General features: G+C 47.2%; 22 protein-coding genes, 4 long non-coding RNA genes, 1 other non-coding gene and 3 pseudogenes across 59 annotated transcripts; 19 read left to right on the top strand and 11 right to left on the bottom strand.

The window, feature by feature from the left end:
* The first annotated feature begins 58,665 nt into the window (after positions 1-58,665).
* SRSF10 (serine and arginine rich splicing factor 10) lies at positions 58,666-69,588 on the top strand. Of its 8 annotated transcripts, XM_012750672.3 has the most exons (7): positions 58,666-58,886; positions 60,258-60,362; positions 64,029-64,132; positions 65,328-65,490; positions 65,711-65,764; positions 65,903-66,004; positions 69,326-69,588. In XM_012750672.3, the coding sequence occupies exons 1-7, from the start codon at positions 58,822-58,824 to the stop codon at positions 69,384-69,386; spliced, it is 654 nt and encodes a 217-aa protein (XP_012606126.1). In that variant the 5' UTR covers positions 58,666-58,821; the 3' UTR covers positions 69,387-69,588. The 8 variants fall into 8 exon arrangements, with proteins under 8 accessions (XP_012606126.1, XP_012606123.1, XP_075851162.1 ...); XM_012750669.3 differs by lacking the exon at positions 65,903-66,004 and having other exon boundaries at positions 65,714-65,764; XM_075995047.1 differs by lacking the exon at positions 65,903-66,004 and having other exon boundaries at positions 65,714-65,764; positions 69,093-69,588.
* Positions 69,589-75,224: 5,636 nt separating this feature from the next.
* Positions 75,225-76,499, bottom strand: PNRC2 (proline rich nuclear receptor coactivator 2). Its single transcript, XM_012750674.3, has 2 exons — positions 76,368-76,499; positions 75,225-76,048 (listed from the first exon to the last, which is right to left on the bottom strand). Exon 2 carries the CDS (start codon positions 76,028-76,030, stop codon positions 75,611-75,613), a length of 420 nt encoding a protein of 139 aa, XP_012606128.1. The 5' UTR covers positions 76,031-76,048; positions 76,368-76,499; the 3' UTR covers positions 75,225-75,610.
* A 31,368-nt stretch (positions 76,500-107,867) lies between these two features.
* Positions 107,868-144,968, top strand: CNR2 (cannabinoid receptor 2). The gene is made up of 2 exons (XM_076010600.1): positions 107,868-107,998; positions 142,692-144,968. The coding sequence occupies exon 2, from the start codon at positions 142,737-142,739 to the stop codon at positions 143,808-143,810; it is 1,074 nt and encodes a 357-aa protein (XP_075866715.1). The 5' UTR covers positions 107,868-107,998; positions 142,692-142,736; the 3' UTR covers positions 143,811-144,968.
* Positions 112,329-112,550, bottom strand: LOC109729463 (small nuclear ribonucleoprotein G pseudogene; annotated as a pseudogene).
* On the bottom strand, positions 131,914-133,493 carry LOC105863494 (group XIIA secretory phospholipase A2 pseudogene; annotated as a pseudogene).
* Positions 144,969-158,182: 13,214 nt separating the features above from the next.
* Positions 158,183-172,346, top strand: FUCA1 (alpha-L-fucosidase 1). Its single transcript, XM_012750608.3, has 8 exons — positions 158,183-158,688; positions 161,191-161,325; positions 163,617-163,754; positions 166,313-166,418; positions 168,925-169,125; positions 170,225-170,412; positions 171,742-171,841; positions 172,065-172,346. Exons 1-8 carry the CDS (start codon positions 158,291-158,293, stop codon positions 172,203-172,205), a joined length of 1,407 nt encoding a protein of 468 aa, XP_012606062.2. The 5' UTR covers positions 158,183-158,290; the 3' UTR covers positions 172,206-172,346.
* LOC142869668 (U4 spliceosomal RNA) lies at positions 172,308-172,448 on the bottom strand. The gene has a single exon (XR_012918247.1). It is a non-coding gene; the product is annotated as a U4 spliceosomal RNA (small nuclear RNA).
* Positions 172,449-186,603: 14,155 nt separating this feature from the next.
* HMGCL (3-hydroxy-3-methylglutaryl-CoA lyase) lies at positions 186,604-211,716 on the top strand. The gene is made up of 9 exons (XM_012750499.3): positions 186,604-186,721; positions 193,927-194,010; positions 197,130-197,237; positions 197,954-198,049; positions 200,725-200,873; positions 203,242-203,305; positions 204,691-204,879; positions 209,755-209,880; positions 210,879-211,716. The coding sequence occupies exons 1-9, from the start codon at positions 186,662-186,664 to the stop codon at positions 210,978-210,980; spliced, it is 978 nt and encodes a 325-aa protein (XP_012605953.2). The 5' UTR covers positions 186,604-186,661; the 3' UTR covers positions 210,981-211,716.
* A 1,291-nt stretch (positions 211,717-213,007) lies between these two features.
* Positions 213,008-217,566, top strand: GALE (UDP-galactose-4-epimerase). 3 transcript variants are annotated; one of them, XM_012750503.2, is made up of 11 exons: positions 213,008-213,115; positions 214,758-214,883; positions 215,039-215,154; positions 215,240-215,353; positions 215,601-215,777; positions 216,067-216,180; positions 216,273-216,339; positions 216,432-216,517; positions 216,605-216,682; positions 216,917-217,031; positions 217,163-217,566. In XM_012750503.2, the coding sequence occupies exons 2-11, from the start codon at positions 214,763-214,765 to the stop codon at positions 217,219-217,221; spliced, it is 1,047 nt and encodes a 348-aa protein (XP_012605957.1). In that variant the 5' UTR covers positions 213,008-213,115; positions 214,758-214,762; the 3' UTR covers positions 217,222-217,566. The 3 variants fall into 3 exon arrangements, with proteins under 3 accessions (XP_012605957.1, XP_012605959.1, XP_012605961.1); XM_012750505.2 differs by having other exon boundaries at positions 213,018-213,096; XM_012750507.3 differs by lacking the exon at positions 213,008-213,115 and adding an exon at positions 213,370-213,388.
* Positions 217,567-217,632: 66 nt separating this feature from the next.
* Positions 217,633-535,389, bottom strand: LYPLA2 (lysophospholipase 2). 5 transcript variants are annotated; one of them, XM_075994973.1, is made up of 11 exons: positions 535,386-535,389; positions 221,905-222,000; positions 220,405-220,508; positions 220,131-220,162; positions 219,944-220,009; positions 219,410-219,457; positions 219,242-219,312; positions 219,040-219,113; positions 218,864-218,965; positions 218,588-218,761; positions 217,633-218,496 (listed from the first exon to the last, which is right to left on the bottom strand). In XM_075994973.1, the coding sequence occupies exons 3-11, from the start codon at positions 220,480-220,482 to the stop codon at positions 218,446-218,448; spliced, it is 696 nt and encodes a 231-aa protein (XP_075851088.1). In that variant the 5' UTR covers positions 220,483-220,508; positions 221,905-222,000; positions 535,386-535,389; the 3' UTR covers positions 217,633-218,445. The 5 variants fall into 5 exon arrangements, with proteins under 5 accessions (XP_075851088.1, XP_012605962.2, XP_075851072.1 ...); XM_012750508.3 differs by lacking the exon at positions 535,386-535,389; XM_075994957.1 differs by lacking the exons at positions 221,905-222,000; positions 535,386-535,389 and adding an exon at positions 221,621-221,642.
* Positions 224,248-232,328, bottom strand: PITHD1 (PITH domain containing 1). Its single transcript, XM_012750510.2, has 6 exons — positions 232,046-232,328; positions 231,255-231,298; positions 230,790-230,867; positions 226,860-226,964; positions 225,691-225,799; positions 224,248-225,189 (listed from the first exon to the last, which is right to left on the bottom strand). The coding sequence occupies exons 1-6, from the start codon at positions 232,241-232,243 to the stop codon at positions 225,088-225,090; spliced, it is 636 nt and encodes a 211-aa protein (XP_012605964.1). The 5' UTR covers positions 232,244-232,328; the 3' UTR covers positions 224,248-225,087.
* On the top strand, positions 232,409-252,819 carry LOC105863448 (uncharacterized). Its single transcript, XR_001150482.3, has 3 exons — positions 232,409-232,867; positions 237,653-237,708; positions 252,455-252,819. It is a non-coding gene; the product is annotated as an uncharacterized LOC105863448 (long non-coding RNA).
* On the bottom strand, positions 247,211-263,788 carry ELOA (elongin A). Of its 2 annotated transcripts, none has more exons than XM_075994933.1 (11): positions 263,604-263,788; positions 258,348-258,404; positions 257,135-257,241; positions 254,656-255,850; positions 253,907-254,012; positions 252,313-252,471; positions 252,108-252,205; positions 251,040-251,220; positions 250,485-250,596; positions 249,735-249,916; positions 247,211-247,595 (listed from the first exon to the last, which is right to left on the bottom strand). In XM_075994933.1, the coding sequence occupies exons 1-11, from the start codon at positions 263,676-263,678 to the stop codon at positions 247,534-247,536; spliced, it is 2,334 nt and encodes a 777-aa protein (XP_075851048.1). In that variant the 5' UTR covers positions 263,679-263,788; the 3' UTR covers positions 247,211-247,533. The 2 variants fall into 2 exon arrangements, with proteins under 2 accessions (XP_075851048.1, XP_020136517.2); XM_020280928.2 differs by having other exon boundaries at positions 252,313-252,468; positions 263,604-263,710.
* RPL11 (ribosomal protein L11) lies at positions 299,111-783,507 on the bottom strand. 4 transcript variants are annotated; one of them, XM_075994982.1, is made up of 7 exons: positions 783,503-783,507; positions 304,101-304,124; positions 303,175-303,325; positions 301,897-302,003; positions 301,407-301,538; positions 299,587-299,697; positions 299,111-299,191 (listed from the first exon to the last, which is right to left on the bottom strand). In XM_075994982.1, exons 2-7 carry the CDS (start codon positions 304,104-304,106, stop codon positions 299,162-299,164), a joined length of 537 nt encoding a protein of 178 aa, XP_075851097.1. In that variant the 5' UTR covers positions 304,107-304,124; positions 783,503-783,507; the 3' UTR covers positions 299,111-299,161. The 4 variants fall into 4 exon arrangements, with proteins under 4 accessions (XP_075851097.1, XP_075851117.1, XP_075851101.1 ...); XM_075995002.1 differs by having other exon boundaries at positions 303,175-303,322; XM_075994986.1 differs by lacking the exon at positions 783,503-783,507 and adding an exon at positions 535,386-535,390 and having other exon boundaries at positions 304,101-304,126.
* On the top strand, positions 403,468-405,071 carry ID3 (inhibitor of DNA binding 3). Its single transcript, XM_012750784.2, has 3 exons — positions 403,468-403,864; positions 403,974-404,056; positions 404,581-405,071. The coding sequence occupies exons 1-2, from the start codon at positions 403,565-403,567 to the stop codon at positions 404,031-404,033; spliced, it is 360 nt and encodes a 119-aa protein (XP_012606238.1). The 5' UTR covers positions 403,468-403,564; the 3' UTR covers positions 404,034-404,056; positions 404,581-405,071.
* E2F2 (E2F transcription factor 2) lies at positions 422,795-445,183 on the top strand. The gene is made up of 7 exons (XM_075994893.1): positions 422,795-423,478; positions 428,878-428,983; positions 430,750-430,969; positions 431,751-431,909; positions 433,053-433,167; positions 434,947-435,139; positions 441,807-445,183. Exons 1-7 carry the CDS (start codon positions 423,233-423,235, stop codon positions 442,097-442,099), a joined length of 1,332 nt encoding a protein of 443 aa, XP_075851008.1. The 5' UTR covers positions 422,795-423,232; the 3' UTR covers positions 442,100-445,183.
* Positions 429,316-430,910, bottom strand: LOC142862404 (uncharacterized). Its single transcript, XR_012913460.1, has 2 exons — positions 430,821-430,910; positions 429,316-429,780 (listed from the first exon to the last, which is right to left on the bottom strand). It is a non-coding gene; the product is annotated as an uncharacterized LOC142862404 (long non-coding RNA).
* On the top strand, positions 460,717-508,372 carry ASAP3 (ArfGAP with SH3 domain, ankyrin repeat and PH domain 3). 4 transcript variants are annotated; one of them, XM_012750798.2, is made up of 25 exons: positions 460,717-461,004; positions 486,152-486,224; positions 486,317-486,462; positions 488,701-488,775; positions 489,729-489,778; positions 496,703-496,814; positions 497,049-497,134; positions 497,600-497,675; positions 497,855-497,941; positions 498,123-498,232; positions 499,124-499,193; positions 499,502-499,589; positions 500,773-500,821; positions 500,914-501,104; positions 501,192-501,325; positions 501,532-501,626; positions 501,861-502,038; positions 502,959-503,044; positions 503,209-503,324; positions 503,829-503,896; positions 503,993-504,100; positions 504,231-504,426; positions 505,237-505,462; positions 506,034-506,124; positions 507,104-508,372. In XM_012750798.2, the coding sequence occupies exons 1-25, from the start codon at positions 460,876-460,878 to the stop codon at positions 507,176-507,178; spliced, it is 2,715 nt and encodes a 904-aa protein (XP_012606252.2). In that variant the 5' UTR covers positions 460,717-460,875; the 3' UTR covers positions 507,179-508,372. The 4 variants fall into 4 exon arrangements, with proteins under 4 accessions (XP_012606252.2, XP_075851003.1, XP_075851000.1 ...); XM_075994888.1 differs by having other exon boundaries at positions 504,228-504,426; XM_075994885.1 differs by having other exon boundaries at positions 498,117-498,232.
* TCEA3 (transcription elongation factor A3) lies at positions 511,051-545,421 on the top strand. Its single transcript, XM_075994955.1, has 11 exons — positions 511,051-511,256; positions 516,536-516,598; positions 517,369-517,474; positions 517,937-518,078; positions 523,677-523,739; positions 532,253-532,416; positions 532,600-532,661; positions 535,567-535,716; positions 539,321-539,467; positions 541,133-541,204; positions 543,743-545,421. The coding sequence occupies exons 1-11, from the start codon at positions 511,188-511,190 to the stop codon at positions 543,749-543,751; spliced, it is 1,047 nt and encodes a 348-aa protein (XP_075851070.1). The 5' UTR covers positions 511,051-511,187; the 3' UTR covers positions 543,752-545,421.
* ZNF436 (zinc finger protein 436) lies at positions 552,986-562,363 on the top strand. 4 transcript variants are annotated; one of them, XM_012750827.3, is made up of 4 exons: positions 552,987-553,529; positions 554,815-554,907; positions 555,709-555,835; positions 559,118-562,363. In XM_012750827.3, the coding sequence occupies exons 2-4, from the start codon at positions 554,875-554,877 to the stop codon at positions 560,368-560,370; spliced, it is 1,413 nt and encodes a 470-aa protein (XP_012606281.1). In that variant the 5' UTR covers positions 552,987-553,529; positions 554,815-554,874; the 3' UTR covers positions 560,371-562,363. The 4 variants fall into 4 exon arrangements, with proteins under 4 accessions (XP_012606283.1, XP_012606281.1, XP_075850998.1 ...); XM_012750829.3 differs by lacking the exon at positions 554,815-554,907 and having other exon boundaries at positions 552,986-553,529; XM_075994883.1 differs by lacking the exon at positions 552,987-553,529 and having other exon boundaries at positions 554,439-554,907.
* On the top strand, positions 575,761-611,483 carry HNRNPR (heterogeneous nuclear ribonucleoprotein R). 2 transcript variants are annotated; one of them, XM_012750631.2, is made up of 11 exons: positions 575,774-575,928; positions 579,126-579,291; positions 581,892-582,010; positions 582,653-582,760; positions 585,372-585,485; positions 597,100-597,276; positions 598,859-598,994; positions 602,227-602,432; positions 606,697-606,846; positions 609,947-610,068; positions 610,194-611,483. In XM_012750631.2, the coding sequence occupies exons 2-11, from the start codon at positions 579,135-579,137 to the stop codon at positions 610,804-610,806; spliced, it is 1,902 nt and encodes a 633-aa protein (XP_012606085.1). In that variant the 5' UTR covers positions 575,774-575,928; positions 579,126-579,134; the 3' UTR covers positions 610,807-611,483. The 2 variants fall into 2 exon arrangements, with proteins under 2 accessions (XP_012606088.1, XP_012606085.1); XM_012750634.2 differs by lacking the exon at positions 579,126-579,291 and having other exon boundaries at positions 575,761-575,928.
* Positions 707,931-710,874, top strand: HTR1D (5-hydroxytryptamine receptor 1D). Its single transcript, XM_012750866.3, has one exon. The coding sequence runs from the start codon at positions 708,498-708,500 to the stop codon at positions 709,743-709,745; it is 1,248 nt and encodes a 415-aa protein (XP_012606320.1). The 5' UTR covers positions 707,931-708,497; the 3' UTR covers positions 709,746-710,874.
* On the top strand, positions 725,921-817,531 carry LUZP1 (leucine zipper protein 1). 6 transcript variants are annotated; one of them, XM_075994908.1, is made up of 6 exons: positions 732,964-733,102; positions 772,868-772,935; positions 792,835-792,953; positions 794,876-794,980; positions 808,126-811,304; positions 813,105-817,531. In XM_075994908.1, exons 5-6 carry the CDS (start codon positions 808,245-808,247, stop codon positions 813,258-813,260), a joined length of 3,216 nt encoding a protein of 1,071 aa, XP_075851023.1. In that variant the 5' UTR covers positions 732,964-733,102; positions 772,868-772,935; positions 792,835-792,953; positions 794,876-794,980; positions 808,126-808,244; the 3' UTR covers positions 813,261-817,531. The 6 variants fall into 6 exon arrangements, with proteins under 6 accessions (XP_012606170.2, XP_075851027.1, XP_075851019.1 ...); XM_075994912.1 differs by lacking the exons at positions 732,964-733,102; positions 772,868-772,935; positions 792,835-792,953 and adding exons at positions 731,996-732,084; positions 803,843-803,960; XM_075994904.1 differs by lacking the exons at positions 732,964-733,102; positions 772,868-772,935 and adding an exon at positions 731,996-732,084.
* LOC105863422 (large ribosomal subunit protein uL30m pseudogene) lies at positions 733,240-781,459 on the top strand (annotated as a pseudogene).
* A 1,831-nt stretch (positions 817,532-819,362) lies between the features above and the next one.
* On the bottom strand, positions 819,363-880,711 carry KDM1A (lysine demethylase 1A). 2 transcript variants are annotated; one of them, XM_075994921.1, is made up of 20 exons: positions 880,235-880,709; positions 872,113-872,278; positions 858,665-858,724; positions 851,071-851,204; positions 847,336-847,414; positions 846,423-846,515; positions 845,472-845,578; positions 843,528-843,609; positions 842,102-842,196; positions 833,296-833,438; positions 832,823-832,913; positions 831,454-831,588; positions 830,810-830,883; positions 829,949-830,060; positions 825,926-826,058; positions 823,855-824,042; positions 823,326-823,440; positions 821,415-821,542; positions 820,606-820,752; positions 819,363-819,862 (listed from the first exon to the last, which is right to left on the bottom strand). In XM_075994921.1, the coding sequence occupies exons 1-20, from the start codon at positions 880,574-880,576 to the stop codon at positions 819,677-819,679; spliced, it is 2,610 nt and encodes an 869-aa protein (XP_075851036.1). In that variant the 5' UTR covers positions 880,577-880,709; the 3' UTR covers positions 819,363-819,676. The 2 variants fall into 2 exon arrangements, with proteins under 2 accessions (XP_075851036.1, XP_075851041.1); XM_075994926.1 differs by lacking the exon at positions 858,665-858,724 and having other exon boundaries at positions 880,235-880,711.
* Positions 880,712-884,863: 4,152 nt separating this feature from the next.
* Positions 884,864-887,621, top strand: TEX46 (testis expressed 46). The gene is made up of 2 exons (XM_012750616.2): positions 884,864-885,150; positions 887,255-887,621. The coding sequence occupies exons 1-2, from the start codon at positions 884,872-884,874 to the stop codon at positions 887,552-887,554; spliced, it is 579 nt and encodes a 192-aa protein (XP_012606070.2). The 5' UTR covers positions 884,864-884,871; the 3' UTR covers positions 887,555-887,621.
* Positions 887,622-900,717: 13,096 nt separating this feature from the next.
* On the top strand, positions 900,718-921,759 carry LACTBL1 (lactamase beta like 1). The gene is made up of 7 exons (XM_012750615.2): positions 900,718-900,858; positions 909,569-909,704; positions 911,841-911,950; positions 913,737-913,894; positions 914,898-915,136; positions 919,337-919,442; positions 920,778-921,759. Exons 1-7 carry the CDS (start codon positions 900,847-900,849, stop codon positions 921,757-921,759), a joined length of 1,743 nt encoding a protein of 580 aa, XP_012606069.2. The 5' UTR covers positions 900,718-900,846.
* Positions 921,760-946,858: 25,099 nt separating this feature from the next.
* Positions 946,859-1,123,264, bottom strand: EPHB2 (EPH receptor B2). 3 transcript variants are annotated; one of them, XM_075994870.1, is made up of 16 exons: positions 1,123,165-1,123,264; positions 1,061,927-1,061,991; positions 1,058,439-1,059,123; positions 987,353-987,508; positions 985,964-986,299; positions 972,952-973,076; positions 964,211-964,376; positions 962,015-962,123; positions 961,149-961,213; positions 954,085-954,207; positions 953,259-953,506; positions 952,088-952,303; positions 950,914-951,063; positions 949,513-949,706; positions 947,685-947,840; positions 946,859-947,186 (listed from the first exon to the last, which is right to left on the bottom strand). In XM_075994870.1, exons 1-16 carry the CDS (start codon positions 1,123,223-1,123,225, stop codon positions 947,078-947,080), a joined length of 2,964 nt encoding a protein of 987 aa, XP_075850985.1. In that variant the 5' UTR covers positions 1,123,226-1,123,264; the 3' UTR covers positions 946,859-947,077. The 3 variants fall into 3 exon arrangements, with proteins under 3 accessions (XP_075850985.1, XP_020136589.2, XP_075850983.1); XM_020281000.2 differs by having other exon boundaries at positions 961,149-961,216; positions 1,123,165-1,123,244; XM_075994868.1 differs by having other exon boundaries at positions 961,149-961,216; positions 964,211-964,280; positions 1,123,165-1,123,244.
* LOC105863537 (uncharacterized) lies at positions 950,042-951,230 on the top strand. The gene is made up of 3 exons (XR_012913436.1): positions 950,042-950,134; positions 950,939-951,004; positions 951,154-951,230. It is a non-coding gene; the product is annotated as an uncharacterized LOC105863537 (long non-coding RNA).
* LOC105863536 (uncharacterized) lies at positions 965,780-971,961 on the top strand. Its single transcript, XR_012913433.1, has 4 exons — positions 965,780-965,823; positions 966,333-966,403; positions 971,360-971,441; positions 971,660-971,961. It is a non-coding gene; the product is annotated as an uncharacterized LOC105863536 (long non-coding RNA).
* Positions 1,123,265-1,125,034: the final 1,770 nt, after the last annotated feature.

Here is a 1,125,034-nt window from a genome sequence, read left to right as displayed (position 1 = left end):
GTCTCACCATAAAGTAAAAAAGCAAAAAGCTACTGAGAAAAATATTTGTGATCTATACGTAAAATATAAGGTTGATACGCTTAATAATGAATTACAACCCAGTCATATTGTGACTGGTACCAGCCATCAAAAATAACATCGCAAAAAAAAATATTTAGACGCATGGAAAAACATTCGGGATAGGTTTTAAAAATCAGAAGACAGATTTCAAACAGTATATACTGTGTGATCTTATTTCAGTAAGACAAAAATGGTATACATTGTAGAAGACCAAAACAATGCACATCAAAATCTTAACAGTGCATTCTCTGTGTGACAGGATTACAGGTGATGTTTATTTTCTTCTCTTGTATTTTCAAAATCTCTAAAACAAACGCATTATATTTTAAAGAGAAATGAGACTCTTGAATGTTTTCAAAGCTACCACAGTCATTGGCTCCATCACTGCCAAATTAGCCTCTCTTTGTTGTGTTCTGGGGAGGGGAGGGGAGGGGAGGGGAGGGGAGGGGAGGGGAGGGGAGGGGAGGGGAGGGGAGGGGAGGGGAGGGGAGGGGAGAGGAGAAAGGAGGGGGGAAAGGAAAGGAAAAGAAAATTACAAAAGCATGTAGCTGGCCAGCCAAGGAGCTTGGGTCTCCCGGGCAGTGGTAACCCATGTGCCAGCGGTCGCTGGGGTTGAGCCAAATGGGCAGACGCTCCAGTGGCTCAGACTTTTCCTGACTGTGACCAGATGAGCCAGCTTTCCCACTCTGACCTCTTCAGTGGCTTCCCACTCGCTGTTGTCACTGATTTCACAGTTACAGATGTGTAATAAACTTGTTTTATTATCTACCCTGTGCTCAACACATGACAATTTTTCGGAAGTATTTGTTTATTTCTAGGGAAATAAAATAACACTTTGAGTACCAGATGCTGCACTAGCAAATCACTTTCATATATATATATATATATATATATATATATATATATATATATGTTCATATATGCCACCTCATCTGATCTTTACCAGATGGTACTATACCAATCAGGGAAAGGAAGATCAAGATGGTTAAGTGATTTGCTAGAACCTGCATATCTGGTAAATGGATGAACCTAGATCCAAACCCCAGGCTGACTCCCAGACCCTGGCCTCTACCACGACATCTTTCACACTCTTCATATTCCCCCCTGAAAGTCTGGTACGTTATTCAATAAATTCAAATAGCTGGCTGGCCTGGCCAGTATACAGCCACGTGTGACTACTGAACACTGGAAATATGACTGGTCCAAATTGAGATGTGCTGAAGTTTAAAATACACACTGATTTGGTACAATGAAAATGGGTTTTTTTTAAATATCTCATTAATAAGCTTTATATTGATTACACGATGATATTTCGGGTATATTGGGTTAAATAAAATGTTATTAAAATGAATTTCATCTGTTTCTTTTTGTGTTTTTTGATGCGGCTACTAGAAAATTTTAAATTGTATATATGGTTCACGTTATATTTCTACTAGATAGAACCAAGCTAAATTATTCAATCAACGGAGATATCTGTGGTTCGGTAGAAAAAAAATGCTAGTGGACAGGTTCGGGGACCCTAATTCAAGTCCTAGCTTTGACCTAGCTTTGACATTATCTAGCTGTGTGGCCTTAAGCAAACCACTTACCCTCTCTGAACCTCAGTTTCCTCCCACTAAAATGAGGGACTGGATCAGATGATTTCAATGAGCCCCTCCACCCTGACAGTCTAAGTTTGCACAAGCAACTGCTTGGTCTTGGAGGCAGTTCGCAGCTGGGAGTCCTAACTGCCCTGTCCTGATCACAACTCCTTGAGCAGGCATCCTCAAACTACAGCCCGTGGGCCACATGCGGGCCGCCTAGCAAATTTATCTGGCCCTCTGGGTGTTTTCGCCGCCGCTGCCTGTCCTGCTTAGCAGCCGACTTGTCCTGGGCCCACAGTGTGCACTCTCCAAAGGTCTGAGGGACAGTGAACTGGCCCCCTGTTTAAAAAGTTTGAGGACGCCTGTCCTTGAGGATAGAATGGTACTAAATTATTGCCTCCAGTCTCGCTGAACAGTACTAAGCACATAGTTGGCACCTAATGATAACTTTGCTGGTGGTTTGCTACTTGTTTGAAGTCCTGCTTTCTTTTCCCTCACCCCTCCATTCCTCCACCGAGATTTTCCCCAGGGATTCATATGTAGGGAACTGACATATATTTTCCCAGTTTAAGAATTAAATTTAGTGAGTAATGTCTGTGTTCTGCCCAGAGCGTTTGAAAGTAATGTGTTCCGGACAAGGCCCTTGTGACAAACATGGTTGCTGCCTAGAGGCATAACAATAGACCTGAGTTTCTTCATTGAGGCAAAGCTGCCCAGCCCCAGGATAAGTGGAGGCCCAAAGGCCACACAATAAGCACATTGTTCTTTTGATTATTGCTTAATTCCATAAGATGGCTTATTAGTCAATGATGGGTAAGACCCCTCAAGGGAGGGGCAACTTAAGCCAGGCAAAGCTGCAGGGGATCGGCCTAAGAGGAACTGGGGTCAAAAAATGACCCCGGTGGCGGCCTTGCCCAACCTTGCTAATCTCGGTCTGTGATCTATGCCTGGTGCCTAGAGCAACTGCCTGCAGTCTTGTAAACTGTCTTTGTGTGTGTGTGTGTGTGTGTGTGTGTGTGTGTCTTTTTGTGTTCAGTGTTCATCCTCCATCCTGCAAAGAGGCCACGACATTCATATGTTACAGTTCCAAGGAATATGAAATGAGAATGTGGTTTGACAAAATTTAAACAACTTCTTGCCACCAGATGTGCAACAGGTGACATGAAAAGCTGCAGGGCAGGTGCCATCTTCCAGCCCAGGACCTCGGGTCCTGTGTGCTCATCAGAAGGAGCAGAAGAATAGAAATAAGTGGAGGCGTTTTGTTCTGGGTCTCTTTTCTCCCATTTTCAACAGGCATCCCAGGTCCCACTGTTGATTATGAAACTCATTTGATCAAAAGTAAAACACAAGGGAATTCACTCCATGAATAGTTCCTTCAATTTCTGCTTTTAAGACCATGTTCTGGATTTAATTTCATTATGAATCGCCTAAGGCCAGTTGCAGGGTCCCAGTCTTTTGATGTCTGGTGCCTTCTCAGCATGGGGCAAATTACAGAATGTCAAAAAAATATTTGCTGGCAGCACATAACAAAAACAGTTATCAAATTGAGGAACTTAGGCTAGATGGAGTGTTCATTTAGAGAGAACAGAAACTGAACTCTTACTTAGTGCTAGGGGGCTGTGCTGGGACGTGAGTGATTGCATTGAATCCTCTTAACAGCTCCATGAGGTAGGTTACTATTATAATGGCCCATGCAGTTTATCTGAGAGATGCATTCATTGCAAAACTCATATGTTATGAGCTCCTACTGTGAGTCACGCACTCTTCCAGGCTTTGGGAGTCTATATTCTGTGGGAAGGAGATACTAAACAAGTGAACAAATAAACACAATAATATCAGCAATTTCACTCCTAGCTATATGCCCAAAAGAATTGAAAACAGGGACTCAGACAGATACTTGTACACCAATGTTCACAATAGCATCATTCTCATAATAGCCAAAAGGTGGAAAACCCAAGTGTCCATCAACAGATGAATGAATAAACCAAGTGTGGTAAACCACATAATAGAATATCATTCAGCCTTTAAAAGGAATGAAATTCTAATATATGCTACAACATGGATGAATCTTCTTTTGTAGCCTTTTAAATTTTTTATTAAAGTGAAATATGCATATATAATTTACCATCTTTATCATTTTTAGTGTACAGTTTAGTGGAAATAAATACATTTATATTCTTTTTTTTCCCCTTCATCCCTTGAGGATGAATCTTGAAAACCTTTCAAAGGAATGAAATGTTGACACATGCTCAGACATGGATGAACCCTGACAGTCAGACAGGAACGGACAAATACTGATTCCACTGATAGGAGGTACTTAAAATATACAAGTTCACAGACAGAAAATAGAATAGTTCTTAAATGTGGTGGCATGAGGGAAAAAATAAAAGGAAAATAGAATAGAGGTTACCAGATGCTAGGGGAAGGGAGGAATAGGGATACTATTTTATGGGAAATAGGAATACTATATCCTATTCCTAGGAATAGGAATACTATTTTATGGGTATAGAGTTTCTCTTTGGGATGATGAAAAAGTTCTGGAAATAGTGGAGATGATTACACAACATTGTGAATGTACTCAATGCCCCTGAATTACACACTTAAAAATAGTTAATATGGTTTAAGGTTTATGTTGTGTATATTTTACTCCAACAAAAAATAATCAATAAAAAGAAATAATAATTTCAGATAGTAGCATGTGCTATAAAGTAAATAAAACTGTGTGAATGGGGTGAGCAAGAGAGACTAAGCATGAGTTACTTTAGGTTGCATTATCAAGGAAAGTCTCTTTGAGAAGGTGACATCTGAACAGAGGCTTGAAACGTGAGAGGGGACCAACCAACCATGCAGAGAATGTTCCAGGGCAAGGATGCTGCAGGCAGAGACCACCGCCAGAGTGAGGCCCTCAGGCAGCCGCAGGAGCCCCAGGTAGCAGGGGCTTTGGCGAACAAGGAGAGACTACAAGGAGTTGAGCACAGGGGGTCACATGGAGCCCACTCGTGTAGAACCTTGTGGGCCATGATGAAGACTTTGTGTTTTATTCTGAATGTGATGGCAAGCCACTGGAAAGTTCCAGACAGTGTTATCATGCTGTCTGGATGGTGGGTTGTGGAGAGGTCAAGAACTAGAGCCAGGAGACCAGTTAGGAGGCCACTGCAGTGGTTGAAGCCCTTCTCTTTTCTGTCCATGCTCTCTCCCCAGCTTATATCTCTCAAGTTCCATGGCTATACTGTACATTTATACACTGATGTCATCTGACTTATGTCTCCCAATTTGTCAAGTCAGATTCACACCAATCATAGATCTTACCCAGCACCAAACTCTACTATTTCAAAGGGTACAAGCAATCCCAAGACATGGGCAAAACATCCCTCCCTTGAAGTCCAATACCATCAACACCGCTCCCCATACAGCATTCCTGTGCTACTCGAGACAGGTACTTAACATGTGAGGTTAAATCATACATGCTGTCACTTATCGACATACTGGAGCCATATTGGGAACCATATTGGCTATGGAGCACCTTCGTTTCATATCCCATCAGTTACACAGCTTATGTGACATTTTCCAGCAAACTATGCACCATAAATCCATAAATTCCAAGTTTATTGACAATAAGCAATCTAGGCAGACCAAGTATGTATTGCTAAATGCATTACACAGATAAAGACTTGCCATTATCTTTCTACTAGTAAATACCATGGGTTTGCTTACCAGAAGCTCTGCCTACTAGTGTGCGCAAGGGGAAGTGAGTGGGAATCCCTCTTGTTCCCCAAGGATCCTTGGTAAAGAGATGGAATAGGTTTCCGGCCTACTGCTAAACTTTTCCTTTCCAGTGACTATGTTCTTGCTGTAAAAATTCAAACAGTACAAAAATGTATAGAAGACCAAAAGGTCCCCCTCCCCTGGTTCTGTGTGTCACACACATGCACTGACCCCTCTTCCCAGAGGTAACCACTGTTAACAATGCAGAGCGTAGCCTTCCAGTCCTTTTTTATGCATTTATATACATGTATCTGTGTATATAAAAATATACCTGTGTGTACATTTGGCGTTTTTTTCAATTTTTTTGTTGTGGCAAAATACACATAATATTTGTCTTCTTAACCATTAACAGTTTGGTGTTATTAAATACATTCATAATGTTGTGCAACTATCACACCATCCATCTCCATAACTCTTCTCATGTTGCAAAACTGAAACTCTGCACCCATTAAACAATAACTCCCCATTTCTCTGTCCCACCAGCCCCGGTAACCAGCACTCTACTTTCTGTTTCTATGGATCTGACGATTTTAAGTACTACATATAAATGGAATCACACAGTATTTTTGTCTTTTTTGTGACTGGCTTATTTCATTTATCATAACATCTTTAAGCTTCACCCATGTTGCAGCGTGTGTCAGACTCTCCTTCCTTCTTCAGCCTGAATAATATCCCACTACACAGATAGGCCACATTTTGCTTGCTCATTTGTCCATCAGTGGACATGGGGTTGCGTCCACCTGTTGGCTGTTGTGCGTCACGCTGCTGTGAAAGTGGTTTCAGGTGCAAACACCTGAAACCTGCGTTCAATTCTACTGGGGATATACCCAGAAGTGGAATTGCTGGATAGTATGGTAATTCTATCTGTAAATTTTTAAGGAATTCCCACATTATTTTCCACAACAGTTGTGATCAATTTACATTCCCACCAACAGTGCACAAGAGTTGCAATTTTTCCACATCATTGATGATACTTGTTATTTTCTTTTCTTTCTCTTTTCTTTTCTTTTTTCTTACAGTCCACAGGACTTTTTTTTTTTTTTTTTTTTTTTTACACCTATAATGCCATGAATTCATAAGGAACAGCTTCCAGCAGCTCCAGCTCCTTTCCGTTGGTTCTCGCCAAGTGTGCTTCTCTGGGTAGAACAGGCTGGCGGCTCAGGTGAACCCAGGTACCTTTCTCCTTGGCTTCCTTCTTTATCTGATCATTTTCTTCTCGTGATTCAGGAAGCCATCTTGGCTCTTAGAGAGCTTAATATGCTCAATAGGCACATTAATTCTCCTGGCAAGACTCTTGCCCTTAACTTATTTGTTTACATCAATGTAGACATGCTGGGTCACACTGTAGACAATAGTTGTCCCACAGTAACATTTGCAGGGCCTTCCTTTTTGAACAGTACCCATTCCCTCATGTCTACAGCATCACCTTTCTTGTAGATTCACATGCATATGGCTAAGTGAGTAACTCTGTTTTCTAAAAGGCCTAGTGGATATTCATAGGGTCCCTCTCCTCTTTCCCTTCCCGTTCGTCATTTTGGGGAATTACTGGAAGATGGCAGTTCCGGTGGAAAGGCTACTTGTTATTTTCTGGGTTTGGTTTTTGACAGTAGCACCCTAATGGGTGTAAGGTGGTTTTTGATTGACATTTGTGGTTTTGACATTTCCCTAGTGATTAGTGATGTTGAGCATCTTTTCATGTGCTTATTGGTCATTTGCATATCTTCTTTGGAGAAATGTCTATTTAAGTCTTTTGCCTATTTTTGAATTGGATTGTTTGGTTTTTTTATTGTTGAGTTTTAGGAGTTCTCTTTATATTCTGGATACTAATCCCTTATCAGATATATAAGGGATTAATTTCTGCCATTCTTTGGGTTGCCTTTTTTCTTTGTTGATAGCATGTTTTGACACACAAAATCTTCTCATTTTAATGCAGTCCAATTTTTCTATATTTTCTTTGTTGCCTATGCCATCATATCCAAGAAATCATTGTCAAATTCAATGCCATGAAGATTTGCCATGTGTTTTCTTTTGTTTTTTTGAGACAGAGTCTCACTTTGTTGCCTTTATTGCCCCAGTTAGAGTGAGTGCGGTGGCGTCAGCTTAGCTCATAGCAACCTCAAACTCCCAGGCTCAAGCAATCCTACTGGGATCAGCCTCCCAAGTAGCTGGGACTACAGGTATGCACCACCATGCCCGGCTAATTTTTTCTATATATATTAGTTGGCCAATTAATTTATTTCTATTTATAGTAGAGATGGGGTCTCACTCTTGCTCAGGCTGGTTTCAAACTCCTTGAGCAATCCACCCGCGTCGGCCTCCCAGAGTGCTAGGATTACAGGCGTGAGCCATGGCACCAGCCCATGTGTTTTCTTTTGAGAGTTGTATTATTTGAGGTCTTACACTTAGGTCTTTGATCCATTTTGTGTTATCCTTTGTATATGGTGTTAGGTAAGGGTCCCACTTCATTCTTTTGCAGAGTATATTTGTTTTTATATAAATAGAGTAGTGGTGTGCATATTATTATTCTACTTGCTTTTTGAACATAGTAATACTGAAGATTTTTAATGAATACTCCCTATCCTTTATAACTCATGTATCGTATTTAATACCATGTGCTAGATAGTGTTTAACCATTCCTCTAGCAATGGACATACAGGCAGTTTCCTATTTTACATCATTACAAACAATGATGGGCATTGTATAAGTTCTTTGTTCATATATACTTTTGGGCTCAAGTGGAATGTTTTCAAGGAATAGAGTATTTCTATGGGATAAAGAAATAGAACTGCTGTGTTGAAAGAGAGGCTCTTTAAAAATTTTGGTAGATCCTCCCTCCAAGAGAGACTGCTCTAATTTATGCCCCCACTGCAGTGTATTAAGTACCTACGTCCCTATACCAATAACCAACTTTGATGGTCAGAATGTTTGTGTCCCCCTCAAAATTCATATGTTGAAATCCCAAAAGTGGTGATATTAGGAGGAGGAGCCTTTGGGAAGTGATTAGGTCACTGGGGTAGAACCCTCATGAATGGGATTAGTGCCCTTATAAATGAAGCTGGAGAGAGACCCTCACCCCCCATCCTAAGGATACAGCCCCTATTTTGCATGTACAGTAATGGCACCCCTAGGGACAGGTTTAAGGGTTATTGTACCTGTTCCAAAGGTCAGCGATATGATTTTTCATTAAAAAAAAAAAAAGAGTTCAAAATACTCTTTTAAATTTGAACTCCTGAACTTAATTTTTTAGAGTAATGAGATTTAACACTAATGTAACAATGGCCCCAGCCAAGGTGCCCTCAAGGCAGCTCCTGTACTGCCAGAACTGTCCAGGGCCAACAAAATTCATTCCTTCAGACTCTTCTACCCACGTTTTTATTTAAGGGACAGGACTATTCAAAGGCCTCGCCTTTTCCTTCCCAGCCCTGTGTAAACAGGCTGTTTGCGGACTCTCTGGGACTTGGGTTTACAAAGTCCTTTCCTGAAACTAGAAAGATACCTAATCCGAGGGGTTTATTACAGATGGCGTCACCTGGCGTGACTCCATATACCAAGAACAAAAAAGCTTCTTCTCTGAAACAGAAACCTACCAGGTATAAACACTTTAAAAATGCATTCTTAATGCCGTGAGAATACTGATGCCAAGGCTGGAGATAGACACATTGGTAGAAGTTGTCCGGTCATCTCAGAAACCATTTTAAACACTGGCATGTTTCACTACACAAAATATGAGGGCTTTTCAGACAAAAGGTAAAAAGTCTGGGTAGAGTGGCCCACAAAATCAAATAGCCTTGAAATCCAAATTGAAACTGTAAGGAAATACCACAACACACCCATCAGAAGGGCTAAATTTAATAGTCTGACAATGACAAGTGTCCACAAGGCCCTGGGAGCAACTGGAACACTCATATCTTGCTGGTAGGAGTCTAAAATTGTTCAATCTCTTGGGGAATATGTTTAGCAGATTTTTCTAATGCTGAATATATGTCTATCTTCCCACCCAACAATTCCAATCCTAAGTGTATAACCAAGAGAAATGATACATAAAAGGACATGTACAAGAATGTTCCTAGGCCAGGCGCGGTGGCTCATGCCTGTAATCCTAGCTCTCTGGGAGGCCGAGGCAGGTGGATCGCTTAAGGTCAAGAATTCGAGACCAGCCTGAGCAACAGCAAGACCCCATCTCTACTATAAATAGAAATAAATTAATTGGCCAACTATAAATATATAGAAAAAATTAGCCGGGCATGGTGGTGCATGCCTGTAGTCCCAGTTACTTGGGAGGCTGAGGCAGGAAGATGGCTTGAGCCCAGGAGTTTGAGGTTGCTGTGAGCTAGGCTGGTGCCACGGCACTCTAGTCAGGGCAACAGAGTGAGACTCTGTCTCAAAAAAAAAAAAAAGAATGTTCCTAGCAGCTTTATTTATTTATTTATTTCCAATGACTGGAAACGATTCAAATTAGTCAACAGGTGAATGGATAAGTAAATGGTGGCATAGTCATACAATGAAATATTACCATGTTTCCCTGAAAATAAGACAGGGTCTTATATTTATTTTTCCTCAAGAAGACACCCTAGGGCTTATTTTCAGGGGATGTGTTATTTGCCCCTCAAAGCCTCAGCTTGCAGCACGCACAGGATGACCGGGACCTGACAGGAGGAGCTGACCTTGTTAGTGGGGCTGCCCGCACCTTTCCAGTCACCTCTGGGATAGTACCTGTCATAATGGAGTAGATGAGAAGGGCTGCTCTCTTCTTTACCACTCCATGACGAAATGCATGGGTTGTGCAGGTATGCTGCATAGCCACGCCCATCGCTAGGTCTTATTTTCAGGGTAGGGCTTATGTTTCACAAATGCTTAGAAATCCTGCTAGGGCTTATGTTATGAGTAGGTCTTATTTTCGGGGAAACACAGTACACAACAGCAACAATGACAAAACAGCTGTTTGTACACTCGTCAACATGAATGAATCTCAAAAACAGAATTTTGGGGGGGGGGGAAAGAACATGTTATATGTATAAGAATAGGCAAAACTGGCCAAGCACAGTGCCTCACACCTGTAAGCACAGCACTTTGGGAGACCAAGGAAGGAGGATCACTTGAGGCCAGGCGTTCGAGACCAGACTAGGCAACCTAGCTAGACCCTGTCTCTACAAAAAATTAAAAAATAAAAATTAGCTGGGTGTGGTAGCATGTGCCTGTAGTCCTAGCTAGGGAGGCTTAGGTGGGAGAATAGTTTGAGCTCAAGAGTTCCATCAAGGCTCCAGTGAGCTATGAGCACACCACTGTGTTCCAGCCTGGGTAACAGAGTGAGACCCCATCTCTAAATAAATCAGAACAGGAAAAACCAAGGATAGAAGTCAGAATTGTAGTTACCTTCAGCAAGGAACGGTATAGATGGGAGAAGGGCACAATGACGCTCACTCGCTTACTGAAAATGCTCTACTTCTTCTTTTTATTATTATTATTATTTTATTTATTTATTTACTTATTTTTTGAGAGAGTCTCACTTTGTTGCCCAGGCTAGAGTGAGTGCCATGGCATCAGCCTAGCTCACAGCAACCTCAATCTCCTGGGCTCAAGCAATCCTTCTGCCTCAGCCTCCCAAGTAGCTGGGACTACAGGCATGCACCACCATGCCTGGCTAATTGTTTCTATATATATTAGTTGGCCAATTAATTTCTTTCTATTTATAGTAGAGACGGGGTCGCACTCAGGCTGGTTTTGAACTCCTGACCTCGAGCAATCCGCCCACCTCGGCCTCCCAGAGTGCTAGGATTACAGGCGTGAGCCACCGCGCCCGGCCTCTACTTCTTTATTTAGGTGGTGCTCATGTGCATGTGTACATATGCGAAAAGCCAGCAAGCACTTAAGATTAGTACAGGCTGTGAACTTTGTAATGCCTACACTATCCCTCAATAGGAGAAGGAAAGAAGGGGAAGGGAGGCAGGGAGGGAGGCATCCTCCCTTAGGAAGGATCATAAGAAATCACATAGTCTATAATTATCTGCTGACTGTTCGAAGAGAAGTATTTGCTTAAATCTATCAGATATGATGCATCTTCATAAATCAAGATAAACACATCAGAACCAACTATAAGCAAAATTCAAGCTGCTGTAAAATCTCTGAAGTTTATTCTTTTCAGCTCTGCAGACTGGACAACACTATCTGGACATAATCCCTTGACAGACACTAAAATGAAAAATCCTTAAAGTATTAAAAAGTTTGTCCTGTTGGTTTCATGCCTGTATTACCTCTTTCTTACAAATAGGAATGACCTAAATCTTCCTACAGAGAAATAAAACATTCCTGATCAAAAAGGCAGTTATCCAAATATACACATAAGTCAAAAAAAGGAAACAGAATAGTTCTAATATAATGCTTATCCAATTATAATTTGATAATTATATTATCAAATTAGTCCCCCCTTATTCTCAGGGAATACGTTCTAAGACCCCCAGGGGATACCTGAGACTGTGGATAATACTGAACCCTATATATACTATGTTCTGTCTTGTACATGCAAACCTATGATAAAGGTTTGATTAAATTAATCAGGCACAATACATCGCTGTCAATCAGAACACGCTTCCATTCATGTCTTACACTGACAAATTTAATTCCTGTTCCATCTTAACCAAGCACTTATCACACACTATGGCCATAACTTTTGCAGTTTAAGGAGAGAGCAAAACTAGCATGAATTTCTTTTTCCTTCTTCACAATTCACAGTTGGAAATGTAGAAGTTAAATGAAATGTAGAGATAAATCTCTAAATTCAAAATGTTTTGTTTGGGAAGCAGGAATTGCAATTCGGGGCACATACACAGACCGGGTGGTCTTTGGTATGTCTAAAGAACAAAGTTTAGAGGTTTTAAAAGAGAGGTTTTAAAAAAGAGAGAGAGAGGGAAATGTCACATATTGCTCTATGAGAAAGTTCATTGGCTCTAGTAAGGTTTTGAAGAGCTAGCAAATTCTAATTGGTAAGTGAGCGCAGGGGATAAAATTATTCTTAGAGTCTCAGCAGGTAGTTTCAGGTTACAACAGGCAGTTTCAGCAACCAGGCTTGCAGAGAATTATATTCTTGGAGCAATGTTAGGTACCCTGAGTTCCTTTTTTTCCCCCCAACTCTGTTTTAGTTGGCTATGACAAGAATGACTCAGGTTGTGCAATCAACTTTCACAGAAGATTCATTCTTACAGTAGATCTTAGCAACCTTCCGCATATGATTTTTTCTTTCCTTATTAAGTTGAAACTTTCATCTTTTCACTCAAAGGAAACACTTTACGACTTCTCTTTGGCATATCCAAATTGCCAACATCACTACTCTTGCACTTTGGAGCTGTTACTAAGTAAAATAAGGGTCCCTTGAACACAAGCACTGCAACACTGAGACAGTCGATCTGACAGCCGAGATGGCTCCTAAAAGTGACTAACAGGGGGACATGGATACGCTGCACAAAGGGATGATTCATGTCCTGGGCAGGATGGAGTGGGATGGCGTGAGATTTCATTACACTATTCTGAATGGCATGAAATTTAAAACTCATGAATTGTTTATTTCTAGAATTTTCCATATAATATTTTTAGTCCACAGTTGACCACGGGTAACTGAAACCATGGAAGGTGACACTGTGGATAAGGAGGGACTACTGTATTCTTTTGTTTGTTTGTTTGTTTGTTTGTTTTTAGCGTATTATGGGGGTACAAGTGTTAAGGTTATGTATATTGCCCATGCCCCCCCACCCCCCTCGAGTCAGAGCCTCAAGCGTGACCATCCCCCAAACGTTGCAGAACTACTGTATTCTTCAGAATAATAGAAGGGAGAGTGGAAGTTTGCCTGCCACTCAGTATTTGGGCAAATGTTTCAAAAATTATGCATCTCCACAATAAAATATAAATATCTGAAACTGCTTAACCAAGCCAGCTCATTAACTCTAAGATATTTTTCAAACAGCTGGTCAGCCAGACAAGTTTCCCCACCTTAATTTAACCAGAGGAAAAGGCCTTATGTCACAAATCTTGAAGCTATTCTGATCAGGGCTGTTACAAAACCAGGAGTGGCGGTGATTATATAAAACTGCACACTGCCAAGACTCAAGACAGGCTCATCACCTCAGGTCTATTCTGATGATTGACTCACTCTTGCAACTTTGCTGCAATAAAGCCCACACTGACAGTCAATTCAGGAGACATACAGAGCATTTGATTGTGCCACTACAGAAACAACACAAATGTCCAACATTAGAGGTTGCCTGGGTAAGTTAGGATACCGCCATCTCTTGTGATATTGTATAGTACTAAAAAATCATGAACCAGAAATCTATTTATTGACATGGGCGATAAATATATAAAAAGATACTTAGCTTCATTAAAAATCAAATGAACATACATTTAAGCCCAAAGACATGTCACTTATGAGATTATCTGTAGTACAAAACAAAAAATCTAGGAGTAACCTAAATGTCCATTAGTTGGGGAATGGTTCAATAAATTATGATGTACCCATACTATAGAATAGCACAAAGATATAAAAAGAATGAAATAGGTCTATATGTATTGACAAAGAAAAGTATTAACTATATGTAATGAATTATTTTTAAAGCCACAGAATAATATGTGTAGACAAGCTTTTCCCCTTAAATTTCAATGTCTACAGATTCACAGAAAAAAAGAGAATGTCAACTCTTCCCTCCACCAACAGATGGCATTAACTATAGAGAATGGTCACTGTGAACTATACACAGTTCAACACTCTTGTATGTGGCTATCCCCATGACCAAGTAATTTTTCAACCCCATAATAGCCAAGCAGCATAAAGCCAGAGTGAATTCTGAACATGCTAATAAGAGGCAAACAACCCTATAAGAAACAAACATAGAAGTAATATTTTCTCTGAAAGCGTAAATGAGAAAATGAGGACTGTAACGTTGCATGTGCCTATGAAATAGACTGTCACGGTGGGAACAGTTTTAAAGGACAAAAAATAAAACATGCAATGCAAGAAAACTCTGCCTATCCAGTCAAAAATAAGCAGAAAAGAAAAAACAAACAGAAAATAAGGGGAAGAAGGAAATGGAAGGCTGATAAAATGGAAAAAAATTTTCAGTCCGTGGCTAAAGAATTAGAATCAAATCAGATATATCCGTAAGCTAATTTGTCTAGAATTATTAGGGAAGAGTCAAAATTTAGACCCAAATTTAGGTCAGCTCTCTTGCGCTTAAGGGAGGGAAGGGGATGAGCCCCAGGGCCCAAATCCTCTAACCCCGGTAACTCCAGGTAACCCCAGGTACCCACAGGTAACCCCAAGTCACTGGTGAACTGTGGCTGGTTCCCTTTGCCTGCCACCCCTCCAAGAACCTCCACTGCCTAAGGTTCCACCTCAACCCCTTAGGGAGAAGAGAGCTGGGAGGAGGAGGAATGGGCTCCCTAAATTGATTCCACAGCCCTGGGGGCTGGAGGAGGAGGGAAGAGTACTATACGTTCCTGCTTGTGTAACCCTCATAGGACTTTCATGTTGCCAACATCACCCCACAGATAGCTGCCCCTGGGGAAGGAAAAGATTTGTCCTAAGATGACCCCGGCATAAAGCAAGGCAGCCCCAACCCAAACCAAACACGTCCTGATCAAACAGGCAGTGATCCAAGTGCATCCCCCCAAATTAAAATATATCAATAAATAAATTTTAAAAAGGAAAATCACTTTCCTCCAGCGTTCCCACCATCCCCACCACAGCCCTCTGCCCCAGGCTGCAGAGAGAGGCTCAAGACAGCCCCAGCCGGGAGCAGGTGGACACAGAGAGAAGAAGGGTGGCCTCGTTATTAATTTTTGTTAGCTCTGGAATCCATGTTTCCCTCTGGCTTCTGTAGTTCCTCCGGGGTTGATTTTAAGGAAAGGAGCTAGCAATCCAAGCTAGTCCATCATCTAAAATTTGGAGGCTCCCCTGCTTCTTTAAAATTTATTGTCGAAGTATAATTTACGTGCAGAACAATGCACAGGTCTTAAGTGTCTGCTTTGATGAGTTTTGACAAATATATACAACAATAAAACCAATATCCCAAACAAGACTTGAGACATTTTAATCAACCCAGAAGTTTCCATCATGCCACTTGCCAGTCAGTCTCCTTTAGAGCTGACCACCATTCTGATGTTTACAACCACGCGTTAGTTTCTACCTGTTCTTGAACTTCATGTCAAGGGAATCATACTGTTTTATTCTTTTGTATCTTGCTTCTTTCACTCAATATTAAATGCATTTTAAAATCGAAAAAAAAAAAAAAAGTTTACTTTTAAAGAAAGGTTGAGGCCAGGCGTGGTGGCTCACGCCTATAATCCTAGCACTCCGGGAGGCTGAGGCGGGCGGGAGTTCGAAACCAGCCTGAGCAAGAGCAAGACCCTGTCTCTACTATAAATAGAAATAAATTAATTGGCCAACTAATATATATAGAAAAATAAATTAGCCGGGCATGGTGGCGCATGCCTGTAGTCCCAGCTACTTGGGAGGCTGAGGCAGGAGGATTGCTTGAGTCCAGGAGATTGAGGTTGCTGTGAGCTAGGCTGATGCCACGGCACTCACTCTAGCCTGGGCAACAAAGTGAGACTCTGTTTCAGAAGAATAAATAAATAAATAAATAAATAATAAAAATAAAAAAGAAAGGTTGAGGTGGCTAAACACATCTAGCTGAAGCCCTTGTGTCACCTAAGCACCGTTTGCTTTTAGGGTACCCACTTTAGCATGTGCCCCATTCCACTTATCTGGAAAAAATCTGGAGCAACAATGCTTCACCTTAACACAAAGTTATAGAAGGAAACACAACTGACAGCAAATAAAAGAGCAAACATTAAGTCCACACACAAGCATTGGAAGTCCAGGTTTGAAAGCATCACTCTTGGTCGCCAAAGGGGCAGGCAGGAAGCCTTCCTGCCCTGGGCTCCCAGCTCCCTGCCCTGTGTCCGGCTCTCCTCCCCCTGGGACAGAACTACCTGCTGCCAGATGTGCTTCCTCAGTTTCCCAAAAATCTGAGGTCGTCCAGGGACTCCCCCACTTACTTATAAAGTACATGGGGAGACTTCTGAATCATTTTTCATTTCCTAGAATTTTCTTCTCACCATTTCTTTCTCCTCGAAAGAAACCTTTGCCTCCTGCAGGAAGAAGAACATATTTCTTTCATTCAAGAGGCTGGTGACCATGACTGCAATCCATGGACCCCAATAAAGAGATTCATGAGGGCCGGGCGCGGTGGCTCACGTCTGTAATCCTAGCACTCAGAGAGGCTGAGGCAGGCGGATTGCTTGAGCTAAGGAGTTCGAGACCAGCCTGAACAAGAGCGAGAACCCGTCTCTACTATAAATAGAAAGAAATTAATTGGCCAACTAATATATATAGAAAAAATTAGCTGGGCATGGTGGCACATGCCTGTAGTCCCAGCTACTTGGGAGGCTGAGGCAGGAGGATCACTTGAGCCCAGGAGTTTGAGGTTGCTGTGAGCTAGGCTGATGCCACGGCACTCACTCTAGCCTGGGCAACAAAGCGAGACTCTGTCTCAAAAAAAAAAAAAAAAAACGAGACTCATGGGTGAACAGGAATCCCCAAGAATTGCCACAATAGAACACAGGGGTTTGCTTTTGTGGTTTATATATTTATAACTTATTTGCACAAATAAGTTCTGGTCACAGGAAGACTGTAAAGGGACAGGGGACACCAGCTGCTGCTTCCTGGGTCTGGATCCCCAGCCCCGCCTTGGAGGGGCTGCGGGAGAGTGGGGGGTTGTGACTCCCATGCTCTCTGCCACATTAGTTTGCTGCAGGCTGCACACCTTGCTGCGCCTCTCGGACAAAAGCCACCTTGTGTGGCCCTCTGTGTGGTCGTTAATGTGTCCTCAAACGCTGCCCAGACCCAGAGGCATCAGTCCCACTGGTCAGCCCTCCGTGCTGTCATCACCACATGATTGGACACCAGCTCTCCTCTGACATGTCCCTCACCTCCGCTGCCACTCGGAGTTCCCAGGGGCCACCGCCAACACATGAGCAACTGTCAAAGGTAAACAAAGCCCAACAGTAGTTAAAACACTGGGAACAGTGTGTATTCAGTCACTTCAGACAGCAGGGATAAGAGCTGAGCTCCACTCCGGTTTGCACAAAGGTGACAATATTTGAAAGGGAGAATGCGGGTAGGGGTGGGGGTGGTGAGCAAGGACTAGTGTGAAAAATCACAAAGTGTGAATTTGGCAGGCAGCCGTGCCTGCTGGCTGGCAGTCATCAAGGTTAGGCTTCTCCTCCCACAGGGACAGGGAGACAGAGGCCCTATTTTTCCCAATGATCACATTTCAAAGAAATGGCTTTCAGGTCCTTGAGAAAGATAAGTTGTAGGAGATGCACATATATCTCAACAAAGGGGTATATGGAGTCTCCATTGTAAGCCCCTTTTCACAAATACTCTAAGAATGGGAGGTTGGGGGCCTGTGTTGGGTGCTGGCTGCAACAATTAGTGAATTCCTTTGACAGTCCTGAGATCTTCCAGACAGGAGCTCAAGAGGGGACTGAGGGCCGGCATGGCAGCTCACACCTGTAATCCTAACACTCTGGGAGGCTGAGGAGGGAGGATGCTTGAGCCTAGGAGTTTGAGGTTGCAACAAGCTGTGATGACGCCATTGCACTCTAGCCAGGAAGACAGAGCAAGACCCTGTCTCAAAAAAGATAAATAAATGGGGGGGCTGGATTGTCCCCATGCCACCTGAGGCTGCTAGAAGACATGCTAGGGTTGGTCGATTCTCTTAGCAAGGGTTTGAATGGAGTCATTAAGTGTTAAGGGTCCTTGCAGTACTGCCATCATCCCAGACCCCGCCCCGGGCCACTGACCTTACCCTTGTTACTTGCCCGTGTGCCACCAACCTCTCTTCTTCCCCATGAGCTGCCAACAGCATATCTGACACTGCTGCCAGCAGGAGAAGGTCTCACTTTTCTCTGCTGCTTGGGCTTGTGGTGCTACAGTTCCATCACGTCTAGACCCAGAGCATTCTCCTTCCCTGGTGTAACCATGAGCCACCACCAAGGGGTCCCAGTTCCAGCCACACCCTGTGCAGAGAGCCTCTGCCCACATCCCATCCAAGGCCCTGCATCCGAGCCTCGCATGGCAAATTCCTTCTCCCCCGTTGCTGCCTCTCCCCCTGGGACACAGTCCCACCTGCAGGTGAGCTTGTACGGATCCTCCCCCACCGATCACGCCCAGGTAAATGTGAACCCCAGATGAAGGCAACGTTCACTGCTTCACATGGTGCTCCCAGACCTGTGTAAAGAAACAGTTCTAACCACAGAGCAGGAGGCTATTTCACTGTGTTCTCCAACATGGGTTTTGTTCCTGAATCTTTCCACCCACTCGAGAAGCAGCGAGGGCATTTGAAGTTCGTTCCCTCGGGAAGCAACGGAGGATACAGCAGAACAAAGAGTCCATTCTTAGCTTGGGAGTTTCAAATAGACCTTTGAAATTTATAGCAGAGGCCATATTTGGGAGGAAAAAAGAAAACACCAGGGCGGGAGTTGAGTTTTCAAATCCAAAGCCTGAAATTTCAGGGCATGAAATTTATGTCTCAATAAGTTCAGCGTGATGAAGTAAGAGCAGTGTTTGCCGTCCCAGGGTTGAGAGCAGAGAGGCGAGCTGGGCAGGGGCGTGGGGGCACTTAGGTGTTGGTGTGTCCCTGAGAAGGGCCCTGCTCCCTGCCGTGCTAGTCCCCTGGCCCATTCCCAGGGGTGAGAATGAACACAGACCCGTCAAGGCTCGCTGGGAATCCGGGAGCAGAGACCAGAGGCGATGTTCCAGCTCCGGCAGCTCCAGCTTTGGGGATGCCACCCGCACAGGCCTCTTCCAAGGCCCTGCACCTAATTTTAGATTCGTAGTTTTTATTTCCTTTAGAGAAGGCCGCAGAACTGCATAAGCTTCAGGATCTGCCCACGACAAGGCCCTGCCCCAGTTCAGACGCTGACCTGCGCGTGGAGAGGCCCACGGCCTGCTGGATGTAAGACCACGAGGAGGAAAAACCCACCCGAGCTGAGGCCCCAAACGGACCAGCGCCCAGCCAGACCGCGGCTGACTGCAGCTGTGAGCGACCCGGGCAGGGCCACCTCAAATAGGTGACCCACAGAGCCCTGAGCAAACAAAACGGTGGTCGTCACGAGCCACTAAGTTCAAGGGTGCGTTATCACACAGAAACTGACAACTGATGCGGTGAATTTAGACATGCCACTTTATTCACTCAAAATATTATTTACTGGGAAAAAGAAACAAAGGGTTACAGAATATGCCATCTCCCAAATATGCCTTTTGGCATAATTTAGAATTAATTTGAATTAAAGACACTTGAGGCAGGGCACAGTGGCTCACGCCTGTAATCCTAGCACTCTGGGAGGCTGAGACGGGTGGATCACTCAAGGTCAGGAGTTCAAGACCCGCCTGAGCAAGAGCGAGACCTAGTCTCTACTAAAAATAGAAAGAAATTAATTGGACAACTAAAAATATATAGAAAAAATTAGCCAGGCATGGTGGCATATGCCTGTAGTCCCAGCTACTCGGGAGGCTGAGGCAAGAGGATTGCTTCAGCCCAGGAGTTTGAGGTTGCTGTGAGCTAGGCTGACGCCACTTAATTCTAGCCCAGGCAACACAGTGATACTCTGTCTCAAAAAAATAAAAATAAAATAAAGACACTTGAAAAACAGCAGACACAAGGAGGACACTCTGACCCCTTTTCTTCCTGAAAGCAGATGAAACTCCCAGGTGAAAACTGTCCTCCCTACACCAAGAGGAAAGAGAGATTCTTATCACCAGAGGCAGGAGTCGAGGCCAGGAAAAATCTGTACGAACAAACCTCACCAAACTAAGCCTAATCTTCCTAGTCACTTATCCACGGTTAACTCCCCTAGCCCCTGTGTCTTGCCACGTTTTCACAATTTACTACTGGTTGTCTGAATTAGTACAGAAGCGTTTGGCTCTAACCCCCTTTGATCTTCTTCTTCCTGTGCGGACTCCCACGTACAGGTAAAACTCGGTGTGCTTTTCTCCCATAATCTGCCTTTCGTCAATGTAATTTCAGGCCCAGCTGGAGAACCTGCAGGGGCGGAGGCAAAGTTTCGCCTCCCCTCCAGGGGCAAACAACAGAGTCATCCCTGTAGCATGAGCCTATGGTTTCAAAGATGGCTCTAGCACTGTGTGCTTCCTGTACGCAGAGAAAATGTCGGGAAGGCACACGAGAGCCCGAATGGCAGTTGGAAAGGGAACTGTGGAGAGGGAAGCTTAACACTTTTCATTTGTTTGAATGTTCACAAATGTGCATTCCAGTTGTGATGCAATGCACTGAGCACTTGGCTATGCGCCAGGCACTGTGCTAGGCATCAGGATAAAAATATGTGTTAGACATTGTCCCTACCCTCAGAAAGCTACGGTCTAACAGAGTGGCGGGCATGCAGACAGACCATCCAAGCAAGGCGCATGCTGGGGTAGCAATCCAAGCAGAGGAGGAGGAAGGAAGAAGTAGACAATTCTCGGGGCAGGGCGGGGAATTGTAACCTCCTCTGTGAACAAATTTTAATGATCCTTATATATTTTTTTAATTGGGAGGGGTGGTTGTGAGGAGGGTTGTTCAGTTTCCTTGGTTTTGTTGTTGTTGTTAAGACAGAGTCTCACTCTGTCGCTCTGCAGTGCTGTCATTGTAGCTCCCAGCATCCTCCAACTCCTGGGCTCAAGCGATCCTCCTGCCTCGGCCTCCAAAGTAGCTGGGACAGCAGATGCACACCACAATGCCCACTGGTTACTTTCTATTTTTGGTAGAGACTGAGTCTCGCTCTTGCTCAGGCTGGTCTTGAACCCCTGAGCTCAAGCCATCCTCCTGCCTCGGCCTCCCAGAGTGCTAAGATTATAGGCATGAGCCACCATTCCTGGCCCCTATAGGTTTCTTATAATCCTCTCCCTTTCATGTTTTGGATTCTCAGGGCAGTAGGGCTTAATGACCAGAACCCTGTAATTTTTAATGAATTACTTGCCTTTCTGAGTTATTTCCCAGAAATGGCAGAATTTCTGCAAGACAAAGGAGCAGAGATTCTGAATGCTCACCTGCCCCCATGCACCGACCCTAATTATAATAAAAGCCCCTCCCCTCTATTAGAGATGGAGTTGAAGCTGCTTCCCTGTACTCCCAGCTGACATCATTCTCATTAAGAAGTCCTTTCTTCCTTGGCAATCCTCATCTCAGCAATTAGCTTTCTGTGCCCTGAGCAGCCAGACCCAGGCCAGGACCCCTTTGCTGTTTCTGCTACAAAATGCGCATGCGGAGGACCCATAGAGAAAGTTCACAGAGGGAGAATTGAAAAATAAGCAAATGGGCCTGACGTGGTGGCTCACACCTGTCATCCTAGCACTCTGGGAAGCCGAGGCAGGAAGATCGCTCAAGGTTAGGAGTTCGAGACCAGCCTGAGCAAGAACAAGACCCCGTCTCTACTAAAGATAGAGAGAAATTAGTGAAACAACTAAAAATATAAAAAATTAGCCAGGCATGGTGGTGCATGCCTATAGTCCCAGCTACTTTGTAGGCTGAGGCAGGACGATGGCTTGAGCCCAGGAGTTTGAGGTTGCTGTGAGCTAGGCTGATGCCACGGCACTCTAGCCCGGGCAACAGAGTGAGACTCTGTGTTAAAAAAAAAAAAAAAAGAAAAGAAAAGAAAAGAAAAGAAAAGAAAAAAGAAAAAGAAGCAAATGCCAGTTGAGCAAAATGGGGGTGCCCCTGAGAGTGGGAGCAGAGGGGCTGGCCCTTCCTCTCTTTGGGCCTCATTTCTTCATCTCTAAAATGAGGGCATTGACCTAATTATCCCAGGGACCACTCTGTTCGGAAGCACTAAAACTGTGCTCACTTTCTCCCTGTGCAAGTGGCATTTTTGTCACACAGTAAAAATTAACAAAACTAACACCATATCCAGGGGGAGCTCAATATATGGACAGAGCTGTAAGGGAATCAGGGGTGTGACTTTGTTAAGCAAACTTCTCCGGGCAAATACCATTTTGTGCTTCCACGATTTAAATGTCCCACGTGTGGATTTCAGATGTCGGGGTATGTGGACCAGCCATCCATTCACAGATTGAAACGCTAAAAAAAAAATTGGGGGATTACAGAGCAGAGGGACAGTGTCTTCCCCTGGCACCCAAGGCCAGCTCCTAGACTCCCAGCAGTAAGATGGGAGAGGACACTGGAAACTAAGTCAGGAGACTGAGTTCAAGTCTAGATCCAGCTGTACGATCTCAGGCAGATCTTCATTCCCTCTCTCCCCCTCATCTCTCTTCTCTCATCTTCCAGCCCCTTCACCCTCTCACTTGCTGACACTCTCCTGGAACCTCCCCCTCCAGGCCCTTCTGTCCCTGTCTCGTGATCATCTGTAACTACTCGTTAAAATACTCTGGTCTCAAAAACTGAGCTATTGATACCAGCAACCAAACAGACACATCTCAAAAACATCATGCCAAGCAAAAGAAGCCGGCCATAAAAACGTACAAACTGGATGGTTCCATTTACATGAACTTATAGAAAAGGACAAAACAAATCTCTGGTGACCTGTGGCAGATCAAGGGTTGCCTGGGGTTGGGCCTGGGGGAGGGGAGGATAATTGGAAAAAGCAGCAGGAAGAATTTGGGGGATGGAAAAGTTACACATCCCAACAGTGGTGGTCCTTGTCCCCCAGGATTCAGTGTACGCAAATTCAAAGGCCGAGAGAATGAGTAGGTTTCCTTACTCAATTCACTGTGACAAAGTTCATCCTCCTACAGGCTGACAGCAGGCTAGAACTATTTCAGGCCCAACGTCAACATCCTGGAGAAGTTCTTATCTGGAAAGAGTGGGGAGATCTCCATGGCAACCTGTCCCGGGCCCAGCCCTGGCAGGAATCCAAGGCACACAAATAAAGCCATTGGAATGTGGTGCAGGGCCCAGGGCGGGGTGACCAAAAGTTGCCAAGTTTTCATGAAAACCAACAATATGAGGCCTCAGCCCCTGGAAGGTGTCAGTAGAGAAGCCAGGGTCCTCACAGGGTCCACCAGGGAAACAGACCACATTTACAAACAACACATATGCACGCACACACGGGGCCACACGCGCGTACTGTGCTTGGAGGACGGGAGCACCGCTTCTTGCAAAACAGGCCTGTTGAAACGAGAGCGCTGGCCTCGGAGCCAAACGACAATCCCAGTGCCTGCCCTGTCAATTCCCAGCGACCCCAGGCAAGTTTCTGAAGAGTCACCTATAGGAGAACCTCCCTGATCACCTTAAATCAAACTGCAGGCTCCCCCACCCCTAAGCTCCTGTTCAGCTTTTTTTTTTTAAATGCTTTAATTCTTTACTTTTATTTTTCTTTTCTTTTGGCCTTCGCGATGCTTTGTTTTAATTATCAGCTTTATTTTTATCCCTGCACTCGGCACCTCCTGACTTACTCTGTATTTCACTTCCTTATCTTGTTTATTGCCTTGTTAATGTCAGCTCCAGGGAGGCAGGGATTTTTGTCTGTTTTGCCCATGCTCTGTCTCCAGCACCCAGAACAGTGCCTGGCACACAGTGGGTGCACAAAGAACATTGTTGAGTGAAGGCATGGACTTCTCTGAACATCAGTTTTCTCATCAGCAAAATGGGAATCATCCTATCCCCGTGGGGTTAACGTGAGGGCTGATGGAGACGCTGTGGCTCTGGGGAAATGAACCCTGGAGTTTGAAAAGTTAAAGCAAAGAAGCGAGGGGCACTCGTGTCATTTTCAGTTATATCTTTAATTTGGTGGGGCTTCATCACAAGCAGTTCCCCTTATCACAGTCCTGTAGCATGCCGGTCCACATTTAAGAATGACTTTCATGGGATCTTACCTTCTACCTGGGTAGGGGGTCTACCTGACCCCTGAGCCCAAGAACCCACCTGTGTCCTGGTTCTAGAAAACCACTAGACATTAAAGACAATGGAACTGGGCACCGTGCTCATCTCTGTAATCCCAGCACTTTGGGAGGCTGAGGCAGGAGGAGCACTTTCTTGAGGCCAGGAGTTCGAGACCAGCCTGGGAGCAACATAGTGAGACCTTGTCTTTACACATAATAAATAAATACATAAAGACAATGGAATCACTGATTCAGTCCACAGAGGATTTTCCTGTCTCTATGGAAATATTTGAACCAGCAGGAAATGTTTAACCTGTAAAAGGAGAGAACAAGGATTTCCTTAACATGCAACAGGTGGCGTGTTAGGCACCTGGCTTGCCTTCTGTCATTTCATTCCGTGTCAGCCTTGTAAGGAAGGTATTTAAGAATGAAGAAAGGCAAAGAGGTAGGTTGAACCCAGAATTAATCAAGCCCCCAAGCCTGTGTTCTTCCTGTTGTCCCATCCCACCTCCTGTGAAAACCCTTTGGGTAAAAGGCCTCTCTGCCAAGGTGGGGAGTTTGGATGTATTCTGTAATTCAGTAAAATACATTCTGCATGCAACGCAATTCTAAAAATAAAAAAGCAACCGAGTATATGCATCTACTAAGGAAGGAGGAATTATTTCTGCCTGAGATAAATCAGAAAAGCTACAGAGAGGTGACACTTCTGCTGGGCCCACTAAATGCTTTAGGGACTTGTATTTCATCAACTCATTTTTGCAGAGGTTGTCACGGGCTTTTGGTTCCAACACATGACGATGAACAGAACTTTCTATTCATATGACCTTTCCATCTTGTCATATTTTCAGCAGGTCATTCCTGTGGGATCCTTTATTTTTATTTATAGCATTTTGCATCATCTCATTGCCAGCGTTTAGCATGTTCTGGCAACGGTCACTTTCCGAGGGGCAGGAGCCTCCAGCCCTGCAAACCTCCGAGAAAGATAGTATGGAAATTTCCTCAGAGCATGGCCTGCAGAGTCTAAATGCAGGGGCTGCATCTAGCGGTGTGCTGGAGTCAGCCTGAACCAACCCTCATGCTCAGTGACTTCACACAGGTAGCTTGACATTAGCCAAGGTAGAATTCTTTGCACCACAGAAACAAGTGCTACAATGCTACAAATCAAGGCTTTTTTTCCTCCTAGAGAGCCAGTCATTAAACATTCACCAGCGCACAACTGGCCCTACCAGGCTGCTGGAAGCCTGGGCTATTATTATGAAAAAGCATAAAGAATCCTGGCTTAGCGGTCAGAAAACACGAGTTTCAGCCATTACTAACTTCCCGTAAGCCTTAGACAAGTCATTTCACTCTCTGGGCCTCAGTTTCCTTATCTAGTAAATGTGGAGATTGACTAGATTCAAAGCCCAGGACCACCAGGTCCTAAATTATTTTCCAAAAAGAAAACAGCTTGGATAGTCCTCAAGCTATTTTAAATATTAAAAAAAAAAAAGATCAAACTTGGCTGCATCAGAAAAAAAAAAAAAATAAAAAAAAAATAAAAAAAAAAAGAAAAGAAAATCATATATTAATCCTCTGATATGTCCACACAGTTTAACTTAATAAATATATCGTGTTTGGTGGTTAACATCCATCAACATATGAGACTCATGGAGGAGAAGACAATAAAAGGAGTTGGCCCTCTGTCCCCTCAATCCAATGGACTCAGCACCTGGAATGGGACAGTCACCGATGTCACGGTGCTGAGGAAGACATGGTCCTGCCCTTGGGAGCTTGCAGCCCAGGGAGGCAGACGGACGAGCAAGCGTGCCCGGTCATCAGTGGGAGCCGTGCTCTGATGGGGTGGGCCCAGGCCGCGAGGGAGGGGCACGAACAGAGCTAGGAGGCTTCCTGGGAGAAGGGACGTCTGATGAAAACTGAAGCCCAGAGGCCAGATGGGTAGGAATATCCGGGGGAACTACAGTCATTGAGAGGGACAGAAAAGTCTGGTCCCAGTTGACGCTGGGAGGGCACGTAGGGCCTGGAGGTCAGGTGAGGGCGTTCAGAATTCATCTGCAGAGTTCTGGGAAGCCATTGAAACGTGTGTCAACAGGGCGTGACCTGAGCTTCAGAAAGCTCAGCCAGGCTGTTGCATGGAGAGCAGCCAGGCCGTCAGGCTGTTGGCTGGAAAGGAGACGACCCCGGAAGCTGGGAGACCACCTTAGAGGCTCTTGCAACAAAATGAGAGCCTGGTGACCTGGGGTAGAGTGAGTGGACCAGAGGGTAGACAGTCTCCTGGGGCCCTGGGAACAAACTGCCACAAACGGGGTGGCTTAAAAAAAACAGAAGTGTATTCTCTCACAGTTCTGGAGGCCAGAAGTCCAAAGTCACGGCGTCGGGAGGGCCATGCTCCCTCAAGACTCCAGACAGAATCCTCCCTTCCCTCCTCTCAGTTTCCGGTGGTGGCCGTCAATCGTGGCATTCCTTGGTTTTCAGCCGTCTAGCCCCCACGTTCGCCTGTGTCACCACATATGGCTTTCCCCTGTGTGTCTGTCTCTTCACGTGGCATTCTCTGCGTCTTCACAGTGTCCTCCACTGGGGCACCAACTGTAGCCAGACCCCTTGAGCGTTTTTTAATGACTGAAGTAATGTAAAATGTGACTGGGCCTTTGCTTGCACGTGTTGAGCGACTGCTTCCCGCCCAAACCCCCTTGTTCTCGCAGTAATTATCAACTAGCAGTGTACTGTTTTTTGTCAAGCAGGAGGCGAAAACTCCAGGATCCTGAGGAAATGTATGAGTTTGTTTTGCAGAAGGAATGACTGCCCTTGAAAAAGTCGTAACTAGGCCGGGCGCGGTGGCTCACGCCTGTAAGCCTAGCACTCTGGGAGGCCGAGGCAGACGGATTGCTCGAGATCAGGAGTTCTCAGGAGTTCAAAACCAGCCTGAGCAAGAGTGCGACCCCATCTCTACTATAAATAGAAAGAAATTAATTGGCCAACTAATATATATAAAAAAAATTAGCTGGCCATGGCGGCACATGCCTGTAGTCCCAGCTACTCGGGAGGCTGAGGCAGGAGGATTGCTTGAGCCCAGGAGTGTGAGGTTGCTGTGAGCTAGGCTGACGCCACGGCACTCACTCTAGCCTGGGCAACAAAGTGAGACTCTGTCTCAAAAAAAAGAAAAGAAAAAGTCATAACCAGCTGCGGATGCCCAGAAGTCTGGTTAGTGAAGGTGTCACCTGAGACTAAACAACACAGACCTCTCCCTTCTACTCTCCGAAATTCCCCTTCCCTCACCTCTAGCTGCATAGAAACTCCCAGCTTCATCTCTTTGTTCAGATGGATCTGAGAGACCTTGCTCTCTGTCTTCTCGCTTTGGCCAAATCAGATAAACCTTTGTCTATGTCCAAGCACGAGTGTCACAGTGTTTGGTGTTAGCTGTGCCTGGGGCACACAGGCCTGAATTCAGTGTTGGACCACACAGTCATATTGGATTAATGGCCCACCCTGTTCCATTATTACTTAGACCATTTGTGCAGCCATAACAAAATGCCACAGACTGGCTGGCTTATAAACGGTAGGGACCTATTTTTCACAGTTCTGGAGACTGACAAGTCCAATATCAAGGTCCCAGCACATTTGGTGTCTGGTGGGGGTCCAATTTCCCACAGACAGAGCCTCCTCGCTAAGTCCCGGCATGGTGGAAGGGGCCTCTTACATAAGAGCACTAATCTCACCCATGAGGGTTCCACCCTCATGACCTAATCACCTCCCAAAGGCCTCACCTCCTAGCACCATCACCTTATGGCTTAGGATCTCAATGTAGGAATTGGAGGAGGGAGAATATAAACTATCTCATCTTAACTGATTACATCTGCAACAATCCTATTTCCAAATAAAATCACATAGCGGGGTACTGGGGGGTAACACTCTAACAATGTTCTGGGGGACACATGCCCCCCATACCAGGGACAGAGTTAAGAAATTGAGTTAACAAGACTTGGAGATTGATTATGTATTTGGGAAGGGGCAAAAAAAGGAAGGACGTCAACATTCCCTGAAACCCCAATTCATGTGTCACATGGCCGCCTCTGGCTGCAAGGTAGGCTGAGGAAGGCGGTACTTTTAGCCTTTTAGACAGATACACTCTGATTTCTGAGTATCTACTGGTGGCCAAACAAACTGACCAGAGAACACAGGAAGAGAAGCACAAGCCAGGGAGAACGTGATGTGTTCCATTTTGGATACCTACCAATTTAGGAATGTGTTCAGCTGGGAAAACCAAAAACCTAAGGCTAGCTTAAACAGATGAGGGTTTATTTTTGCCATGTAACAAGAAGTCCAGAGGTAGGCAATCCACAGCTGGTACAGTTGTACCCCCAAGGCCATCAGAGAGCCCCACTCTTTCTGTCCTTCCAGTTGCCAGATGTTATGGACTGAATTGTTTGCCCCCGCCAAATTCCTATGTTCAAGTCATAAACCCCAGTACCTTAGAATGTGACTGAAGGGTGCCAGAATATGCCACCCCAAAATATGCCACTTTGGCATAAGGATTGCTTTGAACTAAAAGCACTTGAAAAGCAGCAGGTGCATGAAGGACACTCTGACCTCCCCCTTTCTTCCTGAAAGCAAGAGATAAACTCCCTTGTGGAAGATGCCCTCCCTATACTAGGAGGAAATACAGCATTCTGGTCACCAGAGGTGGGGAGTGGAGGCTGAGAGAATTCTGTACAGACCTTACTAAAATATTCCTATCTTCCTTTAGTCTCTCCATATAGTAAATTACTTTTCACAAAATGCCTCTCTGTTTAATCCAGAATATGAGCACTTAGGTTTTCCTACTTCTTCGGGTACTTATTTTCCTATGGGGGCTCCCACATGCACATACAAATCTGTGTGCTTTTCTCCTGTCAACCCGTCTATGTCAATTTAATCCTCAGGCCCAACAGCAAACCCTAAGAGGCAGAGGTAAGGTTGTACCTTCTCCATATGACTGTATTTGGAGATAGGGCCCCTGAAGAGATAATTAAGGTTCGATGAAGTCACGTGGGTGGGCCTAATCCAATATGGCTGGTGTCCTCCTAAGAAGAGGAAGAGCCACTAAGGATGTGCATTCACAGAAAAACGAGCATGTGAGGACCGAGTGAGAAAACAGCCACCTATGAGCCAAGGAGAGAGGCCTCAGGAGAAACCAAACCTGCCAACACCTTGATCTTGGACTTCTAACCTCTACTCTAGAACTGTAAAAAAAGTAAATACATTTCTGTTGTTTAAGCCACCCAGACTGTGATGTCTTGTTACAGCGGCCCCAGGAAACTAACTCGCCTACCTTAGCACGTGGGGCCGTGCTTGCTGCACGGGATGTTCACGGCTCCAGTGCCACAGCTGAGCTCCAGGCGGAAAGAAGGAGGGGGAAGTGAGAAGGGATTCTCCTCTGTCAGAAAAGCAAAAACTGTCCCCCAAACCCTAAGCTTATGTGTCACATGGCCACCTCTGGCTACAAAGGAAGCTGAGGAGGACAGTACTTCTAGCCCTCGCATTGCCGCCCTGAACAAAGTCAGGGCTCTCTAATAAAAAGGAATAGAGGCCAGGCACGGTGGCTCATCCTAGCACTCTGGGAGGCCGAGGCGGGCGGATTGCTCGAGGTCAGGAGTTCAAAACCAGCCTGAGCAAGAGCGAGCGAGACCCCATCTCTACTATAAATAGAAAGAAATTAATTGGCCAACTAATATATATAGAAAAAATTAGCCGGGTATGGTGGCACATGCCTGTAGCCCCAGTTACTCGGGAGGCTGAGGCAGAAGGATCGCTTGAGCCCAGGAGTTTGAGGTTGCTGTGAGCTAGGCTAACACCACCACACTCTAGCAGGGGCAACAGAGTGATGAAAGAAAAGAAAAGAAAAGAAAAGAAAAGAAAAGAAAAGAGAAGAGAAGAGAAGAGAAGAGAAGAGAAGAGAAGAGAAGAGAAGAGAAAAGAAAAGAAAAGAAAAGAAAAGAAAAGAAAAGAAAAGAAAAGAAAAGAAAAGAAAAGAAAAGAAAAGAAAAGAAAAGAAAAGAAAAGAAATAGAGCTGGGAATGTAGCTCACACCTGTATCCTAGCACTGGGAGGTCGAGGCAGGAGGCTTGCTTGAGCCCAGGAGTTTGACTCCATCTCTACAAAAATTACTAGGCATGGTGTAGTCCCAGCTACTCAGGAGACTGAGGCAAGAGGATCACTTGAGTCCAGGAGTTGGAAATTGCAGTGAGCTATGATGATGCCACTGCACTCTAGCCTGGGCGACAGAGTGAGACCTTGTCTCCAAACCACAAAAACAAAAAGAAAAGCAAAAATGAAGAAATATAGAGAAAGTAGATTTGAGAGAAGACACCAGCAGTTTCTGCCACAGTCTGCCCCTTCGGCTAGCCAACATTCAAACACATCCTAGTCCCAGGAATAAAACGCACTTACGCCTCCCCAAGGGGCACACCTACAAAGTCACATCCAGTTATTAAATCCAGCTCAAAGTCCAGGATCTCTGGAGGATCAGGGATCCATGAGCCTGAAGACAAGTTATCTCTCCCCAGCAGAGTGCACCAAAACCTGCCTTTGGGAAGAGGCACAGGGCAACCCCCCAGCTGTCTGTCACTGGCCCATGGCACTCACTGGGCACTCACTCCTACAATCCTGCCAGACAGGAGTAGGGAGGACGCGCTGTCCTGGCAGGAGAGTTCCTTGGTTAGCCACTCTGCAGCTGCTAGTTCTGTTCTCTGGATGGATTCCCCTTGCTTGCTGTTCTTTCTGGCTGCATCTGAGGTGGCCCCTGGGGGGACGGTGGCTCCTGGCGGCTGCAGAGCTGCGGCAGACCTCTCCTGCCCACGTGGATCAGGCTCCTCCGCCAACTGCCTTTGGGGTGGAACAGTCACAGGCTGTGCTGAGCAGCCCTGGCGTTCTTTGACAATCCGACCCTTCAAGATCTCAGTAGGCTTCCCCTGTGTGCTTTAGTGCCATGAATAACCTACATCAAAAGGCCTTATCCGGATACAGCCTTTAAGTCTGAAGACCTACTTTTTACCTCTGCATTCTACCAGTCCTCTTTTCACATAATTTAAAGGTCTTATTCTTGAGACAATTCAAAATAACAGGTGTGGAGGGCTGAAGTTTGCAAGAAAACGCCCTGAATACCTCCTCTACTGGTAGACTCACTCCCTTTAGCTGGCAGATAATTCTAATGGAAAATCCTTTCAAAAGGCCTGGCCCTGTTTTGGAGAACTTTGATAAAAGGGGCAAGAAATCCCCAGTATACAGCAACCGTCTAGATTTTTTTCTCCCATTTTCTCTAACCTTGATTTGCGTGACTGCGTCCCAATGTGTGGTGGGAAATAGTTTAACTAAATGCCCTGCATAACAAGGGTCACCGGCTTTCCTGCCAGCAGTGGTTGGGACCTCATTAACTACCACTCTGCCTCCTCCACTCAGCCAATTCCACAATTCGGGGTCAGTTATTCCCAGAAATGACCTCTAAATACTAAAATCTACATCCTTCAGTGTTCTTCATTATAAGCAACAGAAGCTGATTCTGATTAAACAGAAAACAGATTTATTAAAATGATATCAATAACCTGCAGAATCTGTGTGAAACTGAAGAACTCAGCTCAAGATAAAGCTTCCAAGAAAAGATATTTAAAAAAGAAAAACTGACCTGAAAAAGAAAATACTGCTTCTGCTGCTGCTGCTGCTGCTACTGCCACCAAATACTAATGCCACCATTTGCACTTGGCCCAGAATCTCCAACTGACACAACCTCTGCTACACCAGGAATGCTGTCACTTCTGCATGAACTGAGCCTGCAACTCCTGCCTCCCTGAAAGCCATTCACCTCTGCCACCAGCCATACCAGGACAAGGGTTTCCACCCCAAGCCTCCTTCCTCAGATTGTTTCCTCCTGAATCAAAGTCTTACGTAGGTGAGTCTCATTGGTAGACAGTAGCTCATAGGCCTGAAGTTCGTGAGAGAAACTGGGAACACTTTTCTGGGCTCCACGTTGGGGAAATGGGACTCTTGAGGCTGGAAATTTCTCAGAGCAAAAGGTGCTGAGAAGCAGGGACACACGAATGATTCACAACAAGGTTTATATGGGTGGTCAGGGGGGAGTTATCTAGTAGAGGATGGATATTTATATCTATAGTTCAGGAATGGTATCTGGGCTAGGGAGCATATACGTGGTGTCATAGGTTAAATTGTGTCCCCCTAAATACATGGGTGTCGGCTGGGCGCGGTGGCTCACACCTGTAATCCTAGCACTCTGGGAGGCCGAGGCGGGCGGATTGCTCAAGGTCAGGAGTTCAAAACCAGCCTGAGTGAGACCCCATCTCTACCATAAAAATAGAAAGAAATTAATTGGCCAACTAATATATATAATATAAAAATCAGCTGGGCATGGTAGCTCATGCCTGTAGTCCCAGCTACTCGGGAGGCTGAGGCAGGAGGATCGCTTGAGCCCAGGAGTTTGAGATTGCTGTGAATTAGGCTGACACCACGGCACTCACTCTAGCCTAGGCAAGAAAGCGAGACTCTGTCTCAAAAAAAATAAATAAATAAATAAATAAATACATGGGTGTCCAAATCTTCATACCTCAGAATGTGACCTTGTATGGAAATAGGGTCTTTACAGAGGTAAACACCTTAAAATGAGGTCATTAGGGTGGGCTCTCATGCAGTTCTCCTACAAAGAGGAAGTTTGGGTACAGACACACACAGGAAGAATATCACATGAAGATGAAGACAAGAGATCTACTAGTCAAGAAACTCCAAAGGTCACCAGAAACCACCAGAAGCTAATAGAGGGAACTGCCTGGAACAGATTTTCTTTCAGAGCCTCAGAAGGAACCAACACTGCTGACACCTTGGTCTTGGACGTCCAGCCTCCAGGGCTGTGAGACGATACATTTCTGCTTAAGCCACCCCGGTCTGTGGCATTTTGTCACAGCAGCCCCGGAAACAAATACGGGGTGTACATTTAGCCTTGGGATTAGGTACATCTGCTTAGGAAGACTGTGTTGATGCAAAGAGAAGGGAAGAAGAGGGGGAGGGCTAACATCTGGAGCCCACATTGAAGGAAAGCGCCTCTTCCATTGTGAAGGAAGAAGAGAAAGCTGCCATCGAGACTGAGATTCGGCTCCTCTGAAGCCACCCGGAGGAGAGGATTCCTGCGCAGTGAGTCCTGAGGATGTATTCCCAGGAAAAATCTGCAGGGAAGTGGGAAGAGAGGCCAGGAAAGGAAAGGGCCAAGCAAGCAGTGACGACCGCGTGCACATGGCCTGGGGCATGTGGATTTCTAGCCACGTTGGTGATTCAGGTACCCTGATGGCAGTTCCCAGACACAGACAGGCGCTGCAGGGAGGGAGGGCACACAGGGAGCTGGTGTGCCCCAAACTATGAAGGAGTCCAGGGGGCCCTGGGCGGAGCTCTGACAGCCTCTACCACACAGATGCAGGTAGCTGCGGGTTGGCAGGACGTTAGGTCAACACATGGCGAAAGTTTCTATATCCTCTTCTGGGAGCTGAGCTATAATCCCAAGAGACACGATCCCATAATTGTGAACACCATAATCCCACATATTGAAATCCAATATAATTCTGGAAAAAAAAATAATGAAAAGTATTGAAGACATTTATTTACATTTTTAAAAGGGGATTATTTAAGAAATATACAAAAATGTAACAGAATAATTCACAGGCCTCTTTACACAATGGAACAGGCAATAATAATGTACATATTTTTGGAAGCATAAACATTCAGGTATGCTAATGATTCTTGCATGGGTGTAACAGTATAAGTGGATGAACTGTATTCACAAAGAAATAGGTCAAAAGGGAGATGTGTGAATGTGCATCACTATGCTTGGTAATTGTGTGTACCCAGCTTTATAGCTGTGTCATCTGAAATAATGTGATGAACAACCTAAGTCTTTTGACAAAACCAATCAAAAACTTAGATGGGTCACCACTGCATGTATAGTTACACAAAGAGCCAAGATCAAGAGATTTTTATCTTTCACAAATGCAGATGTACAAAACGGACATCTCTTCACTTATTGAGGAAGTTTCAACATTGTACGTACACATACGATGCTTACACACAAAGTCAATTGTGATGATGTACTTCTCTGGAGTCAAATTTGCAAAAACTGCATAAAACAAATTAGAACTCTTTAAAATTCTCTACATAATTTATACCTCCAGTATTGGAAATGAGGCAAAGGTGAGATACATAGTACAGCAAATTGTAAAAAAAATAATGCTGACTATTGCAAGGATAGAAGATTCAATCTCACACCTAGGAAAGTCACTAACCTCCCTATCCAAGGTAGTGCTCCAGAACCGGAGGGGGTTAGATCTAGTATTCCTCCAGCAAGGAGGACTGTGTGCTGCCCTCAAAGAAGAATGTCATTTCTATGCAGACCATACGGGAGTTGTTAGAGAATCTATAGCTAAGGTCAGGGAAGGGCTTGCTCGCCGCAAACGGGAATATGTACAGCAAGCAGGTTGGGTTTGAGTCTTGGTTAAACAGTTTCCCCTGGTTAACAACGCTACTATCCACCCTACTAGGCCCACTCATTATGCTAATCTTAGTCCTTACTTTCGCGCCATGTGTAATTAATAGACTAGTAGCTTTTGTGAAGGAACGGATAAACACTGTCCAGCTACTAGTATTGCAACAATATCAGCAGCTACGGTCAAGTGCTATAGAACTAGAGCACCTAAGAGACCTTGAGGACGAGCAAGAGTGCTCATCTGCTACCTAGAGAAAGGGGGGAATGTAGGGCAGAGGAAGGGCAGAGGAATTTGTAGGACAGAGGAAGGGCAGAAGAATTCTTCCAATTGTCGGGAATTTACTTGGGTGGGGCAATGAGCTAACTGCAAACTTTTGCTTCTGGTCATTGCTTGCTTGCTGCACCGCTGTAGGGGGAATTATGGGATGAGGTCATTGAAGCACGGGTGACTGGCCCATCAGGCAATAGAGGGCAACCAACCCGCCAATTATTTCAAAAGGCAATAGTGGGCAACCAATCATTTTAAAGGTCAACGCATGATCCATGCGTAGTCAGCTTGTGCGCAGCTTGTGCACCATGGGGATAAAAGGCATGCCGTTGTTCCGGTTTGGGTCCTTGCCTGCGAGAGTGGCCACTATGTTGGTGCTCTGGGGCTTGGACCCTGGCTAGCCAGAAAATAAACCTCCTCTTGTGTGATTGCAAAAAAAAAATAATAATAATAATGCTGACAATTTAAAATAGTTGGGGGGGGGAGCTAAAAGAAAATTTTTAAAAACTAAAAACAAAATTTGACATATGAACAGGTGTATTACAAGGATAGATTATGGGCCATTGCACAGAGATAGTCCCTAACAGCTGGCCGACTTTCACAGTCATTAACTATATTTTGAAGTCTTGCATGATGGTGAATAGCCACTTTTTTTCTTTTAGGGCATAGCTCTCCTTGGAGAATATGTTCACATCTGTTTTTCACATGGTGCTGCTCTTTTTGAAATTCTTTTACAATTCCATATACACCATCATGAGCATCCCCTATTAAATTTTCCCATCTTCCGTGCCATGCTCCCATGTTGTTTTGGGTACATGAAACTCCATTCCACACGCTCTCATATACATTCCACAAATTTGGCGGGAATAATACTTGTGATCAAACAGCAATACCGTTGCATCAGTAACTTCTCTGCTTTCTTCAGGAAAATGTGGCTTTAATTTATTAAAAGCTCCTGGAATGTCATCAGCTGGAAGGCATGCTAATGCAGGCAAATGACACCCTTTTAAAATGACATTTTCATTGTTGCTGTATCACATGGCCAATCCACTCATCTCAATTTTCTACCAAGTGCATTGGGCTGAATGGAAAAAACAAACTTTATTGATAGCACCCTGAAATTCACTTTTTAGAAGCCTTGATCACACCCAATTCCAAATCTGTCATTATGGTTTAAGGATGCTATTGAAATCCGTTTTCTCCTGCAAAGTCCACCAAATCTTCAAGTAAGTGTTTATAAAGTGCTTCACTTCTTCCAGTTAATACATAAATGAGTGCATAAGTTCTAGAATTTTCAGATCCAACAGGGGCATTAATTGTACATATTATACATAGTTGATTAAAAAAAAAAAAAACAAAAACAGTGTGGGCTAGGTACAGTGGCTCACGCCTATAATCCTAGCACTCTGGGAGGCCGAGGCAGGAGGCTCACTTGAGCTCAGGAGTTCGAGACTAGTCTGAGCATGAGCAAGACCCTGTCTTTACAAAACAAAACACACAAAAAAATGGCCGTTTGTGGTGGTACATGCCTGTAGTCCCAGCTACTCAGGATGTTGAGGCAGGAGGATCACTTGAGCCCAGGAATTTGAGGTTGCTATGAGCTACGATGAAGCCACTGCACTCTATTCTGGGCCACAGAGTAAGACACTGCCTCGAAAAAAAAGAAAACAGTGGGTACAGTTTTGAAAGTGCTATCCATTAGCCAAGGTGAAGCATGTGCTAGTCTTTCTATGTTAGATTTAGTGGTAAATACAAGACGATCAAATCCCTAATCAAGAATAGTTTATTTAACGTGTTTTGTAACACTGGAGCAACCTCAGTATCAGCAAGCATCTTTGTTTCAGAAGGTTGCTGAGCTTGTTGAATTCTTTTTATTCTCTGATGAAGGGTGTTTTTTGAAGGCAAGCATGGTGCTGTGCGTGAAGGTGCAGAAGTCATACACAATTGAATATTTTGGCACGGTTTCTTGTATTTATCTCTTGCATTTTCACTCCTTTCATGTGACCTTCGAAACACTCACTGCAGACTCATACACTAATCTCCTCTGGAAACACTCTGACAGACACACCCCAGATAAGGCTTTGCCGGATTTCAATTCCTTAATCCAATCAAGCTGACAACTAAAATTAAGTCCATAAATCCACCCCTTGTCAACTTGGTGCATATATACATATCTTTAAACCATACTGAATTCCCAAATAAAGACAATAGCAAGGTAATAGTTCCACCTAACATGATGCAACAATCCTACGATTAAGATTTTCAGGATTTTAGACGTTAGGGATTTAGACTTTAGGGATTTTGATATTTCAACATTCAGAATGATGGCATTTGTGATTATGATTTTTTAAAAAGTCTTTTTTTTTTAAAGATTCTAAAAGATTCTAAAAAAATCTACCTTTTATTCTATAGATAGGACATTTGAGGAGGCTGAAGAAGGTTTAAAATATGAAAGAGATCTTACCCAATAAATCGGTAAGAAAAATATATATACATATGAAATATGTATATACATATGAAAGAGAGAGCTGACTGGAAAAATATAGAAAGGTCTCTAGACAGACCCAGCTGAGAGACAGACCATGACCTGTGATGACACCAGACACCAGTAGCATCCACGTAAAACAGGATAGTGGAGCAAAAGAGGGGTGATCCACAAAGAAGTGGGAAAGGCATTCAGTCTTTGATAGGTAGGAAAAGAATTTACAACAGAGGTGGTGACAAGAAAGGGAGACAATATTCTGTGAAATCTATCTCCCAAAAAAAAAAAAAAAGAAAGAAAGGGAGACAATAGTGGGGCCAAGGGGCTTGGTGGTTTTAACAAGTTTGAGGAAAAGGTGTAGTGGGAGCAAGGAGGTGAAAAACATGAAAGGATGAGAGGGTGTGGTCCAAGTGAGATGTCTGAATTTAAGATTTAAGAAATGAAGGCGTTCTAGGTGAAGACAAAGTCCAAGGTGTCATCATGATGGTGGGTACCTTAGATGGAACAAAGGTAAAGGTCACTGGCATTGAAGAGTTCAAAGAACTAACAGGCTAGAGGTGGAAAGGTCACCTGCATAGATACTGAAGACTCACAGGAAGGCTCAGAGCCAGGTGCCAAGTATAGCCACTATGATGACAATAATTATAATCACTAATACTCGGTGTTCACTATGGGCCAGTACTGTGCTGAGTAGTTCCATATGCTTTATCTCATTTAATCCTCCTCTTTTTCCAGGTCTCAGCTTAAATGGCACCTCCTCTCTGAACACAGTGAAGTCCCAGCATCCCCACCCCCATATTCTATATCCCAATCCCTTCACAGAATGTGTATCAATTTATAATTATTTCATTCCATTTGCTTTTTAGTTGAATGAGTGTTAAATGCCAGTTAACCACTCTCCAAGGTGGTTACCATCATTATCTCACTTTTCATCTAAGAAATTTTAAGCTCAGAGATTAAGTATACAAGGAAAACTATAAAGCACTGATGAAAGAAAATGAGGAAGACACACAAAATATGTGAAGATATGCCACACTTGTGGATTAGAAGAACAAATATTGTTAAAATGACAACTCAACCCAACACAATTTACAGATTCAATGCAATCCCTATCAAAACACCAATAGGAATATCATTCTTCACAAAAATAGAAACAACAATTCTAAAATTTGTAAGAAACTACAAAATACCTCAAATAGCCAAAGCAATCCTGGGCAAAAGGAACAAAGCTGTAGGCATCAGACTAACTGACTTCAAAATGTACTGCAAAGCTACAGTAACCAAATCAGCATAGTATTGTCATAAAAACAAACACATAAACCAATGGAACAGAATAGAGAAGCCAGATATGCATTCAGATGGAGAGTCTGAAAATATTTTCTCTCATTCTGTGAATTGTCTCTTCACTTTTTTTCCCTTGCTATTTGACTTTGCAATGTCTTCATTTTGTTGATTTTTTTTCTTTGCTATGGAGAAGTTACTAGCTTAATGTACTCCCGTCTATTTTTGCTTTGGTTGTCTGTGCTTTTGAGGGTCTTACCCAAAAATTCTTTGCCCAAACCAATGACCTAGACCATTTCCCCAAGGTTTTCCTTGGGGGAAAAATTTACAATCAAATCATTCTCAACCAAGGTGCCAAGAACATACAATGGGGAAAAAACAATCTCTTTAATAAATGGTGCTGGGAAAATTGGATAACCATATGCAAAAGAGTGAAACTAGGCCCCTACCTCTCACCACATAAAAAAAATCTAATCAAAATGGATTAAAGACTTAAATAGGCCAGGCATGGTGGCTCATATCTGTAATCCTAGCACTCTGGGAGGCTGAAGCGGGAGGATCGCTTGAGATCAGGAGTTCCAGATCAGCCTCAGCAAGAGTAAGACCCCCATCTCTACTAAAAATAGAAAGAAATTAGCTGGGCAACTAAAAATAGAAAAAATTAGCCAGGTGTGGTGGTGTATAACCAAAGTCCCAGCTACTAGGGAGGCTGAAGCAGGAGGATCGCTTGAGCCCAGGAGTTTGAGGTTGCTGTGAGCTAGGCTGATGCCATGGGACTCTAGCCCAGGCAAGAGTGAGACTCTGTCTTTAAAAAAAGACAAATATAAGACCTGAAATCTATGAAACTACTAGAAGAAAAGATAAGGGGAGGGAGGAGATGAAAAGCGGTTGATTAATGGGTACCAACATACTATATGATGGAAGAAATTAGACCCAGTGTTTGATCGAACTATAAAACTATAGATGACTATAGTTTATAATAATCTGCTGTATACTTCAAAATAGCTAGAATAATTTGAATGTTTCCAGCATAAAGAAAAGACAAAATTTTAAGGTGATGGATATTCCAATTACACTTAGATCTTTATAAATTATATGAATATATTAAATTATCATATGCACATTGAAAATATGTATCTATTATGTACCAATAAAAAATTAAAATATAAATATACATAAAGAGAGTAGCTAAGAAATTACAACAAATATATTTAATGTTGGGAAGATTAATGAAGATTGCTTACATGGTTAGGAAAATAGTCAAAGTAAACTGACATTTTCACTAAAAACCCTCTTTATTTGGAGTGCTGTGTTTGGAACGGAGCCTGAAATTACTCCAGACTACATTCCCCAAGGGGCTTGGTGCAACACTAGACCTTCTGTTTAACACAGAAAAGCTAATGCTATAAGACACAGTGCAGACATCATCATTAAGGAAAAGTATTAAGAAAACCAGTAATGGCTGGGCACAGTGGCTCACGCCTGTAATCCTAGCACTCTGGGAGGCCAAAGTGGGAGAATCACTTGAGGTCAGGAGTTCAAGACCAGCCTCAGCAAGAGCAAGATCCCGTCTCTACTAAAAATAGAAAGAACTTAGCTAGACAACTAAAAATGGGGAAAAAAAAAATTAGCCAGGTGTGGTGGTGCACACCTGTAGACCCAGCTGCTTGGGAGGTTGAGACAGGAAGATTGCTTGAGTCCAGGAGTTTGAGGTTTCTATGAGCTAGGCTGATGCCATGGCACTGAGCAACAGAGGGAGACTGTCTCAAAAAATAAAAATTAAAAAAAAATTAAAAATAGGAGGAAGAACCAGCAAGAGAGACCAAAAAGAAATATCCAGTAGGGGTTGGGTACAGTGGCCCATGCCTGTAATCCTAGCACTCTAGGAGGCTGAGGGGGGAGAATCACTTGAGACCAGGAGTTTGAGATCAGCCTGAGCAACTTAGTGAGAACCCCATCTCTACAAAAAATAGAATAACTAAGCAGGCCTGGTGGTGCACACCTGTAGTCTCAGCTACTCAGGAGGCTGAGGCAGAAGGATCACTTGACCTGGGAGTTTGATATTACAGTGAGCTATGGTGACACCATTGCACTCTAGCCCGAGCAACAGAAAGAGATCATGTTGCAAGATAATAATAATGATGATGATGATGATGGAACTGGCTACAAGAGTATTAGAAGTATGGAAGATCAAAAGAAGGGAGATGAGATTACCCAAAGATTAATTGTTACCATTACCTCCTTGGGACACAGAAGCAAAAATGTTTCCCAATCTCAGAGGCACAGTGTCCTGTTGGCTATTGGATCCCAGTTGGCTGAGAAGGAACCTAGGAGTCTACATTTCTAAGTCATTGCTCCTTTCCCGACAGGCACCAGCCCGATCCATTGCCAATGTTGTCTCTAGAGCCAACACTGTCACCATCAGTCACCTCTACAGCCAAAGATGTCACCATAATCCAAAAGCAAGAAAAGAGTCAATTCTCTCCTCCTTCCATCGTCTAGTACCACACCAATGTCTTTCATCAGCATAACCTAAACAGAAACCAGCTAGCAAGGAAGCCTGGAAAACATAGTTTATTTCTCTCTGATACATACAGCAGAGTGCAGGAGGGCAGATGCAGGCTGAGAGCAACTAGCACAATACCCCTTTGGTTGCCCAGAGTCCTTTGTCATTCTTTTACCTATATTTAACTTCCATACAACAATAACTACTTCATGGTTTCATCCCTAAGAATATGCAATAACCCTTCCCACAAAGATCCATTCTCTCCCTCCAAAAAAGTGAGATATAAAATCCAACTCAGGATTTATCTCTGGCTGATGTCAAATCCTCTTTTAGCCCAATCACAATCCCATCTGGATATTCTATAATTCAAAGACTAAATTGAAATTGGTTAATGAACACTGCCTCAGCTTATAATGTTCTTGTTCATAAACCTTTCAGGGTTCCCCATTATTCTCTGATTAAAGTCAAAACCCCATACCTTGAGAGTCTAAGGAGCTACCAACCTAGACCAAACTTCCTGAAAGGACGGCCTTGGTAAAAAACTACCGAACAGAGAAAAATAAACTATCTAACAGAAAAAGGGAGAAAAAGGTAACTGCCCTGTGTTTGAAATACTCACTGTCTTTAAAGTTAGCCACCTGCTGCGATTGTTTTACAGCATTTGAAAAGAGCTGAGCAGACAGAAAGGGAGTGTAAATCGTCCTCCTTGACATCCGCCAGACCAGATCAGCCTGACCACATTCCAGAAGAGACTGATAAGAAGGCCTCAAGGAGAGACCCTAACATCTCACAGCTGTCCCCTGCTACTCAGTCTCGGCAATAAATTTTTCTTTACCTCTTTACAACCCCAGATAAAAACCCCAAGCCACTTCTTCTCAGGGTCAGCCCTCCCTCTTTCTTCCTTTCTTGTGTTCAGCCCTTTCTCCTTCTCTTTAGGGGAAAGTAAAATAAACTTTTTACTTCTTTCTATCCTAATTTTTGTGTTGAGAATTCTTTCTCCACCCATGTCATGAACCCCTACTGTAACACTTCCTTTCTTAACTTCTCACTACTGCAATGAGATTGACCCATATTTCATTTCCCAAACACACTTTGTATATTCCTCCCACTAAGCCTTTGAGCATGTCATTTCTCCTACCCAAAATGCATTCCCCATCTCCTTCTTTTCCATTTCCTCTGCTCCAAACCTATCCATTTTTCAGGGCATGGCTCAGGTTCGATTCCTCCACACAGCCCTCTCCCAAAGGCACCAGCCCTCAGGGACAAACTGGCCTGCCTTGGGTTTGATTAGATTTTATTCTCTCTGGCTTCTCCACAGCACCTAGTGGCATAATGCCTCCACATATCCATTTACTGACTGACTCCTGGCTGTTGAGGACCAGGAAACTGAATCAGCAATGCATAGCCCGCTATTAATTCGAAGCCCAAGGCATTTAATGCCCAGCTTCATCTTTCTGTAGCCTCCCATAGTCCCCACACAGGCTCTGTTTGATTCTGAATTATAATCTGAAGCAGTATATCAATTCACCATAGTGAACTTCAAAGGAGTTCAGCTGGCCTCCAGAGACGCTGTTCTCAGATGTCTACCAAGCTAGCAACCTGGTTGAAGTTAGTAGTAAACCACACAGCTTGCCAGCTAACATCAAGTCGAAGACAAAAGCACACAAAACACTTTCAAAGGGCCTGGCTCAATGGGAATTGTTTACCCTGAGAAAACTTGCAAGACACTGAAGGGCAAAGACCCAGAACCAAACAAATTTCTGCTCAGCCATCCTGGGTTTGTTTCTGACAAACATTTGAACAAGCATAGTTGTAAATCTTCCATTTTAAGGTGTGGTTTGGAATGCTAACTCCTACCAACAATGAAATTGTTCACAAGCACAAAGGGCAATTAGCAAAGAGCCTAGAGACATGGTTCTTGTCCCAGTTCTGGCCCAGATGAACCATGTCCCTTTCCCTCACTGGATCTCAGTTTCCTTAACTGAAAATGAAGAAATTGAACTAGATAATCTCCAAGAACCCTTCCAGTTATAAAATCCCCAAACATCTTTAATTGCTTTCTGTTCTCTTTGTTACAAGACATCCAATTATTCATTGGAGCCCATTAACTATCTATTATCTTAGGGTCTAATATACGACTGTTAGAGTTGTGCACTGAACAAATCCAGAGGGCACCATTCATATTATAGTCTATGTAAACTATACCCTTATGCTGAGCGTTGCACAACCTGAATATCCATACATAACAGCCCTGATTATGCTCTTCGATTTTGGAAATATTTAAGGTTTCACCTTTTATCTTTTTAATATCCATTATTTCTTGGATTCCTACTAGCGGAGATGAAACTATATTAATGTGTGATACTGACTGACCAAAGTATTCGTTTATTAACTCTTTTTTTCTTCTTTTTTTTTATTTCAGCATATCATGGGGGTACAAATGTTAAGGTTACATATATTGCCCATGCCCCCTCTTCCCCCTCAAGTCAGAGTTTTCTTTTATTAACTCTTAACCATGCACATGAAATGAAGATAACATTAGTATTAATTGATCTTTATATTTTTGTGTGTGACAACCCAGGAATGATCTTTATAAATATGGTAATCACCTACCATGTGCAAGACACTTGACATATATTACTATATTTGTTCCTTATGAAATCCTACTAAGCATAAATTATTATTCTTATCTTTGGATGAGAAAGTTGAGGCTCAGAGAGGCTAAGTAAACTGCCCAAGTATCTGTAACTACAGCTAGAAAGTGGCTGAGATGAAAACCCAAACCCACCTCTGACTCCAAAGCTCATCCTCTTTCCACCCCAGGGTCCACTGGAACACCTTCTATATGCTCTATGATCTCTCTACAAGCCTCACACTCTTGTGACATCAGTAAACAAGTTCAAATAATTAGGTTATTCAATTAACTGGAAAAAACAGTAATGTGGTATAAACTCACTGAAAAGAAAGTCGGAACTCTCCAATTTTTGTTCTGATGCTGTAACTAACTAGATATGTGTTTACTTCTCTGTGGGTCTCAGTGTTCTCAGCTGTCAAATAGGTCTGATGTCTTGGAACCATTTAGGATATTTAAATGCCAGTAATTCCTATAGCAATGAGCATTTAATTATTTGTATTGAGGCCGGGCGCTGTGGCTCACGCCTGTAATCCTAGCTCTTGGGAGGCCGAGGCGGGCGGATTGCTCAAGGTCAGGAGTTCAAAACCAGCCTGAGCGAGACCCCGTCTCTACTATAAATAGAAACAAATTAATTGGCCAACTGATATATATATATAAAAAAAATTAGCCGGGCATGGTGGCGCATGCCTGTAGTCCCAGCTACTCGGGAGGCTGAGGCAGAAGGATCACTCGAGCCCAGGAGTTTGAGGTTGCTGTGAGCTAGGCTGACGCCACGGCACTCACTCTAGCCCGGGCAACAAAGCGAGACTCTGTCTCAAAAAAAAAATATAAAAAAATAAAAAATAAAAAATAATAATTATTTGTATTGTCTGACTTTTTCCTTTACTAGTCTCTTTTTTTGCTCCAACTGCAGAACAGAACAGACTGATAAGAGAGTTCTTATGCCACCAATTCAAGAGAGTTCCCTGTGGTCCTTGCTTCTTTGTGGCTCTGGTTCTGCTAAGTTAGGAAAAGGGGTGCGTGATTGGTGATGCCTAGATCGGGCCCACACCATAGCTGCAAGGGAGGCTGGGAATACAAGTGTCTGCTCTATAGCAGCTATGCATAAAGTGGGGGATTCCCCAAACAGGTATGGGGTTTAGTTGGGCAAGAAAAAGAACTACAAATGGCTGTACACCTATAACCTGTGGATAGTGGGGAAACCCCTTACCCTCTATTAACTTCAGCTGGCTCAGCTGAAAATAAAGGCAATAACACATACTTCACCTGGCGAGAGCCCAAGCAGACCTAGGCGATCCAGCCTCCCTGTCTCCAGGGTTGTGGCAGGATGGCACACATTCATGAAGCAGACACTTGTCTCCCAGGGGAGGAATGAGATGGCTGTCAGGAGCATGACTGGACGTGATAGCATTTTGATCATTGAGGCAAGGACCTAAGCTAAAATGCCCGTTAGCGAGAATGATACACAAGCCATTCCTTTCCAACAGCTATCACTGAGCAAAGAGGAAGAAAGAGTCAGACTTCAAGAAAGAGAAAGATCCTCTAACACGTGACACTCTGTGTACACAGAGCCAGGAGAGGGAAGAAAGTCAAAACCTAGCATGCCCATAATATGCTGAAAAAAATAAACAAAAATAAAATTAAAAAGAATGAAAAAAAAAAGAAAAAAAAAAAACCTAGCACGGTCCTAAAACAGAGGTCACCTTGCCCTGAACCAGGGTTGGGTAACAGCTTTGTCTTCTCACCAAAGGCTCCAAGTCACCTGATTGTCCCACATGCCTACAGGCTGCTCGTTAATCAAGTCACTTGATTAGTAGTAGGGGAATAACACCCGTGAAATTAAATAATTAAATCTCCATGTCTTTGCTTTTCATGCCTAAGGTCTCTCCATGTGAAAAACACCTAATGTGATTTTATTTCTCCATAACCCTGTGCCTCCTCTTACTTTTCCAGATATGAAAATAAATAATAATTGATTATGGAATATGGTTCTAAAAAGAATATTAATAAACTTGCTTACTGGTATGTTTGATCTCTACAATACTTTGAGCTTAAAAATAATGATTAAAAAATGACTGCATACAATGAAATGGTTATATATATTTTTAAAACACCCTGCACAATTCTAAAACTTTATTATATATTTATATGACTTGTATATATCTATCCATACAAACTCTATAAATTTTACTCAAAAGAATTGAATTGTACACTTTCAGTGGTTATATTTCATGGATTGTAAATTATACCTCAATAAGACAGTTTTCGAATCACCATACACAAGATTCAAAAGCAAACCTACAAGCCAGTAGAATATATTTGCCATGAACATAACTGGAATATAGTTATCCTTACCATATAAAGACATCTTCAAAATCCTGAAAAAAACATTGACAGCCCAATGGATAATGGGCAAAAGAAGAAATAGAAATGATCAATAAACATGAGAAAAATCTTCATCTCCACTAGCAGTCCAATAAACATGGTTTTAAGACACAAAATTTTAACATATGAAAAATGCTTATTTCTTTTTTAAGGTAATCTCCAGACCTGGTGAGGGTGGCTGACACTGGCTGAGAATGCTCCTAAGTCTCCTTAGATATCACTTCCCTTCCTAAACAAGACTGAATCAGGTCCTCCTCCCTTGGGTTCCCAGTGTCACCCTAAATTTACACCTATTATATCTTTTTGCTACTGGCTATTTACATAATCATATCACTCAGTTAAATTTCAAACCCCTGAGAACTGTGGCTTATTCTTCCATACATCCCAATACATCCCAGTGCCTAACATGGTACCAAGCACAGAGTAGAAACTTTACATGTTTATCGAGTGTTTATTGAATGAGCAACAAGAGCAAAATTGGTACAACCTTTCCAAAGGGCATTTTGATCTTGTATATCAAGTTCTTAACATTGTTCATATTCTTTGACCCAGCCATTCAACACTTAGGAATTTGTCCTTAAAATGTGGTATATCTGAGATGAACAAAAAGTTACATGTGCAATGATGTTTATCTCAAGATTAGTTTTAATCACGAAAAATCAGAAACAATGCGAATGTCTGACATTCATCAATAGATTAAAATTGTTTTTCTATTTTTAGAGCCTGTTTTTAAAATCATGGTTAAAATACACATAAAATATACAGTTTACCATTTTAACCATTCTAAAGTGACTTTTAGTACATTCACAATGTTGTGCAACCATCGCCACTTATCTAGTTCCAGAACTTTTTCATCACCCTGGAAGGAAAATTCATATCTATTGAGTAGTTACTGCCTTTATTCCCCTCTCCCTAGACCCTGGCAACCACTAATCTGCTTTCTGTCTCTGTGGACTGTCCTCTTCTGGATGTTTCATATAAATGAAATCATACAATATGTGGCTATTGTGTCTGGCTTTTTTCACTTAGCATAATGTTTTCAAGCTTCGTTCATGTCATAGCATGTAACAGTGCTTCATTTCTTTTTATGGCTGAATAATATTCCATTGTATGACTATACCATATTTTATTTATCCATTCATCTGTTGATAGGCATTTGGCCTATCTCCATCTTTTGGCAATTGTAGATAGTGCTGTTACAAACATTCGTGTACAAGTTTTTGTCCAGACACCTGTTTTCAATCCTTTTGTGCACATAACCAGGAGTAGAATTGCTATGTCATATGGTAATTCTGTGTTTAATTTATTGAGAAACTGCCAAACAGTTTTCCACCAGCATTTTGCATTCCCACCAGCAATCCAGAAGGGTTCTAAAGATTCAAATGTTTTACACATTTTTGCAGTGCCAGACTATCTTGTCATGAATAAAACAAAATCCCTGCTTTTTTAAGAAACTTACATTCAGCAGAGGAAGTCAGGTGATAAACAACAAGTACTCTAAATAAATATTAATCTTCTTTCAATTTTTTCAACCATTTAAAAAATGTAAAAATCATTCTTAGTACAAAGGCTATACAAAAACAGGCTGCAAGCCAGATTTGGCCTGAGGGCTAGAGTTTTCTGACCCTTGTTATCCACTTAACAAGACATATCTGGCTGCTGCTAATGTTCCAGGTACAAAAATCAACACTGAGCCTCTGGTACCATTCCAGGTACAAAATCAACACTGTACCTTCCAGGTACAAAAATCAGCACTGAGCCTCTGGTACCATTCCTCACAACCGGTCACAAGCGACCCTCATCAGCAGAAACAGATAGAGTCATTGTTCTAGAATGGGGGTGGGGAGGAATAGAACCCAGGTGATCTATGTTGCCCTCCTCACATCCTTTGCCAGGTGTGGAGTGACTAGACAAGTGCTGCCACCCTGGACAGAGAAGGGTGTAGGGGGTGCAAAACTTGCAAAACTTTTCTCTTAGGGTCTCCAGGTAGGTCTGGAGACATAAGACAGATTAACAGGAGAAAAGCATACAGATGTTTACAAGATTGAGCCCCCAGAGGAAAATAAAGGCCCAAAGAATGGATAGGCCCAAGTGCTTATACATTAGGTTGGTTGAACAAAGAATAGCAACTGTAGGAAAGTAACTAAAATACATAGGGAGACTAAAGGAGGATGAGAGTTATTTTTTTTTTTTTTTTTTTTTTTGAGACAGAGTCTCGCTTTGTTGCCCAGGCTAGAGTGAGTGCCGTGGCGTCAGCCTAGCTCACAGCAACCTCAAAGTCCTGGGCTCGAGTGATCCTTCTGCCTCAGCCTCCCGGGTAGCTGGGACTACAGGCATGCACCACCATGCCCAGCTAATTTTTATATATATATATATATATATCAGTTGGCCAATTAATTTCTTTCTATTTATAGTAGAGACGGGGTCTCGCTCTTGCTCAGGCTGGTTTTGAACTCCTGACCTTGAGCAATCCGCCCGCCTCGGCCTCCCAAGAGCTAGGATTACAGGCGTGAGCCACAGCGCCCGGCCGAGAGTTATTTTAATAAGGTCTGTTTAGACAGATTTCTCTCTGCCTCAACTCCCCATCTCTGGTGACAGGAATGTTTCTTTCCTCCTGCTGTAGGGGGGGGCATCTTTCACATGGGAGTTTATCTCCTGCTTTCAGGAAGAAAGGAGGAGGTCAGAGTGTCCTTCTCCACCTGCTATTTTTCAAGTACCTTTAGCTCAAAATAATCCTTATGCAAAAGGGGCATATTTGGAGGTAGCATATTCTGGCTCCCTTCAAGGGCATGGTGACCAGGGGCTCAGACCACCACCAGGTAAGCCACCAATAGTCACAGAAGTGGCAGCCAATGGCGAGGACAATGGAGGTGGGAGAGGATGAGTACCAGTTGTGGCCCAAGACCAACTGCAGCTGCAGGGGCTGCAGTTCATCCCACTGACCTCTCTCTTCTAAGAGAGAAACATGAGACCCTGAAGCAGCTACTACCAATCGTATAAGGAGAAGGGGATCTGGGTGGAGCAAGGCGTGGACCATGGAAATGTGTCGCTTAGATCTCCCTTCAACAGTGACGCTACAGCAAGGTGTGTTGAGCTGCCAGCCCCTGCTGCAATGCCTACAGAATTCATTGCAGCATTTGAACTGAGGCCATGCTCTTTCCAGGCAGCCCCACCCAAAGACTGGATGTGGAGAGAGTACTGGGGCCCAGTGACTTCTGTCCAACAACGACTCCTCCATGGGCCATCTTGTGTCTGGCCGCCCTATTGAGCTGGTAAAAATTTCTCAGAGCTGTACCAAAGCATGACGTTCTTCCTATGCAGTCTTCCTTCCTTCCTTTCTCCTTCCTTCTCCTTTCACAGGGTCACATCTGGTCTGCAGATCCTCCCTGCTTTCTCCTCTTTCCTTTCCCCTTTATATTTCACAAGAATTACCCTCAATAAATTCTCCCACTCCCCGCTCCATCTTGGCATCTGCTTCCCAGAGGACTCCCCATATGACCTAGTAATTGCACTTCTAGATGTTTAAGCATATGTCCTCAGAGAGACTGGTGCACAGATGTTCATAGAAGCTTCCTTCATAAGGACTCAAAACTGGAAACAACCCATATGTCTAACAACAGGTAAATGGATAAATAAATTGTAGGGTAGCCATATGTATTAGTCAGGGTTCTCCAGAGAAACAGAACCAATAGGATGTGTATAATCTATATTTATATCTTTACAGAGAAAGAGATTTGTTACAAAGAATTGGCTGACATGATTATGGAGGCTGAGAAGTTCCAAGATCTGCAGTCACTAAGCTGGAAACCCAGGAAAGCTGATGGTGTAGTTTCAGTCTGAGGGCAGAAGACTGATGTCCTAGCTCAAGCAGTCAGGCAGGCAAAGTCCCCCTTTTCCCAGACTTTTTATTCTATTCAGATCTTCAATTGACTGGCTCACCCAGACAAAGGAGAGCAGTCTGCTTTACTAGGTCCACCAACTCACATGTTAATCTCATCCAAAAATAGCCTCACAGACACACCCAGAAAAATGTCTAACCAAATGCCTGGGTACCCCATGCCACAATCAAGTTGATACATACAATTAACCATCACACTATACAATGGGATACTTACTACTTGGCAATGAAAAGGAATGAATGACAGATACATGTAAAAACATGGATGAATCCTACAAACATGCTGAGCAAAAGAAGCCATACACAAAGGAGTAAACATAGTGCATAATTCCATATATATGAAATGCTAGAAAATATAAATATAAGATATAGTAAAATAAAGCAGATTGATGGTTGCCAGGGGCCACAGGTTAGAAGGGAAATCAAGTGGGATGGGGTACAAGGGAAACTTTCAGGGTGATAGAAATGTTCTGTATTTTTTATTGTGATGGCTCTTATCAGACACATAAATCTGTTAAAACTGATGGAAAGCTACACTTTAAATGTGCCTGTGTTATCACATGTAAACTATAGCTCAATAAATTTAATTTAATAATAGTATCTAACTTCAGCTAAGCTCATCTTCACAAGATGGTTAAGTGGCTTTACAAATTTCCTTCAGAGAAGCTATAGTTTGAAGTTAATATTAATATGCCAGCACAGTAATTGGCTGACAGTTCTGCTAGAACAAACTCTCCCACACACTTGCCGTCTGGGCCGGGGTGCATCCCTCCCCTTCCTGGGACTCAGTTTCCTTGCCTATTAAGTGAGGATGTTAAACCACATCAGTGGTCTTTTGAATTACTGGAGATCCCAAGCAGGTGGGGGCTGAGAGCCCTCCAAGGCATGGTTATATATATTGGGTTTCTGGTAAGAATTTGTTTGAACAAGTTCTGTCGTTTTTAAAAATGACTGAAATCTATTAACAGGATGACCTCTAAAGCTACAACATTCTAGCACAGTTACGCATTGCTTAAAGATAGGATACCTTCTAAGAAATGCATCAGTAAGCAATTTCATCATTGTGCAAACATCATACAATGCTGTCACACAAGCCTAGGCGGTGTGGCCTGCTGCACACCTCTGCTGTGTGGTGTAGCCTATTGCTCCCAGCTACAAACCCATACGGTATGGAATACTGCAGGCAATTGGAGCCCAATGGTAAGTGTCTGTGTATCTAAACATAGAAAAATTATACTAAACATATAGTATAAAAGATTTAAAAAATGGTATATTTGTGTAGGGAACTTTCCATGAATGGAGAATGTGGGACTGGAAGTTGCTCTGGGTGAATCGGTGAGTGAATGGTGAATGAATGTAAAGGCCTAGGACATTCCTGTACACTACTATAGATTTATAAACACTGTACACTTGGGCTACACTAAATTTATTTAAAATTTTTTTCTTTCTTCAATAATAATCGTAGCTTACTGTAACTTTACTTTATAAACTTTAAACATTTTTTAAACTTTCTGACTCTTTTTTAATAACACTTAGCTTAAAACACAAACACATTGCACGGCTGTACAAAAATATTTTCTTTCTTTATATCCTTATTCTACAAGCTTTTTTCTATTTTTAACATTTTTTTGGTTTTGTTAACTTTTTAAACTTTTTAGTTAAAAGCTAAGCCACAAACACACACATTAGCCTTTGTCTACACAGAATCAGTATTACCAACTTCACTGTCTTCTGCCTCCACATTTTGTCCCACTGGAAGGTCGCAGGGGCAATAATATCATGCATGGGGCTGTCATCTCCTATAAGTACAGCGCTTTGTTCTGGAATACCTCCTAAAGAACCTGCCTGAGGATGTTTTACAGTTAACTTTTTTTTTAGTTGGTTGTTGACCAAAACATGGTTATGACCCACGTGATTGTCCTTCTTCAGTTCTTTCCCATGACCTTTTGTTACATTATACCAGTTGTTACATGTTAGCCTGGACAAGCAGCCAGCAACCAGTCAGCCTCGGCAATTGTGTAAAGTTTTTAGGGCAAAGGTTCTTAACCTTTTTCAGCCTCTACACACACTCTGTAAACCATGGATGGCTCCCTGATCCACTTTTCTAGGGAGATGTGTGGCATTTAAGAGTCAGGCTCAGAAGTCAGACTATCTGGCTCAATTTCACTTCCAAGATCTGGCGTTATTAAAGGTGGGAGCTATTACTGCATGTTTTTTGTATTCATGGAAATGATCCAGAAGAGGAGGGGACATGACCGTGTAGGAAAAAGAGGGGTAACTAAAGGAATGCAGTGCCCCAGGGCAGGAGTTGGCCTCAGATAGAAGGAGGGGCAGCCACCCACTGCAGGAAAAGGAGAGGCAGAGGAAACAGGGTTCCCTGCTCCCCTGGAGTAATTGACAGGAAGATGAGCAAGTCTCTTCTTTCGTTTCTATTTTCTTGATAAAATTAGCTGAGAGTAAGGAGGAGCAGAGGGTATTGGAGGTTTGAGGGCAGAAAGAAACCAAAAACAATCCCTGGGAAAAGAGAGGAGTAACTCAACTTAAGAAAATGCCAGAATTGCCAGGCAGCGCTGAATGCTCAGTTGCTGTTTGTGGCCATAAATGTAAAGTGAGAGGCCAGTGTGCGCAGTGCAGGTTTGTTCCCAGCTCATGCGTGGTTGCACGGGTACAGGGGGGAAGATGACTGTGTGCCAGGGATGGAGGCTTTGCCAGGGTAGCATTTCCACTCCACAGCCCAGTGGAGTGGAAGCCATGGAATTGAGGGTACATGTAAGGAAATGGTGATGGACCTCAGAGTCTGACCCGGATGAGGAGCAAGTGAGCAATGGAGTTTGACTTTCTAATAATTCCCGGTCATGTTGCAGGTGAAGTGAGAAACTAATGACACTTAGGTTTTGGTGTTTACTTGTGTGTTTCGCTTCAAGCAGTCCCTGACTATAGACCTAGTGACATTCATAAAACAAGTAGATGCCTTTAGGCAAGCTGACAACAGTCTTTGTACTTCACCTGTTGTTACTGTCTGAGATTGGATAGCAATTGATGGGCCTTTTGGCTGTTATAAAATTAATCTGATTAAAATTCAGACAAATGAATTATTAACAATGTAAAACTAACCTAGAATTCAATATTACAAACGCTGTGTAGTTTTCTATTTAGGAATGTCTTTAAAAACACCAGAACTGTCTTATTTATCTTTTATCCCCTAAATCTGATATATTTCCAGAAAGCTTTATAATGTCCTGAAGTCTCATTTCTTCATCTGTATAATGGAGAGATTTATAGTACTTACCTTATAGCAATCAAGATTAAATGAGGCTGGGTGTGGTGGCTCAGGCCTGTAATCCTGGCACTCTAGGAGTCTGAGGTGGGTGGATCGTTTGACCTCAGGAGTTCGAGACCAGCCTGAGTAAGAGCGAGACCCCATCTCTACTAAAAAAATAGAAGGAAATTAGCTGGACAACTAAAAATTAGCCAGGCATGGTGGCACATGCCTGTAGGACCAGCTACTTGGGAGGCTGAGGCAGTAGGATTGCTTGAGCCCAGGAGTTTGAGGTTGCTGTGAGCTAGGCTGACGCCATGGCACTCTAGCCTGGGCAACAGAGTGAGACTCGGTCTCAAAACACACACACACACACACACACCAAAAAAAAAACAAAAAACTGAAAATCATGAACAGGATGACTTCTAAAACTATAAAGTCCTACTACTGCTTCAGTTGTTTGCCTTGTTCTTTTGTGAGAAAAGTGCCTGGCATATAGTAGTGTTCAGTAAGTGTTAGCTACATAATCAAGGTTATTATTATTTCAGGTCTTTGTTGCTGGTAATTGTACCCAACTTATAACTGATACAGCAACTACCAAAAATTATGTTTATTACAACTCTTTAATGGTCAGGAAAGATAGCCTTAATAAAATGTTTGGTGGGAAAAAACACATTACGAAACTGTATATATATGTATGATTTCAGTCTTAACGATTACATAAATGTGTAGAAACACATCAAAGTTTTAATAGTAATTAGTTCTGAGTGGTAGGATCACAGGTGATTTTTATTTTAAGTGTTTCATTTCCAAAGTTTTAACAGTAAACGAATAACATTTACAACTAGGAAAAATGTTCTAGAATAGATTATCTAAGGAATATGGTGAACAACTGTGTGCATAAGCCATGAATTCTCCCACAGAACATAAGCAGCAGGAGCCAGGGTTCGAAGTAGAGCCTTGTCAATGGAAAAGAAGTCAAACTCTGTAAAATAATTTAAAGAGGTTTATTCTGAGCCAAGTTTGAGGACCATGGCCCAGAGTAATGCCCAAGAAGTTTTGAGTAAGTGGACTCACTGTGGTTGGGTTACAGTTTGGTTTTACACATTTTAGGGAGACAGAAATTACATGTAAATTATAAATCACAACATGTAAGTGTATATTGGTTTGGTCCAAAAAGGCGGAAGATTGCAAAGTGGGGGCTTATAGGTTATAGGTGGGTTTAAACAATTGTGATTTGTCATTGGTTAAAGAAATGAAACTTTGTCTAAAAGCTTGGACGCTTTTAAGGAAGTCTGTTAATCAGAGACAAGTCACTGGACATATACCCAGACTCAAATGATCTGTTAAGTAAATTGAGGACCTGCAGGTTTGTTTCATGTTGTAGAGCAGCCGTTCCCAATCTTTTTGGCACCAGGGACTGGTTTCATGGAAGACAATTTTTCCACGGACAAGGGGGAATGTGGCGGGGGCAGGGGGAGATGGCCAGCGATGGGGAACAGCTGTAAATACAGAGAAGCTTCAGTCACTCACCCATCACTTCCCTCCCACTGCCTCACCTGGCTCCTAACAGGCTGCAGACTGGTACTGGTCTGCCGCTTGGAGGTCGGGGGTCAGCAGTTGCATAACATTAGGCCTGTTAGTGAGTTACAAAAGATATCTACAAGAAAGGAAGGGGAGCATGATGAGGCATGTCTGATCTCCCTTCTCATAGCCAGCAACTCAGCTTTAGGGTATTTCTGGGGTCCCCTTGGCCAAGAGGACCTCCATTCAGTCAGCTGGGGGGGGGGCTTAAGATTTTATTTTAGTTCACAGCCTGTACATAGGTAAATTGACAAATGTATATACATACAGGTGCCCAAAAGTTTTCAACTTACAGCTAAGAAATGTCTAAATGAGAACAGAGTCCTCCTCAGTCTGAGGAACTTAGCTTGGCAGGGGTCCTCAAACTTTTTAAACAGAGGGCCAGTTCACTGTCCCTCAGACCATTGGAGGGCCAGACTATAGTTTTAAAAAAACTACGTACAAATTCCTATGCACACTGCACACATCTTATTTTGAAGTAAAAAAACAAATGGGTATGGCCGGGCACGGTGGCTCACGCCTGTAATCCTAGCACTCTGTGAGGCCAAGGCAGGTGGATTGATCAAGGTCAGGTGTTGGAAACCACCCTGAGCAAGAGCGAGACCCCGTCTCTACTATAAATAGAAAGAAATTAATTGGCTAACTAAAAATATATAGAAAAAATTAACCAGGCATGGTGGTGCATGCCTGTAGTCCCAGCTACTCGGGAGGCTGAGGCAGGAGGATTGCTTGAGCCCAGGAGTTTGAGGTTGCTGTGAGCTAGGCTGACGCCATGGCACTCACTCTAGCCTGAGCAACAAAGTGAGACTCTGTCTCAAAAAAACAAAACAAAACAAAAAACGGGTAAAAACACCTGCACGTGGCCCCGTCCCATAGTTTGAGGATACCTGCTCTAGAGTGAGAAGACCTATAAGAAACACCAGGCATGTCTTATTAAACAAATTAAGTATATATGCTTCTAATTGATTGCCCATGGAGACAGAGACACAGCCCCGGGCACTGTCCGTGGCAATTGTCTGAATTAAACAATCGTACCAATAAGACTAATGTTGCATTGACTTAAAGCTTTGGTTCCCCATGTGGAGCCAGGCTCATAATTCCACCAACTTAACACAGAATTTGTCCCTGTGCATTTCCTTCCAGCAAACAGCATGGCTTATTGAGTGTGGTATCTGTGCCACTGCCCACAAATCAAGGAAGAACTCTTTCAGGATCAAGGAAGTTCAATTATATATTTTACATTTGGGTCTTACTTGGACAGTTCTGAGAACCACCCAAGGAAAGTGGTTTTATGACATAAACCCCAATAAAACATAATTTCTTCAAGAAGAGGTGCAGTACCAACAGACCATTTTCAGAAATTAACATTTGGGTCTTCATACATCTTCAGTTAGGTCACCAAAAAAAAAAAGAAAAGAAAAGAAAGAAAAGAAAAGAAGCAAAAAGAAAAATATGTGAGTCTTCAAAAAAAATTGCTAGTCCTGGTATTGTACTCAGAATTAAATATAGGGCTCTTACCAGACTAGTCAGCACTTTTGTGAAGGAATGTTATACTTCCAGATCCTTAGTGTGTCTTCCCATGTCCTTCTTCCCCCAAACCCCCAGCATATTTATAATTTGGTAAATTGCTCAGCTCAAGCTCTAGCTGACAGAAAGGAGTTCACTTTCTCTTCACTTTTCCCAACATCATCTTTTTCAAGCTTCTGGGATCCAAAAGCACAAAAAAAGTCAAAGGGACATTTAATGTTCGAGGCAGAAAGAAATTCCTGTGAGTAAATATTTACTTGCTCCTGTTACTTCTCAAGGCATTATGAGTAATAATAATTGCTGGCATTCGGGGCCAACCTGATGGGCAGACTGCCTGTGCAGTGGAATCTGCCGCATCCTCAGAAGGACCAATCCTGTACTTGGCTTAGTGCTATACTGTTGTCATGTTGAAATTCGTAATAAATTCTGAACAAGGGGTCTTGCATTTCCATTTTGCACTGGGCCCCACAAATTATGGAGCCAGTCCTATGAACATTCATAGGGCTCTGTTCTAAAACTTCACCCTATTAAACTTGAATGGCTGGAGTACCACTAGATTGCGTGAATTTCCTCTGTTACTTAGGGTAATGTGCAAGAGTCTGTTTTCTTGCTACTAAAAAGTACTTCCCTGAGAAAAGGGAAACACTTGCTCTGCAAGGCCTTCTGTTTTAAAAATTAAAAACAAACACCCTATCTTGTTACTGTTTCTTTCACATCACAAATCTGCAATTACTTTAGTTGTTTGTTATTTTCTGCACTGCCCCCTCTAGAAACATAAGCTCCCTGTTTTTTATTACTGAATTTCAAGCATGTAGTATAATGTCTGACACATAATAGGTAATCAATAAAGGTTTTAAGAAACTAAGTATCCAAAGCTTCTTGAGAAGCTTTCTACATGTAAGTGTAGAAACAATAGCTCTGCTACAAAGTGCTACAGAGTATCACCACCTGTATTAAATCACTCGATTGCCTTGGATGCTGAATGATGCAAAAATAATGCTTTTATGGCCTTTTATAAAATAAAAGCTCATTTAATTAAACAATACATGAGTCCCAGCTATCTGCTTGGCACTTTGTGACATGCCAGAGGCATTCTATTATAACAGGAAGTCCCTCATTTCCAGAAGTCGACACTGACTGAGCAGGGAATGGTTCTCAAGGGGGGTCCAATATCAAAACTATACTAAACAGTATTTCCCTTTTTCATGCTCATTCTCTCACAAATGTGGAGTTTTCCAAATGGTACATGATATGATGTGTAATGAATAGGAGTGGAATCTGTGCTTGTGTGTTATGGTGTCTTAAAATTTTCTCCATTTTAAGGTCTAATTCAGTAAATTTAAATAGGTATAATCCACATTTAAAAAAAAAAAAAAAAGCTCTTTGGGGTCTTCCAGAATCTGTACGAATATAAAGGGTTTTGAGACCAACTTTGAGAACCACAGCGAAACAGAACCGATGCATCCCTTTAGCAACAAAGAATACACAATAAATGACAACGGAGATTACAGTGTGAGGTTTGGTCCCAACCAGAACGTTGGGAACCCACTGTTGTGTGTAAAAGGAGATGTCCAGGACAGGGTGAGGGGCCAAGGTGCGCAGGGAGTCTCCGCAAGGGTACACACCTCCTTCGCACTCCATACAAGAAGCTGTACATTTTTCTCTTGCTGATCAGGGATCTTATCAAAACCAGGGCATGGCTTGGACAAGACAGGAAATTTTAGGGCGGCCTCTCTGAATTATGTTAAAAGTCTGTCCATCATTTAGTAATAACTGTAAAGTCTGACCTAGGAGCTAAAGTATCAGCTTCCTCACTTTGGGGTGGGAGCTAGGGAGGTGGGGGGCGTGCAAGGCAGAAATGGGCGGGAAAATTACGAATTAAAGAAAGAAGGGCAGGCTGTAGGGGGAGGGGAAGAGGCAGCGCAGGGAGCCAATGAATGAGACCGAGGCTGCAGCGCGTGCGCCAGCCCTCCACATGCGCAGGCGCACGCCTGGCGATCTCGCGGGAAAACAACCGTTGCCTGTCTCGGCGTTGTTTGGAGGTGGGGGGAGCGGTGGAGGCGGGAGTGAACTCTCGCGAGAAGAGGCGGCAGCCGTAGCGGAGCAGTGTGGTTGTGTGTGTCTGCGGATCCGCCGCTCTAACTGCGGACGGTTTGCTAAGCCCGTTAGTGCCCTCGGCCGAGACTCACGCCGCCGTCATGTCCCGCTACCTGCGGCCCCCCAACACGTCTCTGTTTGTCAGGAACGTGGCGGACGACACCAGGTAGGTACAGGCAGGTGCCGCGGGCCTGCGCCGGGAGGCCGCGGGCGCACGGAGAGGACCCTGGCGGCGGCGGCGCCCAGCCGGGGGAGGGGAAGGGGTGAAGATGGCGGGTCCCGCGCCCGGACCAGGCCGCGCCGCCGGCCTCCGCCGCCGCCCGGCAGTGAGGGCGGCGCCCCTGCGCTGGCTGCGGAGCGCGGGCCGCGTGGCGGGGATTTCGTTGCCCCTCCCCCGCCGCACTTCGGGGCGCCCTCCTCCCGCTTCCTCTCGGCGCGGCCAGCCCCCGCCGCTGGCTGCCGCGACCCGACATCCGCTCCCCATTGATTGGAAGTTCGCGTTCTTCGGGGTGCACGCCCCCTCGGCCCGCACTTTTTTTTTTTTTTTTCTGTTAAAGATTGCGGTGCAATAACGGGATCGAGGGAGAGACATGTGGCGAACCATTTGCTATCTTTTTTTCTTATTTTTGGTTGTGGTTATGTTTGTGGTTTTTAGTCTGTTGGAGACGTTTGGGGGAAAGAAATGTTGAAATTAATGGAGTTAAATTTTTTGAGTTAAATATTGCGAGTAGTTTTCCCCGTTACATGGAAATTCTGGTCACCCTTTGATAGGTTTAGGAAGCCTTTATCTTTAGGACGTTGACATCTAAATTAGATTAATCCGTACCTACCTTAAATAGGCTGTGTTCTCACCAGTTCCCTTAATTGTTTCGAGTTGCCTTCATATTTCACAAGTAATGTACAAACAAAAAAGAAGATGTTGGTTTTTGTTTTTTGCTAGCTTTGTGATTTTCTTTTGTCTTAACTTTAAAGAGTTAGGTATGTTTGTGACTTGTTTTTCAGACCTTATCTACCTACTATTAAGTGTCTGATCCTGTCACTAAAATTTTGTAGTAAAAATAAGTGCTTGGTATTTTTCAGAGTAGGGGAGTTGATTTGATACTGTTAAAGGAAAACATTAGCAATGCTTATATACAATCTAATGGTGGTGTACCTTTTATGAAAAGTGCAGACTGAATACAAACAAATGGTTATCATTTGTTTATACTATATATCCGTTTTCTTGTTGATATAAAATAATACATCTAATTATAAATTGGCATTTTTATCCTTCAAATTCTTGCATCCTAGCTTTCCTTTATCAAAAAGATGTATTGCCTGTACATCTTTGTATGTTATTAGTTGGCTTTTGATGTTGAGATTTAGAAAGCTTGTTTGTTTCAGGTCACCCAGGGATACAGCTGTGATCTGTGGGTCGTGGTATTAACCACAGTCCCTTTCATTGATTGAAATATTACAGAAATATAACTATTGCTTACAAAGAAGCTCTTTTAAGGGCGTGAACATAAAAATTTGAGGTCTTTTTATGATGTTTTAGGTCTGAAGATTTACGGCGTGAATTTGGTCGTTATGGTCCTATAGTTGATGTGTATGTTCCACTTGATTTCTACACTCGCCGTCCAAGAGGATTTGCTTATGTTCAATATCCTTTCTTCAGATGGCTGATTAGTGAGGGGTGTTGAAGTTTGAAATTCAAGTTTATGTAAGTGGTAACATCTAAAAAGTAGTTTTTTTTTGTCCTCTAATAAATGTCTTATGTCTTCAAATTTTTGAAAATTGATTCTGACTCACACATTGCTCTTACTATTTCTTAAAGTTAATCCAAAAATAGTAATATTTAAATTCCCATTCATGCTGCTAAAACTCAAATCAATGATTATATGTGATTTAAATTTGAATACACTCTGGTTGCTACCACTTTTAATGTAAGTCAATTAAAAGTTAATATGTTCTTGTGCTTAGCAATTAAAGTTTGGTATTCTTGTTTGTTAATTTGAATCACTTGATCAAAAACAAATTGTATAACAATGAGGTAAACTTCTTTAATATTGTCCCCTAATTTGCTGTCCTCTGTTGTTACCTCAGAGAATGTAAAGCTGTACAGTTATGGCGACCCCAAAGAGAAAGCATGAAAGAACCTTTAGAGTAGAGTTCAACACTTAAGGCAAGTAGACAAGCCAAAGACCTCTTAAGGATCAGGCTTGAAGAGAAGGGAGAGTTTGGGAAAAGAAAAAATAAAGAAAAGCTGGAAGAAGGACAAGCCTAATGGGAGACAAAGCCTCGCTTTATCTACAAAAGGGGGAAAAGGTTGTTTTTCAAAGTTAAAGATAAAGCCATCTGTCATATTTGGCCAAGCATCTCATGACAAGTCCTTCTGACAAGCACTTAAAGAGTTAAAGGTCAAGATGAAGTTGAATGATGGCCAAGATTAAAGGAGTCATACCTGATGTATCCTACAGAATAACTATTTTCTTTTTTTTTTTTTTTTTTTAATGTTTTGTAAGCAGTTAATTTTCACAATTATTCTGGTTTGGTCTAGTGACAAAACCTGTAACTTGATTTGTGTGGGCCTTTGATGTTGTGATTGTGGTCTTGTATAAATGCACTCTCTCTTAGCTTATCAAGTTAAAGTGTAATAGGCTGTAAAAAATTGTTAAGAATCAATTCAGCATATTTTGGTTTTGAACCAGGTGGTCAGATACCACAGAGTAGCAGACAGTGCTCTTTGGGGTAGCATGAGGTTCTGGGGTCAAGCCACAAAGCCCTGCTTAAAGGAGAGACAGGTGCATGCACTGGGGACTGCTTAGAAACAGCTCTGGTGATCTTGTAGGGTCAGATCTACTAGAAATACTGTTTATTTGTAGATTTCAAAGTGGCTCCTGGGGAGACACACAAACCCTTAACTTCTGGAACTTAGCTCTTTGTGAAGCCTATTGGCCCTACACTGCTTTAGTACACATGATCAGTTGGCCCTGAATGGGTTGCACAAGGCCTTCTCCCTGGGTACCTAATCAGGATCTATGGGAAGTTGGTCCCTGACCTAGAGTTTCAGGTGACCTTACTTCCTCCCTTTAGTGAGATCATCTCCCTGCAACAACAAAAGTTTGGGCTGTGGACCTCAAGCTAGAAGAACTTCTCACTGCTAAAATTCAGTGAATCTCTCGAAACTTAAGTTAGCAGAGTCCTAGTGAGACTTATGTGGAAAGGCCGAAAGCTACCCCTGCCGGGCCAGTGATCAAGGACAGTTGTGGGAATTGGTTGCAAAGCTCTGTTACAGAGAGGATAATAATTATATCTGGTTTGGTAAATAAAGATGGACGTGCATTCTGGCATATAATGTTGACCTGATTTTACCTGGTTTGGGATGGCCTGGGAACCAAAGTCAGCAGTAATTAGACTTAAGAATGTGTTATACTTGAGCCAGAAAAAGTGGGTCATACAAAGGAAGGTACAGGAGAGTGATAATTTTTATATATACGTATTTAGTACATCTTTATAATCTTTAAAATAAGTAAAAGGAAATAGCAGGCTTATAAGTTTCATTTTTGGAAAGACCATGAAATACACATTTCTCTATGACTGGCATCAGAGTGATACTTGGCTGCCACTACTGCTGCTTTCTCTTCTATCTCACTCCATTCGCAATTAGCCTTCTGTTCCTATTCCTGGCTTACCAGGTAAAGTAGAACCTTGCCATCCAGCCCAGGATTCTATTTTTAAGGATAGCTCCAGAGAGTATGCTCTGCTCTCACTAATAATTTTTATAACTCTCTATGTAAATCCTTTTTAAAATTGTTATGTTCTTTGTCTCAGGTTAATAAATAAAGTATTATACCCATTAAGCGAGCTTACTCCTTTTTAGTTTAGAGCCAGCCTGGATACCGTGAGGGATGTTCAGTTATAGTATTCAAGATTCTAAACTCCCCATCAGCCTTTGCCTTTTCATGTTGAAAGCCCAATCATTCGTGACTTGTGAAAACCTCTCCTTCCATTTAACCTACACATAATGGCCTCAAGAAGAGAGAGCTGGAAACCTGCTGCAGTTTTTTAATTCCTTTCAGAACAAAAAGTGGGAAGTCTAGTGAGGCAGACCATTTAGTCTCTGGAATAAAAGAATACTAGTATCAGTGAGTGTGTCACTTTTGGGATGTTTTTTAATCAGCTCTCCAAATCTGCACTGTTGTATTCTGTTTCAAATTTAAGCAATAGAAATGTGCAATATAAAATAGCCATTTAAGGATAGAATGAAAATATGTGCCTGAACCTAACCTAGCTCCCTTTTCAAACCTTTTGTATCAAATGCTACCTTGAATGTATACTTGGCTTCTGTCAGAATGGTAGTTTTAGGAAAGGAGCTAGGTTTGGACAGAGTAACTATATAAAGCCAGGGGTTCTTAGGGTTACTGCTGACATGAGTGGGGAGGACAAGACAGTGTAGCTTCTCAGATCAAAAATGAGTACCAGCAGTTCCTGCTTACAGCTAGTAAATACTATCTTGAAATTCTCAAGTCAGAAACTAGTCCTAAACCAATTTCTTTGCTGGAAGCTGTATATTTAGTATCGTGGTTAGGGCTTTCTAGTCTAGAAGTCCTTAATAGCGATTTGTTATTTCGCAATAGCATGCTTTTACAGTCTGTGCATGGATGTAATATGCTTGTGGTATGTTGATTGTCTTCAGTATTGCCTGACTCTGTCTTGATACCCACAAGTGGCTAGCGTGCCAGTCTTCCCTGTGCAGTGCATGGAAGACAACTACATGAATTAATAGTGTTAGATATATCTGGAAAAAACGCAAAGTATGGAGTTAATGCTTCATCTCTTGTAAGGTAAGGCATATTCTGCTTGCTTACACAAGAACTATTGGCATTTTCTTTTTTTCATTTGAAACATGAAAAACAGTATTTTGGTTTTATTTTAAGAAATTTTTGTTTTAGCATACAACACAGAACTGACATATGTTGTTTTTTTTCTTTTTCTTTTTTTTTTCTTTTTGGTCTTGTTTTGTAAAGTTCTTAAAACTCAGGAAAACTTTTTGCTAGGAAAACTTGGTGATTCAGCTATAACATGTTATTTCAATAATAACTTTACAATATATATTCACATGTGTTTTCAAAACCGTGCTTTAGGAAATCTTACAAGTGCTTTATACTGTGAAATGTTAATGGCTGAATCGACCAACTAGTGAGTGGGATCTGATTGATTTTCTAAAACAATATTGGGAGATTATTATTTGTTCCAGACTTACCAACTGAACTTTCATTCATTATCAAAGTTTGCAAAACTTCCCAAGCCCCTTAACATTTAGCACATTTGAGGATGTTCGTGATGCTGAAGATGCTTTGCATAATTTGGACAGAAAATGGATTTGTGGACGTCAAATTGAAATACAGTTTGCACAGGGGGATCGGAAGAGTAAGTACCCTTATGCCTAACATATAATATATTATTTTTAGCCAGTGTTCTTGAGATTTTAAGTATTTAAGCAATTTGTGTATCTATTCAAAACACTGTTTTTAAGAAGATAGAATATCTTGAATATTTTATACTTTTCAGATGGATTACAAAGTTTAAGTGTAGTTGTAGCTAGGTTGTGGAGATCAGAATGCCTGCAATATGTTTGAACTTTTCAGAAAATTGATCATGCAAGGCTTAAACCAGATGCTAGCTGCATATTGATAAAGTAGGAGTATGATAAAATAGAATCAAATAAACCTGGGTTTGAATTTTGGCTCAGCCTTTATGTTGTCTTGGTCAAGATACTAAAAGAGATTAAAATAGCTGCTGAAGAGGAGGAGCACTCAAGTAGACACAAGGTATTGGTAATTCTCCAGTTCTTGAGTTGGGTAATAGGTTCCTGGCTATTCATGGTATTACTTATATATACTTATACCCATACAGAAAGTATCTGCTTCATAGAATTGAATGAGATAATACAAGAACTGAGGATTGCCCAGGGGTGTGGGTGTGTATGAGGCAATTAGTGTTAGCTCTCTTCCACTTTTCTTTGTCATGATCTCAGAACTGTAATTATATATTACTGAATTTTAATACTACACATTGTTCATAGCCACCAATAAGTATTTTGTTGTTGTTAATTGTGTTCCTAAGGAATGGAAGCCATGGCAGGGATAATTACAAATCAGTTATCATTCAAAAGCCATTTGTATTTTAATTTGGAATTTTAAAAATTGTTTTATGGTGTGGATTCCTAAAGTCAAAGAGTTGGCATGTCTTGGGGGGTGGGGGAGTGGAGGTGCATTCTCTCTGTTGCCCAGGCTAGTGTGCAGTGGATCAGTCATAGCTCACTGCAGCCTTAAACTCCTGGGTTGAAACAGTCTTCTGATAGACTTCTTAAAAATAAATACATACCTTTTCCAAGATTAATATTCACAAATTAACTTGACCTAGCCCAAGAAAGAAATGAAGACTAAATCACGTCCTGGGTCTGTGTCTAGCACCAAATATAGAGACATCTCTAAGACGGATTCCAAAACACATGCATTTCCCTTGGTTTAAGAGAAAGGATGCAGGAATCTTTTTATTTCTTGCAGACTTCAATGCTAAGTTTTTAATATTTCTAAATATTTCTGTTCTATGTATTTCCTAGCACCAAATCAGATGAAAGCCAAGGAAGGAAGGAATGTGTACAGTTCTTCCCGTTATGATGATTATGATAGATACAGACGGTCTAGAAGCCGAAGTTATGAAAGAAGGAGATCAAGAAGTCGGTCTTTTGATTACAACTATAGAAGATCTTATAGTCCTAGAAAGTAAGTGTGATGTGTAACACAGTGATTTGTTTTAAAAAGATTGTTAATTTTTTTACCTTTTTGTGTATACTTTTAATTATATCCATTGAATGCTTCATTGAGACTAAAAATATTTTAGTGTTTCATTTTAAAAGTTTTATGGTTTCACATGTAATTTGAAATTTTGGCTCTTTATAAATAGACATGTGTCACTGTTTGCTTTTTCTGATATGCTTTTTAGCAGTAGACCGACTGGAAGACCACGGCGTAGCAGAAGCCATTCCGACAATGATAGGTAAATAACTTTGCTTTGAAAAAACTCATACATTTTTCAATTTCAGAGTGAACTTTTGCTCTAAAAATATTAATAACAAATTTGATTAATATAGAATCTAATTTTTACTCTAATTATATCTCTCCTCTGTTTTGAAAGATTCAAACACCGAAATCGATCTTTTTCAAGATCTAAATCCAATTCAAGATCACGGTCCAAGTCCCAGCCCAAGAAAGAAATGAAGGCTAAATCACGTTCTAGGTCTGCATCTCACACCAAAACTAGAGGCACCTCTAAAACAGATTCCAAAACACATTATAAGTCTGGCTCAAGATATGAAAAGGAATCAAGGAAAAAAGAACCACCTAGATCCAAATCTCAGTCAAGATCACAGTCTAGGTCTAGGTCAAAATCTAGATCAAGGTCTTGGACTAGTCCTAAGTCCAGTGGCCACTGATAGTATAAACTATGATAATTTTTAGGCATGTATCATTCATTTACTCATAGTTTGGTTTACTTAAATTATCAGGAATACAATGTTGCAATGATGCTTAAAAACACTTGTTAGTTTTCCCTGTACCAGGCAATGGTTATAATTAAAATATGCTGTTGAGAAGCCACTCTTAAGAGTCCAGTTTGTTTAATGTTATGGGCAGCTACCAATTTGTGGTGTCTCTGTATATTTTTGTAAAGATTCTCATTTTTTATGCTTGAAGTATTTGGTGAAAAGATGTTGGTTGACCATAATTTGCAACATTGTCTTATTAAAAATAAACTTTCATATTCATATTTGGTAGAACTGTTAACCTAGAATGTAGCTTGATAATAAGATAGAATAATACAAAAGTGAAGTTGTAGCCACAGTACAACACTGACTGCTCAGACACATTTAGGTTCAGGGTGGACCTTTATGTCTTGGCAAGATGTCTAGGCCCCTGATAATAGTTTATTTATGATGCAGTGTGGAATAGTTCTTTTGTTAACCTCACTGTCTTGGGGAATGATGCCAACTGGGTTATGTAGTATTTTGAGGGAGGTGGAGTTTTTGACTGAAACATGGAGCCTTCACTGCTTTTTTCTGGTTTCTATGAAGATTTGGAACACAGAAAACATCAGAAAAACTCACCTTAAAATTCGAGCAGGCCAATGATGGCAAAAATAATTTTAAGAGGAAAAGGGTGTTCTTATGTAGTTACGCTAAAATTTAAGGAATATTGTTGACCATAATATTGCTTAGTTTTTTTACTGCTGTTAGAGGCAAGTAAATTGTTTCATAGTAGGTTTTGTGTGTGTGTATGTATGTGCATAGTGTAAAAGAACTGAATTTTGATGCTTAAAGCACTTGGCTTGTGCATTTGTATCAAAATTTGCCTGCCTCTTCATGAGGGAGATTTGCTCTTCACATTTCAGTTTATTTAATATAAGGCAAGTTGAAAGACAACACTCTCATTCTAGGTGATTCTGTGGTGCCATGAAATTTAAAGTAGTTTTCAAAAAGGATTAGTCAGTTTTAAGCAAGAGTCACATCTCTTGAGATTTTGATTATCAATGTATAGTACCCAACTAAAATGAAGAAGTAATATCCTTATCCATTTATAATTTCTAGTATTTCTCTGAAAGATCGTTTTGGGGACAAAGTGACTTGACATGTCCAGTCTCATTTCAGAATTAAAAGCTGGCATCTTTAAAAATCTCAGATTGCTTGCTTGCAGATATAAGTAAGAAATTACAGGGAAACGATTCCTTTTAGAGGATTACTTTTTCAATTTTGGTTTTAGTAATCTAGGCTTTGCCTGTAAAGAACAAAAAGATGGTTTTTAAATACTGTTTGTGGAATGTGTTTAAAGGATTGATTCTAGAACCTTTGTATATTTGATAGCATTTCTAGCTTTCATTTCTTTACTGTTTGCAGTTAATGTTCATGTTCTGCTATGCAATCATTTATATGCACGTTTCTTTAATTTTTTTAGATTTTCCTGGATGTATAGTTTAAACAACAAAAAGTCTATTTAAAACTGTAGCAGTAGTTTGCAGTTCTAGCAAAGAGGAAAGTTGTGGGGTTAAACTTTGTATTTTCTTTCTTATAGAAGCTTCTAAAAAGGTATTTTTATATGTTCTTTTTAACAAATATTGTGTACAACCTTTAAAACATCAATGTTTGGATCAAAACAAGACCCAGCTTATTTTCTGCTTGCTGTAAATTAAGCAAACATGCTATAATAAAAACAAAATGAAGGAAATAATGATTAACTGGAATTATTATAGTATTGAATATGATTCTAAAATAACAGTGGAAACAGTCCTTTGTAGATTCAGGAATATTTTTAATCAGTGTCGCACTAGGCACAACTAACTTTTACTTAGGAAATGATAGCACTTGCCAGATAGCTACATCTTTTATGTAGTACTTAAGAATTCATTATGTAATGTCAAAGTTGTTTTATGATTTGCTCATTAAGCCTCTTGGGTTAAATAACTATTAAGAGGTTATTTGGTAGTATTAAGATATATATATTAAAGTGAAATTTGGGTTAGCTAAATATAAGTTTATACTTTATTGGGTGGATCAGTAATTCCCACTTCCTAAACAAGATGCATCAGGTCTTCTGTTTATGGCATGATTTTAAATTCTTGTTCATTGAATGTTGGTGAGTAGTAATTAATGTGTAACAACCACTTGGGGGAAGTAGGTGAGGTGTTTTGTGATTTGAATTTGCTACTTCATGACAATTATAGTATTTATGATTTGCCAGACACTTCAAAAAGCGTTCTGGTAACTCATTTACTCTTCATAAAACCCTATGAGAAAGATAATTTTATTTCCCTCATATTGCTGGTAAAGAAACTGAGGCGCAAAGAAAAGACTGTTAAAGGCAGAGGCAAGATTTGAGCCAGGCCTGGTCCTTAGATTTGTTTGTTTGCAAACTATAATTTGAGAGAAGTAGATTGAGGAGATAGCCCACTGAAATTGTTCTTAGTCTCTGTGTAGAACTAGAAGGTCTGATGTTTTCATTTTATTTTCTACTCGTGTCACCTTATTTTTAATCTCAGACTATTTTCTTGAGAACCTTATATGTTGTTTCTAAAGTCATATACCTAACAGCTTCAAAAGGTTTATAATTGAACCCATGATGGTTAAGATCCTACAGAAAATTGGTGACGATCTTTACATAGTGTTTTAAGTTAATTTTGGGTTACGTAGTTGAGTCCCACACTTACTGAGTACCTACTGTATGTCTGGCACTGGGCTCAATATTAAATAGATTGGTCATATCAACACTCAAGTGAGGGCTGAGACTTCATCTCTCCTTTTACTTAAGATCTCTGCATTTTTTTTTTTTTTTTGAAGCCAAGTAAGCAAGAAGAAAAATGAGAGATAATGCTTCAGTGAGAGAGGAAAGGTGCTACATAGAGTATGCGCTATTAAGTTACAACCCAGGGAAAAGACCTGGGAACTATTGTATTATTCTCTTGAAAATTTGGCCCAGTAAGCTGCTACATCCAGTTCAACTAACAAAATCCTGTATACCACAGAGAAGAATAAAGAAAACCAAACTGACAAACATCCTTCTTTTATTTAAGACCAAACTGCAGCTGGAATACCCAGTACAGTTCTGCTTACTACACTTCAAGAAAGATCTGAAAGCGGAAAAAGAACCAAAGAAGGGCAGTTCAAGCGACCAAAGGGTGGGTGGAAGGTGCTGCAGTATGAATACTGTACGAATATTTTGACTCTGGTCTGAAAAGATAAAAGAATGTTATCGAAAACTACATGGAATAATTGAAGTCCCTTCAAGTTTGAAAGTAAGCATTTTAGGACAAATAAAAGGAAATTCAACTTTGTACTTGTGGAAACTAATCCCTAAATATGAATAGGTTTATATTGATTCATGGGTAACAGGTCCAAAATAAATTATTGGAAACTAGGATGTCTGGATATCAAGGAAGACAGCCATAGTCTCTTACAGTGCCTCTATTGGTCTGTCTCAAACTGAATTGGGTGGGGAAAGGTGTGGTCCAATATAAACTTCCTTGGTTATCTCTTAAAAGTCAGTTCCATTTTCACCATTATTGGCAAATCTTGCCTTTATATTGGTGCCAGTGTTTTTGCTTAATCGTTTGCTTTGTTGGCATCTGAGTTTACTTGTACGCCACATGCAGTTTACATCTTCTTTTACTCTTTCCCAGGTAAATTCCAATTATACTTGACATCCAGCTAAGAGGGCCCATCTCTTCTCAGTTCTTTCCTAGTCAGTATGTTTAGCAAATATTTATTGAGCCCTTACTGTGGGCAAAACATTGTACTGGATAATTGGGGAGAAAAATAGATAATTCCCTTATTCAATAAATGTCTACTGAGCACAATCTAGTGAATCATTACAGTATGGCCTCATTGTTTTGTTTGAGGTGTATTCGTAACAATATTTTACACCATTCGTATCTGTAATTATAAAACCCAATATACTATCAAAAATAATTTTGTGGTTATCTGCCATTTAAAAGTATCCAGTATTTTCTGTTTGCATCCATTAATACGAATAATGAAAAGATGATGTTTTAATCTGTAATAAACTGGTTTATTGTGCAGTGACTGTAATATACTAGAATTATATTAAATTGTTAGCTCTGCCTCATCAATCACATATTAGGAAATAGTCCCCAAAATAAGTATTTAACTTTGCATTAGATATCAAGGAGACTCTGGGTGCTATAATTAGATTATTTTGAGGCAGACAGAGAGCTGTTGTCCCAGCTGATTTAGTATGTTCTGTAATTGAGAAAATGTTCACCAAATTATACTTTTTAGTGATTTACATGTACATTTTATAGGGGACATGTTCTGTGTATAGTGAATAAATAACTTTTATAGTATCACAAAATGTTTTGGATTCCTTAGTTCCTTACTAGGATATGAATGAAGTCTGTTTACTTATATATTGACTCCATCACATATTTGATTTTTGTCATATTTTTTCCATGTATTTAAAACTGTTCATATAAAATTATTCATCTAAAAGTATGGAAATGGAGTTTAAGCCTTTATAATAATTTTGAAAATATAGCATAAATTAACATAACTTAAGGGAGGTGTAAAATGGAGGTATTTTAATTCCTATTTTATTTAAAAAAATGTTTTTCTTTGGAGACAGGGTCTCACTCTTGCCCGGGCTAGATTGCAAGGAAGTCATCATAGCTCACTGCAGCTTCCAGCTCCTGGGCTCAGGCGATCCTCCTGCCTCAGCCTCCCAAGTAGCTGGGACTACAGGCACACACCACAACACCCAGCTATTTTTTTTTCCCTCCTCTTGGTAGAGACAGGATCTCTTTATTGCCCAGACTGGTCTTAAACTCCTTGGCTCAGTTGATCATCCTACATTGGCCTCCCAAAGTGCTAGGATTACAGGTGTGCGCCACTGTCCCTAGCCCTGTTAAAAAATTTTTTTTGAAACTTGCTGAAGATCACACAAGTGACAGATCCTAGGTTAGGGTCCATAATTTTTCACCTGGTTCATCTTTATTGCTGTTTTTTTGTTTTGTTTTTTTAATCAAATGAGAAAATGTTTTTATAGCTTTATTTTCATGGAGATAATAAAATTGATACAGAATCTAGAGTTTACTTAGAGCAAAGATGACTATAGATTTAATTGCAAAAGGTATTTTTGTTTCATGCCTTTACATAATCATTAACATTGAGGTGGTGGTTCTTATAGTTTGAGGTTCTTTGTATTTTTAAAAATAATATGTAGAGTTCATAAATGTTTTGCCCTCTACCTCCTTCCTCCATTTCCTTTTGAATTAAGGTTAGACGTTCAAGGAGGAAGAAATAAGTTGCATGTTCAATTGAGATTTTGTTCAAAAAATATTGGTGAATACATATAAGGACAATAACAATACTTGATAGTTCTCTAAAGTCTTAATAATATAAATCAGAAAAGGCCCATGTAGTTTTGGCAGCTGTTAAATTAGAATGAACTGCTTTAGGGTGTTTTCTGTGTTTGTTTCCATTTATATTCATTGCTGTTAATATTGACCATTTAATGCCTAAAAACACTCCTGGGAAATGGGTACTATTCTTCCCATTTTACAGATGAGAATATGTCTTTTGTGTAATACCTACCATATGATAGGCTTCCAGATTACATTGTTCATTTCTCACGTTACACGATAATGGTTAACTTTTCTGGGTGAGAAAGAGTAAATGCAACCCAAGGTCTCACAGCTGTTGTGGCTCAGAGACTTTCCAGCCTGGTTTTCTAAATTTTAAATCTCTGGTAGAGATTTTTCCATAGTATTACATTTTAACCATGTTCGTGTTTACAAAGCCTGAGATTGGCATTCTACTAAGAGGAGCATCAAAGGTTTTAGAAATCCCAGGAGTGAAGTGTTCTCATTTTAGATGGTGATGACTTGATAAATAAGGTGAAGTAACCTGTTTGTCTTCAATTACTGACATTTACAAGGCAGTCTGCTAGTCACTGTGGAAAAGTTCCTTTTCAGTTTTTTCCCTTGCCCTTTCCTCTCACAGTATTGGTTACTTTTCTTATGTTTGTATTTGTAACAGCTGTTCACCCTTGTATTAAATGATGAGGATTTTTCTTTTTTGGAATAAAAAGCAAGGCATGTAAATTCATTTCATTGAGAATTGACAGTAGTTTGTAAAGAAGTAAAAGGCCTTTGTATCTAGCTCTTTGCAGATCACATTTTTTTGAATGCTGGAGTGTGAAATAAACTCGTCTAGGAGCAAACATATCTTGGGTTTTTTTAGGTTTTGCTCTCTTAGATTTGTGACTACCTGGGCCTATGAGAATGCAACTAAAACACTACGAAGTGTGTGAAACTTATCCAAAACTCTTCAATTTTTTCCCACCTTGTGCTTGTTTAGGGGAAGACAACTTATCAGAATTAAGTTTGAGGATAGGTTATGATCTGGATTCCATTATCCTATACACTGCCATCAAAAAGATAAGACAAATTGAAGTTGCAGCATTTATTGAAGGCTCACAGTATGGCTGATTTGAGCAGCCCTACATGATAGGTTCTCTGTACCAGCTACTTAAACTCCTGTTACCATACTTTTCTGTAGGCTAACCACAACCCTACTGGTATCTTTCTATTATGAGATGTTCATATCCTGAACCCTTTATTCAGGTTACCCTTAAGCTATTATCATTTTTATAAGTAATCAAGAGCCTTGGCCAGGTGTGGTAGCTCACACCTGCAATCCTAGCCCTCTGGGAGGCTGAGGCAGAATTGCTTGAGCTCAGGAGTTTGGAGACCAGCCTGTGTAAGAACAAGACCTCATCTCCACTAAAATTAGAAAATTAGGAGGTTGCCTGTAGTCCCAGCTACTCAGGAGGCTGAGGCAGGAGTATGTCTTGAGCCCAGGAGTTTGAGGTTGCTGTGAGAGATGATCATGCTACCTGGGGTTGAGAGTGAGACTGTCTCAAAAAAAAAAAGCCTTTTCCATTCCCACCCTCCATTCTGTGATCACTTTTACCCATCGAGTCAATCCCAAACCAAAAATTTCAGTGTACAGATCAAAAACTAACAATGCCTAAATTGGGAACTGTTCAATCCAGTGAAATTCCAGTGCAAATTAAAGAATTTGGCAATCCTTGGTATTGTTGTTCATAGAAATATCACTGGAAACCTAACAGGAAAAAAATGAAGACCTAAATGTTGGTTGTACCCTACCTTCAAATCAATCGTGTCCTACAGTTTGCATGAAAAAAAAATACAGCCTTGCAATGGGATTACTAATGTAGAATTTAAGGAATTATTCTTGAACTAGTTTAAGCTGCCCTTATTTGGAACCTATTAGAAAGTGTGCGGTGGTTGTGATGCTTTTCTTCCAAAGGTCCCCTTGTGTAGAGTATACTTTCATTTATCAAATATTTAAAACACAGGGTTCTTGAGGACTTTTTCTGTGATTTTCCTAGTACCTAAGTCATTTTAGAATGTAGAAAAAATAATAATTAAAACCCTGCTTTACTCGACTTTCAAAAGCTTTGTGAAATTTTGCGAGTGTGGTCTTTTTTTTAAACTGTTGGTACTACTGGGAGGGGAGCCCCAGGTAGTTGCCTAATTGTATAGCTGTCAAACTAATCCAAATACCTTCTTTACCAGCAAATTATTTGCCTCTTTTCAAACCAACAGTCTTAATCACATTTTAAATTATGAGTATTGTAAGAATATTAGGCAATTATAACAATCTTTTAAATAAAAACAAGCCACTGGGGAGAAAAAACAATTTTTATTTTTAAATTTCATGATTCAAATTTGTGTTATGTACATTAAGTACTTAATATAAACTTTAAGATACCAATATTTGACTTGGGCGATATTCCTATGAATTTAGTTGGAGAACTACAAAAGCTACTCTGCTTATAAACATCAAAAAAAGTGCCAAATTAGAAAATAGGACATTAATAATCCAAGCTTTTTAACTGATACTCATACTTTTTAAACTTGCGATTAGGTTAAGCTGTTACATTTAGCATTTACCCTTACAGTTGGTAAAACATGTTATCAAAGTATTATGCAAGAAATTACATCTTCTGCATAAAGTAGTCCCCTGGGTTGCACTTATTCTTGACAAAAAACCAATGGTACCACCTTACACTAAGCAGTCTTTGTATCACAGGTTGTAAGAATTGGTGAAACAAAATGAATCTTTAAGGGACCCTTTAATAGTTCATCTTTGGGCTTAAAGAAGGGGGGGAAATAGTCCCATACTGCATTTTACCTCTTAAAAATAAGAAGTGTTTTAGCAGCTTAAGTCTGTTTACTTGTAATATAAAACTTATACTAGGCTTTACTTTGAAATATAGTTTACAACCAATACAATTATACACACTGGCACTTTAGCACAAGGGCAAACTTTAAAAACAAATTATTTTTGGACCTTTAAAATTAGGCCATAGTATAAAAAACAGTCCATGGTCTTATATTCAGCAAATTTATACTAAAATAATTCTATTTTTGTAGGATAAAGGCCAAGAAAACTTCACATATGCTATAAGTTTATTACATGTATTTACATGGCTCTTTCTTCCATAGGTACTTAAAACTTTCACATTATACAACTCCCCACTTAAGCAAGCTTTGCAGGGATGATGAGGCCAGATCACTGTCAGAATAGCTTATGCAGTGCTATAATACAAAAATGTATTTTGAAAGCTATTCAGTGACCATTAAATACTGTTTCTATAAAAAATGGTTTTGGTGCATTTGTTAGCAGACACCTATCCATGCATTAAAAAATAGGGCCATCAGGGTATTTTGTGCCTCGTTCTAGTAAACCCCAAGTACCCTTTCCACATCCACCACTGCACAATTTACTAAAATGCAACTACTAAGAAAAATTCACATTTTCTTTTGGCAGTGCATCAAGTTGTTGGCGTATTACTGGTGTGGCTGTTTCTAGTATACTGAACTTTGAAATGTTCAACTAGTTTTCCATCTCTGCACTTCTTAGCTAGATGCTTATAATCTGATTCACTAACTCAAGTAAATCTACTGAGATCCATGAATGATAAATCTTAATTATTATGTTTCCCCCCAACAAACAATAGAAAAAGTTTATTCCTTTACCATTTCCCCAAATCTAAACTTGAATAGTTTCACTTACAAGATACTCGATTGAGAATACTTATTACCAAATACAATTATTAATTTAGTTACCTTAAGCTGCACTGATACTACTATTACATCACAGTGCACACAACACATAAAGCAAATGAGATGAAATCTAATTATATTTTTTACATTAATTAGTTCTACACAAAAGGATTCCCTAGTGAATCTGTTTCAGACCAATTGACTATCCATAAACCACCTAAGTTTTAAAAATGCTACTTTGTTATTTTATATCTGTACTTTAAGTAAGGTTTTAAGTTGAAATGTCATTATTTCCTTGTCTGAAGGATTAAAGGAAACAGGAACCCAGTGGCTTGGTGGTTTAGGAAGAACACTTGGTGATGGCGGCTCACTAAATTTGGCTCCAGCATAGTTTTGATTAGCTTGAGATTTAAAAAGCAAGCTGGGACTTGATAAGCTAGAGTTCCAGTTTTGATTATTTGGAAAATTTTTGTTCTTCCCCCCATTTTGCATGGCCTGCCATGCAGCTGCTGATGAGTTATAACCATGTCCTCTTTCTTTTTTCTTATGAACAATCTTCATTTGGGAATTCTGATCCTTGGTCTTCTGTCTATTAAGCGGTTGTTGGTTCTTACTAACATTTCTAGACTGAGGGGCTGGAATGTTATACCTCTCTGCGCCACCCATCTTCAGCTTCTTTGTCACCTGTAAGTGAATGGAAACAAATACTGAATTAAAAAATTCCAATAAGAAAAGTTATAAATCATCTTCAAGAAGCTTCTATAACCCCAATTTGTAACTCCGTAAGTCTTGGAAAAACCTCAAAAATAGGCTATTCAGCTGCTTTAACTCAAAAATTAAAGCAAGCTGTTCATACCTCATTGTATGCAGTTGATTTCCTTCCCTAAGAAAAATGAGCTTACCCCACATACCTGAAAATAATCCTCTATTTAAAAATAAAATCTGTTTTAGGATGGGTCCATCAAAAAATGTTTCCCCCATTGTAATGTGAATTTTTAAATACCTTTCAGTCTGCTTTTCAGATTGTAGGATTTCCACTACCTGTCCTCTTCCTTGTTGCCAAGCCCAGGATAATAGGTGTTGCTTTCTGAAGGATCCTTTCCTTTGTGTCAATACAGAAGTTTTCATGGGCCGATCTGCTGAGTTCAGCCTAGGAGCTGAGGCCAACATCTGAGTCTCCTCAGCACACAGGTTTGAGAGAAGCCCTAGCTAGAAAAATAAGGATTATTTCGTTACTTCAATTCAAAAACACAGAGAAAGCGATCGTTTAGATTTACTAAACTGAAATAGCTGACTGTAAAGAATGGCTGCTTCCTGAACTAACAGGTAGAAAATAAAGTCTCTGAAGATAGCTTTCTTTGACTTCAGGACCCCCATCACTTAAAACTTTTTTTCATCCTTGAGCCCCAGGAACTCTGGGCAAGTTTTGGAAGGATGTCTGCAAGTCCTACAAAAAACTTTTCCTAGGAAAGACCTTTCAGATTTTCTCACGTAATTTGTGACCAAAATGTTAAGTCAAACTAGAGAAGCGTTAATGTCATACAAAGAAACTGGCTGAAAATTGATTTTTCTAAAGAGACCATGTTTTTCAAAATACCACCAGAATTTTCCAATCTTTCGACAACACGTACCCGTTTTCAGTCTCCTCTCCCAATAAGACATCATCATGCAGTGCTTCCTTTGGTTATGTACACCCTCGACTCCTTCCCGTTTTAAAATAAGTTTTCACAATCCTTAACAACCTACGCCATTGACCCATCTTAAATACATTGGAAATGCCTCCCTACGATGAACAAGATTAACGTTCGAGGTTTCGCTTTCGTTTGATGTTCCAAGAAACCAAGTTACCAAATAGTTAAACCACCTTCCTTTCCAAAGGGTAAGAAAGAGGGCCTTCCAGTTTTAGTAACCCTAAGTAAATTACGAGTTCCGGACCTTGAGTCATTCACAACTCGAACCCGAAAAACTCGCCTCCTCCGACGCGGGTTTGGCTTCCGAGTGGCTCCTTCGGCCTCGCGCCCAGCCCGGAGTCCCGGTGCTCCCGGCCGCCCGCCCGCGTTTCCGCATCTCCCTGCTCGCCGCCTTCCCCCAACAATGGGAGCGCGGCCGCCAACATGGCCGCACCCGCGGCGCCGCCACCACTCACCGACTTCGAGCTCGGAACTGCGACGGCGACCCCCTCTCGACAGCGAAGCCTCCCTCCCTTTCCAGGGAGAGACGAGGCACGGATCGAACAAAGCCCACGAGCACCGATGCGCTAGTTGCTCACCACCTAGCGTCTCCTGCCCAATCTCCTCCTTCTGCCTCTACTGACAAAATGGAGGCAGTGGCGAGCGCAGAAGCAGGCTCCGCGGCCAATCAAAACACGACGGCGCGGAACCTGGCCAATGAGAAGCGGGCCACCGCCTGTTGCTGGGGCCGGCCGGGGGCGAAGGCGGGGAGTTGGTTGTTGCCCAGGGTTTGAAATCCCCCCTTGGGAGGAGCATGTCGGGAATAACTGCCCGGTCCGGAGCGGCCGCCCCTGCCCTGCCCTGGGCCGCGGCTCGGGCCCACCCCGACGGCTTCCCGGCGTTAGGGTGACCCGAGCCCCTGGCCCACCCAGGCTGCCTCCGCCAGCTCTTGACGCTGGCCGAGGCGCGGCGCTGTACGCTCGGCACCCGGGCCCGCCGGGCCGTGGTCTGCCGCCCGCTCCGTTCGCCGGCCTTGGAACTCCCCGGGCGTGAGCGGAGGGCGCTGGGTGCGCCGAGGCGCGTGACCTGTTTTTATAGATGGAAGAAACTAAAACAAGTTGCTTTCCCTGCCCAACCCTCTGCACACCTGTCTCGTGCTGTTCCTCAGTTACTGCGCGTCCCCAAAGCTGCGGACCCACCGGCTCCCTCCGGTCCTCCCACCCTCCAGCCTCGCACTCAGTCCAAAGTGGCCTCCCTGCAAAGGCGATTCTGACACACCCGGGTCGAGTTAATCACTTCCCCCTTTGTGCCCCCAGTGGTCTTTAAATTAGAGCCCTTTATCACACCGTATTATAGTCACTTGTGTCTGTGTCTACCTCCACCTGTCCCTCCGCCACACTTCCGCGAGGGGCAAAGCCAGGTTTCATTCTTCTGAGCACCGCACCTCGCTAAGTGTACAATAAGTTTGTTGGAGATGAGGACTGCTGCTTTTATTCCCCTTTCTGCCCCATTTGTAAGTGGAAAAAAGGGGGAGAAAGAGTATATTCAGTTGATTTTGCCAGCAAGGTGCAGGAAAGGGTCTTGTTGACATGTCTAAGCTAAAAAAAGAATTAAAAAAAAATTAAATAAGGTGCAGGAAAGGGGAAAAGGACAACATCTTTGGAGTCAATGTATAAGCAACCCAAAGTGAATGTTTTAAAAGAGAAGAGACTAATTGCTGTGAACATGAATAATTCTAGGGTAAATGGACCCAAATCAATCTCTTTACTTTACATTCACAATATATGCACGCATATACATAAACTGACATCACAGGATTTATGTATACTCACTTTTTACAAATCTCACATAATTTGTTTTCTAAACTTTAAAATTTTTGCCATCACCTCCCAATCCAACCCAAAACCTCGTGTTCTTCTAGTCATGGATCTTAAGAAAAGTTACTGCATCTTAAAAGATGTACTTTGTTAATCTAATTTGGTAAAATGGAGAGATATTTTTGAGATGAGGACTTTCTGATGCCAATCATAGTAAAGTAAGATGTGAGTCATAAGCCATCAGCTATCTTAGGGAAATGTAACATTTTCCAAACATTCAAGAAACTTGCTTAGACATCTGGCCAGATAATCACCAGGCTGTATTTAATGGGTTCTTAAAGATGTTACTCTTTCAAAAATCACTTTAGTGGCTCCAAATTATAATATAGAATAAAATCTAAACTCAAACATTTCGCAAATTATTCAAAGCTATTGCCATCTAGAATTAGTATTTTTTTTTTAGTCAAGTGAAGCTGTGGGAGTGGAGAAGGAACAAAGGAATCTGTGACTGAATGTGATCAATTAGTTGTAAACACCACTGCACGCAGACCAACCTAGAATCAGTCTCTCACTCTTCAGCCACCCTCTGAATCTTATCTGCATGGACACACCCGTAATGTATTGGAAACTTACAAACATACACTGTAAGGTATACACTTACACTGCCCCCTACCTACCCTGTGCTAAGTTGTTTTGCTTACATAATTTCATTCAATCCTCACAACAATTTTATGGGGTAGGTGCCATTTTGATCTTCACTGTACAGGTGAAGAATCTGAAACTCAGTTTAAAGCTGAAAGCCACACACTAAGACTACAGAGTCCAGGCTCTCTATGCCCTCCAGCAACTGTGTCTGAGTCATTTCTGTGTCCTCCCCAGCACTTAAAAGGTACTTTGCCCAGGGCAGACACTGTTTCCTGGGCTGCCAGGGCTGCTTGGGCAGCATGAAGCCTCCCATCCTACCATCTGGCTGAACCAGTTTCTCTGCCAGAGGTCAGAGTCAGACTACCTTCAGGAGAGCACTGTTAAAGGTTTAACCATGTCCCAGGCTCCCCGTACCCTCTCAATATAGCTCCAACCTCATCGTTCATTAATATTTACCAAGTGCCCACAACGGTTCAGAGCTGGAGAACGAAAGTTAAAATGATACCCTCTTTGGGACATCTGATCCAGCCTCTCTGCCTGTCCCCATGTGGTCTTTAAATCAGTTCCACCAACACAATCCAATTAGTGGTTCTCAATTCAAATAAGGAGAATGTTGATACAAACAAACAGCTCTCAGGATATGGATCACCCATCCTGGGAGCCAAATGCATAATAAATACATGAGTGTTCAATATAAAACATTTAGCAAAGATTTATCTTGTACCTATTTTGTACCAGGCACTCTGCCAAGCCCTGGGGATACAACAGTGAACAAGGCTCCATCCAGGCTCTAAAGGAAACCAAAAGCCGTTCCCTTTACTGTTTATCCGAGAAGGAAACTGGTGTCTGGGGAGATTTATTTCTAATGTTCTTTCCCTGGGAGTCAAGGACAGGCAATGCCAAAATCGACCTGTCAATCTCACTAAAGAGGTGCAGGTTACAGACATTGTGCCCAGACCCTGCAAAAAAGAGTAGAAAAGGAGGGGTGAATTATGTAGCAGAGGGAGCCAAAATCAATGCAATTGTTAAGTAAACATTATCTACTAATCTGTAAAAAGTGGAGCTAAAAGAAGGTTTCTGAAAGCTCAGCGTTAGAGAATGGGCAGGTTGTAGGCTGAAGGGTATGGTACTTTAGCCCCCACACGGTGGGGTGCCAGGGTGGGCGGGGTGATCATACCTTTAGAACAAAGCTCCAGTGAAACTGAGTGGCTGCTTTCAAACAAAAGCTGGTTTGGTTCTTTTTCACCCTGAAGCTCCTCTGTGAATTCAGATAGTCAACTTTGAATGCGTGGAGGTCTGTCAGCTGAGGGCTTATTTTAGTTAGAAGCAGCAAGCAAATTCTTGGAACCTGCCAGAGAGTAAAATGGAACACCTGCCCAATGTTTTGATGTGCCTCAGGGCTCTGATCTTGTTGCCAAACTGGTATCAAAACACACAGTCCTCCCCACACCATGAATTTGTTTCCTGGGGAAGCATCTGCTGCCGGCCCCTGCTCGCTCACTGGTTCCTGAGAAGTTGCAAATCTGTTCTCAGCCATTGTAGCCATTTCGGTGTAATTACTAAATGGGGCACAGGAAGTCAATGCTAAACTCCCACGCCTCCTGTGACTCTGATCCAGGGGTTCAACCTTCAAGACCTTTCAAGGGTTCTGATACCCAGACCCCATCCTAGAATCACAATCTCTGAAGATGGATGCGTGGGATTCCAACCCAGTTGATTCCAATGTCTCACTCCAGTTGAGAACTGCTCTCGGTTTTTCAAAGGGTAATCCCCGAGTGTGGAGGTGTATGTATAAAGGAGACCTTCTTTTTCCTGTGTAATTCTCAAAGCTAGTGATCACACCAAACAACCCCCCAAAAATGAAAAACTAGCTCCGGAACACCCAGGGTTATTTAGATTACCGTTTTAAAGTGTTTTTCACACAGCTGGACTCCCAGGCTCAGCCACCAGGTTCCCCTGCTAGTCTGTTGATCCCAACCGTCCAGTTCTTGGCCCACTCCAGGGTCTGAACATCAGTCCTCAGGCCAGAGGCTACTGGACGGGGAAAGAATGAGCAAAACAGGTAGAGACGGGCAGCTGAATTGGTAGAAGAAATCTGAAACACCCAATACTCAGCCTCCCAAAAATAATGGCATCTGGGAGTCATCTACTTATGTATAAGACCATGACAATACCCATCTCCCAACGTTCACACCCATGGCATGAAGAAGAGACATGCCATCCCCATCTCAGATGTAATGGGAGGCCCTAAAGAGAATTAGATGAGACATGAAACCACTAAAGCTCCCACACAGTGTTTGCTCAGCGACAGTCTCTAAATTCCTATAAACATGTTTGCTTTGTGGCTTTCTACTTTTCATTGTAATAGCACCTAGCATTTTTATTTAACATATTCCAAATCTACACCATCAAAGTGTTTTCAGTGTATTGTTTCATTCAATCCTGCCATGCACTGTTCAAGATAGGCAGGGTGGCCATTCTACAGATGAGAAAGCTGAGGCTCAGGGAGACACATTCAAGTCTGCAACAGAGATCTTGTATGTTAAATATTTTCATTGGCCTTTTATTTTTTTTTTTATTTTTTTTTTTGAGACAGAGTCTCACTTTGTTGCCCTGGCTAGAGTGCCTTGGCGTCAGCCTAGCTCACTGCAACCTCAAACTCCTGGGCTCAAGCGATCCTCCTGCCTCAGCCTCTCGATTCGCTGGACCTACAGGCACGTGCCACCATGCCCGGCTAATTTTTTCTATATATATTTTTAGTTGGCCAATTAATTTCTTTCTATTTAGTAGAGACAGGGTCTTGCTCTTGCTTAGGCTGGTTTCGAACTCCTGACCTTGAGCGATCCGCCCGCCTCAGCCTCCCAAAGTGCTAGGATTACAGGTGTGAGCCACCACGCCCCGGCCTTCATTGGCCTTTTAGCTTGTTACACAAGTAACATATTAACTATAGAAAAAGCCGATATAAAAATAAAATAAAAATTACTCAACATCTCATCTCCCAGAGCTAGCAATTGTTAATGTTTTGGAGGCACGTCTATCCAATCTTTTTTCTATACTGAGAGGCCGTGTGAGTGGTGGTAGGAACACAGTTCCAAAGCCTGCCCAGAGTCAGAGCTTAGCTCTGTGGCTTTCTAGCATGAGACGAACCTTGGCAAGCTATTTAAATTCTGTGTGCTTCAGTTTGCCAATCTGTGAAATGGGGATAATAACAATACCTAACATTTAGTGTAAGGATTAAGTAAGTCAACACCTTTGACGTAATTAGAACAGTGCCTAGCACATAGAAAGCCCTCAATTTCTGAGCTTTTTTTATTATTATTAGAAACATGGTCATAAATGATATGTATTCTTTTGTTCTTTTTTTTTTTTTTTTTTTTGAAACAGAGTCTCATTCTGTTGCCTGGGCTAGAGTGCTATGGTGTCAGCCTAGTTCACAGCAACCTCAAACTCTTGGGCTCAAGAGATCCTCCTGCCTTAGCCTCCTGAGTAGCTGGGACTACAGGCATGCACTATCATGCCCAGCTAATTTTTCTATATATTTTTAGTTAGCCAATTAATTTATTTCTATTTTTAGTAGAGACGGGGTCTGGCTCTGGCTCAGGCTGGTTTTGAACTCCTGACCTTGAGCAATCCACCCGCCTCAGATTCCCAGAGTGCTAGGATTACAGGCGTGAGCCACCGCGCCCAGCCTGTTCCTTTTTTTTTTTTTTTTTTTTTTTAATGAGACAGAGTCTCACTTTGTTGCCCAGGTTAGAGTGAGTGCCGTGGGGTCAGCCTAGCTCACAGCAACCTCAAACTCCTGTGCTCAAGCGATCCTGCTGCCTCAGCCTCCCAAGTAGCTGGGACTACAGGCATGCGCCACCATGCCCGGCTAATTTTTTCTATATGTATTAGTTGGCCAATTAATTTCTTTCTATTTATAGTAGAGACAGGGTCTCGCTCTTGCTCAGGCTGGTTTCGAACTCCTGACCTCCAGCGATCCGCCTGCCTCGGCCTCTTTTTTTTTTTTTTTTTTTTTACTTTTTAAACTCAATATATCATGAGCATGTTTCCATGTATATAAATATGTACCTACATTGTTGTTGACAACATTTTATGTTCTGATCACCTGTCATTAATTTTACTATTCTCCATTGTGGTTTCTAATTTTTTGCTATTATATGCTGAGCTGAATATCCTTAAGAAAAATCTTCAAATAAATTCCCTTTAGGTAAATTCCTAGGGTTGAAATTACTAGGTTACAAAGTAAATATATAGGTAAGACTTTGGATACACATTATCAAATACCTTCCAGAAATTATGTGTCCATACACGCTCCCACAATCAGGCTAAAAGCAGGCTAAACCCATGCTTCTGGTTTTGAAGATACTATTCTTGCTCATCCTTATTTATGGCAGTTTCTCCAACACTGTATCTGTAAGAGGAGTTGGGAAATTTATGTAGAAGGGAATAGTCGAAAGAATTTTAGGTTTTTTCAACAACACGTGTTACAGCCAGGCCCAGTGGCTCAGGCCTGTAATCCTAGCACTCTGGGAGGCCTAGACGGAAAGATCACTTGAGGTGAGGAGTTCGAGACCAGCTTGAGCAAGGGCAAGACTCCATCTCTACTAAAAATAGAGACAATTAGCCAGGTGTGGTGTGTGCGTCTGTAGTCCCAGCAACTCGGGAGGCTGAGGCAGGAGGATCGTTTGAGCCCAGGAGTTTGAGGTTGCTGTGAGCTATGATGATGCTACCGCACACGAGCCTGGACGACAGAGTTAGACTCTGTCTCAAAAAATAAAATAAAGTGACACATGTTATACATGGCCCTTTTACAAAATATGCCTGTGGGACAGCTCTTTCTTCAGAGGAACATGGAGTTAATAAGGTCTAGTTATTCATCACAGTTGACAGTCTCCATAGCTGTCAATTTGGCAGTTAATGAGCTACAAAGATCTGGAATTTGTCCACTGACTCAGACAAGCCAATGTTTGTCCTCTGGATGATTGCATGGGCTTGGAAAGAGACTATGAGTCAAGCTTCCATGGCCCAAGAACCTGTATTTTGCCACAGCAGAAAAAAATAGATTGACATAGTTTTAATAGATGATTTAAACTGCTTGGCCTAGTTGACAGCCTGGTGTGACTTCCACTCTTGGGAACAGCAGGCAACCAGGGAGTTTCCATTAGCCCACAGCTTCTAAGGCATGAGGAAGTGAAGTGATTTGCCCAAGGATCTGCCTGATCTCTTTATTCCGGTTCACCATGATTAAATTTTTACACCATCTTCTCGCCTGCAACTGGTATATCTTGTTCTGTTATAACTGTTACTTATGCAATTCAAAGGTATGATCTTTTGCATATTACAAATGTACTGCTCGTTAGATGATAATAGTAAGAACTGAGCATGTTACTATGAACAAGACACTGAACTAAGCAATTTATATGCATTATCTTTTTTAATTCTTACTACAGCCCTATTGAGGTCAGTGGCAGTATTGAGGTCAGTGGCAGTATCCCCATTTAACAGAAGAGAAAACTGAGGTTCAGAGAGGTAAATTAAGTGATTTGGCCAAAGTCACACACACATGGAACTCGAACCTGGGTCAGTCTGATACCAAAGCCTCTGCTCTAGCCCCTCTGGTACACTGACTGAGTCTTCATGGTCCATACTTCTAGGAACTTTTCAGAAGACAGCTTCCTCTGGGGTAGGCAGTACCACTCTTCTGGATCCAGGCTATCACCAGCCCAGTAAATCTGCACATATATTCTTATATACTCATTGCCTATTAGAAAGGAAGAAAAGAACCCTAAAAAACTAAGAGTATGTATGGTTTCCTGCATGTAGAGTTATTTTCAAAGAGAAAAACTGCCCACAAGGGTGGCCCCTGCAATGACAGTCTTATTGCAAGGTGTACTGCTGAGACTCGGAAGCTGAGGGAGCTTCCAGAGGGGGCAGCCTAGGGGGAGCATTGCTCACTGAAGGAATTTCAGCCAAGGGAGCTCACGAGGAGGATTTGCTGAAGAACCTGCCAAAGTGCCCATGAGAGAAAGAGGAAACTTTTATGTGTCTGTCGGGCCAGGGAAACGCAAAGCCATCTGGCAAGACTTCTGGTCAAGTAGGAACTTTCTTGCCTTGTTTTACCCTCTTCCTCTCTTTGTAGCCCTGGAAGTGTCAAAAGCTACAGTTAGCTACAAGAGAAGGAATAAGGAAGGACAGAACATTCCATTCTCAATCAAGCCCAGAGTTTTCTTTATTACCTGGACTGGCCGATTTTAATTACTGAATTGGAATTGAGTTTAAAATTTAAAAGTGACCACAGAATTCCATTACCTGAAAGAAAAAAAATGATAGTGAAAGTAACAACTGGTCTACCACAAACATCAGCCAACCAAACTCTTAACTAATCAAAATTTACAAACCAAGAGGGCCATATGGGACACGCTGGCTAAATGCCAGCCCTGCCTAGGAGCGAGCAAAAGGGCCCTTCCCTTCCCCCATTCTCATCCAGTGGCTGAGCAAGAACTATCAACATTAAGCAGATTGAAAAGAAGAATAAGTTTACATACTTAATAACAGGCCATCAACATATGAAGCAAATGGAACTGTAAACTCTGTGGAAAGTAATATGGAGACGCCTCAAATAGCTACAAGCAGAACTATCATTTGATCCAGCAATCCCATTACTGGGCATCTACCCAAAGGAACAAAAGACATTCTATTAAAAAAAGACATCTGCAGTAGAATGTTTATTGCAGCTCAGTTCACAATTGCAAATATGTGGAAACAACCCAAGTGTCCATCAATACATGAGTGGATCAATAAAATGTGGTATATGTATATCATGGAGTACTATTCAGCTATAAGAAACAATGGTGATCTAGCACCTCTTGTATTATCCTGGATAGAGCTGGAGCCCATTCTACTAAGTGAAGTATCACAAGAATGGAAAAACAAACACCACCTGTACTCACCATCAAATTGGTATTAACTGATCGACACTTAAGTGCACATATATGTAATAATATTTATCGGGTGTTGGGCAGATGGGAGGGGGGAGTAGGGGATGGGTAATATGTACACCTAATGGGTGCAGTGCACACCATCTGGGGATGGACACACTTGAAGCTCTGACTCAGATGGGGCAAAGGCAATATATGTAACCCAAACATTTGTACCCCCATAATATGCTGAAATAAAAATAAATAAATAAATTAATTAATTAAAAATATATGAAGCAAAAATTGACAGAATTGAAGGAAAGAAATGCACATTTCTACAATAATAGTTGTAAACTTCAATATCCCACTGTCAATAATGGACAGAACAATCAGACAGAAAATAAGTAAGGAAACAGAATTTTTTCTAGAGTCAGGGTCTCACTATGTTGTCCAGGCTGGCCTCAAGCTCCTGGGCTCATGCAATCTTCCTATTTCAGCCTCCTAAGCAGCTGAGATTATAGGCACATGCCATTGTACTCAGCTGAAATTGGGTGAGAATTTGAAGAACACAATAAAACCACTAGATCTAACAGACATTCAGGACACTGTACCTGACAACAGAATACACATTCTTCTCAAGTGCACATGGGACATTCCCCAGGATAAGACCATATGTTACATCACAAATTAAGTCTCAATAGATTTTAAAAGGTAGATATCATACAAAGTGTCTTCTCTTACCAAAACAGGACAAAGTAAGAAATCATAACAGAAGGAAAACTGCAAAATTCACAAATTTGTGAAATTACCACATAAACAACCAATGAATCAAGGAAGAAGTCACAAGGGAAATTAAAAAGTATTTAGAGACAAATGAAAATTAAAGCACAACATACCAAAACTTTTGGGATGCATCTAAAGCAGTGCTAACAGGGAAATTTATAGCTATAAACACTTATATTAAAAAACAGGAAATACAGAGATAGCCAAGTCTGAAAAGAAAAGAAAAAAATACAACAGGAAAGATCTCAAATCAACAACTTAAAGTTACAGCTTAAAGAACTAGATAAAGAACAAACTAAACCCAAAGGTAACAGAAGAAAGGAAATAATAAAGATTAAAGCAGAGATCTATGAAAAACAGAATACAAAAATAATAGATAAAATTTTAAAACCCAAAGATGGTTCTTCAAAAAAAAATCATCCAGCTAAATGCTTCGAGTTAAAAAAAAAAAAAAAAAAAATCAACAGGCCAGGCATGGTGGCTCATGTCTGTAATCCTAGCACTCTGAGAGGCCAAGGCGGGATGATAGCTTAAGGTCAAGAGTTTGAAACCAGCCTGAGCAAGAGTGAGACCTGTCTCTACTATAAATAGAAAGAAATTAATTGGCCCACTAAAAATATATAGAAAAAATGAGCTGGGCATGGTGGCACATGCCTGTAGTCCCAGCTACTTGGGAGGCTGAGGCAGGAGGATTGCTTGAGCCCAGGAGTTTGAGGTTGCTGTGAGCTAGGCTGACACCATGGTACTGTAGCTTAGGCAAAAGAGTAAGACTCTGTCCCCCCCCCAAAAAAAAATCAACAAAATTGATGACGCTTTAGCTAGATTGACTAAGAAAAAAAGAAAGAAAACTCAAATTGCTAAAATCAGAAGTGAAAGTGGAGACAATACTACTGATTCTACAGAAATAAAAAGAATTCTGAAGAGTACTCTGAATAATTATACCCCAACCAATTGGATAATATAGATGAATTGGATGAATTCCTAGAAATACAAATCTAAGACTGAACCAAAAAGCATTAGAATATCTAAATAGACCTGTAACTAATTAGTAATGAGATTGAATCAGTAATCAAAAATCTTCTGACCAAAATACAAAAACAAAAAATCTCCTGAAAAAAAAAGTCACTGGACTAATGGCTTCTCTGATGACTTTTATCAAACTTTTTTTTCTTTTGAGACAGAGTCTCACTCTTTTACCCAAGCTAGAGTACCATGGTGTCAGCCTAGCTCACGGCAACCTCAAACTCCTGGGCTCAAGCAATCCTCCTGCCTCAGCCTTGAAAGTAGCTGGGACTACAGGCATGCACCACCATGCCCGGCTAATTTTTTCTATATATTTTTAGTTGGCCAATTAATTTCTTTCTATTTTTAGTAGAGACGGGGTCTCGCTCTTGCTAAGGCTGGTTTCAAACTCCTGACCTTGAGCTATCCACCCACCTCAGCCTCCCAGACTGCTACAATTACAGACATGAGCCACCACGCCCGACCTTTATCAAACTTTTAAGGAACTAACAACAATCCCTCCCAAACTTTTCCAAAATGGAAGAAGGAGGGAATACTTTCTAAATCTTTCTATGAGGCCAGCATTTCTCGGATACCAAAACCAGACAAAGACACTACAAGAAAAGAAAGACCAATATCCATTATGAACATTGATGCAAAAGCCCTATCAAACTGAATTCAACAGTATATTAAAAGAATTATACACATGATCAAGTGGTATTTATTCCTGGAATGCAAGGATGGGTCAACATATGAAAATCAATGACTGTAATACACCACATTAAAAGAAGGGAAAAACTCATTGTGATGATCTCAATTGATGCTGAAAAAGCATTTGACAAAATTTGACACATTTTTATCATAAATACACTCAACAAACTAGGAATAGAAGGAAACTACCTCAACATAAGAAAAGCCATATATGGAAAAACCCACAGCAAACATCATACTCAATGATGAAAGACTGAAAACTTTTCCTTGAGACTAGGAACAAGGCAAGGATGTCTGCTTTCACCACTTCTACTTAACATATCACTGGAAGTCCTAGATAGAGCAATCAGGAAAGAAAAAGAAATAAAATGCATCCAAATTAGAAAAGAAGAAGTAAAATTGTCTACATTCGTAGATGGTAGGATCTTATATGAAGAAAATCCTGAAGAAACACAAATAAACCTGTTACAATTAATAACAAATTCAGCAATGTTGCAGGATACAAAACCAACACATAAAAATCAGTTTCGGTTGGCCCGATGGTAGTGGATTATCAGAAATTATTAACATTAGTGTCACCAAAATTCAACTCCCCACTGCTAAATTTGACTAGCTTTAAAAAAAAATCAGTTGCATTCCTATATACTAATGAAAAACAATCTGAAAAGGAAATTAAGAAAACAAATCCATTTATAATAGCATCAAAAAGAATAAAATACTTAGAAGTTAACTCGACTCAGGTGAAAGAATTATACAATGAAAAAATAAAAAACATTGCTAAAAGAAATTAAAGAAGACATAAATAAGTGGAAAGACATCATAGATTGAAAGACTTAATATTGTTAAGATGTCAATACTACTCAAAACGTTCTACAGATTCAATGCAATCCCTATCAAAATCCCAAGTTTTTTTTCTTTTTCTTTCTTTCTTTTTTAATTTACTCAGTTTCGGGTACCAAACAACATGTTTTTGCAGAAATGGAAAAAAATCCATCCTAAAATTCATATGGAATTTCAAAAGACCTCAAATAACCTAAACAATCTTGAAAAAGAAGACCAGAGTTGGACATCCCACAGTTTCTGATTTCAAAACTTCCTACAAGGCTCCAGTAATCAAAACAGTACGGTACTAGCACAAAGACAGATATATAGACCAGTGGCATAGAATAGAGAGCTCAAAAATAAGCCTTCATATATATATGTGGTCAAATGATTTTTGACAAAGGTGCCAAGACCACTCAATGGAGAAATGACAGTCTTTTCAACAAATAGGGTGGAGAAAACTAAATGCTCACATGCCAAAGAATGAGGGTAGACCCTTACTTAACACTGTATGCAAAAATTAACTAAGAATGGATCAAAACCTAAAGATAAGAGAGAAAATTATAAAACTCTTAAAAGAAAATGTAGGAAAGCTTCATGACATTGGATTTGGCAATAATTTCTTGGATTATAACACCAAAGGCACAGGCCACAAAAGAAAAATTAGACAAATTGGCATAAAAATTAAAAACTTTTTTTTTTTTTTTTGAGACAGAGTCTCGCTTTGTTGTCCAGGCTAGAGTGAGTGCCGTGGCGTCAGCCTCGCTCACAGCAACCTCAAACTCCTGGGCTCGAGCAATCCTTCTGCCTCAGCCTCCCAAGTAGCTGGGACTACAGGCATGCGCCACCATGCCCGGCTAATTTTTTTTTATATACATATCAGTTGGCCAATTAATTTCTTTCTATTTATAGTAGAGACGGGGTCTCACTCTTGCTCAGGCTGGTTTTGAACTCCTGACCTTGAGCAATCCGCCCGCCTCGGCCTCCCAGAGAGCTGGGATTACAGGCATGAGCCACCGCGCCCGGCTACAAATTGGCATAAAAATTAAAAACGTTTGTGCATGAAAGGACACTGTCAACAGAGTGAAAAGGCAAACTACAGAATGGGATAAAATATTTAAAAATCATATATCTGATAAGGGATTCATATCCAGAATTTATGAAAGACTCCTAAAAACTCAGCAATAAAAGAAAAAACACAATTAAAAAATGGGGCCAAATGCAGTGGCTCACACCTATAATCCCAGTACTTTGGGAGGTGAAGGCAGGAGGATTGCTTGAGGCCAGAGTTTAAGATCAGCCTAGGCAACATAGTGAGACCCCATCTCTATAACAAATTTTTTTTAAAAATTAGCTGGTCATGGTGGCACATGCCTGTAGTCCCAGCTACTTGGGAGGCTGAGGCAGGAGGATCACTTGAGTTCAGGAGTTTGAGCTTGCAGTAAGCTATGATGACACCACTGTACTGTAGCCCAGGTGATAGAGTGAGACCCTATCTCAAAAACAAACAAACAAACAAAAGTACAATCATTACCACCATCCATCTCCAGAACTCCTTTCATCTTGCAAAACGGAAACTCTATACCCATGGAACAATAACTCCTCATTGCCCTTTGCCTCCCAGCTTCTGGCATCCACCATTCTATTTTCTGTCTATGAATCTGACTGCTTCAGGTACCATATATAAGTGGAATCATACAATATTTGTCCTCTTGTGTCTAGCTTATTTCACTTAGCATAGTATTTTAAAGGTTCATCCATGTTGTAGCATGTGTCAGAATTTTCTTCCTTTTTCAGACAGAATAATATTCCGTGGTATACATATTCTACATTTTGTTTATTCATTCATTTCTTGATGGACATTTGGGTTATGGCTACCTTTTAGCTATTGTAAATAATGCTGTTGTGAACATTGGTGGACAAATATCTGTGCAAATTTCTACTTTCAATTCTTTTGGGTACATACCCAGAAGTGGGCTTTCTGAATCATATGATAATTCTGTGTTTAATTTTTTTCAAGAACTTCAATATTATTTTCCACAATGGCTGCACCATTTCACATTCCCACCAGCACTGCACAAATGTTCTCCACATGCTTGCCAACATTTATTATTTTCTGATATTTCTGTTTTTATAATAGCTCTCCTAATGGTTGTGAAGTAGTATATCATTGAGGTTTTGACTTGCATTTGTTAAGCATCTTTTCACATGCATACATCTTCTTTGGAGAAACGGCTATTCAAATCCTTTGCTCCTTTTGGAATCAGGTTGTTTTGTTGTTGAGTTTTAGGAATTCTCCATATATTACGAATATTAATCCCTTATCAGATAAATGATTTGCAAATATTTTCTCCCATTTTGTAGGTTCTTTTCAGAAGCTCTGTTGAAGGCCCACGTGGTGGCTCACGCCTGTAATCCTAGCATTCTGGGAGGCCGAGGCTGGCGGATTGCTCGAGGTCAGGAGTTGGAAACCAGCCTGAGCAAGAGCAGAGACCCCGTCTCTACTATAAATAGAAAGAAATTAATTGGCCAACTAATATATATAGGAAAAAATTAGCCGGGCATGGTGGCGCATGCCTGTAGTCCCAGTTACTCGGGAGGCTGAGGCAGTAGGATTACTTGAGCCCAGGAGTTTGAGGTTGCTGTGTGCTAGGCTGACACCACGGCACTCACTCTAGCCTGGGCAACAAAGTGAGACTCTGTCTCAAAAAAAAAAAAAAAAAAAAGAAGCTCTGTTGATGGTATCCTTTGATACAAAAAAGATTTAAAATTTGATGGAGTCTAATTTGTCTATTGTGCTCTTTTGTTGCCTGTGCTCTTGGTGTTATAGCCAAGAAATTATTGCCAAATCCAATGTCACAAAGTTTTTACTCTATTCTTCTTATAAATTTTATAGTTTTACCCCTTGCATTTTAGGTCTTTGATCCACTTTTAGTTAATTTTTTATATAGTGTTAGGCAAGGGTTCAACTTCATTCTTTGGCATGTGGACATCCAGTTTTCCCAACCTCATTTGTTGAAAAGACTGTCCCATTGAATGACCTTGGCACCCTTGTTGAAAACTCTTTGACCACATGTGCGAAGGTTTATTTCTGGGCTCCCTGCTCTGTTCCATTGATCTGAATGTCTGTCTTTATGCCAGTACCACACTGTAGTTTGTAGTAAGTTTTTTTTTTTGTTTTTTTTTTTGAGACAGAGTCTTGCTTTGTTGCCCAGGCTAGAGTGAGTGCCGTGGCGTCAGCCTAGCTCACAGCAACCTCAAACTCCTGGGCTCGAGCGATCCTTCTGCCTCAGCCTCCCGAGTAGCTGGGACTACAGGCATGCGCCACCATGCCCGGCTAAGTTTTATATATATATATCAGTTGGCCAATTAATTTCTTTCTATTTATAGTAGAGACGGGGTCTCTGCTCTTGCTCAGGCTGGTTTTGAACTCCTGACCTTGAGCAATCTGCCCGCCTGGGCCTCCCAGAGAGCTAGGATTACAGGCGTGAGCCACCGCGCTCGGCCTGTAGTAAGTTTTGAAATCAGCAAGTGTGAGACCTCCAGCTTTGGTCTTCTTTTTCAAGATTGCTTTGGCTATTCAGGGTCCCTCATATCCCATCACTTCTGCTAGATTCTGTTTGTTAGAAGCTAGTTACTAAGCCCACCCTGCACTCAGGGGGAGAAGACTGCACAGAGGATGTGAACACAGAGAGGCAAGTGTTACTGTGAGACACTCAGGGGCTGCCGACCACAGTAGCTAGCACTTATGCGGACTTAATATACTGAGTCGTATGTATACATAGTCATTTAATCCTCACAACAACCCTGGGAATCTGGAACTATGATTATGCCTAATTCCTAATGGAAGAATTGAGCTTTAAAGGGAGGAAACAATTTACCTGTGGCCCCACAGCTACAAAATGATGGAGGTAGGATTCAAACCCAGCCTGCCCACCCACACACACATGGCTGCTTCACTGTCTTAGAAGAATGGGAAATGCTATCAGTTAGAACTTAGCTTTATGATTTGCAAAAGTCTCAAATGACTGCCCACGAGTAGAAGAATGCGCTCCCTCAGCCGTCCCATTAGTCAAATGAATTTGAGAAAATCCTTCTATTTTGGTTCAAGCTCAACTTGCAATGGGAGTTTGCTACCCACCGTGGAAAAGGAAGAACAAAAAGCTACTGACACAAATACATTGAAGAATTTCCCTTCCTGCTGCACTGGAAACTATTTAGGTTCTCCAGGCTTCTAGACCTAATTTCATGGGCCTTGTAACATCAAAATCTCTCTCAAACTGTTCCAGAGCTTCTTGGCCACGTCACACACAAGAGAACTTGGTGAAAGCAAGTTTCCACAGAGCCCCTTGTCCTAAGAGAGTTCTGCTTTCAAATCACTCTCCCCCTACCTGCTCCCCAGCCAGAGTCTGACACTTGTGCACTGGCAGCCTCCTTGGCACCTGAGGAATGTGTCAGAGAGTGTCCAGTGGAGTCACAAGAGCTCTTTGCTTCTCTTTTCCACCCTTCTTTTGAGACCACATCTGCAAACTCTCAAGAAAGAAAATGTTGGGTTGGGTTTAAAGCCCAGAAGAGAAAGCTGGTATTAGATGTGTCTCAGGAATGTTGAGGATTTTTTAAATCTGTTTTTAGAGGTGTTCTTGTTTTCATCATGTTTCTAGGAGCCGATATCATTGTCTTAGTGCTTCAGTTTAAAAGAGGAACCCAATCTATTCAAATTTTTTTCTGAACCCCAATCCAGTCCTTGGCACCAGCTTAGATACTCTGCCAGGGGCAGAGATGAATTAAGCCATGGGTCCAGAAACAGGATTAACTATGTACACTATAAGGCACAACAGGATAAATGCTATCAGGGAGTTTTAAAATGTTTCCTGACCTTTGCACATGGCACTACTTTGGTTTATAGAAATCCTTTCCAAATTCAAGGAGTCAGCATCTGAAAAAAAAAAAAGTAAACAAAAACAAAACAAAACAAAAAATATAGAAACCCTTTCCTATTGGTTGAAATGGTCTTGTGATAATGGCCAATTTCAAGGGAAGCGGAACACAGACCTCACCGCTCCATGGGAGAATTTTCAAAGAAATATGGATAGGAGATATTGTTGAGACTGTTTGAAAAATACAGTCTGCCAGGCTTGCTTTTGTGTTTGCCTTCCCTGCTAGAACACTCATTCATGCAATCAGGTATTCATTTGTTCACTCACGCAATGTTTGCTGAGTGTCTATTATGTGCCAAACACTAAGCCAGGCCTTTATATAGATTATTTCACCTAATCCTCATGTCAGCCCTTTGAAGTAAATGCATAACCCCCATATTTAACAAGTGACTTCCCCAAAGTCCTATAAATGAACAGAAAAGTCATGATTTAAACCCATAACTGCCCATTCCGGGGCCTATGCCCATTCCCCAGGCTACACCTCCAGGATCAACATGACCTGGGTGCCACTAGGGCCTTTGAGTCTGTACCTTGGCTAACTTTGCCCTTCATTCCCCCAGGGCAGGTCAGTGGCTGGAGAAAGGAATGAGGGAGTGACTGTCTAGGGCCAGTGGAAAGGAACCCCAAGTCTTGTACCAGCATGGGACTTCCATTTCTGGTCCCAGAGGTTCTGGCTGCACAGTGCAGGCTTGGGATTCATGCCCTTACTGGCATTCACACCTATTCACGCATGGCGGATCACGTTTATTTTGGTGCCAGCTCCAGTGGTTGACAGTATCAGCCTGTAATGCTGTGCTAAGGAGGATCATGAGCAGCATCTGGGCTCAGCAGGAATGAGGGCCTTGATCAACTAGTTATGTCTGCCATGGACACCTAATAGCATGTGACCTTGCCTCCCAATCTTACATCTCTTTTCATATAGGAGGATACTAAGATGGAAGCACCACAAGGGCAAGGATTTGTGTCTGTTGTAACCACTGCTATATATCCCTAAAACCTAGAATAGTGCCCGGCGGGGATTAGGCTCTCAGTAAATATTTGTTGAATGACTGAGACAATTATGGTTTAGTGGTTAAACGGGTGGACTCTAAGGCTGCCCCAGTTCTAGGTATGAATTTCAGCTCTACCACCTGCTGGCTGGGTAATATTTGGGTACGTTGGTTTGTTTAACTTCTCTGAGGCTCACACACTTCATTCATTCATCCATTCATTTATTCATTTAACAAATATTAGTAGAGCACTTTGTATGTACCAAACTCTGTTCTGTGCACGGGGATGTAGAAATGACCAAGATAGACCTAAATCTCTGCTCTCATGGAGTTTGTATTTTAAGAAGGAGAAACAGAAAAATGAACAAATAAGTGAAATATATACCGGATGTCATGTGATGGTAAGTGCTTTGAGGCCGAGCAGGAAATTCTAGGGTGAAATGGGAGATTTGCCTCCAGGCCTGTAGGACCATGTGAAGATTAGAGTCCAGTGTACAAAGTATGGTGGACCTGGTCTTGCCCAAAGGCCCTGGAGCTCCTTTTACCTCCTTCCTGGGGAATACTGAGTACATTTCCTTATGTAATATAATAAGGACATATAATCCTTACTGCTTGCTAAGTGTAGTGAGGGTTAGATGAGAAAACATTTGTAAAAAGTTTAACTCTAAGTCTGGGACACAGTGAGGCTTCAATACATGCAGGCTTATTATGATTTTCCTTTCGTGTATTCAGCAGACATTTACTAAGTCCCGACTATACAGTGAGAACCAGCCACTGGGGCCAGAGTGCTGAATGACGTCAGGCCCAGCGCAGACAAGGCTCCACCTTTCCCACTGGACCCCAAACACGTTGGGGCCAGGGGTTACATCTAACACGGTCTCTGCCCGGACAGAAAGTTGGGCAGCATGGTCTCTCCCATCCTCTCATTGGTAGAAGAATCTGAGGCTCAGACTGGGTCAGGATCCCAGGACCAGAGCAAGGCAGAGCCGGACCGAGAGCTCTGTCCCTGCTCGGGTCTTTTCTCCATGCTACTGTCTTATCCACCCGATATTCCCCAGCCCCCTTGTTTGTTGACCGTTTCCTATGCCCTGTGTCCTTTCACGGGTCCTGCGAGCTATTGTTAAAAGACAAAATTATTCATGACACCTGTAAAAGATGAAGAATTTATTCAAGGGAGGCCATTGTGACAGGTGTAGGGACCACAGCAGTGGGGTTTTGCAGTGGGAGACAGATTGGGCTCAACTGCAAATACAGCACCAGCAAGCGGGAATTTACAGCCAAGGAGCAGGGTGGGGACCAGTGGATAAATAATTACTAAGAGGACGCACAGGGGTTGAGGAGGGGGATTCTGGCTAAGCCAACATAACAGGATTCACATTGTGATCAGACATCACCTGGGGACGGAGGATGAAGAACCGATCAGACATTGAGGGTGATCAGTTATAGAGGACGGGGGATTCTAGCTAAACCAACTTAGCAGGATTCTTGATGACATTGACCAATGCAGAGACAAACACAGACATCTAAGAGTCAAGGCCTGGTTGAAAAGTTCAAGGTACCCTGAGTACAGTTGGGTCAGGGAGAGAATCTTTGGCACTACACAGCCTATGACATAAAACCATGAAATGGTTCAGTCACCACTTCCTGGATGTTTGAGATAAACCAATCCATAGCTGCCCGAGCCAGCTCTGAGTCAACTGCGCCCAGCCAGTGGCACGCTTTGGAGTCTGCTCAGAGCAGAAACTGCAGCTGCTGGGCACGGCCAAGGTTGCTTAATCCCTGGTGACTCGGCCAGTCCCATGGCAGGAAGTGCCTCCCCTGACCCATTTGTTTTAGCCCCAGCCCTGGACTCTGGCTTCTCTTTGTTCAGAGATGGTTCTTCCTGCCACCCCCTTCCCTCTGGGCTCTGATTTTATCCTCAGCCCTAACTCTCTTTGCCTTCCGGACACTCACATCTCTGAATTCTTATAGAGGTGGGGGTGGGGAGTGGAAGGAGAGTTCTCTCTCTCCACCACCACCACCCCAGGAGGTTCTCACCCCCTAATAGGCTACCTTCTCCTGTCCCCTGTTCTCTGGGTCATGCCAATTACTCCAATGCAGCATGAGTCTTATGCCTTGTGACTCCTCCATAGGCCAAGCACAGTTCTAGACGTATAGGAGACAAATAAACACCTGCCAGCTAGCTGACAGATATGGCAATTTAAGGAAACAAAACAAAACAAAAAGAAGTGGGGCTTGTGACAAGCAGGGAAGACTTCCTGTAGGAGGAAGGCTTTGTGTTAGGCCTGGAAGAAGGAGTCAAGACCAAACAGATGAGCAGGAAGCAGAGGGCAAGGCAGGCTGGGAGAATCAAGGGAGTGGAGGCAGACTAGAATTCCAGACCTAGAGTGGAGGCGCTCTAACAAGTATTTCTCAAATTTCAGTTTGCACCCTGTTGGTGAGTAATGATTTCTTGGGAGGAAGGGAGATAAAATAAAATGATTCCTTTGGCTACAAATAGCATTTTTTAATGAAATCGAATAAATTAGAAGAGAATAGAATAAAAACGAAAATATCAGTGTACCCCATGTAGTAAGGATTACGGTTTCATAAGGCTGGCGTTGCAATATTATATACAGTGTATAAGTGTTATATGTATATTCAGTCATAATATAAAATGAATCTTTCATGGATTGTAGTAAAAGGGGAAAAAAATTTTTAAACCTCTTGAGTCCAGGTGGGGCTGGGATTGGACTTGACTGTCTGTCCCCTCCCGGTGCTCTGTCTCTCCATGTCAGCCCACCTCCTTGTGCTAAGAGAACACACCAGACTCAGCTCCCAGATACTGTGGCTCCTGTTATATTTACTGTCCCCAAGACACTCAGCAATTTTCCACCCACAAATACTTTCTGAGGACCTACCAAAGGTCGGATATTCCTGCCAGGTACTGGGATTGTATGGAATTTATAATGGGAGCGTAGGATTTACTGCCTGACATGGGTTTTCTCCTGGGTTAACTTCTAAATTTTTGTTCAGGTTGGAGATATTAAAGAGAAATTACTCTGATACTTGTTAAAATGGTAAGGAAGACTTTATTCAAGACTATCACAATAAGGGTATTGCAATAGGGGAGAGAGATCAAACTCAACTCCAAATACAAGGACCAATGGGGATTTATAGCCAAGGAACAGAGTGAGAAGGCGGGTGGGAAAGTACTGGAAAATTACTGTTGAAAGACAAAATTACAAGGCCAACTGCAGTGGCTCACACTTGTAATCCCAGCACTTTGGGAGGCCTGGATGGGAGGATTGCTTAAGGCCAGGAGTTCAAGACCAGCCTAGGCAACATAGTGAGACCCCATTTCTACAAAAATAAAAATATAAAATACTAACATATCTTTTAAGTAAAAAAAAAAAAAAAAAAAAAAAAAAAGACAAAATTACAAGAAACTTAATTGGATAATCTTAATTGGCTTTTGGGAATTCTAGAATCGCATTACACCTCATTCTATAAAGTAGAATGAGTGTTCTGATGGGCCGAGCAGAAGAGGTTGGCTGTATAGACAGAGAAGGGCTGAGGAAAGCAGAAACAGAACACAAAGGCAAAATTGGTCATTTCAAAGTTACTTTCCTTGTTAAGGTTAAAGCAGAGGGGACTTCCTTATCACGCTGGCTAAAACTGGCCTGTTTGGGGATTTGGCTTTAACCTATCTCTCTCTCTCTCTCTCCTGCTCTTTCAGAAGGGCAGATAACCAGCTGAGTTTCCTCAGTGGTGTGGAGCTTGGCGGGAGCACCCCCATTTTGGTTCTGTCTGTTGGGCCTAAGGCAGAGCTCAGCCCCAGCCAATTGCTTCCTGTAAATTTTATCTGACATTTCTAAGAAGAGACACCCCAGGGTAGAGGGATTCTTGCTAAACTAACCTAACAGGATTCTTGCTAAAGGCAGGCCATCTTATATATCCCATCAGATACCAAGGGGGACCAGGGATGACTTGGCAGAATTCTTTGCTAAGACTAGGCTGGGCAGGCCAAGGACAGGGTGGAGCCAAGGTCAAAGCCTATCCTCCGGGGGAGCCTAACTAAAGTTTGGTCTAACAGAGAGTCTTTGTCAGTGACAGCATCGGTATCTATCTTATTTATCTTGTGTTTGCACTAATTCCTGGTGTTTATACGGTGTCTTCCATTTAACTGCTAGGGAGTATTAGTAGATGGAAAAAAATTGAAATTCAACGAAATCAAATGACTGGACCGAGGTCACAGAGCTGTTCGGTGGCAGAACTAGGAACAGAAGGCCAGGTGTATCTGGCTTCAGAGCCCAGACTTAACGCTATGTTGCTTCTCCAAATCCAATCTGCTACCAAAGACGCCTGCCACAGGCCTCTTTCTGGGCGTTCTCAGCCTGCGCTTGTACCTGCTAACTGCTGGGTCCCGGAGCCTGGCAGGCTCAGATCTGCCCTTAGCTGCTGCCCACACGGTTATTTATAGCGTTGATTGTTTGCCACCGGCGCTGTGAGGGCAAAGGGCAGCTCTGAATACCCACGTGCTTGGCCCCAGCTGTTTTCAGATACTGGAAGCCCAAAGTTTGGCTCCAAACTCCAGTTCTAATCAGCCGTCTGATTCATCTCTTCAACTGTCTTCTCCCTCTGTCCCTACGGCCCCCACAGGCAGGCCGAGTCCCTCAACACCTCCAGCTTGGATTTGTGGCAGCCCAGAGAGAAACGCATCTGAAAGTTATCCCACCACTACCTCCCTGTGGTGGGATCAGGAGGCAGTTTTCTTTTCTTTTCTTTTCTTTCTTTTTTTTTTTTTGAGACAGAGTCTCACTTTGTTGCCCGGGCTACAGTGAGTGCTGTGGTGTCAGCCTGGCTCACAGCAACCTCAAACTCCTGGGCTCAAGCAATCCTGCTGCCTCAGCCTCCTGAGTAGCTGGGACTACAGTGCCCAGCTAATTTTTTTTCTATTTTCAGTTGTTTGGCTAATTTCTTTCTATTTATAGAGACGGGGGTCTCACTCTTGCTCAGGCTGATCTCGAACTCCTGAGCTCAAGCAATCCTCCCACCTCGGCCTCCCAGAGTGGCATTTTTATTTTCTTCCTTATATTTTTTAAAAAATTCCAAAATGTCTGAAATGAGAATTGTTGCTTTTTCAGGAGGACTCTTGGGTGAGTTTGTCTTAAGCAGACCCCCTCAGTCCATGGTCATTATTGGGTACTCTGTGCAAGGCCCATCAAGTGGGATTGAGGCATTGATGAGTTTTCTTTTCTTTTATTTGTTTCTTTTTGAGACATAGTCTCACTTTGTTGCCCAGTCTAGAGTGAGTGTCCTGGCATCAGCCTAGCTCATAGCAACCTCAAATATCTGGGCTCATGTGATCCTCCTGCCTCAGCCTCCCAAGTAGCCAGGACTACAGGTGTGAGCCACCGCCCGACTAATTTTTTGTGTCTATTTTTAGTTGACTGGCTCATTTTTTCTATTTTTAATAGAGACAGGGTCTCACTCTTGCTCAAGCTGGTCTCAAACTCCTGACCTCAAGCAATCCTCACATCTCGGCCTCCAGGAGTGCTGGGATTACAGGTGTGAGCCGCCTCACCCAGCCTGGATTTTCTTTTATCTCCTTTCTTCCCATCCCTCCTACCACCACCAAAGGTAACCCCCCTCTGGGGTTCCTCTGCGTTGATGAGTATCCTGGACTTTGAATGTGTCCTTGTAAAATATGCTGTTCTGTTCTGTATGTATAGAAGCTTTATAATCTACAAAAATGGTTAGGTGTTACACATTCTGCTTCTTTTTTAACTTGGCACATGATTGCTTCTGTTTACATTCATAATCAGAAAACAAAGCCTAACAAATGGCAATGGTTGTGTCTCATGGATTTCAGGGGTAACTGAATGTATGCAAAGTCAGACACTCCCTTCTTCTGAAATACAAAGGCGACGCCTTGGGAAAGGGAGAGTAGGTACCGTTGGCTTCTGTTCATCCAGAGAAACCTCCAGCTGTGCTCACTGGGAGGAGCTGGGGGCGCCATGGGGCAACACGGCGGGCCAGAGGGGAAAGGGTCTCAGGCAAAGGTTTCAAACCGGAGGCTCTGAGCACAGATCCAGCCCACAGGCTTGTGTTTGTCCTCATTAAAAATCAAAGCATTTCACATAAAAATGCAGGTTTTTGACTTTTGTTAAAAAATCACAGGTTTGGCCACTTGAGCCCCATTCCCCCAAGGAACAATCAGCAGAGTTGATTGGCACTGCCTGGCACTGCCTCCTTGAGGCAAGAGCCAGGCTCTCCAGCTTGCCACAGGCCTCTCCACTCCCTAATGTCACACCCGGCTGTCTACCTGCCCCTGCAGAGGGTTGCAAACCGGCCTGCAAACTCCCACTGCTGCTCTTACTCCATTGTGACCTCACTGATTAGCAAGTCATTTTTTCCTATTGAGCTAAGAGTCAGCTTCAGAATCTTTCTCAACACCATGTTCCAGGCAGCAACCACCAAATTATCAGATGTGGCATTCAACGTAAAATCTACTGGCCTTTCCTGGAAACCCAATCATCTCATTTTCCAGGGGAGGAGACTAACGCATAGAGAGGAGAATTGACTACCCAAGGTCTGCCCAGCTTGGTGACAGTATTCCCTAAGGATTAATATTGTGCTCACAATGTCCCCTTCTGATTCTGATTTGTTTCCCAAAAAAACCTGAGTGACCTCACTGAGGCCTTGTACTTGTTCATTCACAACTATTTACTGCGCACCTGCTATGTACCAGGCCCTGCTGCCAGGTGCAGAGGCTGCAGCAGTGAATGCGATAGCACAGGCTGTGCTATTGTGGGATTTACAGTCACCCATAGGGAAGGACAAGTAATCGTAAGTGTAACAAGTGCCATGAAGAAAGAGTACTGGGTGCCCCAGAAGCTTATGCCAGTGGGGCTTAACCTTGCCTGGGTAGTCAGGGAGGGCTTCCCAGGGGAGGCAATCACATTACAGCTGACACCTGAAGAATGAATTAGGGGGTTAGAGCATTTTAGGTCTGGAGAATAGCTTTGAAGGCCCTCAGGTTGGAGAGAATGTGGCATATTTGAGAAACTGAAATAAAGCCCCATGGCCTCAGTGGCTCAAATACAGAGGAGAGATAGGGAGCAGCTTTGTGAGAAGAGTCAGCCTGGACTAGATGGTCTCCCTGCACCCCCAAATCCCCACCTCCCACCCCTCCCCTGTCGAGTACCCTTGTGTATATTTAATAGTCCTTTAGATATCTTTTTGTGATGTATGTCTTTTGCCGACTTTTCTAATGTTGTTTTTTTTTTTTTCTTTTTTGAGACAGAGTCTCACTCTGTTGCCCAGGCTAGAGTGAGTGCCGTGGCATCAGCCTAGCTCACAGCAACCTCAATCTCCTGGGCTCAAGCAATCCTCCTGCCTCAGCCTCCCAAGTAGCTGGGACTACAGGCATGCGCCACCATGCCTGGCTAATTTTTTGTATATATATTTTTAGTTGGTCGATTAATTTCTTTCTATTTTTGATAGAGATGGGGTCTTGCTCAGGCTGGTTTCAAACTCCTGACCTTCAGCAATCTGCCCACCTCGGCCTCCCAGAGTGCTAGGATTACAGGCGTGAGCCACCGCGCCCGGCCTCTAATGTTGTTTTTAATCTTAAAAACAATTTTGAATTTGCTCTTTTAACATCATATTGTCAGCATTCTCCAAAGTCATTCCAATTGTTTTGTTTGTTTGTTTGTTGGGGTTTTTTTTTGAAGCAGAGTCTCACTTTGTTGCCCGGGCCAGAGTGCCGTGGTGTCAGCCTAGCTCACAGCAACCTCAAACTCCTGGGCTCAAGCAATCCTCCTGCCTCAGCCTCCCCAGTAGCTGGGACTACAGGCAAGCACCACCATGCCCGGCTAATTTTTTTTTCTATATATTTTTAGCTGTCCAATTCTTTCTATTTTTAGTAGAGACAGGGTCTTGCTCTTGCTCAGGCTGGTCTCGAACTCCTGAGCTCAAACAATCTGCCTGCCTCAGCCTCCCAGAGTACTAGGATTATAGGCTTGAGCTACCACGCCCGGACCATTACAATTGTTTTAAACTCCATTTTCAATAGCCACATACATTCTAACACATAGATGTGCCATAATTTATTAAATGATTCCTATCTTACTGGATGTTTAGAATGTTTCCTGGTTCTCATTGTCATAAATAATACCACTATGAACATCTTTGATCACATGAGTAATTCCTTAAAATAGATTTCTACAAGTATATTACTGATTGAATGCTATGAACATGTTTAAGATTCTGAGACTGACGGTACCTTTATACACATTATCTCACATGATACCCACAGTCACCCTTTGAGGATTCCAGATGCCAAAGCTGGGGCTCAGAGTGGTGCAGTGGCCAAAGCCACATATGTCACATATGGGACATGAAGCTGTTTCAAAATGTCAACTGTCAGGCCCACATCAGACCTGCTCAGTCTGCAAGCTCTGCAGGTGATTCTGATGACGTTAGAGCTTAAGATGCAGTGACAGTCTCCAACTTCCTCTCTGAGGTGGAAGAAATAAAGACCAGAAAAAGAAAGTGCCCTTGCAGAAGGAATGCAGATTTTCCCTGAGCCCGTTTTTAAACCCACATCTAGCCCAATTCCAGACTGTGCTCAAATCACAGCATCTCACTGGAAAACCTACTGCTGAGTGTCTTCCCACGAAATTGCATCCCATCAGCAAGCGCACAAGAGTGCCTCTCTTCCCTCGTGCTTGCCAACGTTGTCGTTGGTTTTCTTTTTCCTTTTTGCCTACTTTGGTAAGTGTACTGCCACATTTTAAACATGCCTTATGGAACTATCTGAAGGGGACCTGCAATACAAATGAGTATAGATGCACATGTCCTTTTCCATACAAATGTCACCACCGACATCTGTGTTTAGCACGTTAAAGTAACTAGAGGGTGGGGGGATTGGGGAGATGTTGGTCAAAGGACATAAAATTCCTGTTAAGTAGGAGGAATAAATTCAAGAGATCTATTGTACAGCATGGTGACTATAGTTAACAACTTGTTATATTCTTGACAATCACCGAGAGTGGATGTTGTGTTCCCACCACAAAAATTAAGTATGCGAGGCAGTGCACATGTTAATGGGCTCGATTTAGCCATTCTACAGTGTGTAGGTACAGTTGTCCCTTGGTGTGTGCCAGGAGTTGGCTCCAGTATCCCCCGTGGATACCAAGGAAGCAATGAGATGAAAAGTTGGTCTTCTGTGTCTCCCTCAAATACTGCATTCTCCTGTAGAATTGGACCCACTCAAGCCTGTGTTGCTCGAGGGTCAACTGTAGTTCTAAGCATCACGTGTACATGATAAATATATCTAATTTTTTGTCAATTATATCTTTAAAAATTTTTTTCTTTTAAAGATAACTGTCTGCCAGGCTTTTAAAGGAAAAATACAGTGACGGTGGTGAGATTCTGTTATCCCACACGCTTGCAGACGCCTCTCGTTTCTATTTTCCCAAGTCAACTCAGACACCAACAGCCGGCCGGAAACGGAAGCCCCAGAAGGGCCCATTGGCCCAGACAGTACACAGGCTGCTTCCCTGGGGCCTGACGGGAAAAACACTCCTCCCAGGAATGTCCTTCCTTCCAGCAGACCCTAAATTCGGCCGCGCTCTGGGCCTGGCACCGAGCAGAGGCATCCAGTAGATGGCAGCGTGTCGCAGGACGAGGCTGGCTCCGCTCAAGGGGCCGGGGAAACCCAGTGCTGGCCCCTCACGGCAAGTGCCCCCGGCGCTGCCGGGGAAAGAGAGAACAGAAGTCCCATGTGGGCGCTTCCCGGGCTACTCAGGGGACTGGGAGATCCTGGAGCATCCTTCCGGGCCATCTCGTCCAGTGCTGCCCAGGCTGGCTCCAAAGACCAGCAGCATCAGCCAACCCTGAGAACTTGCTAGAAATGCAGATTCTTGAGCCCCACCCCAGAATACTGACTCAGAATCCCTAAGGGTGGGGCCCAGCAATCTGTGTTTTTGTTTTTGCTTTGAGACAGAGTCTTTTTTTTTGAGACAGAGTCTTACTTTGTTGCCCAGGCTAGAGTGAGTGCCGTGGCATCAGCCTAGCTCACAGCAACCTCAAACTCCTGGGCTCAAGCGATCCTCCTGCCTCAGCCTCCCGAGTAGCTGGGACTACAGGCATGCGCCACCATGCCCAGTTGGACAATTAATTTCTTTCTATTTTTAGTAGAGATGGGGGTCTCACTCTTGCTCAGGCTGGTCTAGAACTCCTGACCTTGAGTGATCCGTCCACCTTGGCCTCCCAGAGTGCTAGGATCACAGGCGTGAGCCACCACGCCCAGCGAGCAATCTGTGTTTTAACAGGCCCTCACGTGGATGTCTTAGGCGCCCCTATCATCTCCAACTTCCTCATTTCAGGAAAGGAGAAATTGAGACCAGACACAGGAAGTTAACTTGTCACGTAGCCTGGCAGAGCCAGAGACAAGAGAACTCAGCTTCCCAGTGTTTCTTCCACCTTGGCCTTTAAGTATCTTCCTTTTCTTCTTCATTCATTCATTCCTTCACTCATTCATTCATGCCTTCAGCCTGCCCTTGCACACTTTGGTTGCAGTGGAGAGCCAGGCGTTTGGGGACAGCCTCATCCGTCTTCACCAAGGAGTGGCTTCCTCAGGGCCGGAAGCATCTGCTAGATCTCTTCCAGCTCACCCTGGGCCAGCTCTGGCCAGACAGAGGCCCGACGACGTGGCTGCAGGGCCCCTGCGCCCCAGCTCCCTCTGGTTTTCTCTCTCCTCTTTCTCGGCACCCCAGGGCTCTCTGTCCTCTTCCTTATCGTCAATTTCTTGCTCTTGGGAGAGGCACAAGAGCTGAAAGCTGTCACTGTGCCCTCTCCCAAAGGGACCGATTATCAAATTAAAGACGTGCCCAGCGTTGGGCTCGCACTGAAGGGCCCAGGGCTGAGTCTAGACCAGGGTTTCTCAACCCTGGTCACGGGCACACGTTGCGCTGGACGAGTCCCTGTGGTGGGCGTGTCCTGTGCATCGCGGGACGTGCAGCAGCATTCTTGGCCTCTACCCGCTAGAGGTCAGTAGAATCCCCCAACCAGGTTGCAAAACCAAAAAAAAAAACCAAAAAAACGTCTCTGGACATTGCCAAGTGCCCCCTCTAGCAGGGTTGCCAGATAAAATAGAAGATGCCCAGTTAAATTCTAATCTCAGATAAACAACAAATAATTCTTAGTATATTTATGCCTCAAATATTGCCACCTTGTATTTTTACTTGCGGAATCTGGCAACTCTACCCTGAGGGCAAAGTGGCCCTGCTGGAGAACCACCGGCCCAGAGCAGGGGCTGGGGTGTGGGGAGCAGTTCGGAGATCTAATGACGTAATCACAGGGCATGAGCCTACACGGGCAAGAACTTCATCACGTTCATCTTTGTATTCCTAGAACATAGTAGACCCTCATTCAATATTTTACCTGATGCCAGGTGTGAGCACTCTGAGCCACAGCAGGTACAATGCCTGAGCCTTTGCTGATCTCAGGAGCAGACATGAGGACACTCTCCCTAACAAACATAAACCGAAGATGGGGTTTTCTGTTTGACTCACAAAGCATTGTTTAAAGATTTGACTTTGTGCTCTTTGTGCTTCTAAAATTGGAAACTGTTGCATAAGTCAGCATTTCTAATATCTCTTGGAAAATGTGGCACATCTTCCAAGTGCTTGGAACATCTGGCCGTGAGCTGGGCTGTACTCCCAAGTGGAAACATTTGGCTGGAGCTGAGAGGTGGCTGCCCCCTAAATTTATCTGCGTCCTGTGTTCCCCTGTTCCCCCCAGCCCCCACCACTCTGCATTGCCCCACACCAGTACCCCTCACCCATTTATGTTATCTGCTGGTAACTGTAGGCAATCGCATGTCAAAGCTCTGGTCTAGCGATAAAGAGACATTGGAATGGAATATTCTTTTAGGTGATCTATTTATTGCAAGGTTGGTGCATTGTCTCCATTTTACAGGTAAAGAAACTAAGCTTTAGGAAGGTCAAGTGAATTGCTCAACATCATGACATCTAGGCTGGATTAGCACCCAAGTCCCTTGACTCTAGAGCCTGGGCCCATGCCCCGCCCCTGCCCAGAGGTCCTCATGAGAAAGAACTCAACTGCAGGGGCAAGAACACTATGGCACCGGAGACCTGGAGGGGAAGTGGTGACAGGGACGGAAGGCCAGACCTCTCACACTCACTCATCTGTGAGAAAGTGAGAGAAAGCTGGCGTGGGGGCAGAGGCTTGGCAGGAACTCCTCGTGGGACCCAGGGCCAGGCCTTCAGAGCAGACACAGGACAACTGGCAGTCCTCAAGCCCCCCGTGCCCAGCCACGGCCAACCGTGAGTAGCTTTTTTAGTTGTTTTATTTTAGGCTTCTTCCTCCTTCCAGAAAATCTGTGTTCTTCCCTTGTCCCTTCCCTCAAAGGACATAAGAAGCTAAATGGGCCAGTCTGGAGCAGGGGATTGATGTCATTTCAGGACACCTGAGGTTTGGGAGGATCAGTCACAGGAATAACAGGGGCTGGTGGGATCCTCCTCCTTAGACAGGACCAAGAATCAGGTCTCGGCTTTCATTTCATCACAGAGACAATAATCACAAACACATGGTAGCCTTACTGAGTGCTAGGCACCGCGCTAAGGGCCTTTTGTGGTTTGATTTATCTAATCCTCACGACAACTGTACACAGCAAGTGCTATCACTATTGCCCGATTTACAGATGGAGGCCGGGTGACTTACCTGAGGTCATGCAGGCACGGAATGAGAGCGTTGGCTGGAGCCTAGACCCACCACCCTCCACCCACCAGACTGTCCTGCTTGCAAGGTGCAGGCTGCAACAGCAGATGGGGGCCAGGAAATGACCCCAAAAGACTAGGGCTGGCAGAAGCCTTAGAGATCACCTGGTGAATCCAGCGCCCTCGTTTTCTAGAAGGGGACTCTGGTAGGTAGTGTTAGGGGCACACTAGACTCAGGAGGCCAGGGGTCTACTTCTGCGGAGGTTCCCCAGGTGGAAGAGCAGTGTTTGTTCACAAGTGCACCCTGGGTTGGTGCCCGGGTTGGAATCCCAGCTCTGCCACCAGGAACTCCATGGCCTAAGGCAAGGCACTCTACTCTCCTGCTCAGCACCCTCCACTGAGATGTAGGGTCCTGAGCTTGCCATGAGGGTCAACTGAATGATGTAGCACAGGGACAGGTACCGGCTCTGGGTCCAATGAATGGCTGTGAAAGAGCTTGACCCGCACCCCATCTGCCCTTGCCATGCACAGAACTGTGGATCAAACAGGGCTGTGGGCTGTTCTCCCCTAGAGTGAGTGGCATATGGACACTTTGGGGGGGTAAAGGCCAGGACTGAGGCCGAGGAGGGGCTGGGGAGACATCCGGGGAGGTGGTACCCCAGTGACCCTGGCCCCAGCTCTGTAACCACCTGTGGCTCGCAGGAGGTGGCCCCCAACCTGCCCTGGGCCCAGTGAAGCGCATCCTGTACGCGTTGGCCTCTCTCGGCCAGGCTAAGGCAGTGGCGGTGGGCGCACAGCTGGGCCCAGCCGAGCAGAGCCCTCCAGCACCAGCCTCTCGTCCTCCCTCCTCCTGTCGCCGCGCCTGCTCCTCTTACTGCACACCCTCGCCTGTGCACAGTGTTCTTCTGTGTATTCTGATTTAGTCACCTTCAGCAGGACTCTGAGTCCTCATCCTACTGGGCTCGTAGGAAATTGAATCTCTTCTTGATGTGCTCTGAGCTTCCCTCAATTCCACCCCCTCCTCCCAGCACCCTACATCGCCCCTGGGGTCACACACGGATCGTGAGTGTGAGGGAGGCTCCTGGCCCTGGGGCCACCCTGGTCCTGCTACGATGGATGACCATTGTCCAAACAGGCTTGATCCCCCAAAGGCCAGCCTTGTCCCCTTCCCTGGCATGCCTGGAGCCCAGATTCTTTGCCACGACTTGAAACCACCGTGCCTTGCAGGCCACCCGGAGACTTCCCCTAGAGCTCCTGCCACCTCCCCAAGGAGCACAGCCCGGGCCCCCGTGATCTCTGGTCCCCTCCCAGTCTGGGGCAATCTCTCCTCTGTCCTCAGCTGTGGATGGCAGGCGCACGCTGTCCTCCTCCTACCCACCTGGGCTAACCTCACTCGCTGAGCTCAGGTTCTCACAAAGGACAGGAAGAAGGGGTGTCTCCAACTAGCTCTGCCTCCTACCTGCACCCCTGCAAAAAGTCCCCGAGCCAGGAGACACAAAAGGCCCCCTTTGAAGGGAGACAGGCAGCTCTATCTCACAGATAAGGAAAAGCGAGGCTCAGCAGCAATACTGACTTGCTCAGCGTCATGTGGCCAAGGAGCAGTGGAGCCCACATGAGCTGAGCTTGGAGCTGGTGCCCCAATCCCAATCATGTGGAGTCACGTGGGAGCCCCGGGTCTCCCTCACCAATTAGTCAGGTGACCTTGGGCGAGTCACATCACTTTTCCAAACCTCAGTTTCTTCAACTCTAAAAATGAAGCTATAATCGCATCTCCAACCTGCCTCAAAGGGGTGCTTGTTTTTCTCTTAAGTTAACACTGATGGAGCATTTGCTATGCACTCAAGCTCTGTGAACTTCCCTCCTTCAATCCCCACAACAGCCTGCAGGGAGATGCTATCTGCCCACATTTGTGAGGTGAGAAACTGCAGCTCACACAGGCTTAACACCTTGCCCAAGGCCACAAGACTGGTGGCCTGTGGCAAAGCCCCCAACCCCAGGTCGGTCTGTGTCTAACCCCATGCTGTAGGGCTGAGAATCCAATAGGAGAAGGGGCGTGCAGAGTGCCTCGCAGGCCCCACCATGCAGCCCAGGCTCCAGGAACTGTCACTGTTGTTGCTGTTTTTACTGTGTCACCGCAGTGCTGTGTTTCAGATGCCACAGCATGGACAGCCTGAGAACCTGTGCTGGGGCTGAGAAGGGGGCACAGAAGATGAATATGGCAGGCTTCGCTCCCCTCCCCAAACTGGACCGTCCAATCCAACAGTCCTTCCATTGTCTCCCCTGTGCCAAGCCCCGAGTCCCCAACCCTTGGCCCAGGCGACTCCCTCTTTCCACCGTTATCTCTGGCAGATCTTCCAGGCCTGTGCTCAGGGCTGTCACCGGTATAATCCTATTTAATCCTGGCCTCGGTCCTGGAAAGGCATTTCTCTTCTCTGCTCAAGCTGTAAACAAGGCAGCTGAGGTCTAGGGAGAGTAACCTCCGTGCGGAGGCTGGGGAACACGGGGACAGAGTGGGAACCAGGCACTGCCGGGGCGCTCAGCTCCCAGCGAAGCTGCGGGATCACCCAGAGGAGCAAGGCGGCTAGGATCAGGTGTCAGCCTTCTTCCAGCAGAGCCCAGCAGAGGACAAAACTGATCCCTCTTCCTTCCATCTCCTGGGGGAGCCCAGTGGGGTGGCTCATGCCTGTAATCCTAGCACTCTGGGAGGCCGAGGCAGGTGGATCACTCGAGGTCAGGAGTTCGAAACCAGCCTGAACAAGAGTGAGGCCCCATCTCTACTATAAATAGAAAGAAATTAATTGGCCAGCTAATATATATAGAAAAAATTAGCCGGGCATGGTGGCGCATGCCTGTAGTCCCAGCTACTTGGGAGGCTGAGGCAGCAGGATCGCTTGAGCCCAGGAGTTTGAGGTTGCTGTGAGCTAGGCTGACGCCACAGCATTCACTCTAGCCTGGGCAACAAAGCGAGACTCTGTCTCAAAAAAAAAAAAAAAAAAGAAAGAAAGAAAAGAAAAAATCACCATCTCCTGGGGGAAAAAAGAGTCTATCCTGACTCTGCCCCATGCAGCAAAGACCCCAAATACCAAGGAGAGAAAATGACAGACAAGGGGAGACAGTGGGCAGATTATAGGGGAGGAACCGCAGGGCAGGACTGGGGCCAGGCAGGGAGGGAGGATGCCCAGCAGCCGGGGGATCCCATCCAAACAGGGAGCATGTGTTGTCTTTACTGTGTCACCAAGGCAGAAGTGACTTTGTGGGTGGACATCCGGTGAGCTTTGTGGCTTCTTCTTTCCTTCCCACCTGCTCCCCCTGCCTGGAGGGGAGGCCTCCGATCTTCTCCTCACACAGTGAGTCAGAGGCAGGCCCTCCCAGCATCCCCCTTCAGGGGCTCCCCTGCCTCCCTGGGGGTTGAGGCCGCCCCTGAGTTCCTCTTTGAGAACCACAGCTGCATTCATGTTCATGGTGTTGCCTCTGCCAAAATGCAGAGTCCTGCTGTGCCTGTGTCCTGGGAAATCGGATGGAGCTGGAAGCAGAGGGGTGGAGCCTGCTGAGAACGAGGGAGGCCAGGAGGGAGCTTCATCCCCATTCTCTAGTCCTCCTTCCTTCCAGGGGGCCAACCTTAATATACCCATTTGACAGATGAGGCCACTGAGGCTCAGACACAACAGATAAATAAAATGGTAGAGACAGGAGTCAGACCCAAGTCTGTCTCCACTATTTTCTACCAGCTTTTCCCACCAGGGAGGGAGATATTCCAGAAGGTTTGCATCATTAGAAGGTCATGGCACCTGTTTCCATTTTTTAATTAGTGAATAATTATTTATTTTTTATTTAACAGAAAGTTTAATATGAAAATGTACATGACCTGATTTTGACATCATAGTAAAACAGGCCCTTTGGAGAGGGGATGGGGATCTTCCTGCTGAACAGCCGTTATTTACACTCCTTCCAACGCTTCTAACACGATGATACTATTTCCTCGTATTAGCACCATGCCAGTATTGTTCTGTTGCCCACTAGTTGCCATCTCCATACATTCAACTATCACAAGCTTCATAAAGGGATCAAGTCCCCGCAATATTCCCTGGGCATGTCTGCCGCATTTTAATTTCAATGATCACTTCTTGTCCATAAATTTTTTTAACTCAGCAGGGTGAACTTCACTAGTGGTATCTATACCACAGAATCAGGAATGAGTAGAGTGAATCATTATTTTATTTTATTTTATTTTGGGACAAAGTCTCACTCTGTTGCCCCGGCTAAAGTGCCACGGCGTCAGCCTAGCTCACAGCAACCTCAAACTCCTGGGCTCAAGCCATCCTTCTGCCTCAGCCTCCCGAGTAGCTGGGACTACAGGCATGTGCCACCATGCCCGGCTAATTTTTTCTATATATTTTTAGTTGTCCAGTTAATTTCTTTCTATTTTTAGTAGAGATGGGGTCACGCTCCTGCTCAGGCTGGTTTCGAACTCCTGACTTTTAGTGATCCTCCCTCCTCGGCCTCTCAGAGTGCTAGTATTACAGGCGTGAGCCACCACACCCAGCCTGAATCATTATTTTAATATTTAAAAGATATTTTTCTCAATGTGAGAGCTTCCTAGGATAAATGGAAGACTTGAAAGCAGCAGTTGGCGGTAATCAAACAATTATCTCATGACTGACAACCAGGCTATTTATTAATCATTTGGCCACTGGAGTGGCTTAGGCTGGATACAGCTTCATGTGGTTTTTATTCCTCACCTAACACTGTTTAATTTACATGCTTTATGAACTAATGATCAAAGACAGGAAGCATAAAGAACTCTGATTTCAAACATACAAGGAAATAAGGAGAATGAAAATGATAACTCCTGGCAGGACACAGTGGCTCACGCCTGTAATCTTAGCATTCTGGGAGGCCAATGCAGGAGAATCACTAAAAGTCAGGAGTTCGAAACCAGCCTGAGCAACAGCGAGACCCCCGTCTCCACTAAAAATAGAAAGAAATTAATTGGCCAATTAAAAATATATATAAAAAATTAGCCAGGCATGGTGGCGCATGCCTGTAGATCCAGCTACTCGGGAGGCTGAGGCACAAGGATCGCCTCAGCCCAGGAGTTGGAAGTTGCTGTGAGCTAGGCTGACGCCACGGCAATCTAGTCTGGGCAACACAGTGGAACTCTGTCTCAAAAAAAAAAAAGACCAGCCTGAGCAAGAGCAAGATCCCATCTCTACTAAAAATAAAAATAAATTAGATGGGCAAATAAAAATAGAAAAAATAATGCCAAGCTTGGTGGCATGTGCCTGTAGTCCCAGCTACTCCGGAGGCTGAGGCAGGAGGATCGCTTGAGCCCAAGAGTTTGAGGTTGCTGTGTGCTAGGCTGACACCAGGGCACTCTAGCCTGGGCAACAGAGAGAGGAGACTCTATCTCAAAAAAAAAAAAAAAAAAAAAAACTTTAAAATTTTTTGATCAACCTTGCATTTTCTTCTGTCAAGAATTTAAAGTAATCAAGCCCATAGACCATGTGTCAAGTGGGGAGAAGCCAAAATTTGTTTTCATATATCATGCATATAATCTAAAGGTTTAAAATAAATGTTAGAGCAATTTTTTAAATGACACACCTATTGAAAATAGTGCATTTGACTTAAAATCACTTCCTTTTTTATAGACTGTAGAAGATTATGAAATGGCTCAAGTAATTCCCACTGGGGTTTGTAAAATTACATATTACTGTGAAACGTGTTCCTGGGTCAAAAGAGATTGGAGATGGTCTAGTCCAACCCCTGCATTCTATTTTATTTTACTGTTTAAATTTTGGGTATGATAAGTTAGTGGCCTGACAGAGAAGGGCACACAGACGATTAGCAGAGCAGCACAGCATTTATTGACCAGTAAGCACCAGCCAGGCACTGTGCTGGGCATGTCCTAAGTGCCACACATTCCATTTAGTCCTCAAAACAACCTGAGTGCACGTACTTTGGTTATTCCCATTTCACAGGTGAGGGCACTGAGGCTCTAGGAGACAGGATAATTTCCCCAAGAGACCACAATTTTAATAAGGGGCAGAATCAGAACTCACAACTGTGACCCGGGCTGCCTTTTAAACCTCTGTGTACGTATTTCCGTCTTAATCTCAGTTGGTTCTGAGAATAAGTTCAGAATAATAGAAATAAAGTGCAGGTTTTTTTGTTGGTTTGAGAATAAGTTCAGAACCAACGGAGAATCTGTGTGTTCTGCACAGAACAGGAGCAGGAAATGGACATCCAGTCACATTGCAAGTTAGTGGTACAGTTGCGCCTCATCCCAAATCCTGGGCCAGAGATCGTCACACACTTTCTTCTTCATGGTCCCAGGGACCAAGAGCCAAACGGACCCACAAATACACATTAATTAATGCTATTATAAAGAAGTAGATGGAACAGGAGGATCAACTCCCCAGATATCTGGCCCATCCTGGCCTTTCTCCTCATCTCTCCACAGCCTGAGTGTCCATACCAGGTTTAATTCATCCATCAGCCTCTGCCTGGTCATCCCTGTGTCCCCTCCAGCCGCTCTGCCACCACTCACAGATCTCAGCAGCCCAAAGTCCCCTGAGTCAGCCTCTCTGCTCATGCCAGTTTCCTCAGTTATAAAAAGGGGGTGATACTTGTCTGTCCCGGCCCGCGGGACCTTCTGTTACTCGCGGGGTCGAGGGGGACCGTGCCTGAAAGAGATGGGCGAGAGAAAGAAACGAGACCAAGCAAATGGTTGTCAAGGTCTACTTTAATTGGATTTTTAGTAGGTTTTATATACAGAAACAAGGAAGTAGAAACAGAAAAATAGAGTGGGGCGACGATGAGGCTTGGGTCTGGGTTAATTAGCCCCAATCAGCGTCTTATCGGTATCCTGTTTTTGACTGGTTACTCATCTCCAACCTGGCAGGTGGTCGGGAACAATTGCAGGTAGCATGCCCTGGAGCAAGCACGTCAGGGAATGCATTATTCTCGGAGCTATAGCTGGAATTTTCCAGGGTGAAGTCCGTGCGTAGGACGAGTCATAGGGGAGTTGAGGGTCATTGAGGGTCCTTGCCTCTAACATCTCCCCCTCTCTTTATTAATATGAGGGAGGTTTATATAAGTTGGTGGAGAGCCTGTCTTAGGCTACGAGATGTGCTTCCGCGACCAGCACCCCAAATATAAGATCTGGCGATTAATGTGAAGGTGAGGCCTCTGTCTTAGGCTATGTAGGTGGCATCCAGCTCTGGCACTTCTGATTATGAAGTGTGCCCCCGGGCATGGACCTACAATATTCCCGTCATGGAGTTACCTCACTGCTGGTGGGGTGTGCACCTGGTACACGGCATCGCGATAATCCCGTCATGGGCGTCTCCACAGCCTTTGGAACCAACTGCGTTCCATGTCTGAGGCAAGGTCTGAGAAATTTAGACCCTCAGTGGGTGTATTGGGAGACTCTCCACGGAGGTCTTTTCTGGAGCCTCTTTGTTCTAGCCGTTGGTAAAACACAGAGACCGATTTTTGTGTGGCTGCGTCTACCTGTGACTTGACAAAATTAGTTAGTTTTTTGAAAGCCCAAGGCCCACAGGTGAGGAGCAACAGAAAGCCTACAAGCGGCCCTAAGACACTGGGAAGCAAGGTGGATAGCCAGGGGGATGTGGAAAACCAACCTTGATACCATGCTTCACTCTGTTCTCTCCGCTTTTTTCTATCTTCTAGGCTTTGTCTAACTCTTTCAATGCTATCTTCTACCAGGCCTGTTTTGTCTGCGTAGAAGCAACGTTCTTCTTTAAGTGCTGCGCACAAACCTCCCTCTTGGAGGAACACTAAGTCTAGGCCCCTTCTATTTTGCAACACTACCTCAGAAAGCGAAGCAAGGGACTCTTTAAGATACTTTAGGCCCTGCTGTAGCTCTCGGAGATCATTATCAATGGCAGCAGAGAGCTGCAGGTACTGCTGGTTGGAGGTGACCAGAGAGGCTATATGCCTGTTCCAGCCCCTGTGGCACCAAGGCCTAGGACAACTGCGAGTGTTATGGTCGAGATGGGTTCTCGCTTTACCGCGCTCCCAAAATCTGAGCAATTCGTCAGCAGGATGTACAGTGAGCCTGGGGAAGAGCATGACTAACACACAGTATTCTCTATGCTCCAGAAACGTTGCAGTGACTACATACGGGGTAAGGCCGGAAGAACAAGCAAAATAAGAGGTGTTAGATGCTTGAATATACTGAAAGGTGGAGTCGACAGTAATTGACTGATTACATATTTTCTCTAAGGGTGCGGGGAGAAGCATTCTTGGGCTAAGAAGGCAAAGGCCTAGGCCTGTGACTTGGCTGAGTGTTAGGCCATCATGGGTCTCTAGGCCCCATCTGAGTTTGCTGGTGTCATTAGTAAATAATGGCTGACCAAATGTAGCGACGCCTTCATAAAAGGGAGGCCGGGGGAGTAGCATACCCAACACTCCTGATATTCTGAATTGTTGGCCTCTCGGATGGTCCTGACAGAGGCGTTGACTAAAGTGAGAATTAGTTCTGCAGAGGAGGGGGGCTCCTCGGGCAGGGTAGGTTGGTATAGGGGGGTGCTAAACGGAAAAGGGGACACAGCTGGGGAGGAGGGTAGGCCCCTGGAGGGACCGTGAGGTCGAGGTGGGTGTAGGTCGTGGTTAGGACCTATTGCGACCGTAGGACCTCTGGGGAGGCTTTTAATTAATTTGATTTTAAATGTGAGACCAATGTTTTTTCTAGATGTGTAAAGTCTAAGTCCCCACTCAAATCCCCTGGACTGATCCCAGGAAACCTTTTTTCCAGCTTTGGTGAATGAAATTAGCAGGGGGTTGCACCACTGGTTTTTACACTGAGGGTCAGTGGGGGGTTGTGGGGCGTAAGGGGACGTTGGAGCTCGACGGGGAATCTGCTTTTTGACGATGATATAATCCCAGGAAGAGGAGGGATTCCAGTAGGCATCACCGGTGGTCTCACAGCCCCAGGAGGCACAGAAGAAGTCAGGGGCGTAGCCACACTGGTAGTTGTTGGTGCGAGGCCGATGGGCCCCTGGGCAAACATAAAAGTCTATATACCTTGTTGCGGAGCGTCTGGCTCCCGAGGAACAAAGGCCTGGGGAGGAGTCAGCTGTCGGAGGAGCTGGCTGAGGGGCGAAAAGTGCGGGAAGGCCCCACGCAGGGTCTTTAGCCCTAAGAGCTAATACGCATAGGTCAATTTCTAATGGATCCCATGGTATAACGGCGGAGAGACGTGAGGAGGAATTAACAACGTCTCCTGCCTCATTAATTACCTGCCATGTATAGTTGTAGATCTGATGGATGTTGGTTGCGATGGTGCTCTTGATCACGACTAGAATCAGGCATAGGAGAGGCAGCGCCTTTTCTCGGGGAGTCATTGTATTTCTGGAAGAGAACAGAATTAAGAATTCTTCTCAGGGGATTCCCTGGGTGGGTTATATAACTTAATCGCTCTCTCTGGTAGCCATCTGGCGTTTCCTGCCTGGGTATCGTAGATGCAGGCATGTCCTTTTCCCCATATGAGGACAGGGTCAGGCCCCAGCCATTTGCCTGTAAGCGGCTCCTTCCATAAGGCCTGTGCATAAGTATCTGTGGTGGATGGGTGCCAAAGGCGGTCGGCGGCCGTTTTACCGGCAGTGTCAAAGCTGAGAAAATTTAAAATGAACAGGGCATGATTAAGCAGGGTTTGGGAATTACCTGTCAAGGGATATAAAATTCCTCCTTCCGATTGTAGTTTGGAGAGCGTATTTTTTAACGTCTGATGAGCTCTCTCTACAATACCTTGGCCTTGAGGGTTATATGGGATGCCTGTAACATGCTTAATGCCTAACTGAGCACAAAAACTTTTGAAATTGGAGCTGACATATCCCGGGCCATTGTCAGTCTTAATAACTTTAGGCTGAGGGAGGGAGGTGAGACAGGCTATAATATGGTTGATAACGTGGCAGGTGGCCTCGCCTGTTTGTAGGGAAGCAAAGATAAATCCACTGCAAGTATCTATAGAGACATGTACATATTTAAGCTTTCCGAAAGGGGGGTAATGAGTGACATCCATCTGCCAGAGCTCCCCAGGGATCAGGCCGCGAGGGTTGACTCCTAGGTGTGGCTCAGGGAGAAGGGTAAAACAAGCCCTGCATTGGCGGACGATTTCTCTGGCCTGTTGTCTAGTAATGGAGAATTTAAGCCTGAGGGTATGGGCGTTGAGATGGTGTAGATCATGAGCCTGGCGTGCAGCGCAGACAGGATCAACAGTGATATTGTGAACAGCGCCTGCAACGCGAGTCGCCTGATCAACAAGATTATTTCCAGCTACTAGAGGCCCAGGAAGGCCAGTGTGGGCGCGAATATGGCCTATAAAAAAGGGCGCGGAACGGGAGTGAATGAGTCCTTGTAGTTGCTGGAACATTTGAGTGGTACTGTTGGAGGGCCGAATATGAGGCACAGTTTCTAAAGTGGCGACAGCATGAGCAACATAAGAACTATCAGTATACAAGTTAAATGGTGACTGATCTACGTATTTGAAGACTGCGACTAAGGCTGCTAACTCAACCAGTTGAGCAGAGGAGAATCTGGTGGGAAAACTGCGGACCTGGCCATTAATGCTATAGGCCGTGGTGCCTGAGGAGGAGCCGTCGGTAAAGAATAAGACGGCTCCTGGAATGGGGGAGACTCTTGTTTTTTTGGGAAATATTACAGGTGTCCGATAGAGGAAGTGAATTAGTTTATCAGGGGGGTAATGATTATCTAGTTTGCCCTGGAAAGACGTACAGTTAACCGCTCAATCATCATCATTTTGTATTAGCCACTGAATTTGGGAAGCATTGTAAGGGAGTATTATGATATCTGGATCTTTTCCAAAGAGCTTAAGGGAGTTTTCTCGCCCCAAGCGAATAATCTTAGCTACTAAGTAAGGGTAGGTGGGAAGGACTTTAGGGGAGGAAGCCGATAGGTGAACCCAAAAAAGAGGCTTGCCCTGCCAAAAGAGTCCCGTGGGCGAGAAGGGGGTGGGAGGACAATGAAGTACAAGGGGGAATCAGAGAAGTAGCCAATAATGGCCTGGGCATTTATGGCCTGCTCGACCAAATTAAGCGCTTGCTGCCCTTCTTTAGTTAGGGAGCGGGGAGAGGTTGGATCAGTATCTCCCTGCAGGATGTCAAATAGGGGTTTTAACTGTCCTGTGGTGAGTTTTAAATATGGGCGAAGCCAATTAATGTCGCCTAGAAGACGCTGAAAATCATTAAGGCATTGAAGAGAGTCTTTCCTGATCTGTACTTTTTGGGAGAGGACCTTATTGGGGAATAATTCAAAACCTAGGAACAGGTGAGGGGGACAGACCTGAATCTTTTCCGGGGACAAGTGGAGGCCTCGAGCTTGTAAGGCCGAGACAACCTGCATGGTAACTTGATGTAAGGTTGCCTCGTCGGCTCCGGCAAAAAGAATGTCATCCATATAATGAATTATATATATTTGAGGATGTTGAATTCTAAAAGAATCAATTGTCTGAGCTACATATTTTTGGCAAAGGGTAGGGCTGTTGGCCATGCCTTGAGACAATACTCGCCACTGGAAACGCGGGGAGGGTCCTATACAATTTACTACCGGAAGACTGAACACGAAGCGCTTACAGTCATCTGGGTGCAATGGTATGGAGAAAAAGCAGTCTTTCAGGTCAATGACTATCTTATAGTAGCCTCTGGGGGTAGCTACGGGCGAAGGCAAACCAGGCTGGAGTGCCCCCATGGGAACCATTGTTGGATTAACAGCCCACAAGTCTTGTAGCAGCCGCCACTTGCCAGTCCTTTTTTGAATGACAAAAATGGGGGTGTTCCATGGTGAAGTAGAGGGCTCTATGTGTCCGGCAGCTAATTGTTCCTGCACTAATGCTGTAGCTGCGGCTAGCTTGTTAGATGGGAGGGGCCACTGATCGATCCAGACAGGTGAGTCACTTTTCCAAGTGATTTTATCTGCCTGAAGTGCAGGGGGATTAATGGCCCTTACAAAAAATGTTCTTTGAACCCTAGTCCTGATCTGTCTGACTTAGGGAGGGTGGTCAGGGGTGCTCTTAGTCCCTGATCCTCCTTGCCTAAGCCCTGTCCTGGGAGGAATCCCTGTTTAAGCATTTGGCTGGCTACAACTTCATTGGGGCTGCACATAATGACATTCATTTGTGCAAGGATATCACGCCCCCATAAGTTAACAGGCAGGTTTGGGACTACAAAGGGTTGAGTGGTGCCTTTGTTTCCCTCAGGGTCTTCCCATGTTAAAATTTTTGAGCTCTGGAGAGTATTATTAGACTGTCCTATACCTTGTAAGTGCATAAGGGAAGGCTGCAGTGGCCATGATTGGGGCCAGGTGTCCTGGGCAATAACTGTGGAATCGGCGCCAGAATCAAGAAAGCCTTCAAAAAGTTTACCATCTAACTTTAACCGCAGGGTAGGTCGTTTTTTGGTGATAGCTTGGACCCAATAGAGATCAGAAGAGCCAGGGCAGGAAGCACCTCGGTTAGAGGCGATGGCTGGGAAGGATGTATTAAGGGGCAAGGGCAATGCCTGAGCTAAGCGCTGTCTCTTAGAGACACACACAGGGCTGGTAAGCGCGCTGGCTAAGATGTTAATTTCCCCGGTAAAGTCACTATCTACTATGGAGGGGTGGACTATGAGCCCTGCAAGAGTAGAGGAGGCTCGGCCCAGAATAAAAAAGAACATATTAGCCGGTGGGGATCCAAATGAGCCAGTAGGCAAAATTTGAACACCATCCTCAGGTCTTAATATTGTGTCGGAGGAGGCACACAAGTCCACTCCTGCGCTCCCTGTGGTCGCTCGGAGGAGTCTAGGGGCTGGGGATCCTCTTGTCGGCTGTTCCCCGAGGCTGACTGAAATTGAATAGGGTGAGGGGCCCGGGGCTGGCCCCTCAGGCCGTTTCCCGAAAGGGGTGGCAAGGGATTTCCAAGGGCATCGGTCTTAGAGCGGCACTCATTAGCCCAATGGTATCCCCTCTTGCAGCGAGGACAGAGGGAGGGGGGCCGAGTTGGCCTGCCTGGTGGTCCACTGAGGTTAGGGGCAGCAGAGGAGGTGGCTAAGGGGCATTGCCTCGCAAAGTGCCCTGGCTGACCGCACTTAAAACAGCCTTTCTGTGCCGCAGTGCCTTGAATGGCAGCCCCGACCGCAAGCTGCACAGCCTGCGACACCTTATGGGCGAAGGGGTCAGCATCATTACACATTCTAATCATGTCATTAAGGTCTTTATTTTTAAGTTTGCCCCTGAGGATGGCCCTGCAAGCGCTGTTGGCATTTTCATAGGCCAATTGTTTAATGAGTTTATTATCACCATCCTCCTGTCCGAGGGTCCTCTCAGCAGATTCTAAAAGCCTACCTACAAATTTACTAAAGCCCTCTTGAGCTCCCTGGGTGATTTTTGTCAGGGGAGTGAGAACAGATCCCGTAGAGGGAAGTGTTCGCCAGGCGCCGAAAGTGGCTGCGGCGGTCTGAGACAAAAGCCCAATCAGGAGCCCCCTTTGGCGCTGTTTAGTGGCAAACTTTCCTTGTCCACTAAGTTTTTTAAGGGTCTAAGATGCAGAATTCTGCTACTGAGAGCAGCTGCTTTTTATTGGGGTCTGAATCTGCCCCTTCAACAATATCTCTGATTAGTCCCCAGTACGAAAAAACAGATCTGGGGACGGCGTCTGGGCCTTGATTTAGAAGTAAATCGTTTAAATCTCTACCTACTTTTTGCCATTTGTGTGGGTGAATCTCAGGTCCACCAATAATAAACCAAGGACAAGCACAATCAATGAACACAAAAAACTTTACTAAGTCTTTTTTCTTAACTCTAATTCCTCTCTCTCTGAGTGAGGCCTTGAGATCCTTAATAAAAACGGCCTCTTTAGACAATGAATGGCCCATCTCGATGGGGTGACAAAGTAAAAATTTACTCACCAGACCGTCGACTCTGCGAGCGGCAGAACAAGGGTCTCTGTAGGGTTTCCTTCGGCCGAAGAGCGCTCCGCGGCGTCACCCGACAAAGGTTCATACCTCGGGCCCCACGTTGGGCGCCACTTGTCCCGGCCCTCGGGACCTTCTGTTACTCGCGGGGGCGAGGGGGACCGTGCCTGAAAGAGATGGGCGAGAGAAAGAAACGAGACCAAGCAAATGGTTGTCAAGGTCTACTTTACTTGGATTTTTAGTAGGTTTTATATACAGAAACAAGGAAGTAGAAACAGAAAAATAGAGTGGGGCGACGATGGGGCTTGGGTCTGGGTTAATTAGCCCCAATCAGCGTCTTATCGGTATCCTGTTTTTGACTGGTTACTCATCTCCAACCTGGCAGGTGGTCGGGAACAATTGCAGGTAGCATGCCCTGGAGCAAGCACGTCAAGGAATGCATTCTTCTCGGAGCTATAGCTGGAATTTTCCAGGGCGAAGTCCGTGCGTAGGACGAGTCATAGGGGAGTTGAGGGTCTTTGAGGGTCCTTGCCTCTATCACTTGTCCTCCTCGTTGGCCCGTTGTGTAGACTACATGACTTAGTGTGTAACGTGCACAGCGTACTGCCTGGCACACGGTATACAGTAGACACTCATTCAGTGTCAGTTGCTGTTGTTATTGTCACAATCACCAGGGTATTTCACGAGCTGAGCCTCCAGGGCTCTCCATGTCGGCTCACCACTTCCCCTCTCTGTTTCAGGAACAAGCCTGAATGGCAGGCCCCCTCCCCACTGCCGCAACCCTCTAAACAAACCAGAATGAGACTGGGGCAGGGAGCCCACACTGGGGCCCTCGCCAAGCCACAGAGAGGTAGCGCAGCGAGGAGGGAAACGCGAGTGACTCAGAATGCCCGCCACGTGGTTAGCCCAGCCCTACTCCTGCTGTTCAGAGAAGCCACTTGGTTGCCTTGCTTTGTGTCCACGAGATCACTGCATGGACCAAAGGGGTAGCCAGCCACTTCCAGGTGTGATCTTAACAGTTCCCCCCAGCCCTCCTGCACCCCAACACCCCCACACACACACTCTTCCCAACAGCAGATGGAGATTTCACCAGCAGCCAGCTACCCCCGGGGTGAGGGAGACCCACACATGGTTGTCAGCCACCTACACTTTAATAGCACTGAGTATCACATAATTCTCAGTAGCTGGCTTCCTTTGAAAGAAGGAAATATATAAAGATGAAGGGCAGGGATCCGAGCGACATTTCCTGGATCACAGAGTTAATGTGTGTGTCTTCAAACAAGGCATCAAGGTGCCCTCAGAGACCCTGACCCCTGGGATCTGGTGAAGCAGGAAATGGGGAGACTATGCTATTTTTTAACATGTCAAAAGGCCCCCTAGAAAGCAGAGAGAAGCTTCAGGAGCCCCCTGAGCAGCCAGGAGGCAGGACCTGGGCTCTGTCCTTTTGGATGACCTCAGGCAAGTCATTGCTTCTCTTCATGCCTCGGTCTCCTTGTCTGTTAACAGAAATGATGATACTAGTGCCACCCTCCCTGACTTGCTGGGACGATCAATTGAGTTTACACAACAAGCTGGTGTTGTTGAGGCGTAGACCCCCACAATCCTGCTCTTACCATGCATTTAGGGCCCTGCAGGTTAGGTTCTGTGAGGCTGTTCCTAAGTCCTCTTGCCACAGATCCTTTGAGGGGCACTTTTGAAATGTTAAACCAGGCACGCCCTTCTTGCTGATGCATGTTCTATCAGCCAGCTTCCACCTCCCCCAAATAGGTCAGCGGTATCCACTTTGAAAATCTTTTTTTTTTTTTTTTCGCCCATGAGTTGAGAGAAGGCAGACTTTGAAAATCTTGAAGAAGGTAAGCCTCACACGTGTCCGAGAGAACGCCTTCACCCAGTTCATTCAATAAACATTTATTGAGCAGCTACAATGTGCCGGGCAGCTGCACTTAAGTTACAGCAGTGAACAAAACTGTGAGCCACTGCTCTCCTGGAGTGGACACTCTAATGCCCCAGCAGCTAATGGCGGTATTGCAGGCACTGGTTAGACTAAATGGCCCAAGAAAGGAAGAATGAAAAGGAGAGACCAGGAAAGAGACCCCCCGCCCCTCCATCTAAGCCGGCCTGCCTTCCGTGGATAGGGTCTGGCACCAGGTATACCCTAGCAGCCTGGGTTTGAATTCTGACTCTGCCGCTTATACACCGTGTGTCCCTGGGCAAACCTGTTCTAGCTGAGCCTCAGGTTCCTCATCGATAAGATGATGAGAATAAGACCATCCACTTCCAAGGGTAGATTGCGCATTTCTTTGTGGTGAGAACATTTAAAATCTACTTGTTCAGCGATTGCGATACATGTATCATAACATCATATTGTACCCCATAAATACTAACATATACAATTATTATTTATCAATTAAAAATAACATTAAAAAAATGTTAAAGCCAGGCCTGGTGGTGCACCTGTAGTCCCAGCTGCTCCTGAGCCCAGGAGTTCGAAGCTGCAATGAGCTGTGATCACGTCTGTGAACAACACAGTGAGACGGTGCCTTAAAAAAAAACAACAACAACTATACAATATGGCTTTGAACCCCCCAAGAAAGAGACAGCGCTTGTAAAAAGCCCCTCATAGTGCCTGCCGCAAAGGAAGCACTAGGGAGAGTGGCGAAGTCATTTTCTTTGCGTCCTTTTACCACAGCAGCACGTGGCTGCAGGCTGAACGCAGAAGCGGATGTGAGAATCCAGCCGCCTCCTCCTAACGCAGACAATGAAGAGATTTGCCACGAGAAAAAGTTCTTTTCATTTAAAAATGTTATTTTTATTAACATGTAATAGGCTTATTAATACTTTTAAGTTCTCAGTTTTATTTTCTAAAGCAGTGAAGTGTTGATAGGTGTAACCTATAGCAACAGAAGCTCTTCAGGGTCCAGGTGACTTTTAAGACGGTAAAGGGGTCGCTGAGACCACAAAGCTTGAGAACCACTGCTCAGGGATGTCCCGAACGACCTTTCTCACGCCAGCTCATTTACAGCCTGATGGCACACTCATCTCCTGCCGCGTGTGGTTGATTGCACAACTCCCAGGTTGGAAGGAAATTTTTTTTTTTTTTGAGATAGAGTCTCACTCTGTTGCCCTGGCTAGAGTGTCATGGCATCAGCCTAGCTCACAGCAACCTCAAACTCCTGGGCTCAAGCGATCCTCCTGCCTCAGCCTCCCGAGTAACTGGGACTACAGGCATGTGCCACTATGCCCGGCTAATTTTTTACATATATATTTTTAGTTGGCCAATTAATTTCTTTCTATTTTTAGTAGAGACGGGGACTCGCTCTTGCTCAGGCTGGCCTTCTGACCTGGTTCCAGTTCAGGCTGGAACTCCTGACCTTGAGCGATCTGCCCGCCTTGGCCTCCCAGAGTGCTAGGATTACAGGCGTGAGCCACTGTGCCAGGCCTGGAAGGAACTTTCGAAATCTCATCACAAAACCTTTCTTGAGAAGGGGACCATTGTGACCTCGAAGGGGACCGTTGTGCCTGAGGTCACATAACCATCAGTTCCATTCAGGACTAGAACCAGCATCCAGATGTCTGTCTCCTTGGTCCAGGGCTCTTGCCATGACGGCGAGCCGCCAGGGGCTACTTCTCTACCCCCAGCCTGGTAGTCATCACGCAGGCCCCCTGGCACATTCTCGGCTTCCTGTTCCCCCAACTCCAAAAGAGCCTCGGGACAGGCTCTTCTCCCTCTGTTCTTGTGCCACCTGCCCTCCTGCCTCTCACCTCCCACTTTGGCTCTCCCTCTAGCAGCCCAAAGGCACCACAGAGATGACACTTAATGCAGTTAATGAAGGGCTTAGCATGTGGCAGGGACTGTATTAGGCATGATGCTATCTCAATGAATGCCCACAGCTCACCACCACTGATGAGACAACGACTATAATATTTGTTATTCCCATTTTACAGATGGGGAAGCTGAGGGAAAGTGATGAATAAAGTGAATGACTTTACTCAAGGGCACAAAACCAATAATACTTGGCCGAGCCAAGACTGGAGCTCACGTCTGTCTGACTCTAAAGCCCAATAGCCTGACTGGCAAGGTTCTGGGGGCCGAGAAGGTCAGGACTCCACCAGGCTGGTGGGAACGAGACCAAAATCTAGTGCCAGCTAATTGTAGTTAAAAAGAGAGAGAAAAGAGATGCGATCTGCCCCTGGGAAGGAAGAGAAAAGATTGTGTCCCTTGTCACAGTCCCTTGCCCTGGGCGGGGGCAGGCGTTCCATCCTCCCCTTTACCAACCCTGCCTTGTCATAGCACAAGGACACAAGTCCCAGTTTTGCCTGCCACTGGCTGTGGATGTGGGGGCAAGTGACTTGCGCCCTGTGGATCAGTGTGTTCGGGGAATGCCACCTGCCTCACACAACAGCCGTGAGCCTTCCCTGGGTGCGTGAGTGCTCAGGCATGTTGTGAATGTGGGCACCACCAGTCCACTCTCTAAAAGGGAAGTTGCTAAAGTATGAGATACTTTTAGGAGGAAGAAGATATTTGAAGAAGACTCAACCAAACTGTCCTGTGAGCAGATTTCAAATTAATTTCAGTTCATTTACCAGGTTTGTTTTTGGAGGGGGGAAGGGAGAATGCAGAGCCATAGGATGCAATACTGTGTCTTCAGATGGCTGGGCAAGGGCTCAGATTCCAATATCCTCGGCAAGTTTATTAATAGCTCTGGGCCCCAATTTCCCTATGTACAAAATATGGAAAATAATAATACCAGTCTTGGCGGGTTGTTTTGAGGTTTAAATGAGATAACATGTAGAACATGCTAGTACTAATGCCAAGCACTCATCATCATCATCCTCCAGCCTTCTTTTCAGATGGCAGTATTAGGGCAAGAGAAAGTAAGTGGCTTCTCCATGGAGCCGGCTGGGGCCAGAGCTGGGGCTCAAACCCTGAGCACCTGACTCCTAACTTGGGACCCTTTTCTTTCCTCCACATCACACACTCCCTGGGGACTGAGTTTCTTTGATAACCAATAGCTGTTTGAGAAAGGAAATATGGAGGGTACGTTGCAAATGATCCTTTGCTCTTAAGCTATATAAATCACAAATTCTTTCCTAAAAGGACTGGAGGCGGCTATATTATAAATTGGGGCCAGTTAAAACAAAAGCAAAGCATTAGAAAACTCTAGAAGTAGCAGTAAATGAACCAGAAACCAATCTCGACGGGCCCTGGGACTGTGGTTTCACATTGCACTCAGCTCTGGGCTTGCCGGCAGCTGAGGGAGAAGGAAGCACAAAAGTTGGTCTGAACAGGAAGCTTTTTTTTCCTAATAGGCATTAGTTTGTTCTTTCATTCAATAAATTAACTTAAAAACATTGAAGTGCTTACTCTGTGCCAACTCAGGTGCTAGGCATCCCAGGAGGGATGTGTTAAAGGAGTTGATTCAGGAAACAACCCCTTTGGCAGCCCTTTTCGCCTCTCCCCTGGGAGAGAGTCCTGCTCGTCCTGCATCAGTAAACTTCTCCTGGGACTTACATCACTGGAGAGATTTTAAGTTCCTTCTCCCCACAGTGCTGTCCCAACTCCCCTGCCAAGCCCATTTTAGGAGTGACTATCCTGGTCCGTCCACAAGGTCAAGAGTGTGGACAGGTGCCAACCTTCCAGTTCACCTTGTGCTTTGGACTGTTGCTTGTGGTTCCTGTGTTTCTGCAAGTCTGGTTCCCAGGTCGGGAGCACTGCAGGGAGAGCCACAGTGAGGCTTGAGGTGCACAAGGACTGGGATTGGTGAGCAGTGTTGGCCACGGGCTTGGGATAGCGGAAAGGGAGTTGGGGGCCGCCAGTTTGCCTGGCCTGGCTGGGCTGAGTTCCATCCCTATGACACTGTTCTGCTTACCTCTGGCCCCTCAGCAAAAGACCCCACCAAGGGTCTACTGCAGGCCTGACATTGTGCTAGGAGACACCTTTTTGGGGTGAGGGGTAGTAGAATACAAAGATAACTCTGCTCCCAGACCGGGATCTGACTCCAGAGATTAGAAGTTCACAGTCCAGGGCCGGGCGCGGTGGCTCACGCCTGTAATCCTAGCACTCTGGGAGGCCCAGGCAGGCGGATTGCTCAAGGTCAGGAGTTTGAGACCAGCCTGAGCAAGAGCGAGACCCCGTCTCTACTATAAATATAAATAAATTAATTGGACAATATATATAGAAAAAGTTAGCCGGGCATGGTGGCGCATGCCTGTAGTCCCAGCTACTCGGGAGGCTGAGGCAGCAGGATTGCTTGAGCCCAGGAGTTTGAGGTTGCTGTGAGCTAGGCTGACGCCACGGCACTCACTGTAGCCTGGGCAACAAAGTGAGACTCTGTCTCAAAAAAAAAGAAGTTCATAGTCCAGGAAGCAAGATGCAGAATGGACACAAATGATACAACATGGACAGTGATTATAGGACTCAATGACTTTTATCCAACAGGAGGGGAGATCAGAGAATGCTCCCAGAGGAGATAACTTTTGATATAGAAATAGATATAACAATAAATACAATTTGGGCACAGGAACACAGTTTACGGCCCCAAACTCCAGAAAACTTTATTGCAACTGCAATCAAGGGCTTCCAAGAACAGAAGAGGACTAGGTGAAGAAATGTGGTAGGAAGGCCCCTTGACATCCTTTTTACAGCTGGACACAGGGCCCAGCTGGCTGGGGACCAGGTCCAGAGGGTCACCTTTTCTATTTCTGATGTTATTCTTGCAGGTCCACCAGCTTTTCAAAAATGTGATGCCTTGGCCTCAATGGTGGTAAAGTGTCAGCTGTGAGTAAATGGGGATCTTTCTATCTGCACTGGCTGTCAGACAAAGGTCAGGCACGACTTGAACTCAGAATCCTGCAAGAATCCTATAAACTAACTCTATGGAGCATTTTCTGCCTTTGATTAGGCACCTACTGTAAACTGGGCACAGCACCATGAATTTAGGAAATAACTATCATAAATCTCCACAACAATGTGCCACGGGTAGTATTTCTCCCACTTTACAAGATGAATGAAACAGAGACTCAGAGAGGTGCAGTAACTTGCCCGAGGTCACACAGCCCATAAGTTGCAGAGTTGGATTTGAATCCAGGGAGGTCTGGTTCCAAAACCTGTGAAATCGGGATCCAATGTGCTAAGTTTCTTGGAGGAGACCATGGGAATCTCCCCATCAACCCACCCACTTTGAAGATGAGGAGAGAAAGTCCGAGGGGAGAAGGCACCTGCCCAAAGTCACTCCGTGGCAGGACAGGGACTCGAACCTAGGCCTCCCACTCCCAGTCAGGTATCAAATCTCAGCTTCCCACTGCAGGTGCCCCGGCTCTGAGGACGACTTGAAACGCAGTGGCCCTGGGGAGGCCAGCTGCGACTGTGGCATTCTTTCACTTCACGTTTTCACTTCGGGTCAGAAAAACCCCAGGCACACCTTTTCCTGAGCAGTTTCCCAGGCCTCAGGTTCCCCTCCCAGACGCTCAGCATGAGTTCGGTTCCCAGCTGCGGCCCCCGACACCAACCCCCGCGTGGACACCAGCCCCCGCATGGACACGTCCCTGTGGAAAGCATGTCAGGTGGTTTCTGGGCCCTGGCATTTTTGTTAGGAGGAGAAAGCACAAGGTTGGTTGGTTCTCTTTTTATCTTAAATTTGCACAGCGTCGGATCACAAAATGTTTTTGTATGCATGAGTGGTTTTTAATATCTGAAACTCTATTGACACCCTGATAATAAAAAAAAAGTATGAATCCTTTTCCCTAAAAAACGCACAGACATAAAGTCGTATATACACGATGAAAGGACTGATACTCCATCAGAGCCCAGCCATGACCCCGGTTGAAAAGCTATGATGGAAGTCATCAGCCCATTTGCGATACCTGTTTTGTATCACAATCAGAGTGGGACAGGTATTGTTATTGTCATTTCACAGATGAGAAAAGGGACTCAGAAAGTCGAAGGGACTTGCCCAAAGTCACATGACAGAGGTGGAACTAGAGTAACTGCTCAGTGTGGCAAGCACCAGGTCTCTCCATGCTGGGCATTCAGACATAGCCTGGAAGAAGGCCCCGTCCAGAAGCCAGATGTTCTAACTCCGAAAGGGGTTTCTGTCTGCCCAGAGAGAAGACAGAGCTGGGCTTCCTGCTGCTCTGTGCCTCCTGTTGTCGGGTGTCGTGTTGTTGGGATCTCTATCCTAATGCCTGCATTTCCTGCCCTTGCTTACTTTGGACAATAACCGCATTTTGGTGGCCACGCCAGGCTTTAGTGAGGCACAAATGCCAACTGCCACCACCCCCAGCATCTCTCTTCTGGGCTGGAGTCTACACGGGGTAAGCCATTCCCTGTCTGGAGGGAGCCGTCTTCCAAGAGCAACAAGGGAAGAGAGTTCCTGGAGGGGACTAGGGCAGCCTGGGTGCAGGGAGCCTCTTATCTCAGCCCCCTGAGGTAGAAGCTTCCAGAAGAGGTAGGATGGGGACATGGGAGCTGAGAAAAGCTTGTACTGTCACTTGTGACCAAGGTGGAGAGGTGGGCTGGCACCGCTTTCTGTCTCAGCTCAGATGGGACCTTGACAACACTCAGCAAAGGGCGTCTGTCTTGGGAGACACCCCTGCCCAGCTTCTCGGGCTAGGGCCACCTCTACGCCTGCCGCACAAAGTCTTTGCCTTGTCACTCGGGGGATGTGGAATCTAGTGTCAGCTCTGTCACTAATATGTTGGGTGATTTTAGGCAAATTACATCCCTATCCTTGGTCTGTTTTCTTGATGGTAAAAATGATGAAATTAGATGAGAGGTTTTCAATCTGGTCCTGGAGGAACTTGGACTGCCTTGAAGAGAGGATATAGATGACATGAACTCAGATTTTACCTATTTTATAAGTGAATTCATTGATGTAAAACACATTTGCTCTCTTAAAATTTTTGAAACTGCTAGATTATAACAATAAGGACTGCTACTTATTAAGCTCTCATGATGGGCCATGTATGTTATTCTTAACAACCTCATGGGACAAGTAGACTATCCCCCATTTGAAGCTACGCATTACTAATTACAACACCTCCAATGACAACACCTCCATGTATTGTATTCATTTACTTAAATCCATTTTACAGAGGAGAAATAAGAAGACTGAAGCATTAGGTATTTTGAATGAGGCCACCCAGCTGGGATTTAAACCTACATGGTCTGCTCCCATCTCCCTCACACTGTTACTTGGGGTCTACTCCATCCGAGATAGACCCTTTCCATCCAAGATAGCCCCTTTCCATCCAAGTGGGTTTCATTCATTCATTAATTTATGTTATTTTTGAGGGGAATGAGGGCCTCACTGTATTGCCCAGGCTGGCCTAGAACTCCTGGACTCAAGCGATCCTTCTGCCTTAGCCTACCCAGTAGCTGGGACTGCATGTGTACTCCACTGTGCTCAGTTTGGTTTTTATTAATTGAATAGTTTTCGAGCACCTGCTACATAGCAGGCATTGTGCTGAGGTCCTGAAGATCCAGAAATAACAAAGGCTCAGTCCCCAACCTTTACAAGCTAAGTGGTGTAACCTCACTGAGCTTCCATTATCTATGGAATAGTAACAGCCACAACCTTTTTTTTTTATCAAGAATAATCTTTATCAACACCACAATTAGTAAAAGTTATAGTATTTAAAAAATATCCCAGAATCTACCATGGGGAACAAGCACTAGGGAATAAACATAAAAGCATAAGAGCAAATAGTGCCCTAATGTGTTGTGTTAAACTTTCCATTTGTTTCATTAAATCCATCTTTTCTCCAAGTAAGGCAAAGGTTATATAGCAAAAGATGACATTTGTCACATGAGTGGTTCATAAAACGGAAGTGGCTGTGCTTCCGAATCTTGTTCACAGCGTCTTCCACGCATACTACGTAACACTTAGATATCCTGGGTTTGCTCCCTGCAAGGAAACCAGATGATTGTTCCAACTTTACAAGAGAAACAGACACGGAAACCTAGTCCTTGTAACTAGTTCTCATAGATGTGAGACTCATCTATATGCTCCATGGGCTAAAGAGAAACAAATTATGTGTAATTAAAATAGAGAAAAAATAAATTCAGTTCTTTTCAGGTATAAATGTACATTTAAAATTTCCTAGTAAACAAATAATACTTCTATTAATATAAAGAATCTCCCATATTTCCAAATAATGTTGAACAGACCTTATAATGAATTTTATATTTGATCACTTTTTTGTAAATATAGTTGTGAAAATTGAGTAATATATTCTTCTTTTTAAAAGTTCTCCCCTTAACACACCCTTGCCTGGACAGCGTGGCGCAGCAGGCACCACCGCCAGGAAGAGCAGGCGGACGTCCCTCCTCACTGCTTCCCCTGTCGTTTCCCTTTGGGGTTTTAACATCAAAATATAAACTCTTGTAAGGGCTTAGTCTTCTCACAAAGTAAGATAGCTTTATCCTGTAAAAACATTAGTTCTTTGTCAAAGGTTATGTTCTTCCATCCTCCTCCGTCAGCTGTCAGTACCCTAAAGATCAGTCTTTTCTTCGTGATGACACCTGCATGCGGCTCGCCAACCGTCCAGGTGCGGTTTGCAGCCTAAATGCATGACGCTGTCGAACAGCAGCTCCACCGTTTTCTCACATGCCTGGACGTGCTGAGCTAGTCCCAGCGTTTTCTGCACGTCCCAGCAGATCTTGGACAGGCAGTACTGGAACTCCTCATCACAGTCATTCTTGCTTTTGCCACAGGTCTCATAGCACCTGTCGTGTTGGTTGCAGCACTTTGTCAGGGAAGGGATACCGACGTTCAGACGAACACCAAACAGTGGAGAGCCACATCCATTCGGCGGGGAGGGCTTATAACCATAACGTGGGGAAGGCTTAGATCCGTCGCTGCACTTGTACTGGCAGAGCCCGTCCTCGCCTGCCAGGAGGTCCAGGGCGGCGTTCAGGCACGTGTCTATCGTGTGCACGGCCGTTGCGGATGTCTTCAGCGTGGCCCTCCAGTCGGGGGTCTGGGCCTGCTCCTGGCACCCCACGGCGGCGGCCAGCAGCGCCAGCAGGAGCGGGAGCGGGAGCGCGGGCCGCGGGAGCCGGGCCATACGCGCAGCGCCGGGCCGCGCCGGGCTCCTCGGCCCCGGGCCCTAGGCAGCTGCGCGGTCCCGGGCTGAGCGGCCGGTGCGGGCTCCACGCCCACGCCTCCGGCCCGGCCCGGCCCGTCGCCCTCACAGGCCCGCCTCCCGGCGGCCGAGACCCACAGCCACAACTTTTATATCACAGAGTTATGTGGATTCAATTAGATGGTGGCTGCGAGAAATATTTGGTAGAATTAAAATTCCACACCAATGTTGGTTCGCGCGGTTATTGATCTGGTGGAGCAGAAAGATTAGCGCAGAACCGGTTACCATCCCCACAGAGTAGGGCTGGGCACCTCAGGTGTGACCATGGGCTGTGGTTGGCTTCACTGGCCGGGAGACCAGCTCAGAAGGAAGGTCAGGAAGGAAGAGGAGCCAGGGAAAGGGACCCGGGGCAAAGGAGCAGAGGCCAGGAAGCGGGACGACCTGGGGAACAGTGAGGCAGCCAGGTGCCCAAGGTCTCCTTGGGCAAATTCCAAATTAGTGTGTAGTTACCTCCTGTGTCAAGCTCTCTTCTAAATGCATTTTACGTATGAATTCACTCAATCCTCATAACAGGAATTATCTATACAGGTGGGTGACCATCATCATCCCCATTTTACAGAGAAGGAAACTGAGGCACAGAGAGGCCAGGGCACTGATCATTCCTAAGCCTCTGCTTCTTCCTCTGCAAATGAGCACACATAAGGGAGATTTGAAAATGCTGCAAAGATCCAAGAAGCCACTTTGCTCAGGAAGCCACAGACCTCTCTTTGTCTCAACTCCCAATCCCTAAGAACCTCTAGCAGGGTCAGGAGTAAGGAGAGTGAGGAACTCACTGTGGGCACAAAATTTAAACAAGTGCCAAAAAATTATAATAATTTCTGTTTCGAGTATAAATAAAATATTTAAACTTTATAAAATGATAGTGTGGGCCGGGCGAGATGGCTCACGCCTGTAATCCCAGCACTCTTTGAGGCCAAGGCAGGCAGATTGCTCGAGGTCAGGAGTTCGAAACCAGCCTGAGCAAGAGTGAGACCCTGTCTCTACTAAAAATACAAATAAATTAATTGGCCAACTAAGAATATATAGAAAAATTAGCTGGGCATAGTGGCATATGCCTGTAGTCCCATCTACTCAGGAGGCTGAGACAGGAGGATCGCTTGAGCGAGGCTGTGAGCGAGGCTGACACCACGGCACTCACTCTAGCCTGGGCAACAGAGTGAGACTCTGTCTCAAAAAATAAATAAATAAATAAATAAAATGATAGTGTGAGTTTTAATATACCTACCTTTTGACTTTTCAATAGTAATTACTTTATGCTGGGAATTAGCTATGCTCCCAGCAAAATCGGGTCCTTTGGCTGGTTCGTTGCAAGGGATATGGAAATAATAGAAATAGAGAATAGAGAAATAATAAAGAGACACAGAGACAAAAGCATAGTTTAAAAGATGGGGGAGTGAGGAGGTCCTCCAGCATTCCTGTGAGCTGTGAGGCCACAAGCGAAGTCCCACATCAGTATTTATTGCTACATCGATTAGTTGCCAGTGACAACAGATTTACATAATAACAGACAGTTTGTTTAGGTTTTAAGTCTCCCCCAAATCTTCTAGAGACCCCTTAATTAACTCTATCTCTGTGGGCATACGATTACAAAACTTTTCTAAGATTAATTTCTAAGTCCTAAGATAAAATTATCATTTAGCACCTCAATTTTCTCATTCTGTAAAAGAAATAAAAGAAATTGAAAAAAGAAAAAAACTTATCACTTAGCAGAAAGGCTAAACAGAAATATAGAGCCTCTATATTCCTTTATCTAGTTTCTTGTCAATCAAGACAAGTGATCAGGAGTGAAGCAAGAACTGCCCCTTAGGCCAATTGTCTCTAGCTGCAAGTGACTGCGGAGTGGGGTAGGGTCCGCATTCTTTCATCAATTCTCAACCTGTGACCACATACTGAGCCTTGTCTTACAGAGGCATCAGGCACAAGCCTTCAGGTCTGAGAGATGGGCATCGCCAGAGCGCCAATGCTCCCGATCAGTGAGGAGAGGCAGCTTTTGATCTGTGCACTAACACATTCACATATTCCTGCAAGGCAAAGCCCTGCGCAACTCCTGAAATCTTTTATGCCTCTTTATAGGCCAACAACTTTAGTGTTTTAATGTTTAAAGAATATGTAAGATGTCCATAGAGAGGCACATATGTTCCGCCTGGCCTCGGGCAAGGCACTGCCTTCCGGTCTAGTCTGGGGAAAGGCTGCTGTCCCTCCTTCTTCTCTAAGATGTTCTACAGCAGCCTGCAAGTTCTCTTCCATTACATCTACTCATAAGTCTTCTAAACTCTCCTAAGGGATGAAGCCTTTTGCTCAATGTTTTGTTTTTAAGATTTATCGTTGTTGGTACATATCGTTCTAGTTCATGCTCCCTGCTTCACAGTATTCCTTTGTATGGATAGACTACAACGTATTTATCCATTTTCCAGTTGACGGACATTTAGATTATTTCCTTTTGTTTTTCTTTGCTATTTCAAAAATGCTGAAGCCCACACAGTGGCATGTGCCTGAAGCTCCAGCTACTTAGGTAGCTGAGAAAGGAGAATTGCTTGAGGTCAGGAGTTCAAAACCAGCCTACTGGGCAACATAGCAAGATTCTATCTCTAAAAAAAAAAAAAAAGCAAAAAATCCCAAACATGCCAAAACAGACATTCTTGCACATGTCCCCTTGGGCAATTGTGCAACTTGTGCAGTGGCATTGGAGCATATTCCCAGGAGCGCAACCAATGCACGCAAGGGAAGCTGGTACATCTTCAACTATCTTCAACATCACTGGATTTTGCAAAACTGCTCTCCAATGTAGTTGTGTCAAATTATACCCTCACCTCAGTGAGAGTTCTTGTTCCACATCTGCTCCAACACTCAGGATTGTCAGACTTATTTTTTATTTTTGCCAATCTCAGGGGAAACTTGTATTTCTCTGTCTGCTACTGAGGATAAGCAACTTTTCAAAGGATTATTGGCCACTTCTCTTTCATGCCCACTATTTTTCTGCATTGCAGTTTCTCTCCTTTTTCTTAAGCAACCTTGCCTGTGATCATCTGTTTTATCATCTTTTCAAAGAACTAGCTTTGGTCTTTGTCAGCTCTTTCTAGTCTCTGTTGCTTTGCCATGTCATTAGTTTCTGTTCGTATTATTTCTAGCTTCTGCTTTCTTTGGATTTATGCTGTGGCCCTTCTTATAATTTCATGGATTGAATGTTAGCTTATGGTCTTTTTTCTTTTGTAATATGAGCATTTAGGGCTATAAATTTCCCTTTCCCTACCACTGAGTTGCATTCTACACATTTTCATGTGTCACAATTTTATAATCATTCAATTCTAAGAATTTTCTATGTCCTTTATGACTTTTTGACCCAGGTATAATTCAGACATGTGATTTTATTTTATTTATTTATTTGAGACAGAGTCTCATTCTGTCGCCTGGGCTAGAGTGCTGTAGCCTCATCATAGCTCACTGCAAACTCAAACTCCTGGGCTCAAGAAATCCTCCTGCCTCAGCCTCCCGAACAGCTGGGACTACAGGTGCACACCACTCTGCCCAGCCAATTTTTCTATTTTCAGTAGAGACGAGGTCTCGCTCTTGCTCAGGCTGGTCTCGAACTCCTGAGCTCAAATGATTTTCCCTCCTCAGCCTCTCAGAGTTCTAGGATTACATGCCTGAGCCATACATGTGATTTTATTTTATTTATTTATTTTTTTTTTTGAGACAGAGTCTCGCTTTGTTGCCCAGGCTAGAGTGAGTGCCATGGCGTCAGCCTACCTCACAGCAACCTCAAACTCCTGGCTCAAGCAATCCTCCTGCCTCAGCCTCCCAAGTAGCTGGGACTACAGGCATGTGCCACCATGCCCGGCTAATTTTTTGTATATATTAGTTGGCCAATTAATTTCTTTCTGTTTATAGTAGAGACGGGGTCTCACTCTTGCTCAGGTTGGTTTCGAACTCCTGACCTCGAGCAATCCTTCTGCCTCGGCCTCCCAGAGAGCTAGGATTACAAGCGTGAGCCACCGCGCCCAGCCCATACATGTGATTTTAAAGCTCCATACCTATGAACTTCATTAGTCATATTTTCTAAATAAATTGCATGTGGTCAGAACATGATTCATATATTACAAATAATTTTAAGTTTTTTGAAATTTACTTTCACCTAGGACTTAATCAATTTTGGTAAATGTCCATATTTCCTTCAAAATAATGTGTATTCCTCAATTATTGGGTGCTAAGTTCCACATATGACTATTATTAGATCAAGCTTGTTAATCATATGTTCAAATATTATATATCCTTAATTGTAATATGTTGTCTGTTAATCTATCAATTCCTAAGAAGAAATGTTAAAAAAAATTCTCACTATTCAATTTGAATTAAATTCAATTGCACAAATATTTATTGAATACCTATTATATACCAAGACACTATTCTAAGCCCTCATGATATATCAGTGAACAAAACAGTCAAAGGTCAGCCGGGCATGGTGGCTCTCACCTGTAATCCTAGCACTCTGGGAGGAAGATAACTCAAGATCAGGAGTTAGAGACTAGCCAGAGCAAGAGTAAGATCCCCGTCCTTACTGAAAATAGAAAAAAAGTTAGTCAGGCATAGTGGCACATGCCTGTAGTCCCACCTACTTGGGTGGCTGAGGAAGGAGGATCACTGGAGCCCAGGAGTTTGAGGTTGCAGTGAGCTATGATGATACCACTGTACTCTAGCTGGGACAACAGCATGAGACTCTATCTCAAAAATAAAAAATGAAAAAAACAGTCAAAGGTCCTGGACCTCATAGAGCTTATATTCTATTGGAACAGATAATAAATGATGAAACATAATAAATAGGTAAATTATGTACAATAAATTAAATGTTAGGAGGTGATAAGGGATATGGAAAAAACGAAGAATAGGTCAGTGCAAAGGGAAACAAAAGGGCTGAAGGTTGGGGTGAGTTATGGTGTGAGATGGAAAGGTCAAGGTAGGTATCTCTGAAAAAGTAAAATCTGAGCAAAGACTTGCAAAAGGTAAGGAAGCAAGCCAAGCAGATCTCTGGAGAAAGGGTGTTCCGGCAGAGGGAACAGCCAGTGCACAGGCCCTGAGGCAGGAGGGAAGACTGATCAAGAAGCCGACTTGGCTAAGGCTGGGTGACAGGGGAAGCATGGTAGAAGGGAGGTCTGGGAGGTGATGGGACCAGGACACATAGGCCTTTTAGGCCATTGGGAGGTTTTGGCTTTTACAGTGAATGAAATGAGGAGCTACACACGGTTTAGGTCTGAGCAGTGACGTGATTTGACTTGTATTTTAAGAGGATCACCCTGGCTGCTATGTTGAAATTAGACTAGAAATGGGCCTTGATAAAAGCAGGGAGCCCAGTTAGGAAGCTATTGCAGTAAACCAGGTAAGAGATGATGCCTGGGTTTTTTTAAAAACCTAAAGTTAATCAATGTCTTTCCCTACTTCCTAAATATAGTTTTACCTCTATTCAACTCTTGTCTTGAATTATTATCATTCACAATTTTATTTCAACTTTGTTTTATACTCTCTAAATTACTCACTATTATTGTCTTATAAAGACATTTGCTTTTATTTACTTGTATATATTCATCAACTTACTTGCTCACTATTTCTTCTTCCCTTTCTTTCTCCCCTCTAGGTTGAATTTCCTTTAAAAAAAACTACATCCTTTTGATGTTCCTTCAGTAAAAGTCTGGTAATGAATAATTTTCTTTGTATTTTTTTTACCTCATTCTTGAGTGATAGTTTAGGTAGGTATAAAACTCTAGGTTGACGTTTTCTTTATCTTATGGCTTCCACTGTTGCTACTGGAAAATCTGCTTTAAAAATTAGTTATGGCCGGGCGCGGTGGCTCACGCCTGTAATCCTAGCTCTCTGGGAGGCCAAGGCGGAAGGATTGCTTGAGGTCAGGAGTTCGAAACCAGCCTGAGGAAGAGCGAGACCCCGTCTCTACTATAAATAGAAAGAAATTAATTGGCCAACTAATATATATACAAAAAATTAGCCGGGCATGGTGGCGAATGCCTGTAGTCCCAGCTACTCGGGAGGCTGAGGCAGCAGGATTGCTTGAGCCAGGAGTTTGAGGTTGCTGTGAGGTAGGCTGACGCCATGGCACTCACTCTAGCCTGGGCAACAAAGCAAGACTCTGTCTCAAAAAAAAAAAAATTAGTTATGATTCTCTTGCTGCTAATTTGTCTTTTCACTCTTATTGTCTTAAATTTTTCTGTGTCTTTGGCATTGTGGTATGTATGATATATGATGTATGTGAAAGTGGAATATGTTTTTTTAAATGCTTCTTGGGGTTCACCATGATTTCTAAATCTGAATAGTAATGTTTCTCATGAATTTTTTTTTTTTTTTGAGACAGAGTCTCACTTTGTTGCCCAGGCTAGAGTGAGTGCCGTGGCGTCAGCCTGGCTCACAGCAACCTCAATCTCCGGGGCTCAGCGATCCTACTGCCTCAGCCTCCCGAGTAGCTGGGACTACAGGCATGCACCACCATGCCTGGCTAATTTTTTGTATATATATTTTTAGTTGGTCAATTAATTTATTTCTATTTTTGGTAGAGACGGGGTCTCGCTCAGGCTGGTTTCGAACTCCTGACCTTGAGCAATCCGCCCGCCTCGGCCTCCCAAAGTGCTAGGATTACAGGCGTGAGCCACCACGCCTGACCTCTCATGAATTTTTGACAATTCTTTACTATTATCTCTATGACTGTTGCCTCCCCAATGCTCACCACTAATTTTCTCTATTTGTCAGTTCTAATATTCCACTTGGATACAAACTTGTTCATTCAGTCATGTCTCTTAACCTCTCTTTCATATTTTTAATCTTTTCCTCTCCTTTGTTGTGAGAAATTTCTTCAGATCTGTTTTCTTTTTATTTCTTTTTTTTTTTAATTTTTTTTCTTTTATTTTTATTTTATAAATTAATTTACTTTTTCCTTTTCATAGATATTTGGTACATCTGTACAGATCTGTTTTCAAGATCAATGCTTTTCAACTGGTCTATTCTGCTCTTTAGCCCATCCTTTAAGGGCATCTTTTTTCAATGACTTTATTTTTTATTTCCAGAAATTCTACTTGATTCTTTATCAAATCTACCCAGACAATCTCTCATTCTGTACTCTCGTGTTTTTTTATTCTTTATTGTTTAATCAGACTAAACATTTTTATAAGATAGACCCAATAATTATATGAAGTTCTTGGAAATATAATTCTATTTTCTGACATTTCTATGAACTCTTGCTCATGTTTACTTAGATATTTTGTAATTTTCGCATTGTGAGCTCAAATTTTACTGGCCTTTATATGTGGTGATACTGTGCAACCTCTTTAGAAAGTGGATCCTTCTAGAAAAATGTTTAATTTCCTTTCTAATAATGTCTAACAATGAACTATACCATATTTAGTTTCCTGAGATTTTTCTTCAATATTTGGGACATACTTATACTAAAAACTTATTTAGTATCTGACATTCAAATTTAAATGGACTCCTATATTTTATCTAGCACAAAAAATTTATCTTCTATATTTATATTCACACCACTTGATATAAAGCCAAAATCTTTTTTTTTTTTTATTTGAGACAGTGTCTCACTCTGTTGCCCAGACTAGAGTGCTGTGGCGCCAGCCTAGCTCACAGCAACCTCAAACTCCTGGGCTCAGGTGATCCTCCAGCCTCAGCCTCCCAAGTAGCTGGGACTATAGGCATGTGCCACCATGCCTGGCTAATTTTTTCTATATATTTTTAGTTGGCCAATTAATTTCTTTCTATTTTTAGTAGAGATGGGGTCTCGCACTTGCTCGGGCTGGTTTCAAACTCCTGACCTTGAATGATCCACGCGTCTTGGCCTCCCAGAGTGCTAGGATTACAGGCATGAGCCACCACGCCCGGCCAAAGCCAAAATCTTATCTCCTATCCCCAAATAGTTGTTAAAACTTCAGTACTATGGATAAAGAAAATGTGGTGTATATATATATATATATATATATATATATATATATATATATATATATACTGTGGAGTACCATTCATCCATAAGAAAGAATAAAATAATGTCTTTTGCAGCAACCTGGATGGAACTAGAGGCTATTATCCTAAGTGAAGTAACTCAGGAACAGAAAAATAAATGCTACATGTTCTCACTTATAAGTGGGAGCTAAACTATGGCTACACAAGGTCACACAGAGTAGTATGATGGACATTTGAGACTCACAAGGGGAGAGGATGGGAGGGGTGAGATATAAAAATTATCTATAGGGGCTGGGCATTATGGCTCCAATTGTAATCCCAGCACTTTGGGAAGCTGAGGACAGAGAATTGTTTAAGGCCAGGAGTTCAAGACTAGCAGCAACAGAGTGAGATCTCATCGCTACAAAAAATTTAAAAATTAGCCAAGTATGTTGGTATGCACCTGTAGTCCTAGCTACTAGGGAGGCTGAGGCAGGAGGATTGCTTGAGCCCAGGAATTGGAGGTTGCAGTGAGCTGTGATGATGCCACTGCACTCTAGCCTGGGTGACAGAGCATGATCCTGTCTCAAAAAAAATTTTTAAAGTAATTACCTATGGGGTACAATGTACACTGTTTGTTTGACAGGTGCACCAAAAGCCCAGACTCGACCACTATATAATATATACATGTAATAGAATTTAAAATTTTTAAAAAGAGGACAAACAAATCATTTCATGATTAAAAAAAAAAAAAGGAAATTCAGCACTTTACTTACCAAAACTAGCAAACAAACAAACAAAAAACTATCAACCTTATCACTCCAGATTCCATTTCTTCCTGATTTTTATTTTCAATTTGTTTTTTGACCTTTGGGGATTTCCCTTGCTTTCAAAGCAAAGTTTTAGGATTAGCCTTCTGGAAAACAAAAGGCCAAAAGTCACACAGATCATTTCTGCCTGTTGCATTCCCACCTACCTTCCCTGAAGCAGACACGTGGATGGAACAAGGGTAAAATACATGGGAATAAAATATAAATTGATGTATACCTTGTTATACCAATTTCTGTGAATTTGGAAGTATTGCATGGGTAAAATACTATAAAGTCATGTAATCACTATTAAAAACTTTTTATATGAAAAAATAAAAACAAGCAAAAAATATATAAATTGACTTTCCAACATGTGCTCCATCCACAGGTAAAGGTTGTGGCGAGAGTCAGCTATCAGGTGAGATCATCAATGTGCTGACTTCAAAAGACTCTTTTCTTCTCATTGTACTGCAGCAAAACCTTCTTGGCAAGCCCAGTGGAAGCCAAAGGACCCACCTCATGGAGGGATGCTGGCTGATGGAGACAGCCAATGGCTCCAAGGATGACTTGGATTTCAACCCCATGAAGGATTACATGGTCCTGAGTGATTCCCAGAAGATAGCCATTGCGGTGTTGTGCACCCTTTTAGGCCTGCTAAGTGCCCTGGAGAACCTGGCCGTGCTCTATCTGATTCTGTCCTCCCGCCGGCTCTGCAAGAAGCCCTCATACCTGTTCATTGGCAGCTTGGCTGGAGCTGACTTCCTGGCCAGTGTGGTCTTTGCATGCAGCTTTGTAAATTTCCATGTCTTCAATGGCGTGGATTCCAAGGCCATCTTCCTGCTGAAGATTGGCAGCGTGAGCATGACCTTCACAGCCTCTGTGGGCAGCCTCCTGCTGACTGCCATCGACCGCTACCTCTGTCTGCGCTACCCATCTGCATATAAAGCTCTCCTCACCCGTGGGAGGGCACTGGTGACCCTGGGCATCGCCTGGGCCATCTCGGCACTGGTCTCCTACCTGCCGCTCATGGGATGGACTTGCTGTCCCAGTCCCTGCTCCGAGCTTTTCCCGCTGATCCCCAATGACTACCTGCTGGGCTGGCTCCTGTTCATTGCCCTCCTCTTCTCTGGCATCTTCTACACCTACGGGCACGTCCTCTGGAAGGCGCATCAGCACGTAGCCAGCCTGGCTGAGCACCAGCACCGGCAGGCGCCAGGCATGGCCCGGATGAGGCTGGATGTGAGGTTGGCCAAGACCCTGGTGCTGGTGCTGGCTGTGCTGCTCACGTGCTGGCTCCCGGTGCTGGCGCTCATGGCCCACAGCCTGACCGCCCCGCTCAGCGACCAGTTCAAGAAGGTCTTTGCCTTCTGCTCCATGCTGTGTCTTGTCAACTCCATGGTCAACCCTGTCATCTATGCCCTGCGGAGTTGGGAGATCCGCTCCTCTGCCCATCGATGCCTGGCCCGCTGGAGGAAGTGTCTGAGGGACATTGGGTCTGAGGGGATAAATGAAGCCCCAAGGTCCTCAGCCACCGAGACAGAGGTTGACATGAAAACCAGCCCGTGGGCGGATTCCGGAGACCCGTACTGCTGACTGCTGGTGCAGCTTCCTTCACAGTTTTAAACGGCCCAAGTCAGAAATCATTTCACTCCCTGGAGGAGAGAGAAGGGTCTCGGCCCTCTCATCCCACTCAAACCAGGACACTTCCCTATTTTTGCTGATGGAGTGTTGGGACGACCCCTGGTGAGTGGCCTGGCCATGCCCACCTGCGCACAGCTGCGGGGTAGCTAGGCTTGCAGATGGCAAGGTGGGCAGCGGGCAAAGGCCTGGCACAGGCTCAGTTCGTGGGACCGTCCCAGCAAGATGACTCAGTGCCCGCATCCTCCAGAGACCACAGGAGCCAGAGGGAGCCTTCAGGCCCAGCGGGGAAAAACTTGGAGGACATCTGAGAAGAAGAATGGATTTTTCTCCTGGGAACTCAGGGTATCCGATGGGATGGCTGGCCAGCCCTTGCTCCTGCTCAACTGCTGGAGCCTCCTGGGTTCTGGAGCTATGAAAGACCCCACCTTCAGGTCACCTTTGCTGCTGAGGACCAGGAACTATGATGGGATGAGGGCCAACGGTGCCAACCTGGCTGTTTCAGAGATAAATAACAAGACTACAGTTCAGGGCCTCTTGGTGTTAGGGCAAGGGCCCTTCCTGACATCCTGAAAATCCCCATGCACAGCAGCCACTGTGACCTCTTAAGTCCCTGGGGAATGCAGAGGAGGCTGGGATCGCCTGAGACACAGACTCTTCGGAGAATTTTGTTGACCCCGTGAGGTCCTGCCTGGTGGTGCTGCTGGAAGCAGACGGTGTCCCAGTCTAACCTGACTCTGAGAAGAAGGGCAATATTCATGAAGATTTTATCAACCCCAAATTGTTCCCCATCCCCCTCAATCCATCCCCTTTGTCTTTTCCATGCCCCAACAGCACACAGCAAGCAGAGCAGGTGGGAGGAGGGGCAGTTCCCCTCCCATCTGCCAGGCACAGGCTGACATTCCACAGTCCATGTCCCCAGCCAGAGAACAGCTGTGTGCTTTTGAAGGTCCCAGAGTGTCTGTATTTTACATGTCAGGGAGGCTGGATGCCCCCTGCAGAGGCTTGAAACAGCAGACAAGAGAAATTGTTGGTGGCAAGGAGGATCGCAGAGGAATTACAATGTAATTATTTGATTACGCAGATGGAATAAAAGGGATGATATTGATTAAACATGTCTCCTTTTAATACTCTCAAGACAAAGTATCCACTATCCATTCACTTATCCATCCATCTCATAAATACATGCCGGGCTCTGTGCTAGGTCCTGAATATTCAACCACAAATGAGACTCTGCCCCCTTCCTCTGGGGTCTACAATCTACAATCCGGTAGGAAGAGAGCTCATAAGTAAATAAAGAAGATAATCACAAGTGGTACAATGAAGGAAATCGGCAGGGTCATATGACAGGGATGAACTAAGGCAACTTCAGGTGGGGTAGACCTACTTTGTGCTCTGGTCATACATGCTTGCTGGCTTTTATCAAGCCTTTCTATGTGCCGGGCACTGGACTAAATACTTTATTTATTTATTTATTTAGAGACAGAGTCTCACTCTGTTGCCCGGGCTAGAGTGCTGTGGCGTCAGCCTAGCTCACGGCAACCTCAAACTCCTGGGCTCAAGCTATCCTCCTGCCTCAGCCTCCCGAGTAGCTGGGACTACAGGCGTATGCCACCATGCTCGGCTAATGTTTTCTATATATTTTTAGTTGGCCACTTACTTTCATTCTATTTTTAGTAGAGATGGGGTCTCGCTCTTGCTCAGGCTGGTTTCAAACTCCTGACCTTGAGCAATCCTCCTGCCTCGGCCTCCCAGAGTGCTAGGATAACAGGCGTGAGCCACCGCACCAGGCCTGGACTAAATACTTTTAAATGCCTTATTTCACTTAGTCTGCACAATAACCCGATGAAGAGGGTCTTGGTTATGTCCATTTTATGGATGAAGAAACCTCAAAGAGGCAAAGTCACTTGCCTGAGGTCACACTGCAAATGAGCACCCGAGCTGTAGTTTCCAAACTAGTTCTTGTTGGACCCCAAAGCCTGCCCTCTCAGCCACTAACCTCCTGGCCTAGTTCAGTCAGATTCTGCTTGACTCTCTCTCATTAGAGATATTAGTTTTCTGCAACATCAGATCACTGCAACCTTAACTCATCACTGAATTCTCAACGTATTTCATTTCATGCCCCTGTATTAATTTCCTCTAACAAATTCCCACAAACAGGATGACTTTAACAACAGAGATTTATTCCCTCACAATTCTGGAGGCTAGAAGCCCCAAATCAAGGTGTCAGTAGGGCCATGCTCCCCTAAAAGTTCAAGAGGAGGATCCTTGACTCTTTTTTTTTTTGGATCCTTGACTCTTTCCACTTCTGTGGTCCCTGGTGTTCCTTGGCTCGTGGCAACATAACTGCCATCTCTGCCTCTGTCTTCACGTGGACTTTAAACCCCTGTGTCTCTTGGTGTCTTCTCTTTTTTTTGAGACAGAGTCTTGCTCTGTTGCCCAGGCTAGAGTGAGTGCCATGGCATCAGCCTAGCTCACAGCAACCTCAAATTCCTGGGCTCAAGCGATCCTTCTGCCTCAGCCTCCCAAGTAGCTGGGACTACAGGCACGTGCCACCATGCCTGACTAATTTTTTCTATATATCTTTTTTAGTTGGCCAATTAATTTCTTTCTATTTTTAGAAGAGACGGGGGTCTCGCTCTTGCTTAGGCTGGTCTCGAACTCCTGAGCTCAAATGATCCTCCTGCCTCACGCCCAGCCTTGTGTCTTCTTTTAAGGACACTATTCACTGGATTTGGGCCCACCCTAATCTAGTATGACCTCATTTAAATTTATCTAATTACATTGACAAAGACCCTATTTCCAAATAAGGCCACATTTACAAGTTCCAAGTGAACGAGTGAAGTTTTGGGGGCGCAGTATTCAACTCAGTACAGATCCCAAAGACAAAGTCTGCTAGGCTTAAAGAATTCTGCCTCCCCAAACTTCCATCCAAACCTCCTATAAAACCCACACCTCTCCCCTTCCTAGGGGTGTATTAAACATGTAACCTTTGCCAGACTGCTAGGGAGATAAGGGCATGAAAAGCAAGAGGGACACTTACTTTCCTTATCCCTCCTGGTTGTTTGAAAAGAATTTATTTACTCCTCCCAGAAAAACTCTCTATAAAACCCAAGACTCTCCCCCTTTTCTTTTATGGACGCCTTTTTCAGCCTCCACCTGTCTGCACCCAGATGCTCAAAATAAACAGCATTTTGCTACACATGGGGCTTCGTGTGTGTCTCTCTCTCAGCTCTGGACCTCACATTTGGTGCCAAAACCCAGGAGGGCACGCCGGGTGGACATGACCTCCAGGACTCTAGCAGGCAAGGCTTGCAACTTGGGAAGCAGTAGGCAGTGGCAGCTCTCTCCGGGTTTACTCCTAAATCCTGCCTCCCTCTGAGTCCCTGGGTCCTCGTAAGGTTCCCACAGATCTTTCCTGAGCCGTGCAGGGGCCTCTCTCTAACTTGTCTCTGATCCTGGAGTGTAGGCAGCACTCTAGCTCGGCCGAGGTAAGGTAACTGTCCACCTGGGCCCTCCTGAACCAAGCTGAGAGGCAGATATTGGACCATGACTGGAATCTTCTTTGCTGACCTCCAAAGTCTACACCCTGAAATGTAGTCTTCCTGGTGAGTAGGGAGCTCACAAGCTCATTTCCCAATTCCCTCTTTCTAATGTCTCATTTACTTGTCTCGCCTTGAAAAGTCCTGCCAGTTAGCCGGGGGACCCTCAGCCCCTAGGGCCCTGGTTGTACGCAGGGACGCCTGTTCCTACTCGTCTAGTGCTAATCGCTTGCTCCTTCCTCCCATGCCATTCCTTTGTTCTAGGGCCCCCTAGAATTGCGTAGATTCAGCCCCAGGGCTGCTACTCTTTCCAGGAACATGGGAAACTCTCAGCCTACTCCTCCTAAACCTTCTCTGAAGTCTCAAAGCACTAGGTCTCACTGATGAAATTAAGCCAAAAGGACTTATCTTTTACTGTCATACAGCTTGGCCACAGTATAAGTTAGACAGTAACTCTCAGTGGCCTGAAAATGGAACTTTGACTTTAACATGCTCCAAGATCTGGATAATTTTTGTCACTGCAATAGCAAATGCTCCGAAATCCCTTCTGTCCAAGCCTTCTTTGCTCTCCACTCACAACCGTCTCTCTGGCAGAATTGCAATCTGGCACAAATCTTTCTACTACACACTAGACCCCTTCCCAGCTTCCTCCCTCAGCCCCTGAACCACCGGAAATGCCAGATCCTGATCCCTCAGATCTCAGCCCTGCCCCACATAGAACTCCTCCACCGCCACCTGAACCCACCCCACGCCCTCTCCCTAGTCCTCCTACTACGCGCTCCCATTCTGCCCAAATCTTGGGGCCTGCGGATTCCACCGCACGAGGCTTATACCCATGCAGGGGCACGGCTGGGGCGGAAGGCATCGTGTGGGTGCATGTTCCCTTCTCCCGCTCCCATCTCTCCCAGGTAAAGAAAAGACTAGGTTCCTTCTCAACCGATCCTCATGCTTTTATCAAATAATTTGGATATCTGACTCTATCATATGTCCTTACCTGGCATAATCTCTACATAATTCTTTCCTCTGCTTCATCTCCCGAGGAGAGAGTCTGGCTCAATGCCCAGGCACATGGCGACGAAATCCATAGCCGCACCCCCACCCAACCAGTGGGGACCTGCCGTTCCCAGGACAGACCCGTTATGGGATTATCAAATAGGAACCCAAGAGGGGACAGAAGGACGGGCTAAGAGAGATCATAGGATCACATGTCCGTTAGCGGGCCTGGAAAAGGCAGTCAATTATGAAAAACTAAAAGAAATCACACAGGGACGGGATGAAAATGCAGCTCTCTTCCTGTCCGTGCTTACCGATGCCTTACAAAAATAGACAACCCTACCCCTGCTATCCCCAAGAGAATTTTACTTCTCAATATGCATTTTATCTCGCACCCGACATTAGATGCAAACTTAAAAAATTAGGGGATGGTCTTCAAACCCCACAAAGAGATCTGCTAGGAACCACCTTTAAGGTATTTAATAATAGGGATGAGGAGCAACAACTTCAGAAACAAAAGAGGGACCGGGCTAAGTATCAAATGCTAGCAGCCACCATCAACAGACCCCCAGAATGTCCTCAGTCAGACTGAGGAAAGGGGAAAGTGACGCCACCAGGCCCGTGTTTTAAACATAAACAAAACAGGCCACTGGGCAAGACAATGTCCTAATCCTCAGCTACCCCCAGGACCTTGTCCCCTCTGTGGAATGAGGGACCACTGGAAGGTGATAGCAGCTTAGTCCCTCACGACAGAGCCATATCCCTTCCTCACAACAACCGAACAGTCCTGGTCTCGCACTACCGAACCTCCTAGGCCAGCTGCAGGAGACCCATGGTGCCCGGGACCGACAGCCCCCAAGCCGATCACCACATTGGATCCCCAGGTAACTCTGTGAGTGGCAGGTAAACCAGTTTCTTTTCTCATAGACATGGGGACAACATTCTCAGCCCGGCCAGAATTCCACGGACCTACACGACTCTCCTCACTCTCTGTTTGGGGAGTTGACGGTCTTGTCACCCATCCTCTAATAAACCTGCCTGTGACCTGCCATCTAGGCACAAACATCTTCACTCATTCATTTCCAGTTCTCCCTCAATGCCCAACCCCACTACGAGGAATATATATTCTCTCAAAATTACATGTTACTATTTATCTACCTGTCGATCATGGGCCATAGAAAAACACTGCCCTTCTTCTCACAAATTCTCCTCCATCTCCTATACCTTTTTCTGAATCTAAAGTCAACCCCAAAGTCTGGGATATTTCAACTCCCTCAATAGCCACTCACCACTCCCCCATCCAGATACATTTAAAAGACCCTTCCCAGTTTCCTTGCCAAGCCCAATACCCAATTCCTTTACAAGGCCTTCAAGGATTGAAACTTACCAGTACTCGTCTTTCCTCCCAAGGCTTACCTCACCCTACTAACTCCCCAAATAGCACCCCTATTCTGCCAGTATAAAAGCCAGATAGGGCCAGGCATGGTGGCTCACACCTGTAATCCTAGCACTCTGGGAGGCCAAGGCGGGAGGATTGCTCAAGGCAGGAGTTCGAAACCAGCCTGAGCAAGAGCGAGATCCCGTCTCTACTATAAATAAAAAGAAATTAATTGGCCAACTAATATATATAGAAAAAATGAGGCAGGCATGGTGGCGCATGCCTGTAGTCCCAGCTACTTGGGAGGCTGAGCCAAGAGGATTGCTTGAGCCCAGGAGTTTGAGGTTGCTGTGAGCTAGGCTGATAGCTCAGAAAAGAGCCAGATAGATTATATTGCCTAGTCCAAGATCTAAGACTCATTAACCAGGTGGTGAGACCCATCCACCCAGTAGTCCCTAACCCTTACAGTATCCGACCTCTTACTTTTTTTTAATTTTTTTTTTTTGAGACAGAGTCTCGCTTTGTTGCCCAGGCTAGAGTGAGTGCCCTGGCATCAGCCTAGCTCACAGCAACCTCAAACTCCTGGCTCAAGCAATCCTCCTGCCTCAGCCTCCCGAGTAGCTGGGACTACAGACATGCACCACCATGCCCAGTTAATTTTTTTCTATATATATTAGTTGGCCAATTAATTTCTTTCTATTTTTAGTAGAGACAGGGTCTCGCTCTTGCTCAGGCTGGTTTCGAACTCCTGACCTCGAGCAATCCGCCCGCCTCGGCCTCCCAGAGTGCTAGGATTACAGGCGTGAGGACCGCGCCCGGCCAGTATCTGGTCTCTTATCCCCACCCTCCACAGCCCACCATACAGTGCTAGATTTAGAAGATGCCCTTTTCACAATCCCATGACATCCTAACTCTCAAGACATCTTCACTTTCACATGGATAGACAGAGACTCCAGTCACAACAATTTATTTGGACAGTCCTTCCCCAAGGATTTAGGGACAGCCCCCACCTCTTTGGACAGGCACTAGCCTCCGACCCAATCCAACTAAATCTTTCCCCATCTGTCATCTTACAATACATAGATGATTTTTTATAATGCAGTTCCTCTGAGACTATTTCTTGCCAACATACTATACAACTCCTCAGTTTCTTGGTGGAGAAAGGCTATAGGGTAGCTCCCAAAAAAGCACAAATTTCCTTACCTCAAGTAACCTACCTAGGACTAGCCCATCCACCCAGAGAGAGAGAAATTATGGTAGATAGAAAAAATCTTATTACTTCCCCACCTCTTTCCACCAATAAGAGAGATCTCCTCTCTTTTCTGAGATTAGCTGGATATTTCTATATTTGGGTCCCTAATTTCAACATCTTAGCTTGACCTGTATATCAAGCAACCAAAAGGGATCTCAATGAGCCATTAGATCCTACTATAAATATTCGGACCTCTTTTTAAGCCTTAAAAAAATGCCCTGGCTGGCCAGGTGCGGTGACTCACTCCTGTAATCCTAACACTCTATGAGGCCGAGGCGGGAGGATCACTTGAGGTCAGGAGTTTGAAACCAGCCTGAGCAAGAGCGAGACCCCGCCTCTACTAAAAATAGAAATAAATTAATTGGACAACTAAAAATATATAGAATAAATTAGCCACCAATGGTGACTCATGCCTGTAGTCCCAGCTATTTGGGAGGCTGAGGCAGAAGGATTGCTTGAGCCCAGGAGTTTGCGGTTGCTGTGAGCTAGGCTGACGCCATAGCACTCTAGCCTGGGCAACAGAGTGAGACTTTGTCTCAAAAAAATAAAAAAATAAATGCCCTGACCTCTGCTCTGACACTCACACTTCCCAACCTTACCCAACCTTTCCAAGTATATACTGATGAAAGACAGGGTGTAGTGGTGGGAATTTTAACACAATGGCCGAGACACTCAGACAATGGCATACTTGTCCAAGCAGCTGGATTTCACTATCAGGGACTGGCCAGTCTGCCTGACAGCCTTAGCTGCGGCTGCTCTTGTCACAGAGGAAAGTCAGAAACTCCCTTTTGGACAGCCCATCCCTGTCTACTCCTCTCACTCCCTTGCCAATCTTTCTCACCGGGCCCTACAAACTCTGACATCTCGTGTTCAACAGTTTTATCTACTTTTCATAGAAAGTCCACGTATATCCCTGGCCAAAAGCCCTCCTTTAAACCCGGCCACTCTCTTACCTATCTGATCATTCCATGTGTTCTTGCACAGACATGCTGGATTATAAAATTCCCACTTCCCCAGCATTTCTCAACAGCCCATAGCTAGTTCCACTCTCACCTGGTTCGTGGATGGCAGCTCCTATCTGCATGAGAAACAGAGGAGAGCCAGGCGTGCCATGGCATCCCGAGAGAACATTATTGAAAGTAGGCCACTGCCATAGGGACATCTTCTCAAAAGGCTGAATTGGTGAAACTAATCAGGGCACTGACACTCTCAGAGAATGCAACAATTAACATTTATACAGTCTCCAAATACGTCTTTCACATCCTACACTCACTCGCCTCTGCGTGGGAGGAGGGAGGCTTGCTCATTACTAAGTGCTCCCTGATAGTCAACGCGAGCCGCCTACCAAAGGCAGCAGCAGTAGAAAGGGCACCAACTGGGCCATGGCCCCATTACAATCAGCAATAACTTGGTAGATCAAGAGGCAAAAAGAGCAGCCTTGCGAAATCCTCCCGCTCCTGCCAGCCAAATGATAGCTAACTCTCCTGACTCCATTAACTATTCCCCGGAAGAAAAACATTCCCCACTAGAAGCTGGGGCCACTCAATTTGGCCCCTGGCTGCTAAACCAAGGAAAATGCATCCTCCCACGGGAGCAAACATACACTATACTGAGAGAGATACGTAATTCACTACATGGAGGATTTAAACCTCTACTCCGACTCCTAAAACCTCTCATCCACTGTCCAAACCTATCTTCTCTTCTACAAGACATAACCCACAAATGCTCTATTTGTCACTCGGTCTCCCCTCAGGGAGTAGCTAGGCCACACTCCTTTCTTACTCATCAGACACGGGATTGTGTTCCTGCCAAGACTGGCAGATCGACTTTACTTATCTGCCCCCTATCAAAAGAACCAGATATCCCTTCAGGTTCTCATTATGGTTAAAAAAAAGAAGAAGAAAGAAAGAAAGAAAAGAAAAAAACACAAAAAAGAACCAGATATCTTCTCACCATAGCTGACACATTGTCTGGATGGGTAGAGGCATTCCCCGCAGCCTCAGAGAAGGCCTCAGAGGTCTCACATGCGTGTTTGGAACATATTATTCCCCAATTGGGACTCCTCACCTCAACTCAGTCAGACAACTGGCCGGCCTTTATCTCCCAGGTCAGACAGCAGGTCATACAAACCCTGGGCATAGGCTGGGTCCCTCATCGCACACAGACCCCAGTCCTCAGGAAAGGTAGGAAAAATGAACTCCATCCTCAAGGCTCACTTAACGAAACTCACCTCAGAAGCGAAGGAACTGTGGACTTCCCTGTTACCAGTAGCCCTCATGGGAAACCGGGGAGCGCCAAGGGCCCCCACTTTCCTCAGCCCCTTTACACTAACTCTGTTCTCACACTCAGACCTCCCGTCCCTGGAAACCACCCTGGGGTTGGTGAGACAGCTACTCAGAGACTTTGCTAACGAAACTTTCCTGCAATCACAGAGCTCTACTGCACACAATCTGACCGCACAGCCTGGAGACTGGGCTTCATTAAGAACCCCACATCCCAAACCACTCCAACCCAAATGGGGGGCACACCTTGTTCTGTTGACTACACCAACAGCAGCAAAACTCCAAGGTCTCCCAACCTGGATCCACATTTCCCGCCTTAAACCCTACAACAAGGGAGTTATTACCTCTACCCTCTCTTTCTACAGGTTGTTAGGTCCAGAGCAGAGGGAGAGAGAGACACACACAGACACAAAGCCTCATGTGTAGCAAAATGCTGTTTAGTTTGAGCATCTGGGTACAGATGGGTGGAGGCCGAAAAATGTGTCCACAAGAGAAAAGGGGAGCCTTGGGTTTTATATAAGCATCATCCTGGCTGGGTGCGGTGTCTCACGCCTGTAATCCTAGCACTCTGGGAGGCCAAGGCGGAAGGATTGCTTGAGGTCAGGAGTTGGAAACCAGCCTGAGCAAGAGCGAGACCCCATCTCTACTATAAATAGAAAGAAATTAATTGGCCAACTAATATATATAGAAAAAAAATTAGCTGGGCATGGTGATACATGCCTGTAGTCCCAGCTACTCGGGAGGCTGAGGCAGGAGGATTGCTTGAGTCCAGGAGATTTAGGTTGCTGTGAGCTAGGCTGACGCCATGGCACTCACTCTAGCCTGGACAACAAAGTGAGACTCTGTCTCAAAAAAAAAAAAAAGGAAAAAAGAAAGCATCATTCTTATCAGGAGGGATAAGAAAAGTAAGTTCCCCTTTTGCATTTCATTCCCTTATCTCCCTAGGGGTCTGACAACAGCCACATGCCTAATACACCCCTAGGAAGGGGAGAGTGGTGGATTTTGTAGGAGGTTTGGATGGACTTTTGGGGAGGGTGAATTCTTTAAGCCTAACACAGGTCTACTGTAACAGGACCCACCTCCATCCAGCTCACCTGCAGACCAGAAGAACCTGTTTCAAATCTCCAAGTAGATAAATAGAATTCAATCCATCACCCACAAATCAATCTCTTCGTGATGGAACAAGCCCTTTCATACCTCCAACTCAATACCCAATCCTGACAAAGTCCTTTACCAGCAGGAAGTAGTCAGAAAGACAATGCCCACCTCCCAGGCTTTTAATTTTTTTAATTTTTTACCCATGCCTTGCCCTTCCTTTTCTTATATGTATATAATAAAAAGGGTGGAATGTTAGGCTTAAAGAATTCACCCTCCCCAAACTTCCATCCAAACTTCCTATAAAACCCACCCCTCTCCCCTTCCTAAGAGTGTATCAGGCATCTAGCTTTTGCAAGATCCTAGGGAGATAAGGGAATGAAATGCAAGAGGGGAACTTACTTTCCTTACCCCTCCTGGTTGTTTGAAAATAATTTATTTGCTTCTCCCAGAAAAACCTTGTATAAAACTCTTCCCTTTTCTCTCATGGACACTTTTTTCTGGCTTCACCCACCTGCAACCAGTTGCTCAAAATAAACACCATTTTGCTACACATGAGACTTCATGTGTCTCTCTCTCTTGGCTCCGGACCTAACGAATTCCACCCTCTGGGCTGTGTTAAGCAACAGTCACTAGGTTATCCTCCCCCACAAGATGAGCTGCGGGTTTGCCTCTGTGTCCCCAGTGCTCAGTGGGGACACAGCAGAGTCTGAAGGGATCTGGTCAGTGTCTGTGGACATGAACTGTCTGAAAAGCTCTTTAGTGTGCTTTTGAAAATCAAATTATATTTTAACCCACATACCTATCTTTTTGTCAAGCTAAGAAATGGCATAAATTGTTGCTGTTTTGTTTTACTTTGGGGGGATTTTTTTTCTTTTGTTTTGTCTTAAGACAAGGTGTCATTGTCTTGCCCAGGCTGGGCTTGAATTTCTGGGCCGAAGCAATCCTCCTGCCTCATCCTCCCAAGTAGCTGGGACTACAGGAACACACCAGGCATACATTTTTAAAGGTGATTTTGCATGTTCACATATTTGTGATTCTTTAAATTTGGAGCATGCCTTTCTTTATTCACTAGTGGTCTCCTTTCTTATTTTAGCAAAGAAAATATCCCACTGCTTAGCACAAATTGGCAGTAAATATTTGTTGAATGAATAGAATTAGATTCTAAAAATCCTTTAATTCAATGCACTCCTACACTTTCTACTTTTACAGTTAAATTACACTCTGTTAGAGTGATTAAATTTTGTACCCTATTTCTGATTTAAGTAGAGAAGCAGAGTTTATGGAGGGGAAGAGCAAGGGAGCAAAAGGAACCCTGGATATCACTGGGAACTGCTCTCATTTACATGAAGGAAGAGGCCCAGACAGTGGACAAGACTTGTCCAAGGAGACCAACGAGGTAGTGACCAGTGCAAGAAATCCAGGTTCCTAACTTCCAGTTCTGCCCACTGTAACACAATGCCTCTCACCTGCCGCTGCAGGTTTATGTGTTGATTATGTGGCTAAGGAAAGATAAAGGGCATTTACTTTCCCAAGACAAGTCCTATAACATCATTATGCACTCTGATCACTACATACATGTGGATGAGTGATTGTGGTTTTTTTAAGGTGTTCATGCTTACTGTTTGGGACGATATTTCAACATAATCATGCATAAAGGTCAATGCATGATCCACGCGTGATCAGCCACTGCATAGCACATGCACCATAGAGATGAAAGGCATGCTGCAACCCTGGTCGGGGTCCTTGCCTGCAAGAGTGGCCACTGCGTTGGTGCTCTAGGGCTTGGACCCTGGCTAGCCAGAAAATAAACCTCCTCTTGTGTGATTGCATCCTCGATGTCTCTGCTTTTCTGTCCGGTGGGGCTGTGGAAGGTCGGTCCCTAACACTTCCAGGGTGCAAGAGAGAAGTGAGGGGGAGATCCAAGCTCTGACTCCTCCCAGGGTGCAAGAGAGAAGTGGGGGGGGGCGGGTCCGTGAGGAGAAACAGAGAGAAGTGGTATGGACAAAGGCATAGATTTCACATCAGAAGACCTGGGTTCTAGTCCCACCTCTGACCCAAACTAGCTGTGTGATCTCGAACAACTCCTTTCCCCTCTCTGGTCCTCAGCTTCCTCCTTTGCAGAAGTGTCAGGGATGGTGCCACGCATCTCCAAGTCCCTTCTAACTCTGATATGCTGCCATTTTGTAACCGGTATGTGGGGACTGATTGTGCCATGTGGCATCATGAGACTTCTGACTTGCAAGCTTCCTGCACTGATGGCCTCACCTCCTGTTTGAGCATGTACAACACGTACAAATTGTAGAGGGACTGAGCTACCTCCCTGCCAGGCAAGGTTCACACAGACACTCTTTCAGCCTGGGGTCTCTTGACTCAAAATTTTCTGACTCTGATGTCTAAAAATGTTCCTCTGTGGCGACCTGTGCTTGGGGGTCTCATTTTTCTAGTTAGATGCTAACTAAGTTCTTTGAAATGTCTCAGAATTCCCAAACCAAGCTTGATGCATAGTAGACAGACAGAATGAGCACACTGGCTCTTCCTCTTTCAGTGTCCTCTTTTTTTGTCTTCTCTCCCCTCATAGTGCTTCCCCATCCTCCCTCTAGTTTGTTATTTCTGCCAGAGCTGTTAACAATATCCTTCCAATCCGGTGGGGATACCAGATTGCTCTTCTACACAACAGCTCAAAAGCCCCCTGTGGCTACCAATTGCCCACTAAATGAAACCCGTGATCTGACTTCAGCCCTGCAAGATTGCTGCAGCAAAAACAACTACTCCCGGCTGGGCATAGTGTCTCACGCCTGTAATCCTAACACTCTGGGCAGCGGAAGTGGGAGGATCGCTCAAGGTTAGGAGTTCAAGAACAGCCTGAGCAAGAGCAAGACCCTGTCTCTACTAAAAATAGAAATAAATTAATTGGCCAACTAAAAATATATAGAAAAATTAGCCAGGCCTGGTGGCACATGCCTGTAGTCCCAGCTACTGGGGAGGCTGAGGCAGCAAGATTGCTTGAGCCCAGGAGTTTGAGGTTGCTGTGAGCTAGGTTGATGCCACAGCACTCTAGCCAGGGCAACAGAGTGAGACTGTGTCTCAAAACAACAAACAACAACAACAACAAACGACTACTCCCAATGGACTGCTTAAATGTGAGCTCTCCGCACACACTAGGGCCTAGTGGCTGTTAGGTCTCGAGCTGAGAGACAAACACACGAAGCCTCATGTGTGGCAAAATGATGTTTATTTTGAGCATCTGGGTGCAAATGGGTGGAAGCCGAAAAAGGAGTCCATGAGAGAAAAGGGGAGCCTTGGGTTTTATAGAGAGTTTTTCTGGGAGAAGTAAATTCTTTTCAAACAACCGGGAGGGATAAAGAAAGTAAGTTTCCCTCTTGCATTCCATTCCTTCATCTCCCTAGGGAACAACCAGGAGGGATAAGGGTAGCAGTTACCAGGGGGGATAAGGAAAGTGAGTGTCCTTCTTGCCTTTCATGCCCTTATCTCCCTAGCAGTCTGGCAAAGGTTACATGCCTAATACACCCCTAGGAAGGGGACAGCGGCGGGTTTTATAGGAGGTTTGGATGGAAGCTTGATGGGGGAATTCTTTAAACCTAACAGTGACTAGGCCTTCCTCACCTGCGTGATTTAACCCCAGAGTTAAGTCCCTTCTCAAGTTTTCGTTAGTCCAACAGCGGAGCGCTGTCAACGCCTCCTTGCGTCTTTCCCCGCTAGAGCGCCAGGGGGCGCTCCAGGGAAGCCGACCCGCAGAGGAAGCGGCTCGGCGGCCAGTCCAGGTTGACCCACCCCCTTTTCCTTCCGAGCCAATCGTTAGCCGCAGTGGGCGGAGCCGCGCGCCCGGCGGCTGCGTGTTAAGGGGCAGCGGCGGCGCCCAGGCGGCAGAGATGCGGGCTCCGGAGGCGAGGCCGTGGCCGAGGCCATGGGCGGTGGGCTATCTGATGCTGCTGCTGCTGCTCTTCCGAGCGGCCGAGCTGGTTCCTCGGGTCCGCCGTCAGAGCGGCTACACCCCCGACTGGCCGAGCCTGGACTCCCGGCCGCTGCCCTCTTGGTTCGACGAGGCCAAGTTCGGGTTGTTCGTGCACTGGGGCGTGTTCTCGGTGCCGGCCTGGGGCAGCGAGTGGTTCTGGTGGCACTGGAAGGGCGAGGCGCGGCCCGACTTCCAGCGCTTCATGAGAGACCACTACCCGCCCGGCTTCAGCTACGCCGACTTCGGGCCGCAGTTCACGGCGCGCTTCTTCCAGCCGGAGGAGTGGGCCAACCTCTTCCAGGCGGCGGGGGCCAAGTGAGTGTCGCGGCGGGGCTGGCGGGGCTGGCGGGGCTGGCGGGGCGAGCGGCGGGGCTGGCGGGGCTGGCGGGGCGAGCGGCGGGGCGGGGCTGGGGGCTCCCCCGGGGCCACTCGGCTGCCCGCCGGACCTCAGAGTGCCCCCGGGTGCTGTGTTTTGCCTCCCGGAGGACGCAGGATTGAAGGTGGCACACCTGGCCGTGAGGAGGAGGTGCGTCTGCCTGGGGATTGAGAAATGAAGGTTTCTGGGAGGTGGTGGGCCCGAAAGCCCTCGCTGCGTGTCGAGAGGCTTGAGCGAGGCGGTCCCTTCTCGATCGACAAGACAGTCAGGATTTTAAATCAGTGGTATGGCGTCTGGTCCTAGTTCAACTGTGAACTTGTCACTTCAGCCTCCTGTGGTGGTAGAAAGGGATCGTAGTAGTTCCTCTCCACTCTAGTGAGTCTAAGATGGAGAGGAAGGGAGCTCTGGTGTGCGGCGTTGTTTGGGCAACTGTACAGATTCTCATTCATCTGCTCTACTCGGTGTCGGAGAAAGTGTGAATCGTTCTGAGGCCAGTTGGAGCTTGTGGGTGGTTGGTCAGAGGACTGAGAGAGTGCAGAGTGCTGGGGTAGGGACGAGGGCAGGCAGTGGAAGGCAGGGGCCTGTCCCAAACGAGTGGGCCTTAAGCCTTGCCAGTGGTTAAATTGGGGAAATGGTTACTCTCAGCTTCTAGAAGAATTGGTTTGGCTGCTGGGAGGGAAGTGGGTTGGAGAAGGGTAAGAATGGAAGCAGGGCGGTCTCCTCGTCCGCTTAGAGCAGTCTTCCAGCCTTACCTGGTTTCCGCAATCATCTGCCAGGTTTTAGTTTCTCTTGGACTTTAGATTCTTTTGTACTAAAGAGAAATTGCAGCTGGCATTTAGTGTTTGTCATTAAATGTATGGGAACATAAGGCTTAAATGAACAGAGGAAGTGTTACCTGCATTTTAGGGGCTTTAGAAATCCATAATTCATAAATGAAAAAAATAAAACCTGGGAGACAGCCTCTTTACATACCCTTTATTTTATGGATGAGGTGACTGGCCCAGAGAGAGGAAGGGACATAATGTCCTAGATTCCAAACCTTACAACTCCAAGGTAAAGGTTCTTTCCACTATACCAGGGGTCTTCCTGCTGACTAGGGGGATTGGTCTTCTGCCTGTTTATTTAAGGCCCAGGAGGCAAGAATGGTTTTACTTTTTGGGTTTTTGAGGTTTTTTTGTATTTTTCTTTTTTGAGACAGTCTTGCTCTGTCGCCCCAGCTACATAAGTGCAGTGGTGTCACGATAGCTCACTGCAGCCTCTTAACTCCTGGATTCAAGGGATCCTCCTGCCTCAGCCTCCTGAGTTGCTGGTACTACAAGCACTTGCCACTGTGCCCAGCTAAATTTTCTATTTTTAGTAGAGACGAGGTCTCCTCTTGCTTAGGCTGGTCTCAAACTCCTGAGCTCAAGCAATCCTCCTGCCTTGGCCTCCCAAAGTGTTGGGATTGTAGATGTCAGCCACCTTGCTGAGTGGTTTTTACATTTTTAAAGGATTGTAAAATTTTTTAAAAGAATACTAATATGCTACAGAGAAGAATGTGACCCATAGCCTAAAACACTATCTGCCCCTTAAAGTTCTGAAGTTTCCCACACCAGCCAGTGATTAAAACAACATGTGTAGGCCGGGCGCGGTGGCTCACGCCTGTAATCCTAGCTCTCTGGGAGGCCGAGGCGGGCGGATTGCTCGAGGTCAGGAGTTCGAAACCAGCCTGAGCAAGAGTGAGACCCCGTCTCTATTATAAATAGAAAGTGGCGCATGCCTGTAGTCCCAGCTACTTGGGAGGCTGAGGCAGGAGGATTGCTTGAGCCAGGAGTTTGAGGTTGCTGTGAGCTAGACTGATGCCACGGCATTCACTCTAGCCTGGGCAATAAAGTGAGACTCTGTCTCAAAAAAAAAAACATGTGTTGGCATTGTCTGTTTTCCTGCCATAAAAACAAATTAAATGTTGGATGATTCGGTTATTTCAACACTTGCTTTTTCTCCCAGTTCTTTGGATCTTTTGTCACCTCTGTAAATGAGTGGCAATTCATATAGGCTTGGCAAAACAAACATCTTAACTTTTCTGCCATCTGCTGTTTCCAGTAGAGATCTTTCTCCTTCAGGAAAAACGCCTAAAGAAAGTTAATCATTTATACCAGAAGGGTTGAAGAATCAGAGCTAAGGTGCACTTATTTTCCTTTACCTACTCCCTCCATCCCTCTGGGCCTCCTCCTGGGCCAGGATTTAAGGACTATGACTTGCTAAAGTTTGCTTCCATTCTTGGAGCAGTGCTCAAAGGGAGTCGTGATGGTAGCAACTTCCTGGGTATCACTAATAGAGCCCCTCGCACAAGTACATCCCGTGTAGTCAGGTTCTTCCAGATATTTTAAAAGCCTCAGACATGCTGAACAAGTTCCTGCCCCCTACCTACTCCTTTGCTCATGTGGTTTTGATGTCCACAGGTATGTAGTCCTGACGTCAAAGCATCACGAAGGCTTCACAAACTGGCCGAGTCCTGTGTCTTGGAACTGGAACTCTCAGGACGTGGGACCCCATCGGGATTTGGTTGGTGAATTGGGAACAGCTCTCCGGAACAGGTGTGTGTCTATGGACAGTTACCCTGTCTTCTCTTTTAATCTAGCTGGCCAGAGTTCCATACTTTTCTCTAGGCATGTGTTTTTTAAATTTGCAGTAAGCAAGTAACCTGAAGGGCTTCTGGCCTTTGAATTAGTAGTGTTTGATGCTTAGTTTTCATGTGACCAAAGGTGATTCCATCAGAGAAGTCCATGGCCATGTCTGATTAGGCAAAGGATAGCTAGCATGGACCACGATGTTCCATCCGCAACCTGTGAAGGATTCCTTCTGGGATGGCTTACAACCCAGGGCCTTTTCCAGTGTCTGGTGGGGGCCAGGGACCAGGTCTCTCACCTTTCTGTTCTCCTTAGCCATCAGCACGAAGCTTTACATGCCTGCAGGGAAGGTTTGGATGAGTAGTAGATCACACTGGGAACTGAAACTGGCAATTAAAGCACCACAAAGTGAGGTAGGGAGGTACACAGTTGATGCTAATTAATGCTCCCTAATATTTGCCACTTAATAGGAAGTAACTTCCAGTGATGAAAGAGGTAGGATGTGGCAGAGAGGGAATTTGAACCCAGGTATTCTGGCTTTGGAGCCTACAGTCCAGGTATGTTTACCTGTAAGAAGGAAAAGTGTGGTATTTGTGCCATCCCCAACTTCAGATCTGCTGTGATTTGGTAAACCTGATGTCCTGTTTGCGGGGTAGGCTGGCTGCCTGTTTGTGTAAATCATAGAGTTTGATTGGAACATAGCCATGCCTATTTATGTATTGCTTATGACTGCATTCGGGCTACAGTTTGAGAGCTGAGATAGAGACCACATGGCCTGCAAAGCCGAAATACTATCTGGACCTTTAGGAGTGTGATGACTCTCCTGTTCAATATTCAGTTTCTCAGTGCTGTGTTTTGTTCATAGTCCTGCTGTAAAACTCAGGGATGCTGACTAGATTTGGACTTTATGACCTACAATTTTGACCTTTTTATCTATTTATCGCTCATAGATCGCTCATAGTAAGTCATAGATGAAATACTTCCAATTCCTTCTTATCTATACCATTGCTTTTTACTTGCATTATAGTGTTTTTGTAACACTCCCCATTATTAACCCAAAACAAGCGTTATTATATATGAAAATAGATCACTTTAACCATATTTCATTTGGGGTATGTTAAGAACTCTTAGTAAATCTTAGGTAAATAAAACAATAAACCTATATTCATTCATTTCAGCTATGTAGAAAATATCACTAATGATTATTTCTGAGTAATAGTATTTTGGATATTTTATTTGTTATACTTTTCTCTATTTTCCAATATCTCTACAATATGAAATTTTATGATTAACAGGGTAACATTTTTTAAAAATAGGATTATATGGCCAGGTGTGGTGGCTCATGCCTGTAATCCCAGCACTTTGGGAGGCTGAATCAAGAGCATCGCTTGCGGCCAGGAGTTCAAGACCAGCCTGAGCAACATAGTGAGACCCTATGTCTACAAAAAAATAGAAAAATTGGGGTGGGCATGGTGGCTCACCCCTGTAATCTTAACACTCTGGGAGGCCAAGACAAGTGGATCATTTGAGCTCAGGAGTTCAAGACCAGGCTGAGCAAGAGTGAGATCCTGTCTCTACTAAAAATATAGAGAGAAATTAGCTGGACAACTAAAATACATAGAAAAATTAGGCAGGCATGGTGGCGCATGCCTGTAGTCCCAGCTACTTGGAAGGCTGAGGCAGAAGGATTACTTGAGCCCAGGACTTTGAGGTTGCTGTGAGCTAGGCTGATGCCCCGGCACTTTAGCCTGGGCAAGAGAGTGAGACTCTGTCTCAAAAAAAAAAGAAAAAAGAAAAATTAGTTAGGCATGGTGGTGCTGCATGCTTGTAGTCCCAACTACTCGGGAGACTGAGGCAGGAGGATCACTTGAGCCCAGGAGCTTGAGGTTACAGTGAGTTATGGTGACACCACTGCACTGTAGCCTGAGTGACAGAGTAAGACCCGGTCTCCAAAAAAAAAAAAAGGGACTATATGTTATTGAGATAATTGACTTAAGAGATAAAAGATATCTTAAATGATATTTTGGTGTTAAGGTATTTGTGTATAATCAGTAGCTATATGTATTATTGAAAACACAATAAACCCAATCTTTTTGGTTAAGTGAACGATTCATAATTTAAGGAAATGGTTTTGGATCCCACCACTTGCATGCCTTTATTGGTGAGTTTCACTAAGATGTAAACAATGCTAGAACTGATTTTTTTTTTTAATTATTTGTTGTTTGCTTAATAACAGTTTCTATGTTTTTCTGTTTAAGGAGCATACGCTATGGCCTCTACCACTCACTCTTCGAGTGGTTCCATCCACTCTACCTACTTGATAAGAAAAATGGCTTCAAAACACAGTATTTTGTCAGAGCAAAAACATTGCCAGAGCTGTACGACCTTGTTCTCAGGTAATAAACAAATGTTTTTAATCTTATGACTTTTATCAATGAAATCAGAGCTTCCTGTAGGGTACTTGTAAAAGTTGGGATGAGGGAGGTGTGAAAAAATCTAGAAGACATCAAAACAATAAAAGTGGTAGTTGTATTGTTTTTTCCTCCTATTTTCAAAACTGCTATAACATCGTCATATTGCCTTTATAAATTGAAACAACATTACAAAACCCAGGAGGGTAGAAAGTCAAAACTTCATTTCTAGCCAGGTGCGGTGGCTCATGCCTGTAATCCTAGCACTCTGGGAGGCTGAGGCGGGTGGATTGCTCGAGGTCAGGAGTTCGAAACCAGCCTGAGCAAGAGCAAAGACCCTGTCTCTACTATAAATAGAAAGAAAACTAATTGGCCAACTAATATGTATAGAAAAAATTAGCCAGGCATGGTGGCGCATGCCTGTAGTCCCAGCTACTCGGGAGGCTGAGGCAGAAGGATTGCTTGAGCCCAGGAGTTTGAGGTTGCTGTGAGCTAGGCTGACGCCACGGCACTCACTCTAGCCTGGGCAACGAAGTGAGACTCTGTCTCAAAAAAAAACAAAAAAACTTTATTTCCCCCCTTGCATGCTGTTTTCCTTATGTCAGGACCGTGGGGAGGGGGCAGTATGGTCTAACTGTAGCAGACCCCGGGTAGGAGTTGGCATCCGACAGATTTGTGTTTTGAATTCTGACTTGTATTACTTACAAACCTTAAACAGAACACACTTCTGAGCCTCAACCTCAGATTCACTCTCTGTAAAGTGGGCATAATAATCCCTTCCATATTGAATAACATGTGAAGCATGTCTGTCAAAGTGTCAGGTATAGAGAGTAAGGGTGTTGTTATTATTCATTGTTCTTTTTTTTTTTTTTTTGAGACAGAATCTCAATGGTGTCATCATAGCTCACTGCAACCTCAATCTCCTGGGCTCAAATGATCCTGCTAGGTCAGCCTCCTTGAGTAGCTGGGACTACAGGGACACTCTACCACACCCAGTTAATTTTTTCTATTTTTTGTGGAGATAGGGTCTCACTGTGTTGCCCAGGCTGGTCTTAAACTCCTGACATCAAGCAATCCTCCCACCTCAGCCCCCCAAAGTGCTGGGATTACAGGTGTGAGCCACCTTGCCCAGCTTATTATCATTATTCTTGAAATGATCACTCTGATTTTGGGATTTGTCATTAGTCTTCATTATGTTTTATCCCTAGTTTGCCCTTGTCCCTGGGAACTCATAGAGGATGGTAGACCCTTAAAACTTAAGAGCCAGGTGCTTGGATTCTCATTTTAGAAAGAAAAAAAACAAAACTACTTGTATCCAGATTCTATCCAAATGACTTCTCTAAGGAAACAGTACACAGTTGTAAGAGACTAGCAGAGGCTTGAACAGAGCTAGACATTCCTGGATCTGAAGTCCCAGTTCTTTTTTCTTATTGGCCGTATGGCCTTGAACAAACTTCGTAACCCTTCAAAATCTCAGTTTCTCTATCGTTGAAATGGGGATAATAATACACCACAGAATTGTGAGAACTAATCAGCATAAAGTGCCGAGTACAATTCCTCATGCACAGTAAAACACAGACTGTGTTATAATATATCTTGCCACTTAGACAGAAGATCTTCTTCCTAGAGTTTACTTGCTGGCCTGATTATGGGGTACAGCATGCAATTTGGCATCAGGCAGATTTGCATTTGAATTCCAGCTCTGGTTACCTATAAGCTTTGTCACCTAAAACACATTGCCCTGCTGAGCATCAAATTCTTGCTACTAAAATTGGATTAGTTGGGAGACTGAGACAGAAGGATCGCTTGAACTCAGGAGTTTGAGGTTGCTGTGAGCTGGGCTGACGCCACTGCACTCTAGCCCAGACAACAGAGTGAGACTGTCCCAAAAAATAAAAATAAAATAAAATTGGGCTAGTGATGCTTACCATGTAGGTATATACACATGTATTTATACACACACACCCCACTTATAGGGCTCAGAGTAAGAACATGGAAAAGGTACAACTGGAGTTCTGGGTACCACTTTTTTTTTTTCTTCCACAAAAATTAGTTGTTAAGGGAAGCCAAATTATGGATATACTGATGACCACTCTCATTTTCTAAAAAGGCATGAAGAAAAAGATCAGGAGGAAGTATACCAAAATGCTAGATTTATTTTAAGCACTGTAGTTACATTAGCAAAGTGATTTGTTGTAATTGTTGTTTCTTTAGTTTTCCACATTCTCTGCATTGTGGTAATTTTTATGGTTGATATATGCTTTCAAAATGGAGGAAAATTAATTTTTTAATATTGCAAAGCTTGTTCCACAAGCTGAACACAGTGGCACACACCTGTAGTCCCCGCTACTCAGGAAATTGAGGCAGGGGGATCGCTTGAGCCCAAGAGTTTGAGGTTACAGTGAGCTATGATGACGCCACTGCACTCCAGCCTGGGTGACATAGTGAGACCTACTCTTTATTAAAAGATAAAATTGGTCCTGCAAGACTTTATTGTAAATGTCTTCAGATACTAAACTCTGACCTCATTGCATGTCTTCCAGCTACAAGCCTGATCTGATCTGGTCTGATGGGGAGTGGGAATGCCCTGATACTTACTGGAACTCCACAGAATTCCTTGCTTGGCTCTACAATGATAGCCCCGTCAAGGTATGCAATTATGTAACTAATTTCTTATTTGTCTATTAGGATTAAAGGAAGTACAAGGAGCCAAGATCTTAAGAACCAACAACCACCACAGCAGCAATAACAAACAGTAATATCATCGTGAGGATGGCAGGGACTGGGGCACTTAATGCATGTTAAAGGTTTCTCCTTTAATCCTTCCCCACACCCTTTGGAGTATAAGCTTTTTTTTTCTCTTTTAATTCTTGATTTTGACAATATAGGTTTAAACTGTGTTAAATTTATGTAGTAGAATAAATAGTATATAGAATTCCCAGACCACTACAGAGAAAATAGTATTAAGTATTAAGTAAAATAAAACTCTGTTAAGCAAGCAAATAATATAAATGGGAAAACCACCCAAAAGATTAAAACACATAACAAGGCCGGGCACGGTGGCTCATGCCTGTAATCCTAGCACTCTGGGAGGCCAAGGCAGGCGGATTGCTCGAGGTCAGGAGTTTGAAACCAGCCTGAGCAAGAGTGAGACCCCATCTCTACTATAAATAGAAACAAATTAATTGGCCAACTAATATATATAGAAAAAATTAGCTGGGCATGGTGGTGCATGTCTGTAGTCCCAGTTACTTGGGAGGCTGAGTCAGCAGGATTGCTTGAGCCCAGGAGTTTGAGGTTGCTGTGAGCTAGGCTGACGCCATGGCACTCACTCTAGCCTGGGCAACAAAATGAGACTCTGTCTCAAAAAAAAAAAACACATAACAAAAGAGAAACCAGGCTGGGTGCGGTAGCTCATGCCTATAATCCTAGCACTCTGGGAGGCTGAGGCAGGTAGATCACTCAAAGTCAGGAGTTCGAAACCAGCCTGAGCAAGAGTGAGACCCCATCTCTACTAAAAATAGAAAGAAATTAATTGGCCAACTAAAAATATGTAGAAAAAATTAGCCGGGCATGGTGCACATGCCTGTAGTCCCAGCTATTCTGGAGCCTGAGGCAGGAAGATTGCTTGAACCCAGAAGTTTGAGGTTGCTGTGAGCTAGGCTGATGTCACAGCACTGTAGCCAGGGCAACAGAGTGAGACTCTGCCTCAAAAAAAAAAAAAAAAAAGAGAAACAAAATGTATAATGTAAAAGATATATAAAACGTATCAAATTAAATCCTAGGAATAAAATGCAAATATCTGTGATATCTCACCTATTCTATATTGATTATATAGTTTAACTCTCAAAGGGCAAGTTCATTTGCCTTAAATCTAGATTCTTGGGGGAACCTTGGCTACCCCATTCCCCTCCCCATAATCAACACTATTGGCCAGTGGGTTTTGGCTGCCCATTTACAGTTTCCATTTCAGCACACTTACAAGTAGCTTAAGTCTTAATCTTCACTATAGGAAGTTTCAAAAATCTTACATATTGTAGATTTGTTGTGGATTTCAAAGCAAAACCTAAGTATAAAACCAGTTTGAACTGTGGTGCCTTGGTAGATTAATAAGCCTCTAAGGATGTTATTGGGTAGCTCATACTAAAGTCAGAAAATGAGAAGAAGGAAAAAAGGAAAAGAGATCCTATGTAACAGGTTAAGAGTGGTTTCCTGGGACTTGCTGAACATGTGAGGACTCCAAAATACACAGTTCATCCCTGGGTAATAAATTCTGATATGATGTCAGGTTATAATTGCCCACATATCTGTCTCTGCTAGTCTCTGCCAAATCTTTGAGGGCAAGAACTATATTTTATTCATCTTGGATACTCTAGTACCTGCCACAGTATGAGTCTCATAGTAGTTGCTGAGTTGTTACTGAATAAATGAGTATATACTGAACCAAGATTGTTAACACCCCCATTTTTCTCTTAAGTGGGTTTTACATACCTGTCCAGGGTGTATACCCATAGAGCCAGGTCATTTGCCATTGGGGGGGGTGGGGGGTAACAGTCAAGTGTTCTTAATTAAGGATCATCATGAAAAAGAAAAAAAGATTAGGCAAAGATACACTGTTGGAAAAGGGAAGAAAATACCAACCCCAATCACCATTTAAAAAACACAGCTAGGGCAGGTGAGGTGGCTCAAGCTTATAATCTCAACAATTTGGCCTTTTCTTTTTTTTTTTTTACAAAAAAGAAAGAGGCCAACTCACAAGTCCTCTCCTGTCCATTTGTCCTCTACAAAGTAGTTTACTAGATGATCTTTAAAACACCCCTTCAGCTCTGATACCATGTGTCTCTACACCAGGGTTTCTCAGCCTCAGCTCTATTGACATCCAGGTCCGGGTACTTCTTTGCGGTGGGCTATGGATATTTAACATCCCTGGCCTCTACCTACTAGATGGCAGTAGGACTACCCCACTTGTGACAAGAAAAAGGTCTCTAGACTTTGCCAAATGTCCCCTCCAGGGAAAAATTGCCCCTAGTTGGGAACTGCTGCTCTAGACTAATTGTTCTTTGCCTCCAAACAGACTCTTAAGTTATCAAACTGCATTACATAAAGCAGCCAAGTGGTTTTACTCCTGACAACCGAATACTCTTTCCTCCTTTAGGATGAGGTGGTAGTAAATGACCGATGGGGTCAAAACTGTTCCTGTCACCATGGAGGGTACTATAACTGTCAAGATAAATACAAGCCACAAGGCTTGCCAGATCACAAGTGGGAGATGTGCACCAGCATGGACAAGCTCTCCTGGGGCTATCGTCGGGACATGGCGATGTCTGATATTGCAGAAGAATCTGAAATCATTGCGGTAAGAGCACCTCTGAGTGAGTTTTTAACTACTGATCTCAAAGCAGCCTTCAAAGAGTGAGAGACGCACTCTGGCTGGAAGTATAGGTCCATAGGACCCATGAGGGTTGAACATACTAACAGAAGCCTATCCTAAGGAATATCAGATAGTTACAATTATAGAGGAAAGTTGTACAGACAGAGATTCTTCCCAGGATTATTTTCAACTGGACACATGAGTTGTTTCAATTTCTTATAAGCATAAAGAGATAATTAGGTAGATTTGGGGATTTTCCTTAATGATAAAAATGTTGATGAATGTCATTATAGGTTAGTTATTGAGTGAAAAAATAAGTTACATATTATTGCAACTATGTAAAATTAACTAGATAGGAAAAAGACTGGAAGACATCAAAAGTTAATGGTGTGGTATCATTTAGAGTACTGTAATGAATTCTCCTTTTTAACATTTTCTGTATATAATCTTAGTTCTTCTGGGCCGCCTGGATGTTCACTTGTTCGAGGTCACAGTAAACACAGACACACCCACAATTCCCACTCCAGAGGCCTTAAAGAATAAATCTCTAAATCAGTTTTCCCAAAGGGGCAGCATGTGCATTTATTACAGCCCAACGCAGAGAGTGCTCTGAAATTCTTCACATCTCTTCCAGCTTCCGGAATCTCCTCCCTCATCAACTGTTGAAGGTCTCTCCTCTCTGGTCCCCAGATTCTCTGCATCACTCCATGTGATCCCTTCATGGCCAACTGCTTCTTTTCTCAGCTTCCCTGCTCACACCCTGTGTTTCTGAGACATGACGCTTCCCGCTGCGTCCAGCCCCTTGGGAAGTGCAGTCTCCCAGGAAGTGCCCTGTGACCGCTTCCCAGAATATGAATTAATGTATTTCTCCATCTTACAGCAGGATTTTTCAGTTTTCTCATATGAGCCTCTCCTGCTTTTATAATGACAAAAAAAAGAGATAAAATCTTTCAAATGGAAAGGATATTCACAAAGCAGAGAATTTACCCTAGATTATTTCTCTTCTCTTAGTATCTGTGTGTTCCAAGCACAGTGCCAGGCTTGACATTCATAGCTAAGCTATCATTGTTTTTGCTTTCTTCAGGAACTGGTTCAGACAGTTAGTCTGGGAGGCAACTATCTTCTGAACATTGGACCAACTAAAGATGGACTGATAGTTCCCATCTTCCAAGAAAGGCTTCTTGCTGTTGGCAAGTGGCTGAGCATCAATGGGGAAGCTATCTATGCCTCCACGCCATGGCGGGTGCAATTTGAGAAGAACACATCTGTGTGGTGAGTCTTGTCTTCCATTACAAGCAGGAACATGACTGTGGCCCATCCTGAACCGGCATCTCCTTGAGTCCACAGTGTAACAAGTTAGGCTGGAAGTTGCCTTGAAGAAACCCAAAACTGTTCTTTTCCTATAAAATTTGTGCCCCAGTTGAGTTATACCTGGGCTACCAGGATATCTTTGACTAGTGAAGGAGGTGGTAGACTTAGTGAAAGGGAAGGAGCTAGAAAGCATCAGTCCGTGTAGTTGAGATTGTTATCCTGCCTCCTAAAAATAGTAATAGCTAACGCGTATATTATACCTACCATGTATGGGGCTTCATTCTAAATTCTTTCCATTCATATTTGGACTTCTGGATCTAGTTATTTGATCTTGGGCCCCAGTTTTTTTACTGCAAAATAGAGTGATGATATTTAACATCATAGAGTTGTGAGGATTAAATGAGATAATATATATAAAGCACCCAGGAAAGTGCCAGGCACAAACTAAGTGTTCAATAAAAGGTAACTGCTGGTGTTATACCAAAGAGCTTGGTCTTTGGACCAAGGGAAGCACATTAATCCTACTGTTTGGGATGAATTTCTATTTAGTGATTGTCTTAGTTTGTTTTCTGTTGCTATAGCTGAATACCACAGACTGAGTAATTTCTAAAGAATAGAGGTTTATTTAGCTCTGGAGGCTGAGAAGTCCAAGAACATGGTACTGGCATCTGATGAGGGCCTTCCTGTTTTGTCATGGTGTGGTCTTATAAGTCACCAGTCCAATCATGGGGGCCCCACCCTGATTACCTCATCCAATCCTAATTGCCTCCCACACGCCCCACCTCCAAGTACTGTACCATCAACATATGAATTTGGAGGTTATGTTTCCTGCACATGAAATTGGGGGTGGGGGGACATTCAAACAGTAGCAGTGGTTTTCATCCTCTTCTCCAAACATAGTGAAATCTCAGAACAACAAATTTGTCTTCATTGAATATCTCACCTTTGTGTTATCCTCACTGCTATTTTCACATAGATTTGGAGTTGAAAAAAGATTTGAATAATAAGGTAAATGGCTTCAGTGTGAAATAACTAATGTAAGAGTTAATTTTTAAAGAAAACTTAATCTAATAGGTAGGGAAAATAGAAGATATCACCAGAAAGAGTTTTATAGACTGCTTCCATCCTGCAGGCCTTAATTGGTATCGAGTTATTGGTGCTTCCTTTTAATAGTAGCAGTGACAGAGTCAAGGTCTTGGATTTGGTGGCAAATTATAAGGGGAATATATAAGGTTATGTATCATGGTAACAAGCCTCATATCTTAGACAGCGATGTTTCTTTTTTCCCAGGTATACGTCAAAAGGAGGAGATGTTTATGCCATTTTTCTGCAGTGGCCAGGAAATGGAGTCTTGAACCTTAAATCTCCCGTACCTACCCCAACTACAACGGTAAGGAGCGTTGGTCAGTCCTAAGGTGTAACTTTTTCTAAAGGAATTGGCAGGCCTTCTCCACAGCTTCTTTCCCTGCCCAGGTTTCTTCCTTTTTTGCTTCCTTGACTATCTTTCCAGCCCTGGCCCAGCATAGCTGTTTCCCACCATGTTCAGGCTATATCCTGTACTCATTAATGCATTGTTGTTGGTTTTTTTCCCCATTTCTTTTTGTTTTCTGCAGATAATGATGCTGGGAATCCAAGAAGATCTGAAGTGGTCCCCAGATCCAGATAAAGGGGTCATCATCATTCTGCCCCAGTTGCCACCGTCTGCTATGCCAGTGGAGTATGCTTGGACTATAAAGCTGACAGGCGTGAAGTGATCCTTTGAGTTCAAGAGGAAAGGGATAATACCACCTGCTGTTTGCTGCTTCAGTTTTCCTCTTATAGTACCATCATTGTAATAAACTAACTTTTCTTCCCCACCCAGAGATGGCTTTTCTAATACATTTTAATCAAAGGAACTGAGTACATTTCACTGATATCTTTTTTGTTTTGTTTTCAATGAGCAATAATCGCACCTCGGATTAACCTCATTGGCTACAGTACTGCCACTGTGCAAAGCTACACTGACATCTTTTTGTTTTTGAGACAGAGTCTCATTCTGTTGCCCAGGCTAGAGTGAGTGCCGTGGCATCAGCCTAGCTCACAGCAACCTCAGACTCCTGGGCTCAAGCAATTCTCCTGCCTCAGCCTCCCGAGTAGCTGGGACTACAGGCATGCGCCACCATGCCCAGCTAATTTTTTCTATATATTTTTAGTTGGCCAATTAATTTCTTTCTATTTTTAGTAGAGATGGGGTCTCGCACTTGCTCAGGCTGGTCTCGAACTCCTGACCTTGAGCCATCCACCCACCTTAGCCTCCCAGAGTGCTAGGATTACAGGTGTGAGCCACTGTGCCCAGCCAATACTGACATCTTAACCAAAAATTTGAGATCCTTTGGTGGTATATCTATACAGTCTGCAAAAGAAGGGATTGAACAGCTAAAGTCTTGAATTCATCCATTCTTTTATTTGGGAATTGTCTACAATGGAACCTTCCCTCCATTCTCTGTGTTTGATAACCTACCTGCTTATTCAGTGATTTTAGTAAAAGAATAAGCCAAGTCACCCTGTTGCCTATGGGAGGAGGTAGAAAGGATTTGGCGAGCTATTTAGTATCAGTTGTCACAAACACTCCTCCCCCGAAGGGCAGAAGAGCCCAGAGGGGAAGGAAAAGGCTTGCCAGGCTGCTAATGGTCAACTCTTTACTGATTTCTAGAGCAAACTAAGAGCTCTAAAATCCAGTATGTTTACAGTGATTATTAAGGAAATGGATGTGATTCTGTTCTTTTTTAAAATGATCAAATAAATTTGTATTTCAAATCATTTCTACCAAAAACCATATATATAGTAGCTTTCTTTTCCTACTTTCAGTTTGTTTATGGCTTTATGATCAGTTTCTGGTTTGTTGTATTTTTTTTCTTTAAAGCTTATCAAGTCTCAGTGCTAAACAAAGAATAGAATTCCTTTGGTTTTTCTGCTCCTCACTTCTAGTACCATTCTGATTTGATACCAGTTCAGCCTCTTTAATTGTTATAGATCTAATCAAGTTCTCTTTTTTTAATGGATATATTTAGAAATCTTTACCTACCATTTAATGAATATGTTTTTCTCAAGCATATATGGAACATTTGCAAATCTCAAATACTGAAGAAGCAGTGCCATAAACTATGTAGTATGTCTACAACATGATTAAACAACAAAAACAAAACTTGGAGGAAACAACGAAAACTTGGAGGAAAAAAATCCTATGTTTAGAAATTTAAAAACACTTCTAAATAACTCATTGATTAAAGAAGTTACCATATGGGGAATTAGAAAATACTTAGAATGATAAAGAAAACACATATGCATTGAAACTTGTGAAATGTAGCTTTAAAAAAAGTACCCTTAGGAAAATGTATACCCTTAAAGGGGTTTTTGGGGTTTTGTTGTTTTTTTGTAGTGATAGGGTCTTGCTGTGTTTCCCAGGCTGGTCTGGAACTGGCTTCAAGCAATCCTCCAGCCTCTCAAAGCTCTGGGATTACGGGGTGAACCACTGCATAATGCTGAAATGAAGGCTGGAAAGAAGTAATGAAAAGCAAAAACTGAACACAATAATCAACAGGGCCAAAAATTGATTCTTCGAAATACAAAATAGACAAATGAAAGAGAATGCACAAATAAGCAATTTTTAAAATGAAAAAAGTACACACAGACATTAAAAACAGATAAAATGAACACATTTCCTAGAAAATAACACAAAGCAAAATGGCTTCAGGTGAAATACACAATGTGAAAGTCCTCTAACAATAAAAGAAACTGAATCAGTAGTGTACAATCTTCCCGCAAAGAAAACAGCAGACTTGGGTTTTTACAGGTTAGCCCCACAAAACCAATGAGGTTGGAAGACTTAATAGAAAAAAGGACACTCTCCAACTCATTAATAAAACTAATAACTTTGATACCACAATTTTTTTTTTTGAGACAGTCTTGCTTTGTTGCCCAGGCTAGAGTGAGTGCCGTGGAGTCAGCCTAGCTCACAGCAACCTCAAACTCCTGGGCTCAAGCAATCCTGCTGCCTCAGCCTCCCGAATAGCTGGGACTACAGGCATGCACCACTATGCCGGGCTAATTTTTTCTGTATATATTAGTTGGCCAATTAACTTCTTTATAGTAGAGACGGGGGTCTCACTCTTGCTCAGGCTGGTTTTGAACTCCTGACCTTGAGCAATCCACCCACCTCGCCTGCCCAGAGTGCTAGAATTACAAGCATGAGCCCACAATTAGATAGGAGTAAAATACAGGGGTTGCCCTACCCACTCATGAACAAAAAGTCTTTCATCCTAAAATAACCAAAAGAGTCAGAATACAATTTAAAGTTTAAGGCCGGGCATGGTGGCTTATGCCTATTACCCTAGCACTCTGGGAGGCTGAGGCGGGCAGATTGCTCGAGATCAGGAGTTCAAAACCAGCCTGAGCAAGAGGGAGACCCCCATCTCTACTATAAATAGAAAGAAATTAATCGGCCAACATATATATATATATATATATATATATATATATATATATGTATGTATATATATATTTATATATATATAAAATTAGCCGGGCATGGTGCCTGTAGTCCCAGCTACTCGGGAGGCTCAAGCAGCAGGATTGCTTGAGCCCAGGAGATTGAGGTTGCTGTGAGCTAGGCTAATGCCACGGCACTCACTCTAAGCCTGGGCAACAAAGTGAGACTCTGTCTCAAAAATAAAAAATAAAGTTTATCCAAGTATAAAGTGTTGCTGACACCAACTCCAAAGGAGTGGTGTCAGTGTTCCAAAGCAGGGAAGGTAAGATTTCTTTTATATAGGCAGACACAGAGGAGTTTTTAGCAGGATTATAATATTCATAAAAGGTTAGCACATAGTTTTACAATTAGCTTATAAGCAGTGTTTTGGGGAAGAATACATTAAACATTTTGTTTTTACAGAGTGTGTTATAACTGGGTTTTCTGTCATCTGGTCTATAAAGAATGACAAAGAGGAAAATAATAAGGCAAGAGGTTTTTGTTCCTGACATTAATTCTCTCTAGTCATCGTACAGAACAAGAAAAATAAGAAAGTGAGTTAATCTGTAATCTTAGAACAGATTGTAACTATATGTGACTCACATCATAGTCACATCTCTCTTAAGGCTTAAAGTGTTTTTGGGGGTTCCAACAGCTTTTAAATTTTATATAGTTTTGTAAGTTCTAAGTGAGAAATCAGCAAACTATATCCAAGTAATATAAAAACAACAAATCATGTCAAAATTGGTTATATTTCGGGAATTCAAGGTTGCTTTCACATCAGAAAAATGTATCCATGAATTCACTGTATTATCAAAGAAAACCCAGGTGATATTCTCAATAATTTCAGGAAAAATCTTTTGATAAAATTCAAAACATTTGTAACTTTTTAAAAATCTTTACTAAGCAGGACAAGTGGATACATACTAACAATTTCCAGCAAACATCATACTTAAAGGCGAGATGTATAGAAGCAAGCCTTTCTGTGAATGAGGTGGGGTGCCCAGTAACCTTTTGTATTCAGTGTTTTTTGGGAGGTCCTAATGGACACAGTAAAACAAGTAAAAGAAACGAGGGATGTAAGGAACAGTAAGGATGAAACCAAACTGTCATTGTTCTCAGATGATGGAACTGTCCACAGATAACTTCAAAGAATATTCAAATGAATCACCAGAATTAATAAGATACTTTAGCAAGTTGTTGGATCAATAAACAAAAATCAATTGCATTTCTACAGTACAGAAACCGGAAAACAGTAAAAAAAAACAAAAAAAAACCATTTACCACAAAAACAAAAGATATAAGGTAACAAACAAAATTAGCAAAAGTGCAACAAACTCCCAACTATCGCAGGTCCAACGGCCCTAAAGTCTCTAACTCCAGTTTCCCACCGGAAGGAGATGCAGGGGCCACAAGATGGCGCAAGGCCGGCGGACATTTTGGAGGTTTCTCGCCTCAGCGTCGCTCGCTGGCTTTATGGAACGTCTCCAGCAAATCCCGTTGAGTGAATCTGCTAGTAGAACCAATTGCTGGCAAATCGTGGCCCCAGATGTGTCCCCAGCTCTTAATTCTTCCCGAAGATAATGAATGTCTAGAGTGGTTTGGGGCATGAGTCCAGGATGGTTTGCATGGAGAAGAGTAGAACCAGTTCCATGAAAATTTAATAATCCCCACTTGTGGCCCCAACCCTGAGTCTTCTTTCAGTATTGCATCCAGTGTCTCAAGTAAATCAGTGCTCTTGGGTATTATTCGAGAATAGCTGCTATGAAAACTATTTTGCACAACAACTGTATCACTTTACATTCCCACTAGCAATGTATTTTTCTTTTTAAATTTTTTTTAATAGAGACCGGCGTGTCTCTCTCTTGCTCAGGCTGGTCTTGAACTCCTGAGCTCAAGCGATCCTCTTGCCTCGGCCTTCCAGAGTGCTAGGATTACAGGCATGATTAGCAATGTATATAATATGAAGGTTCCAGTTTCTCCACATCTTTGCCAATACTTAATCTGTCTTTTTGATGATAGCCATCCTAGTGAATGTGAAGATTCTTTTATTTTTTGAGCCACTTTTTTAGAGTTATGATTTCCTAGGAAATTATCCATTTTGACAAAATGTTTATTGTCCACAAATTTGTACATTAAATATTTCAGTGCATTATTTTAGGGCATTGAACATTATGCCTTTTTTGTGATTCATCTGTTGGGAGGATTGTGAATTTTATTAGTCTCAAATAATGAACTTTTTTGTTTTTTAAGACAGGCTCTTCTTATGTCATTTGGGCTAGAGTGCAGTGGCACCATCATGGCTTGCTGCAAATTCAAATTCCTGGGCTCCAGCAATCCTCCTGCCTCAGTCTCCTATGTGGCTGGGACTATAGGCACATGCCACCAGGCCCAGGGTCTTGCGTTTGCTCAGGCTGGTCTCAAACTCCTGGCCTCAAGCAATCCGTCTGCCTCAGCCTCCGAAAGCGCTAGGATTACAGCCACCAAGCCTGGGCCCCACTTTTTTTTTTTTTTAAGTCAGATGATCCTCTCTATTGTAATTGTTTTCTCATTTGATTCAAATTTCTACCTTTCGTTTCTTCCTTTATTTTATTTACTATGAGTTTTTTCTGTTGTTCTTTTTCTTGTATCTTGAGTTCGCATATTCATTCACTAATTTTCAACTGCCTTTTCTAATGTAAGTATTTACGGCTTTGATATGTTACATTTTCATTGTCATTCAATTCTAAGAAGTATATTGTAATTTTCATTATGATTTTTTCTTTGATTCATGAGTTAGGTTTTTTCCCTGTAATTTCTAATCACCAGGTTTTGTTATTTCTAACTTAATTGCATTATGGTTAATTAATAAGGATATATATGTCACCAATTCTTTGAAATTTGCATTATGGCCCAGAATATCATAAACTTTCACAAAAGTTCAGACTGTCAAAATTACACTAGTAGGCCAGGCACAGTGGTGCGCAGCTATAATCCCAGCACTTTGGGAGGCCCAGGCTGAAGGATCACCTGAGACCAAGAATTCGAGACCAGCTTGAGCAACATAGAGAGACCGTGTCTCTACAAAAAGTACAAAAATTAGCTAGCCATGGTGACAAGTGCCTGTAGTTCCAGCTACTCAAGAGGCTGAGCCAGGAGGATTGCTCGAGCCCAGGAGTTTGAGGTTGCAGTAAGCTGTGATGATGCCACTGCATCATAGCCCAGGCAACACAGCAAAACTCTGTCTCACACACACAAAAAATTCACTAGTTTAAAAAAGTCTGCTACCACTCTCACAGCTTCTTGCAGAAAAGTAGGTGTTATATGTAAACATTCCAACTTGCAGAAGGGAAGTCATCTGCTTTTAAGGAAGAGCTGTAAATAGAAATGTGCTGTTGTGCATTAGAAATACAATCTTAGTACAAAAAAGTCTTTCTCCTGAAAACAACTAGCTTTAGAATTATGGTCACCTTTGAAGTTACTTACACTTTTTTTTTTTTTTTTTTTTTGGAGACAGAGTTGGCTGGGTACAGTGGCACATGCCTGTAATTCTAGCACTCTGGAAGGCTGAGGCAGGCAGGAAGATCACTTGAGCCCAGCAGTTTGAGGTTGCAGTGAGCTATAATGACACCACTGTAACCTAGCCTAGGCAACACAGTGAGACACTATCTCAAAAAAATTAAAGTAAAAATAAAAAAATTTAATAAAATGAAAAAAATGACCGGGTCTTGCTCATCTAAGCTATAGTGCAGTGGCACAATCATAGCTCTCTGTAACCTTGAACTCCTGGGCTCAAGTGATCTTCCCCCCACCTCAGTCTCCCAAGTAGGTAGGACTACAGGTGCACACTACCCCGCTCAGCTTATTATTTTTCTTTTTCTTTTTTTAGAGATGAGCTCTTACTATGTTGCCCTGGCTGGTCTCAAACTCCTGGACTCAAACAATCCTCCCACCTCAGCCTCACAAAGTGCAAAACAAAATTTTTTAAAAGCCCTATGAGAAAACCTATTACATAGAATCCGAAGGTCTGAAGAAGTTACATGGAATTGTGGCAAATCTTATTACCATATACAGTAGTATTCCCAGCACCTAGCACCAAGTTGTGCCTTAGCTATAGCAGCCCAATCTCTTTTGGTAGTGTTTGCAGGAAAAAAAAAAAGAAGAAAGAGTGTTAGCAGCAATTCTCTATAGGTAGACTTGGTTCTGAACTTACCTACCATACATGATCTTAAGAAAGTTATTGAATGTCCCCCAAGGCTCCGCTTCCTCTCTCTAAAATGGAGAGAGTAATGTCTCTCTTGCAGAGTTTATGATAAATAAATCCAAAACTACTATGTATAGCAACTGATATGGAAAAAGTGGTTATTAAATGTTAGCTAGTATTATTATTATTGTAAGCTTTGTATTGAGGGCAGGTTACAATGCAAAAAAAGAAAGCATCTTGGTCAAAATAAGATTCCAACTGAGGGTGACCCTGAGCGGTGTCTCATGGGGTTGCTAGTATTACTCTTTCAGTAAATATTTACTTAATGCCAGGCATGTCCCTGGTATTGGGGACACAACAGTGAACAACCAGTTAAAGCCTCTGCCTTTTAAGCATTCACCTTAGAGCTGGGATTGTAAGTTATTTACTCTTGCAGAATTTGTCATCAAGTGCTTTTAGGGGGCAGACAGGACGGAGTGAAGGAATTAGGAATGGCAGGGACTGGGGAACTGGCAGAAGTATGCCTTGCCTAAGTCATTTTTTTCATGTGCATATACTTAATTTATTATAGTTAAAATATATATGAGGTCTGTCTGGATAGCATCCAGCCATGTAACAGGAAAAATAGAGACATTTATTGAGGACGATACAAAATACAAGAAATATTGTACATAGGACGATGATGTCTCAGTCTGTCCCCTTCAAAGTAGACACCTTGGGACCTCACACAGTCTTCTTGGTGTCTCTTAACCTAACCTGTTACACATTCAACATTCTCAGGTGCTCTGCTGGTTGCAGGCCTTCCAGAACGTGGCTCACTTTCAAGAGATTCTCAACAATCTTTGAAGCATTTGTGACACACTTTTATTTGCGCTACGCTCATTGCATTGTCCCAGAAAGCCTTTTGAATCATCTGAATGGTTTCTGTTCAGGAATGTTCAAGCTTAAGGCACAACCTGATACAGATTGGTTGCTCTACTTGCTCAGTCATGTTGAATGCGATGGCCACACAGTACACACGCTCACTCAATAGCATTTAACACCCCGTGACTAGTACAGTGAAGGCGTCACGCATGCGCATTACAGTCCACTCATTTTGGCTGACAAGTTAACATCAATGTCACACTAACCACTCTCGTTATATTAACAATGGCTGGATGCTTTTTGGAGAGACCTCATAAAACTCTTTCTCTGCTGCAACCCCTGCTGTCTAGGTATATTGGCCTTAGCTGGGTGGTGGGCAAGGGACCAGGCTGGGCTGTAACAGTCAAATATATGATCTGCAAATATTTTCTCTCATTCTGTGAGTTTCTTTTCATTCTGTTGATGGTGTCCTTTGATGCACAAAAGTGTTTAATTTTCGTGAATTCCAATTTATCTATTTTTGTCTTTTGTTGCCTGTGTTTTCTGGTGTCATAGCCAAGAAATTATTGCCAGATCAAATATCAGGAAGTTTTACCCCTATGTTTTCTTCTAAGGATTTCATAGTTTTAGCTCTTACATTTAGGCATTTGCTCCATTTTGAGCCAATTTTTGTATATATGTTGGGTAAAGGTCCAACTGTATTCTTTTCCATATGGATATTCAGTTTTCCCAGCATCATTTCTTTTTTTTTTTTTTCCTGTGTCAAATATTTTATTCAACTTTTTAAAGAAAGCATCATAATGACTGGACCACCATTTCTTTAAAAAGACCGTATTTGTTGTCAAATGGTTTTGTTGTCAAAACCACAAGCTGGTTTCAGTTTAGGTCCAGTTGCTCATCACACAGAGATCCAGTTATTGAGACAATGAGGATTGGCAAGGAAGAAAGGAATTTTTAATAAGACAGACTTCTTGTTGGGAGAACAAGAGGAGCTCCCTGAAATCAGTCTCTCGGACTAACAGAGATCACAGGCTTTTAAAGCAGGAGCCATGTGCTTTGGGGCAGGTGGTGGTGTAACTAACAAGGAGCAGTGGGCAGGTTGTGGAGGATGGTGAGTCAGGAAGTCTAAAAGGGGCAGCCTTGCAAATATAACAGGAAAATACCTAATCCCACAATTTCCCCAGTAATGGTTAGAGATCAGTCCTACAAGTTCTCTTACTAACAGGTACACTGAAGGAGTTCTGTTTTGCACAACTTCTGAAAAGAACTGAATGAATGGAAAAGAGATGTAAATTTCTCTTTTTCAAAATTGTTTTTTGAGAATCTGCTTTTACAGAGTTCCTGAGTAAACGTAGAACGAGCTACAGCCTCAACCGTATCTTTTTTTTTTTTTTTTTTGAGACAGAGTCTCACTCTCTTGCCCAGGCTAGAGTGCCATGGCGTCAGCCTAGCTCACAGCAACCGCAAACTCCTGGGCTCAAGCGATCCTTCTGCCTCAGCCTCCCAAGTAGCTGGGACTACAGGCATGCGCCACCATGCCCAGCTAACTTTTTCTATATATTTTTAGTTGGCCAATTAATTTCTTTCTATTTTTAGTAGAGACGGGGTCTCCCTCTTGTTCAGGCTGGTTTCGAACTCCTGACCTTGAGCAATCTGCCCACCTCGGCCTCCCAGAGTGCTAGGATTACAGGCGTGAGCCACCACGCCCAGCCTAGCTGAAGGTTTGAGAATTCTGTGAGTAATGCTCTAAGTGTTATGATGGAGAAGATTTTCAGTGCTAATAACGCCTAACAGAATGCTTATCATGTCTTGTTCTCTCTCTATATATATAGCCTGAGCCCCCTGAAGTTAGAGATAGTACCTTCTCTGCCTCTCCTATGAATACCAACGACAGTAGGCACACCAGTACACCAATTAGACGTCCACCCAGTAGCCATCGTGACTATTTACAGAAGGCAAATCTAGTCAGATCTCCTTGCTTTAAACCTTTCAAAAGCATTGCTAGCAGGATAGCTGTTATTAACATGTTCTTCGTGGCCCTGTGATGTGGTTCCTGCCAACTATGCCAATCTTTGTAGGACGCTCCTGTTAGGGACAGAAAAACAAGTGAGAGTAATGGAAATCAAAAAAACAGAAAGGAGAATAGTTATAGAAAAACAATAAGGGGGGGAATGGTTGCAGAAAAATAAGAAGAGGGAACAGAGGGAACAATTATTTCAGTCTTAAAGAATGGGATAATTAGGCCATGGAACACTGACCACCAGTCAGAGAATGAAAGTGGTGTTTTTCCCACAATATGTACAACATAACCTTTAAGTCATGTCCATATCTGGAAAGAATTCAGTCCCCAAAGCAATGATGTATAGTTATGAATAATTATAACTAATCTTTACCTAAACATAAAGCATATAAAAAGAAAAACACTCAAATAGATAGTTTTCTCCACTGGAGGAGACAGACCCATTTCCCATTATGAAACGTCATTCACTTTGCACCCTTAAAATTTACTTACAATAGAGGAGTTCGATACTGGCCTGAGCAAGAGCGAGACCCCATCTCTACTAAAAAAAATAGAAATAAATTAGTTGACAACTAAAATATATATATATAAAATTAGCTGGGCATGGTGGCACATGCCTATGGTCCCGACTACTCTGGAGGCTGAAGCAGCAGGATTGCTTGAGCCCAGGAGTTTGTGGTTGCTGTGAGCTAGGCTGATGCCTTGGCACTCTAGCCCAGGCAACACAGTGAGACTCTGCCTCAAAAAAAAAGCTGTCTTTTTTTTTTGTTGAGACAGAGTCTTGCTCTGCTGTCTGGGCTAGAGGGCCATGGTGTCAGCCCAGCTCAAGCAACCTCAAACTCCTGGGCTCAAGCGATCCTTCTGCCTCAGCCTCCCAAGTAGCTGGGACTACAGGCATGCGCCACCACACTCAGCTAAGTTTTTCTAATTTTAGTAGACAAGAGATCTTGCTCTTGCTCAAGCTGATCTCCAACTCCTGAACTCAGCGATCCTCCCGCCTCGGCCTCACAGAGTGCTAGGATTACAGGTGTGAGCCACTGCATCTAGCCCTAAAAACTCTCTTTGTCCATACTACCCAAAGCAATCTACAGATTCAATGATTTGATGCAATCCTCATCAAAATACCAATGACATTCTTTATAGAAATAGAGAAAATAATCCTAAAATTTATATGGGGAAAAAAATTTATATACAAACACAAAAGACCCAAAATAGCCAGAGCTGTCCTAAGCAAAAAGAACAAAACGGAGGAATTACATTACCTGACTTCAAATTATGCTACACAGGTGTAGACAATAAATTCTTCATGCATACTTGCTGAGTGTCTGTCATCTGGGAGCCCAAGAACTACAACACTTCAAAGTCCAGCCGTGACCTGAACTGTGACACTCCCTTCCTATTTCTTTCTTTCTCTCCAGTCATTCCAGCGTTATTTTCATCTTTCTAAACAAGTGTTTTTCAATCATTTCTGATTATAGCCCAAGGTAAGAAATTTATGTTACATTGTAACCTTGTTGATGTATATAATAAACAAAAGTTTTGCAAAACAGTACTTAGCTTTACTATTAATAGGTTTATACTGTAGGGCAGAGGAATTTGTAGGACAGAGGAAGGGCAGAGGAATTCTTCCAATTGTCGGGAATTTACTTGGGTGGGGCAATGAGCTAACCGCAAACCTTTGCTTCTGGTCATTGCTTGCTTGCTACACCGCTGTAAGGGGAATTATGGGATGAGGTCATTGAAGCACGGGCAACTGGCCCATCAGGCAATAGAGGGCAACCAACCCGCCAATTATTTCAAAAGGCAATAGTGGGCAACCAATCATTTTAAAGGTCAACGCATGATCCATGCGTAGTCAGCTTGTGCGCAGCTTGTGCACCATGGGGATAAAAGGCATGCCATTGTTCCAGTTGGGGTCCTTGCCTGCGAGAGTGGCCACTGCGTTGGTGCTCTGGGGCTTGGACCCTGGCTAGCCAGAAAATAAACCTCCTCTTGTGTGATTGCATCCTCGATGTCTCTGCTTTTCTGTCCGGTGGGGCTGTGGAAGGTCGGTCCCTAACATATACAGTGTACTCTAATACTTTCTATTCTATTTATTTTTTAAAAGCTGGGACCCACTGTTTGAAAAAGGTATCTCAAGAGCAACCTGATTCCATTTAGAAGAATTCACTAACTGTCCTTCCTCCAGACAGTCTGCTGGCCCCACCTGCTGCACTGACGCTGCAATGTCAGCTCTGACCTGGGTTTTCTTGGTTTCTACCCTACCAGCTCACCCCACAGACTTCCAGGCAGTCAGTGTGCTGGTGTGCTGGTAGTTCCAGCTACTGGGGAGGCTGAAGCAGGAGGATGGCTGAGCCCAGGAGGCCACCCTGGACAAAACAGTGAGACCCTATCTTAAATATTTTTAAAAATAGGCCGGGCGAGGTGGCTCACGCCTGTAATCCTAGCACTCTGGGAGGCCGAGGCGGGCAGATTGCTCAAGGTCAGGAGTTCAAAACCAGCCTGAGCAAGAGTGAGACCCCGTCTCTACTATAAAAAAGAAATTAATTGGCCAACTAATATATACAGAAAAAATGAGCCGGGCATGGCAGCACATGCCTGTAGTCCCAGCTACTCAGAAGGCTGAGGCAGTAGGATTGCTTGAGCCCAGGAGTTTGAGGTTGCTGTGAGCTAGGCTGACGCCACAGCATTCACTCTAGCCTGGGCAACAAAGCGAGACTCTGTCTCAAAAAAAAAAAAAAAAAATATATATATATATATTTTTTTTTTTTTTTAAATAAAACAAGTTGTGTGAGCTAACACTTTGTTATTTCAGAAATCAGACAAGCATATTCTGGAGTGAAATTGAGGGAAGGGGACCAGGTGCAATGGCTCATTCTTGTAATCCCAGCGGTTTGGGAGGTGGAGGCAGGAGGATTGCTTTGAGCCCAGGAGTTCAAGACCAGCCCATGCAACACAGCAAGACCCTGCCTCTACAAAAAAATAACTGAGGGAAGGAGAGAAACAAGCAGGATCCTGGGACTGAGTCTGCCCGTGCCTGAGTAGAAAAGAAAACACTTGATGGTGTGAGTGGTATTTTGTTTTCCCTAAAGGGAATTATTTTGGGAACCGTCTCCTGAACTGGTGGACTAACATACAGAGCTAACTTGGGATTGGCACCCTCAGCTTTGGGGATGATGCCATATTCTCTATTTTTCACGTCCTGGTATGGTGCTTAGTATCCCAGGCTATGGACATTTATGTCCCATATTGGCAAATTGGCATCCCCACCCCAAAGCTGTAATACAAAGGGAATTCTAGGTTTCTGCCAAGTTATAAATGCTCCCAAGGTTCCAATGAATATCCCAGTGGATGCTATAGAACTACTAAGGGTGAATAGACTCAAACCAAGAGGATCAGCCATCAAGATTTACATTTGAAAAAGGGTCAGATTCTAAAAGAGGGAGGGGCACACACACCACTTGTAATAGCCCAGCAACATAGGTTGGACTAGGGAACAGGAAATCAGTGGGCTCACATCTGCCAGATGTCTTTTGTAAAAATTTTTCAAAAATCTCTCAAGTATCAGACATTAGATTATTAGCAGTATTTTTTTTTTTTTTTTTTTTTTTGAGACAGAGTCTCACTCTGTTGCCCAGGCTAGACTGAGTGCCATGGCAGCAGCCTAGCTCACAGCAACCTCAAACTCCTGGGCTCAAGCGATCCTCCTGCCTCAGCCTCCCGAGTAGCTGGGACTACAGGCATGCGCCATCATCCCCGGCTAATTTTTTGTATATATATTTTTAGTTGGGCAATTAATTTCTTTCTATTTTTAGTAGAGACGAGTCTGGTTCTTGCTCAGGCTGGTTTCGAACTCCTGACCTCGGGCAATCCGCCCGGCCAGAGTGCCAGGATTACAGGTGTGAGCCACCACGTCTGGCCAATTAGCAGTATTTTGTGTTTTTCATCCACTTTAGGTAATTTCCTCTTACATTTTCATTAACGTCCCTTTTAATATATTTATGTTTTAGTTAAAAAAAAAGCTGGCTCCCACTAAATTGATATCATGACCAGTTAATGGGGCACAACCTAAAGTCTGACAAACATTGCTCTAAGCATTCAATTTATTTGCCTCAGGGCCATTGCATATGCTATTCGCTCTGCCTGGAAAGCTTTTCTTGTATCCTTTTCACCTGGATAGATCTTACTCATTTTTCAAGGTATGAATCAAAGGATGCTTCCCTCCGTGGAGCTGAATGCCTGCATTTGCATCCTGAATGTCGTGATAAATAAGTTCATACGTGCAAAGTACTCAGAACAGTGAGTGTTAAACAGGAATGCTGCTTCTTATTGTGAGTTAGAAATTATACAACTCTTTGTGTGATTATTAATATCTGTTTCCTCACACTTCCCAGACTCTAAATTTCATCTTTATATTCCCAGCGCCTCACTTGGCCTGGGACACAAGTGGCTCACAAAAGCACTAAACGATGAGAAGGAACTGGCAAGAAGGAATAAAACGGAGAGGCTGGGGGTGGAGCCAGCTCAGAGCGACACGCGTCACTCCTGGGGCCCCGCCTTTGGGCGGGGCCGCGTCTGCTTGCAGAGCGGCGGTCACGTGGGCCCAGGTGGTGGCTGCGTGGGAAGCTGGGCCAAGATGGCGGCGATGAGGAAGGTGCTGCCGCAGCGACTGGTCGGCTTGGCGTCCCTACGGGCTGTAAGTGCCCCGGGCCGCTGAGGGGGCTGTCCTGCAGGCACCTTGACGGTCAGGGTCAAGGGCTTGGCCCGTGGCAGCTTCTCTCTGAGAGGCGAAGCCGGACAGCTCTTCAAGCCGTAGTTGGGAGATTGTTGGAGTCTTGGACCCTCCCTGTCCCGCCCAAATCCTTTGAAGGGTAGGAGAAAGCCGAGACAGGAGAGGTGGGGCGGCTTGCTTGGGTCTTAGAGACCTGGAAAGCCATTCCGGGCATCCTGATTCCCTGTCTACGGAATCAGGTGACCTGGCCCCTTTGTTCAGTTGAGCTTCAGACCTCTCCAACTCTTAATTAGTGAAAATCACGAACACTCCTCAAGTTCTGCGTGGGAAAAGCAAGGTCACCCCTTCCTCCGCCTCCATCTCCAACTCTTGTTACTTGTAGAGACGCTTGGTTTATATCCCACCGAACCCAGCAGGACTTGGGTCGCGCGGAGCCAGGCTGTCATTCCTTGGAATTGTACTTTGGGCTTGTTGGATCCTGCTGTTTTCCCCTCTCTGTCATGCTCAGCGAGTGGAGGAAAAGTGTGGGATACCTAGCTGTATAAAGGGTTAAGTTGTGCTGGTCAGTGCTCAAGCTACTGTGTCCCAATGGTTCTGCCACTGTCTAGACTGAGTGACATATTTACTCTCTTTGAACTCAGTTTTCTCGTCTGTAAAATGTATAACATTACGTTGGGTTTGTTTTGGAAATTAGCAAAAATGTAGGTAAAGTATTTGGCATTGTTCTGGCTCTTAACAAGTGATCAGTCAGTGGTGGTAAAAACATAACCGTGTGTGGGGGGTGAAATTACACTCTTCTGGCACTGGGTCCCTCTCAGAAAGCCATTTTAATGTTTTTACTAGGCGACTCGCCTCCACCAGTTGCTCATGTGTAAAATGCGGATGGTAATTCCAACTTGGAAAGTTAAGAAAATTGAATTAGATGGTGGATATTAACGTGCTCTTTAAAAAAAAAATCCCTGGTTGAAATATATATATATATATATAAAAAATTTTAAAGTAAAATAATAAATTTTTTAATGAAATAAAAAAAATTTAATCTTGGTGTAACGAGATGGCCCTCCATTGGGTTACTGTTAGAGCCAGACCCGGGTTCAGGTCCAGGCTCCGTCACTTTCTAGCTGTGTGATTTTGGGTGATATTTCTGAGACTCAGTTACTTCCTTCATGGAGTTGGAATAATGACTGTCCCTGCCTTTAGGTACTGATGCCTGTACTTTAGCGCTGGATTTTAGTCAATATTAGACTGACTGTTATTGTTGATACTGATGTAGATACACCATACCTTGGGATGCTGTGGCATAGTAATTGTGTGGTTGGGGGGGATCCTCCTTGAGCACAACTTTAAATAAGAAGAAAGTGGGTCTGTGTTTGTTTAAGACAGTGTCTCTGTTCCCTGGGCTAGAATGCAGTGGAGTCATCATAGCTTAACTCCTGCAGTCTCAAATTCCTGGGCTCAAGTGATACTCCTGCCTCAGCACCCAAGTATGCCACCTTGCCTAGCTACTTTTGTTGTTTTGTAGAAACACTAGTGCCCAGGCTGGTCTTGAACTGCTGGCCTCCAGTGACCCTCCCACCTCGGCTTACCAAAGTTTTAGGATTACTGGCATGAGCCACCATACCCAACCAGAACTGAGTGTTTACCAGGAAAGGAGAATGTGGACCAAAGGGCAGTAATGAGGCAACAATTGCTAGAGGTTAGGACAGGGGTGAGGAACCTTTTCCTGTTGGAAGGCCACGTTAATTTAGCTGTAATCAAATAAGGCTGAATTCAAGAAACTTCAATTAGATATACTTAAAAATATACATTATTTTGTAAAAAATCTAGTTAATAATTTCAAAAAATGAAAACTGTTAAAGTTAACTAACCTTTCAATGACTTTGTGTCTGCTTTTTTGTTGGAAAGCATTTGAATATTTGGTTGCAGCATGGAGGTCCACAGTTTCAATTGATCCTCTAGATGGATATATTGATATGAATTAGGTAGGAGAAAGTAGATTCACAGGAATAAGCAGTTGAAAAGCAAGAAGGCATTTATCAGGCATGTTGCCAAAGGCGTGGGTATTCTGCATTTTTTCGTATTTCAGTTGGATCTTTCTTAACATCAGACAATGACTCTAAGATGTCATCTACTGAAAGCTCAATCATTTCCAGTTCCATCTGTAGTTCTTAATGTTTAAGCTTCCTTCCTTCCTTCTTTTTTCTTTCTTTCTTTTTTTTTTTTTTTTTTTTTTTGAGACAGAGTCTAACTCTGTTGTCCTGGGTAGAGTGCAGTGGTGTCATCATAGCTCACTGCAGCCTCAAACTCCTGGGCTCAAGCGCTCTTCCTGACTGAGCCTTCCAAGTAGCTGGAACTACAGGTTCACAACACGTGGCTTATTTTTCTGTTTTTAGTAGAGACGAGGTCCCTTGCTCAGGCTGATCTCAAACTCCTGAACTCAAGCAATCCTCCCATCTCAGCCTCCCAGAGTGCTAGGATTACAGGCCTGAGCAGCCCCATCTGTAATTCTCTAGGTTGCCTTGGCGATATCAACTAGTTGAGGCTGAAATGCTAATTTCAGTGTGATGTAATGATTCTCAAAAGTCAGTGAACCTTTCATTTTACTCTGCAATTAATAGTTCTATAACAGCTGTGTATTTTTCAAATGATTTGCATATATCCTGTTCATCAATGACCTTTGCTAACTGAGGAAAATGTTCATTTCAAAATTTCCTTTTGAAGAAGAAATGTTTTGAAAAAAAGATAGTTTTTTTTGAAATGCTTGGATTTTTGCCGCATACCATTTATAGACTTAGTTTTACCTTGCAAAGAAATATTCAAGTCATTTTGATTTAACATATCACACAGAAATGCTGCATTCCTATAGAAATCTTCTTTCAATAATTCATGGCTGGGTGTGATGGCTCACGCCTGTAACCCTAGCACTCTGGGAGGCCAAGGTGGGTGGATTGCTCAAGGTCAGGAGTTCAAAACCAACCTGAGCCAGACCCTGTCTCTACTAAAAATAGAAAGAAATTAATTGACCAACTAAAAATAGATAGAAAATATTAGCCGGGCATGGTGGCGCATGCCTGTAGTCCCAGCTACTCGGGAGGCTGAGGCAGTAGGATTGCTTGAGCCCAGGAGATTGAGGTTGCTGTGAGCTAGGCTGATGCCATGGCATTCACTCTAGCCTTGGCAACAAAGTGAGACTCTGTCTCAAAAATAAATAAATAAATAAAATAATTCACATTGCTGATTCTGTTCTTCATGCAATTTAACTATCTGTTCTCACAGAGATAAAATTTTGGCTAACACCTGTCCTTGTGATAGCCAATACACTTTAGAATGATATGGCATCACCAGCAAATTGGTATTAACTGATCAACACCTAAGTGGACATATAGAAATAACATTTATCTGGTGTCGGGCAGGTGGGAGGGAGGGGATGGGTATATACATACATAATGAGTGCGATGCGCACCAACTGGGGGATGGACAGGCTTGAAGCTCTGACTTAAGGGGGAAGGGCCAGCAAGGGCAATATATGTAACCTTAACATTTGTACCCCCATACTATGCTGAAAAAAATTTTAAAAAATAGAATGATATGGCAGATCCACACTGAATAACTTTTAGCATGTTATGAAACTGACACAGATGCCATGTTGCATTTGCAGGAATATAGTTATAAAATAATACTTATAACTTGTTGCAAAGTATATCATTTAAAATAGTTTTAGCACTATTTAGCACAGAGATTTTGCTTATGCAAAATACAGTGAGAAGAAATGAGAGCATCTGGATCTGTTAATATTTTTAATCTGTGCAACAAACCCTTCATGTTTTCCTGTCATGGAAGGTACGCCTTCTATACATGCACTCACTAAATTTACCAAATTCAGTCCAACTTCACAACATTTATTTGAAAGTCATTTAAGATATCTATTCCCTGTGTTCTGTTCACAAGAGTGCCCAAAGCAAGTAACTCTTCGTAGCAAAGAAAATCTTGTTATGACACAAAAGAAGTATAAAATCTGCACCAAGTCAGTATCAGCTGATTCATCCAAAGCGATTAAATAATATATATTTTCCTTTTGAAGTATTTCATGAAGTTCTGTTAAGTTGAAAGCTAATTTACGCTTCCTATCAGTTGTGGTTCTCCTTAAAGGAGGCAGTTGTTTGTACTTTGAAACATTATCAGGCTCTAAGCATCCTACAACTTTGACAATGCGTTCTTTCACAATTTCTACATCACTGAATGGCTTCCCTTTTTTCCTGAGTATATAAGCTACTTTATAAGTTGCTTCTGTGGCATTATTTCTAGGTTTTATCAATGCTTGAAAGAATTGTCTTTGCTTTTGCTTTTCATCTTTTTTTTTTTTTTTTGAGACAGAGTCTCGCTTTGTTGCCCAGGCTAGAGTGAGTGCCATGGCGGCAGCCTAGCTCACAGCAACCTCAAACTCCTGGGCTCAAGCAATCCTCCTGTCTCAGCCTCCCGAGTAGCTGGGACTACAGGCATGCGCCACCATGCCCGGATAATTTTATTTATATATATATACATACATACATATATATATATATATATATATATATATATATATATATATATATATGTTAGTTGGCCAATTAATTTCTTTCAATTTTTTTTATAGTAGAGACGGGGTCTTGCTCAGGTTGGTTTTGAACTCCTGACCTTGAGCAATCCACCCACCTCGGCCTCCCAGAGTGCTAGGATTACAGGCGTGAGCCACCTTACCTGGCCGCTTTTCATCTTTTAATTTCTGCAATACAACCTTTTGTGCCACTCCCTTTAATTTAAAATATTTGTGGTCCTTATGAGTGTTATAATGCTGATGAGCATGGAATTTCTTTAATGTTGATACTGCAGTATCACAAGCAAATCATCTTATCTTTAGCAGAAACAAGATAATATTGCAATTCCCAATCTTCATTAAAAAATCTGTTTTCTTCCTTCAGCATTCTCTTGGTCCTCTTTGACATGATGGGCTGTTAAGCAGACAGAATTTTAAAATACTGTTGAGCTGTGCAATTATTCACAAATTCCACTTCAAACAGAAACACAGTGCACCACTGTCAAAAGCTGACAACAGACTGGTGTACTCGACCCCCATAAACTCTCACCAACCAGCTTGTAGTAGTGGCACCTGTCAGGCAGGGAAGTTAGAACTAAATCATGAGCATAGCAGCTGTCAATTTAGCCCTATGGCTTACTAATATTCTTATTGTGCCAGTCAATCTTGGAGGATTATTTCATTGAAGCTTATTCTATTCTTTGGTGTTTTAAATACATTACCATTTCAAAGATAAAAACATAAAAGACAAGCAAAATAAATAGGATTTGTTCTGTAAAATTTAGATTCAGTCAAAAGGCCACACTTAAGAATGTGGAAGGCCCCATGTGGCCTTATGGCTGCAGATTCCCCAACCCTGGGTTAGGAGCATGTGCTCTAGAGCCACAATGCCAGATTCAGATATTCCCTCATTGACTAGCCATGTGACTTTAGGAAGGTTACTTAATCCCCTTGGGCCTCAGAATTTCACAGTTAAATTGGGATTATGATAATTCCTACCTAATAAGGTTGTTGACAGCATGACATGGTTTAATATGTAAAAATCCTCTTATATGTGCATGGCAAATACTTTTACATCCTTTCAACATTCAACAGTTATTTTTTGGGCACCTACTATGTCCCAGGGCCTTGAAAATACAGCAGTGAATAAAACAAAGTCCTTGCCTATGAAACTTACATTCCGGGGAGATAATTTTAGGGTTGTGCACTAGCCGAGGCTGTATATCCCTTTTGGAGGGAGATTCGAGCTTCAGGGACCTTCCAGTAGAGGCTGTTGACTTTGTGAAATGCAGTGGCTAGTCTCATTAGTCTCTGGGAAACATTGCTGCCTAAAACCAAGGCCAGTTCAGGTAAGTCATTCAAATTCCAGCTGGTTCCAAGCAGGGAATCCCTTAAGAGTTTCAAGGGGCTGGGATCCTTATTAGATTACACAGTATACCTCTCCCCTTGCCCCACTGCAGTATGTTTATCCAGATTAAATCTGATAAATGAAAGTTAATTTGAAGAGTTACAATATCAAGAAGGGTACAGGAATGAGGGCACAGAAATCTTAACATCAGTTGGTGGGAAGAAGGGTGAGATTTGGGGGAGACTTTATGTAGGGGAGACTCAAGGCTTTTTTATTTAAGTGCCTTAAGCTACTGGGGGTGTCATGTCCCCTCAGATTCATTCTCCTTGTCATCACCCAGCCTATGATTGTTATAGACCAGAGTCCTACATCCCACCCCCTGCAAAGTCCAGGAGGACTTCCCACAGTCAGTAATTACCCTCCTCTGGGACAGCTATGCCTTCATGCATTTATTTGTTATTTCAGTAACTTTAATCAGTGACAACTTTGTGCCAAGCACAGTGCCAAAAACTGGTGATCAAGTGGAGGTCAAGACAGACAAGGTCCCTCATGGAGCTTGTGTTCTACTGGCAAAAACATTTGCAGTGCTTTGAGGAAATGATTCTAGTCATTTCCTCAATGATTAGAGGGGGTGGGGTGAGTGCCAGCTTTGCCAAGGGTGGTCAGAGGAGGCCTCTGCAAGATGAGATGGAGGAGTGAGAAGAGCTAGGTGAAGAGCCTTTGGGCAGAGGGAGGCCCTGCTGAGGGAGAGAAGGCCAGGGGGCTGGAGCTTGGTCCTGGGGTGGGGAATTGGAACTGGGACAGTAGGGACAAGTGAGTTCAGCAGGAGCCAGATCGCAGAGTCTTGTGGGCCATGGCAAATAGGGGAAGAGGATCAGTCAAGTTCTGGCTTAAGCAACAGGGTGCATGTGATGCCTTTTATAGAGCTGGACAAGCTTTAGGAGAAATTAAAGAGTTCTGTTTTGGGACTGCTAAATTGGAGAGGTGCACATAGAGCTGTCTGGCCATTGGAAATGAGTCTGGACTTTAGGGGAGAACCTATACCGGGAGCATGAATCTCTTGCTCATTCCTATTCTAAGTGAAATATTCTTTTTGTTCTTAATTCTAAAATAAACCAAATGTGAGCTAAATGGTGAGAAACATGCATTTTGTCTCCATTCTTCAGATCCATTCTTTCAGATTGGTCCCGCCTAGGAAATTGTGACAATCTCTTCCTGTTAATTTTTGTTTTCTCTTTTAAACCAAAGGTCAGTACTTCATCTATGGGCACTTTCCCAAAGCAGGTGAAAATCGTGGAAGTTGGGCCCCGAGATGGACTACAAAATGAAAAGGTAAATGAAAATTAACCCAAATATGTTATTCAGGCATCTGCTTTGATATTCTGTGTGGTGGTGGGGGGGGGGGGGGGGACAGAGCTGTGCAAGACATGATCACTCTGCCTGACTTAGGGCTGAGCTGAGGAGGCCGGGCAGGCACCTGCGACAGTTAAATCGTCTAAACTGGTGGTGCAACAGGTGTGATGCGCCCTTGTGACAGCCTGGTGGGATGGGTGGATGGTGTAGAGGGAAGGCAGGAGCACACCTTTTGATCCGCCAGTCCACATAAGGAGGTTTATCCAAAGGAAGTTGTGAAGACCAAGTGCAGATATGTAGCACTGAATGTTCCTTACGAACCTGTTGGTAATAGCAGAACAGTTGGAAACAACCTAATGTTCAGTATGGGGAAAGTTGGGTCAAATATATTATGGACTTTTCATAAAATGATATATGAAGCTATTAATAATAAAAGTATATGTTAAGTGATTCAATCAGGTTATAAAATGTGTGTATACATATTTTTTTAATGTTACACTTTTATGTAAGAAACAAAAGGTAGATACGTGGGAGCATCTACCTAGAATAGGGTCTTTTTTTTTTTTTTTTGAGGCAGAATCTCACTCTGTTGCCCGGGCTAGAGTGCCATGGCACCAGCCTAGCTCACAGCAACCTCAAACTCCTGGGCTCAGGCGATCCTCCTGCCTCAGCCTCCCAAGTAGCTGGGACTACAGGCATGCGCCACCATGCCCGGCTAATTTTTTCTATATATTTTAAGTTGTCCAGATAATTTCTTTCTATTTTTTTTAGTAGAGATGAGGTCTTGCTCTTGCTCAGGCTGGTCTCAAACTCCTAAGCTCAAACGATCCGCCTGCCTCGGCCTCCCAGAGTGGTAGGGTTACAGGGGTGAGCCACTGCGCCCAGCCTGGATGCTTATTCGTGAGCCCTTGAAATATGGCTGGTGTGGCCATGGAATTGCATTTTTATTTTTACATAATTTAAGTAAATTTAACCACATGTGGCTAGTGGCTAACATGTTAGACTATATGGATGTAAAAAGTCACAAAAAGGGTGTTAATGGTGTCATTGCTAGGAGGTTTTAAGGGTAGTTTTCTTTTGTTTTTGGCATGTTTTTCTGAAATAATCATGTATCAATTATTTTTTCAATAAGAAAAGTTTTTTCTTTTCCTTTTTTTTTTGAAAGCATGACCATCCTAGCTTTTTTTTTTTTTTTTTTTTGAGACAGAGTCTCACTTTGTTGCCCAGGCTAGAGTGAGTGCCGTGGCGTCAGCCTAGCTCACAGCAACCTCAAACTCCTGGGCTCGAGTGATCCTTCTGCCTCAGCCTCCCGGGTAGCTGGGACTACAGGCATGCGTCACCATGCCCGGCTAATTTTTTATATATATATATCAGTTGGCCAATTAATTTGTTTCTATTTATAGTAGAGACGGGGTCTTGCTATTGCTCAGGCTGGTTTAGAACTCCTGACCTCGAGCAATCCGCCTGCCTTGGCCTCCCAGAGTGCTAGGATTAAAGGCGTGAGCCACCACGCCTGGCCCATCCTAGCTTTAATAGTGCTTGTTAGAAACGAGTCCATAAGCTCCATGAGGGCAGAATCCTGCCTCTTCTGCTTATACTACATCACAGCACCTGACACAATGCCTGGAATATGAAAGGTTTTCCAAAATAACTGGTGGAGTAGACTAAGTTAAAGCAGTGGGAGAGAAATTTGAGAAGAGGGGTGGGATGGGACGGCATATTGAAAAGGAGCTGGGCTAGGCACTGTGGCTCACGCCTGTAATCCTAGCTCTCTGGGAGGCCAGGCAGGCAGATCGCTCAAGGTCAGGAATTCGAAACCTGCCTGAGCAAGATCAAGACCCCGTCTCTAATAAAATAGAAAGAAATTAATTGGCCAGCTAGGCTGGGCGCGGTGGCTCACGCCTGTAATCCCAGCACTCTGGGAGGCCGAGGCGGGCAGATTGCTCAAGGTCAGGAGTTCAAAACCAGCCTGAGCAAGAGTGAGACCCCATCTCTACTATAAATAGAAAGAAATTAATTGGCCAACTAATATATATATAGAAAAAAATAGCCGGGCATGGTGGCGCATGCCTGTAGTCTCAGCTACTCGGGAGGCTGAGGCAGGAGGATTGCTTGAGCCCAGGAGTTTGAGGTTGCTGTGAGCTAGGCTAATGCCACGACACTCACTCTAGCCTGGGCAACAAAGTGAGACTCTGTCTCAAAAAAAAAAAAAAAAATTGGCCAGCTAAAACTATATAGAAAAAATTAGCCGAGCATGGTGGCACATGCCTGTAATCCCAGCTACTTGGGAGGCTGAGGCAGAAGGATCACTTGAGCCCAGGAGTTTGAGGTTGCTGTGAGCTAAGGCTGACACCATGGCACTCTAGCCCAGGCAACACAGTGAGATTCTGTCTCAAAATAAATAAATTAATAAAAATAAAAGGAGCTGGAGTTTGTAGAATTTTTCTTACTTAATCCTATAGGTATTAGGGAGCCATAGAAGGGTTTTGGGAAAGAAAGTGAGAGGAAGCTGCGTTTTAGGAGGATTCCTACGTAGGATGGATTGGTTGAGTGAGACTTTGCCATAATGACGGTAGATTTAGAAAGAGGAATCCATACAATCTGGTGAGTGACTAGACATGGTGAGGGAGGGAGAGAAGCTATAAGCTGAGCACATGAGGATGAAGTCCTGCGCAAGTGGGGAGGGGGAAAAGAGGAGGGTATGATACTTGGGGGCCCTAGCCCAGGACCCAGAGGGTTAGCAGCCTCTGCCCTTTCAGGCCACTACACAGTGTTCTCCACTGGTTTGTGATAGTGTCATAAGCTAACACACATTTAGTTAAGGAAAAGTCTGTGTGGCAGAAAAATGTTTCCATGTAAATATTAACTCTTTTTCAGGTGAGAAGCTGCATCTATTGCAAAACACTATCTGTAGAACTCAAAGACAAGCCTTGTACCCCACCTATAGATGGGGATCACACGTGAATCCATGTCAGTATGTGGAAGTTAGGGCAGTGAATGCTTGCTCTGGCAAAAGCTTTGAACTCACAGGCACTGCTTTCTGAAGCCATTTTATTACCAACTTTGCTGACCCGTCTCCTGGTTTTTCTCCTCTACAGAATGTTGTACCTACTCCAGTGAAGATCAAGCTCATAGACATGCTTTCTGAGGCAGGACTCCCTGTTATAGAAGCCACCAGCTTTGTGTCTCCCAAGTGGGTTCCCCAGGTGAGACCCAGCCCTCAATGAGAGAGGCCTTCCTCAGTGATGGAAAGTTTTGCATTTTCCCCTGCAGCAAATAGAAGTAGGAAACTTAGGTTTCCGGGTCCCTAACTTTGAGAAGTCTCAGGTGATTCATAGCTCTCTGTTGCTGCAAAAGTATGTGACCTGGGATTCAGGGGTCGTGGACTCGGTCTCGGCCCTGCCCCACGTGCTGGGTGACCTTGCTAGGACCTTCCCCTCTGCAGGTTTCAGAGATGACCTCTCAGGTCTCTCCTGGCTCTAAAAGTCCCAAATTTCTGTGCCTGTCTGTGGCTTCTGTGTTTGAAAAAGGGGAAGAGGGATGACTCCTGCTTTACAGAGATGATCAAGTAGGGAAGAAAGATACAAAATGAGTGTCAGAGAGCACAGAGAGAGCTGAGCATAGCGCCTGGCTCAGCGTGAGTCCTAAGTAAGTGGCTGGTACCAGATTACTGTTTTTTCTGCTTCTGTAAAGCTGGCAGTGTGGGCCACGTAGAAAAACTGGGTATCACCCAAACCTAGGACCTTTCTGGCCCATGAGCAGTCAAACAAATAGTAAATGCATTGGGGATACCTGGCTTGGCCGGAGGCATCATTCTCCTAGGGCTCTGGAGAACAGAGATTTTGTGATAAAAAGGATTTCTCTGAGTGCTCTGCCTGCTACTGGTGATAACTTGGCAATGTCTCTCTCCTTTGGCTCCTAGATGGCTGACCACACTGAAGTCTTGAAGGGCATTCAGAAGTTTCCCAGCATCAGCTACCCAGTCCTGGTCCCAAATTTGAAAGGCTTCGAGGCAGCGGTAAGAGAATAGCTTGCTGGCGGGGGCCTTAGAAGAGATTGATGGCATGGGTGAAGTGTCTCGGGGCTTCACTTCCCTATCCTGGGAAGTCTACCTGACCATCTTGTCTTTCATTCAGACCCTGGGACAGACTGGCCCTGACACTCACCATTCTCTGATCTTGACAAATTGCTTAATCTCTCTGAGCCTCATGTTCTGCCTGTAAAATTGGGCTGCTGGTAGTGCCTAATGTTGTGGGGATGTCAGAGAGAGAATGTGCACACACTGCCGGGCGTAGCTACGGCCTGGTGTAACACAAGTGCCTAATGAACGTTAGTCCTTGTTACTACCCACTGCTTCAGAGAAAGGTGACCAAGCTGTCCACACGAGTTTCAAGCATCTACCAACTTTCTTCGAATTTTGTATATTGGTTTTCCTTCTTTTATTTCTAACTTTATTCTTCGGTGTTCAGAGAAAAATCCATTGCATGATATCCATCTCTTAAAACCTACTGAGACTTAATTTGTAGTCTAACATATGGTTAGGAAAATGTTCAAAGTGCTCTTAGAACAATGTATATTTTGTGATTGTGTAGAATGTTCTGTATGTCTGTTGGATCTAGTTGGTTTATTGTGTTGTTCAAATCTTCTGTTTTCTTCTGTTTGGTGGTTCTAGCTATTATTTTTAATGAGGTATTAAAGTCTTCATCTGTGATTGTGGAGCTGTCGATTTCTCCCTTCTATTCTGTCAATTTTTGGTTCAATTTTGATGGCCTGTCACTAGGTGTGTAAATGTTTATCATTGTTATATCTTCTTGCTGTTTTTAATCTTACATTAATATATCATTTTGTCACTTAGAACCTTTTCTTTAATTACTATTGTCTTAGAGACAAGGTCTCACTGTGTTGCCCAGGCTGGAACTTCTGGGCTCAAGTGATCCTCCCACCTCAGTTTCCCGAGCAGCTGGGACTGCAGGTGTGTACCACCATGCCTGGTTAACTTTATAAATTTTTTGTAGAGATAAGGTCTTGCTGTGTTACCCAGGCTGCTCTTAGACTTCTGGCCTCAAACAGTCCTCCTGCCTCAGCCTCGAGTAGCTGGGACTGAGGGACATGAGCAACTGCACCTCTCTCTCTTAGAACCTTTTTGGTTTAATGTCTGTTTGTCTGAGATAAATACAGTGACCCCTGCTGTCTTTCATTTACTATTTATGTGGAACAACTTTTTCTGTCCATTCACTTTTGACCTGTTTGTGTCTTTGAATCTTCTTATAATTTTAGACAAGAAACTCATTGAAGGCCGGGCGCGGTGGCTCACGCCTGTAATCCTAGCACTCTGGGAGGCCGAGGCTGGCGGATTGCTCGAGGTCAGGAGTTGGAAACCAGCCTGAGCAAGAGCGAGACCCCATCTCTACTATAGATAGAAAGAAATTAATTGGCCAACTAATACATATATAGAAAAAATTAGCCAGGCATGGTGGCACATGCCTGTAGTCCCAGCTACTCGGGAGGCTGAGGCAGGAGGATTGCTTGAGCCCAGGAGTTTGAGGTTGCTGTGAGTTAGGCTGACGCCATGGCACTCACTCTAGCCTGGGCAACAAAGTGAGACTCTGTCTCAAAAAAAAAAAAAAAAAGAAACTCATTGAAGGTGTTGGTTCTGCATTTAGGCAAAAAGCTTCTTTTAAGAGTGACTGGTGTCTCCATCTCAGCCTGCTAAATAGAAAAAAAAAAAAAAAAGTGGTAATGACAGTGGCAGTTCCCTTGGGGGAAGTCAAAAATGGTTTTTTCATTGAGATATAACTCACTCTATTTGTTTCCTCATGCCACTGTAAGAAAGTATGATACGCCTATAATCCTAGCACTCTGGGAGGCCACGGCGGGTGGATTGCTCAAGGTCAGGAGTTCAAAACCAGCCTGAGCGAGACCCCATCTCTACTAAAAATAGAAAGAAATTAATTGACCAACTAAAAATATATATATATATACAAAAATTAGCCAGGCATGGTGGCACATGCCTATAGTCCCAGCTACTCAGGAGGCTGAGGCAGTGGGATCACTTGAGCCCAAGAGATTGAGGTTGCTGTGAGCTAGGCTGACATCACGGTACTCACTCTAGCCTGGGCAACAAAGTGAGACACTGTCTCAAAAAAAAAAAAAGTATGATACTATAAGCTGAGTGACCTAAAACAACAGGAATTTATTCTCTGACAGTTCTGGAGGCTAGAAGTTCTAAATCAAAGTGTCAGCAGGATTGGTTCCTTCTGAGGGTTCTGAGAGAGAGTCTGTTCCATGCCTGTCTGCCGGTTGCTGGCGTGGCCCGCTCCTCGGCCTTGCTTGGCTCGTGGATGTGTCATTCCAGTCTCCACTTCCATCTGCACTTGGTCTTCCTTCCTGTGTCTCTGTGTTTTCACATGGCTGTCCTCGTTGAACAAGACCAGTCACACTGGGTTAGGGGCCCACTCTATTCCTGTATGGCTTCATCTTAACTAATTACATCTGCGATGACCCTGTTTCCCAATAAGGTCACATTCTGAGGTCCTGGGAGTTAGCACTTCTACGTATCTTCTTAGGGGACACAGTTCAACCCATAACATTCACATACCACAAAATTTACCGTAAGACAATTTTTTTTTGCCATTCTGGTCAGTGTTCCTTGAAGAGAAAAATGCTGAAAGGAGTTTGCCTGGATGTTGGCAGGTTGCTGCTGGGGCCAAGGAAGTGACTGTCTTCGGAGCTGCCTCAGAGCTCTTCACCCAGAAGAACATCAACAGTTCCATCGAGGAGAGTTTCCAGCGATTCGACGTGATCTTTAAGGGAGCGCAGGCAGCTGGTATTCCTGTGCGGGGGTGAGTTAGACCACACTGGTATCTTCTCCTCAGTGCCGTTCTGGAATAGTGCTGACCATTCTGGAACGGTTCTGACTCAGGCAGCCCTCCCCACCTCAAGCCCCTTACCCTAGGTGGGGCAGCCCGGGCTCCACACCTAGGCATCTTTTCCCGAGTAAATGTGGTCAGAAGAAATCCTAGCAAGTGCTTCCTTTCAAACCTGAATTTTGGGTCAGTTCACCCGAGGATGGGACACTAATTGGGTTTTGTGGAGGTCAGTTTAGTCCTGGCTTTGCCAACAACGCTTCATGCATCCCTGAAGAATCCCCTAGGCCTCTTCAGTCTCCAGCATTGCGTCTCTGATAGCAGTAGTTCCAGGCATCGTGTGTGTCGTATCTAATCGAAGCCTCACACTAGCCCAGCAAGGAGGGAGTTGTCCCTACTTTGCCAATGGCACAACTGAGGCTCAGGAAGGGTAAATAGTCTCCTGCAAGGTCACACAGCTGGCCATATTGCAACTGGAGTGATCTTTCAAAAGTGCACATCTGATCACATCACTTCTGGCTGAAAACCTTTCAGTGACTGACCAAGTGGAAACTTTGTAACATGGTTTGCAAGACCCTGCATGTTTTGGTCCCTGCCACTCTCTGCAGCCTTATTGCGCACTGTTCCCTTCTGGCTGCTCTTCCTCTGCGTGGTTCACTCCAGCCCAACTGGAACTTCTCTCCATTTGTCACACGCCCTGCTCTCTCTTGCTTCTGGGCTTTTGCACATGCTTTGTGAGGACTGAGAACACTCTTTCCCCACATCCTACTTCTCGGGGCTGACTTCTGCTCACCCGTCAGGTCCTCTTGTGGATGTCAGTTCTTCCAAGAAGCTTTCACTGTCCTTTAGCTGGAGTCAGTGCCCTTCTCCGGGACCCCATAGGCCCCTGGACATCCTCTGACATAGCACTTCGGCAGCTTGTTGTATTCCCACCCACTAGACCCCAGGTTCCCACTGCCCTCTCCATGAAGGCAAAGCCCACATCTGTCTCAGTCCCTGCTCTGCTCGCCAGTGCGGGGCCTAGCGTGCAGTAGGCGCTCAGTAACCGACAGGCAGATGGATGAACGGGGAAGCAGTAGCTCAAGTCCTGTCTGCCCAACTCCCAGCCTGTGCTCATTTCTCAGTGTCTGTCTCTCACCTTTCCTTGCTCAGCAGTGTTTGAAGAACAAGTGAGAGAATTAAAATGGAAAAGTGCCCTGAGATCTGTGAGTCTGAAATTACTCATCCTGCAAACATTTATTTTGCCTCTTAATATGGAGAATACTTTGCTTGACTCTAAAAGGCTTTTAAGACTCCTCAGCCCCAACAGGGCAGGTAGCAATAGAAGCTATTGCATTCAAAATCCACACTCCTCCCCATAGCCCACAAGAGCCACGGTTGGGCCTGTGCCCACCTCACGGCCTCCTCTCAGACGTCTCTGCCCCGTGCTGTCTGTGAATCAGCTGTCTGGCCTCTGTCCTGTCTCGGCCATGCCTAGCTCTTCCATCTCAGGGCTTTGCCTGGCCTCTGCTCTTGGCCTGGAATATGCTTTCCACAGACCTTCCCCTTTGTCAGCTCCAGCGTCCTGCCCTCGGGTCTTTCCTGGACCCCCGTCGGTACAGTTGGCCTCCTCTAGTTGCTCCTGTCTCATTTCCCTTTTCTTGCCTTTGTAGCACATCACTCTCCGGGATTCCTCATCCGATTATCTGGTTGTGTTTTCACTGGCTGGCTCCCTAGCTTCAAATAAGCTGCAAGAGGGCAGGGACTGCATCAGCCTTGCTCTCTGCTCGATTCCCTGTGCCTGGCACATAGCAGGCACCTCAGTAAACATCAGATGAATAAATGAATGAAGGACTCCTCTGGCAGCTCAGTGCAGTGGCCAGTCCCTTGGCCCTCAGGCCAGCCCAGCCTATCCCTGACTCGTGGCCAGCTCAGCACTTACTCGGTCTTCTGTTTCATCCAGTCCTTGTTCTCCCATGAGCACCGGCCTGGCTCCCCAGCACATAGCTCTGCTGTGCCTCATCTCATTCTACCCAGCCGCCTGCGCACGATGTCTGCTCTAGCTTCTCCCCTCCTCTTGCTCTCTTCTCGTCAATCCTCGGCTGCTCCTCCTGAGGCCTGCACGACCCCTGCTTCCCGATCCGCAGGCCCATCCGTGCCCTCCCCTCCCCGGTTTCTCCACGGCCGCCTCCTGGCACTAAGCTGTGCCACCTCTGCTCTCATTCCGCCTCGCTGAATTCGCTGCCCAGCTACCGGTGCCGGCCACACACCGACCAGGAATGCATGTCCGTCAGCCACCCTGCCGCAGCCCTGCTGGCCAAGAGCTCTGGAGCACTGACCTCCTTCCTCCCCTGTCTCCCCACAGGTACGTCTCCTGTGTGCTTGGCTGCCCCTATGAAGGGAAGATCTCCCCGGCTAAAGTAGCTGAGGTGTGTGTGTGCGCAGGCAGCGTTCTGTGAGGGTCAGCCGCCCTGTCTGCCCCTGAGCGCACAGCTCCTCCCCCCACCCTCTCCTGGAGGTTACTGATGCAGTCAGTCACCCAGCTCCGTCACTACGCCCCCTGCGAGCACAGCCTGGCGTGCTTCCTGTGGGCCACCTCCTCACCGGGCGTGTAGTCTTTGAAGCCCCTGGCCTCTACCCTAGCCCGAAAGCCTCCGATTCAGTTTCCAATCTGGTCATTCGACTGGTGATAACTGAGGCGATGATCCTCTGGGGAGGGGCCGCTCACCCAGGAGTTCCCACGGTTCCTTGCAGTGGGCAAGAGGCCCCACCCTTGACGTCTTGTGAATAGTGGCCACGTCAAGACTGAGAAGAACACAGAGTGGGAACCAAGTTGGAGCAACCCAGGAGCTTATGTCATTTGGCCCTCAGAGCCACTCTGCCAATTTGGTATTATTGCTCCATTTCACAGTTGAGGAAGCTAAGTCTAAATAACGTGCCACGCAGGTTGCAGATGGTGAAACCAGGTCTCAGACCCCAGATTGTCTCCCTCCAAAGCCCAATTGTTCTTCCCACCACACCATGCAGCAAGGACGGATGGCAACAGTAGCAGCTGCTCGTTGAGGTCTTAGCCTCATGTTGCCACCAGTCCTCACCATAGCCCCACAAAGGGTCATCACCATTTTTCAGGAGCAAAAATGGAAGCTCAGGAAAGGTAAGTCCCTTGCTGAGGCCCACAGTTATGGAGTCTTGGAACTAGCACCAAATCCAGCGTCAGGAGACTGAGGCCTGCCCCTCTTGCTGCGCCTGCCACCCTACAGCTGAGCCCCTGCCGGGCTGCTTTCTGTGTGCAGGGGCGCTGAGGGGAGGGGATGTCACCGTTTCATTCACTAGCAGATCACTGGTGAGTGTCGTCTGTGTCCCCTGCCATATCCTTCCTCACTTTGTCCAGCAGCCCGGTGAGGGCAGCATCTCCTAGGGTGAGGCGTGCGCCGCTCCTGTTTTGCAGTGCTCGCAGGGGCATGCAAATGGGCTTTTTCAAAATGTAAATAGTTATGTTCCTCTATTATTATAAAAACTAGAACTAGTCTCTCAGATCCATGATCTTACTGCTGAGGATAAAACTGTGTGGAAGGAATCGGTTTTCTTGGCGACACACCTGGGTCTGACACCATGCATGGAGGGGGCAGGAGCGTGAGGGACGTAGGTGGTAAAAACACAGTGCTGTCTGACCCCTGCGTCGCAGTGGGGACATCTCTCCCGCTCGAGTGTTTCAGACGCGGAGCTGTGCAGCCTCAGCAAGATCCCTACCTCTGAGCACTCGCGCCCCTGGCTGCCGAGTCTCATGTCTCCAAGTGCCTGCTTGCTTCCCCAGGTCAGCAAGAGGATGTACTCAATGGGCTGCTATGAGATCTCCCTGGGGGACACCATTGGCGTGGGCACCCCAGGGGCCATGAGAGACATGCTGTCTGCCGTCATGCACGAGGTGCCGCTGGCAGCCCTGGCTGTCCACTGCCACGACACCTATGGCCAAGCCCTGGCCAACACCTTGATGGCCCTGCAGGTAGGTAATAAAAGGCACATGGCCATTCTTCCAAAGGGCATGGTGGCAGGACAGCTTGGTTTCATTTATTCTTTCAGCAACATTTACTGATGCCAGTGTCCCAGGTCTCGGGCTGGCAGTGCTAGACACAGACATGCTGAGTCTGTCCTGAAGGTGCCCACATCTGTCTGTTGGCGAGATAGTCAAGGGAGTAACATGATAATCCTACTGCATCATGACAGATGCCACAAAGGGAGGAAGCCTCGAGAGGGGCCCCATCCCAGCTGAGGAGGTCAGGGAGGATTTGCCAAAGAGGCCTGAGTGGGGCTTGACGGACATGAAGTTAAGCTGTTTGAAAAAGGAAAGAGGAGAGGTGACTAGGCAGAACTGTACCGGAGGACTGAGGTGAGGTTTAGGGTGGGCCCCACCCCAGCCCCACAACCACACACAGGGTTGTGAGTGTGTGTGCGGGTGTGCACTGGGCCGTTTGGTGTTGCTCCCCAGACTGGGCTGAGACCGCAGATTTGGTTTCCCTTGAGGTTTGCTTCTCATGGGCTGGCCCAGAATGGGGATCCAGTTGGCTGGCAGCCCCATAGAAGGAACATTCTTAGTGTCTGACCACAGGCCACCTTGCTGTAGCATCAGTCTAACCTGCCATCTTCAGGATGGTGACGGCAATACGCAGCCCTCTTTTGTTTCCTTAGTGACCCCCTAGAGGTTCGGGCCTCTGAGCCAGATGATTCTATTATTAATACTTTCCGGGCCTGTTTCCTCAGAGTTGTGGTTGTCAAGGTTAAAGTTTATAGCTCTGTGGTCTCCGTTTCTTGACTTGCTGTGACACCCTGGCCTGGGCCCCTGCGCTTTCTTGCAGCTCATAGGGTTTTGACGTGGCAGGCAGAGGGGAGTAGACTTCCCCTTGCTCGCCTTGCCCGGCAGGTGAAAGGATTTCTGCACAGCCATGTATGTCTGCGGCCAAGCTTCACCCTGACCGTGCTCGGGACACTCCTGCTTCTTTGTGCTTCTCTGTTTCTTGGCACCTGATGTCCTCATTATCTCCTTTTTGAAAATTTCTCAGGGAACAGGATCAGCCATGTAATGACTGGCAGTAGCTTCCTGTGACCTCCCTCTTCTGTCGGTTATCTCAGAAATATGTATCATGTGACTTCTCTGTGCTGGGTACCCTGTTAAGTGCTGAGTAGACAATAGGAGCAAGAGAAGCCCAGTTCTAGCCCTCTGGGAGCTCATGTCGTAGTGGAGAAGACAGATGAAGACCACAGATGTGTAAGCACAAATTGTAAGGTCACTTATGCAGCTATTAAAGCTGACCTCTTTCTGTGTGTGCCAGCCTCTTCTCTCGGTGTTAGAGATTCTGCTGTGACCAAAACAAAATCTCTGACCTCATGAGGCTGGCACCCTAGAAAGACAGGACAGTTAGTTAATAAACAAGTAAACCTAGGATAGGCCAGGTGCTCATAAGGGCCATGGAGAAAGATAAAGCTGGTTAAGGGAGCGCCAATCTTTATACAGAGTGGCCTCACTCACAAGATAGCATTTGAAAGAGACTGAGGGGAGCCAGGGAGTGAGCCATGGGGGAGGGTCAGGAAGGGGAGTCCAGTCCAGGACCTGCAGGTAGAGTATGCTTGCTGTGCTCCAGGGACATGAGGAGGCATTAGGCAGGAGCAGTGTAACCAAGGGGAGGAGCAGAGGTACTGGAGGTAGAGGAAGGCAGATCAGGTAGGACTGGGACTGAGCTGGGAAGCTGATGAGAGTCTTGGGCAGGGCTGGGGATAAGATCTGAAACTTTCCCTTTAAAAGGATCCCTCTGGCTGCTGGTGGAGAATTGACTATAGAGGGACAGTAGTAGGAGCAGAAGAACCAGTTTGGAGCTTCCCGTGATCCTGGAAGGAGCAGGCAGTGGGCAGATTGTCAGGAGTTTGCTTTCTGGCCTGTGAAGCTGGAGACATCTGTCAGGTGTCCCAGTGGAGCTGCTGACTGTGTGACTGTACACTTCAGGGAGTGTCTGGGCTGGGTGTAAACATTATAGAGTCTTCAGCACGTAGATGGGTATTTATTTAAAGACAGCACGGTCACCTGAGAGCGAGTGTAGATCAAGAAGCTGTCTGGCCAGGCCGGGCACGGTGGCTCACGCCTGTAATCCTAGCACTCTGGGAGGCCGAGGCGGGCGGATTGCTTGAGGTCAGGAGTTCGAAACCAGCCTGAGCAAGAGCGAGACCCCGTCTCTACTATAAATAGAAAGAAATTAATTGGCCAACTAATATATATAGAAAAAATTAGCCGGACATGATGGCACATGCCTGTAGTCCCAGCTACTCGGGAGGCTGAGGCAGCAGGATTGCTTGAGCCCAGGAGTTTGAGGTTGCTGTGAGCTAGGCTGACGCCATGGCACTCACTCTAGCCTGGGCAACAAAGCGAGACTCTGTCTCAAAAAAATAAATAAATAAATAAAAAGCTGTCTGGCCAGTCACAGTGGCTCACACCTGTAATCCTACCACTCTACAAGGCCCAGGCGGGCGGATCGTTTGAGCTCAGGAGTTTGAGACCAGCCTGAGCAAGAGTGAGACCCCATCTCTACTAAAAATAGAAAGAAATTAATTGGCCAACTAAAAATATATAGAAAAAATTAGCCAGGCATGGTGGCACATGCCTGTAGTCCCAGCTACTCGGGAGGCTGAGGCAGGAGGATTGTTTGAGCCCAGGAGTTTGAGGTTGCTGTGAGCAAGTTGAAACCACAGCACTCTAGCCTGGGCAAGAGAGTGAGGCTCTGTCTCAAAAAAAAAAAAGGAAGCTGTCTGAGGATCAAGTAGTAAGGGCTCCAAGCGTCAGAGGTCAGGGAGGGAGGAAGAGCCAGCGAAGACTGGATGGAGGCCTCAGGAGAGCAGGGAGGTTAGGAGGAAAGCAGAGGGAGGTAGAGCCCTGGAAGCTACGTGAAGAAAGTGTTGAGGACAGTGATGCTCACAGTCCAGCACAAAGACGATGAGAGTTGGCCTTTGCATTTAGCTACATAGAGGTCACCAGTGACCTTGACTAGAGCTTTGAAGTGGAGGAGTTGTGGGGACACAGCGCTGTTTAGTATGGGTTCAGGCGAGAATGGTAGCAGATAAGAAGTGGGGATAGCTCTTTTGAGGAGTTTTGCTTTACATTTTGTTTTCAGAGATGGGGTCTCACTTTGTTCCCCAGAGCTGAAGTGCAGTGGTGCTATCATAGCTCACAGCAGTCTTGATCTCCTGGGCTCAAGTGATCCTCCTGCCTCAGCCTCCCTCATAGCTGGGGCTACCATGCCTGGCTAATTTTTAATATTTTTTTTTCCTGCCTCTAAAGGGATATAGTTGTGAAAAATTATTATTATTATTATTTTTGAGACAGAGTCTCACTTTGTTGCCCAGGCTAGAGTGCCGTGGCATCAGCCTAGTTCACAGCAACCTCAAACTCCTGGGCTGAAGCAATCCTCCTGCCTCAGCCTCCCTCATAGCTGGGGCTACCATGCCTGGCTAATTTTTAAAAATTATTTTTTTTCCTGCCTCTAAAGGGATATAGTTGTGAAAAATTATTATTATTATTATTATTATTATTGAGACAGAGTCTCACTTTGTTGCCCAGGCTAGAGTGAGTGCCGTGGCATCAGCCTAGTTCATAGCAACCTCAAACTCCTGGGCTGAAGCAATCCTGCTGCCTCAGCCTCCTGAGTAGCTGGGACTACAGGCATGCGCCACCATGCCCGGCTAATTTTTTTTGTATATATATTTTTAGTTGGTCAATTAATTTTTTTCTATTTTTAGTAGAGACGGGGTCTCCCTCAGGTTGGTTTTGAACTCCTGAGCTCGAGCAATCCGTCCACCTCGGCCTCTTAGAGAGCTAGGATTACAGTCGTGAGCCACCACGCCTGGCCTGAAAAATTATTTTTTATAGACATGGAGTCTTACTATGTTGCTCAGGCTGGTTTCAAACTCCTGGCCTCCAGCAATCCTCCTGCCTTGGTCTCCCAAAGTGCTGGGATTACAAGCGAGCCACCACGCCCAGCCCAGGCACAGGGCAAAGAATGGGGGCAAAGAAATGGGAGGTTGGAGGATTCCAAAAAGAGTTTGTAAAAGGTGGAAGAGATCGCAGGCTGCTTGTGTGAGAATGACCAAGTAGAAGGACTAACAGGTTGCAGGAGAAAGGGAGGCTCTGCTGGAGCAGCACATCCTTGAGCAGCTAGCAACAGCCCCATGCAGAGCTAGAGTCACTGGCCTTGGCTCAGAGCTCAGACTCCATCCCAGATAGCATGAGGAATGGTGGGTCTTGGGCCCAGATGCAGGCAGGTGGGAGCTAATGGAGACATCTGTTCCGATTGCATCTGTTTTGTCTTTGAATGAAGCAACTGAGAATGAGGAGGGGAAGAGGGTGATAGAGTTTTAAGGAGCGAGAAGAAAGCAAGCAAAACATTCATCTAGGAGAGTGGGAAGCAGCTGACCTGGGGAGATGGGATATGGCCCTCATGCAATTAGAGGCCCTGACTTGGAGTGAGAGCAGCCCTTGAGTGGGGAGGTGTAAATGAGCCAGAGTAAACCACAGGCGTCTGAAATCTCAGCAGGTCGGTGATCAGGAAGAGACTCTCTGAGCAAGCGGCTTGTAGACTGGGACCTAAATGGTGAGAAGGAGTCAACCATGAGAGGAATGGGGAAATACACTCCCAGCAGAGGAAACTGTTCCAGGAACTAGAAGAGAAGCGCCGTCTCTTTCAGTGTGGTTTTCATGTCAGCAGAATCATAAGGCAAAAGACAGAATGACTCTCACGGTAGAATTTCAGGCAACAGCCGATCGGGAGGTTTGCAAGCACCGGCTTTGTGGGCTCTGGTCCCCAGCGACAGCCATGTTTCACCATACTTATGTTTCCAGATGGGAGTGACTGTCGTGGACGCTTCTGTGGCAGGACTTGGAGGCTGTCCCTATGCACAGGGGGCATCAGGAAACTTGGCCACGGAAGACCTCGTCTACATGCTAGCGGGCCTGGGCATTCACACGGTAGGCCTGCCTGCCCCCTGGTGGTCACAGCCTTGAACTGACCAGGGCTTGGCCTGAAGCCGGAGGACAGAAGCTTGGGTTGTTGGGGTGGTAGAGGGGAGGGTTGCAGGGAGATTATGGATATTTATCTAATGTTTTTGAGGTAGCATAGTATGGTTGAATGGGGCCACGAGCACGGGCACAAGAAGGCAGTGTGACTTTGGCAGTATGACTCTGGCAGTTCAGTTCTAGTAAGCACCAGAGAGCCCTGGCGGGTCAGGTTCATGACCTGAAATGTGTCAGTCCCTTCTGGGCCTTTGTTTTGTTCTCTGTAAAATGAGGGCAGCAGACTTAGCCCACCAGGGCTGTCCCAGAATCCATAAGGCCCTCAGTGGCGGGGTGGAAGCAGTGTTGCATCTGTGCCTGGGATCAGATAGAACTGAGTTTAATACCTAGTCTTGCCACTAGGCTGTGTGATCTCAGAAAAATTATTTCACCTCCCTGGGAATTATAATAGCACCTATCTCATAGGACTGTCGTTCGGATTAAGTAAGAAAACGTACAATGATTAGCACAGAGCTGAGCACACAGTACACATTGGCAAATCTGAGCCATTGTTACAAACAGAGGTTTCCTGCCTGCCCTTTCAGTCAGAATTTTTCTTCCTGTCTCGCTGCTTCACAGTCACTTGAATATGTAGTTTTCGACCTCTGTAGGACAGGCCCGTGCTAGACCCTGGAGGTGCAGTCCTGAACAAGACTCATGAGATCCCTGTCCTGGAGGTGGCACTGCAAACCATCACACAGATTGAGGCATCTTATACGGGGGGAGTCAGAGGGTAGCCCTAGATGTCAGAGGGACACGAGCTCACAGGCAGCTGGTGGGCCGCTGTCAGGGGAAAGAGCCTGTTTGTCTTCACTTTTCTTTGTTCAGTATCACAGCTGTCTGTTCTGTGTGTTGTTCTCCTGGTGTTGAGGGCATGTCATGACTTTGTGCATCCTCTAACTTGTTTCCTGAAGGGTGTGAACATCCAGAAGCTCCTGGAAGCTGGGGACTTCATCTGTCAAGCCCTGAACAGAAAAAGCAGCTCCAAAGTGGCCCAGGCTAGCTGTAAACTCTGAGCCCCTTGCCCCCCTGAAGCCCTGGGGACTAGGAGCACACACACATGATTCTTGGAGGATGGGGACTGGGAAATTAGAAAGATTAAAAGAAGCAGGCACCCCGCAGCCAGCTCTGCCCAGAGGTCTCTGCTGGCAGAAGGGAGGCAAGGGGTCAGAGGAGTCAGTATAATGAGAGGCCTTGGGGGCTGAACCCTCCCTTCACCGTGGATCTGACAGCCCAGCAGTTGAATGCTTGCGGGCACTTGGGAACCCCGTTCCCAGCAGGGCATGATCCTCAAGGCTCCTCTCTAGATGAAATCTGCCAGCTGGCTACCCTATATGAGGGGCCTCCAACCTATGGTGAGTTGTATAATTATTTCATTATGTATTACAATGTAATAATAGGAATAAAATTCACAATAAATGTAATGCTCTGGAATCATCCCCAAACCATCGTCCCCCTCCCTGGTCAGTGGAAGAATTGTCTCCCATGAAAATGGTCCCTGGTGCCAAAAAGATTGGGGACTGCTGCTCTATACCACTTACCCTGCCATGGCCTTGAGGCCATTGCTCTCTGACCTCTTAGGGTAAATGACACGAAAGAGATTTTCCCCAAGCTGACAGAGGCCATGTGCAGAAAGAGGGAAGGGCTGGGTTTCTGTGGTGGCCATCTGCCAACCCCAGCATCTCTGCAAAATCTGAACTCAATGTGATTTTTGAAAACAGCTTGTGTAAATAAAGGTTTTATGACACAGAACCATTCTGGTATTCTGTTGTGCAGATGTGTGCATATGTGGCAGTGGAGGAATAAATATCTTTACAGCGTTGCACACCGAGAAGACAAACTTTGAACTAGTTTGTTACTCACTGAATTTCCTCCATTTGCCCACCAGAGCCCCAAATCCACAGTGATTGCAAATCAATGGCTTTGGGCTAACTCAGAAGGCTGCCTGCAGTGGTTGCTGGCCAGCACACCCGAGGGCTTGTTTCTGTGGCTTTGCCTCTGTGACCAGGGCTGCTGCACAGGCTCCCCTGAGGGCAGCAGCACTACTTGCTCCTCCAGGCTTCTCCAGCTCAGTGACCCAGGCCCGCAGGGCAGGCTCAGGACACCACACCCCCCGGCGGTGGGGAACACCTGTGCACTTATGCATTTATGGTTGCTTTGTTCAGATTTCATCACTCAGCATGTCATGGCTTCCTGGGCATCATGCCTTAGCCCTGTCTTTTATTGTAAACAGAAGCAAAATCATTTTCTAACCGCTGTTATGGCAGGCTGGGTGCAAACCATTCCCAGCAGGTGAGGGCCACAGTTTGGGAGGGCTGAGAGCAGTTGGCACTGGGATGGCTATTGTGACTTCAGAGGTTCCTGGTCCAGCTCCGTGGTTTATTTTCACACTAGACTTGCTAGAACCACAGTCCCCTGGCGGCCTCTACCAATTCCCTTCACTCAGCGCAGCCCTCTGGGCTTTAGATCCGTGGGGTCGGATTTTTTTTTTTTTTTTTGAGACAGTCTTGCTCTGTCGCTTGGGCTAGAGGAACTCCTGGGCTCAAGCAATCCTCCTGCCTCAGCCTCCAGAATAGCTGGGACTACAGGCATGCGCCACCATGCTCCGCTAATTTTTTTCTATTTTCAGTAGAGACAGGGTCTCCCTCTTGCTCAGGCTGGTCTCAAACTCGCTCAAGCGATCGTCCTGCCTTGGCCTCCCAGAATGCTAGAATTACAGGCGTGAGCCACCGCGCCCGGCAGGAGTCGGATATTTCATGCAAGAGTTTGAATTAAGGGTTTGGGAGATACCGGAAAGTTTGAAAACCTGGGGGTTAGAACCGACCCGGTGCGCCCAGCTCCCAGCACCCAGCACGTGGGCGGGGCCCGCAGCTTTCCTCAGTTCCCCGCCTCTTCGTGGTGGCACCGCCCACTTCCGCCCTCTATGGGAGAACTCGGCGCAATGGTATCAACACCGCAGAGGTCTTTTGTCCTCCCGGCGTCACCGTAGTGGCCGCAATCCAAGTGACACGTTTCCTTGGGGGCGGGGAGGGGGCGGGATCAGGTTGGGCCGTCTGCTCTTAAAGGGACCGCCTCTCGGGGCGCGGGAGGCGGCGCCGCTGGAGCCAGCGCGGGGCGCGGGAGCCTGAGCAGGTTCGGGACGAGTGGCCAGGTGGGCTCGGGAGGAGCCGGGTGGTCCGCGGGGAGCGGGGGAGTTTAAGGAGGGCCCAGCTGCCCTGCGGGCAGAGTCGCGCCGGGCGGGCCCGCCCCCTCTCCCCAGTTCCCCGCTGCCGTGGCTGGGGCCGCCCGAGTTCATTCATTCCCGGTCTGCAGACTCCGCGCTCGGCGCCCTTCGGCGCGACGGCCCAAAGCCCAGCCCAGGGCCAAGCTGCCCTCTCCTCTGTCACACAGACTGGGGAAACTGAGGAAGCGACAGCTGAGCAAGGTCACTCCGCGGGTCCGGAGCGAAGCAGCCTTCCTGCCCCCCACGGCCTGTCCGCGACCACCTTCCCGGGTCCGCACAGTGCGCGGGCTCTGCGGCCGGCCGGGGTGGGGGCGGTGTCGGGGCAGAGTCCAGCAGGGAGCGGTGGGGGGAAGGGCGAAGTGCCCGGAGGCAGGCCGGGCTGCCAGGCGGGAGATCCGGATTCCACCAGGCTATCGCTAGCTGTGTGCCCGCAAGCAAATGCTTCACCGCGGACCCTAGTATCTTTCTCTGTAAAGTGCCAGTAATGACACCTGCCTCGAGATGCTGGGGAATTCTGGAAAATAAGGCAGGGGTGCCTGGTACAGAGCCTGGCACGCAGCGGGCGCTCAGTCGAGTGGGTTGGAGCTGGAGGGGCCCAGAGGGGATGGAGGCAGCCCGGAGGAAGCGGCAGCGGGCCAGGTCTCCGGGAATGAAAGGCCTCAGTGTCTGCGGCGTCCGCCCCGCCCCCTCTGCCCGCGGAGTTGTTTAGGGCGGACGTGCACACCTGGCCAAGTCCACGTCTACACCGGCCGACCAGGGTGGTGTAAAGTTGGGTGGAATCCCTAGCTCTGAGCCAGGAGTGGCCAGGAGTGACCAGCTGGTGCTGGCATGGGCTGAGGCTCAGCCGGGGGCGGGATGGGGTGGGGCCCACTTCAGGACTGTGGTGCTGGAGCCCGGGAGCTGAGCTTGGCCGCCTGGCAAAGGACCCCACCCTTGGGGCCATCTGGATATTTCCTGCTTCCTCCTAGCTGACCCTTGAGGGAAGTGGGGGGCTGTGTAGAGCAAAGAGGTGTTAGTCACTGAGGGCAGGAGCTGGTTTACACCTAGTGGTGCTGGAGGCACTGGGGAGGCCTGAGTTTGAGCCGGCAAAGCCCCTTCTGGGGCCCTCGAGCCCAGTCCTGCTGCCCTGTTTCCTTCTGCCCAGGACTCTCCCGTCCCCAGTCACCTTGGGGAAGGGAGTGTGGATCCTAAGATTCCACCTTCCCAACTCTGGGTCAATAGGAACTAGAAAATATGTTGCCTGTGCCCCAATCTCCCCACCTGTACATGTGGCAGCCCTTAAAGTCACCTCATTTAACCCTCACACTACCACATGATGTTTGGACAATTATTAGCTCCATTTTAGAGATGGAAACTGAGACCAAGAGGGGGTAGTAGGGTGGTGATGTCAGTAGCCTAAGGCCAGAAAGTGATGGTACCCAGACTTGACCCAGTGCTAACTCCAGAGCTACCTGTTGCTTAGAGCACACTGCCACCTCCAAGGTGAGCTCAGGGGGCCAGATTCCGGAAGGGAAGGGGACCCTGAGCAGGCAGCCTCAACTACGTCTGAGAATCTGTGTCCTGGGCACAGGGGCCATGGCAGAGAAGGTGCTGGTAACGGGCGGGGCTGGCTACATCGGCAGCCACACAGTGCTCGAGCTGCTGGAGGCTGGCTATGCACCTGTGGTCATCGACAATTTCCACAATGCCTTCCGTGGTGAGCAGTGGCAGTGGGGGTGGGGCTTCTGGAGGGGGTGGCAGAAGGAACACCCTGGGTTCTACCTCCACACTGAGGGTGTGTGTGCCTGGCTAGTCCCTGGGGACCCAGCACCCCATCTTCCTGACTTTGGTGGCCCCCGTGTGCACCACCAGGAGGGGGCTCTATGCCTGAGAGCCTTCGCCGGGTACAGGAGCTGACAGGCCGTTCTGTGGAGTTTAAGGAGATGGACATCTTGGACCAGACAGCCCTACAGTGTCTCTTCAGAGAGGTGGGTGCCTGGCAGGCAGAGAGGCAGGGGGCACTGCCAAGGGCTAAGGCCAGTAAAGCCTCTGACCCCAGCTTTGTCACTGCAGCACAGCTTTATGGCAGTCATCCACTTTGCGGGGCTCAAGGCTGTGGGCGAATCGGTGCAAAAGCCTCTGGATTATTACAGAGTTAACCTGACCGGGACCATCCAGCTTCTGGAGGTGAGAGGCATGGGGCAGGGACACAGATACTGGGAAGGTGCCTAGTTGGCCCCAGTCTGGCAGGCAGTGTGAAACAGAGCCCAAGCTGTATCATCTTGGACACAGGGCTCTACCTCCCAGCCTCAGTTTCCCCATCTGTAAAGGAGGGTGCTCTTTAGCTCAGCCCCACCCTCCTGTGAAGGAGTAACGGTGTGACAGGTGGGAACCTGTGAGGCAGAGGCCACTGACACCTCCCCTCCACGGCCAGACCATGAGAGCCTGTGGGGTGAAGAACCTCGTGTTCAGCAGCTCTGCTACTGTGTACGGGAACCCCCAGTACCTGCCCCTGGATGAGGCCCACCCTACGGGGGGCTGTACCAACCCTTACGGCAAGTCCAAGTTCTTCATTGAGGAAATGATCCGGGACCTGTGCCAGGCAGACAAGGTGAGTGCCCCCTTGACCCAGCCCCCACTCTGCTCATTGACTGGTCGACTGACTCCTCACAGCCTCCCTCCCCCGTGAGCCTGAGGAGGGCATTCTGAACACCCCCTCCAAGGAGGAAACTAAGCCTCAGGAAGTTGCAGTGACTTGCCCAAGGTCTCAACACTGGCAGCAAGGGCCCCAGCCCCTTCTCATTTCTAGAGAGAGAGAACAGGCATGGGGGTGAGGTAGAGGGCTCTGCATTCAGCTGCCTGCGTCCCTGCCCCCCCACCATCTGATCTGCACCCCACAGGCCTGGAATGCAGTGCTGCTGCGCTATTTCAACCCCACGGGCGCCCACGCCTCTGGCTGCATCGGTGAGGACCCCCAGGGCATCCCCAACAACCTCATGCCTTATGTCTCCCAGGTAAGGGAAAAGGGTAGGGACAGAGGGGGTGGCCCTAGGGTTACAGCTGGTGTCGGGGACCTGGGAGGAGCTGACCTCACCTCCACCTCTAGGTGGCGATTGGGCGGCGGGAGGCCCTGAATGTCTTTGGCAATGACTATGACACAGAGGATGGCACAGGTGAGCCTAGGACCAGGAGGACCCAGGAGTGGGAGCCAGGAGGGAGACAGAGGTGGAACAAACTTCCCACCCAACCCCACCCTGTCCTGCAGGCGTCCGGGATTACATCCACGTGGTGGATCTGGCCAAAGGCCACATCGCAGCTTTGAGGAAGCTGAAGGAGCAGTGTGGCTGCCGGGTAGGCAGAGAAGGGAGAAGCGAGGGTGGGGAGGGGCTGCACCTGACAGATGGGCCCCTTCCACAAAGCCTGTTCTCTCCTGGGCAGATCTACAACCTGGGCACTGGCACAGGCTACTCAGTGCTGCAGATGGTCCGAGCCATGGAGAAGGCCTCTGGGAAGAAGGTAGGCCGGCCACCCACCCCACCTGACGCTCAGCAGCAGTAGAGCCCTGGCCCTTCCCCCTCACCTGCCCAATGGTCACCCCAGCATTGCCCAGTCTCCTCGGCCCAGCTAGCATCCCGGTGCCGGGTGCCCGTGAGCAAGACTTCTGCACTTCTGCTGCTTGAGGACTGGCTTGCAGCTGGACAGGTGGGGCTCAGGGCCAGCTCAGCTGAGCCACACAACCTCCCCTTGCAGATCCCGTACAAGGTGGTGGCACGGCGGGAAGGTGATGTGGCTGCCTGTTACGCCAACCCCAGCCTGGCCCACGAGGAGCTGGGCTGGACAGCGGCCTTAGGGCTGGACAGGATGTGTGAGTGCCGCCTGACCCCAAGGAGAGAGGGGCTGATCAGATCTGGGCCTGCCCACCCAGGGCTGCCTGAGAGGTCGGGGGAGGCCCTGCATTCCAGTGTGGACCTGACCACACACCTTGCTCTGTCACAGGTGAAGATCTATGGCGCTGGCAGAAGCAGAATCCTTCAGGCTTTAGCACACAGGCCTGAAGACCTGTCCCAACCATGGACCAGAAAAGGAAAAGAGAAGCAGCTGCCTGCTCTCCAGCCTCCAGCAGGACCCAGCATCCAGAGCTTCTGGGCCAAGTCAAGGCCTCCCCTACCTCAAACCCTGGCTGGGCCCACGCAGCCCACCAGGCATGAGGCCAAGGGCTCCACTGACCAGGAGTCAGGGGTCTCTAACTCACCTTCCACAGGGTCTGGGAACTCATCGGGACCACCAAGAGCGAGTGTGAGGGGTCAGGGCTCTTCCACAAAAGCCCCCTCCTCTCAGGCACTAATTTATACTACTCTGAAGAAGCTTTCCAAAGTATTTAAAATAAAAAAGTTTTCTTACATTGGGGAAGATTCTTGAAGATGGTAGCTCTCTACCCTCTGGATATAATCAGCCAGGCCTGAGAGTTGAGGAAGCAATTAATTTCTTTAATTTTATCGGAATCCCGGATACAACAAGAAAAACACCCAAAACCACATGGAGACAGAAGACGAGACACAACTCCTCCCCCACCACCTCCCTGCCCTAGAGTGGGGATGAAGTGGGGGTGAGACAGCTGGGGGAGACGTTGAGCCTCAGTCCAGCCCTGCAGGCTCCAGGCCTGCAGGGAGGAGGGTAATGGGGAGGCAGGGCCCAGCCCCCAAGTGGGGGGAACAGCTGAGGGAAGGCCCCCTCGAAAGACTCCACCTCCTCGCCAGCACTCCTGCCCAGGGCAGGGAGCCCGCAGCAGCAAGGGGGCCCCAGGGCCATGGCCACATTCATGATTGAGAAGCAGCTAGAGTGGAGGCAGAGAGACACACGATTATCTGGGCAGAATCCGTTGGGGTGGGGGCCTGGGAGGGCCCCATGGGCCAAACCCTGAGGTCACAGGAGGGGGCCCAAAGTGGGGCTCGTGAGTGAGGTCCTGAGTGAGTGGGTCAGTGGCTGGGCCCCTTTCTCCAGCTGCCTACAGCCCCTTCAGTACTGCTGCCAGGGGCGCCTGCCTCCAGGGAAATGGGATAAGCAAGCAGCCCACCCCTGCTGCAGACAGGGCCAGGAGGCTGAGGCCAGGAAGAAAGGCCTGGCAGGTCTGGCCATCTGCCCCAGAGGCCTGTGGGATGAGGGCGGAGTGAGGAAGGGTGGGGACAGGGGCTCGACCGGCTCAGATCCAAGATGGTGCCACGCTTGCTTGCTGGGTCCCCCATGAGCTGGGGGACTGTGCTGGAGGCCAGCAACTCTGGTTAGACAGGAGGTAGCAGCTTCTCAAGAAATTCCTTCACAGCTGCCATCTCCTGTGGGGAGCAAAGGGGGATCGTGAGAGGCCCCTGGCTGGAGAGAGGACGGAGAAAGGACATGGGTGGGTGTGGCCCCCCCCCCACTGACCTGAGGACAGGAGCTGTGCATGACACCTGGATACGTCTTGAACTGGACCCTGGCAGGTGTGACAACGGACCGGAGCTTCTCAGCTGTCAGGGCCCCAAACCGTACAGGCACCATGGGGTCCAGCTCCCCATGGCACTGAAGGATGGCCAGGTCCTTGGCACTACCATTGGCTGCCTGTGGGCCAGACAGGACCCGGAGGGCAAAGCCAGTGTTGCAGTTCAATCTCCAAGCCACAGGAGACCCAAAGGGCAGGAAGGGTTCTGTGGGGACACGAACCTGAGGGAAGGCCCGGTGCAGAGGCAGCCAACAGCTCAATGCCACAATGCCAGCCAGAGGGTGGGGGCAGGTGAGGGCTGTGTAGAGGGACAACGCCCCACCCTGGAGCAAGGAGAGAATGAGAGGTCATCAGGGCACAGCTCACCTTCCCAGCCCCACCCCCTCTCTCCCCTCACCTGTGAAAAGCCTCCCAGGACGATGCGATTGGCAGGGATCCCATTCTTCATCTCGTGCTCAATCAAGGCCTTGACTGGGGGAGGGGGTCAGTGGGTGGGGAGAAGCTGCTGAGGGGCCCAGAAAGGAAGCCTGGCAGAGGCACTGCCAGTGCTTTCCTGGGGGGCGGGACAGGGAGGATGCTGAGGGGAGCTGGGGCCTTACTGTTCTCTGCTGCCTTCTTGATGCCAGCCTCATCCTCTGGGGCATCTGGACTCAGCCCCATCAGGTCAAACCTAGGGAAGCAGAGGTGTTGGCAGCTACTGGAAGACCTCGACCAGCCCCCTGCAGCTCCCTCGGTTCCAATCCCATCAGCACCACCCCCAAACTCACCAGGAGGGCATCACCATCTTCATGTTGAGTGTGACAGGGATCCTAGGCCTGGGGAGGGACAGCCAGAGGGCCATGATGCTCAGGAGGGATGAGAAAGCCACAGCAGAGAGCCCAGCACAAGCAAAGACAGCCCCTGGGGGGCCCCTCCCAGCAGGCAGGGCCTGTGTTTAAGGTGTTGCCAGGCAACCTGCCACGTGGGGCTGGAGCCTGTGGTTGAGGCACTAGGAAGGAGAAGCAGAGCCCAGCACTCGGCGTGACGGGGTCCCAGCAGCCGGTGAGTGCTTGGGGAAGGGGCACAGGGAGGTGCTGGTTTTAGGAGACCTCAGGTCTAGGAAGCCCTAGGGCTGGGGGCTGGTGCTGGGCCCCATGCCTGGGGGTGCCGTAGGAGCTGAGGCTGAAAATGGCACTTCTGTCTGCCCTAAGCCCCAGCCCCAGGATGCAGCTGACAGGGGAGAACAGGCTCAGTCAGGGCCACAGGACCACCCGCTGGCTGATCTCCAGCCTCAGCCCCTCCCTTGCTGGGGTGACACTCACGCATGGGGACAGATGTACTTGACGTGAGGGAGCCGGATGGTGGAGAGGGCGTCAGCCCAGCTGTGCCTGTAGGAGGGAAGGGAGAAAGGGACGGATGTAGGAAGAGAAAGGGAGGGCGGCAGCCTCTCCAGCCCTGCCTGCTGGGCTCGGCGCCCTCCCCGAGGAGCAGCCCTCCCGGCTCACTCACCCTGTGTCTCCAAGTCCATGTAAAAAAATAACCTGGAAAAGGACGAGAAATGGGGAGATGGGGAGGTTCCCCCAGGTCCTGAACTTCTGCCCACCCCTTCCCAATGCTCAAAGACCTGGCAGGACCAAAGCAGCAGCCAAACAGGTTATGAACCCCCGAGGGAGCTTCCTGGCCTCCGGCTACTCCCTTCTCATCACTGCCACCTCCATTTTCCCACACCCCCTCCACACCAGGTGAGCCCTGGTGGCTGCCACGGGTAAAAGGGGATCCTTACCGCAGCCGTTTCCCGCTCAGCTCCAGACACAGTGGCAGCATCGGTGAGCAGGGGCACAGACATGGTGTTACCACACATACACCGCAGGGCTCCACGGCGGGGGCCTGCACCATGGGGGAAGCGGTCAAGAGCAAGGCTAGGCAGAGGATAGACTCCTGGCTCAAAGACCCCTCCCACACCATCAGCCCCAACACAGCACCCAGATTCCGTCCCGGGCACAAAGAGAAGTAGGCAAGAAGTCTCCGGGCAGAGGGGTAGGAAGTTTGCCTCCACACCAGGGCTGAAAGGCAGAGGCAGCCACCCTAGTGGCCCACAACTCATGTCCCTGAGCTTGCTGGAGATAGGCAGAGGCAGGACTTGGGGGCTTGGAGCTGTGGGGTGTCCCTGTGGCCTGCCTGCTGTCTCCTCAACAGCTACCTGCCTCCTCCCTGCTCTCCAATCAGCCCTTCTCTAGAGTCCTTGGGTCCTGTCCTCCCCAACTTCTGGCGCTACTGGGAAATGAAGGGGAGAAAAATGACAAGGAAATATGCTTCTAGTCCCTACTCCCCCCCATATCCCCAAATCTCCAACCTCCCTCCTCCCATCCAACCCCCATCCAACCTGCACAGCAGTATCTGGCTCGGCCATTCTCACAGCCCCTGGGGGCTGCCCATGTCCCCAGGAAGCATAACAACTCCTGTCCACCACCTACTCCAACCTGGTGCCCCTCCCAAAGAGCTACCTGCTGCTGCCACCACTGACTCCAAATGGGCCCCCAGCTGACCACACTCTGGGACTCCCAAACACAAAAGAATGTCAGGCTGGCTGGCCCCTCCCTTTCCTTAGCATCCTCCAAACTCCCCGGAAGCTTCCACTACCTGCCTCTAAGTGCCTGCCCTTCCCACCGGCGCCCACTCCTCCCAACTGGCTTCCACCTTCTATCTCAGGTGTCCCTGAGGCACCTCCCACGGTGGGATCTTTCACCCCTGACTCTGGGGTCCCTCTTCCCACTGGGGAATGCGCCTCCCGCCCTCAGCTGGGATTCCCTTCCTTCTCCACTGTGTGGACTTCCACCTCTCAGCGGGGTGCCTTCCCCCTTGGCCTAGTGTCTCCCTCCCCACACTTAGAACTTCCACCCTGACCCAGGGTCTCCCACTCCCCACAATGGGAACTTCTGTTCTGACCAAGGGTCATCCCCTCCCCACAGTGACATTTTCTACCCTGACCCAGTACTCACACCTGCCCACAAAGGGGCTCTCTACCTCTGACCCTGGGGAAGCTCCTGCCCCACAGTGGGATCTTCCACTTCTGACCCCAAAGTCCCTCTCATCATACCCGGGCACTCCTTTGCCTAGCCCCGCCCCACTCCCAAAGTCCCCAAGACTGGACAGCGCCTTCGCACCTCACTCCCCGCCCCCATTCTTCACAATCGCGTCTCCCCTCCCCACTTCCCAGACCCTCCCAGCGCTCCGGCCTGCCCCACATCCCCTCTGTCCGCCGCCTGGCCCTAGCCCAGGGTACCTCCACTTCCTGGGGCTCTCGACACCGCTCGGGCGAGTCTCCTCTTTCTCCCGCACAGAGACACACTCTTCCCCCTCGGCCGCCCCCGCCGGAACTTCCGTTCGAGTCCCGGGAACCCAGCCATCGCGCTGCCGGAAGTAGCCTGGCCAGCGATACGGAACCCGGAAGTGGGGACACGGCTTCGCTGAATGGAAGCTGCCATGTTGGACACGGTGGGGCCACTCCCTGTCATTCAGCCGCGGAATCGGAGAGTTCTTACCCACTCCCACCTGCAGAATCTAGACTGCCACTTGCTACCACCACCCGTGCGCCTCCTGGAGGAAAGCTGTCTGGAAGGAGAGGCATCCCTCATACTATTATTGGCATAAAGTTTACCACCTTCTCATCCCCGTGGGACACACTTCCTATGGCCTTGGATATCCGTCGCTGGTTTTAATGCCCTATTCCAGGATCATGAATGGAATCATACACCCTAAACTGAAAAGACTGAAAAGAGATCATCTAGTCCTCCAGTCTTCTTAAAGATGAGGAAACTGAGGCTCGGATAAGGGAAGTATAAATAAACAGCAACCTCAGATTACACTGTAATGCTGCCCCTCTGGACCTGCTTCCTTAAGCTATAAAACGGTAATAACCACTACCCTGCCTACTTCACAGCTTTGCTGGTAGCGTCAAATGAGGTCGTGTGAACATGCCTTATACACTGTAAAATCACAGCGTGAGGCCTTAATCACTTTGAAAATGACCCTGAGAATATATGCAGGCCCTATCAGGATAGCTGGACAGATACTGGCTGGGTTGTTAGCACTGCCCTCCAAGGCAATGCCATGCAGACAGTGCACAAAATGCCACCATCAAATGAGCTCCATCACATAAGAACAAAAAGGGCTTCATTTGGTCATCATTGAGTCACCTTTGCTCCTTGCTGCACTGGTAAACTGGAACTAGGGCTTAGGGACCACAGAAAGGCTGGAAGGGAGGCTAACTTGAGTTGAAGGAGCAAGTCCCTGAGAGAACATGTGGGGATCTGCACACAGGAAATGCACACATTTGTCTCTCAAGCTTAGGATTCATTCTCTCAGTTTAACGCATACTAGTTTTTTTCTAAACCCATTTCACTGTACTACATATTTCTTTAAACTGAAGGAACACAGTACAAACTTGGTAGCAACAAAGCACTTTTCCCTAGGCCTAAAATATCAGGATTCTGGGCAGGAAAACTTTGGGCCCAGGGTGCCACAGCAAGCCAAGAACTCAGGACTGGATGTCAAAAGAGAAAGGAGATAAAAGTGTAAAACAATACATCTGCCCCCACTCCCAACAGAATCCCTGCTGAATCTGCTTATAGAAGAATGGGCAGTTCCTCCTGCATCCCAATCACCCAAGACTCTGCAGCACTTTCAGCAAATTCTTCAGAGTGAAGCTTCAAATTCAGAGGCTCGGTCCTGCCAGCTACCTGTGATTAGTGGAATTAATAAAAAGTCTACTCTAAGATTTCTAACTTTATTTTCCCTCCTACTCCAAATTAAAACATAGCCCTTTTTTTTTCCCCCAGCATATTATGAGGGTACAAATGTTAAGGTTACATTTATTGCCCTTGCCCCCATCACAGCCCTTCTTACATCTCCAAAATGATCCAACAGAAATAAAATAGGTTGTGGCTGAGTGAGTAGGACTCTTAGTGCGTCAAAAACTGTTTGCATTCTTGTTGACTTTTGATTTTTAGAAACTTTGAGCCCTGACAAGGTTTGGTAGTGGCAGATTTTTCCCAGGACAGGCTGGAGAAAGAGTGATTATATCCTTCTAACAGTAGTGTGGGCCAATCCCTCAGAGGAATTCTCTCAGAAGATCAGATTCAACACTAATTTCCTTTATCACTTATTCCTATTTTCTGCAAGGTAGAGGATACTGACCATCTCAAATCCTCTTTTTTGATACTTAAGTTATCTTCAATTGCTGCACTGACTTTCAAAATTTAAGTTGAGAGTCTTTGGTCCACCTTCAGACAGCATGTGCTGCTCACTTACTTTCCTCACCTTCATTTCTTCTGATGAACTCCAGAATCTGTCCTCCCTTATTTTTGCAAATGTCACTCCACAAATTACTTCCCTTTGTGAGAAATGGAAAGGTTTTTATATGTGGGTGTAGGAGTGTTTTTAACCTACTGTACAGAATTAAGCTTGGCCTTTCCAGGAGAAACTAACCTAATCTTGATTTAACTGTGGCATTTCTTAAGATCTACCTAGTCCAAAACAATTATAAAAAATTTCGAAGTTCAATACAATTCCCAGTAAAATGAAATTTTCATCAACACTATCAAGAACTCAAGAGAAAATATAAACATTAAGTCTGGCAAGGATTTATTAGGAAGCTTATTAGTCACAGTGAATAAAAGCCATGAAAAGAAGAACTCAGAGATCTCCAAATTCTGGCACTGGGCTCACAAAACTAGTTAGAAGCTAATAAACATTATGGAGGTTCCAAGGGGAATCTTAACTAAGCCTCAATCTTACCCCAACCAAGCTACCCACAAACACAGAAATGATTCCCATGCTCTCCCTAGATTGCTCAGCTAGGCAGACAGAAAGGAGACCTCCCCAAGCTATCACACATCAGAGCAAGAGACTCCTGCCCTTCTAGCTGTAACCATGGGACACCTATGTGTGACAGACAACTCCAAGCTAGGCAACTTGACAAGAATGCTGAATGATGACAGGGAAAAGGAGCAAGCAGGAACAAGTGTTTCTAGTTGGAGACCCTCCTGATGGCTAATACAAACACGATCCTGTGGCTTCAGAAAGTTCCTGCAGCCCAGAAATAGTTTCCATTTTGTTAAAAAACAAGTCACACAAAAATCCTGCCACAAAGCAACAAGACACTTGGAAGTCCATGGCCACATCGACTGGAAAAGCAAGCATTATCCATGACTGCCAGATGCCACCCGGCCCAAGCCCCGATTTCTGCAGTGCCCTAGAGAACCACGATTGTCCCTCAGTACCCACACAACCCTCCCAGTGGTGTGGTATCTTCCATAGGCCAGGTTTCTGCAGCAAGCCCCAAAGACAAAGCTTGACAGAGGTGGTGGCAGCCGACTCTCTCTGGAGCCTCGTCCCTTTGTTCTTCCCAACAGGTAGTTGTACATCTTCACTGACACAGCACCTCTGTGGGAGCCTTGGCCAGCACTTAGGAAATGAAGTGTGTCTGTGGGGTCACCTGATGGACCCTGTGGTCTGCTGGGTTGGCCGATGCTTCATAATTGCAGATGGTCACCTCATGTCGACGAAGCTGCAAGAAAATCAAGAGGCTGGGTCAGCTAGCCAATCAAAGAACTATCCTGTCCCAGACTACACACATTGCAGTAGTGCTCATTCAGGTTCATTTCTAGAAATCATCATCTAATATCACCCCTCTTCTGGTATTTTTATCTTGAGAAGCCTACAAAGATCATTATCTACAATTCACCCTGCAAATCTAAAGATTCATTCCCCCTGTAATGGGGGAACCATGAGAACAGGAAAGAATGTCAAAAGTGTTGAATGAAGGAAAGAATTTGAAAGTGAAAAACTGAATTAATATAAACTACATAATTTCAATCTCCTTAAAAATACCTATAGTCTGTCAAATGAGACAGTTTACAGTGATGAAACCAAGAAAAATTATAAACAGACTGGGACCAACTTATATCTCACTTGCTCTTTTCCCTACCCTGAAAGCTGAGAGAGAGAGAGAGAGAGAGAGAGAGAGAAAGAGAGAAATGAGGGGACAGCCTTTCCAAACCCATCTTACCTCAGTCCATTCTCCTCTCAGGCCAATATAAAAGACCTTTGTGGTATCTGCTCCAAAGTTTTTTGAAATATGAATGGAGAGATGATACACATTTGAAAAACGAGAAATTCTAGAGGGTGAAAGCAATAGGGAGAGGAGACATAGGTTACATTTCAGTGAGTGTCCCACCACCATGAATTGTTTATTCAGCTCCAACTTGTGGTAAAACCCAGACAAATGTCAGAGAACACTCTTGGGTTCTTCCTTCTCACTCTTCTCCTTTGGACAAGCAATTAAGTCAATGAACATTTACTGAGCACCTGCCAGATTCTGTCAAGAAGTAGGGACGGACAGACAGATAAATAAACACTGCTCTTGCCCTCAAGGAACAGGAATGAGAAATGCTGCATAACCCAGCAGGGATTCCAAAGCACATTTAGTGTTGACTTTTTTCCCTTAGGAAAAAAGGAAAACTAGTGAAGAGATGAGGTGGTCCCATATAACTCAGCCTGCTGTAAGCTCACTATGCAAAGAGGAATTCTTTTTTTTTTTTTTTTTTTTTTTGAGACAGAGTCTCGCTTATTGATCAGGCTAGAGTGAGTGCCGTGGCGTCAGCCTAGCTCACAGCAACCTCAAACTCCTGGGCTCAAGCAATCCTTCTGCCTCAGCCTCCCTAGTAGCTGGGACTACAGGCATGCGCCACCATGCCCGGCTAATTTTATATATATATTAGTTGGCCAATTAATTTCTTTCTATTTATAGTAGAGACGGGGTCTCGCTCTTGCTCAGGCTGGTTTCGAACTCCTGACCTCGAGCAATCCGCCCGCCTCAGCCTCCCAGAGTGCTAGGATTACAGGCGTGAGCCACCGCGCCCGGCTTGCAAAGAGGAATTCTGAAAACATCTTTCCTAAGATCACCCTAGGAGCTCATTCAAATCTGCCAATTGCTTACAAGTTAACAAGTCTGTGTCTTCCACTGAATCTCTGCCAAAAATTGACCAAGCCAAGGATCAAACCTCCTCCACTGTTTAAAGTTGTTTCCAATACTAAAAGAAGACAGTAGGAGGGAGACTGGCCAAAAATAAATGGCAAGCCCTGTAAGCACCGATGCATACATGCTCTGTGCAAATGAGGGAGCATCTATGTTCCTCAGAAGCAGCCACAGAGACTGGAAGACAGGCCCCTGCTTACTTTGTGGCATACTCTAATTCTCCTGTAAGATCCCGATTCAGACTAAACGTCTGATCTGGCTCCCTTTCTGTATCATCAAAGGACATCTGTGGAATGTTCTTGTACCTGAGAAAGGAAAAGGAAAAACAGTTTTAAAAAATGTACACTATCATGCTTTTCAGCTTTTCAAAACTTCCTACTCACTGCTCAATTGCCTTTGGTTCTATCAAAAGGAGATTAAATTTGAGGGTCAAACTTTGGAAATGGCATTTTATTGGCATTTATATACAAATGTCTTTAATTACAACAAGAAAAGAGCTGAGATCTGCAACATAACGCCATGGCATCTTTGAGTGGGTTAAGATCACATGAGAAGCAATACACAAAGAGATGGCTCAAACTAGGTCACGTGCAGCAAATGCATGGAGAAAACAAGCAACTCAGCACATTCAGACCAAGCTGAGGATGTTATTAAATAAAACAGCTTACTCATGGTAAAAGAAATACATACTTTGGCAGAAACATGTTACACACGGATAAGAGTTAAGATCAGGTAACTCAGTGCTCAAGCATTTTTTGTGACCAAAAATTACCCCATAAACTCAGTACTTTTAAAGTTCTTAAAAAAAAAAAAAAACAAGGCCGAGCATGGTGGCTCACGCCTATAATCCTAGCACTTTGGGAGGCCGAGGCGGGCGGATTGCTCAAGGTCAGGAGTTCAAAACCAGCCTGAGCGAGACCCCGTCTCTACCAAAAATAGAAATAAATTAATTGACCAACTAAAAATATATATACAAAAAATTAGCCGGGCATGGTGGCGCATGCCTGTAGTCCCAGCTACTCGGGAAGCTGAGGCAGAAGGATCACTGAGCCACGGAGATTGAGGTTGCTGTGAGCCAGGCTGACACCACGGCACTCACTCTAGCCTGGGCAACAAAGTGAGACTCTGTCTCAAAAAACAAAAAAAAAAAAAACAAAAAAAAAAACAATTTGGGAATTTACCTTTTGAAAGAGTACAAAAGGCTACAACCTCAAAACAGGCTTTAGAAAGTCAAAGTAAAACTGCCAGTGAAGAAAATATTTTTAAAAAATCTAAAAAAAACAGCTGTCTATAACCAACAAATTCTCAAGGACTAGCCAGGCGAGGTGGCTCACGCCTGTAATCCTAGAACTCTGGGAGGCCAAGGCGGCCTGATCGCTCAAGGTCAGGAGTTCAAAACCAGCCTGAGCAAAAGCGAGACCCTGTCTCTACTAAAAAGAGAAAGAAATTAATTGGCCAACTAAAAATATATAGAAAAAATTAGCCGGGCATGGTGGTGCATGCCTATAATCCCAGCTACTTGGGAGGCTGAGGCAGGATTGCTTAAGCTCAGGAGTTTGAGGTTGCTGTGAGCTAGGCTGATGCCACAGCACTCTAGCCCAGGCAACAGAGTGAGACTCTGTCTCAAAAAAATAAAAAAATTCTCAAGGACTAAGCAGCATATCCCCACCAACTCCAAGGTGTTTTATTAACACACCCACATAGAAGGGGACTAGATATTAGCTGCAGCAAAATGCATATAATTTAAGAAAGCAAATATTTGCTTCAAAGGGTTTCTAAGAATGATGCACAGCAGATTAATAATAAGAGTGAACATTTATGGGCAGCATTATGAGAGGCAATATAGCACTGAGGTTAAAGGCAGTGTCTGGAGCTAGACTTCCTGGGTTTCAAGCCTGGCTCTCTGTCACTTACTTACTAGCTGTGTAAATTTGGGCAACTGATTTAACCTGTTTCCTCACCTGCAAAATGGGGTAGTGATAGTACATTCCATATAGTAGATGTGGAGATTAAATTGAATCAATTCTAAATGATGAACATATTTTGGAAAAGTTTTTACTATGGGAAATTTCACACATGAAAGCAGAGAGAATATAATGAATCTCCACATACTTATCATTCATCTTCAATTAACAATATTAAGAGTAATTCTTTAATACCAAGTCTGTTGAAACTTCCCTGACTCTCAATTTAACTTTTCTGGAGGTGTCTATGGCATGTTATACTTGAGTAGATAGCATTTTTTTCTTTATTAATTGTACAGAAAATAATGGTATATTTTACAATCAATGACATCTTAGATTCAATAATGTATAACAAATGTAGTATGCTTAGAACTGAGGGCTATGTAAATATTTGTATCTGCTCATCCAAAATTGGGCACTTAACTATGTTCTAGACCTATTCTAATGTCTTTAACATGTTATATCTCATTTAAGTCTCTCTACAATCTTGTACATACCATAACCACCTTCCTTTCCTCTTTTCTTCCCTTCGTCTGGCTCTGTTGCCCAGGCTAGAGTGCCGTGGCATCAGCCTAGCTTGTAGCAACCTCAAACTCTTGGGCCTAAGCAATAATCCTGCCTTAGCCTCCTGGGTAGCTGGGACTATAGGTGCACACAACACCTGGCTAATTTTTCTCTTTTTAGTAGAGATGGGGTTTCGCTGTTGCTCAGGCTGGTCTCGAACTCCTGAGCTCAAGTGATCCTCCCACATTGGCCTCCCAGAGTGCTAGGATTACAGGCGTGAGCCACCATGCCCAGCCCTATTCCCATTTTAGATGGGAGAAAATTGAAGTGTAGAGAAGATAAGGTAATGTCCCAAAGTCATGGAGTTAGCAAGTGGTACAGCCAAAATTTGAACCTTGTTTACTCCAGAGCTCATACTCTTAACCACAATGGAACATAGATGTCTAGTCTTCGGAAGTCAATCCATCATCTTCCAAGTAAATGAGTTTCCAAAAACATCAGATCAAAAGTACTATTTCCTTAAAATTAGTAAATATGTGGAATTGCTTTCAAATTCATGTTTCTAACATTCAAAAACAGTATCAATATTTTAAATATCTCTCAAAAATCCATTTAACTTTGCACTCGGATGTTGAGTGTGGATAATGTCAAGTGGATAATGAGAAAAAAGCAAGTGAGTGCAAAGGATTAAATCTATGTTTTAGAGGAGATTTTTTAATGTAGTTCTGATATTTGTTTCTGCAGCACTAAAAAAGCAGTTTTCCCCTCCTTTTAGGAAGGCTATCCTGGAATAAGTCATCAAAAAGAGAGTGCTAGCTCTCGTGGCAAAAGATCCAGTGTTGCAAGAGATATACAGAACTTTGCTAAAGGTTAAGCTCAAATGGAGTAATTCCATGTCAACAAAACACACGCAAAGATTATGAGTGTATGAAATAGCAAGGGGAAATTTTAGAAATTTTGAGGCTAACCCCAAGAGCATAATCCATAAAGATCATTTGAGATCTGCAGTTTTTTTTTTTTTTTTTTGAAACAGGGTCCTCACTTTGTTGCCCAGGCTAGAGAGAGTGAGTGCCGTGGTGTCAGCCTAGCTCACAGCAACCTCAAACTCCTGGGCTCAAGCAATCCTCCTGCCTCAGCCTCCCAAGTAGCTGGGACTACAGGCATGCGCCACCATGCCCGGCTAATTTTTTCTACATATATTAGTTGGCCAACTAATTTCTTTCTATTTATAGTAGAGATGGGGGTCTCGCTCTTGCTCAGGCTGGTTTCGAACTCCTGACCTTGAGCAATCTGCCCGCCTCAGCCTCCCAGAGAGCTAGGATTACAGGCGTGAGCCACCACGCCAGGCCTGCAGTTGGTTTTAAACAAAACTGCAAAGTCACCAACAAATGGCATTTACAAAATGCTCTCTGAATAAATGGTGCCCTAGTAAGCACTTTGAAAAAGAGACAAGCTGTTGATCCCCAAAATACTTAACCTAATGAAGTTATCAATTCAGGAAGAGATACATATATTCCGGTGCAGAAAGCGAACAAAACCAAAATACTTTAAAAGGGAAAATATTAAACCCAGTAAAAGGAAAAATAGCATTATTCTAGATTAAAGTGTAACTAGAAAAAGAGAATTAGGAGCTTTTTGAGGGCCCAAGCCCTTGCCACTTACAGTCTCATCTCAGAGGGGTGTGAGTCATCATCCTCTCCCATTATAATGATGCCTTTGAGCTTGACATTGCCCGTAAATCTGCCAGAATGTAAAAGAGAAGGTTGTCAAGCTGGGTTTAAATACCTGCTTAGCTGTGTCACCCTGGGCAAGACTCTTCCCTTTCCTGGCTTCAGTTTACTCGTCTGTCATACTTGTACTAGATAATTTCTAAGATCCTGTCTACCTCTGGCATTCTGCAATTCTAAGAAATTTGCCTCAATTTCTCAGTTACTGTTCAACAAATACATCTCTTTCCAGTCTGCACCAAGAAAGCTATGATGCTTTCCTCCTCAAACCCACCAAAGTAATTTACCCCATCTCTAGAAACAGATGTGTGCTCTTGACACAACCAATGAATGAATCCATCTGAGTAGGCAACTGGGTACAGCCTATTTAGCCTGAGACAGGCACCACGGAGATACTTACGGAATATTAAACAGAAGCTCTTCATCTGCATCACTTTCAACAAACTGGAGGGGATGGGGAGTGGGGAGGAGAAAGCAACAAATATTTGCTGAGAGCCTACAATTTCAGGCATCTCCCACCCTGTTCTACAATTGGTGTGCAATGCAAAAAGTAAATCTTCCTCGGTTCTCCAGGACTTATTAACTTGAAGATAATCAGTCTTATCCACAGTGTCCTAAGAGCCACAGATCATCCAATTAGAAGGTTCTTAATGAGGAGCCCATGGATGGATTTCCAGGGTGGAAGAGCCTCTTGAATTGTGAATTGAAAGACAGGTGCTTAAGTGGATTTTTCTGGGGAGAGGGTCCAGAACTTTCAAATGGTTAACATAAGGGCCTGTCGCCCCACAATGGTAAAGAACCTGCGCTCTAGATAGGAAATACCCTTTACCCCCTATGCTGGTCTTCACCCGGTGCTATGTATGATGAGGCAGCCATCGGAACCAATGGTCAAGTGGAAAGGAAAACGCCCTCACGACCATCCTCCCTCACTAACCCACATGGCACTAGAATAGAGCGTTAGGCTGTGTGAAGACAAATCGCCCCCTTTCCCTTTCTTGGCCTCAGTTTCCCCATATGCAAAATGGGGAGACTCAACCCTGCTCGCCTCCCAAAGGGCTGGCAGGAGACCGACACGGGAAAGTACATGGCGACTGAGCTGTCATTATTTTTAGCACCAGGAATGAGGCTGACTGAGCAGACGGACGGCCTGAGGGCCCAGGCAGATCCCTCCCTGCCCCCCGGGCGGCCCACCTTGGAGCGGTCGGCTCGCTCTTCCCACGGCTTGAAGACGCCGCGGCCGCTGCCCTCGCGGCTCTCGTTAAGGCATTGCAGCCGCTCCAGGTCGATGCGCAGGTACAGGCCGTAGGCCAGGCCGCGCTGCTCGGGCGGCTCCTCCCGTTCGGCGGCACAGCGGCAGCCGCCCCCGCCGTGGCTGTGGCCGTGCGACATGGCGACGCCACCGCCCGCGCTTCCCCTCGGCCCCGCCGCCGCCGCGCTCCCGCCGCTCCGCTCAGGCCGCCAAGCGCGCCGCGCCCGCCGCGTCGTAAAAGGCGCCCCTGTGCGGCGCATGCGCCTGGGGAGGAGGAGGGCGTGGCAGAAAGGATTGACGTCTGACGCGCGCCTTCCGGGTGTCAGAGTTAGTGTCGGCTGCCTCAGTCCTGGAGGTGGGTTCTCTCGCCGTCCCAGCTCCACAGATGTGGGAACCGAAGGGCAGAGAGGTTAAACTAGTGTCCCGAGTGAGCGGTCGACCTGGGGTTCGAATCCTCTTTCCCTGAGGTTCAAGCCTGTGCTGTCTTCCTGGACCAGCGCGTTTCTTTAGGAGCTGATGGAGGAAAGCGCGCGGAACAATAAGGCCTTGGAGGCTGGAGAACACAGCCTTATCACCGCCTCACACGCCTAGGCGCGAGAGCTCACAAGCTCACTTTTATAACAACTTTCTTGGTAGCGGGCTTAGAGCTTGAAAGCACAGGCTTTGTGGACGGCCAGACCTGGAGACAAGTCCTGGGTCTGCTACTGACCATGTGACACTCTAAGTTAATTTCCCTGAGACTCCAGCTCCTCATCTGTAAAGTGGTAAGAATAATATGTTTCCTAGGATCACAGTGAGTAGTAAATGAAATAATGCAGTTGAAGAACTCAAGATACATGGTAGGCATTCAATAGCTGTTGGTTATTACAGTCAAATCCAAGCACTGCCACTTACTAACTGCGTGGCCGCGGGCAAGTAACTTCACATCCCTGAGGCTCAGTTTGACCCCTGTAAGGTGAAGGATTAGACTAGATGATCTTATGTTCTCTCCCCCATGTGATATTTCAGAGCAGCTTTTTCAAGTGGCTGGTTGTGACCCATTAAAATGTCTTAAAATCCACTTAGAGGATTGTGACCAACATTTTTAAAAAACAGGCTGAATGTGGTGGCTCACACCTGTAATCCCAGCACTTTATGAGGCTGAGGCAGGAGATCACTTGAAACCAGGAGTTGGAGACCAACCTGGGCAACATAGTGAGACCCCATGATCTCACCACTGCACTCCAGCCTGGGTGATAGAGCAAGACCCTGTCTCAAAAAAAAAAAAAAAAAATTCAGGGTGTATCACACATTTTCAGTCTCAATCAATGGGACTTTTGTTTCAGTTTTGGGTTTGTGTACTCAGGCACAATGTAAAGTGTTTTTCATATTGTGGGTTGAGGTAAAAGAATTGAAACCCACAGTTTAGAGTTGAAATGATTTTGTTTTTAGAGTGGAATACTTTCTTACTCCCTGGTGGGGAGGAGGAAAGACAGGATGCAGAAAGAGTTTTGGGATACCCTGGATACCTCCTGCCCTTCACATCTGGCTGTGGAGTACCCAGATAAGAATGGGTGCTGGTGAAATACAAACCAAAGTATCCATCTGTTCAAGTTCCATTCAAAAATATTTTGATGCCTACTTCAGTTACTTGTGAAATAGGCAAGCTTCTGGTTCAGAATAGCTCAATGTCATGGATTATTCCTCTTCTCACATCACAGTTTCAGGTAAGGGGCTTTGCATGTGGTGCATGCATAGTAAATGTTTGTTTAATTGAATGATACACTCACTAGCCTTTCTTTGGAAAGAGTATGTCGCATTGAAGGACCGGGCCTTACCCAGGACATCAACTCACTTTGACTTCCTTCCTGTCATCTGCCTCAGTGGCATCCTTTAATGATTTATTGAGTTCTCTGTGCCAGACATTGTGCTAAGCACATTATGTAGTTCATCTCAATTATTTGTTACATGTACTTTAAGAGGTAGGTACTGTTACCTAATGTTACCTCCATTTTGAAGATGAGGGAAACTGAGGCTAAAAGAGGTGAATTAACTTGCCCAGGACCAGATAAGGTTAGGAAGTAACCAGGCATTGAACATCCCCTGCAGTGTTCCTGAAACACATCCTCCCATAGTTTCCTGGGAGGAAAAAGGTACACCTGAAGTAAGTATGTTGTATCGATTAGCTTATGCTGTGTAACAAATCACCCCAAAACTCAAAAGCTTTATACAAACATTGGTTATTTCTCATGAGTCTGTGGATTAGCTGGGCAATTCTTTTCTGGGCTAGTTCAGCTTGAGCTAGAAAGTTTGGTATGGCCTCACTCATATGTCTGGTTGATATTGGCTGCCAGCTGGGGTGCTGGGGCCACATGTCTCCAGCAGACTATCTGAGCTAAGTTACATGGTGACAGTCACAGAGTTTCCAAGAGCAAGAGAGGGCAAAGACTTGCATAAGCACTTTTTTTTTTTTTGAGACAGAGTCTCACTGTGTTGTCCAGGCTAGAGTGCCATGGCATTAGCCTGGCTCACAGCAACCTCAAACTCCTGAGCTCAAGCGATCCTCCTGCCTGAGCCTCCCCAGTAGCTGGGACTATAGGCACGCACCACCATGCCCGGCTAATTTTTTCTATATATTTTTAGTTGTCCAATTATTTCTATTTTTAGTAGAGACGGGGTCTCGCTCTTGCTCAGGCTGGTCTCGAACTCCTGAGCTCAAATGATCTGCCCCCCTGGGCTTCCTAGAGTGCTAGGATTACAGGCATGAGCCACTATGCCCTGCCAGGAGTTATCATTTTCATTCTCCTTATTTCCAATATGCCTATATTAGTTATCTTTTGTTATATAATAAATTGCTCCTAAACTTAATGACTTAAAACGATAATTAACATGTATAATCTCACAGGTTTTGTGAGTCAGGAATTTGGGAGCAACTTAGCTGAGTGGTTCTGGCTTTCAGTCTCTCATGAGCCTGAGGTCACCTGAAGGCTTGCCTCAGGCTGGAGGATCCACTTCCAAGATGGCACACTCACACGGCTGGCAAGTTTGTACAGGCTGTTTGCCATGTGGACCTCTCCATAGGACTGTTTGAGTGTCCACATGATATGGCAACTGGCTTTCACCAGACCAAGTGATCCAAGAGAGAGCAAGGTAGAAACCACAATGTCTTTTCTGACCTGGCCTTAGAAGTCACATACTGTCCATTCTATAACACCCCATGGTTCCATAGGTCAGCCACATTCAAGGTGTGAGGGAACACGTAAGGGTACAGATACCGGGAAGTAGAAATCATTGGAGGCCAGCCGGGTGTTGTGGCTCACACCTGTAATCCTAGCACTCTGGGAGGCCGAGGCAGGTGGATCATTTGAGCTCAGGAGTTCGAGATCAGCCTGAGCAAGAGCTAGACCCCCATCTCTACCAAAAATAGAAAAAATTAGCCGGGCATGGTGGCACATACCTATAGTCCCAGCTACTCGGGAGGCTAAGGCAGGAGGATTGCTTGAGCCCAGGAGTTTGAGGTTTCTGTGAGCTAGGCTGATGCCACGGCACTCTAGCCCGGGCAACAGAGTGAGACTCTGTCTCAAAAAAAAAAAAAAAAAAAAGAAATAATTGGAGGCCACCTCAGTGGCTGGCTACTAAACTACCATTAAGTGGCACTGAAAATGTCTTTATTCTACTCTTTATATTTAATTGGTAATTTGTAGATCAAAACTCTTTCCTAATTTTGAACATACTGCTCTGATTTTTTCTAGCTTTGAGAAATACAATGCCGTTTTGATTCCTGATTCTTTGTATGAGTTCCGCCTTTGCTTTTCTGGAAGCTTTTAAGATCTTCTGGTGGCCCCTGGTACTCTGGGATGTGATGACGTTGTACTTTGGTACCACTCTTTTGTCATTCGTTATGCTGCATACCTGATGGATCTTTTGCATTTAGAAACTCTACAGCAGTGTGAGCAGGCAGGTTAGGACATCTGAATGCATGTGCACAAGGCCCCCTGCCAGGTAAATTTAGGAATATGAAGTGGAGGGGGGAGCATTGGGGTCCTGCTCTCTTCTTTCTATCACCTTCTAGTGCAGAGTTCTGAGAGGCCCCAAAATTTGAATGTGGTCTTCCAGGTCATTGTGAAGGTTTATTTATCAAAGTAGCAGAGTAGGCTGTATTTTATTTAATAGTTCATTAGCTTTACTTATAAATTTTTAAGTATGCCTCAATCTTGTACTCCTGCCTCAGTCCCACAAATATTAGGTATGGCCTGTGGGGCAAGTTGCTTAACCTCTCTAGGCCTCAGATTTTTCTTATATAAAATGGGAATAATAGGAGTGCCTACTTTGTGGAGCTTTATTATGACAGTAATGTGAGATAACATATGAAAAGTGTTTGGTGCAACATCTGATACTTAGGAAAAGGCTATTACAGTAGTCCCTCCACACCCCTCCATCCTTGGTTTCACTTTCCATGGTTTCAGTCACCCTCAGTCAAGCATGGTCCAAAAATATAAAATGGAAAATTCCAGAAATAACCCATTTATAAGTTTTAAATTACACGCCGATCTGAGTAGCGTGATGAAATCTCATGCCATCCCATTCCATCTCACCTGGGTCATGAATGCCTTTGTCCAGCGTCCCCACGCTGTAGACACTCCCTGCCCGTTAGTCACTTAGTAGCCTTCTCAGTTATTGGATCGACTGTCATGGTATTGCAGTACTTGTGTTTAAGTCACCCTTATTTAACTTAGTAATGGCCCCAAAGCCCAAGAGGAGTGATGCTGGCCATTCGGAGATGCCAAAGAGAAGCCTAACGTGCTTCCTTTAAGTGAAAAGGTGAAAGTTCTTGACTTAATAAGAATAAAAATAAGGTATGCTGAAGTTGCTAAGATTTATGGTAAGAATGAATCTTCTATCTGTGGAATTGTAAGGAAGGAAAAAGAAATTCCTGCTAGCCAGTTTTGCTGCTGCACCTCAAACTGTAAAAGTTACGATCACAATGCATGATAACTTCTATTACAGTATATTGTTGTAGTTCTATTTTATTATTAGTTGTTAATTGCTTACTGTGCCTAATTTATAAATTAAACTTTATCGTAGGTATGCATGTATAGGAAAAAACATAATACTCTCTCTATATATATGGTTCAGTACTAGCTGCAGTTTCAGGCATCCCCTGGGGGTCTTGGAACGCCTCCCTGGCAGATGAAGGGGGGACTACAGACAATCCCCAGCTTATGGTGGTTCGACTTGGGATTCTTCGACTTTACCATCGTGCGAAGGTGATATGAATTCACCATGCTCCTCAACTTAAAATGGGGTTACCTCGGGATAAACCCATTGTAAGTTGGAACTGCCCTAAACAGAGGAGCATCTGTGCTGTGCTTCTACGGTGGCTGTCACTATTGCCAAGAACGAGGCTGTCGGCTGAGCGCCCCTGTCTGGGAGGACAGAAAACTGCACCTGCTAAGGGAGCTGGATTTGGAAGGAGCTGGCTGGGGGTTGCAGGGTGGTTTAGCTGGGATTGAGGAATAATGCCTTGTGACTCTACTCACTGTCCCTTCTCTTGCATGCCTATGTTGCAGGAGTGCCTGAGGACAAATAGGAATTCTCACTGGTTTCCAGGACTACCTTGGGGCAGGTAAGAAAAGCTAAGTTTTTTCTTTCTTCTACCACCATGCTCCATTTCCAAGCTGCTAAATTTGTATCCATTTTCCTTTTCCTCTTCCTCTCAATTAGGCTGGGAGAAAGTGTTTTTTTGTTACTTTTGACTGCTTCCTTGTAGCAAACTGTGGCATACAATGTAACAGCTAACAACCCTATGGCTCTAATAATGTGCCAAAGACTGTCATAGGGCCTTTTCTTTTTTTGAGACAGAGTCTTGCTCTGTCACCCAGGCAAGAGTGCAGTGGCATCATCATAGTTCACTGCTACCTCCAACTCCTGGGGTCAAGCGATCCTCCTGCCTCAGCCTCCCAAGTAGCTGGGACTACAGGCACATGCCACCATGCCCAGCTAATTTTTCTATTTTTTTGTAGAGGCTCTTGCTCAGGCTGGTCTTGAACTCCTGACCTCAAGCAGGAGTTCCCTCCTCCTCAGTCTCCCAAAGTGCTACGATTATAGGTGTGAGCCGCCATGCCTGGCCTAGATTATTTTCTAATCTTCATAATTGCTGGTGTCCTATTATCTTCATTTTATAGATGAGAAAACTGGGGCACAGACAGGCTAAGTAAATTGCCCAAGGTCACACAGGTGGTTAGTAGTGGAATTAGAATTTGAACTCAGGAATTAGAATTTGTTCTTCACCATACTGAACCTCCTCCAAATATTAATGAATTAACATGTATTGAGTACTTACTATGTGAAAGGCTGAGACCCCAGAGCTTAGGAGCTTAACCTCCATGCTGCACCTACCAGCTGTGTTACCTTGGACAGGTCATTTTCCTCAGAGTGTAGGTTATAACAATACCCCTCTCCTAAATGCCTACTCCATGCTTGGTGTCTAGCCTAATTCTTCATCATCATCATCATCATCATCCTGCCAACATGTCCTGAGCCTTTTCTTGTGCCAGGCACTGTTCTAAACACTTTACAAGTTTTAACTCACCAAATCATTACACGATAGCTTTGCAAGGTTAACATATTTTCCTCATTTTTGGAGGAAGAAACGGAGACATAGAGAGGTTAAATAACTTCCTCAAGGGCACACAGCTGGGAAATGTGGGATTCTAAGCCGGGTCTGACCACAGCCTGTACCCTTTGCCACCCTGCTCCTGGCCCTGTGGATTCCCTACAGCCCAGGCTGCCACTGTTACCTTTGGAGTCTTTGGTACTGTTAGCAAATATTTCCAGTTCTCTGTATCCAGGCACATGATGGATTATGCTTCCTTTCCCCCTTGAATTTAGGGGTGGCTAATGAAATATGGTGGACATAACTTATAGGCCAGTGCAGTATTCTCCACTTGCCTTGAAAATCTCACAAGCATGGAGATGGGACCTCCCTTAACCTGGACCCCCAAGTGAGGATGACATAGAACAGATCCCCACTAGCCCCACATGGACGTGTAGTGAAACCCTTGCTCTTGCAAGCCTTTGAGATTTGGAGGTTGTTACTGCAATATAGCCAAGCCTATGGTTTCTCAACCTTGGCACTATTTATATTTGGGGCCAGATAATTATTGTGGGGAGGGGCTGTCCCGTGCATTGTAGAACATTTAACAGCATTCCTGGCCTCTACGCGCTAGATGCCCATAGCACCCTGATAGCAGTTAACAACTAAAACATCTCCAGACATTGCCTAGTGTCTTACTGGGGGTAAAGTCACCTCCAGTAGAAAATACTGCCTGAGCCTATTCTAATAGTCTGATTGTCCCGGTAGTCCTAAATAAACCCCATTGGGCCATGGTGTTGGGGGGGGTTGTTTTTGTTTTTTGCTTATTTTAATGTGCTATTGATTCTGCTAGTATTTAGAAGTCACATCAATATTCATAAATTGGGCTGGGCACGGTGGCTCATGCCTGTAATCCTAGCTCCCTGGGAGGCTGAGGCGAGAGGATTGCTCAAGGTCAGGAGTTCAAAACCAGCCTGAGCAAGAGCGAGACCCCGTCTCTGCTATAAATAGAAAGAAATTAATTGGCCAACTAATTTATATAGAAAAAATTAGCTAGGCATGGTGGTGCATGCCTGTAGTCCCAGCTACTTGGGAGGCTGAGGCAGTAGGATTGCTTGAGCCCAGGAGTTTGAGGTTGCTGTGAGCTAGGCTGACGCCACAGCACTCACTGTAGCCTGGACAACAAAGCGAGACTCTGTCTCAAAAAAAAAAAATTCATAAATTGATCTGTTATTTTCCTTTTTGATGCAATCTTTTTTTTTTTTTTTTAAATATTTTTTTCTATTTTTTTTTTTTTTTTTTGAGACAGAGTCTCACTTTGTTGTCCAGGCTAGAGTGCCGTGGCGTCAGCCTAGCTCACAGCAACCTCAAACTCCTGGGCTTGAGTGATCCTTCTGCCTCAGCCTCCCGAGTAGCTGGGACTACAGGCATGCGCCACCATGCCCGGCTAATTTTTTATATATATATCAGTTGGCCAATTAATTTCTTTCTATTTATAGTAGAGACGGGGTCTCGCTCTTGCTCAGGCTGGTTTTGAACTCCTGACCTTGAGCAATCCGCCCGCCTCGGCCTCCCAAGAGCTAGGATTACAGGCGTGAGCCACAGCGCCCGGCCTTGATGCAATCTTTATCTAATTTTAATATCAATGTTACTATGCTAGCTTCAAGAGCATTTTCCTTCTTTTTTGTGCTTTGGAATAGTAAGTGGCATTGGTATTATCTGATCTTTAAAGGTTGAAAGAGGCTGGGCATGGTGGCTGACATCTGTAATCCTAGCACTCTGGGAGACCAAGGTGGGTGGATGGCTCAAGGTCAGGAGTTCCAGACCAGCCTGAGCAAGAGCAAGACACTGTCTCTACTAAAAATAGAAATAAATTATCTGGACAACTAAATACATATATATATATACACACACACACACACACATATATATATATATATGTGTATATATATATATATATATAAATTAGCCAGGCATGGTGGCGCACGCCTGTAGTCCCAGCTACTCGGGAGGCTGAGTTAGGAGGCTTGCTTGAGCTCAGGAATTTGAGGTTGCTGTGAGCTAGGCTGACGCCATGGCACTCTAACCCAGGGCAACAAAGTAAGACTCTGTTTCTTTTGTTTCTTTTTTTGAGACAGGGTCTCGCTTTGTTGCCCAGGCTAGAGTGAGTGCCGTGGCATCAGCCTAGCTCACAGCAACCTCAAACTCCTGGGCTCAAGCAATCCTCCTGCCTCAGCCTCCCGAGTAGCTGGGACTACAGGCATGCACCACCATGCCTGGCTAATTTTTTCTATATATTTTTAGTTGGCCAATTAATTTCTTTCTATTTTTAGTAGAGATGGGGTCTCACTCTTGCTCAGGCTGGTCTCAAACTCCTGAGCTCAAACGATCCGCCCGCCTGGGCCTTGTAGAGTGGTAGGATTACAGGTGTGAGCCACTGTGACTGGCCAGACAGCTTTTTTTTTTTTTTTTTTTTTTTTGGATACAGAGTCTCGCTTTGTTGCCCAGGCTACAGTGAGTGCCATGGTGTCAGCCTAGCTCACAGCAACCTCAAACTCCTGGGCTCAAGCAATCCTGCTGCCCCAGCCTCCCGAGTAGCTGGGACTACAGGCATGTGCCACCATGCCTGGCTAATTTTTTCTATATATATTAGTTGGTCAATTAATTTCTTTCTATTTATAGTAGAGATGGGGTCTTGCTCTTGCTCAGGCTGGTTTCAAACTCCTGACCTCAAGCAATCCGCCCGCCTCGGCCTCCCAGAGTGCTAGGATTACAGGCGTGAGCCAGCACGCCCAGCTGAGACTCTGTTTCTAATAAATAAATAAAGGTTGAAAGAGTTCCCCTATGAAACCATCTTGGGCTTTACAACTACTTTGTTGTTTCTATGGTAGTCTGTTTAGACTGCCAACTCTACGGGGGTCAATTTTGATAAGTTGTCTTTTTCTAGAAAATTGTCTACTTGCCTACTTCATGTAGGTTTTCCATTATATTGCATATAGTTGTGGTAGCACAGGGTTTTAAAAAGTGGGAAAATTTACATGGAAGTCTAGACTTCTGCCATTTTTCTTTTTAGAGATTGGGTCATGCCCAGGCTGGTCTCAAACTCCTGGCCTTCAAGTAAGCCTCCCCAGTAGCGAGGATTACAGGTGTGAGCTGCCCCCCCCAGCTCTCTGCCTTCTCTTTAAAACCCAGAAGATGTGGCCACACCAGGCCCTGCATTCCACCTGGAAACAGTCAGGTGGAGCTGTGTCAATGGCTCTCATTTTCTTTCTGCTCCCATCACTGCCTGTTGTCTTATAGCAAACCTCTTTGTGACCCTGAGATAAGATAGAAGTTAGATAGAGTCTGCTTTTCTTGGTGGTTGTTAGGGGCTATAGTTTAAGCAGCCTGAAAAAATAAGATAAGAGTCCAAAAACAGAAAAGTTGAACTCTGTCTGGGGCGGCAGGGACTAAGATTTCAGTTATCAGGAAGGACTCACTGACCTCAAGACAGCTCTTAGCTTGTGACCCTAAATCTTCTATTCCCATCAATAAGAAACAAAACTTCATTCCACATTTAGAGGGAATGAAGGAAAGAGACCAAGATTTACTTAGCTCCCCTTCTGTCACTAAATCATCACAAGAATTCCTGTGAGGCGTCACTATTCCCATTTTGCAGATGAAGGAGGATCAGCGAGGTATGGGGGAGTAGTGGAGTCAGGATTTGAACCCGAGTCTCAGTCCACATGTTATGCATGGTTTTTCTGCTGCACTGGCATTTCCAAACCGGGCTGCTCATCAAACTCACTGGGGGAGGCCTATAAAAGAGTACCTATTTGCAGATCCTACCTCTGACCTATTCAACCAGGTTTCTTCAGTGAGGCTGAGAAATCTGTATTTTAAACAACTATGTATGCAGTTATTTGATTACTGTCTTCCTACTAGATGAAAGCTTCATGAGGGCAAAAGGCATATCTGTCTTATTCAGTGATATAGAGGCGAGGGCAAAACAAATATTTGCTGAGTGATTAAACGTACAAACTTCATATCCCTGACCAGCTGATGGACCAGCTGTGAAGAGCTATTTATGACAAATTCTCTGGCATAGTTCTCTCATACTTCAGTGCACATTTAAAGAATCGCTTGGTATCTTAGTTTGGGCTGCTGTAACAAATTACCGTAGACCGGGTGGCTTAAATAACAAACATTTGTTTCTCACGGTTCAAGAGGCTGGAAGTCCAAGATCAAGGTGTAAGCAGATCCTGTGTCTAGTGAGGGCCCTCTTCCTGGTTTGCAGACTGAGGTCTTCATCGTATCTTCACACGGTAGAGAGAGCAAACTCTCATTTTTCTTATGAGGGAGAATCCTATTCATGAAGCCTCCACCCTCAGGACCTAATTACCTCCAAAGGTCCCACCTCCTAATACTATCACTCTGGGGCACAGGATTTCAACATAGGAATTTGCGGGGATGGGGGGAACCATAAACATTCAGTCCGTGGCACTTGGGTTGCTTATTTTTTAAAAAGTGCATATTCTGGAGATTCTATGTTTGAGAAACACAGGTTAGCTACATAAAATTTTGATGGCTGGAATTTTCCTTGGTCTTTGAAAAGGGTTAAGACAGTAGGCATCATAGAAGTCCAGGGGCCTCTGAAGACAGCCTGTCACCATTTAGCGAAATACCCAGGGAGAGACTCAAGTGGATGAGAAACCCTGTGACAGGGACACCTGTCTAGGTGATAAGCCACGTAGAGGATTCTACTGGGACCAGTTACACACAGCAGACAGAAGAAATCACTCTTAGAAGTGACTATGGCTTGGCCCTAGCATCTTTTGCGCTGGAGGTCAGCTTTGCTTCAGAATCCTAACTGGGTTTGTGTATGTGATAAATTTGACTTTGGAGCCAGGCCAGTGCACAGCACCACTGCTCACTGATTGTGTGACCTTGGGCAAGTTGTAAATCTCCTGTGCTTTAGTTTTGTCATGTTTAAGGTAGGGCGATGGGCCAGGCGCAGTGGTTCACGCCTGTAATCCTAGCACTCTGGGAGGCCAAGGTGGGTGGATTGCTTGAGGTCAGGAGTTCAAGACCAGCCTGAGCAAGAGCGAGACCTCGTCTCTGCTATAAATAGAAAGAAATTAATTGGTCAACTAATATATATAGAAAAAATTAGCCAGGCATGGTGGCATGATGCCTGTAGTTCCAGCTACTTGGGAGGCTGAGGCAGAATGATCGCTTGAGCCCAGGAGTTTGAGGTTGCTGTGAGCTAGGCTGACGCCACGGGACTCACTCTAGCCTGGGCAATAAAGCGAGACTCTGTCTCAAAAAAAATAATAAAGTAGGGCCATCACTACTTACCCCACAGGATGATTGTGGTAACCAAGACAGCGTACACAAGACAGAATGATGCCTGGCACCCAGCAGGTACACAATCACGAAAGTCAATTACTCCTCCTAGACTGTGAGTGCCAGAGTGTTACTCTGTATCCCAGAGTCTAATACAGGCCCTGGCTCAGCAAATGTTGAATTAATGAATAAAGGACAAAGGACTAACTTACAAACTATTGATAAAATCATCCATCATATGATGTTTTATAATTAACTTCAATGTGTAGTAATGTCTAACAGTGAGACTATATCCAGTAAAGAATTGGGAAATAAGGCCATACCATAAGCCAAGAATGCCTTGTTTAGGAGAGGAGGGATAACAAAGCTGGTTGCTGTGAGATGCTGTGGGTTTTGACATACAAACCCACTTGATGCATGCAGGGCTAAAGCAAGCCCTTGGCTCGTTAGCAAATGCTAACACTCCCACAGCTCAGCCAGAGCCAGCAGAGCAGGTTCTTAAGTCCTTGCCAACATGACCTTTCCACATCAGTGTTCTTATGCTGTCATCAGGATGCCAGTGTAAGACTGAATAGGCCTACCTGGGCCCTCTTACCCCCAGAGACTGAAAGGTGGGGTGGCATAAACCTTACAGATAATCTGGGTGTCAAATCCTTCCTTTGCCACTGAATAGCTATCCGACCTGGCCATGTTATTTCATCGCTTTGAGCTGTAGTTTCTAACCGTAAAGTGGGGTTGCCAGCTCAGTCCCAGGGTTCCGAGTATAACAAGGGGCAGTGCCTATCCCCAGCAAGTGCTCGTACATCTGAGTCCCCTCCCTTTGCTCGTGGGGTTCTTTCCCCCTGAAATTCCCTTCTTCTAGTCCTGCTAAGCTACCAACACAAGTCCAACATCCTTTAAGGCCCAGCCCAAGGATTAAGACCTCTGGCTTCACAGCCCAGGAATCAGATGTTTTGTGACCAACTTCTTTTCCCTGACACAGTAAGGAAGAAAGACACAGTATGTGGAGTTTTTTGTTTTTTATTTAGACATGGAATTTTCCTTTTCATATAACTTATCTAATTAAAATATTCATCTTGGTAGTTACCACAAAAAAGTAACATAGAAAATTGTATTTACATTTTGGGACCAAAATACAAATAAAGAGCAGGATGACACCTTGCTCCTTTCCCTCCCACTACCCAGAAAGAAAGAGAAAGCCCCAAAGAAACTGCTCATTACTCCAAGGATCACAAAGGGGTAATCTGTAATTTGTGATTTGTATGTAGTGTAGCACAGAAAAAAATTGCACACGTTTTCACAAATGAGACCAAAGGTTCAACATTATCCCGTGTCTGCTCTGCAGCCATTTTAATAAGCCGGGTGAGGAAGTTGTTTAGAAATTTGGTTTTTCCTCTCCCCCCTTACTGTTCATACCAAGTCACATCCCTGATGCAGACACTCTTGAGGGGTTGGGGAAGATCTGGCTCTATGCAATCAGAGTTCATCAAAAATCTTTATGTGCCCCAAATGGATACTGATGTTGGGATGAATAAATATGTGTCTTTTCTTCCCTCCCTGCCTAAAGACTCCTAATAAGTGAAATTAAATCATACACAACTGAATCTAAAATATGAAAAACTGCTTTTAATGACAAAGACTTAGCTAAGAGACAAATTCAAGGTGGTGGACACCTAGAAAAAGCTATTCTAGGCAACAGATGTCTGGCATCTGACTCAAATGTTCACTTGGTTTCAGGTAAGAGGTTTCCTAATAGTAGGTTTGGGGAGCAGACTAAGGGATGGAGTGGAATGGTGGTATAAGGAACCAAGAAAAATAATGCTTTATCCAATTAAAAAATACAGCAAATTAAAACACAGCAATCTTTGTGTCCTGTCACAACAGGCACCCTGCACAGCAACACACACTGACCACCGCAGAGCTTTTGCTGTACAGATTTCCTGCGTTGCTCTGGAAGCCAAAGGGGGCCTGGGGTCTCCAGGATGGTTAAAAGCAGGGGGCTCTGTATTCTGGCCTTTGAGAAAACTTGTCGAGGGGACTGACTGCCAAAGTTGTTAGGCTGTCACATTAATGATCCCCTCTGTCTGCTGCTCAGGTTTCTTAAGGATGCATATCTCAAATTCATAGCATCCGCCTCCACCTGGGTCACAACCAAGAAGGTTCCTACTAGATCTGTGTTCTTCACAACAGGAAGAGGAATAGCCAGGAAGAGGGCTGACGCTGCCCTCCTAGTTCTGATCTTGTTCCTATGTCAACAGGAAAGTGAGAGCTGGCTTTCCCGACCTTGATGGATGCCGATGTGGTTTCCCCCATCCTGATGCTGCAGCTCAAACACTTTCCCTATGCTGGTCCTTCCCACGGAATCCTGGCTTACACACTTAAAAGGCAGAGAGCTTCAGCTGCAAAACTCTCTAGCAAACACAGCCAACTGTTGTGCTCTTCCAGTCACATGATCTTACCTTTTAAAGAAAAGGTAAAAAAAAAAAGCCAATTTCCAACATAGCATTGCAACTTTTAAAACCATTCACCTCTCATAGCAATTCACAGGGCAAGAGATTAAAGTGCTGGCTTTTAAAACTCTAAAGTTGTATTCAGGGCTATGAAAAGCCCTGCCATGTGTGTGTTTTTCCCCCATGCTGGTGAGAAGAAGGAAAAATAGGAAAAGGAGTAAAAAAAAAAAAAAAAAAAAAAAAAGAAAATGTAAAATTTTGGATCAGAAACTGGAAATTATAAAAATGCTGGGGTTCTGTGCAAATTAATCTCTCAAGGTTCTGTGGCCTCAAAGAAAAAAAAGGTGGGAATTGGCCAAAAGGATGAGAGAAAGACTCTAGACCTTTACAAAGAACTTCCCTTAATAAATATCATTTCATGAGTAAGAAAGCGATGCACCTGCATGGAACGCAGCAATACTGAAAAGGGTCTGAGGCAGAGCCCACGTGAATGCTCCTGTTTCAGATTGCACCTCCCTACAGGACAGGCAGTCTGGCACTCACTTCTCACCCCAGAAGCAGACACCCTGCAGGATTTGGGGACGCTCAGTCCTCTGTCTGGACCAGAGTCCGCTCAGGAGAGCCGAGCTGGGACAGGGGAATGGCTTTCACTAGGTTTTCATCTAACTTTAATAAAGGACCAGAAAATAAAAGGCTAAGTGTGTGGTAGTGGACAAAAAACAGAAACAAACAAAAAAAATGGGGGTAATATAAATACAATCTGGGGGCAATATTTATTAATTAAAACTATGTCTTATAGTTTACAAAGATGCTAATGAACAACAAAAGTATAATTGACCTTAAAATCCTCAGTGAGCCTGAGGCTTCACATCTTCTCCAGAATTCTGAAGTGTGCTCCGAGCAACGAGGCAGGGCCTGCAGCACGCAGGCTCCCGGGGCAGCGCCTGCAGCCTGCAGGACGCGGAGACCAAGAGGTTCCTCAAAGCAAAAGATTCCGGTCTCCCTTGGAAGTTCCATTCCCCAATCCCCATTTGTCCTTGTATTCCTGCCCCCTAGATTCCATCCAAGGCAAGTCCTCAGTTTATCGTCGGGAGAATCTGTTCTTGAAAGCTTTAATCGTCTTGGCCATCATCGGGGCAATTTCTGTGAAATGAGGCAGTTGTTTGAGATCCATGGCAGCTCAGACACACCCCTGGTGGTTTATAGTCAAAGCCAAGCCTACGCTGGCTGTGCACCACCAGAAAACAGACAAAAGGAGTAACGATCTGCTCACTCTGCAGTACAAGCAACAGCTCATCATCACAAACACTTTCTGAGGATCTGCCAGGTGCGAAACAATCACTCTCCGATTCTAGTGACCTGTACCAAAGCTCAGAGAGACTGGCCAACTTGCACATAGTGGTACAGGAAGTGGCAGAACTGGAATTTGATCTCTGCCAGACTCTAAAGGCCATACTCAACCACAGTTCAAGTCTGCCTCACAAACAGCCAAACCAGTAAACAGCCCCCAGGCCCCCAATCTGTCTGGTGTGGCAACAGGTCTAAGATGAGCTCTACAAATACCACCCAAGGAGGGCTAGCCTGCGTCTTGACTGGCTAACCTAAGCACAGCTAAAGCCCAAGCCAGGACCACCACCCTCCCATGGGCCCCACAATGAATGCATGAATACAATGAATACCATGTTTTCCCAAAAATAAGACCTACCCATAAAATAAACCCTAGCAGGATTTCTAAGCATTTTCGCAATATAAGCCCTACCCCGAAAATAAGACCCAGTGATGGGCGTGGCTATGCAGCATATCTGCACAACCCACGCATTTCGTTGCAGAGCAGTAAAGACGAGGAGCAGCCCTTCTCATCTGCCCCATAAGAGCTCTACTGCTCGACATGAGATTGGGGCCAATGGTTCTAAAGGAAATAGAGTCGCAAGAAATTCAGGATGGAATTTGGGGTTTGGAGAGTTATGATGATGCTCCAGAAGACGACGACTTAACTCTATTTGAATAAATGTAGATTGTTGTACTGTACTTAAAAAAAATAACACATCCCCTGAAAATAAGCCCTACAGTGTCTTCTTGAGGAAAAATAAATATAAGACCCTGTCTTATTTTCGGGGAAACACAGTAATACTTTTCTTAAGTTAGGACACACCCTTAAGATACTAAGGATAGTCTATGGCAGGGCACATTGATCATGCCTGTAATCCTAGCACCCTGGGAAGCTTAGGTGGGAAGACTGCTTGACCTCAGGAGTTTGAGACCAGACTCGGCAAGAGTGAGACCCCATCTCTACTAAAAATAGGAAAATTAGCTGGGCGTTATGGTGTGTGCCTATACTCCCAGATACCCAGGAAGCTGAGGCAGGAGGATTGCTTGAGCCCAGGAGGTTGAGGCTGCAGTGAACTGTAATGATGCCACTGCATTCTAGCCTGGGTGACAAAGTGAGACTCTTGTCTCAAAAAAAATAAATAAAGTTAATAAAATACAAAATAGACCCAACTAGAAACAAAGAATAAATATTTGGAAGCTAGGGTTATAAGGTTAAAAAAACTGCAGTAAGATGGACTATCATTTAGCTGTTAGTGATTATGAACTGTGTGTTATCACCCAGAGAAACAGGTTTACATTTAGGTGAAAAAAGCAGAATGCCAAAATTAAACATTTACTATGATCATTATTTAAAAGATACACGTCAGCCTGGGGAACATGGCAAGACCCCATCATCTCTACAAAAAATTAAAAAATTAGCCTGAGCAAGAGCGAGACTCTGTCTCTACAAAAAAAAAAAAAAAAGAAAAAGAAAAGAAAAATTAGCCTGGCATGGTGGTATACACCTCAGCTACTCAGGAGGCTGAGCCAGGAGGATCACTTGAGCCCAGGAGTTTGAGGTTGCAGTGAGCTATGATGACACCACTCTAGCTTGAGTGACAGAGTAACACCTGTCTCAAAAAAAAAACATCAAGTAGGCTGGTAGCATGTGCCTATAGTCCCAGCTACTCAAGAGGCTGACGCAGGAGTTCCAAGCTGCAGTGAGGTATGATCACGCCACTACACTCCAGAGCAAGACCCTGTCTCAAAAAAACAAAACAAAATGAAACAAAAAACGATGTGTGCTATGTATGGACAAAGCAGGAAAAAGGAGAGACTAACATTTAGGTCAGCTATGTACCTATGTGCAGGGCACATACACATGCTACAGCCAACACAGTGATAATGACATTAAAGGGGCTAAAAAAACCCCCTAGTTTTGAAATATATAAGCAGAAACTCCAAGTTACTTACTCTTCACAGTGGGTTTCCTGGGATCATAGGAAACAGTGCTGCTGACCACCGGCGCCAAGTGGGCGCTGCTGGTGCTCGGGCCGTCGTAGGCTGGCTCCTCGGGGCTGGGGTTAAAGCTGTTGCTGCTGCCAGTGCTGGCTAGAGCATGGCTGTTTCCTGTGGGGTACGGGGCTGGCTTAATCCTGCAACACAGAACAAAGCTGGCTAGTCATGAGTACGAGAAATCTGCCCTCAGCTTGAATAGCCTGGAGCTGGCCTGTGTGAGGACGACTCACTCTGCAGTTTAGACAGTGCAGCCCAGCACTCGGATTCTGGTGGAGGCGCAGGGATGTCTGCCTCAGCCTTTCAGAATAAATGATCATCTCCATTAACCTTCCACTATTTAGATGTAAGATCTATATTTTGGAAATGCTAATGTGGCTCACACAAAAAATAACTTCATGGTCACAGAAATATGTTTTTTGTTAAAGTGGGGAAATGGGAAGCATAAGGGAACATTTCTCATAAGCCAGGCCCAGTTCTCCATATACTCTGGACTCCCTCAGAGGCACGAATAATTATGTGGCTCACACTGCAGTCCAGGAAACTGAGGCTCTGGGAGGTAAAGTGCTGAGCTGGTCAAGGTCGGCCTCCAGAACCTACACTCCCTTACTTTTGCCCCCCAAAATAAATCCCTTCCTGCTCCTATGGCAACCTCTTGAGGCTCTCTTCCCTGAGCAGGCAAAAACCAAGTAGGAACAGAGCTCTTACTTGACTCTCTCCGGGACAGCCGCTCCTCCTGTTCCAAACTTCTCCTGCCTTCTCCGGACATCACGGGGCGGCTTGGCCACAGAGTTGACAAAGGCCATCTTTGCTTGTCGGCCTATGGAGAAATAATGGAGATTAACATCTGCCTTCTTGAGCTTAAATAACAACAGATGCTTCTGCTATTTAAATAACCTATAGGATTTTTTCTTAGAAACGCAGAGAGATTTATGTTAAGGAATTGGCTCAAGAAATTATGGGGGATGACAAGTCCAAAATCTGCATGGCAGGCTGGAGACCCAGGAAAAAGTTGATATTGCAGCCTTGAGTCGGAAAGACAGTCTGGAGGCAGAATTCCTAATCTATAGGATTTTTAAGTGCCCTGAAACCTCACTATTGAGTAGCATGGGCTATGGCACAAGAAACACCCATCTGCCTGCCTACTGCAAATGCACAAGATTTAGGGGCTGGCAGTACTACATCAGCAGGGCCCACCAACACCCTGTGCCAACCAGAGCAACCATCTTGCCAGTTCTTCCCTGGCCACCCCCTCTCCTTTACCTTTGGGCTTATTGGCATGTGCAGATTGGATGTTCTTTGTTAGCAGTCGTAGCCGCTGCTCTCGGGCATCCTGAAGCCGCAGGTACATCTCCCGCCAGGACTCATACTCTTCTGGTCTTTCTTCCTTAAAGTCTCGGTGACAATGAATTTTCCATAATTGATCTGTTTCTTCAATTAACACCTGAAATCAGAGCCAGGACACTGCTTATATACATGTGTTCTTATATATCTTTTCTCCATTCTCTAATCATCTAGGAATAAACACTTTCCTAATGATTTTTTGGTCTTCATGGTCACTTTATATTAAAATACTACAATTCTACAAAAAACCAAATCACTAAATTTAAAAAATTTTAAGTGTGAGGCACTACGCTAGTTGCTTTCAGGTGATTGTGACAGAAGATAACACAAAAAATTAGTTTAAGATTAGTCTTTTCCTTTAGAAAAATCAGAAGAGTTGTACCCCCATAATACGCTAAAATAAAAAAGAAATATCAGAAGAGGGTAGAGCTGGGATGAAGATGAATTAGATACTACCCAGTGTGACACTGAACTGTGATGGCAAGGAGGCCACCTGAGAAGGATGTTGAGCTATAGAGCTCTCAGAATGAGAGAGACACAGCTAATTCTCTCTCTAATATGACCAAATGAGCAGCGTATCCACACCACAAGAAGGATTTCTGGATAGATCTCATGCCTCTAGGAGATACTGAGACACCCAGCCATACTGTTTTGTATTTACCTGAGTGTCTATACAAAGAACTGTCCCTGTCCTGCATCCCAGGTGCTCCGCTGTCAGAATTCTCCCTTGACCTTTACGACTAGGCTCAAGGGAGGTGTTGGAACGGCCCCCCGGCCCCAATTTGAATGCCCAAGATGTCCACTTATGATGCCAGGAGCAGGTGCTAATAACACACTTCTTTAAAGGCCCAGAGGCAACCAAACATGCCCAGAACAATGCTCTGACCACTGCTCCGTCCTTCAACCATAGCAGAGTCATGGGGCTGAAGCTATTTCTGGAGACACAGCCAGAAAACTGCTCTCTTCTCACCCAAACAGGATACTCACATGATTGTATTCCTCTATACGATATAGCTGATCAGGTGTACACCTTTCCAAAACAGGTTCAAGAACAGAATATGGGACTCCTCCCACTTCAAAGATTGCTGCAGAGAAATCAAAGGTGAAAGCATTGAATAGCGGCCAAACCACCCAGTGATAAGGTCTCAGTGCTACAATGTGCTTGAGAGCTAGAGAGAAGCATGTGACTTACAATCGATGTTGTTTTTAAGTACCCGGATGCACTGCTGGTGCAAGGTCATCATTTTGGGGAGATAGGCACACTTGGAACCAGAATACACCTGCATTTTGGAATTCATTCTGCGTCCAGTGAATCCAGCTTCTTCTTCTTCCAGGGGTGAAGAGAATGCTACTGCGCAAGAAAAACCCAAAAGGAAATTACAGAAGGCTCTAAGTGATACGGTAAAAATTCTCCTTCCACCCCAGTCCTCAGCCTCCAACTTCTTTCAAAGGCAACCCATGCTACCAGTTTCCTGTGGATCCTGCCAGAGACTTCAACCAATTAATAACATACTACACACAGCACTGTTTTTATTTATCACATTTTCGAGATTGTTCCATGTCCATATATAAAGACTTTCCAACTTGTACTCCCCTAATTCTATTCTAAAAAAAAAAAAATTTTTTTTTTCGAGACAGTCTCACTCTGTTGCCCAGGCTAGAGTGCCATGGCATCAGCCTAGCTCACAGCAACCTCAATCTCCTGGGCTCAAGCAATCCTTCTGCCTCAGCCTCCCGAATAGCTGGGACTACAGGCATGCGCCACTACACCTGGCTTATTTTTTCAATATATTTTTAGTTGACCAATTAATTTCTTTCTATTTATAGTAGAGACGAAGTCTCACTCTTGCTCAGGCTGGTCTCAAACTCCTGACCTTGAGCAATCAGCTCGCCTTGGCCTCCCAGAGTGCTAGAGTTACAGGCGTGAGCCACCACGCCCAGCCCTAAAAAATTTTTAAAGAGGAAAAATAAATTAAAAAAAGAATTTCCACATTTTTTTTACAGAGGCACAGGATGCCACTGTGTGGATGAACCATGATTTATGTTAGTCTCTTGCTGATGGACACTTATGTGGCTTCTAATTCTTTTGCCATTAAAATTAGATATTTTTTTCTTTAAGATGAATATGATAGTTAACACTTATAGAATTAAAGGGCTGCTAATAACAGCAGTAGCTAAGATTTATTGAACAATTACTATGAAAAACCCAGAGCTAAAAGCTTTACTGGCATTACTATCACTTTTTTTTTTAGACAGGTTCTCACTCTATCACCCAGGCTGGAGTGCAGTGGCATCATCACAGCTCACTGCAACTTCAAATTCCTGGGCTCAAGTGCTCCTCCTACCTCAAGCCTCCCCAGTAGCTGGGACTACAGGCATGAACCACCATGCCCAGCTAATTTTTCTATTTTTTGTAGAAATAGGGTCTCAACCTTGCTCAGGCTGGTCTCGATCTCCTGGCCTCAAGCGATCCTCCTGCCTCAGCCTCCCACCCAGAGTGCTAAGATTATAAGTGTGAGCCACTACACTTTTGAATCCACTAAACTGAACACTATAAGGCAGATACCATTATACTCCCATTTACAGAATATGAAACTGAGAGATCCAAAAGAAATAAAGATATTACTAAGGGTCATATAACTTATAGAAACCAGAGTCTGGGATTCAAACCCAAGCCATCAATCTCCAGGGCCTATGCTTTTAGAAATGTATCAAAAATATGATAGTATGTGATAGATCATGAATGAATTTTTAAATCCTTTTACCATTTAAAATAAGAAAATTACCTTTTCGCTTTGGTTGGAAGGAGGACATCAACTCAAGGGAAGGCAGTGGACGGTAATTGGCCATGGGTAGCGGGAGGTCTGGCAACACTGGCAACACATCAGGGACCTGCAGAGGACAGGCTCGTGAGTGGAGAGCCAGTGAGTAGGAGCACAGTTTTCCTTCCTACAGTCAATTCCTAGGAGTGTCACCCAGGCACGCTTCCCAGCAGATCCAGGCTGGAGGGGGGCACAGTAATGTCTGACAGATGGGCCCATCACAATAGGATACCTTGGAACGTTTTTTTGGACTTTTTTTGTTTTGTTTTGTTTTTTGAGACAGGGTCTCACTCTGTCTCCCAGGCTGGAGTGCACTGGTGTGATCACAGCTTACTATAACCTTGAACTCCTAGACTCAAGTGATCCTCCTGCCTCAGCCTCCCGAGTAGCTGGGACTATAGGCTCACGCCACCACACATGGCTAGTTTTTTTACTTTTTGAACAGATGGAGTCTCACTATGTTGCCCAGGCTGGTCTCAAACTCCAGGCCTTGAGCAATCTTCCCATCTTGGCCTCCCAAAGTGCTGGGATTACAGGTGTGAGCTACCACACTCAGCCCAGAAAATTCTTATCTGGGGTACCATCTGCCCTGACAGCTAGCAAGGCCCAGAGGAAATTACTACAACTTGAAATTCAATAGGCCATGTAAAAGCAAGCCTCCCTGTTTAGTGCCAGGGAGGACCCAGGAAGCCACCTGGGGATGAAGGGGTTACCTTTTTCAGCTTGGCTGAATCGGCTCCAGCCAGCTGCAGCTTCTCGGACTTGTTCTCGTTCACCTTAGGTAATTTCTGAACTGAGTCCAACTTTTTACTAGTGCTTTTAGAATCACTTTTTTTAAGTCCTTTTGCTCCAAGTGCTGAGGCTGAAGTTTTCACCACTTTTTTCTTTTTCTTCCGGGGCTGGTCATAGCTGAGGTAGGATTCAAAAGACATGGTGGGCTGCTCGAACTCGTCCTCCATATCTGCATCCTCACCTTTGGGGAAGGAGCCCAGTGACTTTCTATCCAAATTAGAAGTTTTTACTTTCCCCTCTTGAGTCTTTACGTTGTTAGAGACCTTCTCTTTTACCTTGGGCAACAGGTCTCCTTTTCCTATGTCTAAGCTGTCCAGACTTTGCTTGTTTTTGTCTGATTTGGTTTTCTCCGAGTCTCTGTGCTTTGGCTTTTTAAGGTGGTTGTCTGAAGCAGTCTCCAAAGGAGGCAAACACTTCTTCTTGATGCTGCTGCCCTCTCTTTCCTTCTCTTTCTTCACACCACCTGAGGGCAGCTTCTCCTTTGTGCTATCCCCTGAGGGCGGCCTTCGGTTTTCCTCTTTGGAGAGGGCCTTGTGTGATTTCTCTCTGCTCAAAGCAGAAGACCTCTCATCACCCTTGGCATCCATGAGGCGCTTTTCCTTGTGGGAAGATTTGTGCTCCTTGTTTTGATTCATAACCCCTTTTCCCTGGGGTTCACCCAGGTGTCGTTCTTGACTGACTCCCAGTCTGTCCTGAAAGGCATTACTGTGGCCTTTTCCAGGCTTCTGGTGTGAAACAATGGGCTCAGGATCCTCCTCTGGGAACCTGTAATGGTCCACATACATCTGGCGAGGACTGGTATGAGATGGAGGGGACTGAACGTGACCGTAATCAGAAGATTCATGGTCTGAGGAATAAGCTGGTGACACCCTGTGACACCTCTTTCGCTCGTCTCTCCTCTCATGACTCTGAGACACTTTGTGAGGTCTCTCGAGCTCTGAGACTTTTCTGTGTTTTTTCTGTCTGTGCTCAGGGCTAGGGCTATAGGATCGGCTACCAGAGGCTTTCCAGTTCTCTTGGTAGTCCACCTCCATCTCTTCCTCCTTCTGAAGAGCATCCCGACGGCGCTTTCGCGAGTTGTTCTTCTCAAAGTCTTGTTCATCAGGCTCAGTGTTTCTAAAATGAAAGAGAAAGATAAAAAAGATACAAATCTCAGTGTAATCCTTGTTCAGAGGACAAGTCATAGAACCTGCATTCACAAAAGAGATGAAGAAGATGCAGAGTTAGGGCCAGACACAGTGGCTCACGCCTATAATCCTGACACTCTGGGAGGCCGAGGAGGGAGGACTGCTTGAGCTCAGGAGTCTGAGACCAGCCTGAGCAAGAGTGATAGCCCCCATCTATACTAAAAATAGAAAAATTAGCCAAGCTTCATGGTGCAGGCCTGTAATCCCAGCTACTTGGGAGGCTGAGGCAAGAAGATTGCTTGAGCCCACGAGTTTGAGGTTGCTGTGAGTTAGGCTGACACCACTACCCAGGGTGACAGAGTAAGAGTCTGTCTCAAAAAAGAAAAAAAAAAAGATTCAGAGTTAGAAACAACAAGGTCTTAGAAAGAAGGTAAGTGGGTTATACTTCATGTCCAGCTAATTGTTTTCTATATATTTTAAGTTGTCCAGATAATTTCCTTCTATTTATAGTAGAGACGGGTCTCGATCTTGCTCAGGCTTGTTCTGAACTCCTGACCTTGAGCAATCCACCCACCTCTGCTTTCTAGAGTGCTAGGATTACAGGCATCAGCCACTGTACCCGCCCTATGCTTTTTTTTTCCTTTTTTAAACACCCGTGCTGTTATAAGGGTTATGCTTAAAGATACTCAAGTATATTTTAAAAAATTTTTTTCTTCCTTCTCTAGTCACAAAGGAAGTTACTCAAGTTTTAAAACTGGGAAAACACAAATGGGAAATGACAAGTTTAACTGCAACATACAAAGAAGATCAAATTTCTTATAGGCATGAATATTTGAAGATGTTTTTAAACACAGGGACATGATTAACTTGTTATATAAAAAAGGGCTGCCAATTATTTACCTAGTTCACAACTATATAAAAATGCCTTTTAAGAGGTTAGAAAGAAACATACCAAATTGTTAATAATGTTTATCTTTAGATGATAGAAATAAGAGATTTTTTTTTCTTATTTCCCAAAATCATGGCTTGTTGAGAAATAAGAGATTTTGATTTATATTTTTTAATGTTTTCTAATATTCTACAATGATCATGGATTATTTTTATAATTGAGGCAAAAGAAATTTTTTTTTCCTCTATACCAAGGCATCCTGAACAAGAGTTTCAATAAGAAGGCAGAAAAGGAATAATAAAGAAAAAGTTTTCAATCTGTAAATACTTTGAGTACTGGATTTAACCATGAAGTTGAACAAATCTAAAGAAAAATGATTCTTACCGTTCCACTGGAACCAGCTTCTTCCACTGAGCCACTAGGTCTCTGGCAAAGTTTCCCACATGCTCATGTTTCCGCAAGCTATTTACTGTTTTCCCAACCCCAGTCTCCTACAAATTTGACAAAGAAATTGTTAGAGGGTTATGGAACTAGGCTGACATTCTCCTAAAGAAATAAGGCCTCCTGCTTTGAGAAACGCAACAAGCAATAACATTTCCTTCCTAAAACATACAAGTCTCGACACTAAATTACTCTGTGCCTATGTCCCAAATCCCTAATGACACATAGTAGCGAAGCACACCAAGTTCAGAACAGGAAAACCACTTCTAGAACTTTAACAGTAACAACAAGAGTGATTATGGCAGATGTTAGGTACTATTAAGAGCTTTGCTTACAGTATCTGAATCAGTCTTTGTAGTAACTCTGTGAGGCAGGAATCAGCCCAATTTCACACAGAAACAGACAAAATTCAGATAACTGGGATTTGAATCCCGGGCAAGTTGATGCCAAAGTCAATGTTAATTCTTTCAAATTTTTTGAAATAAAAGTCACATAACAACTCACCATTTTAACTAAAGTGTATAATTCAACGGATTCCAGAACACTCACAATATTGTGCAACCATTACCACTACCTAATTCCAGAACATTTCCATCACCTTAAAAAGAAATCCTGTTCCTCCCAATCCCTCAGGCCCCGGCAACCATTAATCTACTTTCTGCCTATGGATTTGCCTATTCTGGACATTTCACATAGCCTTTTGTGTCTAGTTTCTTTTGCTCCAAAGCCCATGCTCTTTTTTTTTTTTTTTTTTTTGAGACAAAGTCTCGCTTTGTTGCCCAGGCTAGAGTGAGTGCCGTGGCGTCAGCCTAGCTCACAGCAACCTCAAACTCCTGGGCTCGAGTGATCCTTCTGCCTCAGCCTCCCGGGTAGCTGGGACTACAGGCATGCGCCACCATGCCCGGCTAATTTTTTTTTTTATATATATATCAGTTGCCCAATTAATTTCTTTCTATTTATAGTAGAGACGGGGTCTCGCTCTTGCTCAGGCTGGTTTTGAACTCCTGACCTTGAGCAATCCGCCCGCCTCGGCCTCCCAAGAGCTAGGATTACAGGCGTGAGCCACAGCGCCCGGCCAAAAGCCTATGCTCTTAACCTTACCTCTACACTCTCTCCGGTGGGAAGGGGATAGGATATAAAGTTACACAACTCTTACCGCAAGAATGTCTACTGTAATCGGCAAGGTGGAGAGCTTCTTCAAATATTTCAAAAGCTGCGGAGAGAATAAAACAAACATTAATTCCAATAGTCATAATAATACCCACTGGAATAAGAATAGTATCTGACGATTAAGTGCTTACTCAGTGCTAATCATTTTATAATAATAAGCATTATCCCTATTTTACAAGTGTGATAACAGGCTCAGAAAAGTTATTTTACTCTCCCCAGGATGCAAGCAGGGCAGGATTCACTCAGGTCCATGGCTTTACATTCCCTGCTTTCAACCAGTAGGCCACACCAAGGGGAAGTAAGACAGAGAAGAGGATCAAAACCTACCAACTTAGATAAAAGTCATCAACAACTGTCACTCTGTCCCAGTGTTGACAGAGTTTATGAGAAGGATACCAATTTTAGGAAAATTCCCCATGGACCTGGCACAGAGGAAAGTGAAGAGAGAAGAGGCCTCTGCAGGGAAAGAACACCATGTTTCCAGAGGCCCACAGTGTTGAATTGGTTTTTTGATGCATAAGTGGGAAGCCAAGAGCAATTTCAAGTTGCAAGAATCAGAGCTTTGCTGTTATTGGCGAATACAAAATGCCTAGGTAGATTAAAAAAGCGATCTGGGTTTGGCCACATTTCCTTTCTATAGCCCCTAAAACTAGGTCAAAATCAGTAGAGCAGAGCTGTTAAGATGGAGTTCCAGGCTGGGCGCGGTGGCTCACGCTTGTAATCCTAGCACTCTGGGAGGCCGAGGCGGGCGGATTGCTCAAGGTCAGGAGTTCAAACCCAGCCTGAGCGAGACCCCGTCTCTACTATAAAAATAGAAAGAAATCAATTGGCCAACTAATATATATATAGAAAAAATTAGCCGGGCATGGTGGCTCGTGCCTGTAGTCCCAGCAACTCGGGAGGCTGAGGCAGGAGGATTGCTTGAGCCCAGGAGTTTGAGGTTGCTGTGAGCTAGGCTGACGCCACGGCACTCACTCTAGCCTAGGCAAGAAAGCGAGACTCTGTCTCAAAAAAAAAAAAAAAAAAAAGATGGAGTTCCAGAGTCAGAGACAGGCTTCACGGTCTAGCTCTGTCACCTCCTTGCCAGGTGATCTTGTACAAGTCAGAAACCTCTCCAAACTTCAGGAACTGGATATTGTCTCTACTTCACAAACGGTGAGAACTCACTAAGAGAAACCATGGACAGTCCTTAGTCATAGTGCCTGCAATAGTCTGAAAGCTCAATAAATGATTATTAATCATGTCATTCATCAATTGACAGCTCTTGAAATATTCTACCCTTGATCTTCAGCCAGATATTCTTTAGCCAATCCCTACCTGCTCTGTTTCTACCAGAAGTCATGACTGGCTATGCCTTTCTCTAGGAAATGTTTATGTGTATATAAACATACCTACCATACAAGGAGTGCTGCAAAGTACAAATAATTAAAAATAGATAACTGGGGCTCCGTTTGCATTTAAATATTAGACAACAAGATCTGTTCTTTTTCATGTGTGGCCTAGGCTATAATTAGTATGCCATATTGCTATTAGGTGGAGTAACAAGTATGTTTCACTGGTCATTCTACTTCAATCATTACTTAACATGGTTACTAGGCAGAGCAATTGGATCACAAGTGATAATCTTTTTTTTTTTTTGAGACGGAGTCTCACTTCTGTTGCCTGGGCTAGAGTGCTGTGGTGTAAGCTTGGCTCACAGCAACCTCAAACTCCTGGGCTCAAGCAATCCTCCTGCCTCAGCCTCCCGAGTAGCTGGGACTACAGACACACACCACCATGCCCAGCTAATTTTTTCTATATATATATTTTAGTTGGCCAATTAATTTCTTTCTATTTTTTGTAGAGATGGGATTTCGCTTTTGCTCAGGCTGGTTTCAAACTCCTGACCTTGAGTGATCCTCCTGCCTCAGCCTCCCAGAGTGCTAGGATTATATGCATGAGCCAACACACCTGGCCACAAGTGATAATCTTGTTTGACAGGGAAGGAGTAAGAGGCCAACTGGTGTATCTAGGGAGTTTCATTGTCATAGTTGAGTGAAAATTATCTTCCACTTCAAATTCAATCACCACTATATCTAACTCAGGAAAAAATTTGTGTTTCTTGTAGCCCAAGCTATAGGTGCAAAGATTAATGCCAATTCATTTTCTTAAAGAAAAATTTAAAAATCACCAAAAAGGTTAAAAACAAGTTGTTCTCCCACAATGCCATTCCCTGAAAGGGGCAGGTTGGAAACATTTATATACCGTTTACTGCATGTCAGTTGCTATGCTAAGCACACACGCGTTACCTCATTTCATCCCCACCAACCAACTCTAAAAAGTGAATATAATTCTCCCCATTTTACAGATATTATAACTGAACCCAGTGAGGTTAGGTAACTTGCCTAATGAGCTAATAAATCAAATGTGTCTACCATCGGATGGACTACAAAGCCAGGAGAAGCATCCAACATAATAACACTGTCCTTAGGAAAAGAAAATAGAGCAGTAACTCATATACCTCTTGGCACACTCGGAATAAAGAAGGGCTCCTCCTCAGTATTATGCTGTTAGACAGTTTAGAGTCCACATAGTAAAGGAAGTCACCAGGGGGACAGAGTCCCAGGACTTCTACAAGGCCAGTATATAAGGATGAGGCTAGAAGTCACTGTGGGTGTGTTTATCTCAAAGCCTAGTACTAAGTGGAAGCATAAATGCTGCCTTTCTGTTTCTCTTTGAGTTAGTAGGGGTGACTTAAAAGCAGACAAAACTAAAACTCTCAAGATTTTCAAACAATTTAGCCCAACAAAAGAGAAAAGAGGCTTCACAACACCTCTATTTTCTATAAATTTCAAGAAAGAACAAAGCAATAACATGGCAAAAGCACATTGGACATCCTTAGGTGGATGAAAATTTGCTGTTATCAAAGCAGGGTACCAACTGTAGAGCTTGCAATAACTGAAAACAGACAATTGAGAAGTATCAAACATTTGCACAGTACATGCTTAGGAATCTAAGTTGTCCCTTGCACATTGCTTTTGCAAAGAGAAAAAGTGTTCTTAATGTTGACCTCCTAGTTCTCTCCCTGCCATCAAACTGTGTTCTTGGTAGTTTTCACAGTTAAAATGTAACATGGGACAGGTAACTGTTATTAGCCATGAAAATCGGAAACATGAAAACAGAAACCAAATGGCCTGGTCTGCCTGATACCTTCTCCCCCAAGTAAGCCTAGATCATAGAGGAACTCAAAGGTGAAAACAGTTACAGCACGTTTAATACCAGAAGATCCATGAACATAGGTGTGGAATCAACCCTTTGGCTAAAAATGGTTTGAAAGCAAGAAATGGTTGCAAATTCAATACTGCTATATAATCATCTTGCAATTTCACAAACAACCTGTGGGAGCTTGTTGGGTTAACAGAAGGTTGAGAGGAGCAAGGCCAGTGTGCCAGCTTGCAATTTTCTCTCTGCAGTTAACTCATTTCTGAATGCCAACTCTTATGCCCTCTGCAAAAATGATCTCTCAACATTTTCTCATCTTCATAATGCTCACTTCACAATGCAAAGCCAGAAGTTCAGGGCGGTTTTCTATCTGGGAAGAGAGAGCCCAAATACTCAAAGTATCAAATTGTTCAAGTAGGCTGAGATGCAAAATCAGCCTTTTCCTGATTTGATATTTCATGCACAAGGCTAATTTAAATTCTAGTGGAGAAATGACTATCAATACTACAGACCACTTTTCTTATCTGATAGAAATAAAGACCAAAGCGGTTAGGAAAACAAACTAGTACTCAGAAATAATAACCATTTATTAGATGTCCACAAAGGGTTATTGTAAAAAGAAACTTGTAAAATATGCCTGGCTATTAGGTACTGCAGACTCAACAGAAAACACAGCACAATTTAAAGCATTTAAGTGTTCACAGATTTAGAACTAAAATGGCTTCCTGAAGAAGTGGATCTTGTAGCCAGGAATGAGTGGGGAGAGTCAGAAAGTGACTTGATGGTGAGAAGCTGTGTGCCGCCCTTCGAAAGCGAGAAACGTCACCTAGACTAGAACAAGGTAAAGAGAAGGGGGCTCTCAAGAAAAAAGACCTGAAGCATGGCAACCTGCACCTACTGGGCACATACATTGAGCGTGGCACCTTGGCCCTTCAGTTTAGTTTTAGTAAGAGGCAGGTGAGTAAACACGCTCGCAAAGAACCGCCCCCAAGTCCACGGCCGAAGCCTCCTCCACGACTTCCTCCTCCGCCGGGACGCCCGGCCGACTCGCAGCTCCGGGAACCGCGCGCCCCAGCTGGAGCGCGGACCGCGAATGTCAAACGCCCGAGTGTTTTCACCCATGTATTTCGATTCAAAAAAATTTGGAACAGCCACCAGACACTCTCCTGGAGGCAACGGAGAAGCTGGATAACAAAGCTGGGCAGGGAGAAGAACGCATTAAACTTAACGTTCAGTTTTAAGAACTCAACAACAAAAACTAGTTAAGTACAATTGAAAATGGTTGCCCATCACTCGAACGACGAGCAATGGAAGCTCCTACTTTTCCATTCACGCCAGAAGGCGATCTAGCTGCAACTTCTACCCCACCCCTCCTTTCTCAATTCCGACCGAAGTTTTAGGAGCAGGCGAGGTGACGGCGGCTTTACCCTGCGTGGAGAGCGAAAGGTCCTGCTCTAACGTCCAGCCAGAAGCAATAAAGACGTGAGTGGGAGACGCAGGACCGCACGCCGGGCCGAGGCTCCTTCGCCACAGGCGGCACCTCCTGCTCCTCCTCGCGACCAACGTCCCGGGACCCAGACGGACCTCGGAGCCGAGTCGCGGGGACCGACCGGAGCCGGCGCCGCAGGACCCGCGGGCGGGCAGGGCAGCTCCGGGCCGGCGCTTCCCGCGCCCGCGGCGCGCCCCGCCGACGGGAACCAGCTGGCGCGGAGCGAGGGAGCGGCTCGGAGCCGCGGGGCACGCGGTGTCCGCACCGGAGCGCGCCCGGCCGCCCGGAGCCCGCGGGCGCCCCGTCCCGGGCCCGGGCGGGAGGCGGGCCGGGCCGCCGAGTCCCGCCGCCCGCCGTGCGGTCCCGCCGCGTGGGAGCAGCCGGCGCCGCGAACCTGGCGACCCAGCGCCGCGAGCCCGGCGGGGCCTGGCTCCGGGTCCGAGCCCCCGCGGCCCCGGTGGGTCGGGAACCGGCCGCGCCCGGGCCCGCGACCGTTACGGGGCCCGCGCCGCGCCCAACGCCCGCCGCGCTCCGCGCCGCCCGCCCGCTCACCTTCTTAGGGTCCGGGTTCGCGGCCAGGCGCGCCTGCAGCTTCTCCACAACTTGGAGCGCCGACTCCGCCGCCATCGCTGTCACTGGCCGGCCTCCTCGCCGGAACTGGGCTCGCGTCGCGTCCGCGGGCCGCAGCTCCGCCCTCCGTGCATCCCCGGCGGAGACGGAAGCGCGACTGGCCCCTTCCGGGCCTCGGCTGGGGGGCGCGGGCGAGGGGGGCCGGCCGGCCGCAGGCCCCGCCCCCAGGCCGGGGGCCGGGTCCCCTGTGCCCACCCGCGCCCACCCGCGCCCGCGCCCGCCTCGCGCCCCGGGCCCAGGTGCGCGCCGGGAGCCTGGGGCCCCGCGGGCCGAACGCGCTGGCCGCAGCGGGGCGACCCGCTTCTGGTCCTCGCTGTGCGGAGCTGAAGCCTCTGGAAGACCTCAGTGTAGAGTCCAAGACGGAATGAGGCCACAGCGCTAGAGCCCGGGCTTATAAAACCTACCCAGGCCCCCACGGGGCTGCGAGCCACGCCCTAAGTAACACCTGTCAGTGGTCCCTGGCTGGTGTCTGGCTCAGGGAATCAGTCGCGGTACCAACGACAGCAGCCACCCTGGGTTGAGCGCACTGCGCACCAGCAGTTGGTCTATCTTTTTAAGTTCGATACAAACTGATGAGACGAGTTATATTATCCCCATTTTACAGACGAGAAAACTGAGGCTCAGGGAGATGAAATTAACTTGCAAGTGGTCACATAACAGGAAAGAAGTGAAAATGGAATCTGAATCTTAGAAATTTAGGTCCACTATAAGCGCACATTTCTCGATAGGTTGAGAAATTGAAGCCCAGAGAAGGAAAGGTGAGTCAAAAGTCAAAAACAGCTTAGTTCTGTGAGGCAGTAATAGCCTGTGTGTATCGTTTTCCCCCAAACAACACCTGGCACATAGGCACCAAATAAATACTTCTTGAATGAATGGATGGATGGATGGATGGATGGATGGATGGATGGATGGATGGATGGATGGATGGATGGATGGATGGATGGATAGGTGGGTGGGTGGGTGGATGTTTAAAACCTCTGATAGGCTGGGCGTGGTGGCTCACGCCTGTAATCCTAGCACTCTGGGAGGCTGAGGCGGGCGGATTGCTCGAGGTCAGGAGTTCGAAACCAGCCTGAGCGAGACCCCGTCTCTACTAAAAATAGAAAGAAATTAATTGGCCAACTAAAAATATATATACAAAAAAAAAAATTAGCCAGGCATGGTGGCACATGCCTGTAGTCCCAGCTACTCGGGAGGCTGAGGCAGGAGGATCGCTTGACCCCAGGAGTTTGAGGTTGCTGTGAGCTAGGCTGACACCACTGCATTCACTCTAGCCTGGGCAACAAAGTGAGACTCTGTCTCAAAAAAAAAACCTCTGATGATCTGCCCATGAGCAGGAGGGCCTAAATCAGAACAGCCCAAGACACTGTTCTTGAGGCCACTTACCCTCATCCTAGAAGCACTAAATTTTACGATTATTAGTATTACTACTAAAAAGAGCAACTAAACAGTGGAAAATTGACTTAGAATACCAGCATGTATCTCATTTTGATTAGATCAGAGTAGATCCTAATTAGATCTTCAGCTGTTGGGCAGGACTAGGCAGCTCACACCTGTAATTCTAGCACTCTGAGAGGCCAAGTTGGGAGGAGGACTTGAGATTAGGGGTATGAGACCAGCCTGAGCAAGAGTGAGATCCCATCTCTACCAAAAATAGAAAAATTAGCTGGTCGTTGTGGCATGTGCCTGTTGCCTCAGCTATTTGGGAGGCTGAGGAAGGAGGATTGCTTGAGCCCAGGAGTTTGAGGTTGCTGTGTGCTAGGCTGATGACCCAGCACTCTAGCCCAGGTGACAGAGGGTGACCCTGACTCAATAAAAAAATTTTTTAAACAAACAATCAAAAAACAGATCTTCAGCTGCAAACTGACAATGCACCTAGCCTGACCTCTTCCCCAAAGCAGGAAAGCCCAAAGAATCTTCCAGGTCCCAGCTCTGGAAGAAAAAACAAAAACAAAACAAAAAAAACCCCAAAAAAACTCATGAAAACAAAACACAACAAAAACCCTTAAATATAAGTTGTCTCTTCCAATGAACATTCATTCACTGACTGTGCTAAGAAGCCCTCCCCACCATGTCCCACTCCTGCATCTGGTGCCCCTCCCCAAGTTACTTAAGCAACTGACCCTTTTCAGGATGTAAATTGTCTATCTGTCTTGCCACTGGGCTTTGTATTTATCAAGTACAGTAACCGACCTGTCCAGATTTTAATCTCTGTCAGCAAGCATAATACAGACAATATAATCAGCAGTGGATATAAAGTCTATACAAGATTAATGACCACCCACTTGGGTGGTTAGTCGGGTGTAATGAAAAAGGGATTGAACTGTGTGTGAGGAGACTTGGATTCCAGTCCCAGCAGTAGAGTCTCCCTTCTCTGCACGGCAAATGCTTTTCCATTTTAAAGTCCTTCCATTTTGAAAATGTAGCACTGATATAATGGAATACAGGCCGATTCTTGAAGCAGAATTGCTGACTAACTGACCTGGCACATGCTTGGGATACATGGGACATTTTGCAAATGTTAAACAGGGAGATCTCAACAACCAAAATGAAAAGAAACAATGAATGCTGCTGGGGGCTCCTGGAGAGGGTGTATCACCCCCTGCCCCATCTATGTCAGCCTGAGTCAGGCTTACCTGCAAAGTACTCTTACATTTGAATATATGACTTCTCAGATGAGCAGTTAATTATATATGAGTCATACTCTAATTTTTTTTTTAAAAGTTTTTAACCAGTTCTAAAAATGGTACTCTGTATGAATTCACCGGGGAATTACCATTGTAATCCTTGGTTTACACAAGGGCGTTGAACACAGGAATGAGTTCCCCTAAGGTTGGAGGCTGTTTTGTCCACCTTGAATCAGCAGTATTTAGCACAGGGCTGACATTCAATAAAAGTCTGTTGAAAACTGAACTAATTATTATTACATTTACAGCTAGCCCAGAGAATTACCTGAAAACCTGAGAGAGGCTCCTGAGCTCTCTTATCAGCACTATAGAGCCCCCTGAGAGTAATTAAAAGACCTATTGGTTCTGCCCAGAAGACATGTTTAAAGCTATACTGGGAGAGAAAGCCAGGCAGGGAGGCTCTTATCTTCTGCTTTGTACACTTTTTGAGTTTTTACAGCAAGTGTGATGTACTTTTATCATGAAAGTAACTTAAGGGTATTTTAATTTTGAAAAAAGAGTAATTCCAGGCTGGCTAGTATATGGGTGATTTAAAACACTGAAAGACAAGTAAAAATAAAAATCAGCCATCTTGTCCTCTATGGCAGAAAGGAACCCTTTAATGGAATGGTCGAGTGAGATTCTACAGGCTGGACAGTGTGCTGAGGGATACTGCTTTGAGCAGGTGTCCCCCTTGGACCTCTCCTGCCGGGCTCTGCCGCTGTATCTCAGCAAGTGGGCAGCATCTGAGGTTGCTTGGATGGTGGGTGCATGAACAGAGTCAGAGCTGAGTTCCAAGCCCAACTCAACCAATGCTAACCATGGCTCCTGAGCAAGTTACTTAAACTTGCTGAAATTGTTTCCTCCCACTTTATAGATTTCTTGTGAGGGTTATGAATATGTTAAGTAATTGGCATATAGTAGGTATTTTTGAAAAAGCAGCAATTATTAGGGAAAATGCATTGCCTTGGTAAAGAGAATATTGTGTTCTGCTGTAAAGCAGGATATAAAATCCTCCATCTGGGCAGTTTTATTCTGCCCAGCTGTAGCCACTGTTCTCTTCCCCACGGGCTCATGTTTCTGAATTGACTACATTCATCTTTGTTTCACATCCTTCAAATATGTTCAGTTGGTTATTTACTTAGGGATGGCATCTTTCTGGGCTTCTCACATTGGATTCACTCACCCTCCTCAAAGATATTAATAGTAATGCCAGTGGAGACTGCCAGCTCTAGGAAATAGTGTTGAGATTCAAAATCCACACATTTTGCAGGATGCCTTTAAATTGGATTAAACGTTCCACTAACAATTTAAGGATGTCAGACCTAGATACCCTCTTAGGCCCTTTGTGGAAAGAGGGTAGAATGTAGCATTCTGCTCTCAGGAGAGCAGTGGATTGAGAATAGTGTTTACCAGGTTAAAAAATAACAAGTATACTTTGACACTTTTAAACTTTATGTATTTATATAAATTGTATCCAGGTAGTAACCTACATGCCTTCCCTTAGCTCTTTGTTTTGTTACAGCACTTAGCACAACTTGAAATTACCTTATTTAGTGGTGCATGTTTTTATAGTCTCTTTCCATTATGTAAGCTCCACGAGGCATTACTGTGGCTAAAACAGTGCCTGGTACCTAGCAGGCACTCAATAAATATTGACTGAGTTGCAAGAAAACTCCACTTCCCAGCATTGTTGAATGGATTAAATGAGATTATGTGTAAAAACACCTGGTAAAGCGCTCCCCAGCAATAATGTTATCTTGGTTAATCTTCACTATCCATTTTACTGATGAGAAAATTGATGCTTAGGAAATTTACATGACACCAGGCCCTCAGCCCCAGATTCTGGTCTTTGCTGAGAATGCCCCTGGAACAACGTTGTTAGGAAAAATGTGAACTAAAGGCAACTAGCCTAGAAATGATAGAACAGGAAAAAGAACAAACGGGTGTGGGGAGGCAGAGGAAGAAGGAGCAACTGACTGATTTCATGGACTGTTATGTTTTCATCCCCAATCTTGGCTGAGGTCTGTGAACTCTCTGAGTTTGGGTGTCCACAGATGACAAATTCTAAAAGGGGTCTGTGTCTCCCTCCTCCCTTAAAAACAAGAATGAAAGATTGAAACCCACTGAATTAAGTAGGGAAGAGGAAAGGGGCACACAGAGGGGGCTGTTGGTTTAGTGCCTTTTCAGAGGCCCAGCTCTGTGCTGTCACCTCTCTACCTTCCAATAATCTCCTCAGGCATTTTAAGGAGCACTCAAGGCTCAGAAAGGCTAAGCGACTAACTTATACATGGTAAATGACAAATCCAAAATGTGATTCAAGGTCTGCTCAGCAACAAAGCCCACTCTGGCCTGCATTCCACGTCTGAACACCTGGGGCCTGGGCAGCCCTCCCCATCCCTAACACACTATATGACTCTGGCCAGTGCCCAGGGCTGGTTCCCTGCCTGGTAACAGTAACAATGACAACGATGATGATACTACTACCAATTCTTGAGTGCTTACAAGGTGCCAGGCATTGTGCTAAGCAATTTGCATTAACTCTAAAACAATCCTGCAACATACATATGCAATCACCATTTCACAGATGAGGAAACTGAGGCTCATTGAGGATTTGTGACCTACCCAAGGTCACAGAGCTTGTTTAAGTAGCACAGCCAGGACTCAGAGCTAAGTTTGTCTGGCACTAAAAATCGAGCTCTTTCATTTTAAGCTGTTTTGCTTACTGTCCTAAGAAGACACCTGGGAAAATACTATCCAACCCCTTGTTCATTCATTTGGTCCAGCTTTGGTGCATGTGGCTGAAGTGGAATGAGAAAGGGGAAGGGTAGTATAAGATGAATTTGGCAAGGAAGGCAGAAGCAGATTATGCAGGGCCTTAGAACTTTATGTAGGGCCCAGGATAAGGAATTTGTATTTTATTGTAAAGTTTTGTGGATTCTAGGTAGGAGAGAGACAAAACTTATAATTATTGGAACACTGTAGATAGTACACCAAGAATTAAGAGCTACAATTAATCTGATACTGTACCCTGTACCCTAAAACAAACTCAACAATCCCTTATACCAGTCACCTGACCACAGAGAACTTACCTAATCACCCTATCTAAAACAGCACACACATCTCTGTCACTTTATTTCTTCAAAGCATTTATCTCCACCTGCCACAGTTCATGTACTGTCTCCCTCACCAGCCCTAGAATGTAAGCTCTGTGAAAACAAGAACTTAGCTTTGCTCATCGTGCCCTAGAACAGTGCTGGGAACACAGTAGGTTGTCAATACATATTTAATGAATGAATAAATAACAAAGGATACCTCCCCCCAAAGAACAGTCTACGCTTACTGTCCATGCTTGTCTCCCAGCCACCCCTCAGTCCAATCTGAATTTTGGTTTCCATTCTCACCACTTTACTGAAAACAGTTTTTCTAAGGTCACTGGTGAAATCCCAATGACAACATCTGAAAGTAGTTTTTTTGTTTTTGTTTTTTTGCTTGTTTGTTTTTGAGACAAGGTCTCCTTCTGCCAGCCAGGCTGGGCTGGAGTGCAGTCGTGTGATCACAATTCATGGCAGTCTCGAACTCCTGGGCTCAAGGGATCCTTCTGCTTCAGCCTCCCAAGTAGCTAACTACAGGCAAGCATCACCGTGCCCAGCTAATTTTTTGTAGAGATGGGGTCTCACTATGTTGCCCAGGTTGGTCTTGAACTCCTGGTCTCAAGTGATCCTCCTACCTCAGCCTCCCAAAGTGCTGGGTTTCAGGTGCAAGCCACTGTGACCAGCTCCCCTCTGTCACCCTACGGTCTCCTTTTTCACCACTTTTCTCCCCTTAAATGCTGTAGTTCCTCAGAGTTTAGACCTGTGCCTATTACTTTTAGGATGCTACATACTCTCTTTGGCTATTCTCATCCACTCTTGTGCTTTCCACCACCATCTATAGCCTGGTGCTTCCCACATCTATAGGTCTAGTCCCAAGCTTGTGATTCCTGCGTGGAGTTCAAAATCTACCTGGATGGACATTTCCCTCTGGTTCCTTCCCCTACCCCGTGTCCTGTGACTCAGCAGGTTCAAGATGGAATTTGTCATCTTTTCCTCAAACCTCTCCTCTGGTGAGGTAGAAGCTGTGGAGACCGAGAAGACTAAGAACACTGCTGCCCCTGGAAGCCCCAGCTGCTCCTCCATAGGGGAGGGCAAAGATCAAGCTTTAGGCTGCGAGGATTTGCAGCAAAGCACACCCACCCGAACAGCTGCCTCCCCAGCCTTGAGGACTCTCTGTACCCTCACCCTGGGCATCTCCACCTGGAGGCCGCCAGAGGCACCTCAAATGCAAGATGTGCAAGATCGCTTCATCATCTTCCTGCCTAAATCATCACTTCCCACGTCTGTGGCTACTGCCATCATCTTCCCCCAGCTCTCCAGGATTTCCGCCCTCCTGAAAGCCATTTTTTTTTTGGAGACAAGAGTCTCACTCTGTTGCCCTGGCTAGAGTGCACTGGTGTCATCATTAGCTCACTGCAGCTTCAAACTCCTGGGCTCAAGCAGTCATCCTGCCTCAGTCTCCCAATTAGCTGGGACTACAGGCATGCGCCACTGCACCTGGCCATTTTTAAATCAATCCCAGTAGCCTCTGCCTGGTACATAGCAGATGCTTGATTAAATGGCAGCTAACCGAGTGAGGAATGAATGTCTACAAAAAGGGAGGCCTAACTCTGCCTGGAGGGCCAGAGACGGTTTCAGAGAGAGACCATTTGACCTAGATCTTGAAGGAGGATAAGAAGGAAGGAATTTTCCAGATGAGGAGTGAGTGGAGGGATATTCCAGGAGAGGCCACAGCAGGTGGAAAGGGCCTGGCGGCCTGATGGTCTGTAGTGCTGGAGCAGATGGAAATGTGGCCTGAGTGGAGGGTACATGAAGGAGAGCAGAGAGAGAAAGGCAGTGCTCACAGCGTATCCCCTCCCCCCGAATCTTGGTCAGAATGCCCTGGAACTGATAAACACAGCCACAGATACTCCCAGTGGGTACTGATTAAAGGGAGTTGTGGGGCTGGAGTGTTCTTCTACCTTGAAGACAAAAAGCAGGTCAGCTGAGCGCAGATGCAAAACCAACCATATGGAACCACTATGTTCAAACGAGCGTGACCTCTTGTAGCCCTCAAAGAACTTACTCTCTAGAGAAGTCACTGTGTAACCAAGAAACAGAGAATGCCACCACAAAGACCAGGCCTGACAGGCAGATCCAGGGGAAGAGCATTGTAGGTAGCAGGGTTGCCTAAGACGGGAAGGTTGACTCGGAGACAACTATGGTATTAGATCCTTCTCACCAGATAGGAAGCCCCTATAAAAGAAGGCTAGTTATGATAACAACAAAAAATAATCAAATGGGGCCAGGCACGGTGGCTCACGCCTGTAATCCTAGCACTCTGGGAGGCCAAGGCGGGCAGATTGCTCGAGGTCAGGAGTTCGAAACCAGTCTGAGCAAGAGCGAGACCCCATCTCTACTATAAATAGAAAGAAATTAATTGGACAACTAATATATATAGAAAAAATCAGCCGAGCATGGTGGCGCATGCCTGTAGTCCCAGCTACTCGGGAGGCTGAGGCAGTAGGATCGCTTGAGCCCAGGAGTTTGAGGTTGCTGTGAGCTAGGCTGACGCCACGGCACTCACTCTAGCCTGGGCAACAAAGCGTGACTGTCTCAAAAATTAATAATAATAATAATGATCAAATGGGAGGCTTAGTACTATTGGTAGAAGTGGGTGCCTTAAATGTTTTCTCACTTAAAGAATGGCCTTATAAGGTAGATATGATTGCCCTCATTTTATAGAAAAAGAAACTGAGGCTTGGTAAGGTGGGAACAACTTGGTGGGAACCACTGGAGCTGGAATTCAGCACTCCAGCTGTGAAAATGATACTCTTTGGCTGAGAGTGGTGGCTCATGCCTATAATCTTAGCACTCTGGGAGGCCAAGGTGGGAGGATCCCTTGAGGTCAGGAGTTTGAGACCAGCCCAAGCAAAAGTGAGACCCTCATCTTTACCAAAAGTAGAAAAATAAGCGGGGTGTGGTGGCGTGAGCCTGTAGTCCCAGCTACTCCAGAGGCTGAGGCAGGAGAATCGCTTGAGCCCAGGAGTGTGAGGTTGCTGTGAGCTATGATGACACCACTGCACTCTACCTATAGCAATGGAGTAAGACTCTGTCTCAAAATAAAAAAAGAAAAAGAAAAAGAAAACGATGTTCTTCCCACTCCATGAAAAAGCTTCAGATTGTGGCCAATGAGGGAGGGAGAGAGGGCCCTCTGTGTCATGGGGCTCTCACGTCTCAGGCTTATCAGCATCAGCCTCACAGTAGAATAATTTCTGTGCAGTTGGTTATCAGAGTCCCAATCTTGTACTCTCTCAAGCTCCAATGCCCCTTTTAGTAGACATTTCCCTATCACCTAAAAGAATCATTGTTCCCTTAAGGCCAGCCAGTTCCCCTTTTCACTTCCTGGTTTTAATGGGGCAAGACACAGACAAACCTTTCACAATGTGTTTTCTCATCAAAGTGGGGAGTTGTGATTGTTGAATAAGCTGATAGCTAAATCAATAATACCTGTGCCAAGACTGCAGCATAAAGAAGAAATAACATGCTCGTGAAACAGGACTTGATTCACTCTAGCATTTATGGAGCCCCTACTCTGTGGCAGTACTGGGTTTGATGCTTGACTTCCTGAAATGTGCAGACAGCCCCAAACCTAAACAAAGAATCCAGTCTAGTGGATGTGATGTTATTCGAAAGAAAAATTCCATTAAGGAAGCCCTAACTCTATCAGTACCTAGAGAATGGTTTAAAGACTTGTAACAAAAATTCTACTGAGGAAGAAGAAACTCCTATAGATGTGTATATATATATATATATATATAAGATTCGATCTCGTTAGTAATCAGGAAAATGCATATTAAAACCACAATGAAACACCATTTTAAACCCACCAAATTGATTTAGCACCTGATAGGAATACTGAGCCAGCAGGCCTGCAGTTGCAGAACAATAAACGCAGACCAGGTTCTAAGGAGCTACAGGTACAGCAGGCACTTAGTAAATATTTTGCTAAATCAAGCACAGAAAGGCTAGAGCAGGCCGGGCGCGGTGGCTCACGCCTGTAATCCTAGCTCTTGGGAGGCCGAGGCGGGCGGATTGCTCAAGGTCAGGAGTTCAAAACCAGCCTGAGCAAGAGCGAGACCCCGTCTCTACTATAAATAGAAAGAAATTAATTGGCCAACTGATATATATATAAAAAATTAGCCGGGCATGGTGGCGCATGCCTGTAGTCCCAGCTACTCGGGAGGCTGAGGCAGAAGGATCACTCAAGCCCAGGAGTTTGAGGTTGCTGTGAGCTAGGCTGACGCCATGGCACTCACTCTAGCCTGGACAACAAAGTGAGACTCTGTCTCAAAAAAAAAAAAAAAAAGAAAGGCTAGAGCAGAGATAGCAAACTGGCAGCCTGTGGGCTAAATACAGCCTGCTGACATGCTTTGTTTGCCCTCACAGTGTTTACATAATTGAAATAATTGCCAAGAGTTTCAAATCAGATTTCACAACTTCTCCAGAAAACAGAAAGACCTAGCAGCTCTTGGCCCAATCTCCATGGGGCAATAGGTGGCTGAGCTGAGCAGCAGCCAAGCCCCACCTTTCACCACATCCCCAGGCTCCCCCACTGGGCTGCTTCACCGTGACCGTGACCGGCAGTTAGCGCTGGCCCTGGAAGCCTGCACGTGTGCTGCTCCCAGACCGGAGATTTAGTGGGATCCACTCTCAGGGATGAAATCCAGAGACTGGTATTACCAACTCTGCAGTGGGGCCAGGAACTACAGCCAGGGACAATTTCTTCAGTGAGATATTTTTATTTTATATATATATATATATATATATATTTATTTTTTTTTTTTAGAGACCGGGCCTTGCTATATTGCTCAGGCTGGATTCAAACTCCTGGGCTCAAGCCATCCTTCCACTTCAGCTTCCTGAGTAGCTGGTATTACAGGCATGTGCCACCATGCCCAGCTCCTTTAGTGAGATATTGACATCCTATTATCCTAAATCCTTAAAACCCCACAGGGTTGATGCTATAATCAAGATTGTTCCCATGAAGAAACCAAACTCAAAGAAGTTAAGAAATTTGTCCTTTGGGTAGCAAAACTGTAGTGCAAGCTCAGGAATCTGATTTAGCTAATATTGATTAAGCATATTCATATGCTAAGCACTGAAATGTGTCACATGAGCTAAATAATTTGATTCTCACTTCAACCCTATGAGATAGAAGCAATTACTATCCCCATTTTACTTGTAAGGAAACTAAGGCACAGAACATTAATGACTTGTCAAAGGGCACACAGCTAGTCACAGGTGGAACTGGGATCTGAACCCAGTGATCTCACAGCAGAGCCTGAATCTCAGCAGGACATTGGCCTGCCTGCCTCTGGAAGCTTCTAGAGGGCAAGTCCCCACCTCCCCAATTCCTTCTTTTTACTCACCACTGTTAACAGTTCAGTGCCTTTTTTTTTTTTTCCTTCCTTCCTTCCTTCCTTCCTTCCTTCCTTCCTTCCTTCCTTCCTTCCTTCCTTCCTTCCTTCCTTCTTTCCTCCCTCCCTCCCTCCCTCCTTCCTTCTTTTCTTTCTTGTTTTTTTTTGAGACAGAGTCTTGCTCTGTCACCCTGGGTAGAGTGCTGTGGTGTCATCCTAGCTCACTGCAACCTCAAACTCCTAAGCTCAAATGATCCTCCTGTCTTGGCCTTCCAGAGTGCCAGGATTACGGGCAGGAACCACCACACCAGGCCCAGTACCCTTCTTTCAAGACAGAAGCATTTTCTGTGTTTGCTTTTAATACCCAAATGGGATATCACATACCATCTTGCAATGTGTTTGCTCCTCTCTTAACAATACACCATGGGCCACCTTCCATATCAGCATGCTATTGGACATTGTAATTTATTTAACTTATATAAATATTTAGGTTGTCTCTAGTTTTTCCTTATTTAAAAAAATTGATGCATCAGACTTTCTCATTCATCTAAGTGTGAGCACTTGAACATTTATTTCTGTAGGATAATCCTAAATTGAATTCTGGGTTCAAAGTCATGCATGTATAAGATTTTGATAGATATTGTCAAATTGCCCTCCAGTAAGGCCCTGCCAGCCAATGGACATTTCCACCAGCACGGTGTGAAAGGGCCTATTTTCCACGCCCTTGCCTTCACTGGGTGTATTTTCCTATTGCTGTCTATGAACCATGCTCAAACTGCCTCTCTTAAACTGCCTTCTTATTTTTATAATCAGTTCAGTTTCACCAATATAAGTATAAAAGGAACAAAACAAAATAATCCATGTCCAGGAAACACGCCCAAACGATGGCAGTGATTGGATTTATGTGGGCATAATATTAATATCAGTGACTGAAGTGCTTTTTTAGTATTTTCCAAATGTTCTTAAATGAGTGTTCCTTTCATAAACATTCTCCCTGCTGCTCCTCTTCCCCAACCCACTCTTTTATTTTTTATTAAGAAAACAAAAACAAAACGCAGGCTCAGGGTGTTAATCTCGGGGCAGTGCGGAGGAGGGTGTCTGAGAGGCCAACCCTGGTCGGTCGTCGCAGCCAGGTTTTGTGGGAGAAGTGACGGCCCCGCACACAAGTGGACAGAATGAAGAGTGAGGGCGGCACAGAAGAAATGAAAATCCCTAGAACACTCAGGGCCTGAGGCAAGGTGAAGAAGATTAGGGAAACCCTGGGATTAACAGTAAGAAGCCCCATAAGAGATCAGACGGCTGTTTATAGAGGCCGGTGAGAGGTTTACTGGGCAAGGAAACCCTCCCTAAACCCATCTCTGCCCATATTTCCCATTCCAGGGAAGAGTGTTGTTATTACCAAGTTGCTCAAGTCTGAAGCCAGGGGCCATCCTAGATTCTCACACACTCACCTCTAGTCACCACACCCTGTCGGTGGCACCTTCCTAAATTCTCTCAAAATCCATTTGCTTCTCCCATCTCTTTGGTCAGGACTCATTCTCTCACCTGAACTGCTGCAGCCACCTCTCAGTAACTGCCACCACTGCGCCCAGCCCCACTGTGTCTGGAGCTGTCAATCCAGAGCGATTCTGACATGCAAATCTGATCTCCAGTAAAACCTTTCAATGCTCCCCTGTGGCCTGCAGCCCTGACTCAACCCGCACATTAGGATCACCTGGGAGCTTTTAGACTGATCCCAACACCAAGTCCCCATACCTGGAGCTTCAGACTAAAGAGTTTTAGTTCTCACGTGCAGCCGGGGCCGAGACCTGCTGGTCCAGGATACCGGGTGCAGGTTCCCCCCCCATGGTGCTCAGGAACCCCGTGTCGTGCATTCTTCCAGCACCTGCCGTGTCTGTGGCATCTCGCCGGCACTGAGGCTCCGCGAACAGTCACATCCAGGCCCCTCGTGAGGCCTGGCTCTGTCAGGGCCAGTGGGCTCTGAGAGTTTGCAGCCTTCCGCCTCCTCTCACGTCTTATTCCTTGTTCTAGTCATCATGACAGATTCGGCATTCCCCAATCTTGCCCTGTTGCAGCTTCCAGGTCTATAAATACGCCACTCTCTCAACCCAGAATTCCAGCCCTCAGTCTCCTGTCTAGTTGCGACTCACTTGAGCATCACTTCCTCTGAGCAGCCGCCACCTAACCTCTCCCAGACCTGGCCAGATTTTCACCACGCCCATCGCTGGAACACAGTCTCTCGTCGCCGTCACTGTCCATTTCATTGTCTGGTGCCCTCACTAGACTGTGGGCCCCTGAAGGCACGACTGTGACTAAACCTCCCCGTGGAGGTGCTAAATAACAGGTGAACCCCTAAATAAATGAACTCAAATGGCCCAGAGGAGGGTCTGTTTAAGAGGAATCCACACAGGACGATACATGGTGTGAGAGAAGAACTAACTGCAGCTTCGGGAGGGCCGGGAAGCCTGGTTCTCAAAGCAGGCTCAGAAGCCACGGCCTGGAGCCACCGGGGGACACAGGCAGCCTGGAGGCAGGCGGGGACACAGGCATCAAAGCTGAGCCAGGGGGAGCTGCCTGTGCCTTACTTCCCCTTGAAGAGTGGCCTTGTCTGGTGGAAATAACAGAAGATCTGTGTTCTAACTTGAACACTCACTTGTTGTGTGACTTTGGGTTAGGCCTAACATTTGCAGGGCTGATGGCAAAAGTGCAAATGGAGGTCCACACACTGTTTATCTACATATTTAAAGGTTATGAGCCAACAAACCATTAATATCATTTTTGTCCTATCCTATTAGCGACCTGGAAGCTAGGTTTGAATTTAGAATTCTGTGATTCCCAAGAATCCCCAATTCTTTTGGGGAACTGGTGGGACAATTCCCTAAAATAAGATACTAGACCTTCACAGAATCCAAATAATCATGTAACTGGTTTTGCCAGTATCAGTAACCCATTGCCAACACCCAAGATATATAAGGTAAAGTAAAGGAGCTTTCAGGAAATTATAGTGAATTGTAACAAAGATTTCTGCAGACAGAGCATGCAGAGGACCGTGGCTGGGAGAGGATGCTTGCCTACACCAAGCCTTATGAGGGAATATGGTGGCACGAGGAGAAGGAGCCTTGACCAACTCTTTCTCCTCCGGCCTGCAGCAGGTAATGATCCCCCTCAGCCCACCCAGCCATCCGCACTCTAGTCCCAGGAACCTGTGACTATGTTTTTTTTTTTTTTTTTTTTTTTTTTGAGACAGAGTCTCACTTTGTTGCCCGGGCTAGAGTGAGTGCCGTGGCATCAGCGTAGCTCACAGCAACCTCAAACTCTGGGGCTCAGCGATCCTCCTGCCTCAGCCTCCCGAGTAGCTGGGACTACAGGCATGCGCCACCATGCCCGGCTAATTTTTTGTATATATATATATTTTTTTAGTTGGTCAATTAATTTATTTCTATTTTTGGTAGAGACGGGGTCTCGCTCAGGCTGGTTTCGAACTCCTGACCTTGAGCAATCCGCCCGCCTCGGCCTCCCAGAGAGCTAGGATTACAGGCGTGAGCCACCGCGCCCGGCCTGTGACTATGTTATCTTACATTTTACATGGCAAGGGGCTGACTGCTAATTGCTAATCAGCTGACTGTGAGATAGGGAGATTATCTGGATTATCGGGGTGGACCCAGGGTAATCACAAGGGTCCTTTAAGTGAAAGAGGAAGGCACGAGTCAGAGTCGGAGGAAGTGATGACACAGCCAGAGGTTGGAGTGATACAACTACTGGCTTTGACCATGGAGGAAGGGGGCCACCAGCCAAGGAACATGGGTGGCCTCTAGAAGCTGGAATAGGCACGTAGATGGATTCTCCCCAAGAGCCTCCAGGAAGGATAACAATCCTGCCAATACCTAGATTATAGCCCATTTCTGACTTCCAGAAATATGAGATAATAAGTCTGTGGTAATTTTTTAGAGCAGCAACAGGAAACTGATACACTGCCCTCGTCTCTGGCCTGCGCCACAGGGCCTCACGTCCACCCGTGGGGTCACATCAGCTCCTATGTGCAAAGCTGCCCTCACAAATAGCTGCCCCTTGGTGCCCCTTGGCCAAGGGGTACACACACCAGTGTACTTGGGAGGAGGGACCCAGGGAACAGGCTCTGGAAGAGAGCAGGGAAATCTGGGGCTTTGGTACTCTCGGCATGGGCTAGAGCGGGGTTTGGGCTCGGAGTTGGCACAGCACCTAGGCCACGTGGCCTCCTTGCCTGCTTACTTGGGTCAAATGGCTTCGCCTCCTGGAGCCTCATCAACCACGTGAGGTTTACAACCACATAAAATCGACCATGTGGATCATTGCTGAGCACCTCATCTGTGCCAGGTGTTTCACTTAGTGACAGAGATTTGAGAACACTGGGGCCCTGTCCTCAAGGAACTCACCTCCTAGTAATTCTGACCTCACAGGGCTTCTACCCAAGAAGGGAATGGTGGCTAAAGCAGGCGGCACATAGTAAGCCCTCAATAATTTCCTTCCTTTTTCACTCAATCTCAACCAAGTCACTGGGCTTGTAAAATAAAATTAAAAATCCCTTGCTCAAACTCTTTGATGGATTCCATTTTCTTCTGGTGGGAGCCTAAAATCCTTTGCAAGCCCAACCTCCCCTCCGCACTGTCCGCCTCCTCTGTGCTCTACACACAAACCTGTCGCTCCTCAACTGCACCAAGGGCTTCTGCTTCTGGCATTCGCCTTGCCTGGAATGTTCTGGCTCCCACAAACACCCGCCTCTGATCAGGGCTTAGTTGAAATGCCATTCTCTGAGGAAGCCCTTCTCGGTTTCTGAACCCTACTAACCAGGGCAGGGTCCCTTGCCATCCTCTCTTGCAATGCCAGGCAGGACTCCCCGTAGCACTGACCATGATGGCTGTTATATGACTACTGTTTGTATTGCCTTTTTTTTGTTGTTAAATATAAAATAAATTTCTTTCCATAATTCTTTATTTCATGTTATTCAAGTCCCAAATGTATTGCCTTTTTGTATTATGGTAAAATACACACAACATGGACCATTTTCAGGTGTACAGTTCAGTGGCATCATGTACACGTTGTCACGCAGCTATCACCACTGTCCATCTCCAGAACTTCCCCATCATCCCATACTCAAAGTCTGCATCTATTGAACAATAGCTCCCTATTCCTTCTTGCCCCAGCCGCTGGCAACCACAGTTCTATTTTCTGTCTCTATGACTTTGACTACTCTAGGTACCTCATAAAGTGGAATCACAAAATATTCATCCTGTTGTGACTGGTGTATTTTACTTAGTGTAATGTCTTCAAGGTTCATCCATATGGTAGCATGGATCAGAATTTCATCCCTTTTAAAGGCTGAGTAGGCCGGGCGTGGTGGCTCATGCCTGTAATCCTAGCACTCTGGGAGGCCAAGGGGGGCGATCCCTCAAGGTCAGGAGTTCAAAACCAGCCTGAGCAAGAGCGAGACCCCATCTCTACTATAAATAGAAAGAAATTAATTGGCCAACTAATATATACAGAAAAAATCAGCCGGGCATGGTGGCGCATGCCTGTAGTCCCAGCTACTCGGGAGGCTGAGGCAGCAGGATTGCTTGAGCCCAGGAGATTGAGGTTGCTGTGAGCTAGGCTGACGCCACAGCACTCGCTCTAGCATGGGCAACAAAGTGAGACTCTGTCTCAAAAATAAATAAATAAATAAATAAAGGCTGAGTAATATTTGTTGTATGTATTTACCACATTTTGTTTATCCACTCATTTTATGATGAACATGTGGGTTGTTTCCACCTTTGGCTATTATAAATAATGCTGCTATGAACATTGGAAATATCTGTTCCTCTGCTTTCAATTCTTTTGGGTATAGACCCAGAAGTGGAATTATTGTATCAAATGGTAATTCTATGCTTAATAAGTATTACTTTTTGTCTACTCTTTATTGTTTGTTTATGCCTTTCCTTCTCGCTTCTTCCACTGCAGACTTTAGCACCAAGAGGGTGGGAGCCATGTCTGTCTACTCACTTCTGGGTCCAACTCTGGCCTGCCTGGCACTTCAACCAGTGTTTGCTAAATGAACAAATGAATGGCCATTTAGCTGTCTTGGGTGAAGGGTGGAAGCCTGAAGCAGATGTAAGCAGTTCCTGATGGGGATTTTTACTCCGGGGGGTCCCAAAGAGACTGCCCATAGGTGTGTCTGTTTTTCTCCAGTTTTTATTTTCTTTCTTTCCTTTTTTCTTTCTTCTTTCTTTCTTTCTCTCTCTCTTTCTTTTTTCTTTTTTTAAGAGGTGGGGTTTTGTTCTTTTGCTCAGGCTAGAGTACACTGGCAAGATCATACCTCACTGCAGCCTTGAACTCCTGGGCTCAAGTGATCCTCCTGCCTCAGCCTCCTGATTAGCTGGAGTAGCTGGAACTTCAGGCACACACCACTGTACCCAGCTATTCAGCTTTCTTTCTTTCTTTCTTCTTTTGTTTTCTACTTAAAAAAATTTTTTTTACCAATTTTTAGTTTCCACACACAGCATTGATTTTTTTTTTTTTTTTAAGAGATAAGGTCTTGCTATGTTGCCCAGGCCAGAGTGCAGTGGCTATTCACAAGCATAGATCCTAGATCACTACAGCCTAGGACTCCTGGGCTCAAGCTATCCACCCACCTCAGCCTCTTGAGTAGCTGGGACTATAGGTGCCTGTCATGTTTTTTGGTATTTTTTTTTTAAGTTTTCTGACTTTCATGCCTTTACATAGAGCTCATCCTCCTTATGTTCTTATATATGAAGCTATTAGGTAGAATCATATAAAACTGAACTGGGCACTGTGGTGCATGCCTGTAATCCCAGCTACTCAGAAGGCTAAGGCAGGAGGATTGCTTGAGCCCAGGAGTTTCAGACCAGCCTGAGCAGCATAGTGAGATCCCCTCTCAAAACAACAATAACAACAAAAACCTGAGCCCAAGTATCTATGCTTCACACCTCCTCTTGGGGCAACAGAGCACAATGTGAAGAGTCACTCTGAGTTAGAAGAAACAGGGTTAGTATTCAAGCTCCCCCCACTTCCTGGCAGTGGCTCTGAGCCTCTCTTTTTCTTCTATAAAATGGGAATATTATATAATTCATAGAGTAACCATAAAGATTATCTCAAATATGTATAAGGCCTGGAACAAAGAGATACTGTACTGTCTGTGAATGTTAGTTCTCTCTTATCTTCTATCTTTCCCCATTGCTCCAACCCCCCTGTGTGAGAGCTCAGCTAGCAGGCATGACAATCTGTTCTCTCTCTTTTTTTTTTTTTGAGACAGAGTCTCGCTCTGTTGCACAGGCTAGAGTGCTGTGGCATCAGCCTAGCTCACAGTAACCTCAAATTCCTGGGCTCAAGTGATCCTCCTGCCTCAGCCTCCCGAGTAGCTGGGACTACAGGCTGTGCCACCATGCCTGGCTAATTTTTTCTATTTTTAGTAGAGACGGAGTCTCAGTCTTGCTCAGGCTGGTCTCAAACTGCTGAGCGCAGGTGATCCTCCTACCTCAGCCTCCCAAAGTGCTAGGATTACAGGGTCTCGGCCACAATGTGTTAATTCTCATCCCCACCTTAGTTCTACTGATCAGAATCCCTAGGAGGCCCAGGAATCTATGTTTTGATAAGCTCTCTAGGAGATCTGAGAGGCTGCTAAAGTTTAAGAAGCACTTTGCTACACACAATGCATAAACTGATCCTGTAACCTGGTAAATGCCCCAGTTTATATCTGTTTTCCCTGCTTATCCAACTGCTTATGTGACATCTACATTGAGATGACTAAAAGGCATCTCAAGTATAATGTGTCTCAAACCTTTTCAAACCTCTGCAGTGATGTCCCAGCATACAACAAAGCCAAAGTCTTCATTGCCATGGCCTTCAAGGCCCTAAGTGGTCTGCCCTGCACCACTCCAGCCTCTTTTCTTTGCATCCTCCCACTCCCTTGCTGTGTTCCACTCACACTGGCCTCCCTGCTGTTTCCCAAAGGGGCCTTGTCTCATGTCAAGGCAAGCTCCATCTGTCTAGAATACTCTTCCCCCACATCTTCACAAGGCTGCTCCCTCACTTCCTTCATGTCTGCTCATGTAACCTTGCAGAGGTCTCCCCAACTACCCTTTGCAACATCATTCTCTGCATATAGTTACTCTTCATACCACTTGATCAATGCTTGACATATTTTTGTTTGTTTACTAAATGTAAGCTCCATGAGAGTAAGTATACCTGGAGCTTAAACAGTACCTGAAATATAACAGCCTTCAAAAAATATTTGTTATTCCATAGAGGCAGTACTAAAAAAAATAAAAATAAAAAAATAAAAAAATAAAAAAAAAATATTTGTTAGATGAATAACTAGGTAGATAGATAGATAGATGGATGAAAAGGCTGTTTAGAAATTACGTGTAAGTATGTTGGAGCCAATGTTCGTTGTGGACCTACTAAATGGCAGACACTCCACAGATCTCACTTAGTTCTCAACAATCCTGTGCAGGAGTATTATCTATTTTGCAAATAAGGAAACTGAAGCTCAGAGAGGTTAATACACAAACCAAAGTTCAACAGTAGATGGCAAGTCTGAATTTAGGAGCCTTTTATTTCAGCTCTAACAGGCTGTTACGCCTCAATGGGAGTCAGTCTAGGTTGAACCCACCAGTCTGGACAATTATATGCTTCTAGCTTGGAAGAATGAGATGTGTTTGTACAGAAGATCGAAGACAGTCCAGACACTTTACATACTTTATACTTGGTGGTTCTCCTTGGACCTTACTTTAATATGTCAACTTCCTTCTAAAAATATAACCCCCCAAATTGATCCTCTAGATATGTTCTAATCAGTGGCAGATACTTTGAAAGACTGGACCAGGATTCTAGATTAACGTATCTCAAGCCAAGTTCTCTATTCTGTAATTCCTTTTCAGAACCTACACTAGATGACTTCATGTGTTATTACCATCTTTGAAAACATTAGAAAAGTATAGCCTCCAAAATATGGACTGAAGCTTGTCAATTCTACTGAAAACATCTGATATCCTGGAGGGATAAAAGACTTTTGAGAATTCCCCAAATGTATCCCTGTATGTAATTGCTTTTGTAAGATGAAATAAAGTATTACTGGAAAAAGATGACTTTTAGATACCCACTGATCATATAAATCCAGGAATACAGTGCTTTGCAGTTACTAAATCCTCTTTTGAACTTTTGCCTGATCTTTTTCTTCTCCTTTGATAAGTAATTTTTATACTAGATGAAAATGATGAGAACAAATGGCTTTTTCTCTTTGCTGCAGCATAAATAGTACTCTGTCTATAAAGAGGCTGCCTCACATCGACGAGGATCCAAGTCTCTGCTGAATCTGACCTCCACTCTATCTCCAGCTGGTTTCTATCTCAGAAACCATTTTCCTTAGACTGCACCATTTTCTCTTCACCTCCATCACCCTCACTAGCAGCTGGCATCCATAATAGACACCTTTTAGGGTATCTCAGCAAAATTATAATTAAAATCTGCTATGGACTTTCAGGGTTGCCTGCAAACAGCAGTAATTAACACCAGATATCACTCAACTATCTCTACCTACCGTCCCCTCTCCAACTGCCTGTTAGGCCACCTGATCTCTCATCAGGAGTATGGCAAAGCATTCCTGCTGCTTCTGCCTCTGCCTAGCCTTGTCCCCTGTATACTGCTGCCAGGATGAGCTTCTACACACAAAGTAACTGATAATAATTATGATCAGTCATGTCATAATTATATGCCAGGTACTTCACTTGCATCATTTTTGCTCCTTATAATAACCAAGTCAGACAGAGATATGTACCCCTATTTACCAAAGAAACTGAATTCAGATAACTTAAGAAACCCACCAAGATCACAAGGTTTTTAAAAGCCATATCTGGGATTCCACCCCAGATCTCTGAGGCTAAAGAGCCCGTGCCTCCTCATTACAGCTGACTGGGCTTCAGGATCAGGTTTGGGCTGGATTGACATTCAAGGCCCTTCGGAAATCTAGTCCATTCAGCCACATTTCCTGTACTGAGCCCAACACCTCTCTCATTTCTAGACACACCAAATAATTTAACATCCTTCCTCTTGCATCCATACCCGAGTGATCACTATTGCTTTATGTGAAGTGACTTTTCCCCCAAACCCCTTTCTTTGTCTGGTTCACTCATGATACTGAGATGTAAATCAAATGGGTTTTTTGATCATCCCCCTATTAGCCCCACACACAGTACTCACAGAATAACCTAAGCAAACCTGGTACACCATACGTCACACTGTCTTCTAACCTATTGTATCCTAAAGTTGAGGTAAGTATTACCAGCGACACAAATGACTTTAGATGGCACATGGATGCAACATTAATCAATTAACATTGAGTCACAAAGTGAGAGAATTATTCCCTTTCCAACTACAAGGAGAAAGGTTCAGTGTAGTGCTGGTGCGTTAAGGTGGTGAGTACCAGCATGGCCTCTGGAGCAAAACTGCCTGGGTTCAATCCCTGTATGCCACTTATTAGCTGACTTCTCTGTACCTCAGTTTCTTCACTGCACTATACAGATAATAGTATAGATGGGGTTGTGCTAAGGATCAAATGAGTTAATAATATATTGTCTTGCACATGGTAAATGCTCAGGAACAGATAGTTATTACAGTTCCCTTTAGCATCTCTCTAATCATTGCTAATTCTTCTTGAATGGAACAAGCTTCAGGCCCACAGCCTTTAGGCAACAGAATCTAACCAGCTAGTGAGACTGATGTTCCATTTATATTAGAATATAAAGGGATATAAATTTGACAGATAAATCCATTAGAAGTAAATATTAGATAATAATACAAGTGGTACCTGGTTATGGCAAAAAATAAAATAAAAGCAGCTGGGTGCAGTGGCTCACACCTGTAATTCTAGTACTTTGGGAGGCCAAGGCAGGGGGATTATTTGAGGGCAACAGTTCAAGACTAGCCTGAGCAACATATCAAAACCCTGTCTCTACAAAAAAATAAAAAACAAGCCGGGTGTGGTGGCATGCACCTGTAGTCCCAGCTACTGGGGAGGCTGAGGCAGAAGGATCACAGGAGCCCAGGAGTTTGAGGTTGCATTGAGCTGTGATGACACCACTGCACTCTAGCCTGGGCAACAAAGCAAGACCCTGTCATTCATTCATCAATAAATACGTAGATGGATAGATAAGATAGATAGATAATAAAAGCAGTACTAGAATGAATGAAATTGGGGAAGCATTCGCTGACTTATTCATTTGTCTCCCCTACTAAATTTCAAGTTATGCAAAGGTAGGGACTCTCTCCCATAGTTGTGCCCCCAGATCCCAACACATATCCAGGCACACAATAAAAATTTGCTGAATAAATGAGTTCAGCAAACATTCTTAGAACACAGCCAATGGGAGGTACTCCTAAGGCATGATAGAGGACAGATGCCTGCCGAGTTCATGAACTTGAATCCAAGAAAGATGTGTACGCTACATTGCCATGGTTTCAAAGCATGGTTGCCAGATCAGCAGCCTCAGCATCACCTGGGAACTTGTTAGAAATGCAGAGTCTCAGGAACCAGCCCAGATTTACTGAATCAGAAATTTGGGGAGGGGCAGCAATCTAGTTTTTACAAGCCTTACAGGAGACTGTAAAGCACTCAAGTTGGAATGTCACTGATCCAGCAGGACGCAGATACAGAGCAGGGCTGGAGGGCGGCCAGGACAGAACCCAGAGCACATGGGCTGCTCACAGGACAGCTCTGTATCAGCACAGACCTGCAGCATGTGACACCACCAGGAAGAGTCAGGAGGATTCTATTGTCAGGATGGTGAAATGATTGGTGTTCTTGTGGACCTGTCAAGTGCCAGGCCAGGAAACCAGGCCGTCTGGGTTAGGCTTGGCTCTGCCACTAACTCTTTGTGTGTGATCTTTGGCATGGCCCTTTACCCCTCAAACCTATTTCTTCACCCATGGGAGCTCTACTGAGACGGTCCTGTCCCCTGGCAGTGTTCCCCCACACTCCCAGATGACTCTTTCCTATCCTTATCCTACTTCACTGAGAAAACGGAAGCAATCCAAAGAGAGCGTCCACAGGTCTCTGTCACGTATCCATCTCCATCACCTACCAACATCGGCACTCACACGCTCAGCCTCCCAACCTCGCCACGCTTCTATCCTAGTCTAACCCCTCCATCTGTGTGCTCAAAGCTGACCCCCCACCCACTCAAGGATATTGCTACAGCAAGTCCCCTTCCTCACATCAATTCTTTTCTCTGCCGGATTCTTCCAATCACAGTAAGAAGTTGTATTTCCCACCTTTACTCCCCTTGGCTGCAGAACTCCTGGGGAGAGTTGTCTATACCAGCTGTCTCCACTTACTCTCCTCTACTGCTCCCTGAGTACTCAGGCTTTCCCACCATCCCCCCAGCAGCACTGCTCCAGAGAGAGCCACCAGGGACCCCCATGGTTTCACCTGATCTTCAGCAGCACTCACCCAGTTCATCATCCCTTCCTCACACACGCTCCCTCTGCCTCCGGGAGACCACGCTCTGGGCTCTTCTTCTACTTTACTGGTCCCTCCTTCTCAGACTCCTCCTCAGATTCCTATTCTTTTCCCTTTATTTTTTTATTTTATTTATTTATTTATTTTGAGACAGAGTCTCACTTTGTTGCCTGGGCTAGAGTGCTGTGGCATCAGCCTAGCTCACAGCAACCTCAAACTCCTGGGCTCAAGGGATCCTCCTGCCTCAGCCTCCCGAGTAGCTGGGACTACAGGCATGCGCCACCATGCCCGGCTAATTTTTTCTATATATTTTTAGTTGTCCAGCTAATTTCTTTCTATTTTTAGTAGAGACGGGGTCTCACTCTTGCTCAGACTGGTCTCGGACTCCTGAGCTCAAACGATCCACCCACCTCGGCCTCCCAGAGTGAGTGCTAGGATTACAGGCGTGAGCCACCGCGCCTGGCCTTCCCAGGCCTTTAAATGCTGAGGTACCCCAAAGTTCAGTCCCAGGTCCTCTCCTCTTGTCACAACCACTCCCTTACAACTTCACCCAGTCTCAGGACTTTAGATTTGGACATCTGTGTGCTGAGGACCTCCAAACACACATCTGCAGCCTTGACACCAGGGTGTCTACTCAACATCTTCCCTCAGATCATTGGCATCTTAAACTGAACAGGACTCCTAGTTTCCTGTCAAATCAGCCCCATACCACCTTCCCCATCTAAATTAACAGTAACTCCACACTTCTTGCTGCTTAGGCCTGAAATTTTAGACTTTTATTTGTTTTGTTTTTTTGAGACAGTCTCACTCTGTTGCTGGGACTAGAGTGCTGTGGTGTCATCATAGCTCACTGCAGCCTCAATCTCCTGGGCTCAAGCGATCCTCCTGCCTCAGCCTCCCAAGTATTACCAGCTGGGGCCACAGGCAGGTACCACCACACCTGGTTAATTTTTCTATTTTTGTGTAGAGATGGGGTCTTGCTTTTGCTCATGCTGGTCTCAAACTCATGGCCTCAAGCAATCCTCCCACCTCAGCCTTTTTAGTCATTCTTGACTTCTTTCTCTCATATCCCTTATCCAATTGTCCAAGGAAACTCTGCTGGTTCACTTTCAAGAAATATCTATTATTTGACCACGTCTCACCACCTCCAATGCTGCCCCCACATCCAGGCCAGCATGACTTCCTGGTTCCACCCTTGCCCCCTCCCCCATATTCTATTCTTAACACAGCCGTCATGGTTTTTTAAATGGATGTCAGATCATGGCAAGCCTCTGCTCATATCTCTGCATCGGATGATTCATCTTGCTCACAGTAAAGGCCAAAGTCTTACTAATGGCCTGCAAAGCCCACACAGCCGGTCCCTCACACTTCTCTGACCTCATCTCCTCCTTTTCCCGCTGACTCCACCTGGCCATAAGGGGCTCTGTGCTACATCCTCTGAGACCTTTGCTCTAGCTGTCCCCTCCGTCTCTCCAGAAAGCTCTTCCTCATAGATCCCCCTGGCCAATTCTTATGCCCTTCAAATGTCATCCCTCCCTCATCCCCTCACCTGCCCTGTTTTTTTCATTTCTCCACAACACATACCTACCATCTTATAACATTCTCCAGATTTCCTTGTGTATTGTCCATCTCCCTCCACTAGAAAGTAAGCTCCACGAAGGCAGGGTGTTTGTCTTTGTTCACTGATGTTCCTAAGCCCCTTAAACAACACCTAGTACATAGTAGGCACTCAAAAAAGTTATTTAGGCTGGGCACGGTGGCTCACGCCTGTAATCCTAGCACTCTGGAAGGCTGAGGCAGGTGGACCCTATGAGCTCAGGAGTTCAAGACCAGCCTAAGCAAGAGCAAGACCCTGTCTCTACTGAAAAAAAAATAGAAAGAAATGAGCTGGTCAACTGAAAATATATAGAAAAAATTAGCTGGTTGCTGGTTGCTGTGAGCTAGGCTGATGCCACGGCACTCTAGCCCAGGCAACACAGTGAGACTCAGTCTCAAAAAAAAAAAAGTATTGCTTGTTTGGGCACACTGCAGCCTCGGAACTCCTGGGCTCAAGTGATCCTCCAACCTCAGCCTCATGAGTACCTGGGACTACAGGCTTGTGTCACTGTCACCAGTTTGAGACACAATTTTCTCAACAGTTAAATATTTAATCTATTGGAAAATAATAAAATAAACATGTTAAACCTGTAAATTCAGTAGTGACAGGGTTCTTTTGCGAATTTTAAGGAAATATCAGGTAAATAGTATTTCATAAGTAATCTGAAGGCGATAAACAAGGTGTTGTACAGAGCTGCTCTCTACCACAGAGGCAAACCCAAACCCTCTGCCATTGCAGAGGGCCTTCGCAGGCAAGGGTTGCATCCTGGAATTCCCAAACCTGGCTGTGCATACAATTCACCTAGGAAGCTTTTTAAACATTAGATTCCTATGTTCCATATTAAGTGCTCTAGGGTTGGGGCCTGGAATCTATATATTTGTTATTTAAAACATTTTCTAAAGACAGGGTTTTATTCTGTCACCCAGGCCGGAGTGCCATGGTCCAATCATAGCTCACTGTAACTGAACTCCTAGCTCAAGCAATCCTCCTGCCTCAGCCTCCGGAGTAGCTAGGACTACAGGCATTGCAGCACCATACCCAGCTAATACATATATATATGCATGTGTGTGTGTGTGCGTATATATATATATATGTAATATATATATTTATAATTTTTTTTTGAGACAGGGTCTTGCGATGTTGCCTGGGCTAGAGTGCAGTGGTGTCATCATAGCTCACTGCAGTCTCTAACTCCTAGGCTCAAGCAAGCCTCCTGCCTGTCTCCTAAGGAGCTAGGACTATAGGCACATGCCACCGCACCTGGCTGATTTTTTTATTTATTTTTTGTAGACAGGCTGGTCTTGAACTCCTGGGCTCAAGTGATCTTCCCACTTGGCCTCCCAAAATCCTTGAATTATAAGTGTGAGCCATGGTGCCCAGTCCCAGCTAATATTTTAAAATTTTTTGTAGAGATGGGGTCTTGCTATGTTGCTCAGGCTGGTCTTAATTCCTGGCCTCAAGTGACCCCCCCACCTTAACCTCCCAAAGTGCTGGGATTACAGGTGTAAGCCACTGTGCTCAGTCTGAACTCTATATTGTAAATAAATATCTCAGGTAATCCTCCTGTAACCAGCCCAGTACTGTATAAGGCTTAGCAAGTAGGAATTGCTAAATTAGCAGACCTCTGAGGGCTCTTCTAGCTCCATTCTGCCTTTGTGATTGAAACTTGATCACCTACAGTCCTACACCATAGAGCAGGAGTTTTCAAACTGCAGATTAAAATCCATTAAATGAGTTAGAACCAGCATTAGGGGAAAAAATTAAACAGACATAAAATGAGAACGCATTGCCTATAAGTGTATTATTCCATACTTTTTGAATACATGTATTTTTTGATACATATGTATATATTTATATATTAATAAGTAGTGATATAAAAATATATATATATTTTTTACTGTGGGTTTATATTAAAAAAACTTTGAAAGCCACTGCTGTTGACAGGAATCTCAACCTTTCAGAGTTATAAAAATGTGAATTCCCGAGCCCTACAAAATTCAGATCTCTGGGAATAGTACAGGCATCTGTATTTTTAACAGGCAGGTGATTGATGCAGGTGGTCCTCAGACCACACTTAAAGAAACACTATTGTGCTCTTCGAATTCAAACCTGTCCCCAGGACTCATTCATCCAGTGTTTTTCCATCCTAAGGGAGAAAGGGGAGGAAATGGACTCAGGGGGAGCAAGTATTTCTTTTTCTTTCTTTTTTTTTTTTTTTTTTTTTGAGACAGGGTCTCACTTTGTTGCCCAGGCTAGAGTGAGTGCCGTGGCGTCAGCCTAGCTCACAGCAACCTCACACTCCTGGGCTCAAGCAATCCTGCTGCCTCAGCCTCCCGAGTAGCTGGGACTACAGGCATGTCCCACCATGCTCGGCTAATTTTTTCTATATATATATTAGTTGCCCAATTAATTTCTTTCTATTTATAGTAGAGATGGGGTCTCGCTCTTGCTCAGGCTGGTTTCAAACTCCTGACCTCGAGCAATCCGCCCGCCTTGGCCTCCCAGAGTGCTAGGATTACAGTCTTTTTCTTTCTTGATAGTGGTTAAGAAATGATTTGAGGCCAGTTGCGGTGGCTCATGCATGTAGGCCAAGGCAGGAGGATCACTTGAGGCCAGGACTTCAAGATCAGCCTGGGTGATACAGCAAGATTCCGTCTCTACAAAAAAATCTCTAAAAAATTAGCCGGGCATGGTGGTGTGCACCTGTAGTCCTAGCTACTTGGAAGCTGAGGTGGGAGGACTGCTTGAGCCCAGGAGTTTGAGGCTGCAGTGAGCTATGATCATGTCACTGCACTCCAGCCTGGGTGACCTTGTCTCTTTTAAATAACATTAAAATAACAAGTGATAAAATAACAAGTGAGGCCTTGTCTCTATTTTAAATAACATTAAAGAGGGACACTAGATTTTTTTCCCACCGGAGAAGTGGACAGAGGGACACATGTACTTATTTTTGCCAACATAGCAGCAGGGACTATATATATCTGTTTGATTCAATGCCATGTTTGATGTAGGTAAGCACTCAAATATTAGATGAATTAAAGATCACCCAGGCGTGCTGGCTCAGACCTGTAATTCCAGCACTTTGGGAGGCCAAGGCAGGAGGCTTGCTTGAGACCAGGAGTTCCAGACCAGGCTGGGCAACATACAACCAGTCTCTACAAAAAATAAAAAAATTAGACAGGCACTGTGGTGCCTGCCTGTAGTCCCAGTTACTCAGGAAGCTGAGGTGGGAGGATTGCTTGAGCTAGGAGGTCAAGGTTACAGTGACCTATGATCAGGCCACTGTACTCCAGCCTGGGCAACAGAGAAAGACTGTCTCTAAAAAAATAGAGTAATACTGAAATGAGAATAGAAAGCTATACCTGGTACTTCTCCAAATTGTTGTCCTTCTCAAAGCCTAGTTCTTTTTTCTTTTGAGACAGAGTCTCACTTTGTTGCCCGGGCTAGAGTGCCGTGGCATCACCCTAGCTCACAGCAACCTCAAACTCCTGAACTCTTGCCTCAGTCTCCCAAGTAGCTGGGACTACAGGAATGTGCCACCATGCCTGGCTAATTGTTTTTTCTATGTATTTTTAGTTGGCCAATTAATTTCTTTCTATTTTTGGTAGAGACGGGGTCTCACTTTTGCTCAGGATGGTTTCAAACTCCTGATCTTGAGCGATCCTCCTGCCTTGGCCTCCCAGAGTGCTAGTATTAAAGGCGTGAGCCACTGCACCCAGTCTTGAGGCCTAGTTCTTCATACATTTTAGGGATGCTTTGAAAAAAAGAAGAGAAACCTGACAAACCCCTGAATCGAGTTTACTCAGTACCTTTAAAGTCAATAATTTCCACATTCCCCTTTTTTCTCCAGGAAAAAAATGTTCAAGCCACAGAATGAAACCTCTTGAATTTAGGCCTATCACAGAACACCAAAAATATACTCAATTAACATATATTTACAATACTTAAAGTAGTTCCTACTATGTGCCGAGTGATTTACATATATACTCCCTTTAATTCTTGAAAACAACCCGGTAGGTAAAGTAGGTGAACCTATTTTACACAAGACCCAAGGCCAGGGAGGTTGGCTGACTTGTCCAAGGTCTCACCCAGTAGGTAAGTGGCAGTGTTGCTGTCTGTGCCCAATCTGGGCAACAAGCTGGTCTCAAGGGTTAGACACTATGAACGTCAGAGTGAGACACGGCCCTGTGACTGAGCTTACAGAATGTCTGCTACAAAGTATACACACCTCTCATTTCAAACAACATTCTTTTAATTATATAATTCAGGGGCTACCTGGGTGTTTGTCCCTATAAATTCAATTGTTGACAAATTAAGGCCAGCTCCATTTCTATGATCCCTGGCCCTCCTGGGGGATTTGTGAGAATGTAGGCTAGAAGGATAAACAGTACTTTGTGGGTAGTAACTTAATTTTGGAAAAAGCTGATGCAAGTGTGTTTTAAAGGGCAGAAATGTCATGTAGCCTTGGTTTGAAGGTGGTTCCACGACCACTTTTGACTTTGGGCAATTTGTTTCCTTCTATATACACCACATTCTCCTCATTCTAACACTAAGAGGGTTGTGACAACTGAATGAAATATATGCACATCAGGAAAGAATACCAATCAGCATCAATGAAAGTACACCCTCCCCTGGAGTCAGCCTGAATGAGACGTCCGGGACAGTAACAATTACTGCAAATACTTCCTAACAGGGAGGGGGGCCTCGTAACCGCTAGTGGGTTCTTCACAGAAAACAAGCCCATACCACCAGCCAGGGACCGTTCTGAGCATTTTATCTCACACTCCTATAAGGGATTTAAGAGGCTTACATTCCCATTTTAATTGACAGAAAATAAACACATTTTGGGGCACATGTGATATTAATATTTTGATACATTCATATAATTAGGATATTCATATTAAACATTTTTTCCTTATGCTGGGAACATTTGTTCTCTTCTGTTTTGAAATATACAACATATTACTAACTGTAATCACCCTACTGATGTATTGAACACTAGATCTTATTTATTCTAACTGTATTTTTGTACCCACTAATAAACCTCTCTTCACCCACCCCTTAAATTCCAAATTTTGTGTTCTTAACCACTATCATATGCCATGTCATGCTTAAGCAGAACCAATATTCTGCAAAAAATAGAAAAAATAAATAAAAAACACCAGCCAGGCATAGTGGCTCATGGCTATTAATCCTAGCACTACTCTGAGGCTGAGGTGGGGGGATCTCTTGAGCCCAGGAGTTTGAGGTTGCATTGAGTTATGTTGACGCCACTGCACTCTAGCCCAGGTGACAGAGCAAGACCCTATCTCAAAAAAACCCACCACACCTTGTTCCAGAGGTATAGCTGAATACTATAGTATTCAAAGTGGTAAGTCATGTCATCAAAGCAACACATTCAGTTGGGTACTGAGGAGGTCTAGAACTTCATTTGTGTTTATGCTGTAAACACCTTTGCCTTTCAAGCTCCTTTCAGGCTCCAGGTAACAAGTGACTTTATTTATCACATAAAAAATTATATCAGTAGTGATGAATATAATTACGTAACATTCTAAAATCAAGTTACATAAAGGTCCTCAATTGGTACAATCACAATTCATCATTTTTGTTCACTGATTTGTGGAAACACAAACCATCTGTACCTGGAAGAGTCACGTTCAGGCCTCCAGGCGCCCCTAGGAGCTTCAAGCTGGATTCCCCTCTGACAACCACACTGTGGTTTCCATAACAAGCTGCTCTCAAAGTGGTTCTGCACCCCCAGGCACTAGCTTGGTCCCCAGTGGCTGGCAGGTTAAACTATTTGTGGATGGTTTCTGGGCCCTGACCTAGCCACTCACCTAGAAGGCCTGGGCTTTAACCCTTTTGACTCAGCCCCCTTTGGCAGCCAACCATTCTGGTCTTCACCCACCAGCTGGCTGGAGTACCTCAGCAGTCCCATTAAGTTTAACAGGTTAGGACCAGCGGGTGGTTAAGCTGCAAGTCAAAGCAGCTTAAGGCAAAAAAGCATAAAATTCAAAAGATAAAGGGTTACACACAAAGTCCAACAGGCTCTTTTAGAGGGCCAGAAAGGCCGCAACTTGCCATGTTACTTACCCATGGTCATAACACTAGCAGGGGAAGCAGAAAAATTAGAACATGGATAACTTTTCTCCTGCTGTGTGTTCCTTCTACTATACCCCATCATCTAACAGTTGTAAGATACCTCGCAAGGACCTTCCAGGTACTCCCTGGACAGTGTGCCAAAACAGGGTAAGAGCCTCTACTGGAACAGTAGACAGTTAGCACCTACTGCATAGATAAGGCAATGGGTTCTATACATTCTCCAAATGGAATACTATGTAGCCACTGTAATGACATGAGAACATAATTAAAATGAAAAGCACAAAACTACAGCTGATTTCTTCTCAACTACATTAAAAAGAAAAATGCTTAGAAGATACATTGGCTGCATCTGCTATTTAGCATTTCCAATGTGGAAAGAGAAACTACTGTCCTTAGTGCTATGGTCATGTATGATTTTTTATTAGTTATTTAGCATCCAAACAATCCTTGTGGACTATTTTCCAACAGCTCAAAAGAGCAACATACATGTAGGTACACACACACACTTAAAAGTTTTGATCATACCTTTAAAAAGATCTCTAGATTGGCCGGGCGCTGTGGCTCACGCCTGTAATCCTAGCTCTTGGGAGGCCGAGGCGGGCGGATTGCTCAAGGTCAGGAGTTCGAAACCAGCCTGAGCAAGAGCGAGACCCCGTCTCTACTATAAATAGAAAGAAATTAATTGGCCAACTAATATATACAAAAAATTAGCCGGGCATGGTGGCGCATGCCTGTAGTCCCAGCTACTCGGGAGGCTGAGGCAGAAGGATCACTCAAGCCCAGGAGTTTGAGGTTGCTGTGAGCTAGGCTGACGCCACGGCACTCACTCTAGCCTGGACAACAAAGCGAGACTCTGTCTCAAAAAAAAAAAAAAAAAAAAAAAGATCTCTAGATTGCTCTTACCTGAATTTTGACCTTCCCCCTTTGGTCCTTTGGCCATCTTACATGGATGAAAATACTCCAGCACAGTGGTGTAATAACCTAATCGGTTTCCCAGCTTCTGCTCCAATCCCCCTTTCCACAGCAGCCAGTGCCTCCAAAGGTTAAGCTGCTCGTGCACTCACTGTGATCTGGCCCCAAGAGCTTGATCTGATCTCCTACTTCAGTTATATGGTGATCAATCCCCTTAGCACTTAAGGTTATCTATTGATTTGTGTGGGAACATCCCTGACCTCCACGCACTAATGCCAACAGCAGTCACTGTGATAATAAAAAACCCACCCCTACAAATTTTGAAATACTCCAGGGATGGGGGTTGGACAATATTGCCCCAGCTAGAGAACTCTGCCCTAGAGGTTTGCTGCAGGAATAGAACGTTCATTCAGCAAAGTAAGGCAGTATTTCTGGGATACAGATAGATGCTTGCTAGGGATACTACCTCATTCCAAAGGCAACTAAAATTGTGACACTGGGACAGAGGGTCACCTAACAATGACCCACTCCCAAATTTTCATGGGTAGCAGCTGAAGAAATGAGGAAATAACCACACAGTTAAGAACTTCATACAACTAAATTTATTAAACAAATCTTGTTGGATATCATGTCCTCCCCCTTGTTTTGACATTAGGCTGTGGGCAGTGCCTCTACACTTTAGTGTGCATACAAACCACCTGTAGCTCTCATTAAGTCAGATTCCAATTCAGTAGGTTGGGGGTCCCCCAAGAGTTCTAACAAACTCCCAGGTGATCCTATCTACCCACTTGCTACAAGCTCAACCACAAACACCAAGGCTTAAAACCCCAAGTGGGATATCTACTTGGAAGTCAAGTTTCTAGCCAGAATAGGAACAAGCTATTCTGAACCAGTTAGGAAATGTCCCCAATTGCTTCAGTCCCATAGTCGTTTCATGACTTACCCAAAATCTCAATGCTAGTTAGAGCCAGGGCTCAAATCCAGTTAGTTCTCTCAACTCCCAACAGAACTTTTTCTACTGGGCCAAGAGACCAGGCAGTTCTATTTTTTTAAGATGGAAGTCAACTCAACTGAGTACACAAATACAGAACCAAGTTCAGCAGGATTATATTATTAAAAATTAAAGAGCAACACAAACAAAAAAACCCAGATATACAGCAAAAGGCCTTAACAATAGTGTTAAGGTTGGTAGAGTAGCATCAGAGGGACTTTCTACATTTTGTATTTCTGAAATGCTTTATTCAGATGAAAATAACATAAATGTTCCATCTCTGTAAAATGCAATACCCGCTTCCCACTGCAGTTAGCACCCGGCACTAGACTAGTTAGCTATCTATTCATCCAGAGTTTGTTCTCAAACGTGTTTAATTCAGAAGTTAAAAAACAAGTTTCCCCCCATAAAATCGAAGCTGAATCAAACTCCTTCACTCTGTTTATGAGATGGTGCCCTAGCCCTACATTACAAGACTGAGAAGTCAATACATGTAATATTTTAAGTGAAATAAAAGTATACAGCAACATACTCCATGATTCTCCCGTTTAACCAACTAGGTCTGACCTCACTGATTAAGAGGACTTATAATCTCCAGGTTTTAAAACACCCAAAGCAAACAAATTAGAGAACCCGATAATAGCAATGAAAAGGTAGCCCAAGGACAACCGAACTGTCACAATGAGTAAATTATTTTATTCATTTTGAGACAGAGTCTCACTTTGTTGCCCTGGGTAGAGTGAGTGCCGTGGCGTCAGCCTAGCTCACAGCAACCTCAAACTCCAGGGCTCAAGCAATCCTACTGCCTCAGCCTCCTCAGTAGCTGGGACTACAGGCATGTGCCACCATGCCTGGCTAATTTTTTTAATATATATTTTTAGTTGGTCAATTAATTTCTTTCTATTTTTAGTAGAGACGGGGTTTTGCTCTTGGTCAGGCTGATTTCGAACTCCTGACCTCAAGCAATCCACCCGCCTTGGCCTCCCAGAGTGCTAGGATTATAGGTGTGAGCCACTGTGCCCAGCCCACAATGAGTAAATTAAACTGAATTAACATGCGTTCAATATTAAAAATAAACAATGGCCAAGTTTTTTGTCTGATGGTCACAGAAATGACTGAATTAACATGTGCTCAATATTAAAAATGAACAATGGCCAAGTTTTTTGTCTGATGGTCACAGAAATGATGTCATCTAAATGTCAGCTTCAGTGAGATCTAGAAAATCACTACAGGCAATAAATTTAATTTTCACATGAAAGGGAAGCAAACCTGTAAAAGTTAACATTTCTTATACCCAAACAGAAACCCTCTTGGCACGGTGGCTCATGCCTATAAATCCTACCACTCTGGGAGGCCAAGGCAGTATTGCTGGAGCTCAGGAGTTCAAGACCAGCCTGAACAAGACTGAGACCTTGTTTCTACTAAATATAGAAAAATTAGCCAGGTGTGGTAGCATGCGCCTGTAGTCCCAGCTACTTTGGAGGCCGAGGCAGGAGGATTACTTGAGCTCAGAAGTTTGAGTTTGCAGTGAGCTCCGAAAATGCCACTTGCACTCTACCCAGGGCAACAGTGAGACAGTATCAAAAAAATAAATAAATAAATAAATAAATAAAAGAAAGAAACTGAACCATCCTCCACATGCCCCTCTTCAAAAAATAATTACTTTGTAACTCACACTCACTCAATGTAACATAGCTAATAAAGGGCAGGGCTGGGAATTAAATCCAGATAATTTGCCTCAAAGACTGCCCTGAAACCTGAGTCTGAACAGTCAAGTCAAAATTTAATCTCAAGTATCAAACTAAAGCCTGCGTTTCCTTCACTACACATCAGTGCTAATAAAATTTCTAGTACAGAACAGAATTACGAATAGAGGGGATCATCCTGGAACACAGGAGCACTGCAATCTGCCTTTAATCAAGGCTCTAAATTCAAACCCCTAACCCAACCACACCCTCCCCTCTAAAATCAGTTTAAATGGTGCTACCACGCCACAGAACACCAACAAGGGTACATCAGGCAATGCTACAAAGCTCAAACTTGGATCTGCCAGGAAACACTGCATCCAATCAGAGGATGCCAGGGGTGTTACCAGCTATTCCCACCGAAGCTTTAAGAGGCTCGAGGTCCAAGGACTTGAATATGGCCAGGATCCTTTCACAGAACACACAACGGTAATGTACATTTCATTGAAAACTTATTTTATTGGCCTTCTGAATACAAACGGGGATTTATTTGCCAGGAAGGATGATCCCATCATACTGAAAGAGAAGAGATTTTATTTTTTTCAGAACACGAGGCAACAACAAAGATTGCAGCAATGGCTAACATTTGAGAATTCAAATCTGATACATGAACTTGAACTCTGAATCCCATATCCTTTCTGGAATAAACAGGAAGCTGGCTGGTTTTAACAACTGTAACACTGTGCTCAACTCCACTATAACCTGAGAAAAGGGAAGTCCGTTTAAAGCCCTAGTTCTGGACATTCTTTTAAACCACCAACCCTGGAAGCCCCCACTTGCCAGGTTGCCCATTATTCTATCTTTAAAGAAGCTACTCATCAAACAGTACTGTATTTTGCATCCCCAAACCCCAACTCTATTCACAACACTGCACACCACCACCTCACTTGAGATAAATCAATCAGCGTTACCTTCTGCTGGAACCAGCGCATGGCCTCCTCTTTGCTGATTCTGTGTTTGGCCCCAATGCAGCCTGTCCTGCGCTTCTTGTCTGCGATGCTGAAACCTGGCCTACCCAGCACCTGTCCCAGGAATAACCAACAGTCACCTAGCCAGCTCAGAGTCAGGAGCAGATGGACAAACTCATACATTAGAAATTGATCAAGAGTCACCTGGTAGCCCATGGAATCTGGAGCAAGACCAATGGTCTCAGCCTCTGACAAAACTGTCATCAGCATTCTAGTCACATGGCCATACTATAGATTTGCTCTGGAGGCCGGAAAGTTCAGCATCTTCCTCCCTCCTTCCCATTGGTGCTGAGGATCCTCCACTACCGCTCCCCAATCTCCAAAGCACATTTTTTTTTTTTCCAGACAGAGTCTCACTCTGTTGCCCTGGCTAGAGTGCCATGGCATCAGCCTAGCTCACAGCAACCTCAAACTCCTGGGCTCGAGCCTTCTGCCTCAGTCTCCCAAGTAGCTGAGACTACAGGCACGCACCACCATGCCCGACTAATTTTTTCTATATACTTTTAGATGTCCAGCTAATGTCTTTCTATTTTTTAGTAGAGATGGGGTCTCACTCTTGCTCAGGCTGGTCTTGAACTCCTGAGCTCAAACAATCCTCCTGTGTTGGCCTCCCAGAGTGCTAGGATTATAGGTGTGAGCTACTGTGCCCAGCCCAAGGCACATTTGTTTTTAAAACTAACATTTAAAAATCGAAAGAATATTGATGAGGCATAGTGGCTCATGTCTATATTCCTAGCACTCAGGGAGGCTGAGGCAGGAGGTGGCTAGGAGTTCGACACCAGCCTGGGCAATAATAGCAAGACCCCCATCTCTACTAAAAATAGAAAAATCAGCCAGGCCTCATGGCACTCGCCTTTCGCCCCAGCTACTCAGAAGGCTAAGGCAGGAGGTTCCCCTGAGCCCTGGAGTTTAAGAGTGTAGTGATAAGGACACTGCACTCTACCCAGGGCAACAAAGTGAGATTCTATCTCTTAAAAAAAAAAAGGAAATTGAAAGGAAAAAGGAAATTGAACCATCTCCTTGCCACCCCCATACTTCATATTAAAAATAAATAAAACACAAATCTATTGCAACATGTGCATATGTGTATTATACAAAACTTAAAACTGAGAAACATACACACAAATATGCCCCCAAATGCCCTGTGAGTAACCAGTTCTCATTACGGCTTGGACATTCAAATCTAATGAGGATGCCACTGTCTTTCAGGTTCCATACTAGTCAGGACTTCTGGTTTTGGCTATTTAGCTTTATGGTTGGACCAAAATGCTGCAGTAACACAAATGGTCACTTCTACATTAAAAATCCCCATCCTGAGCAAACCACCATACCACCCAAACCTGTTTCTATGTCCTCTGGCTAAATGCCACACCTCTAGGGTCTAAGGGAAGGAGGTTTGAAGGAAGAGCAGCCTTAGTGCAGCCAACCCACGGGCCAAACAGAGCACCAATACTACTTCTCCAAAAATTTTCAAATCACCAGCTGGATGAACAGTTTCCTTCATCCACCTTTAAGCCATGCTGGTGGCTTTACAGATACGGGACCATTAGCGTCACAGTAACAAGCCCTGTCCATCTTGTTCAGTGCTATACCCCTACACTTCCCACATATAAGGCACATCTTCCCAAGGAGGAGAACACACAGCACACAATACTTAAAGCTTCAATCCAACATTAAACATCAAGATAGCACATACAAAACAAAGGAATAGAGATTCCCCTCTCCTCATAAAGCAGGAGTGGGAAAAGACTAAATATCCATACCACATAGAAGTCCAGGCCGTAGATACCAATGCTTGGATCATATTTGATTCCCAGATCGATGTGTTCCTGGATCCCAAATCCAAAGTTTCCAGTATCTGAGAAGTTATTTTTTCTTAATTCATATTCTCGCACCTGGGAAGAAAAATGCAGCAGTAACATTCCTTGTCATCTTTACTTCTCCCCCAAATAACTACCTCAACTGGCAACATTCAGCACCCCAGAGCAAAAATACAATTCAGTGTAGCTTGGCTGGGTTCTGATTTCCTCATTACACCAAACTGCATCCCAACTACGGATTTCCAGGAACGTTCCCAATTTCCAAAGGGCAAAAAACAAAAAAACCCAGAGAAAGCAAAGGCTTTAAAATGACTCTCAGACATCTTTCAAACCACCAAAGAAAGAATATAGTTTCACCTTGAGTACTGAAAAGCCTTTTAAAAGCTTAAATACACAGAGCACCAATATCACCCCAGGCAGGGATGAGCCTCACCTTTAGACCTTTCTCCAGGATTTCTTCTGCCTTGGCCCCTCTGACTGTGCAGTGGACTGCAATCTTCTCATTTCTCCTGATGCCAAAGGATCTGACAGTGTATCTAGCTGCAGACAGGGGAGTACAAGGAGTCAGGGTTGTCATACTCCCACTGTACTCACCTCTTCCCCAGAATACCATCTCCAGACTTAAAGTGACATTAAGTATCCACCCACACTCATAGTCAAAGCAGTGATGTTCTAACCAGTGTCATCTATGCTGATTAATCAACTTCACCTACAGATGCACTCCCCAACCCCTAGTACCAGTCCATGGCCTGTTAGAAACTTAGGAAAGGGGGTGCACACAGGTGTTGAGTGAAGCTTCATCTGTATTTACAGCCGCTCCCCATCATTACCTGAGCTTTGCTTGTTCTCCCAGCCCCCCACCACAGCTGTGGAAAAATTGTCTTCCATGAAACCAGTCCCTGGTGCCCAAAAGGTTGGGGACTGCTGATCTACAGCACAGAAAACACTTCCTAATACCCAGTCACCCAACCATACTTCAGCAATTAAGAACTCTTAAGTCATAGTGCTAAGTCTCAGGAAGGGCAACTTCACAATCAGAGTAGGCCAAAGAGGCAACTAAGATCACTGTGTTCTAAAGAAAACAAAACACTGATAACAGCTAACATCTGCTAAAACCTTATGCATCCTGCTATCTCTCTCTCTGTGTATATGTATTTGCAGTACATATATATTTGGAGACAGTCTCACTCTGTAGCCCTGAGTAGAGTGCCATGGTATCAACCTAGCTCACAGCAACCTCAAAATCCTGGGTTCAAGCAATCCTCCCGCCTCCCAAGTAGCTGGAACCACAGGCACATGCCATGATGCCCGGCTAATTTTTCTATTTTTAGGAGACGGGGTCTCCATTCTGCTCAGGCTGGTGTCAAACTCCTGAGCTCAAGTAACCCTCCCGCCTCAGCCTCCCAGAGTGCTAGAATTACAGACCTGAGCCACCACACCTGGCCTGCTACTCCTATTTTACAGGTTAGGCCCTGAGAGATTAATTTCCACGCCAAGGTCACAGCTGTTAATATCCTAGTTGAAAAAATCTTTACTTGGGCCAGTCTTAAAGACTGCTCACATACAATCTGGTATTCCAACTCCACATTCCAATCTCAAAAGGTTGGCTCATGAGTTTAAAGGGATGCCAATTATCACTTACACAGGCTTGACTGCTGGTTAATTAAGAAACGATCGTGCAAACAAAGTGGCCATCTCTGCCACTACTCACCTTTGGAAAACACAGGAGTCTGGCCTGTGAGCTGCTCCAACACCTTAGCTGCCCGGGTCAGTCTGTCTCCACTCTCCCCAACACAGATGTTGAGGCAGAGCTTGCGGATGCGAAGTTCCCGCATGGGGTTCTCCTTTTCACCTTGATCCTGCTGCAACAAGGAAGCGCAATCAACACACTCAAGAACCCGTCACAGTTGAGAATCCAGCGTTCTTATTATTTTTCATTTCCACAGCATATTTACTTCTGCTCATTTCAAATCGTAAAGGAAGACCTAAGGATGAAGTACGTATCACCGTATTTACCTGGGAGGGATCAAGGAAAAAGTGAGCTCGGGCTCTTCTTGCGCGCACAGGTGAAGTGAAATGCAGGACAAATAGTGAGTGTTAAAGTTACGGACACTGAGGATGAACCCCAGGGGCTCAATGTGTAGGTAACGAAGAGCGCCCCCATTATAACTCAGATTAAGGAGGAAAGGGGGAGAACAGAATTGAACTGCTGAGGACACACGTGGTTAGGCGACGTCCTGCACCCGGTTCGGAAGCTGTCCGCGGGCTGGCGCCTTCCTTAAGCAGAGTAAGCGGCTGCGATTCCCTAGCACCGGGCAAGCCTAAGTTCGAGGGACCGGGGAAAGGCCTTGAGACGGTGTCCCAAACCTTCCGTTCGTTCCATTTGCCCACGCTGCGGCCCCGCGGGCCAAGCCGCTAAACCCTCTGGGCAGCTGACCCGAGCCCGCTCCTAGGAGGACGGGAGGAGACGACAGCGTCCAGCCCCGCGCCCTCGACCCGCACGGCTCTGCCAGTTTCGGTCCGGCTGGCATCACGGGCTCCATCCTCTCGGCCCGCGGGCGAGGTAGCCACCTCAGGTTCGGCAGGCCGTGGATGGCGACGGATGAAAGAAAGCAAACCTAAGCCCTAGTTACTCACCGCCATGATGGGAAACAGGAAGAGAGAGTGAAACTTCCGACCCAGAGCCTTATGGGTCAGGAGGCGGGATCTTTTCCCAGGCTCACCAGCGACGTGAGAGAGAGAGAGGCGCGTCTGGCCCGGAGCAGTGCGTTGGCTTCCCCCTTGTGGATCTTGCTAGCAACTGCAGGCCACGCGGCTGACGACCCGGACTTAGGTTTCCAAAAATAGTTTTCGACAGACAGCTCGCTGAACTGGCACGTCTGAGTTTCCCGACCCCATTGACATTCTCCTTTCCTACACAGTATCAGGACCTAGTGGTTCTCGCGTGATGAGACTGCCAAAACGACACAATTAAATCAATTATGCAGGTTATCGTGCAAATTTATTCTGTAACAATGTAAACAAATAGAATGTATATAAATCCAACAGAGTGGTGGCTTGAGTGCTGAGCTGTGAAGACAGGTGGATGTGGTCTTGTCTTGGCCAGCTAATAGCTAAATGACCTTGAGCAAGTTACTACAGGTTCAGTATCCCTAATCTGAAATGCCTGGGACCAGGGGTGTTTTGGATTTTGGAATATTTGCATATACATAATGAGGTGTCTTGGGGATGGGACGCAAGTCTAAACACAAAATTCATTTATGTTTCATATACTCCTATACACATGGCCTCAAGGTAATTGTATACAACATTTTTAATAATTTTGTGCATGAAGGAAAGCCTGTGTACATTGAACCAAAGCAAACATGCCGCTGTCTCAGCCACCCATGTGGACAGTCTGTGGATGTTTTGCATCACCATCATTCCTGAGTCTAAATTTATATGCTACTGATACACAATCATTTTCTTACACTTATTCACACTTAAGTACTTAATAGTAAAACATATGGTGTACCATTAATATGGTGAAAAAATGTGTGTTCAGGGTAACTAAGAAACACACAGTAGCATCACCAGAATACCTGCATCAGCTGTTAAACAACAGCAATAGCCAACAACAGCGGGCTTTCAGTCTCCACCTACAATATTGTTTTGATTAAAAGGTTACTGGACACTGTATTTTATCTTTTTATGTAAGAAGAAACATCAGGAGTAGTTGAGTGACCAGGAGGAGGGCCCCTTTAGGGATGAAGATGCATTCTGCTAGTGGCTTTTAAAAATGTTTCCTCCTGGGCAGGTGCAGTGGCTCACACCTGTAATCCCTGCACTCTTGGAGGCCAAGGCGGGAAGATCGCTCGAGGTCAGGAGTTCAAGACCAGCCTGAGCAAGAGTGAGACCCCCAACTCTACTAAAAATAGAAACAAATTAGCTGGACAATTAAAAATATATAGAAAAAATTAGCTGCACATGGTGGCACATGCCTATAGTCCCAACTACTCAGGAGGCTGAGGCAGGAGGATTGATTGAGCCCAGAAGTTTGAGGCTGCTGTGAGCTAGGCTGATGCCACAGCACGCCAGCCCAGGCAACAGAGTGAGACTCTGTCTCCAAAATGAAAAAACAAAGATCAGCAGATGCTTTATCACAAGTCTTTAAAAATTTAATGCCATGTCTTTTCTTAAATTTCTGCAATTGGCTTGTTGAATATTCACAGTTCCTTTCAATTTTCAGTTCACAGTGATAGGTCTTGTTTCATGACTGACATAGCATTAAGAGGCATGTGATCATTGCTATGCCAATGGATCCACTCTTTCAGTATGCAATTGAGATCTTCATTTTTAGCTTTATGCATTTTCTGTTTTTCATTAACTTCCGTTCAGCACTTACAGCATAGAACTTCAACACTTTACCCTTCTGTTTCCTCAGGTCACCGCACTCTTCTGTGAGACATTTCACATGCTGCTGCCCACTTTCTCCAACGGCTTGACTTTCGGTGCGATAAACATAAATGCTGAGATGCTGAGATTTGGGAATAATAATAATAAGATAAATGCTTCCTCCTTTTCTTATCGCTGTTACCCACAGGGTTATCAACAGGCCTTTTTTTTTTTTTGAGACAGAGTCTTGCTCTGTCACTCCTGCTGGAGTGCCATGGTGTGATCATAGCTCACTGCAACCTCAAACTCCTGGGCTCAAGGGATCCTCCTGGGGTGCCCCACGTGGAGCCAAGGCAGGATCCTCCTGCCTCCACCTCCTCAGTAGCTGGGACTACAGGTGTGCACCAGCACACCTGGCTAATTTTTCTAGTTTTAGTAGAGACGGGGTCTCGCTCTTGTTCAGGCTGGTCTCGATCTCCTGACCTCAAGCAGTCCTCCCAGAGTGCTAGGATTAGAGGTGTTAGCACCTGGCCTTGCAGGCCTTTTTGACATTTTCAACAATATCTTTACAGCATAGCAGAGAATAAGCAAAAAAACCCACAGCGAGTAATGCACATAGGTCTTGGCCCCATGTGGGGCACCCCAGGGAACTTGCCATTGGTGCATCTGGCCTGCACACGTGCCATTTTGTTACCTTCATGGGCGGGCTTTTGTGGCTTAATCTCAGTATGATTGGAAAAGTTATACCACAGCTGAAGGGGGATTGGAGGGTCTTTTTTCCCTTGGGGATGTTGAATAAACTGTAGCGTGCCTGCGTTTGGACTGTGACCTGTCACATGAGGTCAAGTGTGGAATGTTCCACTTGTGGCTTCATGTTGGTGCTCAAAAAAATCTGACTTTGGAGGATTTCAGATTTTGGATTTTTGGGTTAGGGATGCTCGACCTATAATTAGAACTCTTTCAGCCTCAGTTTTCCTTATCTGTAAAATGGGTACCTATATCTCATAAGATTGTGAGAATTAAATGAGGTCATTGTGTTAAGCACATGGTAAGCCTGAAATAAACTGTTACTCTTGTTACTAATATAAATATACCATATCCAAGCAACACCCCCCTTCAAAGTGTTAGAGATGGCGTATAATCAAGAGAGGGCCATCCTGCAGGAACAAAGATGGCTTGCAGATTAGTCTGAGAAAAAAGGACTTCAACAACCCCAGACAATCACAGGGCCTCCTGGTTTACACTGAGTCCTCAGCAGCAGGACCCAAGAATGGGGGACAAGGACCCACATGCTGCAGTAGCTGGCCTTGAGTCAGCCAGTTTCTGTAACAGAAACAAAGGGAAAAAGGAGACCATATCAGGCTTTGGCAGAGAAGTAGCCAAGCCCCTCCTGCTGCCGTAATTCCCTTCTCTAATCCCCACAAGGGAGGTAGAAGCCCCAGCACTTCTGGTTTCATGCAGAGGGCCAAGAGGGCCCTTCTGGGAAGCTGGGCTGATGGAGCGAAAGGAATAGGCCCCTCCTTTGAGCATCCTCATCAAGCAGCCATTGGCCAGCACATTGCTGCTTCAAATCCTGGATAAAGAGGCAACCGAATGCAACACATGGTGCTGGGTTTTCTTTTGCTATAAAGCATGTTATTGGGACAATTGACAAAATTTGACTAAGGTTCATTGGTTCCAGGAATGTATGTTAACACCCTTATTCTTTTTTTTTTTTTTTAAGGCTGGTCAAGTGGAGAACACCCTTATTCTGCTTACTGGATCTTGGTTATATAAGAGAATGTCCTAGTGTTTAAGAAATACACATATAGGCCGGGCGTGGTGGCTCTCGCCTATAATCCCAGCACTCTGGGAGGCCGAGGTGGCAGGATTACTTGAGGTCAGGAGTTCAGGATCAGATTAAGCAAGAGCAAGACCCCATCTCTACTAAAAATAAAAAAATTAGCCAGGTGTATTGGCATGTGCCTATAGTCCCAGCTACTCAGGAGTCTGAAGAGGGAGGAAGACTTGAGCCCAGGAGTCTGAGGTTGCTGTGAGCTAGGCTGACGCCACGGCACTCTGGCCCAGGTGACAGAACAGGACTCTGTCTCAAAAAAAAAAAAAAAGAAAGAAAGAAAAGAAAAGAAAGAAAAGAAAAGAAAAGAAAAGAAAAGAAAAGAAGGGAAAAAAACAAATACACATTCATTCAGTGTTTGGGGTCAAGGGACATCACATCTGCAGCTCACTCTCAAATGGTCCAGAACAAAACAGATTTAGAGGGGAAAGGATAAAACAAAAGTGGTAAATTTAACATTTGGGGACTCTGGGCGAAGGACATGTGGGACTTCTTGCAACTTTTCTGTAACTCTGAAATTGTCACAGTAATGTTAAAATAACTTGGGGAAACAGGTACCTCAAAGATATAAAACTGAGCACATCTTCCAAAGCTCAGGCTCATTCCCCACCCCAGCTTTTCTTCAGACAGATTTCCCCATAATAGCTCTTCCTTGGCTCCCATACCCACACCATGTTAATGACAGCAGCTAATTAACAGCTAATTTCCTGTGCCCACCAGGTACCAACTCACTCAACCTTCAACATCTCTGCACAGCCATCTGCAATATACTATTGCTTTCCCATTTTACAGATGGGCAGACAGGCAGACAGACAGAAGTTTAGAAGCTTTTTTTTTTTTAAGGCTGGTCAAGTGGAGCAGTGGGAGTGGAGAAGGAACAAAGGAATCTGTAACTGGTTGTGTAGAAGCTTTTTTTATTTGTTTGAGACAGAGTCTCGCTCCATTGCACAGGCTAGAGTGCCATGGCATCAGCCTAGCTCACAGCAACCTCAAACTCCTGGGCTCAAGTGATCCTCCTGCCTCAACTTCTTGAGTAGCTGGGACTACGGGTGCTCACCACCACACCTGGCTAATTTCTTCTATTTTTAGCTGCCCAGCTAATTTTTTTTTTTTCTATTTCTAGTAGAGACAGTGTCTTGCTCTTGCTCAGGCTGGTCTTGAACTCCTGAGCTCAAGTGATCCTCCCACGCAAGGCTCCCGGAGTGCTAGGATTACAGGCGTGAGCCACCACGCCCAGCCAGAAGTTTAGTAACTTTTAAGACTATTTAAGTCAGGCAGTGTAACCTGAGTCCAGTCCTGTTCTAGGAGCTGATCAACCAGGCCAGGGCCCAGACCCGCCCCAGGGTTCCCCTCCACACCTTCTCCTCCTCATGCCCCAGCTGTCTGGTTCTTGCACCTGCACTCCCAGTATCCCTCCTGCCTCCTGCTTGCTTGAGACAGAGGGCAGGAGAGGCAGAGGCAGAGAGACTTGCTGTGCTTTATTCTGTTGCCTCCAAAGAAAACCATGTCGGTGGGAGCAGGTTTAGGATAGTTCAGGCAAGAGAAGAACAGTTCTAGGCTTCTCCTCAAGCTCCTCTTCCCAGGGGTGGCTCTACCTGAGTGGCCACCACTCACTTCTTGGCCACTTTCATGGCCACCTTGGTGACTCTGCCACCAGTAGCTGCTGTTTTCTCCATGGTCTTGATGATCCCAACAGCCACTGTTTGCCTTATGTCACCCACAGCAAAGCAACCTGGGACACGCAATGTGGAGAAATAGGGGGACGATTTTTCAGGGCAGGAACTATGTGACATTTGCCAAAGAGGTCAAGCAAGCCAAGAGAGTGACAATTTGAGCTGAACATGCAATCCATGTTAATTCTCCCAACAATTCACAGTAGATCCCAAGGGTACCCATTTTACAGGTGAGAATAGTGAGGCAGAGAAGTTGAAGGCCACTTGGCTGCAATGGTTGAAAACCTAGAAGACTCACACCACCACTTATTTTCTTAGCTGCCTGACCATCCTGCTGCCATCAGTAATGGTCACAGGGAAAGCTTGCCTTTCAGTGCACTGCCACTCTGCCAAAGGAAGGGTGTCCAGACAACTGGCACCTCCCCAGGCCCATCACAACCTGCCTAGTGGATTTCACTTACAGTCAACTGGGAATAATCTTGCTTCTCCTGAGGGTTCTTGAATGCACCCCCGACTTCAAGTTGCCAAGGGAAAGGCTTTGGCACCTGGCTCTGTGTCTCATAATATTTTTGGCAGGGGTAGGAAGATCTAACCCAACATTGCAAGATTAATGAGGCAGCCTCTTTAGCCCACCTCTAAAATTGGCCTTTGTAGATTCAACCTTTCCCCATTAACTGGGAGACCCAGAAGGACTTGTTCTCTTTATTTATTCATAAATATCTGACATCCAGTACAGAGCCAGGCACAGGAGCGTTTCATAAAGTGCCTGCTCCCTATACATTTGAGTTCAGAATATTCTAGGTTAGTGTTTCAAGCCCATAAGATGCTTAGGAAGTCTAAGAAACAGATTCCTAGGCTGCAGCCTTAACCACGTACATCTACCAGGATCTGAGCCTCTGAGTTTGAGAGGCTCTATCAGTGGTTCTGATAATCCAACAGGTTGAAAAGCCGCTGTCCTAGAGAGCAGATGGGAAAACAAGTCCCATCTTGTTAAAATGTAGTTTTGAATTCAGCAGGTCTAGTGGAGGCTGAGAGTCCGCATTTCCGCCCAACACCCAGGGGATGCCCCTGCTGCAGGTCCACGGGCCACACTTTGAATGGCAGCTCTACAGTGGCCGTGCCTTGCTGTGTGACCTTAGGCAAGTCCTTTTCCTTATCTGGGCTCTTCTAACCTGGCACTCAGATCCTTGTGACCAGGTCCTGCTGCCTGGCTCAGGTGTGACACACTGGCCAAATGATTCTCTGGACCCAGGAGGAGGCAGGAGCATGCCCAGTGGCCAGTGCTGTTGGCCTCACCAGGGGGTGGGTGGTCTGAGAAGCTCTCCATGCACGTGGACTTGCCTGGGATCATCTGTGTGACGACTAAGTCCCCAGACTTCAGGGCTTTGGGGTTCTCTTCCACCTTCTTGCCTGAGCACAAGTCGATCTTCTCCCTCAGCTCTGCAAACGTGCAGGCGACGTGGGCTGTGTGATAGTCCAGAACTGGCGAGTAGCCTCAGTGATGCAGGCAGGCTGTCTGAGAACGATCACCTGGATACCAGGGAGGGGGAGAAGAGAAAGAGGGGCATTAGCCAGGCTTCCTCCAAAGGAGTTGGTCCCAACTAACCAAGGAATCAGACCCTTCGACACACTTTAAATTTTAGTGACTGTTTGAATGTTTATAGGGAATGCCAAGTTCTGTGCAAGTGAGTCTCATGCATTCCCATTTAATTTTCAGAGCAGCCCTATATAGCACACATGATGATTATCCCCACTAAGAAAACAAAACACAAACAAACAGGCAGACTGAGGAGCAAGGAGACTGAGTAACTTACCCAGGATTTCACAGCCAGGACGGGGCAGAGCGGGCATGAGCGATGACCAACACCAACACATGGATGTTATTTTGCATACCTCTCCCCGCTTACAGAAAGGGATTATGACAACAGCAGCTGCCTAGCTTGGTAGGTGGCCCCAGGCCAGTTTTCCACATCATCACATTATTGAATGCTCCCAAGATTGCTGCAGGGGACACTGGCATCCCCCGGGATGTTAAGCACGTGCCAGATGCTGCCTTGGGAAAGGCCTTCTTACGCTGACTCGGTGGGCCAAGGAAGTGCCTGAGAGCTTCAAACATGCAGATTCCCAGGTTCTACCCAGACCTGCTGAACCAGAGCTCCTGGGGAGAGTCCTAGGAATCTGCATATTTGAAACACTTTCCAGGCGATTGTAAATCACCTGGTTTGAGAACTGCTCTGAGGTATAAAGACTGCACTGCGGAAACTCACAGATTCAGTGAAGCACGTTGTCTTGCTGGAGGGCACACAGCCAACAAGTGGCAGAGCGCAATTCTCCCCAGGCAGCCTGGCTCCACCCCCAGCCCCCACCTACCCCGACCCCCCATGTAGAGAGCCCGACATGAAACACGTGCTCAGTGACCACTCTGAGTGACCCCATGGCTCTGCAAGCACAGTGATGGTGTCCTCTGTGGGCCACCTCTGAGGACAGGTCATTCTTGCTGTCCCCGACGACGTTGCCTTGTCTGATGTCTTTTATTTTATTATTTATTTATTTATTTTTTGAGACAGCGTCTCACTTTGTTGCCCAGGCTAGAGTGAGTGCCATGGCGTCAGCCTAGCTGACAGCAACCTCAAACTCCTGGGCTCAAGCAATTCTGCTGCCTCAGCCTCCTGAGTAACTGGGACTACAGGCATGCGCCACCATGCCCAGCTCATTTTTTCTATATATATTAGTTAGCCAATTAATTTCTTTCTATTTATAGTAGAGACGGGGTCTCACTCTTGCTCAGGCTGGTTTCGAACTCCTGACTTCGAGCAATCCGCCCGCCTCGGCCTCCCAGAGTGCTAGGATTACAGGCGTGAGCCACCGCGCCCGGCCTGATGTCTTTTATTAACACGTTCTTCACGTTGAAGCCCACGTTGTCACCAGGCAGGACCTCAGACAGGGCCTTGTGGTGCATCTCCTGGACTTGACCTCTGTGATGATATTGCATGGAGCAAAGGTCACCGCCATGCCTGGCTTGAGGAAACCTGTTTCCACCCAGCCCATGGGCATAGTGTCGATGCCTACAGGGACAGAGCACCCAGGACTATTGGCAACCAGACTCCAGCATGTCCTCAACCCCAAGCACCCCCATATGGCCTGGACTCACCCCCAATCTTGCACATATCTTGCAGGGCCTTGTCTGTAGGGCAGGTGGGTGGAATGATTGAGTCCAGTGCTTCTAGCAGCATCGTACCTGTCACACTCCCTTCCTTCCTGGTGACCTTCCAGCCTCTGAACCAGGGGATCTGCAGAAGCCACCAGACATGCAGCTCGCTCAGCCCAGAGAGGGCCTGGTTCTGTTCCAGGTGCCAGCCTGCACTTAACACAGGGCCTCCGGGGATTTACACACACTAAGGCCTCGGCTTCCTCATCTACGAAACAGCTATATCACCATCTACCTTACAGGCCATCATAAAGACAAATTCCACACACAAGCCATCTCATGACACCTACTGTGCACCCACTGATGGTGACAATTACTTTAAATTTCATAGGCATTGCAAGATTGGCTCCCCATGTTGAGCCAATACATTTCAGGAAGCAGAGAATCCTAAAACCTGAATAGCTCTTAGATCACATCCTATTTGTTCATTACACAGAAAAACTGAGGTCCAGAGAAGGGAAGGACTTGTTAACACACAGCAAGTATGTTGACATACTTAATATAACAAAATAAAAACATGACTCATTGTGTATCGTGGCATTCCAATCCTAGCACTGTGGGAGAGCATCAAGTGCTGAGTGTTTGAAGACCATGGCCCAAAACATTGTGCATTTAGGATCTGAGTTTGAATAACCTCATCAAGGCTTAGATCATCTTCAAAAGCTTCAAGTCTCATCTGCTTTATAACTCTCCAATGAACTCCCTCACAAAAGCAAGAGCTTAAACGGACTAACAGCCATTACTACATTCCATTTTATATCCCTTCCTCTGTTCTTTTCAATTTCCTTGACCACTGGAGTCTTTCTTATTGCTTATGTTACTTTAGACTAGAGCCAAAGACACAGTGCTTTCCAAAAAAATATACATTCCGTGGCCATCAGTTTTCATTCGTAGAAAAGCACAGACTTGGCATGAAAAATTTAGAATTATGTCTTCTGTTATACTCTATAAAATGTGAAACTAACAATAAGAAAATGAGGATGAAGTAGTAAAAATATCTGAGGTTAGATTATAGTATCAGACCCCATGTGGTGTAGAGAAAAGAGCCCCCAACCTTAAAATTTAATGATTCTCATTCCATATGCCTCTTACTAGCTGATGACTTACTTACTAGGCGATGACTGGGAAAGTCACTTAACCTCTCTGAACCTTAACTTCATTATCTATTAAGTGACTCTGATAATATTTTTCCCCACCGACCTCACAGGGTTGTTGTGAGGATCAGATGAAATAATGTACATACAAAATACTTTTATATAAAATGTATAATGCAGGCATAGGATCCAGTTGCATAGTTGCAAGTCATTCCCTCAGATCTTGGGCCTGGGAGGGTGGATGATTTAAGCATACTGAAAGCTGTAACACGTCAACGCTGGATACATGGTAACAAGGCTATGTTAAATTTTTTTCTCTCTAAGTACTCAGAATACTACCATGAGCTAATTGTAAGGAGCAAGACTATAAATTTCCCTAAAATTATCACTTAGATTGATAATGCTCTAGAGAGCAGTTATGGTTATAACATACTAGTGGTTTGCAAAATTGGTCTACTAAGTTGTGATTGGCATTTTTTAAAAATAAAAAAACACAGAGCAGAATATTTTACAATGTATCCCATATGGTTAAGAGTAAATCTGGTTTTAGTTATATATAATATAAAGTATACATATATGTATGTATATGTACTTGGTCGTTAAACAAAATGCATTTTTTCCTGTGGGGGGAAAAAAGAGTGTGCTTCAGGGTCTCAAGACTGTTCTCAGGGAAGCCAACCTGTAAGCAAGGGCAGCACTGTCGAGTGTAAGACCTTCCAGGGGTCAACCTTCAGTTCAGCAACACATCATATGCACGCTTTTAAGTAGATAAAATATCTACTTCTCTAAAAATCCTGCCCAAAGCTCAGAGATGTCATCTTTGCCCTCAAAGACTTATCAGTGAACTGGAAATACGGGACAGAAAAGGTACAGGAAGAACCACAGTGGTTGATGTTAAGGGCTAAGTGGGCAAGCAGACCATCCCACCAACAGAGCGGGTCAGACACACTGCCAGAATCCCAATACAAAGCTTCTCCCTCCCAGCCAGAGGGCCTTGAGTAAATCTCTAGGCTTTAAATCTTTAGTATCCCATTGGCATCAAGGAAGGTGCCAGCACTGTGGATGAAAGCCTCTCTGTCCTTGGTAGGACTCTAGACGTGGGAGGATGCAGCAACCGCACTGGGGAAGGCTTTGGCAGGTTGGGGAAGAGGGCGCCAGACATGGGAAACCTTCCATGGAAGAGAACAAGAGCTACGCAGGAGAGAAGCTACACAGAGCACATCTTGCCTCGTGAACTCAAAAACTGGTGGCCCAAGGAAGAAAGTTACTGTGTCTGTCAATACTCAACTCTTGTTGGAGTGGAAGGGTGGCAGGTAGATGGCTTTGAAAAATTGAGTAAGCAATTTTATATAAAGAATTCTCACTTATAAGAGAAAGAATAACCCCTCTTTTTCAGAAGGGCTAATTGAGGGTCTGAAATAGGTTGCCCAAGGCCCAATGATGGGCAAATGACCAGGTCAGCAGTTGATAATGAGACCACTGACCACAGGCTTTATTTTTCTTTTAGCATTTAGGACATAGTAGGTGCCTGATACATGCTCAGAAGGATGTGGGAATGAAACCCTCTTATCTCACTAGCTGAAATGGGTGATAATATTCAGGTCATAGGGAAACGGGCACCAAAACTCCAGGTTTCTGCTCTGATATCATCTTAGAAGACCCTCCCCCAGCTACCTGAGGTAAAGTAACTCTCCCACACTGTTCCTTCACCCTTTTTAAGAATGTTCTTCTCAGGGCCAGGCGCGGTGGCTCACGCCTGTAATCCTAGCACTCTGGGAGGCTGAGGTGGGTGGATTGCTCGAGGTCAGGAGTTCGAAACCAACCTGAGCAAGAGCAAGACCTCGTCTCTACTATAAATAGAAAGAAATTAATTGGCCAACTAATATATATAGAAAAAATTAGCCGGGCATGGTGGCACATGCCTGTAGTCCCAGCCACTCGGGAGGCTGAGGAAGGAGGATTGCTTGAGCCCAGGAGTTTGAGGAGTTTGAGGTTGCTGTGAACTAGGCTGACGCCACGGGGCACTCACTCTAGCCTGTCTAGCCTGGGCAACAAAGTGAGACTCTGTCTCAAAAAAAAAAAAAAAAAGAATTTTCTTCTCAGCACTTGTCACCAACGGCGATGTTCTCCCTCCCTACGGGACCGTAAGCTCCAGGAGCAGACTCGCTTCTCGTTGCCCGCAGCACCCTCAGCACCAAGGACAGCGCCGCCACCCGCGCTCCTTCACCGCGGCGCGAACACCCCGCCCGGTGGGTTTCCTTTTTCCCCGAGGGTGTTTGGGTGGTGTGCATCAGAAGAGTCCAAAATGATGCCTGCCCTTTGTTTCATTAGGAATTTGTTCCAATTAAAGTATTGAGGATATAGGCAAAGATTGATTTATCAAGATGTTTATGGCAGGCATCTGCCATAAAATTGGAAACAACATACTTAGAAGCTAGAGACCTTAGGCTGTCCCTTAACTGCACTGGGTCCCCGTCTTCTCATTTTGTATGGGAATAAAATGCCTCCTTCATGGGGTTGCGTAGATGGAAAGCACTCAGTCCAGTGTCTGGCGTATAGACATTTCTCAAGTCATTAATCGCCGTTTTCAGTGAATAATGGATATGTCTAAACTAACTACCGTACCTCCATGAGATATGATATGAAACAGTCATTATCTATTCGACATGTTTAAATAGCAAGGAAAGTTTAAAAATGTGTTATAGACCATTATGTATAGTTTGAATCCAGCTGTGAACAGAAAGAACTACATGACGACTAAGTTATCTATAAGTTAGGGGATTGCAATTTATGCTTCATGTCTGCATGAATGCTCATTTGTAAAGATGTTACAGGCATCACTTTTCTAATCAGAAAAAGATAATTGTCTACACAGAAGGAAAAGGCTAAGAATTCTTAAGTCAGTTATAGAAAAGGTAGGCTTTAGGCAAATGCAATAAGTAATAGCAGTTAGCATTTGAGCACCACTGTATGCATGAACAGCTGCCCGTGTGAAGTCTTTAATTCTCAAAACCCCATAAAGTGAGTCCTAAGGCCCAGAGTGTTAATACCTCACTCACCCCTTTACTGTGGACAAAGGATGGAGTTGGGGCTTGAATCCCAGTCTGAGAACTAGACTCCTCTGCTAGGAAGACACTTGCCTAAGAATGTAAACTTTCCAGATTGTGGGATCCCTGATCACAGTGACTATATCTTAGACACATTTATCTTGTCCCCACACTGCCTCAGGTGGGATAGCTTAGATGCTATAAGCAGGGGCTAGAATTCTAGACCCTGCCAGCACTGCCCTATAGAACTTTCTACAATGATGTAAATATTCTCTTGCTGCACTCACTGTCCAATAGGATAGCCACATGCGGTTGCTGGACACTTGAAATGCAGCTAATACAACTAAGGAATTGGATGTATTTCATTTGATTTCACTTTAATAATTTAAATAGCCACACTTAACTAGTGACTACGACATTGGTCAGCACAGTTCTATGCTTACCAGTTGTACAGTGTTAAGTAACCTCTGTTTGCTCATCTGGTTTTTTTTGTTGTTGTTGTTTGTTTGTTTGTTTTTATTGAGACAATCTCACTCTGTTGCCCTGGCTAGAGTGCCGTGGCGTCAGCCTAGCTCACAGCAACCTCAGACTTCTGGGCTCAAGCGATCCTCCTGCCTCAGCCTTCTAAGTAGCTGGGACTACAGGCATGCGCCACCATGCCTGGCTAATATTTTCTATGTATTTCCAGTTGGCCAGCTAATTTATTTCTATTTTTAGTAGAGATGGGGTCTCGCTTTTGCTCAGGTTGGTCTCGAACTCCTGAACTCAAACCATCCACCCACCTCGGCCTCCCAGAGTGCTAGGATTACAGGTGTGCTCATCTGTTAAATGGAGATCAAAGCATGTATCACAAGGAGAGGGAGACCATTCACACTGACTGGCCTGTGAGCATGCTGTAAATCCCAGGTATTATATTCTAGAAGAAGCTCAAATATTTGAGTGGGAAAGTCTCATTTAGTTGGCCCTGCCCAGTCAGCCCTCACCTTGCTGCTGGGTTCCTGCATGTTGTCCCCATGCCAGCCCAAGATGGGCACACAGGGCACAGTCTCAGAGTTGTAACCAATCTTCTTGACATGGGCCTTCGCCTCCCTGCTGGTCTCCTCAAAGCGCGCACTACAGCAAGGTGGCGCCGTGATGTCCATCTTGTTGACAGCCAGGACGAGCTGCCTCACGCCCAGCAGATATAGGTCAGCAGTGTGTGTCACGGGTCTGTCCGTTCTTGGAGAAGCCAGCCTCGAACTCGCCTACCCCACTTGTGATGATCCGTGCAGCACAGTCTGCCTGGCCCTGGGGAGGAAGGCCCAGCTCAGACCTGGCCTGGGACCCCCTGCCCAGCCCCACAGCAGGGCAGGGCCACCCTGGTGGTACCCACAAGGTGCCTGTGATCATGTTCTTGATGAAGTCATGGTGACCTGGGGTGCTTGATGGTGACACAGTATTTCTTGGTCTTGAACTTCCACAGAGGGACATTGATGGAGATGCCACATTTCCACTCTGCCTTCAGCTTGTCCAGCACTTGGACGAATTCCAAGGAGCCTTTGCTCATCTAGATCGGAAGTGGGAGGGAAAAGTAGGTTCACCCCTACTTCCAGAGCTGCCCATCAACCGACAATAGAGTTCCCAACTAAGTAACAGGGCAGTGTAAGAAGAAGTCTCTGAATTTTTAAAATAGAATGTATTACTTGTATAAGTTTTTCTTTAAGAGCAAGGTCTAGAGTCAAAGTGACCCAGAGCCATTCCTAAAGTGTCTGGTTCATGGGACTGGCACACAGTCAGCCAGTCCTTGATTAGTATTAATAGCAGCAGCAAACACTCAATAATGCTGACCACGTACCTGGTGCTGTTTACTCGGGTCATCTCTTTTAATCCTCACAATCCTCAGTGAGGTTTCATCTGTTTTACAGGTGAAGAAACAGGAATGAACTAATGCAAGATCATACAGTTAATAAGCAGCAGAGCCAGGACTTAAACCCAGGGTGTTAGACTCTTTCATTGAGCTCTTGACCATTGCCCCATGGTAAAGGGTAGCTATGACTCATAATTAGCCTGGGACCCTGGTAAAAATGAGACCACTAAAAGAGTCAATAGGCTACCATATTGGTCCAGGGTACATTCTACGCCGCACCAGCCGAGAGATCCTGGGGTTTGTTCATTTCAGCTGTGATTAGCACACTGTGCCGGGCCTTTAGGGCACAATGGAGGACAAGAAAGGACAGAGACCAGGTGGCTTCTTCAGAAAAGACTAATTAGGTCATTCAGAGGTGGGACTAGAACCCAGGTGTCCTGACTTTTGCTACTATAGGCACTTTTATAAAGTCCACCCTGGCTTAGAACATACGTTAGATAACCAGTTCTCAAAGGGTAGTCCAGGGACCCCTGGGGACCCTAGAGTCGAGGTCAAAAGTATTTTCATAACGACACTAAGACGTTATTTTTCCTCTCACTCTCTCTTGAGTGTACAGCGGTGTTTTCTAGGGAAGACACGACATGTGAAATTGCAACAGATTGAAGGCAGAAGCAGATGAGAGTCCAGCTGCCTTCTGTGAAGTTAGACGTTAAAGAGATCTGCAAAAATCTAAAACAATGCCACCCTCTCACTATGATTTTTTGTTTTGGAAATAGTTGTTTTTCCACATGTTAAATATATGATATTTATGTTAATATGTCAGGGGGATATTATTGTTATTTTAAGATGAAATATTTTTAAAACTTCATTTTAATTTTGAATATGGTAAATCTTTAAATTTTAACTTGTCACTGATTCGAAGCTCATGAATATGGTAATACAGATAGCTCTAACTCATAAACAAAATCCTCTCAGGGGCCCTTTAAGAGTGTGAAGTGTATTACAGATACAGGCTGCTGTCAAAGAAAAAAAAAAAAAAAAGAGTGTGAAGTGTGGGCCAGATGCCGTGGCTCACACCTGTGATCCTAGCACTTTAGGAGGCTGAGGAGGGAGGATCACTTGAGGCTAGGAGTTGGAGACCAGCCTGAACAACATAGTGAGACCACATCTCTACAAAAAATAGAAAAATTAGCCGGGCATGGTGGCACATGCCTGTAGTTCCAGCTACTCGGGAGGCTGAGGCAGGAGGATTGCTTGAGATCAGGAGTTTGAGGTTGCCCTGAGCTATGATCATGTCACTGTGCTCTAGCTTGGGTGACAGAGCCAGACCTTATCTCAAAAAAAAAAAAAAAAAAAAGTGTGTGAAGGGTTCCTAAGACCAGAAAATTTGAGAATCACTACATCAGATCATTCATTTTTCCATAACATTCTTGGTTATGAGTCTACCAAACTGGCTATGGACCAGTCTTTCCTCAGGGTTCTAACACTTTCCTTAACAGCCCCTAACACGTCAGCAGCCCCACAGCAATTCAGACGACACTCCAGGAAGCCAAGACTAGATAAACTAAACTGGGATCCATGTAGCCAGTGACACTGACTACAACCTGTCGCATCTCTGGTCAATCCTCCCCACTTTTCCCTCCGCAGCAGCCCAGCCTGGTCTCCATGGTGTCCCCCCCCTTTCCCTGGCTCTCTCTTCTCCACCCATCCCAGGGCTTTGCCCTCACACCCTTCCCCACGGCGTGCGCTCCACTCCCCCCCAAGGCCTGGTCTCCAACCTGGCTCCTGTCCTGACCTCCAGACTTCAAGTTCACCTGTCCCTGGGACATCAGCACAGAAGGCTCAGCTTCCCCACACCTAGAGCAGATTCGTTCAGTGCCCAGGCCAGCTCGCTTCTGGTATCAAGTGTCCGATTTCCCAAGACAGAGCCTCAAGAGGTCACCTTCAACTCTTCTTCCTCCTTCCCCTCTTCCCTAGAGCGGGCTCCTAACGTCTACAGATTCCCCACCTTCACGTCCCTGGCTCTGTCTGCTATTCTCCATCTCCACTGCTGCTGCCTGGGCACACGCCACCAGCCTTCTCACCTGGTGAGCTGCGGCCACCTCTAACTGGCCTCCCAGCCCCAGCGCTGGGCCCCCTGGGCCCTTCTCCCTACGCTGCAGTCAGAGTGCTCGTTCTAAAAAACAGGCCGGGCGAGGTGCCTCACGCCTGTAATCCTAGCACTCTGGGAAGCCGAGGCAGGCGGATCACTCGAGGTCAGGAGTTTGAAACCAACCTGAGCAAGAGCGAGACCCCGTCTCTACTAAAAACAGAAAGAAATTAATTGGTCAACTAAAAATATATAGAAAAGGCCGGGCGCGGTGGCTCACGCCTGTAATCCTAGCTCTCTGGGAGGCCGAGGCGGGCGGATTGCTCAAGGTCAGGAGTTCGAAACCAGCCTGAGCAAGAGCAAGACCCCGTCTCTACTATAAATAGAAAGAAATTAATTGGCCAACTAATATATATATAGAAAAAACTAGCCGGGCATGGTGGCGCATGCCTGTAGTCCCAGCTACTCGGGAGGCTGAGGCAGTAGGATCACTTGAACCCAGGAGTTTGAGGTTGCTGTGAGCTAGGCTGATGCCATGGCACTCATTCTAGCCTGGGCAAAGTGAGACACTGTCTCAAAAAAAAAAAAAAAAAAAAAAAATATATAGAAAAAAATTAGCCGGGCATGGTGGCGCATGCCTATAGTCCCAGCTACTCAGGAGGCTGAGGCAGAAGGATCACTTGAGCCAGGAGATTGAGGTTGCTGTGAGCTAGGCTGATGCCACGGCACTTTAGCCCAGGCAACAGAGTGAGACTCTGTCTCAAAAAAAAAGAAAGTCTGATCCCATCACGGCTTCGCCTGAGGTCCTTCAGTGCCTGCTGGGACAGTGGCGAGGCTTAGCAGGCCACTGGACACCCACTGTCCATCTCAGGAGCTCTGCACCTGTTGTTCCACCCCCGTCAGAGGGGTCCCTTCAGCTGGGAAAGCTTCAGGGCCTCCCAAGCCGCCCCACTGTCCCTGCCCTGGGCTCCTACAGCACCCACACTGTTGCCGAGCTTGTTGTGACATGAGGCCGTGTGACCACGAGTTCCTGGGGGACAAGCCCTGTTACATTCACAACTGTGTCCCCAGGGGCTACCCCAAGATATGTGGCAGATGCAAATAAACCCTTTTAACTGGGGTTGTTGGCAGCTATACCTCCTGAGACACAGTGTGGCATCTGTGTCACTCTAGAATTTAAATCTTGCTGCCACCTTCTTTATGCTCCTCAGGCAAGCTTCTGCACCTTCTGAGCCTCATTTGCCCCACCTGGGAAGTGGTGGCCACAACCACCTGTCACGATGGAGGTGGAAAGACCCTCCCAGCCCAGCTGGTGCTCACCAGGGGCGTGCCAGCCCCTCCCCCGCCACAAGGGCTCCCTCATGGTTGGAAGTGTCCCTGGGGGATTGGGGGACTCAGGCAGAGCAGCCTCACCTCCCCTGCCTCCTTCTCAAACCTACCCATGGGCCCCTCGGGTGGCTCACGCCTGTAATCCTAGCACTCTGGGAGGATCACTTGAGCCCAGAAGTTTGGGGTTGCTGTGAGCTATGATGACGCCACTGCACTCTACCCAGGGCAACAGAGTGTGACTTTGTTTCAAAAAAATAAAAAAACAACAACAAACCTACCCATGGCCCTCTTGTCGATGACCCCACATTTGAAGATGAAAAGATGAGGTGCCCCGTTGTTGTGGACTTCCCGAGTCCATGTGGCCAACCACCACAATGTGGATGTGGTCTTCTCTTTGCCTGTGGTGGGGGCTGCTCAGAGAGAGGAGGGTGGGCATCGATGACCCCCTACCCCCAGCTCATCCTCCCTGGGACGGGGCCAGCTCAGCCAACGGAGGGTGGGACAGGAGAGGAAAAGAGTTTGCTAGGAAGGCAGGGGAGGGGCTGCCCTCCTGCCTCACACTTGGGGATGCTCTAGACCCTGCCCCACCCAGCTCCAAGGACGACGTGCCCACCTCTGGAGCCAGGAGGCTCGCCAAGCACTTAGACACAGACAGCGGTTTCCTGGTCCCATTTTTGCAGCTGACATCCAGGCCCACCCCTCCCATCCCGGGGTCTTCATCGGCTCCTGCTGCCCCCCAGGACCTGTGTGGGAAAAATCCAGCATCTGGAAGGACTCAGGGGGTGGCTGTCATATTTCAGGTTGGGAGCCGGCAGCCAGCCAGGAAACATCTCTGCGTTTTGAGTTGCAGATTGATGACCCTCTCCCCACCACTCCCAGCCTGGGCACTAGGCGGTGGCCCAAGGGTCAAAGGCAGGCCTAGGGATGGGGGTGAAAGTAGAAACCTGGGATTAGGAGGATGTCCCCAGACTTACTGTCCCTGTGTATTTGCAGCTGCTCAAGAGTACGTACACAGGGTGGGGAGGAGGAGGGAGGGATGGGAAGTCTAGCTGCTCATGTAGCCACCTCCTGGGTAGCCCTGGCCACCACCATCCAGATGGATCCATCTGTCTCCAGCAGCCAGCGCAGAGCCTGGCCCGTGGGGACCCGTGTTGATCTGCTGCGTGAATGCATGGTGGCCAACAGGAGGACAGCTCACCACCTTCCAGGCCTGAGCGCACAGCACTGTATTCTTCCATTCCTCTGTGCTACTACTAACTCCATCTGAAAAAGGAGAAACTGAGGCTCAGGAGTGGGACCGCCTGTTACAAAGCAGCAGAACTGGGATGCAAACTCCAGCTGACCCCAGAATTTGAGTCAGAGCCTCACTGTGCCTCTTCAAGGAATCAAAGTCCAAAGAAATGAAGGAAGGAATGGGAATGGACAGGACTCTAGCCCCAGCCCAGTGTGTTCATCTCTGTGGTCCCTGCATCCAGCACTGGGTTGTGGAGTGAATATGTAGGGTAGGACATGGGGAAAGGTAAGAATAAGATAAGCTTGAGGGTCTGTCTCCCCTCTCTGGAGGAAGGTGTCAACAGAAAAAAGCCAAACTCTGTAAAATAATTTTAAAGAGATTTATTCTGAGCCAAATTTGAGGACCATGACCTGGAGCCACTGCCAAGAGGCCTTGAGCAAGTGGCTCACTGTGGCTGGGTTACAGTTCAGTTTTATACATTTTCAGAGAGACAGGGGTTACAGGCAAAGTCACAAATCAATACATGAGAGGCATACATTGGTTTGCCCCAAAAAGGTAGGACATCTCCAAGCGTGGGCTTACAGGTTATAGGTGGGTTTAAAGATTCTTTGGCTGGCAATTGGCTGAGAGAGTTAGACTTCATCTAGAAGGCCAGAAGGATATGCTTATTTTAAGATAAGGGTGTGAGCACTCTGGGAGGTCCAGAGAGGAGGACGTTTTAAATTTACAATAGGCGCCTGCTAGGATGCTTTAAGATGCTTTAAATTTCTGAATAGGCATCTGCTAGGATGCTTGAGTTAAGACAAGGGCTTCTTATCTTTTAGGTGATGTTAATGCCATACCAGAATCAGGTTGGGAAGTAAACCACTGCTTTATTTGGTTAACAAAAGCCGCTTAGTGGGAATTTAGCGTTTGTCAGCCTGACCCAGCTGGCCTCCTTAGCAAGGAGTTTTTAGCAAAAGAAAAAGATCAGAGTTCAGTCCTCAAAGGGTTGCCACCAGGATTAAGGGTCAGAACCACTGCACTGGCGCCTGAAGTTGTTCTCTGCAGTTCTGGAACAATCCACACTCAGTTCCTGAGCAGCAGGTTATGTGCCTGCAAACCAGCCCAATGCTGGGGAAAGTGGCAGAAAGTACAGGCTTCTGAGACAAGCAGGACAGGGTTAGAATCCTGCCCTGCCACTTTCCTTCTGTGAGTCCCTTAACCCTTCTGAGCCTGGGTTTCTACCTGCCTCTCAGTGTTGCCGAGGTTGGAGGAGATAACCACCCCCATTACAGAGCCTGATGCTGCTGATAAATGGGTCTGAGAGCAGTGGCACAATTGTAGCTCACTGCAGCCTCAAACTCCTGGGCTAGCTCCTGGGCTCAAGCGATCCTCCCAGCTCAGCCTCTCGAGTAGCTGTGACTGCAGGCACCCGCCACCACGCCCGGCTAATTTTTTGTAGATATGGGGTCTCTATGTTGCCTAGGCTGGCCTTGAACTCCTGGCCTCAAAAGATGCTCCTACCTCAGCTTCCCGAAGTGCTAGGATTATATACAGGCGGGAGCCTCTGCCCCCCCCCCCCATAATAACGACTTAAAAAAACTCAAGACAAAGTAGAAACACACGGGGGCGCTCTCACCACAAACCGCGGAGAAAAATGTTCTTACAACCAAGGAATTTGGAGGGGCGGGAGGACAGTGGGGGAGCTCTTACTAGGACACTTTGCTTATCACACTGGCCAGTTCTGGTCTTTCCCGTATAGGAGGTGGTAGAGAAATGATTTGTGAGTGGGTGGCTGAATAATGTAGCTAATTTCACCTTTGCATAAGCTTTGTTTTTCACTAATTATTTTTCATCATGTGTGTTTACAGAGTGTCTTGGCTGTCACTCCCACAAGCTCACAAAGGGTAAAGTGAGGCCCTTTTGACACCCATCCCTGGCCTTTCAGCTGATGCTTCTGAGAGCAGCTGTGGAGTGCTGGGGTGGAAACTGGCTTGGGCATCCAAAGACCAGGCAACAAGTCCCAGCTTCCCCACCTCCTGGCTGTGTGGCCTTGGGCAGCTTACTTCACCTCTCTGAGCCTCGTGATCTCACCATTCAGAGAAAGATGATGATAGCTGCCCTCACAGTGAGGTCAGATGAGCTGTTCAAGGGCTTTGTAAACTGTAAAGTGCTGCAGCAATATCTGCAGTTATTGGAAATAACTATGTAAATATGTAAATATGTAAATAATGTAAATAAATATGCCTATGGAAATATGTAAATAAATAAGTGCCTAATATGTAGTTTTCAAAGATGCTGATTATTTGCTGCCCTACCTCCTTACTGGGTCAGAAATTTCCTTTTGCCTCTCAAGAGGTTTTTTTTTTTTTTTTTTTTTTTTTTTTTTTTTGAGACAGAGTCTCGCTTTGTTGCCCAGGCTAGAGTGAGTGCCGTGGCGTCAGCCTCGCTCACAGCAACCTCAAACTCCTGGGCTCGAGTGATCCTTCTGCCTCAGCCTCCCGGGTAGCTGGGACTACAGGCATGCGCCACCATGCCCGGCTAATTTTTTATATATATATCAGTTGGCCAATTAATTTCTTTCTATTTATAGTAGAGACGGGGTCTCGCTCTTGCTCAGGCTGGTTTTGAACTCCTGACCTTGAGCAATCCGCCCGCCTCGGCCTCCCAAGAGCTAGGATTACAGGCGTGAGCCACAGCGCCCGGCCCTCTCAAGAGGTTTTTCTGGTATCTGGGATTTTTAAAACACTGGGCCGAGCTTTTCGCCAGGGTGAAGTGGGCAGTGACCTAACTGGAAAGGCCTGCGTACCAGCCCGTCCTCGTGCCAGAAACCCCACCATTAGCAATTTGCTACTTTGGATTCCGCGAATAGAACATAACCAACGCCCCCACTTTTCTTCCTTCCCTCCTTCCAAAGGGCTTTTTCCACTAGCTTGCTGATTCCTTAAATTCCACCTCGGGACACTTCGATTTGGAAAAGTCCTCAGGCCCTAGCTAAAACTGCTTCCAGCCCTCAGAAGAGCCAATATGGACACTTCATTAGATTAGGGGTCTTACAAGGCAAGGACTGTGGCCCAGGTACCTCTGCGTTGCTCAGGGCCTAGCAAAAGGCCTGGCGCACAGTAGGTCTTCAGTGAATGTTCATGGAATTGTTGAATTTTGTCCAGAACCAGACTAAAGCATCTTTCCATCTTCCTTGCAGCTGGGAATGAGGTAAGAGTGTATAAAACAGTAAGCTGAGCTCATTCTTTTCATTGAAGTTGACTCAGTATTGGATTTTCATAGATCTGTCTTTTTTTTCCCCAACAATAAAATTTGAGTTTCAAAAAATTAATTATTAAAGTAAAACATGCTAAATATGGAGGTTACATAAAGAAGAAAACCAAATTATTAATGATCCTATAGACACTGCAGACTATCACAGTTAAGGTGGTATATTCTCTTCAGACTGTTTTTCTTTCTTTAAAGAAAATCTTACTTCCTCTCATGATTATAAAAGTAATACATGTGGGATTGTGACATGGTACAGCCACTCTGGAAATAGTTTGGCAGTTTCTTATAAGACTAAACATGCATTTATTACACAATCCAGCAATTGTGCTCTTAGGTATTTATCCAAAGAAATTAAAATTTAAGTTCACACACACAAAAAACCCTGCACACAAAAGTTCATACCAGCTTTATTTGCAACAACAAAATACTGGAGACAACCCTTCAATGGGTGAATGGTTGGACAAATTCTGGTCCATCCATACCATGGAATATTCCTCAGCAATAACAAGGAATGAACTGTCGATGCATGCAACACGCTGGGCATTATACTTAGCAGAAAAAGTCGATGTTAAAAGATTGCAGATTGTGTGACTCTGTTTATATTATGTTCTCAAAATGACAGAAATATAGAGATGGAGAACAGATTGGTGGTTGGGTGGGGGCAGGGGGAGGGTGGCTGAGGATACAAAGAGGCAGCATGTGCCGTGCTTTTGTGGTGATGGGATGGTTCTGGATCTTGACTGTGGTGGGGATTACAGACATCTGTACATAGGATAAAACTAGAACCACACACACACACACAAATGAATGTAGTTTTTAGGTGAAAACTGAATAAGGTCCATAAACTAGTTAATAGTAATGCACCGGCCGAGTGTGGTGGCTCAGGCTTGTAATCCTAGCACTCTGGGAGGCCGAGGCGGGAGGATCGCTCAAGGTCAGGAGTTCAAAACCAGCCTGTGCAAGAGCGAGACCCTGTCTCTACTAAAAATAGAAAGAAAATTAATTGGCCAACTAAAAATATATAGAAAAAATTAGCCAGGCATGGTGGTGCATGCCTGTAGTCCCAGCTGCTTGGAAGGCTGAGACAGAAGGATTGCTTGAGCCCAGGAGTTTGAGGATGCTGTGAGCTAGGCTGATGCCTTGGCACTCTAGCCCAGGCAGTAGAGTGATACCCTGTCTCAAAAAAAAAAATAGTAATGCACCAAGAACAATGTCAATTTTCTGGTTTTGATATTATACTATGGCTATATGTCACCATTGGGGAAAGCTGGGTGACAGGTACATGAATCTCTATGTGCAATTTTTACACCTTCCTTTGAAGGTATTATTTCAAAATAAAAAGCTTAAACATGGTTTGGGGAGAAAAAGTGACTATGAAAGACCTCTCCACCATCTCCCAATGTGTTTATTGCAAGGATTCTCCTTTCCAGGGGAATGCCAAGTTTCCAACATCTCACCAGCTATGGCTCGGAGGAAGGGGCTGGTGTACGTGTGGATTGCTCAGGTGCCTATGGAGGGGGAGGGGGCAGGAACACCTTATGAGTGGATGGAAGGAGGGAGGAAAGATGCAGCAATTGTAGGCAGATGAGTCAGGGATGATAGCAAGGACCAGCCTGAACTCCCCTGAAAACCAACTCCTATGCCAACCTGAACAGGAAAGACATGGTTCTCTGATTCCTAGGACAAAAAAGAACTTTCCTTTTATTGAATAATGCCATCTTCCAAGCCTTTCTGTGATTATTCTTAGAGAATATTTTTTTAAACTGCTTAGTTCAAGGACTCTTCCCCTTAGTTGATCCTTGCTATGCACTGAATGTTTGTGTCCACCTTAAAATTCACAAGCTGAAATCCTTGGCCCCCCAGGTGATGGTGTTAGGATGTGTGGTCTTTGAGAGGTGATTAGGTCATGCGGTAGAGCCCTCATGAATGGGATTAGTGCTCTTATAAAAGCCCCTTCCACTACGATGAGAACACAGTGAGAAGGAGCAATCAATGAACCAGGAACAGGACTCCCACCAGATATTGAATCTGCTGGCTCCTTGATCTTGGACTTCCCAGCCTCCAGAACTGTGAGAAATAAATCCCTGTTGTTTATAAGCCACTCAGTTGATAGTATTTTGTTGTAGCAGCCCAAACAGACTAAGACAGTCCTAAAAACAAAATTTAAAATAGTCCATTAAAAAATCCAGGCCAGGTGCAGTGGCTCATGCCTGTAATCCCAGCACTTTGTGAGGCTGAGGTGGGAGGATCGCTTGAGGCCAGTTCCAGACCAGCACCAGCCTGAACTGTCCCGGCCCGCGGGACCTTTTGTTACTTGCGGGGGGCGAGGGGGACCGTGCCTGAAAGAGATGAGCGAGAGAAAGAAACGAGACCAAGCAAATGGTTGTCAAGGTCTACTTTACTTAGATTTTTAGTAGGTTTTATAAGCATATAAAAACAAGGAAGTAGAAACAAAAAAATAGAGTGTTGACGATGAGGCTTGGGTCTGGGTTAATTAGCCCCAATCAGCGTCTTATCAGTATTTTGTTTTTGACTGGTTACTCATTTTTAACCTGGCAGGTGGTTGGGAACAATTGCAGTTAGCATATCTTGGAGCATTTTGTGGTCAGCACGTCATGGACTGTATTCTTCTCGGAGCTATAGCTGGAATTTTCCAGGGCGAAGTCTGTGCGTAGGACGAGTCATAGGGGAGTTGAGGGTCTTTGAGGGTCTTTGCCTTTAACATCTCCCCCTCTCTTTATTAATATGAGGGAGGTTTATATAAGTTGGTGGAGAGCCTGTCTTAGGCTATGCGATGTGCTTCTGCGACCAGCACCCCAAATATAAGATCTGGCGACTAATGTGAAGGTGAGGCCTCTGTCTTAGGCTATGTAGGTGGCATTTAGCTCTGGCACTTTTGATTATGAAGTGTGCCGCCAGGCATGGACCTACAATATTTTTGTCATGGAGTTACCTCACTGCTGGTGGGGTGTGCACCTGGTACACGGCATTGCGATAATTTTGTCATGGGCGTCTCCACAGCCTTTGGAACCAACTGCGTTTTATGTCTGAGGCAAGGTCTGAGAAATTTAGACCCTCTGTAGCTGAATGGGGAGACTCTGTATGGAGGTCTTTTCTGGAGCCTCTTTGTTCTAGCCGTTGGTAAAACACGGAGACCGATTTTTGTGTGGCTGCGTCTACCTGTGACTTGACAAAGTTGGTTAGTTTTTTGAATGCCTAAGGCCTAAAAGTGAGAAGCAACAAAAAACCTATAAACGGCCCCAAGACACTGAACAACATAGCAAAACCTGTCTCTACAAAAAATAGAAAAATTAGCCAGGTGTGGTGGTGTGCGCCTATAGTCCCAGCTACTTAGGAGGCTAAGGCAGGAGGATCGCTTGAGCCCAGGTGTTGGAAGTTGCAGTGAGCTATGACGATGCCACTGCATTCTGCCCCAGGCAACAGAGTGAGACTCTGTCTTAAAAAAAAATTCATAACACTTCTGCTTCTGGACAAGATGGGGTAAACAGAGACTGGATATACTCTCTCTACTAAAACAACTAAAAAAACTGGACAAAATAGATGAAACAATGGTTTTCCGATATTGGACCTCAAGTAGTGCAGGGCAGTGATTCCTGAGAGAGGGGAAACAAACAAGGTGAGCCCTATGATTGCCCCCACCTTGCTGCGTGGGGAGAGTTTCCAAGCTGCAGCATGTGGGGGCAGAGTCGCAGGGCAGAGAGCTGGAGGGCAGAGAGCCGCCGAGAGCTGTGCTGAGGGCTCCCTCTTCAGCTGGGCACCGATCAGCACATGTGTGTAAGGAAACTGCCTAAGGCTGGGGAAAGAACCATCTGAATGAAGCAGAGAGAATAACACTGGAATTCACAGGGCACCAGGAATACTTTTGTACCCACCAGCCAGAGTGGAAAACCTCCTAATTCCAGAGGGATTGGGCAAAGTACTCAGAAGTGTATTGTCTCAGTAGTGGGACAAAATCAGCCCTAGAATAAAGGCTGCTCTGGTCCCTCTAGCAAAGCCTCAAAGCAAACCTCAAAAGGATCAAACTGTGTCCAAGTAACTTAAATGTCCCAGAATAAACTTCAAAAATGTTCATAGGAATACAAAAATATCCATCACCCAAAAAGGTAAAATTCACAGTGTCTGGCATCCAACAAAAAATGACTAGACATGCAAAGAGGAAAGTAAGACTCAAAATGAAGAGAAAAATCAATAGAAACAGACCAAGAAAGGACACTGATGACAGAATGGAAAAAAGAATTAAAAGTTACTATAATTATATAGTTTTCCACATGTTTGAGCAGATAGAAGAAAGATTAAGCATGATAAGTAGAGACCTGAAAAAATTTTAAAAGACCTAAATCAACCTTCTAGAGTAAGCTACAATATCTAAAAATGAAAAATATCCCAGATAGGACTAACAACAGATTAGACACCACCAATGAAAAGACTGATGAACTTGAAGACATAGCAATAGATAGTACCTAAAATGAAACAGAGATGCTTTTAAAATACTTAAACACAGTTACAGAGCATCAGTGAGCTTTGGAACAATTTCAAGTAGCCTGATACAATAGTAAATGGAGTCCCCAAAGGAGCATGGTAGGGGAAGGGGCACAGAAAAATATTTAAAGAAGTATGGCCAAAACGTTTTCAAGTTTGATGAAAACTATACACCCTCAAATCCAAAAAGAATTCAACAGACCCCGAGCACTAAAATCCATTAATTTAACTTTGAAATCACACTTGGAAAAAAAAAAAAGACACAGTCTATCCCAGGGCTGTAGCATGTGTGGACAACTTTCCTCTACAAAAAGTTGTCTGTGTTGGTGTCTAGAACCACCCAGAAGAAAACGGGTGATGAAGCTGCATGGTCCAATGGAAAGAGCTCCAGGGAGCTGCATTTTAGTTCCAACTCTACGCCTCAGTTAGCACTTGAGGAATATTAAGAGGGTTGGAATAGTCAGAGATTTTCAAACTATTTTTAGGCACAGATCCATTCTTCAAATAAGACTATGTACAAAGTCTAATATATAAAAAGGCTGCTGGGCACAGGCTTATGCCTGTAAACCCAGCACTTTGGGAGGCCAAGGCAGAAGGATCATCTTAGGCAAGGAGTTTAAGACCAGACTGGGCAACATAGTGAGACCCCATCTCTATAGAAAATTTTAAAAATTAGCTGGGCAAGCCGGGCGCGGTGGCTCACGCCTGTAATCCTAGCTCTTGGGAGGCTGAGGCGGGCGGATTGCTCAAGGTCAGGAGTTCAAAACCAGCCTGAGCAAGAGCGAGACCCCGTCTCTACTATAAATAGAAACAAATTAATTGGCCAACTGATATATATAAAAACAAAAAAAATTAGCCGGGCATGGTGGCGCATGCCTGTAGTCCCAGCTACTCGGGAGGCTGAGGCAGAAGGATCGCTCGAGCCCAGGAGTTTGAGGTTGCTGTGAGCTAGGCTGACGCCACGGCACTCACTCTAGCCTGGGCAACAAAGTGAGACTCTGTCTCAAAAAAAAAAAAAAAAAAAAAAAAAAATTAGCTGGGCATAGTGGTGCACACCTGTAGTCCCAAATACTGGGGAGGCTGAGGCAGGACGATCACTTGAACTTGGGAGTTTGAGGTTGCAATGAGCTATGACTGTGCCACTGTACTGTAGCCCCAGCAACTGAGCAAGACCCTGTCTTAAAACAAGAAGTGTGTGTGTGTGTGTGTGTGTGTGTGTGTGTGTGTATACATATAAAGGCAAAAGAAAGATTAAGCAAGCTGGAATGGGTGTGGGAATCCCAGATCCCAGTATTCCTCTCCTGCCTTCCCACATCATCGGCCTCCGAGGAGTCCTGAAACTTGGAGTAGCACAGTTTGAAAACAAGGAGTTAATATTCTCATTTTCAAAGAGCTCCTACAAAGACAAACCACCTAGTAGAAAAATGCATAAAGGATACAAATAGGTCATTGATAGGTGAGGAATTGCAAATTACCAGTAAGCACACAGAAGAATGAACATCCTCACTACCATCTAGGAAAACATAAAACCAAAACATTTTCACTCAGATTGGAAAAATTTCAAAAGACGGGTACCATTCAGCACCGGCTTAGATGTGGGGAAGATGCACTCACGTACTGCTGGTGTGGGTGTCGATTGCTAAAACCTTTTAGGAAAGTTGTCCGATGGTCTGTGACCATCAGCAAAGCAATCCAGTTTGGGAAACCTAGCTCACATTAATTGAAAACACAGTATGTAAAAGTGTCTGTCAAGGATATTTATTGCATCAGTTTTTGTAGTGGCAAAAATTACCTGAATGTAGTCAGGGAAACGGTTGAATAAATTAGGATTCTTCTAAGGTAAGGTATTCCGCCATTATTGAACAAAATCTCTATACACTGAGTTGAATGGTGGATGGTAAGATATTGTTATGTGAAAAAAAAGTTGTAAAGTAAATTGTATCATGTCATCTTTGTAAGAAAACCGTAAAAACAATATATACATATACGGAGAATAGTACAGATAAGTGAACCCCCAAATCAACATTGGGTACCTTGGGGATGGAGATTGGAGGAAACTGCAGAGAGACTGACTTTTCCTATTTCCATGTCTACCTAGTTTCCTTTGTTACAAAGAATGTGTATTATTTTGTAACAAAAAAACTTATAAAATTCAAAACAAAACAAAACCCAAACTCAAGCTGCCAAAGGCCCCTCTAAGTTTTCCACAGCCCAAGATCCTCCCAGCGCCTAGAGCACCCTGGGAAACAGAGGCACCTTCGGCTCCTGGGCAGGGGTGCTGTCCACTTGGGCCAAGCCTGGAGTTTGGTAGAAGGCTGACCACTGGGGGACAGCACTACTGTCCCGGGACAGGAAGAACACATGACTCCAGGATGCCAGGGTGTCACGTGGATGGGAAATCCAGCCAGGTCCAGTCCTGACAGGTGTTGCCAGGGCGACACTTGCCCCGGAGCTGCCTGGTGCCGGCGCCAGGTGCAAGGGGTGATGGGAGTGAGAAGTGGGAGTCAACCCGAATTCCGGGAGATAAGTTGATCCGGGCACACCTGATTGCGTTATTGTAATAAAGTGGATTCCTTTATGGAAACCAAATGCTAAACCCACCAAAGCTAATTTGTTCAATGCTTAGTCCTATTACTCCCGATATTGACAAGCGCGTACTATACGCCAGGCGCTGTGTTTTACCTATCAATATACTAGCCTTTAATCCTCCCGCAGCCTGTGGGAGGTTAGTTTTTATCATCTCCATTTCACAGGTGGGGAAACAGAGACTCGGAGAAGTGAAGTGACTTGTTTGGGGCACACAGCCAGCAAGGGCCAGGCTGGGATGCCAGCCTTGCCAGGCTCTCGCCACCATGCTGTCCTGCCTCCCAAGCTGCTAGGCGCGGGGACAGGGACCGAGCTCAGGCCTCAGTCTGGACGTGCAGGTCTGGACTGATGACCCCTGCCTGTGGTCACACGAAGCCCACTGGACTTGGGAGCACACAAATGGGGCCTCTCGGCTGAAAAGACCTTCAGGTGGGACCTGAGGAGTGTGCAAGCCCTTACCCGACCCCTCTGGCCTCTCAATTGTCCCCGAGGCCAGCGCTCCACCTGCCTCTAGGGGTTTGTGGCTCTCCCTCTGAAATGCTGGCCAAATCCCTCACCGACGTCCCTCTTGGCCCAGTGGCTCTTCTAAAAGACAATAAAGTACTGTGGCTGTAGGCCACATAGGTGCGCAGACCTGAGTTTACACTCCAGCTCTGCCGTTCACTGGCTGTGTCACCTGTGGGGCCTTTGGCAAGTGGCTTAACCTTTCTGAGCGTCAGTTTCCTCCTCCTGTAATGGGAGTATTAGTGTGCGTCCCATGGGACTACGGAAAAGATATGCTGAGGCCACACAGGTGAATATACCTGGCTCATATTGGGTGTTCAATAACCCAATTATTGTGATAGTTATACCCCAATTATAGTGATAGTTCCCCCCACACTCTGAACTTCAGTTCCCTTGTTTGCTAAAATGAGGAAGTTGGATAAAAATGTAGGGCTTCTCAACTTTTCTATTTAAGAATACCTATGGGCCTCGCTCTAGATTGGTTTTGAAATTCTGGCTCATCTACGCAGTGAATGCAATGCAGCTGTAATAGAGAAGGCTTTTCAGAATCAGGTAAGTGAAAAGTGTAAGCTTAGGATACTAAGCTAGTATCTAAGCTAGAAATACTAGTGTATTTCGTACACTAAAATCTGTATTAAAAAGAAAACAATATAAATAGGCACTCTAGGTTTTCCTTTTCCTCTTGCAACCACAGCACTTCACAGTTTGTAAGCATTTTGGCCCCACTCGGAGGAAGCCCTAAGTCTCCCCCACAGCATGGGGCCATGCTCCCCAGGGTAAGGGACAGGATTTGGGGCTCACAGGTCTAGAAGGTCTGTCAATGCCTTTGTGCTGATATTCTGGGATTCTCTAGATCCACCAGCGGCAGAAATGCACAAGTTGGCAGAACAGGGAAGTCGGCCTGGAGGGACCACTTCAGGCCAGCTTTGGGAAAGGGAGAGAGATCGATGCTAGCTGTCTGACCCCTTACACTGACTTAGGCGGGTCCCAGCGAGTGGGCACAGAATCCCTGGTGCAGTGGGCAAGGCTGGCATCCCTCCCCCCTCAACTGGGTCCTTCCCCTGGAGGGGCAGGAACCCCACAGTCCTGGGAGACAAGACGCCTCCTATGTTGCCACTCCGTTTGTGGTCCCCGATGAGAAGTCTGTGCACCTGGAGGAGGAGGAGAGAAAGAGAGGAAATGCCGTTCAATGATGTGTGCCAGGACTCAGCCTCCCAGCTCCGCCCGGCCTCCCTCCCTCGGGCCTGGTCACGTGTGCACGCGCCGACCTCCCCCATCAGACTGTGAGTTCTGGAAGGCAGGGATGGGCCTCACTCAGCGCTGACTCTCTAACTCCTGGCCGGAGCCTGGCACAGAGTGGACACTCGTGACCATTGAGTGACTTACTGATGACCTGAAACCATTCTCAGTTTCTTCCCCTCCGTCATTCATGCAATCACCCATTCCTGTCACCTCTTCCTCTGAAATGCCTCACTGGTCACCACCTGGGAAGTGGTCGCAGGGCTGGTTAAGAGTCTGGGCTCTGAAGTCAGGTCTTCTAGGTTCGATCTCGGCTCTTCCACCTACTAAGCTGCAAGGAGGCTGCAGCAGAGGCGTCCTCTCGCCATACCTGCAGGCCTTTGCTGACACGTTGCCCTCTGCCAAGAGTGCCCCTCCTCATCCTCCTCACCGACACATGGCACCCTCTCCCGTCCTCCGAAGCCCAATCCATCGGTCACTCTTTCTGAAGGCTGCCCCGAGTCCCTGGGCAGGAAGCATCTCTCTTCTCTCCTGGTTCTAACAGAGCTTGGTTCAGACTCCCTAACCAGCAGTGATGATGTGCTAATAAACTATGTCACATGCATCTACGCAAGTATTACTGAGCACTTACTATGTGCCAGGCACTGTACTAGGCACTGGCAAATGCCAGCAATGAAGCCCCTGCCCACAGGCAGCTGGCTTTCTAGCTTCCCCCGTGGTCCAAGAGGCAGCTGTGGTGTAGTGCAAACCACTCGCCTTGGAGTCAGGAGAGCTGACGTCAGACATCGGCCCTGATCTTGCAGCTGTGAGATCCTAGGCACATTTCTTACCCTCTTGGAGCCTCAGTGTTTTTATCTCTAAAATGGGCTTTGCAATATGGACGTCAGTGGAATGAGGACAGAATTAGATGCTGTCGTGGATGTGAAGTGGCTTGATGGTGCTGGCGCACAGTAGGTCCTCAGTAAAGGACTGTCTGGAATGGAAGGAACAAGGGCGCGCCGAGCACCAAGCCTGTGGCGGGCCCTGGGCTGGGTGCCACGGCTACAGAATCGGATGCTGGCCTGGCTCCCAAGGAGCTTCGGGGTCAAAATCCACACCATGGCCTCTGAGTGGTTTAGGGGCGCCACCGACATTTACTGGGTGCTGGGCGGGCAGGGAATCTGAATGTCTTCAATGCACGGATTTTCCCACCCGACAGAGGGAGCGCTGCCCAACCAAACACCTGCCTTTGCAAAACACCTGTTAGAATTGTCCTCCAAACTCAGTGCCCCCAGGGGCCATGCGGGTGAAGGTCACCTGTCATCTTCCTGGGACACAGACACTTATTTAAAATTAAACATGTAGAAACGAGTCTCACTTTCACAAAGACACTTCTATTTTTCTTGAATCATCCATCCTGTTGGTTTTTGTTCTCCTACTTTTGATAGAAACAGGGGTATGGAGAAATATTTCTGTGCTCTGAAGATGGTGTGAATAGGGCGGAGGGCAGGATAAAAGGTGACTGCCCGGCTTCAGCAGCCGAGAGAGCCCATAGAGAGCATAAACATACCCTAGTGTTGTCTGACCCGATTCTTTGACGGGGTTTCAAATTTCATAAAAGCATTATTTGGGTTAAACCCAGACCTTCTGCATATTGAATTCAGCCTGTAGGTCCAGTTTTGGCCTCTGTTTGGGCTGTTGTCCTCTGACCTCCTATTTCCAGCCAGAGCCAAGCCTTCAGCAGGGCGGGAAGGGTGGAGGGGCAGGGAAGATGGGGAGGGGAAGGAGAGGCCCCACCTGGCAGCTGGGCCCTCAGCTCCACGGGAAGCCTGCTCCTGACTGCTGGTCAAGGTCGTGGCAGCAAAGAACAAGATGACAGAGGTGCTTCTCTCAGTCATTACCCACAGCCCACACTCCTGTCCCTGCCTCTGTCCCCCTCTCTGTTTCCCTGCTCGCCTTCCCCTCTCTAGAAGGGCTCATGAGGAGAACCCGGACATGGGGGCCAGCTAGCCAGGCTCAGGCTCGGGCTGGGGCACCGTCCAGTAGAAAGAACTTGGGCGAGCCATCTGGCCTTTCTCTGCCTCAGTTTACTCATTAAGAGAATGGGGATCGTGACAGCCCCTACCTATGTTTTCAGGTGAGGAAAACAAGAGGAGGCAGGGACAGCACCCAGCACGCCATGGATGTCATCCGCCTTCTCCCTCCCGTGCTCCCTACCCCTCCCCCATTTGCCCTTTTGTCCATTCCCTGCTTTGCTCCTGTCTTCTCCCCGCCTCATTTCTCCTCTCTCTTCCCTCCTCGCCATTAGCGTCCTCCTTGCTCCCCAGATGCTCCCTCTTAGTTTTTCTGGCCCAGCCTCACTCCCTCGCCTCCTGCCGGGCCTGGGTGCCGGTCTCGCCTGGAGAGCTTCCCGGGCGCCCAGCCAGAGGAAGGTCCTGCACGTCAGCCTCAGCAGCCCCACCTCCTGATGGAGGGCACGCAGGAGCCCCTCCAAGGAAAAGCCAGAGCCCAGAGAGCACACAGGCTCACCAGGGTGCTAGAGGCAGGGTGTAGAGAAGGGCGGGTGGGAGGAGGTGTGACTCTGAGCCAGGCGGGGAGGCAGCTTGGGAGAAGGCTTTGGATCCAGTGAGGCCTAAGCACGAGTCCTGGCTCCAATATTTAACAGCTGAGCCATTTGGAACAACTTAGTTACCCTCTCTGAGCCTCCTGTAAAATGGAGATAATCTAGCTCAGGCCAGGCGTGGTGGCTCACGCCTATAATCCTAGCACTCTGGGAGGCCGAGGCAGGAGGATGGTATGAGCTCAGGAGTTTGAGACCAGCCTGAGTAAGCGTGAGACCCCGTCTGTACTAAAAATAGAAAAATTAGCCAGGCGTGGTGGTGCACACCTATAGTCCCAGCTACTCAGGAGGCTGAGGCAGGAGGATCACTCGAGCCCAGGAGTTTGAGGTTGCTGTGAGCTAGGCTGACACACCATGGCACTCCAGCCTGGGTGACAGAATGAGGCTCTGTCTCAAAGAAAAAAAAGAAAATCCTAGCTAACATATATTCACTACTACCACATGCCAAGCACCGTGCTAAGCCATTTACAACTATTAACGCATTCGCCCCTCAGACACAGCCTATGAGGGGGATAGAAATATTAGTCTCACTTAACAGATAAAGAAACTGAGGCACATAGAATTTATCTGTCCAGGCACATACAGATCATAAGGGGTAGAGCCAGGATTTAGACCCAGACAGTCTGAGAACATGCCAAATGATCTATTTCACAAGTTCATTGGGAGATTAAAAGGATGATTTAATCACAGAACTAGGTATCGGTTTAAAAAATAAAGTAAAAAAGTAATAAAGATTATTTAAAATTTAATTTTAAAATAATAATGATAATAAAAGAAAGTATGATTTAGGCTGGGAGTGGTGGCTCACGCCTGTAATCCTAGCACTCTGGGAGGATGAGGCCAGAGAATTGCTTGAGCTCAGGAGTTCTAGACCAGCCTGAGCAAGAGTGAGACCCCGTCTCTACTATAAATAGAAGGAAAATTAGCCAAACAACTGAAAATAGAAAAAATTAGCCGGATATGGTGGCACATGCCTGTAGTCCCAGCTACCTGGGAGGCTGAGGCAGGATGATCACATGAGCCCAGGAGTTTGAGGTTGCTGTGAGCTAGGCTGATGCCACGGCACTCACTCTAGCCTGGGAAACAGAGCGAGACTCCATCTCAAAAAAAAAAGTGTGATTTACATCTTTTAGTTATTTTCACCAATTTAACAGGCAAAAGAAGAGAGCTTAAAGTCATTTTGTTTTACATTTTCATAATTATCATCAATACTGAGTGTTTTTACAAAGCAGTAATTTTCTATATCCGTCCTCTTGCACAAACCACCTGTTCTTTTAGTGTTTTACCTGGTAGGAATTCCATGTCTGCTCCTTTTCTAAGAGAACCGAAGGTTTCAAGCCCTAGGGCTGTCCTGCCCAATATGATAGCTACTGAACACATGTGGCTACTTAATTAAAATAAAATAAAATAAAATAAAAAATTTAGTCTGTCAGCTACAACAGCTACATTCCAATGCTCAAGAGCCGTATGTGGCTATGCCCACCACATTGGACAGCAAAGATATAGAACATCTCTGTCATCACAGAAAGTTCTACGGGGCAGGGCTGCTCTTGGAGAAGCCAAGTCTGACTGTTGGTCAGAAAACTTGAGAACAGGGTGCTCGGAGCCCCGAGTTCCGGTCCAGCCCCGTCACTGGTTGGCTAGCGGCCTTGGACAAACCACGCACCTCTGGCCTTCTTTCCTCTCTGTGAAATGTGGACAGAGGTTGGGCCAGGCACTATGCGAGTCTCCTTCAAGCTCTGGCCTTCTGGGGTCAGTTCTGTGAGCTCTGAGTGACTTCAGTGTCCAGTCACCTCCACCCTAATCCCTCAGGAGAACTCAAGCTTCTCAGCTGTCCAGGCTTTCCCTGCCTGCGAGAAGGAGACTGCGATGAACTCATTTGCCCTCGGGCAGTGACGTACGGTGTGTTTCTCAAGGGATGACATCTGACTGGAGCTGGCCCAGTCCGAGCCGATCCAAATCCCTCTAACTGGACCCGGGTTTGGGATTTAGGGTCAGTTAGGGAGTCTCCGCCGGTCACTGAGACTGCTGCCGGGAGAAGCAGGAACTGCAGGTGGCTACATCCACGAGGCCTCGTGGACTGAACGTGGGAGATAGGCAGCGTGGAGGGAGGGAAGGAGGGAGAGAGAGAGACAGAGAAAGAAAATAGACCTAAAGGGAGACACAGAGAGAAGAACCCCATTTAGGCTCTTGCAATCCGTGAGACAACTGGGAGTCTTTGTCATCAATTCTCCCCACTGCCTTTTTTTCTATAAACTCCAGTTTGTTTCTGTTTCTTGACACCGAAAATTCCTAACCTGCATGGGCTGAAGTGAAGGGGTTCCGTTGGTTATTTTTCAGAGAAGTTGAGTAAGTGTTCAGTTGGGAAAAAAAATAAAAGCTAATTGAAGGCTGGGGGTGATGGCTCACGCCTATAATCCTAGCACTCTGGGAGGCTGAGGCGGGAGGATCGCTCAAGGTCAGGAGTTCGAAACCAGCCTGAGCAAGAGTGAGACCCCTGTCTCTACTAAAAATAGAAAGAAATTAGCCAAACAACTAAAAATAGAAAAAATTAGCCGGGCATGGTGGTGCATGCCTGTAGTCCCAGCTACTCAGGAGGCTAAGGCAGGAGGATTGCTTGAACCCAGGCATTTGAGGTTGCTGTGAGCCAGGCTGACGCCACAGCACTCTAGTCCAGGCAACAGAGTGAGACTCTGTCACAAAAAAAAAAAAAAAGCTAATTGAGGACACACACACGTGTGCACTTAAAAGCAACAAGATCGAATTGGAAGGAGAACCACCCTCAGTTACTAATCTGGCAAAGTTCCTTGAGCGCCTACACCATGTCGGGCGCTGTGTCTGGTGCCTCATGCACGTTACCTTGTTCGGAGTTCACAGCAAGCTCTGAGAGGTAGGGCTGTTTTCCCCATTTCAGACACGAGGGAGTTGAGGCACCGAGAGGTTAAAGGCCCCGAGCAAGCACAGGCAGCTAGCTGGTGGGCGGCAGGGACAGCTTGAGTCAGGGCTCGGCGGGATGATAAGAAGCGGGTCTTACTGGCATCAGCACAGCTCCTGAGGGAGGAGATGTCTTGGGTGGAGACCCACTTGGCCCAGGGAGGGTAGCAAGCCAGAAAGATGTCATGAGGGCGTGACCTGGTTACTCTGGCGACAAGAACACAGCAATCTCTCCACGGTTTGCAGCAGGAAGAGGAGATTGAAGACAAAAATCTTCCAAAATAAAATGCACTTGGAATAGCTCAACATCTCTCGTTTGCCATCTTCTCTAGATTTTTCCTATAAAAAGCCTTTCTGGAATGAGTAAAAGTCGTTCCTCCTAGTCATCTTCTCCTAGCTCATGGAGGAGGGAGAAGAGGAAATACTCAAACTGCTTCTGGAATCAAGAGCTTGCTTTGTCGTTACTCATCTTAATATACAAAGATCTCTTTCAAATCAACAAGAGGCCCTGCCAATACACAAATAGGCAAAGAGCCAATAAACCAAGAGAAAATATTTAACATTTCTAGGAATCAATGAAATACAAATTAAAAGAGCATGCCATTTTTTTTAATCTTCTAGGTTTTCAAGCAATAGAAAAATTATAAAAACCATTGTTGATGGAGATGTGGGAAAAGGGACACTCTCATACTTTGTTGGTAGAAGTTTCAAATGACATAAACTCTCAGCAAGGCATTTGGAAACATGGTTCTTTTTTTTTTTTTTAATTTAGACTTATTTCTCTCTTTCTTTTAAAAAAATTTTTCTGCATGTATCCTTGGTAGGAAACATGGTTCTAAAGCCTAAAATGTGCATCCTTTTGACTCAGGTACTTAGCAAAAGGACTTCTAGGTACTTAGCAAAAGGAAATATAATTACAGGGGTATTCTTTCTAGAATTGTTTACAACAATGTAAGGGTTTCTGAGGTGTGCTGCTCTGAACAACTCCAGGAGGCGCCATCACATAGGTGACCACATATGGCCTGCTGGCTCCCTGCCACTGCCCCATGCCAGCCCTGCGTGGGTCCCTTCCCCTCCCCACCTCACTCACAAACCTGCCCATCCCAACCCAGCACCCAAACCCACACTTCATCCATTCATTCTTTCCTTCAAGGCGTGTTTGTTAAGTGCCAAAACAAAGTGCGCAGCTTTGTGTTAAGTTCTGGGGACACAATCATCTCAGCCTTTGCCATCTGGTAGGCAGGGCGGAAAGATGGATATTAGTCAGACACAGTGACAGCTGGCTTTATACAACTCAAGTTAACCCCCTTGGGGATTAACTGTCACTCTCCATTCCTCAGCAAGACCCTCGGCCTAGAGCTTAGGAGACACTGACTGCTCACGTCCGGTGGGTCCCTCTGCAATCTGCCCCTGCACGTCTGGTTTCATCTAGTGTCCTGGTACCTGCCTACTACCAGCTCCAGTTGGGTCAGAACACAGGGCTTCTACTGAGCACATATAAATATTTAACCATGGGGGCCAGGTGTGGTGGCTCACACCTGTAAACCCAGTACTTTTGAGAGGCCAAGGCAGCAATATTGCTTGAGGCCAGGAGTTCAAGACCAGCCTGGGTAACATAGTACATCCTCATTTCTACAAAAAAATAGAAAAAAAAAAATTAGCCAGGAGTGGTGCATGCACCTGTAGTCCCAGCTACTTGGAAAGCTGAGGCTGGAGGATCACTTGAGCCCAGGAGTTCGATGCTGCAGTGAGCTATGATTGTACCAGTCCACTACAGCCTGGGTGACAGAGTGAGATCCTGTATCAAAAAAAAAAAAAAAATTTAACCATTTACACGTAGGATGAGTACTTGACAGGAGGAAGGACTACAAGTATGTAACATGGAAATTTGACCCCATTTTAGCAATCCAGGAGGACTTCCCAGGGGAGGTAAGTTTTATGCTGAGTAGGGAAGGATGACTAGGAGTCGACCCAGACTCCTTGTGGGAGACAAGAAGCCTTCCAGGCGCCTCACCAACCCCAGCTTGCTCAGCTGCAGTCAGACAGCTCATGCCACAAGCTATCACCAAGACGTGGGAACTGAGATGGTCACTCTCCCCCCTGCCACACAAACACGCTCACGGCCACAGTGACAGACACAGGACTGCCCAGTAGCTGGACCCCTTTGCTCCCGCCACCCCCAGCCTGGTGTCAGCCCCGACAGCCCTTTGCTCCTCTGCCTTCCGTCAAGCCCTTTCTCTGGGAGTCACACTTCCTGGGCTCGGATCCCAGCTTCCTACTCACTCACTGTGTGACCTTGGGCAGGTCAGGCAACCTCCTGTTCCCCAGCTGTAAGTGAGGGTCCTAATCCTCCTGCCTGTTGGGGTCATGGAGAAGGTTGAGGGCGACAATCCCTGTAGAGCACCTTTTCAGCACCTGTGTAGGGTTGTTGCTGTGGTCACTGGTCACCTTGGCCTTGCTCTGGCCCACTGTCATGAGCCACTCCTTCTCCTAGCCCACTGTCCCCGTGTCTGCCTGGGCCTCCTTTCTCACCCCCCCCCCAAGCCCCAGAAGCTTGAGGGGTTGGGGAGAGGGAAGGAGCAGCCATCTCCCCAAACAGAAGTGTCACTTGCTGGGATTCAGGAGTTGAGAGTCCGGGCCTCAACTCAGCCTCCTGCTCAGCCTTGAGAACCCAGCCCAACCCCCACAGCTCCTGCAGTTTCCCCAGCCGGGGACCGGCCTCGACACCCTCAGCGTCCCCTTCAGCGCCCACACTCTGAGGTCCAAGTCCACAGCGGGGGCAGGAGGGATGTGGAGAGCTCCTCACAGAGGTGGTTTCGAACCCAGGGTCCTCCTCTGCTTCTCTGGGTCATCTTCGAGAAGTCGCTTCTCCCTCCGTGCTTTGGTCTCTGAATCGGTAGGCTGAAGCTGGACAATTCCTGCCTGTTGGCCTCTCAGGGCTGCTGGGAGGAAGCTGTTGAGAAGAGGGCAGAAGAAGGGAATTGTGCCAAGCGGGGGACCGAGCACCTCCCGGGCGCGGGCCGAGTTCCACGTTTGGGCCAGCAGATGGCGCCATCGCAGCGCCAGTGCCTCGGCTCCAGGCCTGCACCCACTGGCAGCCTCAGCTTGGACCACATTTGCCACATGTGGCAAAACTCAGTCTAGAGTGTTGCTTAAGAGCCCAAACTTTGGAGCCAGCAGACCCAGGCTGGACCTCAGATTCTATCCCCGTAATGGCAATACTGACTGGGTAACCTGCCTAACCTCTTCAAACCTCAGTTTCCCACCTGTAAAATGAAGTGCAGAGGCCCCTACAGCACCTGGCACGGCGGGGCCAACACTCAGAGATGTGACCTCGCACAACCGGCCAGAGACCGAGGTCCCCACTCCAGCCACACCAAGTTACCCACATCCACTCATGCCCTCTGCCCTCTGCCCTCTGCCTGCAGTGTTCTCTCCCTCCTTGTTTCATGCTCTCCTAGAAAATTTGAGACTTGGGGTGTTTTCCTAATTGTATTTTTTAAACCTTACCAAGATATACTTTATAGATCACAAAATTCACTCACTTTAAGTGCACAATTCAATGATTGTCAGCAAGTTTACCAAGTTGTTGTGCTCAAGATTTTATTTTAAAAATTCTGCACCTTCGATTCTACCTCTCTTGAGTCCCAGACCGTGCGTTGAGCCACCCCCAGGCTGTTCCAGCCCCTAAACTCAGTACCCCCCAACCAGACTCCTCAGTGTCCTCCCTTCCCTTCTCCTCTCCCAGGGTCCCCTCTTGGCTTCTCCAGGCCAGCGATCCTATCCTTTTTCTCTATGCTCTTAGCACCTCGCTGAGAACCTGATGCATAGATGTTTGATAGAGGTTTGCTGAATGAATGAATAAAAACCCAGTGTCATCTTGTTATCCAAGTTCGATTGCTCACCCCTCCCAGCCCACCTGTCACCAGCCCATTGGATCTACCTAGGGACCATCTTCTGGAGCCCACCCTGCCCAGAGCCCCGAGCGAGACTCAGAAGCCGATGCAGTGGCCTCTCCCCAAATCTGAGGACCTGTCCTTAGGATCTGGTCCCAGCCCACCTCTCAGCCACAGCCTCGACCCTCCCCCTCCCCTCTCCAGCTCTCCCAGGCTCTCCTCAGCACAGACGCCAAGAGCAGGATGACACCATGGTTAAAAGGCAGGTCTGGAGTCAGGCTGGCTGGAGTTCACATCCCAGTGGCAGTGCCTCTGGGAGCCTCAGTTTCCTCATCTGTAAAACGGCAGTGATAATAGCACCAACCTTGTAGGGTTGTCGCGACGATTAAATGAGACGAAGGTAAAGGACTTAGAAAGGGCCTGGCATACGGGCAGGACTCAACAAATGGTAGTTTCATTTTCTGACAGCTCCCAGTTGAACTTTTGCTCCCCAGGGTTCTTCCGGCAGACTGTCTTTCCCTGTCCCTCCAGCAGGGGCGCTGCAGCCCACAGCGCTCTGGGAGTCCTTCCCCAGGCTGCTCAAGTCAGCTCTGCTCAGACTTCCCTGCTCTGCAGAGCTTACCCACCAGAACCCCTCCTGCCGTCTCTCCGGGGCCAGTCCAGCACCGAGACCTACCCCAGACGGCTCTCACATCTCTCCTTCTCTGCCCCACTGCTGCCTCCCTGATGCCGGTTGCTCCTGCGCCCACTCTGCCCTCCCAGCATTCTATGCACCATGAACAGCTGTTCTCACTGCCCCTGCCCTGCACCCCTCGCTGTCCCCCAAATATGGTCCACTAGGGCCCGCGGGCTGGCCCCTCCTCAGCTACCCAGTGTACTCATCCCTCCTGCCACCTGGGTTCCAGCCACACTGGCCTCACCAGCACCCTGTCCCTCCCCCCTGGGGCCTTCACACATGTGGCCTCTGCCACCTGGACCCTCCTTCCCCAACCTGGTGCTCCTTATGAAACTCCTTCCGGGGTCCTGACCTCCTTGGACCCTCCCACCACCACTAAATCAAGATCCCCATGATAAGCCTTCCTAGCACTCTGTTCTTCCTCATCTCATCCCCTATCACAGTTTATAATTATATGTTTGAGTGGCTATTTGATCACTATCTGCCCCCACTGCCTTTGAAAGCTTCCCGGGAGTGAGGCTGTGGGTGAATTGCTGCATTACATCCCCGCAGGCCTGGCATGTGCCAGGGGAGTGGCTGGGTGGAGTCTGGCTATTTCCTTCAGTGTCTTTCTCACCCTTCTTCTCCCTTGTCAGGTCCCCAAGGGCAAGGCCATGATCCAGGTCTGCATTCCCAGACTGATCTCTGACCCCACCTTGGCCTGGAACGTCACAGTGACCAACAAATGTTATATAGATGAATGATGACATGTTTTTCCTGGTCTGCCTAAGGTTGATATTCTAACTATTCTTAAAGAAACTGTGATGTGTTGTGATAAAAGATTAATAATAATAATATCCATGGCAGGCATTGAAGCTGGCTGTTACTACCCAATTATTTCCCCAGGAGAGCATGTTCTTTGACCACAAACATCTCTGTAGTCCTTTGTCATTCACTTCCTCAGCCCTGATCAACCCTGATGGATCAGCAAGGCAGTGTCACTGTATTCCCACTTTTACAGAAAATGAAACCCTGACCCGAGGGTTTCCATTTCCCAAAGAAAACTACAGCTAACATTCTGGCATGGATCTTTCCAGTTTTTTCTATGGGTGGGCAATATATATTGTTTTTTTTGAAAACGGGTTAATACTGTACAATTTGTTTTAGGGCCTTTTTTTTTCAGGTTTAGGAACAGTAGGGTTAGGAACATTAGGTGGCATGTCCACCAGCAGCTGAGCTGGGCTCAAACCCAGGCTTTATGTGTCCTGGCCCTGTGGCTCACCATTCCACATCTCCTGAGCCTGGATTTTAAGTTCCACAAAGGCAAAATCCACACATGCCGCTCTACTGTACCTGGTACCTAGTGCAGTGCCTGGTGAGGAGGCAAGGGTTAGTGATACCTGTTGAATGAGTGCATGAGTGAATAAATGCCTCTTGGAAAGTCTTTTCAAGAGTGGGCTTTAGCTTCAGGGGCCAGAACCTAGGATGCCGTCTTCCCACTTGAAGAGACCACCCGAAGATGCTCTCGGGTCAGGACTCTACCTTAGCGGGGATCCCACAAGGAGAGGAGGGAAGAGGCCTCAGGAGGAAAAAGAGGCACATACAGCAGCACTTCCTCAGCAAAGCACTTTACAGTTTGCAGACTCCTCACATTCACTGCCTCTCACTGGGCTCTCAAAGGAGCTCTGCAAACAGGCAGGGCAGAACAAATAAACAAAAAAGAAAAAAAGGAAGAAAAGCTCTTTTGCCCTCTTTGCAAAACCAATATGTATGATATTGTAAACAGTTTAGAACTGTGCTGTCCAATGTAGTAGCCACTAGCTACATATGGCTACTTATATTTAAATAATTAGAATTAAATAAAATAAAAACTTCAATGCCCCAGTCTCAATAGCCACATTTAAAGTGCCCCACAGCCACACGCAGTCGGTGACTATCATGTTGGACAGGCAGGGAGAGAGCATTTCCATCATCAGAGAACGTTCTGTTGGACACAACTGATTTATGACATGCAAATAAGCAACAGGAAAGGGGGGAAAACACCTGTAATTCCACTTCCCAAAGAAAACTACAGCTAACATTCTGGCGTGGATCTTTCCAGTTTTTTCTATGGGTGGGCAATATATATTGTTTCTTTTTGAAAATGAGTTAATACTGTACAATCTGTTTTAGGGCCTGTTTTTTCACTTATCAAAGTACTATAAATATCTTTTCTATAACATCTTTTAAAACAGTAACATAGTGAATATCATAATTTATTTGCCCAATTCTCTATTCACAGGTATTTGTGGACTCTTCTCTTTTTTTGAGACAGAGTCTCACTCTGTTGCCCGGGCTAGAGTGCCGTGGCGTCAGCCTAGCTCACAGCATCTTCAAACTCCTGGGCTCAAGCGATCCTTCTGCCTCAGCCTCCTGAGTAGCTGGGACTACAGGCATGTGCCACCATGCCCGGCTAATTTTTTCTACATATTTTTAGTTGCCCAATTAATTTCTTTCTATTTTTAGTAGAGACGGGGTCTCACTCTTCCTCAGGCTGGTCTTGAACTCCTGACCTTGAGTGATCCTCCCGCCTCGGCCTCCCAGAGTGCTAGGATTACAGGCGTGAGCCACCGTGCCCAGCCTGGACTCTTCATTTTTAAAAAATTTATCAGGGCACCTAGCCATTTCTCTTTTTTATTTAAACATTTTGTGCGACAAGTGCTATATTTTATTTCAAAATCACTTTATTATTTTTGTAAAGGTAGATGTTCACTATAGGAAAGTAAATAAAATACATGAAATATAAAGAAGAAGAAAAAAAACTCCCCAAATCCCTCTACTTGAAAATAAGCACATTTCCTATCAACTTTTTATTGTAAGATTTTTTTCAGACATACATAAAGTTTGAAAAACTAGCACAATGAACACCCATACACCCACCATCTCTGTTCAACAATGGAAACAACCAGATTTTAAACAATTTGGTACCCTCTTTCTAAACATCTTCCTAGGTTGGGGCGCGGTGGCTCACACCTGTAATCCCAGCACTTTGTGGGGCCAAGGTGGGAGGATCCTTTGAGGCCAGGAGTTCGAGGTTGCAGTGAGCTATGATGATGCCACTGCACTCTAGCCCAGGCAACAGAGCAAGACCCTGTTTCCAAAAAAAAAAAAAATTTTCCTAGGTCTAAACACATACAAATATGCATATACAAGAATGACATAACACTTCATATGTTGTTCTGCAATCTGTTGGTTTCTTTTTAAATTTTCACTTAATAATATAAATATCTTCTCAAGTTTCACTAAATGTTCTTCTACAACATCACGTTTGATGACCCCTTAGTATCTGTTGTATAGATCTATCATAATTTTAACAACCAACCCTGTATGGTTGGACATTGGTGTTATTTCCAATTTTTCACTATTATGGAAAAAAAGGTTCAACAAACATCCCTTTGTCTTCTTGCCTTTGGACAAAATCTCTGGAGGGTAAATTCCTAGACTAGGGGTTGAGGACTCAAAGGACATGTCTCCCACCAAGGTTGTACCAGTCACACTTCCACTGGTAACACATGAGACTCCAGTCACTCACATCCTCACCAACATTTTTATTTTATTTATTTATTCATTTATTTTTTTTGAGACAGAGTCTCACTCTGTTGCCAGGGCTAGAGTGCCGTGGCGTCAGCCTAGCTCACAGCAACCTCACATTCCTGGGCTCAAGCAATCCTCCTGCCTCAGCTTCCTGAGTAGCTGGGACTACAGGCATGCACCACCATGCCTGGCTAATTTTTTCTCTATATATTTTTAGTTGGCCAATTAATTTCTTTCTACTTATAGTAGAGACAGGGTCTCGTTCTTGCTTAGGCTGGTCTTGAACTCCTGACCTCGAGCAATCCTCCCACCTCAGCCTTCCAGAGTGCTAGGATTATAGGCGTGAGCCACCGCGCCCGCCCCCCCACCAACATTTTTAATCTCAGGGCAATTGTGTTTTGAGATTATTTGTTTTCATCTCTGCCTCTCTCACCAGAGATAATGTTCTGATCTTGACTGCTCCTTTTTAAACATCAGACCCTGGCTCGGTATTGCCTGTGGTTGATGTTCAACAAGCATATGTTGAGTGCACAGTTGCTCCATCTCCCAGACCGAGCCCAGGGAGGAGGGTGACACAGAGAAAACCATGGAAATTCATCCTCCGAGGGGGTTAGGTTTTAGAGTTGGCACATAATGAAATACCTCATAAAATATTGGATGAATTAGCAAATCCTTGACAGTCCTTTAGGAAGATGCCACAGTGCATACCAACAAATAGCTCCTCGGTTACTCGAACACTTTCATCCATTTAATGAATGTCTACCAGCACACACCGCTCTGGGTAAAACAGCAGAGGATGAAACAAAGTCTCTGCCCTTGTGGAGCTAACATTCTAGCGGGGGAGACATGTGACACACAAATGAACAAGAAAATGAGCCAGTCTGTTTGTTCCATGGTGATGAGTGCTATGAAGAAAAGTGCAGCAAGGGGAGGGGGCTGGAAAGTGGCGGAGGTGAGGAAGGTGGGGTGCTGTTCTATATAGCATGGCCAGGGAAAGCTTCTCTGAGCACTGTGGGTTGGGTAAGCGGGCAGGTGTAGTCATGTACTCTAGACAGAGGAACAGCAAGTGCAAAGGGCCTGTGGTGCGATTGTGCTTGTCTGCTCACAGAACGTCAGGGAGACCAGTGTGGCTGGGGCCTGAGGGGGAGAAGCAAGAGGAGATGGGTGGTGAGGGGTGCACACAGCTCATGCAGGACCTTCGGCCATGGAACGGTGTTAGGATTTTCTCCAAGTGAGAAGGGAGCCACTGGGGGGTTTGAAAGGAGGAATGAAGTGACTTGACTCTTGTTTTTAAAGGCTCAAACTGGCTACTATAGGGACAATAAACGTGGCCCCACTGGGAGGCTTTTACATAACCCCAGGCAAGAAATGACAAGTGCCTGGGACACAGGCAGGGGCAGTGGGGACGGGGAGGGTCAGGGTGTGGGCAGCTCTGGAAGGAGCTCATGTCGTGGTGTTTGTGACGGGTCATATGTGGCGTAGGAGAGAGGAGTCAAGGGCACCCCACGCTGTGGCCTGAGCAATGGGAAGCATGGAGTTGCCTCTTGCTGAGAGGGGAAGACCAGAGAGGATCAGGTGTGGGGGTAAAAATTAAGAGTCCAGTTGTGGATCTGTGCAGTTTGGTTTCCGTTGGATAGCCCCGTGGAGACGGGTGAGGCTGGAGTTGGGTGGGAAGGTCTAGGCTGGAGAGACGAACCTGCAGCCATCAGTAGATAGAATGCATGTAAAGCCGCGGGCTGGAGGTGAGCTGGAGAGGAGCCAGGGCTGACTTCCGGGGCACTGCAGCATGTGGGAGTTGGGACGACGGGGGAGAACCAGCGAAGGGGTCTGACGGGGGTTCTGTGAGGAGGGAGGACGGAGAGAGTGGGGCCCCGGGAGCGTGGGGCAGGATGTGCAGCAGGAAAGGGGCACAGTCTCCGGCCAAATGCTGACAAGGGCAGTTTCACTGGAGTTAAGAGCCCCCCAGAGTGAGCTGGAGAGAGAAAGGGAAGGAGGAGTGAAGACAGTCAATCCAGAAAACCTTGTGAGTTGTCCTGGGAAGTGGAGCTAAGAAAAGTGGCTGCGTGTGTGCACGTGTGAGTGCGTTTAAGACGGACAACTGCGGCACGATTGTGTGCCGACGCGAATGAACCTGTAGAAGGCAGGGACACCCCACCCCACTGGCCCCTGGTGCTGCGGGAGAGCCTGCTCGAGAACTTGCTCGACGGCGCCCTGGAGGAGGCAAGAGGGGGGAAGGGCAGTGGCCAGTTGCGGGGTCTTGCAACACGAATGACACACAAACGGCATGCGCGCAGCAGGGCGCAGGTGACAGGCGAGCGGAGGGGGAGAGGGATTCTGGGGATTCTGATTGCTTCTGTTTTCCCAGTGGAACAGGAAGCAGAATTATCCATCATCTGACAGCTACAACAGCAGGTTCTTTTGTCCCAGGTGTCGTTACAGATGGCTGTGGCTTCTGCTGACCACCAGATGAAATGGCTGACTGGTATCCAGGGCTGCACCATATAAAAACTCTCTGGACACCAAGATCCCACTTGGCATGGCGAGAGCCTGCAGGCTGCTAGGTGAGCAGGGACGTGGATTGGCCGGAGGACCTCGGCAGGTCACGCCCGCCACCACCACGGGGTGGGTGCTCACGGAGTGGGATGAGAGTGTAGCTCCGGGGCAGTGATTTGTGCATAGCATGCTCTCTCCTCCTCCCACTACGCATGCGTTTAAACGTACCTAAGTTCAACGCTCAGCGGCAAGGACTCCACTGTAAGTGGTGCAGCTGGAACCTCAGGCCTCCTGACTGCGAGTCAGTCTTCTCTCCACTGTGATACTCCATCTCTCATCACATGTCAGGAGGGAGCGACGAAATCGCAGGGAAGAAAGTAACCCAGACTGAAAGGAAGGAGAGCATTCTAGGACATCAGACCTGGGTGGGCCCCACAGATCATCTGGTCCAACACCCTTGTTTTACAGACATGTAAAGTGTGGTTCACTGGCTCACGCAGTGTCACCCAGCAGAATCCCTGCTGTCACCCTCCTCGCCGTCACCACCCTCACCCTCTGCATGGCAGCCAGCCTACACTGGTCATCCCTGCTGCCGCGCTGTGTCCCATCTCATCCTCACAGCCTCTCTGAGGTGGCCACGCTCCTTATTTTCATTTTACAAGCGGGGAAGCGTCCCAGAGCAGGCGAGGTGCACCTGGGAGACCCCCCTCTCGCCCCACTGCAAACGCCCTGACGGAGAGCTCACACCGGGCTGCTAAGCCTCAGATTCGAGGCAGAAGGGGGCTTCCCTTGCAACCCGAAAGCAGTAAATTTAAGACCAATAAAGGGAAGTTTTGCTTCACACAGAGGGGGTACTGGCTAAAAATACTAGTGGCTTCAAGAAGTATTTAGATGAATTCATAGATAGTTGATCTTCACACAGCGGTCAGGGTGATCTTTTAAAGACATAAATCAGATCATGACACTGCTGTCCAAAACCGCCCACTGCACTTGGCATGAAAACCAAAGCCTTTAGCCAGGCACTTCCCCACCCTCCTCCTGCTCTTGCCTCCTTGCTCACTTTGCCGTGGCTGTGCTGCTCTCCTTGCAGTTCCTTGGAATGCCCAGCTCTTCCTGCCTCAGGGCCTTTGCACAGGCCTGCTGCTGGGCCACTCCCTTCTGCTCTTGGCTTAGGGGCTCTTTCTCATCCCCCATGCTTCAGCCTAAATGTCACCTCCTCCAGGGGGCTTTCCCTGCATGACCAGTCAGCTGAGTCAGTGCCTTGGGGGTTTCTTCCTTGGCCTTTCCACAGGCCCCGTTATTTTATGTATTTACTGGTTTTGTGTTTGTCTCCTTCCATCACACAGCAAGCTGCATGAGCTCAGTGTCCTTGTCTGTCTTTTCATCTCTGTGTCCTCAGAACGGTGTGCTGCTGGCCCAGGGTCCAGCACGTGCTAGTTAGTCCTTCAGCGCTGACTATACACCGGATACCATCCTCTGTGAACTTGGATCTCAGATTCTAATTCTATTAAAAAATAAAACAAAAAACTTCTCTGAGAATGCCTCACACCAATAAGAAAAAGCTAAACAACCTAATAGAAAGTGGGCAACAGGATTGAACAGGCAATTCACAGGAGAAGAAACCAGGGTGCAAAATAAACATATGGAAGGGTGCTTCATCTTATTGAGGAGCTACAAATGAAGCCCAGCATGTGAGGAGCAATGAAGTCTGATACTACTAAGTGTTGAGGAGTGGAGCAACTGGAACTCTCATCTACTGCAGAAGAGGAAGGGGAGAATGTTAATTGATACCAGTACTTCAGAAAACAGCATCTTCTAGAGCTAAGTATGTGCATACCCAAAGACCCACAATTCTAGCCGTAGGTATGTAGCTCCTACACGTGTGCACTGAGGCACGTGTATGAGAATGATCATGGCAGCCTTATTAGCGATAGCAAAAAACTGGAAACAACCTCCATGCTCAGTGACTAGCAGAAGGATAAAGTCACCAACGTCTACTTAGACAATGGAGTACTAGATATCATGGAAAATGAATGCCAGCTAGAAATGCAAAATCATATAAGTATTTTAGAAACAGTGATGCACACACACAAAAAAATCAAGCCAAAGAAAAATGCATATGCATTGTGTGTATTTACATAAAGGCCAAAAATCAAACAAAACAGTATGTTGCATAGGATCCATCCCCATATGGTGAAACTATTTTTTTCCAAAGCAAGAGAATAATGATCACAAAGTTGAGTATAGTGTTTACTTCTGGAGGAAGGCAGGGACTAGGACAGGAGAGGCACACACAGGTGTCTTCAACGGTGCTGGTGAAGGTCCAGTTCCTAAATTGGGGCTGTGGGTACACAGGTGTTTGTCTTCATAAACCAGCTACTCATTATACTTTTTTTTAGTCATCACACATTGCATAATACAATTTTTAAAAAAACTGTTATAGTTCTCAGGGTCATTGTAAGAATCAGACAGGAGTGCAGATAGATTTGTTCATTCATTCAACAAACATCTGTCAGATGACAGGCACCCTCTTAGACACCAGGGAAGATACAAAAAAACAACACGACCTAATTGGGAGGAGGTGGCTAAGAATTTCAGTTTTGGATTCAGAGAGACATGGATGGGTACAAATCCCAACTCTGCTACTTACTGGCTGTGTGATCTTGGGCAAGTCCCCCAATCTCCCTCTTCCTCAGTTTCTTCAAGTCAGGAATAATGATCGTGGGAATGCTATGAGGCTGAGACAGAGCTACAAAAATAACTGGCTAGCCGGAGCACTGAGTAGTGAGTAGAAGCTCAGTAAATGTTGTCGCTGTTTGTGCCAAGTGCTGCGGGGGCAGGGTGGAGTCTCACTCTGTCCAGGTGAGATCTGAAGGGGAGGAGAAAGAGTTGGGATTGTACAGAGGGGCCACTGATGGTTTGAAGCAAGGTGGGGATGCCCTGAGACTGAGAACCCAGAAGGAGGTGCCTGTTGGCGGGGAGAAGCGAGATGGTGAGTTTGGAGCTGGTCAAGTCGGGTTGAGTGGTTGGGGGTCTCCAGGAAGAGATGTGTAGAAGGTGCTACATTTATGCATGGGGAGCTCGGAGTAGAGCTCAGGGTAGAGGAAACTGGGAGCAGGTGAGGTTGTCCAGGGAAGATATAGAGGGTGCTCAGTAGGCCAAGATGCTTGTGATCACAGAGGCCAGAGGAGGAAGGGCAGGGGCCTTGCAAGGAGCTGCTGGGGAGGGAGGAGGGAAACAGGGGCGGGAAGCCACCCTGCAGCCAAAGGAGGTGAGAGGTTAGAGAAGAAAGGTGTTGCCTGTCCCAGAGTCAGATGTCACAGAAGGGCTGAGAAGAGGCCACTAGAACTGGCCATCATGGTTATCGATGCCCTGGGCTGGAATATTTTCCTGGTGTGGTAAGGACTGAACTTTGGAGAAGCTCCAAGGTGAAAGGTCGTTCTCAGTGCACCCAGGGTGAATTATGGCCCTGCCACAGGCGCGGTTCATGCTGCCCAGCCCTTTGGTCCAGCCCATCATACTCCATGTGTGACGTTCCATGTCTAGTCCTGGTTGGTCTATAAACTCCAGGAGCAACCACCAGGAATCATGCTAGGTGTATTATCTCATTTGAGCCTGTTTTAGTCCTAAGAAGTCTGTATTATTTTCATTCCCATTTTACAAATGAGCAAACTGAGGCTCTGAGGTCAGGGACTTGCCTAGGACTGGAGATAGGCTCCATCTCTAACTTGCAGGCCACAGTCAGGACAAACAAACCCCCATGGTTCTCAAACGTTAGCCTGCACACAAAGCACCTGAGATTCCTATGAATCCGTGCTCTTGGGTCGCAAACTGCAGACATTCCAGTCCGGCAGGTGTGAAGCCTGTCTGGGGCTCTGGATTGTCAACCAGCACCCCAGGTGACTGACTCCCGTGCAGGTGAGAGAAGGCAACAGCCCTGGGGCAACATTCACCCAACCTTGTGCTGCACAGATGGGGGAATTCGGGCATTGGAGGGGTCTGGACCCCTGAGCAACTGGTTTCTGGCGATCAGTTAGGGCTCTGGCTGCAGCTGGGAGCGGACTGGGGCTGGGGGAGGCAGAGGGTGGTAATAAAGAAACAACAGGAAGCTCTGCTTTTATTAGCCCTGGGTACTCACAGCTGCAGGTGAGTAATCTGATTTCTGCGGCGTCCTGTTTTCTCTGCTGCCTGGCGGTTCCTCGACACCCACTCACCTGCCACCAGCCACGGGAGAAAGGGCAGGCGGGAGGATGGGCGTGGGGCCCCGCCCGCCTGGGTCCCTCGCCCACGCTGGCACGCCTGCCGCCGTGCCACCGGCTGTGCACCTGCCTGTGCTCCTGCGCTCCTGCGGGGAAGCCGGGCTGGTGCTGCGGCGGGCTGGCGACAGGGAGATGAGACGACAGGGACGCCCACTCGTGGCCCTGCTGCCCCCACCCAGGCTGGGCCCCCAGGCTCCAAGCGCGCCTCTCCAGATCAGGAGGCGGAGTGCCATCTCCCACCTCTACCCTAGACTTTTGAGCCTCAGTTGCTGCCGCTGTAAATGGGAGAATGTCCACCTGCCAGTGACAGGCTGGTGAGATGGGAGGGATGCTAAAGTTGCAAACTATACAGTGCTGTACCAATAAGCAAGGCGTCAGGAGGAGCCTGGCCAAGAGAGGCAAGTCCTTTAACTGTGCTGTGCCTCAGTTGCCTCATTTGTACAATGGGAATGAGTAACCCCTCTGCATAAGCACACGATGTTCATGAAATCAGTGAAACGAGGGACACCATAGGCCAGTGGCTACCCGGGTGGTTATTATATGTTGCTGTTAGCCCAACCCAGAACGAGCGCTCCCTCTTCTCATCCCCGTAGGCTGGTGCTGCTTGGTTCTCAGCTCATGTCTAGGAAATGGAGAGCTTGGATCAGCAAAGGTCTGAGGGTCAGGGGTTGGCCCAAGACTGGGAATTGGTTGCCTCCCTAACTTTCTGATCCAAGTTTTCCATTAGTGAAAAGGGGTTGATAACACCTTCCCTGACAATCCACGGAGATGCAGAGACCAGGCAAGAAAATGAACCCGGACACACTTTGTGAACTATGAAGTACTGCCGACATGCAAAGAACTGTAGTTATTCCTCCCAGGTGCCTCTTTGTCCTACAGGCTCAAGCATTAGTCAAGAACCAAACTATCCACTGAGCCAGAGAACTTCTGAGGATCCTGGAAGACAGGCCACTTACTTTCACTTCACCCATGGGGCACGCCACGCTATGCGACAATGGCCCAAGGTGGAGAGGGAGATCAGGCCGGGTCCTGTCCTTGGGGGTTCGTGTCCCAGTTAGCCCAAGAGGACAAGGCCCAGGTGAGGTGGGAGCACAGAGAAGGGAGGAGACTGACTCTCAGCGGGTAGCAGGGCTGGGTTAAAGGAAGGACTTCTCAGAGGAGCCAGCCTCGACGGGACTCTCTGAAGAGCGGTTGGAGTTCCAGCGGGCAGAGGGCAGAGGCAAATTCCAGCAGGAAAGTTTAGGGACAAGAAGGGGTGTAGCCTGTCCAGGGAAAGGGCACGGGTGTGACTGAACACAGGGTGGGAAGGAGAAACGGGTTCGAGATGAAGCCAGATGGACCAGGGCCTCCAGTGCCACCCTAGGAGCTCAGAATCTGTCCTGAGGGTGATGGGGAGTCACGCGGGGTTCAAAGCAGAGGAGTGACGTGGTCAGGCGTGGGTTCTAGAAAGACAGCGGCTGCAATAGGAGGATGGATAATGGGAAGGAAGAGGAAAGGGAGGACAGATTGAAGTGGTTGCAGCGAGTTGAAGGAGGCCTGAACCAAAGTAATGGCGAATCGGGGAGGGAGAAGGGAACGGCTGGGGGAGAACTTTCTGAAACAGAGCAACAGCTGGTACAGGAGAACAACTGGAGGGAGAGAAGATAAAGATGACCGAATTTCCTGTCTCCGGAGCCTGAGGGTGGTGGTGACAGCATTAACCCAGGAAGGGAGCAGAGTGAAGTCACCTTTGAGGTACCTGTCACACCTCCATTTCTTCAAGAACTGACTGCACTGGATACCCAGATGTGGTAGTAGTTAAGACCCAAAATCATCCCAGGAGAGGCTAGGGAGAGAAGAGAGAATATTAGTCAGGAATCTTTTGGTTATAAGTGACAGAAAGTCAATTCCAACTAGATTAAGGAAAACAAAAAGAAGATGAAGAAAGATGAAAATTTTAATGGCTCCTTTATCTTGGAGTTTCAAGGTGAGTCACCCTTCAGGAACTGCTGGATCCAGGTTTTCCAATGATGTCACTGGGTTCTCTTCCCAGCACCCCCCTCAGTCAGTTCCCTTTGTCTCTGCCTTTCTTTAAGAGTGGGCCTTCTCTCCCATGGCAGACAGGCCCTCTCAAGTCTGAAGAAAGATGCTCACATGTTCACATCCTACCAGCTCCCACTTTGGAAGGAGAGAGCCAATCTTCCCCACTAGTGCCATCAAAAGTCCCAGAGAAGGGTCTGATTGGCTCAGCTTGTATCACATGCCCAGGTCCAAACCAATCATTGTATCAATAAAAATGGGGCACTGTGATTGGCCTACTTGCCCACCAGTGGGCGGGGCCCTGTGAGGGACACCCCACCAGCCCACGTGGCAAGAAATAAAAGGGATGAAAAAGTATGGCAGGCAGACAAAGTGAAATACATCCTGCCTCCATTCACTTGGACACTTGAGGGCAGAACCCTGGGAAACACCAACATTTAAAGGTTGGATGGAACTTGGGAAGGAAACTGAGGAGTATGAGAGTTTCTAGAAGAAGCAGAGTCTTCAAAGGGGGAGAGAAGTTCTATAAGGAGAGAGCTGCCAGAGGTAAATTCTGGGAGGGGTCACTCATTCCCACTGTTCTGGGCTCCACCCACCCACCCACCCTCACCTGGCATAAGGGCTTTGGTGCCTGGTGTTGCCAATATAGATTCTACCACCTCTCCCTGCAGAGCCTGCTTACCTGTGAAATGAGGGTAATAACAGAACACCCACTGCCGGGAGTGGCTGAGAGGTCAAGTGAGATGCCACTGGGAAAGGCTTACTCCAATGCCTGGCACGTAGTAAACGCTCAGTAAATGGGAGCTACCGACAGTGCTGGCGGAAGACACAGTAGTGGAGGTGGTCGTGGCACCCAGATCCCAGCCATGTGATGAGGCAGAAAGGGTAACTATCAATTTAGCACCACCGAGGCATCACACATTCACTCCTTCACTCACCCAGCAGTCTTTATGGAGTGCCTTCTGTGTACCGGCCCCTCCGCCAGCCCCAGCAGATGTGAAGACTGGAACACAGGCGTCTGAGGCCGTGTGGGGTACAGACCTGACGGCGGGTGGTTGGGACACAGGGCGGTAAGTGGCATAGGGGCTGGGCTGGGGGAACCCGGACAAACCTGGTCCACACGGAGGCACCAGGGCAGCCCCCCAAGGAGACAACATTTGAGGAGGGTTCAAAGGGCTCTGGTGGGACAAAAGCAGCTGACATGTCGTGTGCACGCGCAATGGTTAGAGTGGAGGTGCCAAGTATCTGCACAAGGTGCGGTGACACAGATGAGGGAAGGCGGCCCGGGGAGGGTGGGCAGCTTACTCAGGATCACCGTGCTTGTGAGTGGGGACAGCAGGGCTGGCCCGGGGGCCCATCCCCACTGGATGAGTGTGCCTGATAGAGAAGAGAGGGGAGACAGGATGCCAGGCAGAGGGCAAAGGACAATGCGATCTGATCCTGTGGGAGGGGCAGAGAGAGCCAGGATTCCCACAGGGAAAGCCCACACCTGTGGGAAGGTGGTGCAGGGACAGTGAGACAAGGGCAAGGTGGGAGCCATGACCTTCAGCAAGTCCTGTGCCTCCTGGAACCTCAGTCTCCTCATCTGTAAAATGGGGCTAAGGACATCTACTACCTTCAATCCCATTTTACAGACTAGGAAACAGATTAGATCATCTGGCTGCAGAGCCCTCGAGCTGAGCCATGCACTGTGGTTCTGCTGGAGTGAACAAGATGTGAGAGTTCACTGCAAGCCCTCCACTCTGTCTCAAGTTGGGGCCATGAAAAGCACCCCAAGGAAAGTGGGGAGGCCCTATCTAGAAATTCAGTCTCTTAAGGACCTTAGAGACAACTTCACCATGCATTGGTAGAGGACAATGCATGCAACTTGCAAATGGAGAAACTGAGCCCGGAAAGGGGGGAGTAACTTGTCCAAGGTCACACCACAAACTGGTACTAGACATCCATCTAGAATGCAGGCCACCTGACACCTGGCTCTGTTTCTCCATTCCAAACATCTGCTCCTCACAAACGACCTGTTCTTTTGCCTACAAGATAGCAATTTGCAATTTCTCCCTGTCCTGAGCATTTACTATGGGCCAGGCGTGTGGGGACAGCAGGGCTGGCCCGGGGGCCCATCCCCACTGGATGAATGTGCCTCCAAACCACACTATGAAGTGTTACCCAGGGCAGCCGTAAGGTCTAGAAACAGACTATATAGACAATATGTATACAAAGGTCTAGAAACAAACTATATAGACAATAATAACTGACGTCTCTAGAGTCTATGACCACCCTATAAATTATACAAACCCTATTTTACAAATGAGAACATTGAGGTTCAGAAATGTGAAAAGACTGTCTTGGAGGCACATAGCTAGGGAGCAGCAGGCTGAGCATTAGTGTGTAGGCATCTGACCCCAAAGCAGGGGTGTCTTGTCCCCACCCCAAGCTGCTGTCAGGAAAGAGATGGGAGGGCCTGCAAGGGGAGGGGAGGGGTGATGGTAGAAGGGGTGACACTGAGTCCCAGTCCTGAGGGAGATGACAGTTATTGTAGTGGCTAAACATATGGCCCCTGGGGTCAGGCTGCCTGGGCTGGAATCCTGCTCTGCCACTTCTTAGCTCTGTGCCCTTAGGCAAGTCACTGGTCCTCTCTGGGCCTCAACTTCCACATCTGTAAAATGGGAATAGTAATAACATGCCCCCCTCGCTGGATGGTTAGGGGGCTAAATGAGCGTGTGGCCCACAATAAGTGCCATGGGAATGCCTTTTACTTGTGGGACATTTTGCAGCGTGTCCTTTGGTACTGCTTACAACTCTTGTGGGTTCTGGAGCTCCGCCACTTGCCAGCAAGGTGGTCTAGAGTTTAGAGGGGCTTTAAGATGAGGGTTGTGAAGTTCAAGCTTTAGGTCCTTTGCTTGTATCACCTTATAGCTCATTTTGTGTTCATAATTTTGAATTTTTGAAGAGGCCTCCCAATATCACATAAATGCTCCTGACGTCCTGCCACGCCTGGACCTGCCCCTGTGTGAGCAACTCACTCGGTGTCCCCATGTGCCTCAGTTTCCCCATATGTTAAGTGAGGGGAGAGTGTTAATTTTGCCGATCAAATGAATTAATATGCGTAGAATGCTTTAAAAATGCCTGGCACAGAGTAAATGCCCAGTAACTGTTGCCTTCTTAAGTAAATCTCCAGCTAGGAAATGTGCTCGGTGCTTGACACTTGTCATGTTGATTATGTTTTATCTTCACAATGATTATGTTCTCATTTCACAAGTGGAGAAAACAGAGGCTCAGCGAGGTAAAGTAACTGGCGCAAGGTGACAGACCTTGGAAGGCAAATGGTCTGGCTCCAGAGCCAAGCCCCTAACCGCTGCCCCGCCTGCTTCCTTGTGTGTGAGGGCCCCGCCGGCCCCGGCAGCTGAACCTGGAGGACTCAGGCCACACCTCAGGCAGGTACTGTCTGCCCGGCTCTGGTCACCTGAGGGTGGCCCAGGCGGCCCCTGCCAGGAAGGAAGCCCCAGCCCAGCTGGGCCCGGGCCTGCCACACCTAGTGCCCTCATCCCTCCTGCCCACTAGAGCTTCCTCTCGAGCCCCTGTCACCAGAGGCCTGGCCCAGGTGGGGCGGGGGCCAACGGGTGACAATGACCGATTTAGAAAGTAAAGTTGCTTCTCAAACAAATAAGAAAGAAGAGGAAAGAAAGAAATGGCCTGCCCGCTTCCTGCCCCACTCTCTCTCCCAGCACCTGGGCCCAGCTGCGAGGTTTTCACTGCTTGTTTGTTCTTCCTGCCTCGAGGAGCCTCTTCTCGAAGCCCCAGGCCCCCTCCCCATGGGCGCTGGGATGATTGCGGAGCCAGTGGGAATCAGCACCCCCCATAATTGTTGTATTGCTATTGTCTCCAGTATTGTTTTGGACAACAATACCAATAATCATAACAGTCTGAGTTCCCTGCCGTTGGGGGAGGGGGGATTACCAGCGTCCGACTTGGGAGTAGTGTGTGTCCCACCCCCCTCGCTCTGCAGTGTCTAAGGCGTGGAGGCTGGGCGGGTCATTACTGCTCTCTGGGCCTCAGTTTCCTCTGCTGCAAAATGGGGATGGGGCAAGAATGAGGGCGATGAGCAGGCGTGGCATGTAAAGCGCAGTGAGCGGCCCTGGTGGCAGCTACTAATCCGTGAAAGCCAGGGCCACAGCGGAACACAGTCGGTTACGGTGGAAGCCGCGGCCGCGCGGCCACAGCGGAACACAGCTCTAAGGGCCTCCTCGGATGTGGTTGACAGCTCAGTGGACCTGGGGTAGAAGGATCGTGAAGCCCTTAGTGTGTTTCTAATTGCTGTTTTAAGTGCTTTATGTACAATAATGACTCATTTCATCCTTATCACAACCAAATAAAGTAGATGCCGTTGTCATCCCTATTTTATAGACGAGGAAACCAAGGTGCAGAAAAGTGACTTGTCCAAGGTCAGCGCAGCTGGCAGGTGCGAGGTAGGATGTGGATCCAGCCTTCTGTGTCCGGATTCACCATGCTGCAGCCACCGCCCTGCGGTCCGGCTCTGGCTCTGCAAGCCTGACGTGCTTTGTGATCACGGACATGTCATTTGCCTTCTGAGCCTCAGTTCTTCCTCTACAAAATGAGCAGCCCATAATACCTGCCTGCAGACATCGCACCATCCTAAGGGAGAGTTGTGGTCAGATTGGTGACAATACAGAGAAAGACGATGAATGACTATACCAGGGGCTCAGGAAGCCATGGCTGACTGCCGGAATTATTATTAAAGTCGCAGAGAGAACCAGCCTAGAGGGTGCTGAGGGCCCTGCCCAGCTCTGAAGATCTAAATCCTGTGGTTGCAGCTGGGCAGTGACTCCAGGAGGCACCTGGTGAGAGGTGGCTCCACCCATTGGGGCTAAAAAAATCCCTGAGGCTGCCACCGTGCAATCTGCCAGTCAGTTGCCTGCTCCAACTAATGGCAGACTCTCCGGCCCTGCTTCCCCTCCCCCACCCTCCCCGTCCCCCATGAGCTCTGTGTCCCTGGAGAAATCACTTGACCTCTCTGAGACTCAGGAAAAGGGCACCGACCTTGTGGACTTTTGTCACATTAGAAAGAGTGCCTAGCAACAGGTAAATTGCTAAGAGGTTTGGGGCCCACCTTCGTTCCAGTCCTGGCTGTGCTATTTCCTGTTGTGTGACCTTGGGCAGGTTACTTAGACTCTCTGAGCATCAATTGGAAAATGGATTAGCCCGGCACCTGACACACAGTGGGTGCTTCAGGACTAATGACTGTGGCTGGCTGTGGCCATGCATTGTGTTTTATGAGGGTATCACGAGGTCCTCAGAGATCCTGGGGGAACTGTGTTCTCTCTCCTGCTGGATCTCCATCCGCCGCTCCAGATCGCCTCTCTGCCCCTCTCCACCCTGCTCTGAGCCCCGATGAGTGAACTTTGTGGGCAACATCCACGGCCCCCTGTGTCCTCTGGCTTCTGGCTGGGTGGGGCAGGAGGGCAGAGGACAGGTGGCGAGAGGGGACTGGTGTTTATTCCCCCAGCCCCTGCCCGCCGGGTTGCCACGGGCTGCCTGCGTCCCTCACCCGGAGGCTGCAGCTCCCAGCAGGCGCCTCTGTGCGCTCAGCTCTGGCCAGGGGGCCAGGTGACCTCGCCCTCCCCACCCCTCAGGCCGCAGGTGGTAACAGCTCCCCATGTTGCCGCCCTGGGGTTCGGCCCCACCCCTCCATTAAACTCTCTCCTAATAACCCCATGTGCGTGTGCGTGCGCCATCAGCTGTGCGTGCGCCAGGACTCCTTCCTCCCAGGGCGCTGACTGGGGTTCTAGTGTGAAATGGATCCTTGTGTGTTCACCTAGAACTCCAGGTATGGCGGAATAATAAAATTCACACTCTTGCACATACATGTATCTGTCCACTTGATTGACTTCGCTGAGTATCTGCTGTGTGCCGGGCTCTGTGCAGGGGGCCAGGTGTGGCGATCACCGACATGTAGGCCCTGCCCTGGGGGAGCTCCTGGGCTAGTCCGGGAGACAGACAGCTACACAGACAACTCCAGCAGGACTTGTAAAAGCCACTGTAGAGGCGGGTGCAAGCCCTGCTGCAAGGCCAGAGAGAAACCACCAAACTCTGGGAGAGGCCAGAATGTTGCACAGCGAAAAGACTTCTGAACAGCATCTTTTTTTCCTACTTTGATAATATTTTATTTAACCCAATGTTTCAAAATAGTATCAATCTATAATATTATCAATTATAATCCATATAAAAATCCTTGGCTGGGCATGGTAGCTCATGCCCCTAATCCCAGCACTTTAGGAGGATCGCTGGAAGCCAAGAGTTCGAGACCAGCCTGAGCAACATAGGGAGATCTTGTCTCTGCAAAAAAAAAATTTAAAAATTAGCTGGTCATGGTAGCACGTGCCTGTAGTCCTAACCGCTCGGGAGCTGAGGCAAGAGGACCACCTGAGCCCACGTGTTGGAGGCTGCAGCGAGCTATGATGACGCCACTGCACTGCAGCCTGGGCAGCAGAGCAAGACCCTGTCTCAAAAAAACCAAAACAACAGCAGCAAAGAACCAAAATTCTCCAGATTTTGAGGACTTAGGAAAAATGTCCAGGAAGCCTCCTCTGGCTATCTCGGGCAGAATGAGGCATTTCTGTGGTCACATGCAGCTAATGGGTGAACAGGACCTTATTTGCTCCTCACAATGGCTCTCATCTCCCGTCTCTCAGATGAGGAAGCGGAGACCCAGAGATGCTAAGTCACTCGCCTGAGGTCACAGTAACCCCCTGGTGGGGCAGGACTGGAACCTGCATCTTTGTCACTCCAGGGCCTGTCTCTTCCTGCTGCCCTGCCCATCTCTGGGCCAGCCCCTCCTCCCAGAGTGAACCTGTTGACAAGGGCTGAAAAGTCGAAACTTGAACTGAGATCCTCTGACCCCAGATCCTATGACGTTCCCACTATCCACTGACTGTATGGGACAAACTGGGGGAAGACAACAACCCTCCAAACTGGGTTCTGACCACTGTTCATCCAGGGCCCCCGAGACGGCATGGAGTGGGGTGGCAGAGTGGGGGCGGGGCTGCTAATGTGTGGAAGGCACAGGCTGCCCCAGATGGGGAGGGTGATCGTGGCAACCGGAGCGGGCACAGGAAAGGCAGCCGGCAGGGCATCTTGGCATCTTTGCCAACATCATAATCAGCCATTAGTTCCTGGCCAGAACATCCGGGAATGCCCACTCCCCGAGCCTCGTGGCACACACAGAGCTCAGGTGGATTAGTCACGCTCACTTGCACACGGATGCTTGGGAAAGGTGCGACATTCCCACGGGCAGCTCACCCCTGGCACTCATGTGGGTCACAGGAGGATTCTCAGACCGGCATCCGTGCTTTGGAGAGGACACCAGAGCCGTGGAGCTACGGGGGCCAGGGGAAGTCCTTGGCAAGTCCAGCTGTGTGTGTGGTGGCTCCAGTGATGTTGTGTGGTGCTCAAAATAATGACCAGTAGCTGATCACTCCCTGACCTATTCACTATTCATCAGTTATCCATCCACCCTGCAAAGTCACCCATCCATACCCCGCATGCCCATCCATTTCCCAATTCCTTCATTCCTTACGAGCATCATTCACTTTCCCTGTGTCCGTCCGCCCACCTAACGCCATCACCGCTGGGCATGGTCCTGTGCCAGACGCCCGACGTGCAGCAGTGAGGGAGGCTCAGCTCTTGCCTCCCAACCCCGGGGACCTATTCACTTAGTCTAAGCAAGGGAGTAAGTGTGGTGATGGAAGGTTCTAGGGGCTGCAGTGGGAGCTCCAAGGAGGGAGTGGCTGATTCTGCCTGAGAGAGTCAGAGAAGGCTTCCCGGAGGAAGGAACACTGGAGCTGCTCTTGAACAAGGAGCAGAAGAAGCCAGAAGAAGGAGGCCTGGCTGGTGAGACAGGCAGTGGTTCAGGCTGGCCGGGGACATGAGCTGACAGGAGGAAACCAAGAAGGACTGGCCTCCAGCCAAATTGCACCCCAGGTTCCCAGGAGTCTGCACCTGCCTCACCTGGCCATGCCTTTGCTTAGCACAGCTCAGAGTCTAGGATATCACACCCGGAGAGCATTGGGTTAGTCCCCTTATTGTATGCCAGGGAAACTGAGGCCTAGAGAGGAGAAGGAACATGCCAAAGTCACACCGAGGGTTCAGGGGCCCAAGCTCAGCGCACTAACTGCCGGGCTGGTGTTCTTTCCACTGGAGTCTCCCCTTGTCTCCCCCACACGTAACACACAGTGGAGTCCAAACTGTGCCTGGCACGGAGCCAGGCCAGAGGAGGGGACCTTCCCTACCCCCTCTGGGCTCCTGCCCCCTCCCAGAAATGATCCAAGGGACTCATGCATGCTCCCTCCATTGTCCCACTTAATCCCCACAGCAATCCCAGGGGACTGGAATCACTGCCCCTTTTTGCAGGTGGGGAAAGGGAGGAGAAGGGGCCTGTCCAGAGTCACACGGCCCAAATGCAGCAGACCCAGATGCATCCTGTACCTGCCCCGAAACACTGGGTGACACCTCACATAGCCTAGAATGTTCTGGCCCCCAGCTGACCCTGTACCATTGAAGTCAGGGGCTGTGGACAAGTGTGTTCTGCAGGGACAGGAACCCAACCACGGTGGGGGCTGGGAGGTAGGAAAAGGACCCTGGAAAGGAAACCTCGGAGATTGTTTTCACCTGTAACCTGCTCTGTCCCGCCCAGCAGTGGAAAATGTGTGTCAGAGGAAGCTGCTGGCTGGGGACAGGGCAGGTGTGCGTGGGTGACAGTGTGTGGAGGGGCGCCACGGGAGGGCAGGATGTGCCGGGGCTGGGGGCAAGGTGAGCGGCGCTGGCGCAGGGTTCGGGGTTCTGCCGCCTGCACACGGCCTGTTCTCTGGTTCTCACTTTCCTTCTCACGCTCTCAGAACCTACAGTGAGACTTTCACTTCCAGAAGGATGGGCAGACTGTCCTACAAAAGCCACCCTCCACCTCCACGTCCCAGACCCCTCAGCCACTGCCAATTCTCTGCTCAACGTTTCATGCAACAAGCATGTACTGAGCACCTGCTGTGTGCTGGGACAGGAGGAGGCAGGATAGCCCCTTTCCTACCCAGAGAGGTGCACAGTCTGGTGGGGACAGACGGAGACATGGCGAGACAGGTACAATACCGTGTGGGTGGCACCGTCTGGGGGCGGGGACGGCGGTCATGGACACATTCTGGAGGCCAGCACACCATGCAGAAGGGAGGTAATAACCACTGCTCTTTTGTGTGCTTACTGCAAGCTGGATTAAAGGGTTCAGCCCTTGCAAGGCTTTCTTACACCTTTTCATCTGCAAACAACCCTATGATACAGGAACATCTGGTGTTCCCATTTTACAGGTGAGGAAACTGAGGCATTGAGGGGGTAAGAACTTGCCCAAGTTCTCACTGCTAGATGTTAGGAAACGGTAGAGCCAGGGTTTGATGCCAGGCAGTCTGCTTTTAAGTACTGCACCGAGGAAGGAGAAGTGGGAGCAGGTGTTGGGGGCAAGAGGGGACAGGTGGAGAGAGTGACAAGAGAAAAGGCCCAAACAGGAATGGCATGTTGGAGCTGAGAGGGGAAGGGAAGGACTCCGTGGTGAGGCCAGGGAGCAGTAGGGGCCTGGGGAGCTATAGGCACGTTTGTCCTGGAGAGGTGCCCTCGCTCAGAAGTGGTGACCTGTGGGGGCTTAAGTGGACTAAAGTTAAATGGGACTTAATTCTAACGCTATGTTAGTTGCCTAGGGCTGCTGTAGCAAAGGGCCACAAACTAGGTGGCCTAAAACAACAGGAATTTATTCCCTTGCAGTTCTGAAGGCCGGAAGATTGACACTAGGCCATGCTCTCCCTCTCTGAGAAGCTCAGTGGGGTCCTTCCGTGCCTCTTCCTAGCTTCTGGTGGTGGCCGTGGATCCTCGGAGTTCCTTGGCTTTCAGCTGCATCACTCCAATCCCTGGCTCTGTCACTACATGGCTTCCTCCCTGTGCACTATCTCCTCTCCGTGTGAGAAGACCAGTCATGTTGGATTAAGGGCCCACCCTACTCCCCTGTGACCTCATCTGAACTAATTATATCTGCAACAACCTTATTTCCATATAAGGTCACACGCTGAGGAACTAGGGGCTAGGACTTCAACACATCTTTTTAGGGGACACAACTCGACCCATAACAGATGTCAGTAAAGGGCTTTCATATGAATAAACCTTGAATCTGAAAAAACCCTATGCAGCCCATGCGTCCCAGTTTTGAGATGCAGAAAATATGGCCTTGATATATTAATGTCTGTCCCCTACACTAGTACTTTGCCCTAGTGGGTACTAAATAAACATTTGAGAAATACTTGACTTGTGGTCCCCTAAGGCCCTCAGGTCTTTCCTTAACAAGTCCAAAGAATAGGAGTCCCCGGAGAACAAAGTCAAGCTGCCCTCTGTCCTGGATTCCCAGCAGGCAGCTGCTCCACTGACCCCAGCTTCCCCTTCTACATGGGCACCAGCTTAGGGAAGTAGCCGGTCATGAGAAGGCCAGAGAGGAGAGGCCTCAGCTCCCTTCCTCGCTGGATTAAACAGAACCCACAGTTCTCAGTCCTCTCTCTTGCTCCCCCATGCAGCAGGCCCAGACCACCCCATCCAGACAACTGCTCATGCTCTGTCCCTGCAACACAGACCTGGTTAAGGCCTTTGCCCCAGTCTTCAGACTCATTTCCTTGCCACCAGTGGGCAATCCGGCAACCCTAAACATGAATCTGATCACTTCTCTCACTGCTATAACACCTTCAATGGCTCCCTATTGCTCTCAGAATAAAGTCCATCCTCCTGAGCTTGCCATTTCATGCTTTATAAGTTGGTCCCCAGGTGTCTATGCAAGCTTGTTTTTCACAATTTCTCTACATGTGCTGTATCCTAAAGGCAGTGGAGTTTGCAGATTCTCCATTTAAAAGAGACTAGGGGTGGGGGAGTGCATTCTGGTTGGAAGGGACACAGTGGGAAGGCTTGTCTTGCAGTTGTCTTTAGAAGCAACTTCTGTTCCCTCTGTGTTCTCCCCACAGCTCCATTTTTCACTGTCTGACTGAGAAGGACACCTTCACCTGGAGCACATAGCCTGAAGGCCTCTCCCTGCTCTAAATACAAACATGTTGGTTGAACTTCTTTACGAAGCTTAACCCAGTCCACCCTGTGTCATCTAGAGGATGCGCTTCCCTTCCCTTAGCGCTAGGTTCTAGCCCACACCTGTGGCTGACTGCAGGAAGATCAGGTGAGGAAAGTGCCAGAATAGAGAGCTGGCTGCTAACTGCACTTGTCAGTGTCTTGCCACATGACCTTAGGCAAGTCACTTTCCCTGCACGGGCCTCAGTCTCCTCTTTGCAGAGTGGGCTGTGGGGAAAGATATTGAGCGGGGAGGAAAGCAGGAGCTGAGTGTCTCCTTCCACCCCAGGTCTGCCCAGACTGGGTCCTGTGCGCAAGAGCTTCTGGGACTCTTTATTTTGTGTTCATTTGCATGTATTTGCATACGTACTATAAGAGACACCAGTGACATTTCATTCATAGAAAGAACTGGGACTGTCATCTAACTGATGCCCAGGGATGGAAAAGAGCCACTGGCTCATGGTTCCATCTAAATCTCATTTGTCAGGGGCCTTTAGTAATTACCCCTCTGACGCCTCCCTTCACAGATGCGTGAGGCTCAGAGAGGGAAAGGGGTGAGCCCAAGGTTGCACAGCGAATGAGGAGCACAAGGCTCCATCCCAGGCTTCCCACTGTGCACCAGCGTCTTGCACTAGGTGCCTCATTTCTCTCTCCACGCAGAGTGGAAGAAGAGGGGGCTTGGTTTTCTTCTGAGGTTCTTCTCTGCACCCCAGAATAACAAAGCCGGCTGGCTTGGCAACCTCTGCAACCACCACAGGAAACCAAATTGTAGTAGAAAGGCAGATGGGAGTGGAAAATCCTCTGAGAGATGTTAGGTCGTTGCTTTCACCTGTTCTAAAAATACTCTGGCTTATTAGAGATTGATAGATGCCACGATAGTGACAAGATAACCCAAAGTTATTCCACTGAGGCCGGGGAGAGGAGAGTGTGATTCTGTTTAAAAAGGGAACTGGGAGGCACTGCAGGTGACTGAGCAGAGCTGTCTGGACCACGGCTCTCAGCACTCAGCCGGAGTTCAGAGAGGGCTGGCTGGGGGCAGGCGCCGTGTGCGGGGTGGGGGGAGGGGGGCTGTAGAACACCCCACAGCCACGCTGCCTTTAGGAGATCCTAGACTCCGGAGCAGGAGAGACAGACAACAAAATAATTAATTGCAAAGCGAGAGAAGTGCTGGGAGGGAAACAAACAGCACTGAGACTAACAGGGGACACCCACTTCCACCAGGCTGGGCAGGGCAGCTTCTGCAAGGAGGGGACATGTAAGCTGAGACCAGGAGAATGAGAAGGAGCCGCCCAGCAAAGGACGACAGGAAGGGCTTCTCCAGGACAGGGGTGGCAGGACCACCGCACGGTGGGGGAAAGCGGTGGGGAAAAGCGGGTAGACTTGCAGCCAGGCCGGTGCTGGCTTTGAGGACCCGCTTAGGCCACTGGATTTGATCCCAGATCAGTGGGGAGCTACCGATGCAAGGTTTTCAGCAGCGGATCGAGGGGCGTGGCTTGCCTTTGAGGAAGCTTGCTCCAGACTGAGATGAGGACTGCAGGGCCAGGCACCAGGGAGGCAGCGGATGCCTGGACTGAGATAAAAAACAGAGAGAACTGGTGGATTCCAAATTCATTCTGGAAATCAAATGCACAAGAGCTGTAGATGAATGGGACGGGAGGTGGAGGTTTCTGGTCTGAGCACCTGCTGGGGGGGGGGGGGGTTGCCATTTCCTGAGGGGAACCTGCAGGCATGGCGCGTGTGGGAATCTGGTCCAGGGCAGCTCAGGTATGAGACTCTCCAAATCTGTCCAGGGGCAGCTGCGGAGTCCCAGTCCCGATGGTGAGATCCAGGGGCCCAGGGACCAGCTCTGCTTTGTCCTATAGCCCCAGCACCTAGGAAGGTGCCTTGCACGCAGTAGGTGCTCACCAAAGAGTTGGAGGGTGAGTGAAGCTGGACCACCAGCTGAATGAATTGGCTCACAACATGGTAATTAGGAGCTTAGTATTCCAGGAGTTTTTTGACTCCTCTCACCCTACACTCGGGTCCGTCCATGATTCCTGCAGATTTGACTTTCTCAGTGCTTCTCAAATCGGTCTCCTGCCCCATCCTTCTGTCACTGCTGTAGTTCAGACCCCTGGCATTTAACAGTATTTACAGCTACCTTCAGCTGTGCTGTGCCCTTCATGAGTCTACTGTTAACCTTCAAAACAACACAAAGGGGGGTAACCCTTCCCCCATCACTACCCAGGACACTCCTGTCCCCGTGGGATGGGGCTGCTTCAGCTCCATGAGAAAAGTCAAAACCTGATCTTTCCTCCCTCACTTAAAATGCTCTTGTTGTCTACAGGATCCTGAGCCAACTCACACTGTCACTCACACTGTCCCCTGGCCGGGACCTTCACTCACACTGTAACCTTGGCGGGGATCGCCCTTCCTGATGTTGCTCCTGCCACACTTACTACTAAGACTAAGCTCCTGAAAAAGTCCTCCTTGATCTGAGTACCGCTGGCTTGGGGGCCCCTCAGAATCCCCTCCCCACTCCATGTTGACCTCATCAGCACCTATAAGAATAATAACTTTATTTATCGAGCACTCACTGTAGGACAGGTACTGTACTAAGTGCTTCGCAAGTATTGAATCATTTCATCTTCATGACAATCTTACGAGGTGGGTAATTATTGCCCCCATTTTACAGATTTAGGAAACTGAGGCGTGGAGAGGCTAAGTGCCGGGTGGGGGTGCCACACAGCGGGCAAGTGGCAGAGCCAGGATGTGAACCCAGGCAGGCTGGCTCCAGAGCCACATTCTTGGCTGATGTGTTCGAAAGCCGCAACCAGTCGCATGGTTCATTTCTGCTCGTCTGTCTCACTTAACGGGAACTGGGGCTTGGTGGCTCCTTATCCTCAACACCTGGCACAGCAGCTGGCACACAGTAGGTGCTCCATCAAACCTCCTTGAACAGAAGCCAGTTGGTAACCTTCTTACTTTGGGTAGAAGGCGAGCCCGAGGGGAGAAAATGCTTTTCAGATGATGATGTTTTGCAACCATCTATCCTACACGATCACACACAGGTTCACAGTAACCCCTGCTGGGCATGGATTCTTAGCCCCACCTGTCTGTCAAGTGAGGACACTGAGGCCCAGAGAGGCTAAGAAACTTGCCTAAGTCACCCAGCTAATAGCTGGTGGAGATGGTATGCAAACCCAGGTCTCCTGACTCCAAGCCCAGCGCTCATTTCATGCATTAACAATAGGGCCAGGGAAGATGTTTCTGAACCCAAACCCAGTGCCAGGGGACTGGAGGCCCCGCCAGGTCAGGGGTTATTAATCATCCCCTCCCCCAGCATGGGGGAGCCTTCGGGGACAGAGGTCTGCTTCCCGTGCTCTCAGCTCTCTGGTTCTAACACCACTTCAGGGCAGGAAACTCTTCCTTGTCACAAAGCTCTGGCCCTCCCTCCCCCTGTCCCCCACGCCCCAGGCCACTCTCCTCCCCATCCCGCTCCAGGGTCCTGGTAAAAGCATCCGCTTGTCAGTGTAAATCTGCAGGGCTCAGAGCGGCAGCTGGAGATGGATGGGCCGGAAGCGGTAACAATGGATGAAAGACCCCCAGTGCCCAGGTGGGTGGGGGAGGGAGAGGCAGGAAGCAGCGAAGCCTCCTGCCTAAGGAGGCTGGCCGGCCGGAGGGAGGCCTGGGATGCCAGAACCTGCGGGGTTTATTTGGATTCCCCAAGGATCCAAGCTGGGGAGCCCTTTGCAAACATCAGACCAGCTCATCTCCATGGGGCGCCAGGCCCAGGAGTGTGTGACAAAAATGTCCTTTTCATTCATCACTGTTTGTCTCCAGGGCCTAAACCAGGGCTGGCCACACAGTAGGGGCTTGACGTATTGAATGAAGAAATTAATCTGCCGCTACTCATAACTGAAGAATTACAGTTTTATATTGATTTGCTTGTTTAAAAAAATAAAAAGGATTCCCAGTTATCCCTTCCCCCACCCCTTGGAGCTTTTGCATATGCCATTCCTCCTGCCAGCATGCTCTTCCCCCTGCTTTTATGCCACGAGCTCCTTCTCCGTCCTATAGCTGCAGCTCCTTCTCCGTCCTATAGCTGCAGCTCGGAGCTCTGCAGTGAAGCTTTGAGGACCTGCTTACCTACTGTAGTCAGAAATCCCCTCACTTAATATGTGTGGTCTTTTAATTTTCTGTTCCTCCCACCAGAATGTAAGCTCCAAAAGCACTTCTTGCTCCAGGCCCAGGGACTTAGAAGATGCTCCACAAAGAGTTGTTAATGACAAAGAGATGAACAAATGAATCCCTATAATAATGTCATTCACACCCCATGCTCTGCAATCTGCTTCCTTGACAAGAACAAAAAGGGGTCTTGTTCTCACACTGAGGGTTATAAAGCCCCAGCCCCAGGATTCCCCTGGCCAACAGTTGGGAAGGTTGCAAACCATTTTAGGGTTTTGCTTCCCCCATGACAATTGTTGAGCTTCATCAAAATCTGGGTGTGCACATGGGGCGAGGCCGTGCATGGGGATGGTGGGGTGTCCACGGTCTGTCCAGCATGCCACTGGTGACAATGGGGTGGACAGGCTGTTTCCATCAATCCTATCCATTTCCAAAGAGGGAAAACCGAGGCCTGGAAGTGCCAAAGTCAGACACAGTCCAGAGCTTTACCAGCGGAGCAGAGCTCAGTATGGCTGCAGATTCACTGAGTTGCGATTCATTCATTCACTTGCTGTCTGTTCCTTTGTTCACTCATTTAACATTGATTGAGCACCTACTATGTGTCCGGCACTGTGCTAGGAACTGGGGATATAACAATAGCCAGAGGCTCAGAGACTCAAAGCAGTGAAGTGAAAGACCCAGCCTACCTGACAATGAGCTACTTCAGTGACCTCTAAAGCAGTTCCCGCTTTGCCAAGTATGAGATCTGGGCATGGGTGGGGGACGAAGAGCTCGAGAGTCTTAGAAGGCAGACAAAATTAGCTGGGCATGGTGTGTACATGCCTGTAGTCCCAGCTACTTGGGAGGCTGAGGCAAGAGAATCACTTGAGCCCAGGGGTTTGAGGTAGGGGCACACAGATGACAGGACATCGTAGTTCTGAAATCCTGGTCACCTCGAGGCAGCACAGAAATCCACCAGTGGCAGCTCCCTGACACCCGCTTCTGTCTGTACCAGCAGTATTGGGGAACACTGAGAACATCATGGAGCCACACAGAACAGGGTACGATCCCAGCTCCACCTCTAGGTCAATATGAGTGGGTCCCCTCACCTGTAAAATGGGGACAATAACAGACCTGCTCATGCAGTGCTGTGAGAATTTGATGAAATATGCTGCAATGCTCTTGGCATACAGTAGGCGCTTAAGAAACAGTAAGCCAAAAGCCAGCTTCTCTTTAGGGCAGGAACTGTGTGAGTCTCAGTCACAAAGCTTAGCTTGGTCACAGACGGGGCTGCCGCCAGGGAGCTCCTCAGTCCGACTTTCCCAAGTCTAATTCAGTTAACTGCCCTCCCCCTTCTGCTCAAGCCCAGGCCTGGCCCCGCTCGGGTCTTTCGGACTCAAGTCTGGGGCCGCCACCTTTGAATCAGGCCCTGTCGGCCTGCTGCATCCAGTTCCAGGGGTTTGTAGGCCGTGATTGGACAGGCAGAACTTTCCAAGCTCCAATCCCCAGGGCCAGCCTGAACCGGACCTCTCCACACCTGGCTTTTCTAGCCTGGGCCCTCCAGTCCCTTGCACTGCCACCAGTGAGGGCTCTAAAACCCATCTGCAGCTGTCACTCCCCTGCTCAACAACCCTCGAAGGCTCCCCATCACCCTCAGGATCAAGTCCAAACTTCCGAGCCTGACACTCATCACCTGTTACCATCTGGCTGGGTTTTGGCTCTGCCTCTCCACTCTGCTGCCATGCTCCTGCCCCCGGAACATTCCACCTCCCTGCCTTTGCACGTGCTGTTCCCTGCTTCTCAGCCTGGTGCACATGTCCTCCATAGCTAGCTCAGATAGCAGCGTCTCTGAGACACCTTCCCTGGGGACCTTCTCCAAAGCCCCCTCGCTGCCCCCCGGGAGGAGTGAGCTGCTCTGTCCTTCAAGCTGCCGACTCACTTTGTACCCAGCTCGGAGTCAGCACCTGGCACTGTGCATTGTAACCAGGTGTTTATATTCCTGACCCCCCATGTCATATAGCACCGCATCCCCCATCCTCATGCCCTGCCTGATCTCTCTTCAGAGCAATTTGTATCCTACTTCTTCACTTACGGTCTCTTCACTCCCCAACACTAGAATGTGAATCCCAGGAGGGCATTTGTTTCTCCATCTTTTCTGTGTCCCTGGTTCCTTAGAACAGAGCCAGGCACCTAGGAGCCATTCAACAAATATTTGTTGAGAGAATGAATGAATGAACGAACAAATGCCATCAGGGGAGAGGGAGGTGGTCACAGCCAAGGTGGTGATGACCTGCAGGAAGATGAGGCGGGGACAAGGCGAGCACATTAGGTGGGGTGGGAGGGCCTGAGCAGGGAGTGGTGATGGCTGGGGAGAGAAAGTTCCTTGTGAGCGGCCCCAGGTGTAGCGGGAAAGTCCTGGGAGCAGGAGAACCAGGTTCAAGTTTCGGGGCCTCCTTTGCAGCTGAGTGCTGCCGGGCAAGTGCCTGCATCTCTCTGGGCCTGTTCCTGCATTAATAAAGTGAGGGTTGTCTGAACAATGCCTCCTTCCCAGTGTGCCCAAGGACAGACCAGGCACGGGGGGGGGGGGGGGGGGGGGGCTGGGGGCAGCAGTGCAGTGAGCCTTGATCTTGGGGCCAGCCAGGTGCAGTTCACCTGCCAGCGCCTGCTCGCTCCTTAGCCGTGTGCCTGGGGCACATCCTCTTTGCCTGCAGGGGCCCCGTGTTCATCCGTGTGGCTTGCCGGGGCCAGGGCCAGGGTGCACTTGACTGCCAGCCTCCACCACCTCAAGGCTTGTCAGGGACGCCCCTGGATCACCTGCGTTCTGCTTCCCTCAGCTCACAGGGGTCTGGCCTTGGCCACCTGCCCCCCCCAAGAGGAGGCTGAGCCAGGAGGACCCTTGGGCCTTTGGGAAGATGGGAAGCTGAGCCCGGAGAGGTCGAAGGACTTGTCCAAGGACACTCAGGAAGTGTCTTCATCGTCAGCTCCAGAGCCAAGTCTCTTCATTCCCAGCCCAAGCTCCCGCCATTCCCACCGGTCACGCGACTGACGCTTGTCGGTCAGTTACAAGCCTGTTCCTCTTCCGTGAAGCCATCCTCCGGGTGCCAGGCACTGTGCTGGGCACTTTGCACAACATGCCTCTTTTAATCCTCACCATGGCTTCTATTATACAGTCATCACTGCTGTTTCACTAGCTAAAAAACTGAGGCTCAGAGAGGTGAGTGCCTTGTCCAATGTCACACAGCAAAGTAAAAGCAGGTCCAGGATTCAAGTTCGCACCTTGCTGTCTTGGAAGCCTCTACTCACTGTGGCCCTGACCCAGGAGGAACTCACCATCCAGGGAGGGGCAGATATGGTAATAAATATTTGTAATGAAATGTGATCAGTGTTATTATAGATGCAATCTGAGACACAGTAGACAGTTTCCGGAGGTGCCTCATTTCATACCTCACAACCATTGTTAACAAGGTACACATTGTTATTCCCATTTCACTGAGGAGCAAACTGAAGCTCAGAGGGGCAAATTCCTCTGCTCAGGGTCACATAAACCCTGCCTGTCTGTCTGTCTCCAGAGCCCATCCTCTGTCCACATAAATAAACTCTGTTTCTCTAAAGTCCTATACAAATGTTGGTTCATTCAGTCAGTGCACGTTTGTTGCACCCCTACTATGTGCCAAGCCCTGTCCTAGGTATATCAGCAGTAGAGATGAACAAGACATGGCCCCTACCCCACCTCCAGCCAGCAAATAGGTAGATGTGGGGTACATTGAGGCTCTGTCCTCTGTCCTCTTTGTGACAATGATGTGGGACATTTGGTGCTGGCCCAGCCTGCTCCCCTTCAAAGTGTCCATGGGAAAGGCTGAGGGAGGGAGGCTGTGACGGCTTCAGGCCCCCAGGGCCGCCGGTCCTCTCAGCCTGGCTCTGGCTCACCGCCCACACCTGGCAGTGGCCTCAGGCAGCCACACTGGAAATAGACGGGGAGGGACGGGAGGTGGCACCTGCACTCTTGGCTGCCGTTCCCACCCTCCCCGCCAGGAAGCGGAGCGCCATCCAACCAAGGCCACCTGAAACTGCTGGGCTTAAGAATGCTCCTGGGGGTTGAAGCCCCAGCCTACCTGGACGGGTGACCCAGGAGCAATGAGGATTATAAGAAAAATCCTGATGGTGTCTCACTTCCCACGAGGAGAAAGCTCGGTGCTTCTCCAGCACTTGCTGTGTGCCAGGCCCGGCTGCAGTAAGTGCTTTGCACGTCTGAATTATCTCTTCGAACTCTCACAGCTCCCCAGGAAGCCGTACTGTGATGAAGCCCATTTTACAGATGAGGAACTTGAGACTCAGAGAAGCAAAATAATTTGCCCAAGACCACAGAGCCTCCGTATTAGGCAACATGGACCCACCCTAAGTTCCTCACCCAGTCCCAGCTCAGATGGCTCATTCCAGGTCCCACATGCCAGCTTTATTCACGTCTGCCCTGCCCACATCGTCTTCCCTCTTTGCCAAGGTAAGATCTCCCTTCTTACCAGCCTGGGAAGCAGAAATCAAACCATTATCCTTCTCCTTTCCTCCCTACCTAGCTCAACCCCGCCCAGCTTTCAGCCCAACTCTGATCATGTTGCCTCCCTGTCTAAAACCTGCAGTGGCTCCCCATTGCCCTTAAGATAAAGTAGATTTTGAGACCCTTTGATAACTGGGCCCTGCCCACTCCTTCAGCCTCATCACTTACCATTTGCTGCTTGGGCAAATCAGGACGCGTCCCAGGCCTCATTTTCCTGGTGGGGATGACAACCCCTCTGTACGGGAATGAGGATGAAGGGACTGATGCTTGGCAAGTACCTGGCAGGGCCCTTGGCATCTGGTTGGTGTTCAGTAAACCGTCCTGCCCTGCTACCAGCTCTGAGCCAGGGGCTGGGGCAGAGTCAGTGTGAAACAGTATCCGCTTTCAGCCGGGCTGGGATCAAGTACTTCATGGTGGGCCAGCCAGGGGCTGTCAGTGTTACTGGAATTCATCATTTCATTTCAAGAAATTCTGAAAAGCTTCAGGGCAGCAGTAACTGGAACTAGGAAAAAACAAAAAGGCAAAAGAAACCAACTTTCACAACAGGTCCTTTTTTATCTTTACCACAATCTAAAAGGTAGCTATACACCCACTCTACAGAAAGGAAAACTGAGGTCAGAAGGATGAAGACTCACCAAGGGTATCAGGGACAGGGCCAAATCTGGAACCAGCTGTCAGCTTCCTCTCCTGTGCCCAGCATCCCAAGCCTGCAGGACGGAGAGTGTTCGATTAGGAGAGGGGGTATTGCTATAGTGGAGGTGGGGAAGAGGGAAATGGAGGCCTAGAGGCAGGTGGAGTTCCAGAATGCCTGGCAGCCCTGGGTGCAAGTGAGTGTAGGTAAATAACTGGGACGAGGTCATCTACAACAAGCAGAGAAGCCTGGACTTGATCCTGAGAGACCTTTGAGTCCAAACCCTTCTTCCCCCACCCCCACTTCCCAGATGGGGAAACTGAGGACCTGAGAAGGCAGCAAACAGCTGCAGGAGACCCAGTTTAGGCAGCAACTACCACCCCTTCCCACCCACCCCACACCTTTCAGAGCCATGCCCCCACCCCCAGGCTTGGCCTGGTCGCCTGAGTTACAGGTGGGAGTGACTCAGCCTGGGGGCCCGCTTTGGCGGCCCTGGCCCCTGGGCCACAGCGGAGCTCTGGGCCTCTCAGCTGTGATGTCAGCAGGCCCTTCCTTCCTCCCGCATCTGCTTGAAAAGGTCACCTATTTAAAACTCTTTCTCACCCCACCCTGCCCTTCCCCCCAAAAGAGGATGAGTTTTTCTAACCTGTGTCAACAGCTCAGTTCAATGCCCAAACAGCTGTGTCTCCATCACAAAACCCCAGCCAGGCTGCAGAAACCCACCCCCGCAGCTGTGAATTTAATAACTATTCTTGAGCATCTTCTGCTTCCAGACACTGTCCTAGGCCCCCAGGGACAGGTCCTGGCCTTCTTGGAGCTCACATTTTCATAGAGGCAAACAGACAACAAACAAGTCAACAAACAGTAACAAGATAATGCAAGCGGATTGTGACTCAGTGGCCACCTTAGAGTGAGTGGTTAGGGAAGACTTCTTTGAGGAAGTGACAAAGACTTAGGGAAGAGCATTCCAAGGAGAAGGAACAGCAGGTGCACAGGCCTTGAGGTGGGAAAGCAAAGGAATGTTAGAGCAATGGTTCTCAAAGTGGGGTCCCCCAACCATCGGGATCAGACTCACCATGAACTTGTTAGAAATGTAAATTCTTCAGACTCACCCCAGACTTACAAAAACTCCAGGGGTGGACCCAGCAAACTGGATTTAAACCCTCCAAGTGATTCCGATGCACCTTAAAGTGCAAGTCACGGTTAGAGCTCAGAAAGAAAGCCGTGGGACTGGAGCCTCGGGCAGGGTGAGGCTGGTAGCCGTGGAGCCTTCGCCTCACCCCAGCCTGTCCCAGCAAGGCCCTGCCTCCCCTCGTGCTTCAGCGCCCGGGACCCACTCAAGGCAGTGCGCAAAGCCCTTCCAAGGCTCCCCATTACCCACTGGGTGAAATCAAAACCTCTCAGGTGGGCGTATGAGGCCCCTCGAGATTGGCCTCCAAGAACCTCTCCAACTTCATCCCTCCCCTCGTCCCTCTCAAATCTTGCACCCCTATACAGCTGTTCTGTCACTGCTCCAGGCACACTGTTCCCTTTGTCAAAAATATTCTTTCTCCACTCCTTCACCTGGCTAATTCTCACCCATCCTTCAAAACATAGCCAGGACTCGCCTCCCTTAGGAAGCCCTCCCTGATTGCCCAATCAGGGTAAGGGACTCCGCCTCCCTGCTTCTACCAGCCAGCCCCGTGCTTCCCATCATAGCGTTCATCGCATAGGTTTAACGTTATCTGGGGGAAGAGGGGTGTTTTCTAAATTAATTATTTGCTATGACATTACACAGATAATACATGAACATGTATTTATTATAAAAAGTTCAAACTGGATGCAGTGGCTTACGCCTATCCCCAGGACTCGGGAGGCTAAGGCGGGAGGATCTCTTGAGGACAGAAATTCAAGACCAGCCTGGGCCACACATGAGACACCATCTCTAAAAACAACTTTTAAATAGAGTCAAGTGGCGCATGCCTGTAGTCCCAGCTACTCGGGAGGCTGAGGCAGGAGGATCACTGGAGCCCAGGAATTCAAGGCTGCAGTGAGCTATGACTGTGCCTCTGAGCTCCAGCCTGGGCAACAGAGTGAGACCTTGTCCCTTACAAATTTAACTAATTAATTCTTTAAAAATCAAAATTAAAATTTCAAACATACAGACACAGTAAAAGACCTCCTTCTCATTCTTTTCCAATCTCACTCCCCTTTCCAAACACAACCACTGATGCTGGTTTGGTGTCTGTCCATTCATATACTCTTTGGTGCATTGTGCACATACACATAGATATGCAAAAATGTAAAGTTTATTTTGGTTTTTTTCTACATGTGAATGGAGTCATATGGGGTAGTATGGTTCCGCAGCCTTTTTTTTTCCCACTTAATGTCTTGAGGGTCATTTGGTCGTACCATGAAGACACACATTGCTATTTTTAGCTACCTCATAGTATTCTAATGCATGAACATACTGTCTCTTTTTAGTCATTCCTGAATGCTTTAATCATGTTTTTTTTTTTTGTTTGTTTGTTTTTTTGAGACAGAGTCTCACTTTGTTGCCCAGGCTAGAGTGAGTGCCGTGGCGTCAGCCTAGCTTACAGCAACCTCAAACTCCTGGGCTCGAGTGATCCTTCTGCCTCAGCCTCCCGAGTAGCTGGGACTACAGGCATGCGCCACCATGCCCGGCTAATTTTTTATATATATATCAGTTGGCCAATTAATTTCTTTCTATTTATAGTAGAGACGGGGTCTCGCTCTTGCTCAGGCTGGTTTTGAACTCCTGACCTTGAGCAATCCGCCCGCCTCGGCCTCCCAAGAGCTAGGATTACAGGCGTGAGCCACAGCGCCCAGCCTAATCATGTTTTTATCTTCTGCATTTTGTGATGCTTTGACATCCTGGGGCCTTGCTGATCCGGGAGAGATGGCCCTTCCGGGGCTAGCTATTTCCTAGAAATAGTAGACTATTTGCCTGGGAACATGCCTTTCATATACTAACCAACCATTCTCTTTTTTTGTGTGTGTGTCTTTTTTTTTTTTTTTTTTTTCATCAGACTTCTGTCTACAACCAACCACTCTCTTAAACCACGCCAATTTTTCCCAGCCCTAAATCAACCCGGGCTGGGTACTAGACAGCTAGAGACTGCTGTATAGCCCAGAGCCTGCTGACAATATTCAAATCACCCAATCCTACTCGTTCTCAAATTACCTGTGCTACTGCCCATTCCTTTCTGCAGAAACCACAGAAAAGGCTCTGGGCCATGCTCTCCTCGTGCTCCTGCTGCCTCCTGACCAAGCCTGGTGCTTCCCCGTGGGGCCCTGAGTGACATGGTGTGACCCCCCTCTTCTTGGGAACTGTAAGTAATAAAACTTCTTCCAATGGCATTGACCCCACTATGCCATCAACTCTATAAACTAAATCCCAGGCACAATTAAAACCCTGAATGATGGACATTTGGAGGTTTACAACTTTTCCCCGTTATAGAAAAGTTGTACCCATCACCTTCACACACGCGTGTATTTCTCTAGGAGGAAAATGCTGAGCTGGTAATTACCCAATTATTCACTAACCCCAAGCCCCGCCTCTCTGCTCCCCTCCCCTGTGGGTTTCCCAGCTACTGAATCAGAGAATGATCTAGAGCCATCCCCAGGGCGGCCTCTACTTTGGTAAGCACCACGGAGGCTCCACAGCGTAAAACATCTCCCCTGTCTGTCATCAGGTGACCCTGTTTCCCCAGTTTCCTCCCACGTGAGCCCGCACATCACCTGGTCAAGAGGGATTTCCCCCAGAGAGCAGAACATAATCAGCCTGAAAGTTGGGGTGAGCCCTGCCAGGGTGACACTGCACGGAAAGAACATGGATTTAGATTTGCACATGGATTTGAACAGACGTGTCTATGTGACCTGGGGCAAGTGACTTTACCTCTCTGAGCCTTGGTTCCTCGCCTCCCAGAGTAACTGTTGGAATATATGTAATATAGAAAATAATAGAATAATGTGGGTAAAGCCCCTCACTCACAGGAAGCAGGCTGTGTATTCTCCCTTTGCCCTCCAGACTGCCCCTCCTTCTCCACCTGGGAAGCACCTGGGCTTCTCTGACCTCTGGCTTCCACTTGGGTTGGCCAATGGTTGCACTGGCTAAAGACTGGTGTCTCAAGGAAGAGAGTTGGGTGGGGTGTGTACTGCCCTGGCCCCCTCCTCCCCGCTGGGCTGGGTTGACTGTGCTGAGTCCCAGCCTTCACCACTCCTTCCACGCACCCCTCGGGCTAATGGCAAGCAGGGCTTCCTGGTTGCTAGTCCCTGGGCGCCCCTCCTCCATCCCCGGCCAATGCCTTTGTCCATTGAGTCCCTTCATTCAGCTCTCTCTCCAGTTGCCCCTTCAAGTGAGCTGTTTCCTACTGGAATCTTGATGGATGCAAGGGGTCAGTTTCCCTATTTTTATCAAGGTACTTTCTCTGTCTGTCCTCACCACAGCTGCAGGAAGAAGGTCCCTGTATCCCGAAGGGTAGAGCGGGCTTGGGGAACGTCTCCAGAGGTGTGGGGTGAGACCCCAGCTGGGAGGAGCAGCCTGGAGAGGCGTGGCCGGGCTCAGCAAGGCCCTGATGCCCCAGTCCTCCTCCTGAACGTTGTAGGGTCAGGTCTTGTCTGCCCGACCCTCTCCTGCCAGCCCAGGTGTCCAGACTCTGGGACTCGGACTCACAGGAGTAAACCCACCGAAGATGAACCAACACACCAAAAACTGGTCTGCTAATCAATCCTGAGATGGATCCCGAGCAGCAGGAATTGAGGAGGTCCTCTTTCAGGAATTAGCAGTGACCAGATACTGAGCTCCTACTCTGTGCCAGGCACTGTACTACTTGTTCCTATTTCATGCTGATGTGATGATTAAGTTAATATTGTTTTTAAAAGCATGAGATATGAGCTATGCCGTAGAGGGTAGCTTTTATTCATTCATTTGGCAAATACTTATGAAGGGTCCACTACATGCTGGGTACCATTGTAGGCCCCGGGATACAGCAATAAACACAGAGACAAGGATGCTGCCCTCTTGCAGCTGACATTCTGTACAAGAGCCCTAGGGTGGCATTTGTAGCCCTAGTCCGTTCTTGAATAAGGATATTGAGGTCCATAAACTTGCCAGGGCCACCAGGGGGGTAAGTGGCTGAGTCAGGATTTGAACCCAGACCTTCCAGGCTTGTCAGCTGCAGCCATCACCTTAGGAAACTACAGGAGGATCAGGAGGCAGCTTGGGAAGGAGAGGGCCTGGGAGGAGGGTGCCTTGAGCTTGGGGGAGGAGGTGCAAGTTTCCCAGCTGCATTCCAGATGCCTGCTGTGACTAAAGCGTAGGGTAGCGGCTCAGGGTGACACAACCAGGCAAGGACGCTCCATGAAACGATGCCCCTAGTTATTCCTTGTTTGTAATTTCCTTTTTTGACGTACAATTTGTGAGTCACGGTCTCAGAACTTGTCTAGATTTCACAATCCACATGATTGCAGACAAGATTGTGTCTCCTGCCAGCACAGTTTCAACAGTCATTATCCCCTGCTCCTCCAGCCTCCGGGACATCAGGGATTTATTCTGGAAGGTTGGAGGGAGCAAGGCAGGGAAAGGTGAGCACAAGACCTCGCGTGCCACGCAAAGGGCGGTCCTGCCGAAGACCCGGAATGCCCTAAATGGCCTGGTCAGAGCCCCTCTCTCCTCACACGAGCAGACATCCACTTCATCAAGTGCATACTGGGGCAGGGAGTGGGCCTGGCAAAGTCGGGCAATGGTTGAAACCCTACATCCTGGATTGGCTGAATTTAGAACCCAGCCCTGCCACTATCTGGCTGTGTGACCTCAGGCAAGTCAATTCACCTCTCTGAGCCTCAATTGCCTTATTTGTAAAATGATAAGTAATGGTAAAAAAAATTATAAAATGGTAAAATATTAGTGCCTACCTCACAGGGCTGCCATGAGGATTAAATGAAGCAAGCTAGATGCTTAGAAGAGGACACGGCAAATTACGGGTGTGCAAAAAACGTTAACAGTTATCACCATCATCAAACTCAAGTGGAGAAGCAAATCTGTGATCCATACACTCTACATATGTATATTTTTAATAATAATATTAATACTCATGGCAATCAGTTCTATCCCTCCCGTGTTGCTCATTAGCACTGACATTTAGCATTAATTAGCATTAATTTACTAGGTGTTCACCTCAATATCATCTCTTTAAAGACTCCTCTCCAACTTCCCAGTCTAATCAGAAACATACTCTGTCTCGTCACCCTTTTTATTTTCATCATAGAACTTATTCTCTGACATATTCTCACTGATTTATTGATTCCTTGTATATTATCGGCCTCTCCCATAAAAATGTGGGTTTCCATGAAATGCGGGAGTCCGAGGTCCTGGTCCCCATCCCGATTCTGAAAGCTGAGCACAGTGCCTAGCACATAGTAGGTGTTTTCAAAAATATTTGCTGAAAGAACGGTTAATACATTGGTTCTCCCAGCAGCCCCCTTTAGGCACCAGTCTTCTTTTTACAGTGGAGGGTAGCTGAGGCTCAGAGAGGGGAGAGGACGGGGTGTCTAGCCTCACCCTCACCTTTCTTGGTCACCAAGTTGGATCCACTTTGCCTCTGAGGAGTGGGGAAGGGCCTGTGCTCTCCCCGTTTGCAGACGAGCGTTGTCCTCCGAGCTGCAGTCCAGCTGCCTCCGGAAGGTCATGAGAAAGAAGGCGAGGGCAGGCTCAGGGCGCAGGAAGTGGAGCCGGCCAGCTGAAAGGCAGTCACAGGCGCTGGTACCGTGGCCTCCTGGATGGGCTGGTGACATCACAACCCCAGGAAGCAGCTGCCCAAGAGGCCCTCACTGTCCCTCATTCCTCCTCTGGGAAAATCAGCCCCCAGATGCTGCAGCCCTCTTCTTACTCACTCTTCCTGGGCTGTCCCCTCCTGAACTGTCGTCTTCCTCGTTAGCATCTTCTGAGAGTAGCGTCCTCTCTTGGTGACCCGCTATGTGCGGGAACTGGGGACTGTGCTACCCTTTACGGCATAGTTCGTACTCGCATGCTTTTTAAAACAACATTGAGGGCCGGGCGCGGTGGCTCCCGCCTGTAATCCTAGCAGTCTGGGAGGCCGAGGAGGGCAGATTGCTTGAGGTCAGGAGTTCGAAACCAGCCTGAGCAAGACCCCATCTCTACTATAAACAGAAAGAAATTAATTGGCCAACTATCATATATGGAAAAAATTAGCTGGGCATGGTGGCGCATGCCTGTAGTCCTAGCTACTCGGGAGGCTGAGGCAGGAGGATCGCTTGAGCCCAGGAGATTGAGGTTGCTGTGAGCTAGGCTGATGCCACGGCACTCACTCTAGCCTGGGCAACAGAGTGAGACTCTGTCTCAAAAATAAAAAATAAAAAAAAATAAAATAAAAAAAAACCAACATTGAATTTAATCATCACATCAGCATGAAGTAGGAACAAGTGCCATCTTCATTGCATAGGTGATGAGACCTCAGAGGTACAAGACAGATTGCACAAGATCACCGAGCTGGGAAACGCCAGAGCCAGGCTTTGAACCTGGTTCTGCTTCACTCCAACATCCATGCTCTTTTCACGAATTATCTATCACGTTGTCAGATTCAAAGCTAAACAACGCCAGGTGTAGATCTCTTCATTCACGGCAATGTGAGAAGGTAAAACTTCAAACCCAGTTTCTTTATTAATGGTATTCCTGGCCTATCATCCAGGCTTAGTCTTAGGACGGAATTAGGGGCTTAGCACACTGGCTGGCACTCTACAAATGCTATTATTCTGGCTTTCCTCATTTACAAAGGAGGAAACTGAGGCTCAGCAGTAAAAAGTCAGTTACTCAAGACCAGAGGAAAGTTCAAGACCAGAGGAAAGTGCCAAAGCCAGGCCTGAATTCCATAGGCAGGATTATTGTTCTGTTCACCCTCTGTGTTAGTCTCCTGGGGCTGTCGTAAAAACTGCCACAAACTTGGTGTCGTAGAGTTTATTCTCTCGCGGTTCTGGAAGCCAGCAGTCCATAATCCAGGTGTCGGCAGGGTGGTTTCCTCTGGATGCTCCGAAGGAGAATCTGTTCTAGGGCTCTCTTCCAGCTTTTGGTGGCTGCCGGTGATGCTGGACATTCTTTGGCTTGGGGCTTCGTAACCCCAGTCTCTGCCTGGGTCTTCATTTACACTTCTTCTCTGTCTCTGTGCCTTAAATCTTACTGTCATTTCTCTTATAAGGACACCAGTCTTTGGATTTAGGGCCTACCCTGAATACAGGATGATCTCATTTCAAGATCCTTAATTCTGTCTGTAGATACCCTATTTCCAAATAAGGTCACGGTCATAAGTACTAGGGGTTAGAACTTGGACATATCTATTGGGAGACATAAGTCAACCACTATATAACCACCACCACCCCAGTTCAACAAATCTTCACTGAACATAGATAGTGTGCCGGCCAGAGGCGTGGCAGTCGTATTACATTGGTGCTACCTGCAGTCTAGTGGGAGAAGACAACAGGCACAGGTAATGGTGGGGTGGTTTTTAAACTAACTGTAGAAGTAAAGAATGTGGATTCACAAGAGAGAGAGCAAGTCAGAATGCCTGGGATGGGGTAGAGCAGGGAGTGTGATGTGCACCCCATCAATTAATCAATAGCTATTTATTAAGCACTTATTATGTACAAAACACTTTAGGGTAAAATATATTTTTGATAAAAACCAACACAGAGCAAAAGAAAGAGCCTGAACTTCTGCTTTGGAGAGAGAAAGATCTCAAATGCAGACTTTACCTATCTGTGCCTCAGTTCCCTCATCTGTAAAGTGGGAATAAAATGGCATTTGCCTCACAGAGTTTAAGTGAAATCACCCAAGAATTCAACGAGTATTTATTAAACATCTTCTATGCGCCAGACACATAACATACAGTAAGGAGCTAGCAAAATGCCTGGCACCAAGAAGCCACTTTAATAAATGTCAGTTCTTGTCGTCTTACCCCCATGTCATAAGTTAGGCAAACGTTCAGCACAGAAATACAAGAGAGGTCATGAGGTAGGACAGGCTAAAAGGCTGAGTAAGGAGCACAAGATCTGTGTGTTTCAAGAATGGTGAGGACGTGGCCAGATGGGTTTGCAAATGCTTCTTAGGGGAGGCGAGCTTTGAATCAGACCCTTTCAGACAGATAAGGACAGGAGGGAAGACTCCATGTGGCAGCGGTGGTATGGACGATAGATTGGGGCAAGGAAATTAGAGGATAAGAAAAATAGGCTTGGGCCAGACGGTGACCCTTCTGAAAGATTCCAGACTTTTGCAAGGCATCAGTGAAAGTTCGAGGTTTTTCTAAACCTAAAAAAAGAAAATCAAGGGTAAGTACAGATGAAACTGAATTTACCCGTATCACAAGCATTTGCAATTCTTTAAATTTTGCTCCAACTTTGGTATCACTTTGTATGAAGGGCATTTCCCATAGGGAATAGTTTCATCCATGTCTGCTACATAGATTGTATTAATTTGCCTGCTTTTCCTATTCAACTTGGCTCCTGAGGCAGGGGCCGTATTTCATCACCCATGCACGCATCCCTGGTGCTTGGCATATAGGAAGCACTCAATAAACATTTCACTGAATGAGTAAATGACTTCTGTATTTTTATTTTACATGAGAGCATGACATTTTGAATAGTGTGCTAAAATTCATGTTTCCTGGCCCCAGCAAGTAAAATATTGATATGCACAGCCACAGCCAGGCAGGATTGTTTAGCTGGAGACAGCTACAGGAATGAGAGCCTAGAATCTAGCAGGACAGGACCATGCAGAGGCCTTGCTGCACTAAACTTAGGAACTCACAGGCTGCGCTGTCAACCCATTAGGCTATGTTGCTTTAAACTCGGGTCAGCCAACCAAAGGTGGATGCAAAAGACTTTCTTTAAACAAGCCAGCAGCTTGAGGCTTGAAATAGAACAGAAAGGGAATTCACAGGACTCAACCTTGTCCTCTGTTTGGAGCCCTTGAGACCTGAGGATGCTGGCAGGGTAGGCTCACTGCATTGCGATAAGAAACAGCAGCTTCTCTGAGGTTTATTTTGTTTTTGGAGCCACCAGATCCAGTGGGCGGACCATGTCTTGAAATAGAAGCATCTCGAAAGGCCTGTGAATCATTTCTTAGCACTGGCCTGCAAGGTTTCATATCCTGTTCTCGGAGCTACCTTGGGTGCTCTGTGTGTGTGTGTGTGTGTGTGTGTGTGTGTGTGTGTGTGTGTGTATTGTTTTCAGGGTTGTTTGCTTAGGATTTGGTTTTGAAACTTTTACTTTCTTTTAATAGCTTTTTCTTTTTTTTTAAAGCTGGAAGGATTTTTCAAATGGTTTTTGCAAGAAAGTTCAAACCCTGGGATGACTAAGTCTCTGGAAGAATGTGGACTTTGTGAGGGGAATTTGTTTGTATTTGGTATGAATCACCCAGTCACTGATTTCTGCAGCAAGACCTTTTTGGAAAGCTTCTAGGTCAACCCCTCTCATTGCACACATGGGGAAACTGAGGCTCAGGGAGGGAAAGTGGTTCAGCCCAGTCTCACAGCATGTCAGTGATGGAAGTGACAGGACTAGAATCAAGTCTAACTCCCGGAGCCAGCGTCAGGTTTGCAAGAAGCTCTCGAGCAACCAGTTTCCAAAAGCAAGTACTTTTTCAAGATTAGGAAAGGAACAAAGAAAGCAAGAGGGTTCTGAGGAGTCAGAATTCACTTAGAACCTGAAATAGCTCATTCGATCCTCCCCAGAATCCTATTAAGCTATGGTTCTCAACCAGGGTTAATTTTGCCTCCAGTGGACATTGGACAAGGTCTGGAGACATTTTGATTTGTCACAACTTGGGGCGGGGGGGGGGGGTTGCTACTGGCATCTCTTGGGTAGAGGCCAAGGATGCTGCTAAACATCCTACAATGTGCAAGACAGCCCCCCACCATGAGGGATTACCCAGCCCAAAATGTCAACAGCGTTGGGACTGAGAAACCCTGTTATCGGGAGGGCACTCTTACACACTCTTACACACACTCTTAACAGCCGAGAAAGCTGAGGCTCAGAAAGTGCAGCCACTCCCTAGCCATGTGGTCTTGAGCAGATTAACCTCTCCGTGCCTCAGTTTCTTCATCTGTAAAATGGAGGCAACAGTACCTCTGTCAATAGTTAAGACAACTAAATAAATTAATACCCGTAAAGCACTTAGAACAGTGCCTGGCACATGGTAAGTGTTGTGTAAATGTTTGCTAAAATATATAAACAAACAAATTTGCCTGGGATACACAGAAAATAAGTGGAAGAATTGTAATGAAGGCCCAGGTGTAAAAACTTTAAGGACATTTGAGGGCACAGGGGCCGGAAGAGGAGAGACCTCTCAGGTGTGTAGGGCCCTGTCAGCAGGGGAGGCATGTGGCTGTCCACATGGCATCATATGTCTCCCACCCTGCACCCCGCCCCGGCCCACCCCGCCCATGAGGCTTTCCTTCTCAGACACTGCTACCTTAAGTGCAACTTCATCTTTTTAGGTTAAAGCGATATGCACTGTTGAACATGCGTCTCCGAGGCAAGTCTGACACGGTAAGCCACCATCGGTCACTGATGACAGCTCGGGACAAATTAGTCTTTCAGCTCTCTCCCAGCAAATAGGCCAACTGCAGGTTGTAACGGGAGCGGAAGTCAAGCTGAGGCTGGCCGCTTAGTCAGTGTTCGGAGGCAGGACTAGGGCGGTGCTGGCAGGTGCACAGTGGCCCTCTGTAATCCCAGGCCATCAGTCATGCCCACACCAGCCAGCACCACCTAAAACAGGCCGCCAGTCTGGGCCAACCCTCTGCCCTGCCTGGCCGTGCACCCCTCCACCTTCGGCTCTGATGGCCCTTTCACCCAGTCCCGGGCCTATTCCCTGCTTTTCCACTTTGACCCTCTAATCCGGTCCTCAGTCAGAGGTAGGATTCCTCCACCGGCTGCCCAGACCTGCCAACTTTCTGAGTGATTACCATACACAGTCCCGAAGGCCTACCGTCCCAGCCCAGCTCTCTCAGGGAGCACCTGGGCTCTGTGAAGGAACCCGGGCAGAGGGGTGTTGAGAGAGCAGAGAGAGGAAACACCAAAGCAAACTCCCCCACGTCTCCACCCTGCTTGGGTCCCGCCTCGTAAGTCTGGATCATTATAACACCCAGTGCCACTTACGGGGCATTTAAGCTCAGTGTCCTGCACACAACGGCTCTCACCAGCTGTGCCCACTCCTCCTCCCCTAAGATGCCCCGTACAGACTGTGCTGGTTTTCTATTGCTCCTATAACAAATGACTGCAAACTTAGTAGCTTAAAACAATATAAATTTATTATCTCACAGTTATGTAGGTTAGAAGTCCAACTAATCTCACTGGACTAAGATCAGGGTGTCGGCAGGGCTCCGTTCCTTTCTGGAAGATCTAGAGGAGAATCTATTTCCTCACCTGTTCCAGCTCTGGAGGCCGCCAACAGTCTCTTGGCTTGTGGCCCCTTTCTCCATTTTCCAAGCCAGCAACATGACACCTCTCTGACCCTGTTTCCATTGTCACAGCTCTTTCTCTCTCTTCTGCCTCCCTTTTCCACTTTTAAGGACCCTTCTGATTCCATGGGATCCACCTGACTAATCCCACATGATCTCTCTATTTTAAGGTCAATTGATCAGCAACCTTAATTCTATCTGCAACCTTAATTCCACTCGCCATGTAACGTAACAATGTTCATAGGTTTTAGGGATTAGGACGTAGACATCTTTGGGAGAGACAATTATTCTGCCTACTACATTAACCAACAGGGAGGGGGGAGACCATACGACCCAGAGAGCACATGTCCCTTCTTCTCAAGGGGCTACTTGCTCCTCAGCCCCAGTTGATGTCACTATGCATGAATATGGGTTCAGTGTGGCTGGGTCTGCCAATATTTCAAGCGAAGCTGGAAAATCAGCTTTCCAATTTTAAAATCACTGTGCAGGCTGAAAAAAAAAGAAAAAAGAAAAAAAAATCTCAGGGGCTAGATTTGGCCTGAAGCCATCCAGGTGTGACCTCTGGGTCCACCTCCGCCACATCAGCCGTGGTAAGAGGATGAGATGTTCTCTGGCATTTATAGGATCTGCAGGCTCTGGGGGATGAGGAACCAGCTGGGCCTGGAGGTGGGAGAGAATGGGGTCAGGAGCACAGCAGGTACTGAAGGGGGTGCCTCAGGGGACAGTTCAGAGGGAGAAGGGACCAACCAGCTCCCTAAGGGCCCAACCATCACCTGCAGGAAGCAGTGGCGCATCAAAGGGTACAGGAAATCAGACTGAGGCCAACCTGAAGAAATCAACCAGAGTAAGGTGGGCTTTATGCCTGGCGACTTCAGAACAAATCAAGCACACCCTTTCTAATTTCAAAAGGTATCAGTTCTTCCCCTTCCCCTGAAACCAGCGACAGTGGCTGGCTGCAGGGAGAGGACTGGCGGGCTGGGGGACGGCAGGGGTGGGGGTGGAAGGAGGCCTTTCACCTTATGCCTTTTCATGCTGTCTGATTTTTGAACCAGGCGAAAGTATGATCTATTTAAAACATTAAACCAAAAAAAAAAAAAAGAATTAAACCAAAATCCTTTTATTCATTTAAAAGTGTTTTAAAATATAACAGTTTACATTAGAATTAGAGGTAAAAGCACAAATGCGGAGGCCGGGCGAGGTGGCTCACACCTGTAATCCTAGCACTCTGGGAGGCCGAGGCGGGCGGATTGCTCGAGGTTGGGAGTTCGAAACCATCCTGAGCGAGACCCTGTCTCTACTAAAAATAGAAAGAAATTAATTGACCAACTAAAAATATATATACAAAAAATTAGCCGGGCATGGTGGTGCATGCCTGTAGTCCCAGGTACTTGGGAGGCTGAGGCAGGAGGATCGCTTGAGCCCAGGAGTTTGAGGTTGCTGTGAGCTAGGCTGACGCCACGGCACTCACTCTAGCCAGGGCAACAAAAGTGAGACTCTGTCTCAAAAAAAAAAAAAAAAGCACAAATGCGGGTGTCGTGGCGATGCTAGCGCACTTCCACGAAGATGGCGTGGGTGGTCACGTGGCAGGATGGTTTAGAAATGGGGACATGCTCACAAATTTGGCCAATCACTCTGTGATTAGGGGGGACATGCTCACAAATTTGGCCCAATCACCTGTCATCTAAACTGACAACTGCTTTTCCTTCTCACATGCCAGGACTTGAATACACCAGGCTAGGGTCTTCTGGAGTTCTACTCCATTCTGAATGGCACAAAGCTAAGGCCCCAGAGTCAGCTGGCTTGTCCCTTCCACACTATGTGACCTTGAGCAACATACTTAACCTCTCTGAGCCTCAGTTTCCTCATCTGTAAAATGAGATGGATAATAATACCTACTTCATAGGGTTGTTATAAAGATTGATGTGTGTAAAACACTTGGAAGAACACAAAATCAGCGCCCATAAACACTGACTCATATTATTAGTCATTTTCATTATTCTCTTAACTTTGTTTGAGTAGGGGGATTATTAAAACCATAACAATTTAAGACACGTAATGTAGATAAAATGAAGGGAACGTAACCTCTGGCCCCCAAATCCTTACAGGCACCCTCTGAGGGAGTATCATTGTCTCCATTTCACAGAGAGGGAAACAGGCTTGGGAAAGGTGAGAGGGTTGCTTAAGGACGTTCAGTTTGGAAATAGAGAAGACAAGGACTTGAATCAGGTTTTCAAGACTCCAGATCCTATGGCTTTCAACTTGAGGCCGTCCCATGGGATGACTATAAAGTAACAGGGCTGGATGGGGTTTGTTTGGTTTGGGGTCAGCCCCACCCCCCTCAAGGCCCCAGATCCAGTGGATTCCAGAACAGGGCTCAGGTCAGGTCTCTGGGTTATATTCTGGCCTCGGCTTTGGAGCCAAGTTCCCCTCTCCCCTGGGAGGGAGACAGGGCTGGGGAGGGGGTGTCAGAGGCTGGAGATTGCTGCAAATGACCCTGGCCCAGCTGCTGCCCGAGAGTTCTCACGAGGAGGCTCTCTCAGCATCCCAAATCCACCTAGGCCCTCTGCCACCTCCCCGGACTCTCATCACCCAAGAAGCAATTGTTGCAGCTTGAAAATATATGGCTGGTTCCAAACTCATGGGTTCAATGCCCCAGAATGATGGAGAACACTGTCCAAGCAACTCCCAGGAAGCAGGAGGGCCCCAGAGGTCAGGAGCGAAGCTTTGCTGGTTTGAAACCTGGCTCTGCCACTCATCGCTGAGTGGTCTCGGATAAGTGGCTTCATTTTTCTGAGGTTTCTGCAACTGTGAAATGGGATAATAATGGCATTTATCACAAAAGTGGTTAGGAGAATTCTCTTTTTTATAGAGCTTTATTGGGGTATAATTTGCATACCATAGTATACAATTCAATGATTTTGAGAACATTTACAAGAGTCGTGCAATCATCACCGTAACAATTTTAGAAAATTTTCATCACCCCCCAAAAAATCCTGTACCCATTAGCAGTCATTCCCCTTCTCCCTCCCCAGCTCTAGGCAACCACTAATCTACTTTCTATCTCTATACATTTGCCTCTTTTAGAATTTCACATAAATTGAATTGTACATTATGTGTCCTTTGTGTCTTGCTCCTCTCACCTAGCATAATATTTTTGAGGTCCATCCATGATGTTGCATGTATTAGTAGTTCATTCCTTTTTGGTAGGTGAATAATATTCCCTTGTATGAATATTCCCACATTTTGTTAATCCATTCATCAATTGATAGATATTTGATTAATTGTCCTCCATGGAAGGTCTCTACCCTCTGCCACCTGGAATTTGGATATTCTGAACAACGCTGATGTGAACATCCCTGTACAAGTCTTTAAGGTAGAAATATGTCTTTATTTCTATTAGGTGGATATCTAAGAATAGAATTTCTGGGTCATATGGTAAGTTTATGTTTAACTTTTTAAAAACTGCCAAACTGTTTTCCAAAGTTTTACATTCCCATCAGCAGCATTCGGGGGGTTTGTTGAAAGAATTAAATGAGATAATTAACATAAAGTGCTTAGCACAGAGCCTGGTCATAAGTAAATCCTCAGTAAGTGGTAGCAAGTCTAAGAGAGGTTTCAATAGACTCAGGTATAGTTACAGCGCCCAGACTGCTGCTGCCTCTTTCTCTGAAAAAAAAAGGTGAATCTCGTAAAAACAATTGTTCTGAATTATTTGACCATATTCTTTTTATTCCCCTGAAAATAGGCTCACATTCTTTATGCTCTTAGCCTGGCATTCAAAGCTCTGCAGACACCCCACTTCCGTCTACTTATCCAACCTTGGCTAGTTCCACCCACCCCTCCCTTCTGCCCCATCAAGCTGATCAGCACTTCAGCACCTTGGCCACACCATTGTCTGCCCTCGCCCTCCTGTCCTCCTCCTGCCTCCTCTTCGTGTACCAAAATCCCAGCCAGCTTCCAGGCTCAGCCTGAGCACCCTCTCCACTCTGTCTACCTTGACTTTCTTTAACTAGCTAGATCAGCATTGTCCAATCTCCAGCCACTAGCCATGTGTGGCTACTGAGCACTTGTGGCTAGTCCAAACTGAGATGTGTTGGATTATAAAATATACACCAGATTTTGATGACTTAGTATGAAAAATAAAATAGTTCCTTTGTATTCATTACATATTGCAATAATGCTTTGGATAAACTGGGTTAGGTAAAATATATCATTGAAATTAATTTCATTGTTCTTACTTTCTTAAATGTAGCTTCTAGAAAATTTAAAATGATATTTGTGGCTTGCATTATAGTTCTATTGGACAGCATTGGTGTAGAGCATCAACATTCTAACAGTTACTATTAATTGAGCAACTATTTCTTACATGTTGATATCTGTTATCTGACATAATGCTCACCACTCTCCTGTGGGGTGGATATTATGCATAATTCCTTTTTACAGATAAGGTCACACCCTGAGGGAGGGTGTGACCTCCCCAGGGTCACAGCTGGACACTGGCAGATTGAGAATTCAAACCTAAGTTGTCTGACTGCAAAGCCCATGTTCTTCCATGGAATTCTGCTGCACAGACTACTAAAACATCAATAGCTTTGGGGGTCTGTCTGGGGTATCTTTGGTTTATTTGGGGGTTTGGTGTATCTTTGGCTTAGGTGTCTTTGTTCTTTGATTTAGACTAGTTCTGCATGGTAATGAATCATGCTAATCAGAAACTCTAACTGAATGCTTGCCTTTCATAAATACAAAATGAGAAAGCAGATTAATTAATATAAGCAATGCATTTGGAATAAATCAGATCTTGAGATCTGTGGGTAGAACAAAAGGCTGAGGACCACCGATCTAAACAAACGTTTCATTTTACAGGTGGGGAAACCGATGCCCAGGGATTTGCCCAGGGTTGTTGGGGTGTGGCAAAGCCAAGCGTGAAAGCTGGGTTTCTAGGATCCAAGGCTGAGCTTCCCCCAGTACCTCACTGTCCTCCATGGAAGGTCTCTACCCTCTGCCACCTGGAAGCCCTTTGTCCTGGGCCAGCCACCTTCCTCCCCAAAGCTTGTCCCAAGGACTAGAGAGGAGTGGGCCAGGAGACCCAACCCATTTCCCATAGGGGTCCCCAGGCCACCATCTGGGACCAGGAATTCCTTTCAGAGACTGAACTGTATTGGGGCGAGAACAGGCCTCCAAGAACCCACATTCCTACTCCATTCTACTCTAGCTGGCCAGGCCTCCCCAAGGCTCCTCGCTGCAGTCTTCTGGGCTCCCCCAGACTTTCCTACTGAGCGCCCACCTGCACTCACAGTGCGTGGAGGGACAGGGACATTTAAGCGAACTGCCCACATCCCAGCTTCCCTCTTCCCCGACCTTCCAAATAGGTGGGAGAAAGGGCGACTGAGCCTGTGCTAAATCCATGTCCCTGTGAACCAGCGCACGAGAGTCCCAGCCAGAGGCACTGAGGAGCCACCAAGAAACGGAGACAGGGGAACAAAGAGGCCCAGAGACAAAGAGAGAAAGACTGTGCAGACCCAGATGAAGACACGGGGAGAGAGACCAAGAGAACAGGATTGAGCCAAAGGGATGGAGAAACGGGTGGAGGATAAAGGAGAACTAGAAGGGCAAGCAGGAACATAGAGAAATGAGAACTTGAGGAAACCGGGGGCAGAGCAGGGGCGCGGTGGGGGAGAGAGACGCTGAGCGCGCTGGCGGCGACAGGCTTGGGGCGTGGGGACGCCGCGGCGCGGAGGTTTGGGGGGTCCCCAGGGGGGGCGGACCCTCCTCCCGGAGCCTGGCCCCGCCGCAGCGGTCCGAGCAGCCACATTCCTCCGGGTTTCCCACACACTCGCAATCAAAGAGTCCCCAAAGCCCCAGCTTTTCCCGCGCCCCTCCCCCGCCAGTGGCTGGAGAAGCTATTTTTCACCCCCTCCTGGTCTTTAATCTGTTGTGGGGAAAGAAAGCGGCTTTTGTTGGACGAGGGGCTGCGCGGGGGGCGGGGAGGGGGCGCCGGCGATTGTGTGTCCCGCAGCTGCGCGCCCGGGACCGCCGGGGGTGGGGGCCGCCGGGGCGCGGGGCGCGGGCGGGGAGGGTCGCGCAGGGCCGGGGTGGGGGCCGCAGGGCGCGGGCGGGGAGGGCCGGGCCGGCAGAGTGGGGCAGCCGGGGCTCGGGGTGCAGGAGGGGAGGTTTGCGGCGGGTGAGGGAGGGGAGGAAAAGGCCACCCGGGCGCTTGAGCCCATTGTCCTCTTGGCCCTGTTCTGCACCTGGCCCGGAGATTGGAGGAAGATGGGCACATACTGAAGCGCACAGGCAGAGACGGCCGCGAGCCCAGGGAAGATCATGTACTCAGGCCGGGCACCGCGGCACTCTGGGGACACGCCACACATTGAAACAGGATGCAGCACTCAGGGAGAGAGACACACACTCTCACCCAGACACACAACACTCAGAGAGAGCCCACACCCCGAGGGGGGAACAACACACACTCAGGGAGGAACACACTTAGAGACAGAGACACACACGCTGCCTGACACCATAAAGTTCTGTGGGACAAAATGAATTTCAAATATTTCCTCCCTCTCTCATTCCTGATTTCTTGCTAAGACAGCCCCCATTCTCCAGCATTTGGTTCCTTTCTCCCTGTGGTTGGTGACCTGGCTCATGCTTCAAAGCATAAGTTCTGGACTCAAGCAACCTTGTTCTGCCTTCCAATAGCTGTGTGACCTTGGAAAAATCACCTCGCCTCTCTGAGCCTGGATGGATAAGCGGATTGAGGGAGATAATACATGTAAAAAATCTGGCTCATGGCTGGCACTCAGCAAAAAAAAGCCAGCTGTTGCTTGGGCCACCGTAATGAGGGTACTCAGGGACAGCTGTGGCCAGCAGGAGGCTCCCTCTAAGCTGCGGGCCGCTGCCTTGGCTTTCTGGCACCTCTGCATCCCCAGCCCACTGAAGGGCACTGGCCCGGTCAGGAGTGGAGGTCGGGGGGTGGAAGCCCTCTCCTCTCTGGCAGGGTCAGCTCTGTCCCCAGGCCAGACCCTTCCCCTCCCAGCCTTTTGAACTGCTTCGAGGACCTAGGCCATATCTGGGCAGGGTGAAAATTGCTTTCCAAGGCCTTATTTTGCCTTCATCTTTTCTTGCCCTGGGCCCCATCATCTTTCCAAGGCCTTTCCTAAACCTCCATTAGTGGGGTCCAAATCCAATTGTCAGCATCCTATCTGCAGCAAAGAACATTATGCCTGGGAGTCATAGAATCAGAGAGTCACCCAGCACAGCCCGCATTTGAGTTTTAAATCCCCCTTCAAAGTAGTCTCCCAAAAGTGATTACTGGAGTGGAACTTAACTCAGTACATCTTTACTAAATGCCTACTTTGTGGCAGTCACTGCGAGAGATACCGAGAGCAGGGAGATAAATAAAACTTGATTATAAAGCACATGAGCTATGTGCCTGTTAAGGTGGTTGGGAGTGTTCAATGAGTGCTTTGGAAATAGTAACACTCTGCAATATAGTCTCATAATTGTTTTCCTTTTGCTATTTAAGTCAGAGTTAGATTCCCACATAACCTACTGGTATTCTCCAAAGTCTAGAAGTTCCAAACTTTCCCCTTAACAGAGACATGAGGCAAAGGCTATCCCTGTCTGTCCCCATTAGCCTAGAAATGGTAGGGTAAAGGGACTGGTCCTTTTACGTGTGGACACTTGAGCAGCTTGAATGTCTCTGTCTTTGTGTGTATCAATGGTGGAGCCACAGGCCTGGGTTCAAATCCTGATTGTTGGGTTATCACCCCCCCCCCAGCTGTGGCGAAGTCTCTTTGAACTTCATTATCTTTGTCTAGAAAATGATCATAATAATACCTACCCCAGAAAACTCTAGGGCAGATTATGCAAGATAGAATTTATAAAGCCCTGAGCACATGGTATTATAGGTCCTCAGAAAATAAACTCCTTTCTTGCTTCTCCCCACGACACCCCAGATGCCAAGCCAGCCCTTGGACATCCCATGGTCACGGCTATCTGCTGAAGTAAGGTGTTAGTTCACTTCAGGGTGGTGTGGCTGGATGAAGCTAGGTGGACTTGCGTCAGAAGAGGGAAAGAAGAAAGAACTCAATTCCAAAGCTGATTCCTAAAAACAAGAGTAGTCATTCCATACTTTAAGAATAAAAACCTCCTTAAGCATGGACAGGAAGGTATTTGTAGTGGTGGTGGGGCTTTAAATTTCCAACAAATTTCTAACGCTTTCTGAGTTTCTCTGCATAGAAAACAGTGTTTTCCCTTAAAACCCAACACTTTAGTGTCTGTCTTTCTATCTAATGGAGCCCTCCTTGCTTTTCCCTGTCTGGTGGACTAAAACCCTCACAGGGTCCAAGCTACCTTCCCAGGAAGTCCTTTAGAAGGGCAGGAGGAAAAGCATAGGTGCAAAAGGACACAGGCTTTGGAGACAGGCAGACCTGGGTGCAAAACTTGGATATGCCACTTACTAGCTATGTGACTTTGGACAAGCACATTAACTTCTCTGAGCCTCTGTCTCCTTGTCTATCAAATGGGCCAATGAGAAAATGTGTGAGAAGGCAAACAGGAGTTGGCCAACACCACTCAATGGATGGAGATGTGGAGTAGCCCATCTTGGAGGCCCTGAAATTCCCTCCCGTATAAGGACTTGTGCCTTGGATCCAGATGCTCCCCACATCCGCCTTCTCAGTGTTGCCCACATTCCTGAAAATAGCCTTGGCAAGAACCATTAAACTCACCAGGCACCACCTAGCCTACTCTACAGGTGCCTCATCACATCACAGCACATAAAATTAACTAATTGGTTCCCACAGCACTTTCCCTCCCTTATCCCCTTTGATCCTCCCAGCTGTGAGGTAGATGGATATTAATTTCCTCCCAATTTAATAGAGGAGACAACTGAAGCAGAGTGAGGGTACGTACGTAGTAGGGGCAATGATTTGAGCCTGGTCTTTATGCTGAATCCCTTCTGCTTTCCTTGTGTCACCTGAGTCTCATGCAGTACTTTGGGGTCCAGATCCACCGAGGGGAGGAGGGGAGGGGACATGCTCTATGTGTATGGCTGCAAAGTCCTCAGTCCACTTTTACAGGCACCTTGTGAGCAGACAGGTACACATTAAGAAATGCAGCATCTGGGAATGTTCTAAGACCACAGCAGACCGCTCTCACGCTAATGAGAGTTAGTGGGCAGAGTAGACAGGGAGTCAAATGAAGGGGAGGTCTGGGTCCTGGCCGCAGGCCAGCCAGTGACATCCCAAGTAAGCTTCAGCAAGTTTCTGAGGTCCCCAGGAACCCCACTTCTACAGCATAAATGGGAAAAAGCTAGAAGCTCAATTGCAAAAAGACATCTGTAATCCTCATCATCATTACTTTGGCTTAGAAATCAACAACTCAGAGACCCCCCCTACCACCACTTTAAAAAATTTTAAAGATAAAACAGTATAACTTGATAGTTCTGCCAACTTTTCAAAAACTCAGCACAACGTTGATTTTTTTTCTCTTCTTTCTTTTCTTTGTCTTTTTTTTTTTTTTTTAAATTTTGGCAGAGGAAGATTCAGTTCCTGGAAATGCTTACAAAATGATTCCTGACACTGGGAGGAGATAGTTAAAGGGAATAAAAAAAAAGGAAGAAAAAAAATTATATACATATATAGATAAAGGAAGAAGGTGAAAAGAAAGGGAATAAACAAAGGAAAGAAAAGAAAGAACTAAAAGAGAGAGGGGGGAAAAAAAGACTTTAAAGGGCCCCAATTCAAGGAACATTACCAAGTTCTCAGCATCTGCAATTCACAAGCCGCTCGCGGGCCGGGGAGGCGCAGGCCCCGCCCCTTTCTCGGGTGTCGGGCGCTCATTGGCCGGGGAGGCAGTCGCCGGCCGGTGACTGCCCGAGGAAAGGTTGCCTGGGACACGCATCCCTGTGTGAACGCATGACGTCCCACCCTGGCGCCAGGCTGTCTGGGGCTGAGTCTTAGATCAACACAGCTGTGGGACCGGGACCCACAGCTGGGCAAAGGAGCGGATTCCTCAACAAAAAATAGGATTGTGAGAAAAGTTCTGAAACAAAAACAGCGCAGACAAAAGCCTTAATGACATCCTTTCATAAAAATAAAAAATGCAAGAGGGGGGAAAAAGCTGGTAAAAGGAGCAGAACTGGGAACAGAAAGTTCAGAGGCATTTGGAATAAGAGGCTGAGGCCCCGCCACCGCTAAACAAGTTGCAGAAGGCCTGAGCTAGCCCGTCCAGTCCTCTGTTGGGAAAAAGAAGCCTCTTGGGTTTAAACTCTATTCAGCGTCCCCAACCGTAACCCGCTTCTTTCAGAATTATAATCTTAGATTGGAGAGGATCCTTAAAGGTTATTTGGTGCCCCTCCAGGTCCCTTCTGCCCGTTTGTTTGTTTTTTTTTTTTTTAACAGAAAGTGAGGCCCAGGAAGAAAGGAAACTCGTCAGAATTCTGCTTGTTAATCCCACTGCATCCTTCTGTCTTGTGTCACACAGCCCATGGGCATTCCAGACTGGAAGCATCCTGGGAAATAATAGATGTGAAGGTGCTTTGCAAACAAACCGCTACTCCAGCCTGGGGCGTCATGGTAGTAACAGAGCAGGGATCAGGAGTTAGGAGAATCTGGGTGAACCCAGCACCTACCACACGCCTGGCCCCATGCTGGGGCCCCCAGGCACCAAAGAAACTAAGAGATTAGATGGAGAGAGCATGAACAGCGCCTAGCAGAGAAGCATTCAGAAATTATTTACTGAATGAAGGACGCAGATCCAGTTAGTTCCATTTCATAGATGGGAAAATTGAGGCACAGAGCAGTGACTTGTACCCAAAGTTCACACAACCAGTAAAAAGGAAGAATGGGGATTTGAAATAGACCTGCCTGGCCCTGAAAGCCGTGATTTTTCTAGAACCTCCAGGACTTGACCCTTTTATACAAGCCACAGAAGTCTGCAAGATAGAAAAGGAAAGGATGTTCTATTCGGTCATCATTCAGGAGTCCCCACAGCCACCGTTTTCCCTTCCCATGACCAAATGGCTGGCACTTCACTTCTGTAGCATACTTAGACTGACTTGACTGCTCACAGGTTATTTCCCCCCTCTTTCTTATACTAAGGAGGCTGTTCTTGAAAACACTGATGCTCCAGGAAAAAATCTTTCGAAACCTCTTTCTTGAAACACAGAGCCCTGAGGTATGATGGGAAAGAACAAGGCTTCAGGACTGGCTCTTATTACTTATGGTGTGACACTGGGCATGTATTATATCCCCTCTCTGGGCCCTCTGCCATCCCACACTTGCCTGTCTAAATTTCACAAAGCCTTAGACTCCTAGAGTTGGAAAGGACTTAAAATAATCACCACCATCTCCTCATTCTACTCACAAGGCAACTAAAGCCAGGGTACCTGGGCTTATTCAAGATTACATGACAAATTGCTGGCAAAGTTAGCATATTGAACCCATGGCTGCTGATTCCCAGGCCAGTGTTCTTTCTGCTATAACCGTTTTTGAGACTCTCCTTAGCTCTGGGTTTCCACTGTCCTGTTAATCAATGCCACACGTTATTGAACTCTTAATTGTTTCCTGTGTTAATCTTGTCTCCCCAAATTGTGAGATTCTTGAAAGCAGGAGCCACTGTTTTATGTGAAGCGACTCCATAAATATTTACTGATTAAGAAAGCAACCATTGGGATAAATCCCACTTGGTCATTTCCAGGATAGAAAGCAGCATCTTGGAACTGCAGATCCCCAAAAGTCTTAGCAGGTGACAACAAAACAAGCAAAAATACTGAGTGCAAGAGTCCCGTTGCCCTGGGGTCCCTTTCCTGGTGTCCCAGAGCTGGAGCAGGGCTAAGAATAATCAAGTCCAGGTGGCCTGCCCTACCATAGCAGAAAGGGACAGACAATAGAGGGATGAGATTGCATTGTTTTCTGCCCAGAGGTGTGTGGAAGGGGGATGGTGTTAAAAGAGATTTGCTGACCTAGTGGGGAGCCCCTAAAAAAGTTTAGCTAGAAATCATTCTGTCTGTTCCCCCATATTTAAAAACCTGTCCAAAATTATAATTAAACTCATTTCCAGAGCACAACTGGGCATACATTTGATTCCTTATGGAGTTCATGGGGTGGAAGGTCTGCGCTCTTTTTTCCCCCATGCAAACAGCATGGACTCAGGCTGCTTGCTTCTTCCTTTTTTTCTTTTCCCCTGTTGCTCAAATAAGTGTTCTTTGCTCAAACCCCCTTCCCCTCCTCCTTCTGCAATCTCAGCGCCTAGCCCAAATCTGTTTTCTTCATTGTAACCTCAGCTTCACCGCAATTAATTTTTTTTCCCTCTGGTCACAAGATAATTCCTGACGCCAGTGAGTCTGGAGGTCAGACGAACAGCAAATTGGGGAACAAGGCGGCACTAATTCCTTACAAGTTTCCCTTGAAAAATCTTTTGCCTAAAAAAAAAAGAAGAAGAAAGAAAAAAAAGCTTCTTTGCTGTTCAGGGATTTATGACCTCGGAGGAGCTGTGGGTTCGAACCAGTGTTGGGCTAAGGGCTGACTGGCAGGGGGCAGGGGAGCTCAAAGATCTGGGGCGCTGCCAGGAAAAGGCAAATTCTTAAAGTTAATGGTTTGGAGTGATTTTTTAAATCCTTGCTGGCGAAGAGGCCCGCCTCTCCCCAGTATCAGCGCTTCCTCATTCTTTGCCTCCGCGGCTCCGCGGTCTCGGCGTCAGACCAGCCGGGGGAAGGCTGTTTGCAATTTAAGCGGGCTGTGAACGCCCAGGGCGGAGGGGCGGGGCCGGGCCCGGCCGTTTTGCATAAAGGGGCGTGCCCCCCAGGCGGGCTCTATAAGAGCGCGCGGAGGCGAGCGTGCGCGCATTGCAAGCTGCTCTAGGGGCTTTCTGGCCTTTTCGCCCTGTCGCCACCTTTTGCATCACTCCCCAGCATGAAGGCGCTGAGCCCGGTGCGCGGCTGCTACGAGGCGGTGTGCTGCCTGTCGGAACGCAGCCTGGCCATCGCGCGGGGCCGAGGCAAGGGCCCGGCGGCCGAGGAGCCGCTGAGCCTGCTGGACGACATGAACCACTGCTACTCGCGCCTGCGGGAACTGGTACCGGGAGTCCCGAGAGGCACTCAGCTTAGCCAGGTGGAAATCCTGCAGCGCGTCATCGACTACATCCTCGACCTGCAGGTGGTCCTGGCCGAGCCGGCCCCTGGGCCCCCAGACGGCCCGCATCTCCCCATCCAGGTGCGCTTGGGAGCCGGGGCGGGGCTTGAACGCCTGGGGTGGGATGCTTCGGGACCCCAGAGCTCCAGATTGCCTTGCGTAACTCTCCCCTCTTTTTCTCCGTTCTCAGACAGCCGAGCTCGCTCCAGAACTTGTGATCGCCAACGACAAGAGGAGCTTCTGCCACTGACCCGGCCGTCCTGGCACCTCCAGGTGAGTGTCCGCGTTTCCCGGGGAGAGGAAGGTGTAAACGCCAAATTCCAGAGTTGGCAGACCTTTTAAAGAATGCCACCCCCTCGGTTTAGGGAAACTAAGGCCAGAGAGGGACAAGTGACTTGCCCATAGTCACATCAAATGAATGGCAGAATCAGTTTCCATCTAATGTGCATTTAAGCCTTAAACGCACGTCGCCCCTGCCCTCCCCCAGTGGCCAAAGATCCGGAAAAGTAGGCGCGGGTGCGACTAAATAAAATAGTCTTTCTGTTTGGAGTTGTAAAGGGAGCTGTGTCTTCCTCAGCCCCCTCCCAACTAGTGTCAATTCCAAGGGGGAGGGGTGGTGCAAGCTCCGCCTGTGGTCTTTGGCGCCAACTGGGTGGGGGCGCGTGGGGCGCGGAGTTATCAGCTGGAGGTAGAGACCAAGTTTCCTCCCTGGCGCCGGCCAGTCTGCGGACGGCCCCCGCCTCGGCGCGCTCGGCGGAAACTGACTGCTGCCTGGTCTTCTTTCCTCCCCCGCCCAGAACGCAGGTGCTGGCGCCCGTTCCGCCTGGGACCCCAGGACCCTCTCCGGCCGGAAGCCCGAGGGCATGGATGGGCCCCAACCTCGCCCTGCCCACTTGACTTCCCCAAACCCCTGCCTGGAGGCTGGACCTGGTGCCCGGGAGAGGACTGTGAACTTGGGTGGCCTGAAGAGCCAGAGCTAGTTCTGGCCTCCAGCTGGGCAACGTCACCCTGCCCCCACCCCACCCCCAAGTTTTAAGGACTGTCTTTTCAGAGTGTGGAGGTGTTGGGGGGGGAGTGGCTGCTCTCCAAACTCTGCCAAGGTGGCGGTAGAGCTGGTCTTCTGGTCTCCTTGGAGAAAGGCTCTGTTGCCCTGATTTATGAACTCTATAATAGAGTATATAGCTTTTGTACCTTTTTTGCAGGAAGGTGACTTTCTGTAACAATGCGATGTATATTAAACTTTTTATAAAAGTTAACATTTTGCATAATAAACGGTTTTTAAACAGTTGTGTATGTGATTTGATCATTTTCCTTAAGTGCTAATGTTCTTTCTCCCATTGCTGGATAAAAAATGCCCTGAACGGGCAAGGAGGGAAGGTGGGCTCTGATGGGACATACTACTGATGGTTGGGTGCAGAGAACATCTTTGCTCTGCTCCCTCATTTTACAGATAAAGGAAGACCAGAGCAAGTTATACTCAGGCAAATTGAGAAATCAGTTCTCAGATCCCTTGAGACCTAGATATCACTAATTACTCATAATGCCTTTCTATCAGGGGATGCGGTAAGAGGGGAGCCTCCAGTTGCTCTCACCTGGTGCCCAGGCATGGGTGGTGGTTGATAGACCCATTTCAGAAATGAAAAAACTGATCACTAGGCCTGGTTTCATTTTCTTAGTGCTCTCTGGCCTGGCTTAGTGGGCTTCCAAAGTTGGGAAGAAAGGGGTCTTTGGATAATGGTTGGGAAGTACTGATACTAATCCCTCTAACACTAAGTGGATGTAAACTCTGACCCTGAACTGGGAATTCCAAAACAGGCTCCACAGGCCTTATTCCTTCTGGTATTTATACACCATCTCTATTGGGAATCTACTAGAAGCATCTCTATCCCTATTTCAAAACTGGGCAAAGTGAGGCCAGGGGCAAGGCGTCTGGGGAGGTAGAGATGCAATATGAACCTTAGTTACAGTGACTATGTGGTAGACAGGAGCAGGGGCTGGGACTGGCCATTGCATGAGAGTGGGGCAGAGGGCCATGCCCCAACCCATGCCTTCCCCTTCCTGTCCCCCTTCCCCCTTCCACCTGGTGGCTCCCCAGGTGTGCTTTACCAGGCGCCTGGCCTCACTAGATTCCTGTTTATGATATGATCTCATCTGTGTGTTGGCCCCTGGCATGAGTTACTTCAATATTTCATAACAAACAGGTCACATCATCACCTTTCATGCCTTAACCCTGGTGAGCTTTCTAGGGTGAATAGGGGTATGGGGGAGGGGGACAATCTGTCTCTGCCAACCATCCTGCCAGCCTGACCAGTGGTTCTCAAGTGGTCCTGGTCTCCTGAGCTGATTTGATGGAAGGTATGAACACTCTCTTCAGAAAATACACACACACACCTTTGCAGAGCAAAAGCAGACCTCCAATCTCCCTGGAAGTTAGTTATCCATCCCCATCTGAGGAACCCTTGCCCCAAACCAAGTGAAAGACCTGGGCTGGGTCTACCTTGGGTTGTTTCTTGGGTATGCTGTGCTGGCTCTGGAGACAGCCACATAAGGGTGCAAATCCTTGCTCTGCCTGCTGTATAACTGCAGGCTTTGCCTCTCTTGAGCCTCAGTTTCTGCATCTGTAAAAGGGAGCTGATCTCCAGTTGAGGAAGCAGTTAAGGTGCCTGGCCCCACATTACACCATTAATTGCAGTAGAGTCGGGTAATAAACTCATGTTCTTTTCCGCCACAGCATGCTGCCTCTCCAGCTTGCTCAGAATCTTCAGGACTGTGGAAGGCTAGAAAGAGCTGCAGCCTTCTGTCACGTGGCCTTGAGCAAACCCACTTTGCTTCTCTGAGCCTCCCTCTTTTCTTGCCCTGCTGCCTCCCTGGACAGAAGATAATGGTGGGAAAGTTCTTTGAAATGCATCACACACCTACGAGGTATTATTAAGCTAATTCCAAGGAGATTGCCTGTTTGGGACTCCCAGGACTGAGCCGTTCAGGTGGCCGGGACAAAAGCTAGACCAGTGCGCCAATCCATTAGTCATTAGAGAGTGAAAGCAATTTGGCCCTAGATTAGAAAACTCTGAGAGAATAGTGTCTTCAGTCATAATCACCTATGGAGTGCCTACCAGGTGCCAGACTCTATTTTATCTTAATGTTTTTTCTAGTCCTCACTGCAGCCCAACAAGGTAGGTATCATTATTCCTGTTTTACAAAGAAATAGACTCAGAGAGGCAGAATAACTGGATCCAAGTCACAGATAAGGAAGTGGCAGCGCAGGGTTTAGGAACCCCCGCTTCCTCTAGCTCCAAAGCCCATGTTCTCGCCTCCCCTTCAGATAGGTTCTTTTCCCTCGTCATTCCCTAAGCCTGGCATATATTTGGTCCCCAGTGGATGCTTGTTGAATAAAAGACCTAAGGCTACCCGAGGTCAAAGGGGGATCATGGTACCTCCCTTCAAGGTGTGAGGTTTGGACAAAAGACAACACGCGTAAAATCTTGGAGGTCCCCTGAATTCCAAGATCCACTGTTAACTGAGTGTCTTACCCTCATTACCGCATGTGATCTGCCATCAGCCAAACAAACACGCTCTGATCAAGCGAAGTAACTTGCCCTTGGCCACACATCTAAGTAACAAAGCAGGGATTCAAATTCGTGCCTGTGACACCAGAAATGAAGCCCTTTCCAGAAAGCCAGTTAAGAGCTCACGAGCTGTGGATGCGCGGTTACAACTGTCTATCCTCCCGGCCTCATCACTCTCACGGCCACCACTCTCCCCCATGCCCCAGGCTACACCCTGAAAACCTCCAGTGGCTCGCTCTTTCCCGCAGAGCTCCTTCCAGGGTTCCCCCTGCCCGCCCCAGACCTCCCAGGAGAGGGCCGCTCCCCACCGGCGGCTCCTCGGCGCCCGGGCAGGGGCGGGCCTCGCCCACGTGGCCCGGAGCCCAGCTGGGCGGGGCCGTCCCGGGCCCGCCCCTCGCCCCGCCCCCGCCGGCGTCCGCGCTCCCCCCGCGGGCCCTGGGGGCCGCTCGCAGGTGTTCGCTGGCGCCCGGATGTCTGAGCTCTGGCTCCGCTCTGGCTCCGGCTCCCTCCGCAGCCTGCGGGCGGGGCTCGCAGCCCATCCGGAGCCTCGCGGCGCCCCCGCCGCTCTGCCAGCAGTACGGCCTCCTGGTTCCCAGCCTCCCGGCCTGGGGGGCCCCCCACCCAGCCGAGTCGCTGACCCCACTGCTCTCCCGCTGCCCCCAGCTGCGCTCGGGCTGCCGCAGCCTCAGCGCGCCCCCACCCCGCTTCCTGCCTCAGCAGCTTTGCCCTGGCCCCGCGGATGGGCCGCCCTGCATCGCACCCCGTTCCTTCCTTCCTTCATTCTTTCAGGCAACTCGCATTCCTCGAACGCCTGCGACGCGCCCGCACAAGGCCTCTCCAACCTCCGAGTGTGGCCCCCGGCCCACCTGGCTCCTCCGGGAAGCCTCTGCCACCCCCCATCTTCCCCCCTGCCCCATCCCCAGGCCTGCCTCTTGTGTTCTCCGTGAGGTCCCCTTTTCACTCGTGGAGTCTAGCATTTCATTGTTAGCTGGTTATTTCTTCTGTTAAGGGTCTGTCAGTGGCAACATCATGGGGTCCCTTTGTGACTGAGATCAGGGGTCGGTCTGAAAATCAGGATGAGGGGTCAGAGTGTGGCCAGAATTGGGGTTTCGCTAGACTGCGGCAGGGTTTGGGGATAAATGTGGGTAGAAGTTGGCAGTAGTCAGTCGTGGCCCGTGTCGAGTAGGGTGTGCTGGTGAGTAGGGTGTGCTGGTGAGGACGTAGGTAGTGTCAGTGGCCACGGTTAGTGTGAGAGCCAGTCTTTGGGTGGGGTCAGGGTAGTGGGTCACCTTGGGACCCGGATTGGCGGTTGCCTTGGACAAACAAGATTAGGAGGGAGGAGTTCTCTGCAGCCCTTTGAACTCAGACTTAGTCTCTCCTTGGCTGGGGGCTAACCATAACCCTCCCCCTCACCACACAAACTGTGGAGCTGGCCTTCCATCTGCGGACACCGCCTCGCCTCCCCACCTCCATCCTGCGCAGACTTCGTGCCAGATGCTGCAGGCAGAAGCCCTCACTGGGCCAGACCGTTGTCACAGGGAGCCCAGGCTGGCAGTAGCATTGACCAGGGTAGGGGGCCTTAGGCTTCCTGGGGATTCCCACACTGGAGGTACCCATGTTTCATACGCAAGTCCATGCTCTTCCCTGTGCCTTCTGTCATTTGTTCATAAGGCTAAAGCCTGTCAGGGAGAGAAGGACACTTAGAGGTCACAAATATGCCCCAGAGAGGGGCAGCAGCCTGCTTAGGGACACACAGCAAGTTAGTGGTCAGGATAGGCCTAGAACACACGCCTCCTGCCTCCCACCCAGGGCTCTTTTCATGATGTTGTCCCTAGCCTGGCAGGGATTGTTATTCCCACTTTAGAGATGGGACAGCTGAGGCCAGGAGAGGCTGAGGGGCTCCCCCACAGCTCTTACAGAGGGACTGCCAGGGTCCAGGCAGACAACATAACCCCCAGCCTTAGGGAACAGTGATGCCCCAAAGCATTGTCTCCTTGTCCTTGACCACCCAGCCCCTCCCCCTTACCCTCATTAGGAGCAAATGGAACAAGGGTGGCCAGGCGTAGCTGGAAGCCAAGGAGGGAGAGAACACACTGTAAGAAATGCTGGAGAAAAGCTTAGCTGGGTTCTCGTGGAAGCATATGGAATTCATTACCCGTAGTTGAGGTGGTCGCTGGCCAGCTGGCAGTTGGTTGGTTTGGGGCTAAAAGTGTGAGTTGTGCGGCAATGAGGGTACCCAAGGCACAACAGACTCCCCAGAATAACTGGCCTACTCACAGATCCAGGTTCTTTTGAGCCTTGTTTTGTTCCTATGCCATCTCTAGCATCAAAACAAGATATGGCACTGGAGGTTATGCAGGGAAGAGATGAAGGCTTGGGGACCATCAGGACAGGCACCATGTTACACCCCCTCCCTGCCCCTCACCCACCCTTCCTTCTCCCTCAGGGCCAGGGGCCTGGTAGGCCCTACAGTGAGTCCAGAGGTGTGAAGGGTTGATCACCTTGCATGATCTCAGCTTCCACTGAGGGTTCATCCTGGTGTGCCCCGAGGGACCTGCATGTTGGTCCCACGTCCGGTCAACCACACTTTCCACTGCAGATTGACTCCATATACCAGTGCTTCCCAACCTTTTTGGCACCAGGGTCCAGTTTCATGGAAGACAATTTTTCCACGCATTTTTTCCATATACAATTCCACGCAATTTTTCCACGTAGGGGGTTTGGGGGAGGGAATGGTTTTGGGATGATTCAAACACATTACATTTCTTGTGCATTTTATTTCTATTATTATTACCTTGTTCTACATAATGAAATAATTATGCAGCTCACCAAAATGCAGGCTCTAATGCTGCTGATCTGACAGGAGGCAGAGCTCAGGTGGTGATGCGAGTGACGGGCGACGGGGAGCAGCTGTAAATATAGATGAGGCTCGCTCACTCGCTGGTGCCTGCTGCTCACCTCTGTCTGGGCGGCCCAATTCCTAACAGGCCACGGACTTGTACCAGTCTGCAGCCTGGGGGTTGGGGACTGCAGCCATATACAAAGAGAGTGGCAAGAAGGTATTCAAAACAGGCAATTCACTAATGGGCAGCATTCTACAGTCGATATGGTAACATGGGTCGGGAGGGCTGCTTCCATATCACCCCTAAAAGGACCATCATGGATATTAGGGGACTTGCCAAAGGTCATCTGGAATAAGTATCAGAGCCCAGGTCTCCAACACAGCTTCCTTATCTAGTGTGTCACGTGTCCACTGCTCTTTTAAAACTTTGTACAAACGGATGGAGCCTGCAGAATTGACTTCTCCCCGCCACAGTAGCAATGCTGGTACTTTCTCTTCATGAGTGGGGGAAGCAGACACTGGCTGAAATACCAGTTGTGTCATTACCCAGCTATGCCTTCACAGGTGAGTATGCATCCTTTCTGAGAGTCACATGATTGATGTGATGATTAAATTAGATGACATATGTAAATTGCCCGACACTGGTAAGCCCTAGGGGACCCCCACCACGGAGTTTGCCAGGCTTAGTGTCAGATTCCTAATATAATTCCTTCCTCATCTTTCCAGGGTGGCAGTGTAGTTGGCATAATCCAATCACGGCATCCCAGGACCACCTGTCCAGCCTGGGTGCCCTTCAGAGCCCTTTCACCCGCACCCGGCAGCCACTCAGGTCTTCGCGCTTCCAGTCAGTGCCTCGCTGCTTCTTCCTCACTGGGATTTGTAATGACTTCACGACAAGGGTGTTTTCAGCTGGTGGAGAGAGAGAGAGCTTCTGACCCTGTGAGGCTGCCCAGGCTCAGCCTGACCCAGAACCAGCTCACACACAAAACCGCCCTCTCTAGAAGAGAACAGGAGTCGAGGGGAGGGGGAACATGACTCACAGGCCAGAGGACCTCGAGGCCAGAGGTGGTGTGATCGTAGGTAAGAGCAGCAGCTTTGACATCAGGCAGACCTTCCTTCTAATCCCGTCTTTGCCACTTCTTAGCTGTGTGACCAACTACATAACACTACCTCTCTGTGCCTGTTTTTCATCTGTAAAACTCGCAGTGGTACCTCTCTCATAGGGTTGTTGTGGGACTTAAATAAGACAATGGAGGTAGAGTACCTGGAACAGGTGAGCTGCTCACGATTGGCAGCCTTGTTATGTTAGCTTTACCAAGAGGAAGTTGAGGGGGAGCCAGCTGCTGCTTCCCTCATCCTCACATGTAAATCTTGTTGTAAACTTTTAATTGAACAAACAGTGGATAATATAGATGTTCTAATATTTGGTTATTGAAATGCCCCTGTGCTCCCACACTGTCCCACTAACTGGCTGTGTGAACGTGGAAAAGTGACTTCTTTGTCCTCAGTGTCTGCATCTATAAAATGGGGATAATAATACAGTCCCCTACACAGATGGTTGTTGCGAGGATCAGTTAACATATAGAATTCTTAGAGTTTGGCACATAATAATGCCCCCCAAAGGCTAGTTGTCATTCATTATCTTAGCATACCATGCCAAGTTTGTGTTGTCGTACATGCTCTAGCCATCTGTGTTTTAATGTAAAATTATGATGTCTCTCTTTTTTATTTTTTGAGTAGAAACTGACATTTCAGGAAGATGTGCCAGATTTTTATCACATGGCTTTGTGAGACCCGGCGCCCAGCCAGCTGCACACGCAGTCACACATGTGCGTCTGTGAGCACACATGCACACACTTGGAGAAGGCCATGCCACGCTGCACTGCTTCCCAAATGGGCGGAAACAAGTCCTCTTACCCTGAAGAACCGCCTGTCCACTCCTCACGCTTTGCGGAGGGAGGTGAGAGAGGATGATTGCTTTATAGCAGCGCCGTGTTTCTTGGCAAACCTGGCCTTGGAGAAAGTCTTGGCTCCAGCTCCCAGCCTAAGTGTCAGAGCCTGGGTCCCAGCCCTGGCTCCGTGCCCTCCCTGCTGTGCACCTCTCAGAGACTCGGCTTTGTCATTTGTGAAAGGGGCTGACTTGTTTCTGCCTTTCAGGGTTCCTTGGGAGGATTTGAGAAACACGTAGAAAGTGTCTGGCACATAGTTGCTGCTCCATAAATGAGAGCTCTCAAAAGCCTGACTTGTTTTGTAACTCAGTGAAAGATAACTTTTCTGTGTTCTTTAATAAATCGGGGCTATAGTCTATGTGCCTTACACAATAGACTTTATTGCTTTTTAACATATCTCTAATAGAGGTGTTTCCCCCTAAAATTATTTATTTCATATTTTATTCATATTTTGCAATGTTTGGGCAAGTCACGGAAGCCCACTGAGCCTCAGTTTTCCTTTCTCTGAAATGGGAAGGAAAAAAGCCTTTCCTCACAAGGTTGTCTTGCGAATTCAATGACATGGTGTATATAAAAGCGTTAAAGAAGTGAGAGATCTGTTTTTTTGTAACCTCTTCCCTTTCACTAGGCTGAATTTCTCAAAGACTGGGAGTGGTGGGGTGAGTTTTATTGAACTCAGCATTGAACATGTAGTAATAAACTTAATAATAACAGTGATGGTGATAAGAACTTTCACTTACTGAACACTCTGTGAGGCTGCTTTAAGTGCCTTATCATGGAAGGGCAAGTATTAGACATTTCAAAGTTTTTGGTTCTCTCTGCTGATTATGTAAGCGTGAAGGGGTTGTTTCACTTTTTCCTTGGGTAAGTTCTGCAGACAAATTAATTTTATTCTTGGGCTTTGTACATTGTTTGGCCAAATCAGGTGGATGACAATAATAGCAATCCTTAGTTTCCTTATCTATAAAATGGAGCTAATGATCAACTTGCCTCATGTAAAGGTGTCCCATGAATGGAACATAGAGGACAATAGCTTTCCCTTACTCTTTCCTTTCCTCCCCACCTACACACAACCCTTCCTTGAAGAAGAAGGTGATGACCAGGCAACACATTAAACATTAAACTGGGTGACAAGGCCTAGGCGGGAGGATCCCTTGAGCTCAGGAGTTCAAGACCAGCCTGAGCAAGAGCGAGACACAGTCTCTACTAAAAATAGAAAAATTAGCTGGGCATGGTGGCACATGCCTGTAGTCCCAGCTACTTGGGAGGCTGAGGCTGGAGGATCACTTGAGCCCAGGACTTTGAGGTTGCTGTGAGCTAGGCTGACACCAGGGCACTCTAGCCCAGGTGACAAAGTGAGACTCTGTCTCAAAAAAAAAAAAAAAAGAAAGAAAGAAAGCTGGATGACAGACAGCTGAGTCCCTTCACCCCTCTGGGCTTCTGTTTTTCCTTAGCATAGTGTGGGAGATCTTTCTGGAATCATTCCCTGATTCTGAGACCCTCCAAGGCCCAACTTAAGTCCTGCCTCTTTCAGGAAAACCCTCTTTAACTGCCATAGCACCCAAGAGTCTACCTATACACATGCCACATGCTCCTGCGACCATGTGCTGCATATTTCAACTAGATTTAAGTCCTAGAAGGCAGGGTTGTTAGTGATTTGATTTCTACTTTTCTAAGCACTTTCTTATCATCTCATTGGATCCTTTATAAACCTTTCAAAGTCCCTAAGTCACAGATGGGGTAGCTGAGGCCCAGAGAGAAGAAAGGCCTCGGCTAAGATCACGGATTGAGTGACAGAGCCAGTCCCACCACGTCCCAAGACATGCCATGAACTCCTCTGAGCTCCAGTACTCTCTGAGCACCTTTTTGGCATTAGGCTTGGTGCTTGGTGCTTCCTCACAGCAATTTTATGAAGTGAGTGTTGTCCCCACCCATTACAGATAAGGAAACAGTGTCAGATAGGTAAAATAACTTGCCCAAGTCACACAGCCAGTAAGGGACACGATCATGATTTGATCATGGCTATCCAACTCCAAAATGTGTGCTTTTTATTTACTACCTGGAGGCCTTTGCAGTTTTACTGTTTTGGAGTCTTGGGTTTGCTTAAGTGGCACAGTGGACACCCTCTCTGAGCCTCCATAGCCGTAGTGTTGCACCCTAAAGCAGGGAGTGATCGCCAAGGTTGAGCCTGCACCCAACTCCCTTACCCCCAGCTGCTGGGGTCCAGGGGGCTCCCAGAGCAGGGCACACAAGGCCCTCTTGCTGAAGCAGTGATACGCACAGTGTTCCCCCATCCCCAAAGCCCATTGTCTCCCCGGGAGACAATACAGATAAAGGACCCAGCCTAGTGGGCTGCCTGCATCAATCTGTAACCATGGAAACTCCTAGGGAGACAATTCTGAAGCCCTCCCTGCTCCCCCGCCCTGCAGCTGTGGCTCCAGGAAGCCAGCCTTCAGCAGGAGGGGAATTGCTGATAATTGCCACCCCCCACCACTACCACGACCAAATGGGACACAGCTGGGCCCGTCCACATACATCTCCCCCACCCTCCCAGCCCCAGATCTGGTGTTGGTAAAGGGACCTTGGATGGCTTTAAGGCTAAGCCTTATTTCTTTTGCAAGGGTCAGCTCCATGAGTTTCTGCACTGGTGAGGTATGTCCTTGATCCCAGGGTTGGGCGCAGGGAAGACAGGGATCAGCTGAATTCTTAACAGTTGAATGGTCAACCAGTCTCCTGGGCAGGGCTTAGGTCTTTAGTGCGTGACTTCCCTCTGGTGGCCAGTTGCTGCAATTGTCCGTGCTGGAAGGAACAAAAATGACGATTCTTCCTGGGTATGTGCCGTGTCCCACAGACCCACACATACTAGATCTAATCCTCGCAGCCTCCCTGTAAGGTGTGTGTTCTTATCCTGCTTACATAAGCTGAATCCAAGGCCTCCAGAGAATTTCCAGAATGGCTGAGAGGGTGCACCCGGACAGCTCTGGCTCAAAACCTACACTAGCATCACCCGCCTTTGGGCCCTGGGCAAATTACCTAAATGCTGGGAGTCTCAGTTTCTTCATCTGTAAAATGGGAGTGATGATAATACATCACTCATAGGGCTGTTAGAGGAACACACGCGTGAAGGTTTGTAAGCCTTCAGACAGGAGAGCCACACGTAGTAAATAAAACTCAGGGCGCTGACGCTCCATACCAGGCGTCCTCAAACTACGGCCCTCGGGCCACATGTGGGTGTTTTTGCCCGTCTGTTTTTTTACTTCAAAATAAGATATGTGCAGTGTGCATAGGAATTTGTTCATAGTTTTTTTTAAACTATAGTCCGGCCCTCCAACGGTCTGAGGGACAGTGAACTGGCCCCCTGTTTAAAAAGTTTGAGGACCCCTGCTCCATACGCTATGTGCCTTAAGGCGTGTCACTGAACCACTCTGGGCTGTGGGCAGTTCCTTCTCCTGAAAATGGGGCTAATGGGTGGCTTCCCCTCATAGGGCTGTTGTGATAATTGGAATGGATCTGGGATGTGAATGTGTTTGCTTCGCTATTACTTTAATTTTTTTAAGAGACATTTCGCTCCATTGCCCAGGCTGGTCTTGAACTCCTAGGCTCATTTTTGATCTGCCTGTCAGGGGAGGGATGATCATAGTGGTGGGGTAGTGCAGGGGGGCAGGTGGGTTAGAAAGGGAAAAGTTGAGCCTGGAGAAGGAGGTATGCGAGAATTCTAGCTCCTGTGATGACCTCATTGGCCTCACAGGGCCCCCAACTCAGCATTTCCACGCAGGGTTACACAGGGACTCTGGCAGTGGCCATAGACGTTCCTGGGAAGGGATTGTGAGTGGTCTTTCACCTATTCCAAAAGCCGTTCATTGAATTTGGTTTAATAAGCTACCCTTGGCTGGTTGCAGTGGCTCACACCTATAATCCTAACACTTTGGGAGGCTGAGGTGGGAGGATCACTCAAGGTCAGGAGGTGGAGACCAGCCTGAGCAAGAGTGAGACCCAGTCTCTATTAAATTAGAAAAATTAGTTGGGTGTTGTGGTGCATGCCTGAGTCCCACCTACTCGGGAGGCTTGGGCCCAGGAGTTTGAGGTTGCAGCGAGCTATGGTAACACCACTGCACTCTACCCAGGGTGATAGATCAAGACTCTGTCTCAGACAAACAACAACAAAAATAAAAAGCTATCCTTGTGCTCGCACTCTGTGACGGGCACTGGACTGGATATTGAGTATGAAAATAAAGACAAGAAGCAGCTTATATCTGGTGGGGATGACAGAACACAAAACAACTGTGACTGTGATGTGAAATGATGATAGATTCAGATTCCTACAGGAGGTGGGGAGCAGGGCTCAGAGTCAGCTTCCGAAAGATGGATGGCATGTCACCACCCATTCTGTGGCCAGCACCACCTGGATTCCAAAGACTGAATGTCTTGCTTATTTCAAAAGAGATCTGAGTCTTATTTTTCAGTGTAGTAATTGATCTAGATTCTTGGTTTCGCTGTCTCAGGTTTCAATTCTGTTAGTCTGAAGGGTTAAGTGCTGTTTGAGATCAAGTGTGAATATGGGGTACCCAGCACTGTCAATGACTTGTTTATCTGGTCAAAAGAAAGGAAGGAAGGAAGGAAGAAACCTGTGTCTAAGAGCAGAACAGTTTTTCCTGGTGAAAGAGGTAGAAGAGACATGTCCAGCAGAGAGAACAGTGTGGGCAGAGAGTGGGGGCAGAGAGGTCAGAGGGGAGTTAGAAAAGTGTTTGATCACAACCTAAGACCCATGTGTGAAGGGGCCATGTGTCAAGATGTGACTCATGTGACATCTTGACCCATGTGTCAAGACCCATGTGTCAAGATCGGAGGGGCCTGAGGAAGGGCGGTGGCCAGGCCATGGTGGGGAGCTACTTGCCAAACCTTAAGCTAGAGAGTGACAAGGTCAGGTGTGCATTTTAAAGAGATCACCTCAGGAAAAGGAGGGACTAAACAATTTGTAGGTGGCGCTTCCCCAAGCTGCCCCAAGCTTCCCCAATACTTCTACTGGGACCTGAATCCAATGGCCTTCCTCCCACGTGGGACCACCTCCACAGCACCCAACATCTGTGAAAAACATCTGGAAGGAATCTGGCCAATCTGGTAGCCCTGGTCTTCTTAGTTGGGCTGCGTCTGTTATCACCTTTTTCTCCTCCCCAAGCCCATAGGGGGTTACTTACCTTGTGGAGGAGAAGATAGACACTTTGCAGGCTTTGGCTGGTGCTGGAGTCCACCTCTAGGTGGCAGCCTTAACCTTCAAACCCCACCAGCTTCCACCCACAGGTCTGAGAAAAGGGCAAAGGAGCTGGCAGATAGCAAGGGCTTGCAGCTGACCCGGCAAGGTGCTGTCAGCGTGGTCATTGAGTAGCACAACCACCCTGCCAGGTGCACATCATTAGTTCCATTTCACAGCTGAGAACACTAAGGCTCAGAGAGGTGAAGTCATCAGTCCAAAGTCAAACCGATCAATGTGCACGGTGGCTTCTCTGAGCCTCAATTCCCTCCTCTGCACAATGAGACTGACCCACCCCTACCAACCACTAACCTTTTTGTCTCTATGGATTTACCTATGCTGGCCATATCACTACATGGAGTCATACAAATGTGGCCTTTTGTGTCTGTTTCTCTCACCTAGCATAATGTTTTCAAGGTTCATCCACGGTGTGCATATGAATACTTCACTTCTTTCTCTGGTCAAATAATATTCCAGTGCCTGGCTATACCACATTTTGTTTATCCAGTCATCAGTTCATGGGTATTTGGGTTGTTTCTACTTTTTGGTTATTTCAATGATATCTACTATGGTGTACACATTTTTGTGTGGACATATGTTTTCAATTCTCTTGGGTATATGCCTAGGAGTGGAATTGCTGGATCATATGGTAACTCCGTGTATAACTTTTTAAAAAGCTGCCAAACTGTTTTCCAAAGCAGCTGCACCAATTTATATTCCCAGCAGCAACAGATGAGAGTTGTAGTTTCTCCACATCCTGGCCAACGCTTGTTATTGTCCATTTTTTTTATTAGAGCCATTCTAGTGGGTGTGAAGTGGTAGCTGATTGTGGTTTCAATTTGCATTTCCCTAATGACAAGTGATATCGAGTATTTTTTCATGTGCTTACTGGCCTCTTTATTGGGCACTGTATATCTTCTTTGGAGAACTGTCCATCCAAATCTTTTGCCTTCTCTATGGCAAAATAAATAAATTTTGGTACACGCGCATGCGTGCACGTGCGCGCGCACACACGCTGAGAGCACATTCAAATCCCATTGCAGATTCACATCAGAGTAACTCTATGAGACAGCCGTGATTAGCTCCATTTCTCAGGTGAAAGAACTGAGGCCCTGAGTAATGCAATGATACACCCAAGAGCACACAGTTTATGGAGTGTCAAGGTCAGGAATTTTATTTATTTGTTTGTTTATTTATTTTGAGACAGAGTCTTGCTTTGTTGCCCATGCTAGAGTGAGTGCCATGAAGTCAGCCTAGCTCACAGCAACCTCAAACTCCTGGGCTCAAGCAATCCTGCTGCCTCAGCCTCCCGAGTAGCTGGGACTACAGGCATGCACCACCATGCCCGGCTACTTTTTTCTATATATATTAGTTGGCCAATTAATTTCTTTCTATTTATAGTAGAGATGGGGTCTTGCTCTTGCTCAGGCTGGTTTCAAACTCCTGATCTCGAGCAATCCTCCCACCTCAGCCTCCCAAAGTGTTAGAATTATAGATGTGAGCCACCGCAACCAGCCAAGGGTAGCTTATTAAACTAAATTCAATGAAAGGCTTTTGGAATAGGTGAAAGACCACTCACAATCCCTTCCCAGGAACGCCTCGTCCTCCCAGAATGCTAGGATTACAGGCGTGAACCACCAGGCCCGGCCAGGAATTTTATTTATTTAACAAATATTCACATAGTATTCATATTCACCAGTCACTGTTAGAAAGTCCATGAATTCTGTCTTCCAACAGTTTTCCAGAAAAAGTGTTATCATGAGAACGTCTCTGAAACAACATCTTGTTTCCTTTTAATAACTTTTCCCCTCCAATTACCAAAGCAATAGATGTTTATTATAGGAGAGGCACAAAGCAGATGGAGCAGAGATTTTTCTCCCTGCTTTCCCACAGCTCTGATCTGGGTTCCCTGTGATTTGGATTTATGTGACATGGGAAACCTAGAATGGGGAGTCCGTGGCTTCGGGAAACTTTATCAAGCATTCTGTATTCTGATAAATAAGACTTTGAGCAGAGGGAATGAGAAAGTTTGCTTTAGTTTGGGGACTTTTCTGGAAAGGACTGTTTGGGGGATCTGCAGTCCCCCTGCCTGCAATGGGGGATCCTCACGTAACCTGATCTTAACCTCAAGCAGGTCACAGCTTCCTCGACTGGAAAACAGAACTACCCATCCCTAACTCATCCAGCTGTGGGGTGCACTCGTTCCACCTCCCAACAATGTCTGCAGCGCTGGAGACCCCGGTTTACAGGCAGATGTGGTTCTAGGGTGGAGTTCTTTGTTCAGAATAGCTCAGTGCCTTGAGAGACACAGATCTGAGTTTAGATCCTGACTTCATCTTTAACCAGCTCTTGGTCAAGCCCCTTTACATGTTTCAGTCTCAGTTTCCTCAACTGTCCAACTGTACCTGTGTTATAAGGTAGTTGGGAGGTTTCAACAAAATAATGCATGGAAAGTACCTAGCTGGATTGTACACCTAGGAAGTTCTCATGAAATATGAGCATACATCAATTACTGCAGGCCTATCATCTGCCTGGCACTCTCAGGGGAGGAAGGTATTACACAAATGTGCCAACAAAGCCTAGGTCCTGCTCCCGAGGAGTTTGAAGCTTTGTTGGATTCTTTGCTCCTGCCCCTCCATTCTAGCTGGGCCTTGAAGGATGGATCAGATTTGGGCACATGGGGGTGGAGGGGAGGAGGGGCCTAGAGAATATGGGGCCAGGTGGAGCCTGCGAGATGACAAAGGAAACAGCATGTACAGAGAAAGCTGCAAGTATTTTAATTTGGTGCCATGTGAGGGCATCTTCTGGGCCATTTCACACAAACCTTAGCTAACATATATTAAGTACCTACTATGCACCTGGCACCTCTCTAAGGACTTTATAGCCAATACCTTCTTGAGTCCTCACAGTAAATGAAGAGGTCGCTTTGCCATCCCCATTTCAAAGATGAGGAAACTGAGGCTTACAGAGGTCCAGCAACCTGACCAAGATCACAACTAGGAATGGATGGGGCAGGAATTCAAGCTCAGAGAAGTAGACTTCAGATCTCTGCCCCACACCCCTTGCAGGAATTAGTTCCCAGGCAGTGAAACTCTAAAGCCAGTCCCAGCTGCCCGAAATTCAACCGTAGAGAACTGGCTCTCAGCCCCCTCTGACGGCTCCCTTTGTTTCTCCCAGCCCCACCCTGCCACCCCCATTTCCCTCCCTGGCCTTGGGGCCCTACTGCTTCCCCAAACCTGCTCTGCCACAATTCCTTCCAGATTCCCTCTCTGTAAAATGGGGATAATAATACTGTCTGTCTCAGAGCAGTGCTGTGAGGGGCAAAGAGATGCTCAGGATAAAGTGCTTAGAGCCCAGCATATGGTAGATTCTCAGTGAATGTTAGCGAGCACCATCACCACTGTCATTTTAATGTCTCTGATGTCCTGTGAAATAGGCTGAGTGATAGCATTATCTGTATTTGATGGTTGAGGAAACTGAGGTTAAGGGAGGTGGAGCAGCAGCTGCCCAGGGTCACTCAGCTAGGAAATAAACAGCAATTTTTTTTATTATTTTTTTTTTTTTATTAAGATAATAGGCTCCACATGTATATAAACAGCAATTTAATCGGGCCCTCCTGACTTTCTGATTTCAGAGCTCGTCAACTTTTGCTACTCTTTTCTAGGCAGATGAATGAATCATAATCAATATTTATTACCCACCTTCTACTTACCAAACCAGGCCCTAGATGCTGAGAGGCATTCAAAGAGTCATTTGAGATAGACTTTTGAGGAAGCTTAGATCCTAACTGATAAACAAAGTATGAAAACAAAGCTTTGTTTGTTGAGGCAGAACACAGTAAGGGTCCAAAGAGGCCAAGAGGTATTTACTCTGGCTGAGAGAGGAAGCAGGCAGGGAAGCCTTCCTGGAGGAGATGAGGTTTAAGCTGGGCCTCAAAGGACCAGTGAGGCGCATAGACTAGAGTAGAGGGGTCTATGCACTGCAGTTAATGTCAGAGATGCAACAACTGCTGCCAATTCTGGAGGCTTCTTATGAACCAGGGTCTGTGCTGAAAGCTTTGCATGCGTTATTTCATGAGATTTCCCCACTATCCTATGAGGAAAGAGTTATTAGGATGAGAAAATCAAGGCTCAGAGAGTTTATAAAACTTGCCTGGGTCACGCAGCTATTAATAGAAAAGAGGCAGGGCCTGGGTGTGAATCCAGGGCTGTTGGTTAATCATAATGCATTGTTGCCACCTTGTCCACAATTGATCTGATGAGGTATTAAGGCTGTGGACTGACTCTGGAAGGCTTTGAACCCCGAGGCTTAGACTTGCATAAAAATCACACAGCACCGGGTGGTAATTGGCAGACCTGGAATCTAGCAGCAGCTTTGAGCAGCTCTGCTGATCACTGCCCAAGGTCGCTTTGCTGAGCCTCTCTACACTGGAGAGATGAGGGATGTAAGTGGATTATCAGCAATGAAGGTTTTTGAATGAGGCAGGAAGGCTCTTGTGACAAAAAGATTGTTTAGGAGAAACCTGGAGATGTTCAAATATTTACTGAGCGTGTTGGGTCCTAGGAATACAACTGAGAACAAGGCAGAGGTCTGCACTCTGGACCCTCAGCCCTGCTGTGCCTGCAAGGGGCAGGGCACCACTTGTGAGTGCTGGGGAGAAACACTTTGCTGAACAAATAAGAGGTCTGAGCTGAACTGTCCCAGATTTGACTGCCAGATCTCGAATCAGGGGGTCTTTATGATCTTGGACAAGTTAGCCAGCCTCTCATACTCTCCATCTTTACCACAGGGGTCACCATCCTCTTCCCAGGACTGTTGGAATAAAATAAATAAAACAACACATGTAATGATCTAACAGGGTGCTAGGCATACTGTAGACACTGAATAGATGCTAGTGTTCCCTAGGAAGAGGCATAAATGTTAGGCTCCACCCTCACCCCTCTGCCAAGAAAGGGAACAGGTTCCTGGCCTTCATTTTAGCGGGAAAAGGGATATCAATGCCTATGTGCTAGCTAAGCAGCAAAGCACACTAACAAAAGGCTCTGTGGCCTGCGGAATGCAATGCTGGGTCTGAGCTCGGGTAGGGACTCCACACCAAAATGTTTTCCCCGACCCCCGGGGAACCTGGGCCCGGTTCTCACTCTGCACTGCTCTGACCGCCTCTGCTTTGTGCATCCCAGAACCCCTCCCGTCTCAGTTTCCCCAGCTGCTAGCGCCCGGGGACGCTCTGCGACACTGACAGCAGGTGTGGCGGCCCCTTTAAGGAGTGAGAGAAGCTCGAGTTGCAGTCGCCGCCTCGAGGACGGGTCCTTTCCGGGGGGTGGAGCCTGTGCAGGTCGCAGCAGCCAACCAAAGCGCGGCATTTTCCGCGGGAGATCCGAATTTCGCGGCACGCAGTTTGGCGCTAAAAAAAAAAAAAGAGGAAAAAAGAGGCCGAGAAAGGCTCGGAGACCAGATAGCGAGCCGAGAGGGAGCCGGTGCGGTCGGGACGCCCTCCCCCGTCCGAGCGCGTCGTGCCTCCGCCGAGCGCGCAGACACCCGAGACCCCTCGCGGGGCGGGCCGGACCCCGGGCGCCTAGGCCCTCGGGGCGCGGGGCCGCCCAGGTCGCGGCCGCCCTCAGGGCGGGACGGCCCCTGGCAGTGCCGCCACCGCAGCCGCCCGGCGATCTCCGAGCGCTGCTCGGCTCGGCCGCGAGCCAGGAGGGGAGGGTCCGGCCTTGCCCCGCGGGCGGCTTCCCCGGCGTCCGCGCCATGCCGCGGGCCGCGTGAGCGGCTGCAGGCTCCCGAGCCGGCAGGTGCCCGCGGGCGCGCCAGGCCGGGTTGGGGAGGGGCGCCGCACTCGCCATGCTGCGGGGGCCCCGGGTCCTGGCTCCGGCTGCCCCCCCAAAGGGGGTGCCCGCGATGAGCCCCACCGAGCTGTGGCCGCCTGGCCTCAGCAGCCCCCAGCTGTGCCCGGCCACCACCACCTACTACACCGCGCTGTTCCCGCAGACGGTGCCTCCCGCAGCGGCGCCCGGCACCTGCCTCGACGCCACTCCCCACGGACCGGAGAGCCAAGCTGTGCGATGCGTGCCGGCAGGCCGGCTGCCGGTAATGCTGGGAACCCCTGCTGCACCCCCTGAGCCTTTCCGGGTATGGGAAAGGAGGGAGGGGCGCCTGACTCCCGGTTTGAATGAAGCAGGGAGAGTTTTGAGGAGGGGGTAAATGAGCCTTCAGTTTCCAGAACAACCCACTGCCCCCAGTATCTGAGTAGAAGACCCCTCCATTTTCAAACTTTGGATGAAATAATCTCATCCACGGGAATGAGCACTGGATTGTGTTCTTGGGTGTGACCTTGGCGAAGTCCACGTAGCCAACACTGTCGCATTCATTCATTCCTCCATTGTTTGGCCCAGAAACCAGTACTGGGCACCTGCTATGGTCCAGGCACAGGGACTGGCCTGGGGATTCTGTGGGACTTTAAGACAGTGGGATAGTGGGTCTCTCAGGTCTAGTGGGTCTCTCAGGTCCAGTCTGGCTTGGACAGACTCCAAACTGTCCATTAGCCAACTCCTTACCCAGTATCTGCCCCCAGGTCCTTCCCAGGCCCCATCTTCCTTCCCAGATAGCCAGCAGCAGATACAAGTGTGGGCAACCCCCTGGGATTCTGTTCAGATTGACCACCCCCACCTCAAGCCCCCAGGCCTGTTGCCAGAGAGGGCCCAAAGTGTGGTGGCACCAGGCTGCCTACCTTGGCACAGGGTGTGTTTTGTGGGAGTGGAATTCCTGGAGCCTGTGTGAATCGAAACAACTGTAGCGTGGGGGTGGAGTGGGAAAAGCCCTAGGGGAGTGGGGGTGGGGGGGTTGGAGAGCCTGGTTTCTGGTCCTGACTCTGCCTCTAATTTACTGTGTATCCTTGGACAAGGCTTGGCCTCAGACTGGGCCTCAGTTTCCTCTTCTTGAAAATGAATGTGTGTATGGGGTGGCTGTGGGGCTAGCTCATCTTGGTCACTGCCAGGTCCAGGTCTTCAGTTTTGGAAACAGGCTCCAGGGAGAGGAGATGGGGATGTTGTTGATTTGCTTAGTTGTGGGTGTGGTGAATAAGTTTGGGTGCGAGGATAAGATCACCCCCTCCCCACACCCCAGAGGCATCTGGTGGGACCCGTGCCAGTCAGCAAGCACAGATCCTCAGGCAGAGCCCCCACGCCCTGCCACTGGAATCAGGTTCTGCCTGTGTTGAAAGCTTTAACCTTCCCAGAGGCCCTTCCTGCACATTATTTCCAACTAGGTGGACAATAGGCAGGAGTGCTATTATCCGCATTTTACAGGTCAAGCAATCGAGGATAACTAGGACTGGGTATCTCGTGTTCAGCATTTTAAAGCCAAAAATATTTTTGTAGTCTGTGAAGTAGACAGCATTAATAGCTGCATGTTACAGGAGGAAACAGGGTCAGGGAGGGTATGTAACCTAAGGTCAGACAGGAAGATGGGATGGAGTGACCCTGCCCCTAAGGCAAGTAATCAGTAGTCTCTTCTCAAGGCATCTATGACTTTCCCCAATACTGCCTAACTTAGGAGCTGGGTGGCCCTAGGGAATTCTGCTTGGGTGGCAGGCCCAATCTCTCCTCTGGCCAGCTGCTTTCAGACACGAAGTTTCAGTAACAGCTGTGGTTTTGAACTGCTTTGAACTCTCCCAAAGGAGCCCAAGTACATTTGTCCATACCTCCCTCCCAGAGGGGCTCAGTGATCTTAGCAAGAATGGCTCTCTTTTACTGAACGCCTCTTGTGTGCCAGGCACTCTTCACATTCATTATCTTGGTCCAGATGCCCAGGATGAGAAATCTTGCAGATGAGGAAACTGCAGGCAAGTGAAGTCACTTGCCCGGGTCACAAGTGAGGGAATCTCTCTGTACTAGACCACCCTAAAGATCTGCCAGGCTCAGAGCTCTCTTTCCTGTCAGTCCCCCAGATTCCCAGGGCCCAGCCCGTGGGCAGACCTGCACTCTGCTTACTCATTTTACAAGGGTGTGACCTGGAGCAGCCCCAAACCCAACCCTGGGTGTGGCCGCTTGCTTTGTGGCCAGGCTGCAAAGTGCAGGGTGAGCAGGATTTGTTGGGGAGCTACTGTTTAAAGGGACCTCAGGCACCGTCCAGGGATGGCAAGCAAGTTCAATGACAGAATGAAGGCCAGAACCCAGGCCTCCTCTCCCTGTCCAGTGCTCTTTCCAGCACCCTCTGGAGAAGGCTCAGGGGATGCTCCTTTGTTGGGTTCCTAATCTGGCCACACACATAGCATTACTCTGTTTCATCCCTGCAAGAACCTGCAAAGATAGTGGGATTCAGCGTGTTTCTCCTTTCCTTTTAATTTGTCTATATTTTCCAAATTTCCTCTGAGAACCATGAAAGAAAATACACATTTTAATGAACAACTCTATGAGGCAGATCAGATGGGGAAATGTAAGGTCAGAATCCCAGCTGCCCAGAGCAGCTCCTGCCCCCACCATCTAGCTTGGGGCTTAGGAGAGACCTGGTCCACTCTCGGTGTGACCTTGGGCAAGTCACTTCCCCTTCTCCGAGCCTCAGGTTCCTCACTTTGCTGCCTGCAAGGGGGTTGTGCCTGGGGAGCTCTGACCCACTCCCTCCTGGGACTGCCTGAGGAAGGAGCTGTGCTCTTCTGAACCCTAGGGCTTGGCAGGATGGGCTTGAATCCTAGCCAGGTCTTTGAGATCCAGCCATAGGGGCTGCCTAGAGGGTCCAGGTTAGAGCCAAGCCGGCCTCTGGGTGTGGCCACAGACCTTTGCTCTCCTTGGCCCATCACTGTCTCTTTTCTGCTTACCCTTGAACGTTCCCCGTGCTGGTGCCCCCAGTGTTTTAGTGCTGGCAGTTCTGCTGCAGGAACTCTGGATGTGGGCTGCACAGTCTCACTGAATCCTCAGTAGAGGTGGAGAGGATTGTCCCCATCTTACAGGTGGCTCAAGAGGTCAGCTGACTTCCCAGCTAGGAAGGGGGGTGCCTGGATGGGAACCCAGGCCGGTCTGACTCCAAGGCCTGTGCCAGCCTCTCCGTGATGCTTATCTCCTGGGCTTGTCCTCTGCCGCCTCTGTTCTGCAGGCTCAGCCCATCCATAGGCCGACTTTCCTCTGGCAGTGCCCAGAGGTGTCAGGGAGGCATCCTTAGGGGCAAACCTTGCTGCTTAGGGCCCCTGGGAGCAAATGATAAGGGTGCGGGAGAGTGAGAAAAGGGAGAGGGCTGTGTGTGCGTATATGTGTAGTGATGGGGGCAGGTGGGCACAGCCAGGCCTTGGCCCCAACTCCAGCAAATCCTGGGGAAATGTGTGTGGGGGACAGAGCTGAGGCAGCCTGCTATGTGGCTTTGGAGTCAGTCAGACCTGGGTGCAAATCCCGCTCTGCCCTTTGTGTGACCTTGGGCATGCTGCTTAACCTCCCTGAGTCTCCACTTCTTGTGTGCCAAGGGAGATTGCCAATGCTGACAGTGCAGGACTGTTATGTGATAGGCCCAGCACGGGTATTCCGTTCAAGGTCCTTCCCAGGTAATGAGGTTCTTCCTGGTGGGGGAGGTGGGTGTGGCTGGGAGACTCAGGTGGAACTCTCTTTCCTCTCCCTGCCCTTGGCGTTCCTTCTGAGGGCTGGATGAAGAACCCTGGGATGGACACCCTTGATCAGGATTGATAAAGGCCTTGGAGCTCACCAAGCCTTAGCTCCTTTAGCTGTACCATGGGGATTAGTGGTGTTGGGAAGATTCAGTGAGGCGATGAATGTTGGGGCTTGGCTTAGGACATCTGGAAGGTCTCAGCAAGTGACTGGGCCTTTTTTTAGTGACCGGGTGGGGCTAGATCCCTAGATTCTAAGATTTCACCAGCTGGGAAGACATAAAAGGAGTATTGAGGAGAGACTTCTAGAGGAATGAGCAGGGAGGTGTTTGGATCGGTCTGGGTCTGGGTAGGGGTAGAGGAGAGGAGTGTTATAGCCAGGATCCTCAAGTCAGTCCAGGAAGACTTCCTGGAGGAGGGCAGGAGTGGAGGGAGGGGAATTGACAGCAGGAAGAGCTGTCACCAACTCTCACACCTGTCAGCCCAGCTGTGCTAAGCAGCGGTTAGAAGTCTCAGCCCTACCGAGCATGACCTCACCACCAAGTATCAAAATAGGCCTCTCTTTCCAAGCCAGGGTAGGGGTGGCTGGAGGGGGGGTGGGGGGGAGGAGAGGAAGGAAGGAAATGGGTTCAGTGACCTCCAGAAGGGTGTATCCAGGAGGAGCTGTGACTGGATTTTAGGGAAGGGACTCTGCATTTCCTGAGTACCTATTGTGTGCTGAGCCACAGGTTGAGACTTTACCACCTTGAATCCTTACAGTAGCCCCTTGAGGTAGGTATTTTCTTCCCCATTTTACAGAAGAGGAAACTGAGGCTCCTAGATGCCAAGCATTTCCCCAGGTCATATGGTGAGCTTGCGAAGGAGCTGGAGACCCAAGCCCAGGTCTCTGACCTGTGGCCCCAGTGCCCCGGCCCTGCCCCACCCTAACCGTGAGAGAGGCCCTTTCCGGGCCAGTGCAGCTCTTGGCCTAATTGGGGCCGGGTGGCGATGGGTGGAGAGGAGCAGATGGGTCTGTGGTTTGATTTCCCCAGCAGGTGTTTCCCAAGCTTGGCGGGAACCGAGAGGGGGAGGGGGAGAGGGGCCTCAGCTGCTTGTCCTTAAGACACAGGGGAAGGATTCATTGTCTGCCCATCTCAGCATTGAAAGAACTGGCAAATGGAGTCTATTCAGGAGGCCCTGGGGCCCTTGAGCTGGAGCCCAAACATGGGGGTGGGGGCTGTTTGCACTGCTTCTTAATGTGGGCACCTCCCTGGGGTGTGGCACTGAGCCAGGAAGTCCCCTGAGTCTGGGTGGATGCCGGGCCCCACCCTGATAAGGGCCAGCTGTGGGGCTATGATGGGCACTGGGTCTGGCGGGGCCAGCTGCTTGTATGGGGAGCCATGCCCCAGACTGATGTGGCTTAGGCCCCACCCACTGCTTCCTCTCTGCATCCTCCTGCATGCTGGGGGTGGGGAGCCTGTCTTTAAGGAACCCTGAGCCCTCAGGCCAGAATGGCTTTGGTAGAGTCTCAAGTGCCTGGGCCTCAGATGACGTTTTTGTTTTTTGAGATAGTCTTCTTCTGTTGCCCAGACTGGAGCGCAGGGCCACCATCGTAGCTCACTGTAACCTCAAACTCTTGGGGGCTCAAGTAATCTTCCCACCTCAGCCTCCTGAGTAGCTGGGACCACAGGCATGAGCCACTGCACCCGTCCCAAGGATGAGAGTTTTATTTGCCCCTCAGAAAACTTCCTCCCCCTGAAAGCTCACTTCTCAGGTCGCTGTTATTTCCTTATCCAGTACAGCAGTGGCTGTAGCACAACTGAAGCACAGGTGGCCTCAGTACTTTGGTCCCCAGTCAGGGAAAGGCTAAAGGAAGAATGATTCTCAAACTCTGCCTCTCTCTCTCCTTGCTTCCTCCAAGGCCAAAAGGAAGCTGGACCTAGAGGGGATCGGGAGGCCTGCGGTCCCGGAATTCCGAACTCCCAAGGGGAAGTGCATCAGAATTGATGGCCTCCCTAGCCCCAAAAGTAAGTGGTGCTGAGGGTGCTTCTAGGGGTTGGGGGACAGGGCAGGGGCAGAGGGTAGCAGCCCTGCCCAACCCGTCAGGAGTAATATTTGTGTCACTTTCTGGTTTGCAAGCTTGCTGGGCATCCTCTCACTTGATCCTGCCAGGTAAGTAAGACTGTTGCTCTTTTACTGATGAGGCCACTTAAGACTCAGCCTGAGTTGCCCACAGTGACACAGCCAGCAAGTAGAACTGGGCATTACTTACTGACATGTACGCCTGGCACTGCCACCACGCCATACACTGCTCTCGTGATCTCAACGTGATGGCCAGCATTCTATTTGGGAGCTTACTAGTTTTAAAAAGTTTTCACATTTAGTTTAAAGTAGAACTTTTAGTAAAAGAGAAAATCCAGGTCAGAGGAGCAGGGATTGTCCAGGGTCTTTCTCCCACATGCAGACAGAGCTAAATAAGTGATTCAAAGGGAAGCAAAGCCTGGGTTAATCCAGCCTGTGCCACCTCAGAGGTGTTCAAGATCCAGAAGCTGCCCAGGCGGTGCTTCTCCATATTTCCGGTCAATATCCTTGTTGGGGCGGGAGTGTAAGCAGCCGTGTTTGGGAGGAGCACTGGTTTTGAGGGTTAGAGACAATGCAGAAGGCTCTTTCCTGACCTGACTGGTCACTCCTGTGAACCTTAGTTGTCTCATCTGTAAAATGAAACACAGCTAGATGAGGAATGGCAAGGAAGTTTCCTCTCCATTTGATTGGTAAAGGCCATGCAGATCACTGTATTGAAGGATCCTAAGGTTCATGATGGCTTCTGAAAAGAAGTGCACCGATCGATTGATCGATTAGTAATGTCTGCCATGGGTTCAAAATCTGACAAAGCAGTATGCCAAATGCTCGCCATTTATGTGTTAAGGGATTCTAAAGTCCCCTTCCAGAGGAATCTGAGACTCTCTAAAACTCAGGTTCCAGAACTATTTGGCCACTAAATTGCTATATGACTTGGAAGTCACATGATTGCAAAAATCTTGTGGTTTAAGATGCTGCAGCTGAGATGGGGTCTTGCAACACTGACCTCATTGAGAAAGGGACCTTTTCATGAACCTACCCTGCTGGACTGATTCTTCTCAGATAATCACTAGGCTAAACATGAAAAAGCAAGTGTGTGTCTATAAAAATGTTCTTGAATGCAGGCTCGTCATTCTCTCCCCACCCTCATTCCAAATTCCTGACGTATAACTAGCAGGATAAGGTAGTGGTTAAGAAGGAAGACTCTGGAGCCAAACTGCCTGGATTTGAAATCCCAGCTTTCCCACTTTCTAGCTGAGTGAACTGAGCAAGTTACACCTGTGTGTGCCTCAGTATCCTCATCTATAAAATGGGCATGGCTGTGTACCAACCTTATGTGGATGTTAAGCTTGTTAGTATATGGAAAGCATTAGAACGGTGACCTGCACACAGTAAGCAGTTACAGTTGTGGGTGGTGGTGTGGCTGCCCTAAGCTGTGGTGGACAGGTGCTCTGAAGCAGGAGTCAGGACGCTGGGCTTCCGGTGCTGACACTGCCCCCTGGCTGTGAGACCTAAAGCAAGTCACCTTCCCCCTTAGGTATCAGGTTCCTGTGTGCACAATGGTGGTGACCGACCCCTGCCTCACAGTGCTCTGTAAACTGGAAAGTGGGTGGTGAAGGGCAGTGAAAGGTGGTACTTAGCGGGTCCAGGTCAGTGGAAGAAGTTCCAAGGACTGGCCCTCCCTGAGCTGTGACTGGGCCCCTTTCTTCCTCAGCCCCCAAGTCCCCTGGGGAGAAGACGCGGTATGACACGTCTCTGGGGCTGCTCACCAAGAAGTTCATTTACCTCCTGAATGAGTCCGAGGACGGGGTCCTGGACCTGAACTGGGCGGCCGAGGTGCTGGATGTGCAGAAGCGGCGCATCTACGACATCACCAACGTGCTGGAGGGCATCCAGCTCATCCGCAAGAAGTCCAAGAACAACATCCAGTGGGTGTGAGTGCCTGAGTGGGGCCTGTCCAATGGGTGCTTTGCTGTGGGCGGAGCCAGGGGCAACAGCCAGTGGGTGTGCGTGTCAGGGGCGGGGCTGAGAGCGACGTCCAATAGGCTTATGTGCTGGAAGAGCCCATCTATTTTCTGGAGGGGCGGAAGAGCAGGTAAGGTGCACCTGCTGGAGTAACAGTGAGTAGGGGACAGGGTGGAGAAAGATTTCTAGGAGATGTAAAGGCCTAAGAGTACCCCAGATTCTTCCTCCTGAGTCAGGGATCCCAAGATCCCCTCTTTTAGCTTAGGAAAGCTCCCTGAGAGCTAAGTAGGAATAACCCGGACTCTTTCCAGCTCTAAGATACAGTACTCCAGCCTCCGCTGCCCACTTCTGCAAGGCCATAAACAGCAGACCTGCAGTCCCTGGCGTGATCCCTAAGAGAATGCAGGCAGGGGAGTCAGGACTGAGATCACCCCAGTTCCCTACCATCCAGGGGAGGCTGGGGCATAAGGATAGACAAGAGTTGAGAGTCCCCCAGAAGTTGGGTTTAGGCCTTGACTTGTTTCTTCTCCCTAGCCCTATGCCCAAAGCTCAAGTTCCAAGCCCTGGCACCCCTAGGAGCTAAATATGACAACAGATTTGCATGACCCTGGGGCATCCTCACAGACCATTTGAAGGGCCTCCTCCTAGAGTGTTACCCACACCATCTGCTCAGCTCTGCTCAGCAGCCCTGGGGTTGGGGTCTCTGGATGTGGACTGAGACTGACGTTGGGGGGGCTTCTTTGTTCCCAGAGGCAGGGGAATATTTGAAGACCCCACGCACCCTGGGAAGAAGCAGCAGCTGGGGCAGGAGCTGAAGGAGCTGATGAGCACGGAGCAGGCCTTGGACCAGCTCATCCAGAGCTGCTCCCTGAACTTCAAGCACCTGACTGAGGACAAGGCCAACAAGAGATATCCTCCTTGGTGGGGACAGGGGTCAGGGAACAGGGGCCTGTTGTTTGTTTATATCCATCCTGAGTTGACGCAGTACTTCCCCGTAGGGACTAACGCACACTCAGGGTTTGGCATCTCTGTTTCTTCCTTCCTCTGGCTTTTCCTCTCAAGTCTATTTAAGTTACATTCTCCTCAAATACCCTAAAAATCAAAGTCTGAAAAAAAAGAGTAAAAAATAAAAAGACTAAACAATATAATAATAAGAGTAAAAAAAAAAAAAGAAAGAAAGAAAAAGATTAAATTTTTAAATAAAAAAAATGAGTCAAGTACATGTCTTTAAATCTGGAAAATGGAGAAAAAAGAAACAACAAGCTACCACCTTAAGCTATCACTTAAATACAGTTGTGTGCCTGCCGAACATAACATTTTTATCCTGCTTTTCTCCACTTAGCATATTACCATAGACATTTTTCTGTTACTACATATGTTTCCTAACCACTTGGTTGACCATATGAAATGGCTGATATTTGACCACAAAATAAGCAATTTCATATGGTTCAACCTCATATTTAATGGTTTGAGACTGTCCTATTCAGACTGCACACTGGTTTGTTGATAAGGCCTAGAATGGATATTTAGATCAAGATAATGCTTTTATAAGCAACATAGAGATGGCTATCTTTGTATATAGAATGTTTTCACATATCTTTACTTATGTTCCTAGTTTGGATTCCTAGGATTGAAATGATGAGGTCAAAGATCATAGAATTTACTAAGGCTCTTTCGTGCATTTTCCCAAATGGTTTCGTGTCTAATTGGGTTTTGGATCTGACCTTGTATTTTTGGAAAGATGCTAGGCCTTGTCAGAAATATAAAGCAATAGAACATATCTTCCTGCCTTCTAGAGCTAATGATGTAGTTTGAGAGATGAAGCCTTTACATAAAAAGCTTATAGAAGGCAGCATTTTTTCAATGATTTATACTTCCATTTACTTTCTAAAGGGATCCAAGCTTAGTTTATATTAAAAGATTTCTAAGATGCCCAAGGAGTGAGAAAGTGATGTTCAGAGGCTTAGGAGAGGTGGGTGAAGGCCACGACTGGCAGGCTGGGGATTTGAATTCTGACCAGACAGTCCCTTTTCTTGACTCTCCTGCTCCTACACTGGCCTACGTGACGTACCAGGACATCCGCGCCGTCGGCAACTTTAAGGAGCAGACGGTGATTGCTGTCAAGGCCCCTCCGCAGACCAGACTGGAAGTGCCCGACAAGCCTGAGGTAAGAGGGGAAGTATTTGGTGAGAAGCAGGGTTGGGAGGGTCCCGGCAGCTCTGCAGACTCTGTTCCTGGCCCTGCCCAGCCCCCAGCTTCCTGGGTCCATTCTGGTGTCCATGGCAATATTGGTGGCCTTCAGACTTGGGCAGAAATGGCAGAAACAGGAAAAGGCAACGGAGACCGAGTACTGGCCTGAGAAAATCTCTGTTCCTGGTTTCCTTCTGTGTCAGCAGCCTGGGTTCCTGTGCACACACGCACACATGTGCCCACACACGACGCCAGTACTCACACAACCCTTTCATGCTGACCGTGCTCTCCTGATTAAAGTTTAAAATTCTTAACATTCCCTATGAGACCTGCGGTGCTCTGACCCCAACTGACCTTAACAACCTCCTCTTCCACGTTGTCCCATGCCCCATGCCGACAACACTGACCTGTCTACAGTCTCCCCGTCACACTAAGCCCATTCCTCGTGCAAGACCTTCACACATGCTGTTCCTCCAGCTGAAATGCTCTTCTCTCTCTCTGGTTTAGTGCTATTCATCCTACAGATCTCAACTTGCATGTCACTTTCTCAAGGAAGCCTTCCCTGATCACCCCTAGACTTCATAACTACCTGTGCTTTTCCACCACTAATCTCCATTTGCTGGGATATGTTTGGTATGATTACATGATTTATTACAGTGTAAGCTTCAAAAGAGAATGTTCTGCTCACTTTTTATCCCCAGCCCAGGGCCTGGCACATAAGGGCTCAAGAAATAATTTGTTTAAAGCAGGAACTGGAGCTGCGGAGATAATTAAGGGCCTCCCTTCCTTGGAGGAGTTCAGGATCTAGAGGGGAAAAGACCTAAGCAAACAGTGGTGTCATCATTTATAGGCTGAAGATGTTCTCTGAGAGCACAGAGGAAGAATAGTTAGAGGAAGCAATCCACATGGTGACAGTTAAATTGGGACTTAAAGAACGAACAGGAGTTTTGCTCGGTGCAGCACTGCATGCACGCAGGCGTGTGCCGGGATGGCACGCGTACAGTCAGTTATGGCTTAAACTGCAGGTGTATGGTAGGGAAGAGGCAGGAGTGGGAAGGCCAAGTATCAGGACTCTTGGTTACAAGTAAGAAGCCAAGTCCATCTGCCTTAAGGGGCGGTGGGAACCAAGTGACAAGTCCCAGGGGTGGGAGTGGAGGAGAGATTTGGAGATTAGAGGCGCGGCTGGATGTAGGTGCTTGAACCGTGACTTCAGGTCTATCTCGCGCTCTCCGTCTGTCACCCTACTTTCCTCTGTGCTGACTCCATTCCCAGGTGAGCTCTCCCCTTGCAGTGACAGAGTTGGTTTTTATGATACCAGCTCAACAACCCCAATAGGAAAGAGCTTCCCTTTCCCACAAGTCCAGCCAAAGTCCTGGGCCTAATGCTGGTTGGATCAGCCTGAGCCATGTGCCACCCTGAACCTCTCACGTCACTCTGACTTTGCCAGCTGCATCACAAGTCACATGCTGGAGTTGGGGAAGGGTGCTGCCCCCAAAACTACATGACCTGGGAGTGCGAGAGGAATGATTTCCCAAAGGTAAATCAACATGTTCTCCCTAAAAGAAGGGGACATAGGGCCAGACAGCAGAAACAGCGGAGTCCACTGCAGGCCAGCTAGAGCAGGCCCGTGCCCAGTTCGGGGGCTGAGCTTGCACACCTGGACAGCAGCAGCCACCTGTGTCCATCCATACACACCAAGCCACAGGTAAGTGTCCAGCTGCCCAGAGCCATGACCTGGCTTCTCTTCCTCCTCCAGGAGAACCTGCAGATATATCTCAAGAGCACCCAAGGGCCCATTGAAGTCTACCTGTGCCCAGAGGAGGTACAGGAGCCAGACAGTCCTGCCAAGGAGCCCCTCCCCTCCACATCCGCCCTCAGCCCCAGCCCTGACTCCGCCCAGCCCAGCAGCAGCACCCACCCTGGGACCTCGGAACCCACAGCATCCTCAGGTAGGGCCCCCCCCCCGTCCAGAGGGACAGGAGGTGGGGAGAGCCAATGGCCTTAGTTTTCTCTTTGATATCAACATTTATTGGATACCTACTGTCTACCCAGCGTCTGGGGGTACATTCATCCTTCCTACATGTGTGCATCACACTTTATGCTTTATAAAGCCTCGCTGGGGAGGCTGGTGCTGCTCTGGGGCGGAGGAGGGCCTGGATTAGAACCCCAGCTCTTCCGCTAACCAGCTACGGGACCTCTGACAAGGATTTCACCTCTCTTTGCTTTAGTTTCCTCATCTGTATGTTGGGCGTAGTAATTACCAGCATCTAACTCATGGGTAGCAAGGACTGATGAGTTAATACAGGTAAAGCACTGGGAGCAGTGCCTGGCAGTAACTGGTGGCTGCTGTCGTCACTATTACTGCCATGGTCATGGTACTGCTACTCCTGGAACAACTGCTCTCGGCAAAGCTCCTGGCACTCAGCAAACCTGCGGTAAACGGAAACTGTTTTTTGAGGAGGGCTCAAAACTTTCTCAGGATATGTATAATAACTAAGGTTTTTTGAACCACGGCAATGTACCAGGTATACCCGTGATCACATGACTCCTCACAGCAATTCTTGAGGTAGGTCTTACCATTCCCAGTTGAGAGATGAATAACTGAGGCAGAGAGGTGATGTCATTTGCCAAGGTCTCCCAGTTGGGAAGCCGCAGAGCTGTGCCTTGAACCTTGGTCCACATGCTCCTAGCCCAGTGCTCTCTCCACAGGGCACCGAACAAATCCAGGAAGGGCTCCTGGCTGGTGGTGGTTGGCGCAGCTCGAAGCTGGCCAGTCCTGGCAGGAAGCCGTGCGGGGGAGTTGCCCAGGAGCCCAGAGGCAGAAGCCCTTGAGAGCTTCCAAGGAGGGTAGGAGTCCGGAAGGAGGGAAATGGAAGCCTGTAAAGGCGCCTCCTCCAGAAGGGTTTCTGCCCTTGCCGGGGTCACATGTCAGGTTAGACTGGCAGGATTCTTCAAGGCCGGGTAGGCCCATGTTCCACTTTTTGTTTTCCTAGCAGCAGAATTGCTTTAAGTAGAACCCTGGCGTCAGAAGCAGAGCTAAAACTGGTCGGATGGAAGAGGCTTGGTGGGGAGTTCTGCAGAACACAGGCTGGATTCCATTTCTTTAACTCAAAGTTGACAAACTATTACCCGCAGGCCAAATCTGACCTGTTTTTTTTATGGCCCATGAGCTAAGAATGGCTTTTACGTTTTTAAAGAGTCGTTCAGGGAAAGTAAAAGAAGGCAACTGTGTGACAGAGACCACAAGTGTCCCATAAAGCCTAAAACACTGCCCAGCCCTTTACAGAAGCTTGCTGACCCCTAATCGAATGCAATCCTTCTTTTTACACATGAAAAAACTGAGGCCCAGAGAGGGCAAGTGGCTTCCCCGAGGTCACACAGCAAGTTGATAGCAAGGCTGGGATGAGAGCCCAGACTCCCATCTCTTTTCTAAGTGACTTCTGTGTCTTGGCTTCATCCAGAGACCAGGGCTTCTCCGTGCCAGCCATCTGTCCCTCTGGGCACCTCCCCGGTGCCTATCTCCCATCCCAGACCTGTGCCCCACCCTTTTGCCCCTCCTCCTCTGCTCTGCCTCCTCACTGAGCTGTCAACATGTGCACAGCTCTCCAGAGCTGGAACCGCTTTCGCTTCAGCTGTCCTGTCCTGAGACCTTGGGCAGAGGTGGCAGAGCCACAGCGAAGCAAAGGGCGAAGCTTTCACCTCAGTTCTGCAGATAAGAGCCCAGGCCCAGAGACGAGTAGAGGCTCGCAGAGCAGTCGGTGGGGCCAGCCTAGAAGCCAGCTCTCGTGCCACGGCTGCCCCTCACGCTTGCCACGTGGCCTCACAGCATCTGTCGTCCCTGCTGAAGGTGGAGGGGGAGTTTTCCTAAAAGCGTGCACACACGTTCCACGTTCCGGCCTGCAGGAGAGGCGTTCTGAGGTCTGAGCGCCAGAGGCCAGGCCCGCGGAGGAGGCCGCTGCAGTCTTGGGACCCGGGTCCTGGCGTCACCAGGGGAATTGCTAACCCTCTGCGGCCTCAGTTTGCTTCGTCTGTCGCGGAGGGGTGTGAACAAGGGTCGCCTCTCACGTCCCTCGAGGCTCTGACATTCTGAGGTAGCTGGTGGCACAGGATTTGAAGCTGGGAGACTTGGGTTCGAGCCTATAGCTCACCTCTTAGTGACTGTGGACAAGTCCCTTTAACCCCTCTGAGCCTCAGGTCCCACATCTCTAAAATGGGGACACTTAAGATTGCCCCATGCATGCTGAGTGGGTTACAGGAGCTGAACGTAATTTTTTTAAAAAAAATCTTATGTGAACTGAGCGCCTGCTGCGCCGGATGCGGTGTGGTTCTGGAAACGCAGAAATTGTAGCAGCCATTCCGAGGGTGTTGGAGAGACAGAGACTGCAAAGGGTGACTCTGTTCTGGACATGATCGCTGCAGGAGAGAGACCCGTAGTGGTGATTGCCCCGTGTTTTATCAGTCACTGCTTCCAGCAACTCAGCCAGGTGGATCCTTTGCCCTCAGGAGAAAACTGGGGCACCAGGTCCTACAGCGGGTGAGAGGCGGGGCCGGGCTCCGAGCCCACGTCCTCCCTGCTCCCACGCCACGTCTCTTACTGTAACACCAGCAGCGTGCCAAGCCAACATTAGTTTTTTGTTTTTCCATTCAAATATGTTTAGTCGACTTCTTTGGGCCTCAGTTTTCTCGTCTGCAAATAAGGGTAACAGCATTGTCTCCCTCAGGGCTGCTGAGTATCCGAGGAGGATGAAGGTGCCTCCCCCGGCCCGTGCTAAATGGGGGCAGTTCCTGTTATTAGCAAGGGCAGCAGCAGACCCAACAGGGTTTCTAGACATGCACTTATGTAATCCTCTCAACAATGCTTTGAGGTAGGCATAGTTATCATCTTCCTTTTAGAGGTGAGGAAATGGAGACACATAAACATGAAGTCACTTGCCCACAATTCCACAGCCAGTCTGATCAAGCAGTTACACGGCCCGCAGTCAGTCCATCAGGCAGTCTAGCATACCCTGCCCGGCTGGATTTTCAAAACCGTGCTTGAGCCCAGCACGGTGGTGTGTGGCTGCAGTCCCAGCTACACAGGAGGCTGAGGCAGGGGGATTGCATGAGCCTAGGAGTTCGAGGCTGCAGTGAGCTATGATGATGCCACTGCACTCCAGCCTCGGTGACAGAGTGAGAGCCTATCTCTCCAAAAAATAAAAATAACAAACTAAAAAAACAACACACACAACAAAAAAAGGGAAAAACAATTCTTGATTGGGGTTTAAGGGATGATTCAAATAGTGACATTCTGAGCATCAGGACATATTTGGCAGGCGATTTCTGGTGCCCCATTCCATGTGCCTGTGTAGGAAAATCGCTGTCTTACCTCTAAGAGGAAATGAGCTTGGAGTGCTGAAGAATGGCTGATGGCCGGTGTGGCTGGAAAGGTGGGAGGGTGAGCTGTGGGAGGAAGGGGGGAGACGGGTGGGAAGGTAGACAGGTGCCAGATCATGCAGGGCTTCTCAACCCTGGTCGGACCTGGATTTTATTCTAAGCCAACGGGAAGACATTCAGGTTTTTCAGCTGATGCACAAACTGCAAGGGGGGAAGCAAAGTGGCAAGTGAGGAGGCTCCACAGTGATCCAGGTGAGGGTGGACGGGGCTAGGACCAGGACCGCAGCAGTGGAACCCAAGAAAAAATGGGCAGCCTATAGAATGTTTTTGGTTGTGGAGATGACCAAACTTGCTCCTGGATTGGATGCTGGGTTGGATGCAGGGGAAATGGCAGAATTACGGGTGATTCTTGAGCTTTTGGGCTTAGGCACCTGAGTGAGTGGTAGTTCATTAACTGAAATGGAGGAAGACTAGGGGAGCCATGGGTTTAGGGGAAGACCAGGATTTTGGTTCTGACATGCAGAGCTCTGATCTACCTTAGCCATCCACGTAGAGATGTTGCAGGACCTCTCAGGGGTGGGGGCCATGCCAGAGGCCTCCACTTGGGAGCAGCATGTCTAGAGAGGGAGTTAAAGCCATGGGCCAGGTGAGATCACCTGGCGAGGAGTGCAGCCAGGGGAGAGAAGGGTCTGAGGATGGAGCTTGGGGGCCATCAGGGCTTAGAAGCTGGGAAGAGGAGCGGGTAAAGGAGACCAAGGAGAAGCAGCCAGGGAAAACAAAAACCAGAAGGATCTCTGCAATCTGAAGCCAAGTGAAAAAGACGTTTCGAGAAGGACATGAAAAACTGCATCACGTGCTACTGAAAGGTCAGATGAGGCCAGAGAACTGACCATGGGCTTTAGCAACATGGAGATTACTGGTTCAGTGGCACGGTGGGGACAGACCCCAGACTGGAGTGGGTTGAAGAGCGGGTAGTAATGGGGAAGTAGAGGGCAAGCACAGGCAGCTCCAGAGAAAGTTCACTATGAAAGGAGCAGTAAAATGCGCCAGTAATTGGAGAGGGTCATGAGGTCAGGTATACTTTTTTTAATTGTGGTAAAATACACACAACACGTAATTTACCATCTTAACTCTTTTTAAGTGTATAGTTCAGTGGTATTAATAAATACTTCATAATGTGCAAACTATCACCAGCCTCCATCTCCAGAACTCTTTTCATCTTGTAAAACTGAAACTGTCTCTATGAAACACTTAACACCTCACTCCCCTCTCCCCCAGCCCCTGGCAAACATCGTTCCACTTTCTGTGGTTTTGACTGTTCTAAGTATCTCATAAAAGTGGAATCATACAGTATCTGTCTTTTTGTGTCTGGCTTATTTCACTTAGCATAGATTCATCCATGTTGTAGCATATGTTAGAATTTCTTCCTTTTTAAGGCTCAATAATATTCCATTTATAGATATAGCACATTTTGCTTATCCATTCATCTGTCGATGCACACCTGGGTTGCTTCCCTGTTTTAGCTATTGTGAGTAATGCTGCTATGAAACATGGGTGTACACATATGTCTTTGAGATGCTTTCAATTCTTTTGGGTAATACGCCCAGAAGTAGAACTGTGCTGGATCATATGGTAATTTTATTTTTAATCTTTTGATGAATTGCCATATTGTTTTCCATAGTGGCTGTACCACTTTGCATTCCTGGCAACAGTGCATGAGGTTTCCAATTTCTCTACATCCTTGCCAACACTTGTTATTTTTCTGGTTTTTTGGTAGTAGCATCCTGGTGGGTGTGAGGTGGTATCTCATTGTAGTTTTTTTTTTTTTTTTTTTTTTTTTTTTTTTTGAGACAGAGTCTCACTTTGTTGCCCAGGCTAGAGTGAGTGCCGTGGCATCAGCCTAGCTCACAGCAACCTCAAACTCCTGGGCTCAAGCAATCCTCCTGCCTCAGCCTCCCAAGTAGCTGGGACTACAGGCATGCGCCACCATGCCTGGCTAATTTTTTCTATATAGATATTTATATTTTTATATATATATTTCTACATATATGTTAGTTGCCTAATTAATTTCCTTCTATTTTTACTAGAGACGGGGTCTCACTCTTGCTCAGGCTGGTTTGGAACTCCTGACCTCGAGCAATCTGCCTGCCTTGACCTCCCAGAGTGCTAGGATTACAGGCGTGAGCCACCACGCCCGGCCTCTCATTGTAGTTTTGATTTGCATTTCCCTAATGATTAGTGATATTGAGCATTTTTTCTTGGGCTTACTGGCCATTTGTTTATTTTTCTTTGGAGAAATGTCTATTCCATTGCTTTGCTCATTTTTAAATCTGGTTGTCTGTTTTTTTGTTGTTGAATTTTAGGAGTTCTTTACAATATCTGGATATTAGTCCCTTATCAGAGATGTGATTTACAAATATTTTCTCCCATCCTATGTGTTTTCCTTTTACTCTGTTGATATTGTTATTTGATGTATAAAATTTTAAATTTTTCATAAAGTTCAATTTGTCTATTTTTTCTTTTGTTGCTTATGCCTTTGGTGTCATATCCAAGAACTCCTTGCCAAATCTAATGTCATGAAGTTTTTGCTCTATGTTTCCTTCTAAGAGATTTGTACGTTTAGGTCCTACATTTCAGGTCTTTGATCCATTTTGAATTAATGTTTATGTATGGTCTTGGATAAGGGTCCAGCTTCATTCTTTGGCATGTGGATGTCCAGTTTTGCCCTCACCATTTGTTGAAAGGATTGTCCTTTAGGGGAGGATGCTTTTTAAAGATATGGGTTATTAGCGTATGTCTGTGTGTTGATAAGAATGATCTAGTAGAGTAAGAAAAATGGATGATACAGGAAAAAGAGGAAACTATTTGAGGGGCGAGGGCCTTGAAGGTGAAAAGAGGCAGGGTTGGGTCTAGAAGCGAGGAGAAGGGCGCACAGTTGTTTGGAGAACTAGAAGTCTGTCCTTGGAAGTCGTCGCACTGAGGCCTGATTTCAGCTCCAGAGGGGTTTGGGCACCAGGGCCAGGCATGACCCTTGTCTATTTGTTTTTCGTTTTGTTTTGTTTTGTTTTTGAGACATAGCCTCACTCTGTTGCCCTGGCTAGAGTACAGTGGCATCACCATAATTCACTGCAACCTCAAACTCCTGGGCTCAAGCGATCCTCCTGCCTCAGCCTCCCGAGTAGCTGGGACTACATGCATACACCACCACACCCGGCTAATTGACCCTTGTCTATTTGTTTGCAGTGCCAGAGCTGACTCCCCAGCAGGTTCCGCCACCACCACCACCGCCACCACCGCTGCCACCACCGCCATCCCTTGTCCCCTTGGAGGCCACTGACAGCATGCTGGAGCTGCCGCACCCGCTCCTGCAGCAGACTGAGGACCAGTTCCTGTCCCCGACCATGACGTGCAGCTCCCCTCTGATCAGCTTCTCCCCGCCCTTGGACCAGGATGACTACCTTTGGGGCCTGGACGGGGGCGAGGGCATCAGCGACCTCTTTGACTCCTACGACCTTGAGGACCTGTTGATTAACTGAGTTAATCAAACCCTAGCAGCCTCACCCCTGTCTCTACCTCCTCAGACAGGCAGGCAGGCGCTCTGCCCGCTCAGGGACACTGGACGCCAGGTGCTGTCCTCGGGGCATGGGGTCTCCTCTCCTCTCCCGACTCCCTGCTGACAGAAGCTGTCTGGGGGACGTGGAAGATACAGTGAGGAGTGTGGCAGGGGTGGAGTCCTGTCCTTCCCAACGGAAGCTGGGCCTCGGAAGGCCCCTCTAGTCTTCTGACCTCTGACCTCTCAGTGAAGGAAGGACGGCAGGTGAGGTGACCAGGTCCAGGGAAAGGCCCCCTACCTCCTTTTGAGGGGTAATTAGGACTTACCTTGACTTACCAAGAAGCACTTAATGCCTTTGTATTTATTCTAGTTTGAGTTTCGTTTGTCCTCCCTGAGTTTTAGCAGGGAGATTGTTCTAGTTTTTACCAAGACTTGTCCTTAGACCCAAGGGGACCTGTCCCTGTCGCTGTCCCAGGCCTCCCCCCAGCGGTGGGGGCAGGTCTCCGAGGGCCGTCAGCCTGTCTGATGCTGACTATTAATAATTGCACTTAGGACTCCTGATTCGAGTAAGCGGCGGCTCGCACGGGCCCTCTGCCCTCTCCCCTGCTCTCGGCTGAGGCGCCGGCCTTCCCCCTGCTCTCCTCATCCCAGAGGTGGTTCCAGGGACCCGTCCCAGGGCAGGCAGCTTTGAGGCTCCTGTGGAATTTCTTACCTCTCCCTCGCCGTAGAACATAGACATGATCCTCCAGGCACCTGCCAGAGAGGAGTTCCCGAGGAAAACACAAGCGGGAGTGTGGAGGTAGCAGCCACACTGGCACTTTTCCTCAGAATTTCTGCCTTGCACTGGTCCAGGGCGGGTTTTACACCCAGGACCTGGAGGCTGAGGCAGCTCCATTACAGAGAAGGGTCAGACCAGAAACTGCCGAAAGCCTTCCCTCCCCTCGTAGTTGCTGGTATCGTTCCTGATTCCCTAGGAGGATTTGTTTTGCCATGTTTGTTGAAGGGGATGATTCTTTAAGGACCTCCCCTTGCCCCTGGCTCTCACTCAGACCCCAGGGACAGAGGCGACCAGGGCTCAGTGGCATGTTTGCTCCTTTTGTCACTAGAATGCTGAAAGGGTGACAGGGATGGGTCTTCGTGGCAGACCAGCCCTTGGCCGCTAATGGGGGGATGGGCTCATGTGACCTCGTCCGGCCTGGCGTCCTGAGAAGGTCTTTTGGCTCCACTCTGTCCCGCCAGAGTCTTTGCATCCCACATTGTCCCTGCGGCCCAGCAGGGGCAGGGGTCGGCCCTTCTCCCACCCAGCCTGGGCCAAATCAACACTGGGCCTTCTGAGGAGAGGCAGCAGGGTGGTGGTCTGGGAGGCCTGCCACCCACCCTCAGGGAGCTAGGTTTCCTCAGGCGCTCAGCTGGGTAGCACTGGTTTTGTTTTTTTTCCCAAAGTTTGTAGCATTAAATTGGTTTAAGATGCAAAGTGGGCTTTGTTGGGTTGCTCCTGAGCTGACTGGTGTCTGAAGTTTGAGAGGCGGGCTTGTTTGAGGTGGGGCTCAACGTGAGCTCATGCCCAGCTGGGGACATCTACTGACCTTCCTGGGCCCCCAGGTTAGCCCCCTCCCAGGCACAGTCAGGTCTCAGCTGCCCCTGCTCTATAAACAGGGAGCCCTGTTTTTGTATACTTTGCAGAAATGCCTCTGGTCTCCTCTCCCCAAATATTCACAGGGGCCTCATTAGAAGCCCATGTTGAATTCCTGGGACCACCTTGGTCCTTGGGTGGGGTCTGGGGGTTCTGGGTGGGATCTTGCTTGGGCGAGTGGGGCTGGAGGCAGCATTGCTGTTCTGAGGTCTCCTCTGGGCTGCCATTTAGCCACATGCCATATCTGAAGGCAGAGATGTTTGACTCCCCTGCCTTGGGCTCTGTCTGGAGCTTTCTCCTAGAACTAAATTGGAGAAAAGGGAGAAGAAGCCTACAGGACCCTCAGGGATGAGTTGAACTGGTGTCTGGCTGGAATTCAAGTGCGTTCCCCAAATGCCCATCCACAGGGCCAGACAGAGGAGCTGCCCTCAGGCCCACGGCCTATGTCCTGAGCAGCTGCCCCCGCCCGCTCCTGTGCTGTCCCTTCCACACCCGGCCTAGCTAAGGGCTGGCCCTCCCAGGCTAAGCCTCAGGCTTGGTGTGGGAAACAAGCTCCTGCCTCTTACCAATGATGCTTGAAACTTCCCAGTTCCATAGAGTGTTTTCAGGATGCCATTTTGGGTGGTATTTCCTTTAGGGGCCGGGTAAGCTTTAAAACTAGAAGACTCGTTTTAATTTTCTACCAGGAAATTTCCCAGCCCCATCAGCAGCCCCTGATTCACCCGTGTCTCCAGGGGCATCAAAGGCTCGGGGGCTCCAGGGAACCCAGTAGCATTAAATTGTTCAGTAGAGTTGGCGAATCAAAGAAACTTCCTAACACCAGGGACAGGCTCGAGAGCCCCTCCCCGTTAAAGGTGTTAGAACAGTGGACCAGAGTGGTGTCCCTTTTCCACAGTAATGCAGTCGGTCGGCTAGTGTGGCTGCAGGGAAGAAGAGGGACATGGTAAAGCTCATAAAACAGGCCTTAGGATCGTTCTGGCTTTGTTGTCCCTCCCCCAGTGTTCTCAGCCTCCGTTCTGCACAGTTTAGAGTTTTAGTGAAAGAGTTTGGGTGGGTGCTCTAGCATCTGAGTGCTGTGTGGCTTGGCATATTTGAAGTGAAAACTTTTGGGGTTGTTTGGAAGCAGCTTTCTGGTTCTTGCCATTGTATGCTGAGGTCCCCACCTCATCCTGGGACCCCGTTCTCCCATGAGAACCCTCATTGACCATGGCGGCCACAAGCTCAGCTAGCCTCCTCGCTCCAGGGTGAGATGAAGCTTGCATATATGGTACGTTTGTCTGGAAGGTGAGCTGGGCCAGAGGGAACCTGGTCCCTGTGCTGGGACTCTGTATGGGTCATTTTCCTCCAGCCTGGCCTCGCCCTGGTCCTGCCTTGTTGAGCACCATGTAAGCCTCCTTGTGTTGTGATAATTGGGCATTAAACTGTAACTCTGGGTGTCTTGTCTTTGTTGTGCTTTCTAAAGTTCATTGCCAACTGTGGTTCTGGTTCCCCCAGGCTGAGGGCCAGAGGCTGTCCCAGCCTATGGTAGGAGCACATGTTTGCCCAGCTGATTGCTTCCCGGAAACAGCCTCCTGTCGCCACACTGCCTGATTACCATGCCTGATATCTCACCATTAAGGCACTGAAAAATTAGCAACACTCAGATCTAGAATCTGCCTCTATCACCTTTCACCTGGACAAAATTCACATGATATCTTAATAGGTGCAGAGAAAACATTTGAGAAAATTCAATACTCCTTTATGATTAAAAATAACAAAAACAGCCCAAGAAACTAGGAATAGAAAGTAATTTCCTCAACCTGATAACAGAGCATCTATGAAAAACCTACAATTAAGTGTCCTATCTAATGGGTGAAATTCTGAATGCTTCACCACCCAGCCCACCCCAAAATCAGAAACACAACAAGGATGTCCACTCCCTCCATTTCTGTTCAACCTCGTACTGGAGGTTCTCATTAGCACAATTAGGCAAGAAAATAAAAAGGAAGAAAAAGGCATTCAGCTCAATAGGAAAAAGTAAAATATCTCTATTTGTAGATAACATGATCTTGTATATAGAAAACCCTAAGGAGTTCATTAAAAATAAAAATATTTAAAATAGAATTCTAATAAAGGGTTGTAGGATACAAGATCAATATACAAAAATTGGTTGTATTTCTATAGACCACCAGTGAACAACCCAAAAAATGAAATTAAGGAAACAATGTCATTTACAATAGCATCAAAAATAACAAAAGCCAGGCATGGTGGCATGTGCCTGTTGTCCCAGCCACTCAGGAGGCTGAGGCAGGAGGATTGCTTTAATCCAGCCTAGGCAACATAGTGAGACCCCATCTCTAAAAATAATGGTAATAAAAAATAATAAAATATTTTAGAATCCATTTAATAAAAGAAGTGTAGAACTTAAAACTACAAAGTATTGTTGAAAGAAATTAATACCTAAGTAAATGGAAATACAGCTCATGTTCATGGATTGGAAGACTTACTATTGTTAAAATGGCAATACTGCCCAAACTGATTTACAGATTAAATGTAGTCCTATCAAAATTTCAGCTGGCTTCTTTGCAGAAATCACCAAGCTAATCCTAAGATTCATGTGAAAATTCAAGGGGCTTCAGAAGAACCAAAATAATCTCAAAAAAGAAAAAAACAAAGAAAACTTCCAGATTTCAAAACTTATAACAAAGCTACAGTAGTCAAGACAAGCATAAGGACAGACATATAGATCAATGGGTTAGTATTGAGAGTCCAGAAATAAGTCCTCATTCATGGTCAATTGATTTTAGATAAGAGTGCCAAGACAACTCAATGGGGAAAAATAGTCTCATTAATAAATGGTGCTGGGACAACTGGATATCCACGTGTAAAAGAATGAAATTGGACCCCTAACTCACACCATACACAAAAATTAACTCAAAATGGATCAAAGACCTAAATATATGAGCTAAAACTATAAGACTTTTAGAAAAACAGAACAAGGCATAAATCGTTGTGACCTTGGATTAGGCAACAGTTTCTTAAATATGACACCAGATGCATAAGCAACAAAAGGAAAAAATAGATAAACTGGACTTCACCAAAATTAAAACTTTTTTGCAAAAGACATCAAGAAAGTGAAAAGACAACCTACAGAATGGGAGAAAATATTTGCAAATCACATATTAAATTACAGATTTGTGTCCAGAATATAAAATGAACTCATACAACTCAGTAGTAAAAAGAAGCCAGGCATGGTGGCTCCAGTAGTCCCAGGTGCTCAGGAGGCTGAGGCAGGAGGATTGCTTGAGTCCAGGAGTTTGAGGCTGCATGAGCCATGATGACGCCACTGCATTCTAGCCTGAGTGACAGAGTGAGACACCATCTCTAAAAAGTAAAAATAAATTCTTAAAAATTTAAAACAAAAAGAGCTGGGCGCGGTGGCTCACGCCTGTAATCCTAGCTCTCTGGGAGGCTGAGGCGGGTGGATTGCTCAAGGTCAGGAGTTCAAAACCAGCCTGAGCAAGAGCGAGACCCCGTCTCTACTATAAATAGAAATTAATTGGCCAACTGATATATATATATATAAAAAAAATTAGCTGGGCATGGTGGCGCATGCCTGTAGTCCCAGCTACTCGGGAGGCTGAGGCAGAAGGATCACTCGAGCCCAGGAGTTTGAGGTTGCTGTGAGCTAGGCTGACGCCACGGCACTCACTCTAGCCTGGACAACAAAGCGAGACTCTGTCTCAAAAAAAAAAAAAAAAAAATTTAAAACAAAAAGATAAATACTAGCACTCTGGGAGGCCGAGGCGGGCGGATTGCTCGAGGTTGGGAGTTCAAAACCATCCTGAGCGAGACCCCGTCTCTACTAAAAATAGAAAGAAATTAATTGACCAACTAAAAATATATATACAAAAAATTACCCGAGCATGGTGGTGCATGCCTGTAGTCCCAGCTACTTGGGAGGCTGAGGCAGGAGGATCGCCAGGAGTTGAGGTTGCTGTGAGCTAGGCTGACGCCACGGCACTCACTCTAGCCAGGGCAACAAAAGTGAGACTTTGTCTCAAAAAAAAAAAAAAGATCAATAGCCCAATTGCCCATGGACAGAGGATCTGAATAGATATTTCTCCCAAAAAAGATACACAAATGGCCAATAAGCACCTGAAAAGAGTCTCTCTCTTACAAATTGACATCGTATAGGAGATCCTGGGCAAAGCAATAAGACAAGACAGAGAAAAAAGCCCATGTCTGTCTACTCAAGACCTATGCAGTTAACTCCTGTGCTGTCCTGAACAAAGGTCATTTATTTATCAGACATTTATTGAGCATCTACTCTATGCCACAGTGGGGCCATAACTACCGCTCCTTCCTTGCCAAGGGTGTTTACCTGCCTTGAGAATTTGCTTCCTCTTCCCCTTGGAAGGCCAAGGTCTGGCAGGCGTGTGTCTGCAGCAGAACTCTTGAGGTGCCTGAAGGTCTGGGTTGCAGCAGGGAGAGGAGACCAGACCTCTCTGCAGTTCTAAATGAGATTTTCTAAGGCAGGGGTCCTCAAACTTTTTAAACAGGGGGCCAGTGCACTGTCCCTCAGACCGTTGGAGGCCCGCTGGAGAGTGCGGCGCACATTCCACACGTGCGCACTGTGGGCCCGGGACGAGTCGGCTGCTAAGCAGGACAGGCAGCGGCGGCAAAAACACCCTGCGGGCCGGATAAATGTCCTCGGCAGGCCACATGTGGCCGGAGGGCCACAGTTTGAGGACCCCTGTTCTAAGGGCTCAGCAGTGTGACAGTGCTTTTCAATTATGTGTCTTAAGATATTTAGTTTGCCTCTTGATCTATCCATCAATCCTGAGAGAGAGAACCGGTAATAAAACTGAACTTTGGCAAGTTTAAGATAAGATACTGACAACCGTAAACAGAACCGAAAGGGCTCTTCACTCATTCCTTTCACAGGCGTTTTTTGAGCACGTGCTGTGTGCCTGCATCCGCTAGGTGCTGCGGAAACCATGGCCCCTGACTTCAGGGAGCCGATTCTAACTCAAACCACATGGTTTACAGATTTGAACATTCATTTAAACAAGCACTGTTGAGTCTCTGTGTGCTAGGCTGGTGGCGCTCAAACTTTGGTGTCCATCAGAATTACCTGGAGGGCTTGTTAAAATACCAGTTCCTGGGCTCCCCCGCCCCCAGGGTTTCTGATTCAGTGGGTCAGGGGTGAGACCTCAGAAGGTGCGTTTCCAACGAGCCCCAAGGTGACGCTGAGGCTGTTGGTCAGGAGGACCCCACTTTGAGAACCACTGCACTAGACAATGTGCCCACACCGGGATTTGGACATTCCTCGATGTAAAAAAGAAAGAAAACAGTCCCTATTCCTGAGGAGCTCACAGCCTAGTACGTTTTCACAGCCATTCACTAACTCGCTCCTGTATTTGTTCAACAAATTAGGCCCTTGTGTGCATAACATCATTTAGCTTCCAGGAAAACCCTATGAAGTGGGTATTGTTATTAGCCCCATCTTTACAAAAGAGGGGACAGCCTCAGAGAGGTTAGGTAATGTGCACGAATTCACACAACATGTGGTGGAACCTAGGCTGTGGGTCCCCAAGAGACCCTTCTCTTAACCTCTAGTCAAACCCCATGTAAATAAGCCATCTAATAAAGTGTCAGAAATGCTACCATCACGGAAGAAGAGTGCTTTGGAGCTCAGGTGGACCCCGTCTAAGGAAGAATGGACTCAGAGAGGTCACGTTGGGGACGGGACATGAAGGAGATGCTTGTCAAAGGAAAGGGGGAGAAGACTGTGCAGCAGGCAGAGGGAACCTTCAAAAAAGGCCAGGTGGCTCCATGGTTAAAATATGTAGATTAGAGCATCCCGGTGAGTCCCAACTCACAGGTTCCCAGGCTTGTGGCAGTCCTCAAAAGTGACCACAGCAGAGTGACCAGTGTATCTGTTGGCTGGTGGCTATGTTGACCCAATCAAGGCCACACCTCCCTTCCTGGAGTGTGTGGTTCCTAAGGGATCAGGCGTTTGCCTGGTCTCAGGTGGGGCAGGTTCTTTTCCCAGCGTGGAGACCACTGCCCTCTGGTGGCCACCCTGCCAAATGCAGACGTTGGGAAAAGAGCTACCCTTTTTTGAGACCTTATTAAGGATCAGGTTTTAGTCTAAGTCTTTCAAAAACCTTATAGAATAGGCATTATTATCCCCAGTAAGGCTCAGAGAGGTGCATTTGCTTGTCTGATGTCACACAGCCTGGTAAGTGGTGGACAGAGCAGGACAAGGGTGAGCAAGCCACGTGCCTCACCTGCGTCACCCCAGGCTCCACCCTGGTGATGAAACTCCAAAGCCCATGCTCTTGACCTCCACGTGGTCCAGTATCCTAATTGGCATTATGGGGGCTCCGTGCTGACCTTAGACTTTTCCTGTGTGCGTGCAGTGCCAGATGCTGAGAAAACAAAGACGCAGTTGTCCTTTGCCCACGAAGGGTGTGAATGGTGATCCCTCAAATGTAAGTTGTGAGAAGATATCTGGTTTCAGGAGCAACAAAGGAAGCATGATTTTTGTGTGTGTAGTTAGTGTCCTAAGGCGAAGTGGGCAGCAGTGTCTGGTGACAAGGAGTCTTCTTCCCAGGCAACTTGTCCCCTGAGGCAAGGCAGCAACCCCTACCCCCAACCCCACCCCACCTCCACCGCTGAGCTGTCCTTTCAGGCCCCTAGGCCAAGCCTGGTCCCATCATTTCTCTGCTTGCACAAATCTTCCCCATGGTCCCAGCCCCTTCAGGGCCAGCGCCTTCTCTCTAGCTCTGTAACCCTGGCAGTGGCACCCAGCAGGCTCCTTGGAGGTGCTGGAGAAGCGTTTGTTGGATAAATGGTCGTGAACTTGCAATATAGGTTATCTGCTGTCTCTCGTAACATGACTGTTGTTGTACTGTGCGGTCACAGGTACAAAAGGAAAATGCTCACCAGTGTGAAGGTCATTCACATTCCTTTAACCTAGACATGCCCAAATTGGCTATTTTTGCTCTTCTCATGTTGCCAGTTTCCCCTCAAACCAATTCACAAGTTTTTGTTGAGCACCCATTAGGAAGGCAAAGCACAAGGAGAGGAAAATTATAGAGGCAGAGCCTCGTGCATCTTATTAAACACCTGCATTGCATGGAACAGTCCTAAGCTTGTTACTCCTCACATCCCCAATGGGATGGGGAGGATGAGTTCTTTTACAGAATAGAAAGCATCTTGGAGAGAGCTAGGGATACATCCAAAGTCACGCAGTAAGAGGCAAAGCTCAGATTTGAACCTAGTCTAATCTGATGACAACGCCTCAACTTCTGTGCTGTGGTCCCCAGACCAGCAGCATCAGGGTCACTAGGGCACTTGTTGGAAATGCATATTGCTAGGTCCATCCCATATCTACTGAATCTGAAATTCTGGATGTTGGGCCCAGCAGCCTGCATTTCAATGAGCCCTCCAGGTGATTCGGCTGCATATTCAAGTGTGAGAACCGCTGACCTATGCTGTCCCTCTGGTTCAGGAGCCCACAGCCAGCTGGGAATGACCTCCACCCGGCACATACACAAATGTCTGCAGTCAAGACAAATTCCATACTAGTGCCAGAGGAGGGAGATTCATTCTGGGGGTTCTGAAAAGTTTTCATGGAAGAGGCGACATTTGAACTTGGCCATGATGAATGAAAGGACTTTCAAGATCACAAATAGAAGAAAAGGCCTTTCAGGTAGAACAGAGGCAAGGAAGCTGAAAAGTGCCAGTTCATAAAATGGAGACAGAGGCCAATTCATGAAAGGCCTTGCCTGCCAGGCTGAGAGGCCTACACAAAGTCAGTCTTTGGCAAATGTTATCATTTTCATTATTTCTTGTCCTAGGAGACCACTCCCAAGCCCCTTTTTTAGGAACCATGGTGGTGACAAGTGTGCAGATAGATTCTCGTACATACCCTTTTTTTTTTTTTTTTTTTGAGACAGAGTCTCGCTTTGTTGCCCAGGCTAGAGTGAGTGCCGTGGCGTCAGCCTAGCTCACAGCAACCTCAAACTCCTGGGCTCAAGGGATCCTCCTGCCTCAGCCTCCCAAGTAGCTGGGACTACAGGCATTTGCCACCATGCCCGGCTAATTTTTTATATATATTAGTTGGCCAATTAATTTCTTTCTATTTATAGTAGAGACGGGGTCTCGCTCTTGCTCAGGCTGGTTTCGAACTCCTGACCTCGAGCAATCTGCCCGCCTCGGCCTCCCAGAGAGCTAGGATTACAGGCGTGAGCCACCGCGCCCGGCCTTCGTACATACCCTTTTAATGTAGATCTTTTTATGTGCTCACAACATATCTCTTTAGAAGTTTTCAACTTTTTATGTGTTTGTGGAAGCACAGGGGCCTATGGGAAGGGCACCAAACCATTCAGGGCATCAGGGAAGGCTTCCTGGAGACAGCGATGTTTATGGTATCTGGGTCATGAGGACAAAGGAGATGGCCAAGCAAAAAAGCTGGAAGAGCAATGCGTCAGAAGGAACAGCCTGTGTAAAAGCAGACAGGCGGCAATCTGGTGCCCTCAGGAACTGCATGGAGGTTGATTTTCTTCTCCGGAGTGATAGGATTGGGGAGGCCGATGGGCTAGATCAGGAAGGGACTTGTGACCATGCAAAGGAGCGTAGACTTGATCCTAAGGGTGAGGAGCCTCTCTTTGCATCAATTTTCCCTTGGTGATCCTCATTTTCACTCCTTCCAGTCTCTGGTCTCATCCCTTCCCATGACAGGAAACATTCTCCACTCTCGGGAGGTGAGCCTAGGAGCCTCCTTCAGAAGGTAGACCACAGAGCAGTGGAAGACATAGGAACTTTGACATCAGATAAACCTGGATTCTAATTCTGCCCTTGCCACTCACTGGTCATGTGACTTTGGGCATCAGTAAAATGTAAGTAATAACACCTACTTGGTCCAGCCAATTTTTACGGCATGCCGAGTTTTGGTTTTTAGGGCTTTTTTGTTTTGTTTTGTTTCGTTTTTGAGACAGAATCTTCCTCTGTCTCCCAGGCCAGAGTGCAGTGGTGTCATCATGGCTTACTGCTAACTCCTGGGCTCAAGTAGCTGGGACATCCTCCAGTCTCAGTAGCTGGGACTATTTGTGCATGAATCACCATACCTGGCTAATTTTTCTATTTTTTGTAGGAATGGGGTCTCATTCTTGCTCAGGGTGGTCTGAAACTCCTGGCCTCAAGCAATCCTTCTACCTTGGCCTCCCAAAGTGCTAGGATTACAGGTGTGAGCCACCGCACCCAGCCTGCATGCCTACTATTTACCAGATAGTAAATAACTAGCAGTTATTGAGCTAAGACACACCAGGCACTATTGCTAAACCCTATTCATCCAGCACCTCATTTACTCATTTCTGTAATCCCATGAGGGAAGTACCCTTATTTCCCCATTTTACAGATGAGGAAACTGAGACCCATGGATATTAAGCCATTTACCCAAGGTAGATGGCAAAGCCAGGATTCAAACCCAGGCATCTGCCTGCACAGCCTGGGCACAGTAACCTGGATCCCCACAAAGCCCTAATCTGAACAAAAAAATCCCTGTTCTCAAAGATGATCCAATGGAGGGCACAATCAATAAACAATAGACAAATCAGAATAGCAACATGTTAAAAGATGTTAAGTGCTAGACAGGAAGAAAATAGAGCCGGGTTAAGGGTGACTGGGAGTGTAGGATGGGGTGGGAGGAAGCAGGTGATTGCAGTCTTAAATAGATCAGGACAAAACTCAGTGAGATGATGACATTTGAGCTAAAACGAAAAGAAAAAAGGCAAAGGAGTTGGCCAAGTGGATATCCGGGGGAAGAGCATTCCAGGCAGGGGAAGCAGCCAGTGCAAAGGTCCTGGAGCAGGAGGATGCTGAGTGTGTTCAAGGAACAATAAAGAAGTCAGTGTGACTAGAGCCGAGGCTGGAGAAGAGGGAGAGAGAGGAGATGAGGTGAGAGGGAGGCCAATGATATACAGCCCTCAGGCCACGTAAGGACTGGCTTTTCGTTTGAGTGAGAGCCATTAGAGGGTTTTGAGGAGTGAAGTGACACGATCTGGCTTATACTTTAAAGGATTACTTGCTGCTCTGTTGAGACTAGGCTATAGGGGAGCAGCGGTAGAAGCCGAGAACCCAATCAGGAGGCTCCTGCAGCAATCCAGGCATGAGATGGTGGTAGTTGGACCAGGCTGGTAGCAGCAGAATGATGAGTGGTGGTTCTGGATATAGGGGTATAGCCAACAGATTTCCTGAGGTAGGGTCTGAGAGAAAGAGAAGAGTCAAATGTTGTCCTGAATACTGGAAAGTGAAAGTCGTCATCAACTGAAGGGAGATTGTGTGTGTGTGTGTGTGTGTGTGTGTGTGTGTGTGTGTGTGTGTGTGTAGGTTTGGGGAGGGAAATCAAGAGCTTGGCCTTGGACATGCTAAATTCCAGATAGTCTATCAGACCTCCAGGTGGAAGTGTCAAGGATGCAGTTGGATATAGGAGTCTGGAGGTCAGGGGAGAGGGTCCAGGCTGGAGTTACAAGTTTGGGAATCACCAGGATGGAAATGGCATTTAAAGCCACAGGACTGAGTGAGCTCATCAAGGGAGTGAGCGTAGAGTGGCGGGGGTAGGACCAAGTCCTCAGTGTTAAGAAACCAGGAAGAAGAGGAAAAAGCTGTCAAGAAGGAGCAGCCAGCGAAGGAGGAAGACAATGAAGCCAGTGTGGTGTCCTGGGGCCAAGTGAAGAAAGTGCAGCCCTGGGAGAGCATGAGGAAGCTTCTGGGCGTCCTGCAGGATGAGGACTGGACACTGACCATTGGGTTCAGCAGTGGCGATCTTGGTGACAGCAGTGTCACTGGGTAGTGGGAGCAAAAGGCTGATCAGAAGGGGTTTCAGAGAACGCTGCAATGTAGGCATTGGTTTTGATTCCCCTTTCAACCCCCCTGTCCCTCCATCGCAGCCCCTGCCTGGGGCCAGGGCCTCCACCAGCGCTCCCCGCTGCCATCCTCCTAGCTGCTCTTGCTCCCTTGCCATCCATTTCCAGATCATGCTGTCCCTTTTCTTAAAACCCTGATGATTTTGATTTCACCTGGGAAAAAAACAAACTTCTGCTGCTGTCTCCAGTGACTCCCTGGAGCTGTGCCTCCAGGGCCCCTCGGAACTCATCTCCCACCCTCCCCACTGCTCCATCCCAGTGGCATCCTGCACTCTCCTCTTGACACGTGACAGAGTGCCAGTGACCCCCAATCAAACACAAGAGTCCAATGGTACCGGGGGATGACTGTCCAAGCAGTTGCTCCTGACTCTGTTCTTAGTGACTGTATGCAGACATGAAGGGGAGCTATCTTGAGAGGTTCTATTTAAAAAGTTATGACACTGGGCCGGGCGAGGTGGCTCACGCCTGTAATCCTAGCACTCTGGGAGGCCGAGCCGGGCGGATTGCTCAAGGTCAGGAGTTCGAAACCAGCCTGAGCAAGAGCGAGACCCTGTCTCTACTATAAATAGAAAGAAATTAATTGGCCAACTAATATATATAGAAAAAATTAGCCTGGCATGGTGGCACATGCCTGTAGTCCCAGCTACTCAGGAGGCTGAGGCAGGAGGATCGCTTGAGCCCAGGAGTTTGAGGTTGCTGTGAGCTAGGCTGACGCCACAGTACTCACTCTAGCCTGGGCAACAAAGCGAGACTCTGTCTCAAAAAAAAAAAAAAGTTATGACATGGAGAGGGAGTACGGTATTTACATTAGGTGCATCAAACACTGGGACCCAAACATTCTTCTCCCTGTCTACTGTGATCCAATAGAAACATAATCTTACATGATATCAAACACTTACAGATTACTTAAAGATTACCTCAAATCTGGAAATTCAGGGAAAATTTCAGCATAATTGAATTGTTCACATAATATCTATGTAAAAGCAAAAGGTTATTTTACTGAAAAATAAAAACAATATGGGAGGAGAGGAATTGGACACTGCGACTAGAGATGACTTTTCAGTGACTTCTGCTTCTAAGGGGAGCTGAGAAATGGGGCAGTAGCTGGGGAGGGAAATGAAGTCAAAAGGAATTGTTTTAATATGGGAGACGTCACAGCATGGATATTTGCTGACAGGAATGGGCTTTTTTGTACTTTCCCACAGCACCTCTTTAAGGTAGCTGAAGTTTTCATTCGTCATCTCATGATTGTCTGTGTACCAGTTCCTTCCATATCTTGCCCATTTAGTATCCACAGCCTCCTCACTCTCATCTTCCACCCAGGCGGACTCCTAGGACTGCTTGATCAACGTTTGTTGAATGAACAGGTGAATTCCAGGGAGCCCAGCTGGTGCAGGCTGGCCAGGGGTCTAGAACAACTATGTTATAAGCAGTGTGGCTCAGACTATTCCCTTGAAATAGCCTACTAAAGTGCTTGTTTACATAGGGTGGTCTGCAGAAATATCTTGAAGCAACTGGAAATGTCCTTGAAGGTGTATGTTTTCTCTTTTTTTTTTTTTTTGAGACAGAGTCTCACTTTGCTGCCCAGGCTAGAGTGAGTGCCATGGTGTCAGCCTCGCTCACAGCAACCTCAAACTCCTGGGCTCAAGCAATTCTCCTGCCTCAGCCTCCCAAGTAGCTGGGACTACAGGTATGCGTCACCATGCCCAGCTAATTTTTTCTCTCTCTATATATTAATTTGCCAATTAATTTCTTTCTATTTATAGTAGAGATGGGGGTCTCGCTCTTACTCAGGATGGTTTGGAACTCCTTGACCTCGAGCAATCCACCCGCCTCGGCCTCCCAGAGTGCTAGGATTACAGACGTGAGCCACCGCGCCCGGCCGATGTTATAACTTACTTACCATTTGTTATTTAATTTTCTCCCTAAAGTCTTGAAATAAAATTGATGCTTCAGAAAGGGGCTCACCATTAATATTATAGCATGTGTCTCTCGGTTTGAGTATCTGATATGGGAGTTGACATTGAAGTATCATAATTACTTTACAAAATAGTAAGGACTCTGTTAGCCTACAAGATGTTATAACAGTACCTCTGGTGGGTGGCATGTTTTAATTATAAGAGAGAATATAAGGAACATTTACATATACTTAATTTACAAGAGGCAATATTTTCTAGTTAGGTAGCATAGTTTGGTGATAAATAATAAAAGAAAAGAAAACAGACCTGGCACCGTGGCTCCCATCTGTAATCCTAGCACTCTGAGAGGCCAAGGCAGGAGGATCGCTTGAGGTCAGGAGTTTGAGAACAGTCTGAGCAAGAGTGAGACCCTGTCTCTACTAAAAATAGAAAAATTAGCCAGGCATGGTGGCACGCACCTGCGTCCCAGCTACTGGAGAGGCTGAGGGAGGAGGATCACTTGAGCTCAAGAGTTTGAGGTTGCTGTGAGCCCACCGCACTCTAGCCCAGGCAACAGAGTGAGACTCTGTCTCAAAAAAAAAAAAAAAAAAAAAAAGCCTTGGAGTCATACAGACCTGGGTTGGAAACCTGGTTATATTAATTGACTTTATACAAATTAGCCTCTCCGAGCTTTAATTTTTCGACATATAACACTGAGATGGGAAGAGTAAAGCTACCTGCCTCATAAGGTTGTTTTAGGTAGTAAGTGTGCCATTGCTTATATAGTCCTTGGCCTTGTGACTGGTACAGTAAATAGATAAGTAACTGCTCAGTAAGTAAATAAATAGGCCAGAGACACAGACCAGGAAACAGGTGAGTATAGTCAACAGTGTTTGTTAACTGCTGTGGTTGGGGATACTGGGTCCTGTAGGAGTCCCTGGCAAGGACATCAGGGAAGGCTTCTTGGAGGAATTAGCATGTAAATCAGCCAGTTGAACAGAGCTGGGGGCAGCATTGCAGGCGGAGGGAAGAATAGTGAGAGGGCTCAACCATAGTGGGGATAGGGTGGTAAGAGATCAGGCTGTAAATGGCAGGAGACACAAAACCATGCAGGACTAGGAAGTCAGGAAAAGGAGTTTGGCTTTTATCCAGAGAGCCATGGGGGGGGCACTGAAGAGTTCTAAGCAGGGGAGCAACAGATCAGATATGCAAGACTAGGGGCAGAGAGACCATTGAGGAGGTAAGGGTGATGGTGGCCTGGACTGGGGTTGGACTGCACATGGAGAAGGTGGTCTCATTGGTGAAACATTTAGGAGGTAGTGACAAGACTTAATGGCCGAGTGGAGGTAGAAGGACGAGAGGATAACCCCTGAAGGTGCAGGGGGGTGCTCTCCATCAAGACAGGGACAGAGAAGGAGTTGGAGTCAGGAGTGGGGGTACAAGATGGTGAGTTCAGTTTTGGACCCATAAAGTCTATGAGATAGTGAAGCGAAACTGTCCCACCGGCAGTTGGACACAGAGATCTTAAGCCAGACAAGGGTCCAGGCTGGAGATAGAGCCTTGGAAGATGTGGTGGGCTCAGTTATGGCCCCCAAAGATATAGAAGTCCTAATCCTTGGAACCTGTAAATGTTACTTATATGGTAAAAGAGATTTTGCAAATGTGATTAAATTAAGGATCTTGAGGTGTAGGGATTATCCTGGAATATCTAGGTGGGCCATAAATGTAATCACAAATGTCCTTAAATAAGAGGGAGGCTGGAAGGAATTTGACCACAGGGAAAAAGGCAGTATATGACACTAAGCAAGATGATTGAAGGTGTTGCTGCCCTTGAAGGTGGAGTCAGGTGCCACAAGCCAAAGAATGCAAGAAATGCAGCTCTGGAAGAGAAAAGAAATGGATGCTCCCCTAGAGACTTCAGAGGGAGTACAGCCCTGCTAATACCTCGATTTTGGCCCAGAGACACTGCTTTCAGACTTCTGACCACCAGAACTGTAAGAGAATAAATGTGTGTTGTTTAAAGCCACCAAGTTTGTGGTTATTTGTTATAACAGCAACAGTAAACTAATACAGAAGACATCAACCTTACTCTAGGGGTTGGTCAAAGGAAGCCTGGGAGAGTGAGAAGTGCAGAGGGTCTAGCAGACGGCCTTGCCACTCCAGCATTTAAGACACATGCAGAGGAAGCACATCTCAGAAGGGGCTTTGGAGCAACCAGAGAGGGAGAAGGACCACCAGGAAAAACAGTTAGTTCTAGGATTCAAGGGCAAGGGTGTTTCAAGGAGGAGGGAGTGGTTAACACTGTCAGATGCTCCTAGAAGTCAAGTAAGAAGAGTGCCTGTTGTGTTTCAAAAGAAGATCCTAGCTAACCTTGAAAGAAGCCTTGGAGCAGTAGGGGCTGAAAACAGAATGGAGTGGGTTGAAGGATGAATGGGGGTGAATGAGAATTGCATTTCACAGCATATTTGCCCCGTCTCCTCAATCCCATGGTATATATATTTTCAACTTAAAAAATTTTTTATTTTAGCGTATTATGGGGGTACAAGTGTTAAGGTTACATATATTGCCCATGCCCCCCTCCCCCCTTGAGTAAGAGCTTCAAGCGTGTTCATCCCCCAAATGTTGCACATCTTACTCGTTTTGGTTGTATATACCCATCCCCTCCTCCCTATTTTCAACTTTTAATTCTATTACACAAGTAGTATATGTTCATTGTATAAAAGTTAGAATATACCGATATACATGAAAATTACTTATGTCTTCAGCTATAATATTTTAGCGTATATCTCTCCAGGTTTTTTTCTTTCTTTTTTGTGCAAACTATATCATCTTTCCAATCACCCTATGGGGTAAAATACCACGAGGCCATTTTAAGAGGAGGAAATTCAGGCTTGGAGAAGCACGTAACTTATGCAACTGTACACAGCTGGGCAAGAGCAGAAGCAAGACTGGAACTTAGGCCCGTCTGACTCCAACGCCAATGCTCTTCACCGCGGTGTCCTCCTGGTTTTTCACTTGGAGGAATTTTTTCCAGAGGACCTCAGGCTGCAGAACTAAGCCTAAGCGGATTTCCATCCTGAACCCCACCCCTCATCCACCCCAGAGGATGGCGAGACGAGTTGAGGGTGAAAGGCTCAGGAGGAGCGAAGACGAAGGCGTTGGAGAGACGGTGGGTAAGGGAGAGCGGGTACACGCACGTGTTGGGCTCTTTCCTTGCGACGTCACAGCCAAGCAGGCATCGGGCTTCCCACTGTACAGATACGGGGACTGAGGTTCCGAGAAAAGGAGTCGTTTTCCCCAGCGCACATGCCCAGAGGCGGCCCTCTTAAGCAATGGGCGGCCCTGGACGTGCGCAGAGCGGAGACTGGCAGCTGGGCGGGAGGGGCGGCTCGGGCGGAGCGCGGACGGAGTCTGCGAAGGACGGGGGAGAGAGGAGGCCGGGGTGGGGGTGAGGCCGAGGGGACGGGGTCATTGGGGCTGATAACGAATCAGCAGAGGAGGAAGAGGCAAGAGGCACTGAGGCGAGGTGCAGGCATGGGGCAGCCAAGGCTGTGGGACCGAGGGGGATGTGGGAGGTCTGGGAGCGGGAGGAAACGGGGCGGAGCCGCGGAGGGGCGGGACCTGGAGGCGGCCGGGGGCGGGGCCTGGAGGCGGTGAGGGCTTGGGGGCGAGGCCTGGAGTCAGCGAGGAGGCCGGGGGCGGAGTCTGGAGACGGTGAGATTAGGGGCGGGGCCTCGAGGGGACCGACGGGGGCCTGGGGCGGGGCCTGGAGATGGTGAGGAGGCCCGGGGCTGGGTCTGAAGGCGGCGAGGGGGCTAGGGGCCGGGCCTGAGGCGGTGTGGGGCCTCAGGGTGAGGCCTGGAGGGGGCTGACGGGGGAGGGGGTCTGGAGCGGGGCCTAGAGGCGGTGTAGGGCCTGGGGGCGGGGCCTGGAGGCGGTGAGGAGGTCGGGGGCGGGGCCTGGAGGGGGCCGACGGGGGCCTGGGGTGGGGCCTGGAGGGGGTGTGGGGCCTGGGGGCGGGGTCTGTAGGGGGCCGACGGGGTGTCTGGGGCGGGGCCTGGAGGCGGTGTGCGGCCTGGGGGCGGGGTCTGTAGGGGGCCGACGGGGTGTCTGGGGCGGGGCCTGGAGGCGGTATGGGGCCGGGGGCGGGGCTGTCCCGCGGGCGGACGGAGCGAGACTGGAGGGTTGGGGGCGGGGCTGGGCGTGCGGAGGCCCCGACGGCGCCCGCGACTGGCTGCGAGGCCAGCCCAGTGCAGTGTAGCGCCCCCGGCGCCCCGTGCCGGCAGCCCTGCGCCCCCGCCCCGCGCCCGCCATGCCAGAGCAGCTCAGCGTCGCCGAGTTCCTGGCCGTCACCGCGGAGGACCTCAACTCCCCAGCCGGGGCCGCCGCCTTCGCCGCCAAGATGCCCCGGTGCCGGGGGGCGGCGTTGGCTCGGGAGGAGGTGAGGGGGCCAGGGCGGGAGGGGTCGGGGGTCCGCGCAGGGTCTGGCCTTGACCTTCACAGGCATGACCGGAGCTGCGGTGGCCCTTCACTGCGCCCCAGAAACCTGCCCCTCCCCAGATCGGTGACACCCGAGCGCATCTCAAACGTCGGCGTCCTCACGGTCGAGGTGGGAGCATGGCCCGAGGGACCGTTTGTGGGGGGTCTCGAGTTTACCTCGATGACGGACTCCACAGGTTGGGGCACAAACCTCAAATTCTCACCTGCCTCGTCGCGTGTGTGTTTGTTTGCTCAGCGCCTTACAGCCTCTGTGTTTTCATCTTTGGAGCCCCACAAGGGTGCCCCCCAAGTCACTCCTCTTCTGGGAAGCAGGCTTCCCGCCTCAGTCCTGAACTTAACTTACTTCTCCCAGGCCGCAGGGAGGCCCCCTCCCCCTAGCCGCGGGTTCTTAGCTTTGGCCCGCGTTTGTGGAATGAATGCGGATAGGAAGGCGCCAGGAGCCCGGGTTCACCTTGGCCCGGCTGTTGGCAAGTTTATAGACTCCCCTCCCTGCTCCTCTTTGTCTTTCCCAGCAACACGTCCCAGGCCTTTTCTTTCTCCCTTACAGGCTGCCCCACCCCATTCCCATGCGCATTGGAGTTCATCCCACTCCTCTTCTCCGAACCTGCTGCAGCTTTCCCGGGCTTCTCTGCAGGGAATATTCTAGGGCAGACCCTGTGGCTGTGGGCTATCGGAGAATAATGTGTTTTTGCAGCTCCCTTCCAGAGGATGCCCTAAATTTGGGTGGCATTTTGGACCTCAGCAGCAGCTCTAACCTTCCATCCTTCCCCATAAATGTGCTGGGCACCTACTGTGTGGCGCACACACACAGCTTAATAGTTCCTAACACCCTGGTTCAATGTCTTGGGAAATCTCTCCTCCTCTTCCTCTCCCCTGGTAGGCTGATTCTCCCTCTCAGAGTCTGTTTGTATCACTCTGCAAAGGTGATGGAGGCTTGTGGAAGTAGCATTGACTTTGGGGAAGGCAGACCTGTGTTCAAATTTTGGCTCTGCATTCTGCCAGTTGGGCAAGCCTGGGCATGTGACCTGATCTGTCATCTGTGAAATGGGGATAATAATGTTTATCTCACAAGGCTATGGTGTTATATGAGGCAATGTGTATAAAGCATGCATTTTGATAAATGGAATGGTTATCAGCAGGTTAATTGATGGACCTCTATTAGGCAGTGATTAGGTCTCTTTCATCTTCATTTTTCTCAGAGTTTAGCCTAGTACTTTGCACATAGTAGGGGTACATGTTTAAATTCAAGTAAGAAGCAGCTAATGAGGTTTGGCCTCCTTCCTTGGGCAAAACTAGTAGCTTGGAGGCCACCAAGGGAGGCCCACAAGGACTCACTGCCATACAGGCCTCCTGAGGAGAACTTCCTGAGGCTTATCTTCACAGCCTTGCATCTCATGACCAGGAAGAGTTTGGTGCCATCCACATCTCTGGGTATTTTACAGCTCCCCTCCTCTCTCTGTTGTTCATTAGAATGTTAAGTCAGAGCAGGAGAAAGGGCTGCACTATGAACCTTTTTCCATGGACAGAAATGCCCACTAGTGCCCATGAGTCTGGCCTTGCCCGGCTCTGCGTAGGTAAGCACTTGTGTGTGTTGGGGAAGGGGCCTTAGAATGGCTTTGGAGGCCACAGCAGGCTCTGATCAGGGCTCAGCTTTGCCCAGTTCAGAGCAGACAAAACCTAGTCTCCTTTGCCTTCACATCTTTGGTTTGGTGCTCGCAAAGGTTCATTCTTGCAACAGAAAGGCTCATGGCACCCAAACATAGCTTTTCTCTTCAGCGTTTCAGTGCCCAAAAAGTTAGAGTCTGACCTTTGGATTCGATTTTCCTAAGGTTTCCTGTTTGGTTTTGCATTTGGGTTTATATTTTGTTATTATATTGCATTTACATGTAGTATGATGCTGTAATTTTTTTACCCCCAGTTCTGGGCATGACTAACCCACCCCCAGGCTTCAATTTCCACTTAGCTGAATAAAAGTGCAACTAATTCTTAAATCAAGTCTTCCAGTTCCGGCTGGTTTCCTGGGAGAAACTAGGGACCCTGTCCTGGGACTTGCAGCCCTTTTGTGCAATTCTGAAAGACCCTGGGAAGATCACAGAAACCGGAATGTCTGGGCTGAGGACTCCTTTAAGACAGAGATCAGCTAGGAATTCTCTAATTTAAAATGGAGAAACTGATGTCCAAAGAGGGCAAGAGGCTTGTGCAAGCTCCCACAGCTGGGTAGGGGAAGAACTAGCATTTGTACCCAAGTGCTCTAAACCAGTGGTCCCTAACCTTTTTGGCACCAAGGACTGGTTTCATGGAAGACAATTTTTCCAAAGACAGGGCGGTGGAGGGGGTGGTTTCAGGATGATTCAAGCACAGTACATTTATTGTGCACTTTATTTCTGTTATTACATTGTTAACCTCTCTGCTAATGATAATCTGTATTTGCAACCTCTCTCAAGCACTAGCAACTCCACCTCAGATCATCAGGCATTAGATTCTCATAAGGAGTGCACAACCTAGATCTCTCACATATGTAATTTACAGTAGGGTTTGTGCTCCTATGAGAATCTAATGCTGCCACTGATTGGTAGGAGGTGGAGCTTATGCGGTGATGTGAGCAATGGTGAGCGGCTGTAAATACAGATGAAGCTTTGCTTCCTAGCCTGCCACTCATCTCCTGCTCTGTGGCCCGGTTCCTAACAGGCCACAGACCAGTACCAGTCCATGGCCTGGGTGGGGGTTGGGGACCACAGTTCTAAACCTGTGGTCCTATTCTCTTTCCTTTCCTTTTATTTATTTATTTATTTTTATGTTCCAACCACTAAAAGACACTTACTTATGGCTCTTTCCTTTTATTTTTATTTATTTATTTATTTTTGAGACAGAGTCTCACTTTGTTGCCCAGGCTAGAGTGAGTGCCATGGCATCAGCCTAGCTCACAGCAACCTCAATCTCCTGGGCTCAAGCAATCCTGCTGCCTTAGCCTCCCGAGTAGAGAGGGGGTCTCGCTCTTGCTCAGGCTGGTTTCGAACTCCTGACCTCGAGCAATCCGCCTGCCTCGGCCTCCCAGAGTGCTAGGATTACAGGCGTGAGCCACTGCGCCTGGCCTGACTCTTTCTTTTAAAGTCCATCTGCCTATCCTCCCTATGTGACTTCTCCGAACTTCAATTATTTCATCCTTAAAATGGGTCTCATAATTCTTCCCTGCTTACCTCACTGGGGTAAAAAAATTTTTTTAATTGTGAAACACTATGTGAGGGAGTACATGAAGATAATCATTACGTCAGTCAGCTTCTTCCTGTCCTGGGGCCCTTTATACTCATCATTTCATTGATATTCACAGAAACAGCTGGTAACAGGCCCAGAAAGATAAAGGCTGTTGCCCTGTGTCACATAGTGGGTCCCTCAGTCTCTGCTGAGCCCTGCCTGTGCTTTGTCCAGTTTTCCATGCCATCGCTGTGCTAGCACCAAGGACATAAAGATGCTGCTTTGGTTTGCTGGCTGGCTAGGAAGATGCAGCCCATCTTCAGGAAATATAAGTAGGGACCCCAGGAGTTTGTCCTGAGTACTCAGAGAAAGGTGCAGTCAATGCCATCAGAGACCAGTGGAGCAGGAGAGGGAGAGAGCAGTAAGGACTGGTGAAATCTGGGGGAACTTCTTAGAGAAGGTGACACTTCCAGATAGAAGGATAAATGAACCCCGTTTAGTGGAGAGGACAAGTCAGTGAGTTCAGAGACTAGTGGGAAGAGAGCGTTATCGGGAACCAAGTAAGCCATTTTGACCAGAACTAAGAATTCCTACTGCATTGTGCATCTCAAACTATTAGTGAACACATATACCCAGTAAGTCTTAGATGAAGCAATCTACCACAAACAGGGGATCTTCAAAGTCTTGTGTTTTATATATATATATATATATATTTTGAAATTTTAAAATAAAGTTTTAATTAGACAATGGACATAATTTTTAATTTAAAAAATTTACAACATAACAGAAAAGGCCTGTGACCACTGCTCACAATTCCTGTATTCTCCCCAGATGTAATTGCTATGGACATGTGCATGCTTCCCAATGAATGTCCTCATAGAAATGTATTATTGAAGTGGGACGGGGGAAGTAGCTAAGTTTGCCTGAATTGGTGTCATGTCTTATAATGCACAGTGTAAATTTTGAGTCAAATATTTCTTTCCCTTTGTGACTTCTGCTTGTCGAATCTTGTTCTAGAGAGGATTCCATTCTTAATTTTTAATATTTTTGTGAATTTTGTGATTTGCTTCATAGTATGTCTACATTTGTTTTAGTGTAAAAATTGTGTAATCTTAGAGATGATTTGCAAGAAATATAAACCCTCTCATGCTTGTTTCTGCTGAAAGGAATTTGTTTTCTAGAAGTAAAGGTGCCTCATGGTATCGAAGAAGGTAGGTAAAGGTAGACCTCACAAGCACTGGGAAGTTGTCAGGAACTAAAGCAGCTGCTTCATCCTTCTTCTCGCGCTCTGTTGCCTCTGCCTTTGCTCTTTTGTCATCGCACAGGCACCAAAGTGCAGCTTTAGCCCCCGCATTCATGCGACCTCACTGGTCCAGTGTCTAAAGGTAACCTAGCCTGTCTCGTGTCCCACTTCCAAGTTCCTGGCAGAGGTTGACAGCCCAGCTCAGCTTCTGGATCAGTTCCAGAAGCCAGGCCTCCACCCCTGGTTTTATCAGCAGAGGTCATGGAGGGAGAGACTCAGGCAGGGTAAACATGGCCACAGAGTCCTAATGGGTAGGAGGAGGCACTTGTCAGAGATGAGGGGCAGAGCCTGGAGAGTCCGCCCAAAAGTGTCCATGGCAATTCCTCTCCATTTCGCACAATCCAAGCTCCAGGGAGAGTCATTCTGCTTGTCCTGTTTTGTACCTCCCTGAGTTAGATCATTTACACATACTCCCAGGTTTAAATAACCCCAGTTTGGAAAACTCAGGTGTAGAAGAATTAAAAAGATGGATTGAAGTCACTGCACTCTAGCCAGGGAAATGGAGTGACACTCTGTCTGGAAAAAAAAAAAAAAGATAGATTAGAGGCTGGTATGGTGGCTCACAGCCTTTGGAAGGCTGAGTGGGGAGGATCAGTTGAGATCAGGAGTTTGAGAGCAACCTGGGCAACATAGCGAGATCCTATCTCTACAGAAAAAAAAATTTTAATTAGCTGGGTGTGGTGGCATGCACCTGTAGTCCTAGCTACTCAGGAGGCTGAGGCAGGAGGATTGCTTGAGTCCAGGTATTTGAAGCTGTAGTGAGCACCACTGCACTCCAGCCTGGGTGACAGAGTGAGACCCTGTCTCTAAAAAATAAATAAGTAAAATAAAAATATAGATTGGAATGCTAAAGGGGGGGGGAGCAAGACTTGGAGGGCCTTGAATGCCAATTAGGCATTCTGCCTTCTTGTTGGGCAGTGGAGACTGCTGGAGCCAATGATGCGACCCAAGGAATGGATGAGTTTGTCTCTGCCAAGGGATGCAGCAGCCTGCGTAGTGCACGGGGACTGCTCTACTCCAGGTCCTGTAGTGGAGCTCTGGGTAAACACATTACTCCGTAAAAGAGATGCAGTCCCTGCCCCGTGGAGCTTACAGTCTTCTGGGGGAGACAGAGTAAGCAGGCAAACTGGTAAGTCAGGAATTACACATTGTGCTAAGTGGCATGAAGGCTCATCCTCCTCAGCAAGGCCTTGCTTGAGGTTTGGTCCTGTGTGCTAGCCTTTCTCTCCAGGCAGTCTGTCCACACACGTGCCGTAGTCACTTCCCGTCTCTAGAGGACTCACATGTTTGTTCCTCCTGCCCAGATCCTCACGTCCCACTGCTCACTTGATGGTTTCACTTTGACCACACTCCTTGTGTGCCCCTCTATTCTGTTCCACCAACCAGAAGCCTCGCACCTCCACATGGGCTCATCAGCAGCGGTCATCAGTTTTACCTTCTGAGCATCTCTGCAGTCTCTCTGCTTCTCTACTTCCCTACCCTAGTCCAAGCCACCATCATGCGTTCCCCTGGAACACAGCAGTGGCCTCCTAACTGGTCTCTCCACTTTTGCTCTGACTCAGTTTCCCCTGATAGCACTGTCTTTCTCCTTTGCAGCAGCACACATCATAAATAAATGTTATATTTATTTGTATAATTATTTTACTAAAATCTGGTTTCTCAGTAGATTTTGACTTCCATGAGAATAGAATCTAATCTCATTGTCGTATCCTTGGTGTTTACCATAACACCATAGTAAGTGCTCAGAAAATATTGGTTGAAAAACAAATAAATAGAAGGGAAAAAAAACCCAAAAAACAAGCATTTGTAAAAGATAATAGTGTGGGGGTGCTCCAGATGGAGGGAACAGCTTAGGCAAAGGCCCTGAGGCTTTAAAGAACCTAAAGTAGTCTGGGCACGGTGGCTCACGCCTATAATCCTAGCACTTTGGGAGGCCAACTCGGGAGGATCACTTGGGGCCAGGAGTTTGAGACCAGCCTGGGCAACATAGTGTAAGCAACATAGTGAGACCCTGTCTTTACAAAAAACAAAAATTAGCTGGGCATGGGGTGCACACCTGTAGTCCTAGCTATTTGGGAGACTGAAGCAGGAGGATTTCTTCAGCCCAGGAATTTGAGGCTACAGTGAGCTATGATCATGCCACTGCACACTAGCCTAGGAACACACAAGACCCTCTCTCTCAAAAAAAAAAAAAAAAAGAATCTAAAGCATGTTTGTCACTGAAAGGAGACCAAAGGGGCAGAAGTATCATGATGGGCAAATGGAAGAGTGACACCAGCTGAGTTTGGGAAGGTAGGCAGGGGCTGGGTCATATTTAAGCTTGTAGGCCCTGGTAGCAAGTTTGGATTTTATTTATTATGCAGGCAAGCAGCATAATCCATTTATATTTTACAAAGGTCATATCAGCTGCTGTGTGGAGGTAAGATTGGAGAGGGCAGAAGGGGACCCAAGGAGGCCGTTGCAGTTGTTCAGGGAAAAGCTGATGGTCCTGTGGATGGGGTTGTGATTGGCAGAGGAGAAGAGAAGTAGACAGATGGTAGAAGTGTTTTAAAAGTAGTAACATCAAGATTTGTTGATGGAGTGCATGTGGGGAGTGGTCAAAAATGGTCCCCAAATTTCTGATGGAAGGGTGAAATCTGGGAGGGGAACAGGTTTGGGGGCAAAATCAAGAATTCTATTTGTATATTTTATAGGGACATCCAAGAGACATCCAAGAAGGCAGACAATTTTGTGAGTTTGGAGCTCACAGAAGGGGCTGGAGTCACACATTTGAGAGTTCTCATTGAGCCTGAGTTGAGAGTTCTCAACTCTCAAATGGAGTCACACATTTGAGAGTTCTCATTGAAACTGAGTCTGAGACACTCAGTTTCAAACTTGCAACTGTGTAAGAATTACCTGGCTTCATTCCCATCAGAGTCTGATTAGGCTTCTTATGGCAAACAACAGAAACCAGCCTGAGTTGATATAAGCAGAAAAGGACTTCACTGAAAGGGAATAGTCAGTCATCCACAGAATTTCTGGGAAGCTGGAGGACTGGGGCTGGGCAGCAGGCAGGATCTCAGCCAAAATCATGCCACTGAGCCAGTTTGGCAGGACACTGTTACCACGCACTAAATGCCATTGCTTGTAGTGTCACTGTCCCCTGGATACCATGACTGTTGCCACCAGCACTGGAATGGATCTTCTACTGTCTCTGCTCCTGATTCAAGGTCTGCAGTGAAGGCCTCCGACCGGCTGAGCCTAGGCGCAAGGAAGGCTGGAAAAGCATGAATTTGGTCTTTTCAGCTTTTATAGGAGGCGAGCTCTGCCAAGACTTGTGCAGCAAGTATTACAATTCCCCAGACATAGGAAGGAGGTTCAGATGCCAGACTGGTGCACAATGACAGATGTCCCTGACTGCAGGTTTGCCAGCATGTGGGGACATCTGGGAATCTGCATTTACACCAGCACCCTAGAGATTCCCATGCAGGTGGTCCAAGAACCACTTTGCATACAGTGCTTCAGCTGGTATTTAAAGCTGTGGGACTGGGTAAGATCATTTGGGGAGAGGAGTGAGGAGGGCCCAGGCCCAGCTCTGGGGCGTCCCAGTATCAAGTGACTGGGATAGAAAGAGGAGTTAGTAAAGGAGACTGAGAGGAGCTGCTAGGAAGGAAGGAAGAAGTCAAGATAGCAGTGTGACTCGGAAGCCGGGAGAGGAGCGTTTCGAGGAGGGAGAGATGTTCAGCTCTGTTAGATGTTGCCCAGGTGTCCAGAGGTAAAATAAGAAAACAACAGAGACATGACCTCTGGCTTTGGCAGCATGGAGGTTGTCGGTGACCTTAAGAGCAGATTTAGTGCCATTTACCCTGCACACCAGCCTGGACTGATTTGAGGAGGGGACGGATGAGAAAGGGAGTGGAGATGTGGAGTATGTTGAGGACCTGAACCAAGAGGGTTTTCTAGGATGGGCTTGGAACCCAGCTCCCCCCGGGCCCAGCCTCTTCCCACACCATCCCTGAATAGGGAGCTGAGGGTCTTCCCAGAGATGTCACCCTCAAGCCCGTCTCTCCAAGTCTTCTCTCTCCAAAAGTCAGTCTTCTTCAATGCTCACTTCCTTGTCTAATGCTCAGCTGTTGGTGGCCACAGAGGTGACACAGGCAGATCTGGGGACAGAAACCAGAACTGTAGGTCAGAGCAGAAGGAGAATGCTTTCCCTAAAGGCAATTCGATCATACAGTTTTCAGACAGAAGTTGCTCTAAGTTGCTTTTGATGGGCGGAGTGCTTGGGCCCAGAGCAGATGCAGTAAGGCCCACAGGCACAACGAGCAGCTGCTCAGACTCCAGGGCAGGGCCCTGGGAACACTGTCATTCGGCATCACAGGGGTCACTGGAGGTGCTTTGGAGGGCATGGGAGGCTGAGCTGGGAACAGCTGTTGAAGGTTCTCTAACTCGACTGGTTTTAGACCTTGCATGAGCTTTTAAGAATCTCAGATGCCTCAGGCTACACCCAGACCTACTGAACCAGAGTCTCCCAGGGGTGAGGCCTGAGCAAGTGAGTGGTTCAGAAGTTCCCCAGGTGGCTGTGATGAGCACTCAGTGTGAAACTGTTGTGGTGAGCTATTGCAGGCCTATTTAAGGTTAGTAACTCATTAAACCGTATTTACTGAGTACCTGCTGTGTACAAAGGCAGGCTCTGAGGGCATGGAGATGACGAGACAAGGTCGCCATCTGGGCGGGAGAAGGACTGTACCAGTGAAAAGATGACTGACAGCTCACGGCATACAGGGATGTGGCTGAGGTCTGTGGCGAGAGTCCAGGAACTGAAGTTAGACCTGAGTTTAAATTCCTGTTGGTGACCTTGAGCAAATGATGTAACCGTTCTGAATCTTTAAATTGGGAATGATGATAACTATCTTACGGGTTTGTTTGGTGGGATAACATGAAGTGTCTAGCATACGACCGGCACATAACAGGTACTTAATCATTTTTTAAAGTTCCCTTTACTAGGAAACACATGTACCCTTGCACACAGGATAGTTAAAGAGATCAGGAACCACACAGAGAAAAGAGGAAAGCAATTGCAAATAGGGATAAGGTAATTACAACAAATGAATGCTAAAATGATCTGTGCAGTCCTGGCACCAAAGCAAAAAGAGAAATCTTACATACCTTAGAGATGTCAGGGAATGAATAGCTGAGCCTTGTTTTGGACAAGGCAGGGTCTTCCCTCAGCTCTGCCCTTTGCTCTCTCCTCTGTTCGTTTCTTTGTCAAACATTTGCTGAGAGCCTACCCAGAAGTTCTCAGTCCCGGCTGCACCTCACAATCCCCTGGGTTGCTTTTTCTTCACGTGGTAAAATTCACATGACATAAAAGTCACCATTTTAGCCATTTTATAATGTACAGTCCATTGGTCTTTAGTGTATTCACAATATTGTGCAATCATCACCATTATCTAATTCCAGAACATTTTCATCACCCTGAAAAGAAACCCTGTGGCCATTAGTGGCCATTCCCCCTCCCCTAGCCCCTGGCAACTTTCTGTCTCTATGGATTTGTCTGTTCTAGACGTTTCATATACATGGAATCCTACACTATGTCTGGTTTCTTTCAGTTAGCATAATGTTTTCAAGGTTCATATTGTCTGGGTTGCTTTAAAAGCAATCAAAATAGGAATAACACACACACCAGGCAGTGTTGTAAGCATTTTCCAGATATTAATTCATGTTGTCTGGATACAGAGAAAGTGTCTGCTGGGCAGAAATAGCCACCGTGGAACCCTCCCTGTGCGCTGCACACTGGACCAGGTACAGTCAGATGAGATAGATGCTGTTATCATCCCATTTGACAGATGGGGAAATGGAAGCTCAGAGAAGCTAAGTTACTTGCCCCAGGTCACATAGCTAGGAGGACTGGAACCAGAATTTGGATCTCAGAACAGTATGACATGAAAGCCAGAGTTCTTAACCCCTGCTCTCTTTTCTGTGCTCCCATAGAGCCTTGCTAATATCTATTCATTCATTGAATCATTCATTCATTCCACAATGTTTATTGATTCCCATGTGCTAAGCCCAGTGCTGGGTGCCACAGATGCAAAGGCAAATGAGTTGGTCTCTGCCCTTTTAGGTTTTTGGCCCCATAGAGGTCAGATGTGTCGTACATAAGGGCCAGGAGTGCTGTGATAAAAGCCTGTAGTGGACACAGGGTGACAAGGCAAGCAGGGTTGCTTCTGTTGTAGGGAGGGGTGAATTGTAAGCGGAGTCAGGAGAGACGGGGAAGATCCCTCCAGGCAGAGGGCGGCAGGAGAGAGGCTGGAGGCAGCTTGGCATGTTTAGGAAATCGCAAAGGTCACAGGGCCAGAGTTTAAGGGATTATCCATGGCTAGCAGGCCCGAGTGGGGGGCAGGGAGGGATTCGTCCTGGCCTGCAGGGAATCCAGAGGGTGGGAGGGACCAGACCCTTTACTGCTCTGTCCGAGAAGGCAGGCTGGGCCTCCCCCTGGGGTTGGGTGGAATTCAGGGCTTGGGGCCAGGAGTCAGGCAGGAATCTTCAGTGGTCAGTCCAGCAAAGTTCTCGCTCTCTTAGCTCATCATTGCCGAGCAGTCTCCTGAGGAAAATCCCAGCCAGGAAACTTGGGGTTTGCAGAGGCCTCAGTGAACATCGAGGGCGCGGCTCCCTTCCTGCAACCCCTCTTCCCCCCTGCCTCCCACCCTGCAAGGGGCAGCCCGTGAGGCTGAGCTGGCGAGGCTGGACAGGTGCCCAGGCTGGGGAGACGTCTGCGGGGGCCCCACCAAGGGGGCGCATGGCCAGTCACGGGCTCCAGCAGTGCAGGAAGGAAAACAGCAAGAGGCTGAGGGATCCTGAAATAATAAGTGTCAGAGCTGGCAGGAGCCTTCCATGTTGCTGCCCAACCCATTCATTCCAGAAGAGGAGTCGGAGGCCCAGGGAGGGAAGGAGACTGGGGGAGGTCACACCGTGGGACTGGGACAGAGTGAGGACTGTGGGTAGGCAGGCAGGGCCAGGGGCCACCTTTGCATGGCTGAGGTGGAGGGGAAGCTGGGAAGATCCCTGCTCTCCTCTGGCACCCCCTTCTAACTGTCCCAGCCGGAACTCTGAGGTGCTGGGGGTGGCAGCTTACCTGGGAGAAAACCATCTGGAGTCTTTTGCGCCTGCTGGTGGCTGAGGTTGGAGCAGCCTTGCAGGGTATGAATCACCTCAACTCTGAGTCTGGAGCATTGCCCTGGAAGGGGACTGAGAGCTCACATCCACCAACTCTCAACGCCACAGATGGGGAAACTGATGCATAGAAGGAGAAAGGAATCTGTTCAGAGACACACAGGCCTAAAACTCGGCACACTGCACACACACACCCCACCCCCAGGCCAGGGCTCTTGGTCTTACAGCTTTGTGTTGGTCATACTAGAAGGCCATTCCCTCAAAGTGTTTCTCCATCACCTCTGAAGAGGCCCAACATCTACCTCTAGAAAAAATACTACCTCAATTGTCACAGCAGTCCTTATAGAGATTACTGGGGCTCACAGAAATGGGGTTTACCTCCTTGTTTGCTGTAGTGCAATAGTAAGAGCCCTCTGGAGGCAGAGGGCTCTACACTTTTACCTAATCTTGAGTAAATTCCAAAGCTACTCCAGCCTCAGTTTCCTCATCTGTAAAATGGGGAGAATAATAACTACCTCCTAGGGTTGTTAGGAGGAACAGACGAGGTACCAAGCATAAAGTGCCTGCCCCAAAGCAAGCACTCAGTAAGTGGGGCAGTGGTTGAATTCACGTTAATAATAGACTCATTCTGGGAGCTTGGATTTGGAGTCGTTCCTGTTGGGTGATCTTCTCTGGGCCAGGGCTGGACTGTATTCCCCAGTCACCCTGTCATGCCTGGGGGACAAAGCTGCACCCCTTTCCTCCTGCTGGGACATAAGTGTGCAGCCTAGCCCTGGAGTTTGACTTTCTACTATGAAGATGTATCAAGTAGCTGTTCTCACTCAGAGCCCTTCAGTAGTGCCCTATCACTTAGAAAATAAAACCTAGAGGTTTGGTTAAAAGCATGGAATCCAGAGCCCAACTGCCTGGGTTTGAGTTTAGGCTCCAGCACTTACTAGCTGTGTGAGCTTGGACAAATGCCATAACTTCCCTGGGCCTCAGTTGCCTCATATGTGAAATCTCCTGGGGTTGTGAAAGAGTCACACAAAATAACACGAAGTGCGTCAAGTGCTTAGTACAAAGCCTGGCATGTCGGGATGGGAGAGGAGCGTCTGCCCAGGTCCTGTGGCTGTTAGCATGTGTCCCAGCTGGTCACCACCTTCCCACTGGCCCTGGTAAACTCCTGGCTGTTCCCCAGCGTGCTGAGTGATCTTGCCTGGGGGCTTTGCAGAGGCGCCTCTGCTCTGAGTCGATCACGTCAACCTGGGGTGGGGTGTGTGCTCCTCTAACCTCCTCTCCTGCCCCAGTTTGCCATGGCCTTAGCCCTTAGCAAGCACGTCTTCACCTATGTTTCTCCCCCACTGGGCTGTGAGCACCGACCGCAGAGACTGAGCCTGACGTCCCTCTATCCCCAGCACCTGCGCGGGCCTAGCGTACCATCCACTGCTCAGTTAGTATGAACAAGCTCCTACTATGTGCCAGACACTCTGTTAGAAACTTTACCCCAGTCCCTTCCTCTGCTTCACTAGGATGGAGACGAGTAGGTTTGCAAGTGTGAGATTCCCGAGTAGATGGCTATAAAGGGGCCCTTGGGTCACGTCCAGGGAGTAGAGCAGAGCTGGGATTGCCCCAGAGGCAGGATGCTAGCAAATACTTCTCAGTCCTACCCTTTCCCCCTGCTTGCTGGCCACCCAGGGCCCTGTGGGGCTCCCTGCCTTTCTCTGGATCTGTGGTTGGTAGGTGGGTGAGAAAAAGTAAAGTTAGACATGACATGAACCAGACAGCCCGCATTTGCACGGGCTACAACATTCCCCATCTTTGCAGGATTCTGTTTTCAGTGGGAGGTGGCCCAAGCAGCAGTGACTGTCATTTGCAGGTGGGGAGCCTGTAGCCCAGAGAAGCTGCGGACTTGCTCAGGGTCACAGTGCTGGTAAAGAGTTGGACTGGGAACAGATAGATCTTGTCTCCTTACTGTACATCCCGCGCTATTTTTGCTCTGTGCTGCTGCGATCAGGCCACAACACCTGGCGGGTACCTTTACCCAGCAGGTCGCTGCCTTATACCTTCCTGGCTTGCCCTCATGGACCCTCCCACTCAGTCATTGCCATTAGTCCTGGGCCCCAGACCCATTGACCAACTACTCCTCCCAAACCCTATTCTGCCATCCATCACTTTTGTTGAAAGCCGTGCCATTCATTCACTGAGAAGGGAAGAGTTCAGTATACTAAGTTGTCAAGGACGAATTTCAGGGAACTTAGTGTAGCAGTTCCCAACTTTTCTGAATATAAGGACTCTTTGTCTTTTTTATTAATTTGTATTGTAGAAATTTTCAAACATACATAAAAGTGGAATCACACAGCTTCAACAATTATCAATATTTTTCCAATCTTATTTTTTCATCTATATCCCCCATGGGCCCTCCCAGGGCTCTTTAATTCTTCTCATGAGAATTTGGAATATTCACAAAGACAGGACAGAATGGGGAACCCCTTTACTCATCACCTGGTCCTGCCCTGTCCACACCCCTACCTGCTTCCCCAGTGCTCATCTTATTTTTAAGTAAATCCTAAACATCGTATCGTTTCATCCTTAAATAGTTTGATATATATCTCTAAACAATAAGGACTCCTTTTTTTATTTACATAACTATGATACCATTATTGTACCCCAAAATATTAACAGTGATGCCCAAATCATCAATTATCTTGTTTTCAAATTTATAGTTGTCTTATAATTGCCATAACTTCATTTATAGTTATTTTTGAAAAATCAGAACTCAAGTAAAGTTCATGCATTGTCATTTGTTGATATGTCTTGTAAGTCTCTTGAGATTCCCCCTCCATTATATTTTTGGTTTTTTGTAGTTCACTTATTAAAGAAACTAGGTGCCTTGCTCTGTAGCTTCACACAGTCTGGTTGTGCTCATTGTTGCATACCCAGGTATAGTTTAACAAGTTTCTCCATCTTCTGCATTTCCTATAAATTGGCAATTGGATCTAGAAATGAGAAGCCCCATTTTTCTGTATTTTATATATCATTGAATTAAATGTTTTTTTTTGTTTTGTTTTGTTTTTTTTTTTGAGACAGAGTCTCACTTTGTTGCCCAGGCTAGAGTGAGTGCCGTGGCATTCCTGACCTTGAGCAATCCGCCCGCCTCGGCCTCCCAGAGTGCTAGGATTACAGGTGTGAGCCACCGCGCCCGGCCGAATTAAATGTTTTAAGTGTAACTTGGTTTGCTTATTAAGATATTATATTTTAGGCCAGGTGTAGTGGCTTGCACCTGTAATCCCAGCACTTTGGGAGGCCAAGGAGGGAGGATTACTTGAGCCCAGGAGATTGAGACTAGGCTGGACATCATCGTGAGACCCTGTCTTTAAGAAAAAAAAAAGCCAGGTGTGGTGGCACATGCCTGTAGTCCTAGCTACTCAGGAGGATCACATGAGCTCATGAGTTCAAGGCTGCAGTGAGCAATGATGATGTCACAGCACTCTAGCCAGGGCTATAGAGCGAGACCCTATCTCTAAAAAAACCCAAAATTTAAAAAATATAGTATATTTTAAGGATCATTTTTAATATGTAGTATATATAATTTAATCTCCCTTGTAGACATGAGAATCAAAGATTAAAGGAGCCAGGACTCAGCCAACACAGAGGAGAACTCCCTTTTTTTTTTTTTTTTTTTTTTGAGACAGAGTCTCACTCTCTTGCCTGGGCTAGGGTGCCAGGGCCTTAGCCTGGTTCACAGCAACTTCAAACTCCTGGGCTCAAGCAATCCTCCTGACTCAGCCTCCCATGTAGCTGGGACTACAGGCATGTGCCACCATGCCCGGCTAATTTTTTCTATTTTTAGTTGTTTGGCTAATTTCTTTCTATTTTTAGTAGAGATAGGGTCTCACTCTTGCTCAGGCTGGTCTTGAACTCTTGAGCTCAAGCAATCCTCCCGCCTTGGCCTCCCAGAGTGCTAGGATTACAGGCGTGAGCCACCGTGCCTGGCTGAGAACTCCTTTTTAATGTCATAGTGTCGCTGACCTTTCCACATTGGTTGTAATGTTAGCACTGATGGATTGAGATATGTGGGAAAGAACAAAGAGCTCCCATGACTTCAGAAATACTTATAAAGAGTTCTGTATCTTGTTGGTTATAAAGTTACGTACATATTTGCAATATGGTGAAACTAATTTGTGAGACTTTTCTTACTGGTTTATAGTGCTCACAATAAGTGGGCTTCAAATTCCTGATAGGACCTCCATGGACCTCCAGGGTCTGGCTCACAGGCTGGAAATGAACAAGGGAGTCAGAGTCATAACAGTTTGGGGCCCAGGCCCACCTTCTGGCTGCGTGAGCTCAGGCAACTTTGTTCACATCACTGATTTGTCAGCCGGCTGCGAAGAGCAATGATGACTGCCTCATGGGGACACCGCCAGTCTTAAATGGTGGATGTCAAACTTCTTTACAAACCAGAGCCCTGTGTGAGTTTTGTTTGTATCCTTTCCTCCATTTGTTTGCATTTCCAGGGAGACCTGGGGCAAACCTGAGTTTTTTGTTTCGCAGACCATAAAAGTGTGTAAAATGAGGAGGTAATATTAGCTTGTCTCTAATGTTCTGTGATTTAGTCTCTCAAGGACAATGTCATGGTCCAAAGCAAAGATGGAAAATGGTTTTCATCTCCTGTGCCAACTCTAATCGGTGGAAGCCACCTGAAGAGCCATCTTAGCAGGATGATGAACCAAACCCAGGGTTAGTGGGAAAAACACTGTGATTGATTAATGATGGCTGTAATGGCCATGGGATGACACAAAAACGGTACCTATGCCCCATATTATAATAGTTCAAAGAAATGAATGTCTAATGGTGAAATTTAATCTGTAGCTCCCAAGGCCTTAGCTCTAGCAGTTCTGCCCCCTTGGCTGAGTTGCCATAGTAACCACAGCTGGCTCTGAGAAACCACAGGAATGAAGAATGGGTCCTATTGATGAATCCTGATCCAGTAGGGGGGGCATGCAGAAGGCCCTTTTAGGCAGGGCAGCTGGGCATGGCCTAGTGCTGCCATCTGTGGTCTTCTGCCTGCAGAGAACACAAGCCAGAGAGCCAGAGCATGGGGTGTGTGTGTGTGTGTGTGTGTGTGTGTGTGTTGGGGTAGGGGAGGGGCACAAAGGGCAGTGCCAGCAGCTGGAATTTAGGCTTTGTCTAAGGCCAGACAAGCCAGGCTGCCCAAAGGACTACAATGGGCTTTCCAAGTTCAGACATGTCCCTTGTACTCTGAGTTTCATCCGCCTTTGCCCAGTGCCTGTCTAGGCTCTTGCAGGAAGCTATTGACTCTTACTTAGCCTTGGAAGAAATCTAGGCTAGGAGTGGTGGCTCACTTCTGTACTCCCAGCACTTTAAGAGGCCAAGGTGGAAGGATTGCTTGAGGCCAGGAGTTTGTGACCAGCCTGGGCAACATAATGAGACCTCGTCTCTACAAAAAAAAAAAAAAAAAAATAGAAAAAAATTAGCCAAGAATGGTGGTGCACACCTGTAGTCCTAGCTACTTGGGAAGCTGAGGTGGGAGGATTGCTTGAGCCCAGGAGTTGGAGGTTACAGTGGGCTATTGTTGTACCACTGTACTCCAGCCTGGGTGACAGAGCAAGACCCTGTCTCTATGAAAGAAAGAAAGAGAGAGAGAGAAGGAAGGGAGGGAGGGAAGGAAGGGAAGAAAGGAGAAATCTAAATAGCTATCAATTCTAATCCAGTGCCTGAATTACTCTCTAGCACCTGAAGTCTTTGAATACTTCAAGTGATGAGGAGCTCACTCCCTCTAGGGAGTGGCTTATTCTTCCTTAGGAATGTCCTCTGAACTGAAATCTGTTTCTGTCACCCTAACTTCCACCTCTCAGTCTTGGGAATACTTTCCAGGGCCAACCTGAACAAATCTATTTCCAGTAGGACTTTGGAGTGTTTGTAGTTGGGGCCCGGCCACTGCTTGTTTTCCTTAGGCAGATCTCTCTCCTAAGTTTGCAGGGATGGTGAGTGGATATGGTAGAGGTGGCAGAGTCGGGATTTAGGTTCAGAGGCAAATCCAGTCCCAGGATCAAAGAACCTTTGTGTGGCAGCCTGGTGATAGAGAAAGAACATGGGCCCTGGATTTGGCAAGTTCTGGGTTTAAATTCAACTCTGCTGCTGTTCATCATTGTGTGAACTGGACATATCCCTTCCCCTGGCAGCTATAAAATGGAATGGTGATGCCTATCTCAAAGAGTGGGCAGGAGGATTGACAGGTAACAAGCATGGCACAGAGCAGGTGCTTGGGGTTGCGGCTTGCACTGTGACTGCCCAGTGGCCGAGGTTTCCCTGTGGTCTCTCTGCACCTGTGGTTCCCACATCTTGCAGGGCCATTAGGGGGTTGAGGGGAGGGAAGTAGGTTTAATTAGTTCAAGGAAAACTGAGAAATTCCTAAACTAAATTTAATCTTGAAGTAGACAACATTTTTAGCTATCAAACAATAGACAGTGTTCTAAGCACTCTACCTATATGAATTCATTTAATCTCCTCAACAACTTTATGTGGTAGGAACTATTATCCTATTTCATGAAGGGGAGATGGAAGTATAGAGAGGTCACGTGGCAAGGACCTGAGGGAGCTGGAATTCAAACCCAGGTAGTTTGGGGCCAGCCCCATACTGTTAGCAAGGATGATGTACTGCATCTTAGAAGAGTAGAATTAGACCAGTGGGTCCTAAACTTTAGCATGCATCAGAGTCACCTGGGGAGCTTGTTCAACCCTAGATTGCTGGGCTCCACCCCCAGATTTTCTGGCTCAGCTGAATAATTTGCATTTCTAACAAGTTCCCAGGTGATGCTGATGCTGCTGGCTCAGGGACCCCACCTTCAGCGTCACTACCAGGGACTAAATGGGCCCACCTGAATGCAAAGGATGATTTGTTTTTTTCTTCCACCTTGTCTGTCCACTCTCAGGCATGGGGAATGAGGGCTGATCTCACACAGAAGGCAGAAAACAAACCACAGTAAAAATCATACTCATATTTTCCATATGCCTGAAGCCCTCGCCACATGCTGCCATGTTTGCAGTCTCAATAAGCTTCACAGTAATTCTGTGAGTTAAGCAGAGAATGGATTTTCCCCCCATTTAGAAAAAGTCCATTTTAAAGAGGAGGAGGTTTAGAGAACTGGCTGGGTTAGTGTCACCCAGGGAGATACAATAGTTTGGGGAAGGCTGGGGCTAAAGTCTCAGCTCCTGACTCATCGTGCTGCAGTAGTGTCATTAAGGAGTCTGGAAACCTCTCTGCCTTTCCCCAGACACCTCCCTTTCCTAAGGCTACTGTCAGAATCTCCTCCTTAAAACTACATTTCTTAGCTTAAATCTTTGAGCCTCATTATACCAGAAGGTAGGTGTTATCAGTCACTGATACTCCAGTGGGAATGATTGTCAGATATTTTCTTGAGAAAGGGGTGATTAGAAGTCTCCCCTTTTCATGCTCCCTTGGGGCACTTGCACATTTATATGCCTGTGAGCCGAAGGGGCCATGTCTTATGTGTCCCTAGCACCTGGCACCATGCCTGGCTAAAACAGGTGCCAAGAAATGCTTGTTGAAATGAATGAATGAATGAACTATATTCTTCTGCTGGCCCATTCTTCCCAGAGCGAGCTCCCTCCTCTGGTGGTCTTGCCATGTACACCACGCACTCCCCTGTTCTGCCTCATGGTGCAGTCTCTTTGTCTCTCTTCTGCCTGTCCGGAGTCAAGCATCACAGCTTAAGGGAAGCCTTCCCTGTTCCTCCCAAGCAGACACACTCTGCTTTCCCTGGGCTCCCAGAAACCTTTCATGATAGCCTCATCACATTGCATTATCAGTGTCTATTTATTTGGCTCTTTCTTCCCTTAGATGATGATGTCCCTGAGAGCTGAGATTGTGCCTTTTTTACACAAGGTGTGAACCCACAGCAGGCACTCAGTAACTAGTTGAATGAATAAACAAATAGGTGTGTGGACTTCTGTTGCTAAAAGCACTAGGAACAGGAACAGTATCTTGCTGGGAAGCCATTTCCTGATATGTGTCTGACAAGGGCAGCAAGGAACAGTTCGGGTGATTAGGGTGACTTGCCTGCCTGTACCAGTTTGAGCTAGGTTCAGCCACAAAGGACAGAACCCAGTATAACAATGGCTCAGATAAGAGGTTTATCTTTGACATAAAGAAGTCTGTAGGTACTAGTCCAGGGCTGATAGGGTGGCTCCCAGATCACCAGGGACAAGGCTTCTATTTTGTTGCTCTGGCCGGGCGCGGTGGCTAACGCCTGTAATCCTAGCACTCTGGGAGGCTGAGAGGGTGGATTGCTCAAGGTCAGGAGTTTGAAACCAGCCTGAGCAAGAGCGAGAACCGGTCTCTACTATAAATAGAAAGAAACTAATTGGCCAACTAATATATATAGAAAAAATTAGCCGGGCATGGTGGCTCATGCCTGTAGTCCCAGCTACTTGGGAGGCTGAGGCAGAAGGATCGCTTGAGCCCAGGAGTTTGAGGTTGCCGTGAGCTAGGCTGATGCCACGGCACTCACTCTAGCCTGGGCAGCAAAGCGAGACTCTGTCTTTAAAAAAAAAAAAAAATTGTTGCTCCACCATCCATAACAAAGGGCTGCTACCTCAGGGTCCAAGATGGCTGTGTGAGCTCCAGACATCACAAATGCATTCTGGCCAGAAGAAAGGAGTAACAGATGGTGCACAGCAAAACTGAGCAGATAAAGTTCCCACATACACACAGCCTCCTCCCACTGTCAACGATCTGCACTGGAGTGGTACATTTCATTCCATCAATGAGGATACATCAACATGTCACTGTCACCCAAGGTCCATAGTTTACATTAGGGTGCACTCTTGGTGTTGTGGTCTATGGGCTTAGACAAATGTATAATGCCATGTGTCCATCATTATAGTGTCATACAGAAATGTTTCATTGCCCTAAAAATCCTCTGTGCTTCACCTGTTCATCCTCCCCCCACCAACCCTTGGCAACCACTGATCTTTTCACTGTCTCCATAGTTTCACCTTTTGCAGAATTTCGTATAGTTGGAGTCATGCAGTATGTATCCTTTTCAGAGAGGCTTCTTTCACTCAGTAATATGCATATCAGTTTCCTCCATGTCTTTTTTTTTTTTTTTTAATGTGAATTCTGCCCCACCATTTCTTTTTTTTTTTCTTTTTTTTTTATTTCGGCATATTATGGGGGTACAGATTTTAATGTTTCAATAAATGCCCATTTCCCCCCCTCCTCCATGTCTTTTAATGGTTTGATAGCTCTTTTCTTTTCAGTGCTGAATAATCCATTCTCTGGAATGGACTATTTTTATCCATTCACCTACTGAAGGACATCTTGGTTGCTTCCAAGTTTTGGCAATTATGAATAAAGCTGCTATCAATGTCTGTGTGCGGGTTTTTTTTTTTTTTTTTTTTTTTTTTTGAGACAGAGTCTCGCTTTCTTGCCTAGGCTAGAGTGAGTGCCATGGCGTCAGCCTAGCTCACAGCAACCTCAAACTCCTGGGCTCAAGCAATCCTCCTGCCTCAGCCTCCCGAGTAGCTGGGACTACAGGCACGAGCCACCATGCCCGGCTGATTTTTATATTATATATATTAGTTGGCCAATTAATTTCTTTCTATTTTTATGGTAGAAACGGGGTCTCGCTCAGGCTGGTTTTGAACTCCTGACCTTGAGCAATCCGCCCGCCTTGGCCTCCCAGAGTGCTAGGATTACAGGCGTGAGCCACCGCGCCCGGCCTTGTGTGCGGGTTTTTGTGTGTACACAAGTTTTCAACTCATTTGAGAAAATACTAAGGAATGTAATTGCCAGATCATATGGTAAGAGTATGTTTGGTTTTATAAGAAACTGCCAAATTGTCTCCCAGAGTGGCTATACCATTTGAATTCCCACCAATAATGTTGCCACATTCTTTTTTTGTTGTTGTTTTGTTTTGTTTTTTGAGGCAGAATCTCACTCTGTTGCCTGGACTAGAGTGCTGTGGCATCAGCCTAGCTCACAGCAACCTGAAACTCCTAGGCTCAAGCAATCCTTCTGCCTCAGCCTCCCAAGTAGCTGGGACTACAGGCATGTGCCACCATGCCTGGATAATATTTTATATGTATTTTTAGTTGGCCAATTCATTTCTTTCTGTTTTTAGTAGAGATGGGATCTCATTCTTGCTCAGGCTGGTTTCAAACTGACCTTGAGTGATCCACCTGCCTTGGCCTCCCAGAGTGCTAGGATTACAGGCATGAGCCACTGTGCCTGGCCCACATTCTTGCCAGTACTTGGTGTTGTCAGTATTTTGGGTTTTGACCATTTTAACAGGTGTGTGGTTCCTTCCTTCCTTTTTCTTTTTAAACCACTTTATTGTGGTATGATTGACATGTGAAAAGCTGTACATATTTAATGTATACAACTTGATGAATTTGGGGATATCTTCCTTCCTTATAAGATATTTTTTGGAAATTAACAAATGAAATAACCATTATATCCATGGTTCAGAACGTAGTCATGTGACCACAAGTAGCTGCAAGGTAGGCTGGGAAATGTGTTCTCTATTTTTATCGGCCAATGGGCAATCTGGAAAGTCAGGGTTCTTATCGTTAAGGAAGAAGAGAGAATGGACACTGGGAGCCACACTGCAGGTAGGAGAAATCCTTTTGGACTTGCTTAAGCACTAAAGAGAATTTTGGGGATAGATTCTGGGGTATTTCACAGAGGCCCAAAGACTGAGGTATGTGGAGGGGCCCTTGGGCAGCAGGATAGGGAAAGTTGCCAGAAACCAGAGTTGCTGTTCTGTCTCTCTGTGGCAGCATGGGTCTCATTTGCTACACATCTGCTTTGTTCTTTTCTCTCTGCACATGGTAGGAAAGATGTCCCAGCTTTAGCATTTTTTAGCCAATTAAAAGCTTCCCAGAGCCCAATTCCCAATTCCCTGGAGAGAGAATCTGAACGATCCAGCATGGGTCAGGTGTCCAGCCCAGTTCAGTCAACCCTGGCTGGAGCCGGCAAGGCAGCAGGGCCCCTCTCCAGAGGGGAGGAGGGCAGTTGTCAGAGAATGGGTGTCATGGGATGGGAAGGCTCCTCAAAAGGTATCTAGAGCGTGGACGTACTCCTCTCAAGTCTATGTCCCGGGACTTTGCTAACCATCATTCATTTAGGTAAGCATCTATTAAGCACCTTCTGTATGCTAAGCACATGGATCTGCCCTCTAGGGATTTTGGAAATCTCTTTGGAGGTTGTTCATATCTTTAGACTGCATTGTCTTTTTGTTTGTTTGTTTGTTCGTTTTGTTTTGAGACAGAGTCTCGCTTTGTTGCCCAGGCTAGAGTGAATGTCATGGCATCAGCTTAGCTCACAGCAACCTCAATCTCCTGGGCTCAAGCAATCCTGCTGCCTCAGCCTCCCAAGTAGCTGGGACTACAGGCATGAGCCACCATGCCCGGCTAATTTTTTTTTCTATATATATTAGTTGGCCAATTAATTTCTTTCTATTTATAGTAGAGATGGGGTCTTGCTGTTGCTCAGGCTGGTTTCGAACTCCTGACCTCGAGCAGTCCGCCCACCTCGGCCTCCCAGAGTGCTAGCATTACAGGCATGAGCCACCACGCCTGGCCTGCATTGTCTTTTGGAGTGAAGTCATAGCTCCTTATTCACCTTTTAGCTTTCCAAGTTTCAAGACGGGGATGGGGATCTGGTGAACTCATGCTTTCATGTCCCCACCTGGGTCTTTGGGAACTGTAGAGAGGGCCGTGTTCTCTCCTCTCATCCGTGTCTCCAGTAGGTAGTATCTTAGTTCTTTAGCCCACTCAAATACGATGCCTTTTCATCAGTCTACCTGATTCCCTGACTTTCTTTCTTCAGCCCTGGGATGGGCCTCCACTGGTCCCAGATATGATTCTCATCCCGGTAGGAAAAGTACCCAGAATTTGACGGCCCTTTCTACCAGCAGCAGATGATAATGACCATAGGTGCTGTTCATCGAGGACATGCACCAAGCCAAATCCTTTATGTGCATCATCTCGTACATATAATCCTCATAACCACCCTGAGAGGTGGGCATCATTTCCCCCACTTTATAGATGGCTAATCAGGAATCTCAGAGACAGTAGGCAGCTTGCTCAACGTCACACAGTAGCTCAGTGGTGGAGCTGAGCTTCAAAACCAGATCCCTCTTCCTCTGGAAGCTTTCCACATGCCAAGGGCCTCTCAGAACACTCCACCTTACCTCTGAGGTCTGCCCTGTGCATGTTCTCTTGCGAGCATCATTGTCTTTGGAGATACCGTTCCGAATGTGTTTGCTAACTTGTGTCATGTTGAAGTAGCTCTTCTTTGGAAATCAGACACCAATCCTACTTTAGTCACTGGTCAGAACAGCTAGGGCTGGAGTCAGGGTGGGATTGTTTTATGTGAATGGGCACCCCAGGAAGCCTAGCTCTGCCTGCTGCCCAACCCTGTGACTCTGGACAATGCCCTCCCTCTTTTGGCCTCACTTTCCTCTTCTGTGGCACTGTGGGCCTCTTCCAGCTCTGGCATTCTGTACTTTCCAAGTTAACTAACTGCATTTCACAAGAGTTTCATGAGGTTGCCAGCCTCCATGCCCCACTGAAGGGGGGAGTGTGTCTGGGACGTTTCCCATCCAGGTTGAGCTCGCCCAGGGCACCTGAGTCCTGCTTGTCACCATGACGTCCCTGACCTTTCCCACAGTCTGATGTTTGTTCTGTAGTCCCTGGACTCTGGGGTTATCTGATGTCATCCCACCATTTCTCCCCAGTGGGGGTTGGTGTGCTCCCTCGACCCCCTCTCATCTCCCAGACCCAGGTATCTGAATGCCTCCACCCCTCACTGCCCAGCCATGGCATCCCGTCCTCTTCCTCCTTGTCCTCACATGACTGTTTGTTGAGCCTGGGATTTGGTGAACAAGTGTTCCCCTGTCTGTCTTGGCAGAACATAGAGATGTCTGTGTTCTTTCTTCTGGTCTTTTGCTAAGTATTATATACATATTCATCAAATCATTAATTCTCTCAACAACTCCCTGAGTTCATAGTATCCTTGTTTTGCAGACAAGGCACCCAAGGCTCAGAGAAGTTAACAGATTTGTCTAGTTGACACGTTAGTGAGTGCCAGGGCCAAGATTCAATCCCAGGTCTGGCACACCCACTCTGCCACATGCCTTTGAACTGCTACGTTTACTCGGCCTGCCTTGGAGCTGGGGAGAAGTCTATGGTCTTCCCAGAGTGATGTGACTGGTCTCTAGTTTCTGTGTGGTCTGGGTGGAAGAGGGTGGTCTGTTTATATTTGGTGGGGGTTACAGAGCAACCCTAGGGAGGAGTTCCAGAGGGCAGCAAAACTGTGTGTGTCTGGAGGGTGGGATCGTAGAGTTGGGGTTGCTTAAGAAAGTACCCCCTGCCAGCTCAGCATCCCTGAACTTCTGTCCCTGTTTGCTTCTAGATCCTGGAAGGAGACCAAGCCATCCTGCAGAGAATAAAGAAGGCCGTGCGGGCGATCCACAGCTCCGGCCTTGGTGAGCGAGCCTGCGCGGTGCCCCGCCTGGCCAGGCCGCCCCTTCCCAGCCCCAGCCTGGAGCTAACTCAGCTCCCCTCCCCCACTCCACAGGCCATGTGGAGAACGAAGAGCAGTACCGAGAGGCCGTGGAGTCCTTAGGCAACAGCCATCTGTCCCAGAACAGCCATGAGCTGTCCACAGGCTTCCTGAACTTGGCCGTGTTCACCCGCGAGGTGGCCGCGCTCTTCAAGAACCTGGTGAGACCCCTGCTCCTTCCTCGCCTAGCCCTGAGCCCAGGCTCAGGGAAAATCTAGATCTTAAGAACCTGATTGGGAAAGGGTCATTTCCTTCCGTCTCCCAATTTGCCCTTGACCTCTGACCCCTGACCTGAGGTTCCTTTCCAGCCCTGACCCATTCTCCTTTCTCTCTGATTTCTTGCCTAACTCTTCTCTCTCTGTTCTCCTCTTTCTCTTCACCCAGGAGCAGAGGGGGTCTTGTAGTAGGGAAGAGCCCCATGCAAGGGAGTGTCCCCTGGAGGAGCTTTGGCACAGAGGAAGGACAGGCTCAGGGATGCCTGCCTTCATAATATTGTTGCTGCCACCTCTACTCACACCCTCTTTGTCCTCTGCTTTTCCTGTCGTATCTGCTTCATCCTCACATTCTAGAACTTGCTCTCGCCTCCACAAGCCTTTCTGCCTCTGCACGTGGCCCTGTGGCCTCAGGTTGCTTCCTGATGGCCTCCTTGGTGATTGCCACCCCTCTGGTCCTTCAAGTCCCCACCTGAGGCCACCCCATTATTCCAGCTCTTTCCACGTGTAGGCAGAGTTCTCAGCACTTCACATGTGTTAACTCATTTATTCCTGACACACAGCTCTGTGGGGTTGGTATTACTGTTGTCCCCACTTTATAGGCTGGGAAACTGGGACACACAGGTTAAGCACCTTGCCTGAGGTCACGCAGCTGGGCTTGAACCCAGGATATCTGTCTCCAGAGTCCGAGCACAGGCCTGGCTGCACTGCCTCCCGGGAAAGCCTAGCTCCTCTCCCCGCAGGCTCCATGGCACTGACCCGGCACTGTTGACTCCAGTCCCACCTAGTGTCCTCCCCGCCTGGCAGGGGCCGCATCACCTCTGAGAGGCAGCGTCTCAGTGGTTGACCCTGACCTCGGGCTTGGACTCTGGCTTGGAGCCCTGCTCTGCTGCTCACTGGGTTAAGTCACCCAGTCTGCCTGAGCCCCAGGTCTCCCGCCTGTAAAAGTAGGATACCGACGGCCTCCACCACACAGAGTGCTCATGAGGATCAAGCAAGTCAAAAGTGCCTGCTCCATAGTCAGTGCTCAGTAAACATTGGCTGATACTGCCATCTGTCACTGTCACATCTCCCGGCACAGCAGTGCCTCGTACCCTGTCCTGCATGTAAAGGCCTTTAACAGTGTTTGAGTTCAACTGAACTCACGTCCTCCTATGTCTTCACCTCCTCTCTCCCTGTGTCAGTCGAACTAGTGTTTCCTGAGGGTCTGCTGTCTGGTGGGCCTTGTGCCAGAGAGTGGTGACACAGGAAATAGTCACACTCTGCCTCAGAGAGCCACAATCTAGTTGGGGAGACAAGAACTGGAGTGTGGAAAGACATCAAGCCATACCAGCAGCATGGCACACACCCAAGGACCCAGCGGGTGGGTCAGCACCTAGTGCTGCCGTGGTTCAGAAAAGGGGAGATCAGTATAGGCCAGGGGACAGGAGTAGTCTGGGGAGGCTTCCTGGGGCTGTACCTTGGAAGGTGGTTGGAATGTTAGACAGGCCTCTTTGGGTTGCCAAATGACAGACACCCAACTCAAATTAGGTTAATTTTTAAAAAGGGAATGCATTGGCCCCTGTAATGGGAAGTCTGGGGTTGCAGCTGGCTTTAGGCTCCTTTCTTTTCTCCTAGCTTCTCTCTATCTCTGCTCAGTGGGCAAGATAACCCAGGAGGCCTAGATGCACATCTTAGCAGAAGAAAGACATACTCCTTCTTACATGACTTAGGCAGAAAAATTCCAGGGGAGGATCCCAAATGGCTGGCCTGGGTCACCTGACCCAGTCCTTGTACCCAGGGGATGGGGTGATCCAGTCAGAAGCCTGTATTCACCCCATCTGACCACCAGGAAGGGTTCCCCTAGGAAAGGAGGTTCTGCTGCCATTAGGAGGGGAGACAAGGCACTATCCAGACCAAAACAACAGGCGTGTGCTACAGGTTGACTTGAGCTAGTCAGAGAGGAGCCAGGGTGTCCCTGGCAAGGCACAGAGGTGACCCTAGCTGTGGACACGTCTGGAGCAGTGTGATGATGAGGCTGGAGTTGTCAGAGGAGGGGCTGACTCCTTCTGTCCCCCCATCTCCCCTGCTTCCTGTCCCCTGTCACTCTCCTTTGACTTGTGATGCTTCACCACACCCTGAGCCCCTTGGGGCTGGACAGGTGGTCACCTGAAGTGGGGAATGGTGGGGGGTCTCTGCCTTTTCCAGGTTCAGAACCTGAACAACATCGTCTCTTTCCCCCTGGACAGTCTGATGAAGGGGCAGCTGAGGGACGGGCGACAGGTGCGTCTCTGCGGGGAGCAGCGGTGGGATGGAGTGAGAAGGGCAGGCGGGCAGCCATGGGGGACAGTGCTGGCAGAGGGTGGAGGCCAAGTGAGGGGACTGTCACAGCAGCAGTGCTGACCCTGGGGAGGACTGGAGGGCCTGGCAAGGGGTCAGGATGGCCTGGGGAGTTGGGCAGCTGCTGAGGTTTACACAGCTGGTGAGAGACAGCCAGTGTGGGATCCAGGGATCCCGAGTCCCAGGCTTGAGCTGCAGTCTGTGTGCCTGCAGCCCTTGGCTAGATGCAGAGTGGAGCTCAAAGAAGGTGACAGAATAATCTCCCTTGGCAGTCTGCCCCAGACAGTCCAGGGGAGGAGCTGTCCTCCAAATAGAGGGTTCCCTCCCTGCTCCAGACTGCCAGCCTGGGAACCACCCAAACCAGACTGGCAGCTTTTTCACCTTGGAAGTGGGGGCTGCTCAGAAGGGCAGGAGCAGCCCAGCTGGATGAGGCCCCAGCAAGGGGTCAGCCAGGTCTCAGGCTTGCTGTGTGGCCTTGGGAAGACTTCTTAGCCTCTCTGTGCATGTTTCTTGACCTGTAGCCTTCCTGGCAAGAGGATGATCTAGTACCAGGCAGGAGGAAATGGTGGGACAAAGTTAGGGGAGGAGCTTGATCTTAATCTCCCATCCTCACCCTCATGGCTGATCTCTGTCTTCTGAGCAAGGCCCAATGATCTCCCCACAACCCAGGCCGGCACCCACCAAACCTAAGTGAACTCTGGGGAGGAGAAGGTCAACTGGGAGAAGGGGCTCAACCCTGAGAAATGGGGTTAGTTGGGTCTGTTGGAGGGGACAGGTTTGCAGGCAGGGCTGTGGGGCAGGGCTGGCTGGAGAATGGCTCTGAGCAGCGCAGGGGATTATGCAACCGGTCCCCCCTAATTTCCCTTTGGGCAAATTGTTCTTCTTTTAAACCACAGGATTCCAAAAAGCAGCTGGAGAAGGCTTGGAAGGACTACGAAGCCAAAATGTAAGTGGCCGTGGCCAGGGTGGTTCGTCCAGGAGGGCAGCCACTGCATGGCAGCAGGAGGCTGGATATCGGCCGGGGACGCGTCACCCAGAAGTGGGTGGTCTCTTGCTCTGTAGAGGCTTTGACAGGGGGTGGTTTATACCCAGGCCTGATCAGATTCTGGGTGCTGGGCCTCGAGACCACCAAAGGGGAACTGTCGTGAAGGGACCTCAGGATGCTGTGCTTGGAGACCCATCTGCTGGGTGGTGCCAGGCGTGGGCAAGGGCGGAAAGGAGGCTACTGTTTACCGAACGCCTCCACATGCCAGGCATTTAATCCTCATCGTTCCCCAGTTCTGGGAAGGAAGTATTTGTGTCAGAACTGATCAGAGGCTCAGAGAGTGAAGCCACTTGTCCAAGGCCACACAGCTAGGCAGAGGCAAGAGTGGGCTTCACGCTCCTTGCTCCCAGTGGCAGGTGGCATCCGTAGAGGAAGAAAGGGAGGTGATGCCACACCCGGGCTTCCTGTGTGCGCCACATGATACTCCAGCTCTCTCATCAGCTGCAGGGACATCACGGGACAGAAGGAGCCTCAGACCCCAGTGACCGACTCTCCCTGAGCAGAGACTCCCCCAGTTTCTTCTGAGGGTTCGACAAAGGTCCCAGCCAGCCCACCTCTCAGAGCATCGTTTGCTCTTCTTTATAAAGTTTTGTTTCTTCTTGCATGTTGCCAAAGCAATACGTACGTGCTTATTATGAATAATAGAGAAGCAAAAGAAGAAAAAATTGTAGTCATCGCTAGGAGAGGATCAGGGTCACGGGGGTGGGGGTGGGGGTCGTCTTCTCTGTTGTTTGAATTTTGTTTTTACAAGATATGGGTAACACTGGAATTTTATCATTTAAAAAGAAAAAGCAAGTATGGGAAGACACTACAAAAATGGGAGAAAAATCTTTAATTTCCAAGCCTAAAGTATTAACATTTTTCCATTTATTTTTCTATATATGAAGAAATATTTTTACAAAACTGAGATAACAATGATACTGTTTTGTAATCTGCCTTTTTTCATTCAAAAATACATTGTGACCATCTTTGTACATCGTTACACATTCTTATACAACACTAAATGGGAGCACAGTGTACCAACATATGCGTAATCTGTAATGTATTTAATCCACCCTGTCATTGGGGTAGCAGTATTGGAACGAATTACCGCCCATAATTATTTCTGTAGGATCAATTCTAAGAAATAGATCCTGGAGCTTTAACTGTTCCTCCAGCTCCCAGGGCCACGGCACCTCCCCAAGTCTGAAGGAAGCCACCACGCCTTCTCCCTCCACGAGCATCTTCAACCCCAGCTGTGGGCGTGGAGCCCGTGGTGAAGGGTGTGAGCATCCCTGCCTGTGACGGGGTGTGGCCGTCTGCTCTAGAGGCCCAGCCATGGTAGTGACACAGGTTATCCTGGGACCACGTGGCCATTTTCTTCCCGAATTACTTTGACTAAGTCCATAGCCTTTCACAGTATCACCTATCAAACAGAAAGAATAAGCCCTGCTCTGCTGACCTTTCCAAAAGCAGATGTGCTGTTGCTAGGTTTCTGTAGAAGCATTCCTGCAAGATTTCATTTGTAGACAAGACTCCATTTAGTTGATGGGACAGGGGGCTTGGCTAAGGTTATTTGGTGAGTTATTGGCAGGCCCTAGACTAGAACCCAGGGCTTTTGAGTCCAGTGCTCTTTCTGCTGCGTGGTCTCCGGGCTCCTACCATGGAGCCACACAGTTTGAGCTACGTGTCCTAGCACAGGTGACTGTGTACATTTCTTTTCATATGGGCTCCAGGTATAGCCAGATATCATCGAGCCATAAGTTGCTACGTAATGCTACCTCCTTCTTACCAAACCAGTCTGAGCAGCAGCTGGAAGGGCCAAGGCTCTGACAGCATCTATTGAATGCCACCGGGAGCTCACCCCCTGTTTGTCCATATAGGAAGAGGGTTGCCTCTCCACGTGGGCTGTTGAGAAGGGCATCCCAGGCTATGCGCAGAAGCCAAGTTTATCTGGGCTGTTCCATGTACAGGTCTGTTTCTTCATCTGTAAAATAGGGCAGTGGCACCTTGCAGGTCAATGTGGAGGTGACATAAGCACAGTGCATGCATATAAAGAGCACCCCACACTTAAATTCAACAGGTATTTATTGACTCTCTGAGCCAGAACTGGGACCAGACTAACAGGAAGAGACCAAGAGGCTGGAGCCCATACGTCTGCTTCTAGCATTACCATGACCAGCTTTCGATCTTGAGCAAGTCATTTTCCTTCTCTGGGCCTCACCTTCCTCATCTGTAAAACGGTCCTTGTTCTGAGACTATAGTCTCTCCAAAAAGCAACAGTGTGACTGTCACCGGCTGGCAGGAATGAGGCAGGGAAGGAGAGATGGAACGAATCTGAGCCACAGTATTGGTCACCGATGCTTCTCCTAAGGCTCTAGCATCAGACAGACCTGGGTTCCAATCCTGGCTCTACCACTTAACAACTGCGTGACTTGGATAAATGACTTATATCTTCTTAGCCTCAGGCTCCTTGTCTGTAAAATGGGGTGATCACTTTGGTATGTGAAGGGCATGGCAGAGCACCTGGCACAGAATTAGTGCTTAAAAATAATAATTAGTAATAATAGCAGCTAATACTTATTAAGAGCCTCCTTTGTGCCAGCTACTGGGATAAGCTCTTTACATCTGCCATCAGATTTAGTGCCCATGGCAGGAAAAGCTGCTGTTATAGATAGATAAGTAGCAAGGAAAAAAAAAACACCACTATAATCCTTGCCTAGTGAACCCTCCTGTTTTGTAAGGCAAGAAGAGAGGAGGCTCAATGAATAATTGAACTACAGTGATAGTGCCATAACCCTAGCATCAGTGCAGAGGTGGCAGAAAAAGCAGGTAGTTTTGTTTGAATGGATGGAAGGGTAGTTGGAAAAGGCATCACAAGAGAGGCGGCATCTAAGCTTGGCTCAGTGTGTCAAGGATGGCAGGTGTGTGATTTGTTTTGAGTCCTTTTCCTCTTCCCATCTCTCTCCCCACCGCACCAGGAGTGCCTGTTCCCTGTCCCATTGATAACGTTAAACTGTTGTTGTCATCCCCTTCTGCAGTTATCTTGTTCTTAGTAACTAGCATTTAAATACTTTTTATCCACTATTTCATTTTATTTCTTCTGCTGCAACTCCACTCGTAGAAAATAAAAAGATTTCTAACATCCAAAGTATTTAAAAAAAATTGGTGATCCTTTGAGGATAGGGAGGGAAATGGAAGTTGTTATTTTCTGGGGAGCAGGAATCACTCCCCAGCTATTAGTTTGAGGTGTGTCAGGTCATATCAGAATGACTATGTCAGCCTTCATAGGGTAAATCTCTGTGAATTATCAGAGCTGAGGCTGAGGGACAGAGCTATGGTAATTGACAAAGCCATTCACAGTACTTCACAGCTTATCTTCACCCTGAGCTAAAATAGCTCCATCTTTTAATTTCTACTAGCATTTAAAAAACAAGGCAACAGGCAGGGCGAGGTGGCTCACGCCTGTAATCCTAGCACTCTGAGAGGCCGATGTGGGCGGATCACTCAAGGTCAGGAGTTTGAAATCAGCCTGAGCAAGAGGGAGACCCCGTCTCTACTAAAAATAGAAAGAAATTAATTGGCCAACTAAAAACATATATAGAAAAAATTAACTGGGCATGGTGGCCACCACTATAGGCCCATGGTGGTGCCTGTAGTCCCAGCTACTCGGGAGGCTGAGGCAGGAGGATTGCCTGAGCCCAGGAGTTTGAGGTTGCTGTGAGCTAGGCTGACGCCATGGCACTCTAGCCCAGGCAACAGAGTGAGACTCTGTCTCAAAAAAAAAAAAACAAAAAAACAAGGAAACAAATTAGAAAGTACTCTGTGCTAAAACAATGATCTCAAAGGCATCACCAATAGTATTTGCTACAATGTCATCGTCACCATCACTGGCATCTCATAGTCCTGCCATTTATTGAGGGCGTGCCACATGCCAGGAACTGTACTCAGTGTTTCCCTTGCATTATATTATGCAAGGACTAGGTGTCATTACAGTAGTCCCCCTTATCCCTGGAGGATACGTTCTGAGATGCCCAGTGGATGCCTAAAACTAAGGATATTACCGAACCTTATATATACCATGTTTTTTTCCTATGTGTATGTACCTATAATAAAGTTTAATTAACAAATTAGGCATAGTAAGAGATTAACAACAACAACTAATAATAAAATAGAACATAGTAGCATCGTTACTCTTGCACTTTGGGGCCATTATTAAGTAAAATAAGGGCCTGGCGTGGTGGCTCACGCCTGTAATCCTAGCACGCTGGGAGGCCAAGGTGGGCGGATTGCTCAAGGTCGGGAGTTCGAAACCAGCCTGAGCAAGAGCAAGACTCTGTCTCTACTATAAATAGAAAGAAATTAATTGGCCAACTAATATATATAGAAAAAATTAGCCAGGCATAGTGGCTCATGCCTGTAGTCCTAGCTACTCGGGAGGCTGACGCAGCAGGATTGCTTGAGCCCAGGAGACTGAGGTTGCTGTGAGCAAGGCTGATGCCATGGCATTCACTCTAGCCTGGGCAACAAAGCAAGACTCTGTCTCAAAAAAAAAACAAAAAGTAAAATAAAGGTTACTTGAACACAAGCCTGTGATACCTGGATAGTCAACCTGATAACTGAAAAGGCTACTGAGTGACTGAGAGCAGGTGGTGTCTACAGCATGGATACACCGGACAAAGGGACAGTTCCTGTCCTGGGCAGGACAGAGCAGAACGGCATGAGATTCCATCATGCTACTCATAATTTAAAACTTATGAATTATTTATTTCTGGAATTTTCTATTTAATATTTCAGACATAGGTTGACCATGGCTAATTGCAACCACACAAAGCAAAACCACAGATAAGGGGGGACTACTGTATTATTCTCAAAATTGGGAAACAAACTTAGAAAGATTTATAAAGGTTACAGAAGTGAAGGAGCTGTCATTCACATCCAGAATGCACGTTTCTAATCCTGTATTGTATTGTGATTTGCTTTTTATCCATTTACCCTGACTTAGATATCTTTCAATGTCAGGACACTCATCGCTCAGTATCCCTGGAGAACTGGTTCCAGGACCCCTTCAGATACCAAAATCCAAGCATGCCCAAGTCCCTTAGCCCTCTGTATCATCAATTTCTGCGTCAGCCAACTGTTTATACATAGCTTCATCCTTTTTAACAGCTGCATAGTATTCCTGCATGTGGACATACCATAATTTGACCATATCCTGTCGACAGCCATGTAGGTTATTCTTCATTTTTCGCTACTGAAAGATGAGGTAGCAGTATATGCCAGCAGATCCCCTTGTCCCCTCCCAGCTGATGTCACTCAGTCTCCCACCTCTCTTAGCAAGCTGCTGGGCGCTGCTACTGACACCGCAGGCCCAGCCGTCGCCTCCCCTCTCTGCCGCTCATCTTCAGATGCAAAAAAAAAAAAAACTGTCCTGACCCCAGGCCCAGTTGCCAGGGTCAGTCCCCTCCCAACTGTACTGCCTTTCCACCAACTCCTACTTGGGGTGTCAGGAAGCTTTACGGAAATAAAAAATAACCCCTTCTTTAAAAAAAAATTGCAGAGCCTGCTCTGGAGCAATGTCTGGAGACATGTCTGGTTGTCACAACTGGGAGATGCTCCTGGCCACTAGAGGGTAGAGGTCAGGGATGCTGCGAAACATACAAACAGAAATGCCAGTAGTTCCAGAGTTGAGAACTGCTCTACAGGTCTCCAGGGACAGATTCTGCATATAAACACTATTCCGGTGGTATCGTAGGCCATTGCTTCTCACTTTACAGATGGGAAAACTGAGGCCTGGAAGGGCCTATGATAAGAGCCGCCGTGTCTTTTGCGTGCCATCTCTTCTGTGTACAGATGAGGATCCCCATTTTCCAGATGAGGAGACTGAGGCTCAAAGACGGGAAGGGAGGGGAAGTAATGCAGCTTGTAAGCAGCACAGCCCATATTAATCCCACCTGTCTTTGTCCTCTGTGCTTGGGCGCTCACTTGAGAACAAAACTGTTAATCAAGACGTCTCCTGTACATGGGATTCACGGTCACATGCGCCCAACCTGAGAACATGGAAATATGGGGCTTCCAGCAAACTATTCACACACAGATCCACACATTTCCCAGAGAGGGAAATTAGCCAACCTCCAAGAGAGAAGGTCTAGGTTACTCTTAGCTACAAGGATGGAAAGCACTTTTTGTCTCTGCTTAAAAAGAACAAAGGTTTTCTAAGCTAAAAGGGAAGCGGCGTGGACTCAGACAAACGAAGGTACTTTGTGATCTTCTAACCCACGAGGTTCTAAGTCACTTACAGGCAAATCAGAACTGTTTCCCCAAATTCTTCCTGGCCCTCATCTGAGCCCATCACTGTCCTGCATAAAAACCTTCAAATCCTTCCCGTTGCTTCTGGGATAAAGACCAAGAACTTAACAGGGTCTGGATTAGGCCCTGCACGGTCTGGCCCTTCTTCAACTCAGCTGGCACCACCCACTTTTCCGTCTCTGCATGTGTCCCTGCGCCCTCTTGCCTTGGGGCTGTTGCAGGGTCCAGTCCTGCCCAGCTGTAGCTTCTTCCAGGTTAGCTTCTCAGGCTTCAGATCTTAGCTCTGATGTCACTTCCCGAGCAGCCCGGACGGTCGGATCCCCATTTTCTCTCCCATAGCTCTCTGCACATCTTTCTCCCCGGCCACCCTGTGGGTTCCCTGAATCTGCCTCGTTCACCATCGTGCCCAGCCCGCCACGCAGCTGGCAACGGGAGGGCTTCACACAGGAGCATGCCCCTCGCCTGTGTAGCCCTGGCAGAGAGGAGGATGGAGGGGCTGGCAAGAGTTGTTTAGGCCTCTCTTTCCTTGGGGTCTAGGGCCAGGCTGGAGAAGGAGCGGGATCGGGCCAGGGTGACAGGAGGGAGCCCTGGAGAGACGGCTCAGGACACACAGAGAGAGCGGCGCGTCTTCCAGCTGCACATGTGTGAGGTAAGGGGTGCTCCGGGTGCTGGTGGGGGTGGGATGTGCCTTCCTGTCTGCTTCTCCTGAACTCCTTGGGGACCAGTCACAGGCTCAGCTCAGGTCCTGGCCAGGTGGCCCTCTGGCATGTCACCAAGGCTCAGCCAGGGCCAAGAGGATGAGCCTGGGCTGGGGACTGCAGCCCCTTGTCCCCAGGTTTCTGCCTGGGCTCACGTCACAGATGTTGCCCCACCTCCTCTCCAGTATCTGCTCAAAGCTGGGGAGAGCCAGATGAAGCAGGGGCCTGACTTCCTCCAGAGCCTCATCAAGTTCTTCCACGCCCAACACAAGTAGGTGTCTCCCCACATCCCCATCCCTGCCCCTTCCAGTATCATAGAACAAGGCCCCTCTCCAAGGTCCAGCAGACCTGTGAGGTCCTGTATGTCTGCACTCGCTGGTAGCACCTTCACAGCCACTCCTTACGGAGTGCTCTCCGTGTGCCTGGCACTAAGTACTTTCAAACGTCATCTCACTCAGTCCCCCAACACCTCTGGGAGCAGATACTGTTATGATCCCCATTTTATAGATGAGAAAACTGAGGCTCATTTACCAAGATCACACAGCTAGTAAGTGGGATCTGAACCCACTTAGGAAAGTCTTGACTCTGGAGTGTCTGTCCTTGACCGTCAGTATATACCGCCTCGAGATGCCCTGTGTTCCTTAAAGTACACGTTAAGGATCCTTCTCCCACACTTGGCTTCATCTCTCATTTTCATCTTTCTCTGGACCCTTGTTTGGCCTCTGACACTTCCTAGCTTTTTCCAAGATGGCTGGAAGGCTGCGCAGAGCCTGTCCCCCTTCATCGAGAAGCTGGCGGCCTCAGTACATGCAGTAAGTCGGGCCTCACCCTTGGGCACGTGGTCAAGCCCCTGTCCTTCCAGGAAAGTCTGTGGGTGTGGAAGAGCTGGCTGCTGCCCGTAGAGTGAGGCTACTGCCCTGCCGCTCTGGGTCTGGGCTCCGCACCTGGCATGTTTACTGGCTGATGAGGGGTCCTGTCCTTTGTCCCATAGCTGCGTCAAGCCCAGGAGGAGGAGCTACAGAAGCTGACCCAGCTCCGGGACTCCCTCCGAGGGACGCTGCAGCTTGAGGGCAGAGAGGTCAGCCCCTGAACCCTCCCAAAAGGAGCGACCCCCTCCCCAGGGCCCACCATGGAGGGAGGGAAGGAAGGAAGACCCCACAGGGTCCCCTTAGGAAATCTCCATGAGTGAGGAGCCCCCGCAGAATGCGGCTCTTCCCACCCAGATGCCCTGAGCTCTCCTTTCTATGTCCGAGGGACAGGAACACCTGAGCCGGAAGAACTCAGGCGGTGGCTACAGCATCCACCAGCACCAAGGCAACAAGCAGTTTGGGACGGAGAAGGTGGGCTTTCTGTACAAGAAGAGTGATGGGTAAGTAATTCAGAGAGCTTAAGTAACTTGCCCAAAGTCACACAGCTAGTGAAGGACAGGGTTGGGGAAGCTGCCCAAAGGAACTGTTGTTAGCATTTGTGTTGACCCTGAGGTTGCAGGACCCTCCGCTCTGGGAATGCAAAATCGTCAAATCTTGGGTTGTCCCAGACACCTGGCCATGTGAACCTCTGCTAAAAGTCACTGGTTGGTCTTAACTTAAAGCAGCAGCAGCTAATGCTTACTGAGCATTTACCATGCTCTCACTTTTAACCTCTGCGATACACCGAATATGCCTAGAAATGGAAGTGTTGACTGTGCCTTGCTCCCTAGTGTTTAAAAAAAAAGTCTTTGAGATGCAAAGGCCCCTATGGGATATATTCATATTTCTACTTACTAATCAGTTTTTATCAGAGAATAACTTTGAAGAAGAAACTAATGAATACATATAGGAGAAGGGTTAAGTGGCTTTGGGCCGTGGATTTGCTAATTTTATTTAGGGCCCTTCAGTATTGATCTTGCTTAGTGTAACCATAAATCACCTGTTGTGGTCAAGAGCCTCCTCTCCAACCGGGCGCTCCCTAAGGTTGCAAGCTGTGTCTCCTCCATCAGACCAGAGGCTCTCAGAGGGCCAAAGTCACATCGTCCCTTTAGAATAAGGATTTCCAGAGAATGGGGCTGTTTCTCTGTCAGACTGGGGTCTTCCTGAGGGCAGGACTGTGTCTCCATCAGAAAGGAGTTCCAGAGAGTGAGGGGTATCAGGGTCTGGGGAGGGAAAAGGTGGAAGGATGAGGCTAGAGAGATCCTATAGGTGGGGCCAGGACTCTGTTCTTTGATACAGGGGAATTAGGTGTGAGCCTCTGGCCACTGTCTTTCTACCCCTCTGGGCCTTAGAATTCGAAGAGTCTGGCAGAAAAGGAAGTGTGGAGTCAAGTACGGCTGCCTGACCATCTCCCACAGCACGGTGAGGCCTAGAGGCGGTGGCGGATTCAGGGCACGAGGGGTCCTCTCCTCCTGGTGGTCTGAGCAGACAAATGTCAAGCCCTCCCTCCACGACTGGCCCCCGGATTCAGGGAGCTAGAAACACCTTGTGGGAGGAAGGATGGGACCCAAAGCCCCCAGTCTTGGTCACACTCTTATCATTGAGGAAAAGAGAAATATAAACTGGAACAGGATTATTATGCCCATTTAACAGGTTGGGAAATGGAGGCCTAATGAGTTTGGGAGGCCCAGAGACTAACATGTACATCTTACACCCCCAAATTCCCACAGATAAACCGCCCCCCAGTGAAGCTGACCCTGCTGACGTGCCAAGTGAGGCCAAACCCCGAAGAGAAAAAGTGCTTTGACCTAGTGACCCGTGAGTGGTCCCTGCCCTCCTCCCCCACCACTGCCCAGGCCTTCTCTAAGAGACCTGTCAGCTCCGGGGCGGCTTGGGTTAGGGGTCTATGTCCAAGGCCACACATGATTTCAGACAGCTGCAGCTGTGAGACTCCTTGGCCCCTGGACACTGCAGAGGCTTCACCCCACGTCACGTTAAACACTGAAATGTACCCACTTTCCACATTAAATGTGATTATTGATGTAAAGCATATCTGAATGGATTTGGGTCATCTGGGTTTTGAAATTATTTCTTTAAACTTTTCACTCTTCATCCTTTGGAGCCTTTGGTGCCAGCTTTACATGTAGGCAGGCCTAAGCTGAGAAAGACCTAGATCTTGCGCGCTCTCTGGCAGGGGTGTGAGGCGGGAGTCTAGGACTATAAGATGAGGAGGGGTGTCCAGAGGAGAGGTGCAGTTGTAGCCCTGCAGAAGATTAGAGAGAGGGAAGGTCCTGCCTGCTGTGGGGAATCAAGAAAGGCTGCTTAGAGGAGAGCACACTTGAGTTTAGCTGTGAAAGCCATGTAGAATGGAGATTTGGGGGTGGGGGCATTTTAGGAGACAGGGTTGGCATAATGAAAGGCATGGAAGCAGGAGAATGGGCCAGCCAGTTTGGCCAGAGTGAAGGGTTCATGTAGGGGTAGTGAGAGCCAAGGCCTGGGAATGACTGTTAAAGGTTTGTACCTTATTTCCTGGCAGTAGGGAGCCATGTAGGGTCTTGGAGCAGGGGAGCAGTGTGATTAGGGCAGAGCCTTAGGCACAACAGTTGGGGGGCCAGACAGGCTGGGGAAAGGGGGAGATGGGAAGCAGGGAGACCAGACAGGAGGCCAAGGGTCCCAGTGGCATGGTGGCAGTTGGTTCTGAGGACACCCTGCCTCTAAGCTGAGTGGGGTTCTGTGCCCTGGGAGACTTCCCCTGACCCTGGAACCAGGGCTTCACACAGAGGGAGCCTTGCTGGGATCCTACCTTGGAGGTGACTTCTGAGAAACTGCCCCAGCAGCAACCACTACTACCATTATCCTCCCTCCCCGCTCCTAGCTGGAGAGGGCGTGACTCGCAGGGACAAAAGCTCCATCTGGGCCCAGATGCTTTGGTGGGGGATCCCTGGGCCTGGGAAGGCCAGCAGGATTTCTGTGGGCCAGATGTCCCCTTCTCTCCCGACAGACAACCGGACATACCACTTCCAGACAGAGGACGAACGCGAGTGTGAGGCGTGAGTGCCCCTCGCCAGCCCTGGGGGTGGGGGCGGGTGGGGAGCTGTATCCATTTCCCCCTCTCGTCCCCCACCCCGCTCCATCTCCGCAGGTGGGTGTCAGTGCTGCAGAACAGCAAGGACGAGGCCTTGAGCAGCGCCTTCCTGGGGGAACCCAGTGGCAGCCCGGGGTCCTGTGGGGGCACCGGGCAGGACGGGGAGCCCCAGGACCTCACGAAGATGCTCATCGCCGAGGTGAAGAGCAGGCCCGGGAATGGCCAGTGCTGCGACTGCGGGGCTGCAGGTGGGCCGGCCGGCAGGGCGGGCGGGAGGCGGAAGTGGAGGGCAGGGGCCTGCACCTCCAGGCTGGAGCTGCTGCTGTCCTCCGCAGACCCCACGTGGCTCAGCACCAACCTGGGCGTGCTCACCTGCATCCAGTGCTCCGGCGTGCACCGCGAGCTGGGCGTGCGCTTCTCGCGCATGCAGTCCCTCACCCTGGACCTGCTGGGCCCCTCGGAGTTGTTGGTGAGGGCGGGGCGGGGGCGGGGCCTGGACCGGCCTGAGGGAGAATTAGGGTGTGGTTTGGTTCGGGGGCGGGGCTGGTGGGTGGGGCCGGTGGGTGGGGCCAGAAGGGTTGGTCAGGGCCGGGGCCTGAACCGGAGTGCGGCTGAGGGGCGGGGCCTCTGGCCTAATCTCCCCGTTTCTTGCCCCACCACCACTTTCAACCACAGCTGGCCTTGAACATTGGAAACACGAGCTTCAATGAGGTCATGGAGGCCCAGCTCCCCTCACACGGTGGCCCTAAACCGTCAGCTGAAAGTGACATGTAAGGGGATTCTTGGATGGAGGGGTGTCCTGGCTAGGGGCTTCTGCCTCCCCAGCCCCTAGGGTCTCAGAAGGGTCATGGATTAGAAGTCTGGGAAGAGGGGAGCCTCAGGTCTGGAAGTCCCTAGGATGTGGTTCTGGGGGAAAGGAGATCTGTTTCTCCCGTGGGATGGTTCCAGGGGTCGGCTGGGTGGAAACGGTCCTTACTCTGAGATCCCATGGTTGTCTTTGGCAGGAGCGCCCGCAGGGACTACATCGTGGCCAAATATGTGGAACACAGGTTTGCCCGCCGGTCCACACCTGAGCCCCAAAGACTCTGGACAGCCATTTGTAATAGGGACCTCTTGTCGGTACTGGAGGCCTTTGCCAATGGGCAGGACTTTGGACAGCCGCTGCCAGGGCCTGACACACAGGTGAGGACCCCCCCCCCCCCCGGGCCACTTAGAACCCACCTGTGCTTAAGTAACACCACAGTTCTCCAGGACCAGCTATTACTCTCCTCTACCCCACCTCTGACACCTCAAATCCCACCCATCCGAGGGATAGATGGGAAAGAACACAGCTCCAGTCAAGCAGACCTGGGTGGGAATCCTGGCTCTGTCTTTTCCTAGCTGTGTGATCCAGGGCAGGTTACTTAACTTCTTTGAGTTTCATTTCCTCATCTGTAAAATGGATTAATAATAGCACCCACAGTGTTGAAATGAGAATTAAGTCATGGATATAAAGGGCCTAGTGCATAATGGGTGTGCAATAAATACTAGTATCTTTTTGTTTCTGGAATAGCCTGGGACATGGGTAAGGGTAGGTCAGATTAGAGCGGGGAAGGTCATTGCATTGGCTATTCCAGTAACAAACATGTGAGCAGGAAGAAAGGATATCCGAGACATTTGAAAGAATAAATGGACTGGAGTTGCTGACTAGTTGGATGTCTTTGAGCTGTGTGTCCGATATCTGGGGGGCTGTCCAGAGGGCAGTGAGGGGACAGCACGTGGGTGAGATGAGAATCTAGAGCAGCCTGCAATGGGCAACAGCTGAAAGCACTAGTCTGCTGCGGCCCAGTGGGAAAGTGGGAGCCGGGAGAGGAGCTCAGGGCCAAGAATCAAGTTTGGGAAACACCTACTGGAGGCGGAGGAGGAAGAACCATGGAAGGAAAGAGTGAGGGAAGCGGCCTTCACTGTCCTCCCAAACCTAAGATTCTGTCCATTCAGGCTCCTCTCTCAGGGGTTCTGGCAGCTTCCTATTGGGGTATCAGGGGGCAGCAAGAGGTCGAGAGGGTAATGTTGGGTTGGAGGCAGGTGAACTGGGGGAAACTCAGGTGTGGACGTGTATTCAGGCTCCTGGAGAGCTCGCCCTGCACTTGGCCGTCAAAGTTGCCAACCAGGCCTCCCTGCCTCTGGTGGACTTCATCATCCAGAACGCGTGAGCACCTCCTTATCCGTCCTCCTGCCCGCGTCCTCACACCCCCCTCTTTCCTCCCTCTTCTCCCACTCTCTTCCCTCCTTTCCTCTCCCTCTGTTTCCCCCGACTTCGACCCCCTCACTGGCACGTTCCCTTTCCTTCCTCCCTGGACCCCCTTTCCCCAGCGGTCACCTGGACGCCAAGGCTGCGGACGGGAGCACCGCCCTTCACTGCGCGGCCCTCCACAGCCAGCCCGACTGCCTCAAGCTGCTGCTGAAGGCGAGAGCCCCGGTGGGCGCAGGTGGGGCTCGCATGCCTCCTCCAGCGGACTTGGCTTCTGATCCTGGCTTGCTTCCGGCCACCTCTGTGACACCGGGGGTTCCTCATTCATCTCTGGAACCTTAGCTTCCTCATCTGTAAAATGGGAATAATACCACTGACCTGGCAGGCCTGCAAAAGGATAAATAGTATTTCTGAAAGTACCTGGCCAAGTAAATACCAGCTGAATCTGAATAATAATGATTGTAATGGCTGCCATTTACTGTGTAACATCTGCCTGGTAAGGGGCCAAGTGCTTTACACGTTCGTTAATTTAATCCTCATGACCACCTTGTCAGGTAGTTACAAGTGTAACATTTATTTCATAGATGAGACAGTTATGTCCCAGAGAGGTTAAATAACTTGCCTGAGGTCACACAGCCAGAAAGTGGCAGAATCAGGATTTGAACCCAGAGACCCATCTTAATTTCTAAGCTATAATGTCTCTTTAACCCTGACCCTGACTCCTGACTTCTCCCCCTCACAGTGAATGAGGCAGGAGAGACAGCCCTGGACATAGCCAGGAAGAAGCAGCACAAGGAGTGTGAGGAGCTGGTGAGGTGTTGCGGGGAGGAGAGGAGCCCCCTGACCCTTTCTCTCTCCCTCCTGAGCCCCTGACCCTCTGAACTGCCAAGCCTTTGTTTCTGGCAGCTGGAGCAGGCCCAGGCTGGGACCCTCGCCTTCCCTCTGCATGTGGACTACTCCTGGGGAATTGCCACAGAGCCGGGCTCTGACAGTGAGGAGGATGAGGAAGAGAAGGTGGGTCCCAGCCCCTGCCACTCAGGCCTCTAGGGGGCAGAAGGAAAGAGCCAGAGTGGGCCGGGTGTAGGGAGGGGCAGGGCTGAACTGGGGGAACCAGGCTGTCCTCCTCCCACACTTGCTCCAGCAGCGCTGCCCTCTGAAGCCCCCTGCCCATGCCCGCTGGGTCGGTGGAAGGCTGGACATCAGCAACAAGACCTACGAGACTGTCGCCAGCCTGGGGCCAGCCACCCTGCAGAGCCAGAGTGAGGATTGCCCCCCACCCTTGCCTGTCAAAAACTCTTCTCGGACCGTGGTCCAAGGGTGTGCAAGACTTGCCAGTGGAGGTACGGTTGGTTGCCCAGAAAAGTGCTCATCATGCCATGCACAGAGGGCCTGCTGTGTGCTGGGGTGCCGAGCTAAGAATGGGTGTGTTCGTCCATATCATCCTCACAGTCACCTCTCAGGTGGGGGTTACCATCTTCCCCTCGTAGGTAAAGCAACAGAGACGTTAAGTAACATGCCTGAGATCCCACAGCTACGTCTCTGATGTAGGATTCAGACCCAGGTCTCCTATTCCAAATTCCTCAATGCTGCACTTAAATAAAAAGAGAGAGAAGAATGTATCGAGCATCCACTGCGTCCTGAGTCCTTTGAGGGCTGCCAAGACACAGTCTAGTGGGGGAGATAAAAACTGGAATGAAATTCATGATAATACAAGGCACCATGTTATATAGAACATAAATCTCCTAAGGACAGTGCTTTGAATGCTTTGTTGACTCTGTTTCTCCAGCACCTAGCCCAGGGCCTGGCTGTTTGTTGAATGAAGGAACAGGCTTGTTCTGGGAAGTCAAGGGAGGGAAGGAGCACATCCTGTTGGGATTAGGGGTGGTTAGGGAAGGCTTCCTGGTGGGGGGTAGCCTCCGATCTGAGCCTGGGGAGAAGGGTCCCCAGGAGGGTCCAGACTGAGGAGAAGGTGTGAGCAGGAGCAAAGAAGTGAGTCTGCCCTGGCTGCCGCTCCAGTTGAAGAGCGATGGAGAGGTAGACAGGGAACGGGAAGTCGCAGAGAACCCCGACAGGTCCTAGAGGCCAAAGACTGCTTTGAAATTGAACACAGAGCGAGTGATGAAGACAGGCTTTATCTTTTCTGATTCCAGATCATTCTGAAGTCCCTAGCCTGAGTTCAGAGCCCTCTGAGGCCCCCGAGAGCCTGGGAAGTCCAGCCTCCTCCTCCTCCAGCCTCACAAGCCCCATGGAACCTGGAAGTCCCAGCCAAGCCCCACCCAGCTCTGAGGAAGGCCTCCGGGAGCCCCCAGGCACCTCCCGACCCAGCCCCACAGCTGGGACCACCGCTTCAGAGACGTATCCCCCTGTGAGGTTCAGGTTAGTGAGGGCCCCCCTGTGCTACCTGGGCAAGTCTCCTGGCCTAAGCATCCGTGTATTTCCCTACCTCTAAACAGTACCTGCCTAAAGACTGGGCCAGCTCTGGGGCCCATGACTTATGCAGCATTGCTGGACCTTGGATGGAGGGTGATTGGAGCCCTGCCTCCTTTCACATACGTCCCCAAGCCCTGCCTGGGGGAGGAGCCTGGGACCCTGGCTGCTAAAGTTGGAGTAGAGAAGGTTTAGTCCCACCTGTGCAGCTCATTCTAGAGGCTCTCAGTGGGGTCTTCACTCCATCCCCACCTCTAACCCAGGATCTAGTACCTTCCTTTCCTTGCAAACCCTTTAGTCTGGAGTTTGGGGAGAAGTATACCTGGGGAGACCACGGACCCCTCAGGAGGTCAGTTCCAGACTTCTTGGACCTGTGATGAACCCAGCCTGGGGGCCTTGTGGACTCTCTGTCCACCCATCCTAAGCCCCAGGCTTGATGTGTCAGCCCCCAAGCCCTCTATCCCCACTCTGAGTGGCTCTCTGGGCACCAAGGTCACGCTGGCCTCTCCCTGCCTTCCAGCTCCGAGAGTACTCGCTCCTACCGGCGGGGGGGCCGGAGCCTGGAAGACGGTCCCTCAGCCAGGCAGCCTCTGCCCAAGAGAAACATGCCGGTAGGAGCTCCGGGACTGTGGTTTGAGGGGCAGTGGTGGCAGGGTGCCTGGGAGGCAGAGCTGCTCAGGAGTAGGTGTGTTGGAGTGGGAGACCTCTCCCCAAGGCTGGAGTAGCCGTGGGCCCAGGCTGTCGCAGTTTGGCCAGTCCTTGTCCTGGTGCTCCTCTTTCCCTGCTCCAGCCCAGGGCTGGGCCAAGCTGAGGAGAGCTGGAGCCTTGAGGGTGACAGATGACAAGGCCCAAGCTCTGGCTGCTCCCCAGGGAGGGATGAGCAGAGCTGTGTCAGCCAGGCCTGTCGCTCAGAGAAGGAATCACTTCCCTGCAGAAAAGGCAGGGTCAGTGTAGATGGGTACTAGTTGTTGGTTTGCCTAACTGTCCCCTTGTACAGGAGGTTTCTTGGAATCCGCAAGGACTTCTAGATCCCAGGCAGAGCAGGAGGTGACAGGGACAGAGGGACAGCTGTCATCCTTAATCTAGCTTCTCGCTGCTGAATCACAAAGCCTCCAACAATTACATCTATTTCGTTGACCCTAGGAGTGGGCATAGATCCGAGCCAGTTGTGTTGGAAAGGAAGACTCCTCTGTTCCTTGTTCCCCTGGGGACTTCTTGGGGACGGCATTGGTCATACTGGGAGTGGGAGATGGCAGGGGCAGGAGCTGGGTCTCTCTGGGGAATCATCATCTTCAGCTCACCACAGTTAGGCACCAGACACAAATCTGTGTCCATGTCCCAGTTCCACTATTGTCCTGAAAATCAAGTATTCATCACGCTGTTAATTGATGCATGCATTTATCATAGTAAGGGCCCCGGCTTTAGAGTTAGAAGACCTTGGGCAAATGGCTTCACTTATTCAAGCCTCAGTTTCATTGTCTGTTTAATGGGAATAATTTAATTTACCCACAATAGTATAGACCGAGTGAGATAAACATCTGGTATGTAATAGGTACCTAGAAAATGTCAGTTTCATCCTTTTTTCCACAGGTTGGCTTCACTGAAGGAGATGGCTCAAGGACAGGGGTCCTCCCGGCAAGCTCTGTGCAACTTTTGCAAGACTAGCTCCTTGCTGGCCTCTGCACACCTCATGCTGGACCCCAGCATTCAGAGCTGGGACTTGAGCTAACAAAACTGGGGAGCTGAGGCATTCATTCTCTTGGGTCTCACTCTCTGTGTCCCTTGTGCCTCTGTGGCTGGCCTTTTCCTACTGTGGGCCATGCCCCTGCCACGAACACGGGCCCTTCCACGTTAGGGCTGATGGCCATTCTTTCTACTCTATCTCATTACCTTGTAGGTGGCCCTGTGGCTGGGTCTGAGTACTCCTGAGCTGGCTTCAGCCACAGAACCCTCAGTCCCTCATCAGATCTGGGGGCTGCACAAGAATGGGACCACCCTCCTGTATCATTCACTTCCCAGATCAAGGACTCTGCCAGACTAGGGACTGTCTTCTCGGCCATCTATTGGTCTAGCATTCCCTTTACTAAATTCCAGCTCTATGTGCAGACCTGTGAATAAGACAAGGGCCCAGTTGGTGGGAAGCTGGTCTCAAGGATCGGGCTTGGGAATGGGCAGGGTCAGATTCCGGAGGGATGGTTCTGGACTCAGAGATAATCAGCTGCTGTGTACCTGTATGACCACTGCAGTTGCCTACAGCCCTTAGCCACCTGTGCTGTACTGGCTGGTAAATGAAGGTCACTCCTCTTGAGGACCAGCACAGCCTTCCTCTCTGGCTGTCTACATTATACTCCCCAGCCAGGAGGTAGAGTAGGGCTCACCTGCATTTGCCTATCTCCTTGACTTAGCAACAAGGAAAGGAACCATCTGGGTTGTTGATCCCCACTTCTCCTCTTTCTCTGGGCCAACTCAGGAGAAGCCTTCTAGTCGGGGGAAGTCAGGGGCCAAGAGAGAAGGGAGAGCAATAGAAATGGGAGGGCAGAGATTCAAGATTCTGCTTCCCAGTGCCAGAAATTACACTGTTGCTCAGCCCTGATTAGAAAGCAGATACACTTAAGCTGTTGTCAGCCACTAAGATCTCAGCTTTACTGGGTGTTGGGCCCTGGCAGGGACGGGCCAGGCCAAGCAGGGGAGGCCAGAGAGCGCCAGTGGCCACTGTAGTGGTCTGGCCAGGGAGGCTGGGCTGCTTACCTTGGAGACCTGGCTGCTCTGTGCGGGTGGTCTTTTGCGCCCCCAGTGTCTGTTTGGTTGTTCATCTCAGACTTATTTCACTCATCTCTAATAAAGGATTTGAGGGGTAAATTCCAGTGATTCCGTTTATGTGATCTGAAGAATATCAGGGAAGAGAAAGGAATTTTGGAGCCTGGAATTCTTTCTCTGGACATGACAAGGGAGACAGCCTGGTATGGAGGGGTGGTTTGCAAGGGGGCCTTTGCCCCAGGGGACATTCGGCAAAAACAGAAGACAGTTTGATTGTTCCCAACTGGAGGGTGCTACTGGCATTTAGTGGACAAAGGTCAGAGAAGCTGCTAACCAGCCTACAGTGCACAGGTCAACCCTGCACAACAGTGAGCTGTCTGGGCCAAGATGTTAGCGGTGCCCAGGCTGAGAAACCCTGGAAAGAGCACTGGACTGAGAGTCTGGAGACCTGAAGTCCCTGTCCATTGCCTCTGAGACAGGGATTTGGGGGCAAGTGGTTTATTTGTGATCGAAAGAAGCATAATGAAGGAATAGAAAGGTGAAACAAGTTCAAAGAATCAACAAAGGATGCGTTAATTAGGGGTTACCTCTGTGGGCTACAAGTGCTTGATCTTGTTGGGGACCTGTGAGATGGTATTGATTAGAACATGCCTTCAGGTTGTCCCACGGAGAGTGAAGAAACTGGGTTTTTACCAACTCTGGTTTCTTGCTGGTTGAGGGTGTCCTTTCTGGGAGCATCAGTTCCCTGCCCACCCCAAAGCCGCAATCAGAGAAATGTGGGAAGCTGTCCCAGAGGTGTCTAGGACTTGTCAGCAGGTGACCTCCAGGGTGGACAGGTAGGTGGAAAGGACATGGTGGGTACCAACAAGGTCTGATACAGCCGAGCGTTGCAACCCTGGGCAGATCATCACCCTCACCGGGTCTCAGTCTTCCTGTCTGTACAGTTAGGGGCTAGACCCTGTTTTCTTAGGGCCCTTCAAGCCCTGATGATGTAGGAGTCTTGGCTTCTTTTTATGTCACACAGCTCAGGGTAGAGACTGGATGGAAGTTTGAGGAAAATCAAATCTGTTTTTTTAAAAGAAAAAAAACCTAAGTGGCTGCAGGCTGCTATCCCTTCAACCCATAGCAGCTTGCCTGGGGGTTTGCCAAGAGGCCTCCCAGAATCCCACACCATTAAAGTCTAACCTCCCAAATGTGGCCTACAGCTCTGAGTGGTCAGGTCCTACCAACTGTCTCTCCTCACCTCTGTGCTGCAGCCACACCAACTTTGTTTTGGTTCCTTCAACACTGACATGCCAGATACCCTCCCATCCTGAGCTTTGCACATTCAGAGGTCCAAGAGGACTGTTTTGTACCTTTCTGGATGCCAGAGCAAGAACTGCCTGGCACATAGTAGGTGCTCAGTAAATATATGTTGAATGGATGCTTCTTCCTGTCTTACATGAACACACCCTTGCTCTTCCCTCTGACTCCCATTCTGCAATTCAGCCTAAAGTTTAAACTTTGTTTCTGCAGAGATGACACCCCAATTGGTGCAGGTCCCCTCAGAGGTGTCCTGCACTGCTTCCCTGCCCCTCACTACAGTTGTGATAAGTACAGTAATTGATCATGTCTATATTTCCTTAAGGTTTCTCTTGCCCATAGACTGAGTCTCTAACTTGCTGGGACTGGGTCTGTCTTGTTCATTGCTCGGACACTCAAAACCCACACTGTCCTATCTTGATCCCAGTCACATACAAGCATTTAGAATATAGGTCCACATCAGACTGTCTCTGTGACCCACGCTGGGATGGGGTTCTCAGGAAAGTCTGGAGATTTCACTGGACACTCCAAGCCACAGTTCTCCAACCTGAACACACCAAGAACCGTTTTTCATGCCTCCCCTCCAGGTCCCTGAGCCCCTAACCCCCGCATAGGAAGATCATTATCTGTCAATTAAACTCATTTGTTTGGGAAGAGCACTAGATCTGCAGGGGATACTTCAGGAGGTCCTTCCATAGGAAGGCAGACCTGTGCACAGCTAGGGGAGGTGGCACAATTGTATTTCCTCCCCTGCACCAAGATGACCTTCCAAACCCAACCCCACTGGGAAGGCACTGGCCTGACTCTGAATAAATAAAGGGGGCTCGTACACCTGGATCAGTATTTTTCAAAGTTTGGTCCACTTGAAAATCTCCAAGCCCTCACTACTCAGAGTATAGTCCTGGGACCAGCAGCTCTTGGGAGCCTGTTAGAAATGCAAAACCTCACTAACAAAGTAGAACTGAGCAAACTGAGTTCTGGGCTATACAGACTTAAACAGAGAGCATGGATACCCGCGGCATGCACTGGCCGTGCGCACGAAGGAGTGAGCACAGGTTAAGGCAGGGCTGGCCCTGCACAAAAGATGTGATCTGCGCGCACCGCACCGAGTTGCCTCCACCTGGGCATAGGCAGGGAGCCGGGTCCTCCCGCTTTGAGCTGCAGCGGTGCAGAGACGCAGGAGCCAGAACTTCCCGGAGCTGCTGGAGATTTCCTCTGCGCCGCGATCACCCCTTCTGGCCCGGGACCACAGCCTCCCTGATCGCCAGCGAGCCCTCCTACTAAGATCTCCCTTCAGCCCCCGGACACCCCGGCAAAGGCCGGAGGTGAGGGGCCCTCTCTCACAGCCCCGTCCCTCCCAGGAGGCCCGACCGGCCGGCGCTGGCAATCTTTGTCCGGGCGAGTCCTTGAAGTCTATATTTAGTGCTCGTCACCCCTCCCCCCCACGGTTGGAGGGCGGGCGGGCGGGGGGGTGGGGTTGTGATGGGGGAGCCCCGCCCCTGCCAGGCGTGCGTGTCTTGTGTGTTTGGGGCCCGCGCGGGTTGCGCGCCCTCCGCCTTGGCGCCTCCTGCCGCTGCCCCTGCGCCCCTCGCCCTGCCGGGCGTCGTGGGCCAACATGGGCCAGGAAGAGGAGCTGCTGAGGATCGCCAAAAAGCTGGAGAAGATGGTGGCCAGGAAGAACATGGTGAGGCTGCAGAGTTTGGGCCACGGCCCCCGCCCCAGGAGGCGCGGCGCGAGCGAGGGGGGGCACTCCCGGGGGCGCGTGCTGGCTGGGCGCCTGGCAGGCGCGTGCGGGACTCAGGGACACGAGGGAGGTGTGGCTGGTGCAGGACTCAGGGCCCCTTGGGGACACTTGCTGGGCACCTCAGGGTGGGCGTGTGCATGGCCCAGGGTGCCAGGGGGACCGTGCTGCCCGGAGGAGTGACTTGTGCATGTCCCCCTGGACGTGTAGGGTTCATCCCTGGGCAGCTTGTGCAGGGCCCCAGAAAGGGGACGAAGAGACCTGGACCCGCGAAAGGACTTTCGGATTCCCGGGACTCACGCATGTGCAAAGCCCGGGAGCGGCGGTGACAGCCGGGAGGGGAGGAGGGGCCAAATCCTGGGTGGCCCGAGAAGGGGCAGAAAAACTTGGGCAGAGAAGAGGTGAAAGCTACGTTTCCCCCGCACCCCGTGAGTGGATCTGCGGGAGAAGAGCCGAGAGCCACACTCCCACGACCCCCAGGAGTGCGGTGCCAACGCCAGTTCTGTTTGCAACTTTCCCTTTCCTTGGCCTTGGGGTGGGGCCCAGGCGGGGGAGGGCGAACAGGTGCGGTGTCCGCGGGGTGAGGGGGGCGGGTAGTGGGCTGGAGGCTTGTGCCTGAGGGAGGAGAGAGGAGGGAGGAGCGGGACTCTGGAGGCCCAGAGCGACTGGAAGTTAATGTTTCATCTCCGGTGATCTTTGCCTCGGGCTGGCGGCTGCCTGGTCGCCTGGCCAGAGCAAATTTGGCCTTGAGTCCTGGAAGGCCTGGGCTCACCCAGGAAGGAAAGGGAAAGGAGGGGGGCCAGGTAGGCATGCCCTGCCACCCTGCCCTGTCCCAAGGTCCTTTTCCTCCCACCATCCATAGCCACGTTCTGCAGCAGGACCTGCATTTCCAATGCATTCTGTGACCTTAGGAGCTTGGGAAAGGGAGAGACCCTAAGGAGGGTTTTAGAGCAGGGAAGAGTGGCCAAGGCCAGAGGGAGGTGACGCTGGAACCGTGGGGACCCCAGAGTAGACACTGTGCAGTAATGAGTTGGTGTCCACATAAAAGCCAGAAGGGAAGTTTTTTCACCCATAAGGAGATGAGATTACCCTCCCCATTGTAAGGGGTGACACTAGATGTTTGTTTCTGCTGGCAGTGGTGAGGGTCGAAGAGACAGGTTTGTAAAGCCCTTCGTGGAACTCGGCCTGGTGCTTGGTAAGAGCTGGTGAATGAGCCCGGCTTCTGCACAGCCAGGTGAAACACAGCAACCTGCGGAGTGATGGGAGCGACTCACGCTTACACCCCCAGCCTCCACCCCCTCCCATTCCAGGCTCCTCCAAGATCCTCAGTACAATTTAGCCTCACGACGTGGGGTGTCCTTTCCCAGCTAGGGGTGGCAGAACTAAATTCCATTTCAAGTGGTCAGGTTATCCCAGCCCAGCCCCTTACTGAGCAGAGTTGGGCCAGGAAAGAAATTCTGGGCTTCTGGGTGAGAGGGCTAGGGTGGGGTGGCAAGCTTAGGAGGCCCAGGGAAAGGCAGCAGGGGTGGGTAGAGCTCTGGCTGAAGAGGAGGGGACCTGCCTTGGCCTCCCCCTCACTCCTTTTATGGCCCTAGGCAGGTAGTTCTACTTCCCTCTCTGGGCCTCAGTTTCCTCTTCTGTGAAGCGGGGAGAGGAAATGGTGTCCCTCGGGAATGGATTCCTGTGGAAGTGCCCAGAGCAGTCTCTAGGAAAGATGCAAGTCTGGCCGCAGGGTCGCTGCAGCACGGGGCCAGTTTGCAGCCACGTCTGCGCCTCGGCTCTTGGCAGCAACTGGGTGGGCACTGACTCCGGGCATCTGGCCGAGGAAGGTGGGGCCTGCTCTGGGAGTGAAAGTGGGCCCGCCCTGCGGTGGTTAGGCGGAGGAGGACACACTTCCTGAAATAAGACGGATCCTCCACGTTGCAGCTCCAGCCTGGGGTTTACTGCCAATTGCTAGAGTCCCAGCAGCTTAGGGCTTTTCCAGATGCTCGAACATGCACCAACTCAGACAGCTTCAAACCTACAACCAAGTACCTACAGTCACAGCTACACGTGCATGTAACGACTCTTTAACAGACATGGCTACACACACACAGCCACACAACAATAGCTGAACAAACAACTACAAACCTAACTGCATGTGAGACACAGCTGGTGACATGACACACGCTGACCATTGTAGTTACAGGATAATACACGAAGACAACCACACACGTGTGTGCACGCAACACAGCTACAGCCAGACATGCAAAGCTAGAGACTTAGCAAATAGCCGCATTTACACGTTCCGACATTATAATACAGACATCATCCCACAAAAACAAATAGACACAGTTGTGCCTCGAGCTGCATACTCATAGTTCCTGGACCAGAGAGACTGCTGGCTGCACATTCCATGTGTGTATTCAGAGAGACACACCCCGCAACATATGCACAAGGCTCTGTGAACCCAGGCTCATGGCCATTCTTCTCCAATATGACCCAGTTATAAATATATAGCTGTGACACACAGAGCCATACACCCAGTAGAACTGGCTTGACACGGATTGTGAATTGGAATTTTGCTAGCTGGTTGTTAAACACTGCCATAAATTATCTGCTTACAAGTAAATAAATTATATTAAAAACAAAGGTACTAAATCCTCCAAAATCATCACTTTCTATTTATTTTACTACATTTTACTATGGTCTATGGTCTAGAGGTAATTTACTTCTATTAGATCTGTATGGTGGAAATAATATATAATGGTGTGGTACTGTACATCTCTTCCAATACCTCCTTCAGTTCAGTGATGGCATGTTGGTAGATTGAAAGTGGCCGTGAGAGGAATATTTACACCACAAAAATTGGCAAAAACTGCAAGTCAGTTTTTTCTTTGAGAACTGATTGTCGTTAAATGTTGACCAGCACACCGCTGTGTTTACCAATGTTGATATTTCATGATTGTAGATGTCTAGACAGATCTATGCCTATACCTACCGTGGTTGTATAGTGGTTAGAGCCCAGAAGGCCTGCATTCCAGCTCATCTCCTTACAAAGTGTGCAACCTTGGGCAAATTACTTAACCTCTCTGTTTCTTGGATTGCTGTTCTGTGACAATGGATAATAATAATTCAGTAAAAGTAGGATTGTAAATAGGACCTATCTCATAGGGTTGTTGTGAAAGTTAAACGAGATAATGCAAGTAAAATACTTAGAAGAGTACCCAGCACATAATAAGCTTTTATTTGGTGGTACACATAGAGTTGTACACTCACAAGTTCTCATGCACAGTTATCGGCAGGTCATACCTCTGAAAACATACTGTGAACCCAGGTTCTGAGGGAGGCTGAGGACTGACAGAGGGCAGCCCTTGAGACCTGGTCCAGGCCCGACACAGTGGGGGGTGGCGGCTGGAACCATGAAGTGGGAGCCAAGGAAAGGGCCATACAGGACACAGTCGGCTGGTGCTCCCCAGGTAACTGGTCTTAGGACAGGAGGTCAGGGCTGGCTTCTAGGAAGTGGGTTGGAGGAAGGAGAAGCCTGAAGTGGGTCAGGGGGTGTTTAGGGCCTGGCAACCTGCAGATTTTAAAATCCAAGCCTCCTTTTTCTCCCTCTTACTTTCTGCTTTATGCTTTATTCATTCACAAATTCATTCACTCAGGGAACAGTGGGCTCTATGCTGAGCCCTAAAGTCTTAGACATTAAACTAGTTTTCTTTATTCAAGAAGAAGTGAAAGTATTTGTCCACACAAAGACTTGAACATGGGCTGGACACAGTGGTTCACATCTATAATCCAAGAACTTTAGGAGGCCAAGGTGAGAGGATTGCTTGAGGCCAGGAGTTTGAGACCAGACTGGGCAATATAGCAAGACCCTGTATCTACAAAAAAATAAGAAAAATTAGCTGATTATGGTGATGCATGCCTATAGTCCCAGCTACTTGGGAGGCTGAGACAGGAGGATCACTGGAGCTCAAGAGTTTGAGGCTGCAGTGAGCTATCATGATGCCACTGCACTCCAGCCTGGATGACAGAGCAAGACCCTGTGCCTCTTCCCCCACAAAAAAAGACTTGAACATGAATGTACCTAGAATGTTCCTAGCACCTTTATTTGTGGTAGCCCCAAACTGGAAACTATCCATAAGTTCCATTAATAAGTGAATGGATAAACAAATTGTGGAGTATAAAAACAATGGAAAATTACTCAGCAATAAAAAGGAACTGTTGATTTATAAGGCAACATGGATGAGTCTCAAAATGATTATGCCAAGTGAAAGACAAATGAAAAAAGAATTCATGCCATACATACTCTTTATATAAAATCCTTAAAAATATAAGATCACAGCCAGGTGTGGTGGCTCACGCCTGCAATCCTAGCACTCTGAGAGGTCAAGTCGAGAGGATTGCTTAAGGCCAGGAGTTCGAGACCAGCCTGAGCAAGAGTAAGACCCCGTCTCTACCAAAAATAGAAAAAAATCAGCCAAGCGTGCCTGTAGTCTCAGCTACTCCGGAGGCTGAGGCAGGAGGATCTTTGAGTCCAGGAGTTTGAAGTTGCAGTGAGCTGTGATGACGACACTGCACTCTACCTGGGCGACAGGGTGAGACTCTGTCTCCAAAAAAAAAAAAAGAAATACAAGGTCACCTATAGTGACAGAAAGCAGAATTGTGGTTGTCTGGTGTTGGGGGGGAGGAGGGCATGGATTACCAAGGGCCATGAGGAAACTCTGGGGATGATGGCTGTGTCCTTATCTTGATTGTGGTAATGGTTTCATGGGTGTGCACATATGTCAAAACTCATCACATTGTACACTGCAAAATGCATGGTTTATTATATGTCAATTATACCTCCATAAAGTTGTTTAAAAAAAAAAAAAGCCCACAGTGCTCACCCTGCAAAGCTCACAGCTGGGAAATGAGGGAAAGAGGCTAGAGACACCAGGAAGTAATTGGAGAGCTGGGGAAGGGGTGGGCACGCCTGGTGGGAGGCACAGGGGAGCCAAGGCTGGAGGGCAGGGTGAGCGGTCAGGGCGGGACCCTGGCTGGGGGGGGGGTGTTTGAGCCCAGCTGGGAGGTGGGGGACAGAATCTTTCCTGTCTCTCTCCTTCCTCCTGCCCTGGCCTATCTGTTCCCATTTGTCTGCCTGCATCCTCCTACCCTCTCTGCCCCCACCGAGGCCACACAATGGTCAGAGGGGCCTGGGCAGAACCCGGCCTCAGTCCTCCTGTTGTGGCCTCCCACAGGAAGGGGCTCTGGACCTGCTGAAGAAGCTACACAGCTGCCAGATGACCATCCAGCTGCTCCAGGTGGGAGGGGCGGGGAGCAGGACGCCCTTGGGGCGGTGCCTCTGGGGAGGGCAGGATGCTGGGAGGGGGGGATCCTCCAAGGGTGGCGTCTGGGAGGAATTTCCAAAGACAGGTGTGGGGGAGGCGGATTTCAAGGTGCAGCCCTCCTAGGGTGGGGACTGAGGGAGAACCTGAGGCACCCTCTGGGGGGCAGGGTACCCTCCAGGCACACGTGGCCTGGGAGGAAGTCTGGTTTGCTTTCCTTGAATATCTCAATTCCCAGGGCTCTGGGTCTGTGGGATCCAAGAAGCTAGTGATCCAGGGAGAGGGAAACGCCCCCTTCTAAATCCCTGTGTGGCCCCCAAATTTACCAGAAGCTCTTGGCCCTGAAAAATTAGCACAGACGCAAGGTGCAATAGCCCGAGCTGAGGTCTAAGTTGAAACTTGAGCTCAAAGAAGACACCAGGGGCTGGGAATAGGGAGGGGTCCTGATGGTCAGCAAAGCGCCCTGATCCTGCCCCCCCACGCCCACCTCAGCTCCCCACCAAAGCTGCAGGGATCCAGCTACCCATCCGAGTAGGCTCAGCTTTGGGCGCTGGGCCTCGTGTAGGGCAGGACTTCAGTTACAGGGTCAGGGTTGTCGCCTCAGCCATGACTCAGAGGTAGGATTGGGGGGGGGGCGGTTAGGCTCAGGGGGAGCTGGTGGTGGAGTTGGGGCGGGGCCTGCCAATGAGGACAGCCAGTCCCACGTGCCTGTGCCCAGAGTGGCCCTAAACCCTCTCATTTTGCAGACAACCAGGATTGGAGTTGCTGTTAATGGGGTCCGGAAGCACTGCTCGGACAAGGAGGTGGTGTCCTTGGCCAAAGTCCTCATCAAAAACTGGAAGCGGCTGCTGGGTGAGAGGGGGCAAGGTTGCCTTGAACCATGTCTTTCTCCTGGCACTTGGGATGGGACCGTCCCTGGCTCATAGCAGGCACTCAGTGTATGTCTATTGAGTGACTTAATAAACAACAGATGGCCCCTGTGTCAGGGAGTTGTGCAGTGAGGAGGGCCAGTGTTTGTGTACACAAGTGCAAGATTTAAATAGACGTGTGAGTTTTGTGTACATGTGCCTCTGTGTGTGTTTGTGTATATAGTACGTGTCTACTATACACATTTGTATGAATATGTGCATTTATGTCCCCAGGTGAGAATGGGTATTTGCACACGTGTTCATGTTGTATGTGCATGTGTGTGTGTGTGTTGGGGGTGTGTGCAGCCGTCCTAGTCCCTGCCCTTTGCTCCTCATCCCCAAAGTCATGCCAGGTTCTGCTGAAACCGAGCTCAGCTAAGGGGCAGTGCCACCCTTTTGTTTTCAGACTCGCCTGGACCCCTCAAAGGGGAAAAAGGAAAGGAAAGAGAAAAAGGAAAGAAGAAGGAAAAAGGGCTTGACTGTTCGGATTGGAAGCCAGAAGCAGGCCTTTCTCCACCAAGGAAAAAACGAGAAGAGCCTCCCAACAGGTATTTTGTTCTGGGATGGAGAGAAGGGAGCTGACATTTGTCACATTCTCTGCCAGCAGCTCTGTTTATGTTATTTCATTGAAGCCTCACAACCAGGGGTGGTAGATGTTGATTTTACCTCCTGCAGTGCCCCCTCTGGGGTCTTCTTTGGCTTAACCAGACAGACCCACAAGACCCAAATAGGCCCTGCGTGGCACTGGCTTCACCTAGAAGGTTGCAGGGACAGGGAACAGGGGGCCAGCAGGGCAGCCTCAGGTGTCTCTCATCACCAGGAGTTGTCATGGGAGACCACACTAGTGATGGCCGCACAGGTGATAGCCCAGGTGCTGGGAAATGAGACCATAATGAGTGGGAACTACCCACCCCCCGGCTTAGAAGCCCCATGTCCCAAATCTTGAGCATCCCATAGACAAAGCTTCCAGGATCCTAGCAAGGGCAGTGCTCGCTTACAAGATTCACTGCACTCAGGGCAGTTTGAAAACTGTGGTTTTCCACTAATTGTTTGCAGTTCATTCATAACTCTTCCTGTCTAGACACCATTTACCAATCAGGGGTCATTTGCACTATAAGCAATGTTGCCTAGTAACACAGCTGACATTCCACCTTTGTCAGGTTTCCAGGGCACATGGGGCCAGAAACTTATTTGTCCATGGAGGAGGAGAAGCGTCTTGTTAACTCTTCACTCAGCGTTTGCATTTAGCAATGAGGAGGCCGGTCAGGGGAGCGGCAACTCTCCCCAGATCACACAGCTATTACGTGACAGATTGTCAGACCTCCACACCTCTGTTGAGAGGAACAAAACGGTTGTTTGTCTCAACTCTGTGCCCGTTCCCCCATGCCCACCATAGGCAGGGTGTTCCCTGAAACCGCATGAGTTTCAGGCCCCAAATGCTCTATCCACCACAGTAGATAAAAGCCTCCATGGGGCCAGGTGAGGTGGCTCACGCCTGTAATCCTAGCACTCTGGGAGGCCAAGGTGGGAGGATTGCTCAAGGTCAGGAGTTCGAAACCAGCCTGAGCAAGACCGAGACCCCTATCTCTACTAAAAATAGAGAGAAAGTATCTGGACAACTAAATATATATATATATATATACATATATATATATATATATATATATATAAATTAGCCTGGCATGATAGCACATGCCTGTAGTCCCAACTACTCGGGAGGCTGAGGCAGAAGGATTGCTTGAGCCCAGGAGTTTGAGGTCGCTGTGAGCTGGCTGACGCCATGACACTCTAACCCGGACAATAGAGCCAGACATTGTCTCAAAAAAGAAAAAAAAGCCTCCATGGATGTATAAATAAGGCCTGCCTGTTCCCTGTGTGACTGGAAGATCGCATAACTTCTTTGAGGGTCTGTGTGTGCTCATCTAGTAAATAAAAGGATGACATTTGATAATACTAAAGACACCACCATCCATGATACAACAACATTTTTAATACACGTTCCTTTTGACCCAGTGTATCCACTACGAGGAATGCATTTTAAGAAGTTAATCAGATTATAGCACAAAGATTATGTTCTGTGTGTCACATTTTTCTGCTGGTTTTTCTGAAACATTTTTGAACTCTGAACCTTTTTTAACTTAACGTCTACAATTATAACTGTGTAAGACACACGTTTTGAGGACTACACGTTGGGAAATGAAGCTGTGAGAGGAGTGATCCTCAACCAGAAGGGAGATATGCCTCCACCACCCCCACTCCCAGTTTTGGTTGTAAAAGAAATAACTGTGGGGCAGGGATGCCAGATGCCCTGCAGTGCACAAAGTTGTCCCACAAATTGAAGGACTATTTATTAAGTTCAAAATGCCAGTAGGGCCCCCATGGAGAAGCACTGCAGGATAGAAGAAATTAATGACATGGGGGTGTGTTCACTAAGTATTAAGAGAAGCTGTGTGCAATACAGTATATATAGTATGATCCTATTTTTATAAAAAACAAGTGAATATTCTGTGTATACATAGGAAAAAAGACTAGACTGGAAATCATGATTATTTCTTCATGGTAGGATAAAAGGTTTCTTTTTTTTCTTATTGCGAATTTCTTTCTTTTTTAAAAAAAATAAATATGTACTAATTTTGAATAATAAAAAACCATCAAACTTTTTTTTTTTTGAGGCAAAGTGAAGCAGCCTCAAACTCCTGGGCTCAGGGGATCCTCCTGCTTCAGCCTCCCAAGTAGCTGGGACTACAGGCATGCACCATCCTGCCCGGCTAATTTTTTCTATATATTTTTAGTTGTTCTGCTAATTTCTTTCTATTTTTAGTAGAGACGGGGTCTCGCTCTTGCTCAGGCTGGTCTTGAACTCCTGACCTGAGTGAGTGCAGAAATCAAACACAAGAAGAAATAACAGAAATAAGCATTATTAACATTTTGATGTATATCTTTCTAGTCTTTTAAAAGCATATATATGTACATTTATATTTTCTTAATAAAACTTGAAGTATACATTTTGCTGGGCCACTAAACTGTCATGCTAGCTCACTTTGCACAGCCATGGAGCTCTGAAATGAACCTGTCACTGGGACTGAGCAGAGAGTGGGGTGGTGTCTCCCCATTCTGCTGGGAGAATGGAATTGGCAGGAGTCCTATTTCAGCTCAGTTAATGAACTTCCTTTCATTTTAATTTTCTTAATGATTATTCATTATACAAACACTATAATCACATTAGTGAAATTTAAAATAAGAATGAGAACTATGTGTGCACATCTGACAAAATGAAGCAGCTTTCATTTTTTTTCTCTTCCCTCCCAGGCCTGGTCTACTTATATACATAATTTTTCCATTCTTGTAGGCAGAGTGTACAAACTATTATGTCATCTTTTTACTTATCTTGCTATTGTATTCTAAGCATTTTTTTCAGGTTTCTGAATAGTTTTCATCACAATCATTTGCAATCATTACAGAATATTTGTGATTGGTTCTAAGAAGAAAAGCAACAAGGAAGGGCCAGAAAGTGGTGGTTCTCTGGGGGGAGGCTCCTGTCTTCTCTCCCCTGTTCTAGGGCAGCAGTTCTGGCTTCTGGCTCCTGCCTGCATTTGTCCACCTGCAAGGGGCACTGGGGAGGAACCCCGCAGAGGAACTCCCAGGGCCCCGGGGGAGTGGAAGGGCATGTGAATGAGGGTCTCTCTTCCCCTCTTCCACGTGTCTGGTTGGGGGCTGCTCCTGGGGTTAGTGACTCCCCGGCACTTCTGGGGAGAACTCCCACAGACGGAAGCCCCGGGGAACTTGCAGGAGGAAGCCCTTGGGTCCTGAGCCATAGAGAGTGTGAGTGCCCGAGGGGACATGGGCTCTGCAGACAATGTCCACTGCAGTGAACAAACCTCACCAAACTCTGCTCTTGTGGAATTGACATGGGGGACATGTCAGACAATACATATAATAAGGAAATTATATAGTATGTTAGAAGGTAGCATGTGCTATGGAATTAAAAGGAGAGTGGCAACCTGAGCAAGAGCAAGACCCCATCTCCCCCAAAAATAGAAAAATTAGGCTGAGCATGGTGGCTCATGCCTGGAATCCTAGCACTTTGGGAAACTGAGGCAGGAGGATCACTTGAGGCCAGGAGTTTGAGGCCAGCCTGGGCAACATAGCAAGACCCCATCTCTACAAAAAAAAATATCCAGGTATGGTGGTGTGTGCCTGTAGTCGCAGCTACTTGGGAGGCTGAGGCAGGAGGATCACTTGAGCCCAGGAATTGGAGGTTGCTGTGACCTATGATGACGCCACTGCACTCTAGCCCAGGTGACAGAGTGAGACCCTGTCTCAAAAAAAAAAAAAAGGAGAGCAGGGTAAGTGAGATATGGAGTGAGTGTTGCAATTTGCAGATTAATTGTATAAAACCAGGCCGGGCGCTGTGGCTCACGCCTGTAATCCTAGCTCTTGGGAGGCCGAGGCGGGCGGATTGCTCAAGGTCAGGAGTTCAAAACCAGCCTGAGCAAGAGCGAGACCCCGTCTCTACTATAAATAGAAAGAAATTAATTGGCCAACTGATATATATATAAAAAATTAGCCGGGCATGGTGGCGCATGCCTGTAGTCCCAGCTACCCGGGAGGCTGAGGCAGAAGGATCACTCGAGCCCAGGAGTTTGAGGTTGCTGTGAGCTAGGACGCCACGGCACTCACTCTAGCCTGGGCAACAAAGCGAGACTCTGTCTCAAAAAAAAAAAAAAAATTGTATAAAACCAACAAGAGGAAAAACTATATTATATATCATAAAAAGAATGTAGCTACATGTATTTTGGAAAATGGAAACAAAAATTTTACCTTTAATCCCATCACGAGAACATAATAGTGGTTAGCATTTGGGTGTATTTTCTTTCAGTCTGTTTTTCCTTCTAGGCATTGATTTTCTTGCATTACATTAGGCATGGTATGCATCTAATTTGTCTCCTCTTTTTCATTTGCTTTTTTTTATTTTTTTTTATTTTTTTATTTATTTCATTTTATTTATTTATTTTTTTTTGAGCCAGAGTCTCGCTTTGTTGCCCAGGCTAGAGTGAGTGCCATGGCGTCAGCCTAGCTCACAGCAACCTCAAACTCCTGGGCTCAAGTGATCCTCCTGCCTCAGCCTCCCGAGTAGCTGGGACTACAGGCATGCGCCACCATACCCAGCTAATTTTTTCTATATATATTAGTTGGCCAATTAATTTATTTCTATTTATAGTAGAGACGGGGTCTCACTCTTGCTCAGGCTGGTTTCGAACTGCTGACCTCGAGCAATCCGCCCGCCTCAGCCTCCCAGAGAGCTAGGATTACAGGCGTGAGCCACCGCGCCCGGCTATTTTTTATTTTTAGATAGAGTCTCACTCTGTCGCACAGGCTAGAGAGTGCAGTGGTGTGATTATAGCTCACTGCAGGCTTGAACTCCTGGGCTCAAGCGATCCTCCTGCCTCAGCCTGGACAGTCAGGCTACTCAGCCCCTAGTAGCTGGGACTACAGGTGCTTGCCACCACACCCAGCTAATTTTCTTAAAATTATTTTTTGTAGAGATGAGGTCTTACTGTGTTGCCCAGGCTGGTCTCAAATTCCTGGCCTCAAGCAATCCTCCCACTTTGGCCTCCCAAAGTGCTGGGATTATAGGTGTGAGTCACTGTGCCCGGCCTTCACTTGCTATTTCAACCCAACTCTTCTATCGCCAAGTCCTGTGTGTTTCTCCTGTTCTCCTCCCAACGTGCCTGCTGGGGAGGCTGAAGCTGATCTCTCAGTTTCTCTGGTTCTGAATGAATACAGGCAATTCCTGGAACCCAGTCTCCGTGGACTCCAGCTAGCCAAGGCCTGCCTGGCAGCAAGACGAGGGGCCGGCTGAGAATTAGTTACTAATAATGAGTAATTGCACAGCGTAACACATGGAACATACATGGCGTGTGTTAGATGCTTGGCCCTTTAGTGCTTCATCGGGTGGAGGGTAGGTGAGAGTGACCAGCCAGCCCCACCTCGAGCTCCACGCCCAGGCATGTGGGTTCCAGGTGGGCTCCCTTATCCTCAGCCCAGCAGCTCTCTCTCCGGGATGTCTTCTCCTCCACCCTCTCAGGGGTCAGTCCTGATGCCAGCCTACAAGAGAGTCTCATCACCAGTTTCTCTGATTTCAGGAGAGACTCTGTGGACTCCAAGTCTTCTGCCACCTCCTCTCCAAAAAGGCCATCAGTGGAAAGGTAAAAGAAGCCAAGCCTTCTGTGTCCTAAACATCCTGTTCAGCACGTGTCCCTCTCCCTGCTTTAATGGAGGAAGCCAGAGGCGGGAGGAAGGAGGAAACCTCCTACATTATGTTGCCTCCAAATTCTAGGACCCACACAGTAAAAATGAGTGGGCCCCTGAACCGGAAGTGTGGCTCCTTCACTGGGGTGGCTGGAGAGTGGGTGCCGTTGCCCCGTCACCGTCTGGGGAACACTCTCAAGGTCAGACTGAACCCAGGGAGGACAGAGTCTTGAGAGCCTATACCTGGAGCAGGCTTTCTGGATTTGGGCTGAACTGGTTAGGGTGTCTACCAAAAAATAGCCTAAATCATTGAGTCATTTATTCATGAAATATTTATTGAGGGCCTACTAGATGCTGGGAACTATTCTAGGTGCCAGGGGATACAGAAATGAGCAAAAGAAACAAAAATCCCTACAGTCATGGGGTCTCGATTCTAGCAGGGGAGACAGGTAATACATAAAGTAAATTATACAATGGTTTGGAAAGTGACAAGTGCTATGGAAACAACACAGGAGAGAGGGATGCTCAGGAAGGCCCTCATTAAGGAAGTGACCTTTGGGCAAAAGCTTGAAAGAGGTAAGGGGGTTAGCCATGCAGATATTGGGGTCATTCCCTGGAGTGAACAGAGGGGTGGTTGGGGGGCTGGAGCAGATTGAGGGGGATGGCTGGGGGAGTGAGCGAAACAGGAGCCACTGGAGGGTGTTGAGTGTGGGAATGATGTGACCGAATTTGCCATGATTGCTCCGGCTGCTGTGCCTGGAATGAATTGTAGGGGCCAGAGGCAGAAGCAGGGCCACCAGCCAGGAGGCTGCGGTGAGAATTGAGGCACGAGGATGGAGGCTCCCATCAGGGTGCTAGCCATGGAGGTGGGGAGAAGTGGTAGCTTCAGGATATATTTTGAAGGAAGAGCTGATGGGATTTCCGGACAGATTGGATGCGGGTATGGGAGAAAAAGAGGAGTCGAGGATGATTCCAAGGTTTTTCACTCTCAAGTCTGCGAGGACGGGGGTGACTCGAGTTGGCATGGGGAAGACTGTGCTTGCGTAAGTCAGGCTTGGGTGGAATTATCAAGAGTTCAGGTTTGGATGTGTTGGATTCGAGGCGTGTGTTAGTCATTCAGGTGGAGATCTAGAATAAGCTGTTGGATTATACGAGGCTGGAGTTCAGGAAGAAAGTCTGGGCTGGAAATATAAATTGCAGCATCATGAGTGTGTAGCTGGCATCCAAAGAACGGGGATGAGATCACCAAGGAGAGATGGTGGATAAAAGAGTGGGTGTGTGGCCGGGCGCGGTGGCTCACTCCTGTAATCCTAGCACTCTGGAAGGCCAAGGCAGGACAATTGCTCAAGGTCAGGAGTTCGAGACCAGCCTGAGCAAGAGCGAGACCCTGTCTCTACTAAAAATGTAAAGAAATTAATTGGCCAACTAAAAATATATAGAAAAAAATTAGCCGGGCATGGTGACGCATGCCTGTAGTCCCAGCTACTCGGGAGGATGAGGCAGGAGGATCGCTTGAGCCCAGGAGTTTGAGGTTGCTGTGAGCTAAGCTGATGCCACGGCACTCTAGCCCGGGCGACAGAAGTGAGACTCTGTCTCAAAAAAAAAAAAAAAAAAAGAGTGAGCGTGCAGTGTGGTCCAGGAGGGAGGCCAGAGGTCCAGGGAGGAGCAGGGCAGGCCAGGAAGTGGCCTAGCTACGGATTAAGGTGAGTGATTAGGATGCAGGGGCCGTATTGGATTCTGGGGCTCCCTGGTGGGATGGGAAGGGTGTTGGCTTCTGGGAGAGTATGTGCGAGCTGCACGGTTATTTTAAGCCTAATGTACCAGTAAGAGTACCATTTGGAAAAAAAACAAAACAGTAGGGACACGAAAATTAAGTTGTTTAAAGCTTGGCAGCCGAGGGCCTACTCCAGCTGAGGAGTAGAGGCTCTCTGGAGTGCTGGTGCCAGGGGGCATCTGAGGCCGTTTCCCACCTCTGAGGCAAAGAGTGCTGCAGTCAGTTAGCAATGTCCAGTGTGGGTGAGGCTCAAGAATGGGGCGCCAGTGTCATGCTTGTTCTAGACCTGTGATTCTCAACAGGGGTCATTGAGAAATTTGTGGAGGCATGTTTGGTTGTCACTATGACTTGGGCCCTGCTAGGCGGTGGAGAGGGGGGGACACTGCTGACATTTAGTGGCTGGAGCCAGAGATGGTAAGTATCCTAGAACCTAGAGGACAGCCCTGCATAGTGGAGGATTGTCCTACCCCATGATGTAACACTGACTGCTAGTCAGTTCTGGGTTTGATGCTATAATACAAACAATCGACATTCGTGTCGGGATTTATACCTCCAGACTCCTCTCCTGACTCTGCCTTCGTGGCCTTGAAGCCTCCTGGCTCCCTCCCATAATGCATTCTCTTTCTGAAGGTCAGTCAGACAGAATGTCCTTCCAGCCGTTGTGCCATTTGGTGACGGTTCAGTGCTGCAGGTGAGCAGCCAAGAGGGACACAAGCAAGTCTTGTAAAGTTATCTCCTCTCCAGACTGTTTCCTGCACTCTTTGCCTCTCCATTGCACTTTTCTCTTCCACTCATTCACGCACTCACTTGGCAAGCCACCCCTGTTGAGCACCTTCCTGCAAGCTCAGCATCCTCCAGGGGTCAAGGGCGTATGCACACACAGGGTGACTAGCGGAGACCATGGCAAACAGAGAGCCGTGCCTGCCTGAAGGGGCAGCTCCCGCCAGCCCCAGCTGATCTTTATGGAAATGCAGGCCAAGTGTTCCTCGGCTTCTAGTTTTTTTTGTTTGTTTGTTTTTTGAGACAGAGTCTCACTTTCTTGCCTAGGCTAGAGTGAGTGCCGTGGCGTCAGCCTAGCTCATAGCAACCTCAAACTCCTGGGCTTAAGCAATCCTCCTGCCTCAGCCTCCCGAGTCGCTGGGACTACAGGCACGAGCCACCATGCCCGGCTAATTTTTTATATATATATGTATTAGTTGGCCAATTAATTTATTTCTATTTTTATAGTAGAGACGGTGTCTCGCTCAGGCTGGTTTTGAACTCCTGACCTTGAGCAATCCGCCCGCCTCGGCCTCCCAGAGTGCTAGGATTACAAGCGTGAGCCACCTCGCCCGGCTGTCTTCTAGGTTTTTAAAGAAAAGCCAAACGTCTAGATTTTCATATGAAACTCCCAATTTTAAATATCAGCAACATATTCATATTTTTCTATGACACAGGGCAGACAAAACGAATTTGCAGTCCGCCTGTTTGTGACCCCTAGGACCAGGCAAAGATTGAAGCCCATGATCTCTGCCTTCAGAGAGCTAACCACTAGCGAAGACCCCGAAATGCTTGTTTTTAGAAGGGGTAGATGTAACCCACAATGGGACGAGGGTCTCAATATGAAGTCAAGGGAGACATGGTAGAGAGGATTTGCGATGAGAATTGAAAGATGAATAAGAGTTTGGCAGACAAGCCAGGAGAGGCATCTCAAGCAGACAGAATAGTACATGAAAAGGTGTGGCGCTGAGGTCAGTGAGCATGATGCTCTGGGAAGGGAACTGTAGCCAGAGTTCTAGGAAACAGACCACCAAGGCCACCATGGGGACAGAAGTTTGCATGTTATGTATCAGCGTCCCTTACCTGGGCTGTCCGAATTATTTGAAGTTTGCCAGTGCAGTAACTGAAGTGACCTGGAGGTGGCGCGCAGGAGCAGCGAGCCGGGCCTCCAGATCTCTCTGCTCAGACCTAGGGCAGGAGCATTTTCTAAGGGCTGGCGCAGGCACGTCCAGGGAGCAGAAAGAAACTTCTGATAAATCCAACCCCCCAGCCCCACCCCGGCCAATGATTCCCTCTCTGCAACCTGGCGCAGTTCCCAGTCGTGTGCACTGAAAGCTAAAAGAGCCTGGCTGCCTGAAATGCCACCCAGACGCAAACTCCTGCCAGCCAGCCAGCCCCTGGCCAAGCAGGAGGGACCCGGGCTGGGTGTGCCCTGCCAGGAAGGTAGGAAATAGTGCTCCAAGCAGCCTGCCCTCGCTCAGGTAAGAGGACTCTGGAAAACTCTCTTTTAGAGACACAGTGAGGGGTGTCAAAAAGAACTGGAAAGGCAGACAGACTTAGGTCGGTGGTCTGACTCCAGCATTTGCCAGTTGGATGGTTGACTTTGGACAAGTCAGTTCAGCCCTCTGAGCCTCAGTCTACTGATTTGTAAAATGGGGATAATTACAGCTTCCTCTGAAGGTCATTGTGAGAATCAAACGAGGCGGTGAAATGCCTGGCATTGTTCCCAAACCATGTAAGTGCTCAATGAATGCATAATCCTCCGTAGTAACACATGCATGCAGTGTGGTTATCTATGCAGACTGCCTGACACTTTGTCACTGGAATTCTCTTAGGTGCTTTAATCCATTTAACAACCCCATGAGATGGGCACTACTGTTATTCCCATTTTACTTGTGAGAAAACTGAGGCACCTAGGGATTGAGGAATGCACCCAAGGTCACGTAGCTACAAAGTACTGGTATCAGGCTTTGAACCTGGGAGTTTGGCCCTGGAGCCTGGGTTCTTAGTAAACATCTTCAGTGTAGGCCTTCCAGAAATAACCACTGTTATTATTGCTGTTTGCTCTGCCTCCTTTAAAGCAGCATGCCATAGCCTCCCCCATCACACTGAGGATGTGTGACGGGGCACACGGGTCAGGGGGGCACATCCCAGCTGCAGGAGAGGAGGTTGGCTGCACTCAGGGGGGTGGACAGATGCTGGCTCAGAGACAGATCCCCCAGAGAGCGGGGCCACTGACCTTCCAAAGAGCCCTTCCTCTCCGCACAACTCAGCTCTGTCTGGACCCCCTGAGTGTGCCTTTTATCTCTTTGTGATCAGTCCCTCAATTCATCTTGTATTCATGCGTTCACTCACTCACTCATTCAACAAAGCTGTATCGAGTGCCTCCCTAGCGCACTGTCACAGGTGCTGGCTGCAGTGCTGAACCGGCGACAGGGTCCCCATACTCTGAGCCTGTAACCTGGGGACAGAGGCAGACGATGTTTCTAAACACGTAAACAAGTTAATTACAGACTTGGATAAGTGCTGTGGAGGAAAGAAATCAGGTGATGTGCTAGAGAGTCATGGGGTAGGGACACGGACAGACTGCCTTGGCTGAGGTGGTCAGGGAAGGCCTCCCTCAGGACGTGGCATGTGAGCTGAGACCAGGAGGAGGAAGAGCACTGCAGGAGGAGGGACCAGCCAGTGCAAAGGCACAGCGGTGGGAGGGACGTGTGTGTTTAAGGGACAGAGAGCAGCAGTGCCGTGCCGGGGGCTTCAGCGAGCCATGGGGGAGCTTGGCGTGAGGTTAACTCAGAAGGGGGGAGGCAGGGGCCAGGCATGAAGGATTTGACTTTACACTGGAAAAAAATTGGTCAAAAGAGGGGAGTGACTTGATCAGCCGTGAATTTTTGAAAGGTCCTTCTGTCTGCCATGTGACAGATAGATTAAAGCGGGGCAAGAGGAGGGAGAAGACAGTTTTGAGGCTCTTGTGACCATGTAGGCAAGACCCCAGTGGCCGGGACCAGGGGCAGGGAGATCCATTCTCGAGGCTCCCCAGTTTATACCCTTCCCAGCCTTTCCTCGCCCAGATCTTTCCCTCCTGCTGAAATCTGGCTCTCTCGGAGAGATCTGCTTAGGTCTCGGCTTCCCTGTCCCCCTGCCCTGCTGCCGGGCCACCCACTTGTCAGGCAGGGTTGGGCAGAATCGAGGCTAAGTTAATCTAGGACAGTAAATTTCAAACTGCATTGAAAATAAATAAATAAATCAAAGCTAGGAAGTGTATCCCCTTTGAACAAAATTTTTAGAAACTCAAAATGTAAGCCTTATAAGCAGAGCATACCATCCCCAGCCCACCTCACCTTTGAGGAACCTCCAGGCTCCAAGAGAACACAAAATCCCAGAGGTCCAGGGGTCCGTGGTGACAGAGGGGATCCAAGGTCAGCCCAAACTGCAAGAGTTGGGAGGCAAGGAGGTCACTGGCAGAGTTCACACTGAGAAGTGCTCAGTGTGAATGTTGGATGGGATTCTCTTATAATCCCAGGTTTTTTTTTGTTTTGTTTTGTTTTGTTTTGTTTTTTTGAGACAGAGTCTCGCTTTGTTGCCCAGGCTAGAGTGAGTGCCGTGGCGTCAGCCTAGCTCACAGCAACCTCAAACTCCTGGCTCAAGCAATCCTCTTGCCTCAGCCTCCCAAGTAGCTGGGACTACAGGCATGTGCCACCATGCCCGGCTAATTTTTTGTATATATATATTAGTTGGCCAATTAATTTCTTTCTATTTATAGTAGAGACGAGGTCTCGCTCTTGCTCAGGCTGGTTTCGAACTCCTGACCTCGAGCAATCAGCCCGCCTCGGCCTCCCAGAGAGCTAGGATTACAGGCGTGAGCCACCGCGCCCGGCCAAATCCCAGGTTTTCGATACTGGGAAGGCTGAGCTGCTCAGTCAGCCTCACTCTCAGACACAATTCCTTGGGCCTGGAAAACTCTGTCAGAAGCCCAGCATCCTCTTCTTCCTGAAGGGAAGTGATGCATCTATAGCCTGAAAGTGAACGTGAGAAGCAGCTGTGGATCTAGGCCCCAAGGCTGCCCAGCACAGCTGCCTAGGCTGTGCACTGTACAACTCCAGGAGGTACCCACATACCAGTGTGAATGGCACCCCTTGGAGTTATGAAACTCAGCAGCCCTTTGAACCCTTCCACAAGGGTTCAGTGTAGTAAGACCCTAGAGTGGGTCTTAATTTCACTCCAGGAGGGAACCCTAATTTTTTCTACTCTGATGAATCAGATTTTTCCTGAGCAGAGGTGTGGGAGCTGGCTGGCAGACCCTGATGTGTTGTTACTGAAAGAGAAGACGAGAAGGGTGGAGGAATGAAAGCAGAAACTTCCTGACTGCCTGGTCCCTACCCCAAGAAAGGGGAGGAGTTGTGCAACTATCACAAAGTCACTTCATTCTCTAGGGCTCCCTTCCCTCATCTGTAAAATGGGGCCAGTAATTCATGACTCCCAGGGTTATCAAGAAGAATAAACAGCAAGCACATGGTACATGGTGGCTTTTGTTATTACCATCCTTAATAAGCCCCAGAGTGTGGCCAGATCCTTTCTCTCCAACCAGAGCTCCCTCACCCTCATGCTCCAGCTGCCCTGAGCCACTCAACATTGCCCAGGCAGACCATGGAATCCACGCTCCCATGCATTTCTGCCGAGAATACGTTTTCCCATCAACTCTTGAGTGGCCAACTCTGCCTCTCCATCCGTTGCTGAAGTTTTTGGACTGAACTGCGCTGTAGCGTGACCCTTTTGACCTCTCTGGAGCCACATGTAAGTCACGGCACTGTGAGGCTGGTTGGCACAGGTGACACCTGTCACTGCATCACCAGCACCTGCTTCCCAAGGACCAAAGAGGGGTCAATAACAGTTGGAGTCTGAGCCTCAGCCTGGTGTTTTTGGTTGCATGTATCAGTATTTCATTCTTTCTTACTATTTTTCTATTGTGATAAAATATATGTAACAAAATTTGCCATTTTAACCTTTCATTTACAGCATAAGAAAACAGATATTCTGTCATTTCAGATGGATTAAGATTTACCCAAATATATAGAACTAGCTAATATATAGAAATCAGCTATCCTTGTATATTTCAGGCTTCCTGGCTACTCTTATTCATTGAACTTACTATACAGATTTTTTTATTGTGGTAAAATAAGCATAACATAAAATTTAAGTGTATAGTGTATAGTTGAGTGGTATTAAGTACATTCATATTGTTATGCAACCATCACCACCATCCAACCCCCAGAACTTTTTTGGTCTTTCCAATCTGAAACTCCATATACATCAAACAGTAACTGCCTGTGCTGGGCACAGTGGTTCACACCTGTAATCCTAGCACTTTGGGAGGCCAAGGTGGGAGGATTGCTTGAGGCCAGGAGTCTGAGACCAGCCTGGGCAACATAGTGAGACCCTGTCTCTACAAAATGAAATAAAATACATTTTAAAAAATAAATACATATTTACTTATTGAATGAGTGAATAAATGGCTCACCTGTTTATGAGAATGTATAGAGAGAGCAGCTAGCACAGTGCATAACAGATTGCAGTATAATTATTGGTGGTGTTAGACTATGGTCAAGTGACTGGGTACTAGAGTTCAATTGCCTGGGTTTGAATTCTGTTTCTACGGGTTTGCTGTTGTGTGACCTCAGTCAAGTGCCCCCTTAAAGGCATCTTCCTCTGCGATACACTTTAAAAGGCATCTCTCAAGTGGGGATAAGAATAGTGTTGACCTCATGGGGTTGACATGAGGATTAAATGAGATGATCCATGGCAAGTGCCTAAAATAGTACCTACGTCATAGGGTTGTTATGAGGATTAAAGGAGTCGTCCATAAAAACATCTAGAACCCTGCTCAATAAATGCTCTATCTACATTATCGAAATGGCTATTACTGGTTGTCGTCCTCAGATCAAACAGCAGCAAGTCGAAAGCGGAGAGCCCCAAGACCCCCAGCAGCCCCTCGACCCCCACGTTTGCCCCCTCCGTGTGCCTCCTGGCGCCCTGCTATCTCACAGGGGACTCTGTCCGGGACAAGTGTGTGGAGATGCTGTCGGCGGCCCTGAAGGCAGACGGTGAGAGGGCCTGGGCCCGGGCCGGGGAGGGGAAGGGTCTCTTTTCCCACTGGCACCAAGGGCAGGTGAGGTTCCGTCTTTCTCAGTGCCCTGGGGGTGCCTCAGGAACAGGGTCGTCCTGAAGCACAAGCAGCCTTCACCGCCAAGTCTGGCTGACGCCTGTATTTCCCTAATCTCTCTTAGACGATTACAAGGACTATGGAGTCAACTGTGACAAGATGGCATCAGAAATCGAAGATCATATCCTTGAACTGTGCCGAGTCTATGGGTGCCTGGGCCGTCCAGCAGCAGACCTGCCAAGTGCAAGGGACCTGGGACACTGGGGGGAGCGGGGAGCAGGGAAGGGCTCTGGGAACAGCCCCTGCTCTGCCCCCGAATTAGAGCTCTTAATCCTAGCTAACATTTATTATGAGGTTCCACACCCGCCAGTAAACTTGAAAATGAGCAGTACCTCATTCAGTGTTGAGAACAACCCTAAGAGGTAGTCCCCTGATCTCTCCAGTTTTATAGGTGAGGTCACTGAGGCTCAGAGACGTTAAGTCCCACTTGCCAAAGCTCATATAGCTAGGAGTAGTGGCAGAGCTGGGATTTGAACCCAGAAAGCATGACTCTAGAGCCTGAGGTCTCAACAGCTGTGCCAGACGGGCCATACCACAATGTGTCACAGTTGATCAAGTCATTGCGTCCTGGCTCAGAGTAGACGGAACAGAGAGCATTTCTCATGCTCAGCCTCTCCCCTCTTCCACCCTCTGGTGTTAACAGCTCCCACTTTATACTCTCAGATATATACCAGGCGCTGTGCTGGGCAGTTGACACTTCCTATCTCTGTTAACTCTCGCAGCAATCTCTGTGAGGCGGAGGCTGTTGTTCCCATTTTGCAGATGAGGAAACTGAGGCTTGGGAACTATTTGGTGTCAGAGCTGGACTGGAAACCTTGGTCTTTGAATTCCAAATAGTGAACCTTTTCCTTGTGCCCACTCCCCTGCTTCTCATCTGAAAGGGGCCTTCTATGGACAGGGGAGGTGACCGTCACTGTGATATAGATCCACTGCACCAAGAGATCTTAGACTTAGGAGAAAAAAATGCCTCCCCACTGCACCCACACTGACTGAAATCATGGAATTTCATTCACTGGAGAGGAAGGTTTGCATGTCAGATATAAAGAGGTGTGGAGGGAGGGGGACAGAATCAGGGGACAGAGAGTCTAAGTGTCACACTGAGGTGCATGTGACTCTTTTGAGGTCTCCTGGGTTCAAGCGGGGGAGCTCAGCTGGGTCTGTTCAGGAGGGCTGGGGCCACTCCGCAGAGAAACTTGCCTGTTTCCATCACCTGCCTGAGGCCACCCCATACCCTGCAACACTTTCTGGTCGTTTCCACCACCATTTAATGATGCATCAGCAATACCTCAGCAGGTCCTGCGCCACCCAGCACCTCAGAAACTACATTTTCATAATTTCGTATTAATTCAGGAACACAGAGCAGCGTGAGGTATTAGGACTATCCCAAACTTGATTTTCATTTCCTCCTGAACAGTCGTCCCTTTAAGCAGTTTCCATCTGCCTTCAAGCCCAGTTTGAAACGAAAGTGGGTGGTCTAGTACCAATTCCACTCCTGGCCTTTCCTCCTCACTCACTTCCTCCACGAACCAACTCCCTCTTCTAAAGCACAGGAAATGAAAGCTGCGTCAAGCTCCTTCGCTCTTTGTTCTTGGCTGGTGGGAGGTGGGAGGGAGGATAAATCTGAGGGCTTGAATCTAAAAAAGATCTGTCCTCTTTGGAGCAATTCTGTTCTGACATTGCAGCCTTGGGGCATGTGTGGCCTCTTCTGAGGGCTTGGTGACCCCAGTCTGCTGTGGTCTCGGGAAATGGACAAGTCAGGAAGAGGCTGATGCCGCCAGCCCTGCTCTCCCCAGTAGCCACACACTCCAGGAATCCCGAATGAACACATTTTTTTGAACACATTTTTTGGCTTTCACATGCATTGTGGCATAGTCTTTGCTTTTCACACTTTTATTGTACAAACAACAATAACAGAAAAAAGAAATAATACCACCTTCCTTCTACCTCTTCTAGCAAGTCATCTGTTTCCATTTTCCCCATTCGCCGCAGTCTCTATCTTGTGTATGATTTTTTCCCAGCAACGGCTTTGCCTTCCCGGTTCTGCCTGGCTCGGGAGACCAAGAGAAAGAGGCGTGTTCCCAAGCTCCTGCAGAGGGTGGAGGAGTGGGAGGCTCGGGCCTGCCTGGGGGTGAGGGAGGCCTGCCTGGGATGGAGTGTTTGGACAGGAACTCGCTGTGGTCGGTGGCCAGGGGCGACTTCCTGCGGCGTGAGTGGGAAGAGCATTACCTTCAGGAGGGGGTCTGGCTTCCAGCCCGGTCTCTGCCGGGAATTTGCCCTGTGACCTTGAGCAAGGGCCTGCACCCTCTCTAAGCCTCAGCTGCCTCATCTATTAATGGGAGAAGTAGCTCTGCCCAGCCCTTCCCACGTGGATGGTACTAGGTGTTATAGGGAGAGAGGGGAGGGGCGGGGCTCTATGATCAAATATATTGGGAACATCAGATAAACAAAGCTCAACGATTTCTTCAGTGCCACACTTCTTAGAGCCTTAGAAATGTGGCTCTTAATCTTTTCCTCTGCCAGCTGGACTCGCAACCTCCAGGGAGGGACCCTTCCAAACTAGAGATTATCTTCATCATTGTCATCATCTTAACAGCCTGTAAATGTTGAGCACTTGATGTGTCCCAGACACTGTGAGCGCGTCATGTGGCTTAGCTCACCGAATCCTCGTCACAGCCTTGTATTTTATAAATAAGGAAACTGAGGCACAGAGAGGTCATGTGACTCACCCAAGGTAACACAAGAGGCTCCGGCAAACCCAGGGTGCCTCTTCCCAGGGTTCCTGACACCTCAGTGCTTGCTACAATCTGATCTTACCTCAGAGGTTATTTCCTGTCTGTGATACTCAGCTGACCCCATGTACCCAAGTGACAGCCCCACTTGGGAGGTCAGAGGTCACAAAGGGTCCTGACCCCTGTAGAAGTCCAGGGAGAGGAAGAGACTGCCCTGGGGCTCCTTGGGCTTCAGGGCAAGGCTTGCATCCTTCTGTGCACCTCCGCGCGTGGCCGGCTGGCCCTTGACCGTGTCACATATCTACCAGGAGCTCAAGAGCACGGACATGAAGTACCGGAACCGTGTGCGCAGCCGCATCAGCAACCTCAAGGACCCCAGGAACCCAGGCCTGAGGCGGAATGTGCTCAGCGGGGCCATCTCCGCGGGGCTCATTGCCAAGATGACGGCAGAGGTGAGGGGGGTGTGGGGGAGAGGCCAGGCCCTCCCGCGGTCCCGGTCTGCGAGGCAGAGGCGTGACTCAGCAGACTGAGCCCAGGAGCTTTGCACCCAGAACCATCCCAGCCCCCCACAGCGCTCTGGGTGTCAGGGTCCCCAGCACGGCAACGCATACGTGTTAATTGTGCAGCATGTACGTTGTGTGGAGTGTGTGTGTGGCATGTATGTGTGGACTGTCCTGTGGTACATGCGTGTGGTGTATACATGTGTGTGTGGTGTATGAAATGTGTGGACTTTGGGTGGTGTGCCTGTGTGGAGTATGTGTGTTGTGTGTGTGGTATGTGTGTGATGTGTGTAGTGTGTTCGGTGTCCTGCGTGTGTGTGTGTTATATAGCGTATGTACACTTTTCTGAGGAAAGGGTTCACCGCTTTCCCTTAAATACCCAAAATAAACAACAAAGCTTTGGATTTGGGGTAAAACGGGGACCTTGGCACAGGCCCAGCGGGGTTATCTTTCTGTCTAGTTTAAAATATCCGATCTTTGTAGGCAAATAGCAACATATGCCCAGAGTTATAAAGTGCAGCTCGGCTTCACAGTGTGTCGTCGTCAGTTCAGGTCGCCACACAAAAATACCAGAGACCGGGTGGCTTCTAAACACCATTTAGTTCTCGCCGTTCTGTCGGCTGGACAGTCCAAGACCAGGGGACTGTCAGATGTGGGGTTTAGTGGCTGGGGAGGCCCACGTCCTCCCGGACTGCGACCTCACGTGGCAGAAGCAGTGAGGGGTCTTTCTCAGGCCCTTATTAGAAGGGCATTAATGGCCGGGCGCGGTGGCTCACGCCTGTAATCCTAGCTCTCTGGGAGGCCGAGGCGGGTGGATTGCTCGAGGTCGGGAGTTCGAAACCAGCCTGAGCAAGAGCGAGACCCCGTCTCTACTATAAATAGAAAGAAACTAATTGGCCAACTAATATATATAGAAAAAATTAGCCGGGCATGGTGGCTCATGCCTGTAGTCCCAGCTACTTGGGAGGCTGAGACAGAAGGATCGCTTGAGCCCAGGAGTTTGAGGTTGCTGTGAGCTAGGCTGACGCCACGGCACTCACTCTAGCCTAGGCAACAAAGTGAGACTCCGTCTCAAAAAAAAAAAAAAAAAAAAAAAAAAAAGAAGGGCATTAATTTCACGCCCACGACCTAATCCCCTACCCAGAAACCTCACCCCCTGGGGTTAGGATTTCAACACATGAACACCAAGGAGACCTTCATCCTGGTTCACCTTTTGCCCTAGGCAGGAAGTTTCTATAAAAAATACAGGACAGTTTTTGCTCCAGAAAGAAAAATGGCAGCTGGGGATCGGGCTGCCTTCTGTGCTGCGGCTGGGGGGGCAGAAGGCAGCCCATGGGGAGAGGTGGACGGATGGCACTCCGCATCGCTGTGCCCCGGCTCTCTTTCTATATCTTTCCTTCTTCACCCGGCCCCTTCATTCTTCCCCCTTTCCCTCCCTGCCCAGACACGTAGAGAATGGGGTAGGCTCTGCGGTATTTGTTAGCGCTGCTGAGTGGACATACCATCCCGTCGGCCCTGTGTCACTGTCCGTCCAGCGCTGACGACAGTGCCTGGCGCGACACAGGGCTCAACAAGGGTGCATCAAGTTCACATCCAGCGTCCTTCCCTAACAGTTATATACGACGCGAAGATCCGGCTCACCCCCTACTCTCGTTTCCCTCATTTTTCACCTTATTTTCTATATTCTTGCACTTATTCCGTGTGTCTTTGAATGAGGCAGGGCAGAGATGGGTAAATGGGTTGGTGGGTGAGGGGATAGATTTTCCTGTTGTGTCCCTTACCCGGCACCCAAGACCCTCCTTCGGCACTCTGACCTTCAGCCTTGTTCCCCCACACTCCTCAGCTTGCACCCACCCCAAATACTCTTCCCCAGACTGGCTATTCTTGTCCTATGATCTTTTGCACCTGCTACTCTATTTGTCTGGAATGTGCCCTTCTCCTTGGAAACTCCAGTCTTTCAAGACTGGTTAGGGTATTAGCTTCTTCATGACCCACGGTAACCCCAAACACTTAGCCACCATACTCTGTGCTTTCCCTGCACCTGTATGCCTTTGCTTTAGCATGCCCTTCCCTCTCTTGTGGTCCTGTGTAAATGCTTGTAAAACCCCGGGGCAGGAACCAAATCTTTATATCTGAACCCTTTGGGTTCAGAGGCAGTGTTGTGCTTGAGCCTACTCCCGCCAGCTCAAGAGAACGGATTATGCGTAGCTCTCCCCAACCCTGCATTCAGTTACATCACATCAGTCGCTTGAAATTGGCCATAGTGGGAGCATTTATACCATGAAAGTTGACAAATGCTACAGACCAGGTACCCCCACAGGCAAAGCCAGCTTACCAGCACACTGAGGCAGTTAAAGGCATTCAATAAATTGGCATCCAATAAATTTTGAATGAACGAATGCATTATGCTCTGGAAAATCTCCCCACCACCCCCAAATGAAAGTCAGCTGCTTTTTATTTATGTGGCCTTCCGTTGACTTGTTTTACTGTATAGCCCTGCCGTTGGTTAGGACCTAGCCCTTGAATTTAGCACGCTAGGACTTAAACATTAGTGTGTACCAGAATAACTTGGGGGCATTAATAAAAATGCATTTTCCTCGGCCAGCCCTTAACCTTTCTGATTCGTAAGAATCTGCGTTTTATCAAGAAGTCTAAGTGATTGTAATACAAGGTCAGCATTCTAAAATGATTTGACCTTTATGCCAACACTGTTCTCCATGGTTTAAGGAGTCAGGACAGACAACAACAATTGAAATGTTTAGCCAGACCAAATCCTCACTTTAATGATGGCTTCAGCCATCCTCCTCCCTGCCCACCAACCCTTACCTAGAGCTCTCTCCAGTTTGAGCGTCCCCCTCTGCTCTCCTCTGGCAGAGGCTTAAGGTGAGTCAAAGGGCCAGGGAGATGGAAGTGAAGGGCCTGGGTAATGCAGATATTGAATGTCGACAGTGAGCTGGTGGGAGGCAAGGGACTGTTCTGCAGGGCCCCCCAGGAGAAGATGTTCTGCAATGCATGCTCGCAGGTGAGCAGTGTGCGTGAGCCCAAGAGCTGCAGGGTTCTGCTGAAAAGGGGGTAGCAGCGGCAAGTCATGGATAGTTGAGACAAAGTTCCCACTAAGCAGATGGCTGGGCAGCGGTCACAGCTCACATGGGCACTGGGTCACGGCCAGACTGGAAGGGTAAGGGGAGCATCACAGATCCGGTGGGCAGTGGTCGAGCCAGCTCAAGCAGGAAGTTTCAGGCCAAGGTCTTGGCAGCAGGGTGAGCACCAGATCCGAAGGCGCATGCACAGAGTGCTGATCTGGGGTGGAGGCTATTGGCCTGCCACTGTCCTGGATGTGCCTTGCTCACCTGGGCCCAGCCAGAGCCCCCAGGTTTGACCTTCCAGCCATGGGTGGAATGAGGATTCTCCAGGTACAGCTTTCTCCCAGCTGGGGCAGGACCAGGAGTCCAGGCCTCCCTCCAGCTTCTGGCACTCAAACCAGCATGTTCCCTCCTCCTCTGTTCAAGCTCTCTGGGGCTCCCAAGCCCTGAAGGGCAGACTCGTTTCTCTCCAGGAAATGGCCAGTGACGAGCTGAGGGAGTTGAGGAACGCCATGACCCAGGAAGCCATCCGTGAGCACCAGATGGCCAAGACTGGCGGCACCACCACTGACCTCTTCCAGTGCAGCAAATGCAAGAAGAAGAACTGCACCTATAATCAGGTATGGACAGTGTGGTGGAGGAGGCCACAGGGCATGGAGGTGGGGAACCAAGAGAAGCTTAGGGAATAGCCAGAGGGGGTGAAGGGCTAAAACTCTCCAGGCTGCAGAGAGAAGGGCCAGCCTTCGTACACCAACCTGTGCACCTGTAGCTTCTGGAGAATGTTCTCCTGACTTTGGAATCACCTAGCTATGTATCTGCGAGGCTTGGCCAGTGTGTTCTGGCCTGCCCTGGGTGGGACTAAGAAGAACCAGACTCACAGAGCACAGAACTGCTGCAGAGTCACAGATGGCTGGAAGAGAACTTAGCCATGTGAAACCCAGCTCCCTCCCTATACACACAGGGAAACTGAGGCACAGACAGAGGGTAGGTGGGCTTTGCAACTTTGCCCAAGGTGGCAGAGCAGGCCAGTGGCAGAGAGAGTAATAAATCCAGATTCAGACCTTTCTGCCTGCAGCCCAGCTAACTCGGTCAGTAAAACCTGAGGGGTTAGCCCTGAGTTCTAAGGGTAGAGACCACTGCCCTGGGTTGGGGAGCCTCAGAAGCTACTGGGGCTCCTTCCCTTAAAACCAGAGAACAGCCTCCTGTTTCCTGCAATTTTCAGAAAATTGCACATGGTATGCCCCTGGAGCGCCAATATTCTTGGATTCTAATTGTTGTCTAGTCATTCTAGAATTCTATTCATTCCCCCATCTGCTTGCCAAGCAAGATTTATCAGGAGCACCGGTGCTCTTTGGCTTCCGCAGAAATACAGCCTTGCCATGGTGGAGGCGTCCCAGGGAGAATTCTGATTCAGGAATTCAGAGATGTTTGTGCAAGTTCCTGCTCTCTCCCACCCAAGCAGGGTTCCATGCGGAGCGATGTGCTTCCTGTGCCCTGCCCCCTTCCAGAGTCAACTGCCCATTAGCAAGTGTTCTCTACCACAGAGAAGCCCCACTGATACCCTTTCTCAGGTGTCACCACTTTCCAGCAACAAGACTGTGTCTTCCTGGCAGACTGCTGGGCTCACTCATTAGTGGAGGGTGGGAGTGTTCCTCCCACACCACAGATTCCCAGCTGACAGCATTCATAGCTGAATATCAGCAAAGTAATGACTTGCTACATGTCATGGCCAACCAGGGCTGGCCTTGGACAATCAGAACAGCAACTGTTAAATGTGGACATGCCAGGGCTTAGCCATGAGAAATCCAGTTCCTACACCTGCACGATGAAGTGAAGGTGATGAGAAGCTAGAAAACACTTTATTAAGTAGTCCCTGTGATCCTCAAGTGCCTCTTTTCTCTGGGCTCAGTTCTTGCATCTGTAAAATAAGGACGATGAACTAGATGATCTCTAAGGATGCTTCCAGCTCACTCGAATTCTGATAGTGAGTCTGTCCCGCAGAAGATGAGTTTTGAGGCAAGAGAGATCAATTGTAAAGGATCAACAAGAGTAAAAGTGCAAAGGTCAAGTTAAGCCAGTGAGATGCTGCGAGTGAGCTGATGGACTGCCAGAGAGGAAAGTGTACATTACAGAGTTCTCAGTGATAAGCAAATTGCCAAGGTGGGGTGGGAATATCAGTGCCAACCTCTTGGATTTGGACCTACTCCTAAAGACAGCGGGAGCCATAGCAGGTGCTAGAGCAGCGGAATGATTTCATGAGTGGGTCTTTTCTCTCTCTCTCTCAGGTGCAAACAAGGAGCGCTGATGAGCCCATGACTACCTTTGTCTTATGCAATGAATGTGGCAATCGCTGGAAGGTCTGTGTGCCTGTATCTTTCCCCCTGCCCCTGTCATCCACAGACCCTGCCCCGCATAAGGAGTAGTATACCCACAGCCCAGAAGAGGCCTCGTGCATGGGGGTGGGGGCTTGCCAGCCTGCACAGAGTAGGCCTGTGGACCCATAGGCAGTGGTGGGTGGTTGTTGGGGAGGCGGGGAGAGCGTGTCTGTGCATGTTTTAATTTTGGAAGGGCACCAAACTGGTGTGGGGGCAGCAGCCCACTTTTTGTCACAGTATGGGCAAGTCTGTCATTTCAGCACAGATGGAATTGGCTTCCTGAGATCCACAGAGGGGAGGAAAAACAATAACACTCTGAATTTGGACCACGCCTCTTTGCAAAGTGCTTTCACAGCTGGTATTTCCTTTGAACCTGGCCACAGCGAGGGATGAGAGACAGGAAGGCTGAACCTTGTCAGAGGGGAGTTGCCCCCTAATGCCACCAAGTCATCTAAGGCAGCTCTGGAAAAGCCTTATAATGCCCAAGGTGATGGCCCAGCTCCTGCAAAGGCAGAGGTTTTGTTTTTGGGCATGGAGCCAAGCAGAGACTCCTCCCAGAGTGTTCCTTCCTGCCAGGTCTTCTTCTGGTCATGTGATTTATGTCAGTTTCCAGTTGCCATTTGACTTGCACGTGTGCTGTGTGATATCTAGGCCACCAGGCAGGCTGCAGGTGCCCTAAAAGTTCTAAGGTACATAGAAAGGAGTCCAAGATCAAGTGGAGAGCCCTGATATCAGGTCCCATTCTGCCCTACTCACTGTGTGACTCTAAGCATGTCACTCACCTCCTTGAGCAAAAGAGTAATGAGAATGCCTTTCTCCCAGGGTTGATGTGAGGATTATTACGTATGCACACACACACTGCAAACAACTATAAGAACAGTTCCTTTATTTTACACACACACACACACACATATATTTATTTATTTTAGAGATAGGGTCTAACTCTGTTGCCCAGGCTGGAGTACAGTGGTGCCATCATAACTCACTGCAGCTTTGAACTCTTGGGCTTAAGTGACCTACTGCCTTACATGCCCAAGTAGCTAGAACTACAGGCATGTGCCACCACACCAAGCTGATTTTTAAAATGTTTTTGTGGAGATAGGGTTTTGCTATATTGCCCAGGCTGGTCTCGAACTCCTGGACTCAAGCAGGACTCCTGCCTCAGCCTCCCAAAGTTCTGGGATTACAGGGGTGAGCCGCCACACCTGGCCCCCTTTTATAATATTATTCTCACTTCTGGATGAGGAAATTGAGCTATAGAAATAGTTAAATAACAAGACAAAGTCACAGTTTGGAGCACTGAAAGTGTTCCAGATTCCTGATAAATTTATTTTTCTTACTGAGGGCCTCAATAATGTTTACTGGGATCCCATTAGAACTGCCATATTTTTTAAGGCAAAAGCCAGATGATTATGTATTTTTTCTTCATTCACTTCTCAAGCACTAAGGGATGGAGCCAGATCAGTGACCTAGTGGTTTGGAGCATGGGCTTTGGCACAGGCTCAAATCCTAGCTTTACCCCTTTCACAGTGACTTAGCTAAGTGGCCTAAATGCACTAAGCCTGGGTTTCCTTATCTGTAAAATGGGAGTACTAATATCTAGCCCACAGAGCTGTTTTGAGGATTAGCAAGGGTAATACACACAATGCATTAACAAGGCCTCTGACAGTTCATACGCCATCTTTGTCAAATCAGAAAAAGATGTCCCTTCCTCCAGGCAGACATAGCTGTGTGCCAGGATACAGAACAAACAGCATGAGCTGAGTTTCAGCCTTAACTTGCCCCTTTGGCTAGGCTCTTTTGTGCAGTCAACAACTTGTACAACCATACAACAAAAGCCCTAAGCACAGACATGCCTGATACATAAAAACCACTATTCTTACTATTTTCAGTGTTAGCTACTGGGAGTTTGGGCAAGTCATTTCACTTGTCTGAGCTGCTTCCTTACCTATAAAAATGAGACTGATACTAGTGCCTACTTCATAGGGTGATTGTAAGGATGAAATGGGTTAATACACATTAATACTGCCCAGCCCAGAGTAAATGCTCAATTAATGGTAGCCCTTGTGATTGTTACTGTCAGGGAAAGGACATTTTGCATGCTGCAAACCCTACTCCTCCTCCTTCCTTCCTATTAGTTGGAGAGACAGGACCCAGAAGAGGTGGCAACTACACAGCTTCTGACATTTTCAGATAGTGACGGTTGCCATGTGGGAGACCTGAAGTCTAACCAAGTGATGAATAATAGTCACAGTGATGTTCTCAACCATAAATTGAGAGCCCACCACATGCCTAACTTGATTACTATTCGTTTATTACCTGATACCATTCGCAGGCGTGATGCTTGCATTCTGCAGGTGAGCGATTTGGTCACGGTCACACAGCTAGTAACGGCAGAGCTGGAATCTGGACTCTGGTCTGTGTGGCTCCAGACCCCTCTTCCTTTTTCACGTTCCCCCCACAGCCTCCTTGGGTGATGCAGACAAACCTCACATTCTGTCGCCTTTTTTGCTTTTGTAGTTCTGCTGACGGAGCGGAGCGGCGGCCGGCACTGCCGTGAGCACAGTGCAGGAGAACGAAGGGGAAGCGCTGCACTGTCTGAACTGAGAAACAATAAAGACTAAAATGAAGAAAAATACTGAACTCTGAATGCGGTAGTAGGAATTAGAGGAAGAATTCTTCTGCAAATGAATAATCAGTCATTAATAACAATTGGCCAGTGGGGGAAGCCTAATTGGAGTAGGAGCCTAAGAATCTGTACTGACAAACCTCTTGTAGAAACACCTTAGGGCCTCGGACCTAGCAGACCTTCGCTTCCAGTTCCTTCCCCCCATCCGAAGCTCTTGGCCTTTTCTGAATTGACAAATACCAGATCAACACGGATCTTACCCCACCCCCACCTCAGAGTTGCTCGGGCAGAACGGTTGATAAATGGTTTGGCTTCAGCAAGTGTTACTTCCACACCATGTAGAAATGTTTCTTCCCTACTCTTTGCTCATCTCTTTCCAAACTCTCTGCTATTCCCTCTCCACAGCTGGCTTGATCAACAGCTGGATCCTCTTGAGCTCAGGCTTTTTTTTTCCTGTTTTCTTTTTTCTTTCTTTTCTTTTCTTTCTTTCTTTTGCTTCTTTCTTTCATTCTTTCTTTCTTTCTTTCTTTCTTTCTTTTTTTTTGAGACAGAGTCTTGCTCTGTTGCCCCAGGTAGAGTTCAGTAGCATCATCCTAGCTCACAGCAACCTCAAACTCCTGGACTCAAGCGATCCTCCTGCCTCAGCCTCCCAAGTAGCTGGGACTACGGTGTGCCACCATACTTGGCTAATTTTTCTATTTCTAACTAGAGACAGTGTCTCCCTCTTGCTCAGCCTGATCTCAAACTCCTGATCTCAAGTGATCCTTTGGCCTTCCAGAGTGCTAGGATTATAGGCATGAGGCACTGCGCCTGGCCTGAGCTCAGGTTTTCTGAGTGAAGATTACAGCAATTCCCCTGACTTTTTTTTCTTTTTTTTTTTTTTTTTTGAGACAGAGTCTCGCTTTGTTGCCCAGGCTAGAGTGAGTGCCGTGGTGTCAGCCTAGCTCACAGCAACCTCAAACTCCTGGGGTCAAGCAATCCTGCTTCCTCAGCCTCCCAAGTAGCTGGGACTACAGGCATGCGCCACCACGCCCGGCTAATTTTTTCTATATATGTTAGTTGGCCAATTAATTTCTTTCTATTTATAGTAGCGACGAGTTCTCACTCTTGCTCAGGCTGGTTTCAAACTCCTGACCTCTAGCGATCCGCCCACCTCGGCCTCCCAGAGTGCTAGGATTACAGGCGTGAGCCACCACGCCTGGCCTCCCCTGACTTCCATGTCCCCATGGCCCCTTCTTGAGCCTCAGAATCTGCCCAGGCCCTTGCAGTGTGTTCCTCGATGCCCCATTTGTGGCCTGAGCTTCAGGCTACATTTACAGAAGACATTTACAGAACACAGGGACCTTGCTTCTCTCATGATGATATTGGCTTGCTTTTGATGCTAATAGGAACTTTAGGCAAAGCTGGAAACTTCTGGAGAAGCCTTAGGGCAGCAGTTGGGACAACTACAGCCCAAATTCCTGATATACCCTGGGCATCATCCACTCTGGAGTTGGTAACCGTCTTCCCCCTTCCACCCCTCAAGTACCTTCTGTAGATGAAGCCTGTAAATAAACAAGGTACAGACGTCTGCCACCATCTTCTACTTAACAGTTAGATTAGGGTGAGTCCCTTGGAAAGATTGAAAATCCTCTCACAAATGATACAACACAGCTCATAGCTGGGGGAACAGGGACTGGAACTGAAGTCTGCTTCCTGTCACTGTGCTCGATGCTGTAAAAGATCCAGAGCTATTCACACACTCAGCCCCTACCTTCTAGGAGGTCACAGCCTGGCAGGGAAAGAAACCACAGGCACAGACTCCACGCCAGATGGGATGTGATGCTTGCCACATTTGAGGTATGAATACTACCCACAGAAGTGCCGGGGAATGTTGCTTAGAAACCCATGTGCTTGTTAAACTTTAATACGGGTAGGAATCCCCTGGGGTTTGTGTTGAAATGCAGATTCTGACTCAGTGGGTCTGGGGTGGGGCCTAAGAGTTTTCATTTCTAACAAGCACCCAGGAGATGCCAATGCTCGTGGTCCATAGACCACACTGTGAGTAGTAAGGGCGTAGCTATCCAGATCTTTCTCTGCATTATCTAATACTTCCTCCAAATGTCTAGAAACCAAAAGAAGAACAAACTAGAAACCACTGTCAATTAATGAGGTCAATAAAGGTTACTCTGGGGTGAGTTTTTTAAAGGTAGCACCCTGGGGCGATCTTCAGTAGTCTGAATATCTGTTGCATTCCCTGTGTCATAGGAGAAAAACAAAACTGGATCTCCACCCTCAATAACCTTACTGTTTACAAAGGAGATGAGTCAGATTAAACAGCAAGAGAACAAGTCAGCTCAAGTCTACACATCTATACAGTATACATCTGTATTCACAAAAGGACACAGAAGAACATGAACAGGCTACAGACTGTTCATCAGCAGGTGGCCATATCCTGCCCACGAGCCTTCCTGTGTCCATACTGGATCCACTCCAATTCACGCTGTCCACGAGACAGACCGGCATGGGCTTTTCAAAATTGCAACTCTGATCATGTCAGAGCCCCTGACTCTACCATCCCCCATTAAAACCTTCCATTTCTCCCCACTTCTCTTGGCAAGGCTTCTTCCTCGCACCCACACTTTGTGTTGCAGCCACACTGGCCTTCTCTGAGTCCTTCCTGGCATGCTGTGCTCCTTGTCACAGAGTATCTCCACATGCTGTTGGCTAGAACACATGGCCTAACCCCATCTCCTCCTTCATATCAAAGATGAAGAGGAGGCCGGGCGTGGTGGCTCACGCCTGTAATCCTAGCACTTTGGGAGGCCGAGGCGGGCGGATTGCTCAAGGTCAGGAGTTCGAAACCAGCCTGAGCAAGACCCCGTCTCTACCAAAAATAGAAATAAATTAATTGACCAACTAAAAATATATATACAAAAAATTACCCGGGCATGGTGGCACATGCCTGTAGTCCCAGCTACTCGGGAGGCTGAGGCAGTAGGATCGCTGAGCCCCGGAGATTGAGGTTGCTGTGAGCCAGGCTGATGCCACGGCACTCACTCTAGCCTGGGCAACAAAGTGAGACTCTGTCTCAAAAAAAAAAAAAAAAAAAGATGAAGAGGGTGTGAGCTACAAGTACACTAGCATTACCTTCTGCCACCCAGGAAAGCTTCCTAGGGGAGGGGACATGGTTACCTTACAGGAAGAAAAAGACGATGTTAGGTGACGTGAAACAGACAGGCAACATGCTCAGGATGAAGGAGAGAAGGTCTCATTGGAATGTTATGGCCAAAGACCTTGAAAATTTCAAAAGTGCATTCGAAATCTGATGAGCAATTAATTTACAAGATGTTTTCAAAAGGTTCCTGGAACCTAAAATACTATGGAGCTGTGGTCCGCAAACCCCAGGCCGCAGAGCAGTACCAATCTGTGGCCTGTGAGGAACCTGGCCGCACAGCAGGAGGTGAGCTGCAGGTAAGTGAGCAAAGCTTCATCTGTATTTACAGCTGCTCCTCATCACTCACATCACTGCCTGAGCTCCGCCTCCTGTCAGACCTACAGTGGCATTAGATTCTCACAGGAGTGCATGCGAACGATCTACGTTGTGTGCTCCTTATGAGAATCTATTGCCTAAAGATCTGACGTGGAGCTGAGGCAGTGATACTGGCCCTGGGGAGCAGCTGCAAATACAGATTATCATTAGCAGAGAGGTTTGACTGCACAATAAATGTAATACGCTTGAATCATCCTGAAACCACCCCCCTACCCCATTCCCCAGTCCTGGGAAAAATTATCTTCCATTAAACTGGTCCCTGATGCCAAAAAGGTTGGGGACCGCTGCTAAAGAGAATAAGTCTTTCTCAGTAATCTCACCCAGACTGTCAAATCTCTGTCATTAGCTCCAATTTTTCTTTATCTCAAGACTTATGTTACGAAGTGATTATTTGGATACTCCTCCCAAGTACCCCACCAGTCCTCTCCACACAATCTGAAACTGACCTCACATCTTTTCTTTAAATCACCTCTTCTGTCTTTTCTATTTCTGTCAACTAGTTCATTCTTTAGAACCATCTGTGACCCTGTTCCCTAGCCCTCTCTGTCGGTTGCCAGTTGTACAGACCCTACCTTGGCCGACTCGTCTTTCCATTGCCATCACCGTCAACATGGCCTTTCAGGTTTTCTTTTTCCTAAGACTGGCACAAGGGCTTTCTACTGTTCTCCCAAGTCAAAGCACTCTTTCCCTCCTTCCCTCATCTACCCTGCTGGCTCTGAGCATCATTCTCCCACTCACCTAGAGCAGGTTCCTCCAGCTATCAAATAAAATTCAGTTCCTTGGTTTGACTTTGAAAGCTCCATCTGCCTTCTGTCTTTTTTTATTTTTTTTTGATGGGCCTGAAGGCTTTTATTTCTGTGCTTCACTGGACTCTTGAGCTCTGCCAGACCTGGCTTTAGTGGCTCATCTTGTGCTCCAGCCTCAGGAAGAGATTTGCCCTGTGTTTGAATACCCAGTGTACCTTCCCACTGTGACTGCCTATTTTGCTTTCTTGGCCCAAAGAAACCTGGTCCAAATCTTACCCATACTTCAAGGCATCACCTCAGATGCCCATCTTCTGTAAAGTCTCTGGTCCCCTGGCAACATCAGATAGTTCCTCAGAACTCCCATGGCAGTGTGAAACTGTCCCAGTGCACATTGCAGTCTACCACGATGAGGATGATACTATTAATATTTCTTTGTATGTTTCAACATACGAATTTTGGGGAAATCAAAAAATAATAACAGGCCGGGTGAGGTGGCTCACGCCTGTGATCCTAGTACTCTGGGGGGCCAAGGCAGGCGGATCACTCAAGGTCAGGGGGTCAAAACCAACCTGAGCAAGAGCGAGACCCCGTCTCTACTAGAAAGAAATTAATTGGCACACTTAAAAATATATAGAAAAAATTACTCGGGCATAGTGGTGCATGCCTATAGTCCCAGCTACTCGGGAGGCTGAGGCAGGAGGATCACTTGAGCCCAGGAGTTTGAGGTTGCTGTGAGTTAGGCTGACCCCACAGCACTCTAGCCCGGACAACAGAGTGAGACTCTGTCTCAATAATAATAATATTAATAATAATAATATAATTTAGAAAAATATATATATTTCTTTGTGTGACTGTAACAGTAATATCTATTAATCATTGAGCATTTACTAGCTGGGCATCTTGGGCACATTATATAACTTCTCCATGCTTCCATTTTTCTCTGTAAAATAGTGGTAATAATAGCTCCTAGCACAAAGGGTGGTTGTGAGGATTCATTTAGTTAATACAAGCACAGCACTGAGAATCATGCCTGGCACATTGTGGCTGCTTAGTAAATGTTGGCAATTGTTATTACTGAGTGTAGGGCAGCACTTTACATTGACCGTCTCAACTAACCCTCTGACCCCATGAACTAGGTTACCATTATTATACTTTTTTAAAAATCGTAGTAAAATACACATAACATTAGCCATTTTAAAGTGCACAGTTCAGTAGGGTTAAGTACATTCACATTGTTGTGCAACTAATCCCCACAACTCTTTTTATTTTGCAAACTGGACCTTTATATTCATTAAATAATTGCTCATTTCTCCCTCCCCCAGGCTGTGGCAACCACTATTCTATTTTCTGTCTCTATAACTGTGCATTGCTATAGTTTTACAGATGTAGAAAACCAAAGTTCCAAGAGTAATTCCCTTCTAGGAGACAGCACCTGGATTTGAACCCAAGTCCTTGGTCATGTTCTGAGCCACTCTGAAATACGGATTCATCTCACAGAGCATCTGTGATGTGTTCTACCTCCACGTATAATAATGATGGCCACCATGTGCCAAGACCCTCTTCTGTGCCATTCTCGCATTTAATCCTCACAGCAGCCCTGCTGTGAGGGGTGGTGGTCTATTTCCCAGCCCAGGTCAGGTACAAACTAGGGTTCAGTGAATATGGGTCTATTTGGTATCTTTAAGTAGGCAAAAATACTAAATAAGTTTGTTGTACATTTTTAATGCAATTGTCTACATTTTTGGAAAATATTGATTCTTTCTGGAGAAAACCAACTGAAATGCATGAGGTCATAAAGGGCCTCTCAGTCCTCTCCACTCTGCATTCCTCCTGCAGAGTCAATCTGCTCTTCTCACCCCGGGCCAGCCCCCACCTGCACCTCCACCAGCTTTGCAGATCAGCAGCCAAAGGCGGAGACAAATGGGCAGGCAGGCAAGGGGACATGAGAGTGTCCCTGCTCTGCTTCCTCCCCCTGCCACTCCACCCCCACACTCTTCCCTCTAGCCATAACCAATCCTGGCCATTCTGGAACTCACTCTGTCCTTTCACGCCTCCATGCCTTTGCACATGCTGAAGACTGGAATGCTTTCCCTCCTACCTTCTCTACCTCCAAGATTCCTACAGTGTTTGCAAGCCAGCTCAGATATTACCTCCTCTGTGAAGCCTCCTCCCCGCCTCCCCAGCTAGCAGTTCTCCTCCTGGATGCAGATTAGTTCACCCCTCACTATAGCATTTGGACTGCACATTTGTAAGTCAGTGTGTCACTCATGTCCCCAATTCCTTGTGTAGTGATGACCCCTCCTAGCAGGGGGTCAAGAGAAGCCCAGGCCCTCCAGGGGCGGTAGCCCACACCTAGCACTCTGGAAGGCCAAGGCAGGAGGATCACTTGAGGTCAGGAGAGAGCAGCCTGAGGAAGAACAAGACCACAGCTCTAAAAAAAAATAGAAAAATGAGCTGAGAACAGTGGTGGGCACCTGTAGTCCCAGCTACTTGGAAGGCTGAAGCAGAAGGATCACTTGAGCCCAGGAGTTTGAGGTTTCAGTGAGCTAGGCTGATGCCACTGCACTCTATCCTGGGCAACAGAGCAAGACCCTGTCTCAAAAACAAACAAAACAAAACAAAAAACAAAAATCCAAGTGACCTGGCTTCCTTTTTTTTTTTTTTTTTGAGACACGGTCTTGCTCTGTTGCCCAGGCTAGAATGCAGTGGAGTCACCATGCTCACTGCAACCTCAAACTCCTGGGCTCAAGTGATCCTCCCAAATAGCTAGGACTACAGGCACAGGCCACCACACTCAGCTGATTTTTCTATTTTTTGTAGAGATAGGGTCTTGCTACATTGCTCAGGCTGGCCTCAAACCCCTGACCTCAAGTGATCATCCCACCTTAGCCTCCCAGAGTGCTAGGATTACAGGCGTGAGACACCACACTGGGCCCACTTTGATTGTTTGAGGATCCCTGTCTATTTGAAAATGAAGAGATGACAAAATTACAAACATTAAGGCATTACAAACATGACAAGATTACAAACATTAAGGCATATTTTTAAATGTTTAACAAAATTTAATGTTTCTGATATTAAAAACACTATGACATAATTGAGCTGCTCACCAATGACAGGATTTATTAAAATATAATAATTCACACTGCTCCACAGGCACAGTGGTCTGGTAATCAAGCACAAGTTTAAGGATACACAGGAGGGTCTTTGATCAAATCGGCCAGTGGATCCAACATAGTGTATAACCTCATTTAGAGATACTGTCAAAAGCCTAAATTCAAGACCCTGGCCAGACTCTCCTGGCCCTTTCCCCAGTGATAGTGTACTTGTGCCTCTGCACATAGTAGGTGCTCACTGCTGAGTGATGGAAACAAATACAGCTTTCCAAGTTGGTTATTGAAAACCCACACACAGTAAGTATTACTGAGAAACACTGAAGTCCTGAACAACAGGGCAGGAAGCCACCTCCTCCCAGAGTGACCCTAACCCTCAGAGTCCAGCTGAAGGCTGCAACAGGAAGTCCCTCAGCCACTGTCTTTCCTCCCCCTCCTCCCCACTGCCCCCCAGGGCCTCCAAATGTAGTCAAGCTTTCCATCCGCTCTCAGCTTCTCCTCTCCTCCACCCTCTGGAGGGTCCCAGGTGAAGAAAGAGAAAAGCACTTACTCGCAGAAGGAGGCAAGCAGCCAAACTGAGCTTGGAGAGTCGTCCTGCCCACCCCCTCCCCGCAGGCCTGGGGAATAAAAGAACAAGAGGACAAAGAAGGACTTAAAGCACTGGAGCAAGCAGGGTGGGGGTAGGCCTAAGAAAGTTTACAAAGCAATCTTCGAGAGAAAGGATGAAAAGGGAGCCCTGCTGGGCTGAGCAGCTCAAGCCCACAGCACACCTTAGGCCCAGTTAGAAACCTGCAATTACTCTGCCTGAGTCTGAACTGATCTCCCTCCTCCTTTCTCCAAATAGCTTGGTTATTAATCCCTGACCCAGAGGTTTCCCTGAGTGAGGCCTCAACTTGCTGCGCTGTTGGCAGCCCCAACTACCTCTGCTCTACTAGGCTCAACACACCCTGCACTTGAACCCACCAAATTGGCCCAGCTTCTAGTTTCATCTGAATTTCCAGCAGAAATACAATGTGAGGATAAGGTCACCCGCAGATTCTCACAGCTATTGAGCCACCCTAATTTCCCAGACTTTCTGAGCTGTTGTATCCACGGCCTTTCTGGAAGTTTCCCCACCACCAAAACCAGGATTAATAATAATAACAGGTATCATCTGAGAGCTCACTCTGTGTGGAGGGCTTTAAGTCATTTCACTTAATCCTCAAACATCTTTAGGTATGATTACCCCCATTTTACAGAAAGAGAGAGATTCAGTGAAAGATGCAGTGACTTTCCAAAGAAACAGAGCCTGGATTCCAACCCAAGTCTGTCTGACCTTGATGTCCATACTCTTTCCACTAGGGATACTGCCTCTTGGGAACCCTCTAGGATCCCATTTTATGTGGTGCCCAGATCAATTTTAGATGGGGTATGATAGTACAATTCTGTGGCATCTAAAGAATTCCTAGCCCCACAGTTGGGGGTGGGAAGAGGAGTAGGAGTGGGAGAGTCTACATTATGGCTCGGCAGGGTCCTACTAGTTCTTTTTAGACACTTGAGTAATTTAACCATAAATAACTGGGCACTGGGAACAGGACACTCACTAATAAAAGCATGGCCTGGAGTCATGTTTGAAAAAAAAAAATTCAAGTCCCTCAGTGGGTGGATGTATCTGCAAAACAAAAGAAAATCCCCTTTCCTAGCCCAGGCAGAGAAGTCTCCTGTACAGTTAGAGACAACAGGCTTCTGGGCACGTAGCCAAGGTTCTGGGGATATTTATAACTTGAAGAGGGTGGGAGTCCCTAATAAGCTGTTATATTCTTTTTCCATCACTTCCCTCTCCAAGGCTACAGCAAGCTCGGAGCTCTTCCCCACGCAGAATGCCTGCTTTCCCTAGCGCTCGACTTCCATTGTCTAATTCCCTCATCCTGGCTGGGGAAAGGGAAGGCTGCAAGACCTTCCGTTCCGAGGAACTCCAGCTGAATGCAGCTTAGTCGCTGGTGGTGTTTCTTGGCCAGCCGCTGTGGTCTCAGGGATCTGCCTATGAGCCTGTGGTTTCTCTGAGCTGCCTCAGAGTCTGAGGTCTCAGGAATCTGTGAGTCTTGAGTATCAGACTACCATCTCCGGGCTTCGCCTGCAAGTCTACGGATTCAAGATCTACCTGCGAGTCTGAGACCTCGGGATCTACCGGTAATCTCGAGACTCTTTCTGAACGCCAGGTCTTAAAGAACTCTGCGGCTTTGGGATCTGTGTGAGGCCTCTCAGATCTTGGAGCCGGCGGTCTAGCGGATCTTTTGCAGGCCAATAGGTAAGTCAGTCCGTCCCTAACTCGGGTTGTCGGCTTCCTACCTTCACCGGACAGGGACTGCTAACATCCTGAGGGCCCGCCTGGAGCCGGCCCTCACAAGCCCAGGGTCCCTTCCAAGCGGGAGGTCGCCAGCAACCCTTCGGGCAGGCAAGCCCTCGGGGATGACGAGGACGTCCCGCCCCCGCCGTGGGGCCCGGCTTTCTCCTCCGTACACACCCTATCCCCCACCCCACTTCTCATTTCCCTCAGAGCTTTTGCCTCTCCTCGGCTGGGCGCAACTCAGTCCGCCTCTCAAGGGGCGCCCTCTTTAGAAGGACGCGGGCATACGCCCCTACAGGGTTAATAGCGATGGAGCCGAGACTCCGCGGGCTCAGCCTCAGACCGCACTGGCCGGCCGGGCGGCGCCGGACCCGGGAGCCGGATTGCGCGCGGCGACCGGCGCCGCGGGCGCTGCTGGGAGATGTAGTGCGGGGGCGGGGCCCAAAGTTCCAGCGCGGCCTCGGAGTCGCCCCTGGGGAGTGGGCGGCTGCAGCTCTCCCCTCGACCTGAGCTGTCAACTTAGGGCTAATCCTAGCGGAGCCCAACACAGGCCACCGCCTAAATTAGGCCTGATATTGCAGATACTAAGGTCCGACTGAAGAGAAGCTTCTAGGGGCGTAAGAAGCAGGGCAACCTCCCTGGCTTAATCGGACTGTGGGCTCCACGAGGAGAACCTGAGAGATACTCCGCCCTGGCAAGGAGGACGCGCTTCCTTCTTCGCCCTTTTGTTCTTTTCCCTCCTTGGCTCTTGGCCGCTGGCTGGCTTTTGTACGTACGCCGGAATAGAACTCCAACTCCCGGCAGGCCGCCGGGGCAGGCGCAGGCGTGGTAGAGGTGCCCAGCCACGCTGCAGGAGGCGGGCCTAGTACTCAGCATCTAATTGGCAGTGTTTTGCGAGCTTCGCTCGCTGATTGGCTGAGACAGCTGCCGGAAAGAACGAGCCTCGAGATGGAAGAGCGGAGGCGTTCTGTGGGCTGGGCTGAGAGCCTCCTCCCTGAAACTGCGTCTGCCTGACCCCTGGCCCAGGAGGGACCCAGCCAGGGGGCTGTCCTAGTGGTTTTCGGCTTTGCCTCCACCCTGTGGTGGCGGAAACACAGAGGGCGGGTCGAGATTGCAGGTCAGGGAGGAGAGTGACCCGGCCCCGGTCCAGGGCCCTCCCTGCTCGCCTTGCGGCCAGAACTCCAGCCCTGGGGAGTGGGCAGGGCCTGTTTTCGGTGCCTCACGCCCTGCTTTTCGCCTCCTTCAGTGCTGTCTGCTAGCTGCTTTTCCTGCTCTCTCTCCCGGGAGGCGAACCCTTGTGCCCGAGATGGCAGCCACCCTGCTCATGGCTGGGTCCCAGGTAAGCCGGGGGTGGCTTCTCGGACCTTGCCTCTGCTTACCCACCTCATCTGGCGTTTCACTGCAAACCCCTGTAGGAAATTCCCTGGGGTTAGTAATTCGCTTGCTTCGGTTTTCTGTCTCCAGAGGCCTGGTACCAGACGAGTATAGCGACATGAAAGCACATATTGAACACATGCTGTATACCTTTTAATACTGAGGAGATAAAAGATGGACGAGACTGGCGCTACCCGCCTTGTCACAATCTGTAGGGAAAAAGACACATCTGGTTAACCGTGACACAACGTGATACGTACTCTATTTGCCTTAGGAATAAAGTGCTGTAGTGTGGGAACCAAGAAGTGGGAGTGATTTAGTCTATCTGGGGCATCCGAGGGAGGAGTGGAACGGAGCAGAAGGTTGGGGGGGCACTGAAGAACAGTTGGTATTGAAGCAGGACCATAAAAAAATAGTGGAATTTCACTAGTCTGAGAAAGATATTCCAGGAAAAGAGGAACATTGTGAATCAAGGTATGGAACGATGTAAGTGCTAGATGTGTTCTGAGAAACGTGGTTAGAGGATAAGGCCCCCCAAGTGGGGCAAGGATAGCTGGCCATGAGACCAGAGCAATTAGCTTAGAAATTGTTCCCTTCTTTACCACATCTGTTGTTTGCTTGTTTATTTCTTCTTTGGGCTCTACAGATCGAACTTCATATCTTTTGCCTCCTCAACATTTCTAACCATGCCTCTAATTTCAAGAAGAAAAACTGGTAGTAACCTCCTAGATATACCACGTATTGAGGAAGCATTGTGTGATTTCAGGCGCCTGTGACATTTGAAGATATGGCCATGTATCTTACCCGGGAAGAATGGAGACCTCTGGACCCTACACAAAGGGATCTTTACAGGGATGTTATGCAGGAGAATTATGGAAATGTTGTCTCATTAGGTAAGTAAGGATTCTACCTTTCTTTGCCCCCACTTTTTTGAGACTGTGTCAAAATGACTTAGCTCTTTCAACACAGCCTAATTGTCTGATTTTTAAAGCACTTAATTGGATATTGGATTGAGTTGAGTCCTAAGGCAAATCTTTGAATGTGGGAACATCCAGGTTATATTGTCTTAAAAGGAAAAAAAATGTTTCTGAACATTGGAGAAACACTGAGATTTCTTGTGCCCTGAGTCATTTGCCATTCTCCAGCCTGTTTGTACAGATCACTGACCAAACAGGTCTGACATAATGGTGCTTGCCAGGATATAAATGCCCCTGTAAATGGTGCTTTTACTCTATGACACTAGACAATGAGGGGGTTCTGACCTAGGTTATTGGGAGGGCAAAAACCACTGTTTGGGGTTTGTTTTCCCTCTGCCTTGCATTCTTTATCTGAGTGGGTTGTTGTCTAGAGATGTTTCATGATCATAGATTTCAAGTGTATCAACTGTTGCTCCAGAATCACAAAATCTATTAGAGAGAATTGCTAATTATCTTTCATGGTCTGCAAACCTGTCTTCTCTCTTAGCTATCATTTGGTCAGGGTATAACTGGAATAAACAGTATATTTGTGAACTGAACAGTATTTTAAATTACTTTGTCTCCTGTTAAGACTTGACAGATGTTAGCAGGCATGTATGGTTTACTAGGTCATCTGCTATTCATTCAGACTAATCCTTTTTTTTTTTGAAATATTTATTCCCATAGCTTTTCCCAGAACAAAAGATGACTCTGAGGGCTTTCCTTTTTAACTTGGACTTTCTCAGATGTCCCAAGTTTCTTGAATTCTGTCTTTAGAAAAGCAACCATAAATAAAGTTACCTACTCAGATCTATTGCAGTCTACAACCCAAATATTCCACTTAATCCAACAAAAGCAAAAAACATGAATCTTTTAAAAATATAAGCCAGATGCAGTGGCTCACGCCTGTAAATTCAGCACTCTGGGAGTCTGAGACAGGAAGATCTCTTGAGCCCAAGAATTCGATGCTGCAATGAACTGTGATCAAGCCACTGCACTACTCAGCCAGGGTGATAGAGAAGGACCCTGTCTCAAAAAAATAAATTTACATTTCTGTAGTCTAGCCCAAGGAGTACTTGTTAGAAGGATAGAAGCACGAAAAACCTAGTTTCTTGCCCACATAAGCTTGGAAGTGAGTTAAATAATGTTGACAGGGTGAGTGCAGTTGCCCATGCCTGTAATCCCAGCACTTTGGGAAGATCACTTGAGGCCAGGAGTTTGAGACCAGCCCGGGCAACATCGCAAGATCCTGTCTTTACAAAAAAATAGAAAAAGTTAGGTAGGTGTGGTAGTGTAAGCCGGTAGTCCCAGCTACTTGAGAGGCTGAGGCCTCTTAAAAACAACAAACAAACAAAATAACCTTCACTGCCTTTTAAGAAGGGATTATCACCCCCATTTTATGGATGAACAATCTTCTGAGGCTCAAAAACATGAGAGCCACCTACTACTACTGGATGCCAGGTACTGACTTCAGGAGCACTTTCTATATGATATAGATGACACAATGAGACCCTGTCTCATAAATACATACATACAGGTTTACAAGGTTTCTTTACCTCAAGATTCCTTGGAACCTTTAATGTGTTATCAGGCATTGCAGATTTCTAAATAAAAGATATAGCATGTACCATTTATAAACTAATTTATCCATAGACCCTTTTCTCCCAACATACCTACTAACCCTTCTGAAGAATGTGCTAAGAATTAAGAAACCCAATTTGAAAAATGCAGTATCTGGTATAAAGTTCTTTTCCTTGGTTGTGTTGCCAGGGCCAGAGTGTGGTGGCATCATCATAATGCAACCTCAAACTCCTGGGCTCAAGTGATCCTCTTACTGCAACCTTACTGCAACCTCAAACTCCTGGGCTCAAGTGATCCTCTTGCCTCAGCCTCCAGAGTAGCTGGGACTACAGGCGTGTGCTACCACACATGGCTAATTTTTCTATTTTTTTGTAGAGATAGGGTCTTGCTATGTTGTTCAGACTGGTCTTGAACTCTTGGCCTCAAGCAATCCTCTCACCTTGCCCTCCCAAAGTGCTGGGATTACAGGTGTGAGCCACCACACCTGCACTGGTATAAAGTTCTTGTAGACAGTGGTTATATATTTTGATTTTTCTTTGAAGACTGCATATGAAATAAACTTAGTCAATGCCAAAAATGTTCTGAGCCAGACATCTTTTCTGCCTTCTCCAACCTTCCCAACCCTATTTTCATTAAAAGGCCACTGGAAAGTAACAAGTGACATTGGGCAGTCACTTTTTCTGTCAACTAAGACATTACATAGATGGCTAAAATTAATTTTTCTCTATACTAACATGGTAGGTTCTTAGTAAATATTTTATAATTCTAATAATGAAGACTTGACAAGTTAGAAAAATACACTCACAAATAAAATATCTAATTTGCTTTTACAGGTTCTAATTTAGAATCTCATTTTTTGTTTCAGTTTCTTCTTTCAAAATATCAAGAGTATATATTTTTTCCTTTTAGCCTTTAATTCCTCTTGTGATGAAAAAGAAGAAAAAAAAGAGAAAAGAGTAATTAATTTTTTTAAAATAGAAATTTTAAATTTAATAAAATATTTTTTAAAAGAGTATATATATTTTTCTTAAAGAACCATAACTATAGTGATACAGAGCATGAATTTTTTTTTTTTTTATCAACAGACCTGTTTGTATCCTGGCTCTGCCATTTACTATTATGACTTTGGGCAACCCACTTCACTTGTCTGAGTCTTGGATTTCTCATTCATTATATAAAGATTATCACAATGCCTGGCTCTCAGGATGGTTGTGACAATGAATGAAATAATTATGTAAAGAATTTAGGGGCCAGGCATGGTGGCTTGTGCCTGTAATACCAGCATTTGGGGAGGCTTAGGTGCGAGGATCACTTGAGGCCAGGAGTTTGAGACTGGCCTGGGTGATATTGGATGATATGGTGAGACCCTGTCTCTGTAAACAAACAAACAAACAAAAACTAGCTAGGTGTGTGGTGCACCCCTATAGTCCCAGCTACTCTGGAGGCTGAGGTAGGAGGATCAGTCGAGCCCAGGAGTTCAAAGCAGCAGTGAGCTATCGTCACGCCATTGAACTCCAGCCATAGTGCCAGAGTGAGACCCTGTATCTTTACAAAAAACAAAGAATTTAGTATAATGCCTGGCACACCGTAGATCATTTTTTGTGCATTTCATGTCTTATTATTTACCTTTTATTACAGATTTTGAGATCAGGAGTGAGAACGAGGTGAATCCAAAGCAAGAGATGAGTGAAGATGTAGAATTTGGGACCACATCTGAAAGACCTGTTGGGAATGCTGAGGAAAATACTGAAAGTGAAGAGGCCTTTGAAAGTGGAGATAGGTCAGAAAGACAGTGGGGAGATTTAACAGCAGAAGAGTGGGTAAGCTATCCTCTCCAGCAAGTCACTGATCTGCTTGTCCACAAAGAAGTCCACACAGGCATCCGATATCATATATGTTCTCATTGTGGAAAGGCCTTCAGTCAGATCTCAGACCTTAATCGACATCAGAAGACCCACACTGGGGACAGACCTTATAAGTGTTATGAATGTGGCAAGGGCTTCAGTCGTAGCTCACACCTTATTCAGCATCAAAGAACACACACTGGAGAGAGGCCCTATGACTGTAATGAGTGTGGGAAAAGTTTTGGAAGAAGTTCTCATCTCATTCAGCATCAGACAATCCATACTGGAGAGAAGCCTCACAAATGTAATGAGTGTGGAAAAAGTTTTTGCCGACTCTCTCACCTAATTCAGCACCAAAGGACCCACAGTGGGGAGAAACCCTATGAGTGTGAGGAGTGTGGGAAAAGCTTCAGCAGGAGCTCTCACCTAGCTCAGCACCAGAGGACCCACACAGGCGAGAAGCCTTACGAGTGTAATGAATGTGGCCGAGGCTTCAGTGAGAGATCTGATCTCATCAAACACTATCGAGTCCACACAGGGGAGAGGCCCTACAAGTGTGATGAGTGCGGGAAGAATTTCAGTCAGAACTCTGACCTTGTGCGCCATCGCAGAGCCCACACAGGAGAAAAGCCATACCACTGTAACGAATGTGGGGAGAATTTCAGCCGCATCTCACACCTGGTTCAGCACCAGAGAACCCACACTGGAGAGAAGCCATATGAATGCAACGCTTGTGGGAAAAGCTTCAGCCGGAGCTCTCATCTCATCACACACCAGAAAATTCACACTGGAGAGAAGCCTTATGAGTGTAATGAGTGTTGGCGAAGCTTTGGTGAAAGGTCAGATCTAATTAAACACCAGAGAACCCACACAGGAGAGAAGCCCTATGAGTGTGTGCAGTGTGGAAAAGGTTTCACCCAGAGCTCCAACCTCATCACACATCAAAGAGTTCACACAGGAGAGAAGCCTTATGAATGTACCGAATGTGAGAAGAGTTTTAGCCGGAGCTCAGCTCTTATTAAACATAAGAGAGTTCATACCGACTAAGTCCTGTAATAATAATGACCGAGAAGTGATTCATTTGAAGATTTAAATTTATTTGATATCGATGAGCTCCCTCCAGACTGAGCTGCTTTTATCATACTCACTTTCCTAGTTGTGGGCCACAATTTAAAACATCAAAGAAGACAAGCCATTTGAAATTCTGACCCACAGCTTTAGGGATATTATCTGCTCCTCCAAGATAGTGATTTTTATTCACTGAATGGATTACTTCACCAAAAGCAGCCCTACAGGGAAATCTGAAGACCAGGGGACAAATGCTGGTGAATTCCCAGGCCTGGAAATGGAGTAAATTTTTAAAAGTTATTTCTCCCATCCTTGGCCCAAAGAACTGTGCTAGGGAAAACCTGGGACCATAATAGGGTGGTCATTGCTACTTTGGAAAAAGGCAACTAGAGACTTGGCTTGAATTGCCACGCCTGTTCACACACCATAGTAGTTGGGCACACATCTTCCCCTCCAAAGGGCTTTTTCCTTGAGTTGCTTATGCATTTGTATCTTTTCATCTTCCTGAGAGCAGAAATCTGCACAATGAAGGCAATGATTATAACTTTTCTCCTTCTCATTGTTTCCAATTAACTTGTTTAAAGCTTGCATCTTTGTGAAAGCTAACTGAAGATATGGTTTGAAAGGAAAAATGAGACACAGGTTTGGGACCAAGGACCCATCAATGATGATGACTTTAGCAAAAGATGCCCACTGTTATTATTGCCATTAATCAGATTTATGAATTTTCTTTGGGGATCTCTATAGGGAACATTGTAGGGAAAATATCTTCAAGGAAAGATAGGACCATAAGTGATGGTGGAGTATAAGGAGCAACCTGACTCCTTCAGGAAAGGAAGCACAGAGTCTCTTCCCAAGGAACGCAGGTCATTTCTGTCTTTCCCCTCTAATCTTTAAGATCAATTCATCCTATCCTGCTAAATCTAGGATTTAATAAGGGCCACATCCCAGTGTTTATCTTAGCTTGCATCAGGGCATGTGTATGTACAGTGAAATGTGTATTCCTGTGGTTTTTCTAATAGAAACTGAATTCACATAGAATTAGCATGTTCTTGGGTGATACATATCATGTGACAGAATTACAGATATAACTCTAATATGAGAAATGTCCTTCTTTATTCTTTATGGAAAAAAATGTAAACACTAGTGCTCTAGTGTGTGCTCTCCTGTAAGGTCTGTCTTTGTACAGAACTAAACACTCGTTTGTATGTGTTCATCAATTGTGGGAGATAATGACTGGACAAATAGATTGTCCTGTTCTCAGACTGAATTATCTTCTATGGCAACGAAGAACTCTTCAGCCTACTCAGAAAGAATTAATAAATCTAGGTAGGAATGTATTTCCATTCTCCCAGCCTACAGATACAAGTGGTTAAAAATAAGAGCTGACCCAATTTAAGCCCAGTAGTGTCAGTTCTCCTTATCTCAACCAGAGTAAGAATTAAGAAATATCCCAAATGTTGATGCTTATCCAAGCACGTGGGGGTGGAGGGAATTGGTGCCCTGGAGATGGGACTGGAGTAAGGACTGTTTTTTTCTTTTGAGCGTGCCCCAGTTTATTTCTACTGTGCTTTATTGTGAATGTTGTAACATTTAAAAAATGCTTTTTACCATAGCTCTTTGGGACTTGGTATTAAAGGAGCCAGTGGTCTCTCTTGGGTAGTGTACTCTGATGAGTTACTGTGTGTGACCCACAGTTGTATGGGACTGCATCACCTGCAAATGACCCAACCTCGTAAGTAACAAAATGAAAAACCACTTCACCAAGGGAGTTTCTTTATGTTGCCACTCCTATTTAAGTACAAACTTGGACAGGGAGCATGTTTTTCGTTCTACACAAAATCTAGCAGACTGTGGGTATTCACATTTTAATTGTTGGGTGATACATATGTTCATAGTAACTAAATTTGAATATGTCTTTACCTGTATCAGTGTTGCTGATGGTTTTAATAAATATGAAAGTTCTCCTGTTGCTTCTGTGAGCCACTATGGATATCAGCTTGGGAGTGGCCAGAGAAGATAGCATCTTCATGACCTAATTGCATTTCACCCTGTTTTCTTGCCCTATTCTTCTTGTCCCATCCCACTGTGCTCCTGCTGCTGCTTTTGGCTTCCTAGAAGTGAAGGGTTCTAAGTGCCCAGCCATCTCTCTATACATGTACAGTGCAGCTGGGAAGTTCAAAGAGCCAAGGCCACACCAGCTCTGTCTCCTCTCTTTCTGACAATTGCCACCCATTTGCTGTGTTGAACTTTGTCTAGAGGTTATATATCAGACTCATTTCAGTAATGATTTTTGCATGCCTTCTGCTCCCAAGTCGCTGGCTGCTTCTGCACATGCTGTGAAGACTTTGTGCCTGTTTTCTATGGTTGTGGAGAGTGAATGAACAAGTAAACACATAGAACATATGGTATTGGTCACAGTTATCCTAGTGTTTATCTACATCTGTATTATTCTAACACTATTCTATAATTAAAAGTATAATTTTTAAAATCAAAAAAATCCTGAGAATTATTTTAGTAATCCACCAATGATTCATAGAATGGCTTTTCATTCAATTCATTAAAATTAAGCATGGTTGTCTTTACACTGATGCATTTTGTACAGATGTACAGATATTTTATACAGATGTTCTTGGAGAAGTTGGGGAGTATGGTGTCTTGAGCCCTCTGGATATGACTTATTAGCTTTGGAGAAGGAAAAAACCCCAAACACATCCAAAAGGAAAAATGAGAGAAAGCCTGTTGCTTTAAGAGATATCCTGGCATATCAATTAAGAATAAAACTATTTCTACTAAACTTGGATTGGGTTCCCAGAACAAAGATACCTCTTAGAAACAGTCAAAGGCTCTATTTGTAATATAGTTGCACAGTCTACCTAAGGCAGTGATTATGTATTACCAGGGTGTGACCATAATTTTCAAGTTACTTACAAGTCTTTTTCTCTTATGAAATCGTATTTAATACGAAGGGCCAGGCAAAGGTAGGGATGGAAGTGCTTTATATTGGAGAAAAATCCAAATATGAAAGAAAAATTTTAACCCTATTGCCAAGACTTGCAAAGAAAAGCAATTTTATCAAAACATTAAAAAACTATTTCTCCTTACTCCATGTTCAACATTTTTCATCACTCCAAACCGAAATTAAGGAAAATGCTAATTAACCTGGAGGAGTATAGCTCCAAAGCCTCCCCGTTAAGGGTATTTGATATGTTAATCTTTTCCCATTGTTACTATTATTGAGCAAATTTCCTTCTGTGGGAACTGTTCTGTAGGAGACTAGAGGTAGGTTAGAGCCTTATTTCCAGGCCATTAGGAAACCACTGAGTGCACTGAAGTGATAATTTGTTAAATGGTTCCCTAGGGTTTCACAAGTTAGTGTTGTTCTCAAAGGAGTTCCCATGCCCCTGAGAAATGGACTCTTTGGAAGCAGTTGTTAGATACCTACTTCTTAGGTTAGAGTAGCAGACTTGGGCCTTGCTTATTTATGGGCGACTTCAAGCTTTACTGTTAAAATATTCAGTGAAAAACAACTGAGGAATAGAACTAATGGGAGAAAATTACCCTGTAATGACCTAAAATGGTTTTGTGGGAAATCCCATTGCATTATCTGTTTTTCTAAATGCTTCATTTTCAAGGTTTGTATCTTCATTTTCAAGGTTTGTATCATCTTCAGCTTCTCCAAAGGTGGTTTTGTTTTATTGTTCCTTCTGGGAGAGGTTGAGCCTGACACCAAAATCTCACTTGGAGTTTCACACCAGCCGCTGCAGCTGCTTTCTGGACAGCTCCACTTGGAAATTACCCAGGCACCTTGAAAGCAAACCTCAAACTTGACTTGCCACGTTCTTTCCCCACTCCCCACCTGCTTCTCCTGTACTTCCTAACTCAGTCATGGCCCAGTCACCCAAGCTAGAAACTTTGCACATCATACTTAACTCATATGTAATTGTAGTCCACTGGTCAGTGGTCTTCATGCCACTGCACGGTCACTTAAGCTTGGTTGTCATTTCTCTTGAGGAAGGCCATCGCCAAGGTGTGTACTAGTCCTTGCAGGGAAATGTATGGAGGCTTCCTGAGGGCAGGGTCAGGGATGTCACACTCCTCAAATCGGTCATGAATATTAATTGTATAATTAGTCATCCAGTCATGTCCATACCAGCTCCTAAATATTGCTCAAATCAGTCGACTTCTCTTTCTCTACTGCCACCACTTACCACATGACTTGGAGCAACTGCTTAGTTGTGCTGTTCCTTGGATTCCCCACCTGCAAATGGGAGTAATTATGTCTACCTCATAGAGTTGCAAAGATTACATGAGGCTATGGTGCTCAAAATATTAGCAATAATTCAGGCCATTACTTGTTTATTAAAATGACCTCCTATTGAGTCTCCTGTTTTCTATTTTTTTTTATCTTTATTAAATTAGTTTTTCTTTTAAATTTATTTTACTCACCACCATACTAATGAGGACTGTTTTGTATTTTGACCCCCTTCAGTCTATTCTCCCTTTCTGCAGCTAGAACAATCTTTCTGAAAGGCAAGTACCTTCATGCTACTCTTCTGAGTAAAGCCCTTTCACGCCAGCAGTAAACAGTTAAACTCCTTTGGTGTGACTTCTAAGGATGCCATCCATGATCTGGCCTCTGGGGCTCTCCCCAGCTCCAGTTCTCTCCACTTTCCCTGCACTTGCAACACTCTAGGCTGCGTCTCTTTCTTTCCACTCTACTGGCCAAGTCCTACTCATCCTTCAGGTCTCCAACCTACTTGCTCTTGGAAAGCTTTCCTGGCCCACTTGTTCTTGGAAAGCTTTCCTGGCTCACAAGACTGGATCAGGTGTTTCTTTTGGTTTTCCTTGGTTTATCCCAATAAAAGCACTTTATTCCTGTTTTTTGCCTCCTCCATTAAACTTTGGTATCCTTGAAGAAGTCACTGAGTCTTGCTTACCATTGTATCTGCAACCCCTAGCAAATGTTTGACCTAGAGCACACAGGCAACAAATATTTCTTTTTCTTTTCTTTTTTTCTTGAGACAGAGTCTCACTTTTCTTGCCTAGGCTAGAGTGAGTGCCGTGGCGTCAGCCGAGCTTACAGCAACCTCAAACTCCTGGGCTCAAGCGATCCTTCTGCCTCAGCCTCCCGAGTAGCTGGGACTACAGGCATGCACCACCATGCCCGGCTAATTTTTTCTCTATATATTAGTTGACCAATTAATTTCTTTCTATTTATAGTAGAGACAGGGTCTCACTCTTGCTCAGGCTGGTTTCGAACTCCTGACCTTGAGCAATCTGCCCGCCTCAGCCTCCCAGAGTGCTAGGATTACAGGCGTGAGCCACCACGCCTGGCTAACAAATATTTCTTAAATGAATAAGAGGAGAATACGTAAAAACTTCATTCCCTTCAGCAGGGCTGGTGATTTTATTTCTGATTTGCCACTACACCAAGCTACTAAAAAAACAAAACAAAATAGGGATTCTGTCATTGGTGCATCTGGGGGGTATTATGTAAAAGGAAAAAGGCACCCAGAGGTGATGTGACCCATCTAAGACTCCCCACACACACACACAGAGAAAACTAAGATAAGGATAGACCCATCCCTAGCTGCTCCTGTACTTAATGATGAATCTTTATCATCTTTGAACAGTTATCTAGGAATAGGCTCTTTCTGTGGTAACTTTGAAATGTGTTGCAAGGCAGGCTCCCAATATAAGGAGCCTGGACAGGATTCTTAGCTCCCTGCTCTCAGTCTGGCATTTGGTTAATCTCTGAATACTCCAAGCCAAGTACATAAACCAGTCGTGGTTAATATTTAGGGGAGGAGCCAGATCCCTTTGAGAATCTTGTGAGAGTTTTGTATTATGTTCTTTTTATTGAATTTTGAGAGTTCTTGATCTATTGTGGATACAACTCCTTTATCAGATATGTGATTTTCACAGTGGTGTCTTCTAAAGAACCAAAGCTTGAAATATTGATGAAGTCCAGTTTTCTGGTAGGGGTTTACCCAAAGTTTTCATTTCTAAATCTCCACATAGATAGCTCTTGAGGCATAAAATTTAAATCTTTGGTTTTTAGGCAAAGGAAGGAAGAAGCATGCTTTCTCGACTTCATGCTTATTGGCTGTGTCCACCCTTTACTGGAGTTTGGGTTTCATCCCAGGTAGTACTGTCATTAGACCAGGGTGATGGAGCTGCCTCCTTGTGTCCTGCTTTTTATTTTTATTTTTTATATATATTTTTTGAGACAAGGTGTCTGTTGCTCAGGCTGGAGTGTAGTGGCAAGATCATAGCTCACTGCAACCTTGAACTCCTGGCCTCAAGCAATTCTCCCACTTTGGCCTCCCTAAGTGCTGGGATAACAGCCATGAGCCACCGTGCCCCACCAAGTTTTGCGTTTTAAAAGGCCCTATTTGGCCCTCCATCAGCTGCACCTTTCCCCATGGGGCCAAGGGGCCAAGGGGCCAAGGGGCCATGCCTATGCATAGCTCACCCTTCCCCTTCCTTCTAGATCACAAACTCTTAAGTGTCTAGGACCCTAGACTTCTTTGCCCAAAGAAACAGCAAACTTCCAAGCTGTTCTTCAGATCAAGCTGCCTGTGTGTACCCCTAGGGTTTGGGGGATGGACAGAGTTTGGACCTGCAGATTGGGTTGCCACACACGTGGAAATGAGGGCCTTCCCAGAATAGAACAGAGCCAGAATAGGAAAAGAAGAGGGCAGGCCTCCATTCAAACTCTTGCCTCAGTCCTGGTTCCAGGCATACTCTCAAACATTTCCAGGAGTGATTTATGATAAGGAGTTAAAACCTATAATATCCAGATTTTCAAGGTACGTGATTTGTTGGATAGATGAGTATGCTATTCATGCAGCCAGAACACATGAAGAAGAGAGTCTGGGGTAGGATAAAGATTACAAGTTAATTAAGTCATTTAACAAAAATTTGTTCCGCATTGACTTTTGTGCCTGGCATAGACTGAATGAGACAATTGTTGAACTTATATTTTGGTGGGGGAGATGGATGATAAAGTCAGATTGATATCAGGTGGTAACAAGTGCAATGAAAAAAATAGGGGAGTGAATGGAGAATGTTTTTAGAGGAGGTGGTCATGGAAAACCTCTCTAAAGAGGTGACATTTGAGCAGAGTTCTGAACAAGTCGTCAGGATATCTGGTGTTAAATTAACTGTCCTAAGTGCTTAATTTACTGAAGAGCGAATGTAAAAGTGCTGAGGCAGCAATTGGTACATTAGAAGAACAACCAGCAAGCAATTGGTATGGGTGGGGTCGGTATGGGTCAGGCTCAGAGGAAGGGCTCAAGTGGTAGGAGATAAAAATAATCTGTAGAGACTAGTCGTTGTGTTTGAGGAAACTGTCACATCCAAATGTATATTCCTATGCCCAGCAGGCAGCTGGAAACATGAGTGCTCAGGACCAAAAGTGGTATAACAGATAAAGAAATGGGAATAGTTAGTGGTACTTATATGGAGATTTGTATTTTTTAAAATACAAAGTTATAAAAATGTATTGTAATTAACACAGTGAGTTTGCTGATTCTTCTTGTCTGATGAGGAACTTCTCATACAGTATAATTCATATGTCTGCAACTGCTTTTAATAAACTTTAACTGGGGGGAGGGCATGGAGTGGGGGAGGACGTGAAGGCAGGTTGGGGGAGGGGATAGAGCAGGGGAGGGCATGGAAAAAAGAAAAAAACATGAAAAAAAAACTTTAACAGAATTTTTTTTTAAGTAGTGAAAACCATGCAAGTGAATGAGATGATCATGACAGGAGTTGAGAACAGTGTCAAAGATGGAATCCTGGGAACACCAGCAGGTAACAGTGGGCAGAGAAGAGGTCCTGGAAGGAAGTATTACAGAACCCAGAGAAGAACCCGGAGAGGAGAGTTACAGGACCAAGAATGTGGCACATTTGAAGATGGCCAATTGCAGCAAAGAGGTCTAATGAGATATGATATTTGAAACTCTTTTAAATGAAAAAACTATTAAATATAAGTTATTATTGTTATTGTTAATGATAATTGGAGAGCACTTGCTCCCTTCCTTTAGTGGATATTTTAAAAGGGTAATGAGAATTTAGTTATATATGTAGTCTATTAATAACCAAGTCTTACTGTTTTATTGAATTTTCAAAACACACTCAAGTTATACTAAACCCTCTAATTACTCCGTGGCACCACACTGATGCTGGGAACAGGACTCATAATCCCCTATAGAATCTGATTTGTGGAACTATACATTTAACTTGTATATTTGAATGTGTTTAGTAATTATGTTAGAATTCAACTGGATTTTAGTTAAAAGCTTATGGTAACACCTCTATAAAAGATTTGCAGCATGTGGCTCTTCTTCCTGCCTATAGGAAAGCCTTAAAATAATTAGAACTCAATAAAGTACAACAGTCTCCTACAATTCAATTTCTTGGATTTAGGCAGCAGCCTACATTCTTTCTTTTTATTTTTCTGTCTCTTTTTTACTTTCTTTTCTTCTTCTTTTTTTTTTTTAGAGATGGGGGTAGTCTCACTATGTTTCCTAGGGTGGACTCAAACTCCTGGGCTCAAAAGATACTCCTGCCTTAGCCTCCCAAGTGAGTACAGGCACTGCCACCATGCCTAGCTGTCTGTCTCTTTTAAAAAGCTGCAGAGACCAGCCAGGCACGGTGGCTCACGCTTGTAATCCTAGCTCTCTGAGTGGCAGAGGCAGGAGGATCCCTCAAGGTCAGGAGTTCAAAACCAGCCTGAGCAAGAGTGACACCCCGTCTCTACTAAAAATAGAAGGAAATTAATTGGCCAACTAATATATATAGAAAAAATTAGCTGGGCATGGTGGCACATGCCTGTAGTCCCAGCCACTTGGGAGGCTAAGGCAGAAGGATTGCTTGAGCCCAGGAGTTTGAGGTTGCTGTGAGCTAGGCTGATGCCATGGCACTCTAGCCCGGGCAACAGAGTGAGACTCTGTCTCAAAAATAAATAAATAAATAAATAAAAGCTGCAGAGTTCAGTGTCAGTGGGTGGGTGCACCAAGGTCCTGGTGATAAGCCAGGGAATCTACTGTTGTGGAGTGGTACAATGTTGTGACCAAGTGTTCAGCACTCTTTTTTTTTTTTTTTTTTTGAGACAGAGTCTCGCTTTATTGCACAGGCTAGAGTGAGTGCCGTGGCGTCAGCCTAGCTCACAGCAACCTCAAACTCCTGGGCTCAAGCGATCCTACTTCCTCAGCTTCCCAGGTAGCTGGGACTACAGGCATGTGCCACCATGCCTGTTTCCAAACTGGAAGTTTGGAAAGGAGAGCTCACTTTGCAATCTTTCTTTTTTTTACTTTTTCTTTTATCCTTCAGAACCCAAGGAGAACAGAGAACTCATGAAAAAAAAATAATAATGACAAAAGAACTTCAAAATCAGAGACTACCAGCATCAGGTTTGAGAATATGAAGACTTAATAAGAAGAAGGTTTGGATTAATCTCTTCTGGCTGTATAACATAATGATTAAGAGGATAGAAATTGGGCTGGGCGAGGTGGCTTACGCCTGTAACCCTAGCACTCTGGGAGGCTGAGGTGGGCGGATTGCTCGAGGGCAGAAGTTCGAAACCAGCCTGAACAAGAACAAGACCCCGTCTCTACTAAAAATAGAAAGAAATTAATTGACCAACTAAACATATATATACAAAAAATTAGCCAGGCATGGTGGCATGTGCCTGTAGTCCCAGCTACTCAAAAGGCTGAGGCAGTAGGATCGCTTGAGCCCAGGAGATTAAGGTTGCTGTGAGCTAGGATGCCATGGCACTCACTCTAGTCTGGACAACAAAGTGAGACTCTGTCTCAAAAAAAAAACCAAAAAAACAAAAAGAGGATAGAATTTGGAGTTACACAGGAGTTTGTCTCAGGTCTGATTTGGGTCTTAGTCTCTTCATATGCAAAAGGGAGATGGCTTTTGGTACTTGCATCATATATTATTGTGAGCATTAAATGAGATAATATAAGAGCTTCACATGTGTTAACTAGTATGAAGTCCATATAGATATAATTTTTTTTGAGACAAATTCTCACTCTGTTGCTCGGGCTAGCGTGTCGTGGCTTGAGCCTACCTCACAGCAACCTCAAACTCCTGGGCTCAAGCAATCCTTCTGCCTCAGCCTCCCGAGTAGCTGGGACTACAGGCATGCGCCACCATGCCCAGCTAATTTTGTTTTATATATATACATACATATATGGCCAATTAATTTCTTTCTATTTTTAGTACAGACGGGGATCTCACTCTTGCTCAGGCTGGTTTCGAACTCCTGACCTTGCCTCAGCCTCCCAGAGTGCTAGGATTACAAGTGTGAGCCACCGCGCCCGGCCCACATAGGTATAATCTTTATAAGACATTTTCTTTTCCAATAAACCTATCCAAAGGACTGTTGCTCTCCAAAGTTAAAACCTCATTAAGCCACAATTTTGTTCTTAGATACTGTCATTTCTCAGAATAAGTTCAAATTACATTATAAGGCCAATTTGTAAACCACAGAAGGAAAATGTTCTTATCTTATATCACAGTTGGCTTTGGATGCTAAGTAGTGTTTTCTAACTTATTCATCAAACTGATTATAATGATTTTTTAAATTTTTTATTGTTTTAGAGACAAATTCTTTTTTTTTTTTTTTTTGAGACAGAGTCTCACTTTGTTGCCCAGGCTAGATTGAGTGCCATGGCGTCAGCCTAGCTCACAGCAACCTCAAACTCCTGGGCTCAAGCGATCTTCCTGCCTCAGCCTCCCAAGTAGCTGGGACTACAGGCATGCGCCACCATGCCCGGCTAATTTTTTCTATATATATTAGTTGGCCAATTAATTTCTTTCTATTTATAGTAGAGATGGAGTCTCGCTCTTGCTCAGGCTGGTTTCGAACTCCTGACCTCAAGCGATTTTCCTGCCTCAGCCTCCCAAGTAGCTGGGACTACAGGCATGTGCCACCATGCCCGGCTAATTTTTTCTATATATATTAGCTGGCCAATTAATTTCTTTCTATTTATAGTAGGGACGGGGTCTTGCTCTTGCTAAGGCTGGTTTCGAACTCCTGACCTCGAGCAATCCGCCCGCCTCGGCCTCCCAGGATTACAGGCGTGAGCCACCGCGCCCGGCCACTTTTTTTTTTTTTTTTTGAGACAGAGTCTCGTTTTATTGCACAGGCTAGAGTGAGTGCCGTGGCGTCAGCCTAGCTCACAGCAACCTCAATCTCCTGGGCTCAAGCGACCCTACTGCCTCAGCCTCCCGAGTAGCTGGGACTACAGGCATGTGCCACCATGCCTGGCTAATTTTTTCTATATATATTAGGTGGCCAATTAATTTCTTTCTTTTTTTTTTTTCTTTTCTTTTTTCTTTTTTTTTTGAGACAGAGTCTTGCTTTGTTTCCCAGGCTAGAGTGAGTGCCGTGGCATCAGCCTAGCTCATCAACCTCAAACTCCTGGGCTCAAGCCATCCTCCTGCCTCAGCCTCCTGAGTAGCTGGGACTACAGGCATGCGCCACCATGCCCAGCTAATTTTTTCTATATATATTATTTGGCCAATTAATTTCTTTCTATTTATAGTAGAGACGGGGTCTCACTCTTGCTCAGGCTGGTTTCGAACTCCTGACCTCAAGCAATCCATCCGCCTCGGCCTCCCAGAGTGCTAGGATTACAGGCGTGAGCCACCGCGCCCGGCCCAATTTCTTTCTATTTATAGTAGAGATGGGGTCTCGCTCTTGCTCAGGCTGGTTTCGAACTCCTGACTTCAAGCAATCCGCCCACCTCGGGCTCCCAGAGAGCTAGGATTACAGGCATGAGCCACCACGCCCAGCTTAGAGACAAATTCTTGCTGTGTTGCCCCGGCTGCAGTGCAGTGCCACCATCATAGTTCACTGTAGCCTTGAACTCCTGGGCTCAAGGGTTCCTCCCACCTAAGCCCTACCCCAGGTAGCTGAACTACAGGCTCACACCACCTCTCCTGACTAGTGTTTTTTTTTAGTTTTTAGAGACGGAATTTATTTTTATTTTTATGTTTTAGAGATGAGGTCTTGCTGTGTTACCTATGCTGGAGTGTAGCAGCTGGATCATAGCTCACTGCAACCCTGAACTCCTGGGCTCAAGCATTCCTCTTGCCTTAGCCTCTAGAGTAGCTGAGACTACAGGCATGGGCCACCATGCCTGTCTAATTAAACCAATTATTTTAGAGATGAAATCTCACCATGTTGCTCAGGCTGGTCTCAAACTCCCGGCCTCAAGTGATCCTCCTGCCCTGGCCTGCTAAGTAGCTGGGATTATAGGTGTGAGCCACTGGTAACCAAAATGAATTTTGACTGACAAAAATATGTATATTCTACAAGTGATGAATCTGCCAATACTGAGATTGTAATTGAAAAATAGCTTGGTGAAGTAGCTTTGGAGTTAGTTACATAGGCCTGTATTTGAGTCTTAGTTCAGCTGTGTGTCCTACCTTTGAGGAAATATTTTAACCTCTGTGAGCCTTATGTCCTCAATAAAATGGGATAATATTACTGAGGTTTTGGTCTCCACATAAGGAGCAGCAATGGGATATGTAGAACACTCATTACACATTAACAGCTCAAAGATGGTAGCGATTGCGTTTACAATAATGTGCCACTAAGATGGAAATACACTTTTTTTCCATTTTAAAATGGCTTTGATAAATTTGAGAACTAGAAGGGAATTCAACCAGCCACCTCAAAGATAATCTTCAAAAGAAAAAAATGCTACAAAAATGATGATAAAGTAGGCATGCAATTAGATCTTGGGGTAAGTAGATCACAAGTTTTTGCAAGTTATCCATATGGTACTTTATTTTGTTAAAAGAATAAAGGATGCTTGGCTCCTAAATGTCAGCAAGGGTTGGTTGCCATTGCTCTTTCCACTAACATTCTACATTATAGTATTTCTTTGTGTATTTCCTCATTTCTTTCTCCTTTCCTATGTTGTTTCCTTTTTTTCCTTTCCCGTGCCTGTGCCTTTGAACTGTGATTTAGATAGCTTATTCCTGTTAGTGGCAAGTGAAGGCATTCTGAAGAGGCTGAATTGATGTAATCTTGTCTGAGGAATACACTAAATGTTTCTTTTAGCATCATGAAAGAGACAAGCAAGACAGAGATTAATCTAAGAATCCCATGAGGAGGTTTGATAATTTTAAACATTCTCTGTTACAGTTTGTTAAGTAGTACAAGTCAAAGCTTCAATTTGAATATCCTGGTGTCCTGTAATTGTTAGGAAGCAAAAGCATATTCACTGACATACCAGCTCAGACCACAGATTTGGTCTGTGACAGGGAAAGGTTGTGGAAGGGCTTGGCTGCATTGCGTTACCTAATTTCAAAAGATAAGGGATATAGCTGGAGCTTCCCTCAGCAACTCATTTTATTATGTTTATACTTGTCCTACCTTGTCAGGTAGAATATAAGTCATTAGAGGACAGTGATTGTATTTTGTTCATTTTCTATTCCCTACTCTTAACTCAGTGATTTGTCTATAGAGGGCAATAAATTATTTGTGGAACATTGAATCCGTGAATATCTATATCTATACAGTAATTTTTTTGGCTATCCTTTCAAATAAAAAAATCAAGACATATGGTCTGAAAAGGTGGAATATACCTATGAAGACTACGTGGCACAATATATGAAATATTATCTCAGAAAACATTGGGTAAAAATGGACTTAAAAGGAGTCTCTGAATGGAACTTGCGTAAAAAGAAAATAACATCTTTGTTTTTACTAATGTTCATATGAAATTTAGCATTTTCCCCGATTGTGATTGTAGGCAACAAACCACATTAGAATTAGTAATACTTTTCAGTCTGTCACCAATAGAAATCACTTTCATTTCACTTTATTATTGTAATGGAGTTCCTGAAATATCACTTTAAAATTTCAGTAATTATTAGAACTGTTGCAAGATCTTGATATTTACTGTTAATAAAGAAAAAGATTACTATATCACAAATTTGTATTTAAAATATATTTCCTAATTGTAGTTCAATAGAAATGGTTTCTTTTGTAATGCTATGTATTTTATGTTATGCTCCTAAACTGAGAGGAAATCATGGCTTTTACCAGACTTTCAGATGGCACAAAATACATGAAGAATGCGGGAGCTATAGGCAGATTTATGGGAAGCTAATAAAGTTTAAGCTTCAAGGTCTCTCGCTTTTACAGTGCCCTTCCAAGACTCTGTTCCTAAATTTGAATTTGCCATTTTATATTATTTTTCTTAAAGATCCCATCATTTTTGTAAGTTTCACACCCCATAACACAAAACTTGGATTTAGCTTCGAACTGGGTACATAGTAGTAGTTTTCAATAATTAGATTTTTGGTTTGTAGGTTCTAAGAAATTAAATGATCCTCGAGCGCATCTGGAAATCCTGCAGACCACCGCTGGACCTCCTCCACTCCCAAGGAGGTGCGGGCGTTAGGGGTGCGGGCGGGAACAGCTGGCTCTGCAGAAATCAGGTTTCTGCGGGGTGTGATAGGTTTGGACTAAGGCGAGTACAGGGAACAAATCAGGTGGAAGGTGGGAAATAGGTTTAGGAATAACAGGAATTAGTCTCCTTTGGGAATTACCCCCTCCCCCCACAGTTCTTTTGGTTCATAAATAGGACTTATCTGCTTTATCTACTTTATGAATATTAATTAGCTCCAAACCTTGTGGGAAAAGGTCTCTGCTCTATCGTTTGTGTTACACATTACTCTTGAGTCATGCCAATTTAGCGATTTCTCTCAGACTCTGCGCTGCCACCAACGATGTGTGGAAGGGAGCCAGGGAGAGAAAGAGGCAGTTTTCCGATCGTTCCACGGGGGTCATTTTCTATACTAAATCCGCCAGCAAAACGAGGAGCCAAATGATCTTTAGGTCGCGTTCTAACTAGAGCCAAAAAGATGACCTGCAGAGAGGCCCGAACGCGTGGCGCAGGGCGTGCCGGGGGCAGCGCCGGCCGCGGCGGCGCGAGGGAGGACTGGGGGCGAAGCGACACCGGCCACCGGACCGGAGCGCCATGGCGGAGCGCGGCCGGCACGGACCGTAGGGGGCGGGGCGCTGGTGGTGGCCACGCGGCGCGAGGCCTGATTTTCGGCCTTGCATCGGCTGCAGACGACGAAGGAGGAGCCTCGACCACCCAGGGCCTGGTGCCCCCCAGCCTCGCCGCCACCAGGGCCTCCCACCACAGACCCCTTTGTGTGCCTACCCCCGCCCCGGAGGCACCCCAGCCAGCGGCGCTGAGTACTCTCATTGGCTCAGCCGACAGCTTCATCGATTGGCTCACGAGTCGTCCGGCGTGGCCCACTTCGCCTCGCTACAATTGGTCGCCTTAGCTGCCTGTCAGGCCGTCTCGCGCAGTTATTGCCCCGCAGCTCGGAGTCCCTGGAAGCAGTTCCGGGAAACCCCGCGTGCTGCCGGGATCGCGTCTCTGTGCATGAGGGGGGAGGGGGTGGCGCGCGCGCCATTTCTAGTCGTTTTCAAAGCGCCTCGCGCTGATTCTCACGGGCCCGGCCGCCGGCCCCTGCTCTGCTCGGGTGAGTCTCGCGCTGGCCCGTGGGGGGAGGGGCCTGGAGCCCCAATCCGACCCGACTAGGCCCGGCCCAGGCTCCGCGCCTGGTCCCCAGTTTCGTTTTCGCTCCGAGGCCCCGGGGTGGGGGTGGGGGCGGGGATGGGTTGGGGGCGGCTTCGGCCTCGTCCGGCCGCGCCGCTGTGGGCCTAGCCCTGCTGAGGCGCCTTCTCGCCCTGCTCATCCTTCCCCTCGCTCCTCCAGCCCCCAGCCCCGAGTCCGGCCCGCCGGGCGCTCTCCACGCGGCCTGCCGGGGCCGGCAGTGCTTTTCCCGCCTCCGCCTGCCGCCCCATGCGGCCGGGTCGGGCGAAGGGCCTGAGGCGCCTACGGCGCTGTTACTTCTCCCCGCCGGATCCGGTTCGCTCCCGTCTCGGCCGGCCTAGCCACGAGTGGGATGTGTTGATAATCGGGACGGGCCCGAGGGGGTGGGGTGGGCGGAGGGCGGGGTGCAAATCTCAGGGTACCTGAGCCGAGAGAAAACTTTTGTGTGAGTAGCAGCCGATGAGGCCGATTTGTGTGGGAAGCCTCCCTCCCCTCCCCCATTTGCATGCTGCGAGCTGAGATTTGAAGGAAAAAATGACTACTAGAGGCCGTGAAACTTAGGCTTCAAGCGGCGCCTGAGATGGATAATTCTAAGAATGTCGTAGGCGCACTAAATTGGAAAGGCGATTCTTTTTCTTATACGGCAGTAACCGTATTTCCAAAATTTAAAAATTAAAGCCAAGGGGTTCTTAAAAGGTTCAGTCCTTTCACACTACCTGTTTGAGATTTTTGCTGTCCAAGAGGCTGAATTTATGTCTCATGAGTCAGTCGTAGGATAAGGGCTTGACGCTCCTAAGCCATGAGATAACCGTTAGTTTTCATTTCGTTGGTTCTTTTAAAGCCCGTCTCTTAATATGAAGAATTTACACAGAGGTTCAGAAAACGTCGAGGAGCTAGAGCTGACTTCCCAAATCTCCCAGCAGCCCTTTAAAATCTTTAAATTTCTCCTTTTTGCAAAAATGTTTAGATCAAATGACTCCAATTGCATTAGTATATTTGCTGCATCCAGAAATATGGTTTGGCTGTGTGGCATTGTGTTGAATTGACATGAGTTTTAAATGGTCTCATATGACATAAAAGTCTTTTTTAAATGAGCACTTTGTATTTGGCTTGAAGAGATAGGTTTTTCCTTGATCTGAGGGTTTTATTTTCTGGAATCTAATTATTTTATGTTTTTTGTTAAAGTTTACAAACTTTTTGAAAATTTTAATCAATTTCAATATCAACTTGTAGAGCCTTTGCAATGAAATGGTGGTCATAAATATTTCTGTCTTGCGCTTAATACACAACTTATCTTTTTGCTTACACACTTAAAAAAAAACCCACCTTAACAGATGTTCATTGAACTTTTCTGCTAAAAATTTGCCTCTTTTCTGTGACTAATAGTATTCTCAGGTGCAATGCTATGAGGGTCTTGTGATATTGAGAACTTTTGAGTTCTGTTGATCTTAAGGTAGTATTTGGGGGTGGGGGAAGCATGGAAAAACAGAACTATATGTTCTTAAAGATATTTTGGATTTTAGGATGCATCTTTATAACAATAGGTTGTGTTAATCAGTAAACGTGTTCATCTCACGATGTAGTTTCTTGATCAAAAGTGTGCCAGTTTCGAATGTTTCTGTTTTTGCTAGTTCATCAGAATTTGAGGCTTGCCTTGAGAAACATTTATCCACCCAGAGTTTAACCACAGTCTGCGTCTATATACACGTTAGAGGGCTATTAAGTCTTTATAATGTTTTGCAATCATGAGAAGTCATAAAATCTCTCATTTTCTGAAGTAACCCTTTCTGCATATTCCTTACTTCTTCCTACTCTCTGTTACCTCCTTCACTTCTTGGTCTTCCTTCCTTTGCATTAACTTCAACTAAATACAAGTGGACTTTGAAATGCAAAGTTGTTTTAAGCCAGAAAACTGCTCCTGGTGCATTTGCACAGTGTTTGATAAAGCAGTCTGGAAGTGTGGTTACCTTATGTGTTTTAGTGCTTTTTAGGAGACTTGTATTTTCTTTATAGATGACAGGTATCTTGAGTTTCATCAAGAAAAGTAGGCTTTTTCTTATGGTCCACCTTCCTGTCTTTTATTTCAGTATATGTTACAATGTCTTTATTCTGCTGCCTATTATCTTCATCATATAATAATTTCACCACAGATAGATGCACTTTAATTCCCTGTCTTTTGAGGCAGTATAGAGAACTGGCCTTGTATGGTTTTGTTATTTACTCTCTCTCCTTAGGGAATTGGTCCGTTTTAGCATTACATACAGGCTGAATGTACAAAATGACTTTTGGTAGGTTAATCTGAGAAATCTGACTGAAGTTTATCCTAATTAGGTAATGTTTGTTGAAATAATTTGGAAGCAGTTAGCTGTCCATTCTTCAATGTTTTTGTATCCTTATTTTACTGATGAAAAATTCAACATATACTCTTTTTTTTTTTTTTTGAAGATGCAACCTCAGCTATAGCTCACTTACTATTTTATATGGACTTAAAACAATTGTTTAGCTTTTAAACTTGGTCATTTTTTCTTTTAAATCTGTGAATGGGAATAGCAAATTAATCTTAGAACAAAACTTAATGTCAAGTTTGTTTTTTTAAGTGAGGTGTAGAAAACCCAAACCACCAGCATGTTGAACTAGAGACAACAGGGCACTTACTTCACACCTGTATTGTATTTGAAGCAGAGTTAGGAAAATTTGAAAGTCCATAAATCTTAAGTGGTCTGTGGGTGTTCATTCTGTTTTAAACCAAAACTTTTAAAAACATTGTAAGAATTGAGAGCTAAGGGGCTTTTAGGATTTTGTGGTGATTTGTTCATCTGCTCACCCGGACACAGCAGCTAGCTGCTTTTGTTAATCAGCAATTCTATCTTCACAAAATTAAAGCCTTTATTTAACCTGGTGTACATGAAGTTCCTTAAAGATCTAATGCTTCCATGTACATTTTCTGTGATTTTACAGGATTATTATTGCAAATTTAGGTCACATCACAGAAGGCATAAAATATTATTTTGGTAGAGGTTATTAGAAGCATGTATACAAATTAGTTTAGATAAATCATGCATTGTCCTACAAACTAGTTATTTCTGGCTTAATGTAATATAGCTCCTGAATTTTTTCCAGCAGCATATTAAAATGGCTAATCAGGTGAATGGTAATGCGGTACAGTTAAAAGAAGAGGAAGAACCAATGGATACTTCCAGTGTAACTCACACAGAACACTACAAGACACTGATAGAGGCAGGCCTCCCACAGAAGGTGGCAGAAAGACTTGATGAAATATTTCAGACAGGTATAATATGCATTTCTTGTTTCTGACTGGTTATGAAAGTGAGGGCAAACCACTTTGAATTTTATAGATTTTTAAGGTTAAATAATACTTATTGTTTCTGATCTGTAGAGCTGAATGTTTGTTACTTTCCCTTCATTGAGGGCATATTGGGTTTGACATTGATATTCTTATTTCATTATTTTGAAGCCTTCTTAGTGTTGAATATGCAGTCTTAGTTGTTTCAGAACAGTACATCAATTTGTCTTAGATTTACCACCAATTAAAATGTATGTTTCAGCCTACCAAATTTTGCATTTTTTTCTTAATCTAAATCAGTCATCATTTTGCTTTTACTTTTCTACTTTTAGCTTCTTAAAGTGATTGCTAAATCAGCTTAGGTCTGATTAGGTGGCATAATAAGAGGAATAGTTAGACTGTATTGTCTGAAATGATAATAAATGTCAGACTCCTTGAGAGTTTGTGGCCTGTCTAGTTTCTAATAGACAGAAATCCACATCTCTCTGTAATTTGGAAGTGTTTGGTTTGTAACAGCTGCTTTTTTTTTTTTTAATCCAGAAGTCCCATTGTTAAGTGCTTAAGCAAATTTGAACATCTTAATATGGTTGGTTGTAAGTGGTTTGAAGTTTTAAAGAGGGAGAGAAATATTTACCCTTAGGGAGTGTTGTTCATAAATAAATGTGTCCTCCTCCTTTGGGGCCATAGATGGAAACTTTCTTCCTCTGTGTTTTGTGTGCCTATCTAGATTCTGAGAGAGAGAGAATTGAATTGTCTCACTCAAAATGTGTCTTAAGTACAGTAGTAACAAATAGCTGGGTTTTTTTGTCCTTAAAATTTTTTTAAATCTGGGAAGCTCAGGATAATTTAGACACTAAAATGACTTATAAATATGACTCCTGGGTGATGGTCCCATTTGAAAATGAGTCCTCAGGAACTTTCTGTGACATTCTGCCATAGAGAATTGGCAGTGATCTGTTTAGAGATGCTCTCATGTAGAGTGTTTTGTTAATAAGAGGCTGACGGTTTGGGTGTAGGCTTGGATTGAAAGAATGGATTGATGGGTATCCTGAGTTGTGGCATTGGGTGGTGGTATAGAATATTCAAGTAAAGAAACTCCAATTATTTATGCATGCTCATTTTGAGCCTTTTTTTTTTTTTTTTTTAATGAAAAAGAGAAGGTCTTGCTCTGTCACCCAGTCTGGAGTACAGTGTCCTGATCATAGCTCATTGTAACCTCAAACTTCTGGGCTCAAGTGATCTCCCACCTCAGCCTCCTGAGTAGCTAGTACTGCGGGTGTGCACTATCATGCCTGGCTAGTTTTTAAAAATTTTTTTGTAGAAATGGGGTCTTGCTATTTTGCCTGGGCTAGTCTTGAACTCCTAGCCTCAAGAGATCTTCCTGCCTCGATGTCCCAAAGCACTGGGATTATAGGCATGAGCCATGGTACCCTGGTCATTTTGAGCTTTTAAACAAATCATGGCAATATTTTTTAAAAAGTAACTCTACAAGTGGCATTACCTTTGTTTAAAATTTATTTACTGGATGGAATAAAGTTGTTTTTGGCTTTTTTACCAAAATGGAATTATTTTTGATGTTAGTTCATATGGACTTGGGGGTTTTAATCTGACCCCAATAATTGGGGTAGATGGAAATAATTTAATATTTCCATCTTACATTGGATCAATTCTGAAATATATTCCAATATATAGAGAAATATAACAAACTTAACATACTTAAATTATATTTTAAATTTAGTAGATGTTCTGTGTGCAGTTAAATATACTAAATATAGAATGCAGTGCATATATTTTCTGTGTAGTTTACTTGTAAGTCCATAAAGTTCTTACTGCCATTTGAAAAAGATTGTCATTATTGACAGTCAGTGTTGTGAATGCCACAGCATCTTTTAAATCTCAGCTTATCTCAGAAGAACAAAGAATGTCTTAAAATATGACTTTCAGAATTGATTAATCAAGCTGCATTTGAATTTGTAGAAGAATTTAAAATTATGCCTTTCCACATTCTGACTGCAGCAAAGTGGATGCTCACATAAACAAATGCATTTCAGTTTGTATTTGGTGTTAAGGAAGTGCCTTTGTGCCTTTGACACTTTTTGGAGAGTGGAAGGAATTATTTAGTAAAATTGGTTCTCATAGTTTTTCCCCCACCTCTTCTGTGGGTTGCTAACAGTCTATAATTTGAAGATTTATCCTTGGGAAATACAGTGTATTCTTATCACTCCGACACAACCTAAAATCTGTTATATTAATGCTTAATCTGTAGTACAGTATATACATCAGATTTAACTTACACCTTTTGGGGAGTGGGAGGGTGTTAGGATTTCTATAGTTTTTGTGTGTGTGCGCGTGTGGATATAGAGATTGAAATTCATGTTTTTGGGTGTTGACATTTTATTTCATTTTCATATTTGTACTCAGCTTTTGTATTACTTAGATAGCTGCATATATACATATAGTTAAATGAAAGTGTAGTTTGTTAGTGGTCGTGTTGAATATAACAGTTCTTAATTAAATGTCAATAGGAGAGTTTAGATTGCCCCTTTTGTTGCAATACTGTTACCCCTTTTCAATTTAATTTTTAGGATTGGTAGCTTATGTCGATCTTGATGAAAGAGCAATTGATGCTCTCAGGGAATTTAATGAAGAAGGAGCTCTGTCTGTACTACAGCAGTTCAAAGAAAGTGACTTATCACATGTTCAGGTAAGGTCATTACTCAGAAATGTCTTTGAACAATTAATGACCTGAATTTAATTTCACTATTTTTACCTGTGAGAAGTGGTAATTTTTGTTTGTGAGTACTACTTTTGTAAAAAAAAAAAAAAAAAAAAAAAAAAGTTTAAAGGAACAGAAGATGTGCTGAGACAGTTTCAGAAGCGTAAGTATAAAGCAAAAGTTTCTCACCACCACTTTGTTCAGTAAGTTATTTTAAAAATGTAAAATCAAAGCCATGGTGTAGTGATTGTTATTGTAAGTTTTTAGATGTTTAAATTGCTCAGATTTTTAACATTTTTGGGCTATCTGATCCTGTGTTATTATCTTGGAGGAAAATGTAGGTGGAAGGAATAGTTTTAGACATCTGGCAAAGATAGTCCAGATGCAGTTAAATATCAACAAATGGAAGGCTGTTTCTCATTGTAGAAGGTAAGCTCCCTAAGGTCCACACTATCTTACTACTGTCTGCTCTAGTCTCTGGTACATAGTTACCATTCAGTGAATATTTACTAAATGAATAGAGTAAACATTTTATTAAAATCCTAGTCTTCTGAAATTTTAATTTAGTTTGTATTTGACCCTTCAGATATTCCTGGTGATTCTTTTTACTGAATTACTTGTCTGTTCTAGAACAAAAGTGCATTTTTATGTGGAGTTATGAAGACCTATAGGCAAAGAGAGAAACAGGGGAGCAAGGTACAGGAGTCTACAAAGGGACCTGATGAAGCAAAGATCAAGGTAAAACTTGATTTGAGTAGTTGTAATGAAATTAAATTTAATGATGAGATCATATGCTTCTTTACATGTTTCCTAGAAACACTTTATATAGTTCCTTTTTTTTAAACTAGTGTTTAGAATTGACATAATTTACAGGAAATTATGTAAGAAGGAGAATTTGTAGAGCCAACATTCAATTGTATATTTAATGAAAGCCCTAATTCAGACTCTCCCTCCTTCATTCCTTGTTCTTCTGGCCATGACTGACATAAGTTTATTGATGTTCCTGATAATAGTTTCTAGAATCGATACAGTAATGTCTCTTGTTCAGTTTTTTCCAAGCACTTTGTTTTTTTTCTCTTGGTATAAGGGGATTGTTATAACTGATTTTCTTTTTAAATTTTCAATTGCCTCAGTTTTTTTCTTTCTTTCTTTCTTTTTTTTTTTTCTTTTTTGAGACAGAGTCTTGCTCTTTTGCCCAGACTAGAGTGCCGTGGTGTCAGCCTAGCTCACAGCAACCTCCAACTGCTGGGCTCAAGCAATCCTTCTGCCTCAGCCTCCTGAATAGCTGAGGCTACAGGCGTGCGCCACCATGCTCAGCTAATTTTTTCTATATATTTTTAGTTGGCGAATTAATTTCTTTCTATTTTTAGTAGAGATGGGGTCTTGCTCAGGCTGTTTTCGAACTCCTGACCTTGAGCGATTCGCCTGCCTAGGCCTCCCCGAGTGCTAGGATTACAGGTGCCTCTGTTTCTTTATTAGTAAAATTTTCTTTATTTGTAAAATGGATATATAACTATAAAGCATTATTATTATCACCATTATTATTTAGATAAATGGCTGTGGAAAGGTAAATATAGAGCTTTTAGTAAAAGACCAGTGAACCTGATTCCTTAGTTAAGTGGATACTGATGTCTTGTTGCAGTAATGGACTTTTAAATTTGAAATAGTTGTTTTATAACTATTTACAACAATGTTGACATTGTTTGTACAGGTGGCTTATGTTTTAGACAAGAAATATAACTTGTAAGTCCTGTCATATAACTTATTAGCCCTAACTTGTATTGTCTTTTTTCTTCCTCATCTGTAAAATGATATAATCCCATTCTTAAAAAAATTAAAAATAGTTAAATATGTAAAAATTCTGTTTGAGCTATAGTTTGTTTTAAAAAAAATTGATTGTAAAAAAACCACTTGGTTGGCTGGGTGCAGTGGCTCACACCTGTAATCCTAGCACTCTGGGAGGCCGGGGCGGGAGGATTGCTTGAGCTCGGGAGTTCAAGATCAGCCTGAGCAAGAGTGAGACCCGGTCTCTACTAAAAATATAAAAATCAGCCAGGTATTGTAGCTTAGGAGGCTGAGGCAGGAGGATTGCTTGAGCCCAGGATTTTGAGGCTGCAGTGAGCTACGATGACACCACTGTACTTTACTTAGGGCAACAAAGGGAGACTCTGTCTCACAAAAAAAAAAACTTAATTACTGTTCATTGAATAGGCCTGTATTATTTTCCTAAATCTGGCTACTTGCCCTTGGTAGGATGTATTATGTTGTGAGGAAGGTTGGCAATCAGGAAACATTAGGTTTTAGTTATTTTTTGAAACTTGAATATATTTGGCAATTGCTAAATATTTCGAGTCTTTACTGTATGAGAGAGTTTTTATGGAACTTATGATATAGCAGGAGTACAAAGCAGACAAAAGGATCAAACAAAATAAAGCTTACACTGTGGAACTTTGAGTACAATAGAAAGAGTAGAAAGAGATGGATGTAATAGTAACTGAGAAAGGTTGTATGAAGGAGGTAGGACTTCTGATTTTTTAAGGAAGAGAACATTTTATTTGAAAAGAATCACTGGTAGAGGCCGGGCGCGGTGGCTCATGCCTGTAATCCTAGCACTCTGGGAGGTCGAGGTGGGAGGATTGCTCGAGGTCAGGAGTTCAAAACCAGCCTGAGCAAGAGCAAGACCCTGTCTCTACTATAAATAGAAATTATTGGCCAACTAATATATATAGAAAAAATTAGCTGGGAATGGTGGTGGATGCCTGTAGTCTCAGCTACTTGGGAGGCTGAGGCAGCAGGATTGCTTGAGCCTAGGAGTTTGAGGTTGCTATAAGCTAGGCTGATGCCACGGCACTCACTCTAGCCTGGGCAACAAAGTGAGACTCTGTCTCAAAAAAATAAATAAATAAAAATAAAAGAATCACTGGTAGAGTTAGGTATGTTATGTAAAGGCAACAAGTAGGGAAAGCAGTCTAATTGAAGTATGGGGGGTGAAAGATGACGCATACTATGGAACATAAGTATAAATCGGTTGTATGGGTCAGTTTATGTAGAATTTTTAATAATCTTTACTCTTTTTTTCCTGGTCTCATTTGTAACAAAAAAGTGGTGTGTGCTTAGAGACTTACTTTGCCTACAACTCTTTCCATTAAATGGAAAGGAGCAGTAAAATAAAATGGGAGCAACATGTATATGAGAGGAACCAGTATGAATTTTGACAGTTTTTTATCTAACTAAAAAATACATATCCTAAGATGTTGGGGTTCCTTTTGGAAAAGACTATTATACTGATTTGTGTGTGTGTGTTTGTGATTTAATATTCAAGTATAAACAAATGTATAATTATCCCTAGGCCTTGCTTGAGAGGACTGGTTATACTCTGGATGTAACCACAGGACAGAGGAAGTACGGTGGTCCTCCACCAGACAGTGTGTACTCCGGCGTGCAACCTGGAATCGGAACAGAGGTAAGTGTTCTTTAGCTGTTTGCCAAAATCTTTCCAGTTTGCAAAGTGGGAAAAATACTTCATTCCTTTCAAAGTGTAGCTGTTGGTTTTTTTTTTTTTTGGTTTTTTTTTGAGACAGAATCTCGCTTTGTTGCCCAGGCTAGAGTGAGTGCCATGGCGTCAGCCTAGCTCACAGCAACCTCAAACTCCTGGGCTCAAGGGATCCTCCTGCCTCAGCCTCCCAAGTAGCTGGGACTACAGGCATGCGCCACCATGCCCGGCTAATTTTTTCTATATATATTTTTTAGTTGGCCAATTAATTTCTTTCTATTTATAGTAGAGACGGGGTCTCGCTCTTGCTCAGGCTGGTTTTGAACTCCTGACCTCGAGCAATCCACCCGCCTCGGCCTCCCAGAGTGCTAGGATTACAGGCGTGAGCCACCGCGCCCGGCCTTAGCTGTTGGTTTTTAAATGTTCATGTTTATTTTGCTGCCAACATTGAGCATGAATAAGCATGTGACTGGTAGATATCTAATCACCTTATATAAGAATGCAGAGTTGTTGGAACTGGTTACTAAAATCATGCTACTGGCAAGATATCTTTTTAGATGCTTTGGTGAGATTATTAGGGAGAAGCTTTAATGTCAGTAATTTTGAACAGTGCTTGTCCTCCCTCCTTGCCTCACCTATCATGTAGAAGATACTTAGTGTTTGAGAGACTTAATAATTAGAGATATTATTGATGGGAGTGGGTTGCACAAGGGAAGGATGTAGAATCAAGTGAAAGGCTGAACATGTTGGTTTATGCTTGAACAAAGAAGCAGTTCCTCCTCTATCTGTGCCTTCATAGTGGTTTCTCCATATGTATGCCTTTATGCTAGCCTCTTCTAATCCTTTAGAAAAAAGTATGTGCCAAAAAATAACCTGTGTTATAGCATGGACCTTTTCTATATTTTGTGCCTAGCATAATGCCAGGAGTATAGTTGATGCACAGTGTTTGATAAATGATCGATTACAGTCTTTTTCTTTGAATACTGAAATTGTGGTCTTCTAATTTAAAATTTAAACTAGATTAAATGATAATTTTATAGGATTTTCTTTAAAACAGAACAACAGGGGATAGCTTCCTTAAATGGATCAGGTAAATATTGATGATGCAAGTACAATATTTAGGTAATATTATTAGGTATTTATTAGAGTTAAATATTTAGGTGGTCTTATTAACTATTAGATTTCTAAGAAATCTTAACTTCACTCACACTCCTATTTGAGTAACTTTAAAGGAAACAGTAATGCCTTATTAAGACTGTTGTAAGTGGTATGCTCCTAAAAGCTAAAATTTACTTTTAGATAACCAAAAGCAAAGATTGTTTTTACTAGCTTGTGAATAAACAAAGATGGCACCATTTAACATAACTTTTTAGATCCATGTCAGAATCAATTCTAGTTATGTGTTTTCTGTATATAAAATAGTCATTGTTCTTTGTTCTTTGAACTTTTTAACATTATTATAGTTAATACTCAGTTTCTTAGTATTTAACATTATTAAAAGGTACTGTAAGCATTTCTATTTTTCATGATAACCGAATCATCACATATGATTATTCATTTATTGATTGATTGATTGATTGAGACAAAGTCTCACTCTTTCGCCTGGACTAGAGTGTGGTGGCATCATCATAGCTCACTGCAGCCTCAAACTCCTAGGCTCATGCAATCTTCATGCCTCAGCCCCAAGTAGCTGGGACTACAAGCACATGCCACCAGGCCCGGCTAATTTTTCTATTTTTTTGTGGGGTCTTGCTTTTGCTCAGGCTGGTCTTGAACTCCTGGCTTCAAGTAATCCTCCTGCCTCAGCCTCCCAGAGTGTCAGGAGTGCAGGTGTGAGCCACCATGCCCAGCCTAGATGTGATTATTTGAGACTCTTTAAAAATTACTCTGTTCCGTAATTTTATATAATTATTGATAGAGTCGGAATTGGAACTGTGCACCATGTAGGGTCCTTGCAGGGGCAGATGTCATCCATGAAACATACAGTGTCATCAGCAACCTCCCCATCCTTCATGTTTAACATTCTACTTCTGCCACAAAACTTTTCAAATCTACATTTTATGTGTGTGGATTTATTTATTTATTTATTAAGAGATAAATAAATATCTCTTATGTCACCCAGGCTGGAGCATAATGGTAGTGGAACTATATGCATGTACCATCACGCCTGGCTAATATTTTTATTTTTTAATTTTTTGTGGAGACAGGGTCTCACTATGTTGTCCAGGCTGGTCTTGAACTCCCAGCATCAAGAGATCCTTCCTTGGCCTCCCAAAGTGCTGGGATTACAAGTGTGAACCACTGTGCCTGGTCTTTATTTCATAATAATTATAGAAATGAACTTTTTTTTAGCATGTTAGATTGGTTTTATTAGTGAACTTACTAATGAAGACTTGTTTTATCTTTGCTTTATATAGATAAGGAAGGAGTTTACTAGTACTCTTAAATTTTCTCTAGAGCATTTGAACAATTTAATAGATAAACTATTTCAGGTATCCAATTCAAAACAAATTGTTGGTGTATTGATTGTAAAGCATGTATACTTTCTCTTATATTGCATTGCTGCTTTACGAGAAAAATGCATTTTCCTCTGTATTAAATGTATAGCAGATAGGATTCCAGTAAAATCTCTGTATGAGATCACCAGTGTAAGCCAATCTTGTCAAGCAATTTGTTACAACAAAATTCTGGTGTAAAGTTTTGGATTCCTCTCATAATGTTAAATTTTATGAGATTTGTCCTATTTTGAAAAATCAGGAAAAATAGAAGGTTTTTAATGTATTGTCCTGATATGATAAATAAGTTGGTTTAATTCATGTCATTTTTGATGCTGTATAGCTTTGTTTTTTGTTCTTTTAGGTTTTGTTACAGTCGTCATTAAGAATGTTTAGGTCTTGATTGAAGGGGTTGCAATTAGGGTTAGTGCCTGAGACTGTGGTAGCATTAAAATTATGAGAGGACTATGAGGTCTCATCTTTGGATAAAATCTACTGTAAATTAGCCCTTTAGATGTGCACTCATTAATACACATTGTTGCTTAGTGTTGTCCTGAGATGAGAAATATATAAGAATGATAGGTACTTGGGTTGAAAGGCATATGGTAAAAAATAAAAATAAAAAATAAATGAGAATGATAGGTATTAATTTTGAAATGTATTTTTTTATTGTGCCTAGGCTCTAAGGCCTAATCTGGTTACAGTATTTTTGTATTCCCCAGCTAGAATTGTAAAACTGCTTTGGGAAGCAAGTTCTGTCGTAATTTGTTTCTTTTTTTTTTTTTTTTTGAGACAGAGTCTCACTTTGTTGCCCAGGCTAGAGTGAGTGCCGTGGCGTCAGCCTGGCTCACAGCAACCTCAATCTCCGGGGCTCAGCGATCCTACTGCCTCAGCCTCCCGAGTAGCTGGGACTACAGGCATGCGCCACCATGCCCGGCTAATTTTTTGTATATATATTTTTAGTTGGTCAATTAATTTATTTCTATTTTTGGTAGAGACGGGGTCTCGCTCAGGCTGGTTTCGAACTCCTGACCTTGAGCAATCCGCCCGCCTCGGCCTCCCAAAGTGCTAGGATTACAGGCGTGAGCCACCGCGCCCGGCCCGTAATTTGTTTCTTAATTAACATACATGTAATATCCATAGAGGTCAAGGCTATATAATAAATTGTTATTTATTTGGAGAGCATAGCACTGAAGTTCTATAGGGTAATTAGAAAAAAATGATAGATTGAGATCTCACTCTCTGGTTTTTAATGGAGATGTTAAAGAACCAGTGTGTTTAACAAAAGCCTAAAAGTATATGACTTTGTAGCATCGGAATTGAATTATGTATGAGGAGAAGCTGATGTATTTGCAAAATAACAAATTTAAGTCATTGATCGATAATGGAAAAACCTTAGTAGATACACAGAAGACTCTGTTAAGTGACCTGGTTACTTCTATTGATTCTCTCCCCTCTCCTCTCCAAGAGGGCTCCTTTGTTACTGTGGAAGTACTCAGTGATAGATTGTAGACAGCCAAAACTTTTTCCAAGCCTTGATGGCTAGTGAGTAAAGAAAGAAGTGTTGTTATGGTATTCACTAGATTATCTTGGTTCTAGAGGAGGGAGGAGGGTTACCTGAACATCACTGAGTGTTACTCTAAACAGCTCATGTGGATCTAGAATGGCTCAGATTAAAAAGTTAATAAAAGGAAAATATTTCTATTTCATTTTAATTAATTAAAAATTGAGCTTAAAAACTTTAAAAGGAGCAGTGCTGAATTAATTTTTGAAAACTGTTTTTTAGCCTTTTGAATTCCTTTTAAGTCCTATGTTAAATTGGTCTTGAAAGGAGGCCATCTGCTGTTTTTCAGATAAACCAGTATTTTTATCTGTGATCTATTTCTTCATGAACCCTGGTGGTTATAATATTGAGAACTTAATCGACCACAGATCTGTTGTTTCCTCTAAAGTAAAATAGTATATGTTTTAAAAATCTGTTAAGTTGGACTTTTGACATCCAAATAATACTTAGAGTATAAGGAGCTTGTTCTTAGGAATCCTTTCTGTAAAGTGTTTCAATCCTTAAATTACTTTTCCTGAAAATACAGATTTTTCACTTTAGGTTTGCTTAATGAGGCAAACCTGTCTGGTTCTAAAAATAAAAGTACAAGTGTTATATAAGTAGAATAATAATCTGACACTTAGCTTCCTCACTCAGCTGTGTGAAATATATTTTCATAGTGCCACTTTGTGTGCTCTTTCTTTGCTTTATATATATTTGTGATGGGAAGAGAGAAAATATGAATGATGAAAGGTATAATAATAACAATAATAATTTTTTTTTTTTTTGAGACAGAGTCTTGCTCTGTTGCCCTGGGTAGAGTGCAGTGGTATCATTGTAGCTCACTGGAACCTCAAACTGCTGGGCTCAAGACATCCTCTTACCTCAGTATTGAGTAGCTGGGACTATAGGCTGCACCACTACACCTGGCTCATTTTTCTGTTTTTAGTAGAGATGGGGTCTCGCTCTTGTTCAGGCTGGTGTCCAACTCCTGAGCTCAAGCAGTCCTCCCACCTCAGCCTCCCAGAGTGCTAGGATTACAGGTGTGAGCACCTGGTGAAAGGTATAATTATTAAACACTATTGCATTATTTTAATAGAAATAATATAAGCAGAACTTACTTCCCAGAACAGTTTAAAAGTCTTAAATATAAGTATACTCAAATACAAAAAACTCTAACCAGACAAGGCCAGAGGGCCTAACCACACAAGAAAAAAAACATTTCAAAACTAATACCAGTTATTCTTATGTATTTCTTGCCTCAGGACACCTTTTATCGTTAGCTTTCTCTTAGTTGCTATGACTTATTAATGAATACTCATCTGTAGCGTTGATATACAGGGCTATTATAGCTGAAGCTTGTGAGAAGTAGTCAGATTGTGGATTAAAGGCAGATCTGACAGGATTTACTGTCAGGCTGGATATAGGGTTGTGAGAGAGAGAAGCCAAGGATGACTTCAGGGATTTTGACCTGAGCAGCTGAAAGGAGGTAGTTGTCATTTACGGAAACAAGGAAGACTATAAGAAAAGAGCAAGTTAGCAGAGTTGAAAGACAGTAGTTCATTACTGGATATCTTATGAGCTAGATGTCTCTTGGACATCCAAGCAGAGCTGTTAAGTGAACAGTTGTTTATATGAGCCTGGAGTTCAAGGTGGAGTTCTAGTTGTAGATTATAAATGTGGGAGGTATGTAAATGGTATTTTAAAATAATGAGTTTGGGTGCAACCACCAAGGAAGTTTGGTAGCTCAAAAAAAGTTTGAGATTTGAGTCCCACAGCTCTCTGACATTTAGAATTTGGGGAAATGAGGAGGAACCAGGAAAGGAGACTGAAGAAAGAGCGAATGATGTAAGAGAAAAAATCAGAAATCTAGGGTCCCAGAAGTCAAATGAAGAAAGTTTTCACAGAAGGAGCAACTAGTTAATTATATCAAACTTTCCAGGTAAGATGAGGACTTAGAATTGACTCTTGGTTGTGGCAACATGGAGAGCATTAGTGACTTTGACAAGAATAGTAGTGAAAGCCAGATTCAGAGAAGAGTCAAGAGAATGGAAGATGAAGAATTTGAGACACCAAGTATATACAGCTCTTTTGAGGAATTTTGGTACAAAGAGTAGCAGAGAAATGGAGCAATAGCTAGAAGGGGTTATGGAGTCAAGATATAGTTCTGTTTAAATCTTTATTGGAAAATATAGAACACTTGTGTGCTGATGGGAATGATCCCGTAGAAAGGGAAAATTGATGATAAAATTGTTGCTGGAGCAAGTATCCTTGAGTAGGAGAGAAGGGTTGGGATCTAATGCACAGATATGAGGTAGATGTTTATACATTCATAGATGATTAGCTCTTATGTCCCAGGCACTGTGTTCAATGCTGGAAATAAGGTAAGGAACAAGACATGGGCTCTCCGCCTGCATGAAAATTGAACCCTCTTACTGTTGTTATTCCCACTTGAGGAAATTGAGACTCACTGAATAAGAAACTTGGTCAAAGTAACTAAAATGTAGCTTTGAATTCAATATAACCTAAAAATCACCATGTCTCACATTCTCACCATCTTCATAACTGTTATCCTACCAGGCCAAACCACCATCATCTCTACCTGGATGGCCCTGTTAACCTGACTGATCTGCCTGTTTCTCCATATAATCTATTTTCTACTCAGTTGCTAGAATGTTCCTTTTAGAACATAAATCATACCCAGTCATTTGTCTGCTTTAAACTATCTGATGGCTTCCTAAAACAGCTGGAATAAAGGACAAATTCCTAGCCATGGTTTGACTTCTTCTAGCTTCATTTTCTCTTTTCCCTCCACCATCACTTCCATTCAGCCAGCCATTGGCCTATGTGCTGTTCTTCAGATATGTCAAGTGTACTCACATCTCACAGCCTTTTGTATTTGTTCCCTCAGCTTGGAATTCTCTTTCCTCAGATTTTTTATTTAATTTTCTCTTAGATTTCAGCTCAAATTTACCTCTTTAGGGAGCCCTTCCTAGTGAAAACACAACCCCATCACTTATCCCCTCTTCCTATTATTTTTTCTTTTTAGCATGTAATACCTCTTGAAATCATTTTTTAAATTTTTGTGTCTCAGTAGAATATAAGCTGTGTGAATGCCTAGACCTTATCTGTGGTAGTTCCTGTATTTCTAGAATCTAGAAAAATATGTGACACATGAGTCTAAGGTATATGTGATTACTTGTCTCAGATTTGTACAAGTTCTGTGAGTAGGAGGGAGCCAATTATCTGTACAAACTAGGCATTTATAGTGGAGCAACTTCAAGCTGATACTTGAAAGATTTTGGATATGGATGGTAATGGAAGGGATTGCATTGTCTGAGGTTTCTGTTTAAGGAAGTATTTCCTCAGTCACCTGGGGTAGAGGAGGTTTGGAAAGGGAGAGCAACAGAAATTATGTTCTCACACAAAGACATGAAGGTAGTCAGAGGAGCCAGTTGACAAAGGTGGGTTTCAGTCATTTTGATTTTTAGAAAAAGGAAACATTTGTTACAAACATTTTTATTATGAACGTCATAAAAATGTAATTCAGGGGCTGGGCACAGGGGCTCACGCCTGTAATCCTAGCACTCTGGGAGGCCAAGGCGGGCGGATTGCTCGAGGTCAGGAGTTCGAAACCATCCTGAGCAAGAGCGAGACCCCCGCCTCTACTGTACATAGAAAGAAATTAATTGACCAACTAATATATATAGAAAAATTAGCTGGGCATGGTGGCGCATGCCTGTAGTCCCAGCTACTCAGGAAGCTGAGGCAAGAGGATTGCTTGAGCCCAGGAGTTTGAGGTTGCTGTGAGCTAGGCTGACACCATGGCACTCAATCTAGCCTGGGCAACAAAGTGAGACTCTGTCTCCAAAAAAAAAAAAAAAAAAAATGAATGTAATTCAGGGCTAGTGGGGTGGCTCATTCCTATAGTCCCAGCTACTTGGGAGGCTAAGGCAGAAGAATCACTTGAGCCCAGGAGTTCGAGGTTGCTGTGAGTTAGGCTGATGCCACTGTACTGTACCTCGGGCAACAGAGCAAGGCCCTATATCCAAAAAGGAAAAAAAAGTATACACACACACACATATATATATATGTGTATATATATATATATATACACAAAAACAAAAATAAGGAAAAGGTAAAATTAGAACAATTTTCCATGCATCAGTAACCACAGTTAGCATTATTCCTATATGTAGTCATCCTTGTCTGTATATACATCTATACATATATATTCAAAAACAGAAAATTGGCATCACTAGTCTTATTGATGATTTGAGATAAAAATCAGATCATATTTGAGATAAAATCAAATTGATGATTTGAGATAAAATCTAAGAGGATATATTTAATAAGCAGTGGGTGATAATAGAATTAACTCTTGGTATATAGGTCTAGGAGATGACTGTACAGTTATAAGCTTTGGGAATGGATTCTATCTTTGAAAATACAGTGAAGAATAGGAGATTGAGCCACAACTCTGGGAAACACGCAGGTTATTAGGTGGGTGGAGGAAGCACCACAGAAAGCATAAAGGAGCAGTAATTATAGGTAGGAAGACCAGGTTAGTGAAGCATTCTAAAAGCGTAAGGGAAGGCAACTCTCAGAAGGTAGAGTCAACAGTGTCAAAGCTTATAGAGAAGGCAAGGATGATGATAACCGAGAGGGGAGAAGCCTTTGAATTTGGTTATTAGAAGTTCATTAGTGCGTGCAGTTTGATGGACTTAGAGGAAGAAGTTAATTTTATTTATTTTTTTATACTAATATACATTTATTTCAACAGACCAATATGCTTTTATTTCAACAAAATGTTAGAAAATTTAAATGCTGTAGTTTATAAGAAGCCAATTTTAGAGAGTTAAAGAGAGCATAGGCCAGGTGTGGTGGCTCACTCCTGTAATCCTAGCACTCTGAGAGGCCAAGATGGGAGGATCGCTTGAGGTCAGGAGTTCAAGACCAGCCTGAGCAAGAGCGAGACCATGTCTCTACTAAAAAAAAAAAAAAAAAATAGAAATCTGCCGGGCAACTAAAAATATATAGAAAAAATTAGCCAGTCATGATGCTGCATACCTGTACTCTCAGCTACTCGGGAGGCTGAGGCAGAAGGATTGAGCCCAGGAATTTGAGGTTGCTGTGAGCTAGGCTAATGCCATGGCACTGTAGCCTGGGCAACAGTGTGAGAAACCGTCTCAAAAGAAAAGAGAGGATAGATGCCATGTACTTTTCAGGGTGAGTTTTAGTTAGAAAAATGGTTCTACAAGGACATCACTCAAATCACATACACAGTTTCTTGTATCTCTAATTGAGATGATGACATAGATTTCTTTTTTTTTTTTTTTTGAGACAGAGCCTCACTTTGTTGCCCAGGCTAGAGTGAGTGCCATGGTGTCAGCCTAGCTCATAGCAACCTCAGTCTCCTGGGCTCAAGCCATCCTACTGCCTCAGCCTCCCGAGTAGCTGGGACTGCAGGCATGTACCACCATGCCTGGCTAATTTTTTCTACATATATTTTTAGTTGGTCAGTTAATTTTTTTCTATTTTTAGTAGAGGCAGGGTCTCGCTCAGGCTGGTTTTGAACTCCTGACCTCAAGCAATCCGCCCGCCTCAGCCTCTCAGTGCTAGGATTACAGGTGTGAGCCACTACGCCCAGCCAATGACATAGATTTCTTATTTATATTTCTCTGTAGCTTCACAGTATTAATATAATAGCTGTGTTAATGTGAAATTTTGTTGTAGATTAGTTTCAAGTTTCAGTAAGAAATTTCTCTCCTGCTGCAAATACTAATTTTACTTGCAGACTTTGTGTATGGATTGCAAATGTTTTAACATAAAAAAATATTTTTAATATTGCTGATATTGCAGAAACTTAAAGAAAATTGCAGTTTGATATTAAATACTGGGGGGTTTTGTTTAATTTATCATTATTATATATAATTTAATCTTACTGCATAGTTTTATAAGTAAAGATACATCAGAAGTTCTTTAAATAGTGAAGACTTTTTTTTCGTACCATAAAATTTAATATCCTGGCTGGGCACTGTGGCTTATGCCTATAGTCCTAGCACTTTGGGAGGCTGAGGCAGGAAGATCACTTGAGGCCTGGTGTTCAAGACCAGCCTGGGCAACATAGTGTGAACCTGCCCCTACAAAAAATAGAAAAATTAGCTGGGCATGGTGTTGGACGCCGATAGAAAAATTAGCTGGGCATGGTGTTGGACGCCGATAGTCCTAGCTACTTGAGAGGTTAAAGTAGGAGGATTGCTTGAGTCTGGGAGTTTGAGATTGTAGTGAGCTATGTTGAGGTCATTGCATTCTAGCCCAGGCAACATTGCAGACCTTGTCTCCAAAAAAGAAAAAAATTATAATATCCTGTTAGAGAAAGGAACACATTGAAGCACTAGAGTTTCTGAAAAATATTGAGGTAGCTTTTTTAGTAGTATTGATTTTAGAATTGAGGGACTAACTGGGGGAAGGCCACATCAATCGTTGATTCAATTTATTTTTTTTGTCTTTGTCATGACATTCACACAGTTATTGGTGCTTTAAAAAATGAAGGTATAGGCCGGGTGCGGTGGCTCACACCTATAATCCTAGCACTCTGGGAGGCTGAGGCAGGCGGATTGCTCGGGGTCAGGAGTTTAAACCAGCCTGAGCAAGAGCGAGACCCCGTCTCTACTATAAATAGAAATAAATTAATTGGCCAGCTAATATATATAGAAAAAGTTAGCCGGGCATGGTGGCGCATGCCTGTAGTCCCAGCTACTCAGGAGGCTGAGGCAGCAGGATTGCTTGAGTCCAGGAGTTTGAGGTTGCTGTGAGCTAGGCTGATGCCACGGCACTCACTCTAGCCTGGGCAACAAAGTAAGACTCTGTCTCAAAAAAAAAAAAAAAAATGCAGGTATTGGCTGGGCGCCATGGCTCACGTGTGTAATCCTAGCACTCTGGGAGGCCAAGGCTGGAGATTTTCTCAAGGTCAGGAGTTCGAAACCAGCCTGAGCAAGAGCCAGACCCTGTCTCTACTATAAATACAAAGAAATTAATTGGCCAGCTAATATATAGAAATTAGCTGGACATGGTGGCACACACCTGTAGTTCCAGCTATTTGGGAGGCTGAGGCAGAAGGATCTCTTGAGCTTAGGAGTTTGAGGTTGCTGTGAGCTAGGCTGATGCCACGGCACTCTAGCCCAGGCAAAGCGAGACTTCATCTCAAAAAAATAAATAAATAAATAAAGGTATCGTATTTCCATGAGGACATATACATACTCTTTATTTTGTTTGTATAAAAATTTAAAACTCAGAGTTGATAGTACCAGTTTTACACACTCCTATTAGTTTCCATGTTTCAATAAAGACTATTATTCTTTGTTGATAACCCTAAGGTCATTATAATAAAAATTAGGATTACCTCTGTAAGTCATCTTAAAATTCAAATTGTCCCCATTCTTCCTTAATCATCTGCCCCCACCTTCTGAAAAAAGGCATTTAGGCTTTATGGCTCTCCAATCAAATGCTTATGTTGGATCCTAATAAGGAAGTTTTATTTCAGGTCTTTGTAGGTAAAATACCAAGAGATTTGTATGAGGATGAGTTGGTGCCCCTTTTTGAGAAGGCCGGTCCCATTTGGGATCTACGTCTTATGATGGATCCACTGTCTGGTCAGAACAGAGGGTATGCATTTATCACCTTCTGTGGAAAGGAAGCTGCACAGGAAGCTGTTAAACTGGTATGTGATAAATATCTACCTATTTGAGAGTAAACCTCAGTTGAAAAATGCTTATAGTTAACATTCATTTTCAAAGTAGTTTCTTTGAATGTTTTTATAGTGAATGAGTTGGTATGTGACTTTTGCTTTATTTTTTTTCTGACTATAAAAGTAGAAAAGAGATGCTAATATCCAGGAAATAGTGTTACAGGATGTCTCCTATAGTTCTAAGAAGTTATCCATTAGATTGATGAATATCAAAAGTTTCATTTGAATATTTGACTTCTGTAGGTCTCTCCTTTGGTTTAGAGAAAAAGGATATTGAGTTTTGCTGTTAAACTTTGGGATTCTTAAAGTATAATGAAGGCTAGGATAGGTTGTGGGGAACATAACAGTGGGTGGTAGTGACTCTAGGACTCAATTCAGGAAATGGTTGTGAATATTATTGTCACAGCCTAATCATATCATTTATTTCACATTTTCTAAGTATATTGTTCTTTTCTTTTTGTGTCTAGGCTCATGAGTCCTCTATGTCTTTAATCTTTCTCTCCTTTTCTACTATTTTATAGCCAGTCTTCAGTAATTTCTTTTCTCTAGAGCCTTTTTACTTGTGCTTATTTCAGAGGAGAAATAGTAACAGTTCTACAAGTCAGGTATATCTTTACTCCTGTATTTAAGATACAACTATCTCAGTATCTTAAAATAACAATATGATTGTTGTGTGGCATACTCTTGCCAGATATCTAAGGGTTTCACTTAGTCTAGTTTTAACCTTTCTAGAATGGATAACCTCTTTGACCAAGGCTTTTGGTTTCATTAGTGGACTCTGAATTAGTTTCACTCTGACTTGTATTTTAATTTTTATTATGGATTTTTTCTTCAAACTTGTTTATTTAATACTAGTTTATTTAATACTAAATTTTCAAATCTTTATTTCCTCAGTTTTGGCAATGCATAGATGGTTTTATTTTTTAATAATCATGTCTTTTAGTAAACTAATGGGTAAGTAATATTAAAGCATAGGAGCTAAAATTTGTCAAGAAAACTATCATTATAGTGATTTAAATAAAACATTTTTATCCTTGTATTTCATAAAAATTTGAAATTATTGTGTTTAATAAAGTTTAAAACTTTATATATTTTAAATTCTGACTTGTATAACATGTAAAATTCTTCTAGATGTCTTTTGTATTGATTAAACATAGTTGTTACTCTTTATATATTATTATTTTTATTATGGCTTATCTATATCTAATTTCATCCCTAAGGACCCAGTCTCGGGTATTTTTTCTGAAAATCTCTGGAAAAAAATTTTCAGATAGATAAATTGAAATGGGAAATAAGATATTTTAAAAAATAAAGTGAATAACTTTGAGTCCTTTTTATATGGAGGAGCAGTGAAGGTTAACAAAACCAAACTAAAATAAGAGACCATAACAGTGAAGTTTAAAATATACATTCATATTATGGCAAGCATGAGGGAACTTGGTGAGTTCGTGAATCAGGGAGTGTTTGGCCTTAAATTGTTGAATTTTTTAGATTAAGATCAGTTGTCCTGAGTTTGGGGTTGTTTTGGGGTCTCTGGTTCTTTTCTTCCTTACAGTGTGACAGCTATGAAATTCGCCCCGGTAAACACCTTGGAGTGTGCATTTCTGTGGCAAACAACAGACTTTTTGTTGGGTCCATTCCGAAGAATAAGACTAAAGAAAACATTCTGGAAGAATTCAGTAAAGTCACAGGTAAAACAAAAATGTATTTAGAAATTAGTTTTGGGAAATCTGTTGTATTGCTTATAAGTGCTTAATTTAAAAAAAAGGTATATATTAAGAATTCAAGTCTTCAGTGTCTAAGTTGCTTCCTTTCTTCTTTATAGTGTTTTAGACTAAGCAAGTTCCCTCATATCCTTAATTTCTTGAAACCTCCCTTTTACTTCTTTGTCTTGATTGAAACTTGGCTTTTGCTAGAGCCTTTGCTCTGTAACCCTCAAGTGAAGGCTTTTCCCCCCGTACATTCAGTGTACTCCAGGGCCAAGAGGATGAACATTTTTACTCCTTTCTTCCTTGTTGCCTTGTCCAGATGAGATTTTCTAAAATTTCCAATTTGAAGTCTATGGAATGGATTGAAAAGTACATACTTTATATCACAGGTCTATAAACATTTATGTATAACTGAAACAAAATTTAACAAAACTGTACTTTTATTTATTACACATGATTTATTCTTATTCTGATACTTCCTGTTCCATTTCTTTCTTTTTTTTGAGACAGGGTCTCACCTTGTTGCCCAGGCTGGAGTGCAGTGGCACAATCATAGCTTATAGCAGCCTCAAACTCCTTGGCTCAAGCAATCTTCCTGCCTCAGCCTCCTGAGTAGCTGGGACTTTAGGTGTGGGCTACCATGCCCAGTTAATTTATCTATTTTTTGTAGATATGGGGTCTGTCTTTTGCTGGTCTCAAACTCCTGGCCTCAAGTGATCCTCCCCCCTTCCAAAGTGTTAGGATTGCAGGTGTGAGCCACCAAGCCTGGCCCATTTCATTTTTTAATATACTGATTGAGATCCATTGATACTGCCTATGATTAAAAACACTGTTTTAGAACACTGCCTCTCCTTATAAAAACCACTGTTCCTCCACATTTTTATCCTCCAGATATATTCTTTCCCCTTCCTTGAAGCTATCATCCATTGCTCTTCAGGTATCAGCCTTTCGTTAATCTGAAGATTGCTTTTGTCTCACACAGTATTCCTCTTCTGCACTAAATTGACATTCTTAGCACTTTAGTATCTAGTTGGATGAACCATTTAAGGCCTTATATTTCTACCTCTACTCCTTTACTTCAGCTCCACCATATACAGATCACATTCTGGATCTTGTCACCAGAAATCCTACCCACTCTGAAACCTTGATTTCTAGCATCCCATTGTATAACCACTGCCCATTGTAATTGTGTTGGTCAAATACCCCTGTTGGCACAGTTCTTTGACTTCATTACTTTTTTATTATCTACAGCTGCTTTCTGGTTTCATATCCATTTATTCATTCCTCCAGCAGGTGTGTATTCAAGTGCCTGTTAAACGGCTCATTGCACTATGTGCTGGAATACATTGGTGAATAGGAGACCTACTCTCTGCCCTCATAGAGCCTACATTCTGGGAAAGGAGATAAGACAACAGAATTTAAAGAAATGTTTAAACATTGTGATAAAAGACTGCGATGGGGGGTGATACAGGATATTTAGCTAGGGAATAGCTATTATCCCTGTTTTGGTGTTTATGGAAGGCTTTTCTGGTAAGGTGACCTTTCTGCCAAGACCTAAAGGACAAGGAAGGTATAGCATACAAAGAGCAAAAGGAATTGTATTCCAAGAGAGCAACACATACTAACCCCCCAAGGCAAGAAAGAACTTGGTATATTAAAGTAACTGAGAAAAGGCCAGTGTTGCTAAAAGGTAGAATTAAACATAGAATTATGACATGAAGTTGGTAGGGCTTTTGTAGACCATGTAAAGAGCTTGGAATTTATTGTATATATAATGAGAAGGCATTTAAAGGTTTAAAGCAGGGAATAACATCTGTTTCCTCTGTTTTATGTTTACAGAATATTATTCCTACACGGCTCTGTGGATAAGGCTTGGAGAGAGGGGTTGAGAGTAGAAGCCGATAAATTAGTTGGGTGTCATAGTAGTACTTCAGATAGGACATTGGACTAGGGTGATAATGGAGATGAAAAGAAGTAAATGAGTTTAGAATTGTATAGGAGAGATGAACTAAAGAAATCAAGAATTTCTCATCAATTTCTGGCTTGAGAACCTGGTGGGTGGCACTGTTTATTAGGTAGGAAAGTCTAGGTAAGACAGATTTTGGCCATGGTGGTGCCATTTTGGACATGTTAAATTTGAAATGTCTAACCAAAGGACAGTAGCTACATCTGGAGCTTAGAGAATCCTGGGCTAAAAATAAAATCCAGGCATTTAAGATCAGGCATGGTGGCTCATGCCTGTAATCTGAGCACTTTAGGAGACTGAAGCAGGAGGATTGCTTGAGGCTGAGAGTTCAAGACCAGCCTAAGCAAGAGCCAGACACCCATCACTACAAAAAATAGAAAAATTAGCTGGGCATGGTGGCATGCACCTGTAGTCACAGCTACTCAGGAGGCTGAGGCAGGAGGATCATTTGAGCACAGAAGCTTTAGGTTGCAGTGAGCTATGATGACACCACAGCACTCTAGCTGGGGTGACAGAGTGAGAAACCCTGTCTCTAAATAGAAAAAAGTTTTCTTGGATTTGTAATTTTGTTTTTAAGGTTCTTGATAATTCCTTTGTAAACCATAGGGTCATCTTATATCAAACACTCTAAAACATCATAGAATGTTAAATGTCAAAAGTACAGTAATTTGGCCGGGCTCGGTGGCTCACGCCTGTAATCCTAGCACTCTGGGAGGCTGAGGCGGGCGGATTGCTGAGGTCAGGAGTTCAAAACCAGCCTGAGCGAGACCCCGTCTCTACTAAAAATAGAAAGAAATTAATTGACCAACTAAAAATATATATACAAAAAATTAGCCAGGCATGGTGGCGCGTGCCTGTAGTCCCAGCTACTTGGGAGGCTGAGGCAGGAGCATTGCTTGAGCCCAGGAGTTTGAGGTTGCTGTGAGCTAGGCTGATGCCACGGCACTCACTCTAGCAAGGGCAACAAAGTGAGACTCTGTCTCAAAAAAAAAAAAAAAAAAGTACAGTAATTGGACCTGTTGTGTACGGATATACCTTTGGGCCTCCTAAAATTAAAATGAAACATTAAATACTGTCCCAAACTCCATATCTAATTATGCTGATCAGATTGTCTACTAGGTAATTAGTGACTCATTTCGAGGCTGCTTCACTTATTTTGTGCTCGTCAGCAAGTGGATTTAGGTCTGCCTAATCACTAGATGTGTGGTGGATGCTTTTGGCTTATATATCTGGCTGTTGGTTTAACAGAGGGTTTGGTGGACGTTATTCTGTATCATCAACCCGATGACAAAAAGAAGAATCGGGGGTTCTGCTTCCTTGAATATGAGGATCACAAGTCAGCAGCACAAGCCAGACGCCGGCTGATGAGTGGAAAAGTAAAAGTATGGGGAAATGTAGTTACAGTTGAATGGGCTGACCCTGTGGAAGAACCAGATCCAGAAGTCATGGCTAAGGTAAATGCAGTTGTTTGGGGTTGGGGTAGGGTTATTATTTAAATATTATACTCAGAGTAAATCTCAATTTTTTCAAGCTTTATGATAAATACAAATTGTAGTTCTTGACTTTAACTGTTTCAGCAAAGAGCTGCTTTAGTACTAAAGTTAACAAGCCTGTCTTGGTATCTAGGAATTGCCATTAACCATCCCTTTTCCTGAAGATTAAATGTGCAAAAGGAACTGAAATGAAATCCCTTCAATTAAGTGTTCCCATACACACCGAGTATTTGTTTATTGCTAGGCACTATGACAAATACAAAGACGAGGTCTTGTTGCGTATAGAGAAAAGTAATGTTTTGGAGATCATAAAATATAATCTTCATTGTCAATACTATGACTTGTATTATGTGGCCATGAATTATATTTTTAGATTTATAGCTAATTTTTTTTCTTTTTTTAATGATCAAGTTCTCTTAGAATATTGTCCCCATGAAGAAAGGCAGAGGATTGTCATGTTTGCTGTTACTTGCTAGTGGCAAAATATGCATGGCAAATTCTGTAGAGGGCCTTCAGTTTACCTCCTAAGCCCTGTACTTGCATTGCCAGGATCTTTGCCTGGTAAGTGGTGGTGCCATATGTCTTTCTTAGGCTTTCCTTTGGGTGGCTGCTAAGATTGAAGAGAAACACCAGAATTGTATCTCTGCTGCTTACAATAAATTCTTGAGTATTTTGGTGTCCCTTCCCTTTTCAGGGAGCCAGGAACTCTATGGATGGCCATGAATTAATTAGTGGTTGGATTCTTCTTGATTGAGAAGTCTTTCCCTCAAGCTCTTTATTCCAGATTTTTAGGAAGTGAGTCCTACTTGAAGAGGCAAGTTTAGAGGATAACCCTGGTTTATACAAGTATGATGAAAGCTTTGTAGGCAAAGATATCTTTTGGATTAAGAAGAGATTTATTGAGAGTGAACCACAGAGCTTTCAGAGATGCCTCTTAGTACCTTTTATCTCATATTCTCATATTCTTGAGGAAATGGATGTCCAGGAAAGGGACTGGGAATTTAAATAGCCTTGAGTTTTGTTTTTTTTTCTTAAATTTTTTAAATAAATTTTTTCTTTTTCTTTTTTTATGAACCAATGAAGCTGTAAGAGTTTTTATTTTTTACTGGCTTGATTTTAATACCAGTTATTTGTTCTTCTAATACAATTGTGACTTTGGGCAAACTACTGAACTTATATGTCATCTGTTTTATTGAGGTTGGATAAATCTTTTAAGATGCACTACAACTTTGATTCTGCCTATAGAAATTAAGCATAGCCTGCATTGTTTTTTCTATAAAAATATTTTAAAATAGCATTGCAGATGTATGACACATTATAAAAGATGAGTAAAATCCCCTAAAAATCAAAAGTATAACTAGTAATTTGTTTATCAACACTTTTCACATACCTCTGGGAACCTCTCAGATGGGAGTTCATCCTAAATCTTTTTAGGGTTAAAAAACCTTATGATTTTATTCTAGTAATGGTTATATTTCCTAGATTGAAAACAAGATTTCAAAATGAAAACGAGACCTCTATAAACTTGGGATTGAATAATATCGACTTCTTTGTTGTCATTGTTTTTTCTTCTTTCTTCTTCCTTTTTTTTTTTTTTTTTTTTTGATAGACGGGGGTCTCGGTATCTTGTCCAGGCTGGATGGAGTGCAGTGGCTGTTCACGCGCAGTTAGCGCGCTGTAGCCTCAAACTCCTGGGCTCAAGCGATCTTCCTGCCTCAGCCTCCAGAGTAGCTGGGACTACAGGCATGCATCACTACACCTGGCTCCTTTGTTTTATAATTGGGAACAAAAAGTTTGTCTATTAGAGTAAAGCTTCTGGTGTTCACTGTATCAGTGTTATAATTGAAGACTTTTTTGCCAAGTTGGATCAGTTTTATAATCAACCAAAACTTAAATGTATCTCTCTTAAAGGGACCCTTTTTCCTATTGAATATTTTAAACACAGTTTAAACAACTAATTTTTATATAGTACATTTTGAGTTCATCATAGAAAAGCATGTTGCGTTTTTTAAAAAGTGAATAAATCATTGAGGGCCTGTCTAATGTAGAGAATAGAGCTCAGTATGACTACATTAAAAAGAATGAAGGGGGTGGGGCAGAGGTGAAAAATGCTAGTTTTTTCCCCCCTTAAATTAATATCATCTTATTCATATAGCTTTTTATCTGAGTCAAGAGTTTGTTCACTGGATGTGTTAGTTTTTTGTTTGAATATTTCCTTAGTTCAAAAATTAAAAATTACATAGAAAGGTATACACAAAGAAGCCCCACTTTCACCCTGTCTCTGTGTGCCTTATCCCCCTTGTCCCCTATAAAGCATCCAGTTTTAGTAGCCTGTGGTTTATTTAGTGTTTCCTTAGGCAAATATAGACAAATGTGAGTATATATTCTTATTTTCCATAATTTTTACATGAATGGTTGCTGGCAACCTATTATATTCACTGATGGGTGTTTGCTTTATTCACCATCATATTCATCAGCTCTAAAAAAGGAAGTGCATCATTATTATATGTACCACTAAGATTTAAAATGCTACCACATTGCTTGCTTATCTCATTGACAATAAGTTGTATCTTTGTTTCAGAGATGTAAAAATAGGAAAAAATGTGTTTTACTAATAGTGTGTCCTCTCTCTCTCATCAGCTCATAGAGCTATTCATCAGTTTTTATGGCTACATAATAGTCTGTCAACCAGTTGGACATTTAGTTGTTTCTGATCTTTTGTTATAGTGATACTGTAATGAATAAGCTTGCATCAGGTCAGCTGATACAGGTGTACCTGTAGGTAGATTCTTAGGGGTAGAATTGTAGGCCAAAGGGTAAATGCATCTGTAATTATTAAGATACTGCCATATTTCCCTCTGTAGGTGATGTGCTGTTTTATATTCCCACCAGCAAAATACAAGAGGACTGTTTTTATCTATTTATTTATTTTTTGTAGACAGTCTCTCTCTGTCATCTGGGCTAGTTCACAGCAACCTCAAACTCCTGGGCTGAAGCAGTCCTCCTGCTTCAGCCTCCGGAGTAGCTGGGACTACAGGCATGTGCCACTTACACCCAGCTAATTTTTCTATTTTTAGCGGAAATGGGGTCTCGCTCTTGCTCAGGCTGGTCTCGAACTCCTGACCTCAAGCAATCCTCCCGCCTCGGCTCCCAGAGTGCTAGGATTACAGGCATGAGCCACCGCACCCAGCCACAAGAGGACTATTTTTCTCATCCTTGACAAAATAGTATATGATCACACTTCTGGATTGTGCCAATCTGATAACAAATGGTATCTCAATGCTGTTAATGATTTGCTTCTCTTAACTATGCTTGAGTTTGAGGTTTTAATATGTTTGAAGGGCCATATGTGTTTCTTTGTATGAACCATGTATTTATGAATTTTGATTATTTTTCTATTCAGTTGAGCTTTTTCTTATTTTCTGGTGCTCTGATATAAAGGAGTGATTATTTTTTTGTGATGTAAGTTGCATATATAGCTCCATGTTGGTTGTTTATCTTTTGACTTTGCTTGTGGTATTTTTTTGTGCCATGTAGTAGTCATTTATTTTTAGTAGTTGAATATATAACTCTCTTATGGCTTCTAGATTTTATGTCACAAAGCCATCTTCACTCCAGTTATTGTATAAAGGAATCACCTTAATTTTCTTCTAATTCTTTTGTAGTTCCTCTGTCTACCTTTTAATCATTTAAAATTTTGATCTATTTAGAATTTATCCTGGTATATAGTGTGAGGTATGGATCAACTTTTATCCTTTTTTTTTTTATTATTAACTATGTGAGCCAAGGACTTAAGCATTATAATAAGTTTATTTACATCCAGTAGGACTAGTCTCTAAATATTGCTCTTATTTTTTTTTCCTGGATATTCTTGCCTTTATTTTTATAAGAACATTAGAAAATGATCTAGTTCTAGGAGAAAAAAACAGAAAACATGTTTTGGAGGGGACTTAGGAACCACATTTAATAATTATGTGTTGGTTCCTTGATAGTTCTATTCATAGTGTTAGGTACTTTAATGGCAGGGCAGGAGCAAACAATTTATATAAATTGGTAACTAATATCAGAATCATTCTCTCGGCAGCTTCTCATACTTCCTATAATAGAACTTTTAGTACTAAACATTTTAGAGAAGAAATTCCTGTGGCATGAATACAGGAAGAAATACTTTAAGACTTCAGCTGAAATTAAGCAGCCAGTGCCAATTTTGTATATTTGTTTCTAGGTGAAAGTTTTATTTGTGAGAAACTTGGCTACCACAGTGACAGAAGAAATATTGGAAAAATCATTTTCTGAATTTGGAAAACTTGAAAGAGTGAAGAAGTTGAAAGATTATGCATTTGTTCATTTTGAAGACAGAGGAGCAGCTGTTAAGGTAGAAATTTTGCTTCATATATGAATTTCTTGTTCAAACTTGCTAAACAAAGTGGCTTTAAAAACTGAAATAAAATTAGTTTTTAGCTTTTGTCAAACTCTGGAATTTTCTTTTAATAATCTCTATAAAGTGGTAATAGTATAACAGGTAAGACTTCATATTTCAAAGCCAGATTATTACTGAGTTTGTCATTTCAGACATTATTTTTAACCTCTGTATTTTTGTAAGCCTAAGATTTGATAGCAAGATGCCTTGGAAGTATTACAAGGTATGATAATTAGCTGATGTAAATACTAAACAGGTGAATGTATTAGAACTACTTGTTTACCTTAGTTTGTGGGCCTGTGAAAGAAATTGGTATTTATAACTTTATATATAGTACACCTTATTTAATCCAATAGATGTGTTGTGAGGGTATGGTCAGATTTTTGTAGTTTTGCCTTTATTTAGTCATTTAGAGTTAGAACAGCATCAGTTATGTTTTGCTGATTTCAGTAATTATTGAGAGTATTTCTTATATATAATGATTGGTTTACTCCTTGATGGTAATGAAAATTATGAAAAAAATATTTTCATGTGATGTCTAGAACATAAAACCTGAGTACTCTGCTGCTTTCTGTTAATAATGGATTAGCACCATCTTTAATGAGTGAAATTTTCAGCTTTTTTTTTTTTTCTTGTTCTCTCCTTCCCCGGGGGAAAAACATGACAGAATACAAAAAAAATATTTTTTTATGTAATTAGGAAGATGGATCCAAAATGCTTAGCGATTCAAGCTTGGTTCTTTTTCCACCTGTTCTGTTGGTGGGGTACTGCCACCTCTAATTTGAGATTTTTTGTTTCCTGCCCAGGCTACCCATTTTAAAACATTCTTTATAGAATTTTGACTAGTATAGAGTTAATTGGCTTGCTTATGATGGGAGCTAATTAGTGAGGCAGTATTGCTTATAAAATTCACAGCTTAGTGCAGAATATGATGTTTGGTTTCTGATGTTTCCAATAGTATAGAACACAGATAATTTTATACTTTCTAAATATTTTTTGATTCAGTTGGTATAAAATAACTAGTTGTCCAAATTAAAAATATTTGTAAGAGCTGGTAGGTTGGTTTGCTAAGGAGGCCTATAAAATTATAAAATTTCTAACCCAGGACTGGGAGTCATCTTCTCCAGGATGATCAGAACAGAGAGTACATGTTTTATTTTTTTGTTTATAGCAGAAGCCTTTGTAGATTTGTTTAGTTTAGCTGAAGCAGCCCAAAGCTGAGGTAGTAAAAGGGGAAAAGTGAAATCTAGAGGAAGACTAATTTGCTTTTTGTCTAGATACTTAGAAATCATTGAGACCTCTTTATGGATAGAGTGTTTTATGATGAGTGCACAGAGGGAACTGGTTGTATAGGGAAGCAAAAAGTATCATAAGGAGGTGCCATTTTGTTACTTTAACATATGGCAGAGATTGTTAGGTGGTACAGTGTGAATAAAGGACTAGAACATGAAATGTTTGATTACTACTTTCTAGGTGATTGCTTGAGTCTTCATTAGTCGAAACCTTTTCTGGCTTTGTGTCTTTTTTTTCTTTTCCCCCCAAGACAGGGTCTTGCTCTGTTGCCCATGCTAGAGTATAGTGGTGTCTTTAGAACTCACTGCAACCTCACACTCCTGGGCTCAAGTAATCCTCCTGCCTCAGCCTCCTGAGTAGCTGGGACTTACAGGCACGGGCCACCACTCCTAGCTAATATTCCTAATTTTTGTATAGGAAAATTTTGTATAGAGACGGGTCTCACTCTTGGCTCAGGCTAGTCTTGAACTCCTGACCTCAAATGATCCTCCCCACTCAGCCTTCCAAAGTGCTAGTATTACAGGCATGAGCCACTGCCCCTGGCCTGGCTTTTGTGCTTTTAACTGTTCTGGCAAAGTATATTCCAGGTTAAGTGTTGTGAAGGGAACTTGGGCTTTTTGTGTCAGTATCTTGTTGAATTTTACTGAAACTCATTCGGTTAACCTCATTTATGTTTCAAATATTTGAAATTTTTGCCTAAGAACAATGTAAGACCTGTATGTTGAATGCCACATGTTTATGTTAAAATTTGAACCCTAAGAAGTTAATTTTTGTCTGGTTTGTATTAATACTGGCATTTTCCCTGGTGTGGATTTGCTTCTTGGGTATGGCTAAGCTTTAAGGAGTTAGTTATTTGGAATTAAGGAGCAGCAATAGACAGTTCTTGTATCTTTTTTTTTTTTTTTTTTTTGTATCTTTTTTTTTTTTTTGAGACAGAGTCTCACTTTGTTGCCCAGGCTAGAGTGAGTGCCATGGCGTCAGCCTAGCTCACAGCAACCTCAAACTCCTGGCTCAAGCAGTCCTCCTGCCTCAGCCTCCCAAGTAGCTGGGACTACAGGCATTCGCCACCATGCCCGGCTAATTTTTTGTATATATTAGGTGGCCAATTAATTTCTTTCTATTTATAGTAGAGACGGGGTCTAGCTCTTGCTCAGGCTGGTTTTGAACTCCTGACCTTGAGCAATCCGCCCACCTCAGCCTCCCAGAGAGCTAGGATTACAGGCGTGAGCCACCGCGCCCGGCCTTTTTTTTTTTTTTTTGACAGGTTCTCACTCTCCCTCAGGCTGGCATGTAGGAACACCATCATAGCTTACTGTAACCTCAAACTCCTGGGGTCAGGCGATCCTCCCATGTAGCTAGGACTACAGGCCTGAGCCACCATGGCTGGCTAAATTTTTTTTGTTTTTATTTTTTGTAGAGACAGGAATCTCACCTGGTTGCCCAGGATGGTCTTGAACTCCTGGCCTCAAGCAGTCCTCCAAAGTGCTGGGATTAAGGGCGTGGTCATGGCCCAGCCCTCTTTTACCTTTTTAAATATAATAACAGTACATCGGTTTTGTTTTTGTTGCAATTTACATATAAGAAGATAAGGTCAGGGGAATGAGTACCTTGTGTATTTTTAACTTACAGGCTAGATCGATCCTTTGCACATTAAAATAATTGTGAAGTAAATTGTCTATTAAGTATATTAAGTGACACATGTGTGGTATTTTTAAAGTACTATTACTTGTTAAATAAATTAATCTTTCCAATTTTTGTATAGGCTATGGATGAAATGAATGGCAAAGAAATAGAAGGGGAAGAAATTGAAATAGTATTAGCCAAGCCACCAGACAAGAAAAGGAAAGAACGCCAAGCTGCTAGACAGGCCTCCAGAAGCACCGCGTGAGTCTGCATTTTAGTAGATATATCTTTGAACAAGGAGTAACAGAGATCAGGTTAATAAAATCAGGAAGAATTTTGAAGTAAACTAATTTGTTTTTTCTTTTCTCCCTTCCCTCCATTGTTAGGTATGAAGATTATTACTACCACCCTCCTCCTCGAATGCCACCTCCAATTAGAGGTCGGGGTCGTGGTGGGGGGAGAGGTGGATATGGCTACCCTCCAGATTACTATGGCTATGAAGATTACTATGATGATTACTATGGTTATGATTATCACGACTATCGTGGAGGCTATGAAGATCCTTACTACGGCTATGATGATGGCTATGCAGTAAGAGGAAGAGGAGGAGGAAGGGGAGGGCGAGGTGCTCCACCACCACCAAGGGGGCGGGGAGCACCACCTCCAAGAGGTAGAGCTGGCTATTCACAGAGGGGGGCACCTTTGGGACCACCAAGAGGCTCTAGGGGTGGCAGAGGGGGTCCTGCACAACAGCAGAGAGGCCGTGGTTCCCGTGGATCTCGGGGCAATCGTGGGGGCAATGTAGGAGGCAAGAGAAAGGCAGATGGGTACAACCAACCTGATTCCAAGCGTCGTCAGACCAACAACCAACAGAACTGGGGTTCACAACCCATCGCTCAGCAGCCGCTTCAGCAAGGTGGTGACTATTCTGGTAACTATGGTTACAATAATGACAACCAGGAATTTTATCAGGATACTTATGGGCAACAGTGGAAATAGACAAGTGAGGGCTTGAAAATGATATTGGCAAGATATGATTGGCTCTAGATCTACATTCTTCAAAAAAATTGGCTTAACTGTTTCATCTTTAAGTAGCAATTTGCTGCCATTTGTATTGGGCTGAAGAAATCACTATTGTGTATATATACTCAAGTCTTTTTATTTTTCCTCTTTTCATAAATGCTCTTGGACATTATTGGGCTTGCAGAGTTCCCTTATTCTGGGAGTTACAATGCTTTTATCGTTTCAGGCTTCATTTTAGCTTCAAAACAAGCTGGGCACACTGTTAAATCATGATTTTGCAGAACCTTTGGTTTTGGACAGTTTTTTTTTTTTTTTTTTTTTTTTGGATTTGGGATAGAATACATAGGAGTATGGAGTATGCTGTAAATAAAAATACAAGCTAGTGCTTTGTCTTAGTAGTTTTAAGAAATTAAAGCAAACAAATTTAAGTTTTCTTGTATTGAAAATAACCTATGATTGTATGTTTTGCATTCCTAGAAGTAGGTTAACTGTGTTTTTAAATTGTTATAACCTCACACGTTTTTGAAATCTGCCCTACAAAATTTGTTTGGCTTCAACGTCAAAGCCGTGACAATTTGTTCTTTGATGTGATTGTATTTCCAATTTCTTGTTCATGTAAGATTTCAATAAAACTCAAAAATCTATTCAAAACATTACCTATTTCAAATTCAATTGTGTCCTAAAACATTATTTTATTCGTAATCCTTACAAGGAATATTGTTTTCAAAGTATAACTGCCTATGTGAGTGATCAAATTCATGCAAAATTTCTTGTCTATTCCAACATGTATTGTGGCTATCAGGCTGAGGATTAGTCTAAATTCAAGTATTCCAAGTAGCACTTCATTGATTGGTGTTCTCTTGTAGTCTATTCTAATTTTGAAATTTTATCCTTTATTTAAAAAAAAAACAAAACACAACAGGTTCAAAGACTTGAACATACTTGCAGGCATTGGATAATTGCGTTAAAACAAATTGGGGCTGGGAAAGCAGACTGCAATTTATTTTGACCCACACTCTTTCTATAAAGGATAATTTGTGGCTGGAGACCTTATTTGCTGGATAAATGAATGTATATATTGTTAGTACTGTGGCGTCAATTGCACTGCGGACTTCAGATCATGACTACCATTTCAGATACTGGTTTAGAAATGTAATTTCCTATTGCTATGTAAATTTGCTTTGAGAAACACTCAAGCCTCGTAAGAGAGGCTTAAAAATAGCTAGTAGTCATTAACTTTTTCTGTTAACACTTTATTTTTACTTACCTACTATCCCTAATGGCTAAATTTTTGTTGGCCAAGTCATAGCATTTATTTCCCTATTTCCTGTAGAAATTTCAATTATTCTAATGACTTTTTTGCTTTAGAATGAGAGGAACAAAAGAATCTAAACTTTACAGTGCAGAAAAGTCTGGATCACTTTGAAATTACTGTTAAATTTCCCCTTCCACCTTGTTCTTAGGTGGTTCTAAGATGTTTTTATAATGATAAAAATATAAGCCATTGGGATAATTAAAATGAACACACCATTATTTTGTGTTTTGTTCTTGTTTGGTGTCTTTTATGATAGGAATATTAGATTTCAAAATGATAAGCCACTTAATTCCTTGTGAGCTTGGTTAGATCATATTTTGGGTTTCCTGGCTTCTTTTAATTTCAAATAAGAAAATTGATATTTGCTTATGAAAGGCAATAGATCTCATTTCTTTTTCAAAGTGCACTCATTACACAGTAGTGATTTAACAGGCCTTATTAATAGTCCTTTTATTTTTTTTTAGAGACTAATGAAAGAATTATATGGTCTGTTGTATAGTAGTTTCAAGTTAACATGGGTATTTAATTGGTAAGACTTAGATCCAGTTGCTTTTCTTATGCCCATGTATGCAAGTAAAGACACCAAACATTCTTTAAATGCTGCTTTTAAACTTTCAAAATACAATTTGAAGTTGTAACTGTAAATCTAATTAGACATAAATAAAACTCTGATTTTTCTTGGAAAGAACAAAATCTACAAATTGAGTTGTTTGTATTTCTTAAAAATTAGATGTTAATAAGCTTCAATGTTGTCGTGAAGAAAATTAGGAATAGGAATAGAAATGATTCTGGAAAAGTAATTTGTTATGCTTCCCTCACCCATTCTAAAATATAAACCCTAGCAAAAACATAAGAGTAAAACCTGAGTTCCATGTCAAAATCCTTTCCTTTAATTGCAAATTAAATTTTCAATTTTAAAGTGGCCCTTCCTTTTCTGTCCCTCTCACCAATTGAAAATAAATCTGCCAAGGTGTCCCTCTAATATTTGCTTTGTAGGTTTTGTGGCTATTTTAAATTGAAAGGCACAACCCTATACATTAAATCTCACTTTAGAGCTTTTCTTCTTTCATGTGTAAATTATCGCTGTAGCAACATTCAGAAAAAATAGATTCAGAGCTCAACTTTTCACAGAAATGAATAACAGTATAATATATAAACCTGAAAAATGTCAATTGAAGGTCTTTATTCTAGATTTGCATTTTTTAAAAAATAGGCACAAATTACGTCTTCTGAGGAATTTAGTTTCCTGCTCTCCTGCCTTTCCATCTTTTTTGTTCCCCAACCTAATTGATTTGCTTTAAAACAGGCTTTATTTATAAGCTTGTTAACAGTAGAGTATGCGTTGGGAAATATATTTATATTGAGGTGTAGACTTCTTTGTAAGTACTCTCCTGAGATTGATAAAAATATACCCCTTCCCCATAATGGAATGCTAATTTTCATTTGATCACTCATTTATAGCAGTTGCTTCAATGTATGTATTTATATGAAGGTGTTTTAATTTTTAAAAGCAAAACAGTTCTAATAAGTTGCCAGATTTCTAATAAATTGAAGTTTATTTGATCAAAAGATAAGGAAAATGAGTTATGGTTCTGTAGTTTTTTTAAACAAGTTTAGCATAATTGTTTTTCAGTTTTCTTAGTTACTGGGGTTATTCTGCATAAGAAAGCCCAATGCTTTCTGATAGTAGTAGATAATTTTTCTCTCATTTGACTTTGAAATCTGACTTGGGAGGTGAACCCTCTTTTTTAAAAAGGTCAGCATGAATCAAAATAAATTACATGTTTTAAATTCCAAAAGAGGAGGGACCTAAAATTCCACTCTTAGTATTAAGCCATATAATAATATTCTTGAAACTCATTACATCATTTGCCTTCTGCCCATTTGAATATAATCATACCTACGTTTTATTAATTGTGTATTTGTAAAACCAAACCCTTCCAGTAAATACTTGCTATAAGGCTGTTACTTGTCAAATTGTAAAGACTTCTAAATGTGTTAAAATTTGCCATTTTGATAAATTTCAAAGAGTTTTATCATACTGAGCCATCCAGAATTCTTAAAGAAAACTAACTGAAATTAATGTTAGTGTTGTCTTTGTTATGTGTAGTCTTCCAAGTGAGCAGCTAAGAAAAAGCCTTATAGAAAGAGCGTACTGGATTTATAAATGTGTTTACGTTTCTCTAAGAATGGGAGCTTCTGTTAACTTAGGGGTGGAGTTGTTCTGAGTAGCCAGTGGATTGGATGACTGGAGAATCCAGAATAACAAATCCATTGACCCAACATGTTTACTACTTTTACATTAGAAGTTTATTGATTAGGTCTTAATTTTGAAATACAAACACTAAGCTTTAAAAATATTGCTTATTTAATATGTTGGTCAGTAATTTAATATAAATATTTAATTTGAAGTTGTTACTGTTAATCTTTCTAGAAAAGTTTTTTTTTTCTTTTAAAATACATATATATAAATATATATAAGTTTTTATTTAGAGGTTACCAGAAGCTCTGGTTTTGTTTTGTTTTTTGTTTTTTAATCATTTTCAGATGTTATCCAGAAATCTGCAAGTGTACTTTTCCTGTTTTAACTCCTTCCTTTTATCACCTGACTATCAGGGAAGCGAGGTTGAGGCTGCCCTGACCTGACATGTCATGATGTCGACTTGCTAGGTGGGGTTCGCTGGGGACGATAACCAGTGGAATTGTTGGTAAGAACTTTTTTTTCCTATTTGTTTTGATCAGTAGTGGGTCATTAAGTGTGGGAAAATGCCCATATTTTATAAGTGGGCAATTATGTCAGCCTTATAGAAAATAGGATTTCAATATTAAATTTTATAATTCTGTTCTTAATAGGAACATATAATAAGTACTTCACTAATTCTCAGATTGGTAACAGATCAGCAGGAAAGGCCTGCAAGTACGACATAATGAAGTACTCAGGGTATATTTTAAGTGATCAAGATAGACACCTCACAATCTAAAAAGTCTGTTGGAGAGACAATAAATTTGCTTTATTTTACTGTGATTTCAGTCCTTCTAGTGTCATATTTACTGTACAGTTTTTGTTGGGTAGAATAGCATGTAATACATCGTAAAGAGATGTTTATTGCATCTAATTTTAATGAAAATAGGAAGGTATTGACAGAATGGAGGGTTTAAACACTAGAAGATAATATTTTTAGAAAGTCTTTGAAAATCTTAACATTATAAAATGAAATATAAAAGTTTTAGCAATTTGACAAACAGTAATGGGCTCAATTTAGAATAATGACTTTGGGTCAAAAGGAAATTGCGTAGCTGAAATATTAAGATCTTGAACATAGCAGAAATACAAACCCAGGACAGCTGATAGGATTAATAGATATTGGTAGAATTAGTAGTCAATATTTAGATGATTGCTGAAGATTAAAATTTCTCATCTTGTAGTCTGTAGAGGGTTCCACAATGGTAAAGTAGAAATTGAGGAGATTAAATTTAATCACTAGGCATTTCTGGCCATACCATATAAAAAATAATTGTACCATGACATAAGCACTGGTTAGAAGTAATTATGGATTTTCATGCCTGAAGAACCTCCTCAGTATTCTTATAGCACTGTACCTTCTTTTTTATTGGTTGGGGATATCAGTCTAGAAAGAATTTCCTAGATGTTAAATGTGTGCTAGTCAGTGTCATGAATATAAACCCTTATCTGTAAGTCTTCTGTAGACTAGCTGTATTCACTACAATGAAATAATACTTTATAAGAATTACAGTGATTACAGCATTGTGTTAAGGTACCTGTTTCTCTTCTGACACATTTTATGCATGTATAAGTGTAGAAAGATCAGGGTATAGAACTTTAAAGATTGCACTAAATAATATGCTCCTTAGGAAATTTGAAGGTAAATGATAGGAACACTCAAGTAATTCTGATGAGTTCATGTGAGTAAAGGAAAATGCAGTGCAGATTTGTTGGCTTTATACACCTATAACAAAATACATTTCGTGGGACCAAAGAAGGAGGCATTCTGGGGGAAAACTTAAATTGCTCAAATATAAGTAAGGGCTCTCATTTTATATAGTAACTTTGTCATGGTCTCATGAACATTGCTTATCTTGATTTCTCATGTGTGAGGGCTGGGCAAAAAGGACTTCTCTAGCCTGTTCAATAACATAGGTAGAATTGTACTTTAATGAATCCTATTATGATGTTTAGTAATATGTTCTAAGGCTATTTCTATAATTGGACTGAAAGTTCCTACAGATATTAAATTGCTGGTATGCATACAACAGCATGAGAATCAAAATAGGGACGTTTACAAGACCTTTTCCATTTAATTATCAGTTTAATAAAAATTATGCTTTTGGTACAGTGTTTATGTACCATAACTGTATTGGAATATTTGTACAATGTTAAATATTTTTAATAAAATTTAACATGTTCAAAATGTTGTGTTGGTGATTTTGGGTGGGGTGTGATGGGTTCAATTATGCAAAACAGATTCTGTAGTTATATAATTGAGGCTTCTGTAGTCAAATGGAGTTCCTGTCCTTAAATTCAGTACTAGATATTGGGTACCTGGAAGGTAGTGAAGGAGTCAGATAGTAAAAATAAAAGAGCTGAACTCCCTGGGTTTTTATTAAACTGTCAGGAAGTAGCTTTGCTGGGGTTGGAACTGGGTATACAGGTGTCAGATAAGAATGTTGGTTTTGGCATAACAGGCTGCCAATAAAGTTTTTCTGAAGAAATTATGGTATTTTCTAAATGATCCTAGAGAACCTACAGAGATTAGCAAACAGAAACACTTGTATAGTGCTTTCAGTAGGCTCTTTATTGCCCTATTGTCCTTGAGCCCTTGCCATGCCATGCCGTAAGTGAAGGATAAGTGGTAAGGGGAATATTTGAGAAAGGCTGTGTTGAACAGTTTGGATGCATCATCTGGAAATACTGCCAGTGTACAGGAAGTACTGTATATAGTTCTCTCTATTTCTTAATGTTAACTTTACATGCTTTCTATTTTCATGCTGATCCCATTCTCTTGCAGGTAACCCTAATACAAAAAAACTTATTTTCTTTGAGAATATTCTTTAGTTCCTCATCAGTCAAAAAGGTGGAAGTTCTACAACTCACAGTGGAAGTTTACTTGAAGTAACGTGGTCATTCCTCTATGCCATTAATAACAAAAAAGATTTAAGAGAAAGGTAATAGGAACCTAATAATCTATAAACAAATTGTATAAGAAACTATAGAGAAGAACTAGTAATATATTCTACCTTGGTTAGTATATTCCAGAGTTTACTGTTTTTATTTTGTTTTGTTCCTTTTGTCCCAAAATCAAACGATCACTCACTGATGAAACAGGAAGGAATATTGTAACAGCAAAAATACTTAAACTTGGGCACTTTTAGGAGTTGGCAGAGCTGGGAGATGGGATGGGAGGTGAGGCATCCCACTGATTTGTAGTGTTTTTCTCCCCAAAATGAAGGGAGGTTGCTTTTTTACAAATATTTTAAGCTCTAACAATACCTTTTGACTCTATCTAAAGCCCAGAATTTATTTAGTTTATTTTTAGAACTAAGATTTTATTAGGTATTTTCCTGTGGAGTCTATTCTATTCACATAGGGGAATATCATCTACTTATAGCTATGAACATACCACATTTTTGTTTCCTTTTGACTGAAATTCAGACCATGTGTATACATTTCCTCTAAAAACATAAGCAAGAGTAGTGTTTTATTCAACTATTAAGTTCCAAAATGGTGACTTTTATGTTTAGCTTTCCATTTATTAAGAGGCAGGAAGTTAAATTAGTGATAAAATTATACAGTTTAGTCATGCCTTTTGAAATAATACAGAATTTGATCATTTAAAAATTCTTTTCCACAAGGATAAAGGTGAGGATCAATGTTGTCAAATATAATAAAATTGGTGAAAAAAGGAGCTCAGCCTCAAGTTTTCAAATATATAAAGGGGAAAATATTTTCTTAAATATGAAAATACTGTATTACAGATCTCAATACTCTGCAGAGTGATATTTAATAGAATTAGGAATCACTCCTGTACAGGAGTTCTTGGGGAATTAATTTTATGCTTCCATCAGGAATCCTTTCAATCTGTAAATTTCAGTTGCCTACATTTTTAAATAGATTGAGTAGAAGTTATTATATTTTAAAAGGCTGTTATTAATCAGCTAAATCACTATTTTGAAATTTTGTGTCATGTTGATCAAAACATTTACAAAACAAATTCTGTTTTTATTTGAACCTATTGAGATTATACTGGTGCCTATAGTTCAGTTACCTGAACTGGTATGGTCAAAAGGACTTTGGTGGCTGGGCACAGTAGCTCACACATGCAGTCCTACTAATTTGGGAGACCGAGGTGGGAGGATCGCTTCAGGCCAAGAATTTGAGACCAGCCTGAGTAAAAGCAAGATCCTGTCTCTACAAAAAATAGAAAAATTCTTCAGACATGTTTGCGCATGCCTGTAGTCTCACTCAGGAGGCTGAGGTGGGAGGATCACTTGAGCCCAGGAGTTTGAGGTTGCAGTGAGCTATAATGATGCCACTGTACTCTAGCCTGGGTGACAGAGCAAGACCCTGTCTGCCCACCCACCCACCCCCAAAAGAGGACTTTGGTGGCCTTCCAGCAAGTTATGGTACAGATATTTTTTGTTAAGTGGTACATATTTAGAATTGACTTGGCATATTGAAACTTTCCATGCTTCCTGTTAAGAAATAGAACCTGGCCAGGTACGGTGGCTCACTCCTGTAATCTTAGCACTCTGGGAGGCCAAGGTGGGAGGGATCACTCAAGGTCAGGAGTTCAAAACCAGCTTGAGCAAGAGCGAGACCCCGTCTCTACTAAAAAATAGAAAGATATTAATTAGCCAACTAAAAATATATAGAAAAAATTAGCCGGGCATGGTGGCACATGCCTGTAGTTCCAGCTACTCGAGATGGTGGCACATGCCTGTAGTTCCAGCTACTCGGGAGGCTGAGACAGAAGGATTGCTTGAGCCCAGAAGTTGGAGGTTGCTGTGAGCTAGGCTGACGCCACGGCACTCTAGCCTAGGCAACACAGTGAGACTGTATCTCAAAAAAAAAAAAAAAAAAATAGAACCTTACCAGATTAATCATACTTAATTATAATCTATATTGGATTGGTATTTGATCTAAATATAACCAACAATAAATGTTATTGAAACTTCTTTTTAAATCATGGAGAGTAAGGTAGGTATATGTTCATTAGTTGTAATGTTACTTCTATTTTACTTTCCTAAATGTGAAAGAAAAGATAAATTAGACCATTTGTTGCACTCATCAAAATGATTTTGAAGGAACTTCTGGTAATCATTTTAATTTTCTAGTTAAGCTGTTGAGGTCACAATTCATTGTTCAGTCATGCTGCTCAAACTTGAAGTGGATGGGAATTTCTGCAGATTTTTGCTAAAGATGCAGATTCTCATTTATTAGATCTGAGGTGTGAAGCAAGAGTCTGCACTTCTTTTTTTTTTTCTTTTTTCCTCCCACTCCCTCTCTCTTTAAGAGTCTATATTTCTAACAAGTTTGTAGATGATGCCAATGTTCCTGACTATACTTTGAGTAGCAGAATTATAGATTATCTCACATTTTGGAGGATTTCAGGAAATAGATCTTAGTTTTAGAACAGATATCAACAACAGATGCTTACAATGATTTTCATGAAATCTAGTTGTTTTGAGATTAAAAACTGTGGTAAGAGCCACCACAGATGTTAATAGTGTTTAGGATGCCAAGGAAAGGTTAGGAGAATGGTCTGCAAGAAAATGAAATGAGTTTAGAAAAACATGTTTTAACAGTTTAAGGGAATTTCTAGAAAATAACAATGGGAAGGAAAAGCGGAAGAGATCAGTCCACTAAGAAGATGTCTTGGCATGTTTATTTAAGAATTGGATCGGAAAACAGTCACATCAAGAGTCATAGAAGATAAAGTTCAGAAAGGGAAGATTGATAGTTACTAAAAATACACGTGTGGTTTTATTTATTTTCGGAATCTAACTTTGTCCCTCAAGAAAAGGTTAACATTGATTATTTCAAAGTAAATCTTGGGTGGTAAAAATCAGACGAAGGAAGAAAATCACTAAAAATGGCAATTTAAAAACAAATGTTGTGGATTAAGATCACCAAGTGGGAAATGCTAGTGAAGCATAGAAATGACAAGTGTATCCATCTTTATGTAAAGAGGGGCTAGAAGGTGGTACCTGATAACTGATAAAATATTTTCAACTTTACAACTTTATTTTGAAAAATAAACAATATAGATGAAGTATGGAACACAAATACTCAGTTGCAGATCTTTTTTAATGCTTGGTTAGTAATTCCTATGGTGTGAGTACTATGTACCAGGCTCTGTGCTTAGCAAACATTTTACATTCTGTGTATCATGTAATTCACCACCCTGCAAGGTAGGTGGTATTGTCCTTACTTTACATATAAGGAACTCGAGATTAAGTTAATAAATAACTTGATATTTGTAGCTAGTGACCCCCTATTTATAAAGTGGTAAAGCCAGAATTCAAACCTGACTCCAAGTTTGCATTTTTAACTATAAGATTAGAGATAGACCTAATGTGAGGTTAGAATTAAAGAATAAATTGTCTGTATACTTTAAAATTCTTTATATCTAAAATAAAGCCAACCTAATAAGATTTAAAGTAAAATAATTTTATCTGAGATTAAGGATTACTAACGTGTTTTTTTTCTTTATGTTCATAGTTGTCATTTGTTTTGCTTTTGTTTTATGATTTATAAAAATTTAGACCAAAATATCATATTGGATTGTGGTCTTTAAGAAAGCCAGTTTGGGCTGGGCAAGGTGTCTCACACCTGTAATCCTAGCACTCTGGGAGGCCGAGGCGGGCAGATTGCTCGAGGTCAGGAGTTCAAAACCAGCCTGAGCAAGAATGAGACCCCGTCTCTACTATAAATAGAAAGAAATGAATTGGCCGACTAATATATATAGAAAAAATTAGGCATGATGGCACATGCCTATAGTCCCAGCTACTTGGGAGGCTGAGGCAGAAGGATTGCTTGAGCCCAGGAGTTTGAGGTTGCTGTGAGCTAGGCTGACGCCACGGCACTCTAGCCTGGGCAACAGAGTGAGACTCTGTCTAAAAAAAAAAAAAGCCAGTTTGTATGGGCAAATACAGGAATTTTGTGCTTTTTTAGAAAAGGTTGACACTTTCCAAATAACTTAAAAGTTAAAAATTTTCCTTCAACGTATTTTATTTTTATGCTTTAGAGGCTTAGTGTTTTTATGTTGTCCAGGCTGATCTCAAACTCTTGGCATCAAGAAGTCCTCCTGGTTGGCCTCCCAAGTAAGTGGCTTACAGGTGTGAGCCACTGTGTCTGGTGGTATTTTATTTTTTTAGAGACAGGGTCTTGCTCTGTCACCCAGTGTGGAGTGCAGTGGCACGATCCTTGCTCACTGTAACCTCAAACTTGTGCGCTCAAGCAATCCTCTCACCTCAGCCTTCTGAATAGCTAAGACTATAAATACAGACTACCATGGCCTGCTAATTTTTCTTTTTTTATAATGATGGGGAATTTGCTGTGTTGCCCAGGCTGGTCTTGAACTGCTGGCCTTAAGTAATCCTCCTGCTTTGGTCTCTAAGCATATTTTATTAACAGAACCATATTTACTTATCTTGATTCCTGAGTTCTGTCTGTAACTAGTGTTTAAGCATTTTAAAATACTAATAGGTTGGGCAGGTGGTGGATGGCTCACGCTCAACACTTTGGGAGCCCAGGCTCTAGGATTCCTTGAGGAGTTAGAGACCAGCCTGGACAATAATAGGCCAGGTGCAGTGGCTCATGAATGTAATCCTGGCACTCTGGGAGGGTGAGGCAGGAGGATCCTTTGAGCTCAGGAGTTTGAGACCAGCCTGAGCAACAGCGAGACCCTATCTCCATCAAAAATACAAAAAATTAGCTCAGTATGGTAGCACATGCCTACAGTACCAGCTACTTGGCCCAGGAGTTTTGAGGTTAAGGTGAGCTGTGATGACACACAGAGCAAGACTCTCTCTCAAAAAACAAAATAAAATAATAATGACTTTAGGGTTGTTTTTTTTTTCCTGCTCTTCTATTTCATGAAAATCTTGAGTCAAGTAGAAAACAGAATAGGTCAATAGATAACAGTATTTTTCTTAAAAACCTGTTAGTTCATAGGGACTGTAATACCTTGCTTCTAGAATTCTATGTTATTTGATTCATTGGCAAAGTACTTGGGTATTTCAGAGTAGAATCAGGGAATTCTCAGTACTCACCAGTCCTGAATGTAAGGTCACCATGACAGTAATCCTGAGAACATTGTTATTAGGGAAGAACTGAAGCCTTTTTTTTTTTTTTTTTACCATCCCTAGTTCTCAAGTTAGTTCTTTGAGTTTGTAACTATCATCAGTTGATCTTCCTCTAGGAAAGCTAGCCCTCCTTAACAAAATTTTTGCAAGTTTTGTTTGGGGTAGGTTAAATGTCTGCAGAGGGAGATTATCAATGATGTGAAATATATATTAATATAAGATCTGGCCAATATTTTCTGAAAAGTCACTATTGTTACTCTTAAAAATAGTAACATTGTAATTATTTTGGTGTTCCTTTATCTTTTAATCTGAAAAATAGGTCAAAGCAATGATAGATGCTTTATAAAATTTACCCAAAGATTCTTTCTGTGACAATATTTAAACATGTAGATGAATGGTATAGTAAGAAGTTTGAGTAACTGTACTCCAGCAGCTGAATACTTCACATGAGTTATTCTAAGGTGTATACTTTATGTGATCTTGCTTACCAATAAAAATTTGAGAAAAAATGTTTAATTCTAATAAGATAAAATCCAAAATTTAGTCTTCATCTTGGCTTGTAATGGTGTTGAGAATTCTTAATTCTAATCATGTTTTTAATGTAACATGTGTTTTCTATCTTAAAATGAGGATTGCAAAAACTATGACTATTGCTAGTTTTATTTATTCACAGCGTAGGCTTTCAATATAATAGTAGGGATTCCTGAAAATTACTGTTGTGAATTTTGTCCTTGAGTAAAAGCAATTAATTTTTTTTTTTCTTTTCAGAAAGTACAGTAACATCTGGATCAACCTGTTAATTCTTAGGAAGGGACATCATTAAATGGATTGATTAAATGGATTGATCTTATACATCATTAACCAGATAGAGAAAATTAGTTGAAAGTCAGCTGTTTATTGAATATGTTAAGTCTAGTTTATACCTAATATTGATAGTTTATATGATATCCATTAATTTCATGGCCATTGAATTTTCAATAGTTGGGAATACAAAATTAGTAAGCCATGGTTATTGTCCTCAAGGAATTTAGTGATTACAGGAGGCAATAACAGATTTATAAAGGGTAGTGGTGATCATCAAACCAGATGCTCCAGCTGCCAGGCACGGTGGCTCACGCCTGTAATCCTAGCAGTCTGAGAGGCCGAGGCGGGCGGATTGCTCAAGGTCAGGAGTTTGAAATCAGCCTGAGCAAGAACGAGACTCCGTCTCTACTAAATAGAAAGAAGTTAATTGGCAAACTAAAAATACATAGGAAAAATTAGCCGGGCACGGTGGTGCGTACTTGTAGTCTCAGCTACCCAGGAGGCTGAGGCAGAAGGATCGTTTCAGCCCAGGAGTTTGAGGTTGCTGTGAGCTAGGCTGACGCCACGGCACTCTAGCCTGGGCAACAAAGCGAGACTCTGTCTCAAAAAAAAAAAAAAAAAAAAAAAAACCCAGATGCTCCAGAAACACCAAAAGTTTGAAAGGTGTTCTGTGCTCCTAATAAAATATTCAGGTTATATTAATAGTATTATATGAGTAATTGTATGGTTTAGATTATTCTAGGAGAGCAGAAGAGTTTGTAAACATGTATATTGTGATTTTTCTTTTTTTAGTGAACTAAAATTAAGCTTAATGTCCACTGAACATTAAGATATGATCAGGTAATGTGTTTTTAAGAATTTTTACTTATTTAAAATAATAGGCAAGGCATGGTAGCTCATTCCTATAATCCTACCAGTTTGGGAAGCCGAGGCAGAAGGATTGCTTTTACCCAGGAGTTTGAGGTTGCAGTGAGCTAGGACGATGACACTGCACTCCAGCCTGGGTGACGGAGCAAGACCCTGTCTCATAAATAAATAGATAGATAGATAGTGATTGAGTATGGATGTGAAGGAACAAATGTGAAGGTAGGCTTCCTTATATTTTTATTTTTCTGTTACTAAAAACTTAAGGGAGAAATCCCTGGTCAAGACTGAATTAACGAGCAGTCCTCTGAACCATTTCTTCCCTCCCTAAAGGTGTACAGATGTTGCTAAGTTAAAATGGAATAGATTTACTAAAAAATTTTTTCTCTTTTTCCTGTAATTCATAAAGTTCCCTATGAGATCAAGCTGTTGCATCCCTCATGTCTTATAAGGTTAATCTAGTGTCTGATACACATTTTTTATATTTTAGGATATTAATACATTTGCCAGGAGTGACTACTGAGGTAATTTCCTTAGAAAGGAAAGATGGATGATGATAAGCTCCTTTTTGTAAAAAAAAAAAAAAAACAAAAAAAACAAAAAATAGGACTATGTGTGTCCTGAGGTTACAAGGTTTAGCCCAGTAACATTCCATCCTTTTCAGTTTTTCATTATCCATTTATTATTTTTTGTCCATAAACATTTTTAAAAAGAATTCTAAGACCTGAAACTGCTAGCTGAAATTTTTAGCATGAGAGAACTGGGGTTATTAACACATTGAACCAGTTATGGTTATGGTTTCAGTTACAAACAAGCTAATACTGAGTATTTCCAATATGTTGCTATTTTTCTTAAGTACTTTATGTTAACTTATTTAAATGTTATATGAGCCCTGTAAACTAAATATATTTGTGGATGCAGACACACAGATATTTATTTATTTATTTTGAGGCAGGGTCTCACTGTGTTGTTTAGGGTAGAGTACAGTGGTGTCGTCATAGCTCACTGCAACATCCAATGCCTAGGCTCTAGTGATCCTTCTGCTTCAGCCTCCTGAGTAGCTGGGACTACAGGTACATGCTGCCACGCCTGGCTAATTTTTAAAATTTTTGTAGAGATGCTGTGTTTAGGATGATCTCAAACTCCTGGCCTCAAATGTTCCTCCCACCTCAGCCTCCCAAAACTATAGAATTACAGGTGTGAGCCACTGTGTCTACACATACAGTTTGGTCCAGGGCCAGCTGACTAGAAGTGGTCCATCTTGTATTGAACCCAGATGGGTCTGATACCACAACTGACATTTTAAACACCACTCTGTACTGCCTTCTGGATTTGGTTTTTGTGTTTTTTTGAGACAGATTCTTGCTCTGTCAACCTGGCTATCATAGCTCACTGCAACTTCCAACTCCTGGGCTCAAGGGATACTCCTGCCTCAGCCTCCCAAGAAGCTGGGACTACTGGTCCACACCACAATGCCTGGCTAAGTTTTCTATATTTAGTAGAAACGGCATCTCTCACTCAGGTTGGCCTCGAACTCCTGAGCTCAAGCAAGCCTTCTGCCTAGGCCTCCCAGAGTGCTAGGGTTACAGGCGTGAGCTGCTGCACCTAGCCTGCCTTCTGGGTTTATTTCAGTGGTTAGGAATAGTAAATCACCGTTACTGTTCTTGATATGACCACTGCCCCAGTCAAACCAGTCATTGGGCTGCTTTGAAAAACTGAAATACTGCCAACTACTTGGTTAGGTTAATGGTTTCTTCAGCTCAGAGCTGTAGGTGGGGCTAACAACTGGTATTACAGAAATGAGAGTATAAGAATTATTTTGTGTTGTGAGATTTAGGTTAATGATAGTCCCTGAATAGCTTAGAAACTTCCTTTTTGTAAATGATGTGATATCAGTGTTGCCTTAATTAATTGAACAATGCCCTTCTTAAGTCTGTTAACAATTTTTCAAACTATTTTTTGTATGTGGGGCTTTTGTCACAAGTTTACTAGATAGAGTGTTTCAGAATTTGTTTTACATTATTTTTAATAAAATGGAGCCGAGCTGTGGTGTTTTATCTGCAACTATTATGATTTTACATGGAATTCAATTTTATCATCTTAACTTTTTCTTTCCAGATTGGAGTTCTTATTCTTTGAAGGTAAAAGCCACTTCATTTCTGTGAATACTTCCTTTGTATTATTTTGTACCTTCCCTGGCTTTCTTTTATGTCTTTAAAGTGGCTACTGACTGTTCATGAAGTATGCTGGGTGTATATGTAACTATAGCTCTGTGTAATGTTGCTTGTCCTTTTTTTAAATTTTTTTAACACCTTCCAAATTACCCTCAATTGTTATCTTTCTATTTGTATGTATATGTTTTAGAAGTGGGGTATTAGATAGAGTTCCTACTTCACTTCATAACTCTTATGATTTGCCTAGGCTAGCATCATAGAATAAAGAAAAAGCAGAACCAGAAATTATTTCTTGGTATTTTTTTACTCAGCTTGATTTTTGGAGAAAACCTGTAGTGGAATGCATAAGCAAAGTTAAATGGTATCTTGATTTCCTGTTAACTCTGGAGAAATCCATTTCCTATAGTAACCACATACATATGTATGACTGAATAAACAGCCACCAATATTAGAATTTGGAATTACTTAAAAACCTTGGAAGGTATTAATGAAGAAAGCCGGACTGATTCCATACTTAGTGCCAGGACCAACTTCAGAATTTGAAATATATATCTATCTAACAAGAAACCCTCAGTTGCTTTGGGATTTCATCTAGCTGTGTTCTGTCTAGGAAATTCATAATTACAAATAAATTTAGTTGCTGTTCAGTCAAAGCCAGTGTGCTAATAGTAAATCTTTAGGCCATTTCAATTGCCTTTTTTCTCCCAATCGTTGTCCTTGATCTTTTATTTTTGAAAAAATTGTGTAAACTTTCAAAACTCTTCTAGGTTTTGCTGACTCTGTTTGATCCATAATTCTGTGTATTTCTTTCTCCCTGAAACACCATCATCCTATGACTTTTGTCCCTCTTCAGGGACTTAATTCATTGTTAGGGCTATACTGGATTTTTTTTTTTTTTTTGAGACAGAGTCTCACTTTGTTGCCCAGGCTAGAGTGAGTGCCCTGGCGTCAGCCTAGCTCACAGCAACCTCAAACTCCTGGGCTCAAGTGATCCTCCTGCCTCAGCCTCCCGAGTAGCTGGGACCACAGGCATGTGCCACATGCCCGGCTAATTTTTTCTATATATATTAGTTGGCCAATTAATTTCTTTCTATTTATAGTAGAGACAGGATCTCACTCTTGCTCAGGCTGGTTTCGAACTCCTGACCTCGAGCAATCTGCCCGCCTCAGCCTCCCAGAGTGTTAGGATTACAGGCGTGAGCCACCACGCCTGGCCTAAACTGGATTTTATTTTATTTTTTTTTTTTTAAAGGTAAGTTTTTTTTTTTTTTTACCTTTTTTTTTTTTTTTGAGACAGAGTCTCACTTTGTTGCCCAGGCTAGTGTGAGTGCGGTGGCGTCAGCCTAGCTCACAGCAACCTCAAACTCCTGGGCTCGAGCGATCCTTCTGTCTCAGCCTCCCGAGTAGCTGGGACTACAGGCATGTGCCACCATGCCCGGCTAATTTTATATATATATATCAGTTGGCCAATTAGTTTCTTTCTATTTATAGTAGAGACGGGGTCTCGCTCTTGCTCAGGCTGGTTTTGAACTCCTGACCTTGAGCAATCCGCCCGCCTCGGCCTCCCAGAGAGCTAGGATTACAGGCGTGAGCTACCGCGCCCGACCCCTAAACTGGATTTTAAATGCTCCCAAATCATGTGTCTAGCCCACGTCTCACGCTAATCTCATATGTGCCTCCACATCACATGAAACTTGATAATGTTAAGAAACAGTTACTAGCATTTGTTCATTTAACAACCATTTGGTGAATACCTATGTTCCTGGCACTGTGCAAGCATGGATGTACAGGGGGAACAACTGGCAAAGGAAACAAAACCTTATATGCATAGCCATGAAAGAATTGAGTTTTGGAAGCACCTCTTAATCCTACAGATTGCAATCTTAATAGTTCTTCTATTAGGTTTTCTGTTAACCAAGTCTTGCTGATTCTTCTCTATGATATCTTTTCCTTAATTTCTCTAGTCATTAATCCAGTATCCTGCGATGGTGGTTTTTAACTTTTTCTCACAAGGGAATGACTTGGAACCAAGAAAAAATATCAGAACAGACTTAAGAAATAACAGCTATACTTCAGTAATTGTTTTTTTTACTTTAGTAATTGATTGGTGTTTCAATCAGTTGATTGGAAAACTTGCATTAAAAGATTCAATATTTTGTAAGTGAATTATATTTTATTAATTACAACAGGATTTATATCAGATTCAGACTATACTTAATTTTAGAGGGCCACTTTTATGCTCAATATTCTAGGTTCTGAAAATACAGCAGTAAGACAGTCTCTTCCTTGTGGAGTTAATGTTGCATTCAAGAAGACAGAAAATTAATTCACTTTTAGTCTGCTTGATGTATCCCCAAATCTAAGACTGACAGATTAGGAACCATTACTGTGGGCATTGAAAGTCAGTTCCTTGATTATTACAACTCTCTTCCTAACAATCCTGCCTAATCTGTCTTACTACTCTATTTGTCCTACACAATTGTCATAATAACACACAAACATCATCATTCCCATTATGTCACAATATCTTATCCTAAATTCTCCCATCCAAGTACTAAACAGGCCGGACCCTGCTTAGCTTCTGAGATCAGATGGGATCGGGCACCCTCAGGGTGGTGTGGCAGTAGACTCTTATTCCTAAATTCTTAAAATCTGAGACCTTCCATATACTTTCCTGGCACCTTTTCCTTTCAAAGCTTTTATTGTTAATACTTTTCCCAGTCTGACTGCTATTGTGTTTAAGCCTTTACTTTCAGCTTTAGGGAAGATTATGTTGATTTACACACACACACACCCCATTTGTCCATACACACCATTTGTCCACTTTGCTTTAAACCCATTACTTCCTAGCAGTTACTTTGGAGGTTATTTACTTTCCTTAGACACAGGGATAGGAATGTGATGTCATTGATGAAATAGCAATACATGGTTAAGTCATATACACAATGATTTTTAGGCTCCAACCTGTGGCCCTCTTCAGGGAGCATTTGGAATCACTTAAGTGACATTTTGATAACAAATTTGGACTGACTCTTACTATCTAGATGCTGTGGGTAATAAAATCTATAAGTAGAAAATGAAAAAGGATCAAAATTAGTTACTTGAGAGTTTGCATTCAGTGGTTTTGAAGGCAAACCTAATGACACAGAGGGGACACCAGAAGATTCTCAGCTCTTGACTATTACAAAACAGTCTCCTGCTTCACAGTTGTCAAAATCCCGTATCAAAGTTTACAGACCAAATGGCCACTCCTGGCCTCCTCCTGAAAATTGCATAGGTGGATACATCCTATATTCTTTTATATTTTTTGAAAGCAAGTTTATTGAGGTCTGTGTCCATATAGCTATAATCATCCATACTATAGGTGAAACTGTTTAAAAGAGTTTTTTAATCATGGCGATAAACTCCCTTAGACAAAGTCTGTAACGCATGCCCCGTATGACTTCTGTGCTCTAACTCCCTTCCTGAGGAAATTAAAGTACAAAGAAAGTCTTCTTGATATTTTGACTTTGGATTTGATGATATTTAGTCGTCCCCCCCACCCCCATCCGCCTGTTCATAGGAGTTGTTCTCATTCATTGAGTTCCTTGTGTAAGACACACAAAGCTAGGTGCTTTGTATTATCTTTAATATCCACAAGAACCCTGATTTAGTTAGTATATCCCTATTTTACTAGTCAGAAAACTGAGGCCCAGAAAGGTTAAGTGATAGTTGCATGGCTAGTTTGTGACAAAGTAAGTAGGAGTACTAGAACTAAAAACTAACCTTTTTAGGTTAGACTTCTTGTGGGGAGTTTTGAATTATAAACTAAAAGAACAGAAGATTTATTCTAGAATATAAGGTTTCAGTTTTAAAAGTTTAATCTGCTATTATATGTTTCTGTTACCTCTTAGTGTTGCAGAATACTTTCTTTTCTGTGTTTTCTGATTGATGCATGTGTGTTTCTTTGTATGTATAAAAGCCTGAGCTTTAGTTTTTTAGAGGAAAGAAATAAAGGAAGTTAAATTGGTTAAAATAAGGATAGCCTGAGGAATTTGATTTATCCCCACAGCAAACTTGAAGATTCAATTTACTGATCATTTAGGGTACAGACGTTATGTAAGGGCATACTGCCTTTCATCTCTTTTCTAATATCAGTAGTAGTCATTGATGCCAGGCAAGGAGAGGAGTGCTACCTTGTATTTGGGTTAGCTGCTTTTGTAAAGGGAGCATTTTGAAGAACTTACCAGAAGCTAGTGTGAAAGTTAAATATCATTAGATACATTGTCAAATCCTGAACTTACAGATTCTAGTCATTCAGGGAGCCTCTCAGGAAGATCCCTGCTTTTTCCCTTGCAAAAATAAAAATAATAGCTTATAAAGTAATATTTAAATATGTACTCGGTGTTTAATAGCTAGTGTTTGTTTAATGCTTACTAAGTGCCAAGTACTGGTGAAAGTTCTTTTCAGGTGTTCTTTTTTAATCTTCACAAACTTCACTTTACAAATGAGGACACTGAGGGTGCAGGGAATTTTAACTTTTTTTCTAAGTTTACACAGGTAATTAGTCACTGAGGCATGATTCAAATCATAACCACTCTGTTCAAAAAGATAAAGGGTTTTTTGTTTTGTTTTGTTTTTTAATTTTGGTATTGTCTCTCCTTTTCTTCCCCTCAACTTCCTTCTACCCCATGATCTCTTTTGGATTTTTTCCCCTGTAAGTAAGCTTTAACTTTTGCTTTTCTATGTTTAGTCTTTTCTTTCTTTTTCTTTTATTCTAGTTCAAAGGGTTTTAGTAGCCTCAGGAGCTGAAAACTCTGGAAACTTATTCATAAGTGTAGAAATTTTATGAGACACTTCAGAATAATTATACTTTGTTGACCTATGTCTTGTTTTAGAAATTTCCATTTTGCATTATATTATTTAGAGGAAGGACTATTAAAGTGTTCTTTCTGCCTATTTCTGATACATCTTAGATTTCCCACATTTTTTTTCCTGGATATCTATCAGGAGATACGGTATAGAGGTTTGGTAAGTAATAGTTTGATTTTGTGTGTCTCAAGGATTTCTCATTCAGTCACATATTTGAGTTTATTTTATTCTGGCCTTTTTTCCCCCTGGTGATTCTATTTGCAGTATTTATTGAAAATCATTATGCTAATGCTAATTTTGATCTTTTTTTCCACTAGCATGTATTGGAGCACTCAGGCTTGAAGAAGGACATAGGTAAAAAGTATAATATGGAACATTTTCTAACATTAGGGCTATGAAAATTTTCTTATTGTTTAGTTGCATACTTGACATGCTCAGTCTGAAAATTATAAAACAATTTAAGTGATGCTGTTTAACTCAAAACAATTATGGATATTTCCCTTTCCTTTTATTTTTATAAACACAACATCAGTTATTTTAATCCTTAAGGTCCAAAAAGATTGTCTCATCTTACATTAGGACATACTTAGGACTTTAAGTTATTTTCTGTCTTTGTGAAATTTTATGCAGAAGACTTGAATTACTTAACTGTAAAGTGAACAGCAAATGTTAATCTAAAACATTTTCGAGATTCAGTTCTTTGTCCCTAAATGATTTCTTATTTCATCAGAACCCTTACTGGATTTAAACCCCATAACATATCTCTCACATACCTTGATACAGGCATGCCATGAGTGAACCCTGCATGTCCTTGTAAGTTCTTGTCAATGACTAGAAGTTGAAGACCAAGAAACTTTGAAGTGACTTATTCATAAAGTTTTAAAACAGCCTTTATTGTAATGTATTAGCAAAATATGTTACACATTTGAAAATTTTAAAGTTAATTTAGTCACCAAAAATATTAACACATTAATTATTCTGTCAAACAAGTGTTATTTGGAAACTGGGTATCTTCAATGTTTTTTACTTAGAGTTATTTGAAATTTGCTTAAATTTATTTACTTAGAGTAGAACTTCCTAGTTAATGATTAAAAAAGACTAGGTTCTGCAAAGTGTGTGAGAACATGAGCTTCTGCACATGTGTAAGTTCTCTTTTTCCTCTTTTGTTTTTGATCTGTCTTAAATTTTTTTTTTTTTTTTGAGACAAGAGTCTCACTTTCTTGCCCAGGCTAGAGTGAGTGCCGTGGCGTCAGACTGGCTCACAGCAACCTCAAACTCCTGGGCTCAAGCAATCCTTCTACCTCAGCCTCCTGAGTAGCTAGGACTATAGGCATGTGCCACCATGCCCGGCTAATTTTATATATATATATATATATATATATATATATATATATATATATATATATATATATGTTAGGTGGCCAATTAATTTCTTTGTGTTTATAGTGGAGATTGGGTCTCCCTCTTGGTCAGGCTGGTTTTGAACTCCTGACCTCGTGCAACCCGTTGCCCACCTCGGCCTCCCAAAGCTGTCTTAAATTTTTAAGAACAGCATTTTGATGACAGTTTAGGAAAGGTTGAGATTAAAAAATATATAAAAAATATTCCGCTTTGTACATCTTGTTTGTAGCAATCTAAGTTAGCCAGATAAAATTGGGAATTTCACCCAGAGTATCAGGTGGAACCATTAGTCCATTGAAGAATTTACTTTTTAAAAATGTTAATGGAGGAAAGGAGAAGATGCTTATTGAGAGTAATCAGTAATAAAGATGGTAAGCATCATGTTGTATATGATAAATATATATGGTTTTTATTAAATTAATTTTTTAAAATTCTTTGAAATCAGTCTGTTGTCAGTAGGAAATTTTACCTGGTATGCAAAAATTTTATGTCTAGTCAGTGAATTTCCAGGAATTGACCCATTTCATAAAGCAAGGAGCAATAGTGTAAATAATACAAGTGACATTTTGAAAATGTTGTCTTTTTTTTTTTTTTTTTTTGAGACAGGGTGTGCCTGTTTCCTGGGCTAGAGTGAGTAGCATTGTCATCATCATAGCTTACTGCAACCTCAAACTCCAGGGCTCAAGCAATCCTTCTGCCTCAGCCTCCCAAGTAGCTATGACTACAGACATGTGCCACCATGCCCAGCCAATTTTTAAATTTATTTTGTAGACACAGGATCTCACCATGTTGCTCAGGCTGGTCTTAAACTCCTGGCCTCAAGTGATTTTCCCACCTCAGCCTCCCAAAGTGCTGGGTTTATAGGGGTGAGGCAGGAGGTCCCTCCATGTCTGTTTATTTTTAAAGTGACCCCACCCCATTACATGCCAGTAATTGGCAACGTTTTTTTTTTTTTTTTTTTTTTTTGAGACAGAGTCTCACTCTGTTGCCCAGGCTAGAGTGAGTACCGTGGCGTCAGCCTAGCTCACAGCAACCTCAAACTCCTGGCTCAAGCAATCCTCCTGCCTCAGCCTCCCAAGTAGCTGGGACTACAGGCATGCGCCACCATGCCCGGCTAATTTTTTCTATATATATTAGTTGGCCAATTAATTTCTTTCTATTTATAGTAGAGACGGGTCTCGCTCTTGCTCAGGCTGGTTTTGAACTCCTGACCTCGAGCCTCGGCCTCCCAGAGAGCTAGGATTACAGGCGTGAGCCACCACGCCCAGCCGGCAACATTTTTTTCAAATCCAGATTTTCTATTTTTTTTTTGTTGCTTTGGCTTTTTTTTTTTTTTTTTGAGACAGAGTCTCATACCGTTGCCCAGGCTAGAGTGCTGTGGCGTCAGCCTAGCTCATAGCAGCCTCCAACTCCTGGGCTCAAGCAGTCCTCCTGCCTCAGCCTCCCGAGTAGCTGGGACCACAGGCATGTGCCACCATGCCCGGCTAATTTTTATATATATATAATTTTTTTTTAGTTGCCTGGCTAATTTATTTCTATCTTTTAGTAGAGATGGGGTCTTGCTCTTGCTCAGGCTGGTCTCAAACTCCTGAGCTCAAACGATCCACCCACCTCGGCCTCTCAGAGTGCTAGAATTACAGGTGTGAGCCACCATGCCAGGATGCTTTAGCATTTTTTTTTAAGTAACCTAAAAGTTTAGATTGAAAAACAAGAGTTTGAATAATGAAGCTGGGTATGATGGTATTAGAGTGCATATGTGAGTATTTTTGTGAAAGAGGGAGTGAGCGATAACTGATTTGCCAATGATTACAAGATAATGATGACATTATCCCTTTCAAGTTTGAATTAGAAATTTATATCCTTTGGCCCATGAAATTGCAGCAGCTCCAGTCACTGCTCCCATATCTCTACATAAAGGGAAGGTGGAATCACCCTTTTTGGAAGTAACCTCCATTCACTTTGTCTCCAACAGTCTGCTGGTGACCATGATTTCTAAGGTTTACCCTTGAGACCAAAGGCAAGAAGAAAGGGAGGAGAATGGTAACCAGATAAACTTTCAAACAATCCCCTTTGAATTGACCCTTTGGATGAAAAGAAATTTGCTTTTACTACACATCTGCCTCTAATTTCAACATCAATTTTTTCCCTTAATTTCCAGAAGTTTGGTACAATGTTTTTTCAAAGAATGTGGGAAGAATACCTACTAACATTGGAAGAGAATTATGCAGGGAAAATATTTTCTCAAAAACAAACAGACAAAAATTTGCAGGGAATGGGGTGAGGCTCAACAGTAGGGAGGTAGGAGATGATATAAATAGATATTAAGTAATTTGTAGTCTGATATACTTTCTATGTAGATTGCTTATAACTGACATGAAATGAGTGTTTCATTCCTTACGCATGCAATTAGGGAAGAATGAGGAGTCAGCCTGGGGGCACAAATTTTCAGTGGCTGCTCCGTATCCAGGTAGCCGAAGTGGCTCTAACAGCACTGGTATCCTTGGTTTCAAATGCAAAAGCATCTCCGAAGGAGTCTGATCACCTTTACCATTATTAGGCAATGGATAGGATAAGGCTTCATGAAGAGCATTTTGGTGGCTTTTGATTGTTGGGAAAGTATATGTAGGCAAAAAATGGAAATTATGCTTGATTTCTATTTATAGTAGAGACTGGGTCTCACTCTTGCTCAGGCTGGTTTCAAACTCCTGACCTTGAGCAGTCCGCCCACCTCTGCCTCCCAGAGTGCTGGGATTATGGGCGTGAGCCACGGCGCCTGGCCTATAATCTTTTTTTTTTTTTTTTTTTTTGAGACAGAGTCTCACTTTGTTGCCCAGGCTAGAGTGAGTGCCATGACGTCAGCGTAGCTCACAGCTATTACCATAAGGGCATGACTTGTATGGTTCTTGATTATTTACACTATTTGAGAAGAACACAAATAGGAATAGCTTGAGGTAATTTAACTTTTTTTCCTGATCCTTTCCTGTCTGAAAAGTAATTTAACTTTGTGGGGTTTTGTTCTGTTTTTTTTTTTGAGACAGTCTCGCTTTGTTGCCCGGGCTAAAGTGCTGTGATGTCAGCTTAGCTCACAGCAACCTCAAACTTCTGGGCTCAAGCAATCCTCCTGCCTTAGCCTCCCGAGTAGCTGGGACTACAGGCATGCACCACCATGCCCAGCTAATTTTTTCTATATATTTTTAGTTGGCCAATTAATTTCTTTCTATTTTTAATAGAGACTGGATCTCAGCTCTTGTTCAGGCTGGTTTCAAACTCCTGACCTTGAGCGATCCGCCCACCTCGGCCTCCCAGAGTGCCTGGATTACAGGTGTGAGCCACCTGTGCCTGGCCTGAAAAGTAATTTAACTTTGAAGTGAGAGTTTATATACATCTTAATATGTGGGATACAGGAGTTTGAGGTTGCTGTGAGCTAGGCTGACGCCACGGCACTCACTCTAGCCTGGGCAACAAACCGAGACTCTGTCTCAAAAAAAAAAAAAAAAATATGTGGGATAGCTAATATCCTTGGAATATATACTGGAAAAGAAGGATGAAAATACCTGTGAAAACTTAGTACTGGGACCTCTTTTTCCCATGTCCATGATCAGCTTCTTATAAATCAGACATTAAGAGAAACAAAAAATAATTAATTCTCAATATCATGAGATTAATTTTCTTTAAACCTGACACAAGTATAATGACAGTTCTCAAAGATCACTTGAGATGTCAAGCTGTGATTGGGCATATTAGATATTAGAGGATTTTAAATGCCAACAAGTGTTTAGTAGTATAGGTGTTACCACTGACTGAAAGTAGGATTTACTGGCTGGGCGGTGGCTCACGCCTGTAATCCTAGCACTCCGGGAGGCCGAAGCGAGCAGATTGCTCGAGGTCAGGAGTTCAAAACCAGCCTGAGCAAGAGCGAGACCCCGTGTCTACTATAAATAGAAAGAAATTAATTGGCCAACTAATACATATAGAAAAAAAACTAGCCAGGCATGGTGGTGCATGCCTGTAGTCCTAGCTACTAGGGAGGCTGAGGCAGAAGGATCGCTTGAGCCCAGGAGTTTGAGGTTGCTGTGAGCTAGGCTGATGCCATGGCACTCACTCTAGCTTGGGCAACAAAGTGAGACTCTGTCTCAAAAAAAAAACAAAAAAAGGATTTACCATGAAAATTCATAATACAAGACTAAAGAATGATCAGTTTGAAAATGCAAACCTTGTAATTTAAGAATTATTGTTGGCTGTTAAAATGACAAAATACTACAAACCAGGATGTCTAAGAATAGATGTCTGCAGTTGCCAACTCTCAAGTCTTTAATAAAGCTAATCCAGGATGCATCTCAGCTGTGCCTTCTTTTTGCCTTATTTTCAGATAACCAGTTTTAACTAAGTGCTCTACCACACTGGCTAGCTTTGAGCAGTGTATTTTTGCTTTGAAAGGAAACTTGCATTTTTGTCTTCCCTTTGAATGTTTCTTTTTAACTGCAAACTAAGAAAAATTGCGTTCACATAGCTTGTTCTCAAACCCTATTTTACTTAATTTCTCAGTTTTTTATCAGGTCATCCTAAATGTGATTCCTTTTCTTTTTTTAAATTTGACTTTGTGTTTCTTTATAAAGTGAAGAGTAGGTAACATGAGTTCTTCTTGCCTTTTGCTATTACGGTCTGGTATCAGGAGCAGTTATTGCTAGATCTGATTTCCCTTTTTATATTTTGGGGGGTTTTTGTGTGTGTGACAAAGTCTCACTGTGTTCCCCAGGCTGGAATACAGTGGCGTCATATCTCACTGCAACCTCAAACTCCTGGGGCTCAAGTGATCCTCCTGCCTTAGCTTCCCCAGTAGCTGGAACTGTAGGTATGCAGCACCATACCCACCTCTTATTAGCATTTTACTTTAGCTGGAAATTATGTTCCTTATGCTTCTGGAATGCCAACCTGAAAATAGAAGTTGTGAGCCAGGTGTGGTGGTGTACACCTGTGGTCCCAGCTACTTGGGAAGCTAAGGCAGGAGGATCACTTGAGCCCCAGGAGTTTGAGGTTGCAGTGCACAATGATTGCACTCATTGCTTCTAGTTCTTAATGTTTGTCATTAATGAATTAGTATTCTGCCCTAGTCCCTAAAGGTAGTTTTATACTCTAACTCTTGTTTTGCCTTTCTAGCTGCTAAGATAGATAATGGTTATTGCAAAGTACACGTTTTTAAATGGTCTTCATTGTGGATTGCTTCTGAGCCGCTGATGGAATGAATACATTGAGAAGGAATGTGTCATTTGGAATCCAGGACCATTCAGCAAGGATAACTGCCTGATTATATGGTCAGAATGCTCAAACTCTTATGGCATACTGATGGCTTTCTCTTCCATTTCCCCAAAGAGCAAGTTTTGTCAGTCTTAGTTCCCCTCATCTAGCTATTCTCATTTCCATTCCCAAAGTAGTGACTTAGTTCTGTCACGTGGGTGTCAAAGGGAGTTGAAGTGTCAGTGAGTTACACATTACACAGCAAACCTGTGTAATGATTTGTAGGAATAAAAAGAATTTTATTTGCTTATTACTTGAAGTATAGAAAGTTTTGGTTTTTAATTTATGATTTTGTGAAGTATAACGACATTTCCTGGTTAATTCCAGATGAATTATTCAATATTTTTTTCTCCTCTCTTACTGTTAATTTTAATGCTAATTTTTTTTTTTTTTTTTTTTTTTGAGACAGAGTCTCGGTTTGTTGTCCAGGCTAGAGTGAGTGCCGTGGCTGTCAGCCTAGCTCACAGCAACCTCAAACTCCTGGGCTCGAGTGATCCTTCTGCCTCAGCCTCCCGAGTAGCTGGGACTACAGGCATGCGCCACCATGCCCGGCTAATTTTTTTCTATATATATCAGTTGGCCAATTAATTTCTTTCTATTTATAGTAGAGACGGGGTCTCGCTCTTGCTCAGGCTGGTCTCGAATTCCTGAGCTCAAAGGATCCACCTGCCTCAGCCTCCCAGAGTGCCAGGATTACAGGCTTGGGCCACTGAACTCCTGACCTTGAGCAATCCACCCGCCTCGGCCTCCCAAGAGCTAAGATTACAGGCGTGAGCCACCGCACCCGGCCATTAATGCTAATTTCTTATAACCACAAAAGTAGTTGAATGGAATAACTTTTTTTAAATTTTTTGAGACAGAATCTCACTCTGTTGCCCTGAGTAGAGTGCTGTGGCATCAGCCTAGCTCACAGCAACCTCAAATTCCTGGGCTCAGGCAATCCTACTGCCTCGGCCTCTCAAGTAGCTGGGACTACAGGCATGTGCTGCCTTGCCCAGCTAATTTTTTTAATGTATATTTTTACTTATCCAGCTAATTTCTTTCTATTTTTAGTAGAGAAGGGGTCTCGCTCTTGCTTAGGCTGGTCTCGAACTCCTGAGCTCAAAGGATCCACCTGCCTCAGCCTCCCAGAGTGCCAGGATTACAGGCTTGGGCCACTGCACCCAGCCTGAATGGAGTAACTCTTATCTTTTAAATTTGAAGCTTGTACTAATGATAATCAGATAAATTTCACTTCCTTTTTTTGGCGATGTTTAAATAGTATGTAAATACAGTATTCATTTTCAATTTAATTAGCAAAGTGGAAAATCAGAACAGTCTGCTAGTGTTCTTGGTTCCCTTGTTTTCTTTACACATTTATAGTGCAAAATAAATCACAGGTGAAGACTCATAGTAAATTGATCAGTTTGTGTTTGGTCTTCATGGTGATTACATCTTTTTTCACTCAACATTTATGAAAGGAGCATACAAAATTTTAGGTTATAGCGAACTAACTTCTTTAGCTTGACTAAGACGTGGTTTCATTAAGGAACAGACTTGTAATTCATTTCCACATACTTTAAGATATGACTCATCCCTATTAAAGTTGTGAGACTCAAAACTACGCCCAAATCACTTAATTTTATGTCCTTCCCTGTTTACTGTGTCTGACCTTCAAGATTTCGTGACTGATGCTGAAATGGAAACCAGCCAATGCAGAAATATGGGGGAAATGAGATCTGAAGAATGCAAGGGGAAGTAGGAATTCATTTCTAGCATTTCCAAACCTGCCTTGTCGTGTCTACTTCACTGCAGTCAGAGGAAAAGAACTGATTTCATGGAAATTACCAGCTAAACCTTACATCTGTCTTTAATGTTATAAGGAAATATACTGAAAAGGTAAGTGAGATGTCTGTTTTGAAGAAACACTCTGTTTCGTATTTTAAAACCAGTTGTTCCATATTAGTAAAGATGGGCAGCTTCTTTATTCCTAGCTTTAAAAAGTCTTGACCACATTTGGTATGTCTCTCCGTATTGTGGAGAAAGTAATGGTTCCAACCAAGATGGAGCTTTTCCTCTACATCTCAGCAGCTAAACCAGAAATTCTGTTGAAGTATACAAAGTTCCAATTTTTATTGTCATGTTGTGCTCAAATTCTTTTTAAAAAAACTTTGTTTCAGTTGATTTTTAGTTTTATTCCTCACTATATAGAAAAATTTTTTAATGCTTCAAAGTTGCTCCTAGCACTACATTTGCATTAGATGTAATCAAATAAGAGTAAAATATAATTTTGTAATGGTTTTTTAACATCCACCTATAATGGTTTTGTATAATTCAAAAATTGCTAGAAATAAGTTATTCTGCATTACACACCTATGTAATAGGCATAGTGGTAGGCCCTTTAATACACAGATAAACCAGCATACAGTTCATGTCCCAAAGGAGTTTATTTTTATTGATACAATATAGATAGAATTCTAGTTTAAGAAACCAAAATTTAATAAAGTGATGCTAATTCTATTCCCCCATTAACAATCTATTCTAATAACTAGCATGCTTATCTGAATGACATTCTATATGAAAGAACCTCTGTGTGTGCATACAAGTGCATGTGTGTAAAAGTAACATTCACTGAATACTTTCTGTGTGCCAGAATTAAATGTTCTAAATTCTTTTACATATATATTTTTAATTCTCATAACTATCCTATGAGATAGGTTCCATATTATTAAAGCCTATTTTCTAAGGAAGGTGGAGAAGTTAACTAAGTTGGTCTAAGTTTGCATAACTGATCTACGACCACTGTTTGTATCCTATACTCTTAATTTTGGTGTGATATTTATGTGTAGTACCTGGCTATATAAATACCTAAAACATTCCAAATTCTTAGTAAAATTTGCCTATTTTTAAAAGAGTACCAATAGCATAGAAAGGTTATAATAGTAATTAGGCTTTTTATGAGACTGACACACTTTCTTCTACACTAAAGAGACAACTAGGCTGTTTAGAGAGCAACAGATTTTCTTCCTTCAATATCTGGCTCCAAGGCAGCCATTTTGCATGATGACCCTTTCCCCTCAATACACAGACACAAAATGTAAAGAACTGGAACAGAGAAAGCAGAGCTTATTACAGTTACATTTTATATTTAGTACCTTGTCTCTCAAGTCCAACCCCTTTTTGCAGCATGGAGTTTTCTTTAGCTGCTAAATCATAGGAAAATATGCTGAGACTTTTCCTAGGATTCTTAAAAAAAAATAGATTAGGCTTTGTGCAGAAGCACAGAGAGAATGCTCAAAGAATCCCAGGTAGGTAATTTACTTCCTGTTGTATGCGTAGTTTATTTGAAACTTCTGCACGTCTATCCCTTGTTGTTTTATACTTCTGTAAATCTGATTTTTACCTTTAATAAACTTTTCTGAAGTGAGTGGTTTATTTGGTCTCATTTCCCATTAGATTCTGTATCTTCTTTGTTCACTTTATGTATGCTATTGCCACCCCCTTCAAAACTTGCGATTTAATTAAAGTGAAAGCATCTCCTATATACCTACGGTAGTATCATTGAGTGTTAAAATATACATATGCCAAGTCTTTGCTTTTAGCTCAATTAAGGTTCGACCCAATATTAAAACTTCACAAATTTTTAAGGAAAAAATCAGAAGTAAATCAACATGTGAAGTTTAATTATATATCTCAAACAATTGTGGCAGAAAAAAAAATCTGTCCTAGTGAAATCAGATTAACTATTCTGTGAATACCAGAGGAACAATTTTGACCATATTTCTTTCAGATCACAGGTTTTCAAACTTTTTTTTTTTTTTTTTTGAGACAGAGTCTCGCTTTGTTGCCCGGGCTAGAGTGAGTGCCGTGGCGTCAGCCTAGCTCACAGCAACCTCAAACTCCTGGGCTCGAGTGATCCTTCTGCCTCAGCCTCCCGGGTAGCTGGGACTACAGGCATGCGCCACCATGCCCGGCTAATTTTATATATATATATCAGTTGGCCAATTAATTTGTTTCTATTTATAGTAGAGACAGGGTCTCGCTCAGGCTGGTTTTGAACTCCTGACCTTGAGCAATCCGCCCGCCTCGGCCTCCCAAGAGCTAGGATTACAGGCGTGAGCCACAGCGCCCGGCCGGTTTTCAAACTTTAATGGGTATGCGAATCACCAAGGATCTTGTAAAAATGCAGATTTTAATTCAGTAGGTCTGGGGTCAGTCTGAGAATTTGAATTGCTTTTCTTTCTTAAAATAACATTTTGATTGAAATATATATCACGTACCCTAAAATTCACTCCTTAAAACTGTACAATTAAGTGTTTTTTAGCTTGCTAAGTTGTGCAACTGTCACTATTCTATTCAGGACATTTTCATCATGCTGGAAAAGAAACCCTGTGCCTGTCACTCCCCAGCCTCCTCTCCCTTTCACTCCTCTCTTCTTCCCAGCATCTGGCAACCACTCATCCACTTTCTGTCTTTTTGATTTACCTATTCTGGACATTTCATACAAATAGAATCATACTTTACATGGGCTTCTGTAACTGGCTTCTTTCACTTAGTAAAGTTTTCAGGGTTTGTCCGTGTTGTATCATGTATCAGTACTTCATTCCTTTTCGTGGCTGAGTAATATTCCATTGTACAGATATATCACATTTCTTTATTCATTCATCAGTTGATGGACTTTTGGGTGGTTTCCATTTTTTGGTTGTTACGAGTGATGCAATTATGAACATTTGTGTACAGGATTTAGTGTAATGTATGTTGTCATTGCTGTTAGGAATATACCTAGGGGTAGAATTCTTGAATTATACTGTAACTTGAACATTTTGAAGAATTGGGAAACTTTTCTACAGTGGCTGTACTATTTGAGAGTCTGCATTTCTGACAAGTACACAGGTGATCCTGAATAACAGCCTCTAAACTACATTCTTGCACCTATAAAGAAAATAGAAACATGAACTTGTAACTGAGTTCAGCTGGCAAAGTCTGGCCAGCAGCAAAGATGGGGTTTTGGCTTTCACAAGTCCTTGATGCCTGAAACCTTTTAACATGAGTCTCATTGCACCTCGGTGTATTCTTCTAGCCTTTGAACTTTTCATGTAAATTGATATAGCTGATAAGCCAAAAGGAAAAGAGAAAATTCATTTTTAGTTGAAAGAGGCAACTCTAAATTGGGAATGCCCATATTGTCAATATTTTAATCCTTTGTAGATTCCTTCAGAGAATGAAAGGTATACTGGTGGAAGCATACACACAGATGATTTAATACACTGTAGTGAATGTTAGGATAGACCAAAGGAGGGCAGATTCAAGGAAGACTTCCAGGAGACTAGGACTCCTGAACTCAATCCTTTTATTCATTCAGTTAAGACTTAATGTGGGAGATCCAGATTCTGTTCAGATGAGATAGGGTGACTGTGGGGTTAGGCGGTGGTAGAAAAGACTTCTTGGAAGTGTTACTTGAAGTAGCCAAGATTTCAGATATAGAGGCATATGAGAAAAGTGTAGCCTAAGATGATGGAACAGAAATAACAAAAATATTGAGGTCATAAATAGCAGGTATCAGCTATCTTTACTGAATAGCTACCATGTTCCCAGGTGCTTTGCTAAGCCTTAGGCATGTAAAAAGGAACAAAACTTGGCCCCTGCCCTCATAATTAGTCAAGTAAGAGATTCTGAGTGTAATACAGTGTGATCTGTATAAAAAATAGATATAAAGAAGTACAAGTAGTTTTTAGGAAGTCGTGATTCTCTTGACTGGTGGGGAGTTATGTTTGGCATGACTCAGTGTTGCCTGAAATGAAAGGAGTAGGAAATACAGTTGTAAAGGTAAATTGATATATTTGCTGTCTTCTACTTTGGCAGAAGTGGTCTAAATCCCTAAGCATGTGGCCTAGTAGTAAGGAGAAGGGAACAGCAGAAGTCTAGGTTTTGGGGTTTTTTCTCTCCTTAGTGCCTGTGTGACTGTCATGTGTGATTATCAGTGCAGGATACTTGGTATCATCCTCAGTTTTTTAAAAAAATGAATTACCTAGTAAATTCTAGAGCCCAACTTCTATACTCCATAGTTGGAAATTCTCAGCTGTTCTACAAAGATTGATTTGTGAGGTGCTCTTCAAAATAACTTCTTATGACATTTTCCACCTTTTCTTGGCTGTTCACAACCAAGAGACTATAATTCTTTCCCATCCCAGTAGATAAATTTGCAGGGTAAAATTTCCATGAGTTATGTTGGACAGGTTATTATATGTCTCAGTAACTCTTTGTATATTATCTATTGCTGCAGAACAAATTTCCCCCAAAACTTAGCAGCTTAACATAAACATTTATTATCCCATACTACTCAGTGCGAGGAATCCAGGAGTGGCTTAGCTGAATGAGTCTGGCTCAGAGTCTCAGGAGGTTGCAGTCATCTAAATGCTTGACTGGGGTTGGACAAGGATTTGCTTCCAAGGTGGATCACTCACATTCCTGGAAATTAGCATTGGTTCTTGGAAGGAAACCCCAGTTCCTAGCCAAGTAGACTTCCTCGTAGACAATATTTGCATGACATGCAGTTAGCTTCACCCCCCAAAGTAAATAACCTGGCAAGCTTCCATTTCTATAATATCCATTAATCACACAAGTCAACTCTATTCAATGTGGGAGGGGACTGCACAGGGCTAGAATACAAGGAGATGAGAATCACTGGGGCCATCTCGGGGGCTGGCTGCTGAAACTGGATGAATTTGAGGCTACTTAGTGTCCTATTGCACCAAGTTTATAAAACTGGCTGTTGATGTGCAAACTTAGTAATGTCTATTTATGATTCCTGATATACTTTAACACTATAGCGGTTTCTCCAAAAATCATATTGACCTAAGTGTAAAGAAATTATTCAGTATGTGAGTAGCATTTTTAAACAATTGAGATGGCAGACATATTTCTAAGGGACAGGTTCATATCTATACCAAGGTGAATTCTAATTATGTTTTTTGTTTTTTTCTTTGTTTTTTTTTTTTTTTTGAGACAGAGTCTCACTCTGTTGCCCTGGCTAGAGTGAGTGCCATGGCGTCAGCCTAGCTCATAGCAACCTCAAACTCCTGGGCTCGAGCAATCCTCCTGCCTCAGCCTCCCGAGTAGCTGGGACTACAGGCATGTGCCACCATGCCCGGCTAATTTTTTCTGTATGTATTACTTGGCCAATTAATTTCTTCCTATTTATAGTAGAGACGGGGTCTCGCTCTTGCTCAGGCTGGTTTCGAACTCCTGACCTCGAGCAGTCCGCCCGCCTCGGCCTCCCAGAGTGCTAGGATTACAGGCGTGAGCCACCGCACCCCGGCCTCTAATTATGTTTTTTTATTTTTTTTTATTTATTTATTTTTTTTGACAGCAGCCTGTATCTGTATCTAATTATGTTTTAACATATATAAGCTGCTCAACAAATATGTGCTCATGAAAAGCCAGTATGCATGCCTGTAGTCCCAACTACTCAGAAGGCTGAGGCAGGAGTAAGATCCCTTGAGTCTAGGAGTTTGAAGCTGTAGTGTGGAATGATGATGCCTGTGCATATCCACTGCACTCTAGCCTGGGCAAAATAGTGAGACTCTATCTCTTAAATTTAAAAAAAAAAAATTTTTTTTCTTAATTGAACTGACGAGAGAATGATCTTGCTCTACCTCTTTTGGGCTTATTTGATAAAGTAAAGACAGGAATTGATTTGGAGATGGAAAGGAAGAATCTGGCATCACCATCAGGTTTCTAGTTAAAATATCTGGTAGTAACTGTTTACTGAGATAATGCAAGAGCAGACCTGGGCTCAAGAGAGGTGGCTAAGGAATTGAGCACAATTAGTTTGATATGTCTCTGGAGATACTGGAAACTTGGATTTGGAAATCTGTCCATCTATATGTAGTCTGAAGCTCAAGTGAGAAATTAAATATATAGATAAAAACTCCAGGAGAATTGGGGAAAGGGAGCAACACTAAATCCATGGGAGAGAAATTTCAAGGAGGTTAGTAATACCAAACAGAGGGAGTGTGAGAAAGATGATTGAGATATGTCCACAGTAATTGGCAATATGACGGACCTTTGCCAAGCAATTTCAGAGGGGCAGTTGTGGGGAAAGCAGATTGCTAGTGAATTGGGGAAAGTGAAGACTACCTTTAAGAAGCTTGCAGAGCTGGGTGCTGTGGCTCAGGCCTATAATCCCACCACTCCAGGAAGGGTGAGGCAGGAGAATCACTTGAAGCCAGGATTTGGAGACCAGCCTGGGCAGTGTAACAAGACCCCATCACTACAAGAGAAAAAAGCTTGCTGAGGAAGGAGGAGGGAGGAAACAGGGATAACTATAAGGGATTGAGGGAGGAAGATTTTTTTCCTTTATTAAAACATTTTTTTTAAAGTTGGGAGGGCTGATTGAAAATAGGAAGGTTGAAGGTAGGAGAAAGGGGATGATGACTGCTGAACCAAGACTCCAGAGAAGTTGGAAGTGAATGAGATGGAAAGCCCTGATGAAGCAGTTCCTTGAACAAGAAATCACCACATCCTCTGAGGCTGGAGGTAAGAATATGTAAGTTTGCAAAGTGACAGAAGGAGGTTTGAAAGATTTTAGAACTTGTTTGCTTTAAATACTGAATTTTTCAGGAATTAGCAGTTTCTTAAAAGTCCACAAGAAGAATGTGCTGATTGTTAATATATCAGGTGTCAGGAAATCCTGTTCTAGTTGAGCAGACTAAAATTAATATTTGAGACCTTGGCCACACCCTTTAACTCCTCTGGACCTCAGTGCTGTCATTTCTAAAAACTGTACTGGGTGCTCTTGGAGGTTCCTTCTATTTCTGTCCATTGGTCCCCAACGTTCTTGGCACCAGGGACTATTTTCATGGAAAACAGTTTTTCCATGGAGTGGGTGGGGGGTCGTGGTTTGGGCATGATTCAAGTGCATTACATTTATTATGCACTTTATTTTATTATTATTGCATTGTAATATATAATGAAATAATTACACAACTCACCATAGGTTAGGGACCCCGGCACTAACCCATCTAAATCACATTTCTCAATGAATGTCCTGCTGGCATTGCATTCAGTTTGGCTCACTAATTTACTACTTTAAAATATGTATTGATAATATTAAATTATTCATTAGTATCAGGTGTGCTCAAATATGTATACACTTTGAAAAATAATTTCAATAAACATGAATCTCAGCTCTCCTGTGTGACTAAGCAAATTATTTAACCTGTCTGAGCCTTTGATGTCACCTCTGTAAAACGTCTTCACAACAGTCCTATTAGGTATTGTAAACTAAAAGTAAAGTCCTAAGCACTCCCACTGACTGAACTAACCCCTTGGCCAAGGGGACTACAGCAAAACCTTAAAACTGAGTTCCCAGCCATGCTAGGAGGAGAGTTGGACACGCTTCGTTATACCTCCTGTCTTTTATTAGAGTTTAGACACTACAATTGACCAGCCTTAATGTTAAAATAGAGATAAGACTGACAGATTGTGTCAGTAAGATTTCAAATTATAAACAAAATGTAAGGCCAAGCTGGGCAAGGCTTAAGTCATGCCTTAAAATCCATAACGTCTAGTTGAAATAGGTCTTTTTTAGCTGGCATGATATCACATGACAGGTAATAGAGACCCCCCTTATTAATAACTTAGGTATTTCTACCGAGTCCAGATTTTTAGACAAAGCTTAACTCTCAACTAATTGCCAGTTTTTAAAAAAAAAATCTGTAACTCCACCCATGATTTGTGAGCCCACACTTTAAGATATTTTACTTTTTCAGGCTGAACCACTGTATATCCATGTATTGATTGATGATTTTACCAGCAATTCCTGTCTCCCTAAAATGTATAAAAACAAATTGTAATCTGACCACTTTGGGACCACTTATGCAAGTCACCTTGGATTTGTATCTCTCTGGCCTGTAGTTACTCATATTGGCTCAGAATAAACCTCTTTAAATTATTGTACAGAATTTTTTTCATTAACTGTATGTAAAGCATTTATGGTGTTGGAAACACTATAAGAATTCAATAATTGGTAGGTCCAGAATCCTGTGTTCAGTGTCCTAGTGGCCATATGTGTTCAGGAATTAAGAAATTTCTAGATTTTAGAACACTAGGGCATAGGTACTTATATTGCATGTTGTGTTATTCCTCAGTGGGGTCTGGAGCAACATCCATAGTCAGACACATTAATATGTCTACAGGAAACATGAATAAAAACTACAGGTAGCCTCATATTCAGGTTTTGCCTATAAATGAGTTTTGGGCTGGGCATGGTGGCTCAAGCCTGTAATCCTAGCACTTAGAGAGGACAAAGCAGAAGGATTCTTTGAGGCCAGGAGTTTGAGACCAGCCTGAGTGAGTAACAAAGCAAGATCCTATCTCTACAAAAAATTGAAAAATTAGCCGGTCATGGTGGCACATGTCTGTAGTCCCAGCTGCTTGAGAGGCTGAGGTGGGACGATTGCTTGAGCCCAGGAATTTGAGATTACAGTGAACTATCCACTGCACTCTAGCCCAGGCATCAGAGAAAGACCTATCTCCAAAAAAAAAAAAAAAAAGAATTTTGTACCAAACATGGAAAAATTCTTTGGGTTTTCAGAACTTTTTGGGTTTTGGAATTGCAAGTAAAGATTATGGATCTGTACTAATCAGTCAGCATGCATTTATTAAGCCTTACTCAAGACTGTATTTTCAGGGAGCATTTCTATATTGTTATTCAACCCTACTCTTTGGACAGCTCTTTTTAGTATGGTGGGTATCATAAACAGAGAATTAGCCTTGGTTTATGTCCTCCCTCTCAGTGCTGTTCAAACCATTTATTAAGAACTACTCCAAGTATGGGGGACAGGGGGAACTCGTATAAAATAAGAGGAAGAGCATGGGCAACTCAATAGAAAACTGAGGGAGGCCGGGCGAGGTGGCTCACGCCTGTAATCTTAGCACTCTGGGAGGCCAAGGCGGGCGGACTGCTCGAGGTCAGGAGTTCGAAACCAGCCTGAGCAAGAGTGAGACCCCGTCTCTACTATAAATAGAAAGAAATTAATTGGCCAACTAATAGATATAGAAAAAAAACTAGCTGGGCATGGTGGTACATGCCTGTAGTCCCAGCTACTCGGGAGGCTGAGGCAGGAGGATTGCTTGAGCCCAGGAGTTTGAGGTTGCTGTGAGCTAGGCTGACGCCATTGCACTCACTCTAGCCTGGGCAATAAAGCGAGACTCTTTCTCAAAAAAAAAAAAAAAAACTGAGGGAAAGACTTGAGTCACGAATTAGCACGTGCTATTATAAAAGGACATTCTAGTGATTACTGAACATTAAAAAGTACTCAAACCTCATTAGTATCAGGGAAATGTATATTAAAAGCACAGTGAAACACTCTGCTGAGTGGTGGAAATAAAAATATCTGACAATAGCAAGTGCTGATGCGGACATGGAGCAATGGGAACACTTACACAGTGCTGGTGGCAGAGTAAGTTAGAACAGCCACTTTATAAAAGTTTACCTAGTAAATTTGAAGATACATATACCCCATGATGTATTGACACTCCTTGAATTTATATCCTAGGCCTAGAGAAACTTGTGCACATGTGCAACAGGGCACATACACAAGAATGTTGACAGTATTATCATTTGTAAATATCAAAAACTAGAAATAACCCAACTCCAAAAGTAGAATGGGTGAATTGTTGCATTTTAATACAAAGTTAACCCATGCTACACATAACACAGATGAATCTTACAAACACAATGTTAACCAAAGAAGTCAGAGAAAAACAACAGCACGATTCCACATAGGACACAAAACAAAACCTAGAAAGTCATTACCATCTAAGTCAGGCTACTGGTTACCTTAAAGGGGAGAGAGAGAGGTATGTGATATGAGATGGAAAAACACATAGAAAACTTACGGAATTTATTTTTGGTCAACATGGTGATTCCATGGATGTTTGGATGTTTGCTGTATAATTATTAATCTGGTTTATGTACTTTATTGGTGTTAATGTTTCACAATAAAAAAGATGTGTTTCTTTTTTTTTTTTGAGACAGAGTCTCACTTTGTTGTCCAGGCTAGAGTGAGTACCATGGCGTCAGCCTAGCTCACAGCAACCTCAAACTCCTGGGCTCAAGCGATCCTACTGCCTTAGCCTCCTGAGTAGCTGAGACTACAGGCATGGGCCACCATGCCCGGCTAATTGTATTCTATATATGTTAGTTGACCAATTAATTTCTTCCTATTTATAGTAGAGACGGGGTCTCGCTCTTGCTCAGGCTGGTTTCAAACTCCTGACCTTGAACAGTCCATCCACCTCGGCCTCCCAGAGTGCTAGGATTACAGGCGTGAGCCACTGTGTCCGGCCTGTTTCTTTTTTAAACATATGGGCTTTGGGTTTAGATTTGTCAGAACTTACTAACTTTGTCATCTTGAGCAAAATAATTAACATCCTTCCAATACTGTGAGGGTTACTGAAACTATCAGATTGGTCGATGGTGCTAGTTGACAATAGGCTGCAGCATCCTTCCATTGCCAGATATTGTGCAAAGATTCAATATAATTCTTACAACATCCTTATGAGATTGATGCTATTATTTCTCCATTTTATAAGAAATCAAGGTCCAGGAAGGTTGTGTCAGGAAATAGGCCTTTTAATTTAATGGCCAACTCACCAAATTTACTTTCACTTCTTTAACTGTAAAATTTATAACAACTCATATTAAATTCAGCAATTTTAATAGCTTTGACCAGGTTTCACATTCTTTTTAAGGCATGTTCTATTTGTTTCTGCCTTAACTCCCTGCCATTACAGCTGCTGCTCTACCACTGGAGGGAGTAGAGGCAGAGTCCTCTCTGCTAAGGGAAGCATGGAGGAGAGTCAGGCCAACCTGAGTTGCTGAACCCAGAGATGGGTGTTGTTGGATGACATAAAATATATAAGAACCCAATAATAAGCCTGTGAAGGAGTGGAGTAGATGACATCTAAGAAAAGCAGGCTCAAAGGGGGTGATTTCCTCAAATCAAACAATTAGTAAATATCTGAACAGCAAATATCTGAACCCAAGCCTTTGCATTTAAGGTGTCACTCCTCTTGTGGGCATTTCCTATTTGAATTAGAATACTGTGAGAATGGAGAGAATGGAGGATCTTCCAGACCCTAAGAAAGAAATTGTTTTAACAATGGGATTTCCCATGAAATGGCTAAGATGACTACAATCATCTTAAATATACAAAGACACTGAATGGAAAAGTTTGGTGTCTGGACCATTTGGCTAATTAATGAGCAAGTCTTTGTGAGAACTTAACGTCCAAAATTAATACTAGGTACCTGGGAGATATAAAGAAGTAGAAGTATAGACCAGTTCTGGCTCCAAATTCTATGCTTTTTCTGGTATATCAGAGGTTTCTTGTAAATATTTGTTGAACAACCAGAAACAGCAGGAAAAAGGACTAGTTTTGTAGATAAGTCTTCCCGAAAGGAGAGGGAAAAAAAGAGTTGGTAGGAAGCCAGGCACAGTGGCTCACCCCTGTAATCCTAGCTCTTTGGGACGCTGAGTCGGGAGGATTACTTGAAGTGAGGAGTTCAAGGCTGTAGTAAGCAATGATGGTGCCACTACACTCACGCCTGGGTGACAGTGTGACACCCTGTCTCAGATAAAACAAAAAACGAGCTGATAGGAAAGACTACGTTAGACTGTTCCCTACTTTGACCGCCAGGTGGCCCTATTTTCACAGATAATAGGTCTTGGTTTCTTTCTAGAATAGTGTTAAAACCACTGGTATGTACAGTATATTATGAAACTGCCAGAGTAGCTCACAGAAAATTATCTTCAAACTTCAAAGGTTATTTTAAAATTTTGTTTTTATCTTGACACTCATTTTTTTGAATACTGTGTGTAAGGGAATGAACATCAAGCTTGAAATTTTCCAACTATATATTCCACTAGCCCCAGAACTTGAGTGATAGGCCCTAATATTTAAAAACTGCCAATTTTAGCTCCATTTTTAGGATATTTGACTTCCTGGCTAAAAGACACTTTTTGTTTAATTCTACCCTGCATTTTCTAGGTGCTTTAAAAAATATAGACATATGACAGGATAACAACCAATTCTGAAACAGTCGCTGACATCAGTAATTTGTTAATTTAAAAAATTCCTTTGGGTTCCTTTTGGATACCAAGATATATCTCAGTAATTTCAGCCCAGTTCAATTAAAATCTTTTGCTTTAAGTACAGGAAAGAATGAAAGGAAATCAACTTGGAGAGGACACTAAAGATGTACTTATTCTCTTCTGCCTCTTCTTCTCTTTATCTCTCTTCTACTTTTCCCCACCATCCTTTTTCTCACAGTTATTTTCTTTTTTTTCTCTTCTCTATTCTCTCATAATGCGTTATGCCTTTAAGTTTATTTCAGCATTTTTTAATGAAATTTTCAAACTTAGAGAAAAATTAAAAGAATATACAGTGACCATACCAACAACCTGGATCCTACAATTAATATTTACTATACTTGCCCTAGTATAATATGTGTCTATCTGTCCTTCCATTATTCAATTCATCATATTCCTGTGATTCACTTCAAAGTAAATATGGTATGGTAAGTAATATATTTGGTTTTTGCCCAAGTTCCTGGCACAGAACTCCTAAAACCCTTGGAATTTCCTGAGTTTTAGGAGTGTCTTTTGTTATTCATAAGGAATCCCCCTTTTTATTCACACATGAGTTTATGCCAATGAAGTGACTTACAGTAGGGCCCCTATATAGAGTCTCAGGATGGGGCAAGTCACCAGAAAGACCAAGTGATTAAAGGGTTGGAACTTTGAGCTCCAACCACCAACCCCCAGGAAGGGTCGCAGGGCTGTAGATTAAGCTCTATAAAAACTCTTTGAACAGTCAGATTTGATGAACATTCAAGTTGGTGAACATGTTTTAAAATGGAAGCCCCACCCGTCATGCCTCATCTTGCCCTATGCATCTCCTCCACCTGGCTGTTCTTGAGTAGTGTACTCCATAATAAACCAGTAGGAATAAGTAAACTGTTTCCCTGAGTTCTGTGAGCTATTCTAGCAAATTATTGAACCCGAGGAGAGGGTCATGGAAACCCTCCATCTGTAGCTGATCCATCATAAGTACAGGAGGCCTGGCTTGTTCCTGGCATTAGAAGTGGGGGCATTCTTGTGGAATAAGCCCTTAACCTATGGGGTCTTGCCAACTCTGGGTAGTTTCAGAATTGAACTGAATCTCTGGATATCAACTGAAGAATTGATTATTGGTGTGGGAAAAACTCACATTTGGAGTCAGAAGTGTGAGTAGAAAAACAATCTTCCAGACATCAGTACAAAACCCTTGCAAATAAATCAGCATGTGATAGGACTTTAAATTTATCTACCAACATAAACCTTTGGGTTTACAACATCTTTCCTATGAAAACAGCTATATTTTAGTGAAGTTTAGTTTACATTTCTTTGACTTGATGGAATGTAGGGTCTTATCTCTTGCCTTGGTCCTGCCAAACATCATAACACTTCATGCGATATGAAGACTCTTGACAGCCTTCCTTGGGGTCCATCCAGGATGCTCAAGGATTGGTTAGTCATCAGTGGTGGCTAAAGTTGGTTCATTGCCTTTGGCTGGAGAAAGTCCTCAATAACCATCTCCAACTTCACTTCACGACTTGGCCTCTCCCACTTGCTGTGAGTTTTCTAGGAGAAGCTCTTGTTTCTTCCCACGTGGATTAGGGAACAATGTCGGCTTCCAGAGCGCAGTGTGTTGCTATGGGAACCTAAAGTTATTTGGAGTTGCAAAATGATAGCGGGTAATCAGTGACACAACCTGAAACACTCCATAATTGTCCCTGGAGAATAATGGGGTAAAATGGTTTATTCTTAGATGAGGGAAGTTATGTGCTTTTTGTCCCCTTGGAGCTCCTGGGAAGATGATAAGCTGCTAAGTGAGGAAGCTGGGGGGTTGGGCAAAGGTAGCTTCTGATGGTTAAGATAGACTCCTAGTTTTCCTGTTTCTTAGTTCTATTATGAGTCCCTTAGACAATTCATTTATTTCTGAGATGCTTTTTTTTTTTTTTGAGACAAGGTCTCACTCTGTTGCCTAGGCTAGAGTGCAGTGGTCTCTTCATAGCTCACAGTAACCTCAAACTCCTGGGCTCAAGCAATCCTCCTGCCTCAGCCTCCCGAGTAGCTGGGGCTACAGGTATGCACCACCATGTCCGGCATGTGGAAGAAGCCAATTTTGCTTCCATTTGCACATTTATGTCAATATTTCTGATCTATAAATGTGTCTGTTCTTTGGATTCTCCTTTGAACTTACAACATCTTACTGGTTCCCTCATTAATAATGAGTTAAATAAAATCCTTGTCCATCTTGGGCAACATTGAGATCCCCATCTCAAAATAAATAAATAAAATCTTTAATATGTGTTTGTTTTATACCTGAATGAGAATCATGATTTTACTTTTTTGAAAATGATCCCTTAATGTGGGCTGTACAGTGAGGAATATAAGATGAATATGACCCAGTCTTACCTCCTCTAGAGCTTGGGTAGCCCTTGAAGTTACCAAAGCTCCCAGAGATACCACAGAAATCATCCCACTGTGGGCCTATTGTGGTGGTGTAGCCAACACCAGGACCCAAGGGCCTGCAGAGAGGAGTCACAGAAAAACATTTACTGATTGGGACCTGTCCAGAAGCTAATGGCAATAGTCTGGGGACCCCAATGTACAAAACATGAGGCAGAAAAATAATAAATTTTTTTTAAAAGATGAGGCAAAGTAGATGAGCTTTTGAGTCAGACAGCCTAGTTCATGCCCTAGTTCTGCCATAATGTCATCTTGGACAAGTGACATACCTTCTCAGTGGACATAATGCAAATTACTTACAGAGTTGATATGAGGTCTACAGAAGAACAAAAAAACATGGTACAAGGCCTGTCACATGGTAAGCCTTTAATAAATGTTAGCTATTACTGTTACCAGTGGCGGTAGCAAGTAGCTAAGGTTGATGGAGCACATGAACACTGTTTGCAAATTATGATAATCATTGCAAACATTGAATGAGTCCTTACTCTGTGGCAGGTGCTCATTTATTCCTCACAGTATCACTGGGAAACGGGCCCTACTCCTATAGTACATAGTTTATTGATGAAGTACTGCCATGGGGAATAAGGGGTGGACTTCCTCTGCCCCCAAATGCCCAAACCAACTCCAGTTGGTGGAAGTTGCAGGGAAATAAGAGTTTGGTTCAAGGAAAGACTTTCGTATGTCTGAAGCCGTCTACACAATGGAAAGGATTGATGTGAGCGCATGAATTCACTATTACACAGTCTTCAAGTGGAAACTATAGAAGTTGTGGATAATACAGAAGGTGGGATTTGTGTGTTACATGAGAATTTAGAATAGATGATCTCTGGATTCCTTTCCATTCAGATTCGGAATCACTGTTGATTCCCTAAACCTCTCCATTGTCCTATAATCTGAATCATTCTTTGCCACTCAGAAGCCTTCTAATCTATATGGTCTCTAAAAAGTATTCCAGTGTTACATTTCTCCCTTTGTTCTCTTATATGGTTATATAGTTACAAATTAGACATTTCACATATTCCCCAGGCCCCAAGTTTACAATGTCCCCTTATTTCCAAAATAGATCTCATCATTCCCCCATCACAAGGGTGAGTTTATAATCCCAGCACTCATTTGCACAGGCTGTTCAAGGCTCTGTACCTAATTCTGTATCTGTAATTTTGAATTCTTCACCTGAAAGGGCCCTCCAAATTGTATATGCTTCGAGACTCAAGAATCCTAATCCTTGTAATCCTAGCACTCTGGGAGGCCGAGGTGGGCCGATTGCTCGAGGTCAGGAGTTTGAAACCAGCCTGAACAAGAGCGAGACCCCGTTTCTACTATAAATAGAAAGAAATTAATTGGCCAACTAATATATATAGAAAAGGTTAGCCGAGCATGGTGGCACATGCCTGTGGTCCCGGCTGCTCCGGAGGCTGAGGCAGAAGGATCGCTTGAGCCTGGGAATTTGAGGTTTCTATGAGCCAGGCTGACGCCACGGCACTCACTCTAGCCTGGGCAACAAAGCGAGACTGTCTCAAAAAATTAAAAAAATAAAAATAAAAAATAACCATAAAAAAAAAAGAATCCTAATCCTTATGGGTCCCTGTCTGTCCTTTTGTTTCCAAAGGGTGAAAGGGAGGGGGGCTGTTTTAGTCTTGATCTCTTCTGGATCTCAAGAGTTTGAGACTGTACTTCTGCCACCATAGCCAAACTGGAGTGCTTCCTGGACCTCTGACATTTGGGGAGAAGTCTTTGGTGTTGGACATATTACATAGAAACCACATACCTTGCTTAAAACACATCAATGATCTCCCATTGATGCTTAGACCAAAAGAAAAAATTCTTACTGTGGCTTATAAAGCCTGCTTGGCCTGGCCCTACCTCCCTCTCCAGGTTCACCTTGTTCTATAATCTTTGGGCTTTCTGTATTTCAGCCACTCTGGCCTTCCCTCAATCCTTTGCTCACCAAAACCACAGAGTATTTGCATGTGCCATTCTTTCTGCCAGAAACACTTTTCCTCACTCCCATTAAAGTCCCCTGGTTCTTTACCTAGTTACTTCCTACTTCTCCCTCAAGTCTTAGCTCTTCCTGACCTCTCTGGGCCTGAGATCAATTTTCCTGTGATACATTCTCTGTTACATCATGGACCTCTCCTGTACAGCACTTATTAGTCTCTAGTTATTTAATACCTGCCTCCCCAACTAGGCTGTGAGCTTAATGACAGGAACATGTCTGCTGCTCATCTTCACAATTTTAATGCCTAATTCAGTAGTTTTCAACAGGGCCAATTTGCTCCCCAGGGGACATTTGGTAAATGTCTGGAGACATTTTTAGTTGTCAAGACTAGGGGCTGCTACTGGCATCTGAGGCCAGGGATGCTGCTAAACAGCCTGTGATGCACAAGACAGCCCACCACAACAAAGAATTGTCCTGCCCAAAATGTGGATAGTGTATAGTTGAGAAACAGCCTAGCACAATACCTGTTCAATAGAAGGGACTCAGTGAATATTTGTTGGATGAATGAATGAGTGAGAGTAAGCCATCAGCTTTTTGAGTGTATTCCTTTTGAGTGTCCCCAAAATGATCTCAATTATATGATTTGAGGCATGAGTGTTGAAAGGGGGGTAGAGCCAGTAGGAATGATACTAGACTAGTATTTGATGTTTCTGGGATGCAAGTAGACATCCTTATTGAGACATGAGGGTTCTGGCACGTACATTTACATGCCAAATTTGGAAAGTCCCTATGCCAGTAACATTAAATGATAAATTGATTCTCACTACCTACTGTGACTGTGTAAAGAGCCCAGAGCCCTGGGGGGAGGTATGGGCAACCAGGGGGAGGAAAAGGAAAAATGGAGAAGGTCTTCACTCTCGATTGCAGGCACAAAAGCTCCTTTCCCTAAGGTTCCCCACCAATGGCCCCTCAGTTTAACACATTTTGACAGCTCGCTCTCTTACTTATCATCCCCTCAACATCTAATCTGCCTCCAGCCCAGATCCTTTCTCTGAAATGTCTTAAATCCCATCTGCCCGTCTGACACCCACTATCTTTGTACCTAGTCACCTCTTTCCTATGTCACTGCAATAGCCTGTCCTTGCTTCCTTGCCTTAGGCCATTCTCTCTTAGCAAACAGCTACACAGCAGCAAAGCATACAGTGAATTAGATTCAACGTAATGAAGATTATTGCTTACATTTGTACATCTTTCCATTTACAAGTCACGCTTTTACCAATTACCTCATTTTGATTCTTTGAGCCCATTTGGCAGATAAAAAGATTAGGGGGGGGGCGTCAAGTACATGGTAGGGATAGAACTTAATTCTGAACCAGAATTCAGGAAGGAGGATCCCTTGAGCCCAGAGTTCCAGATCAACCTTGGCAACATTGGAAGACCTTGTCTCTTAACAAACAAACAAAAAAAGAATTTTAGAATTATGATGGTACCTAGCTCATGGTGGGTGTGTGGGTGGCTGAATGGAATAAAAGATGAACACATGAATTAAAACATGATCACTTTTAATTTCATTCATTTTGCAGCTGAAGAAATTGAGGTCTAGGAAGGTTAGAATTGTATTGAGAGCAAAACTAGGACTTGAATTTGGGACTTTTGATTCTTAGCTAAAAAGCTAGAGATTTTCACTGCATACCCAGATTCTTCCTTTTTCAGTAGGGCTGTGGCACACAAACATTTTAAGAAAGATACCTGGCCAGACACAGTGGCTCACAACTGTAATCCCAGTACTTTGGGAAGCTGAAGCAGGAGGATTGCTTGAGGCCAGGAGTTCCAGACCAGCCTAGGCAACATAGTGAGACCCTGTCTCTACAATTTTTTAAAAAATTAGCCGGATGTTGTGGTGCACATATATAGTCCTAGCTACTTGGGAGGCTGAGGCAGGATGATTGCTTGAGCCCAGAGCCCAGGAGTGTGAGGCCACTGCACTCCAGCCTGGGGTAACAGAGTAAGACTCTGTCTCTGGGGTAGAAAAAAAAAAAAATCTATCTAAAATTGAAATTGTGTTTTAAAGAATGGGTTAATATTCAGTTTTTTGGATAATTTCCCATATGGGCAACTCCAAACATGTAGATCGAGAAGGTATCACTGCTACCACTTAACCACCTAGGCCAAGTATATCATTTCCACCTTGATTGTGGCTTTGATAGTGGCTTGGGAATTAGGTTACTCTGCACCTGTTGGTAGAAGTCTGAGCAATGTTACCAAATCTTTCACAAGTACGTCTTCCCTAATTCATCTGTAAGCTCCCCTCCAGGGAGAGGGGGACAGGGCTTTTGAGGATTTTGCCATGCCTCAGCCACCACCTGCAGAGAGTTACCTGTTAAGTGGCCGGATACATCCTTGAACACTGGCCCAGTATAGATTTCCCCCAAATGGGTCTTTTGGGGATCCATGCTTCCTTCATCCTAGGTGCAGCAAAGACTACATAAAAAGCTTCATCACAGAGTCATGTTTGGGAGCCAGTGCTGGGAAAGGAATAAGGCAACCTAAACAGCAGCCCTTTCTGTGGCAAGGTGAACTGAAACATCTCCCCCTTCCGTTTCCAGATGAGGGGAGAAGCTTCGGGCTGGGCACCTTTTAATGTTTCCTAATTTGAGGAGGCTTTCTTTCTTTGGGGTTTTTGTTGTTGTTTTTGAGATAGAGTCTGGCATTGTCACCCAGGCTAGAGTGCAGTGATGTCGTGATCTCATCATAGCTCACTGCAACTTCAAACTCCTGGGCTCAAGGGATCCTCCTGGCTTGGTCTCCCAGAGTGCTAGGATTACAGGAGTACCACCGGCGCTGGGCCAATTTGAGGTAGCTTTGTAATGCAATGGAAGCTTTGTAATGCAAGCTTTGTAATGCAATTCGGCAAGGAGAGGGAAAGGCACCTTTGGCATAATAAGATCAGAGCTGTTATTTCACAGCAGGCAGGATGCAAACCGGAGTGGTAGAAGAATACCAATTTCTCACTCAGAAAAGCATGACCTCCAGGGGGAAATCAACTCATGGTGGAGGAGGGTTTTCTTTCGGACATTTACCAGAGTAGAGCTCCAGCCTGGAGTGGAAGCACCCACAGCTCCCTTCCTCATCCATGGAATCTGGGCTCACCCTCTGCTCTGGACAAGGATGGCCTAAAGAGCAACAACAATGAGAAGAAAGAGTCAGGGAGCATTGGAGCATCTGCAGGACACCCTCTCTGACACCCAGGATACATTTGTGATGCTAAAACCTGAACCATCCATCCGACTTCCTCTGCTGGGTTCCCAGGACCCAGAGAGACAATGGATCTGAAAGTCTCTTATAAAATGCTCTTCCGATGCAATCAATGACCACCCAAGCAGAGTCTGGCAACTTCTTTCTTCAGGTTTCCTCCTTAGAGCACAAGGTTTCTGAGCGTGGCACTATTGACTTTTCCTGCCAGATGATTCTTTGTTGAAAGCCACTGCTGCTGCTGAGGCACAGGTGGATTTATAGAGTTGCTAATGAAGCTGTAACCTCAAAGTCCTTCATTGACACCAGGTCTTTCCAAAGACCTAGGAGAGGTCCTCATGATGTGTTGCAGAGTAAACGTAAAAATATTTTTTTTAAATAAAAGATTTAAATTGCTATTGGTTAAGATCACTAACTTCTTTTACTCTAACACTTTCATATCAAAATTTGTATTTTTAATTTTTTTATCCTTTCCTTAAAGATGAACTCTCCCCTCCCCCCCTCCCCAAATAGCCTAAGCTTAGGCCCTACAGTACCCAGATCTGAGCCTGAAGGGAGGCAGCCCTGGGCTCAAATCTCAGCTCTGCCTCATCCTAACTCGCTCAAGATTTTTTAACCTCTTTAAGTATCAGTTTCATCGTTTGAGAAATGGGTTTATTAATGGTGACTCCTAAGATTCTTGTAGAAACTAAGTGGTAAAATACATGTAAAGTGCTTGGCCCCCTGCCCAGAACAACTGCACACTCAGTAAATGGTAGCTACTGTGAATATAGCGGTATATTATTTTCCTATGGAAAAGAAATGTGGCGACTGCTTGAGTTGGGAGAAGGACTACCAGCTTCCCAAAGGTGGGAGACCAAGATGACTTTGAAGGGCTAGAACCATCACCAAGTAAAAAGTCTGGTTTTGAAAATGATGATGGGATGGATAGGCTCCACCATAGAGAAAAATGAAGAACGGAGAACCCAGAACTACCTTCCTGGGCTTCATTCTAGGACAAGCCCCTCTTTCAAGGGATCCTCTCTGTGTTCTGTGGTGGGTGACTCCTCTGCAGACTCCTATTTAAATTGATGCAGCACGAGGAGGGGCCTTGCAGGTATTGGTATCAGTTCCATTTCTCACACTGCATGGTAGGTTCAGGGGTTTCAGTGTTGAGGATTAAATTCTGATCTTTTTCTTTGCCCAAGAAAATTCCTTTCTAAGGGGGCCTAGTGAGTCATGCCTACAAATGATAAAACTCAATAAACAGGTTTTTGGGATGTGGCTTACTTCCCAACCCGATTCCGGTATAGCATGACATAAAAGATAGAAGACCCTTATCTTAACTCAAGCATTCCTTTCCGCTGATTCCTAGTCTTTTGGACAAAGCCTAACTCTTTGAGCCAATTATCAACTAAAGAATCTCGAAATCCACCTATGATTTGTAATTCCCTGCTTTGAGATGTCCCACCTTTGGGGGCCAAACCAATGTCTGCCTCCCATGTATTGATTTATGACTACCTGTAATTCCTGTCTCCCAGAAATGTATAAAACCAAACTGTAACCCAGTCACAGCGAGTCCAACTTGCTCAAGGCTTCTTGGGCATGGCTCCGGGCCATGGTCCCCCTTGTCTCTGCCCCAAATTGACTTCAATCTCCTGGGCCTCAGTTTCCACTTGTGTAAAATGGACCTCCCTAGAGTCCCTTCTGGCTTTAACAGTGTATAAGTCTATGGAAATCTTTGCCAAACCAAAAGGAACATTAAGAAATTGAGTCTGGGCCGGGCGCTGTGGCTCACGCCTGTAATCCTAGCTCTTGGGAGGCCGAGGCGGGCGGATTGCTCAAGGTCAGGAGTTCAAAACCAGCCTGAGCAAGAGCGAGACCCCGTCTCTACTATAAATAGAAAGAAATTAATTGGCCAACTGATATATATATAAAAAATTAGCCGGGCATGGTGGCGCATGCCTGTAGTCCCAGCTACCCGGGAGGCTGAGGCAGAAGGATCACTCGAGCCCAGGAGTTTGAGGTTGCTGTGAGCTAGGACGCCACGGCACTCACTCTAGCCTGGGCAACAAAGCGAGACTCTGTCTCAAAAAAAAAAAAAAAAAAAAAAAAAAGAAATTGAGTCTGACAGCCTGTCTGAACGCCTCCCCACTCAACAGCAAAATGTATTTGTCTTGACATCTAAAATGGAAGCTTAATTGCTGATAAGTGGCTGACAACTGGTAAGTGTTTTGGGTGGGTTAGAGGAGCTAAATCTATATTATGCATCAGAAGCTGCTCTACAAAGTTGGGCTTCAGGGAGTGAAGCAAGGGGCCTACAGGTGGTGGAGGAATGTCAGTCTGGCCAGGGAGCCCGCAGGGCCGGGGAATGGCAGCCTCCTCTTCCACAGCCTCCCGGTAAGAAGTGACAGCAGAGACAACATGTCCATTTATAGGACACTCATCTCCAGGCACTGTGCTAATTGCTTTTGTGGTTACGTAGTGCTTCTGACAATACTATGTTTAGTAATATTTAATGATGAGTATCGTTTATTGAGAACTTATGTGCCAGGCTCTATCTAAGCATATGATATAAAATATCTCATTTGGCCCTTGCAACTCTATGAGGTAGGTACTATTGTAATCCCCAAATTACCGATGGAGAAACTGAGGCACAGCTGCCCAAGTCAAATAGTTAATGTATGGTGCAGCTGGGAACTGAACGAACCAGTCTGGCTCCAGAGGCTATGCTCTTAACTCCTATATTGTTTCAAGATAGTTCTGAAGAAAATGCTATTAATATTATTATTTCCATTTTATGGATGATGAAACTGAGGGTCAGCTAGGTGAAGTGACTTACCTAAGGCTACAGGGTGTGCAAGTGGCAGAGCCAGGATTCGCTCCCAGGTTTGTGTGTTTTCAAAGCCCACGCTGTTTACAACCGTCCCATATGGCCTCTGTAGGTAAGTTACCAAAGGGCTACTGTGTGCCCAGCTCTGTGCTGGGAGCAGCTGAGGGGACACAAAGTAGGAGGAGACGTTGTAGAAGTGCTGGCAGGCAGGACACACCTGTCTTTGCCCCAGAGCTGTCGCATTCACTGTGTGACCTCAGGCAAGGCATAGCCCCTGTCTGGGCCCCCAAGTCCCATTTGTAAGTAAGAGGTTAAGTAATGTCCCAGACTGTGGCCAGGACATGTCCAGTGACATGGGATAAGGATATGAGGCTTGGCAAAGAGCAGAAGAGGAGGCGTGAGAGGACCCAGCTGCTTCCACTCCTGAGGAGGACACAGGACCTCCAGGGTGGAGAGGCCCCATGGCTTAAATCAGAAAAGCGCCACATTCCCGTGTCCTCGCTTCTTCCCAGAGGAGAAAGATCAGAAAGCAGGATGGAGGCCGGGCGCGGTGGCACATGCCTGTAATCCTAGCACTCTGGGAGGCCGAGGCGGGCGGATTGCTCGAGGTCAGGAGTTCGAAACCAGCCTGAGCAAGAGCGAGACCCCCGTCTCTACTATAAATAGAAAGAAACTAATTGGCCAACTAATATATATAGAAAAAAAAATTAGCTGGGCATGGTGGTACATGCCTGTAGTCCCAGCTACTCGGGAGGCTGAGGCAGGAGGATCGAGAATCGCCTGAGCCCAGGAGTTGGAGGTTGCTGTGAGCTGGGCTAACGCCACGGCACTCACTCTAGCCTGGGCAACAAAGCGAGACTCTGTCTCAAAAAAAAAAAAAGAAAGCAGGATGGTGAGGAAGGGGCAGGTATGTTGGTTTCGTGTGACAGCTGTAACAGATCTCCACATACTTGGTGGCTTCAAACAATAGACATTTATTTTCTCACAATTCTAGAGGCCCCAAGTCCTAAATCAAGGTGTCAGCAGGGCAGTACTCCCTCGGCGCTAGAGGGGAATCTGTTCCTCGCCCTGTCCAGCTTCTGGTAGCTGTTGGCCCGCCTGGGCCGGCAGTCACTCCTGTCTTTGCTTCATCCTCTGTCACCCTCTCCTCTGTGTGTCTGTCTAATGACCCTCTGCCTTTCCCTTACAAGGTCACTTTTTTTTTTTTTTTTGAGACAGAGTCTCACTTGTTCCCCAGGCTTAGTGAGTGCCGTGGCGTCAGCCTAGCTCACAGCAACCTCAAACTCCTGAGCTCAAGTAATCCTTCTGCCTCAGCCTCCCGAGTAGCTGGGACTACAGGTATGTGTCACCATGCCCGGCTAATTTTAGATATATTAGTTGGCCAATTAATTTCTTTCTATTTATAGTAGAGACGTGTCTCACTCTTGCTCAGGCTGGTTTCAGCCTAGCTCACAGCAACCTCAAACTCCTGAGCTCAAGTAATCCTTCTGCCTCAGCCTCCCGAGTAGCTGGGACTACAGGTATGTGTCACCATGCCCGGCTAATTTTAGATATATTAGTTGGCCAATTAATTTCTTTCTATTTATAGTAGAGACGTGTCTCACTCTTGCTCAGGCTGGTTTCGAACTCCTGACCTCGAGCAATCCGCCCGCCTCAGCCTCCCAGAGTGCTAGGATTACAGGCTTGAGCCACCCCGCCCGGCACAAGGTCACTTTTGATTGCATTTAGGGTGTGTCAGGATAATCCAGGATAATCTTTGCAATCTCGAAATCCTAAACCTGATTAAATCTGCAAATACCTTTTACAAAATAAGGTAACATTCCCAGGTTCTGAGAATTAGGATATGGACAAATTTTGAGGGACCATGTTTCAACTTACCACAGAGGGAGACGAGAGGGAAAGAGAAACAAATGTGGACGAAAGACCGGATGGAGTACAATGAGCACTGATTTAAGAGCCCCTCATCTGTGCCAAATATCTAATAATTTCCTTTTACTGACTTGCCTTGTTCCTCACTGAGTCCGTACAAATCTGTCTGATATGCCCAGCCAGAGTCCGTACAAATCTGTCTGATATGTCCACGTTCTGTTCTTCTGAGGCCCGGCAAGGCTGGGCGCAGCAGCAGTTCCGCAGGCCTTGCTGGCCTGGCTTGCTACTGCAAGAACCCTAATGGACAATGTGGTGTAGACAGAGGGGGCTGCGGAGCTGGGTTCTGGGTCTGGCTCTCTGGGGCCTTGAGCAAGACACTGCTCTCCTCTGAGCCTCACTCCTGCCTGCACGCCTTTGCTCATGCCGTTCTCTCCACTCAGATCTCCTTCCCACCCTCTCTCCCTCCTCCAATCTCAGTTTATATGTCACTTCCAGAAACCCTTTTCCTGACTCTCAGGGTGGGGCTAGCTGCTGGCACTCTTGACAGTTGGTAAATGTGTTTTGAGTGGATTAGAAGAGCTAAATCTATAATATCCTTGAAAAGGCCTGTTTCCTTGTCTATCGTCCACACAAACTCACCGGACCCCAAGCACCTCAAGTGGCCAAGGGCCTGGAGCCTGACTGCTTGGGTTCAAATCCAAGCTCTGCAACTTACCATCGATGTGGCCTTCAGCATGTTACTTATCCTTTTGTGCTGTAGTTTCCTCATCTGTAAAATGGGAATAATCATAATAATAGCGTCTGTCATCTAGTGTTAGGGTGAAAATTAAATGAGATATTATCTGTAAAGTGCTTGGAACAGTGCCTGGCATAAGGCGAGTGCACTTTTAACACTGATTGTCATCAACATCAGTATTTGTATCTTTAGGGTCTGGCACACGATGGGTGCTCGTGGAAATGTTGATTGGAACCAGGTGATTTCCAAATTCTTTCCAGTTCTGCATATTTTCCACTTTTGCGCCAATGACAAATTGGAGCAGGAGAAGCCAGGCAACCGCTACAGTGAAGGAGACGGTGATTTGAGCACACCCAAGCTCAGATCTGGCAGGAGCCTGGCCAAGCATCTCGCCTGGGATCCTGGTTCTTCCCCAGAACAGTTCTGTCTCCTCTGCTTGTCTTTTCAGGCCCAGCCATCCGCTTTGGGTGCTCACCGAGGAGCCATTGTCCAAGTTGACATGAGCCTGAACAGGTCAGCAGCTGAGCAGCCTGGAAGAGGCCCTGTCCTCCATTTCCCTGGGTGGCCGCAGTAGCAAGTGACGCAGGAGAAGGGAGGCTAGGCCAACGAATGCCTGCAGCCTTGCAGGGAGGCCTTGAGTCTGCTGTGATTAGCCGTTCCCACTGCCCATGTGCCTCCCTGACACGCACACGTTTGCCCACAGGCTGAAAACTTTCATTTATCTATTTTTTGTCTTGATGGACAAGTCTTGGAACTTAGGACATCAATGGAAAGAGAATCAGAAGCACATATGATTTGGGAGACCTGTAAGATGGTTTCTGTTATCTATCTGTCTATTTGTTTATAAAGATATGGTCTCACTCTGTCGCCCACGTTGGAGTATAGCGGTACAATCATAGCTCACTGCAGCCTTGAACTCCTGGACTCAAGCAATCCTCCTGCCTCAGCCTCCTGAGTAGCTGGGGCTACCTGTGTGCCACTGCACTCAGCTAATTTTTTAAATTTTTTTGTAGAGACAAGGTCTTGCTATGTTACCCAGGCTGGTCTGGAACTCCTGGGCTCAAGCAATCCTCCCACCTCTGGCGGGATCCCAAAATGCTGGAAACATGAGCCACTGCATCCAGCCTATCTTATTTATTTTTATATGCTCTGCTTTTTTCTAAAAATCAACTTGAATCAGCAAGAGGTTGCTCAGAGTAACCCAGCCTATGCTGGCACTGGACAAAGTTGTGTTTCCATCTTCCTGCACCCAGGACATACACCTTCCTATCCCAGGACCCTAGTTTGTGGCCCTTCTCAGCTGTACATCGATCGCCCAAGCCTGGCTGAGAGCTGGCTGGTCTAGCGAACTTTCTCAGGGCTATTTGCACTGGAAAAGTGGGAAGCCCAGCACACCACTCCTTCAGGCCTTAGTTCCCAGGAGCCCAGTTTTCTAGGAGATGGTCCCAGCTGGTCTTTCATACATTCATTCAACAAACATTTGCTGGTGCCAGGGCTGGGGATACAGAACAGAAAATGAGGATACTGCCCCTCGAGGCCTTACCAGCTACTGGGGAGACATGCAAATTACAAGTAAGATAATTGCAGTAATGGAAATGGGAACAAAATGCCACAGGAAGCCAATAACAGGAGCTGACATTACTGAGCTCTTACTATGGCTAGGGGCTCTGCTATGTGCTTTATCATACATGATCACATTGAAACCTCATGGTGACCCTGTGAGGGCCTCATTTTACAGATGAGCAAATTGAGGCTCAGAGAAGTAAAGCAATTTGCCACAAGTCTCACAGGTCTTAGCGGCAGAGCCAGATCTGTCAGGTTGAAATCTGTCTGAGAAGTCAGGGAGGCGTCACAGGAGGTAGCACTATATTGAGACTTGGAAGGTGAGAAGGAGATGGCCAGGTGGAAAAGTTGAGGGGGAGGATGGATGAAGACTAGCATGTTGAAATCCTCACTCCCCACATGATAATATTAGAAGATGTGGCCTTTGAGGGGTGATTAGGTTATGGGGACAGAGCCCTCATGAATGGGATTAGTGCCCTCACAGTCTACGGTATTTTGTTATAACAGCCTGAACAGACTAAGACAGGGACTAAACCCACCTGGGTTCAAATCCCAACTTTGCAACATTCTAGCCATGAGGGCAAGTCGCTTTCCCTCCCTGAGCCTCAATTTCTCCATCCATAATAGGGGCTAACACCGCCTCCTAAGCTTGTTCTAATGATTAACTGAGATGAAGCAGCCAAATCTCCTGGCCGTGGACATAGCACAGTAAATGGCAGCTGTTATTGTTATTAGGAGGTATGTGGAAGAACATTTCAATTCCAAGTAGTTAATTTTCGGACTAGAACATTCTCCATGGGGCAGATGCCCAGTGGCTGTAGTGACGATCTGTGGGCAAAAATCTCCCCAGGATGCAACCAGGATTAAATTAAATGAGGCAATTCATGGATGCAAAGTGCTTGGGCCAGTGTCTAGCACGTAGCAGGTGGGCTCCAAAAATGAGAGCTCTCCCCGATATTTATAATTCAACAATCTTTCTTAGGCAGACTTTAAATGGCGTTAGCACAATGTAAATAACCATGATTTATGGGAGATTTTTTTTTTTCAGGAATTCATCTCATGTACTCTATCAAGGGACCCCGGTCTTGAGCAACACTTCCTCTCTCTGTACAAACCTTGTTAGGTTCTGTCTGTGTACTTTAAAGAAAAGTTACTTTTTGGCAAGCTTGAATTGGAAAAGGTATATGATTGCTTTAAAACCAGAGATCTAGTTTGTGAGGTTGCTATGGAAAGGATTTAATGTAAACTTTATTTTATAGTACAGCCGGCTAAGTAATTGGTCAGGAGGGAAGGGGAGAAGCTAAAAGCAATTTCCTCCAAAAGGGAAGAGAAAAGGCCGGCGTGGTGGCTCACGCCTATAATCCCAGCACTTTGGGAGGCCAAGACAGGAGGATTGCTTAAGTTAAAAGATATTTTCTTGAGCCCTAAGGCAAGGTTAAGCCTAGCAGTAATAAATAGTAGTTAAGAATTAGTGATCCTGGCTGTTTATATTAAACTAATTCTTGCTCTAATTGGTTATGTCTTAATGTATTATTATCAAGAGCATTAACATTTTGCTAGTGTTTCACTGGTCATTTTAAAAAGCAAGATTTATCTATGTGCTAACCACACTCTTCACTAACTAATCTGCTCAGCTTTGGAGCCAGCAGCCAGTTGAGAAATATTTATTGAGTGTTCAGTGTTTGCCAGGCCCAGTGCTAGGCCTCAGGGTACAGCAGGCCGGTGTCATCGGTGTCATCTTAGTAGGTAGCGGCTTTTCCCTAATGGATTTTACAGTCTAGGAAGGGAGGCAATTATTCAATGAAAAATTACATAATCGCATTATAGTTTTTTAGATAAGCTGAAAGGGACAAATGCAATGATGTACAATCCTGCGTGAGCCGAATATGATAATATGAGCATAAAAGTGAGTACTAAAATATCACTCCTTCAGAACATGAGTCTCAGAACCCCAAAACACGAACACCAACATCCTACTCACATGCTCTCCGGATTCGGCAAGTTTAAAGTTCATTTATTTATATATTTATTTTAAAATTTATTTTAGTGTCAATTATGTGCAAGGCACATAATTGCAAGCTTGCACTCTAGGCGGGGAGACAGATCTACAGAATGACCTGGGATAGTTCTGTTATTAGCTAACAGTCACTGACCCCTTGTTCTGGGCCTGGCACCGGGCTAAGCACCTACATGTGCTGTATCATTTAAACTTCACAACAACTCTATCATTATCCCCATTTCTCCTGGGGAAAATGAAGTCACAGGTTAGTGAAGCAACTTGCTCAAGGTCTCACAGCTAGTTAAGTGCTGGAGTGGGGATTGGAATCCAGACAGTGAGGTTCCAGGGCCTGGCTACCAGGCTACCGTGTGCTGCTAACCACACTGTGAACCACAGTCTGAAACTGCTTTAGACAGAAGCTAGTGGTCAGCAATCTGGAAACATTATACTGTGGAAGCAGTGAGAATAGCCAGAATTCAGAACAGAAATCCCAGGGTTCAGAGGGATTCCTGGGTAAAAAGAAAACTCCAGCCTGGGCACAGTGGCTCAGGCCCATAATCTGAGCACTTTGGAAGGCTCAGATGGAAGGATTACTTGAGGCTAGGAGTTCAAGACCAGCCTGGGCAACATAGTAAGACCCTGTCTCTACAAAAAATATATATATATTTTAAATTAGCTGGGTGTGGTGATGTGCACCTGTAGTCCCAGCTATTCGGGAGGCTGAGGCAGGAAGATCACTTGAGCCAGGAGTTCAAGGTTACAGTGAGCTCTATGATTGCACCATTGCACTCCAACCCGGGCCTCGGAGCTTCTAAAAAAAAAAGGGAAGAAAATTCCTTCCATTTCCCAGTGTTAGAGTTCATCACGTCTTAACTCCTCACCTTTTTTTTTCTTTTGTGCTTATCAAGGAAAGCACTAACTCACTTTTGAAGTGAGCCACCATTTGGACCTGCGCTGAGAACTCAGAAGAAGCAGAGATTATCTAACAAACCTCAAGTGCCGGAGGAGAAGGAGGCTCACGGGGTAGCTGGGCCTGTTGGCAGGATCGCAGGAAGGGGCAGCCACCCAGCACACGTGGCCTCTGGGGTGTTCTAGGGGAAAGGAGAGAACCGTAGGAGGCCTGGGAAAGAGGGCGTGGCAGTGACAATCCTGGGTTGGCACGCTGGAAGGCCCACTTGCTGTGTGGCCTCAGACAGTCAGTCCTTGTATGTCCCTGGGCCTTGGTTTCTCCTTCCAGCTGTTCCCACGGCTTCCACAGTATGATGTTTCTGCTTCCTGACCAATTGCCTAGGAAGAGGAAACGGAGGGAAGGTGAATGCCTTGCTCAAGGCCACAGGGCTGAGAAGTGAGCAGCCTGGACACAACCGAGGTTCTTTTCCCCACCCGCTGCAGCCCTCCCACGCTCAAAGGCCCAGCTCTTTGAGCCAGCGTCCCAGAGCAGAGGACCAGCTTGCTCCCCAGTGGTCCTTCTCCCTACCCCCTGCAGGCCACCCTAAGAGCTCCCTGGGGGCCGGAACTAGGTACCATCCCCTCGCCCAGCCCAGCTTACACGGGCACTCAGCAGGATGGGCGTGTGATGGATGGGTGCAGCTATTTCCCTGGAACGTAATTAAAACCACCCTGGCGTTGGCAGCCTCAGCTGTTGGGGTGGCAAGTGTCACCTCGGTTGTTTCTGAAATAGCTAATGACTGCTTGTCTCATCTCACTTGAGGTGTGAGGAGCAGGAAGAAGGGAGTGGGGGTTGCTGTCCATGTCCCATGAGAGACTTAGTGGGTTATTTTTATAAACTGGGCCTTAGAGCCTTTGCTGAGACGGCCCCTTCTTACCTGCCTTTCAGACTTCAAGATGGCAGGCCGTCTGCCTTTGCGTCTTGCCGAACCGGCTGGCTGTATTTCCCCCTGAACAGACAACTCTAGACATGTTTTCCCTCATGCTCAGGCCCACAGGTTCCTACACAAAAGCACTTGTGTGCTGTCCTTGTCAAGCTCACACCTGTGAGGTCACTGTACAGTTAGGGCCAGAGGCATTGCTGGGACTCAACTGCCACCCCCTACTTCCGAAGGCCAGTGGCTTAGATGTCACCTGTACCATGTGCCAGGCTCACTAGCAGCATCATTTCCTCTTAGGACATCTTCATGGAGAGGAGCTTTATCACCCTCACCCCATTTTCTAGATGGGGAGACCGAGGCTGAGGTTAGGTCACGTGCCTAGAATCCCATAGGTGGTACGTGGCAGACAGAGTTGAAGACAAGGTCTCTGGGACTGCAGTACTTTTAACCGCAGCCGGTTAAAAGTACTGCAGCCGATGAAGGCAGCAGGTTAGTGGAAAACAAGCTGGCTGGAAATCCCACTGGGACTAACCATTTGAGACTCGGCCCAGCCCTTCACACTATGTGAAAACGAAGTGTCACAGGAACGTCTCTGGGGGAAAAAGCCCAGCAACTATGTGCCCCCACCAAAATAACAAAGATGTGATTCTTAGGGTCCCAAACAGTTCTCTGGGGTCCCGCTGCCCAGGCAGCCGTGGGGAGCTGGAAGAGCCTCTGTCCAGGCTGCCTCCTTGGGGGCTGGGGTGGCACTGGGTCCAGGAGCCTCTACGCCTCACCTGCTTGTGTCTTTCCTGTTCTGCTTCCTGAAACACCCCCAGATCCCTTTCGCGTGCCGGAGTCTGCACGTTTCCTGCCTCTACAAGAAGGTGCTTGGAGGGCCAAGCCTGTTGGGTTAAAAGCGCAGAACCCAAAACTTCTGAGGACAAGGAAAGCAACATCCATCCTGCACGGTTGGTCTCAGGAAGACAAAAGAGCTCTTCCTGCACATCTGAGATGCTGCGAGTTTGTATGGCGATCTTTCAGAGCCCGCAACTCAAAGTTAAGCATTGTGACAAAAATAAAAACAATGGCAATTTATTTTATCATTATTTTTTAATTATGAAAGTTATGCCTGGTCATGTGTACAGAACATTTTTCTTTTTTGAATGCCTAAACAAATATATGTGCATGTATGTATGTTATAGTGTTAGGGTTTTTTTTGTTTCTTTTGCTTTCTTTCCTTTTTCTACAAAAAGATTCACTCGATATTATTCTGGAATATACTTTTCTATTTGACAATATATTGTGGACATCTTTCCAGTGTATTTAGAGCTGCCTATTCATTAATCTACTTTTTTTTTTTTTGAGACAGGATCTCGCTCTGTTGTGTGGGTTAGAGTGCAATGGTGCAATCATAATTCATGGCAGCCTCAGAGTCCTGGGCTCAAGCAATCCTCTCACCTTGGCCTCCCAAAGTGGTAAGTGTACAAGCATGAGCCACCGTGCCCAGCAATGAATCTACAATTTTAATAAGTAATACATTTGCATGATCCCAAATTCCAAAGGTGCACAAAAATATTCAAAGATGAGCTTCCCTCTCACCCCTGTACTCAAGGTACCTGGTGATCTCCCCAGAAGCTACCGGTGTTCCCTTTCTTGTGCAACCTTCCAGAGCTGTGTTCAGCATGGTAAGCAAATGTGTACTGACATCGGCCCTCCCATTTTACATAACAAGACATATCATGTCTTGTCCATGTATTAGATACTGCTCTGCACCTTGCTTTTTTCACTGAATATCATATCTTAGAGGTCATTCATATCCACATGCCACATTTAATTCTTTTCAGTAGCTAACAACATCATGTGTGAGGTGTGTAGACCAATTTATACAGCCTTCTTTCACTGATGGCCCTGTAGGTTATGTTCAGTGTTTTGCTTTTTGCTGTTATTTGGAGTGCTTCAGGGAATTTCCTTATACATATATCTTTACATACTTATATTATTTCCTAGAGGTGGAATTGCTAAGTTAAAAAGTATGTATGCTTTAAATTTTAATAAATAGTGTCAGATTATTCTCTCAAAGTTTATAGCAATTTGTGGGCTTATGAACACTTTCCCATATTTTATTAATTGTTTAAATTTTTGCCAATATGATAAGAGAAAAATAGTATCTCCTGGTTCTACATGTGCATTTCCCTGGCCTCCCTGTGAGGGGAAGGAGCCTTTCAGAAGTGTTTTGGCCACTTGCAGTCAACTTCCATGAATTTTCTGTGTCCTTTACTGATTTTTCTAGACCAGAAAAGTGGGTTCTTTGTCTTCTTCCTGTTTACTTCTCAGGATGATTTTCCGTATCAACTGTTTTATGTGGAAATATTTTCCCCTAATCTGTTATTTTGACTTTGTTTATAGTGTCATTTACCATAGAGAAGTTTATTTTTTGCGTAGTCAAATCTGTCAAGCATGATGATATTTTAAGGAAAAGAAATTTATTTTTATCTTAAAAGATACACATTTTTTATTTAGATGATGCCATTTCAATGTGAATGCTGATTTTGCCTGCGTGCCATACGCTTTACTATTCTAGGTAAAGTGAAAAATAGAAAATAACAGGTCAATTGATACATCAAGCTTTTTTACACTTTTCAAACGACTCCCTTCCTTACAGATGAGGATGAGGATGGTGGTGATGATAATGATGAAAGTACCTACTCTGTGCCAGGTGCTACGCTTTTTCTTTTAGAGACAGGCTGGAGTGCAGTGACCTGATCATAGCTCACTGTAACCTTGAACCCCTGGGCTCAAGCGATCCTCCCACCTCAGCCTCCTGAGTAGCTGGGACTACAGCTGTGTATCACACCTGGCTAATTTTTTTACTTTTTGTAGAGATGGGGTTCTGCTATATTGCCCAGGCTGGTTGGTGTGAGTTTTGTGGTGGCGGAAGAAGAGTAATGAAGCCAAATAGATGCTAACAAACGTAGCGTTTATTGAAAGCACTCCCGGGTGAGGTCCAAGGGTCCTAGAGCAGGGGTACCCTTGAACTCAGAAGTTCTCGCCACCCATGACTGTGAGTTAACTTTTATTGGAGGCTAGCTGTTGTTGTTTTCTGTCTCCAGGGGTCAGGGCAGGATGTTTTGCACCAGGGGCATCTTCTGCTTTGCCTTGGCAGGGGGTCAGGGCCGAGAGCCACTATGCCCAGCCTATGCTGTACTTGTCACACATATTGTCTCATTTAATCTTTACAACAGCCTTGGAGGTAAGTACTTTTTTCTCTTTTTAAAAATTTAAATACAATTCACAGATCATAAAATTTACCCTTTTAAAGTATATAGTTGGGCACGGTGGCTCACGCCTATAATCCCAGCACTTTGGGAAGCCGAGGCAGGAGGATCACTTGAGCCCAGGAGTTTGACACCAGCCTGAGCAACATCTCTACAAAAAATAAGAAAAATTAGCCTAGTGTGGTGGTGTGCGCGTATAGTCCCAGCTATTTGGGAGGCTGAGGCAGGAAGATCACTGAAGCTCAGGAGCTTGAGGTTGTAGTGAACTATAATGACACCATTGCACTCTAGCCTGGGCTACAGAATGAGACCCTTCTCAAAGAACTAAAAGTAGACCTACCATTTGATCCAGCAATCCCATTACTAGGTATTTACCCAAAGGAAAAGAAGTCATTTATCAAAATGCACCTGCACTCAAATGTTTATGGCAGCACAATTCACAATTGCAAAGATATGGAATCAACCCGAGTGGCCATTAGTTTATGAGTGGATTAACAAAATGTGGCATATGTATAACATGGAATACTACTCAGCCACGAAGAAGGATGACTTAATGACTTTTGCAACAATATGGATGGAACTGGAGACCACTGTCCTAAGTGAAATATCTAAAGAATGGGAAAAAAACACCACATGCACTCACTACTAAATTGGAACTAACCGATGAGCACACATGTACATGGAGGGAAGTATAACTCAATGGAAATCTATCAGAGAGGAGCGGGGAGGAAGGGATATGGATGATTATCCATCTCTGGATGATGGACACGCTTATAACCCTGACTCAACCATTACAAAAGTGATCCTTGTAACCAAAAACATTTGTACCCTCATAATACTTTTAAATTAAATAAATAAATAAATAAAAATAATAAAAACAAAGTGTACAATTCAGTGATTTTTTTTTTTTAGTATACTCACACAGTTGTGTAATCATCACCATTATTTAAATCCAGAATATTTTCATCACCCCAAAAAGAAACTTCATGGTAGGTACTGTTCTCATCTCCATTTTACAGGTGAGTAAACAGAGGCTCAAGGAGGCATCCTTCTCATCCTATTATAAGCCAGGAAGCAGCAAATTTTTTCTGTAAAGGGCCAGATAGTAAATATTTTAGGGTTTGTGGGTCATTCAATGGATAAATTTTTAAAAATTGAATTTAGGCCGGGTGCAGTGGCTCACGCCTGTAATCCTAGCTCTCTGGGAGGCCGAGACGGGCGGATTGCTCACTGTCAAGAGTTCGAAACCAGCCTGAGCAAGAGCGAGACCTCGTCTCTACTATAAATAGAAAGAAATTAATTGGCCAACTAATATATATAGAAAAAATTAGCTGGGCATGGTGGCGCATGCCTGTAGTCCCAGCTACTCGGGAGGCTGAGGCAGGAGGATCGCTTGAGCCCAGGAGTTTGAGGTTGCTGTGAGCTAGGCTGACACCACGGCACTCACTCTAGCCTGGGCAACAAGTGAGACTCTGTCTCACAAAAAAAAAAAAAAAAAATTGAATTTAGAGCAAAACAAAGACAACTCCATATGAAGAAGTAATTTCTAAATGTGCAGGAGTGGGTGAGGATTTCACTGGAGCTAACGAAGCAGAGGGCAGGCAAGCAGAAACAGTCGTCAAGTGCCAGATCCAGAATGGACCTATGGAGCCAGAGACTCCAGTTTAAAGTCAGGAGCACCAGTCTTGTGGGGACCCCCTAATCTCAGCAGTCCCCGTGTCTGAGAGCGCACAGCCACACAGTAGGCCATCTGGAGGGCGTGTTGTGGGGTCTAAACTTTCACGTGCTGCCCTGGCATCTCTGAACCTAACGGGCCCCAAAGGCCAGTTCCCTGGCTCCAGACAAGCTTCCCACCTGCTGGTTCCCGTCAGCCAACCGGCTGCACCCACTTGGTCCTGAATATACCAGATTCGCCTCCCTGCCAGCTGGTGAGTATTCGGACAAGCCAAACACACCCTCCCTTGGCACACAGGAGTCATCACACCCATGGCCCCCGTGGGCTCACTCTGTTCCTGAGTGCGACGCCCGTGTGGCCCTGCACAGCCAGCGGGCTGTGTCCTCCCCTGGGGCTGTGAGCATGTTAGATTAATAAACTTCTGTTTGGCCTTATCTGCCTGTCACTGGGTGTCATGTGTCCTGCCATCTTGTACTATTAATATTTAGGGTAACCCTCATAATATGCCGAAATAAGAAAAAAGAAAAAAATGCAATATATATATATATACATATATATATTTAGGGTGGGGTCCTCCTCTCGCCAGCAGGGTGAATAGGAGGTCAACCAGAGGTCATCTTGCCCTTTCTCGGCATCCATTCCCCTTTCTTCTGGTGTCAGCACCCGGATTTCCCTTAGGAAGCCCCTTTCCCCCTTCCCTTTACCTCCTCCTCAGGCCTTGTGGGACAGGTAGGAAAAATAGAGTCTGGATCCAGCTATATCTGAGTGGTGCTATTTATTCCTAGATTTTTTCAGTTACAAGCCAATCAATCTCTCCTCCTGCATCCCACTTTTTTTTTTTTTTGCTTAGCCCAAAAAAGTCCTAACAACACACTCAATAAGTACAAACTGAATGAATAAATGCATTCCCAGAGCTTGCTATACTTCTTGTCACATAGGAGGTGTTCATCTTTATTGAATGAAGGTCCCATTTAACAGAGAAGAAACCTTACCTGTAGGAAACAGAGCCAGGGCTGAGATGCTGAGATGAGAACTATAAAATGGTGTGAAAAAACTCGGGCAGCACATTTTCATGTACTCAAGCTACTCACTGAAGCCACCACAAAGCAGAGAGGACTGGTCTACCCAGGTGGACCCTCCCTGTGTCAGTATCAAGGATCTCTTGGTGGCCCTGTTCCCTTGGATGGGTACCCCAAACAAGAGCCCCCCCTTCCCCAGGTGTGCACAGTGGAGTTGGAGGACATCACACACCTCATCAAACATTTAGTCTTCTTCAAGAAACAAGCCATCAGGAGGTCATTAAAGAACAACCACGTCTAATTCCTAAAATAGTTAAATCTAGTGACTGCAGTTACGGTCTAGGCAGGGGTGTTAACCTAAGGCCACGGACCCTCAAGAACTCCATGGACAGAATCAGGTGGGCGCGTGGATAGGGCAAATTGCATGTGTGTTTTCACTGTCATCTCTCTGAAAGTTAGCATCACTTCAGGTAAGAAGGAAGGCCCTCACGCCTGTAATCCTAGCACTCTGGGAGGCTGAGGCAGGCGGATTGCTCAAGGTCAGGAGTTCTAAACCAGCCTGAGCAAGACCCCAACTCTACTAAAAATAGAAAGAAATTATTTAACCAACTAAAAATATATATACACACACACACAAATATGAGCCGGGCATGGTGGCGCATGCCTGTAGTCCCAGCTACTCGGGAGGCTGAGGCAGAAGGATCGCTTGAGCCTAGGAGATTGAGGTTGCTGTGAGCTAGGCTGATGCACTCACTTTAGCCTGGGCAACAAAGTGAGACTCTGTCTCAAAAAAAAAAAAAAGAACGAAGGCCATAGACCACTGATTATTAGCAATTCCTGTAGCTTTGGTACATGTGAAAATCACAGATATTTCTGTAACACATTTTGGTTATAGCAGATATCTTGAAATATTTTTTATGTTCATCACCACGTTGAATTCACAGTAATTACTAGGCCAGCCACTAGTTCTTGTTACTTAATGCATTAATGAAGAAGCACTTTTATTATTATGTCATGGATTTGTTGGTTAAAAAAAAATTTTTTTGGCAACTGTATTTCATTATAATTTGTTTCCTTAGCAATGGCATGCATTTTATTTTATGCATTTAAAAACATGTTCTGAGGTGGAGTTCAAGGGTTTTACCAGCTTGCCAAAGGGGTCCACAGCACAAAAACAGGTTGGGAGTCCCTAATCTAGCCCTGTGGTGTTGTTATACCCTGAGTCCAATTCTTGGATTCCACGAACCGTCGTCTGCCCATCTATAAAGCAGGGACATCGATATCTATCTCACAAGACTGTTGTGATATTTACATGAAATAAACGTAGTGCCTAGCCTGCTGTTGAACACATAGGAGGAAATATGCACATATTTCTTTTTCTTCTTCCAGGCCCAGCAGTTCCCAGTTGGTGCTTGCTGCATAAAGTGCAGGGAGTTGACCGCAGACTTTCCTGGGTTCAAATCCCATTTCTGCCATTCTATTAGCCGTGTAATTGTAGTGAAGGGCCTTAACCTCCCTGAATATGTTTCCTCATCTTTAAAATGGGGTCATTTCCTTCTAGCAGTGTTCCAAGGATGAAAGATTTTATATACATAAAATGCTGCACGTAGTGCCGGCACAGAATGGGCTTCACAAAATAGAAGCTCCTATCATTACTGACTGTCCCAGCAATTCCCGGCTAAAAGAAGCAGCCGGGGCGGGCGAGGCGGCTCCCGCCTGCCTGTAATCCTAGCTCTCTGGGAGGCCGAGGTGGGCGGATTGCTCCAGGTCAGGAATTCAAAACCAGCCTGAGCAAGAATGAGACCCCATCTCTACTATAAATAGAAAGAAATTAATTGCCCAACTAATATATATAAAAAAATCAGCCGGGCATGGTGGTGCATGCCTGTAGTCCCATCTACTCGGGAGGCTGAGGCAGGAGGATCGCTTGAGCCCAGGAGTTTGAGGTTGCTGTGAGCTAGGCTGACGCCACGGCACTCACTCTAGCCTGAGCAACAAAGTGAGACTCGGTCTCAAAAAAAAAAAAAAAAGAAGAAGCAGCCGGGCACTGCCTAGCACACACCAAGCCTCCCTTTCGTTGTCAGAGAATCACCCTCAGCCTCAAGCCATCCCTCATGGTCCCCATCACCCTCTTCTAAGTGATAAGTGAGTTTGGGGATTTCTCCTCCTTAATCTGCTTTCCCAGTCACCTCTCAGGATGAGCCCTGGAGACACCCAGCAGGACAAACCTAGTGCTGTCATCATGGTGCCATTATCATGCGTAAAACCAGATATCAGAGCTGAAACTTCCTCTAGACCTTGCATTGATAAGTGGGGAAACTGAGTCCTGAGGGGGGTGAAGGGGGAATTTATGCAAGGTTGTGCAGATTTCTCTTTGTGGGATGTGGATTCAGTTGCTGTCCTTTCTACAAATTGCTTCATTTCTTCTCTGCATCCTTCCTGCCTGAGAAGCAAGAAAGGAGACAGGAAGACACCATGAGGCGTCAACCCTGGGCTTTTCAGGAAAAGGTGGGTGAATACAAACCGGAAATAATGACAAGAGCCAAGTATTAAGCACTTAATCATGCCTGGCTTTATGCTAAGCACTGTACACACATCACCTCTCCACTCACTTCAACCTATGCCGTGGGTAGGACTATCCCCATCTCAAAGAAGAGAAAACCTCAGAGAGGGTTCCATACACATGTAGGTCACATACCTAGTTAGTAGCAGGGCCAGGGTTTGAACCCAGAGCTCTCTGACCTACCACGTGTGCTCTTCCACTATGACAACCCGAACTTTTATCGGGTTCTAATTACCCTGTGACTTTACAGTCTTGCTGTTGCACGGGGCCAGCACTGGCCCAGCCGGGACCCCTACTCCTGCACCCTCTCCCTAGTACAGCATCAAGCCCTCCACCCCCCAGCCCCCATGTTCCAATGGCAACCCAGGTTCAAGAGGATCCCTAGAGCTGAGCTGACCCACTGCCCACCCCACGGGCACCACCCTTCCTCATTCTCAAGACTGCAAGGCAGGCCCGGACCTGCTAATTGTGTTTGCATTGGGGCTGATTTGTATTTGTGCTCAGCATGCACCCACACCCCTAGCACGAAAGCAGATGGGCACGTCATGCCTTAGAAAGAAATATAATTAAGGCAATTTAGCATCTTTCTCAAAGGATGCTCTTCCTCCACATGGGAGGAAATGTTTTTGGAGCTGCTTTAGAATGTTTGACGTTTCATTCCGTGGTGCTCACAGCTGGTCCCATCTGGGCGAGGCGGAGGGGAAGGAAGGGGGAAGCATTGGGTTCTTGTGTAGGGCCTGGAGCAGGAGGAGAGGAGACAACTCAGGGGTGGGGTCGATTTGCTTTGTGATTTTGAGAAGGTCTCTCCCATGCTCTCTCAGTTACCATATTTGTTTTAAAAACAATGATAATAAAACATGAAAACAAAACAACTCAACAATAGTGTTGAGAGCAGCCCGGTGGATTCAGAATCCTTGGAGATACTAAACAAGCTTCACAGGTGATCTTGACCCTAGCCAGTCTGGGAAACCTTTGCTTTAGAAGCATTCTTTGCTTTACTGAAAATGCTTTAAAAAAAAAAAAAGTTTTTGTAGAATCTTAGAGCCAGGAGCAACTTTAGTTAACTTCTCTTACATAATGTAGAGCGTGAAGTTAAGTTTGCTGATGTAGCTTGGTCACAAGCTTCAGAATTACTTCTTTCTATTTCTTTTATTTAAGTCGCACAGTTGCAAGGCTGTAAAAAAAATGCCAACAATACTGTACATCAGAGAGTAAAAGGTGAATGTTCTTTGCTCTTGCCCTGTTCCCTCCCCTCCCGTCCACACCCTCCCAATCTGACTACTGTTAGTAGTTTGGTGTAATTCCTTCCAGATTACTTTTCCGGCATTTATGTGCATTTTTATAGCTGCACATAGACATAAATAGATAACACTTTGGGTACCTGAATAGGATCACACTGCACATACTGTTCTGCAACTTGCTTTTCTTTCCTTTTCTTTTCTTTTCTTTTCTTTTCTTTTCTTTTTTTTTTTTTTTGAGACAGAGTCTCGCTTTGTTGTCCAGGCTAGAGTGAGTGCCGTGGCGTCAGCCTAGCTCACAGCAACCTCAAACTCCTGGGCTCCAGCGATCCTCCTGCCTCAGCCTCCCGAGTAGCTGGGACTACAGGTATGCAACACCTGTAGGTATGCTGGCTAATTTTTTCTATATATATTAGTTGGGCAATGAATTTCTTCCTATTTATAGTAGAGACGGGGTCTCACTCTTGCTCAGGCTGGTTTCAAACTCCTGACCTCGAACATTCTGCCCGCCTTGGCTTCCCAGAGTGCTAGGATTACAGGTGTGAGCCACCTCGCCCGGCCTGCAACTTGCTTTTCTCACGGAGCCGTTTCACTCAGCACCAACACACAGAGATCTATGAAGTTATTTTAAAATTGTGTACGGTAGCTCATAATGTAGATATATCATTTATCTAACCAAAAGCGAATCAAAGACATTTAGGTCATTTTCATTTGTTTCTCACTGTGATAAACATACATCTGTGGGCATGTGTGAGGGTATTTTTGTAAGATGACACTTAGCAATAGAATTATCAAAAAGCATGCTCACTTACAATTCTGACAGAAGCTGCCAAATTCTTCACCAAAAAAGATGGCCCTGATGTGAGTTCGCCCATTTCCCCACACCCCAGCTGCAGGGTGGGGAACCTGCAGTCTTAAGGCAAAATGTGGCCTTCTAGGTCCTTAAGTGCAGCCTTTCGACTGAATCCAATTTTTAATTAATTTATTTATTTTTAAGACAGAGTCTCTGTTGCCCGGGCTACAGTGCCGTGGCATCAGCCTAGCTCACAGCAACCTCAAACTCCTGGGCTCAAGCGATCCTCCTGCCTCAGCCTCCCAAGTAGCTGGGACTACAGGCACGCACCACCATGCCCGGCTAATTTTTTCTATATATATTTTTTAGTTTGCCAATTAATTTCTATTTTTAGTAGAGACGGTCTTGCTCTTGCTCATGCTGGTCTCGAACTCCTGACCTCTAGAGATCCTCCTGCCTCGACCTCCCAGAGTACTAGGATTACAGGCGTGAGCCACCGCGTCTGGCCTGAATCCAAATTTTGCAGAACTTTGAATGAATGTTTATTTCTACACAAAATTTGGAGATTCTTTATGTTTTGAAAGGAATACCTCAGATTGTAAAAGGATGCTCAGGAATCTCAAATGTGTCTGTGAATTAATTATCCATTCCAGAAAGTTCCCTTGCATTTCAGAGACTGTCAAACTGTCTTGTCTTTGGAGAGATTAGAGCTGCTCTGTCTACAATATCCGAAGGTTAAATTTGGAAGCAGCATGCATGTATTGTTATTTTTTTTTTCCAACCCACTTTTTAGAATTAAATCCTGCCTCCCAGCTTAGCTGGGTCCCTGCGGGAATGGTAGGACGAGAGAGTACAGTGAGGAGACTGGCACATACGTGGGTTTACAGCGGCAGCCCTGCCTCTCTCTGCTCAATTCCACATGGAGAAAGAACCCACTCCTTACCCGATCCTCTCTGCAGTGAGAAGTAAACATGCACTGGCAGCAGAACCGCCCTGCGGGAGCAAAGGGCTCAGGAGCTGTAGGGGCACAGCCAGGGGAATGGCAGGAAGCAACTTCTCAGAGGTGCCAGGGGCGCCAGGCTCAGCGCTGGCTGCTCTTCCTCATCTCCTTAATCTCGGTTCTGCAATAGCGATCCCTCATCTGCACCTTCGTGCTTCCTGCCTGGTGTTTCCCTCTCAGTTATGATTCCACTTGTTCCCCTCCGTCCTGTGAGGGGGTTGTTACTATTCCTATTTTACAGTTAGAGAAATAGACTCAGGCTAAGTGGCGTGGGCCCACAGCCGGCTGCCTGCGCTGGGATCCTGGCTCTCCCATTTAGTGGCTGCGAGACCTTGGGCAAGTTACTGCCCTCCCCGTGCTGCTTCCTCACCCGGAAAATGGAGACAATGTAAGTACACGACCTCACGGGTTCGTTGGGAGATACCATACACAAAGTGCTCTTTTTTTTTTTTTTAATTTTTTTTATTTTCTGAGAACTGACAGTGGGACACAAAGTGCTCTTGAAGGCAGTGTCGGGCATCCAATAACCCTTGTTAGTAGTGATAGGTGCTTCTTGTGTTTTTGAGCCTCAGAAGATTGTTCATCCATAAAACGGGGTAATAGTTCTTTCTTTAGAGGCTGTGATGAAGTTTTTTTGTTTTTGTTTCTGTTTTAGAGATAGGGTCTTGCTGTGTTGTCTGGAGTGTGGTGGCATGATTATACCTCACTGCAGCCTCCAACTCCTGGGCTCAAGCAATCGTCCTGCTTTTGCCTCCTGAGTAGCGGGACCATAGGTGTGCACCACCACGCCTGGAAAATTTTCAATTTTTTGTAGTGACGGGGTCTTGCTATGTTGCCCAGGCTGATCTTGAACTCCTGGGCTCAAGTGATCCTCCTGCTTCGGCTTCCCAAAGTGCTGGGATTACAGGCCACCATGCCCAGCCTGTGGTGAAGGTTAAGGAATTAGTTAAGTGCTGTGCCCAGTGCTTAAGAACATACCAGAGGGGCAGTGGTCCTTGTCACCTTCCTGGCCTCATCTGTTTCACTGAGTGACCTCAGCCCTTTCTCTGATTGGTGGAAATGGTCAGGGAGTATTGTTCTGGAATGCTCTGTCAGCCCAGCAAAGGGAGGTGAATTACGAGTTGTGGAGGGCGGCAGGGCTGATCCCTAAGCCTGGGATCGACCCTGTGAAAACCCGATGGGCTTCCCCGAAACAGTACTAATTTTTGTGCCCTCATCTGTTTCCCCAGCCCACTGCCTGGAGTCAGGCAGCTGCCTCCTGCCGATCTCCATCTCCCCCGTTGCAGAGTTCGTCCTACGCCCTAGTTCTGGAGTTTCCCCACGCATGAGTGAGCCTTTGGAGTCAACTACCAACTAGTCAAATATCTGATTTTTATTGAGCACTTACTATGCACCCAGCACCATGCTGACCACGTTAGAGGCATCATTTCGTGTGCTCCTCACAACATAACTACCTCCTTTCAGAATGCCCATTTTGCAGACAGGCAGGGGCATGGATGTGACCAGACTGACATCCTCACACAGTCCTGCATGGAAAGGAATTACCTCATATTATTTTACTCATTCAAGAAATACTTACCATGTGTCTAGTGTGTCCACCCAGGTCCAGGGGGTAGAGGAGCAAACGGAAGGACAGCAGTGGAGGAGATGGACGGTAAACAAAATATGACTTCAGCTAGGCGCTGAGGAAAACATCCTGCAATGGGATGAAAAGATACAGCCTGATGGGCCGGGCGTGGTGGCTCATGCCTGTAATCCTAGACTCAGGGAGGCTGAGGCGGGCGGATTGTTCGAGGTCAGGAGTTCAAAACCAGCCTGAGCAAGAGTGAGACCCCATCTCTACTATAAATAGAAATAAATTAATTGGCCAACAAAAAATATATATAGAAAAAATTAGCCGGGCATGGTGGCACATGCCTGTAGTCCCAGCTACTCGGGAGGCTGAGGCAGGAGGATTGCTTGAGCCCAGGAGTTTGAGGTTGCTGTGAGCTAGGCTGACACCACGGCACTCACTCTAGCCTGGGCAACAAAGCGAGACTCTGTCTCAAAAAAAAAAAAAAAAGTCGAGCCACATTGGTCTGGGGCAGTCACAAACTGACCAGTGGATTTCCTTAAAATGACTAACCCGTCCCCAGCATCAGTCGGTCAGGCCTGTGGGAAGTCAAGGAACACGTGTCCTCCTCTCTGCAAATGACGAACTTTCCAGCCCAGCCCCAGGAGTCTCAGAGAGCCCAGCGGTAAGCAGCTATGCCAAACCACACACCATCCATCCTGGGAAACTCCCTCGCGTGGAAAATCCTGGGAGTCTGCTGACGACGGAGGGGGAGAGGGATGTTCAAAGCTAACATTCAGGGAGCCCCTACTGCGGGCCACACCCAGTGGTAGTTGTTTCCATATCTTGTTTCATTTATTTCTGACCCAGCGAAGTGGACACTAACATCCCCGTTTTACAGATGGGAAAACTGTGGCCTAGAGAGGGGCTGTGTCTGCCCGAATCCACGCAGCCGGCCAGCGGCAGAGCTGGGATCTTCTCCCGTTCCTGCCTAACTCCCGGACCCACGCTATTCTCCCCCCAACACAGCACTGTGGCCCTCCCTACCCGCCCTTTTGCTTTCAGTGGTTTCAGTTCCTTGAGGTCAACTGTGGTCTGAAAATATTAAATGGAAAATCCCATAAAGAAATAATTGGTAAGTTTTAAATTGCACGCTGTTCTGAGTAGTGTGATAAAATCTCACACTGTCCCGCTCTGTCCTGCCTGGGACTTGAATCATCACTGTCCAGCATCTCCACGCCGTACACGCTCACGCTGGTTAGTGACTCAGTAGTCATCTTGGTTATCAAATTGAAGAAAACATAGTATACATAGGGTTGGGTACTGTTCGTGGTTTCAAGCATCCACTAGGGGTCTTGGAAGGTATCTCCCCCTTACGTGAGGGGTAGCTACTGTCTCACCCTTCTATTTGCCAGGTCCTGTCCGTGTTATTCCTCCCCCCAGCTCAGGAGAAAGGTATTATTATCCTTGTTTTAGTAATGGATCGCGTGGATGGGGTTGGTACAGTTGTCCTCACTTTTTATGGATGCGGATATTGAGGCTCAGAAAGGTGAAACATCGGAATTTGAACTCAGGCCCACTGACTTTCCACTATATCCCAGCAGCCTCAGGGAAGACGGTTGGAGTGGTATTATTGAAGAAAAATTAGCCACAAAGAGGGGGAACATTTGAGGTCAGGATTTGGAGACCAGCCTGGGCAACATAGCAAGATCCCACCTCTACAAAGATAAAAATTAGCCAGACGTCGTGGCGCGCACCTGTAGTCCCCTCTTCTGGGGAGGCTGAGGCAGGAGGATTGCTTGAGCCCAAGAGTTTGAGGTTGCAGTGAGCTATGATGAGGCCACTGCACTCTAGCCTGGGTGACAGAGAGAGACCATGTCTCCAAAAAAAAAAAAAACAACAGAAAAGATTATTCACTTATACTTGTTAAAGGGACAAAGATTTTCTACTTGATCCAAATTTAGGCAGGCCTCCAGACCTCTGAACTTTCTTCCAGGGCCATCTGTGTGCTTCCTTGTAAAAATTCTCTTTCAGCAAAGAACCTGCTAATTCAGTTTAACAAGAATCCCCCATTCTCAATATCCGATCACCCTTGCTATCTGACCAGGTCCCTCGTCCTCCACCTTCCCCTAGGTGGCATCTGGTCACCCTGGCCTGCCTTCAGCAAGAATCCTGCCAGGTTGGTTTCGCCAGAATCCCTCTCCCATCCCCAATATCCCTAATGTTCTCTCTTGGTAATTTTCCATCCACTGACCCCACCTTTCTCCTTGGCTACAATTCCCCACTTGCTCTTGCTGTGTTCAGAGTCGAGCCCAGTCTCTCTCTCCCACTGCAGCGGTCCCTATACCTGTCTCGATGGGCTTGAAGAAAGCCGGCCTTACTGTGCCTTAACAATGTCATCAGATAACTTTAACAGTGTGAGTGGGAAGAATTGGAAATACCAAACTTTGCCTGTTTCCTTGGCTGGTTTAACACCTTTAAATTTGCACCACGGGATCTAAACCTTTCCAAGTTCCTGTAGGGAGAGACTCTTGTCTTGGGGTCAGACCAAAAGACCCCTGTGAGCTGAACTTCTCTGCTGCCCTTAAACCCACCACAGTTCAGTCTGAGCGGGAAGAGGCCCCTGCCTCCCTTCCTCTCCGCCAACCAGCCTCAGCCCTGCTGTCCCCTCGGATTTCTATTCCCTAAGAGAGGCAATCAAGCTCTTAATTAAATTCTCTCATTAGAAGTCAGGCCTGAGGAAAACAAACAGAAAAGCCTCTCCTGCAAGACCTGTCTCTCGGGGCTGGGAGACTCGTGGAGATAGCATCGCTGACTGCCCTCCCATCATCCCACTGCTCCCCGGGAATTTCCTGTTGGCTCCTTCCCCGGCTCAGCCCCGCCCCGTCTGGCCCAGAGGAAATTGCAAGGAGAGGTGCAGGGATGTTATCAGAAGTCTCCTTGTGTGCTCCACTTAGGAGTGGATCTCTGGGCTGCAGAGAGAGGTGCAGGCTGTAAACACGGGAGGAGGCATGGCAGGAGGTGCTGAGATATGGGCTCAGGGACCAACTGGGCACTTGTCCCCAAGGACAGCAGACACATGATCACGTGCGTCTCCCCTACACACACACACACACACACACACACACACACACGCACACACATGCACACACACAAGGGTGATGCCTATTCTCCCCTGACCACACTCAAATGGACACAGGAACTATGGGGAGCTGGAAAGAGCACTGAACTGCGATCCAGAAAGCCCAGAGTCTACTCCAAATCTGTCACTAGCTCACTCTGTGACTGCTCAATAGTAATTCAGACAAAATACATTGTGGGATTATGTGCCGAGTGTTATACTAAACTCCACACATAGATAATCTCATTTAATTCTCACAACTTTATCCCTCTTTTCCAGACAAAAAAACTGAGGCTCAGAGAGGTTAAGTGACCAACTCAAAGTCACACAGCTGGTAAGTGGTAGAGCTGAGATTCAAACTGAGAAGCCTGGCTCCAGAGCCCAGGCTCCTTCCCACACTCTCTAGTTAGTTCCTCCTTCTAGAGCTCAGTTTCCCCATCTGTAAACAGCATTGGTACACTTGAACTCCAAAGACCCTTCCAGATCTGATAATCTGTGCTTTATTTCACATTCACTGTACTGCCAGGCCCTGGGCTGGAAATACAAAGATAAGGAATGCTTCACCTCTGTCCGCGGGTTATAAACTTCTTGCAAATAGAAATCCCATCTTAACTATCCTTGCTGGCCCTGCACCACTTCCCACAGCCTTGTGTAAAGAGGAGGCACTCAAATTATTTGTTGACTGGATGGCTGATTCATGGGGAGTCGGGTATAACTGAGGTCCTGCCCTGCCACTACCCTTGCAAGAGAACGTCACTTACCTCCTGCGTCTGCTCCTTCCTCTGCAGAGTGGAAACACACAATAGCACTTTCCTCACAGGGCTATGGAGCTGGCAATGCACGGTGAGCACTTGGCATAGTGCTCGGTGCAAAAAAACTGCTCAGTGGATACTGGTTGCTGTCCCTGATGGATCCTCCCCCCCCTCCTCCCCTGTCACTAGCTGGTGAGGGGCTTTGCTCTTTGTTGTCCCCAGGTAAAAGCTGTGAATCAATTTGTACTGCAGGAGGCAGGAGGCAAACTTGCTCAGCCAGATCCTGAGCAACTATGAAGGAAGAGAAGAGAAGCCTGGGCTTCCCATTGCCCCAGGAGCCCTCCCTCTGGACTCTGATTCCCATGCAGTCCCTGCTCCTCCCTGGTGCAGATGTCCCTTCTGTCTAGACAGCTCTCCCCTGAAGAAACTGCAAACCACAGACTGTCTGATGACAGGGCTTGCCCCAGACACTAGTCCCTAGACATGCGATTTATTCAACCCTCTTTGGAAAAGGACAAGCAAGCCCTGCTCTGGCCTCTGAAGCAGAGGGGACTGTGGGAATAGGAGTGGCTGGGTGGCTTCCTTCATTAATTTGTCCATCCATCCATCTGTCTTTGGTCCAATGCTTACAGCATGCCAGATCCAGTGGTAGGCATTGGGCATGTCTTGGTGAATAAGATACAACCCCTAGCCTCCAGAAACTCATTATATTGGGATAGATGGACGTGAGATGATTGTGGAGGGTGTGCATCCCAAATACAGTTCTAGCGAGCCTGCTCTGTGCTGGGGACTGTGCCTCATCTTAACCCCATGAGGTAGGCATTGCCAGTTGTGGTCATTTTACAGATGAGCAAACCAAGGCTCATAGAATTTAGATAACTTGCGCAGGGTTGCTCAGCTACTGAGCGGTGAGGTCAGGATTCAGACCTGAGCTTATGCTCTTAACCCCAGCTCTGCCTTTGGCGCTGCTCAGAGGAAACCACATATCCACTCTGGAGGAATGGGAAGGACCCCACAGAGAGGGGGATTTTCTGAGCTGGGCCTTAGGGGAGGTGTGAAAGTTTCTGGAAGAGGGGATTCTGACCAATGGAAATGCAGGTCAGAACTTTCCATATGCAAGGAAAAGCATGAGCCAGGTTGGGAACAGATCGAGAAATGCCAGGGTAAGGGAGAGTTGGAACCTTTTCCGGAGATGTCTGTCTGGTCAGGTGAACTGAGCCACTAATGTAGGAAGACTGCTATGGGAAGCATGGAGCACGCTGTAGGAAGCAAGGAGGATGGTTTGAGGAGGAGCAGGAAGCTGATCAGAGAATTGCCCCAAGGCTTTTTTTTTTTTCTAGAGATAGTAGGTGAGAAAAAGGTTTAATGAGCCCACCCAGGCCCCTCAGTGGGAAACCTCCTTCTTCTAGCCCTTCTTTTCCTTCTCCTCCTTCCTCTTCTTCACCTTGGGCTCCTTGGCCTTGCCCGGGGTGCTGTCGCGCTGCCTGGAGCCGGCAGCATGGGGATCTGTGTCCAGGCCGCTGGAGCTGCTGCTGCTGGAGTCTGCGAAGCTGCCATGGCCTTGGATTCTGAACTTTGTGAGGACTGTGCTTGAGGTCTCCACGTGGCCTGCCCCACTGGGCTTCTTGGAAGTGGATCCCAGGGCTGCTGCCAGGTCGAGGTCTGCGGTGGAATATGTGTTTGGAGGGCCAGGAGGGCCTGGGCTACACTTGCCCCGAGGCTTTTTAAAAAAAATCATGGTGGCAGTGATGGGGACTGTGATGGGCCAGCTGTGATGCTCACACAGGTAGCAGAGTTCAGGGCATCAGGGTTGCCAGTCTGCCCTGCCCAGGCATGCCACGCCCCTGCTCAGAGCCCTTCCCTGGCCCCTGTGGCTCTGAGGATAAAGCCCAGCTCCTTTGTCTGGCATTCAAGGCTCCTCATGAGCTGGCTCCTTCCTGCCGCTGCAGCCCCATCTCTGCCACTCCCCACAGCTGCAGCCACATCTACAGACTTGCAGTGTCCCTGACAGAATTCTCTCCAGCCTGTGCGCCTGGGCACAAGCTAGTCTTCTCCTACAGAACTTCTCTTCCCTTGCCCTTTCTTTGCTGAGATGCCTCCTACTCACGCTTCAAGACTCAGCTCGGGGTCGCCCTTCCCACATGCCTTCCCCGGCCTGCTGAGGGTAAGGGCTGAGAAGCGGAAGTGCACCCGGGCCAGCAGACCCAGCCTTTTCCTTCCACCAACTTCCAATGGCATTTGCCATCTCGATGCGTTGGTTGTGAAATGTTATAAGCAGACGTTTTCTTAGACGGTGCTGAGCTGCTGCGGGAGGTTTGCCCCTCTCCTGGCCCTCTGTTCATCATCCCTGACCACGGCAGCTTCTGGGCTGCCAGGGTCTTTTCGCTGAAGACACCCAGGATGTATCTATATTTACTCTGCGAATATGCACTTATCAGCTGTAGGATCTTAGGCTAGGACCCTGGCAGCAGCTGCAAATGCTTATGCTGTGTAGACAGGACCTTTTCTTCCGCTGTGACCGTTCAACTCTGGGCATCAGCAGTAGTGCCTATTTTGGGACATGCCCACATTTGGCGTTGCTCAATCTTCCTGTTTCCTATCTGAGAAAAGAGCCCAGGGCCTGGGTTGAGTGGAGAGGGCTGAGGTGTGGTTGCTGATAACGCCTATTTGCCAGTGATTTATTTGCCTGGGATTTGTACTAAGACAAAAAGAACTTTTGCATTATTAATGATCATTGATCACAGCCTTCCAAAAAAGAGAGAGATGGAGCGAGATAAAGGCTTCAGGCCAATCATCAATGATAAACTGGGAGGGTGAGGTGTGGGCAAAGGAGGGGAGGCCAGGTTGGCAGAGAACTTTGGAGAGACAGAAGGACACAGAAGGACACTACAGAGAAAGTCTGGATTAGCTGCTGAGATTCTGGTGAGCCAGATGTTAACAGCTGTGCGGGCTGTAAGTAAATCAGTGCCAGTGGGTGCTGCTGGGCCCTTCCTACACCCAGCAAAGGAGACTTCAAGACAAAAGAATGTTACCAGGGACAGAGGGCCACTTCATAATGATAAAAGGGTCAATTCATCAAGAAGATATAACAATCCTCATGGTGGATGCACCTGATAACGAGGCTTCAAATACGTGAAGAAGAAATAGACAAAAACGCAGTAGGATCTAGAAGGCCGGTTCCATCTGAGCCAGGCGACCAGGACACAAGACGTGTCTACTGCTTGTGCCTCTTCAGTGAATGTTTCTTGCTGCTCCTAACTCTGTGCTCAAGTCTTCTCTCTCCCTGTTCTCTGGAACCAGGACGATTCATCTAAGCACCCCAAAACCTGCTGGCACCTGGGGGGACTGGCATTCAGAATCTGCCGTTTGAATGAGGGGGGAGCGCCGGCTTCCCCAGCCTTGCTGACCTCCGCTCCTGCTCTGCAGCCCGGGCCTTGGCCAGGGCGCCCTCCCTCGCCTCCTGCCTCTGCCCAGATCCTTCCTGGGCCTCCCCGCACCACCTAGTCAGCCCGCACCCCCAAGTTCTACCTTCTTTTCTGCTGCATTTCCCTCCCTACCATTTCCCTCCATAAATATTTTATACCTTTTACTTATTAACGGTATTGTGCCTCCCCGCAATAGAATGTAAGCTCCGCTGGGTCTACATCTGTTTTGTTCACTATTTCCCCAGTGCCTAGAACATCCCTGACACGTAGATCAATAAATATTTAACCGAAGAAAAATACCCAGCTAGGGAGGAACGCAGGAGGCAGGGACGATGGCGGGAGGCTGGACGTTCAGCAAGGGTCTCGGGCACGGCCCGCTCCCTGCACGTCCCCACCCCAGCCCCAGCCCACCCGCTCTCCTACAGGTGGGCACCGGGGAGCGCTGGCCCGGGGTCTTCACCTGCGTCCTCAGCGCCCGCCCACCCCGGGCCCGGGTGGCGGGAGGGCAGGGGCCGAGCCTCCCTCCTGGCGGGCGGGGGGCCGAGTTGGGAGGGAGCCGGCGGGGGAGGAGCCGCAGGAGCGGAGCGCGGAGAAGCGGCGGGCGCGGGCAGGGGAGCGCGGAGAAGGCGCCGCAAGGCGCCGAGGGGGCGGAGGGAGGTGCGGGATCGCGAGGGCGCGGGCCGGGGGAGGGCCCGGGGCGGCGCCCGGAGCTCGGCGGGGGGTCGCGGCGGAGACCAGGCGGCCGCGGGCGTGGGCACGCGAGGCTGCAGGATCCGGGAGGGCAAGCGGGCGCCGCACCTGCGTGGCCGGGAGCAGGTAAGCGCGCTGGAGCTGGGGGCCGCCCCAGGGAGGGGGCGCGTCCGGGGCGAGCTGGGGCACGAGGGGCGCCCCGCCCCGGGGTATCGGGACTGACCCGGGGCGTCCCGCCTCTCCGCGCCTTCGGACGGGAAGGGGGTCCCGGAGGAGCAGTCCAGCCCGGGGGAGCGTGCGGGGGTCGCCGTCCCGAGCCCTGGGACGGAGGGTGGGACGAGGCAGCGCCCGGGGGCGGCTGCGGGATCCCGGGCGTGCGTTGGGGTGCCCAGCGCCGGAGCGAGGTCAGGCGGGACGGGAGGCGCGCCCGCGGGTCGGGGGCCGCGAGCCCCCCATGTGGCCCCAGGCGGCCGAGGGAAGCGGGGCGCTGCCCCCTGCCGGCCAGGTCGGGGCGCGGCGCCGCGGCAGGGCCGCCCCTTTCTGGAGGGGAGTTGAAGAAGCGTCCCCGGGGAGCCCAGGCTTGAGGCTGGCACTGACTTGCTTTGTGACCTTGGGCAGGTCACTGCATCTCTCTGAGCCTCAGTTTACAAGTCTATCAAATAGGGGGGAATTCCCCTTTCGCCCTGGGGGTCCGTGGGAATGAATGAAATGCCGGATGCATGCCTTTTTATAAACTAAAATTCTGCACAAATCCTAGCTAAGAAATCTGCTCTATTGCAGATGGGGAGAGTGGGGAATAAATTTTGCCCAAGGTCACACAACTTGTAGGAGAATATCAAATTAAAGTTCCCTAGGTCTGGGGAAGTTCAAGGATTGAGTGCAGGCAATCTCGGTCAGGCTGGCTGCATTAGCAAACTGGCATTGGCCACATACTAGCTGTGTGACCTCAGGAAAGCCCTTAACTTCTCTGAGCCTTGGTTTCTACTCATATGAAATGGGAATAACAATGCCCACCCCACAGGCTTACTGTGCAAATCAAATGGGATCCTTGCCCAGCACTGCACCTGGCCCCAAACAAGAACTCAGTCATGAGTGGCCGTCATTGTTCTTTGTAGTAGCAGCAGCAACGTCTCCATCGCTTGCTTGGAATCTGTCTCCAGTGTTTTCGAGTTGAGCACGTTGTGGATCCGTGCTGTCCTCTGGACCACACAGCCACTGGCTGGGGTCTCGGCCCTCCTCACAAGGACATTAAAGGACCCTTTACTAACAGCAAGCAAGGCCACTTGGGTAGCTGGGCCTTCTTCAGCCTTTGATCCTGCCCAGCTGGTGGGGAGGAGTGCGTGGGCTTTGTTACAGAGGTATGGAGGAAGCCAGGACCTGGATGGTGGCTGAGGAGGGAGGGGCCAGGCCAGCCAGATAAGCCTGCCACAGGACCAGAAGTACAGAGGCGCGTCCTCAGAATTTGTCAGTTACCTGGTGGATAAAAAATGGATCAACTGGGTCATCCCTTCTCTCCTAGGACGTGGGTGGTGACTGTTCTTTTTGGCAAGAGTGATGTGAATATGAGCAGAAATACACATTCTCGGAGCTTGGAGGTCCCAGACCTGAGAGTCGCTTTCATTGCACAGATGGCTCCCAACTGAGGCCCTCCGAGGTCAGCAGTGTCTTCCAGGAAGCTGAAATCAGCAGGCGCCATTTAGTCTTTGACTTCCTCGCTCAGCAGCAGTGGACATCGACCGCTCCCCTCCCACCCCAAACGTTCTCTTCTCGTGGCACCTGCAACTTTACACTATTACATTTATCCTCTGTCTTCTCTATTGTTTTCGCAGGTTCCTCCTTCTTTTAACAGCCACAGATGCTCTGTACTCTCAGGTCCTCTTCTCTCTAGTAGACACTCTCCCTGGGTGATCTCATCCACCCCATTTGCTTTAGTTGTCACCTCTGTGCACATGATGCATAAATTTATGTCCCCAACCCAGATCACTCCTCAGGCTGCCAACACATCTATTCATTATCAGCCAGGCACTGTTCTAGGCCCTGGGGATACAGCCGTGAACTAGCAGGGGTTGGGGTTAAGGGAGGTGTGTGTGTGTGTGTGTGTGTGTGTGTGTGTGTGTGTAGAGAGAGAGAGAGACACACACAAGCAATAAACAAGCAGAAGGTATCAGGTGGAGTAAGTGCTAAAATGAGTATGAACCAGGGTGATATGGTGCAGGGCGAGAGAGCTCCTTTATGTCGTCTGGTCAAACCTCTGCCAAAGGGGTGATTTTTAAGGGTGGCTACTGGTAGGAGATGAGGTCAAAAGAGGTGACAGGCGGAGATAGATCATGCAGGGCCTTGTAGGTCATGGTGAAGGTTTGGCATTTTACTCTGAGTGAGGTGGGAGCCATTGGAGGATTTTCAGTAATGCGGAGGGGCCGGGCGTAGTGGCTCACGCCTGCAATCCTAGCACTCTGGGAGGCCAAGGCAGGAGAATAGCTTGAACTCAGGAATTCAAGACCAGCTTGAGCAAGAGCGAGACCCCGTCTCTACCAAAAATAGAAAACTTAGTCAGGCGTGGTGGCATACACCTGTGGTCCCAGCTACTTGGGAGGCTGAGGCTTCTTGGAGGATGTGGCTTTCAAAAAGGACTAAGAAAGCAGAGAGAGGATTATTAAGTTGACATGGATGAAAGGGAATGGGAAAGATTGCTTTTCCAGGCAGAGGGAACAGCCTAAACGAAGACACAAATGCCCCAAATATGTGTAGAGAAGGCAGGGGGCAGGAGACAGACACCACAGGGGAGTGAGAGGTCTGGGCTGTCAAGAGCAAGGCCCTGGACCTGGCCACTTGCTTGTTGTGAGCCCTGACTTCCTCGTTCTTTTTATTAAATAACTATTAAGTACTGGGGAAGAGAGGGAAGGAGACTTCCAAACTTGCAGGCTGGGTAGAACAGGACAGTGGCAGCCATGGGGGAGGCAGTCAGGAGGGGCTGGTGTGGGTGAGGAAGATGACGGCTCCATTGAGTTTGGGGCCCCTGTGGGTCATCTACAAGGGATGACCAAAGGACATTCAGGGCCAGAGGCACAGAGAGAGTAAAACTGTCAGTATTCGTCTTTCATTCGTCCTTTGATCTTCATTGAACATCTGTCCGTATTAAGCCCAAAACATATAGCTATGAACAGAACTGGGTCCCTGCTCCAGGAATGTGCCGTCTTGAGGGCTGGCAGGCCTGCCAGCGTTGGACTGCAGGACGATGTGGGGTGTGTGTGCTGAATCATAAACATGAGGCACTGCGCTGGCACGGAGGAGAGAGGCTGGCCCCGCTTGGGTGGAAGGAGTCAGACAAGTTTCAGTGAAGAGGTGACAATTAAACTTGGTCTTGAGAGTGAAGTTGGAGTTGGAAAGGGGGAAGGGCACCCCCACGGAGGGCCCCAGGCTCACAGCACGTGTTTCAGCAGGGAGACAGGGCTGGCAGGCGAGCCCCCTGGGGCAGTCCAGTGCGATGTGTATATAAGAAGGTCGGAGAGGCGGGAGGAGGCAGCGGTCAGGTCCATCCCGGGGGAGGGCAGCCTGCGGAGAGGGCTCGGAGATGGTGAAAGGCTTTGCAGGTGGGAGGAGTAGCCGCGCAAAGACTCAGATGTGAGAGAACCCGCTGTGTTTTGCAGGCGGAGCTCTCAGCCGGGAGGCGGGCTGGAGGTGGTGTCTGCTGAGTCCGGGTGAATAGGGGGATGAGAGGACAGGGCTGCGCTGTGTCATCTCCGGACAGGGAAGCAATAGGAAGTGAAGGAAAAGGATTTTGGGTGTAATGCAAGGAAGGGTTCCCCAAGCTTCAGCCCCATGGAATAGATGTCATCGGCCCCAACTCATCTTCACTTGCTGGTTCTGTTTGTCCTCCAGTGCTCGGCTTCAAAGCCACTGTCAGAGTGGGATCTCGGGCTTGCAGTAGGCCGGCTATCTGTCCCCTCTACTTTCCCATGGCTCCCTGCACCCTGTGCTGTCCTCCTTATCACGTCTGTGGTCCAGGGTTCCAGGAGTGTTTTCCCCAGGGCCATTGTAAGTCCTCCTAAGAGCAGAGTCCACACCTGCATTGTTCATGCCACCATGGGTAGGCTTGGAGTAAATAGTTATTGTTTGGATGAGGATACAGGCTCAGAGAGGTTGAGTAACTTGCCCAAGGTCACAGAGCTAGTAAAAGGCTGAGCTGGGAAGCAAGTTCAGTCTACCTGACTCCATAGCGCTACCTGACTCCAAAGCTTGTGCTCTTAATCACGGCTGTATTGCGCCTCCCAGCAGAGAAAGCAGATGGTGAATTGGGGGTTTGGATCCTGTAAACACTAACAAATTCAGTGTTTGATTTCTAGGAAATGCATTCCTGTTGTTAGTACCTTGTTTATCCAGTCTGGGGAAAACAGCCTCTTCTCTCTCCTGAAAATGATTCGCTGTATCAGCTCAGAGTGCTCCCTGGGGACCCAAGGTGTAGCATGCCGGCCTCAAGCACCGGGGTGCGGGGCAGGTTGCGGCTCTAAAGGCTTCCTGCAGAGTATGGTCAGCCCGCCAGTCTGCTCCCAGGATTACTCCCTGGTGTGAACACTCAGACAGGAGGTGGGGGAGACTGAAAATGCCAAAAGCACATGGCGTGGAGCAGGCCTGAGAGTCTCCGGATACTTCTGTCCTTAATCTCAAATTCCTGCGGCAAGCAGGAGGCCATGGAAGCTGCGCGCTGGTCTCTGCCTGCAGCCCACTTTGTGAACTTGAGCAAGTATCTTACCCTGTGTCCATCTCCCTGTTAGCAGCATGAGGGAGTTAGACTAGGTGATTCCTAGTTCTTCCCACTCTGACACTCTGAGATCCTTCTTAAATCCCAGGGCTGAGGTCACTGTTATCCCTGGCTCTGCTCTGTGTGGTCCCTCAAGCTGCAGCACCTGGGAGCTCGTCAGAAGTGCAGAATGTCAGGTCCCGCTCCAGACCCACAGAATCAGCACCTGCATTTCACATGCGATCCCTGGTAGTGCGTGTGCACGTCACGTGTGACAGGGGCCGCAGTCTCCACTGCCTGCCCTTTCCGCTGGGCTCTGCCGAGCTCCATCACTAAGCCTGGCAGAAGGGGGCCCCATTCAGGCGAGAGTGATGGAGCCGGGCCCGTAACAGGAACCCAGTGAAGATTTCTTGAACGTGTGCAGGCGTGTGTGGGGTGGGGGCATCTGTGGAAAGAAGAAGGGAGTGGAACTGACTTTACCCAGCTCCTTTTATGCATGGTGGAGCATGGCGTCGGGCAAGCCCAGATTCTAGCCCTGCACCCACAGCTCTGGGGCCTCCGGCAAGCCATTTCTCTGAGCCTCAGTTTCCTCCCTTGGGAAATGGGGATTATAATTATAATAATAGGACTGACATCAGAGGGTTGTGGTCACACTTAAATGAGATCTTTATAATATGGGAGAAGCTCAGACCAGTGCCTGGCACAGAGGAAGCGCCCAGTAAACGTTGGCCATCACTGCGCCGCTACCGTCCCTGCTACCCCAGCCCTGCCGGCCCCCTTGCCCACAGCTCCCTGTCCTGTCCCCACCCACTCCTGGGAAATGCAAAGTTCCCTGAGGACAGAGTCCCAGAGTGACCCCTGAGGGAACGATGTCACCCCTGTTGAGAACCACCAGTTCTAGGGCAGCACTGTCCAATAGAAAACAGTGTGAGCGACAAATGTAATTTTTAGATTTAGAAAAATTTAGAACCACATATAAAAAGTAACATGTCACATTAGGCTGGTCTGAAGGTAGTGAGTTATGTCACCTGAGTGTTCAGTCACGGATTGAACTTCTTGTTCTACTACTTCCCCCTCCTCACGACTGCACTTAACTAATCTAAAAAAAAAGTGACATTAATTTTAATTATATATTTTCTTAACCCAACATAGCCAAGATTTATCATTTTGACATGTAACTGATATAAAAATGTATTAATGAGACAATTTACATTCTTTTCTTGACTAAGTCTTTGAAATCCAGTGTGTATTTTATATTAACAGCACATCAGTGGCTACATTTCAAGCACTCAGTGCCCACGTGTAGAGCCAGTGGTAGCTATTCTGTTTCTCAGCTCTGCTGGGCCAAATATTGTCTGTGTGGCCTTGAGCTAGTCATTTTACCTCTCTGGGCCTCAGTTTCTTCATCTGTAAAATGGGTGTACTAATTCTGCCCCCAGGGAGTAGTATTAGGGGCAGATGATTAGGGTTTTTTTTGTTTCTTTGTTTGTTTTTCCCCACTTTCCCACAAGCCTGGGAGAATCCAGTGAGTTGTTAGGTACAAATGCCTTTTAACAGCATGTTTAGTTGTTCAACGTGGTCCCTTGCCAGTTGAAAGCTTGTAGTGACCCAATGCAAGGGTGAAAGTAGGAAGAAGTTGGATCCCTTACTTCTCTAACTGTTGCAAAGGCCTTGAAAATGGGTTTCGCCTGTCTTTGATTTGTAAAGATAACCAGACTGTCAGTGAGGAAGAGAAGCAGGCCAGCGGTTTTCCATCCTGCCTGTACCTGAGAAACACTTGAGAAGTTTTAAAAAAAAAGTCAGTGCCTGGGTTCTATGCCCTGGGGAGGCGAGACCTAGATATCTGTATTTTTAAAAACAGATTTGTATTTTTTAAAGCTTCCCTGGGTGATTCTGATGCTTATCAAGAGAATCTCTGATCTGGTCCAACCACCTCATTTTCACACTGGGCCCAGGGGAGGAACAGCCTGCTCTGTTGTCAGGGTCCTTTCCTCACCTGTGCATGGAGACTGTCATAAATATTTGTCAATCTCTTGCTCTGGGCCGGGTGTCAGGGCCATCCGAGTGGGTGACACAAGTTCCCTGCACTCAAGGAGCTCACGGTGCAGTGGCAGGGACAGTCCAGCATGGTGACGGCTGGGTGGCGGGCACCCAGGAGAGGGGTGCCTGAGCCCAGGTTAGGGAAATCTTCCTGGGGAGACACCAGAGCCCAGTCCTGAAGGGTGACTTGGAGTCAGGCAGCCGGAGGGCTGAAGAGAGGACGCTTTGCAGGCAGAGGACACGGCTGGGCCAAAGGATCGGAGCAGGAAGCAGCAGTAGAGCCTGCGTCTGGCAGGAGGCTGCTGGCAGGAGAACAGGCAGGTCTGTGCTGCGGGGCTGTGAGGGTCACGGCGAGCTGTGGCAGGAGACGGTGCTGGAGATGGAAGGAGAGATGGGTTCATGAAGAGTCTCTCCAACCAAGCCGTCAAGCCGGGACTCCATCCCACGTGCAGCAGAGCCACGGGAGGGTTTTAAGGGAGTGACATGCTCAGACTTAGTTGAAAGAAAGATTCCGGGTGTGATGTGGTAAGAAAATGGACAGGGCACAGGAGTGGAGGCTGGGAGACCACTTAGGCCAAGGAGGATGGTTTTGTGTCCTGAAACAGGATGGTGACAGTAGCATGCAGAGGGGAGAGGAGCAAGGCAGAGTCAGGTGGAGGCAGTAGAATGGACAGAGCTAGCAATGCAGGGAGTGAGGGCACGGGATCAGCTGGCCTTCGCCGTGTAACAAGTCACCCTCAAACTCAGTGGATTAAAACAATGATGTTTATTACTACGACTCATTTGTTTGGTGGTTGGGTGATTTAATCTGAACTTGGCCAGGTATTTCTGCTGATCTCGGCTGGGCTCATGTGAGCAGGACCTGCTGGTCAGCTGAAGGTCTCTGTTCTAGGCTGTGTTCGGCTGGGGTAGCTCTGCTTCATGTGCCTCCATCTCCTCCCCAGGAACCAGTGGGCTAGCCCAGGCATGTTCTTCCCATGGCCATGGCGGATTGCAAGCGGGAACACACACACCCTCTTGAGGACTAAATTTGGAACTAACTGACTGTCACTTCCGCCTCATTCTGTTGGCCATAGCTAGTCCTTCCAGAACCCAGAATCCAGAGACAGAATCCAGAATCCATGCTGAACCTAGAGAACCCAGGGAAGGTGGAGGCAGCAGGAGATAGTATAATAGAAGCACTGAGGCCAGGCGCGGTGACTCACACCTGTAATCCTAGCACTCTGGGAGGCCAAGGCGGGAGGATCGCTTAAGGTCAGGAGTTCAAAACCAGCCTGAGCAAGAGTGAGGCCCCGTCTCTACTAAAAATAGAAAGAAATTAATTGGCCAACTAAAAATATATAGAAAAAAATTGGGCACAATGGCGCATGACTGTATAAAAATATATAGAAGAGTGAGGCCCCATCTCTACTAAAAATAGAAAGAAATTAATTAGCCAACTAAAAATATATGGAAAAAAATTGGGCACAATGGCACATGACTGTAGTCCCAGCTACTCGGGAGGCTGAGGCAGAAGGACTGCTTGAGCCCAGGAATTTGAGATTGCTGTGAGCTAGGCTGACACCATGGCACTCTAGCCCAGGCAACAGAGTGAGACTCTGTCTCAAAAAATAAATAAAAAATAGGAGCACCGAGCTGAGCCGGGAGGGATTCCGAACCTTGCCATATGATCTTGGCCAGGTTTCCCTGCCTCTCTGGGCATCAGCTGATTGAATTGAATTAGATGGTTTAAAAAGTCCCTTGTAAGCCATGTTTGGCAGCGAGGGACTGTTACTTGTAACGAAGTATAATTTATAGAGCATTTATTATATACCTGGAGCCTTCCACTCTGCTCACTCAAACATAACAGCCACGTGAGGTCGATACTGTTATTGTCCCCATTTGCCACGTGAAGAAACTGAGCTCAAAGAGGCTAATGATGTGGCCAAGGTCTCCCTGTGACCAGCAGGACTGGTGCTTAAGGCTGTTAGGCATTTCATCTAAGTTAAATTTTTACAACGGCAAAAGTTCCCAAAACACAAGTGTGTAGCTTGATGAATTTTCACAAAGTGGACATACCTGGCTCATGAAACAAACATGACCTGCCTGCCCTCAGAAGCCCCCTGGTGCTCCCTTGGCCACTGCAGCCCCTCCCCTGGCCTATGCCACACCAGCCTGACTTCCATCCGTGTAGTTTTGCCTGTTCCTGAACATTATGGAGTTTGAATCACACATGCCTGGATTCTCCTGCTCAACGTTGTGTTTGTGTGACTCATCCACCCGGTTGTGTGTAGCTGGGGTTCATTCTCATCCATGTATAGTATTCCACTGTATGAAAATGCCACAATGACTGATTCATTCCATGTTGAGGTTTGTTTAGGTAGTTTCCAGTTTGGGGTTGTTATGACTAGTGCTGGATGAGCAACTCTTGCATACATCTTTTGGTGGACATAGACACATGTTTTCACTGAGTGCATAGCTAAGAGTGGAAGTGCTGGGTCAGAGGTTTGGCTACTTTTTATTTTCTGCATTGTCCAGATTTTATGATTAGAGAAACCGAGGTTCAAGATTGATTGGCTTACACCCCAAGGCACCAATTAGACCAGCCTGAGCAAGAGCAGAACCCTGTCTCTACTAAAATAGAAAAATGAGCTGCGCCTGTAACTCTAGCACTCTGGGAGGCCGAGGCAGGAGGATCGCTCTAGGTCAGGAGTTCGAAACCAGCCTGAGCAAGAGCGAGACCCCGTCTCAACTAAAAAAAACAGAAAGAAATTAATTGGCCAACTAAAAATATATAGAAAAAATGAGCCGGGCATGGTGGCGCATGCCTGTAGTCCCAGCTACTTGGGAGGCTGACGCAGGAGGATTGCCTGAGCCCAGGAGTTTGAGGTTGCTGTGAGCTAGGCTGATGCCACAGCACTCTAGCCCAGGCAACAAAGTGAGACTCTGTCTCAAAAAAAAAAAAAAAAAAGAAAAGAAAAAGAAAAAGAAGGAAAAAAAAGAAAAATGAGCTGGGCACGGTGGTGCATGCCCAGTGCCACTGTCCATGTTAGTGAGCCATATTTGCCATTGTCAGAACTCCCACCCATACTCCGGGGAGCCAGGAGAGCAGCAGCAAGGACATCCCAAGCCTCCCCTCAGTGCGGCAGCATCTCCCCTGAAGTCCAGATCACACAGACTCCAGCCACACCGTGTGACCCCCTGCTCTGCAAAGGGATGGAAAGGGAAAAGCAGATAGATCTGGGTCCCCATCCCCAACCTGATTCAGAGACCACCTCTGACCACAGCTGATTGGACCAGGGTGGACATGTGACCCAAAATGAGCCAATTAGATTCTCTCTTGGGAATTTAGACTGGAGACTGTGGGCAGTTGGCTGGATTGAAGATGAAGGAGGAGCGACCTGAAGGCCAAGGCTGCAGCCATGACTAAAGCCAGAGAAGGTTCAGGGGGAACAGAAAAGCCAAATGTAAACAAAGAAAACGGGTCCTTAGAGAGAGACAAGGGAATGGGGCAGACAGGGAAAGAAACAGAGAGAGGAACTACCTGCCCCAGGAGAGGAGACAGAGAGAGATTTCCAGGACTGAAAATACTCCTTCTTATTCTTGGACGTCCATGGGTGACCTTCTACCAAGAAAACCTCATTTGCCCCAACTCATATCTTCCCAGCTGAGCCAGTTCACATGCACGGGGCAGGCCCTGAGAAATGGTGACAAGATAGGATTTTTCAGTTCCTTTCTAGGAAATAGTCCCTACTGTGGGATCCAAGGCTAGTCATGGGCCCTTCCTCCTCCTCTGTAAATTGGGGTAAGGACATCTTTCTCCCAGCGTTGTGATGCAGCTTCAGTGAAGCAGGGATAACGTGGCTGGCACGGTGGCTGGCACACAGCAGGTGGTCCTTTTATCCCTCTTCACAAAGGCTTCCCACCCAGGGCTCCTTTGGCTTCAGGAGGATCAGTCGCCTTCCCTTTCTGAAGGGTCTTTAACTAAGTGAGTCATAAAACCTTGCCAGAAACAAAGAAGATGTATGGGTTTAATGTGTCCTCAGAAGCCAGCCTCATCCTTTCGGAGAACAAAAACTAAAGCTTTGTGATAAAAGATTTGTTGCAGTAGAATAAATCCCCCACAGAGGAATTTATGTCTGTTCTTTCTCTAGAAGCTGTGTGGTACAGATGAGTGAGCCCTGCATGGAGAAATCACTCTTCACAAATCTGGACAGGGCTTTCTATTTTACAAGATGTATCCACAGCTGTTATTTCATCTCATTCTTCCTCCTCCATGGGACCTCCCACAGCCTCAGTTTTCTCGTCTGTAAAATCAAGGTATCAAGTCTTCCTCCCAGAGATATCCTGAGAGTTAGAGGTACTATATGTGGGGAAGAATCTGAAAGTTTTAATGTGGGTATGTGTGTTGAGTGCATGTGTGTGCGTGTCTATCTCTATGTGAGTGCAAGTTTTGAAATCTAATTGGCATCTTTTTTTTTTTTTTTTTGAGACAGAGTCTCACTCCGTTGTCTGAGCTAGAGTGCCATGGTGTCAGCCTAGCTCACAGCAACCTCAAACTCCTGGGCTCAAATGATCCTCCTCCCTCAGTCTCCCAATTAGCTGGGACTACAGGTGTGCACCAGCACACCCAGCTAATTTTTTTCTATTTTTTATAGAGATGAGGTCTCACTTTTGCTCAGGCTGGTCTTAAACTCCTGACCTCAAGCATGCCTCATGCCTCCCGCCTCAGCCTCCCAGAGTGCTAGGATTACAGGCATGAGCCACCGCCCCCAGCCCCTACCACCACCTTAAAAAATAGAATAAACATCATTGACACCTTTAAAATTTTTCCATGATTAAGTTCCCACTTCCTTTCCTCTCCAGGGGTAACCATATTGAATTTTATATTTATCGTTGCTTTTCCTTATGGTTTTGCCACATATATTTATCTTCCTAGCAGTTTGTTTTTCTTGCATGTTTTTGATGTTGGCACTCAGTCTCGTTTGTGAGAATCGCTGTTTTGATGAGTGCAGCTTTGTTTATTGTTTGGCTTGCCTGTAGCACTTCATCATGGGAACATGCTGTGTTCTGCCATTCTGCTGTTGATGGACCTGTGGGTTGTTTCGAGATGTTTGCTATTACAGGCAATGCTGCTACGACCGTCCTCATTCCTGTCTTCTGGTGAGCACATGGAAGAGTTTCCCTGGCATGCATATTCAGGCATGGAATTACTGGGTCATGAGGTAGTCGTTACATCTTTAGTTTTATGAGATAATAGCAAATTGTTTGCTAATGGGGTTCCTTCAGTTTATATTGTCTACTAGTGGTAGATGACAATTTCTATTGCTCTATACTCTTACTAATTGACATGTCACAATCAGATTTTAAAATTTTTACCTATCTTCTGGGTGAAAATGATATCTCATTGTTTTAATTTGTATTTTTAATTGTATTATCTGAAGGGTAATAGGAGAGAGGTAGTTGCTTCTAGAGCTACAGCCCGTCTCTCCAAAGATAGCTGGATTATGGGAAATGCCCCCCACTTTGTTCAGGGTGGCCAGGGCAGCAGGCAGGAGAGGAGGGGACCAGCTTCCTGCACAGCTGCCCCTAGCCTTCCTGACCAAGGCCACCCACCCATCCCTGTCCTTCTTCCCAAGATGTCACCAAGGGCCGGAGGGCCCCCAGGCCTTGCACTGAAATCACGTTACTGGAATGCCTGGAAGCCAAGGAGTGACCGCGTGGGTTTGCAGGGCAAGCTCACCAGCCGCCTGCGGGAAATGACGACACCTCTCTCACCCAGACTGTCTGAAGGGAAGAGAATTCCAAACATCCAACCTGTGTTCACATTTTCTGTGTGAACCGAAGTGGGAGGAGAACTTCAGCTGGAGGCTTTTGAGGTGGAGCCTGGGGCGAGTGGGGACAGCAGGGGCTGTCCAACCTGCTTCCCCCCACCCCCAAGCACGCATGCCCTGAGGCTTTTGGTCCTGAACTGCAGCTATGTAGAGAAAGGTAGAAATTTGGAGAGCTCTGGACCCGGTTCTTCCACTTTCAACTGGGTGACCTTGCTCCAGTGCCCTCGGTTGGCTCACTTGTGAGTTGAGGGCCACATTGCCTATGTCAGGGTGGGTGACTCAGCCCTGGAGCTAGCTCAGAGCTTGGGAGAGACACAGCAAGAGCCCCACAAAAGATATTATAATCATATCCTTCACATTCTGGGATGTGTTTTGGGGTTGGCAGCTTAAGATTGGTTTTCTTTTCTTCTTTTTTTTTTTTTTTGGGTCGGAGCCTTACTCTGTTGCCCAGGCTAGAGTGCCGTGGCGTCAGCATAGCTCACAGCAACCTCAAACTCCTGGGCTCAAGCGATCCTCCTGCCTCAGCCTCCTGAGCAACCGGGACTACAGGCATGTGCCACCATGCCTGGCTAATTTTATATGTATATATTTTTTTAGTTGTCCAGCTAATTTCTTTCTATTTTTTAGTAGAGATGGGGTCTTACTCTTGCTCAGGCTGGTCTCGAACTCCTGAGCTCACACGATCCGCCTGTCTTGGCCTCCCAGAGTGCCAGGATTACAGGCGTGAGTCACCACACCCAGCTGGTTTTCTTAAATTGAGGTTTTTTCCCCTCTTCCAGGCAGGTCATTTTTAAAGATGAAGCACATGTAAGTTTGGGGAGTGGGAGGGAAATGACTACATTGCAGGTTTAGCTGCTGCTTCTTTTTTTTTTTCCAGTAGCCAGCTACTAATAAGCTTAATTTTTTTTTTCCACTCTGTTGCCCAGGCTGGAGTGCAAGTGGCATCATCATAGCTCACTGCAACCTCAAACTCCTGGGCTCAAGCAATCCTCCTGCCTCAGCCTCCTGAGTAGCTGTGATGACAGGCATGCACCACTGCACTTAGCTGATTTTTCCTATTTTTGGTAGAGAAGGGGTCTCACTCTTGCTCAGGCTGGTCTCAAACTCCTAACCTCAAGTGATCCTCCCACCTTGGCCTCCCAGAGTACTAGGATTTCAAGCATGAGCCACTGCACCCTGCCTAGCTTCTTAATGTTTTAAAAGTCAGTCAATCAACAGACACAGACTGAACCTTCCTGATAAAACCTTGAGCTGAGCTGTGGGGAAAGGGAGCAGGATGATAATGATTCTTGACACCTCTCGTTTTTTCCTGGGTACCAAGTGCTGGCCTTGCCGGGAGCAATGGGAGCTCCATAGCAGCTCTGGGAGGCAGGTGGGGTAGCCACTGTGTAGGGGAAGAAACCTGAGATTCAGCAAAGAGAAAGGACTTGCCCAAGGTCGTACATAAGTAGAAGGGAGATTAGGGCCCCGATTGCCCCAGTCCAAGCCAAACTGTCTCTGTGCCCTGCTGCCTTCCACGCCTGGCACCAGCCACCTCCCGAGCCTAGTCTCCTCTCCTCTCTGTACTCCGGCTAGCTCGCCTCTTTGCCATCTTCTGATCCCATGCCTTGCACTTCTGACCTCTGGGCCTTTGCTCTGGCTTCTGCAGCCACCAGGAATGCCATCACTCCCACCTTTGACTGTGAAACCCTTCTCCTTAATGTAGCCACCTGGCAGAAAAAGATGCAGCCCTTAAGAATGATGTTGTGGGTCAGACCAGTCTGGGAAAAAAAAAAAGAATGATGATGTGGGAGTGATTGATGGAACATTGTTCAAAATATATGAAGTTGAAAAACATATACACTTCGAAACAAATTCATACATAATCATAATGATCACTTTTTTTAAAAAACAATGTATTTATATAAATTCTGCCTTCCTTTCTCCTTCCTAGGGTCCTTGAAGCTTCATGTCTGCCTCCCTTGCTAGTCTGTCAATGTTCCCAGGGCAGGACCTGTTTGCTAAGTTGACCTGGAAGAAATAAAACAGATTGTAGGGATCTCTTGTGGAGTTGTATTACTAGCATTCCACGCAAGGCGGGGTGGGGTGGGGATAAGGGGTCTTGGCATTCTTCTTGCCAACCCAGAGCACCCAGGGGCTGCCTGCCAGGCTCCATGGGGTCATGCCAGAGATGGGCTCGCACTGGCTTTGCCCTCTGGCTCACCTCATCCTGATCGTCAGCACCAAGGGCTCCGAGCCCCAGGAACCTCAAGGCTTGCCCACGTCCCAGACACTTAAACCCAGAGGCCAGTGGCTCACAGAGGAGACAAGAGTTGAGTCTTCAACATTTTTTAAACAATATTTACTGGTTTATTACATAGGATACAAATAAACAGCCAGACGAAAAGGTACACAGGACAAGGTCTGCAACAGTCCCAAGCACAGGAGCTTGTGATGGAGGATGCCACGTTCCAGGCACGTGGCTGCTTTCACCAACCTGGGAGCTCCCAAGATTTTTTTTGTGGCTGAATTTCTGGTTTTCATTTGGAAAGCTGAATGTATTTTTTTGGATTTGAACTTCCACCATTAAAAATGCTCAGGGTTTTTATTTTTGCAGTTAATTAATTTTGTTTAACAAATGAGGCCGGGCGTGGTGGCTCACGCCTGTAATCCTAGCACTCTGGGAGGCAGAGGCGGGTGGATTGCTTGAGGTCAGGAGTTCGAAACCAGCCTGAGCAAGAGCGAGACCCTGTCTCTACTATAAATAGAAAGAAATTAATTGGCCAACTAATATATATATATATATATGTATGTAATTAGCTGGGCATGGTGGGGCATGCCTGTAGTCCCAGCTACTCAGGAGGCTGAGGCAGAAGGATTGCTTGAGCCCAGGAGTTTGAGGTTGCTGTGAGCTATGCTGACGCCATGGCACTCACTCTAGCCTGGGCAACAAAGTGAGACTCTCTCAAAAAAAAAAATTTTTTTTTATTTTGTTTAACAAATGAGTGTTTTCGTTTTTGCTTGTGTTTTTTTATTTGTTTGGTTTTGGGTTTTTTTTTTTTTTTTTTGAGACAAAGTCTTGCTTTGTTGCCCAGGCTAGAGTGAGTGCCGTGGCGTCAGCCTAGCTCACAGCAACCTCAAACTCCTGGGCTCGAGCGATCCTTCTGTCTCAGCCTCCCGAGTAGCTGGGACTACAGGCATGCGCCATCATGCCCGGCTAATTTTTTATATATATATATCAGTTGGCCAATTAGTTTCTTTCTATTTATAGTAGATACGGGGTCTCGCTCTTGCTCAGGCTGGTTTTGAACTCCTGACCTTGAGCAATCCGCCCGCCTCGGCCTCCCAGAGAGCTAGGATTACAGGCGTGAGCCACCGCGCCCGGCCTGGGTTTTGGTTTTAAGAGTCATGGATGCTCACTTTAGGAAATTTGAAAAAATTCGAATGAATAGAAGAAAGGGTACCCCCTCCCATACTTCATAGAGAAATACATTGTAACAGTTTGGCTTCTTTCCTAATAGCCCCTCCCCCACAGTTTTATTTTATTTTGTTTCCATTGTTGCTAAATAAATAGGATGATGCTTTCTGATTCAGGACTTACAGAGCTGATTTCATGTACTAGCCTGTGATGCTTTTAACAGCTATGATACTTTGTCCCCTCTGGGGATTGTAGGGGTGGGACACATCACCCTCCTGCATTCGCCTGACACTTTTGAGATCGTCACTTTCACAGCACCACTGCCAGGCCTTAAGTAGTATTTTTTTTTTTAATCTTATAGTTAATTTCAGGCCTCTGAATTGTCCTTCTAGAACCTAATGCTTTCCTTTTTTTTTTCCTTGTTTAAACCCCAGAGCTCCTGAACATGTGCCCCGCAGTGGTCTGTTTGTTTTGCCTTCTCCCAGCTCATGCATTCTTCAAGTCTTGGTAACCGGAATGTTTTGTCTGTTCCGCTCAAAACCATCAGTGGGACAGGAACCAAAGTCCCTCAAGCAGCATCAGGGTGAACCTGGGAAGACTGAGCTGCTGACTGCACTGCTTCTCTGAATTGGCTGTGACTTCCTTTTGTCTCTAGTTTTAAAAGCTCCTCAGAGGCAAGCTGAAATCCAGAATCTTCTCAATTAGGATGGGGGAAATTCTGAAGTTCTCATAAAACGCACGGATGTCTCAAGCTTTGAAAAGAGTCCAGATGCTACAGGCAAGAATCCCAGAGTATTGCCCACACTGGTATGATGTCCTGATAATTGTCTAACCAATTCAGCATGTGTCCCCTGGGTGTGACTATCTGCTGGGCAAAGTTCCAGAACCAGGGGACAGCTTCAGATTCACGTGGTGTCGGAAAGACCTGTAACTACCAGCAGGTAGTTATCTCTGTGCTCTTCAAATAGGCAGATCTTGAGGTCTTTTCACCATGGCCTGCTCTGATGTATGGCTGCCACCAGTGTGACGCAGAAGGAGGACCTTGCCCTGTAGGCAGGGCCACCTCGAAAGCAGGGGCTGAGTGTGTGGAAGTCTGCAGGAAGAGAGAGCCACCTAGCATGTCCCCACCGAACCAGTCAGCAGAAGGCCTTCCCCAGGAGGCTTCCAACAGATCCCTGAATGCCACAGAAAGCCCCGGGGCTTGGGATCCCGGGACCCTGCAGGCACTCAAGATCTCCCTTGCTGTGGTCCTTTCCATCATCACACTGGCCACAGTCCTCTCCAACGCCTTTGTGCTCACCACCATCCTACTCACCAGGAAGCTCCACACGCCCGCCAACTATCTCATCGGCTCGCTGGCCACCACCGACCTCTTGGTTTCCATCTTGGTCATGCCCATCAGCATCGCTTACACTACCACTCACACCTGGAACTTTGGCCAAATCCTGTGCGACATCTGGCTGTCCTCTGACATCACGTGCTGCACAGCCTCCATCCTGCACCTCTGTGTCATTGCTCTGGACAGGTACTGGGCCATCACTGACGCCCTGGAGTACAGCAAGCGCCGGACGGCCTGCCACGCGGCCACCATGGTCGCCGTCGTCTGGGCCATCTCCATCTGCATCTCCATCCCGCCGCTCTTCTGGCGACAGGCCAAAGCCCAGGAGGAGATGTCGGACTGCCTGGTGAACACTTCTCAGATCTCCTACACCATCTACTCCACCTGCGGGGCCTTCTACATCCCGTCCGTGTTGCTCATCATCCTATACGGCCGGATCTACAGGGCCGCCCGGAGCCGCATCCTGAACCCGCCCTCGCTCTATGGGAAGCGCTTCACCACGGCCCACCTCATCACGGGCTCCGCGGGGTCCTCGCTCTGCTCGCTCAGCTCCAGCCTCCACGAAGGGCACTCGCACCCGGCCGGCTCCCCTCTCTTCTTCAGCCACGTGAAGATCAAGCTTGCCGACAGCGTCCTGGAGCGCAAGCGGATTTCCGCAGCTCGGGAGAGGAAAGCCACCAAAACCCTGGGGATCATTCTGGGCGCCTTCATCGTCTGCTGGCTGCCCTTCTTCGTGGCATCTCTGGTCCTCCCCATCTGCAGGGACTCCTGCTGGCTCCACCCAGCCCTCTTCGACTTCTTCACCTGGCTGGGCTACTTAAACTCCCTCATCAATCCAATCATCTACACCGTGTTCAACGAAGAGTTTCGGCAAGCCTTTCAGAAAGTCGTCCATTTCCGGAAAGCCTCCTAGTCTGTACTCGGTGGTGACTCTTGTTACCTTGTGTGTCCTGCGACCCACCCAGTTGGGACTGTCTTTTTTATTTTTCCCGAGACTTGACTTAATTCATGATATCTTGGGTCTTGTTTCAACCAACAGAATGCGTTGATTCTGTGTTCTTTTTCCTGTCGCCTTCTTGACTTCTGAGCCACCAAGAACTGGGCAGCTGGGTGAAAGGGGACAGGACTGGAGATTTCACTTAGCGTAATGTTGTCACAGTTCCTCTGTGTTGGAGGAAATGTGACCCACAGGATTCCTTGTTGATACAGTTCAGGTGAGCAGCTGCCTAACGCTGTAGAAAAGAACCCAGGCTCAGGCCCGGCGAGGTGGCTCACGCCTGTAACCCTAGCACTCTGGGAGGCCGAGGCGGGTGGATCACTCAAGGTCAGGAGTTCGAAATCAGCCTGAGCAAGAGCGAGACCCTGTCTCTACTATAAATAGAAAGAAATTAATTGGCCAACTAATATATATAGAACAAATCAGCCAGGCATGGTGGCGCATGCCTGTAGACCCAGCTACTCGGGAGGCTGAGGCAGGAGGATTGCTTGAGCCCAGGAGTTTGAGGTTGCTGTGAGCTAGGCTGACGCCACGGCACTCACTCTAGCCTGGGCAACAAAGCGAGACTGTCTCAAAAAAAAAAAAAAAAAAAAAATAGAATGACTTGGAGAGATATTCAGGGGCAGGGGAGCAGGATAGTTGGGACTAGATTGAATACTCTGTCTCCTTCCCCAATATCCCTGTACCATCTTAATATTCTGAAGTTAAAATCCATTATCACTCCATTGAAGTAGATTGGTGAGCTTTGGGCCCACTAAGCTTTGAGTGGGACACTATTCTGAATTTTTTTCTGAATTATTTTTTTACATCCCATTCTCATTAGAGATCTGAGACCTGATTAGAGATGTCGAGTCTTATCAAATAAAAAGCATGAGACATCATGACCAGTAAAGTCTTTGGGTGATTTTTCCTCCTCTCCCTAGATGTGGAAACCATTCAACTCAATTCAGTCTCTAGCGTTTACTGAGCACCTACTGTATGCCAGGCCCTTTGCCCAAGTCTTGGTATTTGTTATCTCATATTGTTGAAAGTCATGATGAAGAAGAGCTCAGAACTGATGCCTCAGTTCAAATTCAAGTGCAGGCCAGGTGTGGTAGCTCACGCCTGTAATCCTAGCACTCTGGGAGCCCGAGGCAGGCGGATTGCTCCAGGTCAGGAGTTCGAAACCAGCCTGAGCAAGAGTGAGACCCCTGTCTCTACTATAAATAGAAAGAAATTAATTGGCCAACTAATATATATAGAAAAAATTAGCCAGGCATGGTGGCGCATGCCTGTAGTCCCAGCTACTTGGGAGGCTGAGGCAGAAGGATTGCCTGAGCCCAGGAGTTTGAGGTTGCTGTGAGCTAGGCTGACACCACGGCACTCACTCTAGCCTGGGCAACAAAGTGAGACTCTGTCTCAAAAAAACAAATTCAAGTGCAGCCTATTTCTAGCTGGGTGAACTTGGACAAGTTTCTTGACCTCTCTTTGCCTAATTTTCTTACACTATAAAATGAAAGTAGTAATAGGTATGTTAACTGTGTAAATAACCACAGTGCTTGGCGCAAGAGCTCTTAAACTGACCTACACAAGGTCAAGCAACTATATAAAAATAACAGCTACTATTTAAGTGCCTATAATGCTCCTTGTATACATTTTCTCCTTTACTTGTCATCCTCATTTTATAGAAGCAGTAAAGAAACTTGCTTGTGGTCAGGGAAGGTTTAATAAAGAGGCTGACACATGAGCGGACTCCCAAAAGCAGAGCTCATGTGGGATGAGGCCAAGGGAGGGGAGATGTGCCGATGCCCCTTGGGGGAGATGAGACAGAGCAGAGGAAGATGGGGAAGGCCACTTGAGGTAGGGAAAAGCAAGGGAACAGAGCCTGGGAGGCCTGTAATGTTCAGTGCGGTCTCTGGGCATAGGGAGAAGAATGACAGCCAGGAACAGGGATGTCAGGAAGGAAAGAGAAAAGAGAGAGGCCAAGATGTGGGGGTGGATTACCTGGAGGAGTCTTGTGCTGACTGTGAGGTTTATGCTGGACATCTTATGGTGTAGTCCCTGGACCACCTGCGTAGGGATCACCTGGGGCTGGTGCAGTGGCGTGCACCTGTAATCCCAGCCACTCGGGAGGCTGAGGTGGGAGGATCGACATAGCCCAGAGTTCAAGGCTGTAGTGAGCAATGATCGCACCACTGCACTCCAGCCTGGGCAACAGAGTGAGACCATGTCTCTTAAAAAAAAAATTCACCCAGGGAGCTTGTTAACTTTGGATTTCTGTCTCCACCTCAGATCCACTGAATCAGAATCTCTGGCAACGAGGCCCAGGAGTCTGCTTTTTAGATAAGCCGCTCTCCCACATCCTGCACTAAGTCATTTCTATGTCTCTAAAGTTTGGGGACCTCTGAGTAAGTAAGCATCTTGCTCACCTTGTGAGCGGGCACCCAGAGACGCCTCTTGGGATGCCTGTTGCTCTCTGCTGCACCTGGCGGGCCCTTTCATGCCTTCCTTTGAGGCTGTGCTTGTCCCCGTCCCCTCCTTCTTACTTTGGGCCATCTTCCTATCTGGGAAAGGTCATGAATTAGAGAATGAATGGGAAGCAACGTACAGTGTGGCTCAGTGGTTATGGGCGCAGGCTTTGATGTCAGACACACCTGGAATTGAAACCCAGTTCTGCTGTTTATCAGCTGTGTGAGCTAGGGCAAATTACCTTCCCTCTCTGTGCTTCAGTCTCTTTGTCTGTTAAATGGGGTTGTCAGTATCTAATCATGGGGGTTTTGTGAGGATTAAGTGAGGTAGTGCTTGTAAAGGGCTTTGCCCATTGAAATGTCATCTGATGCATTTATTCTATGAGAGGTTTGGGGCAATTATAAAAGGAGAAGCTCACATGTCACCTCACAGGCCATTCCTGACTAGACCAAAGGTTGACAAACTTTTAAATGGCTTTATAGGCCGGGCGTGGTGACACACGCCTGTAATCCTAGCACTCTGGGAGGCCAAGGCAGTAGGATCGTTTGAGCTCAGGAGTTCGAGATCAGCCTGAGCAAGAGCGAGACCCCCATCTCTACTAAAAAAATTGAAAGAAATTAGCTGGACAACTAAAAACATATAGAAAAAATTAGCCGGGCATGGTGGCGCATGCCTATAGTCCCAGCTACTCTGGAGGCTGAGGCAGGAGGATCACTTGAGCCCAGGAGTCTGAGGTTGCTCTGAGCTAGGCTGACGCCACGGCACTCACTCTAGCCTGGGCAACAGAGTGAGACTCTGTCTCAAAAAATAAAAATGGCTTTATAAAATCCACATACCACCTAGCACTCTGGGAGGCTGAGGCGGGCGGATTGCTTGAGGTCAGGAGTTCAAAACCAGCCTGAGCAAGAGCGAGACCCCGTCTCTACTATAAATAGAAAGAAATTAATTGCCCAGCTAGATATATAGAAAAAATTATCTGGGCATGGTGGAGCATGCCTGTAGTGCCAGCTACTCGGGAGGCTGAGGCAGTAGGATCACTTGAGCTCAGGAGTTTGAGGTTGCTGTGAGCTAGGCTGATGCCACGGCACTCACTCTAGCCTGGGCAACAAAGCGAGACTCTGTCTCAAAAAATAAAAAATCCACATGCCATAAAATTTATCCATTTAACATGTACAATTTAATGGCTTTTAGTATATTCACAGGGTTGTGCAATTACACTGCAATCAGTATTAGAACATTTTCATCACTCCAAAAAGAAACCCTGTACCCTTCAGCCATCATCCCCTAGCCCACCCTAGGCAACCACTGATCTACTTTCTTTCTTTTCCCTGAGACAAGGTCTTGCTCTGCCACCCTGAGTAGAGTGCAGTGGTATCATCATTGCTAACTGCAACTTCCAAGTCCTGGGCTCAAGAGCTCCTCCTGCCTAGGCCTCCTGAGTAGCTGGGACTACAGGCGTGTGCCACCACACCTGCTGATTTCTTTTTTTTTTTTTTTTTAGAGAGAAATGGGATCTCACTCTTGCTCTGGCTGGTCTCAAACTCCTGACCTCAAGCAATTCTCCCATCTTGGCTTCCCAAAATTCTGGGATTACAGGCGTGAGCCACCATGCCCAGCTAATCTACTAAAACTTTCTTTCTCTATAGATTTGCCTATTTTGGATATTTCAAAAAATGGAATCATACAATAGGGGGTCCTTTGTGGCTGGTTCCTTTCACTTAGCATGTTTTCATGGTCCACCCATATTATAGCATATATCAGTATTATATTTCTTTTCTTTTCCTTTCTTTTCTTTTCCTTTCTCTTTTCTTTTCTTTTCTTTTCTTTTCTTTTCTTTTCTTTTCTTTTCTTTCCTTCCTTCTTTCCTTTTTGAGGCAGAGTCTTACTCTGTTGCCCAGGCTAGAGTGCCATGGCATCAGCCTAACTCACAGCAACCTCAAACTCCTGGGCTCAAGCAATCCTTCTGCCTCAGCCTCCCGAGTAGCTGGGACTACAGGCATGCGCCACCATGCATGGCTAATTTTTCTATATATTTTCAGTTGACCAGCTAATTTCCTTCTATTTGTAGTAGAAATGGGGTCTCGCTCTTGCTCAGGCTGGTCTCAAACTCCTGAGCTCAAACAATCTGCCTGCTTCTGCCTCCCAGAGTGCTAGGATTACCGGTGTGAGTATTGCATTTCTTTTTATTTATCCATTCATCAACTGAGGGACATTTGGGTTGTTTCCACTTTTTGGCTATTATGAATAATGCTGTGAACACCCTTGGACAGAAGTTTTCATTTCTCTTGGGTATAACCTCTCCTAGGTTTTATAACCTCTCCTAGGTTATACCCAAGAACTGGGTTGGATAGTAACTCCATGTTAGCCTTCCGAGGAAGTGCCAGACTGTTTCCCAAAGTGGCGGCACCATTTTACATTCTGATGAGCCGCCTGGGAGAGTTCTAGTTTGTCCACAGCCTTATCAGCACTTGTTATTGTCTGTCTTTTTTATTACAGCCATTCTGGTGGGTGTGAAGTGGTATTTTGGGGCCATGGCAAACTTTTTCTTAAAGAAACAGTACATATTTTCAGCTTTGCAAATCATGCCATCTCTGTTGCAATTACTCAACTCTGCCATTGTAGGGTGAAAGCAGCCATGGGCAATATGTAAATAAATGAACTTGGCTGTATTCCAACAAAATTTCATTTACTAAAATAGTGGCAGCTGAAGGGCTATGGTTAGAGACCCCTGGTCTAGAAGAGCATCTACCTCCCATCTACCCAGCTCCATTCCCTTCTCTGGCTTTATTTTTTTTTAATTATGCTTGTTACTGATGACAATATTTATGTATTAGTGCTTGCTTATTGTCTGTCTACCTTCTCTACAGTGTCAGCTTCTTAAAAGTGCGGGCATCTTATTTGTTATACGCACTGTTTGATCCCAGTGCCTGGCACGTAGCACGTGCTCAATAAATATTTGTTTGAATGAATGAATGAATGGAACACCACGTCCACACTCACAAATGACTTATGTAAGTCATTTCTCAATGTCTTTGTCTTTAAAATTGTAAGAGAAGATGACTGGCCCGGGGACTGGAACCTCACATAATAGATTTGGTGTCAGGTAAACCCAGGACAGACTCAGCAGGGTTCCGTTCTGAACCAAGAGGCAAGTGGCAAGTGAGGAGGCCGGGCAACCGCAGTGTTCCCAAGGAGCCAGGCCAGGGCTGGCCCCCTAGCCTGTACTCAGCCCAGCCCCTCTGTCCTTCCCTCCTCCTGCTGTCACTACACTGTGACAGCCAACCGATTGGTCAGCTCAGGAACAAGCTGTTTTCTGGTCTTCATTAATATTCCCTGAAAGCTGCCCATTTGGCTGCCCTGTCTGGAGACCTGCACTCATTAGACTACACGAAGGTCAAATTGAAAATAAACTCGTGTGGCTCTCGCCTATATTCCTAGCACTCTGGGAGGCCAAGGCCAGAGGATCACTTGAGGTCAGGAGTTCGAGACCAGCCTGAGCAAGAATGAGACGCCTGTCTTTACTAAAAATAGAAAAATTAACTCAGCGTGGTGGTGCATGCCTGTCATCCCAGCTACTCGGGAGGCTGAGGCAGGAGGATCGCTTGAGCCCAGGAGTCTGAGGTTGCTGTGAGCTAGGCTGATGCCAGGGCACTCACTCTAGCCGTGTGACAGAGCGAGACTCTGTCTAAAAAAAAATTAAAATAAACTTGTTTCCCATGACCATAGAGGAAGCCTATATTTGGAGCCTTTCTCCTCTTCTCCCCACCCGTCCCTGTCATGCTCCTAATTCCTTCACACTTGGTCACAGACGCATAGGCAGCATGATGGTGATGAAGCCAAAGTAGGGGGGAAGGCGGGGGAGGGCTCGTCTAGCACAGGGTCTGCTAGTGTGGGGTATATGGACGTGTGAGTGTGGCAGGCAATGCAGGGTGCCCTCCCTGCAGCCAACCCTGTTCCTTGCTCACAGAAGCCCAAGTCAGTTCTTCTTAAAAATTTGTTTAGAGATAGGGTCTCACTCTGTTGCCCAGGCTGGAATGCAGTGGCCTGATCATAGCTCACTGCAGCCTGGAACTCCTGGCTCAAGTGATCCTCCTGCCTCAGCCTCTGGAGTAGCTGGGACTACAGGCACAGGTGCCACTGTGCCAGGCCCCAGATCAGTTTACATGGCAACAGGCCCCAGCCTCCTGGAAGTGAATCCTAAAGTCTGATTAAATACCTGGGCGCTGTGGCCCAGACAAGTTGACACATAAAAGTGACCTTCACCCATCTTGCCTTCACAGCCAGGCTCCTTTACAGCACATGTCACCGTGCCCTGTGATCTCTCCTCACACTAGGAGCCCTTGGGGACTTCCACTGGCCTTTGTACTCTTAGTACCTGGCACACAGCCAGTGCTCAATTAATGATGATAGCTAGCATTTATGGAGCTTTTACTGTATATCCAAGTACTGCCCTAAACATTTTATGAGTGTTAACTCGTTTAACTTGCACGTAGTTGGTCCTATTATTGTCCTCCAGATAAGGAACTGGAGCCCCAAGAAATTAAATAAATTTGCCCATTATCACACAGTAAGTGGTGGAACCAGAATTCGAGCCAGACAGTTGCACCCCAGAATCCTCACTCTTAACCCCCAGCGGATGTGGCCAGGGCCAATATGGCATGTGGCCACGAGGGGCAGCGTGAAGGGGTGGGAAAAGCACAGACCTGGGAATCAGTCGCACGGGGCCACACGCCCCAGTTTCCACTTGCTTGCTTCATGCCTCCGTGCCTCAGTTTGTTCTGTCCAACCCAGACAACAATGATGTCAGCCTCACAGTGACTGGCCTGGTATTGTACACGACACTGTGGCATTCAAAACTGGGGAAGATTATTGAATGAGACTAGTAATTACTTCCTTACTCATGAGGAAATAATTAATTTTAAAAAACCCCACAAAGCACTGTGCAGCTGTGTAGAACACAAACAAGCCTGTGAGCCGGGTTTGGCCCCCAGTTGGCCACCTCTGGTCCTCCCCATGCTGTTGGCTCATTTCTGGGCTCCATATGGCAGCAGGGTCCCTCACAGAGCTCACAGGTCATCAGATTAGAAAGCCAATCAACCTGTCCTCCACCAGCCTGTCTTGTGCCCCATTCTGTGCCCTGCCCCCTCAGGTGCATTCCAGCCACCCCTGTCACAGTACGGGGAGCAGCAATGTCTTGTTTACAGTCACTGGCAGGGGCCAGAGGGGGACAGTCCTCTGCATCTGGAGGTCTTAGAATAGTGCGTTTACCTGCTTCACCAGGGCCCCCTGCATTTTCCTCCTGAGGACAGGAGCAGGGATTCCAGACCTGGAGGATATGGAATGGAAGGGAACTGCCAAGGTCAACCAGGACAACACCAATCAGATCACTCACATCAGAGCAGCAGCTCATGCATTTCAAGTGCTTTCCCTTCTTGATCCCCAACAGCCTGGTGAAGTGGAAACTACTATTATTCCCACTTTGCAGATGGGTAGACTGAGACTCAGCATGGTTAAGTAATTTGCTCAAGGTATCGCTGCAACTAAATAGCAAAGCCAGGGCTCACATTTAGCAATGTGGCTCAAGAGCCAGCACAGCCTGACACCAGCCTACACCACCTCCCTTAGCAACACCCGCACCAGTTGCTTGACTCCTCGGCATTCCCACCAAGTACCCTGGAGCCTTCGCTCACATATCCAGCGCCAGGACGCTTACACCTTTCTGGTTTTTTTAACCATAGCTACACTAACCCAGCACTAGTCAGGCAATAGGCCTTGCACTAGGCACTTTAAAAATGCTTTATATTGGCCGGGTGCGGTGGCTCACTCCTGTAATCCTAGCTCTCTGGGAGGCCGAGGCGGGCGGATTGCTCGAGGTCAGGAGTTCGAAACCAGCCTGAGCGAGAGCGAGACCCCGTCTCTACCAAAAATAGAAAGAAATTAATTGACCAACTAAAAATATATATACAAAAAATTGGCCGGGCATGGTGGCGCATGCCTGTAGTCCCAGCTACTCGGGAGGCTGAGACAGGAGGATCGCTTGAGCCCAGGAGATTGAGGTTGCTGTGAGCGAGGCTGACGCCATGGCACTCACTCTAGCCTGGGCAACAAAGTGAGACTCTGTCTCAAAAAAAAAAAAAAAAATGCTTTATATTATTTCATCTTCACAACTGTCCTGCATGCTCCATATTATACCCATTTTATACATGAGAAAACTAAGGCTCAAAGTCATGAAGGAACTTGCCAAGGGTACAAAGAGTTAGAGACAGACTGAGATCAAAAGCAGGTCTGTTCTTTATCCCGCTCTGACTGAAAGCTTCCCTCGGTTTTGGGGAAAGAAAAGTCTGTCTCCCTGAAGTGGCAGGCGCTGGTTCCCATCCTCCAAGCCCCCTTCCCCAGATGCCCTGTTCAGATGTTTGAAGGTGGACACGTGTACTCCTTGAGGGTTTTTTACCACTAGAGTCAATATTTTGGCTTCTTCAACTGTTCCCCATGAAATGTGGTTTTGAGGTCCTGCCTCAGCCATCATCTTGTTCATTCTTCTGTGCATGAGTTACACTTTCTCCACGTCCCAGTCCAAGTTCCAACCTCAAAATGGAACACAGTACTCCAGACATGGACAGAAGGATTATCACCTCCCTCACTGTACACACAGCGCTTCTATTAATACAGCCCCCAAACCAATAAAGCATCTCCTATGTTCAAAGCACTTCCCCATGCACTTGGGATACGGAGGGAACAAGCCAGCAACTTCCTGCCCTCCTGGAGATTACATACTGCTCACTGAGCTGAGCCAGGAGGCAGAGTCACTTTAGATACAGCTCCTATTATAGAATGTCAGAGCTGGTAGGGCCCAAGGCCCTCCCACTCTTTAACAGATGGGAACCTGAGCCAAGAAAAGGGCAGTGACAGACTCAAGATTCCACAGCGGGACACAGAATCCTCTTCTGCCTTTGTCATAATTTAAGGCACTGGTGACCTCTGGGGCCTTAGAGAGAGATGTGAGCTGGGATGAAAATTTTGTTGTTGAGAATTTTGCTGTTAAGTGGACCCAGCCCAGACCTCTGAGCTTTGGGCAGAAATCCTGGTCAATGCTACGTATGGCCACCAGGTGGCGGAGGGACTCCGGGAAAGGTGCAGAAATCAAAGGTGGGTGGGCACCTTCCTCTTTGGGGCAAATTTCCTTAGCAAGTAGGAATAGTGAGGCCAGAAGCCTGTGCCGACTCTGGGACAGCACTCAGGCAACTGTATACATTATACACATATACAGAGGTGAATTCTGCCTTAACCAAGGAGGTAGCAGGGGTAGTGGCTAAAAGCTTGGACACAGGCATCGTGACCTGGAAGGAAATCTACTCCCCTTTGCTGCAGGGATCCTCCCTGACACCTCACTTAGAAGGTGGCCTCTTACACATAGAGCTGGGTGCAAGATAAAGACCTCATTTTCCAGGTCTCTGCGTAGAGCTAGAGTTGCCAGTGCTCTCTTCCTGTCTTGTCCCTCTTCCAGACAGATGGTGGGTAACTCCAGCTGGGCAGGGAAGTTACCGCCAGAAGGCAGGAAGTCTTTGCTACCACCCAGGGAAGGTGAGGCTAATGGAATCTGACAGCCTCAGAGCCCAGGATGGGCCCGGCCGCTCATTTACACTTCTGTTCATCTCGCCACACAGGGACCTGTGCACAAAGGTGGTAAGGCTGGGAACTGTGGACAGTTTGGGGCACTGGGTGCCTGAGAGGGAAGAGAGGGTTGGAGAAGTAGGTTGGGGCTCGGGGACTAGACAAGCTATCAACTTTAAACTTTACCCTGGGAGCATCAGGGAGCTATTGACGATCATTCAGCAGAGGAATGGCACTCAGGCTGGGAAGGAAGGAATGGAGGTGGGGAGCCTGGAGGCAGAGTCCAAGCCGGAGGCTGAGCAGATGAAAGCTGCAGGCTGGAATGGGGTGGTGACAGTGGTGGCTGGTTTTCCATCCGCTCTGGCTTCTCATTGGCCCAGGGCATTCCAGTGAAACTTGTCTGTCTTGCCCATGAGGCAGTTCCCACAGGGTAAGGGGCTGCCCTGCAGCCATGGAGGAGGGGGTGGCTGGTCTCTGTGGCAGATGTGTCCTAGGAAGTCTTTGAAAACAGATAGCCTAAGCCGGGCGTGGTGGCTCACGCCTGTAATCCTAGCACTCTGGGAGGCTGAGGCGGGCGGATTGCTCGAGGTCGGGAGTTCGAAACCAGCCTGAGCAAGAGCGAGACCCCGTCTCTACTATAAATAGAAAAGAAATTAATTGGCCAACTAATATATATATAAAATTAGCCGGGCATGATGGCGCATGCCTGTAGTCCCAGCTACTTGGGAGGCTGAGGCAGCAGGATTGCTTGAGCCCAGGAGTTTGAGGTTGCTGTGAGCTAGGCTGACGCCATGGCACTCACTCTAGCCTGGGCAACAAGCGAGACTCTGTCTCAAAAAAAAAAAAAAAAAAAACAAAAAAAAACAGATAGCCTAGGAGAGAGAGGTTGGCTAATGAGAGAAACAAGATCCTGGGTCAGGTTGAAGGGCAGAGGCAGTGTAGAATAATGGTTAGGAACACATAATGGTGCCAGACACATCTCTTTCATTTCCCAGCTCTGCCACTTTTTGGCTCTGTGACTGTGGCCAGGTCACTTTGCCTTTCTGAGCCTCAGTTTTCTCATCTGTAAAATGTGATTACGAATAGGGCTCACCCCTTGAGACTGTCGTGAAGGCTGGACAAGGTAATATGTATAAAACTCAGCACAGCACTGGGCACCTAGGAAGTACCCAACAAAGGGGAGCCCCAGGTTCTCAACCCCCTCAAAGATCGTCTGTTGCTATGGCAGGGTGGTCATACTGGCTTTGCAGCACCTCCCCAGCCAGGGTAGCTTCAAAAACGGGCAAGCTTGGGCTGACACCACAGTAAATTAAGCCAAGGGAATTCCAGCCAGAAGCAAAGATTAAAAAACCAAAAAACAGTGCTTTGGATAGCTCAGGGCCACATTCTGGGGAAAATGTACCATTTCCATTCCACTTTGTAAACATTAAAAATTATTCTCCTTATTTCCAGGGGTTCCAGGTGATATTCTCTGTTTTATTTTGTTGGTTTCTTCCTTATTTTGTGGGTGCTTGTATACTGAAGTCTTCCTATAATACCAGTTATGGTGATAAATGTCTTGCATACATTCTTTCATGGAATCTTTATAGCAACCTTCTTAGGAAGATACTATCTGTTATTGTCCCCATTATAGGGATGAAGACACTGAGGCTTGATGAAGTTAACAAATGTATCTGGGACTGTCTAATACCAACCCCTTTGCTCCTTACCACTGCCCTTACCTAGCCTGTGGACAGGTCAACATAAGGTACCTAGGGCCCTGAGTTACCCGGTGAGTGGGATGCCAAGGTTTGTCTGGACCAAAAGCCAGTAAGCCAATAAGAGAAACAACCATATGACACAGGCCTAACTCTGATTAAGGGGCCATCTATTGTATTTGTTAGGGTCATGTGTATAAAACATTCCCTGGGACAGGGAAAATTTTGTCTTTCCTAAATCACTGGCCTGGTTCCTCTAATCATCTCATAGGGATAGCTAATTCTTATATAGGAGTTACCATGTGACAGGCCTGTTATAAGAATTAAATATACTTTATTTTATTTATTTATTTATTTTTTGAGACAGAGTCTCGCTTTGTTGCCCAAGCTAGAGTGAGTGCCATGGTGTCAGCCTAGCTCACAGCAACCTCAATCTCCTGGGCTCAAGCAATCCTGCTGCCTCAGCCTCCCGAGTAGCTGGGACTACAGGCATGCACCACCATGCCTGGCTCATGTTTTGTATATATATTTTTAGTTGGTCAATTAATTTCTTTCTATTTTTAGTAGAGACGGGGTCTCACTCAGGCTAGTTTCTAGCTCCTGACCTAGAGCAATCCGCCCACCTCGGCCTCCCAGAAGGAATTAAATATACTTTTAACTCATTTAATCCTTCCACCATCCTAAGAGTAGGGTTTTTTTTGTTTGTGTTTTTTTTGAGACAGAGTCTCACTTTGTTGCCCAGGCTAGAGTGAGTGCCATGGCATCAGCCTAGCTCACAGCACCTCAAACTCCTGGGCTCAAGCAATCCTGCTGCCTCAGCCTCCCGAGTAGCTGGGACTACAGGCATGCGCCACCACGCCCGGCTAATTTTTTCTATATATATTAGTTGGCCAATTAATTTCTTTCTATTTATAGTAGAGACGGGGTCTCGCTCTTGCTCAGGTTGGTTTCGAACTCCTGAACTCAAACGATCCGCCTGCCTCAGCCTCCCCGAGAGCTAGGATTACAGGTGTGAGCCACCGAGCCCGGCCTAAGAGGAGGGTTTTATTATTATATTATCCCAGTTTTTCAGATGAAGAAGCAGAAACACAGAGAAATTAAATAACTGCTTGAGACATTGACTGTCATACTAGAAAAAAAAAATTTTTCCCCGGGGCCACAGAGTTTTATTAAAACAAAACGATCCTTTCTTTTTTCTTTTTTTTTTTTTTGAGACAGAGTCTTGCTTTGTTGTCCAGGCTAGAGTGAGTGCCATGGCGTCAGCCTCGCTCACAGCAACCTCAGACTCCTGGGCTCAAGCGATCCTTCTGCCTCAGCCTCCCGAGTAGCTGGGACTACAGGCATGCGCCACCATGCCCGGCTAATTTTTTTTATATATATTAGTTGGCCAATTAATTTCTTTCTATTTATAGTAGAGACGGGGTCTCACTCTTGCTCAGGCTGGTTTTGAACTCCTGACCTTGAGCAATCCGCCCGCCTCGGCCTCCCAGAGAGCTAGGATTACAGGCGTGAGCCACCGCGCCCGGCCAAAACGATCCTTTCTAATTTTTAATTTTTATTGTTTTCTATGCATGAGTTATATGTAACCCAATCCACATTTTTAGAATTAAATTGTTAACATTAATTGCAACAATAAGAACATCAACAAGTAAGATTTTCATGAACCAACTGATGGGTTTTGCTTCACAAGGCCCCGAGCTCAAAACTAGCCTGAGTTAAATACAACTCATAGGGCAGTCAATGTGTTAACGTCAAGTAACTAGTAAGTGGCCAGTTGGGTTTCAAAACAATGCAGTCTGGCTCCAGGGCTTGTGTACTTAAACACATGCTTAGTATTTCCCACAAAATTTGTAATTTATCCATTTCCCCCTCTTTCCTTTGACTACCAGTAAACTCATGACCATGATTTTTGTTCCATCACAGTTACTATCCTTAGAAAACTTAGCCTAACATTTCTACTATAATTAGTCAATTTTTCATCTTTCTTCCCTCCTTCCCACTGGCCTTTGATCCAGGCTTTCATCACTCCTGGATTCTTTTTTTTTTTTTGAGACAGAGTCTCACTTTGTTGCCCAGGCTAGAGTGAGTGCCGTGGCGTCAGCCTAGCTCACAGCAACCTCAAACTCCTGGGCTCAAGCAATCCTCCTGCCTCAGCCTCAGGAGTAGCTAGGACTACAAGCATGTGCCACCATGCCTGGCTGATTTTTTCTATATATATTAGTTGGCCAACTAATTTCTTTCTATTTATAGTAGAGACAGGGTCCCGCTCTTGCTCAGGCTGGTTTTGAACTCCTGACCTTGAGCATTCCACACACCTCAGCCTCCCAGAGTGCTAGGATTATAGGCGTGAGCCACCGCAACTGGCCCACTCCTGGATTCTTGCTGTTTAATTATCAATCAAGTGGTCCTTAGACTGCAACGAAAACCACTGAAAGTCCTTTTGGGAGAAGGCAGGATATAAGATATCACTGAGATGAACAGAGACTGTGTCTGACCAGCCGGGCTAGCTGGACATAGCTAGTGCTAGACGGATGTCTTTTTTTTTTTTTTTTTTTTTTTGAGAGTATCCAGAAACAGTATAGACGGATGTCTTTTAGGCATCGTTCATGTGACAATACTGTGCTCCATCATGTGGAGGATATAACAGTGAGCCCAAGTTAGTCCTGTACTAGTGAAGTTATGCCAACTGCTGTAACAGGTACATCCTGAGATCTCAATGCCTGAATACAGTAGAGGTTGGTTCAATGTGTATCCCACTCAGTCATGTGACCAAGGGATACCCAGGTTGACTAGGTTCAACATGTGGCTTCCAAGGTCACCCTGGTGTTGGCATCTGAGAGAGAAAAGAGAGCTTTGAGAGAGCGTGCTTACCTCTTAGCCACTTTGGCCTGTGCACAGCACACATCGTCTCTGCCCACATCCCATTGGTGAAAACTAGTCACAGACCTAATTGCAGGGAGAGCTGGAAAACGTAGTCTGGGCTGCTTTTCTCTGAAACAACTCTGCATGTGGAAGGGGAACATCTCTGGTGAACAGCTGACATTGTTCCAGTCCACAAGGAACTTAAACTTATTAAACTGTCTACCCTTATAAAATGGCTGAGAATACCACCCAGTGTGTACTGTGGCCACAAGGAGAGAAAGGGCCTGGCCTCGTTTACAAGGAACCGTGGGCAAAAGGGACATTTACATTTTAAGCCAAATGTATTTATTTGTCCAGTAGGGGAAACAGGATCTTATGGGAGAGAGAGAGTTCATCGTAATAGGAAATATTCAAGCAGAGGCTGAGTTTCCCCTTGGCGGAAGGTTCTAGGCTAGATGCCTCCTAACAGTCCTTCTAAGTTTGAGCTTGCATTTAGGTTCCACAATTATCCCTGCAGCATTTACTTTGTGCTAAGTTCTGGGTGGGGCTTTGGGGACCCAGAAACAAATGAGACAAAGTCTGGTCCTCAGGTTTCTCAAGCGCAATGAGGAAGCAGGATGGGGGAATGGCCTGAGCTCTGGAAACAGGAGACTGGAGTTTAATTCCTAGCTCTGTTGCTTTGTAGCTGTGTGACACTGGAGAAGGCACTTGACCTCTGGCTCTCAGTTTCCTCATTTCTAAAATAGGGACAATACTTATCTTCCCAGATTATAAGGGCTCAATGATAAAATATACTGAGAGCATTCGTAGCACAGTGCCTGGTAGGTAGTCAGCACATCATTTTATTAGCAGTAATATTTTTTATGATGAACTTGGGTAAGCGAGTTCATTTTTTAAAGCCTCAGTTTTCTCATCCGTAGGATGGGAGTTAACAGCCTGACACCACGGGGTGGGAATCTTGCTGTGTCGTGGGGGCCGGAGCTTGCCATTTCGCACCCCAGCTTCCTCATGGCATAAATGGGTCACATCGTGCCCAGTTACAAGGGCTGAAAGACTATTACGGCACCTTCGGGCACAGGGGAGGAACCTGAATTCACAAGGACGCGATTTCCTGGCTGAGCTCCCAGGGAAGGAGGTTTGCGCTGGGTCCCATCCCCCGGCCGGTCCCGCTCAGGAAACGCGGAGAGAAAGCCAGGAACCAGGCCTGCCAGGCCCGGCGGCCCCTCCGCGCCGTCCCTCCTCCCCGGCGCTCGGCTGCAGGAAGCCGGCTGGCGGGAACGCCCTGCCTGGGGGTGGGAAGGCCGAGAGCTCGCCCGGCCCCGCCGGCTTCCCAGGCCCGCCGCGCGGCGCGGAGCTGTCACTGCGGCACGCGCGGGGCCGCCCGCCCCGCCCGCCCCGCCCGCCCCGCACTCCCCGCACGCCCCGCGCAGCCTGCCCGCTCGGTCCCGTCCCGCCGAGCGCCGCAGCCCGCGCCGCGGCAGGGCGGCCGCACGGCAGAGGCGAGCCCCGCAGGCGCCACCGCCCCACCCGCACGGGGCGCGCGCCACTGGGGCTGGGCGGGGAGGGAGGGATGTCCAGCCATCTCTTGTGGGAGGTGAGACGCTGAGACCTGAGGGTTTGTAGGTGAGTGGTCCAAGGTCATGGCTATTCAGTGGCAGGGCCAGGATCGGACTCGCGGTCTGTTGGACTCTAAAGTTTGTCTTTTGAGTCTGTGGTTCTGGGTCGGGTTCTTGAGGGGTTCACGGGGGTTCAGGTTCTTGTGCCCCCCCCAGCCCCCCAAGAACAGGAATTCTGTATCTGGGGGCTACTGGTGGCCTCCCAGAGGTCTGCAAACCCCTTGAAATTGTATGTGACACGTTGCATGTGTTGCATTTTTCTTTGCAGTTTCAAAGGAGTCAGTGACCCAAAATGGGTTAAGAATCCTAGCTCTCCAAGCCCTCTATGACGATTCCAGCTTTATGGGGGCTTGAGGTTGCTCTACAATCTGTATCATTTAAAGAATACCTCTGCAGAGTCCTGCTGTTACTCTGTAGTGACTCCGGGCCTCTAGAGGATTCCAGGATCTTTTTTTTTTTTTTTTTTTGAAGAGATGGGATCTCGCTATATTGCCCATGCTGATAATGAACTCCTGGGCTCAACCCATCCTCCCACCTCAGCATCTCAAGTAGCTGGAACTACAGGTGGGGACCACCATGCTGGGTTAGGATCCCAGGATTTTTCTACTGGATCTTGAGAATCTTTCCATAGGGTCCTGGGATCTCTCCAGGGATTTGAGGCCCTTACAGGGCCCTGGTGTCTCTTTCTGAGATTCTGAGAATCTCACCATAAGGTCCTATGGTCCTCCATGGTATGAGTTTTAAACCTGCTCCTCAGGATGCTTATGAACTCCCTAAAATTGTAGGCAAGATTTTGTGGGTCTGTCTGTATACATGTAATTATGGGGAAAGGTTTTATGGATTTCAGTAGATTCTCAAAGGGATTTGTGATCCCCCTAAAAGCTGGGAAAAATATTGCTTTAGAGTATCCAGTGTTGGACAGTCTGCTCCCTTCTCACCAATAAGAGCCAAGGAAGTAAAAGATGGAGTAGATAAAAAGCAGTGTTTTCTAGCAGAGCATGGGCATTGGAGTCAGGCATTTCTGGGTTAGAATCACAACTTTTCCACTTACCAGCTGTGTGACCTTGAGCAGGTTTCTTAACCTCTCTGAGCCTCTAGGCCACCTCCTCTAGGAAGCCTTTCATGTCTCCTGGATTCACTTAGGTCCTCATTCTGCATCTCCTACTTTCTCATAGCATCTGGCCTGATCCTTGTAGCAATTGTTATTATGTAATTCTGCTTAATGTTGTCTTGTCTCTCCACCCTCACCTCCCCAGTTCCAAGGTCCAGAAAGGCAAGGACTTTTGCTGTGTTATAGTCTGTGTAGTGCCTGGTACATGTTGGGCACTCAGCCATTTTGTTATGAAATAAATAAAAGAGGGAAGGAATGGAGGGATGCATGTCAGATGCTGTACTGGGGGCAGAAAGAGATTAGAAATGAATAAGCATCATTCTTGTCCTTGTGGAGGTTCCAGGCTAGTGAGGGAAATAAGATGAGTCTGTGCAAGGCAGACTGTCCTAATTGCACTAATTGAGGATAAACACTAACGGAAATAAACACTAGTGGGGAAAGCACCGAGAGATCCAAAGATGAGTGAGACCCAGTCCCTAAAGAGCTGATATAATGGCTTTCCTTTGTATTATGTGTTATAATTTACAAAGTGCTTATCTTGCATAAAATATCTGGGTATACCCTTATCCTGCAGAGGTGGGGAAACTGCTGCTGAAGAGTTAAGTGACTTGTCCAGGGCCATCCAGCCTCTAATGGCTACCTGAGTGCACAGCTCGTTTGCTTTGGAATACAGCCTGCTTCTTCCAGGACTTAGGCTTGGCTCAGGTTTCGGTTTAGATCCCGCTAGATGTGTGACTTTGGGGAAGTTACTTTACCTCTCTCAGCCTTGTATTCCTAATCTTCAAGATAACAATAATGACCTCCTATAACCTACACGAGATAGTGTATGTAAAGTATATAGCATGATTCCTGGTTTTTAGTAAAGCATCCATAAATGTTTGTGGAGTGAATGCATGAATGAAATGAATGTAGTGGTGTGTGTCTTGAAATGTGAGTGGACTTAAAGTCATGAGATTTGGGGATGGTAGGAGAATTGAGGGCAGTTTTATCCTTTCTCACTCTCGCTTTCTATGATTCATGTGAGACTTTGCACTCGCCTCCGCTATCCTGGGTTATCATTTATTGTTTGCAAACCAACAAAAGTAAACCAACCCTAGCTTGGTAAGCTTTCTATTTATATTTCTGTACTGCTATTTCTGATGACAGAGTAATACGTGCTCCTTATAAAAAATTCAAATTACAAGATCCCAAAAAAAAAATAAAAAAATAAAATTCAGGAATAACAAGATCCCAAAAAATAAAAAAATAAAAAAAATAAAAAATTCAAATTGCAGAAAGATATAATGAATGAAAATGAAAGTGCAAGTTTAGGCACAGTAGACAAAAGATGCTGACATATTGTTATTCTTTGGAAGGTGTGGAAGGGGCATAGGACAATGTGATGGCTAATTTTATTTGTCAATTTGCCTGGATTAAAGGATGCCCATGTAATTGGTAAAACATTATTTCTGGGTGTGTCTGTGAGGATGCTTCCAGAGAAGATTAGTATTTGAGTTGGTAGATTGAGAAGATTGCCTTCCACCAATGTGAGTGGGCACGATCCAAATCATTGAGGGCCTGATAGGACAAATAAACAACAACAACAACAACAACAAAAATGGAGGAAGGACAAATTTGCTCTGTTTTCCTGAGCTGGGACATCTATCTTCTCCTACCTTTCAACAGTGGAACTCCTGGTTCTCAGGGCTTTGGACTCTGGGACTTACACCAGCACCCTTCTGTCCCAATTCCACAAACCCCAATTCTCAGCACCACCAGCTTTCCTGGTTCTTCAGCTTTCAGAAGGCACATTGTGGGACTTCTCTGCTTCTATAATCACGTGAGCCAATTCCTATAATAAATAAATTTAAAATATATACATCATATATATGTATATTCCTATTGGTTACAATTTTCTGGAGAACCCTCACTAATATAAGGAAAAAAAAATCTTCCTGCTTAAAACTCTTTTGTACTGGCCTTGTCATGATTCATGGGGTGGGGGAGAAGGTGAGAATTATCTAGGCAGGGGTTTTTCCTGGAACCCCATGAAGAATGAGATGGGATCTGTGGTACTTTCTATGGCAGCATGCACAGATTGCTCAGATGCCAGTCGATAAGCCTTGTAGCTGTGTTTTTAATATCCTTTCCTCACCATTAGCATTTAGTAAAGTCTTTTTTGAAAGACTACTTTTTGAAAGACTACTCTACATACACACAAAAGCAAAGCAAAAAGAAAAAAGGTGAAAGCCCTCTATTTAGTTCTTTACAGACGCCATATTTTTCTATGCATATACTAAACATATATATTATAAATTATAACCGTGAGGTCCTCCTACACCTGTAATTTTGCAACTTGCTCTTTTCACTTAACAATACCCAGCAGACACTTTTTCTTGCCTATTCATGCAAATTTATCCCATTCCTTTTACTAATGGATCCTCTTGAGGGCAGGACTATTATTTAGCCCTACCTCCAGTCCAGAGGCCAGCACACGGGAGGCCTTCCTAGGAGGACTTGTTCAAATGGTAATGGCAACCACTTTATCCTGCATGAACTGGGTACCAGGGTCTGAACTGAGCTCTTTCACGTGTTATCTTATTTTATCCTCTCAGCCATTGTGTGAGGTAGGTACTATTATTATTTTCATTTTGCAGATGAGAAACTGACATGTAGAGACTTAAAAGCCCAAAGTTATGTAACTGGTAAGTGTGGAGTTGAGATTTGAATCCTGATCTGTCCTGAGCCAAAGCTTTTGCTACGAATGAATGAGTATGTGGTTGATGGGGAAAAAGTTCTGTCCTCAGAACCTCCCTTGTATGTCTTGTGGGTTCTCCCTTCCAAGGGTTTGTAGTGCTTGGAATCAGTGTTAGCCCTTAGCAGCAACTCAGTGAAGGAGGGGTTCTTGCCCTGCTGCAATCCTGTGGCCATGATTACTTTTCACGGGAAGTGGTGTTTTTGAATCTTCTATTCTAAAAATAAGCTACAATTTGTTAGGGGCCCTTGAGGACTAGCCCAGGCATTTCAGGACAGCCATTTGCCTGTACCCAGCACAAGAAATTAACCAGAACCCCAAAGTTCTTCCCCTCCTCCCACAGGCCAGCACTACGGAAATGTCCAGTGCCTTGCTACAGCTCTCCTACAGGACTGCAGTGATGCCAAGGGCACTTTAACACAGATCCATCTCTCTGTAAGGAAGGTGAGAAGAGAAAGGCACAAGGCAGAAATGGGTCAGTTCTGCTGCAAAGAACTCGCAGAGAGAACTCACAGCTATCTCCAACTTGGAGGGGTGCTGAGTGACAGCGATGCCCAGAGACATTAGACGTGACTCTGCATTATCCACCTGGAGTATGGAGACTGAAATGCTAGTTTCTGTTCCAAAGGCAATACTTTGCAGGACCACTTTCAGCAAACCTCTTCCTATCTCAGGACCTTAAAGTATCCCACTGTGTGATGATTGGGTGGGTTATCATGGGTGCTGTGTGGTGTAAGGAGCTAGAAATAATATTGATGATAGTAATAATACTAAAAATAAGAATGACAACCATATTGTTTGTGGAACAGTGTGCCTGATGTTCTCCACACGCTATCTTACATAACAAACACTACAAAGACCATATTATTAATATTATCCCCATTTTACAGATGAAGAGACTGAGGCTCAGAGAGAGCTAGCATAAGCCAGAAAGAACACAGGTATATGATCCCAGGGTTTTCTGGCATCAGAACTTGAGCTCCACAAACATATGTGGGTTCTGACCTCCAGGAAGTGCTAAGAAACAAATAGGAGGTCAATTTGATACAAGTTGTAATGTATTCATGCCCACGTGAGAGTTAAACACAATGCCACTGGGGTGGGGTATTCAGACTAGGGAGGGTTGGCTTCTAGCTGGGGGAAAGTAGGAGATGAGACAGCAAAGGAAGGGCCTGAGCAAAGGGGCAGATGTGGGAAAGCAGTGGGTGTGCTAAGGGAAGTTTGGATAAACTTTAGAGTGTGTGTGTGTGTGTGTGTGTGTGTGTGTAGAGGTAGGAAGTGATCATACCAGGCCAGGGTTTTGGCCTTTATTCCATAGGCAATAAAGAGCTTACACAAGAGATGTCTCGAGAGACCAACCATGCTGCTGCAGTTAGAGAGGAAGCAGCCCTCAGCCCATCTGTGTCCTGGCTTGTGAATGCCTGTGCGAGCCAGCGCGTGGGAGGGCATCTGCGGGGAGAGCACGTCTCAGGCTGTGTCCTGCACTGTGCTGGGTGTGGGTATTGGGAGCCCCTCAGAGCCCTCCTCCCCACTCCTCTGGGCCCTGGGTACCTTGTATATAGTAGAGCTACAGGAAGTATGTCAAAGAATTATTGGAACGACCTTTGAGATCACCTGATCGTCCCATTTTAAAGAAGGTGAAAGTAAGGAACATAGTTGGGAAAGAACTTGTCTAGGATCACACAATTAATTAATAGCAGAGCTGGGGACTGGAACCCATGCCTCCTGAGTGCAAGATGAGTTCCTTCTCTGCATTTGCTGAGCAATGGAAATAGTATTTGTTGAGTGATTGTTCCCTACCGGGCTCTGGACTAAGCGCCTTACCATTGATTATCTCATTTAATCCTCACACCCCACTGAGAATGCCCCTCTTGAAAGCAGGAAGTCTTATCTTCCATTTCAATTTCCCACGGCGCCTAGTACAGTCCCTGGGCACCTAACTAGGGAGGCAATAAAAACTCGGTGGAGTCTAAGTCCTGGGAAAGGCAGTGAGAGCGGAGGGGGCGGGATCTGTCCCCCAGCCCCGCCCCCAAGAGACCCCGCCTTCCAGAACAATGACGTCACGGCCAGGCCCGGCCCCTCATTGTCAGTCCCAGGGAGCCGGAGGAGGCGCCGGCTGCTGGGAGCGGAGCGCCGGGGCTCTCGGCGGGCTGGAGCGCGGGCCGGGGCCGCCGAGGTGAGGGTCCGCGGGGAGGCGGCGGGAGCGCGGCGCTGGGGCCGCGAGATCAGGGCGGCCGGAGCGGGGGCGCCCCCGGAGGGGTCGAGGCACGCGGGGGCGACGGGGCAGAGCCGGCGGGCGCACCCCGGGCAGGGATGGGGGTGTGGAGTTGTGGGGCAGAGTTTGAGAGGATTTTGGAGGAAGAGCTCGGGACGGGGATCTTTTGGGGCGAGACCTTGGGAATGTTTTTGGAGTTGCAGGAAGAGATTCTGAGGAGATTTTTCTTCTGGAGGGGGAGGGAAGCTTCTGAGGCGACTTGGTAGGATCGAGAATCTGAGGAGAAATGTTTGGGGCAGAGACGCGGAGACCTTTTCGAGGGGGCGGAGAAGAGTTTTCAGGGTCGAGCTCGGGATGGGGGGCGCGGGCCGGGTGGGGGCGGGGCGCGGCGCGGGGGCGGGGGGCCCGGGCGGCCGGGGAGGGGGCTGCGCGGGGCCCGGCGGGCACCGGGGAGGAAGGAAGTGATCATACAGGAAGAGCCCGGGAGCTCCGGGCAGGCGGAGGAGGGAGGTTTGGGAGCGCGTCGGGCGGCGTGCGGGACCCGGCTGCGGGGGCGCGGGCCGGGCGGGGAGGGGTCCCGCCGTCGCCGCAGCTGTCGGCCGCGCCGGCCCGCGTCCCGGGCGCTGCTGGTCTCGCAGCCAGACCGCTGGGCCGGGAAGGAATGCGAGGCATTCGCTTTGTTTAAGTTGCCAGTAGACAGTCCTTAGGACTAATTAATGGTGGAATCTGCAGGGGACGCGGGCGAGCGGGGCCGGGCCGCCCCCCGCCCGCCGCGGCGAACTTTCCGCAGCGCGGCCCGCCTCCCTGCGCTCCCCCGCCCCGCGGCCGGGCGGGGAAGGAGCCATGGCTTCCCGAAGCGCAGGAATGAAGCGCGGTTGGTGGGGCCGGTGGCCTCTGGCTGCGGAGGCTGCCTGCAGCGCAGCCGGCGTCCCGGAGCGGCCGGGCTGGGGCTCGGGAGCCTGGTCTAGAGCTCTCTGAGGTGCCTGCGGTTTCTGTTAATAACCTTGGAGGAGGCTGTGCGAGCCCAGAAAGACCATCTTGCTTTGGAGCATCTGTTTCTTCATCGCGTCAGCCCCTTTCCTAACACTGCAGAGCTTGTTACGGCATGTTTCGGAAATGCCGAGGCCGGTGCTCACACTCGGGGGTGGGAGAGGGGAAGAGAGTAGGCACCCCCCCAAAACCCTGCAGTGTGTTCTCCAGAAGGCCAGAGACTGCGTGCAGATTCTCTGCCGCACCTTCACTGACTTGAATGACCTTGGGGAGAGGATTGTGCTTCTGAGCCGCCCCTGGTGCCTTATCTGTCGATTGAGGAGAAAATACTCTGGACCTCCCTGCCTTTTGGGGATATTTTGAGGGGTGGGGTTTGTTCAGGGTATTTCTTTCACAGACTACTGCAGTTCTGGCCTAAGGAGCTGGACTGGTGTCAGAGTGGGGAGAATTCAGATCACCTAGTAAGATTTTACTGCCTCAGATTAGGGAGGGGGAGGAGGTGGTATTTTAGGGGGGTATTTCTTTTTGGAGAATCTGTACGGTATGTTCCAGATTGCCTTCTGTCAGTTTGTGTGCAGCTTTGGTGGTGTTCGTGTGGTTAAATTGAATAACCCCCATACAGAATTCTTCTCTTGTCAGAAATAATTGTTTTGCTCAGAATTCCCCTTGGGGCAGATTAAGGTTTTGCTCAATTTACTCAGAAGAATTTTCCAGGTTTCTAAAATTAAATCACTTTTCTAAACATAGTAACTAAAGTTTGAAAAACTGGAAATAGTGGGATAGGAAGGGAATGGGTTGGAGTATGAATAAGGCAGCAAATATAGGTTCATTGTTGGCCATCCATTGACAATATGGATTGTTAATTTAAAACCAAGAAAGAGAACTAATATTGTTGAGTTGCCTATTCTGTGGCTAGTAATTGTGCTAGGTGGCATATATCTCATATAGTATTCCCAACAATTTTGTGAGTTGGTAGTTGGCATCTTATTTTATAGATAAGCAAACTTATTCTTTGTCTTTAAGGGTCAGAAGGTAAAGTGGACTGTCCCAAGTTCACACATACAGCTAGTAAGAAGTGAAACTGGAATTCAAAACCAAGTCTGTTTTTAAAATACCTGGTTACCTTCTCTATGCATGCCACCTTGTGAACCAGGAGACCTAGTTTCTAGGCCTTTGACTCAGCCACTGGATCACTGTGAGCCTTAGAATAAGTCTGTTAAGTCTATTCTCCAATAGTGTTGCCTTCTTTTCTTTCAGCAATGTTGTCAGTGTGCTTTTGAGGTGTGCTAGCTTTTTGGTAAAAAGATAAACATTTAAGGCTGTGGTAGTGGTATGTCTTACATGTAGTAGGTGCTTAATTTTTTGCTTATGATGGAAACATTTGTATTAAAATATAGTACCTAAGTGATCATCTATTTCATTTACGTAATGGAAGATCATGGATAGCTAATAGCCCTTCCATTGTAGAGACCATCATTAAGGTGACATTTATGATCAGAAACTGAACCGTTTTTCATATAACATAGCTTTTGTGCACATTGTCAGCTTATGAGTAAAGCACACTACACCATATAGTGTGCCATAGGACCCATATAGTCCAAGCTGAAAAGATTTGGTATTAATGTTGATGCACATAATAGATGCTCAGTAAATATTTGCTAAATGAATATATGCATTCTTTCTTAAAAAATCAGCTTTATTGAGGTATAATTACAATAGAATTTACCAATTTTAAGTGTACAGTTGGACGAGTTTTGAAAAATGTATACAGTTGTATAATCACCACCAATACCTTTATTCTTTTAAACTGTGTGTTATCTTTTAGGTAGCAGATTTATCCCTGGGAATGTTATGAGGTGTCTATGCTGAGAATCAATACTGTGAGATTAGAGTGAATACTAGAGAGTCAGTGTGCCAACTTTGTAGGAAATAGGGAAATCTTAGGTATTTTTTCCCTTAGGTATTTAATGTTGAGGAGAATAAGAGAGGTAGAGACATTTGTCTGATTAGGGCAAAGATGAATAAGTTTGGGAAGAACCAGATTTTAGTTAGCTTTAAGACAAAGAATATATTTTAGGGGAAAAAAATTACCTGAAGATTTATTAAACAGTGAACTTTTTGTTTCCTTTTGAAAAGGTAGCTCCTGAAATATAAAACTTAACGTCTTTGGTTATGCTTAAGAAGTGCTTAACACTTTATGGTTGCTCAAATAATACATATGGGTGGGGATGCTATAAAGTGGTTGAAGGCCCTGCCCTTCCACCTATGACAGAATCCTTAGTGTTGATTTTTTAGCTTGTTTTAGCTAACATTCCACAAAGGAAAGAATACATTAGGTAGGGATTGTGGCTTGCTGGGAAGATATAGATTATTTTTTTCCTTCTCATAATTTCTCAAGTCATTGAACCTGTCTCAGTCTGCTTTTGCTCAAATTTCTGTCTCTTAGAAAATGCATGAAACCTCTGCTACTGAGCTTGTAGAAGAAGCCCCATTTCAACATCTTAATCCTTCTCTTTTCTCTCTCTCTGTCTCTCTTTTTTTAGAGAGAGGGTCTTGTTATGTTGCCCAGGCTGGTGTCAAACTCCTGGTCTCAAGAGATCCTCCCCTCAGTCTCCTGCTCTTTTGTCTTTATTCATTCTTCTTCTTCTTTTTTTTTTTTAATAGACAGGAGTCTAGCCCTGTAGCCTGGGCCTAGAGAGCCATGATGTCAGCCTAGCTCATGGCAACCTCAAACAAGAGATCCTCCTGCATCAGCCTCCTGAGTAGCTGGGTCTACAGGCACTGGCTACCACACCCAGCTATTTTTTAATTTTTAGTAGAAACAGGGTCTCCCTCTTGTTCAGACTGGTTTAGAACTCTTGAGCTTAAGCAATCCTTCTGCCTTTTCCTCCCAGAGTGCTAGGGTTATAGGTGTGAGCCACGATGCCCGGCCTATTAATTGTATTTCTGTATATTAAGTGTTATAAGCCCTCCTCCTACCCATGAATTTGTGTGAGAATGAACACTCTTGTTACATTGACTATTGGCTCTCCATATGCCATTAGTAAATAAGAATTAAAATATCCTTCAGACTACCTACTCAAAATTTTGGGTAACTGTAGGGAGAAAATAATAACTCTATGAGGTTGTCATTATCCTCATTTTATACATGAGGAAGCTGAGCTCAGAGCAGTTACTGTCAGAGCTAGCGAGGGACAGACCATTGATTTGGGCTCAGTTATGATTGATACTCAAGTGTTGTTGGTTCTATTTCATTACACTGTCTGGTGTATTAGGATGGAGGGTCAAGGGAAGAGTTGAAAATACCATATTAAAGTATCTGGCAGAACCTGAGTTTTAAAATAAAAGAAAAAAAATGAGCCACAATGTAATGAGCACTGCTAACCTTTTTAGGCGTTGCTGTTTTCATCTATTGCTTTCTCTAGAGATACCTCCTTACGTTCTACAGAATTTATAGTTCATCCTGCATTTCATAACTCCCTTTACAGACCCAGCATTTATTTTTTATAAACATGGTACTTTGTATCATTGGCTGTTTGAATTATCCCTTCCCCTATATTATATGTATCTGAAAACTTCTGTCAGCTTAGTCTGTCATTCAAGATCCTCTGTATTTTCATGTGCCTCACTATTCCCATTTTATCTGGACAGAGTAATCTTTTTAAATATGTTATTAAAAACTTACATAAAACTTTAAAAAATAATTACAACTTTTTATTAATATATATCTATATATAGGGAAAAGTGCACATATCATAAGAGTCCAATTTGATGATTTTTCCCCCCACAAACTGAATATACACCTATGTAACCAGCACCCAGATCAAGAAATAGCATTACCAGTACGTGGAAGCCCCTATCCATTTCCCTTCCAGTTCCTGTCTGTTCTACACGCAGAGTACTCACCATACCATCCTGACTTTTTCTTTTATTTTGAAACAGCGTCTCACTCTGCACTCTGTCACCCAGGTTAGAGTATAGCTAACTGCATCATCATAGCTCACTGCAACCTAAAACTCCTGGACTCAAGCGATCCTCCTGCTTCAGCTTCCTGAGTAGCTGGGACTATAGGCATGTGCCACCAGGCCTGGCTAATTTTTCTATTTTTTTGTAGAGAAGAGGTCGTGCTTTTGCTTAGGCTGGTCTAGAACTCCGGACCTGAAGCGATCCTCCCATCTCAGTCTCCCAGCTAGGATTACAGGGATGAGCCACCCCACCCGGCCCATCCTGACTTCTAATAGCATAGATTAGTTTTGCCCTTTTTTATACTTTTATAAAAATGGAATCACATAGCATATATTCTTTTTAGTCTGGTTGCATTTATTGAATACTAATGTGAGTATGCAAAAATTTTTTGTGTGTGATTTTGTTTTTTGGGGGGTTAAAATGCAAATTTCAGCTCTTTATCTTGGCCTATCATGCCTTATATAGCCTGGTTCCTGCCTACCTCTCCAACTTTATCTTATGCCAGTCTTATTGCCCATTATGCTCTAGTCACACCAGCTTCTTTTTTTTTTTGAGACAGAGTCTTTGTTGCCCAGGCTAGAGTGAGTGCCTGGCGTCTGCCTGGCTCACAGCAACCTCAAACTCCTGGGCTCAAGCAATCCTGCTGCCTCAGCCTTCCATATAGCTGGGACTACGGGCATGCGCCACCATGCCTGGCTAATTTTTTCTATATATATTAGTTGGTCAATTAATTTCTTTCTATTTATAGTAGAGACGGGGTCTCGCTCTTGCTCAGGCTGGTTTTGAACTCCTGACCCCGAGCAATCCGCCCACCTCAGCCTCCCAGAGTGCTAGGATTACAGGCTTGAGCCACCTCGCCCGGCCAACATGGATTCTTTTTATTAGAATTCTGCTCAGTGTTTAATCTTAAGGCTGAGAGTGCACTACCTGCTTCAGGTGATATAAAGACTATTAGGGTGTGAAAGTACAGGAGTCCAGTCCTAGTGCTACAAAGCTGGTGTTCCTTTGGAACTTATCACTAGCAAAGAACTGACTATGCAGAGTTCCTTCTTGGAAAAGTGCTTAAGCAGTGCTTGTTTAATGTTTTCAGATTGGAGTTACTAACAGAAATGAGACACTAGGTAATACCTCTTTTGAATTATTCTTTTGACTGGCATTTTATTTTTATGTCAAAAGTAAAAATCTTGAGCCAATTAAATCTGTTTAAAGTCATTTTAGGCCAGGTGCAGTGGCTTACGCCTGTAATCCTAGCACTCTGGGGGGCCGAGGCAGCAGATTGCCCAAGGTCAGGAGTTTGAAGCCAGCCTGAGCAAGAGTGAGACCCCGTCTCTACTAAAAATAGAAAGAAAGTAATTGGCCAACTAAAAATATATAGAAAAAATTAGCCAGGCATGGTGATGCATGCCTGTAGTCACAGCTACTTGGGAGGCTGAGGCAGAAGGATCGCTTGAGCCCAGGAGTTTGAAGTTGCTATGAGCAAGGCTCATGCCACGTCACTCTAGCTGGGGCAACAGAGTGAGACTCTGTTTCAAAAAAAAAAAAGCCACTTTGACCTGTCAGTAAGCCCTCTCAGTAGTTATTCTTCCTCCTGTGTTAAAGGCAGAAGAATGTATGTACTGTAAGCCAATTTAAATTAGTAGTAGCTGGGATGATTGACCTTAGTACATCTTTCATAATTGAGTGGTAAATGTAAATCTATTTTTTAAGAGATGCCTACTATGTATGTTAAATCAGTGATTATCTTGGCTTTTCTGATGGAACTATATCAGAAGATTGCAGGGTAATTTAGTAATTGTTTTTCTGGAAACATTGAAGCAGAGGTATTTGTGAAGTAATTTGAGTAATTTTGTTAAGTTTCATAATCTCACTCTCTTCTTCTTTAGCAGTTTAGAAATATTAATGAGACTTTCGTTGTGGCTTGCTTGAGGCCAAGAGTTTAAGACCACCGTGGGCAACATAGCAAGAGACCCCATCTCTAAGAAAATAATAAAAGCCTGGTACAGTGGCTCACTCCTGTGGTTCATAGCTACTTAGGATGATGAGCTGAGAGGACTTACTTGAGGCAAGGAGTTCGAGACCATCGCAGTGATAGAGCAAGACTCAGTCTGCCCCTAAAAAAGAAATATTTTATGAAATTAGCCTATTTGTTTTTTAACATTTTTACTCTAAGTCAAAATAATAATAAAAAACAACAACAAAGAACACATTTACATTTATCGACACTTCAAACCACCAATAAACTTCAGTAAGTTGAAATTTTTTTTGAAATGCAAGGAGACAAATGATAAAATATGGGGAATTCATTACTAAAAATAGTTCTTAGAATTGGTTACAAAGTTAGTATATATTCAAACCAATCTCCTACACTTTACACATTCACAGTAGAATGTTTATAACCTTAGAGTAATTTTCTGAATTATTAAACTTTATTGAAATATTGTATTAATGGTGGTTTATTGTGTTCTTATTATTTGACAGTTGGTTATCCATTTGTTACTTATTTAATCATTTTGGTTAAATAGCACTTTACTGTATGAAGTTATTATAGCTATAAAGTTCCAGTTTTGTAGCTTCAGAAAGCCTCAATTTCCCTGTCTTTAAAATGGTGAGAGTGGTTGTGAGGATTACATAATTTAACATACAAAAGCTCTTAAGTCACAGTGCTAGCACAATAGGAAATGTTAGTCATTATTTCAGTTCACTCTTGCATTTTTGTTTATCCAGAGAATAGAAGAAAAATTCTTGTTTTTATTATTATTATTATTGGAGACAGTTTCACTTTGTTGCCCAGGCTAGAGTGAGTGCTGTGGCGTCAGCCTAGCTCACAGCAACCTCAAACTCCTGGGCTCAAGCAATCCTACTGCCTCAGCCTCCCAAGCAGCTAGGACTACAGGCATGTGCCACCATGCCTGGGTAATTTTTTTCTATATATGTTAGTTGGCCAATTAATTTCTTTCTATTTATAGTAGAGACAGGGTCTCACTCTTGCTCAGGCTGGTTTGGAACTCCTGACTTGAGTGATCCGCCTGCCTTGGCCTCCCAGAGTGCTAGGATTACAGGCATGAGCCATCACGCCCGGCCATTGTTTTTATTATTTTTAAATTTAGTATGATTTAGTCTAAAGTCATATAACATTCTTTATTTTTTGAGACAGAGTCTCACTCTGTTGCCTAGGCTAGAGTGGGGTGGTGTGAGCCTAGCTCACAGCAACCTCAAACTCCTGAGCTCAAGTAATCCTTCTGCCTCAGCCTCCCAAGTAGCTGGGACTACAGGTATGCACCACCATGTCCGGCTAATTTTTTCTATATGTTTTTAGTTGTCCAGCTAATTTCTTTCTATTTTTAGTAGAGACGGGGTCTCGCTCTCCCTTAGGCTGGTCTCAAACTCCTGACCTTGAGAGATCCTCCTGCCTCAGCCGCCCAGAGTGCTAGGATTGTAGGTGTGAGCTACTGCGCGCAGCCTACGTAACATTCTTTATATACTGGCAGGCTAGAAGAAACTCAAGATTTTTAAAAGCTGAATTTGAACTTTACTAATTTCAGATTAAACTAAACAACCTTCTCTGTGAGTAGTTTGCTTTTCTTTGTAGTAAATCTGTTTTTCTTGACTGGGTTATCCCTAGTCCAGTCATTGGCAATGTGATTATATTTGGTATAATGGAGAGATGAATATGGATGCTTTAACTAGCTCTTCTTTGTGACTTAAAGATTCTGCAACTGGAAATTGAGACTCTTGGTGAGATAATATATGAGAATATCCTGAACTAATATAATTTTTTTTTTTTTTTTTTTTGAGACAGAGTCTCACTTTGTTGCCCAGGCTAGAGTGAGTGCCGTGGCGTCAGCCTGGCTCACAGCAACCTCAATCTCCGGGGCTCAGCGATCCTACTGCCTCAGCCTCCCGAGTAGCTGGGACTACAGGCATGCGCCACCATGCCCGGCTAATTTTTTGTATATATATATTTTTAGCTGGTCAATTAATTTCTTTCTATTATTGTAGAGACGGGGTCTCGCTCAGGCTGGTTTCGAACTCCTGACCTTGAGCAATCCGCTCGCCTCGGCCTCCCAAAGTACTAGGATTACAGGCGTGAGCCACCACGCCCGGCCTATAATTTTTGAAAATCATTTTAAATTAAATGCTAACTCTGGTTATAGTTTTAGGATAGTGATATTAATATAGTTAGCCATTGACTTTTGCTTTTCCAGGTACAGATCTCAGGTAACTGTTATACCATTAGTTATAATAGCTATGTGTCAGACACTATCCTAAGTATTTTATATATGTTAGTTTATTTACTCATTCATACAACAAATATTTATGGAATACTTACCATGTTTCAGGCACATAATCTCATTTAATCCTCACCACACCTGTGAAGTCGGTATATAGTTTATTATTTTAGTCCCATTCTACAGATGAGGAGCTGGTGGTACACATAGGAGTTAGCTATCTTGTCCAGTGTCACAAACCTGTTGAGGGTCAGAATTAGGATTTTTTTTTGTAAAGGATGCCAGTTGCTGAAATCTTGGCATGAATTACTTCTGTGCTACATTTTTATCTTTGGCATGGGTACAGTAATCAAATTTTGAAGTCTCTGGTAAATAGGCTACAGCCAAGGTGATTAGAACAGGATGTGATAAACTAAGCTAGGATTACTTCCTCTCTTACCCCTAACCCATCTCTTAAAAAAAATTCCACAAAACAACAAATAATATTGAAAGTCCTTCTTTTGGAGAATCCCAGCTTGCCCAAACCATTGTGAACCAAATGTAAATTTTCAAGATGAATGGGTATAAATGACCATATTAAATACCATGCCTTCAGGGGCACTCTAGAAGCAAATGTTAATGGAAGTATGATAGTTTAAACATTCAAATTAGAAAATTTCAGTTGTATTTCATGACTTTTTAGTATCATTTTGCTGCTTTTACACAGATCTGGTATAATATTTTATATTTTCAGTTTTGTTAACTGTGTAGTTTTATGCTCATCTGACTGGGGGGAGGGAGGGAAGGTATCTGTAAGGTGTTATGACTACTATTCAGAAACAGCCAAACTTTCCAAAATGGGAAGTTATATATTTATTTTAATGAGTTTCCCAAATTGTGAAATATTTGAATTTGTCTTTTGAACATATTGCACATTCTTAGTTCTAATAAGTCTTCATTTTGGGGGAATTTATATTTAACTTTTGGAGAGAGGCAAGTCTGGTGAAGGAAGAAGGTGATCACCATTGCTTTTGGTTACAACTGAGTTGGAATTTTAAATGGTGTGTGTGTGTGTGTGTGTGTGTGTGTGTGTGTGTGTGGCATGTCTTTGAGAATCCTACAAATGGAGTTTCAAAAATATTTTATTGAGACTTGGCCACATGATTAGAAGAGGGTCTTGCTTCCCAAGATTACTCCCTTGAATAACAGCACTCATTCTGGACCTCTATAAAAATTATGGCTTGGGCCGGGCACGGTGGCTCACGCCTGTAATCCTAGCTCTCTGGGAGGCCGAGGCGGGCGGATTGCTCAAGGTCAGGAGTTCAAAACCAGCCTGAGCAAGAGCGAGACCCCGTCTCTACTATAAATAGAAAGAAATTAATTGGCCAACTGATATATATATATATAAAAATTAGCCGGGCATGGTGGCACATGCCTGTAGTCCCAGCTACTCAGGAGGCTGAGGCAGAAGGATCGCTGGAGCCCAGGAGTTTGAGGTTGCTGTGAGCTAGGCTGACGCCATGGCACTCACTCTAGCCTGGACAACAAAGCGAGACTCTGTCTCAAAAAAAAAAAAAAAATTATGGCTTGAATATAACTTGTTTAACTTGTGATATGGTTGAATTGGAATTCTCTTAATGAAAGCATTAACTTGTGTTAATATCAGTATCTTATTTATAATCTTCAAAAAATTAAAGTCTTTTTTTGGTCTAAAAAAGAAATATTTTTAGTCTGCTGACAGGCAAATCTGTATAGGCACAGATTTGAACTTTATTATAATTAAAGGGTGAAATGTATTTTCCTGACCCACTTCCCAAGGCTTTATTTGTATAGGCTTTCTACAGAGGCTGAAGAGTTCAAATAGAAAAATGGTATCATTCACCTTGGTCTGACAGCATTTTCCTATCTCTAAACATAAAGAAATCTCTGGTTTTATCTAGTTTCAAATTAAATGGAAACGTTAAATGCTGAGCAAGATAAGTGAAGCTAATTTTTGGCTCTTTAAACCTTGGAATGGATTTATCACAAGTGTGCTGTCTTCCTAATTATCTGAGGGTATTTATCTGGTTTAGGCCATTTTAGTGATTTATATCTAATACCAAAGAATGAGGAGCTCATTTACGTTTTATAATTGAAATTTTTCTAAGAATTCTTAGTCATCGAGGACTTACAATAAAATCTAACATTTATTGACTTACATGTGCCAGCTACGTACTTTTTATGTCTTTATTCAATTTCCATCTAACAACCCTTTAGGGTAGATACTATTATTATTCCCATATTATAGGTGAAAAACTGAGTCTTTCAGATGTGAGATCAGTTTGACCAAGGTCATTGCCTAGCTAGGATTTGACCTTGAGCTTACTCTTGAACATTACATTGTTCAAACCAGAACGCATGATGATTTTATGAACTGTATACATTACTTCCTAAATAAATGAGGTCAACATTGTCTTATGTTTCAAACCTATGATAGAAAGAATGCCATTTTTAGATCCTGATAGACTTAAAGATTCATTAAATGTCCTTAAAATGGAAGGCTTAACAGAAGTGTACAGAAGTTGGTTAAATATAGAAGATACTTATGGATATATTTACAAATGTACTTAGGCTGTATAACAAAGTAATGGTCTCTGGTAGGTTTAAATCAGGTTTTTATATTATACTTTCTGCCACAGCTATACTGGAGTGCAATATGATATAGTCTTAATATAATTTGTTAAAATTAGAAATTTTCCAACGTATGCCAAAATATTATCTGTAGAAACTTGAAGATTGATGATTATGTTAAAACTTTTGTTTTGAGACTAGATGCTAAGGCAGTTTTAAAGAGACTATCAGAATCTTAAAGAAATGTGATGGAAAAAATAGATGGGATGATAGAGAGATAGTTAATAGAACAGAGAGAAATAAGGAAATAATAAGATAACTGAAGGATACAATTCCAGATCATAAGGAGAGGCAAGTACAGTGGAATTAGAACAGAGATATTGAGAGGTCAGTGACTGTTCATTCAGTGGGTACAACCCATAAGGGTGAGAGAATCTGTTCAGGGAAGAGAAGTGGAGAGGAGACAAAGCACTGGCTTCACTTACATTTTTGGTCAGTTTTGCATCAAATTAAAAGCCAGGAATTTTGTTAATTCTATATAGTTTACAGTATTTGTTTTGTAGTCAACCTAGGACTAACGTGGAAAAAACAGAAAGACAAAAGAAGTGTCATATATAGTCCTTATTCATAAGAAATTTAGAATTCTAATTGGGGAGGCAGTACCTAGTTTTTGAAATAGTTTTATAACAATATTGGACCATATATAAATGCCAAAACGAGGGATATAGATTAGTGGTTCCTGGGTATGGGTTTCATAAATCAGTCACATTTGAAGAACATTTTATTTTCTAAGTAAGGACATGAAAATGAAAAACAACCCTTTGTTTTTTTTTTTTGTTTTCTTTTTGAGGCAGAGTCTCACTTTGTTGCTCAGGCTAGAGTGAGTGCCATGGCATCAGCCTAGCTCACAGCAACCTCAAACTCCTGGGCTCAAGCAATCCTACTGCCTCAGCCTTCCGAGTAGCTGGGACTGCAGGCATGCACCACCATGCCCGACTAATTTTTTCTATATATATTAGTTGGCCAGTTAATTTCTTTAAATAATTTATAGTAGAGACGGGGTCTCGCTCTTGGTCAGTCTGGTTTTGAACTCCTGACCTTGAGCAATCCGCCCGCCTCGGCCTCCCAGAGTACTAGGATTACAGATGTGAGCCACTACACCCAGCCTAAAGGAATTTTTCATATTGAGTAATTTAGCCTTATGAAAAATTTAGTATTCTTTGGTGAAAATGCCATGGATGAGCATGACTACTCTAGGAGATCTGTTGTTATGCTACTTAGTTATATTGAAATGACAGATTGTATCCCCGCCCCCCCCCCCCCATAGCATCTCACTTTTTCTCCCAGGCTAGAGTGCAGTGGTGTCATCATAGCTCACTGCAACCTCAAGCTCCTGGGCTCAAGTGATTCTCCAGCCTTAGCCTCCCAAGTAGCTGCAGAAAGGCTGTAGTTTACTGAGATTACTCTGGGCTGAAGTGGTCTGTGAGGGCTTCATGGAGGCAGTTAGACTAGAGTTTTCCAATGGTGGATGGATAGGAGTTGAATAAGCAGAAAGGAAGGGAATGATTTTTCTAGTCCAGGGCAAACCAAGGACAAAGATGCTGAGGTTGGAGTAAATTTGTATTATTGTTTGGATTGGAGAATACTTGTTTGATTCAATAATGATATTTAGGTTATGGACTAGGAAGGAGATAAGATTAGTGAGGTAATGCTCATTCAGATTATGAACAGCCTTAATAGTCATACTGAGGATTTTGGACTTAATCTTGCTAACATTTGGAAATTATTGAAGGTTTGTAAGTTGGGCAGTAACTTGAAGAATTTGGAGTTATAGACTGATTAATCAGAAGGTGTTGTGTATATTATTGGAAAGGAGGCCAGTTAAGGATTTTTTTAGAAAGTCAGGAACACTATCCCGGCATGAATTTAAGGCGTGGAGGGAAAAAAAGAGGATATATTGGAGAAATTTTGGAGAAGAAAAAGATAGGGCTTAATGATGATATAGAGAAAGAAGGAAAGAAAGTAAAAATAACTCTAAGATTATGAGATTGGTAGAATCGAGGAATATTTGTGATATTAACTGAAATTGGGAAAGAGGGCAAGATATTACCTCTGTTTCTTGCTGAAATTCTCTGCTAACTACATTACTTTACATCCATGTGCTTTTACAACTTTGTTGTTTGAGAGATGTTGAGATTCTCTGAAATTGCCCAGGATTAAGATAGACGTTAAAAGATTTCATTTAGGCCGGGTTTGGTGGCTCACGCCTGTAATCCTAGCACTCTGGGAGGCTGAGGCGGGCGGATTGCTTGAGGTCAGGAGTTCAAAACCAGCCTGAGCAAGAGTGAGACCCTGTCTCTACTAAAAATAGAAAGAAATTAATTGGCTAACTAATATATATAGAAAAAATTAGCCAGGCATGGTGGCGCATGCCTGTAGTCCCAGCTACTCGGGAGGCTGAGGCAGTAGGATTGCTTGAACCCAGGAGTTTGAGGTTGCTATGAGCTAGGCTGACGCCACAGTACTCACTCAAGCCAGGGCAACAAAGTGAGACTCTGTCTCAAAAAAAAAAAAAAAAAAAAGATTTCATTTATTTGGAAGTACTCATTTGGAAAAAATACAGTACAGTTTAAACCACAAAATATTGTGTTATATTTTAGTAAATGCCATTATCATAGTTAGGTTAACTATCAGATAGAGAGTAATTTTTGGAATGCATTCATTATTTTAGGATTTTTCATTTAACAGAGTTTGTCCTATGTTTTTTAACAGTAGTGTAGCAATAAACTGGTTCAGCTTACATGGCTGGTTTATAATGATATTAGTTAAAATAGTCTTCCATTTCTGTCATTGCAGCATGTTGTTTACCATTTCTTTAGCATCTACTGTATAGTAGGTACTTGACATGTGTTATCACTCACCTGCCTAATGAAATAGGTACTATTATTCCTACTTTACAGATGAGGAATTGGAAGCTCATAGATGTTAAAGAAATATTTCTGGGGTGACTGGTAGAGTTAGATTTCTAGATTGAAGACCTCAAAGACCATGTTCCTTCTACTGCTTTATCCTTGGATTAGATGTCATAAGAATAGGAATAAAGATTATTTGGAACTAGAGTCTTTGAAAAAAAAAGAATAGGAGTAAGAGTGGATCAGTTAAGATCACTGATTAGATAGTAATTCAAATCATTGAAGTGCTACCCAAATTTTTTTTTTTTTTTTTTTTTTTTTTGAGACAGAGTCTCACTTTGTTGCCCAGGCTAGAGTGAGTGCCGTAGCGTCAGCCTGGCTCACAGCAACCTCAATCTCCGGGGCTCAGTGATCCTTCTGCCTCAGCCTCCCGAGTAGCTGGGACTACAGGCATGCGCCACTATGCCCGGCTAATTTTTTGTATATATATTTTTAGTTGGTCAATTAATTTCTTTCTATTTTTGGTAGAGACGGGGTCTCGCTCAGGCTGGTTTCAAACTCCTGACCTTGAGCAATCCGCCCGCCTCGGCCTCCCAAAGTGCTAGGATTACAGGCGTGAGCCACCGCGCCCGGCCGCTACCCAAATATTAACTGCTCTTATCTATCATTTTCTATCCTGTGTGTACAAGGTGGGCTTAAAAGACCAAGTATGATCTATATCCCTAGTTCTAGTCATATGGCACACGTTTATTTTTTGGATAATATCCCTCTTATCCTTTTGTAGAACTCACAGAAATCCTTATTAAAAATGGCCGAATCAAAAAACACAAACTGTTGACATAGTTCAGCAAATTGGTAGTTTTGGCAAGTGAAATTAAAGGATGTTTCAGGGTCCAGCTTCTAGGAAAGTGGGTTTTGAAGATCATTCCACTAGAAAATGTAGGGCTGTTTAGTACTGAAGACTCATTGTCTGTGGTACCGAGCACTTTTTTTTTTTTTTTTTTTTTGAGACAGAGTCTCGCTTTGTTGCCCAGGCTAGAGTGAGTGCCGTGGCGTCAGCCTAGCTCACAGCAACCTCAAACTCCTGGGCTCCAGCGATCCTTCTGCCTCAGCCTCCCGAGTAGCTGGGACTACAGGCATGTGCCACCATGCCCGGCTAATTTTTTTTTTTATATATATATATCAGTTGGCCAATTAATTTCTTTCTATTTATAGTAGAGACGGGGTCTCGCTCTAGCTCAGGCTGGTTTTGAACTCCTGACCTTGAGCAATCCGCCCGCCTCGGCCTCCCAGAGAGCTAGGATTACAGCCGAGCACTTTTTTATATGTTCTTTTTGTTCCCCCCATCCTCTGCAGCCATAAAATTCTTTAGCTTACCCTTTTTAATCTTTGCCATTGATAATGACATCAGAATTCTATCTACTGTTTATTGCTATTGCCTTAATAAAGTTCAGCTCTATTCCTTTCCACCTAATTCTTTTATTTATTTATTTATTTTTTGAGACAGAGTCTCGCATTGTTGCCAAGGCTACAGTGAGTGCCGTGGCATCAGCCTAGCTCACAGCAACCTCAAACTCCTGGGCTTAAGCGATCCTCCTGCCTCAGCCTCCCAAGTAGCTGGGACTACAGGCATGTGCCACCATGCCCGGCTAATTTTTTCCATACATATATTAGTTGTCCAATTAATTTCTTTCTATTTATAGTAGAGATGGGGTCTCGCTCTTGGTCAGGCTGGTTTCGAACTCCTAACCTCGAGCAGTGTTCCCGCCTTGGCCTCCCAGAGTGCTAGGATTACAGGCGTGAGCCACCACGCCCAGCCTCCACCTAATTCTTTATGTCCCTTTAACCAGAGATTTCTGTTGGGTCTGGTAGAACCTGTGCACAAATATGAGCAAAGTCCTAGGTTCTTAATATTTTTCTTCCAGTATTTCTTCCATATCTTAACCCATAACTGAAAACAAGGCCTTTTCTGTAATGAATAGTGTTATTTCTGTTTTTACTAGTGGAATACTCTACAATTCCTTGGACAGGGAGGGAAGGAGGGAAGCAATCAACATGTTTCTAGTCTTTTGCTATCCTAGTCTAGACCATTGTTTTGCCATTTTTGCACAGCTTCTAATTTTTCAAAGTCTTTTTATTGCTTTTGTCTGATGACTTTCAGGATCCACATCCATTCATTTTCTTCTCCCTTACATTCCTTAGTATTCACTTTGGTACCTTACTCTTAATTATCTTTCTCTTTTGCATCTTCATCTTCACTCCTTATAGAGTCCTTCCTTTCAGACTCTAGTTACAGAGGTCTCTTCTATCCTAAAACAAATAAATGAAATTCCTCTGCCTTTTTTTTTTTTATCTCTTTGAATTATTGCCATTTTTTGTCCTCTTTTACTCCTAAATATTAAAAAATAGCGTTCTGTATGCAGCTTTTTCTTTTACATTCTTTAAAACCTTTCCTGTCTTGTTTCTGTCCCCAGTACTACTGTAAATGCACTTTCAAGAGACCCAATATCCATATATTTCGGTATTTTTCATAGCCTTTGTCTTCCTTAATCTCTGCAATATTTAAGTTGTTGATCATCTTCCTTGGACCTCTCTTCTTTGACTAGGAGTTAAAAATATATGTTTAGCCTCATCTAGCCTGGTAAGGCAATTTTGCCTGGCATTTGGCTGCTTGTTAGACTCTGGTGTTCATTTTGTAGCCTGTACTGACTAGCAGAAAAGGGGTGGAGTAGGTTGGCACTGTGCATCTTGTAGTGCTCTGTACTCTGTGGACTTTAAAGTAAATAATTGATTTGACTTGCCAGTCTTCCTGTTCTTTCTCTTTCTCTCTTCCTGGTCCTGCTGTGGTTTATTTAGAAAATGGATTGCCCACTTCTGGTCTTCACTCTGGTTAAATACTGTAATATATAAAAATAGTCCTATGTTGTTTTCAGAGCAGACTTTTGGAAAGAGTGATAACGGATTAAGTCCTTTAGTAAATTCCTGTTAGATTTGAAATGCTCTAAAAATTTTGGGAAAGTTTAATGAATATCAGTTAGTGGGCTTAATGAGAAAATGTGTGTGTGTTCTCTTTTACTTTAGTGTGATTTTCATGGAAAGCTATTTCTGAAAAAACAGATGAGATGAGATTCTATCACAGAAAAATAATTACACTGAGAATCTTAGTATAGTAGAATTCCAAAGCTCTACTTATTTTCATGAGTATTTGCTATAATAACATTGCACTGTGACAGTTCCCTGGGGTTTATTATTAGGATTTTAACTTGAATTTGCCACGACAGTTTCAGAAAGTTGCTGAGATAGCTGGGAAGGAGTAGCATAAGCAAATATGAGTTAGGCAAATACAAATTTAGTGGACCAAATTTTTGAGATGACCTGATTTTTTCTTGAGAAGGAAACAGTACTGAGTAATGCCACTTTTTTGTTGTACTACATTAAATGATCTTTGAAGACATGCTTCCTGAAATTTTTTTTATCCTTAGAGATTTGAGTCATTCTCTGTCCTCAGATATTTTTCACCTTCCCTGATAAGAAATGGGATTATTTAGTGCAGAAAGATGAACTGGACTCAGTCTGGAGGTTTTGGTTTAGTCTTTGTTGTTATCTACCTGTATGAACTTGAGTAAGTCACAAGTCATTTTACCCTTTGGGCTAGATTTGTTGAATGAGAAAATAGAATAAATAATTTCTAAGAAGACAGTACTATTTTAATTCAGGGTGTTTTGATAAAAGGTGATACATAGTGACTCAAATCATTTTACTAATGGAATCAGAAGATCATTCCCAGCTACTCCTTGCTTCTTCTGGTCTTTGATTCTCTTCCTGCTGTTAGAGGGTTGGTGGGGAGGATGTTGCTGCATCATTCTTATGTCCTAGTCTAGCCATCTAGCAAACTGAGAAACATTTGAAGGATGTTGGATTTGTTGGGAACTGAAAGAATGGCTTACTTTTTTTTTTTTTTTTTTTTTTTAGACAGAGTCTCGCTTTGTTGCCCAGGCTAGAGTGAGTGCCATGGCGTCAGCATAGCTCACAGCAACCTCAAACTCCTGGGCTCAGGCAATCCTTCTGCCTCAGCCTCCCAAGTAGCTGGGACTACAGGCATGCGCCACCATGCCCGGCTGATTTTTTCTATATATATTAGTTGGCCAATTAATTTCTTTCTATTTATAGTAGAGACGGGGTCTCGCTCTTGCTCAGGCTGGTTTCGAACTCCTGACCTCGAGCAATCCGCCCGCCTCAGCCTCCCAGAGTGCTAGGATTACAGGCGTGAGCCACTGCGCCCGGCTTGGCTTACCTTTTCTATGTGGAAAAAAAGGTAAAATGAGTGGGAGATGTGTGCTACCAATATGATCTGTTGCTGTCATGTGAGTTATTTCATGCATTTAACTCTTTTTATTTATTTATTTATTTTGAGACAGAGTCTCACTCTGTTGACTGGGCATGGGCTAGAGTGCTGGAGAGCATGGGGTCAACCGAGCTCACAGCAACCTCAAACTCCTGGGCTCAAGCAATCCTCCTGCCTCAGCCTCCTGAGTAGCTGGGACTACAGGCATGCACCACCATGCCTGGCTAATTTTTTCTATATTTTTAGTTGGCCAATTAGTTTCTTTCTATTTTTAGTAGAGACGGGGTCTCACTCTTGCTCAGGCTGGTTTCGAACTCCTGACCCTGAGTGATCTTCTGGCCTCGGCCTCCCAGAGTGTTAGGATTACAGGCGTGAGCCACTGCGCCTGGCCTCATGGATTTAACTCTTCAACTGCTTCAGCAGAATCCCACTCTTTGGTCCTGTGTCAGTTTCCTACAGTCATTTACAGGAATTTTTAAGATCTAAGTGCTTCTAGATTTTTTTTTCTTACAGCCTTATGCTGCTTGATATCTCTCAGCTGTCAGCACCTGATTTTGCTGCAGTATGTACTGCATGATCTCTGCATTGCTGTTACCAGATCTTGCTCAGACTTTTCATCTCTTTTTTTTTTTTTTTTTTTTTTTTTTGAGACAGAGTCTCGCTTTGTTGTCCAGGCTAGAGTGAGTGCCCTGGCGTCAGCTAGCTCACAGCAACCTCACACTCCTGGGCTCGAGCGATCCTTCTGCCTCAGCCTCCCGAGTAGCTGGGACTACAGGCATGCGCAACCATGCCCGGCTAATTTTTTATATACATATCAGTTGGCCAATTAATTTCTTTCTATTTATAGAAGAGACGGGGTCTCGCTCTTGCTCAGGCTGGTTTCGAACTCCTGACCTTGAGCAATCCGCCCGCCTCGGCCTCCCAGAGAGCTAGGATTACAGGCGTGAGCCACCGCGCCCGGCCCCTTTTCATCTCTTTGATGAAAAGATATCTTTGCATCTCTCCCTTAGGCTAGTCTGCTATAGCATTCAAGGCTTCTCCATATCCTTTGAAAAACCTGAAGAGAAAAGAGTCTTTGAGAGGTCACCTTGTGTTGGGATTTCTCTTGGCTAGCGTTTCTCTGGCCTTCCCTTACATCTAATACACAGAAACAGTGTCTTCAGCCAATGTATATTGTACCTGTCCATGCAAGGGACTACTACCATACTAGTCACAGGGAATGCAGAGAGTCTAAAAATCGAAGCATATTGGATTAGACTGAGTAATGATTGAGGATAGATAAAGCAACATATCATAGTGGAAGAGAGCTTTAGGATAAGGTGGACCTGGATTTAATTCTTAGGTCTGCCTTTTAATATCAGTGTGACCCTAAGCAAATTGCTTAACCTCCCTGAATCTGTTTTCTCATCAGTAAAATAGAAGTACTAATAACCCTACTTCTTAGGATTGTTTGAAGGTTAAATGAGCTAATATAACACCTAACAGAATGCATGGGTGTAGTACTATGAGCTGTTCCTAACCTTTCTGAAGTTGTTCGTCATTAAAATTGGGATATTAGTACTTATCTCAGGTTTCTTGTAAACATTAAATGGATAGATAGATAGCCTGGCACATAGGTTTTATCTAGCATAAAAATCCTAGGGGGATTTTTATGGTGAAGAATATACAAAAAACAACTGAAGCAACTGAAATACTATGCATTATTTCTTTGGAAGAAATAAATTAAAACGCCATCCAAGTCATACCATCAGCAGCAGCTAGTGAGTGCTACTTCAGCAGTCTGTTTGGGTCACTCTGGCTGTGCTGGACTAAATATGTGCATTTCCAATTGTATTTTGCCCACTATTGATTATTTCCTTAGTTTATCTCAAAGTCCAGTTCTTTTTCATTCTTTTTTTTAATTTCAAAATATTAAGGGGTACAAATTTTTTTGTTATATGGAACACTTTTATAATGCTTGTGTCAGGGCTGTAAGTGTGCCCATCACCTGAATAGTGTTCATTGTACCTGTTAGGTAGGTTTTTGCCCCCTCCTCCTTCTTCTCCCTTCTTGATTTCCAATGACTCTTAATTCCCTCTGTGAACATGTGTGCCCATTGGTTAGTTCCACATGTTAGAGAGTACATGTAGTGTTTGTTTTTCCATTCTTAAGATACTTTGTTTAGGATAATGGTTTCTGATTCTTTCCAAATTGCTGTGAAAGGCATTAGTTCATCCTTTTTTATGGCTGAGTAGTATGTCATGGTATACATATACTACGTTTTGTTAATCCACTCATGAATTGATGGGCACTTGGGTTGGTTCCATATCTTTGCAATTGTGAATTGTGCTGCAATAAACATTCAGGGTGTCTTTTTGATAAAATGACATCTTTTCATTTGGGTAAATACCCAGTAGTGGCATTGCTGGATCGATCTATCTTTCTTTCTTTCTTTCTTTCTTTCTTTCTTTCTTTCTTTCTTTCTTTCTTTCTTTCTTTCTTTCTTTCTTTCTTTCTTTCTTTCTTTCTCTCTCTCTCTCTCTCTCTCTCTCTCTCTCTCTCTCTTTCTTTCTTTCTTTCTTTCTTTCTTTCTTTCTTTCTTTCTTTCTTTCTTTCTTTCTTTCTTTCTTTCTTTCTTTCTTTCTTTTCTTTCTTTTCTTTCTTTTCTTTCTTTTCTTTCTTGTCTCTCTCTCTCATTCATTTTTTTTTTTTTTTTTTTTTAGACAGAGTCTCACTGTGTTGCCCCGGCTAGGGTGCTGTGGCATCAGCCTCCCTCACAGCAACCTCAAACTCCTTAGCTCAAGTGATCCTCCTCCCTCAGCCTCCCGAGTAGCTGGGACTACAGGCATGTGCCACCATGCCCGGCTAATTTTTTCTATATTTTTTTAGTTGGCCTATTAATTTCTTTCTATTTTTAGTAGAGATGGGGTCTCGCTCTTGTTCAGACAGGTTTCAAACTCCTGACCTTGAGCTATCCTCCTGCCTCAGCCTCCCAGAGTGCTAGGATTATAGGCTGTCCCAATTCTTTTTTTTTTTTTTTTTTTTTTTTTTTTTTTACAAAATACCCTCAGATTCTATTGTCCCAATTCTTTTTTTTTTTTTTCCACCAGTCTAGTGGATGTGTAGTGTCCCAATTCTTAATGCCATTGTGACACTCAGCATGGTATCAGTCCATGACTGATATATAGCATTTTTGCTGCCCTTATCTGCTTGGAGAGAACTTCTCTTCATTCTTTAAAATCTGGTTTAGACATCTCCTCTTCTATGAAACCTTTCCTGATCCATAATAAATTACAGTTGATTCTTTTTTTTTTTTTTTTTTGAGACAGAGTCTTACTCTGTTGCCCTGGCTAGAGTGAGTGCCATGGCGTCAGCCTAGCTCACAGCAACCTCAAACTCCTGGGCTCAAGCAATCCTCCTGCCTCAGCCTCCCGAGTAGCTGGGACTACATGCATGTGCCACCATGCCCGGCTAATTTTTTCTGTATGTATTACTTGGCCAATTAATTTCTTCCTATTTATAGTAGAGATGGGGTCTCGCTCTTGCTCAGGCTGGTTTCGAACTCCTGACCTCGAGCAATCCGCCCGCCTCGGCCTCCCAGAGTGCTAGGATTACAGGCGTGAGCCACCGCGCCCGGCCTACAGTTGATTCTTGAGCAAGGCGGGGTTTAGGAGCACTGACCCACATGCACCTATATCTACATGCAATTTTTGACTCCCCCGGAATTTGACTAATAATAGTCTACTGTTGACCAGAATCCTAACCAATAACATAAATAATTGATTAATACATATTTTTTGTGTTATATGTATTATGTACTATATTCTTACAATAAAGTAAGCTAGAGAAAAGAAATGTTATTAAGAAAATATATTTACTATTCATTAAGTGGAAGTGGATCATCATATAGGTCTTCATTCTTATCATGTTGAGTAGCAGAGGAGGAGGAGGAGGAGGAGGAGAAAGAGGAAGAGGAGGGATAGGATTTGCTGTCTTAGAGTGGCAAAGGTAGAAGAAAATCCATGTATAAGTGGACCTGATATTGTTCAAGGGTCAATTGTAACTCCTTCTGTACTTTGTACATTTGTTGTTGTACTTAACACGTTGTGTTGTTATTATTTGTTAACCTTTGTTCATTTATAATAGATTATGAGTATCATAAGAGCAGAGAATTTATCTTTGTATTCCTGCTTTCTAGCATACTCCTTGCTCAATGGATACTGAATTGAGACCTTGATGCTTTCACCTTGTGTGGTATTTTCCTTTTTCCAACCAGATGGGGCATGAGTGGGAAGTATGCTTTGGTGCCCGTGTATGTATTTAAACAAACAAATAAATAAAATATATAAATTGACATAATTCACAAACCATAAAACTTACCACTTTAAAGCATACAATTCAGTGGTTTAAAAAAATATATTCACAGTTGTGCAGCTATCACATTTTCATCACCCCAAAAAGAAACTGCATACCCATTAGCAGTGATTCTCTATTCTCCAGCTTTTGGCAACCATAATCTACTTTCTGTCTCTATCGATTTGCCCATTCTGGACATTTTATATAAATGGAATCATACCACATGTGGACTTTAGGGTTTTCAGGTTCATCCACATTGTACCATGTATCAGTACTTCATTTCTTTTTAGGGCTGAATAATAGCCTATTGTATGATAATAGCACATTTTGCTTATCTGTTCATTAGTTGGTGGACATTTGGTTTGTTTCCACTTTTTGGCTATTGTGAATACTGGCTGTACAAGTTTTCATAAAGATGTAAGTTTTCATTTCTTTTCAGTGTATACCTAGAGTGGAATTGCTGGGTCATATGGTAACTCAGTGTTTAACTTTTTGAGGAACTGCAAAACTATTTTCATAACATCTGCACCATTTTACATTCCCAACGGCAATATATGAAGGTTCTAGTTTTTCCACATTCTTGTAACACTTGTTATCATCCATCTTTTTTACTGTACATCTTTTTTATTATAGCTATATTAGTGGTGTAAGTACCATTTCATTGTGCTTTTGATTTGCAGTTCCCTGATGACTAATGATGTTTAACATCTTTTTATGTGCTTACTAGCCATTTGTATATCTTGTTTGGAGAAATGCCTGTGCAAATTCTTTGCCCATTTTTAGTTGGTTATTTGTCTTTTTATTGTTGAGTTATAAGAGCTACCTGTATATTCTGGATACTAGTCTCTTATTGGATATAGGATTTGCAAATATTTTTTCTGTGGGTTTTGGATTTATTTCCTAGAATTCATTGCCCACACCATACATATATGAGTTAGTGGAACTAGAGATTGTGAAAGTGATTGAAGTGACTGCCATGCTGCAAGTAGCACTGAAGTTGTTTGCAGTTCTAGAAACCTTTGGTTACAAGAAAGGGAGTGAGCATTTAACTGGGAGCTGGGGGAAATTTAGGTTTTAGTCCTAGCTTTGCCACAGCCAGACAGACCATGGATATATTATGTAATTTTTCAGAGTCAGTTTTTTGTTTGTTTGTTTGTTTCTGGAAACTATTTTTTTTATTTTTTATTTCAGCATATTATGGGGGTACAAATTTAAAGGTTACGTATAATGCCCTTGCCTCCCCCCAGCCCCAAGTCAGAGCTTCAAGCGTGACCATCCCCCAGACAGTGCACATCTCATTCATTATGTATGTATATACCCTTCCCCTCTTCCTCCCTCCCACCTGTCCAATACCCGATAAATGTAATTCCTATGTGTCCACTTAGGTGCTGATCAGTTAATACCAATTTGCTGGTGAGTATATGTGGTGCTTGTTTTTCCATTCTAGAGTCGGGTTTCTCATCTGTAAAGTGAACGATTTGGAGTAGATCATCTTTTTTTTTTCTTTTTTTGAGACAGAGTCTCACTTTGTTGTTCAGGCTAGAGTGAGTGCCATGGCGTCATCCTAGCTCACAGCAACCTCAAACTCCTGGGCTCAAGTGATCTTCCTGCCTCAGCCTCCAGAGTAGCTGGGACTACAGGCATGTGCCACCATGCCTGGCTCATTTTTTTGTATATATATTTTTAGTTTGCCAATTAATTTCTTTCTATTTTTAGTAGAGACAGGGTCTTGCTCAGGCTGGTTTTGAACTCCTGACCTTGAGCAATCCACCCGCCTCAGCCTCCCAGAGTGCTAGGATTATAGGCGTGAGCTGGCCCGGAGTAGATCATCTTTAAGGTCTTAATACTTAAGGTTTTAGTTGATAAGGTCCTTGGGGGCACATGCATTATAGATCAGATCATACTCCATCTCATTTGTTCTTACTACAGAACCCTCATATGTGCTGTTTTACCTTTGCTGGAAAACCTTTTTTTTTTTTTTAATTTCAGGAAAATATGAGAGTACAAACATTTTGGTTACATTTTATATCTTTGCCTCTCCCTAGCAAGGGTTAGAGGTATGCCCCTCCCCTCCACAATACTCACTGCATCCCTCAGATGTGGGTCTACCCCCCTAACCCCTGAATCCCTGGTGAACACCACTACCATTTGAGCACCATGGTGGTAATCAGTCAGTACCAATTTGATGGTGAGTACATGTGGAGCCCATTCTTCTGATCTTGTGTCACCTCACTTCAGATAATGGGCTCAAGCGCAATCCAGGATAATATAAGCAGTGCTAGCTCTTGGTCGTTTCTTATAATTGAGTAATATTCTGTTGTATACATATACTAAATTTCAATAATCCACTCATGAATTGACGGGCACTTCAGTTGTTTCCACGTCCTTGCAATAGTGAATTGTGCTGCCATAAACATTTGGATGCAGGTGTCTTTATTATAGAATGTCTTATGCTCTTTTGGGTAGATGCCTAATAATACTATTGCTAGATTGAATGGTATTTCTATTTTGAGCTCTTTGAAGTATCTCCAAATTCTTTTCCACAAAGGTTGCACTAATTTATAGTCCTACCAGCACTGTAAGAGTGTTCTGTCTCTCTACATCCTCGCCAGCATTTGTTGTTTTGGGATTTTATTTTTTATTTTTTTCTGAGACAGAGTCTCACTCTGTTGCCTGGGCTAGAGCACTGTGGTGTCAGCCTAGCTCACAGCAACCTCAAACTCCTGGGTTCAAGCAATTGTCCTGCCTCAGCCTCCCAAGTAGCTGGGACTACAGGCATGCGCCACCATGCCTGGCTAATTTTTTCTATATATATTTTTAGTTGTCTGGCTAATTTCTTTCTATTTTTTAGTAGAGATAGGGTTTCACTCATGCTCAGGCTGGTTTTCAACTCCTGACCTTGAGCGATCCTCTCGCCTCAGCCTCCCAGAGTGCTAGGATTACATGCATGAGCCACCATGCCTGGCCATTTGGGGATTTTTTGATAGAGGCCAATCTCATTGGGGTTAGGTGATATCCCATTGTGGTTTTGATTTGCATTTCTCTAATGATTAGAGATGTTGAGCATTTTTTTTTACATGTTTGCTGGCCATTATTCTGTCTTCTTTGGAAAAGTTTCTGTTTATTTCCATTGCCCATTTATTGATTGGGTTGTTTGATTTTTTTCTTGTTAATTCTTTTGAGTTCTAAATAGATTCTTTTTATCAGACTGGAAAGCTTTTTGTTATTGTTTTTTCCTCCTCAAGCAAGAACCCTCTATTTCTTTTAAACTAGTCATAATTAATTCTGACCAGTTCTAGTCCTTTGAATAAACCTGCATTTTTACTTAAGAATTTATAGCTAAAAGAGACCTTTAAATATTTTTAATCCTGTGTTCTGTTTCATAAATAATTAATTAGAGGGACAAAAAGTTAGGTTCATTGATTTAACAACACATTTGCTGGGCATTTTACTATGTATCTGGCTCAGGTTGTATAACTGAGTAGTGGCAGAATTGAGATGAGAACTGAGCTCTCCTGGACTTGCAATTCACTATTCTTTCCATTCTTTGCCATGTGTTACTAAGTTAGAATCTGGTTAAGAAGTAGTATCAAGAATTTGCCAGTGTCTCAACTAAGGGTTACAATAATTTGCCTCCAAATTCTGTTCCCTAATTAATTGGTAGCATTAAGTAGAACTAACATATATTTGTTACATATTTTAGACAAGATCGGGCGGTTCAGGGTGGTGTGGCTGTAGACTTGTTACATATTTTAGGTATAAATTGGTGCAACTTTCTTCCTTTAAGGACCTATTGGCAGCCTTACGGAGTTGTGGCTCTAAGGTCTTTTTTTTTTTGAGACAGAGTCTCACTTTGTTGCCCAGGCTAGAATGAGTGCCGTGGCATCAGCCTAGCTCACAGCAACCTCAATCTCCTGGGCTCAGACAATCCTACTGCCTCAGCCTCCTGAGTAGCTGGGACTATGCCCACCACCATGCCTGGCTAATTTTTTTGTATACATATTTTTAGTTGGTCAATTCATTTCTTTCTATTTTTAGTAAAGACGGGGTCTCGCTCAGGCTGGTTTTCGAACTCCTGACCTGGAGCATTCCGCCCACCTCAGCCTCCCAGAGTGCTAGGATTACAGGCATAAGCCACCACGCCTGGCCTATGTGGCTCTAAGGTCTTGAATTGGCTATCTATGATATATGTGCAGCAACTCAAGTTCAAACTGATTGTGTTACACTGTCCTAATCCATGTTCTCTCTAGTCATGTTGACTTCTAATGTAAATGATTTATTCTGGCACAGTGCCTATTCCTAGCCACCTGTTCTTATTAATGTGGTTTTCCCAAATCTTCAGTGGAATATGCAACTACATTGGAAGATCAAATACCACTCTCTTGGAAAATGTCAAAATTCTCTACCCAACCTTACCCCATAAATAGCTACTACTGTAGGCTGATGAAATGATTTGAATAGAAGTGTAGCATATTCCCAAGAAGTCCACAGTTTTATATATGCAATCCAAAAACCAAAATGCATTTAAAAAATGAAAAAAGAAATTCACTTCTTGGCCAAACCTGACCCACACTAAAGTGAAGCTATTCATAATCTTTATCTCACTTAGTATTATTTATGTGTTTAACTGTAGAAATACCAATGTGTTTGCCTACTGGGTGCTGCACAGTCCCTATTATCTTTCCAAAATCTGAAAAATTCTGAATTCCAAAACACATTTAGTCCCAAACAACATATTGTGTATCAGTGTTTGTTTTGTTAGTGGTAATTCTTTGTTACATGGATTCTTCTTGAAAAATACCCCAGAGGAGTGGGTTTTTGTATTGGGCTTTCATTGGTTAATAAAGCCTGGCAATTAATTTCCACTACTGTTTTTGGTTTCTTAAAAGAACATTGCTGTGCCATGTATGCACTAATATTGAGGAAGGTATTAATATTTTTTCTTGCTCTCTAAAAACAGTTGAGAGTTTTTTATGGTTTCTTTTTTTCCCCCTTCAATTAGTTATTTTGAAAATTTCTAAACTTACTAAACAGCTGAATGAATAGTATTATGAATACCCAGATACTTTTCACCTATATCAGTGGTTCTCAAAGGGTTATCAATGGATCCCTAGGGTTCCTTGAGGCCCTTTAAGGGAGTCTGCAAGGTCAAACTATTATCTGTCAGGTGAAACTAATTTTATATTACTAAGATGTTGTTTGCATTTTTCACTGTGGTAACATTAGTACCAAGGGTGCAAAAGTAATTCATGGCGGGTAAAGCTGCTGGTGCATTAGCACAAATCAAGGCAGTGGGATCAAATAGTATTAGTAATAATTATATTCATAATGAATTTTTTGTAAAACAAAAATGCCAGTTTCACTTACAAATGTTCTTGACGAAGGAGTAAAAATTACTTTTTATTACATTTTGAGCCTTGAGTACACATCTTTTAAATATTCTGTGTGGTGGGAAGTTTGCATGAAGCACTCTTTCTGCAAATCAAGATAAAATGGTTATATTAAGGAGAAACATTAGTGTGATTGTTGCAAACTAAATTAACTTCTTTTTTCATGAAATGTCATTTTTACTTAGAAGAATGATTGGCAGACAAACAGGTTGTTATTCAGACATGTGTATTTGGCTAATATTTTCTTGAAAATGAATGAAGTAAAGTTTATTACTTTAAGGAGAGCAACTGACAGTATTTATTGCCAGTGAAAAAATTTGAGCTTTCAAGCAAAAAAAAGTTAAAGTTAGAATTGTGGATAACTTTTATTTGCCACTGTAAGGTTGGCAGCTTCCCATTACTTAGACTATTTTGATGTGATTGGTGATAATATTAACAAAAGTGCTTTTTTTCTTTATTAATTTATTTTTTATTTGTTTTTACATTTTTTGTTTTTCTTCATTTTTCTTTTGCCTGTACACAGTTCCTGGTGCACAAAAGTGTTTTTTTGATATTGTATAATAAAGTGTATCAATACTTTAAAGATTTGAATATTTGTCAACTTAGTGAACCACAATTTTTCACATATCCAGTGCATGCTTTTATTAAATTATGCTTGGGTAAAAGATCCAGTCAAAGTGCTAAATACACCAGTGGATTTTATATTACAGAGTGTGAAACATTCATTTGTGGCTGCTGATTCCATGACGCAACTAACCTTTAAGAAACTATCACTTGGGGCCGGGCGCGGTGGCTCACGCCTGTAATCCTAGCACTCTGGGAGGCCGAGGCGGGCGGATTGCTCGAGGTCAGGAGTTCAAAACCAGCCTGAGCAAGAGTGAGACCCCGTCTCTACTATAAAATAGAAAGAAATTAATTGGCCAACTAATATGTATAGAAAAAAAATTAGCCGGGCATGGCGGCGCATGCCTGTAGTCCCAGCTACTCGGGAGGCTGAGGCAGGAGGATTGCTTGAGCCCAGGAGATTGAGGTTGCTGTGAGCTAGGCTGATGCTACGGCACTCACTCTAGCCTGGGCAACAAAGCGAGACTCTGTCTCAAAAAAAAAAGAAACTATCACTTGTCAAGTTATGGTATAGTATTGAAGAATATCTGACCATCTTAAAAGATTATTAGATACTGTCTTTCCAAATACATATTGTGTAGAGTTGGATTTTCTTCATATACTTCAAATAAAACACTACAATGATTGAATATAAATGAGAATGCAGCAGCAGACATTAAAGAGATTTGCAAAAGTGTAAGACCAATGTCATTCTTCTCATCAAATTTTTTGCTTGAGGAAAATGCAGTTATTTTTTCATAAAAATGTTATTTATGTTAACATATAATGGGTTTATTGTTTTAATATCAATATATGTTTTTAAATTTTCTCAGTTTTAATTTCTTATATAGTAAAGATAAGACATTTGAGGCCTTCAGGGCTTCAGTAATTTTTTTTTTTTGAGACAGAGTCTCACTGTTGCCCAGGCTAGAGTGCCATGGCATCAGCCTAGCTCACAGCAACCTCAAACTCCTGGGCTCAAGTGATCCTTTCGCCTCAGCCTCCCAAGTAGCTGGGACTACAGGCATGCACCACCATGCCCGGCTAATTTTTTCTGTATATTTTTAGTTGGCCAATTAATTTCTTTCTATTTTTTTTAGTAGAGACGGGGTCTCACTCTTGCTCAGTTTGGTCTTGAACTCCTGACCTCAAGTGATCCTCCTGCCTCGGCCTCCCAGTCAGTAATTTTTAAGAGTGTAAAGTAATCTTAAGATCAGAAAGTTTGAGAACCACTGGCCCAGATTCACAGCTGTTAATATTTTATCACATTTGCTTTATCTGTTTGTCTAATTTTTTTTTTTTTTGGCTGAAACATTTGAAAGCAAGCTATATACATCATGACTGTCACTCCTAAATACTTCAACATTGGTACAACAATATCTAATAATAGTTCATACTCAAATTTCCCAGTTCCATAAATGTTCCTTATAGCTCCTCCTCTTCTTCAGAATTCATATTAAGGATCTCTTATTAAATTTGGTTGTCATATCTCTTTTAATCTAGAGTAGGGGTCAGCAGACTTTTTCTATGAAGAGCCAGATAGTAAATATTCAGCTTTATAGGCCATATTGTCTCTTGTGAGGGGAAAGCAGCCATAAACTATTCATAAATGAATGGACATGGCTGTGCTCCAGTAAAACTTTAGTTTGTAGACCCCTGATCTAGAATAGTCTACTTTAATTTTGTTTCGTTTATCTTTTTTTTTTTTTTTTTTTTTTTGAGACAGAGTCTCACTTTGTTGTCCAGGCTAGAGTGAGTGCCGTGGCGTCAGCCTAGCTCACAGCAACCTCAAACTCCTGGGCTCAAGTGATCCTTCTGCCTCAGCCTCCCGAGTAGCTGGGACTACAGGCATGCGCCACCATGCCCGGCTAATTTTTTATATATATATCAGTTGGCCAATTAATTTCTTTCTATTTATAGTAGAGACGGGGTCTCGCTCTTGCTCAGGCTGGTTTTGAACTCCTGACCTTGAGCAATCCACCCGCCTCGGCCTCCCAAGAGCTAGGATTACAGGCGTGAGCCACCGCGCCCGGCCTGTTTCGTTTATCTTTAATAACATTTTCCTTTTGAAGAGCCCAGGCCAGTTATAATGTCCTATAAATTGGATTTGATTGTTTTCTTATATCTAGATTCAAGATAAACATTTTTGGTAAGAAATAACTACATAGATGATGCTGTACATTTCCCCTTATGTCATATTAGGAAGCACATAATATTAGTGTGCCCCATTATTGTTGTTAAGTTTGATCTCTTCATCGTAAAGGTCCCTATTCCTCTTTGTAAGAAATCTGTGGTAGCTGGGTGTGGTGGCGCATGCCTATAGTCCCAACTACTCAGGAAGCAGAGGCAGGAGGATCACTTGAGCTGGGATTGTGCCACTGCACTCCAACTTGGGTGACAGACTGAGAATCCATCTCTGAAAAAAAAAAAGAAAGAAATCTGTGGGATGACTCTGAGACTGTGAATATCCATCCTACTTTCCAAAACAAATGGTTTTAGTATCCACTGATAATCTTTGCTTGAATCATTTATCATATTGGTAGTTGTGATTATAGTTTTTGATATCTGCTTGAGTAACAAAAGCAATAATAACCAAATTATATTTTCAAAATGCTTGTGAGCTTAGAAATCCCTGTTCATATATATCATCACAGATGCAATTCTGTGGTTTAGTTTCCCATCATAGACTTGTCTCCTTGGGATGGTGAAGCTGAAACATTGGGTGCACATTTGTTGTGCTGAACAGCTGCCTTTTAGAAGCAGGGTTCCAAAATATAGTGTCTTTCTCTTCTCAGCCCAAGGCTGCTTAAGAAGAAGGGACCTAGCTAAGGCCAGACAGAAAATTATGTTTGCCTTGTGTAGTGTTTCCTATTTCTTACCAATTTTTTCAATTTTCTTGTGTGTTTAGTAGCTCAGTTTCTGAGTCCTGTAGTAGTCTCTGGATCACTTTTGGTCTAATGTAAAAGCTTATGTTAAAAAACCAACCAAGTACTTACAGCTAGAAAAATGCACCTAATAAAATTCTCTTAAGATAAAGATTTTTCCTTTCCAGTTTCTTATGAAAATTTTCAAACATACAGAAAAGTTGATAGAATGTTCTAATATATACTCATACCTCTCACCTGGATTCAATAACTGTTAACTGTTTACCTTTTTATTCTTATGTAGCTATTAATATTTGGACTTATATAATCAAAATAAGTTTTTTTCTGAACTATTTGATAAGCTGCAGGTATGTAACTCTCTAGAATAAGGACAATCTACTGTATAACCATCATACCATTATCAGACTAAAAAAAATTGTTTCTTATCAGTCCATATTCATATGTCTCCAGATTTCTCAGGAATGTCTTTTATAGTCTTTTAAAAAAATGTTGTCTTGAAGAACAATAATAGATGAGAGATTTACACATAATGAGGCAGTAAAGTTTTCTTTTCTACATGGTCTATAGACATAAAAAATAACTACTGTGTTTATATGGTGCCCTGAAGGTAGCTGTAATTAGTCGCACTTCACTGGTTAATGAAATGAGGTTACCAGACTGGGAGAAGGGGGTGTCTCAGGGCTTTTTTAGCTTATGAGCAAGTGTTGGACCTTTCAAAATATCATTGGTGAGCATGATAAATTGAAAAAGTGAGAAATTAGAATGATGCCTAGCTCAGTGCTTGACTCATAGTAGGTAATTAATGAGTGCCTGTGACTTAAAGATGTAACTTGAGAGATGTGCCAGAAAAGGAAAGACTACATTTCTGTCCCCATTAGTCAAGCATTTATTTGTCAATTTCAGTACATTTAGTCTGTTAGATGCTGTGGTAGTAGTAGTAGAAAACAATGTTCTTGCTCTTGAAGAGAACTGCGGTATTAGCTGAGAGAAAACAAATACATTCTTTTCTTGGTTAATATTAATTGACTGCCGCCTTCTGTATGTCAAGTAGTATTCTAGGCATTGAGATACAGCAGTGAACAAGACTGACAAAATATTTGCTTCATGGCGTTTACATATTAGTTGGGAGAGACAAGCAGTAAATATATCAACAGAATAATTTCAGATAGAGATACAGAAAAATAAAATGGTTTCATACAGCAGAGTGTAATAGGAGGAGAGGAGTGCAGCTTTAGTTAGGATTAATTATCAGCTAAGACATTTCTGAGGAAGTGACATTTGAACTGTGACTTGAATTACGAGGAGGTGGCAGCCATGTTAAGATCTGGGGGAAGGCAGAGGAAGCTCCAAGTAGAAACAAAGTAAGGTGGGAATGAGCTCGCTTAGTGAGGACCCTGGAGGCCAATATGTATGGAGCAGTGAATGAGAGATATCAGAGAGATTGGTGGAAGAACAAGATAGGAGATGAAGTAAGAGGGGAAGGCAATAACTAGATTCTGCAAGGTTTTTATTTTAAGTGATGAGAAACCATTGAGGAATAGAAATTGTACTCCATAAAATAACTGAAGGATTCAGACCATTGATAAAAGCTTGATTTCAAGAAACTATTAACTTGGTGGGTCTTGAGGATACTATTCTTTCTCTCTTTTGCTTTTTTCCTTAGATAGATCTTTATTGAATAATTCATAATATTGTAAGTTGAGTATACAAAGAAATGACAGTTCTATACCTTTAAGAAATTTTATGTTGTAGTTGGAGGAATACGGCATAAACACATACACAAATGTACTGAGTGTACTGTGTAAGAGAACAGTACATTTACCGTACTGGTATATGCTTTTATGCTGAATGGCAGTAGGTGTTCAACAAGAGAAGAGTTAAAGAGCAGTGTGTGTGGAAGGGTTCCACTGAAGAGGAGATAGCATTGGATTGTTTCTTGAATAGACCGATGAGATAGAGAAGGGCATTCTAGGCAGAGGAAATGTCTGGGCAAAGTTATAACATGAAGGAATTTGTTTTCAGGAAATGAGTAGATCAGTCTGTCCATGGAAGGAAAAGGATAATGGCCTTAAATGACAGACTAAGGAATTTAGACTTTAATCTGTAGCTGTTGTGGTTACTCCTCATAAATCTTATGTGTTAGTCACTTGTGTTCTAAATCTGTTTATTCAACTAATATTATTGCCTGTGTGTACACTTGTATTTTTGAAACTCTTAACAGCCCCGATCACTTGCAGATGTAAAATTGAATTGTGATTCTGGTACGTGGTTTATATATAGATAATAGATACAGATGCAGAAAGTGAATGAACTGGGCAGGGAGTCAGGGGGTTGGATCTTTTAAGTGATTTTGTTTCCTTAGGAAAGTTTGATGAGATGGAATTTGTATCGCTTGTAGGAGTGAGCTAATTGGAGGGTTTTGTTGTTGAGAGATGGGTAGGGGGTAAATGTTGAATTATTAGAAGGCTATGATAGTGAAATGTGTTACAAGATTCTGAAGCTCATTATTTTCTTTATAATCTGAGGTTGTTTTTTTTTGAGACAGAGTCTCGCTTTGTTGCCCGGGCTAGAGTGAGTGCCGTGGCATCAGCCTCGCTCACAGCAACCTCAATCTCCTGAGCTCAAGTTATCCTATTGCCTCAGCCTCCTGAGTAGCTGGGACTACAGGCATGCGCCACCATGCCTGGCGCATAATTTTTTGTATATTTATTTTTAGTTGGTCAATTAATTTCTTTTTATATTTTTAGTAGAGACGGGGTCTCGCTCAGGCCGGTTTCGAACTCCTGACCTTGAGCAATCCGCCCGCCTAGGCCTCCCAGAGTGCTAGGATTACAGGCATAATCTGAGTTTTGATGGGGCAATGGGTATTCATGTTTGAGGGCTGAAAATAAGATAATGGTGAACCTAATGAGATTTTTAAAAATCTTGATCACTATTTAAAATATATCCATACTACACATACACATTCTCGATGGCTCCTAAACAATTTTTCTCTCTTACCTACCCAAACCCTACCGGCTTTGAAACTATTTTGTCATTCTATGCAATCTCAGCAATGTCATTGATAAATGTACTTTATGACATTAATTAGGACTGGTGCTATAGTCTTTTAAGATTGTTGAGAGTCTTTTCTATACTCTTTTACTTATTTATTATTTTTTGAGATGGGTTCTTGCTCTGTTGCCCAGGCTGGAGTGCAATGGCATGATCATAGCTCACTGCAGCCTCAAACGATCTTCTCGCCTGAGCCACCCAAGTTGCTGGGACTACAGGCATACACCACCATGCTCTGCTAAGGGTCTTTTCTTTTTTTTTTTTTTTGAGACAGAGTCTCACTTTGTTGCCTAGGCTAGAATGAGTGCCGTGGCGTCAGCCTAGCTCACAGCAACCTCAATCTCCTGGGCTCAAGCCATCCTACTGCCTCAGCCTCCTGAGTAGCTGGGACTACAGGCATGCGCCACCATGCCCGGCTAATTTTTTGTATATATATATTTTTAGTTGGTCAATTAATTTCTTTCTATTTTTGGTAGAGACGGGGTCTCGCTCAGGCTGGTTTCGAACTCCTGACCTCGAGCAATCCGCCCGCCTCGGCCTCCCAGAGAGCTAGGATTACAGGCGTGAGCCACCGCACCCGGCCCAGGGTCTTTTCTTATACTCTGCTTATTTTCTCTTTAGCTTATAGAAGACTAAGTCCAATATGTAGGCTTATGCTGATGTTTATTGGCTCCCTCTAAGAAGCAGAGCTTTTATAGCTGGAAGAAATCATCTGGAATATTTATTACTCATTGTTATAGATCTGACAACTAACATTCTAGATAGATAAGTGCCTTAGCATGAAAGGAAGGAATTATTATCTGGATATGGAGAAGTCCAGTGTTCCTCCCTCTGTAATACATTGTGGTAAAGTGAGTGTTGTAATCCTTCTCAAAACAAAACAAAACAGTATATTAAGATATATGTCCCAATTTTCTGCTATTGAGAGAAACATTAATATTGAGAGACTTAATAGTACAGTTGGAGAGATAGCACTTAGACATAAAAAGATTAATAATGAGTAATCCACATTCTTTTTTAAGGATAAACTAGACTTTAAGATTTTTTTTTTTTTTTTTGAGACAGAGTCTCACTTTGTTGCCCAGGCTAGAGTGAGTGCCGTGGCGTCAGCCTAGCTCACAGCAACCTCAAACTCCTGGGCTCGAGTGATCCTTCTGCCTCAGCCTCCCGGGTAGCTGGGACTACAGGCATGTGCCACCATGCCCGGCTAATTTTTTTTTTATATATATATATCAGTTGGCCAATTAATTTCTTTCTATTTATAGTAGAGACGGGGTCTCGCTCTTGCTCAGGCTGGTTTCGAACTCCTGACCTTGAGCAATACGCCCGCCTCGGCCTCCCAAGAGCTAGGATTACAGGCGTGAGCCACAGCGCCCGGCCAACTTTAAGATGTTTACCTCGTAATGCTCCAGATATAGTGGAACTTTTAATAATGTTGGCTTTAGAGGTTAAGAGTCTTATATCAGGCTTCTATTCTGTCATCAAGGTTCAGTTCACACTAATAAATATTTTTATATAACACTTTACATTTATGAAGTGTTTTTATAGGTATTGTCAAATTTGAACTTAGGGTAACATCGTTATATGGGGAGGCAAGTATATTTATCCCTATTTTAGCTGAAACTTAAACAGTTAATAACTTAAATTCAGATTCTACTTTACATCCACTCTTAGTGTACTAAACAACACTGACTTTTATGATTTTACTTGCTTTATATGCAAATTCTCGTGGTAATGAATTATATTATGATGGATTCCATTTTGGAATAAACCCTGTATGTATTTTAACTGAAAAGGCCCTATTTTCCATTACTTTTTATTAAAAGGGAGTTGAGTCAACTTGATTTTGTTTTTAAAACTAAAATTGAAACTGAAGAACTTGATCCTAAACAGGTTCTTGAGTTTGAAGTAAAATATTCTATTTAACCGTAAATATTCTAGAAGAAAATGTAGGAAAAACTATATATAGTCCTAGGCAAAGAATTTATGACTAAGACCCCAAAGGCAAATGCAGCAACAACACAAATAAATAAATGGGACTTAACTAAATTAAAAAGCTTCTGTACAGCAAAGGAAATAATAAACAGAGTAAACAGGCAACTTACAGAATGGGAGAAAATACTTGCAAACTATTGATCTGACAAAGGACTAATAATCTAGAATCTACGAAGAACTCAACTGAAGCAACAAGAAAAGAAACAGCCCCTTAAAAGGGGGAAAAGACATGAACAAATTTTTTCAAAAGATGATAGAAATATTATCTGGGCATGGTTGTGTGCACCTATAGTCCCAGGTACTGAGGAGGCTGAGGCAGGAGGATCGCCTGAGCCTAGGAGTTTCAGGTTGCAGTGAGCTATGATAACGTCACTGCACTATAAGTCACTCTAGCATGGGCAGCAGAGCAAGACCCCATCTCCAAAAACAACAACAACAAAAAAGAAGATAGGCAAATGGCCAACAAACGTGAAAAAATGTTCAACATTACTAATCATCAGGAAAATGCAAATTAAAACCACAATGAGATACCACCTTACCCCTGTCAGAATGGCCGTTATTAAAATCGGGAAACAACCAATGCTGGCAGAGAAAAAGAAACACTTATACATTGTTGGTAGCAAACTAGTACAATCCCTATGGAAAATAGTGTGGAGATTCTCACATAGCTAAAAGTAGACCTACCATTTGATCCAGCATTCCTGCTGCTAGGTATATCTGCCCAAAGGAAAAGAAGTCATTTTTTCAAAAAGACACCTATACTCAAATGTTTATTACAGCACAATTCACAATTGCAAAGATAAGGAATTAGCTTAAGTGCCCATCCATTCATGAATATATAAAAAAATGTGGTATATATATATACATACCATGTAGTACTACTCAGCCATAAAAAGGAATGAAATATCTTTTTTTTTTTTTTTTTGAGACAGAGTCTCACTTTGTTGCCTGGGCTAGAGTGCTGTGGCATCAGCTTAGCTCACAGCAACCTCTCAGACCCTGGGCTTAAGCAATCCTCCTGCCTCAGCCTCCCGAGTAGCTGGGACTACAGGCATGTGCCACCATGCCCAGCTAATTTTTCTATATATTTTTAGTTGTCCAGCTAATTTTTTTCTATTTTTTTTTAGTAGAGATGGGGTCTCACTCTTGCTCAGGCTGGTCTCTAACTCTTGAGCAGAAACAATCTGCCCACCTTGGCCTCCCAGAGTGCTAGGATTACAGGTGTGAGCCACTGTGCCTGGCCATGAAATAATATATTACATAGCAAATTGGATGAAACTGGAGATCATTATACTAAATGAAGTATCTCAGGAATGGAAAAACAAACACCACATATGCTCACTAATAAGTGGGAGCTAAACAGTGGGTACAAATGAGCACAAAGAGAGGTAAAGGACATTGGAAACTAAGACGGAGGGAGAGTGGGGAGTGGTGAAGGATAAAAACTTACGCGTCAGGTACAGTGAACACTGTCCTAGTGATGGGTACACTGAAAGCCGTGACTTCAGCATTATACAGTGTATCTGTGTAACAAAAACATTTGTACTCTCGTAATATTTTGAAATAAAAAAAAAAATCCTCTTTAACTCTTACAGATTCTGGAAACATTTATCAAATGTCTTCTATGTGCCAGGCTTAATGCAGGGGGTGAGAGGTGGCAAGAGCTTTAGGAATTAAAATATTACAGTGAAAAAGCAAGAATGTAGGCTGGACGCGGTGGCTCACGCCTGTAATCCTAGCACTCTGGGAGGCTGACACGGGAGGGTAGCTCGAGGTCAGGAGTTCGAAACCAGCCTGACCAAGAGCGAGACTCGAGAAAGAAATTAATTGGCCAACAAATATATATAGAAAAAATTAGCCGGGCATGGTGGCGCATGCCTGTAGTCCCAGCTACTCGGGAGGCTGAGGCAGCAGGATCATTTGAGCCCAGGAGTTTGAGGTTGCTGTGAGCTAGGCTGACGCCACGGCACTCACTCTAGCCTGGGCAACAAAGTGAGACTCTGTCTCAAAAAAAAAAAAAAAAAAAAAAAGCAAGAATGTAAAATGAGGTAGACCTGAATTCAAATCCCAGCCATGCTAATTATTAATATTTATTAGTTGCAAGTTGCTAAACCTCTTGGAGCTTGAATTTCCTGATCTCTAAAATGAGAATAATAATACCTATTTTATAGAATTGTTTTGAGGAATAGGGTGATATATATAAAGCACTTAATATAGTTTGTGCTTTATAAGATAATGCTGCCTGTACGTGAATGAATAGATAATGTGTGGTGAGAGTTAGCTAGGTCTTGACAGGAAGTGTTTGGCTGACCTAATGCAGGATAGAGTGAAGTGATTTTGGCTGCCAGTATACTGTGTTCTGCTTTTGTTGAAACTTGCAGCTCTCACACTGATGTTGGCCAACATTGCATTTGACTTCACATATAGTAGAAGCCAAGTCATTCCTATGGCATTTAAGTCATTTGGAAATATCTTAAAGGTAGGCTAGACTTTTAAACTTCAGTTGCAGTTCATTTGGGGGAAAAACTGCACATTATCATAGGGTAGTAAAAGTCAGGTGGGAGGGGCTGGTACCTATATTTAATTTCCTGAATGACATTGCCATTAAAAGCAAGAATGGCCACCCAGAGTGAAAAGTCCAGCTGACAGTGAGTGTGGCCAGTAAACTGAACAGGATGAAAGACTAAGAGCTTTTTGTTTTCTAAAATGGTGTCTTTAAATGTTCATAAACATATATTGAATACCTGTTACATGCCAGGCACTGTTTGGGTGCTAGGAATCAGTGGTAGTGGTGGGGGAGCCCCTTTTCTTATAGAGTGTACATTCTAGTGAGGAAGAGTGTAAATAAATATAAAATATAATAAATCTCATGAAATTCTAAGAGAATTTCTTAGAATTCTCTAAGAATCCTCTAAAATTTTAAGAATTCTAGAATAAAATAAAAAGAAATAAAACAGGAGAAGCAAATATCAAGTTAGAGATGGGTTGCTTATTTTAAAATAGGATTTTATTTTAGGTAGCATGTGGAAGACTTCTCTGAGGGGTAACAAATAAACAGAACCAAGAATAAAGCCAGCGAGTGACCCCTAAAGAAAAGGAGCCAAAACATTTTGTGTTAGTCACTGTTTAGAAGGGTGCTTTGTATGAGTCACTGACTTCAGAAGTTGCTTTAGGAGGTAGAAGGGAGGATTACTTTGTTACGTGATTGAAATCAGCTCATATTGATCTTCACATATGTCTGTGGAAGGGAGGGAATGAGTCTGGTACGGTTAAAAATTAGACTGCATGCCATCTTTGCAACACACATTTTACTATAGGTTACACTACTCCAGAAAATGTATATTTAGGTGTCCAGGAGACCTAATGATTACCTCCCCACACACAGTATTTTAAAAAGTATAATCTTTGGACCATCTGTATTAGAATGCAAGTGCAAATCTATGCATTTCAGGACAGATCAACTTAATCAGAAGATTTGACGATGGTACCCAGGAATCTGCAATTTTAACAAGTACACAGGTAATTCTGTATCCATACTAGGGTTTGAAAATTATTGTTTGTGTATCTTAATAGAAATCATCTTTACCCCAGGCTTGACAGGTGGGCAGGCAAGTACTTGCTTATTTAAGATTTATTTTCATAATCTACATTGGAGCTTTCATTTCCTTTTGCACTGATTTAATTCCTGGCTCTAATCTCTGATACATTGTATCCATATTAAGATGTGTGGATGAGAGAGCAGGAAACAAAACCTTTGTCCTCTTTCTCACATTATTTTATGTTTTCACCATCAGCCACATCCCTGGGAAGGAGCAACCTCTGAACACAGAATCCTGAATTGCTATAGCCTGATGTGCTTTAGAGAAAAGCTTGCTCACACTCCACACTTTTGTTTTCTGTTCATTAAAAAACTCTAGGCCGGGCGCAGTGGCCCTGTAATCCTAGCTCTCTGGGAGGCCGAGACGGGCGGATTGCTCAAGGTCAGGAGTTCGAAACCAGCCTGAGCAAGAGCGAGACCTCGTCTCTACTATAAATAGAAAGAAATTAATTGGCCAACTAATATATATAGAAAAAATTAGCCAGGCATGGTGGCACATGCCTGTAGTCCCAGCTACTCGGGAGGCTGAGGCAGGAGGATTGCTTGAGCCCAGGAGTTTGAGGTTGCTGTGAGCTAGGCTGACGCCATGGCACTCACTCTAGCCTGGGCAACCAAGCAAGACTCTGTCTCAAACAAACAAACAAACAAAAACTCTTGTTATTGAGATTCAGCCTGCATGTCTAGCGGGTGCTGCCTCTGAAAAGAATAGATCACTACACTTAAGGCAGGGATTTTATGCAAAGTAGTTCAGAGGCCCTTGGGCAGACTACAGACTGTGACAAAAGGTGCAGAATCTCTGATTTGTACAGACTGGATTCGTCACAAATTTACCAGGTCAAGAATTCCGGATAAAGTGTTTCAGCCTTCACCTGAAGATGATGAAAAGTATGGTGGGGATCCACATAACCCTCATAAACTACATATTGTTACCAGAATAGGAGTACAGGAAGACGTCCATATTGGGAAAAAGATGTAATAAAGATGCTTGGATTACTAAAAGCACATACACCTCAGGTTCACAAGAACATCCCTTCAGTGAATGCAAAACTGAAAGTGGTTAAACATTTGATAAGAATCAAGCCCCTGAAGTTGCCACAAGGACTTCCAGCAGAGGAAGACATGTCTAATACGTGCCTCAAGAGCACTGGGGAATTAGTGCAGTGGCATCTGAAACCTGTTGAGGAGGAAACAGTTAAGTCCTAATGCCAGAGTAGCTCCAGATTTAAAAATGCAAGTCATTTTTATTTAAAATGATGAGAATTTTTCATTAAAATTTGTTTAAAGTACCAAAAAAACAAACAAAAAAACTCTAGTTATTTACCTGTGATTAAGGGTTTGTATTTCTTCATAGATCGTTAAATATCCAACATGCAAAGCACTTGATAAAAGAGAAAAACAAATACAGAATAAGAATATTGGGAAAGTATATGGTATATTTAGTAGTAGACACCCAATAAGTAAATAGTTTCACTTCTAGGAAGGGGATGAAAAAAAGCAATGGCAAACTTAAACCATCTGTAGATGGTCCAACCAGATCCTTAAAGCCAACATTCTAGTGGGTATACTATTGAAGAAAGTATGCACTGTTTCCTTCATATTTATTTATTTTTGAGACAGAGTCTCACTTTATTGCCCTGGCTAGAGTACAGTGGCATGATCATAGCTCACTGTGACCTCAAACTCCTGGGCTCAAGCCATTCTCCTATCTCAGCCTCCTGAGTAGCTGGGACCACAGGCACGTGCCACCATACCCAGCTAATATTTTCTATTTTTGGTAGAAATGGGGTCTAGCTCTTGCTCAGGCTGGTCTCAAACTCCTGATCTCAAGCAATCCTCCTGCCTCTGCCTCCCAGAATGCTAAGATTGCAGGCATGAGCCACCGTGCCCTGCCCGTCTTTAATTTTAATGGTAGCACTGATGTCAGGTTGTAAACCTATCTGTTAAGACTCATAGGCCTGTGGCCAATCTCAAGATTTTGTATCTTGCTTTTTTTGTACTGTCATGACTTCTGTCGAGATTGGGCCTTTTAGGACTTGAAAGGGCCTTAGAATGAAGGAAAGTCTATATATCTTTTATTTTACTATTAAAGAAACCAAGATTCAGAGAAGCACAATTATTTTTTCCAAGACCTAGATATTAGAATATGACATTAGGTGATGTGAATTCCTTCAGTGGAGTTATCCAGTTGAGTTATCTTTTTAAAAATATACCCCTTCTCTCTAAAATATGTTCTCTTTCTATTTAAGGGTTCTCAATAGTCTTTCCATCCTAGTGATTGATCATTTTTGACTTTACATGTTCAGTGATTGGGGGACCCCATTAAGATGTGAGTGGTAATTTATATCTTGCTTGTTAGTAAAAAATATGTAATATTTAAGAGAAAAGCTCTTGAAATTAAGGCATATGGAGGAGGTATAACTGGTCCTGGGTCACACCACAGAGCCGCAGAGAGGGAGAGTTCACAAAGAGTTGGTTTCCTGGTGCCATATATTTACTTTCTTTTGCCTTCCCTTTCTGTAGCCACTTGACTCCCATAAACTCAGTCTTGTGAAGAGATATGTGGCATAAGATGCCTTAGTTGGGTGTCTGGACACTTAGGTCCTTAGGTCCAACTTTGCTGTAAGCCTCTATTTCTTCTCTTTGGGCCTTATTTTCCCCATCTTTTTTTTTTTTTTTTTTTTTTTTTTTTTTTGAGACAGAGTCTCGCTTTGTTGCCCAGGCTAGAGTGAGTGCCATGGCATCAGCCTAGCTCACAGCAACCTCAGTCTCCTGGGCTCAAGCGATCCTACTGCCTCAGCCTCCCGAGTAGCTGGGACTACAGGCATGCACCATCATGCCCGGCTAATTTTTTGTATATATATTTTTAGTTGGTCAATTTATTTCTTTCTATTTTTAGTAGAGACAGTGTCTCGCTCAGGCTGGTTTTGAACTCCTGATCTTGAGCAATCCGCTCGCCTTGGCCTCCCAGAGTGCTAGGATTACAAGCGGGAGCCACCACGCCCAGCCCCCATCTTTTTTTTTTTTAAAAGACTGAGTCTTACTCTGTTGCCTGGGCTAGAGTGCCGTGGTGTCAGCCTTGCTCACAGCAACCTCAAACTCCTGAGCTCAATCCTACTGCCTCAGCCTCTTGAGTAGCTGGTACTACAGGCATGCGCCACCATGCCCGGCTAATTTTTTCTATATACTTTTAGTTGTCCAGCTAATTTCTTTCTATTTTTTAGTAGAAATGGGGTCTCACTTTTGCTCAGGCTGGTCTCAAACTCCCAAGCTCAAACAATCTGCCTGCCCTGGCCTCCCAGAGGGCTAGGATTACAGGCATGAGCCACCGCAGCTGGCCTATTTTTCCCATCTTTAAAATGAAAGTCTGGACTAGATGATTGCTACATAAAGATCTTTCCAGCTCTAATAGTCTTTGATTTCTTGAATCCTGAAAGGTTCAACACTGTTTGATGAAGGGCTGCAGTTTGTTGTTTGCTCTTTCACACAGCATGGATTTCTGCACTGGAACTTCATAGCACAGTGCAGTGCACCTTGCGTGGTCTCAGGCTAAGGTTTTTATCAGGAGGAATATTTTTCTGACAAAGTAGATCATATAGATAAGACAGTAATTTTGTTTTATTTATTTATTTATTTTTTGAGATAGAGTCTGACTCTTGCCCAGGCTAGAGTCCCATGGTGTCGGCCTAGCTCACAGCAACCTCAAACTCCTGGGCTTAAGCAATCCTACTGCCTCAGCCTCCCAAGTAGCTGGAACTACAGGTATGCACCACCATGCCCAGCTAATTTTTTTTATATATATATATATATATTTTTTTTTTTTTTGAGACAGAGTCTCGCTTTGTTGCCCAGGCTAGAGTGAGTGCCATGGCGTCAGCCTAGCTCACAGCAACCTCAAACTCCTGGGCTCAAGCAATCCTCCTGCCTCAGCCTCCCCAAGTAGCTGGGACTACAGGCATGCGCCACCATGCCCGGCTAATTTTTTCTATATATATTAGTTGGCCAATTAATTTCTTTGTATTTATAATAGAGACGGGGTCTCGCTCTTGCTCAGGCTGATTTCGAACTCCTGACCTCGAGCAATCCGCCCGCCTAAGCCTCCCAGAGAGCTAGGATTACAGGCGTGAGCCACCGCGCCCGGCTATATATATATTTTTTGTTGTCAAGCTAATTTCTTTCTATTTTTTAGTAGAGATGGGGATCTTGCTCTTGCTTAGGCTGGTCTCGAACTCCTGAGCTCAAACCATCTGCCTGCCTCGGCCTCCCAGAGTGGTAGGATTACAGGCGTGAGCCACCACGGGTGGCCTGTTTTATTTTTTAAAAAGAGATGTAAAAGGTTAAAAATGAGAAGACTACTTGAAACTTGGATATATAGGAAGTACATTAATGTGTATCCCAAGTGACTATTCTAGAACAGCAAATGTCTTGTTGGGTCTGTATAGAGTGGCATAGCATTGTGGCATTTTCTCCGATGCTATTGCAAAGAATAAGGAAGTTCAAAGTCCTTGGTTAGATTTGGCCTTTGGAAAAGGAGTTCTGGCTTACTTCAGAGCCTGAGAGCCGGGAGAGCTACTGATTACAGAGTTTTCTAGCTTCCTTGGAATTCCCACTTCCTATGTGGTATGATTTGAGCACCTCTCTCAGCTCTGTATGACTGGAAAATCTCTAATTCGAGCTTGACTTGTTCCTCTTTGGAGTTTGTTTCCCCTGAAAATGTCACTTCAACCCCAGGACAGCCTAATGATTCTTGTAGGGCACTCGCAGCTATTTGGACATGAGTCTGTCTCCAGAGCAGGCATAATGGCTATATTCTAAGGTGATAAAGTACAGTCTGGCTTTATACTGGACACCATTTACTTTTATGCTATATTCTTATAGGTGGGTGGGGCTCCTTCCATTCCTGCCTGAGTGAAAAGCATTTAGCTGACTTCCCCAGCATGCCCTATCTTGTCCTTCATTTTTTCTTTGCTTTTCATTAATTATTCTTTGCGGCAGCTCAGCCCATCTTCCAGTTGTGGCTTTACACGAAGCAGGAACCACAAGGTTCTGCACATGTTTGCTTATTGGAAAAGAAACTTTAAAAGCATGAGTTGGGAAAGGAGTTTAGGTTTATTAAAGTGTTCACAGGGTTAAGATGAGGAGTGGAGAAGATAGGGGGGATGTGGAGACTTGGATCCATAGGATTCTAACTAGATGAAGAAGTTGAGGAAATGGAACTTTGGGTTGCTGACAGGGCAGAAATCCTTGAGGAATGTTCCCATATTGATAAATAGGTTATTTTTAGTTTGCAGAAAAAGAGTAGTTTCATCAGTGTACTGGAATCTTGCACTTGTGTTTGTAACCTAAACTAATCGGCTTAGGCTGTGCCAGAAGAGTGTCAGGTGGCATGCTCATTTCCTCCTCACTCTTAGTACTGCTTGGCTTAACTCCTGCAATTCTGTGGCTGGGCTTCAGGGCAATGGCAGTGGGGAATAATGGAGGCAGGGGGTGAGTTGCTACAGGTTGAGATGCTGCTGGTCTGAGGAAAGAGAACCTGCACACTGGGCCCCTGCCTAATGCATTCACTTGGAGTGTAGATGTATGCTCTAGACGGAATGAATGTGGTGCTTAAATCCGGAGCGTTCACTTGTGGCATCCCCAAGCATGACTTTGGGTGGAACTGCCTTAGAATCTGATTCGCTGTTTTTCCAATTAACTTGACATTCTCTGTACACCTCTTTTGGTTCTTGTCTTAGATACTTAATATGCCTTAAGTGGTTTTTAATGAATTTTAAATTCTCAGTTATCATTAATTCAGGACACCTTTATTGAGTGCCCACTCAAATGTGTACCTGGTCCTAAGTGTTCTTTGGTGTTTGTTTTTTCGAGACTCTAGATTTTATATGTTATTCAGTTGAAGAATGTCAACTTGTTAATTACTTATTTTAATTTTTGAATTTGGGTAAGACTTCATATATATTATTAGGTCAGGGTGGGCATGGTATATAGGCTCGTGCCTATAATCCTTACACTTTGGGAGGCTGAGGTGGGAGGATCGTTTGAAGCCAGAAGTTCAAGATCAGCCTGGGCAATAGTGAGGCCCCTGTCTTTACAGAAAATGTAAAAATTAGCCAGGTGTGGTGGCAAGTACCTGTAGTCCCAGCTCCTCAGGAGACTGAGGCAGGAGTATCATTTGAGCCCTGGAGTTTGAGGTTGCTGTGAGCAATGATGATGGTGCTACACTCTAGCCCAGGCTACAACAGAGTGCGACCCTGTCTCAAAATTAAAAAACAAATTATAATACTAGGTCAGAAAAACATGGTTTGTGGTCCAGTTTTGGTTTGGTTTGGGTACTCTCTGGTCATTGTACAGGAGAGGATATAAATTAACTAGATGTGACCTTTGCCCTTAAGGAATTTAGAATGGTGTGGAGAAAACAATAGGCCTTACAAATTGTTGAAGAATATATAAAAACACAGGCAAACTAAATCAGCTGTGTGTAACTACTTAGGTGTTGAGGGATTGTTTGGTCAGTAGGGTTTATAGCTCCTTGCTGGAGCAAGTTTTACTCTAACTTCTTTAGCTTTACACACAAAGATGTAAGCCAGCAGTTCATGAATGTGGCTGTTTGCAGTCTTGGGGATTTTTCTCCTTGAACTGCCCTTATTTTTTTGCTTAAAACTTAAGCAATAGCATCTCATCTGCAGAGGCCAGGGCATTGGAGGTGATAATGGACGTGAAAGCATTTTGAACTATGAAATAATGTATAAACGTTAGATATTATTATTAGGAAGTATATTATTTAGGGATTAGGAGGCATGTACTTTTGAGGCCCCTGTCAGGACATCTAGGGATCCTGAATTTCAGATGATTCTGGGATTTTTAGAATCTGGACTTCCTTTAGTTGGTGTTAATAAGGAAAATAATATTATTTAAAAGGGATGTATATGTAGAAGATACAGCATTCTTTCTTTTTCTTTTTTTGAGACAGAGTCTCATTCTGTTGCCTGGGCTAGAGTGCCGTGGCATCAGCCTAGCTCACAGCAACCTCAAACTCCTGGGCTTAAGCAATCCTCCTGCCTCAGCCTCCCGAGTAGCTGGCACTACAGGCATGCACCACCATGCCCAGCTAATTTTTTCTATATATTTTTAGTTGGCCAATTAATTTCTTTCTATTTTTAGTAGAGACGGGGTCTCGGTCTTGCTCAGGCTGGTCTCGAACTCCTGACCTTGAATGATCCTCCTGCCTCGGTCTCCCAGTGTGCTAGGATTACAAGCGAGAGCCACCACGCCCAGCCTATTCTTTCTTATAAGTTTACATAAGTACACCTATACTTAAAAGTCAACATAAGTATATAGGCACTCATAATTTTCAGCATTTTAGCCATTGAATATTATGCATCTGTTACAGTGTGCCATGTTCTATGCATGTGCTTGGATTCAGAGATGAAATATATAATCCTGGCCTTTCAGGAGCTCAAGGTTTGGTGCAGGAGATAAATAAGTAGATAATTATAGTACACAATGATAAGGCTATGCTACAGGTAAACCTAGAGTCTTTCAAAAGGGCCTGTTCTTGATTCCTCTTAACTTCCTTTCCAGACTTTTTTTTTTTTTTTTTTTTTTTGAGACAGAGTCTCGCTTTGTTGCCCAGGCTAGAGTGAGTGCCGTGGCGTCAGCCTAGCTCACAGCAACCTCAATCTCCTGGGCTCCAGCGATCCTTCTGCCTCAGCCTCCCGAGTAGCTGGGACTACAGGCATGCGCCACCATGCCCAGCTAATTTTTTACATATATATATCAGTTGGCCAATTAATTTCTTTCTATTTATAGTAGAGACGGGGTCTCGCTCTTGCTCAGGCTGGTTTTGAACTCCTGACCTTGAGCAATCCGCCCGCCTCGGCCTCCCAAGAGCTAGGATTACAGGCGTGAGCCACCGCGCCCGGCCCAGACTTTATTTAAAGGTTGTAAGAGATGTCTTAGTGGGGTCTGGAGAAATGTAGCAGTTTGTCTGAGGCCACACCCATAGCTAGTCAGTTTTAAAGCTGTAACTAAGATCTGAGTTGTACTCACTGTCACTATGTTCTTAGCTCCATTGGCACTGACCTCTGTTTTTCCTCTTTCACCCTGGATCTTTACCTTTTTCAAAGAGGTTCCTCTCTTCTGGCTCCCTGCCCCACTGTCTTTTTAGCTTCTGTTCGTATTACTTTGTTTCACAGTTATTATTGCAATGGAAGTAGGTTAACCTGGGAGTCTTACATTTGAGCTTGTTGAGGTCAAAGAATGGTTCTTAGCATTAGCTGCACATTAGAATTGCTTATAGACCTTTTACAAAATACTGATACCTAAGATTCGGATTTTCACTCCCATGTTTATTTGATGTTTGTTTACTATTGAGATAAAGCTTCAGTAAAGTATATGCATTACTCAGTGAAATTTTATATATGTATATAGTCATGTTAAAACTACTCATATATCATAGTCCCAGCTACTCAGGAGGCTGAGGCAGGAGGATTGCTTGAGCCCAGGTATTTGAGGTTGCTGTGAGCTAGGCTGACACCACAGCACTCTAGCCCGGGCAACAGAGTGAGACTCTGTCTCCAAAAAAAAAGACTACTCATATCAAGTATTACATCAGATCACAATACAGAACATGTCCAGAATTCCAGAAAGCTCCCTCATGCCTCATCCTCATTAATTCTAGCCCTCCAAGGAACCACTTTATCTTCATTGATTAGTTTTATCTATTCTTGAATTTCATATGGAGTTGGACAGTAGGCACTCTTTTGGGTCAGGCTTTTTTTTACTCAACATCACATTGGATTTCCATCCATGTTATGTGTAGCAATATGTAACATTGCATTGTATGGATACACCACAATTATTTATTCTACTGTTGATGAACATTTGGGATCTTACTAGTTTTGGCTATATGAGAAAGCTGCAGTGAACATTCTTACTCTTCCTTTTTATCTGTTGATGGACATATATATCAATTCTCTTGGGTATGTACCTAGGAATAGGATTGCTGGGTCATATGCTCAGCTTTGGTAGATACTGCCAAACAGTTCTGTGGTTGTATTAGGTATTAGCATTAAAGTGTTTTTTTTTATAATGAAGAATTTGAAAAATGCATAAAAGTAGGGAGGCTAATTCAACAAACCCAGATTCAATAGTTTTCAAGATTTTGACACATTTACTTCATTTCTTTTCTTTTTTTTTTTCTTTTTCTTTGTTGAACAATTTTAGAGCAAACCCCAGATACCACGTCATTTTATTCTTACACAACTCCCATATTCATCTTTAAATATGGACATTTTCTCACATAACCATAATGCCATTGTCAAATTTAATAAAATTAACAGATACGTAAGTGTCCAATCAAAGTCCACATAGTATATTAAAGTGTTATTTTTCTTAATTTTATTTTTGTCTACAACAGTTTCTCTTCTCCTACCCTCCTGTTTTTCATGTCATTGACTTGGATCATATGTCAGATAGTGATATTTTTGAAAGCCCTGGTTTTTCTAATATTTAGCCAGGGTTGAAAACCCTGAGATAAAAGTATATATCTGAGGACCATTCTTAAGGAGAGAGGATGAAGGGTAGGGGGACAGGACATGAATATTATGTGGGTGATTGAAATTATGATGACAGATTAGAGCATGGATATCTTGTACAGTAGAAGTGGGATGTGGCAGTAGCAATGGTAGTATACCCCTAGGAAGAGTGAGGGAACAGTTACTAAGTTGTGATTTGTTTCTCCATCAATTTCATTTGATTGTGTGAATCTTCTCATTTAGTAGGAACTTCCAAAGTTGATTCTCTAACCTAAAAATTAGGGACTGAAAAGAAAAAAACAGATATAATGTTTTTTCTCTTAAAGTTTTTTCTTGTAGAATTATAGAGCATAAGATTTTTTTTTAATTAGCTGGACAAAATTGGACATTGGAAAATGAGTCATTCACAGCAATCCAGATACTTGAGGCTTATTGAAAGAAAATTTTAAGGGATTAAGAGCATTGGGAGCAGTGCTATGCACAGCATTGGGAAGAAATGTTAAAATACTCATGCAGGCCGGAGATTGGCATGTCCTACAGCAGACCATAATAAAATGCAACAGGTGATGGTTTCATACACTGGGAAGGCCCTAGAGTGATTCTACCTAGTTTGTGCCAAGTACATTCTAGCGATTAGCCATCTAGTTCTAGTAAAAGAACTGTATTCTTTTACCTACTAGAACCAAATTGTCTAAATAATCTTATTTTAAATAACTCATCAGTTACTTAAAGTTGAGTAACTTAAAGTTAAGTAACCCATCAGTGCTCAGCTGAGTTTCGTGGAAAAGTGATAACATTTGTCACTGGCATAGACTGAAATGGTATATCCCGTACAGGAAACCTGGGGAAGTTCAGGCTTTGTGGTACTGTGGGTTCATTGATTGTCAGAACTAGAAGAGCCCTTAGGCTCTTGGATTTTACCCACCCTTCCCTTCTTTTTACTTAGTAGTGAACTCCCATGTACTCACCATCCCCAGTTTTTTTTTTTTTTTTTTTTTTTTTGAGACAGAGTCTCGCTCTGTTGCCCAGGCTAGAGTGAGTGCCGTGGCGTCAGCCTAGCTCACAGCAACCTCAAACTCCTGGGCTCAAGCAATCCTGCTGCCTCAGCCTCCCAAGTAGCTGGGACTACAGGCATGTGCCATCATGCCCGGCTAATTTTTTCTATATAGTAGTTGGCCAATTAATTTCTTTCTATTTATAGTAGAGACAGGGTCTTACTCTTGCTCAAGTTGGTTTTGAACTCCTGACCTTGAGCAATCCGCCCGCCTCGGCCTCCCAGAGTGCTAGGATTACAGGCGTGAGCCACCGCGCCGGCCAATCCCCAGTTTTTTTTTTTTTGTTTTTTTTTTTGAGACAGAGTCTCGCTTTGTTGCACAGGCTAGAGTGAGTGCCATGGCGTCAGCCTAGCTCACAGCAACCTCAAACTCCTGGGCTCAAGCAATCCTTCTGCCTCAGCCTCCCGAGTAGCTGGGACTACAGGCATGCGCCACCACGCCCGGCTAATTATATATATATATATATTATTTGGCCAATTAATTTCTTTCTATTTATAGTAGAGACGGGGTCTTGCTCTTGCTCAGGCTGGTTTCGAACTCCTGACCTCGAGCAATCCGCCCGCCTCGGCCTCCCAGAGTGCTAGGATTACAGGCTTGAGCCACCACGCCCGGCCAATCCCCAGTTTTAACAGTTAAGAAATCATGGCCAATCTTGCTTCATCATACCTCATCCACTTAACCCCATCCCATATTATTTTGATGCTTCTTTCAAGTTCACTCAGTGGTTGTTGGCTGGATTCAGTTCTTCTTTGGCAGTTGAACTGAGGGCCTCAGTTCCTTGCTGGTTAGTAGACGGAGGCCACCTTCCGTTCCTTGCCACATGGGCCTCTCAAGCATAGCAGTTAGTTTTAGCAAAGCAAGCTAGAGAGAAAAGAGTACCAGCAAGAAAGAAGTCACTGTCTTTTATAACCTAATCTCAGAAGTAAGACCTCATAATTCTTGCCATATTATCTTCATTAGAAGCGAGTCACTAGGTCCATCCCACACTCAAGGGAAAGGACCCACATAAGAAAATGACACTAGGCCAGGCGTGGTGACTCACACCTGTAATCCTAGCACTCTGGGAGGCCGAGGCGGGTGGATTGCTCAAGGTCGGGAGTTTGAAACCAGCCTGAGCGACACTCTGTCTCTACTAAAAATAGAAAGAAATTAATTGATCAACTAAAATATATATATACAAAAAATTAGCCAGGCATGGTGGCGCATGCCTGTAGTCCCAGCTACTTGGGAGGCTGAGGCGGGAGGATCACTTGAGCCTAGGAGTTTGAGGTTGCTGTGAGCTAGGCTGACGGACGCCAGGGCACTCACTCTATCTAGCCAGGGCAAGAAAGTGAGACTCTGTCTTAAAAAAAAAAAAAAAAAAAAGACACTAGGAGGTAGAGATCGTTGGGAGCCATTTTAGAAAACTGGCCACCTTTAGAGGTGAACTCTAGAATCTAGGTCTGCTGATAATGTATTTGTCTTTTTACCATAGTATTGATATCATTGGGGAGAAAAAGGCCTCCCAACCACTGCATTTCATTTGCCTCTATCTGTGTAATAACTCTATTATTAAGAAGTTTCCTTCTGTGACACTCTGATGTCATGTTTATATTTGTCAATAACCAGATTTAGTTGTTAAGAGACATAGATAGAATAGGTTGATTGACTCCAAGCTCTTGATCAAGAACTGAACTAGTCACCAAGTCCTTGAAAAAACATTGACTGTGTATTTCACACTGTGACAGGCCAATAGAGGTACAGAAAGTATGAAAAAATAAGAAGATAGTCTGTAATTATTGTGTGGTATGGACAAGAAATACAAAACTGAGAAATTAGCATCAGGTTAATTCAACCAATACTTTTGGAATACTCCTGTGTACAAAGCTCCATGTTAAGTGCTGAGGGGAGTATAAAACTCAGTCGGACCACATACCTTTGGCTTTTTCCTTAGGAGATGATGTAAGATATATCTATAATGCAAGATAGACTATGGAAATTGCTTAGGTAGAGATATGGATAGAGTGCTTTGGCAGCATAGGATGGAGAGGCTTAGAATGTTAGAACCAAAAGGGCAATTAAAGATGATCAGGTCTAGTGGTCATTTTGGAGACATGGAGCCATTTGGTCAGAGATGTTCAAGGAATATTGCTAAGATAAGGGAATCAAATGAAATTAGGAAAAGAATATAAAATTTTCAGGTGCCAGGAAGAAAGGGACTTGAATTAGAAATAGGCAGCCTTGGATCACAGAGTATTCTAGAACTGAGGACTAAGTAAAACTTAGCACTTAAACTGGCCACAGGTAGACTCTATAACTGCTTTGTGTACCTGTAATATAACAATAACCATGTTTTATACCGCACGAAATACTTTCACATACATTATTTTGTTAGGTCCTTATAATCTTATAGTCAAGATACATTGTCATTTCTGTCTTACAAATGAGGAAACTTTAGTAATATGCATAGGTCACAGAACTAGTAAATCAGGGAGACAAGACTAGAACTCACTACCCATTGCACTACCTGGTGTGTGAGGGTGAGTGCTGTTTTTGTTTCATTTGTTTTTTGTTGTTTTTTTTGAGACAGAGTCTCGCTTTGTTGTCCAGGCTAGAGTGAGTGCCGTGGCGTCAGCCTAGCTCACAGCAACCTCAAACTCCTGGGCTCGAGCGATCCTTCTGCCTCAGCCTCCCGAGTAGCTGGGACTATAGGCATGAGCCACCATGCCCGGCTAATTTTTTATATATATATATCAGTTGGCCAATTAATTTCTTTCTATTTATAGTAGAGACGGGGTCTCGCTCTTTCTCAGGCTGGTTTTGAACTCCTGACCTTGAGCAATCCGCCCGCCTCGGCCTCCCAAGAGCTAGGATTACAGGCGTGAGCCACCGCGCCCGGCCTCATTTGTTTTTAATAATGAAGATACTGACAAGTGTGACTCACTTAAAAGAAAGACACAGTTCTAGCTACAAGAAGGAACTTGGGGTGGGTGGTGGGATGGGGACAGGCAGAGAACTGGCAGGGAGCCTAATTATTCTAACTCAGGCATCTTCCCTGCCCTTTCAGATGCTGCTGGGTTACACCTTGGGCCCCACCCATCCTAGTACTACTTTAAAATTGTTTCTGCTGGAACCAGCAAGTTAGTTTCTCAAGGTTCCTTTTCCAAGGGCTTCCTGATGCACCTAGACAGAGGGAAAGAGAAACTAAATAAAAATGTGTAAGGCTTTATCAGAATGGTGATGAGAAGAAAATTGAATCTGTATTTGTAGAATATATTTTATTCCAGGCCTTATTTAGGCATTTAATGTATATTTTTACATAATTCTTACAACAGTCCCATGAAGTTTAGGTATAATCTCTATACACAGTTGAAGAAACTGAGGGGAAGTTTGATCACCCAAAGTGATATGTGACTGAATTAGAGTTGGAACCCAGATTCTCTGACTTTCAATACCGTGTGTGCCTTTTCCAATATAGGATGTTGCCTAATCAGTAGGCAAGGGTGGAGAGAGAGTGTGGAATAGAGACAAAAGGAAGTTCTTTAGAAGCTATAAAATGGAAAGAAACTTATTGCTGAGGGTAGAAATGATCATAACCCCACAAAATATACCTTCAATTTAAAATGGCAGCAGAGGCCAGGTGTGGTGGCTCACGCCTGTAATCCTACCACTCTGGGAGGCTGAGGCAGGAGGATTGCTCGAGGTCAGGAGTTTGAAACCAGCTCTGAGCAAGAGTGAGACCCTGTCTCTACTATAAAAAGAAAGAAATTAATTGGCCAACTAATATATATATATATACACATACACACACACACAGAAAATTAGGTGGGCATGGTGGTGTATGCCTGTATTCCCAGCTACTTGGGAGGCTGAGGCAGCAGGATTGCTTGAACTCAGGAGTTTGAGGTTGCTGTGAGCTAGGCTGATGCCACGGCACTCACTCTAGTCTGGGCAACAAAGTGAGACTCTGTCTCAAAATAAAATAAAATAAAATAAAATATAAAAATATAAAAGCCAGGCACGGTGGCTCACGCCTGTAATCCTAACACTCTGGGAGGCCGAGGCGGGCGGGTTGCTCGAGGTCAGGAGTTCGAGACCAGCCTGAGCAAGAGTGAGACCCCATCTCTACTATAAATAGAAAGAAATTAATTGGCCAACTAATATATATAGAAAAAAATTAGCCGGGCATGGTGGCGCATTCCTGTAGTCCCAGCTACTCGGGAGGCTGAGGCAGGAGGATTGCTTGAGCCCAGGAGTTTGAGGTTGCTGTGAGCTAGGCTGATGCTACGGCACTCACTCTAGCCTGTGCAACAAAGCGAAACTCTGTCTCAAAAAAAAAAAAAATAAATAAAATAAAATAAAATGGCAGCAGAAAACCTTTTTTACTCAGGCCCTCTAGTATGTACAGCCTAGTATTCTGTTCCGCACAGCACCAAGAGAAAGTACATAGAAGGGCATTTTTATCTTCCATTATATATAATAAGGGAAATAAGATGCATGTATAAACAAAAAACTTCTAGAATTGATGCTCTGGGCACTTAGGAATCAGTCCAAGGGAAGTCACATTTTAAATTAAGTGTGAGGGTAAAAAGGTTTGAAACCTTTGGGTGACTTGTACCTACTAGGACTTGCAGCTGTACATCGGACAGTGCTAGGATAGTGCCCACATTAAAGGAAAAGAACAAAAGCCCCTCTCCTCAATTACATTCTCTTTATCACCTTCACTTTCATACAGGCAAACTTTTCTAAAAAGCCATCTATGTTCATTGCTTCACTCCACTCACTTCACCCACTCCAGCATGGCTTCTGCCCCTATCATTTCACTGTAACAGCTCTTACTAAGGTTACTGACGCCCTCCATGAAGCTGACATGCAATAGACATTTTTAGTCTTTTTCTCTGTGTTGTTGACACCATTGACCATTCCTTCCTTCCAGTAACATCCTTCTCGACTCCATGACATAATACATATTCTTCCTCCTACTTCTCTGTTGTTTTTGCAGGGTCATCCTCCTTTCTGCAGGTATTAAATGTTCTACTGTCCCAGGCCCCCCTCCTTTCGTCAAATAGTAGACACTCTCCCTGGGTGGTCTCAATCCACCCCGTTGGCTTTAATAACCACAATCAATCAGTCAATATATATATAAAATCAAGAATATATATATGTATATATATATAAAAGTGTGATATTAGTTAGATAGCTAGGTAGAAATGTCAGGTAAACTGTGAGATGTGCTTTGGAGTTCAGAGAGGTCAGTACTAGAGCCAAAAATTTAGACATCATTGATATTAAAAGTCCTGGGACTAGATGAGATTACCCAAAGAAGGGAGGGTACAGATAAAGAAAAGCGGTCCCAGGACTAACCTTCATTGAGCAGAGGAGAAGAAGCCAGCAAAGAAGAATGGGAAGAGTCAGCCAGTGGAATAGGAAATCAGGGAAATATGACATCCTGGAGCCAAGGAAGAATGTGTTTTAGTGCAGAAAGAGCAATAATATGTATTAAATGCTGTTTAGAGGTTGAATAAGGTGGAGACAAAGAAGTGACCATAGAAGTTGGGAGTGTTGAGTCCTTTGGCCTTGATGAACAGTTTCTGTGGAGTGTTGAGGATAGAAGAAGCTGATTGTAGTGAACTGAGAGAATGAGAGGTAAGAAAATGAAGATGAATATAGATAAATCTTTGAAGAGGTATTGCTGTAAAGAGGAACAGAGACATTGGAGCTGAAGTAGCCAGAAGGAGGTGTGAGATCAACCAAATGTTTTTTCTTTTTGATTTTTTGCTTGTTTTGTTTTTTAAGATGGGAAAGTCTAGAATCTTGCTTTTCAAATGTGATATTTGAATCAACCTGGGAACCTGTTAGAAATACAGAATCTCAGGCTCCGCCCTAGACCTACTGAATCAGAGTCTCCATTTTAATGAGATTTCCAGCTGATTTGTATGCACGTAAAGCTTGAAAAGTGCTAGTCTAGAGGAGGGCTTCTCAAGTTATCTGTGGTACGGGACTAATTAATTTTTTTTCTAATCACTCAAGGGACCTACATGTCATACTACAATGTTTGATTTGTACATATGCCACATGTGACTCACTATGTGAGTTCATCAATATCCTTACTAGTCTAGACCCTGTTTGAGAAGGGTCCACTTATGGATATGCTTGGATGTTGCATCAATGTCAACTTTCTACACAAATGTCTCAATTCTTACTCTACATTTCTGTAGTTATAATGGTTAACAGTTTATGAGCCAGTCCTGTTTTGTGGACTACACTTTGAATAACACTCTTTTAGAGCATGTTTGTATGCTGACAGGCACAAGCCTATAAAAAAGAAAAGTAATGACATAAGAGAGTGTGTGGGAATAATGCATATGAAGATGAGAGGGAACTGGATTCATAGTAGATATGACAAATTATACTTTATACATCAACAAAGATTATTTATTGTAACTCTAGGGAAAGCAGAAGCTGGCATGTTGTTAGGTTTAGAGGTAGGAAGATGAGGGTCTGAATGTTGCTTCTTAGTGATAAAGTCATCGGCTGATGGGGGCTGGACATTATTGAGGGAGAGAAAGATGTGAGAGTCATTTTAGAGAGTGGGAAAGTGAACCTATGAGGGAAAAGTAGCAGGATTGCCGTCAGCATCAAGGGAACTGTTTGAAATTTATGGTGATAAATTTAAAATGATACCAGTCAGTGTGGTTGTTTTCTCTACTGGCACTTAGCCACTTTGATGTAGGACTAGAGAGTTTGCTAGTTTGGTTTAACTAGGATTGAGGTTTTGAGTATGAAAGGAAAGGCTAATGAATTAAAGGTATTTGCAAGGGACTGATTATGAGGGAAGTGAGAACATGAAGGGGCACGTGCAATTCAGTTAAATTATTTGTCTTCACGTGTATAAGATAGGAATAAAAGTATCTCACACACAGAGTTGTTTCAAGAATTAAATTTATTCATTTAAAGTACTTAGAACAGTGTCTGGCGGTACATATGTGTCTGTTATTGTTAGAACAATGTCTTATACATAGCACGAGTCTTATTATTGTTAGCCATGCCAGTCCCTTCTTTTACTTTTCAACTTCTCTTCAAAATCTGTCAGCCTGGCCGGGTGTGGTGGCTCACGCCTGTAATCCTAGCACTCTGGGAGGCCAAGGCAGGCGGATTGCTCCAGGTCAGGAGTTCAAAACCAGCCTGAGTGAGCCCCCGTCTCTACTATAAATAGAAAGAAATTAATTGGCCAACTAAAAATATATATATACAAAAAATTAGCCGGGCATGGTGGCGCATGCCTGTAGTCCCAGCTACTCGGGAAGCTGAGGCAGGAGGATCGCTTGAGCCCAGGAGTTTGAGGTTGCTGTGAGCTAGGCTGACGCCATGGCATTCACTCTAGCCTGGGCAACAAAGTGAGACTCTGTCTCAAAAAAAAAAATCTGTCAGCCTTTGTTCATTTCAGATGGTTGCTTTTTGTATTTTATTCAGAGTTTATAGTTATTATCTGTGGGAGGGTCATAGTGGAAGCAGAATTCCCTACTAGCATTTTTATCCATTATCAAAGTGTTTTAGGAATAAAGGGACTCAACCATGTTCACTTTAATTTGTTTTGTAACCTTAGGCAAGTCTTTCTCTCTAGAACTTACTTGCTCCTCTGGAAAATGAGATGGTTGGACTCCTCATGATCTGTAAGGGTCTTTCAATCTCTGTTTCTAGACAGACAGAGACATACACACATACTACCACCACTTTCATCACCAAGGGTAACAACAAGAGAAGCACAAGAGGGCCAGGCACAGTGGCTCACGCCTATAATCCTAGCACTGTGGGAGGCTGAGGCAGGAGGATTGCTTAAGCTCAGGAGTTCAAGACCAGCTTGAGCAAGAATGAGACCCCATGCCTACCGTAAATAGAAAAAATTAGCCAGGGCATGGTGCAGCACACCTGTTTTAGTCCCAGCTACTTAGTTGGCTGAAGCAGGAGGATCACTTGAGCCCAGGTGTTTTAGGTTGCAGTGAGTTAAGATGATGCCACTGCACTCTAGCCAGGGTGTCAAAGCGAGACTTTGCCAATCAATCAATCAATCAATCAATCAATCCATACATACATACATACATATATAATACATATAAACAAGAGGGAAGTGATGAGGGTGGGTTCGTCATGGTGGAAAGCTCTCTGAAGGGGCAGCACTAAAGAGTTTGAGGATGTTTACAGACATCATCTTGTTTCTGGAGACGGGGGGACAGCACGCTGAGGATGCAAGGAGTACATGACATTCGGAACCAAAGGAAAGAAATCACTTGCTGCTTGCTTCTACCCCTTAGAAATAGGAGAGTATGTAGACAGCTGAAAACAAATCAGGATCATCAGGAGTTCCTGTTTGTTTGACTTTTGGCAGTGCATTCCATCCTGTTTTGAAGAGAAAAGCCCCCTGGGTCTTAGTAACATATCAGCAAATTTGGAAGTCAGTCGTGGGTGCTGAGGCAGAAGCTTTCAGCAGGGGTGCTGCTGTCACTATTAGGGCTACAGAGACCTTAGTGGAGATGAACTAGGTTTATGTGGCCATTTCTTAGAGTTCATATTTTTCATGTGGGAGAGAGGTTTTAGGCTAAGCAGAGGAAGGGGTGTGTGTTTGTGAGAGAGAGAGAGCGAGGTGGGTGGGGAAGGAGGAAGGAGACAGGTGGTGGTGGGGCAGAACAGGTCTGTACTGAAGCTATTTGTATAGCAACTACACTTATTTTACTTCCATTGATTCTTTTTTTAAAAAGGGAGGAGCTGGAGCTAAGGCTTCCCCCATACCCACCTAAGCCATCCCTTGGGTGCTGTCCCTGGTATTGATCCTATTTTTATATTAATACTTCTTTTCCTAACTATTTTATTGCTTATCAACAATTTTTTTGAACTCTTACTGGCTTACGATTTAGTTATTCCTATTGCCCTCATCTTTTAAGCTATTAAAAGAAACCTATCATTTTATTTTTTTCTCCATCTAAATTCTAGCCTTCTAGCTCTCTGGGAAGATAGAGGCAGAGATGGAGTCTAGTGTGTGTGTGTGTGTGTGTGTGTGTGTGTGTGTGTATGTGTGTGTGTAAATCAGATTAAAGGGACCAATGGTCTTAGAAGGAGTTTATAAGGTGATCTGTGGGGATTTTTAATGAAAGGTGGGGGATACTTTGAATGTAAGAACATGTACAAAAGCTTTAGGTTTACCACTAGTTTGAACCACACTTATTTTACTTATATTGATTCTTTTTTTTTGAGACAGAGTCTCACTCTGTTTCCCTTGGCAAGAGTGCCATGGCATCAGTGTAGCTCACAGCAACCTCAAACTCCTGGGCTCAAGCGATCCTCCTGCCTCAGCCTTCTGGGTAGCTGGGACTACAGGTATGCACCACCTTGCCCAACTAATTTTTTTTTTCTAATTTTAGTTGTTTGGCTAATTTCTTTCTATTTATAGTAGAGACGGGGTCTCGCTCTTGCTCAGGCTGGTCTCGAACCCCTGGGCTCAAGTAATCCTCCCGCCTTGGCCTCCCAGAGTGCTAGGATTACAGGCATGAGCAACTGTGCCTGGCCTCCATTGATTCCTTTTTAAAAATGGGTGGAGGGGGAGCTAAGGCTTCCCCTATACCCACCAGCACCATCCCTTGGGTGCTGTCACTGGTACACAGCTTTTTTTATATTAGTACTTCTTTGTTTCAAGGGCAGTTTGAAGCTACCTTTCTATTTTTCCTTCAAACTAGGATACATAGGAAGTTTGACCCAGATCTTCCATGTCTAGTAACTCTTCTCTAATTTTAGGGGTGAGATTCAATGGGATAGTAGGCTTTTCAATTCTCCTGTAGAAGGCTGCTTGTTACAAAACTGGAGGGTAAATTTGCAGACAGAGAAGCTCTATTTTTAGGTCTAATTGATACTGGGTGGTTTAGGGCTCTTTTAAAGGACCAAGTCTTAGAAGGCAATAATGAGAGCACTTTGTTGAAGGGCCTTTTGTAGTCAGACTTCGGTTTAAGTCAAGCTGTGAGACTTTGGACAAGTCACTTCTTGAAACTTGGATTCTTTATCTGTGAGGTGGAGGTAACATTGTTGTGTTATTGTTATATAAAACATAAAGCATAGTGATTGGGGTATGTTAGATACTCCACAGATGTTTGTTTTTTCTTACCCATCTTCCAAAACATCTTATTTTTAGTAGAATCCCAGCTTTACCCCTAAATAATGGTGTGACTCACCCTTTCCAAGCTTGAGTTTCCTTCTTTAACACAAAGGCATTTAACAAAAAGTTGAACATCCCTTATCTGAAATGCTTGGGACCATAGTTTTTCAGATTTCAGAGTTTTTTATAATTTTGAAATATTTGCCTATACATAATATATATCTTTGGGATGGGTTCCAAGTCTAAATATTATTCATTATGCTTTATATACATCTTATACACATAGTGTGAAAGTAATTTTATTTTTTTGATGAATAAACTGAATATTGTGTACCTGCATTTTGACTATAACCCATCACATGAGTTCAAGTGTAGACTTTTCTACTTGTGGCATCCTGTTGGCACTCAAAATGTTTTGGATTTTGGAGCATTTTGGATTTCTGATTTTTGGATTAGGGATACTCAACCTGTAGTTGACTTTTTTTTTTTTTGAGACAGAGTCTCGCTTTGTTGTCCAGGCTAGAGTGAGTGCCGTGGCGTCAGCCTAGTTCACAGCAACCTCAAACTCCTGGGCTCAAACAATCTTCCTGCCTCAGCCTCCCGAGTAGCTGGGACTACAGGCATTCGCCACCATGCCCGGCTAATTTTTTCTCTCTATATATATTAGTTGGCCAATTAATTTCTTTCTGTTTTATAGTAGAGACAGGGTCTTGCTCTTGCTCAGGCTGGTTTTGAACTCCTGACCTCAAGCAATCTGCCCGCCTCGGCCTCCCAGAGTGCTAGGATTACAGGCATGAGCCACCGCACCCGGCCTGTAGTTGACTTTTGAGATGCTTCCTAGCTGTAAGATGTCATATAAATTTTTAGACTGTTGGGGAATGTGTAGGTATGTTAATTTAAGTAAAGACAATGTATTCTACCCTAGAACCATATCATGTGATAGGAAAGGGGAAGGCTCTTAGAGCCAGACTCTTTCTCATCTCCCTTGAGACATAGCCAGCTTCCTTCAGAGTCACAATCCAGACTCAGATCTTACCTTTTCTCTTTCCTGACGTTGCATTGTATATGAAAGTCTTTGGGATAGGCCTTTGGGTCAGCTCAGTCTTGGTGTGATTCATGCTCATCTCTTCCTTTCTGTTTATATTCTGTCCAGATCAAGAGGCAACTGCCATTGAAAGATACTGAGTGACTGTTTCGAAGACAGCAAGCCTAAGGGAAGCTGCCAGAAGTATTGACCAAATCTTAAATTACCTAAATGGTAAGTATGTTGTATAGTGAAACCTGGGCATAGCAATGGAATTGGGTAGTTTTGGAAGCCTCTACAATTTTTCCACCACTGCAAGGGAGGGAGGAAGTCAGTATTTGTTGATGGCCTGTTATGAACTCAATACTATGCTAAGTACTTTACATGTTTTCTCCTTTAATGACCCATTCAACCTAAGGAGGGTAAAAATCCTTGTAGGAAGTTGACAACCTGAAGAAGTAGGCTTAGCTATTGTTTATTGAATATTTACTCTATGTCAGGGACAGTCCTGTTTGACATGTTATCTCCCTTGATATTTACGCCAACCTTGTGAGGTAAGTGCTGTTATCATCACAAGGAAATGAGGTTAAATAACTTCTCAAAGTTCACACAGGTAGTTAACGGTAGAACTAAGTCTCAAACTTCGGTTATTTTCATTACACTATGATGTTTCTCTTTTGAGAAGGTTACTTTTTGTTGAGGTAGTGACTGATTTAACCTTTAAAAAACAAAGCAAAATAATCAAAAAACATTTTGATCAACAACCAACTCCTTTTCCTAGCCCTTTCTGGATTTTGAGTGCTAATACTTTATTGGCTGTTGTTGGCTAAGGCAGAGGAGAGCACTAATGAAATAGAAGAGAGAAGTGAGAGCTCAAACAGTGAGTGGCCAGGAGACCTAGTGGTCTTGGTTGCCACTGGTAGCTGGATAATAGTTAGAGAAAGGTTCTCTGGGGAAGTAAATAGGGCAGCTCAGAATGAGTCTGGGGAATAGGTTCTAGTCATTGGAATGACTGGGCCTATGAAAGGAATCTTAACAAGACCTCTCATTCTTATGTCTACCCTTCGTAGGAAATGGGTGTAGTTAGAGATAATACAGAACTCTCCTTGAAGGAGTGGGAAACTTCAAGGCAAACTCTTGTCCTGTTAATTGGCTTAGCATTCTTGTCCTATCCTTTCCCTGGAGCAGTTTTTCTACCTCAAGGAATTGGGTTATGAAATTAATTTCTGGTTGGGTGAGTCATACCCAGTATTTGGTCTCTTTTTATTGAAGCACCAATGTTTTCTAATATACTTGGTGAAATTTGGGGGAAAATAATCATTTTCATCAATAAAAGTTATTATATATACTTATTATACATATAATATTTTGTTCTATACTGGGGCAGATGTTCAGAGAACAGAAATTGACCATTTACTACATGCCTAGCACAATTCTTAGAGCTAAGTATATAGCATTAAAAAAAAAATAGAAAAGGTCTTTGCTCTAAGGATTATATTCTAATGGGTAGAAACAGATAAAAATGAATAACTAGATACGAGTAAACAAACAAACAGGCAAATAGATAAATAACATTCACTAGGTGATAGGTGTCAAGAAGAAAAAACGTAGGTAAAGTGACAGAGAATGATGGGGAGCTAAGGGATTGTTCCTTTATGCTAATATAAAGTGATCAGGGGAAGCCTCTGATGAGGTGATATTTTAAGCTAAGATCTAAAAGAAATGAGGAATCCAGCCAGGAGATACCTGGGAGAAAAGCATCCCATGCAAAGGGAACAGCAGGTATAAAATCCCTGAAGTATGAGTGTGCCCATATATAAGGACCCACAAGGAGGCCAATGTGGCCGGAGTGGAGCAGAAGAGAAAGAGCAGTAGAAAGTAAGAGTGATGGGACCCAGATCATGTTGGGCCTTATAGCCAGGTGACACCTTTGGAGTACGTTTTATTCTAAGTGAGGTGGGAGCCACTAGAGAGTTTAGAGTAGAGGAGTGACTTGATTTGACTGATGTTTTAAAAAGCTCACTCTGGTTGCTGTGGGAGAACAGACTATAGAGAGTGGGGAAAGATGGGCAATGGTTAGGAGCAGGGAGACCAATTAGGAAGCTTTTGCAGTAATTGTTGGTCCAGGGGAAGGATGATGATGGCTTGGGCCTGGTAGTAGTGGTGGGTAGCCAGAAAGTAATGGATTCTAGACATATTTTGAAGGCAGAGTCAAATTCTAATTCTCTCCATAGAGATGTTTGATCATTCTGGAGTTAACCTTTACATCATGTGGGTTTGAGTGATCCCTGGCAAAAATTCTAAAATTGACTGATCAAAGGATGAGAATAACAGAATGACTCCTAGAAGCCAGTTTGTGTTCACTAAGTCATGCTAACTGATAACAATTCTCTTTTTTTCCCTTTAAGCTTTGCCATGATTTTATTTAAACTATAAAATCAGTACAAGTTCATTATAGAAATATTAGAGAATAGAGATAAGCAAAAACAAAGAAAAAAAATCACACCATCCAGAGATAATTACCACATAGCATTTTAATATATATCAAGGGCATTTCTTTCTCCTCTCCTTTCTTCCCCTCCCTTCCCCTCCCCTCCCCCCCCCTTTTTTTTTTGAGACAGTCTCGCTCTGTTGCCCAGGCTACAGTGCCATGGCATTGTGATTTTAGGAAAATTTATGATTCTAAGAAAAGTCATACACAATACAATGTCAGCCTAACTCACAGCAACCTCAAACTCCTGGGCTCAAGCAATCCTTCTGCCTCAGCCTCCCAAGTAGCTGGGACTACGGGCACACGCCACCATGCCCAGCTAATTTTTTCTCTATATTTTTAGTTGGCCAATTAATTTCTTTCTGTTTTTTTAGTAGAGACAGGGTCTCACTCTTGTTCAGGCTAGTTTTGGACTCCTGACCTTGAGCGATCCACCTGCCTCGGCCTCCCAGAGTGCTAGGATTACAGCCGTGAGCCACTGTGCCTGGGCAGGGCATTTCGTTTTTGAAAAGATCATAGACTGTAGAATTAGGAATATGCTACAAAAGTAATGTTTCTTAAGTGCTAAAATTAGGTAATGTTTTCTCATGTTGTCCTAAGACAAAATTTTGACTTGGCTTTTGGAGCTGATTGAATAATTGTGCTCAGGAATTGTAGTACTGATCAAAGTTTATCTAGAAGGAGGGATCTGTTTTTAGTGACATTCTAGAGGGCTGAGGTCTTGCTATATTGCCCAGGGTGGCCTCGAACTAAGCTTAAATGATCCTCCTGACTCAGCCTCCTAAGTAGTTGGGACTATAAGCCTGGTGATGTGTAAAAGACTAGTTAGACAATGGATTGAATCTAGGAAGTTGAGATGCAAAAAATAATAATAATTTAAGCTAAAACTTAGTTGGCCTTTAAAATGGACCGGCTACTAGTCTAAGCACTTTGTGCATTAACTCATTTACATTTACTATAACCCTATAAAGTAGGTATTGAAATATAGAGAAGTCAGGTGACTTGTCCAAGCTCACACAGCTAGTAAATAGTGGAGTTTGAACTTAGGCTGTCTGGCTTCAGAGTCTATAATCTTTAATCATCGCACCATAGTGCCTATAAAAGAAATAAGAATTAAGCCCCACATTTAGGTTATTAAAAATTAGATTTGAAAATTAAAAATCAGATTTATTTGAAAAAAAATCAGTATGAACCTACAGATTGGTAATACGACTGCCAGATTCGTTCATGAAATCTTAGACTTATTATTAAAACTAGGTAGACCAGGTCATCTTTCAAATCTGCCCCCACCCCTCCACCCCTAGTTCAAGTGCTTTTCCTGTCTCTTGCCTCGACTATTCATAGCACCCTAGTTTATCCTGTTACAATGGTCTTTCAAAAACTGCAGTTCTGATTGTATTATTCCCTTGCTTAAATCCCTTTGTCCAATACACATTGCAAATTTGCTTCCCATATCCACTTGGCAGGCATGTTGTGTGTTTTGGACGGTCTGCACAGTGATGTTCTTTTTATTGCTTCTTCTTTAAAATTTGAATTAGTTGGCTACATTTAAGAGATTTCATATAAAAGTGTGGCATGGTCTCACCTGTTAGCCATGGTCCTATCAGGTCCCTATAACTCATCTACATTATTGGTCTGATTTCTTTGGCATTTACATTTGCAAACTTTGGCATAAAGGCTAAGTATCTTTCCTAGAATGTAGTGCCCAAACCTGAAAACAGTCCCCTTGATGTAGTTTGGCCAATACACAATACAATAAAACTATTACCTTCATCTATTTACCAAACATTTATAAGGTTCCCAACTTGCCCTGTCACTATATTCAGTGCGCAGGACAGAAAAACGAAGATAACACAGTCCCTGCTCGCAGAGCTCAGAGCCCAGTACAGGATGACAAATACAAAAATAAGTATCATGGGTACAGTGATAGGAGCATCTACAAAATTTAATAGGTGCACTTTATTGGTGGGGGTTGGGGGGAGGAACAATTTGAAAAGGCTTCATAGAACAGATGATGTATTAAAAAATATTTACCATCAGAATGGCACAGCGGAGGCTTGGAAGGGGAGAAGGGAGATAAGGGAATTTTAAATGTTCTTCAAACAGTACAATCTCAGCCTCTGCATTTGCTTTTGAGATTTTAGGGGACTCAAATCTACCACTCAAACCTTATTAGTTACTTACCCTATTCTTCTCCTTGTGCCTCTCAGGGCAGCCATGCTGAATTACTTCAGGTTCCCAAAATGCAGTATTATTTTATTTGCTTGCCCCTCCCTTCCTTCCTTCCAATAAACAATTATTTTATACCCTTTATGTACTAGACACTGTTCAAGGTGCTGGGGATACAGCAGTAAAAAACAACTACAAATGCAAACAATATGTTTCTGACCTCATGGATCTTACACTCTGGTAAAAAGAGTCAGACAGTAAACAGTTCCTAAGTAATCCAGTGGTTAAGTGTGCCAAGAAGAAAAATAAGTATTCTCCCTTAGAGCTGTCCAAGATGGAATGAATTACCTTGAAAGTGAGTGTTATTCCTGTCAAGAAGTGTTTGAACAGGAGCTGAATGACTATTTGCTAGAAACTTTTGCATTGAGTGGGGGGGTTGGATCAGATGATCTCTACTTCCTTTCCAAAGGGAAGAATCTCTATATGCTAGCTGGGCTACTAACCCTAAGTCTGTATATCCAAAATACATGAATTTGTGATTCTAGGAAAAATTATTTAAGCCTAGCAACTAAATAGAAACACTCAAGAAATGGTGGTGAGATGTAAACAGCCTGAAGTTTTAAGACTGATAACTAGACGTGGTCAGGAGGAAGCTGCTTAAAAATAGCTCTTCCATTTTTCTTTAGATCAGGGGTTGGCAAACTCTGGCCCACAGACAAGCCCCATTGCCTATTTTTGCAAATAAAGTTTAATCAAAACACAGCTATGTTCATTTGCTTGTGTACAGGATTATATATGGCTGATTCACACTGCAATGTCAGAGTTGAGTAGATGGAACAGAGACCTTCCTGTAGGTCCTAAAAAACCTAAAATGCTTAGTATTACACTAAATTGTGTACTTATATGTATACTATCAAACTTGAAAGAAAAAGTTTGCTGACTCCTCTTTAAATGACTGTTGGGAACAGGAAGTGAATCATGGCAGCTGTGTTGGGAGAAGGGGCAGGGCAGGCCTGATTATGTTCTATTTCAGACCTTCCTGATCTGCTAGGACAGGAAGAAGAGCCACCCTCCCAAATGTTGGATAGGGTCACTTGGAACTGGGTTCAGGAACTTTGACAGAAAGGAACCCTGAATGAGAGACAATTGATGTTGTATCTTTCTAATATGAACTGGGACTGAGCTAGACACTGGTGCGGGGCAAGTTGGTTTTAAAAGATGGGACTATCCTTCCCTCTTTTTACTTCCCTGATTTTCTAAGGTTTAATATAAACAATTTCCTTTCCAAAACCCACCTTCAGGCACTATTAATCACTTTGTGCTTCCAGTGCACATGCATGGTGGTAAAATGTGCTAAGAAAAAACAAGCAGGATGAGAAGACAAGGGAGCAGAAGGGTGGATGTTATATTATGTAAGATGGTCAGGGAAGGCTTCTTCATCATTGTTTTATTGGTTACATCTGTCTGATTAAAGGCAAGGATCAGATATTCTGATTATCTTGACAAAATGCTGGGTATGTCATAGATGTTCCATAAATGTTCCATAGATGGTTCATAAACTAAAGAAATGAATTTTGCCTGACTAAACATACTTAACAGAGTAAGGGAGGAACTAGGAAGAGAGGCATGTATCCTTTCCCTTTTCAGATGATTGGTAGCAAAGGTAGCAAAAAGCATTTCTTTCTCTGGCTATGCTTAGGACCTAAAAGGTCAGAGATAAGTGACATCCTAACCCCATTTCCAATCCATATCCTTGTGTACCATGGGTAAAAGGGATGATCTTAGTGAATCACTATTTTTAGGAGGATTCTGCCTGGTAAAACTTTTTAAAGTGCTTCTGCTGACTTTATTGCATAGTGTTGCTATAAGGTAGGTTGGGATGACATTCTTTTATTTTTTCAGAGGAAGGAACTGAGACACAGAGAACATTAGGAACATCTCCAAACAGTGTAGTATTTTTAAAAGAATATGAACTTTGGCCGGGCGCTGTGGCTCACGCCTGTAATCCTAGCTCTTGGGAGGCCGAGGCGGGCGGATTGCTCAAGGTCAGGAGTTCAAAACCAGCCTGAGCAAGAGTGAGACCCCGTCTCTACTATAAATAGAAAGAAATTAATTGGTCAACTGATATCTATATAAAAAATTAGCCGGGCATGGTGGCGCATGCCTGTAGTCCCAGCTACCCGGGAGGCTGAGGCAGAAGGATCACTCGAGCCCAGGAGTTTGAGGTTGCTGTGAGCTAGGCTGACGCCACGGCACTCACTCTAGCCTGGGCAACAAAGCGAGACACTATCTCAAAAAAAAAAAAAAAAAAAAAGAATATGAACTTTGGAACTAGACCTAGATGCACTATCTGACTGTCCTTCTTACTAGCTGTGTTTGCTTGGGCAAGTTTTAGGGTCCCTGTTCCATAAGGTTATTTTGAAGGTTGAGTAGAATAATAGTAGTAGTTACTGTTTATTGTGACTTTTGTGCAAGGCATTATGCTAAGCACTTTACATGTCGAGGATTATTATTTTATCTTTGTGTGGATGAGAAAACCTCAGAGAAGTAGTTTGTTTAAGAACATATAAAGTAAATGGATCTGGGATTCTTGGAGAATGCGTGTATATAAGGTACTTAATATATTGCCTGGAGTATAGCAGTGCTCAATTTGTAGTTGTACTTATTTGTTTGTTTATACTTTTTTGCCATTATTGGTTTGTGTATAGAGTAGTGCTCAGAACTCTACTTTGTAAAAAATGCTTAAGCGTATATAGGGAGGTGAATTTACACAATGGGAAGAATCCTGGATAGATAGTTAGGAGACTGAAGTCCTTGGCTTTGCTAAACTGCTGAAGAAATCACAGTATTTACTTCTGAGTCTGTTTCCTCATTTTTTAAATAAGGGGATTGGGTGAGATAGGTGGTTTTATTTTAAATAAAAGCTATAGAATTCTTCAGTGTAGTCTTATAGGGGAAGCCCAATATGGTAAGAAGCTAAAATCACTTGTTTTGGTTGACTAAGTGAGAGGAGGATCCTGGAGCTCGGCCTGCTCAAAACCTCTCCCCTGCTCTCTTTCACTTGTATGACCCCCAAGGGGATTTGCTGAGTCCAGTTTGAAAACCAGAGGACTAAATGATCTTTGGCTACCTTTTGGCCTGAATTCTCATTCTAAGGAATGGGGGAATATACTTAAGTATTTTCTGCTTCTTCTCTAAAACTTGGATCCAATAACTAGAGCTGGACAGCATGTGAGTGATATGGTTTTTCAGTATTTATGTTCCATTTACATGGCATAGACCTGCAAGCCAAAAGGGGAATTATCCAGTATGCCATGGGAAAAGTATTGTGATTGAGACACTGTGCAAGTAGCACAGGGATTGGGATGAGATCATGCAGAGCCTTGCCACAGGACCTGATATTCTGTGCTATCTATATTCACTCTAGCCAACTGTTTCCTCTTTTGTAATCAATAATTAGGTCATTGACATTACTTTTAATATTTTCTGTTAATGGTCAGTGAGTGCTAAAGGGCTCACCAGCTATTTAATAATTAGGCTCATTCAGCCATTCATTCATCAAATATTAAGCACTTATTTATTATGTGCTATGTTCCCTGCTGAGTACTGAGAATATAGTGGTGAATAAAAAAACAAGTTGGAGGGACAAAATGAGTAAATAAAACTTTAGTAGAGTGTGATTAGTGCTGGGGTAGAATCCATATAGCAGACTATGAAAGCAAGAGAGGTCCTGATCTGGCCTGGGGTTTCAGGAAGAAGGCACTCCAGAAACTTCCAGAAGGACACATTGTCTAAGGTACGATCTGAACAATTGAGAAGGAGTCGAGCTAGTAAAGGCCCAGAGGTAAGAGAAAGTGCAAGAATGTAGAGCTGATATGTACAAGGCTGAAGAGGTAGGCAGGGCCAGATCATAAGGGGCTTTGTATGCCATATGGGGAATTTGGACTTTATCCTAAGAGCAACCAGGACCTTTAGAGGATTTTAAGTAGAGTAATGATGTGTAATACTTACTTTCTCTTTATCGTTCCAGTAAGTAGTTGCTACATATTAACTGGGTTTAGCTTTTTAAAAATTTCTTGTGCTATACTAGTTAATTCATATCACTCAGAGTCTTGAACAGAACATATAAAATTGGCATTAAAAGCCAGATAAGTAAAACAGTGGTATAATTCCTGGACTCTACTAATTTGGAATTATGATAATTTATAGATGGGACTGTATTACATTTTAACATATCCTTTTTAAAAGGGATTTAGGAAAACTGTAGTATAAGCTAGTTATAAACTAGATGTGTTGAGGGAATGTTATGGTTTGAGGGTAAGCTGGGGTTTTTTAAACTGTTTTATTGAGATATAGTTTATATATCATGAAGTTCATCTCTTTAAAGTATATAACTTAATTTTTTATTTTTTTTATTTTTTTTTATTTTGAGACAGAGTCTCACTTTGTTGCCCAGGCTAGAGTGCCATGGCCTTAGCCTAGCTCACAGCAACCTCAAACTCTTGGGCTCAAGCAATCCTTCTGCCTCAGCCTCCCAAGTAGCTGGGACTACAGGTATGTGCCACCATGCCCGGCTAATATTTTCTATTTTTGGTAGAAATAGGGTCTCGCTCTTGCTCAGGCGGGTCTCAAACTCCTGAGCTCAAACGATCTGCCTGCCTCGGCCTCCCAGAGTGCCAGGATTACAGGCGTGAGCCACCACACCCAGCCAATGGTTTTAAGTATATTTATGAGGATATGCTGTTTTTAAGCACTTTGTAGATGCATCATGTATCATTTGTCTTCCAATAACTGCTATGCCAATACAAATCCTTTGTATCTTCTCATTTAAAATTGGTTTATGGTCTATATTTTTAGTTCAGCCCTCCTACGCCCAACCCCTACCCCAAACCCTATCTATAAATTGGTAAAGTTTTGACTGTACCACTAGGCAAAAGGCCAAAGGCAAGAGTTTTTGAAAGGGAAAAGGTGTCTGTCTTATATATAAACATAGGAGTTTTTTTCTTTATTTTTGAGAATAAGGAAGCATATAGGCTGGGAAAAAGAGGAGAAGGGAAGGCCAAAAGAGGCAAAGATGAGAGAACAGAAAGATGTATCCAGAGAAGCAGAGTGATGGACAGGGAGAAATCAGAGGGACGGCAAGCTCTGAGAGGCTGAGGGAGGAAGGGAGGTTTGGTCTTTAGACACCTCTAAGCCTTGGTAACTTTTAAAGAGCTGAGAGCATGGGCTCCATCTGGTGGCTCCAAGCTCATAGTGCAGCCAGTGGAAGAGCTCTTGGGGTTGGAAAGAATTGGCATTTGACATCTCCTCAAGACCCACTTTTCAGTTGTTTTTCTTTTGCCCTGGGCTTTCTCATGGGATCATTGTTGGAGTCCATTCTTCTCTCTCAAATTGTGGTGGTTTTACCTTATGGCTCAGGCTGTGTTCCTTACCACCTTTCCCCCAAGTTTTGAATCTAATATTTTCAGACTATATCACCCAATACCCTTATAGTTGCTGACATTTACTGACACCCTGGGTCACTGCCCTTAATTTCTCAATAACTCCAGAAATCACTCATTATCACAGGAGGGCAACAAGCCATTCATGAGGAATCTGTCCTCATGACCCAAACACCTTCCACCAGGCCACCCCTCCGCCTAAACACCGGGGATCAAATTTCAACATGAGATTTGGAGGGGTCAGACATCCAAACCATATCAGTATCTCTCATCAGCTCTTGAAAATTCTTAGTATCTCTTCAAATATTGCCTGTTCCCATTGTCTCTATTCCATTTTTTTGGACTGCCTATTAAACTTCCTCATTTTGGATCTTTTAATTTTTATTTCCCCTGTTAACCTCTCTCTTTCTGTTTTTTAAAACTGTGTACTGCCTTTTGTAATTTCACATCTCATCTTGACCATTCTTTTTCTTTTCATTTACATCTAAAGTGCTACTTTTTTCTGTTTCTAGCTGTTCTATTTGGTTAATTTTCACATCTTCTGATCTTTGTTGGTAGTATCTTATTTCTTTCTCCTGTCTTTTATTCCTTCTTTTGTAACTTTAAACATTGGAATGTACTTATTTTATGGTCTCTTAATAATCGTATTAACTTTGGTTCTTAATAGTATAAACCTCCTTTGCTCAGTCATAGTAAAAGATTGGTCTTTATGTGTTTTGTAATTTGGAATTATAAACTCAGGTTTGGCTGGACTTCATCTGTGGAAATCTTATGTGATCTCAGTAGAGAGTATCTCCCTTCAGAGTACTTTTGTTTACTCAGCTAAGTTTCCCAGGGATATTACCACGCTGAGACCTAGACCACTCACATAATGTAAATTTGAACTCTGAACTCAAGTGAGAGCAGGCCCAAGATTATAAATTCTCTAGTGATTCTCTTCTCTTTCCCCACTAACTTAGCCCTAGTTCTGTTATCTCCCTATGTCAAGGAAGTAATATTTTTTCCCCACTAGTCTACACCTTTCCCTAAAGCTGTGGTTGTCCAATAGTCCTTCCTTAAACTGGGGACTGGGGTCTCATTTTCAGCTCACCACCTCTGTTGGGCTCAAACTCTGTCTTATATACCTGCGCTATTGTGAGAACCCAAGCTCCGTGGTTCTGGAGACCTGCAAAACCCTATTAGGACAGTTCAGTGGTAGTTTAAATTTACTGTTCTGTGTTTTCCTTTAGTCTTCTTTTCTTCTGGTTTTAATTGGGATGTCTGTTATTTTCTGTGAGATCAAGTATAAATTTAACATGATTGTTATATTTTACTCAGTATTTTTAGGTCTTGACAGTATATAAGAGGTTTTCGAGGTTATCTGGGTTGCCCTATGAGTGGAAGTAGAAGTCTATTGTTTGCCTTTTAATTTTGTAGAACTTATTGTTCATTAAAAGTGTTTTTTCCCTTTTGTTAAAGTTAGTTAAAATACATATATTAATCCATTCTACTGTTTTAAAGAGGAAATGACATACGAAACTAAAGTCTACTTTGAGTTTTCCCTTTTTCCCTTTCCTTAAAGTAACCTAAGATATGTTTGGTGTATATCCCAGTACAATGGTTTTCAAAGAAACAATCCAGTCTTCACATCAGCCTGAATGTCTGGGACATTTCTGTTACAATGTAAAAGAATAAATTTTGTAGAAGCTGCCTGTTGGCTGGCCAGGGCCAAGTCATACCTGAATTCCACTTATAGATATTCCCAAACTTTTGGAAGAAGAAATGTTGAAAATGGATGTGGGAAGATTGTTTTAGTATATTGTGAAGCTCACCATTTATATAGCAAGGCAGGTGGATTAATTTATATTGCTTTTTTTTTTTTTTTTTTGAGACAGAGTCTTGCTTTGTTGCCTAGGCTAGAGTGAGTGCCGTGGCGTCAGCCTAGCTCACAGCAACCTCAAACTCCTGGGCTCAAGCGATCCTTCTGTCTCAGCCTCCCAAGTAGCTGGGACTACAGGCATGAGCCACCATGCCTGGCTAATTTTTTCTATATATATTAGTTGGCCAATTAGTTTCTTTCTATTTATAGTAGAGACGGGGTCTTGCTCTTGCTCAGGCTGGTTTCGAACTCCTGACCTTGAGCAATCCGCCCGCCTCGGCCTCCCAGAGAGCTGGGATTACAGGCGTGAGCCACCGCGCCCGGCCTGCTTTTTTTTTTTTTTTTTTTTTGAGACAAGACTCTCACTCTGTTTCCCGGGCTAGTGTGCCGTGGCGTCAGCCTAGCTCACAGCAACCTCAATCTCCTGGGCTTAAGCAATCCTCCTGCCTCAGCCTCCCAAGCAGCTGGGACTACAGGCATGTTCCACCATGCGCGGCTAATTTTTTCTATATACTTTTTTAGTTGTCCAGTTAATTTGTATCACTTATAAGTCACAATAGCTCATGAGAGAGAACTTTTTACAATAATAATCTTAGAATTATTTTTTTTTTTTTTTTTTTTTTTTGAGACAGAGTCTCACTTTGTTGTCCAGGCTAGAGTGAGTGCCGTGGCGTCAGCCTAGCTCACAGCAACCTCAAACTCCTGGGCTTGAGTGATCCTTCTGCCTCAGCCCCCCGAGTAGCTGGGACTACAGGCATGCGCCACCATGCCCGGCTAATTTTTTATATATATATCAGTTGGCCAATTAATTTCTTTCTATTTATAGTAGAGACGGGGTCTCGCTCTTGCTCAGGCTGGTTTTGAACTCCTGACCTCGAGCAATCCGCCCGCCTCGGCCTCCCAAGAGCTAGGATTACAGGCGTGAGCCACAGCGCCCGGCCAATCTTAGAATTATTTAGTGCTTTGTTACCAAGAGCTTTCCATGTATTATCTCAGAACAACACTCGGGAGAGATATGGTAGACATCACTATCCCCATTTTACAACTAATAAAACTGAGGCTCAGTTTACTTAGTTAATGACTTGTAGAATGGTTAATAACTCTCCTGAGATTAGGCAGGTGGCACATGGTAAAGATTTTATTATACCCTGCCGTGAGAATTGAGGCCTTCTTCTGCTTTTTGCCCTGCTGCCCACTGGTGATATTCTTCATTAGGGTGAAACTCTAGGTATCAGCTCAATATTGCCAATAGAGAACCAGTGTTTTGTTTTGTTTTGTTTTTGTAGGTTCATTCAACAAATTTGAGCACCTGCTATGTCCTAGGTGCAAGGATTATAGATAGGAGATCTTTTTACAACTGGGAGCTAAAGTATAGGTTTTAGATTTGCTGACTAACATGCTTTCTACTTTCTTTCTGTAGTCAAATAATGGTCTCCACCTGCCAAAGAAGGTTGTGGTTGCCAAGAGAAAGGTAACCATTTCTCATCCCCTCGAGTGGAATTGGATGCCTCTAGGAGCCCACATTGGTTGGCAGTAGACATGGCTGAATTTGCAAGCTACAAGGAGACTGCTTCCAGCCGCCACTTGCGGTTTAAGCTACAGAGTCTAAGCCGCCGCCTTGATGAGTTGGAGGAAGCCACAAAAAACCTCCAGAAAGCAGAGGATGAGCTCCTGGATCTTCAGGACAAGGTGATTCAGGCAGAAGGCAGCAACTCCAGCATGCTGGCTGAGATTGAAGTGCTGCGCCAGCGAGTGTTGAGAATTGAAGGTAAAGATGAGGAAATTAAGAGAGCAGAGGATTTGTGTCATCTGATGAAGGAGAAACTTGAAGAGGAGGAAAACCTAACTCGGGAGCTGAAATCTGAGATTGAACGGCTTCAGAAACGAATGGCTGAATTAGAGAAGCTAGAGGAGGCCTTTAGCAGGAGTAAGAATGACTGTACCCAGCTGTGCCTGAGCCTGAATGAGGAGAGAAATCTGACCAAGAAAATCTCCTCTGAGCTGGAAATGCTCAAAGTCAAAGTGAAAGAGCTGGAATCTTCTGAGGACCGCCTGGATAAAACTGAACAGAGTTTAGTGTCAGAGTTAGAAAAGTTGAAATCATTAACTCTGAGCTTTGTAAGTGAGAGAAAATACTTGAATGAAAAGGAGAAGGAAAACGAGAAATTGATAAAAGAACTCACTCAAAAACTAGAGCAGAACAAAAAAATGAACAGAGATTATACAAGAAATGCTTCTAATCTGGAAAGAAATGACCTACGGATTGAGGATGGTATCTCTTCTACACTGCCATCCAAAGAATCAAGAAGGAAGGGCACTCTGGACTATCTAAAGCAGGTAGAGAACGAAACAAGAAATAAATCAGAAAACGAAAAGAACCGAAATCAGGAAGACAACAAAGTCAAAGACCTTAACCAAGAGATTGAGAAACTTAAGACGCAAATCAAACATTTTGAATCTTTGGAAGAAGAGCTTAAGAAAATGAGGGCCAAAAATAATGACCTTCAGGATAATTACCTAAGTGAACAAAATAAAAACAAATTCTTAGCCAGCCAGCTGGAAGAAATAAAGCTACAAATAAAGAAACAGAAAGAGTTAGAAAATGGGGAGGTAGAAGGGCAAGATGCTTTCCTGTCCAGCAAAGGCAGACATGAGAGGACTAAGTTCAGAGGCCATGGGAGTGAGGCATCTGTGTCCAAGCACACATCCCGGGAACTGTCTCCTCAGCATAAGCGGGAAAGGCTTCGAAACAAGGAGTTTGCTCTCAACAATGAAAACTATTCTCTTGGCAACAGGCAGGTTTCCTCTCCCAGTTTCATCAACAGGAGGGCAGCAAAAGCTTCTAATACCGGGGCAGGTACAGACAGTGGGACTCAGGAAACAAAGAGAACTGAAGACCGATTTGGATCTGGATCCTCTCAGAGTGAAGGGAAGAAGTGCAGGGAGCAGCCATCGGTACTTAGCCGCTACCCCCCAGCTGCTCAGGAGCACAGTAAAATTTGGAAGGGGAGTCCCAAGACAGGCACTGAGAGTGGATTGAAGGGAAAAGTAGAGAAGACAACACGAACATTTAGTGACACTACTCATGGATCTGTTCCCAGTGACACACTGGGTAGAGCTGACAAGGCTTCTGACACCTCTGAGGCTGTCTTTGGCAAGAGGGGACAGGTGCCTGGCAATGGAAGTCAAATAACTCAGGGTGCAGACTCTGGCTGTTCTAAGGCCATCGGAGCTCTGGCTTCATCTCGAAGATCCTCCTCAGAAGGGCTCTCTAAAGGCAAAAAGGCTGCCAATGGCCTGGAGGCTGATACCAGTTCCCCAAATTCTAAGGCTCCTATTTTATCAAAGTATCCTTATAGCTCTAGAAGCCAAGAGAACATCCTCCAGGGCTTTTCAACCCCAAATAAAGAAGGAGTTGATCAACCCATAGCAGTTATGATGGAAGACAGCAGTCAACATGAAGCCTTGAGGTGTCGAGTCATCAAATCCAGTGGCAAAGAGAAGCCAGACTCAGATGATGACTTGGACATAGCGTCTCTTGTTACTGCCAAGCTGGTAAACACAACCATCACTCCAGAGCCAGAGCCTAAACTACAGCCTAACTCTAGGGTAAAGGCCAAATCCCGAGGTGGACCTAGGACCTCCCCATTTGAGAATGATAAAGATACTGGAATAGAAAATGAATCTGTGAAATCTGTCAGAGCATCCACCAATGCTGTGGAATTCCCAGATGCCAATGGTACTGGGGTAAAAAGCCAAAGGCCATTTAGCCCCAGAGAGGCCTTGCGGTCTAGAGCTGTCATCAAACCTGTTATCATTGATAAGGATGTGAAAAAAATCATGGGAGGATCTGGAACTGAGGCTATGTTGGAGAAACAGAAACCCCCCTCCAAAACAGGGCCAAACAAAGTGACAAGCAGCATTACTATCTACCCTTCTGACAACAGCAGCCCTAGAGCCACGCCAGGTGAGGCCCCAAGGGAGAGGCACACGTCTACCAGCAATATCCAGGTTGGGCCACCAGAGCTCACATCGGTTAGCAACCATGTCAACTCCCCCTTTGAGCTCTCCATTCATAAACATGATATCACACTGCAGCTCACAGAAGCTGAGAGAATGGGAGATGAGCCCCTTAAGAACAGGCCAGAAACAGTGGTCTCTCGGAGCAGCATTATAATCAAGCCATCGGACCCTGTGGAGAGGAATAGCCATGCACCCCCAGCGGAGACAATCAGGTGGAAAAGCCATAATGTCCCTTCAGAAGTGGGCTCCTCAGATGCCAGACATGTTACTGTGCGGAATGCCTGGAAGAGTAGGCGAGACTTGAAATCTTTAGAAGACCCCCCAACTCGAATAGGTAAAAACATGGAACCCACCAATGCCTACATCCAGAGGTCTTCCACAGACATCTCAGAACTTGAACAGCCCAGATCCTACCTTTTGGAGAAGGGCATTCGAAGGGTAGGAAATTCAGGAGATGCACCCGAGCTCTCCTCCAGAAGGACCCAAAGTAGCCTCACCGTGTCGGAGGTGCTCACTCGTCGGAATCGGGTAGGAGACACTGTCACGGCTGCAGCATGGAACCATTCAACAGGCACAGTGAGTCCCATTTCTTCCTTTCTCTCCCCTCTTTTTCTCCTCTTTGTCCCTTTTCCTCCTTTCCTTTTCCCTACTTTCTCCCTTCTGCCCTGGCCTGTGTGACCCAGTATTCTGGGAACCATGGAGTTGGGAAACACTGAGAAAAACCAGTAGCTCAGAGAACTAACTGTTGAAGATCAGGTGAGTTTGACCTGAAGGTTTTTCGTAGAGAGCAGCATAACTTTCCAAAATCCCTTTTCCAATTTGTCTTCTTCATTTTTCCCTCTTATATGAAGGTGACACAAAAGGAAATATGTCTTCTGTTCTCCTGGTTTGCCAGAGCAGCCAAAGGAGCTCCCCTTATGGTCTCACAGAGCAGCACCTGGAAACACCAGCTGATGGGACACTCTGGGTGACAGTAGGAGGCCCAGTGCCTTTTCTGTAGAGTACAGAGGGTGGGACCAGTTAAACATGTTCTTGGCTGCCTCAGTTAGACAGCAGATCTTCCCAGGCTGCCAGCATACAGGGGACGAGGAGAGCTAGGGCTCATGCTGGGCCTGCTTTATAAGCTTTATACCCAAGTCCAGCTGTCTTTTGCCCCAGACAGCTGTCTATCCCATTGTATCATCAGTCTGAGGGCGGGGCTGATTTAGTATGGTACGTTACAGGTTAGATAAATCCAGAGCCACCTGCCTTACGTATGAGTCAGTGTCAGAACATCCCCCAGGAGTGTCTTTTAGATGTGGAACTTATGATGATGGAAAGCATCTTGGACCTGGACACACTGCTCCCTTCATTTAAAAGGCAAGTGACCGTGTTAACTTGAAAAGCCCTGTCTTTACAGGGTAGTTAACACTTGACAAAGTACTTTTCTACCCACTATCTCATTCAGTCCTTCAAACAGCCTTGTGGACAGATATTATCCCCATTTTTCAGATATAGAAGCTAAGGGTCAGAGACATAAAGTGCTTTATCCAAGGTCACCCAGGTGAATTAGTGAAAGAGCTAAGATTTGACTACAAGATTCCTGTCTCTAAACCCAATGCCTTTGCTATGCGGGGTGGGGAACCTATGGCCATAAGGCCTTATGTGGCACCCTTTATTAAAAGGATTTGGTCTGTAAAATTTGGATTCAGTCAAAAGGCTGCACTCAAGGATCCAGAAGGCCACATGTGGTCCCAAGGCCACAGGTTGCCCACCACAATTTCTTTCTCACACTTGTGTTTTTCTTTGATCTGCATTTGCTTGGGAGGACCAAAGAGAATATTAAAAAAAAAAAAAAAAGGTAGAATTCTAGAAGAGGAGTAGGGAGAAAGATGGCTGTTTAGGCCCCTGAAGCTCTGGACATCTGAGAGATGAGGGACAGGCATGTGAGGTTTTTGGTAGTTTACAGGTAGGAAGTAGAGAAAGCTATCCAACCCTCTTTTCAGCATACTTCTCTGCCCCCCACCAAGGAAATGGATTTTACCCCCAAAAGCATGCAGCCTGCATGTACAGAACTCAAGGTCTGCTGGTGCCTACTTAGGGTTACCACTCCCACACCGCATTTCAGGCCCTGTCCTCGACAGGACTTATGTTCAGTTGTGAGCCTCCTCATCTACCCTGCTGTTACCAGCAGCTTGGAGTTCCTAGTCTGTCTTATTTCCAAGGAACTTACATATTGGCCTGTACTCAGGCAAAAGCATGTCTTTGCAGTTATGCTACAGTCTGGGCTGTACCTTCATATGCCAGGTTGGAGGACCCATTGGGGTAGGAGGTGAGGTTGTCTTATTCCTCACTATACTGTCTTCCACAGCTCATTTTTGTTATTTGTTGGCACAGGAGGAAGGCGAAGACTGCACACTCAGCGCCTACAAGCGACTGCACAATTCCCTAGAACAGTCAGAACTGCCCATGAAGCAGGGGCTGCCAGAGTCTGGACGAGCACGGGCTGAGGAACGATTACGGCCAACCAGGCTCTGTGCTGAGGATAACTGAGCCAGCTGGATGAGGTCTGCTGTCTCTCCTCTGCTCCTACTCTTCCATCTTCCTGCCTACGAAGGATCCAAGGCCAGTTGACCAGGCTAGACACAAGGCCTTGGCTGGGAGAGACCATGATAGAGAGCCAGGCTATGGCTCAGGTAATTTTTGACAGTTAGCCAGAGGGAATCAGACTACAAGCTGGACAGTCACCCATGCCCAGCTTTCCCTGATGCATGAGTCCTCTCTCCTTGTCCCTGTCCCCCAGGTAGTATGGATCATCCTGGCCCCCAAATGGGAAAAGATGTAGAAACCCCCTACCATACAGCAGCAGTCAAAAGCTCTTCTCTGGCCGGGCTCATGGTGGCTCATGCCTGTAATCCTAGCACTCTGGGAGGCCGAGGCAGGAGGATCGCTCAAGGTCAGGAGTTCGAGACCAGCCTGAACAAGAGCGAGACACCGGTCTCTACTAAAAATAGAAAGAAATTAATTGGCCAACTAAAAATATATATAGAAAAAATTAGCTGGGCATGGTGGCGCATGCCTGTAGTCCCAGCTACCTGGGAGGATGAGGCAGAAAGATCGCCTGAGCCCAGGAGTTTGAGGTTGCTGTGAGCTAGGCTGACACCACAGCACTCTAGCCAGGGCAACAGAGTGCGACTCTGTCTCAAAAAAAAAAAAAAAGCTCTTCTCTGCTCCTTGGTGGGTTGTTTCTGTATCATAGAGCAGTCCCTTGTCTGTGTGGTTAATACTCTGATTTCTTAGTGTCCTCACCACATCCAATTCACTCGTTTGCCCTAAGAGCTCAAATACCCACTGAGACTTACCAGCCATCAGCTCCATCTAGGGGGCTTTCCTTAGACTTCTAAAGCAGAAGAGGGCTGTGCTGCCTCAAAGGGATTATGGGACTACCCTTTAGGTTGAAGTTTGTCTGACCTGGTTCCGGCTGCCCATTGGTTCCTGGGGCCAGAGCTTGCAGGTATCCATTGGAATGACATCATCCCTCCCCAACCTCAGCTCTCCTGCTCACCTTCAAAGGCACCTGGAAGTGCACAAGCCTCGTGCATCTCCTTCCCTGGGCACCAGTAATGCTGCTGGCATCGCTTGTTCTCTCTCCTGTGGCTGGAGACTTCAGGCTGACTTCATCGTTTCCACCTTAGGAAAATCCCTAGACTAAGCTGGGCCTGACCTAGCATACTCTGCCTTTGAGGAAGTGCCCAGCAAGGGGGAAAGCAGACTGGAAGAAGCAACTTTCCTTTAGTCACGCCATAAGCAATAGCTCCATGAAAGGCATGGACTGTGAGAATACTCTCTCCTATTCCTCCTCCTTCACCCCCCACGGAGGAGGCATTGCACTTTACCAAGCTGATGCATTCCTACAGAAGTGGGCCCAAGATTTCTGCAAGTTGACTATCATTATGATGACTTCATCGGAGGAAAGATGATACATGCCTATTGGGGGCCTCAGGTTTATACAGTTCACAATGCAGCAAACCTTTCAGGAAGCCACATAAATAAAAATTGGTTAGTTTCCTTACACCAGCCAATCACTGGGGAAGTTAAAAAAAATTGGATGTTTTGGCACTGTTTTTCTATAGCATTCTCTCAGTTCAAAGAAGGGATCCCCTTTCAAACGCTACCTTTATAAAGCAGATGCCATTGCCTTCATAGCCAGAGCATTAAGAGTCTGGAAAACTGGATTTTGTTTTCATGGCTTTGTTACTTCATTGTTGTGTGGCCTTGGGCAAGTCATTGTCCTCTTGGAGCCCCAGTTTCCCAGTCTGTAAGATGAGTTCTTTGAAATGGATGGTGTCTAAGGGCCCCACATCTGGTATTCTAAGGTTTTTCTGTTTTTAGTGTCCAGTATGTGATGATTCCTGCTTTTGGAAGGATCATCCTTGTGGGTTTGGGGAATGTGTCTTCCCTCCTGCCTGCGATTGTTTTCCTGGGCCTTATGTTTTCTAGTTTCCCTATGTTATAATCTCATGGGGATGAGTTTAGAGAAGCTCCCTAAGGCCTGTTTTCCAGTCTGTAAGGTGAAGGGATAAGGTTAGATGGTCTCTGAGGCCTTCTGTGGCATCAACCTTGCCCATTGCCACACAGTTATCTCCTGGTTCTCAGGCGAGGGTGCTTTCCATGACACAAGTCTGTGTATCTCCTGTTCTAGTTAGTGCATCTCCTATGAATTTCCTGGCAAGAGGAAGACTCAAGACTTCCTCAAGAGGAATCTGAGTCATTTTCTCTGTCTCCACCCAGCATGGGAACCAGTATTCATCCTGCCCTTGTCTGCATCAGACTTGGCAATCCTGATGGGGGCGCACCCACCTTACTCTCAGAGACAGGAATCTATTGCTCATACTTCTATTTTCTGGAGTTTTGCCAATCTAAGGGCACTGTCACATGGCTTGCCTTTACTCTCTATATCCCCACCTCAGATGCTCAATTTAAGATGCTGTTTTCAAAATTTCTTCCTGCTGCTTCTCCTTAGTCACTGGCCAGAACCTAGCTCACTCAAGGCTGAAACCGTTCACTTGCAGCCCCCCTGCTATTCTCCTTCACTGGTTGGCAACCCTGAGTTCAACGGAGACTGACCTCTATGGTGGTCATCTGAAGGCATAGGAAATTAAGTCTGTGACTCTTCTCTGCTGGAAACAGAAGGGCGCCAAGCCATGCTTAAAAAGATCTCACCAATAATTCTTGTCTTTGGGTATTGGAGCCCTGGATTCTGGTGCTGTAGCTCCTGGTGCCAAAGTCTGGATCTTTCCACATTTCAGCAGCACCAACATGTGCCGCTACTCAAGATGCTCTGTGGAAGAGGGACAACCGTGGTGCCCTTTTGCTGGGGTTGCCATCTTGAAATCTGAGTGCAATAGGGTTTGATTGTTAACAGTTATTTCAGGATATTTTGTTTCTTTAATCTGCACATTTTCAAGAACCGCTACAAAATAGATTTTATTTTTTACATGTCCTCAGCATTGCAGAAAATAATGTTGTAATAGCAAGTGAAGGCTGGAGGCTTAGTTCCTCTGGGCTCTAAATGGCTGGCAAGGCTGGCTCTCAAATTCCAAAGTTGGAAAGCATGTTTCTCAAAAGCAACTAAGGTGTGACTGGACCCAGGCCTCGTGATCAGAGGTCCTGGAGGAAGCCTCCAATTACAGGGGAGGCCTGGTAGTTGAATAGTAATCTAATCAAGCCAAATATTCCCACTGTCCTTGCCATCAAACCCACTGTTATGACAAGCCTCTTCTACAGCTTGGCTCTCTTAAATTTTATCAGCAGGTGTGTGGTTGTTGAAGGGTTCTAGTAAGATTGGGGAACCTGGCACTAGAGCCGTTTGGTTGGAACAAGTAGAGCTGGCTAAATGCCAGCAGCTAGTCTCTTCCACCTCCTGCCACTGATAATAAAACAACCAGAGAAAGCTGGTGTTAGACAAAGAAGCCATGGCTGTTTGCTTTTGAGTGGCAACAAAACAGTTGTAGCGTGGGTTAAAGGGATCTGCAGTGGGGCCAAGGACTCCAACCTCCAATGCAGGCAAGCTTGCACATAAATCATCCCCCTTTCATGGGGTGCTAGGGATTGGGGGTGGGGGGAGTGTCTGTAGTGTTCTTGGACATGTTGTCCTGGGGCAGTTTTAGTTCTTAATGGTCAGTGCCAAGTGTCACCACTTCCCAGTAAAGGAATGGGGACCCAGAGGCAGGGTCCCTGGCTGCCTTTGGTTGGTTGGGGTTTTTTTGTTGTTACTCTTACAAGACTGCTTTGGAAGAGCTGCTTTTAGGGATTATCTTTTGAATACCCCAAGTGGGGAACAGGCTTCTCAAAGCCTCACAACCAAGATCATAGGAAAGGGGCCCTATTTTCCTGCTGCTTCACAGCTCAGAACATATACTGAATGGAATGTATTTTTAAGAGAATAGTCTATTTTTTGTATTTTAAAGATTGGGAGGGCTAGGAATGTAGCCCTCAAATAAACTGTTATTGCATTATAGGCCCCTCTGTTGGGGGCATTAGTCTGTTGGTCCACACCTACTTGCTTAGGCAGGCGCTCTGGTCTCAGAGCCCTGCCCCTGGAGTCTAGGTGCAGCAGCTTCTACATTCCTGCTCCAAGCATGGGACCAAGGAGGCCAGAACCTGTCACTGGAAACCAGGGCATAGCCATGAGCAGTGGCTCAGGGCTCCTTGGGTGCATGTATATAGTTGAAGCTGCCTGTCTGCATGTATCCTCTGGCTCTAATGCTCTCTGTTGGCTCTGCAGCACAATATGTAACCAATAAAGCTCCCTAGTTTCCATATGCTGTGTGATTTGTGAGTCAGTGATGCCAGTTTTGTTAATATCTCTGCATATAGCTGTTCCCTATTCATTGGTGCAGCTAATACATTTCACTCTTTTATTTAAAATACCTAGCCAGGCCTGGGCGCAGTGGCTCATGCCTTGGGAGCCAAAGTAGGAGGATTACTTGAGGCCAGGTGTTAAGAGACTGAGCAAAAGCAAGACCATGTCTCTACAAAAAATAGAAAACTTAGCTGGGCATGGTGGATCACCTGAGCCCAGGAGCTTGAGGTTGCAGTGAGCTATGATGATGCCAGGGCAACAGAGCAAGACCATGTCTCAAAACAAACTAACAAAAACCACAAACAAAAAAATAAAATAGCTAGCCAATTACAGATGCTGTAAGGACTAGAAATGTTAGCCAGGTCCTGGAAAAGGACATGCCTCGGATCAACATAACTGTATAGTTAGAATCAAAAACTATTTCTTTGCTACATTTTCAGGCTTGTCTATTGTCACACACACACACACACAAAAAAAAAAAAAAAAAAAAAAACAATCATCTGTCACATTGCCTGTGCCATCTATTTAAAAAACCAAAACTCTTAAGAGCACCTACCACTGGATTTGACACTGAACCTTACCTGTAAATAACAATGTTAACAGCACAGCTGGGATTCAAATACAGGTAGCACACCAAAACCCACGCACTTCCACTGCATACTGTTCTTACCTTTTCATCAGTTATACACACACACCACTTACCCTGATACTGGTGCATGCATTTTTTCCATTGTTGTCACCTATTCCAAGACTAGGGGAAAAGGCTCTCTTCATTTTCATCTTCCAGTCAGACCACCAGTATAATGTCCCTTAAAATCCTACTAAGAGTAAAACCTCATTTAAGGGACATTACATGCACTTATAGTATTAATAATATAGTTGTACCTGTTAGGAGCTCTTGGGGGAAGGAACAGGTATTAACAGGTACTACTATTCCCTTGTAAAGATATTTTTTACCTTATCTGGCAAAAAGGATTTTATAAGTATGATTAAGGATTTTGAGATAAAGGAGATTATTCTGGATTATCCAGGTGGGTCTTAAATGTAATCACAAATACCTAATAAGAGAGACAGACAAGATTTGACTACAGAAGAAAAGGTAACATGATGATGGAAGCAGAGACTGGAGTAATGTGCTCTGAAGGTAGACAACGGGGCCGCAGGCAAGGCATGCAGACAGCCACCAGGAGCCAATAAAGGCAAGGAAATGAATTGTTCTCCCCCTTCAGAGCTTCCAAAATGAGTGCAGCCCTGCAGACCCATTTTAGACTGTGGGCGTCCAGGACTTGAACAGATTTCTGTTGTTTTAAGCCAGTGAAATTGTGGCAATTTGTTACATCAGCTAAGTTACCTAAGCCCTTGATCTCCTAATACAATACTTCCCAAAACTTACACCAATACCTTCAATAGAATTTGAAAGTTAATGCAAACCCATGGAGTAAATCTGGGGAATAAAACCAGAACGGTCTGCCAGAGGCCCAAACTTTGTTTCAAGTCTTGTGTTTTATCATAAAAGTTCACTGAGTGTCCTAACATCCACACTCGTGGCACACCCCACCACAGTCCCAGGAGGAAGTCTAGCCTCACTGACCAGTAAGTTCACTGCTTCTGTGGGACCCCTCAACCTTATCTTCTGACCAAACCGTTTTCCTTTATGTTAAGTGTCCTTACTTCAATGGGGAGAAAATACATGTGTAATTATTGCCATAGAGGTAAAACTGGCATTTCCAAAGGAGTAACACTCCTGTCTTATATGGGACTCCAACCCAAAAGGGAAATAAAGAGAGGACTAATTTTATATGAAGTTTTATTCTCAAAATATAAAAAAACCACCACATACCAAGAGACTAAGATGTTATTTCACAGACTTGCTTGCTTGCCTCAGTCTTTATGAAGAACACAATTCCAAACTAATGGACAAGTTCTTCCCTATGTTCTAAGTCACTCAAAGGAAGCAACCTCCTTTGTCACACCAGGAGCTCCATCAGCTCGTCATGAGCCCAGACTCCAAGACGGGAGTTTCTCAGTAGAATCTAGTATTGCTAGAACTTTGCTTACATAGCAAAACATACACATGGGTCTCTTCCCTTAGAATGCATCTATTTCACATGCTTGGGGACTGCTGTGCAGGGACACCTGGTGTGGCCTGGCGAGGCAAGGTATACATGGCCCCCAAGAACTGGTCCGCAATCCTTCCGGCTTCTCGCAGTCCACTCAGCAGAGCACCGTGGACTGTGGCTGGGTAGTTACGGATTGTATGTTCTCCCGCAAAGAAGAGTCGTGGAATTGGCTATTTCAGGGGAAAAAGAAAATCAGCAGGTTACAAATATGCCTTTATTTTTGTTGTATTTGAACTCCCAAATTCCCATTGACCTTTGAAGTCTGATCCCCCCATCCCAATTACTGTTCATCGTTCTACCAGAGTCTCCCTCATCAGCAAGCATTTTCCTAGAACTGACAGAAGCAGAAAGAAATGGGACAATAAAACAAGCCAGCTCTAGTTCCAGAGTGATGTTTATTAAGGCATCTGTTTTTACTTACCAATTACTGATACTCAATTCTAGTAGTAATTGCTTGGGGGAGCTTACCTGCTCTGGAACATAGAGCATTTACATGATAGACCCTTACTGCTCTCTGGAGCAGGGTCTGGCACAAAGGTCTAGAGAAGGACCCAAGGTCATTCCTCAGGGGCATGGCCCTGGAAGCCCCTAGCGAGACCCTGCAACAATCCTATGAGCCACTACAAAATGAGTTGCAATTAAAAATGGTTTTTTTAGAGGAAATACTAAATAAGGAAAAAAGTTACTGACTTATATTCAGCACTCTTCCGTTTTGAATATAGATTGTCTAGATTTATAAAGCCAAAATGAGAAATCAGACACAAATAATACTGCTCATCTCTTTTCCTCTGCTCTTGGTTATATGAAAAGGTCCAAGGACAGAACGATTAAAATCTAAAGAAGGTGACATCATTTTTACTCTGAGATCTTGGCCTTTTCCCAAATAAGCCCAGATAATTTGTCAGTTTCTCACCTGTGGGGCACCTGGAATTGAGGGGCCAGGAGTGATTGGCTGAGCCATTAAATCGTAGTCATTGCCAGATGATCCTGCGGCTACATAGGAGTAGGAGCCCCGGGCCCAGGGATCAGCACGCCAGCGAGACACCACAGTTTCCTTGGGCTAAAGGAAAAACCATGAGCAAAAGTCATTACTAGTCACCAAGGAAAACCAGTCATCTAAAACGCAGAAAAGCAGTGGTGGCTGGGGATGCGCAAGTGAGAGAGAGTGTGGCAAGAGACTAAGAGCCAAGTGATGAATATTCTGCTTTGAAATACACTGAGGCAAAATGACTTCAGACAGCAAGGAAGCCTCCATGTTGCGTTCTTGTCTATGAATCCAGAGATCTAAAAGGGACTTGATCTTTATTCTGTTCTGTAAATTCATATGAAGTATTTAGTAGGCCTTCCTTCAAAGGAATAAGGGGTTCAAGTATTTCAATGGGCCTAAAGAATAAAAAACAGTACAAAGATTCTCTTAAGATTTCCTTGAGATACTCACTGTGATTTGGCCACTTTGTCTGAAAGGCAGGGGGGTGGGGACTCTTCAGGCAGAGGAGAAATGTAGTAGTTACAGCCTTCACGTTCCCCAGCAAATGTACTGGGCGATTTTTCTAAACCCTACACTTAAGGGCATGAACTCCAAACATTAATAATTCACATAAACCCAGCATACACTTCTCAATTCTGGCTGAAACGGTTCTGACCAAGAACCTATGCTACAAATACATCAAACCCTGGTTTAGTCTGAACCCCAGATCCCACTCGCCTCATGCACCTACTTACCTGGGGCACTGCACTGCTACCAAAAATCCCTTTCAGAATGGCCAGGCATCGGCCAACAATCACATCATCGCTTATGTTTTCCATAATACCAGCAGCTTCTCCCGCCACCAGTGCCAACAGTATTGGAGCTGGGGAAACAAAAAGGATAATTCCAGGGGTTTCCTACAGACTTTTCTCAAGAACTTACTTATCAGGCCCCACTTTATTCTTGGTGCTATGAAATCTGATGATAGGAGATATAGAGCATCACTCAGATGCTAGCGACAAGTGACGTTTCTGAAACAGTAACTGAACCTATCCTCAAAATTCAGCTGGAAGGGAACTGGCAGACTACAGCGAGTCAAGTGTGACTCGCAGGCACTTCACTGCTTCTACTTCGCAGAATACAGCAGTCTCAAACCTTGCTAATGAAAGAAAACTAACTAACAAGTCTCCCTGTATTTTCAAACAGAATTCTTAGGCCGATACCTTAGATAGCTCCACGACAATGGTGACATCCCTTACAGCTATCCTAGGCCCTTCCAAGCCCATCACTGCCTTCAGTCACCCATCTGGTGAATATTTATTTATGCAACAGACTTATGTGACAGGCACGGTACTGGATGATGAGGATATGATCTAGACTATATATCCCATTAAAGCAACAGATAAATAATTACCCAGATAATTATGGACTGTGATAAAAGCTATGCTGAAATGCACAGGATACAGGGAAAAGAATACAAGTCAAAGCAGTGGGATATGTGTGTCCTGGAAGGCCTCTTTGAAATAGACATTCAGGTCAAGACCTGAAAACCTGAAGCCTAAGTAGTGCACCAGGTTGGGAAGGAAGAGAAGGGGGAAAAAAAAGCAGCCCGGCTCAGACCACAGTACCTGCAGAGGCTCTGAGGGAGAACACAGCACAGTGCATTCCAGGCGTGGGGAGCAGGCAAGTGTGTGTGCCTGGACTCTGGCCAGTGGAGCGGGGTGAAGGGGCTGGGGATGGACGGACCAAGACGTAGAGATGGACTAAACTATGAGGAGCCTTAAGGCGATGGTAAGGAGTGGGAACATTTTCTTTCAGCGATGGAAAGCCACCAAGAGAAGCAGGAGTATCTGTAGTAGCTATTGGTACCCACCCAGGTAAGAGGTGACAGTGGCTTGGACTGGGAGGTGGGCAGCAGAAGAGAAGTCAACAGGTCTGTGGGAGATTATGAGCTGGCACTGACGGGACTTGGTGGCCTGGATGGGGAAGCGAACACACACTCAGCTGAGTCAGAAAACAATGTGCTCTGCGGAGTCAGAGGCCCCAGAGTGTGTGAATGACGGTTCACTGTCAGGCAGTGAGGAGTGATGGAAAGAAATGTGGTGGACACCACGCTGGCTAACTGATGTGTCTGTGTTGTCAAAGCCATGCCTCTTGATCCTGCTGCGTGGCAGGATGTCTTACCGTTTTACAACCCTTTCTTGGAAAGGGTATAAATATGCTGTCTTTAGGTCTATATAGAGTTAAGAGTAGTCCAATTACAGAATAAAATAAGTGAACAAGAGGTAGAAGTTTGATAGGTACATTCTAAGGGAAGTGTTCAAAGATTCAGGGGCAAATCAGTCTGAGAAAGAGGAATACAAATTTTCCCTTCCAGGAAGCCTCTCCTGGCTGAGTTAATTCTTTTTTTCCAGGAACCTGGGCTTTCAGCCTGTCACTCTACCTGGTACCCTGTTCTGGGACTGCCTGCCTCCTTACTGTACCCCACACTAGGCTGTGAGCTCCTTGAAGCCATTTTTTTTTCCCTTCCCATATTTTCAGTACCTAGACGGTATTTCAGGAATTGTTTGTTGAGTTAATGAAAAGAGAAAGTAAGGCATATATATTTGAGAAAACCCAGAATTTTCCTAAAAGGATGTGAAAAAGATTAAAACTAGAAGACTTACCTTTATAAAGGTTCCAGAAGAGGAAGAGCTCACCCCTGCTGGCAGTCGTACTGCCAACATGCCCAAACAAATTGACACTTGGATCCCAGAACACGCGGTCAAAACACAACACCACCTACCATGAGAAAGGAGCGTATGAGCTGGGGACGGGGCTCAGATAACATGGCTTTACGCATAGCTGTGCATCAGCGGGAAGTACGTCTTCCCCAGACTTTATTAAAGTCTCTTCTAATCTACTTTCAAGTTGAGCCCAGAAATCCCTATTATAAATGTTATTACTTAGGATAACATTTATGACCCTCTTTTTGTAGGCCTGGGTTTGTAAAATGACCCCAAGACTAAGTTTGTCCGGATAGTTTATAATTAAGCACTGAAGGGAATCAACTGACAGGCCGCAGCCCTGGTATCACAGTTGAGAGCACAGCCAAATGTATGAAAGTGCACAACCCTCTCCTCACTGAGTAGAAGACAGAAGACTGATGATATTTGTACACTGGGTATGTAGAGAAAGATGCCTAGACCTAGTTACCTTGTTAAGGTTGCCAAATCCCATCCTTTGCACTGCAGATGTTTTCCACTCAGGAAGAGGTGGCACAAACTGAACAGCCGGTGGCTGCTGCTTCAACACTCCCAGGGGAAGGGTACAGAGAACTGCATCACATTTATAAATAAAGGTTTGACTTGTGGAGCGGGTATTCACAGCTATCACTTCACATCCTACAGAGGTTGGTGGGAAAAGACTTTATTGGTGACGATGACAGTATTGATAAGGGCATTGAACTTTGAGTGCACAATAGGATCTACATCTCTCTTACTTAATACTGACTATAAGAATGTGTTATCTATTTTATTATCTTCATGTGTCACATAAGAAAACTGATGTAGAGGTCAAGTAACTCATCTAAGGGTTTAATGATTTAAACCCTCATTGTCAACTTTAGAGTCCTTAATTGTCACCCCATACTACCCTCCTAATATACTGATGATCTTTCTGGACTAATGAAAGGCCCTTAGCATTTACCAGAGTAAATTTAGACCCAAAGTAAGAGTAAAATGTCAATCCCAATAGAACCAATGCCTTTCCACTGTGGTTAGCTGCTAAGAACCAAAAGAAGAATGACATCAGAAGATTGTGATGCAGATCTAAGGGATGCAGCCTAACACTGTGGAGCATGCTATCCTTGAGGAAACCCTGTGATGCTCACTCGGCTTGTCAGACTATCAATGAGCTCAAAGTCGACCTCAGAAAGGGCACTAAACATCATTTTTCATTTTTTAATGACTGCCTATTTATATAATTTTTAAAAATATATATGTAAATAGCTCAAAATAAGTGTGAGAATTCAGTGTATGCCCATTTTCTGTGGCTGTAGAACTAGGGGAAATGACAACAGCTATTTTTTTTTTGAGACAGGGTCTGGCTCTGTTGCCTGGGCTAGAGTGCCGTGGCGTCAGCCTAGCTCACAGCAACCTCAAACTCCTGGGCTCAAGCAATCTTTCTGCCTCAGCCTCCCGAGTAGCTGGGACTACAGGCATGCACCACCATGCCTGGCTAATTTTTTCTATGTATTTTTAGTTGTCTAGCTTATTTCTTTCTATTTTTAGTAGAGACGGGGTCTTGCTCTTGCTCAGACTGGTTCTGAACTCCTGACCTTGAGCAATCCTCCCACCTTGGCCTCACAGAGTGCTAGGATTACAGGTGTGAGTCACCGCGCCCAGCGGGCAATAGCTATTGTTAACTGTTCTCCATTTGACTGCAAAAGACTAAGGGTTATAGATCTTCCCAACACTGTCAGCTAGAAGCTGCCTCTGATGGAAAACTTTCAGTGGCTGTTGGTGATCTCAGCAACTCTAGGCCACGAAGGGTAAGACTGGTAGCTACATCTCCACTTCTCGAGCCTAGGCAGTCACACAAGGGCCTTCAGAGAGAGAAGTGATGAATTATCCTAAGGAGTGCAGGATGCAGCAGTTTTCTGCACTTTACATTCAATGTACTCTGAAACCAACAACAATGCTGTTGATTCCCCATAGGAATCACCGGGCAACTCCTCTTTGAAGTCAACTTATTAGCAGGACTGCTCAAGAACTAGCCTGAGCAAATTTAGCCCACCGGAATAGGAAAAGCCAGAATGGATTTAAAGACCAAGATGCAGACAGTGAAATATAAAGGGGCCCACTGGAACCCAGGAGCCAAAATCCTGGTATTTACATATATGCAGTAAAATTAGATGCAAACTCATTGGCTCACCAAAATCTAAAACTTTTTGAGCACGGACATGGCGCTTGAAGGAAATGCTCCCTAAAGGAGCATTTCAGATTACAGATTTTTGCATTAGGAATACTCAACTGGTAATACCAAACTAGTTCATGAAAATGCAGAAACTCTAAAACCTGCCTCCATTTTCTGGTTTATAAAATGAGAGGGGTTAGAACCACCAAAGATTTTATAGGCCCAACTATCTGTAAATGCAAATTTTTATCCAGGAATCATAGTTTATAAAACATTTTATTAGGAAATGTACCTAATATTCTTGCTGTAGGTCATCTCAACAAAAAATCAGTTTCAGGAGAGGAATGCTACCTGCAAAGCAGTGACGTACCTGAAGCTGTGTAGCGAACCTGTCGCACTGCTGTATTTAGTTTAATGTCTAGGCCTTCTGCTAAAGCCACAGGCACACATGAGTAGCCATTCCTCACTGTCAGGTGGCTGCCAGTAAACTCAAAGTCATCATCCTACAGAGGAGAGAAAAGGACATATTTCCAACATTTTCTTAATGTCACCTGTACCATCTTTACCAAATTCTGTAGGACAATGCTGAAAAACACAAGCTTGCACAAAAAGTCAATATTTTAAGGCAGAAATTAAAGAACACTCAGAATTAGGCTATAGCTGTCAAAGGAAACTGAAAGAAAAAGAAAAAACACCAAAATGCCCCTAATCTTTGGGCAGTGAGATTGGGGAAGTTTCTTTATTCCCTAGTTTTTATTATCATAGTCTGTACCACCAAGTCCAGACCATCCACGGGGGAGGGACAGATAGGGGAAAAGCAATGATCTAGGAATTCATGATTAGATGTTATTAAAGTTTATTTATTTGGCTTTTGAATGTGTTATAGATTTGTAGGATATCAGATTCACTGTCCTTGTTACATTTTCTTTTACCCAAGTGCAAAACCAGTTTTTATTCCTTAAATTTACAGGTTTTAAAGTTGAGGAAGACTTCCAAAAGTAAAGTCAATCAAACTAGATAAAGGCAAGGTGGCCCAACATAATCCATATAGTAAAGAAGTCAAGATTTGGCCTAGAAGTTAGGAATCCCCCAAATGATCTTATTTCTTTGAATTTACTGAAAATTTTTCTATATAGAGAAACTTTTATATTATATAATATTTCTAATTCCATGAAATTCTTTGGGAAAACATAATTCTTTAGGAATTAGATAAATATTGGACTGGCAGCAAAACTCTCACTACTTTGTGACTGACCCATTTGCTTTCCATAAAGATTAGTTAAAATCACTCACATTCAAAATGTAATACCATCACAAATAGACACATACTGACACTCAATGACTAAAAGAACCTTAGTATTTACTTGAAAACCCACAACAGAATTGATAATTCCATACAATTTTTTCCACTAATAAGTCTAATCCTCACTGTAATTATATTAAAGACTACCTGGTTATAATCTAAAGATTAAGAAGTCAAAATGATTTTTTTTTTTTTTTTTTGAGACAGAGTCTCACTTTGTTGTCCAGGCTAGAGTGAGTGCCGTGGCGTCAGCCTAGCTCACAGCAACCTCAAACTCCTGGGCTCAAGTAATCCTGCTGCCTCAGCCTCCCGAGTAGCTGGGACTACAGGCATGCGCCACTATGCCCGGCTAATTTTTTTTTAATATATATATCAGTTGGCCAATTAATTTCTTTCTGTTTATAGTAGAGACGGGGTCTCGCTCTTGCTCAGGCTGGTTTTGAACTCCTGACCTTGAGCAATCCGCCCGCCTCGGCCTCCCAAGAGCTAGGATTACAGGCGTGAGCCACAGCGCCCGGCCGTCAAAATGATTTTTCTAGGAAAATGTATAATGAAAACTAAAATATGTAAGTAAAAATAAATGTTTACTTCCATATAGTCTTAACTCTGGCCAAAGTCTTGGATTTAGAAATCGGTCCATTTAATATCAAAGAAGCCCTGTGATTTCTCACCAGTTCAAGAGTAAATCACACTTAAATTTAACAAAAGATGGGTAAGCCCTGTCCACTGAGATCTATAAAACATCACTGAGATAAGTTAAAGAAAATCTAATGGAGAATTATACTATATTCAAGGATCAGAAGACTCAATACTGTTACGATGGCAATTCACCATAAATTGATCTAGGGATTCAATGTACTCCTAATCCAAATCCCAGAAGATTTTTTTTTTTTTTTTGAGACAGAGTCTCACTTTGTTGTCCAGGCTAGAGTGAGTGCCATGGCGTCAGCCTAGCTCACAGCAACCTCAAACTCCTGGGCTCAAGCGATCCTACTGCCTCAGCCTCCCGAGTAGCTGGGACTACAGGCATGTGCCACCATGCCCGGCTAATTTTTTACATATATATATCAGTTGGCCAATTAATTTCTTTCTGTTTATAGTAGAGACGGGGTCTTGCTCTTGCTCAGGCTGGTTTTGAACTCCTGACCTCGAACAATCCGCCCGCCTCGGCCTCCCAGAGAGCTAGGATTACAGGCGTGAGCCATCGCGCCCGGCCCCAGAAGATTTTTTAAAAATAGAAACTGATAAGCTGATTCTAAAATTTTTATGGAAATACAAAGGACCTAAAATAGCCAAAACAATTTTATTTTATTTATTTATTTTTTGAGACAGATTTGCTTTGTTGTCCAGGCTACGGTGAGTGCTGTGGTGTCAGCCTAGCTCACAGCAACCTCAAACTCCTGGGTTCCAGCAATCCTGCTGACTCAGCCTCCCAAGTAGCTGGGACTACAGGCATGTGCCACCATGCCCAGCTAATTTTTTCTCTATATATTAGTTGGCCAATTAATTACTTTCTATTTATAGTAGAGACGGGGTCTCACTCTTGCTCAGGCTGGTCTTGAACTCCTGACCTCGAGCAATCCGCCAGCCTTGGCCTCCCAGAGTGCTAGGATTACAGGTGTGAGCCACTGCGCCAGGCCCAAAACAATTTTAAAAAAGAACAAAGTTGGAGAACTTACACTACCTGATTTCAATACTCACTATAAAGGAATAGTAATCAAGATAGTATGATGGATAGACAGATGAATGAACAGAAAGCAGTGACCATTAAACACACTTACGTGGCCAACTCATTTTCAGGTGCAAAGGTGCCGAGACAAATGAAGAAAAAGGCAGTGCTAGGATAATTACATAACCATACTGAAAAATATGAACCCTTCCCTCACCTCTCACTATACCCAAAAAATTAACTCAAAATGGATTATAGACCTAAACCTAAGAGCTAAACCCACAAAACTTCTGGAAGAATAAATATATGGGAGAAAATATTTGTGACCTTAAGTGAGACAAATTATTAAGGATATAAAATGCACAAAGCCTAGAAGTTTATAAACAGGACTTCATAAAATTAAAAACTTTTGCTCTTTGAGACATATAATTTAGAAAATGAAAAGACAAGCCACAGACTAGAAGAAAATATCTGCAAAAACAAATCTGACAAAGGACTTCTGCACAGAATTTAAAGAACATAATAAACTCTTACAACTCAATATGAAGACAGACAACCAGGCTTTTTAAATGGGCAAAAGACCTGAACAGACATTTCACCAAAGACATATGAATGGCTTGTAAGCACATGAAGAGATGCTCTACCGTCACCAGTCATCAGGGAAATACAAACACTACTATATCCGTTCAAATGGCTAACATTTTAAAAACTGGCATTACCAAGTGTTGGTGAGGACTTGGAGCAAATGGAACTTTCATACATTGCTGGTGGGAAGAAAATTTAGAAAACAATTTGGAAATCTTTCTGTAATACTCAGCAATTCCACTCCTAGGTATTTACCCAAGAGAAAGACATAAACATTCAAAAGTAGCTTTACTCATTAATAATCAAAAAAGAGAAACAACCCAAATGTGCATCAACACACCAGTGAATAGATGGATAAGCAATCTGTGGTCTACCCATATAATGTAATTTATTACTAAATAATAAAAAGGAACTACTGATACATGACACAATAAAGATGAATATCAAAAATATTATGCTAAGTAAAATAAGACACATACACAAAAAGCTTTGTACTGTGTGATTCAATTTATATGAAATTGTAGAATAGGCAAATTTATAGTGACAGAAAGCAAATCAGTGGTTGTCTGGGAGCAGGAGCCAGAAGATGAGGGATTAATTGCAAAGGGGCACAACAGAACATTTCAGGATGATCAAAATGTTCTGGATCTTGATTATGGTGGTGGTGCATGACTTACTCTGGCAAATCATCAAACTGTTCACTTAAAATGGGTGAATTTCATTGTATGTAAATGATACCTATCATTAATGCTGTTTAAAAACATACACAAAACTAACAGTTTCTCTTACTAGCCCTCTCAAAGACACATGCAACAAAAATGATAAAAGAAATTTACCTGATCCCAGTGTTTAAGGGAGAGGGTAGAAAGAGGTGTGGCATTAGCAAATTCAAGATTTGCAAAATGCCAATCAAGTATTTGTCTGTCTCTTGATGAGAGATAAACATCACTGCAAAAGAAGAACCAGGGAGCACAGGGTTATTAAAAGGCATAATTACTATTCTCAATGAGCTAACATGGGTGATCTCAATAACTGTGTTGGAACCTAAGCTGGGACTGTGCCTTATGTGAAGAAATTATAAGTAAAAAAAGCAGGATCTTATCTGTTCTAGTAACCCCCTTTATCTCTGGTGCCTAAAGCAGTACCAAACCCCCTACATACAGCAAATTATAGTTAGCCTCATATGTCTAAAAAAAAGAGAGTTCTTCATACTAAGTCAACTTGCATCATAAAAGCTTATTAGTTGTCAAAAAAAAAAGTTGTCTTATTATCTTAAATAAAGCACAGACTTTATTGGAGCAGCATTCACTGTCAAATGGAAATGAAGTATAAAACGTTCCTAGTCCCCAGAATTATGGAAATTTAAAGCAACAGTCAAATAAGACACTCAAATAAGACAATTTCCATTTACTACATCTTCACCCAAATACTGTATTTTACGGAGAAGGGCTACCTCTTCAAAACCAATCTGTTTAGGTACCTACAACACTTTCACACACTGAAATATAAGAATACAGGATTTAATCAGAAACCTTAGAAGTAGTCATATGTTCAGATATTTTCCATTCATTAAATAATTCAAAATCCACTCGCTGACTATAAATAAAAGCCCACTGTGCTTTATAACTTTCCTCCTAAATCTGACACAGAAAGAACAGTAAAAGCTATTACTCTGAACATCTATGTATTTTCCTTACCTTGGGGGATTGGCTTCTAATTCTTGAAGTTTTTCTTCTAGCTTTCCTTGTGTTTCAGCTAATTCATCATATTCCTGATAAAATTAAGTGAATGATTTATCCTGAAGTATCAAGATATCTACCTACTTTCTTTATACCACAAGGTATAATGTCTGGATCATATTTCCTGTTCAGATTATGTATAGGAAGTGTGGCTCAATTTAAGGCTGGAGTTAGGGCTGAGGGATTTTTGTTCTTGGAAATATGTTATAATTGTGGACCTAGAATAAGATTGGGGGAATAGGGAGAAGGGGGACATGCAGGAAAAAATAAAGGAAACACACTAAAGTGCTATAAAGTTATGAAGAAAAATAATAGCAACTACCACTTCCTGCCCATTTACCATGTCCCTAGCACTAAGATAGGCATTCAGAAAGCTAAACTGAGATTTAAGCAAGCTAAAATGATGAAATTCTGCAAAACAAGCAGATCTCAAACCAAACTAGCCCATTAAGTCTGTAGGGCCCCTTATGTATCAAAATCTCTTTCTTCATACTGTAGGCACTTGTGATTGACTAGTGGCTCTTGCTTTTCCCAATTCCCCAGACCTGTACTGTTTCTTAGGATTCCAAGTCAAACCAGTTAGGCATGTATATATACTACACCTTGCAAAGGGCGGTCAGATCCCTGTGTTTGCTTTTTACTAAGAACTCAGCAGTAATATCTCTGGGTGGCTTTACTTCGGATGCTTCTTTGTATTGCTGATGGAGTTCTTTAATTTTCTCTTTCAAATTTACCATCTAAGAGGGAAAAGTACAAATTTACCATTTCAGAAAGCAATATAATTCATCTTCAAATTGCACATACCCTTGAGTTTGGCTCCTCCCTTAAACTGCTATCACACCAAAATGGGTGCACTGTCCATCCTTAGAACTGTTAAATACCTGTTCTAATTTACATCATGCCACTTGGGAAACAGGAAAAAAATCCTATAGGGCTTAACACAAAGGTATCACAACACTATCAGATAAGACAGACTAGCTCCGTCTTGTAAAACTAAGGAGAAGGGCAAGGAGTGTCCATTAAAAAGAAACAAAAAAATCCTCCAATATTGAAATTAATTTAATTTCCACAAAAAACAAACTACCACCAATTTAACTTAAACTTATTTTGGGAAACAAATTGTCATGATTTGTCTTCTAAATACATAAAAGGCCAAATCACCACATAAAGAACCTTAAGGAATCATCCTAATGCTACTTTTTTCAGGTTTCTGATGCTACACAAAACTAGGGTGACAGTTAAAGCCTGAGACTGGGCCCCACAGGTATCCTGACAGCTGGTTGTCCTCATGCCACTCTTCCCATTCCATCTCTGCTACAATACATAAAGAAGGGGAGCTAGAGACCTCTTCATCTGACAGGCTAAAGAAATGAAGCACAGCTAGAGAGCCCAGTCACAAGGAGCCCACACCCAGAGTCTGCATCATAACCACCTGCCCATCGACCCCCTTGCCCTGGACTGTTTGCAGCTGGCAGGATGTAGAGAAACAAATGGTGACTTAATGCTCTAAAGCCTGGGGCTCTGGAAGGAAGAGAAGAGCCATCAACAGACACACGGCTGGAGAAGGAAGGTAGAGGATACTGGCACCACAGGAGAAATAATAATGGCAATGAATTTGCTACTGATTTGTTGGTCTGTATCAATGGGAACCTGTCCCAGTACCGCTAATCTCCCACTAATCCTAAAATTCAGCCAAGGGCATTGGGACAGCTTTGGAACCGCTAAAGGGAACTGGACACAGAGGAAAAATCTATTTCCCTTGGCAACAACTTTTCAATAGTCCTAGACTGAAAGACTGACAGATAAAACAATGCCTTTTGCTAGTCATTATTTTCTTAGAAATGAGTTCCAGCCATGCAGACTTCTCTTCTACAGAGGAAAAAACCCAGAAATGCTTTATAAATTTCCAAATTAAAAGACTCCCCCCCCAATTGAAGCTTCTTTAGCTATTACGAAAATACAGAATTTCACCTTATTAAGAAGTTCTTTCAATTCTTCCTGAGTTTTCACTATCTTCTTCCAATGTTCAATCTGCTCATCTTTGACGTGCTTTTCTTGTAACCTAAGAGAGACAATATGTATAACCCGGCCACACAGTCAGCTCTGCAGCACAAGACAGGTAGGTGTCCATCTAAAATACTCAAGGGTGTCAAGGCCTACTGAAACCTCTAATACTTAGGAACCAGAAAGTTGACTGGTGGCAAATTTATTTTCTAGGCTACATTAAATATATACAATACCATAAAAGGCAAGAATTTTAGAATTGAGAGAGGCCTTACGGATCATGTAATTATTTTAAATGCTTCTTTTACTTGTGGATTTAATGTTTTCACATGAAAACAAGTGAAAACTTGCTCAAATAAGACTTGCTGAAAAACTTAAAACATAAATAGCAAATCTTTACATGGAATTCACTGTACAATAAGCAGTGTCAAAGTACTTACTGAATGACAACTTCCAAGGCCTGGCCAAGAGACACAGGCTTATTATTGAGGACATTGAAGTCTAGTTGATGACTAAGGTAAGATGTAGCTTCTAGCAACCGGTTAAACTCTTGCTCTACCATTTCATCTTTCTCTTTAGGAACCTGAAAATCCGAAGTATAGCAGAGTTGGTCCTTATAAGACTAAAGATAACCATCCATGAAAACACAAATGCTCTATAGTTTACAGAGGTCAAAATATGTATCTCAAAGGGGAAACCTTTGAGGACAATGATTCAAGTTTTCTTTTCTATGAAGTGGTCAAAACCATTTAAATGAGATATGAAATGTTTTGGCCCTGACACTTCCCTCTTCTCCCACATTTGCCCTCAGAGCTAGGACTCTACCTCTAGTAACAGCCACAAGATTTACACTGGTGCTAACTGAAGTCACATGGAACACAAGGGGCACTGAGCTGACATGCACTGAGTTGAACTGGGCTGACATGCAAACGACACGCTAGAAAAGTCCCAGAGAACAAAAACCATGTCAACACACCTGAGGACCTTTCAGAATAAGGACTAGATGGGAAAATAAGAAGCCCAAGGTATCTGCTTCCCCTCAAAGATGAAAGAATTTCAGGCCGGAGTAGGGAAGAGAGAAGTGAATTTCATGGCCTGTTGATAAGAACACACTAGCACCTTTATTCTTTTGCAGAGTAGTAATGTTTTATGGCACCATTAAGCTCAGAGTTGAATGTCCAAAGCTCCTAGAGAGACTACAAGTAACTGAAGGACCAGAGAGAGGTCTGGCTCCTCACTGTTGTGGATGAAGGGGGAATAGAATGCAAAGCAGGTCATGAAGCTGCAAGACCAGGCCCCTGGGCCATGCTGTGTCCCTGCCTATCGATACCATTACTTAGTTGACACACATCCCCTCTGCTTGATTCAGCCCCAAAGTGAACTGTATCTGCAAACCCATTGCTGAATTCATGGCAGCAGCAAGAGAAGGAAAAAAGCATGTCTAAGGCAAGCCTCTGCCATAAGCTGGGCAGTAACTGGGAAATGGGATTCAAAATAATGAGATTTCACTTTACAGGGAACCTAAAATTGGTAACACAAAAACAAAACATGAAAGCAAGCTCTAGTAATCACTGAGATTGAAGAGGAATGAACTTTTACAATGAGAGGTAACTGATTGCTGACAAAAATCATCACACTAAGACTCCATCTCTTATTTGAAACTCCTTAGTTTTTGCCCTTCCCAACTAAACAGAGGATTTCCAAGCACTAGCTGCTCCTTCACTGATCACAGAATTAACTCTATGAGTCATTATGTGGTAAAAAGAATCTGACAAGAAGGGTAATCTGAAGCAAAAAAGAAGGGAAGAGGACTGTAACTCTCCTTTGGAACTGTAAACATGACAGATGCCATAATTGATTTAATCAAAACCATATTTAAAGCATCAGATTTTAAAAGATTACAGTAGAGAGAGATCAGGATATCTTTATGAATTAGATAATCACCCTTAGCCTAAAGAAAATCTAAATCTCTAAGATTATTCTGGTTTGTGTTAAGAAATAGGCAGAGAATGAGGCTTTGGATACTTGGTGCCATTTATATATCAGGGTGGTACCTGGGACTTGGTAGATCAAAAACATCTGACGTAGCCATTCAATTCTATAGCCAAAAAAAGAGCTCTCAGTGATATCCTACTTGTTTTTATGACACAGCTATGAGAATTAAGGGAAGAGACTTTGTCAGGAATTTCATTTATTTCTCATCAGTTACCTTTCCTCACTGATGTGGTAATGGTAATATGACAGAGCATCTCAAACAATGTTAAAATTTTGCTTAAAAACTTGCTATTTCTAGTACGATTCCTGCAATGACTGTACAAAAGATGGTTCTAGAAGTCTAAATTTGGTACTCTTTTCAAAAAGGAAACTACTACATTTCAACAAGAAATCTAGGTAGTTATGAGATCTTAATTGATCACAGATGCAATGTACATGACTTCTCTTCCTGGAGTACAAAAACGTGACATTTCTACATGTGGCTTCTAAAATGCCTGGCAAGAGGAAGCTATAGCAGCAAGAGGGACTCGATCACATATGCCTCTATGATAAGGCAGAATATGCTAATATCCAAGTGTGCAAATGGCACAGATTAAAGCTCTTCCAGTGTCCACTGGATGGCTTGCTTCAGACAAGCTTTAATCTTTGCAGCTAGGGTGCCAGTCAGATAGGGAATTTCATTCTGAAAAAGTATGCAGCACTCAGGCTCAGTAACTGGGGTCCAGGGTGTGTGGTAGAGAAATATTTAAAGGGACACTGTCAAGGTTAGAGGGACCAAATTTGACCTTTTGTTTCTTCCCTCTGTTTGCTGAGCAGCCCACTTGATTCATTACACTTTCCCCTTTAGTCCACCCCCCGCCCCACAAAAAACTGACATTTTACATGCGCTTTCAACAACAAAAACTCAAATGGCACCAGCCCAACATATAGGCGCAACTCTACAACAACAAACCAGTGTGAATGTATGATGAAGAGGATCTTTGAAAGGAAAAGATTTAAGTTTCAAGCTTTTAATGGGTTATTGTAAACAGTGAGGAAAATGATTTGAAAAATTATGAAAAAAATACCTTGACAGTGTCCTTTTAACCAGTGCAGCAGAGAGAGAAATAAACTGTAAATAACAGCCCAACAGCCACGTCAAGTTTAGTTTTGTATGACAGCAGTAAAATCAAGGCTTTAAACACACAGCATGACAGAAGCATTCTGTTAGCTCAGAAGCTGCAACCACTAGAGAAATGAGGAACAGACTGTACAGAGACCAAAATGGGAAAGTCAAGGCACAGAAATGGCCAAAAGAAAGGCAGTTAAAAAGGGAGTGGAGGAGGGGAGGAGGGGGAGAAGTGACAGAAAGCAGTGAGGAAAAAGCAAAACTCAAAAGAGGAAAGGAAAAACACAGAACAGTAATGACAACAACATAAACAAACAAAAATGATTACTGCCACATTTGACTGACACCAGATGACAGGACTGCATCTCCCGTACACCATCCAACCCAAGGCTCAGTTTTATGAAATTATGCAAAATAGTCTGCAGTCAGGCCCCATTCACTTTCTGCCTAGCTAAGCAATTATAGGAATGTTGCAAATGCAGCCAGGGATAGCTTTGAAACCTGGCTTTTCCCCATGAACTTTAAAATTCTGCTTTGTAATTATTAATAAAGGAATTATTTGGAAAATAATAACTAAAATACATGTCCATTAGGAAATCAATACTTAGTGGAAGAAAACCAAAATGTGTTTTTAATACATTTAAATCTTGAATTCATTTCTAAAAATAAGCTAGTTAGAAATATTCCATTTGACATACCCAGACAATGAAAACGACTCTAGCAGATAACTACCGTAGCACTCTCAAACTACCTGTGTTTCAGGTCATTTCTTTCCCCTTAGTGAGAACCCTTGGATTCTATTAGTTCTATAAATAATTATGGAACAAGAATAACAAAACAGAATTGAAATACTGGCAATCTCTAAACACAAGTCACAATAATTTTAATTTTACCTGGCCATTCTATTCTAGGTCTTTAACTTGCATCCTGAGAAAGCAATTCAACAAATGATTACAAAGGGCTAAGCACCATGTTAGAAGGCAAGTGGATTTCTTTTACCTTACAACAGACTGAGAACTTAAAATAGCAAACTAAGAAGCATTTTTTGGGAAAGGACCAATAATACGGAGCCTTCTATCTCAGAAACAAAAAGGATATCATTTCTAACAGATTTTGATGACTTTTTCAAAGCCATTGATTTCTCTATGAAAGGCTCCAGGTAGATAGTTCTTTCAAGACTAAGAGAATCTGATAAGTCTCATTGGTCTAACTAGGTTTGATTCAATCCTGATCGTTTTGGGCTTGTAGCTTATATGGAGCATCTCTGAATATGGCTGGGGGAGGGACAGCCTGTGTATCTAGCTCTTGTGGAATAAATTTAAGGAGAGCCAAACAACTTTCTGGACAAGGTCCCTGATCCTGCAAGACATGTTATCTCAAAGGAAAAAGGATAGCTTTCTTTAATTCTATATCTGGTTGCATTCTACCATCTCAAACTCTTTAGGTCTTCAAAAACATTGTACATCTACCTTACTTCCAGTCTTCATAAGCTCTCTAGCAGCAGAGCAGAATGAAGTTGTACAGAAAGTTCTGAGATTTAACAAGAAATCCTCAGAAAGAATCACATTTTGAAAAAAGTAGCACTGGCCATATCTGGCCAGCAAAGGCTGCAGTCAATCTCCACTTCCCCTATCCCATGCCATTGAGCACTTCTAGAATTATGGTAAAACAGAGGAGGAAGTTTAGTTCCTTTGGTAAAACCTGGAAGAAGAAATTTACTCTGAAGAGTTTCTAATTCAGAGTATCCCAAACAGCCAAGGGAAATGACATACAGCTATTACTTACTGCTAAGGGGAGGATAAGGACAACTGGTATATCCTTAATACAAGTAAAATTCAATGGGATTCTACAAACAGACTGTTGTGTCCTCCCCTCCCAAATTCATAAGGAATCTTTCAGGGGATATAATAACTGACTTCCTTAAAGCAGTGATTAGGGTGTGTGGATAAAGTACACACGATATATCTAAGTAGTTCTCTCTGACAGTTTTTGGCACATAGTAGAAGTACTCAGCAAATTCTTGTTAAATGAATAAATTAATATAGTTTGGAAAAGCAATGTCATATTATATTTGACGAGGAAAAAACTTCTGCAACTTCAGGACCATTAAAGGAAAGCAGGAGATTTTCACATTTATTTTTAAAAAGCAGGGATTGCCAGTCATGATTTTAAAGGGTAGAGAAAGATTGTTGTAAAGATACTAAAGATGTTTCTTCAAAGATGAAAACCCAAAAAGGTCAATAGCCTGTGTCAAAAGTTAATAACCTAAGCACCACTGTATATGCATACAAAGGAAAACTGTCTAAGTTATGATAGGTATCAAGTATACCTACAGTTCTAAGGGTGTTTGTAAGAGACCTGGCACCTATTACCTTTCATGTGTTGTCATTCTTTTTCCTAACAAGCCATTCCCATGAAGAAAATCAAGGTCTCAGTTTCCCTTTGACTCTCTGTGGTAACAGAGTGGTAACAACACTCTCTCCCACAGCCGCCCCCCCACTCTGCCACAAAGGAGACCAGATATCTTGTAATGCAGAATGCTACAGCCTGCAGGAATTTGATTAAGATACCCTTTTCTTTACTCAAAAAAGGGGGGTGGGAATTTAAAGCCCCTGAGTTACTAGCTGGTGTACAGGAGATGCAGAAAACATTTAAAGCCATTTTCCCCGTCTCCCCCAACAATCTGTGTTTTGAGTCCCCTCACTTGTGACTCCCAAAATGTTCCTGAAATACGAATTACCCTATTTTCCCGCCTTCTCCATGTCCAATTAAAGCTGATTCCAGCATAGGTCAGAGTATAACTCCATCACCAGACAGCAGCTCTGATTGTTTCATAGCCTTAAGGTATGGGAGATCCCTTCTATTTGTAGGGATATCTTAATATCCCCATATTATTTTAGATCTCTATATCATATTCCTTAATATCATTAATGGAGAAGCCCTTGTTCTAGTGATCCACAGCCACAAAATAAACTTCCCCTCTCAAAAACAAACACAGAAGCTCAACATTCTAGCTGCAAGTGTAGCATCAGAGACAACAGAGAAGTAGACTCTTTCTCTTTCAGGGATCCTTACGATTGTGATTGAAACAATAACAATAATAATCACTTGTTATATGATTTTTTCATATAGCAGCAAAATGGCTGGGTATGGAGATACTTCCTTAAGACAATATTACAAGTTGTATTTATAACTCTAAGGAACTACTGATCTTATACAGGATAGAATTAATTTCTGTGAACAACAGAACCATCCAATCACTCCTATTTTGATTGATGCTATCCACAAATGGAGAAATACAACCTCATTTCATTGGACAGTCTACTAAACAAAAATCAATGGCTGAGTGAATTTCCACTCTAGGGGGTAGTTGCTGGCACCTGGGGTAACTACTGAAAGAAAGCTGAGGAGACTCAGCTGATGCGGGCACACAGGCAGTTAGAAAGAGCTGCAACACTCACCCCATCCCCATCTCTCCTGCACTATCAGCCAGGTATAGCAGAACAAGTATGGGCATTTGAGCCCCAACAACAGGCAGTAGATTCCAACTCTCCAACTTATTGACGATAGTGACCTTAGGCAAACGTGTACGTTTTAGCTGTTTTTCATAGGGGCATGAAACTACTGACCTACTTATCTCCCTTTAGATTCTTAAAGCCATGAACCATATTTGTAATTATAAGCATAAATTAATGGCGCTCTTTGTCTATATAGCCCAAAGCTAACCTACAAGTCAATAATTGCCCATTCTTACCCTGAGCTTATTGATGGCAGCAAAATACAGAAACATTAACATGCCTTCTTATGTTTGATAAACTAAGGGCAAACATAATTCAGAGCTGTGAAGAATTCTTTCCCAGATAAAGATCTTAAAAAATCTTCCTTACTACTTGGAAGTAAGGAAGTAAGTACTGCATCCAATACAAATATCAACTTAGAAAAATCCTATGTAGATCAGAATTGAATGACAACTACCAATTTCACCTGGAGAAATAGCCCTGCATACAAAATGCTCAAAACCACACACCAGGTTAACAACTGTTTACTACAGTGCCCCGCAAAGGGCTGGCCCTGGTGAGACATACAGCCAGAACATAAATCAATGCACCACCTTCTTCACTGAGAAAGTGAAGTCACCATACATAGGAAAAATGGGAAATTGTAGCTAAATGTACCTTTATTTACAAAATATTCATTACAAAATTTTTCCTTTGTATGGAGATTTTTGGGATACCCTGGCATTTAGAAACAAATGTTTAAAAAAAAGTGTTAAAGCTCACCAAGAAAGCGGCCAATTTGATATCTCTACTAGAAAAAACTTCTCTCTTTACTGTTAGAAAGACTAAATGAACCTCCTCTATATTCTGGAAAGTCTAAAGAAAAAGATGGTCTATCAATGATAAGTCATCATCTTTAGCATGGACTCTATCACATCTTGAGGACTACTATGATAGTCATCTTGGAACTTTGCTTCCTTATGTCAATTCTGTGCTTTATTGCCTATCTACCTAAAACACCTATCTGACCATGTCACTTCCCTGCTCTGAAACCTCTGAAGTTGCAACCTACAAATCAGCCTAGCAAACAACATCCTCCACAGCTTAGCCCCAGCCCACACGTTAGCTTTATATTTCCTACCCTTACACTGGTAAAATCCCATCCTCCTTGGCAGACTTCTCTGCTTAGACTTACACCTTCCTCTACTACCTCCAAGTCCTGATCTGCCATTCACAATTGCTCTCCACCTCTCCACATCTCTCCCTGCCTTTGCCCCTCCCGCCTTCACACATTCTCTTGCCCCCTTGTTTCTTCCATAGCTATTTGTTCTTCTATTTAACCTTGGCAAAGCTGATTTGACTTTGTGTTATTGGTTTATTTATGGATAATGTGTTCATGATTTGCTTAAAAATACTCCAGACCCCCCCAACACACACTCACCAAAAAGTGCAGGAATGGGACAGATAAAATAATATTGGGAAAATGGGGGTTCATTATAGTACTCTTTCTACATTTTGTGCATATTTTTAAATTTACGTAATAAAAAGTTGGGAAAAAAGAATTATTTGTGTACGAGTACCACTATAGTAGGGACCGTCTCACAGATAGATCTTGGTAGATTAACAGAAATTTACTAAATTGTTCAATTAATCTCTTCTTCATCCTTTTTCTCTCATTTTATTCTGTTTATTCTGCCAGAAGCCTCCTGTAATGCCCTCTCCTCCATGCTCTGGGAAGAAATTTGGACTAGAATGGTGGGGACGGGACCCAAAGCATTCCCTGAAAGTCTGTCCTTTTCTGATATGAACCCTGTAAAGCCTAAAGGTAGAGAGGAATAGGGAAGGATGTCCCCTAAGACCTATCACACAAAAAAATTAAAGAATTAGGATCTTACCACTTTTAGTGATAACAGCTAAACCACTATATACATAGGAAATCTTCCCTTCCCCCAAATATAAAAATAATAAAGATAATAATGTGCTTATATCCTGAGAAGTGTGGGCTCTCATCCTGATGGGAGAGTGGGTAAAATTTTTGCTGAGTACAAACTTTTGAATTTCACTCATCCCTAAAAAATTAGGACTGACTTATATAATCTAAGCCTACCTTACAGTGGTTAAACTACTCCCACTCCTCCATACCAATTACCACTTCCATGTCATACTAGTATAAGAAGTTTCTACGCTTCTGGTCAACAAATACTTAAAGCCTACCTAAGTATTTGGGTAAGTACCACCATTTGGCTATTAGCCCATCAAAAAACTGAGCTTATATACACAAAACTGAAGTCATAAAGAGTACACAGAGCTAAAGCACACGATGGGAGGCACAATACAAAGAAATGAAGAATCAGGTTTCAATTCCACAGGTCTCTTGGAGTAAGTCGCCACAGCCAAATAAAGATAATCTTGTCTAGCCAGCCCTCATTAAATGTCTAAAGATAAACGCCTGAACATACAGGCACATATACAACAATCCCTTCCTACATAGCATGTTTCAGAGTTAAGAAGCAACCAGAATAATGTCTCATCATTTCAACCCTCAGTTTGTATTTATAAGTGTTTATGTTTATCCATTCATCCCCCTCAAACTGTTTTCAACTGAATCAAAGACATTTTGAAAAGTTCTGTTTGTCCTCAACTTACAGCTTGTCCATTGGCTTCATAAAGTGGACATTTTTGCTTGATCTTGGCCAGTTCCATATTCACTTGCTTGCTGACCACAGCCATGGGATTCCCTCCTAGAAAAAAACTCAAACAATTAAATTCAACACACTTATGAAAACCTCAAAGAAAAAATATTTTTACCTCAAGAATGTTCAACATTTATGGTATATGATTTATCTCTCAAAAAAAATTTGCTCAGGCGGGGCATGGTGGCTCACGCCTGTAATCCTAGCACTCTGGGAAGCTGAGGCAGGAGGGTCGTTTGAGCTCAGGAGTTCAAGACCAGCCTGAGCAAGAGCGAGACCCCGTCTCTACTAAAAAATAGAAAGAAATTAGCTGGACAACTAAATAAATATATATATAAATTAGCTGGGCATGGTGACACATGCCTGTAGTCCCAGTAGGCTGACACAGCCTACTCGGGAGGCTGAGGCAGGAGGATCGCTTGAGCCCAGGAGTTTGAGATTGCTGTGAGCTAGGCTGATACCACAGCACTCTAGTCCAGGAAACAGAGTGAGACTCTGTCTCACACACACACAAAAAATTGCTCAAAGTAAAAATATGTAAGATAACCATGAAGAAGAATGCTAAACATTACCTATAATTTCATTATAGATCTTTCTAGATTTTAAGCATATAAAATTATAGACATAAATAGGATAACACATGTATTGTTTTATAATCTGTTTTCCTTTTTTGAGACAGAGTCTCACTCTGTCACCTGGGCTAGAGTGTTGTGGCTTCAGCCTAGCTCACAGCAACCTCAAACTCCTGGGCTCAAGCGATCCTCCTGCCTCAGCCTCCAAGTGGCTGGGACTACAGCATGCGACACCACACAAAGCCAATTTTTCTATTTTTAGTAGAGACGGGGCTCACTCTTGCTCAGGCTGGTCTCAAGCTCCTGACTTCAAATAATCCTCCTGCCTCAGTCTCCCAGAGTGCTAGGATTACAGGCATGAGCCACTGCACTCAGCCTAGAATCTGTTTTCAACTTAGCATTATATTGTGGACATCACTTTATGTTAACATAGAGCTACACAATTTTTAGTGGCTGAATAGTTCTCACTGTATAATAATTTAATCTTCTAATCTGTGGTTTCTAATGTTCCACTATTATAAACAATGCCACATTAAAAATGCTTCAAACACAATATTGTCCATTTGTCTATTTTCTTAGGATAATTTCCTAGAACTGGAAAAAGATACCCTAAGTCAAAAGATATGTAAATTTTATATATACTGATTATATCCTTTCAGGAAGACTATTTGGAAATTTACCTCTCACTAACGAGAATACACTAAACCAATATATTTCAAAACTGCATCTATAATTTTAAACTGTAAACATTAACAATTTTATGAGTCTCAGACTATGTATTACAGCACAAAACTAAGAACTACTTACCAAGACCTGTTACCACCATGGCTCCAAGATCAGCTACGTAGTTTCCCTTGCGAAATGTAGCAACCCGTCCACCAACACGGTCCTGTTTTTCAGAAATTAAATGGCCAAAATGAGTAGTTCTGTTTTACCCACAGACCTGGCATAATACCATACCAAGGCTCTTTTATAATTCAGAAAGAAAGGTGTAGCATTTACATGGAGTGCAATCAACAGTAGTGTGGGCACAAAGGGGAAATGAAGTTTAACTCAAAGATGATTTCAGGGAGAGACAGGTAACGAATGACATTTAAGAGGTACAGAATCAAATGATGTGATATAAAACAATTTGACAGCCAGAAGACATATTCAGTCCCAGTTACTATTATTTCTCTACCTAGCTGTCTACAATATCTTTTAATGTACAGGATGAACAAGGGCTACCTACAAAGAAAACATTTGTTCACAAATTCTAACACTATTTAAATATCAACCTTCTACCACTGTAATCTGACTCTTGCCCCTCAATCCTCAAAGTTAGCTGTGAATAATTTGATAGATGACTTCTCTGACAAATGGTTCTCTAGTGCAGCCCTATGATAAGGGGCAAAGAGCTTACTGAACGGAAACTGTTAGAGTATCTTTCATCCCTGAATAGGCCCAGGTTTATCTCTGCTGACTAGGGATTTTCAAATATGAGAAAACCTAACTGAGCTATAGTGATAATTCAATAATTATGGATAATATGAGCATACTCTGTAAACCCCAAATAAGCAAACAAAATAGCAAAACAAAACAAAAACGTATATACTAAATTATAAACTCCACATAGGAAGAGATCATGATCCCATAATTTCTTATTGTATTTTTAGTGCATAGTACACACAAATGTTTTCTGAATTAAGGAATAAAATATTATTTTTAGTAACAGACTGTATCAGCAAAATATTTAATTTTAACTTCCCGATACTCTATTTAAAAAGAATATTTTAAAAAATTAGTAGTTTAGGCTGGGCATAGTGGCTCGCCCCTGTAAACCCAGCACTTTGGAAGGCTGAAGCAGAAGGATTGTTTGAGGCCAGTAGTTCAAGATCAGTCTGGGTAACACAGCAAGACTGCATCTCTACAAAAAAAATCTTAAAATTTAGCTGGGCATGTGGCATGTGCCTGTAGTGCCAGCTACTCCAGAGACTGAGAATGAAAAAGAAGGATTGCTTGAGCCCAGGAGTTTGAGGTTGCAGCAAACTATGACTGCACCACTGCCTCCAGCCTAGGCAACAATGAGACCTTTTCTCTTAAAAAAAAAAAAAAAGACAGTTTATAAAAAAGCTATTTGGATTGACCTGCATAAAACATTTTGAAAACTTTTATAAAATTTCAGATTGTTTAGGTTACCTCAGAAGTGTTTTATAAATGGTGGGAGTCCAGGGAGGCTTTTAAGCCACTGGAAGATAATTAGTTTTCAAAAATTATTCATGAAAACAATCTGAATAGTAGCATCCTTATCTGATGTACTTTTTTCCTGTGTGCCATTATCACTTTCTCCTCCCACTTTCCATTTCTCTCTCCAGGACTAATAATAAGAGAACCAATATCTTGGATTCTAAAACATGGCTCCTCTCTGAGAAGCAACTTCTCTTCCTTGAGTATCAGTAAGAAATTACTCTGTTCCACCACTGAAAATAACTACCTCCTACAAAGGCTACGTCTGTGAAGGCCCCAAATTTGAGAGCTAAATGCAAGAAACAATGACCTGAAAATATCTCTAAATAGAATATATGGATCATTGACAAATTCTAAATACTTACTGAGCACTTTCCAAGGCTTTACCATCAAAAATGCTTTATCCAGTATAAATAACACTGTAATCAATTTTGCTTAGTTGTATGATTCCTTAATTTGCAAGAGATAATTTTCTTAGCATATTTCTATTAAGTCAGGTTTCTTAAATACAAAAAAAATTCTTACCCTCGCTTCTAGAAGTGTGACATCCATTCCAAAACTCTGTAATTGTCGAGCTGCTGCCAAGCCTGAGACACCAGAGCCTATAATAATTACCTTTCCTGTCTTTTTAGCTAAAAGCAAAAAATGAACAAAAATTAGAATATTTGGTTGTAAGTGTTTGTATTTATAGTTTTTTCTCATGCAGACCTCTAGGTTTTTAATATTTTATAATGTCTTACAAAGTAAACAATTCAGATAGTTATTTTCAAAATATGAAAACTATCTGAAAACAACAAATATCTGAAACTTACAAGTTTTAATTCCAGGTTGAACATCTATAAATCAAACATACTATCTCAAGATTTACTTTCTCATTACCTCAGTCATGTGGTCAGTATCTGTGATCCTTAGTTAAATTATTAATAATCTGCTTCATTTACCTTATAATTGTACTAGGATATATTCTGGGTATAAGCTATTTCCTTTAACCTCTACTTTTGTAGTCTTAAGTATCCCTTTGAAAAAGTATTAAAGTATTGAAATTCTCAAAATACCCCTATCTCCTGGATCCCTGGCACACCTTATCCACCCAAACACCATAAAAAGAATGAATAGTGTTTATGAAAAAAAAATTTTTAAATAAAAAATGCAATCATTAGCAGCCTAAAGAACCTGTTAATTAAAGAAAAACTTCAAACCTCCTACTTGCAAAACTGACTTCTCTCATTTTTAACAAATTTTATTTATTTTTTTTAAATTGGAAATCCAGTATCTTTTACTAAGTAGCTATCAAATGAAAAATTAAACAAAATGCACATTTATTAAGAGATTTTATTTTCAATTTGACTTGGGAATATTTTGATTTTAAATACAGATTTACAAATCAAAATAAAATGCTAACACAGCATCAAGGATATAAAGAACAGTCCTGGAATCATAATTTAAAACCAATTCATTGGCCAGGCAGGTCCTTACTTGGTAGGGGTTTTATCCTCTTATAGATGCCGAAGTTGATAAGACCATGACGCTCTAAATAACTGTGAACTCGGTGGACAAGCACAGTATCACCTATAGAAAAAGTGGTTTAAAAACATGTTTATATTTTTAGCAGTTTAAACAGAAAACTCTTCTACCTCCTTCTACTTCTCTATCATGAAATCATTCAACACATCTTTTCCATAAGCTTCAGGTCATGTGACTCTTTTAAAAAAGTGATTCTTAGAATTATTAGTCTGTGGGACCAAAATACATATCACATAATTTGGAGTTTATATTTATTTATTTATTTTTAGAGACAGGGGTCTTGCTTTGTTGCCCAGGCTGAACTTTAACACCAAGGCTCAAGTGATCCTTTCACCTCAGCCTTCAAAATAGCTGGGACTACATGTGTGTAACCACTGTATCTGGCTAATTTATAATTTTTAAGAATGATATTCCACTGCAGATGGAATGAGAACAAAATCAAACCTTTGGAAAGTAGTTATAACGCTCATTTGGCAAAAACTCCACAAGACTTTGTTGATGGCAAGTGGAAAATAAGAAAAGCAGATAGCCAGCCGACCAACTGCCAACACAATATTACATGTTTGATCCATGGACAACCGGTCTAGGAAAATTATTTTTATTTATTTATTTTAGTTCAATGTAGTATTTTAAAGCAAAGATTAGGAAAATTATTCAGCAATCTCTTGAACCCATCTGTCAACACAATTTAAAGACCAGGAAAACACAATAAAATAGGTTTTCTGTAAGACTGATTTTTGTACAATACAAAGTAAAATAAAATGGAAATATGAATGAAAAAATTAATTATCAAGGAACCATGAGACTCCTGGAAGGAAACAACACAATCCAGTCCAAAACTAGTCTTATTGACCACACTACTTACTGTTATAAGGCGCTTCTAATTGCTGGAGAGTAGCCTCAAATGTCAGCTGAATCTTTGGATTATCCAACCACAACTGCAACTGTATTTAAATGACATACATTGTATTACGTACAAATAGACATATGACATTTGACCATCTTTAAAAATCATCTTTTTAATTTTAAGGCCTCAATTATGGGCTTTACTTTAATTAAAACAGTAAGGGTTATATTCCTCACAAAGAAACTAATCAAACACAAAACTGTATCAAATGAGTAAATAACTGAAGCAGCTGGGGGATATTTAACCTAATAAAGAAAAATACCTAGTAACTTGCAAAGGCCATGCAGCTACTAGGGAGCAACTAGGATTTAAATGTGGGTTAGGTGACTCCAGAGATACTGAGCAGATAAAATCCACAAATTTAATGATCAACTAGATATGCTAGGATGGGAGAGAAAGGTGTCAAGGACAATTTCTCCGTTTTTGGCTTACACAACTATTAATAAATGAGTTGGTATGCCATTCATTGAATGAGGACACTGAAAAAAGAAATGAGATAATGAGTTTCATTCCAAAACAAGAGGAGATATAAAACAGGCAGCTAGACACATAGTCTCAGAGAGAGGTAAAATCTGGAGTCACCTTCTTATGTGTGATAACTGAAGCCAGAGGAGAGGACCTTAAAGAACTCCCACACAGTTCACCTAATGGCCAGATGTTAAAGGTAAGCCTATAAAACAGTAAGAGAAGATAAGGAGGCAGGAGAAAAACAGAATACTGTGTTACTGAATCCAAGGGAAGTATTGTGTTTAAGAAAGGAGCAGTCAATTATTTTAAATACTGCTAAAAAGGCAGCAAGATGGAGAATGGAAAATATTATAGTACAATCAGTGGGTTCTAACATGAATTCTCTTTGAAGTGAATATATATTTGCAAAATGCAAGACAAACTAAATACCACCATATTTAAGTCTTAGCTAAAAATTAATAAAAATGCTCCATAGGCAAGTTTCAACAAAGAAGGAATTAATTTGGTTATATGTAAATACATCAAGTTACTAAGGGACATGACCAAATCCATATGGATACTCTACTTTTCTCTGTGGCCACTATCAAGACAAATGGATTCCTCAAGTATACACTGGGCTCAAGCTCCTCAACCCAAGTCCTCTTCCTCCTTCTATCCTATAAAATAAAGCTCAAGTCATACATTCTAGTTCAATAATCCTAAAGTTGCAGTTTTAAAATCCGGAGGCAAAAGATATAATATTAGAGAACTGATACAATTCTTGCAGGAGAGATTGATTTATGCTTTGTTTCATAGCCAGAGACCACAAATTCTAACTTGCACCACCCTTCCCCAAATCTGGACTTTTGGTAAATCAGAGAAGATAGAGATCCCTATAAATCCACCACTGAAATTCAAGTAAAAAGTGAACACTCCCTTCAGATGAAACTAAAAATATGACAATTTTATCTTGAAAAATACACTTAGAGCAAATGTTGATATGCTATACACAGAAGTTGATTCAATTATAAGACAAACCAGCCTTAGAAATGCACACTAAGAATTTTCCATTCACTTTTTTAAAAAATCACCATCTTTTTGTTCACTGTCTTTTCTATATTACAAAAACCTAGTATAGCCGGGCGCGGTGGCTCACGCCTGTAATCCTAACTCTCTGGGAGGCGGAGGCGGGCGGATTGCTCAAGGTCAGGAGTTCAAAACCAGCCTGAGCAAGAGCGAGACCCTATCTCTAGTATAAATAGAAAGAAATTAATTGGCCAACTGATATATATATAAAAAATTAGCCGGGCATGGTGGTGCATGCCTGTAGTCCCAGCTACTCGGGAGGCTGAGGCAGAAGGATCGCTCGAGCCCAGGAGTTTGAGGTTGCTGTGAGCTAGGCTGACGCCACGGCACTCACTCTAGCCTGGACAACAAAACGAGACTCTGTCTCAAAAAAAAAAAAAAAAAAAACAACCTAGTATAACCTACCAATCATGCTAGTTAAATGACATTTAACAATTTAATTTAATGACATTAACAAATTTAGCAGTGGTTTTGCAACCTAACAGCCAAAATAAAGAAGTTAATGGTGGCTAAAAAGCAAACATACTAATGACATCTCTGAGCTATATTCATATTCAAGATAGCTGAAAGTGCAATGTAAATTTCTTCTACTTTGTATCACCCTACACTAAGATCTGAATGTTGTGAATAGCACCTTCACTCATCTACTCTAGGGCCAAATAAGAATTTCTGATGAATAAAAGGTATGAAAGAAAAACTCACAGAAAAAAATACAAATGAGGCTGGGTGTGGTGGCTCACGCCTATAATCCTAGCTCTCTGGGAGGCCGAGGCAGGCAGATTGCTCAAGGTCAGGAGTTTGAAACCAGCCTGAGCAAGAGCAAGACCCCATTTCTAGTAATAAATAGAAAGAAATTACTTGGCCAACTAATATATATAGAAAAAATTAGCCGGGCATGGTGGCACATGCCTGTAATCCCAGCTACTCGGGAGGCTGAGGCAGCAGGATCATTTGAGCCCAGGAGACTGAGGTTGCTGTGAGTGAGGCTGACAGCTCGGCACTCACTCTAGCCTGGGCAACAAAGTGAGACTCTGTCTCAAAAAAAAAATAGCCGGGCGTGGTGGCTCACGCCTGTAATCCTAGCACTCTGGGAGGCTGAGGCGGGCAGATTGCTCGAGGTCAGGAGTTCGAAACCACCCAGAGCAAGACCCCATCTCTACTAAAAAATAGAAAGAAATTAATTGACCAACTAAAAATATATATACAAAAAAAATTAGCCGGGCATGGTGGCGCATGCCTGTAGTCCCAGCTACTTGGGAGGCTGAGGCAGGAGGATCACTTGAGCCCAGGAGTTTGAGGTTGCTGTGAGCTAGGCTGATGCCACGGCACTCACTCTAGCCTGGGCAACAAAGTGAGACTCTGTCTCAAAAAAAAAAAAAAAAAAAAAAAAAAAAAAATGACTAATAAGAGTGAAAAAAGCATTCAATCTCAATAATCCAAGAAATGAAAAAGAAATAAGATGGATCTGGCCTATTATAGCAGAACAGATTATCACTGTTTGATAAAAATGGGCAGGGCAATGGGGGTATTGACTGGTTCAGCTTTTCTGGGAAGCGATCTGGCAACATGTATCAAAAGTGTTCATACCCTTTGACAAAGTAGTAGTTTTCATTCTAGAAATCTATCATAAAATTATCTCTGGAAATAATAACCAGAGATAGAGTCAAGAATACAGAAGACTGTTCAGAGCTTAATAATGATAAGGCAAAAATGGAAACTTAAATGTCCAACAGTTAAATTACAACTCAACTGTCCAACAAAATATTGTGCAGACACTAAAGTCTATCATTCAGCTGAAGGAGGTTGAACCAGATAAGCAGAACAGGGTAAAGGTTTCTCTTATTGTGAGAGGGAAGGACAGAGTGCTTATTTTAAAAAAATGTTTTATATGCTTAAAGATTCTTAAGCACATTTTTGAGGTTATGAGGTCTGAAAGGGATCCAAAAGAACACATTCAAGTAGGACCTCAGTTTTTAAAAATAAAAATTGCATATACATTTAAGCACTCAAAGGAACAACTACTAATTTTTAACGATGGTTATCTCTGGGTAATAGAATTATAGACAATTTTAAAAGTCTTTCCTCTCTATTTTTTTCTATATTCTAAAATACATATACTTTTTATAATCTAGGTGAAAAAAAGCTGACATGAAAACTTACTGTGCGGTTTCTAATGAACAGAAAAACCTTCTGGGTTTGCTGTGGTCCACTGATAATATCTGGGAAACAGGCTGCTTCTTGAGAAGTCATCCGGTCGTGAGGAAGTCTGCTCTGGAAAGCTGCGCCCTCCACACCTAGCAAAGAAAGCAAAGAACTTCTAGGAAAGTGCACGTGAACACAAAACTAGGGATGATGATGTCCCAAACTTCTTTTTTACTTGAAAAACTCAGGAAAGCTTTGTCTCATTCTCAGACTGATACTGCTTCCTTCTTTTAAAAAAAACTTTCAATTTGTCTCAAAAGCTGAAACTTCCTTAGAAATCAGCCACTCTGGAATGTTGAGCTTAATTAACATTCCAAAGTTTACACTTTACTAATGAGTGAAATATACCTTATAAGACAACAAGGCATTTAGAGTATTTCCTTCATCCATAAAATAACTTTATAATATTGGATGATATTCTAATTAAAATCTGAATCATTGATGTGTGTACAATAAAATTTAAAACTAATAATCAGAATAAAGGAAAGTATACTAACAGGAAAGCAAAAGAGGCTACACAGTGAAAAATGTAATCACATGCCTTCTGTTAGGATTACAGTATGGAACAGAAAGATGACTCTGAGGTTTAATAATTAACAGTAGAAAATACATAGTACTTTCAATAGTAACATCTATTAGTTCTCATAATTCAATTCTGGCAAGCAGTGAGAGAAAATCAGCAGCCAACAGTGATAAGACAGAAGAATGCAAGGAATTTACCTTTTCTGGCACAAACATTAGAAATGCTTTACTATATACTATTAATATAAGCAAAATAAGCAAAATGTTATTACACACATCATGTAATACATACACATATAGTGTATACATATACTATTAATACAAGTAAAATATGTAATTTTGAAACTCTTTAAATTGATTTTTTTTTTAACAGACAAGGTCTTGCTCTGTTGCCCAGGCTGGAGTGCAGTGGCATCATCATAGCTCACTGCAATCTCCAACTTCTGCCTCAGCCTCTCAAGTAGCTAGGACTACAGGTACACACCACCACATCCAGTTAATTTTTAAATTTTTTGTAGAGATGGGGTCTCACCATGTTGCCTATGCTGGTGTCCAACTCCTGACCTCAAATGATCCTCCTACCTCAGCCTCCCAAGGTGCCTCACAGGCATGAGTCACCATGCCTGGACCAAATAGATACTTTTTATAAGCTGATGGTTAAGTACATCTTGATAACATGATCTTAGAAATATACTTGCATATATTGTGCTTATAAGACTGATGACCTTTATCAAGATGTACTTAACCACCAGCTTATAGAAATATTAGGTCGGTCGGTCTGTCTGTCTGTCTGTCTATCTATCTATCTATCTATCTATCTATTTGAGACTCTGTCGTCTGTCTATCTATCTATCTATCTATCTATCATCCATCCATCTATCTATCTATCTATCTATCTATCTATCTATCTATCTATCTATCTATCTATCTATCTATCTATCTATCTATCTATTTGAGACAGAGTCTCACTTCGTTGCCCAGGCTAGAGTGAGCGTCGTGGCATTGTACTTAACCACCAGCTTATAGAAATATTCGGTCGGTCGGTCGGTCGGTCGGTCGGTCGGTCGGTCGGTCGGTCTGTCTGTCTGTCTGTCTGTCTGTCTATCTATCTATCTGAGACTCTATCTATCTACCTATCTACCTACCTATCTACCTACCTATCTACCTACCTATCTACCTACCTATCTATCTACCTATCTATCTATCTATCTATCTATCTATCTATCTATCTATCTATCTATCTATCTATCTATCTATCTATATCTGAGACAGAGTCTCACTTCGTTGCCCAGGCTAGAGTGAGTGTCGTGGCATCGTACTTAACCACCAGCTTATAGAAATATTCGGTCGGTCGGTCGGTCGGTCGGTCGGTCGGTCGGTCGGTCGGTCGGTCGGTCTGTCTGTCTGTCTGTCTGTCTGTCTGTCTGTCTGTCTGTCTATCTATCTAACCACCAGCTTATAGAAATATTCGGTCGGTCGGTCGGTCTGTCTGTCTGTCTGTCTGTCTGTCTGTCTGTCTGTCTGTCTGTCTATCTAACCACCAGCTTATAGAAATATTCATTCGGTCGGTCGGTCGGTCGGTCTGTCTGTCTGTCTGTCTGTCTGTCTGTCTGTCTGTCTGTCTGTCTGTCTGTCTGTCTGTCTGTCTATCTATCTATCTATCTATTTATTTGAGACAGAGTCTCACTTCTGTCTGTCTGTCTGTCTGTCTGTCTGTCTATCTATCTATCTATCTATCTATCTATCTATTTATTTGAGACAGAGTCTCACTTCGTTGCCCAGGCTAGAGTGAGTGTCGTGGCATCAGCCTACCTCACAGCAACCTCAAACTCCTGGGCTCAGGCAATCCTCCTGTCTCAGCCTCCCCAGTAGCTGGGACTACAGGCATGTGCCACCATGCCCGGCTAAGTTTTTTTTTGTATATATATTTTTAGTTGTCCAATTAATTTCTTTGTATTTTCTTTTTAGTAGAGACGGGGTCTTGCTCAGGCTGGTTTTGAACTCCTGACCTCGAGCAATCCGCCCGCCTCGGCCTCCCAGAGTGCTAGGATTACAGGCGTGAGCCACCATGCCCGGCCCAGGACAATTTAAAGAGTTTCAAAATTCAATACCATTGAAGTCATTTTATGTAAGTAACAAAATAGGCACCAGACACCAATTTATTATCATTTTAAAGCACATATAGAAGCACTGATAATGGAAGCAAAATTAACAAAAAGGCATTAGTAAGATTAGAAGAACAAAAAGAATACGGCAGGTAAAGATATAACTTAGAAAATTACAGTTAAGCTACTGGGGGTCTGTTTCCACAAACACACTCAAATGGCAAGCACTACCTAGAAAAAAATGGTTAACAACAGGTCACGCAAAAATGCCAATGCATGGGGCACACATTAAGAAACACTATTCTTAGAGTCAAAGAGAAAAGGCTACCCACCCACTATAGATAATGAGGGAACAAATACTGTGTTTTACATTACTAAATCAAATCAACAATCCTTACATTAAGCCATACTAAAATTAAAGACTGTCAGGATAATTTATTCCTTAGGAAAAAAAATAATGACTAAGAGCCATATTGTTGTAGGTAGAGCATGAAATTAAGGCAAGAAAAAAAAAATACTATCAGGAGGGTATGGGTTATTTCAGTAATGTGAAACTTTCTATATCTATACAGCTTTGATATCCTCAGTCCCCACCCCCAAATCAAATAAAAGCAACACAAATAAAAAACAAAAACCAAGATTAAAAATATCTCACATTATAAAGAGTATTATAGACACACTAATCCTGAGTATCTGAACCAAGTATCTCTTTTTTTTTTTTTTTTTTGAGACAGAGTCTCGCTTTGTTGTCCAGGCTAGAGTGAGTGCCGTGGCGTCAGCCTAGCTCACAGCAACCTCAAACTCCTGGGCTCGAGTGATCCTTCTGCCTCAGCCTCCCGAGTAGCTGGGACTACAGGCATGCGCCACCATGCCCGGCTAATTTTTTCTATATATATCAGTTGGCCAATTAATTTCTTTCTATTTATAGTAGAGACGGGGTCTCGCTCTTGCTCAGGCTGGTTTTGAACTCCTGACCTTGAGCAATCCGCCCGCCTCGGCCTCCCAAGAGCTAGGATTACAGGCGTGAGCCATGAACCAAGTATCTCTTAATAGGTTCCTTCTTTATATACTTCATAAGTGTACACTATTAACACAAAAATCAACGATCTCTATTAAATTCTACTTCTCTCTGTCAAAACTAGAAGTAGTTTTCTTTTTTCTAGCTATATTGCCTTCTATATGTATAATAAGTAGTCATTGAATATCAATCCTATTGCAAAATACTATTTATCAATGACAGAAAAACTATGTAGGAAAAAACACTAAATTCTATATTACATTTGACTCCTCATTACAAATGTCCTTATCAAAAATCATTCTAATATAGTTGGCTAACTTTGGGAAACTGGAGAATATATAACAATTAAAAATGTTACTTATATGTCATATAGCAGTTTCAAAGTATCTCTAATCAAATATCAAAAGTTTAAACAAATGCAATTAAAGAAGATGAAAGTTGGGACATTAATGTATGCTTAGAATAATATTCTTCTCCTTCTCTACTTTCTACACAACATCTAAAACAACTAGGTATTCCTAATATTTGCTATCAATTTTTAAAAATGAAAAACTCTCAATAATTATTTCTTTCCATTGGCGTGTAGGGATGAAGACTTATTTTAAGGAATGAAGACCATTATCAAAAATCAGGGTGAAAAGCCAGCAAGAAAAAAGCTAACCCTTTTTCAAAGAAACAAAAACTGTTAATTTGGAAACTAAATCTTAAACTAAATCAAAACATCCTTTTTATAAGAAAGTTCCAAAATGAAGTAACAGAATACTTAGGATAATCTTTTTTTTTTCTTTTGACACAGAGTCTCACTCTATTGCCCAGGCTAGAGTGCCGTGGAGTCAGCCTAGCTCACAGCAACCTCAAACTCCTGGGCTCAAGTGATCCTTCTGCCTCTGCCTTCCCAGTAGCTGGGACTACAAGCATGTGTCACCACGCCCAGCTAATTTATATATATATATTTAGTTGTCCAGCTAATTTCTTTCTATTTTTTTAGTAGAGACAGGATCTCACTCTTGTTCGGGCTGGTCTCGAATTCCTGAGCTCAAACGATCCTCCCCCCTTGGCCTCCCAGAGTGCTAGGATTACAGGTGTGAGTCCCTACGCTCGGCTGGGATAATCTAACTCTTAAATATCTCTTTTAGAAGGTGCACTGGCTTGTGCCTGTAATTCCATCACTTTGAGAATCGCTTGAGGCCAGGAGTTCAAGACTAGCCTGGGCAACATAGCAAGACTCCATCTCTACAAAAAATTTTAAAAATTAGTCAGGTGTGGTGGTGTATACCCATAGTCCTATTTACTTGGGAGGTTGAGGCAGGAGTATACCTTAGCTCAGGAGTTCAAGGCTGTAGTGACCTATTATGATACCACTGTACTCTAGCCTGGGTGACAGAGCGAGATTCTGTCTCCAAAAAAAAAAAAATTGACTTTAATAACATTCTTATTAAAAAGTATCAATAGTACGCATAATTCAGAAGTTGTTTACACTTAGCTCTGGAATATATATTAAATAATAGTTTTGTACTTTGGTGCATATATGTTCCAATAAACAATGAAATCTGGTATTCTGGAAATGCAGAATGTTTCAAGATGCTATCTAAATTTTTTTAAAGCTCCAAGGCTGCCTTCGTACCATCTTGCCTTCTGTTCAATTCCTTCCTATTCACCACTTCACATAGGAAATTCCAGCATCATCTTTCAGAATGCAGTCCTGCTACAGCAGAACTGCCCTTTCTAATGGTCTGACTGGCTCACACTTTCTCTGAAAACACAGTAGAAGTAGCTAAGTATTTAAGGGAATAATTTAGATCTTCTGGGATAGGTCAACCAGAGTGGGAAAAAGAGGGGGAGAGGGCAGATGAGATTAAAGGCTCTCTATTCCATGAAATAATTTCCTCTGATTCTGATAAGATATAGGTAGCACCTTGACTAGATTAAGGCAAGAGATATAAAAATTAACAAAGGAGGCCTCCATGAGTTATTTGCCTTTTATATTCTAAATAAAGTAGACAATTCTAAATAGACTTCTAGCTAAAGAGTGAAAACAAAAGCCTATGGGATCTACATATAAAAGAATACAATAGGGGGAGTAGAGAGAAAAAGGGAAAGAAGAGGAGAATCATGATTTCTTATACTTTAGATTTTTGATCTTTAAGGTAATGCCTATTTTAAATGATTCTAAGGGTATAAGGAATAGTCTATGCACTAAGCAAGATCCCTGGGCTCTTATTCCTTCTTCACAACTGCTGGTGTATCACTGGTCAATTCATTTAACAACTTTGGGTTTCAGGTTCTAATCCATAAAATAGGGGTTGATACAATACTATTTGTTTCAAGGAAGGAAGATAGGATGGCCTCAAGTTCCCTTCTAGCTTTAAGATTTAGGATGTAGGTGGATTTGAGGTGGATTTTTAAGAAGTAAAGATATGATCCTGGTCCCAAGATATCCATGAGGGTCATTTGGCTGTATTAAGAGAAGAATGTTGATCACTTATAAGCATGTTTCTAACTCTGATTGATCGTCTCACAAATGTGTGCTTCTGAACATGACAAAGACCCGAAGAAAGATCTTGAAGGGTTCAGAACAGTCATCACCATTCCTGACAACACTCAAAACTCATGTTCTACTAACAGTAAGTCAGTAGCACCACAGTTTTATATGAAAGTCTGATTCTACTTCCAGCAATACACATTGTTTACTTAAGCAAAAAAAGAAAATATGCACATAAGAACAAATCAAAAACAAAAGGCAACTAGAAAACTCAATTTCTTTAAGTTTAAAACTCTAAAGGCTATCCCTGATCTTCAACAACTCCATGGAATATATGAGTGTGCTCCATTTGATGAAAAGTATTCTTGAAGGTATATCTGCCACAGATAGACTCTGAAAGAGGGTTTTAACTTCTCTAAGATACGTATGTATTGATTATCAACCTGCAATCCTTGGGACAGTATTTAAAGAAATCTACTTCTAACATTCTGGATCTCTTAACCACTAATTGCTGTATTAACACTGAAATATCTTTGTATTTGTAAAATACAAACACTCCCAGAACCTATTATATGCAAACTGCAATAGACAAATAATTTTAAAGTAGACTTAACAAAATTGGAAAGTGACCACCTCCAAAAGTGAAGGAATACCTATTCCAATTCTATCAAAATGTATATAACAAACCAGCTTTGAGCATTGGAACAAACAAAAACATCCTTCAAGAAGCAAAGGATGAAATCCGGATGTGTTACTTAGGATTCCTGGATTAAACTTTAACTGTTCCAGATGGTGACCCCTATAAATCCTTGACTTTTTCCTGGAAGTAAAAACCTCATATTGTTTGGTATGAAAAGAAACATTTCAAATAAACTTTTTCAAAAGATAATTTTCACATGAGAAACAAAATGTTTAAACTGAAAAATGATTAACTATGTCATGTTAATTGAAAAAAGTACCCAACACCATATAACAATCATTTTTAAAAAGATGCTGCTTGCCTGCATAGCTGTTCTTACTAGTCCTAGTCATTAGTCCTTCTCTTTTAAAAAGATTTTCAAGCCTGTGGCTTCTCTCTCTGTGTATACAGCTGTCTTTCCTTTTAAAGGTCCCATGATTCCTAAGTCCATGTTTTATATCATGTTTATTATTACTATAAAGACTGCTGGGGAGAAAAATACCCGCCATCTCCTCAAAAACAGGAAGAAGAGTGGAGGGCTGAGATCGGCCTGAGGACTTCAAAAGGTTTTGCTTGCCTTTGTTCTGGCTATACTCTCTCCTACTATACAACTTATGCCCTGTGGGTTAAATTTCACCTGCGCTTCTGGCTAAAATGTGGATACCACAGCCAAAAACACTTGCAAGCATCAATCCTGACTTGGCGGCTCTTGCTACTAAGTGGCAAGCATCTAATGCCACCCTCACCTGATGCTTGGCCGTCTCCATACCCTCCAGAACTGTCGTCTTGAAGTCCTCCTGCTTGCCCTGTGGAAGGAAAGAGGAGAACTCAGGGACCTTACTCCATAAATTAAGATAATATCTGGACATAAAGGCCTAATAGTTGGCGACTCATGAATTCACCACCAACTAGTAAACCCATATTCAGAGAGCTCCTTCTTCTGGAATCAAGGCCCAGGGAATTACATCAAAAATCTTTCAAATTCTGGTCAGGAAATTTCAACTTTACATGCTGATTCTTGTTGAAAGGCAATGGAACAAAGCACATAGTATTTCTAATCACTAAATCCTTGCTGTCACTCTTATTTAATGGTCTGTATAGAGAAAATATAGATTCCAAATGTCTTACTAACAGTTGCTAGACTGAGTGTGGGTGTGGCATGGACCCTAGGACCTGGAGTTGCAACAGTTCAGCATCAACTCTATATGCCTTTAACTTTCTATCTAAAAAGAATAAATATAAGACAACGAGCAAAAGATTGATAATTTTAAAGAAAAATTCTCTCTTCTTCTTCAAAGCAGGGACTATAATATAACTAAAATACTCAGCTCTAAAAGAAATTTAAATTACTATAAATCGACAGTACTAGAGCTAAATATGCCAGTGCATCCTTAATAGAAGAAGTATACAACACACTGTAAGATACCCTGTAAGTGTATGCCAAGTACTACAGATAAACACATACTTGGCGGGGCGGGAGGGGGATTGAGGGGAGGCAGGCAAGATCTTGGGGGAGCTTCTAGCTACACAATAAGCCTTGTTAAGAAATTTTCCTCATTAAAGTGTAGAAATAACTTCAAGAAAAGAATCAAAGCTTGAAAATTCAACCTAAAAAAGTCAGGATAGATTGTATTCCAGACTCTTCCAAAATCTATCACCAAGACAAGATGCCACAATCCTCTTAAGCTTCTAACCACCTGGTATACCATGGGAAAACTAGTGTGATCTTTGGAAGATATGAAAGCACCACCTACCAATGATCTAAATAAACCTGGATAGGATTCATTAAATGGCTTATTTTAAAATAATACTCCCCAAGAAGAAAGCAGATTACCACCACCAGTTGAGTAAGAAGGGAGCAGTAAAGTCAAACTAATATAGCTTCCTTACTATAAAAATGCTCCAAGTTCTGTGAGACTTAAAACGACATCTTCAAGGATAAGAAGGTATTTAAATAAAAGAAATGATTTGACAGTAATATTAAAACATGTTGCTAGGAGGTATATGCTCTGTTTTAAAGGCAGAATAGAATCTCATTCTAAAATCATTTCACCATGCTCATATCTGAAGGGTCCTTTAGTTCTAGGAGGTTATGCTTCTCAGACAAGACAAAAGGTACATTTGTTGTTTGCGGCCCTTGGAAAAGGGCATATAATCATGAAGAGATGATCCAATTACTAAATCCAATCTGTAGACTTATCTTGAAAAGACAGGCTCCTACATTTTAAATTGTACTTAAAGTTTAAATCAGAAATATCCATTCTTAGCAAGTTTTGGATTTATAAATAAAAAATATTTCATAGGGCTTAAAGAAAAAATGTTGCCATTGTTTTGTTTTGTTCCAAACAGAAGCTAGATCAGAACATGAAATTATATCTGAAAAGGGGAGGAGGGAGGATCAGAACAATGAAACAAATATATATAGTTTCTAAGAATAAAATTTTAAGCATTAGGAATAACAGTTCCTCTCTCTCAAATAATTTTTCTGACTTGGCAAAATGAAAGTAACAATCTCTTGTCATGAGGCATCTCACCACAACTAAAAAATCAGATAAATAAAAACAAAAAAAAAAACTAGCTACTTTCAAGCTAGCCTAAATCTGAATTACTACTTTTCCTTCCTATTTCTATTATTTTCCTTCTTCTACAACTATATGTCATAGAATAACTTAATTTTAACCTACACATAACCTCTTGATTTTTTTCTGTGAGTCAGTGTTACTTAATAGAAATATGGATCTCCTACCCCTAACTTATATGCTCAACAGGTTAATAAGAGCAAAAGAGCAACAAGGTAAGGAAGTCTTTTTTGTCTTCTGCTTTTGAAAAAAAGGCATTAAAAAACTCCTATCCCGTTACTTGATAAAAATATATAGGAGAAACACAGAAGATTTTTTAAAGTGATCCCTTGTAACAGCAAAACAAAAAAGAAATTAAACTCCAAAGTATAATATTTAAGCAAAGTATAATATTTAAGTATAATATATAAGCAGAGAAGTAGAAGGAAACCAAAAAGAAGGTAATATAAACATATAACACAAGTGATGGAAAACTAAAAAAGTGCTTAAAATTAAATTAAGGAACAAGATATTTATCTCTTGAATTGACGAAGGCTTAATTTGTTTGGAAATAAAGGATGAGACTGTCATCCTAACCATACTGGATGGTTATTCTAACCATATTGCACTCATGAGTATTTTGAAAATGCCTACTTCTCCAAAGACAGCTGAAAAGAATCATCTTTATTGGTATTATTCTAAACCATCTCATCATCATTTTCTTAAAAACAGCACACATATTAATATTTGTAGATAACTTTCTGTCCAGGAAGTGTCTCTGATTAGGATACATATATAAAATGCCTTATTTGTCTGCTCTTTGGGTCTTTCCAGCCTGGGAGTCTGCTTCTGACAGTGGCACAGAGACACATTGCAGCAGGCCAAGTATGGCTGTTAGTGCAAATTCAAAATAGAAAATGAAAATATTCAAAAGCAGCTTTTTAATATCGCCTTGACTTTGACACCACTGTACATGAGACTTCTTTCTGTTTTCATCCCAACCACACCACACACATACAAATCCTCAAGTGTAGAGACTTTTTTTTTTTTTTTTTGAGACAGAGTCTCACTCTGTTGCCCGGGATAGAGTGCTGTGGTGTGAGGCTAGGTCATAGCAACCTCAAATACCTGGGCTCAAGCGATCCTTCTGCCTCAGCCTCCAGAGTAGCTAGGACTACAGGCATGCGCCACTGTGCCTGGCTAATTTTTTCTATATATTTTTTTAGTTGTCCGGCTAATTTCTTTCTATTTATAGTACAGACGGGGTCTTGCTGTTGCTCAGGCTGGTCTCGAACTCCTGACTTTGAACGATCCTCCCACCTCGGCCTCCCAGAGTGCTAGGATTATAGGCATGAGCCACCATGCCTGGCCAAGTAGAGACTTTTGATACAACTTATTTGTGCATATCTTTTCCAAATTGAAAATGAAATCTTTTTGGTTTATTTTACGTAACAGCCTTTCAGCTATCCTCTAGACCTTCTTCAGGTCTGACATAAGTCCTTCTTGAACAGTAAAGCGTTTTAGTTATAGTCACATTACCGGATGTTTTCTCTTCTTGATTCAAATACTCAAGAGACCACTCTTCCAACATCTTAAGAGGAGTCTACATTGACTTTCAGATACTTTTATCTGGTAAGCATGGAAGCGAGAATCATTGGTTTGTTGTTTCTAGGAACACAGACTCACATTTTGACCAGTTTCTTGGAATCACATTCAAATTAATAACTTTCACAAACAATTTGAGAAACGTCTAAATCTTCTAGGAAGCAACAATTTTTAAATAGAAGATCAATGTTTCAAAATGGCTAAATTTACAGAATAAAAGTGACTACCAACCTTGATTTCAATTGAACTTAATAAATTCACAGGAGAAAAAACATTTCAAAAGTTAAAACCATCTGTGAACATGTAAGTCTCCAATGTATTAACACATTAGTTGAATTTCTGATTTAATAATCTCACTAATTCAATGTTTACTATACCCATGCAAAAACTACAAAACACAAACGTAGAATAGGTAAAGACGCTGTTTTCAAAGAGTTTATAATCTAATTGGGGAAAGATGAAAAATATCCACAAAGAAATTTTTTTTTTTTTTTTTTAAAAAAAAAGGAAACCAGGCCGGGCGCGGTGGCTTACGCCTGTAATCCTAGCTCTCTGGGAGGCCGAGGTGGGCGGATTGCTCAAGGTCAGGAGTTCAAAACCAGCCTGAGCAAGAGTGAGACCCCGTCTCTACTATAAATAGAAAGAAATTAATTAGCCAACTGATATGTATATAAAAAATTAGCCGGGCATGGTGGCGCATGCCTGTAGTCCCAGCTACTCGGGAGGCTGAGGCAGAAGGATCGCTGGAGCCCAGGAGTGTGAGGTTGCTGTGAGCTAGGCTGACGCCACGGCACTCACTCTAGCCTGGACAACAAAGGGAGACTCTGTCTCAAAAAAAAAAAAAAGGAAACCAAACTAACACAGACTTGGAGAATCAGGAAAGGTTTCTGAACAAGTCCAGAGAGATTTGGATACACTGGGAGGCAGTGAAACTACCACTATGGTCCAGAACATTTACAAAGACAAAGAGATAAAAGCACAGACATGGTATGTGCACAGCACCTGCTTACTTAAGGAGACAGTATCAAAGAGGAGTGAAAAATCAAATGGATAGATAAAATGAGCCACCTTCAGTGCCCAAGCCTAAACTGGATCTTAGCAGTAATGGAGGAAAACTGTGCGATCTCTGACAAGAAAGCAGGGAAACAAGTTATATTTAAACTAATCTGACCACTTGATACAAGATGGATAAGAGAGAAAAGGTGAACTAGATAAAGGCAATCCAATTGACAAGCTACTGAAATGATTTAGATGTGAGTGAAATCCACTAGAAAAAGGCTGACAGTAAAAAATGGATAAGCCATGACAAATCTAAAGGGCTGTGCACAGGAAGATGCATAACTTTACAACAGACTTGATAAAAGAGGTTAGGAACTTTCAAGATGACTCTTAAGGTTTTAAGTTCAGGAGACTGCTAATGGTACAAACAAAATGGGAAATTTGGGAGTTAGGTTAGTAAAATTAAATGGAAATATTCTAAAGATGGTTGGAATTTAAATAGAACTCAGAAGAATGGAGCTAACATACATACATACATTCATTCATTCATTGAGACAGTGTCACTGCAACTTCAAACTCCTGGCCTCAAGCTATTTTTCCACCTCAGCCTCCTAAGTAGCTGGAACTATAGGCACATGACACCACACCCGATTTATTCTCTAATTTTTTGTAGAGATGGGGTCTCGCTATGTTTGCCCAGTCTGGTCTCAAACTCCTGGCCTAAACCAATCCTCCTGTCTTGGCCTCCCAAAGCAGGGGCTAAAAGACTTTAAAATAGCATGGCAGTAATCACAGGCTCAGTAAATTTGAAGCTGCTGTAAATGCATGATTAATTTCATGAGTATAAGTCATAGTTTCGAAAAGGAACTGGTCAATAAAGACAAATGACCCAAAAAAATTTTTTAAAAACTGAGAAAGGTAGTGAGTTATTAATGATTATCACCACTTCATGCTGCCTTCTTGTCCTCTCTGTAGTGAAAGGGGGCCTTAAAAACACCATTCAACTATACCACTATTGACGCATCTCTTGCCTGCTAACTTTTTGACTACGATTCTTGGCAGACAAGTAAATAATATATATCTGTTAGAAGAAATGCAAAGTAAAGTAAATTGGGATCACAGAGGCAAACTAAACTAGTCTGAAAGGAAAAGACTCAGGGCTTCCCTTGAAGCACACTAGAGGTATTTTACCACCTGCTATACTGCTCAGTACTTGCTAGGAAATTTTTTAAAAATGAAATTGTGGATTCCAATTGGAAAAGCAATCCCCAGGTTACACTGTCATTTAAATTACTGAACTAAAAGAGCCTTCTGAAGACCTAGAAAAAAGAATAAAGGTTCTGTTTGAATCAGGAGCTTGCATGGAACTTCCACTGTACCAACGAAGGAGCAGTAACACTGCAGATAAGTACTTGAAGACTTTCACTGGGAAGAAGTGAGAAGCTCAGTAGCAGGGATCCTATAAAAACAAAGTAAAAGCCCTCCAAGCTAGAAAGGAAATATTTTAGAAGCCAATGGAAAGAACTGATTTTTTTCACATGCTATTACCCTCTACATTCCACAGCAGGGATTTTCCTGATCCTTATTTTGCTGTGGTCTTAGTTTATCATTTGCTTTCCAAAATGTTCTAAAGAAAGCTTATAATTCAGATGCTATGTTATGTTGTCCGACTACCAAGATTAAGGTATGTCTGAGTGGTTAATAACAAAGCTTAGTTTTCTAGTTAGTCACCTGTTTTTAAAAAGGAATTGTCCTTTTAAACTTTAAGCTATTTAAACTATTAAACTTTATTCTATACCTTCTATTAAAGGACCACTGTAATGTTTTACACCTGATAACAATGAGATGAAAGAGTTTCCTAATAAGAGAATCCCCTTGTGCTGCTCAGGCAACAGTTTCTTGGAACTCTGGCTATCTACATCTTCCCAGACATGATCAGAGGCTCCTTCCACTGTAAATACACCTTGGGTATTTCTAGGAGGAAGACACAACTTAAGCATTAATTAATCATAGGTGTTTTTCTATTATCAAATAAGATTTTTTAAAAACAACAAAAACAAATATATAACCCTATCTTCAAATGTTTAAAACCTCTGATTAGCAAATACAGCAAAAATGTTAACATTTGTTATATCTCAATAGCTGATACATGGATTTCAATTACATTATTCTCTTGCGAAAAGTCTATATTAGAAAGTACCAAGATCTGCCATTCTTCTTACAATTTAACATAAAAGATTAGATACTAAGACTTAAAAGTTTTAAGTACATACACCACTGCTAACAGCTTGCTTGCTTGCTTTATTTATTTATTTATTTGAGACAGAGTCTCACTTTGTTGCCCAGGCTAGAGCGAGTGCCATGGTGTTAGCCAGGCTCACAGCAACCCCAAACTCCTGGGCTCAAGCAATCCTACTGCCTCAGCCTCCCAAGTAACTGGGACTATAGGCATGCACCGCCATGCCCAGCTAATTTTTTCTATATATATTAGCTGGCCAATTAATTTCTTTCTATTTTTTTATAGTAGAGATGGGGTCTCGCTCTTGTTCAGGCTGGTTTTCAATTCCTGACCTCGAGCAATCTGCCCGCCTCGGCCTCCGAGAGTGCTAGGATTACAGGTGTGAGCCACTGCGCCTGACCCTAACAGCTTTTTAAAAATGATCTATTTCATAAGTGACACATTGAAAATGGGCTACCACAAGTACTTTCCAAACAGTTTCCAAAAGTAATGTAGTATATGTATATCTACCTAGACCATAAAGTGGCCTGATTTTTTTTTTCCTGAATAACACCAACCCACCCCATTCCTGGTTGAACTTTGTGTTTAATAAATACAAGATGTTTATATAATACATAAAGCTGAATTTCACGCCTTCTCATTTGATCCTCATAACAAGTCTCATTTTGTAAATGAGAAAATGCTCATAGACAAAGCATCCATTCTTCTCTTATACCATGATCAGACCAAATAAATGATGGCAGCAAAGAGAATTCAGAGAAATTATAATAGTTATTTAGCTAAACAAATCATTTTGCCTTAATAGAAAGCAAAACAAAATAATCAATGAAATGAAGTCATTAAGAAATCTCAGGTTCAATCTCTCAAAGACCAATCTGGTAGCACCTGATTCAATGGTTTTTATCAGCTAAAAGCAGTAAAAAGTTAAAAATCAAGGATCCAACAACACTTCATAAAAGCCCAATTCCATTCTTTCATGTTTAATATAGTATTTCCAAAACCCACTTTTGGGGAGAAACATTATTTAAAATAACTTCTGAGAAATCTGTTGTACAACATGGTGACTATAGTTAATAACATACTGTATTGTTGAAAACACTAGGAAAGTGGATGTTAAGAGCTCTCATCTGCAAAATGATAACCATGTGAAGTGTAATGCATGTTACTTAGCTAGATTTAGTCATTCCACACTGTATATATACTTCAAAACATCATGTTGTGCATAATACATATGATTTTATATGTCAATTTAAAAAATAAAAACTTCTGAGTTCTCACAGTACTTTGCACACATTTTTGTTGTATTGTTTCTTTCACTGTAGCTAATTATTATTATCTGTAATCCTAAACTGTACTGTGAATTCTTTGCAGGAGGGTGCAGTCGTTATCTTTGAACCCTTAGAATCTAATTGCACTGTGCCTGAAACAAAGTATTATAGTTGTACAATTAATGTGCTTAGAGTGATGTGAATGAGGAACTAGCACATTTGGAGGAATCTTATTTTGTTCAGAAAAAGTCTCTATTTTACTTTTTTTTAAATTTCCCCTCCATACTATTAATACTGATACTCTAACCTTCACCCTTTTGCCTCTAAATCCCACTTGAATTTTTATACTGAATTATAACACTTAAGAGTATTCTGCCTTCTCTCACACATTTATATATATATTTGTATACATTAGGCTATAAATTATCTGAGAGTGGGGACCACGTGTCGTACATTATATATATCTTGGTCCATTTATAGTATCTCTCAAAATATAAGAATATAAGAACTTCATTGAATTGGTCTAGATTACCTTTTCAGCCTGCCACATTTTTTCTCAGTCCTCCAGTAAGTTATTTTGGAGCATAGTTCCAGATGAGAACACTGAAATGATGCTATGCAAAAAAAGCGGGGGTGGGCAAGAAAATTAATCCTAGATCTATTTTCTGAATGTATGCATCATACTTCATATAATGAGAACTCCAATGATTTCAGGCATTTATTTTACACCAATAGGTCAAAATGGCAACATAGAAAACTCTATCAGGAATAAATTTCCCAGCCACCTCTGGTAGATTGTCAAAAGAGGGTCTCCTGCTAGGCAGGGGGATATAATAGAATTCTAAAATCAATCTTCTCTGTGGAGGTAATCTGAGTTAATTCCCAACAAACCAGAAAGCCAGTCCTGCTCTCTGATTCCACCTATAGGCATGTAGGGAGAAATCAGAGAGAAAAGCCTGGGATAAGCCATTTGACAACAGTTATAGCATGATACAATGCTCAACTATTCACCTGAACTCTGACTGTAACTATCCATGCCGCCAAACACAGTGCTTGGCAACCACCACCCAAGCCTGTACTGACTTCATTACAGGGGAGATCAGGGTATCTTTTAGAGGAAAGAACAATACAAACATAAAGTGAAAATATTAGGACCGCTGATTTTTTTCTTTTAAAGTAAGAAAATTAATCTAATTCTTCTCAGGTTAAATTCTATTATACCAAGTTCCAAAGGACAGTCAAAAACATTTTGCCTGTTGGATTTTTGCTCTACTAAGTAAACAATTCATTACATTTTTTTGGCCATCAATCTTTTGTCCTATAGATATTTTCATTATAACAGCATTTGTGATCAAATTTCAATGAATCTTAAACTCAATTCTTCTACCCATACATTTTGTGTATTTTCTGTAATTTAGCACTCTTACTAATTAAAGTTACCATTCTTTATGTGATTTTTAAAAAAACACTTTCAACCTACAATATGACTATTACATGAACAGGTCCCAAAATTTATTTAATCCACACAAAATTTCTTGTCAAAAATCATATCAATGGTTAATTTACTTAACAGTATATATTTCTTTCAAACACATATATATAAGCTTCCAAAATTACCACATATAATAGAGAAGAGAGCTTCCTCTGATACAAATAGAGAAGAGAATTTCCTTTGGTATAAATAAGAATATATACAAAGAGATAAAGTGAGTTTTCCCCATAGTCTTTACATAAGATAAATACAGAGCTGTTACTGATCAGATAACCATATCTAACAAAATCTATTTGAAGAGTTAACCAATATCTTAATGGAAGCCTCTGAGCTTCATTAGATAGTATTAGCACATCACTGAGCCTATACAAATGGTAGGCATACATACACACAGACACACATAACACACTTCTGATGTCTCTACTGAGAAATCTATTAACTTGAAGAAGCTTAAGGAAGGCATCTTAATAGCCCATTTCAAATTCCCTTTCACTTATTTTAGAACAAGTCTAAGGCTATGCACAGCTAAGCTACTTCTAATTCAATATAGAATCTATCTTCTTAAACCAGAATCCTCTAGTGAAAACAGTTACCCAATACAAAATTTAAACCTAGGAACAAACTAGTAAGATTTTTTCTGGCAAATTTTAACTGCTAAAAGGCAGTGGAGGAAAAAAAATTAAATGTTTTTACATGAAAATTAAAAAACTAAATGCTGGAATATCAGTTACCGTAGGAAATCCTCACTAATGTGAAATTCACTGAGGAATAATCTAAGGTACACAGAATAATAAACCTAGCCAAGAAAGGAAAAAAGCTTTTCTTCAATAAATAGAAGGCTACTTTAAACAGAGGGGCAATTAATCTAACCCAGTAAAGTCCAACTGAATAAGAGTTTGTTTATTTTATAGAAACTCCACTATCATGTGACATTGCTAATAACCAAACACACTCAATCCCGAAGACAATTTGCTCAGGTTCAGTTGCCATGACCTAAAAAAATACTTTTGTCTTCACATAAAAGTTATTATGAAACCAAATAAAACCATCAATTGTTAAAACAAATATATTCAAAAGTATAGCAAATATAAAAATCCATGGAAATGTTTAAGAAAACAAAACGAAGTTTTACATATAAATAGCAATATTTAGTATGAAAAATTCATTATTCACCCATCTTGACTACCATAGGACTACAATACCACATTAAGTTGGTCAAAAATTAACGTATCTAAAAACAATGTTTACGCCAAAACAGAGAACATCCTAATTGAGTCTCTTTACTCCTTTAGCTCACCTTTACAGAGCATATAGGATTGATCTCCCCTAAACATGTATTTCATTACAACTCCCCTCGTTCAAAAAAACCTCAGTGCCAGACCCTCCTCATGCTCAAATTCCTTAGCCTTGCTTAGTCAACAGAACATGGCTCCAACCTCCCTCTCAAGTATCCTCTCATTACTCTTCGAGAGGAAGCTTCTCCAGTCAAATCATTTGACCCACTGACTTCAGAATACCTTGTATCTTCATAATTAAATATTTTCTTCTTAAGATTAAAACTGTAGAAAGCAAAGCAAAATTTTCTAAACAAATTTAAAAGTTGGTAAGAATGAAATGTGTGCAAACTTTATTTATTTTAAGAGAATAAGTTAATTTCTAGTGATTACCTAAAAGAAGTGAGAAAAAGGAAAGAAACAAACCCACATCCATCTCTCAAGATTTTAATATATTCATATGGTAATGTTTTATTCAATTTTTGACTAAAAACTCTTGCAAAAGAACTGGTGCTGACAAGACAACAACAGACTTGGAAACCCTGGACAGTTCCCAAATACTTAACTCACTTGATAATATTTTATGATTCACTATCAGGGTCTATCTAGTCTGTTTCTAAACTCCTAGTAAGTAGTGTAGGCTTGTAGATTGCCAGTCCTTTCTAGGGAAAAGTACGCCCCTAAAGCACCCCAGAAATTTCAAAACACCTTAAATTGTTTTAAAGGAAAAATAATTTTCATAACCATAAATAATATATTAGCAAGTTTGGGCTACTTTCAACACATTTCTAAGCACTAATGATATCCTCAACTTAAACAAAAAATTAACTTTCAAAAAAAAAAATACTAAGATAACTTATTTAAACCAATCCTCTGGATTAGAATTAACTAGAACACGAGAGAATAAAGACAGTTTCCCAAATCCTAATTCCCTTTGTTAAGACATTCACTTTTTGTGGGAACAATGCCTGATACTTACAGAATTTTTTAAAATCTCTTTCACAAAAAAGAAAACTAAGACTTGGTTTAAAATATTCAGAGGACAAATGTTTATCAACTTGTAACCTACAGTAAATCAGTTATTTACTGGAGACAATCATACACCAAAAAGTGAGGCAGCATCTGAGATATCACTTCATCACTGTATAATACTTAGAGCCCTTGAACTAAGACACAGGCAGCCTCCTGAGCTATGACAGATTAACAAAAGGGTTATATCCCCATATCTCATTAGCAGGGCTACAGCAAAGACAGAAAAGGAAGAATCAAAAAGAATACAGAGGAAAGAAAGGAGCAGAGCTAAAAGTATAACAGAAAGAGGAGGAAGAAAAATCAACAAAAATAGAGAACATGTTGCTGAGGTACAAAGAAGGCTACGATTTGCCTGAGCAACATTAGTCCCAAAGGCAATGCACCACTGAGACTACACACCCTCCCATAGGAGTTGCCCAAGAAACCATTATATAAGAAAGTTTTAGGAGAACCACTGTTCTTAGAAAACCCCTGACTCTTGAGATGAATTGAACCCAAAATCTAATCTACCTTTTTCTAAATATTCTCAAGCTGTATTCCTTTATTACACTTTATTACAATCATATAAATTATAAATTTTGATTGTTAAGAGTTTTACCAGACTTTGATAAGCTCTCAACCTAAGTTTAAATTAATATGAGTTGCAATCCCCTCAAATGAAGCATCATTACTAATATTATTTTTCTTTTTAAATAAAATAACTTTCAGTAATTTATGATAATACCATAGAAGAGAAAAATATTTTTAAAAAATAGGCTAAAACAAAAGATAAAACTTCTCAAATGAAATATTTCTTAATCTTGGTACCTGGGGTCTGAAACAAGCATTTTGTTTTTAAAAAGAATAGGGTTTCCAACTGGACAGAACCTGGTGAATTAAAAAAATAAAAAAGAATAGGGCTAATAGAACTGGTGAGTGGGCCTAGAGCTATTGGAAATACAAAATGTATTTCATGAAGAGGAACTCAGTAAAAATTCAAAGTTAAGAAGAGTTAATGAAATATCATTAAGGGTAGAAGATACAAAAAATTAGTATTTGCTTTTGCTTGGTCTCTCCAAAAATATCCCTGATTGGCCCAAACATCTTCAGAATGCTAGGACTTAGGACTAAGGGGATATTACAATAGTTTGAAGCTATGAAACCAATACTACAGAGTCCAAAAATCTTTTCAGGCTATGAAGAAGCTTACATGAGCTTAGATTCTTTGACCCCAGAATACATTTTGACATTTGTTCACCAGGAAAAGGCACTTCTCAAAACTGACACACACCACAAAGGTTTTTTCAGAAAGTTTCTAATGTGGTAAATGCATAATTTAGCCAGAACAATTTCTGAATCATTCTATCTCAAAATTCAGAATAAGAGTTGTTACTGAGAGGTTTGCTTCTTTGGATTTGGCTTTCTGTATGTTTTCTTTAATTGTTTATTTTCTCTTACTTTCCATCACCTTATACTGCCACTGTCCTTCTACTCCCATCCTTTACTTTCCTCCTCTATATGTGCACAGACACATACAAAAAGAATATCAGTAGCACTATGTACATATGTATGTGCACACATACACACATACATATATATGTACACACACAAAGACACACATGGCAACAGACCTGATATTAGAGTATAAACCAAACATGAAGACATAAATAATATTGCAGAATGGGAATAAATTATTCTTATTTCTACGATAAAACAAAACTGTGATTGGTAACTATAATACAACTCACCAGATGGCTCCTCAGGCTCACTTTCATTTTCTTCCTCAGGTGGGGCTTGAGGAGGTGGGGGGGGAAGCTTCTTTTCCTTCTCTGCTTTAGCATTTCTCTCTTCTTCTGAATAATACTCATCTTCTGAAAGGTTGGCCAAGCTTTCATCCATTTCTCTGTACTCTACCTATATGGAGATTATACCAGGGAACACTAAATACAGTAAACATCTAAAATCAGGGACTTTATTTGGAACCATCAGTGAATGTGAATTGCTTTCTACATTCAAATTTTAAGGGAAATAAGCATATAATAAGGAGCAAGCCAGCTTATAATAGGCAGTTATTAAAAATAAAAGCCTTCATGGAACAATCTGGTGTCAGTTCAGGTTTAGCCTAATCTATAACATTTACATCACAGCACTGACATTCAGGTTATTGACTCTAAGGCTCTCTACAACTCCTAAAGAAAAATTTTAACTGCGCGTATATCATACTCACATACTGGAAGTTTCAACAAAAGGTTAAAATAATCCTGTTAGACAAAAATATAGTTAACTACACTATCAAGTCTGTTTAATGTCAAGCCTATGCTTCTAACTATTATTCCATTGGAAAACAGCAAAAGAATTCCAGCAAAGAAATGGGGGGGTGGGGACAGGTGGGAAATAAAGATTACACGTAACAGTCAAACTGAAACTATAAAGAGGTATATTTGCTTTAAAAAATGCACCTAAGAAAGCTGAATGATGAGCAAAGAATCCTTATTACAACAAATTAAGGAGTAAGTAATGTGGAAATGGAGGCCACAAGTCTTACTACTAATTTACACTGGTTATAAAGGAGAAAGAAGCAGGTCATTAGCAAAAAGAGGAAGCAGTCTTAGTGAATGTATCATTGGGGATAAAGGAGCACAGGACAGGGAAGACTATATTATGCACTGGTTGGCCAAAATGTGTAATATGGTATTACAGATTGTGATCAACACTAGAACATTGTCAAATTGTCATTGTGACTTCCACCCTAATTAAGATTTCAGAAAGTCACAGAAACTATAGCTTTCTATTATGGATTCAATAAAAAGATTTTAATTATTAGTAATTCAATAAAAACATAAAGTGACTAAAATAAAATCAATGTATTAGGTATGGAGATAGAGCAAAGACAACATGGTTTCCACATATAACATAATTAATGTATTAGGTTTCCAAAATAAACTGTCCTGTGCATTATAGTGAATATATTTTAAGTTGCTAAATATCTTTGAAATAGCACCAGATGGCTGGCTACTTTTATATTGCCTTCTTCTTCTCTTAAATGGTAGGATCACAGGATGTGGGGGATAGGGGATTAACTGGGGAGGTAGAAGAGTTTTACTGAAAACAAGGATTGAATTAAAAAATGGAAACAAAAATTAAGAATAGGCTAGACATGGTGATTCAAGCCTATAATCCCAGCACATTCAGTGGCTGAGGCGGGAGAATCACTTGAGGCCTGGAGTTGGAAATCAGCCTAGGCAACACAGAGAGACATCCCTGCACCCCCACTCCCATCTCTACAAAAAATAAAAAATTAGCCAGGCATGGTGGTCCACTCCTCCAGTCCCAGCTACTTGGGAGGCTGAGATAGAAGGATCCCTTGAGCCCAGCACAGGCTCTAGGAGTTTGAGGCTGCAGTGAGCTATGAACACACCACTGCACTCCAGCCTGGGTGACAAAACAAAATCCTCTCCCTTAAAAAAAAAAAAAAAAGAATAAACTGTCTACTTCTGAGCCATGCTCTAAGAATCTTATTTAACATATGAATATTCACCTACTAAAATAATGAACAGTGAGTACACGGCACAATGGAGAACACGAATGAGTGGGTACCTGCCCTTAATAAACTGAAAATCTAGTTGCAACTAAATGATCCTGACCAGGTGGCCATGTCACAGAGGCTCTTTACAATAAAACCCACAGAAATGTAGATGATACTAAACCTTATCCTAATTGACTAACATAAACTGTAGGAATAGATTTTAAGACAATGGATGAAAAAGCAGCCAGGAGGAAAAAAAAGGTTTCAAAGGGATAATGGGGTCAGAAAATGTAATAAATGTTTATAGTATGCAGTTTTCTTTCTCATTTTTACCCCAACAGTGCTTGACCCTTCCCTTCTCCAAAGTTTCAGTATTTTGATCCCCTGCCCATCAATCCTATTCGTTCAATAATCACTTAAGTGCCTAATATGGAACTGGGCAATGTGCAAATTTTGAGACAAACACAAATATTACAAAATCCTTTCTACTGCAGTAGTTCAAGTTTTCCCAAAGGATGTTCCATTAAATACTATACCCTTTGAAGGAATAAGGGATCCAAGATCAAGTTTGGGAAACTGCATTCTTTATAGGTCCCCTCTAGGAGATCATAACGCACATTAAAGATACTGAGAAGTTTTGCAGCAAAAACCCAATCTTTTCTCTGTCAGTGACAAGGCAGGTTTAAAAAAATCTTTTCAACACTGTTTAATCCAATGTTTTGACAAAGAAATAATTATTAACATGAAATACATTTGGAAAAGGCTGGTCTAGAGAGCTCTTAGTCTTCAGGAAAAAAATTAGGAAAACACCTACAAGTAGGAACAAGAACATTTTATTAAATGTTATTAAATTTTTTTCCTTTATTTATTTATTTTTAGAGACAAGGTGTCTCATTAAGTTGCCCAACTGGCATGCAGTGGCTAGTCACAGGCACAATCTTACAGCACTGTGGCCTCAAACTCCTGGGGTCAATTAATCCTCCCACCTGAGCCTCCTGTAGCTGTAGCTGGACTATAGGAATGTGTCACAGTCCCCAGCTAATAATAGTTTTTAAAAACAAAACAAAACTGTTCCACAGAACCCTAGGGTTCTTCAGGATTTCATTTATTATTTTAAATGTATTATTAAAACAAATAAATATACACGTATATGTTATTAAACCAAACTTGAACCCTAAGACCAACATATTAACTTATACTGCTTGGATAACTCAATTTTGAGTATACCTAAGAATGAAGTTTCATCTACCACCTCTGTTCAAATGAGAGTGTCCTCAGATAAGGCAAATTAAAACAAAACAAAACAAAACAAACAAACAAAAAACCCTTTTGCACTATTTATCAATCAGTACTGGACTGTCATAATATTTCATAAAAAACAAGAAAAAACAGAAATAAAAGTGGATTCTAAAGCTGAAACAAGACTTCAACTATCATGCTTAATCTCCAGTCTCAAACCTCTAGGCTTTATCTACAGCCTCATTTTCTCATAGACTGACAACTACAATAAATGTTATAAACTTAAACTTCTTAATATCTAATACTTTAGTACTTTATTTGGGGATTTTGCACAAAATTTTGTTTTGTTAAAAAGGGTTTCCTCATTTAATAAAGTTTTAAAACCATCTGAAAGAAATCATACAAACTCTAAAAACTAAAAACCATTCCGCTAAGAAAAGGAATAGGTACTTGAACCCAAAGGATTGGTACTCTATTATCCCTAAGTGAAAACCTCAAAGACTTCAGAAGTTCTACAACTACTTACAACCAAGGACATAAAGATGTCCCAACAGGCAGACTATGCCTGAGTAATTATTCCTACTTTTACAATGATGACTTTCAAACTTATATCTCTAGTGTCTTCCTTCTCAACCCCACCCTCACTACAATGATACATTCACTCCCCAATCACCTTAAGGTGCCAGTCTTTTTTTTTTTTCATCCTTCTCTCTTTTAGTTCATCTAAGGCGCAACTGCCAGATTAACTTTCCAAACAATATATTTTCTGATAGCTTAAGAGATGAACACCAAATTTTTCAAAATAGCACATAAACTCTGGTTCTAACTACTTAAACTTACTTCTAGTCACTTTCTAATGCACTAGTCAAAAAGCCCCTCAATGTTGGTCTACTGACCTATAAACTCCCTAAAAACTACTCCTATCTTTTCCATTAATCCAATGACTAAAATCTGAGGCTCACCTGCTCTGCAATATATTTCTTAATTATTCTAAACTTAAAAATATATCTTCCTCTTCTCTGAATGCTCATAGCACTTATGTTCTGTACTTCATAGTCTAGTTTAGGGCTGACAGAATTTTTTGTGATAATGTAAGGGTTTGTACCAGTGCTTCAAATACTGTGGTCACTGGAAACATGTGGCTATTGAACACTTACAATGTAGTTGTGGGACTAGAGAAACAATTTTTAATTTTAACTTAAACTTAATAGCCATTATGACTACTGGCTATTTGGACAGCACAAATCTAGTGTGCTCTGCAACCTGGAGACAACTCTACGACCCAAACACTACAGAGCCTATCAATCTATCTTGCTCCTAGACAATCTCTGTCTCCAGTTAAACTAATTTGTCCATTGTTTCCAACATTCAGTTGTCCACTCTGGACTCCTTGTGGCTTCTCAAACCACTTTGTACTATATTTCAAGCAACTTCCACTTCCTTTTCTCCCCTGGCAGTACATGATTACTGGTCACCTACTTACTACATGTCAAACACTGCAATAAGCATTTTGCTTATTTTATATCTAAACCTAATAACCTTACAAGGTAGAGTTTTTATTTACCTAAGAAAATAAATCATGGAATATGAAATACATAACTCCAAAAAGCCTGTCCTTTTCCAGAATACTTTTCTAAATTCTGCTTAGTTTCAAGGCCTAGCTCAAGACCACCATTCCTGAAGCAGTATGGTGTTCCTGAAGGTTCCAACCCAATTTACCAATCTGAACGCTTAAATATTTTGCCATAATTTTAGCATACACACATCCAGAAGTAAGTTTATTCTGAAACTGATAAAACTTAAGCTTCTGGACCGCTCAATTGCATGGACCCCAGCCAATACCCTACACCTAATTTTGATTACATAATCATATAATTTTTTAAAAATAGGGTCCTCAAAACTGGATTAGCTCCCAGGCCATGAAACAGATATATACCTGGCATATACCTCAGAACTCTTGAAGCAAGACCTGTCTGTACTGGCTTTGGCTTGCTCTTTACTGCTTAAACAGATGTACTCTATCCTCCAAATCCTTTCCTCTGGATTCCAAAGACTGGCTACGAATGGGTAGGTTTCCCTTGCTCCTTGTTTCCTAATTGCTCCCCAAAATAAACACATAACACATTTTCCTTTTGAAAGTTTAAGAGCTAATCACAATGAAAATAAAAACAAATAAGTGGAATTATAACAAAGGAGAATTACAAAGAAAAAATTCTTACAGCATGCCCCAAATTGATCTACAGATTCAACACAATCACAATCACAACTGTCTTTGTGTAGAAACTGACAAGCTCATCCTAAAATTCATATGGGAATGCCAAGGACACAGAACAGCCAAAACAATCTTGAAAAAGAACAAAAATGAAGAACTCACACTTCCTGATTTCAAAACTTATTATATGAAGCTATAGGAATCAGGACAGTGTGGTACTGGCAAAAGGACGCAAATACAGATCAATGGGATAGAATCCAGAAATAAACCCTTATATTTATGGTCAATCAACAAAGGTGCCAATCTTTCAATGGGGGAAAGAACAGTCTTCAATAAACTGTGCTGGGAAAACAAATAAAAGAATGAAGTTGAACCCCTACCTCATACCACATACAAAAATTAACTGCAAAAAGATCACAGACATACATGCAAGAACTAAAACTATAATACTCTTGCACGGAAACATAGGAGTAAATCCTCCTGACATGGGATTAGGCAGTGGTGTATTAGATATTAACACCAGAATCAAAAGGAACAACAGAAAAAAGTAGTAACTCGGACCTCACCAAAAATTTAAAACTTCTGTAACCACAATACATAAAGAACTTTCACTACAAAATAATAAAAGGACAATCCAGTTTTTAAAAATGAGCCAAGGATTTGAATAGAAATCCAAAGAAGATATACAAATGGCCAATAAGCACATGAAAAGATGCTCAACATCATTAGTTATTAGGGTAATACATATCAAAACCACAATGAGATCCCACTTCACATCCACTAGGATGGCTATAATAAAAGATAGACAACATCAAGTGCCAGGAAGGATATGGAGAAATGGAACGCTCATACCTTACTGGTGGGAACGTAAAATGGTGTGGCTGCTATGGAAAACTGTTTGGCAGTTCCTCAAAAAGTTAAACAAAGAGTTACCCATATAATCCAGCAATTCTACTCCTAGACATATACCTAAGAGAACTGAAAACAAATGTTCACATAAAAAACTGTACACCATTAATGTTCACAGCATCATAATGCATAACAGCCAAAAAGTGGAAACAAACTCAAATGCCCATCAAATGTTGAGTGGATAAACAAAATGCCCTATATCCATATAATGGACTACTATTCAGCTATAAAGAGTTATCAAGTACTGGATGTACTACAACATGGATGAACCTTGACAACATGCTAAAACCAAATACAAAAGGCCACATATTATATGATTAAATGTCCATAATAGGTGAATCCACAGAGACAGAAAGTAAAGTAGTAGTTGCCAGAGGCTGGGGTTAGGGGAGAATGGGGACTGACCACTAATGATACAGGTGTCTCTGGAGGATGATGAAAATGTTCTAAAACTGACTGTGCTGCTGGTTGCACAATCTTGTAAATATGGTAAAACACACTGATTTGTACACGTTAAAATGGAGAATTTTATCATGTGTGAAGTACCTCAATAAACTTGTTTTTAAAAATATCTTACCACAATGGCTTCTGGCCACACTGTCTATTGAAATAGTAAAATAAAAATGCCATTGGATTTCTGCTTTCTCTTTCATTTCTGAGGGTTAGGGGTCTCACTAATCTGTACTTTTCTAAACCATTCTTTGGTAAAAGCTCCAAAAAGCCTTTCCTCCAAAATGGCCTTTTACCCAGTACTGGGTATACTTTGTAGCCATCTTTCAAGAGGGTATCTGAATCTGAGGGCTTTCATGATACTCATCTCAAGAAGCTCCTCATACAGACTGACTTGATATTTCCACTTAAAAATTACTACAGAGAATTTGTTACAAGTATAAATTATTTAAACTGTACAGATTTATTTAAACATTTACTTATTTATATCCACATATATCTTCAGTTTTTGTTTCAACTAGACCATGAAATCTCCAGAAAAGGCCCAAGTCTAAAGTCTGTGCCCTAATACGGCCCCAGTGCCGCGCACACTGTCCAACATAGTCCTTTGTTTCAGGGGGCTGATGATACCCTGTCACAACATAAATGTGGGGCTACATTCCAAGTTCCACCACTTACTTAGCTTTGTGACTTTAGGCAAGTTGTTTAAACTGTGTGCCTCAGTTTACTCTTTCCTAAAATGAGGCTAGCAATACCTGCCCGTTGGTGTTTAGCAAAAAAAAAAAAATTTAAATGATGGGTGATACACTGAACACAGTACCGGGCACACACAAATTCAAGCAGTTACTGTCTGTTCGGAGTCAAATCTTTTTCTTCCCATATATTTGCACCTTGTCTTACTATTAGCCCTTGTAAATTGCAAAACATGGTTGTCTTGATAATCGGCCCTCTTAATCAGCTCCCTCCTCTGCAAATATCAGCTTCATCACCTGCGCCAAAAGTAAGATGAGAGGATAAAAGAAAAAAGACGAAAACTCCTAGCATCCACCAAGGGCGCAAAAGGAAAAAAATGTTCCTTTCTTTTCCGTCTCCGTGGCTAAGGCGGTTTCTTTAGCATCACCCTACAGCCCCACTGTGAACCCAGCCGAAACGCCATCGATCTGGCCCAACAGCTTCCAGACACATCCGCGGACAAACAAGTGATGACTCCAACAACGCCAACCGTAACCCCACGTCAGGGAGCCATTTTTCCCAGTCAAGGAAATGAAGAGGTGTACAACTAGTAGTAAGTAAAATATCCCTGCCTTCGACCACCGGTGTCCCCTTCCGCACGTCGCCCGGGTCGCAACACAAAGACCGTATTCAACCCCGGCAGAGACCTTCCCTTCTCTCACCCCGCCCGACCGGCTGCAGGGAGGTGGGGCGGGCGGTCGCCGGGCTCAAGGCCCGAGGCCGGGGTGGCGGGCGAGGACTGGACGGCCTCGGGGAAGCTGGGCACCCGGCCGTGTCGTTCGAGGGAGGGGTCGAGCCTCACCTTGGCCCGCTTGCGCCGGCTGGTCCGTCGCCCCTCCGGAGTCTCTGCTATGCCCGTTTCCATGGGGGTCGCGGACCCAGGCACGACGGTAGGCCCGCCCTGAGGCCCGGCAGACCCCGGCGGCTCGGCCAGACCCCCGGGGGGCGAGGCCCGCGGAGGCTCCTTCTTGCGGGGCGTGCGCTCCCCGGCTGCCCCCGGCACGACCTCGGCAGGGCCCGACAGGCCCGCGGCCGGCGCGGCCACCTCGGAGCCGTTCTCAGCGCCGCCCGCCGTCCCAGGGCCGGACTCCGTCCCGGCCGCCGCCGCCGCCGCCGCGGCTGCTGCCTTCTTCCCAGACAACATCTCGGGCCGCCGGGCCGCGGAGGGCCGTAGGGGCCGCTGAACCTGCCGCTCCGTGAGTCCGGAGCCGCCGCGCCTCGCCTCGCCTCGCCTCACGCCGTCCGCGCGCCGCCAACCACTGTCGTACACGCACGCGCCGGGCGCGCTCCCGCCGCGTCGGAACAAAAAGGCCCCGGGACGCCCATTGGCCCCGCCCCCCGCCACCATAGAGCGGCGTCCTCGCGGCCAGAGCGACGCCGTGCATAGAGCGCGATGCTCGCCTAGAGCGTCTCCTCGGCCCTTGGAGTCGGTCCCAGCACAGGCAGTGATCTTAGGGCTTCTGGGCCAGACTTGCACCTCCGAGGGCGACTATTTCCTCCAGGGACTTGCGGGCGTGGCGTGTATGCACTAGTTCATTCATTCTCTCAGCCACTCATTCGTCAATTCAGCCAATATTTATTAATGCTTACTACATGACACGGATTAAATTACGAACTTTTGCTTTCAAACAACTTACAGTCTAATGGGGGGAACACACTGAAGTGCACTGGTAGATCATCTTATTTATTCATAATTGTCTTGCTTAGACTGGGGAAAACTTGGAAAGCATATGACTTTCCGTGGTAATAAAATGGAGACAAGTTAGGAAATTCAGGTTTTTTAGTCCAGATGCGATAGATCCTGCCTCCGAGTTTTTGTTCAAGATCTTCTTTCTTCCTGGCACCCCCTTACTTGCACTATCCCCCACCCCCATGTCTCCCATCCCCACACACATTAACTCCTCTTTCTACTCCAGGTTACTTCTTTCTTTCTTTCTTTCTTTTTTTTTTTTGAGACAGAGTCTCGCTTTGTTGCCCAGGCTAGAGTGAGTGCCGTGGTGTCAGCCTCAAACTCCTGGGCTCAGCCTATCCTCCTGCCTCAGCCTCCCAGCTGGGACTACAGGCATGTACCACCATGCCCAGCTAATTTTTTCTATATATATTAATTGGCCAATTAATTTCTTTCTATTTATAGTACAGACGGGGTCTCGCTCTTGCTCCGGCTGGTTTTGAACTCCTGACCTTGAGTGATCCGCTCGCCTCAGACTCCCAGAGTGCTAGGATTACAGGCGTGAGCCACCACGCCCAGCCTGGGTTACTTCTTTCTAATGATGATGGTGGTGGTTTATTCTTTTAATTCTTCCAAGAATCCCTCACTGATGCAACACTGGAGCAGGTCTTGTGTCATTTGAGCATATTTCCACTTATTACACAGATCTATACTTGCCCTTTTAATAGTCTCTTCAAAGTATAGTTTTCAAAAAATTTTTCTATTTACATGAAGGTCAAGAACTGGTCAACTGAGTTCTAGTGATAGAATCCAATCAGCGATTGTCTGGGATAGGGTGTGGATTGACTGCAAAAGAGCAGGAGAGAACTTTCTGGGGGTGATGGAAATTGTAAAGTTTTTCAGCAGTGAAAGAAACAGACAGAGAGAGAGGGAGAGAGAGTGGGGCCAAACAATGTGGCTTTATTGAGTGCTCCTGGGCAAGGTTCATGGGTCCCAAGAGAGGAGGGTGGAGAAGTCCCCACTTTTGAAAGGTGGGAAAGGCTTTTATACTGTTTTAAGTGGGATGAGGACTTTTGGTGGAAGAGCTAGGGTTTTTCCACTGTGACCTTTGGTGGTCATTAAGAAATAGGAGGGGCTGGCAGTATTTGCGGAATCCAGGAGCCAAAACTTTCTTATCCAGGTGGAAATCTAGATGTAGTTGTTCTCAGTGGGGCCTGGCAGTTGTCCTTGGCAGGTTTGGTCTTGTGAGCCTTTTCTTTTTTTGATCTAGGGAGGGGAGGGAGGCCCGCCACCAGCCTTACAGAAATGTTTTATATCTTGATGGAGGTGATGGTTACAGAGGTGTATATGTTCATCAAAATTCACTGAACCATACATATAAAATAGGTATATTTGTTTTATGTAACTGTACTTCAATGAAGTTAATTTTTTTATAAACTAGGCAAGCAGGCAAAGATATAAAATGCAACCAAAATATTTGTACTCTCATATTTTCTTGAAATAAATAAATAAGAGGAAAAAAAACTAGGCAAACAAAAAAAAAAAGAGGCAATTAAGTCCAGGAAGATGAAAAAAATGTGCAAGAAAGAAAATGTACCCAGGCATTGTGGCACATGCCTGTAGTTCCAGCTACATGGGAGGTGGAGGTGGGAGAATGGCTTGAGCTAAGGAGTGTGAGTCCAGCGTGGGCAATAAAGCCACTTCATTTCTTTTCTCTGAAAAAAAAAGAAAGAAATAAAATGTACAACATATGGCTTAACTGTGAACTATGTTGACATGGCCATAATAGCATAAGCAATGAATATTCTTTTGACCAAAGAGATAGGATTATATTTAAAGAATGGAGAAAAGAGAAAGTTTTCGGGGAGAGGGATGAGAAGAATTTAGGGAAAGGGGGTTGAAGTGGGAATGGGGGAAGTGCTGCTTGGGAGCTAAATCTTCATATTCCATCATAAAAATACAATACATAATGTCAAAATTGAGAAATCAAGAAATAACAGTATAAGCATGTTATTTATCAAGATAAATGCAGAAGAAATAGATAAAAGAGTTGGAATTGGTTGTTTCTGAGGCTTGAAATGTGAGGATGGGAAGAGGTGAGGTCAGGGATCGAAGCTTGTTTTATTTATTTATTCATTTATTTATTTATTTATTTAGAGACAGAGTGTTGCTCTGTTGCCCGGTAGAGGAATATATATATATATATGGAATATATATATATATATGGAATGGAATATATGGTCAGTACTCAGTAGAAAACAAAATACTGGAATGTGATTGGAAAGTTAAATAGGAAAAAATGGTTAATGTTCTACAGGTCCATTGAACTGTAAACTTTGGGGTTATCTTTTCTATCAGACAGTTAATTTCCATCTATTTGCAAAAAAAAAAAATCAATTACAACTTATCCTTTTTTTTTTGAGACAGAGTCTCAATTTGTTCCCCAGGCTAGAGTGAGTGCCGTGGCGTCAGCCTAGCTCACAGCAACCCCAAACTCCTGGACTCAAGGGATCCTGCTGCCTCAGCCTCCCGAGTAGCTGGGACTACAGGCATGTGCCGCCATGCCTGGCTAATTTTTTCTATATATATATTAGTTGGCCAATTAATTTCTTTCTATTTTTATAGTAGAGACGGGGTCTTGCTCTTGCTCAGGCTGGTTTGGAACTCCTGACCTTGAGCAATCCGTCCACCTCGGCCTCCCAGAGGGCTAGGATTACAGGCGTGAGCCACCACGCCCAGCCACAATTTATCCTTTTTTTCCTAGAAATAACTAATTCATTTCAGTTCTTTTTATTGTGATAAAATACACATAATGTAAAATTTACCATCTTAACCATTTTAAGTACACTGTTTAGTAGTATTAAGTGCATTCGCATTGTTGTGCAAACAATCTCCAGAACTCTTTTCATCTTGTAAAACTCTGTACCTGTTAAACAACAACTCTACCCCTCCCTCTAGCCCTTGGCAGCCACCATTCTCCTTTCTGCCTCTATGAATTTGACTATTCTGGGTACTTCATATAGGTGGAATCATATAGTGTCTTATAATAGGCTAATTTCACTTAGCATAATGTCCTCAAGGTTCATCCACGTTGTAACATGCCAGAATGTCCTTCCTTTCGTAGACTGAATAATATTCCATTATATATATATATATATATTAGTACAACATTTTATTTATCCATTCACTTGTTTATGGATACTTGGGTTGCTTCCACATTTGTCTGTGAATAATGCTGTTATGAACGTGGGTGTACAAATATTTCTTGAAGACCGGCTTTCAGTTCTTTCGGGTGTATCTAAAAGTGGAATTGCTAGAGCAAATTATCCATTTTTAAAAGGTTAACATCAACCATTACAGAGTTTGGGCCATAATCAATATGAAATATTAAGTCAAACAAAGTTACCTTCTCCTAAAGCATCAGGTGACCAACAGGTGGGGCTACTAGACAATATTCAAGTATGACTGTGAAAGCAAGCACACACAGTAATGTTTTACCTAATTTCCAGTTTTGGATAGTTTTTCTCTGCAGTCCACCCGTGATGAGGCTAGGCACTCTGTATTGTCGGCCATTTTATTCCCAGTGGCTAGGCCCAGAAATGCTGCTGAATGAAAGAGGAGACAGACCTACCTCACCAGGCTGTTGTGAGGACACCGTGAGGTGAGGCTTGCAAACTGCCTGTCAAAGCACCCACACTGTGGGCGTTTAAGACCTGGGAGGAGTGAATAGTATTGTTATGCGGCAGCTGGGTGGGGGAAGGGAGCTGGTTATGACTCAAGGGAGTGGGGGTGGCCGCGACTCTTGTCATGGAGGGGACCGAGAGAGGGTCCTGGGGCCTGTGTGCCTCCACGCCATAATGCTGGGGGAACTAATATTTCTTTTAAGGAGTCTCCATGGGATACTTGCCTCCTCAGGTACCATAGGAGCAGTGTTGGCTTGGCTGATAAATTATAAGCCAGTCTTCTTTGGGTTCCTACTCCTTCTGCTGTTGCTTAGCAACTGGCTGGTCAAGTATGAACAAAAGCTCACCCCCTCAGAGCCCCAGAAGGTGAGCAAGAGGCGGCTGGGCTTCAGCTGAGGGAGATGGGATCGGTACAGCTAGGTTGGGGCCTGGGGGACAGGGTAGGTGTCAGGATAACGGGGCAAGACTGAAGAATCTAAGACTCTGGTCCCTGCTCTGCAGCTTCCTCTTGGGTGATGGTGGACAAATCACTTCCCTTCACAAGGCCTCAGTTGCCTCTGCTGTAAAATGGGGACCATTCCAGACTCTTCTACTTCAGTTTGATGTCAACTTGCTGTGGCAACAGAAACAACTACTTTATTTTATTTATTTATTTATTTGGTTTTGAGACAAAATCTCACTCTGTTGCTCAGGCTAGAGTGCTGTGGTGTCAGCCTAGCTCACAGCAACCTCAAACTCCTTGGGCTCAAGCAATCCTCCTGCCTCAGCCTCCTGAGTAGCTGGGACTACAGGCATGCCCCACCATGCCCGGCTAATTTTATATATATATATATATTTTAGTTGTCCAGCTAATTTCTTTCTATTTTCTTTTTTTTTTTAGTAGAGACAGGGTCTGGCTCTTGCTCAGGCTGGTTTTGACCTCCTGAGCTCAAACGATCCGCCCGCCTAAGCCTCTCAGAGTGCTAGGATTACAGGCCTGAGCCACCGCGCCTGGCCAGAAACAATTACTTTAATATGGAAAAAAATTTAAATGGATAAACCAGAGATACATGTATCAACATAGACACCTCTCTAAGATATAATAATGAAGATAGCAGAAATGTGCATAGATTATGATCTCTTTTATATAATGTTAAAAAAACCATGCAAAACAATATCCTATTTAGTTTATGGATGAGTATATGTAGTGAAAGTTTTTTAAGGGAGGATGTCTCAACTTCGGCACTATTGACATTTTGAGCCAGATAATTCTTTGTCGTGAGGTGCTGTCCTGTGCATTGTAGGAAGCCTGGCAGCCAGTGTCCCTAGCCTCTACCCATGAGATGCATGTAGCACCCCCCCACCCTATTTGTGACAACCAAAAATGTCTCCAGACATTGCCAGATGTCCCCTGTGGAGGGCAAAATAACCTCCCATTGAGAACTACTGGTGTAAAGAAATGCGTGGAAAAAATAAATGCCAATTTCAAGATTACAGTTAAGAAAGATGTTCAGGGAAGGAGGGGAACACTATCGGAGGGGTCTTCAATTATATTTATGATGTTTTATTTCTTAAGCTGGTGGGGGAATGTGAGTATTTGTTATAATATTTACTTTTTTTGCATGTTTGAAATAGTATTTTTTTTTTTTTTTGAGACAGAGTCTCACTTTGTTGCCCAGGCTAGAGTGAGTGCCGTGGCGTCAGCCTAGCTCACAGCAACCTCAAACTCCTGGCTCAAGCAATCCTCCTGCCTCAGCCTCCCAAGTAGCTGGGACTACAGGCATTCGCCACCATGCCCGGCTAATTTTTTGTATATATATATTAGTTGGCCAATTAATTTCTTTCTATTTATAGTAGAGACGGGGTCTCGCTCTTGCTCAGGCTGGTTTCGAACTCCTGACCTCGAGCAATCCGCCCACCTCGGCCTCCCAGAGAGCTAGGATTACAGGCGTGAGCCACCGCGCCGGGCCTGAAATAGTATTTTTTAAATGTTTCTAAAGACCAGTAGTTTGTAGCTAAATCCAACAAGAAAAAATAAAGTGTTATCATTAACCAGGGGAGGGATCAGATGAGGATTACAGATATAATAGCATGTCATGAGACCACTGAGACTTTGGAGTTTGAGATTTCACTGGGCCTGGCAAAATACTCGGAGAGGCCTATTGGAGAAACAAAGATGGATGTATTTGGGTTAAGGGCTTTCTGTCCTCTGTGACTGGCATATTGCTGGGCTACCTTATTTATTCCTATGAACCAAAGGCAACCGCCGGACTTGGGAGTTTGGGGCTGCATGATGCTGAGAAAGTGACCTTCTGTCACTGGGCCCCAAGTCTCGACCATAGAATGTGACACAGCACTGTCCTTGCAGGCGGTTGTGAGAATCTATTAAGATAATGTTGATAAAGCACCTGGCATGGAGCAGGTGTTCAAACAGGGAAGGGATTATCATTACTAACCAACTTTTCCCCTTTCCTGGTGCTGGGGAGCTTAGGAGGAGGCAGAGAAAGCAAAGGCTTCTGAAAACAAACCCAACGCCAATGCCATGCACAAGAAAGAAGCGCAGAAGATGCAAGCTTGCTTCGCCCTCCAGGACAAAGTCTTTGAACGGCTTTTGCTCAGCGAAATGAAACTGCAAGTCTTAGAAAATCAGATGTTCATCATATGGGGTAAAATGAATCGCCACTGGAGGTCAAGCAGACATCGGAATTTTCCCGCAAGGAAACACAGAATGAGGAGGCAAGAACGGACTTTCTCCACCCTCTCCGACTGTACTTCCAACTCCCAGCCATGATGAGGCTGAGCGGGGCTGGCCTCGGCTGTTACCCTGGCTCAGTAAAACCCAGTCGGAGGCTTTCGAATGTTCTGTGTAAATCACTCACGTTGGGGAGGTGCGGAGGCTCTGGGAGGAGGACCAGAGGCTGAAAGGATGTCTCTGGAAAGGAATCACAGCGGGTCAGCCAGGTAGCACACAGTGACAGCCTCACTAGAGCCCACCCCTTTCAAGAGCCCTCTGTTAGTTGGGCCACCTCTACCCTGGTCCCCGGCCCTAGGCTGTTCACCTTGGGGGTCCCCTATCACCCTGCCAAGCCTGGCTCTGACCACGTTCATTGTCTGTTTTTGAGCCAATGTCTGGCCGCAATGATCTACCGAGTAAAGCCCCCATTCCTTCCCGTGGTGTTCGGGCCCTCCGTGACCTGACTCCCTTCCAGCCCTTTCCCGCTCCGTCACTGCCCTTCACACACCTTCAACCCTATGCCCGAGTATCCTAAACATCAGTCATTTGTGTGTCACCTTTGCGACTTTTGCCGTCACCAGGAACCACCTCAATGTTTAACTCGATATTATCCCTTTGAGTTGACTCTTTATTCTTAAACAAATTTATCTGTAAAGGAAAATAAATAAATAGCAATTTCTCTGTAAATTAAAAAATGCAGTATCCTTGGTTTAAATAGAACATGACTGTAAAAATAAAGATTAGGAAAACAAAACCACGTTGTTAAATCCAACCAGAGCTAGGTTGCTGACTGACAGGTCTGGGCCTGGGTGAGTTCTGTGTTAAAAAGTGAGATTAGCAAGGGTTAGAGTTTGAAAGACAGGCTAGCCCCTAGTTGAGACTTTTCTACATAAGGAGAATTGGAAAGGAAGTCACTATCTCACTGTTTGATTCAGTGTGACATAAGGCCATGTTGGTGTTCCGCCAACAGTCGTCTCTCTGAACACGGGTCTCACACACTCTCCCCAAACCAGAGCACTTGCCATGCCCCAAATGCATCCACATCTTTGCTCACATTTTCTTCTTCTGTGATCCCTTATTTTCCCCTTTCTGCTGCTATAATTCTTCACTTAACCCCAAACCACCACCTCCAGAAAGCTTCCCTCAACCCAGCTATAGTGAATCTCTGCCCTCAGCACTCTCAGCATTTTATCTGCAGTTCTTCAGTAGAATGTATCACAGTCTGCTGGAATTTGAGTTGTACATATTTGTACACTCCCTCTCCGTGCTGGATTATAAACCCTTTGAGGACAAGCATATTCATTTGTCTATCCCCCTGTAGCACCTAACACAGTGGCCAGTATACAGTCAGTGCTCAATAAGTAACATTGATGACTGTTGATCACTGTCTTATGTGTCCAGACATGTTCTATGCCCTCTCATTTTATGATGACTCTCCTATATCCTATTTTGTTTAAGAGCAGGAGCTCTGGGGCTAAATCCGCCTGGGTTGAAATCCCAACAGTACCAGTTCTCAATTGTGTGATCTTGGACAACTCTTAAGGTGTTGATTCTTGCTGTACTCCAGTTTTCTTGACTGTAAAATGGGGAGATTAACACTATGAACATTATTATAGAGTTGATGTTAGGATTAGATGGTGTCTTAGTCTGTTTGTGCTGCTGTAACTGGGTAATTTATAAAGAACAGAAATTTCTTTCTCACGGTTCTGGAGGCTGGGAAGTTCAAGATCAAGGCTCTGGCATCTGGTGAAGGCTGCTCTCTGCATCCTCCAGAGAGGAGGAATGCTGTGTCTTCACATGCCAGAAGGGCAAAAGGGAACAAATCCCCTGTGTCAAGCCCTTTTATAATGGCATTAGTGCATTTCTGAGAGTGGGGTCTTCTTGACCTAAACACTTCCCAAAAGGCCACACTTCCCAATACTGTTGCATTGAGGAGTAAGTTTCCAACACATGAATTTGCCCTATTAGGTTGTTAGGTTCGGACTTACCTGGAGTCTGTTGCTCCTTTCTTCTTTTCTATTTCTCCCTTTTCGATAGGACATGTGTATCCTATGCCTGTCCCACCATTGTATTTTTTTTTTTGTTTTTTTATTTTTTATTTTTTTCCAGCATATTGTGGGGGTACAAATGTTAAGGTTACATATATTGCCCTTGCCTCCCCTCCCCCCTCAAGTCAGAGCTTCAAGCATGTCCATCCCCCAGTTGGTGTGCATCACATTCATTATGTGTGTATATACCCATCCTCTCTCCCCCACCTGCCCGACATCCGATAAATGTTATTCCTATATGTCCACTTAGGTGTTGTTGATCAGTTAATACAAATTTGCTGGTGAGTAAATGTGGTGCTTATTTTTCCATTCTTGGAATACTTCACTTAATAGAATGGGTTCCAGCTCTAGCCAGGAAAATATAAGAGGTGCTATATCACTGTTGTGTCTTATAGCTGAATAGTACTCCATGGTATACACATAGCACATTTTATGAATCCACTCATGTATTGATGAGCCTTTTGGTCCACCATTGTGTTTTGGAAGCTCATAATTTGTTTGATTTCACAGGTTCACAGCTGTGGGTAATTTGCCTTAGGATGAATTATGCCTGGCATCTCACCCATACTGATTTAGATGACTCTGGACGTTTACTTTTGAGTTGATGTTAGAACTAGTGAAGACTTTTAGGGCTACTGAGATAGAATGAAAGCATTTTGTGTTTTTTGGGTTTTTTTGCAACAAGGTCTTGCTCTGTTGTCCATACTAGAGTACAGTGGCATCATCATAGCTCGCTGCAGCCTCAAATTCCTGGGCTCAAGCAATCTTCCTGCTTTGGACTCCCAAAGTGCTAGGATTATAGGTGTGAGGCACTGTATTGGCCAACATTAAATCTTAAGACTTGAGAATAATCTTCTTTGACCCTATGTTTCACCTTCCAGATACACTGGGGCAGGGGTTGTTCCCCCAAGGCTCTGGGTAACCACTACCCCCACGACTTTGCTGGGTGTAGCTCTCACCCATTGGAGTCAGGTGCCTAGAGTTGCACAGTAGTGGCTCTACAGTTCTGGGGTCTCAGGGGCCACCTGCCTCCCATGGCTTCACTAAGCATTGCCCTAGTGGGGACTTTCTGTAGTTGCCCCAACCTCATCATTCTGCTGGATGTTGCCCGAGGGAGGCTTTCTGCAGTGGCTCTGCCTGGGCCCCCAGGCTCCCTAGGACATCCCTTGAAATCTACGTGGAGGAAGCCACGCCTGCACAGCACTTGTGCTCTTCACACCTGCAGAACTCCTACTACGTAGATGCCACCAAAGCTCACTGCTGTGCCCTCTAGAACAGTGGCCTGAGCTGCACCTGGGCCTGATTTAGCCACACCTGGGGCAGCTGAGCAGTGCTATACCAGAATGCAAGGAGGCGGCTCTGGGCAGTGAGCCCTGAGGTCCTACAGGTGACCTGGGCTCCTATCCCCAAATGGTTCACCCCTGAGGGTTCTAGCACTTGGGACCTGTGATGGGCATGGCAGTCCCCTGGATCTTTGAAATGCCTTTGGGGTCTCTCTGCCATTGGCTTGATGAATAACACCTGTCTTCCTTCTAGCCATACTGATCTCCTTATCAATTGGTAGCATGGCCACGCCCTTAGTTTTCTCTCCCAGACACACTTTTTTATTCTTTCCGTGTCCACGCCTGAGCATTTTCCAAATCTTTACATTCTGTTTCCCTTTTAAATATAAATCCCATTTTTAAATCATTTATGTTTTGTGTTTTACTATAAGCAGTTAAGAGAAGCCATGCTCCATCCTGAACCCTTTGCTGCTTCAAGATTTCTTCTGTCAAATATCCTAGCTCATCACTCTGAAGTTCTGCCTTTCCTAAAGTCCTAGGACACAGATACAATTCATCCAAGTTCTTTGCCACTTCATAAGGATAGCCTTTCCTCCGGTTTTCCATACCTTGTCCCTTATTGCCATGTGAGACCTCATCAGAATGGCTTTCACTGTCCCTATTTCTACCAGCATTCTGGTCACAATCACTTAGGTAACCTCTGGGAAGACTGAGCTTTCCCTATAGTTCTTTTCTCATTCTGAACCCTCACCAGTATTGCCCTTGATGCTCCACTCATGGCAATAAAGCCTTTTCCAGCATTCACTTCACAACTGCTCCAGCCTCTACTCATGACCTAGTTTCATAGCTGTGTCTACATTTTTAGGTGTTATAGCTACACTCTACTCCACTGGTATCAATTGTGAGGGGTCGAGTCATTGTATTGCACACCTGCAAGGCCCCGCACCCCCAGTGAAGCCGGAAGCAACATCCGGCTTCTGGAAACTGTTGCTTGCTTGCCATGGAAACCGTTGCTTGCTTGCTTGTTTGAGCCAACTTTGCATTGTTTGAACCCCTGTATAGTGGGCTACCAGCCAACCAATCATGTTAAAGGTCAATGCATGATCCACGCATGATCAGCCAATACATAGCGTATGCACCATAGGAATAAAAGGCACGCTGCAACCCTGGTCGGGTCCTTGCCTACCAGAGTGGCCACTGCGTTGGTGCTCAAGGCTTGGACCCTGGCTAGCTAGAAAATAAACTCCTCTTGTGTGTTTGCATCCTCGGTGTCTCTGTCTCTCTGTGGGTAGGGTGGTGAGAGGTAGTCGATTCCCAACACAATCTCTGCTTAGACCATTGTGTGCTGCCATAACAAAGTACCACAGTCTGGATAATTTTCTTTTTAGAGGTGAGGTCTTTCTATGTTGTCCAGGCTGACCTTGAACACCTGGGGTCAAATGACCCTTGACAGACTGGGGTAATTTATAACAACAGAATTTATTTCTCAAAGTTCTAGGGGCTGGGAAGTCCAAGATCAAGGCACCAGCAGTTTCAATGTCTGGTGAGGGTCCAGTCTCTGCTTTCAAGATGGTGCCTTGAACTCTGCATCCTCCAGAGTGGAGAAGATGCTGTGTCCTCATGTGGGGGAAGGTGGAAAGGCAAAGGAGATGAACTCCTTCTGCCAAGACCTTTTATAACAGCATTAATCCATTCCTGAGCGTGCAGCCCTCATGACCTAAACACCTCCCAAAAGGCCACAACTCTCTATGTTGCATAACTTTTGCATTGGGGATTAAGTTTCCAACAACATGAATTTGGGGGAACACACTCAGGCCATAGCAGAGGGGTTATTATGCCCCTTCAGGTCTTTGTTCAAATGACTCCTTAGTGAGGACTCCCTTGACCTTCCTATTTAAAGCCACAACCCTCTCTGTGTGTCAGGGATCTTCTACCTGCCCTCCCAAGTTGGTCCTCCATATCCCTTTCCAGCCTTTTCTGCTGAGGGGACAGGGGGGGTCAACCTGTATGAATTGCATCATCAGGTCTCCCTGCCCTGTGGCTTCCATTCCAATTGGGTTTGGACAACAGGGATCTGTGGAAAAAGACTGGAGGGAAGGAAGAGGTTGAAATAGATATTCCCTCGGCTCCCTCCTGTGGGCTCGACATGGACTAGTTTTGGGCTGGTGGGGTCGCAGGAGGCTGTCTCTATGTGACCCTCTTCTTTCAGGTTCTCTTTAGGTCCAGGTCTCTAGCGCCCCACAGTTAATCAGCCCAGGGCACTGCACTATCCTTGTGGCATCTATTTCTTGCTCATATCTTTGTAAATATTTCCTTTTACACAGCTTCGTGGGCCATCACTAATGTTCTTGCTATATAACCAGGCTATTGGGCCACCCAGAACTGGACCATTACGTAACCCCTGCTATGGAAACAAACACAACAATTCAGCCACATACTCGATCTGTAAGTGACGTACAAACCCACAATAAAGCACTGCAACGGGAAGAGAGCACCTGGAATGAGAAAGCTTACCGAGACGACGTGGGCATCATAGCCCCTTTGGTGTGCTAGATCCGCGCCTGGACCTACGGCAACGGCAAAACCCCCATGGAGGACTGAGATGACCAGTGAGGGTTCATTTGACCTATGAAGAAGACGCTGGTGCTCATGGAGTGTGTATTACTTGCCAGCAACACTGTCCTGTGGCTCAAGGTGAACTAGGCATGATAGACTGTAGTCTGAACAATTCATAATTGGCAATTGGTTGCAGCGGGTGCTGACCACCATGGACGTGGTATAGACACATGGGTGGTGTTTTCTTCCAAGAAGCTGACAGCACGCAGACTCTTAAGGCTCTGATGAACATCTTTGTCGTGTGCTAGAATTTCCTGATACGACACAATCTGATGATAGAATCCTGTTTACAGCAGTCGGCCCTGAATTTCATTCGAATGTGGAATTCTCTTGCTCTTCCACAATCACACCTGCAGGTGGCAGGTACAATTAAGGTACTTGGAATGGCAGCCAGGCGCGGTGGCCAAGGCCTGTAATCCTAGCACTCTGGGAGGCTGAGGCGGGAGGATAACTTGAGGTCAGGAGTTCGAGACCAGCCTGAACAAGAGCAAGACCCCGTTTCTACTAAAAATGGAAAAATTAGCTGGGCATTGTGGTGTGCACCTGTAATACCAGCTACTCGGGAGGCTGAGGCAGGAGAATCACTTGAGCCCAGGAGTTTGAGGTTGCTGTGAGCCAGGCTGATGCCATGGCACTCTAGCCCAGCCAACAGAGCGAGACTCTGTCTAAAATAAAAGACCTGGAATGGCTGGCTGGCTCAAAAAGCAACTATGTCAGCCCCTTCTCTGTGGGCACCCAGGAAGGGGGAGAGCCCACTTGCCCACTTGATGTGTCAGACCCTGGAGTCTCTGTACCTAGTCATCGCTCTATTTTTGAGCTCACATGGACTCTGGCCATGGACCAGTAAGTTCACATGGACCCAGTTGAGGACGGGGTGTACGTGACTTTGAGTCTCTTTTTGCCTCTTTTAGAGGGCTCCTGATGGACATCCACCCCGGGCAGGCAACTCTGACACTGTCCTTACTTTGAGGAATGCCGTGTTTCTACCATCCATCTCCTCTGCAAATGGGGCACGTTGCTGCAGTCACTATGCCTGTGCGACAGGTCTCTTCTGCCCTGCAGCCACCTTCTTCAGTCTCCAGAGGTTGCTTCTGAGGGCAGAATAGTGACTCCTAGGTTCCCATGGGGGTCAGTGCTTTGGAAAAGGTGCAGATCCTCTGGCTGATCCCAGGATATGGCAGACCCGGCTGATCCAGCAAGAACATATGCAAGCACTTTCAGGAGAAAGATCAGGGTGGAGGGGTAAATAACCTCTCACCTTCTCTTCCAGATTTAGACAGGTAATGCTGAGCAGCTCCCAGCAGCTGCCCAGGCTGGGCACAGACCGACCATAGTACTGAATGTATCACCACCACCCTCTGTGCCCAGCTATGGGAGAACTTACTGGCATCTCATTCTCTGACCGTGGCAAGGGCATTGCTCCTAGCTGGCCACAGCCACAGCCTGCTGTGCCTTGGGGGAATTCAGTTGGGATAATTCAGGTCACAGCCACAAATGGCACAGCCATGCTCCCATCCCCTGCATGGACACTGTTGAAGCCGATGGCAGAATATTGAACAGTGTCCCTTGTATCCCCAGGGCTTGACTCCTGCTCTGCATATGAGTCCTTCCTTGCTTTCTCTCTCTCATTTTTTTTAGAGACAGGGTCTTGTTCTGTTGCCCAGGCTGGAGTGTAGATCAAGTGTGATGCAGGCATAATATCCCCTTTGGTGCCTGATCACAGCTCACTGTAACCTTTAATTTCTGGGCTCAAGCGATCCTCCTGCTTTGGCCTCCCAGAGTGCTAAGTTTACAGGTGTGAGCCTCCACACCTGGCTCCCCTGGTGCTTTTGACAAGACATTCCTGGGTGTTCAGTATGTGGATTTCACTATTTCACGCAGATTTTCCTCCCTGATAGGTAGGATCCACCACCCACGACCTCTCAGCTATCCTGAAGGAACTTGCCACGGGGACAGCCAGGTTCTCACTGCTGAGGTCGTCATGGACCCTTAGCCGGGGACGCTGGACAACCACATGGCTCTGCACTCTTTGTGCTAATCACCCAGGAGAGTAGCCACACTGGCCAATACCCCTTCCGCTTCTGGATTAACACCATCAGCCAAGGCAAGGAGCCCGTGTGGCTACCGCAGGAGCAAGCCTGGTGACCCCAGGCTGCTCCTCCATCTGGGGCTGGGGCCCTCTCCTCAGACTTGGCGTGGCCACCACGGCCAGATGGCTCAGGCCTCCCTCCTACAACGTCTCCTCCAGCAGTGCCAACGGCCACCGGAAATCTCGTCACAAGCCCAGCCGATGTCCACTCCTATTGGGTGGGCTTGTGTGTGATGGGCCCCTGGGTCAAGGCATGGGCCTTGGAAAAGCAGCTTGCTTTGCACTGGAAGCCCCCAGGGACTCACCCCCGGTTCCCAGCAATGAGAGGGCAGGGGGGCTCCAGAGGGGGCTCCCTCCCCCAAAGCAGAAATGACTCCGCCTGGTCTCCAGTGCCCTCAGCACTGTGAGCAACTCCCCTGGTGCCTGAGCTCGGGCCGGTTTTTCTTCACTTGCAAGACTCACCTCATACTTGCCTGTAAAAAAGTAGAGTAGTAAGATAGGGTCCCTCTTCTGGAGCACACCCCATGGTGTTTCCAGCTCTGCCCCGCCCCCTGTACCTCTCACCAGGCGATGATGGAGGGTTGGACAACTTGTGTCTCATTTGGCTCTGACACTCTGCTTCAGTGTTTCCCCAGCGAAGGTCGTTTCTGCGCGTGACTTCGTGGGACGTGCCTTCGCCCAGAACCCCCATCTCCTGGACCTCGGAGCTCAGGCCTCAGGTTCCTTCTCTCCTCCGTTCACTACCTGGAGGAGGGGCTTTAAATGTCATCTCCTGTTACATGCCCAGGATTTTCTAAATTGTATCTCCGATACAGACCTCCCAGCTGCAGATGCAGATGTCCAACTGCCTACCCCTGCACCTTCGCTCAGACATCTCAAAATGGGCGTGACCGATCCTGACCCCTCCCGCCACCTCCACACCGTGCAGGCTTCCCGCTCTTGCGGGGAAAGTCACCTCCCTCCTTTCAGTTGCTCAGGCCAAAAGCTTTGGTGCTGCTCCTAACTCCTCTCTTCCTCTCATACGCAACTCCAGTTCTCAGCAAATCCTATTAGCTACATCCTCACAGTACAGACGGCATCTGTGAATTCAAACAACCTCAGATAAAAAGTATTTAAAAAAATTGCATCTGTACTGAACATGTTCAGATTTTATTTCTTCTCATTATTCCCTAAACAACACAATGTAACAGCTATTTTCATGGCATTTCCATTGTATTAGGTATTATAAGTGACCTAGATAGGATTTAGAGTCTATAGGAGGATGTGCGTTGGTTATGTGCAAACACCGTGCAATTTTATACCAGGCTCTTTTTTTTTTTTTTTTTATTGAGACAGAGTCTCACTCTGTTGCCCGGGCTAGAGTGTCGTGGCATCAGCCTAGCTCACAGCAACCTCAAACTCCTGGCCTCAAGCAATCCTCCTGTCTCAGCCTCCCAAGTAGCTGGGACTACAGGCATGTGCCATCATGCCCGGCTAATTTTCTTTCTATATATTTTTAGTTGGTCAATTAATTTGTTTCTACTTTTTAGTAGAGACGGGGTCTCATTCTTGCTCAGGCTGGTTTCGAACTCCTGACCTCGAGTGATCCACCTGCCTAGGCCTCCCAGAGTATAGCAGGCTCTTGAGCAGCTGTAGGGGATCCTGGAACCAATTCCCCACGGAGACTGTATACCTAGAATCTGACACACTCCCACTGCCCCTCCGCTGCTGGTCCAAGCCCCGCCATCTCTCACTTGAGTCAGTGGGGCTGTGTCTTAACTGGCCTCCCTGCCCCCAGCCCTGGCCTGTAGTCGGCTGTCAACACTGAAGCCAGAGTGCCCCTTCGCTGTGAGATGGTGCTACTCCTCTGCTCCGGACTCGGCGGGGGCTCCCACCTCACTCGGAAGGAGAACCAAAGTCCTTCCCAGAATGTTCTCCATGACCTCCCCGACCCCTTACTTCCTGACCTCACTCACTACTCCGCCCTTTGCCTGGTCTGTCCCAGATGTGGTCTCCTCACTTTTCCTTTAATGTGCTAGACACGCCATACCCTGAGGCTGTGCAGTGGCTGTTCCCTCTACATGAACACTTTTCCTGTGTTGTCCAGGCAGCTAACTCCCTCACTTTCTTTAGGCGATTTGCTAAATGTTTCTTCCTCCACAAGGCCCCTCCTGACACCCTATATAATACCATAATCTTCTTACCTGGCTCTACTTGTTTTTCCACAGCATTTATCACTTTCTAATGTACCATTTAACTTATTTATTTATTTTTTGAGACAGGGTCTCACTCTGTTATCCAGGCTAGTGTGCAGTGGCATCCTCACAGCTCACAGCAACTTCAAACTCCTGGGCTCAAGTGATCCTCCTGCCTCGGCTTCCTTAGTAGCTGGGACTATAAGTATACACCACCATGCCCGGCTAATTTTTCTACTTTTTTTTTTTTTTTTTTGTAGAGATGGAGTCTTGCTCTTGCTCAGGCTGGTCTCAAACTCCTGACTTCAAGAGATCCTCTCACCTCAGCCTCCCAGAGTGCTAGGGTTACAGGTGTGAGCCATTGCACCTGGCCTTATTTATTCTGCTGCTCCTGCTATAAAATGAGCTCTACCAGGTCAGGGACCTTTGTCTGTGTTGTTTGCTGATATAGCTGAAGCACCTAGAACAATGCCCAGGGAGTGGGTGCTCAGTAAATATGTGTTGGCAATGAATATCTGTTACTATATATCTACTTTGCCTAGACCCAAGTGTAAGACCTGGCAAATGGCAGAACTTCAGTAAAGTGGCTGGGTGAGTGAGTGAATGGTTGAATTAATGAATCAATCAAAGCCGGACTGGTGAAAATGCTAAGCATCTTCATATAACCTTAAGGAGGAACATCTTTCTTTTTAAAGTTTAATTCGTCCTTGACATCTTTGCACTGCATTCTTCTTTCTTAACAGTCCTGATGCCTAGGGTGAGGACAATTATTTTCTTCCTGGGAGGAGAGGGCAAGGAGACTAATGCTAATAACAGTGACTATTGAGCATTTGCTGCATGTCAGATTTATGCTCTAGGCATCTCATCTCATATAATCCTCACTCCTACCCATGGGGGTAGGTTCTGCTCCATTACCCCATTTTACAGATGAGCACATTGAGGTACAAGAGAAGCCATGAAATCCAACCAAAGTCACATAAATAGTAAGTGATGGAGCTGGGATTTGAACTCCTGCAGTCTGACTCAAGCGTCTGTCCACTGGGTAATGTGTTGGTGGGAATTTGAATTTTTTCCCAAAGAGCAGGAGGCAGCCATGGAAGATTATTTAAGCAAAGGATGAATATACTCTGTCATATATTAAAAGGAAGAATACTTGCTCCATCACAGAGCTGTTGTGGCAGATTATCTCAGTTCATGGACGGACAGCTCCTAGACAAGGTCCTGAAGGAAGAGAAACCCTAGAGAAAATCATCTTTTAAAAGAGGCTCAGGCGGGGATCCCTTGAGCCCAGGAGCTTGAGGTTGCTGTGAGCTAGGCTGACACCACAGCACTCTAGCCTGGGCAACAGAGTGAGACTTTCTCAAAAAAAAAAAAAAAAAAAAAAAGAGGCTCAGGCAGGACCAGAGATTTTGCACATGGGCATCTACTGCCACCCTGCGGCCACTCTCCTGTATGACATGATGTGGGTTCTGGTCTAGCTAAATTCAGGAGGGCGGGGCTGGTCTCCGCAGTGAGAAATGGCTGCACTGGGGGCCGGGGTGACAGAGTGGGGAGGTGGTCCCAGAGAGGCGCTGGTGTCCTGGGGTTGAGGGTTGCAGACCCCTGGAGTGGATTAATTGATTCAGATATTTAGTGCTAGGTCTGACAGCACCAACCTGAATGAGACCCAGTCCTTGCTTGGAGCGCCCCATAGACTGATGAGAAAGAAGACAAGAAGAGAGGCGTGTTAGTGTCTGGGGAACAGCAAGACTGCTGAGTCCTAATCTCAGTCTTGCCACTTCCTCCGGACTTCACTTTTCAGAGCATCAGTGTCCTCATCTATAAAATGGGGGCAGAATAGAAACTACCTCCCGGGACTGTGCAGAGCAAAAGACATGACACAGCAGTAAGCCGGTACCGGGCACATTGCCAACACGCAGTCAGTGCCCCAAAGGCAGGCTGCCCGGCACCGTGCGCTGCAGAGAAGACCAACCAAGCAGCCAGGTACAAAGGAAAAGACCTGGGTCCCTGCTCTAATGTTGTCACCAAACCCACTATGTGACTGTGGCAAGTCATTTCTTCTCTCTGAGCCTGTTTTTCCAGCCACATAGTGTGCAGGTTGGGCAAATGCACTCAGATTTTTGGCCATGGGGGCTGCAGAAGAAGATCTAGAAGGCTTGCATCCACCCCTTCACATGCCCGACCCTGAGCATCAGCATAAGGTGACAATTACTCCAGGCCCTGTTGAGGTGCCGATCCTGGTGTAATCCATGAACTGCATATGCACGAGCTTTGCTTCTCAAAGTGTGGTCCTTGGACCCGCATCGCACCCCCTGGGAGCCTGTCAGAAATGTCCCTTCTCGGGTCCCATCCTGACTCTCTGGCTCAGCACCTGCAGGTTAACGCCACCCCCAGGATGCTCCTACACGCCATGGGCCTGGCAGGGACTCCTTTTGGGGAGAGCATTCTTTTGCCCACCAGCCTGGAGCATCTGGGTCACGTGATGCCACCCAATGCGCCCTGACAGATCTGCCCCCCTTCCCTGCTGCTCGGGGACCCCAGGAACTAATCCGCAGGCAGAGGCACTCTGAGGGATTAGTGCTGGGGAAATCAGGCGCCACATCTGCCGGCCCCTGGAACGCTTGGGCAAAGCCTGTGCCTCAGCCCAGGAAGCCATTCCTGTCCCCGGACACAGGGGCTCCCAGAGGCACCGGCCAGCTGTGGGGGGCGGGGAGCGGAATTGCCCTGTCTTTCCCGAGCCTTCTGGAAGAGGGTAAGTTGTGGCCAACAGCAGGCTAGAGGGGGGAGAGGAAGTGGAATTAGGTGCAGGGGCGGGAAGGGTGAGCAACTGTCCTGTTTGCCTGGGGCTGAGGGGTTTCTGGGAACAGGGAGGGGACTGGAGGGGTTTCCAAGCTGCAGTGTCCCTTGCCCGGGAGGTGGAGCCACACGGGGGGGAGGGGCTGCGCTGCCCCCATCCTCAGCCACCCTCCTGTTTTCCAGCATTTCTCCGTCCTCTCCTTCTCTTTCCCAGCCCCCAGGACCTCTTTGTCTTCACTCTTCTGCCTCAGTTTCCTGCTCAGGGGTTCTGAGGGTGAGCAGGAAACCTGGGGTGTAGACCTGAATCCTCAAAGAGCTGGAGTCTTCCCGTGCCTTGGAGAGAATGAAGACCCAGGTGAGGCACAGCCCCAAGCTGCCTTCAAATATTGGCCTAAATCACCCCCCTATCACCTTCATCATCCTCACTAACCTTTCTAGAGCGTGCACGTGGGCCAGGGCCAGTTCCAGGTGTTTTACCTGCATTGACTCAGTGGATTCTCAAAACAAACCAGAAACGACTCCTTTTTCTTGTCACCTCCCCGGGCTGCCTGCTTGGTGACTCTCTCCTGCTCCTCCCAGCCCCAGGCCGAGCTCATCTGCACAGTATCTGTTTACACGTCTCTCCCAGAGCACTTATGGCACCTCCAGCTTCCAGGGGCTTTGCACGCACGATCTCAATTGCTCTCGCCTGAACTCTGTGAGGTGCAGGACCGATCGTTACCCCCACTATGCAGATGAGGAAACTGAGACTCGAAGAGCTAAAGTCATTTGTCCATTTGTGTCTGACGGCTCCACTGCCGGCTCTGCGGGGCAGGTGTGGCCCTGCACACAGCGGGCCCTCGGGATTGTTTTCCAAATGAATGACGGGACAAAGAGGGGCTGTCCCAGAGTGGGCTGAGAGCACAGGGGAGGAGGTGAGGGTGACTGAGCTGCAGCCCACCCTGGAAGGTGGGAGCTTCGGGTATGGGTGGGCTTTGGGGGAGCCTGGCTCTTCTGGAGCCCTGTCCTGCCAGCGGTTTCCAGCCGGGGAGGGAGAGGAGAGAGATTCCTAGCGGCTATTGCAAGTCCAAATGCGAGCAGCTGGCGAGCCGCTTAGCGGTTAAATACTGACCCCTCCTTTGGGTTTGTTAGACTAAATCCTGAGATTGGAGACAGACTTGCGAGGAGGCTGGGCTCCAGCGGAGGGCTACAGATTGGGGTGCAGAGACCCCAGCTGCATCTTGAAGGGGGTGGGGTGGTGCATAGCTCAGAACTTGAGCCCCAGACTCGTCATTCGCTGCCCATGACCTGGCAGGTCATTTAATGTCTCTGAATTTCATTCTTCACCTGAAAATGAGCTGGTCATGCCGTAGGTGCCTGGTAGGGGAGAGTGGGCTGCCCTCTCCCCATGCTGCCCTCACTGGCCCTGTCCCCCCATGCTCGGAGGGGAGTGTCTTCCACACGCACCTGGGACAATGCCAGAGAGCACTCCATTCGCTCCTTTGTGCCGGGGCGCACGGTCTTGTGTCTGGTGTCACCCCCCCCAACAGATGGAGAGTCCCAGTGTTCTTGCGATCTTTGATGGCTTCATTTTATAAAAATCGAGGCATCGTTTACATGCAATAAAATCTGCACAGTTCTATGAGTTTTGACACATGCGAATGTAACCACCACCATTGCCTCCTGCTCTTTCGTAGTCTACCCCCATGCCCACCCCAGGCAACCACTGAGTTGCTTTCTGTCACTACAGTTTTGCCTTTTCCAGAATGTCAGATAAGTGGTGTTAAATAGTCTGTGTGGATACAGTCTGGGTCATTTCGCTTCGCATGATCCATGCACATTACTGCACAGATCAGCAGTTCACTGTTTACATGGCTGAGTCGTGTTCCAGTGTATAGATGCACCATAGTTAGTCTAGCACCAATGGAGGGATATTTGGGTTGCTTCTGGTCTTTGGAAATTATGCACAGAGATTGTTTTCAGAGTGAAACCCAAATTCTAGAGCTGGAAGTTACTTTTGAAATCATATGAGATTTCCAGATGTAAAAGTAAACCCTTTACAAGTCGCCCAACCCTATTCTTCAACAACTGAAGAAACGGAGGCCGGGAGGGGGGAGAGGACTTGTCCGCAGTCACAACCGACTCGGGAGGCGGGGCTGGTTTTTTAGTCCGAGTCTTTTGACTTGCAGAACCACGTAAAGTTCAGATGCGTTTCCTGAGAATCTGCCAGTGCCAGGAGGGGTGCCGGGTGTCATGGGTAAAGAAGCCAAGAAGGAAGGATCCTGGTGCGGAGCACCCCCACTCCCTGCCGCATGGGGAGCCAGACAGGGAAGCCAGCAGTGACCAGTTAGGGAGCCGGTAGCAGCCGGTCACTACTGCCCTGCAGTCGTGGGGCATGCGTGAAGAAGGGAGGAGAGTGCGCGCAGTTCTGCCCGGCGAGGAAAGAGAAGGCTTCACGGGTGCCCGTGGGGTTTAAGGGAAGAGCACAGCTTGCCGGGTGGACGAGGACAGAAAGGCGATCATGTCCCGAGGGATGGCAGGCGTGCAGGCCAGAGAGGGGCAGTCACGCAGGGTGTGGAGCACAAATACGCAGGGTGACGGGGAGAAGGGGCAGGGAACACGCCAGTCGGGGGGAGTCGGGGTCAGATCGTAGGAAGCCTCTCCTGCCAGATGGTTTCCTGTAGAGCAGCGCCCGGCACATAGTAAGTGCTCAACATGTGAGCGATCTTTGTTAAGGAAGAGAGTGAAGGCCAGGCGTGGTGGCTCACGCCTGTAATCCTAGCACTCTGGGAGGCCGAGGCGGGTGGATCGCTGGAGCTCAGGAGTTCGAGACCAGCCTGAGCAAGAGCGAGACCCCCGTCTATACTAAAAATAGAAAGAAATTAATTGGCCAACTAAAAACATATAAAAAAAATTAGCCGGGCATGGTGGCGCATGCCTGTAGTCCCAGCTACTCGGGAGGCTGAGGCAGGAGGATTGCTTGAGCCCAGGAGTTTGAGGTTGCTGTGAGCTAGGCTGATGCCACGGCACTCACTCTAGCCTGGGCAACAGAGTGAGATTCTGTCTCAAAAAAAAAAAAGGAAAGAAAGAGAGCGCAGGGTTGGATAGAGAGGGCTGGGACACAGACTCGGTGGGACTCTCCTGGAACAGAGCCCAGAACACAGATGTCAGCATGCACAGACCGGGGCTGTATTTCAGAGATGGCATACAAGTCACTGGGGGACAGGTAGGTGTACTTAACAAATGGCGCTGGGACTACTGATTATCCACATGGAAAAACCAAAATTGGATCCCTACCTTACACTATAACCAAAAATATTTTTTGTGTAAAAGTATAGAAACCCATTTTTATGAACTTTGTGAAAGGACTTTCTTAAGTGCACACACACTCATACACATAATGCAAACTGAAAGACAATATTGATAAATTTGGGAACAACAAAGACCAAAACAAAAAGCCCTCCTATTCAAAAATACTATAACAGTAGCCAGGTGCGGTGGCTCACACCTGTAGTCCCAGCAGCTGCTTGGGAGGCTGAGGTGGGAGGATCACTTGAGCCCAGGAGTTTGAGGCTGTAGTGTGCTGTGATCATGCATGTGAATAGCCACTGCACTCCAGCCTGGGCACCATAGCAAGACCCAGTCTATAAAAAATACAAAACCAACCTGTAACAGCTAATAGGGCTTATAATGTAACAGACAATGTTCTTTATATATATTCATTCATCTGATCGGTACAAATTTATGAGTTAGGCACTATTATCATTCCCATTTCACAGGTGAGGAAACAGAAGCCCAGTTAAGTGACCTTTTCAAGGTCGTAGAGCTGGTAAGTGGCTGAGCTGAGATGCAGAGTCAGGCAGTCCTTCCAGAGATTGACCACCACATCGTGTCACCTCTCCACAAAGGTTACTAACACAAAACGGAAAGGGGAGCCGCAAGTGAGAGTGTCCAAAACATATAAAGAACTCTACTAAGTAAAGAAAATAAAATAGAAAAAAAAAAACAGGCAAAGGAGAACAGTCCAATCACAGAAAATCAAGCCCAAATATCTACAGTGAACACATGAAAACGTATTCAACATTATTAGTCATCAGGAAAATGCAGATTAAAGATAACAGTGAGAATCAAAGGTGCTAGGAATGTCAACCGGAACAACTTTGGAGAGCAACTGGGTAGTATTGTTTCTGGTTAGGCCGAAGACAGCCACACCTTGCCATGCAGAAATTTCACTCCTAGCACAGGGCCCCTGACTCCATGCGAAATATCACGTTGTTAAGGCAGCCCGGCTCCGTGCTGTCACTGCTGCACTGCGTATTCCTGCAGTCCCACGCTCTACAGAAGTTAAAATGACTAACTTAGAACTACGCGTATCTGGTGGGATAAAAAGCAAGTTGCAGGAGGATAATACAGTATGAAATAATTTATATAAGTTCAAAAATGTGCAAAGCAATACTATGCCCTATTTATGGAAACATGAACACGTGGTAAAAGAATAAACACATGCAAGAGGAGGGTAAACACCAAGATCAGAGTGAGTGTTACTTATGGGGGGAGAGAGAGGGAAGGGAATGTGATCTGCAAAGGGTACACAGACCCTTCAGCTCTACCTAGAATGTTTTATTTTCATCCATTCATTCATTTAACAAGTATTTATTAGGGTCTGCTATATTCCAGGGGCTGTTTTAGGCACTGGGAGTATCTTAGTAAACAAAACAAAAATACCTGTTTTCTAATGGGTTGGAGCTGCTGAACATCCTAAACAAGTAACTGACATAGTCTATTTAAAAAATGTAAAGCTATAAGGAAAATATAGTAAATGTTAAGATTTAACAAAGTTGGATGGTGAGTACCCAAGGGTTCAATAAAGTCGTCTCTATGTATTCCTCGGCATGTTTGCAACATTTTATGATTTTTACGGGCCAGCAGGGCTTGGTGGTGGGCTGGAGGTGGGGACTGAAGGACAAGGAGGCGCCAGGGCAGACTCTGACGTTTCTAGCTGGGTGGCCGAGTGGAAGCAGGTGCCAGGAACCGATGTTGAAAATATCAGAGAAGGAGGAGGAGGTAAAATAAGTGAGCTCTGTCCTGGTGTTGAATTTCAGGTGCTTGGGGCCTTCCAGGTGGAAATGATCAGGGGCCGGTTGAAATGGGAGCCTGAAGTTCAGGAGCCAGCCGGGCAGCAGCTAGGGGATTCGCAGTCATTAACACGTGGCTGGTGTCCCTGTGTGTGAGATTACCTGGGGACTGTATCTTTCAAGGAATTTGTCCTCGTCATTTTAACTGTCAAATGCATTGGCATAAACTTGTTCATAATATTTCCCTGTAGGATCTGTAGTGATGTCCCTCTTTCCTTTCTTTCCTTCCCTTTCTTTCCTTTCCTTTCCTTTCTTTTCCTTCTTCCTTTCCTCTCCTTCTTCCTTTCCTCTCCTTTCCCCTCCTCTCCTTTCCCCTCCTCTCCTCTCCTCTCCTCTCCTCTCCTCTCCTCTCCTCTCCTCTCCTCTCCTCCCCTCCCCTCCCCTCCCCTCCCCTCCCCTCCCCTCCCCTCCCCTCCCCTCCCCTCCCCTCCCCTCCCCTCCACTCTCCTTTCCGACAGAGTCTCACTTTGTTGCCCAGGCTAGAGTGAGTGCTGTGGCATCAGCCTAGCTCACAGCAACCTCAATCTCCTGGGCTCAAGCCATCCTTCTGTCTCAGCCTCCCGGGTAGCTGGGACTACAGGCATGTGCCACCACACCCAGCTAATTTTTTCTATATATGTTTTTAGTTGGCCAATTAATTTCTTTCTATTTTTAGTAGAGACGGGGTCTCATTCTTGCTCAGGCTTGTCTTGAACTCCTGACCTTGAGCGATCCTCCCGCCTCAGCCTCCCAGAGTGCTAGGATTACAGGCGCAAGCCACCATGCCTGGCCCCTCTTTCATTTCTGATTTGGTAATTTGTCACTGAGGGATTGTGTGTACTGAGGACAGAGGAGGAGGGAAGGGGGAGAAATACCATGTTTGCAGGACAGAGGTGGAAGAGGAGCAGGGAGCAGTTAACACAGTATTTAATTAATACCCATTTCCTCTGGAAACTTTAATCTGCAGGAGTGCAGGGGAAAGGTTTCTTTCTGTTCATTGGTATATCCCAATACCTGGCTCAGTGCCCAGCACACAGTAGGCATTTCATAATAGCTAACACGTATGCAGTGTTGCCACGTGACAGGTACTGTTTTAAGTGATTTTGAAATATTAACTCATTTAATCCTTGCAACCGAATACAATTAGGTACTATTATTTTTTTAAAAAATTATTGAGATATAATTCACATGCCATAAAATTCGCCATTGTTAAGTGTTCAATTCAGTGGTTTTAGCTTATTCACAAAATTGTGCCACTAGCACAATGATCAATTTTAGAACATTTTCATCATCCCAAAAGAAATCTGTAGTGACTCCTACCAGTTTCTCACTAGCAGTGACTTATTCTCCCGTCACCCCAGCCCCTGGCGACCAGTAATCTACTTTCTGCCTATCTGGACATCTTACATAAACAGAAGAATGAAATATATGGCCTCTGGGTTCTGGCTTTACCCTGTCTTCAGGGTTCAGCCGTATTATAGTAATTCATTCCTCTTAATGGCTGCGTATTGTTCCGTTGCGTTTATATGTTATATGCTGTGTAGCCATTCGTCATTCCTTGGGTTGTTTCCACTTTGGGGCCATCACGCATAAGCCTGCCATGAACATTCGTGTACAGGATTTGTGTACTTGTATGTTATCTCAATTGCTGGGGGCAGCAGAGCTAATAGCCCAGGGGTTAAGGGTGCCAGATTCTGGAGCCACCCTGCAGAGGTTCAAACCCTGGCTCTGCCACTGAGGGCTGTGTGACTTCAGGCAAATGGCTTAGCACATACGAGTACCAGCGCCCTCACTTGTAACATGGGAGTAACAGTAGGACGCATCTCACAGGGTGATTGTGAGGCTTAAATGATTTCATATATAGGATGTATTTTATGTGCTTAGGATAATGCCCCACACGTAGTAGGTGCTTTCTGTTTGCTGTCTCTAAATAGCCTAGCAAGGAAAACGATCCTCCCGTGAGCCACCGCACCCGGCCTGACCCTGGCTATTATCTTTTAGATAAGTCCTTTCCTTCCCGTAACTTCTGTTTGCCCACCTAGAAAGAGAAGTTTCAATAAATGATCTTTCAGAATTTTGGCTGAATAGGTCAGAGACCAGGCTTTGGGTTCAAATGCCAGCTCTGCTGTGTGACCTTGTGCAAGTCACTTAACTTCTCTGACCTCCTCTGTAACATAAAGACATCAGTAACACCTATCTCGCTGGGTGTTGTGACACTCCTTGTGAAAGGCTCAGCGCACACTCTCTGGGATACTACCTGGAGGTGGCACTGCAGCTCCAGGATTCTAAGTTGGCTGCGAGGGAACACTCGATTCTTCCTGGGGGCCAGGTTGCCATGCGCCCTCTGTCTCCAACACTTTAGCCACCTGCAGACTTGCCCTCTTCTTCCTCCCTCTGGCAGGCTTTGGGACCTGCTCGCATCATTGCTACACTCCCTGTTGCCCGTCTTCACCCACCCCCTGGGCCACCATCCTGCGCCCCAAACCTTCTGTGGCAGAGGATCCCGACCTCGCTGTAGCTCCCTCCTTCCCTGAGGTCTCCAAACAGCCCCCTTTCTTTTCTTTTCTTTTTTTTTTTTTTTTTTGAGACAGAGTCTCACTTTGTTGCCCAGGTTAGAGTAAGTGCCGTGGCGTCAGCCTAGCTCACAGCAACCTCAAACTCCTGGGCTCAAGCAGTCCCGCTGCCTCAGCCTCCCGAGTAGCTGGGGCTACAGGCATGCGCCACCATGCCCGGCTAATTTTTTCTATATATGTTAGTTGGCCAATTAATTTCTTTCTATTTATAGTAGAAACTGGGTCTTGCTCTTGCTCAGGCTGGTTTGGAACTCCTGACCTGGAGCAATCTGCCCGCCTTGGCCTCCCAGAGTGCTAGGATGACAGGCGTGAGCCACTGCGCCCGGCCCAAACAGCCCCCTTTCACTGCAAAGGTTTTTCTACTCACCCTGGCAGAGCAACATAGGAGATGCAGCAAGGCCACCAGCCTTCCAGAACCAGCACCACTGTGCGGCACCAACCACGTGCTGGGAGGCTAACCCAGGCCCGCTGGGGCTCTTTCCCAGGTCAAGGCCACGAAGTTGGAGGAATGGAGGAGGCAGGTGTTCTGGGAAGGGGGTGTGTGGGGAGGAGAGGAGGGCTCTTCACCCCGCATCTCAGGACCTCACAGCCCCTCCACAAACACGGACTGCGCAACCCGGATGAACCAGAGGCCACGAGGAAAGGGAAGGAACGTCCCGGCCCTTGGAGGGCTCACACTCTACCAGGGAGCTCGGCTACTACAGCAGAGCAACTGTTGCACCACAGAGAGCCAGACTCGCACCGTGGTGGAGGCTTGTTCGGAGGGGGTGCGGGTGAGGATTGTTGGGGAAGGCTTCACGGAGGAGGTGGCACTTCAGCTGGTCTTCAGATATGTCTTTTTTTTTTTTTGAGACAGAGTCTCGCTTTGTTGCCCAGGCTAAAGTGAGTGCCGTGGCGTCAGCCTGGCTCACAGCAACCTCAAACTCCTGGGCTCAAGCAATCCTCCTGCCTCAGCCTCCCGAGTAGCTGGGACTACAGGCATGCGCCACCATGCCCGGCTAATTTTTTTCTATATATTTTTAGTTGTCCAATTAATTTCTTTCTATATTTTAGTAGAGATGGGGTCTTGTTCTCGCTCAGGCTGGTTTTCAACTCCTGACCTTGAGCAATCCTCCTGCCTTGGCCTCCCAGAGTGCTAGGATTGCAGGCCTGAGCCACCGCACCTGGCCTGGTCTTAAGATATTTTGCCAAGTCCATGAAGGGGGGGGGACACCAGAATTTGGGGCTCACTCAGGGCAGAGCGTCGACGGGGTCTGGCTGGGGAGGAGTGAGGTTTATCCAAAGCTGTGGGCTCTCGCGATGTCTGGGCGAGCCTGAGGCTGAGGAGGGGTGGGGGGGTGGTCCCTCTCTTCCCTCCGGCTGACCCCAGGGGCCGTGCCCCGTGTCCCTGCTCTCCCAGGCCGGCCGGCAGCGCAGCCTGCTGACAGTGAGGAAGAAGTGGCTCCTCCCGGCCGGCTGCTGCTTCTTCTGCCTGCTCTCCGCGGTCATGACTGGCTGCTTCCTGTGGCAGTACCACCTCCCCAAGCTGAAGACCGGTGAGTGCGGAGTCACCTGAGATTCTCCCCCACCCTGTGGGTCCTCCTGGGCTTTGTGCCGCCACCCCCGAGCCCAGGGTGCAGGGGGGACCATGAGATCCAGACTCAGAGACTCTGGCCTCCATTCTGACCCCAGCTCTCACTGATTGTGCATCTTTGGGCCAGGCCTGCGACCTCCCTGTGCCTCGAGGCCCTTGTGTGTAAAATGAGGCTCCTACTGCCACTGGGGTTTTCCTCAAGCCACCCAGGCTAGGGGTCAAATTCAGGGTTGCCAAAAAAAGTACAAACAGTATTTAGATTGCTCTGCCTCCAGCCACCACGGTGGGACTTCAGGCCTTAGTCCCCTTCCAAGACCCTCCCGCAGCTGCATCTAAGGCCCCCAAGAGGAACAACTCACAGGTGTCCACAGACAGCAGCTGCCATTTCTTGGGGCCTCTCCTTTCTGGGCTGGTCAAGGCGCAGCACAGTAGCCACCACTGCTGGTGATGTCCACCAGACCCTCTGTTACTATAGCAACCACTGGACCTCCAACCTGCTGGGATCCTGGGTGGTCCAGGGCCTGAAGTCTGTGCTGCATGGGGGAGAACACCCCTCTCCATTCCTGTGTCATCCTGTGGGACAGACACCTCAGAGCTCAATGAGGGACCCTGGGCTCCCAAGTCCTGCAGAGATTTTTGCAGAAATGCCTTCTTGTATGTTCTTGCCATCTCCTTCCTCTCCTACCTCAACCCTTTCTTTCTAGGGTAAATTCCTTTATGAGGGGCTTCTTAGACCCTTGAGCAAACAGACCCTGGGTAGGCAGGCTTCTCAAACTATCAAACTACCAAGCCATAGCACACCAATATTACTTACAAATACATAAGAATGAATTATTAGGGAAATTAAAAAAAAAAGACATCCAAAGTAGAAGCCCAAGTTTTGAATTTAATTAGACTCAACAGATGCAAAATTACTTTGTCAAAATGCCATAAATGTTTCTAAATGCTCCCTCTCTCTCTAGTTTTGTGCTTAGTTTGTTACAAATGGGAAACAGTTCACGGTCTGCAGACCACAGCGATCTGGGTCCTGGGCCCACACCCTCTCAATCCAATCTGCCTTCTCTCGGAGCCTGGTGTCTCCCGCATGCACAGTGAAGTTGGGGCGCACGGCGGCAACGCCAGGCCAACCTGGCTGCCAGACTGGGCAAGGCCTGGGCTCTAGCTGAGACCCCCCACTCTAATTATTAAACCTATATCATGGACTTGTTGAGAAATCCTCCCTAAGGTTTGTAGTTTTCCTGTTTGGGACTGTGTCAGTTATCTATTGCTAAGTAACAAACTACCCCAAAACCTACTGGCCTCATGCAAGGTGGGTGATTATTTCTTACGGTTCTGCGGTGGCAGTCCTGCTGCTGGTCTAGCCCGGGCTCTCTCCAATGCAGCGGATGGGTCAGCTGCGCCAGGGGGGCTCCCCCTCCCTGTGGACTCTCAAGGCCGCTCTCCCAGGCCTGTCCCCGAGGCCTCAGTGCTCCTGGGAGCAAGTCCCTTAATGCCTAGCCTGAGCCCCGTCCTGCCAGCACCCTCACGTCTCCCCGGAGGTGCCAAGGACGCCACATACCTGGACAGAGGCAGAACGGATTCAAGCCCCTGAAGCCTCGATGCTCGGCTCTGGGGACAGAATGAGTTGACCCTTATGGTTTAGGGCTGGAGCCCGAGCGGGGCTCCAAGTCCCCCAAACTTCTCCACCCACACATACATAATCAGGAAGAGGGGAAGACAGGTGGACGGGCACATGTGGCCGAGCCCGCCCCACAGAGCCCGCTGACCACGTGGAGGGAGGAGGCTGGTCCAGCAAGAGAGCAGGGAGTGCAGGGACCGCCAGCCAGGGACTGTGACCTAATAGAAGTCACGGAAGCTCAAGCCGCAGGTGGTGAGTGTGGGACGGTGCCTTCTCCGCACACGCACACTCTGCCCCTTGCCTCTCAGCGCCCATGGCTGATGTCCCCACCCGGATATCTCCTGGTAAGGCTGTCATTGCTGGGGAGGGCCATCCCTGAGGCATGGCTCTGGCCTTTGCTGCCACCTGTCCCCTCTCTCCTAGGATGACCCCTGGACTCTGTCCTGATTTCTGTCTCCTACTATGTGATGTTCCCTCCAGGTTCCTTGGGGCCAGAGGTGACCTCTGCCCCCGTGAGGATGTGTCCCCGGCACCCTGAGCCCGTGCCTCTGGCCCACCCCCTCCCTGTGTTGAAGGAGGCCCTGGAAAAGGTCAGTGATGGCCCAGGAGGGAACTGGGCATGTAGCTGGGCCTGGGTGATGAAGGGGAGGGCCCCCCTCTGTGTGGCAGTGGCATTCATTCATTCATCCATCCCGCATGCATTTCGTGAGCACTTGCTCTGAGCCAGGCACTGGGCATGTGGCAGGGAGAAGATACTGACCCGCCCTAGTCTAGGGATGAGGGCAATAGTCATGGGTGGGAGCTGACACAATGACTCACACCTGTAGCTCCAGCTATCAGCAGGCTGAGGTGGAAGGATTGCTTGAGGTCAGGAGTTCAAAACCAGCCTGGGAAACAGAGTGAGACCCCATTTCTAAAAAAAAAAAAAAAAAAGATAAGCTGGGCATGATGGTACATACCTGTAGTCCCACCTACTCGGAAGGCTGAGGTGAGAGGATTGCTTGAGCCCAGGAGTTTGAGGCTGCTGTGAGCTACGATTGCACCATTGCACTCCAGTCTGGGCAACAGAGCAAGGAACCCCGCACCCATCTCTTAAAAGAAAAAAAGAGGCCATAGGTGGGGGGTAGGGAAGATGAGATGGGAGAGGATGACAGAGCTTGGTCACTGCAATATGACTAAACACCCCACTTCCCCTGCCCCCAACACCACTTTAACCACTGCAGGATGGCAAAACACTAGAGGGAGGTGTCAGCCAGCCCTAGTCTGTGCTGGGCAGACACCACCCACTTAGGCCGCTCACCTTAGGGGACATGGTGACAAATGAAGCATCATCAGCAATGCATGAGCCGTAGCATGGGGGACTTGAAACTGCCATCCAAGGAACAGTTGCAGGGAAGGGGGTGATGCGTCCAGAGAAGAGACGGCGTGGGCCAATGCAGAGACACACAACCGCTGCCTACGAATATCTGAAGGGCTTTTGTCAAGGAGAGGGAGCAGAGGGAATGAGGCTCCCAAGGGTCATAGTAAATTTTTAAAAAGCAACAATAATAACCATAGCTGCCTTCTAATGAGCACCCAGTATGTGCCAGGTTAGCCATGCTAGTCTGTTATATGCATTCCTGATGAATCCCTACCTAGAGAGGAGGAAACTGAGGCTCAGAGAGGCAAATGTGGGGTGGAGTAGAAACTGGAAGCAGACAGAGCTCAGCTCAGGACAGGTACAATCACGCAGCAGGGAGGGCTGGCAGTCAGTTAAGAACTGGGGCAGGAGTTAGCACAGGGTTCTCATCCTCACTCCCCCAGCCATTAGCCACCGTGCAAGTCATCTCGTATCTTATAGACTCACTTTTCTCTCATCTGTAAAATGGGGAGAAATTAGTTCCGACTTAGGAGGATTACATGAGACAGTGTATGAAGATCACTTTATGCCATGCTTGGCACATTCTAAATGTCCAAGAAATGTTAGCTGTAGTCATCATCACTGTCCTTCATCATTGAAAATAATGAGGTATTTCTGATGAATGTTCACAGGGGGCCTATGAGCCCTCTATAAATAGTCAGTTCCCCAACGCTAGGGGTCAGACTAGGTCTACTGGGGGTTTTCTAGGGCATCAGACGAGGGTTTGCCTAAATCAGTACTTTTAACCTTTCTCTCCTTTTTTATTTTGCTAAGGAAATGTTCCTTGGAGCAAAAATCTTCTGAGGAAGCCCTACATTTTAAAACTGGGGTCCACCCCGGCTTTGGGAACCCGGGGTCTGGAGGCCCCCTGGGCGCCGTGTGCGGGGCGTGGCTTGGGGATGGGCACATGTGCAGGACGACTGGTGGGGTGGGCAGGGGGAGGGGGCCTGTCACCGCACTTGCTCTTCTCCCCCAAGGTGGACAGGATCCTGCGCGAGGCAATGTCTGCTCCAGGCCTGGCTGCCATGTCTGCAGTTGTCATCCACAACGACACCGTGCTCTGGACTGGGAACTTTGGGAAGAAGAATGGCTCAGACCCAGCTTCTGGGACCCCCAATGAGTACACCATGTACCGGTCAGCGGGGTGACCTCCAGGGTCCTGTGGAGGGGGCAGGGCATGGGAACGATATGGGGGACCTTGTAGATAAGGACACTCAAAAGAATCATGGCTCAGGGTGTAAGCTGCCAGGGCCCATTATGAAGTCTTGACAATTTTGTAGAAGAGGAGAGTGAGGTCCAGAGTGGACCAACCAGTGCCCCAAATGTCACACCACAGGGGTAACAGGTCAGGAAGAAATACCTTCTGGAGAGGCATTAGTTCCAAACCTCCCAAACTAGAAAATGTTCCCTTGTGCCACCTGCCACCCATGTGCCACAGAAGAGCCATACCCAGTTCCTGGACCCTTGCTCATGTCCCCATCAGTTGGCAGCAGCGGCCCAGGTGGAAGCAGCTGGGGACATTCAGTTGCATACCTGTAGTCTCCCCTCCTGGGTGCTGCCTGCAGGATCCTCAAAGCTCACCATGCAAAGTGAACACATTTGCTCCCAGAGGTACTGTGGGTGCTGTAGGAGTCCAGAGGGAACGAGCACTCGTGCTGCACATGCTGAGTGCCGGGCACGGGGCCAAGCCTTATGTTTGCTATTGTTTATTGAACAGTTACTACCTGCCTGGTATGTTTTCAGGCACTTTACACGCTCAGTCTTGTTCACTCCTTTTTACAACCTGTGTAGCAGACAATGACACTGAGTCTTGGAAGGGTCTAGTAACTTGCCCAAGGCCACACAGCCAGTGAGAGGCAGAGGTGCCGTCCAAACCCAGGTCTGTCCCAGAATGGGGGTGCCTGGTGAAGGGCCTGGCACAGGGTGGGTGCTCACGAGCGTCCATCCCACTGGCTTCTGGTACGTTCCCAAGTATCCCAAAGGCTGTTCTGTAGGGGCTGGTGAGTTTTCGCCGGGGGTGTTGACTTAAGGGAGGATTCAGTGCTTTTCTAGAATACTAGAAAGTTGCTGGCTGGGGGCCCAGGGTGGGTGGGTTGTGGGGACGCCCTTTGTACCCTTGTGTCCCCAACCTTGTCCAGGATCTCCAGCATCTCCAAGATCTTTCCGGTCCTCATGCTGTACCGCCTGTGGGAGGAGGGCACCGTGGCCTCCCTGGACGACCCTCTGGAGCGCTATGCCAGCGCCTTCACCATTAGCAACCCGCTGGGTGTGGCATCGGCCCCCGAAGAGCAGGGCCTGGCGGATGGGCTGGCGGACGAGGGCCCTGCCCCAAGCCCGTCGCCTGTCACCCTCCGAAGGATGGCCAGCCAGCTCTCAGGTGAGCGTCTCAGCACCAACGTGATGTGCCCCAATAATTTCAGGTGGGGGCTGAGGGACAGGCTCTGATCCCAGCCGGGTGGGCACCCCCTCTGCTCGGCTCCCACGCCTGGCCACGCCTCCCTCTCACAGGGCTCCCGTGGTGGGCTAGAAATCTCATCAGCTAAAAGCAGAAGCAAAGCCTGGCGATTTAGCTCAAGTGGACAGAGCAAGAATAGCTGGCAGGTCAAAATCATGTTGGTAAGTCCAGGGCAAGTCAAGAAAGTCAGTATTTGTAGACCATTCTATCATGAAGACCTAATTTCCATTAATGTCTAAAGGTCACCTGCAAATCAATACGAAGACCAACGGCCCAACAGAAAAATGGGAAAATGATAGCAACAGAATCAATAGTTCACAGAAAAGGCTCATAAGAATATTAAAACATATTAAAAGATGCTCAACTTCATACCAAAATAATTGCAAATTAAAACTGCACCAAGACACGTTTTCCCCAAGTCAGAGTGGCAGCGATCAAAGTGGTGGACGCACCGAGTTGGTGAGGCCGGGGTGAAACAGGCCCTTTTATGCACCTGCTCTGGGGATTCAAACTGGCACAGCCTGTATGGAGGGCAACTGGCACCGTCACAATTTAGAATGTATATACCTTTGACTCAGCAGTTTCACTTCTAGGAAATGCCCTGACAGATGTACTCACATATGCATGGCATGGGGGATGTACACAGCTATTCACCACAGCACTGTGTGTAACAGCAAAAGATAAAAACTACCTAAATGTCCCTCAGTAGGGGAATGGCTAAATAAACCATGACACAGCTATACAATCAAACACTAAAAAAACGGATAACAATGTTCTTTGTGTACTGAGATGGCATAAGATGCAAAGCTAAGTAAGAAAAAAGCTCATGACAGCACATATCTTATGCTACCATATAAATAAAGATTAAAAATAATATATGCATATTTAATGTGCATGTGTATATGAATATATGTATAATGTACATCTAATCTGCATATTATATAACACACATATATATTAGTTTATATGTGCATCAATTATCTTTGGAAGGGAACTAAAGAGATGGAGACATTAATTAGATGGAGACTCCAGGGTGGCTGGGAGAAGAGTAAGAGGACCCATTGGTGTCCTTGAATTTTGAATCATGTAACTGAATTACTTATTAATGATGATAAATAATGATAATAACGATCCAATAACAAGTCAAGATGGAATCCACAGGGTAGGGGGCAGAGCAGGCTGGTACTGGGAGACGATGCCAGGGACAGGGATAGGGCGGGATGGGAGCAGGAAGGGAGCAGGGCCAGGAGAGACATGGGCTGGATGAGGAGCATGGCTCTGGAAGCTTCTGAGGGGCGCTCTGTTGGCCTTTATGCCCGTCTGCCACCCAAGAATGGGGAGGGCTGGTTTACAGAGAAGGGGGAGGGGCACTGTGCTTCACAGCGAATGGCCCAGCCAGGGGGGAGAAGGAAGGGACCACCTGGCCCACCCAACACCTTCGGTTGCTCGTATCTGCGGTCACAAACCCATCCACCCCAAAAGAAGGATCCCTGGCAAGTGACCCCCCATCTCATCATTCTACACAGTGTGCTCAGCCCTGAGGTCTCAGTCAAGCACACAGCCGGCGTCACTCCCATGCTCAGAGCTGAGGCTCAGCGACGGATGGATCCTTCTGAGGTAGCCCAGGCTGGACAGGATCAGAGTCTCCCTGGGGGAGGGTGGCCCAGTGGTTGAGGGCATAACCTTGCTGTGAGATCTTGGGCAGGCCACCTAACTTCTTTGAGCCGTGTTTTTCTCCTCCGTAAATGTGGCTAAGGCTGCCACCGGGGAGTGAATGAGCTAATGAGCGTGCGGCACTCAGCTGTGAACTTGGCACACGGCAGCCACCGGTCGGGGTAGCCCTGGTTATTACAACCCAGGTCTAGTGGAGCCTGATGGGGAGACCCAGGTTTAGTGGAGCCTGATGTGGATATGATTCTGAGGATCCCCTTTAAGAAAATATTATAAGCTCATAATTAGACACCAGCCTTGGCAGGAGCCATGCAGGAGAGGGCCCCTGAGCTCATGTTCCCTGGTGAGTGAGTGACCCAGTAAATCTGCCCTGCCTCTGACTCTAGGGCTCCCTCTCTTCATCTCCCCATGAACTCGGCACAGGGCTCTGGAAATTGTCAGTTTAAAAACACCCTCCATGTCTCCTCTCCGTGCCACGCGGGCCAGCTGAGCAAACTGCCACCTGAATAACTCCGTTCCAGGCTCTCGTTGTCGTCTATGACTGACCCTTACCCCAACCCAGGGCTTTTGCCCATGCCTGGAGCTATTCTCTCCGTTGTAACACCTCGCAGGAGAACTACTGCAGGAGCGTCAGCCCCCTTCATGCTGAGCGAGTAGAGGTTCCGAGAGGGCAGGCAACAGAGTCTGCTGCAGTCAGAACTCCAAGCCACACTCGGGACTCCATCCCCAGCTGCTCAGGCTGAAACCTGGTAGTCATCCCTGGCACCTCTCACTCCCACGCCCTCCACAGCCCCTCCGGTAGCAAATTCTGTCACCTCTGCCCTCAAAACAGGTCCAGAATCCAACCACTTCTCACCCACCTGGCTGCCAGCATGCTGGCCGAGGCCCCTTCGCTCAAATGAGGGCTCTAGCAAGTCTCCTCTGCAGGCGTCCCTGCTGCTGCCATTGTCCCCGGCAGTCTGTTTTCACAGAGCAACTATAGCGATCTTGATAAAATAGATGTCAGATTATGTCTGTAAGTGGTCCTGTGCTCAAAAGCCCTGCAGTGCCCCACTCCACTCAGAGGGAAAGCTAAGTCCTCCTGGGAGCCTACAGTACTCAATAGGATCTGGTGCTGGCAGCCCAATGTCTCCCTCCTCCAGGGTTTCCACCTTCTCACTCCTCTCCAGCCACACTGGCTGTTCTGTGCTGTTCCTCGAATGTGCCAAGACATTCCTACCTCAGGGCCTTTGCACGTGCTGTTGTCTCTGCCAGAGATGTAATCTTTCCTCACAGAGCTTCGTGGCTCACTCCTTCACCTCCTGCAGGTCTTACCTGCTCAAGGGTCACCTTCTCTTTGAGGCCTTTTCCTTTATTTTAATAAAATAAGAACCTCTTCCTTCCTACATGGAATTATTTTTCTTCAGTGCAAGAATATTTATTTGCTTATTGTCCGTCCCCTCCATTAGAATGTAAACTCCATGTGGGCAAGAACTTTGTTTTGTTCACTGCTAAATCCCAGAAACTAGAATAATCCTTGGCACAAAATAGATGCCTAAGCACTATTGATGATGAGGGGATGGACGGAAGAAATCCCAATCTTGTGATTCTTCCAATGCTTGTCACCTCCAATAAACAGAAAATTCCAAGTGGCTGGAGCAGCCAGGTCTGTAAACTAGTTTGACCAGAGACCTTAAGAAGTTTATGGAATTAAACTTTCTACAGTTGATAACAATTATTTTTTGAGCAGTTGGTATGCACCATGCTAAGCATTTTATCTCATCTAATCCTCACATCAGCCCTATGATATTGGGATTATTTTCATAACGTTACAGATGAGGGACTGAGGCTCAGAGACGTTAAGGCTGTGGTCCTCAACCCCTGGGCGGTGGAATGGCACCCGTCTGTGGGCTGTGAGGAACTGGGCCGCACAGCAGGAGGGAGTGAAGCTTCATCTGTGTTTACAGCCGCTCCCATCCTCGCATCACCGCATAAGCTCCGCCTCCTGTCCGATCGGCGGCTGCAGTAGATTCTCACAGGAGCACAAACGCTACTGTAAACTGCGCATGCGAGGGAGCTAGGTTGTGGCTCCTCATGAGATCCTAACACCTGATGACCCAGGTGGAGCTGAGGTGGTGATGCTAGCACTGGGCAGCGGCTGCAAATACAGATTGTCATTAGCAGAGAGATCTGACTGCACAATAAACATAATGTGCTTGAGTCATCCCGAAACCATCCCCCCAACCCTGGTCCGTGGAAAAATTGTCTTCCGTGGAACCAGCCCTCGTGCCAAAAAGGTTGAGGACCGCTGGGTTAAGTGACTTGCCCAGTGAAACACAGGCAGGAAGAGAAGGCAGGGTTGGAGTCCACGCCAGTCTGCTTTTTAACTGATTGGTTGTCGGGGGAGGGGGTGCCCAGGGGCCCACCATCCTCTCTCGGCCGGGCACAGGTCTGACCACTGCCCCTCCCTAGGGCTGCCCAGAAGGCTGCGCTCCACGTCCCTGCTGTGGAGAGGCAGCACCCAGGAGGCCCTGCGCCTGCTCAAGGACGACGTGCTGGTGGCCGACCCAGGAACCAGGTGAGGAGTGCGCCCTGATACCCGGCCACGTGTTAGCAACCTCCCCACCTGCCTGGGGAAGAGCCTGCATCACTCATCCAGGTGGTCAGAGCCAGGGGAGACCTTGGGGGTCACCAAATAGAACCCCCATCCCACAGCTGGAAAGACCAAGGCCTAGAGAAGGAGGCCAGCAAGGCAGGGGACAGCGGGGCCTAGAATCCAGTTCTGTTTGAATCCAGTGTTCTTTCCATTCATCAACTCAACATGTTTTGAGCACCTACTCCACCTAGAAGGTGCTAAACACTCAGCTACAGAACCGAACAAATCCAACCAGGCCCCTCTTCGTGGAGTCTGCATTCTTGCGAGGGAGGCACAGTGAAGAAATAAACAAGATGAATACAGAGTTTGCCAGGACGGAGGTGCATGGATGCTGGTGAGATCAGGGTAGCTGGGCAGCCAGTGAACAGAGGCCCACAGCTGGGGCAGTGAGGGTGTGGGGCTGGACAGAGGACAGCTGGCACTTCCTTGCCTCAGAGGCCCCCTTCTGGGCCTTTGGGCAGTGCCCCTTGTCCAAATTTGCCCTTCTGCTCCTCCAAATGCCGAACCTCAGGCCCCACTTCCCTAAGGAAGGAACGACCCCGCTGAGCAGAGAGGAGACACTTGGACACAGGCAGGCTGGAGTCCTTCCAGCTCTGCCACTAACTTGTTGTGTGACTGTGGGTGAGGCACTTTACCTGAGAACCTCATCTTCCTCCTCTGCAAAAATAAGGCGGCTGGCCTAGAGTTCAGGATGCCTAGTAGGATTTGTGGATTTTCATCGTCCTTGTGCCTTCCTGAGGCACTGTTTAGAGATTCTGAAACTGCATCCGCTCTTCTTGGTTACTGGCATCTGCCTTGGCCTGGAAGAAGGGAGGGGGAGACCCTGCCTCATATGTTGTTCTTGAGCTACGTGATCACTATCATGTTTTCCCCAGAACAGTCTAAAATTTTAATTTTCCAGTTGATAAAGGTTCCACCACACTAAGTGTAAAGGACCAAAAAGAATTGCTTGACAACCTTCCCCGGTGCATTGCCGAGCCCAGCTCTCCTCCAGCCTGCTGTGCGGCCCTGGGCAATTCCCTGCCCTTCTCTGGGCCTTCGTGTTCCCAGGTGTGAGAGAGAGTTACAGTCAATGGTCTCTGAAGTCCGCTCTAGGTGTGATCCTCCGGGATGAAGTGAAGCAGGTTCCTGCCCATCCCCGCCCAGCCCAGTCAGACTCTGGCGGCGTTTCAGGCAGCCTGAGCAGTGGGGAGGGCTATTCAGGGCCTGGCGATGTTCATGAGGGCCACATCCCAGTTCCCACTGCTCTCCTGCCAGGTGCCATTACAGCACGCTGGCCTTCTCGCTGCTGGCCCACGTCCTGGCAGCGCACACGGCCCAGGGGGACTACCAGCGCTGGGTCTCGGAGAACGTGCTGGAGCCTCTGGGGATGGCGGACACGGGCTTCGACCTCACGCCGCTCGTGCGCGCGCGCCTGGCGGCCGGCTTCTACGGCAGCGGGCGCCCCGCACCGCTCTACGACCTGGGCTGGTACCGCCCGTCGGGCCAGATGTACTCCACCGCGGCCGACCTGGCCAAGCTGGCCGTGGCGCTCCTGGGGGGCGGGCCCCGGCGGCTGCTGCGGCCCGACGCGGCCAAGACGCTGCTGGCGCCGCTGCTGGCCTGCCCCGGCGCCTACTTCGCCGCCGAGACGGGCACGCCCTGGGAGTTCCACGCGCAGCGCGGCTACCGCGTGGTGCGCAAGGACGGCGACCTGGACGGCTACGCCGCCACCTTCTCGCTGGTGCCCCCGCTGCGCCTGGGCCTCGTGCTGCTGCTGGCCGGGCCGCGGCCGCCCGGGCCCGACCTGGTGGCGCAGGCCTACGACGCGCTCCTGCCCGCCATGGAGACGGCCTTGCGCGAGGCCCAGCCCAGCCCGGCCCCGCCGCCCAGCGCGCGCCCCTTCGCCGGCTACTTCACCTTCGCCAACCTGACCTTCTACGAGGTGCGCGCCGGGCCGGCGGGCGAGCTGCGCCTGCGCCAGTTCGGGCCGCGCGTGGAGGCGCTGGTGCCCCCCGCGTTCCGCACGCTGGCGCTGCGCCACCTGCGCGGCCGCGTCTTCCAGCTGCGCGTGGCCCGCGAGTTCCCGTGCGCGCTGCCGCTCGGCGACGCCTGGCTCTCGCTGGAGGAGCAGCACGGGCAGCTCGTCAACTTCTACCCCCTGGACAGCCACGGGCTGTCCCCGGGCTTCGACGTGCCGGGCCTCAACACGTACCGCGTGCTGCGGCTGCAGCGCAAGCCCGTCTTCAAGACCCAGTGAGCCGGCTCGGTGGAGAGCCTCCCTTCCCCTGGCCTCCCCCTCTCCTCTCCGCCGGGGGTTAGGACGGGAGGCTGCAGGACCCCGGAGACAGAGGGGGTGGCGAGGGGAGCAGGGCCGTGCTAATCAGAGTGTGGCCCTCGTACACAGCCAACGGCTTTGCCCACGGCTCCCTACCCATGGGGGAGGAAGGGTTAAGTACGGAAATTTAGTGTTAGCTTTAGAAAATGTAATAAGCACTTAGACATTTAAGCACTGAAACAGGGTACTTTTGGGTCTTTTGAATCTAAGACAAAATATGGGCCTGATTTTGTCTTTTAAAACTCAACCTTATTGAGTTAAAATTCACGTAACATGAAACACACCTTACAGGAGTTACAGTTTATATAAAATGAAACGCACACGATCAGGGTACAGTTGGGTGATTTTGACAAATATTTATACTCATCGGGACAAACAAGATACAGAAATTTTCATCACCTCCAACCTTTCCCCTACTCCTTTGTATTCATTTCCCCTCCCCCCCTCTCAGCCCCGGCAACCACTGATCTGCTTTCTGTCACTATAGCTTAGTTTTGCTTGTTCTAGTATTTCAAATAAATGGAATCAAACAGTGCCATCTTTTGTGTCTACTCTTGCTCAGGATGCTGTTTTTGAGTGCTGGGACTACAGGCATGCGCCACCGTGCCCGGCTAATTTTTTCTATATATTTTTAGTTGGCCAATTAATTTCTTTCTATTTTTAGTAGAGAGGAGGTCTTGCTCTTGCTCAGGCTGGTTTTGAACTCCTGACCTTGAGCGATCCTCCCGCCTCGGCCTCCCAGAGTGCTAGGATTACAGGTGTGAGCCACCTCGCCTGGCCAGTTTTTAATTTTAGCCATGCTAGTGGTTGGGAAGGCATCTCTCATTGTGGTTTTAATTATATTGTATTTATTGAATTATAAAAGTTCTTTATATACTCTGGATACAAGTCTTTTGTCAGATACATGTGTTGCAAATTTTTTCCCCAGTCTTTGGCTTGATTTTTTTTTTTTTTTTTTTTTTTTGAGACAGAGTCTCACTTTGTTGCCCAGGCCTGAGTGAGTGCCATGGCGTCAGCCTAGCTCACAGCAACCTCAAACTCCTGGGCTCAAGCGATCCTGCTGCCTCAGCTTCCCAGGTAGCTGGGACTACAGGCATGTGCCACCATGCCCGGCTAATTTTTTCTATATGTATTAGTTGGCCAATTAATTTCTTTCTATTTAGAGTAGAGACGGGGTCTCGCTCTAGCTCAGGCTGGTTTCGAACTCCTGACCTCTAGCAGAGCAATCCGCCCGCCTCGGCCTCCCAGAGTGCTAGGATTACAGGCATGAGCCACTGCGCCCAGCCTTGGCTTGATTTTTATGTTCTTAATGATATCTTTTGAAGAGCAGAGTTTTAAAAATTTGATGAATTTTATGCCTGTTCAATCTAATATAAAATTTGGGTCTGTATTTTGTCTTTTTTAAAAAAATAAACTTTTAATTTCAAGATAATTGTAGATTCATATGCAATCGTAAGAAATAATCAGTGTATTCTTTACCTAGTTTCTTCCAATGGAAACATCTTGCGGAAGTATAGTACAATAGCACAGGCGAGATATTAATATTAACACAGTCAAGATCCGGAACACTTTCAGCAGAACAAGAATCCCTCCTTCCCACCCACTTGCTTACCAAACCCACCCTCCTTAACCCCCAGCAACCGCCAATCTGTTATTCTCTATTTCTGTAATTTTGTCATTTCAAGAACATTATGTAAAGGGAGTCATATTCGTAGGTAAGCTTTTGGATTCTTTTTCCCACTTAGAGTAATTCTCTGTAGAGTCATTCAAGTTGTTACAAGTACCAATAGTTTGTTTCTTTTTGTTGCAGAATGGTGGTTCCATGGATAGATATAGCAGGATTTGTTTAACCATTCACTTGTTGAAGGATATGTGGGTTGTTTCCAATCTGGGACTATTATGAATAAAGCTTCTACAAACATTTGTTTATAGGTGTTTGCATGAACATAAGTTTTTATTTCTCTAGGATAAAAGCCCAGGAGTGCGCCTGATGGGTTGAATGGTAGTTGTGTGTTTAGTTTTTTTAAGAAACTGCCAAACTGTTCCAGAGTGGCTGTACCATTTTACATTCTAGCCAGCATTGTATGAGGGATCTTGTTTCTCCACATTTTTTGGCCAGCGTTTGGTATTGTTGCTATTTTTTTATTATAGCAATTGTAATTGGTGTGTAGTGATATATCACTGTGGTTTTAATTTGTACTTTTTGAATAGCTAATGATGTTGAACACATTTTATATGCTTTTTTCTTTTTTGCCATCTCTGTGTCTTCTTTAGTGACATGGCTCTTTATATCTTTTGCTCATTTTTTTTGGCCCATTTCTAATTGGATTAAAAAATTGTTGAGTTTTGAAGGTTCTTTACCTATTCCAGATACTGGTTCTTTGTTGGATAAATAGTTTGCAATTTTTTTCTAGTTTGTAGCTTCTCTTTTCATCCTCCTAGGGCCCTCTGCAGAAGAGAAATTTTAAATTTTGTGGTAGGCCAAGTAATGGTCCCCCCCAAAGATGTATACATCCTAATTTGTGGAACCTGTGAATGTTACATTATTTGGGAAAAAAGGACTTTGCAGATGTGATTAAGTTAAAGATCTTGAAATGAGGAAATTACCCTGAATTATTGGGATGGGCCCTAAATGCAATCACAAGTGTCCTTATGAGAGAGACGTAGAGGATGATTCCACAAGGATGCAAGGGGAAAAGGCAATGTGACTATGGAGGCAGAGATTGGAAGGATGCGACCACAAGCCAAGGAATTCTGGGAGCTACCAGAAGCTAGAAGAAGCAAGGAATGAATCCTGTCTTACAGCCAACGGAGGGAACATGGCCCTACTGACACCTTGATTTTGGCCCAGTAAAACTGATTTCAGACTTATGGCCCCCAGAACTGTGAGAGAGTAATTTCTGTTGTTTTAAACCACTAATTTTATAGTAATTGTTATAGTACCCACAGGAAATGAATATGCCAACTTTTCCAGATCATGCTTTTGGTGTCAAGTCTAAGAACTCCTCATTGCCTAGCCCTAGATCCCAAAGATTTCCTCCTATGGTGTTTTCTAAAACATGTAAATCACTGCGTGTTTTACATGTTAAGTTTGTGACCCATTTTTAGTTGCCTGTTATATAAAGTGTGAAGTTTAGGTTGAGGTTCATGTTTTTGCCCATGGATGTTCAGTTACTCCAGCACCATTTGTTGAGACGGCTGTCTTTCCTCCTGCTTTAGTCTGTTTGTGATGTTACAACAAAAATATCTGAAACTGGGTAATTTATAAAGAACAGAAATTTATGTCAGGCAGTTCTGGAGGCTGGGAAGTCCAAGGCAGCTTCGGTGTCTGGCGAGGGCTGCCGTCTGCTTCCAAGTGGAGCCTTGCTGCTGGGTCCTCCGGAGGGGAGGAGCACTGCGTCCTCCCTGGCAGAAGGCCAAAGGGCAGGAAGCTTTATAAAGGCTTTACTCTCATTCATGAGGGAGGAGCCTCGTAACCTAATTACCTCCTAAAGTCCCCCACCTCTTAATTTAATCACATTGGCCATTAAATTTTAGTACCTAAATTTTGCAAGGGCCATATTCAAACCATAGCACCTCTGTTGAATTGCTTTTGCACTTTTGTCAAAATTCAACTGGGCTTATTTGCGTTCGTCTATTTCTGGGTTCTCTATCCTGTGTCAATGATCTGTGTGTCTATCCCTCCATCAGTACTATACAGTCTTGATTACTGTTGTTTTATGTTGGTCTTTTTTTTTTTAAGAGACAAGGTCTTGCTTTGTCACCCAGGCTGGAGTGCAATGCCATGATTATAACTCACTGCAGCCGCAAACTCGTAGGCTCAAGCAGTCTCCCCACCTCAGCCTCCTAAGCAGCTAGGACTACAGGTGCATGCCACCATGCCCAGCTAATATAGCTAACTGTATATGAGTCTTAAAGTTACAATTGGGTAGACTGATTTCTCCCACTTTATTCTTTTTCAAAATTGTTTTAGTTATTCTAGGTCTATTGCTGCTATAGTTTGGGTATTTGTCCCCTCCAAATCTCATGGTGAAATTTGATCCTCAGTATTGGAGATGGGTCCTAATGGCAGGTGTTTGGGTCATGGCAGTGGATCCCTCATGCATGGCTTGGTGCTGTCTTCATGGTAATGAGTGAGTTCTTGCTCTATTAATTCCTAAAAGAGCCTGGCACCTCCCCCCTTGCTTCCTCTCTTTCCATGTGATCTCTGCACATGCCAGCTCCCCTCATCTCCTGCCACGAGTGGAAGCAGCCTCAGGCCCTCACCAGATGCCCAATCTTCCAGCAACCATAATTGTGAGCCAAATAAACCTCTTTTCTTTATAAATTACCCAGTTTCAGATATTCCTTTATAGCAACACAAATGGACGAAGACAGTTAGCTATTCTAGGTTCTTTGCCTTTCCATATAAATTATATAATAATCTTATCTATATCTATAAAATGTCTTGCTGGGAATTTGATAGGAATTTTATTAAATCTGGGTGTCAATTTGAGGAGACTGGCATCTTTGCTAAGTTGAGTCTTCCAATCCATGAACACAATGTATTTCTCTATTTGTATTTTCTTTGCGGTTTCTTTTATCAGCATTTGTAATTTTCAGCATATAATTTCAGCATATGTTTTGTTAGATTTACACCTAAGCATTTCATTATTTTGGAGGGTTTACAAATAATCTTATATTTTAAATTTTAGTGGTCACATATTCATTGCTAGTACACAGAATTTAATTGATTTTTGTATGTTAATTCTGTATTATGTCGCCTTATTATACCCATTTATTTATTCTAGGAGGGTTTTTTTGTTTGTTTTTGATAGATTTCTTGGAATTTTCTTTTCTTTTTTTTGTTTTTGAGACAGGATTTCACTCCAGCTAGAGTGCAGTGGCATCATTGTAGCTCACTGCAACCTCAAACTCCTGGGCTCAAGTGATCCTCCTGCCTCAGCCTCTCAAGTAGCTGGGACTACAGGCATGCACCACCACGCCCAGCTGATTTTTCTATTTTTTGTAGAGATGGGGGTCTCACTCTTGCTCAGGCTAATCTTGAACCCTTGGCCTCAAGTGGTCCTCCTGCCTCGGCCTCCCAGAGTGCTAGGATTATAGGCATGAGCCACCGCACCTGGCCCCAGATTCCTTGGAATTTTCTATGTAGACAATCGTGTCATCTATAAAGATGGACAGTTTTGTTTCTTCCTTGCCCATATGTATGCTTTTTACTTAATTTTCTTGCCTTACTTCACTGGCTATAATTTCCGGTACTGTGTTGGATGGGCGTGGTGAGAGTGGGCACCCTTGCTTTGTCACCCATGTTAGAGGAAAGCTTTCCTATGGGAGGGGCCGGCGCTGGGCCTGGGCCTGGGGCCTGAGGCGCACCCCATGGTGGTCCGTGGGTTGTGTGCTCTGTGCTGAGCATTCCTCCATGACTCCCGAACCTTCAGTAAGGCCCCGTCAGAAATGACAGTGCAGTCAGTGGTCTGGGTTGTGGGGAATTAAGGATCTGCTTGCAAAGGGACAAAGAGGCTCTTCGGGCCTGTGTGGGGCCAGGACAGTTAGAACCTGAGGTTCTAAAGCCAGGCATCTGGTCACAAGCCTGGCGCCACCACCAAATGGTTCTTGAGTAGATTACTTAATCGCTCCGTGCCTCAGTTTCCTCACCTGCAAAATGGGAATAAGGTTAATACTGCTTCCTTCGTTGGGTTGTGAGGACTAGATGAAGTCATGCATTTAAAGTGCATTGCACGATGTCTGGCATGCACAGGGTTGGTATGTACAGCCACACTGGCGATTTCAGGCTGCAGAAGGAGACCTGGAATGTGTAGGAAGAATTACAAGTTGGTGGGACACAGAGAGATGGGGGCAGGTGAGAAATGACACCACCAAGGCCTTTCCCTAAGAGATTCTGGGGTCTGCAGGGGGCCCTAGCTGGGAGATCAAAGGAGGCCCTGCTACTGAGCAGGCTGGGCTGGTGCTCTGACCACCAGAATTTTGGCTGTTAATGGAAATGCAACCCACTGTGGTGGCAGATTAGTGGTTCCCCAAAGATGTCCATGTCCTGTTCTCCAGAATCTGTGAACATGTCAGGGTGTGTGGCAAAGGGGAATTGAGGTTAAGGATAAAATTCAGTTGCTAACCAAGTGACTTTTAAAACAGAGAGATTATCTTGGCTTATCTGGGTGGGCCCGATGTCATCACAAAGTTTCTTAAAAGTAGAAGACGAAGGCCGGGCGCTGTGGCTCACGCCTGTAATCCTAGCTCTTGGGAGGCCGAGGCGGGCGGATTGCTCAAGGTCAGGAGTTCAAAACCAGCCTGAGCAAGAGCGAGACCCCGTCTCTACTATAAATAGAAAGAAATTAATTGGCCAACTGATATATATATAGAAAATTAGCCGGGCATGGTGGCGCATGCCTGTAGTCCCAGCTACTCGGGAGGCTGAGGCAGGAGGATCGCTTGAGCCCAGGAGTTTGAGGTTGCTGTGAGCTAGGCTGACGCCACGGCACTCACTCTAGCCTGGACAACAAAGTGAGACTCTGTCTAAAAAAAAAAAAAAAAAAAAAAAAAAAAGTAGAAGACGGAAGCAGAACAGTCGGAGAGAGGTGCAACATTGCTGGCTTTGACGGTGGAAGAAGGGGCCGGGAGCCAAGGAATGCAGGAAGCTTCTAGGTACTAGAAAGGGCATGGGAACAGTCTCTGCCCTAGCACCTCCAGCTCTGCCGACACCTTGACATTAGCGCCATGGCCTTGTGTTGGACTTCCGACCCACAGAACTGTAAGACTTGTGACAGCTGCAGTAGGGACACACACCTGCTTGTCAAGGGAGGGGAAACTGAGATCCAGGAAGGCCCAGCAATTTGCTCGAGGTCACCCAGCTCTTTGATTCTTCCAGAATCTACTGCTTAAGTAGCCCTGGACAAGAGGATCGCCAGCCCTGCCCTGTCCTTCCAGGGGCATCTGCAAACTTCTCCCTCCCTCTCCCGTGAACTGGCAGTTGCTCTGTTTCATGAATGCAGAACTCCTAAGATTTAGAGCTGGAAGTGGCCTTAGTGATCATCTCATCGCTAGTAAAATGAGTTTCTAGTGGCTTCTGAATATTTTAAAGCGATGTAATTTTTGTTTCAAATAGCATCTAAATCTGATCTTTAAAACAATCAAAAGCAGAATTATTCTGAAGTGGGTGAAGTTGGGAGGCAGAGCTTGGCCCACGAGGCCCTCCCTTGTGGCCAGAAATTTCTTGGGGCTCCTCCCTGGAACTCCGAGGAGCGGTGTTTGAAGAACACCCAGTCAACCTACTCCTTCCACGGGACCTTGCACGGCCGCTCCCTCAGCTCTTCATGTGGCTGTCACCTCCTCATCCCTTAGCTCTGTGCTCAAACTCCCTCTCCAGGGGCGCCTTCCCTGCCACTCTACTCCATGCGCTGCCCTCCTTGGCCGATGTCACAGAGGCCTGCTGGCTTCCCTCCCAGCGAGCGTGACCAATCATCATCATTCCATCTGTTTGTTTCCACGGGGACTGCAGAGTCCACGAAGGCAGGCACCTCGTCTCTGCTGCTCCCAGGCATAACCCCGTGCCTGGCACAGTGGCTGGTGTGCAGGACACACCCAGGAAACATCTGCTGAATGGGTGAATAAGGTTCAGAGAGGGAAGTGACTTGCTGAGATCACACAGGGGCATGGTGGCAGAGCCAGGACCAGGAAGCCAGTCCCTGGCCTATGGTTACTGGTCACTCTGGGCAGCTGGGAGGGGGCTAAGTCTGGTCAGGGACAAACACATGCAGGAGCCCTCAAACTTTTTAAACAGGGGGCCAGGTCACTGTCCCTCAGACTGTTGGAGGGCCGTTGGAGAGTGCGGTGCACATTCTACACATGCGCACGGTGGGCCTGGGACGAGTCTGCTGCTAAGCAGGACAGGCAGCGGCTGCAAAAACACCCGGTGGGCCGGATAAATAGCCTTGGCTGGCCGCATGTGGCCCGTGGCCCATAGTTTGAAGACGCCTGCATTAGGGGCTGGTTGCAGTGAATTGTGAGCCCCTAAGAATGATGTAGGGGGACGGCAGGAGAGGTGGAGAAGCAGGTGTTAGGATTCCTCTCCCCTCCCAGGGACATTAAGACTCCAAAAAGGGAAGACCCGAGCCAAGTCCTCTGGCTGGGGGCCTCCAGCTGGGAGGTCAGGCCGCAGCCCCTTCCCACCTGGAGGGGGGAGGGCTGCTGGAGGGGAAGACCTCAGACCTCCTCTGCCAGGGAGGAAGCCCAGACCAACTCAGGGTTTATCAGCTTTTTCTCCAGGGCTGGTGGGATTTAAAAGAACCGTTGGAAGAAGGCGACGCTGAAAACCCATCAGCAGTTTGGCCCTTTAGTGGTGCGATTGCAGGCACTGGGGACAAGGAGGGCCCCCTGGCACCTACTGAATCACAGCATTTAAGGACTCTGAGAAGAGACAAGGTGGCCTTTAGGTAACTGTCATGCAATCCTGGGACGGGGACTGTATGTCCCATTTTCCTCAGAGACGTGAGCTGACTTGCTCAGGCTCACAGATTTAGCAGTGAGACCCGACACAGCTATCCAGGGCTCCCCAACTCTTTCCCCACTCCTCGCTGCACTTAGCAGTGTGGGCTAAAGATGGTTTCCTGGGCAGGTCGCCTACCTAGTGCATGCCGGCTGGGCTCCTCCTGTGGCCTCAGAGGCTCACTCCAGGGTGAGTCTGAGGAAGAGACTGGCCTGAGTCTCCCCAGAGACTTGGTTTTGAAGGTGGGGGAGGAGGAAGAGGAAATTCCGTGTGCCGCACTGAAGTGCTCTAGAGGCGCAGAGACGGGGAGAGAACCTGTGGGTCTTCCTGGGAAGAGAGTCAGAAAATCAAGGAAAGCATTCAAAGAACTCAGCTTTAGAGTAAAACATGCCTGGTGCTTCCCCAGCCAGGCCACGCTCAGCCGGACCTTCCGTGCTTGACACCCACGCCGCGGTCCTCAGTTTCCACTGTTGTAAAATGGGAAAATAGCCCCCTGTCGTGCTGGAGCCCATTCACGTTGGCTCACAAGCGCTAATTGGTGCATTGTCAGGAATTTGGGAGCCGGTTGTTAACACCATCATTAAAAAAAAAAATGAAATTATATAATAGAAGTCACTCATGTCATTGAGAATGAGTGAGGTTCCAACATGAGCTTCGTGGTTTCACTTTTATCCTACCCCTCTACTTAAACAAAAACGTGCGCCGGCATCCGCAGACTCCATCTGGGAGGTGGCTGTTGAACCCTAACAGCACAGCCCTGGGGACGAGCACCTCGGGGTGCGGCGGGCATGCGGCGGCGAGCTGTGTGGCGGGGCCGGGGTGGCCGTCTCGCCGCTGCCCCTCCCCAGGCCACCGCCGATAAACTGGGCGTCAGAAGACAGCGCAGGCTGGGTGGCCGCCACTGCAAGACGGTCTCACCCTTCGCCCCGAGGACCGGCTGCCCCCGAGTTCCGCCCGCGCGGGGTCCCGAGCCCGAGACGCGGTGTTGCTGCTGAGAGGGGCGCGGGGTGGCCGATGCAGCCTCCTCCGCCTCCTGCCCCGCTCTGTCTCGCGGGGCGCACGCCGCCTGGGGCCGGGGAGGGCGCGTCCTCGCGGGGCTCCGCGCGGCTGTCGCGGCCCAGCCGCCAGGGGGCAGAGCGGCTCCGCGGAGGAAGGCCCGGCCTCAGTCCGGCGGGCCGCGCGGGGCTGCCGGGGTGGGGTGGGGAACGGGGGAGTAGTCCCCGGTGGGCCCTGGGATCCGCGGGCTCGTGCTGGGCACCCTGGCACCTGTGAGCTGTCTAGCCCTCAAGAAGGTCTCGCAAGGCGGAGTGTCATGCTCTCCCTGCTTGCATCTCAGGCCACCAGAAGGACCTCCAGCCTCCCTCCTCCTGCCTCCTCTGCAGATCTCTCCCCCGCCCCGGCGCCCTGCCCCTCGTGCATTGAGTATTTGGGCTCCTGCCCTGCTGTCAGGCCCTCCCGCCTCTCCGGCGTGACCGCGTCTGAATTCTTTTTTTTTTTTTTTTAGAGACAGGGGTCTCACTCTTGCTCAGGCTGGTCTGGGACTCCTGACCTCAAGCGATCCTCCTGCCTCGGCCTCCCAGAGTGCTGGGATTAGAGGCGTGAGCCACTGTGCCCGGCCAACATCTGAATTCTTGATGCTGTCAACCACCATGGGGGACGATGCGGCTGACACCCTGCCCCTTGGGTCCTCAAGCTCCTCACTTGCCACCCACTCTACCTCCTGTGGTTGTTCCCTTCATCTTGACAGCAGCAGCCTCTCAGTCCTCTTAATTTTAAGGACCCTAGTTTCCAAACACAGTGTCCTGTGTACCTAGGTCACTCCCTCCAGGATCCTCACTCCAGCACTTCTCCCTGGCCGTGGCCGCTCTGCTCCCAGCCCTTCACCTCCTCCTCACCCGCCAGGCTGCCCTGCGCTCTGCACTCAGCTTTGGTCCCGAGACCCACTGCTTTGGTCACCCTTGCATTCACTTTCATCTCATTTGTTCCTTTCTGGCTTCACCAGACTCCCCTGGCCAAACCCCGGACGTCCAGATTTGCTCCTCTGCGGCCAGACTCACATGTCTAACTGCCGCGTGACGTCCAAGAGGCATCTCTAACTTATGTCCAAAATGGAATCCACAGTCTCCCCACAAACCAGCTCCTCCTGCACTCTGCCCCATTTTACTTTTAAATTTTATTTGTTTTTTGAGACAGGGTCTTGCTCTGTTGCCTAAGCTGGAGTGCAGTGGCATGATCATAGCTCACTGCAGCCTCCAACTCCCAGGCTCAAGTGATCCTCCAGCCTCAGCCTCCCCATAAGCTAGGACTACAGGTGTGTGCCACCAGGCCTGGCTAATTTTTAAATTTCTTGTAGAGACAAGGTTTTGCTGTGCCATCTAGGTTGGTCTGGAATTCTTGGCCTCAAGCAATCTGCCCGTCTTGGCCTCCCAAAGTGCTGGGATTACCGACGTGAGCCACCACGCCAGCCAGCTGGCCTCACGGGAGTCAGTGGCAGCTCCGCCTTTCCTGTTGCTCAGGAACAGGAAACACTTTGGAGGGCCCCGGATCCCCACTTTCTCTCACGCCCACATCCAACCCATTAGCAGGTCCCGCTGGCTTGGCCTTCACGCTACTTCCAGAATCCAATCACTTCTCACCACCTCTGCTCCTACCACCCTGTTCCCTCCAGGACTATGATAGTGATTTCCTGACTCTCCCCTGCTTCCGTCCTGGCTCCCTGTGAAGGTCAGTTTTATGCCTCACCTTGGCTAAGCTATAGCACCCAGTTATTTAAACCCCAGCTCTGGTGTTGCTGTGAAGGTATTTTGTAGATGTGGTTAATGTCGACGATCAGTTGACTTCAAGTAAATGAAATTATCCTCGATGACCTGGGTGGGCCTCATCTAATCAGGGGAAGGCCTTAAGAGCAAAATCAGGGTTTCCCTAGGGAGGAAGAGATTCCGTCTCTGGCCTGCGGAACCGGCTCCTGCCTGAGAGTCAGCCAGCCTGCCTTTCTGCCCTACAGATGTGGGATTTGCTAGCCAATCAGGGAAAGTCAATTCCTTGAAATAAATCTTTTAATATATAGGCTGCTGGCTCCGTTTCTCTGGAGAACCCCTGCTGGTACACCCCATCACCAGCATTCTACACAGCAATCAGGGTGATCCTTATAAAAGTCAGATCACAGCACCTGTGTTCTCAGACGCTCCACAAGCTTCTGTCTCATGCGGAGAAAAGTCCGAGTCCCGACCGTGGCCCACAAAGGACCCCAGCTGGTCCCGCTCTCCCCCTCACCTTTCCAGCTGCAGCCACGCTGGCCTCCTTGCTGCCCCTTGAGCACCCTAGGCATGCTCTGGTCACAGGGACTTTGCCCTGCTGTCCCTTCTGCCTGGGACGTGCTTCCTGGTGAGCCACTCACCTCCTCCCTCAGCTCTTTCTGTCCTCAGGTGTCATCTCAGGGAGGTCGTCCCTGGCCACGCCACTTCTGTAAATTGCAGGATAACATACAAAAGCATGTACGGTGCACGAATCTTTACACCTGATGATTTTTTTTTTTTTTTGAGATAGAGTCTCGCTTTGTTGCCCAGGCTAGAGTGAGTGCCATGGCGTCAGCCTAGCTCACAGCAACCTCAATCTCCTGGGCTGGAGCAATCCTCCTGCCTCAGCCTCCAAGTAGCTGGGACTACAGGCATGTGCCACCATGCCGGGCTAATTTTTTCTATATATATTAGTTGGCCAATTAATTTCTTTCTATTTTTATAGTAGAGACGGGGTCTCACTCTTGCTCAGGCTGGTTTCAAACTCCTGAGCCCAAGCAATCCGCCCGTCTCGGCCTCCCAGAGTGCTAGGATTACAGGCATGAACCACCGCACCCAGCTGGATGATTTTTTTTACATGTGCCTGTAACCACCACCTAGGTCAAGAAGCAGGACATGCCCGTGCCCATAAGGTCCCCTTCTGCACTTGCCAGAAGGGAGTCGTCTATGAATTGTGTCACCATCGATTAACTGTTCTTGTTCTTCATACAAATGGGATCTTGGATTATGTGCTCTTCTGTGTCCAACCACTCTATTTTAAAATTGCAACTCCCCTCAAACCCCCATGCCGAAGCCTTTTCCTATCAAATTTTTCACGGCTTCATCCCCACCTAACACACTGCGTTCAATTGTTTAAGTGCCTGTCTGCCCCCACGAGGACCTGGGCTCCTTGTGGGCAAGTGCTTTTGTCTGTTCCGTTCACTGCTCTATTCCCAGCACCCAGTGAAGTGACCATGACGCACAGGCAGTCAATAAATATTTGCTCAGTAAATAGTGAACCGATCTCCATTTTCTAGATGATGATATTGAGTCTCAGAGAAGGACAGCAACTTCCCTGTGTCACACAGCATTAATGGTGGAGACAGGATTTGAACTGTTTTCTACCTGAAGACTGTGCTCCTAGCCTGCAGCTTTAGTCCCTCCATGTATGACAGCCCGTACACATGTGTTTGTGTGTCTTGTGGGACAGGAATGGGCACAAGGGTACTGATTTATTCAGAAACATTTTCTAAGCGCCTACTGCGTGTCAGGCACGGTGCCGGCACCGGGGAGCTATTGATCAGCAAAGCAGACACAGCTGTGTGCTTGTGCCTGCATTTCTGTGTGTGTTCATTTGTGTTTACTGTAGCGGATGCATACGTGCTCGTTTGTGCATGCGTGTGTCTAGAGTGCTTGTCTATTTTTGTTTTTGCAGGTGTGTGTCTTCGGCTGTGTATGTGAGTAGAACTCTGTGATTTGGAGCTTTACAGCATAGTTTCAGAGCAGTCCTCCTGGCTCCTGTCCATACTAACTATGTAACTGTGGGCAAGTTGCTTCAAAATGCTGTACCTCAGTTTTCTCATCTGTGAGATGGGGATAAGGACTGTTGTCCACTTTCTGGGGTGCTTTAGGAAAGTGTTACTCAAAATATAGACAGGACTGGTCCTATCCTAGGACTGTTTGCTACTGGTCTACGATGAGCTAGGCACAGGCATTTTATTTTATTTTATTTATTTTATTTATTTTTTTTGAGACAGAGTCTCGCTTGTTGCCCAGGCTATAGTGAGTGCCGTGGCATCAGCCTAGCTCACAGCAACCTCAAACTCCTGGGCTCAAGTAATCCTCCTGCCTCAGCCTCCCGAGTAGCTGGGACTACAGGCATGTGCCACCATGCCCGGCTAATTTATATATATATATATATATATATATATATATATATATATATATTAGTTGGCCAATTAATTTCTTTCTATTTATAGTAGAGACGGGGTCTCGCTCTTGCTCAGGCTGGTTTCGAACTCCTGACCTTGAGCAATCCACCCGCCTCGGCCTCCCAGAGTGCTAGGATTACAGGCGTGAGCCACCGCGCCTGGCCGGCACAGGCATTTTAGAATCTTTCATGGCGTCTTGACATTGCCACGGTGTCTGGGCATGTGACTGGGGGACCGGTCTTGGGGAACAGGGTTTGGGTTTTGGACAAGTTCGGGTGTTGATTTCACAGGCAGAGCACATCTTAGATCCTCAACAGGTTGGAAATTGGAAAAAAAAAAAAAAAGAAAAAGAAAGAAAAACAAGCCGGGTCTTTCACCACAGATGAGCCGAGCAGCACAGGTTTGAGGATGGAGCAGGATGGCACACGCGGAGCTCGCCCGCGATGCCTGGCAGAGCGAAGCGTGCTGGGGACTGGGGACGTGCTCTGCTGCTACGGCGCGGGGTGAGCGTGTGGACAGGGGACCCGACCAGCGTGTGGGGCTGAGTGTGAGCGCGAGCCTGGTCTGCGTGCCTGTGTGTGTGTGTGTGTGTGTGTGTGTGTGTGTGAATGAGGGGTGGGAGGCGTGTTGTGTGAGAGCGTGTGACTGTGTGCGCTGACGGCATGAATGTGTGTGCTGTGGGAGTCGCTTACCATGAGCACGTGTAAACCTCCTGCTGCCTGGGGACCCGGCCTCACCAGGGACCGGGAGGGGCTGTGGCAGCCGCAATAGTAGCAGTAGAGTCTCAATTTTACCCTTGTGCCACCCAGGGGCAGGAGGGGGGAGGTGCCCGCACGGGTGGGGGCTCGGGGGCCCAGCACGCCCTGTGCTGTGTCGTCAGGGTTTTGGGGGCAGGGCTGGTCCAGGCAACGGTTTGGTCTGATGGGATCTGCAGAGGAGCGTGCGGGGGAGGGGCGGAGCACTTCTACAGTCGCACAGGGGAAGGGGTCTCCATAGCCACTGTCACCAACCCAGCGAGAGACTATGGGGAAAGCCCCTCCCTTGTTCTCTTTTTCTCCTTGACGGCCTCTTTTGCAGCAGGGCTAACACCCTGTCCCCGAGAAATGACTGAGCCCATATGGAGCCAGGAGGGGCAGAGGCTGGTCTCAGCTGTCCCCCTAGTGCGAAAGCAGAGTGAGAAGAAGGCAGGGAGGAGCCAGTAGGGTTCGGTGAGGGAGCTGGGAGCTGGGGGACCTGGGTCAGTGTCCCTGAGCTGAGAGCAGAGCCCCCTGAGGTTGTCCTGGGTCTCAGAGTGGGCAGGAGAGTCCAGGGAAAGCCCAGTTTGGGCCTGGGCCTGGGGCTGGGGCAGGTGGAGCCAGCGAGGGGATCCAGACTTCTCAGAGGAACCAGGCCAGGAGACCCAAGTCATTTCTGGTGGTGGGTCTGAGGCCCCAGGACAGCTAAGAAGGCCTGGAGCTGGCAAGCTGGGCTGACCGGGCCGGGTGCCTGGCCCAGTCGGCCTGGCTGCAGGCTCTCCTGGACTCGGCGCTCCATGAGATCTGGTGGCCTTGCCAGCCTGCTTTACAAACTGCTGTGGGGTGGGTCATGTATTGTCTTTAATACAGTAGCCACGTGCGCATCGGTAGTACGCAGTGTCTTAGTCCGTTCCTGCTGCTGTGATAAAATACCCGAGCCTGGGTAACTTGTAATAAAGAACAGAAATTTATTTCTCACAGTTCTGGAGGCTGGGAAGTCCAAGGTTGAAGCACCAGCAGGTTTGGGGACTGGGGAAGGCCTGTCCCTCCCACATGGCAACGTCTAGGTGACCTCGAGTGGCAGAAGGGACGGAAGGGCAACGGGGACAAATGCTGTGTCCTCTCGTGGTGGAGGAGCCAAAGTGCCAGCCAGCTGACTGCGGCGTGAAGCCCTTTCTCAAAGGGTCCCCATCCCACTCGCCAGGACTCCGCCCTCATGGCCCATCCCCTCCTAAAGGCCCCGCCTCTACATGTTATCATGTTGCTGGTCAAGGCTCAACATGTGACTTTGTTTGTTTGTTTGTTTTGAGACAGAGTCTCACTTTGTTGCCCAGGCTAGAGTGAGTGCCGTGGCGTCAGCCTAGCTCACAGCAACCTCAAACTCCTGGGCTCAGGTGATCCTCCTGCCTCAGCCTCCAGAGTAGCTGGGACTACAGGCATGCGCCACCATGCTTGGCTGATTTTTTCTATATATATTAGTTGACCAATTAATTTCTTTCTATTTATAGTAGAGACGGGGTCTCACTCTTGCTCAGGCTGGTTGTGAACTCCTGACCTCAAGCAATCGCCTGCCTCGGCCTCCCAGAGTGCTAGGATTACAGGCGTGAGCCACCGCGCCCGGCCTCAACACGTGACTTTGGAGGGACGTTCAGACCATAGCACATTGTAATTCCCAAAAGGTATTATATCAGTGTTTGATTTCATACCTTTGTATTGGCTGTTTCCCCTACTTGGAATACAGTCTCCATTCTTAGCTTCCTGGAAAACTCTTAGTCATGCTTTGGAACCTTGCTCAGCCCCCATTCCGGGTTCATTGCACCCTTGCTGGAAGCTATAGGCACTTTCAGCGTTGCACACGTTACCCGGAGTTGTAACGACCCGATACCTTCCACTGACTGAGGACTTCCACGAGGGCAGGCACGCGTCCGATTCACTGCAGCATTCCTAGTACCAGCCTAGCGTCTGGCGCACCGTGGGTGCCGATTCACGGGCAGTGAAGTGTCCCAAATGCCCTGATAACTTCTCAAGGGCAGGAGTCATTTCCGTTCCCCCATGGCACCTAATGCAGTGCCTTTCATGTAGTACGAGTTCAGTAAGGACTTTTTGAATGAATGAGTGAGTGAGCAAATCAGAGGACAGCCTCCAGGACCCCATCCTCCTCTGGCCTCCAGGCCATCGTGCCTTCCAGGCCCAACTTCAACCCCAGCCTCAGCTCTGCCTCTAACCACCGGAGCGTTACCCAAGCACGTTCCCGGGGACACCGGTCCCATGAACTGCTCCCCCTGAAGGGGAAGCTCGCAAATACTAGCACCGGTTTAGGCACTCACGGTGCACCATTAGTGTAGTTAAAGCTCCGCGATGTCCTGAAATAAAGAAATCTGGTTCACTTGCCTTACTCCGGAGTTTGCCAAAGGTATTTGACCGCGGGACCCTTCCCAAATGTCCTCGACGTCTATTTGGCAAACGCTTACTGAGTGTCTAGCATGAGTCAGGCGTCGTCGGGTTGTGGAGAACACAGCGGAGTGTGTGACAGACAGGGACCTGCCATCGCGGGCTTCCTGCCCCGCACAAGAACAGCGCTAACCTCCGAGTGCTGAGCCCTTCACGACTTCATCTCCTTCACCCCTCGCCCATACTCCAGGAGTCTGACGTTATCGCCCCTGTTTTACAGACGTGCAGATGAGGCTTAGAACAGTTAGGTGACCACTCCAGTGGCAGAGTTGGGATACGAACCCCAGAACCCTTGACAGCAGAGCTCAGACTCTTAAACACGACTGAGGTTCTTAGGACACTTAGGAGCAGTTGCTAGACTTCAACACCCCACCCTGGCACTGGCCAAGTCCCCACGCCAGCCCCAACCCCAACCTCAGCTCTGGCCCTGGCTCCATTCTTAGCCCCGGAAAACTCCTGGCCATGCTTCAAAACTCTGCTCAGGGCCTCTGGGAGCTCCCATGTGTTCTCTGGGGAACCTCAGAGAGAAAAAAACCACTGAACCCAATGATAATTTTTACAATTCACATTTATTTTGGAAAAAAAAATCTGCTAAAAATACTCCTACAAAGGCATTGGAGTAACAGGGTCAGGTTGATCTTGGACACAGCTGGTGAGATTTCCTTGGTCACAGCAGTGGGGGGTCCAGAGGAGCTGGGTTTGACCCACGGCCATCGAACCCCAGTGCGTCGCTCCCTGACCCCCCAACATTGGCAGGGAAACCCAAGTGTATGAGCAGAGGAAACAGGGTTCTATGAAACTCCCTGGCTGAGAGCTCCATCCCACACAGCTTGGGCTGAATGGCTGCCTCAAGAGGGGGGTCTAGCGCTCGCCCCCACCAACGGTGGCTCTGACAGCAGCTCCGGGGGGGGGGGGCATGCTCAGAGAGGGTGTCAGAGCGCCGCGCGGGGGTCTGGGATTTGACTGGCAAAGGATCTGGCAGTAGCGGGGGCTGAGTGGGGACCACTGGTAGCAGCATAGCATAGTGATTAAGAGGGGGGTGCTGTGTGGCCTGGGACAGCCACCACGTCACGTCTCTGAGTTTCCTAGTCTGTGGAATGGGACTGACCACTGTACCTGTCCCACAGAGTGGTGTGAGGATTAAGCAAGACACTTCATATAAAAAAGGTGAGCACGGTGCCTGGCACATTGTTGGCACTCGAGAAATAGCAGCTATGATTATGACCTGGGGCTCGGCGTGACCAATTGCTCTTTGCTCCGGAGTCCAAAGAGGCTGGTTTTGAGTGAATGTCCCTGCCAGGCCTGCCCCGGGTCAGCCTCAGAGGCTCGACTTGGCACCCCCACCGTCAGAGTCGCTGTCCACAGGGGGACAGCAGCCAGGCTGACTGCTGAGTGACCCACAGACCTCCTCAGCCGGCCTCCCAGCCCCAGGGAGCAGTGGCTAAAGCTGGAAAGGGCGAGGGGGTCCTTGGAGAGGGACAGGGGCAGTGCAGCCATGCACGCTGCATCCCGAGTGTCAGAGGGAAGGCACCTGGCTCTGGGGTCTGCAGAAGACCCTACGCTTGTCCAGTGTTAAGACGCTGGCTCGGGACAGGAAGGTGGTCTCCTTGGGGAACAGTCCTCAGCTGGGTTTCCCAAGGCAAACTCCTGGTCCTGCAGCTTCCTCTCTAGGGGAGGGGAGACGAGTCCCTCCCCAAACTGAGCCGAGGGGGCAGGCCCTGCTTGGGGCCCCAGCAGAGCTGTCAGTGCCCACCAGCCAGTGGGCGCCATGGCCGGCATCCGGCTTTTTGCTCAGTGGCAGCTTGGAGCGGCCAGACCCCACTCCTCGCCCCCTGGAAGGCCTGAGCACGCAATTCTGATACTCTACAGGGAGAAAAATTCTGCACTGAAAAGGAGGGTCTTTGGCTCTTGCCAAGGTCCATCTGTAACGCAGATTGGAAGGACGGAGCTGTTCTTAGTATTTTTAGCTGCTCCCTCTCCATCTCTTTCTCTCTTTCTTGCTCTCTCTTTGTGCTTTTTTAAATGCTAGAGTCCTCAGGTTTGGGGACCAGTGACAAAAAATGGGACTTGAAATTTCAAGAACTAGCAGCATAGATTCATATAGGGATGGCGTCTTCAAAACATGGAATCCTCCCACTTGGATCTTAGAATTATGGGGCTTTGCAATCTTAGAATCTTGGAATGTTAGAATTCTTGGCTCTTGCAGTCTCCGTGGGGCCCCCAGAGTGGTCCTGGCTCTGACCTCCTCTAAGATGTTTCCTGACCTCCCTCCCTCCTCCTTCTGCTCCCCTGCCAACGCTGAGCGCCTCCCCCTCCAACAGGGGCTGTTAGATCCTGAGCAGAGACGGGGGCCTTCCCTCCCGCTGCCTCTTCCAGGGAAAGCTGTGTCTTAGTCTGGGTAGCAGGGCGGGGGGGCAGGGGGGCTCTGTAGCTCCCTGTCCGGCTAGAAGCCCCCCCCCAGCCTCTGCCTGTGCCTGGCCCACCTGGCCAGGTGTTCAGGGAGCAGGGCGGGGCCACAGTCCTGGGGTCCGTGGGGTCTCCAGAGGGTGGCCTTGGGTGGGCTGCTGGGCCCCTCTGAAGTATTGAGTTCCTGCTCCTTCTTATATCAGCTTTCCGGAGGCAGCCTTCATGCTGCGAAGCTAAACTTAGACAGACTCTGGGTCTGGGGTCTTTCTCATTTTCCTGAAAGCTTAGCTCACTCTGAGCACATTCCTGAGGGTCAGCCCCGGCCCCCACTTCACGCGTCCTAATCCGTGTCTGAGTTTGGGCATCTTATCTGGCGATGTCCTGCTTTCTCCTAATCCCTGTCTCCTCCAGCCCCTGTCTCTGCAGACATTGGGGCCGCCTGTCATGGGGGAGCTGAGTGGGGAGTTTCCTGGAGGAGTCTGTCAGAAACGGAGACTCCTGGGCCCGACCTCAGGGATTCTGGTGTGGGGGCCGGGGTGGAGCCTGGGAATCTACGAGTTAAGCAATACATAGCCCAGGAGACTCGGACACAGGTGGGCAATGGCACAGACTCCGAGAAATCTCGGGAGGTGCGAAGGAAGGAGGGCCGCAGGCAATGGCCTGGTTGGAATCCTCCAGAAATCACCGCTGGGAATCAGTTCCCTCACTAGCGAGGTGGGGAGGATGATACTTTGGCAGCTGGCATATGGTGTTTGGCCGTTACTGCAATCCCTGTGACTCCAACCTCCTGAGACCAGCCTCCCATGGGATGCGCCCTGAGCCCACTCTCTTCCCGTTAGGTGGCAAAGGCCACGTTTTCTCCTGCGACCAACACTCTGGCCTTGGTTTCCCTGCAGGGGAAACTGGGCAGCTTCAAGGCCATTTTCCGCCTTAAGTTTTATGGCAGGAGCCATTTTGCCGGAGGCTGGGTAAGGCTGGTGGCCACGGGACACATGCGTAGCATCACACAGCGCAGTGGGGCTCCCTAAACCTCCTGCTGGGTTTCCCCAGGATAACACGCTATGGGAAGAGACAGGACCCCAGACCCCTTCCAGCACGTCTGGGTGATCTCTCCAGGGCTGGGGAGACTGGGGCAGAGATGAGCGGTTTTTCATGCCCACCTATGCAGCCCCCAGCTCAGCTCTCTGGGTGCCTAGCAGCTCTCGCCCCACCTCAGCCGCCACCGAGAGCCTGGAGGAAATGGGGCTGGACATCAGCTGAATTAAGAATCAGGTAGCACAAATCAGTCCCTGCTGTTCTAAGCAGCTGGAGTGACTGCTTGGATTATCTGGGCCGGTGACCGGTGAGGATGGGACAGGAAGCAGCAGGGCCTGGATTCCCTGGAATAAGTGAGGGCTGCTCCAGGGGCTCTACCTTCCGGGGGGGGGGGTAGCAGGGCGGTGTCCTGCCCCATCTGATGGCGGAACTGACTCCTTCCCCCAGAACCTGATACTCACTCTGCTACTCTTCTGCTCAAGAACCTGCCGTGGCTGGACTGCACATCACGTCCAAACTGCCTCAACTTCCGCTTATGTCAGCCCCCACTTCCCCTGTTCCTCTGGCCCATCCAGACACAACTGCTCACGGTGTTGGACCTTTCTGGCTGCTGCCTCTTGGAATGACCTTTCTCTCTGCCTTTGTTATTTTCAAGACAGCCGCCTCCACGACGCCCTTCCTGGCAGCCGCAGCCCGTTTGCACTTTCCCTTCTCTTGCTGGGCAGCCTAGGACACCACGTGCTTGCCGTCCTCTAACTGAGTGTGGCAGGGTGGGCGTCAGAAGCAGATAAACCAAAGCTCATGGGCCTGCTCTGTTCCTTCCTGGCCGAGCAAACTATTTCACCCCCAGAGCCTCAGTTTCCCCCTACGTACGGGGGGAATAGTCCTTCCACACAGGACCGAGTGTATAAAGTGTTCTGCACAGCTGGGCTCACCCACTCCAGCACTGTCATTTTACAGATGGGGACCTGAGGCTCAGTGAGGGGACATGTCTCCCCAGATCCAAATTTCTAGTGACAGGAGAAGGCTGCCACCCTGGGGTCAGGATTTCCCTAGTATCATGTGGCATCCTGTCCTTTGAATGCATTCACAATATTCTCCCTGGTAAGAGTCTTCCAGCCTTTGGTACCATAGTGGAACTACAGGGGCCGTGGAAAGAGCCACCAGAAGCCCAGGGCCCAGCGCTGGGGCAGGTGGTGGTCTGGGGCCAGGGGCCTTCCCCAGCCAGGCATGAGGAAGGGGGGGGGCTCCCAGCCTCCCAAAGATGAGCCTGATTGGAGAGTGGCGCGAGATGAGGGCCTGTCCAACGGGGGTGGCAGAGAGGCCCCAGGATGGTGGCAGGGTGGGGACCAGCTGGAAATGATGGGGAAAGTCCGGCTGATGCTATCTGAGCAAGAAGCATCACCGGTTAGTAAACAGCCACTGCCCCGAGTCCCTTAAGTGTCCCCCACTGCCCACCCCCACTCTAGCCCCTGCTCTGAGGCCTTTGGCGCAGCACCAAGGCCATCACCTACCCTGACTGGTCTGCCCAGTTGATGGGGATTTCAAACGTCACCCCAGGGAGAGGCCTGCTGATCATCAGTAGTGGCCAATTTTGGGGGCTTCTGGAGCAGCAGGGCCGTGGGCGGGTGGCCTGGTTCCCTCGCACCCAGCCTGGCACTGCCCAGCTCTGCCAGTCACACCCTCCCCGAGCAGCTGGTCCCCATTTCCACGACACCCTGGCCTGGCTCACAAGACAGCTTTCTCCCCCCAGCCCCGACTGTGGGCAGCGCAGCCGGAAACGCCTCCGACGCTGCTGGGCAGGTGGGGGCTGGCACTTGGGGAGGTCGAGCCAGGAAAGGATTAGTAACCAGGCAGCGGCGGCTCAGAGCTGTGTGCCCGGGCGAGCGGGTGGCGTAAGTGGAAGGCGCTTGGCAGCATGGCCTGCCACTCCCCGCCGAGCAGCAGGCGAGAGGTTGGGGTGGGGGGTGCTGTCCCGGCAGCAGAAATGGGGGTGGGGAGGGGTGATGTGAGCAGCACCTGTACCCCTGGGACAGTCACAGTGACGTCTGTCTGTTGCCCTGAAGTGGAGGCACAGAGGTCTGGGCAGCACCGTGCTCTGGGAAGCAGGCAGGTGCGGGCCCAGGGCCACTGAGGACCCCAGGCCCTGGAGGGTGGAGGACAGGCAGGCGTGCAGGCTGGAGGACACCAGCCTAGCGGCTTAGAGCAGGAAGCCATCTGACAGGAAGCACTGACTGCCAGCCCGGTGGGGGGCCGGAGCATGGGGGGGCGGGCTGGGGAGACAGAGCTAATCTAAAGAGCATCAGGGCGGCTCCTGCCAGAAGGTGACCTTGTGTGCCGGGACAGCTGCCACCCTCGCTGGGCACCTTGGGGCACACAGTGATGGCCGGTGGGCCACTGCCGGCCAGTTAGTGGGAAGCCTGCCAATGCTTTCCCTGTGGCTCCTGCTGTCCCCCCGGGGGGGGGGCGGCCCCTCTCTAATCCCTTCCTTCCCTCTGCCTCTCAGAGCAGGTGAGCGACAGATGACAGGCTGGTCCCTGCAGGACGCTTGCCCGGACCGTGGTGCCGCTAGCTGGCTGCCTGCAGCCTGAACCTTTCCCACTGGTCAGTGTCCTCAAAGAGGCTCCGTGGACAAAGGGAAGGATCCCGAGGGGCGGCGCCCCGGGTCCCCGTCCTCAGCCAGACTTGATATCCACAGCACCCGCCTGCTCCTGCCGCACGGAGGGTTCTGATTTCCCGTGCGAGCAGGAGCCGTCTGCACGGGGAAATCAGAGCTGGCCTGGAAGAGGCGATCAGACCTGTGCTCCCACTGGAGACCGCTGGGCACTGCACCCCGGGTCCTCACACCCGCCATCACTGCTCACCTGGCTTGGGGACCCCCTTCCTCTGGCCCCGGTGTGCTGAGTGCACCCCTGGGACTCCCTGCTCCTGAGGTACCGGCAGTGGCTCACCCTGAGTCCCAGGGCATCTGCCGCCGAGTTCTGAGCCACGTCTGACTTCCGATTTGCTTCTCTCGTTGCCTGTGCTTTCGACAAGCCAGAGCCGGGAAGGCCACATGGAGCTGTAGTCCTCCATGTGCCCTGAGCCTTCTAGAATCCTGAGGGAGGAAGGGTCACATGGAAGAGTGTTACAGGTCACTCGGCACGTCCCAAGGGTGCCAGGGTCTCTCTTGGAACTTACAGAGAACAGGGTTGTTTTATAACTAAAGCGTTTATTTCCATTCAATTCACTAACCGATTGTTCTGCTCAGGTGCCTGCGTTTGCTCACAGGAGGGGGTCTGAGGCCAGACCTCTTGGCGGATGGTTTCCCCATGGCCAAGACCTTCAGACCTGGCGAAGTTCTGGTGGAGGGAAGGAGGCAGGAGAGAAATCACACGCTTTCTCCCCGGGGAAGGAAGGAGCATGCCTGCCCACGTCTCCGGGGCACCTTCTGCAGGGCTGGGATATCACAGTGAATGATCCGGGTCCTGGCCTCCAGTGCGGCCTGGGTTAGGCTCCCAGAGGCAGAACTGGGGTTTGGCCATCTGAGGGCACGCAGGAACCCCAAAAGGGCCTATTTGCCTGGGAAGTACTAGATAGATCGGGGCAGGAGAGTGGGGAAGTGGGCGAGGACTTCCAGCCCTGCAGCCTCAGGGCCCACTTCCTCCACAATCTGTCACTTTCACAAACAGTCCTGGAGTGGGATGCACCTCCCCCTGCCCACCCAAATCTCACTCAAGTCTCTGAAGGGCCCAGATGGCCCCGTGGCAGTTGGCTTTGGTGAGGCCTGGTGGCAGGTGGGAGGAGGGAAGGGTGTCAATGAAAACCATATAAAAAATCCAGAAATGTGCATATAAAATCTCGCCCTTGGTGTATTGCCTAAGTCAATAAGCAGAAAGCACCTTCTTCCTGGAGAAGGATCAAGTCCTCAAAAGGTAGGAAATGTCAAAGTGTCACTTCATTGTCATAAAAAAAAAAACCCAACAAACAAACCCCCCCAAACCGAAACCACCCCTGATCAAAATACCCCGAGTTCTCGAATCGCTGTAAACAAACCCAGATGCAGGATCAACCCTTCTCAGTGGCAGTCGTAGCTGACGGCAGTCCCTGCAGCATCAGCCCTCGAGGTGGGGCTGGCGGAGCGGGCGCCGGGCGGGTTGGGGCCGCCGGGCTGTGCGCGTGATATGTACGTGGAGCTGCGGACCCAGAGGCCATCCTCAGGGAGGCTGGCCTTCCTGGTGTCCCCGTGTTCTCCCTGACCGGGAGGACAAAAGCCCCTTTTCATCCCCATGAGGCGACAGGAGAAACGGTCTCTTTCATCGGAGTTTCTAAAATAGTCTCCAAAGACAGAAAGATGCTTCTGTTTGCCCAGTGGCAGCAGGAATGGATTTCCCCAGAGGGGTTCCCGGGGCTGCCTATCCGCCCTCCGGGTCCGCCTGGCGCTGGCCGTGGATCGAGGCCCAGAGGAGCAGCCAGGGACAGGAGAGAAGGGCGGCCCCGTCTCTCCCCTTCACATTTGTCTTCCTGAAAGTGTTTCTTGGCTCTAGCCAGGTCACCTTCCCAGAGGGAGTTGGAGAGAAACTGCTTTCGGTCTCTGAGTGGACGAATGCGCAGGAATCTCCCAAGCCCTTTCTTTTCCCCCCAAGAACGGTCATCGCTTTCCTCATGAGAACCCTCTTGAAAAATTATTCCTTGTGTTCCCACCCCCTCCCAGGATCGAGTTTCTTTTTCCCCAATTCCCTTTTTTCCGTCGTTTGAGTTGCATGTGTTCTTGGTGACGTCTCGTGGCTGGAGCGCTGCTTGGCTCTCCCTGCTGCCCGTGGCCTCCTGGCGGGCGGCTGACCCTGCGGTGGACGAGCACCAGGAGGGCCGGCGTGGGGGCGGAGGGGGCGGGGCCTGGAGGAAGAGGTGAGCCGAGGCAGGTGAGTGTCAAACCTCCACAGACTGAATCTGGTTCATCTGTGCCCGCATCACCTGGATACTGTTCAGGATTTTTTTCTGGTGGCCAGCCAAAGTGACCCCAACCCGGAGAATGTCCCTTTGGGAGAGAAGCACGTGTGTTAGAGAAATGCGGGGGTCAGGGGGGCTCTCTGCCTGGTCGAGAGCTGCATGGGCTTCCCCAGGGGGTTCACGCTGAAGGTAGTGCAGGGAGGGGGAGTGGGTGGGCGGCCAAAGCTGGAGTGAGTGGCTATGGTGAGGTGGAGAGCACTTTACTGGGAGTCAGGGCACTGAGATGCCTTTCTCTTCCCTGCTATGGGGAAGGGGAAGGCAACTTGCATTTACTAAGGTACCCACTTCCTTTATAGCTCCTTCGACCTTCCTGCTAACCCCCAGTTTGCAGATGAGAAAGCTGAGGTTCATTTGCTCAAGGTCACACGGCCAGCAGGTGGCAGGCAGACCTGGGTGTCAGTCTGGATGTGACTCCAAAGTTGCCCGTCTTGCCCCTTGGTCCCCTACATCCCCACTGGGACACTGTCTATCTCTCGCCTTCCAGAGCACCCGCCCCTTGGCCGGCGGGGTGAGGGGGGGGACTTACTCCATCATCATCTGAGACACGACGTCGAAGGAGGTGAAGCCGGCATTGGCGAAGCTCTCCTTGTACTGCCCCATCTTTATGGCCTCCAGCCACTCGTCCACCGTGTTAAAGCTGGTATAGTCGGGGATCGTGCGGTCCAGCAGCGGCAGGTTAATGCTGGTGGGGGTCAGGGAGGGGGTGACGGAGATGGTCAGGGCACATGCTTGCAGGAAGTATGCGGGTTAAGTATGTGCATGGACACGCCTGTGGGCTGTGCGTGCACGTGCACTCTGCCTGAGTGCGGGCATAAGTCTGAGCCTGTGTGGACGTGCACGCCTATGTGTGTGAGTGTGCGAGAGTGGGTGTGTGTGCAGGTATCACGGCTGGGGCCGCCCAGGAAGTCTAGGGAAGGCCCTGCAGGGGTTGGTGAGAGGCAGGCCTGCAGGAGCCAGGAGGGGAAGACACTTGTCATGTTTCTTATTTTCAGGAGGAGGGATCTCAGCTGGACTAACTGCACTAATTATTCATTGTTTCCTCCCCTAGTGCCGTTCTCCGTCCTTCTCTGCTCCGGTTTGTGCTATAGGAGGCTGATCCTGGGGATGGCGTCTCCAAAGTCCAGCTCAGGCTGGTGGTGCTGTGGGAATGACTTCCTAGCTGGCAAGTAGTGAAATGACTCTCACGAGGTTAAAAGCCCCGAGTGGCTTTATCCAGAGACTTAGGAGTGGCTGATGCAGGGTCACAGTGAGGAGTGACAGGCAGAGGCCAGCATGAGGATGTCTTGGCCACAAGAACTTGGTGGAGGAAGGACTTTGGCCCATGGAGTCTCTGGTCACAGCTGGCCCTAGATCCTGAGGTCACCTGGCTGGACGGCCCTCAAAACCCCGTGGGATTGTGGGTCCTGGAGAGTGAGCGTGTGCAGTGCCAGCAGTGTGACCTGTGACAGCCCCCCAAGGGAGGCAGCGGTGAGCTGCAGCCTGGAGGAGATGTCCTGGGGCCTCGGGGAGAAGGGAAGCACGGGGGTACCTGAGCTGACACCCCTCAGGCTGAGCCTGTCTCTTGGGCATGGGGTGCTGACCCAATGTGGGGGCACATACAGGTGTATGTTGGGGACTAACTTCTGCATCGGGCTGTGTGTGCAGGTGCCTGTGGATGTGTGTACGTGTGAGAGCCGGAGACTGTATGTGTATCTGTGTGTGAGAGTGTGTGTGAGCAAGCATGAGCGCTTGTGCTGAACTGTGTTCAGCTGTGTGTGTAGGACTGTATTTGTGCAAGTGTGTGTGTGTGTGTGTGTGTGAGATGAGGATGGAAATGGAAGTTAGAGGGTCCAGGCTTGAGCGTGAGGGTAGCTAGGGAGTAAATCTATTCACCAGCTGAGACTCTGGATCCTTTGGTAATATTTCTTAACTGCTGTCCTCTCTGACCTTGCTTTAAAAGGTGCTTTCTCTACCCCCCGCAGGGTGTGTGTCCTTCTCCTCAGGACAGTCTGTGTCCTGCGCTCCCCTGCACCCCCAAGGCAAGGCAGATGCCCAGCCAGCACTAGTCCTGTCCGTCCCCTTCCCAGGCTGCAGGGGAGAAGAGCATCTGCCTGAAGCAGGGACAGCCCTGGCGGGAAAGGGGAAGGGCCGGCTGGGAGGAGCCGGGTAGCGGAAGGAGAGGGGCGGGGCAGGCGCTGACCCGGACGGGAGGGGCGGGGCCGGGGCGGGGCCTACAGCTCGGAGGGGCGGGGCCGTACCCAGAGGGGCGGGGCGGGACCTACATTGAAGGGAGGGGTGAATCCGGGGCGGGGCCTATATGGAGGAGAGGGGCGGGGCTTGGGCGGAGCCGACAGGTAGGAGGGCCGGGGCCGTACCCAGAGGAGAGGGGCGCCATGGCTTTGAGGCTGTTGGGGTTGCGGATCATCTTGTCCAGCGTGTTGACTATCTGGCCGAACTTGGGCCGGTGGTTGCGGTCCTTCTGCCAGCAGTCCAGCATGAGCTGGTGCAGGGCGCTCGGGCAGTCCATGGGCGGCGGCAGCCGATAGTCCTGCTCGATGGCGTTGATTACCTGGGGACAGTGTAGGGGCGGAGTGGGGCTGAGTGGATGGGCTGAGGGCATCTGCCCTCTGCCAGGCCCCTCTTGCCCCCAGTGCATTGCGTGCCTGACCTATTTGGTTGCCGTGGTAACCACCAGCACTTCCTGGACGCAGCCATGGGGATGACCCGGACCTGGGTTTCTACCATCTATAGCCTCAGTCTGGCCTGGCTGCTGGGTTTCTGCCCCACCCTCTGCTAGTCTAGGGAAATCTAGCACCCTGAGGTAGCCTCTGCCCAGGGTCCACCAGGCTGACCCTCCTGTACCTGGCTCCACCAGCCCTTCCCCTTCCCATCTGTGAGCCCCTCCTGGCTTTAATGGCCCTGAGGACTCCCCTCTCTGGCCCCCTGCTTGACCCCAGGTGATCACATTCTCCATTTCAGTGCCATTTACAGCTCCAGGTAAGAGGTACCTCCCCTGTCAGGCGCCACGGCCCCTTCCCACGACCCCCACCTGTTCCTCTGTCGGACAGGAGCTTGGACATGCCTCTCTAACCTGTCCTGCCACCATGGCCAGATTCAGATTCATCCTCCATGCCTCGACTGTGGGTCACCCTCCCTGTTCAAGAAGCTTCTTCTAGTCCTTTCTGTCTGTGTTTTGCTAATGGAAATCCCTCGGGTTGACTTTGAAACACTCTCAACATGACCCCTCATTATCTCACCTCCGGGCACAGCCTTTGCCCAGCCTGTTCTTTCCGACTGGAAGCCCTCACCTCTCCAAGTCCTTCTGCCATTTCAGCCCCACTTGTTCTGCGGACACTTCCTGGCTGCTCATGCCTCGATGCCTACAGCTAGACCTCTGCCTTCTCCAACTTAGCACCTGATCATAAAAGGTCCTGATAACTATATCTGGTTCCCTGAATAGTTGTCTTGTCCCCTCCATTAGGTGGCAAACACCTGAGTTGACACTGTCTCATTTAGGGCTGGCCACAAGGTCCATGCATCCTGGAGATTTGCTGATTTGTGGGCAGGTGGCCTTTCCTACTCCCTTCCCTTGGGAGAGGAGAGTCCGGGGTCCTGTGCAGACATTTGAATCAGCCACCGTCGTGCTGAAAGCTGCCCTGGCAGCCAGGCTCTCGATCTCAGAGGCCTATGTCCCTCGTCCTGGGAGACTGGCACAAGGCCAGGAGTCCCCCTCTTCCCCTCCCCCAGCTGGCTGGCTCACCCCCTCGGAGACTTACGTCCTGGTTGGTCATGTCCCAGTAGGGCCGCTCCCCGTAGGACATCACCTCCCACATGACGATGCCGTAGCTCCACACGTCGCTGGCCGAGGTGAACTTCCGGTACTGGATGGCTTCTGGGGCTGTCCAACGGATGGGGATCTTCCCCCCCTGGGGGGAAGAGGGGAGGGTTTATGGGTAGGAGGCTGACCTGCCTGACCTCTTCTCTCAATACTACCCTCTCTGTGCCCTGTGCTGCAGCAATCTCATGATGCACGTTATTGTTCTCCAGACTCACTGTGCTGCTTCGGACCACTGGGCATTTGCACATGCTGTGCCCTCCAAATAAAGTGCCTCTTCCCACTCCACCATCTGGAAACCTCCTCCTCATGCCTAAAGCCTTTCCCTAGCTCCCAAAGAGTTCTTCACTCTCCTTACTCCCACATCTGCGCCTCATGTCTCCCCATCAAGGCCTGTCTCATACGGCACAGCTCTGAAACTAATTGCCTGTGGGGAACCTGTGGCCTTCTGATTTCAGAATTGTTCTTTGTTAAGTGCTGAAGGGGGCAAGAAAAGCTTCATCTTCCTCTGCCGCACCCCTTTTAATAAAAGGATTGTTCTTTAAAATTTGGATTCAGTCAAAAGGCCGCACTTAAGGATCTAGAAGCCCACAGGCTCCCCAAGGCTGCAGCCCCCCCCCCCCCCAGCAGCGGCTCTCAGCTCTTTGTGTTTTATTTCTTTCCATTTAAAACCCTTCAACAACCGAAACTGTTTTCAGGAGTGAGTGTGGGCGTTCAAGGCCCTCTAAGATCTGGCCCTGCCCACCTCTCCAGCACAGGTGCTCACCGCCTCCCCCTTACAGCTTGAACCCAGGCACGGGACCTGCCCCGAGAACACGGCATCTGAGACACTTTTACTGGCCCTTCGGCTCTCGGCTCAGGTGTCACCCGCTCTGGCCAGCCGCCTTCTGCCTCCAAGGCTGGCTGCCCTGGCTCATTGCCCCGTCACTCCCGTACTTCCGTGTTCCCCACCAGCCTGGGAGCTCCGAGAGGGCAGGATGTCTCTCTGTGTCTCCAGGGCCCAGCATGGTGCTTGGCACAAGCAGGGGTCAGTGACAATGTACTGGAGGGATGGATGGACATTTATGTCCTTTTTTCTAGGGCTGTGACTCCTGTAGTCCCTGCCTCCGTCTTACCAGGGCACTGGTGTAAGTGGGGTCTGAGGTATCATCCTCCAGAAAGCGTGAGAGCCCGAAGTCAGACACCTTGCAGACCAGGTTGCTGTTGACGAGGATGTTGCGGGCGGCCAGGTCGCGGTGCACGTAGTTCATGTCTGCCAGGTACTTCATGCCGGCCGCGATGCCCCGCAGCATGCCCACCAGCTGGATGACTGTGAACTGCCCATCGTTTTGCTTGGGGAGAAGTGGAGAAAACACAGAGTAAACGGAAGAGCCGGCACCAGAGCTCTGGATCATCTTTGCAATGGGGAACCGGAGCAGGACCCTGCCAACCTGGCTTTGGGCTCCCTTCGGGAAGGACTCAGATGCCTGGGCACCTTGGAGAGGCCACCATCAGGGTGGTGGAGAGAACACGGGCTTTGAAGAAGACACACCTGGTTTGACTTTGTCTCTGCCCCTTCCTGGCTGTGTGACCTAGGACATGAGACCTAACCTCTCTGAGTCTGTTTCCTCATCTCTGTGTTAAATGGGGTAATATGCACCTCCCATGGCTGTTCAGAGTTAAACAAGAAGGTACATGGCACACAGTAGGTACTTTTACTGAATGGCAGCCAGTCCAGTGGCCTGCTTCTGACAGTCCAGTGCTCTCTGTCTAGCTGGTTGACTGTGATTTCCTGGGGGCAGCCTTAGAACTTTCCTCTGTTGGCCTAGTGCTCTGAACTCCTCCCCCCACAGCCTACACAGCTTTGGGGAAGTCCAAAATCTGGCAGAAACTCCCAGTGAGGGGTCAAGACAGCTGGTTCCAGTCTACGCTCTCACCTTGATCCTCTAGGTGACCCTGGGCAAATCCTACCTCTCTTTGAGCCTGTTTTCTTCTGTGCATAATGAGAAGGCTGGCTAAGGGCGTGGATGGAAACAGATTTCAGGTTGTGTGCCAACTCTGATTGACTGGTGTGGCTTCCTGGGGAACCATATTGGGAAGCATTCTGAGATTGCTTCTGGGCTTAGTGGAAGAGAGTGCTAGGATTGATTAGCAATGCCTGCCATGGGTAGGGGAATGGAAAGTGACAGCCTGTAAACCATTCCTGACCCAGCACTTTCCAAGACCTGTTCAGGCTCTGACAGTATGAAAATATGTCCACAATTCCTTTTGGACTGCCCTGACTCATGGGCCCCTGGCTTCCCCTACCCGGAGGAAGGAGTCCAGGGAGCCGTTCTCCATGAACTCAGTGATGATCATCACAGGTGTGCTCTTGGTGACGACACCCTCCAGGTGGATGACGTTCGGGTGGTCGAACTGGCCCATAATGGAGGCCTCGCTCAGGAAGTCCCGGCGCTGCTTCTCGGTGTAGCCCGACTTGAGCGTCTTGATGGCCACGAAGATCTCTCTCTTGCCTGGCAGCTTCAGGTGGCCGCTGCAGACCTCACCAAACTCCCCTGGGACAGGTACACCGAGAGAGGCAGAATGTCACTTGCCAGGTGGAAGTGCCACCTACCTGTTCCCTGTCTTCCATTCCTGGGGCCTGCTGGTGCTCTTTCTCCCCAATGGTCAACTCACCCCGCAGACACAGAACCCCTTTGAGAATGTGGGGGCCAGAAAAGCCCCAGCCACCTTTGGGAGTAGAGAGTATTAATGAATTCTTCAGGGTTGCCCCACAGTATCTGTCTGGGCACAGGGGTGAGGACACAGGGGAACCTGGGGAGAGGGGGACGGGCCCCTGGGATCAATGGCAGGAAGAAGGAAAAGCACTGGACAGAGTCCAGAGAACTAGGCTCCAGACCCAAACCAATCTCTGACTTGCTGTGCAAGCCACTTCCTCCTGTGCCTCAGTTTCCCCTTCTGTTGGTGAGGTGACCTTTTGGGGCCCTTCTTCCTTGGGCATTCTGAGCCTTCAGGTCTTGAAGGGTCCCTGGAGGCCCCTGTCCCACATCCTACCCTCTGTCCCAGGAGTACACACTGGGGTGGTCTACCTGTGGTTGAGGCCATGGAACCTATGTGGGTACCAGCCACCTACCTGCTCCGATCACTTGCTCAATCTTGACACAGGAGATGTCAATTTCCTTGGCAAACTCCCGCACCGCCTCATTGGGGTCTTCATAGGTGAAAGGGTCGATGTAGATCTTCATGCCTGGGGTCACTAGGGGACAAGACCAGGCTTGGTCACTGATGGACTTAAGATGTGCACAGATGGAAAAGTGGGAGCCAGTCACTCCACAGAGGGAAATCCACTTCCATGTGGCCCCCACAAGGAACTGGGCAACCCCCCTGCAGGTGGCTTGACCTTTCTGGGCCTCACTGAGCTGAGCAGATGGGAGAGGGGGTCAGAGAGGCCAGCAGGGTGGCACATGGGTTCTGGCTCTTGTTCCAGCTCTAACTGTTGGTAAAAGGCTTTCTGGGCATCAGAGAGGCGGCCAGGACTGATAAGCAAAGTCTGTTATGGGCGTGGGCGTAGAAGGGCAAAAGGGTGGATAGGTTTTCTGCCCTGTGGTAGAGAATCAAGGGGTGCAAAGTAAGGGAAGAGGAAGGCGAAAACGAAGAGAGAGAACCGGAAGTAAATGACCGGAAGAGGAAACAGTAGGCAACAGACCATGTTGTTCTTGGGGTCCGGCCAAGGAGACCACCTGTCTCTCCAGGTGTAATTCACGCCTCCCCTCCCAGGGGAGTCCCTCCTGGCAGCCCGGCTCCCAGGCAGGCCCCACAGCCTGAGGGGCCACCTCACTCACAGGGGCTGAGGACCCATGGTTCCTGGGGTTCCTCCCAAGTCCCCTACTTGCCAAGTCTTAACCCTTTCTGGTCCCTGATTCCCTGGCGATCAGCATGAGGCTAGACATGGGGCATATTAATTTGATTCCTAACTAGATGTAGATTTTTATCTTTTGGTGTAGATAGAGAAGATGCAACCTGGATGTCAAAAACTCAATTCTGACCTGGCATTGAATCAGCAAAATGCTTTGAAGGAAGGGAACCCAAACATATTCCTCCTTCCAGATGGATAACCGGTCTTCCACCGCCCAGGCCTTTCCTCGGCTTCTCCAGGCCCCTGCTCACGTTCTCCCACTGCTCCAGAAGCTGTGACTTTGGAGGAAGCAGCTCTAGGAGTTGGGAACAGGAATCCCTGGGTCACCATAAAGCTTGGCTGGTTGGTGAGTGGGGCCATCAACCCTGCTCAGCTGTGTGACCTTGGACATGTGAGTTGACCTCTATGTCGGACATTCTGGGGATCTAGGAATTGGAGCCTCTAACACACGGGCTGGCAAATTGGCTTACTGCCTGTTTTGTAAATAAAGTTTTATTGGAACACGCCATGCTCATTCCTTTGCCTATGGCTGTTTTCATGCTACAACAGCAGAGTTGAATAGTTACAACAGAGACCCAGAAAGCCTGAAATATTTATGATCTGGCCCCCTATAGAAACGTTTGCCAAGTGCTGCTCTAACACATCAGCTTTATTTGGGATTATTTGTGTGGGTGTTTGTCTAGCCCTTGAGGTCACGGGTTCTTAATTTGGGTCTATGAGCCAAGTTGGCATTCCCGGGAAGGGTTTTGGGAGGTCTGGTAACCTCCTGAAATGGAATGCATTTGATATTACTGCCTTCCTGGACTCAAAAAGTAATTCATCCTCCTTCTAAATAAAAAAATTATAGAAATAAATATTGCCAAAAATAAAAGTTATTAAAAATCCATCCCTAAGTATAGACATCTGGATTTTTCTATCTTAAAATTTTATGCATACACACGTAGAAATGATTGTGTTTTCCTGGTCACAGGCTCTAAAATTCTCAGCAGAGTCTCCCAGGAGTCTGAGACCCCAAAGAGATATGAAGGACCATGCAAGACTGAGTTCCTGGAGGAGAGGGGTGGGTGCGTGATCTTTTCTCCTTTCTCCCTCGCTGGCACGCTGCATAAAGCCCTGCACACGACAGACACTCGGTGTCTGTGGAGCTGAGCAGAATCCAGATGGCAGAGAGAATAATAACAGCATCAGCTGTCACTCCCTGAGCCCTTTGTCTGTGCCCGACACGGTGCCAGGCTCTTACACGCTTTATCTCATCTCCTCTGTCCCCACAACTCTTGGAGAAAAGGGTAATTATTCCCATTTTACATATAAGGAAACTGTGGCTCAGAGAGGCTAAGTCATCTGGCCAAGGCCACACAGCTAGCAAATGGAACAGACAGGCTTTGAACCCAGGTCTGTCGGACTGGAGCCCAGGTTCTTAGTGGCCATGCTCACTGCCTCCTGGATGAAATACAACCAGGATCTGGTCTGCGTCTCCGCCTGGAGTATTCAGCCTTGACTGCCTCCTTTCCCGAGTCAGTAACCTCAGAGCCGGAGGATCCGCTCCCCGGGGATGCTCTCTTTCTTGCACAGACTCAATGCACGGCCTGTGGTTCTCAGCGCCTGGCTTTCTGCCCCAACAGAACTGGGGGAGGCCTCTTCTGGCTGGCCAGCCAGGTAGGGAGGGCAGGGGTGGGTCAACAGGGAGGTAGGGGAAGCGCAGCAGGAGCTCAAAGCCATCTTGATCACCGCTGCTCCCAACCAGATAGTCGCCATCCCCAAGCCGTGGCCAGGAGCACTGGTCAGGTGGGCTCGTCACCACTTACAGGGCAAAGGCAAGTGCCTCTGCCCGGCATTCCCAGCTCCCTGGGACTGGCCTCATGTCCAGCTCCCTGCCCTCCACACACCAGCTAAAAGGACTTATTTACCTAGGGGTTCCAGACACACTTCACAGTTTCTTGCCTCTGTGCTTTTGTTCATGTTGTTCTCTCCACTTGTCGCATCCTCTCCTCTTCCTCTTTGTGACCAGATCACATACCATCTCCTCTGGGAGGCCTGCCTGGATTCCTCCAGTAGAGACCTGTGCCCTCTGTTCAGGCTCCTGTAGCCCTGGCCCCACTCTTACAGCCCTGATGTCGCTGTGGCTTTTCCACCTTGTGCTAGGTCTCCCAGGGGCCTGCCTGCAGCCCCCCTCCGCTGCTCCTTTCTGCAATACTCTGCTGCGGGCTTGCTTTACCTTCTCCCTTCTCCGGGTCTGTCTTGTTCATGCTGAATCCCAGGAAATGGCATACAGAGGATGCTCAATAAATGCTTATTCAATGAATAATAGCATTTTTCTCATTTATGTACCTACTTCCTCTCTTTCCACCTGTTTGGGGTCATGAATACCTTCGAGAATTTGATGAAAGCTACATGTCTGCTCCTTGGGAAGGTATTCCCATGTGTGTATGCACCTATATTCCACCTGTAATTTTGGGGTGTTCACAGGCCCTTGGAAGCTCTAGGGGTCTATAAGCCCCAAGTTATGAGCGCTTGCTCTAGAATGCTGGCTCTGGAGTACAAACGTGAAGGTGATATATAGTAGATGCTTAATAAACACTTACTGAATGTATGTTCAGTGTGGATTCACTAGGTACCAGGCCCTGTTCTAGGTACTTTATCGTTTTGGATCCAATCACTCCTCCTAACAACCCTACTAGGTAAGTGCTATTATCAGGCGGAACCTTATGAAATTGTCAATATTTGTTTCTGACATACAAAAATAGCAATTTCATTTGGTACAACCCAATATTACCTGTATTTTTCAGATGAGGAAACCGTGGCATAAGAAATGTTACATGATCTACCCATGGGGACATAAACCCAGCTCATAATGGCAGAAGTGGGGTTTGAACCTAGGCTGGCTGCAGAGTCTCCACTTGTAACCACCAGGCTGCAGTTTCTTCTGGGCCCTTCCCCCGTCTGTCTCCTGGGACAGGGGCTGAGCTGCTCCTGGCCAGAGCTTCACACAGGCCCTGGCTCCCAGGGTGAATTTGCTGCACTGAGGTTGGATCGGGACCTGCAGGCAGAGTCTACAGGAATACCCGGCTGTTGCTTGGATGACTTATGCCTGTCACAGCCACTGACTGTCGTCCTGAACTCAAAGGGGAAATTCACGATGAGGAAAGAGGACCCAGGTATGCAGAGTCCCGAGTTTGAATTCTGGTTCTCCTGCTGCTAATGCTCACAAAAAAGCTGCTTTGTGAGTTTGAATCCGGGATCGATCACTGTGGGATCCAGCTGTGTGCCCTTGGGCAGGTCACTCGACCTCTGTGCCTCACTTTTTTCACCCACCAAATGGGTATAATAAACAGTACCTATCGCATAAGGGGACTGCAAGGGTTAAGTGAGCATATCTTGTTCAAGGGTTTAGTATAGCAGTTGGCAAATAGAAAGCACTGAATAATTGTTACCTGTTGCAAACAAGACCTGTCTATTACTAAATATCATTATTACAAAGCACTTGAATATCCCTTACTCCTCACGACCCTGTGAAGGAAGTATCATTCTTGCTACTGCCCACATAAAGATGCCAAAGCTCAGAGGTTTGATGACTTCCCTGAGGTCACCCAGCCGGCCAGTGGCAGAGCAGGGATGAGAAACCAGGTCAGTCCCTCTGGCGCCACATCCGGGCACCAAAGACCGTGGTACTCACTCAGCACCTGCTGAGCAATGGAAAGCACGAGACCATGTGGGTGACTCCAAGCCAATCACACACGTCTCTGGGCCTCAGCTTCCTGCTCTGTCCCGGCCACGCAGGGATGCTGGGCGGCACACAGGGTTGGCAGCACTTTGAAAAGAACAAAGCCCTGCTCAGATCTAATGCTGTGGCTCAGGGTGCAGGGAGTGGGAACTCAGGCTTTAAAATGTGTTGATCTATGAACAAATCCTGGGGTTTATTTTTAAAATAAATCTCACCTATTTTCTTATTACTGACCCACGCTCCAAATAACAATGCTCCCCAATGGCTCCAGGTGACGGAGCACGTGAGCCTATCTTGTTCTAGCTCAGTGGAGTGTAGACAGCATGGGGCAGCTAAGAGTGTGCGCTCTGGGGCCAGATAGCCGGGTTCACACCCTGGCTCCTTCCTGAGCAGCTGTGCAACCTCTGTGCCTCAGTTTCCTCATACTCAAAGTGGGGAAGTATGAGGATGAAATGCATAAATACACATAAAGCATGAAGACGATTCTTGGCACATAGAATGTACTCAGCATATCTAGCTATATTCACGGTCATGATTTTCTTACTTGGGGAGTACGAGGAGGGGACAGGATTTATGACTTTTATTTTTAACCTACAGGTGATTTTTATTTCGGTGCAGTTAAATATGTCCACCTTTTTCTCCCGAACTTTCCATTGCTGTTATGCTTAGAAAGTCCTTTTCCATTTCCATATCCATTAAATAAGTTACCTAAATTATCTTCTAGAAATTTTAATGGTTTAATTATTTTTGCATGTATGTCCGAAACTATTTTTAAACCCAGGAAATTTTGCTTTGGAGCAAGTCTAACCCGGAGGCTTAATATCTAGAACTCCCTGACCCTGCTCTTTTTTGCATACCTCACATCCAATCCTGCAGCAAATCTAGAGGCTCTGTCCTCAAAATATGTCAGAATCCAATGCCTGCCACCATCTCCGCTGCTGCCACTTGGTCTGGTCACTGTCACATATTCCCTGGATCATTCCAACAGCTACTTCACTGGGCTTCCTGTGTCAGCCCCTTCGGTCCATTTTCCATACAGCAGCCAGAGAAGTGCTACCAAGACTGGAACTCAGAGCATGCCGGCTCTGCTCAGAACCTGCTGGCAGCTCCCCATTTCACTCAAGGAAGAGCCAAAGCCCGGCCAAGGCTGGCAGGAATCTGCATGTCGGGCTACCTCATAGCTACCCCACCGCCCTGTTCACTCTGTTCCAGTCACACTGGCCCCTTTGCTGTTCCTGGAACCCGACAGGCACGCTCCAGCCTCCTCCAGCCTCAGGGCCATTGCACCAGCTGTTCCGCCTGCCTGGAATGCTCTTCCCTGGGATACCTCAGAGCAGCTCACTCCCCCAGCTCCTTTGTCTCTTTGTTCAGATAAAACCCTTCCGATGAGCCAGCAACCCACAACTCTCAATCCGTTACCTGTTCCACTGTGCCCCTCTCCACGGCACTTTCATCTTCCAACACGCTACATGCTTTATGAATTTATGACATGTATTTTTATTCCCCGTCTCCCCTTACTAAATCTAAGTTCTTCAAAGGCCGGGACATTTGGTCTGTTTGCTCAGGCATCCCCAGCCCCTAGAACAGGACCTGGCACACATAGTAGACCTACAGATGTGTGACAATTGCAGGGATATGACGATGGCCTTCCTTGCCTGGGGGCAGCCACCTGAGGAACCCCTGAGGTGCCTCACTGAGTACAGTTTGAGAACCTGCATTGGACCATTCCGAATTTCTTTCTGTTGAATCAGCCGAAGTAAGGACTAGGCTCCCCCAGCCCCGAACTCTTACTCCTCGATTGCTAGTTCAGCCAAGGTCAAGTGGAGAGAGGAACCTGTGATCTACTTCTCCCTCTGGCCCTTCAGGAGGGGCGCCTGCTTTGGGGGCGTGTGTGGCACGTACACCCCCAGGCCTGGCCTGACACAGGAGGGGACAGTGGGGAAATGGGGCACGGGGTGGGGGGAAGCGGCCACCAGTGGAGTCCCCGCGGAGGAACGGGGCAGGGGCTGGAGCCAAGGAGAGGAAGGGAGGGAGGAAGGGCTCCCGCTGCCTTTCCCTCGGGCCTCCAGGGCCAGAGCCTGGGGTCCTCACTGTCTCATTCATTCGTTCAATTCGATTCATTTATTTATTCTGCGAATGTGTATCCAGCGCCTGCTACGCGCCGGGCACCGTGCTGGTGCCGGGAGGCAGTCCGGACGTCAGGCACAGTTCCAGGGCTGCAGGGGGCTGCCACGGTGGCAGGGAGACGAGGAAATGCCGCCACAGGTGGCCGGGCCAGCGGGGCTGTGCATGCACAGCTGGGGCCTAAAGCCGGGTGGGGTGGGGTCAGGGCTCTCGGAGGGCTGTGAGGGATGAGGGTGCCTACGGGCCGCGCAGGGGAAGGGAACAGAGCGGTGCGCCAGGCGCAGGCACGGCAGTGCCAGGGCCGAGAGGCCAGCGAGCCTGGCTCATGTCAGTCTGGCTGCAGCACGGGAGGAGGAGGTAAGAGAAGGCTCTGGAGGTCCTGGGGAACCGACAGGGAGGGGCCCAAGGGAGCCAGCCCGCTGGGGTGTGTACGTACTGTGGCCACTGGTGTAGTGCTGCAGCTTGTCCGTGTACTCCGAGTCGGCACGCTCGAACCCCCGTCTTCTGGAACAAGAGCAAAGGGCTGGAGCCACCTGGAGGCACCCAGGGAGCTGGGAGCCACAGTAGGTGACAGGGAGAGAGTGGGCAGACCCTGGAAGCCATGCCCCTTCCAGAGGGCTCCCTGCCTGCCCCTTCTGGCCCTACCTGTCCCTTCTGACCTGTCCTGCCCCAAGTCCAGGCTCACTCTTGCTCCCTCCCCTCTCCAGCCACGCCCCTTGCAAAGAGCACAGTTATGTTCCAGGCCTGGCTCCGGCCCTGAAGCCCCGGGCCTTCTGTCCATCTGTCCATCTGGCCTTCGGGTCTGGTCTGAGTGGGGAACTCAGTAAGGGAGAGAGTCTCTTTTTGCTCTGTGCCCAGCGGAAGTCAGGGAACTGGCCCCACACTCTTGCCTAGCTTGTGCTGTGCAGGCCACTTGGGAGCCTTTCCCCGCCTCCTGACTCAGCCCTCCCCCCTTTCCAGCAGCCTGGCCAGGGGGCCTGAACACGCACAGAAAGCGGGGTGCTCTGTACTCCCCTACGGCCAGCCCCGAAGCTCCCAGCACCCTGCAGTCCCCCTTGCCCACTGTTCTGAGACATTCCTTCGTGCTGAGTGTCAGTGTCTCAGTGCTACCCCTCGGGACGGCGGGCTTGTCAAAGGGGGGAACTTTTAGGCAATGAGAGGCCACTCGATCCGAGTCTCTCCCTGCCCCTGATGATCCTGGGAATGCCCCTTCTGTCCCCCCACTGTTCCGGAATGGCCGAATGGATGGAGAGAGCCTGCCTTGGACAGCCAGGCCTGGAGCAGGCCGGGGCCCCCACCCACCTGTTACACACGATGGCGATGACAACCACAGCAATGAGGAAGACCAGGCCAGCGGCCGAGGAGCCGATGATGAGTGGCAGCTTCTCCTGGATGCTTGTCTGGTACTCGGCTGGGGAGAGAGCACAGCGGGGTGTTCTCAGCCCGGCTCTGGGAGTCCCAACACCTGCCCCCACCTCCCCAGGTCCTGCTGGGTCTCCTGGGATCCCCAGGCTCTACTCCTGTCCCCGACAGAGCACCTGCCACATGCCCGTGTGGAGACCGGGCTGTCACTCACTCACAAGTAACCTTGGACGAACTGCTCCAACCCTCAATTTCTCATCTATAAAATGGGCGTAATAATACCCGCATCTCGATGTTGGTGTGAAAACCAACAGTGGCAATAGCTGATACACACAGAGGCAGGGACAAATGCAGACTGGAGCCAGCCCCCTGGCTGTGAGTCCCGATGGCGTCACTTACTGTCTGTGTGAACTCTTTGTGCCTCAATTTCCTTATCTGTAAAATGGGCAGAATACTAGTTCTCCTCTCCTAGGATTGCTGTGTAAAGCACTTAGAACAACACCTGGCATCTAGCAAGCACTCAATAAATATGAACTATTACTGTTACTGTTTCATGTGACAATCACTGTGCTAAGTATGTTACGTATCTTGTTTGAGTCTCAGAACAGTCCCATGATGTACTTCCTATGCACACCTCATCTTGCAGATGAGGAAACCGAGCTTAGTGAGGTCGTGATTGGCCTCAGGTCACGCACACTTAGGAAGTGGCCCCAAAGCCAGCACTTGAACCCGGGTCTGCTGGGGATTGACCCAAAGCTGGGATTTAAATGAGATGATGCATAAGGTGCACTTGGCATTGGCCTGGCTCTTTGAAACCACTCGGTCCATTCTCAATGCCATTGCCACCATCGTCATTTTAAATTTCATTACTTTCACTTCTGATCTGCCCCCTGACCGTACCGGGAGCGTGTCAAGGTCAGGGACAAGGTCAGCTCTGGGTCCTTAGCACCTACACACGGTGTGGCAAACGGCAGGGCCCCGGCACACATTTGCTGAATTAATAAAGAAGAGATCTTGGAAGAGGCCCCCAGTTCCCAGGGCTTAGACAGGAGGAAACAGCTGGCCACGGGGAAGAGGGAGATTTTACAAAGGAGGTGAGTGCTGGAGGAGACGGCGGAGCCCTGGGGAGGATTTCTGGGATAAGACAAGAATTCAGGAGCCTCTGAAATGTTCAACCAGATGAAGGCCAAGGCCCGTGCCCAGTGGCTGTCCGCAGATGCTGGGAATCTGGTCACAGGTAAAGCTGCCCTGGAGCTTGGCTGGCTGGTGAAAGGGCTCCCAGACTCACAGCAGTGACAGCATGACATAACTGCGACTTGGTGAGCGCTAACTGTGTGTGGGACCTAGTGCTCCCCCTGTGCTAGGTCCCTCATTTTATACTAGTTGGATAATGACAGTGATGATGAGATTGTTGTTGTCGCCCCCATTTACGGATGAAAAAACTGAGGGTCGCAGAAGTAAGGTGACTTATTCGGGGCCACATAGTTAGGGCTGAATCAGTAATGGAACTCCCATCTGTCTGGCTTCAGAGCTTATACTCCTTAAATTATGCTGGTCCTTCAAGATTATTAGAGCAGGAATGGCGCTTAGAGACCATGTGGTCCCAGAGAGGGAAACACAAAGCACATGGGCTGCAACCTCCCATTCCCTTGCCTAGAGCAGACATTACTAATCCATCCCAGCAGTTCTTCCTGCTGAACTCAGACAGGGCTTCAGAATCCTTCTCAATCCAACTGCAAGTCTTTGGAGTTGTGTATGGAGAAAATACGTTCACTCTCTCAGACTGAATACGACGCTTTCCTTTTATAGATGAGAAAAATTTGGAGCAGGGAATGAGAGTGACTTGCTCAGTGTGGTTCTGCAAGTTAGAGCTGAGCCCCCCCCAGAATCCTGGCTGACACGATGGCCACGGAGGAGTCCCCATCTTTTCTGGGCCACAGAAACAAGCCCCTCTCTATGGCTGTGCAGTCTGTACTGTGCACAAAAGTCTGCAGCCAGGAGGGAGGGAGGTCCCACGTCTAGAGGAGGGGGTGCCTTTTCTGATCTGCACGAAGGCGCTTCGTAGGAATGGTGGCCCTCGAGTTTGCTCTGCGTGTGGAGTCAGTGCCCTGCTCTTGCCCGCCGGGCTCTGCTCACCTTCCGTCATGGTCTGGAAGTACATCTTGCCACTGTAGCGCCCATAGCCCGCCACGGTGCGCGCCCGCACCTGGAAGACATAGATGGCGCCGGCTTTGAGGCCCTGCACAGTGGCCGTGTTGGTGGGGCTTTTTATGGCTGTGGCGTTGTACTCACTGAGTTCCTGCTGAGGGACAGAGAACGAGGTTAGTGAGGTTGTGGCCCACGGTGGCCCGGAGCCCACTGCCCGCTCCTGCCGCGTTGGGGCACGTCCGGTCACTCGATACACATCTGTGCTTCCTAATACTTCACTCCCTCCCTGTGACAGAATCCCACGCCCGTGCCTTTTGCCCGGCGACTTGGCAACGCTTCCCACCAAAGTAGGCAGAGTACATTTCCCTGCCTCGTGGATGTTGGATTTGTCCACGTGACTTGTGCTGGCCACTGGAATGTTCTAGCAGACACGACCCAACCAGGGGCTTTGCGTGTGCCTGTGGTTTGGCTTGGCCTCTTGTGCTTCTGCCGTCTGCCCTGGGTAACAGCTGGCTCTAGAATGACAGACACGTGGAGACCCTGACCCAACTCCTAGGCTGGAACAGGGCCACCCCAGTTGACTCACAGACAGAAACCCCTGAGCAAGAAAAGTAGCCACTTGTTGTGACAAGCTATTGGATCTGGGGGGACTGTTTTGCAGCGTTATCTTGGTGACAGCTGACTGACACACACGTATCGAGTGGTCACTGTGTGCAGACCCTGAGGACTAGACTGTGAGTTCCTGGAGACCGCAGGGAGAGGGCACACCTCATTCAGGTCTGCATGCCCCTCCCTGCCCCTCCCTGTTTAACTCTTGATGAGTTAAATGGAAGGACGCCCTCTCATCCTCAGCACACATGTGTGAAGCAAGAACTAAGGCCCAGAAATGGAAAGTGATGCTCAAAGTCACACGTATCAGTTGGTGGCTGCTTTGGGACTCAACACCAGGCTCTTGCATGGAGCCACTCCTAACGTCCACACCTTTGGGTACCCGGAACTAATGGGTACTAAGGGTACTAATGTCCCTAAGTACCCTTTGGGTACTAAGGGAACTAATGTCCCTTCTTTTGCAAGATGAAGAACACTAATCCTGGCCTCCCCAGTACTGCCTAGGGTCACCGTGGGTCTGGGCCGGGACAAAGACCCAGCTGCTGTGGTGACAGTGACATGGTTGGGTTGGATACCGATGATGCTCGTTCGGGCACCTGTCAGCCACCTGGCAGACCTTTCTCAAAGACCCTTTTTGTACTAGGCCTGAGCCAGGCACTGGGGTCCCACAGGGAACAGGCCCTGGCCTTGGGGAGCCCAGTTCGGGAAAGCAAGCAGCATGGGGATCCCAATCCTTTGAAGATCATGACACTCTGATGCTGAGAAGCTGATGAAAATCTGTGAACTCTTATCCAGAAACACACACATAATCATCACGCCGAGCATGTACCTATCATGGGGCACACAGAGCCCGTGAAAACCCTCCTGAACATTAAAGCTCAGTGTGAGTGATGCCGTTACAGGCATCATAGTGCAGAGGTTGAGGTCACACACTGGAGCCAGACTCCTGGCTTCAAGTCCTGGCTCACTGCTTATTACCTCTGCGACCTTGGGTGAGCTCCTTAACATCTATGTCTTCATCCATAAAATGGGGCTAGGAATAGGAGCCGCCTCAAAGCGCTCTTTAGAGGATACGATAAATCGATATGTACAAAACGCTCACACTGGCAGGGTAAGCACAGTGGGCCTGTGACCTGGTCTGGGTGGGGGCCATCAGGTGAAGCTGGGGAGAGCTCCCTGGCAAGAGAGGGGCACTGGACTGGAATCTTAAAGAACAAATAGGGCTGGGTGTGATCCAAGGCAGGAGGATTGCTTGAGGCCAGGAGTTCTAGACCAGACTGGGCAACATAGCAAGACCCCCATCTCTACAGGAAAATAAAATAATAGTTGGGTATGGTGGTGAGCACCTGTAGTCCTAGTCACTCAGGAGGCTGATCTGGGAGGATCACTTGAGCCAGATCATAGCTCACTCAAGGCTGCAGTGAGCTATGATCATGCCATTGCATTCTGACCTGGGTGACATAGCAATACCCTGTTTTTTCCTTACTTTTTTTAAAAAAAGGACAAGTAGGAGTCACCCAGGCAAAGAAGGGTATTCCTGACACAAGGAGCAGCAGGTTCAAAGGCAAGGAGGTGAGAAGAAGCTTGGGATGGGGGGGGCTAGAGAGGGGACTGACCTGCGAGTGTGTCTCCCCACCCCCACACTGGGGGAGGCAGGGATGGCTGGTGTGGGGCAGCAGCAGACAGGAAATCCCTTTTGCTGCGACAGACCACCTGCCCCCTCCTCCAGGAAGCCTCCTTGACTTCCCAGCCAGATGTGTCTCTCCCTTCCCTGAGCCCAGAGCACTTGCTGGGGGTGTTGTAGTGGGAGGTTCCTGCCACGTCCCCTCACCTGGGGCGGAGGCTCCTCTTGCGCCCTGGACTGTAGGCTCACGAGGGAGGGCCATGCCCAACCCCCTGTACCAGGCACAGGGCCCTGCAGAGTCCCTCCCGATGCCCACGGGCGGAGGCTGACCCCTTAGCCTGGCAGTCCAGACCGGGCATGGCATGCCCTCTGCCAGGCTGTCCTGCCACGTCCGCAGTGTCCTTTGGGCTCCAGCCATCCCCAGCTCCCTCCCCTCGCTTGGCAGGGCTGCCGGATTTAGAAATTAAAATTCAGGATGCTGCTCAGTTAAATTTAAATTTCAGATCAATGACAAATAATTTCTAGTATAAATATACCCCACGAAACATTTGGGGCACACTTATACTAAAAATAAATTTTTTAAAATTTAAATTTAATCTCACGTTCTGCATTTTATCTTGCAACCCTACCTTTCCTGGACACTCTGAGCTTTTGCGAGCACTGTTGCCACTGTCTGAAATACCCTTTGCTCACCTGTCTGGCGGTTCCCTACTCGTCATTCAAGGCTCAGCACAAGTGCCACCTCTGCTGGGGACACTTCCCAGATGTCCCAGCCAGGGGCTGCAGGTCTGCTGTCTCCTCTCCCACTGACTGTTCTGATGATGTGGGTTCCCTGAGAGCAGGGACCATGTCTTGTTCATCTCTGGACCCCCAGGCTTGGCACACAGTAGGTGCTCACTAACTACTCACATAATGAATGAACATTAAACCAGTCTTCAAAAAAAAAAAAAATCTACAAAACCTGGGCTGCAGTACCAGACTTGACCATCGGGTGCCGCTGTCCAACATGGTATCTGCTCTGGCTTGACTAGGGGTTCGGTTCTGCGCCCTGGGCAGGTGCCCACACCGGGATGCTGAAGGTTTTGCGTTCCTGATCATACAGGGGACATGAGAAGTAATTGCTGGTGCCATAGATGCCTCGGGAGACTGAGGAACCACCTTATGCAGAGCCCTTCTCTAAAGCGGGGTGCAGCAGAGCAGAGGATTGAAGCTCCGTCCTGTGACCCGCCCAGTTCTTCCCCTCAACTGCACTGTGACCGTGGGGAAGACCCCTCACTCCCTTGATCCCGTTTTCTATCCCGGAAAATGGAACAATAAACGCCAATCTCTAGGGCTGTCGTGAAGATCAAGTTCGACCAGGTAGTGCCTGGCACGCTGGAGAAGCTCTGGAGACACCAGTTCCCTCCGGCTCCTGTCTCTGGAGTGCCTTTACCGCAGCAGTGATTAAACACCAAGGGGCGACGGGAGCAAACTCAGCATGAGATCCGCCAGTCAGCCGCAGTCTCAGCCCTTGCCTGGAACTTAGGGCCAGTGAGGCGCTGGGTACGTGCCTTAAGCCTTCCGAGCCTCAGTTTACTCATCTCTAAAGTGGGATCGCACCAGTAGGTATCACACAGGGTGGTTGTGGGGACTCAGTAGCAAAATAGGGGTAAGGCTTTCAGCACAGGCTTTAGCACACGTAAGGACCTAATAAACGCTGGCTATCACCATCATCGTCACCATCAACACCTGATCAAGCAAGCCCTCACCGATGTTCACTAAATGGATGAATGAATGCAAAAGTGAATGAATGAGTGGACAAATCTGTCCAGGTTGGTCCTGCTCCAGGGATGCCGGGCACCAACCTGAATACAGCCCAGACTGTCTCGGTTCACCACTCTCACTCACCCCAGCTTTGCTCCCTCTGCCTGGGATGTCCTAACCCTGCACTTCTACCCATAGACATTTCTGTTGAATAAACGCTGAAATCCACGTGGCCCACAAGAGCCCATCGACCACAGGCGGCCTTAGAGTGACTCTTCTCCCGGAGCTCTTGGGGGGCCAAGGGGAGCCAGAGCCTGTGTGCTTGGGGGTAGCTGCCAAAGGAGGCCACCTCCCCCAGGACGCCGGAACCGACGGAAACAGCCAGCCCCGGGTCTGCAGCGAGGCCAACGCCAGGAGCCTTCCGGCAAGGTGACAGTCAGCCCTGGGCAGGCTGGGAAATCCCGGTGGAGCTGGGGAGAGGCCAAACGGAGAGCCCTGCTCCCAAAGAGCCCTTTCTAACGGAGGCAGGAGGAGCAGGAAGGAGGTGGGGGGGCCCAGGCGGGCTCGCAGGGCTCAGTACCCGACGCCCCTTCCTAGAAGCCTGGAGTGCAGGGAAGGCATGAATGGCAGCGCCGGGAGGACTCCTGCCGTAGGTGGGAGCCGCTGTGGACGCGTCAGAATAAATCTCCCACGTGCAGCCTGGCTGCTCCTCCCTGATGGAGGGGTCAGAGGTGGTGGCCGGGACGTCACAGCCTTGTGTGAGAGGTCACGGACAGAAACCGCTCCTAGTCCTCCTCCACCCCCTCTGCCTGCACCTCCCCTGGCACTTCCATCAGCTCTGCTTCCTCTGCTCGGTCACCCTCTGCACACTGCCCGGCTGCTCCTAGCTGCCCGCCCTGACGCCCCGCCCCCACCAACCCCAGCGAGCACCTGACAAGTCGCAAACGCACATCTGCCCCAGGAAAAGGAGCCCTATCCTCCGGGAGTCGCCTTCACATCTCCCTGGTCCCCTGGCCTCTAAAATATTGCATCTGTCGGTGCCTTGCCGTCTCTGCTGCCAACACCCCTGGCCCATGCCACCATCGATTCTCACTTGGTGTCCCATGACGGCCCACCACAGGGTCTCCTTGGAGCTCCAGGTCCCCGGCAGTCTATTCTCCGCACAGCAAACTACAGGGATCTTTAAAGCAATCTGAGTCAGACTGCATCATTCTAGAACTTTCCCAACACACTGTAAATCGAATCCAGACTTCCAAGGCTGGAAGGCGCACCACAACTCGGCCCTGCCTCCCTCTCCTGCCTCCTCCCCTGCTGTTCCCCCTTGCTCATGTTGTGCTTGCAACACTTGCCTTCTCTGTGCCCTGAGTGCAGCCTGCACATCCCTGCCCCAGGGCCTTTGAACATGCTGCTCCTCCTGCCCAGAATGACTGCCGGCATCACAGGTCTGTCTGCCGAACTCCTGGCATCTTTCAAGGATCAGCTCAAACGTCACTGAGTGAAGACTTCCCCTCACCCACGCCAGGATTGCAGGCCCCCTGTTGGTACCCCCGTGGGACCTTTGTGGGCCCCTCTGTGGCAGCGTCACACCTTGTCTCATGGCTGTCAGTGTCTGAGCCTGTCTTTTTCCCTGGACTGTCAAGTCCTCTGGGCCATCTGGTCGCTCTCTATATCCCCAGTACCCAGCTTATGGCCAGGCCCAAAGCTGGTGACAGTGAAAGTCGAGTGAACTGGTGTCCACCTCCCCCGGCAGATGCCACGCTGTCCCCTCTGCACCCCAGGCCCTGGGGGAGGCGCTGGCAGAGTGAGGCCACGTCTCATCATGGCTGTCCCTCAGCCCGCTGTGCCCTCAGCCCTGCTCCTCTTGCTCTGTCAGAATCTTTAGGGTCCCCAATCTATGCTTAAAATTCTCCATGTCCAGGCCTGGTCCTGTCTACTCTTAACAGTCATTCCAGAAAAAACTGGGAAAACACTGGGAGGCAGAAGAGCCAGGCCAAGAGCAAGAGCACAGGTCCAAATCCTTGCTGGGCACTCCCGGAGAAGTCACATAACTTCCCTGTGCCTCAGTTTCCCCTCCACTCAGTGGGGTGAAGAGGACGGATGAGATGCGGGGGCAACGTGCCTAGCACACAGTGAGCGCTTGTGAAATGTGCGCAGGTGGTGACCTCCGCTGTGGAGCCTGCGGCCCCGCCAGCCCCGGCAGGGCCTGGGGACGCTCGGGCAGCGGCAGGAAGTAGGACAGAGCTACCTCTCGGTTCACACCTCCGCCAGCGTCCTCAGGGCTGCCCTCGGTGGTAGGAAATGGGTCGCAGGCGGGACCCGCGCTGGGATTCCTCATTTCCGTTCCCGGTCTTTGGGGACAAACATTTTCAGTTTCATTTAATCACAAAGCTTCTTAATTAGGTTTTTTTTTTTTTTTTTTTCCTTTTTGAGTTCTGAGTTGCTAAGCCGGCCCTGCTGGCAGGAGCAGAAACGCCACCCAGGACACCTGGCTCCTTCAGGGCCACCACCAGGGCCCGGCGAGGGGTGAGGCGGGGGCCTCACACCAGCCGCGGCTCAGGTGGTCACTTCCTGAGTCATCCAACAGACACCTCCTGCGTACCTGCTGTGTGCCAGGTGTTGGGGACACAGCAGAGGTACCAGCAAGGTCTCCACCCTCAAGGAACTAACTATCTAGCTCAAAGCAGAAATAGTACATATCTAATTACTTCATAACATTTAAAGAATTATAATTGTGATATACGCTATGCAGAAAGGTGAGGTGCAAGGAGAAGATAAAATATGGGTCCTGGATGGGGGTCTGGGCAGTGAGGGGGGCTTCCCCAGCAAGTGACATTTCTCAGGGAAGGCTGAGTCGCAGCTGGCCAGGTGGAGTGAGGGGCAGGGAGTGGTCTGGACGGAAGGGATCCATCCATCCATCTATACACCCACCCATCCATCTATCCATCCACCCATCCATCCATCCATCCATCCATCCATCCATCCATCCATCCATCCATCCATCCATCCATCCATCCACCCAATCCATCCATCTACCCATCCATCCATCCATCCACCCACCCACCCACCCATCCATCCATCCATCTATCCAGTCATCCAACCGCCCATTCAGGTCTCTCTTTCGTCCGAAGTCTCCATCACTCACTTCTCATTCATTCATTCAGGTCACTCATTCGGTGCCCACAGCCTGCACTGCTTTAAGAGAGGGGCAGAGTCCAGGGAAGAAGACGCCCGCACCTGGCGGAGGTGACATTGGGTGGGACCCTGAAGATTCGGACGGCAGAGAGGAGGGGAGGGTGGAGGGAAGAGTGTGGGCAGCAAGGTGGGCAGGTGGGGGCTGGGCGTGAGGCCCCAGGGGTGTTGAGGGGCTCTCTGCAGAGTGGTTTGCAGGGGCTGGGGCACAGGCCACAGGAAGGGACGTGTCCTCTTATTCATTCAGCCAACGCTGACCAAGTGTCCCCTAGGTGGCTGGAGAGATGGAGGCGAATGGAGAAACGTGGCCCTGACCTCAGAACCATGAGAGGAGGGGACGAGCACACCATGGCGAGGCGCTGGCTCAGGCTGGGGGAGTGCTTGAGGAGCTCCCGAGACCCCCCGCGGCTAGCCGATCCAGCAGTCAGCAGAGCGCCCGGCCCGGCTGGGCCTCAGAGAGTGGGACGGGCGGGACTGTCTCCACCTCTCTTCTGCTCAGCCTCTAGGGAGAGCCTGTCCAGTCACTTCTGGTTCCCAGGCGCTTGCCCTCAACTAAAGGCCTTCCTATCAGTCATTTACACCTTAGTCTGAATGGAAGCCCAGTGACACCATTCCCAGGGGCCTCTGCAGCCTCTGTGGCTGTTTGGTGCCTCAGGGAAGAGGGAAGAGGAGTCATTGTTCAGAGGAGAGGCTTTCTGTGGCCTCTGAGGTCCAGGCGTGTGGTGGCCAGCTTCTCCATCTTTCTCCCAGCCCCCGTGTCTTGCGGCCCCACGTGGACCTGGCCTTACGTCCTGCTGCCCCTGCCCGCCGAGCAGCAGGCAGGGCAGGGGAGCAAGGAGAGGCAGGCACTCTCGCCTCTGCCGAGGGCCGGGTACCGTGCTGGGCGCCACACCTGCCTTTTCTCCTCCACCTGCACAGCCACCCACAAGGGACAGGTCCTATTTGCAGGTGACACAGGTGGACACCAGGGCTCAGAGGGAGAAAGACGCCTGCCCAAAGTCACACAGCCGGGCAAGGATGGAGCTGGGATTTGAACCTATGGCTTCGCTCCTAGTCCAGTGCTCCGGTTGCAGCAGGGGCTTCCAACCTTGGGTCCCGGAAGGGAGGGATGAGGGTCTGATTGAAAACTGGGCCCAGAGCGGCGCGGGAGGAGGCTGCGGCCCTCACCCTGCACGGACCTCTCGAGCCCTTTCACACCCTGCTGAAGGACAGGGACGACTTAGCACTTAGTAAGTGCAACTTTTTGGAAAACCAGTCTTACTGCATCGGGCCGCTGAAGGTAGGATGAAAGGGGTGTTGGTGGGGAAAGGATGTGACTGTCGCATTCTCCCGAGATCACTGCTGGATCCCCGGGCGAGACCAGCAAGACTCAGAGAGGTCAAGGCACCCGCCCGGGGTCTCCCAGCCAGGGAGGGCTGGAGCCAGACCGGGCCCGGGCGGCCTGACTCTGAGGCCGGGGCTCTTTCTGCTGCACCGGTGTGTGTCGTCTTGCAGGAGGGCAGAGTGCCCAGACAAGGGCCCTTGGGCAGGGGGGCAGCGGGGAGAGCGCCGGGCGCATAGGTACCTTCTCATAGTACTGCAGCTCGTAGTCCAGGATCACGCCGTTGGGCTGGTCCGGCTGGGACCACGACAGGGTGATGCTGTCCACCGTGCGGCTCACCTGATGCATGATGGACACGGCCGACGGAGCTGGAAGAGAGGTCAGGGGTCAGGGGTCAGGGCAGGCATGAGCAGGTGAAGCTTCTGGCCTGGCCTCAGAAGTACCTGGATACATGGGGAGTTGTGGGATCAGAAAGGGCAAGGCACCTGGCCAAGGCCACACAGCCAGTCTCGGGAGCCGACTGGGCAGAGGGGCTTATGTAAGACTTAGGGGACTGCTGCTGAGCCGTCATGGGGCACCTGCGGGTTACAGACACTGACGACTTCAGCCAGCCCTGGGGAAGCCCCGGCCACATCAAGTGGAGAGGGACTGCACATGTTGAAATGGTTAACTGTATGTCATGTAAATTTCACCTCAATAAAACCGACCAATTAATCGATCAGTCATTTGTCGCCTCCCATCGGTGTCGTTGGTGCTCTCACAGAGGGTGGTTAGATGAAGGCGACAAGAGGCTGAGGGGGCTGTCCTGAGTGCTAGACGGACGCTCAGCAATAATTCAGTCGAATCCTCCCATTTCACAGATGGAAACTGAGGTCCAGAGAGGGGTGTGAGCTGCCCGAGACCCTGAACGAAGCAGGCTCATGGCATGCAGCCCTTTCTTGAGTCCTGATTTCATAACACAGCATGGCCTGCAGTTTTTGCCTCCTTCTCAAGTGGAATAAATGCACAAAGCACCTACTACGCGTAGCCATGGCCCTGGGCCCTTTACATATGTGTTTTCTGAGTGGATTGTTTCAGAGGAGGCAGGATTAGCCTTCCAGGGTCAGCTTCCCTCTGAAAGGACACAGCAAGTCCCTTCTGCAGTTCCACAGACTCGGGCCAATCTGGGGACCCCGACTGGGGGCTCATCCCTTGTGCTGGCCTGGGAAGCACCCCTGCCCCTGGCGCCTCCCCCCATCCCCAGCTTCCCAGCCCCTCTCAGTCGGCCCACAGGGCCCTGTCCACACGGGTCTGAGTGTGTGTGTCGGGGTGGGGCGGGGTGGGGTGCTCTGAGAAGCCGAGGAGAATGCTCTTACTTGGCTGCCAGAGATCCCGGGAGTGACACCACCACCCCCGCCCCCAGGGGCCTGAGGACATTCTGGCAGGAAGGGCTGGGCGAGGCCATCTGGGGCTCCCTGGAAGGCTGACCCCTGGGCAGACCAGGCAGGGTGGGGGATGTGTGAAGGGCGGGGCACGCTGCCGCCCTGCCTTATGGCAGTGGAGCCACAGGGAAGGGTGGGGAGTATTCCCACGAATCTGCCTCCCCATGTCCCGAGTGCTCCACACGTCCCCAGTGCTCCGTGCTTAGACCGCAGAGAGCTCCGGCCAGGACATTCCACCAGGCCCCAGAAGGGCCGTCCAGCCTCTCGGTGGGGGCCCTGCGGGGGCAGCAGCAGACCCGCACACGACTCCCCACCCCTCCTCTCACTGATGAGTGGCCTCCAGCAGGTTCTCCTAACCTCTGCAAGCCTCAGTTTCCACACCTGCCCAGTGGGAAGCCTTGCCTGGCAAGGATGCTGTAGGTATGGAGGGGAACACGCGGAAAGGTCTGAGTGCGTCCCGGGCACCCTTCCGGAGGGAGGCATGCTGAAGAATGCTTCTGTTCGGGAAGTCACCATGGTGTCAGCATGAGGACAGCCTCACCGGGTCCCCGCCCCCAGGGGCTCACCGGGGCAGCTGTCAGACTCAGAAGCGGGGTGGGGGCAGCTCTTGGGTGTGAGCCCCGGTGCAGGACTCAGCTAGGGCCAGTCGGCCAAGCTAGGGCAGGGGCTGCTCCGTCCACACCTCTCCCTGCCACTCGCCTCCCAACAACGATGAGAGTGGTAGAACGTGTCCCTCCAGATGAGTGCGCTCAAACTTGAGCAAGGAGCAAGGATGACCGGGAGACTGAGTTAAAACGCACATGGCTGGGCTCCGCCCCTGAGATTTGGATTCGGATTCGGCAGGTCTGGGTGGGGGCTGCAGTGTGCGCTTCCGAGCTCCCAGTCGATGCTGACATTGCTGGTCGGGGGCCCACACGTTGAGGAGGAGTGGATTCAGGGCCAGGGGAGGGAAGGCCACACAGCAGGCAGTGCAGGGGCCGGGACTAGAGCTCAGAGCAGTTGAGTCCCGGTCTAGCATATTGTCTACCTACCATGCTGCTCCTCACACCCTGGCTTCTGCCCTCACCTGCCCCCTCACCTGTCCCCTCCCCTGTCCCCTCACCTATCCCCTCCCCTGCCCCCTCACCTGTCCCCTCCCCTGTCCCCTCACCTATCCCCTCCCCTGCCCCCTCACCTGTCCCCTCCCCTGTCCTCTCACCTATCCCCTCATCTGCCCCCCTCTCCTACCCCCCTCACCTGGCCCTTCACCTGCCCCCTCACTTGTCTCCTCTCCTGTCCCCCTCCCCTGTCCTCTCACCTGTCCCCTCACCTGCCCCCTCACCTGTCCCCTCACCTGCCCCCTCACTTGCCCAGGCTGCACTTGTCATATGGGGACCTGGAGCTCACAGAGTCTTGAAGCAGCAGCACAAGAAGTTCTGTGAGGGGGCACAGGCCTGGCTGCTCAGGCAGGTGGGAGCCCAGGAGCATGGCCTAGTCCTGAAGGCACTGGGGGGCGGCAACAAGCATGCCACCTGGCCTGCCATTCTGACAGCCCTGTGTGCCCCAGGATATGCAGCCAAAAGGAAACCCACACAGTCACCACTAACCAAATGCTTTACATCAGTTAGCTCACTCTACCCACTCCCATCAGCCCTGTGAGGCTGGCATTATTGTTAGACCCATTTTACAGGTGAGGAAGTGGAGGCACAGAGGTGTGAAGTCACTTGCCCTAGGTCACACAGCAAGCAATGGAGCCAGGATTTGAACCCAGGCCCACCAGGTCCAGCATCCCCTTTCCCCGCCACTGGCCGGGGCTGATGCTGGCTGACCAGGGAGGTCTGGAAACCAGCAGCCCTCGGAGGGCCTCTGAGGACATCCTGGTCCAGCTCCCATCCTGCTGCCTCAGGGCTCACTCCACCCGGCTCCCGCTGACTCACCCGCCACCCACCCGGCCGCCCCAGCTCTGGGGGCTCAGCTGCCAGCAGGGGCAGGTCCCGCACGGCCGTGGGGGTCTGGGCCCGGCGGGCTTAGCTGGCAGGCTTGGGTTACAGGCAGTGAACCCGGGCTCTGATCCCATAAGCCCCGTAACCCTGGGCGCGGCAAGGAGGCGGCATTTGCCAGGAAGATGATCAAGGCGGGCCGGAGGGGGCGGAGCAGGGCTGGCCTTTCTCCTGGAATCCGGGGATTAACGGCGGGGGAAAGGGAACAGCTGGATGTTCTCCCACCCCTCCTGCCGCCCGCTGCCCACCCTGGGGTGTCAGGTTTCCTTATAAGTGGGTCAGCAGGGAATTCTGGAATTTTCAATTACCAGCTGGGCACGCCGGCCGGGGGAGAGGGTCAGCGGTGCCCTGTGACCCCTGCAGGGAGATGGAGCCCCAGGGAGCAAGCACAAAGGCCGCTTGTGGACGGGAGGGCAGGGGACGGCCGGGCGGGGCTGCGTGGCCGGAGCAGGTGGTCAGGGGCCCCGCTGCCCCCGGCAGGCCCTGCGGGGAGGTCGGGCCCTTCCTGTCTGGGACTCGGGGAAGGAGCCTTCCCTCTGCGGGCCTCCTTTCCCTTCCCAGGGCGCGGAGGGGTTGAACAAGGTGGTCTCGAAGGTCCTTCTAGGACTAGGATCCCAGGACAGGACAGGGCAGTGAGCCGGGAGGCCTGTGGCCCTGCTACAGCAAGGGGGCTTGGGGTTGGTTCAGCTTCACCTCCAAGCCCTGAGCTCTGGAAGGAAGGGGACCCCTCACCTGTCACTAGGCAGAGGGCCCCACGAGCTAAGCGTGTGCGGAGACATCGCTGGGCACTGGGTACCCCAAGTCCAAGACTTGCAGATCCCAACGCCTCTCTGACATCTTCACTCCCTGCGTCCCCCACGTCACTCCCGAGCACCATGCGCACTGGCAGCCTTTCTGTTCCCAAACACACCGAGGTCGCTCCTGCCTCAGGGCCTTGGCCCTGTGGTGCTTCTGCCTGGAGACCTCTCCCCTACCTCCTCCACGCCCAGATCCTCCCAATCCTCCCCTTTATTTAGCTCTAGGCTCAAATGTCACCTCCTCAGAGATGCCCTCCCTGACTACCCCTCCCCTTCAGGGGCTCCTACCTCGCACCTGCTTTGTTCCTTCACAGCACCAACACTCGTCTCTCACTCGGTCCTTTAGCCCCAGTGCCTGGAACGGTGTGCGGCTCAGAGTAGGCGCTTGACGAATGTTTACAGGAGGAAAAGGAAGGAATGAAGGAGGGAGGGACGGAGGCGGGGAGGGAGGGAGGGCAGGCAGGTCTCACCTTTTCTAGCCCCTTCAGGAACCTAACGGCGCCTACTGACCTCGCAGGCTCAGGCAGTGGGCCCCGAGCAGCCGGTGGAGGCAGCACGGCTCGTATGACAGCGATTTGCTCTGCCCTAGACCCCCGGCCCACCTGCAGTTGCGACCTGCGCCGTGACACGGGCCTGTTGCTGGCCGGCCAGCCTGTGACACCACGACAACTGCTAGTCATTGTACTCGCCTTCTCCAGGGTCTGCAGCAGGGACATTTTACTCATGATGGGACTCTTAGAACCCCCAGCTGACAACGCGACAGCTGCTTTTTGAGTGTTCCTCTCTCAAACCCGTAGCGACGCGGTTAACTCCCAACGTTCTGACTGCAATTCTGGGCGGCCTGGTGATCATTCTCACAACAGAATTTTTGCACATAACACTCTCCCAGAAAATGAGCCTGTGTTTGTCTGTGATAGGACCAAGGCTCTTAGACAGTGGCACGGCCCAGGGAAGAAGGAAAAGCTGGGAACTGGCGCTGGGTGGTACTGGGTATTTCCTGGCTGAGAAACTCTGAGAAGTACAGAGTTCTGGATCTATCCCCAAGTGGGATCTGAGCAGGCGGCGGCCAGGCCCCGGCCTGATGCTGGGGAAACTTCCAGTCGCCCCCTTCCTGGTGCGCTTTGAATCGCCTGGTCTCACCTGGGGCCGCCTGGTGGGGCCAGTCCTACCCCAGCACCTGGACTGGCAAGATGGTAAGAGCCTGGGCCTCGAAGGTGGCGGCCCAGGCAACTTACCTCAACCCTCTATGCCTCAGTTTCTCCTCTGTAGAATGGGGACAAATGTTAAATGAAGACCTGTTTGTAAGGTGCTTAACACAAGCCTTGGCCGGGATGAAAGGGTCAGGGGATGATGCCAGCCGCATGCCGCTCGGATTCTCAGACAGCACCCTGAGTAGCTGAGGGCCAGCAAAGGCTCTCCGATGGTGGTGAGGGGAGAAGAGGCAGCGTTCGGGGTTCAGACCCCAGATCTCCTGCTCCCAGGCCACGGTGTGACCTCAGGCAAGTCACCTCTCTTCCTGAGCCCAGGTTCCTCCCGGTAAAATGGGATGTGGCAGACACTGCTCACTGCCTATCAAATGTCCACTCTCCCTTTCTCAAATTAACAAAATCCTGGTTCTTAGCTAGGCACATCATGTCCAAATAAAAGACTAAATTTCCCAGCCACTCTGGCAATTAGAAGCACCATGTGACAATGTGCTTGCCAATGAGATATAAGCTGAAGCACTGTGTCTCCTTAAAAAGGAGGGGCCCTACCCTCTCGCTCTCCTTCCATCCTGCTACCTGAGATGCGGATGCGATAGCTGGGGATCTTGCAGCCATTTTGGTCCATAAGGACAAGCAGCTGTGTGCCGAGGAGTCTGCATCCCTGATGATTCCATGGAGTTGCCATAACTCCTATCTTCTGACATTCTTTACACACAAGAAAAAGAAACCTGCATTTTGTCTAAGCCACCATGTTAGACTGGTTGTATTAATTGTCCCCCCCACCCCTGTATCTGCACTTTTGCCCTGTAACTTGTGTAGCCCTCTCTCTCTCTCTGACTCTGGGCTTGGCCAGCAGGATATAAGCAAACACGGTATAGGCAGAGGTGTGAAGAAGCACTTGTGTGTGTGTCTGCCTACTGTCTTGCTTCCATGTGGCTGCCGTGGGAACGTGCCCGGGCCAACCTGCTGGAGGCTGAGACACGGTGGAACACAGCTGTGGCCCCAGTTGTCCCCCTGGGGCCAGCTCAGACCAGCTGACAGCAGTGAACCCGCAAACACGCACTAGAGCCCTGACAAAATCCAAAGAGCTGCCGAGTGACCCGGAGCAGACGGACGGCAAACATAAGAATGCGCTTCACCAAGACCAGAGTAACATCCAGCCAACCCTGAGACTCCCGAGCTAGCTGAGTGCTTCTTGTTTCACGCCATCGCCTTTGTGGTTGATTGTTAACTAGCATTATTGCGGCAGTGGCTATGGGTTATTTTTCTTCCTGTAATATGCAGCCAAACCCAGTCTTAAATGAGGCCCTGGGCCAGCAATGCCTCCCTGCAAAACGCTCGGGAGGATCAAAGATGCGTGCAGAGGGCTCGGCCGGGGAGGGGGGGTGCCCTCTCCCTCTCTCCCTCCCAACCCTCGTTTCCCCAGGCGTGGGCTCACGGGGGGCTCTCTTGGCCCATTTCTCTCTGATCCTATGGGCTCCCCAGGGGGAGAAGTAGGTGAGTACATGTTCGTGCCAGTTCCAGACACTGAGCCATTGTGTGCCCGCCCCACAGCGGGGAGGGAGGATCAGAGAACGCACGTGGCGGAAAAGGCTTTGGAGAGTTGAAAGTCTTTCCACGAGAAAGCCATGTGGAGTGGTGTCACGGGCCAGGGTGCGGGGACCCGCTCTGCCGAGGACCTGCCGTGGGATCCCGGGCAGCCGCTTAGGAAGCTCTCTGGGCCGCAGTTGGCCTCTCTCTGAAAGGAGATGCCTGTATGACTCTAAGGCCTCTGCCCATGCTGTCGCGTTTTAATCTAACTTAGGTTACCTGCTGTGACAGGCAGAGCAATGACCTTCCAAAGACGTCCTAGTCCCCGGGACCTGTGAAGATGTTACCTTATGTGGCAAAAGGGACTTTGCAGATGTGAGTAAGGTCGCAACCCTGAGATGGGGAGACTTTCCTGGGCTATGAAGGTAGACCCAATTCGGTCACTTGAGTCCTACAAAGAGAGCCCTTCCCAGCAGAGGGCCAGAGACCCAGCGAGCTGGAGAGCGAGAAGAACTCCACACCCCATTGCTGCTTCTGAGATGTTGGGGGCTCCGTACAAGGACCCATGAAAGGCCCTGAGGAGCTCAGGGCAGCCCCCAGCTGCGGTCAGCAAGGATGCAGAGGCCCGGCCCCGCAGCCGTGTGGCAACGGATTCTGCTAACAATGCCACTGAGCAAGGAAACAGATCACCCCTTGCGCCAGCAGAAAGGAACACAGGCGGCCCTGCCAACGCTGACTGCCACCCAACATGGTCCGCGCTAGGCTTCGGAACCTACAGAGCTGTAAGATAATAAATGCATGCTGTTTTAAGTTGCTACGTTTGTGCAATTTTGTTACGGCAGGGACAGGAAATTAAGCCCAGCTGATTGTCCACCTACTGTGTGCTGGGTGCTTTGTCCACATTCTTGTGAATCCCCCAAACGTGGGGAAGTCTGGCAGAGCTGGAATGGGAGGTAAATGCCCATTTTGCAGGCGGTGGGACTGATGCTGGGGGAAGAGGTCTCCTAGCCAGCCCGGAACGGGGCTGAGTTTGTCAGTTCTGGCTCTGACGCCCTTTCCCAAACGTGAGCTCCTGGGACGTGGCGATGGAGAGCTCCCTGAGTGTCCACTGTCCATCAGGGACAGCCCCAGTGGCGGTGGACATCAGCCAGACCACGGTGTGGACGGGCCACGTGCACAGCCTGCCCCGTCTCTGCAGAGCACAGAGGTGTGGCCCACACTGGGCCCCGAGTATGCAGTGATGTGATGATTCGGCTCCGTCTCTTCCTGCCCGGGTGGCCATCACTAACCTGCCAATGCCCTGCTTTCCTTTCATCTATAAAACAGGGTGACAGCAGGGCCTAGCACGTATCAGCACTCGACATGTGTGAGCTGGTTTTGTGATTAGAATGAACAGATCTCCGTGTTTTGAGGACCTACCTGTGCCAGGCAACCTGAGCGGCACAGGCGCGCATGAGCTGAAACCCTCCCAGCAGTCCCGCAAGGAGGCAGTGAAGGATCCCGGTAGAAGATGTCATCAGACACAAGCTGAGTGACATGTCCAAGCCCACATGCTGCCGGGGCCCAGCCAGGCCTGATTCAAAGCCAGGCTCGGCTGCCTGCTTCCAAAGCCCGGACCCTTCCCAGCCCTTCCCACCACCTCCGGAACCTGGCAGAGGTCGGGGGCTCAGGGCTTGCTCGGGGGGAGATCCTTGAAGGACTTAGGCTGTGTGTGGCACAGCTCTAGGGACAGCCAAGAGCGCTGGACAGACTCTTCGAGGACGAGCCCTGGGTGTTGTTGGAGTGATGTGTCTCCCCCTCCCCCGGCCCCCCAGGTCTGCTGGCTCCACAGATCATTCGGATCTCAGCCTAAATGCCACCTCCTTGGAGACGTTCTCCTCTGATCGCCCACCCTAGGGCCCGTCTTCCCTCTCCACAGCTGTCTTATTTGTGCTGGGGCAGGAGGGTGGCAGGGCTCACAGTGGATAGCCGGCCTGACTCCGGACCTGCCACTTCCCAGCACAGTGGGCCTGGGCACGGAGCGTGGCCTCCGCCAGTCCCGCGTCCTCATCCTTCCAGCCCAGCCCATGAGCAGGACCCGAGAATACGAGGCGAAAAGGCATTCTGGGCGGGTGGAGTGGGGTTCGAAGGCAGCATGATGGCTTTATGAAGTCACAAGACAGCCCTGGCCCTGCTGAACGCCAAGGGATTGTGAGCAGGGCCCGTCACTTGCCCAAAAGAAATACTTTTTCCTTTTAAGGTAATGAGCTAGATATTTATATATTGAATTTTAGGGTCTGTTTAAAACCGACCACTGGACGCATTTGTCTGGAAATCGAGTCCCCGGCCTTGTTTTCCAGCCTTATTGCAGTTCTCCACGCCCCACCTCACTCCATGCTTCTCTGAACCCTTCTGCAAACGTTCCCTGAGCATTCACGGCCGTACGTCCCCCTCTAGGTGCCGGGAGAGCCACGGTGAGGAAAAGCAGACCTATCGCATACCACCGCCTGGCGATGGTGGGGGAGACAGGCAGGAACTAAATGATCGATGACCTAAGGCTAAAGTTTCAACCACTGGAACTTCAAGGCCATGGTGCTGGGGCTGGGGAGGGAGGTGTCTGACCAAGTCAGGAAGGTCTATGAAACAAACCAAGGTCTGAAGGAAGAGCAGGGTAGGAAAGCCTTCCAGTAAGTGGGAACAGCATGTGCAAAGACCCTGTGGCAGAGGAACCTGGTCCTTAGGAAGAACAGAAAGAAGAACCCTCCTTCTAGCTGCCTTTTATACTTACCCCCCTGGGCCACCTTCCTCCCTGCAGGATTCCATCTCTGCTTGCTAGAAACCCCTCCACTCTTCAAAGCCAAGCATTAATGCCTCCTCTTCCAGGAAGCCTTCCAGGACATACCCTTTCCTCATTCCCCAGGAGAAAGGATCTCTCCTGCTTGCAATCTGCCCCCAGCACCTCCTTGGGCCCTCATTCATGCCAGTTTGCATGTGGACTCTGCATCCGTGTCTCATCTCTCCACCCAGGACCTATATCCTCAAGGGCAGGTACTGTGTCTTCTCCACTGTAGGCTAGAGTCACATGCTCCTGGGTTTAAATCCTAGTAGAGGCCACTGAGTAGTGGGACTTTGCCTACAAGACTGCACCTCTCTGGGCCTCAGTTTCCTCATCTGGCAAAGGGGAATAGTGTGAGGGTGTGGCATGGCCACGCAGCCCCCAGCTGGGCTCTGAGCAGCCGGGAGAGAATGGGTCTGTCCAGGGTCTTGGAGCAAAGAGTAGGGGAGGCTTGTTATCATCCAGAGACCCTCAGGGCTTCGAGGGCGTCAAGGGGCTTAGACTCACGTAGACCTGAGTGTCCCAAGTTGATCTGATGGCAAGGAACACCTGAGCCACTTGTTAGAAATTCATATCCCAGGTCCCGCTCCTGGGGTTCTGATTCTGCAGGTCAGGGGTGCAGATAAGAAACCTGTATTTCTAAAAGAGCTCCCAGCTCCCATATAGTTCTGATGTACATTTGGTGGGGAAACTGAGGCACAGAGGGAGGAAATGATTTTCATGTGCATGTATCAGATTGGGTTAATTACTCTAGTTTTTCTTCCCCTGTGACAGGACTGTGCACCCACCTCCTTGGCCAGGTAACCCCGCACGGCCCACGGATGCTGGGCTGGGGCCCCACCCGCACTCTGCTGATGAGCTAAGGGCAGCTGCTTGCATGGTGTGGCTCCCGCTTGAGAGAGACAAGCCCGGGGTGGTTGCTGGTCCAAGGAGACACATGAAACCAGCTGAACCCAGCCCCCATTCTGGAGTCCTACCGGCAAAGGGAACCCGGCCACGGTCAGCCAAACCCCAGCTGCCCCACAGACCAGTGAGTAAGAAAATAAGTGTTCACTGTTGTAAACTATTGAGTTTGGGGGTAGTTTTGTTATGTGGCATTATTGCAGCAACAGCTGACTAATACACTAAGGTCAATAAGCAAATGAATGACAGAGCTGGGATTCAAACTTGGGTCCCGGCTCCTAACCCAGTGCTGTTTCTCACTGCTTTTCTGCCTTTCAATCCTGAGGGTTCCCCTGTAACCCTGTTCCCTGGAAGCCCCTCACTTCCATACTCTGCCCCATCTCTACTCTCTGGGGACATGTAGCTCCAGATAGGAGGGGCCTGTCCCAGCAGCCCAGACCCCAGCCCTTGCTGCTCACAAGCTGAGCTTCTGGAGTGAGCAGTTCCACCCTCAGGGCTCCCAGATGGATGAGAGGAGGCTCCTAGAGCTAGGGAAAGGGCTCCGGGAGCTTTTCTTCTGGCTTTTCCCAGTTGCAAAGGGTTCCCTCCCGTCCACCCACACTGGGAGCCTGGGCCTGCCCAGCTCAGAGCTTTGTCCAGCCAGAGAGACTTGTGGCTGAGGCTTTATAATCTGTTACGTGTCTTTGCCAATACCTGCCGGCTTTGGGGGTCTCCCTCAGATCGCCTGCCTTGAGTTAGCTCCCTCCAGACCCCAATCAGAGAGGGTTAAATGCATCCATGGCCCCTCGAGACTGCAGAGATACGCTCACAAACATGCCCTCTCAGCCACGGCAACGCCATAAACAGGCGCAAACAAAACCGCACTCCTTCTCAGACACAAACACACAGGCAGAGCCGCATTCGGAAATGCAAACTCACGCTCAGACGCACACCACCACCCAGCCCCATCCCCCAGGCCCCTCAGGTTGAGAGACACACACATGCTCAGGAATGCGTGTATAAATAAGAAGCCACGTGGCCAGTCACAGGCGTTACAAACACATACGTCAACACACCCATGAACATGCAGACTCACACGCACAACCAGAGGTCAGAGCCCAGGTTCCTTGGACACACCCTGGAATTTGCCAGAGCACTGGAGTCTGTTAGATCTAGTCAATTCCTAGGTCTCACTCTTCCTGGCTTTGTGACTCTCTCACTCTTCCTGGCTTTGTGACTCAATTTATCTGAGTGTCATCTGTGACCGGGGGGACATGGATACCTTCCCAGGGAGGCCAGCGGCATGTAGGAGACATGTAGGGGCATGTCTCCTGTGTGGAGAGCACCCCTCAACCAGATGGAGCTGGTTGTCCCTCCCCTTGCATGTCCTTGCATGTGCCCTTCCCCCCTTTCAGAATCCCATTTCTTTCTTTTGTCCCCTCAACATTCTACTGGTCCTTCAAATGGCAAGTTAAATCCCACCTCCTCCAGGAAGCCTTCCTGGGCCTGCCTTGCACCTCCACCTCTGGATCCCCTGTGTGCCTACTGTGTGGGCCCCACTTTGCATCAGAAAGACAAGCTGGGGAGCCCGCCAGCTTCCCCCACTGCAGCCTGGCCCCCTGGGCTCCTCCTTGAGCCCTGCTCGGACCACGCCCACTGCAGGCGCATGCAAAGGCTGTCGAGTGAGTAACTGAGGGCACACTCCCAGTGCCAACCAAGATCTGCCCAAAGGTGCCATAATGTCCTTGACAATAACAACCTCCTGTGGCCTCAGGTGGGGGATGAGGCTGGGAGGCGCCTCCGGGACCTGGGCTCACGTGACCCTGAGGATGCAGTCTTGGTGGGGAGGTGAGGCAGAAGCCCCAGTGGGTGGACTGAAGAAAGAGTGGGCGGGGGTGAGTCTGCAGCGCATGGCAACTTTTTTGTTTTTTTTTTCTGTGAAGGGAAGGAGGGCCGAGCGCGGAGGGTGACGTGGGGCCACAGGAAGGACTGTTAGAGAGAGTTAAGGAGAAGAGTTTTGCCGGAGTCGGACTGGGGTGGGCTGGGGGTCGCAGAAAGCACTTGCTGTGGAAAGTGCCAGACGTCCACCCAATCTGTCCGCACCTTCCACTGTGACAGGGGTCGAGTCAGGCTGGGAGACACAACCTGCCCCGGCTCCCCGCGCCTCGGCGAGGCCACGTGACCCAGGCCTTGCGGAAGGACCGCGTGCGGAAGTGGTGGGAGGGACTTCCGCCCACCTTGCCTAACCCTCCCTGCTCTCAGCCGTGAGGCGACTCAGCGGGGCGCGGGGACGCGGACGCAGAGCCGGGAGGGCGGCCGGGCGACATGAGGGAACCCGGGTCCCCGATCTCCGAGTGGATGGATCATAGCCACCCCGCCGCCCCGGACTGCTCCCCTCCCGGCCCCTCGCAGGGGAGAGAAATGCGTTTCCGTGTTCTTTAAGCCACCAGACGTCGGGTCCTTTTGCCATAGCCACTTACCGCTTACCTTCGATAACATGCGCTCGACCAACGGCAGCAAGCATTACAGACGCCACCCCGGCGCCGCAGCGCCTGTGAAGGGGAGAAGCCATCCGCAGATGACAGGCAGTCTCTCAGGAGGGCCGGCGGGACCCCGAGGCGCTCACCTGCCTGGTTGGTGGTGATGTTCACCGAGGCGAACTGCGGCGAGAAGGGGCTCTGGTCGGTGACGCCGTTCACGGCCTGGATCTCGAAGGTGTACTGCGTGTGCGCCAGCAGGTCGCTGATGTAGATGCGCGGCTCGGTCAGGCCCAGCTGGCGCGGCGCGTACTGCACGTTGTCCCCGCAGCGGGTGCAGGCGCCCCGGCCCGAGCCGCAGCTCTTGCAGATGATGTTGTAGACCAGGTCCTCGCGGCCGCCCGAGTCGCGCGGAGGGGTCCACTCGAGCATGAGGGAGGTCTCGTTCACGCTGGAGATCACAGCCTGGGGTGCGGACGGGATGGCTGGGGAGGGCGAGAGGGGTTAGTTAGTCCGTGGGGGCCCGCGGCGGGGCTGTCCCCACCAGACCAGCCTGTGCCCACCGCCCCGGCTCCAGCCCAGGTCTCCCAAAGGACGTCCTCAAATCCTTTCTCTCTCTACCCACAGGAGAGACGTTTCTGGAATATAACTTACCCCATCATGCATCTGCTTAAACCTTGCCCTCTGGGTTCCAACTGTGTTTGCAATTACACCTGCCCAATCTCTATTTTCTTCTTCTCTTTTTTATAATGCCCAAATTTATTCCTGGTAGCAATATGTCCAGCTAAAAGACATTTTCCAGCCTCCTGTGATTAAGTGCTGGCCACTGATATAGATCAGAAGTTGTTGAATAGAACTGTCTCTGCCCTCCAAGGAGATAGACAGCTGTCTGTTGCCTAAAATGTGTGTGATGGCTGGAACTTCAGCAGCCACATTGGACTATGAAGTGGCCTTAAGAATAGAAAACATTCTCTGGATGGCAGAAAGAGCCAGGTCCCAGAGACCATCGTGGGTTTACCATACTATCTCAGGACAGCCTCCCTTGTGCTCCTTTTTGGCGAGAGAATAAATCTGTGTGGTTTGAGCTGCTGGGGTCAATTCTCTGTCATTTGCAGCTGGAATGCCATTCCTGCCTGATACCGGGGTTGTATTACTGCTCTCATAGTCACCCCTTTCCTGGAGAACTTTGGCCTGTGATTCAGGCAGCTGCTGGTAGGTTAGAGCACTGGGCAGCCTCATCTGCTACAGACACCACCTCTGTGGGTTCTCCTGCCAAGCCTCACATCCCGTCCCTGTGTGGATCAAGACCTTCACTTGCTCCTCCATGTGACTCAGCAGAAGGGGATTTGGAGCCAGATGCCAGCTCAATGGTGTCTGCCTGGTGGCAGCACGGCCACCCCAGGATGGTCCTTTCTCAACCCAGTAATTGGCTGTCCCTCACTCAGGAAAGCCTGGCTAGAACGGGACAGCCACCCAGCCCTCCCTCTGAGCTTCTCTGCAGGTAGGCTCGGGCCTCCGTCGGGGGCCCTGGGACGTACTTGTGCAGGGCATGTCCAGCGGGTCCAGGTCTGCTCTGTAGTAGCCGTTGCGGCACACGCAGTTGGTGGCCCCTTCTGAAGTGGTCCGGCTGTTGATGGGACAGTGGGTGCAGGCCTCGTCCCCTTGGTTGGCCTTGAAGGTTCCAGAGGGACAACCTGGAAGAGAAGACAAGGAGAGTCACCAGGGAAACCACATGAGGACACAGAGGCCATGAGGCATGGAGAGGCCATGCAGCCTCAGGGAGGGACCACACGGTGTCATTGCTGGGAAACTCCAGTTCCTGAAGCTTTTGGTGTCTTCAGACTCCAAAGTGGCAGTTCTAGCTCTGTTGAGCTACCTGGTTTCTTGTCCCTGAAGCTGTCTGTGGGTTCAGCTGGGGGCTGGTCGCAATCTTCCTTCACTTGGCATCTTCCCAGCTTGGCATCGTCATGGCCTCTGGGATCAGTCCTGACCTAGTCAGGAGGCATTTGAAGAAGTCTGGAGCAGGGTCTGTAGGGCCCAGTCTTGCTCACTGGTGTCTGGCTGGGCTCTGATTCTTGTAACTGGATTCCTGGGTTCCAGACAAGTGAGGCAATCGCTTTGCAGAATACAAGTCCTGGGCCAGTGCAGGGCCCGTAGAGAGGTGATGTGGTAGAGCAGAACAGAACACCACCTCTGCAGTATGCCAGACCTGGGTTTGAGTACCTGTTAGACCTTTTACTAGCTGTGTGGCCCTAGACAAGTCGCTTGACCACTCTGAGACTCAGTTTCCTTATTTGTAAAATTATTATTCTAAGGCTCATTTCTGCAGGGCTGTTGTGAGTATTTGCATAATTATATAAGGGACATTGCCCAAAGCCTTGCAGTGTAGGGGCCCAATAAATAGTAGCTGTTATAGTTGGTGTTGGACCAATTTATTACACTAAAGGGGACCTGCAGAACCAGGGCCAGCCTAAGGAGGGCAGTGTGTGCACTTGGGCCTGCATTCGGCAATCTGGGTTCTCCCAGGGGCTGTCGCCTTCATCTCTGCTCTGGGTCCAGGCCCTGCAGCTCCAAGCATGGAGTTAGGTTCTGCAAGAGCAACCATCCTGTGTGGGCATGTATTTGAATCCACACTCCCCATCCTGCTGGCCCTGGGCTGAGTGGGGGTCTAGGGCTAGGTCATGTCCCTTCCCCAGCCTCAGCATACTGGGGTTCACAATCCCAGCTCTGCTGTGATGCCTTGGAGGGACGGTGCAAGGGTAAGTGAGTGGGTGGAAGGGAAAGAGCTTTGCAATGAACAAGATCCTCCTTGGGATGAAATGCAGATAAACCGTCCACAGGCCAGGGGCCCTTGCCTGGATTACGTTTCATGCCTGGGCGCTGTGTGTTCTTTGGCAAGTGATTCAACTTCTCTGAACATCAGTTTCCTTGTATGTAAACAACTAACATAAATATCCCTAATTTACTTTTCCAGCCCTAGTCTTTAAGGCTTATCTTCCAAGTCCAAGTCTTAGCAAATCACTCTCCCAACCCCTCAACCCACTGTGGCCTCAGAGAACCTTCCTTTCTTGGTGCTTGGAATATCACTGGGGTTTGGAGTGCTTGACTCCCCTGCCATAATTATTCATCTAGGGGTCTCCTGGCCATGCTCTCAGTCTCCTGGGATCAGAGCCATGTCTGACTCCCAGCTGTTTGCCCTGTGCCTAGCTCAGAACCTGGCATTCGGCAGGGGCTCTGTAAATACTTCCTGAAGCCACCCACTGAAGTGGAAAGAGCTGGGCTCTGGGGATCACACAAGCAGGAGGGGACACAGTGTCAGTGTGCAGAGTGCCTGGCAGATCCCAGACCCACCTGTGTGAGCAGGTTGACCTCGGGCAAGTCACTTGAAAGGTTTCCTTATCTGTAAAATGGGAGAATAGTATCTACCTCCTAGAGTTGTAGTGAGTTTTACCTTGGTTAATTTATGTAAAAATGCTTAGAATAATCCCTGGCAGTATTAAGCAGTTACCTGGTTCATCAGCAGCTTGCTGAGCGACCTTGGACAAGCTGTTTGACTTCTCTGAGCTACAGTCCCCTCACCGGTGAGGGCGCATCCACCATATAAAGTGGCTGTGAGGATTACATGCGGTGGACACGGTAGCTGGCACAGGGTCAGAGCGGGGATGTGGCTGTGATCTTAGGGCACGTGACTGATATAGGTGCTCAGGAAATAATCCAAGGACAATTGTCCCTGGGACACTAGGAAACAGCACCCCCAGGTCCCACCTTTCCTGCTTTTTGGAGGGAGCGTTAGGAAGGTGGTCCACCAAAGATGGCAGCGATGCCAGTCAACGGCGCCCTGACCAGACCCTGTGGGGTCTCAGCAGAGCCACAGTGACACCAGCGGGGACAGCAACAAGTGCTTCTGGGGAGTTGTTAATAGCCTCGGCCATAAAGCTGAGAAAAGCAGGATCCCCGGGGTATACAAAGGTAAGTGGCCAACATTTACTGGGCGCTGGTTAAGTGCTGGCACAGCCCTGAGGATGTCACCCACGTGACCTCACGTGAGCCTCACCCAGACCTGTCACAGAGGTAGCGCCATCGCTCCTGGTTTCAGGTGTGGGGGTAAAAGCATAAAGGGGCGAGGTCATGCTCCGAGGCTGTGGGCTCACCTCGGCAGAGCTGGGACTCACCCCCAGGCACTCTGGCTGTAGAGGCCACTTCTGTAGCCACTAGGCCATACTGCCTCTAAGTGACTCGCTTTGCATCAACAACCCATGCGTGTTGGGCAGGGATTGGCAGCTCTAATTTCGGGCATCCGCTTAGGGCTCGTTCCACTTTGCTCTGCTGGCTCTGGGGACCCTGAGTCCTCCTGCCCTCCCTCCTTCCCCACTTCCTCTTAGGCACCAGCCTTTCCCTGCAGGCTGCACGAAGGGGCAGCCTCACCACCCAGGGCTCCTGGGCTGCTGCAGCCCTGGCTCTGGTCAAACGGTCAAGCTCTCTGAGCCTCAGTTTCCTCCTCTGTAGAATGGGGACACAGGGCTCCTGTGAGGGTCCAGGACCATCCAATAGATGCCAAAGGGTTTTGGCCCCAACATCAGGACCCTGCTGGCCCCCTCTCTGGAGAGAGCCCACGCAGCTCAGCCTGCCTCCCCCATCTGCCGGGCATTCCCTGGGCCCGGCTGGCGGGTGGCTGCGCTCTTTCCCCTCCACGCTGTGCCAGCCTCTCCATCTGGACCACCTTCCTGGCTGCCCTCTCCCCTCGCCGTGTCCTGGCCCCTCTCACACTCCCCAGGCCGCCCCTTCCATGCGCTGTCCCTCATTAGCCCCGCTGCCTGGTCACCCGACTCTCTCGCTGGGTGTTGCACGGTTTCTGTGCCCAGGGCCCCGAGCTCTGTGAAACCTTCTCCTCTCTGTCCTGGGAGGTGGCATCGCTCTCCACCCGGATCCTCCCTCCCCCCACAGCCAATCAATTACCAGGTCTTCCCTCCTCGGCAGTGCCTCTTTTCTGCTGCCTCCCGCCACTGCAGGCATCTAGAAAGTTCTTCCCAGCCGCTCCCCAGCCTCTCGAGCCATCTGGCCTCCTCCCGCCCTCCCTCCAGAGCCAGCTTTCTAGAGTGCAGACCTTTCCACGTCACTTTAAACCCAGTGGCGCACACTGGAATATTATTCGGCCATAAAAAGGGAGTGCTGACACACGCCACACCACGGATGAACCCTGGACAGACTGCGCGCAGCGAAAGAAGCCAGCCAAGGACGTGTGATTCCATTTCTATGAAATACGTCCCCAACAGGCACATCTGAGGAGACAGAAAGTCGATCAGTGGCTGCCGAGGGCCGGGGACGGGAGGCTGGGGAGCGACTAATGGGTAGCAGGGCTTCTTCTGGGGGCGATGAAAGTGGTCTGAAATTGATTGGGTGACGCTTGCACCGTTCTGAGAATATACTACCCCCCCCCCCCCGAATTGTACAGTTTCAAGAGGCGAATTGTGTGGTGTGTGGACTCTATCTCAACGAAGCTGCTATTCAGAACCACGCACGGTGGCTCCCATCGGGCACGGTGAGCTCAGTCTTTAGGGCCCCCAGGGCCTGGGGGGCTGGCACGTGCCCCACCCCACACCCAGTCGCGTATGGAACCTGCCCCCAGCCCACCACAGCCCTGGCCTTTGTCCCTGTACCCCAGTGGCCGGGAATGCCCTCCCTTCAGCACCAGGCCAACTCCTACACCCCTTTCAGACACCACCTCTCCTGGGAGGTCTGCCCGGAGCCCCCGGCGGGGTTTAGGTGCCTATTTTAATTACTTACTTATGAATCTGTCTACCAGGCCGGACTGTAAACTCCCAGCCCAATGCCGGGTGCTCACTGGGTGATGGGCGGATGAACGAGGAGCTGGAAGAGTATCCAGCTCAACCCACTTGGTTGACATCTGGGGAAACTGAGGCCAGAGGGGAGCAGACAGATGTGGCTCCTCAGTAGCAGAGGCAGAGTCTGACCCCAAGTCTACTTTGTGACCGTGGGGTGTGCTGGGGGCCTCAGCTCCTGGGACCTCTTCTCCCCACGAGAGAGGCCTGGGGTGGCCACCCATCCAGTGCCCTGGGCGCACTGCTCCCAGCCCTGCCGGCATGAGTGTCACATGCAGGAGTGGGAAGAAGACAGTGAGCCTTGGAGATGGACACGGGCAGCCATATCTCTGACAGGTGCGTGGGCTTGGGTCTGCCTCCTCCCCTCTGAGACTCAGTCTCCTTATCTGGAAGGGGCTAATAACCCCTTCATGGTACAGAGGACAGGGGAGCCTCCGAATGGGTCTCTGCTCCATTTGGCCTCCCTGCCAGCCCTCCACATTTGTTGCAGTGACCTGTTTAAAACGAATCAGCCCTGCCACACCCTGCCTAACTGCACTTAGAATACATCCACGTGCCCAGTGTGGCCACAGGGCTCAAGAGGTTGGCCCTGGTGGTCTCCCAGCCCACTTCTTGCCCCCCTCTCCTGATCACTGTGCTTCCACCTGTGGGTTGTCAAATGGGGTCTCACCTCCGGGCCTTTGAAATGCGTCCTGCTCTTCCCATGGCGGGCTCCCTTTCCTCCTTCAGACCCCGCTCAGATGTCACCTCCTCTGAGCGGCCCACCCCGCCACCCTGGCTAAAGCGAGTCTCTCTTGCTACGTTCTGTTTACATCTCTGTTTCCCTCACTGACTCTCATCACAATTTGCACTTACATCAGGAAGCAGTTTGCAAACCTCTGTGTTGTCTTTTCACTGCACTGGAAGTACCTGGAGGGGAAGAGGAACCGGGCTTGTCTGGCCCTCTTTGGTTCCCCAGCTCCTGGCAGGGTGGTGGGCCCAAGCGGCACTCTGTATAAACCGGGGGATGAATGAACATGCCCCTTACAGGGTGTTGTAAGAGTCAGATGAGAAACTGGGTGAGCAAATATTTAGCCAAGTACATGCCCGTTTGGGTACCACCATTGTCATCTCGATCTCTCAGCCGCCACCGATGCTCAGCTCCCCCTCTGCCCCTCGTTTCTTCCCCCATGGTCTTCCCAGGGGCCAGTCTGTTAAGTAGGGTGACCACATCGTTCCTGTTTCCAAACTGCAAGTCTAGTATCTCAGAGGCTCCCTTAGTCGTCGGCAAGCCGGGAGGGCTGCCACCCTGCCGGACACCTCTCCCCTCTGTCACTCTCTCACATGCTCGCACTTCCCTAGACCTCCTGGCTGCACACTTTGGTCCCCGTGCCCGAATGCCATTCTCCCCCGTCTTCCAAGCCCCTCGGGTTGGTGAATCTGACGCATGCGTCCCGTCTGGGGGGCCTGCCCTTCGCTCCCCTGCGGCAGCCGACACAGACCTCCACGGCAGCACCCAAGGCCTGCTCTGTACGCAGTGCCGTGCAGGTAAACTGGCTGATTAGGGGGGGAAAAGCCCTGATTGGTGTTTGCCTATTTCTGAGGTATAAATCCTCCCAGCCAGAGCAAATTCCAAGCTACTGATTCGAGCTCACTGCACACTGAGCTGGGAAGACGTGTGCACAAGCCACACCGGTACAGAGCCACGCCAGCCCACCCTGCACGGGCGCGGTCTGTGACTTATCTCGGTCCTGCCCACTGGTAGGTGAGTCTTGGGTGGGCAGGGGCGGGGTCTTGATAGCACCTTGCACAGGGTCTGGCACATTGCGGGTGCTTGCAATTCAGTTCCCTAATTGGTCTGTCTGTCTCCCTGGTTGGACAACGGGTGACTCGAGGGCCAGGCTGTGGGTCTGCGTGGGCCGGCGTGCACAGAGCACTAGAACACATAGCAAGTGCCATGTCCGCGCCAGCTATTGTTCTCATCCGGCACGAAGGACAATGGTCCTTCCCATTTGTTACAAGCTTGACACAGATTCTCTCACTTATTCCACACGACCATCCACTGAAGGGGGTGCAGTTATGACCCCATTTTATAGATAAGGAAACCGAGGCTCAGAGGGGACGAAATGATTGCCGTAGGGTTACAAAGCTAGTCAATGGCAGAGCTGGGGTTGATTTCAGGTCTTTGTGATTTCAAAGACCTTGTGCCCGAATACCACTGGTCACAGAAATTACTAAGTCTCTTGTCGGGTGACTGCGGGCGTGGGTCTTGCTGGGGCCTCTCAGCAAGGCAGGGGCAGAGCCTGGCCCTCAAACCCAGGCCCCTTGGCCCGAACGGCCGGCCAGCGCCCGTCTTCCGCAGCCGCCAAGAGCCCTTGGCCAGGCAACCGGAGGCAGGATGGCAGCCGGCTGGGAAGGAGAGGGAGGATTACAGGGAAACAGATTTTCGCCCCGCCTGCCCCCTGGGCTCTGGGGATAGGTGATAATTGACCGAGTGAGCCCTGAGTCAGGCCGAGGCAGGGCTCCATCTGGGCCTGGCACGGTGGGGCTGCTAATTGGCACTGGTGATCCTCGAAGCCTCCATGGCTGGCCCGCTGCCTCTGCTCCCCCTCTCCTCCCAGGGACTCTGGTTTAATCCCGACGATGACTGATGCCACCTTGGAGTCCAGTACTCCATCAGGCCCAGTGTGCCAGGCCTCAGGGGCTTGGAAGGAGCATCTCTGTCTTCCCTGGGGCCCTGCAGACCAGAGGCTCCGTCCGTGGCTCCCCAGGTTTGCTCCCTGGGGTCTAGCTCCCGCCCCCAGCACCTGGGCAGGAGGTCTGATGAAACTGAACATGTGTATGAACTGCAGAGTCTCCGCCGGGGCTGAAACCCAGTCCTGCCTCTCATCAGCTGTGTGACCTGGGCAAGTCACCTAAGCTCTCTGTGCCTCAGTTTCCCGCCTGTACAATGGGGATAATAATAATCCTGACTTTACATTCGTTGGGAAGATTAAATGAGTTAATAAAAGTAAAGCACTCAGAACAGTGTCTGCCCGGCTCATGCTAAGTGCTATGTAAGTGTTTGTTACTATTATAGTCATTTATTCCTAGTATGTGCCACTGAGACAAAAGACCCAGCCCTGGGGCACAGGTGGCCCCGACAAAGCAGGGGCTGGCACGCCTTGCTCTAACCAGCCTACCTGCTGGCTGCGGTGGGCAGAGAGGCTGGCAGGGGGTTCTGGCGTCAGTGGTGCCAGGTCTGCAGTGCAGCCGGCTCCCTTTCCTGCCCCAGGAGCGCCAGGAAATAAGTTCTGGGTTTGGGCTGGGACAGGAGTGTGACTGGATAGGGCCCTGGACCGTGTGGGAAGATGGAGCCCAGGCCACATGCAGCCAGCAGGAGGGGTTTTGGGGTTTGCCTCATGCAAAGTGGCTTTTGCATGTTGCACGCTTCCTGCTTTTGCTGCCGAGGTTAACCCCGCAGAGTCAGTCCCCTGGGCTGGCTGGGCAGGGTGCCCAGTCCTCTGTACCGTAGGCAAAGGCGACCAGCTCCCAGGATGGAGAGGAGGAGCTTCCGAGCACTGCGCACCTAGGATGTGCCCAGGGCTGGGCCAGGAGCCCCCCAGCCAGGCCCTCATTAGTCCTCAGGACCACCCTGAGCACAGGAGGTGTTATCCCCATTTTAGAGGTGAGGAAACTGAGGCTCACAGGAAGGAAATGCCTTGTCCAAAGTCTGCCCCAAGGGTCTCGGTGTTCCTTCCCCTGATGAAGGGTTTCCCTCCATGCCCACTCCCTCCTTCCCTCCCCCCTTAGGAGGGGGCCTGCCCAGACAAGACGGGTGACGGGCGATGTCCAGGGAGTGCCGCGGGGCCATCCCCTGCTGAGGTAGCTCCTACTGGGACCACCCAGGGGTGTCAGTCATCTGTTCCCCACGCGTCTGCCCCTATGCCCAGCCCCCTCCCCCGGCACCTGCCTGCTGGGACCCAGCTTTGTGGAACCCGCCAGCAGCTGGCAGGACCACAGAAGTCAGCAGGCAGCACCGGGGAGCTGTGCGAACACGCCTCCCTGTGCCTGAGGGGCATGGGCCTCGCCAGGCCGGCCCCATCCCTGCCATCTGTCGAGTCACTCCTCTGCTCAAGACCCTTCGGTGGCTCCCTCGTGCCTGCAGAGTCCGGCCCGCCTAGGCCTCCCTCCCACCCGGCTAGCTTCACTCCACACGCTCTCAACCCGCTGCCCCCGGGCTCCGGCCACGGTGGGTGCCTCCAGTCCCCTGGGCAAGCTGTGCCAGTCTCGCCCTGCATGCTTGCTCAGGCGTCCCCTCCACCTCACGCGCTGTCCTGGCTCCTGCCTGGCTAACTCCGTTCCATCATTCAAACCTCAGCTCCAGCCGGAACCACCTTTGGTCCTTCTCCGAGGATGCCACGCCCTGCCGGGGCTGGGTTTGGGGCTCTCTCCTATGCTCGTGGGGGGCCTGGCACGTTAGCTCTGCCGCTGCACGATGGTACAGGATGGTGGCTGTTCCCTCTCCTGCCAGGCTGTGAGCACAGCGACAGGGTCGGCAGGCACCCCCGTGGTCTGGCACCTCTCAGCCCCCGTGTCATAGATAGGAGGCCTCAGCAAGTGTTTGTTGACTGACTGACTGAGGCCCAGCAAGGTGGGATCTTGTGCTTAAAGTCACTTGGCTGTGTGTGGACTGGAGATTTTGTTCTAGGCCCCAGAGCTCCTCCCCATGTTCTTGGTGATGGGCGTTCAAGGCCTCCTGCCTTTGTCCTTGGCATTTGGTTAATGTCTGTCTCTCCCTCTCCCACTGCCCAGCTGTGAGCGCCATGAGGGTGGCAGCTGTGCCTGCCCTGGTGACTGCCTGGCACAGCGCTGGCACAGAGTAGGTGCTCTGTAACAGCCCCCTGGTGACAGGCTGGAAGGCCAGTGGTTCCCTCTGCCTAGGGCCGGAGCGACCGGAGCTTTCATGACAACTGTGTCTGGTCCCCAGTTGAGTGTGTGTGTGGAGGGGTGGAGCTCACGGTCTCCCAAGTGAGCCAGACACTGAACCCCACAACCTGCAAACTTGGGAGAGGCCGTTTCGTGGCCCGGCCCTCCCGGCCCCTGGATCCCATGTCCCTCCCAGCCCCAGCTCTGCCCCCCCCATCCCAGCTCCCCCACAGTAGGGGCTGAGAGCTCCCGCCCTCCCAGCAGGCAGCCCCATTCCTCCAATTTCCTCCCAATTAATCAAGCTCTGAACTTTTTAATTATCTGCCTGCAGGGTGACTCCCCACTCTGGTGAAGCAATTAAGGAAGGACATTTCCAAGTGCTGTGTGGCTGCCGGCAGGCAGTGTTGACCAAGCCCTGATGGAGGAGCTGGTGACAGGAGGGGTGGACAGGACCCCCTCCCCCAAAGTAGGCCACTGGGAGGTTGTCCTGGGGTCCAATCTGGGGCCACTCTGTCCAGGGTAACCCCCTCATGCTCATTCGATGGCTCTTTCTCTGCAGCTAGAATCTGACTGCAAAGATCGCAGACCGCTACCATGTGCCAGGCGCTGGGCTGGGTGCCTTACAACGCCACCGATCCTCATCTTGACCTGGGAGTAGGAAATGTAATTATCTCGATTTTGCCGATGAGGAAGTGGAGGCTCGAAAGACATTAGGCAACTCCAGAGACGCAGCTGGAAATGGAGGCAAGCTCTGACTCTGCAGCCACCTCACTCTATTGTCTGCTGAAAATCCGTGTATGGTCTGAGACAGTGCCCGGGAGCACTGAGAAGGGAGGGTGGGCTGCGCTCTAGAGGAGACGCCCCCAGCTCAAGCCCCGCAGGGCTGCCGGAGGGAGAGGGCGCTGCGGGCAGAGGGGACCACCTGTGCAAAGGCGCGGAGGCGTGAAACGGCGTGGTGTGTGTGTGGGGTGAGCTACAACAGCTCAGGGGTGCTGGACCGTGAAGTTCAAGGCCAGGACAGGCGAGCTATGAGGCTGGAGAGGCGGGTGGGGTCTGGGGAGTTGGAAATGAGTAGAACCTTCATGATCTTCTGGGCTAAGCTCCTCATTTTATGACAACAGACTGCAAGACCCAGACCGGTGCACTGGCTTGCCTAAGGTCACACAGCAAGTTAGTGGCCGACAGAGCTGGGCTGCAGCCCAGGTGTCCCGATGCCCAGATTTGGAGGGCAGAAAGAGGAACAGGGAGCTGGAGTGTCACATCACTGCAGAAGCCTCCTGGATGGTTTCCTGGCTTTCACCCTCTTCCTCCACCCTCCACTGCCCTCCTCTGCAGTCTGCTCTCCACACGGCAGCCGAGGGACCCTACAGAACAGGAATCAGCTCAAGTTGCTGCTCTGCCCAAAGGCTTCTGAATCTCATGTGGAGATTGGGCTCCCCTCTCACTTGGCGTAAAAACCAACAGCCTACAAAGCCGCCTTTACCTCTCTGAACTCACCCCTTAGTATGCTGCCTCTTGTCCATGCCACTCCTCCACACTGACTCCTCGCTGCCCTGGAGCACACCAGGCCTCTGCTAGCCCCAGGGCCTTTGCATGTGCTGTTTCCTCTGTCTGAGTCAAGTCCTAGCTCAGTCACCTCTTCACTAAGCCCCCTGCCCAGCTTCCCCTCCTCATCTATAACTGGGGTAAATGCCACGCCTCACCCTTCTGAAGAAATGGGGGACAATCAAGTGCCCCTTCCCCTGCCAGCTGGAGACTGTCACTGCAACAGGGCTCGTAAAAGGCTGGAGCCTCCCAGCCCGTACCCTCGGGACTCACAGACGCTGGACTAGCGGGTGTTAAATAATAATCGCAGTGTGCCCGAGGGGAAGCGGACGTGTTCGGAAAGCTTGACACATCTGGCAGGGCCGGGCCCGGGCCCCCAGCACATCTGGCTGCTGTCATGACAGGTGGTGTCGTGGGTCATTGCGGGAGGGCCTGGCAGGCCCAGTCCTGGTGCCGCATGGTGTGACAGACCCAATGAGCTGGGGAGAATCCCCCAAGCTGCCCACGGCCCACAGCCCCCCGCGGGGCTCCTGCTCAGATGCCCGCTGTGCCTTACTGGCTGTTCCGAGAGGAGAACTCAGGACCTGGGACCTGGGCCGCCAGGTTCCTAAATCCCTGCTTCGTCCTTCCTGGCGCAGGCCACCCCTGCCGGGTTCGGGGAGCCTGGGAAAGCCCCTTCCCCTCTCCAGATGTGGCGGGGGGTTCAGGGTCACCTCATGTAGCCCTTTTCCTTCTATGGGATCCAGAAACGCGGCCATCGGCTCTACCTGAGGGAGCACCCTGGGCTGAGGCAGCCATGGTCATTAATAAAGGACACAATTAGCTGTCAGCAGAGAACACGTCTGGAATTTTTTACCTGCTCAGTGAGCTCGGTTAAGGCAACAAACCCGCAGACCCCCCGGGGAGGCAGCTGCCACACACCTTTCGGGGCCCCTCCGCCCGCCCGGGCCCAGGGCAGGAGGGGGCCTGCGAACTTTTCCAGCGTGGGTTCCACAGGCCTGGGCCTGCGCGGGGCAGTTTTTTCCAGGCCGGTGGAGAAAGCGACAGAGCCAGAGAGAGTCCTGGCAGAAATTGTTTTTTTTTTTTCAACTCAACAGGCAACACGATGCAATACAATTTTCTCCCCTTCCTGGGCTGGCTTGGGAGCACTAGGAGGACTTTAGAGAAAAAGTTAGTTCAATCTCTTCATCGTCGCATTTCACGGCTGGGGAAACCGAGGCCCGGGGAGGGAACGCGACCTTGTTCACGGCAGAGTGAAATAAACCTCTCTTGTTGGCTCTGCGTGGATGGCTCCCTTGGCACAATTAGAATTTGTTGCCGAAGTCTGAGCGGATGCTCTGAAGTCCGAGACGGCCACCTGCACACACTGCCGGTCCTGGCTCCGTGCGGGGGCCGGAGGACAGTGGCAAGTGAGGACGCTTGGTCCCTGACGGTCTAGCGGGTGAGAGACGGAGGGGAAGAAGCAAGGGACAAACAACAACACGCACAACTTGTGATGGGCCGTGACGGAGCCACACAAGGCCTGAGATGGGGCCTCAGGGGTCACTTTAGGGATCAGGGTCAGAAAAGACCTTCCTGAAAAGGTGACATTTAAAAGGCAACACCTGGAGAGAAGAGTAGGAACCATCTTTGCAAAGGTGGGAAAATCTCAGCCCCTTTGTCCCTCATTGGTGTAACAGGGATGACAGCAGGATACTAATGGGGACCTGACACCCATTTGCTCTCACCCCAACTGTTGGTGTCCCCAGACAGAGAGAAATACTAGGAACTTCCTGCCTGGGCACCTTTGCCCTAACAAGGCTGAGGTTGAAGGTTTGTCACCCCCATTCTACAGATGGGAAACTCGAGACTCAGAGCAATGAAGTGCTCTGAGTCACGCCCAGGGCAAATGGACGCAAAGCTCGGGAACCTCAGCCTCCGCCACCTGCCTCTCTCTCCTTCTGCCTCGTTTGGGTGCTTTCCAGAACCTCCCCCTCCCCCCATAACCTGAAAGGTTGGTCTGCTGGAGCCCGGAGGCCTGTGACTTGAATGCTAATGAAAATCCCACTCCAGAGGTCCCAGCACTCGGCACCTCGGGGAGAAGGGATTAGGAAATGCAAATACCGAGGCTCCTGATTGGGGGGCCTGGAATCACTCTCTCTCCTAGGGGTGCAGAAACCATCGCCTTCCTCCTGTTGGCTTCTGGGGAGCAGGAGAAGGCCTCAGCTAACCCAAGCCATAAATCAAATGCACAAGATGTGGCCTGGCAGCCATCCCAGTGAAAAAGATCTGGGGGTTTGAGTTGACCACAAGCCAAAAGCTGCTGAAAAAGCCAATGTGATCATAGTCTGTAAGAGCAGAAGTAGAGTGACAGCCCAGCATCCTCCCTGCTGCTCAGCCAGGGCTAGTTTTGGGCTCCACATTTTAAAGAGGTCCATTGAGTGACAGTGGACAGGACGTCTCGGCCTCTAGCTTGTTTTCCTTCTGCAGCCATCTCTGGGTGGTGCTGGAGGGGTCAGGGGTGAGGTCCCAGGTTTAAACTGTTCCAGCAGCCCTTTACAGCAGGCACATGGCAGAGTTGTGCCCCCCCCCCCTGCCCTGGAATATTCTCTGGTCCAGATCCCTGAGAAGTATGAGTTCAGACCCTCCTGGACACGGGGGCTTGGAGATCCCATGTGTGGCTCACCAGGGCCCAGCCTTGACTGGAGGATAGACTTACTCAATAAAAAGACCCCACAGGCTTTTTCTAAACGATCATTTGTGCCCAGCTCTGTGTGCGACACCAGGCACAGAGTTGCATAAGACACAGTCCTTGGCCTGGCAGCTCCCTGTCCAGTAGGGAGGGGGGGCGTGATAAGCTAGGGGTGTCCAGGAAGGCTCTCCAGAGCAGGGGCCGTCTAAATGGGGTGTCAAGGTCAGAAGAGACCAAAAACGTTTCAGACGGAACAGCGTGTGCAAAGGCACGGAGGGGCGTGTGGGGAGGAGGTGACACAAGGCAAGAGGGGTGACCTGGCATCATGCCACAGAGGGCTTTGTGTGCTGGGTGATGGAGTTTGGCGTTTTCGTTTCTAAGAGCAGGGAAGCCAGGGGCAATCCTATGCCAGCGCTCCATGGCCACATGGCCCTGCTGCCCCGAGTCCTCTCCTCCGGCCTCCTGCCCGGGCCCCGGCTGCCCCACTCCCTGGTCTCAACACTTTCCTGTCTCCTCCCCTGGTCTTCTCCAGATCTCTCCCTTCCCCAGGTCTCCAGCCCTTCTTCCTCTTCTGTTGTGACCAGCCCCACTTCTTTATCACTAAAAATGAACCGAGCACCTATGACTAACAGCAGCACCATTTGTTGAGCACCCACTGTGTGCCAGGCTGCATATAAGTTATCGGGGGCCATGGGTCACAGTGGCTACGGAAACAGGCTGCGGAGTCCGGGTCCTTCTGGCCTTGAACTCTGGCTCTGCCCCTGACCTTGGGCAAGTTACTCAAGTTTTCTTTGTGCCTCCGTTTCCTCATCTGGAAAACGGATTCATGAATGGGACTCACCCTGTCATGAAGGTTTGGAGTTAATAAGGGTAGAGCGTGCTAGCTTTCATCATCAACTCGCACGGCAACCCCACGAGGCAGGAACCACTGATATTCCCACTCACGGAGGAGACAGCTGAGGGTTTGCGAGGCTGGGTAACCCACTCACGGCCAGTGTCGGAACTGGGAGGGGAATGGGCGGGCATCACAGCTGAGGCCAAAGACGGGGTCTTAACTAGTCCATCTCGCCTCCTTGAGGGTGGGGGCTGGGCTGGGCCCTGGGATCCAAAGCTCAGTGGGCTCCCAGCCTGGCGGGGGAGATGCCCATGTAAACAGGCAGTTTCCAAACGGTGCAAGCCATGCCCGGGGACGCACGTGGGGAGGAGGTGCTGGCCTGGGACCCCGGAGGAGAGGTCCTTAACACTGTTGTTTCCTGGAGATGATAACACTTAGCCGTCTTGAAAGATGAAGAATGACAAGACAGAAGAAAGGCAGGCAGGGGGCAGGCAGAGGGAACAGCCTGGGCGAAGGCGCGGAGGTGGCAGGATGCATGGCAAGGCTGAGGACCTGCAGCAGGAACCCGAGTCCGTGAGAGCAGAGATGCAGGATGCGGGGCTGAACACGCAGGAGGGGTGGACAGCAATGAGCCACCTGCCCGGCAGCAGAGGACAGGTGGGTGCCTTTGTGCCCACCGCCTGCAGGTCAGGAAGCTCTATCTGCCGCAGGACGGCTTGCGAATCCACAGAGTGGGGAAGAAGCCTGCCCAGTCCCTGCCCTGGACCATTCCTGGGTCATAAAGTCCTACATGGCACAGCGGGGACCTGGGCATCCTAGGCTCCTCTGCAGGAGGGCTCCTTAGAGTCCAACAAATCCCAGATTTTCCTGGGGACAAATGGCTTTCTTTCTTCCTTCCTTCTTATGTATTTAGAGACAGGGTCTCACTCTGTTGCTCGGGTTAGAGCACAGTGGTGTCATCATAGCTCACTGCAACCTCAAACTCCCAGGAAATCCTCCTGCCTCAGCCTCCTTAGTAGCTAGGACTACAAGTGCATGCTGCCACACCTGACTAATTTTTCTATTTTTTGCAGAGACACGGTCTCACTCTGTCACCTGGGCTAGAATACAGTGGTGTTATCATAGCTCACAGCAACCTCAAACTCCTGGGCTCAAGCAATCCTCCTGCCCCAGCCTCCCTAGTAGCTAGGACCACAGGTGTGCACCACCATGCCTAGATAATTTTTCCATTTTTTGTAGAGATGGGGTCTCACTATGTTGCCCAGGCTGGTCTTGAACTCCTGGCCTCAAGCAATCCCCTCACCTTGGCCTCCCAAAGTGCTAGGGTTACAGGTGTGAGCCACCACACCCAACCCAAATGGCTTCTTAAAAAGTTACTTTAAAATACCCCCATTCCAAAAGCTTACCAGGATCCCACACCTACTTAGTTTTAAAGGGTCAAAAGTTGAAAGTTTTGACCAGCAGCAAGATTTGCAGCACGAGTGATCTTTGGCCAACAGTCAGGAGACTGTATGACAAATTGCCCAGACATGGCCATTTTGGAGTGATCACCTTTAAATGGCGCTTCAACCTTCCTCTAAATGTCCTGTTTATTTGAACAGTGTTTATGGGGCTGGGGCTGCTGTGCTTTGGCTTTGTAAAAGAGGAGAAACTGGAGGGAGAAGGGGGAGAGAGAGGAAAAGAGAAAGAGGGAGAGAGAGGGAGAGGGAAGGAGGGATGTGGGAAGGAAGGAGGGAGAGAGAGATGTGTCTCAGAGCAGAGGATGATGACAAACCTCTAATCTTATAGGCCGTTCTCTTATCTCAGCCTTACAAAAACGGGGAGGCCTGGTTGTCTCTAAAAGTGCCTCTGTAAGCTCATAAACTTGACAAGCACTTAGCTCTAGCACCCAGAGAGAGCGATTCTAATCCTTGACAAAACTGGAGACAGGGGACTGGGAGGCAATGTCTGTCGTGGGCAGAGATAGCCCATGCTGTCACCAAGTGAGGGCCTGAGACCACAATTTCCTTGCTTATTTTCTCTGACCTCACGGCAACCCTGCTTGGGAGGGCCTCTTTGGTTACAACAGAGCCCAGAACTAATATTTTAATCTTCTGATAAATAACAGCTCACACTTAGCATTTACTCTGAAGCAGGCACTGTTTTAAGTACCTTATGTGGATTAATTCATGTAATCTTAAATTATACTATAATTATCTCCATTGACAGGGGAGGCAGGCACAGAGAGGTACGTCACTTGCCCAGTGTCACCAATTCAGCGAGTGGCAGAGCAGGGATGCAAACTGAGCTGGAGGCCACGTGCTTTCTGTCACCCACGGCTCACTCTCCACTCAGGGAGTAGGACTCCAGGCTGGGGGCGGGGGACCTGACTCTGCTCTGTCATCTCCCCCCTCTCGTCACGAGATCCTGAGGAACTCTGGGCCCTGTTTCACCGCTGGGGAAACTGAGGCTCTGAGCAGTTGAGTGGCCGGACCGAGAGCACACAAGTCCTGCTGTGGACGGAGCCAAGACCTGCCCCAGCGGCCAGGGCCTGGGCATCTTGCAGGGCACTGAGCCAGGACTGGACCTAGTGCCCTGTGGATAAGACCAAGGGCCCCCAAAGGGCGGGGGTCAGTCAGGGCCCCAAGGATCTGAATGTGGTGGCCCCGAGCTGTATTCTTTGTTTATTCTGGGCTTGGAGCCCCTTCCTGAACTGGGGCTCTGCGCCCTGCCCAGCTTCCTCTCCTCGGGGAGGCAGTGCAGAGCTGTGGTTAGCAGTGTGAGCCCTGGAGCCAGGCTGCCCGCCTGGGCTTAACCCAGCTTCACCACTTGCCAGATGAGTGACCTTGGGTAAGTCATATGCCTTTTCTGTGCCTCGATTTTGCCATCTGCAAAATGGGAGTAATAACACTCTTCCTCCTAAGGTTGTTGAGAAGATGGTTAATACTCAGGAAGCATTGGACTCTGCTGTTTAACTAGACCAGAGGTCCTCAAACTTTTTTAACAGGGGGCCAGTTCACTGACCCTCAGACCGTTGGAGGGCCATTGGAGAGTGCGGCACATTCCACACATGCGCACTGTGGGCCCAGGATGAGTCGGCTGCTAAGCAGGACAGGCAGTGGCGGCAAAAACACCCGCCAGGCCGGATAAATGTCCTCGGTGGGCCGCATGTGGCCCGCAGGCCGTAGTTTGAGGACCCCTGAACTAGACAGTCTCCTGCTCACCCCTAAAGCGCCTTTCATTATGGATAGCTAACTGGGACTCCTACCAGTTCCTGTCCCTGCAGAGGAAGCAGCACTCTGGGTTCAAACCCCAGCCCCGCTCTTCCTGGCTGAGGCCGCTGGGCACAAGAACACACTGTCTGAGTCTCTGTCCGATAAAACAAGGGTACTAACACTTGTTTTAATAACACAATGGCAAATTCAGGCACTTGGAATAGACAGACCTGGGTCTCTGCTTCTTACTCTCTGCATGGCCTGGGGCAAGTTGCTTGAACCCCCAGGGCCTCAGTTTCCTCAGATGTAAAATGGGGATACTGCCTTGTAGGCCTTTATACTGTGAGGACAAAATGAGGTTACAGCCGGACGGGGCCAGGCACCTGCAGAAGTGCAGTAAGTGGCCGTTAGTACTACTTGTTTCTCTTGTAGGGATCATTCGTTGACAGACATGCTGCCCTACCAAGTGCCAGGAACTGTGCCGGCTGCCGGGACGCGGCAGTAGACAAAACAAGCTGGGTGCTTACTTCAGAGCTCACAATCGAGGCAGGAAGACCGATAATAAACAGAGATCAAATCAATACACGGTGACGTGCTAGAGGGTGCTGGAGGGGCTGCTTTAGCTGGGGTGGTCAAGGGGGCTTCTCTGAGGAGGTGACATGTGAGCTGAGACCTGGAGGACAAGAAGGTGCTGGTTATGGGGAGAGTGCAGGGAAGGGCATTCCAGGCAGAGGGAACAGAATGTGCGAAGGCCCTTCTTCACGAGAGAGTGAATAGGCCTGGGGTGTGTGAGGAGCTGCAGAGGCCTGGGTGGCTGGAGCGGGTGAGCAAGGGGGACCTCGGAGGGGACTGGGCACGGCAGGAGGAAGGAGCCAGAGCCGGCGGCCCCCGAGGCCACAGAAAGGAGACCGAGCATGGCTCGAGTGTGATAGGGAACCACAGGAGGATTTCAGGCAGGGCTGGCTGGGAAGTGACTTGTGATTTGAACACGTCCCTCTGTCTGCTGAGCAAGGAATGGGCCGCCGAGGGGACAGGAAGGCAGGGAGAAGGCGAGCTGATGGTGGAGGGACAGGCGAGCTGATGGTGGAGGGACAGAGTGGTGACAGTGCAGGTGGAGGGGCGGGAGGATTTAACGAGGACTTGTGAGCGCGTTCTTCAGGCTTTGCTAGCACCCATGTGCACATGAGGGGTGACGGGTGAGACACCCTGCTATCCGTCTGGGAAGGAATACACGCATTTCCTTCGGAATATTTCACTCTCTCAGCACTGCCTCTCCCGGAAGACGCTCAATCAGCGAGCTGGCTGCCCATGGAGAGCCAGCAATTAGGCTGCCGGGACTGGTGCCGGGCTGGCAGGGCCTCCTCTCCGGGCTGGGCGGGGCCTGCAGCCACGCTGCTTCTTGGCACAGAGTTGAAAGAGAAGAAAGCTGCTCCCGGCAGCTTCTTGCTCCATTTTTAGGGTCCTCCTGTTGCCCCTCGTCCAACCCAGGCATGCGGCTCCTCCAGTGGCCCGGAGGCCCCCAAGGACCCCTGCGGGAAGTCTCAGATCTTGCCCTGCTCCTGGCATCTGCCCTCTGTGCCCGGCCCGTCTCGTTCTCCCCGAACGCAGCTCATGCCAGGGAATTCTTTGCCAGGGAATCGAAACGTCACGCCGTCTGCACCCCACATGCATTAGCACGGCCCTTCCTGCAGACAGCGGGCCTCCGTCCGGGGCTCGTCAGATGACGGGCGCTTCCGGCACTGGCACGGGGAGCGCAGGAGTGACGGCGGGGCTGCCGGGGACGGGGCTGCCCTTCACGTCTCGCCATGGCCGCCCCTGCTCCACCTTCCTGAGGGACCCGCCGCTGAGACCAGCCTGCCACTGCATCTCTTCGGAGCCAGCACACCTCCCGCTTCTGTGTTGCCTGAGCGGGGCGTGTGTGCCTTCCACCCTCACCGCTCGAGGGGGCGATATCACCATTCCCCTTGTCCTGATGGCGAAGGCGAGGCTCGGAGATGGGGGCGGCTGCCCACGGACACACGGGTGTTGGTGGCAGAAGTGGGCCAAGTCCCTCACTGGGTGTGAGTCGAGCTCCTTGGCACCCTCTGCCGCCCAGGTTCCCTCCTGTTCCACAAGGACTCTAATGACAGCAGAAGCTTTAAGACCGACCATGACAGCTATTGGTACTTAGATAAGACACAGTCATGCTGGACGATTCGGGGACTGACCCATTCCCCGCCCTTTGTCTGCGAATATCATCATCAGAGCCTGTCGCACTGCTCTCAGCGTTGGTGGTGTGCAGATTCCTTCATTCATTCATTCATGTATTCATTCATTCATTCACTCCAGAGACACTGATGAAGCACGTGCTATACAGCAGGCACCTTGCCGGGCCCGAGACGCACTCCCTGCCCTTGGGAATCGCTACCCTAGACTTTGCCAGGCCATGGGCTCCTCCAGTAGCCAAGAGAGTGGTCTTGGGAGTCAGACCACTTTCTAACTATGTGACCTTGGGTACCTTTGTGTGCCTCAGTTTCCCCATCGTTTAAACAAGGATAACATTAGTACTCAAGACCTGGGGTTGTTCTGGGGACTAAATGAGTTAACTTGTGTAAAGCGCTAGATTAAGGTATCTGCGCAGAATAAATGGTTAGCTCCATTTTTCCATGTCCTCCAAGGACTTCGAATATTTTCCAGCCAAGGTTTTACCATCCTGATGGGCACCACTGGGTTTTATTTCTAACAATGGTGTCCCAGGCTCCTGCCTCGGTTTTTTTTTTTTTTTCCTTCTTCTTTTTTTTTACAGATAGGGTCTCACTCTGTTGTCCAGGCTAGAGTGCAGTGGTATCATCATAGCTCACTGCAACCTCAAACTCCTGGGTTCAAACGATTTTCCCACCTCAGCCTCCTGAGTTGCTGGTTCTACAGGTGTGTACCATGACATCTGGCTAATTTTTCCTATTTTTTGTAGAGATGAGGTCTTGCTATGTTGCCCAGGATGGTCTTGAACTCCTGGCCTCAAGTAATCCTCCCACCTTGGCCTCCCAAAATGCTGGGATTACAGGAGTGAGCCACTGTGCTTGGCCACTCCCTCCTCTTTTAAGCATCCTTGCAGATATGCAAAATTCATCCATCAACAGCTATCTATTAAGAGTATCTTTACACTTATGTTTAAATAGTTATCATTATTCCTTCAATAAATATTTTTTGAAGACCAGACATTATGCTAGGGTATTTAGCCACATCATCTTATTTAATCCTTACAACATCACTATCAGAGGCCACATAACATCCATCCACCCATCCATCCATCCACCCATCCACTCACCCATCCATCTACCCATCTATCCACCCATCCATCCATCTACTCATCCATCCATCCATCCATTCTTCCTTCCTTCCTTCCTTCCTTCCTTCCTTCCTTCCTTCCTTCCTTCCTTCCTTCCTTCCACCCATCCACCCACCCATCCACCTACCCGCCCATCCATCCATCCATCCATCCATCCATCCATCCATCCATCCACCTATCTATCCATCCATCTATCCATCCACTCACCCATCCATTCACCCATTTATCCACCCATCCATCCATCCACTTATCCATCCATTCTTCCTTCCACCCATCCACCCACCCATCCACCCATCCATCCATCCATCCATCCATCCATCCATCCATCCACCCACCCACTCACTCACCTATCCATCCATCCATTCATTCATCCATCTATCCACCCACCCACCCACCCACCTATCCATCCATCCATCCATCCATCCATCCATCCATCCATCCATCCATCCATCCATCTATCCACCTATCCATCCAGGATTTAGTGAGTGTCTATTATGAGCCATCCAGGCACTGTGCCAGGGCTAGCTTCAAGTCCTAAGTGGTAACACTGAGACTCAGCCCCTGCCTTATCAGGTTCCCAGTCTAGCAGGGAAGACCTTGTTAAATAATTAGCAGTATAATGAGGGCTGCAAGTGAGGGAGTGCAGGGTGCAATGACTGAGTTCAACAGGGGCCCGGGGCCCAGCAGTTCGTATGGCTGGGCTTCAGCCCAACTATAAAAGCCAGCTCAGAAACTTCCCATCCTACCCGCTAAACTGCTCTTCCCAAGTCCCACCTTTGTCCCTTCTCAACACTGCAAATTCCCGTTCACCAGGGTGGGGGGCCCTGCTGTGATGCCTTCTCAGCTCACACTCCATCCCTGAATAGCCAGCTTCTCCCAGTTCCCACAGGAATCTGTGAACATCCCTGACTATCTCCCCATATCATGGTTAGTTCCCCTTCGACTTTCTTCCCCACCAGACTTTGAGCCTCTTGCTGATAGTAACCAGGCCTTATTCATATTTGAATCTCACACCAAGCTGGGCACACGGTGGGCACTCAACAAGAGCTGGTTTCAGGAATAAATGGAGAGGCCAGTGGGTGAAAACACTTGGGTCTGAGTACTGATCACTGCCCAAGTGGCCCTGGACAAGCCAGGGTCAGGATTTAGGGTTGGTGTGCAAGTTGCATCTTGCCCTGCAACTCCGATCAATCGATGGACAGCTGCCCAGAGTGCTGTGTTGAGAAGGATCCTGAGGTAGTACCTAGCCTGGCAGGAGAGCATGGTGATTGACCACCCATGTCGGCCTTGGATCCAGGGGAGGAGTGGCAACAGCTGGTCCTTACTTCTCGTGTCCTGGGAAAGGCATTTCGCTCCTTAAGGCTTTGTTTTTTCTATTTCCAAAATGAGCAGAACAGACTCCATTATATCTGACACTATAGGATTCTGAACCCCCACCCCCTGCCAGGGTGACTTTTCTTTGGGGACAGGAGCCACATGCCAGCCTAGCCCAGGGCCTGGTGCACTGGAGCAGGAGGCTGTCAGTAAGCGCTGGTTGGACGAATAATCTTACTTGGTCATCACAAGACTCTGTAGAGAGAACAGGGCTTCTTACTCATTTTAACATAAGGCTAGGAGAGAAATGACACGCGGACACATGCCCAGAGCCACACAGAAAGCCCCCACTATTCCCTGGGCCTTCTGACTCCTGGCCTGTGCTCCTCTCCCAGTCAGCTGAATGCATCTCTCCCAACAGACATGTCCCCTTATGTCAATTAAACAGTGGCCCAATCACCAGCCCTATGGCATTGTCACTCTACAAAGCATTTTCACTTTGCTTATTGTGCTTGCGCTTAACCAAAGATCTGGCGAGAGAGGGGTGACTGTCACCCTCAGTCGGCAACTGGAACACGGATACCCAGAGTGTGCACGTGATCTGCTGGGATCACACAGAGCTGGGACCCAGGTTTTTTGGTTCCAAACCCCAGGCTCTGTCCACCTGCCCCTTAAGAACCAGCCCTTCCTTCCCTATGGCTACTTCTGCTTTTTCGGGAAAGATGAAAAAGCTTAGACATAAAAGGATGTAACAGGAGCCAAGCCCCCCTCTGCCTTGAGGCCAAGACCCCCTGGGGCCACCACTTGGGAGGGGGGTCCCTAGAAGAGGAGAGAAGGGGTCATAAGACCTCAGCCATGGGGCACCGTCTGCACGACAGGCCTCCGCGGTCTTCCTGACCCCGGCCGGGGCTCACGCCAGCTGGGTAAACAGCAGCCAGCCCCTCCAAGGGCAGGGGTGTGGGGGGAGTCCGGCCCCTCTCTGGCCGCCTGTTTGTTGCTAAGGATTCTGGGAAGGAGGCGGGGAAGGCCGAGGTGAGAAGCTGCCTGGGAAGGACTGGTCTGGGACTGTCCCCAGGAAGACAGCGATGACCTGGAAACCGATGGGAAATGGCTGGACTTGGCCTGGCATTCACCTTCGCCCTCTCCCCGCTCCATACACGCCTGCTTCAATCTTCTGCTAAGCAATGTGCAAATATGTTACTCAATCTCCTGTGACTCAACTTTCTCACCTGTAAAATGGGCCCAGGGCCAAATCCTTCAGGACTAAAGAAACGTTTTTTCCTTCCACCCATACCCTCTTTTTAGAGACCCCATCCTTCTCATAAACTTGTGACTATAAACATCACATCATCCCCACCCTACACAGCAGCCAGCCAGACCAGGGAAAGCAGGTGTCTGTGCGTGTAGGGGAGATCACATCAATGAGTCTCTCGCCCCTGACTTCGGGCTTGGGGGTCCCAGAGGCCCCCGTGACAGTGGGAGGACCACCTCCTTCCTTTAGGCCTCGGTTGCTTTCTCTGTAACACCTGGGACCTGAGGATAATTAAGACCTCCTGGTTGGGGCATCTTTTGAACGACTCTGCCTTCCCAGCTCTGACCCTCCCGACAGTGTCCCCGGCCGTTAGCAGACACCCCGGTCTCCGCGTGCTTAAATCCAGCTCAGCCCCCTCCATTGGAAGGCCGCTCCTGGTCTCGCTCCAGCCACCTGGAACTACAGAGCTCCCTTCCCACCTCCTGCACCTCACCGGACTTCGCCTCTCTGAGGCAACAGCTTTCTACCTTCCTTATCAGTGCCCTGGGCTGCCCACCTCCCGGGACCCTGGCTCTCAAGGCACTGTGGCTCTGTCTCATCCTCCTCAGTCTCTCCCGTGCAGGCCCTCGAGCACGGCAGGTGCCAGCACGGCTTTGTCCGTTGGGTGGAAATGAGCAAGAGGGCGGGCCCTGCCCCCTCCCTGGCCCTGCTGCACGCTTCCAAAAGCCAAGGCGGCCCTGCAGCTCTGAAATCCACTCATTTTCTTGAAACCCCCAGAAAAGGTGAGACAAAAGGTGAGAGAGGGCTCAGGTTTTCAGCCATCTGTTGGGATCTGCGGCTGCAGGCCACACTCGGGCCCCCAGAAGGTCAAGGTCAATTAACGGCCGGCTGTACGACCCTACCTTGTGGGTCCCTGACCTCACAGCAGCCATTATGCACTCCCTCCTGCTCGCAGGATAAAAATGTCCAATGCGCAGCGTTCTGCGGATCAATGTGCCGAAATACACGGCCCATTGAAGCGCCCGCTCGCAAACCCACAATAGCCGTCTTCCGCCAGTGTTTCCAAACAATGGGGAAACGGGGACGAGCGAAGGGGCCCTGCTCCACTCCGTGTCTGGTTCATCTCTGTACTCCCGAGAGCCTGGAGCGGAGTGGGACTCAGCGGGGCTGGGGGACATGGGGCCCACCCCCACCCCGGCGCGAGCTGCGCTCCCGGCACGCCTCCCCGTGGACGCAGGGGCTCCGCGGAGTGCAGGCGATCAGAGGCTGCAGGGGATCAAAAGCAGCCACGCAGGAAAGGCCGGGCCGCCGGAGCGGCTGCTCTGCGGGGCCACTTGGCCCCCGGGCCGGTGATTCATGTCTCGCTGGCTCGGGGTGGGAGCGCGGCCGGGTACGAGCTGAATTCATAAGACCCTCTCTGTTTCATCTCACAGATGTTTCTGGGATGGATGTGTCAAGGAAAAAAAAAAAGCTGAAGTTGAAAATTCCAACTCAGCACATGTCCTCCAGCCTTCAGAGACGTGACGAGGGAATAAAACGCCTTTTCTCCTCATTTGCCCGGCAGCTCGGGAGAAGGCTAAGCCGGGCCGTCAGGGCTGTTCCGGCCACCTGCTGGCTACGACGACCTCCTCATTAGTCTGACTTCCCTTTGAAAACGGGCTCGCGAAAACGGCCTCGTGGGTGCACGTGCGAACGTGCGCGGTGTCAGCTACCCCTCGCCGCGTTCCAGAACCTACTCCCCTAAACGACGAAAGCTGCACTCCTGAGCGCCCACTATGTGCCAGGCATCGCACTGAGCGCCCAGTTCTTGTTATCCCATTTTCTAGACCATTTGCCTACACGTATGAACATATGCCCGTGCGTGTGCATGTGTACTCGTGGGCACAAAATGTGCTCACATGCACCTCTCAGTCTTTATATGCCCATGTGCACACACATGTACACATGTCTGCATGCCCTTGTACATGGAGGTGTGTAGGCACCGTCCTGTTACGTCCTCTTTCATTGAACTTGTGGGTAAGACGCCCCACTTCTCTGACTGTTCTTTGTGCCATCACTGATCCTCACGGGGTCAATGGTATTATTTCCATCAGAAGTTGACGACCTATGGCCCACGGGCCCGAATTCGGCTTGCCACCCATTTTTGAAAATAAAGTTTTATTGGCACGCGGCCAGGCGCACTTGTTCACGTGGTATCTACGGCTGCTTTTATGCTGCAGTGGCCGCGCCGAGCAGCTTCCACGGAGACCGAGAGGCCCGCAAACGCCGAAATATCGACTCTCGCCCTTTGCGGTTTGCTGACACCAAATCAACGTCTCTCGAGTCAGGAAACTGACACTCAGGCGGCGTATTTTAATTGTCCAAGGTCAGGAGCCAGGAGTTGTTTAGTCAGCTTAACACCTGGCCACCGCACCAGACCCCCCACATCTGGAATGGCTGCTGCTGTTCCTGTACACTTGTCACTCTGTCCCCTGTGCTTATTCCCCTGGCGGAAGGTCTGTGGGCCTGGATGAGCCTTTCTGTGTGGTATATCAGGAGAAAAAATGTGCATTTTTTTATTCATTGGTAGCAGGGCTCTTATTAATTAAGTCATTGAGTCTAATAATTTGTGTCTACTTAGTCCATCAATTTCTGAGAAAGCTCTGCTGAAATGTCCCACCAAGAATGTGGATTTCAGATGACAATTTCTTCTTGCAAGTATATCATTCTTCTTTTTTTTTTTTTTTTTTTTTTTTAAATAAAGTGTTTTGAGACTAAATTCAGGATTATTACATCATGTCGTTGAGCAATGACCCTGTTTGTCACTAATAATGCTTTTGGTCTTAAAGTCTTTTTTTTTTTTTTTACCTTCTGAAATTTATCTTGCTACCAATTTTATTCTAAATACAATATGCTGATATATAATTTTCTATCCCTTTACTTTCACCCTTTGTCCGTCATCTCTTAGGCTTGGGTCTGGTAAACAGAGCTGGAATGTTTCTCCTCATCCAAACTAAAAATTTCTGTTTTTTTAAACAGTTTTTCATTTACTATGAATACTAATATATATTTGACCTTATTTATACTCTGATACTGTATGTTTTATTCATCATCCATCTTAAACTTTTTTCTCCTTTCTTGCCTTTTTTTGGGAATTGATTGAATTTTCTTTATGCTTTTTTATTGCCTCTCCTGGTCCAGAAGGCATGTACTCTGTCATTTATGGCACCCTTACATTTTTAACATGCACATTGGTCTCAAGCAAGTCAAAAGTTAATTGCTATCTCTATCTACTTCCCACACAATCTGAGTATGTTTTCATTCCAACCTTGTTCCTCCTCGCTTCCATTTTATGGCTGCATTTTTGTTCTACCTACTAGGGAGAAGAATCCCCTACATAGGAAAAAAAGAAAGTCACCCAAGGATTTTCCTTTCTCTCATCTCTAGAATTTTTATGTGTTTGCATGGGAGTGGGAGGGCGGGGCGTCCACGCCAGCTCCATCCACTGTGTTCCAGAAAAAGCTCTCTGTTTGTGGACATGTGTACTCACGAACCCACACGTGCATGACCGTGTGTATGCAGGACTGTGTACTTGCACATGTGAGTCTGTGTACACCTCTGTGTCCCTCCGTGTGGGTTGCAGCTACAGTCACTGCCACAGTATTTATTGTGTCCCCTCCCCTTCCACTACACAGCAAGCATTGGCTGGGCCCTGAGAGTCACAGGTGGGAGCACCTAACACTTGTGACAACCTCTGACAAATACTCTGACAGAAGTCTCGAAGGCTGGGGGTGGGGGCAACAGAGGAGGGATATTTATTTAATCAGGTTCTTATGCAGTCAAGGAAGGCTTCCTGGAGGAAGAGGCACCTGACCTGAACCCTGACTGAGGAACGGGAACCAGCCAGACTGGAGGAGTGGTGTGGCCTGGTTGGGGTGGCCCACTCTGTCACAATTACTATGGTTGCACCCCAGCCTGAGGGTTAGAAGCTGTGTGATTCTGAACAAGTCCCTTAACCTCTCTGGGAAGAATTTGGCACACCGTGCAGAAGTATTGTGAGAAAATGGATGTGAATGTGTCTGGCAAGCTGACAAGGGCTATATGGGGTCCAGATCCTAAAACAATAGCAGTGGTAACAGCCGCCGCTTCTTGAGTACCTACTATGTGTCAGGGCCCGCATTGCTAATCTGCCCAGTGACACAAAGAGGTGGGGCTACTTGGCTCTTACTACTGAGGGGGACCCTCGAGACTGGAGAGGTGACCCGACTTATCCAAGGCCATGCAGGGGCTGGGCAGGCACAGGGGCACGCAGGGCTCAGTGTTCTCATGACGTGCACCTGTTCCTGCTGCTGCACCCGGCCTGGATCCTCCTGTCCCCACTGTCTGGCGCTTCATCCCTCTCCCACGTCCCGCTCACAGAGCCAGGGGCTCCAAGGTCCTCCTGGGCTGCAAGACAGGAAGCAGCACCATTGGCTGCTCCGTGCGGGGCCTGGGGAAGCCCCCTCCCTCCCGGGGCTCCCTCTGCAGGTGTATGTGGGGCAGAGAATCAGGTTAATGGAATCCTGGCTGCCTCTGGCGAGGGGGCGGATAGCGCCCCTCCGGAACCCACCGCGGTCAGCCCCCTGTTTCCAGCCCAGCTTAACACGGCCCCTCCTGAGCCCTCGAAGAGCTGGGGAGGGGGGTGCGTGTCAACATCTCACACCCTCCTGAGGGAGCCTAGGTCAGCCTCTCCCACCAACGGCCGCCACAGGGATTTGATTTCCACGTTTATTTCGGACCTCCCCGTTGAATCGTCTCAGCCAGCAGCTCGCGGTATCTGTGCAAGCGCAGTGCAGTGGGGGTTTGTAGGGCTCTGGATGTGGAAAGCCCTGGGTTCCTGCCCTGCTCTGTCTGACCTCAGGCAAGCCGCTCAGGCTCCTTGAGCCTCAGTTTCTTCACCTGTAAAATGGAAATAATAACGGACTCACTTGTAAGGGTTGCCGGGTTTAGACAAGATGATTCATGCAAAGGGCCTAGCAGCAGGCTGCCTGGCACATAGTAGGAGCTCGATAGTTTTTGAAAAGAAATGTTGTTATACGATGCCTACAGCTGAGCTTTTATGCAAAATGCTGCCACGTTTTATTGGGAAAAGGTTAGCAGGGGCAGCCACTCCCCGTCCCAGCCGTGGGTTTGGATCCAGCGCTCACTGGGCTGTCTTCCAGGACCTGAACACCTACTATGTGCAAGACGCTCTGTGAAGTGCTCCACAGGAGCCGCCTCACTCAACGCCCACCACCCGCCCCTCGACGGGGCGGAGACGCCCCCGGCGTGGACAGACAGAGGCGCAGTCGGTGCCTGCTGGACTTGTCTGGGGAGCCCTTGGGTTTGCACCTGCCTTGTCATCCCAGGTTCAGACTTTTGGACTCTGGGTTTTATATTTTATAGCCAGCATGGAATTTTCCTCCTCCTTCCTTCTTCTAGCTTCCACTTCTGAGCAAGCAAACACCTGGCCGTTCTACCTCTGAAAGGTCTGCTTTTGTTCTCGGGGCCTCTCCTCTGTTTTCCTACCTGTAAAATGGGGTGGTTGACCTCAGTGCTTCTTGTTGCTTCTGGGACAAAGGGCATGTTGGCACAAAGGGCATGAATATGAATTGTGCGCCTATTTGGGGCTGGGCAGCTATTCCCTCCTAGGCAATACGAGGCCAGTCAGGGCCCACAGGCCTGTTGGGCCCTTTTCCTGGTGCGCATGGCCTTCACTCAGACATCTGCAGAGACTGCGAAGAACTGAAGGGATCGTGTGGTCCCCGTGTGGGTCCCCTCCCCTCAGAGCACGGCGTCTGCCGCCAGGCTCGGTGGACAAAGGCTGTGCAGGCAGCACCCCTAGCACAGCCCTGGAATTCCCGCTGAAACCCTTTCTCTGCGATTTTGGAGCCCAGCCCGGGCTTGGCCCACCAGTCCTGGGAAGGAATTCGCAGTTTCTTGTTTCTAAGGGAAGGAAAAGCAAATTGTAAGGGCGGGTCCCCCCCTTCCCGCCAGTCAAACGCGAGCGTCACCATGAACTCGCACAGCCGTTCACTGTTCATGAAGCCTGACCTCCTTAGCCTGGCACTCATGGCCTCTGCACGGGGCCTCAACCTACCCTCCTGCCCATCTCCCTGACGTGGCGCCTTCGTTGCTGCCCAAGGAGGAGCGCCCGATGATTCCTGGACACACAGCACACGCGGCCGTCCCTAGGCCTTTGCATCCTCTGCCTGGAATGCCCCCACCGCCATCCCCACAGATCCAAAGTCTGCCTCCTTCGGAGACCAGCCCCTCCTCCAGGAAGGCCTCCGTGATACCCCGCCCATCCCCACCCTCCCCAACCCAAAAGCACTCCATCTGTATCCCCGAATGGCCCCGGCATTCTGTTCCTTAGGGCAGGGGCTGTCCTGATTCAAGTCCATCTCCCGGGGCCCAGAGCACAACCTGACCCTCAGAAGGTGATCTGAAATTGTCAACTGACTGAACGGACGGACGGCAGATGGGGGAAGGGCGCTGGGAGACAATCAGTGTGGCCATCTGTGCAGCAGACAGGCAGGTGAGGGTCGGGCGGGTTGTGGGGCGGCCTCTGGGGACCAGCACCCACGGCCCCTCACACCCTGGCTTGGAATCCGGGCGGGCCCTGCAGAGCTGACCCCACCAGGCTGCAAGCGTCCTGCCGGCATGGCAGGCTGAAAGCCGATCCAGCAGGGCCGAGACACACGCTAACAAAAGGAGCCCCTCGACCGGCCTCTCCCCTCTGGGTGTGTGCTGGCCGAGGAGGGGCAGACTGCAGGCCCAGGCAACTGCTCCCACCTTCCTTGCCAAGACTCCGGGCCTGGGGGCCTTGCTTGTGGCTCCCGCCCCCACCCGCAGTGGAGGCCGCCTGCTTCCCCGGCTGCTGCGAGGAGTAATGAGTTTGTCGATGTCTGTGCTTTGCACAGATCCCGCACGAAACACCTAAGACGTTCTCGCGGCTCTCACGATCTCTTATTCTTGATGCCACACTGTAACACCTGAAGATCGAAATATTCTATAATTCCTGACTCTGACATTTTACTACGATAGCATTCTGCAACGCCTGCCTCTACGTCTACAAGTGAATATTCTGTGTGTGTGTGTGTTTACTATAATAGTCCACAGTCCTATGGCTGTAACGCTCTAAAATTCCTACTTCTAAGGCTGCAATTTTAATATTCTACGGTTGTAAAATTCTATAATTCTATGATTACGACCTTTTTACGCTTGCAACGTTCTAAAACTCCTGCTTCTTAGTCTTCTGTGTGCTCCCATGATTACAGGATTGTAACGTTTTATAATTCTATGATTATAACCCTTCTGGGCCTGTAACATTCTAAAATTCTTGCTCGACTGTGACTTCAACACTGTACAGTTCTGTGGCCATAACCGGCGGTGACTGTAATGTCACTCGAGCACGCGATCCTGGGTTGTCTGACCTTGTCATATCCCCCAACTGCCAGCCCCTGGCTGCCCGGTGGCTCTACCAGGGTTTGTAGTTCCCTCCGGAAGGGCCCCGGCTTTCTTCCAGTCCGGCCCCTCTGGCCTCTTCCTGCCAGAGCAAGATCGGGTCAACTCAATGCTCAGCGGTGCAGATGTAGAAAAGGCCCCCCGGAGCTCGCAGGTGGGGTGGGGGTGGGGTAGGCAGGGCTGGGCGTGGGGGGAGCCCCCATTGTCGGGTGAGTCGGGGGCAGCCTAGGCCCTGCCTGCTACTTCCACCAGGGCACACGCAGAGGCATGTGCGCCCGTCCCCGAGCCCCAGATTAGAAATAGCCGAGCTGCCAGGCGGTCCCCCAAATGCCAGTAGATCTCAGCCCCGGGTGGTGTCTCTGCTCTAGGCACTGACCCACGACCCGAAGCAGCCACAACCCCAGGCAGCTGACTCAGCCCAGAGGGAAGGGACAGGGTGTGGCTGCAACCCACCCAGTGGCCCAGGGCAGGGAAGCAGAACAGAGTCGCCCCCTCCTCCCGCCGCTTGGCTTTGAAATGTTTGTCTTTGCCTGGGCGTCATCAAAAGTGGCCCCTTTCTTCTTATTCTGGGTGTGTGGGTGTGTGTGCGTGTGCGTATGTACACACACACACATGCGCGCGCGCACACACACACACACACACACACAGCTCAGAATTAGGCTTCTTTTAACTCCTCGCTGGGTCTGTGTGCACCACCCTGCCTCCTGGTGTGGGGGTGCCAGGGCCCTGGCTTGGGGGCGCCAGCACGTCATCATCATCATCATCATCACCGCGTCGTTTATTGAACACTTACTATGGCCCAGGCGCTCTACAAGGGTTCCCTCAATTAAGTCCTCACAGTGACCCCACGAGGTAAGTGCTAGCATTGCCTGTTTTCCAGGTATGAAAACTGAAACTTCAAGAGATGCAGCCAAAAGTCACTACCTGCTTAGGGCTCAGCTGGTTAGGGGTCGGGTTGCATGCAGGCTTGATGACAACAAAGCCACCCCACTATGTATAAGACTACTTTGCCATGGGCTGGGCTGGCAGCCACTCGCCTGTTGCCAAGAACACCCTGGGGGAGAGGGGTAGGTCTCCTGCCGGCCCCTGCGGGCTCCTGCTGTGGGCTGGCTGGGAGTAGGAGACTTGGATTTGAGTAAGCCAGTTCCTGCCACAGTATGGACAACACAGACAAGAGAGGACCTGACCCCAGAGAGCGGCAGGTGCTCGAGGGGTTCCAAGGATGGACTGACACATTCATCTGGGGAAACCAGGGCAGGCTCCCTGGAGGCAGCCTGGTCTGACCCAGGTCCAGAGAAATGTGCAGGGTGAGGGCAGGAGAGCAGAGAAAGATGGCTGCTTCTCCTTTCATAGGAACCAGTGCTCCAGTGGGGAGGGACAGGGCAGGAGCTTGGAATTCCACACTCATTTACTAAGAATTTCAGGAAAAACTGGTTTGGCTCGGCTGGACTGAAAGCAAAGATCACCTGGAGGTCAAAGGCAGGGGGAGGGGGCGGTGGGACATCTGAAAGAATTTGCCTGGATGCACAAACCCTCCCTGGGTTCAGACCGGTGTCAGGCCTTGGCGATGCACAAACCCTCCCTGGGTTCAGACCTGTGTCAGGCCTTGGGACCCCGAGATGAGCCAGAGCTGGACCCAGCGTGGTCCGGAGAGCGGGGGTCCCGGGCGGGGGAGGCGGCCGACAGCATTTCTCAGGGTCCCTGGGAAAGGGCAACGCTGTTTCATGGCCCTTGGGGACTACCTCTCCAGACCTCAGACGCCAGGCTGGGCACAGGGACGCCTTCCCTTGCGAGATCGCTGGGAAAGAAGGGTTGCTTTAGAGCTGATCAAACCCAAATCACTTGTTTGTTTATTTGCATCAGCATCAAAATGTAAACTCAGAAATTTTAAATTCTAGAATTCCTCCTGGACCCCTGAGAATACATTTGAGACCACCCCCCTCCCCATCCTGGGGTTTGCAGACTCCAGTTTGAGACAATGTGAGATACAGCTTGGGGGCAGGCCTCACAAAGAAACTCCAAACATATTCGGTAAGCCCAAGGCCATGGGAGAGTTGGGTGCACCCCACCTTTTCTTAAGAGTACGCACTTTCTGTGCTTCTGGCTTCCGGAAATCTCGCTGAGCCTTTGTCACAGGCTTTCCTGCCTCCTGATCCAATTCACTCATTCCCTGCCAGTAGCCAATCACATGATTATGCCACTCACCTGCTCAAGACCCTGCTGTGGCTCCCCAGTGCCCTCAGGGTCACAGCTAACCCCCTTAGCTGGCATCCAGGCCTCAGAGGGGGCCTCCCCACTCCTTGGGCCTCAGCCTTCACCCCCACCCTGCATTCTCAGCTCCCAGCCATTCTGGGACAAGGGGTCTGACTCAGCTTCTGGGCTCTTCCCTCCCCTGTCACCAGCCAACTTCCCCTCAGATGATCCCATTTATCTAACTCTCTTGGCAGATGCTTCTCTGGCTCCTGCTGCGGGGCAGGCCTGCTGCTTTGTTTCCCACCTGCAGAAGGGCCCTGGTAGCCAAGGCAGCCCCAGCCTCCGCAGGTGGCTCTCACTTTGCCTTGCAAAAGGTGGCGGCCTCACCTGGCCCCAGTGCCAGCTCCCACTTAGCCGTCCTGCTCCAGATGTGGGTTCTCCGAGCAGCTGCACATCTATTCTCCAACCCCGGTTAGAGCACGAGAGGTGGAGCGAGGCACATGCCCAGAGAGGCTGAGAGGCTGGGAGGTAGCAGCAGGGCCGGGACTAGGGCCTGGGCCTCCTGAGTCCTGGCCTGGTGCCCTCTCAGCCTGATACAGGCCCCTCCGGGCCGCCCCACACTCCACCCAGGGTGGCTGCCACAGGGTGTGTTCTGCCTAGACCATGAGGGGAGTTGGGTGTGCACGCGGATCACCCCTAAAAACTGCATCTTTGGTGGGAGTGGGGTGCCAACAACTGGGTTATCAGCCCGTTTCACAGGGGCTCAGAGAGGTCAAGTGATTTTTCTAAGGCCACACAACTAGAAAGTGCCAGAACTAGAACATGAATCCAGGTTTTTCTGAACCAGTGCCCATGTCCAGAAAGTGTGGTCAGTTTATAGGGCCTGCTTGAGACCAAGCCACACAGACTGTACTCCTGGCTTACAAAAGTTATGAGAGCTCCTGGTGACCCGAGGACACTCCCTTGAGGAGGGGAGGAAAGTGTCCCATACCCAAGTTCTCTGCCCCCAGGGCTGGGGAGGAGCAAGGTTCTCCCATACCAGATCTGCCCAGCCCAGGGCTCCCTGGCAATGCCCCTGGGAACCTGGCTCTGGGCAGCCCACCCTGCCCTGGCCACAGGTGCCCTGGGACGGAATGCTCACAGGGCGGCCATCCCAGGCTGGAGCTGAAAATTAAATTAAAACCACGACAGGGACAGTTAATTAAAGCAGATTAGCGCGAGACTAATTAGGGACACTGACACTGGAACCATCGCACTCCAAGATGTTAATTAGCTGTTCATTAATGTCAGCTCCCCGTTCAAGAGAGAAATATGAACAGCCCTTCTCCGGGGCTTCATTCCGGAGCTGAGTAAACAGGGGCAGCTGCCCAATGGCAGCCCCAGCCTCCGCCCATCTTCCCTCCCTCCCTCCCTCCCTCCCTCCGGCCCTGGTATCTGCCTGCTCCCTTTGTCTCCCTCCTACACCAGTTTCTGAATGTTGGCACTGCCAGAGAGACCCTGGACCCATGGGAAGGAAGAGCTCAACGGGGGCCAATACACAGAGGTTCTGGAAGAAGGGTGGCTCGTCTGCCCCACCAGCCAGCCTTGTACACAGGGAACGCTGTCTCTGCCTCCCACTCTCTGGCCTGGGTCAGGTGGAGGCCATTCTTCCTTCCTCCCTCCTTCCACCCCTCCATTAATTATCCCATCCATCCATCCGTCTCTCCATACAAACATTTTATATTTCCCACATGCACAAACGCACACACACATTTTGTGTACAATTTCCATCCATCCATCTACCAGTTCATGTAATCTTCAGTATATCCATCTAACTGTCTATTGGTTGATCCATCCATCCATCCATCCATCCATCCTTCAGCCCATCCATCCAACCATTCACAAATGTATCCACGATCCATGTATTCATCGTTTCACCCATCCACCAATCCTTTTTTCAAAAACCTACCGACTTATCCATCCCCTCCCAATATTTACCTTTCCCTTTGCTGATCCATTCATCTAGCCACCCACCTAGCATCAATCTATCCATTCACTCTATCCACTATCCATCAACCTGTCTTCCTATCCACGGACTCACCTGTCTACCCAGTGAACCTTCCCTACCTCTGCCGAGTCTTCCCTCCACATACCGCAGCTGCTCACCCATTCATTCGCTCACTGTCACTCCTTCATCTGAATGCTGATTCTCCCACCTACCTGCCAATCACCCCTCTGTCCACTCCCCTCAAACACGTCTACCGAACACCTCCTGTGTGCCAGGCACTGTGCCAGGTAGTGGGGTAGAGGAGGAACACAGAGATGAGGAACAGCTTAGACAGTGGGATCCGCACTCTCATTCCTACTTTACAGGTGAGAAAACCACGATCGAAAGAGGTGAAGTTACTGGCTTAAAGTCATCCAGCAAACTATTCATCCAGCGTTTACTTGATTAATACTTGTTACGTTGCCTATTTGTTATCTATCACCTGAGGACAGAGTGACAGACACAGCTCCTAACTGTACGAGCATCCCAGTCTAGAGCAGTCATTCCCACGCTGATCTAATGAAAGTTGGTAATGCTATTGCTGACCCCTCAAATGCACACACATAACATTTTGTAAACAATTCCAGCGAGTTCACAAACCTACTCAAAGGCCATCCATGCACCTAGGTCAAGATCCGCTGTGCTGGTTGGAGAGACATACAAGGAAAGAGAATGCCGAATGTGTGTTCTACACGTCATAGTACAAAAGTGAGAGGGGCTCAGTGAAGGCTTCCTGGAGGAGGTGGTACCAAAACTTGGGTTGCGCAGGATGGGGGAGGTTAGCTGGGTGAGGTTAGCTGACCTCCATTGGCGCATTCTGTTTTATGTGCAAAGCTTCGAGGAGTCAGGCAGGCGAAGGTGCCCTTTAGGAACCGTGGGGTGCCAGTGTGGGGGTGAGAATGCAGCCTGCCGTGTGCAGGCTTGGACCCAGGTACCCCGCCTGGCTCTTCCTAAGAGACAAGGAGGACCTGCCTCTGGCCCCACTTTTGCCCTCGCTCTGGGAGTGGACGGGGTACATGCAGGTCTCAGTGGCTCATCTTGGGGCTGGGCCCCGGACGCTGCCGGATTGCTTCCGGAGGCCCGCGGCCTGCCATCCTCCGCCAGGCAGAGCGAGCTACGTTCCTGGCGTGAACCTCGGCCACGCGGCTCTGTGGGCCAGCCCTCCGTCCGAGAGTGGGAGCTGGGAAGCAGCGGGGAGCGGAGCCCCTGCGGGCACTGTGCCTGGAGCTGTGCCGGACCCAGCCAGACGGCAGGCTGCGGCGGCACGAGGACATCCCTGGCAGTTGGTCCAGGCTCTGGCCTGGACACCGGTGCACGCCTTGACCCAGGACCGGTCCCCACAGCCAGTGCAGCCTCCCCTTTGCGCTTGCCCACTCCAGCCTGCTCTGTGATGGTGGGCACCCGCTCCGGCTCAGCGGCCCGTCAGGTCAAGGTCATGATGCTGGTCGACTTCATTGGGGGCAACTAGATATTACCAGGGGAGGAGGAATTTATGAGACAGAAAGACCTGGGTTCAAATCACGCATCTGCCATTTAGGGCTACATGACCTCAGGTGGGTCACTTTACCATTCTGAGCCTCAACTGTGAAACGGTGTTGATATTAATATTATCATCCTTGCTTTCTTTTCTTGTCTTCATTTTAAATTTATTTTTAGCATTGCTTGGCAGGCCTTTTCCATCCCTTTATTTTTGATCTTTCATCATTTTGCTTTAGCTAAATGTCTTTATTTTATTGTCTTTATTCTATTTTTCTGAATTTACTCTATTTTTTACCCTATGTAAGAGTCATCATCTACCAGTAAGGGGGTATAACTCACATTTACTACAGCACTGTACCTGGCAGACGCCTAACAAACGTGGTTCTTTCCTCCCAGCATCACCCAAGGACCTTAGTTTTTTGTTCTCCCTTATCCCTCACCCCTTCCGCAAGTGCCACTCTGGAGCCCCGGATGGCTCTGTTGGCACTAGGGTTACGTCTGCTAAGCAAACGCCACTCTTAGCTTCATGTGTCTCAGTATTCCTGACCGTCAGTGCAGGAAGGACCTTTAAGATCCTCAGACCAGAAGACTAAGGGCCAAAGTCAGACAGCTTTAGAGTGGGTGTTGGGAACAGAATCAGGTCCTCAGTTACTCTACCCGGGGGCTAAAGAGCCCCCAAGTGCAACTGCCCTAAGGCCCAGGGAAGGGGAGAGGGGAAAATGGGGAGGAGAGCAGAATAATCCAAGAACCAGAAGGAAGGTCCAGAATGTGGTGGGGATACAGAGTACTGAGCTGAGAAATTGGGTTTTGTGATTATTGAGACAGGATTTTGAACTTGACCTGTCCTCATTCTCCCTCCATTCAATCCTGAGCAAGTCCCTTTCCCTCTCTGGGCTTCGGGGTCCTGTCTGGGATACCAGGAAGCTGGGTTTGATGGACCGCACTGCAAAATTCTGTCTACACATCTAGCCGGGCAGAACGGGAGTCACTGATGATTGCCCCAATATCTGGCCTGCTCTCATTCCTCAACAAAGCTCCTGGTTTTCAGCTGAGCACGTGGCCTTCCGGAATCAAGCCTGCACTTCCTGTCTGTCTTGCAGCCAGGTATGGTCATGTGATTTGGTTCTGGCCAATGAGATGTTAGCAGAAATGGTAGCTGCAATTTCTGGAAAGTGTCCTTAAAAGAAACATTCATATTCATTTTTACCCTTTCCTATTTCCTGCTGGCTGGAATGTGGATGCGATGGCTGGAGGGCTGGCAGCCAATTTACACTCTGAAACCAAGACAGGAACCTGGGTCTTTCATGATCATGGAGCTGCCACACCAGCCTAGGACTGCTTGCCTTTGGATTTTATTTACTTGAGAGAGGAATAAACTCCTATCTTGTTTAAGTCAGTTGTTTTGATTTTCTGTTACTCACAACCCCAAATGATACAAGTGGTTAAAAAAATGCATGCTGTGGATTCGAACATACCTAGTTTGAATCCTAGTTCTACCACCAGTAATCCGAGAGGTGATACAAGTCCCTGAACCTCTCAGTTTCAATTTCCCTATCTGTGAAACGGTTATCATAATGCAAACTTCTCCACGCAGTTCCAAGGAGGAAGCGGAATAGGAACGTAAAGCTGTTGGCATCGTCTCTGTTTCTTTACTAAGGGCTTAGTAAATAACAGCTGCTGTTGTTGTTACTAATATTACTATCGTCAGCTAATCTCTTCTCCAGGAACTCCACGAAAGCTGTAACTCCTGTAGCTCCCTGGCTTTTAGGAGCGTCAAATTCACTCTACATGTGACACTTTGGGAAGGCACAGGTAAGACTGGGAAGCCAAGACTCCAATGCCAGAAAGACCTGGGTTCAAATCTCAACGTCACCATTTATTAGCTGGGTGATCTTAGCCAAGCCTTGCCCCCTTTCTGAGCCTGCCTCATCTTTTATCATCTTTTCCTGGGGCTGGTGATGCACATCTCCTTAGGGTTGTTTTGAGGTTTCAACCTGATAAGCTTGGGGAGGGGCTGAGGCGGGTTGGCTGCCAGAGAAGCTGTGGCTGCAGCTTCAGGAAGTGTCTGTCTTCAGATGGAAATCTAAGAGTGGTGTGGGTATGACCAGTCTGATCTTGGCCCTTCCGGAGAGTAAAGTCACACCATCACTCATCTTTTAGCCTAACTGGCCCTGAGGGGGTGGTTAAGATGCAGGGAGAAAAACCAAAGCTCCGTTTTTAAAGAACCCAATCAATTTGCAGCAATCCAAATAAAAGCCATTAGATGTGCTTCCCCACTGGAGATACCCAGGGGCCTCTTCCTCACCAGGCTCCCAGGAAATTGATTGGCAATTACTGACACTAATGGGGGCTGGAGAGGCCTGGCCATTTCCCCATGACTCTCTGGGGACGGTGATGACATGTCAAGATCTGTCAGGCTAAGCTCGTCCTGGGGTGGTCGGGACCCCAGATCTGGTCAGAGATGGAGCAGCCAGCTGGGGCTGAGTCCCCCTTGGGACCCTCACCCCTTTACTTATTTATAGCTCGGTGGGACGCATGGTGAGTTAATGGTCCTGCTGGGGCTGTGCAGATGGCGGGGCCTGGGACAGGAGGATGGGTGGGGGACAGGGTTTCCAGGCCTGCCCTTCGACCTGGATCTGGACTTGCATAAAGGAGGCCTCAGTCCTCACAGGAAGTCTGGGGCAGAGAGGGAAAGTAAGGGTCGCCAGAGAGGCCAACACCGGGGTTGTGAGAGGCGGAGGCTGGAGATGGAGTTTCGAGACAGAATGAAACGGCACAAAGAGCAGCTGGGAGACCAGGCTGTGGACTGGAGAGCTGGCAGGGCCCTGAGGAGTCCCCTGGCTCAAGACTGCTTTCAAATAGGGCCTTGACAGCCAAGGCGGAGAGAGGGCAAGGCACCGGCCTGCAGCCTCGCAGCACGGCTCGGGGCGCTGGGACCCGCACTGCTCGAGCTGCCCGTGGGCTGGGAAGTGCGATTTCCCCTGGACACGGGGCCTGGGGTTGGGGCATCTCTGAGCCTGGGGACGGCCCGTGCAGTGGGGGGGGCGTGTGTACAGATGATGACGGGGCGGCAGGGGAGCATGGGAGCTCGGGGGGTGGCCAACTGCCCCTGTCTTGGGGGTGGGTGTGGCGGAGGGATGATTCCTGGAGGAGATGACGTCAAAGCCGAGACCCGAAGGATGAACGGGTGGGAAGACAAATGGTGAGGGGGAGGGAGAGGGGGAGGGGGTTCCAGGAGGGAGAACAGCATGTGCAAAGGCTTGGAGGCAGGGCCCAGCGCGGCTTGGCTGGCAGGCAGAGCGGCCCTGCCAGGGGAAGAGGCCAGGGAGGAGGCCGGGCCGGGAGGCGATGGGCCCTCCCGTAGGCTGGGAAGGGGTCTGAGCGGTGTCCTGTGTGTAATCAGGACGTGTTTTAGGGAGATAGGACCATGATTGGATTTCCATTCTAGAGAGAATGTTCTGGAGCTGCTGGAGGGGAATGGATGGGGGAGGAGCAGGCAGGGAGCGCAATGAGGAGGCTGCTGTGTGCACCAGGGGACCAGGACAAGGCCAGCACCAGGCAGGGGGATGGGCTGCAGGGCAGGTGGCTGCTCGGAGGCATTTGGGAGGGAGGACAGATGTGGTGTCTGAGGCAGGGCAGGCCAGAGGTGAGGGGGGCCGGGGCTGGGGACGTGGGGGCGGGACGGAGGGAGAGGCAGTGGGGGTCTGGCCAGGGGAGCACAGCCCATGGGATGGGTGGACAAGCATGTGGATCTAATGTGTGGGATCGGGGGCGGGGGCAGGGGCGAAAGGGAAGCGACAGACTGAGGCTCAGAGAGGGCAGGCGTCTCTTCCAAGGTCACAGCCTCACAGCCAGGAGGGGCCCTGCGGGTTTAGCCCCAGAGCCCATAGTTTCCTGCCACTCGGGCTGCCCTGCAGGGAAGAGATCCACGGCTGGCTCTTACCACTGAGATTCCACACGTGTGCCCGACCCCCGTCCCACCTCCCAGCACAACGCCAGGGAGCTCAGGGCTGCGGGTCTTCCTGTTCCACCTGTCAGGCCGGCCCACCCTTGGCTAGGGCACGCAGGCCTTTTGTCAGACGGCAGTGGGGTTGACACTACTCCAGTCCAAGGGGTCAGGTCCCTGAGAATTCATGCCAGCAAGGGGGTCGCCCATGCCCAGAGTGACTGGGGGTGGTGGTGGTGGGCAAGCCCACCTTTAACTGCCCACTCTGAGCTCTGGCAGAACGAAGCTGAGCATGGGCACCTGCTGGTAGGAACCTCTCCCCACCTGCCAAGGAGCTCCTGGGCAAAGCACACTCCAAGCCCTGGAAATTCCACGCAGCTCCGGAGCCAGCCCCAGCGCCCAAAGCACAGAGTGGGCTGGAGACATGGCCCCCGAATGGGCGTTCTGGGAAGGAAGGAGCCTGTGGGGGTGTGAGGCCACAGAGTGGTCCGTATGACTACAAAGGCTGCAGGTTATCCCAGGAACAGGCATAGGCTTGGAGCCAGGCAGATGTGGGTTCTAATCTAGCTGTGTGACCTTGGGTGAGTCACTAAACCTCTCTGTGCCACATTTCATCCGTACAATGAGGATAAGATCAGTACCTGCTTCACAGGGTGGTTGTGAGGATTCAACGAGCTAATCCATGTTAAAAACAAACAACAAACTTAGAGCAAGCAGTTCATGGTCTAAGAGTATTGCTTGAAATGATGATGATGATGATGATGCCACCACTGAGGTCTGGCCTGGCCTGACCCTGTGGAGGGAGCAGGCCTGGTTCTATTTATTCTCGGCCCATTCTTACCCTTGGGGGCTGGCTGTGGCATCGAGCGCGGCTGCCCGTGCACCTGGGTATCGATCTTGCTGCCTGCCAGGAGGCGCGATGCATTTAACGCATCAGCCGGCCGGGCCGCCGGCGGGTCGCCCCAGCTGGGAGCCGGCCCGGCCACTTGCAGCTCCGCAAGTGGGTCAGGGAGTCGGAGGGAGCGGAACTTCTCTGAGGGGCGCCCAGGATGGTCTGGGGCTCCAGCGGTCAACGCCCCCGTCAGGAGACTCGGACTGAGGTCCTGGCTTGGCCCCCAACCCCCCGGTGACCTTAGGCAAATCCCTCAGCCGCCATTAGCCTGATCACTTTAGAGTTACACACCTGGCTCCTGTCCACCACCTCATCTGACCCTCACAACCACCCTGGGGGTCGGGCAGAGCATGAGTCACCATTCCTGGTTTATAGCGGGGGAAACTGAGGCTCAGGAGGGCTCTGCCACCAAGGGCACACTGCAGGTAAGCAAGTGGCCGAGCCAGGCTGTGCGTCTGCCTGACACTGCACCCCGGCCTTCCCTATACAGTTGCCGTGGGGCGATTTAGCTCTGGAGGTGACAGAGACTGGAGAGCAGAGACACCACTCTGGCATGGGAGAGGCGGTGGAGGCTGGAGGAGAAGGCGCCCAGGACCCAGGTGGGGTGTGGAGCAGGGGCCTGGGAGAGGTGGAAGGCTGTGAGCGGAGGCCCAGAGGAAGGCAGGGCCAGACCTGAGACATAAGGCGAGGTGGGTGGGCACAGGGTAGCTGGGCCAATGACGAGGATCCAGGGAAGGTGCTGGGGATGGCAGCGGGTGCAGAGGGCACGAGGCAGGGCAGCAGTGTGACCCGAGAGAAGCTTCCATGCGGCCCGGCAGGAACAGGCCTCCTGGTCAACCTCAGCACAGTGACGGCACACGGCGGGGCTGGGTCCCGGGCAGGCCAAGGACAGAAGGCCAGGCTTCCGCCCTGGATGGAGCCCCCAAACCCACACCCAGGAGCAGTGGGGAAAGTGCTAGCCAGCCCCGCAAGGGGTGTTCTCTGGCTAATCCCTCAAACGCCTGAGATGAGATGGGAGGGGGACAGTCATTTCTGAACAACAGGGAGTATAATTCCTGTTTTACGGATGGAGGAAAAGGAGACCCAGAGAGGTTAAGCTATTGGCCTCAGGTGGCACAGCACGTGAGTGGTAAAGCTGGCTTCTAAATCCTGGCCCGCTGCTGCCAACGCCCACGCGCCTTCTGCTCCTCAGAAGAGCAGAAGCCCGATGGACTCGGTGGCCGCACAGACTGAGACCTCGTGGGGGGAACGCTGGGGGCTCCCGCTGCCATTGGCCCTAGTGCCACCCAGCTCCCAGCCTTGCTTCGGCCCCGGACCTCACGGGACCTTTGCCCAGGGCCTGCGAATCGCTCTGGAAACTATGAATAACAGCCCTTGGAAATGTAACAGATTCTGGAATCTTTAAACAGTCTTTGGAGCCTCAAAACAGCTTCCAGGACCGACAAATTGCTTCCAAAATGTTCAAATGCCTTTGGAATCTTTGAACAGCCCCTGAGACTTGGATCAAAATTGAGAGCCAAGGAGGGCCTGGGGCCAAGGAGGGGCTCCGGCCGCCCTCCAAGAGTGGGCTGGCTGCGCCCCCCACCCCCACGGCCGCGGCCCGAGCCGGGCCCAGCCACACTCAGGTCTGACGGAGAAGCTTCCAGGTGGCCCTGAATGAGCACTGAACTCAGAGTCAGGGCCCAACAAGGCTTCATCCGGCTCCTACTTTGATGGGTAACCTTGGGCAAATCATTTCTTTTCTCTGAGCCTCAGTTTCCCTATTTACAAAATGGGGTTCCTGGGTGAGGGTGTTTTGGGTGTGTGGGGCTGCAGCCAAGCTTTGGGATTCCAGCCGAGGCCCCTGCCCTCCGCCCGCCCCGGCTTTAGCCTGTCCTGATCCCGGGCGGGGAGGGGTGGCTGGGGCAAGGCGCTGCCTTGTGGGGGTCAGCAGACACTGGGGGGCCAGGGAGGACGCCCCGGGACTCGACCTTTGCACTCTCACAGGAACTGGATTTAAGCCTCGCCCTGCCCTGGACAAGTGCTCCTCAGGGAAGGCCTCCACGGCGCCCCCTCAGCGTGGCGCCTGCCCCGCACCTGGCAGCCCTCGCGCGTGGCCACAGAGGGCGCCGGTTTCAGCCACCCAGAGCTGTCTCCATGGTGACAGGCACGGAGCCGAGCTGGGCTTTTGAAGAACACGCATAAAGGCGCAAACTTAGCCCAGATGAGCCGCGTGCATTTGTGAAGCAAAGCAGCTCGGGCCAGCCCTGCGCCTTGTTAACCGCGGCTGCCACGGCCTCCTCGGCTGGCCCGGTAAGGACACGGCCACTGGGTCACCGGGCTTGGGGCTTCTGCTCCCTCCCAGCCCCCCTGGGCCCCACGTCAGGGAGGCCTACACCCCACCTTGTAGCTTCAAAGGTAGAGGCACCTCAGCTGCAGTTGGCTTCTTGGCTGTGTGACCTTGCACAAGTCCATTCACCTCTCTGAGCACCAGTGTCCTCATCTGCAGAGTGGGCTTGTGCAGGGTGCCACGGTGCATTGCAAGGAGGACCGACAGAGAGGCGGACAGAAAGGGCATAGCACGGTACAGGGTAGGTGTGGGGTGGGGGTCGTTTCCTTCCATGTGCCCTCCTTTCCAGCGTCCCCCCTGCATAGGTGCACAGGGTCACCTCCTCCGGGCAGTGTCAGGGTCTCTTCCACCTGCTCCCGCCACCCCCTGCACGTCGACCTGCACTGGAGCACTTATCCCGTTGGGCCGAGACAGTCCACTCACTTGCTTCCCGGATCAGCTTGAGCAACTGACACCGGTGTCCTACCATCCGCGTTGAACGCTGCCTGGGGTTGGCACTCACCAGGTCCCCAGGAATAAATATATATGAGCAAACGGATACACGTGGCGACTGTCACTTCTGAGCCTCAGATCCAGGGGTGCAATCTTTGGAGCACCGGGGGCATATTTCAGGGGGAGGAGGGAGGCAGGGGGGATGGAGAGGAATTTGGGGTAACTGAAAAGGAGGCCGGCCAGGGTGCCCCGCGGCTCTGGGCAAAGGCCCCTCCACGTGAAGAGCTCAGTGTCTCTCGCTGGAGCCCCATTTTGCAGAGGAGGAAACCGAGGTCAGAGAGGTGAAGTCACGTGCTGTGGTCACGTGGCCGGTAGACAGTGATGCTTCCCCCATGAAACTTCATCCAGGAAACCTGGGCGTGCCCACCCCCTTCCCGGGGCCTCGTGGTGCCTGCCGCTGCCGCTGCTTCCCGGCTGGCCTCAAGCTTCCAACCTTCTGCCCTCCATTGGCACCCCCCTCAGATGCCCATCTCGAGGTCACCCTCCTGTGGCAGGGGCTACATACTCGTGCCAGAAGGTGTAAACACCTGGAACACAGCCCCCCCCCCCCCCCCAGCCAGCAGGGCCCCACGAAGACAGAAGACCCAGGGCTTGAATTCTGGTCCTGCCACTGGCGAGCTGTGTGACCTCTGCCAAGTTACTGAACCTCTCTGAGCCTGGGTTTCCTCCCCTGGGAAACAGAAGGAGAAGAGAACCTACCTGACAGGTTACTGAGAGGATGAGGCAAGTTCAAGGGTACAGACCTGCTTTGTAAACAGAAAGGTACAAGGTAGGTGCTGGAGTTTAAAGAATTATAATGGGTTATAATGTTGAGCCGTAATGTCAGCACATAATATAATATGGCTAATTATAATAAATTACAAATCATTGATTAAAGGGGTGCCAGCAGCCAGCTGGGGGCTTGTGGGTGACAGAAGAAAGATACAAAGTACAGATTTAAGCTCCTGCGCCCAGTGGGCGTGGTCTCTAGTCATTCACTTGTCCCTCTGTCCATCGCCTGTCAGTCCATCCACCATGTGGCCAATCTGCCAACACTCGTTAGGCTCCTGCCAGGCACAGGGTACTCGCAAAGCCTCAGATGGGGCGTAAGCAGTGACACTCGACCTCCACCCATGGTCACGGTCAACACCGGGTACTGTTCCTGGAGCCCCAACTACGCCAAGCTTGCTCAAGTCCTCCTTTAATTCTCACAGCTGTTACTGCGCCCATTTCACAGATGAGGATGCCGAGGCTGAGAGAGGCTGGGGCCAGGGGCCAGCTTCACTTGGACGGCCCTTCTGGCCTCAGTGCCACGTCCCTCCCCGCTGTGACTGCCCCGACGCCCCCTCCCTCCCGCCTTCACAGGAGGTCACCTCATCGTGTTTTACGAGCACCTCCCTCTCCACAGCCCCTGCCCCCAACTTCCTTCCTTCCAGAAGTCCCCCCAGCTCAATTGGGTGGGTCTGGCACCCCCAAGGACCACCCTCCTCCCCCTGTGGTTTCCAAGGGCTCATAATTTCCATCTCCATCCGTTTCTGATTAATTTTCTTACAAAATGTGTTCCGTGATCTCGCTGACATCATTGCTGCCCACTCCGAGTGGCAGCCTTTCGGGAAATCCCCAGGTGGGCCCGAGGTGTGCGCCCCTCCCCCACTGGCCCCAGCCCCACGGGCCAGGCCAGCGTCACTGCTCCCTGCAAGGCTGTACCCTCTCCCCGGCCCGGCAGGACCAGTGGGGCATGCCTGGTGGTGCCTAAATTCACTGTGACTTCAGATTCCTCCCCACATCCGGAGAGGCGGGCGTGGTCCCTGCGTCTCACAGCTCATGGCAGGGCTCCAGCGAAGTGGACCGGTTTGTCCCGGGCCGCACAGCTAGGCAGGGCTGGGGCTGGGGTGTTTAGCCCGGCGGGGCTGACACCACTGGCTCGTCCCTTCTGCCTCCACACCTCGTGCCCCTTCTCTCTCCACCCACGAGGGCGGCCAGGCCTGGGGACAGCCAGGCTGAGCGTGCGAGTGGAGGGGAAAGACGGCTTCCTGCCCGGGTCTGGCCTGGCTGGCTCTGTGGCCCTGGTCCTCAGGCTGCGAGGGGTCAAGCAGAGGCACGCGGAGAAGGGGGCTCTGGTGCAGAGTTCACACACGTGGGGGCTGAACTTGGCCCTCTGGATCTCCTAGGCCAGCGGGGCCCAAAGCACAGGATGGCTGGGCCCCTCCTCAGACCAACAGCGTCGGGCGTGGGACTGGGGCCAGGGTGATTCTCATGCACGCTTGGGGCAAAGAACCATTCATCTACCCACTTTACAGATGAGAAAACAGAGGCTCAGAGAGGGCAAGGGACTGACCTAGGTCGCACAGTGAGTGCGCTGTCAAGCTGAGACCAGACGCTGTTTCTTCTGACTCCTCAGTTTAGGTCCTTGTCACCTCACTCCAAAAGCAGGGAATGGGGCATTTTAGTAAGAGGTCACGTGGGGGCTGCCGGCAGGCCTCTTGTTCAAATATACACCCTATTTGGTGTGTCAGGATCCTGCAAGTCCACACTCTGAGCTGTGCTTCTTTCCCAGCCTCGGGGTGGGGTGACAGGGACAGGTGACTCCTCTGGGGAGGTTAGGGACAAGGAACGGAAGAAGATGGGGCCTGGATGAGAGCAGGGTGGGAGACAGAGAGACTGGAAGATAAACTTCCTGCCGTGGCAGCTCTGCCGGGGGCTCAGTTTTGTCCCCGAATGTGCCCCTTGTCATGGGAAGTCCCTGTCGCCCTGTCCCCGTCCCCACACACTGGGAAATTCCCGAGAGTGGAGACTTCTCATCCATTCTCTCAGAGAACACTGGGACGCACAGGTGCGAGGGTCACTGGTGACTTCTGGTTCAGTTCCTACCTGACTTTGGGAACCGGAGCCAGGAGAGGAGAAGTGACGTGCCTCAGGTCGCAGAGTGACTTAGTAATGGCCCAATTTGAGGGGAAGATGGAGGTGGACAGGTGGATCTGAAGCTCCACGCTCCTGGCCACCATGGGGCCCAGCAAATATGAGAAACGGCCAGAGGACTGCGGACGCCGGCCTGGCCAGTGCCCCTGCGGTGTGGTGTTGAGCAGGCCCTTCCTGGCGCAGGATCGGTGGCGGTGGCGTTGGCAGGCGCCTGCTCCCATCCCCAACGCCTCTTCTCCCTGCCCGGTGCCCCGCTGTGCCGCACAGGAGCTGCTCAGTCCAACCCTCTTAGCCCCTGGCTCCAGGGATCTCACCAGACACCCAGCCAGACTGAACTCCGGGTCATTCCCGAGCACACAAAGCACTGTAGTGTCCCTGCTGAATTCTCCGCCTGCAATGCCCTTTGCTCCTTCTTCCCCTGGCAGACTCCTATTCAGCCTTCAAAGCCCAACATGAGGTTTGTTTCCTAAGCATTTCCCCACCTCACCTTCAGAACCTATGCCAGCTGGATAGGCCTTCTTGGGCTCATACATGGCACAGCATCTTGAACACGATACTTCCCAGAGCAGGGAAGGGGTCTCTTATTCCTCTCTGTGCCTGGCACAGAGCAGCACACAGGTACACAGCACACACTGGGTCTTCTCTTGCCACTGGCTCAATCTTGGCACTTAACGCAGTGCTACATACGCTCAGAGACCAGGAAGGAAGTCTGTTCTACAGCAAGAAGCAGGAGCTTAAAGTTAGACGGTCCTGGGTTCAAGTCCCAGCTCCCCTGTGTAACCTGGGAGATGTCTCCTAACCTTGCGGGGAGTCAGTTTCCTCACCTGTAAAATGGGCACAATCATGTCTCCCTTGCAGAAAGGTGGTGAGGATTCAACAAGATAGGGAGCCTGGCATGTAGTAAATGCTAAATAAACGAATGAATATATATGTTACGTATATTAACATATCATGTATTAATAAGAATGAATGAAGGCTGCAGTTCCCTGGAAACTTGTTCTCAGGCACTGATCCCTTGGAAAAACATCTTAGGAGGGCTTCCATCTGATCTGCAGACATCTCTGCACCCCAGCCTAAGCTCCACTTAATTGTCTCGCTCCGAGAGTGCCGAGTAAATACTCCAGGCCAGCTGGTGCCTGGAAACTGCCAATTGCCGAGGAGCAGCTCGTTAATTTTCCCGTCTCTGCACACAGACCCTGTAGCTTCTGCAACTCATCTTGGGAAATTGAGTGGAGCGGGTCAGGCTGGGGCCAGGGGTCACAGGAAGTGGGGCTGGGGGTGCCAGGGGACTTGAAAGGGCCCTCAGAGACACCGCCAGGAAGCTGCCCGGGCGGGAGGAAACGGGCCCGGAGTTGCCGAAAGGCAGACGGATCCCAGGCCTGGCCCAGCCCCGGCGCCTCTGACCCAGCTTTCTGGTCTCCACCGGGGTGGGAGAAGCCAGGGCCTCCTAGCGAGGCCGGACACACGCCAGCCCTCAGGGTGGCCGGCGCTGGGGCTGTGAGGTCCCATAGGGATCGAGGAGAGGCGGTATGGCATGGCAGGTGTGAGTGTCACTCTGGAGTTTGAGTCCTGGCCCTGCAACGTGTGGGTATATGTCGTTGGGTAAGTCACCTGACGTCTCTGTGCCTCGATGTTCCCCGCTGTAAGACGAGAAGACGGAGATTAACACCCACGTCATAGGGCGTTGCGGGAATTAAATCTACATTAAGAGCCTAGAACTGTGCCTGGCATATAGAAATACTCAGTACATGTTAGGCTATTGTTATTATTCTCTCTTGCTCCCCTTTTGGAAGCATCCTCTTTAGATATTTTTATCTGTGAAATGTGAGCTTTGGGCTTGACTCTGTGGCAGCACGTCAGTTTCCCCGCACTCCCGGGGGTCTGCGCGCGGCCTCTGGACTGGGCAGAGGAGGCCGTGGTCCCTTTGTGATGTCTGCGCTGGGCCCGGGAAGGGAGAGAGGCAGCCACGGCTGTGCCGCCACCACTGGGGCGTCTCATCTACTCAGCAGGTATTCACTGAGCCCCTGCTCTGAGCCAGGCACTGGGCTAGGTCGTGGGGTACACAGGTGAGCAGGGACGGTCCCACCTATGCAGCTGAGAAGGGAGAGGCGCAGTCCTGCGTTCAGAGGGAGGCCGGGCTCCCCTTCTGGCACCAGGATGTTGTGTGACCCCAGCCCTCCCGGCCCGCCCCCCATCCACAACGGGCATAGTGACACCTCTCCTGGAATTGGCTTTTCTTTTATGTCCCTGGCCTTTTTGCTGGAACACTCTTGCCCCACTGTCCTCTTTATTAAGAACAACTATTGATCCCTTGAGAACCAGCTCAAATGTTCTCTCCCTGCAAACTCCCTCCCCCCTTTGTGCAGCCCGAGAGTTCTGCAGAGCCTTCCCCTAGCGCAGGGCAGCGCCACCATGTAAGGGTCTGTCAGCGGCATGGTGCCTTCACTGGGACCATCTGGGGGACACGCTTGCAGCTGTGCCTTCTCCCACACCCAGGGTTGCCTGGCACAAGGCGCGGGCTCAGGCCACGGGGGCGGAGGGCGGCAGGGAGCTGGACCTGCTGACGCTTCGGCCTCTGGGCGTTGGGGCTCCTCATAGGCTTAGACCCGACCAGTACGCTCAGCTCCAGAGGTCAGAAGGCCTGGCCTTACATGCTGGCTCTGCCACTTTCGTCATGCTGGGCCAAGTGACTGAGCTAGAGCCTTGACATCTCCGTCTATAAGATGGGGAGGCTTCAGAGTTATGTTCTAGAGTTTCTGTGCCCTAGCATACAGCAGGTGCTCAATGAAAGCCTTTCCTGCCTTTGCCTTCCTTCCTGAGGCAGTACTCAGGGCCAGTGTCTGTGCCCTACAGGGCCCAGGCCAGAGACAAGGTCCTGGGAGAAAACACACAACAGCCCAAACCGCAGGAAGCAGGGCCCAGAGGGACAGAGGAGACAGAAGGGGAGCAAGGAAGGTGGCAGGTCCCTCGAAGGTGCCCCAGCTGGACTTGGCACCCACAGGCTGTTCCTCGAAGAGTAGGGCCCACAGCCCGCATGTGCCAGGCCACCCCAGGGTCCCGCTCTTCCCCTCCCCCCTCGCTGGGACGCGTTCCCACCCTGTCTTGCAGCAGCCGCGCCTGCTCTTGGTGCTGCAGCCGGAGCGCTGATAATAAAGGCACCTCTGTGTGTCTCTGGGGAAGCGGGGCTGGGGGGCGGCGGCAAGGGGGGGCCCACAAGGCTCCCGCAGCTGTGTGTTTGCAAACAGGGGAGCTGAGCTGTGCAGAGGGGCTGAAAGCACTAATTGTCTTTAATTAAAGGAGGTTGGAGGCAGTGCGGGCTTTGACAAAAGAGATTTCCAGCCTGTTAGCAGCTTCAGCCTGCACAGGGGCTGGGCCGCCCAGGCGCGCCCCCGGCTTTGTCCCTGTGGGGCCTGGCCCAGTGGAGGGCACAGCTAACACCTGCCTGGTGGGGATGGGGGCGGGGGCCTCGGGGTCCAAATGCGGGAGGGCCCTACTGTGCCGAGAAGCTGGGCTCCCGGGGCCTGGGAAGACATCCTCGTGGTGAAGCCCCTTGTCATTCATTCATTCACTTACTCAGCAAGCATCGTTGAGCCCTTGGTGTGTGCTCGGCCAGTGATCAGGCCTGGGGGTACAGAGATGTGACAGTCCTTCATGTTCAAGGACTTTTAATATATTCTAAGAGGTACAACGGGCACAGCCCCTGGAACCAGCTGTGGGTTTGAATCCTGGCTCTGCAGTTTATAAGCTGTGTGATGTTGAGCAAGTTACGTCACCTCTCTGTGCCTCAGTTTTTCCACCTGAAAAACGGGGGGAGGTGATAAAAGTGGCACATACTTAATAGGTGGTGTGAAGATTCCTGAGTTACCATTAAATGTTTGCACAGTGCACTTTACAAGCATCAGCGATCATCGTTCATTTTTTTCATTTATCCAGTTTTGTACCTGGTTGGAGTCCCCAAAGGCACTAAATCGACGTGAAGAACCCTGGTCTAGGAGGCGGGCTGGGTTCCAGTCCCAGCTCTGCCAGTCACTTGCTATGTAGCTTCCTAGCCTCAGTTTCCCCACCTGTACAGTTAGGGCCGGGCAGGATGGCGTGTGCGGGAGGGCTCTGCAGGCGTGCAGGGGCTCAGCTCTCTCCGCGCCCTGGGAACCGAGGCTGCTCTGAAGAGCCGGCCTTGCTGGGCTCCTGCTCCCTGCTGCATACAAATGGGCTCGGCCTCCCACCCCCGGCGGCGGCTCGCTCACTCCGTTCTTTTGTCTTCTCTTCCACCAGCCTCACCCTCAGACACATCTGCAGGCCCCCTGGCAGGCACATATGCGCTAGCGTGTGCGTGCTCTCTCTCATACACACACACACACATGCACCCGTGTGCACCTGCCTCATTCGCATCCTCACCCCTACCTCTACCCCCACCCAAAAGAATCACAGCCCTTCCCCGCCACCCCCTGAAGGCTTGCTGACCCTGGGCTCCAGGGTGGGCGGGAGAGAGGGGGCTGCTCACAGCCTCTGATCCCCGCCGGCCCAGCTAGCTGGGCTGGGTGGTCACAGAGAGGTGGAGAGGGGGCCGAGGGCCAGACTCTTCAGGCAGTGTGTGTGGGGGTTGGCTCCTGAAAGGGGGGGCCCAAGACAGGCCCTGGCGAGGAGCGGGTCTGGATGTCCATGTTGGGGAGCACGCCGGGAGGTCGGGAGACAGTTACCCCAGCCCACTCTGGGCCCACAGTCCCTTGTTTAATCTATTCAAGGGCCCTGGTGAGGAAACTGAGGCTCAGAGAGGCTGAGTGTGGCTCAAAGACACACAAATGGGGTCTTGCCAAACCAGGCACAACTCGGTCCCTTCAGAACCCATTCTCCCCATTCTTGAAATTCTCTCCAGAATCAAAAGGCCAGGCCCCTGCGCCCAGCGTGGGGCACATAGATGGCCCGTGTGTGATGTGGAGTCCCGAGGCGTGGTTCCCCCCACACCAGCAGGATCCTAGCCCGGGGGTGGCGGGAAGGAGTGTCGCAGTGACACACACGCTCTAAGCTGGCCAGGCCTGGGGTGGGATCCCCACCAGTGGCTCCCACTGAGGCCTCAGCCCCAGCGTCCCTCAGGACAGAGGTCCTCCAAAGCCTCCGTGGGCTGGCTTCCGTAACCCCTGACCTTGGCCCCTCACCCTGTCCTCACTGACCTCTGGGCCAAATGGGCTCTGATCATAGCTCTACCGGCATGTCCCCAGAGTCCAAGGGCATGGATTCTCCTGCTCACCTGCCCTCCTCTTCCCTTTCATCTTCCACGGCCACCCCTGAGCACCTACTGTGTGTCAGGCCTGCCCTAGCCCATCTGAGCCCTTCCAGGCAGACTCCCTGCCCCCATTTCACAGATGAGAAAACTGAGACTTAGAGAGGTGGAGGCACCTGCGCAGGGCATGGAGGGAATTGGAATGGGGGTGGTGTGACCACAAAGCCTGTGCCCAGGCCCAACCCACTCAGTAAATGTGGGCACAGCAGACACGCTGGGGAACGAGGAGATGGTGCTCGGCCTGGCAGGGCAGGCCAGCAGTTTGCAGGTGAGGGGCTGGGGAGCTGCCGGAGTGTGTTCACCCGGCCCCTCCCCAGGGGGGAAGGCTGGAGCTGCTTTCTGACCCCAGCACGACCCCAGTGTGCCTGGGCTGAGGACAGAGGCTTCACCCTCCAGCCCACAGCTCTCGCCCAGGGCCCTGGCACGTCCAGGCACTGGCAGGTGTCCCCTTAGGGCCTGGGGGAGCCGAAGGAGGAAGACACGGAAGGGGCTAGAGAGAAGCAGGGAAGGGAGAGACAGACACACAGAGAAGACAAGAAGGAAGAGGACACGGAAGGAGGAGGGGACAAAGAGACAAAAGGAAGAAGGAGGGAGAGTCCAGCCGAGGGAGGAGTCAAGTTCGGGGAGAGTGGAGGGCAGGGAGGGTATGCAGTGGGGAAGAGCTGGCATAGGGGCCAGGTGGGGCCCAGAGGGGCTGTCAGTGAGCTGCTGTCCTAGACCCAGGCCCCCGCCCAGAGGGCAGGTGAGGATGCGTGAGTGAGTGGGTCTGCGTGTGTGCTTCGGAGTGTGAGTGAGTTGAGTGTGTTTCCATGTGTGAGTGTGTCCTGAATGTGAGTGGGTGTGAACATGTGTTTCCGGGTGCGAGCGGGTGTGAGCGTGTGTGTGTGCTTTCAGGCCCAGGCAGACCAGGGTGTGTGGGAGGCTGACTGGGGTGTCTTTCTTGATCTCTGGGGTCCACTCACCCTCCCCATTTTGTATTTGAGAGAACCAGGCTGAAAGACTAATTCATATTTAATACGGCCTTCACTGGCAAGATGAGGGGCTGTGCAGGCTTGTTATTTATTTTTTTTAAAGGCACCAGGTGAGGAAGAATTGATTGATTGGTTGCTTGGTTTTCTCCATCCATCCACTTATCCAACACCCAACTGCTAAGCACCTACTATGCGCCAGGCGCTGTGCTGGGCAGGAGCACCAACCAACCAACCAAACCAGCCCACTAAATTTGTATGCACACCGGCTGCAGCGGCCTGGGGTGGTGGGAAAGGTCTAATGGGGTCCTGATTTTAAATGCCGGGCCCATAAATTAACATGCTCCGTGAGCTTGAACAAGCCCCTTTGCCTCTTGGAACCTGTTTTCTCACTTGCTCCCTACGGCTGGTGAGGACTGAGCCAGGGTGTGTGTGGCGCCCAGCACGGCTAGAGAAATGCGGGATCTACAGTGGCCTCCTGACCACTCTCTCTAACCATGATTCTTCCTGAGGATCCTGAGCATCCAGAGGTTGCCAACTCCACCAGGCCCGGGAGGCAGCCACAGCCCGACTGGGGTGCCGGGGTAGGGTGGGTCAGCCCTGCCCAGCCCTGGCAGCTGCGGGACGGGCATGAGGAGCAGCAGGTGTCCTGCTGGGCTACCCAGGGCCTCCTCGGGCTATTTCTGCTTGTCCTCCAGATCTCCGCTCAGATGCTCCCTCCTCCAGGAAGCCTTCTGGGCCTCCCAGGCTGAGTGTGGTCCCATCCCCACCTCCTGGTCCCCCTCCTGGGCCCTCACAGTCCTCACTCCCCTGTTCACACACTTGTGCATCAGGGTCCCCCTGTCTCTTTGCACCGTGAGCTCCTAGAGGCCGAGGCCATGTGGGACTCCCCTGTCGGTTCTGGCCCAGCACAAGGCCTGGCACACAGGAGGCGCCAGCATGTCCAGAAGGGCAGGGGCATTTGCTGCTCCAGGGGCTGAGGGTCAGGACATATTCTACTTGGTGCTGCCTTCCCTCACTCAGGAGGTCCAGGGAGTTGGGGGTGCTGGGTGACATGGGGGACGGGGGTACCCAGGGGTGTGGGAATGGGAAATCTCAGCTCATATTTTATCAACTGGCTTAATAAAATATGCACATGTACACACAATATGCTTACTCTGGCGGATCTCCTTGTAGGTGGGTATGCACCCATGCACACACAACCCTACGTGACCAGTGGGCGAGCTCACATGGGGGTGGCGTACACACACAGATGGGGACCTCCCTCTGCCGTTGGATGCACATGCTTATTTGGTGTCACACACACATTTTTATGCACAGCTGCCCTTGTGTTCTTGAGCCAGACCTTCCTCCTCTCGGAGCCTCAGTTTCCTTAGCTGCAAACCAAGAACACAACTTTCATGGTGGGGCGGGGAAGGGCACAGTCTTTGGCCTTAGACTGGTGGTCCTGCCAAGGGGTGGCTGGAGGTGGGAAGTTCTTTAGATGCATCTCTCCATGGCTGTCCCCTCCCCATTCCTTGTGTCCCCATCATATGTAAAGCAATTTGCAAATGAGGCTTCAATGCCCTACCCCTGCAATCAAATCCACCCCCTAAGCCCCTCCCAAGTGGAAATTCTGGCACCCCTACCCCACAGCCAGCAGGTCTGAGCTTGGCTGTCAGCTCTACCCTCCAAGCCTCCAATGGGGATCCAAAGGAGCCCCGTGCACCCCCTGTAGGCCAAGGCCAGCGCGCCCCCCACCCCTCCTCTCCTCTTGCCCATGCTGGGTTCAGCGCTGGGTGGGGCCCCTCCTTCACTGTCCGCCGGGACGTGACATTCACCAGCATCACTTCTGGTCCCATCTGCGAGCGCCCCACCCCCCGGCAGCTAATCCCCACAAAGCCCCGCGCAGGGCCCAGCATGACAAGCAGGCCCGCGCTGCTGGCAGCTCGGCCGAGCGTGCTCGGAAGGGCCGAGGCGGGATTCGGGCGGCTGTCACTCTCCCGGTCCGCTCCTCTAATTGGATTCCCAACACGCAGAGGTCAGCAGAAACGCTGGGGAGAGGAGAATCAAAGGGAAGGGGCGTCCTGGAGATAAAGAGAGGCATTCTTCCCGGGCCACAAAGACTTGCAGCAAGAGGGGCGGGAGGGGACCCCGCGCGGGGCTGCCCATCTGGAGGGGGAGGGGAGGGGAGGGAGAGCCCGGAGCAGGCGGCAGGGCCGAGGCCGAGGCCGCCCTGGCGCGGCTGCTCACGCGTGTCTTGGGCCTGGAAGCCGTCCCCATGCCCCACTGTGAGGTCTGGGCATCCTTCAAGGCCGGGCCTCCTGCTCCCGCCTGCTCTCAGAAGCATTCCGGGAATGCGGGGAGGCTTGGAGTCAGGGCCCTGGATCCCGATCCTGGCTTGCCACCTGCTCCCTGTGAGGTTCGGCAAGTCCTGGCAGTTCTCTGGGCCCCAGTTTCCTCCTCTGTGGAATGGGGACACAACCAGCTGCCACACAGGGTGGAGGGCAGGACGAAATGGAGGGACGCCGGCGCGTGCTGGAGCAGAAGGCCCCAAAGTGAGGCAGGCCCGGTGGACCTTCCCGAAGGCCCTCCGCCGGCTGCCCGCAGTCACGGCCCTCCCCGGGAAGGAGGCGGGAGCGCCCCATAAACCTCACACTGGCGCAGAGGAGAGGGTGACAAGCCCCGCCTGGCCCGGGCTTCACCACTCACATCCTCACCACCCTGCACCTCTCGGGGAGAGCGGGACCCGAGGCTCCGGAAGTGAAGGGAAAAGGCAAAGGTCACACGCCTAGGAGAAGGAGAGCCGGGACGGGGAGCTCACCCCTGCACCGCGTGTGTGTGTATGTGTGTGTGCTGTGTGTGCACGCACAACCCGTGGGGGAGGTGGGCGGGCCAGGCCTGGAGCCTCCCTGCGAAACAGGCCCTGTTTGCTTTAAGAACGCCGGAACCACCGACTTCCCTTCATGAAAGAGACATGAAGAGGACCTCAAAGGGAATTTCTGAGAGACAGAAAATCAATGGCCCTGACATCCTGGCCCCCAGAAAGTGTGTGTGTCTGTGTGTGTGCGTCTATTGATCCAGCACGTGCGCACACACCTGCTCACAAATACCCATTTTCAAGTGCATGTACAACTGGCTTGATAAAATATGCACATGTACACACGAATATGCTTACTCTGGCGGATCTCCTTGTAGGTGGGTATGCACCCATGCACACACAACCCTACACGACCAGTGGGCGAGCTCACATGGCAGTGGCGTACACACACAGATGGGGACCTCCCTCTGCCGTTGGATGCACACGCTTGTTTGGTGCCGTGCACACGGTTTTATGCATGCATTGTCCGACTGATCCAGCACACACATGAGTGTGTTTCTCCCTGCACACAGATGTGCTGGGGCAGGTGAGGCACACACAGGAACACACAAAATACAGGGGGGGTAAGGACTCACAGCGGGCTCCAGGGCGACCCGCAGAGGCAGGTGCACGTGCACAGCCCACCCCTGCAATGTGCGTACACACTCACAGGTCCAGAGATGTTCCCACTGCACATGCAGATGCTGGATCAGTGGGATCACTTGTGCACATACAGGCATACAAACAACTCCCAGCAGGCCCGCGCACACGCATGCGTGCCAAGGACGCTCCATGCTGACCCAGCACATGCGTGCACATCCCTCCCAGGTCTCTGGGGAGCTTCCGCAAACAGACAGCTCTGACGATGGGCTAGGGGGAGGGCAGCTCAGGGCCAGGGTTGCCAGGGATACAGATATGGGGCTCCCAAAGCTACAAGGCCTGCCCCAACAGCACAAAAATGCCAGTGACCACTCTTAGGTCTTAAAGTATTGCTAATCAGATGGCGATGCCTTTAAAAGGAAAGTGGAAACTTGCATGTGGTTTCCTGGAAGGAGCCGGGGTGAGCCTGACAGGTACCAGGTCAGGCCTACAAAATCCCTCAGGGCAGAACCTTCTCTCTCTAAGGCTGACATAAGGCCCTGAAGTAAGCTCATGTCCCCAGAATTTGCTGGGGACATGCGGAGAAAATTGCTCTGCACGGCCCTCAAGCTTCACCGAGGCCACATCTTCTGCTCCAACAAACAACCTGTGTTCAGTGACAGCCACTTACTTGCGGTGTGGCCTGAAGCATGTCACTTGCTTTCACTGAACCCCAGTTTCCTCGTCTACAAAAGGGGAGGGTGACAGTAAGTTCCAGGCTACAATCAGCAGAGCTAACATTTACTGACTGCGCTCCTTGTGCCAGATGCTATGCCACCTTGTGCCAAACGCTTCTTTCTGTTATCTCCTCCAGTCTTCATAACATGATCTGTAACAGTCCATATATTAACATACCCATTTTATAGATGAGGAGATCAAGGCTTTTGGAAGACAGTTGCCCGACTAGGGCTCCATAGGTAGTAAATGTCAGAGCCGATATTTGAACCCAGGCAGCTGGCTCTTACCTATTTTGGTAAATCTTCCTGCTCATGGGTGCCTGGGGTGTGGCAGGCAATGTGGGGTCATTGTCCTCTTGTCACAGCTGCCCTGATGGCCTCTTGAGGGACGCCGTGAGGACCAGGCAGAACAGAATCAGAGGCTGTTAGTGCCCAAAAGTCATTCTACAGATGGTGACACTGAGCTCTGGGGGTGGGAAGAAAGGGGGGGGGAGTGCTCTGCCAGGGTCCCAGAGCAAGAGGGGACAGAGACCAAATTTGGACCCAGGCGCCCTGACTCTGTGAACTGCTCCTGTGCTGCTCAATAAAAGCACCCTGGCTGGCTAAAACAATGCCATTCTACAAGCACATATTAGGCACCTGCTGGGTGTCCAGGCTTGCTTGTAACTGAGGGGTTATCCATCACCATGCCACCCCCCTATTAGACATGTACACACTGCCCTGCTCTCTGGGAACCCTGCCAGGCACTGGGCTGTCCTCCCCCTCCCCCGAGAAACATTCCTTCCTGGAGCAGGACAACCCTTCTCCTCTGTATCCTCCTCTTGTCTTCTGAGCTCCGTTTACTCCTTTGAGCCCCTTCAAGCCCTGGGAAGCTGGGATGAGCGGTGCCACTTAACAACAGGGAAACTGAGGCTCAGCAAGAGGACCTGGCCAAGTAAGTCTCGTGGGTGGCAAGTGGCAGGGCGAGGATCTCTCCTCCACACAGGGCTCCTTCCACCCTCTCTTCTAGCTCTGTGTCTGCACAGACCCAGGCACGTGGTGGGAGCAATGGGCCGCACAGCAGGCTGTGGTCCAACACCACATCGCAGGGATTCTGAACCCTCAGCCCAGGGCAGGGAACGGAAGGCGACATCTGGGCACAGACCCGAAGAAGGTGAGGAAGCAACCAGTGTGGATATCTGAGGAGAGAACATTCCAGGCAGAAGAAACAGCCAAGGAGGCCAGCAAGCCTGGAGCGGGAGGGCAAGGAGGAAACGGAGGGGGTGGGTCAGAGAGGTGAGGGGGGGACAGATCATGGGGGCCTCGGGGCCATTTTTAGGACCTTGGCTTTGCTCTGTGTAAGATAGAACCTCAAAGGACTCTGAGCAGACTAAGGGTCCCAGGAACGCTGCTGGCTGGGGTGGGGACGGGCTGGAGGGACAGGACGGGAGCAGGCTGGGGGTGTCAGGAGGCGGCTGGGCAGGCGAGAAGGGACTTCAGAGCAGAGGTCTGGGCTGGAGATAAGCTCAGGGATTTGGAGCTGTGGGGCTGGACGGAAGCAGCCAGGGAGAGAGAAGAGGAGGCCAAGCACTCAGCCCTGGGACCTCCAAGGCGGATAGGAGGGAGGTGAACAGGAACTGGCCCCCAAGCACCCACAGAGGGAGGAGGGACCCCCGGAGCCAGTGTGGTCCCAGTAGCAGGGTGCTCACTTTGTCAAATGCTGCTGGAAGGTCAGGGAAGGAGTCTGGGAACTGCCCACAGGACTGGCAACACAAGTGTCACCAGAGGCCTGAACGATGAGCTGTTTTAGTGGCACGAGGGGGCAAATGTCTGCTATGAAGCAGTCGCAAGAGGTCTAGGAACGGGAGTGGGGACCGTGGGGCCCGAGCCCAGGCTTCAGAATCAAACTGACCCAGTGACCCTGTTCTAGTCCCAGCTCTGACCCTTTCTAGCAGTGAACCTCTGGCAGGTCACTTCACCTTGCTAACTAAGCCTTAATTTCCTCATCTGAAGAATGGGGATAATACCCCTTCTACTTCCTAGGGTTGTTGAGAATCAAACGAGACAACAAGTGTGAAAAAAACTTACTAAACATGAAACACTACAAATGCTCTGGCGGGAGGAGCACAGGTTTTGGATTTCATTTCTGGCTCCACCGTCCATTAGCTGTGTGGCCTTGGGTGGGTCATTTAATCTCTCTGAGCTTCCACTTCCTTCCCTGTAATAGTCACACCCAACTTCTGCAGATCGTAAGGATTCAGCAAAGTATCACACCAAGCCTGGGGCACGGGCCTGTGCACGGTGACGCTCAATCAATATGCCTTTGCCTCCTCCCTGGACTCGCATTCCTGTTGTTTACAATTAGAGTCCAGCAAGAGGCGCAGAGAGTTGGGAGGAGGACCCGGAGTTTGTGTGCTGGGTCCCTGGACATGTCATTTTATCTAACATCTTTGGGTCTCAGTTTTTTTTTTGTTTTGTTTTTCTTTTGGGACAGAGTCTTGTTCTCTTACCCGGGCTGGAGTGCAATGGCACCATCATAGCCCACTGCAACCTCAAACTTCTGGGCTCAAGTGATCCTCTCGCCTTAGCCTCCCAAGTAGATGGGCTACAGAGGTGTACCACCACACCTGGCTAATGTTTCTTATTTTTTTTTGTAGAGATGGGGTCTCACTATGTTGCCCAGGCTGGTCTTGAACTCCTGCCTTCAAGTGATTCTCCTACCTTGGCCACCCAAAGCAATGGGATTACAGGCATGAGCCACCGTGCCCGTCTGGGCCTCAGGCTTTATAATTGTGAGGCTGGTGAGCAGTTGCCTCAGCCTCCTTCATTTGTGGGGTTGGGGGGGACAGAGAACAAGAGACAAAGCACATGTATCACGTTCAGATGCAAGTGAGATGGGAGTGACGTGCCTCTGTGGCCCTCTCCTTGGCCTGGTGGCTGGTTGGGCAGACAGGTTACTAGGACCAGAAAACACGTATCTGTGATCAAAACAGCAACACCCCATAGGGCCCCGTGGGGAGGGACAGGGAAAGCTGGGGACACCAGCGAGGGCCCCCAGCCACCGGCCAGCCGAGGCTGCCAGGGGCCTGTTCCCATCCTGCCAAATCCACCCACCCCTTCCTCTTCACACAGTCCTCTCCCTGAGGCAGGCACCCCCTCCCCACCCAGGAAGGAGACAAAGACTCCTGTCCAGTTTCAGGGGAGCCCTGGGGTCTCACCCCTGCAAAAGAAGAGGTGGAGGGGGGCGGGCAGGGCTGTCTGCCTGGACATCCTAGCGATGACCAGGGGCTCTGGAAAGAGCCCCGGCCTAGAAGGCTGCAGCACCGGCTTCTAGTCCAGGCTCGGCCCCCCACAGTGTTCTGTGACCCCGGGAAAGTCACGTCCCCTCCTGGCTTCAGCTCTCCCTGTCGCTAAAGTGGTGATAATATCCTTTGCTGTGCTGCTCTCACGTGGGCACCATTCAGATCAAAGTATCTCATGGGGTGAGACCAAATGTTACACAAAAGCAGCCTCCAATCTTTTTTGGAACAAAGCAGGGTGTAAGTAAATAAATACTGTACATATGTAAGACATTATAATTACAAACGGCATTTCCCCCCAGGCTATGGAAAAACCCCACCAGTCCGGCGTGGTGTGAATTCTCATTAGGACTTCGGCAGGCCTGAGTTCGGATTTCAGCTCTGTACCTGACAAGGTGAGTGAACCTGGCCAAGCCGCCCCCCATCCCCCTGCCCCAAAGGCCTGGTGGGGATCAGACAGATGCTGGTTTTAGAGAGGCTTTTGGAGTTCTGCCAGCAAAGAATTAACAAGGCAGGGAGTCTGGGACAGGGGAAGGGACTCAGGCAGCTCTCAGTTCAGGCCTTTCACCTGCTGTGCATCCTAGGGCAATTCCTTTGCCCTCTCTGGGCCCCAGTTGCTCTTGTGAGGTGTGAGGTCAAAGTTCGTACCTGGAGGCTTGGGTGGGGGAGCAGGGAGAAGCAGCAGCGAGGGGGGCTGAGGACAAAGGGCCCTGGGTGCAGGGTAAGGGTGCCCCTACAGGGTGGGGCAGAGGCTGGAGCAGGCCAGCTGGGTCTGAGCCAGCTGCCGCAGAGCAATGAAAATCTCTTAACCACACAGGATTGTTAACGGCTCCCAAATCCTGTTGTACCACAGGCTTAGAAAGGCTTAAACTGTTAAATGCATAAACTTCCTCAATAAACGGGCCTCTCCTGCCAGATCCCGAAGCTCAGCCAGATGAAAAGGCAGTGGCTGGAGGGAGGGGAACTTCCCCAGCTGTTTATGGTCCTGCTGGAACGTTCTGGAGGCAGCCTGTGACCAAACCCGTCAACCTGGCGTTTTCAGGGTGCAGATGAGCCAATCTGGGGCTGAGAGAAGACAGCACAGGGCTCAGGGTCAGATGGCCAGGGTTCAAATCCTGCCCCTTCCTTGCTTTGTCACCTTGGAGAAGCTACTTAACCTCTCCAAGCCTCAGTTTCCTCTTCTGTAAAATGGAGATGACCTTACCTAAACCTACACGGTGACTGAGCACCTACTACGGGTGCTGAAGGAATCAGAGCACAAAAGCACAGACCTGCCTCTGCCACCTAAGAGGGTTGAGACATTGGCCTGGGCCTCAGTTTCCCAATCTGATGGGAGGATTCAAGGCAACGGGGCCGGGAGGGCCAGCAGGAGGAAGCATTTGGTAGACGCTGTGTGGGACGGATGGGGGACTTTTCTCTCTGGCCTCTTGATGAGAAAGCAACTCCTCCTTCAGGGCTCGGGCACAGCCTCCCTCCTCCCCTGAGAAACCCTTCTGGTTGCCCCAGAAGTGCCACCCCCCGACCCTTGAAGTCCCACAATCCCGGACTTGAGTCCCTGGCCAGTTATTTGTCAAACTCCTTTCACGTCCACCATCTCAGGGCTCTCAGTGACCCAGAGGTGGGCAGGGCAGGGCTTCACGTCCCCATTTCTCAGGTAAGGAAACTGAGACCCTTCCCATCACACCCTGCTGGTCCCCTCCACAGATCCAGTGGGATGGAGGCTCGGTGGCCAGGTGGACAAGACACGGGCCTCAGGGGTAACAGGGCAGTGCAATCTGCCATCGGCCCGCCCCAGGTCAGTAGCAGTTCAGCAAGATGGAGAAGGCCAGGCTTCAGTTGCGGCTCAGTACTTAGTGGCTGTGTGGCCTTGGGCAACTTGATTACCCTCTCTGGAAGGCAGTCTTATCATCTGTAAAATGGAACTAGTAATATCACAGAGGATTCAGTAGGATTATGGAAGCATGGCACGTAGCACAGTGCTGGGCACACAGTGGCACCTTCCACCTCCCATCTCGGCCTCTCCAGGCCACTCGGGACTCCCTCCAGTGCCTGCCTCCCTCGGCCTTTGACAGCGGTGGAATTGAACCCCTGGCAGCCCCTCCCTTCCTCCTCCCTTGGCCGAGAACACCTCTCCTCGGCTCCTCCCCGGAGGGCTGCACCCTGTCCAGGGGAACCCAGAGGGAAGGGTTATAAACAAATAAATATCATTTCTGACCATCTTTTTTCTGGACTAATTTCCCTGTCTGGCCTTGGCTCCTCCCATCCTCCAAAGCCCTGGGAAAATGCCTCCTCCTCCAGGAAGCCCCCCGAGTGCTCTCCCCACTCCCTCCTACATGCCGCAAGGTTGTAGTTATGGATGGAGCTGTCTCCTCCAGCCCAGACTGGAGTCTCCAGGAGGGCAAGAAGGGCCTTCATCGTCCAGGCAGCTCTCACACCTGGCCCGGGAATGGGCGCAGAGCAGGCACCTAGCGAGTGTGTTATTTGAGTGAAAAATGAACGAGGTATTCTGGAGCCAAACATATCCCCTATTTCCTGCCCAGATCACCAGGATTATGAAGAGCAGAGAGAAAGAAACATCTCCCACCCTGAAACCCAGATCCTGCCACTGTGCTGATGCAGAGAGGAGAGAGGGCTGGAGTGACCCCCTGGAGCACGCACCCTGGCACCTCCTCCTGCCCTGGGTAACTCCGGTCTCACTCACCTCCTCTTAGGCGCCCCCTTTTCCCAGAGCCGCCTTTGACCCCTGCTCCCCTGGACGGGCTGGGTCCTCTGTGCCCTTCCTCCTGCCGCTCTGCTTTCCTGAGCACGACCCCAGCCCCCCTGCACCTCCACCGTCCACGGATGCGTCTGCCCACGTCTCTGGGCTCGGTGGCCCTTGAGGGCAGGGGCCGGGACTGATCTTTCCTAGGACCCCCTGATGCCAGCACGTAAGAGACACTCAATATGCGTTTGCTTGCTGGTCCCCTATGAAGACATCACTGACCTCTCCAAGAAGCAGAAAAAGCAAAAGCTGGTGTCCAGTGGGCGTTTGATGGATGGATATATCCTAGATGGATGGATGGATGGACCAATGGATGGATAGAAAACAGGAAGTGAGGGAGGGTGTAGAACTTCTGTTTTTAAGAGCAAAGATCTGATAGCTTGAGTGCATTGGCCAGGATCCCCTTCTAATCCCCTTCCCAAAAGGCTGGCCTGTGTGGTCTCAGCCCTGGTCTGAGCCTGGGGGTCCTCAAGGGTCGTCTGTCACCCCTCCTCCTTCCCCAACTGTGTGTCTCCACCCTGCCCTTGAAGAGAAGCAGCAGAACTTTCTGTGTGGGGGTCTGGGCCTTCCCTCCTACCCTGCATTCCAAGCCTCACACCCTTCCCCAGCCAGCATAGGCCCTGCCAGCTGGCGGCCGCCCGCCTCCCCTCCCCCACGACTGACCGGGCCCCACCCCCGCAGACTCCCCCAGACACATCTGGGCCACCGCTCTGTGAGAAGGCCTGGAGCTGAAAGCAGGGTGGGAAGGAGGCCACCCCAAGGGTGGCCCAGGATCCAACTCTGAGGGTCCAGAGAGGACCCCTGGCCTTCTCCCTCCCTTGGCTGGGGAAGCACAGGATTCTGGGAGTGAAACAGAAAATAAAGCCACAGGCATAATATCCCATGCTGGTGAGCATGCAGGGAAACAGGCACTCTCAGATCCTGCTGCCAGGATCGGCCCAGCCTTTCTGGAGGGTAATTTGGCAATGTGTATCAAAAGCTCTAAAAAAAAAATACATGCCCTTTGACCCCACAATTCCACGCCTGGAAATGTATCCTATGCAAATACCAGCAGCGGTTCAAAAAGACAGAGGAGCAATGAAGTTCACGCCAGCATTTGTTTAAGACAGCAAAATTCTGCAAGCAAACTACCTGTGGATCAATAGAAGAGTAGAAGATAAATTATGGTACATTTATACCATGGAATTCTAAAAGCCTCCCAAAGTGATGTTGTAGCTCTAACATGACACGTAAAGATGTCCACGAAATATTATCAAGTCAAAAATCCTCAAGTATTTTAAGCAGGAGTCCATTTTTTCTTTTAAAAAAATCAATATGTGCAAACACACATAAATATACCTGGGAAGATTTATGCCAGTTTAACTGTGGTTATCTCTGGGTGATGGGCTTATGGGTGATTTTAAATTTTTTTCCTTTTTGCTTATCAGTAATTTCTAAAGATTCTATAAATAACCTGCATTGCTTTTGTGACAGAAGTTATTTTTTTCCTCAAAATAAAAAGGTCACCCGGAAAAAAAAACAAACCCCATACTGTTGATAGGCAGAGACAGTGTTCATAAAAGTCCTTATTTTTATAACACACTTCTAGCTATTTTCTTATTTACTCTGCACAACAGCCCTTCTGCTTATCCTGGTTTACAGATGAGAAAACAAAGGCTGGGAGAGGGTCAATTGCTTGTCCCAGGTCACACGGCTAGTGGGCGGCAGAGTTGGGCTTGGAAACCAGGTCTCCAAAGCCAAGGTCAAGGAGAGGCCATGGGTGGGGGAGAGCAGGCCGGGGGCTGCACAGCAGGGCAGGGTGGACAAGAGGGAGCGACTGGGAGGAGAAGCCCAGCAGCTGGGAACCGGGGAGTCTGAGCGGGAGCCAGCGAATCCACATGTGTGAGCAACCACCCAAGCTGGCCAGCAGCCCCTCTCCCCATCCAAGCTAAATATTAAAAATCCCATTACGCCCCGATAGCATCGCAGCGATCACGCTCGCTGCGGAACTGCCTCCAGATCTGTTACAGATGCACGCTGGCTATTGGGAGAGAGGAGGGCAGGGCCCCCCAAAGCGGCTGGGCTGGGGGCCCCTGCTGGGCAGGAGGAAGAGGGGCTGATGTGGGGAGGGAGAGACCAAGGGGAGTAGGGATCCAGAGACAGATAGGCCTGGGGAAACTGAGGCAGGGCACATTGACAATCAAACCTATAATGAGCTGGAAAGAGTCAGAGGAACAGACTCGGGGCCTTGGGCGGGAGCAGCTGCTGCAGAGAAGGAATTCCAGGGACACCTCCTGCCACCCCCGGCAGACTTGCTGGTGGGAAGCCCCAGTGGAGACTGGGACCCAGAGGAGGATGGGGACTGAGGTAGGGGAAGGGGCCAGAGCTCAAGGAAGCTCCAGGTGTACTCACCCAACAGCTGTGCGGCCAGCACAGGCCCAGATCAGGTACCCAGCGAATAGTGAATAGTGAACAGGTGAGCAAAGTCACACCCAGGCCCCTACGCCCAGCCAAGCACCGGCCACCATCCAACATGTCCTGTACTGTCACACCTTGGGTCCTTTATCCTGCAGTTCCCTGACCCATAATTCCCTCCCTCCCTTCACCCATCCGAGTTCTACTCATTCTTCAAGGCCTAATTCGAACACCACTTCCTCCTTGAAGCCTTCAAGACCCCCGGTCAAAAGAGATGTCTTCTTCCTCATGGTCTCAAAGTGCTCTGCCTGCGGGGACGTCATTTTGGCAGGACCACTCTGCCTTGTTCCCATGTGTCTGAGTCCCCTGCTCACCCAGCAGCCCCTCAAGGCCAAAGCCCGAGTGTCGGGGTTTCCCAGGTACCCTCAGCCCTCCCGGGCCCATCGGCGCAAATGACACCTCTTCCAAGAAGCCCTTCCTGAAGCAGATCCGCTTTTTGATCTCGATGGTTGCACCTTTCTTTACCCCTTTACCCATCACAGTCTGCAACGAGTTCTCTTATTTGTTCATTAACTTTTTCCCCCGTCTTCCCCATCTCCCCACAAACTCTAGGAGGAGTGTCCGTCTTGTTCATTTCTGAATTCTCCCCCACCGGTACGTGCCTGGCTTATAGTGGCACTCAAGACATGCGTGGTGAATGACGCGCTTCCCCCAGCCCTACCCTCTCCCGCGGTGCCCTGCACACAGCAGGCACCGGAGGAACTTGGTCAGATGGAGTCGGTTTAGCCCGTAGCTGTGTAAAGCACTGACGGCGTCAGGAACTCGTACCAAGCCATCAGCGTCCACCCCTGGGACGGTGGCCACTGCCCACGAGGACCACTCCACTCCCCATCTGCCGAGGAGACTTGGTCCAGCCTCATTTTCTCTAATTTATACGAGCAAAGTGATAGATTTTTTTCCTATCAAATTATGTCTCAATATTAAGTGGACCTTTTCAAACCTCACCCTCTTAGAGATTCTGCCAATGCCCCCCACTTAGTACGGGCGCTCCCCGGGGTGGTGTTGGGGCTGGGCTGCCGTCATCCCTTTGGCCTCGGGTCCCAGCTCGGCCTAGCCAAGGGTGTGTTATCACATCGAATATCTGAGCTAATGGTCCCATTACAGAATCGCCAGGGCTGCTTGTTTAAAAATGCTGATTCTTGGCCACACCACCAGACCAGGGGAAAGGTCCGAGCCAGACCCAGGAGCCTACATTTTAACCAACTTGCCAAGCGATTCTGAGCCGCAGTCAAGGCTGAGCATCCTTAAGCAAGGCGATGAGAACGCGGCTGGCCGACCACTCAGATGGGAGTTGTAATCGCCACTCCTGCACGTCCCAGGCTGGCAGGGCCGGTGCCTGTGGGGCTTGGCTGGAGCAGCCCCACATCTGGGTGGCTGCAGCACAGCTCATAGCAGCAGCTGGTGTCCTTCTGGGCTCCCTGAGCTCATTAATCACACCCCGACTGGCCCCCATTCACACCCAGGCCAGCTGGGCAGGGCCTGGGCCGTCAGGTCCGGGGGAAGATGGGAGCGGAAGGGAGCCAGGACTGGGCTCGTCCTGCCCAGCATCACCTCGCACCCTCACGACTTGCAGGGAGAGGCTCTGACTCTGAGAACCTGCCTGTGACAGGCAACCTCTGAGACGGCCCCAGTGACCGCACCTCCTGGAATTCCCACCCTGTGTCATTCCTGCCCTGGGGTGTGTACAGAATTTGGTGACTTGCTTTTAATGAAGTGAATATGGCAGAAGTGATGAGATGTCACTTCTGAAATCAGGTTATAAAAAGACTGTGGTTTCTGTCTTGGGTGCTTCCCCATGTTCTCTCTTGGCTGTCGCACTCTGGGGGAAGTCGTTGCACGTGTGAGAAGCCCACGTGGTGAGGGACAGAGGCTGCCAACAACCTGGAGTGAGCCTGGAAGCAGATCCCTCCCCTGTCAAGCCTGCAGATGAAACCGCAGCCCAGCCAACACCTTGACTGTGACCTCATGAGCCCAAGGCACCCAGCTGAGCCACAGCTGGGTTCCTGACCCTCAGAAACTTTGAGATAATAGGTGTTTGTTGTTTTAAACTGCTAAGTCTTGGGGTAGTTTGTTACGCAGCAATAGGTAACTAATACACCTCCTCACCTGAGCACCCCTCCAGTGACAGTTCTTCCTACACCCCTCCACGCGCCCTTAGCCACGGCCATACCAAACCTGCCTCCCTAAGGAGCCAAGCTGATTCACGTCCCCAGGCCTTTATTCACGCAGATCCATCCTCCAGAAGTCCTGGGCCACCTACCCAACATAACCCTCTCCCAAGACTCAGCCCCATTGTCACCACCTCTGTGAAGCCTTCTTGTCCTCTGTGCCCACCGCAGCCTGAGCAGTTCCTATTGACACAACTCTAATTACGCCACCACCTTTGTTCATGGACAGGTCGCCTCCCTGCCCTAGACCCTGAGCTCCAGAAGGCAGGGCCACAGCCCGACCCTTCTCTGTAGTACCTCGTGCTCGGCACAAAGTCTGACGTAGAGCAAGCTCTGTAGAAGTGTGACGCTGGATAAACAACTGACAGCGAGTGGCTGGTTTCCCATTTGCTTGTTCTGTCCCCCACACCCTGTCTCGCCACTGCTATCTTCGAAGGCTGTGCGCTTTCATACTCAAGGATACGAAACCAAAGTCGTTATCTTCCCCAAGAAACCAGCCCTTTCCCCTAATTTCCCCATGTTTTTCCAGAACCATCACCTCCCTGCAAGCTGGAATTCCCTGTTATCCCTGACTCCTCCCCCTCCTCCCTTTCTGACCCCTTGTCACATCCCATCCCCCTCACTGGCAACACAGCCCTCCATCACAGCCCTCTTCTCCTCCGGCGCCGTGGGCGCCCCAGTCCAGGCTGCTATCCGCTCTTGAGATCCTTGCAGCGGCTTCCCTACAGGCCCCTGCCTTCTGGCACCCCGCTCATCCTCTCAGGGATCTTAAAAACGCTGCCTTGCTTGTCTTAAAGGGCTGGAGGAAGGAGCCACAGAGATGGCAGATGTGACAAGCATTTTATCAGGCGAGGATCACTGCAACCATCCCCAGGCTGAGCTCTCACTGGCTCTGCGGGGCCGTGGAATAGAGTCCAGACTCCTAGCCTGGCATTGGAGGCGCCCCAGCATCCGCCCCCAGCCTCTGATTCCAATGGGGAATGAGGAGGAAGCAGCACATGTAGGTTTCAGGTCCCCTGTGCCACTGCCACCATCAGGCTCGCGCTGAGGACCTGCCACAGGCTGGGCTTTGCACGCACCAGCTCATGCCGTTAACATCTACGGCACTGCCTGAGCACTGGGAACCATCACGAGTACTGTGCATGTCTATAGCTCTTGCCTACTCGCACACCCTGTGGAAAAGCATTTCACACTTGGCCGAGCTCATACAGCTGGGAACTGGCAGGGCTGAGATTTGAACCCAGGTCTATCTACCTTCATGGCCTTCATACCAACACATGGCACCTCTCATAAACTTCTTAGGTTTACACACCACCTTCACGATTCTTTGCATATTCAAACACCACCTGTATTACTTTTTTTTTTTTAATATTTGTCCTTAAATTAACTATGGGGCATGGTGGTTCGGAGGGGGAGCTTTGGACCCACACTACCTGGGCGAGAATCCCAGATGCTTTCCTGACTTTCTGCAAGAGTTCTCTGAGCCTCAACTTCTTCACATATAAAACAGTGCTTTCCCTCGTGGGGTTCTTGTGGGGATTAAGTGAGTTAAGTCATAGAAGTGCTCAGCACACCGTCCAAGTGCCAGCCACGAGGCCCGGCTCCCAGTAAAGCGGCACTTCCCCATTTCCTGGCATTGGAAGTGACCATGTGACTTGCTTTGGCCATTCCAGGTAGAAGCTGTAGAACCAGTAAACACTCTGTCACACTCTTTCCTTCTTTCTGCCTCAATAGCAATACTCCAAGTGGTGGTTCTCTATCTGCTCAGCTCCCAAAGGGAAGAGTCCCAAGTTGACCCACGTTGGACATGTAGCATTATATTGAGAAACAAATACTTTATTGTTTTGACACTTCAGCAGAGCCTAGCCTATACTGACTAATGGAGTAAAAGCTCAAAAAATGTTAACTTATTAACATATATACATATATTTTTTTAAAGACAGGGTCTCGCTCTGTCGCCCAGGCTGGAGTGCAAGGACATGATCATAGCTCCCTGCAGCCTCAAACTCCTGAGCTCAAGTGATCTTCCTGCCTCAGCTTCCTGAGTAGCTGGGACTACAGGTGCATACTACCATACTACCTGGCTAAGTTTTAATTTTTTTTTTTTATTTTGTAGAGACGGCGTCTCACTATGTTGCCCAGGCTGGCCTCCAACTCCTGGCCTCAAGAGAACCTCCTGCCTTGGCCTATCAAAGTTCTGGGATTATAGGCATGAGCCACTGTGCCTGGTCTATAAACGTTATTTATTATGATGAACATATCACTTTTGTAAGTGAAGAAAAAAATGCTACTTGACATTATGAATAATCATATAATATTAAAATGAAGAACCTTTATCCTACACCAACCCCAATCATCTGGCATACCACCTGCACCACGTACATGGATCATCATTCAGGAAGTGTTAACCAAGTGCTACCCTCTAAGACTGCGGTCCCCAATGCCCGGGCCGTGGACTGGTGCTGGTCCATGGCCCGTCAGGAACCAGGCCGAGCAGCAGTCGGTGAGAGACAGGTGAGCAAAGCTGTGCAGCTTCAAAGCTTCACCTGTATTTACAGCCACTCCCCGTCACTCGCATCACCGCCTGAGCTCCGCCTCCCGTCAGGTCAGCGGCGGCGTTAGATTCTGCACTACGGTGAGTAGTATGATTATTTCATTATATATTATAATGTAATAATAATGGAAATAAAGTGCACAATAAATACATTATGCTTGAATCATCCCGAAACCATCCCCCACCAGACTGGTCCATGGAAAAATTGTCTTCCATGAAACTGGTCCCTGGTGCCAAAAAGGTTGGGGAGTGCTGCTCTAAGAAGCTGACGGTGGTTGCAGGTTTGGAAACCCTGGCCCCAGAGAGCCCCAAGGTCAGCTCCAGGGCTTCGCCCTTGCCAGCCTGAGCTCCAGCTACCAGGCTCCACTCTGCAGCCAAGACCACCCTGCATTTGCAGGGGCGCCTGCCCCGCCGCGGCCTTACCTCGGCAGACGGTGCCATTCTCCACGGCCTCGAAGCCCGCTTTGCACATGCAGCGCCCAATGGGCACCAGCCACTCGCCGTCCCCGTTACAGTAGAGCTTGATGGGCACGTCCACCTCCTCAGCGTTGGCAATGCAGCTGCCCCGCGCAGCCACCAGCGATGTGCTCTCAGCCCCGGACAGTGTCTCCTGGAAGATGGCGCCGTTCTGGATGATGCGGGGGCACTTGCGGTAGAAGACACGCACGGCGATGAGGGACATGCAGCCGCCATAGTCCTGGAAGGCCAGGTAAAAGCCGCTGCGGGACACCGGTCCGAAGCTCCGCACCTCGGTGTTGATCTTCATGACGCGGCCCCCCAGGTCCACCTGGGAGAAGCTCTCGTCGGCCGCAATGGTGTCCACCTTCACCCACGGATTCTCCATCCAGTTGGGGAAGGTCTTGGTGGCGGAGTCAAAGTCAGCCTCATAGTAGTACAGGTTGAAGGTCTCTTTGCAGGAGCCGGGCACGCTGGGGATGCTGCTGCAGTCGCGCACCGAGAACTTCATCTCCACGTGGATGCGGTGGGCGCCGCGGCGCCGGATGAACTTGGTCCGCAGCCAGTTGTTCTGGCTTGACTCAAACACGTTGCACACCTGGTACGTGCGGATCGTGTTCATGTTCTCATCGTAGCCGCTCACCTCTTCCCACTGCGGGTGAAATGCTAGTCAGCTGGGGGAGGTGAGGGCTCAGCCCCAGCGCACGCCCTGTCTGAGGGGGAAGACACAGACTCTGCCTCGGGGAATCCTCTGGTCTGAGGATGAAGACATCAAAGAATTCCCAGTCTGATGGGGGAGACGTGGCCTTGGCCCTGAGGAATCCCCCAGTCTATAAGGGTAACAGCCCGATCTGAAGGGAAAGGCATACGCCCTGCTCTTGGTGCCCCCCTAGTCTATACGGGAGATGTGGCCTCATTGTCAAGGGTTCACTAATCCGATAAAGGAGACGTGGACCCTGACCTGGGAGGGAAAATGGGGACCACCTTGCCCTTAGGGAGCTCCTTCTGATGAGAGTAGACACAGCTTGTGCTGGGGGGCTACCAGTCTGACGGGGGAGACAGAACTTGAGGGAACTCCCTGTCTGATGGAGGAAGGCAGTCCTCCCCCACCCCACCCCCCAAACTCCCAGGGTGGTGGGAACACAGGGCCCTTCCCGGGAGAGCAGCTCTGTGCTGAGGCTTTCAACTGCCAAGATCTCCCCTCCCGTACCTGGAGGGAGACTGCCCACCCTCCTTTCCTGCACAGGGTGCTTCAGCACCCTCGGGGGTCCCAGCCTGTGCTCTCAAACACCCAGATGAGCGCTGCCAAGCCGCACTGCTGGAGGGGGCTGGGCTAGATGGTGGAAGGTTCGGGCGGGAAGGGTGCAGAGCCCGTGTTATCTCCTCCCAGACTCTCGAGGCCAAGCTCATTCTCACTGCTGAGCCTTTGTTCCCACTCTCGTGCCCTGCTCGCGCACCTGCACCCTCTTGTCTTCTCCGCAGCAGGCTCTCGCTGCGGCTGCCTGCTCTTGGCACTCTCTGACTTTCCCTTGGGCCGTTGGGGAAGGCCCTGTGTGTCCCCTTTGATGTTGGGTTGGCGTCACTTGGGGTAGACGCAAAGGAGCCCAAAAGCAGAGTATACCCCCTCCCCCCCCCGTCCCACCGCGCCGGGTCTGGGGCTGGGTGCTCTAACAGGATCTCACTTCTTTGTCACGATTAGCACGCATGGTACGTATGTTTATCCCCATTTTATAGACAAGGGAGTAGAGACCAGAGAGGGGAGGTCGCTTGACCCAGCTCACACAGACCCACAGACTATTCTCGTGCTTGCCTGTGCTGCTTCGAAACACAAGGATCCCAACAGTGCCCGGGAATCCTGGGTTCTAGTCCCAGCTCTGCTAACTTGACGTGAGCCTTGGGCGAGTCCTTCTCCTCTCGGGCCTCTATTTCTCCAATTGCCAAATGTGACTGAGAGGGGTGGCAGATGATAGGAATGGTGTCACCCTCAAGGGGGTATTCTTTGTCCTTTTGTTGCTCAGATTCTCTGGGCCGAGCTGTGCGGGCAGAGTGGGGGCTGCCGGCTTGGGGAGGGTCGGATGCTATGGGGGTGCGCACGGGGAAGGCAGGGCTGGAGCTCGTGGGCTCAGTCTCTTCTTCAATGGCGACGCCAAAGCTCCCTACATTGCATCAAAAATTTTTTTTTGGTGGCACCATGTGACAAAGTCAGCCCCTTGTTACAACCGCTGCTCTTCTTCAGAACTTAATTAGAGCACTTAATTAGAGCACTCTGCCTTTCTCCCCTCTCTCTAATTAACATGCGGAGGCCCTGCAGCCTAAACACCCCAAATAATTGCGACCGGGGCCCTGCAGCCCAGCCTGGCCTCATTACTGGCAGGGTGGGGCCGTGGGCCCAGCCGCCTTCGCAGATGGAAAATTGGTGACAAGAAAGAGCCACAGAAAGAGGGCTGACCCTGGGGCCCTGCCTATTGAGAGCGCAGGCCTGGGGGGCTGGGGGGAGACGCAGCTCCCCGGAGCAGCAGCTGAATCCCAGTGGAGGAGCCGGGGTAGGGGGAAGGGCAGGGCTGGATTATGGAGTCCAGAGCCCTCCCCAGAGACCAGAGGGATGAGGAGTGAATTATTCAAACGGATGATGATGATGGTGATAATTATCACAGCTACGCTTTCTTGGTAGCCCGATGTATGCCAGGCACTGTGTTAGACGCTGCAGACAACTTCCCGACAGCACTGTGAGGAAGATGCCATCGTCACCATTTTATAGGTGAGGAAACTAAAGGTGGAGAGATGAAGGAACTGGCCCCAAAGCACACAGCGGGCGAGTGGCAGAGCCGAGACAGAATTCCAGGAGTGTCGGCCCCCACAGCCGGTATGCAGGTGCTGGGCTGGTTGCTGGGAGAAGGAGTCTCAAACCGTGCCTGACACACTCTCAGGGAGCTCGTGGCACAGACGTGGGCTCAGACCACCCCACCATGGAAGCAAGATGGTAAGAGACCAGGGAGGGGGAGCCTGGAGTTATGGGGACCCAGAGAGGACTTGGTCATAGCCCTGGATACAAACCTGAGCCCCATCACTTACTGTCTATAGGGCCCCGGGCAGGTGGCTACACCTCTCTGAGCCTCAGTTTCCTCATCTGTAAAATGGAGGCAATTCCTCTCTATAGGATTGGGGATGAAGTGTGTGAAGGTGCTTAACACAGTATCTGACACAGAATGGGTACTCAGAAATGACGGCTCACTTTCCTCATCTGTAAAACGGGGGTAGTGTGAGTACCCGCTTCCCACCTCGCCCTGAGGATTGCATGGGGTAAAGGCTGAGAGCACCCAGCCTGCTGTCGCCGAGACTGGTGCTCCACGATGGCAGGGATTGGGAGGGTGGGCGGTGACAGGCCTGCCTGTGGGCCCTGAGGGGGCACCGGGCCCTGCAGCAGAGCCCGAGGGGTCTGGGGGCCACTGACTCACCCCTGACGGAGGATGCACCATCCAGCCCAGCTCCGCCGTCGCGGTGGTGGAGTCCATTAGCGTTTCTGTGGGGAGAGCAGAGAGTCACCGCCCCGCCCTGCCTACCGGGCGCTGTCAATCACTCTGTCCGGCCCTAAGACCCCACCCCACGAGGGCCTTCCTCACAGAGCCCCGCCTACTTCTGCTGCTCCGCCAGTCATCTGTCTCAATTCTTCAGACTGCCCTCCCTTTAGACCCCGCCTCCCCACCCTATAGTCCCGCCCACTCCCACACCTAGCCAACCAACCGGTACCACTCCTCCAGGCCCCGCCCCCAGTGAACTCCAGCCTTTCCATCATGGTCACGCCCCTCCCCCAGCCAAACCTGCCCCTTAACCTAGGAGGGGAGGGGTCTTACATCCAGTAAACCTGGGGTCTACCCGATGGGTTTCAGAGGGTCGACTCTGAGCCCTACATATTTTACATCAAACTTCGGGTATGTTTGCTTTTCAGCTTGTGTCATATTCTGAAAAACTGTCCCAGTTGAGCCCTCTCAGTTACCCCTCTTCTGCCCCCTTCTCCAGGAACCTGGAGTCCTCCATCCTGCCACCATCCCTGGGGACCAGGCCTCAGGGCTCAGCCAACGCATTCCCCGGAATTGGACCCTGGGGTGGAGGGGGATTGAGGGCAAGCACTGTGCTCGGTTGGTGCATGCCCCCGGGGGGGTCCAGGAGACTCAGATCAACCTCTGAACCAGCCAGAGCCCACTTCCCTCATCCCAGCAGCTGGAGGGAAGGAGCCACGAGGCCTCGGGGGAAGGAGACCCCCAGGGCCCTGGAGAGCCCCATTCATCCCAGGTCAGGCTCAGGACCCCTGTCCTCCACCCCTTCCCTGCCATTAGGGTTTCAAAACACTTTTTGAATCCAATTACAATGCATTGAATGGATTTAAATTAAACCTTTTCTGGAATTCATTCAATAAATACATCCTGATGCCCATTATGTACCAGGCATTGTGCTGGGTACCCTGAGAGAGAAAACGGTGAGCAGCAAGCTCCTACTGTGTAGCCGTGCACAGTCTGCCAGTGGGGAGGAGGTGTGAATGCAAATAGCTATGAGAGAGTAGGTAGAGGGACCTAGAAGGTCACGGTGGGAACTTCCATACCACTCCACTCAGTGAGAATGGATGAGAGGCAAGCTTGCTGCTATGCTCCAGTTCTGTGCCCAGGGCAGGCATTACTAATCGATCCCAACGCTCTGCAGCCACACAAGGCTTCTCACCACAGCGTTCCAGGAAACGAATACCGACCATTTGAGATGCCGCCCTGGTCCAGCCCTACTGCCTCATTTTGGAGACAGGGTAACTGAAGCACAGGAAGGGGAAGGGACTTTCTAAAGATCACATAGGAGTGGGGAGGGCAGGTAGGTCCTGTCTCCTACCCTATAAACTTCTAGGCACTTCAAACAAGTAGTTTGATGGTCTGGGCTGGATGAACCAGGGCCAGGGGATTGGGGGCAGCGTATTCAGTGTCCAGGCCACTGAGAAGGTTCAAATAGTACGTAATGAGGGCTTGAAGTATGTTGGGGGTGGTGGGGATGGAGAGTGGGGTCGGGGGGAAGCATTTGGATAGGGGTGACCCCGGTGAGACCCAGGAGCTGACAAGAGAGGGTGCAGAAGCATCTCCACGACCGCCTGAGGCTTGTGTTTGTGGTCACGGTGTCCCTTTGCACTGGGGGCCGGTGCCGGGAGGGAATGTGGGGTGGGGTGCCAGGGACGGTGGGGCCAGTGCCAAGGGCATCTTTTTGATGGCAAATTGGAGGGAAGTTCTATTATGCTGCTTTGGAGCTGAAAAAGGGTTCCTTTTCACACTCCGAATGCTACAGATTTTTCTTCCTGGAGAGAACAAGGGCTGAACTTTTAACCTGTTTTCTCTCATCGGCCTCAGCCAGAGACGCGCCAAGCCGGGCTCTCTGCCTGGGCCAGAGGAACAGCTGCTGGGAGCTGTGTCGAACAAGGGAGAGGAGAGGCTCCGCTTGGGACCAGAAAGGGGTCGGGCGGGGGAGGCCAGCCCGCCAGGCAGGTGGCCCCACCTCTTGGCTGGATTTCTGGGCTGACCCGGAGGCTAAGCACTAGAGGATTCCACAGCCTGGAGAAGGAGGGGCTGGGAACTGACATCCTCACTGTATGATGGAAACTCAGGTCCAGGGAGGGCAAATGACTTGCCAAAAGTCACACGCTAAAAGCTGAGGCTCAGACCCTGGGCTCCCAAGAAGCTCAGGCCTGGGGGCTCCACTGCCCCCCTGTGCCTTCCACCACTCCTGGCCCAAAACGTGCTGGGGGGGCAATCTCAGCAGGATGGGAAGTAAATGGGCCGGCTGTCTCACAGACAGAAAGGGACTAAGAGGGAGTGGGAGGTTTGCAGAGTCCCTGGGGAGCAGGTGGGATGGCAGGTACCATCTCCTGTGCCAGTCCTGGCTTTGCCTGGAAGCCTGGCTCTGCGAAAGCTGTCACCCCTCTGGGCTGGCAGGAGGTAGCACATGGGTGCTGCTCCCCCCTCGACTTCCCCTTGGCTTTTTGCTTTTCAATTTTTTGTGTGTGTGCATGTGGAGATAAGGTCTTGCTATGTTACCCAGGCTGGTCTCTAATTCCTGGCCTCAAGCAGTCCTCCCACCTCAGCCTCCCAAAGTGCTGGGATTACAGGTGTGAGCCACAGTACCCAGCCCTGGTTTTCAATGTTGACACCTCTCTCTACCTCTGCACGAAAGGCAGGTAAGCAGAGCAGAGAGACCTGGGGTCTGGAGGTCAGGGAGAACTGGATTCTATTAATAATACTGGTTCTGTCACTTCCTCGCCTGGTAACTGTGGACCTTTCTAAGCCTCAGTTTCCTCCCCTAGAAAGTGGCCAACATACCTTCCAAATGTGGATGTGAGAACTTAAAGAGAGGGGAAATGCATTAGCTGGATGCCTAGCACACGGCAGATGGTCACTAAGTGGCAGGTACTATTTTTAGATGGAGCGCTGTGCTTTTTGGCCAGCCCAGTGACTGCACACACACTTCCTCCTTTGGGCTCATTAGGTAGCCCCTGAAAGGGAAGGCGGATCTAAGAGGCTGCAGCTTAGTCTGCCTGGCTTCCCTCACGCCCCAGACCCGGCCTGCCAACATCTGACAAACATCAGCCTCTCGCTAGATGGCCACAGCCTCCAAGGAGCCCTTCCCCGTCCCTCCGACGCTGCTTTCCTCGGATGCCCCGAGTTTCCTCTTTGTTCCTCTCAAACCAAGCACAAAAGTCAGCCTCCTGGGGAATCTGGTTAATAGTTCTTGCCCTGAACACTGATGGGTTCAGGAAGCCAAACTCTACTTCCACCACAGGACTTCCTTCCTCCTCCCCATCATAGCGCAGACATCTCCTCTCTACTCCCCAAATCCACAAAGGGAGAGAACTCATGTCCACTGAGACCCTGTTAGGAGCCAGAAACTCTCACCAACATTCTCAGAGGAACTTAGTACTGTCCCATTTCACAGATGGGAAAACTGAGGCCTCCAAAGGCTCAGGAACCTGCCTGGGGTCACATATCCATTCCATTTGCAAGCTGCGCTCCAGTTGCTCAGACTGTGCAGTGCTCCGTCTCACCCCTACACTTCTCACATCCTGTTCCTTCTGACCTTCTCCCCTCTACACCTTCTTTGCCTACCCTAATGCTCATCTGTGAAGGCTCAACTCAGGTCACCTCCTCTGGGAAGTCCTCCGTAATCCACACCGCCCAGAGCTCTGCAGCCACTGGTGTCTCAAGATGCCTCAGCACTTGCAGAGATCCTGGGTGGTGACTGCCCCTGTTTGCTATCCTCTCCCAAAGGCCTGTGGTCCCCTCAATGGTGGGCACGAGGTCCTGGTTCAGGGGCCCCCAACACCCCGCACAGGGCTTGGCACAGAGTAGGCGCCCTCCGCCATCTGCAGGGCTTGACGCACGCCAGTGTTTTGCGCCATCAGGGTTGCCGGGCTCGGGCCCTCAACGCAGACGACATTTACGACTCCAGCCATTTCCGCCCACAGCCTGCACCATTAATTCGTTACTATTCTTCTTCCAATAGACTCTTTTTTTCTTAAGTGCATTTTAAAGAGGAGAAAAGTAATCATTATTATAAATGGAAAACCAATACCGCTTGCCATAAAAAGAAGGAAAATAAACACAGACTGTGACAATTAAGAACGTTCATCTGCAAACTACCAAACATCATTTCACGTCCCGCACTTCGGGGCCGCTGGGCTCCATCGAGCTGCCTCTCCAGTGCTGGAAATGTCCCCATCCCTATCCCCATTGTGACAATGACAATCCCTCATGAAGGGGAAGCTGTTGTCACTGTATACAGATAATTAATCACCACATGCTGTGACAAAGCCCACAACGGGAATGTGCTCGGTGGATTGTGGGTTATAGGAACTGGGTATGGAAGGAGTGGGGGAACATGGCGAATTTAGGGGTGGCCTCCTGGAGGAAGGGACCCTTGAATGGAGGCCTGAAGGGAGTCAGGTGACGCTGAGTGGGAGGGGGTGCTGGGCAGAGGGGGCGGCAGAGGGGAGGGAAGGCAGGGAGGTGAGCTGAGCAGAGGTGGTTTGTGGGAGGCGAGTGGCGGTGAGGGGCCGGGCTGGGAGAGGTGGGAGCTGAGCCCAGAGAGGTTCGAGGGGCTGCCCGGTAAAGGTGGGCCGCTCTCCGCGCTCCTCTGCCGGGAGCCGTCTGCCCCCATCCTAGCCAGCCTTGCTGGTGCCACCTGCCCCCACCCTGCCGACTCTGCCCTCCCACCCCAGCCCTAGTGAAATGTCTAATCCCCCGGCCTTGACTGCACTTAGCGCCCATTTTTATAAAAATCCCAGTGGATAGATGAGGCAAGTGAGGCTACAGAGATTCTTAGCATCCAGGCAAAAGCTGGCGATGCGGCCACCAGCCCAGAGAGCCGTACTGGGAAAACAGGGATCTGGGCCACGGGAGCAACTTTGGTCCTAGGCCTACTGTGCCCACACCCCCTCTCCTTCCTGGAGACTGCACAGAAGAAAGTAATCAGGAGGCCCCGATTGTACAAGCTGGGGAGGCCCGACGGCCCCTCCGGCTACGTGTGAATGAGCAGTGTGCATTTCAGAAATATTTGAGCTTAAAGGAGAGACACACTGAAGTCGTTAGCGTCAGGCTGATAGGAGGTGGCTGTGTGGGGGCCCCTAGCTCTCCGGCTGGGGGGGGGTTGCCCCCTGCTCCTAGATCCACCCTGGCCAGCTCTGTCTGACCCCCTCAGGGGGCATAGTTTTCTAGGGCCACAATTCTTTAGAGCCACAGACAATTTGTCTGCACTAATGACAGCATATGAGAGTGCCAAAGCCATGAAGAAGACACTTTCATTCAGCACCTATGTGTGCCCAGCCATTTCTGGCTCAACACAACCTACGGGGAACATACTGTTATCGACCCCATTTTACAGATAAGGAAACTGAGGTCAGAGAGGGGAAGTAGCCTGCACAAGGGCACACAGGCAGGGCTAGGATTTGAACTCACATCTGTCATTTCCACGTCTGTGTTATTTTTAAGATGTCATGGCCATAGCCTTAAAAAAACAGACAACACAACACAAAACAAAACAAACCATCAGGGCTTGTGTGTGTTTATTCTCTCCCTCTGTGTGGGCCCGTGTGAAGACAGGAGGGTAAAGAGGGGAGGGCGGCAGGGGAAGGGGGCACGGACTGTCCCTGCCAGAACCCTGGTGCTGGCACTCTCCAGTGTGTGACTGCAGACAAGCCTGGTCTCCTCTCGGGGCCTCAGTTTCTGCATCTGCAAAATGGGTCATTTGGAGAATTAAGTGACATCATGTAGGTGAGTCCTGTTGATCTGACGCGCCCCAGGGTCTGTGCCTGCCTTGCTCACCGCTGTACGCTCGGCACTCAGAACTGGCCCTGGCACAGAGTAGAGGCAGCCACGTCCAACCTCCACTAGGCAGCGGGGTGATGTTTCCAAAGCCCGTGTCTGATCGTGTCTTAACTGACCTTGATACCTCTCAGAGTTTCTGCTGCCTGAGGGTAAAGTCCCAGCTCCTCAACGAGGCCTTCAAGGGCCCTGCCAACGGGGCCAGCTGATGACCTTCCAGCCACTCTCTTCCACAGCCCTAGTGTCCGTCCAGCTGTCCTGAATTTCCTACTGCTTGCAGAAGGCACTATACTTCCTTGAGCCCCGATGACTTGACCCTTCCAGATTTTTCTGCCTGGAATGCCCGGCCCTTGTTGCTGAGTTAGCTTGGCTGAATTCTCTTCCAAAACTGAGTTCAAAGGCTCCTCCTTCCTTCTTCCTGGCAGCTGTCCTGACTTCTCCTGCTCTGGCAGGGTTACGTAACAAAGTCATGGTCGTTCAATGAGCATCTCCTCCACCCAATGTGTGCCAGGCCCTGTGCCAGGCGCTGGGGACACAGAGACGGATCGGCGGGTCCCTCCTTCAAGGAGCTCTCAGACAAGTGCCCAACATGTGAACTTGCTCCGTGGAGAGAAGGCGGGAGACGGCTGGTCCAGGCCGGGAGCCAGGAAACCCAGAGGAAGGAGGGATTAGCCTTGACCAGGAAATGAGGAAAGGCATCTCAGAAGAGGTGGCATGTGAGCCGGGAGGAGAGGAAGGGCGCGCCACGTATTGGGCACAGCAGAATCAAAGGCGTCGTGGTTTGGAACATGGGGCACGTCTGCGCAAGAGGAAAAGTGGTGGCCGGCTCTCAGTGGTGGGCTCTGGGCCAGGCGTTGAGCATTCATTATCCCATTTCGTCGTTAACTATTTGTGAAGTAAGCACTTTAGGATCTCCCTTTGCAGATGGAAAAACTAAAGTTGAGAGAGGTTGTTCAAGTCCAGAGAGGTGGTTTCCACGGCCAGGAAGTGGTGGAGCTGGGTCTGCCTCACCCCGAAGCCCATGCTCTTAACGACTGCACCATGCTGGAGTGTCTGTCCCGGGTAACGGGAGCAAGATGCTTCGCAGAAGGATATCCTGGCACAGGATGGGGCCAGACTGTGGGGCTGAGGAGTTCGGGTCTTGGCCCACAGGCAGTGGGGAGCTATGGAGGATTGCTGCAGGAGGTAGTGACATGCTGGTCACAGGCTGGTCCTGGCAGAGGAAATTAAGCTAGAGTTGGGAGCCAGCTGGAAGAAGGGTTGAAGTTGAGGACAAATGGACACCCAGTAGCCACACCAGAGGTCTTTGCCCCCAGACTGGCCAGCAACCCACAGCCCAGGTAGCAGCAGATCAGCCTGACATGTGACCCAAGCAGCAGACGCCACCCTGGACCCTTCCCAGCGGTTCCTGTTGCACCCTGTCTGGGGCTAGTGGGGCTGGGGTGACTCGAACCTAGGCCTGGCTGGCATCTCATGACCTGCTGAGATGCCAGTCACAGCCTGGAGGCCTGACCTAGACCATCAAAGGCCAGGAGTCAGGGCATTCTTTCTAGGGTTCAAATTCCAGTGCAAAGAGGAGGCAATAGTCAGGAATCGGGAGATACAGAGTTCAAGGCCACCAGCAAGCTTGGAAAAGTCACTTCACCTCTCTGAGCCTCAGTTTCCTCATCTGTAAAATGAGGATGACGAAATCGTTGTTTGTACCCAAGAGGAGTTGAGTGCAAAGGGTTTGTGTAACATGCAAGGCTGGGCCGTGCCAAGGCCATAGGGAACACTGCGAACACTTGTAGAAGCTACCTGTGGGCAGGTGCTTCAGTAATACCATCTCATTGACATCACAGTGCAAACTTACCAGGAAACTAAGGTGCAGAGAGATTAAGGGCTCCCGCAAGGCCACATATCCAGGAAGGGGCAGAGCAAGACCTGGCCCTTTTGGTCTGATCCCAGAGGCCACCTTTCCCACGAAAGGGAGGGAAAATCACTGCTATCATCTATCAGTTTGCGTGGTGCCAGGCCCTGGGCTCAACACTCTGCATACCCTGTAAGGCTGGTACTCTTATCCCATTGTACAGATGTGGAAATTGAGCCCGGGGATGCTCAGAGATCCACCCAAAGTCACACAACTATAAGAAGCAGAGCAGGGATTTGAACCCAGGTCAGCCTGACTTGGCTTCCTGAGGCCTCCCCTCTAAAAACATGATGAGGACGGGAGCCCAAGAGGCATCGGGTTCACTGGCGCAAAGCAAGGTGAGTCGGGGGTGGTGATGCCAGACAGAGCCTGGACAGCCTCTGGAAGGCTTCGGATTTTCCTGAAGGGAAACCTGTAACAGGCAGCACGTTGTTTTTCCAGCTCGGCCCCCTGCACGGCCCTCAGGCTCAAGGAAAGGGGACCCGGCTAATGCAAAATCCTTCTGCCGAGGACTCTCGGGGTCCCCTCCTTGTCCTCCAGCCGTCGGAGGCCCTCCTCTGCCTCGGTTGCCTGCCTGGAGCCTGCTTGTGTTTTCCCAGGCCCGGGCAGAGGAGTCCCCATGACGCCGGCTCCTCTACTCTGTCCCCCGCCTGCCCGCCGCTGGCCTGGGCATCTGCCAGCGCCGGCCGCCCCGGCTGAAACCCAATCCTCGGGGCCAGCCGGGCCGCTTGCTAACAGCGGGCTGCATTGTGCGGCCGGGGCTTCGGGAGAGTTTGGATTCGCTGCTTGGGGACCCACTTAACCTCCGCAAAGGACAGGATGATGGATGGGGGTCTGGGACGGGGTTGCTGGGGGGCGGGGTGGGCGGTAAACGAACACCAGGGCTTGCTGGGGAAGGAAAGAAGGGAGGCAGGGGCAGGAACGGCCCCTGGACGTGTTAAGAGCTCTTTCAGTTCTCACGACAGGCCTGCGGGACGCCCGTCGTGGTCCCATGTTACACGTAAGGGAACCGAAGCGCCGAGAGGTTAGGTGACCTGACCACGTCACACGGCACGTCAGAAACTGAAGCCAGGCCTCTCGCCCCGAGCCTTCCCGACACACCAGGCCGAGCTTCCCAGCAGCAATGCCCGGCGGTTGTTCGCTCCTGCAGCCCTTCTACCTAGACGAGTCCACGCGCCCTTCACATCTATTGAGTAGGTAAAGAAGGACAATCCTGGCAGCTGGCATGACCGGGCGCCTGCCGTGTGCCTGGCACTATGCTCTGCGCTTTGCTCCCTCATCCATGAGGCCCTAACTGACCACTGCGGGAGGAAAAGTGTGATGGCCATTGTACAGAAGAGGAGAGCAACGGTCAGAGACGGAGCCCCCTTAGCAAGATGTGGCAGAGCCCGACCCTCTCGGGCTGGCAATGGAGGCAGGAGGCCCGGGCACCTCACTTGTTACAGTGGGCACCCCTTCTGAGCGGTTCTAAATATTGCGCATCTCCCGTCTGCCCACAGACAGAGCAGAGCCCCCGCCCTGTAGCTGGCAGGCTAAGCGCTGTGGCTTCTCCCTGCAACGTTCCTGGCCTGGCCTGGGACGCTCAAACATCCTTCAAAACCCACCGGAAATATCACTGCCTCCACAAGCCTTCCCTGATGACCCCGGCACCAGGACTCCCACAGTCCTGTGTGTTTTCCCCACCATCGTACTTGTCACCCTGCCCTGTGACTTTCTTTTACCTGAGGGCCCCCCAACTGGACTGTGAGTGCCTGGCCGGCAGGGCTGAGTCTGGTTCACTGTGGTAGCCACCAGCCTCTCTGTTAAAACCACCTCACCCCCGACCACCCAGCCCTAGCCAGATACTGGATGTTCTTCCTAATTAAGCCATCGGTCTGGGTGTCTGGGTCCTTCCTCCAGGAAATATGGCCACTCGTTTCTAGGTGGCTCCATACACCATACAGTTCAAAGCACTTGCTCTGTGCCAGCCAGTGTGTTGGGCTGTCACATATATTGTCTCTTCTGATGCTCACATGCCTTATGAGACAGAATTATTATTGTCCCCAGTTACCCACTCACTTGTCGCCCAGCTACCCATTCATCTCACTCACCCCATCCATCTGTCCCATTCTGCTCACCCAATAATCCACCACCCACTCACCCACCCACACATCTAGCTTCCTGCGTCTGTATCCATTCATCACCTGCACATCTTCCTGCTGAACCAACCTCCCTCCTTCCTTTCATCTTGCAGAATATGGAAATACCCTTCAGAGAGGTTAAGCAACCTGCCCAACATCACACAGCTTATAAGCGGCAGACCCAGGAGTTGAACCAGGTCCTCATTTAACCACTCTGCCGCGTGGCCTCTTCACTTTCTTACTTTATTTCTCACTGTCCTGTTGCATGCAGGTTTAATCTTATAAGTCACCTCAAATCCTTCTGGATGTGAGTGGAGTGTAAATTACAAATCAATAAGACACAGGCCACTGTAAGTCCAAGCCAGGGTCTGTGAGGTTGGAGTCAATTAGCAAGCCTGCCGCAAGACCTGCTGGGACTCGATCTATTTGCCTAATTGGCACTGGCTTCCCCCAGTGAAGGACAATTAACTCAAATCCCAGAGCCTAGACCACCCTTCTGCTTCTGGGCAAGGTGTCAGGCATTTAGCTACATGAAATTTACTGTTCATTCATTCACCCATTGACCCATACACCCACTCATCCATCTATCTTTCCAACCACCCAATCCTTGCAATCATCCATAAACTATCCTGACATTCACCTACCTATTTACTCCCCTTCCCACATCTGTTCACTCAGCCATCTATCCCTCTGCCCACCCAACCCGTTCACTTACCCAACAATCCACCCACCCACACAGCCACCCATTCATCCACCCCCCACCCATTCTCATCCATCCATTGAGCTGCCCAGTCCAAGTGGCCATTTACAAAATCATCCTGCCATCTTGCCTTCCACCCATCCATCCATCTACCCACCCCCTCACCCCATCCACCTTTCATGCCACCACCCATTTACCTGCCCATTCATATGCCTCATATCCCACTTAGGTGTCCATCCATCCATCCGTTCACCCATCTATCCATCCATCCATCTGTTCATCCATCCATCCATCCATCCATCCATCCATCCATCCATCCATCCATCCATCTTTCCACTGAACCAACCTCCCTCCCCCCTTCCCTTCTTTCCATTTATCTATCCATCTGCCCATTCGTTTACCCACCCACCCATGCGCATCACTCACGCACACATCCACACATCTGCTATCCCTGCGTCCCAGCCAGCCAGCATCTGTCAAGCACCTACTGTGTGTCAGGCCTGTGCTAAGTACTGGAGAACCAAAAATAGGCATTGCCACTGACCTCAGGATACTTGCTGATTTGGAGCAAACCCCAAACTCTTATGGATCCCAACCCTAGAGCCTAAGGACTTTCCAAGCTCCACATTCCACCCTTGGATTTGGCCCTTGCTTGGTCTGGTATCCTGGGTTCTGTTCTGACACCTCTGGATCTGGCTCCCCTCTGCCTGCAAATAGCCCCTTTTCCGGGCCCTCCCCAGCTTGCCGGCCTGTTTCCCCATCACATTAGGCATGGGCACGGCCGAGACCCACCCCACCCCACAGAGGGGCCAGTGAATGGGAACCTGAGCCCAGATTCAGCCCTACTCCCACACGGCTCCCACTCCACAGTGTGCAGGGCCGACTCCAGCATAAACAGACATAATCCCCAGCAGAGGAGGGACCCTCACCCTGCCTGCGGGTCAGAGACTTCCCAAATGAGTGACACCTGGCATGAACCCCAAATACTGAGCAGGAGACAGCCATGCAAAAGGAAGGCGGGCAAGGGGAAGCGCTGAGACGGGGAGAGAGGGTGCTCCAGGCAGAGGGAGCAGCTTATACCGAGGCTGGGAGGAGAGAACCAGCAAAGAGAACCAGCTTTTTCGGGGAGCTGCGTGAGGGTGAAGGAAGGCCTAGGAGAAAGAGAGCTCCAGATGCCATGGCGTCGTGAATGCCACCTCAAAGGGCTAAGTCTTAACCCCAGGGCCAGCAGGGAGCCATTGAAGGGGGCCTCACTCAGCTGTTGCTGCATCCCCTGGTGGAACTGATCCATTTTACAGAATAGCCAATTGCAGCTCAGGGATCAGAGAGGCACAGACAGCTGTCCCAGGCCACACAGCTGGTCAGGAGCAGAGTGGAGATTTCACCCAGGTCTGATGGCTCCAAAGCTGTCATTTTTTCTGAGAGCGGCTGCTGCCTAGGAGATATTTCCAGAATGCCTGCATCCCTCCCACGTTAACGCTCCCCTCCAGGCCCGCCTCTGCGACTCTTGGCAGTGTGGGTGCAGTGACAGGACGCCCCAGAGTGCCATCTCTGCTTGGCGTGACTCCCGGGCCCTCTTGCCAGCCGCACCTGGCGTCCCAGGCGGCTACGCAGGCATGGCTCTGCCGGGACGCTTTCCCGAGTGTCGACGTTTCTCGGGAGAGTTGCTCAGCAATTTCCCATCATCATCCTCATGATCAGAGCCTCCATGTCGCCATCATCAGTTACTGTTCATTTCCCACCCACCCGATACCCCGAGAGGCAATGCCACGCAAACAGCCGGGCCCGAGGGCTTCCGGCAGGAGCTGGTGGAGCCCAGCATGGCTGGGATGGGAGGGTTAGTGGCAACAGGAAGGGCCTAAGACGCAGCAGGGCTTGAAATGAAGGAGGACCTTGGGGTGGAGAAGACACAGGGGCAGGTGTACCCTGAGCCGGCTGTCGGGAGGAGGACCCTGGCCTGGAGCTGAGGGGACGCCCCCACTGCTAGCATCTCCATCATCGTGGGTACCATCTACTGAGCACCTACTACCTGCCAGGCGCTGTGCCACGCAGACATCTAGCATGGTGCAAACCCCTTCAAGGGATGGACCATTCGCCCCACGTAGCAGATAAGCAAACTGAGGCTCAGGCAGAATGAGTGGGCCAAGATCCTGGCAAACTGGCTGCCAGTCGGGGAGGAAGGCAGGCTTTTGATTTCTGGGCTGCATAACTCAAACTCCTTTCACGCTGGAGACTTTTGGGAGGCCAGATCTCAGGTGAAGGCCGAAGTAGGTGGTGGGGTCGGAAGGGTGGCCTCCAGGCCCGAGGGTGGCAGCAGGGAGCCAGGGAGCAGCATGGTCTGGTCCAGAGGTGGGAGGCTGTTGCCAGGCAGTGGAGTGGGCACACACAGGCTGCCTGATCCCGGCACGGTGTTCTGTCTGCCACAACCCGCGGATGTCACTGCAGTCTCTGCGGAGTGTCGGGAGGGGCGTGCTGCCCACTCGGGATGCAGCCTCATCGCCTGACAGGGGCTTTTCTCGCCTGTGCCGGACACTCATCCCATGGGGGCCCCAAAGGCTCCTGGGGAGCTCGGGCAGTTCGGGGAGGCAGACCCCTCTTCCTCCCTGTGATGGTACAGCCCTCCGGGCCCGAGCTGCCGGACACTGACCAGGCGCTGAAGGGGCAGGTGGAGACGCCTTCCTCACCTGCCCTGAGGGGATGACCAGGACCAGTGTGACATTCAAGGCCTTTGGTGGGCTGGCCCCGACCTCTGACCCCAGTGGCACCTCCCTGAGCCCAACCTTCTTGTCTCCCTGTGCTGAACCCTCGCTCCCAGTCCTGGCCCTGCCTGGAAAGATGGGGGCTTGCAGGCAGGCCAGCGTGGTGGAGGCCTAGAGAGGGAGGGACGAGGAGTTTCCTAGACACCCTAGGCTCTCTTTTTGCCTCCTTGCACCTGCCCAGGCTGCTTCCCCTGCCCAGAATGTCCGCCTTCTTCAGCTGGAAAACTCCTGTTTACCCTTGAAGACCTAGCTCAAGCATCTCTTCCTCCAGGAAGCCTTCCCTGACCACCTCCCCTTCCCCAGCTTGAATGCGATGCTCCTTCTCTGGGCTCCAACTCACCCTTTGGAGTGTGTCTGAGGCCTTCTCCTAGCCTGGTGTTTGGACTGGGCCTGGGGTCCTGCCATGCCTACTGGACGTGAAGGCCACTGTCATCCAGCGTGACCCGGAGACAGCTTTCCCCAGCACCAGGAGAGGCCATGTGGGACCGTGAGCAGGTGGCCTTGTGCTAAGCCCAAGACATGACAGGCCTGGCCCTGCCTCCGAGCCAAGCCAAGCAGCAGCCTCCCAAGCTGCTGGAGGTGTCACTCTGCTGGTCGTCCTGGGACCGGAGGCCACAGGGCCACAGGCCACAGCCAGGCCCTGCTCCCCGCCTGGTCCCTCAGCTCCCCAGCCCCACGCTGGGGCTCCTCCTCACCAGGAATTCTATGCTGGCGGTGACGGCGGCAGCCCAGGGCGGCCCCGTCAGACCAACTGACGCTGGAAGCTGGCTGAGGAATTCCTGCTGTAATTGGGAAATTGGATCTGGAACCTCAAGCATCTTGCCACGCTGGCATGCGTCCTGCTGGGATGGGCCGCTTTTCTGGTGGGGCTAAGGTGTGTGGTCCCCTCGGGCTAATGGGGGCTCCCACCCCTGCTCTGTTGGCCCTCTCCTCCCCCCCCACCACAGGACCACAGCCTCAGTGACCTCATCTGGGAAATGGGAGCAGTAAATGACACCTACTCCCAGGTTTGGATGCAAAGCTCTCAGCACAAGGCCTAGCACCGTTAGCTCAGCTCAGGAGAGGCCAGTACCACGAGCGTCATCACCCTCATGCACCCTGAGGCCAACAGAGCCGAGGACAGCTCCCGGAGGAACCTCTGGGGTTGGGTGGGATGGGTGGACAGCTGCCTTCGAACAGGGACAATAATCACAATCCCAACTTCCAGCCACTGAGTACCTGCTGGGGGCTGCCACGTACCAGGCACTGTGCCAGCCACTTTTCATAGGGGAAATCATGTATTCCCCATTTAACAGATCAAGAAACTGAGGCTCAGAGAGGGACCGTGGCTTGCCCAGGGTCACCACGGAGTTGGTGGTGGTGCTGGGATGGACACTGAGCGCCATTTGGGGCTTCCTTCCTGCTGCCTCCCTTCAGAGCCCGCAGAGCCCTGTGCTGGGCCTGGCGGGGAGCGTTCACTTGGCCTTATTTAAAGTTGCAATTATCTGTCCCATTTCCCACTGGCTGCGGCGGAGCTCTCTGGGGAGCTGGGGAGACCCTGGTGGAGGATGGAGTTCCTAAGGAATCCTCCCCGCCCCCGACTGACTGAGCACGGGGACGCGAGCTCCTGCGGGGGGGGGGTCCTCCTCCCGCACCGGGCCTCTCTCCCCTCTGCCCCCGCCCAGGGAGCAGACCAGGCCAGCGGGGGGTTCCCCCGCGTGGGAAGGCTCCTTGTCAGTCCTGCAGAGGTTGAGGGGGTCACCCCACAGGTGAGGCCTGAGGGACGGCAACGGTGCAGCACGAAGGAAGCACCCAATGTAGAGATGGGAAGACTGAGGCAGCCTGGGGCTTGGTCCGAGATCCCTTGGTGAGGTGGCGGTGTGCGGGGCCTGAAACTCAGGGCAGCACAGGCCTAGGAAATGGGTCCTAGAAGGCGCGTTGAGCAGTGGACAGACGGAACCGGGGAAGGGCCCAGGGCAGGGGAGCAGGGTCAAGGCGCTCACGGACAGAGTCTGCGCTGTCAGCACGTGAGTGCTTTGCAAGGGGGCGGGGTGCAGCGGGAGCCCCTTCTACAGACCAGGGCCTCGGAAAAGAAGGTCAGGGCCACGGCCCTGTGGCTAGAACTGGTTCCCAGAATGTCGGGCTCCGGGTCCCCCACTCCCCTCCCAGACACAGACTCGGACTAGGACATGCCGCTGCCCCCTTCTCCCACAGCACCCCTGCCCACAATCCCCCCCTCCTCTCTTCCCATTTCCACACCCTCCAACACCGAGCACCTGTGTCTGCCCCTGCGACAGCCCCCGCCTGGAGGAACCCACAGACTGGCGAGGGTGACGGCCAGGTGCCGGGGCCAACACCGGGGAACCAACGTAGCGCAGGGTGTATCCCGGGCAGCCGAGAGATGGGCTCCGCAGCCATCTAGATTTGACCCCCACTTCTCGGCCCAGTGGCCCCAGGCAAGCCCCAACCCTCCCTTTCTGAGCTGGGGAAGGAAGGGAACAGATCAGTACCCGCCTTGCAGGTGGCTGTGACTAGATCACGTACGTGAAGCGCTTAGCCCGGAGCCGGCTGTAGTAAGTGCTCAGTAAAACGAGGACTGTTGTCGTTACAACTCCAATTTCTACACGAGTTGGCGCAAAGCAGGCATTCCGTAAACAGAAGTTATGATGTTATTATGGCCAACACCGGCCAGGCCACCCCCGGCCAAGGCTGAGGCAGACAGAATAACGGCCCCCAAAGAGGCCCTGTCCTAATCCCCAGAACCTGCGAATGTTACCTTATGCAGCACAAGGGACTTTGCAGATGAGATTAAATTAGGAACCTCGATAGTGGGGAGATTATCCTGGATTATCCAAGCAGCCCAGTGTAATCACGAAGGGCCTTTTGAGAGGGAGGCGGGAGGGCCAGCGTCAGAGAGATGTGACCACGCGGCAGAGGTTGGAGGAGGGAGACACGAGCCCCGGGTGCAGCCTCTAGGAGTTGGAAGAGGCAGAAAACGGCCTCCCCCCGGAGCCTCCACCCCAACACCCATTTCAGCTCAGTGAAACCCATTTCAGACTTCGAACCTCCAGAACTGTAACATAAGGAATTTGCACAGTTTTAAGCCACTAAGTGGGTAGTGATCTGTTACGGCAGCAACAGGAAACTGACCGACCGTCCTCAGCAGAGAAAGCAGTTGTCTCTGCCCATGCGCAGCGGCTCAGCTGGAGCCCCTGCACACTCGCCCCTCACCGCTGAGCAAAAGCCCGGACCCTCTGCTGAGGGGTGGGGTGTTGGGGGGGGTCAGGGCACTTTGGCTCACAGCTGTGGTTGAGGGGAACACCCCCCATCCTGCGTGCCCATCCAGGAGAGGCTTGGGCCGTGCAGGGGCTGATGTTGGTCCCATGTACCTGGTCATGGGTGGCCCCGGGGACAGACTCTGTTCTGGAAGGATGGGAACGCAGGGTGGGGTGGGCTGTCTCAGGGCTGCCATGTGCCAAGCCCCGTGGGGACCTAACCTTCCCAAAGCTCTGTGAGGCAGAAAATATTATCAGCCCCACTTTACAGATGAAGAAACTGAGGCTCAGAGAAGTGACTCTGTCCACGCTTAGGCCACTTAGATCCTGGAAGGGGACCTCAGCTGGGCCCTGGCCGTGTGCAGCTGGGGCCGCTCTCTGCCCCGGCACCCCCTGGGCCTCGAGGTAGCAGCCAGGCCCCTCGTCTGCCCGCGGAGGGTCTGCACGGTAGCTGGTCACAGGTGCAGGCTGCTGCAGAGAGCTGGCCTCCGGGGGAGGAAGAGACGCTGGGACTGACTGGGGACCAGCACTGCTGGACCAATGCCACCCGTCCTCGTGGGGAGGGCTGTCGCCAGTGCAGAGCCTCTCCGTGCCTTCCCGCAGCTCGGCCCATCACAGCCCCATCTCGCAGAAAATTATGATAAAGAGAAGGACTACAACAACGGCCACTGGTCGAGTCCCTATCCGTGCCAGGCACCAACCTACGCACTTGCTGACGTCTCATTCTGTGTCCTTACACATCCCCTAGGGGGACACTCCTAAATCATCCTCATTTCCAACTAGGACATGCGGATTCAGAGAGGAGAGGGGGCTTCTCCAGGTCGCACAGCCAGGAAGGGCCCCGCCGGGGGTAGGAGGCTCAGAAGGCTACTCGTGCCACGCCCCTGGCCGCCGGTAACAACCTCGTACAGCGGAGGAGACGGACACACGGACGCGCCGGCTTGCTCCGGGCTCGGGGACTCGGCGCGGAGGTGGGCTGGGAACCTGGGCTCCGGGCCCGAGAAGAGGCTGCCTTTCTCTCTGCCGCAGGGCATGCCTGTGCCACCCTGGGGGGGGGGCTCCAGCCCAGGGCTCTGGGGCCCCGGCAGGGCGCGGGGGTGTCCGGACTCTGCCCAGAGACGTGTGGCTCTGGTTCCACCTGCTCCTGTCGCCGGTGGGACACCAGCAGCTGGGAGCTGGGAAGCCAGCATCAGGGGTCCCCAGTGGCCCTTGGTGCCACCAGGGACACCGCCTGTACCCTGGCCCCTTCCCATAAGCCACCAGGAGACGTTCGCCTCAGATGACTCCGGTGTGTTGGTGCCAGGCTGGGCGTCTGCCGCAGCAGGCCTCAGAGCCCCGCTCGGAATCCCGATCGAGCTATTTTTAATGTGCTTCAATTTTCATTTTCTTTTATTGGAAAACACAGATGGTGACTTGCTGCCCCCTCACACACGCTGAGCACGCGCCGACAGGGAGAGATGCGCCGCAGACACATGTACGCCCCTCCCTCGGCTGGGGAAGCAGAGCCAGCAACCAAGCCCTGCGGCTGCCGGGGCCTCAGTCTCCCCATCTGTGAAACGGGCTTTGCCGAGGCCACCCACATGCTGCCTGAGCAGGGAGGCGGCTCCAGCTGGGCATCGGCAGGAAGGGGCGTCCAGCGTAAGGGGCACAGCTGCCAGGGGGAGGGAGGAAGGATCTCGAGCAACACCCCAGCCACGCTGTGAGGTCGCCCCGACCCCATCCCGCAGAGGAGGACACGGAGGCTCAGGAGGTGGGGGGCGCCCTGCCCGGGAGCCCCAGGTCTGTGTGAGCCCAACTCCGGTGCTCCTTCTCACCCCTCTCCGAATCGTGCCCGTCCAGATGCTCTGTTATTTATTCTTTCGATTATAAAAGCAACCCATGCTCATTAGAGACAATTTGGAAAATAAAGAAAAGTCAGATGGAAGCGTAAAGTGCAAAATAATAATTATCTCCCCCACGGCCCCTCCCCGCTCCACGCCACTGCCAACATTCTGGTGTGCGCTTTCCACGCTTTGTTTCTGCTTCCCGCCGTTCGCCACACTGCTAACATCGTTTGGTGGTGGCACAGGGTGGCAGCCGCTGTGCGTCACGATGGACACGGGCACTTTTAAAACACGCCAGCCCTGGCGTTCCCTTATCCCCCGAGACCAGAAGAACCAGAATTGTGGGGGCAGGCTGGCCATTGGCCGCTGGGGACCTGTATTGTCACCAAGCCGCCCAGGTGATGCTGACACAGCCAGCCTGGGGCAGCCCAGGGACCTGTGCTTGGCCAGACCACTGGCCCTGGAGGCGGCTGGCGTCACCTGGCTGGGCCACGGGCTGAGCTGTGTGGCCTCGGCTCAGTGCATTCACCTCTCTGAGCTGCAGTTTCCTTATCTGGAAAAATGGGACCTTCCTTGGCAGGCTCGTGGACCTTCTATCCACCTGAGACACAGCCGCCCTGCCCAGGCGGTCACTGTAACTGCCCCGAGGCCACCATCACAAGTGTCCTAAGGCCACTTTCCTGGGGTGGGGACAGTGGGGAGGCCCCGGAGCAGAGGAGGGGAGAACGGACCGCACGGGGGGTGGGGGCAGGGACTCACACAGTTTTTCGTCTCCCCCCCCCCCGTTTTGTCATTGTCCCCAGACACGGGAGCATGGCATGACCCTCCCTCCTGTGGTCGGGGTGACATGAAGCAGATTCCCAGGGGCTCCGGCTTTGGGAAGGGGGGAGGCTGCTCCCTGAGCACGGATGGGGTGGGGGCACCCGAAGCCAGGGAAGAGGGCACAGATGGGGCAGGAGGAGCTTTCAGAAGCGAAGCCACAATAGATGTGATTAAGACTCTGCTGCCACACAGCTGTCCCTGTCCCTCCAGACCAGGCGCCACTGCCATGCCAGGAACACACCTTAGCCCAAACGCCCCAGTCCACCCTACCTGCTCAGTCTTCAGGCCCGGCTAAAAGGTCATCTCCCCGGCTCCCTCAGTTCCCCTATCTGTGAGCCTCCACCCTGCCCCCCAGCAGGGATATAATTATTTCTGAGTGCCCCACCCCCAGCAAACTGGGGGGTCTAAGAGGGTGAGACTGGGTCGGATTATGCTCTGCATAAGCTAAGCATGAACTTCTCTATGTCTCAGTTTTCTCAGCTGTAAAATGGGTGAGTTGTGTTATGTGTCTGACTTGCCTCAGAGATTCGGCATGTACAGCAAATGAGAGGATGTGGATGCATTTTGAAACTAAAGCGCACAAGCCTTAGGTTGACAGGGAGAGAGGGTGCTGCTTGGGTGGGGCTTGGGGCAGGCCCTCTCCTGCTCCCCGCCCCCGACCTGCTGTTGGGGTGGGGCCCATGGGCTGCAGGAGCCATCAGGCAGCAGCGTGGCTGTGGCCAGGGGGTCCCTCCAGAGGGTGCTACTGTCATCAAGGAAGGTGAGCTGCTAACTGTCCCTTGTGAGAGTGACACCTCTCCTAAAGTATGTCCCAGAACACAATGGGGTGTGGGGTGGGAACGGCTTTGAATTCTCTGTTCAAAGGCTCAGGGCCACCTCGCCAGGGAGGCAGCGGGGCAGAGCCATCGGTGTGGACCTAGCCATGGCTGAGCCTCCTTAAAGACAACAGCAATGGGCTCGGGCACAGTACTTCACAGTTTGCAAGGCACTTTCCCATCAACCTCTCATGCTTTTCTTACAACAGCCCTGCAACGGGGACCTTCATTCACTCATCAGACCCTCCCTGAGGGCCTTCAGTAGGGCTTGTGCTGAGCTCGGCAGACTCCAAGAGGAATGAGCTCCAGCCCCTGGGGTGAGGCAGATAATGGGGGTGGGGGCAGGAAGGAGACAGGGCAGACAGACCACCGCTAAGTGCAATGAGGGGTACCAGGTTCCCTGACACAGAGGTGTGCAGGGCGTGCCTGAGCCGCACAAGAAAACAGGCAAGGCCCAGCACCCCGATTGTACAGGTGAGATGACGGTGGTTTGTGGTTCAGCGAGGCCAAGGGTTTGCTCAAGGCGCTTGGTGATGTGTGGCCACGCAGGCTCCTTTGTGGCAGGTGAGGAGGAGCCAGGAAGATAGCTAAGGAAACTGTTCCAAGCAGAAGAAACAGCGGGGGGAGTATTGCAGTATTCATTATCTCATTTAGTCATTTTCTGGTATGTTCACTAGTTAACTAGTTAACTCACCCACCCACCCATCCATCCAGCAGACGCTGGGGGCGCCCTCCCCGCGTGCCTCTGTGCTGGGGACGAGGATGCGCACTGGTTCTCACAGCCAGCTCCAGCCTCGCCGACCATGAAAGCTCAAGGCGACCCAGAGAGGGGTCCAGCTGGCCCCCCATCCCACCATGTTGCAGACGGGGAAACTGAGGCCCAGAGAGAGAACCTAACCATACAAGGAAAGACCATGAGTGAGAGACGGCGCTGGGCTGTGAGTCCCATCTCTCAGGCCCCAGGCGGCAGCCAGAGCCCCCGCTGCCTTCAGAGTCACAGTCAGGCCTGGTCAAGGGCCTCGTGGTGTCTTGCTTTGGGGACGTCCTGGGAGAGGGCCACCTGCTGCGGGACACCTAGACCAGGGTGGCCCTTGATCCAAGGACTGCCTGGCACCCTCATGAGGCACCGCCTCCTGCTAGCAGGCACCGCCTCCCCCTGCACCCCCCACCCAGGATCCTTTCCAGGCTGGGGCCCTGGACACCCGGCAGGGTGCTTTCAAGTTCTCAGGGACCCTCCCTCTACCTAAAAAGTATCCCAATACCTAAAAAAATCACTTACACATAATGAGCACAGTCTAGTTTTTAATATAATTAGGATAACCACCGCACAGACAAGAAGACTAAGGCTCAGAGAGATGACAATGTTTGCCCAGAGCCTCACAGCTGGTAAGCCAAAGAGCTTGGATTCACGCCTGTCTGTCCCCAGAGTCTGCTCCTAGCTTCCCTTCTAGAATGTTCTCGGCTCTTTTCCCCATCTAGTCAAATCTTATCACCCGTCAATGGCCTGCACCCTGTTATCCAAGAAGCTCCTCCAAGGGTGTCATGAGGTCCCCCCAGTGGGGCTGGGGTACCTCGGAGGCTGGGGCTCTTAGCAAAGGATGACCCGAGCTCTGAGCACCCTCGGGCCCTCACGACAGCAACCCCACCGCCACCCATGAGCACGGGGAAGGCACTCCCCCTCTCTCCCCATCTTCTCCTCTTACCATTACTCTGGGTTTTAAGAAACGTTTTTAAGTGAAAAAAAGTATACGCTTATTATGAGATATTGCAACAATATAGAAGGGTATAAAGTGAAAAGTCAAAGCTCTCTCCCCAGAAGCAGTCACAATTAGATATCATTTAGACATTTTACTGCACATAAAATGTATTTATAGAGGCATAAATGCATATTTATTCCTCTGAACGTCGCAAATGGAATCACACGCGGCACACTGTTCTTAACCTGCTTTTGCATCATAGACATCTTCTGACCCTGCTATAGAAGCTTCCAGAACATTCTTGCTGCAGCCTCCTCGTGTCTAAGGTTCTTGTATGTAGTCCCCCTCTACTCAGCCCTCAGGGTGTCTGAGAGGAGAAACTGAGGCAGCAGCAGGTGCTGCCCTGTTCTGGGCCTGGCGAGTGGGGTGGGCTCCCAGGTGGGGACGTGGCCAGCACACGCCCGTGGGCTGGAGAACATGCTCCGGCTCTCCCGCTCCCACCAGCCCCGACTCACACGCCCGGCGCCCCCGCTGCTTCCCCCACACCTCATAAATCTGCGGGGACAGGCGCGCTCCAGCCAGCCGGGACGCCCAGATAAGGTGCGCACTGGCCAAGGGCGGGGGGGCTGGGGCTGGGGGCCCGGCCGGCACCGCAGCCCCGGCCCCGACCCAGGGGGCCTGGCCGCAGGGGCCCGGGTCCGAGTGACTGAAGAAGGCTCCCTGCGCATCCGCTGGGGGACCTTCCCAGGCCAGCTGCCCGGCCAGGCTTCCTGCCTCCCCTCCGGACCTTCCCGCCGCCCATCCGTCCTGAAACCGCAGCCACACGGGCCTTCCCCGACACCCCTTTTATCATGTCACTCCCCGCGCGTGACCCACCAGTGGCTCCCCAGCGCCTGTGGGAGAAAGCGCAGACGTCTTCCCCCTCCCCCGGAATTCCTGAGCTAGCCCAGCCGCCCTCCAGCCGACAGCCCCCACCCCACCCCCGAAGCCCTCGGCCCCTGGTTTGGCTCCTTCAACCACATGATCCCACTTCCCCACTTTGTCTGCAACCGTGCAGCGAACATCCGGGTGCCCAGAGTCAGAATGTGGCTGCACCCCCCAATGGCGTGACCCTGGTCACGTCACTTACGCTCTCGGACAAAGAACTACCTGTCTAGCGCTGTTGAGAGGATTGCATAAGATGAGCTACGCAAACTGCAGGCACAGGACGTGGCCACTCGTAGGGACTAAGTGTTAATAAATGTTAGTTTCCTTCCTTTCTTCACTGTACCTAATAATAATAACAATAATAATAATACCAGCAAGCAAACATAGTGCTTGTGCCAGGCATAGTGGGAAGCGTTTTCATATATGAACTTATTTAATCTTCTAAACACTCGATCGAGATGGGCCCTGTATGATCCCCATTTTACAGATGAGGAAACTGAGGCATACAGCAGCGAAGTGATTGTCCACAGTCACGTGGCCATTTCGGGGCAGAGTGAAAATTCAAGCCCAGTGCATCTCACTCCCCCCAGGGGTCCCTCCTAGTGACACGGGTCCTCTCTCTGTCCTGTGTCATTCCCTTAATATCAGGAATTCAGAGGCCCACGCGGGGGGCACTGGGCCCGGAGTGCTGGGGGGAGGAGGGCAGAGCAGCCGGAGGGATGGGCCTTTCCGTGGCACTGGCGTCGTGCTCCGGACCACGGCTTGGCCGCAGGGAGCCTCCTGCCCGGTCCATTTTGGGGATTCCCTCCCCGGCATCCATCTAAAATGCCTCCTGGCCTTTGTTTACAAACAATGGTAAAAGCGAGCCTGCATGAATTCAGGGAAGGCAGGTCAGTGCAGGGAAAGGAGATGCGATTTTTCTAGCTCGCCACATGCCGTGCACGAGTCGCGCTCGGACCTCAGTGTTCTCCGGGAGAAGTTAGTGGACCCCGAGGCTGCATTCTAGAATGCTCTAAAGTGAGAACGTTTTCCCTTTCCGGTTCTCTTCCATCCCTGATCCCTCAAAGAGAAAGTCTCCACCGGGGCTGCTGAGACTAACACCTCTGACACATGCTGGCCTTTTTCAACAAGGAGAGAGCAGGACGCTGCTCACCTCGTCCCACCTGCTCCTCTCCGCACCCGCGGGCCTCTCCCTTCCGCCCAGCGCCTGCAGGGGCCCGGCCTCCGCACCTGCAGCGAGCCAGTGTGTGCAAGGAAGGGCGGGCGGCGGTGCCAAGGTGGCGTGTCCACCGCCTGCACCAGGTCCGGGGAGACGGAGCCCAGGCGCCCACAGCGGTGCCCAGCTCCGCAGCCCGCCCTGGCGCTCTCTTTGCCTGCCTCCCCGCGCCCCTCTCTGGCCCCCCAACCCTCGTCTCTGGCTCCTCTCCTTTCTTCGGGAGCCCAGCCAAGAGAGCGAGCATCACGCTGGAGGGAGTGTAATCGCCCTGCCCTGTCTCTGCTGTATTTATAGTTGCAGGTACCTTCTGTTTGCGTCAAGAGATAGCGGTGTTTTATTTATGGCAGGGATATGGACTTTCCATCTTAATACATTCACTCCAGTAAATAGCAAAGTGAGTCATTTACACAACAACAGTGAGAACATGGCTCGAGATGGTAGAAATTGAGTCTGACAACTGGGAACCGCAGGACAAAAAGGGTGCTGAGCTGCTACGAGCCCTGGCATCCCGGTTTGGCTTGGGGACATTGCTGGTGTCTTCGCGGGCTAAGAGAGCACCTGCCTGTCTCTCTCCTGGGGTGGCCAGAGTGGGTCCCCTGCCCCTGGGGTGCCCCTTAAGGAGCCCATGGATGCCCCGGGAGCGACTTGGAACCCCCAGGGGCTCAGCGCCAGCTCTGATCCGAGTGTCTTCGGCCTGTGGAAGGGGGAAGCCGAGGCTGGGGAGCAGGCTCGAAGTCCTCCCCCCATCTCTTGGGACGTGCGGCTGGTGGAGGAGGACTCGTCCCTCCATCCCAGCACCCTCGGGCTGGAGGCAGAGATCGGGGGAGGCCCCTTCCCCACATCTGGAGTTCATTACGCAGAGGGCTGGAGAGGCGGAGGATATAAATGGGTCCAGCAAGGGTTTAGATAAATACTGGGATGATAGATCCGCACCAGGTTATTGAGGGGAAGGGAAAGGATGTTCGAGGAAGATCCTTAACCTTGTCAAGCTCCCCGACAAACTGTCCCCAGGGGGCCCGACCGCTCAGCAGCCTCGTCTCCGGCCTCTCCCCCACACGCAGCCTGCGCAGCCAAAGGCGCACGCGGCTCCCTCTCCGGGCTCCGGGCTCCGGCCCGCCCTTGGCCTTTCCCTTGGACTCGGCTCAGGGAAGCCTTCCCCGGCCACCCAGGCTGGGTTTGGGGCCCGACCTTCCTCCATCGGGGCATGGGACTGACTTACTCGCGTGTCTGCCAAAGCCACTGGCCTGGGCCACGAGAGCCCAGCGGAGGACCCAGTGCGTAGTAATTACGTGACAAGCATAGCCGCTGTTTATCGAGTGTCCGCCATGGGCCGGGGTGTGTGCCAAGCATGTTACATGTAGCGACTGGTTTAATCCGTATGACAACCTGGTGAGGCGTCCCTGTTTCACAGATGAGGAACCTGAAGCTCAGAGAGGTGAAGCAACTTGCCCAGGGTCACACAGCCAGGAAGTGGGGGAGCCAGGAAATAAATGCAGGGTTGCACAACTCTGGGGCTCACGCTTTCTCCTACACCACGACGCCTCACCCCGCCATGGGTGAAAAGTAGATTGTTGAGTGGAAGAATGATTTGGAAGCAAAACATCGGCCTGGATCCAATTCCAATCAGGCCCTTTGCAGAGGCTCTTACTGAAAGGTGGGTTTTAATTTCCTTGTGTGTCCGTCCTGTCTACGTAGTAATGTTAAAGAGTTTTGCACGGTGATTTTTGTGTCTACACAAGGCATAAAGACAGTCATAAATAACACCTGCAGAGCACATCGACATTTCAAGAACATTCATCATGTTTGAGTCTCACAATAACCCTGTGTGGTGGGTTTCATTCGAGGCTGGGAGAGGAGAATTGTCGCAGCTGAGGCCACACGGAACTAGTGAGTGGCCGGAGTCGAAAACCACTGCCCACAGGGTGGAATTCCAGACCAGTGATGATTGTGGGTGAAGCCAGCCCCCTACTTGGGGTCTTGGTTTACTCATCTCTATGATGGGGACAATGACCCTAATTCATTCTCCACTTCCCAGGAGCCTCATGGAGTAGAAGCCTGGTGGCCTCCACGACAGAGAGGTGGCCCTGCAGTGAACGGACTCTGAAAGGAGCTGAGTAGTGACATCACCCCTGCCTTTCTAGGTGTCAGGTGCCTCTCACCCACGCATCCTCCCAGCCAACTGTCCTTGATCTTGCATCTCCCACCTTACAGCACAGCTCAGGGGGCTAAGTGTCCCAAGGAAGGCCACATGGTGGGTGCAGAGCAGAAGTAGGATTTAAACCCAGGTCAGCTCACATCTTCCAAAGCAGAGGCCATGGAAGTTTCTGGAAAGGCATGAAGGTAAGAAAGGTGAGCAGAGACCAGCAGGCTTTGGACAGAGTTCCCTGGCTCAGGCTGTCATGAGACCTGGGAGAGAAGGCAGAGACATATGACAGAAGTCAGCGCAGTGGTGGCCAAAATGCTGACTTGGGCTCGGGCCTCGGGGCTCAGACCTGCCTGTTCCGGGAACAGCAGAGATAACAGGGATCTTGTTACAGCACCCGGACGGTCTGGGCAGGTGAGCACACCTCTGCACTCCTGCCACCTGGCGCCCCATCAGGAAGCAGACGGCAGGCGTGGGCGGCAGGTGAGAGCACCCATCTGCCCTGGTGGCTGACAGGCTCCGTCGCTGTGTGACCTTTGTCAGGTCCCATGCCCTCTCTGGGCTTCAGCTTCCCCCTCCAGCAAAGGGCTTGGACTGACCAGCGTTCTTCAAACTGCAGTTGCTCCTGGACTATTGCTAGGACTTTGGCCATGTCTAGGTAACCACTTGAACTCCTCTTCACGTTTAAATTGGCCCACCTATTTTTACTGAAATAAACTCAGTAATGGAAAAGGCACAAAAAAAAAAAAAAAGGAAAGTAAAATCAGGTTGCTACTGGAATGAGAAGAAAGCCAGCAGCGATCCCTCTACCCAGAGGCAGTGTGGGAGGTGGCCGAGAGCCTGGGGCCGGAGCCAGCCCTCGGGGCCACCACCCTTGCTCTGACACTCACTAGGTGTCTGTATGCTCTGTGCCCCCCTGTACCGTCTGTAAGAAGAATACTGTCTATCTCATAAAGTTGTAATGAGGATAAAATATTTGTAATATTTGTAAAGCACTTAGAAAGTGCCGTGTATGTGTTTGTTAAATAAAAACACATAAACGAAAGCATGCACAAGGAAAACAAGATAATAACACGGCACGCCGGCTCCCTAGCAGGGTCTGAGCCTGAGGTCTGCTTTTCCCAGTTGAAAAGGGAGATTAGTGGCTGTCAGAGAGGTGTGAGCGACATGTTGGCAGGAAACAGAGACTTTCTCCGTGAGTAATCAGCAGGCGTGGAGGAAAAGGGAAGGGGAACTTTCTTACCGAGTGATTCAGCGTTATTTAATGCCATTTCCGTGTTCCCCCGGAGCCCGCTCTGCCCGACACCCGGGTAGACGGGAGACTGCGGCACGTCTGAAGTCTGGCCCCGGTGACCCAGGACTCCAGGAAGGGACGAGCGTGAAGCTCTGATGCCACGGAAGGTTCCGGGCCACGGCTCCCATCCCAGCCCATGCCCCGTCCTGCTCTGCCCCTCGCCTGCTGCTCCTCTTGCCTCGGCCACCCCTTGGGCAGCCCCGATATAAATGCCCCCACCCCATTCCTTCTCAGGGAGAGGCGGCACACGACAGAAGTTGAGAGTGAGGACTCCGGGCTTTAGACTCCGTTTCTGACATTTCCTTGCTGTGTGACTTTGGGCAAGTCATGTGCCTGCTCTGGTCCATCTCCTCCTCTGCCAAATGAGCATAAAACTCCCCGTCTCAGAGGGTCGTGGGGGCGATGGATGAGACAGTGCAGGCTAAGGGCCTTGTGCCACAGCTCTAGGTGCACAGTCAGTCCTCAGTAAAAGACAGTTGTCATTGTCGTTATAAATAAACCCCACATCTGAGAGGACAGTCCTCTGTCACATCACGCACCTGTCCCGACTGCAGGAACCGCAGCACTTCGTGCGCTCTCTCCTCATCCCCACCCTCTGTCTACGTCTTTCTGGCTGTTTCCTGAGGGCTGGGACCAGCCGATTCATCCCAGAGCAGGGTCTAAAACCCAATGGAGGCTGAAGGAAGGAAGGAAGGAAGGAAGCAATGGCTCGGTGGACCTAAGCCACCCTGCAGACAGGAGGAGATAGCATTCCTCCCCTCTCTGTCCTGGCTTCCAGCTCCCTTCCCCTTCCCCAAGGAGCAGCCAGGAGGGGCCGCCGTCCTGGGTGGGAGCAGTGGGGTGAGGGTGAAGGTTTCCAGAAGAGATGCACGCCCCAGCCCCTGCCCTCTGTTTCTCTTCTTTCCAAGGCACCAACATGCTGGTAGCCAGCAAAGCCGCAAAGTACGTACGAGGGAATGAGTGAGAGGCCCTGATGACAAGGAGCCCACAGAAAAAAGCCCCTATAACATGTGTAGCCCACCCTGTTTGTTTTCTAAAATACTATATATTTTGCTATTTCTAGAAAGAATTGATGGGAACTTTATAATTTAAATACACATACACACACACACACACACACACACACACATATATCAGGACATGTGAATCAAATTTATGGAAAAAGAGCACCCAGAAAACCCTTCAAGGTAAGGGAAAGAGATTTCTTCCACAAACCTAATCGGAAAGCAATGTTTGTTCTGAGCTTCCCAGCAGCCAACGTGAGAAAGGAAGCAAGTCGAGAAGGGAAGGTAAAGGGAAATAAGAACAACGAAAGTCAAAACTCATCTAATGCTCCCTCTCTGGCAGGCATTAAGAGCTTTATGTGTGGAAACACTGTGAATATTCACAGTAGCAACCCAGTGACACAGTTCAGACTACTTGGCCCATCTTACCGATGGGGACACTGAAGTGGGAGAGGATTAAATAACTTGCTCAAGTGGCTAACAAGTGGTGGAGCCAGGATTTGAACTAAGAAACTTGGCTCTAGAGTAATACTGGTTCTCAGCCACCGTGCTGTTCTGCAGGCCCTTCCATGTGGTTTCTCCGTGGCCTCACCCAACTCTCCCAGGCGGGTGTGATTACCTTCACGTGCTGAATGCAGATGATCACAGAGAGGCGAAGCGACTAGCCCACAGTCACACAGCTCATCAGAGGCAGAGTGGGGGACACCCAACCTCACTGTCCTTTCTTCTAGAGGACCTGCTCAGCTCCACAGCACAACAGGCTCTAGAGCTCAGGCTACCCACAAAAGGCAGGAAAGGAGTTCACGCCAGGTGACGAGACAGGTCACACCTGAGTCCCTTAGCGGCAGAGGCATCCGGACAGCTTGCCTGGCGGCTCCCCTGCAGGCCGCCCCTGCTGGCAGAGCTCCCCGATGACTGGGGGTCTGGCAATGCCAGCTCACGGGCGCCATGCCAGCCCAAGGTGTCTGCGTTGCTCCCCTGGGTGGGTGAGTCACCGGAGTGCCTCCCTCCCTTGCCTGTGGCTGCACGAAGTCACTGGCAGCTGGGATTTGGCGGCTCTCAAGCCCCTGGAGATCTGTCCTGCCAGGATGACCTTAAGGAGTCCCCGGAACAGAGTCAGCAGACCTTGATTCGAGTCTGGCCTTGGCAAGCCCCTTCCCAGCCTGCGGGCCACACCGAGGATTAAATACTGTAGTTCGGTAACAGCGCTGAGCGTAGTGTTTTGGCACACAGAAGGGGCTTAATAAACTCTAGCCGTTATGAACACAATGAACCCGGCCTGGGCCGTCCGAGGCCCACAGCTCTGCTGACCACGATGGACGGACAAGAGCCCGCCTCTCGGGCACCCAGCCCAGCGACTGAGCAGAAGCAGCTCCCCTCCATCTGGGCTTCTGGTGTGAAGCCTCTGATGCAGAACCCCGAGTTTCCATCCCAGCCCTGCGTCTGACTGGTTGTGTCATATGGGCCCAGCCAGCCCCCCTCTCTGGGCCTCAGTTTCCCCTACTACAAAATAAGAGGCTTGGACTGAGGGGCTCACCTGCTCTATCTGTCACTTCTTCCTTTATTTCATCTGACTTTGAAACACCTCCTAGGAGCAAGGCACTGCTGGTCCTGACCCCTCCCAGGAATGAGGAAAGCAGGGTTTGAGCGAAGAGATTGACACCCAGGGTTATCATAGGTCAATGGGGCGCAGTGGGAAGTGTGGACGCGGCCTCAGAGAGAGCGGGGTCTGCATCCCAGCTCCTCCACTTCCTCACCTTGAAAGGTAGGGGTGAGACCTCCCTTGCAGGAGGTGGCCAGGATTTAGCAGTGTGCCTGAGGGCCTAGGAGGGTGAGCATGGTCCCAGGCCCACAGCAGGTGGAGGCTTTGTTGTTCTTTGCAAAGGCCAATTTGACATCTCATCTCTGCCCTACAGGAAACACTGGAATGGCTTCCCTTGCTCCAAGTAGGAGGACATGCAGGGTGGGGCCTGAGTAGCAGCCCGCAGGCTCCTCTGGCCTCACCCTGCTTCCTCCTCCTCTTCCTCTGCCTCTCAGCTCCAGCCACCCCAGGTCCTGCTGAGTCTTTGCTCAAGCTGTCCCCTACTTGCTGCACCCTCCCTTCGCTTTGAGCCAGGTCAACTCCCACTCTGTCCTTCAGGCTGTACTGGTGCGTCGCTCCCTCCAGGAAGCCCTCCCTGGCCTCCCTACCAGACCGATCCTCCCTTACCACCTCTGTGGGAGCAGTTGTCAAAGACGCAGTTGTCCCACATCTGTGAGGTTCCGTCCTTTGATGCCTGTCTGATCCGCCGCCGGCTCTAAGGTCCACACGGGCAGGTGTCTGGCGTGGTCTGTCCACCGCCGCACCCCGGCCCCTGGCACAGTGCCCGGCGCAAGCAGGTGCTCGGTCAGTACTGGATTGTGATCAGAGCGGAGCCGATCACTGCGGGGTGGGAGGCCTTTCGCGCCAAGCTTTGGTGGCATATTGGGACGTTAAACATCCTGGTCCCGCCTCGGCCCCACTTTGCAGGCTGATTGCAGGGGGGAGGTGTGGGGGGTGGGGAGATAGGCCGGGAGAGATAAGCTGGCGACTGTTACGGAAACAAGAGAGCGTCAGCGAGGCACACCAGCCTCGCGTGGGCAGGCGCCAGGTCCCCCTGCGCCCACAGCTGCCAATCTCTCCCAGGCCCAGCCTGGGCCCTGCCGGACGACGTCCACCGAGACCCCGGTACCAAGCGCCCGGCGTACGCCAGGCCCCCGTGCAGACTGTAACTATCTCATCACGTCCTCCCAACCCCACGGGGTAGGGAATCCTCGCCCACTTTTAGAGATGAAGGAAACTGAGGTTCAGTAAGGTGAAGTCACTCGTCCAAAGGAAAATTCTTAGAAAGTGGGGAGGGATGCTGTTTGGAATTTTTATTTTTTTAATTGAGGTATAACTTATGTAAAGTGCACAGATCTTCAGAGTGCAGTTTGACGAATTTCTCAAATGTATATGTCCATGTACCTGCCACCTAGAAAGTTCCGGATGCCCCTGCCTCCTCGCTGTCCTTCCCTGACCAGGGCAGTCACTGTACTGACTGATCACCGTCCCTCACTCTGGCCTGGTTTCTAAGTCCCTAGAAATGAAACCACCCGTGTGTCCTTTGGTGTCTGGCTTCTTTTGCTCGGCCGGCATCACGGACTTGAGGTCGGGCCCGATGCTGCCGTGACCGCAGTGTGCTCCTGCTCGTGGCTGCGTGGCGTCCCCGTGTGCACAAACCACAACCGACCCATTGCTGACGGGCACTTGGGTTGTTTCCGGTTTGGGGCCACTACGGGCAAAGCTGCTTTGAACACCCGAGCCTGGGACCTGACTCTTGGTGAACACACGCACTCATTTCATTTAGGTCTACACAGCTGACCCTTAACAACGAGAGTTTGAACTACCTGGGTCCACTTATACATGGGACCTCTTCTGCCTCTGCCACCCACCCCCGAGACAGCAAGACCAAGCCCTCCTCTTCCTCCTCCTCCTCAGCCCTCTCAGCATGAAGATGATGAGGGCGAAGGCCTTTATGATGATCCACTTCCACTTAATGAGGAGTAAATATATTTTCTCTTCCTTAGATTTTCTTAGTAACATATTCTTTTCTCTAGCTTACGTTATTGTAAGAATACAGTTTATAATACCTATGACCTATAAAATACGTGTTAATTGACTGTTATTGGTAAGGCTTCTGGTCAACAGTAGGCCATGACTAGTTAAGTTTTAGGGGAGTCGAAAGTGACATGTGAATTTTCGGCTGTGGGGGAGGGTGTTGGCACCCAAACCCCCGTGCTATTCAAGGGTCAGCTGTACTAAATAGGGAGGGGAATTAATGAGCCAAGGGGTAGGCATATGTCCAACTTTATTAGAAACAGCAAAACTGTGATATTATTCACATCCTTGCCCCAATCTGTTTCTTAGAGAAGTCATGGTTTAGGGTGATTTTTATCATTTTGGATAAACGTGGTCATTGTGCTAATAACAAAATGTGATTTTATTCTTTTTAGTACTATTGGGTGATTTCCATTAGAAACAGATTCACAAATCAATGATAGACCCTTTGTCAGAACTCCTATGTTGTAATTTGGGGGTTCAGATAAAGACAGCTCTGGTACCTGCTGCCTGGATACCGGGTCAGGTTTCCTTGGCTCAGAGCCTGGGGCCCCCAGTCCAGAAGCAGATGACATTACTGTTTGTGGAGCTGGGGAAGGAGGCCTACTATGTGCCAGGCACTGAACTCAGAGCTCTGGGGCACCATCCCCTTTAATCCTCCCAAATGTACCATCAAGCAGTGATGACTGCCCATTTTTACAGAGGAGGAAACTGAGGCTCAGAGAGGTGACGTGCCTCAGCCTGGGTCTAACAGGAGAAAGCCGACACCAGTAAGCTGGTCCTGGAGGTCAGTGGGCTTTTGGGGTGTTGGGGGTGGCATCACTGAGCCTTGGCTTGGTGTGACCATTAGCAGCCAATGCCTTCCCAAGAGCATGATGCCTGGCACAGAGCTGGCACTCAATACATGGACGACTGCATGAGCGTAGCTAAAGTCAACATAGGAATGGAACAAGGACCCCTGGGCAAACCGGGGGGTTGAACTTCTCTGCCAAAAAAGGCAACATCAGAACACTCACAACAGAAAGTTCCCAAACCCCATTCTCTTTCTGATCTAGGACAGGCCCAGGAGCTGGGAACATAGGATGGAGGTCCGGCTCTTGGCGTCACCTCCCCAACCCTTTCCACCAACATCGCCCCATATCCCGACTGGTCCTGGGCCCTGTCTGTCTCATTCTGGGCGTCCTCCTACATCAGCGGGGACAGTCCTGGTGTCAGCGACCCTGTGTCTTGACCCCCCCCCCCCCCACGGGCCCAGAGCTTTGCAGGCCGACATGAGCCAGGTGGGTGATGAGGACGGACCCCGGGAGCTGCGGCCTGGGTCTGGCCCTGGCTTGGACCCCACCCACCCACTCAGCCAGGGCGCCTTGGATAAGCTCTTCTCCCCGAGTGAGCCTCAGTCTTCCCGCCTGTAACAGGACCAGCCTGTGAGTAAAATGAAACAGTACAGAGGAGGCTCGGGGTGCTGAGATGCACCTGGGCCGTGGCGGCACACGGCTGGTTCAAGTCCTGACTCTACCATGTCCCCGTCCCAGGCAGGTGCCTTAATCGCAGGAAGCTGAGCCTCAGCTTCCTCACCTTTGCAACAGGGAGGAAAACAGAGCGCCCCTCAGAGATGGGCACGTGAGGCGATGAGCCCAGTGTGCGGCACACTGTAAGTTCCCGAGCAGGTTCACTGTCCTCGTTGCTCTTGTTTTTACTGTTGCACCGCACGCAGCCAACATGAGAAACTGATCGGGTTTTTTTCCTGGGAAGAAAACCAGGCTGTCACAGCGAATTCGTCCTGCCTTCCCGGAGCCTTTGAGCCTTTACTCCAAGCCTCCAAACGGGAGGGACAGAGGGGCAGCACAGTGCTTTCACTCGGCAACTATTTAAGTGCCTACTATGTGCCAGGAGTTACTCTATGCATCAGGCAGTGAGCGCCTAACATGTAACTATGGTAATGTGCAGAGGACCCCTTATCTCCCAGAGAGAGACAGGAGGGCTCGGGATTTAGATAAGAGGAGCCTGGGGCGCAGGCAGGCAGAGGGAGGGCAGCCAGGTGTCAGGAGGGGAGGGAAAACAGGCACCTCTGGGAACTCAGATTTAGGAGGGGGATAAAGTGGAGGGGATGGACTCGTAAGGCGTCAGGGGGAGACGGGTTCCAGCAGCCCCACGGGGTGAGGGAGATGTCTCCCAAGGCCACCGCTGGAGGGAGATCAGGTGCTCTGACAGAATCAGAGGGCGGGGGGCCTCCGAAGCCATGGGAGGATGGGACCTACGCCCTCCACGGACATGGGCATGGGGCAGAGGCAGGCAGAGCGGGGCAGGTGGGCAGGGTGCATGGGGCAGGGTGCATGGGGCAGGGTGCATGAGCCCGGCTGCCAGTCCTGAGGCTCACACTCACCGAGTGCTTCCTCCACCGCGCACCAAGTTAAGAACTAGACACATCGCGGCCCGCAGCCAGGGGAAGGAGGCTCTGTTCTGCTCCCAGTAGTGCTGGTGAGGAAAATGAGCCCCCGAAAGCTGAAGAAAGGAGTCCAAGGCCGCCCACGGCAGCAAGCATGCTGGGGAATGTGGAGGGCTGCTTGCTGGAGGAGGGCGGGACTCTGGGAGAGAATGGGGGGGTGCAGGTGGCGGGAAGAGCAGGGGCAAAGGCGGGAGGCAGGAAAGGGCAGGGTGAGCTCAAGGAAGAGCAGGACTTTCAAGGCGCAGGACACGAGGCCGTGGTGGGATGAGTGGGTCCCAACTGGCCACAGTGCCACCTGGAAATGTGTAGAGGCAGTTCTGGTTGTTACAACAAGCAAGGCTTACAAGAACGCTTGCTCAATGCTGAAGCCACAGAAGCGCCATCCCAACCCGATGGACCAGGGGTCCTCAAACCACGGCCCGCTGGGTGTTTTTTGCCGCCTCTGCCTGTCCTGCTTAGCAGCCAACTCGTCCAGGGCCCACAGTGCGCATGTGTGGAATGTGCGCTGCACTCTCCAATGGCCCTCCAACGGTCTGAGGGACAGTGAACTGGCCCCCTGTTTAAAAAGTTTGAGGACCCCTGAGATAGACTGTAGGGCTCCAGGGCCACAGGTGTCACCTTTTAGGATTTTTTTTCTTTGAGACAGAGTCTCAAAAGAGTCTAGAGTCTAGTTGCCCGGGCTAGAGTGCCGTGGCGTCAGCCTAGCTCACAGCAACCTCAAACTCCTGGGCTCAAGCAATCCTCCTGCCTCAGCCTCCTGAGTAGCTGGGACTATAGGCATGCGCCACCACACTTAGCTAATTTTTCTATTTTTTAGCAGAGATGGGGTCTCACTCTTGCTCAGGCTGGCCTCAACTCCTGAGCTCAAGCCATCCTCCCACCTTGGCCTCCCAGAGTGCTAGGATTACAGGTGTGAGCCACCGTGCCTAGCCTCACCTTTTAGGGTTGTGAGGGCATGATGACCACAGGGGCCGGAGCCTGGGGTGGTAAACATCCTACAATGGGCAGGACCGTCCCACAAAAGAAAGAATTGCCCTGCCCCATATGTAAATAGTAACCTTGTTTTAAAAAAATAGATTAGACTTACTATGACACCCACGTGTCAAAGAATGATACGCCCCGATGGCCCCCTTGCAGAGAATTCCACTGTGGCCAAACGATGGCGACGTCACCCAGGTGGAGAGGCCCGGCTGCATGGTACCACTGAAAACGATCTCAGGGTCACTGGGGACCTCAAGTTGAGTACAAGGAAGCAACAAAAGGCTCAGGCAAATCATTCGGGCCCGAAGCTTCAAAAACGAGGTTTATTTAGATAATCCCTCGCCAGGCCTCCCTGCCTCAGCGCCTGGTTTCTCTAAGGATTTATTTTGTGAAAATGTCTCTCTCAACAAGTAAGTTATCCTACCCTGAGCCCATGAGGGAATTCTTCTCTGTGTTCAAAACCGCAAACCCTGGGCAGCCCTTCTGCGGCCCGGCACAACTTTCTGCAGCGTCAGGTTATGAATCACTCATCAAATCCAAGAACGACTCCAGGCCGGGCTGGGTGCGCGGGGGAGGAGGGCCCCGTTCCCCTCCCGGCAGGGCAGGCTCAGACCCGTTTCTCCCGACTCTCACTCCCTGGGGGTCACCTGCATGTGACACCAGAAATGCCAGGCTGGGGTAGGTCTGCTCACCTGCGCCAGGCCCTTCACACAGATGAGCTCTGAATAACAACAGGTCTGGTTAGCCCATTGCGGAAATGCGCTCAGGGTGGGGTGATGGGCTAGAACGGAAAAGGTGGCCGAGCTAAGACCAGAAGCGAAAACCCCGAGCACGCCTCGCTGTGCCCGCTGAGACTCGCGGGTGAGCACGCTTGCTCACTGCTGGTGCCACGGCAGTGCCAGCCCCAACCTGCGGGACGGCGGGACCCCAGGGCCACGGGCCTGACCTTTCGGGGACTGTGGGGTCACCTTAGCCCTAGGGGTTCCCCCAGCATGACTTGAGAACACCTCTTCTCCTCCTCTCTGCCAATGCCAACCTCAAGGTCTCACCACCCCTTGAAGATTCGGCAGCACATAGTAGGTCCTCAGCAAACAATTATTGAATGCAAGGAATGAGCAAATGACTAAAATGACTGATAACGGCATAGGCACTCCACAAATGGCTACTGACCAAGTGACTCAGTAAATGAATGAATGGATTGATGGGTACAGTAAGGTCCTAGGACAAAGTGCAAGGAACGCACGAGTAGGTCTGAATCCCGGCTCCGCCCCTTACTAGCTGGATGACTTCTGGGAAATTACTCTGCTTCTCCTCTGCAACGTGGGGATAATGGTAGTATCATTCCCGCCACAGACAGGGCACAAGCACAGTACATGGCACCCAGGCATGCTCAAGACGGAAACCATCGTTCTCATGAACATCACCATTACAACGAAGGTCTGGGGACCGAGAAAGCTTGGGGTCTCCTGGCTTTGGAAAGGCCATTAACGCAGACATGGACAGAGCCGGGCATACTTAGGAATAACAAAATGATGAAGGAAAAAGAAAAAGAGAAGCTAAGACCAGGCTCCCAAGGGAACAAAGCCATCAGTGCTTCTGTATAAATCGTCCCCCAAAAGAAGGCTGGCCCAGGCAGCCCCCAAGAATCCATCCAGCCCCACGTGGAGGTTGCCCATCTCGAGATGAGTTGGTGCTTTTCATGCTTATATGGTTTCTTCAGGTCCTGCCTCAAGGCAGGCCACGAACTCAAAGACCTCTTCGAGGCCAGGTTGGTATAAGAGCCCTGTCCCGGCCTGGGACCCAGGTCTGCTCTCCTTCTAGGCTCTACCGGGTGTTGGGTGCATCTGAACAGCCTGTGTATTATGATAATTTCTTCCCACTTCCAAGGTCTTGTGGGAGTGTCATGCTGAGTTGTAAAAGCCTCCAGGATAGAGAAGGAAGTTATTTTTATGGGCAGACAGTGTATTCATTCGTTCCCTCATTCATAAAACATTGACTTGAGAGCCTGCTCGAAACAGACCCCGTACCAGGCACCAGAGGCTCAAGGGCGGATATGAAAGTCTCTACATTCTGGTCTAGCGGGGGAGGGCGACGTGGACAGAATTGGCCATACCTTGGTGTTATAAGGCCATCTATATAAAACTTGGAGATAAAGGGCCGAGGGTGGGTACAGAGCGGGATATACTAAGGAGGGGACATTGCCGTTGGGCCTTGAAGGATGTCTAGGAGCTCGCTAGACAGAGAAGCAAGAGAAAGGCATCCATTGTAGGCAGCAGCTGGGCCTGAACAAAGGCCTGGGCAGGGCAAGGGAGTTTATGACGTGCACACGTGAAACTAGCACTTGTGGATGGGAATAACCAGGACAGGCAGAGAAGTCATCAGGGGCCAGGTCACCAAGAGGCTGGGGTTTGTCTCTGATTTTTTTAGACAACGAGGAGCCCAAAGTCTGAGCGGGGAGTAACATGGTTCGAACTGAAGATTAGGAGACTCAGTGGTGATGCTCTGTGGGGTTCAGAGGTCACTGAGCTGGTCCAGGAGAGGAAGGGTGAGGCCTTGGGGTCAGGTGGTGGCTGCAGGGGCAAAGAGGCAAGGAGTAGTTGGAATGGCAGGTGGCAGGGAAGCACAGCAAAAGGACCATGCTGGCTCTGGCCCAGGTAGTCTCTCCTGAGATCCACAAGGCAACCAGATTAGGAAACTGAGGCACAGGATGAGTGGCCCAAGATTCCTCCTCAGCCCCATGGCTGGACTCACACATACCTAGACGCCTCTGGGAGAGTCCCAAGTTCTAGTAGTGTCTCCCCTTCTGAACCTATCCGGAGAGCCACTGCCAAGGTGGCAGCTGAGGCTTCCAAGCCAATCAGTCGTCCCAGTCCCCCTCCTCCCCAGCTCTGATGGGGCGGGGTGCGGGCTGAGCCCTGTGTCTTGTCTCGTTGGCCTGTCGCTCCATTATCCTCCCAGCCGGGTGACCCCCTGCTGCCGGCCCACAGTGCTCTGGGAAGAAAGGCTCCTCTCTGACAAGAAAGCCCCATTCCAGGCCGGGCCCGGGGTCTGGGCAGCGCCTTTATCCCCGGTGACCCTGCTGGAGTGTCAGCGGCGCAGCGTGGCGGGCTGCGGAGCCGGCCCCACCCGCAAAGGGCCTCATCCGGGCCTGTGGGAACCAGACTGCGGCCTGCAGCCCCGGGGACCGTCCCGGGCTCCTTCCCACCCCCCAGGGAATCGCGCTTGGCCAACATGGTGACCAAGGTGGGTTGCGGGGTGGGGCGGCTGAACAGAGCCCCTGCTGATGCACTGCGAAGGGGCCCCAAGGAACTCTTTGTCCGGCTTCCAGAATGATCTGGAGGAAAGCTGCAGGGGAGAGGCTTTTGTGCCTTTGGGCCCACCCCGGGCCCCCTTCCCCACGGCAACCACGCCAGAGGGGCCCCTTTCCCCAAACACTCCCCAGACCAGCCTGATGGCTCCTGCCCAAGCCCCTCCAGGTGCAGTCTCGCCAGCGAGGGAAGCGAGGCCTCACCCTGACCAGCCTCAGGTGCGCGGCTCGGTCCCTTCCACTGTGTCCCCCACCCCCACAACAACAACGATAACCAGCTCTCGTTTTCACGCCTCTTTGTACTACAGTATCATCTTCATTTTACTGATGGGGAGTGGAGGCTCAGAGAGGGAAAGCAGCTTCTCTAAAGTCACAGAGCATGTAAGTAAGAATTTGAACCCAGGTCCATCAGGCCCACGTCCCATGCACCACACACGCCGCCCAGAGCTGCTCTGCTAATGAGGGGTGGAAAGGCAGCAGCTCTGCCCGAAGTCCGGCGACCTGACCCACCCCCAGCCCTCTCCCCCAGTCCTGCTCTCAGGGCAGGCTCACGTCCAAAGAGCCCGTCCAAAGAGCCCGAGTGACCTCCAAGACTCATGAGGCCGTCCTGGGGTGGGAGGGACGGTTTCGGGGAAGACCAGCTCCCACAATTTAAGCCAAATGAGTCCAGCTTGGATTGTAAACTTTCCAGAGCTGGGAGGAGGCTCTCCCCGAGGCCCCTGGGAAGTGGGAGGGGAGGCTCCCTGCTGGGAGTCTGGAAGGAGCTAGAACGCCCTGTCCTCAGTAGTCCTCCCTGCTCTCAGGCCTGGGTGCACCAGCAGCCCTTTTCCGCAGGCAGAAGCTAACGGTGGACTCTGAACTCCTTGGAGGCGGGTTCTTGACAACGGCCTGGAGGAAGCTCCAACACCGTGGCCCCCCAGGCCAGAGGGGTCTGGCAGAGCTGGTTCAAATCCCTGCTGTGCAGCCATAATCAGCCTTAGTTGCCCTCTCTGAGCCTTAGTGTCCCTGCCCTGCAGGGGTGTTAGGGGATACCGTGTGCGGAGCATCAGAAACCCTGCCCGACACAAAGCAGGTGCCCAGAGAAACGACGCGGTCATCCTTACCATCAGCACCGCCGAGCCGCACAGCGGGAGCCTTCGTCTGAGGCCCGAGTCTGCACATGGAAGGGAGCTGTGGGTGTCTGCGTGGGCGCCTCGATTTCTGGCAGGAGGGAGTGCCGAGTGCTTGGCAGCTCCTCAAGGCTCTGCATGACCCAAAAGGAGTTGAGACAGCAAAAGACCACTGACGCTCCCCTGGCACTCTCCTGGCTGGACGCGTCTCCAGGCCTCAGTTTCTCCACCTGAGGACCAGGGAGCCCTGCCCCGCCTGTCTCACACGGGTGTTGCAAGGCTCAGGACAGACCTCGGAGGGGAAGGGACACTGTGAACGGGACGGGGCTGTGGGAGGGAGGAGGGTCTGTCCTGCTAAGTAGGCAGCCGGGCCACAGCGGCTGCCGCTCCAGAGCCCCCTCGCCTGGGACAGACACAGGCCCCTGCCCCGTCCTAGAGCCCGGGACAGAGCTCTGTCTCCCCTGACTAAGGGGTTCCTGCTACGGGTGGCCTCTTGACCGTGGTTTTGTTTTTAGAGGCCAAGACTCCAGAGTCCTGGGTTCAACTCCTAGCTCTGTCCCCACCAAATCACAGCAGCCTGATGTCGCAGCATGTAATGAACGTGGGCTTTAGACTCAGAAGGTCGTGGGTTCAAATCCCAGATCCACCACTAACTGGCTGTGTGGCCTTGCGCAATTTACCGAAGCACTCAGAGATTCAGTTTTCTTGCTTGTAAACCAGAAATAATAATAGTTATGCCTCACAGCGGTAGCTTCAGTAGGGTAATACAGTTAGCACATCACGAGGCTGTGGTATGTGCTGATGGCCATTTTGTGAACCTACTTAAACACTTGGAAATGAATTATTTTTTAACATTAATATTAAAATTTTATAATATTATGATATTCTTTTGTCATTCATATCATTACTAATCACCATGTGACACTGCACAAGTCCTTGTCCTCTTTGGGTCTTGGTCTCCCCATCTGAAAGCAAAGGGGCTGATTAGGGAGACAGCTGGGGAGCGGGAACAGACAGAGAACTCGGAGAGTCCTGGGTTTGAAGCTCAGGAAAAATCCGCTTGGGCAAAGCCTTTCATCCCCCTGAGCCTCAGTTTCCTCATCTGTGTCATGGGTCTCATTTACCCGTATGCAACAGACGTTTGTGTACATCGTGTACCAGGTCCTGGGCTAGATGCTGTTTGACAAGACACAGACAGATGCTCTTGCGCCAGGTGATGGGTCCCAGTGACACCCCTGCCAGGAACGCAGGAGGAGCCACTGAGCGGGTGACAGGAACATGACCGTAAACTGCAGAGGGCCACGGTGGCAGCTGCTGTTGAAGGCCTCCCAAGGGCCTCCCACTGCAAATCAGAAAATAAAAGGGGGGGGGTCCCTAAATGTTTACCTGCCAGGCAAAAATAAGAGCCTTCTATGCGGAGGCACAAAAGGCAGCTTTAAAATCTAGTAATTGTGTGTGTGTGTGTGTGTGTGGGTGTGTGTGTGTCTGTGTGCGGGCGTGGAATGAAATGAGGTCATATGGAAATGGACTATTTTTATTTCAACAAGACATTTTAAAAATACTCTTAATTATATGAAGATGGGGAAAAGAATTTCTCAAAAATTAGAGAGGACTGTTAGAGCCGCCCTTGGCCCCCCACACGTTTCCCCAAGCCCCGCGGCCTCCTGCCTCCTGCCTCCAGGCTTCGGCCCAGCACCTTCCCTGGCCCCTCACCTTTCCCAGGGCCCCACGGCCCTTGGCTCCCAAGCCTGGGAAGCAACTGGCCCACAGATCTGGGCAGAAGGTGCCAGAATTCCCCGAGCCCCACCCTCCGAGCCCTGCCCAAGCGGGTTCTTAGCCATAACTCACGCTGGGAGGCAGGCCGTCTAGCTAGTGCACTGCACAGAGGAGGGAAGCTCATGGCCCCTGGAGCTCAGAGGGGTTGTGTCCCCAGCCTGAGGTCACACAGCCTGCACATGTCTGCACAGCCCGGAGCTGGGTCCTTGCCCCTAGACGGCGCCATCTTCCGGGGCAGCTGCTGCTTCTGCGGCTCCAAAAGCCCCGAGACGCAAGGAGGGCAGCCCTAGGACCTCGCAAATTCCCCTGGTGTGGACGGGACAGAGACTGGGGCACAAACTGGCCAGAGGCGTCCCTGGCGCTGACTTCCATGCCGCTGGCCTCTCCAAATGACGGTGACCACTTACTGGGCACTCACTACGCCTCACAGCAGCCCGAGAGGGCAAAGACTCTCCCTCCCATTTTACTGGTGGGAAGCAGGGCTCTGAGAGCTGGAGCGACTCGTGCACAGTCGCTCCCAGTAGAGCTGGCGCCAGACCTGGACACAGCGGCGTGGCTGCAGAGCCCCGGGGCAGCTGTCCTCCAGGGCGGCCCTAGCCCCACAGGAAAGGAACTTGTGCACAGGCCCCCGAGAGTCCCCACACGGGTGGACCTGGGCCCAGGCGGGGCTCCCGCCCTGCCCCTCCCCTTGCATTCCCCCCAGAAGGTGCAACGCTTGCTGGAGTCACCAACGAGGCTGCCAGGAGATCGAATTGTCAATACATTATTAATTTACATTTGAAACAAAGAGACAGATGCTTCCACATCACAGACACCAACAGAGCCTCCTGGGGCGGAGATGGGCCAGGGAGGGAAGGAATGCAAGGCCAGTCTCCCTACCCCCTACTCACACCGCGTGGAGCAGGGCCGGGCACGAAACCAGGGCCACCACTGATAGATAGCTTCCCATCCCTGCCCTCCGTCCAGCCAGCACCGTCTCCCCCAGGCTCCGTGGCGCCTCCTCCCATCCCCTGCTTTGCCCCTGTCCCCTAGTCTGTCCCCTCATGACCCTCAGAGCAGCACTTTCTGACACCAGTCAGATCCTGTCACCTCCTCAAAACCCTCTACCGCCTCTGTCTCACTCAAGGTGGAAGCCACCTGATGCCACCCTCCGCCAGCCCCCCGCTCTAGCCACACCAGCCCCCTTGCACATTCCCGCCGCAGGGCCCGTGCCCTGACTGTCCCCACTGCCAGAAGGACACGCCCCCAGGTACCCAGAACCACCTTTCCCTGCCTCCCCTCCCCCCACAGCTGGCCCTGGGACCTGCTGCAGTTCCTCTGCCGTGGTCTTCTCACCGCCACCCACACCTGACCCACTAACGAGACATTTAGCACAGCAAACCTCTCTGGGGCAGGACAGTCCACGCTGTCCCATAACCTGTCCACAGCCACACTGCTGCACCTGCCATCCGCGGCCAGGGAGCAGTGGGGGAAGGGCCTGAGGTCCACCAGACCTAAGCACATGTCTGTCCCCACCAGTCACTTCCCCCCTCCTGAGGATCAGGAACCTCATCCGTCCACCCAGGAGAGAAAAATCCCAGGGAGCCCTTCCTCCCAGGCGGCTGTGCGCACCCAGTGTATGAACTCCCGACGGCCAGACCCCTGATGCCAGATTCACCTCAGATCCCACCCCTAACCATGGGGCCTGGCCCTGTGCCAAGCCCTGCAGACTTCAATACCAGTCTGTTCAATTAAAGGGAGATGACGGGTGTCACAACGCTCTGCCAACTGTCACCCAAAAGAACAAACAGAAGCATATCTTCCTTTCACTCATCTGAGAACTGTGCCTTCATTCATTCATTCCTTCTTCCAATCAATACATATTAACTGAACACCTACTATGGGCCGGGCACTATGCAATACAGCAAGTCAGTCGTGCCCCTGCTCTTGCTCACTGGCTGGTGGGAGAGAGGGAGGTGATCAAAGAAACACACTAACGATTTTAAAATCATGACCTTAACAAATGCTGCAAAAGGGCAGCCTGTGGAGCTATCTGGGGCTCTGGGAAGACTTCCCTGACAAAGTGGAGAATGGGTGAGAGTTATCCAGGTGATAAGGGAACAGCATTCCAGCTAGAGGGCCCAGCCAGTGCAAAGGCCCTGTGTGAAGAAGCCTAAGAATTGTGAGGGGCTGGAAGGCCAGGGGGCTGGAACTGCAGGACCAAGGTGGGTGACAGAGCTGAGCCAGAGGGGGGCAGCCAGACCGAGCAGGGCCTGTGGGCCATGGGAAGTGGGGGTCTTTATCCCAACAGCAACAGGAAGTCACGGAAACATCTTAGAGAACCGACATGACTGGATTCGAACTCCCATCCTGGGCCAGGTCCTCCTAACGCAGGTCTGTGCGTCTGTATCCCAGCGTGGCTGTGGCTGGGGGGTATCAGGCTCAAGTCTCTCAATTTAGAGATTTCAAGACGAAAGATCACCTCCGCCCAGCATCTCACGCCCACCGTCCTCAGCACTGATCGCTCCCAAGTTGTCTGGGCGCCGCCGACCGACCGAGGTCCTCCTGCTGGCTGAGGTCTGCCCGACAGCACGGTTGTCACAGAGAATTAAAACCTGTCCGGAAATTTAGGGACCTTAGCACGGCTCCCCCTGTGATCCTAACTGGGAGGCATTACCCCGAGCGAGCAGATTATCAGGATGTGTAATTTCTGGAATAAACACAGCTGTGTTTGTTTCTCCGTGCAGGGCTCCAGACAGCGTGCAGCCTGGCCCGCCGCGTGCAGCTGGAGCCTCGCACCTTGGGACGGACGCCGGCGGGGGCCGCCGGGGAACACCCCTCCCGCAGGCCAGCGGGCGCTGTCGTGGGCGGGACTCTGCCTGGAGGCCAGTTCTGGGCCCGCAGGAAGCGAGCAGAGGCCCAGGAGGGACTTGAGTGTCGAGAAAGCTCCAGAGGTCCTTCCCCTTTGGGACGGGGGTGTCACAGCCGGACAGCTGGCCTTGGCATCGTCAGCCGTGGGAAGGGACCCCTAGCGAGACAGGTCCACGTGCAGAGCCCCGAGAAGGTCGGAGTGCAGCCCCCGAACTTTCCAGATGGGAAGACTGAGGTCCAGGCAAGGGGAACGCGGGGAATAGGGTAAGGCAGGAGTCCCCAACCTTTCTGGCACCAGGGACCGGTTTCATGGGAGACAACTTTTTCACGGACTGGGAGTGGTGGGGGGAGGATGAGGAGCGGCCGTAAATACAGACGAAGCTTCACTTGCTCGCCTGCTGCTCACCTCCTTACCTCCTGCTGTGTGGCCTGGTTCTAATATGTGGCCCAGGGGGTGGGGACCCATGGCGTGTCACACAGAGCAGGGCTTCCATCCCAGTCCCACCGCCCGGGGACTGTGCAACCACGGGCACGTCACGGGCAACCCCTCTGAGGCTCAGTTCCCTCATCTGCAGAGTGGGGTGGCCATGTCTACTCCAGGACTGTTTTGAGGATTAAGCAGGATCTTGCACAGAGAGGGTTTGTGCAGTGCCAGGCACGGGATAAGAAGGTATTCCTCACTCACTCACTCACTCACTCAGTAGTTGTTTACTGAGTACCTGCTACGTCCCAGGTACTATGCTGGGCACCTGCAAACCAAAGAGACACAAACCCCTGCCTTTGTGAAGCTTACCTTCTTACACGGAGAAAAACGATGACTAAATAATGCTGCATTTTTTGTTGTTGTCATTATTATCCCCATTTTACAGCAGGGTAAACTGAGGTTTGGAGTGGTTAAGAAAATTTTTAAGTGCCCATTTATTTTTATTCCACCTCACTCTCAAAAGGGCTAGAGGCAGGTGTCAAATAATCCGTCTAAGTCTTCACAGCTAGAAAAGGGAGTCACTGATTTTAAAGCTCTTCTCTCCTTTGGAAAGAGTTTTAGAGGCTATGGGCCTAGTTACAAGTTCCAGCCCTGTCACTGGCTTTGTGTGACCTCAGGCAGGCAGCTGCCCCTTTCTGGGACTCAGTTTCCCTGCATGCCCAGCTCTGGCATTTTAGATTCTGGGATGGTTCTCAGGGTGCTGCTTGGGTTGTCCAGGCTCTCTGGAAGAGCTGGGCCCCACCAGGTGCCTGCCACCTTTCCCTGGCACCAAGGAGTGAAGTGGGCAGGGTGGGACAGGACCTGGAGGCACTCCCTGGGAGCTGGGGACTCCAGCAAGGGGAGACGGGAAGCAGGCAGCTGCCCTGCCCTGACTCGTTCACTCTGCCATGGTCCCTACCATCCCGGTCTAGTCTCCAAGGATGTGGGCTTCATCCTGGCCTCTCCCACTGCTGGAGCAGCTGGCCAGGCAGGAGCAGGCTGCACCCGGAGTCTGGCATATAGAGGCCAGGCCCACGCAGCCCTCCTGGCCTCCAGCCTGCCTCTCCCTGCCCTGGATCCTCCTCCCACGCCAGCTTCTGCCGCATCTTCCTGAACCCTCCCCTACTTTTCATTTCTTCCAGGGGCTCCCTGTTTCCTCCAGCATCAGCTGTAGCCTCTCCCTCTAGCCTCTCCACTGGCTCAAACCTCCGCTCTCAGCCTCCCCTCCCATTTCCCACTTTCACACACTTCGACTCGCGGTGGCTTCCACGAGCCTGCCCCTTTCTGGCCTCTAGGCCTTTGGGTAGGCTGCCGCCTCCGCTAAGAACGGCATTTATTCCTTAATCCTACCAGGCGAATACGCCTCCAGTCAGCACGGGCTGGGAGACTTTCCCCTCCGCACTCAGCACACCCCGTCTCACACACAAGCCTGTACCAAAAAGTGTGACCCTGGGCACACTTCAAACCTCTCTGAACCTGCTTTTACAGCTGCACAATGAGTGTTAACAACCGCGGCGCAGGGCTGTTGAGAGGAATAAATGACAGCGCGTCAGGAAAGCACCCAGGATGGTGCCTGCACGCAGGGGAGGCTGCGACAATGAGGATGGAAGAGGAGGAGGAGGAGAAGAAGGAGAAAGAAAAGAAGGGAAAGGAGAGGAGGAGGAAGAGGAAGAAGAAGGAGGAGGCCTTGCCCATCGTCTCCACTGGGATATAATTCTTTGCCATCAGAATGTGGATTCTCTTTCATTTCTGTCCATGTCCCCTAGCATCCTAGAGGGTTTCAAAAATAATTGATGACGGATGGACGAATGAAGGAGCGGGTGGGGTTGTGGGAAGGAGGGAGGGAAGGATGCATGGAAAGATGAACAGGCGAGTCTGGAGGAGACCGGGCGTGCTATCCCGGAAGCCTGGCGGCAGAGCGTCCCACCGGCAGGGGAGGCTTCTGGGGCCAGATGCCAGCTCTGTTCCCTGCCATTGCCGCTCCCCCGGCTCTGAGCTCCTGTGCTCCTGGCCAGCATCAGCCTGCTCTCAAGGTGGAGTGAGTGGGAGCCCGGGACAGCTGACGCCCAGGGGAGTTCCAGCTCTCCCCCACCTGTCACCAGGCTCTGAGAGCACCAAGCCCTGACAGCAGGAACAAATCTCCAAAAGTGTGAGCCAAGTCAATGGGAAAATAGGATTTACTCTGCCGAAATTCACTGTGGGGGCCAACTTCTCCGGAACTTCCCAGTGTAGAAACTTTGGCAAATCCATAGTCAGTGGCTCAGCAGGTTTCTCCAAACCTGGGGAGTGTGCTGCTTGCTGGCTCTTTCCAGGGCCAGAAACTGGAGGATAAGGAAATATCACAGTCTGGATCCCACAGGGAAACTGAGGGGGAGAACTGCATTCTGGTGTTTGTTCATTCATCCATCGATTATCCACCCAACTATCCAAAACATGCACCCTATACACCCGTCCAGGCATCCATGCAATCTCTACGATATCATCTTTCTATCTAGCTATCCACCTAACTATCCAGCCAGCCAGCCAGCCAGCCAGCCAACCATCCAACCATCCAACTATTCAATCCATGTTATCTCCATGAAACTATCTTTCATTCTTTCTATCTGTCTATCATCCATCTAATGATCAACCTGCCCATCATTCTTCTAATCATCCAATCTGTACACTCACCCATCCAATCATCAATCACTCAACCACCCACCTAACTGCTCATCCAACTGTCCAAGTGTACACTATCCAACCAGTATGGCTGAGAATCTCCCAGTATGGTGGGGGGATATCAGACATACTGGCCCAGTACCCAGTATGGTCTAACCTGGGCAATATATAAGAGGCACATGCAAGGTACCACCAAGGACATAGAGGCCACCAAGGACAGAATGGGGAGGATTCAGAGAGAGAGGTCAGGGCAGCCTTCACAGGAGGAGATGCTCCAGTTCGATCTTCACGAGCAGGGAGATTTGACCAGAGAGAGAAGCTGAGAAGGGTACGCAGGCCAGGGGGAGGGGCAGGTGCACATGAAACAGCATCGTGGGTCTAGGAGGCCAAAGCCTTGGTCCTCATAACTACTTGGTTAGCTGTGGGTCCCCAGTTTACCCAAGTCTACCAGATTCTATAATTTCTCTTGATTCCTAGAAAGAAAGGGCCACGTCCTACAGCAAGCGGGTGAGAAGTTGCCGTCTGTTGTCCTGGACTGTGCTCTGGTGGCTACAACACAGGTAAACCTGGACGACAGAAAAGTGGGCGCCCCACAATTGTGTGGAACGGGCTTTGCTGCCAAGCAGACCCAGGTATAAGTCCCAACCTCACATTTTGCTGCAAGTTATTTAACCTCTTAGTCTTCCCTCTTCTGAAAATAAAGAAGACGCTAATAGCTCTGTATGCTAGGCCACCATGAGGACCGAACGAGATGGTACAGGTGGAGTACCTGGCACGCCATAGGTAATACTGGCCATTCTTCCCAGTCACTGCCAACACTCAAGTCCTACTGTGTGCCAGGCAAAGTGGTCTAAAATAGTGGTTAAGAAAGTAGGCCCTAGACACACATGAGTCAATTCTCAGTTCTTTGTCCATGTCTGCAACTTATGTACAAATGGGTTAGGAAAACACACACACACACACACACACACACACACACACACCACGGGGGAGAGGGAGAGAGCATACACACAAGTGAGCAAATGCATTAAAAATGTTCACAGTTGTTGACTCTTGGTGAAGGCTACATGGGTTTTTTTTTTTTTTTTTACTATACTTTCAACTTTTCTGTATATTTAAAATATTAAAAAGAAGATGAAAAGAAATCAGTTTTTAGGTGGGCACAGTGACACATGCCTGTAGTCTCAGCTACTGTGGAGCCTGAGGTGGGAGGATCATCTGAGGCCAGAAGTTCGAGGCTGCATTGTGCTATGGTTGTGCCTATGAATAGCTACTGCACTCCAGACTGGGCAATATAGCAAGACCCCATCAAGAAAGAAGGAAAGGAGGAAAAGAAAGAAAAGAAAGGGAGGGAAAAAAGAAGGAAAGATGGAAAGATGGAAAGAAAGAAAAGGAAGGAAGGAAGGAAGGAAGGAAGGAAGGAAGGAAGGAAGGAAGGAAGGAAGGAAGGAAGGAAGGAAGGAAGGAAGGTCTTTTTCAATGTATCTTGGGGCCAGACAGCCTAAGATTGGTTCTAGCTCCACTATTACAGGCCAAATGACCACGGGCAAATTATTTTCCTTTTCTAAGCCTTAATTTTTTAATCTCTAAGATGTGGGTAACAACGATACCTAGGCCCAGTGTGTGGTCTTTAGCAAGTCCTCGAAAAATGCCAGACGCTGCTGTTATTATTACTACTATTACTCCTCTCACTGAGTAGCTGAGACCCTGAGGCAAGGGAGGGGTTCGGTAAAAAAAAACCTGCTTTTTTCATACATGAGCTCTTTTCATTCCCCAAACGCCACCATGGGGTAGGTGATATTCTCCTTGTTTTATAGAGGAGAAGCTCAGGCTAAGGGGGGACAGCTGACTCACCCCAGCTGATGCAGCCGGCAGGCGGAAAAGCCAGGATTTGAACACGGTTCTGCCTGTCTCCACATGGGGATCCTTCCCCCAGCACCTCCTGGACTGGGGCCCAGCCTCACGGCCTTTCAGCTCCAGAAGGGGCCGGGCACAAGGGAGTCCCGCTGCTGGCGTGGCTGTGCTTCCGGGCCAGCGCGGCACCCAGCGTCGGGGCCCCTCGGCAGCTCAGGAGCTCTTTGCCGCCGTTCTCCCCGAGAGCCACGGGAGCTGCCATCTGAGGCCGTGGGGAGTGACAGCTGACGCTGACGGGGACAGGCAAGAGGATGTCCTGGCCAGGGCCGTGACTCGTACAGACTCCCTGGGCCACGGCCTTTCGTGGGTTCCAGAAAGAGCCTGCGGGCTCTGGCTGAGGCTGTTCCCAGGCTCTGCCTCCCCGCGAGGGGCGGAGAAGCCCCATTCAGGCAGGACGCATCCCACTGTGCGCTAAGCCGCTTTCTCCCCACTTACACGTTTCAGATGCTTTTTGTCCTTCCGGCTTCCCATGGACTCAGGCCAAGTGACAAGTTGGTGCTGCGGACATATGTCGTCGCCATAATGGGAATGTTGACCCCACGCTCTCTCCCCGCTGGGGCCAGGCAGCTTGCACCCCGCCCCAGCGCTTGGCACGCCCCATTCTCAGCCACACAGGACCCCTCCAGCCCCAGACACATCACACACACTCGCAGCCCCATCCCGGCCTTTGCAGACGTCGCTCCCACCGCCTGGCATCCGGCCGCGCTGCCCGTCACCTGGCTGCCCCTTAAGAAGCGTCTTGGAAGTCGCCTCTCCCAGAAAGCCTCTTCTCACCGCGTTTCACAGTTCAAGAAACGGAGGCTCAAAGACGTAAGTTAAAAGGGCCAAGGTCACGCTGTCTGTAAGTGTCAGAGCCAGACGTCCAGCCTGGCACGGATCTGTTCTTCGACCACGTGCTTCTCATTCATTCCACCAACTCCGCCCTGACAAAGAGACCCGGGGAAGACGCGCTCGCCGCCTCCAACCACGGCTGCAAGACGGGTCTGCTGCTCCCGGGCTGTTCTGGACGGTGGGAGACACGGACCACGCAGGGGAGTTACAGGAAAAGAGACTCCTCAATTCAAGGTGAGGAGGCACGTTCTACCACCCCCACTGCTACCAGCTGTGCGACCTCGAGCAAGTCCCCGGAGCCCTGTGAACCCCAACGTCCCCGTCTGTACAATGGCGGTAACAGAACCCTTGCTATTTCTTTACCCCAAACACCCACCACGCCAGAGCTTGTAAACCACCAGCCAGGGAGCCACGTCCAGCTGGCGAACATGGTTTCGTTTGGCCAGGACTGGATTTTAGATCAAATGAGCGAACATTCAGACACCAGTTTTCCCGTAAGCATCAGAACTTTGCAGATCAGATCTGGCGAAACTGGACACGGATTCCTGCATGACAGCATGGTCAGGAGGGTGGCACCTGCCTTGCTCAGACGGGTCGTGTGCTCTTACTGGGTGCCACTGTGCACCCCACACCCAGCCCCCCCACCCCCCCTTCACAGCTGGGCCAGCCTGCGAGGCTGGGGCCTGCAACCAGGACTCTCACTGGGCTTGATCTCCTGCTCGGGCAGCAAACAGAAGCCCCATTTCTCGCTCAGTGTGTGGTTTAACACATGAAATTGGACCATGCACTGCTCAGGGACCCTTCCATGGAATTGATGCTCAGAGCTCAGAGGCCCCACCTACCCACTTCACTGTTGGTGCAGATCTCCACGTGCTCTGGGGCCAACCTGTGGTCCAAAATGAGATTGATGGCAATGGGCCAACGCACTTAGAACTCTTACTTTTCCCCCAAAGCTTCCCTACTCCTGCAGGGGACAACGCAGGAGCTGCCACCGAGGCCACCCATCCACAGGCTCTTTTATAGTTGAGTGAAGAACACAGGTGCTCCCTGGAGCAGCCTTCGGAAGTGACTGAAATTATCATTCCCCATTTACTGATGAGAACATTGAGGCCCAGAGGGGTGAACCGACCCACCCCGGGCCACAAGGGCACCTTGGACCCATGCTTTGAGTTCAGTCCCACCAGGCCAAGGCCTCCTTCTCTTAACGTGTAGGGTCCTTTACTGCACGAGCGTCTATTTAGAGCCCGCCATGGGCCAGGCCGTACACTGTGCAGGGGGAAGTGCAGAGTCCCTGGCCTCTCGGGGACGCAGATGACACTGGCAGACGACGCAGGCAGAGAAGGGCTGGGGCTGGGTGGGGAGGAATAGAGGCGGGGAATGAGGTTTCTGGCTGCTGCTCCCCACCCCTGCACTGGACTGTGAACTCCCTGTGTGGGGGGAGGGGCTGTTTCCAAACACGTTTGCCGCAGTCCCTGCCCTTGCTAAACACGAAGCCACTCTTCCCACAAAGGGGGTCCAGATCTAAGTCTGGACCACAGGTTGACCCAGAGAAGTGGGAGAGGCGGCAGGGGGGCCACTGAGTCTGAGTGTTGCCTGATTCCGTGGATCAGGACGTGCTGGGGGGAACCTGGACAACCCACAGTCAAATTTTCTGTATTAAATGGAAAAAGGGGCCAGGCACGGTGGTGCATGCCTGTAGTCTCAGCTACTCGGGAGGCTGAGGCAGGAGGATCACTTGAGCCCAGGAGTTTGAGGTTGCTGTGAGCTAGATTCACACCACAGCACTCTAGCCCCGGTGACAGAGTAAGACTCTGTCTCATGAATAAATAAATAAATAAATAAATAAGAAAAGAAATGGCCTTCTCTGGAACAATGGAGTAGAAAACCAAGCCCAGGATGTTTTCCCTTTCCTTGAAGCTGATGAGGAAGCCTGGGATGGATCTGAGCTGGCTCTGTGACTTGCTCTGACCAACAGAAAGCTGTAGAGATGACATTTGGTGACATTAGAGCCTAGCCCTCAAGAAGTCCTGTGGTTCCTGCTTCACTCTCTTGGGAGCCAGTGCCATAAAAGCAGCTCAGTCCAGGCTAATACAGGATGCGAGATGGTGAGGAGGGAGCAGGGACCCAGCCTTCCCGCCATCCATACCAGGGCCTCCAAGACGCATGTTGAGGCTGTGATGGAACCTTCAGCCCAACCCAGCTGAGCGCAGCCTTGTGAGTGACGCTCACCCCAGATGGAACAGAACAGACACCCGGCTGAGCCCAGCCGATCCACTGAATCGGGAGAACTGAAAAGTCATTGTTGTTTTACGTGGATGAGTTGTGGGGTGGCTCATTACACAGCAACAGGTAAGAGATGCACTTTCTAGGGGCAGAGCCCTGTGCTTGTTGTCACTCTCCCTCCTTGCCGGGGGCCTAGCTCTGGGCACCATGTCCTGGAGCTGGAAGGGGTCTCCAAAACCACTGAGCCCCACCACCTCATTTTACAGAAGAGGCAACTAAGGCCCAGGGAGGAGAAGAAATTGACTCCGGTCGTACACAGAGTCAGGGGCAGAACAAGGAGACAACTCAAACCCTGTGGGGGCCAGATGAGGAGCACAAATGTGTTGGCCACAAGCTGGTGGTGAGCTGTCCCCTGTGCCTACTATTCGGCTCCAGCCAACTGTGGCCATGTGGGAGTGTGGGCCCAGCGAAACCAGATTGTCTGACTTTTCAGAGGAGCCAGAAACAGGCTTTTTTCTTTAAAAATCTCTTGATTTTCAAATGTTGGCTAAGAATTCAAATTGGATTGGTGATCTCCGGGCTGTTAAGGCTGGCTTTGGGCTTTGAGCTTGGTCTGGTCACTGGCTTTGGTCAAGTCACGTTGTCCCCCGCCCCAGGCCTCAGTTTCCTCATCTCTAAAGTGGGCGCTGCGGCTCCTGCCCACTTACAGGATTGCTGTGAGAACTCGATGAGTTGATACATTTGGAATAACAAGCTGCAAACGGCCCTGTGGCTGTTCCACCGTGTCAGTTCTCTGCGGAGGCGCCCCTTACAATGCAGTGAGTTAACACCCGATTTGTCTACGTTAGAACAACATTATTCTGACCATTATGACAGAGATTGCATTTTTATGGCAGGTTTGTGAGTTCCAGAATGCTCCTGCTTGCATTATCTCAGGATGTTGATGGAGTTAGAGGCTGGACGGCTGCCTCGGAGACCCTCGCCAGAGCCAAGCCTTACCTCTGAGCAGGGAGGCACGTTCTAGAAGTGGCAGAGAGCATGAGCTCCGGGGTCACCCCGGCCTGGGTTCGAATCCCCACCTCACCATTCCCTCCCTAGGTATACCTGGGCCAGTCGCTCTCAGAGCTTCAGTTTCCTCATCTGCAAAATGGGCATAATAAGGCGGCCACGTGTGGGGCTGTTGGGGCCATCGCATGGGGCAACCTGCACAATGCCCCCAGCATAGCGCCTGCCGCAGGAACTGAGGGATCATCGCATGGGGCAACCTGCACAATGCCCCCAGCATAGCGCCTGCCGCAGGAACTGAGGGACCATCGCATGGGGCAACCTGCACAATGCCCCTAACATAGCGCCTGCCGCAGGAACTGAGGGACCATCGCATGGGGCAACCTGCACAATGCCCCCAGCATAGCGCCTGCCGCAGGAACTGAGGGACCATCGCATGGGGCAACCTGCACAATGCCCCCAGCATAGCGCCTGCCGCAGGAACTGAGGGATCATCGCATGGGGCAACCTGCACAATGCCCCCAGCATAGCGCCTGCCACAGGAACTGAGGGCCATCGCCACCACCATGGCAAGGAAGTTGGTGCCTGGCAGGCCTGGCGTCAAGAAGGAGGGCATGGCCTTGAAGGATCCCCCCTTTCCTGGATTAGGGAGGTCAACCTGGGGTGGAGACTGGGCCTCTGAGGAACACCTGGATGGAACCCAGAGAGGCAGGCTGGAGGGGCCTTTTAACCACCCAGCAAGAGCTGGCCAGCCCCTTGCCCTGTAAGGCTGGGGACAGGAGGGGCGGGGAGAACCAGCGACAGAGAACCTAGTGCAATGGCACCCCCGTCCCCCGACTCTGAATCCAGTTCCCACCGGCATCGGCAATGACAGCACACAGTTAACATCTACTGCTCATCACACCCGAGACACACACGCAGCTCAGCCTCCGCGGACTAGCACACCCGCTCCTCACAGCCGCCCCAAGAGCTGGGGACTGCATTTGAGAGATGAGGGAACCAAGGCTCAGAGAGGTTCAGTACTAAGCCAGAGGACACACAGTAAGGGACAGGCTGACTCCACACACCCTTCGTCCAACCCCCAGGCTCTGCTGTTCATGGAACAGGGAAGGGGGGGAGGGCTAAGCTGCAGGGCTGTGGGATTTCAGAGAAAGGAGCCAGGACGTCTGGCCGGAGGTGAGGGTGTTGCTGACATTTCATGGTCACAACGGCTCATGAATACCGGGCACAGCCGAGTAGCAGGGTTTTCTGCTGGTCACTGTCCCCACCATGAGCCTCTTGACAGGAGGTATCTCCACTCTGCAGATGAGGAAACTGAGGCTCAGAGAACGTATCACTTGGTCAAGCCACGGAGCAGGCAAGGCCTCACCCTCAGAGGACACTCCCACTCCCAGGGGCCTGCACGGGACAGCAGATGGCTCCAGGAAGCTCACCTAGTGAGGGTGGCCTCGGTAAGCCCCCAGGTGACACAGGGGGCTGGGGAGACAGGTGTCCCCTCCCCCACCCTCCGGAAGGCAGCTGCTTTAAAAGGCCCTAAAAGGCTTTCAAGGCAGCCTTATCAGACAGACTGCGGTGCTGATCCCAATCAGGGAGCTTCCAGGTGCTGCCACAATCAACGGTCGCTGCCCCACCCCTGGGAGCTGTGCAAACATTCTCTCCCTCCAGCCTTCCCGCCTTCCCCGCTTGCCCTCTTTTTATGCATGAGCGGCAGGCAGCCTGGCCACTGGGCGCTAACTCTGATTGATTTCACTTCATTTCAGTCTTTTCCAGTTTCCTGCTGAGGTTTCTCTTCCTCTTTCCCAGGAGTCCTGTGTTTTATCTTAGGCCACTGGGGGGCAAATTTGCCTGCCCAATGAAAGAGTGTGTTAAAAAGACAGATTTCTGACCATGCAAGGTGGCTCACACCTGTAATCCTAGCACTCTGAGAGGCGAGGATCGCTTAAGCTTAGGAGTTCGAGACCAGCCTGAGCAAGAGCGAGACCCCTGTCTCTACTAAAAACAGAAAAATTAGATGGGTATGATGGCACACACGTGTAGTCCCAGCTTCTTGGGAGGCTCAGGCAGGAGGATCGCTTGAGCCTAGGAGTTTGAGGTTGCAGTGGGCTGTGATGATGCCACTGCACTCCAGCCTTGGGCAACAGAGCAAGACTCTGTCTCCAAAAAATAAAAAAGAAACCACCATATTCCCTACCCTTGTTCCCCATCTACCAAATCTCCAGCTAAGTCAAGCCAAGTCCGCCCCGATCTGCACCCGCCCAGCCCTTGGTGGGAGCACAGGTCCCTGCCTTGCTCGGCCCAGGCCTCCTGTCACAGCCAGCTCCATCTGCCCCTTCCTGTTAGGGCCTTTCTGTATGAAGAGAGTCTCCGGCCTAAACTCATGGGTGAGCTCTGGGCAGGCACGGTTGACCAGCCACTACCCTGGGCTGAGTGCCCGGCAGAGCTGCCCAGAGAACCCGTCCCTGCCTTGTCACTGATGCCGAACTTCAATGAAGGAGGGCCAAAGGCACCAGGAATGACAACCCCATGGGAGGGACAGGGGCCACAGCAGGGCTGGGGGCTGGGAGGAAGTGGGGAGGTAAACCCAGGACTCCAGAGACGGGGGACGTAAGCCCTACTGTGTGCCCCGTGTAGACTGGTATTTTCACAACCATTGTGAGAATCTCACAAAACTATAGCTCCCTGCCCAGGAAATCCACATTAACACCCCATGTTCTGTTACGATTTCAGGGTGATCACAGAGGACTTACGAGGTCCATCTGAGAGCCCCCTTGGGCTAAGAACCTGAGTTTTCTCCCCTGCCAGGGTCCAGAAGGAGGCAGAGATGGGGCCCGAGTCCACCAGGGTGGGGAACCTGTAGCAGGTGGAGTGGGTTGAGACACTGAGGGCCGATCTGTTGCCTGGACAATCCAAATGCCAAAAAGGGGGCCAGATGAGGATGCCACCATCACTGACCATGGGCACTGCAGGGGAGGGACCTCAGAGAGGTCGAGACCAACATTTAACGTACATGGCCATGTGCCCGAGTGCCGGACACTTGTCACGGTGTTCACGGGACCCCAAGAAAACTAAAGTCCAGGGAGTCTGAGCTCCTTGCCCCGGAGCACTCGGTGTGTGCTGGGATTAGAACCCACGTCTGTTTGTCCCCAAAGACTGTGGCTTTTCTCCACCCTGCTCTGTCTACGAATTCAGGGGGTCCTGCTCCCCACCGCAGCCAGAACCCCCTCTCCCTCTCAGCACCTGACACAGACTGGGTGCCTGGTGACTCTTTTAAAATATATAGAAGGACAGAGGGATGAATAAGTGAATGAATGAAGTCAACTTGCTTTTGAATCTACAGCATTTGAGTTTGAAATCTAAGCCCTGATTTCCAGGCTAAGACGGACACATGAAAGCAGCCTCCTTTAAAAATGAGAAGCAAAAGAAACAAACATAAAAGGAAAACCAATTCCGAATTAATCCCACTGAAGGTCGCAGGGTGTTAGACAGGTAACTCCTGAGCAGTGGGCCCAGCGGGGCTGGGATGGGGGTGGGAGAGACAGTGGGGGCAGGGAGGCAGGCTCCCCAGCCCCATCAGAGGGGACTTGTCTGGCCAGCTCAGCCACGTGAACTCTCTGCTCTGGCTGAACTGGGCTATTTATTACCCCAGACGCTTCCCTGCCTCTGTGCCCAGGCCATCCCCCTGGTGTCTCCGTCTGGGAAGATTTCCTTGATTTCCCCAGCCAGGTGGACCTTCCTGCGTCTCTGTGTCATTCTCCTGACACCGATCACATGAAACAACATGATACGGTCACTCGGCATTCAGTCCAATCCGTGTCCCTCGGCCGTCAGTGCCGTCAGTTGCTGAGCGCCCAGGTGGCCGGGCACGGTGCGGGGCCCTGGGGACGTGGCAGCAAACGTGGCGGATGAAGTCCTGGGTCCACAGGCTCGTGGGCCAGCCAGACACTAAACAAGTCCCTGACACTCTTTCAGGTGGCAGGGGATGTTACGAAGCAAAACAAAGCAGGTGGGACAGAAAGTAGCAGAACTGGGCCTGCTCAGACGAGGTAATCAGGGAAGGCCTCCAGGGAGGTAGAATTTGAACAGAGCTCTTTAGATCACAACTGTGGATGAAAAAATGAGCCAGATGGGTCTCTGCCCTCAGGGAGCCCACAGTCTAGCGAGGAACAGACAAGCTGGCCTTGTCCTCACTGCACAGGACCAGATCTGGCTCCTCGGAACATCACACGCACTGGAAGTTAGCAATCTTCCCAAACAGGAATCTGGCCAGGTCCCTCGATGGCTCAAGAACCTTCAGTGGCTCCCACTGCCCTCAGCATCAAATCCAAACTCCCCAGCCTTCCAAGCTAGCCCATCAGGGCCTGCGCTGCCCTCCATTCTCAGTCTCACCGCCCTCCCACTGCCGTCCTCAACACCCACCCCGCCTCGGACACAGAGTGAGTGCCTGATCATCCCGCTTCCATGTCTTCTCAGATGCCATTTCCTTTCCCAGGCAAAACTGTCCTGGTCCTCTAAGTCCCAAAGTCAACCTCCTCAACTCCTGAGAAGAGCCCAGTCGTCGGCGTGACAGGTGGCCAAGGGAGCTTCGTTGCGGGGAGAGTCAATAGTGAGAAACGAGGCGAAGCACACAGCCATGAAAGACGGAATAACCGTCTCCGTCCTGAACCGCCCCTGCTGCTCCGGGCGGCTCGCGGCTTCCTTCTGGAAGCACTCCGGGTGCACTGGCGGCGTTGCGTCTTGCCAACTGCTTTCCCTGCCAGCTTGTCCCTCGCGTCCCTGCCTGCTCCAGGGCTCTGCACCACACCGGCCAGAGAGGACACTCCACACGTATTTGGAGAGCAAACGGGCAAATGTAAGGAGACTGCTTTTCTCTAGACCTCAACCTTTGCATTCCATCTAGTGGGTCGGCCACCGGCCTCTTCTCCTGCTGGGCACGTCCCTCTCTAAGCCCTCACGCCGCATGCTCCACACGAGGAAACCATGGTTCCATTGGGGGGTCTCATGGGTTTGGGGAGACACTGAGCTTACCATGCTAACCCAGGTGCACCCTTCCCCCAGCACACACCCCACCCCCTCCTCCCTGCGGCTCCACAGGCCGGAGCTGGGGATTTCCTAGGGCCCTACCGGCCAGGCCAGGGGGCGGAGGGAAGGGAGTGGTGGCCTCGGGCTGCCCTCCCACTACACCCCCACCCCTCCCAGCCTCAGTCCTGTTTCCACAGTCCTGCGGCTCCCAGGATGTGCCGCAGGCAGCACAGCCGTCCCAAAGGCCACACCGAGTCCTAAAAGACAGACTGCCCTTATCGGTTATCTGGCCGAATCTTCACAAACACCCCATGAGACAGGCAGGATGGGCTTCATGATCACCCTTATTTGACAGATGAAGAAAATGGGGCTCAAAGAGGGTGAGTAGGGTGCAGATGATGGGATCCCAAGAGATTAGCCAGACCGCTTTACACCCAGGGAAACTGAGGCCCCTATAGGGAAGACAGCTGGTGCAGGGTCCCACAGTAATTTAGAAGCAGACCCTGTCCTCCCGCTCATCCGCTCTCCCCATCCAGCCGGCCGGCTCTCATTAACCCCAATGGACTAAATTCCTTAGTGTCCAGGGAGCAAAGAAAGGGAGAGGCTGCAGCAAGGTCTGGGGGTCCACCGCGGCGTCCTCCTCCCGCCCTGCTGTGGCTGCCCTTGCCCACCCCAGCCCCAAGCAGCGATCCCCTCCTGTGACGTCAGCCGTCCACCAGCCCTGTGTCCAGCGCCAGGGTCCAGTGTGGCCACAACCCACCAGATTCCAGCCGCCCCCTGCCAGGGCCACGGCTGGACAGACATGGCCCTTCCATCTACCCCGAGGTAATTGGAAACACACCCAGGCCTCTTCCAACGAGAGAGGGGCCAATTTTCTTCCCCTCCAGCACCGCTGACTGCAACCTAAATAGCAATATTTATGCCAAGCTCCCCATAATACTGTAAACATCCCAACGTATAGTGGGCCAATGCATGAGTCATTTCCCCAAAGCCAGAGTTAATAAGTGGTACCTCAGCCATGTTCCAGGGAGCTCCCGCCAGCAGCCGGGGCCAGGGCTGCCCTCCACACCCAGGGCCCAGGGCACCTCAGTGCCCCGGTGGCCCCAGTCGGGAAACCACAGGCAGCCGCCAAATCCTCCAGGAGCCGGAGGACAGCTGCCTCGGTGCCAGAAACTGTGGCTGCCATCCAGGCACACCCCCACCCCTGACTGCGGTAACCGAAGCGCTCATTACGGAGAGAGAAACTAAAGTTACAACACAGGGTCCCCCACCACGCGTGCCCAGAGGCTGCAGCCCCCATGCCTGGTCTGATGAGTTTTGTTTAAGCTGCAAGAGGGGAAGGGGCTCCCCACCCCCACAAGTGGCCTGAGAAGAGGGTACACCTGCTTCACCCCTCAGCCCATGGTCGCAGAATCCTGGAAGGGGTTACCTTGTTTGGGGGCAAGAAAACCTAGCAAAGTGGGTTCCAGTTCGCAAGACCCAGGTTCTACTTTCATCACCCAGTGGCCATGAGTAGGTCACCGGACTTTTCTGAGCCTCAGTTTCCCTATCTGTTAAAAGGGAGTAAGAATCACACTCACCTGGCTTCCCCAGAAGGCTTATTTTGAGGGATCCAACAAAATTGTGAGCGGGAAAGCACTTTGTAAAGCTTAAAGTACCTTGTCAACTATGCAGCACGCTGTAAACCACAGAGAACTATGTATAGTGCAAAGTACTTCATAAACTGTAAAGCGGTTTGAAAACTGTAAAGTGCAGTACACATGAGAACCATTATTCACATTCATTTCTTGCCCTGCGAACTCGGCCATTCGTAGTGGACACACCCAGACCCCACTAACTTTCCCTCCAGAGCAAGCTAGCTCGGGAGACCTGGCAGCCACCCCTGCCCCCCTGGGGGTCGGGTGGTACCAACACACGAGGCCATGGAGAGAGGGCCCGGCGACCCTGGCCAAGGCCAACACATGGCAAGAGCATCTGGTCCGGCCCTGGCGGCAGCTGGAGAGTTCCCGGGGCTCCAGCCGCCACGCTGAGCTCTGCGGCCGCGGGGCGGTGGCCGGCACGGGTGCCCGGAGACCCCGCGCGGCGGAGAGATGCCCACGGACCCATCCCCCCAGTCCTCCCGGGGAGGGGACCCCATTGTACGCCGCGGGCGATGGGCAAGCACAGACGCGGAGGCCGGCGCACTTGCTCCCGCTCTCCGGGGCGCCGGGCCCCATCCCGGGGGCGCGGGCTGGAAGCCCCCACCCCGGCCAGCCGCGGTGCCTCCCTCCGTCCGCTCCCTGCCAAACTTTCCAGCCCCGACTGCGCAGGGCCCCCGGCCCGCGCCCTGCACCCGGCGCGAGCAAGGCCAGGCCGGCGCCAGCGGCTGCCCGGCCGGGGGCGGCGAGCGCGCGTGGGCAGCCCCCAGCCCTGGGCGGCGCTCGCCGGGCTGGCTACAAAGCCTCGGCAAGATGGTCCCTTCGCCTCTCCTGGCACAGTCAATCAGCGCCCGCCGCTCCCCGGGCGCCCGCGGGGCCCGCTCCTCCCGGCGCGGCCGGACACACCTCCCTGCGGCCACCTGCGCCCGGCGCCAGCCCCCGGGCAAACTTTGCGGGCCGCGGGGCGGAGGTGGGCGCCGCGGCAGCCCGTGCCCGGCCGCTCCCCGCCCCCATCCCCGCCCGCCGCTCACCTTCCACGGCGGCGAGCAGCGGCAGCAGCAGCAGCGCGGCCCCCAGCCTCCGCAGGGCCATGGCTGCGCTTCCCCGGGCCTCGGGCCGCGGCGCCGCGGGGCTCGGGCGGCCCGGGCGGGAGCGCGCGCCCCGGGCTCGGGGGGCCGGGGGGAGCGGCGAGGCGCGGCGCACACACAGCCGCCGCCACCGCGCAGCCAGCAGAATGAGCCATCCAGCCCGGGCAGAACGGGGACCCGGGCTCCGCCAGCGCTGGGCACGGCCCACCTGAGCCGCGGGCGCGGGGGGAGCCCGGCCGGGCCGCCGCCCCCCACGCGCGCCCCGGCCCCCGGCTGGCCGCGCGCCGCCCTGGGCCCCGTGCCCCCAGCGCCCGCGGGGCCACCCGGGGGCAGCACGGGCGCTGGAGCGCGGCGACCCCTCGCACCCCGGCGCCGGAGACCCCGGGCTCCCCCCGCGCAGCAGTGGTCTCTCCCGGCGCTGTGGCTCCTCCAGATAAAGCAGCGATTTCAGCCCAAATGTTTCTCAATTTTTATTGAATGCTGCAAAGCCGGAGAGCGTCTGGCGCGGCTGACAGGGGCAGGGAGAGGGGACCCGGGGGGAGGGCGGGGGAAGGGGCTGCCCAAAGCGGGGGCTGGCCCTACCTGTCAGGGCTGGGAGTGCCACCCCCTCGCCTCAGCCCTGCCACCCGGGTCCCTGCGGCTTCGAAAGGGACGGAACTGCAATGAATGAAAAAAAAAGGGGGGGGGGTGCTGGGAACAAAACAGGCGGCTTTCCCAGGCGCTGGGGCTGGGCTGGGGCCTCCGACTGGGAGAGTGGGCCTTGGCGCTGACCCGAGGGCCTGGGGGTGGGGGGGTGTCACGCTGGCAGGGGTGGGCTGGGCCCTGGCAGGCAGACCCCAGGCCTCCCCTCCCTGCCTTGTTGTTCTGAGCGAGCCCGCGAGCCCCTCCCTGCAGACTCTTCTATCTGTGCATAGGGTTTCTCTTTCTCTGTCGATCTTACTCCCGATGCAGTTGGAGGGTGGAGGGGGCCTGTGGAGGGTATCTGGGGGGGGGGCCCACCCCGCGCTGTGGAATGGACCTGTCCGTGCAGCCATGGTTTTGTGCACGGCTGTCCCCTGGGGGAGGACACAACCCCTTGTTCATCCCCGTGAGCCCAGCCCTGCTCTGACAGCCTTCATCACCATCATCATTAACACGCTGTACTGAGACCCGGATGGTGGGTGGGCTGCAGGGGCCGGCAGGCATCGCCCAGGCAGGGCCCCTGGGGTTCAGAGCCCACTTATGTCTAAGGCGACTTAACCAGGAGCTTCGCACTCTGAGGAGTGGGTGGTGTAGGAGCCCAGTGGAGGAATGGGCAGTTTAGGGCGGTTGAAGTCTATGGCACCCAGACCTTTTCTGTCCCTTTGTCCCACAAACTGTCAAAATATCCCAGCAATCCCTTCCCTTTGAGGTCCACTCTGCAGTCCATACCAAGAAAATGTCACACAGACTTTGAGAGTCCATCTACGGTTTGGAGAATTGGGTCATCTTTTGAAGCTCCAAGAGTCCAACCAAAATAGGTGTCATCCTGGAAGGCCACCAGGAGGAGGGAAGACCTGGGAAGGAGACAACTAGAGTGAGCGGGGAGAGGGGAGGAAGGGAGGTTCCCCCTCCTGAGGCTGCAGACTCCTCATCAGGATCCAGGTCCACTGGCTGGGGCCCGTTTTTATTTTCAGTTCCTGCTTGTCAGAGCTCCCAGGGGACCTAGGGTTTGAGGGACCCCGAGCTCGCCCCATCTTGAGGCAACACTCCCTCCCCTGGGCAGGGTGGCTCCAAGCTATGGCACTTGCCAGCGCCAACCTGGTGCATCTAGATGCCACTTCCAAATTCAGGA

The sequence above is a fragment of the Microcebus murinus genome, chromosome 2 (genome assembly GCF_040939455.1).
Source record: "Microcebus murinus isolate Inina chromosome 2, M.murinus_Inina_mat1.0, whole genome shotgun sequence".
Taxonomy (NCBI): Eukaryota; Metazoa; Chordata; class Mammalia; order Primates; family Cheirogaleidae; genus Microcebus; species Microcebus murinus.
Note: the sequence above shows the minus strand (reverse complement) of the source record. Positions and strands in the feature narration are given on the sequence as shown.

What these genes read in the sequence shown, in the direction of transcription:
- SRSF10 (XM_012750663.3), top strand. Translation starts at nt 58,822, where the DNA reads ATGTCCCGCTACCTGCGGCCCCCCAACACGTCTCTGTTTGTCAGGAAC. An exon ending in AGAGGATTTGCTTATGTTCA is followed by an intron (nt 60,363 to 64,028) that starts ATATCCTTTCTT and finishes AACATTTAGCAC; the next exon opens with ATTTGAGGATGTTCGTGATG. An exon ending in AGATCTTATAGTCCTAGAAA is followed by an intron (nt 65,491 to 65,710) that starts GTAAGTGTGATG and finishes TATGCTTTTTAG; the next exon opens with CAGTAGACCGACTGGAAGAC.
- PNRC2 (XM_012750674.3), bottom strand. Translation starts at nt 76,030, where the DNA reads ATGGGTGGCGCAGAGAGGTATAACATTCCAGCCCCTCAGTCTAGAAAT.
- CNR2 (XM_076010600.1), top strand. Translation starts at nt 142,737, where the DNA reads ATGGAGGGATGCTGGCTGATGGAGACAGCCAATGGCTCCAAGGATGAC.
- FUCA1 (XM_012750608.3), top strand. Translation starts at nt 158,291, where the DNA reads ATGCGGGCTCCGGAGGCGAGGCCGTGGCCGAGGCCATGGGCGGTGGGC. An exon ending in CTGTACGACCTTGTTCTCAG is followed by an intron (nt 163,755 to 166,312) that starts GTAATAAACAAA and finishes CATGTCTTCCAG; the next exon opens with CTACAAGCCTGATCTGATCT. An exon ending in TACCTACCCCAACTACAACG is followed by an intron (nt 171,842 to 172,064) that starts GTAAGGAGCGTT and finishes TGTTTTCTGCAG; the next exon opens with ATAATGATGCTGGGAATCCA.
- HMGCL (XM_012750499.3), top strand. Translation starts at nt 186,662, where the DNA reads ATGGCGGCGATGAGGAAGGTGCTGCCGCAGCGACTGGTCGGCTTGGCG. An exon ending in GCTGGTATTCCTGTGCGGGG is followed by an intron (nt 200,874 to 203,241) that starts GTGAGTTAGACC and finishes GTCTCCCCACAG; the next exon opens with GTACGTCTCCTGTGTGCTTG. An exon ending in CGGGCCTGGGCATTCACACG is followed by an intron (nt 209,881 to 210,878) that starts GTAGGCCTGCCT and finishes TGTTTCCTGAAG; the next exon opens with GGTGTGAACATCCAGAAGCT.
- GALE (XM_012750503.2), top strand. Translation starts at nt 214,763, where the DNA reads ATGGCAGAGAAGGTGCTGGTAACGGGCGGGGCTGGCTACATCGGCAGC. An exon ending in GGACCATCCAGCTTCTGGAG is followed by an intron (nt 215,354 to 215,600) that starts GTGAGAGGCATG and finishes CTCCACGGCCAG; the next exon opens with ACCATGAGAGCCTGTGGGGT. An exon ending in TGACACAGAGGATGGCACAG is followed by an intron (nt 216,340 to 216,431) that starts GTGAGCCTAGGA and finishes CCTGTCCTGCAG; the next exon opens with GCGTCCGGGATTACATCCAC.
- LYPLA2 (XM_075994973.1), bottom strand. Translation starts at nt 220,482, where the DNA reads ATGTGTGGTAACACCATGTCTGTGCCCCTGCTCACCGATGCTGCCACT. An exon ending in CATGGACTTGGAGACACAGG is followed by an intron (nt 220,010 to 220,130) that starts GTGAGTGAGCCG and finishes TCCCTCCTACAG; the next exon opens with GCACAGCTGGGCTGACGCCC. An exon ending in TGCACCGGGCCTTCCCTCAG is followed by an intron (nt 218,762 to 218,863) that starts GTTCGTGTCCCC and finishes TCTGGCCCACAG; the next exon opens with GCAGCCAATGGTAGTGCCAA.
- PITHD1 (XM_012750510.2), bottom strand. Translation starts at nt 232,243, where the DNA reads ATGTCGCACGGCCACAGCCACGGCGGGGGCGGCTGCCGCTGTGCCGCC. An exon ending in CACCCCTCTGAGATGAGACT is followed by an intron (nt 226,965 to 230,789) that starts GTAAGTGGCAAG and finishes TTCCTTTCTCAG; the next exon opens with GTACAAGAACATTCCACAGA. An exon ending in TGAGAGGAGAATGGACTGAG is followed by an intron (nt 225,190 to 225,690) that starts GTAAGATGGGTT and finishes ATTTTCTTGCAG; the next exon opens with CTTCGTCGACATGAGGTGAC.
- ELOA (XM_075994933.1), bottom strand. Translation starts at nt 263,678, where the DNA reads ATGGCGGCGGAGTCGGCGCTCCAAGTTGTGGAGAAGCTGCAGGCGCGC. An exon ending in AAGCTGGTTCCAGTGGAACG is followed by an intron (nt 255,851 to 257,134) that starts GTAAGAATCATT and finishes CTTTCATTTTAG; the next exon opens with AAACACTGAGCCTGATGAAC. An exon ending in GCTGTCCCGGAGAGAGTCAA is followed by an intron (nt 249,917 to 250,484) that starts GTAAGAGCTCTG and finishes TCTGTGTTGCAG; the next exon opens with GATTAAGCCAGCCCCGTACC.
- RPL11 (XM_075994982.1), bottom strand. An exon ending in TCCTGGAGAAAGGTCTAAAG is followed by an intron (nt 301,539 to 301,896) that starts GTGAGGCTCATC and finishes TTTTCTTCCCAG; the next exon opens with GTGCGAGAATATGAATTAAG. An exon ending in ACGGCCTGGACTTCTATGTG is followed by an intron (nt 299,698 to 301,406) that starts GTATGGATATTT and finishes TTCCTGGGACAG; the next exon opens with GTGCTGGGTAGGCCAGGTTT.
- ID3 (XM_012750784.2), top strand. Translation starts at nt 403,565, where the DNA reads ATGAAGGCGCTGAGCCCGGTGCGCGGCTGCTACGAGGCGGTGTGCTGC. An exon ending in GCCCGCATCTCCCCATCCAG is followed by an intron (nt 403,865 to 403,973) that starts GTGCGCTTGGGA and finishes CTCCGTTCTCAG; the next exon opens with ACAGCCGAGCTCGCTCCAGA.
- E2F2 (XM_075994893.1), top strand. Translation starts at nt 423,233, where the DNA reads ATGCTGCGGGGGCCCCGGGTCCTGGCTCCGGCTGCCCCCCCAAAGGGG. An exon ending in TGCCGGCAGGCCGGCTGCCG is followed by an intron (nt 423,479 to 428,877) that starts GTAATGCTGGGA and finishes GCTTCCTCCAAG; the next exon opens with GCCAAAAGGAAGCTGGACCT. An exon ending in GGAACCCACAGCATCCTCAG is followed by an intron (nt 435,140 to 441,806) that starts GTAGGGCCCCCC and finishes ATTTGTTTGCAG; the next exon opens with TGCCAGAGCTGACTCCCCAG.
- ASAP3 (XM_012750797.2), top strand. Translation starts at nt 460,876, where the DNA reads ATGCCAGAGCAGCTCAGCGTCGCCGAGTTCCTGGCCGTCACCGCGGAG. An exon ending in CTGTACAAGAAGAGTGATGG is followed by an intron (nt 498,233 to 499,123) that starts GTAAGTAATTCA and finishes TCTGGGCCTTAG; the next exon opens with AATTCGAAGAGTCTGGCAGA. An exon ending in TGCCAGGGCCTGACACACAG is followed by an intron (nt 502,039 to 502,958) that starts GTGAGGACCCCC and finishes ACGTGTATTCAG; the next exon opens with GCTCCTGGAGAGCTCGCCCT.
- TCEA3 (XM_075994955.1), top strand. Translation starts at nt 511,188, where the DNA reads ATGGGCCAGGAAGAGGAGCTGCTGAGGATCGCCAAAAAGCTGGAGAAG. An exon ending in TGACCATCCAGCTGCTCCAG is followed by an intron (nt 516,599 to 517,368) that starts GTGGGAGGGGCG and finishes CTCATTTTGCAG; the next exon opens with ACAACCAGGATTGGAGTTGC. An exon ending in CAGAAATCGAAGATCATATC is followed by an intron (nt 532,662 to 535,566) that starts CTTGAACTGTGC and finishes GTGTCACATATC; the next exon opens with TACCAGGAGCTCAAGAGCAC.
- ZNF436 (XM_012750827.3), top strand. Translation starts at nt 554,875, where the DNA reads ATGGCAGCCACCCTGCTCATGGCTGGGTCCCAG. An exon ending in TGCTCATGGCTGGGTCCCAG is followed by an intron (nt 554,908 to 555,708) that starts GTAAGCCGGGGG and finishes GTGTGATTTCAG; the next exon opens with GCGCCTGTGACATTTGAAGA. An exon ending in TGGAAATGTTGTCTCATTAG is followed by an intron (nt 555,836 to 559,117) that starts GTAAGTAAGGAT and finishes CTTTTATTACAG; the next exon opens with ATTTTGAGATCAGGAGTGAG.
- HNRNPR (XM_012750631.2), top strand. Translation starts at nt 579,135, where the DNA reads ATGGCTAATCAGGTGAATGGTAATGCGGTACAGTTAAAAGAAGAGGAA. An exon ending in GTGACTTATCACATGTTCAG is followed by an intron (nt 582,011 to 582,652) that starts GTAAGGTCATTA and finishes TGTCTGTTCTAG; the next exon opens with AACAAAAGTGCATTTTTATG. An exon ending in AGAATTCAGTAAAGTCACAG is followed by an intron (nt 598,995 to 602,226) that starts GTAAAACAAAAA and finishes TTGGTTTAACAG; the next exon opens with AGGGTTTGGTGGACGTTATT.
- HTR1D (XM_012750866.3), top strand. Translation starts at nt 708,498, where the DNA reads ATGTATGGCTGCCACCAGTGTGACGCAGAAGGAGGACCTTGCCCTGTA.
- LUZP1 (XM_012750716.3), top strand. Translation starts at nt 808,245, where the DNA reads ATGGCTGAATTTGCAAGCTACAAGGAGACTGCTTCCAGCCGCCACTTG. An exon ending in GGAACCATTCAACAGGCACA is followed by an intron (nt 811,305 to 813,104) that starts GTGAGTCCCATT and finishes TTGTTGGCACAG; the next exon opens with GAGGAAGGCGAAGACTGCAC.
- KDM1A (XM_075994921.1), bottom strand. Translation starts at nt 880,576, where the DNA reads ATGTTGTCTGGGAAGAAGGCAGCAGCCGCGGCGGCGGCGGCGGCGGCC. An exon ending in GCCGGCGCAAGCGGGCCAAG is followed by an intron (nt 872,279 to 880,234) that starts GTGAGGCTCGAC and finishes ATCTCCATATAG; the next exon opens with GTAGAGTACAGAGAAATGGA. An exon ending in ATCTGACCGCCCTTTGCAAG is followed by an intron (nt 830,884 to 831,453) that starts GTGTAGTATATA and finishes TAATTTTATCAG; the next exon opens with GAATATGATGAATTAGCTGA.
- TEX46 (XM_012750616.2), top strand. Translation starts at nt 884,872, where the DNA reads ATGACTCAAGGGAGTGGGGGTGGCCGCGACTCTTGTCATGGAGGGGAC. An exon ending in CCCCCTCAGAGCCCCAGAAG is followed by an intron (nt 885,151 to 887,254) that starts GTGAGCAAGAGG and finishes TGGGGAGCTTAG; the next exon opens with GAGGAGGCAGAGAAAGCAAA.
- LACTBL1 (XM_012750615.2), top strand. An exon ending in CCTCCCCAAGCTGAAGACCG is followed by an intron (nt 909,705 to 911,840) that starts GTGAGTGCGGAG and finishes TGTTCCCTCCAG; the next exon opens with GTTCCTTGGGGCCAGAGGTG. An exon ending in GATGGCCAGCCAGCTCTCAG is followed by an intron (nt 915,137 to 919,336) that starts GTGAGCGTCTCA and finishes GCCCCTCCCTAG; the next exon opens with GGCTGCCCAGAAGGCTGCGC.
- EPHB2 (XM_020281000.2), bottom strand. Translation starts at nt 1,123,225, where the DNA reads ATGGCCCTGCGGAGGCTGGGGGCCGCGCTGCTGCTGCTGCCGCTGCTC. An exon ending in CCCTGGACTCCTTCCTCCGG is followed by an intron (nt 952,304 to 953,258) that starts GTAGGGGAAGCC and finishes CTTCTCCCCAAG; the next exon opens with CAAAACGATGGGCAGTTCAC. An exon ending in ATGGCGCCCCTCTCCTCTGG is followed by an intron (nt 947,841 to 949,512) that starts GTACGGCCCCGG and finishes GACCCCCACCAG; the next exon opens with CATTAACCTGCCGCTGCTGG.